The sequence below is a fragment of the Schistocerca nitens genome, chromosome 2, assembly GCF_023898315.1.
Source record: "Schistocerca nitens isolate TAMUIC-IGC-003100 chromosome 2, iqSchNite1.1, whole genome shotgun sequence".
Classification (NCBI taxonomy): Eukaryota; Metazoa; Arthropoda; class Insecta; order Orthoptera; family Acrididae; genus Schistocerca; species Schistocerca nitens.
Window position 1 is genome coordinate 384,946,625 of NC_064615.1, and position 1,021,815 is coordinate 385,968,439.

General features: G+C 40.6%; 2 protein-coding genes, 1 non-coding gene and 1 pseudogene across 7 annotated transcripts; 2 read left to right on the forward strand and 2 right to left on the reverse strand.

The window, feature by feature from the left end:
* The first annotated feature begins 331 nt into the window (after positions 1-331).
* On the forward strand, positions 332-214,256 carry LOC126235040 (DNA polymerase nu-like). Its single transcript, XM_049943776.1, has 12 exons — positions 332-438; positions 3,411-3,517; positions 3,612-3,736; positions 43,626-43,776; positions 85,919-85,983; positions 111,153-111,329; positions 111,632-111,762; positions 136,197-136,297; positions 140,961-141,132; positions 145,299-145,432; positions 198,252-198,422; positions 214,060-214,256. The coding sequence occupies exons 1-12, from the start codon at positions 332-334 to the stop codon at positions 214,254-214,256; spliced, it is 1,638 nt and encodes a 545-aa protein (XP_049799733.1).
* A 152,579-nt stretch (positions 214,257-366,835) lies between these two features.
* LOC126236235 (prominin-like protein) lies at positions 366,836-939,568 on the forward strand. 5 transcript variants are annotated; one of them, XM_049945374.1, is made up of 23 exons: positions 366,836-367,080; positions 367,178-367,283; positions 484,804-485,198; positions 601,418-601,498; positions 633,234-633,483; positions 664,426-664,546; positions 689,326-689,392; positions 713,383-713,547; positions 715,556-715,680; positions 724,106-724,129; positions 753,623-753,788; positions 774,069-774,201; positions 774,654-774,806; positions 782,211-782,420; positions 782,522-782,765; positions 793,488-793,589; positions 793,709-793,936; positions 795,166-795,324; positions 795,488-795,609; positions 844,289-844,339; positions 870,315-870,482; positions 885,469-885,567; positions 937,909-939,567. In XM_049945374.1, exons 3-23 carry the CDS (start codon positions 484,955-484,957, stop codon positions 937,925-937,927), a joined length of 2,931 nt encoding a protein of 976 aa, XP_049801331.1. In that variant the 5' UTR covers positions 366,836-367,080; positions 367,178-367,283; positions 484,804-484,954; the 3' UTR covers positions 937,928-939,567. The 5 variants fall into 5 exon arrangements, with proteins under 5 accessions (XP_049801331.1, XP_049801333.1, XP_049801330.1 ...); XM_049945373.1 differs by lacking the exon at positions 366,836-367,080 and having other exon boundaries at positions 367,116-367,283; XM_049945376.1 differs by lacking the exons at positions 366,836-367,080; positions 844,289-844,339 and having other exon boundaries at positions 367,115-367,283; positions 937,909-939,568.
* Positions 519,330-519,447, reverse strand: LOC126238561 (5S ribosomal RNA; annotated as a pseudogene).
* Trnat-ugu (transfer RNA threonine (anticodon UGU)) lies at positions 563,818-563,892 on the reverse strand. The gene has a single exon. It is a non-coding gene; the product is annotated as a tRNA-Thr (tRNA).
* Positions 939,569-1,021,815: the final 82,247 nt, after the last annotated feature.

The following is a 1,021,815-nucleotide window of genomic DNA, read 5'->3' on the forward strand; positions in this document are numbered from 1 at the left end:
AAGTCTAGCATGCATTGAAACGCTGCTGTCCTCCTCCAACATTAGCCAGGTAAGTTTCTTTACATTGTACCAGTTTGGAGAACCCTTCAGGAATGGGAACAAAAATTATTTGTTTGTACACCCTTTTCTATAGGTATCTATTTCTTAATTATCTTTCAATTTAGGATGCTCATTTCCATTTAGAAATCCATTTCCCGTAATACAGTTTAGGCTGTTCCTTCTTTGGATTATCTGACCTAGGTATAGGCCATCCCTTCGATGGATTTGCATGCCCTTTACTTTCCAACACATTTGTTATATTGGGTACACAGCACCACAAACTTTCACCAATATGCCAAGTGTCCTACCATTTGTCCGTATTCTCTTAAAGACATTGCCTCCTAACCGTTTGACTCCTCTTGGTCACTATACACTCCTTCTTATACTTATATTCATCTGGTAACTCATTGCTGGTATTTCATATACTTCATTAGTTATATTACTGTATTTCAACCTGCTGATCATTTTTGATAGTGTGTGGTTATGTCTGTAATTTCTACATTCCTATACGGTACCTTAAAATATTGGTGTATTTATTTTAGGAATTTTGAACTCTTCGGGCACAAACATATATGAGCATTAAGTTGTGGCTTCTTTTAATCTCTTCTCCCTTCAAATTCATAAAATATCGTATAAGTGCCCACAACTGACTGGACTTTACCTTATTACATCACTTCAACAACAAAACAATTGATGTACTAAGCCATTTCTTCTCATTTACATGTTATCTTGTGACAGTATATATATATAAAATAAGAGATCACTTCGAAATCCTAGTTTTAGCCTTTATATTAGGCCTTCATCAAGTGTATCTGAAAAACTACCAAAGATTAGTATAATTAGCAGATAAGGAGTATATTTATGGCATATGTGATGGTAGTGCTCCTGCTGCTGTCGAAAAATACAATCAGGACTTTCTGACATGTCAAATTCCTGGTCATAGAGTGTTTACCATAATATTAAGTACATTCTATGAAATATGTTCCCTCCCAAGTCTCAATTTTTCTTCTTACTGTATAGTTCAACAACTGGTGCAGGAACAGCAATACATTGTTGAAATGATGTGACATAGACCTACTACCAACACGTGCCAACTTTCTGCATGTATCAGTGTCCCAGGAACTGCTGCCATTAATACTATTCACAGTTTAAGCCCTTTTTACTTGGAATGGAATCAACAATACACATAATAATCATCAATATCTGCAAGAAAATCTATGTGTTACAGTGTAAAGCATTTCCCAAGTTTATTTTTCAATCAATATTTGGTGCGGCATGATCAGTAAAATGTTGACAGCTCCACTCATTTTAGAAGAGCAAATGACAGGACAGAATTACTTGAATTTTTTGGAAAATTCATTTGTCGAAGACTTTGAGAAGATTGCTTTGGCCAAGCAGACTGCAAAGTACTTCCAGAATGATGAAGCTCCTCGATGTTTTACCAGATGTGTGAGAGAACATCTGAGCCACATTTACCCTAATTGCTGTATTCGTCATGGCGATACACTCAACTGCCCACCAACCAAGAATGCTAGATCTTACACTATTAGGTTTTTTTATGGGGCTGGATCAATTCTGAGGTGTACAAATGAAAAGTGAATTTAATTTTTTCGACCTGTTGTTCGTATGTAAACCTGACAACGCACTGAATAACATAAAAAATAAATGCAGACATACATTAAATGTGTCCTATCTCAGAAACCATTTGAAATAGGATATATGTTCATATGAAGCTTTTTGCTTCAAATATTGTTCCTATCATATCCCTGCATATTGAAAATTCTTCCTGGAACACCTTGTGTAAACAGTAGTGGTATCAGCAGTGACCCCTGAGGCATCCACCACTTTATCATGCCCCAATCAGATACCACCTCATAGATGTACTGATTTCTGTGAAGAATGACCTGTCTTAAAGTGTGATAGGAACCAGTTGTGAGCTGCTCCTCTTATTCCATAATGGTCCAACTTCAGCAGTAATATTTGGTTATCAAAATGCCGTAGTTAAATCAAAGAAGATCCTAATGTTCACAACTTTTTGTTCATTCCACTCAGTGCCTCACAGAAAAAAGAGACTATAGCTTCGTCAGCTGTTAAACTACGTCTAAAACCAAACTGTATGTTTGACAGTGAATTATATGAAGTGAAATGATTAATTACTCTTCTATATAGAGCCTTTTCAGTAACCGGTCAAGCGATTTACGACTAAGAAACGAAGTTAACTAGAAAATCACAAATGGGCTTTGAATTAGAGAATAAAAGCAAAAACATTATTACAGCTTTTTAAGGAATCTGAGACAGAATCTTAAGACTTGTTTTAAAAAATAAACAAAAGATTTCCATAGAAAACCACTGTGCGCACACACATTCATATCCTCATAGAGAGAGAAAAGCTTAACAAAGAGCTGAAGAAGCTAATAGGCCACAGCAGTTGCCATTACAAGAAGTTGACAAGGTTTTTAATGGGAAAATATAAACAAAAAAGGTAAGATATTCAGTGTAAAAAATCAAATATGATACAAGAAATGACAGGCATCATGTGTTAGTATGCTTTACTAGAAAGAACATGCATGATTGTCCTTAACACATTCTTCCAAAAGAAAACAAATCTATAATGAGCAAGAGAAAGTGAAACTGAAAGTGAAATTTACTACCTTTCCTCAAATAACTAAGTCTTTATACAGGATCTAGCAGTCCCAAAAGGCTCAAATTGTGAGGGACCATGTACTTGTATGATGTAGAGTAAAAAGAGATACAGGTTATTTGCTAATTGTATAATAAAAAACTCCTGAGACAGGTTGTCATTAATGTATGTTACAATAATTTATTATAGGACACAGAAGTTATCAAGAAGGAGATTAAGCAAGAAATTTGACATCTTAGAAAATGAAGGTTATGCTGACATCACTGAAAAGAGCAATTATTCATGTGTTATTAAATATTTATGTCAGTTGTTATTAAATATTTATCAATAGCAAATGGTGTTGCAAGTATAAAGAAATCAAAAGAAGGGAATGAGAGAGTTTTCAGCGAAAGATAATAGTGACATTACAGTATGCACTAAATTACAGAAAACAGTTTGTAACATATTTTTGAGGTACATAAAAGTCTGATGCTATTTACAGTACTGTAATCTTAATAATTTGTGTACCATATCATATGCAAATCTTTTGTCCATTTCAGTCCTTTGTGTCCATATAGGTATTGCAATTTTTACAGCTGTCATTATATATAGTTACATTGCTGAGATGAATTAATCAAAGTCAGGTCAACAAATCCTTCAAACATTAACTTTTGTCTGCCCTTCACACATTCTATAAGATTGTAATTACTTTCATGATATAGTAACAACGACTATCTTTTTCTTGCCCAAGGTGCCTGTTGAAGACTGTTCTGAATCATTCAAGTCGAAAGATATGCTTTTGTGCTCAAGATTTCATGATGCACCTAATTAAAAGATTCCAATTTAGTAGAAGTGAAGGTATACAGTCCCAAGTCAATTACCTTTTTTATTTTTTTGAGTTTTTCTTTAAATGTAAATGAGTAATACTTTTCTTTATCATTAATTGTTACAGTTTGCCTAAAATGGATTCTTTTGGATCCTCTCATTGGCTGTTGGTTACTTAATCCTGATAAATCATTTTACTTTTTCTCTGATGTTACAGCCTCTTTGGACTTAAAAGAGTCTCCTGCACTTAAGGTAAGTTTCTTACAAATTTTGGTACTTATCTTTTACAAGGGAACAAATGTATGGGCATAAGAATCACACTGAAGAATATAAATGCACAACACTCATTTTCGAACTTAAAGAAACTATCTTAGTAGATGAAAGCTGTAGATCTTTCTGTGTGTTTCAAGTTGCGTATTCTTCAATTTACAGTTATTTGTTTTATAGAAAATTTGCAGTAAGAATTGTTTTATAAATTATTCCAGGTTGATAATATATTTTTAATTATATTTGCATTGTATAAGGGTATACACTGCCTTACAAAAATGTGATGCACCCAAAAGGGGAGGAAGAAATGAAATGAAACTTCATGTGTTGAGGGAATAAATGATATTATTTCAGTGCTTATATTACAAAAATGAGTCTAATATACAAAGAACTTGGCAGTACAAGCCCTTTTGTCAGTATGATGTTGCACCCCTTAGACATGGATGCATGCACTGATTTAGCTTGGAAGGATGTCACAATGCAACATTATGGGAAAACTTAACTGTGAGTGGAGGCTTATGTAGCGTTTTTCATTCAGTTATGCTTCCTCACACATTTTACTTACATTTCAATAATTATTTTAATATGTTTTGCAAAATTGTAATTATCTTGAGATGATATGCAAAATTGTACTCAACATGGGCAAAACTACAGATAGGTGGTGGGAATCTTTATTATTTCTACTGTCATACTATTGTAACGACTAATGGGAGAATAAAGAGGTAATAAAATGTTATACTGGAAACAGTGATAAGTGAGAATGAATTTGTCATCTACAACAGCTATATTTATTTGCGTCGTGTGTTTTACGGCATTTGTTAACCTTTGTAAATCTGATAAGAAAGAAGTAAATGATTTTCTTGTCCCGATTTGAAGCATGTTATGCTGGACATATACTATTAATGTATTTGAGAATATTTTTTACAGCAGTAAAATAATGATGAAGTGGATATTTCTTTTCTACTGTCATGAAGTTTTAGTAACGTCAGAGACTGTTGTCATTGATGAATCATTGGAATTATTGATGAAGTTACTGATGAAATATTACAAAAGACTGAAATACTGGAAGAGTCTGAAAAGTTTGTGGGAGTGCCATGATGTCAGTGCAAGCACAACAAGGTTCCCACATAATAATAAGTCATCTTTTATGAGTAAAAGAATGCTGCCACAATGCTTTTACATGTGGAGCAGATTTGCCTCTGATATTGTTGCCATGTAGTAATCTGTGAATATGAAACAAATTGAAATTCAGGCAGTGATTTAAATACTTTGTAAAGAATGGTATGGAAGCAAAGAAAATTCATGCCAATTTTCAGAACACACTGAGGAACTCTGCTCCTTCAACTACAGCTATTGTCAAATGAACAGATGAGTTTAAAATTGGCCAGGAGCTTAGCTGATGATTCATGTAGTGGTCAGCAAAGATGCACCACTACTCCAAAAATTATTCCAAATGTGCATAAAATGGTGATGAAAGATGATCAAATGAAAGTGTAAGAAATTGCTGAAGCTTTAGAGATGTCATCTGAATGGGTATATCACATTTTAGCAGTGGAACTGGATATGAGAAAATTGTCTGGTAGATGGGTGCATTGACTCTTAATGCAGGATCAGAAACACAGCAGAATGGAAACTTTCAATGAATGTTTGATCCATTTTCAGAGCTACTAACAAGATGTTTTGCACCGGTTTGAGACCACAGATGAAATGTGGGTCCAGTACTATACCCCAGAGACAAAACAACAATGAAAGCAATGGAGAGCATGTTGATTCACCCCCACCAAAGAAAGCAAAGGTAATATGGTAGGCTGGCAAGGTAATGACATCAGTTTTTTGGAATGTGTAAGGGATTCTGCTCTAAGATTATCTTCCTAGTGGTCAAACAATTACATGACAGTACAATAACCTGATGGACCAACTACAGCAAAAGATATGTGAAAAAATGGCCAGGCTTTCAAGGAAGAAATCAGCTTTCAATTAGACAATGCACACCCAGACACAAGTGTTCTATGCCAAAAATATTTAAACTAACAATAAGATATGACTTGTTGCAAGACCCACCTAATTCACCTGATTTGCCTCCATTAGGCTTCCATTTCTTCCCCAAGCTCAAAATTGTCCTCGGTGAGAGAAGATACCCTTCAAATGAAGAGCTGACAACTGAAACTTACAGGTACTTTGCAGGACTGGAGGAACTTAATTTCAAGATAGGATCAAAACATTGCAACATCACTGGACCAATTATATTGGAGCATAGGAGGAATACATTGAAAAATAAAAAAGTTTCACTGATGTAAGTAGTTTCTAAGTAGTTTCTTTATTTTCCAGTCCGTGAACTTTTCAGACTACCCTTGTAGATTGTGAGAGGATAGGATTGTGACAGTGTGTTAGGGCATTATGGTGATAATGATGTTTTATGTGAGTGATGATGTTCATGATGATGTATTAGGGACAAGTATGATGTACATTGAGGAATCAGTGGTTAATAACTCAGTGTTATGTATAGTACTAGAGTGTATTCATGGAATGTTTCGATATGAAATATTGGTAAAGGGTTTTGTAATATGTGAGAATAATTAAGGATATAATTTGTGACAAGAAGAATTTTAGTGATTGTAATTAATGAACTTTGCAAATCAAGACTGAAGCAATTAGTTTCAAGATGGCATGATGCATAGACATAGTAGTAAATTGCTCTGTCAAATTTCCAAATCTAACTAACTCAAGTTGTGTAGTGTATACAAAACAGTGATAAAAGGTGTTCAAATGTGCCCAGTGATACATTTGTGAGCTTTCCTATCGTGTTTGGTAAATTTAAACACAGTAAATCTGCTGTGTGAATTTAGTTAACAGACTGTACCCATCAGAAAACAGTGAACATGAAACTTAAATTAGTTTGGAAGAATCTGTGGTAGAGGTAATCAGAAAAGGAAATTCAGTAACAGAAAATTATTTGCAGAATATTAAATCAGTATTAACACAGTTCAACATTGAAGAATGTGCTCAGAATGAAGACTAACAGGAAAAATATATTAGGCCTAAAAACTCAGTTTGTTTAGTGTGAAGGACAGAGAAATTTGTGCCACAAACAGAGAATAAATTCGATATTCGAAGCTATAAATCTGCAGGAAAAGGAATGACAAGAAAACCTAGTGATTAGGAAGATAGTGATGAATTTCAAAGAAAAGTGGATGAAAAACTTAATTCCACATATAACCATGTACCGAAGAAAAATCACAAAATACATGTTTTTGCAAGTAGCCGTGGTAGAAGAATCAGCAAAATTTTATGTAGGCTAATGCTCAATGAAGACTTGACATAAGTATCAGTGTCAAACCAGGGGTGCCTGTATATGAAAGTCTAAAAAATTGTGAAAGCTCCTTACAGTCTGGAAGCAAGTGTATTGTGATAGGAGATGCAAATGACATTTCCTGTGATGAAAGTAGGTGGGCAACGAGGGCTCTGAAAGATGAACTTCAAAAGAACCCACATATTATCTTTTTTACATTACATTTATCATTTTCCATGGATCCCTTGGAGAGGAGTCTCTGGGATGTGGAAAGAATCAAAGTTTTTTTTTTATACTTTTTTACTCAGATACAGGGAAATTGTACAATTCTAATGCAGACAGATTTATGAGCTACAATCCTTGTGAAGATATTCATCGATGGAGTAGAAGGAGTTGGCCAACAGGAAGTTCTTTAATTCACTCTGAAACCGATCTTTATCGCTTACAAGACCTTTAATATGCTCTGGTAAGTTACTGAATATATGAGTACCCATGTATTTGACTCCTTTTTGTACTAATGTTAAGGTTTTATAGTCCTTATACAGTTTGTTTTTGGTTCTGGTATTATAATCGTGTTTTTCACTATTTTGTGTAAAAAGAGACATATTGGAAGTGACAAAGGACATCAATGAGTATATGTACTGAGAAGTAGTAGTTAGAATACCAAGTTTTTCCTAAAGAGGTCTTTGCATGATGATCTAGGACTGACACCAGATATAATTTTAATGATTCATTTCTGAATTTTGAAAATGTTCTCTTTGTGAGAGGAGTTTCCCCAAAAGATGATTCCATAACTCATTAGTGAATGGAAGTAGGCCGAATAAACTAACTTCTTCATTTATAAATCACCTATTTCTGCTATCATGCATACTGCAAATGTAGCTGAACTAAGGCGTTCCATTAAGTCTAGAGTGTGAGTTTTCCAATTTAGGTTGTGGTCAATTTGTAGCCCTAAAAATTTGACACTGTCTACAGCTTTAATTTCATTGTTTGAGTACATTACACAGGTATTCTTTGTGAGGTACTAAACTGTATGTACTGGGTCTTGTCAAAATTCAGTGACAATCCATTTGCTGTGAACCACCCATTGGTACTTACAAATATTTAATTAGCTGATTGCTCAGTGAGATCATGGGTACTGTTTTTTATACCAATATTTGTATCATTGGCAAATAAGACAAAATTTGCATTTTGTGACACTGCACAAGGAAGGTCATTAATATACAGGGTGTCCCAGCTATCTTGTCCACCCAAAATATCTCTGGAACAATAACAGCTATTGGAAAACGACTTTCACTGGTATCAATGTAGGGCTGGGGCCCATGAATGTACATATTTGGAAGCATTCTAAAACGAAAGCATATGTGTTTTCTAACACAAACTTATGTTTTTTTAAATGGACCTCCTATATTTTTTCTTCAGCAATCCATCATGACAAAGCACATACATAATGGCGTTGACTGCATCGCAATATTCCCATTACATCCCGAGACATTAAGATGTGAAGTTGACGCTTGAAACACCCGACATGTGCTGCTAGTGCACGTCCTGAGGCTCAGGCGTGAACCCCATGCTGCCCGTAATCACGACGTGATTGACATGCGTAATCACACTTCCATACTTATCAAGAGGTCTGAAACGAATAATACGGTCTGCTGCCATCCTGCATTAACGTCGTACATTCCAGCAGGTATTTATCCCATAGGCTAGGGGTTACGCGGTTCTGTAACATATCTGTGTACGGCAACGTTAGTCACAAAGTTAACTTCGCTTATCGTTAATCCGTTACTAAAAAGGTAATGCCGTTCAATGTTAAAACTTTCCTTTACTGTAGATCTAGTGCAAGTGACAGTTAATCATTCACTCCTAATAGTAAAATTCATGTTGATGGTTTTAGTGAAACGAGCAAGTGGACTAAAAGTTTTACCGTTGCTTAGGTAAAAATGTTTTGATTTGGGAAGTTCAGGTAGCACATAGAAGATGAATGTAAACATGTTTAACCAATTAGTTTTATTATCGCATAATTATCAATGTTATGTTTATCTAATGCGTTAAATGACAAATTGTTGCAAACAAACGTTTCTTAACATCACTGGGTAAAATGGCCCTTTGTAGAAACTTCCACTGTGATACCAGCACTACATACTAAACATAGCGTTCACATCTCATGCTGAAAGTGATGCCCATTTGCTTGCATACATAGGGTCACTCTGAGGATGAAGGATGTCCTACTTCGTGCTACTGTTTCCTCTTTGATGACTGTACAAGCATCAATAATGCGTTGCTTCATGTCCTCTGGTGTTGTTGGTTCATGTTGGTAAACAGCATCCTTCACTGCTCCCCAAAGAAAATAATCCAGCGGTGTAAGGTCTGGAGATCGGGCAGGCCACCTAACTGGGCCACCTCATCCAATCCACCTACCAGGGAACTTACGGTTCAGAAGTCGTCGTGCTCGTATGGCGTTATGTGCAGGGCATCCGTCATGCTGATACCACATGACCATTCTCCAGTTCAGAGGTACGGTGTCCAAGAGAACAGGAAGATTGTGTCATATAAATCTGGAGTATTGTCTGCCATTTTGGAAGCCATTTATAAAGATAGGTCCGATAATGGTATCTAAAATAATCACACACCAAACATTAACTTTCCACGGACGTTGATGCTCTACCTGATGGAGCCATTTTGGGTTGTCTGCAGACCAATAAAGCATATTCCTCATATTGAGAATTCCTTTGTTGGAGAATGATGCCTTGTCGGTAAAGAGAACATCTGCAAAAAAATTTGGATTAGTCAGAAGTTTTTGCTGAGCCCACCAAAAAAATGTTACCCTATTGCAGAAGTCATTTCCGTGAAGATCCTGGTGTAAATGAACATGGTAAGGGTGAAATTTATGACGTTTAAGAATATACTGTGCACTTGATTTCGACACACAAACTTCACGTTCAATTTTACGTGTGCTGATTTGAGAATTCACAGCTATGGTAGCGAGCACAGCAACTTCAGCACGTTCATCTGTGCGTGTTCTAGGACGATGTCGAGGTCTTGGATTTAAGCTTCCCATTTCACGTAGACGAGATGTGAGATGACCAAACATCCGGCGCGAAGGCGATGGCTTGTCAGGGAATCGTCTTCTGTACAGTCGTTCTGCCTGAACAGCATTTCGTCCACCTACAACAGGGTACAGTACAGGTATGTAGAGTAGGCTAGAAAACAGACATATTAACTTAATAATCATAATGTTCGCTAACAGTACTATCAACAAACAAGCAATCTCATAACATATTTCCCGTCAACATACATTCTCCATAGATCAGCAGCATTTCTACCATATCTTCATGTGTGTACATTATACTGTACAGTATAAGTTCCACAACACAACGTTTATTCACAATGTGTACTACCTCCGTGCCGTCACTAGAATACTCTGATGCACGACTACACTGGCAAGCGGTGTACTGCACGCCAAAGCAACAACAAATGGGATGCTCGGTGGGTGTTGGAGTACAGGAGTTTGCATGGATCGCAAATCATAAACAAGGCGAAGTGGTAACTGTGGCAGTAGTGGGAACTACGTTGGACACTTGACTAGGTAGAGCCAGGCCCTGCGCGATAGGCACAATGGGCCATATAACGCATTACATAAAACTTATTTTGTGTGTGCAGGATAAATAAGACAACCTGATGGGTGTACACCGATCGGTACTGGTTCATATTGTGTATGTAGATACGTAAAACGTCCAAGAGGGAAACCATTATGTGCTTATGAGAGCTGATGGCAGCAGACCGTATTATTCGTTTCGGACCTCTTGATAAGTATTGAGGTGTGATTACACATGTCAATCACATCGCGATTACGGGCAGCATGGGGTTCACGCCTGAGCCTCAGGATGTGCACTAGCTGCGCATGTCGGGAGTTTCAAGTGTAAACTTAGTGTCTCAATATCTCTGGATGTAATGGGAATATTGCGATGCAATCAACGCCATTATATATGTGCTTTGTCATGCTATGGATTGCTGAAGAAAAAATATAGGAGGTCCATTTAAAAAAACATAAGTTTGTGTTAAAAAACACATATGCTTTCGTTTTAGAATGTTTCCAAATATGTACATTCATGGGCCCAGCCTTGTTGTATTCCAATAGCTGTTATTGTTCCAGAGATATTTTGGTTGAACAAGATAGCTGGGACACCCTGTATAATAGGAACAACAAGGGACCTAAAATAGATCCTTTGTTTGATGGTTTCATATTTTGAATGACTATTGTTATGTGGTAAGCATGATACAGACACACACTGTTTTCTATTAAAAAGATAGTATGAGACCATGAGCCTGCTACTCCTGTTATACCATAATATTTTAACTTTTGTATAAAGATATCATGTTTAACATGATCAAAAGCTTTAACCAGATCACAGAATATTCCAAATAGTAATAACTTTTGATTTATTGATTCTAATATATCATCTGCAAAAGATACTTTTATTCCATTTGTAATCCAAGGTTTTGAAACATTTAATCTATTTACTTTGATTACTTTCTTAGAGCAGCAGTTTTCAATGTGACCTATTTGAGAAACAGTTATGTTGTGACAGTGCCATGATATTTAACAGTGCCGCCACGACAGTACGCGCAAACGGCGATAGAGGCGCTCCGCAACTCGGCTGAGCGCAGGAGCGCCACCTAGCTACGAACGGCGCCGGCCGCATGTCACGGCACAGCAGTCGAATGAGAGATACTGAGTTGTTATCATGTAACCAGCTATTGTTTCTAAGTGAGTGTGTTTGAATATCCACGCAATTATTGGTGATTAAAGGTTATAACACTTTTTGGTGACGAGGATGGGATATTTTCACTGCGTTGTGGATTTGTGTGTTCGTGACGGGGCAGACATGGAACAGCTTATGCAAGCGCTCATTGAACAACAAACACAGCTGACGGCTGCTATTCAGGCATTGTCGACGTTGCTTACTCATCGTTGCGTGCACCTGTCAATGCTGAGATAGACAGGTTAACAGCTTCAGGGATTCTCGTTCCTGTTACCTCCAGTGAATGGGCATCGCCAATCGTGGTGGTTTCTAAGCCAAACGGGAGTCTGCGATTGTGTGGTGATTTTAAAGCCACCGTCAACGCTCAGAGCCTCATTGACACTTATCCTCTTCCCCGTCCTGAGGAGTTATTTACCAAGCTTGCTGGGGGCCAGTTCTTTTCCAAACTTGACTTATCGGAGGCGTACCATCAGTTGCCGTTGGATGCTTCTTCCAAGGAATTTCTCGTCATCAACACTCCTTGTGGGTTATATCAGTACCAGCGGTTACCCTTTGGCATCGCTAGCGCGCCGGCCATTTTTCAGCGGTTTTTGGAACAGCTCACGGCTTCCGTTCCCAGCTGCATCAACTATCTGGATGACATTGTTGTCATGGGGGCCTCCACTGAGGAGCACCTTCGCAATTTGCGTTCACTGTTTCAGGTTTTGCATTCGGCTGGGTTGAAGTGCAATCTGGACAAGTCACAGTTCTTCCAACCCTCCATTGTGTATCTTGGTTTCCCCTTGTCCCGTGAGGGTATACGTCCACTACGTCAGCATGTTGCGGCCATTAACGCTCTACCCCGGCCGTCTATGGTCAAAGAACTTCATGCGTTTCTAGGCAAGATTGCTTATTATCACAAATTCATTCCATCCGCGGCGGCGGTAGCTCATCCTCTGCATCACCTGTTACGCAAAAACGTCCCTTTCTGTTGGTCCGACGAGTGTGAGCAGGCTTTTGTCTGCCTGAAGGCTCACTTGCAGTCGGCGCCTTGTCTTGCCACATTCCGTCCGGCTCAGCACTTGGTTCTGGCGATTGACGTGTCACAGTATGGTCTAGGGGCTGTTCTCACCCATTGGTATGAGGATGGGTTGGAACGACCCATCGCCTATGCTTCCCAGACCCTCAACGATGCGCAACGGCGTTACTCTCAAATCGAAAAGGAGGCACTCGCTATCATTTATGCTCTAAAAAAGTTCAACGTTTTTTTGTATGGTTCTAAGTTTCACCTCATCACCAACCACAAGCCGCTGGTCTCTCTGTTCAGCCCATCGGCGTCGCTTTCGGATAAGGCAGCTCACCGCCTGCAACGTTGGGCCTTATACTTGTCTCGTTTTCACTATGAGATTCACTATCGCCCCACGGCCCAGCACGCCAACGCTGACGCATTGTCGCGATTGCCGATGGGCCCCGACCCGGTTTTCGATCATGGTGAACTGCTCTGTTTCCACATTGATGAGGAAGAACGTTGTGTGGTCGAGGGTTTTCCACTTACAGGTTCGCAGGTTGCGTCGGCTACTGCTCGGGATCTGGTCCTGCGTCAGGTGATCAATTTTGTTCAACGGGGTTGGCTGGACAGGACCAAGGGCCGGGCATCAGATCCCCTTCGCAACTACCATGCCTTGCACCTTCGTCTGTGTTTGTGATGGTGTTGTTCTTCTGGCCATGGATGGCGCATCTCCACGGGTCGTGGTGCCAGCCTCTCTTCGTAAAGATGTTCTCAAACTGTTGCATGAAGGCCATTGGGGGATTTATCGGACTAAGTCTTTGGCCCGCAGGCACGTTTATTGGCCCGGTATTGATTCGGACATCGCCCACATGGTTGCTGCGTGTGGTCAGTGTGCTCAACAACTGGCTGCACCTCGTACAATGCCCTCTCCGTGGCCTGTTCCGGCGCAGCCATGGGAACGGGTGCACGCTGACTTTGCCGGCCCCTTCCTCAGTACTTATTGGCTACTGTTGATTGACGCCTTCTCGAAGTTTCCGTTTCTTGTTCGATGTCCGTCACCCACCACTGCGGCGAGAACGCTGGCTTTGTCCAAAATCTTTGCACTAGAAGGTCTTCCATCCATGATCATCACGGACAATGGCCATCAGTTCTCTTCGCAGGCCTTCCGTGATTTTTGTACTGGACAAGGGATTCATCATGTTACAGCACCGCCCTTCCATCCGCAATCGAATGGGGAGGTCGAGCACCTTGTCCGCACTTTCAAAAGCCAGATGAAAAAATTCCTTTGTGATTTTTCCACATATGACGCTCTGCTGCAATTTCTGAGTTCTTACCGCTTCACGCCTCTGGGTGATCGCAGCCCTCCTGAACTCTTGCATGGCCACCAACCGCGCACTCTACTGCACCTGCTTCACCCTGTCAGACCTTGAGCTGTGTCCCCTAGTGTGGGAAAATACTCGGTGGGTGCCGACGTGTGGGCACGAGGGTATGGATCTCGCCCTAAATGGATTCCAGGGGTGGTCAAGGCTTTTCGCAGCCGCCGGCTTTGTGAAATACGTACGGACGACGGCATGGTGGTTCGCCATTACGATCAGATGCGCCCACGAGTGGTGGCCACGTCGATGCCACAGCCCCAGCCTTCGCCTCCACCAGCCTGAGAAGCCAGTCCTGTCACTGCTGCCGATCTACCGTACGTGTTGATGCAGCCGACGTCGCTACCGCTTCCGAGTACGCCGGAACCGGCCCCAGTCGCGACGCCGCCTTCTCCGGGACTCATCTCGCTGGAGCACACCCCCAGGTCCACGACACCTATGGATGCTGCTCCGGAGTTTTCACCCATCATCTCGTCCAGGAGGCACGTTCCACGCACGAGCTTCCGTCCTGGACATTTTCGACCATACTCTCGTGTCCCTCCACGGGATCTTCTCAGGGCCTCACAAGAGGCCATGGATGTCTCCGCACTGTCCATGTCTCCAAGGAAGTGAGTGGTTTTTTTTTTTTTTTTTTTTTTTTTGTTTTTTTTTTTTTCCCCAAGGGGGGGAAAAGTGTTGTGACAGTGCCACGACATTTAAAAGTGCCGCCAAGACAGTACGCGCAAACGGCGATAGAGGCGCTCCGCAACTCGGCTGAGCGCGGGAACGCCACCTAGCTACGAACGGCGCCGGCCGCATGTCACGGCACAGCAGTCGAATGAGAGATACTGAGTTGTTATCATGTAACCAGCTATTGTTTCTTAGTGAGTGTGTTTGAATATCCACGCACTTATTGGTGATTAAAGGTTATAACAAGTTATATTTTTCATTTGTGCCGGGTGAATTGTATACTTCTTTCCAGTCTGTATTCCTCAGACAGTTTTTTTACACCTTCAATTCCTGTTTCATTTATTATTTGTATAGTTTCCCGCTTCCTGTTATTAGTTGAATCAGACCCCACTATATTAAATGTAAGCAACTTGGCATCATGATCTGAAAGGCTGTTAAATATTGGATTTATACTATGATTTGCTAGTGTGGTAGTATATATAAAAATGTTATCAATAGCAGTGCTGCTGGTACCCATATACCCATAACCATGGTTGGAAACTTTACTAAGGGAATGAGATTATAAGAAGTGGTAAGAGACTCTAGTATGGATCTTGAGTGACTATCCTCCAGAAAATTTAAATTAAAAATCTCCACTTAGTATGAGTTCATTATTTTTAGAAGTTAAGAAATTTAATACTGCATCAAGCTGTTTAGTGAATAGCTGGAAATTACCAGTTGGAGCCCTGTATATTGTGACTATAATTATTTTTATTTTGTGTGTTTCTACTTGTGTGGCACATGCTTCAAAATGCTGATCACTACAGTATTTAAGAATGTCATTGTTTTTATAATTGTGACCCTTTCCAATGGGTCATTCCATGTCAATTGTCCCAATTTAGATGATGTTCCCAGCTCAACCATCTTCAATTTTGATTAAATTTGTACAGGATGTATCTGAGGGCCCTTCATGAACTTGTGCAAAGTTTCAGGCTCACCTGTAACATGGTTGAGGTGCTAGAGCCATTTTCATGAAGACCACTTTCACACAGACTGAAAAATCGTCAAGTTTTGCATTCCACTGTTCCTAATGTAAAAGATCTAGACTCTTGCTTCTGGGTGTAATGGTACAACTTTGTGTGCTCTACACACAAATGTTGCAAGTAGAGTTCAGAAAGCAATGCATTTGGCATAAACTCAGTTCAAAGTGGGCAACAAGTAATGTTGAGAGAAATTTGCCTCATAGTTTAACGAGGCATAAGTAGTGGAGAAAGTGCGCTATGGACCTGGTCTTTTGCCAAACTGCTGTCTGTCTGGGTGTTTAGTATATCACAAATTTTGGCCTGGCTTGTGTGTTCAATTACTCTGCTACCATCCTGTAAATTTGCTAAAAAACATGAATGTATCAAAATATACCTGTGTTCAAAGTCATGTATCTCAAAGTAGACACCTACCATATTACATTCCTTACAACCACTCAACAGAGCACATTTCATTCTATTCGAAAAACTTATTTTCATTTTGATGTCTCTATGGGTAAGGTGCAAAAAATTGGCCTACTCTGTTGACTTTTTTGGTAATTTGGAAAATCCTTGCATTGGTTCATGGTGGCTATGCCACTACCAGTCTCAAGACTGGTAACCCCATCGCCAAGGGGCCACGCCCGATAGCCTTGCGAGGTCAGCCACGGGTCGGTTTCTTTACTGCAGGTTCCCAAGCCTGAAAGTGGGTGTCTAGCAGGTTCCCAAGTCAGAATGTGAATATCTAGCAGGTTCCCAAGTCTGAATGTGGGTATGTAGCAGGTTCCCAAGCCTTTTTTGGGTCTTTCTGTGGTTCCCAAGCCATAATACAGAATTCTTCAATTGTTAAATGTTTAAAATTTTTTGCTGATGTCCAAAACTATTGCTCCTGTCAAACTGTATTGCCGCCCCATCATTGAAGCAGCTGGGACTGGTATGACTGCTATTATCTGTTGTTCTGGGATCCAGCATATGTGTCTTCTAGTAGGCCACTGAAATGATTGAGCAGCTCCAGGAGGATGCATGAAATTAATCAAGGCATCTTTTTCTTCACATGAAACTGCACAAATATTTCCTATCCACCATTTTCCATCATAAATACAAGCAGCATACTGGCCAGGCTGTAGTTCATTAGTGGCAACATGTTTAGTAGCAACTTTAGCATGTCGGTAAACATTTGCTATAAAGGACAATGTATCATTTGATGCTCTGTGAATCTTAAGTTGCTTTTCATCAATTGGCACAAAATGGTGATGGTCTCTTGTACCAGACACTGTACATCCATCCTCAAAATGTTTCTCTTGATCAATTTTTGAATCTTCAATAATTTCTTTTTTAATATAAATTAATTCAATACCATGAAATTTTTTTTTCGCAATATTCAAACAGATCAGTTCGTGTTAAGATTTGCTTGTCATTTGGCTGTTGAGGGCTAGTTCTTGCTGCTAAATGCTTAACTGTGCCCCCAATTCCATCACATGGTGATTTCCCATGGCTTGTTCCGAAAAAATTCCATTATGCAGTAATGCCAAAATCTTTTTGATGATGACAAAGATTTAGGAAGCTCTTAAAAATTTTGTACTGTGCAGCAGAACCGTTGCTAAAATAATGAATATGCTTAATTTCTTCAAAAATGCACTTAAGGTATTTGATCAAGTACGTTAAAAACGCATACACTGCAACTGTGTCATGTCGGAGGCAATCGCTGATTATGCAGTAGCTGATACTTTTTAGGTCTTCATTACCTTTGTAGTAAATGAGAAATGAATGTATTGTAGCTTGACTATTTTCCCAATGGAATCCCTGCACTTTGTCTTGGACAATAAAGGAGTAATTTTCTGCGAAATCCATTAATATAATCAATTCTCCTGGTTTGAGACCTTCTTTAGTGAACTGCAAATGCTTGCACTGATGGTTTGCAATGTAGTGGGTGAGTAGAAAGGGCCAACAGTTTTGTAACTTATAGTTCAATGAATTCATCAACTGTCATTTCTCTGGTTTCAAGTGTGAGTCCATTGTTCGAACTGAATTGTATCCTCAGGATCAATATGTGCAAAAGCGCTTTCCAAATATTCATTTAGAGCTTCTGTCCGTGGACATACTTAACAGCGATGAAGCATGCAATCCTGTGTTTCCAAATTACAGACAATTTTGCTCAGTAAAATTTTGTAATCTTCTTTTATTGGGCTATGAGCCAACATTAGTTTCGCATTTTGATGTATTGTGCAGACACAAACTGAATATGAACCAGCTGTGCCTACAGTCACACACCACTTTGACCTTAATTCACAAAATTTAGAAAATCCATTTTCCGGTCCAGTTTTATTGCGATACGCAACAAACATTTCTTTGAAGTTGCTCAGAAATAAGTATTTCTGTTTTTTAACCTTTTCTCCATCTATCCGAACAGTAATACAGTCCTTTTTTCCTAAACAAATCTGACTAAACTCTTCATTATCAAAATGTTCTATGACTCTTGCCTTCACATCCTCAGAAAGCTTTTTCCCACATTACCTGTGGGCTGTGCCAATATCCCCTGTTCAGCTTTTAACTTTCTAGCCTTCCTTACCATTCTTTGTGAAACACAAAATTCTTCCATAGTCTTTTTAATAGACCAGCTTTGGGGAACGAAGGTCAAAATTTGAATTCTACATCTACATCTACATGATTACTCTGCAATTCACATTTAAGTGCTTGGCAGAGGGTTCATCGAACCACAATCATTCCATCTCTCAACCATTCCACTCCCGAACAGTGCTCAGGAAAAACGAACACCTAAACCTTTCTGTTCGAGCTCTGATTTCTCTTATTTTATTTTGATGATCATTCCTACCTATGTAGGTTGGGCTCACAAGATAAACCACTACTGACAGACACAAACACTCCACCACCAATTCTGCCTACTCTATCTTTCCTGAACACCGTCTGAGACTTCGTAAAAATGTCTGCAGAACTTATTTCAGACTTTAGCCAGCTTTCTGTACCTATAACGATTTCAGCTTCTGTGCTTTCTATTAGCACTTGAAGCTCAGGGGCTTTCCCAGCACAACTACAACAATTTACAACTACAATTCTGACTGTTCCTTGATCCAAGCACATCCTGTATTTGCCATGCACCCTTTGAGATTGCAGCCCACCCCGTACTTTCCCGAGGCCTTCTAACCTAAAAAAACCGCCAAGTCCACGCCACACAGCCTCCACTACCCATGTAGCCACCAGCTGAGTGTAGTGAACTCCTGACCTATTCAGCGGAACCCGAAACCTCACCAGCCTATGGCGCAAGTCAAGGAATCTGCAGCCAACACGGTCGCAAAACCATCTGAGCCTCTGATTCAGACCCTCCACCCAGCTCTGCACCAAAGGTCCGCAATCTGTTCTGTCAACGATGCTGCAGATGGTGAGCTCTGCCTTCATCTCGTAAGCAAGACCGGCAGCCTTCACCAAATCAGATAGCTGCTGGAATCCAGAGAGAATTTCCTCAGATCCAAAGCGACACACGTCATTAGTGCCGACATGTGCCACCACCTGCAGCTGGCTGCACCCTGTACTCAACATGGCATCCGGAAGGACCCTTTCCACATCAGGAATGACTCCACCCGGAATGCACACGGAGTGCACACTGGATTTCTTCCCCTCCTTAGCCGCCATTTCCCTAAGGGGCCCCATTACGCGCCTAACATTGGAGCTCCCAACTACCAATAAGCCCACCCTCTGCGATTGCCCGGACCTTGAAGGCTGAGAATCATCCTCTGAAACAGGGCAGGCAGCTGCATCTGGCTCAGCCAGAGACAGTACCTGAAACCTGTTTGTCAGACGCACCGGGAAGGCTTTCTGATCGGCCTCAGGGGACGTCTTTCACTGCCTGCCACGCCTTGGAATGACCTACCAATCAACCACAGGCGAGGGCTCAGCCCCACTGCGGGCAGCAACTGGGGCAACCACAGCGGCAGACCGACCTGGGGACAGACGGGACGGGTTGACTTCTCCGTGATACCCAATTCCAGCTCCCCACAGTGATGCCCATTGGCAACAGCCTCAAGCTGCGCAACCGAAGTCAGCGCCGTCTGCAGCCGTGAGCGAAGGGATGCCAACTCAGCCCTCATCCGAACACAGCAATCACAGTCCCTGCCCATTCTAATTGATGTTGAATAACAGTTACTGAAACACGAGTCCGTGCCTAGATAACGCAAGGGAAACATGCAAAAAATGTATGAACTAACCTGTACAAATGCCTAACGACTGCACTACAATCTGCCTGAATTTATGATTACAGTAACTAAAACTCGAAATTACACCTCCTATACGAAACTAACACGCAATTTAAGTAAGAATCTACTAAGTAAACACAGAAAAGAAGCTATATATACGTATCTTTCTGCGCTGTCGATGTGCACCAACTGGAAGCTCAGGCCACACTGGTCTCTGAGAGTCTACTAGACAGACAAGTGCCACTGATGTACCAAAACAAAACAAATACCTAACGACTGCGCTAAAATCTGCCTGAATTTACGATTACAGTAACTAAAACTTGAAATTACACCTCCTATACGAAACTCACATACAATGTAAGTAAGAATATACGAAGTAAACACAGAAAAGAAGCTATATACGTATCTTTCTGCACTGTCGATGTGCACCAACTGGGATCTCAGGCCAGTCTGGCAAAAGACCTTGTCCATAGTGCACTTTCTCCACTACTTGTGCTTCATTAAACTATGGGGCAAATTTCTCATGACATGATTTGTTGCCCACTTTGAACTGAGATTATGCCAAATGCATTGTTTTCTGAACTCTACTTGCAACATTTGTGTGTAGAGCACACAAAGTTGTATCACTATACCCAGAAGCAAGAGTCTAGCTCTTTTACATTAGGAGCAGTGGAATGCCAAACGTGATGATTTCTTGATGACTTTTCGGTCTCTGTGAAAGTGGTATTCATGAAAATGGCTCTAGCACCTCAACCAAGTTACAGGTGAGCCTGAAACTTTGTATAAGTTCATGTAGGGCCCTCAGATACATCCTGTACAAATTTAATCAAAATTGAAGATGGTCGAGCTAGGAGCCCTAGGACACTTCACATGGAATGACCTTAATGTAAGTGGCAACTCCTCCTTTCTCCATCTCTTTTCTACAATCCTTTGAAGCTAAGGTATACCCTTCCATATTAAGCATTTCAGTTTCACTACCTAAATTATGTTCAGAAAGACAAATAATATCAACAGAATGTGTAGACTGCAGCTCATCTAACCAGATCTGAAATTCATTAATTTTGTTGTTTAAACCTCTGATATTTTGATGTAGTAAATTTACCATTACTTTTTTTTGTCTTCACAAGTATTATGCTTAACATTTTCAGATACATCTTGTTTCAATATTGAATGTGTAGACAATGAGCTTAACCTAAAAAAGAACTACTTCCATGAGTTGCAGTGTCCCCCCTTGAAGAATTTGCTATTAACCTAGCCAGTATATCCTTCCCTATTCTATTGAGATTTATTGTGACTCTTCCAAGGAGGCATGATTTAATAGAAAGATCGAACAGAACACTATAAAAAATATGTAATTTTTTTTCCAGTGCCACTTTCATACCAGTTGACTGCTCTATAAGAGAGTACTTTACAACTGTTGGTCCGCACTGAAATAGAAAAGGCAAAGATGCAATGTCTGCTGAAATAATATAAGCTGTTCCAATTGCCCTGCCAGCAGTGCAAGTTTAGAAGACCACACCTGTGCAAACAATGGAAGAATCAACAAGAAAAATACCACAAAGTTCAGGTGCAGCATCAGTGATCTTGGAATCTCAAAACATTGTCATCAATCTTACAACTACTGTCTCTCTGCATTCATCAGCAACAGTGTCAGAAATTTCATCTGGTGTTAATTTTCCATCATTGGCCCAAGACCTTCCATTAGTTTTATTCACCTCACAATTTTCAGCAATCACAAGACCCACCACCATTATCAGCAGTAACAGAGACAGGCAGAAGAAACACAAGAACCAGGAAATGCACAGCTCTATGGGAGTTTTGGTACCCGGCATTAGTTCCAGGACTAAGTTAAGTCAGAAACCTGCAGATACACCTCCAATAATCTCTGACTGCAGTTTGCAACAAAACAGTGACATCGGAAAAAAGAGTTTAGGAAATGACAAACTTTGTATTTTTCACCAGAATATAATGGGTCTAAGGAACAAACTGGACCCGATGTCTGTTTGCATTAATGACAGTGATGCAATAATAAACAGTGCCCACTTATTATGTTTTACTGAACATTATTTGAGGGAAAGGATTGAAATGATACAACTACATAAGTAGAAATTAACAGCTTATCACACTAGGAATACAATGGATAAAGGTGGAGTAATAATCTGTGTTAAAAATAATATAGAGTATAAGTCTATAGATGTCAGAAATTTTTACATTTCGAGGCTTGGTGCATTGAACTCCATGTTAATATTCTACCTGTTTGTGCTCAAGCAAGTAGAATCACTTTTAACTCACCTATTCTCAAAAACCAAAGAAATAATCATGCTTGGTTACTTTAATGTAAATTTTCTTGGTTGTAATAGTGATAGAACAGATTTTGAGAATGTTGTTAACTTACCCATATGAGTGGCAAAGGACTGCACAGGTCTGGTTGACAATATCTGTGTACATAGTAACAGAAATGATAACACAAACCTCAAATGGCCTTTATGATAATTAAGAACAGCTGTTAAAAATCCATGATATAAGCTCTGCAGTCAATAGATCTTTTAGACTAATCAACAGTGAGACTCTGGGAGCCTTCAGTAGACATTTGCAGCAGTTAGAATGGGACACAGTATACAAGGCTAAAAATGCCAGTGATAAATTTAACCTTTTCTTGAATGAATTTGTTACCCTTTTTCAAGCTGAATTTCCTAAGAGAATTTCATAAAGTACCAACCTGAGTGATTACAGGAATCAGTGACTCAGTAAGGGAAGCAACACATCCTGTAAAACAAAGAGAGTGCTTAATGTTTCACTCAGAAATTCTAACAGACCTCAGGATAGGAAACACTAAAAATTATACTGTTGCATCCTAAGGAATTTAATTGAAAAAAAAATTAAGAGCATGTTTATCAGATCTAAAACTGACAACTCAAATAATGAAATAAAAACTGGTTGGAAGGCGGTCAAAAGGGAGATGAAAATTTTCGGAAGATACAGACAGTATCGAAGTGTGTCATAATGGAAGCATGGTAGATGAAGGTGATGTAGCTGCCAATATCTTCACAACTGTTTTTTGACAGTAGCAGATCAAGTTGATTGTAAAGGATCTATGGTTGAAGCCATGAACCTTCTTCAAAACGTAGTGCAGAACACAATTAGTCAGATACATACACCTTACATTACAACCAATGAGATTGAGAAGGTAATAAGCCAAATGAAGAATAAAAATTCCACTGGGATGGATAATATATCTATGAAAGTACTGAAGTACTGCTGTAAATTTATTCTTGATGTTCTCTGTCAAATATTTAATGAGTCTATATATCAAAGTACCATCCCTAGTAGACTCAAAGATGCAACTGCTAAGCCGCTGTTCTAAAAAGGTGATACAATTGAGGTTTCAAACTATCAGCCAATTCATTACTAACAAGTCTTTCTAAATTTCTAGAGAAACTCATATTCAAGAGAATCATGTATCACATTAATAAATATAACATACTGAATAAAAATCAGTTTGAATTCCAAAACGGTATTTCAATTGAACATGCCACTTTCTAATTTGTCAGCCAGCTATGCAAACTGATAAACAGTAAAATGTCACCAGCTGGAATCTTTTGTGATCTGTCTAAAGCATTCAACTGTGTAGATTGCAAAATTGTACTTATGAAGGCTGAGCACTATGGCTTATACGCTAAAGTAGGGATGTGGCTCAAATCATATCTAGATGACAGAAGGCAGTTAGTAATACTGAATAATTCTGCAATCGTACCTGCCTGCTATCACAGAGGCACAATGAGATGTGGATTACAAAAGGGCTTAGTGCCTGGTCCTGTACTTTTCCTAATCTTTATCAATGATCTGCCATGGTGTATGACACAAGAAGCACACTTCACCCTATTTGTGGACGACACAACCATTATGATAGAGAACCAAACTGCAGTCTGGGTAACTCTGCAATGACTGTATTCAAAGAAGCTCTAGAGTGGTTCACTTCTAATGATCTGTCACTCAATGTTAACAAGACTCAATTCGTTCAGTTTCAAACAGCAAACAAAACACTGGACAATATTGAAATAAAATGTTGTGACAAAGAAATATTGAGAGTTCAGTCTTCCAAATTCCTGGGATTATACATAAACAACACTCTAAACTGGTCAGTTCACATCATCAACCTATGTGAAAGACTGAATTCAGCAGCATTTGCCATTTACTCAATTTTGTCTGTTTGTGACTTGGAAACAATCAAAGCTGCATACTTTTAATATTTCCATTCACTTATGACATGTATCATCATGTTCTGTGGAAAGTAGTCATTAGCAAATAAAGTCTTTAGTGTGCAGAAGAGAATCATCAGAATTATGGGCAGAGTGCATCCTGCATTTATTCAAACAGCTGGGGTCCTCACCATGCCATACCAATACATTTTTTCACTAATGCGCTTTATGAACAATAATCATACATTTACAGAACCAACAGTGAATATCATAAGTAAAAATGATCTTCACAAAGATATAAAAAATTTCAGCATGGTACAGAAATCAGTATATTATTCAAGCATACAAATATACAATAAACTTCCAGTTCATGGTAAATCTGTCACTGGGGACAAAAAAAAATAAAATAAAATAAATAAAAAATAAATAAATAAATAAATAAAAAAATAAAAAAAATAAAAATAAAAAAAAATGAGTAGGTCTTTCTGTTCTTTATAGGAAGTTTTTGACAATCTGTAACATTTGGTGAAATATGCTTAATTTTAAGCTTTCCTATAAGAAATGGCTGTGTAGTACTCATATATTAATGTTGACAGAATGCTTTTTGTATGAGTTAGAATGTAAGCCTTGTAATTTGTTTGTGTAACCATCACTACTACTATAATCTGTGTTGTTATTTGAATAAGTTTACCTCATGTTTCTGTTTACATATGATTTAAATTGTAAGCCTTATGACCAATTCCATATGGTTATTACTGTAATAATCTCACATGTTCTACAACCTAGCGATACAATTAATAAAATATTCCTGGCTATTACGCCATGGTCAAAGGGATTTCACTTTAAGACCCAACATTTCATCCCCGTCTGCAGAAGACATTTTCAAGGGGGATCATAGTTTTGTCGAATGTCCAATTCACATCCTGGCTCATAGGTAGCAAGCCAGGGTGTGAATCGGACATTCGACAAAGCTACGATACCCCTTGAAAATGTCCTCCATAGATGGAGATGAGATGTCAGGCTTTAAAGTGAAATCCTTTCAACTATGGCAGAATAGTCCTGAATATTTTATTAATTGTGACAATTCCAGCCGCGAAAACTTACATTTTACAATCTAGCGATATACTCACATCGAGGATCCATGGAACTCAAAAATAAATAAAAAATGAAATCTGAATCAAACTGTAAACCATATATGTGGTATTATGTGAAAGTAATTCAGTGATGATTGACTGAACTACTAATTGAAATGAGATGTTGTAATTACTGTCTACAAACTGTAAGACAAAAAGCAAAGAAGAAACCAATATTAGTAGAGACAAATTCGAGAGTACAATGATGTAACATAAGAAATGGATGTCACTAGTACCGATTACATGGGAAATATTAATTAAAAGAAATTAACATGTTTCCTTTATTAATTAAGAAAGCATACTTTGTAATTAACTGGCCATCTGTTACCATATTCTGTGTATGACAATGCCTAGTTATGTTTAATAGTTTGCAAATCTTGCAGTACTATTGAATCTTTGATGGATCTTGATTGTATTTACTGTAAAATGATGTCATTTTCAAATTTTGACACATTATTATGCTGCAAGTATAATTATATCACATACTGCACCATCATACATCAAGATTTATATTCTACTTGCCATACAGATAACATGTTAAGTTGCAGACAGGCACAGTGAAAAGACATTTGCACATAAGCTGTTAAACACAGCCTTCATCAGAAAAAGATAAACACACCATTCATTCACATAACTAACCACAAATCATGCACACTTGGCTGCCAACTCTAACAGCTGGTGCCTCAATGTAGCTTTCATGTGGGATGGTAGCAGCAGTCTGGAAAGGGGAAGGATAGCAGTGTATGGGTGAGGGTAGGGGAGCATTATCTGGTGGAGTGTGCAGGGACTAGAATGCCGACAGGCACAGTATCAGGAGGTTGTGGGGCAGCGAGGTGCGGGAAAATGGAGCGAAAAAGGAGAGGAGCAGGAAAATATTGGCTGGTATGTTGGCAGTGTGTGGCAAGCAAAGAGTGCAAGAGACGGGAATGAGGAGGAGGTTATAGAACAGAGGGGGCGGGAACTGTTGGGTGGAGGGTGTGGGGACATTATGTTACCGTAAGTTGAGGCTGGGATAATTATGGGAGTGAAGAGCGCGTTGTTATACCAATATAAAGAGCTGTGCAATGATTGCAGCAGAGCTGGTAAATGACATTTATGCATTCACAGTAGCTTCCATTGTAAGATAACACCTATCTGTGCAGTTCAGAAAAGCATGTGGTGGAGGGAAGGATTCAGTTGGCTCAGGTAGTGTAACAGCCATTGAAATCAATGATGTTATGTTCAGCTGCATGTTGCGCTACAGGATGGTCTATTGTACTCTCTTGGCCACAGTTTGGCAGTGGCTGTTCATCATGGTAGACAGCTGATTGATGGTTAGACCAATATAAAGAGCTCTGCAATGATTGCAGCAGAGCTGGTAAATGACATTTATGCATTCACAGTAGCTTCCATTGTAAGATTAATATTCTTTTACATAAAATGGATGTTTAGCATTATGGAAGATATCATGACAGCTCAAGAATAATTCAAAAATATTTACTAAATCTCTACCAAACATTTGACTGTATAAATTTGTCAATCTTGGCCAAGTGTTCAGTAAGATTGTTAATAACAAAAACAGCTGTGTAATTAAAGTCTAAACTAACTTTTGTCTTTGCAAATTGTTTACAAGATGTATTTATCTAATTTTCATTCTAGAAATGCATTGCTAACTGTTTTGCTTGTGTAAGACTTTTACTTTACAGTAACAAATCGTGTATTCAAATTGTGAAAGATATATAATTGTAATTGCAGTCATCTGAACAATACTATGTAATATTGTAATTGGTTTATGTTATTTTATATGTAATAGCTGGTGGATTTAGAGTGCAGTGAGATACCGTGCAGTGTCAGTGAAACAGCAAGAAATTGTAATTTGCTTTATTATGACTCCCCACTGCAGCTCAATACAGAAAGCTGCAGCATGGAAGAGGCATCCAGCACCCTCCTGTGTATTGTCACCACACAACGGTTGCAGAGTATAGCATGACGCAATGGCCTCTGCAAGAGGCAACTCCAGGTCTGGGCAGTCCCAGCCAGCAGCAACAACTGCATGTGTTGTGGCACAGCTCGTACACCCTATGCTGTCCATCAGGCAGCAGGCTAGTGATCTATTGGCAGTGATGGCTGGTGAGCAGCTTCCTAGGGTGGTGCTAGCCCATTGCAGTGGTGGCTCCTGGTCCCGAGGTTTCAGAGCAGACTGCCCTGATTCAGAGTCAAAGTGTGGTCCAGTAACAGCACTCCAGTCAGCCCTACAGTGATAGAGCCTTGAAACTACCAGAAGTGACTTTAGTGTAATACAGCTAGATATTTGTATGCTCCTGAACTGTGCTTGCTTGGGCTCTGCAATGCCTTGCAGCATGTATACTGAACATATTGGCAGCCATCAGTGTGGAAGGGCTTCCACCCTTTTCTGCTTAAGTACTGCTCTGTCGACTGTTTCCACACCTCACCAGGACAGCTCACCTCACAGGGTTGCGACGACTGTGTTATATTCTCCAAAGCATAACACTCACACTTGCCTGCGGCTGGTGCTACTGCAAACCCCTTACTACTTTATGCGTTTCTGATGAAATATGGATGGTGCACCACATTGCCCTCCTCTTTAACAAGACCCAGTCCTTGGGTCGCCATATAGTATATTACCCGTATGCGAACTAGGGTCACAAGTTCCCTGGTAGTTGTCTCAGTTGACTGTAGTGCACTCTTTACTCAAGATTCCTCTTGGCACTATGTTTTCTTATCCACTAACTATCCTAAGCTCCATTAGTTCCTTCGTAGCTTACCTTAACTTACAGTTATAGTTCTTGCTCTGCCTTTTAGGCTCTGGGAATCCACTCCACCGAGATTTGAACAGTGGGTGGTCCGAATTTCATCTTTTGTATCACTTCTTGTGCATGTAAACTAGGACTATGCAGAGTAAGTGATGTTGCAGTGCTTGGTATGACAATGGTCAAGATCGTTTCTCTCTGGTACTGGTTTTCCCTGTGCCCATTCACATGCTGCATCAATGTCACCATGGAGATTCACCCCTCCTGCTCATTAACAACTTTACATGTGGACTGAGTCAACTTGGGTCTTAAAGTACAGTTCAACATAGTCAGATTCGTGGCTGGCAACACTTCTATAGGTTCCTCTGGCAATTACAACTGAGGCTGTGAAATTCTCAGATGGGTTATTTCTGAAACTGTGACAGTTAGACAGAAGGTGGGTCCCTCTATTTCACATGATGTCTCATTCATCAGCAATCCTCTCCCATCTAGCTTCAATCCTTTTGCTGCTGTGAACTTCCCTGTTCGTAGCAATTGGCTGCTTCTGTCATCTTATTAAAGGAGAGTACAACCAATGTGCCTCCACATGCTTAAAATACAATTCAAGCCTAATCACCTCTTTCTAGCAATTCTTTTCTGTTGTCTGACATAGGGTAACTTCACTGTGCAGGAGTTCTTACCCTCTCTCACTACCCTGGTTGGACAAACTGTAACTTCACCTTTGTAACTGCCACTACGCTTCTTCCATTTCCACATGCCCACTCTTGTCCTCTGGAATTAGTTACAGTTGCTGCCCTTACCCTGACAAACTCCCTCAGCATGCCCCACTGGAGGGGATATGTCTGTGCTAGAGAGCACTTGTACCATGCCTGTTTCCCTGTTACCGTAAAGGAAACTAAAATGTACATTGTTGCTCCATTGGTCCTTGATTCCATGGTGTCTAGGTTAAAATATAAAGGCAATTTTTATGGCTAGGTTCCAAGGTCAACGTTAATTCAAATGGTAGTCCTTTTTGAACTTTCGATAGCCTCTCCAGGTACCAACATGATGACAAGTTTACTCCCAGTTGTCTTTGTACAGCCTGCTGCATAGCTCCCTGCAATACTGATACATCTCTGCATGCTTCCCACACCCTGTTCTCCAAGTAATCATTTTATTATCACTACTTCTCTTTCTAATATTTCTCCTGTGGCTTGCAACCTGTTAATGTTCCAGTTCACTGATCCTTCCACAGTGTTTGCATAGTTCCTTACTTCCCCAGTCAGCTGGCATAAAAACCAAGAATTGTTTAAAACATCTTTCTCCAAACTTTTGATTTTCATTGTGTGTCATTCACTTGCTATTTTGTTTCCTTTCGCCCATCGCTGTACTACTCCCATGTGTTGTTTATCCTCCTGTTGTCCTCCTCATCAGCTGTCCCAGACACAAGTTTCCAGCAGTTGACCTCCCTCATTGATCCAACCTCTCCTCCTTCTTGCATACAGTATAATTCCCAGAACCTGCCTCATCTCATCTCTCGATTTCTCACGAGTCTCATGTACCCTCATACACACCCCTTAACTACTTTAAGCACGTCATGATTCCTTACACCCTCCCAGAAACTGTTGAATGCTTTCTCTAGTTGTCTTACTTTGTTCCAGATTTCCCATACAGTGATATCCCAGCAGTGACATTGTCTTGCTTCATGAACAGCGCTCCTCGTTCTAGGTAGTGGTTCCGCAAGACCTTCACTCTGATGAATACCAGTAGCATGGCTATGATCTGCATGCTTTCCATCTTTTCTCCTGATGTATCTAACCTGAGGACAGGGATACCCGTTACCCTTTCATTTCCCTAAAAGTCCCCTACCGCCCCACAGCATTTCATCCCATCTGCACCATACATTATACTATACTTCTACCTAACATGTAAATTTGCTCTTTATCTCCTAGGTTGTAGCATGTAAGGACATCTTGTCATTTGTTCATTTGTTTTTCAAGTTTTCCTTCCATTACAGTCCCAAAATTACTGGGATAACTTCCAGGCTCCCATGAAATTGTTTCAGTCTCCTATATGTACACCTGTCATCCCCATCAGCAACTGGATCTGACATTCACTGGTGATGTTGTTTCCACAACTTGATATGACATTTGATATTTGGAAAAAAATTGTCTTCCTCTTTGAAGTGTGGAAAGTCAGAAACATTACCCAGTGTCCAACCTTGTATTGTGACATTTTTCCTGTATGGCAACAACCTTGTATTGTGACATTTTTCCTGCATGGCTCACTGCATGTTCTTACTTTTCTAGTGCCTTGTATTATCCCTGTACACCCTGTTCCATATGTTCTTATCATGTTCATGAACTCATTAGCTGATTTTCCTGCATAACCCTTCATGGCTCTTAACATTTTGAGTGACAATGGACTACCTCATACAGAGAAAATCTTGTATTCATGTGCAGCTTTGAGTTGTACACTGAGACCACATACCTTAAATAAACATCCCAACTGGTATGATGCTCATCCACATAACATCCTAGCATCTTCCCTATAACTCTATGTACTCTTTTTGGTCTTCCATTAGCTTGAGAATATAGAGGACTTTTGCTCAGTTTCTTCACACATAGCATCTTATACAATTCTTTGAACAAATCCACCATAAAGTTGGAGTTGGTTCCCTGAATTGTTACTATTGTCTCAGGAACCCTGAACTTCAGTATCCAGTTGTTCACTAGCACTTGCACCACTACTTCTGCTTGTTGGTCGGGCATTGCAACCATTTCCATATATCTCGAAAAATGGTCTTTAATTTTATAATCATGAGTACATATGCATTTCGTACAGGTGTTTTTGATAGGGCTAAGACATCAGTCCAAAACAATTGAAATGGTGCTAATGCTTCAGGTAACCTCTGCAATGGCTCTCTTTGCAGACACAAATCCACTCTCTGTGCACTCTGTATGCAATTCCACACATATTGGTTATGTTCACCTTCCTAATCTTCCACTTGTACCTCTGTGCTTCTCTTCTTTTGGTAGACCTACAGCCTCAATGACCTGCCAATGTGGTCATGTGTCTCGTGTAATACACAGGTCAGCTTTGGTGGCACCACCACGGATGGTCCCAACTTAGTTTCCTTGCACAGCAATCCGTTCTGCACACAAAAGTGCAATTGCCATGAAACTGCTTTAATTCATCATCTGTCTGCCATTCCTTAAGCTCTTTCCCTCCTATTTGTAGTATCACAACTTTCCTACTCAATTCATCCATGTTTCCGTATTTGTTTCTAGGTTTATGTATGACTTCAAAATCAAATTCACTCAGTCATACTGCCCATCATATCAATCTACTAGATAAATCCTTCAACCTCAGCAATTATTTCAATATTGCATTATCACTAGAAACTTTTCCCCATAGACATAACATTTGAAGTAGGTGATTCCATTGATTGGCACAACATTTCCTTTTTCCAATGAGATAATTTGTCACAGGCTACCAGATATTTTATGCCCTTGTCGTCTTGAGACAACATGCAACCAAGTACAGTATAGTCTCGATAGTTCGAGTCTCGATAGTCTGAGTTTCCAATAATCCAAGCCTCTTTTAACGTTGCAACAGTCTACTTTCTTTTTTTTACTGACATGATAAATAATGAAAACATCATTGCAAAAGATAGATAGTGAGAGTACAGCTCAGTGACAAAGCAGACAACAATGCAATCAACACCGACGATTAGCTCGCTGCCCTGTTGCATGAACATCTGTTGTCAGTTGTTGTTGTGGTCTTCAGTCCTGAGACTGGTTTGATGCAGCTCTCCATGCTACTCTATCCTGTGCAAGCTACTTCATCTCCCAGTACCTACTGCAACCTACATTCTTCTGAATCTGCTTAGTGTATTCATCTCTTGGTCTCCCTCTACGATTTTTACCCTCCACGCTGCCCTCAAATGCTAAATTTGTGATCCCTTGATGCCTCAAAACATGTCCTACCAACCGATCCCTTCTTCTAGTCAAGTTGTGCCACAAACCTCTCTTCTCCCCAATCCTATTCAATACCTCCTCATTAGTTACATGATCTACCCACCTTATCTTCAGCATTCTTCTGTAGCACCACGTTTCGAAAGCTTCTATTCTCTTCTTGTCCAAACTAGTTATCGTCCATGTTTCACTTCCATACATGGCTACACTCCATACAAATACTTTCAGAAATGACTTCCTGACACTTAAATCTATACTCGATGTTAACAAATTTCTCTTCTTCAGAAACGATTTCCTTGCCATTGCCAGTCTACATTTTATATCCTCTCTACTTCGACCATCATCAGTTATTTTACTCCCTAAATAGCAAAACTCCTTTACTACTTTAAGTGTCTCATTTCCTAATCTAATTCCCTCAGCATCACCCGATTTAATTTGACTACATTCCATTATCCTCGTTTTGCTTTTGTTGATGTTCATCTTATATCCTCCTTTCAAGACACTGTCCATTCCGTTCAACTGCTCTTCCAAGTCCTTTGCTGTCTCTGACAGAATTACAATGTCGTCGGCGAACCTCAAAGTTTTTACTTCTTCTCCATGAATTTTAATACCTACTCCAAATTTTTCTTTTGTTTCCTTTACTGCTTGCTTAATATACAGATTGAATAACATCGGGGAGAGGCTACAACCCTGTCTCACTCCTTTCCCAACCACTGCTTCCCTTTCATGCCCCTCGACTCTTATAACTGCCATCTGGTTTCTGTACAAATTGTAAATAGCCTTTCGCTCCCTGTATTTTACCCCTGCCACCTTCAGAATTTGAAAGAGAGTATTCCAGTTAACATTGTCAAAAGGTTTCTCTAAGTCTACAAATGCTAGAAACGTAGGTTTGCCTTTTCTTAATCTTTGTTCTAAGATAAGTCATAAGGTTAGTATTGCCTCACGTGTTCCAACATTTCTACGGAATCCAAACTGATCTTCCCCGAGGTCCGCTTCTGCCAGTTTTTCCATTCGTCTGTACAGAATCCGCGTTAGTATTTTGCAGCTGTGACTTATTAAACTGATAGTTCGGTAATTTTCACATCTGTCAACACCAGCTTTCTTTTGGAATGGAATTATTATATTCTTCTTGAAGTCTGAGGGAATTTCACCTGTCTCATACATCTTGCTCACCAGATGGTAGAGTTTTGTCATGACTGGCTCTCCCAAGGCCATCAGTAGTTCTAATGGAATGTTGTCTACTCCCGGGACCTCGTTTCGACTCAGGTCTTTCAGTGCTTGGTCAAACTCTTCACGCAGTATCTTATCTCCCTTTTCGTCTTCATCTACATCCTCTTCCATTTCCATAATATTGTCCTCAAGAACATCGCCCCTGTATAGACCCTCTATATACTCCTTCCACCTTTCTGCTTTCCCTTCTTTGCTTAGAACTGGGTTGCCATCTGAGCTCTTGATATTCATACAGGTGGTTCTCTTCTCTCCAAAGGTCTCTTTAATTTTCCAGTAGGCAGTATCTATCTTACCCCTAGTGAGACAGGCCTCTACATCCTTACATTTGTCCTCTAGCCATCCCTGCTTAGCCATTTTGCACTTCCTGTCGATCTCATTTTTGAGACGTTTGTATTCCTTTTTGCCTGCTTCATTTACTGCATTTTTATATTTTCTCCTTTCATCAATTAAATTCAATATTTCTTCTGTTACCCAACGATTTCTATTAGCCCTCGTCTTTTTACCTACTTGATCGTCTGCTGCCTTCACTACTTCATCCCTCAGAGCTACCCATTCTTCTTCTACTGTATTTCTTTCCCCCATTCCTGTCAATTGTTCCCTTATGCTTTCCCTGAAACTCTACAACCTCTGGTTCTTTCAGTTTATCCAGGTCCTATCTCCTTAAATTCCCACCTTTTTGCAGTTTCTTCAGTTTCAATCTGCAGTTCATAACCAATAGATTGTGGTCAGAATCCACATCTGCCCCTGGAAATGTCTTACAATTTAAAACCTGGTTCCTAAATCTCTGTCTTACCATTATATAATCTATCTGATACCTTTTAGTATCTCCAGGATTCTTCCAGGTATACAACCTTCTTTTATGATTCTTGAACCAAGTGTTAGCTATGATTAAGTTATGCTCTGTGCAAAATTCTACAGGGCGGCTTCCTCTTTCATTTCTTCCCCCCAATCCATATTCACCTACTATGTTTCCTTCTCTCCCTTTTCCTACTGACGAATTCCAGTCACCCATGACTATTAAAATTTCGTCTCCCTTCACTACCTGAATAATTTCTTTTATCTCGTCATACATTTCATCAATTTCTTCATCATCTGCAGAGCTAGTTGGCATATAAACTTGTACTACTGTAGTAGACATGGGCTTTGTGTCTATCTTGGCCACAATAATGCGTTCACTATGCTGTTTGTAGTAGCTAACCCGCACTCCTATTTTTTTTATTCATTATTAAACCTACTCCTGCATTACCCCTATTTGATTTTGTATTTATAACCCTGTAATCACCTGACCAAAAGTCTTGTTCCTCCTGCCACCGAACTTCACTAATTCTCAGTATATCTAACTTTAACCTATCCATTTCCCTTTTTAAATTTTCTAATCTACCTGCCCGATTAAGGGATCTGACATTCCACACTCTGATCCGTAGAACGACAGTTTTCTTTCTCCTGATAACGACGTCCTCTTGAGTAGTCCCCACCCGGAGATCCGAATGGGGGACTATTTTACCTCAGTATGGCATGAAATACCCCAACTGCTGCTGGCTGCTACCGATCGAAACTGGGGAGTTCATACGCTGCTGTAGTTGCCAGTACCTGTACTGTACAGTGTTGTGTGTCGATTTGTTTGTTGACTGTGTGTTCCATTGTACACCTTACAAAGATGAGTGCTGTAACAAAAAAGAGGAAATTTGTGCCTTTGCATCTAAAATTAGAAGCACTAGGATGACTTGACAAAGGAGAAACAATAAAAAAACTTGCTCTCGAATATGGTGTCGGTGAAGTTACTGTTGGTGACTGGCGAAGAAACCGACTTAAATTGGAACAGTTTTCTTCACAGAAATCCTCACACAAATCTCTCAGTCGAAGAAGTATAAAGAAGTCAGACTTTGAAAAAACAAGTGAGGCATTGTTCATGTGGTTTACCCAACAGAGACGGAAGGGTGCTCCGATTTCTGGCCCTTATCTTCCAAGAAAAAGCTTTGTTTTCCATAAACCAGCTGCAGGAAGGAGATGACAATTTCGCCGCTAGTGTGGGCTGGCTCGACAAGTGGAAGAAGAGGTATGGAGTGCGTCAACTAGACGTATGTGGAGAAAAACTCTCTGGTGACGCTCAGGCTGTTTCAAAATTCATCGCCGAGTTTAAAAAAATCATAACTGACGAAAATTAGTCTAATGAACAAATATATAACTGTGACGAAACTGGGCTAAATTTTTAAATGTTACCAGCGAGGACACTTGCTTCGGACACTTGCTTCTTGTGAAGAAAAAAGTGCTCCTGAGCACAAAAAAAGCAAAAAGCGGCTCACAGTTCTGGCAGCTTCAAATGCAACTGGAAATCACAAACTAAAACTAGTTGTGATTCGGAAGTGTGCCAAGCCAAGAGCATTCAAGAATGTATCCATCTCAGCTCTTCTGGTTGTCTATACACATCAGAATAATGCCTGCATGAATCAGGAAATCATCAAGAACTGGTTTTTTAACTCATTTGTACCTTATTGCAAGAATTTTTTAAATGAAAGGGGACTGCCATGCAAAGCAATTTTGCTCATGGATAATGCGTCCTCACATCCAAGTGCAGGAGAACTGCAGTGCGACAGTATCCGCGCCTTGTTTTTCCCACCAAACGTTACCTGTCTCATTAAGTCCATGGATCAGGGCATTCTGGAATGCCTAAAAAAAAAGTATCGATGGCGATTGCTACAGTCAATCCTGCATTCCGAAGACAACGAAAGCATTGTAGGAGCTTTGAGGAAAGTGACTTTGAAGGACGTCGTGTACTGGATTAGCGAATCTTGGAGCGAAATAAAGTCAGACACAATTTCTAAGTCATGGAAGAAAATTTTACAGGAAAGTATGCCAGACACAGAAACTGAAGATTTAGCAGATGAGGAGGATCAATCATTGTGTAATTTAATCAGAAGATTGTCAGTGTGCGAAGAGGCAGAAGAGGTGGAAGTAGGCGAGTGGTTAAATTCGGATGAACAGTTGGAAGTGACAGACTCTTCTATAATTGACATGGTTAACATTCCATCGCAGTGTGAGAGTGACGAGGATGACACGCAGAGGCTGCACCAATGATGAGTCACACCGATGGCTAAACTGCTCTCGAGGCCGCCATATGCTACGTGGAACAACAGCCTGAGGTGACACCAACTGACCTACTGCTCCTGAGATGGTGGCGTGACATTGCTACGAGGAAACGTTGCAGCTTGGCCAAACAAAAGACACTTAACTATTACTTGTCTAAATAACTAATTATTGTTATTCTGCCAATGCAAATGCATGTGTAAATAGTTTTATTTTAATAAAGTTCATATTTTGACCTGTATTACTTACAACATTGTAATATTTCTTTTTCCCATTTAAATTTTGATAGTCCGAGTTTTCGATAGTTCGAGGTGGTTCCGGTCCTCCTCACCTCGAACTATCGAGACTCTACAGTACATGGTTGGATGCATAGCATGATAGAATGAAGTCCTTACGGAAATTTGGAAACACTAAGATCAGACTCAACATCAAAGCTTCCTTCAGTTTCTCAGAAGCACAGTGACAATCCTCTGCTCTGACAAAAAAAAAATTGAACCTTTCTTAGTAATTGCATCAGTGGCCTGGCAGTATCTGCAAAGCCTTCTATGAACCTTTTATAATAATTAATGTTCCAGAAATGATTGCAGTTCCTCCAATGATTTAGGTACAGAAAATTCGTTTACAGCTTTAACTAACCTTGTGGTTCATCCTAACCCCATCCTACCTAATTATGAGACCAAGTCACTTCATCTAACACAAAATTACACTTCTTTGTACTCAACATTAAATTTTTGGCCCTCTGTCTCATGAATACCTTCCTTACGTGTTGGATGTGCTGCTCTTTATCACTTGCAATGACATACCATCAAGATACATCATACACTGACATTGTTTCAACACTCTGAGAACTCCATCCAACAACCTCTGAAATGTCACAGTTGTGTTTTTCAATCCAAATGCACGCTTCTGAATTGATAACAATTTCTAGCTGATCATGGACACTCCTGAAGTCCACAATTAAAAAATAGTTGCACCTGGTTAAATAGTCTAAGGGTTTCCATAGTGTTCTGCAGAGGGTGGGCACCCATTAGAGTCTTGGCATTCAAGTGTTGATAATTGCAATAAGACCTATATTTTCATGATCCACCTGCTGATTTTTTGGACATGACAACAGCTCTGTCCAAGGGCTATTTCTTCCTTCAGTAATCCCGTCCCTCAGCTACTGATAGCTGAATTCCTCCAGAATCAGCTACAAATACCTTGGCATCCTATGTGGTCTGCAGTAAACTGCTGATTAATTTCCTTGAGTGTTTGGTGCTGCATAACATGGACTGCTTGTAATGGCCCTTTTGGAAAAAATAAATAAATAAATAAATCCCTTAATTCCAACAGTAACTCCGCCACCTGTTTATTATCACTCCCCTTTAGGTTCTTCACTTTCCCTCATAATGCAACTCAGTGACATTTGGCGACTGTCCATGGTCAACACCCTTCATGTCTCACTGTTCCTCCTGCAGGATATCCACATTAGCAAACAACATCCCCCTTGTTATCCTTAAGTCCTCGCCACTTCCCCACCCAATATTTTATTTACTTCCAGCAGTTCCACATGCACAACACTACTACTGGTAAATTAAACTCAATCTTAACCCAAAGCAATTTCCTGGTGCCCTTACATACACAGTTGTGTGTATTGAGTCTTAGTGTGATTATTCTCAGTTTAAACAATTTGTCACACTCTAAAGATTTGTGCCACAACAGTGCTACACTGGCAGCAGTTTTGTCCAACTGAAACTTTTTTATTTAGAGCTCCACAGTGTGTTGCCAAAGATCAATTTTGGTACAATGCTGATACAAGAAATCCAATGCTAGACTCATTTCATAGCTCTCACTCACGTTTGACACAATCTATACAAATTGTCTGAACTGAACCACACCAAGGCAAACATCTATATCCACCGATCCCACTGGTGTGACATTGCTATCCCCAACTCCATGCAATCTATACCATGACTGGTTCCATTGCTTGTGTTCCACCAGATCCCCATTGGAAACTTACACAGATGTCCCTGTATCCAACAATATCCTGCAGTTCTTCTTCCCACTATCCCTTTGACTGGAGAATCCACCTGTGCGCATGACTTCATAGCATCTAATTTTAGTCGGAATGCCCATAGGTGGACCTCAGGTTCCCTTCGGCATTTAACACTTGCTTCATCCCTGGTCCCCTACCGCTGAAACTATCACCACCATTACCCTGACCTCTGTCACTGCTCTCGCTGTCCCATGACTGGTGACATTGCTTCCACACATGCCCTATCTATCCACATCTGTAACACCTTATATTGCCAAAAAAAAAAAAACTGTCCATCTAACTGCAAACTCAATTGACACATCAATTCCCTTGCATTCTGCTGCCAGTCTAACAACTGTGTGCTAATCAGTTGGTATCTGTGTTCATACTCTCCTCGATGTTTCTGAAGGCAACCCTTGTAAAAATGTGTCAAGTGCCCTCTGCTCAATCTTCTGTAAAATTACTTCATTCTGCACCATCTCATATATACAATCATTGATCTTTCTTATTCTATCTGCAAATTCTTCCATTGATTCTGTATACCTCTTTGTTACCATGCCTGACTGTTCCATAAAATACCTGGCACTATTGTGCTTTGTATACTTTTGAATTCACCCATTTTTAAATTCTTTTCCATTTCGATTTTTACTATCACATAACATGCCTTATACAATCAAAGATTGTGACATAGGTGACTTGTCAATTTTACACTCTATATAATAATACTAATAATAGACAATAAACTAATAATACATATGGTGTAACATCTTCAAAGAGATATTTTAATTACAATTCCAATGCATTGTTGCCATTCAAGAAATCTTCTACACTATAGTAACATTTATCTTTCAGAATTTTTTTCCAATTCTGTTTGGTACCTTTTACATTTGGGTCATCCATAGCTTTCCATATTTTATTTACAAATTTCATGCCCATATAGTATTGGGTTTTTTCATATTATTTTAATCGGTGGGTAGGTAACATGTAGCTCGTTCCATATCTAGTGTCATATTGATGCAAGAAGCAGTTGCCCTCAAAAAGAGTTGGGTTTCTTTTTGTGAAAGTGAGTTTCATAGATGTATATGCTTGGTGGTGACTCCATAACAGATTTTTATTGACTAATACGCCAAGGTCTGCAACTCTAATTTTTTGTCCATATACCATATTTCACTTATAGACTGTGCAGATTGTTTTGTAGTGAAATGAACAATTTCTGTTTTTGTAAAATTTAATGTCAAGTTATTGTTTTTGACCCATGTCTCCACTTCCCCAAGTGTTTGCTCAATATGACAAATTATGTCTACCTCATTTTTACAACAGACTACAGCTGTTGAGTCATCTGCATGGAGGATAGTATCAGACTGGACCTGGTGTGGCATATCATTAATATAATACAGAAAAAGTAGTGGTCCTATATTGAACATTGTGGAACACCTAATTGAGTGTGTTTCCAGCCAGAGAGAAACTTCTTGCCATTGATGTTAATAAATACTCTTTGTTTTCTGCTTGCCAAGTATGATGACATCCAGCTAAGAGATTTGACATTTCCTGACTTTTGTGACTAATTAATTTATTGCATGGATTGTGCAGCAGCCTTTTCTGAAACCATACTGATTGCATAAGATAATGCTGTTAGATGAATTGTGATTTTCAATCTGATCACATGCAGCTCTTTCAAATATTTTTGAGAAAATTGGTAACAGTGAGATTGGCCTATAGTTGCCCAATTCATCTTGTTTGCCTTTTTTTATGTACTGGCTGAACTTCTGCATATTTTAATCGATCTGGGAAGCATCCCTCCTCAAAAGATTGGTTGATTATGAAAGAGAGTGGATATGCAGTATTGTGATGGACTATTTTTATTATCTCAGTGGGGGACCTCATCCCACCCCACAGATTTTGAATTTTTTAGGGACATTATGATTTTGATGACATCTGAGATGGAAACATGAGAAAACTTAAAACATGGGCAATTACTGTCTGTCATATTGGGCTTTGTTTTTGGTGGTGAACAGTCATCAAATTTGTTACAGTTTATGAACAAGTCATTGAATGATTCACAAATGGCACTGGGTTCTGTAACAGCTCTACCATTTATCACTATTTTAGAAGGGCATTGTCTCTCTGCGTCACTGCCAACTTTGCTTCTTATAACAGACCAAACAGCTTTTGATTTGTTTTTTTTTTGCATTTGAAATGAAGTTATTTTTCGCAGTACATTTTGCTAGTTGAACTAAGTTTGTCGAATTTTTTTTGTATGTGCTTACATACTTAAGAAATTCAGGGCTTTGATTTACTTTTGCCTCAATATGCAGTTTCCTCTTAGTAGCACTAGACACCCTAATTCCTTTTGTTACCCATGATCTACTTTTATGGGACCTGGTCCTCACTGTTACAAAAGGGAAGCATTCATTGAATATACCCAAGAATTCAGTTAAAAAGTTACTGTAATTGTCACTTGTGGAAGTGTGTTTGCTGACTGTCCATACTCCTAAATCTAGAAGAAACTTTTCTTTTACATAATAATTATAACTACTTACAATATTGTCAATACATGTTGCAGAGGTTGCTGTAATTCTTGTATACTGATCAAAATAGAGATTTAGCCCATTTGTGGCTACCAGGTTCTTTAAGTGTAAAAAAAAAAAAAATGTCATCAGTCCTTACATCTATGTTGAAGTCAGCACATATAACCACTTTCTTGTACAGTTTCTCACTTTTTAATTTATGTAGCAATGTATCAAACTTACCTAAAAATACAGAACTTATATGGTACCCAGGTTTGTGAAATATGCTGATAATTAATATGTTATACTCTTTAAGTTCTATACAACAACTTTCAAATGTACCTTCTTCATTCAGATGGCTAAAATTCTGTCTGATATCATAGTTTACCAAGAAATGAACTAGTATGCAAGATCCTCCATACCCATTGGTCCTACAAAAGCTGGTAGCCAGTTTATAGCCTATAAGTTTATTCAGAAGACTGATATTTTCAGATTTTTATTACTTTCACAGATTGTTTCACACTTTCTAGCAAAATTTCTTCAAATATTGCAGTTCGCTTGAGAGCGTCTGTATAACCTGCATAAGTTTTGCTTCTTCACTTAATCTTAATTTCACAACCCTCAAACATTCTGTGTCATCTCTGCAAAGTTCCCAAGGCCCTCCACAAATTCTTGCACACTCTCATTTGATTTACTAGAGAAATGAGCAATTAAACTTTCAGCAGACAAATCTATATTTCACTGTGGTGGCTGCTCCTCTACTAGACCACTTAGTCCCTATTGCTGCTTTTAATTGTGCTACCCTTCCGACAATATGCAGACTGCCTTTACTGCTTTTAATTATGCTACCCTTTCTGACAATACGGAGACTGCCTTTCCAACTCTGACTTTGCTGAAGTCTTGTCCTTCAAAACACTTCTTTTGAAACACCAGCAATTACAAGACAATAAAATAAAGTACATTAACTTAACTCTTATGTCTAATCACTAGCCATTTAGATTCACAGCACTGTCTAGCCTTATGTCTGTACTGCTTACACGTGAAACATGCTACTGATACTGATTCTGTACATTTTGCTGAATGATGTTCCAAATTACACTGGATACATCTGATAGGTACTAGCCAGTCATATCACCCATTACCGCTAAAGTGCAACAGTTCCACTGGTTCCTTACTTTTACCAAAATTCATCTTACAAAGAGCAATGCAGTCATGTTTCCTTTCCATGACCAAGACACTTTGACAATTAAATTTCTTGGCTCACTATATTGTGGATTCAGACATTGCACTGAAAAAGTGATGCCAGTATTCTGACACCAGTTGCAATAGCTGGTGGGTTTGGTGTGCTCAGCACACGACATCTGGAGCCAATCAAACAGCCTGAAATTCTAACTTTCTTTACTATGGCTCCTTGCTATGGATCAATAAAGGAAGTCACTGCATGGTTGAAGCATCCAATGGCCTACTTTGAATTGTCGTCACACAATGCTGACACGGCATAGCCTTGGTCGGGCAGTGGATTTTTATGTAACTGCCTCTGCCAGCAGTGAGTCTGGACCTGGGTGGTCTCAGCTAGCTGTGGCCATGTGTGTTGTGGCATGGCTTGGATACCCTACACTGTCCAGCAGGCATTGATGGCCGAAAGCTGCTTCCCAGAGCCGGTGCTGGCGTGATGTGGTGGTGGCTCCAGGTCTCAGTGTTTCAGGGCAGACTGCACTGATGCAGGCTCTAACTAACAAGCAGCATTCTTGTTGGCGCTCAAGTGTCACAGCCCCATGGCAATAGAGCTGTGGTACTAAGTATATCTCAATGTTGTGAGGTTATGAAACTTTTTGTGGAATGTGAAAGTTATTATTATGTGATACTAATGTATTTAATAAATAGAGCATCAGTCAAGTTATTCATGCCCAGAATGAAGTTTTCAGTGACCCATCTACCACCTTTCAAACTTCACAGAAGTTCTCCTGTGAAACTCAGGACTAGGACTCCCAGAAGAAAAGATACTGCAGAGACATGGCTTAGCCACAGCCACAGATGGGACACAGTATATATCTACCATGAAGTGTCACATCAGCTCACACTCCACTGCAGAGTGAAAAATTCATTCTGGAAACATCATCCAAGCTGTGGCAAAAATAAGAAATGTCTCAGCAATATCCTTTCTTCTAGGAGTGCTAGTTCTGCAAGTTTCACAGGATACCTTCTGTGAAGTTTGGAAGGTAGGTGATGATGTACTAGTGGGAGTAAAACTGTGAGGACATGTCATGAGTCGTGCTTTGGTAGCTCAGTAGGCGGAGCACTTGCCTGCATAAGACAGAAGTCCAAAGTTCGAATATTGGTATGATGCACAGTTTTGATCTGCCAGGCAGTTTCAGATTATTGATGATTTTCAGATTCAGGCAGTAATCAAATCAACCCAAAAATTAAGTACCATTTTAGAAGTAATTTGAATTATGCATTACCATTTAATGCTGCGAAGGCATCTTGATATTCATCAGCTTGTTCTGATGCAACCATCTGAAAATAACAAGTTTGCTCTCTTGTAAAATTGTAGTTAATATTCATAGGATTGACCAATAATTGGATGGGAGTGTTAGAACCTTCATCAGCTAAAAATTGTCTCTATTACATTTTATCAATTTTAACACTTTTTTTGGATGTTTACCGATATTATTTGTTAAAGAGCTTAAGTTTTATTTTCCTTATGCAGGATGAGCCAACTCAGACAAAACTGTCCTCACTACCTCAAGCCTTGGATAAACTATCGTTGTGTGCCAAGCTGCTGTATCAGAAACTTGAGGAAGCTGGATTGTGGAGACTCTTTCTAGACATTGAGATGAAACTTGTCTCAATTCTTTCAGGTGAGTGACAATAATATGTATGACATTTAAAAATACAACTTAACAAATCTAGAAGGTTTCTGACATTTTATTGTCATAAAACATCTTACTGGGCTGAAGAAAGAGCAAGTTTACACTGACATCAGGGTTTATACAGTAATACTAGATAGTTTATTGATCTGACAGTGTCCCAAATAAAAATAAAACTTGGCATACTCATTTATAGACCAAAGATCCACAGTTCACAGTTGAGCACATGGTAGAAAGAGAATGGTACTTCAGTGCAGCAGTTTTCATTCATGTTCATGTGAATTAATGTAACAATGGAAAATAAGTTTTCCACACAAGAACAAAAATGTCAACACTGTTTTAGGAAAAGTAGTGCTTGTACTGGAGCATTTTTTGTATATATTGTTCCCAGGAAATTGTTACATAAGTATATCCTTTGGTTCTAGTTGTATCATATGACTGTCTTCTGTGCTAGAAGCAAATCACAAACAGGTGGTTCCCTTTCAGTCATGTACACATTCAGACAAATTATTTTGTTGTAACCTTTGTTCCAAAAGTTTGTTACGTACATATTTTGCTTCTGAGATTCGACTCAGGGAGAATAGATGTGCAACACCATTGATTAACATGTCATGTGAGATTTAACAAAGTTATTTTGAAGGAATCATTCTCCACTAAGCACAGTGGTTGTATAGTAGATTATGATGAATCATGAGAACCATCTGAAGCAAGTCACTTAGCAATTTTTAATAATGAATAATTTAGTGCTGAGCCTTCCATATGCATATGCAATGGGACAGTGAGATTATTTATTACTGCTCTCCTAACACGAAAACAGGACCAGTGTGCCTCCATGAAAGTTTCAGCACAGGAGAAATGCTTGCATGGTATTAGATATCACTCCTTGGTTTATTTCAAACTGGAGACATGAGTCTTAGATGAAGGAACCATGATGTGTCTGTTGTGTCAAATGAACCTCTTAGGTGTTGTGCAAGAACCATAGACCTTAAACTCAACATGGCACTTTTCAAACTTGTTAGTAATTATCTATATGAGTCTGATTTTATTTATTTTGATTTAGAATGGACCCAGTGCTTTTCCTAATTGTCAGTTGATGGTGGTTACTATAATACACAACAGTAACTTTGTTGTCAATATGCAGTTTCTTTTATCTCAGAATAATGTGATACCTCAGCAAACTAATGCATCCAGACATAGAACAAGAAGCATCTAGGTTTGGTCTGGTTAGTGCTCCAAAGAATATCTTTGAAAAAGCAAGTCACTCTGTTCACTCAGTATTAATCTAACTGAAAAAAATATAAAATAGCAAAAGACTGACTGATGCTCATAATGTTCCACTTGTAGATACCACATAGCTGTGAGCACTTACATCTTTTCATGTGGACCTCTCATGCTTTATATTATTTAACTCACTGTAAGTCATCACTGTGACTCTTTGGCTTTCTTGGACCTTTTATTTATATACATTGCAGTTTGGAACACTGCTGGAAGTAATGTAATTTAACACAACAAGATAGTCCATCAGTATGCCACTCCCAGTCACAACCTATTGCCACCTGTTATTGCATCCCTGTGGAAGACCTAGGTGCAAGACCCATCCAATCTGCCCATCCAGCACTTCCTATTCCATTTCTGTCACAGGCTTGTCTTACCCCAAAACAGGCTGGGCTACCCGTGAAAGCAGCCATGTTGTGTACCGGCTCTGTTGCAACCATTGCACAGCTTTTTATTTTGGTATGACTACCAACCAGCTGTCCACCAGGATGAATGGCCACCACTACACTGTGGCCAAACGTAAAGTAGACCATCCTGACGCACAACACGCTGCAGAACATAAAATGCTTGATTTCAATGGCTACGTCACAATCTGGGCCATCTAGATCCTCCCCTCCACCACCAGCTTTTCTCAACTGTGCAGGTGGGAGTTATGCTTATGATACATTCTCTGCTCTCAAAATTGTCCCCTATGGTAACCTACTGTCACCACACCCTCCATCCAACAGTTTCCACCCCCTTGTCCTATCCCATCTTTTCCTTTCACATTCTCTCATCCTCTTTGTGTGCCATCCTCTGCCAGTGTATCTGTCCCCTACCCTTCCCCCTTCCTTTTCAACTTCTCTCCCTTTCTGCACTTCTCCTTTTCTGCTCTCCTTTTCCTCTCCTCTCCTTTTCCACTCTCTTCCTTTTCCTCGCCTCTCCTGTCCTTTTCTGCTGCCCTCCATTTTCACTCCCTGTGTCCCCCCCCCCCCCCCCCCACATGCCCTTCCAGTAAGTGCTTGTCTCTCTCCCCATCCATACCCTGCTATCCCTCTCCTTTGCCCGCCCCACTCCAGATTTCTATTCATGTGACAGTTGCATTCTGGTTGGAGCTGCCGGTGGAGGTGGTTGAGGGTGTGTGAAGTGTGCTTGCTTTTGTAAATGTGTGTATGTTTTATTTGCTGAGGAAGGTTTTGGCCGATAACTGCATGTGTATCAATCTTTTCATTGTGCCTGTCTGCGACTCAATGGATCATCTTTATGGTGAGTAGCAATTTATCCTATTCCTTACGTTGTTGCTATTCTTTGAAATTAATACATAGAGTTTATTCAAAGACAATTTCCATATATTCCTTGTCAGAGTACAATTAATTATCGTTAATAAATTTCTCTTAATACCAGAGAATTACATAAAACTATTTTATCCAGATCTGACATAAGAGTGTAAATGTCAGCTTAACAAGTATGACAAGAGCATGTATACATCTCAAAATGTGCATTCGTTTTCTTCAATTGATTTCAACATTGTCGATTGTGGCTTTTGCTCCAGGGCCAACACACTATTCCAATATGGTATGACAATCTGTGGACCATGGAAGAATGCCACTGCAGCTACTTCTTCTAATTTAAGTTAATGCAGCTATTGTCCCTCCTGAAAGACAAGTGTCATCACTTGAGATGATTTGCTACATGGAAAATACATAACAAAATCACATGAAAGTTGCTCTTTCATATTTATTATATCATTTGCCGGAAAAGTAAATGTAGGATTACACATCACTCTTCCACAGTGACATGTAAGTCCACATTTTTGCCCCCTTAGTTGAAAGATCCTGTTGCAAATTGCACATACTTTAGTTACCTTTTAAATTCTGCACTCTGTTAACTATCTTCACATCTGCAAGGGGCAAAGTTAAATGCTGAGTTAGATACCACTAATGCTGACATAAAAGCAGACATAAGGGCTCACAGTGCTGATATAAAATGTTTGGTTATATAACTAACTATTGCAGAGTGAATTAAGTGCAAGTATAGACACACAAGATGTTAAAGTAGAGAAAGCTGTTGCTGAGACAAATGTTCAAAATCTCTACCTACTACTACCCTATCAAGTTAACATTTTCTTTGTGCTTTTATGTTTTTTTCTTTTCTGGACTTGCCAGTTTTATTATTAATTCCATTTGATGCAATTAAGGAGCTTCATTTGTCCTTGATGACAGTGCCTCAACATGTTCTTAACAGAAGTTGTATTTACATTTTACCTGCTATCTATATATTCATGTTGTTTTGTATGTAGTTTGGTACACCTTTTGGTGTCACAGTAACTGTGCAGGCAGAGTAAAATTTTGAGTATTTAATTATCTTAGAGTTTCTTACAGTTTGATTGTTGTGATTCTTGTATCTTCTAAACCTGCATGATTTTAAGTATACAAACTCAGATGCTTTTTTTCTATTTTGTTTTTTATAATTCCTCTTTTCATTCCTCTGTAGAAATTATTTATAACACCTTTTTCTTCAGAAAGACCTCTCATGCTCAGTCCTATATTTTTGACAGTGATGACATCCCTTTCCTCAATACAGGTGTAGGTTCACAGTACACCTACCCTCTTTCTTCCATAGCACATATATTAGGGTACATGATTCAGTTTGCACGTGCATATCTCCCCCCCCCCCCCCCCCCCCGCCTTTCTCTCTCTTTTTTCTCTCTCTCTCTCTCTCTCTCTCTCTCTCTCTCTCCTTTCCATTTATTATTCTGTGATAAACTAATTCCTATTTTGGAAAAAAGATTACCTGATGTCAATCTCCTAACCATTCCTTTACACCACCTTAGCCTGTTAATCATTGTAACTGACTTACAAGTATAATTCTGTGATAAGCTTTTTGTACCAGTGAATTACTCATTATAAAACTTATATTAGTATATCCAAAAAGAAATTACATCTGTTTTTGCTGATATGGATGTGCATAACACTCTTATATTAACCTTGATGTCAGCACATCGTCAAGCATGTTCTGAATCAATACCTCGCACCTTGCTTGATCTTACCCTCATCAATGTGACATTCTGACATCTAAAAACTGATCTCACACTGTAGTGTACACTATAATATATTATTGGGTACACGTTTATCTTAAGGACATATTGAAAACATAAGACTCTTCTCTTGAAGATAGTCATAAATTACCACAAGAAAGACAACATTAGAATAATTATAGCACACACAAAAGCATTCAAACAATCATTCTTTCTAAGCTCCATATGTGAATAGGACAAGATGAAACTGATTATAACTGGTACAGTAGGACATAACCCCTGCCATGCACTTACAACAGGGCGGTAAAATTAAAGAAGTTTGGTTGAAGAGTTGACACGAATGTGCATATACAAATGTTGGTTAAAAAATGTTATTGCAAATTTTGGCTCTCAGGTAAGTCTCAGAGGATGATTTCCACTCTTGGTGCATTAGTACACTGTTCCACACCTGCACATTTGTTATAGTTTTTTGAATTAACTATTCATGATTACAGTTTATGCTAGGGAACAAAATTAGGTGATTGTTATAGCAAAATCAGTTTTTCAAGACACAGTTCATCACTATTTATTGGCGTTGTCCTTTTCTTTCACACAATGAAATTAGCACTGGTGAGATGGTTTACAGTTTTACTTTACATCTACATCTACATCTACATCCATACTCCGCAAGCCACCTGACGGTGTGTGGTGGAGGGTACTTTGATTACCTCTATCAGTTCTCCTTTCTATTCCAGTCCCATATTGTTCATGGAAAGAAAGATTGTCGGTATGCCTCTGTGTGGGCTCTAATCTCTGTGATTTTTTACTCATGGTCTCTTCGCGAGGTATATGTAGGAGGGTGCAATATACTGCTTGACTCCTCGGTGAAGGTACGTTCTCGAAACATCAACAAAAGCCCGTACCAAGCTACTGAGCATCTCTCCTGTGAAGTCCTCCACTGGAGTTTATCTATCATCTCCATAACGCTTTCGCGATTACTAAATGGTCCTGTAACGAAGCGCGCTGCTCTCCGTTGGATCTTCTCTATCTATTCTATCAACACTATCTGGTACGGATCCCACACTGGAGAGCAATATTCAAGCAGTGGGTGGACAAGTGTACTGTAACCTACTTCCTTTGTTTTCAGATTGCATTTCCTTATGATTCTTCCAATGAATATAGTCTGGCATCTGCTTTACTGACGATCAACTTTATATGATCATTCCATTTTAAATCACTCCTAATGCCTACTCCCAGATAATTTATGGAATTAACTGCTTCCAGTTGCTGACCTGCTATATTGTAGCTAAATGATAAAGGATCTTTCTTTTTATGTATTCGCAGCACATTACACTTGTCGACATTGAGATTCAGTTGCCATTCCCTGCACCATGCGTCAATTCGTTGCAGATCCTTCGGCATTTCAGTACAATTTTCCATTGTTACAACCTCTCGATATACCACAGCATCATCCACAAAAAGCCTCAGTGAACTTCTGATGTTATCCACAAGGTCATTTATGTATATTGTGAATAGCAACGGTCCTACGACACTCCCCTGCGGCACACCTGAAATCACTCTTACTTCGTAAGACTTCTCTCCATTGAGAATGACATGCTGCGTTCTGTTATCTAGGAACTCTTCAATCCAATCACACAATTGGTCTGATAGTCCATATGCTCTTACTTTGTTCATTAAACGACTGTGGGGAACTGTATCGAATGCCTTGCAGAAGTCAAGAAACACGGCATCTACCTGGGAACCCGTGTCTATGGCCCTCTGAGTCTCGTGAACGAATAGCGCGAGCTGGGTTTCCACGATCGTCTTTTTCGAAACCCATGCTGATTCCTACAGAGCAGATTTCTAGTCTCCAGAAAAGTCATTATATTCGAACATAATACATGTTCCAGAATTCTACAACTGATCGATGTTAGAGATATAGGTCTATAGTTCTGCACATCTGTTCGACGTCCCTTCTTAAAAAGAGGGATGACCTGTGCCCTTTTCCAATCCTTTGGAATGCTACGCTCTTCTAGGGACCTACGGTACACCGCTGCAAGAACGGGAGCAAGTTTCTTCGCGTACTCTGTGTACAATCGAAATGGTATCCCCTCAGGTCCAGCGGCCTTTCCACTTTTGAGCGATTTTAATTGTTTCTCTATCTCTCTGTTGTCTATTTCGATATCTACCATTTTGTCATCTGTGCGACAATCTAGAGAGGGAACTAAAGTGCAGTCTTCCTCTGTGAAACAGCTCTGGAAAAAGACATTTAGTATTTTGTCCTTTAATCTGTCATCCTCTGTTTCAGTACCATTTTGGTCACAGAGTGTCTGGACATTTTGTTTCGATCCATCTATCGCTTTGACATAAGACCAAAATTTCTTAGGATTTTCTGCCAAGTCAGTACATAGAACTTTAATTTCGAATTCATTGAATGCCTCTTGCATAGCCCTCCTCACATTACATTTCGCTTTGTGTAATTTTTGTTTGTCTGCAAGGCTTTGGCTATGTTTATGTTTGCTGTGAAGTTCCCTTTGCTTCCGCAGCAGTTTTCTAACTTGGTTGTTATACCACAGTGTCTCTATTACATCTCTTACGATCTTGCTTTGCACATACTCATCTAATGCATATTGTACGATGGTTTTGAACTTTGTCCACTGATCCTCAACACTATCTGTACTTGAGATAAGACTTTTGTGCTGAGCCGTCAAGTACTCTGAAATCTGCTTTTTGTCACTTGTCTTCCTACCTTTTTTAATATTTCTATTTACAGCTGAAATCATCGATGCAGTAACCGCTTTATGATCGCTGATTCCCTGTTCTGCGTTAACTGTTTCTAATAGTTCTGGTCTGTTTGTCACCAGAAGCTCTAATATGTTATTGCCATGAGTCAGTTCTCTGTTTAACTGCTCAAGGTAGTTTTCAGATAATGCACTTAAAAAGATTTCACTGGATTCTTTGTCCCTGCCACCTGTTATAAATGTTTGAGTCTCTGAGTCTATATCCAGCAAATTAAAATCTCCACTCAGAACTATAACATGGTCGGGAAATCTACTCAAAATATTTTCCAAATTATCCTTCAGGTGCTCTGCCACAACAGCTGCTGAGCCAGGGGGCCTATAGAGACATCCAATTACCATGTTTGAGCCTGCTTTAACCATGACCTTCACCCAAATTATTTCACATTTCGTATCTCCGTCAATTTCCTTCGATACTATTATAATTTTTATCGCTATAAACATGCCTCCCCCTTCACTGTCCAGCCTGTCTTATTTACTTTAATAATAATTTGACTCCAAGCCCCCAATAGCAGTAATGTAGGCTGCTATAAACGAAAATTACTCACTCAATTTGAACAGAACCACAAGTCCCACTGTCCTCTTTGTTCTAGCAGTTTTGGCTTGAAATCACAGACCGCCACGTGTTCAGTTACGCCGATGTATACCTCATAATTTGTACTCACACAAATAATCGTAGCACTTCCAGTTCACCAAATATAAACGTGCACTATTACACACTCTTTGTCGAAATACGCGAAAAAGAAATTCATACTCAAACCACCACATGGGCCACCAAAAAGTGGGGCTCGCTCTCCACCCACCCTCCGAAACAACCTACCCCTGGCCAAGATGGCCGCTCGCTTATATAGGCTCGGACATCTACCCACCATTGTTATGCAAGTATCAGTCTCACCAGTTAAGGTTACAAATTTTGATACTTACATCCCTCGACAGAAATAAGTACACCATCGGAACCCCGCTAAAAAATACATCTTATTTACTATGTTACATTAATCTCTAGGATTATTCTATCGCCCATAAATCAAGTTTTAGTTTTTGCAAAATTTCGCCACTTAGTGCAAATTTGTTTGTTTACATCTGTGCTGCAAAGTTTTAATGTAGAACTGCATATAGCACCGTTTTTAGACGTAATCTATAGCGATCTACACATTGCGCTGCTGTAAATCTTCATATCTATAGTAATTAATTAATTAAGGGTGATAAATGTTAATAATAATTTGCAAACAATGAAAACTATTGCCAGTCAAGTATATAGTATAACTTACTAGTTTAAAAATACGTGTTATACCACCCAAAATATTATATATTGCCATTCCTTATGTCATGAATTTTCTATTGAATTTTATAAACAATTTTCTCTCAAACTTTGTTTATTGTTCTTTATGGGCTTAATTATTTATGAATCTTAACATATGACTACGGCACTTGATCCACTATGATAAAATGTTATTAATGAGTGCTTGCTCATCCCTGTAAGTAGTTATTTACTATTTTTATTAATCTTTCAGTGTTCGTGATATTAATCGATTTTGAGGTTACTATAACTTTTGCATATTGCTGACCACAATCCACTGCCGCATCGCTACCCTCTGTGTTCAATAGTTTTCACGTAATGCACGAAAAACTGGTGGCGGAGACCATCCCACCGACCATTGCAAATCTCGCACAGGTGCGCCATGCGCTTCCGCGAATGGCGCAAATGGTGCTCTCCACAGAGCAATTCTTGCATTCTAGACCTATTCATCTAGTAAGGGAGTTTGTACTGTCACACACTTCATTGTGGTTTATAGAGTATAGATGTAGATGTCAATTTCAAGAGAATATAAATAATGAATTGAAACTATTTTAGAAAGTACAAATAATTGTCGATGTTCCAAATGACTCATTTATAGTTTCAATATATTTCAATGCTGGTGATAGAAAAAAAAATCTTGTTGCAGTTTCATCCTAAGAGAGGGCTTCTTCATAATTTACGTAGTGCTGTAAATGTATGCTTCCTAGTGGAATTTTTTTTTTTTTTTTTTTTTTTTTTTGTGAGCTTATAATCCTAGTAAATTTCTTCAAAATATTTTTTTGGGAAATAAAACTGGTGGAAGAAAGATGGGTCTTGTTATTAGGAGTTTTGAATGTGAATGGGAGGAGGATGGAATTGGTACCCAAAAGAGTGAAGGAAGAAAAGAACTATGTGACTGAGAATGTTTAACACTAAGAAAGAAAGATGACAGCCACAAAGATAAATGCCCCTCCCATCCCTCTCCCCAGGATGCTAAGAGAGGCTTCTTCGTCCCATGTTACATCACTGGTGATCCAGAGGATAATGATGTTTGTTGATCCTACACAAAGGACACCATCAGCTTTGCCCCCACAGGCCACTAAAATTGGTCGCAACAACCTGCTATTTCAGACTAATGTTGATTACATGTTCACCAAGAAATATGTTTGTAAATATGTGGCTAAACAAAAATTATACTGTACTAAACGTCAAATGTTAACTCTTCATTGAAAAACTCATGCTGAAGATACTCAGGAATGTTAGAAGAATATGTGATTAAAGTATAAAGGATAGTGGAAAAGGAAGTTCTACAGAAAACAAACACACAGAATACAATGATCAAATCAGCCCTTGTTCAAATGGCTCTGAGCACTATGGGACTTAACTGCTGAGGTCATCAGTCCTCTAGAACTTAGAACTACTTAAACCCAACTAACCTAAGGACATCACACACATCCATGCCCGAGGCAGGATTCAAATCTGCGACCGTAGCGGTTGCGCGCTACCAGACTGTAGCACCTAGAACCACTTGGCCACTCTGGCCGGCTCAGCCCTTGTACTACAAAATTCACTATGGATATGAATCTCCAGAAGACACTTGGCACACAATTATTACCACTCCCTGCCTGTGGGATCAAAAAGTGTATTCCTATAACCATCTATGGAAACATCTGTCAACTCATGTACCTCATTTTCCTTAATATAGGTGCCACATTTCTTCTTCATTCCCCATAAATACACTCCTGGAAATTGAAATAAGAACACCGTGAATTCATTGTCCCAGGAAGGGGAAACTTTATTGACACATTCCTGGGGTCAGATACATCACATGATCACACTGACAGAACCACAGGCACATAGACACAGGCAACAGAGCATGCACAATGTCGGCACTAGTACAGTGTATATCCACCTTTCGCAGCAATGCAGGCTGCTATTCTCCCATGGAGACGATCGTAGAGATGCTGGATGTAGTCCTGTGGAACGGCTTGCCATGCCATTTCCACCTGGCGCCTCAGTTGGACCAGCGTTCGTGCTGGACGTGCAGACCGCGTGAGACGACGCTTCATCCAGTCCCAAACATGCTCAATGGGGGACAGATCCGGAGATCTTGCTGGCCAGGGTAGTTGACTTACACCTTCTAGAGCACGTTGGGTGGCACGGGATACATGCGGACGTGCATTGTCCTGCTGGAACAGCAAGTTCCCTTGCCGGTCTAGGAATGGTAGAAAGATGGGTTCGATGACGGTTTGGATGTACCGTGCACTATTCAGTGTCCCCTCGACGATCACCAGTGGTGTACGGCCAGTGTAGGAGATCGCTCCCCACACCATGATGCCGGGTGTTGGCCCTGTGTGCCTCGGTCGTATGCAGTCCTGATTGTGGCGCTCACCTGCACGGCGCCAAACACGCATACGACCATCATTGGCACCAAGGCAGAAGCGACTCTCATCGCTGAAGACGACACGTCTCCATTCGTCCCTCCATTCACGCCTGTCGCGACACCACTGGAGGCGGGCTGCACGATGTTGGGGCGTGAGCGGAAGACGGCCTAACGGTGTGCGGGACCGTAGCCCAGCTTCATGGAGACGGTTGCGAATGGTCCTCGCCGATACCCCAGGAGCAACAGTGTCCCTAATTTGCTGGGAAGTGGCGGTGCGGTCCCCTACGGCACTGCGTAGGATCCTACGGTCTTGGCGTGCATCCGTGCGTCGCTGCGGTCCGGTCCCAGGTCGACGGGCACGTGCACCTTCCGCCGACCACTGGCGACTACATCGATGTACTGTGGAGACCTCACGCCCCACGTGTTGAGCAATTCGGCGGTACGTCCACCCGGCCTCCCGCATGCCCACTATACGCCCTCGCCCAAAGTCCGTCAACTGCACATACGGTTCACGTCCACGCTGTCGCCGCATGCTACCAGTGTTAAAGACTGCGATGGAGCTCCGTATGCCATGGCAAACTGGCTGACACTGACGGCGGCGGTGCACAAATGCTGCGCAGCTAGCGCCATTTGACGGCCAACACCGCGGTTCCTGGTGTGTCCGCTGTGCTGTGCGTGTGATCATTGCTTGTACAGCCCTCTCGCAGTGTCCGGAGCAAGTATGGTGGGTCTGACACACCGGTGTCAATGTGTTCTTTTTTCCATTTCCAGGAGTGTACATGTTAGTTCATAGACACATCAACAGCAGAGTGAATGATTCGTTCTGATATGAACAACTAATTTACATAAAATATAATTCAATGATAGAAGCATAGCCAATTGGTAAAAAATGAACAGATGTAAAATTTCTGATAAGTAACAATCTTTTGTTTAGCCTTCTTTTAAAAAATAATAATAGACAAATGGGTTGTAATGACTTACCTGTGCCGGAAGACTGGGAGTCTGTTCATGCAGAGAAGTTTGTTGCCAACTTGCAGGTGGCAGATGACAATGCTTTGGTTGGGGTGTTACAAGATCTGGGGTCTGAAACAGTGGGTTATACGTAAAATTCACATTTAAAGAATGAAATGTATTTCCTGTCAGAAAAGCAGTGATGTTAATAATTAAACACTTAACTTGTGTGAGTACAAGTATCTTGCACACAAAAATAACTTTTGTTCTCAAGATACAAAGAAACTAACCACGTCTCTCTGACACTAGTCTGCATGCCTGAATTAGCCTAAACCTACTGGAGTGCAGTAAAATCCCCAGTGCGTTTCGCCTCAACATACATTTACCACCCAACATGTTACAAACATTGATGGTTAAATTTTTTAACACAGTTTTTCACCCTCCTCGTAACTCTCACCAGTAAGCACAATTCACTACTTCCTGTAACCATTCACGGCCGTTGTCAAGCCTAATGGGGTGCCCAAAATGTCCCCAGTACATTTGGTATAAATGGACTCGTGGTTCTAGAACTTTCCTACCTCAGAGTTGCATATTTGCTAAATTTAATATCAGTTAATATTAAATGGCCTACACAATGCAATGCATCTTACTGAAATAAAGAAAATATACAAAAAAATAGCACATTGATATCTAACTTAGCATTTAACTTAGCTCCTAGAGACTCTGTGTCAGTCTTTAAGTCAGTATTTAACTGCTTTAGATTTTGTCATTGCTCACTACAGCCTTTCAAAATTTCCTTTCTAGTTAGCACTACCACACAATTAAAAAAGTATTAAGGTTCACAGTTTTACAGTCAATGTGCCCCTAATCAACAACTGTCAAAGTGCAAGTGACTGTGTTAACAGAAACACAAAATCAGCTTCAACTACACAGAACACTCACCATTACCAAATAAATATTTAAAACAAATTATTTCAGTTCATTACAGCTCACTGAAGTTTGTTGAACGTCTCCCTGCATTGAGATGATGGTGATAACAAGCCAGGTCACTGCATTTGGTGAGGCCATGTTGTTGTAGGCTCATGAGCAACTGCTGTTGATACTGCTAACTGCTGCGTAATTGCTGGGGACCTAATGAATACCGTTAAGAGTTGTCTGCCACCAATCTTCTGTTCTTTGGAAATAATGTCTGTGATATATCTTTTGCAGTAATTGTACTATTTATTTGCTAAAAATTTCCTTTCAAATGTTTTACTTTTATTGCATGTATTTAGATATGCACTTCTTCTTGATGTTTTTTTGTTTACTCAGCAGCCAAAGACAACAGTGATAACTTTCCAGTTATTGTTATCATACGCATCAGTTACAACAGCAAAATTGTAATACATACATGGGCTATTCACAAAATAACCTTTGTTTATTTTTTTAAAAAAATTGAATGAACCTATACAATGTGTTTTACAATATTGTGAAAGCATACATTTGAATTTATTTTTGCACATAGTCCCCAGGCACATTGAGATATTTGTCATAACATTCGACAAGCTTTGAAATTCTTGTCATAGAATTCTACTGCCTGCAACTGAAGCAGCATGTTTTTTACAGGTTCATTTAGTAAGCACAGGTGTTCCCCATTTTCCAGAAGGGTCATTGAACAGACACACAGATCTGTAGGCCTATACTTCTGTCATCAGTCAGAGGTAGAATTTTTGACGTGTTTTGTGTTTGTATGTTATATTTCTGAAGACCAAAAATCTCTTCTGCAAGAATCAACAATGATCAAGTGAAACCCAGCTCGCTCTGCTCCTCCACGAAATCTGTAAAGCAGTGGATGCTGTGTTCCTTGGTTTCAGAAAGGCATTTGATATAGTTCTACACTGTTGCGTGATGGACAAAATATGAGCTACTATAATATCAGACCAACTGAGCTACTGAATTGAGAGTTCCTAGCAAACAGAACACAGCATGTCACTCTCCATGGAGAAAAGTCTTCAGACATGGAAGTAACTTAGGCATACCCCAAGGGAATGTTATAGGATGATTACTTTTCACAGTATGTATAAATAACATAGTGAATAACATCAGCAGTTCCGTGAGGCTTTTTGTGGATGACGCTGTTGTATAGAGTGAAGTTGCAATGCTATTGGGGTGTAGTGAAATGCAGGAAAGCCTGCAGAGGACTGATACTTCATGCAGAGAACAGCAGTTGATCCTCAACATAAACAAATATAATTTTGCGTGGAATACCCTAGTCCAATGCCCTCCATAACACAAACTTCAGTTCACACCTCAGTCGATCCTGATTTACCCTTATTAAATCATCACTATTACCGAGGCTCTCTGATGTTGGAATAGCCCGCAGCTTTGTATATGGTGGGAAGCCCTGCCTATACCCCAGGCATGAGTGATCTGATGCAATTACATTTTCCTGGTGACATACTAGGTCTAAACTTTATCTTTAATAAGGATAGAAGCTGAAGTAATCTTTGCACCCTGACATCAACAAGCTGCATAAACAGTACAAAGTAATTGATATAATGAAATACATACAGTTCGCATAAACAGTATAAAGTAATTGGTACAAAGAAGCCCCCAGGGGCTCAGCGTTCAGGTGCCGGGTACAGGCTTGGTGACCCTGGGGTTCCTGAGCTGGGGACTGGTAAGTGCTGCCAGTCTCCTGTCACCGTAAGCTCTGGAGCTCTGGGCATACTACAGCGACCACCGTGCGGCGCAGCGGTGGAACATTGTGTCTCAGGGAATGGGGATCTTGGCTTGACCAACCGGATCACAAGGATGGAATAAACCTCTATAAACAACCCCTTAGTCTCAAGGTGTGCTGCGCGCTGATGAGATGCATGGCTGTTGAGGTGGAACAGTTGTTAGCGGGCAACCTCTGGGGAACTTGCCGCACCTCAATTGTATAAGGCTTACCTAGGCACGTGGGGCTCTGTCTAGGTCGGCATCTAGTTCCCTAGACACTCGTTGGACCCAGATGGATCCTTCAAAATCCTCTTTTCCTCCTCCCAGCGGAAAGAGTGGGCCACTGGAAGGTTCTAACACCCAGTCTCTCAAGAGGGCTCGTGCAGTCAGTCCCCCTGACTCCAGCACTTCTTTGACAAGTCCAGTCTTTGGTAACAGAATGCATTCTGGTAATCAGAACGTGTTTCTCATTGTGAAATGGAAGGAGGGTAGTTTCGAGAAGGTTTTTCCCTTCTGTATACAAAAGGGTTTGGAGGGAATCTGTGGCTCCATAAAATCGGTGAAGCGCTTGGTAATGGGACCTTGCTAGTGGAAACTTCCACTTCCCAGCAAGCAACTAACCTCCAATCTGCTAAATGCCTTGGGGAGTATGCCATAGATACTGAACTGCACAGCACCGTGAATTATAGCAAAGGTGTTGTGACATGCCAAGATCTATTCGACATTCCCAGGGTAGAACTGCAACATGAGTGGGCTGCGGAAGGTATTGTTGATGTACAACATATCATGAAGAGGGTTGATGGCAATCTTGTCAAATACGACTCCTTTATTCTGACTTTCAGTAGCATGAAACTTCCTGAACATGTTGAAGCTGGGTTCCTATGCCTTAGTGTGAGGCCTTATTTCCCAACCTCAATGTGCTGTTTTAAATGCCAGCGTTTTGGGCGTACCACCGTAGGGTGTAAAGGCGAAGCGACTTTGTGGTAACTGCGGTGAGGCTCCTCATGAAGGAGTTGGTTGCTCATCTCCAGCCAAATATATCAATTGCTCTGGGAAACCACCCTGTTTGGAGGGACCTCCGAATATTTTTAGAGGAATGCAAAGTCCAGGAAATAAAAACAACCAAGCGTATCCCGTATGGTGAGGCCAAAAAGATCTGCAAGTTGATGCAACCTCCCACATTTGCTACATCTTTTGCATCAATGGTTCAGAAGCCTACTCCAAAAGCAGATGCCTCTATGCAGACAGAATTGGTGAGTGTTGGCACTAACACCTACAGATGTCAGTGCACTTGCAATGCATCCAGTGTTTCAGAGCCTGTAGTTCCTACTCGAGCGGCAGACAAAGGTACAGTGGCGAACTTGGGCCACCCCTGGCGCCTCCAACAGCTGAGGCTGTTCAGAAGCCCAGTAAGGCCATTACCACTCCCATATCGGCTCCCCCAAAGCCCACCAAAGCTCCTATACAGTAGGAGTAAGCTCCTATACAGTATCAACAGCGGCTCAAATCATGTGGTAAACTGTCTGACCAAGCAGATGTCATTTTACATGATGCTTCATCTGACTCTTCCCCAGAGCTGATGGAGTACAACATGTGTGTGTGGCAATCATCTTGCCCCACGCCTGCCCCTCCACCTACTGCAGTCTCCCCACCCCGTTGGAGAGACAGGAAGAAGGTGCCACTCCCATACTTCTGTGGAACTTGCAGGGGTTCAGGACGCCTGTGGAGGAACTTCGTCTACTCTTCCAGGGTAGACCAGGGTGTCTGTGTCTCCAGGAGACTTATTTCCATCCATCATACTCCCCTGAGCTACGAGGCTATACACTCCACAAAAAGGATGACCTGTGTGAAGAGAGAGCTAGAGGAGGCGTAGGTATTTTCATCAGCACGGACTACCACTCCTCACCTCTCTCGCTTACGACGACTTTACAAGCCGTCGCTGTGTCCGTGCAAGTGCGTCATCCATTGACTGTATGTTATCTTTACTTACCCCCACATGATGCACTTGATGAAGCGGCCCTCACCAACCTTCTTACACAGCTCCCCCAGCCGTTCATTATTTGTGGTGATTTTAATGCCCACAATGTACTTTGGGACTCTGCAGTTACCTGTCCCAGGGGTAGAGCAATTGAGAGGCTTCTCCTATCATCCTGTGCCTACTTGCTCAATGCAGGACAGATCACTCACTTCTGCACAGCGACTGGGTCGTTCTCTACCATTGATCTCTCACTTTGCTCTCCAGCTCTTGCCACCAGTGCTCAATGGGAAGTGGTTGCTGACTTGCACAGAAGTGATCACTTCCCAATCTGGATTCACCTGCCATATGGCGTCGGCCCTGAAAGACCACCATGATGGGTGCTCAGTGGGGCCGACTGTACACTTTATAGCCAGTTGACCCATTTTGAACACTGTGCGAATGTTGAGGCATGGGTGGATCATATTACCAAAATGGTCCACCAGGCCACTGCAGCATCCATTCCACAGGCCACCGGAAGAGGCAACCTGTCCCTTGGTGGAGTACCAAATGCCGCTCTGCAATCAGGACCAGGCGTGCGGCTCTGCATTGGTTCCAGTGTCGGCCGAGTGTTGAGAATCTTGCAGCCTTTCGGGTGGTGTGGGCATTATTCGAGAGAGCAAGAAGAGGTCGTGGCAACAGTTCCTGAACACCATTAGTCTTTCCACCAAAAGTTCCATTGTGTGGGAGACCATCAGGAGAATTTCTGGAAGAGGAGGGAGGTGCCCCATGGCTCCTGTAATGAATAACGGCACTCTCCACATGGATCCGTGAGACATTGCCCAGACTATGGCTGCGTATTTTGCCATGGTTACTGCAACAGCCAGTCAGGATCCGGGTTTCCAGCACCATAGAATGGTTGCTGAGAGGTGTAGTCTGGACTTCTAGTCCACCTCTAATGAAGTTTACAACTGCCCATTTTCCATGTGGGAGCTGGATTCTGCATTGTCTGCAGCTTGTGACACATCCCGTGGTCACGACAAGATCCATTACAGTATGCTACAGCACCTCACAAGGCGCAACAACGAAATCTTCCTGGCACTTTTTAATGCCAATTGGGGGTCAGGTCACTTTCCTGACTCCTGGCGTGAGGCAGTTTTAATTCCTTTTTTAAAACCTGGGAATGACCGCACAAGCCCAAGTAGCTACCATAGTGTTGCCCTCACTAGTTGCATGGGAAACTGCCACCTTGCCTGGATGTTAGAATCCCGGAGACTCCTTAGTCGCTTTCAGTGAGAGTTCGGGAGGTTTCGTTCCACCTTCGATAACCTTGCCCTCCTGGAGGCAGCTATACAACAAGCTTTCCTACGCCGTCATCACCTTCTAGGTGTATTTTTTGACATCGAGAAGGCCTACGATACTACTTGGAGGCATCTCATCCTGGAGAAGCTTCACGAAGGGGGTTTTCGTGGTTGTCTTCCCCTTTTTATTCAGTCTTTCCTCTCGCCTCGATATTTTAGATACCGAATTGGTGACATCCTGTCCGATCGCTTTGAGCAGGAGAAGTGTCCCTCAGGGTAGCGTTTTAAGTGCGACTGTCTTTGCCATAGCTATTAATAGCATTACCTCCATAATGAAAAGTGCTGTCCAGTGTTCTTTGCTTGTGGATGATTTCTCTTTGTTTTGCTCTTCTTCAAGCCTTGCAACGACAATGCGTCAGTTGCAACTTACTCTTAGATGTTTGGATGACTGGGTGCAGAAGAGTGGTTTCAAGTTTTCCACCGTGAAGTCCATGTGTATTCGTTTACACCATTCTTGTTCGATTTTACCCTTCCCTGAGTTGAGGATGAAGGACACTGTCCTTGCTTTTAAAGACACAGTGAGATTTCTGGGGCTCATTTTTGACCCGAAGCTTATGTGGTTACCTCATCTTTGAAACAACGGTCACTTAAGGCTTTAAGTATTTTAAAATGTCTTAGCCACAGTACATGGGAGCTGACAGGACTTGTCTGCTCCAGTTTTTCAGGGCGTTTGTGCGATCTTGGCTCGATTATGGGTGCATGGTGTATGGGTTTGCAAGGGCTTCTCTTAAAAATGTTGGACATTGTGCACCATGAAGGGCTTTGGTTGGCCACTGGGGCATTCAGAACTAGCCCCATACCAAGCATCTGTGCAGAGGCTGGTGAACTGCCACTTCATATGAGGCGACAGCTACTTACAGTGTGCCAGGCATATAAAACTTTGTCCACACCAAACACACATGCATACCATACCATTGCTCAGCTTCCTCTGGCATGGCTATTTCATAACCGGCAACAAGTAAGGCAGTCCTATGGAATTCACACACAGGATTGCCTCTCTGCGATGGATATGGCTGGTCTTCATCCTTTCCATCGCGGTTGGAGCAGATTTCCACCTTAGCTCCTCTGGAGACCCAGACTTATTTTAGATTTGACTAATATTAAGAAAGATAGTACACCAGATTTTACATTCCAAACTCTGTTTTTTAACATTTTAGATGTGCATCACGGTTTTACCATCATTTACACTGATGGCTCCAAACAAGAGAATTTCCTTGGCTGTTCTGTAGTGTTCCCTGATCATGTTACCCAGATTCGCCTCCCTGATGAATATACAATTTTCGCAGTGGAGCTCCACGCGATCCTGAAGGCACTGGAGCAGATGAATCGTGTTCAGGGCAATTCCGTTTCTCCTCTGCTCCGATTCTCTTAGTGCCTTACAATCATTGCAGAATATTTACCCAACTGAGGAGATGGTCCAGCTGATATATGACCAACTGTACTTGCTCCAGCAGCAGGGTAAGGAGGTGTCCTTCTGCTGGGTGCCTGGGTACCTGGTCATGTAGGAATATGGGGCAATGAACAGGCCGATCGGGCTGCCAAGGAGGCCTGCAGAGAGCAGGATGTGGTCCAGTGTCCTATTCCCTTGCAGTCTGTCATTTCTGCACTCCACGAGAAGTACATGGAGTTGTGGGAGGAAGAATGGCTGGTAATGACAGCGAATAAACTACGGTTGGTGAAGTCAACAACTCAGCCGTGGCATTCCTCCTGCTGGTTGCTCACGCGGGAAGAAGTGGCCCTCACGCGTCTTCGGATTGGGCACTGTCCTCTCACACATAGCTTTCTATTACAGCGGGAGGATCCGCCGTTTTGTGATGCGTGTGGTGTGCATATCTCTGTGTGGCACATTTTAACAGACTGCATTTTATACCGTGTAATGCAAGGGCAGAAGCCCATGTTGATGGGAGCTGCCCTGTGTTTTAGCTAATGATGAGACGTGTGTGTCTAGGGTTTTAAAGTTTTGTGATGTGTCTGGACTCTGGCCTAAACATTTAGGCTGGAGGTTTTAGTGTATTGCAGAGTGGCTGCCTCCTCCCTTTCTTCCTTTTGGACAGCCAGCCACTTCCATCTGCTATATTGTTTTAACTCCCTCTATCAATTTCTTCCTTTGTTGTCCATGTTTTACTGCTGACGGCATGCTCCATCCCACGCTTTGGTGTGGGTAGGCACATATTTTTCCAAGCTTGTTACCTGTGTTTTACATTCTGTTTTATCTGACTGTTTTGAGTATTTTCTTGACACCCGTCTCAATCTGTTACTGAGTGGGCGCTGAAGACCTTGGATTCATGCGCCCATACAAACCTCTCCATCCATCCATCTATGGTACAATGAAATGCATACAGTAAGATACAAGGTTGGAGGGAGATGTATTTTTGAGATAGGTTTTTGTTCTAGAGTTATGGCTTGGTGATGAACATTAGAGAAAGGGCATGGAATAAAGTCCAGCAATGGAATAAATTCGAGCATAATATCAGACAGAAGAACTTTGGTGGGATTCTTAGTGTCATTGGAGGAAGATTAGAGGTAAGTGTAAGGAAGTACCTGTCGTAGCGCAATAAATGATGGTACTGTATTTTTATTGGGCCCAGTAAATCTAACACATACAGTAAAGCTCATGAGATATTAAACAAGCCATCATTTATAGCTATACAAAATCAAAAAAGATAACTGCACATGAATATCTTTTATACGAGGGTTGCACAGAAAGTAATACACCACTTTTTTTCTGAGCCAAAAACAATAATACAAATGTGAAATGTTACATATGTATTATTTGAAGTCTCTGAATGAGTGCACCAAGTTTCCGTCACTTCTGACAGGTAGCGTAGCTGCAGGACAGTTTCAAAATGGCGTCTGTAGGTGATGTACATTACGAGCAACGTGCTGTCATTGAATTTCTCACTGCAGAAGAAGAAACTGTGGGGAATATTTGTGCCAAGGCCACAGCTTGAATCAAGGTCTCCTGCTTGCTGAGCAGACATGTTATCTGCTGCACCACTCTGGTATTGTAGCTAACACAACTGCACGGAATACTCCAGGAAACTGTAATTACATCAGATCAGTAGATCATCTACACCTGAGATACAGGCAGGATTTCCCCATTATGTACAAAGCTGGGGCACTATTTCAATTATGGAGAGCTTCAGCAGTACTGACAGTGTAAGAAGGAGAAAATCAAGATGGTCTGAGGTGAGAATTGAAGTTGGTGTTAGGAAGGGCATTTGACTAGGGTATTCCATGCAGCTATGTTTGCTACAATGCCAGGGTGGTGTAGTGGATAACACATCTGCCTAGAGAGCAGGAGACCTGGGTTCAAGTGCTGGACTTAGCACAAATTTTAATTCATTACTTCAGATTCTATCCTTATCAAAGGTGAAGCTGAGACTCATGTCTCCAGGAAAATATAATTGCACCAGCTCAATAAATCACCTACATCTGAGGGACAGGAAGGATTTCCCCATTATGTATAATTCTGGGGTGCTGTTCCAATATTGTAGAGCCTTGGCAATACTGATGATTTAAGAAGGGGAAAATCAATATGGGCTGAAATGTAATGTATAGTGTATACATAGACAGAAAGATACATTATTGTTTGATAACATGATTGCAGAACAGTCACTGGAAGCAGTTATTTCCATAAAATATCTAGGAGTATGTGTAGAGAGTGATTTGAAGTGTAATAACCACACAAAATTTATCACAGATAAGGTAGATGTCAGACTGCACTTCATTGGAAGACTCCTCAGGAAATGTAGTCAGCTTACAAAACAGTCGTTCAATCAATACTTGAATATCGCTCATCAGGTTGGAATCAACACCAAACACGATTAATAGAGAAAATCCAAAGAAAAACAGCATCTTTCAGTTAGTAAGCATGAAAGCTATGTAGAGATACTCAGCCAACTCCAGTAACAGATGCTGCTACAGAGCTGTTTTGCATAACAATGTGGCTTACTGTTGAAGTTTCAAGAATGTATATTTCTTGAAGAGTTAACCAATATATTGCTTCCTCCTACATATTTCTTGCAAAAAGACCATTAACAGAAAATACAAAAGTTTTGATCCCACGCAGAGGCTTAATAGCAATCGTGCTTCCTGTGAACTGTCCACGACTGGAATGGGAGAAAGGGGAAGTGACATTGGTACACAAAACACCCTTAGCTCCACATTGTGAGGTGGCTTGCAGACAATAATTGTAGATGCCAGTTGTTATGCTTCCAGCATCAAAAGAAATTTTAAGATGCTAGGTAAATCAACATACACCTGAGAGAACAAACATCTTTGCACCCAGACATCAACAAGCTGCATTAACAATACAATGTAATTGATATGTGAAATACATACAGTCTGCGCGCTGCTACTACGGCCGCAGGTCCGAATCATGCCTCAGGCATGGATGTGTGTGATGTCCTTAGATTAGTTAGGTTTAAGTAGTTCTAAGTCTAGGCAACTGATGACCTCAGATGTTAAGTCCCATAGTGCTGAGAGCCATTTGAACCATACAGTCTGCATAAACAGTATGAAGTAATTGGTATAATGAAATACATACAGTAAGATACCAGGTTGGAGGGAGATGTATTTTTGAGATAAGTTTTTGTTCTAGAGTTATGGCTTTGGGATGAACATTAGAGAAAGGGAATGAAACAAAGTCCAGCAATTGAATAAATTCGAGCATAATATCAGACAGAAGAAATTTGGTGGGGTTCTTAGTGTCATTGGTGGGAGATAAGAGGTAAGTGTAAGGAAGTACCTGTCCTAACGCAATAACACCCAGTAAATCTAACACATACAGTAAAACTCATGAGATATTAAACAAGCCATCATTTATAGCTATAAAAAATCTAAAAAGATAACTGCATATGAATATCTTTTATATGATGGTTGCACAGAAAGTAATGCACCACATTTTTTTTCTCAGCCAAAAACAACACTACGAATGTGAAATATTACGTACGTATTATTTGAAGTCTCTTGAATGAGTGCACCAAGTTTCCGTCACTTCCAACAGGTAACGTAGCTGCAGGACAGTTTCAAAATGGCGTCTGTAGGTAATGTACATTACGAGCAATGTGCTGCCATTGAATTTCCCACTGCAGAGGAACAAACTGTGGGGAATATTCACAAATGTGTGTGCAAAGTCTATGGAGGATCTGCTGTCAACAGAGGTACAGTTAGTCACTGGGCACGGAGGCAGAGGTCATCAGGAGGCTGTTCGGCTCAGCTCCACGATTTGCAGCGGTCAGGGAGCCCATCCACGGCTGTTGCACCTGGTATCAGTGTGGGAGGAGGGGTGGAGGAGGCAGTGAGATGGGCAAGTGGAGTAGTGCTGTCTGAAAAGAAGAGGTGCAGGAACCTGTAAAGAGGTGTGTAAATTGGCAGAGGTGGCACAATTTTATAGTGAGGGAATATGAACTGGGACGAGGCAATAGGACCCAGTAAAGAGGTGTGTAAATTGGCAGAGGTGGCACAATTTTACAGTAAGGGAATATGAACTGGGACGAGGCAATAGGACATAGGTAGTGGAAACTGATTGATGGAGGGAGTGGGGACATAAGGTTATTGTAGGTTGAGGCTGAGATTATTTTGGGAGCAGAGAGTATTTTGTAAGGAAACCTCACTTCTGCACCATTCTAAAAGGTGGTGGTGGACTGAAGGATCTGCTGGCCCATGTTGTGAAGCAACCACTGATGTCAAGCATCTTATTCAAGCTGCATGTTGTGCCACAGGCAGGTCTACCACACTCCTGACTGTAGTTTGGCAGTTTGGACAGCTGGTTGGTAGTCATACAAATATAAAAAGCAGTGCATTAATTGCAGTACAGAGCAGGTATGTGGCTGTTCTCACAGGTGGCTCAGTTTCTGGTGGTTTAGGATAAGTCTGTGACAGAACTGAACTAGGAAGTGCTGGGTGGGTGGATTGTGCAGTCCTTGCAGCTGGGTGTTTCACAGGGGTATGATGCAGGGGGTTGGGATTGGAACTCACATAGAGATGGACTAAATGTTGTGGAGGTTGGGTGGATGATGTAACACCACATTAGGAGACGTGGGGAGGATCTTGGGCAGGATGTGCCTTGTTCAGGGCATGGCGATAGGTACGTGAAACCCTGATGAAAGATGTAGTTGAGTTTTCTCAGTCCAAAGATGTATAGGGTGACAAAGAAGGCACTTGTGGGTAGTGGGAGAGTTGGGTGTGTGTGGAAATGGCACAGTAGATTTGTTTGTGGACTAGGTATGGGAAACAGTGCCTGCCTGTGAAGTCCCTGGTGAGTCCTACAGCATACTGGGCCTGGGAGTTCTTGTCACTGTAGATACACTGTCTTTAGGTGGTCAGGCTGTGTGGGGTGGGGTGGGGATTTTTTAGTGTGGAAGCGATGGCAGCTGTCAAAATGCAGGTACTGTCAGTGATTAGTGGGTTTACTGTGGACAGATGTGTGGATGGAGCCATCAGAGAGGAGGGTGTCAACGTTCAAGAAGGTGGCATGCTGAGCTGAGGTGGAGCAGGTGATGCATATGGGAGAGATGGTGTTGAGGTTATGAAGGAATAAAAGTAGGGTGTCCTGGCCATGAGTCCAGATCATGAAGATATCATCAGTGAACCTGAACCAGACCAGGGATTTAGGGTTTTAGAAGGCTGGGAAGGTTTCATCTAGATGGCCCATAAACAGGTTGGCAAAGGAGGGTGCCATGCGGGTGGCCATGTCTGAGCTGTGGATTTGTTTGTATTACTTCCCTTCAATCGAGATTCAAATGGTTTTGAGCACTATGGGACTTAACTTCTGAGGTCATAAGTCCCCTAGAACTTAGAACTACTTAAACCTAACTAACCTAAGGACATCACACACATCCATGCGCGAGGCAGGATTCGAACCTGCGACCGGAGCGGTTGCGTGGTTCCAGACTGCAGCGCCTAGAACCGTTCGGCCACTCCGGCCAGCTTCAAAGGAGAAGTAGTCGTGTGTTAGGATAAAGTTTAAAAGGTGTAAGAAGAATGAGGTAGCGGGTTTGGACTGTGAAGGACATGAGAAGAGGTAGTATTCAATAGCGAAAGACCCTGGGTATGAGGAATGTTGGTATAAAGGGAAGTAGTGTCAATAGTGGCAAGTAGGGATTCAAGAAGTAAAGGAGTGGTAAGATGGAGAGTCAGTGAAGGCAGTGGCTGGTATCTTTTAAGTGGGAGGCTAGATTTCTGGCAATTGGGTGGAGGTGTTGGTCAATGAGGGCTGAAATCCTTTCAGTGGAGCACAATAACCACCTGTATTGGGTGTCCAGGACTGTTGAATTTGCAGATCTTTTGGAGAATGTAGACAGTGGTAGTGTGGTGTCATAATGTTGAGGAGGAGAATGGATGCAGGGGAGAGGTTCTAGGAAGGGTCTAAGGCTTTAAGCAGGGATTGGAGATAGGTTGAAGGTTATATTGGACTTGGAATGGAATCACTCTGGCAGAGTTTATAGGTGGAGGAGTCAGATAGTTGGCAGAGCTCTTCTACTAGGCAGTCAGTGCAGTTTAGAATGACAGTGGTGCAACCTTTGTCTGCAGGTAGGATGATTGGATCAGGATTTGTTTTGAGGTGGTGTATGGCTGTCCTTCCTTCTGCTGAGAAGTTGGTGTTCTTAGGAAGGGACAGGGGGAAGGACGATGAGGCTAAGTTGGAGGTAAGAAATTCCTGGAAGACGACTATGTGGTTAGGTGTGAGGGGGGAGGTTCATGGTTGGATGTTGGTATGAACAAGGAAAGGCAGTGTTCAGAGCTGCGATTGTGTTGGCTTGGGTTGGAGGGACTATTGGCAAAGAAGTGTTTCCATTGCAAGGGATCAGGAGGAGAGTACATCTTTGACAAGTCCAGCATGGTTAAATTTGAATGTAGGGCCAAAGGTGAGGCCTTTGGATATGAGCAAAACTTCTGTGGGACTGAGGAGTTTGGTGGTGAGGTTAACAACATTGTCCCAGAAATGTTTCAGTTCTGTATTTAGTGGAAGATTGGTAGGAAGTTTTGGGGGATGTAACAAGTTAGAAAGATCAGCTAGGCAAGGTCTGCATGCCATGAGTGGTTGATGAGGAAGAACATTGTGGGTAGTTTAGGGGTTGGATCGTGGTGTCCCAATGTGGCAGCAGGATGTCAGTACGTTGGGTAACTTACGGAGATGGTGTGTGGAATGCTCCTCGAGGTGCTGGGGAGCGAGGGATTCAGTCAGATATGTGATGTCTGTAGTAGGGACTGCAAAGTAGCAGTATGTTTCAGAGGGAGCACAGATTGTTCTGTGTCATGGAGACGTGTTTTTACAGTACCAGGTTCCTGATCGCCAGGGAGTGGCAAAATTTGGAAAGGAGAAGGTCATTGTGAAAGGATTGGTTGGATCCACAGAAAGGAATTTTTATTGTTAGTCGTTTTATGGATGATTCTATAGTTAGACAGCATTTAAGGAACAGGGTGTGGGACTGGGTTTTTAGCCAGGGAAAGGGATACTTTTCTGAACTGCTACAGAAAGGAAGAGGGATCCATTGTGGCAGGGACAGCACTGGGGAACTGGAAATGAGGCGGAAATGGGCAAATGATGATGTTAGGTTGTTGTGAGGAGAGCTCGATAACAGAAAAGTTGCATAAAATTATTTACAGACATGCAAAACCGTGCACAAATACGAAAAAATTCGGTGAAACTTCCAAAAATACACACAAATATGTAAGAAAAAAAAAAAAAGGATCACAAGCTTGTGTGGCATGGGCAAGGATGTAATGTAAAAGTCAAGAATAAAGGAGGAAACTTAATCAATAGGAATGATTATAATTATTGCTGGGAAGAATTTGGGACCTGAGATGCTGCACTGATGACAGACATGGTGACGTAGCTGTGTGTTGTGAGTGGACGAGATTGTTGATACAATGTGGCTTTGAAGTCACAATATATGGAATTTATAAGGTGATGAAGAAACACAGGGAAGAAGAGAAAGAACACGCAATGAGAAGGGTAATGCTTTGGGGATTGGTAACAAAAGAAAACATCACAAGTTGTGGGGTGAAAATAAGCTACTGGTCAAAATCAAACAATGGAAATGCAAGGTTGGAATGACAACAATATTAGATAAAGGATAGATTGCTACTCACCATAAAGATGACTAATTGAGTTGTGGACAGGAAAACAAAAAGGCTGTTACACATTTACCTCTCAGCCAATGCCTTCTTCAGGAAAGAAAACACACACACATTCACACAAGCAAGCACACCTCGTGCACAGATGGACACCATCACTGACAGCTTGGACCAGAATGGAGTCATGTTGAATGAAAGCAATGGTTTTGGTTTGATCCTGTGACAGTGTCATGTCCTGACTTAGGTGGGAAAGGGAAAAGGGGTTACTGGTCAGTCTGCACTCCTGAGCGGAACAGAGCGGAAGGCAGAAGTACTACTCACAGTGAAGGCATTTTATTGTTTTCTTCTATCTGAGCCAACATTGGTAGAGGCATTTACTAGAAATGCAGGTGGTGATACTCGGTAAGGAACTCGTTGTGGAGGCTCTTGGACAAACAGGGATTTGAAATAGTTGTTTATTCGAGACAGGACTAACTAGTACACTGAACGCTAGTTCTAGGGTTAGAAAAACCATGAATAACACTGTTACAACAGAAGCCAGTGCAGAAGTCCCAGGAGTGGATGCTAACCACAGTAGCGAACACTAGCAGCATCTTAAGGCAACAACTTGGCTGCAAAACAAAACATACTGAATGTGACACTGTTCACTGAGGCACTTCAAGACAGGGAGAGCAGACTTACAAGGAGCTGGACCGAGGCTGGAGTCGAAAGATGCGGATTTGGTGCCCAGATCATCTGACTGAGAACTCTTCCAAAATGCGGACTCTAGGGGTTTGAAAGAGTCATGTGGGTGCACTGTTTTTCCCACTTAAAGCCACCCAGCCAATCCCGTAGGTCTCTTGCAGGTAACTGCCAATCACGGTTTAGTTTAGTCCCCTCTACTGCTCCTAAGGTGGGGATGTTAATGCAGTTGCATTAAGTCCATATTTGGTATCAACATTGTTCACCTGAAAGCTAAACATAATTGCTGTGCCAGATAAGGCTTGCAACATTATTGTTGTACATCATTTAGCCAAGCCCCTTGGGCACCCTGTAATATGGACTGCTAAGTCAACAGTTTTTGCTCTCTTTCTAACCCTTGTGAGTCTACTGATGTTGCTGTTCTCAGGGCTGGTATTAAGCTGGCTTTATACACTAGTACATGCCTGTTCTATGGTGACAACCTACTACAGCGTCTAGACGACATATGAAGTTACATGTTCCGTGAAGAGTAACTAATGCCCTGGGACTGCTTCTGGGGGTGTCTGCATTTTCGCAAGGCTTTCCCCTTATGGTTTACTTCATGTAACAATATCTCTCCTAGTTTCATCTGCCCTCAACATCATCTCTGCTTCCACGCCTTGGAACGCCTGTCCTCCTTTCTCACAGCTTCAAGATAACACTATAGTAGCAAGGAATAATCAATATATTACAACAGGACTGGAATTGGAAGTTCTGGGTGTGTGGATTGGGCAGCTCTTGCACCTGGGTCTTCCACAGGACGACTCCTGTGGCAAGAGGTTGGGATTGGGAGTGCCATGGGCATGGACTAGGATGTTGTGGAGGTTGGGTGGACAACAGAACAACACTTTAAATGAGATGGGGATGGTCTTGGGTAGGATGTGCCTCATTTCTAGCCATGGTGATAGGTAATCAAAGCCTTGATGAAAGATTTGGTTCAGTTGTTCCAGTTACGGGTGGTATAGGGTGATGAAAGGAGCATTCCTTTGTAGCTGGTTATTGGGGGTAGTGGGAGGGTTAAGGGCATGTGGAGAAATGCTAAGGGAGATCTGTTTGCAAACGAGATCTGGGGGATAGTGTCTGCCTGTGAAGGCATTGGTGAGATGTTCAGCATACTGGACAAAGAATTTTTTTGTCACTGCACTGCAGTTATACCATCCCCAAGTGACCCGGCTGCAGGGGAGTGGATGGGGGGGGGGGGGGGCGATTTTTTGGTGTGGAAGGGATGGCAGCTGTTGAAATGCAGGTACTCTTGGTGGTTGGTGGATTTAATGTGAACAGAAAGTGTATATGGAGCCATCATAAAGGAGGACAGCAGTGTGATAGAGGAGAAGGCATCCAGGTTGTGAAGGAATGAGGATAGGATGTCCTGGCCCTGACTACACAGATCAGGAAGATGGCACACACAAACCTGCTACTACAGAAACACATTCCATGGCACAGGCATCCTAGAACCACCTCTGCTCCCTCCACAAGATACTGCTGCTTTGCAATCCTACTACATACATCCCATCTCTAAAATTGGATCTCTTGCTCCCCAGTGCCTGGAGGAGTATCCACATAACATCTCCATAAGTTATCCAACATGCTGACATCCTGTTGTTGCCATCTTGGGGCATCAATACCTCACCCCTGTCTTACCCTCTGTATTCCTCCTCATCAACTTCTCATAGCCCAATGACTCTACGTATCTGAGTTTTTCAACTTGTCACAACCCTGAAAACTCCCTACCAATACTCCACTTAATGTAGAGGTGAATTATTCCTGGAACACTGCTGTTAGCCTTTCCTCCAAAAACCTCAGCCTCAAAAAATTTTGAATCAAATGCAAAGGCCTCACCTTTAGCCTTACACCAAAATTTAGCCATGTTGCACTTTTCAAAAACCTACTCTCCTTCCCCCCATCCATGCAATGGAAACACTTCCTTGCCAATAATCCCCCTAAACAAAGCCAACATAATTTTAACATTTAACCCTGCCTCTCATACCACCATCCAACCATGATCCCACCCCTTAAGCATCTAACCATCTTGTGGTCACCTTGCAGAAGCTCCTTTCCTCCAAAGTGGCCTCACCATCCTTCCTCAGGTCCCTTTCTGAGAACACCAACCTTTCAGCAGAAGAAAGAACAGCCGCACACAGCCTCATAACAAATCCTGACCTAATCATCCTATCTGCAGAAAAAGGTTCCGCTACTGTCATTATGAATTGCAGTGACTACCTGGATTAAGAGCTCTGCCAGTTATCTGACTTCTCACCTACACCCTCTGCTAGAATGATTCCAACCCAGAAGTCTAATGTAACCTCCAATCACTGCTTAAAGCCTTAGGCCTTTCTCAGGATCTCTACCCTGAATGCATTTCCCTCCTCACCTCTATGACACCTGCATATCCACCTTGTACATGCTCCTCAAAATCCAGAAACTCAACAATGCTGGCTGTCCTATATAGCTGGTTGTTGTGATGCTACTGAAAGAATTTTGGCCGTCATCGTCCAATACCACCATCCGATTCCTCAAAATCTAGTCTCCCACTTCAAAGATTCCAACCACTTCCTTCACTGACTCTCCATAATCCCCCCCTCCCCCCCTTTCACTTCCTGGGTCCCCACTCATCGCTGTTTATGCCACTTCCCCATACATTAACATCCTTCATTCACCGACTCTCCATCATCTCCCCCCTGCCCCCCGCTTCACTTCCTGGGTCCCCACTCATTGCTGTTTATGCCACTTCCCCATACATTAACATCCTTCATTCACCGACTCTCCATCATCTCCCCCCTGCCCCCCGCTTCACTTCCTGCGTCCCCACTCATTGCTGTTTATGCCACTTCCCCATACATTAACATCCTTCATGCTCATGTTCTTCCGATATTGGACACTACCACTCACAACATCCTTCAGATTCCAAACCCACTACCTCATTCCAGTTACACATTACTAACTTTATCCTAACACACAACAACTTCACCTTTGGAGATAAAGTATACAATAGCACAGCCAAAAGCATCCAAAAGGCGCCATCCTATGCCAACTTGTTTATGGGCCATCTAGAGGAAAGCTTCCTAGCCTCTCAAAACTCCATACTCTTGATGGTTTAGGTTCACTGATGATATCTTTACCAAGGCCTTCAAAGACAAGCACTACACCCAGGTCTAGCCGGCAGACAGATCTCCCACACCATTTTCCCACAAGCACGTAATCTTCCCACAACCCCCAGGAACCAGCTATAAAGGAGTGCCTCATTTATCACAGAATACCTCCCTGAACTGGAACAACTGAACCACATCCATGGCCAGGCCTCTGATTACCTATCCTCATTCCCTGAAATGAGGCACATCCTACTTGAGATCTGAAACCACTGTCCCATCACCTTCTCCCTGTTCATGTTCTCTCATGGTCAATGAGTCCTGCCCACTGCCAGTGTACCCACACATCTTTCCCCTTCACTGCTCCTCCCCTTTTCCACATATCATCATTCTCCCTGCCTGACAGCCACCCAATGGTAAGCCTGACAGTCTTGTCATGCTTCCATGTAGTTCCTTCATGCTCGTTCAGACAGTACTCTTCTTCCCCTCCACCTGCATCCTACTACCCCTCCCCCTTCCCCATCCACTCCAGACTTCTGTTTTCATTCAATGTGACTGCTACATTCTGGTCCAAGCTGCCAGTGATGGTGATTGTGTGTGCGTGAGGTGTAATTGCTTGTGTGAATGTGTTTGTTTTCTTTTCTGAAGAAAACTTTCGCCAAAAGCTACATGTGTAACAGGCTTCTTGTTTTCCTTTCTGCAACTCAATGAGTCATCTTTATAGTGAGTAGCAATCTAATATTGTTCACATTCCAATGTATAGTTTCCATTGTACAACTGAATAACTAATAGAAATATGCATTAATATTGAATATGTTATTAATTTAAGGATTTGAAGAAAGTCATCCGTTCTCTAGAGACAGTGGATAAGTAAATATCCTTTCACGTCTGCTTTGAATTACATGGTCATTTATAGTTGTAATTTGTTTTGGTAGCTTATTGTAGATAATTTTACCATAGTGTAGCATTTCTGTTTGGGGAAGACTTGCTTTCACTTTCTGCATGTGAAAGATTGTTTTCCACCTTTTATCATTATCATTAATTTTTTTCATTTTTGAGGAAAACATTAGGACATGTTATTCCATGTTTATTGGTAGGCAGTGCACTTTCAGAAATGTAAAGATATTGAAGAGGAAGAAATCCTGTCTTTAGTATTTCTGCCAGCAGACATCTGTATGGAAGCAGATGGGGTGACATTAGTCTTGCAGCATGTTGTATGGACAGAACAACTGATCCAGGTGTTTACCTGTTGGTGGTGATAGGCCATACCTGTCAGTTCTTCCATGGATTTCAGTTATCTTGGACTTAGCCTACTCCTTGCACTGTGCTTGGTTTCCATTTTTTGGTCATTTCTAGCAGTGTTTGAACCCACTGCTTCCCTATATATTGACTCTCGCATTGAGTTTTCATTCCTCTTTTCCAAGGCTTTGGTCCCTGGCTCGTTGTTGAGCCACTATTGTATAGTACTATTACATTACTGCCAACAGTGACAGTTTTATGGCATTGTCATGCCCTGTGTAGCTATAAATCATTCTTTCAAAGAACATCCTGGCAAAGTTTGATCTATTTGATAACTGTCAAGATTGTTGTTTGTGCATGTAAAGATCTTTAGGAAGGATTGTGAATTGCCCCAGAAAAGATCCTATACTTTAGAGCAGAATATACATTAGTTCAAGAAACAATCATCCGAACAATTCTCATGCCACCAACAGTTTTCAAATACTCTCATTACCTACATTTTTAATTATACTATCAGCATTTGTACCCCACACAAGGTTGTTGGGGCGGGTGGGGGGCGGGGGGGGGGGGGGGTGCAGATGCCCAGAAATTTTGCACTGGTCACACTTATGATATCTTGTTTTGTCATTTGCATGAAAGTTTATTTCTACTGTTTACTTACTTCAGTGAGCTACTACACATGTTGCTGAGAATCCTACTTATCTGTTGGGAACATGCTTTTAGTACTCTTGGAAATGCCATCAAGTTCAAGCAAACTTTTACTTTTGATTGAATTTATTGTTACCTTAATTTCAATAGGGAGGGTGGATTGAATTTCAGTTTTATCAAATTGCATAGGTATTGCCTCTTCCATATACTGCCTTGCATTTTCTAGTGAATAGCTGGATCCTATTTTCTCTGAAACACTTAAAAAATGATTATGAAAAATGTGTCCACTTCTGATTTTTTGTTAACAAACTTTTCATTGAGTTTATAACAATGAGAACAATCAATTATTGCTCAAATCATTTACTTGGACTAATAAAAAATCTACTCACCAAGCTCGGCAGAACACACACATAAAAGACTGTTGTGATAGATAAGCTTTCGGAGTCAGTGGCTCCTTCTTCAGGCAGAAGGGTTGAAGGGGAAGGAAGAAAGGTGAAGGAAAAGGACTGGAGAGGTCTAGGAAAAGGAGTAGATTTTGGGAAAGTCACCCAGAACCGCAGATCAGTGGAGACTTACCGTACAGGATGTTTTCATTGAGTTTGATAGAAATACAGTCTTCCTGCACTCTTTCCCTTTTAACAATATTCCAAATTATTTTAATTTTCTTATCAGAGGTTCTAATCCCAGACATAATGCACAGACTTCAGGACTTTTTGATAACTTTTCTTAATACAGTGCAGAACTATTTATGATGTTTTACTATCTCTGGATCATTACTCCTTTTTTAGCTATAATATACATTTTCCTTTTGTGTTCACAAGAAATTTTTATCCTTTAGTAAGCCATGTCTTTTTAGATGATTTCTTACAATTATATTTCACTGCATTCTTAAGGAAACTGTTTTCAGATATACTCACAAAAGTATCATCAAATAGGTTAAATGTTAAATTAGCATCAGTTTCCCTGTACACATCACCCCAGGATTACTGCTGCAAACTTTCCCTAACATGCGAAGTTGTTAAATCATTAACTGAACCCACAATTTTGGAGGACTATTTCGCATTATTGTATTGAGATATGTCATATACCATAATTAGCTGTGCATCATAATCAGAAAGACTATTCTCAACAAGAAAAGTTTTTAGTTGATTAAATCTATCTTGGTGTATAAAAACATTATCTGTCAGTGTGCTGCTTTCCTGTACTACCCAAGTAGGATAAACAGTAAATGATGCCAAATTGAAAGTACCATGCAATACTTCAAAGTCACACTTTCTGTCAGACTCTTTCAAAAATCTTCATTGAAATAATAATTAACTTCCCTTTGTTTGACAAATAGCACACCAAAAATTAAAGTTTTTCAGAAATCGCTGAAAAGTTCCCAATGGGGACTTATACACAGCTACAATAATAAATGTACCATTATTTAGTTTAATCTCATGGGTACATGCTTCTATACATTACTCCACACAAAATTTTTTAGTTTCAAAATTTTGCACTATGTGATAAATTTTAACATATATGACAACTCCTTCTCTCCATAGTGTTTCTATTTACATGTGCTGAAAGCTTATATCCATGTACATGATGTTCAGACAGTCATATTACATCTATTACACCCCCAGTTTCTAAATCTTCTAAACAAACAAGAAGCTCATCTACTTTGTTTTTTAATCCCCTGATAATCTGATGCAATATACTTGTGGGTTTATTGTCGACACTGATGAGCTTTTGGTTAGAGATGACCAACAGTTACAATTAAACACTCTTTATTCTTGCACAATAACCAGAAAAATCACACACGTCGAGTGAATACAAACATAGTCCACAACAAAATCCAGAGCCCACTGAGTCCGAAGATAGAGTACTCCTCATTCTGTCATCAATGGTGATTGATGGTTGCCACAGAGCTCCTCTCTTCCAGGAGTGTGGAGCACTGGGAAGAGGAAGTAGGTGTTGTTGAATGCAGGGATGTTGAGTGCCACTTGACAGGTGTTGGCTGATCATGCGAGGTAGCATTATCACCCATGCCCTGGCTGGTCCGAATGGAAGGCATGGGTGGACCATTTCTCACAAAGTCAGTTTGGTCCTTGGGGGATGGACTAGAGAAAGTACAGTCTGCCATCCAGTAAGGAGGATGGACTGGTCGCCCTTCATGTGTAAACTGTACTGGCACAGGAGGTGATGATGGTGTCGGAGGAGCAGTGAAGAGGGGAAGGGAAACTGCTATCTTGAGCATCCCATTGGTGCCCAGTGTCACTGTTATTCCAGCTGCATTCACCTCATCTGGAATGGGGACTGTGCAGTGGGTGTGCCCTCAGGTGATTCATCTTGGAGCAATAAGAAAGCTCATTGCATGGGCAACCTGAAGTGTCAATGCAAAAGAAAATCTCATTGATGGTAGTTGTAGGTGGCATTGTAGGAGAAGGGGGTGAAAAATGTTGTAGCTCAGAAGCACTAGGGCATATTGGGGGAGCAGCAGGTAGCAGCGGCAGCACTTGTGGTGATGGAACATCGCAAGCAATGTGTTTTTGAACCTGAGGCAGCAGATTGTCATGCGCAGAGTCTGAGTGAGGCAAGGGAGGGGATAATCACAACGCAATCACTGAGTGACTGATGGCCATAGGCTCAATATATCCAAGATCAAGTTTATGCAAAGGTAGAGGAGTAGTATGTATTGGTCCAGGGTCATTGTGTGGTGGTGGGGAACTCGTCTCGAGTGGTTCTGGTGGAACGGATTCCTTGATCATTTAGGCCAGTTTAAGCCACTGAAGTGAAGCTGTCTGATGCCAGCTGTTGATGAGGATGTCCATAGTATTAGCACTTAATGCCAATACTGTCGTGGACTAGAGTAAGGCAGCTATAGTGCCGGTTTGACAATGTCATCCTGTAACATAATAACCTCACAAGCCCAGGGTCAAGTGCAAGAAAACTGGTGGGCAAGTATGCAGTCATGGGAGAGGTATGCAGGTGGCAGTTAAGCATGACACACTCTACAAGAGCAGGGAGATCAGATAGGGCAACGGTTGTAACATGTTCAACAAACTATGGTGGGAGGACTGATGTCTTGCCATAAAGGACCTTGGCAAGTGACACCTGGAGGGCTGCCTTATAAGCCGTGTGGATTCTTAACATGTCCCATGGGAGAGTGTCAAGCACATGAGGGCTGCTTTCAGAGTCCTGTGCCAGCACTTGATGAGGGCGATACTCTGAGAATGGTACAATATAGGGTGAAATTTATCCACACCACAGAGCATGCAGAGTTTGTTAAATAACAGTGATTCAAACTGTCTACCCTTGTCGGTGGTGATGGAATCTAGCTATCCAGGAAGATACAAATTCTTGTGCTACAGAATCTTCCATAATGTCGGCAAGAGGAATCACCTTCACCCATTAAGATTTGTGGTCAATGGTATATCTGAAACTGTTAGACAAAGATAACGGCCAATGACATTTAGGTGCATGTGTCGGAAACAGCCTCTAGGGACATCAAATTTGTCTAGTGGAGGTTACGTATGTCGACTGACTTTGCTGCACTGACATGGAATGCAGGTGCGATCTCACATACGGCAGTCCTTCTTCATGCTTGGCTATTCAAAGCATTCCATGATGAGCCACATAGTAGTCTTAGTCCCAGGGTGTGCAAGATTATGCAAAGCAGCGGAAAACCTGGCGGCGTAAATCAGCCTAGACAATAGGCCAAATGATACCCATAGACATGATGCACCATAACAACCTGACCTAGCCCAATGAGTTGCTAGAAAATGTCTGTAGGGAAACGGAAGAGTCCTGACGTATGTTCTGCAGTTCAATATCATTGTCCTGTAAGTGCGCTAATTTGTCAAAATTAACAGGAGACAAAAAAGCATTGAAACATGACAGATAATCAACCACCACATTTTATGAGCCACTGATATATCAGATGTCCATCATGTATTGACAGATGAGATCCATGTATCGAACCCTGCATGCGGGAGGGTCAGTGACAGGATTGTGTGTAGCCTCCCTTTGATGTCTGCACAGAAATATTTAATGGCCTCATACACTGTGAGAAGTTCTTTGTCAAAAGCTGATCTCTTACATTGAGCTGCAGATAGCCTTTTGGAAAAAAATGGAGTGGCTAAGTTGTGTTACCAAAGTATTGTTGAAGAACCATACCTAATGCAAAATCACTTGCTTCCGCCGTACTAGAGATGTTAGCTTCTGGAAAGGGTTGAGCAAGAATGGTGACATGCTCTAGAGCTGTTTAGAGATACTCAGAAGCTTTCATCTTATTATCAGACTGCTGTACCCATCAATTATTGGAAGTTTGTTTGCCAGGAGCTGGGTCTGTAAGGCAGGCTTGAATGTCTGCCACCATTGCCAGGTTGCACCTGTAAAAATTGATGGTCACGAAAAGCTGGCACAGTTCTCTAAAAGTCACAGTGGATATTAAACCGCGAATGCAGTTGATCTGATGTGGAGAACAAATACCCTCACAAGAGATGATGTACCAGAGAAAGGCAACATGGGTGATTCGAAGTTGTGATGTATCATAATTAACCTCGACTCTGTTACTCGCCAGCAAGTCCTGTACTTGGCCAGGTGTAGCTCATGTTCCTTGTCAGAGGAGGTGAAAATGAGAATGTCATATAGGTATGTATCAGTCAAAGAGAAGTGAGTTGATGAAAGATTGCCAAGTTTGAGCTGCGTTTTTAGGCTGTATGGCATGTAACAAAATTTGTAAAGTCCGAAAGGGGTGATCAAGGTTGTTTTGGGTATGCCACTGTGTACCATCGGTATTTGTAAATATGCCTTGCGACAGCCCAAAACACGGAAAATGATTGCTCCGCTAAGTAGTTGGGCAACGTCCTGAGCATGGGGGATAGGATAGTTGTCTATTATGGTATGTGCATTAAGGTAATGATAGTCACTGCAGAGCTGCACTGTGCTGTGCTTCTTGGGGTCTAAGTTTATGGGGGAAGACCAATTACTATCCGATGGTTGAACAATGCCTGCCCACAGAAGTTCATCCACTGTAGCCTTAGCAAGGCATATTTTGTGCGGAGGGAGGTGGCGTGCTTCAAGGCGCACTGGGGTGCCATCTGTCATGACAGTTTTCTCAAGACTCTTTCTACTTATAAAAATAAGTAGACATACACAGTTTCTTTTGCTTCACTTAACGACGTATATTTAAACATCAAACTTTTACAAATATCACTCTCCACTTGAATAAATACTGTTTAGTAAGTCTCCTTGATGTCCAAATGTTAGATACACAGTTACATTTACAACAGAGTTGGCTTGCTAACCATGACTCTATTATACAGAAACCATACAGTTGTCTTGCCTCTAGCAAGTTCAAGTTAAAAGTTACTACAAATCTTTTCCCACTCAATTGTTATTTCGTCACTAACAATGGTCACAGTTATAAATCAGCACAGAATAACACAGAAGTTCCTTGGTTCTGCTGTATGCTTTCCTTACAAATTCCATGGCGCGACCGACAAGTACTTGTCGGTGCCGTTCGAGCAACTTCTCTACAATCTTCTCACGATAACTTCAGACCTGCACACACAGACAGGTGACACGCAGTAGATACGGTTCCTTTCTCCCACTCACATCTAAAATATTGTGTGTTCGAGATGGTGGAAGGCCAAGTGGTTCTATAATTTACACCAAAGTGAATCAGGAAATCAGTTCTGAGTACCGGGTCTTCAACGTCAGCCACATGAAAGGACCACATGAACTGTTCACTTGGGATGAGTTTAACAGATAATGTACAGCCTTCAAAACATGGCTCAAACTTGGCAATGTTTCATTGACTCACTTCTCTATGACTGCTGCGCATACCATGCCGTTGGTGCAAAGTGTCGATTTATTAGCCATTCAAAGGAAAAGTTTGGTTGATGTTACATCTGCTATAGTGAATGAGAGTGGAACAACAGTAATGTCAGCTTTCATGTTGACAAGGAAACGACACTGTGAGAAACGGTTCATCCATTCCTTACATTCGGAAAAACGTTGCACTCCACAATTGAAAGTCAGTTCCATGGTAGTGGCATCCTGCACTGTCAGGAAGGTTGAGACTGAGACATTGTTTGGGCTGGGGTGAAACCAGTAATAGGTGATGCACAAATTGAAACGTATTCACATGACTAGGGGTCACCAGCGTGGTTTTACTATTGATGATGATGAGCTTCCAGATAGCCAACAGTTATGATCCAACATTCTTTATTTGCTCACAGGGGACTCTTGTGATATTTTAACATCTCTAGCGCCTGCCTGTCTGAGCTTCTCATTAAGCTTAATTTTATTCAATGTTGAATCATTGGTCACTGGTCTTAGCCTAAGAAAGAGGTACTACAATGAGCTTCAGTGCCAACCTCCCCCCTTAAAGATTTTCGTATTATCCTTATCCTTCCCTTTGCTATTGAGTAGCAGGCCATGTCTTTTGAAGTCCTACCTGCCAATAGTATCTATAGAAACAATATCTATACTAGTCAAAGTGACTGCCTGAAGCAGCTGATCCAACTCCATATTTACTCTCCTGACAGAGCTCTTCAATTCAGACTGATCGTACCACATGAAAACAGGAACCAAGCCAACATTTATATGGTTCATCGCAGATGCTATTTTTACCAGGTCACACTCAGTATTGTAGGCCTAATTCCTATCAGTACTGTTGCATGCTCCACCCAGTATCACAATATAATCCTGCTTTGTAAAATCCTTGCACAATGATCCTACATCTTCTTTCACTTGGCTAAGACAAGCGTGAAGATTGAAAAACTTGTGATTTGGCACGTGTCACCTAATTATTCCTGCAAGATCTGTCCTACACCTCTTCCATGGCTACTAATTAAGAACAGAACCTTCCTCCTACTTTCTACTTTTTTTAAACAGTTGGTTCCATGGTGAAAGTCTGTTGAGTATTAACTACACTTACAACAATGTGAGTCTCTACCTTAGTTAACTGAGGTAACAAGTCAAATCTCTTGTTTGTGCCACTGATGAAACTGTCAGATACTATTATAGTGTTCTCTTTCTGTGGCCTCCGTTCCTTGCCTACCACTTCCCACATATCTTCATCCCCCCCGCCCCCCCCCCCCCCCCTCTTTTTTTTAATATTTTGTAACAGGTGAAACTTTCAAAAGAGAAGATGAAACAAGCTCTAATTAATTTCCTTATGGTGGAATATTAACTTAATTGACAGTTATTACAGAATTAACTACTTATTTTCATGAGCTTAATTTTCAAGTGTGTGTGGTCTGCAGCACGGCTTTACAAAAAGTGAAAAACTAAAAAATATTAAGCAAACCTATATTGCTCACCACAATAAAATAATTATTATGTGCGTATTGTTTTACATGTATGCAAAAAGATAATAAAATTGACAAATTTATGTGCAAAATAATACAGTGTTTACATTACAGGGAAAATGAAATAAAAATAAAAATAATTCAAATAATTAGTTATGCATTTACTACAGCAGGTAAATGCAAGAAAAATAATTCAATATAATTACCCAGCATTTCATAATAACATAACGCAAATCTGGTGAAAATGGTGATCAAGTACAATTGTAAAATTTAAACATGTGAAGTAGTTATAATTTTATTACCATTTGGATATCAGAATTTTAGACATAGTTTCTCAGTATTATGAAATTCCAGAAGAGTGTGTTTCAGTAGAGCATTGGTTCTCAGAATAAAAGAAAGAAAATAGTTAAAGTTTTTATGACATAAAACATTGCACTCCCCCATCCCTTTTCTGTATCAAAACAGCTTTTTAGTATCTTATTCAGTTCTTATGTACCTTATTTCCTTTTTATGCTAAATTTTACTTTCATTTCATCTCAAGTGTGACTTATCTTTCAGAAAGCAGTTCTCCTAGAGTGTGTAATAAATGTTTCACATTACGTAAGGAATGATTGAAAATACCTGTTACTCACAATAATAATGGAAATTCCTGGATGGAGCAATGTGTAAAATAAGGGGAAGGCAACCACTCACCTATAGCAGTCTGATGTGTGAAGCACAGAAACACATAACAGAAGACAGTATCCAGACTAGCTTTCAAGAATTAGCTCACTTCTGGGCTAAAGTACACTTGTTTACACACACAGACATCCAAATGTACACTCCTGAGGCCATGACAAGACTGATTATTGATACTGGATTATTTAAATCAGTTGCCTGAAGTGATGGAAGTGGGGATGGGGATGGGAGTGGGGGTTGGGGAGGGCGGGGTATGGAAGATGCAAGGAGGGGTAGCAGGAAAGAGGCAGGTGACTCCACAGTTGCACAACAGTAAGAAAAGAGTACAGGGGATAGTGGAACAAATAGAGATGTAGGAAGAGAGTGAGGAGTGGAGGGGGAAGGAGAGAAGGATGAAGATGAGGAATGAGAAAGGGGGGGGGGGAGTGGTCAAAGAGAGAGATAGACAGAGAGAGAGGTAGAAAATATGCAGCATGTGGGGGTGGGGGGTAGTGGCAGCAGAATGCAGTGCACAATCTGAATGCAGAAGGAGTGGCGCGAACAGAACAGAGAAGGGAAAAGCTAAGGTGAGGCAGTGGGTACAGCTTAGGAGATGTTTAGGCCAGGGCATTGTGAGAGTGCAGGATATGTAAACTTGTGTTGAAAGGCTGTAGCCAAATGACCTGCAAAGTGAAGCAGCTGTTGAAGACATTTGTATTGTGGTGTGTAGCATTTTCGACAACTGGATGGTGAAGTCTGCAGTTTTCCTCAGTTTGGCAGTGGCCATTCAGGAGTAAATGTTACACTTTATTAAAGTGTAACAGTTTCAATCACAACTTCACATGTCTGTAAAAATAAAGTCAACCAACATGTTTCACCTCACATCAAGAACATACTGCTACATTCAAGCTAAGGAAAGAGGTAACTCATATTGTCAGCTGTTAGAAGTGTTAGGGCTGATGCAGTGTTTTTGCTGTCAGTGTGTCACCATTAAAATTGTGAGACCTGGCAATGGTTCAAGGTTACCAAAATTGAAATGCTATAACAAACAAACAAGGTGTTAATTTCAGTGCCATAAATTTAAGTAATATATTTTCTCTTTAAATGTTCTTTGACCACAAATGTTCAGTCATATGGTATTGTAATGGTACACTAAAATAACTATTAGATTCTGTTTCTATGTAAACTTTTTAGAGTGATTTGTATTATGTACTTATCAAAAGTAAAATTCACATGAGAAAACTACAATGTTACTAAGAGATGTGAGTCTCTCTCATCCCAGGATATGACTTTCTATCCATCCCCTTTGAAATTTTGACATTATGTGCTTGTACATTAGTTTCAGTTTGTGATGGTAAACACATGAAAAATTACTGTGTGAGTTATTTCACAGTCTGAGATTCTTTCGTGTTTTCTATCCTTACAATTACCTTCGATGAATGAGTTCTATTCAGTTATGTAAAGATGTAGCTCATGATAACATGAGTGGCAGATGTTTCCATTCAGTACTGATGTTACATGGTTTATATATGTTTTAGCCATTCATTTTACTTTCTTTAATAAATCCAGATTTTAGAGACAAATAAGCATGCCTGGATATATACAAACAGACAACAGTGTTGGCACTTATACTGACTTTTAGTGTGAAAAGCAACTTTATGCAACTATTCTCAGTTTGTTTTAATAATATTTGTCTTTTTCATAGTTATGGAGACAAGAGGCATCTGTACAAATACAAAAAAACTGCAAGAAATGCAAAATATATTACATGTAAGTAATTTAATCATCACTGCAGTAGCTTCTGTTCACTGTTTAATATATTGTATAGAGGTAGCAAAATAATCAGTATTTCAGAAACAGTATTTCTAAACACTATTGTCAGGAACAAAATATTCGTGTCAAAATAATTTACTTTTACCACAATGTAAGTTCACAGAATGATCATTAACTGGGATTAATTGTAATTATGAACTATTTTTCTTGAAGAAAAATGTACAAACCTACTTTCTGATATTTGGTACCTACCACTTTGAAAATGATACAGCTGTCGTAACATTTTCTTTCAGATTCACATAATCTGCAGTGTCACTTAGCTAACCCCCATGATTATTTTAGAGAATAACACATCAATTTCAGATAGATATCATAAACAGATGTCAGAAAAAGATAAACAGAACATTACAGAATCAGATAAAAGTTATTCATATTCATCAGAATGAAGGTATTTCAGATGTACCTATAGTCTTGATTGGGCTTAGGTTTTGTAGTTTGTGATACAATCCTGTATCTCTCTTAACTGTTCTTTCACACCCCCAATGAAGCTACTTTTATTTCTGTTTTTCTATGCTATTGGTATCTTCTCCCATTTCACCACCTTGTGTTCAAAGTCTGACAGAAATGTGAAGCAGACCTTTGCAGTTCAGTTTGTAAAACCCTTTTAATGTTTATATGTGCCCTATCACCTCAGCTTCTGATAATTTTTAGCCTGATTTTTCTGTCTTACTCATCAAACTTCTACTGAATCCATTTATTTTCCATATTTCTTACTGGCACTTGAATTATTTCACTTATTTTTGTACTTTCGTCTTTTCTGGATAAGTTTTAGAATTATTCGCTGATACACTGCATTGTAATTTCACGTGTAATTTAGATTTACTTTACAATGCATGAATGATATGCTTATATCTCTCTGGAAGAAGTCTCTAGAGTGGAGATGGAAGTTAGAGACACACATTTTATTTAGTTTCAGAATAATTTATGATATGAAGTACATGATATAAAAGTGCTAAAATGAAATACATTACAACCAATGATATTAGTTTTAAGACCCTTCAGATTATACTCATCAGTGAAGAAATGGATCTGCAGAATGTTCTTTCAACTTCTCCAAAAAAAACCACCATCCTAACTGATAACTGAAATATTTTCCAAACTGAAGGTGTATATGACTCCTTTCTGAACTAACATGAAACACCTTCTAGTCAGCGTTATGGAACAGATCTGTGAGATGTGCTATATTGTTTTTGTTGCCAGTTGATCTTTTGTATGCGTGCTGGAGAGCTTCTGTCTGCTTATGTACGTATGGCATGGTCATACTGAGTACAAAGCAGCTGTGATTTGATATTTCAAATCACAGCTGCTTTGTACTCAGTATGACCATGCCATATGTACATAAGCAGACAGAACAAAGCAGCTGTGATTTGATATTACGTTTGAGATGTTGTCTAGTGTGCAAGCAGGTGACATGTCAGTTTTATAAAAAATAACATATATTGCAGAAGAGCAAATATTAGTTGTTTTAGTAGGTTTGTTAGTATATGCTGTGCCTTGAATACTTCACAGCCAGAAAGATTCCTTTTCATAGTGAGATCTCTGGAATACATTATATGAATGAAGAATTCCTTCACTTTGTTTTGTATCTTCAGTGTGACTTCATTTTTAAGATTCAAATTTGCTGAGAGTAAAACCATATTTTTGTCTTTCCTATATTCTGAAAGCATTGATCATTCCATATATTTTTGTTTTCATGGGAAGACTGAAGTCCTAAAGCAAGAGGCTTCAAATAATGTATGTACTACTTCATGTTCGATTACAAAGGTCAATTGGCAGACTGGCAGGTCAGATATCATTTATACATTCATTCATTCATTCATACATCATATTCCATATTTCCCAAGAAAGAGAACCTCCAGGAATGTGCAGTAACCTAGGGTATATATATCAACAAGAGACAAAGGCAGTTTAGAAACTTGATCTGTATACTATGTTAACAACGAACTATTGCTATACTGCTATTCATGATTATGCCAACTAAATTTAATCAAGTAAATTAAAAAGAAAACAGGTAGTTGGTGAAACACTGCTGCCTCCTCAGTTATACTTGATAGCTACTATTTTTTATCTGCTATTGATATCTTAATATTTATTTAACAATGTTATGAAAATGATACTTGCTGCTCACCATATAGAGGATATGTTGAGTCGCAAGTAGGCACAACAAAAAGATTGTCAAACAAAACTTTTAGGTCTAACAAACCTTCATCATATGAATATAATAGAGGGAAACATTTCACGTGGGAAAAATATATCTAAAAACAAAGATGCTGTAACTTACCAAATGAAAGCGTTGGTAACTGTGTCTGTATATGTGTGGATGGATATGTGTGTGTGTGCGAGTGTATATCTGTCCTTTTTTCCCCCTAAGGTAAGTATTTCCACTCCCAGGAATGGGATGACTCCTTACCCTCTCCCTTAAAACCCACATCCTTTCATCTTTTCCTCTCCTTCCCTCTTTCCTGATGAAGCAACCTTAGGTTGCGAAAGCTCGAAATTTGTGTGTGTGTTTGTGTGTTTTTTATTGTCTCCTATCAACATACCAACGCTTTCGTTTGGTAAGTTACAGCATCTTTGTCGCAGTCTGGTCCCTTCAATCCCACAAACCACAGCATCTTTGTTTTTAGATATATAAACGTTCATCATAATTAGACAACAGTCGCGCGCGTGTGCGTGCGCGCGCGCGCACTCACTCACTCACACACACACACACACACACACACACACACACACACACACACACACACACACACGCAAGTTCACATGCTTGTGCTAATGCAGCTCACACACACATCATCAAAGTCTCTGGCTGCCAAGGCCAGACTTCGAGCAGCAGCACATGATGGGAGAAGCAAAGTAGGTGGTGTGGATAAGGAGGAGGCTAGGGTGGGGAGTGGGAAGGGGGAGGAACATTAGGGTAGGAGTGGAGACAGTATGGGAGCATACAGGGACAAGGTGGGGAGAGGGTAAGGCAGCTAATTGTAGTCGGAAGGTTAGACATAGTGGGTGATGGAGGGGGATTGGGGGGGGGGGTGCCATGTGTTGGTGGAATAGAGGGCTGTGTTGTGGTGGAATGGGAACAGAGAAGGGGATAGGTGGGTAAAAGACAATGACTAATGAAGGTTGAGGCCAGGAGTGTTGCAGGAACATAGGATATATTGTAGGTAGAGCACCCACCTGTGTAGTTCAGAAAAGCTGGTGTTGGTGTGAAGAACACAGATGGCACAGGCTGTGAAACAATCATTGAAATGAAGAGCACTGTGTAGGGCAGCATGCTATGCAATTGTGTGATCTAGCTGTTTCTTGGCCTCATAGAATGCAACACAGTGGTTGCAGCCTAGCTTGTAGATCACATGACTGTTTTCACAGGTAGTCCTGCCTTTGATGGAATAGGTGATGCTTGTGACTGGACTGTAGTAGGTGGTGGCAGGAGGGATGTATGGGACATGTCTTGCATCTAGGTCTATTATAGGGATATAAGCCATTAGGCGAGGGGTGGGGAGTGGGGGTTGTGTTGGGATGGACAAGGCTTTTGTGTAGTTTCAGTGGGTGGTGGAATATCACTCTGGGAGGAGAGGAAGGGTATTATGTATGACATTCCTCATTTCAGGGCACGATGAGAGATAGTCGTAACCTTGGTGGAGAATGTAATTCCATTTCTCAAGTCCTGGGTGGTTCTGAGTCATGATGGGAATGCATCTCTGTGGCTGGACAGTAGGACTTTTGATGATGGTGAGTGAGTGGCGAGATAAGACATGGGAGATCTGTCTTTTTACAAGGTTGGGAGGGTAATTATGGTCTGTGAAGGCCTCATTGAGACCCTTGGTGTATTTCAGGATGGACTGCTTGTAACTATAGATGAGATGGTCAAAAGTGTCTATACTGTATTGAAGGGACTTCTTGGTACTGAATGAGTGGCAGCTGTCAAAAAGTGGGGATGTTGCTGGTCGTTGGCAGGTTTGATATGGATGGAGGTACTGATGTTGCCATCTTTGAGGTGGAGGTCAACATCGAGGAAGGTGGCTTTCTGGGTTGAGGAGGATGAGGTGAAGTGAATGGGGGGAGAAGGTGTTGAGGCTCTCACCCTTGATCCAGATCATGAAGGTTTCATCAATGAATCAGAGTCAGGTGAGGGACTTGGGATTCTGAGTAGCTAGAAAGGATTCCACTAGATGGTCGATGAAGAGATTGACATAGGATGGTGCCATGCAGGTGCCTGTAGCCATACCCGAGATGTGTTTGTAGATGGTCTTTTCAAAGGAAATGTAATTAGGGGTGAGGATATAATTGGCTATGGTGATTAGAAAGGAGGTTATAGGTTTCTGTCAGACATTGGGAAAGGTAGTATTCAATAGCGGCAAGGACCTGGGCATTAGGGATGTTAGTGTAAAGGGAGGTGGCATCAGTAGTAATGAGAATGGCAACTTGTGGTAAAGGAACAGGAACTGTGGAGAGTCGGTCGAGGAAATTGTTGGTATCTTGTATATAGGTTAGGTTGTGGAGTGGAGATTCTCTCAGCAGGGTTCACAGTAACTGTACACAATTGGACGTCCTGGACGGATGGGTGTGTGGACTTCATGAAGCATGTAGAAGAAGGTAGGAGTGTGGGGAGTGGCAGGGATGAGGAGAGAGATGGACTCGGGGGGGGGGGGGGGGGATTCTGGGATGGGGTTAAGGATTTGAGGAGAGACTGGAGATTCTGCTGGATTTCTGGATTGGGGTCATTGATGGTGGAGGAATCTGACAGCTGGTGGAGTTGTTCTGACAGGTAATCTTTGCAGTTCAAAACAAGCATGATGGAGCCTTTGTAAGCACGTAGGATTATAAGGTTGGGATCAGTTTTTACGTGCTCGAGTGCGATTCTTTCTGTGGGTGTAAAGTTAGCTTGCATGTTGAGAGATTTGGGGGATGATAATGACCCAAGGTTCGAGGTTACAAAACTTAAGAAAGTTAACAGGGGATGGTTTGGGGCAATGGAGGTGGATAACGGTTGGATGGAGGAGTGATCTGAGAAAGGCAGGGTTCAACATTGGTCTTTAGTTGAGTGGTGGTAAAAAAGTGTTTCCACTGTAGGAACTGGCATAAGAACAGAAGGTCTTTAAATAGTCCTGCATGATTAAATTTGGAAGTGGGGCAAAGGGTGAGGCCTTTGGGAAAGGACTGATACTTCTGTGGGGATAAGGCGTTTGTAGGAAAGGTTCATGACTGTGTTTCGGATATGTTTAGGCTCTGGATCCTGTATGGTAGTGGGAGGGAATTTTTGAGGGTGTGGTAAATTTAGCAAGTCTGTAAGACAGGGTTTGTCAGCTTTGAGGGGATTGGAGGTTGTTGCAGAGTTGGTAGGTAATGGTATTTCAAGATGGGAGTAGGAAGTGGATATTGTGGACAGTTTTGTGAGGTGCCATTGTGCATACTGCTGTAGTTCCTGGAAGGCTAGATTTTCATTGTGTGAATATGAGATCCAGAAATTTGCATAGCAGGAGATTTTTACACATGGAGAGGAGGAATTGCAAGGAGGTTTGGGTCTGATGACATGGTTTGCAGCACTATGTTGGTTAGTGTTAAGGACTTGCAGAATCTGAACAAATGAAGGTCACTGTGGAAGGAGAAGGGTAATTTGATGGTAAGGCCATTTGTGGTTTTCTATGAGCTAAGAAACAGTGCAGGAACAGTATGTGGGACTGGATTCTGGCTATGGATCAGGAAACTTTTCTGTATTGATGGAGCTGGAAGTAGCTCTAGAACACATAACTCCCTACAGAATGGTGGATAAGGAGCCAAAATCTAAATGAAAATTATTTTTGTCTCTTGTATTATAAATATGCGAATTGCAGTTTAGTTAACATAGATTTTTTTTTTTGTTAGGAACAAAAACTATTAAGGAGTTAAAGTGCATATTGTTCCTGAGTGTAAAAATTCCAATATTCTTAAAGAGCTTTCAGCAAGATGTATATTATGTACCTGACATGTTACATTTACTATTTACTTCTGGTGATTACTTTCTTCTCTGTATGCACTGTCCCAGAATATAGTTCAGTAAGAGAACAGGGAGTGAAAATATATAATAGAAGCTAACATTTGTGTCTTTTGGTCAACACAATGAGAGGTGCCTCTAAGGGGCAAAACATGCTGAACTGAGCTTCTTCATTAGTTTATATCCATGTTTGCTCCATTTTAACTTATTATCCAACTGGACCCCAAGTAATTTTTCACTGTGTGTTTCATTTAGTATATAACAATTACATATGGTGCCAACAGATCATTATTGTTGGTCTGAAATTGCTTAATATTAGTCTTTGAGAAGTAAGATTTAAACTGTTTCCTGTAACCCTGATATAGGTCTTTTCAGTTATTACCTAAGCCATGTTGCTAAGGTTGAGTCGGAACTCTTCATAGTATGTTTCTGTAATTGCTAAATATTTCAGTTTTCGAACTGTCCTTTAAAGTTAGTGCAAGATTAGTTACGTAGGTTAGAAACAAGAGTGGGTCCAGTACCAGTGCTTGTAGCACTCCACGTTTTATGGTCTTCCCATTCTCAGATTTGTATAATGTTTGTTGCAGTCTGTCAGTAACAACCTTTTCTTTCTGTTATGAATTTAAGACAGCATTCATGCAATAAGGATGTCATTAATTTCATTACACTTTAGTTTACCAAGTAGAATTTTGTGATTCACACAATTAGAGGCTTTGACAAGGTCACAGAATATACCAAAAGGATAAGTTTTCTTATTCAGTTCTGCTAGCATTTCATATGTGATGTCTTACACTGATTTCTCTGTGGAGAACCTTATACAAAAGCCAAACTAGGAGGCAGTTAATAAATTCTACTCAGTTAGATGAGTCAGTATTTTTTATAGGCCACCTTCTCATATACTTTTGAAAAGACTGAAGGAATGATGTAGGTCAGTAAAAAGATGAGATTTGCTTTTATCCAGTTTTGTAGAGACATCTTATTACCGCTTATGCAGGTCAGTCAGGAAATATGCTCTGGGTCATTAATTGTTTTATTACACAGCAGCACAAGATTTTAGTATTGTGTCAAAATCACAGTTATAGCATGACAAGTTTGTACTTTTTAGTGACATGATGAATTTTGTAATCTCCTTAAGGGTTGTATTCTTGAAGCTAATGTCTGTTGACGATGCCTGCCGTGTCTGCACAAGTAAATCTAATGCAACTGTACTTGTGTGTTTCACTGTTTCTGGAATCTCAACCCCTAAGAGGATAAAATAGGGGATGAAAGTTTTTATGGAAATATTTCATATCCGAAGAATTTTTGAAACTAAATCTCTGAATGAAAATAAAATGATGTACAGAAAATACTTTTATTAAAATTTGACAAATTATTATCTTCACCCTTCAATAGTGTATGTACAGAACAGTTTTGATAGGCTTAAATGTTATTGTATTGCTAAACGATCAGTTTGGCAAACATAAACAGTAATAATTCATATCCGTACTATGCAATGTTTGAGGGATTGATGACCTAGCAGTTTGGTCCCTTACCACCCTACCACCCCCCTTTGAAACAATAGTTATATGTTTTATGTGATAAGCTCATTTTTCACGAATTACTAAATAGTAGTTTCCTGGACTTATTTTATACATGATTCTATAGTGTGTTTAAAATTAGTTGCGACTTTTGAGGTTTGGCTCACCGTAGGGCACATGATGCCATTGCCCAGGTAACACTAACGGCGAGCTGGCTTTCCCTATCATGCCAGCAGCAGTTTGGATGGTAAAGCATCCCTGTTGCCATGCCGTGGATAAACACTACCATGTCATGCCACGCACTAGATGCTCCTATGTGCTTTAGCTCTCTATGTAAAGTGATATTTTCTGGTGCTGAAGTGTTCTTCAGTAATTGAACTAGTGTTTTATGTTGGTGTTGCATTTATAAAATCAGTGCAGCACGTTTGAACACGAGATTTGCAATAAAAGTGGTCGTCCAAGAATACATTCACTGGTTGTGAAGGTAATGTTGTGCTGCATAATATTTCTCTGAATTCGACAACGGTAAGGGACAATGCGCCATACCAGTCTGATGTGATGGATAAAGCTTCAACAATGCACAGAAGAAAGAAAATATTTTGCTCTAGGTACAAAGAAGTGTTCTGTGAGATGAAGGCAAACATAATTTGTGTAAAAGGGAACTTTTGTACAAATCAACACCTCCACACTGCTATGTTGACAAACTGGCTGATATGAAAGAGCATAGTTTAATCAGGCTTCCTCCATATCATGCTTATTTATATCTGACTGAGAGTATATGAGCCTAGGTGAAAAGTAATATGACTGAGGAGACATGTATTCATGAAGGATTATGACAAGTTTTGAGTAATACGTAATTCTCTTGTGCCATGTCTAAACACAGCAGAGTTTACAAATATTCATCTCATTGCCATTATAATGCAGTTGAAATTGTAACAGAATCCTCAACAGTGTGTTATTAAACTAACAACTGAGTGCAAGACAGGTCAATAGTTATGATTAAGCCCATTCTCAGTATTAAATTAAACTTGTAACTTCTTCACTTATATTGTCGCAAAATCCACAGCAAATCTCTTTTCACCAGCTATTGACGGTCCTTAAATGTTACATTGTTTCATCTAAAAAACTGTAGTTGCTTGAATATCACGTTAGATATGGAAGTTTTGCATGTCACTCATGTGGAAAAATACCCCCCTCTTTGTGTGGTATCATTTGCTAAAAACTTGTTTCAGTATCTCAGATCATTTATAAGACATGAGGGATTTATTAATATTTTATTCTGGCTTTTTCACTGGTGCATTTGTTCATGACAAAGCCCTATACATACATTCCATTTTCTCAACATTGAAAATAGATAGTGATATCGTTCCAAGTTTAAAGAATAATTCAGTATGTTACCTAAATTTCATACGCAGCTATGTATGATCTAACAAACACCAAAAGCAAGTTCATGGCTACCCATATTTTTCACGACAAACTCTAAGAATTTTGTGCAGTAGTTTCCTTAATATCGAAATATCACATTAACATGACCATTAACAAAATGATAGGCAGCTCATCATGAAGCTGACAAATAAAGCCATAAGATATGTGAGAATCAGAGTTTATTCCCAAATTGCTTCTTTAAGATTGTTTGAGCAAGACTGCAGACAGGTAAGCTTGCATAGCTTGCCGTTCTGGCCGTTAAGCAAGCTTGACAAGTTCCACATTCAGCACACTCTGGCAACTATTTACACTACCCAGTATTCACTGTGCACTGAACTGTCAAAAGTCACAACTAATTTTAAATGCACTATAATCACTTTATTCTGAGCAATGAGGGTGTTCTGAGCAAGAGGAGACTTCACTAAGAAAATAATTGGGTGGAGCATGATAGAGTGCACACAAACAAAATAAACTGCCTTTGTGACCATGTGGTCTCTAGTGCAAGAGAGAGTTCTTAGTGCAAAAGTTTCTGAGCTCAGTCTCTTCACACTACATGCTAAATGTAATGTTCCATGTTTGCTTCGGAGTCTATGTGAATGCCCAGTAACTTGGTGCTATCAGCTCCCTGTAACTGGTGGTTGTCAAGTGTCATTGAGTAATTCTCAGGGTTTTTGTGACTTAATTAAAACTGCATATAATTTGACTTGTTTAGGTTTGTGAAACCAGTAAAAAAACTTTCAATATAGTGTTGTCAGTGATGGTGTCTGATAGCTCTCTATTATAGTGGTTGTTGTGCCTGAAAACATTGTAAATTTGCAATCAACAGTATTCAGAACTGCAAGACAGATCATCAACATATATTATGAGAAACAATGAAGAGCCTGAGACAGAATTGCGCAGGGCTCTGTGATGAATACACTGAGGTTACAAAAGTCATGGGATACCTCCTAATATCGTGTTGGACCTTCTATTGCCTTAATTAGTGCAGCAACTCGACATGACATGTACACAGTGGAAGTCCCATCCAGAAATACTGAGCCATGCTGTCTCTATATCCAAGTGTTGACGGTGAAGAATTTTGTGCACAAACTGACATCCTGTTTCTGTCTTACAAATGTTTGATGGTATTCTTGTCAGCTGATCTGGGCAGCCAAATCACTCATTCGAATTGTCCAGAATGTTCTGACATGCTGCACTGTCATACATAAAAATCGCTTAATATAATGTAAATGGACAGATAAAAAAAATCTACTCACCAAGCAGCAGCGGCAGGAGAACAGACGCTCAGAAGGATTTAACTTTCACAAGCTTTCAGAGCCAGTAGCTCCTCCTTCTGGTGGAAGAGTTGAAGGGGAAGGAAGAGGGGCAAATGAAAAGGACTGGAGAGGTTTAAGGAAATGGGGACAGTTTAGAAAAGTCACCCAGAACTACGGGTTCTCAGGAGAGCTTCTGTAAAGTTTGGAAGGTGGGAGACGAGATGCTGGTGGAAGTAAAGCTGTGAGGGCCGGGCGTGAGTCGTGCTTCGGTAGCTCAGTTGGTAGAGCACTTGCCCGCGAAAGGCAAAGGTGCCGAGTTCGAGTCTCGGTCGGGCACACAGTTTTAATCTGCCAGGAAGTTTCATATCAGCGCACACTCCACTGCAGAGTGAAAATCTCATTCTGGAGCTCTATGATTGTTTCTCCTATTAAATTGCCCACGGTTATCCCCATTATTCCTATTCTGCTGATGTTCAAACTTTCTGTCTCTATTACCATTTTGACCCTGATAGAAGTTACCACTATCTCTATTTCTGTAGTTATTACTATTGTGATTTCTATCACTTCAATGAATAAGGTACATACTTCTTTCTGCTGCCCTATCCAGCCTGTCAACATCATAAAAATTGGTCAAGGCAATCATCAGGTCCATCTATTAAATCCCACTGCATCCTTTCTGGTAATCTCTTTTTGAGTGCATCAATCAATGGCATTTCATCAAATGGTTTGTCAAAGTGTGTTAACTTCTTAAGTTGATTCTTACAAAACTCTTTCAGAGTACTGTTCCTATTTCTATAATTAGGACCATTCAAAAATTCGCTTTTAATCTTCCCCTGTTCAGCTTCTGAGCAAAATTTATTTGAAAACATTTTTCGAAACTTTGGTATGTTTCCCACTGACTTAGATTTAGATTTATCTAAGACAATGCTTCACCTTCAAGACATCCTTTAACAAATTTAATTTTTTGATCATCACTCATACCCAACACAAAACTATCTCTACAGTGGAGTAGAAAATCCACTGGATGTAAATTGCCCGATCGAAAACTTTTGATTGGAAAGTTGGACCATACAATACCATTGTTCATTGGAAGATTTTTGTGAATCAAACCTTCCTGAACTACTGAAATGTTTTGATGCAAAACATTTACATTAGTTAGCATACTGTTCCCAACATTCAAATTTTTTTGATCTAAACTACTGAAGTTCTGTACCGCTTTTCCCATAATGGCCTTCTGTTCAACTCTGACATCATCAACGTTCTTCGTCTGTTGTGCAGATTGGTAACTAACTCATTTTCCGAAATAATAAATTTATTTTCTAAGATATCGACTTTTTAATCCATCTGACAACCCATTTTTTTAGCTCTGAAACCTGATTACTAAGTTGATCTATTTGGTATTGTACTCTGCCCATTTTACTGTTGTTTTCAGGTTTTATGTCATTTAATTGTCATTGTAGTGAAGTAAATTTGCTATCATTCCCCATTCTTATTTCAGTTAACTGCTCGTTCACTGCACTAAATTTGCTATTGTTATCTATTTTTATTTCTGTTAACTGCACTCAATTTTGCCAAAATCAGCTGCATAACGTCAGTTTTAACTGTTTCTTAGTCATTTTCCTAGCAATCACCTGTCCTTTCTTCCTGTGCAACAGAAAAAACTTCATTATCAGTCAACTGATCACGGCTGATGCCCACACTTGTAATCTTACCGTCCCACACAACAACATTAATTTTTCTTGTCTCTTCAAAAGTTCCAAAACCTTCAAGAGGCATAAGAAATACAAAAGTAAAACTTTTTACTTATCTTCATTTTCCCATGTTGTTTGTTGCAGTTCTCATGTCTAGGGGTACATTCTTGGGGCTGAAATTTTGGTTTGGTGGGTTCCTGTTGACTAAATAACTGTCTTACTCTTGAATGTTATTCTTTGTCACATTTTTCAATATCACACCATCTTTACAATTCCCACTTCTATAGCACTACAAATTACATTCTTAGTGTCAATCATAAAAATACGTCCAACTCCATCAGAGGCATGCCCACTACTCCTGACATTCTGTGGTACTAACAGTATTCCAAAGAGATCACAAAACAAAAGAGTTTACAACCTGTCTTGAAAAAAGAAAAAGCGTCACCAAGTTATATCATTATATTCTAAATGAATTCAGAAATAAATTTAATAATTAGCATTAGATTGTGCAATTAATATTATTAATTTTAAAAATATCAGATATCTCCTAATTTCAAACATTTCTAAAAGAAGAGTAATTTTAACCATTAGTAAATAACGATTCTAACAAATTAATTTCTTTTTATATATTTTAACCTGAAATATAATGCATTGTATACAAAATCATGTGACATTTACTTACTTAAACATCTGAGATAATGTTCACCTATACAACTATACAAGTTACATGGTGTTGACCATTTCTGTAAAAGAAAACAAAAAAAAGGTACCTTAGAAAAGGGTGTCCCATTACATGTTCCCCTGCCATTGCTTGATGAATAGATTTTTTTTATCTGTCTATTTACATTATAATATCAATAATTGATTCTTTTCATTGTTATAAAAATTCCTTATTTGTGTGGGAATATGAATGGCTGCAGATGGTCTCCAAGTAGCTGAATGTAAGCATTTCCAGTCAGCAGTCAGTTTGGTTGGACCAGAGGACCCAGTCCATTTCATGTAAATACAGCCCACACCAATATGGAGCCACCACTATCTTGCACAGTGTCTTGTCGACAATTTTGGTCCATAGCTTTGTGGTATCTGTACTGCATTTGAACCCTACAATCAGCTCTTACCAACTGAAATTTGATCTCATCTGTCCATGTTACAGTTTTCCAGTTGTCTAGGGTCCAGCCAAACCCCACTAACATTTCCCACACTTTCTTAATGGAAAAGTTCATCATATATCCCAAATTGATTTCTGCATTTATTTCAAGCAGTGTTGCTTGTCTGTTAGCAATGACAATTCTACGCAAATGCCACTGCTCTCTGAGATTTAGTGAAGACCGTTAACCACAGCATTGTCCATGGTGAGAAGTAATACCAAAAATGTGGTATTCTCAGGATGTTCTTGACACTGTGGATCTAGCAATATTGGATTCTGTAATGATTTCCAAACTGGAATGTCCCATGAATGTACCTCCAACTACCATTCCATGTTCAGATGCTGTTAATTCCCATCATAAGACCATAATCGCATCAGGAACCTTTTCACATGTAGCACCTAAGTACAAATGACAGCTCCACCAATCAATGCACTGCCCTTTTATACCTCGTGTACACAATACTACCACCATCTGTATATGCGCATATCACTATCCCATGATTTTTGTTACCTCATTGTAATTCCCCAATCTGATGCGACAGCTATTCTGATAAATAACAAGTCTTCTGAGATTTCATCAATCCTTTCATTATCCAGTATGGATGCGAAAAGATAACTGTTTTATTATTGATGCTTTTGATATTTAGACGGAAGACCCAAAATGTATTTCTTTTAATATCCATGTCTTTGTACAAGCTGAAGTATTTTGTTTTAGTTGTAGCCGTTTCAAATTAACTATGTTTGTTCTGCAGCTCTAGCTTTCATATTAACCTACCCTAAAAAAGGTTTAGAGATTACACCAGAAATTACTGGGATAGCATGGATACTGCTCTGGTCATAGTGGATGCTTCTGGCAATCCAAGCTATTCGCAGCTTGAATACTGCAGTAGGCTTAATTCTGCAGTATTTTAATGAAAACAAACTAAAATTAAACACAAATAAATCTGTCTATATTGAATTTGACCTTGGGAGGCAAAAAACTCATGAAAACCAAATCTTCATGGGTGACGAATACATTAAAAAACAATACTCGACCAAATTTCTTGTCCTGACATTTGATGCGGAGTTAAACTGGTCTGATCATGTGAATGATATTTGCAAAAAGCTAAGTACTACCATATATGTCCTAAGAAAACTGACACCTTTTTGTAACATCACCACTCTGAGGCAAATATATTTGGCACTGTATGAATCCCATCTAAGCTATGGGATAGAGGTATGGGGATCCAGCAGTAAAGGTGATATGAAAAATGTACTTATCTTACAAAAGAAGGCACTTAGAATTATGGGAAAGAAATGTGCCAGGGAGTGCTGCAGAAATTTAAAATACTAACTGTTCATAACCTGTATGTGCTGAAGATAATCATTATGGCAGTAAACAGTAACAAAACACTTAATAAAGAAATACACGATCACAACACTAGAGGTAGAGAGAGACCCCACATCATCTCTCATAGAACAACACTTTATGAGAAAAGCCCTCACTATGCAGGCATAAAACTACTGAATTTCTTCCATCCTAATATCTCCAAATTGCTCATTACAAAACTAAAAACAAAATTAAAATTGTGGCTCCTGAACAATCCTGTATATTCAGTAGATGAGTTTCTAGATTTAGTAAACTCGTATGATGGAAGACCATCTATCTAAAAATATATGTAATCTCAGATCTTAGACTGTGTCACAAACTGTAAATATTTGAATGTCCGATATGAATACTATGTCACAAACTGTAGATTCCTTAATCTAAGTATGGCAATAACAATTTTTATGTATAGTCCATATATGTGACTCTGTTCTCTCAACTAAATTTAGAAAAAGTTGTTTAGATAAAAGTGCCAGCCAATAATATGTAACCCTAGTAAGTAAGGCTCTGACTTATCCAGAAGACTGGAACAAAAAAAACCTTTTTTGGAAACAGTTGATGTTGGATCAAAATAAATAAATAAACAATCAGCCATGGAAGTAGCTTCTAAACACAAACATTCTTGTGCATGCCATACTCTGTACAGTGTGACCAGCTGAGGAGCATTGCAGCAATCACTTGTTAAAATGCCACCATTAAATGTTTGAGAGGAGGGAAGCATTTTAATTACCACTAATGCTGAATGAGAATAAAATTTACAATTTTTGTAGTTCTATCTATAACTGGACAGTGGTAATAGTGAATTGCCAATCATACCATCTGAGCAAGTTAATAGTTTGGCCCTCTACCATTCACAGGTATGCAGACAAGTGAAAACTAGAAAATTTCAATCACAGTTAATGAAAGTTCACATAATAATTTAGCTACTACATATGAAGAGATACTCAACTTTGATATCCTTAGCGGTTGTTGCTTCAGAAAGTCCCAGCATTCAACATTGCTAATGTACTAATATTTAAATAAAACATAGAGTATTTCACTTTTCTTGTTTTCCATTATGATCAATTTCGATGTTCATTGAAGATATATACATTTCTTGTCTGATAGCCTCCAAAAGAGTCTCACAAAACAGCTCGCAAGAAACAATAATGCAGACTTGCAGACTGACTGACTCTCTCACTGCCTCTTGTACTACTGACTTACTACTCCTTGTGGCTTGTGCGCCACTTCCATTAATATAAAACTAAATAGTTGAATACTTTGTTAAATGTAATATTTACAAAATAACAATTAAAATTGTTGGATGATTTTCATTACTCACATCAAAAAGTGGGCCACATATTGCCCCACATGTCCTGATATTCAATTTGGAAAAGTTCACTTAATTTCACATACAATATCAATGAGTTTTATATTATAACAATTTAAATTACATTTTAGTTATTTATAAGCAAATAACTTTGAATAAAATATTGTTAAGGACATTTTGGATAGCTCTCAAGTAGAGCTATCACTTTAAGTAATCATAATGAATAAATGTCATAGCTTTTCAGAAATAGTGGAGAAGTAAATTTTCAAGAATATGAGGTGCAACATTGTTGTACAGTTCATATCACAAAATTTTAAAGTTGGATTATTAATAAATGGCTTACTCCCCTTAGTTGCTAATATAATCTGGGTAACATATTAATGTGAAATATAATCTGAGGTAGTAAACTCATTTGTACTAATTTTTAAAGGGTAATTTACTACTGGAACTGGGTATAGACATAACAGTATAAAGTCCAGAAAGCCCAAAATTCAAGCTAAACTGACCTCTTCAGAGAATATTGACACGAGGAAGGAATTTCAGGTTGGGATTTGAAGGTCCCCCAATTTCAATACCCCCTGAAGAGATTTTACTAATCAAAGGTTAGTGAATATGCTCTTCTACAATCCTGGTGGTGTTATGTAGACAATTTGGAAAAAGAATTACAATCGAGTACCCAGAGGTAAACTATCAAATATAGATGAAAATACCAATAGTAGTGAGATAACAAGTAGTGTGAAGCACCAAAACATTAAATCATTAAATTATATAAGAGAAATCATGGGTAACATGTGTAATACTCAAAACATAAAATTATAAAGGTATAGCATTAATAGTGTATAACACTTTAGAAACATGTAATTTGGAATATAAAATTTACAGTGGTATGAGATACCAATTACAACAAAACATCCTAACAGCATTTATGAGATACTCCCAAGGTCTGAGCCAAAACAAAGTTCAAAATATGTAACGTAGGATTCCTATCTAAATAATACAAGATATATTTTTACAGTCATCATGAAATTTCATTTTCCTGTGTAAGTTATTTCTTCTGGTGGGATCTCCACCCTCTACAGTCCAATGTGGCACTTTGGACAACACTGTCTTTTCAGTACCTGAAACCATACTCTGTATAAATTTTCATCCTAATGGATGACATCACATGCAATAAACAAAAGTTTCTGTCATTTATGTATATATATGATATCGATTTTCTATTTAAATCTTCCTTTTTTTTTCATTCCAGAAATTCGATCACCAAATTGGTCATTTCACCACAATACTAGCAAAATATACAGTAAAAATAATATATATATATCAAGATATTGAATATAATAGAAGGAAACATTCCACATGGGAAAAAATATATCTAAAAACAAAGATGATGTGACTTACCAAACGAAAGCGCTGGCACGTCGATAGACACACAAACAAACACAAACATACACACAAAATTCTAGCTTTCGCAACCAACGGTTGCCTCGTCAGGAAAGAGGGAAGAAGAAGGAAAGATATTGACTTAGATAAGCATAATCATCGTATTATACATGATATTAATAACCTAAAATTGGATAGTTTTCCTCCTCCTGTACAACAGCCTACCACCCGCAAAGCAATGGGTTAGTTGAACGGTGGCACCGCACCCTCAAAACTGCCCTCAGGTGCCATGACTGCCTCTGGTGTGAGGCACTTCCATGGGTGTTACTCGGTCTCTGTTCGACCTTCAAACCAGACTTACAGGGAACCATCTCTGAATTCATTTTTGGGGAGAACCCAGTCCTACCAGAGGAACTTATCCTGCATCAAGCACCTGACAAGGAAACCTCCCCATCGCACCCCCCTCAGATTTAGTTATAAGTTGGCACAGTGGATAGGGCTTGAAAACTGAACACAGATCACTCGAGAAAACAGGAAGAAGTTGTGTGGAACTATGAAAAAAATAAGCAAAATATACAAACTGGGTATTCCATGTGCAAGATATGCAACATCGAGGATAGTTTGAACCCAGGAGCGCCGTGGTCCTGTGGTTAGCGAGAGCAGCTGTGAAACGAGAGGTCCTTGGTTCAAGTCTTCACTCGAGTGAATTATTATTATTAATTTTTTTTTATTTATTTTTTTAATTTATTTTTTTTATTTTTTTTTATTTATTTTTTTTTATTTTTTTTTTAATTTTTTTTAGACGATTATTTTGCGAAGTTGCACAGGTACACAGAGCAGTATTGTTTACGTGATCGTGTGTCAATTAATTATCAAAGTTCAGGCACTCACACATAATCAACTTCGCTCTCCAAAATTCCAGGACATGTTCAGATTTGCTTGGACATATGCAGGATTTGTCGGTCTACACACGGAACAATTTGAAAACGTTGAAAACATATGTTTTGAGAGAGCACAGGGAAAACTGTACGACTCTGAAACTCTTGCATTCATTTGTTGCAGTTTATGTGAAAAACTCTTATGTTTTCATCAATTTTGTGGGAGTGATTATCACATCCACAAGAAAACCTAAATTGAACAGGTAGAAGAATCTTTTTACCCATTCGCCAAGTGTACAAGTTAGGTGGGTCGACAACATATTCCTGTCATGTGACGCACATGCCGTCACCAGTGACGTATAGAATATATCAGACGTGTTTTCCTGTTGACCTATGACCTTGCGATCAAATGTTTTCGGTTCCCATTGGAGAGGCACGTCCTTTCGTCTACTAATCGCACAGTTTTGCGGTGCAGTCACAAAACACAGACACTAAACTTATTACAATGAACAGAGACGTCAATGAACGAACAGACAAATCATTACTTTGCGAAAATAAAGGAAGTAAACTTTTCACCCGAGGGAGGACTTGAACCAAGGGCCTCTCATTCTGCAGCTGCTCACGCTAACCACGGGACCACAGCGCTCCTGAGCTCACGTTATCCTTGATGTTGCCTATCTTGCCCATGGACTACTCAGTTTATATATTTTGCATATTTTTTTCATAGTTCCAGACAACTTCTTCCTGTTTTCTTGATTGATCTGTGTTCAGTTTTTCAAGGCCTATCCACTGTACCAACTTATAACTAAATCTAAGGGGGGTGCGATGGGGAGGTTCCCTTGAGAGGATTTTACCCCCTCCCCAGATTTCATTAGGTGCATGCGCACTCACTTCAAACATGCACGGCTACACCTGCCTATCAGCCATTCCCTGCTGGACACTTACGTGCCAACCGCACTCAACACTTGCTCCCACGTTATGCTCAGGGATGATTCCATTAGACAGCTGCTGCAATCACCCTACCTCAGCCCCTTTAAAGTACTCCAGCGGGGTGAGACAACGTTTGACATTACGGTTAAAGATCTTCCGGAAGCTGTTGTATTGCACAGGCTTAAACCTGCTTTTGTGGACTCTGACACCCCTCTGCCATCTCAGTCAGACCCTTCTGATGACTTTTCCACCATGGAGCCTGAAAATACTTTGTCTCATCCCATGGCTCTGTTTTCACCATCGCATGATTCGTCATTGGCATTCACAGGTTTTCCAGGCACGTCACCATCCACCCCATGTGCGGGTTTCACCAACACTTCACCATCTGCGGAGACTCGCTCTCCCACATTCAACCTGTGCTGCAACGTGCCACCACACAGTGTGGACGACATGTTGATCGTCACCTTCGATGACCATGTGCTTGTGATCCTAACAGACAACGCGGCCTCGCCCTCCAACAGGCAATTAAATGTCAGTGTAGTGCATAGCCTGTCCCTGCCCCATGAGTGCGACCTGTCAGAAATTCGTGCGTTCATTTCCTCGGATGGCTCGATCTGCATTCGGGGCAGGCATGCCTCCACCACGCCGCAGGCCATTCCACATGCCTGCTCTCGGGCCGGCTGACGCATCGACTGCCCCCGCTGGTTGATTGACTATGAGGTGGACCTGCCGCCAATCACTCTGCCTCCACACCCTGCCTAGACCGAGATGGAAATCCTGGTCATGCGCCTGCCTTCTCGCATGAATACTACCGATGCCAGTGCCCACATGACCTCCACTGAAACCTCACAAGTGGTACCCCATACTGCAGGGGCGGAGGGGGGGGGGGGTGCTGTGTGGCGTCGATAGGTCACATTGACGAAGATAAACACAATCTTTGGACTCTTATTGCTCTGCCCAGCCTCCATGTTAGTTTTTAGTCATGTTCTATATCTCAAGTCGTGTACACGTTTATTAATAACTACGAAATATATTTCTATGTTGAATTTAATACAAATAGTTATTGCATTCGACCAATAATCGTATCCCGTTCCCATAGCTCCAAGTCTTGTGTATACGGGGTACATTCTTGCAGCTGAAATTTTGATTTAATGTTGTGGGTTCTTGACATAAATAACTGATGAAGATTAGCCTGTATAAGATTTTCTTTTATTTTATCCCCTTTCTTCTATATTACACTGACTTTGCAATCTCCATTTTCATACAACCATCAATTACATTGTTGTAGACAAAATTAAAAAGCATGTGTATTTCCATCAGAGGCATGCCCATTACTATCTACATTCTGTAGTAGTCACAATATTCCAAAGAGTTACTAAGCAAAAGAGTTTACAAAGCAAAAGAGTTTACATACTTTCTTGACAAAAGAAGAATCTTTACTAGGCCGCATCATTATTTTATAAATGAATCCAGAAATAAATTTCATAATTTAACATTAGATTGTGCAATTAATAATATGAATTTTAAATATGCCAGAAATTTCTTTTTTTAAAATATTTTTAAAATAGGGGTAATTTTAACTGTACATACAGAGTAATAACAAATTAATTTCTTTTTATACCTTGTAGTCTGAAATATAATGCATCGTATACAAAATCAAATGAAATTCTTTCAGTGAAACGGCCGAGAATGTTCACCTATACAAGAATCTATAGTATACATGGTATTGGTTATTTCTGTAAAAAAATAAAAAAATAAAAAAAAATAAAAAAAAAAGGTAGTGTGTGGGGAGGGTGTCCCATTGCAACCTACTCCTGCATTACCCTTAATTATATTTAGTGTTTATGGCACTGTATTTGCTTGACCAGAAGTCCTGTTTCTTCTGTCACCAAACTTCAGTAATTCTCTATCTAATTTCAATCTATACATTTCCCTTTTCCAGTTTTCTAATCTAACTAACCAGCTAAGGGAGCTGACATTCCACTCTCCGATGTGCAGAATGCCAGTTTTGTTTCTCCTGATGACGTCCTCCTGACTAGTCCCTGCCCGGAATATTTTACCCAAGAGGGTGCCATCATTATTTAACTGTATAGTTGAGCTGCATGCCCTCAGGAAAAATTATGGCTGTAGTTTCCCCTTGAATTCAGCCACTCACAGTACCAGGACAGCAAGGCCGTTTTGGTTGATAACACAAGGCCAGATCAGTCAATCATCCAGACTGTTGCCACTGCTACTACTGAGAAGGCTGCTGCCCTTCTTCAGAAACCAAACATTTGTCTGGCTCCTCAACATATATCCCTCCATTGTGGTTGTTATGTGTGTCACGGAGGCACACAAACCACCCCACTAACGGTATGGTCCATGGTTTGAGGGTGTTCCGAGTACTAAAATACCAAGAAACCTCAAGCCCTGATTCCTGCACCCATGTGTCTGACATAATACTCACTATATTCAAGTTCTCAAAGTGCTGACAATTAATTATATGTCATTGCAATGTTACATGGCAAAGTGCAATATATATTCCTACCGCAGGAAATAGCCAACAGATATAGATTAACCAAAATATGTAAAACTGATTTTTAGTGCAGTGCAGAAAATTTGAATCTGTCTATGTCATTCACTTTCCCTCAGCATAAGCTGTTGTCTCTCAGTAGTTACTGTGTTTCAATCATTTTTCATGACTGTTCCCTTATTATTTTGTTGTTGCTTAACTTGCCATAATGAAATAGGTATTGCTTGTTGCGTAGACTCAGAGCTGTTACAAACATTAAGATGTGAGAATATTTTCTTCCTCTATGGCTTGCTTTCCTAACCTTATGTGGCATGTAGAATGTTTTTGTGAAACTTTGGTATGCAGATATTTAGTTGTTATACCTCAAGAAGAACTGCAAGTCAAAGTTTTCATGCACTTTCTCTGTTTGATTTGATTTTTTATTGGTCCAGTTTTATCATACAGCACAAATTGTACAATTGATATTGGACAGGTCAAAGTAAGAAAAACGATAGTAGTAAAATATTTTCCCAGGTGATGAAGGATCTCTCAGTCCAGAAAGATGCACAGGATAAAATAAGAAAGTTGCTTTTTTGCTTGAAACATGTTACAAATTATTTCACTTCAGAGTTGATAACTTTCATTCTTATAGTGGTATATATGCCAAATTTGTTGTTCACAAAACAATTCCAATATCTGCAAAAGTATTAGTGGTGATTCATAATATTATGAATTTATATATTGAGAAATTCACGAATAAGTGACAATTGTTGCCACTTTATGAGTTGCAAAGAAACAAAATAAAGGGAGATGACATTAGAAAATTGTTTTGTGAAATTATCAGGGGCATATGATGCAAATTGCAGAATATTGAAAAGGTGTTTCATTCATGCACAAATCAGTTTTCAACTTCTTAGGTCATTATCAAGTGACAATTAATTGTCACAATAATGTGAAATAAACATGAATATTATGTGATACAGAGCTACAACATTTAAAATAGTGAAGCCGATCTTAAATGACATGTTACATTTTAAAAATAAAATTGAGCTTACTTTTCTAATTATTTAGTTCTGTCATATTCCATGAATGAAACTAAGAAGAAGCAGAGAATTTATGTTTGCTCTTTTGCATTAAAACAGACAAACATAAACTCATTGATTTTTAGCAGTATTATCTCTACAACTTTCTTAGCTGTGTGAAGAAAATCACATTATAAATAATGTGGATGACTATCTGATAGAACATGCCCAACAAAGACTAAATTGATCTCTTGTACTCTCAAGCTTGACTCGCATTCAGGAAACCTAACTGTCACAGTTATATGTAATTGATCTGCATAGAATTTTCTGTTGTGTTTGCATATTATCCCAATACTCCTAAAGATTTGATTGTATCTCTACTGTCAAATAATATTATTGTTGTTATTGCTATTTTAAAACATAGGTCTGTATTTGTGGGATTTCATTTTTTGCAAGAGTCTGTGATATTTTTCTGCAAATAGTGGCAATGGCATTACTTTGTTTCAGTCACAGGAGATTCTAGCAACATCTCTACTGTCTAGACATATCATGTCTTCTTAATGTGAATGCAGCAGTGAGGAAGATGTTCATCACATTTTCAACCTGTCAGATTAAAACTCTGTGCCAGACCTGATTTCGAAACTATGACCACTGCCTTACGTGGGAAACTGCTCTACTAACTGAGTTACCAAAGCATGACTCTTGACCCGCCCTCACAGAGTTACTTCCACTGGTATCTCTTCACCTACCTTCCAAACTCCCCAAAGTTCTACCACATACCTGTCAAGACTTGAACTCGTGAAAGAAAAGACACTGCAGAGAAATGGCTGGCCACAGTCTAGGGGGTTGTTTCCTGAATTCTGGAAGTATTTTTCAGTTGGCTACCTCTGGAAAATGGGACAGATGTGAGGCAATGTCCCATGTAGTGGAATGCTGTGTATTTATAACTTAGTAGTCACTGGGAGCTTTCAGAGATTACAGTATTAATAACTGTCTGTGACCATTGTTGTGACAGATCTACACAGATGGGTTGAAACAGAAAGACGTGGCAGCAAGTGCATTCACAGATGGCAAGACTAATTGAGGAGGCAAATTCAAGCTCCTAGAAGTTATGTCCATACTCACTGCAGGCCTCGTAGTGCTTTTAGAGGGACTTAAATATGCAAAAGAAGTGCAAGAAGAATCAATGATAATATTATCAGACTCATGCTCAGCATTGATGCTGTTAAAATGTTACGACATAAACAATGCCACAAATTATCTAATATATTAGGTTACAGAAGCAGTGTATGAGCTTTCCCAGTAAATAGGATGACCACCATGTTATTGGTGAAAATGAACAACAGAATAAAAGGAAATGAAAACATACACACTCTGGCCAAGGAAACTGTACACACTGCTTCAGTGCCACCTGACAATATTCTTCATAACATAGTAACTACAACCAGGGAATAAAAATCTCCAACAGTCTTATGAAATCGAAGGGAGACACTAAGCCACAATGAGCCTAATTCCCATCATGTCATTAGTAACAAAATTGTAGATTCAGCAGAAACTTTGTAGTGACAGTGGCATGACTTTGTTTCAATCACAGGGGCCTCTAGCAACATCTCTACCATCCTCTGGAAATGCCTTACCTACAAACATTAAAACCTTTTCAACAACAAAAGGAAGTGTATTAACAGAGGGTCAAATAATAATATGGAAAGAGAGCTTTTTTTACACTGTAGTATATTAAATATGTTAATTTACTTAAATTGTTTCCTTAGTTCAGTTTAAATGGTTATAACAGGTAATTGTTTTTTATGGTCCAAGGCTGGCTAATAAATTTAAATAATACTGTCATTTTTCCTATAAATGCTAAACAACTTTTTGTATGTTCTAATACCTACATTAAGATCCAAGAAGAAGAAAAAATGCATATTTTAAATATGAATTTAATTTCCTTATCAGTGTTTCATTTGGTTGTACCAGTTCACAAGCACAGACCAATATCCACATATCTGATCAAGCATGTAATTTTGCAGTTGAGAGATTCTTGATGTAATACTTATTGAAAATTATCCACAAAATTTCAGATACTAAGATACTGAGAAGGGAAATAACCACCATGCCACCAGACTGACTGTTGAGAATGTCTTGGAAGTGGAATAACTGTTTTGTACAAGTTTCTGTAGCAGAGGCTATATCATATATGTCTATAGGGATTACAAGAGATCTGTGTGAAAGGTGTAATATTCTCATGCATTAACCAAGTTCATTTGTGAAGACTTTAGCAAAATCACCTTATTACTACAGTTAGTTGCCACTTGATGACAGCCTAGTCAGCTAAAAGCCAAACACAGAATGAACGAAAATTGTTACTGAATACCAAGAAAGTTCTTTTTTATCCATCCATTATTATTTTGTGATAACACATCAATCTGTAGATAAGCAATTCAGGATAATAATCACTTGCCTGATCATAATACCATGTGAATTACATGTCCAATTTACTAACAATAATTATAAGGAAAATACAGATATCAGTAAAGTGTATTATTTAAGCCTATGCTGGTACACATTGAATACTAAAACACATAAATTTTCAATCCGCAGTAGCATTGTATCTTCATTATATATATGTGATGAAGAAGAGAACATAAATTAGTGCCCATATGAGAGCCACTCATAAGGATGGTATTTTTCTCTCAAAGCTTTTGAAATAATCATTTCTACAGGAACATTTAGATAATTTACAAGAACAGGCATATAAAGAGGCAGGAAGAAAGTTTCAAATGAATTCACCACAACAGTTACGAAATATACTGTATGAAGAACTTCAACTTGATCAGAAAAGCAATACTAAAGTGAGAGAAACTGCAAAACTTGGTCAAAAGTCAACTTCTGAGCACGTGGTAAGACTCCATTTTCTTGTATATATGCATCAAAATTCACCTACATTGTTATACAATTATTAAAAATATAATAGTTTACATAAGCAAGTGTAGTACATTATCATCAGTTCAGGAAATACCTAGAATTGTTGTACAATAGAATGTAGTTGCCCATTATTTGAATTATATTTTGTCTTTCATTTTTACAATCATGAATATATTTTTATTTTAAAATGTTTATATTTGTACAATTGAATAACAATTTAAAGCCATGTATGGATACTTATAATTTATTTATTTATTTATTTTTTCCATTATTGTAGCTAAGTCTCCTTAAACCATGGCACCCTCTTCCTGGAACAGTGCTGCAATATCGGCACCTACAGAAAATCAAATCAACATTCATTGATGGTGTTTTACAGCAGGTAGTTGAGGGGAAAGTATTTCCTTCATGGTAAGAATTTCTGTATTACTTGGAAATTCATTTATTTAGTTATTTACATGTCAGGTTCCATAGCACCAAACTGAGGAACAAATCTCCAAGGTAATGGAACGTGTCAGTACATGAAATTACAACATAAAAGTAATAAGAGATAAAAATAAAATGTTTATGAACCCAAAAAAAGTCAAGCCATAAGTTTAAGTAAATGTAGTCAACAATACAATAAGAATCAGCTTAATTTTTCAAGGAACTCCTCGACGGAATAGAAGGAGTGACCCATGAGGAAACTCTTCTATTTCAATTTGAAAGCGAGTGGATTACTGCTAAGATTTTTGAATTCTAGTGGTAGCTTACTGAAAATGGATGCAGCAGTGTACTGCACAGCTTTCTGATCTAGAGTTAAGAAAGTCTGATCCAAATGCAGTTTGGATTTCTGCCGAATATTAAACTGAGTGAAAGCTGCTTATTCTTGGGAATAAGCGAATATTGTTAACAATAAATGGCAGTAAGTAATATATATATTGGTAAGGAATATACAAATTGTTAAGGAATATATATATTGAGAGGCCAATGCAAAATATCCAGACTCATGAACAGAGGTCGACAAGAGATTTTTGAACTTATACAACTTATTGCCCAAACTGCCCATTTCTGGGTCAAAAATATCCTTTTAGAATGGGAAGAGTTACCCCAAAATATAATACCATACAACATAAGCGAATGAAAATAAGGAAAGTAGACTAATTTTTGTGTTGAATGATCACTCACTTCAGATACCATTTGAATACTAAAAAAAGGCAGCATTAAGTTTTTGAACAAGATACTGGCATAGGCTTTCCACAACAGTTTACTATTTATCTGAATACCTAGAAATTTGAACTGTTCACTTTCGCTAATGTTATGACTATTCTGTGAAATTAAAATGTCAGGTTTTGTTGAAATGTGTGTTAGAAACTGTAAAATCTGAGTCTTACTGTGATTTAACATTAGTTTATTTTCTACAAGCCATGAACTTATGTTATTAACTGCACTATTTGAAATCTAGCCAATGTTGCACATAACATTATTTACTACCAAGCAAACAGAAATATTTTAGAGCTACCCGTAATACTAGAGGGCATATCATTTACATAAATAAGGAACAGGAGTGGCTCCAAAAATGATCCCTGCAGCACCACCAACTTGACCGTACCCCACTCAGTATCCACATCACAGCCATTCTCAACATTGCTGTCTGTTGTTAAAATAAGAGGTGAACCAGTTGTGAGCTACTCCCCATAATCTGTAATGGTCCAATTTCTGGAGCAATATTTTGTGATCAACACAATCAAATGCCTTAGTTAAATCAAAAAATATGCCTAGCATTCGAAACCTTTTGTATAACTCATCCAGTACTCACAGAGAAAAGAGAATGTAGCATTGTCAGTTGTTATACGACTTCTAAAGCCGAACTATACATTTGATAGCAAATTGTGTGATATAAAATGATCAATTATCCTTACATACATAGCCTTTTCAATAACTTTATTGATGGCGTAGAAATAGGTCTAAAATTGTCTACATTATTCCTTTCTTCTTTTTTATGAAGCGGCTTTACTACTGAGTACTTCAATCATTCAGGAAACTGACCATTCCTAAAGGAAAAATTACAAATATAGCAAAATACAGCACTAACATGTGCAGCATAGTACTTTAATATTCTGCTAGGCACTCCATCATATCCATGAGAGTCCTTAGTCTTCAGTGATTTAATTACTGACTCAATCTTCCCCTAGTCTGTATCACAGAGGAGTATTTCAGACATCAATTTCAGAAAGGCATTTGCCGAGAGTGTTATATGATTCCCTGTAGAAACTAAATTTTTATTTAATTCACCAGCAATGCTCAGAAAATGGTAAATACTTCAAACAATGGAAAATCCAGGGTAGAATGTAACAATGCCACAGAAGGAAAGTTGCTACTCACCATGTAGTGGAGCTGCTGAGTCGCAATAGGCACAATGAAAAGATTCACACAGTTAAAGCTTTCGGCCATTAAGGCCTTTGTCAGCAGTAGAAACACACACACACATAAACGCAAGTTGCACACACGTCTGTAGTCTCAGAGAGCTGAGACCAGACTGCGAACAGCAGCACCAGTGCATGATGGGAGTGGTGACTGGGCGGGGGTAAGGAGGAGGCTGGGGTGGGGAGGGGGAGGGATAGTATGGTGGGAGTGGTGGACACTCAAGTGTTGCAGTTTAGATGGAGGGCAGGAGTGAAGGTGTGGTGGTGGTGGGGGGGGGGGGGGGGGTAAGTAGCAGAAAGAAGAGAAATAAAAGAAATTAAAAGACTAGGTGTGGCGGTGAAATGACGGCTGTGCAATGCTGGAATGGGAACAAGGAGGGGGCTGGATGTGTGAGGACAGTGATTAACGAAGGTTGAGGCCAGGAGGGTTATGGGAACATAGGATGTATTGCAGGGAAAGTTGCCACCTGCGCAATTCAGAAAAGCTGGTATTGGTGGGAAGGATCCATATGGCACAGGCTGTGAAGCAGCCATTAAGATGAGGGATATCATGTTTCGCAGCGTGTTCAGCAACAGTGTGGTCCACTTGTTTCTTGGCCACAGTTTGTCGGTGGTCGTTGATGCGGACAGACAGCTTGTTGGTTGTCATGCCTACATAGAATGCACCACAGAGGTTGCAGCTTAGCTTGTAAATCACACGACTGGTTTCACAGGTAGCCCTGCCTTTGATGGGATAGGTGATGTTAGTGACCGGACTGGAGTAGGCAGTGATACGAGGATGTATGGGACAGGTCTTGTGTCTAGGTCTATTACAGGGGTATGAGCCATGAGGTAAGGGATTGGAGGTAGGGGTTGTGTAAGGATGTACGAGTATATTGTGTATGTTAGGTGGATGGCGGAATACCATGGTAGGAGGGGTGGGAACGATAGTGGGTGGGACATTTCTCAATTCCGGGCATGACGAGAGGTAATTGAAACCCTGGCGGAGAATGTAATTCAGTTGCTCCAGTCCCAGATGGTACTGAGTTACGAGGGGAATGCTCCTTTGTGGCCGGACTGTGGAACTTTGGGAGGTGGTGGGAGACTGGAAAGATAAGGCACGGGAGATTTGTTTTTGTACAAGAATGGGAGGATAATTACGGCCAGTGAAGGCTTCAGAGAGACCCTCGGTATATTTTGAGAGGGACTGCTCATCACTGCAGATGAGACAACCACAGGTGGCTAGGCTGTACGGAAAGGACTTCTTGGTATGGAATGGGTGGCAGCTGTCGAAGTGGAGGTATTCCTGGTGGTTAGTAGGTTTGATATGGACAGAGGTACTGATGTAGCCATCTCTGAGGTGAAGGTCAACATCTAGGAAGGTGGCTTGTTGGGTTGAGTAGAACCATGTGAAGAAAATGGGGGAGAAGTTGTTGATGTTCTGAAGGAATGTGAATAAGGTGTCCTCACCTTCAATCCACATAGCAAAGATGTCATCAATGAATCTGAACCAGGTGAGGGGTTTAGGATTCTGGGAAGGATTCCTCTAGATGGCCCATGAATAGGATAGCATAGGATGGTGCCATGTGGGTGCCCATAGCCATACCATGGATTTGTTTGTAGGTAATGCCTTCAAAGGAGAAGTAATTGTGGGTGAGGATATAGTTGGTCATGGAGACTAGGAAGGAGGTTGTTGGTTTGGAATCCATAGGTCGTCTGGAAAGATAGTGTTCGACAGCAGTAAGGACATGGGCATTAGGAATGTTAGTGTACAGGGAGGTGGCATCAATAGTGATGAGCAGGGCACCGTGTGGTAAAGGGACAGGAACTGTGGAGAGTCGGTCGAGGAAATGGTTGGTATCGTTTATATAGGAGGATAGGTTCCGGGTAATAGGTTGAAGGTGTTGGTCTACGAGAGCAGAGATTCTCTCAGTGGGGGGACAGTAACTGGCCACCTGGCCACAATGGGGCGTCCTGGGTGGTTGGGTTTATGGGCTTTAGGAAGCATGTAGAAGGTGGGAGTGTGGGGAGGGGTAGGGGTAAGTAGAGAGATGGACTCTGGGGAGAGGTTCTGGGATGGGCCTGAGGATTTGAGTAGTGATTGGAGATCCTGCTGGATTACTGGAATGGGATCACTGTGGCATGGTTTGTAGGTGGAAGTATCTGACAGCTGATGGAGTCCTTCTGCCACGTAATCATTGCGGTTCAAAACAACGATGGTGGAGCCTTTGTCAGCAGGTAGGATTATAATGTCGGGATTAGTTTTTACATGGTGGACTGTGGTTCTTTCTGCGGATGTAAGGTTAGTTTGCACGTTGAGGGATTTGGGAATGATGTTGCAGCAAGTTTCGAGGTTAAGAAATTCTGGAAAGTAAACGGGGGATGGTTTGGAGGCAGTGGGGGTGGATCACGGCTGGATGGTGGAGTGAACTGAGTTAGGCAAGGTTCAATATTGATCTTTGATTGAGTCTGATTGGTCGGGTTGGTAGCGAAAAAGTGTTTCCACTGAAGGGACCCTGAGAAGGAGAGAAGGTCTTTAACTAGTCCTGCATGGTTGAATTTGGGAGTGGGGCATAAGGTGAGGGCTTTGGAAAGGACTGATATTTCTGTGGGACTAAGGCTTCTGGAGGAAAGGTTCATAATTGTGTTGCGAGTCTGTTTAGGTTCTGGGTTCTGTGTGGTTGTGGGAGGGAGTTTTGGAGGGTGGGGTAAATGTAGTAGGTCTGTGAGACAGGGTTTGTCAGCTATGAGGGGGCATGGGGGAGGTTTGGAGATGGTTGTAGAAGTGGTGAACAGTGGTACTCCGAGGCGGGAGTAGGAAGTGAGTAGGATGGAGAGCTTTTTGAAGTGGCGTTGTGCATGTTGCTCAAGTTCCTGCAGGGCAAGAGTTTTAATGTGTGTTATGGATTACAGGAATTTGGGATTGCATAGCAGGAGAATTTTGCGGATGGAGAGAAGGTACTGCAAGGAGGATTGGGCTTGGTTGATATGGTTTTGCAGGACTATGTTGGTGAGGGCTAAGGATTGGCGGAATCTGAACAGGTGGAGGTCATTGTGGAAGGAGGGGTGGCAACCAGAGATGGGTAATTTGATGGTATGGCCATTAGGGGGGGTTTCATGAGCCAAGCAACAACGCAGGAACAGTGTATGGGACTGGGATCTGGCTAGGGATAAGGAAACTTTTCTGTATTGACACAGATGGAAGGAGCAAGGATCCATTTTGGTGCAAAAAATGCGAAAAGTTACCTAAGAAAGTAGAACTACATCTGAAAACTTACGCAAAAATACACCCAAATACGTGTGAAAAGGACGAAATGGATGCACAAGGGGGGTGGGAAAAAATTGTGTGAATCTTTTTATTGTGCCTATCGCAACTCAGCAGCTCTGCTGTATGGTGAGTAGCAACTTTCCTTCTCTGGTATAGTTAAATACTTAACATATATCTGATTTCTCAGTAACAGAAATATTTTTACTATGAACTGACTTTATATCATCGATCTTGTGCTGCTGACCAGACACTTCCTTCACATCTGACCAAATGATTTTAATTTTATCCTGTGAATTAGCTATTCTATTTGCATACCACATACTCTTTCCCTTTGTAATAACATTTTCAAGCACCTTACAGAACTGTTTGTAATGTGCTACTGTAGCTTAATTGTGACTACTTCTAACATTTTGATATAATTCCCGCTTTGTTCTACATGATATCCTTATCCTACTAGTCAGCCACCCTGGATGCCTTTTACTGCTAGTACCCCGCTTAGAACATTCTAATGGAAAGCAACTCTCAAAGAGCATGAGAAATGTGTTAAGGAAAGCATTATATTTATCATCTATGTTATTGGCACTATAAACATCCTGCCACTCTTGTGCCTGACGAGGTTTAAAAAACTCTCTATTGTTGTTGGATTAACTTTCCTCCATTTATTTGAGTACAAAAGCCTGTTTGTGTTAAAATTTGTGCATCATGGTCTGAAAGGGCATTCACCCTTTTACTAACAGAATGCCCATCTAGTAACAAAGAATGAATAAAAATATTGTCTGTGGCTTGTGCTACTGTTCCCCTGCACCATACCTGGAAAAAACACAGCCTGCAACCAACATCCTTTTTCTTGCACCATCATATACAAAATTTCTATTGAAGTCACCACATATAACTAATTTCTGGTACTTTCTATAAAGTGAATCAAGAACCCTTTCTAGCTTGAGCAGAAATGCTATAAACAACAACAATTAGAATTTTAGTTTCACTAAATTCAACTGCCCCTGCACAACATTCAAATTTATGTTCAGTGAAGTGCCGTGATACGTCATGTTGCAGACAATGCTTGCATATTTATCCTAGAAAGTTTCAGTCTGGCCTCTTAGCAACATAGGACAGTTGAAGAGAAGCCTAATGGATTTAGTGGTGGTCAACTTCTTTTACTCCATTGATGACTTTCTTAACTGAACCAACTGATGTACTTGCGAAGTAACACCTAACTTCAGCATAGTTTCACTGCAATAATACAGTATGTGTCATAACCTTGTGGGGGGAAAATCGGTTGGTAGCTTTGCGTAAGAGGCTGTAGTAGGACACAGATACTCAAAACATGGATCAGGCAGAGCTTATCACATCAGACAAATCTGATCCATAACTCTTTTTTTTTAAATTAATGTTATCTGATTTTATTACTGAAGGTGTGGAACTTGGACTGAAGACGGATACCTTCTGTATCTATCTAAATAAAAGTGATATGAATTGCTAACTGCCCAAATGGGAAAGCAGTTCATGATCTCTTTCAGGAAATTGAAGACATTTGTAGATTGCTGATTAGAGAACATTCGAATCAGAAACATATACAGGCCTATAATTGGCTTGTTTAAGCCACCAACCCCAACTGCAGAGGCCTGAGAAATGTGGTTCTTGACATATGTCAGTATACAGTCAGTGGGCCGAGTGTGAGACAAAAAGTTGCTTGTGAAACTGGAGAGAAGTTATTGTTTCTGCATGACATGAGTTGAAGTATGTGTGATGAAAAATATATCTGAACTTAGATAGTGACTTTTTGTTTGTGACTCTGTAAAAAAAGTAAACAGCCTGTTTGAATGTAGGATAGTACAGATTTGCTGTTCAGCCATCTTGGAATTAGACATTGTGAGTGCACAAAATTTAAAGATTAGTGGCATCTTTAAAAGTACAACCTTGATGTTAACATTTGTTTAGAGAGGTATACTGCTTGCCAAGAGAAAATTCTATATGGCATAAAAGTGGTTGAACTGAAAGATTTTAGCTTTGCTTGCCAGCAGTGCTATTAAGCTATATTTCTCATGTGAGCATCACCAATGACAAAATGAGCTTTGCTAACTCAAAATTCACGTCTTATTTCAAAATTCTTTGCTGATCTGCTCATAACATTCATTTGTTTCATGCGAGGAATGCTGCAAATTATCTTTAAATTCTTCTTTTAATTTCAAAGTTTTTGGTCGTGTCTGATTTTGCAGTGTTGCTTGTAATGCACTGTTATACTAAAAAATTGAACACGTACTAACTTTGATAGTCGTGCATTCCCCTAATGCTACTCACTTTTTTGGCTTGGATGCCTTTACCGGCTTTGGATTCCAAGTAGGGGAGGTAGTTAATTTAGTGTTAGACAAAGTGTATTTTTCTGATATTTACGCCCTGTCCACTTCATATAAGGAGATTTTTGAATCAGCACTCAGTTTTGCACATAACTTTATGGCTAACATTTCTCACCATCCTTCTGCAGTGACTTAATTTTGATTGACTCACCCACTTCCATTTGTGGATTGTGATGCTGTTCAGGCAGCACTTGCATGGCTTCAGGACCAAGGCTTTATTTCCATAGTTAATACCAGCCAATGGACAATGCCTATGGCACTCATTAAAAAACTGATTGGGTCATTATGTATCTGTGGTGATTTCAAGTCCACTATTAATTCCCAATCTAATGTTGATCTGATTACTTAGGCTTTCCCGGCGTAATAAGTCTTGAAAGCCTCTTCGTTTTTGCTGTTGGATCCTAAAATCAACTTGACTCAATACCACACTGCCAGGTTTTGTAAGCGATGACATCTCAGTAGGCGAAGGATTCCAGATGGTACTTTGGGACACAGTGTTCACCGAAAGCCGACGCACACAGATTCGTATCTGCATCCTAAGAGTTGTTATCCACCACACCAATGCAGTGGCATCCTTAGGACTTTGGTAAGGACAGCATATGCCATTTCTGACGCAGATAGCTTAACCCAATAACTTGTGCATTTAATGGCTGTTTTTAAGGAAAATGGATACTCCAAGAAGCAGATTCGTCGGGCTATGGAGTTTGGACCATCTCCAGGGGTGCACGAAGAGGAACATAGATCGGTGGCCTTTCCTCCTTATGCTGGAGGCTCTGTGAAAGATGATTTGGGGCTTAGGAAACCTGGTGTGTACAAAATTCCGTGTCAGTGTGGGAAAGCTTACGTTGGCCATTCGATTCACACAGTGCATGACAGGTGTGTGGAACATGGCCGTCATACGAGACCACAACAGCCGGAAAAATCGCCAGTAGCAGAACACTGCTTAAATGAGGGACACAGTATGAAATTTGATGAAACTGTGTTAGTCGCCAACCTCTCTGGTTTTTGGAACAGTGTCTATAAAGAGGCGATTGAAATTAGGTTGGCGGATAATTTAATCAACAGAGACAATGGGTTTCCTCTTAGCCTGATGTGGAATCCTGTATTGTCTCGCATCAAAATTGAATGTTCTTCGGTGAGGCCCCAAGTGTGACATATCATTTCCACCAGTGTTCCACTAAGGGCGGCGCCACCTCCCTGTCTTGGAGGGCAGCATCCGTGATGGGCGGTGCATGCTCCGTGTACTGAACCGTGCCCTATATAGGACGTCGATTTGCAGCCTGGCATCAGTTCTCAGCAGGACTCATCAGCATAAGCAGCATTTTCCTGAAGATGGAGATCAGCTGGGTCACTGAAATATCGAGTCAAGTTGATTTTAGGATCCGGCAGTAAACCCGAAGATACTTTCAAGGTAATGTTGATCTCTACACAATGTCTCGCCCAGGTGAGTTGTCAGATAAACTGGTTGAGGCTCAGTATTGTTCAAAGATGGATCTAAAGGACATGTATCTCCAGCTGCCCCTTGATGATGTTTCATGTCAGTTGCTAATTTTAAATACATCATTCAGCTTATTCAATATTTCAAAATTGTTTAGAATAAGTGAATCAGTGTATTCCACATTGTGTTAATTATTTTGAAATCATTATCAATATGAAGCTGACACACGAAGAACATCACAAGAACTTTGAGTCCCTTTTTAAAAGGCTCCAGAAAAATGTTTAAACTATCAGTTATTTAGAAAACTGCAGTTTCTTTGCCACCAGTGTCAAATACCTGGGCACATTCTCAGCCACAGGGGCATCATGCACACACATGACCACGTTGATGCATTTATCAATATACCAGTCCCTAATAACCTTGAACAGTTGCAGTTGTTTCTGTGTAAAATCACATACTATGCCATGTTTATTCCACAGTTGGTGCAGCTCATGCACCCTCTTAATCAGCTGCGAAAAAGGGCATCAAACTTGTGTAGCTGACCACTTTGTCAAGAGGCTTTTCAGCACTTAAAGGATGATATCAAGGCAGCATCATGTCTGATGCCATATACGCTGCCATTAACACTGTTGATGGATGGGTTCTTGTACAACATTGTGACAGTTTTGTCTTTGTTATTAAAAATCTCTACTGTGGTCATAATAAACTCTTGTTCTTGTTTACCTGTTTCTTATTACTGCTTATCAAGCATCTCCCCATGGAGATACAGCAGTGGCGATGAGATATTTGGATCCAGGTGGTCCCATAAAGATTGGTCACCATGGTAGTGAGGTTTACAACAGTGTCTACCAATGGATTCCAATGCCCTTCTCAGCTGTCCCTCATGGCTAAAGGATTTTGTGGTGGAACTCTACCCTTTCCCCCATTTGACAATAAATTAAAATCTTAAGCAGCATTTTCTGGTGTTTGGTATCTCATGTGATTCCCATCATAGGGCATTTCTCCTTGTCTATGTTGGACCAGAGGTTTACCAACTCATTCAGAAATCTGAATTATAACCACATGCAGCATCATACAAGGAAGTGAAATTTTGCTTGCAAGAAAATTTTGCCTAATTTTGCTTGCAAGAATATTTTGCCTTGAAGGCCATGCTGTTGTGCCACAACATAAAATTTTCCGCTGCCATAAGCAGGGGGTCAATTCTACTGGAAATTGATCACGACACTCCAAGGTCTTTCTCGGGAATGCCAATTTTGGTGTTCCAATGAAGCACATAAACAGTCTCACGCCATGTTACACATTTAGGACATGCTCCTGGTACATTCACCTGATGAAGGGCTTCAGATGGACTTCCTGAAACTGATAGACCCCACATTGGATGATTGTCTTCAGATTATTTGAGCTTTCAAGCAGTTCATCTTTGCGCCAACTTCCATACAAGATCCATTGTCCCGCTTGCTAAATTGGCAGCCCCTGTTCCCTACAGACTCTCCACCTATTGGTAAATGGAGATTCCCTGCCAACAGCCCCCAACAGTTGCCTTCCTCCATTAACTGTTTCATCACGCATCCTTGGTACCAGTGCTAGTTTCACCATGCCAAATGTTTCTCCTGTGGCAAGACAGGTCACAAAGTAGAGGTCTGCCAGGCCTCCACCAAGATGCATATGGATTCAGCTCAAGTGAATATTTTCCTGATGGAGGAATCAGGCATGGTGGCCCCAGAGGCGCTTCAAGTCCATGCCATTCTTCCTGTCCAGAGATCAACAAAAGTCCTTCCAGATTTCTGTCAATGATCACCCTATCGACCTCTAAGTGGACACCCGTTCTACTGCCTTGACCATCATATGGAACACCTACCAGTTGTTAGGCTCTCCTCTAGTGCAACCATTCTTTCAGTGCCTCTGCAGTTACAAGCAATGACGTAGTGGAAGTTGTGGTGTTTCCTCCTGTTTTTATTTATTTCATTTGTTGTCCTCAGTGTCGACTTACTTCGTTGCTACTCTGGCTGAAAAATGGGGTTTGTGGATTCCGACACTGACTACTTTAAATGATGTAGCTGACATATGTACAGTTATGTTTTTCAGTACTTTAATTTCATTGTTCACAACCCCCTAATAATACACAGTTATATGGCCAGTGCACTATTATGTAACCTTCGATAAGCCTCATTAATATTTAGCAGGCGAAACTCCACATACTGCTACAATAGTTTCTTGTTGAACATCTACAAGCAGTAATACCTAACCACAAAGTTCATAGTTTTAGAAGAATAATCAGGTATGTATGGAGCAGTCACTGTCATTGGTTTTTACACATGGCCTAAATGTTTAACACTTATTTCACAGTTAAATGAAGCATTGCTGTTGTTCTAACCAGCACAGGTTACTTGTCTGAAACTCGGTCATGGACTGACTGTCTCATGACCAAAAATTGGGCCCTTACGCATCATCACAATAATCGGTACTGAAACTACACATTGTTCAAAGTTAAATTACAATTAAAACTTAACTTATTAAATTAACTGAATACATAAAAAAATTTCGTCTTTTTAACAGTCTCTTCTACTGCAAGAGTTAGGCTGAATTATTTGTTTATTAACATATATAGTTATGCAAACAATACTTTTGATAAAACTGTTAATAAACTTGGAATTAATTCAGAGCTGGCTTTGCTAACATGTTTCTGACTATAACCAAATAGATACTTTAAGAATACTAGCATTTCATCTTCCAAATGTTTACAATTATTACAGAATTTATATTTGTTTATATGTCAACAATAGACTTTTAAGTTACGAAACAATTAATGACTTACCCCTATAATGAAAGTTACTAACTAGGAATAACCAAAATAAATTAGAAAATCAATTACATAAATAAAAATAAGCACAAAATTAAATCTGGTGTTACATTTTTTAAAACTGAGGGCCAACCTTTCTCTTTTATGAAAATGTAGATTATATTCATGTATGCTAATGGTAAATAATTAAAAGTAACAAAACGAATTTAAAGGAGGCAGATGGAGAAACAAGAGGAGAATTACCATTATCCCAGCTTGCTTCATCACACAGTCAACGGACAGTTCACAGCCCTCTTCCAGTGTGGGACAATTATCTGTAAAGGGCACCTCCTTGTCAGTGATAACCCAGGTGTTACAGACTTATTAAGACTTGACATCTTTGCAGGTTTGGGACTAGAAGAGCACAATTTGAGCAGTGGCATCCAGCCGGGCACTGACAATCCTTACTTCTACACTCTTCATGAGAAGTATCATTCAGTATTTGAACCTTGTACTATGGGCAGTGTGGGTTTTGAAGCACATATTATCCTCCTCCCAACAGCCATGCCCCACTTTTTTGAGGCTAGGAACGTCTCATTCACCCTGAGGGATAAGTTGCAAGACACTAGCATCTTGATGGCTGTTTCCAAAACTCAGTAGACAACACCAATCATGTCGGTCGACAAATCAGATGGCTTCCTCCACATATGTGGTGATTTCAAGAACACGATTAATGCACAATCCATTGAGGATGCTTACCTTATTCCAAAGATGGACGATATTCTTACCCAACTGACTGGGCACAAGGTCTGCATGAAAACTGACCTTAAGGATATATATCTACAGCTTCTGCTGGATCAGATGTTGTGTGAATTGCTGGTAAGCAACACACCCTTCTGTCTCTTCTGCTACAACTGCATCCCTATTGGTATTGAGAGTGCCCCAGTGATATTTCAGCAATATTTGGAACACATTAGGCAGGAAGTGCTGGGCACAGCCAACTACCTAGATGACATCAAAATTGCAGGACGGTCCATACAAGACTTGGCTGATAACCTAGATGCTCTTTTCTCCTTCCTCCAAGCTGCAAATCTTCATTGTAACTGGGAGAAGTGCCAGTTTTTCAGTCCTGAAGTGGAATATCTGGATCATATCCACAGCACTTCAGGAATCTAGATAATGCTGAAATACGTTGAGGCTATGCAGGATTTATCACCACTGACAAATGTTAAGCAACTTCAATCCATGTTGGGCCACCGGAATTACTATTGTTAAGGTCCTTCTCCATGGTGCAATTGTCGCTTCTCTGCTGCACTGTCTCTTATGCAAGAATGTGGCATGTAATTGGGACACTACTAGCGACCACACTTTCCAGGCCCTTAAGCAGGCATTGATTCAGCCCATCTGTCTGATGGCTTACAATCTGTCACTTTCTGTGGTCTTCAAGGTGGATGCATCCACTTATTGTGTAGGAGCCATCCCATTGCATATAGTTGGTGGAGTGAAATGAACAATTAGCAGCTATGGACAAATAGAAAAAGATGCCATAGTCATTGTCTTTGCTTTAAAAAAATTCCCTAACTATGTCATTTTATCCTACTGACTGACCACAAACCATTAGTGCCACTATTTCGCACTGATGCCAACATCCCCACAAAATCAGCTTGCCGCCTCCAATGATGGTCTCTGTTTCTTGTCCGTGATTCCTATGAAATTCACTGCCATTGTACAACTCGCCATGCCAACACTGAGCTACTTTCATGGTTGCTGGTAGGTCAGGACTCTTCCTTTGATTCCAGTCTGGAAGTCTGTACCCACTTAGATACTGAAGATGAAGCAGCTCTTGTCTCACTCCCTATTGATGCTAAATTGGTGGCCCAGTGTTCTGCAGAGGATGTGGTTCTTCATGAATTTCTCCTTCTGGTCCAGTGGGGATGGCTATCAGACTCCCAGCAGATAGTCAGCCCAGATGTTCAAGGTTATTAGCACCACTGGCATGAATTCTCTGCCCTCAATGGTGTCTTGTTGCTTCAGGGCAAAAATGGCTGGACTTGAGTCATCATCCCATCCTCTCTTTAATGCCATATTTTACACCTGCTTCGCCAAGTGATTCAGGTATAATACCATCATACTCCTGCCGAAGCAACATGTATATTGGAAGGGGATAGATAGTGATATTGCTGCCTTGGTGGCCATGTGCACAACTTGTGAAAGCAAACAAGCAGCCCCATCTAGTTGCTACTTTCCATGGCTGGAGACATTAACACCATGGTCACGACTACACTTGGATTTTGCAGGCCATTTTCTCGGCCATTCATGGTTGATCGTGATCTATGCAGGATCTAGTTTTCCATACATCTCCCAGATGTCTTCTACATCATCTCAGCATGTGATTCAAGCCTTAAACCACATCTTTCTGATCAAAGGTCTGCCAGAAACAAGAGTCATGGACAATGGGCCTCAGTTTAAGTCTGCCGAGTTCACGTCTTTCCATGCATCCAATAGAAATGCTCTTGTCCACATAGCACATTTCCACCCAGTATTGAGTGGTCTGGTGGAGCAGTTCATTCAAACATTTAAGGATGATCTATTGAAGCTTCACCATCACCACTCTCTGTACAATACACTCTTCACCTTTTTGGCCTCCTCTCAATTGACAGCACAGGAGGGGACCAGTCCAGATGAACAACTGCATGGATAGCTGCAGTTGTCACTTCTCTCCCTCCTCCACCCATGGTAGCCAAAGAAGCCTCCATTACGAGGTCGTCTGTGCATCACTTTTCCATCTGTGATGCCGTCTGTGTCCTAACTTTCTCCTGACAATGCCACCATTGGACTCCAGCTCTAGTGACCCAGCTGTTGGGACAGGCAATTGTTCAAATGCAACTCCCAAATGGTTCACGCTGTTGCAAACATCTGAAGCAAGTCTGCCCTAGAAAACTACCATTGGCAACGAACACAAACTCCGGGCCTTTCCTTGTTCCAAGTTGTGATGAATCAAGCTGGGATAATTTTACTTCCCTTCTTGTTTTGCCATCTGCATCTTTAAATTCATTTTTCACTTTTGACTAATTACCATTAACATATGCAAGTATAATCTGTATTTTCATAAAAGAGAAAGGTTGGCCTTCAGTTTTAAAGAATATAACACCAGATCTAATTTTGTGCTTAGTTTTATGTATGTAAATGATTTTCTAATTTATTTCAACTATTCCTAGTTAGTATCTTTTGTTATAGGGTGAAAACAGTAATTGTTTTGTAACTAAGGTCTGTTGTTGACTTACAAAGAAGTATAAATTCTGTAATAAATAAAGACATTTGTAAGGCAAAACCCTAGCATTCTTTAAGTATTTATTTGGCTCTATTCGAAAACATGTTAGCGAACCCAGCCCTTCATTAATTCCAAAGTAATTAACAGTTTTGTCAAAAGTATTGTTTATGTAACTATATATTTTAATTTCGTCATTTAAACAAATAATTCACCCTAAGCCTTGTAGTAGGAGAAACTGTTAAATGGAACACATTTTTTTATGTATTCAGTTAATTTAATGAGTTAAGTTTTAATTGTAATTTCCATAAATTTAACTTAGAATAATGTTTAGTTTCAGCACCTATTATTGTTGAGGATATATAAGGGACCGATTTTTGGTCATGAGACAGTCAGTCCACGGCTGAGTTTCAGATGAGGAACCTGTGTTGGTTAGAATGACAACAATGCATGAACTGAACAGTGAAATAAGTGTAACACAATTAGGCCATGTGTTAAAGCAATGACAGTGTCTGCTCCATATGTACCTTTCAATTCTTCAAGAACTGTGAACTTTGTGGTTATGTTTTTACTGCACATAGATATTCAGCAGTAAACTGTTGTAGCAGTATGTGGATGTTTGCCTGCAAACTGTTAATGAGGCTTATAGAAAGTTAAAACAATAGTGCACTGGCCATATAACTGTGTAATATTAGGGGGTTGTGAACAGTGAAAGTAAAAGACTGTGAAATGTAAATGTGCATCTGTTGGATACATCATTGTTGCGCAGGCTTCACTTCTGATGGCTCCTTTGTCTTCCCCTGTGAAGGGTGGTCTTCCATTGACCAAGCTCTGGCCAACACCAATTGATGTTGAGCAGAGTGCTTGGGACCAACATCTACCAAGGGGCCCTGCTGTTGCCATGTAAATTGACCCTGATGGCAAAATCAACTACTGTCTCTCTCATCCTCTTATGGGGAAGGGATTCCATATATCTGAAGATCATCTATATGGATTGGCAACCCCTCAGAAACTGAAGCTTCACAGGGTTATGTATGTACAATGCATTGCCTCCCCAGGCTGTATCCATTATAACAAGAATGACAGACAGCAGGACAAGTGCCACTAGAGTTCCTCCCTATCAGGGATTTAATTTCTCCAATGTGTCTTGTGTACAGAACGGTATCGGCATGAATTCCTACACGCCTCGGCCATATGTGGTGGCATTGGCCGTTCAGTCCTCCAAAGCTCTTTGTGCCAGCTCTTAGCAGCCCATCAGTCAGGGCTCAATCAGAAGCCACCACAGTGGGACCTATGACTTTCCAGGAATATCTTGAGACGTATCTGTCGGCCAGCTATGCCAAATGCTCAACCTCCATCATTATGGATCATCAGTGGCATAGTCTTCATGTCCCACTACATTTATTCACTGTGTATTCCAGGTATGTGCCTGTTATTGTCTGAGAAGTTGCATTATTTTTTATTGAGAAGAATTTTTCTTTTGTTAATAAATCTCTCACTGAGGCTGTAATAAACCTATGTTCTGTATACATGTTCCTTATTATTGTTTATCAAGCGTCTCCCTGTGAGAGGTGTAACAGTCCCACCACCCTCTTGGCACCAACATGGGATTTGATAGCCAGGAAACTGTTTGTTTTGCCCTGGATCAATGCCTATAAATGACCCTTGATGAATTCCTCATAATGGTGCATGAAGTAGCCCCAGCATTGTCCTTTGGTCCAGTGCTGGCTGAGGAAGGTTTTGTCAGTGGTAAGAAAGAATATCTGGAGCATATTTCTTATAACCTGACCCTACTCACTCAAAACCATGAAGGGCATCTTAACATTGGTCTTGTAGGGCTCTGACAGCTGAGTTGCATACTGCTCCCTCTCTGACTCTGCATCCCCCATCTCCTTCATGTGTTACATTGGAAGATGTGATGCACATGAAGTTACTGGCCCAGCATTTTTGCCAACATTAAATTGGTGTGCTGCTCCTGCCATGCTTGCTGCCTCAATAAGGCATCCCAGTACAATGGTTTTCACCATGACGCAATTGTCCGTTCCTGTGAGAGTGTCCATGTCAGTGTTGATGAGACAATTCAGGGAGCTATTTGGTTGCTGGCAGTGGACACACTTTCCAGATTCCTGTATGTGGCACACATGCTGTACACTACCAACCCTGGAATCACGCATGCCATTGAGAGGATTATCGCCATTGAGGGGGCATCTTGCACCCTGGCTTAAGATGATTGGCCCCAGTTTACATTGACTAAGCTGCAGGTCTCCTGTCGCCACAATGCCATCAATCCTATAACCACCACTCCTTTTCACCCCACCTCCTACATGAAGGTTGGGTGGATGGTCTACAGTCTTAAATTCTAGATAAGGAAGGTCTTGCAGGTGTCATTGACCTAGGTTGCTTTCACAGCTTCCTCACAACCTATTGGGCCACACCCATGTATGGACTTGGCCCTGCCAAATACTCCACAGGCACAGGTGTTAGAACTCCCATATCCTGTACAGTGCACCCATCTTACCTACAGGTCCATCTCTCTGCAGGGTGCCTGTATCTCGACACATATATTCGTCTGGTGTGGGCTGAAGGGACATTGTAGGTGACATGGGCCTTAGGCTGTTTGATGTCACAGCCAGGTATGTCCATTTAACCCATCATCACAACCAGCTCCTGCTGTGACCGCAGTTGTATAATGTTGATGAGCTTGCTGCCCCCTCCAAACCCCACACCTGACACCAGGGGCACCACTAACCATGTCTCTCACCCTCTCCACTTGCCCTTGCACCTTAGTATATCCTTTTCCTCTGCCCTGTCCCCCAGTCACCAACAGTGGCACCAGAGCAGTCTCCTCCTTTGGGAACACTAACACCTCTGCCACCCACACAGTCCTCGACTGGGTCTCCTGCTGGGCAAGCTCCTATGGTCCTAGATCCACTGGCGACAAGTATCCACTCCTGCCATCACCATCATAGGATACCACATTTTCAGCTCTGTGTGCCAATTTCAGGAGAGTGGATTTAATACCCCCCCACCCCCCCACCCAGTGGACACAATCAATGGCACTACGTTTAGCAGGTGCCACAAGAGGTATGGCCACTGAGGCATGTAAGTGAGGCCAATAGCAGCTTTGATCTACTCAAATGGCCTTGCTCCAGTTTCATATAGTACACTATTTGTGTTGTTTCCAATAATGTGTAGCTTCTATACTGATGCCAATCCTGCTCTGGACTTTGACTTGCTATCATTTTTGGTGTTTATTCAGTTCTCCACTCACCGTGGACTTAGCTGTGGCGTTTAGTGAGAGCAGAGGAAACAGCAACTGCTGAAATTATGTTTTTCAGGAGAGCCACAAGTCACTTTCAGTAAGTTTTAGTGATCACTTTAGTTCTATAATATTACAAGAGCATCATCAGAATCACTGAAATTTACATTGTGAAATAAACAACAAAGTGGGACAATATGTAACCTTACTTTCATATTAATGAATGTATTCCATTTACAGTATGGTAACTTACACTTAGAGTACAGTAGGCTCTGAGAACTATGGGACTTAACATCTGAGGTCATCAGTCCCCTAGAACATAGAACTACTTAAACCTAACTAACCCAAGGACATCAAACAAATCCATGCCCGAGGCAGGATTGAAACCCGCGACAGTAGCAGTCGCGCGTTTCCAGACTGAAGCACCTAGAACCACTCAGCCACACTGGCCGGCAGAGTACAGTAGTTGGCTGATTACATTGCTGGTGCCAGAAATTGAGTTGGATGTACAACAGTGTCTGCAACATCCATGGCAATGTGCATTCAAAGATAATGTAGTATTCTTATTGTACAAGATAATGTTCCACATATGTACTTATTGATTCAAATCTCTCTCATGAAAAACCAATGTATTTCAGTTACTACACTAACATCAAAATATGACAATATTTTGAAAAGGATATTGCTATTCACCAGTAGTGGAAATGCTGAATAGCCATCTGCATCATGCCCACTAACACCAGATTTTCTGAACTGCGCAGCTGGAAACTCTCCCTATAATATATCCTACATTCCCGTAACCCTCCTGGCCTCAACCTTCATTGGCCGGCTGAAGTGGCCGTGCAGTTCTAGGTGCGACAGTCTGGAACCGGGCGACCGCCACGGTCGCAGGTCCGAATCCTGCCTCGGGCATGGATGTGTGTGATGTCCTTAGGTTAGTTAGGTTTAATTAGTTCTAAGTTCTAGGTGACTGATGACCTCAGAAGTTAAGTCGCACAGTGCTCAGAGCCATTTGAACCATTTTGAACTCAACCTTCATTAGTCACTGTCATTTACCTATATCCTTCCCTGTTCACAGTCTTTTTACTTCTCTCTTTTTTCTGCTGAACCCCGCCCCGTCCACCATCTAATGTCCTGACTGGACATAGCTGCCCTACCTTCTCCCTACCTTGTCCTGTATGCTCCCACCAGGCAACACTTTACCAGCCACCACCCCTAGCCTCCTCTTCTTCCCCTCCCCATCCCAGCCTCCTCCTTACCCCCAGTGCTCAGTTTGCTTCCAGTATCGTGCACTGATGTGCACAGTCTGGCCTTGGCAGCCATAGATTGCAGTGGTGTGTGTGCGCGCGTGTGTGTGTGTGTGTGTGTGTTGTTGTTGTTGGATTCTGTTGAAGGCATGTTTGACTGAAAGCTTCGTTTGACAGACTTTTTGTTGTTCCTATCTGTGACTCTGCATCTCTGCTATACGGTGAGTAACATCTATACTTTTCATAATATTATCATTCTTCCATCCTGGTTTTTCCATTGTTTAGCATCAAAATGCGGTAAGCAGCTTCCGTTTGTTAATTACTCCTTATTCTTATGGGAAATAGAAATTTAAATTTCAGCTGCCACTTTGGGCACGTGTATAGACAACTTTTCTGCACTGAACAAAATATCATTGTGCTGCAATGTCTGTCAAAATACATCTTCAAAATATCTTTACAAATGTATCGCCAAAAATATACATAAAAACATGTTTTTTGAAAAATATTTCTGTTAGGATAACATGGCAGGTAGCTGAGACTGGTTATCTAGAGCATTTGATCAAATAAATTCCTGTAGAAATACAAATTTTGTAACAAACAAAAGTAGTTTACCATTTTTTGATGTTAGTGAAGTAACTGAAGTGCATTGGTTTTTCAAGAGTTAGATTCAAAACAATAAGTGTATCTTTGGATGCACACTGCCATGTACATTACAAACACTGTTGTACATCCTGTTTAATCTTTGGTGCTAGCAATGTATTCAGCAAATTACTGTACTTTAAATGGAAGTTACCTTACTGTAAATGGAATATGTCCATTAATGTCAATGTAAGAATCCATATTGTCCCACTCTGTTGTATATTTCACAGAGTAAATTTCAGAGATTCTGATGAAGCTCTTGTAATATTATAGAACAAAAATAGTCGATAACACTTCCTGAGTGTGACTTGTGGCTGTCCTGAAAAACTGAACTTAGCTCTGTTTGCAGTTTATGCATTTGTAACAGTTGTGAGCACTTTAAATAGTTTTCTTGCTACTATTTTGCTATAAACTAATTAATCATGTAATTATAATACTTTGCACTATTGTATCAGTCTGGGATATTGTATTGCAATTCTGAGTAGCTGAATTGGCAGCTTTTACCAACATGTATCCAATGACATCTTGGTTGTTAAAATGTGATCATTATTGTATATAATCTTAATTTTACAAATTCCAGCACTTTCCTACCTTTTATTCTTAATACCTTTTGAAACAACTATCATATGGAGAAGCCATTATCACCAGTAATTTTCCTTCAGAATTTACTATGAGCTGGTGTACTTGCTTATCATGCAGTATATCAGTAACCTTGTTTACAGTGTCTCCCTGTAACATTATTCATCATATTCTGCCATGCTGCCTGTTCAGGACATAAACTATTTATTACCTACCATTGCCCACTGGATTATCCATTACATCATTGTTATCATGTTACTGTGTATCTGCTCTTAGTGATCATGCCCTCTGGTCTCCAGCTACAGTTCCAGTGCACTCTTGTAGCATGTTGATATTCACCAGCATTAGTGTCTACAAGGCTGTGCCAGAGGCCCTTGCAGTCTGCCACATTTAACTCTCATCTGTTTAATGAGTCCTTCAAGTTACACCTCATATTAGGGTTTGTTTACATTCCACTTGCATATGGAGAACAAAAGAAATTACTTTTTCACTGCTTCTGTATGCATGGTAATTAGTTTAATTTTGTCTGTGGGAATGATACATTGAAAGAGGTAGTATATTGCTAAAAGTCAACTTAATAGTTCAAATGGCTCTAAGCACTATAGGACTTAACATCTGAGGTCATCAGTCCCCTAGTCTTAGAACTACTTAAACCTAACAAACCTAATGACATCACACACATCCATGTCCAAGGTAAGATTCAAACCTGCGACCGTAGCAGCAGCACGGTTCCAGACTGAAGCGCCTAGAACCGCTGGGCCACAGCAGCTGGCAACTTAATAGTAGTACTTGAATCTTTGTAAGTACGCATTCATAGAATAACAGGCACCTATCTTCAGTTGTCTCACAGTACAGGTTCTACAGCTTTCCTGTGACATTTTCCCAGGGTTCAAACACTCCAGTGACCATTTATGCTTCCCTTCTTTGGCTATATTCTATTCCCCCAGTAGACCCATCTAGTATTGTTCCCACACATGTGATCAGACACGCCTTTTTTAACTAAATGTTGCTTGATTGTGAGTCTGAGGGTGTGGACCAGAATGCACAATTGATTTTCATAAGTCTATGGTCCTTTTGTTTAGTCTAGGTGTCATACATTGGGACAAACAAACGTTAAGCTTTCTACTTCTTCTGAAGTAGAAAACCTCCACCCATTTATACAAGCACATCTCACACACATGACCACTGCCTGTGGCTGCTATGACCAGACTGCCTTTGCCCTTATCGACACAAAACTGAAGAAAATTGGCAGATGTGAATTGTCGTCCATTGGCTGAGACAATGATTTTGGGAATACCTAAAAGACACAAAATATAGAACAATGCTGATACAGTACTAACAGTATTGGTTGGTGTTGTGGGGGATACAAATGGAAATTTATTGTATGTGACTACCACTTCAAGGAACTTGAGTGCAAAAAATCTGAAGTCACTGCTAAACCTAAAGGTTTTTAAAATTTTCTGTGTTCTTTCAAACTTACCTTTGTCACTACACTAATTATTAAAATTTTAGAGGCAGCTGAAATTCTGAATACTTTTCTACAGAGTTCCTCTCTACAGCTCCAAAAAGCCATTGACAATATTAATGGTGTCTCAGATGTTGTGAAGTTATCTCAAATTGATGATAGTTTTGATGAAATATGAGGCTATTGCTGCTTGGAACTGACCAACAAAGTTGATGTTGAAGATCCGAAATTTCCAACCGTTCAAAAGATTTCTCGATAACTTGATGATGGTGCTCTGCCCTATGCTTTTGTCAGCCCCATGATTATTCTGAGGTTTTTGATATTATGATTCAGTGTTTTGAGGATCGATTTTCCAAAGCTACTATGACTCAGTTCAGAGAAATAGAAACATTTCTTCATCTCAGCACTAAAGATTGCATGCAGGAATGTAACAGAATTGTATAAAGATGACTCTGACCGAGAAAGATAAGCTTTGCCTACAAATATGATGTTAGATGTGAGTAAGTATAAAAATTATTTCATTGAAAGTACAGAAGATTTAATATGCTTCTTTTACCCAAACATGCATATTGGTTAATTGATTCCTGAGGTGATGAAATTGATGAAGATTGCTTTAACAATTCCTATTTCTGAATGTGCAGCAGAATGTTCTTTCTCTACCCTTACAAGATTAATAACTTTCCCTGAATAACACCATGATGACATGGAAACTGAACGACAATGTTATCATGCATGTCCATAAACAAGAAACAAAGAACTTGAACCTTGACTCTATGGCAAACATTTTCATCAAATGGTCCACTGTTCATAAGAACACACTCTTTATGAGTGAGAAGAGACATAGAGTTTGTTTACATTTATGAAGTGTTGCTCATTCAAAAGTACCTGAAACTGAATCTTCAGGATGGTTAGTTTTCAACATCTTTGAAGGGTGATTTAAAATACCCACATTTATTTTCAAAAACTGTCACCCCTACCATAGTGTCTTTTTAAAAGACACTTTTTGACAAACTAGTTATCAACATGTGCCTGGTTCATATCTGACAAGAGACTCCTGTAGAAATAGCTTTCAAAAATTTAAAATATACACAACTACATGCCAATATATTTTTTCTCTCATGTGTTTTGTCTATAAATATTATCATGAGCATAACACATGGAGGTAGAATGACATGCACAGCAAGCATAGAAATCTGAGCTTGGTGCAAAAGGGTGTTCACTGCAATGGAACAAAACTCTTCAGTGATCTTCCTCTTGAAATAAAGACAGAGATTCATAACAATAATAAGTTTTAGAAAGCATTAAAAATATTTCTGCTAGTAAATGCTTTTTACAGTCTAGATGAATTTCTAAATAAATAGATCGTAAGATTTTAATATTATATAATACAAGATAATATAATGCCTCTGAGAATGTTATTTAACTTGAGCTCTGTATCCGTTTGTGCCCTGTATATGTTTTTATGTAGTGTTTTAATTATTCTAAAAAAAATTTGTGTCTTCTTTTTTCTGTATTGCTACTCAGAGAAATTACAGTATAAATTTTCATATAATTATGTACTCAAATGTCTGTATATGCTTGTGAACCCAACACAGTTGGACCTATGGAACATGAAATAAAATCAGTCAATCAATCAATTGATCAATCAATGAGATCCAATAAAGACAATGTCTCTAACTTTCTGAAACCTGCATGTGCCACAACATATTGCTTGTAAATCACACAGTGAGTACATACTTGCATATTGTGCATGAGTTGGAATCAATGGATAATACATACCATTCCCTGTTTTCCTCTTAAATAATACAATGTATCACAAGAAACAAAAAATTATTGTATGCTCAAACAATGTTAAGTATTCTTTTCATCAGTTAAAGATGCAGAAATTCAGATCAAGGTATGTTTGAAATTTTGTGTCAACTTTTCCAGAAGAGATTATAGTGTGTCTCCTGTTTATATATTAGAAATTTTGTTTCCTTAGATAGACAGTCTGTAGTTAAATATCTTTGATCACGAATCACTTTCAGTGAAACTTTTCTGTTCATAAATAGAATCTGATTAATTGGTAATGTTTTACAGTTGCCATTCAATGTAAAATGTATTGTACAAGTTTTGTACTTCCTTAAATACCATGATGAATTACATATGTGTTACTTTTTCAGGGGGCAGCATTGTGCTGCTACAGGGCGTATAACTTCAAGTAATCCAAACCTGCAAGCAATACCAAAACAACCTGTGGTTTTAAAAATTCTGCCATTTGAAGGTAATGTATTTATAAAAGTATTACATATATATTAATTTTAAATGTTATGTTCTCTGTGGATTACAGTATCTGATAGTTTTACAAGCTGTTTTGTTGACATTTGATAGTACAGTACACAATGATAATATTGTCTTACATTGGTTTGCTAATGGTATAGAAATGATATGCTTCTTATCTTCTTCTAACTGTAAAATGTATCTAGTCTGTGTACAATCTATTAAATTTTAATCATGGTAACAACAAAGAACCTTCTATCATATTCAGATAATTGATATCCAGAGAACAGCCAGAACAGGCGTAAGTGGATACCTTTGTAACTGCATTTATACTTCACACTCCAGCATATGGTCCACAGAGAATATCTGCTACCAGCATCATTTGGTCTGATTTTTCCTTCCTTGGCAAATTATATTCAGAAAAAAATAATTATTACCACATTTACATAAATGATTATGTGTCTTTAACATCACCAATGTGCCTCTGAGCCATATGGATGTAAGAAATATCACGTATTCCTATCTTTAGGGATATACCAGTGTGCTGCACTATATCTTGTGCTGCACTATGTCTTTCTTACAGCTATACCCACTGCAATGTTTAGGAAGTATTTATAACAAAATCATGGTAGACACTGTATACATCTTACATCACTCTTCAGCAGCTAGTGCCATGCTGTTGGTTTTTACTCTTGCTGTACTTATGATTGAGTCATGTGAATTAGGAAAACCTTGTAAATATGATACTATCATAAGCTGTGGTAAATGTTTTCTTTGTTATCCGGCACACAAAACTTAAATAATATCCCATCTCAAGGTAATTAAATCTGATTCCTCCCCTTTGTAAATAGATCACATTCACATGAAATAATATTCATATTGTGTTATGTTTACATAAAATATGTTCATGTAAATAATGCAGAGCTCTTAAGTGAATGTTCTTATATATGAACAGTCCAATACATAAATCAACAGTGAAGTTGCCTTTAATCTATGTTTGACAAACTGGAACTAAAATGTCATACATTGTCTGAAAATGTTAGTAATCTTATTTTTCATAAATTATTATATGAGAATCCATCAAAGGTATAAGTACAATTTATGCTGCCTATAGTCACCTTCTGTTAGCAGTTGCTATTGAGCTGTCTGGTACACACTATAATACGTACTGAGTGACCAAATAATAAGAAATTTTGCATGTTAACTTCATTAATCCTGAGTTCAACAGTATAGGGCAAAAAAAATTGGTTCCTGGTTGGGCCACCTAATTCCACAGACCCATTAACTTAATTATAAATTAAATTAATTGTACTATAAATGCCAACAATGTCTTTTAGAACTTGAGTTCTCATCATAAAAAGTGCATTCCCTTTTATTCATACAGTATCTCATCTTATCAGAACACTTTCTTCGATAGAAATTTGAATCTTTGTACTAGAAGAGTAACCTTGTATCTTACACTTTCAGCAATAGTTTTATTCCACTCCTTAAGTCTCATAGTGCCTCTAAATACACATTAGTCTGAGTATTCATAATGTGGCATCTTTTTACACATAATCCAATAAATAGCTGAAACCTTATCACTCATAAAACCCTCAGTACCACAGAAGTTTCAGTTCTCTTCCTTTACCCCTACTCCCAAATTTAACCATGTTGAACTTGTCAAAGACCTACTCTCCTTCTCCTGATCCCTGCAATGGAAACACTTGTTTGCCACCAGTCCCTCTGACCAAAGCCAAACTCATTCCAACATTGAACCCTGCCTCTCCCACTTCCTATCATCATCCAACCATGATCCTCGCCCCCTTCTGCCTAACCACCACTTGGTCACCTTTTGGGAATTCTTTGCCTCCAACTTGGCCTCACCATCCCTCCCCATGTCCCTTCCTGAGAACAACAACCTTTCAGCTGAAGAAAGAACAGTCTTACACAACTTCATAAGTATCTAATCATCCTAACTGCACAAAAATATTCCACAACTATTGTTATGAATTGCAGTGACTATTTGGTGGAATCCCTCTGCCAGTTATCTGACTCCTCCGCCATCAACTCTGCCAGAGTAATCCAATCCCAGAAGTCCAGTATAACCTCCAACACCTGCTTAAAGCCTTAGGCCCATTCCAGACACTCTTCCCTGAATTCATTTCCCTCCTCACCCCTATGACACCCTGCACATCCACTTTCCACATGCTCTCCAAATGTCACAAATGTAACAATCCTGTATGCCCCATTGTAGCTGGTTATTGCACCCCAAAATCTCCAACCAATTTCCCATAATCTAGCCTCCCACATCAAAGATACCAAACATGTCCTTCAATGCCTGTTCACCATCCCCACCTCTTTACTTCCTGGATCCCTACTCATAACTGCTGAACCCCCCCTCCCAACATCTCTCCTGCCCATGATCTTACCACTATTGAACACTACCTTTCCCAATTTCCTTCAGACTCCAAGCCCACTACTTCATTCCTCACACACTTTACCTCAGCTCACAACTACTTCTTCTTTGAAGATATACAAACAAATTCACAGCACAGCCATGGGCAATGTTCTGGCACCCTCCTATGCCAACCTGTTAATGGGCCATCTAGAGGAGACCTTTATAGCCTCCCAAAATGATAAATCCCTTCTGTGTATAATAATGTATGGAAAGGTTGACTTGACTGAGCACAGTGTAGGGGGAAAAGCATGTGCATGTGAGTGACCTAGTGAATGTGTATGTTTGTGTGCCTGTTTCTCCTGCGAGCTTGAGAATGGAATTTAATTCCAAAAGCTAGTAAACCAAAGCTCTGTACCTTTTGTTTGTGTACCTGTCAATGGCACAGTGCTTCTGCCTTTCAGTGAGTTGTCTCCTTTATTCCTAAATAATTCATTATTCTCAACCCTCACCAATGCCATTTCCCCTCACATACCTAATCCTCCCACTACCCTCAAGAACCATCTACAAAGGAGTGTGCCATTCATCACCCATTACCACCGCAGGCTGGAATAATTGAACCACATCCTTCGGCAGAGCGTAGATTACCTATCATCATGCCCAGAAAGAGGCACTTCCTACCCAAGATCCTTCCCACCCCTCCTAAAGTGCTGTTCTGTCTCCAGCCAAACCTCCACAACATCCTAGTCCATCCCTATGTCACTCCCAACGCTAAACCGTTGCCTCAGGGATCACATGCCCGTGGAGGACTCAGGTGTGAGATCTGCCCAATCCGCCAACTCAGCACTTCCTATTCTACCTGTCACGGGCTTATCCTACCCAATCAGAGGCTGGGCAACCTGTGAAAGCAGCCATGTCATATACGAGCTCTGCTTTAGTCATTGCACAACTTTTTATACTGGTATGACTGCAAAACAAATGTCTACCAGGATGAATAGACACCATCATGCTGTGGCCAAGAGCAAAGTAGACCAACCCATAGCACAACATGCAGCTAAACCTAGCGTGCTTGATTTCAATGGCTGCTTCAGTACCTGAGTCATTTGGATCCTCCCCTTCGCCACCAACTTTTCTGAACTTCACAGATGGCAGTTATCCTTACAGCACATTCTCCACTCCCAAAATTATCCCAGCCTGAACCTATGGTAAACCTATTGTCCCCACTCCCTCCATTCAACAGCTTCCACCCCCTCTGTCCTATCACCTCTTCCGTATTCTTGTCCCCTGATTCTGTCTGATGCTTTCTGCCAATGCACGTGCCCATCTTTCCCCTTCCCTGCTCCTCACCTTTTTCACTCCCTGTTTCTCCTGCCCTCCCCTCCTCACCTCCCAGTCCCAAAGTCTTGTGTTGCTGTGCTTGTTGGCAGTCTAGTCCACCTACACTCCATCAGGCACAGTGCTCTTCTCTCCCCTTACCCATACCCTGTTATCCCTTTCCCTTTCCTGACCACTCCAGAGTCCTGCTTCCATTCTATGTTACAGTTGCATTCTTCCAGTCTGAGCTGCCATTGTTGGCAGTCACGTGTGGATGATGTGTGCTTGCTCTTGTGAATGAATGTGTGTGTGTGTGCATTTCCTTATTGAAGAAGGCTTTGGCCAAAAGCTAAATGTGTAACTGTCTTGTTTTGCCTGTCTTCAACTCAGTGAGTCATTTTTTTGCTGAGTAGTTATCAAACTTTTCCTTATAAAAATGTTGATATTCCAATATGGAGTTACCATTGTTTGATTGTGAACTTATATGTTTAGACCAACTAACTGTGATGTCTTGTGTTGAATTTACATGACCCTTTTCTAAACCACAAGTGACTCACTCCACTGTTCACATTCTCTACACTGAAAGCAGTCTCACATTTCATATTGCATCCTAACAGGAGCAAAGTGTTTTATGTGAAGCATTCACTTTAACACTGCCTTGACATTCTTGCAAGTATATCTAATTTAATAAAAATCTTCATGTGATTAAAATTCTGTGAGTATTTATCAATTTTATTTTATTATTTACATATTATTTCTTGTCACTTGTCCTACCATTATTTTCTCTTTCCTTTTTTCTTGCCAAGTTTTTAGCTTTTTTATGTTGGTTCCCAACCTTTCCTACCATCATTGTTAAATGTCAACTATTGAATTGTTTGTGTGTCATTAAATTTTAGGGATCCTGATAACACACCTTCTTGTATATTACATTTTATAATTATTTATGTATTATTTATTTTTTCAGTGCATAGAAGAGACAATATTTTGCTATTGCGATCACCATATCATACCAGAGATGGGTACACGTTGTTATCTGCTGATTTTCAACATATAGAGTTACGTATGCTGGCCCATTTATCCAAGGATCCCCTGTTGAAAGAGATACTACAGAAACCTGATGATATTTTCACTTCAATGTCCAGAATATGGTAAAAATTATTTGTGTATGACTTCATGTTTTCTTGTTTGGATTAAATTTTTTTGATAGATGGAAGATATATTAACTTTGCTCTCCAGAATGTGATTCAGTGCCAAACACTGCATCAGAAAGAAAACCATCCAAATGTATTTGTCATTTGTTATGCTGATATTCTCCCAGTCATAATTTCATGGGGTCCGGCTAATTTATTATAAGTACTGTTCAGAAAGTACTGTAACTTACGTTTCGCTGATGTGCAGTGAGAGATGGCACTAGCATCCCTGTCTTGCATTTGGACCATCTATGGAATCATTATGCATTGGGTTGTGATCATTCATGCTGGGTGTTTCTTCTGCTTTGTTCACTGTGAATATTTAAAATTTATGCTGCACTAGAAAATTCTATGAGTTGTGAAGTGTGATCAGTGATTAAGATGTTCATTCATCAAAAAGCTGAGACCAACTGAAATTTATGATTTTGTGCATCATGTTTAACAATGGCCACACTAATGTTCATGAGTATGTGCAAAGTGGCTGGCTGACTATTGTCAATTCTAAAATGGTTGAGAAAATCAGTGAAAAGATTCACAAGAAGTGGCACTTCAGAATTTTGGAGCTCTCATTATAGTTTCCTCAAATTTCATGAACTATGTTGTTTGGTGTTGTGATGCAAGGTCAAGGCTATCACAAGTTTTGTGCCAGATGGATACTGAAACTGTTTTCAGAAGACCACAAAAAACAGCACACGGCAGCATCTTTGACATTTGTCGATGTCAGCGAGGAACACGGTTTCCAAAGGAGCATTTTGGTCATCTACCATACAATACAGACCACACTCTAAGCGATTTTCACTTTGTTTCCACAAATGAAGGCATGACTTCCAACTCAGGGTTTCAGTAATGGTGAGGAACTACATGCAGATTTCCATTCATATTCCTTGTAATAATATTCTATGTACTGACCTGTTATATGAGCTAATTATTCAGTCTGTCACAAAACAATTATTTACAATCAATATTTACATTTAGTTTTCTCTTCTGGCAGTGGGTTGTTTAACATGAAACCGTTCAAAACCATAGGAATCCTCAGAAAGCAATGGAGAGCTGCGTATTGGAAATTTTTAAAAGACAGGGAAACAAACAAATGGTTTAGGAAACATGACAGTAGAAAATATAGTTATGAGTGTGCTGAAAATGTAATGGAGATAAATGATACAAGAGATTACATAAAACAGTAATAAACACATTTCTTGAATTCTGTGAACAGTTAGTTGGGAAGCACACTCATGATAGAACTACTTTATATCTAATGGCAAGTAGTAGAACTGACCTCTTTGAGTCTGTCCACGCGAAAACAGGTATGAATAACCATGAGAAAATTGTAGCAGTAATTGTTACAGAAGTACAAAAGGCAACTGCAAAAATTAAAAAAAACATACATATTCAGTAAAATAAACACAGAGGTAGTAATGTCATATCTCAAGGAAGAGCTCCAAACCTTGAGCTCTGGACATGAGCTTGTAGAGAACTATATCTCAAGTTTAGAAAAATAGTTTCATATCCAGTATGACAGTTCATGATGGGAGGAATACTCCATAGCTTGTAGTCTCCATAGAGAAATTTCTTAAGAAGGGGTGACTACTGTGAGTAGGTAGCCTTTCCCTCAGAATATTCATACACAGTATTATTGGGGGGGGGGGGGGGGGGGGGGAATCCAGAAATATTTAAAAATGACAAGTTATCCTTGTGTCACTACATTATTTGTTCGCAAATGTTGACAAAAGTAGAACTACATAGATTTTACCCAAACACTTCACACATGTGATTCTGACCAAGGAAACCAAAGATTAAAGAAAGAAGTAAACAAACAATATGAAGAAGTTCAGATTTTGTATTGTATCCAGTTGTACCTATTGTGCTAAGCATTTATCCACTAAGCTGCTCATCAATTCACACTACCTGATTCTAGTAACCATAGTATTTATTTACTTAATGGTCTGGTAATCTATTGTTGTATTGTGTATAATAGATGTTCATACACTCCTTAAGTATGCACTATGAAGTAACCTTACAATGGAACACAATTATTTTTCATCTACATACAGGGTGAGTCAGGAGGAAAGGTACAAGCTTTGAGGGGTGATACTAGTGGTGATTCTGAACAAAAAACTCCTAATAAACATATGTGCTTTTCTTAACCGTTTCCGGGTAAACCAATGGAAACAACTAGGAATGGGAAACATGTAGCATCATCCTTACTAACCGTGTCAATACACAGTTCACTTGCATATGTGTAGTTGTTCACCTCAAATCTCAGTCCCACAGTGCTTGTCATAGTGCATGGTACTACAGAGTTGTTATGAACAACGAATACAGTTTTGTTTAGTGAAAATGCCACAGATCTTCACACATACAGAGTTTGCTGAAATGGTGTTTGTCTATGGTTTGCCCAATGGGAATTCCAGAGGTGCTGCATGAGAATACTAACAATGATTTCCAAATCGCAGAGTGCCAGACAGCAGGGTCACTGTGTAGTCATTGCTTGACCACTGAGATCACCCAAGCCTACCCCATTGGATTACTGATTGCGGGGGTGCCTGAAGAGTGACGTCTACAAGCACAGAGTCGACACAAGAGAAGAACTTCTCACTCGTATTTTACATGCTTGTGCCCAGGTAAAGGAATGCAAAACTGAGCTCTGATCGGCGACAGTACACCAGTCTACAAGAGCAGCAACGTGTATTGAAGTTGACAGTGGATTGTTTGAACATCTTCTATGAGGAAATATACATAATAAAACAAACCATAACATAACAGTAGCTTAATTTACTGTCACTTGCACTTTTCCCATTCCTAGCTGTTTTCATTGGTTTACCCAGAGATGGTTAGCAAAAGGGCATATGTTTATTAGAAGTTTTTGTTCAGAATCACCAGTAGTGTCACCCATCAAAACATGTAACTTTCCTCCTGACTCATCCTGTATAACATTACATAATATTATATTATTGAAGACTTTTACAAATGTAGCTTCCAAAGGCAGTGAAATGTTAGTTTTTAGATACTACCTTACACAACACAAACAGTGTTCAATGAGGTAGTGTAATGATTTGAATTTATCTTTGTTCATTATTACTTTTATGTGGATTGGTGATGCATTATACAGTCTTCTGCAGAAAAAGTCCATCCTTTGTATGCCTTGTACAGTAGCTGTGTATAGGTTCATTACTGGAGAATTAGGATCCTTACTTTTCACATTTTCATTTATAATAATTACATGTATGCATAGGAAAGTGGTACAATTTTATTTTCTCTAAATAGTTGCCTACATTATACTACTGGTTATTTTGAACATTAATCTAATTATCTCTTCCTACATCTGTATTTCACCAACACTATAGGATAGTATGGAATGAGACTTGTCTGAAGTCACTGAAAGTTCCCACCCAGTATGCTGATGATGATATTGGTATGACAGATGCAGTCTAAAATGTTTATGGTTTCTGAACAATGAAAGTCACTGCAATGAAATGCATACTACCAGCCCAACAAGCAGCAGACTGTGTCCAGCAATTGGTGAAGGCACTGTAACAAATATTTCAGTGCCTAAACATCAAGACAAGACTATGGATGAAGCTGCACAATCTGTTACAGTCAGATGGGCAAGATACTCATGTCCTGTCATCATAGTGTGCAGTCTAATATCTGTTAATCACTGGATAAGGTCCTCTACTATACATGAACTCCATCCACACATCACTATCATAGCAACTTACCCTGTACCAACCAGAATGTCATGGTATGTCATTTCCTGCAGACCGATCATTCTGCCCTGATCAAACTCACTCAAATGCTAATATCATGTCCTCTGACATCAACAAGCCCTACTGACATTTTTTTCACATTCCTACGTCATTTGGTAGTTCATCATTGCATGAGCTCAGCCTAATACAAGCTTTACTGGTAATTCAGGAGAGAGTGCTTATGCACTAGATGTACATAACTGTTCAGTAATCTTAAGCAGTTATTGCTGGTTCATCATTGCAGGCATCATATGAGTATAGTTTCATTCAGGCCATTCTTTCTGTGTGTTGCAGTTTTCCTAGTGTGAGTGTATGTATGCATTATTATTTCATATATATTTGTGCTTACGTCACTAATGGAGTTCCTTTGTTCTACAGGTTAGGCAAAACCCAGGGTGAAATAGAAACAGAAGACCGTGAGAAAACAAAAAGAATAGTGTATGCTGTTATGTATGGTGCTGGTCCAGCAAAACTTGCAGAGTTTCTAAATATTAACCATTCTGAAGCCTCCAGTATATTCAACACCTTTTTAGGTTGAAATAATGTTTTCCCTATAACGTCATTAATTAGCATGTGATCTGTAAAGATAAGAAGAATATTGATAGCCCATATTTGTTTCTACCTGACAAAGCCAGTTGGTTACCTGAACATGGTGGCAGTGCAGCACTGCCATGTTTATACTGAGAAGCTGGGAAAGGAGATACTAAAAGGGTACACTCCAATATTCTGACAAGTGTTGCACTGTCACACACCACTAAATGAAGTGCCTTTTTAAAACAAGAACAGAAACAGGAAATACAATATATCTCACCAGTGACGCTCATGGTGCCTTGCTGGCAATTTCTGTAAAACTACCTTCCCCAGTGATATCACTATTTTTCACAGCTGTCTTGTTGATTTATCATCTACTGTTTCAGTTGCAGTTGAAAATGTTGATTCTTTGTTCAAATCCAGGCTGACTGATTTTATTATGTTTTCTTATCTTTTAAAGTACTGGTATCTGTCCTTCAGTAGTCATCACACGCTCGTTTGCTGATCTTTTAAAGTACTGGTATCTGTCCTTCAGTAGCCATCACACGCTTGTTTGCTGTGATACATGGCCTTTCTAGGCTTCTAATATCGCAACAGTAAAAGCCAGTGTTAACAGCAGCAAAGAAAACTGACCGAATTGTGTAGTAGCTGGGTACTACTGTTGAGATCCCAGGATTGGCTCGTGGTGATCACTTTAAATTTTTCTCTCTGCGGAAGTGTCTGAAAGGAGGTCCGCTCAACATTGTGAGGCCAACTGAAAAGCTGCTTGAATGTAAGAGTAGCAAAATTGGTGAGCAGATTGCTGAAGTAGCATTACATTGAAAGACTTGCACCGTGCTAGATGTCACACTAAATTTGTTTAGTAAATGCATCAACTGTTATTTTTTCAGGTTAGAAACTGATATGCTTGATGACTATGGATTATTTTCTGTGCAAGGTCCAGACCAGTTCTGTAGGATTTAGGTCTAGATGGTGTGGTGGCAGTAGGAAGGGAACAGTTTTCTTGCAAAATTTTGTCGATGAAATAAAGAAAGCATTGCGCTCCTTAATTTATGCAAAAAAATTCACCTTACATGTCTCTACATATTCTTCATTTTTCAAACAATGGAAAGTCCTGGGTGAAATAAGAACAGTGTAGAAAGGATGGATTGCTACTCATTACATAGAAAGGCACTGAGTCACAGATTGACGCAATAAAAGATACAGCTAAAATATTAAGCTTTCAGACACAGACCTCCTTCCAAAATAGAAAACACAAACACATTCACACAAGCTCAACTCACATACACATTGCTTCTGCCTCAGGGCATTGGAACCCAACTGGGACTGTGTCTGACAGCAGCAATCTGATGGGGTAGGTGGTGGGGTAAAGTGAAGACATGGAGTGGAGGGAGAGAGCGGGAACAAAGTAGGAGGGGAGAAAATGCTGGGTTACCCGTGGGAAGTGGAAGTTTATTGTCTCATAACATACAATTTCAAGCCATTGACTTAAAAGTACAGGAGACTCATCAAAACACAAAAACTGGTTTACAGTTTTCCTTATAATACGAGTAATATAATACACAGTACTGAAAATTACTTAATTAAGCAATTAATAATTTTTCATCAAAATAACAAACTTTTAAGATTAACAGTCGTAAGTACTTGCTCTCTCCTACTCAAATTTTCAGGTTGTCATTTATGAATTCTTCTATTGAATAGTAACATTTCTGCACTAGTTTCTGTGAGAAAGGATGTTTTCAGTGTTTCTAAATTTATACTGATCAATGCTCTTCCTTTCACTTTATTATAAATTTTCATACCCATATAATGTGGAGTTTGAGCATAAAGTTTAAAACAGTGGGTGGGCAGCATAAAATTATTTTGATTTCTGGTGTTGTAATCATGTTGAAAATGATTTGCTACAGACAAATCAGGTTACTATGTACAAAGATAATCATCTCATATATGTATAGTGAGGGAACACTTAGTATACTCAGATTTTTTAGGAGTGGGCAACATGATTTTCTTCACCCTACATTGTGCATATTTCTAGTGATGGTTTCTGAAATTTTAGTATTAGACACATATGGTTTGAGGTACCCCAAAATAAAATTCCAAATCTTATTACTGACTCAAAGTAGCTGTGATATACTACTTTTCTTATGCCCATACTGGTAGCATTGTACAATATTCTCATTGCATATGCTAGGCTATTTAATTTATTTGCAAGGTACTGTATGTGTGACCCCCATGATTGATTTTTATCTAGTTGCAGTCCAAGGAATTTCACACAGCTAGCTTCCTGCAAATCCTGGTTTTTGTGACTGACCTGAATATCATTTAATTTTGCTTGTTTTGTTTTAAATTGCATTAACTGAGTCTTTTCCATGTTTAATTTTAACCCGTTCAAATCAAATCAGGTATCTTAAGTTTTCTGAAGTATTTAATACAGTTTGTGGAATTTGATCTGTAATGTTACTTTCAATGATTAAAGATGTGTCATCTGCAAATAAAACTGAATGACACTCAATATTAAGTGGCAGATCATTTATGTAAATCAAAAACAGAATGAGACCTAAGACAGAACCTTGGGGTACTCCTTGTGAAATAGTTTTCCATTTTGAAGTATAAGTTACTCTCTCTGATGTTATACCCATTCTTTGTCTTCGGTTGGTTAGATAGGATTTAAACCATTCTAATACCATGCCTGTAATTCCATACTTTTCCAGTTTACAGAGTACAAGGAGTGATTCACACTATCAAGGGCAAGGTTCTATTGTTTTTGGTAACTCTGTAAACAGAGCACAATGATCAGAAAGTCCTTAATCTAAACAAAACTTATTTGCCTCATTATAATTGTAATTGGTTAAAATATTATTTATACATGTTGCAGACAGTTTGTTTACTCGAGTGAAATCAGTGAAATTTGCACTGAAACCCGATGTTTGAATCATATCAATGAATTTTGTTGAGTTCTTGGCTTCACTAGCTAGGTCTATGTTGAAATCAGCGGTTATTATGACTCTTCCTTTGGTTTCTTTTTGAAGTTTTTGCAATAGACACTGGAATTCGGACAAAAAATGTTTCGTTATTTCTGCGCCCGGAATTCTGTACACAGATAAAATTACAATATTTTGCCTTAACTCTACGCAGCAACTTTAAAGTATACATTCTTCATTAAGTGAATCGAAATCTAGTCTTTCTTTATATTCCATTGATCTTTCCACTGGTATGCACGATCCTCCTCGAGTTAAATTACTTCTACAAAAGCTGCTGGCAACCTAAAAATTATTGAAGTTATTTAAGATTTTGATACTATCCTTTGTAAGCCAGTGTTCATTCAAGCACACAATCTTGATATTTGGAATTTCTGACAAAATTATTTGCAAGTCGTTAAGTTTTGTTTCTCTGCCATTTATGTAATTTGAACTTAACCAATTTATGTTCAAGTGCATTACGAACATATTGTTACTTTTTTGCATATTCGTAATGGCATCTGGTTTGAAACGCTGTTTGTGTATTTTTGTTTCAACTTCGTTATTGATTTTTACACCCCCATCTTTGCATACTAGTTTCCCTTACTAAGTATTCTCTTACATATATTGTTATACATATTGCTGAATGTTGCTGATCATAGCCTGTTCAGATGCGGTCCATCTTGTCCCAGACATTTATCACTAACAAATTTATTCGAATTCACGAAAACTGCACCAAGTCTGTTGCACTGCTCTCTGATGCAAATGCAAATGTTTTATTCCACCATTGAGCATATTTACATGCAGTTGGTGTCATCAGTGTTTATATAATAATAATAACAATAATAATAACATAAACTTCAATATGACAAATGTTATTAACTACAATATAATAATCCAGGATGGACGCAATTCATATTTGTGCAAATGTAAATAACAACAAGAAGTTTCCTAATAGATTCAATGCGATTGTTTATCCTGTCTGTGTATTTATCACTTACTGATATTCTGTGCAGGATACTACTAATAATTAACTTTGATGCTGGGTACATGTTTTTCGCCATCTCGATTAGATTTCTTGCTTCGTTTACCATCTCTTCTTCACTGCTGTTTTGCAGCGAGTTCATCCCCACGTGGACGAATACACCTTAGTAGTTTTCATTGTGATGTACTGGTGGGAATGCATTTTGTTTTGTTGTCTGCATGTTCTTGAGGTGTCTATTTAATTGATGTATACCTATCCCTGGACGGACATCAGTTTTAGTATTCAATACTGCAACGTTTCTAATTAGTGAATCACCAGTTATTAAGACATCATTTCCAGCGCTTTGTTTGCCACATTCTTGATGCTTCCTTCCTTTGTTTTTGTACGTCACTGCAACCCACTTATATTTATTTCTAGGTTCGACATATTTTGTATTTCTTTCTACGCGATTTTTGTCATTATCATCACTTTTTTCAGTTTGCATATCACTTTTAACACTGAGTCTCACTGTGTTTTTGGCCATTTTCCTTCACTGATTCACTATTTCCACAGATCCATAAACGTTTTTCATTTAATAGCTTTGTGTTTGTGACTTTTCATGCTTTCCCGACGGATCTATTGCAAATACGCTTCTCGGGTTTGCCGCCGGATCGTATTGTGTATATCGTACAATATTTCCTCGATGCAACTGCTCGACATCATCAGGTGGTGGTAGCTGCTGCTGTCACTGCTGCAAGGCGCGACTGATGATAATCGCGCGGCGGCGTCGGAATTTATCATGACGGGAGCAGGCAATACGCGTGCGCGAGAAGACGCTCATAGTTGGAGAAAGCGGCGCTCCTGGTGCCCCCTACTGGGAGCTGCAGAAAGGCCATCCACGCGTGCGCTTTGGGCAATAACTGTGCTACCTAACGCTCCTGCGGATAAAGTTTGAACTAAATCTCAGCTACGCGTTGAGTCACTTGAGGAAACGGAAGTTCTTGTTTTCCCTGTTTTTGATTTAATGGCAGCCAGTGCTGGATTCCAGGCGGCGCTCAGTTGAAAACCTGCATCCCTGTTGATTAGATTGTCCGCCGTGCGAATATGTATGGCCTCCTTAATAACACAGTCCCAGAAAGATGACGCTGGGGATAAAATTTCCGTCTGTTCGTAAAGCATACGATGTCCCGTGTCCAGGCAATGTTCCACTACCGCTGATTTATCAGGTTGCCCCAGGCGTGTATGACGATGATGTTCGACGCAACGTTCTTGCACGGTTCGGCATGTCTGTCCGATATAAGATTTTCCACAATGGCATGGGATTTTGTACACGCCACGTTTTCTGAGGCCAAGGTCATCTTTGACAGAGCACAATAAATTCCTCAATTTTGCTGGTGGCCGAAAAACACACTTGACGTCGTGCTTTTTGAGGATTCTTTCTATTCTTGAAGACATGCCGCCAAAATAGGGCAAGAACGCTGTTGTGTCAAGGCTTTCGCCTGAAACAAATGTCGACATTCTTTAGGAAACTCCCAAGAAAAGCTAAAATGTGGATATCTCCCTACCCAATGTTAGGAGAATTTCATTTAGATCATGTGGCTACTTCGCAAAAAAGTGCAATGGAAGTTATGAAAGTGAAAATAGTAAGGAATGGTGAATTTTATTCTGGCCATTACCTCTCTAAAATTAGAGTCAATAAAGAAAGTCACAAAGGTTAATAAAACATAATATAGGTCACAAAGGTTAATAAAATATAATACAGACAGTCTTACTATAACAAAAGAATCAGTTAAAAACTATCAAGGTGAAATTAAAGTTGCTAAGCATGGCAACTAGCAAGAAATATCCAAAGCAGTTAGTAATGCTGCACAGAAAACATTTGGGTCAATAAAAAATAAAATGGAAATATGATGGAATGAACTATGTGAAAAAGCCATAGCAGAGGGCTAAAAAAAAATAGGGAAAAATGGAAATGCTCAAAGAAAATTGAAGCTCATGGTCAATTTAAACAACAAAGAAAGGAAACAGCCAGGTTAATCAGAAATACCAAACAAGCCTTTGAAAAGGAGAAACTTTTGGTAATAGATAAAAAAAACTTTGTAAAAAATAATACTCGTTACTTTTATCAAACTTTTAAGAACAAATTGAAAGAGTACCAAACTCCAAATGCCTGTTTCAAAAATGAAAATGGCAAAATTGGGTTAATCTGTACTGAAAATTGTGAAATATGAGCAACATATTTTCATCAGCTTCTGAACTGCCTTGATCCAAGTCATAAATTGGAATTCTCAAATATTAATTAGAAATTGGAAGAAGATTTACCACCAACTGTAGAAGAAATTGAGGAAATAATTAAAACCTTAAAAAACAATGAATGTAGTGGAGAAGATTCTATTAGACCTAAACTTTTGAAGTGGTCCTTGCCAATTGGGACCAAATATAACAAAGGAGCTAAATTTACTATTTGAAGATATCTGGGAAACAGAGAAAATCCCGTAGGAATGGAAAGTTGCCTTGATACAGCCATTCAACAAAAAAGGTAATAGACAGGATGTAAACAACTACAGAGAAATCTCTTTACTGCCAGTATCATATAAAGTATTTTCCAAGATTTTGTTAAGCAGAATAGAAACAATGCTAGAAAGTCATTTTGGGGAATATCAAGGTGGTTTTAGGAAAGGAAGATCATGCTCAGAACAAATATTTAACCTCAAGTCAGTAATTTGCCACAGATTATTTAATTCAAAGGACATTGTAGTTATGATCGTGGATTTCAAAAAGACTTTTCATTCTGCTGATAGAGAAACTATAGCTAAAATAATTTGAGAATTTGGCATAATGTCTAAATTGGTAAACCTTATCCATGAAACACTTAGAGATACAGTCTGTAAAATAAAATTTATGGGAGTAATTTCATAGCCTTTCAGAATAAAAACAGGTATGTGACTAGGTGATGGTCTGTCCCAATTCTTTTTAATAGTGTGTTGGAGAAAACAGTGGGAATTGGGAACGAAAAACTTATTGAAATCAACACCTTGCCTATAAGGTTAGGAAGAGGAAGCAAAAAGATCGATATCAACTGTCTTGCATTAGCAGATGATTTTGCTATACTTTCTGAAAATGTGGCATCTGCTATAACACAAATAAACCTCCTGGAAGAAATAGTCAGCAGAACTGGCTTAAGAATTTCTGCAGAAAAAAATTGTAACAAACGTTAAGAATATTCCAAAATTCCTGTAAACATATATTGGCCAAATAGAGAGAGTAAAAAAAATTCAAATATCTAGGGAAGATAATCCAAGAAAATGCTTTGGAAAAATCTGCAATAGAGGAAAGGTTGCATAAAATGGGGAGAGCATATGATATCACCAAAGAGCCCTACAATAACAAGTACCTATCCACAAATGCAAAAAATAAGGCATTACAACATAGTAGTGAAGACTTCATGCCTATATGCAACTGGATTCCTGACTAAACTATAATTTAGATAAATTAGAAGTACTAGAAAGGCAAATTATAAGGAAATTATTAGGACCATAAAATAAAGCAGAAGATTAGAAACTACTAAGTAATGTTGAAATGTACCAAGATATGGAAATATTTCAAATGTAATAAGAAAAAAAAAAGATTAATGCTTTGTGACATTTATTTCAAAAACAAGACAGTAGATTAACTAATAAGATTTTCATATATTTGTGGGGTAAGAAGTCCACAACAAGTAAGGTCAACAAGGTAAAAAAGGACTTAGAAAGAAACAATATAAAAACAGAAGATATAAACAACAGAGAAGCCTTTCAGGAAAAAAGTATTGAAAATGGAAGGATTCCAAGGCAGGGAAGCTAAATATACTGGTTCAAAATGGTCTGAACATAGTAAACAGATGAAAGCATAGTGGAAGAAAAGAAAAGAACAAAAAATTAAGAATTGAAATTGGAATGTGATCCTCAAATGGCCTATTCACATAAAAGAAAGTAAGTATGAATATTAGTTGTAATCCTTGTAACTTAGTGAGAGACTTACTGTGCAAGCTACTTTCGTGAATCTATTAAGGCACCACATGCACTGAGAAGCTCCTGATTTCACACTCACTGATTGCGAATTGGACGTAAAACTGGTCAGTCATGTATTATCTATAAGCAGACAGCACCAAACACCATATTAGTGGCCCTCAAATGCTAAGCAAGGCAAAATTTGACAGAGTTCAAGAGTTCCAGTGAATAACAGTAGCCTTGTATGAATAAGGCTACAGTAGATACTATGTAAGTGAGCATCAAGTCAATTAACTTTCTGCACTAAGAAGAACTTGCAAGAGCTTGCCTGAACATACCTGTGAATTAGGGTTATTGGTTTCCATCACACATTTGCCTACATGTACCTTTGTCTGTATGTTACTTTCACTGTGACAAATACTTGAACCAAAGCATTCGATTAAAGCAATAAAATCTGGCACTTCTGTGGTTCTTGGTCTGTAATACCCTACATCACTGTGAATACTGAAATCTTAATAAAATTATAGACCAAGGTGACCATTTGTTCTCATAAATGGTTGTAAGCCCCATCTACACTTTATGCTTACTGGAGTTATAAACTATTGTCTGTGCTCTACTGTATATTCATTAATAACCTGTGGAGATGCAGTAAAAAGCAGACCAGAAAGCCAACCCAGAGTCTCATTTCATTATCATTATAGCCTGATATCCAATCTTTCTGTATTTTCTTCAGTAACAGAGACATGAGAAACCTCAGCTTGCCACTGTTTTCATTTCACTCATGTACAGAGCTGCTCATATACCAAGAAATTGATGACCAAAAATCCCACATTACCCTGATCTGAGAGTAAATTCCTAGAGTAAGTATGTCATAACTCATTTCCGGTTACAACATATAAAACTGAGTCAGATTGGATACTGTCTTCGATTCCTGGATGAGTACCTTTACTAAGAAGTAAGATGCCTTGGAGTACAGAAGATAGGATTTTCTCTTAGGAGAACTAGCAAATGTCATCTTATGATGAACTGGCTTGTGCTTTCAAGACGTGTCAGGTACAGTGTTCAGTCAAAGCAGTCCTTTTTTGTATGCATTGAGTGCCCATAACTTCCAGTCATACACTTTTTTTGTGTACGGCAGGAGCAAGGCAAGAAGAAGGAGTCACCACCCATGTCAAAGAACTATGGGATGGCAGCCAGCAGCCTGTAGCAGTTAACAATACAGGATGCCTTTGTAGCAATTGCTACAACTGACGTCAGGGACACCAACACTTAAATCAGTGTCATGTGTATGATGACTGCACCAAATGGCAACCTTACAGCTACACAAGATGTCAACACAGCACCTCAAACTGACCAAGGAACGTTATGAGTGGTTCGAAACATAGTTACGGCACCAGGTCTGCAACTGCAAGAAAGAATGAAAACACCATCTAATATGAATCTGCAATGTATTGAGATCCCCACCCAGTTAATAGTCTTGTCTGATACATTTAAGTTCATTCTGAGAGCTTTTGATGGAAATAAAGATGAATTTAGCGAGTTTATGGACAAATATCACATAGCATTTGAACTAATGCCAAGCCATAGTAATAGTGTGCTATTAAAATCTGTCAAAACTAGGATTATGGATGCAGCTTCAAGTAAACAACTTGTATATTATTTGACAGCAACTTGGACAGATGTGAAGGGAAACTTACTGGAGAACTTTGAGTCGAAATGGACTTTGGATTACCATGTGTGTTTATTATTCTCTAATAGACAGAGAAGGGCCAAAAATATGGCCGAATGTGTGAGTTGCATTGACATATTTCAACAACAATTTCAAAAAGCTGTTGAAGAAGCGATGAGGGCATCAGATGTTCTGGGTAGCCGTGCTCTAAGAGGAAGCTCGTGTGACCTGTGTTCATGTAGAGAATAAAGGATGTGGAGATTAAAACAGTCATGAGAGCAAGAGGAGAGGATTTAACATTAACACAAGCAGTAGATCTGGCAGAAACAGAAACAGCATCCATAACCTCATGTAAAGGAAAGTTCAGTGAATTCAGTCACCCGATAGATTACTGTTTTAAGTGCAAGAGCAGAGGCCATCATGCAATGAATTGCACTATGGAGAAACATGTCAAGAAAATAGACACTATATATCGAAGTTGTACTGGAGCAGAGAAGCAGGCACCCCATCCTCCTCTTCTATGGTGGAGATGCTAGAGAAAACTCTATGTTGAGGCCATCACAGGAGTATTGGAAGAGCTAATGAAGATGTCATTTAATCTCCAGCAGTCCTCAAATATTCTCCACTTTTGCTCCCCCAAGGAATCCACCTTCATTGGAATCATCAGTAATGGAAAATTCCACCCACCTGCGCGCAGCATAATGATATCCACCCTTAACATCACACCTGTCTCATTTCAGAGGGCTTCCATTTGTGCCTCTAGTTGTCAATATGGTCAGATATTTATCACTGTACCTTGCACCTCTGGTTTCAACTTTCAATTTCATGTTTAACCATCTCAGTGCATGTTAATCTGTCTCCGAGATGAAATGCATCATGATATTCAACACTCACTTCATTAACTGAAGTCCTTTCTTCTTTGTTTATGATCCACTCACACCATATCCTTTAATGTGCCAATTTGTGACCTTGCCCTTGGTTCACTGAAACTACACTACATTTGTGGCATTCCTTGCCATCTCCCTTGTCAGGTACTGGTTCTATTCATGCAATAGGCTTCTTGTTCTGTGGTATTCAGAATACTTGCGACAAAAGTGCCTCCCTGCATGGCCACTGAGGTTGCTGCTTCTCCACTGTTCCTTTGGTCAGGTCTGTGTTCTGCACTTTGATCTTTAAAATCTTTTCTTCTCGTGAGCCTGTTAGTATAACTTCACAGAGGCTCTCTTTCCTTTCTGTTTGTTGCTCAAAATCTTTGTTCCTTGCTTCTTTATTTACATATGATGCTATATCACTTCTTATTTCTTCTGAATCAACTTTGTGGAGGTCTCTGTTCTCTATGTCAGATTCTGCCTGGATTCCTACTGATACCTCTGGTGTCACACTTGCCATTGTAAACCATTTCTCTTGGCTGCCTAAGGTCAGTTCCATGGGACACTGCTCATCTCTCCATGGCTCTCTCCCAGTATGCCATTTGGGTTCGAGTTTTGTCTTTAACCCCTACTGGGCTGCCCCTGACTGATAGCATCTTCATTGCTTAATCTGTGATTGCTATTTTAAACTTGTGTTTCACATACATACACAAACAAACACACACACACAATCATCATAAGATATCCTCAGAGTTAACATCATGGCTCCATGTGTCTCTGTTACTTCTTTAGTGATGCCTTTAAGTGTTATTCTTTCATCAGTGTTACTCCCCACCATATCCTTCAGCGCTGATTTCTTTAGTTCACTGACCTGAGTGACCAGGAAACTTGTTCCCATGCTCCCCACATGTATCTTACATTTACAAAATCATTCCTGCCCTTGCAGTCTACTGAAAACAACTTTGCGGCATGGGTCAACTACATACACATGCTGTTCTTTTACTTTGCGGCATGGGTTGTCTACATACTCATGCTGTTCTTTTGTTCCCTGGTTTCTTGGTCTTTGTATTTGCTAGCCTAGCATTGGTACTATACCATCAGGCTAAGTACATTGTTCTTTACAAATGTAACGTATCATGGGTCTTGCATGCTCGACAAATGTTGTGAAGCAGAGCCAGCTGAGCTTGGTATAGCAACAGACAGTGCACAATATGCTAGTGGAAGGACAGAAGCCTCACTTCACTTGGCACATGGAAGTGTTCAGAGCATGTGCCTAAAGCCCTAAATGAACATAGCCTGGAGCATATAAATACTCAGCCATTTGTGTACTAAAATATCTCACCCTACACCACAAGCCTGTTACACCCAGAGCATAATCCTAGAATGCAGTATGGCGTCTGCTGTTCAACCATGGGATGGGGCAGCCTGCCCTGAGTCATGAGAGCAGCTGCCGCCAGAGCAGAGAGCCACCTGCTCACTGGAGGGAGGTCACGACCACTTCCATGGTATCATCGGCTGCATTGCCACACATTAATCACAGTCACAGCAGGAGACATTGCTGACAATAGCAACCGAGTGATGCCATGCATCGCCCCACTCTTTGCACTGTCAGCAGTGCCACATGTCTGTTGCTTTGCGTGAGAGGCAACTGGTCCCCTCCACCAAGCTGTTCCTGATGTACTGTGACCTATGACTGAGGACTGAAATAAATAAGTTAATTAAACAAATCTATTGTCATCCTGATGTCTCATTTCATTCTCCGTGGGTAATAGTCCATGGGCCGTCTAATACTGGTCTCAGATCATTGATATCACCTTCCTAGAGCAACATCAGAACATAGAGCCTGTGGTATGGTGAGCCCAAAAATTTTTGATTGTATTCTGCTCATGTAGAAAAGGTTTGACAGTCATGCATTTAATAAAGTAGATTCTTTTTAGGAGAGAACCAGTGGATTTTTTTAGATTTAGAGGTAATGGAAGTCATGAGTGGTTAGTGCCTGTTGGATGTGAACAGTGTTACCTTGAGGACCACTTAGCGCCATGTACAGAACTAGTTCCAGTTAAATGTTATACATGCAATTGTTAGGGGCATATGGCTAGGCAATTTCATGAAGGGCGAAGTGATGCTTTGAGCTGGATCTTTAAGATGAAATACAGATTTATGCTAGTTATAGCAGATGCAGATTCTGAAACAGCACTAGAAAGAACCTTGTATATATTCTTCATTAAGTAATAATGTAAGTTTGACAAATTTTTCATAAGTGCATTCTTCAACAAGAAATATATAAAGTTTGACAGAAATTCTAAATAAGTAAACTGTAACCCTGACATGTCTCCTGTACATCAGACTTATGTTCTGAAATTCTGCATGTTATGAGATGAATAAAACACATTCCACACACGTTTCACCAAAATTACCCTCCCAACTTTGTCCAGAATTACCATCTCAACTTTGTCTAGAAACCAATCTCCAAAGCCTCGTCCCTCTAGTCATCTACCACCTCTCAACACACCCATGGCCCAGCCACAAAGAAGTACTCCTCCCATGACTAAGTACCACTCAGGACTCGAGCAACTGAATCACATTCTCCACCAGGGTTTCAACTACCTCTTGTGCCCTGAAATGAGGAATATCCTCCCCACCCCTCCCACAGTGGTATTCCACCACCCACTGAACATAAGAATTATTTTTGTCCATACTCACTCCATCCCTGTTCCCAATTCCTTGCCTCATGGCTCCTATCACTGCAATAGATGTAGATGCAAAATCTGTCCCATATATCCTCCGACTACCCCTTACTCCAGTCCTGTCACAGGCATCTTCCACCTCACCAAAGGCTAGGCTATCTGTGAAAGCTCCTAGGGAATCTAAAAACTAACGAGAGCACTATACATACTTCTCCCCACCGACTTTATTGAAATTGACAGGGTGTGCAGGGCATGACTCAGACTTCAACATATGCAAACAAGAAGATATAAGTCTCAACCACTTTAAGCAAATCAAATTTGAAAACTATAGCCACGCATGTATTCTTTGCATGGTCACTATTAATAAAGGAGTCCACAGGTGATCAAGTTAGTGCTTAGTTTCATAAACATGAGACCATTGTTTTGTTTTCTTTCATATGTAATTGTAACAATGGATTTATTATGAGTGTGGACATTATTAGTATTTAATTATTCTTTCATTATTTTCATAATTTCTATCCTGAAAAAAGGAAAAAAAGTTCTTTCTTAAGAGATTGGATATGAAAACAGAATATGCAAGAACGTTCAGTCAAATCGGAATAGGTATTTTGTTTCCATTATTACATCTACATTTGTGAAAAGTATAACGTGTAAGCTATGGAGCACTGCATGAATCAGGATGATACTAATCGTAAACACTATCAATATCAATAAAACTATGAGGGTAAGTTCGTAGTCCCCTTATAAGCTGCAATAACTGTGCCACTTTCTACATGGACATGACAGTTAACAAGATGTCTGTCTGCATAAATGACCATCACCACACTGTGGCCAAGAAACAGCTGGATCACTTAGTTGCTGCACATGTGGCCCTGTACAAAGTGTATTACTTAAATGAATGCTTCACAACTTGCACCATCTGGATTCTTCCTACCAGCAACAGCTTTTCTGAATTATGCTGGTAGGAGTTCTTTGTGAAACATATCCTTTGTTCCCATAACACCCCTGGCCTCAACCTTCACTAGTCCCTTTCTTGAACCTGTTTATCCCCTTCCCTGCTCCTATTCCAACACTACTCATGCCTTCCATACCACCAATGCTCCTACTAGTCTTTTCCCCTTTTCTACCTCTCTCTTCTTCCCCTCCCACTTCCCCTCCACCCCCCCCCCCCCCAAACTCCAACACAGCCTACCAACACTGTACAGCAAGTGAATCTGACCAAACCCATCTTCACCAGGCCACACTCCATGCCGTAGTCAGCCATACCATGTGGCTGCTGACATCATGCTTTCCCACAGCCCAACTATTACTCACTGCACCACACTGCATGCTTGCACACCGAGAAACTACCAGTGTCACATTCCCCCAACACCCAGCTAGCACTTTCCACATTAGGCCACATGCATAGCATAACACACTACTCCACCATTCCATTGCTGACACAGCAAGGGAAGTGTTGTGCCACAGGGCGAATCTGATCCCAGCTTACCGCTACCTTAGAGCTTAGCCTTGGCTGGTAACCAAACTGTCCCAGGCCCCCTCCCAAATCTACAAGCACATTTGGCTGGTTTTCAAGCTTTCATCAGTCCCTGCATACAGCTCACAGGAACTGACTCCACCCCGGATCATATGCCCTCTCATAGCCCCAGTCAGCCCATGCGACCATCTGCCTTTTATGTCCCGCAACCCCTGGTTGTGGTTTGCTTCTGCAGTTACCTCAGTTACCAGCTACTCCAGGCAATTTGCACTAACAGTTTGCAGCTCGAGCCATCAGTTGCTGCAGAGGCACATGACATCATCACAAGCCCACCACAGTCTGGCAGATTCAGCGCCCTGAAAGACCAGCTGATAGCACAGCCTGCTGCATCAGTAATACAGCAACATGTGCACTATTTTCATTGGAGGAATGTGCTGACATGCAGTCTTCACAACTCCTCCAGCACCTCCATGCACTTGCCCAGCCTACAATCATACCTGAAATACTACTCACTGCTACTTGCAAATTAGTACACGTGTCTGCTCTCTGCTGTTTTCAAGGCATTAGCCATGAACAAGTATATTAATGTTGGCATGGGAGCCATCTTGGCAGACAGGGTCTTTGAGTCCCTCAATCCCCACATCTTCACCAGTGCCATGCAGTGTTGTGATGGCCCTTAACACAGTCTACCATTCATACACATCGTATTGGCAAGCATGCTCTCCATGTCCCACAAACCCTGAATGGGCATAGCAAAGCTCATAATTCACCTTATCAGTGAGGTAAGGAAGGTTACCTGCACCCTGGAGTGTGCGCACCCTCCTGCCCCTGTACTGCAATTCCCACAACTGTCAGTGCACATGCTTCTGCAGCTGCACCCCCTCCCCCTCCCCCAACCAGGTAGTAGTGGCTGGGACATTTGGGATGCCTATGATCTTTGCTGGTATCACAAAAATTTTGGCAGTGATGCCGCAAACTGCTGCACACCACGCACATGGTCACCAAACCATAAGCCTCTGCCCTATACCTCACCCCAAAAAAGATGGAACTTGACACCCATGCAGTTAATTTTGGGGGTCTCAATTGCAGGATGGTCCCTATCCATTACTCAGTGCCCCTTTTACACAGCTACAATTGCAGTTGCCACAGAGGACGTGGAGAAGGTAGGAATAATCAACCTCTTTGGTCTTTTCAAAAATTTATTTATACCATTTTTAGCTCTCCAATGCCATCTAGACCCAGCAGCAGCTTCTTGACAATCTCCTATGCAGCACCTTGGGATGGTTCACCTACCTGGATGATATCCTCATCTCTTCATGTGACCTCGCAGAACACAGCCAGTGCCTCCAGGGGGTAGTTTTCCACCCCTAAAAGGCAGGAGTTGTCATCAACCTGGAGAAATGTGTCTTTGATGTTCTGGAAATTGATTTCCTTAGATACAGCTCATCATCTGCAGGCTCCTGCTTACATGACAAAAAATTCTGGGCCATTGCCAGGTTCCCACATCCCAAACCTCTCAAAAAGCTCTGCATGTTTCTTGGGATGGAAATCTTTTTCCAGCACCACATGAAGAATGCTTCAAGCATACAAGTACCAGTCACTGCTGCACCTCAAGGTGATCACATTAAAGGTAACAGGCCCAGTCCATGGACAGTGCAAATGACAGAGACTTTCAAATAAATGAATCATGATTTCTTGGATGCTGCACTCCTGTGCCAAAGTGGATATGGACCATGTATAACTGCAAGCCCGGCGGCAGGTATGAGGTTATGAAGCACTTCTGTCCTCGATAGAAGGACACCCCTTCATAGCCTTCATCATCCACAACATCCTTACAACAAGGTTTTGTCAAAAGGAAGGCACACAGATTTCCCCCAGGCAATTCCATCAGCAGGAATATATAGCACATTTTGCAACTGTCTTATGGCAAGTGGCAGGCATCAAGAATATCATCACCAACTGCCTCAGCCATTCTGGCACCCTCATCACCCTCCTTGGCTACACTGCCTTGGCCGCTGCCTAGGCATCCTATTCAGAGCTGCTAAGACTGCACAGTAATCTAAATACTGTCCTCAACCTCAAACCACACACAGGTGATGGTATGGACTCACACATTTGGGGCAACTTTCACACAAGTTCCTACCACCCAGATGGCTCCACTGAGCGCATCCACCCTTACCTTCACACCATCTTCGACAAGGTGGCATTCAAACACTTCCATGACCTGTCCCATGAAGTCTTACTTACCTGGTTCTTGACTTTCATAGACTTATAACCTGTTGTCTTGAATCATCAACCTGCTGTTAAAAGGCTTGATTGATATGGAAAACACACACCCCAGCATGACATGTTTTTCTATCTCTTCATAGTTACTGATGCACAAATTCCCTTTTTGATGATCAACTTTGAAGTATTAAACATAGATCAGTAAGTGACATAATAGTCATTATTTCAGTTACCAAACAACATAGTCACTTTGTTTACGATTCCCAAATGCTGTCTTATTGGAACATAGGTCATTCACAAGATCAATGCCAGCTACTGACTGACTGAGGCCTTCTGTGCCACACCTATTTGTAGATGCATGTAAGACATGAATCACAAAATGGTAAAATATATGCTTGTTATGTGTTCAATAAAAATGTAAAAAAAAATGGAAAAATTAGAATATACAAACACTCACTTGGCAGTGACATAAGTTTGTTTAACTAATAGCTGTGTAAATAGGAAATTGCTAGAGTAGTAGTATAATTTTGTGAGAGAATAACACTAACAAAAAGGGAATTAGCAAATATTGTTAGTAAAATCTAGCAAAAATGAAATTTCATAGTTTGAATAATTAACAAACCAACAGTTATTTTAATGGAAGTAGGTGTTATTGGAATCCAAACAATGAGGGCTGCAAAACAATGGTACCGAATTTTAGAAATAATCATGATTTAAGACTGAAATGTTCTAGAAGATGAAAAGTTTGAACACAAATACTTTAGACAAATGAAGTTTTAGGAAAAAGGAAAATGTTTTTTTTCAACAGAAAAGAATGAGGGCTTTTGAATGAGCCATATCAACTTAGACACAAAGAACAATTTGTTCGTAGAAAATTTCGTCTTCACCTGGATTGCCTGTATAGTTAATCACTAAAATTGTTTTAAGGAAAAGCATGTCATATTTGGAACAGAAAGCTGGTTGAAACCTGAAGTTGATAGCAGTGAGATTTTTGGGGAAAATTTAAGTGTATATCAAAAGGATAGGGTAATGGGAAATGGAGGTGGTGTATTTGTTGCTTTAGACAAAACACTCAAATCCAGTGAGACAGAAATAGAAACGGCATGTGAGATTGTTTAGGCTAGACTCAGGATCAGAGGTGGGCATAAAATTGCAATTGGATCCTCCTGTTGCCCACCAGACTTATTTCTTGATGTAACTTAAAACTGTACAGAAAACCTCATTTTACTTGTACATAATTCCCCCTGTCATGCTGTAATCATCAGTGGAGACTTTAATTATCCAACAATCAACTGGGAAAGTTACAGTTTTGTTAGTGGTGGGTGAGACAAGACATTGTGTAAAACAATACTAAATGCCTTCTGAAAATTAGCTCCAACAGATATTTTGGAACACCCCTTGTGATGTAAATTTATTGGATGTAATGGCAACAAATAGACCTTACCTCTTTGAGGATGTTCACATTGAAACAGGTATCAGGATCATGATGCTGTTTTGGCAACAGTGATTACCAAACTACAACAGACAACTAAAAGAAACATTCCACATGGGAAAAATATATTAAAAAATGCTGTGACTTACCAAACGAGAAAGCACTGGTAGATAGACACAATAAAAAACACACAAACACACACACAAATTTCAATCTTTCGCAACCCCTGGTTGCTTAATTAGGAAAGAGGGAAGGAGAGGGAAAGACGAAAGGATGTGGGTTTTAAGGGAGTGGGTAAGGAGTCATTCCAATCCCGGGAACAGAAAGGCTTACCTTAGGGGGAAAAAGGGACAGGTATACACTCGCACACACACACATATCCATCTGCACATATACAGACACAAGCAGACATATCATACATATATTTGAAAAGGATAGATTGCTCTTCACTGTATAGCACAGGTGTTGAGTCACAGATAGACATAACAAAAGTAACAAAATTACTCTCAGGCAAGTAAGTTTTCAGCCAAAAGTGTATTTGTCGAAATTAGACAACACACTCTCACAAACACAAATGCAAAGTTGCATTTCCATGAAAAGAATAGTTGACCATGTACTGGGTAAATATGTAATGAGTAGAGCAGATGATTATGGGAGGGAACCTCCATGTTATGCAGTCACTCTAAAGAAACTACTGGAGGAACAGAGATTACTGCATAATAAGTATAGAACAAAACGTAAGGCTATAGATAGAGGAATGCCAAATGAAACATGTTTGGCTGACAAGAGAGCAATGCGTGATGTCTTCAGTGATTACCATAGAAGAATATTGTCAACTGATCTTTCATAAAACCCAGATAAATTCTGGTCATGTGTAAAGGCTGTTAGGGGCATTAAAGTTAGTGTCCAGTCCCTAGCAAATAGACAGGAACTGAAATTGAAGAAGCTGAAATGCCTTAACTCCATCTTCAAATGTTCCTTTACAAGGGAAAACCCAGGAGAATTGCCCAATTTAATCCTCATGCCACTGAAAGGATGAATGAAATAAGCATTAGTGTCCAAGGTGTTGAGAAACAGATGAAATCATTGAAACTGAGCAAAGCTCCAGGGTCTGGTGGAATCCCTATCAGATTCTGTACTGAGTTTTCAGCTAGATTAGCCCTCTTCCTACTATGGTGTATAGTAGGTATAAGGTTTATCTGTTTAGCAAGAGTAATAGAAGGCAGATTTCAGACCACCTAACAGATCAAAACGAAAATTTCTGTTCCGACACTGACAATGTTGAGTGTTTATGGAAAAAGTTCAAGGCAATCATAAAATGCGTTTTAGACAGGTACGTGCCAAGTAAAACTGTGAGGGATGGGAAAAACCCACCGTGGTACAACAACAAAGTTAGGAAACTACTGCGAAAGCAAAGAGAGCTTCACTCCAAGTTTAAACGCAGCCAAAACCTCTCAGACAAACAGAAGCTAAGCGATGTCAAAGTTAGCGTAAGGAGGGCTATGCGAGAAGCGTTCAGTGAATTCGAAAGTAAAATTCTATGTACAGACTTGACAGAAAATCCTAGGAAGTTCTGGTCTTACGTTAAATCAGTAAGTGGCTCGAAACAGCATATCCAGACACTCCGGGATCACAAACGAAAAAATGGCTGACATCAAAATAAGTGTCCAAGGAATAGAAAAGCAACTGGAATCACTCAACAGAGGAAAGTCCACTGGACCTGACGGGATACCAATTCGATTCTACACAGAGTACGCGAAAGAACTTGCCCCCCTTCTAACAGCCGTGTACCACAAGTCTCTAGAGGAACGGAGGGTTCCAAATGATTGGAAAAGAGCACAGGTAGTCCCAGTCTTCAAGAAGGGTCGTCGAGCAGATGCGCAAAACTATAGACCTATATCTCTGACGTCGATCTGTTGTAGAATTTTAGAAAATGTTTTTTGCTCGAGTATCATGTCGTTTTTGGAAACCCAGAATCTACTATGTAGGAATCAACATGGATTCCGGAAACAGCGATCGTGTGAGACCCAACTCGCGTTATTTGTTCATGAGACCCAGAAAATATTAGATACAGGCTCCCAGGTAGATGCTATTTTTCTTGACTTCCGGAAGGCGTTCGATACAGTTCCGCACTGTCGCCTGATAAACAAAGTAAGAGCCTACGGAATATCAGACCAGCTGTGTGGCTGGATTGAAGATTTTTTAGCAAACAGCATGTTGTTATCAATGGAGAGACGTCTACAGACGTTAAGGTAACCTCTGGCGTGCCACGGGAGTGTTATGGGACCATTGCTTTTCACAATATATATAAATGACCTAGTAGATAGTGTCGGAAGTTCCATGCGGCTTTTCGCGGATGATGCTGTAGTATACAGAGAAGTTGCAGCATTAGAAAATTGTAGCGAAATGCAGGAAGATCTGCAGCGGATAGGCACTTGGTGCAGGGAGTGGCAACTGTCCCTTAACATAGACAAATGTAATGTATTGCGAATACATAGAAAGAAGGATCCTTTATTGTATGATTATACACTCCTGGAAATTGAAATAAGAACACCGTGAATTCATTGTCCCAGGAAGGGGAAACTTTATTGACACATTCCTGGGGTCAGATACATCACATGATCACACTGACAGAACCACAGGCACATAGACACAGGCAACAGAGCATGCACAATGTCGGCACTAGTACACTGTATATCCACCTTTCGCAGCAATGCAGGCTGCTATTCTCCCATGGAGACGATCGTAGAGATGCTGGATGTAGTCCTGTGGAACGGCTTGCCATGCCATTTCCACCTGGCGCCTCAGTTGGACCAGCGTTCGTGCTGGACGTGCAGACCACGTGAGACGACGCTTCATCCAGTCCCAAACATGCTCAGTGGGGGACAGATCTGGAGATCTTGCTGGCCAGGGTAGTTGACTTACACCTTCTAGAGCACGTTGGGTGGCACGGGATACATGCGGACGTGCATTGTCCTGTTGGAACAGCAAGTTCCCTTGCCGGTCTAGGAATGGTAGAACGATGGGTTCGATGACGGTTTGGATGTACCGTGCACTATTCAGTGTCCCCTCGACGATCACCAGTGGTGTACGGCCAGTGTAGGAGATCGCTCGCCACACCATGATGCCGGGTGTTGGCCCTGTGTGCCTCGGTCGTATGCAGTCCTGATTGTGGCGCTCACCTGCACAGCGCCAAACACGCATACGACCATCATTGGCACCAAGGCAGAAGCGACTCTCATCGCTGAAGACGACACGTCTCCATTCGTCCCTCCATTCACGCCTGTCGCGACACCACTGGAGGCGGGCTGCACGATGTTGGGGCGTGAGCGGAAGACGGCCTAACGGTGTGCGGGACCGTAGCCCAGCTTCATGGAGACGGTTGCGAATGGTCCTCGCCGATACCCCAGGAGCAACAGTGTCCCTAATTTGCTGGGAAGTGGCGGTGCGGTCCCCTACGGCACTGCGTAGGATCCTACGGTCTTGGCGTGCATCCGTGCGTCGCTGCGGTCCGGTCCCAGGTCGACGGGCACGTGCACCTTACGCCGACCACTGGCGACAACATCGATGTACTGTGGAGACCTCACGCCCCACGTGTTGAGCAATTCGGCGGTACGTCCACCCGGCCTCCCGCATGCCCACTATACGCCCTCGCTCAAAGTCCGTCAATTGCACATACGGTTCACGTCCACGCTGTCGCGGCATGCTACCAGTGTTAAAGACTGCGATGGAGCTCCGTATGCCACGGAAAACTGGCTGACACTGACGGCGGCGGTGCACAAATGCTGCGCAACTAGCGCCATTCGACGGCCAACACCGCGGGTCCTGGTGTGTCCGCTGTGCCGTGCGTGTGATCATTGCTTGTACAGCCCTCTCGCAGTGTCCGGAGCAAGTATGGTTGGTCTGACACACCGGTGTCAATGTGTTCTTTTTTCCATTTCCAGGAGTGTATGATAGCAGAACAAACACTGGTAGCAGTTACTTCTGTAAAATATCTGGGAGTATGCGTGCGGAATGATTTGAAGTGGAATGATCATATAAAATTAATTGTTGGTAAGGCGGGTACCAGGTTGAGATTCATTGGGAGAGTGTTTAGAAAATGTAGTCCAGCAACAAAGGAGGTGGCTTACAAAACACTCGTTCGACCTATACTTGAGTATTGCTCATCGGTGTGGGATCCGTACCAGATCGAGTTGACGGAGGAGATAGAGAAGATCCAAAGAAGAGCAGCGCGTTTCATCACAGGGTTATTTGGTAAGCGTGATAGCGTTACGGAGATGTTTAATAAACTCAAGTGGCAGACTCTGCAAGAGAGGCGCTCTGCATCGCGGTGTAGCTTGCTCGTCAGGTTTCGAGAGGGTGCGTTTCTGGATGAGGTATCGAGTATATTGCTTCCCCCTACTTATACCTCCCGAGGAGATCACGAATGTAAAATTAGAGAGATTAGAGCGCGCACAGAGGCTTTCAGACAATCGTTCTTCCCGCGAACCATACGCGACTGGAACAGGAAAGGGAGGTAATGACAGTGGCACGTAAAGTGCCCTCCGCCACACACCGTTGGGTGGCTTGCGGAGTATGAATGTAGATGTAGATGTAGATGTAGGTCCCTTGAACAAAAAAAAACATGTCCAGTAGGGGGAACAAAGCACAGGTCACACCTGTTTATAAGAAGGGTAACAGAAGTGATCAACAAAACTACATACTTTACATTGATTTGTTGTAGAATCTTACTGCATATTCTGAGCTCAGAAAGAAAGAAAAAAGAGCTCAAACATAATTTGGTATCATGAACAGAATTACCTCCTCCAGGCCAACCAGCATGGATTCCATAAACATTGATCATGTGAAACCTAACTCACACTTTTCTCATATGATATACTGAAGGTTTTGAACAAAGGCAGTCAGGTAGATGCAGTATTTCTTAATTTCTTATAAGCATTTTACTCAGTACCACACCTACACTTATTGTCAGAAGTGTGATCATATGCAGTATCAAATGAAATTTGGGACTGGACTGAGAACTTTTTGGTAGGGAGAGGCAGCTTGTTATCTTGGATGGAGAGTTGTCAGATGTAGAAGTAACTTTGTGTGTGCCCTAGAGAAGTGTGTTGAGACTCTTGCTGTTCATATTGTATATTCATGACCTTGTGGACAATGCTAATTGTAACTTCAGCCTTTTTGCAGATGATGCAGTTATCTATATTAAAGTACTGGCTGAACGAAGCTGCATAAATATTCAATATCGTGATAAGATTTCAAAGTGGTTCCAGGATTGGCAACTTTCTTTAAATGTTCAGAAATGTAAACTTGTGCATTTCACAAAACAAAACAAAAAACTAGTATCATTTGACTACAATGTCAATGAGTCACAGTTAGGGTGGCCAACACACATAAATACCTGGGTGTAACACTTTGTAGGGCCATGAAATGGAATGACCGCATAGTCGCAGTCATGGGTACTGCTGGTGATAGACTTTGGAGTACCGAAGAATACTGGGGAAGTGCAGTCAGTCTACAAAGGAGACTACTTATCAATCACTCCTGTACCCTTCCTGAATATTGCTCAAGTGTGTAGGACAGTTATCAGATAGGACTAACAGGGAATATTGAATGTATACAGAGAAGGGCAGCACAAATGGTCACAGGTTTGTCACAGATTAGGATAATTACAGTATGCACAGAGGCATTCAAACAATCATTCTTCTCATGCTGCATATGTGAATGAAATGAGAAGAAACCCTAATAACAACTACACTGGGTGCATCCTCCGCCATGCACTTCACAGTGGTTTTTGACTAGAGATGTAGACGCAGATGTAGCAGAAAAGTATTTCCATAAGAATCAAATGTACTATTATCATCAGTAGTCTGAAAACTATCCTGTGAAAAACACATTTTAAGGGGACTGATGACCTCAGAAGTTAAGTCCCATAGTGATCAGAGCCATTTGCACACATTTTAATTAAATATAACATATTAAGAAATTAAACAATGGAAATTCCAGATTTAAATATCAACACTATTAGGCACTCACCATACTCACGATAAAGATGACCCACTGAGTTGCAGACAATGAAAAGACTGTTACACATTATAAATTTTGGTTAAAGCCTCCTTCAGCAAAGAAAACACACACACATTCACAGAAGGAGGCACACCTCATACATACATGATGTGACAAAGGAAGCTGGGATATGTTTACTTCCCCTCTTGTTTTGCAATCAGCCTCCTTAAAATTCATTTTTTCATTTTTGAATTAATTACCATTAACATACATGGGTATAATCTGCATTTTCATAAAAGAGAAAGGTTGGCCATTAGTCTTAAATAATATAACACCAGATCTAATTTTGTGCTTAGTTTTATTCATGTAATTGATTTTCTGATTTATTTGGCTATCCCTAGTTAATACTTTTGTTATAGGGTGAAATCAGTAATTGTTTCGTAAAAATATAAATTCTGTTCTTTGGAGGAACAGCTAATAGTATACTTAAAGGATCTATTTGGCTCTATTTGAAAACATGTTAGCAAAGCCAGCCCTTAATTAATTCCAAAGTAATTTTCGTTTTGTCAGAAGTATTATTTACATAACCATATATGTTAATTTCATCATTTAAACAAATAATTTGGACTAACTCTCGCAGTAGAAGAATCTGTTAAAAAGATCCAATTTTTTGATGTATTAAGTTAATTTATTGAGTTAAGTTTTAATGGTAATTTCTGTAAATTTAACTTCAAACATTGTGTAGTTTCGGCACCTATTATTGTGAGGATATATAAGGGCCCAATTTTTGGTCCCAAGACAGTCAGTCCACAGCCGAGTTTCAGACAAGAAACCTGAGTTGGTTTGAACAACAACAATGCATCAACATAACTGTGAAATAAGTGTAAAACAATTTGGCCCCGTGTTAAAAGAATGATAGTGTCTATTCCATACGTACCTGATTATTCCAAAAGAACTGTGAATTATGTGGTTATGCCTTTACTGCTCATAGGTATTCAACAATAAACTATTGTAGCAGTATGCAGATGTTCGCCTGAAAACTGTTAATGAGGCTTATTGAAAGTTAATCAACAGTGCACTGGCCAAATTAAATGTGTATATGGTGAGTAGTGAAAAGTGAAAGTAAACAACTGTGAAACGCAAATGTGTACCTGTTGGCTACATCATTTACAGTAGACAGTACTGCACTTCCATCCCCTATTTTTTCAGCCAGTACATAGACACCGAGGACAAGAAATGAAGAAAAAAATAAGGTGAACCAGGTGAGGAATATTGTACATAGCCACAATAAACTTGTACTTGTGAACTTGGAACAGTGAACACAAAGTGATGCAACAGCCAATCAGCACTGAGGTTTCATGGCCACACTATGACAGCAGCTAATCACCAAGCGGGTTCTATGAAAGCAGCCACTGAGCACAGGAGCAGCCAATCAGAACACAGCTGGACACTGTTGACCGTGGGTAAACAAGATGCCTCACCGAGAAACTTACAACTTGCCGCAGCTATGCAGATGATGAATTGAATGACAACTGCAGCAGCAGCAGAAGGAGAGTGACTAACAACGAGGTAATTTCATAGCCAAAGCTGTTTTGTATTAAGTGATACCTAATGAGCGGCCTTAACAAACAAGACAGTGTAACTGAGAACAAAGCTGTAGGGATTAAGTTTTTAAAATGACAAAAAGATGTAATGGATACTGAGTCACAGGACAATAGTGGTTATGGAAAATTTGAAGCAATGTTAATGCTAATTATGAGTAGTATGAGTATGAAAGAAGACATTAGTAATATGAAAAAAGACAGTAGTATGAAAGTAGACATTAGTGGTATTAAAACTGACATGACTAGTTTAAAAGATGAACTGAAGAAAGAAATTAAATAGGAAATGACAGTAATTAGTGCTAATCTTTCAGAATTAAGTAATAAGTGTGATGCGGTAGTTAAAGATTGTGATAATACTAATGAGAAATTAACATCGAGTCATAAATGTGTGGAATAGAGAAAGAAGCTTTGTGATGACAGCAGTAGGACGGTGTAGGTTTCCGAGAAACGATGTGCTGAAAATAGGCTTAAACGTGAGAACAAAATCAATCAGATTAAAAATGATTTAGAAACAGGGGTAGAAACCAAGTGTGCACTAGTGGTTATTGGAAAACCAGGAAAAAGTAAATGAAAAAGTAGCTTCGAAAGTGGCTAAAATAAAGAAAAAGGTGGAAGAAGTACAAAATCTAAAGCATAGAGAAAGTGACAAGTGTGTATGATAATCATTCTGGTAAGCAGGATGATAGTTTTTTCCAGGGAAAAGATATGAGGATTGGTTGTATGAAGATCACATGGTAAGTAAAAAGGAAGTATGGCACCCTGTAATAATATCAAGTGTAAAAGGGATACCTGTTAAGTATTTACTGGACAGTGGTAGTGATTTGAATGGCATTTCAGAGGCATTTTTTGAATCTATTAAGAACACAGAGGGTATAGTAGTGGTGCATGTTTCTGGAATAAAAATTGTTGGGGCTACTGCTAAGCTATCCCAGAGTGTGAAACGAGAGGTACTATTAACTGTGGCATTGGCAGGACAGCTGTTGGAGTGCAGTTTCTTGGCAATTCAAAATCTTTTCATTGATGTAATATTTGGGACTAATTGCTTATGCAATTAGCAAGCAGGGAGTTCAACATTCTGTGCTGGATTTATTATATGGTGATAATGTTTACCCCAGCCATCTGTCTCATTTTTCATGTTTCCTGAGGCACTCCAACTCTTCTCCTATCCTATATGTAGACCGTAAGTCAATCAGAGCCATTCTGTCTTCAACTGTCATGTGATTTTGTGCTGTAGGGTACTTTAGTAACTGTAGTATAGGAATATGTTAGAAAAAGTTTGTGGTTTGTGGGATTAAAGGGACCAGACTGCTAGGGTCATTGGTCAGAAAAAGTTTTTCCAGTGATGTATGTATCATATTATGTTATGTTAGTGATAATTAAGGGAGTAAGAGGATGGAAGAAAGTAAGTTGGTACCATGATTAAAGAATTTCTATCAAACAAGGAGGTAAATTAAACAGAAAACAGAGTGTCAGGATTATTTCAAGGAGAAGCTGCAAATTATCTGAAAAATATAACATCTGAAGTATCCAGCTTATGGGAACAGGATACAGTTATCGGTTGAATGCAATAACTATCCCCATTAAATTCCACATAGAGATATATTTTGCAGTAAGTCAAATATGTGTACACAGCTTGCGATACAGAACAGAACTAAAAACTAACATGGAGGCTCGGCAGAGCAATCAGAGTCCAATGATAGTGTTAATCATGGTCAATACGAAGTTTTAGCGGAGGTCATGTGGGCGTCGGCATTGGTAGTAGTCATGCAAGTCAGCAGGCGCATGACTGGGATTTCCATCTCAGTCGAGGCAGAGTGCAGAGGCCGAGTGACTGGCGGCAGGTCCAGCTTGTAATTGGTTAACCAGCGGGAGTGGATGATGTGTCAACCGGCCTGAGAGCAGGAGTGTGGAACAGCCTGCGGCGTGGTGCAGGCATGTCAGCCCCATATGCAGATCGAGCCGTCCGACAAGATGAAGACGTGGATTTCTGATGGGTTCCACTCACGGAGGAGGGACAGGCTATGCACCACACTGACATTTAACTTCCCGTTGGATGGCAAGGCCGTGGTGTCTGTTAGGACCACAAGCACATGGTCATTGTAGGTGACAATCGACATGTCGTCCTCATGGTGTGGTGGCACATTGCAGCACAGGTTGAATGTGGGAGAGTGAGGATCCGCATACGGTAACATGGTGGCGAAACCCGCACATGGGGTGGATAGTGACATGCCTGGAAAACCTGTGAATGGCGATGACGAATCAGGGGTTGAAGAAAACAGCACTGTGGGATGAGACAAAGCATTTTCAGGCTCCGTAGCGGAAAAGTCGTCAGGAGGATCCAACTGAGACTGCAGAGAGGCGTCAGAGACCATGAAAGCAGGTTTGAGCCTGTGCAATTAAACAGTTTGAGGATGATCTTTAACCATAATGTCAAACATTGTCTCACCCCGCTGGAGTACTTTAAAGGGGCTGAGGTAGGGTGATTGCAGGGGTTGTCTAACGGAATCATCCCTGAGCATAACGTGGGAGCAAGTGTTGAGTGCGGTTGGCATGCAAGTGTCCAGCGGGGAATGGCTGATAGGTGGGTGTAGCCATGCACGTTTGAAGTGAGTGCGCATGCAACTAATGAAATCTGGGGAGCGGGGAAAATCCTTGGGTGCTTGAGGCAGGATAAGTTCCCCTGAAAGGACTGGGTTCTCCCCAAAAACTAATTCAGAGATGGTTCCCTGTAAGTCTGGTTTAAAGGTCGAATAGAGACTGAGTAAGATCCATGGAAGCACCTCAGACCAGAAGCAGTCATGGCTCCTGAGGGCAGTTTTGAGGGTGCGGTGCCATCGTTCAACTAACCCGTTGCTTTGCGGGTGGTAGGCTGTTATATGAATTTTTTTAGTGCCGCAGATGTTACATAAAATGGTGAAAAGAGCAGACTCAAACTGCTGACCTTCGTCGGTGGTGATGGTGGTCAGGCAACCAAACCTGGCAGTCCATGAGGTCACGAAACCCTTGGCCGCAATTTCAGCGGTGATGTTGGGTAAAGGAACAGCTTCCACCCAGTGAGACATGTGGTCGATTGTGGAGAGAATATATCTGTGGCGCTCCGACGGTGGTAGTGGACCGATAAGGTTGATATGTACATGACGAAATCGTACTTGCAGAATGTCGAACTTGCCTACTGGAGAGGTGGTGTGGCGACCAATTTTGCTACATTGACAGGGGATGCAGCTGCATGCCCAGGTCTGACAGTCCCATTTAATATTTTTCCAAATGAAACGCTCAGATATGAGCCGTGTAGTGGCAAGGATGCCAGGGTGAGCGAGGTTATGCAAGGCGTCGAAGGCTTGCCAGCGCAATGTGGGCGGGAGAGCAATGGCCGCAGGGTGCCGGTAGAAGAATCGCACCTCACCTCATCCAAAACGCCAGGGAACTTGGCTTTGGTAAACACAAGAGATGTCTGAGGATCCGTGAGGAGAGTTTGAGATTCCTCGTCGGAGGCCTGGAGAGGATGAAGAAAGAGTGGCCCACGACATCGGGGTGAAAGTGTTTGACGGCTTCATAGACCGCCAGAAGTTCCCTATGGTACGAGTGTTTAAGCATCTGTAATCACTGCACATTTGAAAAGAACCATTGTGTTTGGGAACAAGGTGAATCGGTGAAGACCAGTTGATGATGCATGAGTCAGTATTGATCCACAGGAAAAAATCAGGGGGGATCTTTTCTGTGCCTTTGATGGAGCGAATGTATGTTGAGAATTGAGAGACTAAATCAAAGTGGCGGAAACGCTGAGGGGGTGGGTCCTCAGGGGCGTTGCAGAAAACATCTGCTAGTGGTTTGTGATCGGTGAGGATGAAGAAAGAGTGGCCCAAGACGTCGGGGTGAAAGTGTTTTACGGCTTCATAGACCGCCAGAAGTTCCCTATCAAAAGCTGAATATTTCTTCTGAGCAGTAGACAGTTTTTTAGAGAAGAAATGAAGGGGAGAAACCATGTCGCCCCTGAGTTGCTGTAGTACTGCCCCCACTGCGATGTCATTGGCATCCGTAGTGATGAACATCTTGGCCGACGGGTCGGGATGAGCGAGTGTCACAGCGTGAGCTAAGGAAGTTTTTAGAGCCTTGAGGGCCTTCAGCAGGGGTTCAGTCCAGGTTTAAGGCCTGAAATCTGTTTGCCCGACAGCGAGTCTGTCAGCGGGGCCTGCATGGCGGCGGCAGAAGGCAGGTGCTGACGGTAGTCATTTATTGTACCCAAGAAACATGGATTTTTTTGTAAGTACCCAGAGGCGGCAGTGATGTTATGGCCTGCACGTGAGATTTGGGAGGCTGTATTCTGTCTGTGGAGATTGTGTAACCCAGAAATGTGACAGAGGACTGGCGCAATTGGAATTTTTCCTTGTTGACCTCGATGCCGTTGGAGTTCAAGGTCTGGAGGACCTCCTATAAATGATTTTCGTGTTCCTCAGACGAGTTGCTGTCGTAAGATTGAGTCAATGAAATGTTGCCATGTTTTTCAGTCCGAACGGCATTCAGTTGTATTGTAACAAACTGAACAGCATGATAATAGCTGTCTTTGGAATGACTTCCGGCGCTATGGGAATCTGGCACGTATACAGTCAATCACAATGAAGATTGTGTCACCCGATAACATATGAGTGAAATCGTTTATGTTCGGCATGGGGTAATTGGTCATGATGGTACGAGTGTTTAAGCATCTGTAATCACTGCACATTTGAAAAGAACCATTGTGTTTGGGGACAAGGTGAATCGGCGAAGACCAGTTGCTTTCCGATGCTTGTAGAATACCTGCCTCCAAAAGTTCATTAATTTTCTGCCGGGCCGCGCGCTGCTTAATGGGGTTGAAGCCCCTAACCCTGTGCCTAATAGGAGGGCCAGAAGTGGTAATTATGTTGTGTGTCATTCCGTCAGTGATGGAAGAAACTGAGAACTGCACACGAGACTGAGTAACATCCTGACATGAAGTTTTTGGATGAGTGGGGTGCGACGATGCATAACCACTAGCACAGGTGGGAAAAGGCAGCACGAAAGTCACATGCCTATTACGTGAGGGTGTCTTGCGCTTGTTTGGAGAGGCCGGCTGCATGCATAACACGGAGCGGGTTGGGACACGCAGCGACTGTGTGTTGTCAGCCTTGCGTTGGGTAACCGGCATATGTGAGGGAGGTGTTGGCGTCGCATGGGGAACAGCAATGACCGCTGAGTCACGTGGTTGGCACATGAGAGAGGGGGAATGTTTATCAACACGCACGGTGTCTGCTTGCATGGTGGACGTGGTCTTATCCCACACATGACTGTCATTAGAAGCACTGTTTGAAACACATGGCACTGAATGTGGCAAGCGCATTGGGAGTACGGTGTCTACCGGACGCAAATCGTCACACGCAAGTAAAGTTTTTGGACTAAGTTGCTGAGTGTCCGAGCTGGTGTCTGCTGGAGAAACAAGGTTAGCTGGCGGCACTGTGGACTGCAGTTTCAGCAGCGAGGTACAAGCTGCAACAAGCTCGTTGTAAGTGTGTGCTATTTGTTGTTTCAGCTCGTCGTTTTCCCGGTGGAGTTTTGCCACCGAGTCGTATTCTGACAGTAGGTTAGTGACGCAGGTCACAATGTCGCCTGCGAGGGTGGAGCACTCGCGTACTATCTCACATGTCATGAGAGGAACAGAACGTGGAACATAAGTGCGGGAGCACAGTATCTGAGTGTTAGTGGGATGCTGTAGCACCGAGCCCTGAACCATGTTTGGAGAGAGTTTGTAATGGGACAAAAAATCCATACTGAGAATTGGTTCATCGATGTCGGCAATGTAGAAAGTCCACAGAAAAGGAGATAGGTGCACCACAACTTTGACAGAGCCTGAGGTTTGTAACGTCGATGCATTGACAGCTCGCAGAAGTGACCTTGTCGGTGAAAAGACGGGGGGGAGCCACCGATGTAGGTATGATAGATATGCCAGCACCAGTGTCGACTAGGAAAATGAGCTATGACAAAATGTCAGACACTTATAAACAACCGCTCGGCCAGGCAGACGAGTGGACATAGGGCAATGTATGGGGAAGCCTGTGAGGTTACATGCAGGACTCGGTGTCTTTTAGGTCCTGCGGTTGGCTTGGGTGCTGGCGAGGTAACCGGCACTTCTTAGCTTTATCGCCGAAAACCTTGTGGTACCCGCAGTACAGGTGAGCCAGATGTGGTGGTGGTGGTGGTGACTGCGGCAGTGGAGGAGGCTTGTCCTCATCGATTTATTCTGGCATGTATACTGGCACATATGGTGCATGGGTGATCCTGGAATGTTCGGACGGTGGAGAGGACTTTTTGGACTAAGTTGCTGAGTGTTGGAGCTGGTATCTGCTGGAGAAACAAGGTTAGGTAGCAGCACTGTGGACTGCAGTTTCAGCAGCGAGGTACAAGCTGCGACAAGCTCGTTGTAAGTGTGTGCTATTTTTTTGTTTCAGCTCGTCATTTTCCCGGTGGAGAGAGCGAGCGGATACTGCCAGGCGGTGTAGAAAGTGCGGATGTCCCGCGAGCTCTGCCTCTGCCACTGCCAGCAGACGGCTGGTAAACAGGAGTAGTTGTGCCGACCAGTGATGAGTGGTGAGCTGGTTGGTGCTGTCGTAGCAATGCATAAGCTGGTGTGCAATGCGGAGCTGAGAGCCAATTGACTCGAAGGAGTGTGGTAGCAGGTGAATCTGTGGGTCAGTAGGCAATCTGGCGGACCATACCGCCCACAGAGTGATGTCCGGCATTGTATGCTCACTCACGAGCAATCGAAGGCGGCGCCAGAGTTGTGATGGAGTTCAGTTCCCCAGGTGTTCCTCGTACAATATCTTGATGATTAATTCTTGCGGTGAGCTGGCAAATCAGTCCATGATCGTTTTCTTCACGAACTCATACTTCAGTGGAGGTGGTGGTGAGAGGACTAGATCACAAATTAAGTCTGAGTGATCATGGAGGTGCGTGACGAGACACAGGAATTTAGAGTTGTAATTGGACACATGATGCAACTCGAAAAGATGCTCAACAAGAGCAAACCATGATACAGGGTTGTCCTTGTATACAGGAGGCAGCTTTGGCAGATGACCAGGGGGAGGGGACGAAGGCGGCTTGGGTGTCCCTTGGAAAACAGGCTGGTCCACGGTAGGAGAGGCCATACAGCAGACCAGCACAGTAGGCATAGGTGTGATACTGGCAAGCATGTCCGTAGCAATGGCGGGTTACATTGTCCTTGACATATCATGAAAACATGACGCGGCTGGTACAGTCGGTACTGTGGGAACGAGCAGTTGTGCAATACATGTGTGGGTTCAGTAAACTGGACCGGAGATTACAGTTACTGAATTGAATTGACCCACCCTGGACATAACGCAGAAGGCCAGCGTGGCAGACACAGGCAGTGCTGTGGGAGAGGCGAACGGCTGAGCGACCAAAACTGGGCTCCCCTGCGAGTTGGAGGGGGGGGGGGGGGGGGGGGGGGGTTATAGGAGTTGGGCTTCAGTAACTCGTATGACCAAGTTCTTCGTAAGTGAGCATGATGAAGAATTGTGCGCACTAAAATGTTCTTGATTAGTTTGTCAATGAGGCAACACCAGAACAGGTCGCAGTTGATAGTGGCTGGGTGAATTTTGCAATAATGCCGGTGCTGCACACGGCACGACAATAACTGTTGTTGTGGTCCGTTGAGAGTCAAAGTATGTGTGCGAATGTAGATCACTTTGAGCATTATACGATCAGTCAGTAGGTACACAGTTCTGAATATTATTCACTTCACATTTCACATGATGGCGAGCACAGTCCGGCAACATGAAACCCGAGTCCATTGTTTGTGTTAGTGGCATATAGAACTCGACCGTTGTAGAGCATCAAAGTTTGAAGTTAATGTTGCTGGTGATTGTGAATCACTGTGAATTAATGTAGAACCGGTCGTTGGTGAAGGAATGAAGACGTCCGGCGATCATTATTGTGCTTTCAAATCTTCGAACAAAGCATTGGGTGAGGTAGCAATGGCATCGTGTGCATAACCGGGTGATTTACAACACCCAGTGTGTAAGTCGTGGAAGATGTAGAAACTTCAGGGTCATCAGTATTATAATGGGATACGATTATCGGTTGAATGCAATAACTATCTCCATTAAATTTCACATCGATATATTTTGCAGTAAGTCATATATGTGTACACAGTTTGTGATACAGAACAGAACTAAAAACTAACATGGAGGCTGGGCAGAGCAATCAGAGTCCAAAAATTGTGTTAATCATGGTTGATACGACTTATCGATGCCACAAGCTCATGTGTGAAATTAGTATAATTTAGTGCAGTAGCAGAGGCAATATGCATTATAAACCATCTTAAATACTAGATATTAACATTAATTGTGGTGTAATAGAAGTGTTCGTGTTCAGTGCAATCAATATATGTGAGATAACTATCTTTGTGTCATGGTACAGCCTTTTCTAACATTAAGGAATTCCAACTTTAAACATTGTTGCCTGGAGTAATGTATGTGGAAAGAGTAAGCAAGAGTTGTATGTATATCACCCTTCAGGCTAGAATCTTAAACAATTTGATGGAATACAGAGAAGTAATAGTTTTTCTGAGTGATAATTTTGTCTGATCGATAATGAGAGTTAAGTTCAAAAATGGTTCAAATGGCTCTAAGCACTATGGGACGTAACATCTGAGGTCATCAGTCCCCTAGACTTAGAACTACTTAAACCTAACTAACCTAAGAGCATCACACATTCATGCCAAAGGCAGGATTCGAATCCGCGACCATAGCAGCAGTGCAGTTCCGAACTGAAGCGCCTAGAACCACTCGGCCACAGTGGCCGGCTGAGAGTTAAGTTTACCTTAGTTTAAGGATCTGTTACTGTGGAGTATTTCTCAGTAGAATCAATTTTGCATTAGATAAGCAGAACATGTGTTTATTTATTAGATACTGAAACAATAATGAAATAATAAACTAATTAATAATGTGAGGGTCTTAATGATTAGAGATCCTGTCTCTGCAGTAGGGATATTTTTTTGAGAATGCACTTCACTAGCTAATGAGGAAAGAAATGTAAGTAAAATAATGGAGCTGACAGACATGCTTGAGAAATGAAAAAGATAACTGTATACAAACAAATGTGATGTAACTGTACTGATGATGTGAACTAGGCAACACTGAGTACTGCTTGTGCTGTACAATTCATGACACTGCAGCTGAGAATGAGAACTTAACAGAAACAGCAATATTTTAGTGAGGTACAAGTCCTATAATGCTGCATTGCATCATCAGGTCTATAGGTTATCTGAATACTTCTATTTATGTTCTGAGGAATTATGAGCTTAAAGTGGTAATACTGGGATGAAGAAAAGTAAGTTTGCTGTTCAACTGATAACTGTGGTGCTAGACTGATGTGAATATTCTGACAGGTCAACCATTTGGTAACATTTTGTGAGGATTTAATTTTCTGGTTGAATGAGAGTAATCCTCAGAGTTGAGTAGAGAAATGGGGCAATGATTTGGTACGACTTCCATCCCCTTAATTTTGAGTTGAATAATAATTAAGTTATGTGATGGTGACTCTATTCTTTTTTTAATGTAATGATTAGTAGATTTATGCTACTGCACATCTTGAGTTTTTGCAATTTTGCTAATAGGAAAGAGACCCAAATCTTTCAAGTTTAACCAGTTTCAGACAGTTATGACTTAAAGTAATGTTTTGTAGTGTAATGTGTACTTTATTTTAAATTTTTAATAGTCCACACCTTTCATATTATAGTCAAATTTAGTACTAATCATTGTATTGTTATGAGAACTATGTAATGTATTTATTTATGATGTAATGACTATCATTTGCCATTAGCATTAAACATATTTTTTTAGACTTAAGTTTGAAGGAAAAGTAAGTGTGCTAAAGTAGGATATTTTGTCTATGTTTTTCTTGTACTGTGGCGGAGGAGAACTACCTCAAAGGGAACTGGTAGCAGTGCATTTCCTTACTGCCACTTGGACCTGATGAAGGCATGGACAACTTGGTGAGAAAATGTGAGAAAGCTCATAAAAAGTGTGAAAGCGCTTTTGAAAATTACTAAACATTGAGCAAGTGAAATTTTCTGCCTGAAAGTGAACTGCAATGTGCTGTGTAATTTAGTTTTTTTGCAACCCATGAAGGTTTATTTTGTTTAGCAAGACAGGACTTGTATAAAGTGATATGTAGCTTTGAATGTAATCTTTGTTTACCCGAGAAGGACATCAGTTATGATGAAGCTGCATAATTTTTGTTAAAAGTATAACTTGTGGATCTTTTGTGACAATGTACAATACACTGTATGTAAATATTTTTTGGGAGGTATTTCATAAGGCCAGTTCATATAAGTAGGAATTTGAAACAAACATGTACTTTAGGTTTGATAAGATTTTGTATGTAATATTTTTATGTGTGTAGATTTTTAACCCACTGTCTGGGGTCACTTGTGATCATTGAACAGCCACATTGTAGTGCCTCAAGAATTTCGGGGTAAATTCCAGAGACACTCGTATTTCACCATCTCAAACACATGATATTTTAAGGATGAGTGCATGAGAGATGGGAGAGTGTCTACCTCACGCCAGTTTTCTATGTGTTCAGGACGGGTGTGTGTTATGAGAAGACTAAAGTTGTGGCGGTGTATCAGTGCTGACAAGTGGTGGCCACAAATGCCTTGGAAGCCATATGTCCAGTCAAGGAGTAATCAAGGGCTTCTCTTTGGCAGTGAAATGGTAGTGACTGTTGGGAACAAAAGAAATATGTTTTACCCAGAGACTCATATACTCTGTTGTTTGACGTGCTAGGAGCAAGAACTATTTTGACAAGGGTTATTAAAACCAAAAGAGACTGTAATGATATATGCTAAGTACTAAGGTTTTCCAGACAGCGTTGATTTGCGAGACTTGAAAGTGCATGTGAAACTTGTGTAGTTGTTTTATTGTGAAGAAGAAAATACATAGCGAAGCTAATATGGAAGTATTCTGAGAGTAAGAAATCATTGCAAAAGTAGTGAAGTAGTTCAGTATCATTTCCCTAACCAGCACGAAATCTTCTGAGAAGAAGCATTGTGAAGATCGACGCAGCTGTCTGTCCTGAGAAGAAGATTGGCTGCACACAATACGTAAATCACCCACAAGAGACATGTGAGTCTTACACCCCAGTACCACACAGTCTCTGGTCGTCAGGAAAACATTAGACAGTCAGCTATTTGCAATATCTATCTGGTCACTCCAATGAGGGGGTGATGTGACGAAGCAAGCTTGGATATTTTTACTTCCCCTCTTGTTTTGCCATCTGCCTCCTTAAAATTCATTTTCTCATTTTTGAATTAATTACCATTAACATACATAAGTATAGCCTACATTTTCATAAAAGAGAAAGGTTGGCAATTAGTCTTAAAGAATATAACACCAGTTCTAATTTTGCACTTAGTATTATGTATGTAATTGAGTTTCTGATTTATTTTGACAATCCCTAGTTAATAATTTTGTTATAGGGCGAAATCAGTAATTGTTTCATAAAAATTTAAATTCTGTTCTAAGGATAAACATTTGGACAAACAACTAATTGTATTCTTAAAGGATCTATTTGGCTCTATTTGAAAACATGTTAGCAAAGCCAGCCCTTAATTAATTCCAAAGTAATTTTCGTTTTGTCAGAAGTATTATTTACATAACTATAAATGTTAATTTCATCATTTAAACAAATAATTCGGACTAACTCTTGCAGTAGAAGAAACTGTTTTCTTTTTAACAGTTTCAAACAATGTGTAGTTTCAGCACTTATTATTGTGAGGATGTATAAGGGCCCAATTTTTGGACCAAAGACAGTCACTCCACAGCTGAGTTTCAGACAAGAAACCTGTGTTGGTTAGAACTACAACAATGCATCAACGTAACTGTGAAATAAGTGTAACATAATTAGGCCGCATGTTAAAAGAATGACAGTGTCTGTTCCATATGTACCTGATTATTCTGAAAGAACTGTGAATTATACGGTTATGTTTTTACTCCACATAGATATTCAAGAGTAAACTATTGTAGCAGTATGTGGATGTTCACCTAAAAACTATTAATGCGGCTTATCGAAAGTTAAACAATAGTGAACTGGCCATATTAAATGTGTATAGGGGGTTGTGAAAAGTGAAAGTAAACAAATGTGAAATGCAAATGTGTACCTGCGGCTACATCATTTACAGTAGACAGTACTGCACTTCCACCCCCTATTTTTCCAGCCAGTATGTGGACACCGAGAACAGTATGTGGACACCGAGAACAATAAACAAAGAAAAAAAGAACGTGAACCGTCACAATGACTGCTACCAGTGGCACGTGAGTAGCAATCTGAAGTAATTTGGGAAGGGGGTGGGATAATAGAGTACACATTGGGGAAGAGAAGATGTCTGTTGAGACATGCAGGGACTAAAGAGTGCCAGGTGCAGCATCAGGAAATGGGTTCTGAAGGAGAAAATGGGGAGCAGAAAAGGATTGGAGGGGAAAAGGAGAAGAGCTGTGAATGGGAAAGGACAGGCAGGTTCATTGTCAGAGGGGCACACATATTCCCTGTCAATGTTCCTGTATGTCCTTTCCGCTTCCCTGCTCCTCTCATTTTCTGCTCGCCATTGGTAGTGGTCATGTGTGCATAAGGTTTGACCACAAAATGAGAGGAGCAGGGAAGGGGAAAGGACAGACAGGTACACTGGCAGTGTGTGGTACACAAAGAGGCTGAGGGAATGTGAAAAAGGAGAAGGTGACAGGATAGTGGGGAGGAAACTGTTGGCTGGAGTGTGGGGGGACAGTAGATTACCATAGGCTGAGGTCAGGATAATTTCGGGAGCAGAGAATGTGGATCCTCCCCTCCACCACCAGCGTTTCTTATCTGTGCTGTTAGGATTTATTTTTACAAAACACTCTCCACTCCTGAAATTATCCTGGCCTCAACATTTGGTAACCTACTGCACTCATGCCATTCACCCTACATAGTCTGCCTTCTCGTCCTAGCACCTCCTCCCTTTCTAGATTCCCTCACCCTCTTTGTGTTCTGCCCTCTGCCAATGTATCCACCCCTCATTTCCCCTTCCTGCTCCTATTCTTTCCCCCTCCTCTCCTTTTCTACCCCTCTTCTTTCCCCCACACCTAATCCCCCAACACTGCGCCTGGCAGTCTCTAGTCCCTGCATGCCCCTCAGCACTCTTTTCTCCCACCACTAGTACCCTAGTACCCTGCTATACCTCCCCTTCCCTGCCCCATTCCAGATTTCTATTCATGTGACGGTCATATTCCTGTTGGAGCTGTCAATGGTAGCAGTCGTGTGTGTGAGGTGTGGTGCTTCTGTGAATGTGTTTATGTTTTCTTTGCTCAAGAAGGCTTTGAGCCAAAGCTATAAGCTGTCACAAACTTCTCTCAACTCAACTGGTCATCTTTATGGTGAGCAGCAGTCTAATATTGTTGATATTCCAACTTGGAGTTTCTGTCATTTTATTTTTCCAAATGGCTTCCTTCCATCCTACAACCTTGTGCTATTTTTCTTTATTACTGTATCTAAAGCTTTACTGTTCTCAGTGCTCATTCTTTCTCTTCCTTCATACGTTGTTTCATTGCCTTCCAAACTATACATGCTCTGACTTCCGAGCCCCACTGCATTGATGATCTCATCCACACACAACACATGGCTATGAGACCTTGTGGATTGTTGGTGCAGCATCTTATGCCCCAAATTCTTCCCACTGGTAATAATAATTAGTCTTATTGACCATATTTTCCCTCATCCTCTTGAATTTTCGAATTTTATTTTCACGCATACCTGTGCCACACAAACTCCCAGATCTCATCTGTTCCTCCTTTTGTCATGTTTTTGTGTGTTTTTACGTATCTATGCATGCTTGCACGCATTTTTACATATTTTCACATATTAATGCATATTTCCAGGTATTTGTGCATGTTTTTGCGTGCCTGTATGAATTTTTGCGCGTCTTTTTCTGTTGTACATTTCCCCTTACAACCACCTAACACCTTCATTTGGACATTTCCTACGTCATTTCCCATTTCTCCAACACCATATTTGCCACAATGGATGCCTGCTCCATCTTTCTGCATCAGCTCAGAAAAGTATCCATTTCCCTGGCTAAAACCCAGCCCCACATCTGTTTCTTAAATGCTGCCTAAACCATGGAGTACCCCCCTCCCCAACTGGCCTAACCATAAAAATTCCTTTCTCTGGATCCTACCCCTCCTTTTACAGTGACCTTCACTTTTTCAAACTCTGCCAGTCCCTGTCACTCACAAACCTGGTACAGCAAAAATACATTTCCATGGCACATGCATCCTAGAACCACCTCTGCTTCCTCTGCAAGATACTGCTGCTGTGCAATCCCTACTAAATACATCATGTATCTGAAACTGAATCCTTTGCTCTCCAGAACCTAGAGGAGCATTCCACACAACATCTCCGTAAGTTATCCAACCTGCTGCTGACGACATCCTGCTGCCACCTTGGGGCATCACTATCCAACCCCTATTCTACCAATAGTGTTCCTCCTCATCAACCCCTCATATCACCCATACCATGACTAGCAGACATTTACAGCTAGCCACATCTACCAAAACTCTATACCAACACTCCAGATCCAGGGTCCAAACAATCCCACAACACTGTTGTTAACTTTTCCACCAAAATCCTCAGCCCAACAAAAGTTTTAGTCACATCCATAGGCCTCACCACTAGCCCTAAACCCAAATTTAACTATGTTGGATTTGTCACTTCTCTCCCTCTCCTGATCCCTGAAATAGAAACGTCATTGCCAGCAATCACTCCAACCAAACCAAACCTAATTACATCACTGAACTGTGCCTCTCACACCATCCAAGTGTGATCCTCCCCCCTCACACATGACCACCCCCTGGTCACCTTTCAGGAATTCCTTACATCCAACTTGGCCTCACCATGCTGTCCCAGGTTGCTTCCAAAGAACATCAACTTTTCAGTTGAGGAAACAACAGCGATGAACGGTCTCAAAACAGATTCTGACTGAAACACTCTCCCTGCACACAAAGGCTCCACCACTGTGGTGATGAGACACAGTGACTACTGACCCCTCCACCTACAAACTCTGCCAGAGTGATCCCACCCCAGAAATCTAACATAACTCCGATCCCTGCTTAAGGCCTTAGGCCCTTCCCGAAACCTGTACCCTGTGTTCATTTCCCCCTTCATACCTATGACATCCCACACACACACCTTTTACATGCTCCCCAAAATTCAGAGACCCAAAAATCATGGATGCCCCAATGTAGCTGGTTATTGTGCCCCCACTGAAAGTGTTTCATCCCTCATTTACCAACACCTCTAGCCAACTGCCTGTAATCTAGTGCCACATGTCAAGATAACAAAGACATCGTTCTCTGCCATTCCACCATCCCCACTCCTTTACTTCCTGATTCCCTCCCGGTTACTGTTGATGCCACTTCCCTGTACAACCAATATCCCTCTTGCTGCAGTTGAACATTATCTTTCCCAGTGTCAAGACTCCAAACCCAGTGAAATGCCCACTAAATTACACAGGGCTAACAGGTAATTAGGATTGTGGGAAGGGCCAACAGAGTTTCAGTTGGATTCATTTCACAATTGTAAATTATTACCATTTAGTTCACAAATACACTTTTGAAAGACTTAAATTTGCTTCGCGGCTGAAGGCCTCCAAACAGATGCTTTTGAATAGGTTCAATTTTTAAAATATGACACACAGCTTAATTTACAAATAAGATAAATTGTATAAATATATGAGATCAGCATGCGGAGCGGCTGAAGGCCACTGGATTAAATCTTCAAAATTCCAAATGTGCTATGATGATTACTGAAGGCAGAAGGCCATAATGTTTTAAGATGCTAACAGGGCTGTGGGCACACAAGGTGCACAGAAAGAGATCAACAAATGCAATAAGATGGCTGAAGGCCACAAGGTTAAATTCTGCAAATTAAGAAAATATATATTTCAACAATCAGTAAAACAATACATTAATTTTAAAAAATTTCCTTTTGCAACACCGACGGCAGAAGGCCCACAATAACCTGTAAATCTTTCAGAGGAAATTATAATAACCTTTCAAGTGCAGAAGGTGATAATGTTTGGACTTGAAGGAAACTCTGAGAACATGTTTCCAGGGCTGAAGGCCCACAACTAACCTTGCCGAATTAAAAATATAAAATACAGTTAAATTACAACAACATTAACACTGCCAAAAGTATAATTAAGAAAACAGCCCTCAGGAGTCTCCAGTGGATCAGTCTGCCCTCATTCACTTAGGCGAGACAGGTGGTGAGTCCAACTACACTTAATTCATGTGACCCCAACCAACGGACAGTCACGGACTGACCGAGCAACTGCTTGCTTGCCACGACGGAGTACATGATAATTCAAGGACCCCAAAAAATTACAAGTATCACTATCCACAAACAAATGCGTATGTGAACCGAGCTACCAAAACTACACTATGTTGGGCAGCAACAACAGGTGAGTAAAAGACACTGCCAAAAAACTACGTTAGCAGCCAGGGTTAACAGCCAGAACACTAACGACCACAAGGCAGAAAATTCCACTGGTTCACTTAACTATGAAACAAGATAATACAGTTAACTTCACCCAACATGAACTCTGCCTGAATTGACATTAGTGGCCAGGGCAGATAACCAGAACACTAAAGGCCACAAGGCAGAAAATTCCGCTGGTGCACTTGACTATGGGTAAATTAATTTGATCAGTTGCACCTTATGGTGGCTATCTCAAACACTTCACTTGTTGTTGCTCACAGGAAAACCTTTAGAACACAATGCCGGAACCAACAACATAATGCTCAAAACCATTCAACCTCCACATCCAGGGTCGGCGAGCGATGATGCTCGTACCGATCGGACAGCTCCAGATAGACTCCAACACTGCGCAGAGACCACCAGCAGCCCAGTCAAATATGCCGCACGGAGATGTCCTTGGACCAACCGACCAACTAACAATCCACCAAAAGTCAGGCCTGGCTTAAGTGATGCATGGTGGCAATGGTTGGGCGGGAAATGTCCACGCAGGGCTCACTGCTGCTGCAAGCTGGCAACTGGCTGGCGCGGGCTGTGCTCCGGCTCATTGCAACTGACTGCCAGGGCCCAACTCATGACCAGAACTGCCACCGTGAACTCTCCTCCTCGCACATTCCTACTGACTCCACTACAGATGACAACCGGGAAGTCATAGCAGCTGAGCAAAGATCCTATCAGAGGGGATATATCGATACGCGCTACTAGCGCCAATGACGGTCTGGCAAAACAGCAATTCAGTAACGCCAGTAATTTAAATCAACATGGTGAGATGGAAATACATTAACACAGGTTGTAAAATACCAAATGGGGGGACGGCGAGCCATGCACGCCTCGCCCAGTACCTCATTCACGTTATACTAACTTTTTCCTAATACATAGATACCTCTCCTTTGACAGAAAGGTATACAAACAAATCCATGGCACTGCAAAGGACATCCACATGGCACCCTATTATTCCAACCTGTTTACTGGTCATCTCAAGAAAACTTTCCTAGCCTTCTCAAAACCCCAACCCTGGCCTTGTTCAGAATAATTGATCTCTTCATGACCGGGACTCAGGGCCAAGAAACCTTACCCTGATTCCTTCACAACCTCAACACTTTCTCCTATCTGGTTCACCTGGTCCTCCTCAACTCAGTGTCCACCTTCCTAGACATTGCCCTCCTCCTCTCTGATGGCTCCATCCACACCTCTGCCAACATTAAACCCAGCAACCACCAAAATTACCTGCATTTTACCAACTGCTATCCCTTCCACACCAAAAAATCCATCCTATACAGCCCTGCTATCTAAGGGCAGTGTGTCCGCAGTGTCAAGAACTCCCTTTCCCAGAACACTGAAGGTCTCACCAAGGCCTTCACAGAGAGGCACTATCCCCTGGACCTAGACTACAAACAGATTTCCCGTGCCATTTCCCCAATCACCCCCAATCTTCTCACCACCTCCAAGAGGCTGCTAAAGATGAGTGGCCCCTTTGTCACCCAATACCACCCTGTTCTGGAACAATTGAACAACATCTTTTGTCAAGGTGCTCATTATCTATCATCATGACCTGAAATGAGGAATGTCCTACCCAAGATCGTTCCTACCCCTCCTAAAGTGGTGTTCCATCATGCACCCAGCTTCCACAACACCCTTGTCCATTTCTATGCCATCTTCCAATCCCAGCCCTTCTCACAGTGATCATAATCCTGTGGAAGATTCAGGTGCAAGATTTGCCCATTCCACCCACCAAGCACATCCTATTCCAGTCCTGTCATAGGCTTATCTTACCCCATGAAAGGCAGGGCCACCTGTGAAAGTGACAATGTTGCATATGAGCTCTTATGTAACCAGCTGTCCACTAGGATGAATGGCTGCTGTCAAACTGTGGCCAAGAGTAAAGTAGACCACACTGTGGCACAACATAGAGTGAACATAAAATGCTTGATTTCAATGGCTGCTTCACAGTCAGGGCCATCTGGATCCTCCCCTCCACCACCAACTTTCCTGAACTGTGAGAATGTGAGTTATTCTTACAACACATTATCCATTCCTGAAATTTTCCTGGTCTCAACGTATGGCAACCTACTCCCCTCACATCCTTCACCCAACAGTCTCCATCCCCTTGTCCTCTCACGTCCTCTCTTTTCACAGCCATCCACTCTCTTCGTGTGCTGCCCTCTGACAATGTATCTACCTGTCCATTCCCCTTCCCTACTCCTCTCTTTTCTCACTCTTCTCCTTGCCTGCTCCCTATTTTCTTCTGCACTCCCACCTCCTGATGCTGCACCTGGCAGTCTCTAGTCCTGCATGACAGTGCTCTTTCTGCCCACCTCCTGTACCCTGCTACCTCTTCCTACCTGCTACCTCTCTACTTTAGGAAGCATGTAAAAGTTAGGAGTGCGGGGAGTGGTAGGGATGAGCAGAGAGATGGACTATGGGGAGAGGTTCTGGGATTAGCCTAAGGATTTGAGGAGTGATTGGAGATTCTGCTGAATTTCTGGAAAGCAGTCACTGTGGCAAGGTTTGTAGGTGGATGTATCTGACAGCTGGCAGAGTCCTTCTGCCAGGTAATCCTTGTGGTTTAAAACAGCAGTGGTGGAGCCTTTGTCTGCAGTTGGGATTATAAAGTTAGGATCAGTTTTTAGATGGTGGACTTCTGTTCTTTCTGCAGATGATTGAATTTAGGAGTGGGGCAAAAGGTGAGGCCTTTGGAAAAGACAGATGTTTTTGTGGGGCTAGGGCTTCTGGAGGAAAGGTTCATGACAGTGTTTCAGGTCTGTTTAGGTTCTGGATTCTGTGTGGTGGTGGGTTGGAGCTTTGGAGGGTGGGGTTAATGTAGTAAGTCTGCAAGACACTGTTTGTCAGCTATGAGGGGACATTATGGAGGTCTGGAAGTTGTTGTAGAGGTGGTGAACAGTGGTACTCCAAGATGGGAGTAGGAAGTGAGCAGGGAGGAGAGCTGTTTGAGGTGCCATTGTGCATGTTGCTCTAGTTCCTGGAGGGCAAAAGTTTGAATGTGTTATGGGTTCTAGGAATTTGGGACTGCAGAGTAGGAGAATATTGCAGATGAAGAGAAGGTACTGCAAGGTGGTTTGGGCTTGGTTGCTTGGTTTTGCAGAATTATGTTCGCGAGGACTAAGGATTGGCAGAATCTGAACAGGTGGAGGAAATTATGGGGGGAGGGATGGCAGCTGGAGATGGGTAATTTGATGGTAAGGCCATTTGGGGGGATTCCATAAGCTAAAAAGCAATGCAGAAACAGTGTGTGGTTCTGTCCCTTTAGCGCTCGGTGCCCCACTCATCACTCTTGACGCCACCTCCCTTTCACTAACATCCCTAATGCCCATAGCCTTACTGCTAGTGAACACTCCTTTCCAAGCACCCAACAGATTCCAAACCAACACCCTTCTTCCTAGTCATCATGACCAACTATATCCTCACCCACAATTACTTCTTTTTTGAAGGCATTACCTACAGACAAATCCAAGGAATGGCTATGGGCATACACATGGCACCACCATATGCCAACCTATTCTTGGGCCATCTAGAGGAATCCTTCCTGTACACCCAGAATCCTAAACCCCTCACCTCATTCAGATTCATTGATGACATCTTTGCAGTCTGGATCAAGGGTGAGGACACCCTATCCACATTCCTCCAGAACCTCAACAATTTCTCCCCCATTTGCCTCACCTGGTCATTCTCAACTCAGCAAGCCACCTTGCTAGATGTTGACCTCCACCTCAAAAGTGGCTACATCAGTACCTCCGTCCAAATCAAAACTACTAACCACCAACAATACATCCAATTCGACAGCTGCCACCCGTTCCATACCGAAAAGTCCCTTCCATACAGACTAGCCAACTATGGTCGTCACATCTGCAGTGACAAGCAGTCCCTCTTGAAATATAGTCAGGGTCTCACTGAAGCCTTCACAGACAGTAATTATCCTCCTATCCTCGTATAAAAATAAAACTCCTGTGGCCTATCTTTCCAGTCTCCCACTAGCTCCAAAGGTCCCAACATCCGGCCACAGAAGAGCATTCCCCTCATAACTCAGTACCACCCATGACTGGAGCAACTGGATTACATTCGCCATTAGGATTTGGACTACCTCTCGTTGTGTCCTGAAATGAGAAATGTCATGGCCATTATCCTTCCCACCCATCCCACAAAGGTATTCCACTGTCCACCAAACCTACACAATATACTCATCCATCCCTACACAACCCTGCTCCCAACCCCTTACTTCCTGGCTCATACCCCTGTAAAGACCTAGATGCGAGACCTGTGCCATCATCTTCCCACCACCACCTACACCGGTATGGTCACAAATATCACCTATTCCTTCAAAGGCAGGGCTAACCCTGAAATGAGTCATGCGATCTACAAGCTAAGCTGCAGCCACTGTGCTGCAGTCTATGTGGGCATGGCAAACAACAAGCTGTCTGTTTGCATGAATGGCCCCCAACAAACTGTGACCAAGAAACAAGTGGACCACACAGTTGCTGAGCATGCTGTCAAACATTATATCCTGCACAGCCTGTGCCATATGGATCCTTCCCACCAACACCCGCTTTTGTGAATTGTGCAGGTGGGAACTTTCCCTGCAATATATCCTATGTTCGTGTTACCCTCCTGGCCTTAACCTTTGATAGTCATTGTCCTCACCCATTCAGCCTCCCTGTTCCCATTCCAGCACTATAAAGCCCTCATTCCACCTTCGCACACAGACCTTTTACTTCTTTTCTGATATCCTGCCCACCTCTCCCCTGCCCGCTGTCTCACCTTCTGACTGCACATGGCTGCCCTACCCTCTCACCACTTCGTCCTTACATTCTCCCCAGCAGCACTACACTGTGCGCCACCCCTACCCTACTATCCCTCCCCTTCCTTGCCCCAGCCTCCTCATTACCCCACCCTGTCCCCACTCCCATCATGCACCAGTGCTGCTGCTCACAGTGTGATTACAGTTACACATGTGTGTGTGAGTTGCATTTGCATGAGTGTGCATGTGTACCTGTCATCAATTTTTGATGAAGGCCTTATGGGCTGAAAGCTTTATTTGTGACAGTCTTTTTGTTGTGCCTATCTGCAACTCAGCATCACCACTATATGGTGAGTGGCAATTATGGATGATCAAATTCAGTACTTTGGCCTCCTCTGTGTCAGATCATTTGGAAAAATTTTACTTTGAAATTCATTTAATGCTTCTTGCATCACTATGATCATGCTCATTTTGGCCCCATTCAGCTTCTATTTGTTTACCAGGCTTTCACTTTGCTTAAGTCAGAGGTAAAACTCTCTTTGTTTTCATAGCAGGTTTCTAACATTGCTATTGAGCCATATTTCCATTGCTCATGACCTTGATGGAACAAAATTGTCTAAGGCATACTGTACAATGCTTCTGAATTTTATCCTTTTGTGCTCCACATCTTCATCCTCAGAACTAAAAAACTAATTTGACGACTTAGATACTGTGCAGTTTACGTTCTGCCACTCTTGTTAACTGAAAAATATTCCTACCTTTTCAAACTTTCTTGCAATACTTTTAATCATTGATGCTATCACTGTCTTAAGATCACTGATTCCCTTCTCAAAGTTAACTGATATGAAAACTGTGGTTCTGTTAGTGAGAAGGGTGTCTAAGACATAGCCCTCATGCATCAATTCCTTAACTATCTGCATGAACAAATTTTCACATAAGACATTCAGAACATTCTCCCACAAATAAATAATTTTGCACAAATACTTTCTTTGGGAATCAGTTTTAATTGTATGACTCTTCTGTCCTATAGCTGACAAGTTAAAATCTATCTCTATTACAATATTGTGATCGATAAACTTACTCATAATGTTCTCTGTGTAGTGTCTGTTGTGTCTGAAGTGCTCTGGGACTTTACCATGGGTGCAGTTTACTAATAATACATTTATATTGTCTTTTTCCAATCCAAAATGGCAAAATTCTCCTTGAGGGTAATGTTGCTGTTCTGTCCTTGATTTCATCAGACATTTTATCATTGCCCCTAAGGAGTGGTACCTCTAACCTTATACTCTGCTACCCAAGGAGCCACTTCCTTTGTGTAGTGCACTCAACTCTGGTTATGATACTGCAAATGGTGAGCCATTCTTCCACTTCCACTGCACCAGTCCATCCAGTCATCTAGAGGCACTGAGAATAACCTCAGAACCCAGGCAGCAAGTGTTGTTTGTACAAATGTGAGTGACTATCTGCAGCCTGTTGCTCCCAGTATATTCAATAGCTGCCAGCAGAGACTCCTCCACATCTCAGATGAGACCTGCCAGCAAACATACCAAGTGCACCTAGGCATTATTTCCCAGTCTGCTTGCTCTTTATGTGTGTGTGTGTGGGGGGGGGGGGGGGGGGGGGCTCCATTACTGAACTAATGTTGGAACTACCAATAACCAACAAGTTAACACTCTTTGACTGTCCAGACTGGGCAGGAAAATTGGTCAGTAACTCAACAGATGAGGCGTCCTGTGCTGGCTGAAATGTATTATCAGCATTTGGTAACACGTAGTATCTGTTACTAAAGTATAAGTAGGCAGCCATGCAGCCAGTTCCCGCTTTTGCCTTTCATCCAGAGATGCATAAACCCACCACAGTTTTCCACTCACCCTCAACTGAGGACAAATTGTTCAGCTGTTGTGCATGTGGAGATACAGTGACATTGAGATTTCCAGGGGATTCCAATGTCAGCAGAGATGTTCCAGCTTTCACCATCTGTGCCCCAACATCACTGTTGCTTTGGACAACAACCTGAAGTCTGTTGACCTCAGCCACCACAGCTTCTAACCATTTATGGACAACAGCCAATGCTCCTTGTGTCTGCACACAATAAACACAGTTCTTAAGCATTTCCTACAATGTAATAGTTATATAAAATTATAAATAAATTTACTAACCAATCAGTCAGGGAATAACTGAGAAAGAAAAGACAGGCCACGCATGTGTCTGAAATAAAGTAAATAAAGGGATATTAGCTTTACAATAAAGGAAAACTACACTAAAATGTTATACTTGGAAGGATAGACAGCATTGGTCATATATTTTTGTTTATTATCGCAAAATCGATTTTCTGTCACTTAGTGACCATCTTCAGTGCTGTAATATATAACTTAAATTAGTAAGCACTGGTGTCAATAAGCTTATGGCGGTCACATAGTCTATGTGATGGCCGTAAGCTTATTGACACCAGTGCTTACTAATTTAAGTTATATATTACAGCACTGAAGATGGTCACTATGTGACAGAAAATCGATTTTGCGATAATAAACAAAAATATATGACCAATGCTGTCTATCCTTCCAAGTATACCCATTATCTGGTCGTAGTGCACAGGACACTATGGAGTCGCCAATCAACTAAAATGTTAATCCATTCTACAGAAATGGTGGGAAAATATGCAGAATCTTGCTATAAAATAAGCAGCAAAACTAAAACTGCTCACTCTATTCAGATAGGAATACTACCAAATGAAACAATGTATACAGTGTGTGTACAAACAGTGAGCTGCTGCTGCTGAACTCTGTTCTGCTCCATGCCTGGAATTCTAAATACATTCTAAGACAGAAATGACACACCACAAAGGAATCATCCAAATGGGACATATATCGGTATATGTGATGTACATGTACAGGTAAAACAAATGATTACATTTGCTGAGAAACTGGACAGTTTATTCAAAGAAAGAGCTTCACAAATTGAACAGGTCAATGTTGCATTGGTCTACCTCTGGCCCTTATGGAAGCAGTGACACAGCTTGACATTGATTGAGAATGTTGTTGGATGTTTTCCTAAGGGGTATCGTGTCAATTTCTATCCGGTTGGCATGTTAGATTGTCAGTATCCCAAAATGGTTGTTGGGTCTTGCTCATAACGCTCCAGATGCTCTCAGTTGAGGAGAGATCCAGTGACCTAGTTGGCCAAGGTAGGGTTTGGCTAGCATGAAGAAAGCAATAAAAACTCTCGCAGTGTGCAAGCAGGCATTATCTCGCTGAAATGTGTGTCTGGGATGCCTTGTCATGAAGTTCAACAGATGGGGCACAGACTATTATCAATGTACTACTGTGCAGTAATGGTGCTGTGAGGTCCTGCTATGAAAAGAAGTGGCTCCTCAGACCATCAGTCATGGCTGTCGAGGTGTATAGCGGGCAACTGTCAGGTTGGTATTCCACCACTGTCCAAGACATCTCCAGACATGTCTTCGCTGGTCATTAGGGCTCAGCTTGAAGTGAGACGTTCCTGGAGATGGCCTAGACAGCTGTGGGATACTAACCTGACTGTCACCTGCTATAAGGCCTGACAGCCAGCAGTGATGGTCTGGGGTGCCATTTCTTTTCATAGCTGGACCCCTTTGGTTATCATCCACAGCACCTTTGCTGCACAGTAGTACACTGACAAATTAGGTGGCCCATTTTGTTGCTCTTCATGGCAAGCCATCCTGGGCTCACATTTCAACAAGATAATGCCTGATGGTACATGGTGAGAGTTTCTACTGCTTGTCTTCATGCTAACCAAACCCTACCTTGGCCAATAAGGTTGCCAGATCTCTCCCCAGTTGAGAATGATTGGAGCATTATGGGCAGGGTCCTCCAAGCAGCTCAGGACTTTGACAATCTAATGTGCTAGTTGGACAGAATTTGGCACAATATATCTCAGGAGGGCATTTAACATATCTGTCAAACAATTCCAAGCCAAATAACTGCTTGCAAAAGGGCCAGAGGTGGAGCAATGTGTTATTGACTTCCTCCTGAATGAATCATCCAATTTTTCTGACATAATAATCATTTGTTTGCCTGTACATGTACATCACATCTACTGATTTCCATCCCATTCGGTTAATTCCTTCAAGGTGCATCCTGGTTGTTTGTGTTTTTTTAAGGGTATTTACTGTTTGCAGAGGTTGTAGGAATCAGTAAGCAAAGTGACACTAATATTTACAGTGGCAGGAAACTACACTACAAAGTTAACTCACTCTATAAAACAATTGTGGTGGGTATGAGCAATCTTTTTATATTTCTGCTTGTCAAGTTGGCTGTGTTACATTCAACGCTTACTATGTCATTGTCCACAGAGATGCCTCAGAATCTGCTAGTTAATGACATTCTGTATTCAGTTGCACTGTATTTAGAGTGTGCAGCTTTTTTCACCCTGTTATATTATTTTCTTAATTTACAGAGTGTTCAGACACTTAATGTACCATACATGGTAATAATTGTGGTGACAGCAGTATTTTGCACCACCTCTTTAAGTATGCTTACTTCCAAACCTACATAGCACAGCTCGATACTTGAACAACCAATAAAATCTGTTCAACAATAACATGACGTTAGGGCTCAGAGTGTGCAAAACATTTGGAATGGTACCATTTCTGTGTTACAAAACATTATCTAAAATTACCTTACACATTTCTAATGCATAACAAACACTGCAAAAATTGGAATAATGTCCTTGGAGAACAAATCTGCAATCACTGATTTTCAAACAGATTTATTATTCATATTGATTGCATTTATTTTTCAGCAGTCATTTAAAAAATTGATGCCATCAAAGTAGATAATACATCTGTTTGCAAAAGAAACACTTCGTTGAGGCTAGGTAACCAATATTTATAGGGTGATTCACAACAATTTTATATGTAATTTTTCATGTACAGTCCTGCAACAGTTCTGCTCTTACTGTCTCTTTTCTTCCCAGTAGGGTATAATTATGAATGACTATAAGCAAAGAAAAGTAATTAGTTCAGTTTATGTATTGATATCTCACCTTGTGTGATTCATTTAGAGAGCATGAAATTGTCCAGCCCTGACTCACAATAGAAAATTTCTGTAGCCCATATATCCTTTCTCTTTTATAACATTCAGTAGCAGTGAGTAATTGTTTTCACACAGCGGCATCACCACGTTTCATGTTTAATTTACTTGCTAGCGAACCAGATGAATTGGCACCTTTTATAAATGTGGCAGGTTTTGAAAAAGTGTTATGCATCCATGTACTACACTTGCACCAGGTATGTCTTCACTTCATAATTGACATTAAGAGTGACTATGAGAATAATTTTTTATATGTTTCTGAAAGTGAATTATATTGTGTTGTACATCACTTGTATTTATCCTATCCACATGTTCTAATCATCAGTTCCTATTATAATGACTAACTCTATGCAAAGCATGGGCTTCTAAAGTTTAAAACTAATGTAGTTCCTATATTTATGTATAGAAGTTTAATTATAAGTTTACAGAAAATTTGTTAAGTAATTTTGCTATTTTTGTCAATGGTAACTACAATTTGTAACCTAATAAACTTTGTCAACAGCACATTTCCCAGCTATCAAAAGGTTTTCTAATGCAGTAGTAAAGGAATGTCAAGCAAAAGAATGCCTTCATACGATTACTGGCAGACACAGACTTTTCCCTAATATTAGTAGCAGCAACAGTGGATTAAAATCATACACTGAGAGACAGGCAGTTAATTTTCTCATGCAAGGTGAGTAATACATCTATAATAACTTTTATGTATTATTTAGCAGTCAGCTACTGGAAAAATGTAGAAAAGTAAAATTATTTTATTCTTCTAACAAATAACAAAAAGTAGTACAACATAATATAACTTATTAGCGAAACCTTTCTATACTAAGTGAAAGCAACTCCACTCGTAATGGAAATATTTTAGTTCTGATGACAACAAGTAGGCCTTACCTCTTTGAAGATGTCCATCATGACACAGTCATGGCAGCAATTATTACGTACAAGGGGCAACTAAAACAAGTAGAAAGATATATACAATCAGTAAACTAGATAAAAAGGCAGTAATGTTATATATTAATAAGAAACATGAAACTTTTAGCACAAAACAGGAGCAATAGAGGAGCTATGGCTCAATTTTAAAAGACTGTTGACCATGCACTTGATAGATATGTAAACAATAGAACAGTTCATAATGGGAGGGACTCTCTTAGTATACAGTCTTCATAAGGAAACTTCTAAAGAAACAGAGACTACAGCATTATAGGTGTAAAACAAATCATAGGACTATAGATAGAGAGTTGCTGAATGAAACATGTTTCACTGTCAAGAGAGCAGTGTGTGAAGCTTTCAATGACTATGTTAGCATAATATTGTTAAATGATCTTTCACAAAAGCGAAACAAATTCTGGTTACATGTAGAAGCTGTTAGTGGATCCAGAGTTAGCATCCAGTCATACAGATATGAGACAGTAACTAAAATTGAGAGTAGTAAAGTAAAAGCAGAAATGATTAACTGCATTTCCAAATGCTTCTTTGCAAAGGAAAACCCAGGACAATTTAATCCTTTTACCATTGAAGTTTCAGCTATATAAGAATGGATGAGAAAATGATGTCATGACACTCAGCAATCAGTAAAATGACTAATGAGATGAGATTGAAAAGATGAGTGAAGTAAAAGTTAGTGGTGTTGAGAAACAGCTAAAATCATTGAAATTGAACAAACCTCCAGGGCCCAATGGAATCCCTATCAGATTCTATTCTGAATTTTCTGCTGAATTTGCATGATCTGGTTGAAATGATGGTGGATGCCATGCCCAACAACTCACCATACCTTGTTTACTGCCAGGTCTCTGTAGATATTCTACAAGTGCCTATAAATATCTACACTGCACTGGTTTTCCACCAAAAGAAACTCACTGAGAGTTCTCTGCTTGGAAAGCACCTCCATTACAGACACAATTTTGAATGTTACATATAGCACCTCTGTTACAGACACATATTGAATGTTATGCAAAGCACCACTACCTATTAGAACATTATGAAAATGTAGAGACTGAAGAAGGAATATTCCATGATGCCCCAAAACAAATTCCACATTTTTTTCTATTGAAATTGATCAAAAGAAAAAAATGTGTTGCATTACTCGCTGAACATCCCTCATATATCAACAATATTCCCCAGAGAGCCAAACATGGTGAATCAGTAGTACCTGCAGATGACAGTAACATTTTAATCAGCAATGCATCACCAAGTGTGCCAACTGACAAAGCTCAAGAAGTACGTATGCAGGTGGATAGAAAACAACAAATTATTCTTAACTGTAAAAAAACCAACAGTATTAGTTTTCAGTTAAGCAGAAAACCCAACAGTCACTCTTTAAAAGTGAAAGATGAGCTCATAGAACGTGTATCAAGAACAATATTTCTAGGGGTGCATGTTGACATACAACTAACATGGATAGAGAATACTACAGTCCTCAGTGAATAGCTTCAACATGCTATGCACTTAGAATAATAAATTCAGTGTGTAGTGGCTCATGCACTAGAACATACATTTTGCATATGTTCATTCTATAATTAGTTACAGGATAATGTTCCAGGGAACAAATGAGCAGAATATACAAATAATCTTTAAACTGTAAAAAAGGGCTATATGAGTTATGACAAAAAATAGCAAGAGAACTCATTACACTGAGTTGTTTAAATGTGTGGAAATCTTAAGTGTTCCATGTGAATACAATTTGCAAACAATGATTCACATAAAGAAAGACATTCGCCAGTATCCGAGAAACAAGTCTCCACATGAACGTGAAACCAGATCCAGCCACCACTTACATCTTAGTAGGTTTTTTTAGGCTAGGCAATAATTTGAGGTACAATGATGAACCCTCACCAGTCGACACAAACAGCAAAAGTCAGACCGCTTTTAGAGTAAAGACGCTTTGAATATCAAAATTTTATCAGTAAATTGTCGAAATATTCATAACAGAGTTCCAAAATTTACTGTCCTCCAGGGAAGCTTATCACACTCAAATTATTCTCATGACCAAGAGCTGGCTGAATCCCTAAGTAGAAAATTCTGAAATGTTTAGTGAGTCATGTAACATATATCAGAAAAACAGATTAGATGCCATAAGAGTGGAAGGGGGAGGGGGGGAAGGAGCACTCATTGCATTTGACAAAAAATTTTTGTCTGTTGAGGTCAAAATTGATTCTGACTGTGAAATTACGTGGATGTATATAACAGCTCTATGTGAACTCTATTATTGGTTGTTTTTAGTCACCACCCAGTTCTGCTATGACAGTTTTATAGTTATTCAAAAAAGGTCTATGCTCAGTGTTGTGTGTCTCTAAAAAGATTGATGCATGAAGAACACAACAACTACCACTGACATACCTTAGCAAAAGATCTTGATGAGAACCTGAGAAAATTCTGATCCTATGTAAAATCACTAAATGGGTCAAAGGCTTTTATCCAGTCACTCATTGATCAGTTTGGTGTGTCAATGGAAGATGACAAAATGAAAGCTGAAATTTTAAATTTCCCATTTAAAAAATTGTTTATGCAGGAGAACTGTACAAACATACCATCATTTGACTATCACATAGACTCCTATATGAAGGACATTGTAATAGGCACCCCTGGAATAGAGATTCAGTTGAAAAAGTTGAAAACAAATAAGTTACCAATTCTGTTGGAACCTAAGCAGTTTTACAAAGAGAACTCTACAACACTGGACCTTACTTAACTTGCATTTATCATGAATCTCTCACCAGCACAAAGTCTCAAGTGGCTGAAAAAAGGAGCATGTAATTCCTGCATATAAGAAAGATAAAAGAACAGAGCCATAAAATCACAGACCAATATCATCAACATTGGTTTGTGGCAGAATTCTTGAACATATTCTCAGTTCAAATGTAATAAATTTTCTAGAGGCAGAAAAACTTCTGTCCACAAACCAGTATGGTTTCAGAAGGCACAGCTCATGCAAATTTCGGCTTGTCCTTTACTCAGATGATATCCTGAGGACAATGGATGAAGGGCAACAGGCAGATTCAATATTGCTAGGTTTCCTAAAAGCATTTGACATTGTGTCCCAGTGCAGACTGTTAATGGAGGTACAACTATATGTCTCAGATATAAGAGTGGCTTGAAGACTTTTTAAGTAATAGAAACCAGTACATTGTCCTCGATGGCAAGTGATCATAAGGGACAAAGGCATCATCAGGAGTGCCCCAGGAAACTGTCATAGAATCACTATTATTCTCTATACATATAAAATATCTGACAGACAGGGTCAGCAGCAATCTGCAGCTTTTTGCTAATGATGCTGTGGTGTATGGGAAGGTGTCACCATGTCACTGTAGAAGGATACAAGATGACTTAGGTAAAATTTCTAGTTGGTGTGATGAACGACATTTGTTATTAATGTAGAAAAATGTAAGGTAATGCAGATGAGTAGGAAAAACAGTCCTGTAATGTTCAAATGCGGCATTAGTAGTAAGTTGTTTGACACCATCATGGTGATTCAATACAGTTATCATCTCAAAGACTCCTCAACATCTGTGTCTGTATAACAGCAATACTTAAAAGTGTTCCTACTCCTATGTTATGATGCTATGCATCTACCGAGATTTTACAGAATATTATAATATTCAGTGGTGTGTTAGCAGTCACATGTAAATCTTGGTACCTAATTGAATCAGTATGATTAACTGTTGATCCACGATCCAAAAAATTGTGCACATTGCATGCATTATAAATTGCAAAGAACAAACATAAAAACATTTTTACTAGTATGAAATGTTAAATACCATGGCCTCCTTTCCTAAAAAAGTGCTAAAGTGGTCCTAGAAATGCTTATTGGACATGTCTTTCTTTTTGTGTGACTTGCAGACTCTTCTCTGAAAACAAAAAATATTTCTGTTTCCTCTAAATTTGTTAGAAACCAACCATTTTCTTCTAAATGCAATGTGTTCAAGCTGTCTGTGACATTCCTAAAAAGTGCTACTGATTCTTAAGGTGATTTGCTATCACCAATGAATCATTCATCATATTGGAAGATAATAAACAGAGAAACAGGAAAGCCATCAGGAAATAACAATAAAAGCTTAAGCCTAAAAATTAATAATGTTGTAATAGAAGATCCAATAATCATAGCAACACTTTCAACCAATATTTTACCAGCATCTGCCAACAACTTACACAGTGTAACAATAGTGATTCTCTGCAAGCACAGAAACTAGTTGAGAATAAACAAAAGTCACCCATTAACTCGTGTTACCTGTATCTGGCAACTGAACAAGAGAAAAGAAAAATAATAGAGAAACTAAAAAAAAACATCCACAAACATAAATGGCTTGTCAAATAAAATTCTGAAGCTAACAACTAGGGAAATTGCTAAAGCCCTCTGTCACTTAGTGAACTCATGTCTCGATAAAGGAAACTTCCCAGATAGAATGAAGATTGCCAGAGTACTACCACTATTCAGAAAATGCGATCACATGAGCCCAGATAATTACAGACCAGTTAGCCTCCTTCCCATTTTGTCAAAGATCCTAGAAAGAATAATATTTGTTAGGTTAATGGCATTTTTTGATAAAAACTCTATCATAAATGGTAGACAGTTTGGGTTCCAGAAGGTAAAATCTACAGTGTCAGCTGCATTTGAACTTATTAATATAATCTCTGCAGGCCTAGATCACGGCCAAATCCCCGTTGGTGTTTTTTGTGACTTATCTAAAGCTTTTGATCTTGTCAATCACCACATATTAATAATGAAGCTACACCACTATGGAATTAGAGGAACTGCTCTTGATATCATAAAGTCATTTCTGCAGAACAGAAAACAAGCAGTGGAAGTGTCGCACAATCAAGGGAAACAGCTATCAGAACTACAAGATATAAAACATGGGGTGACACAGGCTTGTATTCTAGGACCCCCTCCTTTTCCTTATATACATAAATGATTTACCTTGTAACAAATACGGTGAATTGATACTCTTTGCAGATGACACAACAAGCATAACTGTGAGACCGAGCTTACAGGAGGCCATAAGTAAAAGTAATCAAACAGTTGAAATGATCACCCACTAGCTTGAAGTGAATAGGTTAATTCTCAATTATGAGAAAACTATTCCTATTTAGGAACAACAAAAGAAAAACAAGTGAACTAACAAATTTGCAAGAGCTAGATGAAAGAGTAGTTGAAAGTGCTAAATTTCTAGGGATGACTGTGGACAGCTGTTTAGGATGGAAAGATCATATTTCCAATATAAGCAATAAACTTAGCAGTGCTGTTTTTGCTCTGAGACAAATTAAGCCACTAATAACTGAAGATGATGTGCACATGGTGTATTTTTCATACTTCAAAGCTATAATGAGCTATGGTATAGAAATCTGGGGCCACTCGACTGAGGCAATTAAAATATTCAAATTACAAAAGAGAGCAATTAGAATAATAGGAAACAAAAGAACAAGAGATAGTTGCACACCTCTTTTCAAAAAATAAAAGATTCTAACCTTCTACAGCTTGTATATATATAAAATTCTGTTCCTTGCATGGGATCATAAAGATAAATTCAACAAAAATGAAGATGTACACCACCACCACACCAGAAACACCGAGAAATTAAGAATTCTGCAGCATAACACTACTCAATAAGAGAGAAGCAGTGGTTACATGGCAGTAACGTTGTACAACTCTTTACCACCACACATCACTAACACCAAATCGAAGGATAAGTTTAAACAGTCAATCAAACAACTGCTATTAGAAACCCCTTAATATTCAATCAGAGAATTTCTTTCAAACGAAAATAACTGAAACGAGCAGACATAGTACACTAAAAGAAAAATGTACACCGGTATACAGAAAAAGGAAAAGTAAAATGTGTTAACTTCTTAACAGCATTGTTTTATCTAAAGATTTTGTTTTTCTACACTATTATTGCTGTTAATTTTTTTATAAATGGAAACAAAATGGGATCTAGAATATGTATGTGCTATGTGACTGTATTATACCGTATATATAAAATGATGGACCCATAGCATAGTATTATTGCAATTAAATGTTCTGTAATTTAGGTACATAGATTATGTATGGCTCATAAAATCCATTCCGTTTACAGTATCTAAAATTTTGTAAGTATGATGTTAATTTCCAGAAATGTTGTGGTTAAAATTTGTTAGTTATCTTAGCAAAACTATAGTTAGAATCAGTAAAAGTAATATATTTTATTGGAAAACTGACAAAGCAAATATTTACTTGGACTTACTCCATAAATGTACATCATAAGCTGCTAAATAAATAAATAAATTGAACCTTATTTAGAAGTTCCGTCCTGTCTGACCCACATGCTTCATCTCACAGTTTTGAAATTTTATTTCTTAGACATCTGGACAGTGGAGTTACCCGAAATTACATTGAACACATAACTCCTTTAGAAAAGTGTTTTTGCAGTATGCATATGTACCATCAAATCCCTCCACTAATTACATTTTTATTGAACCATTTAGTTATTTAATTTGTCATTTGACTATTTAATATAATGAGAAGCATTTCACTGTTTTTATAGAACTGCTCAATTCTTTTCTAGTTGCAAATTTCAGTTTTCATTCAGTTCCTCCATTTTTTCTGTAGATCACTAGGTGAAAATTTTGAATACTTTAAGTGGGTCAGTCAGTTCTCTTCACAACCTGCAAATGTTATGAAGTCACTCACTATTATGTTTGTTTCTTCCATGTTTTTAATTGTAATTAAATATGTTTACTCAGGACCAGAGTGATTCAGAGATATTAGAAGAAATTAGAATATGACATATGACTGTAAACTACCACAGCGTATGTGAGCTTTAGTAAAACAGGCATTTTCCTACATCATCCTACTGTTACAATTACCTAGATTTTGGTCACAGTTTGCATGGGGCCGGCTTCGACCAAGAATACCATCATAACGACTGGGAGAGCGGTGTGCTGACCCCACGCCCCTCCTATCCGCGTCCTCCTCTGAGGATGACTCGGTGGTCGGATGGTCCCGGTAGGCCACTCATGACCTGAAGAAAGAGCGCTTCATTAGTATGGTGTATTTACTACCTGACAATGTAACTATAATGAAGGACACTTGCAGCCATAATCAAAAGATTGATCAGTATAATAATAATTGATTTTAAGATATTGAGATCTCATCAATCCATAACCCACACAGATAAAATTGAATTGAGTCCACCTAAAAGCTTCACTGAACTTAAGCAGATGGACTGTATCACTTCTTAGTGACCTGTGACTAAGGAACTGAAACTGTTTAACGTATTTAGGCTTTCTGTCATTAAGTTCCTTAGGTGAGGTAGTCATGCCTGATTTGAATAGAAACTGAGGTCTAAATATGCCAGTTTTCTTTTTGAATTTGTAGTTTAAACTTACAAGGTCAGTTAAATTCAACAAAAACTTTTTTTGCAGAATATATCTTAAAATTAGTATTATGTGCCCATTTCTCCACAGGCGAAGTGAAAAATAGTGAAATTTCCTAAAATTAATAAGCATTGTATGTTGCTCCTCATTGTGGATGTCATTCCTCTGAGACTTGAAATGGTACCCTCCACTCAGCTGCTTAATACATTCAGACAGGCGGTGACCATTGTGGTACTTGAAGCAATGCCTGCAGCATAACACTACTCAATAAGAGAGAGGCAGTGGTTATATGGCAGTAAAGTTGTACAACTCTTTAGACTTGAAGGACTGTGTAAATATGGGGGGGGGGGGGGGGGGTCAACCACAATATTTGTATAAAGTGTTATGACTTCAAGTAGCATCATTTGTTCTTTCAGGGTTGAAGAAAATGCCCAGTTATTGTTATTTTCATTGAAGGGCCTGTTGTGTAGCTACCTTGCCCTGTTACAATTTTTGTGGAAACTGCAAAGAGAATTTCCTTTGACTGGCCTTTAAGTAGTAACTACATGCTGTACAGGATCAGGTCACATCAGCAGCCATGTCATTGGCCTTAGACATAGCATACTCTACCTCTGATATGAAGGAAGGGCATTTGTACTCTCCTGCAATGTTGGAAATCAGATTGTAACTACCACTCTCCACATTCTCTTTGGCGCAGCAAAACACTGAATCGGTTCCTGTTATTGTATTGGCAGTCACATTAGAATGATGTTCTGCTGCCATTACCTAAGTAATATTTACAGTGTCTGTGAATAGGTTCATTTACACATGAAAAGTTTATAATTGTTGTTGTTGTTGTTGTTGTTGTGGTCTTCAGTCCTGAGACTGGTTTGATGCAGCTCTCCATGCTGCCCTATCCTGTGCAAGCTTCTTCATCTCCCAGTACTTACTGCATCCTACATCCTTCTCAATCTGCTTAGTGTATTCATCTCTTGGTCTCCCTCTACAATTTTTACCCTCTACGCTGCCCTCCAATGCTAAATTTGTGTCCCCTTGATGCCTTAGAACATATCCCACCAACCATTCCCTTCTTCTTGTCAAGTTGTGCCACAAACTCCTCTTCTCCCCAATTCTTTTCAATACCTCATCATTAGTTATGTGATCTGCCCATCCAATCTTCAGCATTCTTCTGTAGCATCACATCTCGAAAGCTTCTATTCTCTTCTTGTCCAAACTATTTATCGTCCATGTTTCACTTCCATACATGGCTACACTCCATACAAATACTTTCAGAAACAAATTCCTGACACTTAAATCTATACTCGATGTTACCAGATTTCTCTTCTACAGAAACGCTTTCCTAGCCATTGCCAGTCTAAATTTTATATCTTCTTTACTTCGACCATCATCAGTTATTTTGCTCCCCATATAGCAAACCTTCTTTACTACTTTAAGTGTCTCATTTCCTAATCTAAATTCCAGCATCACCAGACTTAATTCGACTACATTCCGTTATCTTCGTCTTGCTTTTGTTGATGTTCATCCTCCTTTCAAGATGCTGTCCATTTCGTTCAACTGCTCTTCCAAGTCCTTTTGCTGTTTCTGACAGAATTACAATGTCATCAGCGAACCTCAAAGTTTTTATTTCTTTTCCATGGATTTTGGTACCTACTCCGAATTTTTCTTTTTTGTTTCTTTTACTGCTTGCTCAATATACAGATTGAATAACATCAGGGAGAGGCTACAACCCTGTCTCACTCCCTTCCCAGCTACTGCTTCCCTTTCATGCCCCTTGACTCTTATAACTGCCATTTGGTTTCTGTACAAATTGTAAATAGCCTTTTGCTCCCTGTATTTTACCCCTGCCACCTTTAGAATTTGAAAGATAGTATTCCAGTCCCCCTACTTTTTATTATATTTATAAATGATCTTCCTCTCTCTAGGGAATATTGTAGATTCAGAATTTTTGCGGATGACACTACACTAGTTATTGATAATTTGGAAGATAAGCTTGAGGTAACGGCAAATAAGGTTTTAAATGAAACGGTGAACTGGTTCAGCATTAATGGTCTTATTTTAAATTACTGTAAAACAAACTACATTCAGTTCCACAAAACATCCAAAGATGAGGAAATATTTGTAAAGGTACGTGAGCTGACAATAACCAGGGTAGATTCCTCAAAATACCTAGGCTTGCATATTGATAGCAAACTGAATTGGTCCAACCACATCGTGGATCTGTGCAAAAGACTAAGTTCAGCAACATATGCATTGCGTATTGTTTCTTCTTATAGAAATATGGAAACCATGAAGTCAGCGTATTATGGTTACTTTCATGCAATTATGGCATTTGGAATTATATTTTGGGGAAATCAGCCACTGGCTAAAAAAGTACTGTGTGTACAAAAAAGAGCCATAAGGATCATGTGTGGAGTCCATCCTAGAGCCACATGCAGGAATCTTTTTAAGAAGCTTGAAATACTTACATCCACTGCGCAATGTATATTCTCATTGATGTGCTTCATAAGGAAAGAAAAATCCATCTTTAAACTGAATAGTGCATATCACAGTCACAATACTAGAAGGAAACATGATATCCACTATGAACAGCCAAATCTAAGTATGGTGCAGAAAGGAGTCTATTTCAGTGGCTGTAAGATTTTTAATGCCCTCCCTTCAAGAATTAAGTGTTTGGTAGATGATGATCTCCTGTTTAAAAAAAACCTTAAGGCAGTTACTATTGCAAGGATCATTTTATACATTAGAAGAGTTCCTGAACTACAGTGTTTAACATCTCTTGTATTGTAAATTGCAACTGTATGCCCAAATTTGTATTTGTAATACCGAATATTTTTATTGTAAACATATATTTTGCAATATTTATTTCTCTGTAACACTTATTATTTTGTATTCTTTACCTCTCTCTAAAACGTTTTTTTTTGTAGTGGGACCTAAGTTACTGTTTACTGTTTTTTGTTTTGTAATCTCTATCTATTTCTAAAATGTATTTTTTTTGTAGTGGGACCTAAGTTACTGTTTACTGTTTTTGTTTTGTTTTATGTATTACCATAAATTCTGGCCAAAAGCTTGTAAAATTGACACGTTCCATATCCTGTGATACTGTCACAATATGGATCACCGGAACAAGAGATAAATAAATAAATAAATGTCAAAAGCTTTCTCTAAGTCTACAAATGCTAGAAAAGTGGGTTTGCCTTTCCTTAATCTTTCTTCTAAGATAAGTTGTAAGGTCAGTATTGTCTCACGTGTTACAATATTTCTACAGAATCCAAACTGATCTTCTCCGTGGTCGGCTTCTACCAGTTTTTCCATTTGTCTGTAAAGAATTCGTGTTAGTATTTTGCAGCTGTGACTTATTAAACTGATAGTTCGGTAATTTTCACGTCTGTCAACACCTGCTTTCTTTGGGATTGGAATTATTATATTCTTTTTGAAGTCTGAGGGTATTTCACCTGTCTCATACAACTTGCTCACCAGATGGTAGAGTTTTGTCAGGACTGGCTCTCCCAAGGCCGTCAGTAGTTCTAATGGAATGTTGTCTACTCCCGGGGCCTTGTTTCAACTCAGGTCTTTCAGTGCTCTGTCAAACTCTTCACGCAGTATCATATCTCCCATTTCATCTTCATCTACATCCTCTTCTATTTCCATAATATTGTCCTCAAGTACATCGCCCTTGTATAGACCCTCTATACACTCCTTCCACCTTTCTGCTTTCCCTTCTTTGCTTAGAACTGCGTTTCCATCTGAATTTCTTGATATGCATACAAGTGGTTCTCTTTTCTCCAAAGGTCTCTTCAATTCTCCTGTAGGCAATATCTATCTTACCCCTAGTGAGATAAGCCTCTACATCCTTACATTTGTCCTCTAGCCATCCCTTCTTAGCCGTTTTGCACTTCCTGTCAATCGCATTTTTGAGACGTTTGTATTCCTTTTTGCCTGCTTCATTCACTGCATTTTTATATTTTCTCATTTCATCAATTAAATTCAATATTTCTTCCGTTACCCAAGGATTTCTACTAGCCCTCGTCTTTTTACCTACTTGATCCTCTGCTGCCTTCACTACTTCATCCCTCGGAGCTACCCATTCTTCTTCTACTGTATTTGTTTCCCCCATGCCTGTCAATTGTTCCCTTATGCTCTCCCTGAAATTCTGTACAACCTCTGGCTTAGTCAGTTTATCCAGGTCCCATCTCCTGCAATTCCCACCTTTTTGCAGTTTCTTAAGTTTTAATCTACAGTTCATAACCAATAGATTGTGGTCAGAGTCCACATCCGCCCCTGGAAAAGTCTTACAATTTAAAACCTGGTTCCTAAATCTCTTCTTACCATTATATAAACTACCTGATACCTTCTACTATCTCCAGGTTTCTTCCATGTATACAACCTTCTTTTATGATTCTTGAACCAAGTATTAGTTATGATTAAGTTATGCTCTGTGCAAAATTCTACCAGACGGCTTCCTTTTTCATTTCTTACCCCCAATCCATATTCACCTACTATGTTTCCTTCTCTCCTTTTCCTACTCTGGAATTCCAGTCACCCATGACTATTAAATTTTCGTCTCCCTTCACTACCTGAATAATTTCTTTTATCTTATCATACATTTCATCAATTTCTTCATCATCTGCAGAGCTAGTTGGCATATAAACTTTTACTTCAGTAGTAGGCATGGGCTTCGTGTCTATCTTGGCCACGATAATGCGTTCACTATGCTGTTTGTAGTAGCTTACCCACACTCCTATTTTTTATTCATTATTAAAACTACTCCTGCAAGATGGCCGCGAGTGTAGAAGTGTGTGTATCTAACTTGCGAAATATGGTTATAATAGAGGGAAACATTCCACGTAGGAAAAATATATCTAAAAACAAACATGATGTAACTTACCAAATGAAAGTGCTGGCAGGTCGACAGACACACAAACAAACACAAACATACACACAAAATTCAAGCTTTCGCAACAAACTGTTGCCTCATCAGGAAAGAGGGAAGGAGAGGGAAAGACGAAAGGATGTGGGTTTTAAGGGAGAGGGTAAGGAGTCATTCCAATCCCGGGAGCGGAAAGACTTACCTTAGGGGGAAAAAAGGACGGGTATACACTCGCACAGGCTTTCAGCCTGTATATTTATAACTTGACTTGTCCAATGTCTTATGCATAAGCTGCTATGTAGACAACAGGACCAATAAAATACAATCTACAATCTACAACCCCTATTTGATTTTGTATTTATAACCCTGTATTCACCTGACCAAAAGTCTTGTTCCTCCTGCCACCGAACTTCACTAATTTCCCCTATATCTAACTTTAACCTATCCATTTCCCTTTTTAAATTTTCTAACCTACCTGCCCGATTAAGGGATCTGACATTCCATGCTCCGATCCGTAGAATGCCAGTTTTCTTTCTCCTGATAACGACGTCCTCCTGAGTAGTCCCTGCCCGGAGATCCGAATGGGGGACTATTTTACCTCCAGAATATTTTACCCAAGAGGACGCCATCATCATTTAATCATACAGTAAAGCTGCATGCCCTTGAGATAAATTACGGCTGTAGTTTCTCCTTGCTTTCAGCCGTTTGCAGTACCAGCACAGCAAGGCCGTTTTGTTTAGTGTTACAAGTCCAGATCAGTCAATCATCCAGACTGTTGCCCCTGCAGCAACTGAAAAGGCTGCTGCCCCTCTTCAGGAACCACACATTTGTCTGGCCTCTTAACAGATACCCCTCCATTGTGGTTGCATCTACGGTATGGCCATCTGTATCGCTGAGGCACGCAAGCCTCCCCACCAATGGCAAGGTCCATGGTTCATGGATAATTATGATTGGGATAGTCTGTTGAAAATCATACAGATGGCACATATACTCTCGTAGAACTTGTAATTGTGTCCAGGAATTGTGTAGTACATATTCTTTGGTCTTATTAATGATTTGTCTTGATTTTTCCCTTGACATCCTGAAAGGCCAGGAGACTATCTGTGACTGCTCTGCATTCAAATCTTTCCAGTACTGCTCACCTGTCCCTTATCACAGACCAATAGTCATTGTTCCAGCAAGGTGCCTTTTAAATTGGCCTGAACACTTTAGTGACCTGGTGTATTATGCTCATAATGTGATCAGTTTCATCCTGGATACTGTTATCATGTTCAGACACCCCTATAGTCAGTGTGCAAACTGAAGAGTGAATAGAAAGTCCCCACTCTCCCCACCCAGCTGTCACAAAGTTTTTTACTAACCCTCCCACAGCATGCATTTTAGATCAGTGAAGACACAGAACGCAACACACACAGGAAGCATTTGTTTCCCACTAAGTGTGTACTGCTGTATGGAATAAAAGAATTAATAACCAATATGGCTGATGCAAGAAACAAACACAAATGGAGTGCCTTAACCAAGGCACTCTGTCCTGCACTGTGAAATGAGAAACTGATTCTTAGTCATTCTATAAGGCACTAGTAGCATTCTTCTGATATAGTTCTTCCACCACAAGCACTTATTTACAGTTTGCATCAATTTCATTAGCTTTCCTTAGGGACATCTGTTTTGCAAGTGAATCTTGAGTGGAAGTTGACCTTCACATCTCACTGAGCATCACCTGCAAACAATCAAGACAATAATGATGTGAATAAAGAGAATTATTTCAAAGTACTGCTGAAATGAGTCATATTCCTATTGCTCATTTCAATAGCTTTCTTCCAGGGGCTTCTCTGCTTTGGGAGGGTAATGTGGTCACTTGATGGGGAATTGGCCTCCACATCTAACTGAACAGTATCTGCAAAAAATCAAGAGAATAATGATGTGTTTAAAAAGAATAATGATGGCTATAAAGAGAATTATTTCAAAGTATTGCTCAAATGAGTCTATGCCTACTGTTGATGAAGTGTAGGTTATCAGATTGGATAAGGCTCTCAGCAATTCCTCCCTTACAACAGACAGTGTACTTCATAGCACCTTTTTGTCTCTTAATGTAACCAAGAAGGAGGACTAATTTTGGGTGCTTGTCAGTGGAAGCCATCAGAGTTTTGATTTCCATAGACTCTCTTGCTGGAAGATACAGGCAACATACAATTTCCCTTCTCTGAACAGATATTTAACACATATTGAAATCAAGGACTTTATAATAGAGTTTTATACCATCCTCACAATCCAAGCAGTTAAGCTAAGGTCCCTGTTTCTCATGACACACAATGTTCCACCATCACTCTTCACAGTTGTTGTTAAAACATTCCTGAAGCTTGTGGTCTGAAAGGACTAGTGCCTCTGACGAACTCCTAGCTCAGTAACCAAGGTTTTCCAACCCACACATAACCACAGTTGAGGTGCTCACAGTTGGATATGAGGTGTTTACCATTGGAAATCACCCAGGCACATATGGTTTATCAAATATCACAATTGGCCTGACGAGCACTACCCACATGTGCCTTCAAAGAGGTACCTGCAAGACGATGATTTACTAAGTCACAGGCCAGTTTTTTTAAAAAAATTTTTTATTTTTTTTTTTATTTGAAGTTTCTATTAATTCTTATAGTGATCCCCTGAGGTATTAATTAAAGAAGTACAAAAAGTAGAGTAGTTCTACATAGATTGGTAGCCTTTTTTTTTAGAGGAAGCATAACTCTAGGACTGAAACTATTTGAAATTATTGTTTTGTGCTATTCATCATTCCATATGGGTTTTACCACTCATGCTCATTAACCATGCAAACACTGGTTTGTTAAGTTTACTGTTACATTTTCGTTTTTATTTTAAGATGATGCTGAATATATTCAGTGGACTTTGTTTACAAAAATGTGAATGCTGGTTTTGTTTTATCTATTGTTGTTTTACCACCTGGATGAAGTATCTGAAGTTAAATCTTTAAAAACTTTGTTTAGCAAAGAAAGACATTTTCTGAATGTTATGCCAGGCAATTGTGCTTTAAAATCTAGTTACATATTAAATGCACACTAAGTAATGTTGTATGATTTCCCTACAGGTTCAGCTGCTGATATCTGTAAATGTGCAATGATACGTACAGAACTTGAATTTTTAAAGCATCCTGAACTGGATGTACATTTATTAATACAGATACATGATGAGCTTGTATGGGAAGTCAAAGATGAGAATTTTGATACTGTGAGAGGTATACATTTTGATTACAGACTCTACAAAGTGGTTTATCTTCCTGTTTAAATGGCACAAGAATCTGACTTTGATTTCTTATTTGATTATATTGTATATGAAAAGAATATGCATAAAATAGGGCAACTCAAGAACATTTACTTAGTTATTAAGAGAAATGGTATTGTATTGTATTTGTATTTTTTATTGGTCCTGTTGTCTACATAGCAGCTTATGCATAAGACATTGGACAAGTCAAGTTATAATTATACAGGCTGAAAGTCATTTCAAGGCATACATATTTAAGGTTACAATAATACACTTTACATGTAAGTATTTATATAACACATTTCATAAATTTAAATATTCTTCAATGGAGTAAAAGCAGTGATGCTGTAAATATGACTTAAGAGATTTTCCAAATGTATTGACCTCAGTGATAGCTTTTATGTTTTCAGGAAGTTTGTTATAAAGCTTAACTCCCATGTGAAAAGTACCTTTTTGGCACAGTGCTGTGCTGATTTGAGTCATATGTAAGTTTCTGTTTTGTCTGGTAAAGTGCTCATGTATATCACAGTTTTTTTGCAGTCTGCGGTCCTTGCCTATTACATTTAATTTAAAGAACAAAAGGGTTTCCATAATGTATACACATGGTAATGGAGGAATACCAGATTTCTTAAACAGGGGTTTACAAGAGTCTCTATGCTTGCACCCAAACAAGATTCTAATGGCCCTTTTTTGTAGTTTAAAAGCACTATTAGCTGTTTTAGAGTTTCCCCAGAAGCTGACCCCATATCTAAGACGAGAATGAAAGTACGCATGATATGCATTCAATACTGTTTTCTCACTACAGCATGATTTTAATGAACAAAGAAGGTAACATGTTTTGCTCAATTCTGCATTGAGATATTCAATATGCTTATTCCATCTGATGTTACTCTGCAGCCAAAGTCCTAAGAATTTGGTTTCAGTATTGTTACCAACTGGTTCGTCATTGATAGAGACTGATGGGATAAACATGTCCTTGTTAGGAACATTGTGGAATTTTAGAGCAATGGTTTTCTTACTGTTTATTACAAGCTGATTAGCTTGCTAATACTGATAATTACATATGCAGATTTTATTTACCAGATTATCCTTAACTCTGTATAGTTTCTTTTTTCAGCACATGGTTTTTGTGCTTCTTTGGAAAAATCTTGTCATATACAACATTCTGTCTGTTTTTGGACAGACTGTGTATTAATTTGATATCTAAGTACGAAGGTCACATTTCAAGGATTACCAGCCAGTTGGCAATGCTTTTTAAATGGTCCTTTTTTTCTTGTATTTTGGGTAAGACAATGATCTCCATTTGCTGTAAACTGGATATGGAACTGATTAAGTAAGTATGTGACTTCAGCAGTCCCTGGGATGCAATGATTGGAATAGTTAACTTTGCCAAGAAAAGATTTAGTTTCTTTAATATTAATGACCGAGGTATAAACATGGTAAGCAGATTCAATGGATTTAGATCACAGTAGTTTCTCAGAAATTAAGAGGCTTGTACAGGATAATGTAGCATGGAGAGCTGTATCAAACCAGTCTTCAGACTGAAGACCACAACAATATTAAAGGGCTGAGGCAACTGAGCAATGCCTTTGATATATTCTTTGTGAGTGTGACGCCCTCTTTACTGAGTATCAACATTAAGTTTTAAACATTGAAATTTTTGTAGATTACATTACAGGCAAAAACAAAACCAGCAGATTTTGCAAAAATTCTGCGGTCTGTTTTGCCCAGTGACAATTACATCAACTAAATAGTTTGAAAGACTGCAGGTACTGAATGGTAGTCTCTTATATTAATACACTCCAAAAGCTATATTTATTACTACAGTTTTTGGAATTCTTTACCTAATGAAACCTGTAAATATTAATCAAATAAATCTGTTCTATAGAAAAATTCAGCTACCTTTTTTTTAGCAAATATGTCCTCTGGCCAAGCAGAGAGATATGAATTGATAGCTCACTGAGGGATTATAGTGGATTTAAAATCTCTACATTTTGATGGCCCTTCTTCATGTGTGTGCTAAGTCACAGGAATGAGAAACTTGTAGAGTGGCCAGCTGTTTCATGATGATTATTCTGAAGTTCCAGTTGAGTCTTTTGAGTATGGCAATGGGTATGTGGGCTATTGCTTGATGGGTATTCTCCTTCAGGTGTGCAAGGATCCTTGGATGATCAATGTTAACAATGAAACCCTCATAAGCAAAAAGTCACAAGGAACTAATCAGGCTTGTGCACTGACCATAGAGATACCTCTCAAGAAGATCAGGTATGCAGGGAACTTTTCTCAGAAAACATGTTTTACAGTTCATGTTTTCTGTCCCAAAGTTCCATCCACAGCATCAGTTTGTCTAAAACTGTACAAAAAAAGCTTTTAGTCAAATTGACAAATCACTGAAATTCTCAGCAACCACATGTCCAAGAGTAATGAGTTCAAAGAGTAAGGACCGATAATCACTGCTCTTGACCATGCACTCCAAAAAGTTACATGTTGTGAATGAGGAGATTGAATTTTTAACAGTCCACCAGTGCTTTTATTGTTTACTCATGCACCCAATGCAGTTTTCTGAGCAACAATATCCTCTGTAACTTCATTAATTGGAATCAGAGTTTGCAGAGTTATTTGAAACAATGTTTCCATCGGTAGCAAAGTTAGTTGCTGTCGATGGCATTCCCCTTGAAGATAACTTTTCTGTTGCAGAGTGGTTAATTTCTGCTGTATCTGATCCAAGAGTTTTTGTAATGGAATCAATTTTGTATAGAATATTTCAAAAGCTCTTGTCACCACTGTTATGTGTAAGCCTTTTCCCATTTATTGAGACCAATATGAAAAACAAAGCAAGGTTTGTTGTGGATTCCAGAAGTACAGAATCTGGAGAACTTCCATGGTTGCTCAGTCTGAAATATGAGTTGTCATCAGCAAGACACTAATTCCAAGTAGAGACACACTCTGAATTCAAAGCCAAACTCCAGTAAATGTATAAGTGCACTACCTGACAAAAAAGTGAAACACCCAGAAGTGGAGGAGGAAATGAAATGAAACTTCATGTTATGATGAGTGATTGCAATACCAAGTCAAGTTTACAAAGAACTTGGCAATCTGAGTCCACCTATTAGTGTGAGGCTGCACCATCTCTGACCTCAATGCATGCACTGATTCAGTTAGGAAGGGTCTCATAATGCCATTGTGCCCTTTCCTGTGGCAAGCTGGCCCATTACTATTGTGACTGGTCCCTTATATCCTTTATATCCTGTATGCTGGCATGAGGAAGGAGTTGAACTCATAGATGGCCCCACACATGTTCTATCAGGAAAATATCTGTGAATCTTGCTGGCCACAGGAGTTCTTCACCATTACACAGGCAGTTCATATAGATATGTGTCATGTGTGGGCAAGCATTCTCTTGTTGAAAATTGTAGCAACAATGGTATCACAAGTGTGGTAATGCATGAGGACACAAGATGTTCTTGACATACCATACACATTCTCTCAGTCACTACTAGGTGTGACCTGTAGTCATACCCAATGGCTACCCACATGATGATGCCAGGAGTAATACCACACTGGAAGCAAAACATTGGAAAGAATGAGACCTCTCCCCAGTCTGCCACCATACTTGCCAATGATGGTCATCCGTGATAGTGCAGCAGTACAATTCATCTCTGAACACATTGTGATGCTATTCAGCAACAGCCCATGCATCCCTGCCATGGCACCTCTCCAAACACACCCATTTGTGTTGTGGTGTTAATGACAACCTACAAATGGGGCAGTAATTCTCTAGGCCAGCTGCAGAATGACACATAATATTGCAGGGAGTACATTACTTTTCCTCAGATGGCAGGCACAAATGTGAAGAGGTTATGTTGTGCTTTTGTGCATAATATGGTGATCTTCCCTTGTGGTGATCAGAAAGGGTCAACCAGAACCTTGATTAGAAGTATACCTGTCCTCACACTCCCACACAGTCCAATCTTAAGCCACTGTCACATCCAAATGCCACACAACCAGCCAGCCAAATGGAGACCAACAGTGAGGTCTCTTTCAAACTGTCAGGTATTGACAGTGCTGTCTTACACAAGTGTTCTTCACAGTAATCACTCATCATCTGATGCTGTTCATCCCCCTTGCATACCGTACCAGGGGTGGTAAGAAAACCGAACATTAATGACAGTAATGCGCTCTGGTGGCCACTCTGCCTGTCACAGAGAACTGCAACTCTAATCATTTACATACCCAGCAATGGTAACTTGCTTGTATTAATACATTACTATCCTGCTGTCTGCAGATCTGGATACCACAACATCCTATTAAATGCTTTTGAATAATAGAACTGTGTCCCTCAACCTCAAAATGGTCTTGGCCACAGCTGTTAAACAGTATTTAATTCACCATGAGCTCCAGTTCACCCATCCTCATCCTCTTTATGAATTGATTTCAATTCTTCAGTCCTCGTCTAGCTCTTACAATAACACTGTGTTAGCAGCAAAGAAAAATATAAGTTTAAACCCACATTTGCATACTGTAAGAACTGGTTTTAATAATTTTTTATGCTTTCTATTCATTGTGCCTTGAGAAATATAGTCTAATTCCTAGACCTTATATCTGGCAGATCATAAGAATCAAAGTTGCTGAACTTCTTAACATCAAATCATGGAAAATCCAGGATGGAATGTAACATTATAATGAAAAGGGTAGTTGCTACTCACCATATAGCAGATATGCTGAGTCACAGAAAGACACAACAAAAGACTGTTGCAAAGTTAGCTTTTGGCCAACAAGGCCTTTGTCAAAAACAGAAAAAACACACACACACACACACACACACATATGCAACTCACACACACTCTACCACAGTCTCTGGCAGCTGGAGCCAAACTTTCTCTCTCTCTCTCTCTCTCTCTCTCTCTCTCTCTCTCTGTGTGTGTGTGTGTGTGTGTGTGTGTGTGTGTGTGTGTGTGTGTGTGTGTGTGTGTGTTTTGTCTATTTCTGACAAATGCCTTTTGGCTGAGAGCTAACTTTCTAGCAGTCTTTTTGTTCTGCCTTTCTGCAACTCACATTTCCACTATGTGGTGAGTAGCAACTATTCTCGTTGTTATACTGAAATTCTTAACATGTTAGGTACCACAATTGAAGCACAGATTTACACCCTCCATTTCCAAACCTTTATGTCTTTTGTTTAATCCATTTTCTGGAATAAATTAATATTACTACATTTCCAAACTTTTAAATCTTTTGTTTAATTCCTCTACTGTAATAAATTAATATTATATTGATCAAGACCAACAAATCTGAAAACATTGTATATGTACAACACAGGGAAGCCACAGAAAAAGAGGACATTTCACAGCCAAACAATTCCTAATAGCACAACAACTTAACATGTTAGCCTCAAGAGGAACAGATTTGTGTACTTTATTTTCAAACATTTAAACATTTATTTAATCCATTTTTTGTAATAAATTAATAGTGTATTGATCAAGGCCAAAAAATCTGTAAACATTATAGATGTACAGTACAGAAAAGCCACAGAATATATCGCATATCCAACTATTTTCTTCTAACATTGTGAATTGAAACATTTCACTGCCAAACAATTCCTGATGGTGTGACAACCAAATAAAGTATTACCTATCTCTTAGCCACCTAAAAGAGCACAACAAAGAATAATGCAATAACTATCCATGAACAAATGCATGAAATTCATGTGAGGTGCTATTATGTAGATACATATTTGGTATAACCCAATCATCATTTTACAGTATTTTTAATTTAACAACAAGATTTTACCATAGAATAATGTGATTCATATGGGTGACGATAAAACAAGTTGAAGCAGATGTTTATGGAGTGAATTGTTGCCTATACTTAAAATTATTCAACAAATCCACTCAGTGGAGCAGAGATGATTGTTTATGGAGTGAATTGTCACCTGTTTTGATTCACCAAGCATGTACTTAAAATTATTTGACAGATCCACTCAGTGGAGCAGGTTGTCCAGGTCATTAAAGATACCCTTTTCCTATTCCAGCAGTAAGAGAAAGAGATAAACTGCTGCTGGCCAAGAGAACAAATGGAAATCCATTGGTCAAGCAAACACAGCAACAAAGGATGCTTGGGTGTCGTAGACTGTATTGTCCAGCTGCATGCCATGTCCTCAGTGAGGGGTCTTGGGGTTACATAGCAAATTGTAGAATTTGTGACTAGGAGTAGGGACAACAAACTGCTGTTAGCTAAAGAAACAAGCAGTCAGTGAAATCACTTTGGCCTTGTAAGAACATTTTAGCCAATGCAAGAATGATTGGACAAGTAAATAGAATTATAAAATTGCATACTATACTTGTGTAAACTGGCCCATGCACACATAGATAAAGAAAATTTTTCATTGTATGTGCCACTTTACATGGCTGGTATAATATGTTAGTACAAGGTCTACAAGCTATGAAATGTTTCAGTGCCATAAAATATGGGTTTTAGGCAGGATAAGGTGACTTCCAGGTTTCTCTTCATTGGTAAAATGTTCACATTTTTCACATACAGAATCCACACACTTTAATTGAACAGATTGAACAGTTTACTCACAGACAAAAACAACATGAAGTATTCCTAGTGTCGTGCCTTCTGTCTTGACAGATAATAAAATAAGGATGATAGAAACTTGAACTGTTCATATGTGCCTGAATTTGCCCTTAAATTCCTACCACTGTGCGCTGTGACTCTTACCTCATGTTAACATTTTGTTGTGGGTGTTTGTGCTGTTGAATGCTCCTAAAATGACTAATCTTTCTCGCTATTGGTCTCTGTCTTTATACTTTTGTTACGGGGTACTGGTTTTAGATTTCACAAATTCTTTTTTTATTTTTGTTCGATGCTTCAAACAAAACATACTACACAGAGTTCATATTGTCTTTTTATTACATTCTGAAAGGAGTCCCAGAACTTAGTGTCAAAATTTTTCAGACAGTGAAAGATCCTAAACTGAATGTTTCGCAAAGGGAAACAATCAATGCTGGGAAATGAGTGCGTAGGAAATTGTGTGTGGATAAGTAAGCACAATAACATTCGCATATTGTTGTAATGAAATTAAACCACTTCATTTGCATGCACATGTCCATATATTGTTTATGTTTCATAACAAACAACTGAATGCCTTATTGACATTGATGATGCTACATTGAAAAGCAACAGACAGTCAGTAATGTGCCCATAATGGAATTTAGCAGTGTTTTCAGTCCATAACTAGTTGTTGAAGATGTAGTGTTATTCATTAGAGGAGCATGTAGACTTTCACTTCATGTTTGACACAGCAAGATGTATTGCACAGAAAATGAATGTAAATATCAGTAGCATGCATTCAGGGGAATCAACTGAAGCAGTGCCTCGGTAACAATGAATGTAACAATATACACTGAAGTGACAAAAGTCTTGGGATACATCCTAATTTCATGTAGAACCTCCCTTTGCCTGTTGTAGCACAGCAAATCAACATGGCATGGACTCAACAAGTTGTTGGAAGGCCCCTGCAGAAATATTGAGCCATGCTGCCTCTATGGCTGTCCATAATTGTGGAGGTGTTGCCACTGCATGATTTTGTGCACAAACTGATTTCTCAGTTGTGTACCACAATGTTCAATGGGATTCATGTCAGACAATCTGGGTGGCCAGATCATTCACTCAAATTGTCCAGAATGTTCTTCAGACCAATTGCGACTGTTGTGGCCCGGCAACAAGGCACATTGTCATGGGAATGTGAAGCCCATGAATGGCTTCAAATGGTCTCCAAGTAGCCAAACATAGCCATCAGTGATCAGTGATCAGTTCAGTTGGACCAGAGGACCCAGACCATTCAGTGTAAACACAGCCCACAACATTATGGAGCCCCCACCAGCTTACACAGTGCCCTGTTGACAACTTGGGTTGAAGGCTTCATAGGATGTGTGCCATGCTCAAACTCTACCATCAGCTCTTACCAACTGGTTTTCCAGTTGTCTATGATCCAACCAATATGGTCATGAGCCCAGGAGAGATGCTGCAGGTGACGTCATGCTGGTATCAAAGGCACTTGCCTCGGATGTCTGCTGCTGTAACCCATTGCCGTAACCCATTGCCCATCCTAATGGATATGTTCATCATACATCCCACATTGATTTCTGCAGTTATTTCACACATTGTTGCACTGAAAGCTTTATGCAAATGCCACTGCTCTGAGTTCTTAAGTGAAGGCCATTGGCCACTCCATTGTTTTGAAATGTGGTATTCTCAGCACACTCCTGACACTGTAGATCTTGGAATATTGAATTCCCTATTGATTTCTGAAATGGAATATCCCATGCATCTAGCTCTGACTGTCATTCCATGTTCAAAGTCAGTTGATTCCCATCATGCAGCCATAATCATGTCATAAGCCGTTTCACGTGAATCACATGGATAGAAATGATGGCTCTGCTAATTCATTGCCCTTTTATATCTTGTGTATGTGATACTACTACCATCTGTATATGTGCATATTGCTATCCCATCACTTTTGTCACTTCTATTTATAATTAGACACTTATGCAATGTATCTAGATAAAACCATGGAGAGTTCCGGTGGCACGGAAGTTACATCACTACCATAAGCAATGTGTGCAAGCAATAATACCAAATGATTTCAAATACAGTGTCCAGCAGTATCAATGGAATATCCTTAACTATACTAAGGGTTGAATGTCTTATTTTGCTTATCAGGTTTGATTCCATGGGGAATAGTTCACAGATGAGATGTCTGTTAATTGTGATGGTGTTTTCAACTGGTGCAGCAACCATACTTGGAGTGATGAAAATTCATATGTCACATTCATTTCAGATCATCAGCAATGATTCTGTATTAGCTATGGACTATCTAACACTATAAACTTTCAAAATACTAAATTTTATCTAAAAATAAAAATGTCTTCCCAGACCTTGCTTTTACAATACACTGGACCACGACACTTTTCTTTATCTTCTTAAACAATTAAAGAATGGAGGTGACAAACTTGAATCTGTGTATCATTTCCAATACAAAAATTAAAAGGAATTATTTTGACACATCTTGTTTTTTGTTATTCATTACATTTTACTCATATTGTTGACAAAGAAGTCTTGAGGAGCACAATATTCTTGATTTCTGCATCTATATCTACATCCATACTCTGCAAACCACAGTGAAATGCATATCAGAGGGTATGTTCCACTGTACAAGTTTTAGCATTTCTTCCTGTTCCATTCATGCATGCAGTGTGGGAAGAATGATTGTTTGAATGCCACTGTGCATGCTTTAATTATTATAATCTTGTCCTCGCAATCCCTGTGTGGGCAATACATAGGGACTTGTAGTATATTCCTATAGTCACCAGTTAATATTCCTGATTTCTGCATGTACATCTACATCCATCCTCTGCAAACCACAGTGAAATGCACATCAGAGGGTATGTTCCATTGTACAAGTTTTAGCATTTCTTCCTGTTCCATTCATGCATGCAGTGTGGGGAAGAATGATTGTTTGAATGCCACTGTGCATGCTTTAATTATTATAATCTTGTTCTCACAACCTCTGTGTGGAAAATACATAGGGACTTGTAGTATATTCCTATAGCCATCAGTTAAAGTCGGTTGATAGTAGATTTTCTCAGGATAGTTTACATCTCTCTTCAAGAGTCTGCCATTTCAGTTTCTTCAGCATTACTGTGACACTCTTGCATAGACCAAACAACCTGTGACCATTTTTACTGTCCTTCTATGTATACGTTTAATGTCCTCTGCTAGTCATAGTTGGTAAGGGTCCCACACACTTGAGCAGTATTCTAGAATGGGTCACACAAGTGACTGATAAGCAATCTCCTTTGTAGATGGATTGCAATTTGCCAGTATTCTACCAGTAAACCAAAGTCTACCACATGTTTTATGCTCAATTGAGCCTATTTGATTGTACCACTTCATGTCCCTACAAAGTGTTATGCCCAGGTATTTGTATGAATTGGCCAATTACAGCTGTGACTCATTGGCATTATAGTCATTGGATACTATGTTTTTTTCACTTTGTGAAGTACATAATTTTACATTTATGAAGCACGAAGGAAATTGCCAATTGATGTTAAGCTATCAGATAGTAGTTTTGCTGAGAACTTCTACTACCCTTCTTGTAGGCGGGTGTGACCTGTGCTTTCTTCCAACTACTGAGCAAAGGTTTTTGTTTCAGAAATCTACAATAGATTATAGCTAGATGAGGGGCCAACTCATCAGAAAATTCAATAGAGAAGCTGATAGGGAGTCCATCAGGCCCTGTAGCTTTCTTCAATTTTAACAATTTCAGCTGTTTATCAACACCAGTGGCAGTAATATTGATTCCACTCACGTGTTAATTTAATATCTAATAGATACAGTTCTCAAGTTTTCATTTGCATCAGAAAGTAAACCAATTTTCTGGCATATTAGAAGTTCCAAATCAGGAACAAATTATTTAGTTTTATCTGAGTGCTTCAGTAGTTCAATTTTTTAATCTCCACATATTAATCTAACTTATCAGACACAGTTCTTGTGTTTTCATCAGGGTCTACAGGAGAGTTCCACAGCATGTGTCAATAGTTTGTTTTTCTGAGTGATGAAGTTTCAAAAATGGTTCAAATGGCTCTAAGCACTATGGGACTTAACATCTGAGGTCATCAGTCCCCTAGACTTAGAACTACTTAAACCTAACTAACCTAAGGACATCACACACATCCATGCCCGAGGCAGGATTCAAACCTGTGACCGAAGCAGCAGTGCAGTTCCGGACTGAGTGTAGTTTACCATGGTTTTTAGTATGGACAGAGGCTGTGTGGATGCAGGCCAAGTTGGTGATGCTTCGCTCTCAGCTCCAGGCTGTGATGGCTTCGGTTACACAGTCTGAAGCTGCAGTGGATGGGCGCCATTGTTGTGGACCGGCAGTGGGGATTCAATGGACGTCCAGAATGTCCGAGTCCTCCAATCAGTCCTCACAGGTGGCCAGCCCAATTTCTGCTCACACTGAGGTTGACACGTCACCCATGATCAAGTGGGAGGACACCTCTGGGCATGGCAGACAGCGAAATACTTCTCTGGGGGCCACACATAAAACCTCTCCAGTTAGTCAGACAAACAGGTTCCAAGTGCTGTCTGTGGCTGACATTGTTGCTCAGCCAGATGCAGTCACCTATCCTGTTTCAGAGGAAACCACTCAGCCTGTAAGATCCAGGCAATCACAGAGGGTGAGATTATTGGTAGTTGGGAGCTCCAATGTCAGGCACATTAAGGGGCACCTTAGGGATACGGCTGTGGAGTCATTCCAGATGTGGAATGGGTCTTTCAGGAAGCCGTGAAGAGCACAAGGTACAGCCAACTGCAGGTGGTGGGTCACATCAGTAACAATGATGTGTGTCACTTTGGATCAGAAAAGATTCTCTCTGGTTTCGAGCAAGTAACAGAAGTGGTAAAGGCTGCCAGTCTTGCTTGCAAGACAAAAGCAGAGCTCACCATTTGCAGCATAGTTGACAGGACTGACTGCAGACCTCTGCTACAGAGCTGAGTAGAGGGTTTGAAGCAGAGTCTCATATGGTTCTGTGACTGTGTAGGCTGCAGATTCCTTGACTTGTGCCGTAGGGTGGTTGGGTTTCGGGTTCCGCTGAATAGGTCAGGAGTCCACTACACGCAAGAGGTGGCTACATGAGTAGCAGGGGCTGTGTGATGTGGACTGGACAATTTTTTAGGTTAGAGGGTCTCAGGAAAGCACAAAAAGGGCTTCAGTCTCAAAGGGTCAACCCAGGAAGAACATAGATAAAGGAACCATCAGCATAACAGTTGTAAGTTGTCATAGCTGTGTTGGGAAAGTACCACAGCTCCGAATGCTAATAGAAAGCACTGATGCTGAAATTGTTATATGCACTGAATTCTGGCTAAAGCCAGAAACAAGTCCAGCCAAAATTTTTGTGAAAAATCTGACAGTGTTCTGAAAGAATAGGCTAGACACAATTGGCGGTGGCATGTATGTTGCTGTTAGAAGTAGTTTATCTAGTCAAGAAATTGAAGTAGATAATTCCTGGGAGTTAGTACAGGCAAAGGTCATTCTTGGTAACTGGAATAACATAATCATTATATGCTTTCACCGACCTCCCAATTTATATGATTCAATTGCTGAAAGGTTCAAAGAAAACTTGAGTTTAATTTCAAACAAGTACCTGACTCATACAGTTATAGTTCGTAGTGACTCTAATTTACCCTCAATATGTTGTCAAAAATACATGTTTAAATCCAGAAGTATGAATAAAACATCATCCGAAATTATGCTAAATGCATTCTCTGAAAATTATTTCGAGCAGTTAGTTCATGAGCCCATGCAAGTAGTAACCATTGTTAAAACACATTTGACCTCTTAGCAATAAACAATCCTGAGCTAATAATAAGCATCAAAACAGATATGAGGATTAGTGAACACTAGGTTATCGTATCGAGATTGAATATTGTAATCCCCAAATGTTCCAAAAATAAACGAAAAATATACCTATTCAAAAAAGCAGATAAAAATTCACTGGACTCCTTCCTGAGAGACAATCTCCACTCCTTCCAAATTAACAATGTAAGTGTAGATCAGGTTTGGCTTGAATTAAAAAAAAATAGTATCAGCAGCAGTTGAGAGATTTGTACCAAATAAATTAACAAATGATGGAGCTTATCCTCCTTTGTACACAGAACTGCTCAGAACACAGTTGCAGAAACAACAAAAAATGTGGCACATTTAAACGGATGCAGAATTTCCAAGACTGGTGATCTTTTACAGAAGCTTGAAATTTAGTGCGGACTTCAATGCGAGATGGGTATAATAGTTTCCACAATGAAACTTTGTCTCAAAACCTGGCAAAATATCATAAGAGATTCTGTCTGTATGTGAAGTATGCTAGCGGCAAGACACAATCAATGCCTTGTCTGACTGATAGCAATGGAAATATTATAGACAACAGTGCGGCCAAAACAGAGTCGCTAAACACAGCCTTCTGAAATTCCTTCACCAAAGAAGACTAAGGAAATGCTCCAGAATCCAAATCAAGAACAGCTGCCAACATGAGTAACATAGAAGTAGATATCCACATAGTAGCGAAGCAGCTTAAATCACTTAACAAAGGCAAGTCTTCTGGACCAGGCTGTATACCAGTTAGGTCCCTTACAGAGTATGCTGGTACAATAGCTCCATACACAATCATATTCAACCATTTGCTCAATGAAAGATCCGTACCCAAAGACTGGAAAGTTGCACAGGTCACACCACTATTCAAGAAAGTAGTAGAGGTAGTCCACTAAATTACAAACCCATATCATTAATGTAGATATGCAGCAGGATTTTGGAACATATATTGTGTTCGAACATTATGGCTTACCTCAAAGAGAACGGTCTATTGACACACAGTCAACACAGATTTAGAAAACATTTTTCTTGTGAAAAACAACCAGCTCTTTACTTACATAAAGTGCTGACTGCTATTGACAAGGAATTTCACGTTGATTCTGTATTTCTAGATTTCCAGACCACACAAGTGGCTAGTAGAGATACTGAGTGCTTATGAAATATCATCTCAGTTATGTCACTTGATTCATGATTTCCTGTCAGAGAGGTCACAGTTCATAGTAATTGATGGAAAGTCATCAAGTAAAACAGATGTGATTTCTGGTGTTCCCCAAGATAGTGTTACAGGCCCTCTACTGTTCTTTATCTATATAAATGATTTAGGAGACAATCTGAGCAGCTGTTTTTTTGTGGTTGACACTGTCATTTATCAACTAGTAAAGTCTTCATAAGATGAAAACAAATTGCAAAACAATTTAGAAAAGATATCTGAACGGTGCGAAAATTGGCAATTGACCCTAAATAATGAAAACTGTGAGGTCACCCATATGAGTGGTAAAAGGAATTCATTACACTTTGGTTACATGATAAATCAGTCAAATCAAAAGGCCATAAATTCAACTAAATATGTAGGAATTACTATTAAGAACGACTTAAACTGGAAGGAACACATTGAAAATGTTGTGGGGAAGGCTGACCAAAGACTGTGTTTTATTGGCAGGACACTTAGAAAATGTAACAGATCTACAAAAGAGATTGCCCACACTACGCTTGTCTGTCCTCTTTTAAAATGCTGCTGTGTGGTGTGGGATCCTTACCAGCTAATTGATGGAGCACAGCAAAAAAGTTCAAAGAAGGGCAGCTAGTTTTGTATTATCATGAAATAAGGGAGAGAGTATCACTGAAATGATATAGGGTTTGAGGTGGACATCATTAAAAAAGAGGTTGTTTTTCGTTGCAGCAGCATCTTCTCATGAAATTTCAATCACCAATTTTCTCTTCCGAATGTGAAAATATTTTCTTGACACCAACCAACAGGGAGAAATGATCGTCATAATAAAGTAATGGAAATCAGAGCTCACACGGAAAGATATAGGTTTCATTTCTTCCACATGCTGTACAAGACTGGAATAATAGAGAATTATTGTGAAAGTGGTTCAATGAACCCTCTGACAGACACTTAAACGTGATTTGCAAAGTATACATGTATATGTAGATGTAGAGGTTTTCAGTGGTACAAGGATTAAATTGCAGCAGTTCTGCTGGGTTTTCTTTTGTAAAGGAACGTTTGAAAACAGAATTAAGCTCTTCATTTGTGTGGCCATAGATCCATAGTTGCGTTATAATTCTTGAGGGTATTTTTGTTCTGTCATTGCAACTACAAAAATGTGTGATTTTTTTCACCAGGCGTGTTTTGCTTTATTGAGGTAAAGCATCATCAGTGTTCTGTAATTAAGTTATTTACATTTTTATTTGCTTTTAGATTGAAAATCAGTTTGTTAAGAATAAATTGATTTGTACTTACGGTGATTTTTGGTTGATTTCTCACTTTCATTGGGAAATGCTATCTGCTAGCACATCATTTTTTTCTGCTTTAGACACTGATAATAATATTGGTCAAATTTTTAGATGTTCTGCAGCACTATGCATTTTTTATGTTTTTCTTAACACACTTTTATGCACGTCATTTTGTGTGTACTTGAAGTACTATTGAAGTGCTAGTAGACAGCATTTCCCGACGTAAGCGAGAAATCAACCAAAAATCACCATGAGTACAAATCAGTTTATTCTTAACGAACAGTTTTTTTTATCTAAAAGGAAATAAAAATGTAAATAACTTAATTACATAATTACAGACCACTGATGATGCTTTACCTCAATAAAGCGAAACACGCCTGTGAAAAGAATCACACATTTTTGTAGTTGCAACAAAAGAACAAAAATACCCTCAAGAATTAAACATTTCTGCCTTTGCTTTGCTAACCTCAATTTCAGTTCCTGTTTCATTCGCTAGAGAGTGGATACTGACTTTGGTGCTACTAACTTTGGTGCTACTAACTTTACATATGACAACAATTTATTTGGGTTTGTGAAGGATCATTTGACGATCTTCTGCTATGGTAGTCACTGGAAGCTTCATGCATTGCCCTCTTGACACCCAAATGTATTTAATTTCACATCTCTCTCTCTATAGTCCTATGCTTTGTTTTATGCCTATTATACAGTAGTCTCTGTTTCTTTAGAAATCTCTTTACAGTGACTGTATACAGTGGAGGGTCCCTCCAATTATGAACTGTTCTACTGGGTATATATCCATCCAGTGCATGGTCAACTATTCTTTTAAACTTGAGCCATAGTTTCTCTGCATGTTTCTTCCCTGTGCTAAAAGTTTTAAGTACATCATTGAGATATGACACTACTGGTTTTTTATCTATTTTATTTAACATTTGTATCTTTCTGTTTGTTTTAGTTGTCCTAAGCACTTTGGTAATCATTGTTGCATACCATGTAATGATCACTGATATCAGTTTCAATGTGGACATCATCAAAGAGCTTAGGTCTACTTGTTGCCATTAGATCCAACATACAATGGTGTCCAAAATTAAAGCATCAAATCGAAATTTTGCAAGGTTGCATTTATTTTGCCACAAAACAGCATAAACAGGTGACAGTAAAGTAGAAACAATGATATAATACAGAATATAAACAACTGCAACATGAGTAATGGCAGACAAAAATGTTCTTCATTTTTTCCAACTTAATAGATTATAGATTTACACACACATTCTGACAACTGGTTAACATGCTCAGTACGGGGTGTGACCCCCCCCCCCCCCCCCCCCCCCGGCATTAATACAGGTGTGACAACAATGGGGCATGCTGTGAATGATATCAATCTCATGTTGAGGCAATAATGCCAATTCTTCTTGCTGAGCTGCTCACAAGTCTTGGAGAATGCTTCGTGGATGCTGACGTGATGCAACCCATCTCCCTAGTGCTTCCCAGACATACTCTATGGAATTCAAATCAGGAGAGCAAGCAGGCCACACGATGTGTGCAGTATCTTCCATTTGCAAGGAAACATCAAGCACTCGTGCTCTATGAGATTGAGCATTATCATCCGTCAGTACAATGTCTGAGCCCACTGCACATGAGGTCTCAAGGTCTCATCATGATACCTGACAGCAGTTAAATTCTACTGATTCTCTGTACAATTTCATGGAGAGGTGTCTGAGTGGTCAATATAATCCCCATTCACACCATTGGGGATCCTCCTGGGTCTCTTTCCACAATGTTGGGGTTCTGACGTTGTGTTCTACATTCGCTGCAGATGCAAATCCATTGAAAATCACTCTCCAGACCAAACCAGGACTCACCTGTGAAAAGAACTGTGGCCCATTGCTTGATTGTCCAGGTGGCATGTTGATGACTCCACTCTAGGCATTCCCTTCTGTGAACACGCATCAAAGGTACACATATAGCAAGTCTTTGACTAAAAAGGCCACTCTGCCAAAGTCTTCTGTAGACCATTTGCCTTAATACAACACATCCAGTGGATGCTGTGAGGTCAGATGCCAGTTGCCATGCAGAACTAAGGCAGTACCATCTTGCTCTTACAGCCAAATAATGATCCTCTCTTTTGGATGTCACACATGGTTGACCCTGCCCTGGTCTTCAGGATACAGTTTTGATCTCTGTGAACTGTCGCCACATACGAGAAACAACAGAACAGTTCACATTAGGCCATCATGGCCGCATCAGTTTGCAACTGCTCTGGTTCCAATCTTCCTATGGCTCTCCACTGCAGAGCGTCTGATAGGTGTCTTCTCTGTACCATATTGCACCACCTGTGACTGTGCACACAGTGATTATGGATGTAGGACTACCTGGCAAACATTGTCCCATTTGATAGGTGCCCTGATGTCATCAGTGGCATGGTTGCCCGTTGACAGGAATGCCATCCTCCATACAGAACATGATCATACAGACATCTGTTGACAGCTTCTATGACTATATTGTGAATTAGACACAGGATGGAGAAATAGCATTTTGTTGCTTTAATTTTGGACACCAGTATATTTCCATCATGTGTGGGGTTTTGAACTATCTGTTGCAGGTAGTTTTCAAAGAACTTATTTAGTTATGTTTCACAGGATGTCTTGTCATGCCCACCACTAACAAAACTATAATTTTCCTTTTTGATAGTTGGGTGATTAAAGTCTCCCCTGATGAGTACAATATGATTTGGGAACTTATGTACAAATGAACTGAGGTTTTCTCTACAGTTTTTGGTTGCATCAGGAGATGAGTCTGGTGGTCAGTAGCAGGATGTAATTATCATTTTATACCCATCCTTGATACAAAGTCTTGCCCAAACAATCTCACATGTAGCTCCAATTTCTATCTTGGTGGATTTGAGTTTATTGTCTACTGTGACAAATACACCACCTCCATTTTGCATTAGCCTATCTCTTCGATGCACACTTAAATTTGATGCAAAAGCATGTGGTGTTCATTTAATGTCGAGTATTAATATAAATAATCAAAGTTTTAGGTGTTCATATACACTGTTAACTCATTTATTCCATATTATTCAAATGGCTGTGCTTTAAATAAACAATTACAGACACAACACAACATGTGGGTAATACAAAATGAACTTTCACATCTCCCGGCCCACCAGCTTCATACAACAACCTCTAACTAAGAAGAATAAAGGTAATAAATACATCAAAGAAAGTCTTTTACATAACAAGGGAGTTACATATTGATAATCTTTTCTGAAGTTTGTTTGAGAGTTTATAATTAATAATTTTAATGTCAGTGATTTCAAGTGTAATTACAATTAGACAATTAAATTTTAAATAAATCTGACATATGAAAAAACTATGTTATTTGAAAAGTAATAAAATTATCATTACTTATGCTGGAGTCTTGTTTGAACTCATATTCTGTATATGACTGTACAAAACATTTTTTTTATGTCAGTAAAACTCTGTGAAATGCAAGTTACAATTTTGATAATATCTGTATCGTATAGTTGTAGTGAAAGTGGCCTACTTACCAACTCCATTACAATAGTATTGGGATGCAGTACCTTCTATATATTACTTCTTTGCTTTTTGTGGGACATCTTTGTTCCAAACCAGGCTCCTAACACTTCACAGGAATCTTCTGGCTATCTGCTGTGTTTGTTGATCTCTGTCTCATTCCTTCCAGTTTCTGCTATCACACTTCTCAAGTGCTTTACACTTTACACCTTCTTCAATTGTTCACCTCTAATCCTTATTCTGCTAGTTGGTCTATCTTTTTTCTTGTTCTGACCTGGATCTCACTTCTGTTTACATTAAATTTTATTCCATCCTATTTCACAATTTCTTCCCAACTATCTCAGATGTTCCTGGATCTCCTCTGCCCTGTTTCTACAGATTATCTGAGAACATAATTTCTTTCATCTTGTTTTCTCCAGTCATCATCAGTTTGCAAATATATTCTGTAATTAACCATTTTTGCTATCTTTGCCATCCCAACACTTGTTTTTATCACCACGACTATTAGTTGTAAGTCTGGCTTCAACTGCCAGAGACTGTGGTCATGTGTGTGTGATTTACATTTTTCTGTGCTGTATGGTGAGTAGCAACTATCCTTTTCATAATATTGTTATATTCCATCCTGGATTTTCCATTGTTTGATTTTAGTTTTAATTAGCATTTTTCTCTTAGGTATTGGAACCACAGTACGTAAATTATATATTTTTGTCATTTTTTTTTGGTAAAAATATATAATCTTTGAGATGAATGAACATGACAACGCAATTCAGAATAAAGTTCCCTACCTTCAACTATCTTCACCTTCTAAACAGTGAGTTTACAAACTTGGTTTAGTCTTACCTGGTATTCGGGCAAGCCACGCAGCAGCAAGACAGCCTGGCACAGAGAGCTTAGCACACAGTATCGACATATTAGGTGACAGGAAATGACAGGGAAAATCCAGAGTTAAGGGAGATGTGCATGCCTGTGGCCAAGTGACACTTTCAGCTACTGAACATAACTTGGAAACACTTGGAATTATTGCAGCTGACTCCAGCAGAGTCTCAGAGGATATGAGGACATCAAGTTGTGTGTCTTGATGTCACAATTTCATAGCAACATTGCATTTCATTGTATGGATTCATGAATAATACAGCTTTTTATAAACTATGATTTAAGAAATAATAATTAAATTAAGACCCTAAGCTGCCGACAGGCGTTGATATACATCAACGTGGACAGTTGAAAATGAGCGCCCCAACTGGGACTCGAACCTGGGATCTCTTGCTTACATGGCAGATGCTCTATCCACCTGAGCCACTGAGGGCACAGAGGATAGTGCAACTGCAAGGACTTATCTCTTGCACGCTCCCCATGAGACCCACATTCCCAACTTAATGTCTGTACACTACATTCATAATGCCCCTGCCCATTATACTCACTACTCGCAGCAGACAATTTTACCAAGTCCCATAAGAGTTCGGGCAATTCGTGTGCATCCGCACAGAAGAAGATCAATTGTCGGTCAGCCTTAACTATATGAAAATGGTACCTGTTTTTTCAGACATGTCCAAAAGAACAGATACCATCGGTGACGGTGCAGCTCTCTAGAATGAAATGATAATTAAATTAAGACCCTAAGCTGCCAGCAGGTGTTGATATGCAACAACGCGGACAGTTGAAAATGTGTACCCCAATTGGGACTCGAACCTGGGATCTCCTGCTTACATGTCAGATGCTCTATTCTTCTGAGCCACCGAGGGCACAGAGGATACAGCCAGTGCAGGGATTTATCGCTTGCACACTCCCCATGACACCCACATTTCCAACTTAATGTACACACACTACATTCATAGTGCCCCTGTCCATTACACTCATTACTCATGGCAGACAATCTTACCGAGTCCCGTGAGAGTTCGGGCAATGTGTGTGCATCTGCACAGAAGAAGGTCAATTGTCAGCAGCTTAGAGTCTTAATTTAATTATCATTTCATTCTAGAGATCTGCACGGTCACCGATGGTATCTGTTCTTTTGGACATGTCTGAAAGAACGGGTACCATCTTCATATAGTTAAGGCTAACCACCAATTGACCTTCTTCTGTGCCAATTGGATACATTTCTGTCAATGATGAACAAGTTTTCTGAAGCGATCATGGAAGAAGTTGACACTCTGTTTTTGCAACCACAGTCTCACAGTTTTTCTCAATGTCTTCATCAGAAGCATAATGATGTCCCTGCAGATCGTCTTTCATTATCAGAAACAGACCGAAGTCAGACGGTGCTAAATCTGGACTGTATGGAGGATGCCATATGGTGGTGAGAGTCAGTCTCTGAAGTTCTGCTGTGGTGGCACGTGAAGTGTGTGGTTTGGCATTGTCATGCTGCAGGAAAACATTTCCCATTTCCTTTCAGACCCTTGTTAGCCGTCATTTCAAACTCTGAAGTTGTAATGTAATGCTCTGAATTTACTGTTGTTCCATGATCAAGGAAATCAACATGGATAACACCATCTGCAGCCCAGAACACTGCAGCCATGATTTTTCCAGCTGAGGGCTGCGTCTTGTATTTCTTTTTCTGGGGCGAGTCTTTGTGTCAATATTCCATAGATTGGCATTTCATCTCTGGGTCATCATGGTGTACCCAAGTTTCGTCTCCTGACACAGTTGAATGGAGAAAGGTGTCATCTTCATTCTCGTAATGCGAGAGGAGTTCCTGGCAAATTGCAAGTCTGTGCACTTTCGTTTCAGGAGTCAGCATCCGGGATACCCATCATGCACAGATCTTCTGAGAGCCAAGCAAAGCAATAATGTGACCCACACATTGTTGTGAAATGCCAATTGTGGTTGCAATTTCTCTCTGAGTGATACGATAAACGTCCTGAATCAATCTGTCAACATGTTGCTGTCAAGAATTCAATGACTGTACATTGCTTAGATCACACTGACTGACCGTCTGCGCAGGGTTCCATCCTTACCTCTGTAACAACACACAACCGTTCAACTGTAGCTGTATAGAAGAGGCTACAGAACAAGCCAGTACCTGCCACATACCAATGCTGCCAACTGTTGAAGAGTTACGAAGGTGGAGGCATTACTTTGCAGTCAACCCTCATATTATGTTATAAACTAAATTATTCAGATAGTTAAGGGAGAATTATTTCTTTTATCATGCAATAAATTTCTTTGCTTATTCAGATAGTTAAGGGAGGCCCCCCATGAACCATGGACTTTGCCATTGGTGGGGAGGCTTGAATGCCTCAGCAATACAGATAGCCGTACCGTAGGTGCATCCACAACACAGGGGTACCTGTTGAGAGGCCAGATAAACATGTGCTTCCTGAAGAGGGGCACCAGCCTTTTAAGTAGTTGAAGGGGCAACAGTCTGGATGACTGACTGATGTGGCCTTGTAACACTAACCAAAATGGCCATGCTGTGCTGGTACTGCAAACGGCTGAAAGCAAGTGGAAACTACAGCCATAATTTTTCCTGAGGGCATGCAGCTTTACAGTATGGTTGAATGATGATAGTGTCCTCTTGGGTAAACTATTCCTGAGGTAAAATAGTCCCCATTCAGATCTCCAGGTGGGGACTACTCAGGAGGAGGTCGTTATCAGGAGAAACAAAACTGGCATTCTATGGATCGGAGCATGGAATATCAGATCCCTTAATTGGTTAGATAGGTTAGAAAACTTAAAAATAGAAGTGGATATGTTAAAGTTAGATATAGTGGGAATTAATGAAGTTCAGTGGCAGGAGAAACAAGATTTCTGGTCAGGTGAATACAGGTTTATAAATACAAAATCAAATAGGGGTAATTTAGGAGTAGGTTTAATAATGAATAAAAAAAATAGTAGCACAGGTAAGCTACTATGAACAGCATAGCGAACACATTATTGTAGCCAAGATAGACATGAAGCCCACACCTACCACAATGTTACAAATTTATATGTCAAATATCTCTGCAGAAGAGATTGAAGAAAATGCTTGATGAGTTAAAATTATTCAGATAGTGAATGGAGACGAAAATTTATTTGTCATGGGGGAAATTTAGTTGGTGAATATGAAATGGGGGGGGGGGGGGGGAAGGAATGAAAGAGGAAGCTGCCTGGTAGAATTTTGCACAGAGAATAACTTAATCATCACTAACACTTGGTTTAAGAATCATGAAAGAATGTAAATGTCAAAGAGGTATGGAGAGGTTTCAGATAGATTATATAATGGTAACACTGAGATTTAGGAACCAAGTTTTAAATTCTATAATGTTTCTAGGGGCAGATGTGGACTCTGACCACAATCTATTGGTTATGAACTGTAGATTAAAACTGAAAAAACTGCAAAAAGGTGGGAATTTAAGGAGATGGGACCTGGATAAACTGAAAGAATCAGGGGCTGTAGAGAGTTTCAGATAGAGCATTAGGGAATGACTGAAAAGAACAAGGGAAAGAAATGCAGTAGAAGAAGAATGGGTTGCTTTGAGAGATGAAATGGTGAAGGCAGCAGAGGATCAAGAAGGTAAAAGGATGAGGGCTAGTAGAAATTCTTGGCTACCAGAAGTGATATTGAATTTAATTAATGAAAGGAGAAAATATAAAAAATGCAGTAAATGAATACAAACATCCCAAAAATGAGATGGACAGGAAGTGCAAAATGGCTAAGCAGGGATGGCTAGAGAACAAATGTAAGGATGTAGAGGAATATATCATTAGGGGTAAGATAGATATTGCCTACAGGAAAATTAAAGAGACATTTGGAGAAAAGAGAACCACTTGTATGAATATCAAGAGCTCAGACAGAAAACAAGTTCTAAGCAAAGAAGGGAAAGCAGAAAGGTGGAAGGAGTACACAGAGGATGTAGATGAGTATGAAATGGGAAATATAATAATGTGTGAGGAATTTTACATAGCACTGAAACACCTAAGTCAAAATAAGGCCCCAGGAGTAGACAAAATACCATTAGAACTACTGATAGCCTTGGGAGAGCCAGCCATGGCGAAACTCTATCATCTGGTGAGCAAGAAGTATGAGACAGGCAAAATACCCTCAGACTTCAAGAAGAATATAATTATTCCAATCCCAAAGAAATCAGGTGTTGACAGGCATGAAAATTACCAAACTATCAGTTTAATAAGTCATGGCTCCAAAATACTAACACAAATTCCTTACAGACGAATGAAAAAACTGGTGGAATCCGACCTCAGGAGAGATCAGTTTGGATTCCGTAGAAATGTTGGAACTGACCCTACAAATTATTTTAGAAGATAGATCAAGGAAAAGCAAACCTACATTTCTAGCATTTGTAGACTTAATGAAAGCTTTTGACAATGTTGACTGGAATACCCTCTTTCAATTTCTGAAGGTGGCAGGGGTAAAACACAGGGAGCAGAAGGCTATTTACAATTTGTGCAGAAACCATATGGCAGTTGTAAGAGTCGAAGGGCATGAAAGGGAAGCAGTGGTTGGGAAGGGAGTGAGACGGGCTTGTAGCCTATCCCCAATGTTATTCAATCTGTACATTGAACAAGCAGTAAAGGAAACCAAGGAAAAACTTGAAGTAGGCATGAAAGTTCAGAGACAAGAAATAAAAACCTTGAGGTTTGTCAATAACACTATAATTCGTTACTGACAGAAAAAGTCTTGAAAGAGCAGTTGAACACAATGGACAGTGTGTTCAAAGGAGGATATAAGGTAAACACGAAGAAAAACAAGATGAGAATAATGGAATGTAGTTGAATTAAATCAGATGATGCTGAGAGAATTAGATTAGGACATGAGACTCTGAAAGTAGCTGATGAGTTTTGCTATTTGGGTAGCAAAATAACTGATGATGGCCAAATTATAGAGGATATAAAATGTAGACTGGCAATGGCAAGAAAAGCATTTCTGAAGAAGAGAAATTTGGTAACATTGTGTATAGACTTTTCTGAAGGTATTTGTCTGAAGCATAGCCTCGTGTGGATGTGAAACATGGTTGATAAATGGTTTAGACAATAAGAGAGTAGAAGCATCTAAAATGTGGTGCTGCAGAAGAATGTTGAAGATTAGGTGGCTAGATCAAGCACTAGTGAGGCAACACTGAATAGAATTGAGGAGACAAGAAATTTGTTCCACAACTTGGCCAAAAGAAGTAATTGGTTGATAGGACACATTCTGAGACACACAGGATCACCAGTTTAGTATGGAAGGAAGTTTGGAGAGTAAAAATTGTAAAGGGAGACCAAGAGATGAATACAGCAAGTAGATTCAGAAGGATGTTGGTTGCAGTAGTTATTTAGAGTTGAAGAGGCTTACACAGGATAAAGTAGCATGGAGAGCTGCATTAAACCAGTCTTTTGACTGAAGTTCACAGCAACAACAACAACAACATTTCGGACAAACTGTGAAAAATAAAGACATATTGCACATGTCACTGGGTAAAGGAAGGTTCAAAGTTTTACATTTGCACAGACACTATACCATACATTCAACATGAGCACTGTGCGTTGTTTAAGAAACATCAAAATGGTAGTCTTCTTGAAGGCTTCAACAATTCAATTTCTTACATCTTGAAGAGTAACTGACATAGATGGAACAAAGACTCTTATCTTTTATATGTTGTTGTGGTCTTCAGTCCTGAGACTGGTTTGATGCAGCTCTCCATGCTACTCTATCCTGTGCAAGCTTCTTCATCTCCCAGTACCTACTGCAACCTACATCCTTCTGAATCTGCTTAGTGTATTCATCTCTTGGTCTCCCTCTACGATTTTTACCCTCCACGCTGCCCTCCAATGCTAAATTTGTGATCCCTTGATGCCTCAAAACATGTCCTACCAACTGATCCCTTCTTCTAGTCAAGTTGTGCCACAAACTTCTCTTCTCCCCAATCCTATTCAATACCTCCTCATTAGTTACATGATCTACCCACCTTATCTTCAGCATTCTTCTGTAGCACCACATTTCGAAAGCTTCTATTCTCTTCTTGTCCAAACTGGTTATCGTCCATGTTTCACTTCCATACATGGCTACACTCCATACAAATACTTTCAGAAACGACTTCCTGACACTTAAATCTATACTCGATGTTAACAAATTTCTCTTCTTCAGAAACGATTTCCTTGCCATTGCCAGTCTACATTTTATATCCTCTCTGCTTCGACCATCATCAGTTATTTTACTCCCTAAATAGCAAAACTCCTGTACTACTTTAAGTGTCTCATTTCCTAATCTAATCCCTTCAGCATCACCCAATTTAATTTCACTACATTCCATTATCCTCGTTTTGCTTTTGTTGATGTTCATCTTATATCCTCCTTTCAAGACACTGTCCATTCCGTTCAACTGCTCTTCCAAGTCCTTTGCTGTCTCCGACAGAATTACAATGTCATCGGCGAACCTCAAAGTTTTTACTTCTTCTCCATGAATTTTAATACCTACTCCGAATTTTTCTTTTGTTTCCTTTACTGCTTGCTTAATATACAGATTGAATAACATCGGGGAGAGGCTACAACCCTGTCTCACTCCTTTCCCAACCACTGCTTCCCTTTCATGCCCCTCGACTCTTATAACTACCATCTGGTTTCTGTACAAATTGTAAATAGACTTTCGCTCCCTGTATTTTACCCTTGCGACCTTCATAATTTGAAAGAGAGTATTCCTGTTAACATTGTCAAAAGCTTTCTCTAAGTCTACAAATGCTAGAAACGTAGGTTTGCCTTTTCTTAATCTTTCTTCTAAGATACGTCGTAAGGTTAGTATTGCCTCACGTGTTCCAACATTTCTACGGAATCCAAACTGATCTTCCCCGAGGTTCGCTTCTACCAGTTTTTCCATTCGTCTGTAAAGAATTCGCATTAGTATTTTGCAGCTGTGACTTATTAAACTGATAGTTTGGTAATTTTCACATCTGTCAACACCTGCTTTCTTTGGGATTGGAATTATTATATTCTTCTTGAAGTCTGTGGGTATTTCGCCTGTCTCATACATCTTGCTCACCAGATGGTAGAGTTTTGTCACGACTGGCTCTCCCAAGGCCATCAGTTCATAACCAATAGATTGTGGTCAGAGGCCACATCTGCCCCTGGAAATGTCTTACAATTTAAAACCTGGTTCCTAAATCTCTGTCTTACCATTATATAATCTATCTGATACCTTTTAGTATCTCCAGGGTTCTTCCATGTATACAACCTTCTTTCATGATTCTTGAACCAAGTGTTAGCTATGATTAATTATGCTCTGCACAAAATTCTACCAGGCGGCTTCCTCTTTCATTTCTTAGCCCCAATCCATATTCACCTACTATGTTTCCTTCTCTCTCTCTTTTCCTACTCTCGAATTCCAGTCACCCATGACTATTAAATTTTTGTCTCCCTTCGCTTCCTGAATAATTTCTTTTATCTCATCATACATTTTATCAATTTCTTCGTCACCTGCAGAGATAGTTGGCATATAAACTTGTACTACTGTAGTAGGCATGGGCCACAATAATTCGTTCACTATGCTGTTTGTAGTAGCTTACCCGCACACCTATTTTTGTATTCATTATTAAACCTACTCCTGCATTACCTCTATTTGATTTTGTATTTATAACCCTGTGTTCCTGTCTTGTTCCTCCTGCCACCGAACTTCACTAGTTCCCACTATATCTAACTTTAACCTATTAATTTCGCTTTTTAAATTTTCTAACCTACCTGCCCGATTAAGGGATCTGACATTCCATGCTCCGATCCATAGAATGCCAGTTTTCTTTCTCCTGATAACGACGTCCTCCTGAGTAGCCCCGTCCGGAGATCCGAATGGGGGACTATTTTACGTCTGGAATATTTTACCCAAGAGGACGCCATCATCATTTAACCATACAGTAAAGCTGCGTGCCCTTGGGACAAAATTACGGCTGTAGTTTCCCCTTGCTTTCAGCCGTTCGCAGTACCAGCACAGCAAGGCCGTTTTGGTTAGTGTTACAAGGCCAGATCAGTCAATCATCCAGACTGTTGCCCCTGCAACTACTGAAAAGGCTGCTGCCCCTCTTCAGGAACCACACGTTTGTCTGGTCTCTCAACAGATACCCCTCTGTTGTGGTTGCACCTATGGTACGGCCATCTGTATCGCTGAGGCACGCAAGCCTCCCCACCAACAGCAAGGTCCATGGTTTAGGGGTGGTGGGGGGGTGGGGGGGGGGGTGGTAACAGCACAAAATCCCTTCCACTCATATTACTGAACTAATACACCTGCTGGATTTCACACACTCACACAACTACTTCGAAATCAACAATAAACTCTACAAACAAATAGATGGTCTGTTAATGGGCTCAAACCTTTCTGGATTGTTAGCTGAAATATTTATAAACTATTTAGAAGACAAAGTCCAGATTTCCAATCACCACCTGCTCAAAAACATCACCTAGTACTACAGATATGTAGATGATAACATTATTTTAATCAATGATACAAAAGATGATATCAATGAGTTGAACCAGTTATTCAGCAATTCCCATGAAAACATAAAATTTACAGTTGAACTCCAAACTGGTGACAGTATAAATTCTTTAGACCTTACCTCTAGAATAAAGAATAATAGACACGATTTTGAAATTTATTGGAGACCCACCACAACATATACCATCATCCATAGCTCCTCCTGTCACCCCACAGTCCAAAAAACAGCAGCTTTTCAGTATATGAGCAGCACTATCAAACTGCCACTCTTTAAAGATAAATGAAAACAAGAAATTGAAATAACAGAACTAATGATTATTGCAAATGGTTATAACTGCTTCATAGTAGACACCCTTAAGCACTCAGTAGTTCCAAAGCAAACACATCACAAAAAAAGAAAAAAAAAAGAAAATGACACCTTCCATTCAATACCATTTCTGGGTAATATTTCTAATGAAAAGGCTCAAACATATTTTTTACCATCAAAAAGCAGACTGGGCAGAAGTTATCTCACAACTACAACACAGAATCCAGTTCATCAGACAGGTATGTATCAAATTGCATGTTTGAACTGTGACTGTTTCTACATATGCCAGGCAAGTACATCATTTGAGATTAGATTCAAAGGACACATGACAGCACTAAAAAAAAAAAAAATAAAAAAAAATAATACCACATATCAGCAGTAGCTGCCCACCTGCATGAAACAAAACACCATGTCAACAACACCAGTATCACCATCGTACACATACAACATAAATGTAAAAAACTAGATACCCGTCAAACACTCCAGATATACAAACAGCAAAGAAAATGACCTGACTCCACCTTAAATGACAAAAATGACAACATTTACAATAGCATCATCTCTGTTTTCGATGATAGCCTGCATTATTAAATTTGTGATGCATGCACACACACACACACACACACACAGACACACACCTTCATATTTACCATAAATACTTAGTTACGTTACTATGACAGTCCTAAATGAACAATGGAATGGCGACATTTACAAATTTAATATCACACCCTGTCAGCTTATAACTGTGTGTACACCAACCAACAACAGAAACTGTATATCTGTCTGCATAATATTAAAGCATTAACCAATGTATGTATTGCTCCAACCTTTACTTAATCATTACTTGTAACAAGTATATCTTAATATTGGTAAAAAATTTGCCTTCCTCCACTCACTCCTTTCACCCTTATATGAATTTACTCCCCTCCTCTCTCTCTCTCTCTCTCTCTCTCTCTCTCTCTCTCTCTCACACACACACACACACACACACTCACACACACACTGCCACCATCGTTCCATCCCTGTATTTGAATCCCAGCTAAAATTGTTATTTATGTATAATTTTACCACTGATGGCAAAATAATTATTGCACCTAAAGTTTGCAACATATCACCATATAAACTTGTCAGAAAAGAGTTGTATATCCCTTGAAATATTCACTACAATACGTGTATTCAATGACTCGAACAAAGATCTCCACAGTATTTTAAAACTTATTCCAAAATAATAATTTTGTTATTATATGTATTCTGTGATAATATTTCTGTTTTGCTATATGCTCTTTGCATCTAGTAGTTTCGAGACACCCTCCTTGTTTACAAAACATGACAGTTTACACGTGATGTGTTATAACAGAGAAAGGAGCCTATGACCACTGATGATATTCTATTTTACTTGTTTATTTTCATCTTTAGATATACATTTAGTTTTTATCAAAACCTTCCCAAAATCAAGTTTCTGAAATAATGTTTCTGTTTCTCCACTAGACAGTGCCACAAGTTACCCATATATCAAAACACAATACACACATATGTCATACTAACACACGTAAATCCACCTGATGATGGAGGTTTAAACCTTCAAAATATGTTGTGGATATAAATAAACAGTAAATGGTAACAGTAAACTTGGTGTTTCATTCTATATCAATGGCAAAGCCTAACGTAAAATGTTCACATTTAAAAGGTTAGTGCATAAGTTTGTAGCATTTTCACTTTGCATCTTAGTATTATGGGTGCTATGAGTTTATTAATCAGTTGTAATATTTTGTTTTTAGTTCATTGTTGCTTTTTGAGTTTACAAATTGTCACTTTTCCACTCATAGAAAGTGATGGGAGCTGTGGAAACTATAAAACGAAGTGCAGGTCAAGGAATCGGTGTGTTTTTGACGTATTCTTCTATCTGAGTACAGTAGAGGGGTGACAGCAGCATAGGCAGCCAGAAACATTTGTGTCTTAAGGGGAGATAATGCCATTGGACAGAGCATGGCAAAAAAATACTTTTCTAATTTTAAGGAGGATTGTTTTGACATTTATGACTCTCCATGTGCACTACACCTTTTGGGTTTGATGAAGATCATTTAAACACTTTAATCCACAATGATCCACATTAGTGTACCAAAGAACTGGAAAATTTGATTAACTATGATCATTCCATCATCATGCAACATTTGCATGCAATGGGAAGGTTTAAAAATTAAGTGTAGTGGTAACGCTTGCTCTAAGCCAAATCACAAAAATCAGTGGGTTGCCATAAGTGCATCTGTGCTCGGTTGTCATCAGTTGGCTTGTGAACAACACCAACCATTGCTATCCTGTATCATTACTGGTAATGAGTAATGATGTACTTAAGGTAGAATAAAGAGAAGAAAGTAATGGTTGAGCCCAATCAGAGCAGGAACTCCCCATACAAAGACCTGGACACATCCATGAAAGATAATGTTATGCATCTGGTGGAACAGTGACTGTCTAGTGTACTATGAAGTGCTTCCCTGAGGTATAACCATCACTGCTGAAATCTGTTGTTAACAACTGAGATCTCTTGCAGACACAGTCCAAGAACTACAAGCAGGAAGACTGCCTGATGTGATGCTACTCGACTACATCGCCTACCCCCATTCTGCTAGATTGACAAAAACCCTATACAGGAGTTGGGTTGGAAAGTCATTCTACACCCTTCTAATTCACCTGATCTTGTGCACTCAGATTTCCACCTTTTCCATGCCATATCAAACAAATTCCAAGGCTCTTCCTTTCTGGGTGTAAGTGCGTGCCGAACATAGCTCGGTGAGTTCTTCACCCCAAAAACAGTTACAGAATTGAAAAGCTACCGCAGCATTGGCAGACTGTTGAAAATAGTGAAGAAGAATATATTATTAACGACTAAAGTATCTGATGTGTTTATTTAACTTATAGAAAAATGCTTTAAACTTGTGCATCAACCCAATAGCCTCAAAACCAGTAGTCTTTCTTAAATGACATTTATTGCATAAAGTAGTTAAGACAATACACCAGAGTTGTTAATATTAAGAAATTTCATCTTAAAAACCTTTCCTCATAAAATGATTCTCAAAAATATTTCATCTCTTCCATAATAATTATACTCAATATCACATCCCATAACCTCACTGACTATTGATCCGGCCAGACAATCATGAATTTCCGTTGTCTGTGAAGTTTTAGTGCATTCTTGCTTTCATATAGAACAGATACATTTGTTATACTGTTTACTGTTTTATGTAAATAAAGTGTATTCTAGTACTGTATTACATCATACATCAGTTATACCCTACCTATACAATACTGGTCTACATTGGTGACCCGTGATGTTCATGAATTGTGACAAATATATACCGAACTGGATAGTACACAATAACAATTCAGTTACTGCATAACCATTGTGTCTCACAATTCATGAATTACATAAAGGAGTGGAGTGTTGCATCATACAGTGCTCTGCAAGAAACTCTTCAATGGAATGCTTTTATTAGAAGTGACAGTGAATCACCAGTGCAGTGCATTGACAGTTAATGCCAATGCCAAACAATAATTGCATCCTCTTGCAGACTTATCGTGTGACTTTGCACCAGCTCCATTTCACAAGTGACACATGCTGAACCACAACCTCTCAACTGATCACACCCGCAATAACCCACTGCCTGTGAAGACTCTCACATGCCACGCGAACTAATTTTCAATCCAGTGCTGACACAGCCACCCACATGAACACACAATGTGCCCACATTATCATCTGTGCTGCATACTGAAAGAGAACATCTGCCTCCGTTACCATTACAAATTCTGCTGTGGCAAGTGGTACAATGAACTACAGAGATCACTTCCACATGATTTAGTGATGCTGCAAAATTCATCACACTCCTCAACCATTTGAGTGAACATGCAGATATGATTCAGAACATCATCCTGTCACCACCTGCTGACAACAAATATTTTACTGTGAAATCAGCACTCTAATTACACTGCTCCAGAACACTCGAAGAGCAATTGCAACATGTAATCTAATTAACAGACAGAACCCCATCCCAACTATTGCATTGACTGTGAACATTAGTCAACCCTCAATTGACGTCCAATCATATATTGTGGACAGATTAGATTAGATTAGTTTTTCGTTCCATAGATCCGTGCTGAGGAGATTCTCGTGGATGTGGAACATGTCAATTTATTTGTTTTTAAGCTGAAATAACAATACTAATAGTATGAATATATACAATACATCATTTGTTTCTATTAAAAAATTTGTCAATGGACTAGAAGGAGTTGGCCACTAGTAAGTCTTTCAGGCTCCTTTTAAACTGATCTTTATTTGTAACTGAATTTTTTATGTTTACTGGTAAATTATTGAAGATGAGTGTTCCTGAGTAGTGCTTTTAAGTCCTTGTGCAGATCATTTTTGTTCCTGGTATTGTATGTATGAACTGAGCTGTTTGTTGGAAAAAGAGATATATTATTTAGGACAAATTTCATTAATGAGTAAATATACTGAGAGGCAGTAGTTAGTATACCCAGTTCTTTGAAGAGGTTTCTACAGAACGTCTGTGAATTTACTCCACAAATAATACGTATTACACGCTTTTGGACTCTGAAAACTTTTGTTTAACTTGAAGAGTTACCCCAAAATATTATACCATATGACATTATGGAATGAAAATAGGCAAAGTATGCAAGCTTTTTCGTTTTTATGTCGCCTATGTCTGCTAACACTCGAATTGCAAATACAGATTTGTTAAGACGTTTCTGCAGTTCTGTGGTGTGCTCTTCCCAACTGAATGTATTATCAAGTTGTAATCCCAGGAATTTAAGACTGTCAACCTCTTCTATCTGCTCTTCTTCATATTTTATGCATATGCTGGGTGGAAACCTCTTACAGGTTCTGAATTGCATGTAGTGAGTCTTTTCGAAGTTTAATGTCAGTGAGTTGGCTTTAAACCATTTATTAATATCCATGAAAATATCATTAACAGATCTTTCTCGAACTACACTTGACATACTATTTATTGCAATACTTGTGTCATCTGCAAACAAAACGAACTCTGCTTCTGGCAGTGTAACTGATGAGAAATCATTAATGTACACAAGAAAAAGCAATGGCCCTAAGATGGATCCTTGTGGGACACCACATGTAATTTCTTCCCATTCTGATGATGACTGATGACTTAATTCACTAGTCCCTTGCACTGACACCCTTTGTGTCTTGTTAGTGAGGTATGACTTGAACCATTTTGCAGCACTGCCCGTGACACCATAGAATTCTAATTTACTTAAAAGGATGTTGTGGTTCACACAATCAAATGCCTTTGACAAATCACAGAAAATACCTGCTGCTTGTAATTTGTTATTTAATGAATTAAGTACATTTTCACTGTAGGTGTAAATAGCCTTCTCGATATCAGAACAGCAAAACTCCCATCTCGAATACAGCTTGCCATGATTACCAGTGAGTGGGAACCATTGTATTACAGATTTAATTTAGCAGATAAAATTCTTCCTGTTATGCAACACTGACAATGTATCAATGTAGTTGACAACAATATCACCACATCAAGGTAGCAACACCAACCTCACCATGCCACTTTCCTCCATGACAGCTGAACCATCCCTCCACTGCCAGCTGTGATGTCAGGACAATGGCCAACATGCAGATGAATCCAAATGAAGAAACTACTGGCATATGTGCTACTCAGGTCTCCATCCTGTGCCACTGCTGGTATTACGCACATTTCTGCGATGAGGGAAATCTAGTAGAAAACTTTCGGCCCCTATTTGTTCTTTCAAAAATATCCAAAATCAAGGAATCTAGAATTTCCTAGGAAGCAAAAAAGTGATTTTTAAGGGGCAGTATGGGTTTGTCAAGGGATCATCCACCATTACAGCAGCATCCAACTTAATCGAAGAAATCAGTCAAGCAATAGACAATAAAGAACATGGCATCTTTCTAGAGTTAGAAAAAGCATTTAACTGTGTTGATATGACCTTTTTGCTGGAAAAACTGTGGAACTATGACATTCGAAACATAGCCCATAATCTGATTAGATCCTACTTCACAAATAGGAAGCAGTTTGTGTCTATTAGCACTACAGAGGGAGTAAACAAATCAAACACCACTGACATTAATTTTGGTATTCCACACAGGTCAGAATTAGGACCACTTCTTTTCATTATTTATGTTAATGATATTCAATCTATAACAAACTCTGCTACAACTGTCTTATATGCAGATGATGCCCCATTAATAGGGTGTAATCCTAGCTGTTTGCAACTTGAAGTGGAGTCCAATACTGCAGCAGACATAATTCTGCTGTATTTTAATAAAAACAAACTAAAGTTAAATACAAATTAATCATTCTATATTGGATTTGATCTTGGGAAGAAAAAACCTCATGAAAGCCAAATTTAATGGGTGATGAATACATTAATAAAATACTTGACCAAGTTTCTTGGCCTGACATTTTATGGAGAATTACATTGGTCTGATCATGTAAACAATATTTGCAAAAAGCTATCTACTACCATATATGCCCTAAGAAAACTGACACCTTTTTTTAACATTACCATCTGAGGCAAATATATTTTGCAGTATTTGAATCCCATCTAAGCTATGGGATAGAGGTATGGGATCCAGTATTAAAGGTAATATGAAAAGTGTACTTATCCTACAGAAGAAGACACTTAGAATTATGGGAAAGAAATGTGCCAGAGAATCCTGCAGAAATTTGTTTAAAGAATTTAAAATACTAACTATTCATAACCTGTATGTGCTTAAGATAATCATGATGTCAGTAAACAGTAACAAAACACTTAACAAAGAAATACATGACCACAGCAGTAGATGTACAGAGAGAGACCCCACAACATCTCTCATAGAACCACATTTTATGAAAAAAGTCAATATACAGGCATAAAGCTACTTAATTGGTCCACCCTAATATCTCCAAATTGCCCATTACAGAACTAAAAAAGAAATTAAAATTATGGCTCCAAACCAATCCTGTTTACTCAGTGGATAAATTTCTAGATCTAGTACACTAGTGTGATGGAAGATGCTTTTTCTAAAAGTACATGAATCTCAGATCTTAGATTGTGTCACAAACTGTAAATATGAATCTCAGATCTGAAGACTGTGCCACAAACTGTGAATTTCTTAATCTGTGTATTGTATGTATTTCAACAGTAATTTTTTTTATATAGTCCATATATGTAATATGTTCTCTCAACTAAATTTAGAAAAAAATTGTGTAGATAATAATAACCGGCAATAATATGCAACTCTGGTAAGTAAGACTCTGACTTATCCAGAAGACTGGAACAAACTTTTTTTGTGATCAGTTGACGTTCGAACACAAATAAATAAATAAACAAATATAATGTTTCCTACCATCAATCATTCTACAACATAGTCAAAGTCATCAATACTAAATGCAACAAAGAAAAAGCATCTAGCAAAAATGAAAGTCATCAACTTTAAGCATAAAATAGGCAAAAAGTTTAGTAACTATGGTTCAACCATAAATGCTAAAATAATTTATTCTGAAATATTAAATAATCATTAAAAGTTAGGCTGCATAAGTAAACCATTCATGAAGTACAATATAACAGGACAAGAAAATGTTCATTACAAAAATATAATGAAACTCCTTTGCATATTCTGTAAGAGAGGAAATTTAATTAAATAATAATAATAATAATAGCTTTATTCAACATCGAATGGTACACTGCACATGTACAAGAAACAGTAATGATAAAAGTTATTTGTACAATACACAAGATACATTCTTCTGAATACATCATTAATTTACAATAAAATTACAATAAGATGTTTACTGATTTCTATTCACGTAATTTCACAAATCATTGTTGTCTGCTAATTATAATGTTAATTACTTCATTGAGTCCGGCCTGAGCAGCCAGAGATAGTGGTCATGTATGTGTGTGGTGTCCTTGCTTGTGTGAATGAGTGAAAGCTTAATGTGTAATATAGTCTTTTCATTGTGCCAATCTGCAACACAATGTGTCATCTTTACAGTGAGCAGCAATGTATTCTTTCCATAATTGTTGATATTCCAACATGGACTATCCACTATTTCATTGTAGTTTTCATGAGAAATGTTACTTTTTTTGGAGTTTTCTCATTCTTTTAACTAGAACATCCTGCTGTGATGTTCACCTGCTTTATTTCTTCATTAATAGTCCTCATAGTCCTCAGTGTCAATGTACTGTGTTGTTATACTGCCTGCAAAATGGGGGGGTGGAAGTTCAGCACTGACCACTGTAAATGATGTGGCTGACAGTCACACACAGTTGCGTTTCACAGTTCTTTACTTTCACTGTTCACAGTGCCCCAGTATTACACAGTTAATATGGCCAGTTCACTGTTGGTTAACTTTTGATAAGCCTCATTAATAGTTTGCAGGCAAACGTCAGCATGCTGCCACAATAGTTTACCACTGAACATCTATGAGCAGTAAAAAGTCAACCACACAGTTCTTGCAGAATAATATGGTATGTGCAGCAATATTGAATAGACACTGTCATTATTTTAACACACAAACTATTTGTGTTACACTTATTTCACGGTTAAGTTGATGCATTGTTGTTGCAGCCATGGACTGACTGTCTCGTGACCAAAAATCAGGCCTTTATATATCCCCACAATAATAGGTGCTGAAACTACACATTGTTTGATGTTTAAGTTACAGAAATTACAATTAAAACATAACTCATTCTTTTTAACAGTTTCTTCTAACACAAAGTTCAGGCCAAATTATTTGTTTAAATAAAGAAATTAACAGATATAGTTATGCAAATAATACTTATAATACTTTTGACAAACCTGTAATTATTTTGGGATTAGTTCATGGCTGGCTTTGCTAACATGTTTTCGTATACAGTGAAATAAATACTTAAAGAGTGTTAGTAGTTTTTCTTCCAAATGTTTATAATTAGTATAGAATTTATATTTGTTTATAAGTCAAATATAGAATTTAAGTCATGAAACAATTACTGATTTCATCCTATAACAATAGTATCAACTAGGAATAGTCAAAATGAATGAGGAAAATAATTATATACACAAAACTAAGCACAAAATTAGATATGGTGGTATGTTCTTTAAGACTGAGGCCCAATCTTCCTCTTTTACGAAAATGCAGATTATTCTCACATATGTAACGGTAAGCAGCTTTACTGTATGGTTAAATGATGATGGTGTCCTGTTGGGTAAAATATTCCAGAGGTAAAATAGTCCCCCATTCAGATCTCCGGACGGGGACTACTGAAGAGGATGTCGTCATCAGGAGAAAGAAAACTGGCGCTCTACAGATCGGAGCATGGAATGTCAGATCCCTTAATTGGGCAGGTAGGTTAGAAAATTTAAAAAGGAAAATGTATAGGTTAAAGTTAGATATAATGGGAATTAGTGAAGTTCGGTGGCAGGAGGAACAAGACTTTTGGTCAGGTGAATACAGGGTTATAAATACAAAATCTAATAAGGGTAATGCAGGAGTAGATTTAATAATGAATAGGAAAATAGGAATGCGGGTGAGCTGCTACAAACAGCATAGTGAACGCATTATTGTGGCCAAGATAGACATGAAGCCCATGCCTACTACAGTAGTACAAGTTTATATGCCAACTATCTCTGCAGGTGACAAAGAAATTGATGAAATGTATGGTGAGATAAAAGAAATTATTCAGACAGTGAAGGGAGACGAAAATTTAATAGTCATGGGTGACTGGAACTCAATAGTAGGAAAAGGGAGAGAAGGAAACATAGTAGGTGAATATGGACTGGGGCTAAGAAATGAAAGAGGAAGCCGTCTTGTAGAATTTTGCACAGAGCATAACTTAATCATAGCTAACACTTGGTTCAAGAATCATAAAAAAATGTTGTATACATGGAAGAATCCTGGAGATACTAGAAGGTATCAGACAGATTAAATAATGGAAAGACAGAGATTTAGGAACCAGGTTTTAAACTGTATGACATTTCCAAGGGCAGATGTGGACTCTGACCACAATCTATTGGTTATGAACTGTAGATTAAAACTGAAGGAAATGCAAAGAAGTGGGAATTTAAGGAGATGGGACCTGGATAAACTGACTAAAGAGGTTGTACAGAGTTTCAGGGAGAGCATAAGGGAACAATTGATAGGAATGGGGGAAAGAAATACAGTAGAAGAAGAATGGGTAGCTTTGACGGATGAAATAGTGAAGGCAGCAGCGGATCAAGTAGGTAAAAAGATGAGGGCTAGTAGAAATCCTTGGGTAACAGAAGAAATATTGAATTTAATTGATGAAAGGAGAAAATGTAAAAATGCAGTAAATGAAGCAGGCAAAAATTAATACAAACATCTCAAAAATGATATCGACAGGAAGTGCTAAATGGCTAAGCAGGAACGGCTAGAGGACAAATGTAAGGATGTAGAGGCTTATCTCACTAGGGGAAAGATAGATACTGCCTACAGGAAAATTAAAGAGACCTTTGGAGAAAAGAGAGCCACTTGTATGAATATCAAGAGCTCAGATGGAAACCCAGTTCTAAGCAAAGAAGGGAAAGCAGAAAGGTGGAAGGAGTATATAGAGGGCCTATACAAGGGCGATGTACTTGAGGACAATATTAAGGAAATGGAAGAGGATGTAGATGAAGATGAAATTGGAAATATGATACTGCGTGACGAGTTTGACAGAGCACTGAAAGACCTGAGTCGAAACAAGGCCCCCGGAATAGACAACATTCCATCAGAACTACTGACAGCCTTGGAAGAGACAGTCCTGACAAAACTCTATCATCTGGTGAGCAAGAGGTATGAGACAGGCGAAATACGCTCAAGCGTCAAGAAGAATATAATAATTCCAATCCCAAAGAAAGCAGGTGTTGACAGACGTGAAAATTACTGAACTGTCAGCTTAATAAGTCACGGCTGCAAAATACTAACACGATTTCTTTACTGTCGAATGGAAAAATTGGTAGAAGCCAACCTCAGGGAAGATCAGTTTGGATTCCGTAGAAATATTGGAACACGTGAGGCAATACTGAATCTACGACTTATCTTAGAAGATAGATTAAGGAAAGGCAAACCTACATTTCTAGCATTTGTAGACTTAGAGAAAGCTTTTGACAATGTTGACTGGAATACTATCTTTCAAATTGTAAAGGTGGCAGGGGTAAAATACAGGGAGCGAAAGTCTATTTACAATTTGTACAGAAACCAGATGGCAGTTATAAGAGTCGAGGGACATGAAAGGGGAGGGAGCGGTGGTTGGGAAGGGAGTGAGACAGGGTTGTAGTCTCTCGCCGATGTTATTCAATCTCTATATTGAGCAAGCAATAAAGGAAACAAAACAAAAATTCAGAGTAGGTATTAAAATCCATGGAGAAGAAATAAAAACTTTGAGGTTTACCGGTGACATTGTAATTCTGTCAAAGACAGCAAAGGACTCAGAAGAGCAGTTGAACAGAACGGACAGTGTCTCAAAAGGAGAATATAAGATGAATATCAACAAAAGCAAAATGAGGATAATGGAATGTAGTCGAATTAAGTCTGGTGATGCTGAGAGAATTAGATTAGGAAATCAGACACTGAAAGTAGTAAAGGAGTTTTGCTATTTGGGGAGCAAAATAACTGATGATGGTCGAAGTAGAGAGGATATAAAATGTAGACTGGCAATGGCAAGCGTTTCTGAGGAAGAGAAATTTGTTAACATCGAGTATAGATTCAAGTGTAAGGAAGTCGTTTCTGAAAGTATTTGTATGGAGTGTAGCCATGTATGGAAGTGAAACATGGACGATAAATAGTTTGGACAAGAAGAGAATAGAAGCTTTCGAAATGTGGTGCTACAGAAGAATGCTGAAGATTAGATGGGTAGATCACATAGTTAATGAGAAAGTATTGAAGAGAATTGTGAAGAAGAGGAGTTTGTGGCACAACTTGACTAGAAGAAGGGATCGGTTGGTAGGACATGTTCTGAGGCATCGAGGGATCATCAATTTAGTATTGGAGGGCAGCATGGAGGGTAAAAATTGTAGAGGGAGACCAAGAGATGAATACACTAAGCAGATTTAGAAGGATGTAGGTTGCAGTAGGTACTGGGAGATGAAGAAGCTTGCACAGGATAGAGTAGCATGGAGAGCTGCATCAAACCAGTCTCAGGACTGAAGACCACCACAACAACATGTAATAGTAACTAGTCAAAAATTAAAAAATGAATATAAGGAGGCAGACAGAAAAACAAGAGAGGAAGTAAAAGGATACCTGCTTACTACGTCACACTGTGATACCTTTTTCATTTCACTGTCACCGAAAGACAAGCCTACCATTACATTTTTCATAAATAGACACAATATTACTTTTAATCTCTACATTTAGCTTTCCCTTTAAGCCTAGTAGCAAATCACATCTGTGTACCTTTTTAAAAAGGACAAACAAATCTCACTTTCACAAACTGTCATGATACTTTCTTTCACTATAATTAAGAGATCAACACTTTAAAACTTTCATTAGAAACCACTGTTTTACATGAAACAAGACATTGTGTTAAGTCATTTTCGAGCACTTATTCATAAGCAGTATGCTATACGCCCAACCTGTTGTGGCATACACTCGCAGAAACCGTTACATATGTTCATCCATAAGTAGAATAACCACTTTATTTCATGGGTAAGCCATGCAACTTCCACAGGCAGACATTTGACAGTCTGAATGTAGCAGTCATGTGGTTCACAAATGACACAAAGTAGTTATTTGTTTCTAGTAAGATGTTTTTGATCTCAAATTGCAATGCAGATGTTTTCTTCTACTTATGGATGAACAAACAGAATGGTGTGCCATAACATGTAGGGCATACAGCATACTGCTTACTCATAAGTGATGCAAAATGATTTCAGAATTGAAGTTGGCCAATTGCACAACAAATAAAGGATGACTATGCAGCCTACTACAGACAATGTTTTCTTTTGCAAAATACTTGGAGAATGTGGACCCACATGTGAATGAAATATTTTACATTACTCAACATCATCTGCTATAATAGCACAGTTTTCTTTTGAAAAATAGTTTTGATACTTCTCCTGCTACTCAGTCTGCATTTCATTACAAAGTTTGCATATTTTTTCCACTCAGGATCATTTTCACAAAATTTATATGTTAAATGACTTTATGTACACAGCGTTGAAAACTCATTTGCTACTAACTACTGAGATGCCTACTTTAAACTTTCTTCAACTATAAAATTGCCTTTCAAAATAAGTAAACAGGTAACGTCTTCATCAACATTGACCACTGCACTTAATATATTATTAGCTTCACATCATTACATGGATCGGTTACAGTTTTACTTCTTGCACCTAGTATTGAAAATTCACCTGTTATCACCAGTTCAGATGCCTCATTTTTGCTTTGCACGAAACAATTTCGTCTTTCAAAGCAAGAAAAATATTTGTCACTACACGAAGATCATCTAGGCTACTGCATTTACAATATCCTGATACAGATCGGCCATTTTACCATCATCAAATATTTCTACATTATTAAATAAATTATTCATGTGTTCCTCTCCCATAGCTATATCAGACACATCACAGTTATCACAGTTTTCAGCATTAACTGCAGGGTTATTTTTAGCTATTAAAACACATTCTGAATTATTCACATTTTTACTTTCAACATACACTTTCTCAATATTAATTGTGCTCCTTTCCACCTACTCTCAATCCTTCTATTAGTTGTTTAATTTCTCTGACTATTTTAGCCACAATTTTGTCTTTTCTTTCAACAATACCATTCACAGTTTGCAAATTTTCCAAGTCATTTTGAATACTAGTTTCTGTTTTTACTGGCTTCTACTACATGTTTCATCAAATTTGCTCATTAATTCCTTAATCTGTTCACTGATTGTGGAAAGGATTGAAATTGTGCTTCACTTGCTAATGTTAACTGTTCAATGGCTTTCTTCCTCTTTTTCATGAACTTGTATGTCTTCAGAATCAATAATTTCACATCTAACTTACCCAGTTCATCTAATTCAAACATTTTCTCCTCTTTCTTATTTTTTGTCTAAGTTTCCCATGCCCACTAAAAATTCATCCCCACCTACCTCTCTTTCTATTTTGGGCTCCATAATTATCATTTTTCACAAACTTTTTCCCACATAACACAATACAATGAGTAAAGCACTTCCCTACTTAAACAGTTGTTTATCTCCACATGTCCATATGCTGCCTTTGTTATTTCCATCAACAGGATACAAGTTGAAGTGTTTAAATAACTTCCAGTCCCAACAACATCAGTAATTTTTAATTTTTCTACTGCAACATTTAGTTATATTAATGGAATATTGACATCCTGCGTGATACACCCACAATGCTATAACCTAACAAGCTGCTAAATATTGTAAAAAATCAAAACACCTTACCAATCCCCACTTTTACAATGAACTGGTTCAGGTTTATTTTCTTCAGCTTCTTAAATAATTGAAGAACAGAGGTCGCAGACTAGAATTTCTATATCATTTCCAGTATGAAAATTGAAAGTAATTATTTTGACTTATGTTGTTTCTTGAAGCTCATTCCATTTTCTTCTTGAAATACGTAATACTGTTGGAAAAATGCTCCTATCAGAGCACAAAAAGACCAATATTCTCCTGTTTTAAAAGATTTTGACTGAAATGTGGGGTACCAGTTGCCTCATCTTAGCTTCCTCAGCACTTTTTATAATTTTCCCACAAATTTTGGAATGTCAACATATTTGCACTTTTTCTTTAACCTGCAAGTCACGTCTTGCTCCCATAAGCTCCCCTATAACTGTAACTCACTCACATCCACTAATCCATTATTGTAAGTTCCTCATACCCATTCTCTCCCAGATGCCCCTTCCCACACTCTCAATCAGCCCAGCTCATTGTCATTATCTCTTTGTGTCTTCCTGTCATTATCTCCTGTGTCACAGCCACAGTCTTCTTCATTCTGTCCTATGACTAAACTCTCCTCTCACTTTCATTGTCTCCCTCTTGCTCTCTCGTACTTGCTACTTCCTACTTCCAAAGACAAGATGGCGCCGATAGAGAAAGTACGTGTAGGTTCAGCTCCCAGTTATGAAGATAAAAGTAATAGTAATTGTAAATTGTGTATCAGAAAAGTTCGTAAAGGAATTCAGTGTAGAACCTGCAAGTACTGGTTTCAGGAAAATTGCTGCAAGACCAACTTAAAACTCGTAACTGATGACTATTTGTGGACCTGTGAGCCGTGCATAGCAGCCGCGTGTGAAAGTAAATTTTCAAACATTATCAAAAATAAGGACGAAATAATCAGAATGCTACAAACCGATATTGAAGTGCTAGAAGTGAAATACGCTGTCCTCCAAGACCGATATACAGCTCTACAAAATAGTAGTGCTTCGACAGTGTGTGTAGATCGGTGTTATGTATGTCGTGAAAACGTAACCGTCGACGACGCCACATTTATATACAAGAAAGGAAACCCACAAGTGAATAAAAAAGCCTCAACAGTGGACAAAGTTCAGTGCTTGATAAACAGTGATAATTCAAATAACAAAAACAGTGCATCTAAAATTGTAGTAGACGGCAACACGTGTACACAAAACACGCGTGGTTGCGTAAGAAAAAGTTCCGATCGCGTACGTAAACAAACCCAACGGAAAAATATTTGAAAACAGTCATGCTCGCAATATTTCGACATGCATGTCGAACTCTGCTCAAGATGGTGCGTGTATATCAGCAATTGTTAAACCAGGAGCAAAATTCGTGAATGTGGTAGAACACATACACACAGAATGTGCTAAATTCACGGAAAAAGACTGTGTTGCGATAATCGCAGGAGCAAACGATATTTATTGCAACGAGGCCAGCACTTTCATTAAAAAGCTACTCGTATTGCTGCAGTTATTACAGCATACAAACATAATACTAACAACTGTGCCCACGAGATATGACCTGGCAGACTGGTCTTGTGTGAACAGAGAAATTCGCCTAACGAATAGTAAACTGAAACACTTTTGCACTAAGTTTACGAATGTGACACTACTGGATACAGACAGGTATGAGAGACACTGCTTCACAAAGCATGGACTACATCTAAATCAGTTTGGCAAAAATAAACTAGCAGCAGACATTGGAAAAGCTTCTCATGAAATAATAGGCCTAAACAATAACGATCATGAAAGCAGACCAGTCATAGCCCTAACTAACGAGGGAAACTAGTGAGCTGGGCCAACTCTAGCAGGATTTGGTCCAGTAACAAAAATCTGCAACAAGTAATTAATACACAAACGAAAGTTCACTCAAACAACAATACAATTAAAGACAAACAAAAGTTAACAGTGTTTCATCAGAACATAAGAGGCCTATACTGCAAGCTGGATCAGTTCACAGCAAATATAGAAGACACAAAAGGTATAAACAGTGCCCACATTCTGTGTCTAACAGAACACCACATCACTGCTGGTATTGAAGTGGTCCCTATTCCCAACTATGTTTTGGCAACGTCTTATTGCAGGAACTATATGGACAAAGGAGGAGTAGCTGTATATGTAAAAAAACAATGTATTGTTCACGGCAATAGATGTACAAAGATTCTGCTTTGAGCTACATTTTGAAGTATGTGCTATAGAGGTGCCAGACACTGTCTCCAGATTAACAGTTGTGGCGGTTTACAGGGCACCATCTGCTAATTTAAGTGTTTGTTAAACAATTAGATACTCTTTTGTTGTACTTAAGTAGAAAAAATAGGGGCATGGTAGTTGTTGGGGATTTTAACATAGATTTCTTGGTTAATTCTCCCTGCAAGGTTGAGTTTGAAAATCTCATGTGCACATACAACCTTGTTCCCGTGGTTAGCTCGCCCACCAGAACCACAACCTCTTCCAGTACTCTCATTGATAACGTTTTTGTTGATCAAAGTAAAGTCAACCATACTAATATTGAAATGGTTATAAATGGTCTATCTGACCATGACGGACAACGAGTTACTTTCAACAGCTTGGGAATTCCTCTGAGTGACACCTCACTTAGATGGAAAACAGTAAGGAAAATAAGTGAGGAAGCTATTCAAACGTTTAGATCATGTCTTCAGCATACTGACTGGACACCTGTTTATCTAGCATAAACTGCTAATTCAAAATACAATTTATTCACAAATGAGATAGCAGGTACCTTTGAAAGTGTATTTCCAAAAAAGTCATACAGAGTCCAACCTGCTAGGTCTGCAAAAAAACCATGGCACACTAAGGGCATCATAGCTTCCTGTCAGAGAAAAAGACAACTCTACATAGCATCAAAGACTTCTAACAACCCTGCTCAGCTAAAACATTATAAACTCTACTGTAAAATTCTTGCCAAAGTAATTAAAAACTCTAAAAGTATGTGTATAGCATCTGAAATTACTAATTCTGAAAATAAAATTAAAACAATCTGGAATGTGATAAAGAGTGAAACAGGGACTGTAAACTACACCAAAGACAAAAATATTGTTTTAACTGTTGACAACTCAGAGATAACTAATAGTGAGGAAATTGCTGAAATCTTTAACCAACATTTTTTAACTGTCCCAACACAGATAGGTTGCCATGGTTCTGTAGATAAAGCTGCCTGTATAATGAAAAATAGTTTTCCAGAACCTTTCAGTCAAATAAGTGTGCTTCCCATTACTGCCAATGAAATCAAAAAAATCATACAGTCTTTGAAAAATAAACATTCTGCTGGTATCAACGATATTTCAAGCAAGCTGTTGAAGGCTTGCTGTAGTGAAGTGACCGAAGTTTGTCTCACATCTGCAACACATCCATGCAACAAGGAGTGTTTCCAGACAGAATGAAATACTCTGTTGTCAGGCCCCTGTACAAAGCAGGTGATGCTACAAATGTGTCAAACTATCGCCCTATCTCTCTATTAACAACATTTTCAAAAGTCCTAGAAAAAGCTCTGTACAACAGGATTGTGGCATGCCTTGGTGACCTGAACATCATTAACAGTCAGCAGTTTGGTTTTCAAGAGGGAGTTTCAATAGATAACGCTATTTTCTCATTCACAAATGATGTTCTAGAGTCTATAAACAGCAAGAGGCTGCCAATTGGTGTCTTATGCGACCTGTCAAAGGCGTTCGACTGTGTAGATCACCAGATACTCTTCAAGAAGGCCTGTCATTATGGAATTACAGGACCTGTAGGGAACTGGTTAAAATCGTACCTCGAAAATAGGAAGCAGAAGATTATTCTAGATGTTTCAGATAGTGTATCACAATATATAGTGGACTCTGAGTGGGGAATTGTGCAGCATGGAGTGCCACAGGGATCAGTGCTTGGGCCCTTGCTGTTCCTCATATATGTTAATGACCTGCCTTTATCCATCAATAAGCAGTGTAAATTTACAATGTTCGCTGATGATACGAGCATTGTGGTGGATAATGTGTCAACTACTGACTTAGAATCCGAGGTCAATGATATCCTTAAAGAAGTTCTGGGTTGGTTTAGTATTAACTCCCTTTCAATAAACCTGAAAAAAAGCAATTTCATCCAGTTCCAGACAACCCACAAAAACCCAAAAGAAATAGTTATCACACAGAATGATCAGATGATAAAGCAAGTGTACTTATCAAAATTCCTAGGCGTATACGTGGACAGTAGGCTGAACTGGGAACATCACGTTCTATACACACTAAAACGGCTGACGTCGGCAACATTTGCTTTACGAATTTTGTCACGCTTCAATGATATTACCATCTCAAAGTCAGCTTACTTTGGCTATTTTCATTCAGTCATGTGTTATGGCATCATCTTCTGGGGCAATACACCTGCCGCAAAGAAAATCCTCACATCACAAAAAAGAGCAATAAGAATCATTTGTGGTGTACCCCCACGAACCTCATGTTGAAATCTTTTTAAACGACTTGAAATACTGACAGCAACATCTCAGTACATACATTCACTGATGTGCTTCATAATATATAACCCCACTCTGTATGAAACGAATTGCCTACATCATGAACATAACATCAGAAGAAAAGAGGATTTCCACTGTAAGTTAAAGAACTTGACACTTATTCAGAAAGGGGTAAGGTAAGCTGGAACAAAAATTTTCAATTCCCTACCCAACAGCATCAAAAGTATAAGGAGTAGTACATCAGTATTTAAATGTCGCTTGAAAAATTATTTACTTGAGACCTCACTTTATTCACTAGAGGAATTCTTTCAGAGAAATAAGTAAAACCCAGATTGGAAAGATGTTTTTAAATTTTTTGACACTGTTTACTGTTAAACTAATGTAATAATGCCCTAATGTAAAAATTCCTGTTTTTCTCATTTCCATTTTTGGGTCACTTTTAAATCCAAAGTGGGAAGTTTTGATTACTGTTCAAGGTTAAAATAGATGCAATAATGCCCCAAATGTGAAACTGCTTTCTTCACATTTATGTTGACTAGTTTTGAAGCTAATAAGTATGACTTTTGTGCACTGTTATTAATACTATAACAATGTCTTTATTCTATGTATTTTATTATGTACATTAATGATATAAATAAAAGAGAAAGAAACATTCCACATGGGAAAAATATATTAAAAACAGAGATTCCATGACTTACCAAACGGGAAAGCGCTGGTAGATAGGCACAATAAAAAACACACAAACACACACACAAAATTTCAAGCTTTCGCAACCCCCGGTTGCTTCGTCAGGAAAGAGGGAAGGAGAGGGAAAGATGAAAGGATGTGGGTTTTAAGGGAGAGGGTAAGGAGTCATTCCAATCCCGGGAGCGGAAAGACTTACCTTAGGGGGAAAAAAAGGACAGGTATACACTCGCACACACACACCTATCCATCCACACATATACAGACACAAGCAGACATATTTAAAGACAAAGAGTATGGGCAGAGATGTCAGTCGAGGCGGAAGTGCAGAGGCAAAGATGTTGTTGAATGGCAGGTGAGGTACGAGTGGCGGCAACTTGAAATTAGCGGAGATTGAGGCCTGGTGGATAACGGGAAGTGAATTGAAGGGCAAGTTCCCATCTCCGGAGTTCGGATAGGTTGGTGTTAGTGGGAAGTATCCTGATAGCCCGGACGGTGTAACACTGTGCCAAGATGTGCCGTTATCCACCAGGCCTCAATCTCCGCTAATTTCAAGTTGCCGCCACTCATACCTCACCTGCCATTCAACAACATCTTTGCCTCTGCACTTCCGCCTCGACTGACATCTCTGCCCAAACTCTTTGTCTTTAAATATGTCTGCTTGTGTCTGTATATGTGTGGATGGATAGGTGTGTGTGTGCAAGTGTATACCTGTCCTTTTTTCCCCCCTAAGGTAAGTCTTTCCGCTCCCGGGATTGGAATGACTCCTTACCCTCTCCCTTAAAACCCACATCCTTTCATCTTTCCCTCTCCTTCCCTCTTTCCTGATGAAGCAACCGGGGGTTGCGAAAGCTTGAAATTTTATGTGTGTGTTTGTGTGTTTTTTATTGTGCCTATCTACCAGCGATTTCCCGTTTGGTAAGTCATGGAATCTCTGTTTTTATTATGTACATTGACACGTTCCACATCTGAGTGACTTGCTCACATGTACAGATCTATGGAACAAGTATATAAATAAATAAACTGCTGTCTCTTCTCACTGTCACCGTGTCTCTTTATCCCCCCACCCCCCCTCCCTCCTGGCACTGTCTCCTTCACTCTTTCCTTAGCACTGTTATGTCACTGTCAACTATTTTGCACTGCCACTGTGTCCCTCTCTATCTCTCACTTTGCTGTTGTCTCCTTGCTCTTTCTATAACAGAACCACTATTTCCTATCTTTCATTATTTATTATTTTTCCATATCTTTGCCACTGCCGATGTCTTCTTCTCTCTCAGCATAAAGAAGTGTGAATATGTTCACATGCCAAATTTTTTGGGAAATTTTTAAAGGTGCTGAGAAAGGTAGAATGCGGCAGGTCGTACCACACTTTTCAGTAAGAGTCTTTCATAAACAGGAGCATATTTGCCTTTGTTGTGCTCCTATAGTGGCATTTTTCCACTGGTTCTCTTACTTTCCCTGCCACAGCTGAGCATGTCACTCATATAGAAAGGATTTCATGGGTCAGTAAAATTCTGATAGTTTATTGATGTGAAACAGAAATAAACCAAATCTAATTTTACACCACAGACTGGATTTTGTGTGGAATAAAATTTCACATGTGCTTCAGTACCATAACATGGAGGCACTTCACAGCATATTTCTCCATGTTACATCACTTTACAAACTACATTGTTGCCCCACACCAGATTTTACATGCATATTTTATGTGTACATGTAAGGTATCTTTTGAACTTCTATATCTTAGAAACAGTAAAGATATGAAGAAAATTTTCAAGGTTGTTAGAGATTGGGATCTTAGGAACATATAGTAAAAATTACAGACCTTTGCTGTGCATAGCCCTCTTGGAATCCACAGCTGGATTTAATACCCAAGAAACAGGTTTTTGAGGTTTTCCTTGATAACAGGTAAACAATTTTGAAAATGGGGTAATAGTTCTTCTAGATAATGCCTAGAGAATATTCTGCTAAAATTTGAGCAATTTGCTGTAGTTATTTATCATTTATATTTTGTCTTATATCGGATTTTATCTGTAGAAGTAGGGTAACTTTGAACCTCTGTATCTTGGAAACAGATTAAGACATCAAGAAAATTTTCAAGGTTTATTGAGACCATGATCTTAGGAATACATCACAAAAATTTCAGCCATTTGCTGCGGGTAGCCATCTTGGAATTCTCGGCTGTGTTTTGGTCCACTGGTGATAGCAAAAATATTGAAAAAAAATCTTTTTGTGTGGTGTTGCAAGAAACTGCCTATGAGCTAGTGGTGCCACCATAAGTCTCATTAAGCCCATCATAGATCACATCAAATTCAGAAAGAACCAATGCATTTGCTCCATTTGCCTAAGCAGGAGGAAGTGTTTAATATTCATACTTTGATCCTCTACTGTATGATAATGACAGTAAAACAATCCTTCTGTTGGGCTATCCAAAAGACTTGACCCTACCTTTTTATCACTGATAGAACCTGAGGTACAAGCACCAGAAAATCCTATTTTTATGCATAGCATTTTGGAAAATATTAGGTATACATGTTTTCGCACACATACTGATTCCTGATTGATGTAGAGATGTATTGGGTTCATTTAATGTTAAGTATAATATAAATAATCAAAATCACAAGTGCCCATATTCACTTTTAACACATATATTATATCTATGTGTTAAAAGGCTATTTACAATTTGTACAGAAACCAGATGGCAGTTATAAGAGTCGAGGGACATGAAAGGGAAGCAGTGGTTGGGAAGGGAGTAAGACAAGGTTGTAGCCTCTCCCTGATGTTATTCAATCTGTATATTGAGCAAGCAGTAAAGGAAACAAAAGAAAAATTCAGAGTAGGTATTAAAATCCATGGAGAAGAAATAAAAACTTTGAGGTTCGCCGATGACACTGTAATTCTGTCAGAGACAGCAAAGGACTTGGAAGAGCAGTTGAACGGAATGGATGGTGTCTTGAAGGGAGGATATAAGATGAACATCAACAAAAGCAAAACGAGGATAATGGAATGTAGTCGAATTAAGTCGGGTGATGTTGAGGGTATTAGATTAGGAAATGAGACATTTAAAGTAGTAAGGGAGTTTTGCTATTTGGGGAGCAAAATAACTGATGATGGTCAAAGTAGAGAGGATATAAAATGTAGACTGGCAATGGCAAGGAAAGCGTTTCTGAAGAAGAGAAATTTGTTAACATCGAGTATAGATTTAAGTGTCAGGAAGCCATTTCTGAAAGTATTTGTATGGAGTGTAGCCATGTATGGAAGTGAAACATGGACGGTAAATAGTTTGGACAAGAAGAGAATAGAAGCTTTCGAAATGTGGTGCTACAGAAGAATGCTGAAGATTAGATGGGTAGATCACATAACTAATGAGGAGGTACTGAATAGGATTGGGGAGAAGAGGAGTTTGTGGCACAACTTGACCAGAAGAAGTGATCGGTTGGTAGGACATGCTCTGAGGCATCAAGGGATCAGCAATTTAGTATTGGAGGGCAGTATTGAAATACTGACAGCAACATCTCAGTACATACATTCACTGATGTGCTTCATAATATATAACCCCACTCTGTATGAAACGAATTGCCTACATCATGAACATAACATCAGAAGAAAAGAGGATTTCCACTGTAAGTTAAAGAACTTGACACTTATTCAGAAAGGGGTAAGGTAAGCTGGAACAAAAATTTTCAATTCCCTACCCAACAGCATCAAAAGTATAAGGAGTAGTACATCAGTATTTAAATGTCGCTTGAAAAATTATTTACTTGAGACCTCACTTTATTCACTAGAGGAATTCTTTCAGAGAAATAAGTAAAACCCAGATTGGAAAGATGTTTTTAAATTTTTTGACACTGTTTACTGTTAAACTAATGTAATAATGCCCTAATGTAAAAATTCCTGTTTTTCTCATTTCCATTTTTGGGTCACTTTTAAATCCAAAGTGGGAAGTTTTGATTACTGTTCAAGGTTAAAATAGATGCAATAATGCCCCAAATGTGAAACTGCTTTCTTCACATTTATGTTGACTAGTTTTGAAGCTAATAAGTATGACTTTTGTGCACTGTTATTAATACTATAACAATGTCTTTATTCTATGTATTTTATTATGTACATTAATGATATAAATAAAAGAGAAAGAAACATTCCACATGGGAAAAATATATTAAAAACAGAGATTCCATGACTTACCAAACGGGAAAGCGCTGGTAGATAGGCACAATAAAAAACACACAAACACACACACAAAATTTCAAGCTTTCGCAACCCCCGGTTGCTTCGTCAGGAAAGAGGGAAGGAGAGGGAAAGATGAAAGGATGTGGGTTTTAAGGGAGAGGGTAAGGAGTCATTCCAATCCCGGGAGCGGAAAGACTTACCTTAGGGGGAAAAAAAGGACAGGTATACACTCGCACACACACACCTATCCATCCACACATATACAGACACAAGCAGACATATTTAAAGACAAAGAGTATGGGCAGAGATGTCAGTCGAGGCGGAAGTGCAGAGGCAAAGATGTTGTTGAATGGCAGGTGAGGTATGAGTGGCGGCAACTTGAAATTAGCGGAGATTGAGGCCTGGTGGATAACGGGAAGTGAATTGAAGGGCAAGTTCCCATCTCCGGAGTTCGGATAGGTTGGTGTTAGTGGGAAGTATCCTGATAGCCCGGACGGTGTAACACTGTGCCAAGATGTGCCGTTATCCACCAGGCCTCAATCTCCGCTAATTTCAAGTTGCCGCCACTCATACCTCACCTGCCATTCAACAACATCTTTGCCTCTGCACTTCCGCCTCGACTGACATCTCTGCCCAAACTCTTTGTCTTTAAATATGTCTGCTTGTGTCTGTATATGTGTGGATGGATAGGTGTGTGTGTGCAAGTGTATACCTGTCCTTTTTTCCCCCCTAAGGTAAGTCTTTCCGCTCCCGGGATTGGAATGACTCCTTACCCTCTCCCTTAAAACCCACATCCTTTCATCTTTCCCTCTCCTTCCCTCTTTCCTGATGAAGCAACCGGGGGTTGCGAAAGCTTGAAATTTTATGTGTGTGTTTGTGTGTTTTTTATTGTGCCTATCTACCAGCGATTTCCCGTTTGGTAAGTCATGGAATCTCTGTTTTTATTATGTGCATTGACACGTTCCACATCTGAGTGACTTGCTCACATGTACAGATCTATGGAACAAGTATATAAATAAATAAACTGCTGTCTCTTCTCACTGTCACCGTGTCTCTTTATCCCCCCACCCCCCCTCCCTCCTGGCACTGTCTCCTTCACTCTTTCCTTAGCACTGTTATGTCACTGTCAACTATTTTGCACTGCCACTGTGTTCCTCTCTATCTCTCACTTTGCTGTTGTCTCCTTGCTCTTTCTATAACAGAACCACTATTTCCTATCTTTCATTATTTATTATTTTTCCATATCTTTGCCACTGCCGATGTCTTCTTCTCTCTCAGCATAAAGAAGTGTGAATATGTTCACATGCCAAATTTTTTGGGAAATTTTTAAAGGTGCTGAGAAAGGTAGAATGCGGCAGGTCGTACCACACTTTTCAGTAAGAGTCTTTCATAAACAGGAGCATATTTGCCTTTGTTGTGCTCCTATAGTGGCATTTTTCCACTGGTTCTCTTACTTTCCCTGCCACAGCTGAGCATGTCACTCATATAGAAAGGATTTCATGGGTCAGTAAAATTCTGATAGTTTATTGATGTGAAACAGAAATAAACCAAATCTAATTTTACACCACAGACTGGATTTTGTGTGGAATAAAATTTCACATGTGCTTCAGTACCATAACATGGAGGCACTTCACAGCATATTTCTCCATGTTACATCACTTTACAAACTACATTGTTGCCCCACACCAGATTTTACATGCATATTTTATGTGTACATGTAAGGTATCTTTTGAACTTCTATATCTTAGAAACAGTAAAGATATGAAGAAAATTTTCAAGGTTGTTAGAGATTGGGATCTTAGGAACATATAGTAAAAATTACAGACCTTTGCTGTGCATAGCCCTCTTGGAATCCACAGCTGGATTTAATACCCAAGAAACAGGTTTTTGAGGTTTTCCTTGATAACAGGTAAACAATTTTGAAAATGGGGTAATAGTTCTTCTAGATAATGCCTAGAGAATATTCTGTTAAAATTTGAGCAATTTGCTGTAGTTATTTATCATTTATATTTTGTCTTATATCGGATTTTATCTGTAGAAGTAGGGTAACTTTGAACCTCTGTATCTTGGAAACAGATTAAGACAACAAGAAAATTTTCAAGGTTTATTGAGACCATGATCTTAGGAATACATCACAAAAATTTCAGCCATTTGCTGCGGGTAGCCATCTTGGAATTCTCGGCTGTGTTTTGGTCCACTGGTGATAGCAAAAATATTGAAAAAAAATCTTTTTGTGTGGTGTTGCAAGAAACTGCCTATGAGCTAGTGGTGCCACCATAAGTCTCATTAAGCCCATCATAGATCACATCAAATTCAGAAAGAACCAATGCATTTGCTCCATTTGCCTAAGCAGGAGGAAGTGTTTAATATTCATACTTTGATCCTCTACTGTATGATAATGACAGTAAAACAATCCTTCTGTTGGGCTATCCAAAAGACTTGACCCTACCTTTTTATCACTGATAGAACCTGAGGTACAAGCACCAGAAAATCCTATTTTTATGCATAGCATTTTGGAAAATATTAGGTATACATGTTTTCGCACGCATACTGATTCCTGATTGATGTAGAGATGTATTGGGTTCATTTAATGTTAAGTATAATATAAATAATCAAAATCACAAGTGCCCATATTCACTTTTAACACATATATTATATCTATGTGTTAAAAGGCTATTTACAATTTGTACAGAAACCAGATGGCAGTTATAAGAGTCGAGGGACATGAAAGGGAAGCAGTGGTTGGGAAGGGAGTAAGACAAGGTTGTAGCCTCTCCCCGATGTTATTCAATCTGTATATTGAGCAAGCAGTAAAGGAAACAAAAGAAAAATTCAGAGTAGGTATTAAAATCCATGGAGAAGAAATAAAAACTTTGAGGTTCGCCGATGACACTGTAATTCTGTCAGAGACAGCAAAGGACTTGGAAGAGCAGTTGAACGGAATGGATGGTGTCTTGAAGGGAGGATATAAGATGAACATCAACAAAAGCAAAACGAGGATAATGGAATGTAGTCGAATTAAGTCGGGTGATGTTGAGGGTATTAGATTAGGAAATGAGACATTTAAAGTAGTAAGGGAATTTTGCTATTTGGGGAGCAAAATAACTGATGATGGTCGAAGTAGAGAGGATATAAAATGTAGACTGGCAATGGCAAGGAAAGCGTTTCTGAAGAAGAGAAATTTGTTAACATCGAGTATAGATTTAAGTGTCAGGAAGCCATTTCTGAAAGTATTTGTATGGAGTGTAGCCATGTATGGAAGTGAAACATGGACGGTAAATAGTTTGGACAAGAAGAGAATAGAAGCTTTCGAAATGTGGTGCTACAGAAGAATGCTGAAGATTAGATGGGTAGATCACATAACTAATGAGGAGGTACTGAATAGGATTGGGGAGAAGAGGAGTTTGTGGCACAACTTGACCAGAAGAAGTGATCGGTTGGTAGGACATGCTCTGAGGCATCAAGGGATCAGCAATTTAGTATTGGAGGGCAGCATGGAGGGTAAAAATCGTAGAGGGAGACCAAGAGATGAATACACTAAGCAGATTCAGAAGGATGTTGGTTGCAGTAGGTACTGGGAGATGAAGAAGCTTGCACAGGATAGAGTAGCATGGAGAGCTGCATCAAACCAGTCTCAGGACTGAAGACCACAACAACAACAATTCTATATTTTTCAAATTATTAAGTTTCAAATAAACCATTACAGACACAAAGCAACAAATGTATAATACAAAACGTAACTTTCACATCTCACTTCCTGGCAACTTCATTCAACAACATCTAACTAAGAAGAACAACGATATAAAGTATATACACCAGAGAAAGCCTTTTACATGATGGATGAGTTACTTATTGATAATCATTTCTGAAGTTAGTTTGAGAATTTGTAATTGACAATTTTGATTTCAGTGACTGCAAATGTGATTACAAGTGGATAACCAAATTGTGAAATAAATTCAATATATATAAGCAAAATAATTATGTTATTTCAGAAGTAATAAAATTAATCTTATTTATTCTGGATTCTTCTCTGAACGCAAATTGTGTATATAAGTGTACAAAGCAATTTTAATTGTGTCATTCCATCATGTTCCATTATGGCTAGAACTGTGCAAGGGTAACTAATAGGACCTTATTTGCCGACACTCAGTTTGAATGGTTCACATTACCTAATCTTCATTCATGGGGTTGTCAGAGACTGTACCTCTTCTTGCCTGCATTGATGATCAGCACCCACATTCAATTAAGAATGAACTCACAAATTATAATACTGGTTCCACATCAGCTGTAGAATCTTTTAGAACAAGTGAAAATTTGGTCATCTTGACAACTTTGGCTACCTGAGCACATCTCCATGAGTGGCCCAAATCTCCATTTGTTCTGAAATATTCTATAGCTGATGTGGAACCATAATCAGAACTCACAAGTACATTCTTAATTAAATGTGGCTGTTGATCACCATGCAGTGTCTGGGGCACTACACTGCAGTATCCATGCAATAGTAAGGCTATGGTGAAAGAAAACAGTCTCTCATCCTGTGCAGGAATCACAGTAATAAAGTGCAAGCACAAGGACAAATGCAGACTTGGACCACTCCAGGAAGCATGCCTAGATAGCCAAAGTGATTAAGATGAGCACTTGCAATAAGGGGGAAATTTGGGTTTAAGTCCTGGTCCATGACAAATTTTCATTTGTTCTGAAATGTTCTACAGGTGATTCAGAACCATAATCACAATTTGTGTGTTCATTCTTAAATTGTCTGCTATAGAATAAATAAGACTCTCAAACCTCTGCAACTTAGAATCAATTTTCCACAAGAGACCAAAGGAGAAAGTAGACTTTCTAAAGCATAAAACAGAAGGTTAACTGAGTAAATTAAGTGATGTGAAAGATTTAGGTGATGTGAAAGACATCAGAGCAAGATGCCTAGTTTCTATGGCATTTTCCTTGTTAATGCTTGTGGAAAGTTCCTTTTCCTCTGAACATCATTCTCTTTTTTCTTCAGATGAGCAAATATAAGATTATCGAGATTTTCTGTAGTTATTTCTTTTGTTGACTTGCTGATACTTAAAGAGTAAATGATGTTTTGTATCTTTCTTTGGTGCTGGTTTCATTTTGAAATGATTCTGTCCCTTTTATGGGTTGACACTTAATACTAATAGCAAATTTTCTTTCTGAGAAAGGAAACTGCAATCAGAAATTTTTCTTCTCTTTTTTTGCATTGTTTGATAATTGTCCTCTGTGTCAAAAATGTCATTGATTTCTTATTTGTAGGTAAAATGAAGCATAAAATATACATTAGAGTAGTAATAAAACATTTCTGTTTGCTTCTACTTGCAACAGATATCATCAGGAAATCCATGGAAGACTGCAGCAATATCTCTGAGTTTCAAATCCAAATTTCAGTACCATTGCCAGTGATTATGAAGAAAGGCAAAGACTGGGCTAATATGCAGCAGATGTAGCTATAATTGTGAAGGAAATACAGCTATATGAGCGATTATCAGGAAAATTAATTTTATACTATGGGGGAGAAAAAATGTTAATCTGCTATAATTAAGAATCATTGGAAAAAAAATACGAAACTGTAATGTCTGCAAATCAAAGATCAGAGTCCTGAGAAAAATTCATTCGAGTTTTACTGGTCATTGTACATTTATTTATACTTTCATTGCTTTCTGTACTTTCAATTGTAGAGCATTGAATTGTCAAGTTTGGGAACACTCCAAATGTAAAAAAAGGTCTTACTATGTTGAGAGGCTATGTCCATGTTTTAAATTAAACTTTTGGGACTATGACTACACACAACATTCATGTGTATAATTAGTTGTATACCTCATCTTGTTCTACACACAACATTCATGTGTATAATTAGTTGTATATCTCACCCTATTAACAGTCTGAATTTAATTAGTCTTCCCTTTTGCTTATTTAAATTGTCAAGTGGTACCTGAAAATATCACTTCCTCTAGTGTGTGTCCATCATACTACTTTATGTGAATCACTTACATTTTAGTAGTCCGAGAAGATACTCTGTTTAACAGCATAAGAAATGAGTGATGGAACTGCAGTTTTTGTTGCTGTTGTGTTATTTTCATTTGATGATTTCTAGAATTAGAACTTCTATATCAGCAAGATCAACCATACTGTTTGTTGTGATTTATTGTTCAAAATCATCAAGAGTTACTGGGACATCCAGTTCTTTGCCTTTCATTAAATGTAATTTTTTTTTCCACACACAATAATTTCCTTCATAATCATGATTTTGTTCTGATGTACTTATGTTATTTTGCAGTAACTAATTAAAATGTATACAAAATAACTTGAAATCATTGTCTATACTTCAGTTTTTTTTTAACTTTATTAACCACTCAATTTTTTTAGTAGAATGAAAGAAAAATTCATTAGAAAACATTGAAGTCACTGTACATTAATCCGGATAAACTCGGAATGAAATTTTCACTTGCTGTGGAATGTCCACTGATATGAAACTTCCTGTCAGATTAAAACTGTGTGCTGGATCGAAGCTCAAACTCAACACCTTTGCCATTATTGGGCAAGTGCTCTACCTACTGAACTACCCCAACATGACTTACAATCCTTCCTCACAGCATTATTTCTGCCAGTACCTCATCTCCTACTTTCCACCATTCACAGACGCTCACCTATGAAATTTCCAAGACTAGCCCTCTGGAGAGAAGTAAAGCTGTGCAGATGGTCATGTGTCATGCTTGGCTACCTTAATCAGTAGAGCACTTGCCCACAAAAGGCCACGGACCTGAGTTTGTGTCTCCATCCAGCACAGAGTTTTAATTTAACAGGAAGTTTCATATCAGCACTTACTCCACTGCAGACCGAAAATTTCATTCTGGAAATGTCACCCAGACTGTTGCTAAGCCACCTCTCTGCAATATTTTTCCTGCTAGGAGTGCTGGTCTCGCAATCAGAAGAGCTTCTCTTAAGGTTGGAAGGTAAGGGATGAGGTATTAGCAGAAGTAAAGTTGTAAGGACAGGTTGTGAGTTGTGCTTGGATAGATCAGTTTGTAGCGCACTTTCCCACAAAAGGCAAAGATTGAAAGTTTGAGTCTCAGTCTAGCACACATTTTTAATCTCCCAGGAAGTTTGGATGATTTCAGTGAATATTCAAATAATTTGAATTTGTGAAAACATTAACACATTTAATGAATCAGTTAGAATCCAAGAAAGTTTTCTCTCTCTCTCTCATTGTAGGCATATGCATGTAGCTCTTCCCCAGCTCACCCTCCCCAGATGCACACAGGGTAAGGAGGGGAGGGGGGGAGAAAGAGAGGCAGAGAAAGAGAGATTAAAAGCCTAAGAGAAAGCCAATACAAAAATTTTACTTGTATTTATATGAACAATATAATTAGGACAGTAAATTTGTAATTGGGCTTGACAATTACATTGGCTGTTAAAGCAATATTTTTCTTCAGATTTTGGTAAATAGAAAAGTGAAGATGTGCAGGCTCTATGATAATGAAAGAAATAGATTCCACTTATAAGGAAATTGTAATTTTATTGGTTACATAGCTGACAAACACAGCATTGGCCAGATATTTATTTTGCCAATTTTCTACTAGAAACAAAAACATAAAATAGTCTTTATAGTGTAATATCCCAGACAGCTTCGCATGGCTACAATGTGATTTTGTAAACGTCTCTATGGCAATGCCTTTTCAGAGCTCTATAGACAGCAATTGTTTTCACCTACAGTCATTTGTGCTTGACTGTTGAAAGCTGTCTAAAGTGCTGCTAGGTGTCATGGATTTCCTTAAGCTGACTCAACTGTAGGAGTGTCTTAGTAGTGAAGAATTAGTGTATTAACATTCTAGGAAAAGACAGATTGTTACTTACCATAAAGAAGACATGTCAAGTCACAGACAGGCACAATTAAAAGACACTTACATAAAGCTTTTGACCACAGCCTTCATCACTGAAAGACACACACACACACACACACACACACATACACACACACACACACACCATTCACACACATAAGTAAGCAATTTGTCTTTTCCTACAGTGTTGGTATTCCTACCAGAGTTTCCATTATTTAATAAATGTATTAAAACTTCATGCATGATGCATCATGTTTTCCTTGAACTGTGTGTCATACAATGATATATTTGTGTAGGTATATTCAGCAGCACTTGTGTACACTGTCTGCCAAATAAGTTGTGAGAGGAGATAGTAGCACAGAAGTAATAAATTTAAATGTCATGCATGTTGTGGCAACTTTTCACACATCTCAGTGTTTATGACATCATAGCTCCTGAACTGGGATAAGTATATGATTCTTACCTCCACAGCAATTGTTACCTGACAGTAAGGGATATGTGTACCAAGTTTGGTTGAAATTGTTTTAGGAAATGTGGGGGAAACACAAACACACACATTTTTATAATATGTTTAGATTAAAGAAGAAACATAAAATTTTATTGTTTTGTATGTTGTGCAATCTTACCAAGAAGCAATTGAAGAAGTGTAGGTAACCAATCACTGTATAGCTGAGGCACTGACTGTTCAACAGGCACATAAATAAAAAATTGGAAATTTGTGGTAAGGTCTTATGGGACCAAACTGCTGAGGTCATTGGTCCCTAAGCCTACAGACTACTTAATCTAACTTTTAAGCTATGGACAACACACACACCCATGCCTGAGGGAGGACTCAAACTTCCGACGGGGGAATCCGCACAGACCATGACAAGGCACCTCAGACTGCACGGCTACTGCGCAGCTCATAAATAAGACTGAACTTGTTCTAAGTTTTTTTACAATTTCCTTATTTAGACCAAACAAACAAAAACACACATGTACATACCCAAACATCCTACATTACAGTGCTGCAGCCCAACTGGGATGAGTGGGTATATCGTTTGGAGTGGTAAAGGCTTTCAGGGAAGATTTTCCCCATTTCAAGGCATGATTAAGCCATGGTGGAAGATATGATTAAGCTGTCCCAGTCCATGGGGATATTGGGTAGTAAGAGTGGTGCTTGTCTGCAGATGATTTGTGTGGTTGGTTGAAGAATTCGGGGCATGTGACAGATCTCCACTGCCATATCCACACATCAGAGAGTTCTCCTTGGTGCACTGGTTTCTCTCCAGTGAATACCACGCCAAGTATACTAAACTAGAATCATTTTGTAACCTTTGTATATTTCACATCGAGCCTATATCTTTTAGATGCTTTTTATATGACTCAGAACATTTTGTGTCTACAAATAATTTGTATTACTATCTGGTCCCATATTATTCATCATCCTATTTTATATTTTTCTGTAGGTATATTACACTATTTAAAGTTTTATTTTGTAAATACTGTTATTCTATCTTATTGTCAATCTGTAAAGTAATGGAAGGAGAGGGACAATGAGGGTTTCCAAATATAAACTTCGAAATAACTCACTTATTAACTTTATTTAATGTTGTTATTCCATTGAGGCAAGACTTATTAGAAAACTCTTGCATTAATATTGAAATACCAAATGCTAACAGGAGACTACAAAAAGTTGTAAATAATTTGCCTTATACAACTTTCATAGTAGTTGACAGCTCTGTAATGGAGCACTACACAAAACATGGTATGCACAGAAGTAACAGTGGTAAAGAAGTTATATGTGCCAAAGTAGTAAAAACTGCTCTATCAATATCTAAAGTAAATAGCATCCCAATTCTCCTGCCAGTAGCGTCAGGTATAGACGGGCCCAACCACACCAGTGCAAACAACAGAAGAACCAATAAAAACACACCACAAGCTTCAGGTGCAACAGCAGTGATTTTAGCATTTTGAAAAGCAGCCATCAAACCTACAACTCCTCATGTTTCATCTACAGTAGTTTCAGAAACCTCATCAGCTGTTGATCTTTCATCAGTAGCACAAGAACTTTCATCAGTATTGGTCCTTCCACAATCTTCAATAGTGCAAGACCTTTCGTCACCTGACGTTCCTCCACCGTCAAAAGCAATATCAAGGACAAGCAGAAGAAGCACGAGAACATAGGAACACACAACTCTACAGGATTTTTGGTACCCGGGTTCAGTTCCAAGACTAAATTAACTCAAATAAATGAATGTATACTTTCTATAAGCTCTAATTATAATTTACAAAAGAGCAGTGTCACTAGAAGAAAGAGTTTCAAAAACGACAAACTTTACATATATTGCCAGAATACAATGAGCCTAAAAAACAAACTGGACCAGCTGTCTGTTTGCATTAACAACAGCAATGCCATAAAGAGTGCCTATATATTTTGTTTGTGGCAACCCATTAGCTGTCACATTGGCTGATATATAAGGGGCAGTCAAATTAAAATTAGAGAAATGGAAAAATAAATAAATAAACTCTTTAAACAATGGAAAGTCCAGACTGGATCATCCACAATATTATGAAAATGTTAGGATATTATTTAAAGGATAGAATGCTACTCAGCATAAAGGTGACACACTGAGTCACAGACAGGCACAATGAAAAGACCGTTATGAATAAGCTTTCAGCCAAAGCCTCCTTCAGAAAAGAGAAATGCTCATACATTCACACAAGCAAGCACACTTCACACATACATGACCGCTACCTCTGACACCTCAGGTCAGATTGCAACAAAAACAGATTGAACAGGAGCAACAGTATGGAGTGGGGCAGGGAAAGGGGAAGGATAGCAGAGTACAACATGGGGAAGTACAATCAGTGCTGCCTGGCAGAGCTTGCGAGGACTAAATGTAGCAGGGCAGGGCTGACAGGCACAGCATCAGGAGACTGTGGAGGGGCAGAGTAGGAGAGAAAATGGGAAGTGGTTCTGCAAAAACACATCTCCATGGCACAGACAACCCAGAATCAGCTTTCTCCCTCCATAAGACAGTGTACTGAGCAATCCATACTACATACATCACATTGCTGAAATTGGATCTCTTGCTCTGCAGTATGTGGTGGAGCATTCTAGATATAACCTCCATACGTTATCCAACCTACTGATGTCCTACTATCACCACAGGGCACCACCACTGAACCCCTATCCTACCCACAGCGTTCCTCCATGCCAACCCCTCATAGCACTCAGACCTTGCCTAGCTGACCTTTCTAATTTGTCACATCCCTCAAAGCTCCCTAGCAACACTCCACTAAATTAGGAGCTGAAACAGTCCCAGAATACTGTTGTTAACAGGGGATCGGTTGGTAGGACATGTTTTGAGGCATCAAGGAATCACAAATTTAGCATTGGAGGGCAGCGTGGAGGGTAAAAATCATAGAGGGAGACCAGTAGATGAATACACTAAGCAGATTCAGAAGGATGTAGGTTGCAGTAAGTACTGGGAGATGAAGAAGCTTGCACAGGATAGAGTAGCATGGAGAGCTGCATCAACCAGTCTCAGGACTGAAGACCACAACAACAACAACCTTTCTACCAAAATCTTCAGCCCTACATCAAAATTTAACCATATTGGACTTGTCCTTGTCAAAGACCTGCTCCCCTACTCCCATGCCATGAATCCTTCTGACCAAAGCCATCCTAATTCTGTCATTGAACCATTCCCTTTCCCATTTCACATGATCCAACCATGATCTTCCCCCCTTACCACCCTCTACTAACTTTGCCAGTGTGATATTCTCCCAAAATTCTAACATAACGTCCAATACCTGCTTAAAGCCTTGGTCTCTTCCCAGAACATCTGCCCTGAATGTGATTCTCTTGTCACTCATATGATGCCCCACACACACTTCTTCTACATGCTCCTCAAAATCCCAAGAATACTGGACACCCTCTTGTAGTTGGTAACCGCACTCCCACTAAAAGAATTTTGGCTCTCATTGATCAACATCTCCAACCTATTGCCCAAATTCTAGTCTCCCATATAAAAGACACCAACCTCTTTCTTCACTGACTCTTCACCATCCCCACCCTTGTACCTCCTGGATTCCTACTCATTACTGTTGATGCCACTTCCCTGTACACCAGCACCTCTCATGCCCATGGTCTTGCTCCTATTGAACACTACCTCTCCCAAAGTCCTTTAGACTCCAAACCCATGACCTCACACCTCATACAACTGATTAACTGTAGCATATACAAAAAAATCTGCAGCACAACTATGAACACCCACTTGGCACCCTCATATGCCAATCTGTCCATGGACCACTTAGAGGAAACCATGCTAGGCTACCAAAATCCCAAACTCATGGTATTGTTCAGATTCATTGGTGATATCTTCATGATCAGCACCCAGGGCCAAGATACCCTATCCTCATTCCTTCACAGCCTCAGCATCTTCTCTCCCATTCACTTCACTTAGTCGTCTTCAACCAAGCAATCCACATTCCTGGACATCGATCGTCTCCTTTCTGATAGCTCCATCCACACCTCTTTCCACATTAACCCAATAATAACGAATAGTACCTGCATTTTGATAGCTTTCATCTCTTCCACACCAAAAAATCCCACCCATACATCCTGGTCATTCAGGGATGGCATATCTGCAGTGGTGGGAGCTCCCAAGCCCAGTATACTGAAGGTCTCACAAAGGCCTAAAAGTCTTCACAGACAGACACTGTTCTCCAGTCGTAAACTGCAAATAGAGTCCCTGTATAATAGCCCCGCACACACCCAGTCCTCCCATCACCCCCAAGAACTAGTATCAAAGAAGCAGCCCCTTCATCACCAAATACCATTCCAGACAGGAACAACTGAACCACATCCTTCATCAGGACTTTGTTATCATTATGCCCCAAAATTAGGGATATCCTAACCAAGATCCTTCCAGCCACTCCTAAAGTGGTGTTCCATTGCCCAGTCAACCTCCACAAAATCCTAGTTCATCTTAATGACTCCCCAATCACAACCCCTTGACACAGGGATGATATCTTTTAGAAGTCACAGGTGAAGCCCTTCCTAAAGCACCCACCCAGCACTGTCTATTCTATTCCTGTCATGGGGTTATCGGAAGCTGGGACACCTGTGAAAGCAGCCATGTTATATACCAAGTGTGCTGCAGTCATTGTTCAGCTTTTTATATATCTACATTTATATCTACATCTATACTCTGAAATCCAATGTGAGGTGCATGGCAGAGGGGATGCCCCATCATACCAGTTATTGGGGTTTCTTCCTGTTCCATTCACATATGGAGCATAGGAAGAATGATTGTTTGAATGCCTCTGTGTGTGCAGCAATTATTCTAATCTTATCTTTATGATCTCTTTGTGAGAGATATGTAGGGGGTTGTAGTATATTCCTAGAGCCATCATTTAAACTTCTCTGCGATAGTTCATGTCTATCTTCAAGTGTCTTCCAGTTCAGTTCCCTCAGTATCTTCGTGAGGCTCTCCCATGTAGTAAACAGTGAACATTTGTGCTGTCCTTCTCTGTACACAGTCAATATCCCCAGTCAGTTCTATCTGGTATTGGTCCCACACACTTGAGCAATATTCTAGAACTGGTCACTCTAGTGATTTTTAAGCACTCTCCTGTGTAGACTAATTGCACTTCCCCAGTATTCTACCAATAAACTGAAATCTACCACTTGCTTTACCCACAACTGAATATGTGTGATAATTCCATTTCATATCCCTACAGTGTTACACATAGGTATTTGTTTGAGTTGGCTGATTCCAACACTGACTCACTGATATTATAGTGGTATGATACTACATTTTTTTGTTTTGTGAAATGCAAAATTTCACATTTCTGAACATTTAGAGTGAGCTGCCAATCTCTGCACCATGTTGAAATCTTATCAAGAACTGACTGAACATGCAGCTCCTCTCTGATAGATAAATGCATCATCTGCAAAAAGCCTGATTTGCTATTAATATTGCTGCAAGGTCATTAATATACAATATGAACAGCAAGGGTCCCAGCACACTTCCCTGGGGCACACTCAAAGTTACTTCTACATCTGATGATGTCTCTCCATCAAAGAAAACATGTTGTGTCCTCCCTACCAAAATGTCCTCAATCCAGTTGCAAATGTCACTTGATACCCCACATGATCAAACTTTTGACAAGAAGCCATCTATCTGCTTTCCTTGATCCAATGCCTTCAGTATGCTGTGTAAGAAAAGTGTGAGTTGGGTTTCACACGACCGATATTTACAAAATCCATGCTGGTTGCCATTGAGGAGGTCATTGTGTTCAAGATACCTCATTCTGTTTGAGCTTAGAATACGTTCTAAGATTCTACAACAAATCGATGTCAAGGATATTCAACAGTAGTTTTGTGGATGACTTCTACTGCCTTCTTGTAGATGGGTGTAACCTGTGCTTTTTTCCAAGAACTGGGTGTGGTTTTTTGTTCAAGGGATCTGTGATAGTTTATAGTTAGAAGAGGCGCTAACTCATCTGTAGATTCAGTATATAATCTAACAGTAATTTCATTGGGGCCTGGAGCTTTGTTCAGTTTTAATAATTTCTCAACACTACTGTCACTAATACTTATTTCATTCATCATTCCAGTGGTATGAGGATTAAATTGGGGCAATTCTCCAGGGTTTCCCTTTGTAAAGAAACATTTGAAAATGAAGTTAAGCATTCCAGCTTTTGCTTTGCTACCCTCAGTTTCGGTTGCTGTGTCATTCGCTAGGGACTAGACACTAACTTTGGTGCACACTAACAGCCTTTACATATGGCCAGAATTTCCTTGGGTTATGAGAAATATGACTTGACAATATTCTGCTACGGTAGTCATTGAAGGCATCACACGTTGCTCTCTCGACAACCAAATGCGTTTCATTCAGTATCTCTCTATCTACCGCTCTATTCTTTATTTTACACCTATTATACAGTAGTCTATTTCTCTTTAGAAGTTTCTGTATAGTGACTCTGTACCATGGAGGTTCCCTCCCATTATTAACTGTTCTACTTGGTACATATCTATCCAGTGCATGGTCAACTATTCTTTTAAACTTGAGCCAGAATTCCTCTACATGCTCCTGCCCTGTGCTGAAAGTTTCAATTTCCACATTGAGATATGACACTGCTGATTTTTTATCTAGTTTACTGAAGATATATACCTTTCTGCTTATTTTAGTTGCCCTTTGTACTTTGGTAATCCTTGCTGCCACAACCGTGTCGTGGTCACTGATACCAGTGTCAGTGTGGATGTCCTCAGAAAGATCACATCTATTTGTTACCATTAGATCCAATATATTTCCATCTTGGGTGAGGCTTCTAACTATCTGCTCTAGTTAGTTTTCAGAGAAGGCATTTAGTAAAATTTCATAGGATGTCTTATCAAGCCCACCACTAACAAAAATGTAATTTTCCCAATTAATTATGGATGACTAAAGTCTTCACCAATGATTATACTATGATTGGGGAACTCTCATACTACTGAACTGAGGTTTTCTCTAAAGTCTACAGTTACATCAGGAGATGAGTCTGGTGGGCATTATAAGAATCCAATTATCATTTTATGCTCTCTCCTGATACTGAGTATTGCCCAAACAATCTTACATGCAGCTTCAATTTCTATCTTGGTGCACTTGAGTTTCTTGTCTACTATGACAAATACACCACCTCCACTTCCCATTTGCCTACCCTTTTGATATACTTAAATATCTTCAACATTTTGTGACCCTATCAGCAACTGTGTAAATATTAATTTTAATAATTAACAGCCTCAGTTGCACCGTTTGCCTAGAATTTACCTAGGTTTCAGTCAGGATAACCCCACCTTCTTCAGAATAACAGTAACTATCATCTGTCCATAGTTCCAATACAGCACTTGTGGCTGCCGCACCGTGTTAGCGAAGTGGGGCTGAGGCAATTCCAGATAAGTTTTATAGTCTGATGATAATTTATGGATTTGTAGTTTTAGCTTGACGATGTCCACTATGGACAAACGGTAGTTACTGTTATTCTGAAGAAAGTTGGGTAATCCCAACTGAAACCTAGGTAAATTCCAGGTCAAATGGTGCAACTGAGGCAGTTAATTATTGAAACTAAATTAACTTTTGATATACTCTTCAATTTTCCCCAAAAATCTCATTGCTATCAATTTCAGGTTTCAACCAGCTTTCTGTAACTAGTGTTATGAGAGCTTCACTGCTTGTCATGAGATCTTTGAACTCTGGCACTTTATTAAGAATGCTTTGGCGGTTTATCACTACGATTTTAATACTCTCACGTATGGGCACTTCTTTCAATCTTACACTGATACTTCTGGGTTTCCTACAGCTATTGTGATCTGGATTGGATGGAGAGTCACCTAATCTAAAAAAACCCTTGTGCATACTCCACACACAGTGAGCTATCTGAGTAGTAGCCTCTGATGGGTAGTGCACACCTGGCCTATTTAGGTGGACCGTCCAATTCGCGACCTATGGCACAAGTCCAGGAAGTCACAGCCTTGCTTGTCACAGATCCTTCAAAGTATGTGGTTCAGTCCTTCCATTTGACTCAGAACCAAAGAGTCATGATCAGTTCTGCTGACAATGCTGCAAATTGTGAGCTTCATTGAAATTCCACACACAAAGCGGGCCTTCTCAACCTTCTCTGACAGTCACTGGAATGACCCAAGAATTACCTCAAAGCCCAGATGACAGGCATCATTTCTTCCAACATGTGCCACAATCTGCATCTGGTTGCACCCTGTTCCCTCAATGGTTTGCCAGAATAGCCTCTCCAACATGTTGAACGAGGCATACACACTGAGTGCACCTAGTGTCCTTTCTTGGCCCTTGCTGCCATTTCCCTAAGGAGTACCATCATTTGCTGTATGTTTGAACTGCTGATGGTTAATAGACCCCTACCCTTTTGTGATTGCCTTCTCCTGACCCTGGACAAAACAGGTTTCCCCAAAATGGGTGAAGTGGATCTCACTGGCTCAGTTTCAGTTTCAGTGAAAGACAGCACCTCAAACTTGTTGGTTAGGGAGATCGGTACAATGCCCTGAGTCCTCAATGGTCCCTGTCCAACCTGTACAAGATGCCTAGATCTACAATTAACATGCCTCTCACAGTCAAGTGATAGATCCTGTACTTCCTGCAAAGGAGACAGGATCCACAGGAGAGGGTAGTACTTGAGGTACCTCTGGTATAGGTATCACAGGTACATGACACTCAAGAGCTCTTCCAACACACTGATTCGCAGCAGCTGCCAATCGTTTAACAGTAATCAGGGTGATTTCCAGCTGCTTACAAATTTCAACCAACACATCCCTTTTTTGAGAACAGCATTCACAGTGTGGCTGCTGGTATAACCAACTAGCCATCCATGATGATGAATGGCCACTGCAAGGCTGTGGCCAGGAGCAAAGTAGACCACCTTGTGGCACTGCATGCAGCTGTACTTAACACACTTGATATCAATGGTTACTTCATAACCTGGGCCATCTGAGTCCTACTCTGCACCACCAGCTTTTCTGAACTGCTCAAAAGGGAGCTACCCTTACAACACATTCTCTGCTCCTGAAATCACCAGGCCTCAACTTACAGTAACCTACTACCTACTGCCCTCACAGCCTCCACCCAACTGTTTGTCCTCCCCCCCCCCCCCCTCCCAAATATCCTGTCATCTCATCACAGTTCGCCCTTCCTCACCCTTATCATTCACTGCTCTCTGTTGGCACATCCATCAGTTTTTTCCTCTTCTTTCACTCCCCATCTTTCCCCCTCCTCTCCCTCCACCACAGCCTTCTGACACTGCACCTATCAGCCCAGTCCTGCCACCTCCAATCCCTTGATGCTCTGCCAGACAGCACCAGCTCCATTTCCTGCACACACATCATGCTACCCCTCCCTGTTCCCTCCCCTGGTCTGGATTGTTGCTCCTATTCTGTGCATTTCTGTTACAGTCTGGTTGGAGGTGGTGGCCATGTGTGTGTGAGGTGTGGTTGCTTGTGTGAATTTGTATGCCTTTCTCTTTTCTGAAGAAGTTTTGGCTGTCTGTGTCACACTGTCTTTACAATTTCCACTTCAACAAAGCTGAAAACTACATTTTTCTTCCAGAAAATAAAAATCACTTCAAAGGCATGCACACTACTACCTCACTTTGCGGTAACAGCAATATTCTGAAGGGTTTACAAATTCTCTCGACAAATGGATTTCTATTAATTTCTATAATTATTTTGTAAATGAATCCAGAAATATATTTAATAAATTATGCATAATTAACAACAGAAATTTCAAAAGTGCCAAATATTTCGTAATTTCAAATGTTTCTAAAAGAAAATAATTTCAACTTGACCTGAGCTAGTACATATTGATTGTAATAAAGAAAATAAAGTAATTTCTTTTTACTGATTTTAGCTTGAATTATAACACATCGTGTACAAAATCATATGAAATTATTTTAGAAAAACAGCTGAGATGATATTAACCCTTTCAAAATTCGCAAATATTTTTGGTATCGATAATTTCTGTTGAGGAAAAGTAATGCTAGAGATGTCCCTTTACAAAACGGAATAAATTTTGCCTTTTGTAAAACCTGAAAGTGACAGTTTCTATACAGTACTAGGAGTGTCAACTATACCACCTCATCAGTCTGAACAATGTGAAATGCCTACTGATCTTCGTGTCAACTTTGGTGATGAATGCAATTTGTTTGCATAGCAGTAAGATGCTGTTCAACAAACTGTCACAAATAGATAGAGTGGCTTGTTGCTCAGATCTGTCTTGCCTCCTGAGCCATGTACAATTCCACCAAACCTGTTCACACTGCCACTCAGAATCCGTCTGGTCGGATCATGCACATACACTTTTGCAGGTTTCATTCCACGTTGCATCCATCCCATGAGAGCTCATCCATTGCTGGTCTCTGAGCATTTTGATGACAGTCTTGTTCACCACAACTCACAGACCAAACAATCACCTTTACACCTGAAGTAATCAGCTTTGAGGTTCACTACTGCTGTGTGGATTCTCTACAACCATGGTATTTGTGATGACAGCACAAAGTTTGCCATATTACTGAGCAACAAAGGAGAGCATGCCAGCATTATCAATGACATTGTTTTGTTGCCCCCCGCTACCAACAAATACGACATGGCAATGTCAGTGCTCCTCCAGCACCTCGCCAGGATGCTGGAATGGCAATTGTTCCAAGTTATTTATGATGAACATTTAGGCACCAACCACCTTCTCAAGGGCATTAACCGACACCACATTCATGTCAAACTACACCTTATGGACACTGTGGATTGTAAAGTTACCTCCACACCATAATGGGTGGCTGCAGGCAGCGAGCAGAATTCACTGACACACACACACACACACACACACACAGAGGCATCAAATGTGGAACCCCTCCATGATCTCACTAGCATGGTGGCCATCACAAAAAGTTCTACCGCAGCCTCTGCAAAGGATTAGTATGCTGATCTTTGAGTCACAGGATGTTGGTCTATGATGTCCATACAACTATATACATCAAGGACTGTATTAGTCCTTGATGATCTGGACATTTAGTACAGCTGCTGGTAAATTTGTGCCAGCAGCGATATTTCATGTGTGGGTGTTGGGAAAAGTTCGCAGAGAGGTATACATTATAGCTGGTGTCTAATGATGTCTCCTAGGCCAGCTGCAGCATCAGCATACTTGTAACATGCCATGTCATCATCTGAGTGGTCAATTGGTCATAAGTTGGCTGCTCATTGTGTAGGAACATGTGTGGTTTGTTTTTGTTCTGTGTATTTGGCTTCCCTCTCTATATTGTTTGGTAGGCTATATGGGTGCAGCTGGTGGTGCCATTCAGATTTGCTTTCATTTACAGGTTCTAGAGGGGTTCATCAAAACTGCAATGTTTGTGTGCATAATTTAAGCTTGTTATAGGTATTTAGCTTTCCTTACAGAAAAGTGTTTCTGGGTAATTTTGCTTCCACCTACAGTTGTGGCCATAGTTCCCCAGATTCAGGATGAAGAGGTTGTTCGAGTGTCACATGATTTTGATCAGAGTATCAACATGGAATTATGATATGTAAGCCCATGGTGTGTATGTGTCTTGGAGAATTGCTTCCGTATGATCTGCAGGAGGTGCAGACATGTTGGAGCTGCATGTATGTTGACCTCAACACTCCTCCCCCCTCTGTTCAATATGCTTTGCCTGATAAGCATAAGGTACACTAGACTTTTGGTCAGGTGAATACAGGGTTATAAATACAAAATCAAGTAGGGGTAATGCAGGAGTAGGTTTAATAATGAATAGGAAAATAGGAGTACGGGTAAGCTACTACAAACAGCATAGTGAACGCATTATTGTGGCCCACGCCTACTACAGTAGTACAAGTTTATATGCCAACTAGCTCTACAGCTGACAAAGAAATTGATGAAATGTATGATGAGATAAAAGAAATTATTCAGACAGTGAAGGGAGCCGAAAATTTAATAGTCATGGGTGACTGGAATTCGAGAGTAGGAAAAGGGAGAGAAGGAAACCTAGTAGGTGAATATGGACTGGGGCTAAGAAATGAAAGAGGAAGCCGTCTTGTAGAATTTTGCACAGAGCATAACTTAATCATAGCTAACACTTGGTTCAAGAATCATAAAAAAATGTTGTATACATGGAAGAATCCTGGAGATACTAGAAGGTATCAGACAGATTAAATAATGGAAAGACAGAGATTTAGGAACCAGGTTTTAAACTGTATGACATTTCCAAGGGCAGATGTGGACTCTGACCACAATCTATTGGTTATGAACTGTAGATTAAAACTGAAGGAAATGCAAAGAAGTGGGAATTTAAGGAGATGGGACATGGATAAACTGACTAAAGAGGTTGTACAGAGTTTCAGGGAGAGCATAAGGGAACAATTGATAGGAATGGGGGAAAGAAATACAGTAGAAGAAGAATGGGTAGCTTTGACGGATGAAATAGTGAAGGCAGCAGCGGATCAAGTAGGTAAAAAGATGAGGGCTAGTAGAAATCCTTGGGTAACAGAAGAAATATTGAATTTAATTGATGAAAGGAGAAAATGTAAAAATGCAGTAAATGAAGCAGGCAAAAATTAATACAAACGTCTCAAAAATGACATCGACAGGAAGTGCTAAATGGCTAAGCAGGAATGGTTAGAGGACAAATGTAAGGATGTAGAGGCTTATCTCACTAGGGGCAAGTTAGATACTGCCTACAGGAAAATTAAAGAGACCTTTGGAGAAAAGAGAGCCACTTGTATGAATATCAAGAGCTCAGATGGCAACCCAGTTCTATGCAAAGAAGGGAAAGCAGAAAGGTGGAAGGAGTATATAGAGGGCCTATACAAGGGCGATGTACTTGAGGACAATATTATGAAAATGGAAGAGGATGTAGATGAAGATGAAATTGGAAATATGATACTGCGTGACGAGTTTGACAGAGCACTGAAAGACCTGAGTCGAAACAAGGCCCCCGGAATAGACAAAATTCCATCAGAACTACTGACAGCCTTGGAAGAGCCAGTCCTGATAAAACTCTACCATCTGGTGAGCAAGAGGTATGAGATAGGCGAAATACCCTCAGGCCTCAAGAAGAATACAGGGTGATTCAAAAAGAATACCACAACTTTAAAAATGTGTATTTAATGAAAGAAACATAATATAACCTTCTGTTATACATCATTACAAAGAGTATTTAAAAAGGTTTTTTTTCACTCAAAAACAAGTTCAGAGATGTTCAATATGGCCCCCTCCAGACACACGAGCAATATCAACCCGATACTCCAACTCGTTCCACACTTTCTGTAGCATATCAGGCGTAACAGTTTGGATAGCTGCTGTTATTTCTCGTTTCAAATCATCAATGGTGGCTGGGAGAGGTGGCCAAAACACCATATCCTTAACATACCCCATAAGAAAAAATCGCAGGGGGTAAGATCAGGGCTTCTTGGAGGCCAGTGATGAAGTGCTCTGTCACGGGCTGCCTGGCGGCCGATCCATCGCCTCGGGTAGTTGACGTTCAGGTAGTTACGGACAGATAAGTGCCAATGTGGTGGCGCTCCATCCTGCTGAAATATGAATTGTTGTGCTTCTTGTTCGAGCTGAGGGAACAGCCAATTCTCTAACATCTCCAGATACTGTAGTCCAGTTACAGTAGCACCTTCGAAGAAAAAGGGACCAAAAACTTTATTGGCTGAAATGGCACGGAAAACGTTCACCTTAGGCGAGTCACGTTCATACTGAGTTGCTTCCCGCAGATTCTCAGTGCCCCACATACAGACATGTCGTCAATTCACTTCTGCCGTACTCAATAACACAAAAAGCTTTCTGTTGAGCGGTCACCATCTTAGCATCAACTGACGCTGACGCCTAGTCAACAGCGCCTCAAGCGAACAAATGTACAACTAAATGAAACTTTATAGCTCCCTTAATTCGCCGACAGATAGTGCTTAGCTCTGCCTTTTGTCGTTGCAGAGTTTTAAATTCCTAAAGTTGTGGTATTCTTTTTGAATCACCCTGTATAATAATTCCAATCCCAAAGAAAGCAGGTGTTGACAGACGTGAAAATTACCGAACTGTCAGCTTAATAAGTCACGGCTGCAAAATACTAACACGATTTCTTTACAGTCGAATGGAAAAACTGGTAGAAGCCGACCTCAGGGAAGATCAGTTTGGATTCCGTAGAAATATTGGAACATGTGAGGCAATACTGACCCTATGACTTATCTTAGAAGAAAGATTAAGGAAAGGCAAACCTACAATTGTAGCATTTGTAGACTTAGAGAAAGCTTTTGACAATGTTGATTGGAATACTCTCTTTCAAATTCTGCAGGTGGCAGGGGTAAAATACAGGGAGCGAAAGGCTATTTACAATTTGTACAGAAACCAGATGGGAGTCATACGACTCGAGGGGTATGAAAGGGAAGCAGTGGTTGGGAAGGGAGTGAGACATCAAAAAAGACAATGATCATGGTCTTCACATTTGACCTCACTTGCCTTGCTTTTTTTGGTCTGGGAGAGTTGGGAGTCCTCCACTGGCTTGACACTTGCTTGGTTTCTGGGTCATACCCATAACACCAACTCTCATCCCCTGTAATGACTTTGTTCGAGAAGTTTGGATCACATGCAATCTCTGTTTTCAAGTCCTGATACATATTCATGCGGATGATTTTTTGCTCCTGTGTGAGAAGGCGTGGAACAAATTTAGCAGCAACACGTCTCATGTGCAAATCCTGACTCAAAACCTGCTGGCATGAGCTCCAACTGATTTCTGTCTCTGCTGAAATTTGGTCGATCATTTGGCAACGATCCTCATTGATCTTTTGGCGGACCTTTTCAATGTTCCCCTCATTTCCCGATGTTGAAGGGCATCCAGAACGAGCTTGGTCTTCAACACACATCTCACCACGTTTGAAGTGCCCAAACCACTCGAAAACCTGTGTGCAGCTCATAGCGTCCTCCTGGAAAGCTTCCTGAAGCATTTGGTGTGTCTCCATTGCAGTTTTTTTAAGCAGGAAACAAAATTTCACACACACTCTTTGTTCTTTTAAAGTTGCCATAACGACTTCGCAGAGGTAACCCGCCAACAGTCAGAGAAACACAATACCACACTTGCACGTTCAGCTCTACACTGACGCCATCTGCACAGCTGTTTCATGAAGATCTCTACTAACACCATCTAGCGTGAGAACCTTGCACTATGTCTACAAGTGGCAGCGCCCTCGGACTCCGGTTTCTTTTGGGTCCCCCATCGTAAATGAGGTGGAATAAGGGGAACTAGCTTGCATCCACCAAGGCAGGTGGAAAACTGCCTTAAAAACCATTCACAGATTGGCTGGCACACTGGACCTTGACACTAATACGCCGGGTGGATTCGTGCCAGGGACCAGCACACCTTCCCGTCTGGAAAGCAGTGTGTTAGACCGCACGGTAACCGGGTGGGCTGGATGGTAATACCCACATCAGTCCAGATGATAACATAGTTGTGCTGCAAGCAGACATGCAACTATTTCAACCTGAAGGGATCTCAGTTAATCTCACTGATGAACTTCTGGTAGGGGAAGGACAGCAAAACACACAGACACTATTGCTTTTCAGTTGTCAGTGGAGGGAACCCTCATCATCACTGTTATGTATGACCACACTGACTTCCCACTCAGCCTCACATAATATCATTCCTATCAACCAGCAGCAATCACGCCTCACTCCATCCACTCAGTGCAATGAAAACTGGTTCAGCCATGCTTATGCAGCCAAACAGGGCAAGGGTGACAAAGTGTATCTGCATGAAGAGGAGTCAACATCAGCATAGTCATTGTCCTCTCTCTGGGTCAGTGCTCACTCTGTTCCATGATAATCCTTTGAGTCAACTGGTTCTGAGCTTTGTAGTATGTGATGCATCAATAAACTGTATTCATTTAGCACTCATGATCTTCATCATTTTACCTGGAATGCCCTCACCTGGATCCACATCATATTTTACTGAACATCATATAAAGCAACCGACTGAATTGATGTGACTAGTTAAGTACAACTCAGCAAATTATTATATTTCAAATGCAAGGGTAATTCAACAAGACTGAGACTGATGCTGTAAAAACTTTATTTCCAAATATTCAGTCAAAATCTTTATTTTCCACTTCAATACAATCACCATTAGGAGCTATACACTTGTCCTATCTTCTCATCCACATTTGAAAGGTATCCACAAACCCATTTCTTGATTATCACTTCAAAATTGGCTCTAAAGTCTTTTCTGAATCAAGTCAATGGCCTTTGACACCCTTTTGTCCAGTAGGATAAAAAAAATGGTTGCACAGTGCAATATCAGGGCTCTGCAGAGGGTAGGGGACTATGCAATGCCCCTTCTTGGCTAAAAATGCCATATCAGCTGCTCCAATATGAGGCATCACTGTCATGGTGCAGTTTACATTTCCTCCAGAGTTCCATCCATTTCTCTAGGATATGATCTTTCATAAGCTGTTGGACGATATTCTTGTAGTTCTCTGCTTTTACTGTCTTACCTCTGTGAGCTTGATTTGTATATAACACACTGCAATAATGAAAAAAATGTGATAACTAAAGTCTTATTGGCTGTTTTCTGGATGATCACTTTTTTTGTGTGATACTGTCCCTTTTAAACCAACTCTGTATTTACATTTCAAGTTGATAATAATAGACACAAGATATGACAGGTATGTTGCCACATGACATTGTGCAAATTCCACAGTATTTCCTCGGAGCAACTGTCCGACATCTTCAGGTGGTTGAACCTTGCATGTGGCTATGTACAAATGATGGTATCCACATGTTGACACCCCTGTATATAGAACATGTGTGTGAAGAATGTGCAAGTGTGGACATCGTGCATGCACAATGATTTGCAGATAGATGGCACCATACTCAAATGCCCTCTGATGAAAATGGCAGAGCAGCCCTCCTGCATGTGCGCTGTACTCTGTGGTTACTAACAGTGTGACCAGACATTACTCACTAAAGAACCTTACTAGATCAATGTTATGAGAGGTCCATTATCAAAAATCTTGATTTTCTCGTAGTGATTTAATAGCAGCCAGTGCAGGTTTCCAGTCTGTGCTCTGTTGAAATCTCCCATCCCTGTTGATGAGATTATCAGCTATACTGATATGTATTGCTTCCCTAAGGACACAGTCCCAGAAACATAATGCCGGGGATAAAACTTCTGTTTTTTCATAAATCGTGTGATGTCCTGTATTCAGAGTGTGTTCTGGAATTGCCGGCTTCTCCAGTTGATGTAGGCATATATGAGACTTATGTTCATTGCAGCTTTTTTGTACTATGCAACATGTCTGACCTATATATGCTGCCCCACATTGAGAAAAAATCCTATACGAACCATGTTTTGTCAGGCCAAGATCATCCTTAACCGAACTCAGCAGGGTCCTCAGTTTTGCAGATGGTCAAAAAACACACTTAATGTCATGTCTTCTGAGAACTCTTCCAATTCTTGACAACATGGCACCAAAATTTGGCAAGAAGACCAAAGCGATGGGTGTCTTTTTATCTTCATTCTGCTCCATGGACTGAACTTGCTTGGGCCTGAATGCATTACGTGTCTGACTCTCACAATAACCGTTTTGTCGGAACACTGTCTTCAAATGTCATGTCACACCCAACAGGCTTTCAGGATCAGATACCACATGCACTCTATGAACTAGCATATGTAATGCTGATGGCAGCTGTGCTGGCTCTGTATGTGTTGGCTTGTGGTAGATACTGTGTCCCAAGGTTCCATCTGCTTTCCTTTGTTCCAAGACATCAAGAAAAGGTAAAGTACCATCTTTTCCCACTCTCGTTGGATGGAGTGAATTTAAATGCTGAAGAAATGTAGGTAGAGTATCAAGTCAATGTGGCTACATGACAAATGTATCATCCACATACCACAGAAAACAAGAGTGTTTGAGAGTGGCTGAATATAGCGGTTTTTCTTCAAAGTCCTCCATAAAATAATTGGCCGCCACAGGAGATGGAGGGCTACCCATGGTAACACCATTCACTTGTGCAAAATATTGGTCATGAAATAAGAAGCATGTTAAAGTCTCATGTTTCCTGTGATGATCAATTATTTTGTGGTGGACTTTGAAGAAAAACCGCTACACTCAGCTACTCTCAAACCCTCTTGTTTTCTGCAGTATGTTGATGGTACATTTGTGGTGTGGCCACATGGACTTGAACTCTACCAACATTTCTTCAGCATTTAAATTTTCTCCATCCAAATATAAACATCACAAAATAACTGGAAAATGATGGTACTTTACCTTTTCTCGTTGTTTTGGGATGCAGCGTCTCCCGCAAGCCAATGCACACAGATCTACACACATCAAAAAACGTTTTGCACCACCTCAGTTCTGAGAGTTACAGAACCTGTACAGAAAATTGGAATAGAGATCAATATAACAGCATTTCTGCTCTTTTTATTGCTCATGAAAACCACACATTGCATGTTGTACCACCATACAACGAAACCTTCAGAGGTGGTGGTCCAGATTGCTGTACACTCCAGCACATCTAATACCCAGTAGCACATCCTCTTGCATTGATGCATGCCTGTATTCATCGTGGCATACTATCCACAAATTCATCAAAGCACTGTTGGTCCAGATTGTCCCACTCCTCAACGACGGTTTGGCATAGATCCCTCACAGTGGTTGGGGGGTCACGTCATCCATAAACAGCACTTTTCAATCTATCCCAGGCGTGTTTGATAGGGTTCATGTCTGGAGAACATGCTGGCTACTCTAGTCGAGTAATGTTGTTATCCTGAAGGAAGTCATTCACAAGATGTGCATGATGGGGGCACGAATTGTCATCCATGAAGAAGAATGCCTCGCCAATATTCTGCTGATATGGTTGCACTATCCATCGGAGGATGGTATTCATGTAGCATGCAGGCATTACGGCGCCTTCCATGAAAACAGCGGCATACATCTGCCCCACATAATGCCACCCCAAAACAGCAAGTGTGTCTAAGGCATTCAGCCTGACCAGGTTGCCTGCAAAACACATCTCCGAAGATTGTCTGGTTGAAGGCATATGCAACATTCATTGGTAAAGAGAACATGATGCCAGTCATGAGCGGTCCATTCGGCATGTTGTTGGGCCCATTTGTTCCTCACTGCATTGTGTCATGGTTGCAAAGATGGACCTCACCCTGGACGTTGAGAGTGAAGTTGCGCATCATGCAGCCTATTGCGCACAGTTTGAGTCATAACATGACGTCCTGTGACTGCACAAAAAGCATTATTCAACATGGTGGCATTGCTGTTGGGGTTCCTTCGAGCCATAATCCATAGGTAGTGGTCATCCACTGCAGTAGTAGCCTTGGGCAGCCTGAGCGAGGCATGTCATCGATAGTTTCTGTCTCTCTGTATCTCCTCCTTGTCCGAACAACATCACTTTAGTTCACTCTGAGACACCTGGACACTTCCCATGTTGAGAGCCCATCCTGGCACAAAGTAACAATACAGAAATGATCAAACTGCAGTATTGACCATCTAGGCACGGTTGACCTACAGACAACACGAGCCGTGTACCTCCTTCCTGGTGGAATGACTGGAACTGATCAGCTGTCGGGATGCCCTCATCTACATCTACATCTACATGATTACTCTGCTATTCACAATAAAGTGCTTGGCAGTGGGTTTAATGAACCACCTTCAAGCTATCTCTCTACCGTTCCACTCTCGAACGGCATGGGGGAAAAATCAGCACTTAAATTTTTCTGTGCGAGCCCTGATTTCTCTTATTTTATCATGATGATCATTTCTACCTATGTAAGTGGGTGCCAACAGAATGTTTTCGCAATTGTAGGAGAAAACTGGTGATTGAAATTTTATGAAAAGATCCCGTCGCAACAAAAATCGCCTTTGTTTTAATGACTGCCACTCCAATTCATATATCATGTCTGTGACACTATCTCCCCTATTTTGCGATAATACAAAATGAACTCCCCTTCTTTGTACTATTTCGATTTCATCTGTCAGTCCCACCTGATGCAGATCCCACACTGCACAGCAATACTCCAGAACAGGGTGGACAAGCGTGGAGTAAGCAGTCTCTTTAGTAGACCGGTTGCACCTTATAAATGTTCAGCCAATTAATCACAGTCTTTGGTTTGCTCTACCCGCAACATTATCTACGTGATCGTTCCAATTTATGTTAGTTGTAGTTGTAATCCCTAAGTATTTAATCTATCCTTTCTGAACACTGTTAGATCATTTGAAAAAATTTCAGCTGAACTTATTTCCGGCTTTAGCCAGCTCTCTGTACCTACAACTATTTGAGCTTCAGTGCTTTCTATTAGGGCTTGGAGCTCTGGTTCTTTCCCAACAAAGCTACGACAATTTACAACTACAATACCAATCGTTTCTACAACTACTTTACTGTGTTTTACTTGCCCACTTTTAGACAGACACCCCTTCTGTAGTTCTCTGAGACCCTCTAACCTGAAAAACCGCCCAGTCCCTTCCACACAGCTCCCACTACCCGTGTAGCTGCCTCTTGTGTGTAGTGGACTCCTGACATATTAATCGGAAGCCGGAAACCCACCACCCGATGGCGCAAGTCGAGGAATCTGCAGCCTACACGGTCACAGAACCACCTGAGCCTCTGAGTCAGACCCTCCACTCGGCTATACACCAAAGGACCACTGTCGGTTCTGTCAATGATGCTGCAGGTGGTGACTTCTGCCTTAATCTCGGAAGCAAGACTGGCAGTCTTTACCATTTCCGCTAGCTGCCCAAAACCAGACAGAATCTGCTCTGATCCAAAGCGACATACGTCATTGGTACTGACGACATGAGCCACCACCTGTGGTTGGCTGCACCCTGTACTCTTCATGACATCCAGAACCACCCTTTCTACATCCAGAATGACTCCACACAGAGTGCACACTAGCTCCCTTCGCCTCCTTGGCAGCCATGTTCCTAAGGGGCCCCATTACGCACTTAACATTGGAGCTCCCAACTACCAGAAAACCCACCCTCTGTGAATGTCCAGACCTGGTGGGCCAAGAAGCTTCCTCTGGAACAAGGTGGATGACTGCATCCGGCTCAGAGACCTCATCAGCCACAGATAAGGCCCGAAACCTGTTTGTCAAACCAACCGGGGAGGCCCTATGATCAGCCCCTCAGAAAGTTTTTCACTGCCTGCCAGACTTTGGAATGATTTCCCACTCAGCCATGGGTGAGGGGTCAACCTCAGTGCAGGCAGTAACCGGGGCAGTCACAGCAGTAGACCGATCGGGGGACACGTGGGATGTGCTCGACGTCCCCCGCATACCTGTACTCGATCCCCCACAGTGATGCCCCTTGGCAGCAACCTCAAGCTGTGTGACGGAAGCCAACGCAGCTTGGTGCTGTGAGTGAAGGGTCGCCAACTCAGCTCACATCTGTATACAACAATCACAGTTCCTATCCATTACTGCAGTTGCTCCTGTTTGAAGCTCGTAAAAATATGCAAAAAATGAACAGTGTATTCGCCTTATTAGCAGCAGGAAATCAAAGTGCTCTCTCACTGATGGTCTAACCGACACTCAGGTCTTCTAACCAAACAAACAAGAGCCCCTACATTACGAGGGTTGATAGCAACAGCAGTACTGTACACTACTCTGTTATTGAAATAAAAGATTTTGCCTAGTAAGCACTCAAACACGCAAGAAATTACAAAAATAAACTAGTAACTACACATATAACTCAAAGTAAGTTGCTCCTGTTTGAAGCTTGTAAAAATATGTAACAAGCAAATAGAGTACTCGCCTTATAGTAACAGGAACTCGTGGTGTGCTCTTGCTGATGGTCTAACATCTGTCTAATAGGCATTGCTCATGCATGGTTGTTTACATCTTTGGGCATGTTTAACGATATCTCTGAACAGTCAAAGGGACTGTATCTGTTATACAATACCCACAGTCAATGTATATCTTCAGGAGTTCTGGGAACTGGGGTAATGCAAAACTTTTTTTGATGTGTGTATATTTTCAAGCCACAAGCTGCCATCACTTAGCACAAAGCAGTATTGCATTATGTACGTTATTTCATAGATTGTGTGCGGTATCTGATCCTGAAACCTTATCAAGTGAGATACGACATATGAAGACAGTGTTCCAACATAATGATTATTCTGAGAGACAGATACATAATGCATTCAGGCCCAAGTGAGTTCAATCCATGAAGCAGAATGAAGATATGAAAACACCCACCACTTCGGCCTTCTTGCCACATTTTTGTGCCATGTCATCAAGAATCAGAAGAGTCTTCAGAAAATATGACACTGAGTGTGTTTTTTGTCCATCTGCAAAACTGAGGAACCTGATGGGTTCAGTTAAGGCCTGAGGAAACATGGTGTGTATAGGATTCCTTGTCAGTGTGGCATGGCGTATGTAGGCCAGTCATGTCACACAGTATAGGAAAGCTGCAATGAACATAAGTGTCACACACGCCTATGCCAACCAGAGAAGTCGGCAATTGGAGAACACTGTTTGGACACAGGACATTGCATGATTTATGAAAAGACAGAAGTTTTTTCCCCAGCATCACCTTTCTGGGACTGCGTCATTAAGGAAGAAATACATAACTGTACAGCTGATAATCTCATCAATAGGGATGTGGGATTTCAACTGAGCATAGCCTGGAACCCTTCTTTGGATGCTATTAAATCAAGATGAGAAAATCAAGATTTTTGATAACAGACCTGTCATAACATTGGTCTAGTATGATTTTTTAGTGAGTAATGATTGGCCTCACTGTTAGTAACCAGAGTGTACAGCACACATTCAGGAGGGCCACTCTGCAATTTTCAGCAGAGGGTATTGGAGTATGGTACCATCTATCTGCAAGTTATTGCGTGATTTCTGAGCTTACACATTCTTCATACGCGTGTTATATATATACCTAGGCACTAGCAAGGTTCAGCCACCTGAAGATATTGGACAATTGCTCTGAGGAAATATTGTGAAGTTTGCATAATGTCATTTGACAGGAAACCTGTGAAGACTATTTACAACACATCTGCCAGGAAAGTGTAAAGAGTCACATCTGGTACCATTACAGGGAGGAGATGGCAAAGAACATATGTGAGTTGGACAAGACTCGTCCCAAGAGAGGTAGATTGTTATGCACCCTTGCATTTTTACTTAGATGCCATGACAAGCAAACCTTTCCTACATTTTCTAAATTTAAACATTATATAAACTCTGTGGCTGCTGTTAGCATCAAATGATGGGCAAGTGTGGCACTTGTGAGAGAAAGGGCGTTCTATACACATCAGGAATTGTGCTTGGTGTCCAGACAATTACTGTCACTCTAGCTGAAGCTTTCAGTGAACCTTTCAATGATATCCTTCAACTGGGTTGATAGCACCACTTGGGTGCTGGCTGATTGGGCTGAACGACAAGCAGAGGTTTGTCAAATGGCAAAATAAGATCAGCTTGAAGTCAGAATGCAAGAAGACATGCCAAGAAGATGTATTGTGTTTAATCTCATGGAGAAGACTTTGGATGATGTTGCTGTTTCGGTGCTGGAGAAGGGACTCAATTTTGCACCTACACTGGGGACCATTCCCATCCAAGATGTGATTAGTGGAATAGAACAGGCTGTTTCAAAACTTCTTAAAGATGCTGCCAAAGAGATTAGGCATGACATATGCTGCATCTTGATTCAAGCTCCACCTAAGAAGTCCAACTTTAACATCACCTCAGCTGAAAGAAATACTCTACGAGAACTGAGAGGAGACCAAGACATTGTCATCTTACCTACTGACAAAGGAAATGCTGCTGTGCTTCTCTCACATGCATAATATACAAGCAAGGTATACAAGCTGCTCGACAGTCCTGCATACAGTAAATTAAAAAGTGATCCAACAGCTGGGATCCAGTGAAAGACTTTGGAACTCTTCAGGAAGAGCAAATCATTGTGCATGCGTGATTTCTGAGGCTGCGCATTTTGCATGCATGTTCTGTATGTAGGGGCATCAACATGCAGATACTGTCAGTTGTACCTAACCACCAGCAAGGTTTGACCATCTGAAGATATCAAACATTGGCAATGGCGATAGTTTACCACCAATCATCCCCTTCATACTGGACACATTGTTCCCATAAGTTGGAAATATCAACTCTGTTCTGTTTTTGAGCAAGGGGTCAGTAGTCTCGGAATCCACCAAGCACACACTCATGACATGTTTAAATGATCCTTCAGAATGGTGTGAGCTTTTCCCTCCAATATTGAGTATTTTTGTGAGTTGTCTAACAGTCACACAGGAGTTTTCATCTGTGAGAGTTGCAACATTATTGATTGTGAAGTCAGTAAAGACTTTGGTGTCAGAGCCCTCCTCTCTTTTCAGTGTATAATTCCTTCTTCCATCTTGAAAACTGTATACCATCAGAAACATGCGGCATAAGTTCTATGAAGATCTTGAAGCATCTCTGAAGCAGTATTCTTCAGCAAAACACAAAACTTGATTGTATAATGTTGCCTTTGACTTTCTGCTGTTGTAAACTTTAGACGTGACTAGTGCTACAACAATGTTCAAGATGCTACTGCCAGAGAATGATTGAGACTAGACAGACAGTGGTGACATCTGGTGGCAGTCAAGGATACTTAGCAGTACAGAAAGTAGCCACTAGGTGGCAGCACAATGGCCTTTTCAACACATTTGAAAATTAATCTCAGTCTTTGTTGAACAACCCTCATACAATGGACAAAGGTGTAATAATAGTGTTTGTTAAAAATAATATAGTCTATGAGTCTCTGGCATCAATAGGTCATATTGACCATGAGCAACATAATCTTTGGACTCTAGATCGCTCATCTGAGCTGCCATGTTGATCATTCAGTCTGCATTTGTATCTTGTGTCATGTATATGTGTCCAACTAATGTAAATATATATACTTATGTGCAGATATTTGTGGGAAAGTTTCTTCAGTATACCTCTATACACATCCTGTTTCTGTACTGGTGACTCCAAAGTTTGCACGTCTTCTGTGACTTCCATGCCAGGTACTGTAGCATCAACAGGTTATGTTCATGCTGTCATGGCTGCCTCAACCAACGCTTTTGTTTTAAGATGTGGAAGCCCAACAACGATCGCCGGGCCTCTTCATTCCTTCGCCAATGACTGGTTGTACATTAGATCACAGTGATTTGTGATTTCCAGCCATGTTAACCTCAAACTTTGTCACTCTACAATGGTCAAGTGAGACACCTCTAATACAAACAATGGACGCGGGTTTTGTGTCACCAGACTGTGCTCACCAACATGTGAAGTGTGAAGTGAATAATATTCAGAACTGTGTACCTACCAATCGATTGTGTAATGCTCAAAGCAATCTGCATTCACACGCTTACTTTGATTCTCAATGGGCCACAACAAGTTACTGTCATCCCATGCGCAGCGCCGCCAATATCACAAAACGCAACCGGCCATTATCAACTGCGACCTGTTCCAGTTTTGACTCATTGGCACACTAATCAAGAACATTTTAGTGCCAACAATTCTCCATGCTCACCCCCCCAGACTGGTTGTTCAAGTTCTCGGCCACATTGGTTCGAGTGCATCATTCGGTGTTTCGACTTCCAAAGGCATCTTACCTGAACGACGTGACTTCCCACAAGTTCCACCAGTAAGTTATAGTCCGACCTCACAGAGCATGTTTTCAATGTGCATGAAGAACTTAAACTTTCGTCATACGAGTTACCACCCCCCCCCCCTCCCCACATACACACACACACACACTCACAGGTGGCCCCGGTTCTGGCCGCTCAGCCACTGACCTCTCCCACAGCACCGCCTGTGTCTGCTGCACTGGCCTTCCGCATTATTTCCGATTTCTGGGGTGGGTCAATTCAAATCAGTGCCTGTAGTCTATGGCCCAGTTTATGAGACTCCGACACCTACCATGCAGCCACTCATTCCCATGGTACTGACCATGTCAGCCACATCGTGTTTTCGCAACACATCAAGGATAATGCAACCTGCTGTTACTATGGTTGGTTTCGCCAGAAACACACGCACGCCTCCCATGCCGGTCTGCTGTATAGCCTCTCCCGCCATGGCCCAGCCAGTTTTCCAAGGGACACTGAAGCCACCTTCATCCCAGCCCCCAGGTCGTCTGCCGAAGCTGCCACCTTTATACGAGAAAAATCCAGTGTCATGGTTTGCACTTGTCGAGCACCTTTTCAAGCTGCATCACGTGTCTGATGACAACTCTAAATTCCTGTGCCTTGTCACGCACCTTCATGATCATTTGGACTTCATTTGCGATCTACTTCTCTTGCCACTGCCTCCACCAAAATACGAGTTCGTGAAGAATACAATCATAGAACGCCTTGCCTGCTCACCACAAGAATTAAAAATCAAGATCTTGTTCGAGGAACACCTGGGGGACCGAACCCCATCACAGCTCTGGTGCCACCTTCGGTTACTTGTGAATGAGCATACCATGCTGGATGTCACACTGTGGGCAGTGTGGTCTGCCAAGCTGCCTACTGACCTACAGATCCACCTGCTACTGCACTCCTTTGAGTCAATTGGCTCTCATCTCTGCATTGCAGACCAACTGTATTCTTTGCTACGACAACGCCAGCCAGCTCACCATTCACCGCTAGTTGGCACAACTGCTCCCTCTTACCAGCCATTCGCTGGCAGAGAAAGAGCTCACTCCACCTGCCTGCCTTCAACATTGCCTGGCAGCATCCGCTCACTCTCTCCACCATCCGAGCACTCCAGGACCACCCACGCATCATATGTGTCAATATACATGCCTGAACAAATCAACAATGACAAGCCTCCTCTGCTGCCGCAGTCACCGCCACCACCACACCACATCCGGCTCATCCATACTGCAGGTACCACAAGGTTTTTGGCGATAATGCTAAGAAGTGCCGGTCACCTCACCAGCACCCAAGCGCCAACCACAGCACCTAAAAGACACCGAGTCCTGCGGGGAACTTCACTGGCATCCTCACACATTGCAGTCCGTCCACTCATCTGCCCGGACGAGCAGCCATTTGTATATGACTGACATTTCATCACGGCTTGTTTTCCTAGTCGACACTAGTGCTGACGTGTCTATTATACCTACATCAATGGCTCCCCCCTTCTTTTCACCTCTGAAGTCACTTCTATGAGCTGTCAACACATCAACATTACAAACCTCAGGCTCTGCCAAAGTCACGGTGCACTTATCTCATTCTTTATGTTTTCTGTGGACTTTCTACATTGCCGACATCGATGAGCCAATTCTCAGTATGGATTTTTTGTCCCATTACAATCTCTCTCCAAACATAGTTCGGGGCTCAGTGCTGCAGCATCCCACTAACACAAAGATACTGTGCTCCCACACTTATGTTCTACGCTCTGTTTCTCTCATGACATGTGAGTTAGCACGTGAGTGCTCTGCCCTCAAGGGTGACATTGTGACCTGTGTCACTAACCTACTGTCAGAATACGACTCAGCAGCACAACTCAGCCAGGAAAATGATGAGCTGAAACAAAGCAATGCACACATTTACAACGATCTCGTCACAGCTCGTACCTCGCTGCTGAAACTGCAGTCCACAGTTCTGCCACCTAATCAAGCTTCTCCGGACGACACCAGCTCAGACACTCATCAGGTTAGTCCAAAAACATTACTTGCATGTGGCGATTCATGTCCGGCAGACTCCACATCCCCAACATGCTCGCAACGTTCAGTGCCATGTGTTTCAAACAGTGCTTCTAATGACAGTTGCGCATGCAATATGACCATGCCTGTCACGCAGGCAGCCATCTCACGTGTTGATAAACATTCCCCCTCTCTCACACACCAGCCACACGACTCGGCGGACATCACTGTTCCATGAGTGACACCAACGCCACTCTTGCCCATGCTGGTTATCAAGCAGAAGGTTGACAACAGACAGTCGTCGTGTGTTCTGACCTGCTCCGTGCTGCATGCGCGGCCGCCCTCTCCAAACAAGTGCATGTCGTGCTAGCGTACTAGGCATGTGACTTTAAAGCTGCCCTTTCCCACTTGCACTAACGGCTATGCCTCATCGTGCCCTACTCATCCAAAAACTTCACGTCAGGACAATGATCAGTCTGGTGTGCAGTTCTCGGTTTCTTCCGTCACTGATGGAATGACGCATAAGATGGTTATAACACTGCTGGCCCTCCTATTAGGCACAAGGTTAGACGTCTCAACCCTATGAAGTTGCATGCGGCCCGGCAGCAAATTAACAACCTTTTGGAGGCAGCTATCTTGCAACCGTCAGACAGCAACTGGTCTTCACCGATTCACCTCGTCCTCAAACATGACGGTCCTTTCCGAATGTGTGGCAATTACAGACGTTTAAATGCTCGTACCATCGTGGACAATTACCCTGTGCCTAACATAAATGATTTCACTCATATGTTATCGGGCCCTACAATCTTCAGTGTTATTGACTGTAAATGTGCCTACCACCAGATTCCCGTAGCGCCGGGTCCCCTAAAACAGCTATTAGCACGCCACTTGGTTTGTTCCAATACAACTTCATGCCATTCGGCCTAAAAACGTGGCATAAATGTGGCAGCGTTTCATTGACTCCATCTTATGACAGTTCGAGTTTTGCTTTGCATATCTGGATGACATACTCATTTTCAGCAAGTTAGCTGAGGAACATGAAAATCATTTATCCATGGTCCTTCAGACCTTGAACTCCAACGGTGTCGAGGTCAACAAAGACAAATTCCAATTGCGTGTGCCTTCCATCACTTTCTTGGGTTACACCGTCTCCACCGATGGAATACAGCCTCCCAAATCTCGCATGCAGGCCATCATATCACTGCTGCCCCGAGCTACTTATAAAGAACTCCAACATTTCCTGGGCACAATAAATTACTACCATCATCACCTGCCCTCTCCCGCCACCATGCAGGCCCTGCTGACAGACTTGCTGTCAGGTAAACAGACTTCAGGAATCAAACGCGTTTGCTGGACTGCACCTATGTGGAGGCCTTCAATGCACTAAAGACTTCTCTAGCTCACACCGTGTTGCTCGCCCACCCTGACTCCTCAGCTGAGTTGTCCATCACTGCAGACGCCAGTGACATCGCGATGGGAGCGGTACTACAGCAACACAAGGCAGACACGGTTTCCCCTCTTCATTTCTTCTCTAAAAAACTATCAACAGCCCAGAAGAAATACTCCACTTTCGATAGAGAACTCGTTGCCGTCTACGAGGCCATCAAACACTTCCGCCCTGACGTGGAGGGTCGCTTTCTGCGATACTGTGGCCAAGGGTTTCATCTACTCATGGATTGCTAGGTTAGGTTGTCCAACCATCACCACCACCGACCAGAGTCGGCAGTTCGAGTCTTCCCTGTTCACCATTTTATGTAACATCTGCAGCATAAAGAAAATGCATACCACAGCCTACCACCCACAAAGCTACAGGTTAGTAGAACGGTGGCACTGCACTCTGAAAATGGCCCTCAAGTTCCATGACTGCCTCTGGTCCAAAACACTTCCATGGGTGCTCCTCGGCCTCCGCTCAACTTTCAAGCCCAACTTACAGGGAACTATCTCAGAATATGTCTTCAGGGAGAACCCCGTCCTACCAGGGGAACTCATTCAGCCTCAGCTACCTGAAGATTTCCCCCCTCCCCGGATTTCATAAATCGCATGCGCACTCATTTCAAACATGCGCGCCTGCTCTCACCTATCAGCCACTCCCCACTGGACACATACATGTCAGCCACTCTCAACACTTGCTCCTACATGATGCTGAGAAACAATTCGGACCAATAACCTCTGCAACCACCTTATCTTGGCCCCTTTTAAGTCCTCTGGCGGGGCGATACAACTTTCAACATCATCATCAAAGACTGTCTGCAAACTGTTTCGTTACACTGACTCAACCAGCATTCATGGACCCTGATGTCCCACTGCTGGCTCAGTCAGATTCTCCTAATGACTCTCCTGCCAGTCTCCTTCCCGCCGTGGAGTCCGACGACATTTCTCCTCGAGCCACCATGCCGATTTTTTCATCTGAAACCTTCCCCGTCGCCATTCGCGGGTTTCTCAGATAAGTCAACCTCCACCCCGTGTGCAAGTTTTGCTGCTACCTCACCGACTACGGAGACACCCTCTCCTATAGTCACCCTGCTCTGCAATGTGCCCCACACCGCGTGGACAATATTTCAATCGTAACTCTCGACGACGGAGTTCTTATTCTATTCACAGATACCATGGCCTTGCCACCCAAGGACCAGTTAAACTTCAGTGTTGTGCATAGCCTCACCCTCCCTCATGAGTGCAACCCAATGACAATTTGCGCCTTCATCTTGCCGGACAGCTCGGTTAGCATCCAGGCTTGCCACAACTACACCCTGCCATCCGCCATTCCGCCCGCCTGCTCATGGGCTGGCCACTGCATCGTCCCTCCTCACTGGCTGAACAACTTCGAGGTGGACCTGCCTTCCATTGCTGTGCCTCCACACCCTGCCTCAGTCAAGGTGGAGATCCTGGCCGTGCGTCTCTGATACGACCACCAACAGTATCAGCGCCCATATTGTATCCCCCCAAGACTCACCTGTTGTACTCCAATTCGTTGTAAGGGCGGGGGGAGGGGGGGAGGGGGGGAGGGAGGGATGGGGAGGGCTGCTGTGTGGCATCTATAGGTCATATCGACCATATGAACAACATAATCTTTGGACTCCAGATTGCTCATCCGAGCCACCATGTTGATTCATTCAGTCTGCATTTGTATCTCACATCGTGTATATGTGTCCGACTAATGTAAATATATATACTTATGTGCAGATATTCATGGGACAGTTTGTTCAGTATACCTCTATACACATCCTGTTCCCATGAGTCTATAGATGTGAATTATATTGTGTTGCTCAGCATTTTGAGACAATTCTGTGTTAATACACTCCTATTCTTCAAGCAAACAGAACTGCACTGTTCTCAAAAACCAAAGAAATAATCAAGATTGGTGATTGTAATGTATATTTCCTTATCTGTAATAACGATAGGATAGATTTTGAGAATGTAATGAGCTCTTTTAATGTGACGGCATTTGTTAACTTTCACACAAGAGTGGCACACAACTGTATAAGCCTGGCTGAAAATATTATTGCAAACTATAACAGAATTGATATATGTGTAACACAAATCTAAAATGGCCTGTCTGACCATGATGGAAACCCTGCTAACAAGAGTAATTTTATTAATACATCCTTTATATAAACTGGTGCCATAAACTTTGCCACTTTTTCAGTAAGATTATATTTGGTGCCCTACCAAGTTCCTTGATCATCAAATAGAAGTGGCAGTGCCTTCATTGCACAAGGTAGACAATGAAAAGCAAATGTGACATGCATTTTAGTTTTATTAATTGTTTCCTGGTCTCTGTCAGTGCTTTTGTAACATGCATTTTCTGGTAGTCTACAAAAGTGTCTTGCTCTACCCAATCATTCTAACATAAATGGAAACTATTTCTTTTGTTCAGGGCAGTGTACAATTACTTTTAGAAATAAAACAGTGTAGTGTATTCAGTATAATAAAGTAACTTGGCAATGTTGCACCAGAAAGTTTGGTAAAATTGGGACAATTTTGCCGACCTAGAATTTTTTTAAATTTTTTCACACATTTTTTTGATAATTCATTTTTGGGTCTCTGTACAGGATGTTAAACTCCCAAGGTTCATTAGAACCAAACAAGGAACACGCAGACATCAAATTATGGTGACATTATACTACGGGTAGCTGTCTCTGCAGTGATTTTTTAGCAAATTAACAGTGGAAAACCAGCAAAGAGTTCAACATCCCTTGCAGAACAACTGAAAACAAAGTAAAGTGTCTCCCTTAAAAGATATAAGGGTGCAAGACTGGCAGAAGAAGAATAACCAACATAGCACTGATGTGTCTTTACATGACACACCTGACTCTGAACCTGAACAAGATGCAGAACCTGTGAAAGAACTTAGACAGGAATTAGTCAATTCCGTTGATCTCACTTTTTGCTGTGAAAGGGATCATAATTCAGCTGTTTGTGAAAAAATAAAATGAATGCCACAGTGGCCCATGATCTTGTGCAGCTAAAGCTTGGAATGTTTGTTGTAGTAAAATTCTTTACAAAAAAAGTGTCAAGCATTGTCTTGATAAACTTATTCAATTCTTTGGAGATGGAGAGTTTGTATCTTATACAACAGACAGAGGGAAAAGTTTCTGCATCCCAGACATGCCAGATGACTCTTTCCTGAATTTAAAAGACATTATGCATATACAGTAAACTATCAATTATCCTCAAGCAGATTATTGAAGATTGTCCACTTTGCAGATATCTTTTTTTTATGTTACAACACAAGAGTAGTAAAAAGTGTACTGCTCAAATACCTCAAGCACTGGACTGTATTGTTGTAGAGGATACTGCAGTCATTTGGTTTCTGTTAGTGCTAAACAATGTCTGAAAAGCCAAAACGTGTTGTGGTGGCGATACAGCACAAACTGAAAATAATACACACACTCAAAGGAGGTAGTATTGATACACAGAATCTGGCACTGACTTACAATGTGAGTGAAACTACAGCTCATGATATTTGGAAAACCAAAGACAAAATAATTCAATTTTGCTATAAGTTTGGACTCATCTAAATGTTTTTCAAAGTGAGAGGCTATGAAACTGTCTGCATATGCAGAACTGGATAAACCCATGTTGGAATGATTTCAGCAGAAAAGAGCAGAGAGCACACAGGGATCTGGCCCAATATGCACCAAAAAGGCCCAGTGTTTCTTCAAAACCTTGAGGATTGAAGGAGATTTTAATGCACCTTCCAGCTGGCTAATAAATTTTTTAAACAGCATCACGGTATTCGGCAGATTGCCACCCAAGGAAAAAAGTTAAGTACACATAATAAGCCTGCTTCTGAATTTTGTAATGATATCCAGGAGTTTATTGCACAAGAAAATTTAGAGCTGGAGCAAATATACACTGTGGACAAAACCGGCCTGTTTTGGAAGTACCAACAAAGACTTTAGCTTTTGAGACAGAGCGTAGTGTACCTGGTTGTAAATCAATTAAGAAAAGGATAACTGTGCTGTGTTGTGATAATGTCACATAAAGTTAAGCTTGGTATAATATATAAAGCTAAAAATCTATGTTGTTTCAAAGGAAAAGAAATGCACAGATTTACCTGTCCATTATTTTCACCAGAAAGGGGCCTGAATTTACTGCACAATATTTCAAACATGGTTCCATAATTGTTTTGTGCCACAGGTGCAACAACATTCAGCATTTAATGGTATACCTGTAAGAGCTGTATTATTACTCGACAATGCATTACTGCAGCCAAATGAACATGTTCTGAAACTCGATGACCAGATGATATTTGTAAAATATTTACCGCTAATGTGACAGCCTTAATTCAGCCAATAGATCAGAGTGTCTTTGTTGCCACGAAGAAAATTTATAGAGGAAATCTGCTATAAAAACTTATTGATGAGGTCATCAATCTTCAAACATTTTGGAAACAACTGATTGTTCTTGATACAATCTGTGAGGTGTCAAACGCGTGGTGTAAGTTAAAACAATCAATCACAGCCATGGAAAAACATTGATCCTAAAATTGATTAAATCAGTGACTCCTGTGAAGAAAAAGACTGCTCATTAGCAATGTTAGATGGTGTTTTGAAAAGTACTCCAGGGTGTGAAACTGTTGACAAAGAAAATAATTCTGAATGGTTTGATGTGGACAGGGTTCAGCTAGGCCATGAAATGCTGAGTGACAGTGCTATTGTTCAGTGAGTACAAGGAAGTGAATGACAGTGATGAAGATGACAACATTCCTCTAATTCCAGAAGCAGTAACCAGTCATGCATCAGCACTTCAGTGGACCAAAGGGTTTCTGGACTACTTGGAACAGCAACAAGATGCTCCCCTTTCTGACAAGGTGGTGTTGTGTAAAATTTGTAGTGTGATATGTAAAAGACAAACTACATCACTGAGACAGAAATCAATTCAAGACTATTTTGTTTCAAAGTAGTGTAGTGTAATGTGAAATTACTTGCATGCTATTCTTTTTAAGTAATGTATTCTCACCTATAATACAATGAATAAAGTAGAATTTATTACAAATATTAGTTAAATGATTTTAATTATGACACTGTAATTAATTTTTGTTTTTAAACAGTTGTAATACATTAACATATTGTGTAATCGTGGATTATGTACAGAATTTGATTATCCACAGTTTTCAAGTCCCCATTTACCATGGGTAATAGAGAGTAATTAATTCTCCTTACAGTCAAAACTGAGATAAATTTTTCTTTTCTGCTAAAAATGTCAAACTTTACTTAGAACTTTTAATTTTGAAGATTTGAATTTTTTGGTCTTGTGTGTGTGTGAGTTGTGCTTGTTACAGTTTGTGTTGTAGCGGCACCACAGTTTAAGATTGAAAAGTTACATTCGGTGCAACATTTCTGAGCGCACAAGCTACAGCCAGGCGTGGGCCTGTTGACCGTAAGTTACGCTGACCAGCAGTTGTGAAGTACAATGGAAGCCACAGGGCTGTCAAACCACTGAAAAGAGTAAATGCAGCGGTTTGCATGGTGCAAGTGAATTGTGAATATGTGACTCGGAGCGGCACGTTAGCAAAACAGAGGCACACAGCCACATACACTCCTGGAAATGGAAAAAAGAACACATTGACACCAATGTGTCAGACCCACCATACTTGCTCCGGACACTGCGAGAGGGCTGTACAAGCAATGATCACACGCACGGCACAGCGGACACACCAGGAACCGCGGTGTTGGCCGTCGAATGGCGCTAGCTGCGCAGCATTTGTGCACCGCCGCCGTCAGTGTCAGCCAGTTTGCCGTGGCATACCGAGCTCCATCGCAGTCTTTAACACTGGTAGCATGCCGCGACAGCGTGGACGTGAACCATATGTGCAGTTGACGCACTTTGAGCGAGGGCGTATAGTGGGCATGCGGGAGGCCGGGTGGACGTACCGCCGAATTGCTCAACACGTGGGGCGTGAGGTCTCCACAGTACATCGATGTTGTCGCCAGTGGTCGGCGGAAGGTGCACGTGCCCGTCAACCTGGGACCGGACCGCAGTGACGCACGGATGCATGCCAAGACCGTAGGATCTTACGCAGTGCCATAGGGGACCGCACCGCCACTTCCCAGCAAATTAGGGACACTGTTGCTCCTGGGGTATCGGCGAGGACCATTCGCAACCGTCTCCATGAAGCTGGGCTACGGTCCCGCACACCGTTAGGCCGTCTTCCGCTCACGCCCCAACATCGTGCAGCCCGCCTCCAGTGGTGTCGCGACAGGCGTGAATGGAGGGACGAATGGAGACGTGTCGTCTTCAGCGATGAGAGTCGCTTCTGCCTTGGTGCCAATGATGGTCGTATGCGTGTTTGGCGCCGTGCAGGTGAGCGCCACAATCAGGACTGCATACGACCGAGGCACACAGGGCCAACACCCGGCATCATGGTGTGGGGAGCGATCTCCTACACTGGCCGTACACCACTGGTGATCGTCGAGGGGACACTGAATAGTGCACGGTACATCCAAACCGTCATTGAACCCATCTTTCTACCATTCCTAGACCGGCAAGGGAACTTGCTGTTCCAGCAGGACAATGCACGTCCGCATGTATCCCGTGCCACCCAACGTGCTCTAGAAGGTGTAAGTCAACTACCCTGGCCAGCAAGATCTCCAGATCTGCCCCCCATTGAGCATGTTTGGGACTGGATGAAGCGTCGTCTCACGCGGTCTGCACGTCCAGCACGAACGCTGGTCCAACTGAGGCGCCAGGTGGAAATGGCATGGCAAGCCGTTCCACAGGACTACATCCAGCATCTCTACGATCGTCTCCATGGGAGAATAGCAGCCTGCATTGCTGCGAAAGGTGGATATACACTGTACTAGTGCCGACATTGTGCATGCTCTGTTGCCTGTGTCTATGTGCCTGTGGTTCTGTCAGTGTGATCATGTGATGTATCTGACCCCAGGAATGTGTCAATTAAGTTTCCCCTTCCTGGGACAATGAATTCACGGTGTTCTTATTTCAATTTCCAGGAGTGTATAAATAGGTGCTGGTTTTCTAAAAAGGCATTCAAGTGTGGCACCTCTCCTGGACTGCGGGGCGTGTCACACCACGGGCTACTCACAGCAGTAGATGGGGTGCCAGCATTTCAGTCCACGGCGGGTCGCTGGTTTGACCCTCTGAGGCCAACGTGGGGCATTGAAGTGTGGCAGCTCTCCTGGATGGCTGGGCATGTCACACCACCGGCTACACACAGCAGCAGATGGAGCACCAGCACTCCAGTCTATGGTGGGTCACTGGTTTGACCCTCTGAGGCCAGCACAGGGTCTGTAGCCAGCCAGCAATGGACCACTCCACGGCCCGCTACCGTGGGCAGTCATCTTGGCTGCCAATACGCACTGGAGACATCCAGGACGAGGGACACAGATTCAGCTGCCGGATCATGGGCGCTCGTTTTCGCCGCGTTCTTAGCCACACCGGCGAGGGAGCGCGCCGTGTGTCGCATTGCAGCAGGCGGTGCTGAGGTTGCAGAGGCGAAGGTCGCTGTGTCGGCTACCAGCACGTCCTGACATCGTGGCTGTACAAGACCAACACACAGCAGTGAGGGCACGGGTCGCTGAGGCAGCCATTCTGTGCCAAGCCATTTCACAGTCAACGAATTGGTGTCCTCAGAATTGCGGGACCCGGTGATGCAGTCCGAGGGGAATGTGGCACTGTAGTCGGACACAATAATCACTTGGAAAGCTTGGATGAGTCTTAATACAGTGCTTTCTACCTCTTCACACTATGTTTGATGTTTCTGTCACATTCGGTGTCAGAAGTTGCTACTACTTTTGGTGTTAGAATAGCGTACATCGTCTGTACAGTATGACATTTGAGCCCACCGCCTGCAGTACAGTCACAAAATGTGGTGAGTTTGAGCAGTTTTCTTTTGAGTGTTGGATGTTTTCTTTCTTTTTCATGTTTTTGAGTATGGCTCATGGCAGGCCATTGTAGATGTTTTGCGTGGGCACAGTATTTTTTGTTGTCAGAGTAAGTGTTAGTGTATGTGGGGCAGTAAGACTTTTTTTTCTTGGTATTTAATTACTTTTGTATTGGTTTGGGTATGATGTTACTGAGTATGATGATACTGAGGTGTAGGGAGTCATGTTATTTTTAAACTTAATTGTTTTGTTTCAGGATTAACGGGGAACGAAAGCAACACAATGGAAGAGTCAGGAAAATGAAGTGTGTCGGAACCAGGAGTGGTACAGATTTTGTTGGGAAATGTAGCACAGTTGACAGCAAACAATATGTAGTTGAGGAGTGAATTAACATCTAGAAGTGAGCGGGAAACCGCATCAGAGCAGTTGTTGTTGCCTAGGGTGCCGCAGCAGGAGATTATCCAGCTGCCGCTAGTTTGATTTTTCTGTTTTCTGGCAAGGCATCTGAGGATGTGCGTTCATTTGTGGAGGACTTGGAAACTTTAGCTGTGTTGAATGGTTGGTCTGATGAACAGTTGTTACATGTAGCCAAGATTAGATTAACGGATAAAGCGAAGACATATGTAATGTGTTCTGAGGCCTTAAGAAAGGCAGGACAGCTTAAGCAGTTGAAGGAGGAGCTTTTACAAAGTTACAAGAAACAGAATAACGCTCAGAACTTGAGGGAGAGGTTGAGTACAATGACAAAGAGACAGGGGGAGACAGTAGAGAAATTTGTGGACAGAATAAGAGAAATTAACGAGTACACTTACGAGTTGGTCCAGAGCAATGAAGCAAATGGTGTTCTGTTGCAGGAGGCCAAGCAAAGGGCACTTGATGTATTTTTGAGGGGGTTACCAGCGTATATCTCACGGAAAGTGCGTGAAGGGACTCCGAAAGATTTGTATTTGGCCACTCAGCTGGCAATCCAATGTGAGGAAATAGACCTGACAACAGGGGTACGTGATATACAAACAGTGTTTACAGTGGGTATAAAATGGTGCAAGTGTGGTCATACGGGACATGTGCAGAAGCAATATACCCAGTCACTGAGGAATAGAGAAAGGGGTGGAAATCAGCAATGTGGAGGATGGAGAAGTGGAGTTAGTAGAGGTGGACAATCATTAAACGGCAGAGGGGGACCAAGTCCCACCTAAGGGAACTCCCATTTAATTTCAATGCTACAAATAAGTATGCAAAGGTAGAATCGTGTAGGAACTAAAAAGTTTAAAATTTTCTTGGACACAGGGGCACAAATGTCACCAGCTACTAAGAAATTAATGGGATGAAGGAAGTTAGACCCACTATGTTGTAGGTTGTGTGGAGTGGGGGATAAGGTGGTCACACCTTTGGGGTAATTGACAGTTGACTTCCGCATAGGGAAAGTCAGATTTGATACACGCATGGAGGTAGTACCATGGGTAAGTGAGGGCTACGACATGATCCTAGGAGTAGATTTCTTGCATCAACATCATGCCAAAATTGACTTTGGTCACTGAACTGTGGAACTAGGTGGAATGTTATTTCAACTAGGGGAAACTGTTGTCAATGCAGAGATGTCACAAAGGGCATCCAACATAATGAACAAACCAATTGAACCGCTTACATTAGCATTAAGGCTTAATTCACATGAGTGTGTGTCTGGTGGCACCGGGAAGTCGCTTTGGGTAAGTATAGAGTCAAATCTACCTGTGGATACAGTATGTGTTATTGAACTATTGGAGGATAATGAAGGTTTGGGTCCATTGGGTGGTTTTTTGAAGCATAGTATTGTACGCGTACAAGAGGGAAATGACAGGTGAGTAGTCCCTGTGAATGTGGATAATTTTACCGCTGTAGACATGAATTTGTGAAAAGGAGTTTTAGTAGCAAATTTGGATGTGCCAGATGACGAAGACTGGTGTCCGAGAGGTAGGCAAAGTGATCAACCACTAACTGCCAACTGCACTGTGTGACAAAATTAAGCATTTGAAAGAAGGAGAAAGAGAGCATATGGAAGAATTATTGTGGGAATTTAAGGATTTGTTTCTTCCACAAGGGCCATTGCCAGTAACTCCATTAGTTCAACACAGGATACCAACAGGGAATGAAGCACCTGTTTACCATAAACCATACAGAATACCAAGGTATTTGCAGCCAATTGTGGAGGATTTTATTGATCAGCAGCTTGCAGATGGTGTTATAGAGGATAGTAATAGTTGCTGGGGAGCGGGTATTGTCGTTATGCCTAAAAACTCTAGGGAAGGAACTAAGAAATACAGGTTCTGTTGTGACTACCGATACTTCAATAATAAGACAGTAATGGATGCATACCCTGTACCAAAAATATCGGAGACTTTGTATCACTTAGGGCAGTGCCAGTACTTTTCTACGATGGATTTGATAAGTGGTTATCATCAGTTAGAGGTGGCTCCAGAGGATCGTCCAAAATATGCAGTCTCTACTCCCGGAGGCCACCACCAGTACATCAGAATGTCATTCAGTTTTAAAAATGCTCCGGCAATGTTTCAGAGGTTTGCTAGACAGTGTATTGAGGGGTTTGAAACCACGTCAGTGTCTTGTCTATTTGGATGACATTATAGTGTTTTCAAGTAGTATGGAGAAACATGGACAGTGGTTAAGGGAAGTTTTTATGATTTTAAGAGCAGCTCGTGTGATGTTGAGCCTGGAGAAGTGTCATTTTGCATTAGAAGAAGTAAAATATTTGGGTCATATTATCAGTAAGGACAGAGTGCGAACAGATCAGAGTTTGGTACAGACTGTAAGGGATTTTCCAGAACCGAAAACAGTTAAGGAAGTGCAGTCATTCATCAGAACTTGCAATTTCTATCAAAAGTTTGTAATGGTTTTGCAGATTTAGCACAGTCGTTGGTGCGATTGATACAAAAGGGTGTGAAATTTGAGTGGACAGAAGAGTGTCGGAAAGCATTTGACAAACTGAAAGAAGTGTTAACTTCAAGTCTGGTTCTTGTGTTTCCAGATTTTGAAAAGGAGTTTATACTAGCATGTGATGCATCAAATCAAGCATTAGGGTGTGTCCTTAGTCAGGGAATTGATGGGAAAGAACATCCTGTAGCCTATGCATCTAGGCAGTTGAATGTAGCAGAGAGGACTTACTCAACAACAGAGAGGGAGACACTTAGCGTAATCTATGGAATCACATATTTTAAATGTTATTTATATGGGAGAAGATTTCGGGCAGTGACAGATCATGCTGCATTGAAGTGATTATTGGGGTTGAAGGATCCGCCCACTAGACTCACTAGATGGGCTGTGAGGCTTAGCGAATTCAACTACGAGGTGGTGCACAAGCCTGGGAAGAAGCACGGTAATGCGTATGCACTAAGTAGTAAGGTGGAAAACGTAGAAGTCATAGGTTATGACCAAGTGGTATGGCAAGAATTACAGGATGTGGACAACAATTGTAAATTGTATCGGACACAGCCACAATTTAATATGTACAATGGTCTCCTGTGCAGGGAAATGAAGTTAGGGCCAAGGGTAGTAGTGCCAGAGAAACTGAGATGAGGTTTCAAAGGAAGCACTCAATCACGTGTTATCTGGTCATGGAGGATGTAGAGCGATGAATAGGAGAGTGGTGGAGAGGTACTGGTGGAGAGGTAGAAAAATAGATGTGGATCAGTATGTCAAGAATTGTATACTATGTGTGCAGAGAGCAGATTTGAGTCGGAAACAGATACAGCTACAACGATTGCCGGAAGCAACATGGCCATTCTCTATGCTTTTTCGAGGTATGTGGAGATGGTGGCTATGCCAAATCAACAGGCAGCAATGGTCACGCAAGTGCTAGTAAACAACTGGATTTTGAGTTTGGTGTACCAGAGACAATAATTACTGACCAAGGTACCAAATTCATGTCGGATTGTTGAATGTAAAGAAGTTGAGGCCAATAGGACAGAATGGGTACACAGAACGATCGGGAAGATGCAGAGTTTTTATGTGGATTCTCATCACCATCAGTGAGACAAGTATTTGAAGCATATTGTATGTGCATACAATGCAAAAATCCATACAAATACCAGTTTGTCTCCACATGAGGTAGTGCACGGGCGAAAAATGCCGTCACCGTCTGATTTAGTGAAGCTACAGAAATGAAGGACCAGTGAATCTGTATGTCAATTCGTGAGAACAATTCGGTGTGTTTGGAAACAGGTACAAAAGGCAAATACAAAGGCTTTGGAAAGGTAGGAAGACACAGTGAAGCGGAAAGGAAGTTTACTACAGTATAGAGTGGGACATTGGGTAATGCTGTCCAGCCCCTATAGGCAAAAAGGGAAAATGAAGAAGTTCCTCACGAGGTATCAAGGGCCACAGCAAGTTGTTGAAACCACATCCCCCGTTAATGTTAAGCTTCAGCTGCCAACTAGAACAACGGTAGTACACATTGGGTGGTTACGGCCATTTAAGGGTTGTCCGAATGTGATTCCAGGCATATCACAGGAAGGAAAGAGGAAGAAAGAGAGTGTGAAGAGAGGTGCTAAGCACAGAGAAAACCAGGAAGATAGAGTACAGCATGAAGTACCATATGCTTTGTGATGCAGAAAGTAGTAGAGTATTTGCAGTTGTTACGTGTCACTGGGTTTGCATAGATTAATTAGGCATTGTATTTTCGTGTATGTATTTTCAAGTATAGCCTGCTGCAGACAGCAGTCTTTTTGAAGCGGGAGGGAGGGTGAAGGTGATACCTGTCCTCGGGTCACTGAGAAGTGGAGCATTGAGCAAGTTGATAGAAGTAAACACCAGAGGAGGTATTGCGGATCTCAGCAGTTAACAGCCGGTTAACCAAGATGACAAGTGACAAGGGAGGAATTACGCAGCTGCCATAGAGGGAATGTAACAGTATGTCCAGCCAGGATGGTAAGCACCAATCCGGACATGTGCATGGTGCAGCTACTTTTAGCTAGGGGGAAAGGAATAGACTGTCAAGGGACATTGTGGAGCCAAAATTGAGCTTGCAGTGGATCAGGATGCATTGGATCTTCTCCACCTATGAAAAATTAATAGTTGTAGCAAGTTGTTTTGAGCAGGGAGTATTCGCTGAAGCAAAACATATAGAGGCTGAGGGGAGCGGAATTTTAATCAATGGAACTGTGTGTAACATAGTAGGGCCAACCTTCCATCTGCCAGCGTCAATTTAAGGAGTCATGCAATTGAATGTTATGCAACCACAGCTGTACTGGCCAGAAGTCACTTTTGTTTTTGCCAAAGCAGAATCTGACCTTGTTAAATCAAACCCTGGAGCCAGGTCTGTCGAGATCCATAAACCAGTTCATTTTAGAGCAAGAGGGGCTAATATCAGCCGAACAGCTTGTGCAACATGTTGCTCAGTATAGGGAAAGGCAATGGCAAATAACGATCATTTTAAGCACCTCTGTGCCAAGTGTCTTTGCAGCCTTAACTTTGTTATGTGTTGTTTTCATTCTGATCAGATGGAGAGCCAATTCCAGGAGGGAACCAATAGTAGTCCAAGTCCCAGTGGATTGAATACCGAGGGCGTGAGATGAGTAGATAAGGGTTTGATCGAGCAGTGGTCATCTAGTAAGGAATTTTTACGTTTTGCTTCATGCCTTGTGTTTTAAGGGGCCCTAGACCACATTTAAGTTTTCTAAAAGTAAGGAAATATGTCATAGATGCTGACCCAAACAAGTTATGAGTTAGTTAAAGGTCGACCCGGGGACCGGGTTTTTCCAAAAGGGGAAATAATGTAGCAGCACCACAGTTTAAGATAGGAAAGTTAGATTCAGTGCAACATTTCTGAGCAGACAAGTTACAGCCAGGCATGGGCCTGTTGACAGTAAGTTACCCTGACCAGGAGGTACGAAGTAGAATGGAGGCCACAGGGCCGTCAAACCACTGAAAAGAGTAAACGCAGTGGTTTGCATGGCACAAGTTACAGGCAGAAGGGACCCACTGGCGCAACCTAGGTGTTGTGAGTACATGACTCAGAGTGGCATGTTAGCAAAACAGAGGCATACAGCCACATATAAATAGGTGCTGGTTTTCTAAAAAGGCATTCAAGTGTGGCAGATCTCCTGGACGGCAGGGCATGTCACACCACGGGCTACTCGCAGCAGCAGATGGGGTGCCAGCATTCCAGTCCATGGCGGGTCACTGGTTTGACCCTCTGAGGTCAACATGGGGCACTGAAGTGTGGCAGCTCTCCTGGATGGCGGGGCATGTCACACCACTGGCTACACACAGCAGCAGATGGGGCGCTAGCACTCCAATCCATGTCAGGTCACTGGTTTGACCCTCTGAGGCCGACATGGGGTCTGTAGACAGCCAGCGATGGGCCACTCCATGGCTCGCTACAGCAGGCAATCGTCTAGGCTCCCAAAATGCACCGGTGACAGCCAGGGTGAGGGCCGCAAATTCAGCTGCTGGATCGCGGGCACTTGTTGTTGCCGAGTTCTTAGCCACACCGGTGAGAGAGCGCGCTGCAGGTCACCTTTCAGCAGGCGACGCTGAGGTGGCAGAGGCAAAGGCCGCTGAGTTGGCTACCGGCACATCCTGACGTCGCGGCTGTACAAGGCCGACACACAGCAGTGTGGGCACGGGTCACTAAGACAGCCATTCCGTGACAAGCCATTTTACAGTCAGTGAAGTGGTGTCGTCAGCATTGTGGGACCCAGTGAAGCAGACTGAGGGGCTCGCAGCACTGGAAGGCTCAGATGAGTCTTAATATAGTGCCTTCTACCTCTTCCTGCTACATTTGGTGTTGCTGTCTCATTCAGTGTCAGAAGTTGCTACTATAGTGTGTTGTATACTTTGGAAGAAGGATGGATGGATGGATGGATATGGTGTTATGGGCACTCAACAGTGTAGTCTTTAGCACCTGAATGGAAACAACAACGGATGAGTGTCACTAAAATGCAGCAAGTGCAAAAATAGGACTAAAATTAAAGGTGACAGTCTACATAGGCAGTGTGCACGTCAACAGTAGCAAAGTGGAAAGCAGCACATAAAGAGGAGAACTGCAAGAGAACGTAGGGGAAGGGGTTAAAATGAAACACATAGCACATGTTTGGAACTGGCCTATTACAAGAATAAAAAGGAGTGGTCAGCCACTCGGCAACACACTAAAAATTCCAACCTAAAATTTTAGGCTGAAGCCCAGAAACATCACAGTACTTTAAAACTTTTTTGACACTCGCCTCATCATCAGCTAAAATCGAGGGCAGATCCCCACTAAGATTAACTTCCGCCCACAATTCCATATACTTCCGCCGCAGCACAGAAACGACACCTTGCAAAGGAATAGAACATTGTGTCACCTCCTGTAATCTGCAGGCGTCCTTGGCAGCTCTATCAGCTTGTTCATTTCCCCGTATGCCCACATGCCCTGGCACCCAGCAAAAGGACACTTGCTTGCCCTGTCGTTGGAGGATGTACAGTTGGTCGTAAATCAGCTGTTCCAACTGCCCCGCTGGGTACAGGTTCTGCAGTGACTGTAATGCGCTCAGTGAGTCAGAGCAAATTAGGAAGTGTTGGCCCTGAGTACACCGTATCTGCTCCAATGCCTTCAGGATCGTGTGAAGTTCTGCGGACAAAACAGTGTATTCCTGGGGAAAGCGAATCCTGATGACACGTTCAGAGAAAATCCCACTGTTGGGATCCATCAGTGTAGACTACTGTAAAATCATGATGCCTATCTAAAATGGTAAAAAACAAAGATTCGAAAGTAAAATCTGATATACTGTCTTTCTTAAAATTTGCCAAATCTAAAATCAGTCTGGGCCTCTGGAGGAGCCAAGGTGGATATCTGCTCCAACCTCGACGTGAAACATTAAAACCGGCCACACCCATCTCTAAAATGCAATCCTTTGCACAAATCCCATAGGGCCTTGCTGCTCGTTGGTGGTTGCGAAAAAGCCTTTCCAGTGGAGGCCAAGCAACAGTGTGGTATGCAGGTGTGTATGGTGTGGATAATGTTTGATAGGCCTGGCGCACCATTAGTAGACGCCGCCGGAGGTGAAGTGGCGGTTCACCTGCCTCTGCACAGAGGCTCGGTATGGGGCTCGTTCTGAACGCCCCAGTGGCCAACCGAATCCCCTCATGGTGCACCACGTCCAACAGCTTCAAATAAGTGGGTCTTGCAGACCCATACACCATGCATCCATAATCAAGCCGGGACAGCACGAAGGCTCTGTAAAACCGGAGCAGACAAGTCCTGTCTGCTCCCCATGTGTGGTGACTAAGACATTTTAAAATAGACAGCGCCTTAAGAGACCGTTTATTCAGTTCCTTAATGTGTGGCAGCCACGTAAGCTTAGAATCAAAAGTGAGGCCCAGAAACTGCACCGTGTCTTTAAAATTCAGAACGGTGTCCCTCATCCTCAACTCAGGCAAGTCAAAAATGGAACGAAAACGGTTAAAAAGAAGACACACTGACTTATCAGTTGAAAACTGAAAACCACTCTTCTGTGCCCATTCATCCAAACGTCGCAGAGTGAGTTGCAACTGACGAGTCGTCATTGCAAGGCTTGAAGAAGAGCAAAATACAGAGAAATTGTCCACAAACAAGGAACAATGCACAGGACTTTTCACAACAGACGTAATACTATTAATAGCAATAGCAAAGACTGTCACACTTAAAACACTACCTTGAGGGACACCGTTCTCTTGTTCAAAGCGACTAGACAGTACGTCTCCGACTCGGTACCGAAAATAACGTGGCGACAGGAAGGACCGAATAAAATTGGGAAGACAACCACGAAAACCCCATTCGTGGAGCTGCCTGATGATAAGATGCCTCCAAGTAGCATCGTATGCCTTTTCAATGTCAAAAAATATTCCCAACAGGTGATGCTGGCACAGGAAAGCCTGTTGTATAGCCGCCGCCAGGAGGGCCAGGTTATCAAAGGTGGAGCGATACCTCCTGAACCCACACTGAAAGCGACTAAGGAGTTGTCTGGATTCTAACATCCAGACAAGGCGGCAGTTGACCATCCGCTCCAAGGTCTTTCCCACGCAGCTAGTGAGGACAACACTATGGTAGTTACCCGGGCACATGCGGTCTTTCCCAGGTTTTAAAAGAGGAATTAAAATTGCTTCACGCCACGAGTCGGGGAAGTGACCGGACATCCAAACAAGATTAAAAAGTCGGAGGAGGATTTCTTTATTTCTCCCTGTGAGGTGCCGCAGCATGCTATAGTGGATTCTATCCTGACCAGGGGACATATCACGAGCCCCACACAACGCAGAATCCAGTTCGCTCATGGAAAATGGGCAGTTTGGAAGAAGGCCTTCTGACCAAAAGATCACTTGTTTACCAACCTTTTTGTTTTGCCTCTCTGTAGCTCAACATCTCCATTGTATGGTGAGTAGCAATCTGTCCGTTTTAAAATAATGTCATTATTCTATCCTGGATTTTCTGTTGTTTAAGTGTATAATTTGATGATACTAGTGTGCAAACTGCCATCCATTTTACTGAACTACAGTAGAAACAAGTTTTCAGCTACTGTGGATGTTTGGGTTGAATTAATAGTAACATTCAGTTACAGCATCCCAACATTGTTGACAAGGAATAAGTTTACAGATTTTTAACAAATTTTTTGTAAGGCACAACACTGGCAGTGAGACAGAGTTAATAGATTTGCTGAGAAATTTTGACCAGTATGAACATTAGCACTGTCTAAACTCAGGATTCATGATATTTTCATCAGTTCTCAAGACTAACAATGAGGCAGTGCAAACCCACAGTATTGTCTTCAACATGTGTGATGAGCAAATAGAAACAATATTGGAATAAATTATAGAACTAAACAGAAATTTTTATTTTAGCTTATTTCTGAGCAGATGATTTATTACCATATCAAAAATATAAGGACAAAGATCAATAGAGATAACCAGATTATATAGATGGCCCAGGTTTTGAAGCAGCCATTGAAATCAGGCATGCTATGTTCTGATGCATGCTGCACCACAGGGTGGTCTACTTTGCTCTTGGGCAGAGTTTGGCAATGGCTCTTCACCTTAGTGGTCAGTTGGTTGGTAGTCATGCCAGCATAAAAAGCTGTGCAATGATTTGTAGCAGAGCTGGTATATGGCATGGCTACTTTCAAAGGTGGTCTAGCCTCTGATTGAGTAGGATAAGCCTGTGGCAGAACTGGAATACGAAGTGCTAGTTTGGTGGAATGGGCACATATTGCACTTGGGTCTTACATGGGGTTTGATCTATGTGGTAAGAGGTTGAGATGGGGAGTGGCATAGGGGTGGACTAGGTAATTGTGGAGGCTGTGTTGGCAATGAACACCACTTGAAGACAGATGGGAATGATCTCGGGTAGGACGTCCCTTATTTCAGGGCATGATAATATGTAATAAAAGCCCTGACAAAGGATGTGGTTCAGTTGTTCCAGTCAGGGTTGGTACTAAGTGATGAAGGGAGTGGTGACAGGATTAAATCCATCAACCACCAACAGTACATGCATTTTGACAGCTGTCATCCCTTCCACACCAAAAAATCCCTCCCATACAGCCTGGCCACCTGGTGATGGCACATCTGCAGTGACAAGAACTCCCTTGCCCAGTATGCTAAGGGTCTCACCAGGGCCTTCACTAACAGGCATTATCCCCCACACCTAGCCTGCAAACAGATCTCCTGTGGGATTTCCCTACACACCTCTAATCCTACCACCACACCCAAGAACCAGCTGCAAAGGAGTGCCCCCTTTGTCACCCAGTACCACCCCAGATTGGAACAGCTCAACATGGCCTTTGATTACCTATCATCATGCCTTGATATGAGGGACATCCTACTCAAGATCTTTCTCACCCCTCCAACGTGGTGGTCCATTGTTCACCTAACCTCCACAACATCCTAATCTATCCCTATACCACTCCCAATCCCAACCACTTAACACAGGGATCGTATCCCCGTGGAAGAACCAGGTGCAAGACCTGCCCAATCCACCTACATAGTACTTCCTAATCCAGTCCTGTCACAGGCTTATCCCATCGCATCAGAGGCTGAGACACCTGTGAAAGCAGCCATGTCATATACCAACTCTGCTGGAATCATAGCACAGCTTTTTACATTGGTATTATTACCAACCAGTAGCTCACAGCAATGTACGCCCACTGCTAAACTCTGACCAGGAGAAAAGTAGACCAACCTGTGACACAATGTGCAGCTGAACATAACAGACTTGATTTCAATGGCTACTTGACAACCTGAGCCATCTGGATCTTCTGCTCCACCACCAGCTCCTCCCTATTCTTGTCTCGCACCCTCTTTGTGTGCCATCCTCTGCCAACACACCCACCCATCTTTCCCCTTCCCTGCTCCTGCCCTTTTTCGCCTCCCATTTCCCCCCCCTTACCCTCCCTCCTTGCTCTGCAGCCTCCTGACACTGCACCTGTTGGCAATCTAGTCCCTGTATGCTTTCCCAGACCCAGAGCTCTTCTCCTCCCCCTGTTCCCCTTCCTAACCCTCCCCCCTCCAGATTGCTGTTTTCACTGTACTTGACAGTTGCATTCCAGTCTGAGCTGCCTGTAATGACAGTCATGTGTGTGTGAGTTGTGCTTGCTTGTGTGAATGAATGTGTGTGCATTTCCTTTTCTGATGAAGGCTTTGGCCGAAACTTAATGTATAAGTGTCTTTACACTGTACCTGTCTCCAATTTACGTGTCATCTTTATGGTAAGTAGAAGTCTATTTTTTTCTTATATTTGACTGAAAATTAGGATCACCAAAGTTAACAGATTTTCACAGATAACTGTTCAGTTACAGCAATCAGGAAATTCCATTAAAAGTACAATTTTCAACAGAATTTACATATAAAATATTTACAAAACAGCTTATATTCATAGTTGTAAATCCAAATAAAGCATCAAATTTACTAGGACTGGATCTCTTCAATGGTTTGTGCTTCACCATTCACAAAGGAGCAAATTATATTAAAACTGACATTCCGAATGGACAGTTAAATCGCTTCTTGCAAAAATATGTCTTTTTTCTGAAGAAACAAACATTATTGAAGGTTACAGGGCATACATTATACTCACTCCAAATGCAGTGTCAAAACTTTTCAAAGCATGGGACATTCCTTTCTTGTTAAAAGATAAAATAAAGCAGGAACTTGACCATCTTGAACAGAATGAGGCAATAATAATTATAATTTCATGTGGCTCACTGGCCGGGTGCAAGTCTTTCAATTGGATGCCAATTTGGCAACTTGTGTGTCGTTGACCTACCCGAGTTACCCAACCAGGGAAAGGGGACCTACAGTTTAAGGTGGAATCCAAAACATGTGTCATTTGTGGAGGCTCCTGGAATTTTCATTGTTTAAATTTACAGTCTTGTTTATGCTGTGGCATAAACCATAAAAAGGATAACTGTTTCCACCAGAATGTAAGTTCTAATTATTGTCAAAAGACCAGATATAGGGTTGAAGTGTGAAAAGCAAAGCATAACTGATGAAAAGAGAGAGAGAAATATAAAGTCAAGTAATGTTCATAATTGGATGCCAATTTGGATTTGGTGACTTGTGTGTCCTTGACCTACCCCAGTTATCCAACCAGGGAAAAGGGACCTACAGTTTAATGTGGAATCCAAACCATGTGTCGTTTCTGGTGGCTCCTCATATTGTTGAGAGCTGAAGGTTAGGTTTATTTTTTGGTCTGGACAGACATCGCAAGACACCCCTTCAAGTTGATCATTGAATACTTCACTTAGATTTCTGACAGAACACACTGAGCTTCCATGCCAGCACCACCTGATTACCAGGCCTGACAACAGAATGTGATTATCAAAGCCATAACCAGCAGCCAGTGGGCATCATTAATTGTAGTTGTATAGAAACTGAATAGTTCATTACACATCTGCACAGATCTCAGAGCGACAGTTAATGCTCAGTCTATTACTAACTCATATCCAATTCCCAAGCCAGAAACGTAGCTGGTGGTGTGTGCTTTGCCAAACTGGATCTTAAACAAGCATATTTTCAAATCGCTTTGGGTGAAGACACAGAGAGATTGTGATAAATACTCCATTTAATCTATACCATTGCAAAACGTTACCCTTTGGCATAGCCAATATTACTTTAGCATGCATATCTGCTTGCCCTGAACAGGCACAATTATGTACAATAATAATTATTGTAATTTTTTAAAAAATGTATTGAACACAATGACAATGCCAATTGTATGGAAAACATACCGAAAGGCAAATAAAGATTCTATTCTATTCTATTCAGATTTCATTCCAGTGGAATTTGGGAAGGTACAAATGCTGTGATCTACCTCGATGGCATAAATGCCTCAGGTACAACTCCACAGGAACTCTTAAAGAATTCAGAATCTTTTTTCAAAGTTCTATTAGCAGCAAATTTGGAAGGCCACAAAGACAAGTGCATTTTCTTCCAACATAAATTGCAATATTTAGGTCACATACTCTCTGCACACAGAATCCAGTCAATGCTACAACATAATGAAACCATTAAAAACCTTCTGGCTTTTTTTATGGTTTTAGGGTGCAAAACAGCTATGGTCCTAAGTGCCCATACCTTCTGGCTACCATGGATATCAGGCTATTACATTCCACATTAAAACAAATAAATTATTATTGGAAGTTTCTCCCTCATGCAGTTTTTACCAGTAAACCATTGCATTGCACAAGTTGTTACATAAAGGTACTAAATGAAACTGGAACAGTGAATGCCAATCCACATTTCACGAATTAAAACTGTGCTTACTGGATGTTTTACAATACATGATCCGAGCAAAATGCTCACAGTTACTGCAGGTGCTTCAGACTATGGTGTAGGTGCCATTCCATCACACTGACAGCTTGGTTTTTAATGACCCATTGCATTTCCTCCAATACTCTGGCAGTGGCATTGAGAAATTACAGTCAGATTGAGAAGGAGGCTCTCATGATTACATTTGCAGTCAAGAAATTTGATGAATACATTTATCCTCCTCACAGAACGCAAACATTTAGTGACTATCTTTGGAACAAGTAAAGCTGTTCCTACCCAGACAGAGCAATGTAGAATTATGACTATGAAATCATATTCAGGTCCACAGCACAACATACAAACACAGATTTGTTTTCATGTGTGCCCATAGGGCAAGACAAAAAGTTGAACTCATGACCTGATGTCTGTTTTCCGATAGATATGGCTAGTCAAGACTCTGTGGAAAATTTTCCAGTAAACTCAAATTTAACTGCTGAACTTGTGCCTAAAAGTCCTGTGTTGTCTAAGATCAAAGATTATATTCAAATTGTGAGGTCTAATGGTCAGATTAATTAATCTGAGATTAAATCTTATTGGAATGTGACGCATACAGAAACACCAGTCAGTTCCATCTCAACAATATTTCCTGTGCCCATAGATGTCAGAACCCTAGTTACATTACATATTGATTTTGCAGAACCATTTATAGGTAGCTATTGGCTCATCTTTACTGATGCTTTCTCCAAATTTCTATTTGTGATACACATATTGTTGATATCTTGATCAAAAACTATTCAGGCTTTGTCAAAAGTCTTCTCTAATGAAGGGCAACCAGAAACTACTGCTATGGACCATAGTGCACAATTTTCCTCTTGTGAATTTAAAGTATTTTGTGAAACCAAGGGCATTTCACACTTTAGAGCAGCACTCTTGAATCCTAAAGCCAATGGAACCACTGAAACATTCATACAATCTTTCAAGTCACACACAATGATGGTGGTTCAACACAGAAATAAAGACAATGATTTATTCATGTTCCTCTCTCAGTACAGAGTCACTCCACATGATGCACCATCTCCAGATAAGAAACTACATGGAAGACTGCATCAAACATTAATGGTATTTTAAAGTCACTTGTGAATCCATAAGCTGAGCTTTGAGAACAAACAAAACAATTTTTTTTAATACTAAATGATCTGATATTCATTTCACTGTGGAAGTGTGGGAATAAGACATGGGTATCAGCCATAGTCACAGAGCAGCTTAGCAAAGTCATGTACAAAGTTAACTGTTCACATGGAGTTGCAGCCCACCATAAAAATCAAATCAGGCAGCACTGCATATGCATATAGGCAGAATTCCTAGGCTGTTTTCTTCTACAGAATCTGAAGACCTGTTGGCAGACAGTCATTTGAGAGACTTTCTGTTGGGGCTAGCAGCAAACACCGCTAGCACTTCCAACAGTGGGGCCCAGCTGCATACAGCCAGTGGTGAATCAATGGAAGTGGACATTGTGCCTAACGCCTCAAACAAGCCTACAGACATCAAAATGGCAAATACTTGACCACTTGCCTTCTAATTGTGGTTTTGTGTGGGTTTCATATAGTGCTGTGGGAGAAGCATGAGAAGTAACATATGTGAACATGCCAAATACACACAGCAGCAAGTGAGGAAGCAGAATTTTAATGAAGCCACCCAGCTTCATCAGCTTTCAACCACTAGGGAAGGGATGCTATGTACATGGCTGAGAGGTACACAACTGAAACATGAGAGGCCACCACAACACACATACAACTACACGCTTAGCACCTGTCAGTGCCGAGCTAAAGGCTCCAGATGACACCTGCCAACTGAAATTAGCTTCCTGATTCCCCCACCACATCCATCAGTGTGTCATATTCATCTGCCAATAGTGTTGCCAGTCACCAAAGAGACCACTGTCAACAGTGGACTACTTTGCTTGTGCCTGTTACTGGTAGGGATGGAAATCTTTCTACCAACAGAGTCAGAACACAGGTGCTACTCACACTCTCTCGAAGTTCAGTGCCCACAGGCAGTTCGACTCAGCTCCTGCAGCTTAGCCTGCAATTATGCTATGGAGCACAGTTTCATTAGTTGCATTCAGAGGACAACAGTTATGACTTACCAGTCACTATTTATGGAACAGTAGATACAGTCAAATGAGTATCTGCATAATTTTTCAGTCATAGTGATAATATCAAAGACTGCCAAGTGGCAGCAAAGTTATTAATGTTTTGTTGTGTTAAGTACAGGACATCAAGTGTCATCCATCAAACTGTTACCAATGTGAAGGAAAGTTTTGTACATAGTCTTGATAAAAGTTATTGGTTATTTCTTATTGTGATGTCACATTTTTGTTCAGGTTCCACCATATCAAGCAAGTATATAATTTCGTAATACTAGCGTGAAAACTGCCACCCACTGCGGTGAATGAAAGTAGAAACAAGTTTTCTGCTACCATGGATGTTTAGGCTGAATTGATAGTAACATTCAGTTGCAACATTCCAACAGTATCGAAATGTGCAATATGGCTGCATGGTAGATGAAGGTGAAATCGATGTCAGTATCTTCAACAGCCATGTTTTGATAGCAGCTGATCAAACTGGTTGTAAATAGTCTATGGCCAAAGCCAGAAATCTTCTACAAAACTCAGTACAGAACAAAATCAGTCTGATGCATGTACCCTATATTGTAACTGATGAGAATTGGAAGGGAATGATCCAAATTAAAAACAAAAACACCACTGGCATGGACAATATATCAATAAAGTATTGAGGCACTGCTGTAAATGTATTCATTAAGTTCGTGTCACATATTTATTGAGTCTATTAATCAATGTACTGTCCTTAATAAACTCCAAAAAGCAATTGTCACATTATCCTACAAGATGTTTTAAACTACCTGCCAGTTTCATTACTAACAAATCTTTCTAAAATCTTAGAGAAGCTTATGTACAAGAGGATCATCCTAATAAACACAATATCCCTGATAAAAACCAGTTTGGTTTTGAAAAGGGTATTTCAACTGAACAGTCCATTTTCTTGTTTGTCAGCCAACTCCTTGATCCATAAAAAATAAAATGTCATCCATTGTAATCTCTTGTGGCACGTCTAAAGCACAAAATTCTACTTAGGAAGGATGAGCATATGGGAATCAGGTCGCTCAGCTGCCATAATAACCTGAACACCACTTGTATGAAACTCATATTTATTGTAACTGCACAATTACACATACACACATAAACAAGCCTCGCGAGCATCACAAGTCGAAACGTAAACACTCACTGCACAAAGGCGCATGCCAAGACCCCGCATCCAAAAGGCCCGTCCACACGTTACGATCTGTCTGCGCAAATGTCTACGCACATCACATCTGCGCAGACAGATCATTGCGTGTGGACAGAAGATTTGCACCAACCTGAGGTGTGTGCAAACCTGGAAGTTGGAGTTGGAGGTTTGAGCGAAACCTCTCAAATCTGTGGGTTCAAACCACATCTGCGCAGACAAGTTGGAGCATGTGGACAGGAGATCTCCGCAAATCTGGCGCGAAACAGCTGTTTGCTCAGTCTAGTGTTTGTGTGCACAGGGCATTAAATTGGCTGATACTCGTCAGTGTTCTCGAGAGTTTGTAAGTGAATTCATTGAAATATGTAGAAACCACCCATGTTTGTGGAAGATTAAAAGTAAAGAATATAGTGACCAAGACAAAAAGAAGCAGCATACAATGCTCTAATTGAGTTATCCAAAGTTCAGAAATCTAGATCTGGTGTAGGAGTAGATCAAGTACACCAGCCAACGTTATGGTATTTTGATCTTCTTGGCTTTCTTAGTGATCAAGAACCGCCAAGGCCAAGCAGGAGTACAATTGAAGATGAAATTGGAGTGTCAACGCTACCGCCAGCCATTCATGAGGAGAAATTGCCCTTCTCATACAAATATTTTTTCTCATAATATGAAGGGTTACAAGCTTTAAGAGATAATTATAAGTTTCGACATCCATCCGCAAATAATTTCGCCAGTCGTTAGGTTAGTCCTGCAACTCTCTCAGTAAATTTACGTGAGAAAACTGCTTTCGCTTTAGCAGCCACTGTCTACTCCATTTTGCCCGCTGTCTCTGTTTCCTGCGGTTGGTCTGAATGTTTTTTGCAACACAAGTTGCGAACACAGACCACAACAGAACTTCCTCCATTTCTATATTTGAAAATAACTGAATTAAGTGTTTGACGTTTACGGGGAGCGTAGTTGCTTGCCACTGATATTTCTTTTCTACACCGACAGATGGCGGGCGAGTAGTAGATTGGGGTTTGTGTCATGTGAACACACCACATTTGCATCGATCTTTTGCATGTACAGACATCTGCACCGATGTCTGCGCAGACAGATCGTTGCGTGTGGACCGAGCTTAAGAGCGTGTCAGTGCACAGAGATACCACTCTGTTCTATTCCGGTGGTCGATGACCGCCACAGAGCCCTCCCCCTTCCAGTGTGGAGCACAGTGAGGGGAGGTGATATAGGTTGGTGTGGTGATTGGTCCATTGTCATGAAGTCGCGGAGCCACGCCACACCTAGTAGTACCCAGGGGAGGGCTTTGGACCAAGATCTGCTGTGGCACATCAGCGCTGCTTTTAATGTGTGGTGCCAGCACTCGACCAACCTATTGCCTTGCAGGTGGTAGGCGGTTGTGCGTAATTTGTTTGCACCGCATAGATCGCATAATTTGCCAAAGAGCACAGCTTCAAATTGTCGTCCTTGGTCCGTCGTGACTGAAGATGGGCAACTGAACCGCGCAATCCAGGAGATGATGAAGGCCTGTGCAACAAAGTCGGCGGTAATGTCTGTTATTGGAATCGTCTCCACCCACCTACTAACACGGTCGATGATAGATAAAATGTATTGGAAACCCTCGGAAGGAGGGAGCGGTCTGACCAGGTCAAGATGGACGTCACGGAACCTTCCTTTCGGTACCTCAAACTAGCTGAACGGTGGGTATGCGTGATGGCCGACCTTAGTGCGTTAGCAAGGTATGCATGCCCGTGTCCAGTTTTTGCAGTCTGCTCTAACTCCAGTCCATACGAATCGCTCTGTTATGAGGCGTGTGGTAGCCTGAATACTGGAATGTGCTAGGTCGTGGATAGCGGCAAATAACTTACGGCACAAGGTGGCTGGTACTAGGGGGCGGGCAGTACCTGTGGAGATCTCACAGAGGACTGGTAAGGCCGAACCTGGAATTCGGCGGGGCTCAATTGAGAGCGAGATGGACTCGCTATTCAATAACTGTTGAATGTCATCATCCGCTCGTTGCTGGGCAGCTAGGTCGTCGAAGTCACAAGATCATACCGACCCGTGACATTTAGACAGCATCGATGTTGTCTGCACCCTTGATATAACGGATGTCTGTTGTGAATTGACATATTAGGTCCATGTGTCTGAAATGGTGGTGGGGGGGGTAAGGTCGGTTGTGGCATTACGCACAGCACCCGCCAACGGTTTGTGGTCTGTATATATGGTCGCTGACCTACCCTCAGTGTCCTCTCAGAAATGCTGAACTGCCTCGTAAATAGCAAAGAGTTCGCGGTCGAAAGTGGTCCACTTACACTGGGAGGCTGACGACTTCCGCAAGAAGAAATTTAGTGGTTGTGTGGAGCCTGCCGCCTGCTGCAGGAGCACAGCGCCGATAGCAGCGTCGCTTGCGTCAGCTGTGATTGATATTGGGGCATCAGATACCGGGTGCGCGAGTGTGACAGCGTTCGCTAGTGCCGTTTTTAGTGCGTCAAAAATGAGTTGAATGTCGTGTCAACAGAGCCTGTAGGAATGCGGCGTGTAGGACGTGCTGCCAGAAAAAATTTATCATCCCTAAAAACGACGTAGGTCGCGGTAAGTCTCGGACAGGGGGAGGTCACGTATAAAGGCGACTCTGTCTGACGTGGGGCGGGTCCCTTCTGCGGAAACAGTATAGCCCAAAAATGTCACACTAGCAAACGCAACTGAGATTTATCGTCATTGATTTGGACTCCGTGTTCCTTGAGGGTAGTTGATGAAATGAGGATGTCGTCCAAATACGTGTAGCAGTATGGGAGTGAGAAAAAGATGGAGTCGATAAACCGTTGCCAAGTCTGTGCGGCGTTTTTGAGGCCGTACGGCATGTAACAGTATTCGTACAGTCCGAAAGGGATGATAATTGCTGTTTTAGGGATATCGTACTGGTACATGGGGATCTGATGGTACGCTTTTCGGCAATCAAGTACACTGAAAACGCGTGCACCATGGAGTTGTTGGGCGAAATCTTGTATGTTTGGTATAGGGTAGTTGTCTAAAATCGTTCTGGCATTCAACTGTCGGTAATGCACTAGATGGATAGGCGAGGACCAATTGCTATTGGATGGACAGACAATACCTGAATATAACAGCTCCTATACAGCGGTTTTTGCATGCTGTAATTTGGTGGCATTAAGGCGTCGAGCCTTGTTGCGTACTGGGGGGGCCTTCCGTGGTGTTCAAACAGTGACAGGTACCGTTAGTAATCGCACCTATCACCAGCGGGACACCCTGGGGAACCACACTGGGACTAGGTGGGGTAACATGCATTACATTAGAGGTAGGAATGTCACTGACCTGCAGGAAAATGCATCGTTGTGGAGGTATCTGTGCCTCAGTGGAGTTCTCGTGGGTGTATCCCCACAGTGCGGAAGCATCCCCTGCTGCCTCCCGTGCGCGTGGCAGTTCGTCTGACGTGGCGGTGATCAGCTGTTGCAGGCGCGCGTTTTCGGCGCGAAGGTCAGTGATCTTGAGGCACTGGGTTGCCAGGCGTGACCGGGCAGTGGAGAGCTCTGTTGTGAGATGGGCATGTTCGGCTGTCACGGTGGGCAAGGTATCACAGTGTGTGGCAGGGGGCGGGGGGAAGGTGGCGAAAATCGCTGGTATCCTGTTGCCGGAAGCATGATGCAGGAGGGCTGCTGCCTCGAGGTCTGGCAAGAGCCTGAAGTTATGCAGGAAATCCATACCGATAATGGGACAGTCGACATCCGCGACGCAAAATGTCCAGGTGCAGTGTAAATCAGGCGAGAGATTTAGTTGGAGTTCGGCTGAACCATGGAAGCGAATTGCAGAATTGTTGGCTGCTCGCAGTGGCACGGCAATGTCGAAGATGGGGTGCTCGACTTAGGAATGGTACATGGGGCCCGTGTCTACGAGGAAATAGAGTGTGCTCGTCCTGTCATGGATGTACAGTCTGCCGGCATGGTGGATAGCGGGGGTGGTCAGTCGATAACGTTTTTGGCGCACTAAACTGCTGGTGTGAGCCGTGGCGCCTATTCTGAGTCACGCATCCTGTTTGGGTAGTTGCAGGGTGCACGACAAGAACATGCAGTGTCGCTGAACGTGATACGATACCAGCATAGTGGGTATGCTGCGTGTTGTGCCTGAGCCGGCGAGCTGGCAACGTCACGTGGCGTGTGGAGGTGGGCGGGGCAACTGGTTGAGGAACCGTAACAAGTACAGCCGTCTGGCCACCAGGGAGCTCCATCGACTGTTGCTGTGAGCTGCATGCCCGGCCTCTGCTGGCTGGTCGGTGAAACATAGTAGATGTGACGGCAGTGTCGCCAATATTCGGAGTGTCGGAAAAACAGGACACGACCTGGTGATGTTTGATGATGGAATATGTCTGGTCCGCCAGTCGTAGTTTTTCCTCCAGAGCGGCGTTTTGGTAAGCCAACAGGTATAGTTGGAGGTCTGGTGGTAATTTCACAACGCCCAGAGTGCGAGGTCGGGGAGTTGCTCCTTGCCCACCTGGGTCCTTAAATGGCGCCAAAGTTGTGAAGGCATGCGGTCTACATCTACATCTACATCTACATTCATACTCCGCAAGCCACCCAACGGTGTGTGGCGGAGGGCACTTTACATGCCACTGTCATTACCTCCCTTTCCTGTTCCAGTCGCGTATGGTTCACGGGAAGAACGACTGTCTGAAAGCCTCTGTGCGCGCTCTAATCTCTCTAATTTTACATTCGTGATCTCCTCGGGAGGTATAAGTAGGGGGAAGCAATATACTCGATACCTCATCCAGAAACGCACCCTCTCGAAACCTGGACAGCAAGCTACACCGCAATGCAGAACGCCTCTCTTGCAGAGGCTGCAACTTGAGTTTATTAAACATCTCCGTAACGCTATCACGGTTACCAAATATCCCTGTGATGAAACGCGCCGCTCTTCTTTGGATCTTCTCTATCTCTTCCGTCAACCCGATCTGGTACGGATCCCACACTGATGAGCAATACTCAAGTATAAGTCGAACGAGTGTTTTGTAAGCCACCTCCTTTGTTGATGGACTACATTTTCTAAGCACTCTCCCAATGAATCTCAACCTGGTACCCGCCTTACCAACAATTAATTTTATATGATCATTCCACTTCAAATCGTTCCGCACGCATACTCCCAGATATTTTACAGAAGTAACTGCTACCAGTGTTTGTTCCACTATCACATAATCATACAATAAAGGATCCTTCTTTCTATGTATTCGCAATACATTACATTTGTCTATGTTAAGGGACAGTTGCCACTCCCTGCACCAAGTGCCTATCCGCTGCAGATCTTCCTGCATTTCGCTACAATTTTCTAATGCTGCAACTTCTCTGTATACTACAGCATCATCCGCGAAAAGCCGCATGGAACTTCCGACACTATCTACTAGGTCATTTATATATATTGTGAAAAGCAATGGTCCCATAACACTCCCTTGTGGCACGCCAGAGGTTACTTTAACGTCCGTAGACGTCTCTCCATTGAAAACAACATGCTGTGTTCTGTTTGCTAAAAACTCTTCAATCCAGCCACACAGCTGGTCTGATATTCCGTAGGCTCTTACTTTGTTTATCAGGCGACAGTGTGGAACTGTATCGAACGCCTTCCGGAAGTCAAGAAAAATAGCATCTACCTGGGAACCTGTATCTAATATTTTCTGGGTCTCATGAACAAATAACGCGAGTTGGGTCTCACACGATCGCTGTTTCCGGAATCCATGTTGATTCCTACATAGTAGATCCTGGGTTTCCAAAAACGACATGATACTCGAGCAAAAAACATGTTCTAAAATTCTACAACAGATCGACGTCAGAGATATAGGTCTATAGTTTTGCGCATCTGCTCGACGACCCTTCTTGAAGACTGGGACTACCTGTGCTCTTTTCCAATCATTTGGAACCCTCCGTTCCTCTAGAGACTTGCGGTACATGGCTGTTAGAAGGGGGGCAAGTTCTTTCGCGTACTCTGTGTAGAATCGAATTGGTATCCCATCAGGTCCAGTGGACTTTCCTCTCTTGAGTGATTCCAGTTGCTTTTCTATTCCTTGGACACTTATTTCGATGTATTGGCACATCATGAATTATGTAGTGGATGGCTTCTGCTGGAGGGCGCGATAAGTGCTCAATGATGCGAGCTCTTGCAATGGCATATTTGTGCTGGCTTGGTGGCGAGAGCAATAGGTCACTGACCAGGTCCAGTTTGTCGTGGAGGTGGGTAATGAAGCGTGAGTCGTCTCCCAACACTCTGTGAATGTCCAGAATGTTGTCCACTAACACAAACCATGATATAGCGTTGTCATTCTGTAGTTGTGGCAGCTTCAGAAACCACCCTACAGGTGGCTGCTGTGGCGTTGTGGGAAGATGGCGATGGGGGGGGGGGGGGGGGGGGCAGCGGAGGCCCGAAAACTGGTATAGGGTCGAGTGTCTGTACTGTAGCGCAACTAGGCCTTTGAATACATGCCACATGGCACACACGGCGCGGGAGCAAACACGGTAAGCACGGGTGTTGCGGCTGCTGCAAACGCAGTCGCATGCTGTTGGTATGTCGAGAACGTAGTGGTATGCGCTTTGGGCGAAAGTACCTGGTCGTGTGTCGGGCTGGTATGTAACATATTGACATGGGATGTTGCTGAGCACTGTGGTGAGGGATGTTCTTGTTTCACCTGTGGTATGAAGTAAGGAAACTGCCACGCATTTGGATGCACTGCAACATGTGTGGGCCACGGTGCGTGGATTGTACTAGTGGGGTTATGTTGTCCACACGGGTTTAACACTGTAGTCGGAGCCATCAATGGCTGAATTACCGGCATTTCATCCATGAATGAAATTGTAGGCAAACTCATGGCAAGCTCTGTGTCAGAAATCACGTGGTGGTTCATCAATGCGTAATGGTAGCAGGAGGAAAGATGAGAAACGCGCGTACTGTGGTCGTATCGAAAAAGTCCAGGGTCACCATTATGGGAATCAGGTCGCTTAGCTGCCATAATAACCTGAACACCATTTGTATGAAACTCGTATTTATTCTAACTGCACAATTACACATGTACACACATAAACAAGCCTTGCGAGCATCACCGGTCGAAATGTAAACGCACACTGCACAAAGGCACGCGCCAAGACCCCGCGTCCTAAGAGCGTGTCAGTGCGCAGAGATACCACTCTGCTCTATTCCGGTGGTCGATGACCGCCACAAGCACTAAGGCTTACATGGTAAAGTAGAGATGTGGCTCACATCACGTTTAGATGACAGAAAGCAGAAGATGGTGTTGAATAACTCTGTAGTGGCACCTACCTGCTCTCACTGGGCAATGAAATGGGGCATATCACACAGCTCAGTGCTTTGTCCCGTACTATTCTTAATCTTTTTCAGTTTCACCCTATTGACAGCTGACAGAACCATTATGACTGACAGAGCACGCAACTGCAGTCCAGAGAACAACACATCCAGTGTATTCAAAGAAGCTGTAATTTGGTTCACTTCACCTACATCTTGGTTCACTGTCCCTCAACATAACTCCATTCATTCAGTTTCACGCAGTACACAAAAAAACAGAAGCATGTTGAAATAAAATGGAGTGAAAAATAAATATTGAGAACTGAGTCTTCCAAATTCCTGGGATTACACAAAACAACATAAATGGTCAGTTCATGTCCTTGTCCAGTGTCGAAGACTGAATTTGGCAGTATTTGCCATTTGCCCAGTTGTATTTATTAGTAACTTGGGAACGCTCAAAGCTGCATACTTTAGATATTTTCATTCACGTGTGACATATGGCATCATACTATGGTGGAACCAGTCACAAATAAATGAAGTCTTTATTACACAAAAGAAATTCGCCAGTGTTATGAATAGAGTTCACCCATGTTACTCTTGCAGAAATTTAATCAAACAGCTGGGGTTCCTCACCATGCCATGCCAGTACATTTTTTTTTTTTGTTTCATTTATGTGCTTTGTCAACATGAATCACACAATCTACAAACCAAACAGTGCATGATCATGCTGCAAGGAGTAAATGAGATCTTCGCAAAGACACAAAATAAAATTTAAAAAACAATATTAACAAGGTAAGGAAAGGAGTGCATTATTCAAGCACAAAAAGTATACTATACTCACTACTCCAATTTGGCATCAGTCAGTTCAATCGAAGAGCAGGCTCAGTTCATGTCACAGGTTACGACAGTACATGAGACTCAAGTTTGTAATAACAAGATTACTGATACTGTCTGCAAGAGGACTATTACTGAAGAGCTTGTTCATATAAATAAAGAACCGTATTAATCCACATGTGCACTGAAAGAGGATACTGGCCACCCATACAACATCCTCTCCCTTGCTTCCATGTGGACAGGACTCCACAAAAAGCTCTTTTGCAATCTTGAAATTTATGCACTTGTCCTTTCACATGTATTCTGATTTTGCTAGCAGATATGCCTACTGCCAAAGAACTTATTATAAATAGATCAGTGAAATAACAGAAGCCAAGATATTAATGGTTATTGTGTCATTCCTTTCAGTGTATTCAGGTATAAATGTACTTAATATTAACAGCCACAATATTAAAATCTACCCATTTTTCTGTTGGCATCACAACTAATGAAGGTAGATCAACATTTATTGCACGATATAAAATTTCATTACTCATCGCCATCATCACCACCACCACCACCATCACCACCCTCACCATCACCACCACTGCCACCACCATCATCATCAGTGTTCTGCCCAAAGGAGGGTTTTCATAAACCTCCATTGTCTCCTGTCTTCTACTAACCTCATCAAGTCTGTGTAATTTCCACTTCCCATTACGTTGTCTTATTATCTTGTAACACCTCCTTCCTCTCAATCTCCTCCCACAAAATTGTCCTTCCAAAGTGTCTGTTAGCAGGCACTCCTATCTCCACAAATGTAGATCCAGTTCTTCTTTCTTTCTCCTACAACCTGCAGCAGACTTTTCCTCTCACCAACACTTTCCAACACTCTTTCCTTACTTACTCTTTCCATCCAGGTTTTCCTATCCATTCTCCTACACATCTGCATCTCAAATGCTTCCAGTCTTTTCTCATCCTCTAGTTTCTGTGTCCATATTTGTGCCCCATAGAGTGCCACACTCAACATAAAATACTTACCAAGTCTTTTCATCAGACCTTTATATAGTTTGCCACATAATAATCTCCTCTTTCTATTGAATGCCTCCTCCACTACAGCAATGCAAGTTTTCACCTCTTGATGGCATCTCAAGCCTTCAGTAAAAGTACTCCCAAGATATTTAAATGCTCTTACTTGTAGGGTGACTATATGTCCCGATTAATCCGGATTGTCCCGTTTTTTGAGGCTCAAAAATTTGTCCCAACTTTTTCTTTAAAACATGCAATTTGTCCCAATTTTCAAGGATTATTTTCAGACATTTACAAAGTGGTTAATATATTTTCTGAGTGTCGATTTTATAAACTATCAATTGAAACTGACATTCCGTACGTTGGTACCCCCTGATAATGTACAGCTTAAGCACTATAATTGTTGCGTACTCTTATTTTCTTTGCTTTTGTTTGCCATTGTTGTCAGCACTCAGTATCAGTTTCATGAAGTGCTAGCACGTCGTGGTGATGTCGAAATGAAAATCAAAGTTTTCGGAAGAGCTTCAGAATAAATTTCCTTGCTTCACTGCTACAGACAATGACTGTTCAGCAAAATGTAACGTATGTAACTGTGCTGTATCCGTGTCTCATGGTGGTGCTGCAGATCTCAAGCATCATATGGAATCAGAGAAACACAGGAAGAATCTTCGATTGGTAGGTTCCTCGCAAAAAATGACGAGATATTTTGTAACTTCAAATACACAGGAACAGAAAAACGTAGCTGCAGCAGAAGGAACCCTGTCATTCCATGTTGTTAAACACCACCAAAGCTATCCTTCTAATGACTGCAGTGTTCAACTAAACAAAAAAAAGTTTTCCTGATTCTAAGATTGCAGAAAATGTTTCGTGTGAAAGAACAAAGTGTGAAGCAATTATCAACAATGTTATAGCTCCGCCTTCCTAGAAACAGGTAATAGCTGCTGTAAACAGTGCAAAATACTTTTCAATACCTACTGATGCTAGCAACCATTGGCATCAGAAAATTTTTCCTGTGATAGTTCAGTATTTTTCTGTAAGTGAGGGTGGACTGCAAACTAAATTGCTTGATCTCGATGAATTGCTAACCATAGTGTAATCATTTCGTCTTCAGTAATAAATTCTGCTGCCGTGCCCCAAAAAACGGTAGGCCTATCTACAAAAGATCATATTGTGCACCATCTGAAAGAAAAGCCTGTTATTAAGTAAAATGTGGAACCTCGCCTGCCAAAACCGTCACTTGTAAACAGAAACAAGGTAAATTCAAGATGACAGTTAATTTAACTAACACCACTAATGCAGCAAGAAGAATAAATGTATATTTAATGGGTGATAGTCATCTTAGAGGCCTTGTAGACGAAATAAAAAGTGTAAACAGTGAAGTAAATGCTTCAGGTTTTATTAAACCTGGCGCTCATCTTGACCAAGTGCTTTCAGCTGTAAACAATGAAGGAAGACTTTATTGTAATCTGTGGTGGTGCAAATGACGTTGCACACAACGATGGTTTGCATGCTGTTACTGCTTTAAAATCTGCTCTAAACCACCTAAATGACTCAAACATCATTGTTCTCGATATTCCACACAGGTATGACTTGCCTCAATTCTCGTGTGTTAACAGGGTAGTAGCATGTACAAACAGTCAATATGCAGAAATTTGCAACCGTTACGCAAATGTACAAATGGTTAACATGCAAAATTTTAGTAGAGATCTTTACACCACTCACGGCCTTCACCTCAATCGGCGCAGAAAAAGTCACTTAGCGTCCATTATTTGTGAAATAGTCGTAAACGCTAGGAACAACGTACACTCAAAACACACACATTCGAAGAATGAGTGCTCCATAACACAAGAAGACTGCAGGAATGGGTATAGACAGACAACATTGGACAAATGGCTGCTGAAAACACCAGGTCCCAGTCTCCCAGTACATGGAAACAGACAACTTGAATAAATGGATAGTGAAAAATACCAAACCCACTCTGTCAACTAATATTTCTTTTTTAGGGATAAATGTGTAAGTGGACCTGGCAATCAAAATCTGACTATTTACCATCAAAACATATGTAGCCTGAGCAACAAGATTAATGAATTCTTAATTAATATTCAGGAGCCACAAGGTATAGATTGTGCCCATGTTCTGTGCTTTAGTGAGCACCATGTTATGTCAGATATTAAAAAACTTGCTGTAGATAATTACTGCTTAGCAACGTTTTAATGTAGGAAATTTACAGAAAAAGGTGGAGTGGCGATCTTTGTCAGAAACAGCAACATTAATGTGCAGAATTTTTGTATAGATCAACAGTTTGAAGCAAGTGCCATAGAGATGGCTTTAAATAACTCATATATAGCAGTAGTAACTTTACACAGGGCACCTTATGGTAACTTTAGCATTTTTTTGAAACAGTTAGACGCACTCTTAAAATATATATTTAAACTCAGTAGAGATGTCATAGTTGTTGGAGACTTCAATTCAAATTTCCTAATGAACTCCAGAGACAGAGTAGATCTTGAGAACTTGATGTCCTCGTATAATATTGCTTCTGTTGTAAATTTTCCCACCAGTATAACTTCACGAACAAAATCATTAATTGATAATGTATTTATTGACATAACCAAGATTGATCATATAGCTGTCAGACAAGTCCTGAATGGTGTCCCTGACCATGATGGACAAAGATTCACCATTAACAATTCAGACAGCGCTGCATGTAGAGGATGCGCGTAACTGCGCGACGGCACTTTGAAAGATCGGCGAGTCACAACACAGTGCATATCACCTTTCCGCCTTGTGTTATAATGATAGTACGCCTCATTTGTTTCATATTCAGAGGAACTGAGAAGTGTGAAAGCCATGAGTGAGAGGAGATATTGTGAGGTAGTGGTTAATATACCTAACTGTTTAAAAAGATTGCGACATGAGGTTCTTGGAGGAAAACTACATACAGGGTGTTACAAAAAGGTACGGCCAAACTTTCAGAAAACATTCCTCACACACAAATAAATAAAAGATGTTATGTGGACATGTGAACCGGAAACGCTTAATTTCCATGTTAGAGCTCATTTTAGTTTCGTCAGTATGTACTGTACTTCCGCGATTCACTGCCAGTTGGCCCAATTCAAGGAAGGTAATGTTGACTTCGGTGCTTGTGTTGACATGCAACTCATTGCTCTACAGTACTAGCATCAAGCACATCAGTACATAGCATCAACAGGTTAGTGTTCATCATGAACGTGGTTTTGCAGTCAGTGCAATGTTTACAAATGCGGAGTTGGCAGATGCCCATTTGATGTATCGGTTAGCACGGGGCAATAGCCATGGTGCGGTATGTTTGTATCAAGAGAGATTTACAGAATGAAGGTGTCCTGACAGGAAGATGTTCGAAGCAATTGATCGGCGTCTTAGGGAGCACGGAACATTCCAGCCTATGACTCGCGACTGGCAAACACCTAGAATGACGAGGACACCTGCAATGGACGAGGCAATTCTTCGTGCAGTTGACGATAACCCTAATGTCAGCGTCAGAGAAGTTGCTGCTGTACAAGGTAACGTTGACCACATCACTGTATGGAGAGTGCTACGAGAGAACCAGTTGTTTCCGTACCATGTACAGCGTGTGCAGGCACTATCAGCAGCTGATTGGTCTCCACGGGCACACTTCTGCGAATGGTTCATCCAACAATGTGTCAATCCTCATTTCAGTGCAAATGTTCTCTTTACGGATGAGGCTTCATTCCAACGTGACCAAATTGTAAATTTTCACAATCAACATGTGTGGGCTGAAGAGAATCTGCACGCAATTGTGCAATCACGTCATCAACACAGATTTTCTGTGAACGTTTGGGCAGGCATTGTTGATGTCTTGATTCGGCCCCATGTTCTTCCACGTACGCTCAATGGAGCACGTTATCATGATTTCATATAGGATCCTCTACCTGTGCTGCTAGAACATGTGCCTTTACAAGTATGACACAACTATGTGGTACATGCACCATGGAGCTCCTGCACATTTCAGTCGAAGTGTTCGTACGCTTCTCAACAACAGATTCGGTGACCGATGGACTGGTAGAGGTAGACCAATTCCATGGCCTCCACACTGTCCTGACCTCAACCCTCTTGACTTTCATTTATGGAGGCATTTGAAAGCTCTTGTCTATGCAACCCCAGTACCAAATGTAGAGACTCCTTGTGCTCGTATTGTTGACGGCTGTGATACAATACGCCATTCTCCAGGGCTGCATCAGCGCATCAGGGATTCCATGCGACGGAGGGTGGATGCATGTATCCTCGCTAACGGAGGACATTTTGAACATTTCCTGTAACAAAGTGTTTGAAGTCAGGCTGGTACGTTCTGTTGCTGCATGTTTCCATTCCATGATTACTGTGATTTGAAGAGAAGTAATAAAATGAGCTCTAAAATGGAAAGTAAGTGTTTCCGGACACATGTCCACATAACATATTTTCTTTCTTTGTGTGTGAGGAATGTTTCCTGAAAGTTTGGCCGTACCTTTCTGTAACACCCTGTATAATTCGGACTGCTTTTTTCTTGCTTACAAAAATTTTTTTTGATAGTAGTGAGTTGCCCCAAAAGATTACTCCATAGCACATCACTGAATGAAAGTAGCCAAAATATACAGACTTTGATACGCTGATGTCTCCAATTTTGGAGATTATTCGGATGGCAAATGTTGCTGAGCTAAGCTTTTTTTAGTGTTTGCTGTATGTGGAATTCCCAGTTGAGCCAGTTATCTATGTGAACGCCTAGGAACTTTGTGAACTGAATGCTCTGTAACTGTTAGCTCTCGTGTTCACTGTTAATCTCTTCTGGGCTTATGTAACTGGATTGGAAATGCATGTAATTTGTTTTACTGAGGTTTATTGCTAGAGAATTTGCTGTGAACCAGTTCAGAGCAGTTTCAAGTGCTTGGTTGGCATTTAACTCTATGTTAGTGGGGGTTTTGCTGGCTGTCACTATACTTGTGTCATCTGCAAACATTGTGAGGACTGTTTGAGGACAGGGATAGGTCATTAATATATCATAAATAAGATGGGACCAAGGACTGACCCTTGTGGAACTCCGTGATGTACTGTTCCCCAGTCAGACTCTACCTCTCCTACTTGTAGATTGTCAACACCTAATACTATTTTTTGTCGTCTGTCTTCTAGATATGACCTGAGCCAGTTACCCATTTGTCCACGGATTCCATATTGGACTGCTTTTCCTAAAAGTATTCTGTGATCGACGCAGTCGAAAGCCTTTGTCAGATAACAGAATATGCCAACAGATAATTTTCTTCCTGTCAAGGCATTCTAAAACGTTATTTGTAAGTCAGTAAATTGCTATGGTTGTCGATATATCTGATCTAAAACCAAATTGTTGTTTACTAATTAGTGCAAATTTTTCAAGGTGATTGACAAATCTGACATACATTAATTTTTCAAAGACTTTAGAAAATGCTGTTGCAAGAGAGATAGGATGATAGTTGGAAACATCTGTGGGATCACCTTTTTGTAGAGGGGCTTCACAGTAATATACTTCATTCTGTCAGGGAAGATACCTTGATTTAGAGAGGAATTGAATATATGAGCTAGAACTTTAGAGAGTTGATTACAGCTGGCTTTTAGGAGTTTGCTGGAAATATTGTCTACACGCGATGAATTTTTACTTTTTAGAGACACCATGGTTTTTCTTACTTCTTGCACAGTTATGGGGGCCATACCTATCATATCTATAGAGTTAGGGAAAAGTTCTTTCAGAGTTTTTATTGCCTTTTCTGAAGAGCCTTTGCATGCTGTTTTCTCAGCAACAGTTAAAAAGTGATCATTAAAGATGTTAGCTACAATATCTTGATTTTGGACTGGTTTACCTTCATTGTTAAGAGCAATATTTTGGGTCTTGTTGGGGTAATTTGCACCAGTCTCATTTTGTATCACTTCCCATATAGTGTTGATTTTATTAGTGCAGTTATTTATTTTTGAGCACACACACATATTTTTTGATATCTGAATGACTTTGTTCAATATTTTACAGTATTTTTTATAGTTATTTAAAAGGTTAGGGTCATCTGAATTTTTTGAGGCATTGTACAACTCTCTCTTTCTTTTGCAAGAAATCCTAATTCCAGTGATAATCCAAGGCTTGTTGGTGGATTTTTTAGTATGGGTTTTATATATTTTTTTCGGGAAGGTACTTTCAAATATTAGAGCTGATTCCATGGTACGGGATGCTATAATCCAGTCGGCGCCAGACAAAGACGTTAGGCAATGCGCCTTTCAGTTGGCAAATCCGACTCTAGATGAAGTCCTATCCATCGCGCAGTGTTTTGAAAGTCCAACCTCTGTGCGCTGTTGACGAAGCGTGCGGCGTGTCCCCGCCGGCCGACGTGGCCACAGTACGCTCCCAAGCGCAGCCTCGGCCTAACCGTAAACAAACCTCTAAGAAAATGCAGCGAAACCCTCGGAAACTTCCTTCATGTCTGCGGTGTTTTACGAAACATTCACTGGAGGATTGTCCCCAACGTTGGCTCGTGTGTCACAAATGCTACAAGAAGGGTCATGTGTCATCCGTTTGCAAATCCAACCACATACCTGATGTTCATGAACATGATGCTGATTCTGCTTCTGTGTTGTCTGTCAATGGTACTTCTTCCCTTTCAGGGAAGTTATTCCTCACTGTTCAAATACTTGGTCGGGATGTTCGCATGCAGGTGGATACTGGTTCTGCTGCCACTATCATCAATTCTCAGACGTATCTTCAGTTGGGTTCTCCAATCCTATCACCTGCCACTAGGCAATTACGGATGTACAATAAACAGAAGATTTCTCTCTTGGGACAATTTGACGCTGAGATATCCTACAAATCCATCGTTCCCACTGTTCCCATATTTGTGGTCGACCATAGTAACGCGGAGAATCTTTTTGGTTTCGATGCCTTTCGCGTTTTTGGGTTCTCCGTAGATGACTCTGTCAATATCGTCTCTGATGCTATTCCTTATGCTCAATTGGATTCCTTGTCGATGACATTTTCGTCCCTTTTTTCTCCTGGATTAGGCCATGCAAATGACTTTGAAGCTCATATCACACTCAAACCCACTGCTCGGCCTATGTTTTTTCGGGCTCGGCCCATTCCGGTGGCCTTTTGCGATTGGGTCAAACGGGAGTTGGATTGTCTCACTGCTTCAGGGGTCTTGCTTCCTGTCACTTCCAGTGAGTGGTCCCCTCCTGTCATTGTCGTTGCTAAGCCCAATGATGATATTTGTCTCTGTGGCGATTTCAAAGCCACTGTAAATGCTCAATGCCTCATCGGCACTTACCCTATGCCCCGACCTGAAGAATTGTTCACTAAACTTGCTGGAGGCCAGTATTTTTCTAAACTTAACCTGTCAGAAGCTTATCATCAACTTCCGTGCCTGGATACTTATCGACCTGGCCAACATCTTGTTCTTGCCACGGATGCCTCTCAATACGGGGTTGGTGCAGTCCTTGCACACCATTTTTCTGATGGTTCTGAACAACCCATTGCTTATGCCTCCAAAATGCTCACAGATGCCCAACGAAAGTATTCTCAAATTGAAAAGGAAGCTTTGGCCATTATTTATGCTCTTCATAAGTTTGGTGTTTTTCTCTATGGATCCAAATTTCATCTTGTTATGGACCACAAACCACTTGTTTCCTTGTTTCATCCATCAACATCACTTCCCGACAAGGCTGCACACCGCCTCCCGTGTTGGGTTCTTTACTTGTCTCGTTTCAATTATGAGATTCATTTCCGGCCGACGGCTCAACATACGAATGCTGATGCACTGTCTCGCCTTCCCATGGGTCCTGATCTGGCATTCGATAGGGACGAACTTTTGTGTTTCCACCTGGATGTTGCCGAGCAGCAGGTTGTGGACGGGTTCCCCATCACCGGGGACCGGCTGGCGGCTGCTACGGGTTATGATCCTACCCTCTCCCGGGTTTTACGCTGTATTCAGAATGGTTGGCCAGATCGTCCGTCCGCTAAGACTTCTGATCCATTGTGGAACTACTATGCTTTGCGTTACCGCCTCACAGCTAGGGATGGTGTTATCCTCCTTTCCACCGACAATGCTTTGCCGCGTGTTATGCTACTTGCGTCTTTGCGTGCTTCGCTCTTGCGCCTCCTTCACCAAGGGCACTGGGGTGTCACTTGCACAAAATCTCTGGTGCACTGTCATGTGTACTGGCCCGGGTTCGACTCTGAAATCGCACACTCGGTCACTGCTTGCGGCCCTTGTGCGTCACAGGCCACTGCCCCGAAGTCATCTTTTTCACCGTGGCCTTCGCCTGAGAAGCCCTGGGAGCGTATTCATGCTGACTTCGCGGGACCTTTTTTAGTTACTAATTGGCTTCTCGTTATTGACACCTACTCTAACTTTCCTTTCATGGTCCGTTGCACGTCGCCTACCACCACGGCAACCACCAATGCTCTAGCTCGCATTTTCTCTTTGGAAGGCCTTCCCTCTATTCTTGTTACTGATAATCGTCTGCAATTTGCCTCTTCCGATTTTGCGGATTTTTGTGCCTGTCACGGCGTCATGCATGTCACGGCCCCTCCGTTCCATCCACAGTCAAATGGTGAGGCTGAACGACTGGTCCGCACATTTAAGTCTCAGATGAGGAAACTCCTGACTTCTGCTGCTGATGATGCGCTTCTCTAATTTCTGGCTCCCCATGGGGACTACAGCCCGGCTGAGCTCTTACATGGCCGACAGCCCCACACACTACTTCATCTTCTGCGGCCTTCCACCTCACGGCCGCAGGTGCCTTTGCTTGGTCGGTTCACCGACGGCGACCTTTTATGGGTACAGGCCGCGTCTTACGACACCATGGCCGGCATCTGTATGAAATACAGACGGACACAGGTGTAGCAGTGCATCATTCGGACCAGCTTCAGCCTTGTGTGCCGGAAATTCCTGTTCCGAATGCCGCTACACCACCTTCGGCTCTACCTGATGCTCGGAATCCTGGAATCTCTCATTACTCACAACACAGTCCTCTCACCATCATCTCGGTGCCAGTACAAGAACTGACGCCACCAGGAGACGTGCCCATGCCGGAACCAGATGAGCATCATCTGTTGGAGCAACTCTACTCGCCTCCTTCTCCTACGGACGCCGACACATCGCCCATGTCTCCTGTTATAACAACCGGACTTGCCGCAACGGGCAGATTGGGGCATGGTGCCTCAGCAGATTCGACCCCCACGTCTCCTGTCATCTCGACCCGTTATCATCGGGGACACTTCCGTCCGTACGGAAAGCCTCCTCCTCGACACTTTACGGCCTGTCAAACATCACCTATGGACGTTATCAATCTACAGGCCACCTCCATCAAGACCAGTGCAAAAAATTCAAAGGGGGAAAAGTGTCGTGACTCGCTGATCTGTCAAAGTGCCGCCGCGCAGTTACACGCATCCCCTACATGCGGCGCTGTCTGCCCATGCAGCAGCAGTGCCACCTAAGTGGCCAGCCAGCCAGCGGCCGCTAGACTTGGACTCAGTGCGAATTTGACTGTTACAGTGTACACACGTCTTACTTTGTTTACTTGATCTGTGACTTACATGTATTGTGTCGTCCTTGAAATATATTTGTTCAACTTGACATTATAACACACTGTGAATGGAAAAATTTCTCCCTGGTACAAAAAGGAGTAAAGTATACAAGTACAAAAATCTTTAACACACTTCCGAGTAATATAAAGTGTCTAAAAGAAAATAAAATGCTATTCAAAAAAAATCTAAAGGAATTCCTACTGGAAAAATGTTTCTATTCTTTAGATGAATTCTTCAGCAGAGATAAATAATTTGAGTAGTAATTCAGATTATTTTCTTTGTCATTGTATCTGTATTGTTTTTTTATCACTATTGTATTTTTGTATCGTATTGTTTATTATCTCGATTATATTATTGTAGTGTAACAGTTTTGAATCATTCATCTACCATGTGTAAGATACCAGTATGTATTGTATTGTATGATATCTATATTGTATCTGCTCTGACTCGTTCCACATCCATGCGTAATCACGCCATACTGGATCTATGGAATATGTATCTCAAACAAATAAATAAAATAAAAATAAATAAATAATATGTCCCAGTCTCCTTCCTTTGTCGATCACCATGCTATTTGTTTTTACTGTCCTGATTCTCATCTCATATTGCACAAGAGCATCATTCATATCTTTTAGCATTTTATGTGCAGTTCATTCTCTTTCTGCCGCTAATACCATGCATCAGTAAATCATATACAATATGTTCTCTTTTGACCAATACACACACCTCTTTTTCCATCTAAGCCTTTCACAATAATCTCTTCCATTTATAAGTTGAACAACAAAGAAGAGATGCAACAACCTTGTATAACACCCCTTCCAGTGCTGTTTCCTGCAGACATTTCATTTCCAATCTTTATTCTTAATTTCTGTTGTAAATATAGGTTCTGTAGGCCTACCAATCATCTCTGCTTCCAATCTACTCCTTTCTTCTTCAGAATATGCATTCGCTTGTTTCAGTGCAGTTCGTCAAAATCTTTTTTCCGAATCAATTGAAAAATTGCATACATTTCTCTACCTCTCTCAATATCTCTTTCCCTTGTGATTCTTAACAGGCTAGTAGCATCTCTTGTTCCCTTTCCTCTTCTAAATGTGAAATGTTCCTCACCAGTCCATCTATCCAACTTGCCATATAGCCTTCTATTCAGCAATACTTTAGCTGCATGAGACATTAGGTTGGTAATCCTATGCTCTTCACATTTTTTGTTATTTCTCTTTTTCTCAGTTGGTATCATTACCTTTGCCAGAAAGTTATCAGGTCAGTCCCCTTTGTCATATATCTCATTAAAGAGGTAGACTATTTCCTTCCTCCCTTTATGTTGTCTATCATCTTGTATCTCCCCCTTCCTCTCAATCTCCTCCCAAAAAATTGTCCTCCCAAAGTGTCTGTTAGCAGGCACTCCTGTCTCAGATTCCCAAACTCTTCAACACTTCTGTTGGCAGGTTATCAATTCCACGTGCCTTCCAATTCTTCATCTCCTTCAGTGCCTCTTCTGTTTCTGCTTCAAAGATTATGTACCCCTTTCCATCTTCCGGCACACATTCCTCCTCTTCGAGCTTGACTTCACTTGGTATTTGATCCATCTCATACAGATACTCTTCTTAATTCATTATTCAGTTTCTTTTATCTCTTTTTGCCTTCTGCATTTTCCACATTTTTCCACTTTCTCCTTTCTTCCATCTTTTTCAACACATTTTCCGTTATCAATTCTTTCCTGCTACTTTTGGATGCATTAATTCTTAATACTCCTTTGGCAGAAACAATGAGTCCTTACCTCATGTTTATCCATTTTTCATTTACACATTCTTCCTTTCTATCTCTCTCCCATTGTTCCATAGACCTGTCTTCCAATGCTGAACCCTTATCTACCTCCTTGGTTATCTCCAAGTTGAATCTTTCTTTTGCTTTATCTCTCCACCCTTTCTTCACCTTCACTTGTATTCCTCCCCCTACAAGGCAGTGGTCTCAGTTTATGTCTGCTATTGGGTAAGCTTTGGCATTCTTAAGACAGATTCTAAACCTTTTTTGTATCAGGAACTGATACCTTCCTCTATACAAATATGAGATCCATGTATAACATTCCTTTTGTGATTTTCCAGTAATATGTTACCTACTAGCAGTGAGTTTTCTTTGCAAAAGCTAATTAGCCATTCCCCTCTCTTATTTCTTATCCCTGATCCAAATTTGCCCACTGTATCTTCATCTCTTCCTTCACCCACCACTGCATTCCAGTCCCCCATAATCATAATGCAGGCATTTCTACTATCTTTATCAATAATTTCTTGAATCAGCTCATAATATTCTTCCATCTCCTCATCCCTATGCTGGCTGGTCATCATGTATACCTGCATTAATATAGTAACTTCGCTACCTAATTTTTGATCTCTGTGCTAATAGTATTCCTACTCCATCTTCACCATTCTTGATTTTCCTTGAGTAGAAAAGTTTATAATCTCCAGTTTCTACCTCTCCATTTTCTCCCCATCCTACTTCACAAATGCCAAGCACATCTAATCTGTTCCTTCTCATCTCCTGCTCATTCCCTGGATTATTTGAAATTTGCTTCCATCAACGCAGTCAAACCACAGCTCTGAGACAATGTAGCCATCTGGGACCATTTATCCATGTGTTTATTTTTGTTGACTCTGGAGAAGGGCATTATTTGGTAGCTTAGCGACATTTTAAATACTCTGTGCCCTTTGATCACTCAATGCCTTAATTAGACACAGTGATTGCCTTTATTCTTTATTTATATGTCATCAAACATACTATTTTAGTAAGGAACCATACCAATTATTTTAAATGTGTCATGTCAAATGGAAATAGCAATTCAGACTAGGGAAGGGAAGGGGTGGGGATAGTTGCATACATATGGGAGGAGAGATGTCAGCACTTCCTGATGGAACACACAGGGACTAGATGTTGACAGGACAAGGCTGCCAGGTGCAATGTTGTGAGGCTGTGGGGGAAGGAGGGGGGGGGGGGAGGAGTGGAAATGGAGGAGCAGAGAAGGGGAAAAGACCAGTGGATATGGTGGCAGGAAGCTGTTCACAATGAGGGCGAGGGGACGTGAATTGGGGGGAAGTGAAAGGAAATGGGAGGTGGAAACTGTTATGTGGGGGGTGTGGGGACAGTAGGTTACTGTAGGTTGAGGCCTGGATGATATCAGAGATGGAGAATTTGTTGTAAGGATAACGCCCAACTGAGCAGTTCAGAAAAGCTATTGGTGGATAGGGGGATCCAGATGGCCTCAGTTGTGAAGTAGCCATTGAATCAAGTATGTCATGTAAAGCTGCATGTTATGCCACAGGGTGGTCTACTTTGCTCTTGGCCACAGCTCGGTGGTGGCCATTCATCATCATGGACAGCTGTTGGTAGTCATACTAGTAAAAAAAGCTGAACAATGATTGCAGGAGACCTGATATATAACATGGCTGTTTTCACAGGTGGCCCACCCTCCGACGGGGTAGGATAATACCATGACAGGACTAGAATGGGAAGTGCTGGGTGTGGGAATTTGGAAGGTCTTCACTTGGGTCTTCTACCAGGGATATGATCCCTGTGTCAAAAGGTTGTTATTGAGGGTGCCATAGGGTGACTAGGATATTTTGGAGGTTGGACGGGCAATGGAACACTACTTTAGGAGGGGATAGAAGCATCTTAGTTAGACGTCCCTAATTTTGGGGCATCGTGATAATTTATCAAAGCCCTGATGAAGTTGTTTTGCAGTTGTTCCATTTCAGAGTGGTAATGGGTGACAAAGGGTGTGCAGCTCTCCTTTGTAGCTACTTCCTGGGAGTGGTGGGAGGACTGGGTGTGTGTGGGAATGTGGTGTGGGAAATCTGTTTGCTGACTAGGTCTGGGGTGTAGTGCCTGTCTGTGAAGGCCTTTGTGAGATCAATACAGTGGGCAAAGGAGTTCTTGTCACTGCAGGTATGCTGTCCCCAGAAGGCCGTGCTGGATGGGAGGGATATTTCACTATGGAAGGGATGACAGGTGTTGAAATGCAGATACTGTAGTGTGGTTGGTGGTTAGTGGGTTTAATGCGGACAGAGATGTGGCTGGAGCCATCAGAGGTCAAACTCCAGGAAGGCAGGGGGCTCGGTTGAGGAGAATCATGTGAAATGGTTGGGAGGGAAATTGTTGAGGTTGTGAAGGAATGAGGATAGAGTGTCTTCACCTTGGGCCCAGGTCATGAAGATATAATCAATGAAGCTGAACCATACCAAGGATTAGGGTTTGAGAGCCTAGGATGGCATCCTCTAGATGGTCTATAAACAGGCTTGGCATAGGAGAGTGCCAAGCAGGTGTTCATCATTGTGTTGCGAATTTGTTTGATACTTTCTCTTCAAAGGAGAAGTAGTTGTGTGTTATGATATACTTAGAAAGCCTGTGAGGATTGGGATAGTGGGTTTGGAGTCTGAACAACATTGGGAGAGGTAGTTTTCATTATACCAACATCTCTAATGACCATGGTCTTCTGGCTATTAAACGCTACCTCTCCCAGCATCCTTCAGACTCCAGACCAATTACTTCATTCCTCATGCACCTTACTGACTATATGCTAACACATAATTACTTCTGCTTTGAAGGGAAGATATACTATTAAATCAGAGGCACACCCATGGGTACCCGTACCGTATTTTACTGACAATAAAATACACTTTTTTCTTCAAAATATTGTATCCAAAATTTAAATGTGTCATATAGTTAAAATTAATACAAAAATGTCCAGTGTTTGATTTAAAATTCCCACCAGTCTTAAAAATGGCCATATATTCAATGCCGCAGGAAATCTATCTCTACCTGACAGTAATGGATTCAACTGGCAGCAGCAGTGCATCAATGCGATGAACATGATTAGCAGGGATTCACAAGCATGTTGACAACGTCTCCCTCCCACACTGTCATCCCAAACCCAGAAAACTGTCTAGCCTATGGTGCATCATTGCACTCTACAGTGCCTGTGAACTTGAATTGAAAGTGATTTGTGTTATTGGTAACAGTACAATGTTTTTGTTAGTAGGTAGTTTCATAATGGAAAAAAAGGTTTTCATCAGGGTTGAAACAAGTTTCCCCAAGTGAAATTCCCTGATATTTCCATGATTTCTAGACAAGTTTTAGCATTTTTCACAGAGAAATTTTGAGATCTCAAGGGTAAGTTAAGACATAAGTTCACAATCTTTCTTTGCATTTGGTACAAGAAACAATAGTGCAAACAAGGAAATATCTTTAAAAAAAACTTGCAAGCAGATTGTGTTTCCTGCTGTGAGCAAAAATATTAAGTACTAACACTGACCTTTTTTTTGCAATGAACTCTTTTTAGGTGTAGAAAGCAAGCCAAATGGTATGTGTGTTTCATTAAGACCACTCACGTTATTTTATTTCAATAAAACAAAACACATTTGGTGACAAAAATATGCATTTCCTTGGAGTTGCAAGACAGATTTAAAATACTTTCACTGATTTCAGAAATAAGTTTGGAAAAAATTGGGCCTCTTGAAAGAAGTGTATAAGGTGGGGAAGAATTGTGTAAACCAATACTGTAGGTGACCACAAATAAAATGTTGCTTCTACTATGTTCGTTATTGTCAGTTATTACCCACTGTATTATATCTATTATTTCACAGGTATTGTGTGATTTTTCTTTCGAGAAATATATGAGTACATAGCATACAACCTGCCAGTGACTGGCACAATTTTCTTCTCCTTATCATCCATACTTTCTAACATACAAACTCTTTTGAGGTACCACAGTGTACTTCAACAAATAAAATGTCTATAAAATGTCACACTGTGCAATGTACTTGTGGTGAGACAGTCGCAATTCCTGAAATCCATCGGTCACGGCCTCTGGTCTGCTGAGGAGCACCACAGTCCTGGGTCCATGAATAAACCATGAAAATCCATTGCATTATGCCACACACAAACAGACCCAGCCTGCAGGCAAATCGGTGAGACTAGATCCAATGGGCAGGGCCTGCACATTAGTGGGAACTGAATGGCTTCAAATCGACAGGCCCGATCCATTACAGATACCCAAAGAAACAGCCTGCGGTTTTGGCTCGTCACAGAAATACACCCATGTGGCCAGCTATACATGAGACACAGACAGTATGTTGATGAAATGAGACCACAGTGATCAATCTATGCAATTGATAACTTGTTAAAACACTCTTAGAATCAGTAATAACACAGATAGGTAGCAACTCACCATAAAGATGATTGCTGAGCCACAGACAGACACATAGAAAAGACAATCACACTCCCAAAACTAAATTTTCAGCCACACCTTTTGTCAGAAAACAAGAGCACACACACATTCACACAATCATTCAGACACAACTCATGCACACATGACCACCGTCTCTGGCCACTGGATCTACAGTGTCTTAAAATCAGATCCAAACAAACCACTACTCACACCTCCCTACCTATCACTGGCAGATGCTAGGCTAGTGGAAAGAAGTGGTGGCAGCACTGACTGCAAGCTGAGGGGAGTGGTAGAAGGGGGAGAAGCAATAAGAATGAGGGAGTAGGGAAGCAGTGCACGTACTCAGCTGCACCCAGACAGCAAAGATGCATGACACCTCAGTAAACAAACCATTTCATCTACTGAGACACAAATGAGATTTTTCCCCATGTTCTTTTTTCAAATTCCCCTGATATTTCCCCGGTGTGTTTGAAATTCCCTGATTTCCAGAACCTGTGGCAACCCTGTTCATATGGTGTGGGCTATAAATTGAATGTAATAGCATATGCAGAAGCACATGGAAACAGAGCAGCTGAGACATTTTGGCCCTCCACCAACAGGAAAAACCATTCGTGATTGGCAGTCTAGTAAAGACGAACTGGAAAAAAAAAAAAGAGGAAGTTTACATGTGAAAATAGAAGACTGATTGCAAAATGGTCAAACCAGAAGATGACATATTGATATGAATTGAAGAACACTGTCAAAATTCCACTGGAATAAATACAAAAATGATTCAAACACACATTTGTAAGCTAGCATTACAGTAGAACTTCACAGACTTTAAGAGTGGAGTTGGCTGGTGCTACAGGTTTATGAAGCATCATGGACTTAGCATGTGAACCAAAACCTAAATATCTCAGAAAATGTCACAAATATATGGAGAGAAAACATTATCTTTCCATCACTTTGTTATTCAACATTGAAAGAAAACTGGCGTGGAACTAAGACTAATAGCGAATAGCGATGAAACTCCTCTGAATTTGATGTGCCTACTAACAGAACTGTTGCCATGAGAGGAGGTTAAACTGTGACTGTAAAAACAAGTGGACATGAAAAAATGCACTACACTGTTGTCCTCTCATGTCATGTTAAAAATACTAAACTTAATCCTGTGATCATTTTCAAGTATAAAACAATGCCAAAACCTTCCAAAATTCTGGCAGGTATTGTTGTTCATGTACCCGATGAGGGTTGGATCAACAAGGCTGCTATGAAATTATGGATTAACAGAATGTGGGAGAAGAGGAAAGATGTTTTATTGAAGAAGAGTTCTCTTCTTGTTCTAGATCAATTTAGTAGTCATTTGAAACATCCTCTGAAAGAGAAATTGAGACAGGTAAATATAGAGCTTGCTGTTATTCCAGGAGGAGGACTAACTTCACAACTGCAACCTCTTGATGTCTCGATAAATAAACTACTTAAAAAGTTGGCCTACTTGAGAGAGGAGAGGAACAAACGGGTGATGGATGAAACCCAACATGAATTCACAGTGAAGGGAGCTTTAAAACAACCTACACTCAAATAAATGTGTCAGTGGATAAAACAGTTGTGTTCTCGAGTAAGGGAATACGTTACTGTTGTATCTTTTGAGAAGTGCAGCATAAATAATGCTCTTGATGGCAATGAAGACTGTACGATATATGAAGAGGACAATGATGATGATAAAGAGGGAGAAAAAGAAAATAAAGGAGTAGAAGAAGAAAGTTCAGATGATGATTTTTAGGGGTTTTAAAAGTCAGTTTGGTTTTATAAACTTAACACTCTTTTTTGGTCTGGTTTTTCAGTCTAATAATAAAACTGGTAAAAATATTATTTTTTTTAAATCCTTAAAAATAAAATAAGGTGCATCTTACTGTCTGTAGCATCTTATAGTCCATAAAATATGGTATGGCATCCTCTTATACTCCTGTTTACAAGTGATCTGGAGGAAATCCTTGTAACCTCCCAAAATCCTAAACACCTGGTCTGGTTCAGATTCACTGATGACATCTTCATGATCTGGACTCAGTGGAAAGACATCCCATCCTCATTCCTTCACAACTTCAACACCTAGCTCCCACTCTTTTCACCTGGTCCTCCTCGACCCAGTGTGCCACCTTCCTAGACATTGACCTTGTGCTCTCTGATGGCTCCATCCACACTTCTGTCCACTTTAAACCTCCAATGACCAAGAGTACCTGAATTTTGACAGCTACCATCCTTTTGCACACCAAAAAATCCCTCCTCTACAGCCAGGCTACCTGGGGACAGAATATCTGCAGTAACTACCATTCCCCTGCCAACTACACTGAAGGTCCCACATTGTCCTTCACAGACAGGCACTTCCCTCAGACATAGGCTGCAAACAGATTTCACAAGCCATATCCCACACACCCTCATCCTCCCACCACCCACAGGAAGCAGCTACAAAGGGGCACCCTCTTCATCACCTAATACTGCCCTAGACTGGAACAACTGAACCATATTCTTTGTCAAGGCTTTAATTATCATGCACTGAAATGAGGAACATCCTACCCCAGATCCTTACCACTTCTCCTAAAGTGGTGTTCCAGCACCCATCCAATTTCCACAACACCATATTCCATCCCTTTCCCACTCCCAACCCCTAAGAAAGACCCAAGTGCAAGACCTGCCCAATCCACCCACCCAGCACTTCCTATTCCAGTCCTGCCATAGGCTGCTCCTATCCCATCAGAAGCTGAGTCACCTGTGAAAGTTACCATATCATAAACCAGCTTTTCTACAATTATTGCACACTTTTTTATATTGGTTTGACTACCAAACAGCTGTCCACCATAATGAATAGCCACTGTCACACTGATGCCCAGAGAAAAGTAGACCACACTGTGGCACAACATAAAGCTAGCATAACATGCTTCATTTCAATGGAAACTTCACAAGGTGAGTTGTCTGGATCCTCCCCTCCATCACCAGCTTTACTGAATTGTGCATGTGAGATTTATCCTTACAACACATACTCTGCTCCCAAAATTATCCCGGTCTCAACCTACAGTAATCTACCATTTCCATACCCTCCACCCAACAGTTTCTGCCCCCTCTGTTTTATCACGTCCTCCAAATGCATGTCTCCTAACTTACATTGTATGCTGTTCTCTACCAACACAACCACAAGTCTTTTGCCCTTCTACAGGGTGTTACAAAAAGATACGGCCAAACTTTCAGGAAACATTCCTCACACACAAAGAAAGAAAATATGTTATGTGGACATGTGTCCGGAAACGCTTGTTAGAGCTCATTTTATTACTTCTCTTCAAATCACATTAATCATGGAATGGAAACACACAGCAACAGAACGTACCAGCGTGAATTCAAACACTTTGTTACACAAAATGTTCAAAATGTCCTCCATTAGCGAGGATGCATGCATCCACCCTCCGTCGCATGCAATCCCTGATGCAGCCCTGGAGAATGGCGTATTGTATCACAGCCGTCCACAATACGAGCACGAAGAGTCTCTTCATTTGGTACCGGGGTACGTAGACAAGAGCTTTCAAATGCCCCCATAAATAAAAGTCAAGAGGGTTGAGGTCAGGAGAGCATGGAGGCCATGGAATTGGTCCACCTCTACCAATCCATTGGTCACCGAATCTGTTGTTGAGAAGCATACGAATACTTCGACTGAAATGTGCTGGAGCTCCATCGTGCATGAACCACATGTTGTGTCGTACTTGTAAAGGCACATGTTCTAGCAGCACAGGTAGAGTATCCCATATGAAATCATGATAACGTGCTTCATTCAGCATAGGTGGAAGATCATGAGGCCCAATCAAGACATACCAACAATGCTTGCCCAAACGTTCACAGAAAATCTGTGTTGATGACGTGATTGCAAAAGTGCGTGCGGATTCTCGTCAGGCCACACATGTTGATTGTGAAAATTTACAATTTGATCACGTTGGAATGAAGCCTCATCCATAAAGAGAACATTTGCACTGAAATGAGGATTGACACATTGTTGGATGAACCATTCACAGAAGTGTACCTGTGGAGGCCAATCAGCTGATGATAGTGCCTGCACACGCTGTACATGGTATGGAAACATCTGGTTCTCCCGTAGCACTCTCCATACAGTGACGTGGTCAACGTTACCTTGTATAGCAGCAACTTCTCTGATGCTGACATTAGGGTTATCGTCAACTGCACGAAGAATTGCCTCGTCCATTGCAGGTGTCCTCGTCATTCTAGGTGTTTGCCAGTCGCGAGTCATAGGCTGGAATGTTCCATGCTCCCTAAGATGCCGATCAATTGCTTCGAACGTCTTCCTGTCGGGACACTTTCGTTCTGGAAATCTGTCTCGTTACAAACGCACCGGGCCATGGCTCTTGCCCCATGCTAATCCATACATCAAATGGGCCTCTGCCAACTCCGCATTTGTAAACATTGCAGTGACTGCAAAACCACGTTCGTGATGAACACTAACCTGTTGATGCTACGTACTGATGTGCTTGATGCTAGTACTGTAGAGCAATGAGTCGCATGTCAACACAAGCACCTTCCTTCAATTGGGCCGACTGGCGGTGAATCGAGGAAGTACAGTACATACTGAGGAAACTAAAATGAGCTCTAACGTGGAAATTAAGCATTTCTGGACACATGTCCACATAACATCTTTTATTTATTTGTGTGTGAGGAATGTTTCCTGAAAGTTTGGCCGTACCTTTTTGTAACACCCTGTATGTTAATATCCTTTACCACTCCCCATTCCCCCCTTCTTTTCTCACACAGCATCCTGACACTGCACCTAGCAGCCATGTCTTGCTCCCATCGTGTCGCTGTATGCTCCAACAGTCACCACTGACTCTTCTCTCCTCACTTGTAGCCTGCTGTCACTTCTCCTTCTCCACCCCACTCCAGATTGCTGCTTCTGTTCAACGTGACACACTTGCCTTGTGATCAGATTATCTGCAGATAGCTGTAATATATGACTGAGGTATCATTGCTTGTGTGAATGTGTGTGTGTTTTCCTTTGTGAAGGAGGCTTTGGCCAAAAGCTCAAACGTGTAACAATCTTTCCACCGTGCCTATCTACAAGTCGACATGTTATCTTTATGGTGAATAGCAATCTACCCTTTTCATAATATTGTTTATATTCCAACCTGCACTTTCCATTATAAGAGTAACAATTTTCTCAGGTTATGTTGCACAACAGGTCCCAACATACCAGTTATTTTCCCATCATCAGCCAGAGTAGATTTAATTGTAGCCCCAGCCATTACATCTATCTAGTTCAGACTCTTAGTTCTTCTGTATTTCACCCTGTCATGTTTTTGTATTCTTATGTCTACCATAACCTCTGCAAATCTTGTGCTATGGACCATCCAGTAGCCTTATAATCAACCTAAGCCATTCACACAAACAAAGAAAAGGAAAGAAACCACTTAATCCCATCCAAAAGACAAAATGGGCTCGTTTGGTATTGGGAAGATGCATGACTCTTGTGACATTGAAAAGAATCAGTTTAAAACTGAATCAATACTCTGTGTACTATACAACTGTTCCAAAGTTCTGCTTGATATGTAGTGGTAGGTCCATGCCTACTGGAAAAGGCACACATATTTATGTTAACTTTTCTCATTGGATAAAACCATTCATATTTCTCTTGCAGATTCAAACTGACATAAAATCACTTCTGTGGTCTTCACTAGCAACAAGCAACTGACTGCTGGCAGCCTGAAATATATAGAAACACAAAAAATTCCTCATATTATTTTTTCCAGTTATTATAGAAATACTGAGGAGTTGAAAAAGAATTCTTGTTCTAATGCATGATTGAAGACAAAGTATCTAGTCCTGCAAGATTTTGTGAGTGTGCTTCAATTTATAAGGAAGGAATATGCAAGAATGATATAGGCTACCTCTGTAACCCATGTTTATTACTGTTGGCTCTTCTGCCAAGATACTGGCCAAATATTTTATTAAATTCATGGTGCCCAAGATGTGCCTCAGTTTTTTGGTGTTGTAGCGGTGCCACCCATTGTCGCTATGGAAACTTAATAGCTGACACAGCATTATTGTCAACTGTCATAAATCCAACCCCTAGAGCGCTCTTGTCAAGCATCCTCTGACAAGGTCACACCAGAATCGGTGTATACATTGACTCAGGGCTGGTCAGAGTCAGTTACGATCTGATCGTTTGACTGTACAACAAGTGTACTACTGTGCTATATTGTGGTGTCTGTTTTGTTGTAGATGGAACTCTAATATGGCATGGACATTGATTTGGAGGACAGACTTATGATAGCTTGCACTGTCTCCAAGGTGCATTCTGTACATGTCTTGTTGTTAATAAACCAGTACCCTTTAGTTTCATGTGTAATTCACTTTTTGTTGTGTCCATTGGTGTAACAAGGTGGAGTAACATTCCAGAACACATCAAACACTGTATAATGATTAAATCCTAAACGTATTTATGTACAGTATATTAAGTATAAGACATACATGACTTTGTATACTGTGGTCTCCCCCCCCCCCCCCCCCTCTTTCTCTCTCTCTCTCTCTGTGTGTGTGTGTGTGTGTGTGTGTGTGTGTGTGTGTGTGTGTGTGTGTGTGTGTGTGTGTCTCCATCTGTTCCACTGGTACTGATTATCAATATTTATGAGCAGTGAGTGATCAGTCAGACCAAGTAGAAAGTTTTATTAAAAGTTTGGTGGACTTTTTTTTATTTCATATATTTCTTTGGATTTCTGAGTCAGCCAACTGCATTTTACAGTCAAGCTATGGCTGGACGTGGGTCGTTGCAATACCAATATTGGATGTCTCTGGATAGTAGGAGGTGGAGCAATAAACTCCAGTCAGTGATATAAACACTGATGCACTTCTGGTTTTGACTTTCCAGCAAATTTCCCAACACTCCCAGAGACCCGCATCCCACCTAATATTAATCTCAGTCCAAATATGTTTATTGGACAAAGTGCCATTTTTGGTGATTGTGAGACATTCTGTACTCTTGCCAGTGGTCCTGGAGTGTTTTTACCTGGTGGATGTGTCCCATAAATTTTATTGCTAAGCTTAGCAGCCTAAATTTCTCGCAAAGTTGGCACATGTTGTGTTAAAGCTCAACCAGTCCATATCTCAAACCATACTGGTTTTTCATTCTAGGCTCATTACCCTGAAATATCAAGACTCCTGATAATCTTCAACCCTAAATGAGACAAATATTAACTTCTCTCTTACCGCAAAGGGTCTATGAATAATAATACACGAAAATCTAAATTGGGCTGACATGCAGCTGTAATGTGCAACAAGGCATCAGAATCTCTCCATGTCCCACTAAAATATAAAAAGCTCTTCCCTCTTGACCTGAGATGAAACTTGTACAAACACTTACAATCCCAATTATTGAGAACAGTGGTGTTATCCTACAAGGCCTTTCTCAGGAAACCTCACAGCACCTGGAACTGGTATGAATGCCTGTGTTCATTATATCTGTGACATTTGACTCTTTGATCATATTTCACCATTGTACACACAACTATCCTATCTGCATTCAGACAAGTGTCGAGATTTCCATACCCTTTGTCTTCTCTACTGTCTTATCAATGAACACTGTCCCTCCTCATATCTCTTCTTGACCTTAACACACTTACCTGAATAACAAGGCAGAAACACCCATTCACATTGGAGCAAAATCCCCATTATTCAGCCACTTTCCTGAAGTCCTTCTCAGTAACAGGAACCCAAATCTGGAATAATCTCCTGTTTTATATCAGAGAACTGAATATCATTATCAGGATTACCATTGCCCTGTGCACAATTGTTATCCTTGTATATCCTTCTTTCCAAAAAGCTCTCCCTCATTTCCCAATGTTCTTAGCTGGTGCAGACTCCTTAAATTTCCTTTGCCGAGAACTTGCTATATCAGAAAACATGTATCTAGTAAACCTATAAATGCTTTTTATATCTGCCAGAATTTTATTATTACAGTCATTATTATTATTAGTCCTACTACTATTAGTGGCAGCAACTGCAGTAGTACAAGTACTACCAGTATTATCTCTATCGTTCACAGTCAGTATTATTTACTCACACAGCAACTTCAGAAACTCAAATCATTTTAATACTATTGATAATATTAAAACTGTTGTTTCTTAGGAAAGTACGATGTAAGAAAAGGTACTGTATGTGTAAAACCCTGGTCCAATGTATCAGAGGGCCTGATGGACCTAATCAGATCAGGTTAAATCAATATATAAAATAAATAGTTCCTCGGTAGTGGTACGTAAAAAGCAACATTGAATTTCACACATTTTTATGTATGGTAAAGGCACCAATCATCTTTCACATGAGTAAACACTCACAGTACCTTCACCCTAATAGGAATGCGATAAGAGCTGATCTGGAACTAATAATGATGATCTAATGATCGCCACTGCTGCTGTGGTTACTGAAAATGCATATTATGTTTAGCACACAATTGCTGAGCTCTGTGTTACTATTTTTGCATTTTTGATGTATCATATTCTATGTATATTGATTCTGAGGGTCTGGCAGCTCCTTTCCACCGAGTCTAGCCATACCTATCACAAATAGTATAGTTTTATATCAAGTAATGAACTGAATATTACCATCAGTGGAACATTTTATTTACTAAATGTGAGAAAGTATACTTAATAATGGTCAATAGTGTGTGTCATTTTATTTGTTCATCTGAAATAACTGGAGAACTTATGCTTAAATACTTTAAGGGCATCACCATCACATAACTCTAGATTGTGGTTTTACTTCTCTTGCTGTTAATAATTTAATGATTGCTACTTTACGTCTGTTGGGAAAAGTACATACTGTTTGCACTGCAGTGCCATATATTATCTCCTTATTTAGTTTTGGTACTGTGAAACACATGCACCCTGACACTTGATGTCACACTATTTCCCTAACAATAGTTGTGATTGTATGGCAGCCACTCAGATGCACACATGTTGTTCCTATATCTGGGAGTAGATACCTGTATTACGAAGGGTCAACATTCAAGTGGTATAATTTTGATGCAACCCCAAAACTGTGAGCAGAGATAGAAAAAGGTATAATGTTCACTGTTAAAGCATCTGATAGTACAGACATTAGACAATGAAAATTGGGTCAGTGTTTTCTAATCGGTTACCTCTAACTAATTCATGTAAATATGCTGATTCTTACCCATCATAAACAAGGAAGAATAGGGACGACCTCATTGTGACACAGTTTCTTAAGCTAATGACAAGCCATGATGTACGGTCGATATTGGGTGTTCTGCCAACTGTGCTTTTCATCTGATTTAATTAGTACTGGCATGGACCAATTAGGTCCCTGAATAGTTGTGAGATTAGATTCCTTTTTTAAAAAAATGTGACTAGCCTTCCATAATCACATATGCCTTATCCCTTAATGTGAACACCTGTTCCCTTGATGGACTGTTACAGTCTCCCATAACGTACGAGATCTGGTCACCGCATCTACCAACCCTCCTTTGGCAGCAGCAGCAGCAGCACTGTTGGTCTGACCACAGCTTATCGGCACCATGCCCAGGCATTGTCAGCATGCCAGACTAGCTAGTGCTTGGCTGGACCCTCCACAGCCCTCACGCTGTCCTCATTAGCTCCGTCCACTGTCGCCTTCGCTCTGACAGCATCGTATCAGCACAACAATTCAAAGAAAGCCACTCCTTTCTCTATTTTATAATGTGGTGTACCTAAATATGACTTATTGTAAACACATTTTGTTAAAACCGATAGATAATACCAAAATGTTTTTTCTCTTGTGTCATTTTAAAGAATTTGTGATTTTGAAGCACTCGCAAATAGATTAAGATCCCTTTTCAATGTCGGCATAACCTGCGCAAGGGAGCCCTTCAGTATTTTGCATCAATTGTCATTGTTAGGTCCATAACCAGCTTTTTCAGCAGGGGTAGTGGGGCGCTTGGACTAAGTGGCGAGCAGATGGACTGAGTTGAAAGGTTTAGTGGAATTCAAACTTTATGTTTTCATTTGAATTCAGATTTTTTAATTTAATTTCTTTCTTTGGATTTTTGGCATAAACAGCTGTATTTTACTGTCAAGTTATGGCTCGACCTGGGCTGATGCAACACCAGATGTCTCTAGATACCACACCTATCCATGCTCAGTCCACGTAAATAGCATTCAAACATGGGTACTGCTGACAGGGATGCTCTACCAGGCAATCAGTGGGCTGCAAACAATCACATGGGTGATGTGGAACGGTCTGGTGTGAAAGAGCAATAGTAGCATGGGGTTGCTCTCCTGTTCACCAGCTCTCGGTTCGACCAGATGTCACAATTGAGAGCAGTGAGGTGATGTGAATTTGGCGTCCTCTGGTGATGCATGTGACAGTGGGTGCTAGCTCTTTACAGCAGTAGTTCTTGACAATTATTTTAAATGTCTCTTCCGTGGAGGGTATGAATGGCATGTGATGCACTGTTTGTGGTTGATGAAGGCACTGTTGATACTGCACCTTTAACAAGGCACTTTTGTTTTTTATTTATTTATTATGTGATTCAGAAATTCCCACACTCTTTTTAACATTAACAAAGATTTTCTTCTGTCAAGCTGTTCATGTTCATGTTGAGAATGACTTTTATGGCAGATCATGCTATAATATGAGTAAAGGAATGGCTGTGTGTTCTTACACATTTTATTAATCAAGTGAATAACATACATCTTAATACTCTTTTTCAGCAGATGTGGAAGAAATCTGCACTGTTTAGATGTGTGGCTTATACAGAAGACTGACAGTCAGTTTGGGTACTATGTTTATTGAAAGGGCAAATATGGTTGTTTACCTTAGTGGGCATAATTTCATCAAATGCTTCTTCCATTCAGCACACAAACAATAAAGCAAAGTAACTGATCTGGAGATTGTATTCTTTTATGATGACAGAGGAAAATCGAAGAGGCACTGCAGACAGTTAATAATACTGTTACATCCAGCAGTTCAAATACTTAACAGCCTTCTTTGTAAGTGTGACAGTAATGATGATGGACAGTCTATATATAAAGGGACGAAAATGTACTTGATTGGTGCATAAGTTTGTAGCATTTTTGTTTTGCGTGTTGGTATACTGGACGCTATGGGTTCATTTATTGATGGTCATTTTTTATTTGTAGTTCACTATTGCTATTGAAATTTATGTATTGTCACTTTGGCACTTGGAGGTAGCGAGTGGAACTGTCTGTAGACACTAAAACTGGAGTGCCAAGTTGAGAAATCGAAATATTTCCAACATATTCTTCTGTTTGAGATCTGTAGACGTGTAAAGGCAGCAGGAGCAGCCTGAAACATTTGCGCCATGTCTGGGGATAATGTCGTTGGACAGCATGGCAAAAAAATGGTCTTCTGGTTTTGAGGAGGGTCGTCTTTACATTAGTGATGCTCTACATTCGGGAAGACCTTCGGGGTTTGGTGAACATTGTTTAAATGCATTAATCCACAATGATCCACATCAGTATACTCGAGAACTGATAAATGCGATGAAAAGCGATCATTTTACCACTGTGCCACTGTACGACATTTGCATGCAACGAGGAAGGTTCAAAACTCTGGTGTACGCATACTGCATGCTCTAAGCCAAAATAACAAAATCAGAAGGTGCCATATGTACATATCTGGTCACCCCCAAAACAAAGCAGCAACTCCCCATACAAAGAGTTGTGTGCTTCCACAAAAGATAATGTGGAACAGCAAAGGTGCGGTGTACTATGAATTGCTTCCTCGAGGTGTAACTATCACTGCTGACATCTATTTTCAACATCTGAGATGTCCTACAGATGCAATCCAAGAACAATGATCAGGAAGACTGCGTGAAGTGATGCTACTCCACAATAATGCCTGTCTGCATTCTGCTAGACTGACAAAAAACACTATACAGGAGTTGGGTTGGGAAGTCATTCAGCACCCATATTATTCACCTTATCTTGCACCATCAGTTTTTCTGCTCCCTATCAAACAACCTTCAAGGAACTTACTTTCCAAATAAAAATGTGCTCCAAACATGGCTCCACTAGTTCCTCGCCCAGACACCACGTGATATGTACAGTCACAGAATCAAACGGTTACCCAAGCATTGGCAAACTGTTGAAGGAAAATATATGATTGATGACTAAAGTTTCTGTTATGTGTTCCTGTTGTGTTTATTAAACTTACAATAAATTAATAGGTAAAAATATACTCAACATGAAGCCAAAGCCTCTGAAAATAAGGCTCAGAACATTCTGTGGAATGGTTATGTTCAGTGGTTTCAAGCAGATGTGACACGTGCTTATTTTGCAAATACAGCACAGGACAAATGTATCATCATTTAAAAGTAGCTGAGGCACTGTATGGGATGGATGATGTTGAGTACCTCAGGAAGATGCATCTGTGTTTTCTAAGATGATTCTGATATAATTGTTGTTTTTCTCCAAATTCATTGTGTTACTCTTACTTATCCAAGAAATGAGGTTGCTTGCCTTTGAGACAAGATTTATATTCTGTATGGATTCAGCCAGTGCTCTTCCCATTCCTTAAAATATTCTGTCCTTGTTAGCAGGAACAATCACAATCATCACCATGCTCATTATAATGGATCATGCTCCACGAGGATGAATTGTTTTATAATTATCTGCTGATGTGATGCTGAAATTTTGAATCTGCAGTGCCACCAGCAATGAAATGTTCTGACTATCTAAAAGCCTCATTTCTACTAGCGTTAATAGTTTCTCTTAATTGTGTAGTGTGAACTTTATTGAGCTCTTCAAAGCATAAATAAGAATAAACACGAACATGTTGTTAATGACGTACGCGCTCTAGGTTAGGCGTAGAAATTGGCATTGTGAAGTACGAACACAATATTTTTCTGGGAAATAGTATAGCGTCATTGAAACTTGCGCCCATCAGATGACAAACGGTGACACTGTATGGTGTAAAGTACTGTTCGCAGTTATCGATCATTACTTAATATCTCTTAATTTACAGTCTTGTAACAAAAATATCTTGGAAATTTGAGTCGACTCAAATTTTACATCGAATTTGTGGACAAATGTAGGGGACGTAGCAATTACATTGTCAAATTGTAATATACATACTTTTTCATCCTATTCGTGTGCATAATTATATAACTTCTAATTGTTACGACAACACAGACCGATGAAGGTAAATGGACAAAGGGATAGATCGTGTCATTGGGCAAGATCAACCAGTCAGTTGCTTTAATTGATGCAAAAGTCATAGAAAACATTAACCGTGATGTCCGGACGAGTCGACCCCTCCCTACTTTAGATGCTCTCTGCTCTCGCCACTGCGCCATAAGCTCGTAGAGAAGGAACTATGGAGTTAAACGACGAATGAGCGCTTGCTTCTGGATTGCGTCTGGTGGATTTATTGTTTGAACACGCCTGTGACGACAGTTTTAACTTTCCTATGCTCCCATCTTACAGCACAAGCCTTTCTGCATGAGCGGTGCTTAACCGGCAAGTTCCCGAGTTTGTGCTAAGTCAAGGTTACGCGCCGACAACGGACTGACGGGTAAACATAACTAGCGACTAGCGTGCTGCAGTGCACTGCTGCCTGCTGCGTATCCACATCCAAGGACCATCCACGCATAGAGAATCTTTGGACGGCACGCATGTAATGTAAATTGACGTCTTCTCTGTTTGCTGTCTTTGGTGTTTACGAGCTGATTTAAAAAAAAAAAAAAATGGTTCATCATCTAAAGCTTTGTTTCTGTAGATGCTGGGGGTACTTATTTTGAAACCCAGTGCGCAGTAAGAAATGGGCAATTTAACCGTTGTGTGAGTGTCACCTAAGTGTGCTGTCATCCCTGCATGCGTCGAAGGTAAGTCATCAACCTTTTACCGTAACTGCTCAGCTGTGTTTTCATAATTTTGTTAGTGGAGTCAGTCGGGCACTTGTACTGGCGGTCGTGTTCAAAGACAGAATGTAATAGGGACTTGCTTTGTTCAAATGAGTTCGTACTGTGTGAGTGTTGTTTATTGTTTTATACATCTCTGAAACAATAAAAAGTATTAGGAAGCTAGTTCATAACTGGACAAGGTTTTCATTAGTCAGCATGGTCTGGTATACGTTTCAATGCAGGTGAGATGTGATATTTTTTTTACCACCCCTTTGCAGTATGGACGGTGCCGGGATACATCTGATTTACAAGAGATAATAAAATCTCTCTCATTTTCTCCAGCTTTCTTTTAGTCAGTGTATCGTTCATTACATATGTTGGAGGAGTTTTACGGTATACAAGAGCGTACGTTAATGAAAATATATTCAACAATATGGGGTATGTGTAAAACAACGTATGTTTTCTCATGGGTGCATATTGTGCCTCCCTGGTATTTCAGCAGTCATAATGCGCTAAATTTAAATTATTATTTTTGTTTATTACTTTCGATGGGAGGCAATATAAGTGGTTTGCCACACATTCAGACTATAATAATTACTAGAAAATAAAAGCTAAATGCACGAATTTTGTAAATGGGGAAACCAGTGACAGTTAAGTTTGTAGGATGTAAAATGACGGTTGAATTGAAAGGAGTTGCTTCATCACTTGAAAATGACTTTGGAATGTTTCTGTTGAAATATGTTATTCTCGCCTTCTCAAAATATGACTTTTGACTACAGCCCTCTTGTTTTATGTATAAGTGTTGTTTAATGGTTTTGTTGCTGCAATTGCCTTCGGCTTTTGTAAGTTATTGAACTTGACATGAATTCTGTAGGAATTGTAGTAGTGGCCATCATATGTTTGCCTTTATGTGCGTTTGGTTTTATGTTTATATGTTTTATCTTTTCTGTCTGCTGCTGTAAAAGGAAATGACAATACTGGACACATCAGTGTGCAGCTATTGTGGATTGTTATTTACATCCTTCTCACATAGTATCCTACATGCAACAAGTTTTGAAGATATCCATAAGACACTAAGCAAAGCTATGTGTTGTTGTGGACTCTTAAGCATAACTGGCAAGGCTGTAAACATTAATCAAACAAGGCAGTCTGAGAAGCTTTTGATGGTGTTGAGCCACAGTCAAGCTATAACTTTTTAGAAGAGTAAACAGTCATTTGACTGTGTATTATTATATTTGTTTGTACTATCCAGATTTCAGTTTTGATGCCATTATCAAATATAATGCTAAAGGTCTAACAACATTTAGAATTGTAATTCAAATGGCGGTTTGCTCTCTTAAGAAGGCAGTTTAACTTTGTTTGCAGTTTTGGATGCACTTTTTTTTATAACAAAGCTATGTGACCACAGTCAAAGTTGAGCCAGGTACTATCATCAAGTCATTAATTGCCCTTTTGATTTTACAAATTTTGGCCTTATTTTTGGTCACTAATTTTGGCAGTCTGTAGTATCCAGAGATTTTGTGATGGCATGCAAATATGTTTGAAATGTGCAACAGCAGACACAAAATTATATACATTTATTGAATAATGACACAACTGATGTAAGTAGATGGCATGAATTACAGGCCATTCATGACTCATTTCTGTTGCCAAATAATGGGATTTAAGGCAATTTTTGTTGTTGTTTCTGTGTCAAGAGTCAAAGCTGGGGCCCAGTAGCAATATTTTGGTTGACCCACTAATTCAGATCGGAGTGTGGAAATTCCATTTTATGACATCATACTGTCGAGAGACAATTTTACTCTGCTGTAGCTTTGGTGGTGGATAATAGTTGTGCTGATACACGCCACTTGCTTCTTGTTTTGCCTCATAAGTGACGGCGATTATTTTCATTTTTGCTGTAGTGTACGTATCCTCATGCTGACGCATTGGACAGTAGCATATATTGTAGTCACATTAGACTGGGGTCTCCAAAGTTTTAAAAATTTACAGGAAAGAGGGCCATAATACTATACAAGTAGGCCTATCTAGTTGATTTTGGTACTACATTTTGTTATTTGTACTATTATCTTTGTCAGATTCTGCTTGTAAAACAAGTTTTATATGGTATTCTGCTTTGCTTTACTATTACTGCATTTTAACAAAAAACTGCACTTCATTAAAATCAACTTAAATGTAGTTGTTATGAAGATCAAGGTAAAAAAAGTTGAACAGCTTTGATAATGTTAATACTTCAGGATATTCGGGAATTATTGCTTCTAATTAGCCTGCATGTATAAGACAGAACATTATAGTATCTGGTAACGCTGTTTGGTGAGACATCATAACTGTTTAAGGAATATTTTGGATCTGACAATTTGAAGTTTCACTTAAAATCAGTTTTGCCTGTGACATTAGGTAACTATTTGTGATAAACGTTTATTTTTGATTGGTGCTGTCAAACGCTTTTCTTTTATATTCTGAAACGACAAGCGTAAATGTGGTCCAGGGAAACTGACGCACTTCAGTTTTTTTATCAAATAAATAAAATGTCAGACACTTGAGGCAGCTGTGAAGGCGGGATGTAGTTGTGCCGCTGCTGACGTTTGGCCGGCGTCAGCGACGGCATAATTAGGCTGGTCATTGTGGCGCGGCCTTGCAGCTCAGTGTTCCGTTCCACAACTCCTGGTGCTCCGCTCCGTAACTTCGAGTGCTGTGTCCGCAGCGCCCCCCCCCCCCCCCCCCTGCCCCCATCAGAATGAAACATAAATAGAAACAACCTAAGTTGCAAGATTCACTATTTATTTAACTAATGACTAGTTCCGGCATACCTGAACCCATTTTCAAATCATCCGGACTGACAATACAGTATTTTCCGAAATAACCTATAAACCTTGTGATCATACATTACGTATAACAAAGTCAAGTTTGTATGCTGAGCCAGCCGGCCGAAGTGGCCGTGCGGTTAAAGGCGCTGCAGTCTGGAACCGCAAGACCGCTACGGTCGCAGGTTCGAATCCTGCCTCGGGCATGGATGTTTGTGATGTCCTTAGGTTAGTTAGGTTTAACTAGTTCTAAGTTCTAGGGGACTAATGACCTCAGAAGTTGGGTCCCATGGTGCTCAGAGCCAGCTATGCTGAGCCGCTGACTGGGCCCACTGCGTGCAGTGAGAGCACAGGCGGGGCTAGAGGCAGGCTGGAAACTCCCACGGAAATTCCTCGAATGATTCGGCGTTGTGTTTGGGAGAGCATTAGATAATTGGTTAGGCCACGTCTTTTTCCGTCTCTGGGGTGAACACTAGTTTTTTTAAGCATTCATAGACACCTCCCGTAGAAGTGATAACCGTCCACTATATAGTGTTGCAGTAACTTAGTTCTCAATCCAAGACAGTACATTTAACGTAGGCCTAATATAAACAGGTGACCACTCCCAAATTCATGGAGGGAAGACACCAACAGCCTGGATTCAAAAGATATAACTGTAGCAAACCCGGAAGTATCAGTGTAAGATCTCCCCCATAAGTGAGAATATTGAAATCCAAGCATTCACGTCAAAGTGCCAGAGTTGGAGTAACTTCCAAAAAGGAGTGAAGGTCACATAGTACCACGGACAGAAAACTAGTTAAAACCTGAAGTGATATTTATCATAGTCGAGAAGAATTTCAAATCTACTGAGATAGAAATTGAAGCTGCATGTGAGATTTGGACAAGACTCCGTATCAAGGATGGTCATAAAATAATTGGATCCTTCTGTCGACCACCAGACTCACCTCCTGCTTCAACCGAAAACTCTGGTCGCTTGTACGTACAGGGGTGGAAGAACATGGAAACACCAGAAACAATACATTACTATGGTTAATATGGTAGAGAAAACACGTTGGCGGTCAAAACTATGTCTAGTCTTCTTGGAACGGATAAAATGGCCTTGTATGGTTCTTAAGGGAATTTTATATGATTCTTCCTGAAAAAAAAGAAAGTTTGAAGTTGAGGTAATGATGAAAAAGGTGGATAGCTATCATGCAATCTTTTCTCCAAAGTAGACCACGAAGGCCCATTAAGACTGAGGTCTGGTGACTGGTGGCCAGAAGAGATGCGACAGTTCATGCCTGTGCTCACAAACCAACCCTGGATGATGCGACATGAATGCACAGGGGCCCTGTGTCATCTTGCAGCACATTAGTCTTTGGGATCAAACATTGTACCATGGGATGGACCTGACCAGCCAAAACGATCTCATAATCCTTGGCAATAATGCGACCTCGCAGAGTAACCACGGGGACCATGGAATACCCCCGCCATGTTCACTGTTGGGACGTAAGCTGGGCCAGAAGATGGAAACAGTATGAAACAAGTATCATGCGCCAAATGATATCCTTCTGCATTCCAGGTTTTATGGCTTCGGCGCCAAGTTTTCTTGCTTCGGGCATTTACTTCACCGGTCGGTGTTTTAGGAATTCCAGGTCTCCCTGCTTATGGAGCTCCGTCCACGTCGTTTTGGTGCTGACAGGGTTCGCGAGTGCGACGTTAAGTTCTGCTGTGTCTTTTACCGCTGTCGTCCGCCTCGTTTGTGATTAACGCCCTCATCAGTGACAGTCCGTCACGATCAGTCAACACACACTTTCGTCCACGTTGTGACTTGGGGATGTTGTTTTTCCGATTTCACTGCATGCCAATACTGTGCTTCTTAAAATTCCACCTCTTCGGCTTCCGTTGTTACGGAAGCACCCACCGTATAAGCATCAACAGTTGGCACACGTTCGAATTCGCTAACTTTGGCCGAAACTGTCACCGAAGCCGAAACTTTGGTAATTAAGTTAAATTTCGCTAAATTTACATTGTACCCCAAATCATTAGCTTCTCACAACTTTGCAACAGATTATCCAATTAAAGTAAAATAAGTGTTCAGTATATTAATGAATCACTTTATCTTTTGAATACAACGTAGATAAAGTAAGAAAGCTATTGAACTACAATTTATATTAATTTATAAGTATCTTGTTACCTATCACAGTCAACTATTGTTCTCAAGAACTTTTTGTTATTAACAGGTTGATTGCTAAATGCTTATTCTGTAATATATTTTATATTTTTTACAGTATTTGGTAGTCTTAATTCAACAACAAGCCGTTAATTAAATCACTGAGATTTTGATTTTGATACTTTTGTTTCCTAAGCCTCAAAATAACGATATGGTCATATCTTCGAGACGAAGAAAATTGAATTAACGTACAAAATTATTAGCAATAAACAAAAGAAATATTAACAGACAGAAGTAACATCAGAAACATTTTAAATGTTCAGCCAATTTAACATTTCTAGTATCCGTAACTAAAAAAAATTATGTTGTAAGCTAAGAAAAAAGTTTTTCCACATTTTCACAGAGCAAATTACGTCGACGATCTGCATAAATTTGTCCAGCGGCACTGAACAGCTGCTTGCTGCGGTGGAAGTGGCCCACGGTTCTCCTGAACTTACTTTTATTATGGCTTTGGTTTGTTCCTTTGAGAACAGGGAATATTTTATCATCAGTTGCATCGTATGCGACACACAACCTATAGACTGATACTGCCCACGAGTTGCACAAACCGTATTTGGTGCATTGTCACGTAATATCAGAAAAATCTTTCCGCTTTACGCTTCATTCATTAACTGTCTCTTTAACCTTTGTTCAATGTATTGACTAGTATGATATTGTTCTAACATAGTTCCACTCGCTATAACTTTAAAACGTTGGTGTTCAATGATGAAATGCTGTGTTGCTGAGAAATGAGCTTGTTTTGTTTGCGTTGGTTCAAGTGTCTGTGGTGGCATTTAACCACACACATTTCGCAACCAGGCCCTTTATTTTGGCTTTCACTTTGCCACAGGTCTGCCGCATCAACGCTGTTCTAAGAAATTTTTCAGATTTGAGCCGATATTTCTGAACAGCCTGTGGATCAGTAAAACTGAGCAGTCGGAATGTATCACCCTCTATCAAAGAATGCGGCAACATATCAGTAATTATTAAATGCGTTATAGCTTTTTTCTATTCTTGTCGTAAGTTCGTGGTCGTCTGACCAGTGTGCAGATTTAGTGGTCATACTCGGAGTGGTTGGTTGAATTAGATTCGGTTTTTCACCCTTCTCGTTACCGGTACTCAATAATACATAGGAATCCGCCTGCTATGATTTGGTTTCATTTTTCAAGTTGTCCAGTTCTGACTGACGTTTTAAAACATGTAGATCCATGAAATTTTGATAAAAGTTGCTTGGATTCATAGCTGCCCCGGGCTCCCTGTGCTTTCCAAGGGATGACTATACCATGGCTGCTGTTTCGTTGCAAATGTGCAAGTGGCTATAGATAAATCGGTGGTAATTTGATTAAAAAGTACTTTCATTTTGGATTGGTTTCTCTTTGTTATGTCATTTTATACTTATAAAAAATTAATGGAAGTTGGAGAATAAGTAAGCTGAACTAACCTATCTCTCCTATAACTGCAAGCTGATGAATGAAGCAGGAGCACGAGCTAAACCTGTTGATTCCAAGGAAAAACTGAAGTCCAAGCGAAGACAAAATGGAAAGGAACTCTAGTTAGCGAGGAATCAGATTCAAAATAAATCTGAGGCAGAGTCGGAACTTCGTGATTAACTTAACGAAGATCAAGAAACTGACAGAACTTTTCTTTTTAATTCGTTTGCAGTAGTATAGTATAAGTAAAAATACTACCTACAGGCCAGCTACTTAATATAAACTGTACTTTGTTTCAAAAATTACTTTTAAACTTAATAGTTGCTTTCTTTTTTTCATTATATACTGTCCGCAAGATTTGACTTGATCGTAAAAAGTTATGTTTACAGTCCGATTTATTTCCCCTAATAACTATCCCCTAACCCTCAAGCACCGTTTTCAACCAATAAAGCAGCAGTGCTGCAAAACATGTTTCAATACATCAGCTTAATTTTGTTTTGTAAGTACTGCGTATCAGTTAATCTTTAAAATGCCCGGACATTTACGGATTTTGGGCATTTGCTCCAGCTTAAAATGCCCAGGCACTTTACACCACTATCTCTACACCGCGCTGTGTTTGTAAATGTGTGTTAGTGGTATAAAAAATAAGATATATTTTATTGTAAAAATGCTGATGGGTGGGGGAGGGGCAGTACGACTTATTGTTAGGGTTAGCAAGAGAGCTTGAAACAGGTGAGAGATTAATGGGGAACAGAATTTCTTACTCTGAATATTAGACCGTATACAAGTAGGGCAGATAAAATCATCCAATTCATTTCTGATATTGCACAAAAGTTATAAATGCAAGGAAAAGTACCATATTTATGCTGGGTGTCAGGACACTGGTAATAACAGAAAGTGGTCTGAGTCTTAGACCCTTAACAAATTACTTAACCAAAGGACTGTGTAGAGTATGTCATGACACAACATGCTTCTTGTTTACTTTCCCTGAAGTAACTGTTAGCTAGTGGTTGGAAGTATTGATAAAGCCAATGACTTGCCCCTTGAAAACCTCTTTACACGCATTCTAGTGTAAAGAATTGGCCTTTACCAGTCTCTGCAAAATGACACAACAGCATAGTTGGTAGTGTTGATTTATATGCGACTTAGGAGGGACCTGGAGCTGATAAGGAATATTATCTGCTCTGATACAATGCGAATCTATAAAAATCTCCAAAATTTGAACTAAACCGACGAAAAAATCACGAGTATCCAGGACTCCCGTCGTCACCTACAATCCAGAGTACCCAGGACTCTCTTCGTCACCTTCAAAGGTGATGTATATTTTCCTGAGTACCGGAGCCCTTGTGAATGAATGAATGATGCACAAAGATAAGGAATCCTGAAAACCAAATACTGTGGCTGGAAGCCCACCCGCCTCGCAAGTCACAACAGTGCCATTGAAACACAGTATTGGACGTTGCTGAGGAGTTGCTGTAAGTGATGGAAAGTGAGATTGTGCAAGCAGTTTTAACCCGCTTGGTTTTTCTGCAACAAGGTATTTACCATTTTGCACAGGTTGAGGAAAACAGGTTTGGATACGTCATGTGATGTTATCTTCTATGTTGACGTCACTGAGCTTTCCTTTAGTCGAGTTTTCAAATTTTGTGTATCGTCTGGCCTGCTAAGTTAAATTTTAGTATTTTTTTTATATATGACTAGCTAGTCCACTTCTCGTAACCAACCATGGTACACTGAGCTTGTTTAAGCCATTGTCCCGAACGTTGCAACCATTTATTTTTCAGAAATTGCCTATGTAATTTTCAATGTAGTCTAGCGTGGTGTGAATGAGTGAGCGCATCTGAGGGACTGTGCTAATACTACGTCTTACTTTCTGGTCGCGCGCGGTCTGAGGCTCTTGTCACAGTTCGCGCAGTTCCTTCCGTGGGAGTCCTCCCTCGGGCACTGATGTATGTATTGTCCTTAGTTTAAGTTAGAGTAGTATGTAAGCCTAGGGACCGATGACCTCAGCAGTTTGGTCCCATAATACCTTACCATAAATTTTCAAATTTCTTATTTTCTGAAGGAAATTAGCATAAAACATTTGGCGAGAACGCTAATAAGTGATCCTTGGATGATGTAGCTTAAGCAATCATGCTCACAAGGAATGAATGAAATCTGGACTTCAAAGATAGCAAAGTTCACTGCCAAATGTAACAAGACTTGACGTGGTCGTGGAGGGGCCAAGCGAAATAATAGTAGTCTGTCTAAAGCCTCACATATCAGTTTTTTTCCTAGTACCTATTTTGCAGTAAGAATTTAGCGTGTGGTCATTAATATCAATTTTTTGTTACTAGCGGGTAATTTCTGTTTTAAATTGCATTAGGACTAATAGTTTTCAACATACTTCCACCAATAGACGTAAACCTTCAAACAGATCTACGTTCTTTGTAGTTCTGTAAGACATACTGTTTTACTACTGCCCAGTGTTGGGACTGCATAACATTGGGAAAGGCTACAGCACTCTCTCCATCTTCATCCAACTGCGACATCTCTTTTACGTCCTTTGACACTCACAACGTCAGTATGGTTTCTGTAAAAGTCGTAGGTAATTTTTCTCCCCCTGTAGTCTATCGCAGCTACTTTCACAATCTGAAAGAGAGTATTTCAATCAACTCGGGTGAAAAGCTATACGGAAATCTACAAATGCTATGAACAGTTTGTGCTCTTTTTTAGCGTGACATCTAAAATACTCGTATTTAATCTTCTGGAGCATTGATGTTCTCATGACAAAAAGTAAAGTCACCAGTACCGGCTTTACTTGGGCATGAAAGGGAAGCAGTGGTTGGGAAAGGAATGAGACAGGGTTGTAGCCTTTCCCCGATGTTATTCAATCTTTATATTGAGCAAGCAGTGAAGGAAACAAAAGAAAAGTTTGGAGTAGGTATTAAAATCCATGGAGAAGTAATAAAAACTTTGAGGTTCGCCGATGACATTGTAATTCTGTCAGACACAGCAAAGGACTTGGAAGAGCAGTTGAACGGAATGGACAGTGTCTTGAAAGGAGGATATAAGATGAACATCAACAAAAGCAAAACGAGGATAATGGAATGTAGTCAAATTAAATCGGGTGATGCTGAGGGAATTGGATTAGGAAATGAGACACTTAAAGTAGTAAAAGAGTTTTGCTATTTGGGGAGCAAAATAACTGATGATGGTCGAAGTAGAGAGGATATAAAATGAAGACTGGCAATGGCACGGAAGGTGTTTCTGAAGAAGAGAAATTTAACATCGAATATAGATTTAAGTGTCAGGAAGTCATTTCTGAAAGTATTTGTATGGAGTGGAGCCATGTATGGAAGTGAAACATGGCCGATAAATAGATTTGACAAGAAGAGAATAGAAGCTTTCGAAATGTGGTGCTACAGAAGAATGCTGAAGATTAGATGGGTAGCTCACATAACTAATGAGGAGGTATTGAATAGAATTGGGGAGAAGAGGAGCTAGTGGCACAACTTGACTAGAAGAAGGGATCGGTTGGTAGGACATGTTCTGAGACATCAAGGGATCACCAATTTAGTATTGGAGGGCAGCGTGGAGGGTAAAAATCGTAGAGGGAGACCAAGAGATGAATACACTAAGCAGATTCAGAAGGATGTAGGTTGCAGTAGGTACTGGGAGATGAAGAAGCTTGCACAGGATAGAGTAGCATGGAGAGCTGCATCAAACCAGTCTCAGGACTGAAGACCACAACAACAACAACAACAACAACAACAATCTTTGTCTTTCCGTTTTATATGACTCACGCCACATTGCATTCCGGCTTTCTCTGATTATTTGTTGGAGGACGTCTTTATAAGATTAAATATTAACTGCTATGAAGTATTTGCAAGTCTGCCCAACTTTGACCCGAATAATTAATAGTACGGTTCTTGATTAACATGCTTGTATAATCAGTGAATTTTTAATAGTCTTTGGATGTAGTCTAGAAACCGAAGCGAGTCCACTAATGCTTGCCCTGTGGTTTTGTGCAAACGATACGGCAACGATCGGGGGCAACTTCATGGAACTCCTAACAATGTAATAAACTCATTTAGCTTGATTTTTTTTTCTCTCTAAATCCTCGCCGCTTAATTTGGCAGACGATGATAAGCGTCTCGTCTAGCCACCATAGTGAAGAACTCCCCATTATTAGGTAGTTTGGCGAATGCAGTGTGTATAAAAATGTGAATGAAAGCTAAGTACTATCACGAGAGCGTCCAGATTCCAACGAAAAGGTACTCCATAACTTGCCTTGACACGTATTGTAGACAAGGACACAATCGTCATAAGGTTAATAAAATTATCATTTCCCCATTTTTGTACATATTGTTGCAAAAAGACTCTTACTTTGCCCAACAAGGTAATTCCAACTTATCATCTTCATTAGTGTTCTGCCAAAAGGCAGGTTTTCACGGTTAGTTCTCCAGGCTGCCCAGTCTTCTGAAGAAGATTCTAAGCAGTCGTACTAACAGTTCCTTAAATTTAACTTAACTTTGCACGTTTCATTTTGTGCGTCGCATTGCGTAGGTGGGAAAGATTGTCTTTCGATGATCAGCATACATTATGGAAGTTGATTTTAATGTTAAGCGAAAGCAAGCAGACAGTGTCCGAGAATTTTCTGTGCTGGTGGCTGTGAAAGTGATTTTGAATACCCGAGAGAGGTCGTAAATGCGATACAATGTTGCAAAGCAGAGGCTATTAACGGTCATGTTCTGGGTCGACCATAAAATTGCAGAAAAACGATTCATGTTAAAGGAATAAAATGAGATCTGTGAAAAAGTGGTCACTCATATATGAAAAGGTGGTCTCTCACACACGAAGGAAATTGTGTGCAAGGAATTACTTGAATGCGCAGCGTTTAAAGTTAAAGGAATCAATATTCAGTACGAGAAGTATCTAGTAGGGTAACAAAGGAAGTAGAGGTCACAAGCAGGACGTATAAAGATAATGGCGGGAAAAAACTTCATAAATTTTGAATTAAAATAGTTAAGAAGCAATGTTAACGAGGATGAGAAACAGGAATAGTTTTAAGAGATGTGTAGTAAAAACCGAAAAAAGAAACTTTCTCCAAGAAGTCTGATTTAACGTTCAGGACTATTGTAACAATTCTGCAAACCAAAGCTAATGACAAAAAAAACACGAAGCTAACGACGACTGTGGGTTTCTTGTAAACGAGGCAGGAAAGTGATAAAGCTTTATCAACCCAATAGGTGGTGTGAACACAACATTGCTTTGCCAGATCTGCTCGTATTGGAGTTCGACATGCCCTTGCCCTCCTCCGACCTTAAAACTACCTACTCTACACTGTGTAGCTAAGTATTTTTCATCTGAACAGAACATTGGCCGAAGCTAGACGAAGCTATATGCGACGGGAATACATCCTCAGACCGACCACGGATCGATTCCCTTTGGATTTTTGATGTATCGCTTAACATTTGAGTCGCGTAACAACATTCCGAAACACTGTTGCGACTTGTTTTAATATTGAACTGCCCCATGTCGGTTCCAGTTGCGTTGTCATTGCGTGAGAAGAGTTGCAAGATTTATCGTTCTGCTCAGAACTGGAAAAATTAGCATCATTTAAGGAGAAACAAACACAACAAAGCAACAGAGGTTTCGTTTCCAAACAGCTTCTTAAGGGGATACGGAATCGGATTTCGGGTTAAAAAATCGAATTTTTTTTTATTGGCGTATTATATTCTGCCATGTTTCCTCTTTAAAATGACGTATCATACATAGCTCTACTACAATTATAACTATTTTATTTTTATATATTTGTGAGATCGGGTATTGCGCTTTAGTTATACACGTCTCTCGTGGCTGACCATGAACTTTTTGGCAGTACCTTTAAAGTGACATGAATTCAAATATCCCGGTTTCCAGCGACTATTTATACACTAGTTGCCCGAAAATGTTTCTCTCTGGTTTCCTCAAGTTACTCTTTGACTTTGTGGCGGGACTGTTTTGTAAACAGTGTGATATAAGAAAGTAGTTGTTGTTGAGTTATTTCGTATTTAGTGCTTCATTTTTCGCAGTGAAAATGCCTAGAGCTAAAGCAAAAGTATTTAAAAAGCGTGTGAACTGGCAAAAGAAAAGAAATAATGATTCATTAGCAAAGCAAAGCAGTTCATCATCATCACTGTTGGAAAATGTGAATCCACTTATTACTGATTTGCCGAACGAACTTACACCAAATGAAAACAGTGCTTCTCATAAAAAACTAAGAGATTTGGAAGAGAAATATAATTTACTTGATAGAGGGAATGAAGTTTTTGAACTCATTGATACGAATATATTGTGTGAAGCTCTTGAAAACAGTTTGTGCTGCAAAAAATGTCATGGAAACGTTTCTCTGAAAGTAGAATCCCATGTTGGCCTGGCTGCCCAGTTTAATTTAATATGCAGTGTTTGTAAATACAGCTGTAAGTTTCCAAGTTCGGTTTCAGTAACTGTAAATAATGGGTACAAGAAAACTGAACTTTATAGTGTAAATATTAGGTTAGTTTATGGATTGCGAGCAATTGGTAAGGGCAAAGCAGCTGGTGATATGCTATGTGGTGTTCTAAATCTTCCAAGTGCACCTTCAAAGTTTGAAGCTTACAATTATGTACTAGGATCTGCAGTTGAAGATGTAGCACAGAAGTCAATGCAGGTTGCTGTGGAAGAAGCAGTGGAAGAAAATGACGGCAGTCGTGACCTCACAGTGGCGTTTGATGGCACGTGGCAGAAAAGGGGCCACACCTCCAACAATGGTGTTGTAACAGCAACTAGTGTTGATACTGGCAAGGTTATTGATGTTGCAATAATGTCTAAATACTGTAGGTGCACAGGCAGGCTGAAAAATGAACACAGTGATGACTGTATTGCTAATTATTATGGTAGTAGTGGTGGCATGGAGGTTGCTGGGGTGAAGAAAATTTTTCATCGCTCTTCACAGTGGTATAATGTTCGCTATGTCAAATATCTGGGAGATGGTGACTCTAAAGCATTCAAAGAAGTTTTGGAAAGCAAACCATATGGGAACAGTGTAAATATAAGCAAACTTGAATGTATAGGACATGTGCAGAAGAGAATGGGTGCCAGGCTGAGAAGGTTAAAATCAGTTATGAAAGGGAAAAAACTAGATGATGGGAAAACCTTGGGTGGCAGAGGAAGATTGACTGATTCCATAATAGACCACATTCAGAACTGCTATGGCCTTGCAATCAGGCAAAATACAGGCAATCTTGAAGAAATGAGGAGAGCTATATGGGCTTTATATTTCCACACCGCATCCACGGATGAGCATCCACAACATGGTTTGTGCCCCAAAGGTGAAAACAGCTGGTGTAAATACAATAGGGGACTAACAACAGGAGAGAAATACATTCACCACCACAGTCTACCATCAGCCATCATGGCAGAAATAAAGCCCATTTTCAGAGATCTGGCTGACAGAAGTCTTCTGATGAAATGTCTTCACGGAAAAACGCAGAACCCCAACGAGTGCTTGAATAGTGTGATATGGCATCGTCTCCCAAAAACAGTGTTTGTCGGAATTAATACACTACATTTTGGTGTGTATGATGCTGTGGCAACCTTCAATCTTGGAAATATAACTAAATGCCAGGTCCTTCAAAAGTTGGGTATGTGTGTTGGTTCCCGTACGGTACGTGCTATGTTCTTTTTAGATCAGCACAGACTAAGGCATGCTGATAATATAATCAAGACATTAGTGAAAAAAGCAAGACAGGTGCAGAGGGGTGCCAAAAGAAGACTTGAAGATGATTATGAAGACTGTGAAGGGGGTATTAGCTACGGATCAGGAATGTTTTAATCTTCTTTCTCCGTTTCCCGTAAGTTTACTTTTTACTTCATCTAGGAACATTATCTCAGGTACTGGTCAACCTAGAAGTCTGAAATTTTTATGACGTAGTGACATAGGTCCCTATTACATACTGAAACAACGATTTTTTAATTACTTGATTTACAAAAGACTTAGGGGTGATAGTCTAGTAAAAAGTGATGGAAAAAATTTACTTAAAAATAAATGTACAATATCTCTGTAAGAAAATACTTTGACAATAAACTGTTGTTTCAGTATTGTTGTAACATGTGAATGCACATACAGTAAAATTTTTACCTCTCTGTCTCCAGTAGTTTGTGAGAAAATGTTCCCTATAGTAGGCATATATTAACATTGCGGGGATAGGTGATTCCGTATCCCCTTAAAGCTATCTCTAGTAAATAGAGCTGCGTCACCGTGCCGAGAGTCGCACTGTTGACGAGGGTGCCCGTCCCCTTTCCCACCAAGCCCATTGCGCGTATCCGGGAAACTGCCGTTGAATACTGGCCACACGGTCTCTCTTTTCGTGTTCCTAGGTCGTGCCTTTCTAGAGCTGCCCTTTGATGGGATGGAAATTTCAACAGACAATCGTATACTTTAATTTTATAACGTCGACACGGACAGTAAAAGGACGAATAATTAGCAAGCAACGTTTAGACCCTGAGATAGCTTTGAACATGAACCGGAGTTTTAGAACTGGTACAACATTCTATGCATCAGACACTAATCAACGTAAGTAGTCAGTTCTTGGGAGGGGGTGGGGGGGTAGCGCCGGTGGTGCATCTGTCATAAAAAAAAAGAATTTCCATAGGTAATAGTGAAGTTAGTTGTAAATGTATATACCTGTAGAAGCAAAATTGCTCTTTAGTTTTCATCAATCCTCAACGTGCCCAACCGGGATAACAAAGCCGTCGTGAGTGAATGATTTCATCAATGCTGACTGAACGTACAGGGTGTTTCAAAAATGACCGGTATATTTGAAACGGCAATAAAAACTAAACGAGCAGCGATAGAAATACACCGTTTGTTGCAATATGCTTGGGACAACAGTACATTTTCAGGCAGACAAACTTTCGAAATTACAGTAGTTACAATTTTCAACAATAGATGGCGCTGCGGTCTGGGAAACACTATAGTACGATATTTTCCACATATCCACCATGCGTAGCAATAATATGGCGTAGTCTCTGAATGAAATTACCCGAAACCTTTGACAACGTGTCTGGCGGAATGGCTTCACATGCAGATGAGATGTACTGCTTCAGCTGTTCAATTGTTTCTGGATTCTGGCGGTACACCTGGTCTTTCAAGTGTCCCCACAGAAAGAAGTCACAGGGGTTCATGTCTGGCGAATAGGGAGGCCAATCCACGCCGCCTCCTGTTTGTTTCGGATAGCCCAAAGCAATCACACGATCATCGAAATATTCATTCAGGAAATTAAAGACATCGGCCGTGCGATGTGGCCGGGCACCATCTTGCATAAACCACAAGGTGTTCTCAGTGTCGTCTAAGGCAGTTTGTACCGCCACAAATTCCCGAAGAATGTCCAGATAGCGTGATGCAGTAATCGTTTCGGATCTGAAAAATGGGCCAATGATTCCTTTGGAAGAAATGGCGGCCCAGACCAGTACTTTTTGAGGATACTGCAACATGGGGCTTTTCGGTTCCCCATATGCGCCAGTTCTGTTTATTGACGAAGCCGTCCAGGTAAAAATAAGCTTCGTCAGTAAACCAAATGCTGCCCACATGCATATCGCCGTCATCAATCCTGTGCACTATATCGTTAGCGAATGTGTCTCGTGCAGCAATGGTAGTGGCGCTGAGGGGTTGCCGCGTTTGAATTTTGTATGGATAGAGGTGTAAACTCTGGCGCATGAGACGATACGTGGACGTTGGCGTCATTTGGACCGCATCTGCAACACGGCGAACGGAAACCCGAGGCCGCTGTTGGATCACCTGCTGCACTAGCTGCGCGTTGCCCTCTGTGGTTGCCGTACGCGGTCGCCCTACCTTTCCAGCACGTTCATCTGTCACGTTCCCAGTCCGTTGAAATTTTTCAAACAGATCCTTTATTGTATCGCTTTTCGGTCCTTTGGTTACATTAAACCTCCGTTGAAAACTTCGTCTTGTTGCAACAACACTGTGTTCTAGACGGTGGAATTCCAACACCAGAAAAATCCTCTGTTCTAAGGAATAAACCATGTTGTCTACAGCACACTTGCACGTTGTGAACAGCACACGCTTACAGCAGAAAGACGACGTACAGAATGGCACACTCACAGACTGCGTTGTCTTCTATATCTTTCACATCACTTGCAGCGCCATCTGTTGTTGAAAATTGTAACTACTGTAATTTTGAAAGTTTGTCCGCCTGAAAATGTACTGTTGTCCCAAGCATATTGCAACAAACGGTGTATTTCTATCGCTGCTCGTTTAGTTTTTATTGCCGTTTCAAATATACCGGTCATTTTTTAAACACCCTGTATCTGTATGTGCTGGAATTGACGTTAAGCAACAGTCAGCCATGCTCTAAAAATGCGACCTGAAAAATGAAATTGACAGCTTAGTATACACAGGGCCGGTTCGAGAACGTTTTTAGAGGCGATGCATCATCTGTCGCCCATCCCACAGACATTGATTTCCTTTCCGTGGGCTGTTAATAAGGCCTTTAAAAATAAGTATTATTCTAGAGATTGTGGAAGTGGGTTGTTTTTTCTTTTAAAATAAGTAGCACATTTACATCCCTTCGTAACACAAATTTCTACATTTCACTTCATTGGTAATTATTAAGAGAAGAAACAACCCAATTCCTTTTAAGATAATTCCCATGAGACCCCTCTTTAAAAACTTACGGCGGAAAAGATTTTTAGCTATATAAATCGCGTAGATCACAATTGATAGCGGGAAATAGCACTTTGACAGTATACTATAACAGAAGCAAAAATGTTTCAGTAAACAAGGGACCGCAAACAGGCCATTTGCGAGAGAATTGCGAATGTGAGGTTACTAACCGCCACACACGCGTCAGCATGAAAGTATGTTGTATAAATTTATTTGAAGTAGACTTTCCACTTAAATTTCCATTTAATTGGTCTCAAGTTTCACCCATTACCCTGTTTTACCCAGCTCAACGTTAAGGAATGTGATACATACATAATGGGACACAGATGAACTCGCTACCGATATCACATACAACACGCCAATACGGTCCAAGTCAAACGTACCCTGTACCTTGGCTTCCATCGTCACCAACCTCAGTCCTTGGGAATGTTCTTTCTTGTATCATCTCAAAAATGGAGTGTACAGTACTGTCTTTGAAGAACTGGAATAACGAGTTGTACGGTCTTGTCAAGATTTACAAGACGATCCAGGAGGTGTTTGGAAGAATTTGTAACTCACTGCAGAGACAAGTGCAATATTTTCCCCAAATGCGAGGGCGACACTTAAAACGCCTTCATACACACAACTGTACAGTAATTTGTAACATCTGACGTCCTAAAGTAGTACTTACTAAGGTAGGCCTTGAGGGTGAAATTTGAGCCCAGTCGCCTGTGAAAAAAAAGTGATTTCAAATACATTTGTACTAACTGGGGCCACATTTCATGCTGAGACCAGTTAGCGGCTCGTAACCACGCTTCCGCCGTTATCTCGCAAATATTTTATTGTGGATCCCTAGATTACCGAAACATTTTTCTACTAAGAGTATTATCGTATACTTTCACCCAGTATACAAATTTTGCGCTTGGATATTCTGACCGTCTCTCAAGTTAGCTTGTGCCTTAAAACAGTCACTCCGTATCTGTCTTCGTATCGAAATCGGAACGTTAGTGAGGTAAACCTTACGTATCATAACCTTTTGTTATCATTTGTCTCACAAACTTTACAGCCTGTAACAACACAAATGACGTTTTTGCAATTGTTTACTGCACATATATCTGCTGAAACACATTAGTGCAGCCATTTCGATTCCTGATGGTGGTAAAAATTATCGCCCCGAGAATTTTCCTGGCTGCAGGAGGAGAGAAGGTGACATAAGATTCTTGACAGTCAAGCCATGCGCTGCTGTTCTAGTTTAAATTTATAATCTATCTCTAGGGCATCTCTGAGTGAGAGCATTGATATGACTTCGACACAGAAATACTGAGACGGTTTACATTACCAAGAAAATATTTATCTTTTCGTTTTGGAGTGCAACTGTTTCGCAGCTTCGAACTATATCCAATACTGTGAGAAGTTTCATCAAAATGGATCCAATTATAGGCATTTGACGAGCAGTTTATTATAGACGTATTCTTGCGCCTCGTAAGAAAATGTGTACGAAGTATGACAGAAAAGAAGTGGGCCTGATACTACACAGATATTTTTTAAGCATATGTATTTAGAATTTCGCGGACGAGGCATCTTACCGTTTATGAGAAAGAATAAAAACTCTACACGAATCACGTATTATTAAAGACGTGTTCTGATTGGCAGCAGGTGTTCAGACACCGGATGTGTTTCCAATATGACAATAACTATCTGACTCTGCTGTATATGCTGGAGTATGCTTCATGCTGTGAAACGTATGGTTGACTGGAGCATTCAGCTTTGGTGACAATTGGAGTGATGTGTACCTCACTCCTGATAAGCCAACAAAGAGAAGAAAAATACCAAAATAAACGGGTGTTAAATCAAGCGAACGCAATGGACACTTAGCAAGTCCTACTCGATGTATGCGATGTTCACAAAGTCGTAAATCAGCCTGTAATTTGTTGGGACTCCATAATACTGATATCAGAAAATGCTGCATATAGCAAGCAGTAATGTGTATGGCAATTCCAGAAGTGTAATGAACAGAAACTGGACGTAAACTGATAATTAAGCGTAAGTACAGGATTCCAGTCCAAATGTTCTAGGAAAATTTGTTGACGAGATCTTAACAGCAATCGCATGTACAGAATCATATTTCCATATGTCACATATTCCAACTTCCAACAACCGCTCTTAAAAAAACTGCAGGAATTATATCAGGTTGCCCTAGTGCCTAGATAGTCTGTAAGTGGTATACGCGCAAATCGTACTCCTAAACTAAACGGCCACGTGAGGACTACTGCGGGTACTCGAACAGAATTCGAACCCTTGCTTCATCAACTAGCTGTCTTTTTTCTGGGAGTTTATCTTGGTGTTTTTTTTTTTTTTTTTTTTTTTTTGTGTGAGCTACACTTTTCCAGAACTTGCATTCGCCTCCTTTGACAACCACTCCTGGTTTGCCATATAATGGACGAAGGGGCTGAAGACCTTACAGTTTAGTCCCTTTCACTCCAAAGCACCCAACCAACCAAATGCCAGCACACTAGGCTAAACGCAACGACATTTCAAATGCATGCGCCAGCCACCACCCTGGTCATCATGGAGAATGGCTCTAATAGTGCGAGGCTCAGGCCCCTCAACACCCCCGCGGCAGACCCGCTGTACATCGCAGGCCACCCCCACCCACCCTACACCACACACCAGTGGTGCATTTTTTTTTGCCCTATCATCTCACTGGCCCCGTGAACCACAGACACTAACCGCACAGCCGAGTCTTATAGCCAAATCTTGTAACCTGCTTCCTACATATTACTAAATAGAATGAAATAGTGAGCGAGTAACGCTGGAAATGGTGACTCTGCCAATGGCATGGCGCCACCCATTGTCCAAAACTAAACGGATTCTGGCTTCAACCACTGTCATGTATAATCCTCTGAAAATTCATGTTTTTTAAACGCCGCTAATGTTGTAAAGCTCCTGTCTCATCATTAAAGGCTTTTCCTGGTTATTTTTGATTAATTTTGCTTTGCTGTCATACTGAAGTATGAGAGCTTTATATAGAGAACATATTTTGTTACAAAATAAACCTGACCGTGTCCTAACACGAATGTGTATCTTACTGTTTTCGAATATTCCAATTATTCAATTAAAAAATGGAAAATGCCACTTTGAAATAATAACAGTACAAGTCAGCTTACTTTGTTTTATTGTTCCATTAGCAAGAAACACACTTCCTTAACAGTGCGTATTCCCACTCAGTCTTGTATTCACAGCTGTGTTTGTTCCACATTCACACTGAAGTAACTGTTGCTGTATTGCCTTTCTGTGTTAATCGGACAGGTAATCACTGATCACGGACGCCTTTTCATTTACACTGTACTGCCAGTATTTCTCCACAAAAGTTGCTGATTCACTAACATCACATTATTTCAACCATAAATCTCATGACTAATCTCCCGCGGATTTCTGCGAAATAACAGAATTACTGAAGTACTTTCCTTCTACAAACAGCCTTAACACTTTCAAAATTCTTGACACTAATTATCTGTGACGCTACTGTGCATGACCGCTCCATGTGGAAACTGAACACCAACTTTCCTTCACACACCAAGACTAGTGACCATTAGCACTGGAACATAGTCATTATACATCAAGACAATGTTTTCTCAGAGAAAAGTATGCTTGACTCTGAAAGTCCCACAAACTAGCCATAAGAACGGAGTGCAATATCAATAGATTAAGACGTCCAAGGTAGCAGCACTGCTTATATACCCTGAATAGAATATTTTCAGAAACGCTTCAAAAACCCGAAAATGTTTTTTGAAAACCCAAAGACAAAGAAAATAGAAACCCCACAGAAATTTTTATCCAGCAACCAGATCCCTACAGAAAGAAATAATCGATAAACATCACATACAGTTCATTCTGTCGTCCCCACACTGAGAATTACAATCGTTACATTGTTGTTTATATATGTGATAATAAGGCATTGAATATAATATAAATAATTTGTCATGTAACAAGATTAAATAGCAATAAAATTTTGCTAGAGCATACAGCTCATCATAATCATACAACTATTAACGCATATTCACATAAATGTACCGAAGTTGTGGTCAGCGAAAAAAACACCGTTTGCAAATCATGTAACTGAAAATACTTTTTATGTGTATGTAATATACTGTAATAATGTACTTCCATAAGATGAGATCTTAATATACCTCAATGGTCTTTTGTATTCAAACATGTTCACCCAACACTAACACCCTACTTTATCAGCCTATATATATACTGCTCAATATGTAGAAGTAATCAAGAAAATGATTACCCATGTCATCATCAAAATAATTTACTGTGGTTGCGTCAGTAGAAGAAATGAAAAAAATAAATAAAATACAAGAATGTTTAGGCTACTACCTGTTTCAGTATTTCCAATCAATGCATGTATATTGCCACATCTATAGCTAAAGACGCAAAAATGAAAAATATTTGTATCTCGAGAGTAAATAACATGCCATCAGGATGCATAATATGAATAATAGTACAAGGCTATTAGATCGCATAAAATAAAAGATAGGTAGATATTTATTTTTGCTTAACTAATGTGAAAATGGGCAGAAAATGTAATTGTAGCTGAAAAACATCGAGAAATACAGCCTGGGCGGTGATCGGTGGCCACGAGTGCAAGTGACATGTCTTGTCTGAAGATTGGCGACCTGTACAAGCCCTTCTGCGCATGTGATGTCTTGATGGCAGCATGGGATGGCGCTGTGGAAACACAGACATACCTCTGTGCGTTGTTCTCAGCAGGTTTCAGTGCACGTGGTTATGTCATAGCTCCTCCGCTATTGTGTCGGCAGCCCCTTGGAAATGGAAATAATGCCCGACAAGAAATCTAAACACGTGCTGTGCGTGACACTCCTGCTTTTTGTAAGTGTTGCAATTACAAAATCCCAAAAGAAGGAAAATTTCACTACTCATTATAACGACAATCTACATTCCTGTTAGCCTAACACACACACAGTATTTTAACACAAGCAGTATAAAATTGTTAAATGATCACTGTTCATAATATTTGAAATTTCTTTTATTTGCAAGTGCCATTCAGGCTTTCTTTTGGCATACATCATCCTCAGTCAAATCGTAGTCGATCTCCTCACCGTCTCTTTCCTCTTCTCCCTCAATTGTATAGTATGTATGGGCGTTTTCGACATGTTCTATGAAGATTCTTCCAGTTCACGCATTTTCCATTTCCAGGGTGTTCGGATGGTTGATTTACACAATTTTATAAAGACACTTGTAAACATGAGGAACTTTCTTAATTTCTTTATCAGCCTTCTTCAGACTGAACATGGGTTCTGCTGAAACATTTCTCCTTTATAATTAAAGTTCATTATAATTTCTCTGATTAAACTGTCAGGCTCTCTGATTAATAGAAATGCAGCTGGCTCATGTCCTATAGAATCATGCGGCACATTTTGATCACATGTTAGAAACTACCAAGCAACTGACCCGATTTTCCATGCCAGTTGTGGCAGCATGCATGAGAGACAGATTTATCTTGTTTCGATGTTGTGCCTTTTTAAAGTTTCTATCTTCTTCTTGCATGCAAATTGCCTTCTATTATCATTAACAACCCCTTTTGGTTTTCACACGTTCACGAAATAGCCCGTTTCCATCTCTTCAGCTATCTTGGCCGTTTTTAGTTTGTACAGTTTCACGTATCCGAGAAAAGCTCGATAGTTAAAAGTTCTTGCGTAGCCCAGTAGACAGGTGGATATTAAGATTTCCTTCACGGCTTGGTTAATGGTTTCATTTTAGCTTTTTTCTAATTTTTTCTCAATTTCCTTTGCGATTTTCGCTTGACTTTCCCCGTTTTCTTGTGCGTTTTTGCCTTTATTTTCCATTACCGCATTGTTCTGTGTAATCATATCTGGCTGCTATTTTTAAGTGACTAGTTTCGATTTTACTGCTAAGTGGGCCTCTAGTTCTTCACGTTTTTGTATCACTGGCGTTGAAGTTTCACTCGCACTTAATTCTACCTTTAGTTCCATGTCTACCGATTCTGTATTAGTCACGTCCTCCAAACTGGAAGTTATAAAACCTGCAATATTGCAATCTTCTCTCACGAAAAATTCGTCACACGGCAAATAATTGAAAAGATTCGCCTACAGCAGCGATTTCAAACTATGCTCGGTTGGCATTATTGCAACACTTGTTACTGTTGCTGTGATGTTGTGTTGTGGAGTGATGCTGCAAGCTGTGCCATTTCTTTGTGTCATTGTGATGGTCGTGTCGAACGTTGCAGTCAGAGATGATACAGAATTCCTCTTCTTGTCTCGAATCACTGCAGTCCAAAATGCCATAGTTTTGCGCTTTACCCACGTTCTCTTGGCAATGACGCACTCTTTATTACTCTTCAAATGTAGACTCGTAGATCTATTGTTCAGTTAGTTCTCATAGTCTTATTTCGAATCACTCTTCTTCACTGAAGAGCATTGTCTTTTCTTGCGTCACCACATGAAAAGCTTCTATTTTTGTCTTTTTTACTTATGCATCAGTTTTGCACGGCTATCAGGCTCAGGTAGGGAGCTTTACATAGAGAGCACGCTTTGTTACGAAATGAAAATGACCATGTACGTAATACGAATGCATGCCTCCTATTGTTTTCGAATTTTAAACCTTTACAGTAAAATAATTGGAAAGTCATCTTGAAATAATAATAATAATAATAAAGTCAAATTCAGTTTTTATTGTCCCATTAGCACATCAAATACTTCTCTAAAATACCTACGCTCATCCAGTCTCGTATTAAGTTATTTTTGCTTCGCATTCACACTGAAGTAATCATTGCTGCATTGGGTTTCTTCGTTAACTAAGCAGATAATCACCAAACACAGAAGCGTTTTTCATTTACATTCTACTAGCAGTATGTTTCACCATGACAGTTACCGATCCACTAACATAACACTGCTTCAACCGTAAATGTCATAATTAATCTCGAGTACCTTTCTGCGAATTAACTAAATTACTGAAATCATTTTCTTACACAGATTGACGTAATGCTGTCAGCTATGCCAAATTCTTGATACTAATTATCCGCGACATGGTTGCGCTTGACCACTCTGTACGGAAGCCCAACGCCGAGAGACACACACACACACACACACACACACACACACACACACACACACACACACACACACACACACACACACCAACCAAGACGGCGCATGACCACTCGTGCTGGTACATTGTCATTATACACTAAGGCAAGGCTCTCTCCGAGAAAAGACACACTCGGCTCCGGAAGTACCAGAAACCAGCGATAAGTAGGAAACAAAATATCGATACGTTATTACCTCAAGAAGTCAGATATTACAGACCACCACAACAGTAAGCAATCGCGAGCTGCAGAGCAGTTCTACCTCTTTATTTTAGCGTAGCACATTGGATGGCAGTTGGCTAAAACGTGTGTGATAACCCTTTATTTAAAACTGATTACGGTCTATAGCAGTTTCCACAGACAATTTTGAGCTGCATAGCAAAGCTCAGCATATTCGATAGCAGCTGACTTCCCATACCATCGCCAAGGCCATGGGGCTCCAATAGAGGCACCAGGCTTTCCCTCATTTACGTTCCATAATGCTATAATAGCGGACTCACATTTATAATCACACTTGCGTATTACAACAAGCAAGCTGTGTGTGTTTTGTAGGAACTTTAATGGGTCTCCAATGAAGAAAGACAACACAGTTCTAGCCAAACTGTGTTAGGTATTTCAGAGAACCATATCAGTAAGCGTCATGAGCTGCAGAGCAAACCCAATGCTTTATTTTAGCATAACAGAGGTGGCAACGTAATGTAGAACTAGTTAAGATTACAGAAACGTTTAGGTGTTCAACATAAACATTGTTCATTTTTCCCCCACATGCTGTTTGAAAGTGGAATGGTCAGTAAGGCTGATTTGATGTCTGATTTTGGAAAGTGCCTCCTGCCACATGGGCAGTGCACGTGTGTGAACTTGCTCCCCTGTTAGTTGCTTGTAGTGCACTGTGAGACCGACATTGCGCATACACTATCTGCTAAAAGCATCTTGGCACCTTCTACTGGACAATAATACGGTGTGTGTCTATCACCGAAGTGCTCTAGAAAATCATGACTGGCGGTAGACAAACCCATTACTTACGCGCACAGGATTTGCGCCCATTTTCTGGTACACCGATCAGCCTGAGAGAGCTGTTCTTCATGGTTTTTGACATAGGCAGTTCCCGCACTAGTTTAATATCTCTGCATTATAAATGGTATGTTCATTTAAGTGCTTCCATTTTGAGGAGATGTACCATAATCACGGTGATGCTCTCAAAATCCAGTCAGAACGAGACTGTACCATTCCATTAGATACACAGTCTTCTTGACACAAACCTCCCAGTTTCTGTGTAGACCACTATCACAACAAGAAAATAAACCACGAAAACTAAACACAAAATTCACAGCTGCATGAGATTTCGTATCACAGCTCCATAAACATGACACACACACACACACACACACACACACACACACACACACACACACACACAGGCAAACGAGGAAAAAAATAGAGATTAAACAAACTGATACTTTGAGAACAATGGATAACACTAAAATAAGCTAATCTTATTACAAAACTTATTCTTTGTAGAGTTGCTATACCTCAAAACCTTGTGTAACAAAAGGATGGTGTATGTGACTCATGTGTAATTGATACCACTATAATAATAATAATAATAATAATAATAATAATGGAAAAGAATAGGCCTCCGGTATGTGCTGCCAGTCGTAAAAGGCGACGAAAAGAACAAACCACTAATAGGACTAACCCCACTTCTAGTGTGATTAGTTGGTTCAGGACAGAACTGCAGAAGCCTCGGACAAGCGCCATCATGGTCGGGGACGGCGCTTGAACCCTATGCCCGCCCACAATGGTAACGACACTGCTAGCCAACTGGAAAATGATTTAAATCCAAATAGGTGTTTTGCAGGATATGCTTCCTGCAACCATCCTAGAAGGAAAACAAAGACAGAGGATGAGATGGTCAGATGAAGTTAATCGACACCTCATGTTCTGTTATTAACAAGCAACAAACCTAGGAACCAACACAACTGGATACAGATCACAAGTATACACAACATTTATTACCAGATACCCAGAATTAAAATTTTTAACAGAACAACGACTAGCTGATCAGATCCGTGTAATAATCAAAAATAACAGGATACCCCAGTCAGAATTAGAAAACATCAAACAACAAGTTCAACAAATACTGGAACAAAATAATGTGCAATCAGAAGAAGAAGAAGAAGAAGAAGAAGAAGAAAATACAGTAATGGACTCAAACATCCCAGAGCAAACAAACAAAGAACAGCACGCATCAATTAAACAATCAGAGGAAAAGGAAATCTTAAGACAGCCACCAGAACAAGCACAAATAGAACACGAAGTGACACACATGTTAGATATAGAAGAAAAATTTCAGCTGACATATATAGAATACAAAGACACAAATACAGACATTAGACCATTCTTGCATAGACCGCCAAATAACCCACAAGTCGAAACAACAATAAAAACTATCAACACAATCATACACAACAAAATAAATGAAAACACAACTATGGAAGAGTTACAACTACTGGTTTATATAGGAGCACTCACTACACTAAATATACACACTAGGCAGAGATCAGAACCAACCAACACACAGAAGAAACCCACAAAACCAGCATGGCAACACAGGCTACAGATCAGAATAGAAAAACTGAGAAAAGACATCGGACAGCAACACAATTTATAAGAAATGAAATATCAGACAAAAAACGAAAAAGGTTAGGTAAAATCTCACAACAAGAAGCGATAGAGCAATTAGATGAAAAGAAGCAGAAATTACAAGCATTGGCTAAACGACTTAGGAGATACAAAAAAGTGAAAATAGAAGGAAACACAACCAAACATTCAACACTAACCAAAAGAAATTTTACCAGACAATAGATAACACACATTAAAATAGACAATCCACCAAACATAACAGACATGGAACACTTCTGGAGCAACATATGGTCAAACCCGGTACAACATAACAGGCATGCACGGTGGATACAAGCAGAAACAGATACATACAAGTTGGTACCACAAATGCCTGAGGTGATAATTTTGCAACATGAAGTCATCCAAGCAATTAATTCTACTCACAATTGGAAAGCCCCTGGAAAAGATAAAATAGCAAATTTCTGGCTAAAGTAGTTCACCTCAACACATTCAAATCTAACTAAATTATTTAAGTTACATTGCAGACCCGTTACACATTCCCTGATACACTTACACATGGAATAACTTATCTGAAACCCAAAGATCAAGCAGACACAGCAAACCCAGCTAAATATCGCCCCATAACATGGCTACCAACAATATACAAAATATTAACTTCAGTCATTACACAGAAATTGACACATACAACACAGAACAAAATTATAAATGAAGAACAAAAAGGAGGTTGCAAAGGAGCACGAGGATATAAAGAGCAACTGATAATAGATGCAGAGGTGACATATCAAGCTAAAACTAAACAAAGGTGGCTACACTACGCATACATTGATTACCAAAAAGCTTTTGATCGTGTACCCCACTCATGGTTACTACAAATATTGGAAATATACAAAGTAGATCCTAAATTGATACAGTTCCTAAACATAGTAATGAAAAATTGGAAAACCACACTTAATATCCAAACAAATTCAAATAATATCACATCACAGCCAATACAGATTAAGTGTGGAATATACCAGGCAGACTCATTAAGTCCTTTCTGGTTCTGCCTTGCTTTGAACCCACTATCCAACATGCTAAATAATACAAATTATGGATACAATATTACTGGAACATACCCACACAAAATCACACATTTGCTATACATGGATGATCTAAAACTACTGGCAGCAACAAATCAACAACTCACCCAATTACTAAAGATAACAGAAGTATTCAGCAATGATATAAATATGGCTTTTGGAACAGACAAATGTAAGAAAAATAGCAGTCAAGGGAAAACACACTAAACAAGAAGATTACATATTTGATAACCACAGCGATTGCATAGAAGCGATGGAAAAAAACATGCCTATAAATATCTAGGATACAGACAAAAAATAGGAATAGATAATACAAATATTAAAGAAGAACTAAAAGAAAAATATAGACAAAAATACTGAAAACAGAATGGACAGCAAGAAACAAGACCAAAGCTATAAATACTTATGCCATACCAATATTGACCTACTCATTTGGAGTAGTGAAATGGAGTAACACAGACCTAGAAGCACTCAATACACTTACACGATCACAATGCCACAAATATAGAATACATCACATATATTCAGCAACAGAAAGATTCACATCAAGCAGAAAGGAAGGAGGAAGGGGATTTATCGACATAAAAAACCTGCATTATGGACAGGTAGACAATTTAAGAAAATTCTTTATAGAACAAGCAGAAACTAGCAAAATACACAAAGCAGTCACTCATATAAATAAATCGGCTACACCACTGCAATTTCATAACAATTTCTACAACCCTTTAGATCACATAACATCAACATATACGAAGAAAGTAAATTGGAAAAAGAAAACACTACATCGCAAGCACCCGTATCATCTAACACAGCCACACATCAATCAAGACGCATCCAACACATGGCTAAGAAAAGGCAATATATACAGTGAGACGGAAGGATTCATGATTGCAATACAGGATCAAACAATAAACACCAGATATTACAGCAAGCATATTATTAAAGATCCCAAGACCACAACAGATAAATGCAGACTTTGCAAACAACAAATAGAAACAGTAGATCACATCACAAGCGGATGTACAATACTAGCAAATACAGAATACCCCAGAAGGCATGACAATGTAGCAAAAATAACAGCTTGCCTTACAACATAAACTTATAAAACAACACGTTCCCACATACAAGTATGCACCACAAAATGTACTGGAGAATGATGAATACAAATTATACTGGAACAGAACCATTATAACAGATAAAACAACACCACATAACAAACCTGACATCATACATACAAATAAAAAGAAGAAATTAACACATCTAATCGAAATATCCATACCCAATACAACAAATATACAAAAGAAAACAGGAGAAAAAATTGAAAAATACATCCAACTGGCTGAGGAAGTCAATCACATGTGGCATCAGGATAAAGATGACATTATACCAATTATACTATCAACTACAGGAGTCATACCACACAATATCCACCAGTACATCAATGGAATACAGCTACATCCAAACTTATATATACAGCTACAGAAATCCGTAATTATTGATACATGTTCACTTACCCGAAAGTTCCTAAATGCAATATAACATATACCGTACAGTTAAAAGGAAGTCATGCTTGATCAAGGTCCGCATCACTTTCCATTTTTGACCAGACATAACGTCTGAGAGAAGAAAGAAATAATAAGAATAGCAAAATCACTTGAGAATTCCTGTAACATTCTCTCTGCAACAATTTGGAATTAATAGGAATAGTTGACTAACAGGTGAATTGCCTCTGGACAGTACACTCGTTAGTAAACATGCTGTGCAGAGTTTTGGGTCACATATCCATGTCCTGGACTGTGTAGCGCATTTAATAATATTAAAATATCCTATTAGTGATCCGTAGCTGCAAGATTACAATGTGATAAATGGTCTCTGTAGTAAATCTTTGATGTGTGTAGTGTGATGAAATAGAAAATCTATAAATCACACATTTACACTCTAATTAGACATTAGTCTTTATAGACAGTCCATCCACTTTTTACTATAATGACTGTAGATTAAATGTACTTTTCATTCCAACTGATCCATAGTGAGGAGATCCCCTGGGATGTGGGACATGTCAGAAAACAAGAATACACAATAAATATTTACCCAATAAGAACCGATATGCTAATGTACCTTTCATACATCCGAAATAATGTTGCCCTTATGAATGTAGAATCGGTCACAAAAAATCGTAAGCACAATTACGTGTAGGGCATAAAAACTTGTCATAAAATATCAAATGTTCCATACCCTTAGGTGCATATAATTCTTACACTGTTGTAGCCATGTATCATCAAATTAGCAAATAAAATAAAAAACATTGTAGAGCTATTATTTACAATGATCACATTACTGCACAAAATTTAGACATAATAACATACAAGCACCAGTCAGTTCTGCTAAAAAATTCATCAGTGGAGCAGAAAGAATTGGCCACTAAATCCTGTGGTCTCTTCTCAAATTGAACTTTATTATTAGTTAACTTTTTATGGCTGCTGGCATGTTGCTGAAAATGTGTATTGCTGACACATTTCTGAAGCAAAGTAAATAAATTTAAATCTTTGTGAAAGTTATTCTGATTCTATGAACAGAGCTGTTGGTCTAGAAGAGATCCATTTTTAATGACAGGTTTCATTTAGGAATAAATAGATTGGAAGCAATACTTAATATCCCTAGTTCCCTAAACAGCCCTGTGCTGGTTGTTCTTGAGTTCACACCACAGGTAATTCACATTGCACATTTTTGGGCTCGGAAAACTTTAGCTTGCTTTGATCAGTTACCCCAGGAAATACAAATCCCATGTGACATTATGGAATGAGAGTAAGCATAGTATACTAGCTTTTTTTATGTATCACCTATGTCTTACAGCATTCACATAGCAAACCGATTTGTTTAGGTGCTTCAGCAGTTCTCCCTGTTAAAATTTTTATCAAGCTGTTATCCCAAGAATTTAACCATGTCAACTTCTTCAGTCTGCTTGTCATTTTTGGGCATATGCTGGAAGAAAATATTTTAAGAGTTTGAACTGCATTTCGTACGGTTTTTCAAGAATTAGTGGCAGAGAATTGGCCAGGAATCATGAAAATTTCTTTAGCTAACCTTTCCAAGGCTGTACTTGATACATCATTTAATAATGAGTGAACCATCTCTGAAGAGGCTTGAATTAAGTCAGGAACAGCAAAAAAGCGTTAATATGGACTAAGTTTTAGAAGGGAAAAAAGACTTTCATTCAAGTTGCGCCTCATATTTGAATGTTAGCAATAAATGAGACACCAATTTCCATACAACATAATTCGACCCACTGCAAAAGATCGTATAATTTTGCCAACTTAATAGTTTGCCACTATGAAGTTCGATAATGTACTTTTACAGAGTATGAAGTAAGAGGGGCGTTTGAAAAGTCCGTGCAAAGTCCGAGAGATGGCACCACCGGCGCATATCGAGGCCATGTTTACTTAGTAGCATCTTTGGAAAGAATGCACACAGTTTCAGCCATATTGGTCTATTTATTTGTGTTTTGCATTCGTGTGAATCAAGGAATTGTCAAGTGATTGTCAAAAAATGGACGAAAAAGAATTTCTTGTGCTGATTAAACTCAGGAGACTAAAGAGAAGCTTGATAAACATTACGGTGACTCTGCACCTCCGATTAGAACAGTTTGTAAGTGGTTTCAAAATTTTCGGAGTGGCCATATGGGCACAAGTGATGCTGAACGTTCTGGACGCTCTGTGGACGTTAAGACTCCAGAAATCATTGATAAAATCCATGATATGGTGATAGATGATAACAGAGTTTAGGTGCGTGATATGTGTTGTGCTGTGGGCATCTCGAATGAAGGGGTACATACATATTTTGCATAAAAATGTCGAGAAATCTATCTGCAAGATGGGTTTCGCGATTGCTCACGCTTGACCAAAAACGGAATCGTGTGAAGTGATGCAAGGTTTGTTTTAGCTGTTCAGGAAGAATCTGTAGGACTTTAAGCGTCGTTTCGTCACTGTGGGTGAAATATGGATACATTACTATACTCCTAAGACGAAACAACAATCTAAACAATGCGTTACCAAGGGAGTCTGCACCAAAACAAGGCGAAGACCATTTCTTCGGCCGGAAAGGTTATGGCGACTGTCTTTTGGGATTCGCAAGGGATAATCCTCATCGACTATCTGGAAAAGGGTAAAACTATTACAGGTGTGTATTTTTCATCGTTATTGGACCGTTTGAAAACGGAGCTGCAAGAAACTGCGATTGGACTGTAAAAAGGTCCTTTCCCACCACGACAATGCACCAGCACACACCTCAGCAGTTGTGGTCGCAAAATTAATGGAAATAGGATTCCAACTAGTTCCACATCCCCCCCCTATTCTCCAGACTTGGCTCCCTCGGACTACTATTTGTTCGCCAATTTGAATAAATGGCTGGCGGAACAAGGAGACTGTCGGAAAATAAAAAAGGTTTCCGCCAAACACGTAAGTAGTTATTTTTGCACGGACTTTTCAGACGCCCCTCGTAGTTGTTGCATTGGCCTACTGGAGACATATCTATGACCGTGACTAGACATAGTATTTTTTTGGGCTTTTTAAATATGTCAGCTGCAGGTGTGGTTCATTCAGTAACGGTGCTTGTACAGGAACTCTTTTTTCTGGTACAGATTGTGGACGATTTTGGTAGCGTGTCGCAGGATTTGAGTGGTGAAACGACTGTACATGGGGACTTGGAGAAATTCTCCACGCCTGCTGGGTTCTGGGACATTGAAAATAAGTTCAAAATATTTGTGACAAACATCAAATGTAAGAGTTAAACAAAGTCGTTGAGACTGCAAGGTCAGAATACCAGAGCGACCAGCTGTGTGTAAAGTCGAAAGGCAGTCTCATTTCATACTGGCAAAAATAGTTGGGGGAGAGACGTCTGTTCCTGAAAGGACGTGGCTACTCGTTAGTGGCTAACTTGTCCTATACTACCATTGTAGAGATGAGAACAGTTGCCCTACACATCAGTACAATGGACTCGTGTGAGTAAATCGTACATAAAAAAGCTAAACTCCATACGAATAGGCCTCAGAATGCCCAACGGTACCGACCTACTCTCACGTCATCCACACTAGACAACACGTCACTGGATGCGGATAGGGAGGGACATATAGTCAACACACCGCTCTCCCAGCCATTTTCAATTATTAGTTTTTGTCACCGGTAAACCTTACAAAAGACTGAAAAATCTTATAGTGTGATCTGAAACGCCCAAATGCTATTGTCATTTTGTGTGCAACATATGGAATGAGTTTGAGACACTATTGGAAACATTTTAATTCTTTAGTAAAAGAATATGTAACTTAAAGAAGACAATGAGTTATACTGGACGGTGACTCTCACATCTCGTAAAACGTAACAATTGAGTAGATCGGGTCAGCAGCAGTGTAAGGTCGTTCAGTGACTATGCTTTTGCATAGAGTATAGTATCATTGGAAAATCGTATGTAGTGTACAAAGGCCGAAGGACAAAATTTCCTCTGCGTGTAATGGCTATCTAATTACAAAATTATCAGTGAACATCGTTACAGTATTCAGGATTAACGCTATTAAATGGAACAACCGCCTGAAATCAGTATTAGGGAACGTGAATGGAAGCATTCCTGGAAAATACAATGCATCTGTAAATGTGCTAGTGCCGCCTGTGTTAAGAGTATTTTTCAAGTGTTTGAAGCGCTGTCAAGGTGGCACGAGGACAGAAATTGAATTCTGAGACATACTGCTAGGATCTTAACAGGTTGATACAGCTCCCATACAAAAGTGTGACTTTTGACACCGTTCCTCTCAAGCGACTTCTAATCAAGCTGCGGGCCTATGGGGTATCGTCTCAGTTGTGCGACTGGATTCGTGATTTCCTGTCAGGAAGGTCGCAGTTCGTAGTAATTGATGGCAAATCATCGAGTAAAACTGAAGTGATATCAGGTGTTGCCCAGGGAAGCGTCCTGGGACCTCTGCTGTTCCTGATCTATATAAATGACCTGGGTTACAATCTGAGCAGTTCTCTTAGGTTTTTCGCAGATGATGCTGTAATTTACCATCTAGTAAGGTCATCCGAAGACCAGTATCAGTTGCAAACCGATTTAGAAAAGATTGCTGTATAGTGTGGCAGTTGACGCTAAATAACGAAAAGTATGAGGTGATCCACATGAGTTCCAAAAGAAATCCGTTGGAATTCGATTACTCGATAAATAGTACAATTCTCAAGGCTGTCAATTCAACTATGCAACAAGTCCACTAAAGAGACAGCTTACACTAAACTCGTTCGTCCTCTGTTAGAATATTGCTGCGCGGTGTGGGATCCTTACCAGGTGGGATTGACGGAGGACATCGAAAGAGTGGAAAAAAGGGCAGCTCGTTTTGTATTATCACGTAATAGGGGAGAGAGTGTGGCAGATGTGATACGCGAGTTGGGATGGAAATCAGTAAAGCAAAGACGTTTTTCGTCGCGGCGAGATCTATTTACGAAATTTCAGTCACCAACTTTCTCTTCCGAATGCGAAAATATTTTGTTGAGCCCAACCTACATAGGTAGGAATGATCATCAAAATAAAGTAAGAGAAATCAGAGCTCGAACAGGAAGGTTTAGGTGTTCGTTTTTCACGCGCGCTGTTCGGGAGTGGAATGGTAGAGAGATAGTATGATTGTGGTTCGACGAACCCTCTGCCAAGCACTTAAATGTGAATTGCAGATTAGTCATGTAGATGCAGATGAAATAATCAGGAAGTTAAATGGGATGTCCTGGAAAAATGACGATGCAGTTTTCGTGAAACTCTGTTGGGTAATTGCTGTAGTATTGTATGGCTTTACAAAAACATCTTTCAAAACCAGCTACTATCAATAAACGTCTCTGGTAGACATGATGAGAGGAGGCCATTGACGGAAAAAGACATACAAAGGGGCAGCAGCGTTTGAGGTTTGAACTTTACTGCATGCAGCAGATATTGTACTGCACTAAGAGTCACAGACTGAAAACTGGCCACAACTAGGAAGCTGAAAGTGCCACATAGTTTGAGTGGAGTAAGTACGGATGTGAATGATACCTATTCCCTGGAACATAAGTTCTAGTTACCTCTTAGACACAGGGTTGGTTATGTAGCTGTCAGTGCATTTCCTACCATTAAGATGGAGTTAATAATCCGTATGTCAGACTTGGAATGAGGACAAATACGATACAATCAGCACAAATCTACGAAGCATGAAAGAGATACTGTATCTAGTGTCATTGGATGTGTACATAGTTCATGGGGAAAGTAATAGTAGTCTCTAAGGAAGGAAAAATCTTAAGAATATGTGTAGAAATGAGTCGAATCCCAGCAGCGAAAAAGTGATTATTCCCAAACAGGAAGTAATGTCAGTATGTATATCGCTGAATTTGTGGTACGAATAGAGCAAGGACAACGTGTTCTCGTTGTATCGTGTCCAAATTAGGCAGTGTGTAATGTGAGTGTAGTTAAAGTATTAGGCGAACTGATAAAGTGACGCCATTGCGAGCGACACGGGAAGCATATAAATAGTATGGGGAAGTACAGAAATCACATTGTACGGGTTAGGGACGCAATGTGAACTGATCATATGAATAACGAAGAAAGTTATGAATTGGAAAAACTTCTTAGCACATACTGTGATATTTTTTCTTTAAAAGGTGACAAATTGTCATATAGAGAAATGCTAAAGCACGCACTCCCAGTGTTGCCAAATAACAAAGGAAAAGTTGTGAATGTACATCTGTATAGAATACCAGAAGCACAGAAGCCGGTATAACAAAAGCAAATTGAGAAAATGGTTATTGAGGACATATTCGTTGAATGTCAGAGACCATCGAATGTACCTGCATTGCAAGTACCGAAAAAAGAAAAAAAAGAGACCAGTGGAACAGGGAATTATAGATTCATAACAGGCTATAGAAAACTGAACAAAGTGTCAGTGGGGGGAAGCCTTTCCCGTCCCTAGCATAAGTGAGATATTGGGCCAAATAGGGAAACCTAAGAGTTTCTCCACTATAGATTTCGTTAGTCGATACTATCAGATTTTAATGGAATCATCTCATAGAGAAAAGACAGTATTTAGTGGAAATTGTTAATTCCTTGTACAACAGGACGCCAGTGGGGCTAAGGAGTGTCTGGGTTTGGCTCTTATGGGCGCTCAACGGCGAGGTCATCAGCGCCCATACACTTACCAAAACAAACGAATGTGCAGATAAACTCGAAAATTGTTGCACACACACATGCACTCGAAGTGACCACACAGTCACTCCATCTCGCATGCGCTAAAACAAATTAAGAGGAGGGGGGGAAAGTAGCTGTACATGAAATTAAAACAGAGAGAAAACAAAACACAGGAGAACTTAAAGAAAAGCACAGGGAAATGTGACTGGCTGACCAACAAAAAACTTGGGTTAGCTAGTCGCCGTGTTTACGTCAAAAACATCTACCTAAAATCTTGTTAGAAATGTTGGACAGTTCACGAAACTTTAAAACTCCAACCACATTAGTTTGAACATTACCTGAAATAGAGGGCAGATCCATCTGCAAATCCACAGCTACCCGCTGGTCGTAAAAGAAAACACAGTCCAAGAAAATGTGGCGCATCTAGTTGGAGGAGGGCATCCTGGATAATGTGGATTATTTTACCTGCTGGGTTCAAACGTTGGTGTAAGTGGAGAGCACTAAGAGAATCGGAACAGGCAAAATATTTTGCACCGAAAGAACGTCGCGTCTGCCCCTGTGCCCACAAGATCGCATATATTTCTGCATAAAAGTCGGTAAATTCTGGAGGCATCATGAAGAGACGATCCAGGAAAACAACGGAGCACCCAACGGAGCCCCCTGCTTAGACCCATCCGTAAAGACAGCTACGTAGCTGAGGTTCTTGTACAAAATGTCAGAAAATACCTAATAAAAACAGAAGCAGGATTGCAGTCTCTCCTGTACTGTACTAAATCCGAAATGACGCTGGGCCTCTGCAGTAACAAGAGCAGCAACCAGTTAAAACCTTGGATTTGGGGTTGTGCTTGCTCCACACTGAGTGACTCCAGCACACGCTGCACGCGGATCCCGAATGGCATTGTGTCTCGTGGACGGTTGGAGAAAAGGCGTGTTCCAGAGGCAGACAACAGTATGGAATGCGGGTGAAGTCGGAGCTGCAAGGAACGTACTTGCATGAGGCACAATGAGCAGCTGCCGCAGGATGGTGAGTGGCGGTTCCCCGGCCTCAGCTTAGAGACTGTGTATGGGACTGGGCCTATAAGCGCCTGTGACCAGCCGAATCCCTACATGGTGGACAGCGGCAATGATCTTCAGATAAGCAGGCGTCGCTGATCCATACACTGTGCACCCATAGTCCAGCCGCGAACGCACGAAAGCCCTATAAAACTGGTGCAGACTTGCCCTGTCCGCTCCCCAAGACCTGCGGCTAAGGTACATAATCATGTCCAGTGCCTTGGGAGTCGCGGCTTTCAGGATCTCACGCGTGGCAAACACGAGAATTCGGAGTAAAAAATGAGGCCCGCGAACCTCACTGAGTTTTAAAATTAGGATGGTGCCCCCTCATATGCAATTCAGGCAAATTAAAAATACTATGAGGACGATTAAAATGAAAACACACATAGTTATGAGGAAAACTGAAAACCCGACTTTACAACCCTCTCCTGTAACCTCTGCAATGTAAGTTGCAACTGACGGCTCGTTTTTGCAGTGCTGCAGGAGGATCAGAAAACAGCTAAATCATCCACAAATGAGGAGCACAGCGTGATACTATTTATGACTATGACAAAGAGGGGAACACAACAGTGCCCTGAGGGACACCATTCTCCTGCTGCAAACGATCTGACAGCTAGTCACAAACTCGGGTCCTAAAAAATCGCTGAGACAGAAAAGATGGAATGAAGATTGAAGGTGGCCACGAAGTACCCATTGATTCAGTTGTTTGAGAATACAGTGTCTCCAAATAGTAAAGAATGCACTAAGTATATTTAGCAGACTAGTGTCCATTGCTTTGGCAGGATTGCAATGGAAAAAATATTTGTTGTATTTGGACGACATAATTTGCTACAGAAATTCATTAAAGGAACATAGTGGGACGCTACAGGAAACCCTGGACGGATTATGGACACACAGGTTAAAGTTACAACCAAATATGTGCGAATTCCTGAGAAAGGAGGTAATATTTTTGTGGCATTAAATATTGTATAAAGGTTTAGAGCCAGGCGAGCGCAGTATGGAAAAGGTGAAGAACTTCCAATTCCGACAGCAACGAAGGGTTTAAGAGTGTATCTAGGTTATGCTGGTTACCACCATCGGTTTATTCCAAACTTCAGTAAAATTTGTGATCAAAATGCCATACAATTTGGGAGATCCTAAACACGCAGCATTTGAGGGGCTAAGAGAGATTAGTAAATCCTCCCACACTGAGTTAAGCGGGTTTTGAGAACCACCTATAACGACTACTGATGCGTTGGGATCAGTTCTGTCACAAGGGAAGGTAGGCGCAGATTTTGCTAGTCGCCTATCCTTCACGGTCGTTGAGTAAGGCTGAAAGGAACTAGTCTGCAGCTGAGTTATACTGCTTAGCAATAGTATGGGCAACAAAGCAGTTAGGCTGTAGGTCTATGGGACACGTTTTACCGCAGTAACAGATCACTACCGACATGTGGGTTTTCAGGGTCAAAGATCCATTGTCAAGGTTCCTAGAATGGAAGTTTAAACTAGAAAAATTCCCGGATCATATTGTGTGCAACCCCGAAAAGTTTAGTGCAAATGCAACGAATACCAAACAGTAAGTTCACGCAGAGCATGACAGATGCATTTTGTAATTACAGACACAGTGATGACAGTATTCGGCAATGTAACATGGACGTAGTAGGTTCGTTAGAAACAAAAAAAGGCAATCAATACATCTTGACGTTCTGAGATTACCTGAGGAAGTACACAGCAACAAGCAACAGTGACAGTCAAGAAATAGGATGGTGATACAGTTTGCTTAAGTTTGTACTAGAAATTGTGTGAGGTACAGAGTTCTGTCAGTGCTGTTGTTCAACCAGGGGTTGAATTTTTTAAGCGAGTGTTCAGCAGGGCATGTAAATTATTAAGGATCGAGAAGACCAAATGAAAGCGTTTCACACGTAGACAAATTACAACATTTCATGAGAGAGGACCACAGTAATTGCGATCTATGGGTACCATATAGTATTTTTGTAATAAATATACTGCCCGAGAAAGGATAAGGGAAGCGAAAGAAATCAGTAAGGCGCACTATGACCAGGCAGAGAAACCATCAATATCGAGGACAAGAGATAAGGTTCTAATGTCTGATGATGATACCATAAGTAGAGGGCATTCTAAGCCGCTAGATAAGCAATTCCGAAGACCTTACGAAGTGACTGCAGTAGAGGGCACTAATATTTCCAAGCAGATGGTTGAGCACTGAATCTTGTAAAGACGCAGTGGAGACAGAAGACTCACCTGGGAGGGCAAGGTAGAGATGACAAATACCGCGTGGAAAATAGTGATGTATGTGAACCTAAGAAAACTTGATGAGAGATTCTCTACAGTGGCCCAAGTAGGAAATACAGCCATCCACAGTGCAGAGAAAGATTAAGCAAAATATATATCAGTAGAACTGAACATAACTTCTTAAGAAATGAAGTTGACATTAATATTAGCCAGATTAAAATGAACGAAAGACTTAGTTCAGTAATTAACCAAAAATAGCTGCATATCCAAGTGGAGAATTTTTCATTTTTAAGCAAAATCAGTAATATGCTATGCGGAACTCTGAATGAAACATATGCTTCATATTATAAAACACGCAGCAACACAATGGAAGTGCGTTCATAAATTTTCTGAGAATATTGAAGGAACAGGTTGCCGTAGTACGAGCAGTGTTGCCCGAGCTGAACCACGCAGCAGACGGACTATATAGTGACTAATGAGCAAATATAAAAAAAAGGCATGAATAAGTTGAAACATTTCATTGCAAATTCGCTGAAGACAACAGATGCAGGATTAAACAGAATAGCTGCGTTCGTCACCATAATGAACGGATGATACAATTAGCCTCACTACTTACAGAATTAGGTACCGAGTAACAGCAGTTAGTAAGAACCACCCACGAAGCACGCACAGAAAGGGATCCTAGTACCACACATCTTGAATATGAAACAGCTAATAAAATATTTAAGGTTAATTCAAGACGATCATAAAAATGTATGACTCACCGTACACATGCTTCTAAAAATAATGGACGTAGATGTGTTCCTGTCAGGTGATGTATTAGAGCATGTCATTAGCATTCCACTAACAAGAATCCGTGTGTTCAGTTTATATAGAATGCTGCCGTTCCCAGCTACAAGAGATGGTGCACCTTTGAATACGCCAGAGAAAGAGTATTTACTATTAGATAATTCTTAGAAGTGCATGCTAAACTCTCGGCAGATCAATTATAATGCAAAAAGTGTATTAAGGGAACAGAGCTATGTAAACACCCCTTTGTTATATTGTCCATGCCCGACCAGGACGCCGGCCGATGTGGCCGAGCGGTTCTAGACGCTTCAGTCCGAAACCGCGCTACTGCTGCGGTCGCAGGTTCGAATCCTGCCTCGGGCATGGATGTGTGTGTTGTCCTTAGGTTAGTTAGGTTTAAGTAGTTCTAAGTTCTAGGGGACTGATGACCTCCGAAGTTCAGTCCCATAGTGATTAGAGCCATTTGAACCATTTTGAACCCGACCAGGACGAGCATGAAGTCCAGTTCCTGCAAAGCTGCGTCATACCGAAAACGTGCACCGGAAAGATAATTACGTTAGAAAATAGTTTGTGGACACAACTTACCCATAACGACTGGCTGTACATAAGAACGAAGGATGATAGTATGACCATTTTGTGTGAGGAATAAGCTTCCGGCGATATTCACGTATAAGGCCTACGATTATTAATGTTCCGTACAAGCTTAAAGGTTATGCATCACAGGTGTAGATCCAGTCGAAGAGGACATTACAGACAGATGCCACTAGAAAGGACATTGTAGTATTACAATGGAAATAGTTTTAAGCAGTTAGAAAGTTAGACAGATCAGAGGTACCGCTGGAATTACCATTAAGACATATAGTGACTAGTTTATGTGACCTAAGGGTACCTGGAAAGTGTGTGGAGGATGTGGTGCAGCTGACTGATAAACAACAAAAGGGATAAACAACAGAAGGAAATAGACAGTGAGAGAAGAGACCTAAACTGTCCTATAGTTACACAGATTTAATCTTAACTACAGTAATAATTACAAATTGCTGTTACCCGTGTTGCCTGTGTTCTAAATACGTATATAAGTTTTTCGCATAATGTTTTGGTGGTGGCAATTGTTGGCAGTCAGTACGTGTCGAGACTACTGCAGTTAATACACCCGTCAGCTTGATTGAGAAGCGCAGATGATGTCTATGAGAGAAACATTATGAAGTAGATAAATTTGTACTTAAAAAATAGAAGGTAGAAAAGAAATAGGGATATCAGGTAGATTGCTTATAAGAAACATGTAAAAACAAATGTATTTATAAATTTAAAGGAATTAATGGCACACTGGATAAGTGCTCATAAATTATTTAAGGGGTGAGATACTGGAATGGTTATCGAACTTCATTAATGTAGGTAGTGACATGGCTCGCTCTAGGCGTCTTGTCAGGCGGAAATCAGGTAATGACTCCCTATGAAGTCGAACTTAGTGACAACCTGCTATGGAAGTGACGGTACTATAATTGCTGGACGAGGACAACACCCTCAGGCACTAAGGTTACTATCAAATGCTGGAAGTACGTTAAAGAAGAATTTCTGAAGAGTGGGGGAAAATGTATCTAAGGAAGAAACTCGCACGTAAGTCCCTGAAAGACATATAATGCCGGTGCAGGGAGCCAAGACGGTGATTACCAGGAAGAGCTAGGAACAGTAAAACAGCTGAGTCATTGAGAGTAGTCACTATAAAGTGACACTTCGATAACGATGCAGTAAAATCTACGAGAAACTACGCATTGGAGGGAGAGCAACAGTGTTTCCCGGAAGTATCGAGCAACACTTATTATCTTTAGTTTTGCGTTCACTATGAAAGAACAAGCGCTGCAAAATTTGTCTCTAGTAGTAGCGATGAGTAATAGTTTACATTTTCTGTGTTTCAGAATGTACAGAAGAAAAAGATCTGTCTCACGCTTTCCTCTCATTTTGATTAAAGCAGTTGATTGTGTATGGTTGGAATGAGCTGCAAGCAGATTGCTTGTCTCTGGTAACAAAAGGTAGAACTCACGAACTGGGAGTTACTGGAAAGAACTAATGTAAAGGGTGGTAAGGTGTAATTATTGATGTACAATAATATGTAGCTATTATAAGACACTTCCCCGAAATAAGCTGAACTATTGGGAAATAAATTGTGCTTCAATTGAATCTTAAAGTGTTTTCACCCTTATTCACTTCCTTGAAAGCCAACTACTTCTCTCTGGGTTCAAAAATCATCTCTATTAAGCATCCTAGGAGACTTTCTCCATCTCCCTGCGTTAAGTGTAACTTAGTAGAAGCCCACATTGTTGTTAACATCCACATTACGCTACACAGGCCACACCGACATCCAAAGCTGATGATTGGATCTGTGATGTGATGCGACAACGCTGCTGACAAACACTACTTTCCAGCTGACTGCCAACGGATCGAAACGTTTTATTGATGTAGCAGCTGACGTACACTGAGGTAACAAACGTCTTGGGACACCTCCTATCGTCTCTGACGTCCTTATGCTTGGCCTAGTGCAGCAACCCGACGTGCCGTGGACCAACGACTTGTTGAGAAGTCCCCTGCAGAAACATTGAGCCATGCTGCCTCTGTAGCCGTCCAGAACTGCGAACGTGTTGTCAGTGCAGGATGCGCACAAACTGATCTCTCGCTTATGTCCCTAAAATGTTCTATAGATTTAATGTCGGGCGATCTGGGTGGAAAAATCATTCTCACAAATTGTCCAGAATGTTCTTCACGTCAATCGCCAACAATTTTGGCCCGGTGGGTCTACTGATTTGTGGTGTCTGTGCCACACTCGAACCCTACCATTAGCTCTTACCAATTGAAATCAGGACTCATCTGACCAGGCCTCAGTGTTCCAATCGTCAATGGCCCAACCGATATGGTTACGAGCCCAGGAGAGACGCTGCAGGCGATATCGTGCTGTTAGCAAAGGCACTCGCGTAGGCCATATGCTGCCATGGCCCATAAATGCCAAATTTCGCCGCACTGTCCGAACGGTCCTGGCCGTGGTATGAGGTAATGCCTGAAATTTAATATTCTCGGCACACTCTTGACTTTGTGAATTTCGGAATATTGAATTCCCTAACGATTTTCGAAATGGGGTGTCCCTTGCATGTAGCATCAACTACCATTAAAAGTGTTAATCACCTGAGTACATAGGTCCGCCAGTGCACTGGCTTTTTCTGCTTGTATACGTAATACTACCGTCATCTCCATATTTTCATGACTCGTTTTTTTTTTCTTTTTTTCCACCTCAGGTGGATTTCAAAGTCACAGTAGAAGTGGAGGATGTCTGTCAGAGTACGACAGAGCAGTTCACTGATATGGAGTGGGGATCAGCTGTGTAGCAAGCTGAAATACATTGTTTGCATTACAACCGACTACAAGCCATTCGCTCGAGATATCGGTACCATGATCTGCAGCAGCAGCAGCAGCATGGGTTGCACATAACATCGTCAGCATGTTTGTGGATGGTACGTTGAATAGATTCCTTCATGGCGACTAAGTGAGCACAAAATGCAACATGGAACAACCATAGGCTAACTAGATAGACTGACAGCACGAGTAATTGTAGCCAAGCAGAGATGCCATGACCGAATTCTAGCTAATATGAGTCCAAAGACATTAAACTTGTCTTCATCCGTGCACAACTCCTGCCAGCACAGGCATCTCATTTGTGGTGTGCCTGTGTGTAATCAAGTAGTGTGAGAAAGCCAGCGCAGTACTATTGTAACCAGTGCGTGGACATTGAAGAAGTGGGAGAATCTAAAAAGTGAACTAAGGAACAAATTTCTGCTGGATGTAGACGAAACCAGCAAGTGCACTGGATATATATAGTGCGTGAACTAATCTATATTATTGTTTTTCCATGCTGGAACGACTCATTTATAGACATATAGTTGGAAGAGACCCCGCGCTGATATACCTCCCTCAGTGATACCTGCAGCAGTAAAAAGTAGTATAAAAGCAAAAGTTGTTGCAGTGTGTGCCAAAGATATGGCACCTTTTAATGCAGTTTCTGGTGAAAGATTCAAAGAACTAACCGAAAGTCTGTGTACACACTATGGAGAAGTCATGTCGTGCTACATCATTGTGCTATTACCGGGTAAGTGAAACAACAGATGGATGGAGTTAGAAACAACCTAGTACCTTCTGCTATTACGGATGATGTCAAGAAAACGTGCTGCAACAGTTGATACGTGTATTGACTCGCTCAATCGGGGGGTGGTGGTGGTGGTGGTGGTGGTGGTGGTGGTGGTGGTGGTATGTTAAAAGATGTGCAGCAGACATGAAAAAAACCTACCAAGGTTGGCAGCATTTAAAGGACGTATTTTATGTTTCTCAGCAATAAGAGCACCAAGTGAACGATGCTGTAGTTGAGCCGGCATGTCATTAACAAATCTGCACAGCCAGTTACATTCAGAATGCGTGACGAACTCATTCTAGTTTAGTTTTGTCGTACCGACGTTTGGCATGGATTCTGGTACACTTTTGTAAGCCTTGGAATCCCCATTTCCAAGGAATTTGCTATAAAATACTCCCCGTTCTCTTCCTAATCTGTTAAAAACTTCCACAGCAGCGACAGCTTCCATCCTCCACTTCATAATTCGTGCCACAGTTGTTAGTTTCATCATCCTTGCCAGATGCCCAATGGTAGCAATGCTTAGTGTGCACTTCATAATCCAAAACTTTGCCACTGTCTACACTAGTAACAGTAACAACAGCGTGACTCCGTTTCTGCCAGGATCCATCAAAAGAAATAGGGATATCTGGGTTTCTTTGATTTACATTATTTTGCTTCACTGGCAGCAGCTTTCATAGACAAATCTGCTAGAGACTGAACTGTCTCTCGTATCACGTCAGTGTAATTGTGTATTTTAGCAGTTGGAGGTGGAAGATTCACTATGGCACAAAGTGTTTGAGCAGCAGGACTCAGCATGTCCTTTACCAATTGCTCTTATTGCTTACAGTAGCCTGATAGTACACTCAAAGAAATTGCTACTGCATTTTTAGAGCTCCGAAAACAGTTCCCATTTTCACAACTGGCAAAAACTATAGCAATTTGGCAGGAAAGTCAGATGTTGTTACATTCATGTCAAATGGACCTGTACAAAGATTACTGTTCTTAACAAACTCACTAAAAATTGGGAGTCGACGAAAACATATTGTTCATAAGAAGCTTCATCTGTAACTTCACTTACATAGCTTGATAACTTGTTTCTCGATGCACTAGTGGGGGTGTCTCCTTTGCACATCGCAGCTGTACAAACGTTAGAACTTTGCTATCAGCAGGTGCTTAAGCAGAATCACTTACTACACAAAGATTGTTTGTGAATCGATTCCCACGGGACTTTAGCTCTGTAAAATAATGATGCACTCCAAGGCACCGTAGAAACTGTGGCACTCAGCAGAAAAAGTAAAAAGACAGATTAACTCCGAACGAGGGAAAAATGTAACTCGTGTCTCAAAACACAAACTCACAGACCAAATACTGAACTATAAACACATCTAGTTGCCAAGACAATGGTACCAACGGAAAGATCAAAGATTCTACACCAGAAGAATGATATCCAGAACCTTCTATAATGTTTCCGGAAACGCGAAGATTTAAAGATGAACACATCACAAGTAGGGTAACTTTCCGGAGCGCACATATAATTTTGAAAAAGTAAATAAAAAATACTTCCAATTAGAATTTCTTAAGAAATTTTGCATCATATTAAGTAAAAAATTTAAAATTATTTTATAAGCTTAAAACTGAAAATGACTTACCATTTTGTGGCATCCCAACTCTCCTTACCGCGACACCGGCAACCACGACTGAATCGGGCACGTGACCATCGGCACTGAACGTTGGCGCCGTGGCAGAGCATTTCATGGTCTGATGAAGCCGATACCTTCTTCGTGCCGATGGGAGGGCGCGAATCCGCAGTCTTCCAGGGCAGCAGCTCCTTGACACATGTACTGTGTAATTGACGTGCTTGCACCCCCCCCCCCCCCAAGTCGCCAGAACTGAACCTGATCGAACACATCTGGTATGTGATTGAACGTGTTGTCAGAGCTTAACCCCCTCCCCCGGAATTTACGGGAATTAGGTTTGCAGACATGGGCCCACTCGCTCCAGCGACTAACCAAGGCCATTGCTTCCTTGCCGCTGTTATCGGTGCAAAAGGTGGACATATATGGTGACAGTTATTGATCTATACGTGAAAAAGTACATTAGTTACAATCTACGGCGTGCATACACTTTCTTCAACACGTAAACGTCACTAGATAATCGGATTTAGGTTGACACGTTAGATATGCCTGCCATCCTTAGAGATGATGTGGCGCAGACGAATAGCGAAATTCTGCATGAGCCGCTGAAGTGTGGGAACATTGGTGCTGTCAGTGACCTCCTGAATGGCTGTTTCCAACTCAGCAATGGTTTTGGGGTTATTGCTGTGGACCTTGTCTTTAATATAGTCCCACAGAAAGGAGTAGCATGTGTTCAGAGCAGGAGAATATGGCGACCAATCGAGGCCCATGCCAGTGGTCTCTGGGTTCCCCAGGGTCAGAATGCGGTCCCCAGAGTGCTCCTCCAGGACATCAAACACTCTTTTCTGCTTCGATGGGATCGAGCTCCGTCTTGCATGAACCCACATCTTATCGAAATCGGGGTCACTTTGGATAATGGGGATGAAATCATCTTCCAAAACCTTCACGTACCGTTCGGTAGTCACCGTGCCATCACCGCACCGATTATTCCATGACTGGACATGGCATACCACACAGCCACCTGTTGAGGGTGAAGAGACTTCTCAATCGCAGAATACGGATTCTCTGTCACCCAGATGCGCCAGTTTTGCTTATTGATGAACCCATCCAGATGAAAGTGGGCTTCGTCGCCAAACCAAACCATATTCACATACTAATTCCCGTCACACTCCACGGCCAACTGTGCAGTTTGAACGTCCAAACGCAAATAGTTCAGAAGTTATGACAATATTATTTCATATAGTTCAATAATTGTCATCCTGTACCAGTTATTAGGTAGGTCGTCATAATGTTCTGGCTGATCAGTGTATGTGGAAATTCGGATGCAGTAAAATACAATTTCACATTATCTTACGCTACTTTGCAACAGAAAACGTACGTTGCAGTGTTCGTCCAGCACATTGTTAACTACACTTGTGTCGTAACGTGAGATTATCGCTCAACTGCGACCACTCCCGGTTAAGGGAAAATATTCAGCAGCAAAAGGAAGGGGGAGAAACAGGCAGCGGCTAACCCGCAAAGTGTGTAACCCGGCCGCGGTTAATCCGCATAATCCAACCACGGATAATCCAAATTTTAGTGTATATACTGTGAAGCATACAATCTGTGTGGGAGGGAGACTGCTCCCACCAAGTACTCCCCCCCCCCCCCCTCTCTCTCTCTCTCTCTCTCTCTCTCTCTCTCTCTCTCTCTCTCTCTGAGTATTGCGTCCGGATACTGCATTTGCACACATAGTCCGGGCATTGTGTTCAGAGTACCGCGCCACATACATCGTAATCTCGGGACCCATGTTTTACTATCTTGTATATAAGGTTTACACTTATGGAGGGCAGCCTTCCTGCCGCAGAAATCTTATATTGTTTGCCTGCACATATTTTAATTTTTGAACAGTCACATTCTTGCAGCAAGTGGAGGCACTTTCTGTTTATATACCTCAGTGACGATGAGTAAATAAAGAAACTTAGATCACTATATAACTGTGGACAGAATAACGTTCTCATATACCAGTTGCATGAGAAAAGTAATGACTTCTTTTCTCTCGTCACCCCCCCCCCCCCCCCCCCACACACACACACACACACACACACACACACACACACACGAGTCAGGAGGCAAGCTACGTGTTTTTAAAGGTGATAGCATTAGTGATTCTGAACAAAAAAACTTGATGTGAATATATGCCCTATTCTCAATGGTTACAATTTTACTGTATATTTGTATTTATTTTCTGTATTATCATTGTCATTTTTTACAACGTACCACAGTAGTATTGAAGAAGTTGAGAAGAACATTTTGATATAGGGCTCTTGTGGTCTATCAAGTCGGAAAACCGCCTCAAACTGGCCTACAAATAATACTTAAGCTACAGTGCACACGCGTCGCGCGAGGTTTCCAATATTTCGCGATCTCTTTGCGCGAACTGTTAGTCCTAGACAAAAAATAAATAGGACCTTTTTTGGTTGAAATTTAATTTGCTTTAATAGTCTACTGAGACAAGTTTTCGTTTGAGTGTGCGGTTTAGAGTTATTAAAGAAAACGTACAAAATGATATTAAACTTGTTCTATCTCGGAAACCATTCGCAATACGGCATATGTCCATATGAAGATTTCTGTTCAAGCATGTACCGTTCCTCCTGTCTCACCCTATATATATATATTCAGACAACAATATTGACCCCTTCAAAGTAGCTATACGCCGGTGGTGTTGCTGTTACTGGTCTGGTCTCGGTAGCAGCACTGACTACAAAATGTCGGTCACATTCTTCTGAATGTTCCCCAGAGTCCCAAAATGACGTCCTCTTAAGACATTTTTCAATTTCAGAAAAAGAAAAAGTCACAAGGACTCAGGTAATGAGAACAAGGGGACTCATCTGCTATGTCAGGGATGTGTAATCATGATGCAATATGTGTGTGAAGGCAGGAATGCTCCGTAGTAGTGTCCAGAAACTAGGATACGAAGGTACCGCATTGCGTAGAGCTAGTAGGAAGAAGATGCATTACAGTTTCTTAATCGAGATACGCTCATAGAGCCTGCCTGCAGCGGCGGGTACCTGGTTCCTCTTCCTCCTGGGCGCTGGGCGGGTTGCTGCTGCTGCTGCTGCTCAAGTGAGATTCACATTGACTATCTCGGGATGACGTTAAGGAGCAGTGGGGGCAGTGGTGGGGGCGTGGCCAACAGCTGCACAGTGGGGGCGTCATTTTTTCGGTCATAAATTACCACCATTAAAAAGGACAGTTATCACTTTCAACTAAAAGCATTGAACACTTAGGTAAACATGAAGCCGACTTGTTCATAAATTATGGTAATTATCATGACCCTTAGTGACCTTTAATTGCCATTATTGTTACAGTCATTGTCTATTAATTATAACCAAAACATGCGCCCAAGTGAACAGTTTGTTTACGTAAGGGCCATTAAATATGGCTAGCGCAAGTGGCTGGTTTGTTTCCTTAAGAAAGAAAACAATATCTCTTCCCCCCCCCCCCCCCCCAGTTGGGCTAGAACTCTGACATAGACAGGGGGGGTTGGGGTAGGTATTAAGTAAAGCATGTGCAATGGCGACGACATTTCAGCTGTGTATATATTCCAATAACATGCAAATATTTTGTATATAATGTAACATATGTTTTATTGAGGTCAAACGTCCTTACACACCAAAAAAAGTTTTGCATCACCCCGGTTCCCAGAACTCCGGAATATAGACGTTGCCTGTGGATGTTATATCCAAACCTGTTCAGAGGTGTCACTAAACCCGCCCAAAGAAGTAAAAAACCATGCATGAGCACCGCCAATTAGACAGAGGGGGTCCTACAGCCGATCAGTTCCAGTCATTCCACCAGGAAGGAGGTACACGGCTCTTGTTGTCTGTAGTTCAACCATGCCTAGACGGTCAATACAGCGGATCGGTCGCGTCCGCATTGTTACTTTATGCCAGGAAGGGCTCTCAGCAATGGAAACGTCCAGGCGTCTCGGAGTGACCCAATGCGATGTTGTTCGGACGTGGAACAGATACAGTGTGACAGGAACTGTCGAGGACGTGCCTCGCTCAGGCCGCCCAAGGGCTACTACTGCAGTGGATGACCGCTACCTACGGATTATTGCTCGGAGGAACCCTGACAGCAATGCCACGATGTTGAATAATGCTTTTAGTGCAGCCACAGAACGTCGTGTTACGACTCAACTGTGCGCAGTAGGCTGCATGATGCGCAACTACACTCCCAACGTCCATGCCGAGGTGCATATTTGCAACGTGTTTGGAGGCAACCCGATCAGGCTGAACGCCTTAAGGTCGTTTCCCACTATAGCGCGGCGTGCGACAACGGCAGCGGCAAGAGTTTTCCGCTCCGCAGCTGCTCAAGCTAGCCACGGGACCACGGCGCTCCTGAGCTCACATTATCCTTGATGTTGCCTATCTTGCACATGGACTACTCAGTTTGTATATTTTTTTCATAGTTCCACACAACTTCTTCCTGTTTTCTCGATTGATCTGTGTTCAGTTTTTCAAGGCCTATCCAATGTGCCAACTTATAACTAAATCTGAGGGGGGGGGGGGGGGTGTGCGGTGGGGAGGTTTCCTTGTTGTAAGACTTCAGTGACTTGAAAGGGAAGCAGTATCTGAGAAGGCAGAAGTAGAGCGGATATAAAATGAAGACTGTCCATAGCAAGAAAAGCGTTTCTGAAAAAGAGAATTTGACATCGAATATAAATTTTAATGGTTGGGTACTATTATACAAAGGTATTTGTGTGGAGTGTAGCCTTGTATGCAAGTGAAACGTAGACGATGAACAGTTCTGTGAAGAAGACAATGGACGCTGTCAAAACGTGGTGAGAAATAAGAACGCTGAAGATCAGATACGAGGATCGTGTAACTAAAGAAGAGGTACTGAACTGTATAGAGGAGGATGAGGAAATTACGGCACAACTATACTACAATAGGGGTTACTTGACGGGACATACTATGTCTCATCAAAGAATCGACAGTTTGGTAGTGGAACCTAAATGGTAGAGTGAGACCCAGGCTTGCCAACGATAAGCAGATTAGAATGGAAGTAGGATGCAGTAGTTACGTAGAGATGAAGAGGCCGGCAGAGGATAGACTACTGTGGAACACTGTATCAACACACAGACGAATTGTATTTCTTGTTAATGCAGCCCAACAGCAAATAACATCACTTTTCAATAGGTAGGTCAGTTGCGTATTTATTGCCAGAATATTTCTTTAATGTAGCCTCTAACGCATATATTTGTGATGTATTTTTGTATACATCTCTATTAGCCTGTGCAAACAGCCTTATGTTAGGGAAATTACAACTTGAATGCAGTTTTCTTATGGCGACTGCCAGCAAATGATAAAGTTTGATTACAGTTGTGGCCATTCTGCCATTTGTAGCATTTTCCGTAAGACGTGTTTTCCTTCATGAAACAACAACCAATGAGTGGTTATGTATTATCCACGACTTTCGAATTCACTGGCAATTCTCAAACTGTGTAGAAGTCATCAGTGGCAAATTTTCGTGATGCACTTTTACATATGCTGCCATACGTTATTTGTGCCGTGGAGGCTTTTCCGCTGACGTCAGATATCATGTGACTATTCTCAGATGTATTAAAGGATTCACGAACGTCGTATGAAACTATTTTTAATTGCCGTTTTCTTTCGGGGAAAGCAGGTTAATTAAAAAATACAGTATTTTGGCAACCAAATATGGAATCGGCAATAACGCTCAAAGTGGTAACTGTGAAAGCAATTATTATGACTGGTCCTTCGTAACTGCTTGCAAGACTGTGATCAGTGAGACTTTAGGGATATTGAAAACGATTCACATAATATTATATTTGGTATTTTATGCCAAGGTGTTTCACACAAAGATTCGATGAGGGATGTAAAATCTTTCGGTAAAAGAAATCGACTTATCAAAGACTTTACATCTAGACTGTAAAGACTGTTTTAGCGTTGCTGGAAAGAGTAATTGACAATCAGGTGTTATCTTGTAATTACAAAGTATACTCAGCGTTGCAAATAAACAAAATATCTTACGGCAAAACGAAATAAGAAATTTGTTTTGTGGCCATCACCTGCAGCAAGCACAGAAATATTCATTTTTTAAATAACAAACCCCATTTTCTTCCTGTAACGTATTTTATTTGTTCTATACGCTTTTCACCTTTTACTTTAAGGCACTTCCAGTGGAATCTGTGATATTTGTAGATTATGAAACAGTTCAGGGCTTATTTTTTCACGTGAATAAGTGATTACTGACAGATAATTGAATTTTTGGCTGGCATCTGCGTTTCCTCTCATTTGGTCGCAGGTTGTAGATGGCACTATAAAATCACTTAAGAGACATAAGCACATTTTCACGTTACAAACTTTTTTCCTTCACAATTTTTATGTTCTTTGCGCTAATTGGTGTGGTGCACAAATATTCTTCAGTCATTAGCTGCGAATATTTTACCAAAAACTGATTTAGAGTCATAACTACTGTCTGTTCAATTTGTCTCTTATTTTGTTTGTGTATAACTTTGCCAACCTAACGAAGCATATGCTGAAAACTAAAGTCTGTTCATTCTGTTTTCTTTATATCTGTGTGTGCGTGTAGTTGTTGTTGTTAGTCACGCTGAGTTGAAGAAATTAAATGTGAATGTAATATATGCCAGAGCGTGGTTGAAAGTTTTCGCCTTCAGCTGATTCGAGTTTTGATTTAAATATCTTCTGGAGGAGTTCACGTAAGAGTGACGACAAAGGGGTTGAGTGCTAGTATTCTGATGATAATCATCTGTTGAAATGTTACTCTACTATTTTATCTATTGATGTAAGCAGTGAGTTTACTCTTACATGAACTACTCCACGAAACATTTAAACCAAAACTGAAATGAGGTGAACACTAAACCACTGTCTGACAACTACTGCATTCACTTTCAACTTCGTATAACTATCACCGACAAACCACACACACATACAGACATAAGGTTAACAGAAATAAGCAAACGTTAGTTTTCAGCATATAATTCTTCAGGTTGGTAACATGTACATCAATTTCTTTCAGTGATGAGCTATCCATGTCTCGTAGTAAATATTTTATACTCTGATCTTTCTTACGTTCCTTTTGTAAGATTTACAAACCAGGCTGTCTTGTGCATTTTGCCATTTGCTTATGAAGCTACATACACAGTGGGCAATATAAAACTGCCCGGAAAAATATTTATAATACTGACACGGAACTGAGCCTGGTTATAATGATCAGAACTGTCCACCACAGAAAATGCTTTGTTGGTTTCTGCCGGTGGCTTATGAGTAAACTGTTTCGTTTCTTAAAATGAAATTTGGTTCAGCGTGCCAGGGTATGTGTTCTCACAGAACATGCACCAATATGCATCGGAAAAGCCATTGCATAACCTCAAAAAGTGGTTATTTGGTGCGCAGTGTCTGGTATTCGCCTCGTAACACGATTCTTTCACCAAACTGTTACATCTGTCTGATATGCCCAGCAATTGTTTTGTCCATATATTGATCAAATCTCAGAATAATGACTGTGTGTATATTTTCAGCAAGACTAAGCAACAGCACACACCGCCTTCACAATCTTCTCAAGAGTAGGCCTACGCAAGGTATTCAGTGCGAAGAGGACAGAAAGGAGAGACCGTGAAATGGCCTGGTTTTTCTCCCTGTGATTCTTTTATTTTATTCTTCATTTTTTTTTTTTTTTTTTTTACCTGTGGGGCAAATTGAAGGGCCAGCTTTTGCTCTGATTACGCTGGAAGAGCTACAGCAGAACATTGAAAATCGTGTTGCCGCTACTTCTCAGGCACAGCTGCGACGCTTGTCTCGCAGTTTGATAAATCGAGGACAGTGCTGCGTCGATGTCAGCGGTGGCCATTTCCAGCATTTTCTGTGATTGTCATTAATAAGCGTCAGTCCCGCGTAAGTCTTGTTTTTGGAGCCAGTTCTATTTTGCCCGCCCTGTAAATCTTTCACATCACATAACGTTATTGAAATGTACCCGCATAATTGCAGAAATATTGTGGACGCTAATGAGGCAGGTGCTCTGCACCATAATTTAAACTAAAATTAATTCATCCATTCATCGTTGGCCGATCATTTGTTATTCCAGTGAGTATTAAATGTTTTTACTTGCATGAAGTATTAGCCATAATTTCACAACCACGGGAGCAGAAATACCCTGTCCATGGAATCCAAGCTATAAGGGAACCTAGACCTTGTTTTATACATTTTAATGCAACATGAGCCTCAGTCTGTGATGTTGGGCAGCAGAGAGAAACAATAGGAAGCGCCTTTTTTGGATGAACGACTTCTCCGCGAGATTATCACAATATGTCAGCGATTTGCTTTCGTCCGGCGTTGCGTTTAACTAGCGTACACTTACTTCAACGCGAAGAATCGTAGAGTTTGTGAAAAAGTCTTATACCACAGCAGGGCACCCTTCTCTGGTTCCAATGATTACGGGGTCTCATAACCATTACACTTTCCTAGCGCACTTTTGGTCCCAGCAACAGTCGATTAGGAATACATGTGATTCCTTCAATCATTGAATCGTAACGTGAAAAAATAAGAGAACTAACTTTAAATAAATTTCGTTTGGGTGATGTCCAGAACACATGAAACATGACACATGTAGTCCATCTTCGCTTTCCCAATCCAAGGGTCTGAAAACACACTTGTGGACTACTGAGTATACTTTTGGTTATCGAGAAAGGAACTTACTTCAAATAGGTGTGCTAGATATTTAATTGAAACCACGAGTCAAAAGTTTTGTCAAAATATGTAAAATTCAATTGTTCTGTTCGATAATTTTTTCTTTCACTACTTCGAAGGGGTCATTTTTGCTACATCCCGTTCTAAAACCAGATTGTTCCTTTACCTGATTAAAATTACACGTTTATTTCCATGCGGCAGTGTGTGACTACTGCAACTTACATCCCTCTGAATCTGCTTATTATACTCTTCCCTTGGTATCCCTCTACGATTTTTGCCACCCCGCGCTACACTTCCCTCTAGTACTATCTGATCATAACATGCATCATCTTGTGTTAAATGTTGAAACTTGTCGGGATAAAAAAATCTACTAAATCTGAGTACAGGAGGGTAATAAATAAGTCAAAAATTGAATTCAGGAAATTGCTCAAAGACATGAACTGGAGAGATGTTTAGAAGACTTCAGAATACTTCTGACTTAAATGGAAAATGCAAAGCATTCATTAATAAAGTTACCTCCTCTTTTGAAAATTGTTTGCCCCTAAAGGCAACTCAAATAACACAGAAGTCAAAAAGTAAACTGTGGACTACACAAGGAATAAAGATATCATGTGGGACAAAAAGGAGACGGTGTCTACTATCTAGGAACAGCTCTGATGCTAGAATTGTGGTACATTACAAAGAATACTGCAAAATATTGAAGCAAGTAATCCAGAAATCGAAGCAGCTTTATTATGAGAAAAAGATAATTACGTCAGGTAACAAAATAAAAACTGTATGGGATATAGTGAAAACAGACAGGTGGGGCCAAATAGGAAGAGGAACAGATAGCTCTAAAAAATAAATGAGGCTTTGGTAACAAATGGATGTTACCTCTTAAACAGGTAATTCATTTCTGTTACTGACAGCTTGGGGTTATCAGGTTCAGTGAACAGAGCAATGGAGTATCTGAGACCAGTCTTTAAAGATAACTTCAGTAAAATAGAAATGGCACTTGTATAGACGTAGCATCCATCATAAAATCCTTAAAATCTAAGTATTCCAGTGGGTGTGATAACATATCAACGAAGTTAATCGAAGAGTGCTCATGCGAGTTGTGTTCTATCTTAAGTTATTTGTGCAATCAATCTCCTATCAGCACAACATTTCCAGACTGGTTAAAATGTGCTGAAGTTAAGACCCTTTACAAGAAAAGAGATAAAGAGATAGCATCGAACTATCGAGCAATTTCACTTTTTCCGGCATTCTCAAAAATATTTGAAAAGGTTGTTTGCAAGCATCTCCTTACGCATCTGACTGCAAATAATGTATTGCCCAAGTCACAGTTTGGATTTCTTAAGGATTCTGATAGAGAGAAAGCTATGGACAGTTACAGTGAGAATGTACTTAATTATTCATTAGATAATAAAGTAGAGGCTACTGGCATTTTCTGTGACCTGTCAAAAGCCTTTGTGTGAACCACAGGATTCTCTTAAGTAAATTAGAATATGACGGTATCACCGGCAATGCTGCGAGATAGTTTGAGTCTTATCTATCTAACAGGAAGCAAAGGGTGTCGTTGCAAAAAACCTGTGCGGTAAGCAGTCAGTCTTCATCTGATTGGGAATTAATTACATGTGGTGTTCCTCAAGGTTCCATTTTGCGTCCATCGTTTTTTCTTGTGTACGTTAATGACCTCTCGTGTGTTACATTGCCTCCTAAGTTTGTTTTGTTTGCAGATGATACAAAACATTGCAATAAGTAGCAAGTCAATTACAGATTTTGAAATAGCTGCTAATCAAATTTTCACTTGCATTTATAAATGGTTTAAAGCTAATTTACTGTCATTAAATTTTGAGAAGTCCCAGTATATGCAGTTCAGAACCTGTAAGAGATATCATTCTTGCATGTGTATAATGTATGAAGACATGCATCTCGAAGAGGTTGGCAGTGTTAAATTTCTGGGATTACAATTCGATAGGAAATTCCGTTGGGAAGGGCATACCACAGAATTGCTTAAGCGCCTAAACAAGTCTGTGTTTGCAGTGAGAATGTCAGGTGTAGGAGATATAAATATAAAAAAACTTGCATACTTTGCTTACTTTTATGATGCGAGATCATATTCTGGGGTAACTCATCAAACCGAGCAAAAGTTTTAAGGGTTCAAAATCGTGTGACAAGAATCATTTGTGGTGTAAATTCCAAAACATCATGTGGAAACCTGTTCAAGGAACTTGTACTCTAACCACTACTTCTCAGTAAATTTGTTGCAACTAGTAGCTCAATACATAGTATCAATTGTTGTTCAGTATTCAATTTTTGTTATACCTCATTATTTACGCGATCTACGCATCAAATCGTCAGCATTCTTCTGTAGCACCTCATTTCAAAAGCTTCTATTCGTATTCTTCTCTAGTCCAAGCTGCTTATCGCCCACTTTCACTACACTCTATACAAATGCCTTCGGAAAAGAAGGGTTCTTTACACTTAAACCTACAGGATGTCCCAAAAAAGCACCGGAAACACTTGATATATTGTACCGGAAGGCAAACAGATCGGTTTTCAGGAAGAAACCCATCTACAGAAACGCACAGCTTGGGCGCTGGAATCGTCGTAGTGTGAAACGAACGATTGTGACTGTTTGTTCCGATTAGTTTTGGTGTCTGAATACGGAAGGTATGCAACTATTTAGCCATCTGTGTACTGTAGATGGACGACCTCAGTGTAATAACATTCTCGCGCATGCGCTGCATTTCTCCATGCAGCCCTTGTACGTTGTGTGATATGCCAGTGCACTGTTGACAGCAGTGCGACATGCATCGGTACACAATAGCGGAAATGACCGACATGGTGCTTGCATACGGCAAAGAGGATTGCAATGGGAAATGTGCTGCAAAATCGTATGCGGAACGTTTTCTAAACAGACTTACCCGAAATCGTTCTACCTTCATGGCCATCGAGAGACGCCTCAGAGAAGCCGGAAAGTTGCGCGATTGCATATTCTGCCTAAGATGTGACCATTACACATTTAAGTAGCAGCACTTTGTGCTTAGTACTTGCGAATACTACCCACAGTCTAATGTTTGTCCTCTGGTAGGTGCCAAAACATGATACAGATCGCCCACGCTTGGCTCGAACACAACAGTTGGCGGACATGTTAACAATATTCGAAGAGGACCCAGCCACCAGCACTCGGAAGATGGCACAGGCGCTGCACACGAGTAAAAGTGCCATATGGCGTGTTGTCCATTAACACAGACTCCGTTCATACTGTAACGTTGTTGCTTTAATTTGTGGTGTAAGCGGTGCTGATGTTCAAGACCATAAAAGTGGGTTAAAAGCTGTGAGCTGTCTGGGGAAGTTTACCTTGCATTACTGAGCAACTGTTTCGCCAGGTATCCAGTCTAGCTTACCAAATTCCCAACCAGACTAACATTAATTATAATCTTTTTATAGTCATACGACAACCGGTGATATATATATATGAGAGAATTTAAATAAAAAGAAATAAATCAGTTTATATTTGGAAATTTATTTTAACATTGATCATTGAAATTTCAGCATATTAAACTTGATTCATAACTAAACTGGTGCCTTATTTAGGATTGTGAAAATGTGAGTTTGTAATCTTACGGAACACATCAAATATGGAGCCAAGATTGGGAGACTGCATACAACACTGCATTCATAAAATAACACACGAAGAACGTTGAAACATATGCAAGAGGAAATTAACCACAACCAACCGATTCAATTGTCACCCAAAGAAGTTACGTTCGTAGCGCAATCCTGTCCGTCATGTAATTACCACACACTGGTATACTAAATTCATACTAACACTCTGTGAAATCTTCCCGAAAAGAATAGCTGAGCACTACTTTGATGATTATACCACATGCTTCACGTGGTCAACTTGGTTTACACAAAGAGTGTAACTCCACAATAATTTTGATAATTAAAATAAATTAGATCGAAAAGCAATTTACAAAAGAAAAACCTCGAACTGGTTACTATCGTCTTACTATTAACCTGATGGGTCAAAAAATTGTATAAGCACGTGGTACTGGTCTCACAAAGTACACCCTACGTGGGTTGAACATAAAGAAAAGTTGCTATATTGAAAAATATTGTCAAGACGAGACGTTATAATCCCACGCACATTCGCATTTAAGTTTGATGTTCTTAGTTAGAGTTACTGGTCAACACGTGGTTCCACTTTACTCACAAAGTAGTGACAAAGCAACTACCGAAAGATATGATGAACTTCACACTCGAATTACACTGCGTTGCAATTTAAGATAACATTAGATATTTTAGAGCTAAACCTGAAATAAAGGAGATTAAATTTTCAGTTAGGCTGAACTTAAGAAATCCATTGTCCTACGGACTTAGCAGACACGCGCTTAGCCGGAGATCTTACCACTTCAGACGCTCGCCGCGGACAGACTTACCTGGGCTCCTATCGAGCGTGCTAACAGACACAAACGGAAGTGACCAGAGAGGCAGCTTCCTATACCAAGATGACAAGGGACGGACAGGACCATACTAAGAATAGAAACCTCTCTGCTTTAAGAAAGCGTAGCTACCTGTTCCGACGTTGGTCCTACTGTTCTCTAGCAGACAGGCTTGTCTGCTACCCTCAAGCATGCAACTAGAAATACATTTGCTCATTCATCCTCTCACACAGAAGAGAAGCGGGATGACAGTATCTTATGATATACAGTATATAAAAGAAAGCGGATGTAGGTTCCGTATGAGACTGTGTGACATGAATTACATATAAACTGTGTTTTAAAGTGTAGTAGTGTGACAGATCGTTCTTGTTTATGTGTAGAAGTAACACGTTTCACTGCTCAGTCTCCTTCCAGATAGTCAGAAACACCACAGTAAATTTAGAAGTGGAATGTGTGCTGTAAATGACAACAGATTTAAGAAATTAACATGAAAGGAATCCAACAGAGACCTTTCAATACCATCTGCAGAACGTCGAGGCATTGCGGGAGGAGGACTACCCACGTCAGGTACAGTTTGCACAGTTGTATTTACAACATGTATACTCCAACCATAATTCTTTAGCTTGTTGCTATTCAAGGATGAATGCATAAGATGCACAACTTGCATGTTTGGCCAGACGAAAATCCGCTTGTGCAGGTGATCCAGAATTACCAACCCAGGGTCAGTATGAACATCTGTGCCAGGATATCTGGTGACCAAATCACTGGGCCACATATGCTGCCAGACAAACAGGACAGATATACCTAACAGTTTTTAGAGCTGTTTTGCCTGCCCTATTAGATATAGTGCTACTAAATGTTCGGATGGATGTGGCTGCAACACGACAGAGCTCCAGCACACATTGATGTCAATACGCGGAATCACCTTAACGTTGCAAACCCCTATTGATGGATTGATAGGGGCGGGCCAGTTCATGGCCAGCACGGTCACCGTCTGACACCTCTCGACTATTTTTTGTGGGGTCGTATGAAGAGTATGGTATATGTCACACAAGTAAAGTCAACGAAGGACCTAATTGCTAGAGTCTACTGAGAAATTGATATACTTGAAAGACAACTGCACGTATTGGCTCGTGTGGTTCATGTTTAGCACTGCTGATGCGTACTCTGCATTGACGTAGGAGGTATGCAGTTCGAAGCCCACTTGTAGACAGTGCAATGTGCTTCTCATGTTAGGTGTATTGATTTAATGTGGAATGCACATCCATTTCAGACTTCAACGCTCTTTAGCGCCCAGGCTACGCATTTCCGAGTATGGGTTCCTTCTTGAAACCTAATCAGCATGCCTTCCTGCTCAATATACTAAGCTTTGTTGGTGTTTTTGGGGCACTATGTACATTCTACGTTAGCAAATTTCCCGTGTTCAGAGACGCTTTTCTTGCAGTTTCCAGTGTGGTTTTTATATCCTCTCTACTTTGGCCATCGTCAGTTGCTTTGCTGCCCAAATAACGAAACTCAACTGCTTTCAGAAAATTCTGTTAGTATCACTTGACGTAATTCGACTATATTCCATTATCTTTTGTTGCTTTTGTCGATGTTAGTCTTATATCCTCCTTTCAAGACACTGTCCATTCCGTTCAACTTCTCTTCAAAGTCCTTTGCTGTCTCTGACAGAATTTACGTCATCGGCTAACCTGAAAGTTTTTATTTCTTCTTCCTGAACTTTAATTCCTACTCAAAGTTTTTCTTTTCTTTCCTTTAGTGCTTGCACAATATACTGATTGAATAACGTGGAGGATATGCTGCAACCCTGTTTCACTCCCTTCTCAACCGCTGCTTCCCTTTCATGCCCCTCAACTCTTGCGACTGTCGCCTCGTTTCTGTAAAAGTTATAAATACCCTTTTGTCCTTGGTACCTTCAGAATTTCAAAGACAGTACTCCAGTCAGAATTGTCAAAAGCTTTATCTAACTCTACAAATGCTATAAACATAGTTTTGCCTCATGTGTTCCTACATCTCTCCAGAATCCCTATATTTCTCCAGAATCCAAACTGATCTTCCCCGAACCCTCTGTGGTGTTGGGAGCTAGAATAGACAGCCATTCCTTGCCTGTCGTAAGAGGTGACTGATAGGAGTCTTATTATATGGTCACGTTTTTACCTTGGTGTTTTTGGTGTTTTGACTATTCTCTGGACTTCTGAAGGTTTTCGCTCTTTTGGCTTTTTTTTAACGCCCCCCCCCCCCCCGCCCCCCACCTTCAGCTTTCTAAATTCTGGTCCCCATTTTGGGTTTGACATCCACTTTCCAAATTTTACAGAAGTGCAGGCTGTTTGGGAAAGATGCCTTAATGTGGTGCGTAACTCTCCACTGTGCCCTGTTATCTTTTGCATCAACCAATGAAGAGGCTCCATCTTTGCATTGGAAGTAGAGTGTGATACCCTGTCTGTTGTGGTAGGATTGTCATGTACCCTCTCGGTGGCAGCCCCTTGACAACCCAGGGATTACACTGCCGATGCCTGAGCTGTAACCTCCCCATGTCAGCCAAGGAGTAGTAGATACCTATCCACTTTGGGGTACCAGGACTCTGGGCAACGGCCACTGTGCCCACGGGTAGAGCCACTGAACAGAGTGATTGGTATCCTGGTGGATGATCCGCAGTGAAACAGATCAAACGTAATGGTGCCGTGCTGACGCATTAATATCAACCAGTGAGGAACAGTGATTTTAATGCAGACGTTTACAATCCTATGGCACTTCTGCCTGTGACCATGCATCAAGACAGGAGTCAGGTAAGGAGAAATGGAAGTGGGCAGTTAGCCAACTTGTAGGTTTGCTCCTAAACTTACAGCAAATTATTTCGTACAGTGATGCCACTGTTTTTCATTGAAAATATTGATCAGTTTGTGGAGGTTGCTGCAATAGAGAAGACGAAAAGTGGATCATTTTTGACCGAAACATCGCACACCAACCAATCATCGGCACTTCAGGCCTGTGTCAAGATAAGAGATATGAGTCACCATTTCTCCTCATAACAAGCTCGGTTGAATTTCAAGGTGTTATCTTCCATCGAGACCTTACGCTACAAACTGATGAGGAACTGGATGTTAATCTGACTGGTGTGGAGTCCATTATGTTCATCGCATGCAGAAGGGACCCAAGGATAATAGTGGACTCTGGAGCTTTCATCTTAACCTTCGAAGGCAACATTTTGCCTGAGAAGGGTAAGGTCACAGTTTATAGATATGTCAGGCCTTATTTTCCTCATCTGATGATATGATGTAGGTGCCAAAATCGGGATCCATGTTATCTCGCTATTCTAATGAGGCAGTCTGTTCGGCAAGTGGACAGGCATTCCATGAGGACAGTCCTTGTGACCAAACCCCTCAATGTATCAACTGTCCAGAACCGCACTTTCCTCATTCACCGAAATACTCAGTGTTCAGGGGGAAGAAGAAAATTAAAGAGTATAAAACACTTGACCGCCTATCTTATCAAGGCAAAGAAAACCTGAAAGACTTCATCTGTCTGATAAGGTCTCAAATTTTGCGAGTGTTGTCACAGTCCACACTTCATGTGATAGCGAGGTCTTGCACTACACCTCCTGGTCCTTGTCATATTCCAGGGTCTGCCCTGCAGTTGGGAAGGAAATGTCAGCTCCCTCGCCCTTACACCCATAGCATCGATGGTTTCCCACACCATCAGTGCAGCAAGAGATGCCTAGTCATCCTCTGGCATCGTCAGGGATGAGGACAGCAGTGAAGGGGCCCCTCTGTCAAGTCAAAGACCAGCAGCCACAGGCTGCAGGCTGAAGAAAAGTATGGTCCTCTTCGGCCATGCAAGACAAAATGGGGAAATCTTCACAGAAATCGAAGTCTCATAAGGATAAGGAAGATACGCAGAAAGATAAACTAATTACGTAGGCTTAGGATGTTCTGCTCCCCATCCTTGCATAGGTGAAGTCTATCCACACAGATGACAGATCACACAGTCAGGTGGACTGTGACCTTGCAGCGAAATAATCATATCTATCTATTCCATACCCCACTTTCTCAGGCCTGATTCCAAAGCTCTCTCAATGGAACTTTAATGGCTACTAACGCCATCTAACCGAACTGTGTCAATTAGTGGTTACTTAATCTGTAATTGGCATAGCACTTCAGGGAACATGTTATATGGCTACACATCTCCTTGCTCTGAAAAACAACAAGCCCTGCTGCAGCAATCACGTTAATGTCGCGAGAGTGCCCGGTGAGGTCTGTACCCTCATACGTTCTGATACTTTGAGTGAGCAAATGCCCCATACCATTTTATTAGAGTCTGTGGCTGTTAGTGTCTACCTGTGACAATATGTAACGTTTACATGCCCCCAGACGGACCTTTCCAATATCACAAGCTGTTAGTTATTGGAACAACTACCTCCCCCCCCCCACCTCTTATTGGAGGACTTTAATGCCCGTGCGGGACTTAACCCACTTTTGCCTGTTGTTCCCAATTGGGAACAATATTTTTATAGTCTGTTTCTTTATTACGATCTATGTAATGCTTATTAAAACGCGAGTTTCCTTTTAGATCGCTGGTTTGGAATCTACGTTCTTTCTAAGTGCTTTGGATTGAACCTCATTGTTGGCTGGTGATTGTTCAGTGTTTACAAAGTTAGCAGTCATTTTAGTTCGCAACAAAAAGTAAGTATTGTACAGTAATATCTATCCACACAGATGACAGATCACACAGTCAGGTGGACTGTGACCTTGCAGCGAAATAATCATATCTATCTATTCCATACCCCACTTTCTCAGGCCTGATTCTAAAGCTCTCTCAATGGAACTTTAATGGCTACTAACGCCATCTTTCTCTTTTCGTTCTTAATATCTTAGGACAGTAAGGAAGTGTTCCATACAAAATAAATTATAATAACTTTATTTGTTTAAGACTTTGCAGAGGCAGATATATACATTGAGGCTCCGGACGATGGATGGGAGACAGAAGAAGACAGTGGAGATGAAGAAACATGCGGTACTGTTGGTAATTTGTCTGGTCGACAACTTACAGCTGTAGTTGAGGCAAAAGTCATCAGACGAGCAGAACAGTGTATATGGGTAGAAGTGCTTTACCTGAGTTAGAACCATATTCTAGTAATAATGGAAGCAGTACTCAGCGAATCTCAGGGGATCGCTCATCTTCCTATGATTGGGAGAAAGCTGATTTACTTCAAATTTCGATCAGTTTGCTCCACTGCAAGGAAAATATATACCCTCTAGCCCTGCTGAGTCCTTTGAACTCTCTTTTGACGATGGTGTATTGAATGACCTCTGGGAAATGGCTACCCTATATGGTTTCCAGGAAGATGACACAGTTTTGCAATTTCGTGTGACGAACTGAGGTTTTTTAGTAATTTTGATGCTGTCACGATACCTAACCATACCTAGATGGAGAATACTGTGGGAAGTCAATTGGGAGACATACAATGCATTGGTCAGTTCAGAAGCGAGGTACAACAGATTTGAAACAATAAAACGGTTTGTACACTGTGGTGATAATTCAAAAAAGCCTTCAGATGACAGATTTGGTGAAATATTACTCCTAATAAAGCTTCTCAATGATCGCTTTTTGTCTCGTGCTCCATTTCTTTCAGTTGAGTTGAGTATGGTAGCATATTACGACAGGCATTGAGTAAAGCAGTTACTGAAGGGAAGCCACTTAAGAATCTTGTACAATTTTTTCCTTACATTGGAAAAGATATTGAAAGGCTAAAAAACGTTATCTTAGGTGGGCATGTGGTTCTTAAACTAGTCAATGACTTGCCACCAGCTCCATACAAAATCTATACGCTGGCCTCTTTTAATTTGGTCAAAACACAGAGAAAATAAGATTCACGGGTACAGTAATGAGCAATAGAATACACAAGTGCCCTATAGATGATCCAAAGGAAACAGCGAAGTACCCTCGCGGTAGCTTCGACTTCAAACAAAGAAAAACATTCTGGATCAGTGATAGCTGTATGGAATGACAACCGACCAGTTCTAGTCATATCAACTTGTGACCCTGTTCAGCCCATCAGAGGGGCCGGTAGATGGTCCCAGCCGGATGAAAATATTTCGTATTATCGGACGTCTGTACGATCGAAGAAATTATGTTGGCCAATATTTATTTTCTTTATTGCTGTGTCAATGCAAAACGCATGGCAACTTTACAGAACAAATAACAATTATCAGAATCTTGACAGCCTCTCATTTAGAAGGAACATTGTACAAACGTATTTGCAAAAATATGGCAGACCACCAACATCGGGAGGAAGACCAAAGAGATCAAAAGAATTACTGAAGAGGACTGTCGACACAGTACACTTCGGCCACTGGATTTCAAATGCACCCAATTAAGAAAGATGTGCTCCTTAAGAAAAAGCCGGAAAGGCATGTGGAAAATGATGTAAAATATCTCTCTGTGAGCATTGTTTCAAGGATTACCATTGTAAGAATTAACTGTTAGTTGGATGTATGTAATCAATTCTTGTACTAAAACTTTTGTTTTACTAAATAAATCAATATTTATGAAAAAATTGTTTCTTTTTATTTCAACTTGCAGTACTCCCCTCATTCTTGGTGTTCCCATTTGTGAACAAAGTTTTTTGCCAAAATAAATGGTGAAAAATCAAAATTTACAGTAAGGATATCTCGAACAATTAAGTTCGTTTTAAATGCTTGCCCAAAATAAAACAGAGAAAAAATCGGACAGAAATGGATTTATGCCGTAATTCTCAGTGGGGTGGCGACACTGTCTCGCAGAGGTCGAATACTTGAATACCACCTTTCGGGACTGCAGATCTGTCTAATCAACACTGGAGCTGTAGCACATTTCAGTGCAGCCCACAGAACAGATTCAGCTATTGATCTCACAGTTTGCAGCCCAAGTGTCTCACCCTGATTCAGTGGTGCATCTGTGGCAATCTTTCTGACAGCAACGATTTTCTTATCGTTCTCTTCCTCTCCACTCACAGACATTTCGAATATGCTCCACGTTGGTCATTTCGGAAAGCTGACTGGCAGGCTTTCTCCTCTGACGCCAGTCGTGTGATGGACCAACAAAGTGGTACAGGAGACTACTTATATTATTATTAATACTGTGGCAGCAGTGATGCCCTACTCATCCAGTTCATACCGATGACCACCTGTACAATGGTGGTCTGAAGATATAGCCATAGATATCGGCGAACGCTGCAGGGTGCTTAAACTCAAGAAGCGCTATCCCTCTATGGATAATTTAGTAGCATTAAAGATACTTCAAGTGACCTGAAGCAGGAGTGATGAAAGCAATATGTATCATCTATGTGACCTCATATTCCATCGTCCCAAGTGTGTACTAAACTCTGCCACATTTGCAGCCATCCACATCCCACAGCAGTTCCTCGCATCCTTGTCAATAGTAATATCTGCAGTGACCCCATGGTACTTGCTGAATATTTTTGGGCACATTTTGCTGAAGTGTGTGCTTGCAGCAATTACCATTCCCATTTGCTGACCCTGAAACTCATTATTGAGCATCGCCTGCAATTCTTCCATGCCATGGCTCTCTATCATACAATGTCCCTTTCAGTGAACAGGAGCTTTGCAGTTCTTTGGCAGTGTGTCGAGATATGAACCTTGGGTCCAACAAAATTCACAACCAAATACTGAAACATCTTTCTGCTGACAGCATTAAACAATCTTCGGGCTTTTTAATCATACTTGGTGGGAAGTAGAATTGCCCTCTCAATGGTGGGAAGGAAACTGGGAAAGGAACCACATATTTTAACTAATTACCATCCAATCTCTCTGCTGAAAACGCTGTGTATGCTATTCGAACGAGTGGTCAACCGCCGTTTTTGTTAGTTCCTTGAAGCGCGGATGGCATATATCATGACTCCAAAGCGGCTTTCAGCTTTCTGGTCCACCACAGATCATCTCTTTCGTCTGGACTTCGTAATGAGCAATGCTTTCTCGCATCGCCAACATCTGCTTACTGTGTTCTTCAGCTTACGGAAGGCATACTATACCTCCTGGCGACCCCACATGCCATCTACACTGCATGAGTGAGTGGGGTTCCCAGGGCAATTTACCAATTTTTATTCAGAATATCTTATCTCTCTGACTTTTTCAGGTCCAAATAGATCAGACTCGAAGCAACCAATATGTACAGATGATGGGAATCTCTCAGGGATTAGTTCTGTGTGTAATGCTGTTCACTAACATCATTAGTGGTATCGTAATAGCAATGGGCACCACAGTGTCTCCGTCACTGTATGTGGATGAGCTTTGTCTGAACTATGCTTCAGCATCACTGTGCACTGCTGAGTGCCAACTTCAATGGGCTGTCTGGAGAATACATGACTAGGACCTGAATCACAGCTGACAGGTTTCTCCTGGAAAATCATGAGTTGTGCATTTTTGCAGACTGTGCACCTGCACCCAGAAATTTAGCTTGGTGACCAGTTACTTGAAGTCATTGAAACTTTTCAGTTCTTAGGTATTTTGACAACAAGCCAACTTGGCTGCCACATGTCCACCGACTCAAAGCAACTTGCATGAAGCTAAATGCTCTGTTTTCTTAGTAAGTCTTAGTGGGGTGCAGACTGCTTAGTTCTTCTGACATTTTACAAAGTGCTGATTTTATCCCACTTACACTATGGATATATTGCTTGTGAGCTGACAGTACCGTCCATAGTGAGCGTCCTGGATCCTGTTTACCACACTGGTGTGCAGTTGGTAATGGGGCCCTTTCATGCCCTGACAGCCTACTGGCAGAATCCGGTGTCTGACCTCTGCAGGTTAGACAACAGCTTCTGGCAAATCACGCAGTAACAATGTCACACGCCTACTCCCCATGTCACTCAACTCTGTTCTATAACCAACAGTTCAGACTGTTTGCTGTCACCCAAAACTGGATCGACCAGCTGGGATTTGACTCGATACTCTGCTGAAGGACCTCAAACAGTCACCCTTAGTCTCTATTCGTAGAGCTCACTCTCGACACCCTCCGTGGTCTGACCCCTGTCCTGCGACATGGATGGACCTCTTTTGGGGCCTCAAGAAGAATGCTGACCCTACCCTCCTCGCTGCAGCTGTGGTAGTCTACTGAAGATAGCGCATGTTCTTGTTAAGTGCGTCCTGCTGGCCGATGCTTGCAGACGATGAGATAGCCACTACCAAAGTGTTGCATTTCCTGAGGGGGAAGTGGCGTTTCGTTCGATCCTCCAAATTATTCTAATTTGGTATGCATCTCCAGGGATGGATCGAAAGTCAACAGTAGGGTCGGTTATGCTTTGGCACATGCAAGGAGACATGAGAAGCACTCACCATAGAGCGCCAGCAGTGTTGGTTACCATATATCAGGCTTTGTGGTGTGTCAAATCCCTGGACAAGGCAAACTTTCTGATGTGTAGCAATTGCGTGAGTTACTTACAAGGCAAAACCCTGTGCTGTCCTAAAAATCTTTTGGTCACTGGCATCCAGGACCTATTGGTTGCCCTGTACAGCTCTGGAAAGACAGTGACCTTCATCTGAATACCAAGTCACATAGACATTCCAGACAATGATCTCACCAGTCTGCAGGAGATCAACATGATGTGGGAAGGCTGTTCTCAGACGTATGATTGCAACTTCTATGCAATATTTTGAGGGTCTGGAAATTGGAATGATGGGCTACTGTAACCCAAAACAAGTTGAGAGCCATTAAAGAGTCCACTAAGATGTTGCATACAACTTTGCAAGCTTCTCTGAAAGAAGTAATTGTATTGTGTCGACTATGCATTGGCCTCACGAGACTTACTCAAGAGTTCCTTCTGCATCTAGAGGATCCTCCTCGCTGCAGCTGTGGTAGTCTACTGAAGATAGCGCATGTTCTTGTTAAGTGCGTCCTGCTGGCCGATGCTTGCAGACGATGAGATAGCCACTACCAAAGTGTTGCATTTCCTGAGGGGGAAGTGGCGTTTACACTCAACTATAACACCCCTCCACTCTGTGTTAGCGGTATGTGTCGGGGGAGGGTAAGGGCGAGAAGAGCCTCCCCCCTGCGACGGGTACCTCCCATGCGTCTGCAGGTTACTTTCTTCCTCCGTCACAGTTGTGCCTTAGGACTCATGTGCAAGATGCTGCCTGGGTTATCTCTATTTTCTCTCACCTATTGTACGAGGGTAATCGCAAAAGTAAGGTCTATTTTTTTATAAGTACAGAATGTTTGTGGGGCAGTTGGTCACACTGTTATGAAGAGTGTTTCACGCTCTGTGTGTAAACATGCGCACGCCGCGCTGAGGCCATCAGTCTTGGCTTGGCAGCCATTGAGAATGGAGCTCCTGTTGGATGTTACCGACAAGTGCGAATTGCACGCACTTATGCGGTTTTCGAACGCAGAGGGCACAGCACCGATTGAAATCCATCGCCAATTGACGGAAGTGTATGGTGAGTCGTGCATGAATGTCAAAAATATTCGTAAGTGGTGTAGAGTCGGACCGAAATTCACGACGAACAAACGAGCGGGAGACGTCAATTTCTGAGAAGACAGTGTTGAAGGTTGAGCAAAGCATGCGTGAAGATTGGCGGATCACCCTGGATGAACTCTGCACATTGGTTCCTGAGGTTTCCCAAAGCACCGCTCACAGAATTTTAACTGAAACATTGAACTACCAGAAGGTGTGCGCAAGATGGGTGCCACGTATGCTGATTGAGGACCACATGCGGCAACGAGTTGATGCTTCCCGCGAATTTCTTCACCGCCTTGCAGCCGAACAGGATAACTTTCTGGACTCAATTGTCACAGGTGACGAAACCTGGGTACACCACTTTACACCTGAGACTAAGCAACAATCACGCCAATGGTGGCATCCTTCTTCGCCAAAGCCGCAGAAATTCAAACAAAACACAGTCTGCTGGTAAAGTCATGACAATCGTTTTTTGGGACCGGAAGGGGGTATTGTTGGTCGACTTTATGTCCACTGGGACCACAATCAACGCTGACAGGTACTGTGAGACTGAAAAAACTCAAACGGGCAATTCAGAACCGGAGAAGAGGAATGTTGAGCAAAGGCGTACACATTCTCCGTGACAACGCTCGCCCACATGTCGCTCGTCAGACTGTTGCTCTCCTGCAACAGTTTGTGGAACATATTCACCCACCCACTCTCTAGTCCTGACTTGGCGCCCAGTCACTATCACTTGTTCCGCAGGTTAAAAGAACAGTTGGCCGGAAAGCGATTCAGCTCCGACGACGCGGTGAAAGAAGAGGTTCATAACTTTCTGAACAACATGGCGGCGAGCTGGTATGACATGGGCATACAAAAACTGCCACAGCGTCTACAAAAATGCATCGACAGAAATGGTGATTATGTCGAAAAATACCTAAATCTTCAAGCTGTAAACTGATGTAAGCCATTGTAGAAATAAACAGGTGTAAAAAAAAAACCTTAATTTTGGGAGTACGCTCGTATTATAACTACTGTCATGTCCTTTTTCAAACTCTTTGAGTTGGTTATATATTTGGAACCGCCAAGTTCTCACTTTTTCGCTTTTTAACTTTTCACGTGTTATCTCATGAAATGGAGGGACTGATAACCCAGTAATTTAGTCTCTTTAAACACATCGTCCTCTTGAAACACACAATCATCACCACGATCTTCCTTGGGGTTGTCGTCTACCAGTTTTTTCATTCTTCTGTAAAGAAATTGTTAGTATTTTGCAACCATGACTTATTAAACTCCCCCCCATGAACCATGGACCTTGCCGTTGGTGGGGAGGCTTGCGTGCCTCAGCGATACAGATGGCCGTACCGTAGGTGTAACCACAACGGAGGGGTATCTGTTGAGAGGCCAGACAAACATGTGGTTCCTGAAGAGGGGCAGCAGCCTTTTCAGTAGTTGCAGGGGCAACAGTCTGGATGACTGACTGATCTGGCCTTGTAACATTAACCAAAACGGCCTTGCTGTGCTGGTACTGCAAACGGCTGAAAGCAAGGGGAAACTACAGCCGTAATTTTTCCCGAGGACATGCAGCTCTACTGTATGATTAAATGATGATGGCGTCCTCTTGGGTAAAATATTCCGGAGGTAAAATAGTCCCCCATTCGGATCTCCGGGCGGGGACTACTCAAGAGGACATCGTTATCAGGAGAAAGAAAACTGGCGTTCTACGGATCGGAGCGTGGAATGTCAGATCACTTAATCGGGCAGGTAGGTTAGAAAATTTGAAAAGGGAAATGGGTAGGTTAAAGTTAGATATAGTGGGAATTAGTGAAGTTCGGTGGCAGGAGGAACAAGACTTTTGGTCAGGTGATTACAGGGTTATAAATACAAAATCAAATAGGGGTAATGCAGGAGTAGGTTTAATAATGAATAAAAAAATAGGAGTGCGGGTTAGCTACTACAAACAGCATAGTGAACGCATTATTGTGGCCAAGATAGACACAAAGCCCATGCCTACTACAGTAGTACAAGTTTATATGCCAACTAGCTCTGCAGATGATGAAGAAATAGATGAAATGTATGACGAGATAAAAGAAATTATTCAGGTAGTGAAGGGAGACGAAAATTTAATAGTCATGGGTGACTGGAATTCGTCAGTAGGAAAAGGGAGAGAAGGAAACATAGTAGGTGAATATGGATTGGGGGGAAGGAATGAAAGAGGAAGCCGCCTTGTAGAATTTTGCACAGAGCATAACTTAATCATAGCTAACACTTGGTTCAAGAATCATGAAAGGAGGCTGTATACATGGAAGAAGCCAGGAGATACTGACAGGTTTCAGATAGATTATATAATGGTAAGACAGAGATTTAGGAACCAGGTTTTAAATTGTAAGACATTTCCTGGGGCAGATGTGGATTCTGACCACAATCTATTGGTTATGAACTGCAGATTGAAACTGAAGAAACTGCAAAAAGGTGGGAATTTAAGGAGATGGGACCTGGATAAACTGAAAGAACCAGAGGTTGTAGAGAGTTTCAGGGAGAGCATAAGGGGACAATTGACAGGAATGGGGGAAAGAAATACAGTAGAAGAAGAATGGGTAGCTCTGAGGGATGAAGTGGTGAAGGCAGCAGACGATCAAGTAGGTAAAAAAACGAGGGCTAATAGAAATCCTTGGGTAACAGAAGAAATATTGAATTTAATTGATGAAAGGAGAAAATATAAAAATGCAGTGAATGAAGCAGGCAAAAAGGAATACAAACGTCTCAAAAATGAAATCGACAGGAAGTGCAAAATGGCTAAGCAGGGATGGCTAGAGGACAAATGTAAGGATGTAGAGGCTTATCTCACTAGGGGTAAGATAGATACTGCCTACAGGAAAATTAAAGAGACCTTTGGAGAGAAGAGAACCACTTGTATGAATATCAAGAGCTCAGATGGAAACCCAGTTCTAAGCAAAGAAGGGAAGGCAGAAAGGTGGAAGGAGTATATAGAGGGTTTATACAAGGGAGATGTACTCGAGGACAATATTATGGAAATGGAAGAGGATGTAGATGAAGACGAAATGGGAGATAAGATACTGCGTGAAGAGTTTGACAGAGCACTGAAAGACCTGAGTCGAAACAAGGCCCCGGGAGTAGACAACATTCCACTAGAACTACTGATGGCCTCGGGAGAGCCAGTCATGACAAAACTCTACCATCTAGTGAGCACGATGTATGAGACAGGTGAAATACCCTCAGACTTCAAGAAGAATATAATAATTCCAATCCCAAAGAAAGCAGGTGTTGACAGATGTGAAAATTACCGAACTATCAGTTTAATAAGTCACAGCTGCAAAATACTAACGCGAATTCTTTACAGACGAATGGAAAAACTGGTAGAAGCCGACCTCGGGGAAGATCAGTTTGGATTCCGTAGAAATGTTGGAACACGTGAGGCAATACTGACCTTACGACTTATCTTGGAAGAAAGATTAAGAAAAGGCAAACCTACGTTTCTAGCATTTGTAGACTTAGAGAAAGCTTTTGACAATGTTGACTGGAATACTCTCTTTCAAATTCTGAAGGTGGCAGGGGTAAAATACAGGGAGCGAAAGGCTATTTACAATTTGTACAGAAACCAGATGGCAGTTATAAGAGTCGAGGGGCATGAAAGGGAAGCAGTGGTTGGGAAAGGAGTGAGACAGGGTTGTAGCCTCTCCCCGATGTTATTCAATCTGTATATTGAGCAAGCAGTAAAGGAAACAAAAGAAAAATTCAGAGTAGGTATTAAAATTCATGGAGAAGAAGTAAAAACTTTGAGGTTCACCGATGACATTGTAATTCTGTCGGAGACAGCAAAGGACTTGGAAGAGCAGTTGAACGGAATGGACAGTGTCTTGAAAGGAGGATATAAGATGAACATCAACAAAAGCAAAACGAGAATAATGGAATGTAGTCAAATTAAATCGGGTGATGCTGAGGGGATTAGATTAGGAAATGAGACACTTAAAGTAGTAAAGGAGTTTTGCTATTTAGGGAGTAAAATTACTGATGATGGTCGAAGCAGAGAGGATATAAAATGTAGACTGGCAATGGCAAGGAAATCGTTTCTGAAGAAGAGAAATTAGTTAACATCGAGTATAGATTTAAGTGTCAGGAAGTCGTTTCTGAAAGTATTTGTATGGAGTGTAGCCATGTATGAAAGTGAAACATGGACGATAACCAGTTTGGACAAGAAGAGAATAGAAGCTTTCGAAATGTGGTGCTACAGAAGAATGCTGAAGATAAGGTGGGTAGATCACATAACTAATGAGGAGGTATTGAATAGGATTGGGGAGAAGAGAAGTTTGTGGCACAACTTGACTAGAAGAAGGGATCAGTTGGTAGGACATGTTTTGAGGCATCAAGGGATCACAAATTTAGCATTGGAGGGCAGCGTGGAGGGTAAAAATCGTAGAGGGAGACCAAGAGATGAATACACTAAGCAGATTCAGAAGGATGTAGGTTGCAGTAGGTACTGGGAGATGAAGAAGCTTGCACAGGATAGAGTAGCATGGAGAGCTGCATCAAACCAGTCTCAGGACTGAAGACCACAACAACAACAACGACTTATTAAACTGATACTTAGGTAATACTCATACCTGATTTCTTTTTAATTGGAATAATTTCATTTCTATTGAAGTCTGAGGGTATTTAACATGCACACAAGATGAAATAGTTTTGTCATGGCTGGCTCTCCCAAGGCTATCAGCAGTTCTGACGGATTTTCTCTACTGCAGGGGCCTTGTTTCAGTGCCATGTCAAATTCTTCTTTCATTATCATGTCTCCCACTTATCTTCATCTAAATCCTTTTCCATTTATATTATATTGGATTCAAGCTCATCTTCCTTGTGTAGGCCCTGTGTATACTCCTTCCACCTTTCAGGTTTTCCTTCTTTGCATAGTACTGGTTTTCCATCTGAGGTCTTGATACTCATACAGCTGCTTCCCTTTTCTCCAAAATTCTCTTTAATGTTCCTTAGTCGGCATCCATTTTTCCTGTGGTGAAATATGCTTCCAAATCCATACATTTTTAAAGCCATTCCTGCTTAGTCATTTTGTTTCTTATCAGTGTCATTTCGTAGATGTTTGTATTCCTTTTCACCTGCTTTATTTCATGCATTCTTATGTTGTCTCCTTTCATCAGTTAAATTCAATATGTCCTGTGGTATCCAAGAACTTCTACTACGCTTTGTCTTTTTACATATTTGAACCTCTGCCTCCTTCGTTATTTCATATCTCAAAGCTACCCATTCGTCTTCTACTGTATTCTTTTCACCTGTTCTAATCAGTCGTTGCCTAATGCTGTCTCTGAAACTCTCAGCCACTTCTGTTTTCTTCAGCTCATCCATGTCATTAAATTTCCTACCTTTTTGCAACGTTTTCAGTTTTATAATCTACACTTCACAACCAATAAAATGTGCCCAGATTCCATATCTGACCCAAAATCTATGTCTTACCATTATATTATCAATCTGAAACACTTTCATGGTTCATAAACCAAGTGTTAGCGATGATTAAATTATGCTCTGTGAAAAATTCTGCTAGGCCGCTTCCTCTTTCATTCCTTTCCCCCAGTCCATATTCTTCTACTATTTTCCCTTCGTTCCTTTTCCTGCTATTGAATTCCAGCCCCCATCCCAATTGAATTTTCGCCTTCCTTAACTGTCTGAATTATTTCTTTTATCTCACCATACATTTCTTAGATCTTATCATCTGTGGAGGTAGTTTTGGCCTTCATGTCGAGCTTAGCTACATAATGTGTTCTTTATGCTATTCGTAGTAGCTTACTCACATTCCTATTTTCTTATTCGTTATTAAACCTACTCATGCATTGCCTCTCTTTCATTTTGTATTTATAGCTCTGTATTATTGTGAGCAGAAGTCCTGCTCCTCCTGCCACCAAACTTCACTAATTCCCAAATAATTAACTTCAGCAAATCCATTTTCCCCTTTAAATTTTCTAATCCACATGCCTAATTGAGGGGTATAACATTCCACACTCCAACCCTTAGAATCACAGTTTTGTTTCTCCTTATGACGGCATCCTCCTCAGTCGTCCCCACCTGAAGATCCGAATGGGAGACTGTTTTATGTATGGAGTATTTAACGCAAGAGGATGCCATAATCATCTACCATACAGTGGAAACATGCCCTCAGGAATAATTACATCTGTACTTTTCCTTTCAGCCGTTAGTAGTACCAGCACAACAAGACCATTTTTGTTGATTTGCAAGACCAGATCAGTGAGTCAACCAGACTGTTGCACTTGTAAGTAGTTCAGATTATAATTTTATAGCCGAGTGGGGTCGTCTATATTGAAAGACAGGCCAGCAACAGGGAAGTAACCAATTTTGTGACGTTTTACGAGTTTCTAACCAGGAGCGAATTACACAGTTTCATCTGTGTGCTTTGGTAGTCAGCTTTTGAATATCAGCGTGTTAATTCTATAGAAAAGTTATAGCGTTTTCGTTTTACTGGAAAGTAAATAGATTTTTAGACATAAGATTCCTAACCAGGAGTGAAGTATTTAGTCTCACCTGTGCGCTAAGTTAGTTTAGTTTTTGAATCTGTGTGTTAATCTAAGTTATTAGACGGTTCTTGCGTTTTCGCCAGTGTCTGCAGTAGAGTTCCACAGCACGTCGATAGTCCTATGTTTGTCTGTGTAGTGTAGCTTTCCACAGTCTTTAGTATGAGTAGGGACTGCGATTGCTGTGTGGGGATACGAGCCGGGTTGGTAACACTTCGCTCTCACTTCCAGGCTGTTTCGACTTCGATTACACAGTTTGAGGCTGCAGTGGATGGGCGTCACTGTTGAGGGCAATCTGTGTGGATCCAACGGAGGTCCAGCAGCACCCACTGGTCCGCCGATCGGCCTGCACCGGTGGCCAGCCTAGTTACTGTTCACATTGAAATTGACCCCTCATTTGTGGTCGAGTGGGAGGTCGCCCTGGGGATGTGACAGGCAGCGAAAGACTTCCCTGATGATGGCAGAACATAGGGCCTCCCAAGTTAGTCTGACAAACAGGTTCCAGATGCTGTCTATGGCTGACACTATCCCTCAGCCAGATCCCATCGCTTGTCCTGTTTCAGCCTGAAAGACCTGGGCAGTCACGGAAGGTGGGGTTATTGCTAGTCGGAGAGTTCAGTGTTAAGCGCGTTGTGAGGCACCTTAGATACATGGTTGCCAGGGAGAGGAAGAAAGTTAATGGGCATTCTGAGTGGAGTCATTCCAGATATGAAATGGGTCCTTCTGAATGCCAGGAAGAACACAGTATGCAGCCAGCTGCTGGTGGGGACTCACATCGGTACCAATGATGTGTGTCGCTTTGGATCAGAAGAGATTCTCTCTGGTTTCGAGCGGCTATCGGAAGTGGTAAAGGCTACAAGTTTTGCTGGCAAGATGAAGGCAGATCTCGTCATTTGCAGCAAAGTCAACAGGTCCAGTTGCAGACCTCCAGTACAGATCCAAGTGGAGAGTCTGTATCAGAGGATCAAATGGTTCTGCGACACTATAGGCTGCAGATTCCTTGACGTACGCCATAGGGCGGTGGGGTTTCGGGTTCCGCTAAATATGTCGGGAGTCCTTTACATGCAGGTGGCAGCTACGCGTGTAGCGGTGACTTTGTAGCGTGTACTGAATGGTTTTGTAGGTTAGTGGGCATCAGGGAAACAAAAAAAGGGCTTCAGTCTCAAAGGGCGCAGGTCGAACACAGAAAAAACGTGGATGTAGGAAGCATCGGTATAACAGTTATAAATTGACGTAGCTGTATTGAGAAAGAACCAGAGCTCTAAGCGCTATGGAAAGCACTGATTAAATCCCTTTACCTACCTCCCAACTCAAATGAGATACAATAGATGAAAGGTTCAAAGAAAACTTGATTCTTGTGAGCCTTAATTTCAAACACGTACCCAACTCACACAATTATACTTGATGGTGACTTCAATTTACCCACCATGTGTTGGCGAAAGTACATGTTTTTAAATCCGGAGGTACGCGTGAAACATCACCCAAAATTGTGCTAAACACATTATCTGAAAATTATTTCGAGCAGTTCATAAGCCCATTCGAATCGTAAACGGTTGTGAAAACACACTTGACTTCGTAGCAACAAATAATCCTGAGCTAGTAACGAGCATCAAAACTGATTACAGGGATTAGTGAACACAGGGTTGTCGTAGCGAGACTGCATACCGTAACAACCAAATCCTCCAAAAATAAACGAAAAATATATCTATTGAAAAAAGCATATAAAAACTCGCTTCAGATAGAAATTCCCTTGATGCCTTCCTGGAGAGACAATCTGCACTCCTTCCAAATTAACAATGCACCGGTAAGTGGAGACCAGATGTGGCTTGAATTCACAGAAATAGTATCAACAGCAATTAAAAGATTGATACCAAATAAGTGAACTAACGACGGAACAGATCCACCGTGGTATACAAAACATCAGAACACTGCTGCAGAAATAAGGAAAAAAAATATGCCGAATTGAAACAAAAGCAAAATCCCAAAGACTGGCGATCTTTTGCAGAAGCCCGAAATTGAGCGTGGACTTGAATGCGAAATGATTACAACAGTTTCCACAATGAAACTTTGTCTCGAAACCTGGAGAAAATCCAAAGAGTTTCTGGTCGTATGTAAAGTATGCTAGCGGCAAGACACAATCAATGCCTTCGCTGCGCGATAGCGATGGAAATACTTCCGATGACAGTGCTGGGAAAGCAGAGTTACTAACCACTCCCTCGAAGTTCCTTCGCCAAAGAGAACGAAATAACAGCTGCCAACATGAGTTTTTGAAATTCGTGGTAAGTTCCTATGAGGCCAAACTGCTGAGGTAATCAGTCCCTAGACTTACACTCGACTTAATCCGCCTCTAACTTACGCTAAGGACAAAACACACACACACACACACACACACACACACACACACACACACGGCGCCCAGACCGCGCGGCTACTCCACGCGACAAACTGAGTTATGAGTACTTAGAAGCAGATATCCGCGGAGTAGTGAAGTAACTTACATCACTTAATAAAAGCAAGTCTGCCGCTCCAGACTGTACACTAGTTAGGTCTGTTTCAGAGTATGCTGCTGCAGTAGTTCCATACTTAACAATCATATACAACCGCTCGTTCGACAAAAGATTCATACTCAATGACTGGAAAGTTGCACAGGTCGCACCATATTCAAGAAAGGCCTAAAAGTAATCCAGTAAATTACAGGCCCATATTATTAATGTCGATATACAGCAGGAGTTTGGAACATATATTGTGTTCGAACATTATAAGTTACCTCGAAGAGAATGGTATATTCACACACAGTAAACATGGATTTAGAAAGCATCGTTCTTTTGAAACACAACTAGCTCTTTACTCAAAGGAACAATTGAGTGCTATCGACAAGGGATTTCAAATTGATTGCGTTCTTCTAGATTTCCAAAAGTCTTTTGAACACAACTCACACACGTCTGGTAATCAGATTGCTTCCTTATGGAATGTCGTCCAGTTATGCGACTGGATTTGTGATTTCCTGTAAGAGAGGTAACAGTTCATAGTAATCGACGAAAAGTCATAGAGTAAAACAGAAGTGATTTCCGGCGTTCCCCAAGGTAGTGTTACAGGCCCTCTCCTGTTCCTTATCTATATAAATGATTTAGGAGACAATCAGAGCGGCCATCTTAGGTTGTTTACAGATGATACTGTCGTTTACCGTCTAGTAAAGTCATCAGAAGATCAAAAAACTTGCAAAACGATTTATAAAAGATATCTGTATGGTGCGAAAATTGGCAATTTACCCAAAACAAGGAAAAGTGTGAGGCCATCCACATGAGTGCTACAAGGAATCCCCCCCGCTGTTTGAGAGTGCAATAATAGAGAATTATTGTGAAGATGTTCGATGAACCCTCTTTCAGGCACTTGAGCGTTATTTGCAGAGTATCCATGTAGATGTAGATGGATACTGACAGCTTTCTTCTCCAATAATGTTTCACTGATCTAAAATGAAATTATTTAGCTCGAACAGATTAACTTAAGAACTCTAGCTACGTATAATTGACTGTGAGGAAGTGTATGCTGATTATACGAGAGAAAAGTTTCAAGTGATATAGACAAAGATTTTGCTCGTCGCTTACCAACGCATTGTTTAGTACCTCCCGTCGTGACAGATGACAAACTTTTCGCAGTTTGCGAATGTTAATCTCAGTGCATGTTTCGGAACTGGGCTGTCTGTCGTTTTGAAATGTGTGTTCACGCCTCACTGACACATGTGAATTTCCGAAATTACGATTTTCAAAAACCTAACCTAAGGAAAATGCCTCCAATCGCTTCGTTCAACTTCTGGTTGTCAATCACCTTTAATTAAAATAAAAAAAAAAAAAACAGTTTGCAATATTGGATTGCAGAATGTCGTCGTGCTCGTAGTGCTGTCAGCTCTGAATTTTGTGAAGGTCGACCAAAATTGCCTTTCTAAAAAGTCATCTGTATTGTGCACTACGTCACTGTCGAGTTTATAATGTAACTTAGCGTGATAGAGGCATCTGTAGGCATATCGAAGACTGGAGTACATTCGACTTTGTGTGAACGTTTAGCTGTGAAAAAGATCTGTTCCCCATGGATTCCTCGCAGTTTAACTGAACTTCAAAAACAGGTTGGTTGGTTGATTTGGGGGTAGGGGACCAAACAGCGAGATCATCGGTCCCATCGGATTAGGGGAAGGAAGCCGACCGTGCCCTTTCAAATGAAGCATCCCGGCATTGCCCTGAAGCGATTTAGGTAAATCACGGAAATCCTAAATCACGATGGCCGGAGGCGGGTTTGAACCGTCGTCCTCCCAAATGTGCGAGTTCGGTGTGCCAACCATTGCACCACCTCGCACGGTTTCAAAAATAGGCTCTTAGCTTTTGGTGTATAGAACATTTAAAACATTCGATAGGTTCAGAACCTCCTAATAGGAGACGAGCTTTGCTACTGAAGTTTCCTGTTAGCATGAATATATCAGTCACCGGTTTCGGTGTTCGAAGATGAGCCGAAGGCAAGAAAAGTGATTCGGTCGTGAAGGATCCACAAAGAAATGACCGCTGGTTTCTTTGGTTGCACTACACATACCGCGCAACTGTTTCAGGGGATCGAAGAACAGTTAATGTTTCAGGCATACAACACTTTATCATACGTCATCGATAAATCCACTAAAAGCAAACTAAAACCCGAATCATTTTTCATCATGACAATACCAGCTGTCACACAACACGTCAAAAAATTGATTATTTGGCGGAGAACAAGTCGAATTAATGTCTCATTACCTTATTATCTGATTTACCACCTAACCAACTTCTGCTTCTTTCTGAATGTCAAACAAATTATTCCTGGACAGCAACTTTCATCGCTTCAAAAAGCTTTCAGAACTCTGCTTTTGATGTATTTGCATCAGAGTGGGGAAAAAAGGGTTTCCAGAATTAGTTCGGACTCAAGCAGAACTCTACAAATTTTACAGGCGAATATTTTGAAGAATAATGAAACGGCTTGCTCCAAATATGTTTTCGTCTATAGATTTTTCACATATCGCCTAGATTTCGGAATGAGCTTCTACGTTGTAGAGATTGACATCGTATTCAAGATAAACGGTTTGATAAAGGCTGTTTTAGCTCTTTCCAAAATATGGTAGCAGATCCCATCTAAGGTAGTCGTCCGTTTCTAATGAGCTTGATATAGAAGTGGGAGCAATCACAGGGTGTTTAATGTTATTTAATACAGTTACGAGTATTAACTTTAAAAGGTTCTTACTTCCATTTTCATTTTGGTCTCTTTCTATAATTAACAATCATATATGCATATTGTGTGACCTCATTCACTTCGGTTGAGAGACAAACTTCAGCACGCCGTCCTATATAATTATCTTCCTATGTTTTGTAGATATTTACCGCATACATGTTGCCACATGAAAGGTTTAACCTTCTTCTGTTTTTGTAGATGCTGTGTACTAATATGTGCATAATGTTCTTAAGTTGCCTGGGTATTCAGTCTGTGTGCACTTGGGAAGCTAAGAGAATGGATGTCGTAGGCAGGGTCAAGTGTTTAGGGAAATACTGATCAGTAAAATTTTGTTAACTGCATCACCTAACAACTTTCGAGACAGACGAGGGCGACAGGTCGGTTAATAATGGTAGTGTTAATGGACATTGATACAGTATAGGACTATTTTGAGACTGCTGCGACTTAAATGCAAAAGCATTTTGTTGGCACAATAATATTTGTAATTCAAGTCGGGAGACGGGGGAGACCTATAGACACCTTGATTCATGGTCAGAATGACGGAGAAAGTCGTCACAGCATTGTTCCGAAGCTCTGTGAATAGAGCTAGTGGTGGATCAAAAGTGCACATTATGAATCAGATAATGAAAGATAAAGGATGTAACAGCTATGAAAAGAAGAGAAAATCAAATAAATATGGAGGTTGGTCGGATTTATCGCTAAGAACAATTACCTTGACTGTAACACCAGTTTTCCAGTTCTAATAGGTAATTCATTGGGGCTGTCAGATGTTCCGCAACAAAGACGACACGTTTTTGTACTCGCTCGCAACAGCCGTGACACCGCGGCAGTAAGAAAGGCGATTTCAGCCTCACTTTGTCTCACTGACGACAAGGCCACGGTCACAATCTTTAAGTACAGTCACTGGGTAGCGGCCGACAATCTAGGATCTGATACCAGCTGCAACTGTAGCGTTGAATCTATAGTATCGCAGTTATTTTCCAAGTTTTCTGGGCATAGAAACGCATCGTCTTATAAAAATGACTGCTAGATTTGCTTCTGCAACTACATACATTCTGAGCAAGCTACCATATGATTCATGACAGAAGGTACCTTATACGACAATTACTCATTTTCTTTCCTGTTCCATTTGCAAATACAGGAGAGAGAGAAAGAGAGAAACGACTGCCTATATGCCTCCGTCCGAGCCCTAATTTCTCTAATCTTCGTGGTTCTCACGCGAAATGTATGTGGCCAGAGATTCCAATTTACGTTCATGAGGCATCTCCGTAATAGGTGTTGAACAAACCTGCCGGTAACAAATCTAACACCCCGTCTCTGTATTGCTTAGATAGACATCCTACCTGGTGAGATCCCAGACACCCGAGCAGCAGTCAGTAATGTGTCGCATCAGCGTTCTATATGCGGTCTCGCTTGCAGATGAGCCACAACTTCCCAAAATTCTTCCATTAGACTGAAGTCGCCCACTCGCCTTCCCTATTATCGTTCTCACGTGCTCGTTCCATTTCACATCACTTTGCCACGTTCGCTGTGATATTAAATCACCGTGACTTTGTAACACAGCGCAGTACTAGTGCTAACGTAATGGGATTGTTTCTCCTACTCATCTGCATTAATTTACATATTTCTACATTTAGAACAAGCTGCCAGTCATCACACCAACGAGAAAATTCGTGTGTTATTTTGTTTCCTCCTATAGTCACTCAACGACAACATGTTCCCGTTCATCACAGCCTCAGCGGGAAACAGCCGTCAGATCATTTTTGTGTGTAGTCAATAAAACTGGTCCTATCATAGTTCCCTGCAGAACTCCCGACGCCGATGACAGCGTACCAGTTCAATATCTGTCCCATTCTATATACTGTAACTCTAATATTGTGTGATCTGGATATTTCCACTCTACTGAGCGTAGACTTCATTTGAATGACTCTAAAACTTGCACAGCGGAATTGGGTACCAGGTGAAAACATACAACAGTTAACTTGATTTCACCTAGACCTGTTTAATGTATCCAGATATCTTCACAGTCAGACTCATTTTCGACATCGACAGACACAATATTTTTGTCGACTGCAATAAACACTCCTTCACCTACGGCATCTTACCTGTTTTTACGATATACATTCCATGACTCGCTAAATATTTCAGTGATTTCTACTTTAGATTTCAGCCAGCTCTCGCTTCCGAAAATACTTTGAGCGTGACAACTTTTCTGAACTTTTCTGTACTGTACTAAATTCAGAAACTTTATTACAAATACTTCGACAATTTACTGTTAAAATTTTACCAGTCGACTGAACTTTCTTCGTAAGCTGTCTGATTTCGCGCTCTGCTTATATCGAATGAGGGGCTTTCATCAGAGTACCTAAAACTACAGCCTAGCTTTAGAAAAAAACCAGGGATCATGTGCACTCCGCAAGTAATAAACTACCCGAGTAGTTGCAGCCTTTTTGGAGTGCACCCCTGACCTATCAAGGGGAGTGCTACAGTTCTCCATTCAATAACGTGGCACAAATCTGCAGACAAGTCCTCCATAGAATCGACAGAGCCTTTGGTTGAGATCCTCTACTCGGTCTCAAACCAAAGGACCTCGATCAACTGTCTGACTAATACTACAAATTATGAGCTCTGCTTGCTCTCCGCAAGCAAGGCCAGCAGTGTTCGCCTCTTCTACCAGTTGCCCACACGACCTGAGGCTGGCCTCATAACACAATCGACAGGTGGTGACGTGAGCCACAACTTGCAAACGATTACACCCTGCATGCTCCTTCGTTCTTTGAGAAAGATCACTGCAACTGTGGCTCTACATCCAGAGAACTTTCATGTCCTCTGACTGACCAGGGAAGGAAATGGAATTAAACTCAATTTCCTACTGTTAAAAATTACAAACCCTACTGTAAAAATCGCGTTAAAGCTCAGAGGGCATCTGGAGGAGTCTGCACGCTCATACATTGTGACACTTTCATGGAGCATGTGCCGTTAACCACTGTGTTGGAAGCTGTGACTTTGTGTCTACCTGTTAGGGTAACAGTATGCAACGTCTGTCTACGCACTGATGTATCCGTATCATCACGAATTGGAGGAACTAGTAAAACAGCTGCCTCCACCCATCCTTCTACGGGGGAATTTACATGCCTACAATCCTCTGTGGGGCAGTGAAGCACATCTAGCACGGACCAAGTAATAGAGTAACATCGGAGCTGCAACACATTTCAAACCTGTGCAGCTTGAGCCTCTGACTCTTGACACTGTGGTATATCCATGGCAACCTCTGTGACAGCGACTAATTTTGTCACTTTCTTTTTCACACCTCCGACCTATGGAGCTTGCTCAGTGTTGGTCACTTCAGAAAGTGGCAAGTTTGCACTGCTGAAGCAGCTTTTGAAACCCATCAAGAGACATTTATCGAAGAAAGGGTACTGGATACTCTTGACAAGGTATTACAACGCGCAAAAAGAACGATGTACTACAGACGTTCCCCACCAGAAACCTGTGCCAATGTGGTCTGAAGAGATAGTGTGTCAAAGGGCATGTCAACAAAGCAAATTCCTGCCAGTGTCGATCCATTTGTGGAATATATGGGTAGTCCTGCATAACCAAACGAAATAGGCATCTGAGAATGGTGGGCACAGAACTTTCTGGGTCACAGGATTGGGTGCACACCATGGGGAGGAGGAGGAGGAGGAGGGGATGCCAAGAGGGAAGGGAACACTATGTGTACATACAAGAGAGGCAGTTGGAAGTCCTTGGATAAAGCCTCCACTCTTATCCTAGCTCGTTTATTTATTTCTGGATAATTTGTAAACAGCCGGAACTGCTGGTTATGAAACAATAAAGTAACAGGGATAAGCGCCTGCATAGTTCATCAAGAGTTGTTGGCATCTGACCTTCGGTTGTAGATATCTGCTTCCTTCAGGAGGCCGTGTATGAGGCTTGTACAGAAGGCTCCAGTTGCTCACCCCACAACTACTACAGTGGAAAAGGTGTAATGAACTCAGTACTGATGGTGCTGCCAAATCGTAGGCAAACGTCTGTAGTCCAGGCAGGATAAACTTAAAAGTTTGTAGAATTGCAGAAGAACTGTGAGGTTTCCACCCCAGGAAGTGCTGCTGAGAAATCGGAGGATATTAACCATTCTCTGTGCTTCATGAGCTGGTGTACACGGGGTAATCATGTAACTCATTGTCAGTTAAAAGCTGAAAAAATGTGAGAGTGGCTTCAAGTAACTAGTTACCAAGGCAAAGCTGGGGGTGCAAATGCTCAGTTCTGTATTGTCAGAAGAATGTGATGCAAGTTTTCTCAGAAGAAAATTAATATATAGTGATGGTAAGACCACGAGACCCATTGCAGCCATGGTACCATTGATTTGGTGTCTAGTGGAGACCAAAGTGCGATAAGGTTGATACTGGAGCCATTGTCTTGGGCTTTGAAGACGATTTGTCGCCTGTGAAGGTGATGGTGTATCAGTAAGATGTGAATCTGTGTGTTAATCCTCGAATATGGCAGTTAATTTGGGCACCTCTTCATATTGTATCACAAGGGATTGTGGATGTAGTTGTACAGATGTGCTCCTTGTGCCCCTCCCCCCATCTGAGTCAACTGTGAGGAGCACCATCCCCCCCCCTCCCTTCACTGGACTGCACCATCTTTCAAAGAGAAAAGAAAATCAAAGAATACAAGACACTTGACTGACTCTCAAATCAGGAGGCCAAGAAGATATATGATCTTTAGCATCTTACATATATGACGATGATGCATACTATGGCTATGATGCCGTCATTCTCCCTAGGGACAATACCCTTGCCCTTCGTGCCTTCTATGACATGCCCTCAGGGCTGCTCAGCTCCACTCCCTTTCCAGGTGGTTGGGGGCCCTCTTCGTATTGTTTATCCCACATTCACTGTGAGAGTGTTGACTCCCTACCTGCTGGGGACGTCAGTCTCAAACCCCCGACAGTAGAAGCACTACCCTCCTCTTTCATCTTTCAGTAGGAAGAGGTCACTCGATACACTCCTCTCCCAGGATTCTGCTGATCTGCCACTGGATACCAGTCAGTGGATGAAGGAGCCATTGGTGCCGTTTGTAGGGCTTCATGTTCCTCCTCTGTCCCTGAAACTAGGGCAGACAAGCCTCCTCATGTACATCGAAATCATGTTGTTGTTGTGGTCTTCAGTCCTGAGACTGGTTTGATGCAGCTCTCCATGCTACTCTATCCTGTGCAATCTTCTTCATCTCCCAGTACCTACTGCAGCCTACATGCTTCTGAATCTGCTTAGTGTATTCATCTCTTGGTCTCCCTCTACGATTTTTACCCTCCACGCTGCCCTCCAATGCTAAATTTGTGATCCCTTGATGCCTCAAAACATGTCCTACCAACCGATCCCTTCTTCTAGTCAAGTTGTGCCACAAACTTCTCTTCTCCCCAATCCTATTCAATACCTCCTCATTAGTTACGTGATCTACCCATCTAATCTTCACCATTCTTCTGTAGCACCACATTTCGAAAGCTTCTATTCTCTTCTTGTCTAAACTATTTATCGTCCACGTTTCACTTCCATACATGGCTACACTCCATACAAATACTTTCACAAACGACTTCCTGACACTTAACTCTACACTCGATGTTAACAGATTTTTCTTCTTCAGAAACTCTTTCCTTGCCATTGCCAGTCTACATTTTATATCCTCTCTACTTCGACCATCATCAGTTATTTTGCTCCCCAAATAGCAAAACTCCTTTACTACTTTAAGTGTCTCATTTCCTAATCTAATTCCCTCAGCATCACACGACTTAATTCGACTACATTCCATTATCCTCGTTTTGCTTTTGTTGATGTTCATCTTATATCCTCCATTCAAGACACTGTCCATTCCGTTCAACTGCTCTTCCAAGTCCTTTGCTGTCTCTGACAGAATTACAATGTCATCGGCGAACCTCAAAGTTTTTACTTCTTCTCCATGAATTTTAATACCTACTCCGAATTTTTCTTTTGTTTCCTTTACTGCTTGCTCAATACAGAGATTGAATAACATCGTGGGGAGACTACAACCCTGTCTCACTCCTTTCCCAACCACTGCTTCCCTTTCATACCCCTCGACTCTTATAACTGCCATCTGGTTTCTGTACAAATAGTAAATAGCCTTTCGCTCCCTGTATTTTACCCCTGCCACCTTCAGAATTTGAAAGAGAGTATTCCAGTTAACATTGTCAAAAGCTTTCTCTAAGTCTACAAATGCTAGAAACGTAGGTTTGCCTTTCCTTAATCTTTGTTCTAAGATAAGTTGTAAGGTTAGTATTGCCGCACATGTTCCAACATTTCTTCGGAATCCAAACTGATCTTCCCGAGGTCCGCTTCTACCGGTTTTTCCATTCGTCTGTAAAGAATTCGCGTTAGTATTTTGCAGCTGTGGCTTATTAAACTGATTGTTCGGTAATTCTCACATCTGTCAACACCTGCTTTCTTTGGGATTGGAATTATTATATTCTTCTTGAAGTCTGAGGGTATTTCGCCTGTCTCATACATCTTGCTCAGCAGAGTTTTGTCATGACTGGCTCTCCCAAGGCCATCAGTAGTTCTAATGGAATGTTGTCTACTCCCGGGGCCTTGTTTCGACTCAGGTCTTTCAGTGCTCTGTCAAACTCTTCACGCAGTACAGGGTTATTACAAATGATTGAAGCGATTTCACAGCTCTACAATAACTTTATTATTTGAGATATTTTCACAATGCTTTGCACACACATACAAAAACTCAAAAAAAGTTTTTTTAGGCATTCACAAATGTTCGATATGTGCCCCTTTAGTGATTCGGCAGACATCAAGCCGATAATCAAGTTCCTCTCACACTCAACGCAGCATGTCCCCATAATGAGTTCGAAAGCATCGTTGATGCGAGCTCGCAGTTCTGGCACGTTTCTTGGTAGAGGAGGTTTAAACACTGAATCTTTCACATAACCCCACAGAAAGAAATCGCATGGGGTTAAGTCGGGAGAGCGTGGAGGCCATGACACGAATTGCTGATCATGATCTCCACCACGACGGATCCATCGGTTTTCCAATCTCCTGTTTAAGAAATGCTGAACATCATGATGGAAGTGCGGTGGAGCACCATCCTGTTGAAAGATGAAGTCGGCGCTGTCGGTCTCCAGTTGTGGCATGAGCCAATTTTCTAGCATGTCCAGATACACGTGTGCTGTAACGTGTTTTTTTTTTTTTTTTTTTTCGCAGAAGAAAAAGGGGCCGTAAACCTTAAACCGTGAGATTGCACAAAACACATTAACTTTTGGTGAATTGCGAATTTGCTGCACGAATGCGTGAGGATTCTCTACCGCCCAGATTCGCACATTGTGTCTGTTCACTTCACCATTAAGAAAAAATGTTGCTTCATCACTGAAAACAAGTTTCGCACTGAACGCATCCTCTACCATGAGCTGTTGCAACCGCGCCGAAAATTCAAAGCGTTTGACTTTGTCATCGGGTGTCAGGGCTTGTAGCAATTGTAAACGGTAAGGCTTCTGCTTTAGTTTTTTCCGTAAGATTTTCCAAACCGTCGGCTGTGGTATGACTGACTGATGTGAGTGCAATTCAAGCACGACATACGCTTTCTCGGCTCCTGTCGCCATTTTGTCTCGCTGCGCTCTCGAGCGCTCTGGCGGCAGAAACCTGAAGTGCGGCTTCAGCCGAACAAAACTTTTGAGTTTTTCTACGTATCTGTAGTGTGTCGTGACCATATGTCAATGAATGGAGCTAAAGTGAATTTATGAAATCGTTTCAATCATTTGTAATAGCCCTGTATCTTATCTCCCATTTCGTCTTCGTCTACATCCTCTTCCATTTCCATAATATTGTCCTCAAGTACATCGCCCTTGTATAAACCCTCTATATACTTCTTCCACCTTTATGCCTTCCCTTCTTTGCTTAGAACTGGGTTGTCATCTGAGCTCTTGATATTCATACAAGTGGTTCTCTTCTCTCCAAAGGTGTCTTCAATTTTCCTGTAGGCAGTATCTATCTTACCCCTAGTGAGACAAGCCTCTATATCCTTACATTTGTGCTCTAGCCACCCCTGCTTAGTCATTTTACACTTCCTGTCGATCTCATTTTTGAGACGTTTGTATTCCTTTTTGCCTGCTTCATTCACTGCATTTTTATATTTTCTCCTTTCATCAATTAAATTCAATATTTCTTCTGTTACCCAAGGATTTCTATTAGCCCTCGCCTTTTTACCTACTTGATCGTCTGCTACCTTCACTACTTCATCCCTCAGAGCTACCCATTCTTCTTCTACTGTATTTCTTTCCCCCATTCCTGTCAGTTGTTCCCTTATGCTCTCCCTGAAACTCTCTACAACCTCTGGTTCTTTCAGTTTATCCAGGTCCCATCTCCTTAAATTCCCACCTTTTTGCAGTTTCTTCAGTTTCAATCTGCAGTTCATAACCAATAGATTGTGGTCAGAATCCACATCTGCCCCTGGAAATGTCTTACAATTTAAAACCTGGTTCCTAAATCTCTGTCTTGCCATTATATAATCTATCTGATACCTTTTAGTATCTCCAGGATTCTTCCAGGTATACAACCTTCTTTTATGATTCTTGAACCAAGTGTTAGCTATGATTAAGTTATGCTCTGTGCAAAATTCTACAAGGCGGCTTCCTCTTTCATTTCTTACCCCCAATCCATATTCACCTACTATGTTTCCTTCTCTCCCTTTTCATACTGACGAATTCCAGTCACCCATGACTATTAAATTTTCGTCTCCCTTCACTACCTGAATAATTTCTTTTATCTCGTCATACATTTCTTCAATTTCATCATCATGTGCAGAGCTAGTTGGCATATAAACTTGTACTACTGTAGTAGGCATGGGCTTTGTGTCTATCTTGGCCACAATAATGCGTTCACTATGCTGCTTGTAGTAGCTAACCCGCACTCCTATTTTTTTATTCATTATTAAACCTACACCTGCATTACCCCTATTTGACTTTGTATTTATAACCCTGTAATCACCTGACCAAAAGTCTTGTTCCTCCTGCCACCGAACTTCACTAATTCCCACTATATCTAACTTTAACCTATCCATTTCCCTTTTTAAATTTTCTAACCTACCTGCCCGATTAAGGGATCTGACATTCCACACTCCGATCCGTAGAACGCCAGTTTTCTTTCTCCTGATAATGACGTCCCCTTGTGTAGTCCTCGCCCGGAGATCCAAATGGGGGACTATTTTACCTCCAGAATGTTTTACCCAAGAGGACACCATCATCATTTAATCATCCAAGGAGAAAATAGACGAAAAGACCACCTTTAAGATGAAAGAGGTTCCTGTATGTGTCACCAGACACTGCCTGTACTGACTCTGTACCCAAATAGGAATTCTTGGTGGCCCCTGTGGCACCAGATCCCCCCCCCCCCCCCACAAACATGTTTCAGAACTGATGCATATTTATGACGTTTCCTGACAACCAGTAGCAGCAGGCGACACTGGAGCATGTCCTGCCACCTAGGTCCTTTCACACCTCTACAGGATAATGACAACATGTACCTTCTGTGGAACACTAGCGGATTTTTCCACCACCTGTTTGAACTGCGGCATTTCTCACAAGTTTCCTGCTGTCTGCACAGCCATCCAGGAAACCTAGTTTCCAGCATTGCAAACCCTCCGTGGCTACTCGGGATATTTGGGAAACCAAGCTGACTACGAGAGAGCACGAGACCGAGTGGCAGAGTTTGTTTGTACATTCTGGACTGTGTCTATAGTGAACATGTGGCTGTATATATAACTTTGGAGGCTGTGGGTGTTGTTTGTCTAGATTTTGTCTGTAATGTGTGTCTCCCTCCTGATGTTAGTGTCTTGGCTGCATTTTCTGCATTGATTTCTATCAGCTGTTCTAATTTTGGGTGACTTCAATTCCCACCGCCCTTCATATGATAGAACTAAAACCACTGGCTGCAGTAAAGCTATCAAAACTTTGCTTGTAGAGCTCAATCTATGTCTCTTGAATACTGATGACCTTACACACTTCAGTGTGGCATATGCATCTTATCCAGCTATTGATCTTCCTACTCCCAGCCCTGCTGTCCACCCCTCCATCTGTTCGAGAGTCCATGATGACATAAGTGACAGATCATCCTATACCTCCCTCAACATTGCTCGCAATGTCCACCCATATGGGCTCTCAACAATGCTGACTGGGATGACTTTGTCCCTGCCCACTCTTAGCATCCTGCATGTGAAAGTATGGATGCAGCTGTTCAGAGCGCATTTGCAGCTATTCTGTTGGCAGTTGTCTTAGCGATCCCCTATTCCTCGCCTCCCCCCCCCCTTTCTCTGTCTGAAGAAAGTGCCTTGGTGGAAATTACTGTGGCCATTAGATATTGCAGATGGGTTCTCCACCATAAGCAACAACCATCAGTGGAGCACCTCATTGCCTTTAAACGGCCCCATGCCCAGATCTGCCACCTAATAAAAAGGCAGAAACAAGAATGCTGGAAATGGTACGTATCTATCATTGGACTGCATGCACCTCCTTCACAGTTTTGGGCAAGGGTTCGATACCCCTACAGACACCAGTCCCCATCAGGTGTACCTGGTATCTCCCTGAAGAATGGTGTTGTCTACACTGATCCTGATGTCATTGTACAGTTTGCTCTTTGTTATGTTAATCCTCTGTGCCTGAGAATTATCAGCCTGCATTTTATGATCTCAAACAGTGGGGGCAGTGAATTCATTTACCTTTCTCTACACATCTCAAACAACATATAATACTGCTGAAACCAGGTAAACACTCCTTGAGCTTGAGATGAGATGGACTGGTGTCGCTCAATTAGCCTTACTAATGTTCTCTGCAGATTCATCAAATGTATTGTGAGCCTGTGGCTGTGTCGGTACCTCGGATGTTGGGTTCTTCTTTCTCTGTACCAGGACAATTTTCACCAAGGCTATTTTACTGCTGACAGTTTGGTTTGCCTGCAGTCTGCCATTTTGTCAGCTTTTTTCCAGTGTCAACCCCTTATCACTGTCTTCTTCAACTTGTAAAAGGCTTATGACACCACATGGCATCATCATATCTTCGTTACCCACATGCTGGGGTGTCTGGGACCCGCTCCCAATTTTTGTGTGGAACTTCTTCTCACACTATACTTTCCAGGTTCCAGTTGGTGCTTCCCACAGCATCCTCCCATCTCCCATTTCGTCCGCAGCTCGTGGTCGTGCGGTAGCGTTCTCGCTTCCCACGCCCAGGTTCCCGGGTTCAATTCCCGGCGGGGTCAGGGATTTTCTTTGCCTCGTGATGAATGGGTTTGTGTGATGTACTTAGATTAGTTAGGTTTAAGTAGTTCTAAGTTCTAGGGGACTGATGACCATAGCTCTTAAGTCCCATAGTGCTCAGAGCCATTTTAACCTCTCCCATTTCAAAAGAATGGGATCCCACTGAGCTCTTTATTGAGTGAGCCCCTTTTCCAAATGGCTATCAATGCTGCAGCTGTTGGGTGTATAGTGTTACCCCCTGTGTATGCTGACAATTTTTGCATTTACTATTGCTCCTCAATTGTGGGTGTTGCTAAACACTGACCGAAGGGTACAGTATGAAAGGCACAGTCCAGGTCTGTCTCCTATTGGTTCTGATTTTCAGCCACCAAGACATGTCATGCACTTGTCGAATTCCTACCATTCATCCACAGCCAGAATTGTACCTCTATGACCACTTGCTCTATGTGATGGAGTCATCACTTTCTGGGACTTGTCTTTGATGCCCAGCTGACATGGTTTCCCAATGTTTGGAAACTTACGCGAACATGCCAGTTACACCATAGTACTCTTTGCCACCTTAGTAACACCAGCTGGAGCACAGACTGTTCTACACATCTGTGGCTTTAAAAACCTCTGATCCTCTCCCATATTGATTATAGGAGGATGGGATATTGCTCAGCATCACCTTCAGTATTTTTTTTACCTTCAGTATTGCCGATGCTGTGCTCAGCACCCCATTTGTGGGTTTGACTTGAGACAGATGGTTCTTGCACCAGCCCTGCGAACAGCCTACTCGCAGAGACTTTGGTGCGTCCACTACAAATCGGGCAGCAACAACTGTGCTGCAGAACAATGCGATACATGTTCACTGCTTCCCTGAGCATCTGTACTGTCATTTCCTTCGTAATGGTAGTAGGGAGATTCACCTCCCAAAACAACAGCCCAGGACTGGAGTCACAATCGCAGTTCATATACAGTTTCTCTGCTGTGAACTCCAACTTCCCACACTGGCGTCTCTTGCCAGGGAGCAATTGCATGTGTCTCCATGTTGTGTACCCCATCCTCGGATCTGTCTCAACCTGTCCTCTGGACCAAAAGACTCTATTAACCCTGTGGTTATTGCCATCCGTGATGCATGCCTCTGTGGTAAAAAGATGAACCGGTTTGGCATACACACATGCATGGTGAAGTGAATTACACTTCTTGCCGAGCAGATACAGTGTATTCACTGCAGAATTGGTGGCCATTGCTCAAACTTTGTCAGGTTAGTTCTTGTGCCAGCGAGATGCTCTTAGTTGGCAGCGAGTCCCTGTGCAGTCTTCGAGCTGTTGACCAGTGCTACCCATGACACTCATTAGTTGGTACTCTCCAGTATCTCCATTCTGACATCCATCAAGATGGATGGTCGTTCATCTTTGTCTGGACCCCAGGTCATACTGGGATCTCAGGGAATTATCGTGCTACCTGCTTGACTGACTAGGCTACCAGAATGCTGACTTTGGAGATGGGTACCAGAACTGATCTTTTGCTCAACTCCCAACATATTCACTTGTTGGAGGCTTGGAACAAGGATTGGAATGTCCTGGTTTCTCTGAAAAAATGCGAGCAGTAATGGCGACCACAACCATGATGTAGTATTCCTTTTGTGGTTCTTGCAGGGAATCTACCATTCAATTGGCTTCCATTGGCCACACTTGGCTGACCCCTGGCCACATCCTATGACATGTCCACCAAACTGTCAGTGTGTACTCATCTGACACGCCCCCACAACCTACTGGACTGTCGTAACTTTACAGCCTTACAGCGAAAAATTAAACTTGCTACCTCTGGTGCTATTGGATGCCAAAGTGCTTGATCTGGTTTTACATTTTACCCGTGAAGATGGTTTCCAATCTTGTCTGTGAGGTTGGGCTATTGGTCTTGTCAGCCACTTGAAGAATTGGACGATTGCCACGTAACCTATTCCAACTCAGGGGACCCATGGCTGCTCATGCTTGGTGGTCTGAACTGGCTAGTGCATCTACCAATTTTTTAATTCATCTTATTCTTTTAAATTTGTTCTTGGTTTGCTGTCTCTTTATCATTTTTCTCTTTCCTATGATTCTATCCATTTGTCTGCGTTGCTAGTTTTCTTGTGGTAATGGAGGGCGAGTAAACACCTGTTGGATGCAGAGGATGTGTCTCCCATTGCATAACATGTTTCAGGACGTCCAGCTACTTTGCGGGCAGAACAACAAACCCATTTTCGTCATTTTACCCATATCTCACTTTTACTTGCTTCTATCTCTTGGTTATATTGCTTCTTGGTTGCAGATGATTTCATAAAGATTTGTCTTCTGTGTCCTTTTAACGCCATCAATCCAGTTCATTACCATGGATTGCTATGGTGAAAACAGTTACACTCAAACTATCTCTGAGGGCCCCCACTTTCCAATATGAGGTGGCTGCTGTTAGTTGAACCTTCCTGGCCCCAGATGGATAGGAACTCCTTGATAAATATGGGTGATCAGTTCTAGAAGCCCCACTCATGAAGCGTTCAAAAGACACGGTGGCACCAAGTGGTATTGTACACCTTCTGCAGGTCAAAGAACACAGTGATCAGGCTTTGTTGATTCACAAAAGCATTGTGCATTGCAGATTCCAGATAAATCAGTTGGTTTGTGGTGGAACAGAATGCCCAAAAACCACTTTGAATTTCTGGTTTCCAGGCACCAGCAGTCATTGGTTGAACTTCTACGAAATAATTTATATGGCTCCTTCATTAGAGAGTTTGGTCTATAATTGGGCAAAATTTGAGAGCCATCTTGGTTTGTAGTGACTTCACGAACTGCTTACGAGACATATCTCAGTGGTACCCCTAGAAACCTCCTGGTCACTAACATCCAAGACATATTAGTTGACCTCCATAGCTCCAGATCCACTGTAACATTCATCTGGACACAGATCCACATGGGTCTTCTGGGGAATGAACTTGCTGATGAATCAGCTAAAGATGCAAGCTCAGGAGACAATCTTGAATTCTGAGTACTGGGCACAGACCTGCAATTTCAATGGTGACATATTTTGGCAACTTGGGATATGGAGTGGCAGGTTACCACAACCCCCTGAACAAACTGAGGGCAATCGAGGGGACACCAAGGTATGGCATACTTCTCTTCAAGCCTCACTGGAAGATGCCGTTGTACTGTCCTAACTAGATATAGGGCACACCAGACCACGAGTTTCTTTCACACCAAGAGGCTCCATCTGCCCGCCAATGCAACTGTGCTAATCATTCCACGATAACCCCATATTCTTACAGAGTATACCCTGCTGGCTCATCTGAGACGAACCGTCAACCCGTCTACCTTACTACAACAGATACTAGTGGATAATTAGATAGCAGCTAACCAGTTCACACGTTTTTTGACGGAAAGTGAACTTTATAATAAAATTTAATGCACCTCAGTACTCGAACTTGGGGTGAATGTGGGGCAGTGCTTCTCAGGCTGTGCACCTCAAGTGGTCTCCAGCTACTTTCTACCTCTGCACTGTCGCTACATTTTTAAATTTCAATGTAAGCATTTAATTTATCTAACATTTTAAGCCAAATGACTCTCTAGCCCGTACAAACTTCATTTTCTTACCCCAATTAACAGCATGGGCTATGTTGACCTTGTTTGTTATATCCAGTGACTGGTTACATTTTTTAGCTGCCTTGGTTTTATCTCACTTTTAACCATCTGGCTTAAGCTCGTGCCACCAAATTTTTAATCACAACTTAAAGTTAACAAACCTTGGCGCTAACAGTTCTCCTTCCCTTATTCCACATTATTTTATGCAAATTTTCATTGCAGCAAGATTCTGATACCCAAATGTTTACTTCCTTTAAACCAATAGTAGTAGTAGTAGTAGTAGTAGTAGTAGTCCATTGTTACTTTAGTATGTGGTAATTTCCTTCTGTTATCAGTTTCTGTGGCGCCTGTTGCTGCATTTAAGAAATTTTACGTTGGTGCTTTTCTGCTGGCCGTTGGATCATATCCATAAGGTGCCCTACAAATGTACTATGACTGATTTGCTCTTAAATGCCTTTCTGTGTTGAGTGCATGTAATGCTGAAATTTCTAGCTGTCTATCGAATATAAATTGAGTTGCAGTCTTGACGTGTTATTTGACAGTCCAGATGTGTTGCATTTACATTAGTATTGGTTGTTGTCCTCAGTCCCTTTCATACATGCCTATCTAACCTCAAGGCTTCTCTCTCTCTCTCTCTCTCTCTCTCTCTCTGTCTGTGTGTGTGTGTGTGTGTGTGAGAGAGAGAGAGTGAGAGAGAGGGAGGGGAGTTAATTTTGTGGTTTAGTTCGTAATGTTTGTTTTGTATCGAATTTCCACACTTACATGTTTGCATGCAGCTCATTTTTGTAGTTTAAGTTTTATTCAACCTGTATAGCTTGTATTGGGAATTGGCTTGTTTGTATATCATAGCGGAGGGTTCCTTGTGCATGTAGAAATGACGTCGTTTGTTGTGTGTTTGTATATTGTTATGTTTAAGAAATGTAACAGTGTTGTTTACTGATTCTATGTTGTTCATTTAGTATTGTCTACTAGTTTAGTGTTGAGTTTCACTATGGTTTCAAATATTTTATTCTCGATGTGATTTAAGATGATGATGTCTAAGAGTCCATTGCTTGGCGATCTCATGGGGAGTCACATCCTGTTGTGATAAAATTGGTTACCAAATGAGAAATAAATTCGTATGTGATTAATTTTGGAGTATTTGTTACCCCTTCCGTATGTGCATTGGGATTGTCATTTTGTTCATTGTTTGATGCTGATTGCATCTGCAGTGGGAATGGTGGCGTGTATGGATGTAATATCAAATGATGTGAATATGGCTGTTAAAAGTATGTTAGGTATGTTGGTCTTTTTGTATCAGCTCCTGTCTGTTGTGAAAGCCGTCATTGTCTGTGAATATACAGTGTTTCTGTAAGTATGTGTCTATGTCTCTAGCTTGATTATGTGTAGATGCACTTTCAAAATTTACAGCAGGCCAGACCGGACTGACTTGCTTACAAATTTTTTGTACGCTGTTCAAAGTTGTTGACTTCGGATGTTTTCTTTTAGCCATTTAATTTTCTGTTTTGAGAATATGTAGGAGGATTTTTAAGATTTCTGTGTGTGTTTTTCTGGTATCTTTGCGTTGGTTCTCCAGTTAACTGTACTGTGTCGTTGTCAAGAAATTTTAGCCTTACGGTTGTATTCTTCCTGTTTCATCATATGTTTCTTGTGTAAAATTTGGGGATAACAATTTCATATTTTGCTGAAGGAGGCTGTTGTTGTTGTTGTTGTTGTTGTTGTTGTTGTCTTCAGTCCTGAGACTGGTTTGATACAGCTGTCCATGCTACTCTATCCTGTGCAAGCTTCTTCGTCTCCCAGTACCTACTGCAGCCTACATCCTTCTGAATCTGCTTAGTGTATTCATCTCTTGGATTCCCTATACGATTTTTACCCTCCACGCTGCCCTCCAATACTAAATTGGTGATCCCTCGATGTCTCAGAACATGTCCTACTAACCGATCCCTTCTTCTAGTCAAGTTGTGCCACAAGCTCCTCTTCTCCCCAATTCTATTCAATACCTCCTCATTAGTTATGTGATCTACCCATCTAATCTTCAGCATTCTTCTGAAGCACCACATTTCGAAAGCTTCTATTCTCTTCTTGTCAAAACTATTTATCGTCCACGTTTCACTTCCATACATGGCTACACTTCATACAAATACTTTCAGAAACGACTTCCTGACACTTAAATCTATACTCGATGTTAACAAATTTCTCTTCTTCAGAAACGCTTTCCTTGCCATTGCCAGTCTACATTTTATATCCTCTCTGCTTCGACCATCATCAGTTATTTTGCTCCCCAAATAGCAAAACTCCTTTACTACTTTAAGTGTCTCATTTCCTAATTTAATTCCCTCAGCATCACCAGACGTAATCCGACTACATTCCATTATCCTCGTTTTGCTTTTGTTGATGTTCATCTTATATCCTCCATTCAAGACACTGTCCATTCCGTTCAACTGCTCTTCCAAGTCCTTTGCTGTCTGTGACAGAATTACAGTGTCATCGGCGAATCTCAAAGTTTTTATTTCTTCTCCATGGATTTTAATACCTACTCCGAACTTTCCTGTTGTTTCCTTTACTACTTGCTCAATATACAGATTGAATACATCGGGGATAGGCTACAACCCTGTCTCACTCCCTTCCCAACCACTGCTTCCCTTTGATGTCCCTCAACTCTTATAACTGCCATCTGGTTTCTGTACAAATTGTAAATAGCCTTTCACTCTCTGTATTTTACTCCTACCACCTCCAGAATTTGAAAGGGAGTATTCCAGTCAACATTGTCAAAAGTTTTCTCTAAGTCTACGAATGCTAGAAACGTAGGTTTGCCTTTCTTTAATCTTTCTTCTAAGATAAGTCGTAGGGTCAGTATTGCTTCACGTGTTCCAACATTTCTACGAAATCCAAACTGATCTTCCCCGAGGTCGGCTTGTATCAGTTTTTCCATTCGTCTGTAAAGAATTCGCGTTAGTATTTTGCAGCTGTGAATTATTAAACTGATAGTTCGGTGATTTTCACGTCTGTCAACACCTGCTTTCTTTGGAATTGGAATTATTATATTATTCTTCAAGTCTGAGTACATGTTGCTTGTCTCATACATCTTGCTTGTCTCATACATCTTGGTCACCAGATGGTAGAGTTTCGTCAGGTCTGGCTCTCCCAAGGCTGTCAGTAGTTCTAATGGAATGTTGTCTACTCCCGGGGCCTTGTTTCGACTCAGGTCTTTCAGTGCTCTGTCAAACTCTTCACGCAGTATCATCTCCCATTTCATCTTCATCTTCATCCTCTTCCATTTCCATAATATTGTCCTCAAGTACATCGCCCTTGTATAGACCCTCTGTATGCTCCTTCCACCTTTCTGCTTTCCCTTCTTTGCTTAGAATTGGGTTTCCATCAAAGCTCTTGATATCCATACAAGTGGTTCTCCTTTCTCCAAAAGTCTCTTTAATTTTCCTGTAGGCAGTATCTATCTTACCCCTCGTGAGATAAGCCTCTACTTCCTTACATTTGTCCTCTTGCCATCCCTGCTTAGCCATTTTGCACTTCCTGTCAATCTCATTTTTGAGACGTTTGTATTCCTTTTTGTCTGCTTCATTCACTGCATTTTTATATTTTCTCCTTTCATCAATTAAATTCAATATTTCTTCTGTTACCCAAGGATTTCTACCAGCTCTGGTGTTTTTACCTACTTGATCCTCTGCTGCCTTCACTACTTCATCCCTCAAAGCTACCCATTCTTCTTCTACTGTATTTCTTTCCCCCATTCTTGTCAGTTGTTCCCTTATGCTGCCCCTGAATCTCTGTACAACCTCTGGCTTAGTCAGTTTATCCAGGTCCCATCTCCTGCAATTCCCACCTTTTTGCAGTTTCTTCAGTTTTAATCTACAGTTCATAACCAATAGATTGTGGTCAGAGTCCACATCTGCCCCTGGAAATGTCTTACAATTTAAAACCTGGTTCCTAAATCTCTGCTTTTATAGGTACTGAAAAAGATGGGTGGGTAATGGATGAATCGTACACAATTTCCAGCGTTATTTGAGGCCATGGTCGCCACAGTCGCCATTTAACTAGATCTCTGTATTTCGAATGTAGCAGTAAATTTGTATTAATAATTGAGTCATTGTCACCAGTTGGATGGAAGCTGAAAATTCCTGTATCCCGAATAAATCTGAGGACCTGAGTAAAGCAGCAAACTCATCATTGTTAAAGTGTAATACAGCTCATCATTATTAGTGTAGATCGTTAAGTATCTTAAGTAACGTAATCTGTACGTGCTTGTTTTATGATAGGTATTTACCAACTGTTTGTGTGATGCATCAGTTGAAGCAATAATACTAAGCTAGACTTAAAGCTCTGTGCAAGGAGACGAAAGTATATAGGAACTTTGTTATTGAATTGTTGCATTTATCTGTACTGAGGGTGGAATATCTATAATATTGCTTCAGTTTTATTTTTATTTTTCTTGTCTTTAATTAAACTGTTGTAAAGTAAAGCTATAACAACCCAAGGATTGGTTTGAATACCATAGTGCCCTACTGTGCACGGTCCTGTATGTTGTGGTACACCCTTGCCTTCCTCTGACCTTTGAACTGGCTTGCCAAGCTAGTTACAGGGGGTCTACTGTGTAATGTGGAATTTGAACCAGGATTCAACTCAGCATTTTTCGTATTGTCAAATATTGGCATAGGTGAAAGAAGCGATAAGTGACAGATAAAAATCATTTATCCTAGGACTTTAGATTTGTAGTGAGCCACCAGGCCATACTCGTTTTACAATATGCAACACTCAACATCATGTAACAAAATAACGATGTGTTATACAATTCATGTCCACACCGTATATTAATTGTACGTTTCTGGGGAGTATCATCTTGTCAGATGAATTAGAAGTCGTAATATACCTCGCTAATGAAATACAAAATTAAAAAAATAGTTGGAAGAACATATTGTGAAGTTCCTTTACTCCTATATCGCCAGATAATAGGCCATGATTTCGATAGTAACTTTTATCCTCCATTATCTGCTCATGGTAGTCAGTTTCACAGTTGGAAAAACCGGAAAATTTGTTTGATACTCTTCCAACTCACCAATACATACTTTAGTCAGTATATTATCATCATTCCCACATGCTGCTAGCTAGGTAATGAGCAGAAAATACAGTTCATATCATGACTGTGTGAAAATTTGCTCATGTCCATATCGCAAAAGTTGCAAGGGTACTAGAAAACGTTGTTGATGAAGCCACATTTGTGTTGCACTACATTAAAATAATTTGTCCCCCTTCTTGCGTCTCTCTCGTCCTTTAGTCAATGTTATCCAAGCATCTTGTGGTATTTGACCTCACTTGCTGTGGAGCTCATGATTTTTCAGAAATTTCCTTACTTTTAGTTGAGCCTCGATATTTTAAAAAGAGATTATAACATGGGACCCAATCAGTGCTTTGTGCAGGATACGGAGGCACCATGAAACCTACTGCAGAAAAATAGTTATTACATATTTTTATGCTGCATCATTGTTACGATGAAAGAACCAGTTAAAAGATCTCAAGCACACACATATTGTTGAAGGCTGCTATATGCCTCAACATAAGCTGTTGTTAAAGCTATTGCGTTCCAGTAGCCCATATTTTAGCTAAGGATAAAATGTTTCAACACTCCTCCTGTGTGGTTTACAGAACCAGTGATGGATCAATTCCAGTGCTGTGAGGCCATCTGAAAAGCCCGCCGGTTCTTTTGTTCAGTGATGAATCCTGGTACTGAGGAAGAGGATGTGGAACAAAAATGGAAAAAATTCAGAAACATCGTCCAGTACGCCTTAGATAAGTTCGTACCGACTAAGGTCCAAAGCGAGGGGAAAGATCCACCGTGGTATAACAATCATGTACGAAAGGTACTACGGAAACAAAGAAAGCTTCACCATAGGTTTAAGAGTAGTCGAATCATAACTGATAAGGAAAAGCTGAACGAAGCGAAAAAGAGCGTAAAGAGAGCAATGAGAGAAGCATTCAACGAATTCGAACATAAAACATTGGCAAACAATCTAAACAAGAACCCTAAAAAGTTTTGGTCATATGTAAAATCGGTAAGCGGATCTAAATCCCCTATTCAGTCACTCGTTGACCACGATGGCACCGAAACAGAGGACGACCGAAGAAAGGCAGAAATACTGAATTCAGTGTTCCGAAACTGTTTCACTGCGGAAAATCGTAACACGGTCCCTGACTTCAGCCGTCGCACGGACGCCAAAATGGAAAATATTGAAATAAACGATATCGGAATTGAAAAACAACTGCTATCACTTAGTAGCGGAAAAGCATCCGGACCAGACGAGATACCCTTAAGATTCTACAGTGATTATGCTAAGGAACTTGCCCCCTTTCTATCAGCAATTTATCGTAGATCTCTGGAAGAACGTAAAGTACCTAGCGACTGGAAGAAAGCACAGGTCGTTCCCATTTTCAAGAAGGGTCATAAATCAGATGCGAATAATTATAGGCCTATTTCACTTACGTCAATCTGTTGTAGAATAATGGAACATGTTTTGTGTTCTCGTATTATGACGTTCTTAGATAATACAAATCTCCTTCATCATAACCAACATGGATTCCGCAAACAGAGATCATGTGAAACCCAGCTCGCCCTATTTGCCCAAGAAATTCACAGTGCCGTAGACACTGGCGAGCAGATTGATGCCGTATTCCTGGACTTCAGGAAGGCATTTGATACGGTTCCGCACTTACGTTTAGTGAAAAAAATACGTGCTTACGGAATATCGGACCAGGTTTGTGATTGGATTCAGGATTTCCTAGAAGAAAGAACACAACATGTCATTCTTAACGGTTCAAAATCTGCAGATGTAGAGGTAATTTCGGGAGTACCGCAAGGAAGCGTGATAGGACCTTTATTGTTTACAATATACATAAATGACTTAGTTGACAACATCGGTAGCTCCGTGAGGCTATTTGCAGATGACACGGTTGTCTACAAGAAAGTAGCAACATCAGAAGACTCGTACGTACTCCAGGAAGACCTGCAGAGGATTAATGAATGGTGCGACAGCTGGCAGCTTTCCCTAAATGTAGATAAATGTAATATAATGCGCATACATAGGGGCAGAAATCCATTCCAGTACGATTATGCCATAGGTGGTAAATCATTGGAAGCGGTAACGACCGTAAAATACTTAGGAGTTACTATCCGGAGCGATCTGAAGTGGAATGATCACATAAAACAAATAGTGGGAAAAGCAGGCGCCAGGTTGAGATTCATAGGAAGAATTCTAAGAAAATGTGACTCATCGACGAAAGAAGTAGCTTACAAAACGCTTGTTCGTCCGATTCTTGAGTATTGCTCATCAGTATGGGACCCTTACCAGGTTGGATTAATAGAAGAGATAGACATGATCCAGCGAAAAGCAGCGCGATTCGTCATGGGGACATTTAGTCAGCGCGAGAGCGTTACGGAGATGCTGAACAAGCTCCAGTGGCAGACACTTCAAGAAAGGCGTTACGCAATACGGAGAGGTTTATTATCGAAATTACGAGAGAGCACATTCCGGGAAGAGATGGGCAACATATTACTACCGCCCACATATATCTCGCGTAATGATCACAACGAAAAGATCCGAGAAATTAGAGCAAATACGGAGACTTACAAGCAATCGTTCTTCCCACACACAATTCGTGAATGGAACAGGGAAGGGGGGATCAGATAGTGGTACAATAAGTACCCTCCGCCACACACCGTAAGGTGGCTCGCGGAGTATAGATGTAGATGTAGATGTGATTAGCGACATACTTGTTTCTCTGCGATGATTCAGAATCAGATAACTTTGTTGCCTTTCGATTTTTGAGTACCAAATGTCGCCAGAATTATGGAAGAGGCTGGAAAGAGGACACATTGTCAATTCCTGAATCTTATAATGACATATGACATTATTATATTATTATGTCACAATCTAAATTGCTATGGGAGGCAGCCAGGAGTAATTCTGGGGAAGGTGTGAGGTGCTCAGTGTTGTAGTGAGAAAATGTCGCCAGACACAAAATACAAAGACAGCATTTTTTTTTATGACCGCTGCCATCACCAACCAGACTCCACCTGTCCATCACTAAAGAGCCAACGCTGAGAAGGGCAGTTGAGCCTTTTATTCCACCTGAGCTGGACTCATATTTATCTGTGGTTTGTAACACAACGCTTGGTCACGACAGCGTCAATTCACTATGATGTGGCTCTGGCAGAAGCAGCTATAGAAAACTGTTCAGTTGCATTGGGAGACAGGATACCTTCCTGACTCTAGGAGGAATGCAATATGTCTCCTGAAACCAGGGAAGATTTTGACGTAATCTCTTACCCAAGTGGTTATTTTGGTGCTGCATAGGAAATGAGATGGATATTACACAGCTATCTTGTCTGTTTTTGAGACTGGACAGCTCCTAAATAATTTTCACTTTGAATTGAGAACTTGTGTCTACAAATCTGACCCCATTAGAGATAACTTTCCAACAGGGCTTCATAAGCATGAAACACATTATTGCCAGCTTGAAGTATCTTGCCCAGAAACGATAGACCCATCCACATTAAGTGTTTAAGGCGTATATGTTCTTCCGTGATCCACTGTGTTGTCAATGAATGACAGAGCCATTAAGGGACATGTGAGAAAGCAGACCTACAAGCAATAGGTGTGGACCAGATTCCAGTTCGAGGCCAGGGTTTAAGCCAGCTGCCACCTGGTACTCAAGGTAATTGTGGATCTCATAGAATATGAGACCACTCTCAGGCCTCAGCAGAGAAACTACCTGCTCAGTAGTTTGCACCCAAGTTCCAATCATCAAATAAGTTTACTGTGTCTGATTCTGATGATACCGGAGCAGCTGAACGAAATTTCCCACCTGCTCAGATTCCCAAAGCTCACTTCTTCAAATACCTAGTAGAAAACCTGTTCGTTCATCTGAAACATACCCACATGCCCACAGCATGTCAGAATGTTGGCGATACTCTGCCGAAAAAAGGCATATTGGAATTTGGCGCTACGAGTGGGTTGATACAGCAGCTCATGAGTCATGTGCAATACCTATGCTGACCTTGTTGAGACACAGGACCATGCATCATTGGGAGGGATAGGAGGGCTGAAAGCAGGAGATAACTGACTGCAGTTGGTAAAGCCAACCAAGTCTAGCTCGTTGTAGCCACAGGGAAAGAATGAAGTCCTTTTACCCACATTACCAGTGACTCAAGGATTTCTCCTACAGCGAGGAGATACGAATGTTTACATGCTGTATGTGGCATACTGACATCACTGCGCCACATTTCGAGGAGAGCATCCAGTTCACTACCGGGGCAGTAGCTTACGGTTTAACTGTGGAGACCGCCTCCACTGTTGGTAGCAATAACAAGTTTTTTGTCCGTTTTTCATTTGGACAAACTTTTATTAATATTGTGTTTTTTTTTGGAGGGTTTATTATGTTATTTATTTTTGTATGAAACCGATGTATGTTTCACTTTTCGCGTTATAGGACAGTTATTTCCATCACTAGACGTGTTGCTGATTACACTGTGTTACTCGGAATGAACAACATGTTGAACACTATTTATTGGCCTTAATTTGGCCTATCTATGCATCTAATAATGTCCCCTGTTCTTTAGCATCTTACGTAATACTGCTTTTTAGATTGCGGGTTCTTTCACTAATTCTACTATATCATCTGTAATTCGCGAGCTTTGCTCCTTGTGGAAATTGCTCCAGGACAAAAGAGAGCTCGCAGTTGATAGAACATTTGAAAGAACTTTGACATTTGACTATGATACGTAAATGATAGCTCACGAACCAGCTGAGTGTTGAACTGACGCAATATGTCCAAAAGGTTTTATAGGTGGATTGAACACTGCTAAGCTTACCAACATTAAAAGTAGGTGAAATAATGATACCTCACCGACGCCAAACGGTGACGTATGACCAACCCAGAACGGAGGAAAGCAGTAGACCTTTGTGAATTTGAGTTATTTTTGACATATAAACGTAGATCCCACGCGAAATGTGCTAATACTGTATGTAATACAAAGGTTTCGCGGATGTGTATGTGTTTCTAGAAGACAGTAACGAATAATTAGCGGTACTACACTATTCTTTGTGCAAAATGGAACACCATGGAGTAAAAGTAATACATACATGACTTGTGAAATAAGGAAATGAGTCCTAATACATGCCTAAAACAATAGCTGCCACACACTGACAGGAGCTTCTACTCGTCTTCAGCCTTTGAATGCGTCCTAGAGGATTAGTATTACAAGTAACCAGTAGCAAAGTCCAAAGCTCAGCTATATTAACCCTTTCAGTACTTACTGGGACGCATATGTCCAACGATAGTTTATAAGAGAACCAGTAGGCATTTACTGCATATTATACGTACTACAACTCAAGTTCTTTTGTGCAAAAACTTTTTCACGCAGTATGAGGACGAGGAGAGTCGACGTGACTGTCACATGAGACACAGTAATTTGGATGTAATGTTAAAGAACTTCTCTTTGAAATAATCTACCGAAATATCATATATTTGTAATCATAAATATGGTACAAAGATATTCTGAAAACATACATCGTAAATGAAAGCACAGGATGATCAGTCATTTAAATACCACTGAGACACATAGATACAACGTCAGGATACCGGGCACACATGCTGTATGCCTTGCCATTTTGGAAAACGAAGCAGCGGAAAATTTTTTTTCTTGTTACTTCCATTTATGACATTAATTAAAATAACAAGACAATACTGTCTTTCACTCGGGAAAAATGTAGTGAAAGAGTTAGCTCCCGTATGATGAACTTTTATTCACCAACACGTCCTATAGATCACCTGTCAAGTCTGTGGGCCGGCCATGTAAAACGTAGTATCTGTAGAGCAGAAAGAGTCGGAAAAAACCTGTGCACAATATAGATGGACGTCTAGTTTCTGGAACTAGTGACGTGATGTAGCTTTCTGAGTGCAGAGTACCCGTAAGTGTTATTGTAGATAAAACATTCTAAGAGATATTGCCCACATATTAAACGTCTCATGCTGTCTCAGACGTCACCAAAGTTGAAGCGAGATTCTTCGCAAAAGATGATTTGATTTGTTGGCAACCGTCACATCAGTGTCTCTACTGACAAACGCATTGCAGCCGATAAGATTGATGGTGTGTCACGTGTGCCTTCCCTACAGCAACTAGTGCATATCGACTAAAGCGTAGCAGACGCCGGCAAACTGCGGAGAGGAAAGTGGCGTACCTGTTGTGCAACAATGTTATTCCACAATTTGGAGTTAATCTCTACAGTACATCACTGACACACACAAGAAATGTCTCATCCCGTGTTGACGTCATATTTTGTGGTCGGCTGCCGTGTTTGACTCATAATGTTCTCTTCTGCTCAAATCTTCCACATCTGTCATCATTCAGCAGTGATACTTAACAACCCACGTTGATTCTTCGACATAAAAAAAGTCACTCATAAATATAAACACTCCCATATGGTACCTTATTTGTAACTCAATTTTTTTTGTGATAACTTTTCACTTTCGTTATTTCTGCTTCGTTTGCACTAATCCGCCCAAATCTTGACAAAAGAATCTTCAGTTATGAAATAGCCTGTAATAATAGCCTAACGACATTAGACAAAATATGGTATAAATAATCGCCCATGCAGGGGTCGAACAAAAATATGGAAACACAAAAAACCAATTCGATATAGAAACAGCCAAGGTTGCAAGGTTCACTCTTTATTTAACTGATGACTAGTTTCGGGGTACCTGTACCCATTTTCAAATAATCCAGACAGATGAAACATTTTCCGAGATAACACATAACAAAGTCAAGTTCGTATGCTGAGCCGCTGACTGGGCCCACTGCGTGCAGCGAGCAGATAGGTGGGGCTAGAGGCAGACTGGGAACCCATTTCACATAAACGGTTACGTTCTTCTAGCTATATAACGGATCACCCACGGAAGTTCCTCGATTGATTCAGAGTACTATAATGTTTGTAACATTGCGCTTATGTTTGGGAGAGCATTAGATAATTGATTAGGCCACGTCTTTTTTCCGTCCGGAAGGTGAACTGTAGTTTTTCTTTACCAGTCCTAGGCACCTCACCTAGAAGTGATGCCGTCCACTATATAGTGTTGCAGTAACTTAGTTCTCAGTCGAAGACATGGTCTCAGTACATTCAACATAATATAAACAGGTGACCGCTGCCCAAATTCATGGAGGGAAGACACCAACAGCCTGGATTCAAAAGATACGATAACTGTAGCAAACCCAGAAGTATCAGTGTAAGATATCCCCCACAAGTGAGGATATTAAAATCAAAGCGCTTAACTGCCCAGTTGTTCACGTCAAAGTGTCAGAGTTTAAATAACTTTTAAAAAGGAGAGGAGGTCACGTAGTACTACGTACAGAAAGATGGTTAAAACATGAAGTGAGATTTTTGGGGATAGTATCAGCTTATACCAAAATGATAGGCTAATGGGATACGGAGGTGGTATATTTGTCATAGTAGACAGGACTTTCAAATTTACTGAGATAAAAACTGAAGCTGCATGTGAGATTAATTGGATAGGACTCCATATCAAGGGTGGCCACAAAATTATAATTGGATCCTTCTGTCGACCACCAGACTCACCTCCTGATTCAACCGCAAACTTTAGGGGAAACCTCTGGTCACTTGTACGTACAGGGATGGACAAACATGGAAACACCAGAAACACAACATATCATGCTTAATATGGTAGAGAAAACACGTTGGCGGTCAAAACTACTACTAGTCTTCTTGGAGCGGATAAACAGTCCTCTGTGGTTCTTAAGAGGATTTTGTACGATTTTCCTGAAAAAAAAAAAAAGTTTAAAGTTGAGGTAACGATGAAGAAGATGGATAGCTATCACGCAATCTTAGTCAGATTCTGCTTATAAAGCGGTTGTATACGGTATTATGCTTTCCTTTACTAATACTGCATTTTAACTAAAAACTGCACTTTATTAAAATCAATTTGAATGTATTTTAAATATAGTTATTATGAAGAATAAGGTAAAAACAGTTGAACAACTATGATTATGTTAATACTTCGGAATATTCGAGAATTATTGCTTCTAATTAGCCTGCATGTATAAGACAGAACATTATAGTATCTGGTAACGCTGTTTGGTGAGACATCATAACTGTTTAAGGAATATTTTGGATCTGACAATTTGAAGTTTCACTTAAAATCAGTTTTGCCTGTGACATTAGGTAACTATTTGTGATAAGCGTTTATTTTTGATTGGTGCTGTCAAACGCTTTTCTTTTATCTTCTTTCCCTAAATCGTTTCAGGCAAATGCCGGGATGGTTCCTTTGAAAGGGCACGGCCGATTTCCTTCCCAATCCTTCCCTACCCCGAGCTTGCGCTCCGTCTCTAACGACCTCGTTGTCGACGGGACGTTAAACACTAACCACCACCACCTTCTTTTATCTTCTGAAACGAGAAGCGTAAATGTGGTCCAGGGAAACTGACGCACTTCAGTTTTTTTATCAAGTAGATAAAATCTCCGACACTTGAGGCAGCTGTGAAGGCGGGATGTAGTTGTGCCGCTGCTGACGTTTGGCCGGCGTCAGCGACGGCATAATTAGGCTAGTCATTGTGGCGCGGCCTTGCAGCTCAGTGTTCCGCTCCACAACTCCAGATGCTCCGCTCCGCAACTTATCCCCCCCCCCCCCCCTCCAATCCTCATACCCTCAAATGAAACAGTTAGATATAGAAACAGTCAAAGTTGAAAGATTCACTTTTTATTTAACTGATGACTAGTTCCCCCTTACCTGGAACCATTTTCAAATCATCCTGACTGAAAAAATAGTTGTTGTTGTGGTCTTCAGTCCTGAGACTTGGTTTGATGCAGCTTTCCATGCTACTCTATCGTGTGCAAGCTTCTTCGTCTCCCAGTACCTACTGCAACCTACGTCCTTCTGAATCTGCTTAGTGTATTCGTCTCTTGGTCTCCCTCTACGATTTTTACCCTCCACACTGCCCTCCAATGCTAAATTTGTGATCCCTTGATGCCTCAAAACATGTCCTACCAACCGATCCCTTCTTCTAGTCAAGTTGTGCCACAAACTTCTCTTCTCCCCAATCCTATTCAATACCTCCTCATTAGTTACGTGATCTACCCATCTAATCTTCACCATTCTTCTGTAGCACCACATTTCGAAAGCTTCTATTCTCTTCTTGTCTAAACTATTTATCGTCCACGTTTCACTTCCATACATGGCTACACTCCATACAAATACTTTCAGAAACGACTTCCTGACACTTAAATCTATACTGGATGTTAACAAATTTCTCTTCTTCAGAAACACCTTCCGTGCCATTTCCAGTCTTCATTTTATATCCTCTCTACTTCGACCATAATCAGTTATTTTGCTCCCCAAATAGCAAAACTCCTTTACTACTTTAAGTGTCTCATTTCCTAATCTAATTCCCTCAGCATCACACGACTTAATTCGACTACATTCCATTATCCTCGTTTTGCTTTTGTTGACGTTCATCTTATATCCTCCTTTCAAGACACTATCCATTCCGTTCAACTGCTCTTCCAAGTCCTTTGCTGCCTCTGACAGAATTACAATGTCATCGACGAACCTCAAAGTTTTTATTTCTTCTCCATGGATTTTAATACCTACTCCGAATTTTTTTGTTTCCTTTACTGCTTGCTCAATATAGAGATTGAATAACATCGCGGAGAGACTACAACCCTGTCTCACTCCCTTCCCAACCACTGTTTCCCTTTCATTCCCCTCGACTCTTATAACTGCAATCTGGTTTCTGTACAAATTGTAAATAGCTTTTCGCTCCCTGTATTTTACCCCTGTCACCTTTTGAAAGAGAGTATTCCAGTCAACATTGTCAAAAGCTTTCTCTTAGTCTACGAATGCTAGAAATGTAGAGTTGCCTTTCCTTAATCTAGCTTCTAAGATAAGTCGTAGGGTCACTATTGCCTCACCTGTTCCGATATTTCTACGGAATCCAAACTGATCTCCCCCGAGGTCGGCTTCTACTAGTTTTTCCATTCGTCTGTAATGAATTCGCGTTAGTATTTTGCATCCGTGACTTATTAAACTGATTGTTCGGTAATTTTCACATCTGTCAGCTCCTGCTTTCTTTGGGATTGGAATTATTGTATTCTTCTTGAAGTCTGAGGGTATTCCGCCTGTCTCATACATCTTGCTCACCAGATGGTAGAGTTTCGTCAGGACTGGCTCTCCCAAGGCTGTCAGTAGTTCTAATGGAATGTTGTCTACTCCCGGGGCTTTGTTTCGACTCAGGTCTTTCAGTGCTCTGTCAAACTCTTCACGCAGTATCGTATCTCCCATTTCATTTTCATCTACATCCTCTTCCATTTCCAAAATATTGTCCTCAAGTACATCGCCCTTGTATAGACCCTCTATATACTCCTTCCACCTTTCTGCTTTCCCTTCTTTGCTTAGAACTGTGTTTCCATCAGAGCTCTTGATATTCATAGAAGTGGTTCTCTTTTCTCCATAGGTCTCTTTAATTTTCCTGTAGGCAGTATCTATCTGACCCCTAGTGAGATAAGCCTGTACATCCTTACATTTGTCCTCTAGCAATCCCTGCTTAGCCATTTTGCACTTCCTGTCAATCTCATTTTTGAGACGTTTGTATTCCTTTTTGTCTGCTTCATTTACTGAATTTTTATATTTTCTCCTTTCATCAATTAAATTCAATATTTCTTCTGTTACCCAAGGATTTCTACTAGCCCTCGTCTTTTTACCTACTTGATCCTCTGCTGCCTTCACTACTTCATCCCTCAAAGCGACCCATGCTTCTTCTACTGTATTTCTTTCCCCCGTTCCTGTCAATTGTTCCCTTATGCTCTCCCTGAAACTCTGTACCACCTCTGGTTTAGTCAGTTTATCCAGGTCCCATCTCCCTAAATTCCCACCTTTTTGCAGTTTCTTCTGTTTTAATCTACAGTTCATAACCAATAGACTGTGGTCAGAGTCCACATCTGCCCCTGGAAATGTCTTACAATTTGAAACCTGGTTCCTAAATCTGTCTTACCATTATATAATCTGTCTGAAACCTGTCAGTATTTTCAGGCTTCTTCCATGTATACAGTCTTCTTTTATGATTCTAGTATTTTCCGAAATAACGTATAAACCATGTGATTATACATTACGTATAACAAAGTCAAGTTCGTAAGCTGAGCAGCTGACTGGGCCCACTGCGTGCAGCGAGCGCCCAGGCGGGGCTACAGGCAGGCTGGAGACACATTTCACATAAACCTTTACGTCTTCTGACTATACAGCTCATCAGACACGGAAATTCCTCGAATGATTCAGAGTACTACATTGTTTTTAACATTGCAGTTATATTTGGGGTTCTTTTTCCGTCTGGAAGGGACTCGTATACATCTCTCCTAGAAGTGATGCCTTCCACTATATAGTGTTGCAGTAATTTAATTCTCAGTCGAAAACACGTTCTTCAACGCATTTATCGTAGTATAAACTGATGACCGCACCCTAAATTCATGATGGGAAGCGGTTACGTTTCCAGGAGAGGATCCTACCAACCCCTCATGGGAATTGGTGACGTTGACCCTACAAACTCAAATGGTTAATGGAATGTTACCTCACTATCTCTTTAAGGAAGACTCTGTCGCTTTATACCAATATTGTAATCGAGATATCCAGTTAGTTGCCAACAGCCTAGATTCAAAAGATACGATAGCCGTAGCAAACCGAGAAGTATGAGTGTAAGGTCTCACTCACAGGTGAGACTATTAAAATGCAAGTGGTTGACTGCTCAAACATTGGCGTCAGAGTGCTAGAGTTTGAATAACTCTTAAAAAGGAGTGAAGATCACGTATTATAATACTGTTCAAAGAAGCGGTTTAAAACCTGAAGTTGATACTAGTGAGATTTTTGGGGAAAGTATCAGCATACCCTGTATACTAAAATGAAAGGTTACTGGGAAATGGCGGTGATGTATTTGTTGTCGCAGTAGACAAGAAATTCAAATCTACTGAAATCGAAATTGAAGCTGCATGCGAGATTCTTTGGATGAGACTCCGTATCAAGGTGGGGCATACACTTATTATTAGATCCTTCTGTTGACCATCACTCACTCACCTCCTGATTTAACCGAAAACTTTCTCTAACGTCTCTTTTCGCTTGTGTGTACAGGGGTTGTACAGACATGGAAACGCCGAAAACACAATACATTAAGAAACGCGCTGGCATTCAAAACAGCTTGCAGTCGTCTCGTAATGGATAAATATAGGTCCTGAATAGTTTTCAAGGCAATCTGCTAAATAGTGACAAGATCAGATAACAACTATGGAGGCGGACATCGATCACGTACCCTTCTTTTCAAAGTAGACCACAAAGTTTCAATAATATTTACATGTGGTGACAGGTGGCCAGAGGAGCTGTGACAATTCATCCTCGTGCTCACAAAACCAGTCCTGGACGGTGCGAGTTGTGTGAACACAGGACCTGTCGTCTTGGAATACCACGTCATCACTGGAAAAAAAAGAAAAAAAAACATTGCACCATGGGCTGGATCTGATCAGCATAAATGGTCACATAGTCCTTGGTAGTAATGGCACTTTGCAAAGCGATCATCATGGGGTACTAGGAATACCACGATATGGCTGCCCAAAACATGACCGAACCACTGCCATATCTCATTCTTGGGAATAAAATTTGGTCAGAGGTTGGAAACGGCATGAAACAAGACTCATCCGACGAAATGATATTTCTTTGCTCCATAGTCCAGGTTTTATGGCTTCGGTATCATATTTTCGTCACTGATAGCGGTTTTGGAATTCCATCTCTCCCTGCAACCCCTGCTCCATTTTACAAGAGGTGGAGCCCCTCCGCGCCCACACCGCCATGATGGCCAACCTAAAAGGTCTACTGTCATCTCTGCATAAGGGTTAGTTTTCACTAAAGTGAGGTGTCCCAGGATGTGGATACTGCGATATTTGCGTACGTCCGGTTTAGGTTAACCATTAATACGCGCTCATCTGGAGATAGATTGGGTCGAAAGTCGAAGGAAGGGTAGCGATTTTAAGGGCAGAGGGAAGAAAGTGCTACGGCAAGAGCCAAGGGAAAAAGACCTCTGCGATAGTTAGGTCGAATGGTAAGAGCAGTAGCGGATGTCTTGCTGCCTGCGACAGGTCATACAAGGGTAGGCTTTGTTAGTAGTGGGTATCAGGCATGTTGACGTTGTGCGGTGCTGTTACTCGGCGGCTGCCGCTGGGTGCCGGTGCTGATCTCGTGGTCAGCGTCAGCAAACCTGAAACAGGTTCATCATCGTTTTGTGTCCAATATGTTATATATCAGATGCACAGTGTAGGGTGATGTTGATTTGTTTGTGCGTCAGTGGACAGGCTCTTCGATTTCCCTGCTGTAGCCTGTTGGTCGGCTTTAGTAGCAGCTGGTATTTCCAGTCAACGTTAGTGATATGCAGGGGCTTGCCGACGTTTGTCGCTTGTTGGTGTGTGTTATCTTGCCATAGGTGGTTTTGCCCTAGCTAGCCGTGTCTTTGGCCGTTTATGCTTCCACCTATGTTTGTGACCATAGTTTCCCAGAGTAAGGACTGTTAGTGTGTCTCGAGTTCCTGTATAGTCGTGTGGCGTGTTTTTTGAATACTTCCTTGAGGGTTCCAAGGCAATATTCACTGAGAAGATCCACGGTGCATGTGTAGCGTGGAGCGTTGCTAATGATTCGTAGCACTTTGTTCTGTATGCTCTGCAGGCGGCGCAATCATATAGGAGCCGCATATCCCCAGACGGATGCTGCATACCTCTTCAGTCGTCTAATCAGTGTCGTATGGACCTCGACACCCTCCTATTCAGTGTGCTTTCCCTGTTGAGCATTGGGTACAGTTATTTGAGCCTCGTGTGCGCTCCGTTGGCAACGTATTCGACGTGGTCCCACTATGTAAGTTTCCGGTCCAGCCAGACACAGAGATATCTGACTTTCTCTTGGAAACGTATTGGGCGTGTATCTGTCTACTGTGTTGATGTTTGCACAGTAGTTTCGGTCTGCGTGTAAACAGAACTGCTTCGCACTTGTCGACGTTTACTTTAATACGCCATCTCTCCAACCAAGGCTCGGCAGTTATGAGTGCCGTCTGTATTCTTGAATTAATGTTCGACGGTGTCCAATCTTGCGCAAGGATGGCTGTGTCATCCGCGTAGATGGCTAACGTCGTGTTTTGTGTTGCTGGGAAGTTGTTAATGTACAGGTTGAACAAGACGGGCCCTAGGATGCTTCCCTGGGGTACTCCAGCTTGGATACCGTGTTGTGTCGATTGTTTGCCCTCCACCTCAGTGTTGAAACATCTGTTCGTGAGATATGAGTGTATGAGACGTACGAGTCCGTCCAGGAAACCAGCTTCGCTTAGTTTGCGTATAAGGCCGTTGTGCCAAAGACGGTCGAAAGCATTTTCGATGTCCAGGAACAAGGCCCCTGTGGCTTTGTTCATGTTGTAGCCGTGTGTTATATGTTCGACTACGCGGAGGAGTTGTTGTGTTGTTGAGTGTTCCCTGCTCCAGTCGATTAAGGCCACTAATGAGCGACGGTGTACAGAGGCCGTAGAAATCCACGTGCTGGAAGTGGAGAGAGGGAGAGGGGGGGGGGAGAGAGAGGGGGGGGGAGGACGAGTATTAGACAAGTTGCGGACCTTAGTGTTTCATAAAGCAAACAGTGCCACGTCTTCCCCACCTTCAATCATCCAAAACACACGTCGGCGCGACTCGGCGATTTGGGCATGATGTCATGAACGACTGTTAAGATAGCCGGCCGTTGTGAACGAGCGGTTCTAGGCGCTTCAGTCCGGAACCGCGCTGCTGCTACGGTCGCAGGTTCGAATCCTGCCTCGGGCAGGGATGTGTGATGTCCTTAGGTTTAAGTAGTTCTAAGTCTTAGGGGACTGATGACCTCAGATGTTAAGTCCCCTAGTGCTTAGAGCCATTTGAACCATTTTGAGATACGTATAAACAGTTCGACTTGCTGAGCTTGTTTAAATATGCTATTCTTATCTAACTCTGTATAGTTTCTAATGATGTCACCTGCATTGGAAGACGAAACGTTAGGCAAAGAAATATCCCTTGAATCTCACCTTAACTCCATAAAACCAAGGACATAGATATTGGACGTGGAAGCCTTCATGTAAGTACAATGATTGTGCAAATATCATTTCAGTATCAAGAATAAAATTCTATCTCACCACTTCTCGTAAGCAAGTTCACCCTGTAATGCTTACTTTTCACAACAATTTGCCCATCTCATAAACAAATAACTTGTCAAGTGTTTAATATCTGACGAGCCGCAGTAGTCTTCCTCTTCTTCCTGTCCACCTCATTAATCATCGAGCGAGGTGCTGTGTCCCATATCTTTGAAAATGACGCCTTCGATTTCCTTCCGAAGTTCGGAAAAGCGATGCTTCCGTAAGGATCTGGTCGTCGAAAGGGCTTTTAATATTTTTACTTTCCTATTCTGATCTCCTTACGATTTTCTGGTTTTTCAGTTATACTCAAACTTACAGTATCCCATACTCAGAACGGTTAAAAGATTGCTTTGTTTAATCATCGTCCTGATTAATTCGCTCCTTAGCAATCTCCCCCAACCCCCCCCCCACCTTCCCCCAAGATAATGATGTGGAAGTTAGTTTCTCTCCGCAGATATTTTTTTTCCACTGATAGCTGGTGTCATGCGATTAAGACGACTGCATGTACTGAGGATTCGATTTGCTTTCCTAATAGACTGATTTCCACTGCCTCCTGTCTCCTTACCTTCGATATCGGTTCATCGTTCCGCCTGCAAATGCTGCAGCCGGTATGTCCGTCCACCAATCGTTTCACTTTTGCGGAGAGGACAGTATGTAACGAGCAAATACCAGTATGGAAGACTTTCATCGGCTATCACAGGATTAAAAAAGAGAAGAAAAAAAATGTTCAGCTGTCACGGACGAACTTGTGGATTGTCAGATATGCTAGCCACATTCTCACGGAATCGTAAAAGGAGGATTTCTGTATACTTTTCGCACAGTATACGCAAGTTCGCGCACACCGACGTATGAGCTACTTTCAACTATGTTCACCATTTACATTAGCCCTTCAGTTTACCGATGTAATATACCTGTAAGCATTGTTGAACATTTATAGATGTAGCATTGTTACTTTCTCAGGTGTCAATTTTATCGTCCAGTCGGCTTTTTTATTTCTCTGTTCGTTTCTACGCTGCGATAATGAAGCTTCTCTTTTTCATGTTTCAGGTAGTGCCAGCGGCGGCCGCTAGGGGCGCTGCGGCAGCCAGCAGGCGTCAGCCTGTCCCGTTGCGCACAGATCAGTTGGCGCTCGGCGGCGCTTAGTTGAGGTTATTGGTGCGAGGTGTGGTGTGGTGCCGTTACCGAAACAGGCAGCGCCATGAGCTTCACCATGACATTACCGACAGCTTTGGTCATCGCCATGGCGACGCTCGGCTGTGCGCCCAGTGCTGGTGGCACGACCAACCTCACGGGATACTTCGACTCCCTCTCCTTCAGCGAGGCCAAAACGTCCAACAACTATAATTCCTCATCCAGCTTCAACCCTCTCGGAATGGGTCATCTTTACTACGTCACTAATTATTTCATTGACCTGGTCGTCAAGAAAGATTTACTACCGGAAGGTGAGTTATTTTTGATTGATGATTTACAACGGTTTTTAATAAACTGAATGTGCGCTCGAAAATGTAGATGTGTTCGACGGTATTATTGTAATTAGTTAACTAGTTTTCCTTTTACAAGGCCTTCATCAGACACATTAGTTAAATAAATTTATACTGTAGTACATCCACATCTTTGTGCGTTTCATTTATAAATCTTAACGTGTTTTACCAAGCAGCGACGAAGGAAGACTCAATCAGCGTAAATGTGTTCTCATAAATTTAACTACAAATGACTTGGAGCTAGGTATAATGTAGGTAACTGTTAGACATATCTGTGGTTGAACGTAGACACAGTTGAATTCGATGCCCCCCAAATTTATCATTTCAATAGCCTTTTGTGCTTGGTCATGTTGTCCAGCACTTCTTGCTGCTACACTTTAGTGTTTTTTCCGTACCCTGGTTGGTGTTGCGAACTTACGGTTCCTGTGTAACCCCTGAGAGAAAAAGAATTTTTCGTTGTACTTCGAGGAGAGAATGAGAAGCGTGATAGCAAACGGAAAATAGTTCTGTAAACAGCGAGTAGATTTGCTGCTTTGAGATGTAGCATTGGTATGTAGACATTTAATGAAGGAAGAGAAAGTGACCAAGTTAATTACTGCTGCAGTAATTACTGTCTCTTCCGTTTGTCGCTCTTAATTTTTAGTGTAACTTACTGCATTTGCTTTGTTTCCTGTATCGAGAAAATGGGATTATTAGTGATCTCTATATATCTGACGGAGAATTTCATTCGAAGAGTCACTGAATCTTGCTAATGAGATGTCATCGTCAGGAACAGTTAAGAGTTTGACTGAGCGTCGGTGAATCACACATAACGATATTTTTTCAGAAAAAGTTGTGTACGTGGCAACTATTATTAGTATGAATGAATGTCATGTATTTTTTAAGTTGTCACCAAAGACAATTTTCGTCCGCTGCGCTCTTTTGGGAGTGTCATTCACGTTAACGTTGAATTTTTCTCCTAATATATCTGGGATGTGCTGGGCACAATGTTTCAGGCAGGTTGGAGCCATAGGCTCGGGCAGAATCTTTGTTGAGCCATATCTGCGCAGTTAAGACTTTTTCATCCATGTTATACTGTGACTGTACACTCATAAAAGGATTGTGCAGTGGCGTAATTTTTCCCGTATCGCGGAAACCACAGCTGACGTAGGTCGAGGAAGTCCCGGCACCACTTCAGAGGGTCTTCGTTTATCACTACAAACGAAATTTTCTTTATTCTTTGGAAACAAGGCATCAATTAAAACTGTAGAAAGTACATGTGACAATAGTCCGGTGCAGCCTTGTTAAATAAAGGCAATGATGCGAACTTATTAACCATAATATGCTTTGTTTTCAGGATTGTGAACATTATTAGAGCTTAAATTTTATCACTTATTTTGGATATTTCTCAGGATACAGTGTGATTATATTATTTGTGGAAAATGAATTTTTTTACTTGATGGCGACTTCTGAAGAATAATTCATACTGGCATATTGTAATCCAGTTTTCCGTACTCTCGTCACACCATAGTGCACAACTCACTTCGTCACCTGATCTGAGTTAAATTCTTCTTCAGTACATCCATTTCAACAGTTCTTTTTTTTTCCGGTAAGACAATTGGAAGTGGCTTGGGAGACGAAAAAGTAAATACTTGAGCAATACTGTTCTAACAGTGACCAAGAGATCGGGGTTTAAATACTGCTCACAACGTACACAGAAACTTCGTGATGAGGAAGTATACCATATAGGTCTTAAAAATAACGTCAGAAGTTTATAAGGAATTGGACGCCTTACATACGAATCATCAATTGAGGGAATCACAAGGTCAGATGGAATAAGATTAAGGAAACAGCGGTGCCCTTTTCAAAGGAATCATGTTAATACTCCCCTTAAGAGTTGTTGGGAACCCTCAGAAAACTTCAATCTGGATGGTCGGGCGGGTGTTTACACACGGTACATCGCTTGACGATGCCAAAGAAATTATGAAATAAAACCATACGTCATCTCCATTATATGGTAAGATCATGGGGATCAAAATTTTGCATCTAATATATTTTTGTATTCTCACTATGAAATAGTAGACTGTCCAGTGACATTAAGTGATTACCTTCAAAAACCTGAATAACTACCTTTTCTAATGCGACACGTGCAGGAAGTGTCAGTGATGTTCTGGAAGGTATCGACAGGGATGTAAAGCAATGCCGATTCCAATGCCGTGGCCAGCTACGTTAGGTTTCTCGGTTGAGAATCCATGGCGAGAACAGCCCGATCGAGGTGGTCCAACAGATTTTCGATTGGTTTTACGTCTGGCTAATTTGGTGGCCAAGGGAGTACGGTAAACTCACGCTGGTGCTCTTCGAACACCACACGTACGCCACGAGCTGTGTGACGCGTTCGATTGTCCTGTTGGTAGATGTCACCGTGGCGACGGAAGGGGGGGGGGGGGGGGAGCTGCATGTAGGGGCGGATATGGTCCCCAAGGATAGATGCAGACTTGCGTTGATCAACTGTGCCTCCCACAATGTCGAGATCATCAGGGAATGCCCCGAAAACATTCCCCAGACCATAACTCTCCCTTTTGGTTGCGGAGTGTTGGCTTTGACGTTTCACGCCGTATACGCCAACAACCGTCTCTCCGTTGGAGCTTAAATCGTGATTCATCTGAAAAGGCCACCTGTCGCCTCTTGGTGAATGTCCAGTTGCGGTGCTGACGTGCCAATTCCAGCCTTCGTCGCCGGCGACCAGCAGTCAGCATGGGTGCAAAACAGGCTCCTGCTGCAGAGGTCCATACACAGCAACGTTCGCCGAACGGTCGCTGAGGAGACAGTGTTAGTGACGCCTTGGTTCGTCTGCCTGGTCAGCTGCTCAATACACCTATGCGCCCGTACCCACATTCGAAGACGTCGCTCATCCCTGTTCTCTATGGCCCGTGGTGCACCACAGTTACCTCGGCGCCGGTTTTGAATAGCGCTGTTTTGGCATGAACGGTGTAGGCTATTCCAATCACCGCGGCACGCGAACCATGTCGGAAATGCTTCCGCCTTTGGATCGAAGACCAATTATGATAACCTGTCGAACATCAGATAAACCGCTCCCGTTAGAGGGGTTATTGTACGTTGACATCGAAAATAGGCGGTGGTCGCATTAATGTGACTGCTTAGTAATGGGAATTTTTGAATATTCTCTGTTCAAGCTGTTGTTGGTACTGCATAAAGCAAAAACGGAGGCCCTCAGTTTGAAACCAAAGAATTTGCAACGACAAAACTGAGAACAACTTAGTTCCCTTATCAGTTCTGCTTTAAATCACAGTGAACAAAGCGTTCTTCTTTAAGCACTGTTGGTTTCTGAGTGTATTTAAACCTTTAAGCTGTTTGACTTAGGATAAATTGATGAACAGCGAGATGGTTAACCATTCCTTACGACTCACTACTACATTGCTATTCATGGCATTCTGATACAATGGTGTCCAGAGATCACATGAAAGTCTCATACATTGACAAATAGTATGGCTCATTGACTAAGGTGGTGTCTCGTTCAGCCGGCCGGGGTGGCCGAGCGGTTCTAGGCGCTACAGTCTGGAACCCGCGACCGCTACGGTCTCGTTCAATTCTCAGTTGGTTCCATTTTTTTTTCTTTCATTTGTAACTACTTTCACATCTGGTAATGATTTGTATTTGTGAAAAATTACGAGTTTCACTGTGATTTGGAGATCCACGTTTAACTGTAGTTCATCCTGCAACTGCTTGGCTAATTCACCGCAGAGGTTGGCGTAAGGCAAGTACATACCACCCCAACAGGAGAGCAATGCCTATAAAACACTGCGGCACTCAAACCAGTCTCTGGGATAAGGACAACTTTGTCCTTGTCACAAGTGTAATTTGAAGGTTGATGTTTAGCTAGTCATACATGGCGCAGCGATTCGTAGTTAACGAATTACCTGTGGGGTGATTGACTACTTTTTAATTTCCGTTGTTGTTGGTGTGCCTTCCCTAATGATCACGTTAGAAGCAGAATGGTTTGGTAGGATGGGGAGTACTACTACTTGGTCTCAATGGCATTGTCTCAGTATATATTCATTGACAGCCCTACAACATGGACCACGGACAGATAAAGCTGATTTTACTGCAACTCAATTTCAAGAGACTGTCTCGATCTGGGTGTGAACCAAGATCACACGGTGAAAAGCATGATGTTGTAGCAATGGTCCATATTACTATGTGTAGGATGCTTATTTTTTGTACTCGCTGATAACATTGGCGAACTAGGAGAACTACATTCTTCGAAATTATCTGTGGAAATGCAGTACAAAAAAAGAGCCCAGGTTACAATTTACGCCGTGTGTTGATCATCAAATTCCATGGGAGGACAAGCATCCACTTCTGAGAGCTGAAGTCACTCGCTTTACTTTGGCTCGTACGGCGTCCTTTCATACGGGAGGCGTAGAGTTTCTACTTCGGCTCACTACAGTTGTGGTGTAGTTTGTCAAGTGAATCGCCTCTAGCCCGCATCTTCCTGCCACTTGGGCGCGTCACTGCTTATTACCATTCGCGTGCTGCTTGTCTTTGCACACTGTTGATCAGTAGTATATACTATTCGACAAAGTGAAGGTTTTCTGTATTTATCTGAAGATGGAAGGCACAGTTTGTACTCGATCAAGTGTGTTTCGCCGCAGAAGTGCTGTAGGACTTTCTCATGCCTAGTGATTGAGATTAATAAAAAAAGATTTATTCTAGATTACATTACGTTTTTGACATCTTGTCGCCACAGGAAAAGAAAATAAGTGATCACCACTTGAGTCTTCACCATCCTCATACAGAATGGCACTGCACACAATATTCTTCTCTCCCATTCCATAAATCGAAAACACATTGAATAATTTGTCAGTTCTGAGGTCTTGGCTATTAGCAGATGCGACACATGAGTAGCTATAATTACGGAAAAACTTCATTGAAATCAGTTTTTTCAGGATAAATTTCACTCATCGAATGGAAGTATATTTTATTATGCTTTATTAGTTTCGACAAATTAGTCGTCTTCAGTAGCTTAGTTTAGCAGACAGTCATCATCATCTTAGTAGAACAATAATATCATGATATTTATATGTACAATACAAATACATACAATATGTAAATTTCCGAACACTTCATGGCGTTATCCTTCAATGAAGAAGGTATTGACTGTCTGCTAAACTAAGCTTCTGAAGACGACAGTAATTTGTCGAAACCGGTTAAGCATAATAAAATTTATTTGAAACTGATGAGTCAAATTTATACTGAAAATTACAGTCATGAATAAAATAAGGAAATTAGTTTATTTGTTGATTAATGTAATTTTATTTACAACAAATAATCTGTTAAAATTTTAGTAAAATTGCCGATATTTTTGCAGCAAAGAAATTAATTTTTTACTCACTTCAGAGTCACACCCATTCTTTCTTTCAAAGTTACGTATATCCTCATCTTGGTGTCCATCAATCTAAATAATGGTGTCAGTATTATACAGAGTACCGCTGCCATACGACAGAAATTGAAAAAAATCTTCAGAATGTACTGGAAGGCAATGTGAAGCTCCGAAAGATAAGCGGAAACAAATTCTTCTTTGCCGTATTTTGAGTTTCTTCATAATAACCATACTTGCAGCAATAGCAGTTACCTCCTATGTGAGAAACATTTTGTATATGAATAGACTGAATAGGCCTACAACATGCTGACTGACGGCAGATAACCTCCCACATAGACATCTGAGCTACAGTGAGCGGTACTTGTCTTTTGTGCGCCGAAGACAGCCTAAGAAAGAGCTCACTGCATTCAGATGCACATCTTCCTTGCGGAAGGAGCCTGACTTCGCTACCACTAGTGGTGTTGCTACTTCTATATGTAGCAGCTACTGTTACTTCATACAGCGGGGATATATCGCCTCCAACATTTTAATATCATCAGTAAAAAGTCGTAGTAGGACTTGGTCATAGTTGGTGTAAAATGATCGATGTTGTACATATACTTCACTGTGCTGGTGGTGGTTCACCTCTGAGCTGAGTTGGTTTAGCAACACTCACTTATTGTTCGTGGTCGATCGGGAAGTTGTAGAGATGCGATATATTTGTGCTGGTACTGCATTCTTGTGGTGAAGATGAATTTCTTTAATTGTCGGCAAACTTCATACCTCGTAGTAGGACTAGCATAGCATTCAAAATAGAACGTCAGTGACTCCTGTCAGGTGTGTGTGATTGACGTAGCACAGCTTATCAGGAGAGCACACAGTAGTGCTACAAAATTCTGTGATTGTGTGAAAGAGATGAACGTAATTTATTTTCGTCCCATTCACAAAATTATTCGTGTCGTACGAGATGACCCATGTTTTTCCGCTGTACTCGCTTTTGATATCACAGACGGATGGAATGCAAGATAGTCAACCAGTTCTGCATGGGATTGTTTTATAGTAAGCCCTACACCTCAGGGCTGGTCTTTTCATACTAGCAGATTATCAGCTTGTACAGCTGGCATTAAGGTTTTACATCCTATTAAGAAAGAGCAAGAGATCCTTTTTAAGTGTGTCGACATTTTAATGGTTGCAAGAACGGTTTGTTGCATGGCACCATAAAACGAAAGGTAATGCTCGAAACTGTAGCGGCTGTAGCCATCGTTTGACGTTCTAAGGTAGAAGAGTAGTCTATCTACATATGTGATGAATTCTTCTCGGGTTATCAGCCGAGTGGTGGCGTCGTCTTGTCGCAACGTTTCAATGAGTTTCTTCTGGCGTAGATGATGGGTACGAAATTCATTGAAACATTGCGACAAGACGACGCCACCACTCGGCTGATAACCCGAGAAGAATTCATCTGTGGAATACGCCGAGAAAGATTGCAATCGCATATATCTACATATTCAAAGTGGAAGCAGCGCAATAACACAATGCGTGAACGTATACATCCAACGATTAATCCAAACAGAAAATCACAACACAGGTGCAAACAGTATGTGCACAGATACACTGACATGTAAACTCTGAAATCAACAAATTCAGGATAGTACCTGCAAGGCCTGATACGTTGGCCGACTATGTATCACTTTTCAAAGAAAGAATATTACTTTAGCAACTACACAAATTCATAAATTACCACACAAACAAATTCGAATTAAACCGGTCACTCGTTCAGCGGCAAGAAAAGCTGTCTTCAATCCTAAGGTTGGCTTGAGGGCTGCAGTGCTTTACTAGACAGTTTAACGCAACCTCCGAAGCACGATAGAACTCAACTTTTTTCACGTTAATAAGTCATTGCCAGAGATGAAAGAAGTGATAAGTGACAGAAAACAATCCAACGACTGAAGACTGAACATGGATCTTTGTATTTGTAGTCTGTCACGCATTTAGCCACAAAGCTGCTCTATTCATCAGTATAAAAATATTACAGAGACTCAGACATATTATTGAAGGCCATAAAACGCAATTATTCGGCGAATCAGAAATTTTCACTAATAGTAGCGAAGACAACAGTGAGATGCTAAATGAAAAAATATTCTTCTGTAAAGTTTAACAAGGATATCTGCTCAGTTCAGTACATTTCAGCAATGGGTAATTGAGCTATAATTAGCTGGATAAGGTAGTTCTAAGCTCGGAGGCATACCACCTCCAGTTGTTTCAGGCCCAGTAAAGTACTATGGTGTTCAACCAGTCTTCAGGTTGAGGACATTTTTATGTACTTACGCTGTCAAATAAACGTAGCCAAAGTAAACTATGTTGTAGATTCCACTTTGTGGTAGACTGTCGTAAACTAGTCATATTGATAATGGACGACGCGTAGTTCATATCATTTTTGTTGCCAGAGAGCAACTCGTTCGAAACGCCGCTCTTATATCTCGAAAAACCTAAAGTGCATGGAATACAGAATCATATGCGTAGATAGTTTTTCTGCTAGAAATGAAGTACTATGTATTAGCCCTGCAAAGAATGCCTACTCACTACTTTTTAAAGAAACAGGCCAGAACTATGATCAGCAACAGGAAATTAAATTTTCTTTTCGGCCGAACCCACATCATACACTACGTAATACGACATTTTATAATGAATAATCCCAGTTAATCTGCAATAGTTTAATTAGTAATGTTTCTTTTCCACTATAATCGTCATGGTGCCCTTCTCAAGTAAACCTGTTGAACATTGTTAGTCAAACTCGTTCCTACTACCCAAGAGTGGGTCCTCCTGCTTTCATGGTGGGCGGTAGATGCTAGCTGGTAGGGGTTTTAAAACATTTTGTTAGGTTTTCATAAAATTTTGTCGAAGTATTTGGTAAGTAACTGTTATTATTATTTCTTTACTTTCTCAGACGTTAAGTCTGGTAGAGAATGGAAAGTGACGCGGACCTTGATCAAGCGTCACTTCCTATTAACTGTACGGTATGTGTTATATTGCATTTAGGAACTTTCGGGTAATTGAACATGTATCAATAATTACTGATTTCTGTAGTTGTATATATGTGTTTGGATGTAGCTGTATTGCATTGATGTACTGGTGGATATTGTGTGGTATGACTCCTGTAGTTGATACTATAATTGGTATGATGTCAACTTTATCCTGATGCCACATGTCTTTGACTTCCTCAGCCAGTTGGATGTATTTTTCAATTTTTTCTCCTGTTTTCTTTTGTATATTTGTTGTATTGGGTATGGATATTTCGATTAGTTGTGTTAATTTCTTCTTTTTATTGGTGAGTATGATGTCAGGTTTGTTATGTGGCGTTGTTTTATCTGTTATAATGGTTCTGTTCCAGTATAATTTGTATTCATCATTCTCCAGTACATTTTGTGGTGCATACTTGTATGTAGGAACTTGTTGTTTTAAAAGTTTATGTTGTAAGGCAAGCTGTTGATGTATTATTTTTGCGACATTGTCATGTCTTCTGGGGTATTCTGTATTTGCTAGTATTGTACATCCGCTTGTGATGTGATCTACTGTTTCTATTTGTTGTTTACAAAGTCTGCATTTATCTGTTGTGGTATTGGGATCTTTAATAATATGCTTGCTGTAATACCTGGTGTTTATTGTTTGATCCTGTATTGCAATCATGAATCCTTCTGTCTCACTGTATATATTGCCTTTTCTTAGCCATGTGTTGGATGCGTCTTGATCGATGTGTGGCTGTGTTAGATGATACGGGTGCTTGCCATGAAGTGTTTTCTTTTTCCAATATACTTTCTTCGTATCTGTTGATGTTATGTGGTCTAAAGGGTTGTAGAGGTGGTTATGAAATTGTAGTGGTGTAGCCGATGTAGTTATATGAGTGATTGCTTTGTGTATTTTGCTACTTTCTGCTCGTTCTATAAAGAATTTTCTTAAATTGTCTACCTGTCCATAATGTAGGTTTTTTATATCGATAAATCCCCTTCCTCCTTCCTTTCTGCTTAATGTGAATCTTTCTGTTGCTGAATGTATGTGATGTATTCTATATTTATGGCATTGTGATCGTGTAAGTGTATTGAGTGCTTCTAGGTCTGTGTTACTCCATTTCACTACTCCAAATGAGTAGGTCAATATTGGTATGGCATAAGTATTTATAGCTTTGGTCTTGTTTCTTGCTGTCAATTCTGTTTTCAGTATTTTTGTTAGTCTTTGTCTGTATTTTTCTTTTAGTTCTTCTTTAATATTTGTATTATCTATTCCTATTTTTTGTCTGTATCCTAGATATTTATAGGCATCCGTTTTTTCCATCGCTTCTATGCAGTCGCTGTGGTTATCCAATATGTAATCTTTTTGTTCAGTGTGTTTTCCCTTGACTATGCTATTTTTCTTACATTTGTCTGTTCCAAAAGCCATACTTATATCATTGCTGAATACTTCTGTTATCTTTAGTAATTGGTTGAGTTGTTGATTTGTTGCTGCCAGTAGTTTTAGATCATCCATGTATAGCAAATGTGTGATTTTGTGTGGGTATGTTCCAGTAATATTGTATCCATAATTTGTATTATTTAGCATGTTGGATAGTGGGTTCAGAGCAAGGCAGAACCAGAAAGGACTTAATGAGTCTCCTTGGTATATTCCACGCTTAATCTGTATTGGCTGTGATGTGATATTATTTGAATTTGTTTGGATATTAAGTGTGGTTTTCCAATTTTTCATTACTATGTTTAGGAACTGTATCAATTTAGGATCTATTTTGTATATTTCCAATATTTGTAGTAACCATGAGTGGGGTACACTATCAAAAGCTTTTTGGTAATCAATGTATGCGTAGTGTAGCGACCTTTGTTTAGTTTTAGCTTGACATGTCACCTCTGCATCTATTATCAGTTGCTCTTTACATCCTCGTGCTCCTTTGCAACAGCCTTTTTGTTCTTCATTTATAATTTTGTTCTGTGTTGTATGTGTCATTAATTTCTGTTTAATGACTGAAGTTAATATTTTGTATATTGTTGGTAGGCATGTTATGGGGCGATATTTAGCTGGGTTCGCTGTGTCTGCTTGATCTTTAGGTTTCAGATAAGTTATTCCATGTGTAAGTGTATCAGGGAATGTGTATGGGTCTGCAATGTAACTGTTAAATAATTTAGTTAGATGTGAATGTGTTGAGGTGAACTTCTTTAACCAGAAATTTGCTATTTTATCATTTCCAGGGGCTTTCCAATTGTGAGTAGAATTAATTGCTTGGGTGACTTCATGTTGCAAAATTATCACTTCAGGCATTTGTGGTATCATCTTGTATGTGTCTGTTTCTGTTTGTATCCACCGTGCATGCCTGTTATGTTGTACCGGGTTTGACCATATGTTGCTCCAGAAGTGTTCCATGTCTGTTATGTTTGGTGGATTGTTTATTTTAATGTGTGTGTTATCTATTGTCTGGTAAAATTTCTTTTGGTTTGTGTTGAATGTTTGGTTTTGTTTCCTTCTATTTTCACTTTTTTTGTATCTTCTGAGTCGTTTGGCTAACGCTTGTAATTTCTGCTTCTTTTCGTCTAATTGCTCTGTCGCTTCTTGTTGTGAGATTTTACCTAACCTTTTTCGTTTTTTTTCCGAGATTTCATTTCTTATAAATTGTGTTAGCTGTCCGATGTCTTTTCTCAGTTTTTCTATTCTGATCTGTAGCCTGTGTTGCCATGCTGGTTTTGTGGGTTTCTTCTGTGTGTTGGTTGGTTCTGATCTCTGCCTAGTGTGTATATTTAGTGTAGTGAGTGCTCCTATATAAACCAGTAGTTGTAACTCTTCCATAGTTGTGTTTTCACTTATTTTGTTGTGTATGATTGTGTTGATAGTTTTTATTGTTGTTTCGACTTGTGGGTTATTTGGTGGTCTATGCAAGAATGGTCTAATGTCTGTATTTGTGTCTTTGTATTCTATATATGTTAGCTGAAATTTTTCTTCTATATCTAGCATCTGTGTCACTTCGTGTTCTATTTGTGCTTGTTCTGGTGGCTGTCTTAAGATTTCGTTTTCCTCTGATTGTTTAATTGGTGCGTGTTGTTCTTTGTTTGTTTGCTCTGGGATGTTTGAGTCCATTACTGTATTTTCTTCTTCTTCTGATTGCACATTATTTTGTTCCAGTATTTGTTGTACTTGTTGTTTGATATTTTCTAATTCTGACTGGGGTATCCTGTTATTTTTTATTATTACACGGATCTGATCAGCTAGTCGTTGTTCTGTTAAAAATTTTAATTCTGGGTATCTGGTAATAAATGTTGTGTATACTTGTGATCTGTATCCAGTTGTGTTGGTTCCTAGGTTTGTTGCTTGGTAATAACAGAACATGAGGTGTCGATTAACTTCATCTGACCATCTCATCCTCTGTCTTTGTTTTCCTTCTAGGGTGGTTGCAGGAAGCATATCCTGCAAAACACCTCTATTTGGATTTAAATCATTTTCCAGTTGGCTAGCAGTGTCGTTACCATTGTGGGCGGGCATAGTGTTCAAGCGTCGTCCCCGACCATGACGGCGCTTGTCCGAGGCTTCTTTAGTTCTGTCCTGAACCAACTAATCACACTAAAAGGGGGGTTAGCCCTATTAGTGGTTTGTTCTTTTCGTTGCCTTTTACGACTGGCAGAACATACCGGAGGCCTATTCTTTTCCCGGGCCTCCACGGGGATTATTATTATTATTATTATTATTATTATTATTATTATTATTATTATTATATTACTATTATTATTATATGCTTTAATTTGCTGTAACCCTGCTTTATAAAGTTTGTAAAGTGAAGTTATTTCTCTAATTTATAAATAACTGATGAAGTTACTGTGGAATCGTTGGACATTAGAGATACCAAAGTAGGCTGTTCGTAAAAATGGTTGACTAGTCCTGCTGGAGCAAGCTACAGTTAGTGAGTCCACTAATGTTTATAAAAAAATGTACATAGAGATAATTTTACTTATGTACTTAAGTCTAGTTGGAAAAGATGCCCATCCAAATTAGCAAGAGGAAAGAAAACTAAACAAAAAGCAACATACCTACCGGCAATATCGAATAAAATACGCCACATCGCCGGCCGAAGTGGCCGTGCGGTTAAAGGCGCTGCAGTCGGGAACCGCAAGACCGCTACGGTCGCAGGTTCGAATCCTGTCTCGGGCATGGATGTTTGTGATGTCATTAGGTTAGTTAGGTTTAACTAGTTCTAAGTTCTAGGGGACTAATGACCTCAGCAGTTGAGTCCCATAGTGCTCAGAGCCATTTGAACCCATACGCCACATCGTAAACAAAATTAGCTTTCCGAACAAGCTACCTAAAGCCGAAAATTCGATGCGGAAAAACAAAAGTTTTTTTTTTTTTTGCCAACCGAAGCACAAAATTCAATGAAGCGACTGCGTAAAATTCTATATTTGTCAAACTGAACGAAATTTTGGTATTAGATACAAAGAACACAGAAGCAATTGCGACAGCAATCAACAATCTTTTACCTGCATGTCACAAACCAAAACTACAAAGCAGAACGTATCGAAAATGCGGTAATACCAAAAGGACATGCCATGAACATTATGAAAGAATTAGAAGTATATACGCACACAAAAAAATATTTAAGCTATATCTGTAATGAACAAATCTATCTCAAACATAAAAAAATTATCTAGAAAATTTTATTGACATTTCGGAAAGCGTGATCGAATACAAAGATAGTAAGCAAAAAACAAAACATACCTATAGATACGAACCATAACGAAATTATATCATCAATGAAACGGGACTAACATCTCTGATCAGCAAAGATTACACTAAACATAACGTATCAAGGAGAATAAACTGTCAGTAACTGTATTTCTTTCCCCCATTCCTGTCAACTGTTCCCTTATGCTCTCCCTAAAACTCTGTACAACCTCTGGTTTAGTCAGTTTATCCAGGTCCCATCTCCTTAAATTCCCACCTTTTTGCAGTTTCTTCAGTTTTAATCTACAGTTCATAACCAATAGATTGTGGTCGGAGTCCACATCTGCCCCTGGAAATGTCTTACAGTTTAAAACCTGGTTCCTAAATCTCAGTCTTACCATTATATAATCTATCTGAAACCTGTCAGTATCTCCAGGGTTCTTCCATGTATACAACCTTCTTTCATGATTCTTAAACCAAGTGTTAGCTATGATTAAGTTATGCTCTGCGCAAAATTCTACCAGACGGTTTCCTCTTTCATTTCTTAGCCCCAATCCATATTCACCTACTATGTTTCCTTCTCTCCCTTTTCCTACGCTTGAATTCCAGTCACCCATGACTATTAAATTTTCGTCTCCATTCACTATTTGAATAATTTCTTTTATCTCGTCATACATTTCATCAATTTCTTCGTCATCTACAGAGCTAGTTGGCATATAAACTTGTACTACTGTAGTAGGCGTGGGCCACAATAATGCGTTCACTATGCTGTTTGTAGTAGCTTACCCGTACTCCTATTTTTTTATTCATTATTAAACCTACTCCTGCATTACCCTTATTTGATTTTGTATTAATAACCCTGTATTCACCTGACCAAAAGTCTTGTTCCTCCTGCCACCGAACTTCACTAATTCCCACTATATCTAACATTAACCTATCCATTTCCCTTTTTAAATTTTCTAGCCTACCTGCCCGATTAAGGGATCTGACATTCCACACTCCGATCCGTAGAACGCCAGTTTTCTTTCTCCTGATAACAACGTCCTCCTGAGTAGGCCCCGCCCGGAGATCCGAATGGGGGACTATTTTACCTCCGTAATATTTTACCCAAGAGGACGCCATCATTATTTAATCATACAGTAAAGCTGCATGCCCTCGGGAAAAATTACGGCTGCAGTTTCCCCTTGCTTTCAGCCGTTCGCAGTACCAGAACAGCAAGGCTATTTTGGTTATTGTTACAAGGCCAGATCAGACTGTTGCCCCTGCAACTACTGAAAAGGCTGCTGCCCCTCTTCAGGAAACACACGTTTGTCTGGCCTCTCAACAGATACCCCTCCATTTTGTGGTTGCACCTACGGTACGGCCATCTGTATCGCTGAGGCACGCAAGCCTCCCCACCAACGCCAAGGTCCGTGGTTCATGGGGGGGCGTCGATTCGAAACAGAGGTAAATACATAAGCAAACTGAACTTTAGGAACAACATTTATAAACGTAAGTAGACTCACCAATTGTAACATCTACAGATGTCTTGGCAATTTCCCAATAGCCAAAACAAATTAGCAGTAAAAAAAGAAACATTACTAATTAAACTATTGCAGCTTATCTGGAATTATTCATTACAAAAGAAATTAAATACTTTGGAGACACCTAAGTAATTCCTAATCTCAGTCCTCCAAGCGTTACATTATTTTTTTGATTCAGTGCCCAGAGGAATAAATCAGGATTATGGACAGTGACGCAGAGGTGCCGAAAAATTCGCCTTTATCCGACATATTAATAGCTAGATGGAATGATTAGAGGGAATGTAATTAAGTTCACTCATTACAGTGATAAACATAGTCCATTGTTTGCATATTTCGGAATGCTACTGTTAGCGTCAGCTTATATGTTACTGGTTGGCTTGATTAGGCATGGGTAGTCAGGTTTTACTGTAGCTAATAACAGGTGATTCATTCAGTTCCATTCATTTCATGTTTTTAGTTTGTTCCTTACACCGCCATTCTCGTTCTTAGTTGCAGTTAAATTGCAGTAAAAAATACCACAAATTTTATTTAGCGCAAGCTGTTTCGTAGTTGAAATTAATCCTGACAGTTATTTCGTAAGTCGTATTTGCCGTTTTGTCAATCACTTGGATTGAGCAGCAGGAGTTTGTGTTAAGTGAACGATTCATCTGCTGTAATTACGTTATGCGGCCTTAATGTCTTGTAATAATACCGAAATTGCAGTCGTAAAATAAAGCATTAACAGTTGATAGTAAGGTGAGATCATTTTAAGGAAGGTAATGCGGCGTGTTACCTTTCTTATTGCGCTAGATTAAAGTTTTCATTTTGCAGGTTGCTGTCAGAGACCTTTTATTCTTGTAGTTAGGATACGATAGGTGCTAGCTGATTATGCGTGAACGAGCCGGTATGAAAGCGTGGAAGGGACTTCCAGAGTAGGTCATCATCGGCTTTAATATTTCTCCAGTGGCTACATCACATCCTTGCAAGAATAGTGACACAGTTCAAAAATGCAACACCTAAGAAAACTCGGCTTAAAAAATTAATTCTACAAAATTTTTATTGAAATAGTTTAAGCATCCTTTAAATTTCAAATAAGTATTGTTAACAGTAAATTCCATTGGGGGAAAGTCGGACAATCTGACGACATTAAGATATAATATGATATTTCTGGCCTTTGCTTTATGAAAAAAAAAGTCTCATGTGTCCCCTTAAGATTCAAGCTCTTAAACATTTCCTAAAACTGAAATTTTTTTGGATAGACCATTTTTCGTTAGTAGTATTACTATCCGTCAACTTCCCTGCAAGGAGGGTAAGATGACTTTGGGGTATGAGTAAGATGACGAAATAAAGATTTATTTAGAAAACATTTAAGTCGTGATTATGTATGTATCACAGAAGCCACAAATCTAAAATTTTTCCTTTGGTTTCCTGTAATTTAAGTCCGTACACTGGGCATGAGCCCATTCTTGTCATCGAGAACATTTATACATCATTTCCGCCTTCTCTACCTGTTTCATCAACACCATCAGAATCACTGTCTGCGTACTCTATTTCGATAGATGAGTTTGAGGATGAGTCGCAAAAGTGTATTTAGGGCCCTTTCTTTGTTTCATTCCAAAACATACGCCGAACAAAAGTTTACATTCTCTTTTCATTTGTTCTCTCTTCATTTTTCTCTCTTTTTCTTCTCATTGCTCACTTTTCTTTGCCACTTTTCTTCCAGAGCTATTTTCATTTGTGAGCTGGTTATGTGTATAGTGTGCAGCTTGAGGTACCGGAGGTAAAGGAGCAGTAGATGTGTACTTAGATGCAAGTGAGGGCACTGATAATACACGAAGTTCTGCATGGGATAGTGGAGATAAAATAGAAGGAAGTGTAGGGTTAGATGAAGGCCGTGGTAAAGGTTCATCTTCAGGTAACGGAGTTTTAATATAGGTTGTTGTAGTTGCGGACCCTGGTAGTGCACCAAATTCTGCATTTGGATTTGCTGATATCCCAAGTAGAATGCCTGTCTGGGAAGGAATTTTATTCATGGCACTGTCCATTGTTAGTGATGGCACGAAGCCTGCATCACTTAATAATGTCTGTGAATTTAATGGTCAATTTCTGTGTCTATAAAGCCCTTGATTGAACAATTTCAAATGCAGTTTTGCTAAAGGCAGTGTTGAACATTGTCTCGTTTTGTTATCACTTGGCCTGGATGATAAGCAAGATAGTTAGTACAAGCTTTGCTATAGGCAGTCTTCAGAGGTGTATGAAATGTGGCACATCTAACGATTGAAATCTGTAGCTTGTGTGTGGTGGGAAACCTAGTTACGAGATTATCTCTGCAGAGAGTAACGGCTTCGGAAGTGAGATGTGAAGTACGACTATCCATAAACAAAAGGATTGGATTTCTTTCTGATGGTTCAACAGGATTTCCATTTGTTACGTGTAGCACTGCCTCTTTCATCGATCCTTGCTCCGTTTCTGTCGATCTGCCCTCCTTGTATGCACTTTCTCCATGTTTGTTCATAGCTTGTAATCAGAATGACACAACTACACAATAACAAAGGTAGTAGAAGCACGGCAGCAGAGAGAGAGGCGGGTATGATGACGAACTCGCCATCTTAACAGCACTTGTCATTTTGGATACATACTAAACAGGCATAAAGTTCAGAGGTTAACTTCATTAAATCATTATTAAAACACCAGTAAATCCATAAGGCCTCATTGATATAAAAATATTACTTACATGAATTTTATTTAAACCGTAGGAAGAATTGTCAAAACGGCGTCCGCTTCCGAGTCTCTGTTCCCAATAAAACAAAATGGCCAATCGAGTGTAGTTAAACAGACGTGCCTGCAAAGCGCGCTAAGGAAGCAATACCATAGTGTACGTAGCAGCATCTGTATAGTTACAGGAAAATTCAAATTTCGTCATCTTAGATTTCTTCCTTTTCGACAAACTAAAAATACAATTTTTCAACTTCTTCCTTTTCTTGTCGGGATGCGGTATGTTTAAAAAAGACATTCAAATAAATTAGTGTGAATTATACACATTTGACTCCAAATGAAATAGATACAAGTGAACGAAAAGCGGCTAATTAGATTTTCTCAGCGTTGCTTCCTCTGCTCTGATATGTCGCTTGCTTGCTTGGAATGTACTGTTGCCCAGCATCCTTGTCACGACTTACTTGAGCAGCTGGGCCGTAACCGTCGAATAACAAGTGAAGAGTTGATATAGTGTGGTATCGCACATCAGCAAATGTTATTTCTACGCCGGGATTCCTACAGGCGATACCAATCTGAGACGAAAGTATTTCACAATCAAATGATGAACCGAAGATTGCCGTTACGTCTTTCAGGCTGTCAGGTTGTTATGGCACCATCATTTCGTATTTTCGGTTTTCGGGTAGCAAAATTACCGATTGTCTTTGATTTATGCTATGACATGTACACGAACCTGCTTAATAACAGTAAATTTCTTCTCGAATTAAAATTTTATTTTTCAAGACACAGAACGAACATGTTCGACATTAATGAGTGCTTTGAAACGGGATGTCGAAACACATAATGTCAAATTAATGGTAAACTGAAGCATTATTGAGACGAAACGTCGTGTTTGTTCCCTTCGTTGTTGGTTCGTAATTTGCCCACTAGCATTTCGGATCCCACTTACAACATGCTGATTATTAGTAGAACACATGAACTTCTGGATCTAAATATGTGAATGAACGTAATTTTGTGTTATTTGTTTGTTAAGGAGTGTGTTCCCGTCCAGTGTCGTTGTCTGCAGCAGTTTATCACGATAACAATAGATATATCATAACTATAGTTATCTATAGTTCGTTTTCTCGGTGCGATTGATTAATTATGGGCTTCCGGTTGCTCCGTCGAATGGTTTCTGTTTTATGCTATTTCGGCAGCCGACCCAATCGTCTTTCTCAGGTGCTGTGAAGTTCGTAAGTCCAGACAGCGAGTGGACATAACTTGCGGCGCCTGAGAGAGACGGCTGGGTGGGCCGTCGAAATATTGTGCATAAATGGGAAGCAACAACTTGACAGAACACATGAAAGCATACAATTAATAACTATAAAAATAAAGATCGCTTTCGGTTGCGCTAAACTTACCAATATTGTGGAAACGTAGGCTTTCGCGACTAATTCGGCTGATAGTATTTTACACTCAGCAACCACAACATCAGTTAACGCCAGTCGGTTGCTAATGACCAGAGAAGTAATCTTAAGCTTGTCTTGGCGTTTAAATCTAACGTGATAAGGAAACCGACATAATTGTGCTAGTAGTGTCTCTACATTTTAGCCCAGTGCTCAGTTTGTGTACTCTTCGTGTCAATTCAAATGAAGTTACTTTGCAAAATATGTTTTAAAACATTAAGAGCACGAGACTGTAGAGACTAATATCGTCAGATGTCAGCTGCTTGTGTTGGATTTCCCTTTGATACCGCCCGTTCTATAATGCTACTTAATACACCGTTATCTTGAATTTGCTTTTGCTGCATAGGTGGGAGGTTGGCCTTCATCCGGGCTTTGTTTGAGGGTCTGTAAGGTACTGTGTTGTTTGATATCCATCTCTGTACTGATTGATGAACGTTGATAAAGTCAGCGAAGGAAGGAAGTCGTTTATTTTGAAGGTGTAAGCTAGCTCGAGATCTACGGCAGGACCTAAATTTTTATCTCGAAATATTTGAGTTCTCTCATTTCACTGGGGGAGAAGATCTTCAGCCTCTCGGTAAATACACAAGTTGGCAATCTCCAATGATTGACTGAACTGAGCGGTTGTCCTGTCCATGCCTTTCCTGCTGATAACTCGCTTGAGTCGGTCTCTACAGCTTCTGATAGGCACAAAAACATGCGACCCAGTGCCTGTAAATACTGGCCTCAGTTGTATGATCAAACCTGCTCGAAGCGACGAATTGTTGATCTTTGTGACTTGAATCAATATTATTAATGTTACGCTAACGAGAAGTAAAATTATTTCTCTGTAGTTTAATGTCTGTGGTCGAGGTCTTTTAAGATGAGAAACAGTGTGTCAGTAAATGGACAACTTCGATAGTATAGTTGTTGTAAGGTGATTGTTGACTTTCACTAGATGATTTCGCGAATTGTGACCCACTGGCGGGCAGTCCACTGTGTGTGGGAGTTGCGACCCAGCTAGCGGTGAAAGGCAGCCACTGGCGTAGCAGACAAGCGCGTGAGTCAGCCGACCGCTGCTGTTGCCACTGTTCCCGCGAAGGTCGCGTTGCCTGTGCCGCGGCCCGGTCGCTGGCCTCGCCGCTTCCGCATGCGTGTCCTCTCTCCCCCCTCTGCTCTGTCGACACGTTTCCTCTTTTCATCGTCCTGCCCGGGGTATAGAAGCATTTTGTAACAGCGGTAAATATAGTAACAGCGTTGGAAAGCTCTTGAAAAGACGAGTGCAGTGATATAACGCTAGTTGTGAAACTTCCTCGTATAAGTACCCGAAAAAACTAAATACAAAAAGTTCAGGTGGCCATCACAGATTTCTCCCCACGCAAGACGCCAAAAACGTAACCATGCCGTTGAGCGACCTAAAACCTTCATCACATAAACCCTCTCTCAATCAATTGAAGATGTTTTCTTCCAGGTACAGAATGGCCACTCATTCAGATATAATAACAACTATATCTACATGTACAGTTGTATATTCTGACGCTGATCATTTTGAAGTCTCACGTGATGTTCAGTTAGCAGTTACTTAAGTAACTATGGAAAATTCGAATTCATGGCAGAATCAGAAAATCCTTAAACAAAATAGCCTTTGTTAAAATTATCATAGAAATAAATACGATGCACCACGTCATCCAACTTTCCATGATCCTTCCAATAATGCTTTGTTTTATTATTACACTCACCAATCTTAAATCACAATCAATTTTACTAATTGCCGTTTTGTAAAAGGGCACGCTTCTGTAGAATAAGCATCTTGGATCTCAAATTTGGACAGTAAAGAAGTTTAGAGTTAATTCGTGCTGTTCGTTAACTAAGTGCATGTGATGTTATTAACATGATATGGCTTAAGCAAAGTGTGAAAATACGTGCACTGCTGTCATAAATGGCTTTGAGCACTATGGGACTCAACTTCTGAGGTCATTAGTCCCCTAGAACTTAAAACTAGTTAAACCTAACTAACCTAAGGACATCACACACATCTATGCCGGAGGCAGGATTCGAACCTGCGACCGTAGCGATCTCGCGGTTCCAGACTGCAGCGCCTAGAACTGCACGGCCACTACGGCCGGCCCACTGCTGTCACAGCCAAATCGTAAGGGCGATCGGTAGAAGAGCAGACATCGTTGTGCGCAAGGATACTTTTCGATTGACTTAGACTACAACATGCGTCCAAGAGTAATAATAAATAATCATGTTTTAGAAAAAATGTCCATCATTAAAATCTGTGTAGCTTATTGAATAGTGAATTCCGTTCATTTTAATCGCCGGCCGATGTGGCCGAGCGATTCTAGGCGCTTCAGTGTGGAATCGCGCTGCTGCTACGGTCACAGGTTCGAATCCTGCCTCGAGCATGGCTGTGTGTGATGTCCTTTGGTTATTTAGGTTTAACTAGTTCTAAGTCTAGCGGACTGATGACCTCAGATGTTAAGTCCCATAGTGCTTAGAGCCATTTGAACCTTTTTTAATCGTCAGGGCAAGACGCTCATTTTCGTGTGCTTGGAATTCCCTTACCCCAATTACTTCAAAAGCTAAACACTTGATGATTTATATCACTTTCCTCGCATAGCCGGATGGAGTCGCCACCATGGCCGTGTATCATGTAGATCGCAGGAAAACAACCGATTTACCTGCTCAACTTTCGCAACCTGGTAGCATTTATCTACCTGCTGCATTTGTCAACATACATGCTACCAGGTTACATAGTTACGGGCTACTCCTACCTTACCCGTTTAGCCACGCCTCCATTCTACTTTCCTTTACCACCCCTTCAGCCTCGTTACCGGCGAATTGTCCTGTGAATCACGTTACCAGTGGTTCCCAGTAGGTGGTCCGCGGACCCTCAGGGGTCGGCAAGCTATGCCAGAGGGGTCCGCATGATGCTATTAGAATAAAAAATATATTTAATGCATTTCGTATGAAAACAGATTTTTTATTTTGGTGCTTCCTGCATGAGCAGAGCTTTAGCGAACGCTAACTTCTGCTTCTAGCGTCTTCCTCGAGCCAACTGACACTAGCACACTAGCGCAAAACTAGAATTAGATAGAGGCAAATAGTTCAGCTATATGCCGTTAGACTGCGCGCGCTGCCTCTTTGCAGCTGACAACTGACAGTCACTTCACACAGAAACTCGCATTTCAGACGACAATCGGCCACTGTTAATTCACTGTCAGTGCTTTCACAGACCTTGTTGTTAACATATTCAGTATTCTGTATTAAAACAGCAGTGTTTGTAAAGCGTTGTTTTTCGCCGAAGCTACAGTTCGCGTGGTTAAAAATGGACCGTTGGTTAAAATGAGGAAGGCCTACAGATGAAGAGGAAGATAATGCATTTGATGTTCAAGCGAGTAAGTCAGTGACTCTCGAACCGAAGTTGTCAGTGTCCATTGAACCTAAGTCGTCGGCGTCCCTTGAACCTAACCCTTTCAATATCAGTGTTATGGAAAAATTAGAAAATATAACTCTGATTACTTGGAAAACGGTTTTACGTTCACTGGACCTGAGCAACAGCCTATAACCTCAGTGTGTATTTTTCTATGAAAGCCTTTCGAATGAATGTATGAAACCAGCAAAACTCTGGCGCCATCTTGAAACAAAGCACCCAGAGCACAAAAGTAAGTCATCAGATTTTTCAAAAATAAATTAGGAGAGTTGAAAACATCTCGTAAAACAATTACCAAACACTGTGGTGCAAATGTAAATGAAAAATGCATCCCTTGCGTCTTACGAGGTGGCTCAGCTTGTTGCTAAATGTGGGAAAAACCACACAATTGCTGAGGAACTTATACTGCCATGAGCAGTAATACTTTGCAAGAGAATGTTAGGTGATGCAGCTGCTAAGGTAATAGGAACTATCCCGCTCTCAGATAATACTGTTCAAAGACGAATTACTGATATGGCAGTTATCATCGAAGAAACATTGCTGGCTAGACTCAGCATGAGTGACATGTACGCTCTACAATTGGATGAAAGCACAGGCATATCAAAAAAAGCTATAATGTTGGTTTTCGCACGATTGTTATGGGAGGACCAAGTGTTCGAAGATTTTCTTTTTTCGTGCGAACTACTGCATAAACAGCAGACGATATTTTTACTGCATTAAATAATTATCTCAATGGACACGATGTCAGCGGGAAAAAATGTGTAGGCTTGTCGACGGATGGAGCAAAGTCAATGGCTGGCAAAAAAAACAGGACTTCTATCTCGTTTCAAAGCAGTAGCCCCTGAGGTGAAATGGACTCACTGTTGTATCCATCGTGAAGCCTTAGTAGCCAAAAGATTGCCTGAATCTTTGCAAAAGATACTTAACAAAGTAGTTCAAATCATCAACTACATTAAACTCGAGATCTGCAATCCAGATTATTTTCTTTGTTCTGTAAAGATATCGGCAGTGAGCATGAGCAACTTCTTATTCATACGGAAGTAAGATGGCTTTCTCGAGGTAGGATCTTGTCAAGATTTTTTGAACTTAGAGACGAGGTTCATGTCTTCCTTCTTGACACTAAGTACGCGGATTTGCTCACTAACTTCTCTTGGCTTTGCTCAGTTGCGTACTTAGCTGGTGTGTTTGAACACTTAAATGTGTTAAACTTGAGTTTACAGGGAAAAAATGTAGACTTGTTCAAAACTGAGGATGAGATTAGTGCTATGGTCAAAAAGTGTCAGATATGGGCGTCAAGGATAGAAAACGAGTCACTAACTTTTCTACTTTAAAACAATTCTTGGAGTCATCAGAGGAGAGTTTGCCTGACCAGATCGATCACTGTAGCCGAGCATCTACGCAGCCTAGCCACCACCTTTAGAGAGTATTTCCCTGAAGCTGACCCTGACGACAAATGCATTCGAAATCCCATCAGCTGTGAAGAAGTAGACAAAATCCAAGGTCTCACTGAAGAAGAGCAAGATCTACTTGTGGATTTGTCCAGCTGTGGTACGATGATAAACATTTTCATCGGTGATAAAATTACAGACTTCTGGGCGTCAGCACGCTAGGACTACAAGAAACTTTGGAGATAAGGCAATGAAAAAGATCCTTCCATTTGCAACCACATATCGGTGTGAGCAAGCATTTTCTTCCACGTGTTTCATGATAAACGAATATAGGAATCGGCTCGACATGCGGTCGGATTTCAGAGTGAAAGTTTCAAGTCTGGAACCTAATATTTCATAAATAATGGACTCAAAGTCAGATTGAACTCATCTCATTAAGAACTGAAAATTAAAACTAACTGTATACTGATGTAACTGTATTTTGTCGGATAAATACCACCTTGTATGAAATTAGTGTTTTCTTATTTTTCACACTTGTCTACTCAATGCAATCTCAAGTGTAGTACACTTGAAAGACCAATACACTCAGTTTTAATTTTTTCCTGTCATTTTTAGTTCATACTCAATTTTTTTTTTTGGAGTTTGTTATACTGAACACCCAGATTGAAGAGAGAGATTTTGAGCAGTAATCAAAAATTTAACAATAACAATGATGGCTAAATTGAAAAAGTTTTAATGTCTATATTTTTTCAATAATGAATGTCAGTGTTTCTTCTAAGTACCAAAAATAGAAAACGTATAAAAAGGCTCTTAATTTGGCTTTTTTTAGGTACTTGATACTGTGATATGACAAGGTACCAATCATGCTCGATGAGGGGGGTCCTCGAGAAAATTTTGTTGGGAACCCCTGTTTTAGTGAAAACGCAGTCGCCCATATCCGTGTCTTTTTTTTTTTAACTAAAGGCTTATTAGAGACGGCAGTTTCACAGGATTCTTTTCGTGGCTAATTTTTTTCCTTAATATATCGGCGATTTGCCATAACTAGGACAAATCATTCCAGGTGACTCAAGTAGCAAAGTGAAAGATGTGAAGTGCAATGTAAGTTATTTGACAAGTAGGTTAGCGCATGGCATCAGCTTCTCGTGTGTAGAGAATAGAATGTCGCTTAACTGCAGAAAGACTGAATGCATACGATTTCTGACTTAACATTTTGCTTTTGCAAAAGTTACATCACAATGTGACTGAATAATCAGTGGAATCGAACCGTTTTGATTTATTCAGACTGGAGATAAACAAAATGTTTTCTTGGTACAGTTATCATATTCAAGATCCTGTTGAGAATTTGAATGCCGTTGTCTTCATTATTAAAAAAATTCCGCTGTCACTGACACTGCAACGCGAAAGCTTACTTTGTATTGTCTCATATGTCGTATTCTGGGGCAACTTCATCCGTAAAGAATATTCTTAACCCGAGAAAAAGCGCTCTGTCAGACTGACTTTCCAATTTGCGAATTTCATGTAGGCCGTTGGTCAAGCGTCTCGGGGTTTTAATTCTGCCATCCCTGCACTTGTGCTCCGTCATGCAGTTTGTAGTAAATTATGTAGACTAATCCAGCTTGTCGTAAAGGACTTTCACGTAGATAAAATTTCCTTTGCTATAGTTTGCAAAGGGCTTTCCAAGTGGGAAAGGGAGTCTGTGGAGAGAAAGGGGGGGAGGGAGAGGGAGGGGGGGAGGAGGGGGGAACTTAGATTTTCAAACTTAAATTTCAATAGTAAGTCATCCGAGAAAAGAATAATGTTTACAGTACCAAGATATTTCACACAATTAAAACTGTAGTTTTTAATATTCGAGTGGTCATATTACAACTATCGACGAGGGCTCCTAAGCTGCGATGAATTTCGTTTGCACCTCTTCTTCAAAGCTTGTATGTGATTTCACTCTGAAGCATACACTCAAAAACACGAGATTTGAAACGCACACTCATCCAAGGAGCAAGATTCAAATTCGGTATGATCACATTACGAGGCAACGACGCTGCCGATAGCCCACGGAGCCCGGCGCAAGAAATGGTTGCGGTTTTAGGGGTCGATTGTCTCGTGGTCAGATATGAGAGAAGAGACAGTAAAGTTATCGTCTGTAAAATCCTCAGCTTGGGTTTAATCTCGCGAATTTGAGAGAAGTAGAGAACACTGCTGACAATCCACCTCTGGCACCAACTTGGTGAGGCAGTGAAGCAACATTTCAGCTTACGTCACCTTTTAAGTCCTCGTGTTATAGACGACACTTTTACGTCATGGCTTTGGAACCAGAAACACATCTCAGCGCTCTCTCTCTCTCTCTCTCTCTCTCTCTCTCTCTCTGTGTGTGTGTGTGTGTGTGTGTGTGTGTGTGTGTGTGTGTGTGTGTGTGTGAGAGAGAGAGAGAGAGAGAGAGAGAGAGAGAGAGAGATTTTTTTGTGGGCAGCGAGCACCAGCTTGAAGTATCTATGGGGCGCGGCCGGGACGGCGGGCGCTTGTTAAATCTTTCATCGGCGCCGCGGCAGGACAAAGGCGTCACTCGCACTCCAGATGGAGCGCGCCCTGTGGGGGCGGCTGCTGGAGACACTCGCGCGTTGGGCTGTTCACTCCCTCGGTACGCGCCGCCTATTCAGCCGTCCCAACTGTGACCTCGATCCGCGGCTCATAATTCTCGTGATTGATGGGGCCTATGTTGACTTTTCAAGTGAAAGTCCTGTTCTCAGTGCCTTAGTCTACGTGCCGAAGGTGGCGGTTAGTAGCCAATGGAAACATACCTGTATGTGCGAAATTATGGGAATTTAGGCCTCACGTATTATGCCAGTACCTGTTCTTTTTAATGCCCAAATATGGTTCAGCACCTTTGTGCCATTGCCAGTTGATACTCTCATTTATTTTTGTAAAATGCTAAACATTTTATCTCTGTTATGATTATTACTTCATTTTCTAAAACGCTGGATTCCGTGGGAGCTTGCTAACGTCGTTTTATAATTTCTCAACACTAACAGGGTGTTGTCATTGTGAATTTGGTTGGTGATTTAGCAAGTAACTTTACGTATAATCGTAATTTTGCCGTACGATAATATTTTGCGACAACATATTGCGATTACGTAGAGTTATTTTGGTATTACACGTCTTGATCTGCATGTTCATGTGTTGCACAACTTTGTCGCAACATATTTTCGGGCCACAAAATATAAATTTGTAGCTGATGATTTGTTAACTCGGGAACCAAACTCACGTCACTGTTTCGTTGCCAGTGTCAGACCACACAGTACCGCAAAAGAGCAGGGCATAATATACTAAAAAATTGTTACAACAGGCATAAAATGTTTTCAAATTTAATTTCGTCACAATAATTAAAACATACTTGCGTTTTACAGAAGTGAAAATAAACTACCAATGATGAAACACGTGTGAAGAAATTTGTCGGGTATTAGAACAGTTCTATTATTGGCGGACCTGAAGTCCCTTAATTTAGTCTGCTAACGGCGTTGCTGTTAGAGCTTCAAAACCCAGTTTTCCACTACACAAATACAGATATACCTGTAAATTGCAGCGCTGCAACTTTTGACATCCATTCCAAAAAGGGAAATAGAAGTAATCCGCTGAATTATACGCCCATATTACTAACGTCGATTTGCAGTAGGGTTTTGGAACATATACTGTGTTCGAACATTATGAATTACCTCGAGAAAAAGATTTATTGACACACAACACGGATTCAGAAAAACATCGTTCTTGTGAAACACAGTTAGCTCTTTATACTCATGAAGTAATGAGTGCTGTTGACAGGGGATGTCAAATTGATTCCATATTTGTAGATTTCCAGAAGGTTTTCGACATCGTACCTCACAAGCGTCTTCTAACCAAACTGCGTGCCTATGGAATATTGCCTCTGTTGTGCGACTAGATTCGTGTTTTCCTGCCAGGAAAGTCGCAGTTCGTAGTAACAGACGGAAAGTCATCGACTAAAACAGAAGTAATATCCGTCATTCCCCAAGGAATTGTTATAGGCCCTCTATTGTTCCTCATCTATATAAACGACCTAGAAGACAATATGAGTAGCGCTATTAGATTGTTTGCAAATGATGCTGTCAATTTACCGTCTTGTAAAGTCATCAGATGATCGAAACGAATTGCAAAATGATTTATATATATATATGGTGCTGAAAGTGGCAATTGAACCTGAATAAAGAAAAGTGTGAAGTTACTCACATGAGTACTAAAAGAAATCCGCTAAATTTCGACTACATGATAATCGCATTAATCTGCTGTAAATTTAACTAAATACTTAAGTATTACAGTTACAAATAACCTAAATTGGAACGATCACATAGATAAGGTTGCGTGTAGAGCAAACCAAAGACTGCGATTAATTGGCAGAACATTTATAAGGTGCAACCGGTCTACTAAAGAGACTGCTTACTCCACGCTTGTCCGCCCTATTCTGGAGTATTGCTGTGCGGTGTGGGATCGGCATCAGGTGGGACTGACGGATGACATCGAAAAAGTTCAAAGAAGGGCAGCTCGTTTTGTACTATCGCGAAATAGGGGAGATAGTGCCACAGGCATGATACGTGAATTGGAGTGGCAATCATTAAAACAAAGGCGTTTTTCGTTGCGACGGGATCTTCTCATGAAATTTCAATCACCAGCTTTCTCCTCCGATTGTGGAAACGTTCTGTTGGCACCCACCTACATAGGGAGAAATGATCATCACGATAAAATAAGAGAAACCAGGGCTCGCACAGAAAAATTTAAGTGCTCGTTTTTCCTGCGCGCCGTTAGAGGGTGGAACGGTAGAGAGACAGCTTGAAGGTGATTCATTGAATCCTCTGTGAATAAGCAGAGTAATCACGTAAACGTGTCACCGTTGCAACAGTAGATCTTCATGAAAACGGGAGAATAACTTCGAGAAATTCGTTGTTGTTAACATAAATGAACAGATCGAAGTGATACATTCGTTCTGGAGATGTGACAATGCATCCTCGTACTCACAAATCCAGTCCTGGACAATGCGAACTGTGTGAACAGGGGCTCTGTCGTCTAGATACACAGCAACACCATTGGGAAATAAACATTTTCCCATGGGATGGACCTGATCAGCCAAAATGGTCACACAGTCCTCGGCAGTAAAGCGACCTTGCAGAGTAACCATGGGGCCCTTGGAATACCACGATATAGCTGCCCAGAGCACCGCCCAACCACCGCCATGTTTAGCTCCTGGGACGTTAACTCGACCAGAACTTGGTATCTCTGTGAAAAAATACTCATTCGACTAAATGACTTTCCTCCAGTGCACCATAGTCCCGGTCTTATGGCTTCGGCATCACGTTTTACTCTTACGGGCATTTGCATCACTGATGTGTGGTTCTGGAATTCCAGCTCATTCTGTAATTGCGAGCTTCTGGAGCTGCCTTCGTGTCAGAGCGAATTTTGCATTCTGCAGCGGAATATATGCTGGTAATGAAACTCAGTGGAAGATTGAAACGGTATGGCGGACCGGGTTCACGAACCCGGGGCTTCGCCTTTCACGGGCAAGTCTCTATCAACTGAATTACCCGAGCACGACACACGACCCTTCCTCACAGTTTTACTTCCGCCAATACGTCATCTCCTACCCGGAGTACACTCTACTGCATAGGAAAAATTCATTCTCGAAACGATCCCCGAGGTTGTGGCTAAACCGTGTCTCCGCAATACCCTTTCTTCAAGGGGTGCTAGGGGAATTTCTGTGAAGTCTGAGAGGTAGCAAATGAGATACTGACGCTGTGAGGACCGACCGTCAGTCGTTCTCGGGTAGTTCAGTTGCTAGTGCTTTTGCCCGCAAAAGGCAAAGGTCCTTGGTTCGAGAACCCGTCCGGCACACAGTTTTAATCTCCCGGGAAGTTAATGTTGCTCTTCGTGTAGTTTTGGTGTTGACACGGTTCGCGAGCGCGATATTCAGTTCTGCAGCGATTTTTGCAGCTGTCTTCTTATTTTCGTCACAATCCTCTTCAATTACCGCGTATCACGATCACTCAACTCACACTTTCGTCCGCACTGTGACTTAGTGAATGATGATTCTCCGCTTTCGCTATATGCGGTACAAACCTTCGACAGGGTGCCTCGAACACTGAACACTTCGGATACAGCAGCACCAGCTGCATGTTTGGCTAGCATCACCGCTTGTGTTGAAGCATACCTTTCTCGCGCTGTTTCCATGTTTTTGTCCAAGCCTTGTATTTCATTTAAGTGATTGGCAGTATTCCTGGCAGGACGGGAAATAGTGTAAAACAAGCAAAAAATGATCTATGGAGAAAGTTGTCGAATTGCTCCAAATAGAACAGCAATTATCATGGAGATAAAGATTTTTAACCAGTTTTTTAACTTATTGTGTACAGCTGTCGCATGACTGTAGTATAAGATTGCCCACTGACATTGTTCACAATGAGAAAAACTGCTATTCTCGTTTCGCGTGCTGATAAAAATTCTAATGATGCCTTTCAGGTGATGTTGATGAGAAAATGGAAGAGGTATATTCGCGACGCATGTCAGCTTAACAGCAGTTACGACAGTGCTTGCTTTTGTTCCCCGGACTCCTTGATCTCAGCACAATGCTTGCTCTGTCTTTATCGATAACGGATCACTGTTGGCAACAAGCTTTGCGGAATTACATTCGAGGTGGAATTCCTGATCACTTGTCTTCGCCTAAGGTCGAATTATCAAGATATCGTTTGCGAGATAAGGAACAGAAAGACTGTTGGTCGTTTCTTGGAAACTGACGTTATACTAGCCCCAAGAGCTCTAGGAAACCTCGCCTTCATTTCAAGTGTGTTAGTACCTTTCCTTGAAAGTGCGTCTTTTTGTTTACTAATGCCTACAGAACATCTCGTTTAATAGGGGAAATGACAGATACTTTATACAACTGCAGTAGCAACGAAAAAGATCTAATCAGATTATTAACAGAGCTAATCGTTCCAGAGATATTTATAGACCAGCCATCTGCTAACATGTGACGCAAGCCCGCCGGTAATATTCAAGAAACATCTACCCAGCTAAAATCCATAGCGATTTTCTTTTAGTTATTTATTTTTTTTTTTTTTTGCTATTTCGCAGGGCCTATCCCAGGAGACGAATAGACATTCGCTTTCATCCTCTTTAATGCATATTATTATTGAGCTAACTTGCACAGCAGTTTCTGAAAGTGCATTTTTTTTCCTCGTTTCTGGAACAATTTGTTGAGGTATTGTAGTGTCTGGCGTCGTGACCTCTTGTGAAAGAACCACGGAGCATGATCTAACCGGTAGGAAGCGAAAAATATCATATGATTTCCTGGCAAACAGGAAAATATAATTCGATCTTACTGCGGTTATTAATATTCGGTTTGTTGACATTATGATAAAGATTGTTTTGTTAGTTCCTGATGGGATTCAGGAGGATTGTATAATGATAAGACAGATTTCGAAACCAAATTTTAAATTGCAAAAGATTTCTAGAGGTAGATTTACGCTCTTATCACAATTTATTTGTTAAGAACTGCAACTTAAAACTGAAGATATTGCAGGAAGGTAGGGAACGAAAGATCTAACTTGTATAAATTGAAAGAATCAGAAGTTGTCGAGAGTTCCAAAAGGAGCGTTAGACAACGGTTGACGGAAAGAGGGCAAGTGATTACAGTAGATAAAGAATGGGTCTCTTTGAAATATGAAATAGTGAAGACAGCAGAGTATCAAATAGGCAAAAAGACGAGGTATCTTAGAAACCCTTGGATAACACACATGATTCTGAGTTTAATTGACGAATGGAGAAATTATAAAAATGTAGCAAATGAAGCAGGCAAAAGGGAATATAGAGGTCCAAGAAAGGAGATTTACAGAGCATTCAAAATGGCAAAGCTGGAGTAGCTATTGGACAAATGCAAAGCTGCAAAATTAAAAGAACTTTTGGAGAAAAGAGGAACGCCTGTATAAGTATTAAGAGCTAAGAAGCCAACTCAGTGGTAAGCAAAGAATAGAAGACAAAGGTGGAAGCAATATATAGATGATCTATACAAGGTAAAGGAACTTGAAGCATTGTAGAAAGGGAAGAGGAAGTAGATGAGGGTGAGCCACGAAGTGGTTCCTTCATCTTCGGAATCAAATCAGTCACTCGGACCTAAGTCACCTGCGACCAGCTTTTCGAAAGAAGCGGCGACACTTTTCTGCGCAACCTATCCATCACAATGCACGGGTGCATACAGCGCAAGCTGTGGCTGCTCTGTTCGGTCGATGGGACTGAGGAGTACTTTACCATCCTCCATAAACGCCAGATTTAAGTCCTCGTGACTTTGATTTGATTCCGTAGATGAAGGAACCACTTCGTGGCATTCGCTTCAGAACTGTTCCAGAGATTCGGCAGACAGTAGACCGCTTCATTCGCACCATCAACAGAACGGGCTCTGCTAACGGTATACTATGCCTTCCATATCGCTGGCAACGGGTTCTACACAACGCTGGTGACTACTTCGAAGGACAGTAACAAGTGCAAACATGTAACTCTTTTGTATCGGTTGTGAATAAATAGTTGCCACTATTTAAGTTCCAACCCTCGTATGAGACCGGAGCTTCAGTTGGAACTGTCTGTTCTAGAGCCAGACAGTCCCGTAAATACAGCCAAGTGGATGGCTACTTGATCCGTGCTTTGGCAGACACGTAAGCTAGCTTGTAAATATGCCGGCCAATGTGTTTACTGTTTTTACAACAGTGAATGCTGGCTTTATGTTATGATGTCGACGGTAGACTTGACTTGCAGCTCAGAAAACTGCCGGTCTCATTGTCAGCTTCGTTGATGAGTAGTTGCAGTCGTAAGATATACAAGAACAAACCGTTCTGTGACAGCAGTATGTGCTTAAAATCTGTGATAGTTGACTGCCAAGAACATTTAGGAGTGGAGCAGTCTGTACTTTATAGAAGGAAGTGTGTGGTTATTTAACAAGGTAAACTCCACGATCATCTCGCAAAGTAAATTCTCCACTATCATATTTGCGAGCCACAGCATAAGAGCGAAACTACCATTTCTCCAGCATGCGAGTGACAATGTGACAACGGAGAATAATGGAAAAAATCTGTAAGGAAGTACTGAAAACCATTTTGAGAAAATATAATAATCCTGTGGCTGTATCGTACAAAGTGGAACTGGCTGACGTTAAAATGGATAGTCTGATGGGTGAATATTGAAGCAGCTTCTTATAGAGTCTATTACCTGGATGTAATGTAGGATTTTGTGGGGATTTTTAACAAAAGGGCTACCAAGGATAGAGTAATGTGATTGTAAACAACGAGAAGACTTCTTGGAAATTAGAAAACCATTTCAGCTTTGTGAAAATCCTTTTTATTGGGTTCACGACCAGTTACTTTCGCGCCTTTAGTGTTAGACTGTTCGAGGTGGTGTCCTCTGAGCCTCAGGAGATAGAGTTCCATGAATAATGGTACTGGTTTTTCTACAATGTAAATCTAGTATCGGTTCTCACTGGTTTCTAACATTTATCTTTCTAACTAGTTGACAATTACACCATCAGTTTACTAACTTTTGGTTTTACTAATTAATCTGCGATTGGATCGTTATGTTGCAGCTTTCATTTTCGACAGATCGTCTGCTTAGCAGTTTAGTTTTCATTCTAAACTGGCGAATGTTGGGTCTTTCGTATATATCCCCACTGTTGATTATCGTATACCTGAGAGATACGTTCACCTGAAGATGTGGCTGTAATGCCACGACTCCAGTCGCGAGTCCAATAAAAATAATTTTGATACAACTGAATCGATTTTCTAAATCCTAGAATGCATATTCGCAGCTCTGATTGCCTGGGCTACACTTTAGTGTGCTGTAAGGAACGATAAGACTGTTGAGACTGATGTGGCCGAACTCAGATAGTAGAATAAAGAAATAACAAATTTATATATCAAATTATAATCCCAGGAGTGAACGAAGATATCAGTAACTATCTTATCGATTGTATATAGTGTTCAGTCATGCAACTAAGAGGAACTTCAACATTTTCCTTGACTGAAGAACGTTAGATCGCCAGGCAGGAAGCTAAAATATACGACAGAATGGATGGTGTGTGTGAGACCCTGTGAAAGATTGTTTTAAACGCCAACAAACATGTGCTCTGTTGTATTCTGTGCCATATGATTCATTGTGGTTTAAATTATCAGACAACTTACAGAACGAGTGCTGTGCTGTGCTTCAGTGTTTTACGATTTGTCTGCTGGGGCAACAACAATACCTTAAAGTTGACGGTTGTACAAGTAAACCTTCTCTGACTTTAAACTGTGCGGAAATTTGTGAGCAGATTGCGACAAAAACTGTGTAAGTCGTATACCCAAGTGTTACATACTAAACTCCGTCCGAACAGGCCTTTGAAGGTCCAACGGTACTGATCGGTCGCCGTGTCATCCTCAGTCCACAGGCGTCACTAGATGCGGATGTGGAGGGGCGTGTGGTCAGCACACCGCTCTCCCGGCCGTATGTCAGTTCACGAGACCGGGGCCACTACTTCTCAATCAAGTAGCTCCTCAGTTTACCTCACAAGGGCTGAGTGCACCCCGCTTGCCAACAACGCTCGGCAGACCGGATGGTCACCCATTCATGTGCTAGCCCAGCCCGACAGCGCTTAACTTCGGTGATCTGACGGGAACCGGTGTTACCACTGCGGCAAGGCCGTTGGCAAATGTTATATGAGAGATCAGAAAACGTATTTTTCTAGATCCAGGAAATTTTTCTCTAGAATACCAACAAATATAGATATAACCGAAATGGGATTGGTCGCAACAAATTAGAATGGATTATTAGCTGAGGATGCCACTAAGTCTGTGAGGAGTAGAAGTACAGAATGTTTCAGAATGAATAAACGGGTTTAAGGCCACGTAGCATTAATTACATTCAAATTACAATTTTTAAGTCCTTCTTCTTCTTCTTTTCAGCGATCACAGGCCCTGTAGACTACGTTTTGCATCAACGATCTGCATCAACTTCTTCTGCTTCTCGCTGTCTCTCTCCACGTTGTGGGTACTCCTAACGCTGCGACGTCCTGTTACTTTTCCACCGTGTGCGAGATCGACCTAATGGTCTTCTTGCTTGGAGAGTGCCCTCAGACGCCTTCTTAGGAATTATGTTGGTTTCCATTCTACCCACATGCCCAGCCCCCTTGCAGTCCCCTACTTTTTAATTTCTCGACGATAGTGGGTTGCTTTATTAACTAATAAGTTTCAATGTTCCTTTGAACTCTCCAGATGTCCTCCTCCAAACACAGGTCCCCAGATTTTTCTCATCAGATCTCTTTCGAAAACAGTCAGTTCATCTCTTTCTTTCTTGGTAAGCGTCCAGCTTTCCGAACCATACAGTGCTACTGTACAGATGATGGTGTTATGTATCTTCATCTTTGTGGTGACTGGCAAAGCTTTACTTTTGGCTGGGCTGCGTAGAGTGCACAGACAACATGATGCTGAGGCTGTTATATCCACTGTTATGATTTTTACTGCTAAAGCGGGATCCAAGGTATTTAAACTGACGAACTTTTATGATTCTGGAATGGTGGCCAATGTCAAGCTGTGGATTTGGATTTGTGACTCGACCTATTTCCATATATTCTGTTACCGCTTGGTCTACCAAAAGTGCCATTTTGCTGGCATTGTGCCTGAGAGATCTGTACATGTCCTTCAGCTCTTCTTGTTTCACTGGGTAAGACTACATCATCTGCGTTTGCCAGGAATTTTATTTCACTGTGTTCTAAATTTGAGGCCATTGTATAGCTGTAAATTACTCTCTCGAACTACTTTCTTCAATGCAGGAAGAGCCTCTTCTTGCCGTAAGCCTGTTTTGATTGGGAAGTTGGGGATATAGATCCTCTGAACTTAACTACTGCCTCCGAGCCATCCATGCATACTTACATCACCCTAATGATTTTACTGGGTATCCTAAATTTTCTTCGTATGTTGTAGGGCTACTTCTGTGGATGCTGTCATAGGCTCGATGGAAATCGATGAACATACAGTGAATGTTTTTGTTAAGTTTCCAGTATTTCTCAAAGATCTGCCTTAAAAAGATTGTCATTTGTGGAACGGTTCGGTCGAAATCCACCCTGGTACTCTTGAATAATGTTTTCTGTGTAAGAGTTAACTTTGTCGAGAATGATCATTGACAGAACTTCACATGTTATTTCAGCAAACTGATTCCTCTGTAATTTCCACATAAAAAAAAAAATAAAACACCAAAAGAAAGAGCACATGGAATTTGGGGGGGCAGCTTATGGTATTTGGGGGTGACCTCGAGTTGTGCTTGTACCTGCCTTCGTCAACTGCTTCTGTTGGCTGCAAATCTTCCAAGTTCCAGTTAACAGGCAAGGAGCGAATCATTGTAATATTAAAAAATAAGTTGAAATTGCATTGTCATTCACAATCAAGTACTGTACCTACTATAGGATAACTTGTTGCTCATAAATAACAATAGGAAGTACAGCCATTTTGTAAACGAAGTCATGAGAGCAGGATTGGGTTGATCAAGGATGGAATAAAGTCTGTTGATTGAACACTGGAAGTGAAAAATAAGGAGCTTTCTGATTTCTACACATCGCTGTCTGTTGGGACACACACAGGTATTCCTGTCTTCAAGACGTAGTGCGAAATTTCCAGCCTCCTTTCTACCCTAATCAGGAAATTGTCGTATCAGAATGATTATAATTAAAATTGTGAAGAATGGTTTTTGGTGTCAATCGCCACGTTAGTTATACATCAAGGTTACAATGACATAGATACGCATGCTCATTGCTATCATTTTTAATCCTGTCGCTGCTGGTGGACACACACACACACACACACACACACACACACACACACACACACACACACACATATATATATATATATATATATATATATATATATATATATATATATATATATAAGTAACTGTTTATTTAGAACAGCAACCATTGCCAAGGCGGGATTTGCTCCTGCGAACCCCACAAATCAATGCAACTCTGGTTTTCAACGGCGATATTCGTAACAGACTCCCATACTTCGATGGAACAGCGTATTGTAACTGTCTCTAATCTAAAAACACTACCGCGGTCCAAGATGACCTGGCCCAAGTTAGTTGTAGGTTATACTTATTTCATAACATCCTTCAGTATTATTTTTCTTTTCTAGAATGACTGGGTAATTTGACGATAACCTATACAGATATTTCACTAATTAGGAACGGGGCTGACACATAATTAATTCTATTCTCTTCTGCCGATGAGGTACTATTGTGCTATCACAGTTTTGTTGCAATTACAACGTGTATGCGAACATTCACCGTTTGCAGGGGTGAAATATTGTCAGTTCTGTAATCTTCCTAATCGATAACATTGCCGCTTTGGACTGGTATGGTGCTCAAAATTATCTTTTTACCGTTTGTTTAAACTACAGTCAAAATTTGGAAATACGGCAATTACGTTTTGGTAAATGGCTTTGCTAATTATCATTAGCAGTTTGAATCCTTATATTCAGGATGACGACGATCCAAACCTGAGTCCGGCCATTCAGATTTAGGTTTCCCATGATTTTCCCAAACAGTTCCATGCAAATACCAGGAAGATCCCTTTGAAAGGGTATGGCTGATTTCCTTTCCCGTCCTTGACACAATCCGAGCTTGTGCTCCGTCTCAAATGACCTTGATGTCGACGGGACGTTAAACCCAATCTTCCTGCCTTCCTCTGAATCTTTATTGAATATTTGTGACGTAGCCCTTTTTTTTTGAGTTCGACAATCATTTTTTTCTGATGTGAAATAGGCACCATTTGCATTGTGATGTACGTAAATATATATATATGCTTGTGTGTTGTGGAAGCGCATGAATTCAACGGATGAGGTAAAGAACTCCACGATTTGTAGCAGAATTGTCGTGGTATCTAGCGGAAGTATGCGAAAATTGAGAAAGGTTATCTGGCGACGGATGACGAAGCTGAGGAACTCTGCGAGAACCATGCGTCAGCACTAGAAATCGCTGCGTGTATCATGCGCGGCCGACGTTCTTGTTCTTGGAACTGCCCACGTCCGTATAAATTCCGGGTCAGACAAGGCACACCTGTAGCGTCAGCGGATACGACTCTTCTGAAGGCGCGACGGTCCGGGTGACTGCATCGTGTCTTGAGTTCTTGCTTGACCAGGAATAGCTGTTGCTGTTCATAAACTTCTTGTCTCTTGGATTCTCTGAAAAAATCTGGGTATTTATACAAGATAAGTTCTCTCTCTCTCTCGCTCTCTCGCTCTCTCTCTCTCGCTCTCTCGCTCTCTCTCTCTCTCTCTCTCTCTCTCTCTCTCTCTCTCTCTCTCACACACACACACACACACACACACACACACACACACACACACCTCATTATTCAGATTTACATTTCGCTGCAGTATGTTAAATTTGCTTCTACTTTCATAGAATTTGTTACAGAGAAAAGCTAACTCAGGAGGAGAAACCTTGCGAAACAATTGACATATAAAGGCTTTAACCGGGATCTGAAGCTGCCAGACTGATTAAAACTATGAACCAGGTGGGACTCGAACGTGGATCCTTCTCTTTGCACTCATTGCTCTCACCGATTTAGCCATCCAGAAATGACTTCTGCCAAGAAGTTTCAAAACAACGCATAATCTGCTGTAGAGTGAAATATTCATTCTGGAATCAGTTCTCTAGGCCAGGCTGTGACGAGGCAATTTCCCCCTGCTATCCATTCTTGTGGGAGTGTGAGCCTTAAAAAGTGTGCAAGAAATCATCTGTGAAGTTTGGACAGTAGGAGAGAGGTATGGTGGCAGAACTGCTGTGAGGCCGGGTGGGAGTTCTCCGAGTAGTTTAGTCGGCAGAGGATTTGCCGGTGAAAGGCAAAGCTTCCAGATAGAAATCCCGATCCGGAACAGAGTATTAACGTGCCAGGAAGTTTCGAATCATCCCGCAGTGCGGTACATAGTAAAAGTTAATTCCGTTAATGGATTTACCAAGACGTATAGAAGTATAAAACTGTGTGTATCCTTTCCACAAATATTTGTGTGGTGACAGATTTATCTGTTATCTTTAGCGTAGCCAGGTGTGTAGGTTGCGTTTAATGCTGACAGTTAGGTCATGAATTGGCAAAGTCGACGATTCTGCATGAGAAATGAGAGTAGTTGTAATTGGTTGATGTATAGTGTAGCACTTTTTCTCTATAAAAATAAAACTGTAAGGCAAATTCATAGTAGTACTCTTAGATAATAAAATATTCTCTCATGAGTATATTGGTGCATATTTTGTACATCCATCACACACAAGCTACAGATAATGCAGCGGTTAATCACCAAATATTTGTATATGTTTCTAGCCACATCATCATAACACCTAGGTCATTATAATGTAATTGGATAGATAAAAATATATACTCGCCAAGCGGCGGCAGGAAGATACATAAACAAAAAATTGTTTTTCTTCTCCAAGCTTTCGAAGCCAGGGTTGAAGGGGAAGGAAGAGCGGTGAAAGAAAAGGGGTAGAGTTCGGAAAAGTCACCCTGAACCCTGAGTCACAAGAGACTTCCGGGACGGTATGAGAAGGAAAGACGTTTTTGGGAACTACCAACACCTAGGTCAGCGTCATACTAGTATTAATTAATCGTTTGCGATTTTTCACTGACAAAGATATTGTGTTATAAGTTCTTGTGTTTTTTCCTCCTTAGGGATATATAGGAAGCTTGAATTAATGAGATGTATCAAGCACGTATCGAAAGAAATCGTAATGATTTTCTCAACTTCGTGTATATGTCAAACTGCCACCAGTACAGTATCGAGCAAAACGCCATTATCAGTCATATTTTCCTCTGAGTTTTTACGTTGAAGCTGCTGTATTTCATGGAAGCCCTTAAAATGGTAGTGATAGACTGGGTTTTAACGACGTGCCGACACGAAATGTGTTCCAAATAATTCCAACTGAATGCGAAGGTAATTGGACTAGAAATAGCGCGTAACACTCTTTACTCACATGCCTTCGATAATGCGTGGAAACAGGTGGAAACATGTCGTGGTTCAATCTCGCACTCTGTACGGCCTACAGACGACTGGGATGGATTTAACCTGGCGAAGCTAAGTTTATCAGTAACATACACTGCGTGTAAGGAATGATGGAGAATGCCGCAACACACGTAACAGTACTCCAGATATCCGCCCCAAGGCAACATTTTCTTTTAATGTCTCTTTCACTAGACGCTAGTGCAGCTTGACAGTCAGAAGAGCCATATGCAAGTATCCAAACTTACTGTACGTAAATTAACTGTAATAGTAAGTACTTTTAAGACCTCGATCTGTTTGGATTAAAAGTTGGCCTGTTGCAGTTGTTAGATTCTGAGCAAACTGCGTTTTAATAGATCCCCATTGTTCTATTCACTGTGCACTCAGATAACAAAAAGGAACGAATTTCTTACTTACGCGTCACTAATCTTCAAAATGTAAGTACAAGAAACTCAAAACGTTGTGATTACAATATGCACCAACGTTTAACGTAAAAGAATAATTGTCACACTTTATTTTTATACGATTTGAAGGTGAAGTGAAAGTATCAGCTTCTTGTGTTAGACTTGTTATTTGAAATACATACTATGTTCAGTATTGTATTTAGAGACGTTGAAACGGATGTGAATTTTTAAAAAAGTGCGTTGCATGTCGTTTGTATATGAGTCCTATATCGGGATCTGTGCCAGCTGCCGCCGAAAAAGGTAGTAAGTTAAGTTTCACATGTAGCCAGCACCCCCTACCGGTTTTATTAAGAATACCACGAATATTGTTCCTAAAAGCTTGTAAATTCTCCATGAAAATTCGCTTGATGCTGAAGAAAGACTTCGGCCATTATTTTGTTATCCTTCAATACCGTACAAATACCTGGCGTCGTCTTGACACGTTGTTGAGGTACTTGGATGGTAGCATCTGCTGCAAAATATGGCTGATGTCAATAGCGACCGCTTCATCAGGAAATCTGTACAGTTGCAGACGTCAACCGGGTACCTTCTTTTCAACGCCTTGGAGTAGTTGAAATCCAATTGGAAAGACCTCGTTCATAAGTTACAAAGATTGTTGCATACTTTCTTATTTCTCAGCAGATACTACATCATGCTTGGGCCAATCTGTTTCGTCCCTTACTGTGACTGGGTGTTTGTGTTGTCCTCATCATTTCATCATTATTCATGAAAGTAGCGAGATTGGACTGAACAAAGGTTGGGAATTTGTACCGGGTAGTTCTTATGCTTTTCCTTTGGCAGAATGAAAAGCTTCTTTGTTAACGCTTGAACTCACGTCCTGTCACTGTGAGTGAAAAGATTTTCTCTTCCGTTGAGATCAGTGCTTAAATTTCATCATTATTTGCATCAAACCAGTCCTGATATTTCCTGCTTCTTTGCAGGTATCCTGTACCGCTAGGCATATTCGTCAAACTTCTCATTATCTCAAATGTGTGTCTACAGCCCTTGTTTTGTTTACTCTTCTGGGCAGATGATGAGAAATGCATGACGTATCCAGTAAGTCGGTGATCTGTCCCAACAGTCTTCGGCTTGTCTTCACTTTAGTGATGAAAACAATTTGCAGATCTTTCTTTTTGACAGTTGCATAGTCATCGAAAGGCCAATGCTGCGATTTCAGTAATGTATCGTAAAAAGAAATGTCAAATCGTTTTGTGTGTGTTGCGTATGGAACATTTCAAAGTAAAATATGTAGCATTTATGTCTTGTGCTATTTTCCAACGACAAATTTTAGACACTCTTAAACGAAACAAGGTAGCGCAGTGATTAAGGCACTGAAGTTTCTTTCAGGAAGAGCAAGGTCTACCCGGCCATCCAGATTATGGTTTTCTGTCGCGTTTTTAACCTAATGATGCGATTGTTTACCGCAGAATGATAATACTGATTTCCTTCTTGTTTCTCGTCCTATCCGAATCCAAATTCTGTGGATTGTAAAGGAGACTCATTTATTAGCGTAAATGTGGAATCAACTTCTCAACGAGTAGCGCTAGTAACGTGACGTGCAGTGTAAGTTCTGGCGCGTATGCTCTTTGCGTGGAGTTTTTGCCGTGTGTCGCAAGCTGCAGCCGCAGCAACTGCTGGCGTAACGGTTCAGCAATTGCTATTATACCCAGACTGAATTACCCCACCCAGCCTAAAGCTGCCGCGCAGCGCACAATTGGCAGTGAATGTGGCGTCTCACTTCACACATCTGCAGCTGCTCCCGGTTCGACGCCGTTACTTTGGTATTGGTTGCGAATTACGAGACTGCGTAGTATTTCCCCTCCCCTCCCCCTCCCGCAGCGCCCCCCCCCCCACAAGAATTATATAGTTCTGTTGAATTTGTTTTTGCCCGTACTCTGCATTATGTGTGCATTTGGAAGCACAGCAGATATCTTCAATTTTCACGTGATACAGGCAGTTATTTCCTGATTTTTAGACCTTCTTTCTGAATATGAAAACAAAAGCGAAATGATTAGACACGTGTACCGTAAATAATTTCATGCATTCCCATCTAATCATCGCGTAGTTAAACTGGTTGTCGTTCTGGAAATACCGAATTGGCCCTGAAGTAATGTGGTTAGACGTTTTGCACTGAAGGAAATCCAGAAATGCTATTGTGACATGTATGATTTACTCTCTCACACACTTTTTAAGGCAATTTTAACGGTGTCGCGAATCAAACGTTAAAGATTCGTTTCTGTTGATCTATATATGATAGTTATGCGCGTCCATGGTGTTTAGGTTACCATGTATCATCTCTGTTATGTCACTTCGGTGATACCCAGAGCATTAATTTCCGAAGCACATAGAACCCTGGAAAATATAGATTGATTCTCACCCAACGTCGTTGCTCAGTCCTTAGAGATTTCTTGTAAGGGTATTCTTCGTCCACGTCTATCACTCGTGAAGATCATTTAGTCGAATCTTCCTTTTTTCCGTTTATTATTTGGCACATGTCACAGTATTTCCCTTTTGGAAAGTTGTGCCTTTAATTCGTCGCTCACTCTGCTGTCTTCTGGTTCACTTAAATCGTACAACGAAACGGGATGGGGAAAGGGCAGGTGGGGGAGGTAAATGGATGGCGTAGGGCCTGTTTGATTCACAGGGCATACAACCATTGAGCTGAATAATTTCGAAAGAAAGGAAAATTTTGTAGTAAAGCTACGTTTATTTAGCTTTTCGCGGTATTTTTCAGTGTACTCAGTTCTCCTCACCACCCACCGAAATAATTTATCATATTTTATTTTTCATATGCTTATACTTAACACAGTGGAGCATATTCGTTGCACCATATATACTCGAGCTGTTAATCACCAAGAAATATATGTCGTGTCAGCAAAGTATTAACTTGTCGAAACGACACAGCCTCGCGAGAGCGAGATTAAGGAAACAGGATATGTGTTGATGAACTTCGATACTTAATACAACTTATTAGCCACTACGGATTTTTTGTCGTTAATATGAGCCGAGTTGGTGACACTTCGCTGTCAGCTCCAGGCTGTGATGGGTTCGATTACACAGCTTGAAGCTGCAATGGATGGACACCACTGTTGTGGGCCGGCCATGCGGATCCAATGGACGTCCAGCACGTCTGAGTCCTCACCGGTGACCAGCCCAGTTACTGCTCGTACAGAGGTTGACCACTCACCCGTGGTCGACTGGGGGGACGCCTCGGGGCGTGTCAGTCGGCGAAAGACTTCCGAGGGAGCCGCACGTAAGGCCTCCCCGGATAGTCTGACAAACAGGTTCCAGGTATTGTCTGTGGCTGACATTGTCCATGAGCCAGATGCAGTCCCTTGTCGTGTTCCAGAGGGAAACTCCCAGTCTGCAAGATACGAGCAATCACAGAGGGTGGGATTATTGGTAGTTAGGAGCTCCAATGTTAAGTGCGTTATGGGGTCCCTTACGGACATGGCTGCCAAGGAGGGGAAGGAGGACAAAGTGCACTCCGTTGCATACCGAGTGGAGTGATTTCAAACGTGGAAAGGTTCCTTCCCGATGCCGTCAAGAGAACAGGGCGCAGCCAACTGCAGGTAGTGGCTCACGTCGGTACCAATGATGTGTGTCACTTTGGATCGAAAGAGCTTTTTTCTGGTTTTAACCTGCTAACAGAAGTGGTAAAGATTACCAGTCTTGCTTGCTAGATGAAAGCGGAGATCACCATTTGCAGCTTAGTCGACAGGATCTATTGCAGACCTTAGGTTCAGAGCGGATTGGAGGGTCTGAATCAGAGGCTCAAGACGTTTCTGCGACCATGTCGACTGCAGATTCCTCGACATGCACCATAGAGTGGTGGGGTTTCGGGTTCCGCTGAATAGATTGGGAGTCAACTATACGCAGGAGGCGGCTACACAGGTAGTAGGAGCTGTGTGGTATGTACTGGGCGGTTTTTTAGGTTAGAGGGTTTCGGGGGAAATGCAAAAGGGGCTTCAGTCTCGAAGGGTGCAGGTCGAACATAGGAAGAATGTAGATCTAGGAAGCATCTGTATAACAGTTGTAAATTGTCGTAGCTGCGTTGTGCGTTGGGAAAGATCCAGAGCTCCTAGACACTGAAAGCTGGCTAAAGCCGGAGATAAGTTGAGCCGAAATTTTTACAAATAACCTAACGGTGTTCCGAAAGGATAAGCTAAACGCAGTTGGCGGTGGCGTGTTTGTTGCTGTTAGAAGTAGTTTATCTTGTAGTGAAATTCAAGCAGATAGTTCCTATGAGTCAATATGGGCAGAGGTCATTCTTGGCAACTGGAATAAAAAATATTGCTTTTACCGATCTCCCAACTCAGACGATACAATTGCTGGAAGGTTCAAAGAAAACATTAGTGTAATTTCAAATACGTACCCTACTCGTACAATTAGAGTTGGTGGTGACATAAGTTTATCCTCGATATGTTGGAGATAATATATGTTTAAATCCGGAGGTATGCATAAAACATCATCATACGAAATTGTGCTAAACGCATTCTCTGAAAATAATTTCGAGCAATGAGTTCATGAGCCCATGCGAACAGTAAACACTTGACCTCTTCGCAACAATTAATCCTGACCTAACAGCGAGCATCAAAGCGAATACTGGCATTAGTGAACATAGGGTAGTCGTAGCGAGATTGAATATTGTAACCACCAAATCCTACAAAAATAAAAGAAAAATACACCTATTAAAAAAAAAAGCAGATAAAAATTCACTTGACGCTTTGCTGAGAGACAATCTCCACTCTCTCCAAATTATCAATGTAAGTGTAGACCAGATGTGGCTTCAATTCAAAGAAATAGTATCGACAGAAATTGAGAGATTTATACCAAATAAATTAACAAACGGCAGAGCTGATCCCCACTGGTACACAAACCCTTTGACTGTTCAGAGATGTCACTAAATCCGCCCAAAAATGTAAACAATCATTCATGAGCAGCGCCTATTAGAGGGTGGGGGTCAGACAGCCGATCAGTTCCAGTCATTCCACAAGGAAGGAGGTGCACGGCTCTGTTGTCTGCAATTCAACCATGCCTAGACCGTCAATACCGCGGTTCGATCGCGTCCGCAATGTTACTTTGTGCTAGGAAGGGCTCGCAACAAGGGAAGTGTCCAGGCGTGTTGCAGTGAACCAAAGCGATGTTGTTCGGATGTGGAGAAGGTACATAGAGACAGGAATTGTCAATGACATGCATCGCTCCGGCGGCCCAAGGGCTACTACTGCAGTGGATGGCCGCTACCTGCAGATTATGTCTCAGAGGAAACAGCAACGCCACCACGTTGAACAGTGTTTTTCGTGCAGCCACAGACTCACTGTGTGCAGTAGGCTGCATGATGCGCAACTCCACTCCCGACGTCCATGGCAAGTTCCATCTTTCCAACCACTCCGACCGATAGTGCTACCATATCGGCAGCATATTTGCGAGGCATTCGTCTTCATGGACGACAATTCGCGCCCCCATCGTGCACGTCTTGTGAATGACTTCCTTTAGGATAACGACATCGCTCGACCAGTGGCCAGCATGTTTTCCAGACATGGACCCTGTCGAACATGCCTGGGGTAGACTGAAACGGGCTGTTTAAGGACGACGTGACCCACCAACCACTCATAGGGATCTACGCCGAATCAGTGTTGAGGAGTGGGACAATCTGGACCGGCAGTGCCTTGATGAACATGTGGGTAGTATGCCACGACTAATATAGGCTTGCAACAATGCATGAGGACGTGCTACTGGGTATTAGAGGTACCGGTGTGTACAGCAATCTGGACCACCACCTCTGAAGGTCTCGCTGTATGGTGGTACAACATGCAATGTGTGGTTTTAATGAGCAATAAAAAGGACGGACATGATGTTTATGTTGATCTCTATTCCAATTTTCTGTACAGGTTCCGGAACTCTCTGAACCGAGGTGATGCAAAACTTCTTTTTTGATGTATGTATGTTAGCGGCAAGACACAATCAACGCGTGATAGCGATGGAAATAATACCAGTGACAGTGCTGCTAAAGCTGAGTTACCTAAACACTCTCTCGAATTTCCTTCGCCAAAAAGGACGAAATAAATATTCCAGAATTCGAGGCAAGAACAGCTTCTAACATGAGTTACTTAGAAGTAGATATCCGCGGAGTAGCGAAGTAAGTTAAATCACTTAATAAAAGCAAGTCTTTCGCTGCAGACTGTGTACCAGTTAGATGCCCTTTTGCTTCATACTTATCATATACAACCGCTCGCTCGACGAAGGATCCGTAACCAAAGCCTGGAAAGTTGCATGGGTCATACCATTATTCAAGAAAGGTAATAGGAGTAACCCACTAAATTACAGGCCCATATCATTAACGCCAACATGTAGCAGGATTTTGGAACATATATTGTGTTCGAACAAATGGGATTCAGAAAACATAGTTCCCCGAAACAAAACCACCCCTTTACACACATGAAGTGAAGTGTTGAATGCTATTGGTGAGGGATTTGCAATTGTGTGTTTCTGGATCTCCAAGAGTCTTTTCACTCTGAACCACACAAACGGCTTGTAGTGAAATTGTGTGCCTATGGAATATCGTCTTAGTTACGCGACTAGATTTGTGATTTCCTGTCATAGAGGCAACAGTTCGTAGTGACTGACGGAAAGTCATCGAGAAAACAGAAGTGATTTCTGACGTTCCGTATCCATATTAACGATTTAGGAGACAATCTGAGCAGCGGTCTTGGGTTTTTTGCAGGTGATGTCGTCGTTTGTTGTCTGATAAAGACATCAGATGATCAAAACAAATTGCAAACGATTTAGAAAAGATGTCTGTATGGTGCGAAAATTGGCAACTGACCCTGAATAGTGGAAAGTGTGAGGTCATTCTCATAAGTGCTAAAAGGAATCCGTTAAACGTCTCTTACGCGATAAATCAGTCTGATCTGAAGTCCATAAATTCAACTAAAAACCTAGGAATTACAGTTCGAACAATTTAAATTGGAAAGAACGCACAGAAAATGTTATGGGGAAGGCGAACGAAAGACTGCGTTTTATTGGCAAAACACAAAATGTTACATATTTACTAAAGAGTGCCTACACAACTCGTAGCCGAATTCTTTTGGAATACTGCTGCGCGGTCTAGGATCCTTACCAGATAGGAACGACGGAGTACATCGAGAAAGTTCAAAGAACAGCAGCACGTTTTGTATTATCGCGAAATAGAGGAGAAAGTGTCATGGACATGATACAGGATTTGTGATGGGCATTATTAAAACAAAGGAGTTTTTCGTTGCGTCGAAATCTTATCACAAAATTTCAATCACCAACTTTCATCTCCGAATGCAATTTTTTTTACGCCCACCTACATAGGGAGAAACGATCATAATAAAAAATAAGAAATCAGAGATCGCACGGAAAGCTATAGGTGTTCGTTTTTTCCACACGATGTTCTAGAATGGAATAATAAAGAACAATTATAAAGGTTATACTTGGAAGGAGAGACAGCATTGGTCGTATTTTTTTGTTTTATTAACCGCAAAATCGATTTTCGGTCACTTAGTGACCATCCTCAGTGCAAGAAGTTAAAAATTTTCACATAACGATCAGAGAGTATAAAACAAATCACAACTACATCTGAACATAACAGTTGGTAGGAACATACCTGTAATATACAATTTAAATTGGTAGGAACTGGTGTCAACAAGTTTAGAGCGATCACATAAACTGAGGCCGCTGTTTACATGCACTTGTTCAGCAGACCTCGGTGTGACAGGGCTTGGCACACCCTCTATGTGACATGTCACGTGAAGACTTAATATTACTGGTTTTGCGAGATATTAACACTAAATAACTCTTGTGCATTTGTGAATCATGAAGTAATTCAAATTTAAAACGTACGTAAAACACACAGCAGACGAAGGGGGAAGGAAACATCTAAAATACATTGGCGTATTGTTTTTAAAAAACAAACTTATAAAACATAAAACAGATCGATGATAAGTTGTCAGAGTGCAGGAAAGGTAAAAGAGAAAAAAGATAATGAAAAAGAATAATATGTGAATAACATGAAATGAGGTATAACACAGGTTTTTTAAAAAACATAATACCCACCATCTGGCGTGGGAAGTTAGAAGTACAACGTTCGTGATTTACGTAAAATGTTAAGTTAAGACTAAGGAGTCAAATATATAAAAATTAGTAATAGTACGAAACTGCCATTACGTAATAATTAAAATGCCGTGAAACACAATGTTCATTACAAAAAAGTTTGTAGGTGTGGATAAACAATTTTGTTATCATATTTAACCGACATGCTGATGTAAGTCTCGTTTGTCCCTTTGGACAAGCTAGCAGTGTTATAACTGTGGTTATAGGCTTCCGCATAAGCACTGGGTCAGAACCCATACATACATGACATCAAATATACACGGTTGCTTGCTGTAAAACATAGCACCCACCATTTGGCGTGGGAAGTTAGAAGTGTATCGTTCTTGATTTATATATTTATATTAAATATTACGTTAAAACTGAGAAGTATATCCATTATCTGGTCGTGGTGCACAGGACACTCCATGGAGTCGCCAATCAATATAATTATAAATGTGGCTCGATGAACCCTCTGCCGGGCACTTAAGTGTGATTTGCAGAGTATCCATGTATATGTAGATGAGACACTATTCACCATCTGAACCTATGTCAAAATGTGTGGAACTCTAACAAACAAAGCTACTCCGAGTAATATAATTTTGTAGAGAATCAATTTCGGGGTCATGTGATGTAAGGATGTTCGTTTCTAGCCAAATGAAGCCACTTGGTCCCGACGCCCATCAACGTTTCCGAGAATGAGTGACGGAGTCGATCAGAGCAGGTGTCCTGAACATTCAGTTAATTTTACTCTGGTGTGCTGAAGATTGTTGAACACCAAAATTTTCCTAAGCCCAGACAATCTTTCACATAAGCATTTACCCGCGAAAGGCAAAGGTCCCGAGTTCGAGTCTCGGTCCGGCACACAGTTTTAATCTGCCAGGAAGTTTCAATCTTTCACATATTTTGTAGCTCGTCATTGCCGTTTACCTATCTGTTTCAAAGTTACAGTGAATATAGCTGTACTCTATGGATTAGTGATGGACAAAAGTAATGACCACAAAATCAGGTTGAAAATATGTTGATTACCACCTAATAATTAAGATAAAAGTGCGTCGATTTGGCGTTGTTGAAAATTTTATTCGGTAACAATAAATCAGTATTTTTATTAAAGGATTGAAAAAGAAACTATTCAATACCGTGCACATGTCCAGTAAATTACACACAAGCAGTGGTCACAAATTTTTAGTTCAGATAAATTTGGAAGTGTGAAATTAATAGTATCCGCTGTATAACAGTTCAAATGGTTCAAATGACTCTGAGCACTATGGGACTTAACATCTGAGGTCATCAGTCCCCTAGAACTCAGAACTACTTAAACCTAACTAACCTAATGACATCACACACATCCATGCCCGAGGCAGGATTCGAACCTGCGACCGTAGTAGACGCGCGGTTCCGGACAGAAGCACCTAGAACCGCTCGGCCACAACGGCCGGCGTATAACAGTTATGCTAGAGTTTATACAACTACAGTCACTGCCAATAATAATAATAATAATAATAATAATAATAATAACAATTTTGCAACATGAAGTCACCCGAGCAATTAATTCTACGCACAATTGGAAAGCCCCTGGAAATGATAAAATAGCAAATTTCTGGCTAAAGAAGTTCACCTCAACACATTCACATCTAACTAAATTATTTAACAGTTACATTGCAGACCCATACATATTCCCTGATACACTTACACATGGAATAACTTATCTGAAACCTAAAGATCAAGCAGACACAGCAAACCCAGCTAAATATCGCCCCATAACATGCCTACCAACAATCTACAAAATATTAACTTCAGTCATTACACAGAAATTAATGACACATACAACACAGAACAAAATTATAAATGAAGAACAAAAAGGCTGCTGCAAAGGAGCACGAGGATGTAAAGAGCAACTGATAATAGATGCAGAGGTGACATATCAAGCTAAAACTAAACAAAGGTCTCTACACTACGCATACATTGATTACCAAAAAGCTTTTGATAGTGTACCCCACTCATGGTTACTACAAATATTGGAAATATACAAAGTAGATCCTAAATTGATACAGTTCCTAAACATAGTAATGAAAAACTGGAAAACCACACTTAATATCCAAACAAATTCAGATAATATCACATCACAGCCAATACAGATTAAGCGTGGAATATACCAAGGAGACTCATTAAGTCCTTTCTGGTTCTGCCTTGCTCTGAACCCACTATCCAACATGCTAAATAATACAAATTATGGATACAATATTACTGGAACATACCCACACAAAATCACACATTTGCTATACATGGATGATCTAAAACTACTGGCAGCAACAAATCAACAACTCAACCAATTACTAAAGATAACAGAAGTATTCAGCAATGATATAAGTATGGCGTTTGGAACAGACAAATGTAAGAAAAATAGCATAGTCAAGGGAAAACACACTAAACAAGAAGATTACATATTGGATAACCACAGCGACTGCATAGAAGCGATGGAAAAAACGGATGCCTATAAATATCTAGGATACAGACAAAAAATAGGAATAGATAATACAAATATTAAAGAAGAACTAAAAGAAAAATATAGACAAAGACTAACAAAAATACTGAAAACAGAATTGACAGCAAGAAACAAGACCAAAGCTATAAATACTTATGCCATACCAATATTGACCTACTCATTTGGAGTAGTGAAATGGAGTAACACAGACCTAGAAGCACTCAATACACTTACACGATCACAATGCCATAAATATAGAATACATCACATACATTCAGCAACAGAAAGATTCACATTAAGCAGAAAGGAAGGAGGAAGGGGATTTATCGATATAAAAAACCTACATTATGGACAGGTAGACAATTTAAGAAAATTCTTTATAGAACGAGCAGAAACTAGCAAAATACACAAAGCAATCACTCATATAAATACATCGGCTACACCACTACAATTTCATAACCACCTCTACAACCCGTTAGACCACATAACATCAACAGATACGAAGAAAGTAAATTGGAAAAAGAAAACACTTCATGGCAAGCACCCGTATCATCTAACACAGCCACACATCGATCAAGACGCATCCAACACATGGCTAAGAAAAGGCAATATATACAGTGAGACAGAAGGATTCATGAATGCAATACAGGATCAAACAATAAACACCAGGTATTACAGCAAGCATATTATTAAAGATCCCAATACCACAACAGATATATGCAGACTTTGTAAACAACAAATAGAAACAGTAGATCACATCACAAGCGGATGTACAATACTAGCAAATACAGAATACCCCAGAAGACATGACAATGTCGCAAAAATAATACATCAACAGCTTGCCTTACAACATAAACTTTTAAAACAACAAGTTCCTACATACAAGTATGCACCACAAAATGTACTGGAGAATGATGAATACAAATTATACTGGAACAGAACCATTATAACAGATAAAACAACGCCACATAACAAACCTGACATCATACTCACCAATAAAAAGAAGAAATTAACACAACTAATCGAAATATCCATACCCAATACAACAAATATACAAAAGAAAACAGGAGAAAAAATTGAAAAATACATCCAACTGGCTGAGGAAGTCAAAGACATGTGGCATCAGGATAAAGTTGACATCATACCAATTATACTATCAACTACAGGAGTCATACCACACAATATCCACCAGTACATCAATGCAATAGAGCTACATCCAAACGTATATATACAACTACAGAAATCAGTAATTATTGATACATGTTCAATTACCCGAAAGTTCCTAAATGCAATATAACACATACCATACAGTTAAAAGGAAGTGACGCCTGATCAAGGTCCGCGTCACTTTTCATTTTTTAACCAGACTTAACGTCTGAGAAAGTAAAGAATAATAATAATAATAATAATAATAATAATAATAATAATAATAATAATATGCGTAACGTATCAACAAAAAAAGAATTGTTTTTGTGGAATTTTGTTGTTTTATACATAAGTACAGTTTAGCTCAATAACGAAATTGTGTAAGCTTTCGCAACTCTCCATTTCGCATTTTTGTGGAAGTGGGAGTTTTTTCGTGCTTTTCCATTTTTTCAGACAAATGTAAAAGATCCCTAACAGATGTATTAGTTCATGAATTTACTTCGGGGCTGAAAATCAGATATTCTTACGCTGCACCCACACAACTTGAGCTAACTGTACAGTGTTCGCTCGTAAGCACGGTTATTTGATTTCGCCACTCTCTCGATCAAAGGATCTGTTCTCGGAGACACTAGTTCCCTTGCGGCGAACATTCCTGATAATTTACTTTTATGTTCCCAGAACGAGATTCTCACTCTGCAGCGGAGTGTACACTGAGACGAAACTTCCTGTCGGATTAAAGCTGTGTGTGCCGGTCCGAGACTTGAACTTCAAACCTTTGCCTTTCGCGGGCAAGTGCTCTACCAACTGAACTACCCAAGTACTACTCACGATGTGTCCTCACAGGTTTACTTTTCTGTTAGCATTTGAAATAGATTGAACATTGTTCATGTTTACCTTGTACACGAAAGCCGATTCCTGCACAGTAGTCAACCAACTCCAGACAAGCTGACGTTTGTGGAAATTATTAAACTCAAACAGTAATGTTTACCAACATGGTCAATTGACAAGAATACAAATGAGGCGCTGAGATCCATAATGGCCTAAAGCACACCACCGTCGATCCCATAATAACAGAGAAACCAGTTATACAGCTATTCATGAATTTTCATATACACAGTGTGGGCCCCCAACACAGATAAACTTGACTCACCATAAGATCAACAGATTTCAGAAGCATGAATAAATGCTACAATCTCACAGTCGACGGTGATGTGCTTTAGGCCCTTTTGATTCTCACTCCCTCAAATGGTATGATAAAATTCGTAACATAAAATTCTATAACGTACTCAGAAACCCACAAAATAGGTTTACTGTTTGTACAACTTTAACATATGCCAACGTTCGATCCAATTTTAGTATACAGTGAGTGAATTAGTGTGTCTGAGGAATGTGCTATCATCATCTTGCAGGATTTATGCCGACCGAATGGGAATAAAAGTCTGTCGCCGTGTCTACCTCCTGGCGGCTTTGTGAGAAACTTCTAGTTGAGTGGCAAGAGCTAGCTGTGCACATCGTGAACCGTGCACGTTATTTATCAGATCCGTATGCATTTGGCCCGTATGGCAACTACGTCACGTGAGTTGCGCATGCGCGAAATCTTAAAACGTGCACAACTCTAGGATCGCTCGGGACCCTGATGCCAATGTTCACAGGGTCTAGAGGAGCAGTAGCGCGGTAGGTTTTAAGTGCCGTATCTTTCAGAATGCAGAATCTTTGTTACGTTTAACAGCATTCAAAGAAAAATACCCAATAAATACGCAAGGTGTCGAAAGTTAGGGTGTTCACATGATCTTGTGGCTTACACTGTAGCCGCCGCTGTCGACAAGACTCGACTTGTTTGTAACGGTAAAAGTCCAATAGCAATCGATGGAGAAAAGCAGCAGCCCGCTTTTAACGATCGGCGCTGTTATTCAACTGCATCTTGCCACCAAGTTACCGAAATATTATTCAGAGCTCTGTTGTGTGACGCTTGTAACAGGGACAATCACTAGCTTTGCAAATTTGAGACCGCAAAGGGCATACAAGACAGGTTTTCACAGGAGTCTGCGAAGGGCTGGTGCGTTGCCAACAGACCACCGGCGGCCGACGTTAAGTGGGCCAGTGGCTCTTTGGCCCCCAGCCCTGCTTCCCGCGGCCGCGCAGGCAGAGCAAAGCAAGTGCAAGGCGACTGAGCCAACCGTTTGCGTTCTGCGTCTCCTGCTCCACATGCACGCCGTTCAACGGCAAGTACTGCCTCCCGCGTTATCAGTTCGTTTAAAATTAGAGGAATTTTTTTTCTCTGCGGAGTCATCTGATGTACATCAGCAATCTGTGCAGACGATTAGCTGGCACATAACAACAAAGAAATATACAAAAATTTAAATGAAAAGCCCTATATTTAAAGTCAGACAAGTATATGATTTTCTCTAAATAGTATGCATTGCATTATAGACGCATGAAAACGGATCAGGTAAAAGCTGTGCTAGGCGATTTTGTTTTACAATAACTAAATATTACATTAAAATTCTCTAGCGAACACAAGTAATCCAAGATTGTGGGTGGGCACAAGAGATTTTCGTAAACTGGAATTAAGTGGATTACATCAGGTTTTTATCGTGCAGATTTTTACTCTAACGTTTCTAAGCTAAGTTAGTACACATACCATTGTAATGAGTTTGATAAACGACATCATTGAAGCTATTTTCTTTGCACCGTCTCCGTCTCGCGCCTGATTAGTAGAAAGTTTGTTTCGGCCCCATGAGATAGAGCAACTCGTAAGGATAGTTTAAATAAATATAATGTAAGATAAATTAGAAATAAATTTGGTGTGGTGCGGCTGTGGAACCAACACATTTGCACGGTATTACACGTCACGAGAAGTCTTTCTTACAAGGGAACCTCCCCATCGCACCCCCCTCAGATTTAGTTATAAGTTGGCACAGTGGATAGGCCTTGAAAAACTGAACACAGATCAATTGAGAAAACAGGAAGAAGTTGTGTGGAACTATGAAAAAAATAAAGGCAACATCAAGGACAATGGGAACGCAGGTGCGCCGTGGTCTCGTGGTAACAGCGCACCGAAGTGGGACGCACAGCCTGCATATGGATACGCTAACCACATACGCACACACAGCCTTTAAAAGTTTACTGAGTTATCTTGTTCCGCAGAACTAGTTAGGTTTGCTGCGTAAATTTTCTTTTGACTGTCGTGCACCGCATGCTTTAGATCTGCTGCAAGTTGCTAAAGCGTTTAAAGTCAGCAATGACCAAGAACAGTTCACGAAAGAAGCCTTTAGTGCCTGTTGCGAGTCAAAACGAGAGCGTCATATTCCCGGTATCGTGGTGCAGCCAGCGAGGACGCTACCTGTAGCTAGAGCTGTGACGTAGCTGATTGGCCGCAGAAGATTCGTTTCGGGATTGCCCCAGGCAGCGCACAGTCGCACACTAAATCCCTCCCATTGATCGCTGCATCGCCGGTGAGACGCGCTGGCAGCGCGTGAGTGCGCGCCTTTAACGGCGGACACACTCCCGTTTGTTGTTCTGCAGAAGTGGGTCACAGCGAAACCGACGTGAAATATGAAATCTCACTTCTTCCTTTCAGTTGTAGGTTAGATTACGTGGTCAGACTATAACTGACGAAAATAAGTCTTCAATTAATTCCTTCCTTTCTTAGTGTATTTAACTCGCAAACGGCTGAGATTGCACTGTATTTAAAATGGTTGAGTCGTGGGGAACCGCAAAATGTTTCCAACGCAGCTTCGGAATAGCGCTTAGATCGAAGTTCTAGAAAATTAATTTCGCCATCACATTGTAATAATTTACTAATTCAGAGGAAACTCAGTACAAAGTGTGACATCGATTTTATTTTTGGCCATAGTTTGCGTATTAATTTCGTCGCAAATACATTCATTTCTTAAATGATCTTGATTTTGGTTGCACATTCACGGAGCGACATTACGAATGCTTTCTCCGTATCAGTATTATAAGCTCTCGCATGAGATATGTAGATTTGTTTTCTGCAGTTCAGAACGTGTTTTCTCCGTTGAAAATGCGCCAGACGTTCGTAGATACAGTCAGAAAGCCATAGCAAAGGAAAACAAAGTGTGATAAACGGCCAGACACGGTTTTATGGTACCAGAAGGCTGCACAAGTTTGTTTAGATTGCTTGTTTACAGCGTACCTGTAGTTCCACGCAGAAATTTTGCATGACGTGTTATGTCTGGCGGAGAATTGTACCATTACTAGCTTCTCAGTAACGGGAAACGGAATACAGCATTGTGCTGCGTCCCAACGCTTAAGCTGTCTGCTAAACTTGATAAAAAAAGCTTTCAAACATAGACAACCATGTTATACACACACACACACACACACACACACACACACACACACACTGAAAACTGGAAAACTCACAAATGAATTAGACAGACGAAACATCATAATAGCAGGACTCCAAAAAATGAGAAATACAAAAGAAGGCCCATTTGAATCTCAACGTTATAGAAATCACAATGGAAAACCAGAACAAAGAGTTCGAAGCAGTGCCCACAATTCGGAACAGAGCTTGTAGTAATTTTGAAAATGATAGACTCAATAACTGATTTTAAAGCTATTTCTTCATTTATCGCAACGTAAAACTCTGAAAACCACAAACTAGATCCATACTATCTTAAACGCCCATGCTCCTGCCAATCAGAAAATTTTCTGACGAGAACTATGGTAGAAGTAGGATAACTCTGAGGTCTTTTGGATCAGACAGTAAATCAAGTGAATAAAACCAACGTAAAGATCTTTATAGGGGATCTGAATGCCCAATTTGGAAAGGAAAAGAATTACAGAGATATTATTGGAATATGAGTTCCACATAAACAAACTAATAGAAACGGACAAAGACTCGTTGAAATTCGCGGAACATGTGGGATCATCTCTAGATGTACATATTTAAAAAGAAAACCAAGCAAACTTATGACATGCGGAAACATCCTCATTGGAGAAGAGGAGAGTGGCCGCTGGACCATGTTCACATGGACAAATTTTTTCATAAAGAAATGCGAAGTGGTCAAGTTCTAAGAACAACAGACACAGGTTCAGATCATTATTTGGTAAAAATCAAATTCACCCCATTAAGGAAAAAAGACAGAAACTGGAGATAAATGAAAGTATGGCCCACACAAATTAATCAAAAATAACAAATATCAGAAAAAAACACAAAATACAATAATAACGTTTATCTTGAGGAAATAATACCAATTTTAAAACGACATGCTGAAGAATCAGCCCCAGTAAATAAGCGTAAAAAATATGGACGGTTAATTACGGAATGTGATGAAATTCGTGATGAAAGACATCAAGCATGGGACAAAATTTCAAACTCACAAAACAGAAGAAAATGCAACTGATCTCATAAACATAGAAAAAAGTTCTCTCACGTAATCAGAAAAACAAAGCGCCAATATCAAAATGATCTACTGAGTTCCATCGAAGAAAACTACTACAAAACCAAATTAAAGTTAAAGTAATTAGAGCCCTCGGCCGCGAAAGTTAACTCTTTTGACCTGGTTTGGACACATCTTTGAGTGTCTTCATCAGAAAATTAAAGATTCAAATTGCCCTATAGCGTAAGTACAAAGATTATGGGAAAGTGTTTTTATAAAAGTGTAAGCACTGACTATCAGCACAAGAAAGAAACATTACTTTCATGTCGCGTATATAAATAAATAACAAGCGATAAAGCTTTAGTCACAATTTTTTAAAAGTAGAATGAGTGGAAAGCAAGCCACTACGGGCTGCTCGCATATGTCAGGTTACAGGTAGCATCAGACTGCGTTGCACGCGTTAACAACTGCGGGCAGGTGAACATCGCACCAAGAGTGCCATCTAGTAGCCGCATATACAAACTGGCTATTTAACATACAAATAAAGACAGACGAATATTATGATGAATGTTATTTAGTACATGAAGTAGAAGGCAATATTATGTTGAGCAGCAGCAGACAAGGTAAACATTTTGTCTATATAAGAGCTTAGAAGTACAGTTTAAAGGATGAAAACGCCATTATAGTATTACAAAGAGGGCTGAATGACAAAGCCTGTAGAAAAAATCTTTGTACTTGTTATAGGCCAATTTGAGTCTTTAATTTTCTGATGATGAAGGCACTCATTGAAGTGTCGAAACCAGGTCAGAAGACTTAATTTTTGCAACCGAGGGCTGTAATTGCTTTAATTTGTAAAGGAGCGCCGATCACGCAGCCATGTTTAAAACTTTAGTACAAAACCAGTTCCAGAGAGTATTTCAAAGCCTTTGACAATCAATCACGTAATTACGACCGTCCCACACTATTGTTGAGAAATAAAGATGAAAGACCATAGTATCAAGAAAAACGCAGAAATCTTGGTAGAAACGTTCAACACGCTCTTGAACTGTGATGAATCTGAAAAGCTTTTAAAAGACACAAGCATTCCTGTAAAAACAAACCAGAAAATATAAACCCAGCTATCGTATAAGAAATAGAAATTGCACTTAAGCAAATGAGAAACTACAAAGCAAGTGGTGAATATAAAGTGTTCGTAGTATTTGGTCGTAGCGGAGGTCACTTGAGATCCGTTGAAGTTCGTTGTTGATCCCTTCACACAGTTTTTTTAATTATAGTGACCAACCAGCTCTCTGATCGAACACGCTGAACTGTCGTGCCGGCAACCAACCGAACTACGCAGGCACAACTCACACCCGTCCTCACGATTTTACTTTCGCCAGGACCTCGTCTCCTACCTTCAAACTTCGCAGAAAGTTCTCCTGCGAATCTTTACATATTATTTTACAAAAAATCTGGGCAACAAAAATTCCCAGAATAGAGCACAGCTACAATTAACCCACTACATAAGAAAGGAGACAAATTTGATGACAGCTGTAGAGGAATCTCGCTCTTGGGCTGTACCTACAAGATTTTTTTTCCAAGATTTTACACAATAGGATCAAGAAACAACTGGACAAGGAAGCGGCTAATACCAAGGGAGCTTCAGACCTTGGAGGTGTTGTGCCGAACAAATAATTACTCTGAAATTAATCATGGCCTATTACCGCAAAGGAAACAAGCCTCTCTCAATCACATTTATAGATTTTAAAGGCATATGACTGTATCCATATACCCTCACTGTTAAAAATTTTGAGGCATTTCTAACTTCACTTAAAATTAATTAAATGGATAGAACTTATTTGAACAAATACAGATTAGAATATTAAGTTCAGAGAGGAACTTTCTGAATCATTCTTGGTAAAAACTGATTTAAGGCAGGGAACGGCCAGTCACCACTTCTTTTTAATTGTACCCTTGATACATAATGAGGAATGGAACAAGGAGTGTCCAAAGAACAGTAAGGTTTGAACACGAAAAGATAACAAAGTTGAACTGTTTAGGATTTGCTGATGACCTTGCTCTTCTCGCCAACAGCATTCAAGACACCATACAACCTTTACAGGAAATAGCCCAGAGTATCTTTTGGGGGGGGGGGGGGGGGGGGGGGGAAAGACAAAAAATGCCAACGGAACTGCCACTAGCAAACAAAATTAAGAATTGGAGAACACGACATAAAAATTGTTGAAACGTTTAAATACTTACGAGAAATAACACGTAACCTGAATGAGAAACCATCAGGACAGAGCAGAATAAACAAATTGATTAAAACACATCGTGGTACCAAGAACACACATATAACAAAAAATGCCTCTCAATAGTCACAAAACTGAACGCTAAAAAAGTCACACATGCTAGCGAAACTGTATTTAAAACAACCAACACCATAGCAGTAGACAGGTTACTGGAAATAGAAAGGACGATAGTAAGAACATGTATAAATAAAAAAAAACCAAAACACGGAGTTTGGAGAATAGCTTCCAATGAAATAGTTTATAAATAAATACAACCAGTTAAAATTACATTTAAAAAGAAACGGATCTCTTTCTCATGACACATGGTGAGAACAACAGAAAATAGAATTAGCAGCAGAATAAATGAAAAGTAATGGAATAGTAAGTGCGGCATTAGATGGATCGCAGAGAACAAGGAGGGCATGGTGAAATTACAGATTACGATGGAGGATTTGAAAGGCAAGACAGACGCGCTCAAGATACTTCAGGGCAAACATATCACACTACCAATAAAAATTAACAAAAGAGAAGGGAAAAGGCGATTTCAGATGAGGAGAGAAGGGCACGATCAGAAAGAATGAAGATGTATTGGGTCAACATAAAACAGAAGAACCTAATTCATAATATTGACTGAAGTGGTCCAATATAGGCCATAAAATAAAAGAATAACTGACGCATTTTTAAAGTAAAATCTATGAAAATTGGTATTTGACATTCAACATCGAAGTAGGTGAAGTATTTCACTCCTCGGTTTGATACAGAGAATTGTGTTACAGGATGAACGTTTCTATGGAAATATCACCACAAGAACGCAAAAGGCACGATTATCAGAAACTTTGGACTCTAGCTAACAGTATCGCGTTTTGGTCACAAGTACGCTCAGAGAAGACCATGCTTTAGAGGTCTTAATTAGCCTAAAAAGTTTAAAGGGTTGTAGCGACGCTGCCGCGCGCTAATTCAAGCTCGCCGGGGTGTGTGTGTGTGTGTGTGTGTGTGTGTGTGTGTGTGTGTGTGTGTGTGTCAGTGCAGTGCTGTGCGGTCGTAATAACTGTACACGACGTCAGTGTAGTTCCGCACCCAGCCTCTAGAGGCGCTTTATATACGTTCTGTTTATTATTCCTTGTTTTTTGAGTTAGTGAGTAGTTCCGTGCCTCCTGGCTTGTGTGGACTAGTATTGTTTTCTCTCCTAACTACGGAAGTTTTCCGAGGATTAAGGATCCTTCTGTAGAGGCCGGAAGCAAAATTTTGTAACTCCGATCGGTCCATGCATGCCGGGCGTCGTCAGATACGCGCTCGCAATAAAGTTATTGTTGCTCAACTGACGGTCTTCATTCTTCTGAATCACGTTAAGCAAAGGTCGGACAGCCACCAGTTTAGCTGAACCCGACAGGGTGTTGCAGTGTGTGATCTAAATCAAAGAAAGCTATTTAACAGTTACCACTACGAATTGACTTCCTCGGAATTGTATAGGAAAAGAAACGTCTCATTAATATATTAATTTTTCAGAAGACCTAATATACCTTTGTAAAATTATGTATGATGGGAGTACTACTCAAACGTGAGCTGCTCAAACGCGAGCGAAGCAGCGGGCGCTAAGCTAATAAAAGTATATTTCATGCAGTATAATGTATAACTGAACAAAACGTGCTAGGGTTTCCGCTCCATATCCCTGCACAGCTATTTTAATTAAAATTGTTTAATTAATTTTTCGATATTTACCTTATGTTGCTTCTTAAAAAAAATACCATCAATCAGAAGTAAAAGATGTAAATAAAACGCTGAAGTAAGGTTGCTTATCTTTCTCCAGGCAATAATGAGTGTCAGAGGCAAACATTTTAAGTGTGTGCCGGCCAGAGTGGCCGTGCGGTTCTAGGCGCTACAGCCTGGAGCCGAGCGACCGCTACGGTCGCAGGTTCGAATCCTGCCTCGGGCATGGATGTACGTGATGTCCTTAGGTTAGTTAGGTTTAATTAGTTCTAAGTTCTAGGCGACTGATAACCACAGAAGTTAAGTCGCATAGTGCTCAGAGCCATTTTTAAGAGTGTACGAGTGAATTACCCTCATCGTGTTACCTTATACAATCGTATATAAAATGCAGATAAACGTATTGCGAACACGATGGTATAGGGTTGCTGTAGCAAACGTGGACCATATATTAGGGTTTTAACTTCTCAATAACTGAGTACGTGAGCGTGGCGTGGTGGATAAACACTGAATATACGAACCATTGCGATAGAGAAAGATTTAGAAATACAGCTGCCTGTGAGACAGTCACCGAGTAAAAGACTGGGCATGTTCATTTCTCCTTGTAGCCAGAGTACAAGATAATGAGTCGCGAAACTTCCAGAGTTTTCTTACAACTGCTTCTGCATCGCTCCCAAGCGACTGGCGTTATAAACAAACTACGAAATGTTTGGGTATTGTATGCTGTATGTTAAGTGTTGAAGCACGTTGAAAACGCAAACCAGGTAATATTTTGGAGTTAAAATTGTACCAGCAATAACAAATATCCCTAAGAGTGTAAAAAAATAAAAGCCTAGTTGCGAATGTATTAAAAGAAATCTGTGAAACGAAGAAACAGTTGGCTTAAAACATCAAATAGTATGTCCAAAGTACGCGGATACACTCGTAATCAGTTCATTTTGAACTTAAACATATCAGGTCACTCTTCATCTCCCCTCTTAAATTGCACTGACATTTCATTATTATACATTAACCTTAACAGGAGACGGGATATTACTTCCACTGCATTTTCCTTTTCTTATATGCAAAATTTAGTGACTGGGAAATATGGAAGTAACGCCAATAAAAGTAGCAAGTTCTTTTACAGCAGTCCTTTCTTCCGTTACTGCACACCAGCACCTTGGCCGCTGAAGCGTTACCAGCGCTCCAAGCGGCTGGCTTACAGTGACTTGACTCACAAGGTTCCATTGTTTTGTCTTATAGTTTCGTGACAGTTTCTTGTGTGCAATACAGAAATACACATGAACGGTTCCGAAGCTGCAGCTCTGTCAGAAGCGTGATGCGACCGAGACTATTTGTTCACGTGATTTCTGCGCCGTATTTAATGTTTGTACGCATACCACGCTATTGCTAAACTTTACTCTGGTATTTTGCTGAACATTTGTAACAAAAGATGTTTTTATGTGGTGTTAGCGTTGGGTTATTTGATTTCGACTGTGAAACATTTGAAAACTGTTATTTAAAGTGTTTGTTCCGAAAAAAAAGGCCTATAAGTATCACAATATTAAGTTCACCAAAAAGTCAGTTAAGTCTTTAGGTTATCATGCCATATGTTATAAAAAAGGTAAGGGCACTGAGTGAAAATTTAAGGGGACGAAACCGTGGTTCAGGTCGAAAAAAATCAGTTTTTGGTTTTCATCATATTTCGATAGATTAAGGTTTTATTTAAGTACTCCGAAAAGGATTTTACTGAAAAAAAATTTTTTTTTTCGAGCATTTAAAGAGTATTTTCCTACCACTTATGTGCCACGCCCACCTTTGTCACCCACTTTTCTGCATATATTTTGGATCTTTATATCCCTTACATTGCACGTCAGGTTTACTCCCGAGTGTGTAGGCTATCCTTAGAATGCAACGGTCGGTATTCTATTGTTTCTGCTGTTTGTAAACATCTCGCTTTCAAACACGCGGATAGTTTTATACAAGTGTGATTGCGAGTAGTTGTTATAATTACATTTGCAGTGCTTGTTTACGTGTGTTTTGTTGTGTTAATTGAAGATGACGAAACGTAAAGGCATTTTCAAGAAACGACAATTGAGAGGAAACTAGTTTAGAAACCTTTCTGTACAAGAGGTTATGTCACCTGGCAACGATGTTTCTAATTGTAATTCTTCAACAAGTGCAACATCAAAGAAGTTCTCACCATTTCAAGAGAGTTACAACGAATTTACTGCAAGTGACAAGGGGGTGCAGTAACATTATTATAACTTTTAGAATATTATCAGATGTAATTTCTAAATTTGTACAATGTAGACAGTGTGGTGAGTCACAGGGTGTGAAAATTTGCGAGAGTGCGAGCGGGAGAAAAGGCCTAGCAATTGCTTTGGACTTAATTTGCACTAAATGCGCAGCTGTGATTTCATTTATGAGTTCTTCAAAACCAGATGCGAGCATCCCTTATGAAATCAATCATGTCTAAATATTGCAAATGTTGTAAAGTCAATGAACGTAAAGAACACAACTGTGTGGCTAATTTTAGAGGAACAAGTGGTGGTATGCAGTACAGCAAATATTTCATCGCTCCGTAGAAACAAGAGGCGTACGGTACACCAAATATATGGGCGATGGTGACAAGTAAGGCATACAACAATATGGTGAACTCTAAGCCATATGGAGATGCCACTATTAGCAAAATAGAAAGTGTAGGCCATGTTCAAGAACGTTTGGGAACAAGGCTGAGAAAACTTGATGTGAGAGGAAAAAAATTAGAAGATGGAAAATTGTTGACCGGACAGGGTCGGTTAACTAAAACTGAAATAGAAAACTTGCAGTTATACTATGGGCAGGCAATTAGGAAAAATAAAGAAAATCTGGCGGCAATGAAGAGATAGGTTTGGGCCATATTCTTCCATAAAGTCCTCTACTGATGATAAGCCATGTCATGGATTGTATCCATCAGGAAAAAAATTTGTGGTGCAAATACGGTAGGGCTCAGTCAACTGGAGAATCTTATTCTCACCAGTATTCTCTTCCTGCTGCTGTTATTACAGCAATTAAACCTAATTTCAGAGACTTGGCTCATCCTGACCTTTTAAGGAAAAAATCTCCATGGGCAGACACAGAACCCAAATGAATGTTTCAACAGCATAATTTGGAAACGCCTTCCTAGAACTGTATTTGTAGGCATGCATACAATGAAACTAGGAGTTCATGATGCTGTTATTACACTTAATTGTGGTAATATTGGAAAGTGTTGGGTACTGAAAAAACTGGGAATTAATCCTGGTGAAAATGTGATCACACTGGGCTGCAACATTTCGATAAAATGAGGATAGCCGATGCAGACAGGTCTGCATCTAATATGGCCAAGAAAGCAAGACAAACATCTAGGATTAATTAACTGTAAGTACCAAATTTCAAAAGTTTTTCTTTGTCAGTTTCCCACAAACTAATTTTCATTACATATGCCCCATTATACCAGAAACTAATAGATAAATAAATTAATATTCCCCCATTAGAAAGTTCACAAAAATATTTCCTGCAGAAAAAACTTAATATTTTTTGTTAATAAGTTTATAAAAGTTTTTCTTAAAAACTATAAAATGGAATAAGTAGATTTTAGTACAGTTGACTCTATTAGCATTATGTAACATACAGTAAAAATATTAAGGTTCTGTATCAAATAGTTTTTTCAGAACTGGGTCAAATACTTCCCTAAATTAACATGGGCTAGATAGGCAGGGTGTGGTCCCCTTAAGGAACTGTATTTAACATTTCTCAGACTTTATGAAGTATGTATAACTTATTTTCAAATTATAAAAAATAAATTTTTGTTAAATTTTTTATTGGTTATTATCCTAAACGTGTTGAATATCGAAAGCTTGCTGTTGTAGCTATTTATAGGTGCAGACACTCTGTGGTAATTTCCATGAGGAAATATCAAATCAATTGACAAGAATGTTATATTGCAATCATTTACTTACTCGATAAAATGAAATTGTTCGTTGAATCCAAGTAAATCTGCAGCCAAGGATCATTATAGGTGTCTGGAGTTCAGTGGACATTCCGGTGCAATAAGTAGAGAGAGAAGAGCGAAAGGCTGAAAAAATAAATGTTTTTTACGGATTTGAAAAATGTTACAATTTTTGTAATTACTGTACATTTTATCGGCTTTCTTCTAACTCAAATTCTGTGAAAAAAATTATTCTCTCAAATTTTCACTATCTGATGATTATTCAGCTACCACTGATGCCGTCTCAGTACAATATTGTTTTAACTTTTCTATCCGTTAATGAGCTATGTTTGAAATTAAAATTTGTAATATTCAGTTTGTTCAGGATATTTATTCCAGGAACAGTCATTGTCATCAGCTATGCCTGATTAGATTGATGAGAGACCTGATACAATATTCGAGACTCTTCACTATCAACAGCAGATAACTTGAAATCGACGCATATTTGAGATTCATCCACTGCAGCTCTTACACCGATATCATCAACTTCCAGTGAAAATACGGTACGTTTGTTCTGCGGCCACAAGTATAGGTATCATCTTATACTTCCTCAGTCAGAAGTTTGGTACAAAAAAAAAAAAAAAAAAACTGCGGAATATTTAAGTTATTGAGGTAACTGCAATACTTGAGAATCAAACTATTAGCTGTCACAAGATACGTTTCACTGCTTAGCGGCAAAAGAGAAACGGCGTAGCAAGGAATACAAATAATCTAGTTGGCATGAAAATAGATAGCAACGTATACTAGCTTACGAGAGAAAAGTAGAGAGAAGGTTTGGGGACCGTCTGACAATAGAAGCATCTGCTGGACTCCGTTTTTAAGAAGGAGAAAAAAGGTTTACAAGACAGACATCAGCTATCTGTAATCGCAAATAACGCCCAATATTTAGGAAAAGAACAGGTAATAAATTCGAAGATGCAACTTTTCATTTAAGGAATTGCATAAATACTATGGATTTGCAAATCGCTAACGAGTCACTTAACAGCTGATGATATTATTCATGGAGAATGCTAGATCCCCGAGAAATTGTTTGAATTTGTACACAATCTCATTGATGAAAACAGCGCGTCTGACAATTCTAACGATACCGCAGTCAAAATGACAGCATTGTGCAGCGATATTATTTATGCTGTTACAAAGGGTAAATGTAAGCTTGCGAAAAATTTAAGTCTCGGTTTGGCTATAAAGTCTTTAACAAAATCTTGGCAAGTAATCGCAGTGCTCAACAGATATGGACGTACAACATGTTATTTAGGTGAAGAGATGGAGACGGAAATGACCTTTACAGCATTCTAAGATAGTACCAGCGGGTGCCGACATGGCAAGTGGACGCTGCACTCACGTAGCGTTTGATAATTTTGATCGCTTCTTTGATACGACTTCAGGAAAAGATACAATGAACGACACAGTTGGAATAATGTCAGTTTCCCCACGCAGAAGACGAGGATCCTAATGAAACTGAAACCACGACTTCTTCAGCTCTTCCACTTTAGGCAGTGGAGATGAGTATGGACCTTCTGTACGAAAAAGGCGACGCCTTAATGAACTTAACGGAGTCCGGCCATATTACTCCAAACCAGCAGCACGTATGCAGATGCTTACTACTGATTCTTTCAATAGTGTAAGGAGCCACGGAAATGGCCATTGATAAAGATTTTTTTATGTGTAATATCTTCGTCAAGAATTGATTCTGTTTCTTTGTCGTCAGGTTTCAACTGCGTGATTTTGACAGATCGTAATGGAATTATAAAAGCTGACTGCTTGCCTCCGATAAATGCTTCTCAAACATCTTGTGCTGTGGTAAATGAAACACTTGTCTTGAACCAAGGAATGGATTAAAAATATGGAGAATAAGCGATTATCGTGACATGATTTGGCCATAGCCGAAATAGCTATGCAAATTCAAGGGAATGAAAAGCCTAAATTTAGTATCTTCTTAAATTTGGCCGTGTAGATAGCATTTTTCAAAGCAGTCGGGTTATTCGTAGACTACAGTGGATTAGTTGAAGTGCTGGTTCAGGTAGAAGTATTAGCAGCCGGCTCCATGGGCAGGTTTTTAGACAGCAAGCGCTTTAATAGTTGTAAGCGACTAGATCTTCTGGCCGCCGCTCCATTGCAAACATTACACTTTGAACAGAACTTATCCACAACTCAAGTTTCCCTCGAGATGCTGGATGAACTCTTGAAAATACTTGTAGATGCAACATCTTATCAAACTCTTTCTGACGCCAATGAGAGAATTCAATTACTTGATTTATGGAGCCTCGTTGTGAACGGTTATAAAGAGTTTTGCCAACATACTTCGATGGGTGAACATTGAAACACGATTCAATCATGCTACCAGAATTGTCAACTTATTCCTTTTGTTTTCGAGAAGCATCCGTACCAATAACTTCGAATTATACGTGGCTCAATTTTATGCATGACCTTTTTTTTTTTTTCGTTAAACCATCCTTGATGGTTCTTAATGTACTTAAGTAAGATATCAATCAGGTTACGTGAAGAAAGACTTCCCAGATCATTAATGCTGATGCCTGTCATCAGTTGGCTAACAATCTTACCGCGGACTCAGTATCTGAGCGTTAAAGATGGGCTCTCAGCCATAGTATCAGGACGAAAAATTGACTGCTGTCAAGGATAAATTATATTGGTTTATCACAACAAGATGATACATCATATTCCTTGCAAAAGGCAGATTAAAAAAAGGTATAGCAAGTCTTCACAGTATTATTAAAACGATTAAAAATACACTCCATTTGATAATAGTACCGATAAAAATATTTTACTTAATATTTCTACAGGGAAAGCATCGTCTTTCATGCTTATTGTTTACGTCAGATGGGAGTCAACGAAAGTATTATGTCGGAATAGAATTCTGTTATCGCAAGATTCGAGAAACCGATCATGAAACAGAATTTTAATTTCGCAACACAGTGCAGCTTCAGAGTTCAGGTGAATAAAAATAAACGGCTCGTACTGAAAATAGAACGAGACATATTTGGTCGGCTACTCGCAATTAGCCGTGACAAAAAAAAAGAAAAAAAAGCGTACTACACTGTTCGACATTTCTACTAGCAGCAATGTCGCCTGCTCTTTTCTCGTGTACAGGTGAAGTGCTGATGAGAGAAAAGTCCACATTAGCCGGGACACACGAAACTTTTTAAGTCCACTTGGTGCAACTGAAGCAAATCAACGTTGACATAGTATATGGATTTTACTTCTTTTACCATATAGGATCCTCCTTGCCACAAACTTTTGATAAAGTAGGTGAATCTGTTCTCAATAAACTTTGTTAAAGTATTGCTATAGAGATACATAATATATCTGATCGCTACTTAATGCCTTCACTCAAATATTCTGAATGTCAGAATCGACAAGGGTTTGGTATTCCTTATGGAATTACAGAACCTCTACAACCCACATATACCGATTTTTTGGGAAATCTTGAGAATTGTCGTACAGTTTTTGGCCGGTTATTGGGAGAATGACCATTTTGCACCAGTAATGCAAACTAAGAAAGTTTTTATAACCGTTGCAAGCCTGTATTACTCTTACCAAAGAAATGTAAATCATGTCGTAAAAACTAAATAAATTCATAACGAATGTCAACACGAAGAAGCGGTGCGCGAATTATGTTTGATATTAGCAAAGTGACACACACCTCAAATATTTTAGTAAAAGCCTGTGGTACTGATGTTATAACAATTCTGCTGGCCAATATGCATAAAATTTCCAAATCTGAAATTTGGTTGGCTGGTTCAGAACTAAGACAAAAAACAATACAGACGTTTGCTGCATCAACTGCAAAGAATTGTCATAGAAGTTGGGACAAATCTACCAGCATTGAACGAATTTACAGGCTGCAGTTAAACCGCTGCTTTCTACAATAATGATAAAGTCAGACCGTTCAACTTCTCCCGGCGTATTTCTTGCTCGAACAGTCCACACGGGCCCAATATTTCGGCGAGCAGACATGTCGCCATCGTCAGGTGCGTCTGTCTGATCACCGAAATATTGTGCCCGTTAGACACTATGGACCGGCAGTACACCCGTGGACTGTTCGAGTAAAAAGTCAGACCGTTTCAGATTTTTGCGAAAAACGAAACCTACAAAAAACGTTTGCGTCATCAACAGATAATGCCGACAGTTTTCCTTGACAAACTCTGATGGTTCAAGAGTTTTCTGCTCTTATTTATGGATTAAAGTAGTGCAAAACTGATAATGACACGAGATTTCGTATTTTCCAGACGAATTATTCAGCCGAAAAAAGCTTTCTCTAAGTCTACAAGTGCTAGGTACGTAGGTTTGCCTTTCCTTAATCTATTTTCTAAGATAAGTCGTATTATGTAATCTATCCGATACCTTCTAGTATCTCCAGGCTTCTTCCAGGTATACAACCTTCTTTTATGATTCTTGAACCAAGTGTTAGCTATGATTAAGGTATGCTCTGTGCAAAATTCTACCAGGCGGCTTCCTCCTTCGTTCCTTAGCCCCATTCCATATTCACCTACTACGATTCCTTCTCTTCCTTTTCCTGTTATCGAGTTCCAGTCACCCATGACTATTATATTTTCGTCTCCCTTCACTATCTGAATAATTTCTTTTATCTCATCATCCATTTCATCAATCTCTTCGTCATCTGCGGAGCTAGTTGGCATATAAACTTGTACTACTATGGTAGGCGTCGGCTACGTATCTATCTTGGACACAATAATGCGTTCACTATGCCGTTTGTAATAGCTTACTCGCACTCCTATTTTCCAGTTCATTATTAAACCTACTCCTGCATTACCCCTATTTGATTTTGTATTTATAACCCTGTAATCACCTGACCAAAAGTCTTGTTCCTCCTGCCACTGAACTTCACTAATTCCCACTATATCTAACTTTAACCTATCCATTTCCCTTTTTAAATTTTCTAACATACCTGCCCGATTAAGGGATCTGACATTCCACGCTCCGATCCGTAGAACGCCAGTTTTCTTTCTCCTGATAACGACGTCCTCTTGAGTAGTCCCCGCCCGGAGATCCGAATGGGGGACTATTTTACCTCCGGAATATTTTACCCAAGAGGACGCCATCATTTAATCATACTGTAAAGCTGCATGTTCTCGGGAAAAATCACGGCTGTAGTTTCCCCTTGCTTTCAGCTGTTCGCAGTACCAGCACAGCAAGGCCGTTTTGGTTAATGTTACAAGGCCAGATCAGTCAATCATCCAGACTGTTGCCCCTGCAACTACTGAAAAGGCTGCTGCCCCTCTTCAGGAACCACACGTTTTTCTGCCTTTCGGCAGATACCCCTCCGTTGTGGTTGCACCTATGGTACGGCTATCTGTATCGCTGAGGCACGCAAGCCTCCCTACCAACGGCAAGGTCCCTGGTTCATGGGGGGGGGGGGTTATAAGTTGTTATAGGCATGTAAAGTAGTTCCTTTCTCCTCCGTCGTTCTTTTTTCTCTTTCAAAGCAGCAGCTTCAAAAAGGCTGACATTTTGTCAATAAGTTGAATGAAAGAGTTTTACTTTCTGGCTGAAACTAGTCATTGAGTTCAACTTCTCAAATATACAACATAAGTATGGGTCCTTCAATAGAAAGTCAGTGTCTAGAAAGTACTTAGCATTGATATAATGATCTTCGTGCAGAAAATAATAGACTTCTCACCTAAGTTAAAAAAAAAGCATGGTAATACATTTCTACTGGACAACAAAGTACTGCTGTTACAAAATAAGAGAGATGTATGTTCAGCTCACATATCGTGACACATTAGTTTAAGAAGTCTAGCTCTCAGAGGACTAGTTTTACTAAAATTCACCACATTTATGACAGTTTGCAGTATTTGATTCAGATCAGAACTCAGATGTTGCGCAGCTAGTTCTCCTGTATGGATAATGCAATGTCCGAACCGTTGCAAGACGCCCTAGACCGCGTGGCTACCCCGCGCGGCCTATAATTTAAAGTATGTCATTCGTAGCCCGCTGACTGTGATTGTTTACTTCCGTATTTAAGTTTTTGACGTTGTACCCTTGTATATAATGTCGAAGAATTAGGTTAGATCTCCACAGAAAATCGTCATGCTTCCACCGGCATTGAAAATTAAGACTAGTGTTAACTGTGCTGACAATACTATGCTATACGTGCTGCTGGCTCCTTGCGATTGCCTTCTGTTTTAGTGTGTATGCCTTGAGTCACGCTCAAACGTGTTCCGTGTTAAAACGCCACAACCTGTTTCCACCTACACTAAGACAGACGTGTTGACTTGCCTTATGCAGAGCAGCACTTGGAAAGGGAACTGGCACTTCTAAGAGAAAACTATTAATTTTTGCTTACTTAAGAGATGGTCGGAATTGGCTTTGGAACCGGTTGTTAACCTTTCTCTCGTCGTGTGGTAATTTCTTTGATTACCATTTCCTTATATTTGATAGCAACGCTGGCTGAGATAAGTGTCGTCTAACGCCGCATCAGGTTAATTAAATAATTAAAATGGTTAAACATGTAAGAGGGTTTATTCTGTATTTAAAACCGTGACAAGAAGTATTCTTGAAACGTATTCCTTTATCTTCTCTACAAAGGCGTGTGTGATCATTTTAAATGTCATATCGTGAGACTTAATCTGACAGTTTATCCTTCAGTTTAAATTCTAACAAAGCGTGACATGTTTTCTGCTTTAACCCTTGTTTATTTAGGAAACTGACTGATGACTTGATGTTTAAGTAGTCTAAAGTAAAGATTCTTAACTTGCATTGGATAACATAATCCTCTATTGGAGTGATAGGAGCTACTGAGGAGATAATATCGTACGTTGAACAATGTAGCGCGTGTTCTTGCGATATTGGATACTTTATGAAAGACTTTCGTCAAGGTGAAGCGCTCTGCCTATGTGGAATTGTCGTAGGTCAAGAAGAGTGCAAAATTAAAATCCTTAGGCTTCCTGAGAGGAGGAAAAAAAAAGAAAAAAAAAAGAAACTAAGCACGCCTCATTTAGCAATTTAGAAATGCTAGGTACGTTCACATTCTGATCGCCATCGTTAAACGAATTCTCGTTAGCAGGAATCCATTTATTTCTCTTCATTGTCTCACCTATCTGTCTAGCCTCACATTTCATCACCATCAGTTCAGTTGTGCAACAGTTTGCATTTTAGTGTTGTTTATGTGCACAGTAAAATGTAGGTCTTCCCGTACAGTTTAGCAGCTCCTTACTGTCAAACCTGGAGAAAGTAAAAGTATTTTAAAGTTTTGCTGGTGGAACGAGTGCTGTGGCCAAAAGTGTACTCGGTATTTCAAGGTGCAAACATACACCGCGGAACTTGGCGGTTTTCTTGCGGTTTCTGGTAAGATTATGGCTGGCGGTATACGTCATGGACTTAACGTCCAGGCAAATGAAAATGCTTTGAGAGTAATCTTCTTAATCTGAAAGAGTTCCTTTGGCCTGAGTGCAACAGAGAAAATACAATCCGCGAAGGAAGTGGGAAGCTTCTGTATCCCACCGTTACAGTAATCTCGTAATGGTAAAGATCTTAAATGTGTTAAAGCTTCTCTATCGCTACCACAGAACGGCTACATAGCGAGCGTTGGATTACTAACTTGACAGATTTCAGCAGGTAGTCGTAATGGATTTACAGAAAACTCTGAAGTTTAACCTGAAAATCGCAGGAATAGATAGAAAATAAAACGAAGATGAAGGTCTTAATACACTCCTGGAAATTGAAATAAGAACACCGTGAATTCATTGTCCCAGGAAGGGGAAACTTTATTGGCACATTCCTGGGGTCAGATACATCACATGATCACACTGACAGAACCACAGGCACATACACACAGGCAACAGAGCATGCACAATGTCGGCACTAGTACAGTGTATATCCACCTTTCGCAGCAATGCAGGCTGCTATTCTCCCATGGAGACGATCGTAGAGATGCTGGATGTAGTCCTGTGGAACGGCTTGCCATGCCATTTCAACCTGGCGCCTCAGTTGGACCAGCGTTCGTGCTGGACGTGCAGACCGCGTGAGACGACGCTTCATCCAGTCCCAAACATGCTCAATGGGGGACAGATCCGGAGATCTTGCTGGCCAGGGTAGTTGACTTACACCTTCTAGAGCACGTTGGGTGGCACGGGATACATGCGGACGTGCATTGTCCTGTTGGAACAGCAAGTTCCCTTGCCGGTCTAGGAATGGTAGAACGATGGGTTCGATGACGGTTTGGATGTACCGTGCACTATTCAGTGTCCCCTCGACGATCACCAGTGGTGTACGGCCAGTGTAGGAGATCGCTCCCCACACCATGATGCCGGGTGTTGGCCTTGTGTGCCTCGGTCGTATGCAATCCTGATTGTGGCGCTCACCTGCACGGCGCCAAACACGCATACGACCATCATTGGCACCAAGGCAGAAGCGACTCTCATCGCTGAAGACGACACGTCTCCATTCGTCCCTCCATTCACGCCTGTCGCGACACCACTGGAGGCGGGCTGCACGATGTTGGGGCGTGAGCGGAAGACGGCCTAACGGTGTGCGGGACCGTAGCCCAGCTTCACGGAGACGGTTGCGAATGGTCCTCGCCGATACCCCAGGAGCAACAGTGTCCCTAATTTGCTGGGAAGTGGCGGTGCGGTCCCCTACGGCACTGCGTAGGATCCTACGGTCTTGGCGTGCATCCGTGCGTCGCTGCGGTCCGGTCCCAGGTCGACGGGCACGTGCACCTTCCGCCGACCACTGGCGACAACATCGATGTACTGTGGAGACCTCACGCCCCACGTGTTGAGCAATTCGGCGGTACGTCCACCCGGCCTCCCGCATGCCCACTATACGCCCTCGCTCAAAGTCCGTCAACTGCACATACGGTTCACGTCCACGCTGTCGCGGCATGCTACCAGTGTTAAAGACTGCGATGGAGCTCCGTATGCCACGGCAAACTGGCTGACACTGACGGCGGCGGTGCACAAATGCTGCGCAGCTAGCGCCATTCGACGGCCAACACCGCGGTTCCTGGTGTGTCCGCTGTGCCGTGCGTGTGATCATTGCTTGTACAGCCCTCTCGCAGTGTCCGGAGCAAGTATGGTGGGTCTGACACACCGGTGTCAATGTGTTCTTTTTTCCATTTCCAGGAGTGTATCTTTAGTAAAACATCAGGTTCGGCTCTTCGTCGTTGGTACAAGCAACACAACTTCAATACGTAGACCATACATATTTCTCTCTCTCTCTCTCTCTCTCTCTCTCTCTCTCTCTCTCTCTCTCTCTCTCTCTCTCTCTCTCTGCTTTATTGTCAGTAGTACTACCGATTACTGGTTTAAGTACATACATACACATCATTAGAAAGTTATTCTCCACACTTTTCAGAGCTCGTCATAATGCGCGAGTCTGTAAAAAACATGTACTAGCACTGTTGATACCAATCTCATTCTGTCAGATTTCCATCTGTTGAATAAAGAACAAATGATGCACTTCGGCTTGCTGTATTGTGTGACGATGGTTAGTTACTTCGACTGGCATTCGAAGTGCCTCGAATGCAGACCATAATGTCAGGAAATCGCAACAGCAGCAGTGATGAATATTTTTCGTAAGCCTAATAGGTTGACAAAAGGAAATGATACTAGCTGACAAACCCGACATTACCCGGGTATTCATGTTGCCAATTTTGTGTCAGAAACGAAAACAAAAAATGAACTGTGTTTGTGACGAAGTGTCGAAAAAATTGAATTTCCATATGTTCGTAGAAACAGCTTTGAAAGGTATGAAACAGTCGTACAAACAAATAAACATAATGTATAAATAGAGTACTCAAATTAAGAAGGATGATCGCGGACAGTTTCCGTACGCTTGGCGCAGCTGCTTCGCGTGTCTGGAACGCGATTTTGTAAACTTCTCTATCTACGGACACGCCACTACATTGCTCTTACAGACGTCAATCTTCTCTGTTTACAGCCGTTTGCGCTTCTCAGTTGAAAGGTGTCAAAATCGCTGCTGGGTGTCATTTCCCGAAGTTGACTGTAGGATTGACTTAGTAGTAAGGAATAAACGTAGTAAAACTTCATACGTGATGCGGCATTTTTCCACGTATCTCAGTGTTAGACGACATGTCTCTTGAACTATGTGTCGTAGAATGATATTTTTGTAGGTAGATTTAGCCGCATACTGTATGTGGATACAGTTTGCGAAATATGTTGTGGATAGAGTTAGTACCAAAGAAGTAGTAAATTTAAACGTCATGCACAATGCGGAAGTTACTCACGCGTCTCAGCGTTTATGACGACGTGTCTCCTAAATTATGATTGGTAGGTGGTTCTTCCCCCGACAGCGCCCGTTGCTTGACAGTAGAGGATATATGTATCACGTTTAATTGAAATCGGCCGGTGGTTTGGGAGATGTGGAAAAACACACACAATTTATTTTTGTAACACGTGCTTAAATGAAAGGCCAGGGAGCATTAATCCTGCCCTTTCTTTACGTTACGAGAAGTGTCATAATTACAAATATAACCGAGACTACATGTAAGGGTTGTGTCGTCTTCATTACTTAAATAGGATAGCTTCGAACGGATACTTACTTGTTGTTTATTGTGAGTGTTGAAGTCAAAACATTTATCACTCTTTCTCATAGTTTCACTTTGTTTTTGGTGATGCAGCAGTAAATTATTCACGTGCGTAAGTGTTTCTTCGTAATTATTAAAATACACTTATAGCTAGGGTACTACACGTTATTAGTCGCTTCTTAAAGATTCCATGGACGAAACTATTTAGTAGTCGAGTCAGTAATAATCGTCGATCCCAAGGGCTCCACGAGTATAATAATAAAGTCACGGTAATCAAACGTCGGGGGCCATATATAGGAGCGCTGGGATTAAATTACCGTGCTGGCCTCCCTATTTTACATTTTCCATATTGCCTAGTTAGGTGAATGCCAGGAAAGTACTTTCAGTGTGGCATCGCCAGAATTCCTTCCTTCCCCTTTCTTCGTCCAGAGTAATAAACCGTATCTAACGATGTCACAGGATATTGAACTCTATGCCTACCACCGAACATTAGGTTTTCTGCTGACTTAGTAAAGGGACAGAAGTATCCACTTTTTCTGGAGAATGACTGGCAATGCGCAGCATGTAATTGGGCTTGGATTCCGCCCCAGAGTGCAACGGGAAATCCACACTCTTAAGTTGCAGGGTACATTAGCCAAAAGGGTTCCGTGGATAGTTTATAGTGCCCAAATTGCTATAACACTGATTGCGTTGTTTCATTTTATGACTGAGCAGTAGATCGCACTGATATCGCTAGTATGTGTTTCCCACTTACTTTTGCAAGGGAGAAACCTGGAAATTCAAAAGTTCATTGTGGCAAGACGGCTGCAGTAATCTTGTCTGGACCGCGCTGCGTTGCCATGTGTGTGTCCGCGTAGTCCAGCTGTGACTGATCCGTTAAACTGGCCGACGACACTAGGGGACTCTGTCTGGACCTGCCTCGTGCAGGGCCGTCGGTACTTGACGTCGTCATCTGCAGCTATTTGATTGACCACCCTCTTCGTCCTTTTTATGCAATATCTTTAAAAAAAATTCGTAAGAGCCAGAACTTCTCTTAATTTCGATAATAAATGTTTCGAAAAGGTGTTAAGGAGCTTGATTAGCTTTGAAGATATTCTGCAGTCGTGTGGTTTATTGCTGTTGCTTATAGAATATTCTTGCCCAATTTATTGCGCCCTTCGTTTTTTTGTAATTGTGAAACATGGTAATCTTTTTTCAACATCTTCGTTTTTTGTGAATCTGTGTATACAATTAGTTTTCAAGTGAATATGTAGTTCCACGTCAGCTTTTACATTACCTGGAAGTTGTGAAATCGTGGCCTCTATATATCAGTGACGTATCAGCCCAAGTTTTTCCTCTAATTTTACGGAAGTTTCTGCAGGCAAAATAATAATGCCCTTATTCAGGCTCAGTCGTATGTAATGCAGGTGGCAAACTTCGGTTCATTGGCAGAATACTGGGAAAATGCAGTCAGGAGACTGCTTACAGATCGCTTGCGCGTCCCATCGTGTGGTGATATTCAGTTGTGTGGGACGCATACCAGAAAGGATTAACATGAACCATTAACGTAAACAAAGAAGAACGGCACGAGCTTTACAGGTTTGCTTGGCTCGACGAGGGAGCGTCGTGGAAATTTTGAAGAACTTGAATTGGCAAGCTCTTGAACATAGACATTGGTTTAAAATATCAGTGTGCGCTGAATAATGCAGATGCGATCATCAGGTCCCTACAAATCCCTCCCGTACTAACCGCAAAAATAAGACCAGGCTTTTTACAGCGCGAGCGGCATAACCCCAAAACGCGGCACATTGGTAAGAATCCTCAGCCGTGCACCACACGGTTTGCAAATATGTATCTGGACGTAGAAGTACAGCAGGTTAAAACGGAATCTGGCTCTGTGGCTTGGAAGGTAAGTGTGAAGACTACGTATCCAACGCTTAGAGCTTGAATCATTAGCTAGTCCAACGGTTTCTCTCGGCCTCTTACCGCTTCTTTTGGGAGGTGGTATTGCAGACAAGTTCGAATACAAACTTCTCATAAGCATGTGTCAAATTAACGTTGGTTACGGATATACAGTTACTGCATTTAGACAAGTTTTTATTTCACGTGTTGTTACTGCAATTATATGTATTGACCACGACATCTTGGTAGATGATTGTTGCAGTGTCTGTGTGTTTATGGGTCGATTTTTTCATATGACTTGTCAAACCAATGGCAGCACGCCATCTCTTGCCGCAATTGCCACAAGTGTATCTGGCTGCTGAGGCAGGAGCAGTGGTAGCATTGCGAAGCTTTTTCTGCCTTAATCCAACAAGCCTTCATCATGCTTAGACATTCCAGATGATATATCATCACGCCACTCTGGTCTCATGCTAGCCCGTGCCTCCCATCTGTTTGTGTCGATTCCAAAGCTCTCCATATCTTGTTTACAGGAGTCCTTGAACCTCAATACAGGACGCCCTACAGGTCTTTTGGCTATAGAGATCTCTCCAAGCATCACCTCACCTGGTAATCTGTCAGGATCCATACGGTGGACGTGTCCCAGCCAGGGGAGTCGTCTCTGCTTCAAGAAGCTGAAATACTGTTGCAGTTAGTTTCAGATAGCACTGCTTCGTTGGTCACTCGGTCCTTCCACGTTACTGCAATTAGTGTTGGTTTATTTACCGATAGTCATTTTTGTTTTGAAGTTAAAAGGATGGAGTTGTGCCTGAGTTTACACAATTAAATTTCTTTAACTGCGATCGTGATTTGTTGGCCAATTCTACTGTGTCGTAAAGCATTCCGCAAGTATTTTCAAATCCCGAGCATGCCAATATGGTATTTGCATACACTGTAGTAAAAACGGCGCTGGTGCTAGCAAAGGATGCGGTTAAAAGATTTCTTAACCACAGAGTACCATATTCAAGAATATATAAAGATGGTATCTGTTCTTTCGAACATGCAATTCTCTCTTAAAATGAAATGATAATTAAATCAAGACCCTAAACTGTCGACAGGCGTTGATATACATCAACGGGGACAGTGTGCCCCGACCGGGACTCGAACCCGGAATCTCCTGCTTACATGGCAGACGCTCTATCCATCTGAGCCACCGAGGGCAAAGAGGATAGTGCGACTGCAGGGATTTATCCCTTGCACGCACCCCGTGAGGCCCACATTCCCAACTTAATGTCCACACACTACATTCGTAGTGCCCCTGCCCATTACTCTCATTATTCGCGGCAGACAACACGTAAGAGTTTGGACAATGCGTGTGCATCCAGCACAGGAGGAGGTCAATGACCGGTTAGCCTTAACTATATGAAGATGGTATCTGTTCTTTCGGACATGTCCCCGTTGATGTATATCAACGGCTGTCGACAGCTTAGGGCCTTGATTTAATTATCATTGTATTCAAGAATGTTTGCTCGTGTTTGCACTAAACATCGTTGAAAACTGATGCAATGCTAGTTGTCATATTTCAACTAAACGTGCTAACGAACAAATGTGTTTGAAGTAGTTTATATTATTCAGGTGGTAGAACGTAACTCTTCAACAAGCGCACGCAAAATATCTACACGTAGCCTACCAAAATAGCAGACATTACGTGCACTGCCTCTAATTCCCCCCTCCGCCGCCGTCCTCACCACTTTAAAGTCGGTTGTCCCTTAGCGAATAAAGATTGATTTTGTAAGCAGCGGCAAAATAATACAGTATTCTTCGCATTGAAACGCCTTCCTCCTCAATTTTTTTTCAAGTATTGCAGGCAACATAGACTGCTAACAATCTGTAGTCATATGATGTTGTTTAGGATTACAATGCAGGCATGTCCGAAGGAACAGATACTGTGGCTACTACAGCTGTTATGAACTACACGTAAAGTAATCGCATTTGCGAATATGGACAAAAATTCCCGCTCGCGATAAGTGGAAAATCAGGATTCTAATCCCGGTCCAGCACAAAATTTCATTGTCGCCATTCCATTATACAGCTTATGGGTCTTCACATTCGCAAACATGAATATATTTCATGTATCTGCTGTCATAGTCGGTAAAACTTCATTAGCTTACCGTAAAGATATGTTAAGTCAAACCGCTCATTTTCTTGACGTTTCAGCCAGCATGGATTTGCAGAAGATAAAAACCCATTAGTTGTGAAAGTACATCAGCCCCTTCAATCAGTAAAGGGAGCATTCCGAGATGTATATATCGTTTTTAAATCAGACAAGCAATGCAGTCTCTGCATCTTCATGTTAGCGGTACTCGTACGTTTTCTCTGTGGTTCGACCATACTGATCTCTTCTTTTGACACACAGTTCACTGAATTAGGCACAGAATTCACCAAATTCGAAAACTTGTCGGTAGCGTAGATAATGACAGTTCCCAAACACATACCGTAATATATCAACAGGGCAGCCACTGTTTACTTTGTTCAGTCTAACGAAAAGGTAACGAGCCAGAAAATCTGAGTGACGTCGCAACTATAGAAAGCAAATATATTCGTTTGTTAGACAAACATAATATTTTCGCGTTAAATGATTCTGCGTTTCACGCTTTAAAAAATATCAAATTACGTAGTTCTTTGCGTTGAATTATTGCATCAAAGTAAACTCCCAGAACTTCTCTCCTGACAGCTTATTTGTAAACTTTTACAATTGATTTTGGAGTCGTACTTAGTGTGGAGACGTTGCGCAGGTCGTGCGTCCAGCACGTAGGCACCCGATTGATCCGAGCCGCTGTGCCGTGTTCTAATTCAGCTCTGCGCCGCGTTTTGTTAGTCGTTTGACGTCAGTAGCTTCCAATTCGATGCATCTTCCGGCTACTGCCCACAAAAGACCCAGTCGCACTTTGCTCCGCATCTCCACCAAATGTAGTCCTCGCGTTGAGGATATTTTCACTGATCAGGGAAAAGTGTAATTCGCAACCGACGTAAAAAAAATCTGGGACTTCAGGTAGCAAATCGATATGGTAGAATGGAAAAAAAAGTTTGTCGAATGTGAACAACATTTAAATATAGAATATGACTGGATTATCAAAGCAACTTTATGGAGGCAAGAGAAGAAACAATAAAAAATTTAATTCGTTGACTGTCGATATACCTTGTTTTTGCGATTGGGCCGATGCCTAGACGGCAACAGGTTGATATGGTCTGATCTTGCCTTTCGGTGTAAAAGTTCGGTCGATGAGTTCTCTTCGGCCAGTAACTTCTTGCTATATGGAGGTGAGTGATAAAAGACGACGTCATATCGTGAACTGTATCAGTTAAGAGTTTTTTTTTTTTTTTTTTTTTTTTTTTTTTTTTTTTTTTTTTTTTTTTTTTTTGCAAACGCTAGTTTTATTTATCATCAGAAAATTCTCTAGTAATTTTGTCTGGGATGTTTTTAGGCTTTATTCATCTGATGCACTTTCCCTACAACTGCATCGACCACGCTAACGGTGCGATTGTCGGTTAGACTGTCACTATGACCCTTCAGAAAAACGATACGCATGTAGGATTAGCTGTTGGCAGTAACTGAAGACGTCAGCTCCATGAAGCCGCCATTCCTCGATAGAATGTCGCAAAGCGGAAGTTGCGGCTGACAGCGAATCTGCTGCACCGACCGTAGTCGACCACATCGCTTCTATTACATCCTTGTTAGGTTTCTCCCGCCGGGATGTTCATTATTTGTAGACTGCAAAAGGCAGGATTACTCTTGAAAACTCACAGATCACCTCTGCGAATGATTTTCGGATTGTCATTATGTGTGTTCGGAGATGCTGACCACGTATGCGCGTAATAACGTATTACGCTTTCGTTCTTCGTTAGATCTTGTACACCGAAGCGCCAAAGAAAATGGTATAGGCATGCGTATTCAAATACAGAGATACGTAAACGGGCAGAATACGGCGCTGCGGTCGGCAGCGCCTATATAAGACAAGTGCCTCGTGCAGTTGTTAGATCGGTTACTGCTGCTACAGTGGCAGATTATCAAGATTTAAGTGAGTTTGAACGTGGTGTTACAGTCGGCGCACGAGCAATGGTACACAGCATCTCCGAGGTAGCGATTTCACGAGTGTATCGTGAATATCAGGAATCCGGTAAAACATAGTCTCCGACATCGCTGTGGCCGAAAAAACATCTTGCAAGAACGGGACCAACGACGACTGAAGAGAATCGTTCAAAGTGACAGAAGTGCAACCGTTCCGCAAATTGCTGCAGATTTCAATGCTGGGGCATCAACAAATGTCAGCGAGCGAACCATTCAACGAAACAACATCGATATGAGCTTTCGGAGCCGAAGGCCCACTCGTCTATCCTCGATGACTGCACGACACAAAGCTTTACATCTCACCGGGGCCCGTCAACACCGACATTGTACTGTTAATGACTGGAAACATGTTTCCTGGTCGGACGAGCCTCGTTCCAAATTGTATCGAGCGGATGGATGTGTTCGGGTATGGAGACAACCTCATGAATCCATGGACCCTGCATGTTATCGGGGGACTGTTCCACGTGGTGGAAACTCTGTAATGGTGTGGGGCGTGTGCAGTTAGTGATACGGGAGCCCTGATACGTGTAGATACGACTCTGACAGGTGACACATACGTAAGCATCCTGTCTGATCATCTGCACCCGATGTCCATTGTGCACTCCGCCGGACTTCGGCAATTCCAGCACAACAGTGCGATACCCCACACGTCCAGAATTGCTACAGAGTGGCTCCAGGAACACTCTTTTGGGTTTCCGCTGGCTGCCAAACTCCCCAGACATGTACATTACTGAGCATACCATGGATGCCTTGGATCGTGCTGTTCAGAAGAGATCACCACCCCGTCGTACTCTTACGGATTTATAGACTGCTCTGCAGGATTCATGGTGTCAAATCCCTCCAGCACTATTTCAGTCATTGGTCGAGTCCATTCCACGACGTGTTGCGGCACTTCTGCGTATTCGTAGGGGCCCTACATGGTATGAGGCCGCTGTACCAGTCACATTGGCTCTTCATTGTTAATGGGTAGTTTTCAAGATGCTTAAGGGTGAATCTTATATCGTGAGTACATGAGTTTAATATTCGATCGCCCTATGTTTCAGTGTTTCTTGACAATGTTTTAGGTACTCAACACGGAAAGCAAATAATTGCAAGTTAAATGTGAATTTCCGAATTTGTAATAAATAATTTCTCAGTTTCAAAATTTATAACTTACGCCTCCAGAAGATACTTCCATTCTTGTTGTCCAGATGACAGAAAAAAAAAAAATGTTACCTTAATGTTCGGTACTAGAGTTTTCTTCCTCTTCTTGAAATAATAATGAATGGCGAGAGTTCACATGTTCGCTCCCTATAGTCCATTAGGGATCTTTTTGTTGCTAATGCTTTATTAGAAGTGAAACTCACTGAAACGGCTCTTTCGATCTGCAGAAACAGGTGATCTCTGTCGTCATGAAAATGAGGATTCGAACAGGAGATCAATGCCTGTTTATCATACCTCATCGTACAGTTGGCGAGATCGTAACACCAATACAGAAATGAAGATAGTCTGCTCACTACAAAATCGAAACTAGTCTCGGGAACTTAGTGGTAAAGATATGTGGTCGTTCGTACGTTAAGAGAAATCCTTGACCGAATCCGCTTGGGATCCACCGCATAAGAGGCTGGACTTTGCAGTAAGCACATTAGCCAGTAATGCGTATTTCTAGATGAAAATAAATTTATTGTTTACGGATCCAGAGGTACTACTCAACCACGATATTATTGCACTTGGCCTTTATCGGGAACATGCGATGATGTTACAGTAAACAGGTACAGTGGTGACAAAGGAAAACGACGCACTGTCAATGCTTTCAGGTCAGCTGTGCATATACTATAAATCTCGAGTACGCAATTGCGCTCTGGCTCACGATAAGCGCACTGAATCGTCCTCAGTCCTAGGTGCATTAATGTTGTAGTCGACTAATAGAATGCATGTGTGCTCAGTATCAACCAAAAAACAGATAAAAAGAAATATAGTGCGCTTCAGAAGCAGTGCGGTTGTAGTTGTATCACAATACGTACCTTCGGTTGCAGTAGGTACATTCAACATTTATTAAAGGCACTGTGGCTAAAAATGGTAACCTGACTATTTTTAACGTGTCCTTACAGAAATGTTCAGAATCTACATGTCACGCCGACGTTCATCTTGTTCCAGTAACATAGCTGCTTGTGAATTTTCCGGATGATATGGTCGTGGCCCATGAAACTTTCTCGTTCCTAACGCTTCGCCCAGAGCAGCGCCGTATAGTCAATTTGTGTCATTTTATTAAAGTCATTACACTTTCACAATATTCGGAACAGTTTCATTGCACATTATGGGAAACCATCGGCAGAAGAATAAATTGCGGCCAATTTCGTCTAAAAATAGGAACTGAAGGAAAGAGTCGAAGAAAAATGCCTCAGTATCCAACATAAGTGCATCAAATTACATTGTAAATGTTTAAAAAGACGTAATACTTAAGAACAGAATGATACTAAACAAGGTATTAAATTTTTATGTCGTCCAGGTGGGTTTGTGGTTTGGAAACTGCTACTGTTTACGAGACAAGGTAAAACAGACATCCCTGTCAGTCATTTTTATTTTCTCTCTCGATGCGTTTCCAGTATTAATAACCCACTAATCCATCTGAAGGTGAGGGTATAAGCTTTCGAAAGACGTCGTGGGTGCAAATAAGTGGCTAACAAAGATAATTGTTTTTTCCTTTGTTAAGGGGCTCCGGAAAGGCTCAAAATCATGAAAAGTTCAATTTTTACTTTTTTGCGTTTTCTGAATCTGCAGACTATTACCTTTTAATAGATATACAATTTATTCAATTCCGAAGAATACAACTATTTTTAAATTTTTTTTGAAATGTGTTCTACATGGGCGTGACCCACTGTGGCGCTGTTAAACTGCTGTCAAATGGTGTTATTATAAACGTCCGTGTTCATCAGGTACATTTTAGTGATGTGAGATAAAGTATGTGTTGTGGCTAACCTGTGATGGTTCAATATATATCGCTGGTGTGATTGTCGATTGTTTCATGTTTATTTACTCTGTCGTTATCTCGAAAATATTCGTAATTAATTCTGTTTCTTGAGTCTCTGTTTTGTTGAAGTATAATAATGAGTAAAAGTAAAGTTATTAGAAATCCTCTGAAGGCTTTTAAGAAAAGGAGAAATGTTGGAAAGCCAAAGGTACGTGTTATTACTGTAAACAATAAAGACGATAACCAAGTGAGTGAACCTAACCTCTCAAGTACACCTGCCCATAGCAGTCAAAGTGGGAAAGAAAATACTTCACAGAAGAAGCTTGGTTCAATGAGTGAAAACTATGAATGTTTTATGGGCGAATCGGATGTGAATGAAATATTTGATATGTCGGTTCTCAAAGGAATTTTTTCAAACTGTGTAAGATGTATTCATTGTAGTGAAGTTGGTCTGGAACTCTCCATAATAAAGCACGTAGGACTTGCTAGTGAAATACAACTGAAATGTGATAAGTGTTCATACATGACCACTTTTTGGAACAGTGTTGCAGTAACTGCAACTGAAGAAAATGGTAGCAAAATCTACGAACACAACAACGAGCGAAGCTTGCTTTAGACAAGGAACGCCTTCGGGCTACAGACAGGGCTGTAAAGAGTCTCGAAATACAAGCAAGAGTAAACAGGAGGAGGAACAAGAGGAAGCTGGAGGAGGAGTTTGCAGAGGATGAAGATAACCCATCCTATGGACCTGGAATGCACTAAAAAGTTAATCCAATCTTTGTCGCTCGATTCCCAAAACTTTTATTTTCTCATACTAATTACATGTTTTCTAAGGATCTTCCAAACATATTTGTTTCAAACTTTCAGTAAATGTTACACAGTACCTTCTGCATAATTTAACACAGCCTTTTTCCAAAAAACTGTATATTTTTGAATATATAAATAAAAAATTGCAAAAGAATGTTGTGAATTTTCATTACAATTGAAAAAAAATCATCTTTAATAACTGAACTAAAATTTTGTAAAATCCCTGTGTTAAGTTGTAGCCCATATTCCAATAAATAATCTGTAAAAAGTTCAACTTCCTACCTCAAATACTTTGTGAGGAAAGATGTAATTTATAAGCGTTATTTTAACATTGCAAGTATAGGGCGTTCCGGAGCCCCTTAAGCTCTTGAATACTGTAAGATAAATTTTTATTCGTTCATGGTAAGGTGGCAGAATATCAAAATAAGATCCGATGTATCTTATCTGTGTTATGATTTTTCTGTGTGTTTATCTGTTATATTACATAAAAAGCCATGTATTTAGACACTGTGTGAACATGGAAATGGAAATGAGCGTTTGGCGTCATTGGCCGGGAAGCCCCTTGCGGGGCAGGTCCGGCCGCCTTGGTGCAGGTCTTATTACATTCGACGCCACATTGGACGACCCGCTTGCCGGATGAAATGACGATGAAGACAACACAACATCCAGTCCCTGAGCAGAGAAAATCTCCGACCCATCCAGGAATCGAACCCGGGCCCGTAGGACAACAATCCGTCACTTTGCCCTTTTTTTTTCTTTTTAAATCGGGATAGTGGACCGGTGGGGGCTCGGGGGGGGGGGGGAGGAGAGGTCAGGGGTCGAAACCCGAGGCCTGGCCACATTGTCCCCCTCACCACCACCGAGCCTGTGGGGCATAGGGAAGTGGGGGAGAGAGAGGAATCAACAGAAGTGGAAGGCGTTGTTGTTTATTTATTTTCATTGTGTTTTTGTAATATTCACTATTATCCTGAAATTATGTGGAAACATCGGCGACAGAGGGAAAAAATCTAAATGCTGGGTAAAGAAAAAGAAAAGAAAAAGGAAAAGAAAAAAATTCCACGTAGTCTGCGACGGGCTCTCCCATCCGCGGAGGTAAGAGGTAGAATCGATCATGGGCGTCTTAGACTCAGACACCGCCGGGGGAGGAGGGGTAGGTTCCCTCTGGGCCAGGCACCCCCCAACTTAGTGGAGGTCTAACAAAGACCCCTTGAAGATAGTTAGCAAATAATGTCCGGTAACGTGGCGTTTTTTCGTGAGCTGCATGGGCTGTTCGTAAATAGGTCCAGAAGTCGAGCCGGGGTTTAGGTCCCTCATGAAAGAGATAAGCGACCGCCCACCCTTTGACCCACATAATAGCATGACTTTTGGCGGCGGGAAAATGTTTTTCCTTCGGGTATTGTGTCTGGTGGCACGCGGAGATAGCTGGTAATGATTTGCTGCACGAAGCGCCATACATGTTGCGAAAGAGACGCATGTCAGACGGCGGTCATCAGTGTCCAGGTGCTGGCAAAGGAGACAAAGAGGGGAATCGGACAAGCCAATGTTGTGCAGTCGATGTTTCGTGGCAGATTTCCTGTTGACTGTGTGATACCACAGTGCCTGGGCGTTCGTAGGGAGGAAAGGCTGGTGGACGGTAGTCCACACAATGGGCCACTGGATGGAGGGATGTCTGGTCTCCATCACATTCCGGGGAACACAGCGTAGTAGCAGGCTGTAAAAACCTATGGGTCCTGGGTGGGCGTGTATCTGGAAGACTGGTATGTATGTAACTGTAATCGACGAAAAAGGTTGAAATATGAGACAAATGAGGCACGATGTGGCCGACAGACACCGCTGGTGAGGTGGAAGCAGGCTAGAGGACCTCAAGCAAGCTGCGTGTTAGATATGTGCCCCAGCCCGTCCACTGTTTTCTCATGGTACTCATGTACAAGGGTGCAGGTCGAATATGGACATCGACGAGCGCGAGGCCACCAGCCCGTGGGGGCAGGGTAAGTGTCTCATAACGTACTTTAAACATGGAACCAGCTATGAGATAATAGCCAAAAGCCGCCTGAAGGTTGCGTCCAATTGCAGTTGGCAGAGGGAGAGCTTACGCGATGTGGACCAGTTTTGATGCCACATAAAGATTAAGAAACTCAACGCGTTGAAGTGTGTCCTGGTGGCGCAAGAGGTTCTGGCGGATGACGTGTAACAGGCGACGGAAATTCGTTGCCACTGTGCGTGAGACCGTGGGGGTGAAGGTAATGCCCAGGTACCGGAAAGTCCGCACAAGTGGCAGGGGTCCCACTTTACCTTCCTGGAGGCCTCGTCCAATGTGTATTGCAGACGATTTGGCGACATTCATGGCACTGCCAGCGGCAGCTCCATAACGGGTAATCAATTCGAGGACTGCTAGAATCTCAGAGCCGGAGCGAATGAGGAGGAGGAGGTCATCAGCATATGCCCGACAGCGAAAAGTGTGTTGGCGTAGGGTGAGGCCAGAGAGCTTGCTTGGTTGTCAAGCCCCAATGAGGGGCTCAAGGGCAATGGCATACATGAGGGTAGAGAAGGGGCATCCTTGCCGTATGGAACGGCATATGGATACCGGCCCTGCTAAACGTCCATTGACTTGGACACGTGAACTGGCACTGTTGTAAAGACGCCGGAGGACGTCGAAGAACGGAGGGGGGATGCCCATTCGGGCCGCCACCGGAAACAGGAAACGATGGCGCACTTTATCGAAGGCGCTGTCGAAGTCTATAGCGACGACCGCTGCACGGAGTCTGCAGGCCGCCGCCATCGCAATTAAGTCACGGCATTCCCCTGTGGCAGTCTGTATGTTAACCTGTTCCCCAGGCGTCGTTTCCTCTTGGGGAGAGGATATGAGGATGTACTGTTCGGAGCCGCATTACCATTAAGCGAGCGAAAATCTTGTAGGGTGAGCGGTCTGTAACTCGTGACCATCGAATCACGAGCTGGTTTGTGTACCGGAATGATGATGCCCTCAGCTAAGGCAGGTGGGATTGCTTGGTCAGATGTCATCAGTTCTTGATAGATATTCGTACACCGCTGTGCCATGAGGTCCCGGAAGGTACGGTAAAACTCAATCGGTAAGCCATCAATGTCGGGCGATCTGTTGACTGCCCCCTTGTCGATTGCGTTGTCGACTTCGTCTCGCGTGACCGCCACTGTCAAAGCATCCGTCGCCGTGTGGGGGAGGGTGCGCGTGACGTATTGCAAAATGGAGTCGTCTGCTGCAGTTTCAGCATCTTCTTCATTATAAGTACGACGGTAGTGTTCGACGAATGCGTGGATGATGTCATTCTGAATGGTGACTGCGTGCCATGAGGCGTGGTCAGAGTGCTGATGATCTGCCGACAACACCGTCGTTCGTCGGACACTATATGATGCATGGCTGGAATTTCTAAACCCGCGTGATCGTGGCGCCGCGACCGTATCACCACCCCTTGCAATTTCCGGCGTGACAGCGCAATTATCTTCGCCTTAGTTCTTTGCCGTTCCAACTGGTTATCTGGGGTTGGCGGCTGAGTGTCCAGATATCGGAGAATCGCATGATAGAAGTCAACAGTGTTGGGGTGCCAGTCGGCCATGTCCTTGTCGTATCTCATCAGTGTCCTCCGGATCGCTGGCTTGGCGCAGTGCGTCCACCATGTCAATGTCGAGCGGTAGCGGGGAAGGCGTCGTTCGCAGGCTGTCCACGTCTCAGTGACTTGTTGGCGACATGCCAGGTCATGCAGATGAGAAGTATTTAGCTTTCATGGCGCATGGCTGCACCATACAGATTGCGGCGAAGGAGGAGCGTACATATGTAAGTGCAATGGTCGGAAAAGGCCAGTGGCCAGCGTTCGGCGCCCCGTATCGCAGATCTAAGAGTTTGTGAGGCGTATATCCTGTCTAGTCGGCTTGCGGAATGACTGGTAAGAAAGGTATGGCCAGAACGGCCGCCATGTTGAACTTCCCAGGTATCGTGAAGCAGGTCGTCTCGCACCACTATTCCTGGCATGTAGTATAGCGTGGAAAAAGGTCTTTGGGAGTGCATAACGCAGTTACAATCACCTCCTAGTAGGCGGTGGTCATCGCCCTAAAAACAGGGGGGCGATTTCCTCAGAATAAAACTGGGCCCTTTCATGGCGTCGGTCGGTGCCTGAGGGAGCGTAGACATTAATGATGCGTGTCCCTATGGCTGTGAGTGCCATGCCTCGAGCTGATGGGAGGAAGGCGACGTCGGTCACAGAAATCCCGTGGCGGACGCGGAGGCGTGGACGGTATAGCCATTGATATCCGGGAGACTGGCCAAGTGAACTTCCTGCAGAAGGGCAAAATCAATATCAGAAGCCCTGAACATCTTTTGCATAAGGCGGATTTTTACCCTGGAACGGATGTTGTTGGTGTTGATGGTCGCTATCCGGTAGGCCTGGTGGCAGACTGCTGGAGGCTGGTCCACTCCGCCGTTCGCACAAGGGCGGGGGCGTCGCAGTGGAACGTTATCCCGCTCGTCCGCAGGGGATTCTGGGGAGAGTGTGATTAGTTGTTCGGCCCTCGACCTCCTCCGTGCCACACCGTGGTAGCGGGCACCGGTGTATCATCTGTTTTGTCTGCAGAAGACGATGTAATGGTGCGTGGTGTAGTGTCGCCGGTGATATGTCCATGAATTCGTTCAGTGGCTGCATGGGGCGTCGAGGAGATGTGCGCCGGCACACTTGTGGATGTCTCCGCGCTCATAACGTCTTCGTCAGCAGTAGCGGGTTCTGGTGTGTTGTGCTGGCCGACGGTTGCATCATCCTCGACTTGCAATGTCTCCTCTTGGCCGGAAACGGCGCGGCGCCTTCGCTTGCGACTTTGTTTCCTTGTGCGACCCTCCGTGTTCGACGACGGAAGGGAGTCGCGTCGCTCTGGCAGGAAGGCCGCCGTAGGGACGATGAGCGAGTCGATCTCCATCGTGTTGCCGAGGGCAGGATCAGCGTCCGGTTACGTCGGCATCGTCGGAGCGGCGTCGATGACCGGCCGAGGTGGCGGGCCGAGGTGGCGGGCCGTCCGAGGCGCTCTCCGTCGGTGTCTGGTCGGGCTCGTTGGTGGCGCCCGGGCGGCGTTGCAAAGCGGTAGGAGAAACTAGAGTAGCGGTCTAGGTCACCGGTAGCACCGTATGTTGCGACGTGGGTGGTCCTTCGGCAGCTGGAAGTTGCGTAATGCGCCGGTGTAGGCATTCGGATCTAAGGTTGCCTTCTTTGCCGCACCCGGAACAGGTCCGAAGCTGGCCGTCGTATATAATTATTGCACGGCATCCGCTGATCGGTAAGTAAGACGGGACGTGGCATCGGAGATCAATGGTGACCTGTCGGACCCGTTTAGGACAGGATAGGTCCGATACTGTGTCCACTTCTTCGCTGTGTGGCCATGGACTCTGCCGTATGGTCGGAGTGCCGCGACGTCTTCCTCAGCAGGAAGTTCGAATGGCAATTCGAAAATGCGTATCGTGCGCATACCTAAGCCTGCGTGGTCGACGGTTACCGCCCCCACATTGCCATCAGCATGACAGAAGCGGAGTCTCTGTTTGGTCTCACGTAGGATGCGTTCGCACGCCGCGTCGTTAATGATTTTAACATAGACCGTGCTGCTCACGATCGACAAATGTGTGCCGATAATATTTGTCGCCGGGATCTTCACTTCCTCTCGCAGAAAACGCTCCATCTCGAGTGCTTTGGGTTGCAGAAAGTAAATCATAGTGTAGATTTACGGTAATGGTTGGCCATGGATCGTATACGGTAAGCCAGCGTTTAGCAACGGCCTCTAGAATGTAAACAAAGGCGAGCTCGCGCTCCGCACGCGGTAACACGGACACGTCTGCTCTGTTGTCCTGCCAAAGGCAGACTGTCCACTCAGCTATCGGGGCGGACTCTGTGAACATAAAGCATCTTGAAGTTGTAATGCGAGACCATGCTGTAGGCCACATTGCAACTCAGTTGTCGTTTTTTGATCCCATTACATAATGAAAATTAATCTGCCTATTATGTGTGGTAACAGAATTAAACGCCTAGCTGTAGTATAGTATACTACTTTCGCATTAATTATTGTGTTCATAATCACCGCACCCTTTACTATCACAAGTCAGTAACGAACATCGTTCCACACTTCTAATTCTTTGCTGTGCCTTTGTAGGAGGACTAGACAAAATTAAATGAACATCCTAGTCACTACGTTTCATTTCCGTAACTCGTTTTCTCATATATCTGTATACACTGACGCTTGTTGTGTTCCCTTAAACTAGAGCATCACTGAAAATGTTCTCAGGTACCTGTATGTATGTGAAGTGATAATCTACAATCACATCTTGCTACATAGATTTCCAGCAAGAATAAATTTTGCAGTGTCCACTTAGTTTTTGCGTCCGTGACAGCCGTCGCTAATCTGGTAGGACTATAATGACCTACTTCATTTAGTGTATTAACAGCATACGGAATTCATGTCAGTACATCATAGTGTGATAAACTCAGTAACGAAAAAAGTAAGCTTCCTGATAGCGACAAGTAAGCATTAGAAATAATTGTTATTGTAAGCATTAGAAAGAATTGTTGTGTTTAACTGCCAAGATAGTAAATACTGGAACAGAACGAGGTGGCGCAGTGGTTAGCACACTGGACTCGCATTCGGGAGGATGACGGTTCAAATCGCTACCGGCCATCCAAGATTAATCTTTCGGTGATTTCCCGGAATCGCACCAGGCAAATGACGCGATGGTTTTCTTTCGCATCTTTGACACAATCCGAACTTGTGCTCCTTCTCTAACGACCTCGATGTCGACGGGACGTTACACCCAATCTTCCTTCCTTCAGTAAATGCTGAACTTCAGTTAAATATGGGTATGGAGTAGGGTTTCCCCAAACTTTTCGTCTGACGAAACACTCTGTGAATTATTTCTAAGGTTAATAAAATTAACAAAAAATTTTTAAAATTAGAAACTTGTTTATTCAGTGATTACTTCAGTTATACATCAAACTAATAACAAAGAAGTCGTAATAAGTCTTAAAAATAACGAAAAGATGTCGAAAAAAAGGAACGCCGTGTTATTAATAGTTTTTCATGGAGCACTTATTTACTTCCTGCGCAACGTCAGAGTTCCGCGAAACACAGCTTGAAAAACCGTGGTATAGAAATCAATGCGAAAAGAATTTCGTAAACGTACAGCAGCCCTTGCAAAATCTGCTCTACATCTGGTAAATGAAAATAAGTTGCTTCATTGATGCAAGGTGTACCGTTCAATGGATGTTCGTAATCTCGTCCAGTCCGTACAACAGGGGAAGCATTCAATCCAGGCCACAGATTTCCGTTGCCGAAGCCATTCTTAAAACATTTGCCACCATGAGAGCAATACGCATTGAGATTTTTATATCAAAAGATCTGTGTTTATGCTATCGCATTTTGGTGTATTCGTTTTGAACAAGAAACACCGAGAAAATAAGTAACACACATCAAACCACAATTCTGAATTTCTGCTAATTGTAAGAGTATTGAACGTGGGAGAGCGTTACCGACTGTAAACACTGATAAGTAAACGGTAACAGTTGTAAACATTTCTCCGTTCGTACGCGTGCGCTTGTAGCATTTCTTACCGGGACTGTGCCAACATTACCTCGGATGCTGAGCTCAGGATCAAACCGTAGCGGGCGCGAATTTCTACCCGTAACGGAATGTCGCCACCTCGGTGTGCCGTCGACCATGTTCACTTCCCGGCTTGTTAGCTTCAATTCTGTCGACCTTGACCCAGTGGCAGAATTACGGTGCGCTTTTACACCTTCATTTTCAAGATAGCGTTCCTGTTCACGGAAGGAGGAGCTTTCTGTTCAGAACTGAGATTGCTATCGCTTCCGCAGTTCGCGCGACCTTGCGTTTCTTCTATAGAATTAACAAATTAACAGCATAGAGCGTTACTAAGACTTCAAACATTGCTGAAAGCTGTTGTTTCAACTCATGATATCAAAACATGCTTAAAACAGTGCCTATCCAAAATCTTACATTGACGCAGTCATGGATGAAGCAGCTACATTAGGCCTGGTAAACCAGAATGGTGCTGAAATTGATCTTGAACGTAAGACTGGGCCAGTAAACCATAAACTGAGAAAAGTGTTCGCCCTACAGATATTATTATGCCGTAGCATTTGTTGTTTGTTTTCAGTGCAAAGGAACGATCTAGGGCACTGGGACAGTGAGTTGCGACAATGTTCTAAGAAAGGAGGCTTACTGGCAAGAAAGAAGTCATGTGGTTTCATCTCATTAATATATTATCGCTGCTGAATTAAAAACATTAAAGTTAGAAGTGATGAGTTTAATTTTCAGATGTGACATAATCGTTAAGAACTGCTATATGTCTTCAACGTAATCCTCCGTGTCATTTGCAGGAGTACGATTGCTTAGTTGGCGGGCATTTACGGGCATTTATATGCGCCGAACAGCCTGATACTCATTTCGTATTACGTCGCCATGTTAAATAGCGTGCGGGTTACCGTTCAACGTTTTGCTGCAAGAGTTGAGGGCTTTAAACTTTGCAGTGTGGAACAGAAAGGTATTTTTGTATCTTGCTCATGGTACGTTATTGTACGTTCTTTTTACATCTCTAGTTCCTTAGCATATTTATTTACTCATCATGTATTTATTGTACATCTAGATATTATATCTGACGAAACATATTTAAAGATAACTCTGTCATGTGCTTAGTACAAGAACTGTAAATAATGAGTTCGCTAACACCGTGCAAAAGAGACGCTTGAAATTCTGTGGCCCATGTCTACAAAATGGATGAGAATAGACTCTCCAGGACACTACTGAACAGTATTAATTTGAAAGTCAAAATTAGTTTGTTGGAAGAAAACAGTGAAGATTTACAGTACATAAACATCCTAGAGGAAATTACAAGAAATTATCTTGTTTGTAGAACACAAGTAAAGCAGCACAGATTTGTGGAGAAGCTTAAAAAGAAGTCTGGAGTCGTGGTCAGAAGAACGGAAGACGAAAGAGATTTCATGCAGAGGTTTTGAAAGGATTAAAAGACAAAAATCAAGGCAAGTTTGACTTTTAAACGCGCGTTTTAGTTGGGCAAAACGTAGAAATAATATTAGAAGCTGAGGGCTGATGATTTTGAGGTCGTTTAGTAACCGAGATATCCAAAATAGAGAAAATAAACACGCTACTTTGGGACGACTTGTGTGCTCAAATACGTGGAGAAAACAAGTTTAGAAACAAACTAACAAGGGAACCTCCCCATCGCACCCCCCATCAGATTTAGTTATAAGTTGGCACGGTGGATAGGCCTTGAAAAACTGAACACAAATCAATTGAGAAAACAGGAATAAGTTGTGTGGAACTATGAAAAAAATTAGCGAAATATACAAACTGAGTAGTCCATGCGCAAGATAGGCAATATCAAGGACACCGTGAGCTCAGGAGCGCCGTGGTCCCGTGGTTAGCGTAAGCAGCTGCGGAATTAGAGGTCCTTGGTTCAAGTCTTCCCTCGAGTGAAAAGTTTATTTTTTTATTTTCACTTTATGTGACAAACTCTTATGTTTTCATCACTATTTTGGGAGTGATCATCACATCCACAAGAAAACCTAAATCGGGCAAGGTAGAAAAATCTTTTTACCCATTCGCCAACTGTACAAGTTAGATGGGTCGACAACATATTCCTGTCATGTGACGCACATGCCGTTACCAGAGTCGTACAGAATATATCAGACGTGTTTTCCTGTGGAGGAATCGGTTGACCCATGACCTTGCGATCAAATGTTTTCGGTTCCCATTGGAGAGGCATGTCCTTTCGTCTACTAATCGCACGGTTTTGCGGTGCGGTCGCAAAACACAGACACTAAACTTATTACAGTGAACAAAGACGTCAATGAACGAACGGACAGATCATAACTTCGCGAAAATAAAGAAAGTAAACTTTTCACTCGAGGGAAGACTTCAACCAAAGACCTCTCGTTCCGCAGCTGCTCACGCTAACCACGGGACCACGGCGCTGCTGAACTCACACTATCCTTGATGTTGCCTATCTTGTGCATCGACTACTCAGTTTGTATATTTTGCTTATTTTTTTTCATAGTTCCACACAACTTCTTCCCGTTTTCTCGATTGATCTGTGTTCAATGTTTCAAGGCCTATCCACCGTGCCAACTTATAACTAAATCTGAGGGGGGTGCGATGGGGTGGTTCCCCTGTAAGGTATTACCCAAGCTACAAAATAACGAAGTATGAGACTGATAAGTCAATGTCAAATATTTCACCTGAAATTTACGTCGACCTTCTCCAGGAAGCTTTCAAGAAAAGTAAGAAAATTGATATCTCCAAACCTGATGTTGAGAGATTTTCACTTAATCACGTAGCTGTTTCTGAAAAAAGCACTAAGGAAATTATAAATGTAAAAATAATGAGGATGGTGAATTTGATTCTGATCACTACCTCTCTAAAATTGAAATATAAACATGGCAACTGGTCAGAATTATCTGAAGTCAGTAATAATGCTGCACAGAAAACATTTGGGTCAATCAAAAATAAAAATAAAATATGGTGGAATGAAGCATCTGAAGAAGCTTTAACAGAGAGGACGAAAATATAGTAAAAGTGGAAATGCTCAAGAAAATCGAACAGTGTGAGCATTTTAAATAGCAAATAAAGGAAACATCGAAGATAACGAAGAGAGATTTTGAAAACAGGGAACTTTCAGAAATTGAGGAAAATTTTTTATTTTATCAGACATGTGAGGGCTGGTTCAAGACCCCAAGTATGTGTTTTATAAAGGAAAATGGCAAACTCGGCGTAAGGAACGCTGAAAATGGCGAAATACTTATAAAATATTTTGATTAGGTTCGTAATTGTCCAGAGCCAATCCATAAGCTGGAATTCTGAAACACATGAAAACCAGGAATAATATTTACCTCCGACTATCAAAGAAATTGAAGTAATTAGAACCTAACAAAACGATAAAGCTGATGGAAAAGACTCACTTACAGCGAAACCTTTGAAATGAGCTCTCCCAAAAATAAAAGAAATGAGCTGAAATTAACCTCTGAAGAAATCTGGAAAACAGAAAAAAATTCCGGGAGAGTGGAAGATAGCCTTAATACATCTACTACATAAGACATACAATAAACTAGAGGTTAACAACTACAGATAGATTGCATTGCTTTCCAATATTTTACTACACTAGTTAGAAACAACACTTCGGAAATCATATGTGTGAATATCAAGGCGTGAGCAGGAAGGGCAGATCATGTTCTGAACATATATTTAACGTGAACTCAGTCATTTGCCACAGATTGCTGAATTCAAAAGATAGTGTAGTGCTGTTTGTTGATTTCAAAAAGGCTTTTCGCTCCGTTGACAGGTAAACTATAGATAAAATAATTTGAGAATTTGGTGTAATTCTAAATTAGCTATCTAAGTTGTGAAACGCTTACAGGCGTAGTATCTAAATTGAAATTTATGGGAGAAATATGTATCCCTTCGAAATAAATGCGGTTGTGCGACAAGGTGATGGCCTGTCACGAATTCTTTTTGTCATCTGGAAAGAGTAGTGAGAATTTGGTATGAAAAATTGAGTGAATATACGTTTTCACCAATAGGGTTGGGAAGAGGAATCAAAAATATTGGCGTAAAGTGTCTCGCATTTGCAGAGAACTTTGGTATAATTTCTGCAAATATGTCATTGGCTGTAATACAAATTAATATTTTAGAAGAAATAGCCAGTAGGGTCGGCTTAAGAACTTATGCAGAAAAAACAATTTTTTAACAAACATTAAAAATGCGCCGACCGCGGTGGTCTAGCGGTTTTAGGCGCTCAGTCCCGAACCGCGCGAGCGCTACGGTCGCAGGTTCGAATCCTGCCTCGGGCGTGGCTGCGTGTGGTGTCCTTAGGTTAGTTAGGTTTAAGTAGTTCTAAGTTCTAGGGGACTGATGACCACAGATATTCCCATAGTGCTCAGAGCCATTAAAAATGCACCGAAATTTCTGAAAACAGGTAAATCCAAATTGACATGTTTAAAATTTAAATATCGTGGGGAGATAACCCAAGAAAATGGTATGGAAGAAATTGCTGTAGAGGAAAGGATAAATAAAATGGGAAGAGCATTGGTATAGCCAAAGCCTTTTACAACAGAGGATGCCTGTCTAAAAATGTAGCAATAAGACATAACAATACTGTAATTTAGATATATTAGAAATACCACAAATTCGAAGCATTAGGAAAATATTAGGCCCGCTACAAATCACGGAATGTTGTGAAATTACAAATCATGGAATGTTGTGAAATTACGTAGTAACGATGAAATTAATCAAAACATCGAAAAGATATCAGAAGTACGTTTGAATGATATTTCTGGCATTTGACTGTACAAACTTCATTATTTTATGTTACTATCATTATTCCGGCCTTAGGCCATTGTCAAGTACAACAATGTTGGGTATAATTAGATTTTAAGTGATGTCATCGTCAAGATCTATCGGACTGCGTGTAGGTGACTATAAAATCACCGAAAGCTATAGCAGACAGGTAGGAAACATGCTTTGCAGCCATAAAACAATTGAGCCACAGAATGAACATCAATACAGTAGTTACATGTGCAGTGAACACGCCTATTTAATATCCATGAACATATTACAAGGCAAAAAGAAAAATACCATGTTCAGTCACTAAGGACATCTGCTGATATAAGTTCCATTACAAATAGTGCGATGCAAATTTACAGTAGTTATCCACATAACTTAAAACTTATTTCATCATTCTCACTTTTTAGTAAAATCCTGAGGTCATTCTTACTTGAGATCTGTTCCTATTCAGTAGCAGAATCTTTACATGTGAAATACTAAACATGAAACAAGAAAATGTGAAATGTCTTATCGCAAGCTATAGATAAAGCCAATACAACTCATTCCTCACAAAGTTACATAACATCGAATATTATAGAGTATCTCTCTCTTAAACTAATAAGAAAGTGCCAGAACTTACAAGAAAAGGCGAAGGTGAGTAAAAAAATATTTGGATATGATGAGCCGCGAACTAGCGGCACGTAAGCTTTAATCTTACAATTCTGCGTTACTCATTACACTAGACCAATCATTAATAATATGCGACTGTAACTTGCATCTTATCGTTTACTGAAAGTTTCAGTCGGAGATATGTTACTGATTAACGTTTAATTGTACCAAGGACAATGCGTTTTTGAGGGATCGTTAATGTGCCGTTGCCTTGGAACGGAATATTTCCATAATATACAAGTTTCAGTAATCCGTTAAGAGCCAATACGACGTTTCCCGGCGTTCTATTACAACAACTCGCACAATTAGCGACGGGTTTTAGATCCGCAATTTGCTGGTGCGTAGACACTGTTTATATACATATGGGCTTCAACTAAAAGCCAATATGGCATCTCGTACCCTATAATGAAGAAAGGTGAAGTCATGTAGCTTGTGTAGTGTCCCTCCATCTCATTGATCTACGTTCGAAAGCTCGTTCAGAATGTCGGACAAGCTAGATATTGCTCTGCACCTTCGGAAAGACTCCTCAACGTGCATTTTCCACACTATGTCGTCAAGAACTCCGCACGCTGAAACTTTGACCTTTGAACACACAGATGGTGTGCCGACAAATTAAGAAATTGATGAAAAAAACAGACCTTGGGAAAAATAACGTTGCTTATTTTCCCGTATCAAATCCAACAGAACATATAGAAACGACTGACGTGTTTTTAAGCAAACATTCACAGGTAGCTGGAGTCGTAGAGTTTTTGTTATTTGTGTAACATGGGACTACTGCACAGTAGTACAGATTGGGCCGGAACAACGATTTAATTGGATTTTGTTTAGTTTTAGATAGAAGCATTGCTCTTTTATTTTCAGTTGAGTGCAGGCAAGAGAACGGTGGCCTGCACGTTGTGGACAGTTTGTTCCTTTCAGTTAAGATGCCCATCCAAGACCTGTGTGTTTCTGGTGAGGTACCTGGGAGGAACTGTTTCATAAAAATATTCGCTAATCTTCGGTGCGATGTAAGGATCACCTGTGACATCTTAGTGTTTTTATGTCTTTTATAGACATACTGGTCACCTTAGCTTGTTCAGATCATTTATTTTCAAAATCGTCTATTACATTTCGGCCTTAACAACTTTCAAGTAGAACAGCGAAACTGCAAGAACAGTAAGTGTATACAGAGTTGCATCGTTTCACTTACATGATGATGCTCATGGTTGTATCACACATTACTCACAGTATCTGATTTTTTTACATGTCAGAATATATGATTGGAAGAATTCTTGCATATCAGTCGAGATGTAGATAATGCAAATTACAAAAGTGGTGAAAAATAAATGTTCACCGTAAACATTTTCAGCATGTTTTGTGTAAATAACATCAAATTATATTGAGGTAACAAACGTCATGTGATACCGCCTAATATCGTGTCCGACCTCCTTCGACCCTCATAGAGCAGCAGCTCGACGGGGCATGAACTCAACAAGTCATTGGAAGTTCCTGCAGAAATACAGAGCCATGCTGCGTTTGTAGCCGTTCATACTTGCGAGTAGAGGAGAGAGGAGGATTTTGTGCGCGAACTGACCTCTCAATTATGCCCGTTAAATGATTGATGGGATTCATGTCGGGCGATCTGGATCACCAAACCATTCACTCGAATAGTCCAGTATGTTCTTCGAATCAGCTGCTAACAACTGTGACCCGGTGACATGGCGCACTGTCGTCCGTAAAAATTCCATCGTTGTTTGGTAACGTAAGGTCCATGAATGGCTGCAAATGGTCTCCAAGTAGCCGAATATAACCATTTCCAGTTAATGATCAGTCGAGTAGGATCAGAAGACCCAGTCCATTTCATGTAAACACAGCCCACACCATTATGAAGTCACTGACAGCTTGCACAGTGTCTTGTTGGCAACTTGGGTCCATGGCTTCGAGGGGCCTGCGACACAGTCGAACCCTACCATCAGGCCTTACCAGCTGAAATCGGAACTCATCTGACCAGGCCACAGTTTTCCAGTTTCCCAGGACAGGCGCTGCAAGCGATGTCGCGCTGTTAGCAAAGGCACTTGCGTCAGTCGTCTGCTGCCACAGCCCATTAACACCGAATTTCGTCGCACTGTCCTAACGGGTACTTTCCACGTACGTCTCACATTGGTTTCTGCGGTTATTTCACGCAGTGTTGCTTGTCTATTAGCACTGACAAGTTGCGCAAACGCCGCAGCTCTCTGTTAAGTGAAGACTGTCTAGCTCCAACGACCATTTAGCAATCAAAGTCTGGTAATTCCCGATATACGGCCATAATCACGCCGGAAACCTTGTCACATGAATCACCTGATTACGAATGACAGCTCCGCCGATGCACTACTCTTTTATACCTTGTGTACGCGATACTACCACCATCATCTGTATGTGTGAATATCGTTGTCCCACGACTTTCGTCTCGTTAGCGTAATGTACATGGTGGCTTTTTGATATCACCTGAAGCTTTGGATGGAGGGACTTATTCATAGAGTAGGTATATTTGTGCAGTGAGCATTCAGTTAGCCAGCAAAGAATTTTCTTCGCCAACATCCATTGCCTCTAAAATCAGATGACTACGTGGCACGGCGGAATGCTTACCCGGAAGCGCTCTGCAGATCATGAATGTCATCACATCGCTAATACAGACCGACCTCGTTCAAAAGTACGAGGGGGCATTCAATCAATAATGCAATACATTCTTTTTCTGAAGGCAGGTTGGTTTTATCGAGGATGGCAATAAACCATATTAGTCTCCACTCTTCTGGCTACAAAATCCGGTTTTTCAACATAATCTCTGTTTAGTGCGACGGCCTTACGCCACCTTAGAGGGAGGGCCTGTAAGCCTCCATGGTACCACTCTAGTCGTCGACGTTGCAGCCGTCTTGCTGCTTGGACCACCTCCCCATCATCCATTTATTGCTTCCCGCAGAGTGGGCCATATAGATGGAAGTCGGAAGGTGTGAGATCCAGGTTGTAGGGTGTACGAGTAAGAACAGTGTGATGAGGTTTTGAAGCTCGTCTCGGGTGCGCAGGCTTGTGTGAGAACTTGCGTTGTCATGGAGAGGCATAAGTTGTTTGGATTCTTGTGGCGATGAACACGCTGAAATTCGTTTCTTAAATTTCCTAAGGGTAGCACAGTATACTTCAGAGTTGATAATTGCACCTTGAGAAAGGACATTAACCAGAATAAACCCTTCAGAGTCCCAGAAATCTCGTCCGCAGCTCGTAGTCTAGTGGCTCGCGTTGCTACCTATCACTGGATTACGAGGTCCTGGGTTCGATTCCCGGCCGGGTTGGGGATTTTCTCTGCCTCGGGACTGGGTGTTTGTGTTGTCATCATCATTCATGAAAGTGGCTAAATTGGACTGTATACGGATTGGGAATATGTACGGGCTCTGATGACCGCGCAGTTGAGCGCCCCGCAAACCAATAATAATAATAATAATAATAATAATAATACCCGTGGAGGCCCGGGAAAAGAATAGGCCTCCGGTATGTTCTGCCAGTCGTAAAAGGCGACGAAAAGAACAAACCACTAATAGGGCTAACCCCCCCTTTAGTGTGATTAGTTGGTTCAGGACAGAACTAAAGAAGCCTCGGACAAGCGCCGTCATGGTCGGGGACGACGCTTGAACCCTATGCCCGCCCACAATGGTAACGACACTGCTAGCCAACTGGAAAATGATTTAAATCCAAATAGAGGTGTTTTGCAGGATATGCTTCCTGCAACCACCCTAGAAGGAAAACAAAGACAGAGGATGAGATGGTCAGATGAAGTTAATCGACACCTCATGTTCTGTTATTACCAAGCAACAAACCTAGGAACCAACACAACTGGATACAGATCACAAGTATACACAACATTTATTACCAGATACCCAGAATTAAAATTTTTAACAGAACAAAGACTAGCTGATCAGATCCGTGTAATAATCAAAAATAACAGGATACCCCAGTCAGAATTAGAAAACATCAAACAACAAGTACAACAAATACTGGAACAAAATAATGTGCAATCAGAAGAAGAAGAAAATACAGTAATGGACTCAAACATCCCAGAGCAAACAAACAAAGAACAACACGCACCAATTAAACAATCAGAGGAAAAGGAAATCTTAAGACAGCCACCAGAACAAGCACAAATAGAACACGAAGTGACACACATGTTAGATATAGAAGAAAAATTTCAGCTGACATATATAGAATACAAAGACACAAATACAGACATAAGACCATTCTTGCATAGACCACCAAATAACCCACAAGTCGAAACAACAATAAAAACTATCAACACAATCATACACAACAAAATAAGTGAAAACACAACTATGGAAGAGTTACAACTACTGGTTTATATAGGAGCACTCACTACACTAAATATACACACTAGGCAGAGATCAGAACCAACCAACACACAGAAGAAACCCACAAAACCAGCATGGCAACACAGGCTACAGATCAGAATAGAAAAACTGAGAAAAGACATCGGACAGCTAACACAATTTATAAGAAATGAAATCTCGGAAAAAAAACGAAAAAGGTTAGGTAAAATCTCCCAACAAGAAGCGACAGAGCAATTAGACGAAAAGAAGCAGAAATTACAAGCATTAGCCAAACGACTCAGAAGATACAAAAAAAGTGAAAATAGAAGGAAACAAAACCAAACATTCAACACAAACCAAAAGAAATTTTACCAGACAATAGATAACACACACATTAAAATAAACAATCCACCAAACATAACAGACATGGAACACTTCTGGAGCGGCATATGGTCTAACCCGGTACAACATAACAGGCATGCACGGTGGATACAAGCAGAAACAGACACATACAAGATGATACCACAAATGCCTGAAGTGATAATTTTGCAACATGAAGTCACCCAAGCAATTAATTCTACTCACAATTGGAAAGCCGCTGGAAATGATAAAATAGCAAATTTCTGGTTAAAGAAGTTCACCTCAACACATTCACATCTAACTAAATTATTTAACAGTTACATTGCAGACCCATACACATTCCCTGATACACTTACACATGGAATAACTTATCTGAAACCTAAAGATCAAGCAGACACAGCGAACCCAGCTAAATATCGCCCCATAACATGCCTACCAACAATATACAAAATATTAACTTCAATCATCAAACAGAAATTAATGACACATACAACACAGAACAAAATTATAAATGAACAAAAAGGCTGTTGCAAAGGAGCACGAGGATGTAAAGAGCAACTGATAATAGATGCAGAGGTGACATATCAAGATAAAACTAAACAAAGGTCGCTACACTACGCATACATTGATTACCAAAAAGCTTTTGATAGTGTACCCCACTCATGGTTACTACAAATATTGGAAATATACAAAGTAGATCCTAAATTGATACAGTTCCTAAACATAGTAATGAGAAATTGGAAAACCACACTTAATATCCAAACAAATTCAAATAATATCACATCACAGCCAATACAGATTAAGCGTGGAATATACCAAGGAGGCTCATTAAGTCCTTTCTGGTTCTGTCTTGCTCTGAACCCACTATCCAACATGCTAAATAATACAAATTATGGATACAATATTACTGGAACATACCCACACAAAATAACACATTTGCTATACATGGATGATCTAAAACTACTGGCAGCAACAAATCAACAACTCAACCAATTACTAAAGATAACAGAAGTATTCAGCAATGATATAAATATGGCTTTTGGAACAGACAAATGTAAGAAAAATAGCATAGTCAAGGGAAAACACACTAAACAAGAAGATTACATATTGGATAACCACAGCGACTGCATAGAAGCGATGGAAAAAACGGATGCCTATAAATATCTAGGATACAGACAAAAAATAGGAATAGATAATACAAATATTAAAGAAGAACTAAAAGAAAAATATAGACAAAGACTAACAAAAATACTGAAAACAGAATTGACAGCAAGAAACAAGACCAAAGCTATAAATACTTATGCCATACCAATATTGACCTACTCATTTGGAATAGTGAAATGGAGTAACACAGACCTAGAAGCACTCAATACACTTACACGATCACAATGCCATAAATATAGAATACATCACATACATTCAGCAACAGAAAGATTCACATTAAGCAGAAAGGAAGGAGGAAGGGGATTTATCGATATAAAAAACCTACATTATGGACAGGTAGACAATTTAAGAAAATTCTTTATAGAACGAGCAGAAACTAGCAAAATACACAAAGCAATCACTCATATAAATACATCGGCTACACCACTACAATTTCATAACCACCTCTACAACCCGTTAGACCACATAACATCAACAGATACGAAGAAAGTAAATTGGAAAAAGAAAACACTTCATGGCAAGCACCCGTATCATCTAACACAGCCACACATCGATCAAGACGCATCCAACACATGGCTAAGAAAAGGCAATATATACAGTGAGACAGAAGGATTCATGATTGCAATACAGGATCAAACAATAAACACCAGGTATTACAGCAAGCATATTATTAAAGATCCCAATACCACAACAGATAAATGCAGACTTTGTAAACAACAAATAGAAACAGTAGATCACATCACAAGCGGATGTACAATACTAGCAAATACAGAATACCCCAGAAGACATGACAATGTCGCAAAAATAATACATCAACAGCTTGCCTTACAACATAAACTTTTAAAACAACAAGTTCCTACATACAAGTATGCACCACAAAATGTACTGGAGAATGATGAATACAAATTATACTGGAACAGAACCATTATAACAGATAAAACAACGCCACATAACAAACCTGACATCATACTCACCAATAAAAAGAAGAAATTAACACAACTAATCGAAATATCCATACCCAATACAACAAATATACAAAAGAAAACAGGAGAAAAAATTGAAAAATACATCCCACTGGCTGAGGAAGTCAAAGACACGTGGCATCAGGATAAAGTTGACATCATACCAATTATACTATCAACTACAGGAGTCATACCACACAATATCCACCAGTACATCAATGCAATACAGCTACATCCAAACACATATATACAACTACAGAAATCCGTAATTATTGATACATGTTCAATTACCCGAAAGTTCCTAAATGCAATGTAACATATACCGTACAGTTAAAAGGAAGTCACGCTTGATCAAGGTCCGCGTCACTTTCATTTCGAACCAGACCTAAGGTCTGAGAAAGGAAAGAAATAATAATAATAATAACAACAATAATAATAATTCTCCCAGAAGACCGTCGCCATGACTTCACCGGCTGAGAATATGGCTTTGAACTTTCCCTTCGGAAGAGAGGTGGTGTGCCTTTTTGTTTCCGGTTCGAAGTGATGAACCAATTTTTCGTCGCCTGTGACGATGTTCGATTAAAATTGTCACGATCAGCCTTGTAACCCCCAAGCGATTCCGCACAATTAGTCCTTTTCTGGTCTGTTATGCTGCGAGGGACTCTTTGGGCACACAGTCAACTCGTTTACGTGGGGCTCCCAAAACTGGCCATGTAAAAACTTCAAAATCGATTCTGGAAATCCACTTCTGGTTACCGGTTTTCCTATTCCACAACTGATTTTCCCTCCGATGTAAATGCAACCGGCTTTGAAACTTGCTTCGTCTGTCAGGTCTGCTTTTATAAATTTCCGGCTAATATGGACGGAATGCCTTCTTTTTACAGTGGAGGATAAGTAGAAATATTAGACTGAAGCGGTTTACACCTCGTCTAATTGAAGATAAATAGCGATTGTGCTGACTAAATCACAAACTGTAACAGCTGTTTCTCAGACGCCATATTTAGCTAGGCCAACAAATCGGCTTCAGGTCTTCATATATAAACGCGACAGCGAAAAATGGTTTCCGAAACTCGGTTTTCGTCTTCCGGAAGATGTTTCGCACATAAACGTAGTGACTTTTGAGTACCCCCACTACCAACAGAGACGTATAGAGCCACCTATCGGAACTTCAAGAAATTATAGGAGCTGCAGCTGGAATATTCCACGCCTCAAATTCCGCACGTTTTTAACCGAAATTGACCGAGGAAAAAAAAAGTGTTGCATCGCTTACTGAATTCCCCTCGTACTGTGGATAATCTACATATGTTTCATAGGCATCTTAATAATTTACATTCGATATTTTTAATGAACTGGGCTTAAAACTTTGAAGAGGTAAATGCAAAAGAGTTTCACTTCTTTGCAACAAGTGTCCCAGCTCAGATGTTGCTGATTCGTTTGTTCTAGGTACAGAAGAAATAGTCACAGCTATTTTAAGTTTTCTGCGGCAATTGATCCTGTTGCCACATCTGTTTTATTATATCATGCTGACACAGCATTGCAAAATGGGTTAGTAATACGCAGAAATGTCATGAATACAGCGAATTTGGACCTTGCGATTTCACCGGTTCTCTTCACGGATGTTGCCCATTATTAATTAAAAATGACCTTCAAGGAAACGATAGCAATCGCAAGTAGTTGTTATTTGAAATGCCATTCTGTAATACGTATCTTATGCTATAGTTGAATTCTTTTATCTTGATGGCTCGCGCATGCCCGCCCAGACGCGGGAGATTGCTGTGTTGCCAGTTGCACATGACGCACGCGCCAAGAGAAGCAGCGCCATAGTATAGTATAGTTCGCAAGCTTACGTTTAGGGGGGAGCGCGTAGTTTATGAAGTAAAGCCACCACGGCCGCATTAACCCTTTCGCTGCTACAGAGACGTGCTCCCCGCATTCCGCGCTGTGCGCGATTTTGTCACTGCACTGCTCGCCTGTGCTGACACATGGTGTTTCCGACTGCTTTGACACACTTATCATTCGATTCCACAAAAACTATTTGGCCCAAAAATTAGATTTTTACACATCTTCTTGACTGATACCTTCCCCCCACTTCCTTTGACTGATTGAAGTGCTTTAAAATAAAGCCAAACGCGCCCGGTGTAAATAAAACTTTTATTACAGTCGCGAAAGATGGAATATTTCTCAATATTACAAACGACACCTATGTGGTACTTAAATTAAAGAGATATTGTTATACAGTAAATTTTATATGAAATTTAGGTACCTTGTCCCCCCCCCATGAACCATGGACCTTGCCGTTGGTGGGGAGGCTTGCGTGCCTCAGCGATACAGATAGCTACCGTAGGTACAACCACAACGGAGGGGTATCTGTTGAGAGGCCAGACAAACGTGTGGTTCCTGAAGAGGGGCAGCAGCCTTTTCAGTAGTTGCAAGGGCAACAGTCTGGATGATTGACTGATCTGGCCTTGTAACAATAACCAAAACGGCCTTGCTGTGCTGGTACTGCGAACGGCTGAAAGCAAGGGGAAACTACGGCCGTAATTTTTCCCGAGGGCATGCAGCTTTACTGTATGATTAAATGATGATGGCGTCCTCTTGGGTAAAATATTCCGGAGGTAAAATAGTCCCCCATTCGGATCTCCGGGCGGGGACTACTCCAGAGGATGTCGTTATCAGGAGAAAGAAAACTGGCGTTCTACGGATCGGAGCGTGGAATGTCAGGTCTCTTAATCGGGCAGGGAGGTTAGAAAATTTGAAAAGGGAAATGGATACGTTAAAGTTAGATATAGTGGGAATTAGTGAAGTTCGGTGGCAGGAGGAACAAGACTTCTGGTCAGGTGAATACAGGGTTATAAACACAAAGTCAAATAGGGGTAATGCAGGAGTAGGTTTAATAACGAATAGGAAAATAGGAAAGCGGGTAAGCTACTACAAACAGCTTAGTGAACGCATTATTGTGGCCAAGATAGATACGAAGCCCACAACTACTACAGTAGTACAAGTTTATATGCCAACTAGCTCTGCAGATGACGAAGAAATTGAAGAAATGTATGATGAAATAAAAGAAATTATTCAGGTAGTGAAGGGAGACGAAAATTTACTGGGTGACTGGAATTCGAGTGTAGGAAAAGGGAGAGAAGGAAACGTAGTAGGTGAATATGGATTGGGGCTAAGAAATGAAAGAGGAAGCCGCCTGGTAGAATTTTGCACAGAGCACAACTTAATCATAGCTAACACTTGGTTTAAGAACCATGATAGAAGGTTGTATACATGGAAGAACCCTGGAGATACCAGAAGGTTTCAGATAGATTATATAATGGTAAGACAGAGATTTAGGAACCAGGTTTTAAATTGTAAGACATTTCCAGGGGCAGATGTGGACTCTGACCACAATCTATTGGTTATGACCTGTAGATTAAAACTGAAGAAACTGCAAAAAGGTGGGAATTTAAGGAGATGGGACCTGGATAAACTGAAAGAACCAGAGGTTGTACAGAGTTTCAGGGAGAGCATAAGGGAACAACTGACAGGAATGGGGGAAAGAAATACAGTAGAAGAAGAATGGGTGGCTTTGAGGGATGAAGCAGTGAAGGCAGCAGACGATCAAGTAGGTAAAAAGACGAGGACTAGTAGAAATCCTTGGGTAACAGAAGAAATATTGAATTTAATTGATGAAAGGAGAAAATATAAAAATGCAGTAAATGAAGCAGGCAAAAAGGAATACAAACGTCTCAAAAATGAGACCGACAGGAAGTGCAAAATGGCTAAGCAGGGATGGCTAGAGGACAAATGTAAGGATGAAGAAAGCAGGTGTTGACAGATGTGAGAATTACCGAACAATCAGTTTAATAAGCCACAGCTGCAAAATACTAACACGAATTCTTTACAGACGAATGGAAAAACTAGTAGAAGCTGACCTCGGGGAAGATCAGTTTGGATTCCGTAGAAATACTGGAACACGTGAGGCAATACTGACCTTACGACTTATCTTAGAAGAAAGATTAAGGAAAGGCAAACCTACATTTCTAGCATTTGTAGACTTAGAGAAAGCATTAGGAATAAGAGGGATAGCTAATGACTGGTTTTGATCATACCTAGCAGATAGGGCACAAAGAGTAGAGATAACACATACTTCAAATACATCTAAATGTTTAGTAAAACACTTATCAGAACCAAAATACATTAATATAGGGGTTCTGCAAGGTAGCATATTAGGACCAATACTGTTCCTGATATACCTCCATGACTTTCCCACTAGTGTCACTCGTGGTGAAAAAATTCTCTTCGCTGATGACAGCAATATCATAGTCACTGAGAAAACGAGAGAATTCCTTCCAGAGAAAGCAAATGATGCTCTCAGAGAAGTTTACAATTGGTCAATAAGCAATAAAGTGACATTGAACATAAAGAAAACTAATGCCATAAATTTCAGTTAGAAGAGTGAAAATGACAGTGTTAGAAGAGTGAAAATGACAGTGTTAAATTATATGTAGATGGCGCCTCTATAGAATGTGTAACAAATGCAAAATTTCTAGAAATGAACATTGGTTCTCAGTTGAAGTGGGGTGAACAAAGGTACTTGGTCCGCAGCTCGTGGTCGTGCGGTAGCGTTCTCGCTTCCCACGCCCTGGTTCCCGGGTTCGATTCCCGGCGGGGTGAGGGAATTTCTCTGCCTCGTGATGACTGGGTGTTGTGTGATGTCCTTAGGTTAGTTAGGTTTAAGTAGTTCTGAGTTCTAGGGGACTGGTGACCATAGATGTTAAGTCCCATAGTGCTCAGAACCATTTGAACACAAAGGTACTTGCAAACAGAATGTCATCAGCATGTTATGCCCTTAGAATCCGATCATCAGTGTGTAACATGCAGTGGCTTTTAGTTACATTCTTCTTGCATTCAATATAGATTTTTGGTTTTAAAGATTATAAACTGGTCCCTATTATAAATTTTCATTGAAATAAAGGAGCAGTTACTCTTCTCCTTAGATTTATTGAAGCCCTGTGTGTCTCATTACGTTGATTTGCATCCGTCACCGATAAAACTATTTTGGCAAATGCTGAGGTGACCCTGAAGAGAAAACTAGTAAAATACATTTTTTTAAAAATTGTTTAGTGACTTAATCACTTGATTTTTAAGCCTATATTGTCTCTTGCCACAAGTATTTTTTTGCGAGAAGTATTTGTCATCATTCGTTAATTTTATTTGAATTTCATTCATTAATACCGTTTCAGAATATGAATCATCCTTGCACAAACGGTATCATCTGTTATTTATTCCATCACATGTTTTACTCAATGCCCACGCTACTGAGCGTTTCGGAATTTTGATGCAGACACAAAGTACACTTTTGAATACCGATTGATAAACATGGACGGAAAATTGAAGGGCTACTTATTGGCTTACAATAACAATTGAATCTCGGAACGGCAGGAACTCTTACGACAGACAATAACAGGATGCCGTCAACAATAGTTATGTAACACGTCAGCAATAATTACGTAACAATGGCAAGACGATTGAGTGTTTCCCCACATGACTGAATGCGCCTGACCGCGTCGACTGTTATCATTCGCTTGCTCCCACGGACTGGTTTCACCCAAAGGAAAGTACACTTTGTGATCAAAAGTATCCGGACACCCCCAAAAACATACGTTTTTCACATTAGCTGCATTGTGCTGCACCTACCGCCAGGTACTCCATATCAGCGACCTCAGTAGCCGTTAGACATCGTGAGAGAGCAGAATGGGGCGCTCCGCGGAACTCGCGGATTTCGAACGTAGTCAGGTGATACGGTGTCACTTACGTCATACGTCTGTACGCGAGATTTGCACACTCCCAGCACAATCAAGTACAGGCTGACCTCGTCTGTTGACAGACAGACCGCCGAAAGTTGAAGAGGGTCGTAATGTGTAATAGGCAGACATGTATCCAAACCATCCCCTCCGCGGTACGTCCCCAATGGGATCCTGCATAGTGTTTAAAGTATACTGCACACAAGCAGTAATGTATTGCTCGTCTTATTATGTGCAGACAGAAGTATATTCTCGTCTCTATTCAAAGCTATAATCAATGAATTTCGTATATCAGAAATGTATTAAGATATTTACGGAATAATGCATCCAAGTAGCAATGAACTATATTCTGTCTACATCTACATGACTACTCTGCAATTCACATTTAAGTGCTTGGCAGAGGGTTCATCGAACCACAATCATACTATCTCTCTACCATTCCACTCCCGAACAGCGCGCGTGAAAAACGAACACCTAAACGTTCCTGTTCGAGCTCTGATTTCTCTTACTTTATTTTGATGATCATTCCTACCTATGTAAGTTGGGCTCAACAAAATATTTTCGCATTCGGAAGAGAAAGTTGGTGACTGAAATTTCGTAAATAGATCTCGCCGCGACGAAAAACGTCTTTGCTTTACTGATTTCCATCCCAACTCGCGTATCACATCTGCCACACTCTCTCCCCTATTACGTGATAATACAAAACGAGCTGCCCTTTTTTCCACTCTTTCGATGTCCTCCGTCAATCCCACCTGGTAAGGATCCCACACCGCGCAGCAATATTCTAACAGAGGACGAACGAGTTTAGTGTAAGCTGTCTCTTTAGTGGACTTGTTGCATAGTTGAATTGACAGCCTTGAGAATTGTACTATTTATCGAGTAATCGAATTCCAACGGATTTCTTTTGGAACTCATGTGGATCACCTCATACTTTTCGTTATTTAGCGTCAACTGCCACACTATACAGCAATCTTTTCTAAATCGGTTTGCAACTGATACTGGTCTTCGGATGACCTTACTAGATGGTAAATTACAGCATCATCTGCGAAAAACCTAAGAGAACTGCTCAGATTGTCACCCAGGTCATTTATATAGATCAGGAACAGCAGAGGTCCCAGGACGCTTCCCTGGGGAACACCTGATATCACTTCAGTTTTACTCGATGATTTGCTGTCTGTTACTACGAACTGCGACCTTCCTGACAGGAAATCACGAATCCAGTCGCACAACTGAGACGATATCCCATAGGCCCGCAGCTTGATTAGAAGTCGCTTGTGAGGAACGGTGTCAAAAGCTTTCCGGAAATCCAGAAATACGGAATCAACCTGAGATCCGCTGTCGATAGCGGCCATTACTTCGTGCGAATAAAGAGCTAGCTGCGTTGCACAAGAACGATGTTTTCTGAAACCATGCTGATTACGTATCAATAGATCGTTCCCTTCAAGGTGATTCATAATGTTTGAATACAGTAGATGCTCAAAAACCCTACTACAAACCGACATCAATGATATAGGTCTGTAGTTCGATGGATTGCTCCTACTACCCTTCTTAAACACTGGTGCGACCTGCGCAATTTTCCAAATCTTTAGGTACAGATCTATCGGTGAGCGAGCGGTTGTATATGATTGCTAAGTATGGAGCTATTTTATTAGCGTAATCTGAAAGGAACTTAATCGGTATACAATCTGGGCCTGAAGACTTGCCCGTATGAAGCTATTTGAGTTGCTTCGCAACCCCTAAGGTATCTACTTCTAAGAAACTCATGCTAGCAGCTGTTCGTGTTTCAAATTCTGGAATATTCCATTCGTCTTTCCTCGTGAAGGAATTTCGGAAAACTGCGTTCAATAACTCCGCTTTAGCGGCACAGTCGTCGGTAACAGTACCATCAGCACTGGCGCAGCGAAGGTATTGAGTGCGTCTTGCCGCTTGTGTACTTTGCATACGACCAGAATTTCTTCGGATTTTCTACCAAATTTCGAGACAATGTTTCGTTGTGGAACCCATTAAAGGCATCTCGCGTTGAAGTCCGTGCCAAATTTCGCGCGTCTGTAAATTTTAGCCAATCTTCGGGATTTCGCGTTCTTCTGTACTTCGCATGCTTTTTTCCATTGCCTCTGCAACAGCGTTCGGAGCTGTTTTGTGTACCATGGAGGATCAGTTCCATCTCTTACCAATTTATGAGGTATGAATCTCTCAATTGCTGTTGCTACTATATCTTTGAATTTGAGCCACATTTCGTCTACATTTGCATAGTCAGTTCGGAAGGAATTGAGATTCTCTCTTAGGACGGCTTCTAGTGACACTTTATCTGCTTTTTTAAATAAAATTACTTTGCGTTTGTTTCTGGTGGATTTGGAAGAAACGGTATTGAGCATAGTTACAATGACCTTGTGATCACTAATTCCTGTATCAGTCATGATGCTCTCTATTAGCTCTGGATTGTTTGTGGCTAAGAGGTCAAGTGTGTTTTTGCAACCATTTACAATTTGCGTGGGTTCGTGGACTAACTGCTCGAAATAATTTTCAGAGAAAGCATTTAGGACAATCTCGGAAGATGTTTTCTGCCTACCACCGGTTTTGAACAAGTATTTTTGCCAACATATCGAGGGAAGGTTGAAGTCCCCACCAACTATAACCATATGAGTGGGGTATTTATTTGTTACGAGACTCAAATTTTCTCTGAACTGTTCATCAACTATATCATCGGAGTCTGGGAGTCGGTAGAAGAAGCCAATTATTAACGTAGTTTGGCTGTTAAGTATAACCTCCACCCATACCAATTCGCACGGAGTATCTACTTTGACTTCACTAAAAGATAAACCACTACTTACAGACACAAACTATTTCAACTAACAAGTTACAAACATAAGTGTATTTCTCATGTGAAGCTATAATTTATGTATTCCATGTATGAAGTGCTCAAACAGCATTAAATCTGTAAGATCTGTGTAAAAATACATTAGCGCAAACAATTTCAGATGAGAATAGCTCGAGGTTGTACCGAGAACTTCTCATCTGAAATAGATAGAAATAGGCCATTACTAACCAATATTTTCTCTTTATTTTACAAATTATTCCTAACCACACTCATTGTGTTACATTTTCTTTTTTTATTACTTTTCTTTGACATTTGCATTGTGTAAATTATATTCTTATCAACTAGGTAGTAACAACATATATGAAACCATTTTAACAATTGTTACGCATTCAATTCGCTGTAACCTCAGAGAAATCTTTATATATTATGTTCTGTATATTATTTAGAAAAAGGCATTAACAACTTTATACCAAACAGACTGTAACAATGAGAAGTCTTTGCTATTAGATTCAGAAGCATCCAACCTCAATTCGGGAGGACGACGGTTCAATCCCGTCTCCAGCCATCCTGATTTAGGTTTTCCGTGATTTCCCTAAATCGTTTCAGGCAAATGCCTGGATGGTTCCTTTGAAAGGGCACGGCAGATTTCCTTCCCCATCCTTCCCTAACACGAGCTTGCGCTCCGTCTCTAATGACCTCGTTGTCGACGGGACGTTAAACACTAACCTCCTCCTCCTCCTCCTCCAACCCACCGTACATTACTTAATCAAATAAATAAAAATAAAAAAAGTCTGCTCGCGGCACATCCCCTTAGCCCGTGGCTGGTCGACTTCCGCTCGCTCAGTGCCTCCCCTCTGCCCTATGCCTCTGGCAACTCATCTTCCCTTCCCACCCTCACGAATGCCTTACCCCCTTCGTCGCACCTTCCCCACCCTCACGAATGCCTCACCCCTTCATCGCATCTTCCCCGCCCTCACGAATGCGTTGCCCCCTGGCCTCACCTGCCCTCACGAATGCCTTGCCCCCTTGGTCGCACCTGCCCCGCCCTCACAAATTCCTTGCCCCCTTCACCCTGCATACTCCGCTCTCTGCTCCCTGTCAGCCACCTCTTTGCACTGCCCCTTATCCTTGCTCCCCTCTCGTTTGTTCATGGATCTCTTATTGATTCCCCCACTGTCCCCACTGCTCTCCTCCACCCCCCCCCCCCCCCCTCTGCTCTCCCCTAGCCCTTCCTGCTGATCTCCCCATAACTCCACCACCGCTGCTCTCCCCCAGTACCGCTGCCACCCCTCATGTTGCCGTTTGCACTTGACCTCTCCAACAGGTTGCCACTCACGCTGACCCTGCCTTCTGCCACTCTGTTCGGGCCCTTTATCATGAAATCTATATCCTTTCCTTCATTCCGTGGGCAGTCCCTCTCTCAGCTCTGTTTTCCCCACCACTCACTTGGCCACCACCCTTTTGTGCCCCCACCCATTCTTATTCATTTTATTAGCCAAACTCCCAACTCCCACTTCAATTCTTCCCTTGCCCAATGTCTCTTGCATTTCTCCCTCCCCCCTTCCCTCCTTTAAAAACAGTCTCCGCTGCTGTGCTCTGTCTTAGGAAATAGTATCCTGCAGGAGATTGCATGCAGGTACATGGGGTGTGGTACATGTAGGCTTCTCACATCTACTAGTGGAAGCATCATACTATCTTCAAAATTTGTTTGTCAAAACAAGAGAATATACTAGCCTTGTATGTGTGTGGTTTGGCCATGTACAAATTATTTCTTACTCCACTCAGCCATTTTGGGGATAGGCAGGTATTGTACCATTTGGAAATACTAGGACAAATCCATCTTTATATTAATTGGTGCTGTAAGAGTTTGATTTCTAATGGCTTGATTGCTACTGTACAGAAAAACAGTTAGTTGAAAAAGAGCCACCAGTGGAATAACTGTCTTTGCAATGTGTTAACATTCTTGGGGGAAAAATGTCTATTGTATTACCACTTGAACAATAATGTCACTGTCAGACATTGAGAAAGAAGACAAGAAGAAGGTGAAAATAATTAAGTTATTTTAGGATCCATGTAATTTTTACTATGGATAAAGAGGGATTTTGGCAGCTGCAGCAGTGTGTCAAGCTTTTTGTGATGGAAGAAATTGCCCATGCTATTTGTGTAAGAGTTTGTCTGTTTTTCTGTGTTCATTTATTTGTTTTGTTTGTGCTGTATGTCAATTTTTTGTAATGGAAGAAATTGCCCATCCTATTTGTGTAAGAGTTTCTGTGTTTTTGTGTTCATTTATTTTGTGTGTGTGTGTGTGTGTGTGTGTGTGTGTGTGTGTGTGTGTGTGTGTGTGTGTGTGTGTGTGTGTGTGTGTGTGTGTGTGTAATGCTGTCATCGTTAACATGTGCTTGTTATCCCTATGCAGGTTCAAAGAAGCATATTGAGTCATTGCTCCGAAGTGCAGTAGGCCCACCTCGTGCAAACGCAATTATTCGTTTTGACAGCAGTAAGTTACACACATGTAACCAAAAGCTTTTAATGTATGTGCTTTGCATGTGAAATTGTATGTAGTAAAACCATAAAAAAATTATATTGATGTTTGACTGCTAGTAAGCATTTAATTGTCAAGTATGTGAAATTGTGCGGTATGGATTAGGCTTGAATAACAGTTTCTGTGTGATCTAGACACTGTATATGTGGAGAATTATTCAATGTGCAAATGAAACCGACTAATATCGACTTTGAAACCAACAATATGCTAGCAGAGTTGCAACCATCATTAGACGCAGCAGCAGCCACCATTCAACATTCAGTGCTAATTAAAAGCTACATCTATACTCCCCATGCATTATGGTCATATCAGTTGGTCCCCATGTTATTTCTTGAAAATTTTTCTAATGTTATCTGCCTAGCTTTATTTAGATCATCTTTTTGGCCCTTCCCTGTTTCTTGGAACTGTACAAATAACCAACTTGGCCCATCCAATGAGAGTTCACTGACTTAAAGTTCCATGAAAAGGTTGTAGATATCATGTGCAAATAATAATGATACTCGTAGATAATTATCACACTGTCAATTCATCAACATTATCAGTGCATTTCTCAGCTGTATTAGGTTTTCATAATTATATGTATTATTCCTGGGTATTAGATAAGAACAATACTTCTTAGCAAATGCTTGTCAAGTTTAAGAAAATGAAGATTTGTTGTCAGGGGCCTTTCAACTCTTTTGTGAAGGTCTGTTTGGCCCCAAACCATTGCAGTACTTCTTCCTTTCCTTTTCTGTGTTGCAGTCTTACTCTACACCTTTTATCAGACATGGTCTTGAGTATTATTTTGCGCAACTCACTTCAGTTAACTCATGTTTGGTGCCCACATCTGGGTTTGACCTCTGTATTCCCCAATTTCTTTATGGACGTGTGGACCTTGTGGGGAAAGTTGCTCAATGCTCTGTATGGTAGCCAGTCCACATGGAGACAAGGTGGCTATTTTTCTGTCTGGGTGGTGCCTGTAGGGAGAGCACTTGTTCCAAGTAGGTGGCGTCATGGTTGATACTTGATGCAATGAAAAGACCAAAGTTACAAGCTGGTGGCTGTGAGACTATGGTAGTCTCGTCAGGTAGATCTGAATTCATAAGTGCTATTGGAACCTGCACTACCTACTACCCTACTGCACCAATGTTCTTTACGGACAATATTAAAAATGTATTAGGAGAAATCCCTTTCTTCAGTAAATTACGAGGTGATTCAGTCATACTTAAAATAGTGAATCCTACCCAATCCCAAGTTTTACTCCCTCATAAAAACTTTGCAGAGATTGTGGTCGGCTGCTTCATGAAAATGCACCATTTGAGCAACCGTCCATCTGTGTTAATTGCGGAGGAGATCTCTCTCTGCAATCCCCAATTGTACTACCCTAATTAAGGTGTATAGAATCCAGGTATGTAAGTTCTTTGGTTATCTTATATTTTGAAGCTCAGAAAATTTACAGTCATCTGCATCCCAAACCAGTGTTATCAACTTTTGGCATACTGTGACCAAATCATCACCAGTACCCTTGAGACTTATTTTCCCTATTCCCTCAACACTGAACTCTAGTGATTGTGCCAGTAAATTAGCCCATGAGAGATATAGTCCCTCCCCTCATGCGACATTTGTAGCACCATCTTTGGGGACTGCAGTTCCTTGCACCTTCCCAGAGAATCAACATCATCATTCTGTGATGACTCCCGATGACAAGACTAGTTTTAGGGTATCTTCTAGCCAGAAATATACCAACCAACAACTCGACATTAGGCATTGGCTGCAGGAGCCAACGGCTGCAGGTCCCAGGGATGCCTGCTCCTCTTCAGTTCCTACTCTAACAGCAGATATGCTCTTGCAAGACACTAAAACTCTAAACTAATTTCAGAGAAATGTCGACAGCAGGCTATTGCAGTGACTGCAGAGGTTCCAGATCCCCTACACTATTGTATTCAGAACCTACACTGATTGGCCAGAACATTATGACAACTGACCTACTATTGGTATACCATCCAGGTGGTAGCAGCAGCATCGGGTGAGGAATGGCTGCTAGTCAGTCAGATGCGTAGTGCATTTAATATTGGTGAGCGTGCTGTCTGTGTGTGAAATGGGGAAGGTGCACAATCTATCTGGGGTTGACCAAGGATAGATTGTAATGGCCTAGAGGCACGGCGTGAGCATTGCGGAAAATACACACCTTATTAGATGTTCGAGGAGTGCTGTGATGATTGTCTTAACACGTGGCAAAACCAAGGCAAAATGATGCCCAGAAATGAGGTTTGGTGGCCACACCTCATTACAGATGTCGGATCTTGTAGGCGGGGAGGACTGGTAAAACAGGACAGACGGCAAACCGTGGCAGACCTAACATCAGATTCTGTAATGTTGGGCAGAGTACAAGTGTGTGTGAACGCACAGTGTGCCGAACACTCCTAATGATGGGCCTCTGCAGCTGACAACCCATTCAAGAGCAAATGTTAATACCACAACATTGGCAGCTATGACTGAAATGGGCATGTGACCATCAGCAGTGGACATTGGCGCAGTGGCAGTGTTGCATGGTGTAATGAATCCTGATACCTTCTTCATCATGCTGTTGTATTCCAGAGGAACAGCGCATTGACTCATGTACCATGGGCCGGAGACAAGCTGGTGGTGGCTCTATTTATGCTAAGGGAGCATTCACGTGGACATCAATGGGTCCAGTGGAGCTCGTGCAAGGCACCATGACAGCCAAGGAGTTTCATACACCGCTTGCAGACCATGTACACCATTTCATGACAATTGTGTTTCCTGACAGCAGTGGTGTTTTTCTACAGGATAACATGCCGTGTCACAAGGCCAAGTGTGTGATGGAGTGTATCGAGGAACACAGTGGCGAGTTCCAGTTGATGTGCTGGCCCCCTTACTTACCAGATCAGAACCCAATCAAGCTCATCGGATGTGGCTGAATGTGATGTGCGTGTGCGCGGGTGTGTGCGTGTGCGCGTATGTACGTACGCGCTGTTCCGCCTCCCTCCAGCGACCTACCAAGGCCTCATCACCACTGTTGTCAGTGCCAAAGGTGGACATACCGGTTATTAGGTAGCTAATCTTCTGGCTGATCATAATGTGTTCATCAATGTTGTTATGCACCCACCAGTGACACAGTGATCCTGGGTCATGATGTGTTCTGTTGGCCCTTTCCCACCTAACCATGACATTTATAAAGTGGTAATTTAGTAGAGCTGCAGTGGGTAATCCACAAGCCAGAACTGTAACAACATGTATTCCCCTGTTCTGCAATCGGTTTCTCTCCAAGAAATGGATTTCACTGATGACCATTCTCCAACCCTTCAGTGTTACTGTATATTATGTTAGAACTGTATGGATCCAGAGAGGGAATCTGGAGAGGTCTGTACATTGATTAGTACAGATATTATTTGTGAATGGATTCCCCTCCGTGCCGCATTGGTACCAACAGCAATGTGAGTGTGAGTGACACCAACACTCACAGTTTGTAACATTTACAAACACCTGGGTAGGGAATTTACTGACTTCTTAATCTGGAAACTCACCCCCCCCCCCCCCCCAGTCCCCTCGCACCTCCACCTGCTCCTCCTCCTCCTTATTTTCACAGTTGGGGGTGTGTGCACCATCCCTTGTGTTGGAGTACCATGTTGTTTGGTAGGGGGCTTCTGATTGATATTCTTCTTTCCCAATCTTGATCACCCCTCAGTAATGGTATGCCTGCCCCCTTTAATGCCTCCCACATAGTCATTTCAGCTGTCAACCTAACGATCTTCTCTTAATATCAGTGCTTCACTACAATGATTGTTATATGCTGATCTTTGTCACAGTGACCCCTTTCTGTTGATACTGTAGCTTTCTTGTCATCGCCTAACAGGCCCCAGTACCATGTTTGGCTCTCCATTTTCGATGTGAACATCCATCCGCCAAAACTACTATGGCCCTCTCTTGTCTGGTGGCTGGCACTGTGGAGGGCCGAGGACATTGTTAACTGTTATTCAAGACCGTCAAAGGGGCTTATGACATCTCGAGCAACACCCTTCTCAGACCGTCCTCATAACCTTTAAGTGACTCTCCTCAAAGCCACACACACTACCTAAACTCCGTACCTGTCGAGCTGTTGAAGATCAATTACCGTTCTGTGTCTCCTCCTCCATGGTGGCGTTGCTATTGATGCATCAGTTTTTCCCAAATACCTCTCGACCCACTTTGCAACAGTGTTGGCATCTTCTTCTTTACCAGCTATCTATCGATTGCATAAAAGATGAGTTGAAGGCACCCCCCTATCTTTTATCCCTTTGTAACTGTCTGGGAACTGATTCAGGCTCTTGACTCTTCTCGTGATACAGCCTTAATCCCTGATTTGATTCATATTTGGATGATCCCACTTCTGAATGTGACTCAGATTCAAAGTACTCAGGGGCTTCAAGTTTATTTGGCGAGAAGGTGCGTTCCCTTCCCAAAGGGTAGTGAGTGCTATATTCCCAATCATTAAACCAGGTAAAAGCCAACACGTGCCAGCAGATACTGATTAAATTGTCTCAACATGCTTATCAAACTGCTTTAAAGAATGATAGCCTGATGATTATGCTGAGTTCTTGAATCATAGGATGTTTTGTCGCCATACGAGTGTGGTTTTCAGGTGGGACAATCCACAACTAATTGTCTGGAAAGCTTAGAAAAAGAATTCCACAGAAGTCTCATAAACATGCAGTTTTTTTTATTTGCACAAGGCATTTGAAACTGCTTGACACTATCATTATGACTTACCCACTGTGACTGGGGCTGTCAAGGCTCTTGCTCCATTTTTGTCTGTCAATTTTTATCCTCCTGATCATTTAGGATTAGACCTGATATATCACTCGTCTTCCTGTAGGTCCAAGATAGCTGCAACCCACAGGGCTCTGCTGAGACATCTTCCTCATCACCATCAAGTGGTTACCCGTGCACTGTATGTCAATGATTTTCGCATTTGGTATAGCTCCTAGTCTGTCTGTAGCTTTGATTGAAAGCCAGCTCGAAGACTCTATCAGAAGGGCTCCCACTTGTACCCTTTCCTGTGGCATCCAGTTTCATCCTGTGAAGTCTAGTCATGCATTTCTGACACTGAATCATGGTTCTTGACCGAGAACTCTACTTGGGCTCCCAGCACATGCAATACCAATTTTTATGACTCCTCTTTGATAAAAAGTTGGTAGGGCTGCCCATATTTATTAATTTAAGATTAGCTGCCTGCAAAACCTGAATGCTCACTGTTTCATTGCCCTCACTTCTCTTCTCCATATTTACTGGCCCCTGATCTTGTCATGAGCTTACTATGGTTGTTAAGTTTGTGGCTCAATAGTACCATTGGCTTTGAAGTTAGTGGACCCAGTACGTCAGGGATACCTCTTGATTTGATTTGTGCAACAGTGGTCTTAGTCCACTGTTGACAGCACTGGAACTGAGTTTATGATGTGGTTTCACTCTCTGTGATTTTAGAAAAACCAGCTGGTCGCCTTAAGAAGTAGTAGGAGACTATTTAGTAGTTTCTTCTTAGAAATGATTCCTTCAGGCTCTACTGACGTCAATATTCTATGTCTTTTGCCCTCCAGAGCTTCACATTGGAAAATTAGATGTGGTTTGGTTTCATCCTCCTCGTCACATGGTCTGCACTTAGGGGCTTCTTCCTTCGTACCCATCATTTGTATTTGTTTCTTAAAGTTATCATGGCCAGTCATGAGTCCTACGATGAGTTAAATCTGTTTCCTGTTAAAGTTCAGAATTACATGACTTCTTTTGAAACATGGCTTCGGCATCATTAGCTTGCCATGTTTTTGTTTTTGAGCCATAGTCCAGTTTTCTACACGCTGCCTCGTGATAAGGATATGTATTTTTGATTTTACCATTGCCTTAGTGATATCTGGGATAGGTCCCAGTCCACTAAAAGGAGTTGTCACCCTAGTCCTGGCCAGTCAGCTTCTTTGTTGGCAGTAATTCCTGAGTTACCAACGATCCACAGTAGGTTTACCGTGTTGCTCTCCACTAGTCCTCTGGCAAAAAAAAGGGGGGGGGGTGCGGAGTTTGTTTTGTCATGACTTACGGTGACATATTTCAGCCAGTTTTTCTTCTGTAATAGAATCGAACTAGTTGTAAACTTCATAATTTAACTGTGCATTATCAGGGAAATGGAGGTTATCGTGGTAAAATTATTGCACAATAGCTGCAACCCACATCCTGTAAACTACCTTCAAGTTTTACATAAGTGTGGCATTGGGTAAGTTTTGGTAAATTTCATAACAGTCTGCATGAAATTTTTTAGAAAAAAAATTCGTGTAAATGAGAACTTTGAATGTGTGTTTTTATTTTGTAATGCTATTGATGTCCTGCTTTAATTTTGGTTCAAAGTGTAACATGTTCTATATCCAAGCAGTTGATTGTTTGTGTGGAACCTGAATGTACTGATGAAATACTGTATAAAATTGTTGCTATGGTACATGGTGCCTTAACTGCTGCTGGTTTCTTTTGAAGTGAGAAAACTAGTGTTCCTATTGCCATTAGGATCACAGCTGAGAGCTGTTCAACAGCAGTCGTTGGTGGTTTTCTTTACCATGGGATCCCTAGCCTGATAAGGATTTGTTACCACAAAATCCACAACCTGATGATACACTTCTTTGTGTCCCTGGGCAAGTCTTGAAGAGGTCTATTTTAGACTCCTAAGCTAATCTTTACTCCAAGCCACTTGAATTTTTTGGAGGTTTCATTAATTTGCTGCAGAATATAACTAGAAAACTGTACTATATTTTTGGCAAAATCCATTAGGACAATACTGAATATGGTCCCAGACAGTGACATTGCCTCCAAAGTAAAGCTTCAGAAGTAAAAAGTAAATTATAGCATTGAGTTCAGATGAGAGCTGGTTTTCATTCAACTGTTACATGATACTTCTGCTGCCTGTGACATGGTTATGAGACTTTTGGATAAGGTTATCAAAAAATCAAGAAATGAATCTGTTTTCTGGTATTGTGCTTTGGCCAATGTTTCAATAAGGTATCGTACTTCAGTGTTTTTGGGGGAATATGCTGCAAAAGATTTAGTTGAAGAATTTGAGACAAGTGCATGCTAGTCTAAGGTACATCAGAAACGGCAAGTTGTTCATGTGTCTATGGGTGGCCCTGTTGTCAACAAGGCATTCCTAAGAGAACTGAAAAGCAAGCTTAAAGTCAAGTGTAATCCAGGGGAGCCTCTTCTTTTGAATGTGGTGCATGAGGTTTAGACACAGTGCATAGCACCTTTAAGATAGGTCATACTACTGGTGGTTGGAATCTTGTTCAGTTTCTGAGAGCTTCGTGTAATCTGTCTAAAATCATTCCCTCCCCCAGAGCCTATTTCACCAATATTACCTCTACCTTTGTTTCCCCACAGAATTTCTGCTCCATTCAGTTAGTAGAAAATAAAATGACAGCGGTCAGGGCTCAGAAAATATTAACAGCTGTTGAAAAGTATGTGAAGGAAGCAGAATGGGTGACTTAAAGTTCAGGAGGAGGTAAAACCAAAACATAAACTCACTATGGAAATTCCTATAGGGTCATAGCTACCAAATAACACGAATCTTTTGAGGGACAAAATATTGAGAGCTTATTTTGTAGTTTTTGAGAGTGTGGCTACTCAGGTTGAGGCATTTTTGGCTAAATTTCAGTCAGATGCCGTCTTAGCTGCTTTCCTCTATACTTCCCTCCAATCTATGGTCAGAGAATTAACAAGAAAATATGTCAAACCAGAAATTTTGGAGTCAAAGTTGATTTGAGCGACATCATATATCTGTTGAGACCTCAGAATGTGGACAATGTGAACGGAACCAAAAATGCTCTTAAGTCAATGTAAAGTAGTGGAGAAATATATCTTAGTGTTCCAGAATGATGCCTTATGTTTATGAAGCATATGGTACCCAAAATTATAGAGAAATTGCCCCTGGCATATTCCTTTACAAAGGGCACCATATGAGTGACAGTAAACACTGACCTTGCAAAGACACAGTTAGGCATAGCATCGACACATCTCAGTATCTTAAATTGCTTTGATGTCATGAGGCTGATTCCATTGCCTGTAAATCCAAAATCTTTTGGAGATCAGGTCCGCAAGGGAACTTCTCAAAGAATTTGATGGGGATCATTATCATATCAGTCAGTTCTGGATGATCATTGGGGATAAGAGTGGACATGAAAATTTGAAGAAATTTATCAAGCTTGCTTGCATTCTCTTTTATTACAATGCCAGCCAGCATTGGAAGAGATTTCTGTGGCAACTCCTACATTCTGGTTGAAAATGTGATTGAAGCGTCCCTCATAGCTCTTGGTACCATTCATGATATGGTTGAGCTTGCCGAGTGTGTTGGATCTACCCATCACAAAGCAGTTAATGCACAGCTTTTGAAATGTATATGATATATGGTAGGTGCATTGCAGAGAAAAGTGTAGCTGAGAGAAAGAGGAGAGAGGGTAGAGAGAAACTAACAGAGCTACAAACGAAGAAAACAAAACTTATGAAAACTGCTGAGAAAGAGGATTCTCAGATTGGAAAAAAAGTTGCATCAGTAAAAAAATACCTGCTTGTGACTTCACTTAATGTTCATGTATGCATCCTTCCCAAAACTAGTATGTTACTATTCCTTCCATAGTTGTTTTGTTCAAATTGTATTTGAATTTTATTCTTAGATCTCTTTGTAAAATTGTAATTTTTTTTTACCGAAGTAGGAATGCTGTTTCTTTTAATGTCAATGTGTGCTCCCAACAGCTGATTATTCTTCATAGAAACTTTTTATCAGTAATGATTTACTTCCTTTTAAACCTAGTCTTATTCAAATTCTCGTACAATTTTTTGTTCAGTTACTTCTGACACTTAATGTGGTCGTCAAAACCCACAATGTTTATTTTTTCATTAAAGTAAATGGGGTCCAGTTTAAATATTTTCGCCCTCTTCTTTTAACTCAGAATATAATCCTTATTATGTTCTTACATATTGACAAAATTTGTAGATTTTCTGATAATATCGCACAAAATTGTTTAGAAAGTAAGTACTGTATGATTTAGGAAAAGTACTAAATTTGACCTGGAGAAATTGTTGCTCATGTCGGCACCAATGACTCCTGCCGTCTGGGTTCAGAGGTCGTCCTCAGTTCGTACAGGCGGTTGGCGGAATTGGTGAAGGCGGAAAGCCTCGCTCGCGGGGTGGAATCAGAGCTAACTAATTGTAGTATCGTTCCCAGAACCGATCGCGGTCCTCTGGTTTGGAGCCGAGTGGAAGGCTTAAACTAGAGGCTCAGACGATTCTGCGGAGATCTGGGGTGCAAATTTCTCAACCTCCGCTATTGGGTGGAGAAATGTAGGGTCCCCCTGAATAGGTCAGGCGTGCACTACACGCCGGAAGCGGCTACAAGGGTAGCGGAGTACGTGTGGAGTGCACATGCGGGTTTTTTAGGTTAGAGAATTCCCTCCCTAGGCCCGACAAGACGCCTCCTGAGACGCGGCAAGGTAGGAGTAGGCAAAATGCAACAGGGAATAACAATATTAATGTGCTAATAGTAAACTGCAGGAGCGTCTATAGAAAGGTCCCAGAACTGCTCTCATTAATAAACGGTCACAATGCCCATATAGTACTAGGGACAGAAAGTTGGCTGAAACCAGACGTAAACAGTAATGAAATCCTAAACTCAGATTGGAATGTATACCGCAGAGACAGGCTGGACAGTGAAGGGGGAGGCGTGTTTATAGCGATAAGAAGTGCAATAGTATCGAAGGAAATTGACGGAGATCTGAAATGTGAAATGATTTGGGTGAAGGTCACGGTTAAAGCAGGCTCAGACATGGTAATTGGATGTCTTTATAGGCCCCCTGGCTGAGCAGCTGTTGTGGCTGAGCACCTGAAGGATAATTTGGAAAATATTTCGAGTAGATTTCCCCACCATGTTATAGTTCTGGGTGGAGATTTTAATTTGCCGGATATAGGCTGGGAGACTCAAACGTTCATAACGGGTGGCAGGGACAAAGAATCCAGTGAAATTTTTTTAAGTGCTTTATCTGAAAACTACCTTGAGCAGTTAAACAGAGAACCGACTCGTGGCGATAACATATTAGACCTTCTGGTGACAAACAGACCCAAACTATTTGAAACAGTTAACGCAGAACAGGGAATCAGTGATCATAAAGCGGTTACGGCATCGATGGTTTCAGCCGTAAATAGAAATATTAAAAAAGGAAGGAAGATTTTTCTGTTTAGCAAAAGTGACAAAAAGCAGATTACTGAGTACCTGACGGCTCAACACAAAAGTTTTGTCTCAAGTACAGATAGTGTTGAGGATCAGTGGACAAAGTTCAAAACCATCGTACAATATGCGTTAGATGAGTATGTGCCAAGCAAGATCGTAAGAGATGGAAAAGAGCCACCGTGGTACAACAACCGAGTTAGAAAACTGCTGTGGAAGCAAAGGGAACTTCACAGCAAACATAAACATAGCCAAAGCCTTGCAGACAAACAAAAATTACGCGAAGCAAAATGTACTGTGAGGAGGGCTATGCGAGAGGCGTTCAATGAATTCGAAAGTAAATTTCTATGTACTGACTTGGCAGAAAATCCTAAGAAATTCTTGTCTTATGTCAAAGCGGTAGGTGGATCAAAATAAAATGTCGAGACACTCTGTGACCAAAATGGCACTGAAACAGAGGATGACAGACTAAAAGCCGAAATACTAAATGTCTTTTTCCAAAGCTGTTTCCCAGAGGAAGACTGCACTGTAGTTCCTTCTCTAGATTGTCGCACAGATGACAAAATGGTAGATATTGAAATAGACGACAGAGGGATAGAGAAACAATTAAAATCGCTCAAATGAGGAAAGGCCGCTGGACCTGATGGGATACCAATTCTATTTTACACAGAGTAAGCAAAGGAACTTGCCCCCCTTCTTGCAGCGGTGTACCGTAGGTCTCTAGAAGAGCGTAGTGTTCCAAAGGATTGGAAAAGGGCACTGGTCATCCCCGTTTTCAAGAAAGGACGTCGAACAGATGTGCAGAACTATAGACCTATATCTCTAACGTCGATCAGTTGTAGAATTTTGGAACACGTATTATGTTCGAGCATAATGACTTTCCTGGAGACTAGAAATCTACTCTGTAGGAATCAGCATGGGTTTCGAAAAAGACGGTCATGTGAAACCCAGCTCGCGCTATTCGTTCACGAGACTCAGAGGGCCATAGACACAGGTTCACAGGTAGATACCGTGTTTCTTGACTTCCGCAAGGCGTTCGATACAGTTCCCCACAGTCGTTTAATGAACAAAGTAACAGCATATGGACTATCAGACCAATTGTGTGATTGGATTGAGGCGTTCCTAGATAACAGAACACAGCATGTCGTTCTCAATGGAGAGAAGTCTTCCGAAGTAAAAGTGATTTCAGGTGTGCCACAGGGGAGTGTCATGGGACCGTTGCTGTTCACAATATACATAAATGACCTGGTGGATGACATCGGAAGTTCACTGAGGCTTTTTGCAGATGATGCTGTGGTGTATCGAGAGGTTGTAACAATGGAAAATTGTACTGAAATGCAGGAGGATCTGCAGCGAGTTGACGCATGGTGCAGGGAATGGCAATTGAATCTCAATGTAGACATGTGTAATGTGCTGCGAATACATAGAAAGATAGATCCCTTATCATTTAGCTACAAAATAGCAGGTCAGCAACTGGAAGCAGTTAATTCCATAAATTATCTGGGAGTAGGCATTAGGAGTGATTTAAAATGGAATGATCATATAAAGTTGATCGTCGGTAAAACAGATGCCAGACTGAGATTCATTGGAAGAATCTTAAGGAAATGCAATCCGAAAACAAAGGAAGTAGGTTACAGTAGGCTTGTTCGCCCACTGCTTGAATACTGCTCAGCGGTGTGGGATCCGTACCAGATAGGGTTGATAGAATAGATAGAGAAGATCCAACGGGGAGAGGGGGGGGGGGGGAAGGAGCAGCGGGATAGGAGAGAAGTAAAAAGATGGTGGGTGTTTGTGGAATAGAGCTGTATAGTGCTGGAATAGGGAACAGGGAAGGGGATAGGGGGATAAAGGACACTGGCTAATGAGGGTTGAGGCCAGGAGGGTTAGGGGAATGTGGGATATATTTTAGGGAGAGTTCCCACTTGCACAGTTCAGAAAAGCTGATGGCGTGGGAGGTATCCAGGTGACACAGGCAGTGAAGCAGTCATTGAAATGGAGATTTTCATGTTGGACAGCATGCTCAGCAACTGGGTGGGACATTCATGCAGAAAGACAGCTTGTTGGCTGTCATGCCCACACAGAATGCAGCACAGTGGTTGCAGCTTAGCTTGTAGATCACATGACTGGTTTCACAGGTAGCACTGCCTTTGATGGGATAGGTGATGTTTGTGACCGGAGTGGAGTAGGTGGTGGTGGGAGGATGACAGGACAGGTCTTGCGAAGTGTCTATTACAGGGATATGAACCATAAGGCAAGGGATTGGGAGTGAGGGTTGTGTAGGGATGGACAAGGATATTGTGTAGGACTCTGCCAGCTGTCAGATTCACCCATATACAAACTCTGCCACAGTGAACCCATTCCAGAAATCCAGCTTGAGCTCTAGTCTCTCCCATCCCAAAACCTCTCCCCGGAGTCCATCTCTTTCCTCACCCCTACCTTGTACATCTTCCTAAAGTCCATAAACCCAACCACACAGAAAGTCCCGTTGTGGCCAGTTACTGTACCCCCACAGAGAGAATCTCTGCACTCGTGGACCAACATCTTCAGCCTTTTACCCACAACCTGCCCTCCTAAATAAAAGATAACGACCATTTTCTCCATCGACTCTTGACACTTCGTGTTCCTTTGCAACGATTCCCTGCTTGTCACTATTGATGCCCCTTCCCTTCGCGCCAACATCCCTAATGCCCATGGCCTTGCTGCTATTGAACCCAATGCCCAATGGATTCCAAACCTACAACCTCCTGTGTAGTGTCCATGACCAGCCATAAATCACCCACAATTACTTTTCCTTTGAAAGCATCGCCAACAAATAAATCCAGGGTACAGCTAAGGGCACTCACATGGCACCATCCTATGCCAAACTATTCATGGGCCATCTAAATGGATTCTTTCTAACCACACAGAATCCCAAACCCTTCACCTGATTCAGATTCATTGAAGCTGTCTTTGTGATCTGGATCAGGGGGTGAGGACATACCATCCATATACCTTCACAATCTCAACACATTCTACCCCTTTAACTTCATCTGGTCTTCCTCAACCCAACAGTTATTTTTCTTGATGTTGACCTCCATCTCACAGGTGGCTAAATCAATACCTCCGTCCATGTTATACCTACCAACCACGGGCATTACCTCCACTTCAAAAGTTGTCACCCATTCCATACAAAGAAGTCCTTTCCACATAGCCTAGCCAACCGTGCCCATCACACCTGTAGTGAAGAACAGTCCCTCTCAAAATATACCAGCAGTTTCACTGAGGCCTTCATGGACCATAATTACCTTCCAAACCTTCTACAAAAATAGATGCCCTGTGCTGTATCTCTACTTTCATCCACCATCTCCCAAAGTCTCACTGTCCAACCACAGAGGAACATTCTCCTCGTAACTCAGGACCACTCAGGACTGGATCAAATGAATAACGTTCTCTGCCAGGGTTTTGACTACCTCTCATCGTAATCTGAAATGAGGAATATCCTATCCACTATCCTTCTCACCCCTACCACAGCAGTATTACACCACTTACCGAACTTACACAATATCCTTGTCCATCCCTACACAACCCCTGCTCGCAACCCTTGGCCTCATGGCTCATATCCCTGTAATAGACCTAAAGTGCAAAGACCTGTCCCATACATTCTCCCACCACCCATGGACTGGAGTAGTCTGGTCACAAACATTACGTATACAAAGGCAGGGCCACGTGTGAAACCAGTCATATAATCTGCAAGGTAAGCTGCAGCCACTGTGCTGCATTCTATGTAGGCATGACAAACAAGAAACTGACTGTCTGCATGAATAGTCACTAACCAACTGTGGCCCCAACATTCAGTAGTCACTGTCCTGTACCCACCTATCCCCTTTTCTGTTCCCATTCCAGCACTACACAGCCCTCTGTACCACCAACACACCCACTGTCTTTTTACTTCTCTCCTTTTCTGTGCTCCCCTTCCCCTTGCCAAAAGCTTTTTTGACACAATTTTTGTTGTGCCTATCTGCAACTCAGCATCTCTGCTGAATGGTAACAAGTATCCTTTTTATAATAACTTGCCCAAAACACACTTCAAAGAAATGAGCTATTAGGTCCAGAGAGTACATTTGTAAACAGTGCCATTATATCTAAGTTGACCATATCTTCAGTTATTCAAATATGCCTAGTAGGCTAAATTCTTAATATGATATGCACACCAACTACTTTGCTAGTTTGAATTTCTATGAACCAGTGGCAACCATCTTGTGGGTCTTAGGTAGAATATAGACATGTGTGATGTTCGTGCCTGAGGGGAAGACACTCAGCTGAACTCTACTGAAGATATATGTGCTTAAGTAGCTCGAATGTCATTTTCATTATACTTGATTTTTGGAGCAAAAATAACAAACAACATGCCCAGTAATTGTGGCTACATTAAACATCAGCAGAAACAACCACAGTGAAAGCATCATTGCATAGTATGTCCGGCTAATTTTGCTCAGATCTGGTAATGTTTAGTGCTGATGGCTTTGCTTTTATGTGGATACAGTTCATTTCATGACATAGTGTATTTGTTGTTTTACTAAACTTCTTGCAGATAGCACGTCCAACTCCACTTTTTATTTCATGGACTGGATGTGCCACAGGAAAGGTGCAAAGGTAATTATCAACATGACACACAATCTTTGTATCTCAGCTTGAAGTTGATGACAGTACATGTGATCTGTGATCTGCACCATATTACTATTGGAAAAGCCTACTGAACTTCTGTTTTATGCTTCTCCATAGCTCATTCCTGTGATATGCGTTGAGCAACTGCAAATGGGTACCACTGTGTCAGTCCCAGCTTGTTAGCATCCTTGACGAATCTTGATGAGATGATGAAAGAGTATCTCTGTTTGTATCTGGTATTATTTGATCAGTTTTTCTTCTTGCCCAACAATTTAATTTTCTTCATAGTCACGATTACCTCTTCCGTTTCAGTCTTTTCCATAAATCACTGATTACTCTCTCTCTCTCTCTCTCTCTCTCTCTCTCTCTCTCTCTCTCTAACATTCACCTCTCCAGTGTATGCTGAGCAGCCTCCAGTTTCCTAATGCTGTTTGCACTGAAGGACCAAGCTTCAAGCCACAAGTCAAAACTAGTAAAACACACTGATAGTAAACTTTTTTCACATACAAATTCGAAGATTTAGTTTTTTATTTTGGCATCCATACAGCTATTGTTTTAAATTGTTGTAAATAAAAAAATGGTTACTGGCTCAATATCCTTATTTTAACTTCCTCTGTTCCCATTTTAATGTAGTCTCCATGCATTATTTTAGTCTAATTATAATGGAGTTCGAGGCATACTTTTAAAACTTAAACACCTAATGGAATTCCTTACTAAAGTATCAGGAAACTGAAGTTCCATTAATACTTATTCCTTCTTAGCTTTCTAAGTTTAAGAATCTGAAATCTTCCTTTGGAAGATATGAAATCTTCTTGTCTTCCTCCTCTTAAGAATCTGTACTTCCCACTATCGTGACGGAATCTAATGTTTGCTGTAGTGTTGATGTATTACAAATTATATATGTTAATTTATGTTGAATTAGTGCTGTATTTTTCAAGTGATCTTGCTACAGATTTGGTTGAAACTGAATGACAGCTATGACTACAGAAACTTTCATGGCGTATTAACTTATCTTTTCTCGTTGAGTCTGCAGCTGGATTATGTGACCATCTTGACACTGTATTTCAGTGATTCAGCTGGCTGCCATCTTCTGGTGAGAAGAATGTTTGCTGATCTTGCTGGAAATGATTTCTACCATTTACAACTGCCCTTTTTTGCACCGTGGAATACATACACCATGTGCACCATAAATCATTGATCATTGCTGCTGCACCCTCCCCTCATACAAAGTGAAGGTACAGTGCCCCACTTGTGAAAGCTGGCAGAGACGATAAATCACTATTGAATGTCTAGGTCAATACAGTCTGCCACCTGGGTCAAAGACTGGCTATAAAAGTGACAGTTAAAACATTGAAATTTAAAGTATACACACTGATGGTTTTGCTGACAAGTTCACTGTCGGAAGGTACATTGCTGGTAAGTGTGGAGGTGTGTGTTTGAAATCCATACCTTGATAAGCCCCTGTTGCCATACTCCCTAGTTCCGTGAAGGAGAGATGGTTGCGTGAACCAGTTCTTGTTCACGTTTAGGATAAAAAAATATGATACCGTATGATTCGTGGTAAAGTATTTTCCCTATTGGGACGTGTTAAAAGATTTGTATGTATTGAAGACATTATTGATAGTAGTTACGCTGAAACTAGAGTTAGCACAAAAGTAAGTTAGCATAGTCATTTAAGGACATCACAAACTAATTACCTGCCCTTGATATCATATCTGATTTATTTTATCACAAGTGTGTGGCAGTGACATTCTGCACTGTTTTAATGTCAGCTTTACACTTAACTCACCCCAGGGGTCTCGCCGCTCTTTGGCGGGTTTGTACTTGGCTACGGCGGGGCCCCAGCCTTTGCAGCATTTTTTCCTTTCTGTGCTATATGACTCTCCTTTTGCTATTCTTTTCCCTGCCTAGGGGAACATGTCTTGGGGTGTTATTGGGAATCTTCTGCATTGTCTGTTGCCGATGTTAGAACAGTCTCACCTTTATTTTTCGCTCCCTTTTCCTTTTTTTGTTTCCCTTCTCCTCTTGTTCCTCTGCTTCAGTGTTAGAGGTTCATCTTTTTCTTCTTCCTTCCTGTACATTGCTGAAGACCAGCCCATGTGTCTGACGCATAACAGGTACTGGTTAATACGTAATTCCCAGTCCCAGGTTGACAGGTAGGGTTCGCATGTACCGCCTGGTACAGGCCAGGCCCAGGGAGGTTTGATTGCCTGAGCTGCAGCCTTCCCAAATTGCCAATTGGTCCCTCTGTCAGGTGTTGGGGAGGTGTGACCTGAGGTGTGAACAATTGCCTAAGGCAGGTGTGACCCCTTGTGAAAGGGTCCCCCAGTTGGAAGGAGTGCGCCATCGGAGATGTGGCAATCGTGGGGGATTTTCCCGCAACTAGCCAGTCACCTTCACAATCAGTCTACAAAACGTAAACATAATGAGGCTGATGATTGAAAGACCCTTCCCACTGCACCATGGTTCCTTGTGGTCTCACATACTGAAGACAGTCAGTCCTTTGCCACCGTAAATCCGTTTATTATTCAGAAAGGTGTTGATGCAGTTGCTGGCCCTGTGAAATCCTCCTCTCATTTACGGAATGGCATTTTACTTTTGGAGACTACTTGTGATTCTCAAGCACAACAACTGCTTGCCACCTCCCTTCTCCACAGTTACTCTGTTCGTGTCAAGGCCCATAGAACCCTGAATTCCTCATGAGTTGTTATTTACATCAGGCTGCTCGATGGTCTAACTGCGACCAAAATCCAGTCTTACCTCTCTGTTCAGGGTGTCATTGCCATCCACGGTGTAATGAAAAAGGTAGATTCCTGCTTAGTGCCCACCCGCACTGTTTTTCTCACCTTTGATAGAGTGGTGCTTTCATCCAAGATCAAAGCAGGCTACGAAATTATCAAGTCCGGCCATACGTTCCAAACCTGATACACTGCTACCAGTGTCATCATTTCAACCACTCTAGAATTGGATTGTCCTGTGTGTCTTGATGAGCGGGCTGTCCAAGAGATCCAGGTAAAGGATAAAGTGCCTTGCCCAGTTGCTCGCAAGTTACTGGCTAGTCGCAAACCCTGTGTTCTCCTGTCTGGCACATTTAGTTCTGTTCTTGTTACCGCTCTCTTCGTGAAGGACATGGCCACACGGACATGTGACCTCCAATTCAGCTCTGAGGTTGTGAAATCACTCGGTATCAAGGTAGCATTGCCATCCCACTGTCCAGCTGTGCAACAAGCCATCAAACTCTCGCCTCAAGGGGTGAAGCCACCAGCTACACAACCGGTAGGCTGGAAATGACAGTAGTATTGCTCCCATGAAGACTTCCTCCGTCCCTCCGGGCAAACACCACCCGAGTCTTCCTCTAATCAGAAAGGCTCTAAGAAGTCCACCAAAGGCAAATGGTCTTCTTCTTCACCAACTCGAAGATCCTATTTGATGGTGTCACTGGTGCATACCACCAACCGTTTTTAGGTGTTGGACTCCACATGCTGACCGCACAAGAAAGCCGATTCTTCTGTGGACACCATGGAGCAGGATCCTCCTACTTCTGTGCCCTGTAGTAGCGACTCTTCACAGGCTGTCACTCAGCAGGCACTGAGATGATGCCCCTACATATCTTCCTCATCATGACTCTGCTCCAGTGGGACGTTTACGGCCTTTGATCTCACAAAGAGGATTTACAGCTGCTTTTAGCATCGCAGTGTCCCCTTGTACGCTGCCTTCAGGAAATGCAATTGCACCCTCACAACCGCTTTGAGCTTTCACATTTCTTACCGATTTGTTTTGACCTTCCCCCTGAGGTCAACATTCCATCTCATGGGGCATCGTGCTGCTCATACGGGATGACATTCATAGTCAACCCATCTCCCTGACTACCCATCTTCAAGCTGTTGCAGTTCGCCTTTTCCTTCCCCATCTGACTTTTTCCTTTTGTTCCAGTTATGTCCCTTGTAACCTCCCCCTCACTTATCGACCTTAATGACAGTGAAAAATTAAACTGCGTGTACCTAATGGAAATTTGGGAAAAGCAATCGTCACCGAAGTTAATCTGTCGGTAAAGAGGGAGGAAAGGGTTTTATCTAAATGAAAGGAAAAATGCAAATGAAACTGGTGGAAATTAATTTTGAAAAGGGGTGAAGTTAATAAAGAAAGTAAATGTGCGGCCGTTAAGTTAACAATGAACTAAAGTGCGCGTCATATATCTTGGCGGCCGAGTTTAGGTTCGTTCTGCGCATCTGACGTCACAAAACACAGTTAGCCAATGCACAGAGAACGACGTTGCCAGATCTCGTCTGAGAGCAGAGCAGGGACGAGTGTCTTCAGTTTTAGAAACGTTCAGTCATAAATAAAGTAATAGAACAAAGGCAATGTCTTGATAGCAGACTTTCTCTTATAGAAAGTTTGGAAAAAGCATTCTTTATACCAATTGCTTCATATTCTATTAATTAATTAAACCAAACAAGCAATAAGACTCCTAATTCAGGCGATAGCAAGGAAAGGTGTTTGTTTCAATCTCACGAACTGCTTTCTCACAATAAAGAACAGCGGTAATTGTTTATTTCCTATTGTACTTCGACGAAGCGTAAGTAATTCATAGTCATACCAACAGTGTTTATAAGTAGTTGCGTGAGGTGTTAGAGTCCTTATGGAGTTACACTGTTCGATGAGCTGAGGTAGCAGAATGGTTAAGGTGTTGGGCTGTCCAAGTGAAAGGTTATGAGTTCAAACTTTGTGTGGTGCTTAATATTTTCTTTATTTAAAAACAATATTGGAATGCCTTACTTCACGAATTTTATTCGTTTGAATGAAATTTCTAGTGCTTTGCCTCTTCATTAACTTTTTCGCTGCTGCAGACACGTGCTCCCCGCATTCCGTGCTGTGCACGATTTTGTCATCACTGCACTTCTTGCCTGTGCAGACACATGGTGTTCCCACTGCTTTGACACACTTATCATTCGATTTCACAAAAACTATTTGGCCAAAAAATGTGATTTTTACACGTCTTCTTGACTGATACCTTCCCCCCATAAATGACTTAATTTTGTTTTGATGTGCAGCATTAAATGTAGTAAACCATTGCACGAAATTTTGAAGAGTTTGCAGAGGTAAAAGTCCATAGCGTATACTTTCCGTATGGTCGATTTTAGTTGCCACAATGTTGAGGATGAAATGTGGACAAGATACCTAAATTTCATATAATATTTACTGTATAACAATATCTCATTTAATTTAAGTACCACATAGGTGTTGTATGTAATATTGAGAAATATTCCGTCTTTCGCGACTGTAATAAATGTTTTATTTACACAGGGCGCGTTTGGCTTTATTTTAAAGCACTTCCATCGATGAAAGGTATGGCACATACACAATGGTATTCATGTTCTATTTCTTGTTTTTGTTCCACAGTCGCAGTTTTACCAATGGTATTGAAATATATCCCTCTTCTGCAACTGTAATAAGCGACTTATTTACACCAGACGCGTTTCTCTCTTTTGAAGCATCATAAGAGGACTGTATTTTGTGTCCTCCATTGCCAAGTCACCTTTCGTAGTTTTGTGCTGTGGTAGCACAATATTCAACGTTTGTGTTGGCTCATCAGTGTTTTAGCAAATAAATGCTGTTTGTGTGTGCCACACACAAAATTATATTTGACATATCTCTGAGCACTTCACTGACGGACGGTATATTCAAGTCCTAATGTTTTTGTAAGTCCACAGTTGTGTTTAATGTATTTTGTCTACTTCCTTTTGATTGAATGAAGTGCTTTAAAATAAAGCCAAACGTGCCCAGTGTAAGTAAAACTTCTGTACAGTCGCGAAAGGTGGAATATTTCTCAATATTACATACGACACTTATGTGGTACTTAAATTAAAAGAAATATATAGGTATCTTGTCCACATTTCATTCTCAACATTGTGGCAACTAAAATCGACCATCCGGAAAGTATGGACTTTACCTCTGCAAACTCTTCAAAATTTCGTGCAATGGTTTTACTATATTTAATGCTGCATAATAACTGCGTTGAACATCGAAACAAAATTAAGTCATTTATGGGGGGGAAGGTATCAGTCAAGAAGATAGATAAAAATCTAATTTTTGAGCCAAATAGTTTTTGTGGAATCGAATGATAAAAGAGTGTCAAAGCAGTCGGAACACAATGTGTCTGCACAGGCGAGCAGTGCAGTGACAAAATCGCCCACAGCACGGAATGCAGGGAGCACGTCTTTGTAGCAGCGAAAGGGTTAATGCGGCCGTGGTGGCTTTACTTCATGAACTGCGCGCTCCCCCCTAAACGTAAGCTTACGAACTATGACAAACTGCCTATTGGCTTCTGTCTCGGGTTCTTCGGCCGACGATCATCTAATGATTTTTCTGACGTTTCGCCAGCACGAGTGGCTGGCATTGTCAAAGCTTCACCCTCCATTGCCGGTGGTGAATGGAGGGTGAAGCTTTGACAATGCCAGCCACTCGTGCTGGCGAAACGTCAGAAAAATCATTAGATGAACGTCGGCTGAAGAACCCGAGACAGAAGCCAATAGGCAGTTTGTCAACAAGTGGCCACGAAAGCCTTAACAATTTTGTCTTGCGAACTATGCTATACTATGGCGCTGCTTCTCTTGGCGCGTGCGTCGTGTGCAACTGGCAACGCAGCAATCTCCCGCGTCTAGGCGGGCATGCGCGAGCCGCCAAGATAAAAGAATTGAACTATAGCGGTAATTAGATATTTGAGATTTAGGGGAAATTACGGTCGCCAGTCCTATGGACAATTACTATAGTAACTGTAAAAGAAAGGTTATTACACACATAATTAGCACTAGGAGCGTGGCAACTGAAGGTTGATACGTGTAGTGTGAAAACTGAAAGTTTGTCAGAAGTAATAAATTTCGCTACACTCTGACTTAATTTAGCAACAGAATTAATAAAACCGGAAAATTGAAAGTTAATTTAGTGACTGAAATTACTAGTGAGCTTTGTTTCTGAAGCACATCGAAGTTCAGTAAAATACGGTTAGTCTTGGGCTACCTCAACAATTATTTCAAAAGCTACTTGAATCCACGCAATTTAGAAATAAGAGATTTAACTTTGAACTTGAACTAAATGATTCTGAACAATTAACAATAGAAAAATTTAGTACGTACCAAGCTGAGCTGCAGTCACAGGTAAGCTAAAATATGCTAACAAAAGTCGCACTCTTAATTTGTGCTTGTGTAATCTAAATATTGTAGCCAGCTATGAATACCTTAACTGAACTTTGAAATTAAAGCAGTGAAATCGAATTATAATGCTTTAATGCTGGCGTTTGAATTTCAACGACACTCGGGTTCATTCCGGAAAAGGAGGGGACCCTGCTTGGTAATGCAATTGGGACAATGAGCAACAAAGGTTCATGCTAAGTTGCTGTAATTTTGTGATGCAACAATTTTAAAAGCTGAGATCTGCCATACAGTTCTAAAACACTACATGCTACCAGTTTTCCTTGTTGGTTGATTGAAGATTTGAAGTTGTCGATCGAGGAGGTGGCGACAGTATATATATATATATATATATATATATATATATATATATATATATATATATATATATATATAGTAAAACAATTGCAATATATAAAGACACAGAAATGTCATATCTTGAGGTAACAAAACAAGGAATAAAATTATAGTACAATAGATGGAAATAGGAGGATATGCATTTCCGGCGTTACACCCTCCATCATTCGATGTCATGAGGGAAGACTTCCATGAACTTATTGGGCAGCTACCTCTCCCATTTTTGCTACTCAGTGCCTTATTGTGCATCATCCCTCCGTGGCTCTCCCAGGATCTGTCAGAGATGTGCCCTCTTGGCTGACCTTCTTCACCAACTTAACCTCTTCTGCCTTAACACTGGAGCACCCACTTTCCTTTCTGACTCCTCATACACCTATTCCCATTTGGACCTATCCTTCTGCACTGCCCAGCTTGCCAATTATCTTGAGTGGTCTGTTCTTCTTGACACCTACTCGAACGACCATTTCCTGTGTGCTATCCTTTTGCTGACTCCAACCCCACAATCCACGAATGGAAATGTGCTCTCTGCATTTTTAACCATCATCCTAAGATGGCAAACTGCATTCATTACAAACAGATGCTTCCAAAGTGTCATCGTGTTCTTCGGGATAGCAAAAGAGCTAGGTGGATTTCGTTCACTAGTTCTTTTAACAGTTCCACCCTTCTTCTCTCATGTGGGCCAAACTCCGACGGTTCTCTGGGACCTAGATCCATTCCCAAATTTCCGTCCTGGCAGTGGCAGGCACTGTCATCGTGGACCCTATTGCTATCTCCAACACCTTGGGCCACCATTTTGCAGAAGTTTCGTGCTCTTCTCACTCTCACCCTGCCTTCCTCCATTGGAAACTAGCAGAGGCGGCTCAGGTGATACCCTTCTCTTTTCCGAATTGTGAGTGCTACAATGCCATATTTACTATGAGGGAGCTTGAGCATGCTCTCAGTTCATCCTAGTCCTCCGCCAAAGGGCCAGACACCATTCACATTCAGATGTTGCAGCAATTTTCCTTGCAGGCAGGCACTTTCTACTTAACACTTACAACTGCATTTGGGCAGAGGGCACATTTCCTGGTCCCTGGTGTGAAGCCACAATCATTCCCGTACCTAAGCCCGGTAAGGACAAAAATGTTCCTTCTAGCTACTGCCCCATTTCTCTTGCCAGATGCGTTTGCAAGGTGATGGAACATATGATTCATGCCCAGCTGGTGTGGTGGCTCAGGTCTCGCAATTTACTGATGAATGCACATTGTGGATTTCAAGCGCAGCATTCTGCAGTTGACCATCTCATTACTTTGTCCACTCATGTCATGAATGGTTTTATGCAAAAATCCCAGGCTGTGGCTGTGGTTTTTTTTTTTTGAGAAGATTTACGAAGGTCTGCTGGAGAAATGGTGTCCTCCGTACTCTTTACACGCGGGTCTTCCATGGCCACCTGCCCTTTTCCTTCAGCCATTTTTAAAACACAGAGTTTTCAAGGTGCATGTGGTTTTTGCCTTGTTGGACACCTTTATCCAGGAAAATTGTATGCCTCAGGGATCCATCCTGAGTGTCATCCTCTTTGCTAAGCATTAACCCTATAATGGCCTGTCTCCGGCCGGGCATCTCCGGCTCCCTCTTTGTTGATGATTTTGTCAACTACTGCAGTTTTCCACAGACCTTTCTCACTGAGCGTCATCTCCAGCAATGTCTTGATCGTCTTTACTACTGGAGCATTAACAATGGCTTTCGCTTTTCCACTGACAAAACCGTTTGTATGGATTTCTGGCAATGCAGTTGGTTTCTCCCACAATCTTTACACCTTGGGCTTGTTGCCCTTCCATTCGTTGAAACTACGAAATTCCTGGGGCTCATGCTCGGTAGGAAACACTCTTGGTCCTCCCATATGTCTTACCTGGCAACCTGCTGTACGAGGTTTCTCAATGTCCTACATGTCCTTAATGGTACTTCTTGGGGTGTCGATTGAACCACCCTCCTCCATTTGTACCAGACACCTCGTCCATATGAAACTCAACTATGGGTGCTTTGTTTATCCGTTTGCACGTCCATCCCTCTTATACTGTCTCAACACTATCCACCACCTTGTCATCCGTTTGGCCACGGGTGCCTTTTACACTAGTCTGGTTGAGAGTCTGTATGCTGAAGCTGCTGAACTACCACAGTCCTACCACCATGACTTTCTCCTCCTCAGGTATGCATGCCATTTGTCTGCCATGCGTTGCCACCCATCCTATGCCTTCTTCTTCGATGATTCCTTTGATTACCAGTAGGGGGCACATCCCTCTTCTGTTACCTCCTGGAGTCCACTTTTGGCACTTGCAACGGCAGCTTAACCTCACACTACTTGCAACTTCCCCAGTGGATTGAACCCTTCACCACCTTGGCTTCTTGAAGCAGCCCACGTATCAGGCCACGGAGTACATCCAGCGACACAGCCTTTCCTATTGTGTCCTGTGCTCATATTCACTCAACACCCTTCAAAGTCTATGCATGCTGTACACAGCCCATCCCTTAGTGCAGCAGGTCCAGGAAAACTGTCACTTGCTCACTCTTGATGGAGCGAGTGTGATGTTTCTCTGGGTTCCTGGTCATGTTGGTCTGACAGGAAACGAGGCTGCTGATGCTGCTACCAAGGCTGCAGTCCTCGTTCCTCAGCCTGCTAGTACCTATATTCCCTGTAACGATCTCTGTGTTCTCGTCTGTCAGGAAGTGGTGTCCCTTTGGCATCGCCAATGGTCCTCCCTTCACAGTAATAAGCTCCACCTCATTAAGCCTCACCCAGTGGCTTGGATGACCTCCTCTCGGCCCTCCCACCAGGAGGAGGTCATTTTAACTAGGCTATGTATTGGGCACTGCCTTTTTAGCCATCGTAATTTAATGAGTGGTGCTAGCCCACTACTTTGTACATGTTGTGCCCAAGTTTTTACCATCCACCACGTCCTGATGGAATGACTACTTTTTAACCATTTACGTTCCTGCTTGGGTTTGCGATCTGATTTATCGGCCGTTTTAGCAAATGATGCGTGGGCTGTCGAACATGTTTCACTTTTCATCCACCAAAGCAATATGGTGAAGGCCATTTAATTTTTATTTTTGGATCTCCATTTCTGTATGGTGTCTTTTTTAGCCCTTTTTTCCATGTGCCTGTTTTTAGCTGTCTTCTTTTATGTCAGTTGGGACTGACGTATTGTCATTTTGTAACTCTTCTGTCTTTCTTGTTCTGTAATTTTGACTTGGGTGCATATGACACCAGTTGTTTTTAGCACCCTAAAGAAAAAAAGGAAACAAAACCAAAACTTTACATTAAATTTTTGATAAAATGACTGGTTTTAAATTTGAGCAGGTAAAAAAACAGCTTTTTGAGGTGTAAGAATTAAATTTGCAAATTGTATGTTGAAAGAAGAAATATGGTAGACAGTTTCTGGATATTTGTAAAAAGAAAATTCTGAGAGGAGAGGCCAAATAAAAAATAACTGTAAACTGCAAGTATTACTGATCTTGGTTCGTATCACAAGAAAGCTTACAAAATAATGTAAAATTTGACATCTTTTCCATGTAACTTTAGTTAAGTAATAAACTGCCTCCATAGCTGAGGTAGCTAATGCCCACACATGTGGTGGCACTTGACCAAGAAATGTGCAGTTTGAATCATGTAAATGGAAGAAAATTTCATCATCAGTTTTTAACCAGCAAGGGGATAATGATGTAAGAGTTCCATAGAACTGGACTTCTCCTGATTTAATTCCTAACTTCTGTGCAGTCTCTGTTGAGTGAGAACATGTGAAACAGTTGATGGTGATTTGTCAGTTGGATGAGGATATTAAGCTTCATTGATACCTTGTTGCTATTTTTTTGTCCATCATCATCATCATCATCATTGCAAATGCGACCTCGCTTTACATCTACTTATCAGTCACAGGCAATATACAGTAAATCTTATAAGCAACAGACATGCGGATGGTGGTCATGAGAAGAAAGAACAACAAATATGTTTTGAAAGAAATTTTTATCAGCCAACAAATGAGGTATTTTAACCCTTTGAGGTACATAAGAAAACTAAAGTGCTAGTGATTAAAATTTTTGTATCTCTGTGGTAACTGGAGGTTTTATGAACAAAATAGGTTATTATTTCAAACATTTTTATTTGTACTGCTAAAAAAAAAGCTGGGAGATATTTGTCTGTGGTCCTTAAAGGACAGTTACAGAACACATTACACTTAATACATTGAAAAATTAGAAGCTGTGTATATGTTGTCAGTTTGATGTGAAATTCTGCAAATCAGTTTCTGCTTGAAGTAAAGCATAAATTAACACCACACTGTTCACAAATATTGTAAGTGCAGTTTTCAACACACTTTGAAGCACAATGAACACATCTCTTGAATGAGATTTTCACTCTGCAGCGGAGTGTACGCTGATATGAAACTTCCTGGCAGATTAAAACTGTGTGCCCGACCGAGACTCTGACTCGGGACCTTTGCCTTTCGCGGGCAAGTGCTCTACCATCTGAGCTACCGAAGCACGACTCACGCCCGGTACTCACAGCTTTACTTCTGCCAGTATCTCGTCTCCTACCTTCCAAACTTTACAGAAGCTCTCCTGCGAACCTTGCAGAACAAGCACTCCTGAAAGAAAGGGTACTGCGGAGACATGGCTTAGGTAGGAGACGAAATACTGGCAAAGTAAAGCTGTGAGTACCGGGCGTGAGTCGTGCTTCGGTAGCTCAGATGGTAGAGCACTTGCCCGCGAAAGGCAAAGGTCCCGAGTTCGAGTCTGTCGGGCACACAGTTCTAATCTGCCAGGAAGTTTCAACACATCTCTTCCTTACGTCTGATTTTATCATTCGGTGCTCTGGACTCTTTGGATTGCAACTGGTCTGCAACCTTCTTGATGATGTTTACACTACTGTTGATAAATTTCTTTGTCGACGTGAATAATTTCCAATAAGATTTCTCGCAATGCATTGTCTGAACTCTAGGGATGGTAGTGTTGATTTGAATCCTGATTCTTCTGCCAATTTTGAATATATTACATACGCATTGTTTACACCAATGTCAAGAAGATCGAAGAAAATTCTCAGGTAATACTTAATCTTTGCATTCCTGTCGATCTCATTAGTCACTTTCTTCTGGTCCATAATGTCCACCCCTCCCATCCACTTGTTGTACTTTCTTATCATAAGAGGACACTGAACATTGATCTTTTCAGAAAAACCAGACTGATGCCTCTTCACTGTCGTACATGGTATTGGGGAAATAAAATTAGTCAGTAGAAAAACTGGCTTGTTATCCATCCATTTGAGGATTGTCAGACCATTGCTACTGAGACTGTATAAATCACCTCTTTTCATTTCCTTGCCTGGAGGGAATGTCTTTGGGATGTTTTTACGATTGGTGCGCACTGTTCCACATGATCTGATATTTTGTAAACCAAGGTAATACTGCAAAGCTGGAGAGTTAAAAAAGTTATCTATGTAAATTTGACATCCCAGTCCAGATAGGGATTTTGTCAGGTGCAGAACTACTGACTCACCAAGCCCTACTTCAGGACCTGAGTTTTTTTTGCCAGTGTATAAATCACACTCAAATAGGTAGCCAGTTTCTGAATCATATCTGCACCACATTTTGAAACCCCATTTGACTGGCTTGTTTTTGACATACTGTCGCATAATATTATGTCCTTTGAATCTGATCATATGCTCATCCACAGATTGAGCCCTAGTTGCACTAAGAGATTCCTGGAAGGGTTTGTTCAAATGGGTAATTACAGGTCTCACTTTGTATGTGTGGTCTGCCTTTATTGACTGATCTGCATTGTTGGAAAAATGTAAGTACTTTCGAATCTCTTCAAACCGATGTAGTGGCATAATCTGAGCTATATAAGGAACACCTAAATCGGGTTTAGTTGCCCAGTAGCTTCTAAATGTAGACAAAATATGGTACCCCATTACCAGGTTCATACCAAGAAATGCCTTGATTTCATCCTCATTTGTGCCGAATGTGTTGCCTGATTGTTCTGCATACCGAATACTCTCAGGAATTAATATATCATGCACCAAATCTTTTAGGACAATAGTGGAAGAAAAATTTTCAAAAGGCTATGGTATTTCACGATTTTCACTGACACTAAACAAAAGCACTTTCGCAAATTCATGATTCATGTTATCACTGAACTGTCTTGGTTGGTAAGTTTTGGACCATTTAAATTCTGGTAAATCTGGAAGGGAATCAGGTACCTCAGCATTTGGTTCTGATATTTCGTCTGTATGCCTTCGTTTGCTAGGTGGGCTACGTATTCCTTTTTCAGGATCTTCTATAATAACACGTTCTTTCATCTTCCATATCTCCTCCAAGAAAAATTTTATCTTCTTCATCCAGTAACAGATTATCTTCGTCATCACTACTGCAAGCCTCCAAAACCGGCACAACTCTTTCATCAGTGATGAAAAATTCTCTTTTTCTGGAGCACATGACCTAAAAGCAGATTTGAAATTATACCAGTACAAATTTTTTCTGCTTATTTAATAAAATGAAAGATAATATATTTTCAACCGAATTTTAAATACCACTCTGCATGATTTTTACGTAATAGTAACGATTTCATGACATTCAAAAACGAGTGCACAAATTACCATTGTGGTATATTGGGACAACAATGTCTCAAAGAATGAAAATAAAGATTTCCACTGATGAAATACATTTATTTTCTAAATGAATGGTCTAAAGTAAAAGAGAAACTTAATTGAATATACTTTCAAGCTTTGACAGTAAGGCAGAGAACACAATACACACACAATAAGTGAATAAATTTGTGTGTCTGCTCGAAGTGAGAACCACCAACAATAACCGACGACTAATGGTAGTCATAGTAATTGTTGCCACCAAAGATGTATGATATTAAAGCAAACAAATATCTCTGCTTCAAGTAGAGCATCTGCAGCATGTCAACTGTGATTACAGTCCAATTAGTAAGGTGATTTATATGTGGCACAAATGTGTCCCATGTACGTGAAAGGGTTAAAGGAATATATAGATGGGTTATACAAGGGAGACATAGTTGAAGACAGTATTATAGAAAGATAAGAGGGTGCAAATAAATATGAGATAGGTGGTGTGGCACTGTGAGACAGGGCACTGTATGACCTAAGTCCAAGCAAGGATCCTGGAATAGATGACATTCCTTTATGAATATTTAGATCCTTGGGAGAGCCATCCATGACAAAACTACTCCACCTGATTGGAAGCTGTGTGAAACAGGCAAAATACCATCAGACTTTGAGAAGACTGTAATAATTCTAATTCCAAAGAAGGTAGGTGCTGCCAGGTGTGAATATTACCTAACAGTTAGTTTGATATGTTGTAGCTGCAAAGTACTGACACGAATTATTTAATGATGAGAAACAAATCACAGTGAAATTCAGTCTGGATTCCAGAGAAATGTAGGAACACTCAAGGCAGTACTGTCTCAAGAGTATAGGATGAAGAGAGGGAAATCTTAATTATAGCATTTGTAGATCTAGAGAAAGATAGAGACACTGCTGATTGGAATGCACTCTTTAAAATTCTGTAGATAGCAGGAGGAAAAATGGGGAGCACAAATGTGTCTAAAATCCATAACGAAGTCAGGCTGATGTTATAACAATGAAGGACATGAAAGGGAAACAGTACTGATAATTGAGGAGGGAGTGAAACAAGAGTGTAGCATATCTCCGACGTTACTCAGTTGACACACTGAGTGAACAGTAAAGAAAACTGAAGGAGACAGTGGGAAGAGGATTAAATTCCAGAGAGAAGAAATAAAAATGTAAGGTTTGCCAATGGCATTGTAATTATGACAGAAACAGACTTTCAGAGACATGTTGAACAAAATGTATATCATCTTGAAAAGAGGTTATTAGATGAGTATTAAAAAGAATTGAAATGCGAGTAATAGAGTATAGTCGAATTAAATCAGGCGGTGCTAAGGAAATTCAGTATGGAGATAATACAGTAAAAGTAATGGACGTGATTTTGTTATTTGGGCACAAAATTTCTGAAAGAGTTCCGTTCGATAGGGCAGGTTTATTATAAAACTGCAAATGAAAATTGAAGCCTTAAATGCAGCAACTGTTTGGATGCCCAATTGATATATCATATAAAATGGAGAGATTGGCCAGAGAAAATACTAACCCATATGCGCATTTTTTGAGTTATTACATGCTATATGTTTGGTTCAGTTCAAGGAGAACATGAGTACAATAAAACAAAATAATTTATATAGTAGACAGTGGTTTCTAGTGATGAACAAAAGGAACCGTGTTTCGTACATTTGAAAACACAACAGATAGCATGATTAGACTAATCCTTATTAAAATGAGGTTTATAACTGAAAAGATTCTAAGAGGGACTTTTTTTTTGTTCTGGGCTTGTTTTACAAGGCAATACAAACTCTCTCTCTCTCTCTCTCTCTCTCTCTCTCTCTATAGTGTTGAAGAATTATGTGGATGTTTACAAAGTTTGAAAATGGCACACTCCACTGTAAAGTGAATGACTCCTTTTAGAAACAGTCTCATAAGCTGTAGTTAACATAGTTCTCTGCAGTATCCTTTCTTCCAGAAGTGCTAGTCCGACAAGATGTGTAAGAGAGCTTTTGTGAAGTATGGAAAATAGGAAAGTGGTACTAGCAGAACTAAAACTGTGAGGCCATATTGTGAATCATGGCTGTCGGTAAGAGCATTGTGCCTGAAAACTAAGGTTTTGTGTTCACATCCTGGTCTGGCACACAGTTTTAATATGTTAGGAAGTTTTCAAAACAGAACACATTCTACTATAGTGTGGAAGCTTCATTGTGGCTCCATGTGGCTTTTCATGTATGATGTTGTTGTGTGTAGAAAAGTTAAAGAATTGTACAAAAATGCAGGAAAATCTGCAGAAGATAGATATGTGGTACAGGTTTTGACATTTAATGCACAATATGCATAAATAGGCAAATAGACTTTTTATTGTTTGTTTACATGACTGATACTGGTCTCCAGTTTATTTGTTGTTACAAATTTGTTTTCTGTTACAGATGATTGGGTAGCTTATATTAGTCAGTTTTCATCAAAACTGTCAGCTGTTTATTTTTAACAAACTGATTTCATGTAAGCTTGGAGATATATAATGCTCAGAACTTGTTACTCTCATTGCTGTTTTTGGATTGAGATTTATCCACTATGTTTTCTCATATTCATATAGTATTTTGTTATCATCTAAAATATAGTGAAAAATAGACAACACAGTTTTTTCAAGTACTTCATTTTCTTGTGCAGGATACATAGAAGAGGACCAGTTTTATCTTGATTGGGCACATCTGCAGCCATTGTTGAGCTTCCATACTGGCACATTAGCAGTGGTTAGTGTGGGTTTGCTGTTTGCTCTGGTGATGCCCTTAGCTGGACTCATCCTCTGTTGCTGCCGATGTTGCCGTTCTTCACGACGCCCCCGAACTGAAAAGCACAGAGATGGATGCCGGCGTTTATTATATGGTACATTATTGGCAGCTGTTGCAACAATAATATTGTAAGTTTATCGAATCACTTGTTTTGTATTATTTTGTGAGTGATAAATGTAGAATTATAAGTATTAACATAAATGTAGCCCTATGAAAACTGGTATAGTGTGTGAAAATTAATGAGCATTGTGTCATATTGATCTTATTTCAAAAGTAGTAATCAAACCCTGTGTCATTTAATATAATAAAGCCCAACATTATCTTTTCTTTCTACAAAAGAGCACTTAATCAGTTCCCAAAACTGAAAGGGATTAAAACTGGACTTCAGATAACAAAACTCCACTTTTTGAAAACAGTAGTTCTTAAAATAAAAACAAACATGGGTATAAAGGAAGAAAGTTATAAAGGGAATTGATGGTAGTGGAGGGAGGGCAAAGCAAGCAAATGTAGTACTGTCATTCTTTTATTGTGTATCATACCACACACATGTAATTCATTGTTTTCAGGACAGGATTTCACAGCATGTAGACAGTACCGGTAGGTTTGGTATGTCTAGTACATTGACCGTTGGCATGATTATAATTTGCATAAAGAGATGCTTTTTTTAATTGCTGCAGCAGAAGTTGCATGCGACTTACTTGCTTGTTAACTACATTTACTGTAATATTCTCTCATTCTTAGTAACATGGTGGTAAAGAGGTGAACAATACAGAAGCTATACTTAATAGATTGGCAAAATGTGCGTTTTCATGCTATATCTGATGAAATTGATTTTGAGCACTTGATGTAATTATATTGTGGAGAGAAGCCTTACAACAATGATCATAATTTTCCAGACATATGTGTGTACTTGATTTTCATCTGTGAACAGCAGTATGTCATCTTAGTTATTGGTAATTATAAATTTAAAATCAGAAATGTAGTGTAGTAGTTCACTGTCAGCCATGCACTGGATGTTAGTTATTTACATACTAAAATGAAACAACATATTGATGTTATTTTGTTATATGGCAACCAGTTTTGGTGACTCAGTGCACTATCTTCTGGCTGGTATGCATGAAGAGTAATGATAGTATCATCAACTTATGAATTGTGCAAATACAAAGACAGATTAAAAACAGAATAAGAATAAAGAACCATACTGTGTAAGTGAATTTACAGTAATCATTTGATAAAAACCAACAGATACATACATTGTCACATACACATTGTACAAATGTACTATTTATTAATAAAATCATTAATTAAATATTCCACAATTAGAAATTGGTTAGGTAGGTGACACATTAAACTGCAAAATCCTGAAATAACCTACCAGTCTACAAAAATTGTTGTAGCAAATGATAGATAAATAAAAGAAACAACTACTACTTCAGAACTAAATAAGCCACAGAAAAATGCATCTCTGTGCAAGTAGTCCTTGCAAAAGGACATCATCAACCCTTATCTAAGTGTCAATGTAGGTAAAGCAATCAAAATGACAATATATGTGTATCTATACTTTGCAGGAGAGACGCTCAGTAGCTCGGTACGGGCTTTTGTTAAAGTTTCAAGAACATACCTTCACCGAAGAGTCCAGCAGTATATTGCTCCCTCCTACGTATATCTCGCAAAGAGACCATGATGATAAAATCAGAGAGATTAGAGCCCACACAGAAGCATACAGACAATCCTTCTTTCCATGAACAATACAAGACTGGAATAGAAGGGAGAACCGATAGAGGTACTCAGGGTACCCTCCGCCACACACCGTCTGGTGGCTTGCGGAGTATGGATGTAGATGTAGATATGTCTTGTTGAAGTTATAAAATGCAGAGATGAAAATTGTACATGGGAATATTTATGTCATATGCATAAAATGAATGTCCAAGAACACATAATAAAGCCAAATGTAGAAAACCACCTATGCCATGCAATACACAGACTATACAAAACCCAAGATAATGTTCTGGATGAACAACATACACACATCCATGTGCAGGTAGCCTGTTCAAAAGAACAGCATCAATAAAATCCAAATGTCAGTATTGGTAAAGCTATCTAAACGGCAGTATAAACATATTTATACGTCATGTCAAAGCTGTGTCATGACAAAGCATAAACATGTTGAGGTGCAAATTGTAGAGGGGTATCCTTATGCCATATGTTTAAAATGGATATCAAAAATTTCTCAAAAGGACAAAATGTGGGAAACGACCTCTGTCATAAAATGTACAGAATATGGAAAAAACCTGTACTATTCAAGGTGAACAACATTCAAGTGTGAATACATCCATATATCGTGTACTGCCATAAAGCAAATAGAAAATGAGAACTACTGTCTAACCCGTGTATGTATCAAAAAATAATAATATAGATCCACATTACATGGCATTAAGGTTGCAAGGCTAACTAGAATATAGACAGATGACTGTTAAGCTGGGTACCCTGTACCCTGTACACTATACCCTGTGCACTTTACCCTATATCCAATCCAATACTCACTAGAAGGCATACCCGGACCATTTATGTCATACCATACCGAAAAGTAGTACTAGTCTGTGAGGGTGCAGTACCACATAGTGGATACCTTATCAGTATCTGCCTGTACAGTAACGAAAAATATTTGAATAGAACACCACATGAAAAGTTCACCACAGGTATTCGATCAAATTCTTGGAGTATTCGCTGACTCATATATTTGGACGTTCCATTTTGAATGTTTCTCGAGTCAGTTGGCGGTTCATGGTTGCAAACACATCATCGTTGTTACAGGTACTTGTGATGTTTTCATTTACAGATAGTTATTTGAGTTGTACCTTCTGGTACTCATTGTTTTTTTATGTCATTTTAAATAGTACTCTATGGAAGCCAGTTCGTATACATTGGCCTCTCATGGGACCATGTATATGATTAGTGTTCACCCCCCTCAGCATTAGCTAAGATGAGTTCCTCTATGCTTTCAGTGGTGTTGTGCGTATTTTGTATATGCTTGTACGGCTTGTGTTGGGAAGGGTTTCCTGTATTGATGTATACTTTCTTGATAGAGTGTCATATTAGTTGGGGTTTCTCCTGTGTTCTCATATCAGAGGTGCATCATTTATGGTGGTGGGGTGGTGTGTTGTCTGTTACACTTTGTCTTATGATTCTGCAGTTACACTCTTTTCTCCCTCCACAACCCCTTCCCTTCCCCGCCGTCTGTCCTTTTCCTGTTATTTATAAGCAACAGATCACATTTTCTTTTATAACTGTTATAGCATGGACTGTGTACATGCCTCTAATGCAGTCTTATTGGTAATTGATTGTTTCATGTTACAATTATTACTGGACTTATTTTGGGTTACCTGATCATGTTTGGTGTCATCCACGGTATACGGATTGTAGCATATTGTGGAGTGTTCTCTGGATAAAGATCTGTGGTGACACGTGTGTTGTCATCATTGGCCTTTCGTCACATGCTTGGTGGTAGAACTTGGTGTTAGCCCAACAATTTCACTAGATAGCGTCAAATGTGTCTCTCTTTTTGATGTGCAGTTATTTTAGTCATGTGCCACCCATTTAGTGTCTGCAGCAGTCTTCAGTTTTACATGGGTTTGCATTTACCCTCACTTGGGTTCCACTGCACGTGACGTATGGCATTGCCGGTGGTTTTGTTTGAAGTATCTATAGTCGACTCATGGATTACTATCATGTGTTCGTAGTTTTACAGTAAAGAGTGACACTGGAATTACTAATAATTTGTTACTGGTGTGTAGTGTGCCCTTCTCACTATTTAATTAATAATGTGGTTATCTGTTAGACAACATGTGTGTCTTTCATATGAGATTTTCTTTTACATGAATGTAATGGATTTTGGTTTTAATTTGTTTTATATGATTAAGGGTGTATTGGTTTGCAATACATTTTTTTAAAGGTATATCCTACTCTAAATTTCATTTTAAAATTTTATTTTGTTTGTTGCAGAGTATCTACCTTAACATTCTTCTGACTGTTCTCTATCTTGACTTGTCTACTGATGTGTAACCATAAAGCCTGTAACATTTATTAAATTTGTAGCATGTAACTGTCTGGGCCTTTTCCTGATTGCACAGGTCATATTGAGTTTAGTGTAAGTGGTTATTTTACACCATTACACCACTTGCAACACAATTCAGTTATGTGTGTGGGTTCCATACAGATATTCCATGTTTTTCTTTTATGGCATGAATATTTTCTTCACATGTCCAGGCCATATCTGACCATATTTGGTACAGGATTTATGGATAGGTCATATTTATTTTATTTCTGTTGCCCGCTTTGTTTAGATAAAACTCGTTAGTCAACTCTTACGTACTGTTACAGAGAATGCAGTATTTTGTGTGTGTCCAATATGTATGGTTAACTTCTCATGTGGTTTACCATTCAGATATTTTTCTGTTACTTGATGGGTAGATACTAATGAGATATCCTTTATGTTGTGCTGCATCGTCACAGACTAGTACCACTTCTTGGTATGGTATGATGTAGGTGGACTGGGTGTGTCTTGTAGTGGGTAGAGGGTAGCCACCTTAACACTCATCTGTCTGTTGTCTAGTTAGCCTTGCAACCTTAATGCCTGTGACATTTGCTGAAGGTACATGTATTACTGGCTGGATTTTTACCTGGGTACTCAAGTTCTGCAGAGGGTGTTGTAAGTGGCTGTCGTACACCATTACACCTTTTTTTGATATTGCCAAGTTGTATATGCTGGTTTCATACCAATTCTCCATGTGTTATTTTATGAGACAAGTTTTACCTTCACACGTTGAGGCCATATTTCATCGTATTCGATTCTGGGTATATGGATAGGTCATATTTATTTCTGGTGTTTTTGGGTATTGTGGTTGTTGTTTGCTTTGTCTGGATAGAGTCAGTGGATTACATACACATTAACAGGTATAATACGATTTTCATTGTCATCTAATTCTTTGGTACAACATTGGATACATATGAAGTTCTTTCACCTTTGATAACTTATCATATTATCTACGAATAGTACTTGTTATCATATTATGTGGATGTATGTTATTAATTTTTGCCTTTGAAGTGTTCTAATAAATAATTTTGGTGCCAGATGGAATATTATGATCTCTGTAGAAAAACAAGATATGTTAAAGATGGTCCTGTTTTGTCAGTCTTTTTTACCTTTTTAGTGTTGAATAAAGCTTGGGCAAATTGGAGTATGTCCATTCATTACTTAATAATAGCCATTCAAGTGAAGATATTGATGTACACAGCTATTATTATTATTATTGTTCTGTGGCACCTTTTACTATAGAGAAGATGTAGGAGTTTAGCTTTTCTTTGAGGCTGTAAAAGGAGGTAATTGAAAATGGATTAATTCCTGGCTGGCTTGGACTATGTCAAAATGGTTGCATGCGCAGTACGTAAAAATTAAGCAAGTACAATTCTCACCCTTTTCAAGGGCTTGCAGTCTTTAACTTTCCGATTTTGCAGCAAAATGTAAGCACCCGAAGATTTAGCCCCAACAATCGCTTTTTCAAACCATTAATTTTACTGTGCATGTTTGAACCATTGTCATAGACCTGCCCCCCCCCCCCCCCCCTTAAATTATTGTTTCCAAATTATGTTTTGATAGCTCTCTTGTAATAACCAAAGTTAGACAGGTGCCAGTAGCATCAAAAATAGCACAAAAAGCTAAGAAGTGCTCTCTTATTTCCAAGTGTTGTAAGTGTTGAATTTAACAACTCTAATAATAACACTAATTTGTTCCACATGTGAATAATTGGGATTGCAGTCAATTATAATTGAAGAATATTTATTAGTTAAGCATAAATTTGAATTGTGACTTTGGATTTGGGTTGCAAATAAAGAAATTATATCGTTTTGAATTTTGTCTCAGAGATAGGTTGCCATATTCATGAGAGTTCTATCATTCATCACATGCTTTATGTGTTCAGAAATACTTGGATCGAAGGTTCCTAACATTTCAGTGCATTTCAGAAAATTGCCATTGTACTTGTCATATAATTTCCTGCTCTTTCCATGAAATGCAATGTGATCAGAAGTATCTGGACACCCCCCAAAAGATATGTTTTTCATATTCGGTGTGTTGTGCTGCCACCTACTGCCAGGTATTCCATATCAGACATCATGAGAGAGCAGAATGGGGCACGCCGCAGAACTCATGTACATCGAATTTGGTCAGGTGATTGGGTGTCGCTTGTGTCATACGTGTGTTTGTGAGATTCACATGCACCTAAACGTCCCTAGGTCCACTGTTTCCAATGTGATAGTGAAGTGGAAATGTGAAGGGACACATACAGCACAAAAGCATACAGGCTGACCGAATCTGTTGACTGACAGACCGCCGACAGTTGAAGAGGGCTGTAATGTGTAATAGGCAGACATCTATCTAGACCACCACACAGGAATTCCAACCTGCATCAGGATCCACTGCAAGTTCTATGGCAGTTAGGCAGGAGGTAAGTAAACTTGGATTTCATGGTCGAGCGGCCACTCATAAGCCACACATCACACCAGTAAATGCCAAATAACGCCTCGTTTGGTGTAAGGAATGTAAACATTGGACGATTGAACAGTGGAAACACATTGTGTGGAGTGGCGAATCACGGTACACAATGTGGCGATCTGATGGCAGGGTGTGGGTATGTCGAATGCCCAGTGAACGTCATCTGCCAGCGTGTGTAGTGCCAACAGTAAAATTCGGAGGCAGGGGTGTTATGGTGTGGTTGTGTTTTCCATGGAAGGGGCTTGCACCCCTTGTTGTTTGCATGGCACATTCACAGCACAGGCCTACATTGAAGTTTTAAGTACCTTCTTGCTTCCCACTGTTGAAGAGCAATTTGGGGATGGCGATTGCATCCTTCAACATGATCGAGCACCTGTTCATAATGCATGGCCTTTGGTGGAGTGGTTACACGACAATAACATCCCTGTAACAGAGTGGCCTGCAGAGAGGCCTGGCCTGAATCCTATAGAACACCTTTGGGATGTTTTGGAACGCCAACTTCATTCCAGGCCTCACCGACCGACATAGATACCACTCCTCAGTGCAACAGTCCATGCAGAATGGGCTGCCATTCCCCAAGAAACCTCCCAGCAACTGATTGAATGTATGTCTGTGAGAGTGGAAGCTGTCATCAAGGCTGAGGGTGGGCCCACGCCATATTGAATTCCAGCATTACCGATTGAGGGCGCCACAAACTTGTAAGTCATTTTCAGCCAGGTGTGCATATACTTTTGATCACATAGTGTATATAATCCCTTTAATAACATTTTACCAGCACTCCTTTTCAGATTCTACAAGTTTTTGATGCACTCTGTAAACAGTTGTTTTGTTTTTTAAAGACTTATTCAGCTCAATCCATTTTTTACAATTACTGAAATATACAAAACTTTTCTTGTGTCTTTTTGACTATAAAGTTAAGTGCTGCCAGTCACTGATTCTCTCAGAAAATTTGTTTTGTTTAGTTTTGAAAAACTTACAACATAAGCAGAAAACAGCATTTTTCAAATCTGAAGAGAGAGCTATTTTCTGCAATGCTTCTCGTCGTTTCCTAAATGCCTTTCGTAATAGTAAGTTGAAAACCTTAGATTTGAAGTGTCTTGTGGATAATCATCCCTTATGATTTGCTTTGGTGGTTTTTCTGTCAAATACCGTACCACCTTTAGAAATACTTTGTATTGGTCTTGATGTCCTTGGAGACAGTGGTCTTGTAGGTGACATTTGTATGCTTATACAAGCAGCAGACATCATGTCGGCAATGTTGACTTCTAACTCATCTTGGCCAGTAGTCAGGAAATCTGCAGTAATAATAAACAGTTTTTTTCTTTACCTTTTAAATAAGTCAGTGTGCTGAAATCGAAATTGATAGAATTAGAAAAATGGCACAAAATATTATGGTATAATTTGCAAAAATGTCACTCTAGCTCTTACTTGAAATTTAATATAGCTGTATAAATTAAGGGCCAGATGTATTATTAATGACTATTTTAAGAAAGTCAAAGAAAACAAAAGTCACAACCACACTCGGACACGTGTGTGACCGACTACTGTTGATATAGTAGCAAAGGTGCTGAACTCACATTTATGTGACCTGGGTTTAATCCCCAGACCAGACACCAAATTTGGGTTTTCTGTGGTTCTCCCTACCATTTTCAGCAAATGTCGGAATGAGTCAATGAAAAAGCTACACACACCCCTTTCTCTTCCAACAAACAGAACTCAGCTGTTGACTGCACGTGAAACTTCCTGCCTTCCCTCCTTTCTTTGATATGCATGTAATGGATAGTTCCTGTCATACTCCTCTAAAGCTTCTAACAATTCAGCTGTGAGAAATTAGCTCTCAGCATGAAACAGAGCATTTTTGCTCTCTAGAATGACACTGGGTCCTCAAGGGAATCAGGTAGGATATACAAGTTTGCATTTGCAGTTGGGGAACATAAATCGTTATACCTCTTAAAGTTCTATATAAAGAAACATTGGTGTAAATATTCATGGTTCTAAGGTTTCAAATTTAAAATATAAAAAAAAAATTAGTTAATAAATACTAAGTATAAAAATCTATTCCTCTTTAGGTACCATATTCTCAAAAAATATAAAAGTTATTTTTATGAAACTTTGCATGTGGTTTTAATGGTACACCCCTGCGAAGTGTGGGATGAATTGTGTGGTTAGCTCAAATAGTTCGTATTTATTATTTTATTAATTTATAAATAAATATCTATGAAAATTGTGTACTGTTTTTCTCTCACAAGTGCCTTATAACACCTAAAGTAAGAACTTTGGTAGTAAGCATTAAAATATGCAATAAGGTGTACAGGCTATCTTATAAGCAATAAAGTGTATTACTAATTCTTTAAATTCAGTTTAAAGCTTGTGGGCATAAAGCTTTCACACAGAAATTTTTTTTTGTTGCTTTGCAGATGTCCATTTGAATAATTTTGAGAATTAAAATGCCCTTGTACACAAAGGGAACAATGGTTTAAAGCTTTAATCATAAAGTGCACAAATGTAAGAAGCAGATTTATCCCTAACGTGTACTGTAAGCACGTGAAAAGTTGGCCAATTACATCAGGGGAGAGGTGGGATGCAGAGGTACAGTAGCTAAGCCTCTATGGGGGAAGAGCAGGTAGAAGCATTCTTTCTTGTAGCAAAGAATGTGAAATTAAATTAAGGCTGTGGTACAACTCAATAAGTAGGAGAAAAATGGTCACTATGATTGCTGAGGTTGGTAACAATCAGAAACTGAAAATAGTGGACTTGAAGTGATCCAAATGAGACTGACACGCAGAGCCAGTTTGATGTGATTTTGCAGCCTCATGTAATAATTCAAGTGCCTCTTTCCCCCAACCCCCCCCCCCCCCCCCCCACACACACACACACACAACTATAAAGTATTTTGTGTGTGTTATCATTTCTCAAAGATGTCTTAGTTTCAAGTATCTCATTGTCTTACTCTGACAATATGCCTCACTACATGAAATGGAATTGAAATGTTTGTAGTGTGATGCATTTTGACTTACCCAAAATTATTATGTGCACTAAGATAAAACAATATCACCTGAGAAATATGTATGGACACAATGCTGAAGTGACTGAAGTAAGTAATACATCCAATAATGAATTTGCATAGGGAAGTGGGTGACATTTGGTGGCAAATTTCATTGTCTCATTTGATTCTTTATAAATTTGAGAAAGAGTTTTAAGACCATTAAGAATGCTTTTGGTAATTTACTTCATGAAAGTTTTGATTGTAACATTACATAGGGAATTCAGCTTGTTGAAATGCAATAGCACAAAAGACTGACACACTACCATTGTGATAATAATTGTAGCAGATCTTCATTATTTCTAAAGAAATATGCAGTTGTGCCCTTCATACAAAGATCTAACTGCTGTGTAGAATGTGTGTTTTCAAAAAATGAATTTTAGGTTATGTGGTGCGATGGATACTCTGAACTTTATGAAACCAGAATTGCTAATTCAATTTAGTTTAGAGCTCTCCTCTTCAAAATTTTGCAAGTACATAAAAGATACCTGCCATTGTGATTATCATAGTTGAATGTTGTACATTACAAAAATACTACTTATTCAGTGAGGAGTGAATGGGTAGGATTTTTGCAAGGAAAATTGCTCCGGCTAATGACTGCTAAAGATTTGAGGCTGTTGTGGAGTGTGGAAACATGAGAGGGAGAATGATTTGTCCTAGGTTACTACATATTTTTTGTTGGACTCTTATACAATTCTGACATACGGCACAGTGGACTAGAGGCTATAGTACAAATTGGAAAGCATTTTATAGATCAATCATATTCAGGAGTTTTACTTATGACATGTTAATTTATTTCTCAGTTGTCATACAAACAACACAACTTCACCATACTGCTATAACGCTGCAACTGTCAGATCTATGAAGTTGTTGGCAGTTAGAAACTTAAGACAGTATGCTAATTTTTCCCAGCATGTGCCTATTTGAACTAGGAGGCTGAAGCTCGTATTCCCCTAGAAAAGCAATTACACTGTGCAATTCACCATAAAGCCATTCTATAAATAAGTAAATAACTAACCAATCGTATACTTCATACAATAGTAAACTAACAAACATGATGTATTTTCCCTGTTTTCAATAGGACAAAAAGGTCTCATTAGTACCGTACATACAATAAAACTGTAATTACTCTTTTTTCTATGTTAATTGAGAAAAATCTCAATAGGATGCCTATAACATCAGCAGAAGCAAATCATTGGTTTTTGAGTTTTTAGTTGTCTATATGTTTGTCTGCACATGATGACAAGAAAACTATTAAACCAAAACTGAACAAGGCATTGTTTCAATACTAACCTCAGAAACATTCTTTGTTTAATCAAGTTTTGGTTGTTGCAATCTGAGATCTGAAATAAGCAGCACATGAGAAACACATTCCATGGAAAGTCGCTTTCATGTAACAAAATATCACAAATTAAGTCATGTGTAAATATTTATCACCAAACCCTTGCCATGCTCCAACCACACTTTTTAATTTGAAACCAAAAAGCTACCAAACCAAAGTGAAACTCATGGGCATATAACTCACCATACCCTGATTGTTATATTTGATTGTGTTCTTCAAAATTCCCAAAAACAATAAAGGACAAGTAAAAATACAATCTCTTAACATTACAAGAACACTGAGAGACCCGTCTTAACAGTGTGCTTGTATTTGCACTGGATTGGTTGAGAGAGTTGGAGAGAGAGCCCACCAACATTTTGTGACCATGATTAAATCTAAACAACACATCTTGATTAACATGTAACAGGCGAAACATTTACCACTATTTAAAGTAGTTTTTTGATGTCCTCACAATATTCAGATCTGGTTTATTATTCTCAAAGGATTCAGAAAATTGTTTGGAAGTATATGTTTAAGTTTTATAATAATTACTAATTTTTGTTGAATTTCTGTCTCTTTCCTCATCTCTGTTTATTTCCCTTATACAATTTTGATGGCCTGATAATTTCTTTTTGTTATTTTCATTGCACATTTTCAGTGATCACTACCAAACAACAATTCAGTTACACTTATTTCTGGTTTAGTCAATCCAGTGGTGGCTGTATTTATACAGAGGATGCCTGATGCATCTTCACTCACACACCACTTTTTACTGATTAGTATGATCTGATTGTTGTGGGTGGCTGTTAAAGCTGTGCGCATTGTAAATATGCGAAACAGATGACCAGTGGCTCCAGAATTGGAACTTCCGGAACCCCGTGCCGGTTTCTCTGAAACTCACGATAGTGTCAGTTTTTATTCTACTCATCGCATTAGGGCCTACATTACAAAGGCGTTTATTTAATTTTATTTTCCTTGTTACATTTACCCTCATTTGTGGATGATTGTCTAAATTCATGAGTTGTCACTAGCATTCTAAGATGCATGATCACAAATCAGTGTTACTGTAGTGTACAATTTATACCACGACAGCTGATCAGTGCAAGGTGCATACACCCATGATTTGTCACCACTGGAAGACAAACAAGAAAGAAGTCCCAATGAATGGATGATCATCATCTCCTGTCTCTCACTGAAAGAAATGGGGAATGAATTGTCACTTTAGTCACAAACTCCTGCTTCAGATTTCAAATTTTCTCTTTTTTGCACCTAACTAAATTATAGTGACGACCATGGCTTGTTTTTCTGAGGATAAGTGATGTGACATATGCTGTAATCACTTTGGTATAATAGTATTAAAAAATAAAATAAAAAAGACAAGGATTCCTTCATGTGTCAGTAAAGGTGGCACAAGAGATTGCTGGGGGTGAAGGGCGTAACTAGATGGGCACCTGCAACCTATAAGTAAAGATATGCGTGATGAAATGCTGATGTAATCCAGTAATCCAGGCTCAGCAATGTCAAACCATATTAGAGCACTGCTCGACACAAAGCTTGACTTGCACTGATAGACTGCTATGGTATAGATTTCACACAGAAATAACACAGACTTGTGTACATGTATTATAAATATATTCCTATTCAGATGCTATAATCATTAGTAGCAAGGAACACAACACGTCAGTGTTACAATTAATTTTGCCACAGAAGTGGGGTGCTACAACTGGTAGGTCTGTGGCATTGACAGCAATGACAAAAAAAAGGCCAGCCAATCTGATATGGTCTGTAAGGAACTGATATGTAATGCAACTGAACTACAGGCCCATTGGACAATTATGCTTGTGCCAGTATATGTGTGTGTATTGAAATATTGCATTTCGCTCATCTTCATATCATATATACATTTTGCTTGATAATGCCCCTACGTGAGTTATGCCATTTCTAAATGTATCATTTGATTAAAAGGCACTGAAAGTTTTACTTAGCCATAGCTGGGGTGCCTCGTGGAGCCCCTGCACATTTGGTGCCACATCTACCCCATGCATTGGCGGCATGCCCCTGGCAACTTTCCCTACTACAGAAACCATGTGTATGGGGGCGATTCAGTTTTTGAAAAGAGAGATGCATTCACACTAGCAGCATCCAGAACTCCATAAAAATACTGGAGTGACCGTCTTGGAGTTTTACGTTTGGTGCTCTTATCATGACACAGTTGGTTGAAAACGTCCATTCCACATTTTGTCATATTGTAGAATTTGATTTGTTGAGGTTTTCGTGAGTAAGCATCCATGTAAATTGTGCATGGATGATAAAATAACACCATTTGTATATTTGTTTGGTGTAAAAGAAACAAGCATTTAACAGAATTGTAGAGAAAACAAGATGACATAGGTGCATTCGTGGAGTTTATCATTTCTGTTGGTATCTGCAGTTCATTTTTGTGTGACATGCTGACTGGTACAAATTTCATTTTAATTAACTCGTGGGCCAGTTCACACGTTTAAAACCAATTGTCTGTGGTGATATTTCTGTTCGTGTTTTTTACAGATTCACAGGGCTGTAAGACATACTTTATTGGATAGAAGAGTCTTACTGGTTCTTTTTTTCTTTGGTTCCTTCCCGACATAAGACATTCCATGAAAAAAGTAAAATGTTATTTTGGCGCATAGGATGACCAATTTTAAGCCATACTTGCCACATTTTTTTGGTATAAACATTTTGGAAGTACATCGTCCTCTGAAGCTAAGTAATGTTTCATCTACAGTCAAGTATTCAGATGGCATATAATGGCGTTTACCCTGAGTGTTGGATTTCCTGGTTTGTGTAGTTCGCCAATTTATCAATCATTTTTGCATTTACAAAGTAAAATAGTTCTCCCTCATCTGTCATGCCTTTAGCGATACCCGTAGGTGAATGCGTTTTGGATATTTAGACTTTAGACATATGTTGGTCCGTATTGTTTCTAAATCTTTCCCCAACATAAAATATCTAGGTTGTTACTGTATTTTTTGTAGACTTTTGGCGGATTTAGGCTTCAGAGGTGCGTTGGTCCGTATTGTTTCCAAATCTTTCCCCAGTGTAAAATATCTAGCTTCTTCATCATTGTCTTCAGGTAGCCATCCTCTTTTGCGAAAGAATCTCTCCTCGAGTTTGAATTACGGATCGATGGCCTCAGCGTTGGATAATACACCATCTGATATTTGAACAAGATTAATCAAAGTTATCTTCATCCTCATCATCAGAATCCGTCACCATTTTCCTTTGCAGCTCCTCTAAAACTTCTTCTGGTGTCATGAACACAGTTTTGTGAGCCATTATGGCATACCCTAAAACAGCACAAAAAATTGACAAGGTTGGGTGGAAATCCACCCCAGCTACTGTCACATGCATACGTAACAAGGTCGGGTGGAATCCTGTTCCCATATGTAGAAAGTGTAATTCACACCACGGAGCAGGTGAAACCTCCAATACTGTAAGCGTGATGGGCTAGAAGGATGCACTAGCTGGGGATAAGACCTTTAGCTACATCGTGTGTGTGCACCAAGGCAAATAAGGCAGGCAGGTGGTCTTCCACCCCACTTTGTTGGCAGATGGTTAAAAATAAAAATATTCCACACATTAAAATTCAAACTCATGCTGAACACCTGCAGCTCCTTAATTTGTACAAGTAGCGTGACAAAACATACAAAATTCACTTTCTTGCGTGTGACTGTGGTCATAATATTTTCCATGTATGTCCATTCCAGTGTCAGTAAAATCCAATTGAATTAATTTTCAGGGACAACTGGGAGATCTGGAAAAAACCCAGGTATTTTTTCATCCGGGAGAAAACCAGGAAAAACACGGGAATTTCTTTTTACAGTTCCGGGAATTTTTTTACTGTTCCGGGAATTTTTTTTACAGTTTCGGGAATTCTTTTTTACAGTTCCGGGAATTTTTCATTGGTTTAGTTTTCAGTTAAATTTTTGTATCTTTGAGTGGTAAGAACCAATAGTCTAACACAGAATATTAATGTACCTCGCTGCTGCAGAATAATACTGCAGCAATAAAAAACAAACAAGAGAAAGAAAAAAAAAATAAAACTCAAGTTGCAAAGGAAATGCACCACATACAACTAAAAAACACAGTGCTCATACAAGTGTCTGCCAACAGCAAAATGTGTCAAATTCCTTAGGAAGACTATGCAGTCTTTCATAACAACAAATTGCCTCCGATAGGCATGACGTCACAACTGTTTATATTTGATTCAATTGAGTGAATGCGAGCGAGCTTATGCGCATGTGCAGTTGAGTCTCGTATGAGTAGTATCTTCTCCCACTTTTGGTTACAAAAGTATGGCAGTTAGCTGTATAAACAATAGCAGCAAGCAGCCAGGTGCTATCCGGAAAAATTTTAAGGTGCGCCTAAGCAGCAAGATTGACATATGCACAACCGGCCCGGAACTAGGGGGCAGGGGCATACTGGGGTATCTGCCGCGGACGGCAATTTCGTGGAGGAGGGGGGGCGGGGGGGGGGGGGCAAAATCATATTATTGAGGAAAAGGACAGTGTTTCACAACAAAGCGCCTAGCATCCAGCGGACGCCGGTCTATTGATTACTCATATGATTTTGCATGCATCCCTGTTGATTTTTGAACAAATTCTAAGTTGATTTCTGAATGAGAATGAATCATAAGTTTTCTTTCTCTTGTTCATTTTTTATTGCTGCAGTATTATTCTGCAGCAGCGAGGTACATTAATATTCTGTGTTAGGCTATTGGTTCTTACCAGTCAAAGATACAAAAATTTAACGTGAATAATGTACGTGATGTCTCTGCCAGGGGAATCCCCATCGCATCTAGAAATGAACTTTCCTGCAGACAAATAGGAGATGGGTCTATACGAGCTGAGAGGAATAAAGCCAAACAGGTGAATGCCAATCGCTGTTTATGTGGTTGACTGGGTTTGCAAATGATCAGCGTGTTATAATTACAAGCGAATTCCATAGATTCAGACTAACAGAGTGGAAATAAATAACTAACAGGAGTAACAGGCAATAAAGATTGCGTATTGTCTTTTGCGTGTATCCAAGAAAATGAAATTTTGTCAGAAAATTTTTGGCTAGACCGCTGCACTACTGAGGGCCAGTTATACAGTCCTGGGTAGCATCCGCTAAGTTTCTATTCTGGGAGTAGTGCAGAAAACGCATTGTCCGAACACGTAATAACGCCTACCCGGAGAATAAATGCAGGATAACTAAACCGGTGATTGTGGCAGGGTTAGTGAAGTTAACCAGAGAATAAGTTTTTACACTGGCAGTAATAGTTGCAGAATTAGTGATGACAAGATTGTTTGTTAGAATGAGGAAGGAGAAGAAACGGGGACTCTCACAGATTACGGAAGAATATGACAATACCAAATTTATATAAAAATTTCGTACTACTACTATTCGATCTCATGCTTCAGAAGCTAGAGAGTATGAATGAAATGTGAAACTATTTGCTAACATAAAACTTTTTGTTTGTAATAGATCTAATAGGCATTTGATATTGGTACTTCGTGAATTATATTCCGTTGTGTTATAAAAATGACCATTTGTGCCAAAACTGTCTCATGTATTTGGTGTGTGTAACAATTGCTGCAATATTAGGCAGGCCTATTTCGTTTTACCTAGCAGACAGTGACAAAATACATGTAAGCAGCTCGAGAAATCACACCAGACTTGGGTACTATTTGTATTAACAGCTTTTCTGGTATTAGACAATGACATTTCATTTTTTCATGTAGCAAAACGTTGACGAACTTTGAAGAGGTAATAGATTCTTTCCCAGAAAGGAAAGTACGCCACATAAGCTGTGGTAAGATTAGAGAGAGAGAGAGAGAGAGAGAGAGAGAGAGAGAAAGCTAGAACTTGTAAGGAATGAAGAAATGTGTACTTGTATCTTGTCTTTAATCGTTTTATGTATCCTATATTTAATTTTATGTCACACTAAGCAGCAAGTTATTCACTAATAGAAAGTAAAGACTGCAAATTTTCTGAAGAGTTGTTGTTCTGCCGCTTACAAATAATCCCACCCAGTATTAATTGCGAGATTTTTTTAAAGAGGGACAGGATGTCAAAATGGCCGACTGGGAGCAGGAGAAGCGCTACAGGACATTTTAATTTCCACTGGCCTGAATATAGTTTGATGGCAGCCATTACAAAATATAACACGTTTGAATTCCACAGAGCGAAATACAGAGACGTGCGATGGAAGAACGCTGTGTGAAGAGGCGTGGCACTGCACTTTCACACACTTAAGACCAAATAACATGTCTTACGTTCCCCCCAACATATATTTTTTATGTATCAGAATCTTCAGAAAGATGTGCGCTACAAAGTGAAGATATTTTTGAAAAGTCGATTTTAAATTTTTGGCGACCTATCTCAAACGCTCGAGGGAGGGAGAGCGGCAGTATCTAATATTGCCTTGGTTCGGAAATATCGTAGATACGGACCTGATGCACAGAGCAATCAGAGTTGTAGTGGGTAGGTTATAGTCTCCACATGACCCGTGTTTACGTTAAGTGATTTTGCTGTTTCCTCTTCGTTTATTGCTCTCACATCAAATGAAAACAAAACAGATTTCTGTGGCTGAGAGCTATCAAGTGAATTAAAATACATTCACATAATTACGGAAGGCTAAAAATGTTGTTAGTTTAAGATATTATTTTGTTTCAACCTTTCTGACAGTCAAGCGTTAATCGCCTTGCAGAAGGATGAAGTTATTTTTTTCGGTTTGTTAAAGAAATTTGACCTTTATTAATCTTTTCTGCTGAGGCAGTCAATTTATTTGAAACGAAGTGTTTAATTCCTAACTATTGGCTAGTTTCCACTGTTCACTGCATTTCAAGTTCACGTTTTCATCGTTTAGCACGTATCGAATTGTTGTTTGAAAAGCATTACTTTCAAAGTAAATTTCCTTTTAGGCAAGATGAACTCTGTGCACAACTGTCCGATGAGTTTTTTAAATCACAGAGTGTTTGACTCTCCTACAAAAATCAATTCTTTGAGGATGACCATTTAGAATATTTTCGAGCCCAGAAGATCAGGCATTTATGTCATTGTTAAAAATTTTACTGGCACATTTGTGTGATACGCGCAAAGAAGAGCAACATTATGTGTGAAAGCTTAGCTTCTCTTGCAGCTTATTAATCTTGGAGACCAATATTATACGTGAAAGCTTTTCTTGTAGTGACACTGTGTATATTAATTTAAACCATTAGCTTCTCTTATTTATGTGTTCGCACTACTTAACAGTGATGTTGCTATTGGCTGACTACATCACGTGTCCTATGCTCTGAATATCCGCTGTCATCTGCTGACGAGATCACGTGACATGAGCTACGACTGGCTTACGAAAGAACATCACAATCTTGATCTCAATCCTTCGGAAAGTAACATATGGTGTTTGGTGGAATTCGAATTTATAATTTCGTAATATGAAAATGTTCAGTGTACATGTTGCTGCACATCAGACATCGTTCCAAAACGTGTTTTTTCCCCCTGAGTTTCATTTTCTAAAGTGCTGGGAAATTCTACGCCGGTGTATAAAACCACAACCATTGAAAGGATTGATAAGTTTTGCAGTTCTGAGGAAAAGTATGCTGTTACTTAACATGGAAAAAGTGCATTTTCATCTGGGAGAAAGTTATTTTTAACCGGGAAATCTGAGAAAAATCAGGGAATTTTTTTTTCCTCGGTCCACGTATACACCCTGAGTTTGGTAAGGATTATAAAGGTTATGTGGCAGAAAAGATCAAAACATTAGAAATAACAGATGCTTGAGCATGAAGAAGCTAACTGAAAAATTCTCTTATTGGAGCGGTAGGGGGGGGGGGGGGGTTAAGAGGCAAACATGTTCCTCCTTAAAAGAATCTGACTGAGAAGTGGGGAACCACCTGTCTCACTCCTCACTCCACCTTCCTCACCAAAAATTTTGGCATGCGAATGTATTCTTCCTCTTGTGATACAGACCATTCTAAATCCTTTTGTCCACTCTTTCTTTGCAGTTAAACCTTTGTAGTTAGCATCACCCTCTCATTGCTGCTTTCTGTATATGTCTCTCTTCTACTTTGTTCTTTTTCTCCTACTGATTTACAGTATATCCCACTGCCAATGTCTCCTCTCTTACTTATACACTGTTTTCTTGTGTCTGTCTTTCCAACTGTCACTGTCTCCACCACACCTCGGCAGGTCAAAAATTCTAGATGGTCCAACTTATTGTATCCCGTATATGCACATGTTTAAAATTTCAGTTCAAAATGTGCTTTCCCCTATACCTACATGTTAAAAGTTAGCCAGTCTATGAGGGTGCAGACTCCCCAGGCCTATGTATGGTCTCCACTCATCTTTGTTTTTCACTTTCACTGCCTCCTCTTTATTTTAATGCCACTGCTTCTACCTCCACCAATATATCTTTCTTTTTTACTGCCACTTTGTCTCACTGACCTTCAATATCCTCTCCCCCCTCGTCTCCCGCTACTATTGTGTTCATCTATCTCTCTTTCTCTTTCACTGTCACTTATTCTCATCCACCATTACTGTCTCCTCTCTCTTCCCCACTGGCACTGTGTCCTCTCTTTTCCACCATCACTGTCTGCTACTTTGTTTAAGCACAGAAAAGTATGAATGTGTTCACATACCAACATATTTGGTGAGGAAGGCAGAATGAGGACAGAGGCAGCTAGTTCCCCATTGATCTGTCAGTCTTTTGAAGAATAACATGTCTGCATTGTTTTGCTCAAACAGGAGCATTTTTCTGCAGGTTTACTATTTTTTCCTGCTGCAGCAGTGTGTGCTACTTTTATAAAACGAATTTTATAAGTAAGTTAACTTGGACAGTTTATTTATATACTCTGACATATTTATATAATTTAACACACGTAAACAATGAATAAGTATGCATAATATAAGCTTAACACAAAATTTTCTGTTTTACGTTTTTTGTGGCTACCTTGCTCATTGATTGCAATTCATTAAGAATGCTCAGTTTCTGATTTAACTATTTAATTGGATAGATAAAAAAATCTACTCACAAAGTGGCGGCAGAACACACATATAAAAACGAGTTGTAATTGGGAAGCTTTTAGATCCAATAGCTCCTTCTTAAGGCAGAAGGGTTGAAGTGAAAGGAAGATGGGTGAAGGAAAAGGACTGGAGAGTTCTAGGAAAAGGGGCAGATTTTGGAAAAGGCACCCAGAACTGCGGGTCAGGGGAGACTAACGTATGGGATGAGAAGGAAAGACTGATCGTTGGGGACTACATTGGATGAGATTTGAAAATCTGAGAGCTTAAAGGCGGAAGACAGAGTAATATGCAGACAGAGATTAATGCTTAAACTTCATGCATGAGTTAATAAGAGTGAAAAGCTAAGTGCATTGTACGTAACAGAGGTGGGAGGGGGTTGGTGAAAACTAGACAGGAAAGACAATGAAAGATGTAGAAAACTAAAATGGAGTGCAGCAAAGAGTAGTTACAGTGAAGAAATGCTGAGACAGAAGAAATTAACGTAAATTAAGGCCACCTGCAGAGTTGTGAGATACTGGTGTCTGGGGGAAGAATACTGATGGCACGTGTGGTGAAACAGACGATATTGCAAGTTGCCCATATACACCCTGTGCCTATGCCCATTTGTCCTAATTGATAATTTGGTTGTAGTCACACCGATGTAGACGGCCGAACAGTGCTTACATAATAGCTGGTATATGATGTGTTGTTTTCAGGTGGCTCTCCATTTGATAGTATATGTTTTGCCAGTTACAGTACTGTTATAGGTAGTGGTAGGAGGGTGCATAGGGCAAGTCTTACAGTGGCGATGGTCGCAGGGGTAGGAGCCAGAGGGTAGGGAGATGGGTGCAAAAGGAACATGGGGTCTGACAAGAATATTGTGGAGATTGGGAGGGCGATGGGAAACTACACTCCTGGAAATTGAAATAAGAACACCTTGAATTCATTGTCCCAGGAAGGGGAAACTTTATTGACACATTCCTGGGGTCAGATAAATCACATGATCACACTGACAGAACCACAGGCACATAGACACAGGCAACAGAGCATGCACAATGTCGGCACTAGTACAGTGTATATCCACCTTTCGCAGCAATGCAGGCTGCTATTCTCCCATGGAGACGATTGTAGAGATGCTGGATGTAGTCCTGTGGAACGGCTTGCCATGCCATTTCCACCTGGCGCCTCAGTTGGACCAGCGTTCGTGCTGGACGTGCAGACCGCGTGAGACGACGCTTCATCCAGTCCCAAACATGCTCAATGGGGGACAGATCCGGAGATCTTGCTGGCCAGGGTAGTTGACTTACACCTTCTAGAGCACGTTGGGTGGCACGGGATACATGCGGACGTGCATTGTCCTGTTGGAACAGCAAGTTCCCTTGCCGGTCTAGGAATGGTAGAACGATGGGTTCGATGACGGTTTGGATGTACCGTGCACTATTCAGTGTCCCCTCGACGATCACCAGTGGTGTACGGCCAGGGTAGGAGATCGCTCCCCACACCATGATGCCGGGTTTTGGCCCTGTGTGCCTCGGTCGTATGCAGTCCTGATTGTGGCGCTCACCGGTACGGCGCCAAACACGCATACGACCATCATTGGCACCAAGGCAGAAGCGACTCTCATCGCTGAAGACGACACGTCTCCATTCGTCCCTCCATTCACTCCTGTCGCGACACCACTGGAGGCGGGCTGCACGATGTTGGGGCGTAAGCGGAAGACGGCCTAACGGTGTGCGGGACCGTAGCCCAGCTTCATGGAGACGGTTGCGAATGGTCCTCGCCGATACCCCAGGAGCAACAGTGTCCCTAATTTGCTGGGAAGTGGCGGTGCGGTCCCCTACGGCACTACGTAGGATCCTACGGTCTTGGCGTGCATCCGTGCGTCGCTGCGGTCCGGTCCCAGGTCGACGGGCACGTGCACCTTCCGCCGACCACTGGCGACAACATCGATGTACTGTGGAAACCTCACGCCCCACGTGTTGAGCAATTCGGCGGTACGTCCACCCGGCCTCCCGCATGCCCACTATACGCCCTCGCTCAAAGTCCGTCAACTGCACATACGGTTCACGTCCACGCTGTCGCGGCATGCTACCAGTGTTAAAGACTGCGATGGAGCTCCGTATGCCACGGCAAACTGGCTGACACTGACGGCGGCGGTGCACAAATGCTGCGGAGCTAGCGCCATTCGACGGCCAACACCACGGGTCCTGGTGTGTCTGCTGTGCCGTGCGTGTGATCATTGCTTGTACAGCCCTCTCGCAGTGTCCGGAGCAAGTATGGTGGGTCTGACACACTGGTGTCAATGTGTTCTTTTTTCCATTTCCAGGAGTGTATATCTGCCTTAGTTGATCAATACCTGCAACCCATAATACAAAGACTCCCCTTCTACATCGAAGATACCAACCATTTCCTAGATCGTCTGAAACATGCCCGTCCCAGTCCCCTCACACACCTTGCTTGTCACCATTGATACCACCTCCCTCTATACCAACATCCGTCACGTACATGGTCTGTCTTCTGCTGAACATTTCCTCAATATCCGCCCACCTGATTCCAAACCTATGACAGCCTTCCTGCTCAACTTAATCAACATTATACTTACCAATAAGTACTTCACCTTTGAAGGGCAGACATACAAACAGATCAGGGGTACAGTCATGGGTACCAGGATGGCTCCTTCCTATGCCAACCTTTGCAAGGGGTTGCTTGGAGGGGACTTTCCTGGGATCCGTAAGTAGTCAGCCCCTGGTTTGGTTTAGATACATTGATGACATCTTTACCATATGGACTCATGGTGAGGCTGACCTGCTAAAATTTGTGGAATCTCTGAATACCTTCTCCCAATTAAATTTCACATGGTCCTATTCCAAATCCCATTCCACTTTCCTTGATGTTGATCTTGTTCTCACTGAAGGCCAGGTACACATTTGTGTCCACATTAAACCTACCAGCAAACAACAGTACATTTTGATAGTTACTGTCCTTTCCATGTTAAGCATTTCCTGCCACACAGCCTTGGCATTCGAGGCAAATGCATTCATTTGGATGCAGACTCTTTACAACAATACACCTCCATTCTAACCTCAGACTTCACTGCGTGTAATTACCCCACCAGCCTAGTTATAAAGCAGATTTCCCGGGCCATCACATCCAATTCTGGCTCTGCGGATCCCTCCAAGAAAAAACTTCGGAGCACACCATTGGTGACTCAGTATTATTCTGGTCTGAAACGTGTTAATCAGCTCCGTCAACAGGGCCATGACCTCCTAAAATCATGCCCTGAAATGAGATCCATTCTGTCTGAAATTTTGCCCACTGCAGCTAGAATAGCTTCCCATGTTGTTGTTGTTGTGGTCTTCAGTCCTAAGACTGGTTTGATGCAGCTCTCCATGCTACTATATCCTGTGCAAGCTGCTTCATCTCCCATACCTACTGCAACTTACATCCTTCTGAATCTGCTTAGTGTATTCATCTCTTGGTCTCCCTCTATGATTTTTACCCTCCACGCTGCCCTCAAATGCTAAATTTGTGATTCCTTGATGCCTCAAAACATGTCCTACCAACCGATCCCTTCTCCTAGTCAAGATGTGCCACAATCTTCTCTTCTCCCCAATCCTATTCAATACCTCCTCATTAGTTACGTGATCTACCCACCTTATCTTCAGCATTCTTCTGTAGCACCACATTCCGAAAGCTTCTATTATCTTCTTGTCCAAACTAGTTATCGTCCATGTTTCACTTCCATACATGGCTACACTCCATACAAATAGTTTCAGAAACGACTTCCTGACACTTAAATCTATACTCGATGTGAACAGATTTTTCTTCTTCAGAAACGCTTTCCTTGCCATTGCCAGTCTACATTTTATATCCTCTCTACTTCGACCATCATCAGTTATTTTGCTCCCCAAATAGCAAAACTCCTTTACTACTTTAAGTGTCTCATTTCCTAATCTAATTCCCTCAGCATCACCAGTTTTAATTTGACTACATTCCATTATCCTCGTTTTGCTTTTGTTGATGTTCATCTTATATCCTCCTTTCAAGACACTGTACATTCCGTTAAACTGTTCTTCCAAGTCCTTTGCTGTCTCTGACAAAATTACAATGTCATCGGCGAACCTCAAAGTTTTTACTTCTTCTCCATGAATTTTAATACCTACTCCGAATTTTTCTTTTGTTTCCTTTACTGCTTGCTCAATATACAGATTGAATAACATCGGGGAGAGTCTGCAACCCTGTCTCACTCCTTTTCCAACCACTGCTTCCCTTCCATGCCCCTCGACTCTTATAACTGCCATCTGGTTTCTTCCCATAACCCTCCCAATCTCCACAATATTCTTGTCAGACCTTCTGCACCCATCTCCCTACCATATGGCTCCTACCCCTGTGAACATCCCCGCTGCAAGCCTTGCCCAATTCACCCTCCTAACACCACCTATAACAGCCCTGTAACTGGCAAAACATATATTATCAAAGGGAGAGCCACCTGAAAAACAACACATCATACAGGCTGTTATGTAAGCACTGTTTGGCCTTCTACATTGGCATGACTACCACTAAATTATCAGTTAGTATGAATGGGCTTAAGCAGAGGGTGTACCCTGCAACTCACTATATGCTGTTGCAGAGCATTTGTGACCTCGGCACCTGTTTCATCACACGTGCCATCTTGATTCTTCCCCCAGACACCAGTATCTCAGAACTCTACAGGTGGGAGCTAACACTACATGTCATGGGTTCTTGCTACCCACGTGGCCTTAATTTATGTTAATTTTTCTCATGTCAGCATTTCTTCACTGTAATTACTCTTTGCTGCACTCCACTTTAGTTTTCTACATTTTTCATTGTCTTTCCTGTCTATTTTTCACCACCCCCCTCCCACCTCTGTTACATACAGTGCACTTAACTTTTCACTCTTATTAACTCATGCATGATGTTTAGGCAGTAATCTCTGTCTGCATGTTACCCTGTCTTCCGCCTTTAAGCTCTCAGGTTTTCAAATCTCATCCAATGCAGTCCCCAACAATCAGTCTTCTCATCGCGTAAGGCAAGTCTCCCCTGACTCATAGTTCTGGGCGACTTTCCCAAAATCTACCCCATTTCCTAGACCTCTCCAGTCCTTTTCCTTCACCCCTCTTCCTTCCACTTCAATCCTTCTGCTTCTCCGAAAGCTTGCCAATTATGACCATCTTTTATCTATGGAGGAGGAGCCATTGGCTCCGAAAGCTAGCAAATTGTGATACATTTTATTTTTGTACTCTTCTGCCACTGCTTGATGCTTTGATTTTTTTAAATCCATCCAATTACTTATATTGACTAAAAACTTAATTTAGTGACCTCAGAACCCATTTGATGACCCTAGAACAATTGCCATATGTTCACTATGTCCTTTAAAATACATATTCACTTCAGACCGGGTACTACATTCATAAGTACAGTAAATTTGGACCTCTGCATCTCAGTAATGCATAGTGATGTTCAATAAAGTTTCAAGGTTGTCCAAGAACATCAACTGAAGGAAACGTGGTAAAAAAATCCAACTATTTGCCATGAATAGTAATTATAGTAGTGGCCATCACCACAGTTGGTACTTTTGGTACCCGAAAATCATAGTTTTTTGGGCCTTTTCACAGGAACAGCCCTTGAACAAATTGTGCTTTTGTAAGCTGCATAATGTTCACACCTAATGCAAAAGAACCATCCAGTTTGCTGATGTTGCCTGGACTGGAGGAAGTGTGTAGTGTTCAAATTTTGACCGCTTTCTATAGGATAAGAATAGTATGCCTGCTCATTCGATAGGTACACAAAAGGTCGCTAGGCCAAGGGCTATCTGAAACAGATGACCTCCTATTTCTGTGATCAATAGGACTCTAGATATGACAGCCTGAAAAAAGCACATTTTTGCACTCAGCTCTTTGGAACATATTGGTGCCATGCTCTGTTGTGCGTGGACTAATAGACATGTTCCCTTCAACGTGGGCAGACTGTGTGTTGCACACTCAAAAGCTTCAGGAGGATGACTTTGATAGGGAGGTGAAGAGGGATATAAGCCTTGAGCCTATCATCTTAAATTTATGGTTGTATAGTTCAGACACAGTCTTGGACAGCAGTGCATAAATATTGTCTGAGAACTTCATAGGCTTTATTGATTGTGAATGTGTACCCTAACAAATATACAGACATTCACTTGTTAAAACTGACATAAGTATAATTTTCTGCACACAACCCAAGGAAAAGCCGCTATGTAATTGTGAGCAGCAACTAGGTAATTGTGAAATGTAAGCCTTTCCTAGCACATACTGCACTCAGATAATTCATGATAATGTGGCCAGATAAGTTAGTCAAAACCTCTGATATTTCGATAGGTAACCCCTTGTCATTTTCAAGGCACAAAATGGGAAAATATCTTAAAATGACAGGAAAGTGTTACCTTTCAAGATAATGGTGGTTTTAGACATTATCAGGCAACATTCCCTCGAGTTATTCAAAGAAGATGGTTAGTTGTTTGCCTGTTATATGAATCATAATTGCATTCTCTCACTATGATGTCAAACTAGTTGCTCATTGACAGCAAAAAATATAACATACCAACCATTTACACGATAGTCTTTCACATTATTCCTTGCTACCAGTAAGAAATTGTATGGAGTAGAAGCCGTTTGTCAAATAAGTATAATGATTTTGGTATGCGTTTGAAGTTAATTTTGTTGTGTATTACATTTTTACATATAATACCATCCATTTTGCACTAAAATGACAACATAGTACCCAATCTCAATGACCTTGTCATTAGACAATAGTCTTTTTTAGAAAAATTGTACTTGATGTCTTCACAAAGCTGCGACACTGCTCTTGCCTTTAGACATGACACAGAAGCCGTCGAACAGTGGACGCAATTTTGTCAGCATGTCTCTCATGTAGATGACTGATCAAAATGGGTTTTAAAATGTATTGTTCTCCACATAGATGTGAATGTCTAAAAGATGTACCATTGGCAAATCAACCTGATTGTTGCCCGCAGCCACACATTTTGGCAACGCAGATTTTTTTGCCTATTCTCTGCTGCCACTCTTATGCAAATGTCATTCTCTCCAAACTTCCCTATTGCTCCACCCCTCTGCATGGAAATGCCTTTCTACGTGAAATGGACTATAAATATATATGCCCTTTAGCTCATGTAGTTTTTATGGTCATAATTTGTTTACTTACAAAGTAATATTTCTCTTGTTTGTTGAGCAAGCGTGCAGTGGGGTCATTCAGTAACGCAAAAATTAAGTGATGTGCAAAAGGCTATGGGGTGTAGCATCAAATGCTTTCATGCAGATAACGTAATTTTTCAACAAGGTAGGCGCTTGTCGCCTTCTGATCCAACTTTGAAGAGCTGTAGTGTGAGCCAGTTGACACCAATTTATGTACTAGCTTACTAGAAAACTGCACATATCAAGAAGAGAGAGAGGCTGTTACTTTATTCCAGGGTATGTTGATTTCCAGAGCCTACAGGAAACAAAGATCTGGGCTTAACTGCCTGGATCCTCAGCCTCAAGGTGTGGTATGTGTTCTTGGGGTGGATGCATGCTTAGGCTAAATGGTTAGTGGTCAACATCTAGGAAACTTAAAACATACCTCAGTTAGATAGGGCTTACCCAGGACAGTGGGGTTCTGGGTGGATCCTTGCTCATGGGACCAAATTGGCTCACAATAAATCAAATCCAAAAACCTCCAGCAGACTTCAAATAACAGTAAAACTGCAAACAGTAACATGATATTGAGTGGGAATGATAAATTTATGATTACCAGTTAAAATTTATTTTATTTCAGTTACGCACATTAGACTTTTAAGCCTCCATTATCAGGTAGATCTAAGTGAATATATGTGTGTGCAGTCTTCATGACATTGGGGTAACCTGTGGTACTGTCTAGTGGTTGAAGAAAAAAGCAAAACTCTCATTTTAGTATATGGCTCATAGTTTTGTGAAGGTTTTTCATTGCAAACATGAACAAAAATATGAATGTAAAAATAAAAATACCTCTGGTGGTGACAGTCTTATTTTTCTGTCACACTGTATCACATACATCGTCACAACTACTCCATAACAGTGAAATGAACAAGGATAACATTTAGAAACTAATGTATCCTCCATTATTCTTATCATATGGTCAGATCTTGTGCAATACGGAATTGCATGTACTTGTTTTTTGTCTAAGTTTGCTCACAGGCCCATGTGCAGAGAACCAGATATTAATTTTCAAAAACATTTTATTTATATTTTCAAGTATTGAAAATGCAAAGAGAGCTATTCCTGCTTCTTACATGTTTGATGGAAAATCATTAATATATAACAATATCAAGAGTGGACCTAATACTGATCTCCTTGGTAGACCTGTAGGGGTAATTCTCTAGCCTGAAGCTGTTGCATCATTGTGTACGCTTCCCAAGTTTCTTTCTTAATTTGACGTTCATACTGGGATAGATGGAATGAAAACAAGGTACAAGCAAGATCTCTGGTATGGTGATATTTGACATTCTACATAAGAAAACTGTGAATTACCATATTTACTCGAATCTAAGCCGCACTTTTTTTCCGGTTTTTGTAATCCAAAAAACCGCCTGCAGCTTAGAATCGAGTGCAAAGTAAGCGGAAGTTCTGAAAAATGTTGGTAGGTGCCGCCACAACTAACTTCTGCCGTCAAATATGTGTAGCGCTACACAGGCATGCTTTGCAGGCACAAGGATAAATACGGGTGCCAAAACCTCTGCGTCAGTAAATAAATTTAAAAAAAAGGTGGAAGATGAGCTTTTTTCTCTGTCTCGAGTTTCGACCACTGCATTTTCATACATTATCCAACGAAGTAAATACAAATTCCGTATTGTCCATCTTCGAATGCAACATCATTTCAATGTACTACGAAAATCCGACTGGCAAGACTGTTTGGGATGTTTGTCAATATGGCCAACCCTACATTCTGAATTTTTTCCTCCCCGTGAGAAGAGATGGTTGCTAATAGGAACTTTTATGTATTGTGAATCACATGCAGTATTCTCTTCACCATAAGAATAATACGAATATAAACATTTTGCCATGTATTGTTTCGTGTTGGCTGCTATCTCATTTAAATCCTGTCTGCCTAATAAACTACGAAACTAGAGTGAGACAACAGCAAACGTGGAAGAACACACATATCATGTCATGTTTATATTCGTATTATTCTCATGCCTAATAGTGGTAGTACAGTCAGAAATGAAGCACGGCAACTGACTAGATTAGATGACTAATTTCTGTGCAGAATGTAATGTACTAAAGAGGCGTCTGCAAAGATTTTCAAACAGAAAAAAATTTTTGCTAAACTCTCATTCAGAATATCTTCTATCATACGCAATCTATTGTTTGGTTCTTGTTGATAATTATCGAAGAAAGCAGCAGTGTAAGTAACAACAAATAGCAGTCTCTTGCCATTGTTTCGCTAATGAGACGATTCCTCTCTTTTGTTTTTTAATTGTAAGCGGCGGTAGCGTGCACAAAAGCAAGCCATGCCACGAGCGGCGACAGGTCGTAAACACACATTATCAGAAGGCGACAAACAATGCATCACACAGTACAGTAATGCATTTTCAGCTTAGAGTGACGTAAACACATATAATAAATAGAACGGCATTTATCAGATCATCAAAGAAAAATAAGCAATCAATTCAAACCAGACGAAGCACGTGAAAAAGGAAGGATACCCGTATAAATACGGATGGAGCGCCTGACGCATAGCAATGGCTACCTGGTAAAGGTTAACTGCTAAGCCTATGACTCGAACCAAACTACTGTAGCTGTATCATCATTCATTCAACCTAAATTGTGTCTCATATTACAATGGACCAACTTTGTTTCGATTTGGAGGTGCAGCCTAAAACTTTTCTCTCCCCTTGAATTTCGAGTCTCAAATTTCAGGTGTGACTAAGATTCGGGAAATTTTTTTTTCCTTGATTTTGAGTCTCATTTTTCAGGTGCGGCTTAGATTCGAGTAAACACTTTCGTGGTTTTGACAATTCAAAGAAACTACCCATTGGCTTATACCTTAGTTTGAATGTTGCATAATCTGAAAAATAACACCTTCTTTGGAGAGACAGTTTTGTTATCCAAATTAAAGCTGAGTAAGCATCTTCTTGTGGTTTTTCCAGGTATAATTTTTTCACTACCTTTGAGAAAGTAGTTAACAAGATTGAGCATTAATAATTAAAATCTGTCATACCAGCATTCTTGTAAATGGGCCTGATAACCACCATATTTGTCTTTCTGGAATATACCCTGTATAGTGATGTACTCCATAAATGGGATGAACAAAATTTTAATAAATAACTTGAGATGTTACAGACTCCCACAAGTATTTTTGCTTACATTCCAAATTTTTTAGCAGAGTGTGGAGTAATTGTAATTCGGCTCTATGTATGTGGCATTGATATTGGTTCTAGCATATATTCTGTTACCATGTCTCAACAGTTTGCACCAGTATTCTGAGCTATCTGCAGAAAGTGTTTATTGTATATGTTGGCTACCTGACTTCTTTTAGTTATTATTTTTGTCTGTTTTCTGTAATACAATCCTCACATCCTTTAGCTTATTTCCCAGTTTCTCTTGTAACCAGTACCCAGGTAAATTTAATTTTGTTTCAGGTATCAGAATTCTTAATTGCAGAAATTTTACAGAGTAGTAGTGTATTTTTTAAAATAATCTTAATACAGCACAGTTTTTCATGTAATTTGGAATCAGTTCTACTTCTCTGTCCGTCCTGCCATTTTATACAGCTTCCTACTCCTTGCACATGGTATATATTTTGTTTTGTTTTGTAAATGCTTTTTTATGATTTATTAATACTGTATTTATTTTCTTCTTGAGAAAACAGCTAATAAGGATTGATAAAAATACAAATATAAATAAATCTCAATGTAGAATTTACATTTGTCACATTGTACACATGACCATAGTCAGCTTCTTGCAAAACTGTCTTGTAACTTTCTGGTGTCATTTTATTAACCACTCATAAATGTTTCCATAGTACCACTTTACTGTGATGAGGTAAGTTATTAAATATAGCTGGTCGTGCATCATGATCAGAGATGATGAAGTTCTTGCTTTCAGGTTCGGTGTTGTCTGTGCATTTGTTACAAATGCGTACATGGAAAATGGAATTAAAGCTTTGCCCAGGAAGTTAAATACTGCATTGGATGACTCTCAGCTGTATTTCACAAATACAAAACTGGTGAGGTTATCTGTAAATATGTAACAATTCCTTATCTTTTTCCTCCTCTAACTGACCGATGAGATTTTTCTTTTTTACATGCGTAAATTATGTAGATGTTATTTACTTACCTCTATTAAAGAATGACATTTAATGTTGATTAATTCATTTTCCTTGCAGACACTCCACATAGACCATAGTACAAAACTATATGTAGTAGTTTTGTGGATTGAAGCTTACAGAAAATGAAATGAAATAGCATGAATTAACGTATCTGTAAAAATATCTAAGTGAGATCTGTATGGTTAACAAGATAATCTATGTAGCTGTTATGTGTTCAGTTCCACAGGTTGTGTGTGAAACGTATACAGGAAATGAGACGTCTGTTAGATGGGTATTGTTGAGGTATTGTTGGGCTGTTTGTTTGTGGCTGTGAAAAGGTAATTTCAAACAGTGGAACGTCCAGGACGAATTAACTTCGTAATTGTGAAAAGGATAGATTACCACTCACCATACAGAGGTGAGTCACAGACAGGCACAATAAAAAGGCTGCTATACATTTAAGGTTTTAGCCAAAAGGCCTTCTTCTAAAGTAGAAAAAACATGCACATTTTCACGAGCGTGACTCACTCACACATGACTACTATCTCTGGCTGATGTTGCCAGACTGCAACTGTGCCTGATGGGAGCAGCAATCTGGTATGCATAAGAAGGTGACATGGGGCAGGGAGGAGGGGGGCTAACAGTGTAGGGGGTGGGGAAATGTGTAGTACTGTTTGTGGGAGGTATGTGGTAGGGACAGGGTAGGGCTATTAGGTGGAGTTAGGAGATTGGAGGTGGGGGGCAGGAAAGGAGCGAAGTAGATAATGGAAAAAGGAAGGAAAAAAAAAGACGACTAGTGAGTGTGCTGGTGGAGTAGAAGGCTGTGTGTAGTGCTGGAGTGGGAGCAGGGAACGGGATAGGTAGGTGTAGGGCAGGGACCAGTGAAGGTTGAGGACAAGGGGGTTACAGAAATGTAGGATATATTGCGAGGAGAGCTCCCACCTGCGCTTTTCAGAAAAGGTGGTGTTGATGGGAAGGATCCAGATAGCACAGACTGTGAAACAGTAGTAGAAGTTAAGCAAACTGTGATGGGCAGCATGTTCAGCAACTGAGAGACCAGCTGCCACTTTTCATATGCCCACATAGAAAGCAGCACAGTAGTTGCAGCTTAGTTTGTGGATCACATGTCTTCTTTCATCAGTAACCCTGCCTTTGATAGGATAGGGGAGGCCTCTGATGGCACTGGAGTTGGTGGTGGTGTAAGGATGTATGAGACAGGTCATGTATCTGGGTCTGTTATAGGAATGTTAGCCATGAGGCAAGAGGTTGCAAGTACAGATAGAGCATGGATGGATAAGGATAGCTACATCAATACCTCTGCCCATTTCAAGTGCACCAACCACCAGCATTATCTCCACTCTGACAGTTGCCACTCTTTCCATACCAAGAAGTCCCTTCCATGCAGCCTAGTCATATGCGGTCCCTGTCAAAATATTCCAATGTACACAGGCCTTCACAGACAGAAATTAACCTTCCAACCTTCTACAGTAACAGATCTCCTGTGCCACATGTCTCCAGTCACCTACCATATCTCACATACCCAAAAAAGCTCGGCCACAAAAGATTGCTCCCCTCATAACTCAGTACCACCCAGTACTGGAGCAACTGAATCATTCTCTGCCAGGATTTCAACCACCCATTAATTCTTCCACCACCACCTACTCCATCCAGTCACAGGCATCTCCCATCCTGTTAAAGGCAGGGCTACCTGTCAAAGCAGCCATTTGATCTACAGACTATCGTATTTACTCGAATCTAAGCCGCACTTTTTTTTCTCCAGTTATTGTAATCCAAAAAAGCGCCTGCGGCTTAGAATCGAGTGCAAAGCAAGCGGAAGTTCTGAAAAATGTTGGTGGGTGCCGCCACAACTAACTTCTGCCGTCGAATATATGTAGCGCTAAACAGGCATGCTTTGTAGGCACAAAGATAAATACTGGCACCAAATCCTCTGCAGTAAATAAATTTTAAAAAAGGTGGAAGACGAGATTTTTTCGCCGCCCCGAGTTTCTACCACTACATTTTCATACATTATCCAACGAAGTAAATACAAATTTCGTATTGTTCATCTTCGAATGTAGCAGCATTTCAATGTACTACGAAAATCCGACTGGCGAGACTGTTTGGGATGTTTGTCAATATGGCCAACTCCACTTGTCAATATAGCCAACTCTACGTTCTGAATTTTTTCCTACATGTGAGAAGAGGTGGTTGCTAGTTGCTGACAGGAACTTTTATGAATTGTGAATCACATGCAGTATTCTCTTCACCATAAGAATAATACGAATATAAACATTTTGCCATGTATTGTTTCATGTTTGCTGCTATCTCATTTAAATCCTGTCTGCCTAATAAACTACAAAACTAGAGTGAGACAACAGCAAACGCGGAAGAATATACATATCATGTCATGTTTATATTTGCATTATTCTTATGCCTACCAGTGATACAGTCAGAAATGAAGCACAGACATTGACTAGATATTTAAATCTAAGATGACTCTAATTTCTGTGCAGAATGTAATGTACTAGAGAAGTGCCTGCAAAGATTTTCAAATGGAGAAAAATTTTCGCTAAACTCCTGTTCAGAACATCTTCTATAATACGCAGTCTATTATTTGGTTCTTGTTGATCATTATCAAAGAAAGCAGCAGTGTAAGTAACAACAAATAGCAGTCTCTTGCCATTTTTTCGCTAATGATACAATTCCTCTCTCCTTCCCCCCCACCCCCACCCCCCACCCCCCACTCCCCCCCATTGTAAGCGGCAGTACCGCGCAAAAAAGCAAGCCATGCCGCGAGCGGCGACAGGCCGTAAACACGCACTATCAGAATGCGACAAACAATGCATCACACAGTACAGTAATGAATTTTCAGCTTAGAGTGACGTAAACACCTATAACAAAGAAACTGGCGCTTATCAGATCAAAGAAAAATGAGCACTCAATTCAAACCAGACGAAACACGTGAAAAAGGAAGGGTACCCGTATAAATACGGACAGAGCGCCTCACGCATAGCAATGGCTACCTGGTAAAGCTTAACTGCTAATCTTACGCCTCGAACCAAACTACTGTATCGTCATTCGTTCGATCTAAATTGTGTCTCATATTACAATGGACCAACTTTGTTTCGATTTGGAGATGCGGCCTAAAACTTTTCTCTCCTCTTGAATTTCGAGTCTCAAATTTCAGGTGCGGCTTAGATTCGGGAAAAATTTTTTTCCTTGATTTCGAGTCTAATTTTTCAGGTGCGGCTTAGATTTGAGTGCGGCTTAGATTCGAGTAAATACTGTAAGCTGCAACCAATGTGCTTCTCACTTAGTGGGCATTACGACTAACAAGTGTGTCAGCATAATGGCCACTGGCAAACTGTGGCCAAGAGACAGCAGGACCTCCCAGTTGCTGACTGTCCTGCTCAATACAGTTTGCTTTATTTCAGTTAATGTTTCACCGCCTGCACCATCAGGATCCTTCCTACCAACACCACCATTTCTGAATTGTGCTGGTGGGAACTCTCCCTACATTCCTGTAACCCCTATGGCCTCAGCCTTCGCTAGTCCCTGTCTTCTGCCTACCTATAAGGGGATAGGTAGGGGCCCTGCTCCCACCCAGGCACTACACAGCCTTCTACTCCACCAACACATCCACTGACCTTTTTCCCCTTCTGTATTTCTCTCCATTTCTGCTCCCCCCCTCCTTAAAACATCCTAGACTGCATCTAGCAGTCCTTCTCTGTCCTCACCACATAACGGCACACACCAAAAAGCAGTAATACCCCTTTCCCCACCCCTACCCTGCTAGCCCTCCTTTTCCCTGCCTCACACCTCCATATCATACAAGATTACACCTCCAGCACCGTGTACCCCGGGCAACAGTCTGTGATGATGGAACGGCAAAACAGTCCACACACTAGGTGACCGAACTAGATTGAATTTCTCTCACGGTCAAGAAAATCTGCAGAGGAAAATGAAAAGGCAAAAAGGTAATGGCTCTTATCAGAACCACCTGACAAGAGATATCGGAACTTGTGTCCATATCTTACAACTAAATGTTCAAGGCTTAAGCCGAGATAAATGTGAACAATTGAGTAGGACAGCTAAAGATAACCACATAGACATTATAGCATTGCAAGAGACACATACCGCAGATGAACCTCAACTCACAACTAGAGCAAGAATATATGGCTACAAAATTGTAGGAAATCTTCCATCTGACGTTTACGGATATGGTATATGTACAGAATGACATCCAAAACTACGAAGTGCTCGACTGGGCAGTGCAGGAAGATGTGGAATCCATGGTAATTGAAGAAGTCTCTGGAATAAAAATAATCACAGTCTACAAACCTCCTAATGTTACATGGCCCAACCCTCCCCTACCAACTATTGGGCATCCTGGAGTCTATGTTGGCGATTTTAATTCCCACCATTCGAACTGGGGGTACTAAACAAACAACGAAAATGGAGAGAGCTTATCCGAGTGGATTGAATACCTAGGGCTCCACTTGGCCTATGATGCTAAAGACCTGAAAACATTCCGATCTGCCCATTGGCAAAGTGAAACTAACCCAGATCTGTCCCTCATAACAACTGATGAAATGATGAATCCACTACCACATACTAAAAGGGTATTACCTGGTTTCCTCCGCGCACAACACCACCCAGTATTACTGAGCCTTGGAGTGCAACTCCCGCTGATTAGAGCCACACAGAAACCAAGATGTAATTTCAGAAAAGCAGACTGGACAACTTATGCCAAGGAAGTGGACTCACACATGCAATGGGTCCCACCCTCCGCAGAGAACTATACACGGTTTGTGGGTGTCCTTACTGGTTTGTGGGTGTCCTTACTGGTTTGTGGGTGTCCTTACTGGTTTGTGGGTGTCCTTACTGGTTTGTGGGTGTCCTTACTGGTTTGTGGGTGTCCTTACTGCAGCAGCAAAATGTAACATCCCTCGTGGCTATAGGAAAGAATACATCCCTAGTTGGAATCGAGAAGCTGAAATGCTTTATAACGAATTCCAAAGAACTGGAGATCCTGACATAGAAAACCAAATACTAAATGCCATTAATGAAGGCAGAAGGGAAAGATGAGAACATATAATAAAAAACCTGGACTTCACCCGATCTAGCAGGGAGGCATGGTCTCTCGTACACTAGTTGGGAACAGCAACACCCCTAATCAATAACAACCCTAAAATATCTCCTTCACAAGTAGCACTACAGATAAAACGATGGGCAGAAAATGTCCCAGTAGATGATATCTTCGAGAAAGAGATTAAAGCAGAGATTAAAACTATTGACAGCCAACTCGAAGAACATACGGATTTCTCTATTCCATTCACAGACTTGGAAATGAATAATGCGATAAAAACTCTTAAACTGAGGAAAGCTGCCGGTCTAGACGGAATATTCCCTGAATTCATCACACACCTGGCCCTATCCTCCTCCTGTGCATGGCTTAGACAATTCTACTTTGACATCATGAACACCAGCCGGGTGCCCTATCAGTTCAAGATAGCCAAAATCCTCACAATCTTAAAACCAGGAAAGCCACAGGATGACCCAGCTAGCTATCGGCCAATAGCCCCATTGAGCATTTGCTACAAGCTACTTGAAAACTGCTGTACAACAGAACATATGACTCCATAGATAGACTAATTCCTGCAGACCAGGCAGGATTTAGGAACAAACAGAGCTGCTGTGAACAAGTCCTTGCCTTAATCTCATACATTGAGTCAGCCTTTCAAAGGGCCCAAAAAAACTGTGTGGCTTTTGTGGACCTCTCGGCCGCCTATGATACCATCTGGATCGACGGACTCATACTCAAGCTGAAAAAAACGATCCCTTGCCACAAGACCACTAAGCTTCTGGAGAACATGTTGAAAAATCGCTACTTCAGAGTGAACATAGGTCAATCTACGAGTAAATCCTACTCATTAAACAATGGGCTCCCACAGGGATCAGTGTTGGCTCCCCTTCTCTTCAACCTATACACGAGCAACATGCCAACAGCTAAATCGCAAAAATTCTGCTATGCAGATGACATTGCTCAGAGCAAGACGTTCGAAGAGGGGGAAGCTACTCTGTCAACGGACCTTCACTTTCTTAATCAGTATTATACAAAATGGAGGCTCTGCCCAAATCCAAATAAAACTGAGGTAAGCGTATTCCACCTGAACAGTCATGAGGCAAGACGAGAGTTACAAGTAACATTGTGCAGTGAGCGATTGACACACAACAACCATCCAAAATATCTAGGAATTGCTCTTGACCTGTCACTAACCTATAAAAAACACTTAGAAATAACCAATCAAAAGATAAAAAATTGAAATAACATTAAGAAATCTGACTGGAACCTCCTGGGGAGCTCAAGCTAACACCCTACGCACTGCAGCTTTCTCTCTTGTTTACTCGGTGGCAGAATACTGTGCCCCAGTCTGGTACAAGAGCACACACATGAAGAAAATAGACGTCCAGCTTAATACCACCATGAGGATTGTCTCAGGAACTCTGCAATCAACTCCACTTCCCTGGCTTCATGCCCTTTGCAATATAGCTCCTCCCTCCCTCAGAAGGCAACAAGCAGCTATCCGAGAATGGAAGAAAACTAATGACCCCTCTGTCTCTGAAGATATACCTATCCGAAAAATATTGGATCATCTACCAACTACCCACCTAAAATCCAGGAAACCTATATGAGAAGACGACGTCCTCAAATTCCCAGAAAGGTATGACATAGCAAGTGAATGGAGGCAATACTGGTTTCTAAATAACCACCATTCTCTCACCACTGATTCTGATCCTTCGCTACCGGTGGAAGGAATGCAAATGCCCAGAAGAACTTGGTGCAGACTTAATCGTGTGAGAACTAAACCACGGCAGGTCTGACCCACAATGCGACCGTGGTGCAGAAGAACAAACAATCCCTCACCTGATCTTCGAATGTCTTGCAAAGAGGTTTGAAGGAGAATGGAGGAATATCATGAATGCTAATCCATGTACTGTTCAGTGGGTGACCTGCTTAGATGTGGACTTGTAATAGCTGTAGTGGCTGTCTCCCTAATCTTTCGCATATTGTTGTTTGCAGTCAATCATTTAATAATATATTTGTAATTTGTTTATTATATTAATTAATAATATGTGTGCAATTTTACTCTGTAGATGCCATACGCTAAATAAATAAACTGCCCTCTCAGGCACAGTTGCAGTCCAAAGTCCAGCCCCAGTGGCTAGAGACAGTGTGTGTGTGTGTGTGTGTGTGTGTGTGTGTGTGTGTTGTACTAGTGAGGAAGTAGGTGTTTTTCTGTACTTCAGGAGTCCTTTGGGCCAAAAGCTTAAGTGTGTAGCAGTCTTTTTGTTGTGCCTGTCTGCGACTCAGTGTCATCTCTAAATGGTGTGAAGCAATTCGTCCTTTTCATAATATTATTGAAAGATAATTGGTTATTTTGGTCTGGTAATACAAGAGTTTTATAAAAAACATAAACTATTGCCAATGGACGTGACTTAGTGTATCATGTGACCATCAGTATGTGGACTAGTAATATTGTAACATACATTTGGTGTATCGAAGGAAAATTCAGTCGACAAAACTAAAAATGTATGAGGGAAATGCTGCCACTACTAACTTTCTTCAGATGAAATCTTTATGCCCACCCTAAAAAAAGTAAAAAAAAAAAAAAAAAAAAAATTTGTTAATTGTTGTTGACTTACATTTATAGCATAATTTTAAAGAGGTACTGATGTGTAAGTAGCATCCAGAACCTGAAAATATCTCATAGAAATACTAAGCAATATCATCGCATTTTCAATAATATGTACTAACAAGCTGGGGGCACTTAATAACCAGCACAAAAAATTAAATAATGCAAACTTCATTAATTGTTGCTGATTTTTACTCACAATGTATTATTTAAAGAGATATTGATGTGTAAGGGAAGTCCTGGACTTGAAAAGTATGAATATGACATTCATTGTAGAAAGTGACATTTACTACTGAACTTAAATTGTTGGGTTAAGTTTAACTGGCAGAAGAATTCATTAATTTTTTTTCAGAATTTTAAAATATGAAGTAACTGACTAGATTACAACATTTTCAAAAGTTAGGCATAGAATACCCCACTCCCCTCGATATTGCGAGGATTGATAGTGCTTATAGACACACACAAAAGGAAAAGTTGATGACATTATTCTAGCTCTCAGAACTACTAGTTCCTTCCTTAAGGAGATGATAGGGATAGAATGGGGAAGGTTAACAAGGAAGGGCAGGTCCTTCGTACTCCAGGATATTATCTGTTTTCCTAGTGTTGCAATTTAAATTGTCACAGCGTACACGATAACCTGGTTAGTGTCCATTAACTGGTATCAGTGAACTGTACTTCAATGGAAACAATCTTGTATTACATATACCACTAACATATCAAAGAAATTCTAAATGCAAAGCTGTAATGTATGGATCTATTATTACAACCCTTTTTCTTGAAATACTCTTTTGTAGCAGTAATTTGCTTTTGTGGTTATAGTAAATGCCAGTTACCTTAACATTATACACATGCAGCAAGGTAATGTGGGAAGCATGAGAGTTTTATGGTGTGGGATATTTTCTGTTATAAGAAATCTTCTAGGCGAGAGTAGGTAGAATGGTGGTGGTGGTACAGATTTTAAATCAAAATCAGGAAGAGTCTCCCTGTTAAAAATATAAAGTCTGTGAATAAAAGCTACACTCTCATAGATGACTTTGTACCTATAAATGAAGCAAAAGAAGGTAGACTGCAGAAGGTTTATCACCCGAAACTTAGAATCTGATACCTCCACCACACCTAAAAATACTGTTAAATAGTTCTTGGTGACTTGAATAGCAAATTGGAAATGAAAAGTTGTTTAAGAATATTACAGGAGAATATCCAAACAGATCAGTCTGATCGGTATGTCCCTGTTGAAACTGATGTTCAGCCCTTTGGCAAGCCACCAAACAAGCCGAAACTAGGATTATCCGAATCTGTGTGAGTTTCAGCTGGATCACATAGCAATACGCAGAGGGGGATATCAAGGAGATTTTGAATGTCAAAATAAACAAAATAGGGACTTTGTTACATATTATCACCTCTGTACATTTAAAATTCAATCGTCTTATGTAAAATTAAAAAGAAATCATAAACCAGATATTAATCAGATACAATTCTATTAGAGGCAATATTACAAAATAAAGTAATAAACATTTTAGGAAGAATATGAAACAACTAGAAAAGTGACTGGCATGAACTCTGGGCACAAATTATGAAAGCAACACAAAAACAATGTGATTGGCCAAGAATGAAAATAAGAGAGGTTAGGACAAGGGGTGTAAAAAAAATCACTAGAACAAAGAGCTTAATATTGCAAAAAGTGGAAATGTTAAAAAAGCACACACACACACACACACACACACACACACACACACACACACAGAGACAACAAAGAACTGAAATATCGAAAGCAATGCAGAAATCAGAAAAGAACCTTTAAAAAAATCTTGGCTTATTGAAATACAAGAAAATTTCGCCAGAAAATTCTAGAAATTCTTAACGAGTTTCTTAAACTTGTAAATAAAGAACATCAAACATAAAGTATTTGTTTCAAAGATAAAAATGGTAAAATATGATTAAATAACAAGGAAAATTAAGAAATATGAGCAAACATTTTTAACATGCCCTTTAAACTATCCATTTCCAATAGTAAATCAAATTTTTCAGAATTACCAGGAAGTCTTGAGGAAAATTTCATGCCAATGGAGCTATTAGTGTATGACGCCATCAAAACATTAAAAAACAACCAGGCAGGTGGTAAAATGACTCATTTGTAGCAGAATTATTGAAATGGTCTGTACAAGTTGTACACTTGCTTTTGCTGGCTGAGGTGGCCAAGCGGTTCTAGGCGCTACAGTCTGGAACCGCGCGACCGCTACGGTCGCAGATTCGAATCCTGCCTCGGGCATGGATGTGTGTGATGTCCTTAGGTTAGTTAGGTTTAAGTAGTTCTAAGTTCTAGGGGACTGATGACCTCAGATGTTAAGTCCCATAATGCTCAGAGTAACTTTTTTTTTTTTGAAACTTACACTTGCTTTTGAGAAGAGTCAGAAAATAGAAAGGATTCCGGAAGAGTGGCAAATAAGATCAATCCACCCCCAAAAATAAAAAAAAATGTGTCTAACTAAAGTCATTATTTACCAGTGGCTTATAATATTAAAAATTCTCCTGAGCAGCCTTTAAGAAACCTTAGGTAAACAACTGGGAGAACTTTTAATGAAAAGGCCACTCCACTTGCTCTGTGGAATGGTTAGTCCACTACCAGTTTTGGATTTTTTTTTTTTTTTTTTTTTTTTTTTTTTTTTTTTTTTTTGTTAAGCGATTCTCAAAAGGGCAGTGGAGAAGTAATGTTAAAAAAATATAAGTACAAGCCTAGTAGATTTAAATCTTGCTTATGTAATGATGTTGAGAGAACGTAGTTATTTCAAGACCGTATAATTAATTACATTGTACAGTCATGAGATGACCTTATTCTCAAGACATCATTAGACAAACAAGATTTTAAATCTGCCAGACTTGTACTTTTATCATTTGGAAATTACTTTGCCACTGTCTACATGAGAATAGCTTAATAAAAAAGGCAAAACTAGTAATGAATTAAATAAAGTTCTACAGAGCAACTGGAGTGTCCTTTTCATTCATTAAAAAAAAAAAAAGAAGTTGTTGGGCACATGGAGAAAATTAGGGCAGTTTTCGAGAGTGAACATCCTGTGCATCACAGATTTTTAATTTAAAATTGATAATTCACCTCAGAATTGTAAACAGCAAACCTATAATATAATTCATTGATTTTAAGAAAGCATTTTGTGAAACGCTAACCAAGATAATATCTCAAGTAAAACATATGACAGAAGTATCTGAGCCATTAAAAATAAAAATTGATGGTTGATGTCAGTGTGCTATTTAATTGTACCGTGGAAAAAATGGTGAGAATTTGAATTAGTTAAAATTAACCACAAAACTGAACCAATAATTCTGGGAAGGAGTCAAATGGAATTGGGATAAACTTCCTTGTCACAGGAGATGATTTTGTGATATTTTCTGAAAATCTAACTGAAGCAGCTACTCAAATAAATCTTCTGGAAAGAATAGCCAGTAGAATTGGTCTCAGAATTCAACTGAAAAAGAAAGGTAATGATGAATACAAAAAATGCACCAAAACGCCGTAGAAACAGAAATAGCTAATAATAGAGATAGTAAATTTAAGTACGTTGGAGAAACCATACAGGGGAGCGCACCAGAAAAATGAACAATAGATGTAAGAGTTAATAAAATTGAAAAGGCATCTGGTTTAAATTAAAAACCTATGACAAGAAATGCATATACAGAAAAACGAAACTAAAGCACTATACGAGAATGATACCAGAATGATTATATGCTTGTGAATGTTCAGTGATGAGCTATAAAATGGACTGAGTAGATATGCTTGAAACATGGATTATTAGCAAAATAGTGGGTGTAATACATACTACAGATGGTTGTAAAATAAGAATTAATGAGGAGATCTGCAAAAATATACAGGAAAGTCATAAATAATGGCAATGTTAAGGTTAATCTTCTTTGGATATTTCTTCCAAATGAATGAGGACAGGTTAACAGAACAAATAGTTATGTATTTCCAAAAAGGTGTCATTTCTCGAAAAAGATATCAACAGTTGCATGAATAATGAAATACGGGGGAAAGGCCTCGAAAGAAATAACATAAAAAAAGGGAAATAAAGGGAAAACTCTATTAAGAATAAAATATTAAATTTTGGTGGCTTTCAAGACAGAATAAATTAGAAAACGGGAACATTGTGGGTAAAGAAATAAAAAGGCAACTTGAGGAATAAGAGACTGATTATTTGAAAAATATCCTGTTTGATCAGAACAAAGATTAAAAAGTAGAACTACTAACATTTTTGGTGCACCATCAGGGAAGTGTACACCTGAAACTGTCAAGACCATTCAAAAAGCCAGTACTCATAAACACACTGTAGAAGGGGGTCACATCCTTTGTCAGAGGAGATACATTGTGAGAGAGAGAGAGATAGAGATTTAGAAGATGTGATAGTGTCATCCTTCCTATACATAAATGGCTAACAAGATTGGCAAAAAGTATGAAATTGGCTTACCATCTTAGTAATGGAACACATCTTAAGGAAACTGCTACCTCCAATCCACTAAGCAATACAATGAAAATAAGGTGTTGAGGAAAATTTACAGTTGCAGTAACACATCACAATATCTTGTTGTGTTGTATAAAAAAAGGCTTACAAACCTCACCACAAGAGGTCTTCAGAACATATGAGAACATGACTGTAGTATGCAGAATCAATTGAAAAAAGACAATTGTGAATCAGAAAAACTGCACCACAATTTCCGCTATGGTCAAGCTACTAATGGAAACTGTGGCATGACAGCACAAGAGGAGTATGCTGTACTCATTCTGTAAGGGCACTCTGTGAAACATCCAGTCTGGAACAGGAGTGCCAAGACTTTCACAAAGAAAAATATATTCAGAAGTCGACAATAATAAGCAGATACCATCTATTCACATCAGACGTGAAAAATACAAAAATTAAAAGTCAGATATATCCAGCAGATAGATTATACTACAACAGTCTACAAAACAGACCTACAAACACTTTCATGGGCAGCCACCCTTCATTACAGATGTTGGACGTTGTAGGCTGGGCGGGCTGGTAAAACAGTACAGGCGATTAACTGTGGCAGAACTAACATCAGACTGCTGAGCAGAGTTAAAGTGTGTCTGAACACACAGTGCGCTGAACACTCCTAACAATTGGTATCTGCAGCTGTTGGCCCATGCATGTGCCACTGTTAACACCATGACATTGACAGCTCTGACTGAAATGGGCACGTGACCATCGGCAGTGGACGTTGGCACAGAGGCAGTGTGTTGCATGATCTGATGAATCCCAATACCTTCTTCATCCTGCCAATGGGAGGGCAAATCCATCATCTTCCAGGGGAGCAGTTCCTTGAAACCTGCACTACGAGACGGAGACAACCTGGTGGTGACTCCATTATGCCCAGAGGAACATCAACGTGGACATACATGGGTTCAGTGGAGCTCGTGCAAGGCACTATGATGGCTGAGGAGTATCATACACTGCTTTCAGACCACATACACCCCTTCTTCTGATGATCATGTTTCCCAGCGGCAGTGGCATTTTTCAGCAAGATAAAGCTCTGTCACAGGGCTGGGAGTGTGATGGAGTGGTTTGATGAACCCAGTGGCAGGTTCCAATTGATGTGCTGCCCCCCCCCCCCCCACCCCCTCCATCCCCCAGCTGCCAGATCTGAACCGGATTGAACACCTCTGGAATGTGATTGAATGTATCATCGGAGCTCATAACTTTCCTCCATTTAGTTTACGGGAATTAGGTGGCTTGTGTGTGTGTGTAGATATGGTGCCAACTGCCTCCAGCGACCTACCTAGGCCTCGTTGCTTCTGTGCCATGACGTGTCACTGCTGTTATCCATTCCAAAGGTAGACATACTGGCTATTAGGTAGGTGGGCATAAGGTTCTGGCTGATCAGCTGATCAGTGTGTGTGTACCATTATCTGAGTCTTTTCCAACAACTTCAGTGAAGGAGAAAACTATGAAAGAACTCGCAATAGGAGAAAGAAAGGCCCTAACCATATGACAGTAAAATGCTAGTTTTGTGCATTACCGTATTTACTCGAATCTAAGCCGCACTTTTTTTCCGGTTTTTGTAATCCAAAAAAACCGCCTGTGGCTTAGAATAGCGTGCAAAGTAAGCAGAAGTTCTGAAAAATGTTGGTAGGTGCCGCCACAACTAACTTCTGCCGTCGAATATATGTAGCACTGCACAGGCATGCTTTGCAGGCACAAAGATAAATACTGGTGCCAAAACCTCTGCATCAGTAAAATAAATTTTTAAAAAAGGTGGAAGACGAGCTTTTTTCTCAGACCCAAGTTTCGACCACTGCATTTTCATACATTATCTAACGAAGTAAATACAAATTCCGTATTGTTCATATTCGAATGTAGCAGCATTTCAATGTACTACGAAAATCCGACTGGCAAGAGTGTTTGGGATGTTTGTCAATATGGCCAACTTTACGTTCTGAATTTATTCCTACCTGTGAGAAGAGATGGTTGCCAATATGAACTTTTATGAATTGTGAATCACATGCAGTATCCTCTTCACCATAAGAAACTAGAGTGAGACAGCAGCAAAAGCAGAATAATATACATATCATGTCATGTTTATATTCGTATTATTCTTATGCCTAATAGTGATACAGTCAGAAATGAAGCACGGCAATTGACTAGATTTTCTGTGCAGAATGTAATGTCCAAAGGGGGCGTCTGCAAAGATTTTCAAACGGAGAAAAATTTTCGCTAAACTCTCGTTCAGAACATCTTCTATCATACGCAGTCAATTATTAGGTTCTTGTTGATTATTATCAAAGAAAGCAGCAGTGTGCCGTATTTACTCGAATCTAAGCCACACATGAAAAATGAGATTCGAAATCGAGGAAAAAAAAATTTCCCGAATCTAAGCCACACCTGAAATTTGAGACTCGAAATTCAAGGGAAGAGAGAAGTTTTAGGCCGCACCTCCAAATCAAAACAAAGTTGTTCCATTCTAATATGAGACACAATTTAGGTCGAATGAATGACGATACAGCTATAGTAGTTTGGTTCGAGTTGTAAGCTTAGCAGTTAAGCTTTACCAGGTAGCCATTGCTATGCTTCAGGCGCTCCGTCCGTATTTATAGGGGTACCCTTCCTTTTTCACGTGCTTCATCTGGTTTGAATTGATTGCTTTTTTTTCTTTGACCTGACAAGTGCCGTTCTCTTTGTTATAGGTGTTAACGTCACTCTAAGCTGAAAATGCATTGTTTGTCGCGTTCTGATAATGTGTGTTTAAGACCTGTCGCCGCTCGCGGCATGGCTTGCTTTTGAGCACGCTACCGCCGCTTACAATTAAAAAACAAAAGAGAGGAATTGTCTCATTAGCAAAACAATGGCAAGAGACTGCTATTTGTTGTTACTTACACTGCTGCTTTCTTCGATAATTATCAACAAGAACCAAACAATAGATTGCGTATGATAGAAGATATTCTGAACGAGAGTTTAGCGAAAATTTTTCTCTGTTTGAAAATCTTTGCAGACACCTCTTTAGTACATTATATTCTGCACAGAAATGAGAGTCATCTTAGATTTAAAAATCTAGTCAATTGCCGTGCTTCATTTCTGACTGGATCACGATTCGGCATAAGGGTAATACGAATATAAACATGACATGGTATGTATGTCGTTTTGCATTTGCTGTTGTCTCACTCTAGTTTCGTAGTTTATTGGGCAGACAGGATTTAAATGAGATAGCTCTAACCACAAAAGAATACATGCAAAATGTTTATATTCGTATTATTCTTATGGTGAAGAGAATACTGCATGTGATTCACAATTCATAAAAGTTCCTATTAACAACCGCGTCTTCTCACAGGTAGGAAAAAAATTCAGAACGTAGAGTTGGCCATATTGACAAACATTCCAAACAGTCTTGCCAGTCGGATTTTCGTAGTACATCAAAATGCTGCTACATTCGAAGATGAACAATACGGAATTTGTATTTACTTCGTTGGATAATGTATGAAAATACAGTGGTCGAAACTTGGGGCGGAGTAAAAAAGCTCGTCTTCCACCCTCTTTTTTTGTTAAATTCATTGACTGACGCAGAGGTTTTGGCGCCAGTATTTATCTTTGTGCCTGCAAAGCATGCCTGTGTAACGCTACATATATTCGACGGCAGAAGTTAGTTGAGGCGGCACCTACCAACATTTTTCAGAACTTCCGCTTACTTTGCATTCGATTCTAAGTCGCAGGCAGTTTTTTGGTTTACAAAAACCGGAAAAAAAGTGCGGCTTAGATTCGAGTAAATACGGTAATGAATACAGTATTTTGACACTGAGGATATTGATTCAATATCTGCACGGAAGAGCCAACGAATTATTCAAAATGTCATGTCCATACTGCTGTTTTCCATCCTGTCCATAGCAGAGGAACTAGGAACTTATGTGATAGAATGGTACCCATACTACTACAGTGGAACATTAATAGGTTCCAGATCAGCTTCGAGAACATTGCTCTTGGGACATTTAAGACTCGTAGGCCTAAGTACACAGCTGAAACTTTTTAACTGTTTGATGTGCCTCTGCTAATATTGCATGTACAGAAAGGATTACCTTAGTGGAACAAATCACAGTATGCATTGTGTATCTGCTACCAAATGAACTACTTGAAAATCAAAAGTAAAATGAATCAACGCACCCATCCTTATCTCCTCCTATTTAACTTCGATAGTCATAATTTCTCATGGGATTGCATAAACACCAGCTCGAGGAATTGGAAATTTTTAAAAAGGCAGAAGTTACATCTTGTTCTATGTGCATAGATTGAGACACATTTCATTACTGTAATAGGTATTGCATAGTGTAGATCTCTCTCTCTCTCTCTCTCTCTCTCTCTCTCTCTCTCTCTCTCTCTGGACTTCATTCAGAGACAAGTTATAAACAACACACGTTGAACAGATTGCTTTACCATCTGAGATTGTATACGAGAGGAGGGAATGTGTGCCAAAAGCTTGCTGCCGAAGAGTTTGTTTACTAAGGCAAACTGAGTGCTGTACAACCAAATGGCTGTTTTTGAATGCTGTGGTAGTTTCTAGAATTATGCGGACCATAGTGAAAATGAGATACATTGTGATCCAGGCACGTCTCTTCCTCAGGCCAACTTAAGGTGCAGCAAGTCACTTGGTGGCATGAGATCGCTCCACATAGGGACCAGGTGACAGTTATTGCATAGGTTCAAGTGCAGATCTGCAGCAGACTTTCTTGTCATTATTAATAGTACTGAACTGTTAAACAGAGCAAAAAGATATGATAAGCATTCCTGAACCTCCATACAATGTTCCATAAAATCAAATGACAGTATGGAAGAGAATCAGAACTATTTCAGGTAGAGTTTTGAAGTTTTGTGAAATGGCTGTAATCACTAATGGGATTATCTTGACTACCCAAAGATATTCTACAGACAATGGTAGAATATTTTGTTAGAATTACTGCCTCTCCCACCAGTGCCTTACATGTCATTGACATTGAGAGATCTTGGGGAGGAGGAAGTGGGTCTTAACCCTTAAGTACTATGCATTCTCTCATATTATACGATTTTTTGTTTCGTGATATTTCTTACACCCCCTGTGGAGTGAAGCGGTCTCTTCTGTGTACCTTCCTGTTGTATGGCAAGCAACACATGCCAGAACTTTTGCCGTGTTGCTGCTCTTTGTTTCTTCTTTTTGAGCCTTGAGAGGACTGACAGTGACAACAACAGTGTTGGCATGTTGTGTTGTTGAATTTTACTGTTTCTCCATGGCAGGGAAAGCTTCTCCTTTTATGCAACATGTTGTGAAAAAGACAGATGCGGCTGTCCAAAACTGGCTTGGTGGGTCTTCATATCAAGACATGGGTGACAGCAATAATGACCCTAATTTCAAGATATTTATTACTTGTTACATCATTTTGGATCAGCAACAAAGTGATGAAGATGTGATGACTGATGATGATGATGGAGAATGTTGCATCTTGCTAAGAATAATTGTTTTCGATGAAGAAAGCAGCAGCTGCCAACTAACATAAGAACATGGCAATAAGCCTTGCAGCTGCTTGGACTTCAACAGATAGCAAAAGGTATTGGGGCGGGGGGACACTCTGTTTCGGTAAGCTTGCCCTGCGTACAAGTTCCTGAAGTCATTAAATTCAAGACACTAATTCGACTGTTAGTGTATTCAGCAATTTTCAAATTGGGAAATGAATTGGTGTACAGCTTGTTTGCAACCGATGGAACTGGCAGAGGTGTTTTCAGTTGTACTGTTAATAAAGAAATATTTTTGTTTTCATTATTTTCATTATGATTTGGCAACCCAGGTGAGCAGGAGCAAAGAAAGAAAGAAGACAAGTCAGCAGCAATTTCACAAATGTTTCTGTGTTTTATTGAAAATAATCATCTTTGGTTCTCTAGATAAAATAGGGTATGTTGATGAAATAGGTGTACCTTTCCATGGAAGGCATAGATTTGGATGGTATATGCCAAGCAAGCCAGAAAAATATGGCTTGAAAATTCAGTGCTTGTCTGATGCACATACAAGTTACTTCTATAATTTGTACATTTATCCTAAAAAAGACAGTGTTCGTCACTTTCTTTCACAGCATGAGAAAGGTCACAGTGTTCTCTCGTTGGCTGTTCTTCGGTTGGTGTAACATACTGAAAATGCATGCAGAGATATTGTAGGTGATAAGCGGTACTCATCAGAAGAACTAATCAGTGAAGATTCAAAAATGGTCTCACTTACATTGGAACACTGAACAGAAACAAAGATGAGATCCCACAACAGGAAGACATGACACTGGTTTCCCCTATGCCCATAAAGTCAAAAGCTGCATTACTAATCTCTTCTATGTACCATTAAGTAATCGATGACCGGGGCTAAGTGTTTTTAAAACATGACAAAAGGTGGTGTGGACTGTGTCGACCAGAGGTGTGCAACTTATTCATCAAGTTGCAAAACAAAATGATGATCTTTGTCCATGTTCTCCACATCCATGGGTGATTCTTTGGTGTGAATTTGTTACACCATCATCATCATCCAAAGGCGGAAATAATGATGATCATTCATTATGAGAAACCTAGCAAGAGACCTTGTTGAGCCTCATATAATGCTTAGATTTTATTTTGAACGCTGCCATGAGAGTTGAGTGGCACCATCAGAATAATACTGTGCATAAAAGATGACTTTCAAACACAGAAAGAATGATTTGAAACATGAAAAACCTGTGCCTTTTGCACACCTCATTTGAAGAGTCAGACAGGATACCAGTGGCAACAGTGTGGTGGTCTGATTTGTTTGGAATGTCCTAGGAGAGTCTGTGTGAAATCTATGCAGACTGAAGGTGATCAAAATATGGTTCATGACTTCAAAAGAATATGTAATTATTTTCTACCCCACCTTTTAAAATTAAAATGTGTTGAAGTTTTAAAGTACAATAGTCACAAAGTTGATTTCATATACAATTTCTCATAATGAAGTATGTTTTCCATGTAATAATGTTGTGACTGTAGTACTATTTTCCTGAATATAATCTGTGAGTGTAGATAGAGGAGTAACCATCTACTGTTATTTTAGTGATACATAAAATAGAAATTTACATCAAAGTTTGCTGTGTTTCAGTTGTCCACATGTTTTATTTTAAATCCTACAATGTTTTAAAAAATCTTCTTCCAAGATGTGTAATGGACAAGAGAAAGTCGTGAAAATATATATTCACCCTAAACAATGGTTTCATAAGTAACAAAAAATTAGAAGGGCATCTGAGAGAGCCCTCCATAGTAATTGCATTCCTGTCAATGCCCAGAGTACTTAAGGGTCAGTTTAACTAATGATGATACCTTCGACTGCCCATTTTGTACTTTAGAACCTAGATTTGTACTTCTCTGTAACATCTACATCTACATTCATACTCCGCAAGCCACCCAACAGTGTGTGACGCAGGGCACTTTACGTGCCACTGTCATTACCTCCCTTTCCTGTTCCAGTCGCGTATGGTTCGCGGGAAGAACGACTGTCTGAAAGCCTCCGTGTGCGCTCTAATCTCTCTAATCTTACATTCGTGATCTCCTCGGGAGGTATAAGTAGGGGGAAGCAATATATTCGATACCTCATCCAGAAACGCACCTTCTCGAAACCTGGCGAGCAAGCTACACCGCGATGCAGAGCGCCTCTCTTGCAGAGTCTGCCACTTGAGTTTATTAAACATCTCCGTAACGCTATCACGGTTACCAAATAACCCTGTGACGAAACGCGCCGCTCTTCTTTGGATCTTCTCTATCTCCTCCGTCAACCCGATCTGGTACGGATCCCACACTGATGAGCAATACTCAAGTATAGGTCGAATGAGTGTTTTGTAAGCCACATCCTTTGTTGATGGACTACATTTTCTAAGCACTCTCCCAATGAATCTCAACCTGGTACCCTCCTTACCAACAATTAATTTCATATGATCATTCCACTTCCAAATCGTTCCGCACGCATACTCCCAGATATTTTACAGAAGTAACTGCTACCAGTGTTTGTTCCGCTATCATATAATCATACAATAAAGGATCCTTCTTTCTATGTATTCGCAATACATTACATTTGTCTATGTTAAGGGACAGTTGCCACTCCCTGCACCAAGTGCCTATCCGCTGCAGATCTTCCTGCATTTCGCTACAATTTTCTAATGCTGCAACTTCTCTGTATACTACAGCATCATCCGCGAAAAGCCGCATGGAACTTCCGACACTATCTACTAGGTCATTTATATATATTGTGAAAAGCAATGGTCCCATAACACTCCCCTGTGGCACGCCAGAGGTTACTTTAACTTCTGTAGACGTCTCTCCATTGATAACAACATGCTGTGTTCTGTTTGCTAAAAACTCTTCAATCCAGCCACACAGCTGGTCTGATATTCCGTAGGCTCTTACTTTGTTTATCAGGCGACAGTGTGGAACTGTATCGAATGCCTTCCGGAAGTCAAGAAAAATAGCATCTACCTTGGAACCTGTATCTAATATTTTCTGGGTCTCATGAACAAATAACGCGAGTTGGGTCTCTCACGATCGCTGTTTCCGGAATCCATGTTGATTCCTACATAGTAGATTCTGGGTTTCCAAAAACGACATGATACTCGAGCAAAAAACATGTTCTAAAATTCTACAACAGATCGACATCAGAGATATAGGTCTATAGTTTTGCGCATCTGCTCGACGACCCTTCTTGAAGACTGGGACTACCTGTGCTCTTTTCCAATCATTTGGAACCCTCTGTTCCTCTAGAGACTTGCGGTACACGGCTGTTAGAAGGGGGGCAAGTTCTTTCGCGTACTCTGTGTAGAATCGAATTGGTATCCCGTCAGGTCCAGTGGACTTTCCTCTGTTGAGTGATTCCAGTTGCTTTTCTATTCCTTGGACACTTATTTCGATGTCAGCCATTTTTTCGTTTGTGCGAGGATTTAGAGAAGGAACTGCAGTGCGGTCTTCCTCTGTGAAACAGCTTTGGAAAAAGGTGTTTAGTATTTCAGCTTTACGCGTGTCATCCTCTGTTTCAATGTCATCATCATCCCGGAGTGTCTGGATATGCTGTTTCGAGCCACTTACTGATATAACGTAAGACCAGAACTTCCTAGGATTTTCTGTCAAGTCGGTACATAGAATTTTACTTTCGAATTCACTGAACGCTTCTCGCATAGCCCTCCTTATGCTAACTTTGACATCGCTTAGCTTCTGTTTGTCTGAGAGGTTTTGGCTGCGTTTAAACTTGGAGTGAAGCTCTCTCTGCTTTCGCAGTAGTTTCCTAACTTTGTTGTTGTACCACGTTGGGTTTTCCCCGTCCCTCACAGTTTTACTCGGCACGTACCTGTCTAAAACGCATTTTACGATTGCCCTGAACTTTTTCCATAAACACTCAACATTGTCGGTGTCGGAACAGAAATTTTCATTTTGATCTGTTAGGTAGTCTGAAATCTGCCTTCTATTACTCTTGCTAAACAGATAAACCTTCCTCCCTTTTTTTATATTCCTATTAACTTCCATATTTAGGGATGCTGCAACGGCCTTATGATCACTGATTCCCTGTTCTGCACATACAGAATCGAAAAGTTCGGGTCTGTTTGTTAGCAGTAGGTCCAAGATGTTATCTCCACGAGTCGGTTCTCTGTTTAATTGCTCGCGGTAATTTTCAGATAGTGCACTCAGTGTAATGTCACTCGATGCTCTGTCCCTACCACCCGTCCTAAACATCTGAGTGTCCCAGTCTATACCTGGTAAATTGAAATCTCCACCTAAGACTATAACATGCTGAGAAAATTTATGTGAAATGTATTCCAAATTTTCTCTCAGTTGTTCTGCCACTAACGCTGCTGAGTCGGGAGGTCGGTAAAAGGAGCCAATTATTAACCCAGCTCGGTTGTTGAGTGTAACCTCCACCCATAATAATTCACAGGAACTATCGACTTCTACTTCACTACAGGATAAACTACTACTAACAGCGACGAACACTCCACCACCGGTTGCATGCAATCTATCCTTCCTAAACACCGTCTGTACCTTTGTAAAAATTTCAGCAGATTTATCTCTGGCTTAAGCCAGCTTTCTGTACCTATAACGATTTCAGCTTCGGTGCTTTCTATCAGCGCTTGAAGTTCCGGTACTTTACCAACGCAGCTTCGACAGTTGACAATTACAATACCGATTGCTGCTTGGTCCCCGCATGTCCTGACTTTGCCCCGCACCCGTTGCGGCTGTTGCCCTTTCTGTACTTGCCCAAGGCCATCTAACCTAAAAAACCGCCCAGCCCACGCCACACAACCCCTGCTACCCGTGTAGCCGCTTGTTGCATGTAGTGGACTCCTGACCTATCCAGCGGAACCCGAAACCCCATTACCCTGTGGCGCAAGTCGAGGAATCTGCAGCCCACATGGTCGCAGAACCGTCTCAGCCTCTGATTCAGACCCTCCACTCGGCTCTGTAGCAAAGGTCTGCAGTCAGTCCTGTCGACGATGCTGCAGATGGTGAGCTCTGTTTTCATCCCGCTAGCGAGACTGGCAGTCTTCACCAAATCAGATAGCCGCCGGAAGCCAGAGAGGATTTCCTCCTATCCATAGCGACACACATCATTGGTGCCGACATGAGCGACCACCTGCAGATGGGTGCACCCTGTACCCTTCATGGCATCCGGAAGGACCCTTTCCACATCTGGAATGACTCCCCCCGGCATGCACACGGAGTGCACATTGGTTTTCTTCCCCTCTCTTGCTGCCATTTCCCTAAGGGGCCCCATTACGCGCCTGACGTTGGAGCTCCCAACTACCAGTAAGCCCACCCTCTGCGACCGCCCGGATCTTGCAGACTGAGGCGCAACCTCTGGAACAGGACAAGCAGCCATGTCAGGCCGAAGATCAGTATCAGCCTGAGACAGAGCCTGAAACCGGTTCGTCAGACAAACTGGAGAGACCTTCCGTTCAGCCCTCCGGAATGTCTTTCGCCCCCTGCCACGCCTTGAGACGACCTCCCACTCTACCACAGGTGAGGGATCAGCCTCAATGCGGGCAGTATCCCGGGCAACCACAGTCGTAGTCCGAATGGGGGATGCGTGGGTCGAGCTGGCCGTCCCCGACAAACCCCCATCCGGACCCCCACAGTGACGCCCATTGGCAACAGCCTCAAGCTGTGTGACTGAAGCCAACACTGCCTGAAGCTGGGAGCGAAGGGATGCCAACTCAGCCTGCATCCGAACACAGCAGTTGCAGTCCCTATCCATGCTAAAAACTGTTTTGCAAAGAACGTCTGAACTAATCTACAGAGAGCGCAAACAAAACGACAAAATTTAAAAGGTTATTAAAATACAAGATTGCCTAGTAAATGCAGTAATGCTGCTACTTGCGCACTGCTGACACACTGCTCGGCAGCGGAAGGAGACTACGCGATTTTACACTATTCAGGTACTAAAACGCGATGCTACAACTCTCAAATACTATAATACAATGCAAGTACCAAAAACACGCAGAGAAATTAAGAATTAAACTATGTAAGAAATGAGTGAGCTTTGAGTATACGACTTGCTGCTGCAGCTGCTTATCCAACGGCGGCAGGGAGTGCTGGACAATGCCCTTGGAGTTATTAAACTACATTACAGCATGTTATGACAAAGCCTACCAAGAATATTTCCTCAACCTTCGTAATACCATATGAGTACTAGACAGTTTTCCACATCTTGGAAGCACTTTTAATCTCATTCCTTAAACTGACAAAGGTTCACACCAGCAGCAACCATAATGTTACCTCTCATTCTTAGTAAAAGAAAGACTTGGAAAATATTTTGTGATCGCACCTAGTTTGTTTATTAGACTCTAAGAATCTGTCTGTCATTGCCATTGTGAAGTCAAAAGAGATCACTGCTCACTTGATAATCTGATGCTTGTGGAAGTAGATACCTGAATGTTTCCTGATTCACACCTACAGTGTGGTAGGTTTTATGCAATGCATATGGAATTCAGGAACACTTGTAATATCTCTGCTCTATTTAGTTGTCAAGAAGCTTTATTGCTTAGGAGTCTGCTGCAAGCCTGCTCTTGAGCCTCATAGTACTGTACCTGTCTCTGAATACAGTAGCAAAAAGTCTGATTCATTAATGTGTACCAGACATATGCAGCGTAAATAATGATGATATTCAAATCTGTTTAAACAACGATTGGTAGCAGCTTTGCAATCACTGTTGCCCCGCCCCACACTTACAGTCAATATAAGAATGGCTGTTCTGACAGTGAAACTTCCTAGTTTTGTTAAAATCAATGTGCTGCTGGTGGCATTATTTGGATTATTATTTTTTCAGTTTCTGTTACCATTGGATCTCTCTCTCTCTCTCTCTCTCTCTCTCTCTCTCTCTCTCTGTGTGTGTGTGTGTGTGTGTGTGTGTGTGTGTGTGTGTGTGTTTTTTGCTCTGGGGCGAGGGGGGTGATAAATCAATTGTTGTGGTGTACAACTAAAATGGTGGCTCTTTTTCCAGGAAGTCAGCACTTTGTTGGTAACAAATTATGAAGAGCTTCAGGAAACAGTCAGCAAAGCTTTGAGTTGTAAGTATTACTTGTCATGTTTTTCTTTGTTTTTTATTTTTTATTTATTTATTTTTTTCCTTATATTTTACGAAATGGAACACTGTAACTACGCTGAGTTCCCTTTGTGGATGTTGTTTTGTGGATGTTGCCTGTGTATGTTGCCATTGCTTGATGACTTAAGTCATGATATTTGGCTAGAAAACATAAAGTTTCCAATTTCACCCTACCCACAATCATACAATTTATAAAAATATGTGATCTCGTGGATGTGGATTCTTGTTGACCCTAATTCCAGTGAACACTGAATTTTTCTGTTTTATTTTTAGATGTCATCTGATATACTGATTTTCTGCATTGAATGTAATGTCATAAAACTTCCATCACACTGTGTTTGTTTGTTTCTTTCTTCACCTCGCAGACAGTCAAAAATGTTTTTCCATGTTGTACTAGCTCTGACCGACAGATAGAGCAAGTCATCAAATGCAACAGTGGGATATGTGTTTGGACCTGTATGAGTGACCATGTTCTTTCATATAGTTTTTGCATGAATCAAGATGAAAAGCAGAAGACATATAAGTAGGAACAGGAAAGTTTTGCAAAAACAACAATACAAAATTAGTGGTCTTTATTGCAATAATGTGGAATTCGTGATGTTTATGATCTATCATGAAAATTGTTATTTTGCAATGTATAAAAATGTTATGAAAGTAAGGATGAGAATTTACTCTAATGATTGTTAAAACTGTATTTTGGCTCCTAATCTCTTCAAGGCTGGGGGTTCATGTAAGATCTTGAAAAAAGTTAATTTCCTGCATAATGAACTTTGATTCAATAACATAAGCAAAAATACTCCACTGAACTTGGCAGAAAACATCACTGAATTTGGCAAGAAAAGCAGCACCAAATTTGACAAATAAAACACTGAATTTGATAAAACACCACCAAATTTGGTAAAAACCACCGAATTGGGCAAAAACAACAATAAAAACAAACACAGAATTTGACATGAAAAACAGAATTAGGGAAAAAACACTAAAATTGGCAGATAGAAACACTGACTGTGGCAAGAAACAATGCGAAGTTCGGCCAAAAACAGTGCCGATTTCGGTGGAAAAAAAAATCAAATTTGGTCATGAAACAAAATGATTTTTTCCTGTACATATAAGTAAAGGGAGGAGGTATTGTGAGGTGGATTTTGGAGTATACTGTGAATGAAAGATGGTTAACCGATGAGAGTGAGCTAGATAGAAGACTCCCTTCCTGTATCCAGTGACATGATGAAAATTAGAAGTATGTGACATGTACCTGAATAAATATGTTTATGGCAATCTTTACAGTGTCCCTTTCCCTGCCTGATAATTGATATTAACATTTCCTCGAAGCATTCAGTTCACAATCCAGCTTCAGTGTTTCCAGATCATTTTTCGAGGGGCCTCGTTCAGAAAGATCTGACAGCAATTAATGTGTGTGCAACTGAGGGAATACTGTACATAAAATGACTCCAGTAATAAGAGATTCACTGTGTGACTTGTAGAAAGATGTTCCTCAAAGGAAAGATGCAAGATTGATTAGACCAAATTCCATTGTTCAAGAATATTCATTTTTCTTGTTTTTGATGTCTCCTGGTTTTATTCATATTGCATTAACTTTCACCTGTCACTTTTCAAGATACTGTGTCTACTAAAAGTTGCAAAGTAATTAATGTAAGTGGATATATTGATAACAGTTACAAATAATATCTGTTGAAAAGCCGTGTTAGATTCAACAGCAGAATTTAATTTATTGATATTAAACAGTGAATCCACGGCAAGAGTGCTGATGCCACACCTGTGAAAAATCAGCTGTCAATCTATCGATACAGGGTGCCCCACAAGGAATGGTCAGTATTCAGGGATGTGACAGGAAAGCAAAAGTGTGTGATAAACATGGGATCTAAAAGCGTACCTTAAGAGCTATGAGCATTTCTTCAGTAGAAGAGATGTGTTTTGCGTTATGTAATGGTCGCCTGGTCGTAGATATTGCTAATTGCTATAATCGCACTATTTCAGTCCAATTTACGGAGCTTGTTAGCACTTGATGTTAGGTTGGCGCCATTAAAATGCATTGTATTGTAGTAATCGCTGCTGCTTGCTGGATCGCTGCTGTGTCTCGATGTTGATGCTGGCTCTAAATCTGGTTGTCTAGGGTTAAAAACATGAGGTCCCGTGTTTTTCATGTGCTTTTGATGATAAAGAACGAGCGAAACCAACACATATGTAAACATCAAATATTTATTACTTTGGTGGCCATCTTAATTCCACTGTCCACCAAAGACCATAACACAACACAAAGTAGTACTTCCTTTACATGTTCTTTGCATTGTTTATCCATCCCAAACAATAACACAGAAACACACTTTACCAAAGTGACATTCCGACTGCCTCCTCGACCCTTCTTGCTGCTTGTATTTATAACATTGTCAAAGAACTACTAAAAAGAGATATAGTTTATAAGTCACATGTACATCTGTTATCATAATTTGTGCAGAAAAGTTATTAATTTGCATAGAGTGACATAATTTAACATGTTATTAAAATGACAGACAGATTTGTTGACTTGACAGAATAATTCTTTGTTACAAAAAGGCCGTTTTTTAGAAGTTTGTCAATTGACTTCTCTAATTTGCATAAATAAGTAAGTAACATGAATTATTAAGAATTACATTGGTTTTCGTCTAAAATAGGATTGTTTACGTGAATACTGAGTGAAAACGCTCCTAGTGAACAAATAGGTTTCACTGGGTGATTTTTATTTAAGGAGATCCAAAATACCTAAGTTGGCCACTATTTTTCGTACTTCATATTAATTATTTAAGATGAACTTAGTGTTTTTACATGATGACATTTGCTGTACCAGTGATCAAGTGATATTAACTTTTGTGTGGGTCAGTTATCCATTATAATTTAATGGGTTGACTGTTTATGGAGATATGTTATGCAACATTGTTAACATACACAATAACTTTTCTATAATCATAAATACTCGTTAAACTGGTTGAATTTGGAGGGTATCGCATACTTCGGTAAAGTAAAGCCTTTAATATGTTCCGTTACAGTTAGCAGAGGTGAACAGATGCTCATAGCTATTAAGGTATGAATTTTAGAGCCCTTGTTTGCCAAACTTTCTCGCTGTGAGTGAGCCTTCCTGTCATATTCTTAATATTGACCATTTCTCCTGGGACACTGTACATATACGCCATTTCTAGCTTACACACTTGCACATACAGTTAGCATATGCCCAGTGGGCACAGATCATATACCAAGTAAAATATCAGTATATTTAAACTATCTGTTATATATCTAAAAACAAAGATGATGTGACTTACCAAACGAAAGCGCTGGCAGGTCGATAGACAAACAAACAAACACAAACATACACACAAAATTCAAGCTTTTGCAACAAACTGTTGCCTCATCAGGAAAAAGGGAAGGAGAGGGAAAGACGAAAGGATGTGGGTTTTAAGGGAGAGGGTAAGGAGTCATTCCAATCCCTTAGGGGGGAAAAAAGGACGGGTATACACTCACACGCGCACACACACACACACACACACACACACTTTCGTTTGGTAAGTCACATCATCTTTGTTTTTAGATATATTTTTCCCACGTGGAATGTTTCCCTCTATTCTATTAATATGGGATATGTGTGTGTGTGCGCGAGTGTATACCCATCCTTTTTTCCCCGTAAGGTAAGTCTTTCCGCTCCCGGGATTGGAATGACTCCTTACCGTCTCCCTTAAAACCCACATCCTTTCGTCTTTCCCTCTCCATCCCTCTTTCCTGATGAGGCAACAGTTTGTTGCCAAAGCTTGAATTTTGTGTGTATGTTTGTCTTTGTTTGTGTGTCTATCGACCTGCCAGCGCTTTCGTTTGGTAAGTCACATCATCTTTGTTTTTAGATATATTTTTCCCACGTGGAATGTTTCCCTCTATTATATTAAACTATCTATTAGGTACATACAAACCAAAGTAGAAATGGAATGTGACAAAAGCAAATTGGACATGTTACCTAAGGCTACCGTATTTACTCGAATGTAAGCCGCACCTAAAAAATGAGACTCAAAATCCAGGAAAAAAAATTTTCCTGAATCTAAGCCGCTTCTGAAATTTGAGACTCAAAATTCAAGTTGAGAGAAAAGTTTTAGTTTGCTCCTCCAAATCAAAACACAATTGAGGTCGAATGGGTGAAGATACAGCTACAGTAGTTTGGTTCGAGTCGTAAGCTTAACAGTTAAGCTTTACCAAGTAACCATTGCTATGTGTCAGGCGCTCCGTCTGTATTTATACGGGTACCCTTCCTTTTTCGCGTGCTTCGTCTGGTTTGAATCGATTGCTTATTTTGCTTTGATCTGATAATTGCCATTCTCTTTGTTATAGGGGTTTACGTCACTATAAGCTGAAAATGCATTTCCGTACGGTGTCGTGCATTGTTTGTCACATTCTGATAATGAGTGTTTACGGCCTGTCGCTGCTCGCGGCATGGCTTGCTTTTGTGCGCGCTACCACGGCTTACAATAAGAGGAATTATCTTATAAGCGAAACAAAACAGAAATTGCTATTTGTTGTTACTTACAGTGCTGCTTTCTTCGATAATTATCAACAAGAACCGAATAATAGACTGCGTTTGATAGATGATGTTCTGAATGAGAGATCAGCGAAAATTTTTCTATGTTTGAAAATCTTTGCAGACGCCTCTTTAGTACATTACATTCTGCACAGAAATTAGTCATCTAATCTAGTCAGTTGCCGTGCTTCATTTCTGACTGTATCACTTTTCAGCATAAGAATAATACGAATATAAACATGACATGATATGTATATTCTTCCGCGTTTGCTGTTGTCTCACTCTAGTTTCGTAGTTTATTAGGCAGGCAGGATTTAAATGAGATAGCAGCAAACACAAAAGAATACATGGCATAATGTTTACATTCTTCTACCTTTTCTTTTAATTTATTTACTGCTGCAGTAATTTATCTTTGTGCCTGCAAAGCATACCTGAGTAGCGCTACATATATTTGATGGCAGAAGTTAGTTGTGGTGACACCTACCAATATTTTTCAGGACTTCCGCTTACTTTGGACTCGATTCTAAGCCGCAGATGGTTTTTTGGATTACAAAAACCGGAAAAAAAGTGCGGCTTAGATTCGAGTAAATACAGTAATAAGAATGGAATGTAACAAGTTTGACTTGTTGAAAAGGTGTTTTAGGTACCGTAAATGTGTAAATATGGATTACACAGCCATGCTAGCTTTTGTTCTTCAAAAGAAGGTGGTAATAGACCTGAAATGTCAATCTCTACCATGATTAAATTTGTGAGTATTTATGCATAGTCACTCGACATAAATTATTGTTTTCAATACACAAGCATGTGAAAAATTGATACACCTGTAAGAAGGATGTCATATGCAAAATTCCTGAAACTTAAAAAAAGTCCTCCTAAAAGATGCTTAAGTAGATTGCAACATATAGTTTTCTTTCTGGTGACAGAAAATGTTAAATCAATGGTAAACTACTACTGTCTAAACCTGTAAATTTGGTGGAGATGCTATGGACATTATTGCATCTGCATCATGAGAGGAGGTAAAAAAGAAGTGTTTAGAAACTGCTGTTATGGATTACAAAAGGCATGAATTGTTTAAGAAACCATTGACAATCTAACAAAAAGGAAATGATGAGATCAAGCATTATTGCCCATCAATATGAAGTCTGTTCTTCCAGCACTGCTCAACAACCACATGAGGCCCCAAGATCTCGTCACAACACCTGACAGTAGTTAAACCTTTTGATCACACAGTTTTGTGGGAGGTGTTAGAGTGGTCAACATTGTCCGTGCCCACACCATAAGCGATCCTCCTCAGCATTGGTCTCTTTCCACAATGTTTGGCTCCCAAAATCATGTTCCACATTCCCTCAAGATGTGAATCCATCGAGAATCACTCTCCAGACCAAATCAGGACTCGTCTTTGAAACAAACATTGGCCAACTCTTCAACCTTCCAGGTAACATGTTGACGACTCCACTCTAGACATTCCCTTTTGTGAAGAGTCATCAGAGGTACATAAACAGCAGGTCTCTGACAATAAAGGCCACTCTGCCGAAGTCTTCTGCACGCCTTTTGCCTCGATATAATTTTCTGATGGATGCTGTGAGGTCAGATGCAAGTTGCTGTGCAGTACTAGGTAGTACTGTCATGCCCTCACAGGCAAGTAACATTCCTCTCTTTCTGGTGTCACACGTGGTTGGCCCTGCTCTGGTCTTTCGGGTTCAGTTTCAGTCTCTACAAACTGTCACCACATCTGAGAAACAATGGAATGATTCACATTAAACCATCAGGTCACATGAGTTTGTGACTGTCCTGCTACCAGTCTTCATACACTGTAAGTAGCAAAGAGTCTGATAAGCATCTTCTCTGCGCCAAACTACACCATCTGTGACTGTGTACCAGGCACATTTAATTGGTGCCCTGACGTCATTGTTAGCGTGGTTATCGATTGACTGGGATGCCATCTTCAGTGCAGAACGTAATCATACAGACATCTGTCAACAGTTTGTGTGATTATATCCTGAATTAGACACAGGAAGGGGAAATAGCAGTTTGTAGCTATAATTTTGGACACCAGTGTATTTTTATGTGGGACACCTCTCCATTTATCTTTGGCAGTCATGGCAGTTGCTGAAACTCCTTTCCCTCCCACAATGAAACACTCATTGTCCTCTTTCTCCGTGCCTTTCTTCCACCTATCAGTTTCCAACCTACCTCCTGTCTTCCATAATCCTTGGCAATTCTTTGTTTGCTTCATCCATCTGTGCCTTTTTCCCCTTCCCGTTTCTTGATCAAATTATTCTTTCTGCATACCATGCACTTCCAGGAGAACACCTTTCTGTCATTCCCAATCATATCCTTACTGCACCCCTCCCCTTCCCCCCTTACGAAATTGTTTCCCACAAGATGTACATTAAATATCGATTCTCACTACCCTACAGCATCTTGCACACTTTCCACTAGTAGTGAAAGATTTTGAAAAGAAAGGGTTAATGAAATATTGTGATTTCAATAACGTTGGTTGTATGTAAGCAAAAACTAATATTGTAATAACATAAATAATTTGCATGTGTCTCTATGATGGAAGAATGAATTAGTGTTTACTTATGTATAAAGAGATTTGATATAATAAGTTTATTTAACAAGAGTGATCTGAATTTATTGCTCTAAAAATTAAGCTTAGAATGCAACTATTGGAAATTCAAAATAAATTTGAGATATTTCATATAATCCACTGTAAAACTTCAAATATTCTCTTTGATAATAACAGATACCAGTGCATTTATTCACTACAAAATATAATCAGATCAAGGACTGTTGTTGTTGTTGTGGTCTTCAGTCCTGAGACTGGTTTGATGCAGCTCTCCATGCTACTCTATCCTGTACAAGCTTCTTCATCTCCCAGTACCTACTGCAACCTACATCCTTCTGAATCTGCTTAGTGTATTCATCTCTTGGTCTCCCTCTACGATTTTTACCCTCCACACTGCCCTCCAATGCTAAATTTGTGATCCCTTGATGCCTCAAAACATGTCCTACCAACCGATCCCTTCTTCTAGTCAAGTTGTGCCACAAACTTCTCTTCTCCCCAATCCTATTCAACACCTCCTCATTAGTTACGTGATCTACCCACCTTATCTTCAGCATTCTTCTGTAGCACCACATTTCCAAAGCTTCTATTCTCTTCCTATCCAAACTGGTTATCGTCCATGTTTCACTTCCATACATGGCTACACTCCATACAAATACTTTCAGAAAAGACTTCCTGACACTTAAATCTATACTCGATGTTAACAAATTTCTCTTCTTCAGAAACGATTTCCTTGCCATTGCCAGTCTACATTTTATATCCTCTCTACTTCAACCACCATCAGTTATTTTGCTCCCCAAATAGCAAAACTCCTTTACTACTTTAAGTGTCTCATTTCCTAATCTAATCCCCTCAGCATCACATGATTTAATTTGACTACATTCCATTATCCTCATTTTGCTTTTGTTGATGTTCATCTTATATCCTCCTTTCAAGACACTGTCCATTCCGTTCAACTGCTCTTCCAAGTCCTTTGCTGTCTCTGACAGAATTACAATGTCATCGGCGAACCTCAAAGTTTTAATTTCTTCTCCATGGATTTTAATACCTACTCCGAATTTTTCTTTTGTTTCCTTTACTGATTGCTCAATATACAGATTGAATAACATCGGGGAGAGGCTACAACCCTGTGTCACTCCTTTCCCAACCACTGCTTCCCTTTCATGCCCCCCAACTCTTATAACTGCCATCTGGTTTCTGTACAAACATATTCAATATTTCTTCTGTTACCCAAGGATTTCTATTAGCCCTCATCTTTTTACCTACTTGATCCTCTGCTGCCTTCACTACTTCATCCCTCAGAGCTACCCATTCTTCTTCTACTGTATTTCTTTCCCCCATTCCTGTCAATTGTTCCCTTATGCTCTCCCTGAAACTCTGTACAACCTCTGGTTCTTTCCGTTTATCCAGGTCCCATCTCCTTAAATTCCCACCTTTTTGCAGTTTCTTCAGTTTTAATCTACAGGTCATAACCAATAGATTGTGGTCAGAGTCCACATCTGCCCCTGGATATGTCTTACAATTTAAAACCTGGTTCCTAAATCTCTGTCTTGCCATTATATAATCTATCTGATACCTTTTAGTATCTCCAGGATTCTTCCAGGTATACAACCTTCTTTTATGATTCTTGAACCAAGTGTTAGCTATGATTAAGTTATGCTCTGTGCAAAATTCTACAAGGCGGCTTCCTCTTTCATTTCTTCCCCCAATCCATATTCACCTACTATGTTTCCTTCTCTCCCTTTTCCTACTGACGAATTCCAGTCACCCATGACTATTAAATTTTCGTCTCCCTTCACTACCTGAATAATTTCTTTTATCTCGTCATACATTTCATCAATTTCATCATCATCTGCAGAGCTAGTTGGCATATAAACTTCTACTACTGTAGTAGACATGGGCTTTGTGTCTATCTTGGCCACAATAATGCGTTCACTATGCTGTTTGTAGTAGCTAACCCGCACTCCTATTTTTTTATTCATTATTAAACCTACTCCTGCATTACCCCTATTTGATTTTGTATTTATAACCCTGTAATCACCTGACCAAAAGTCTTGTTCCTCCTGCCACTGAACTTCACTAATTCCCACTATATCTAACTTTAACCTATCCATTTCCCTTTTTAAATTTTCTAACCTACCTGCGCGATTAAGGGATCTGACATTCCACGCTCCGATCCGTAGAACGCCAGTTTTCTTTCTCCTGATAACGACGTCCTCTTGAGTAGTCCCCGCCCGGAGATCCGAATGGGGGACAATTTTACCTCCGGAATATTTTACCCAAGAGGACGCCATCATCAGTTAATCATACAGTAAAGCCGCATGTCCTCGGGAAAAATTACGGCTGTAGTTTCCCCTTGCTTTCAGCCGTTCGCAGTACCAGCACAGCAAGGCCGTTTTGGTTAATGTTACAAGGCCAGATCAGTCAATCATCCAGACTGTTGCCCCTGCAACTACTGAAAAGGCTGCTGCCCCTCTTCAGGAACCACATGTTTGTCTGGCCGCTCAACAGATACCCCTCCGTTGTGGTTGCACCTATGGTACGGCCATCTGTATCGCTGAGGCACGCAAGCCTCTCCACCAACGGCAAGGTCCATGGTTCATGGGGGGGGGGGGGGGGGGGGGGGGGGGGATCAAGGCTATAGACAGCCTTTTACAGAATTTTTCACTTGGGAGGCTAGACCTGGTGTACTAGTATTGGAATTTCAAAATAACATGTTTCCTAAAAGTGCACTGTAAAGAGTCAAAACCTTACTTATTATGTTATAGTAATATATACTAATGCTTATATTTGCCAAAAAGCATATTCTAATCAGGAAATGAGAACTTGTAAATAACTTGTAATTAAGCGGAACAAATACATATACATCTGATTTCATCTTTGTTTTTAATTATTGGCTGTTGATGAAGATTTGAAAATGGTGCACTGCCCTGCAAGTATAGAGGAAGAAATCTTGAAGATTTTCACTAGAAGCAGCACTGAAAATGAACCCTTTAATTGCAATGATCGTGATGACTTTTCAACAGAATCTTGATCTAAAAGTCCTGGCCTGTATAAATCAACTTTGACAACACATCCTTCTGTATCTAGAAGAGATGAAAATTCTTTAGAACTAGAATCTTGCGAAAGAGAGTGAAATGAATGGAAAAAGAGCATGCTTTAGTGGCGTGTTTGACTATAAGAAAGATGATTTTTTGCCCATTTGTGTATGGTTTTGGACAATTCAACTACAGATGGGCAAAGATTCCAGCCTTACATCATTTTTCCCTAATATTCGTAACACAAGACGCATGGAGTCTACAGTAGATGAAAGAAAAGATTTTATTTATGAGGAGGGCATTTATGCAAGAATCAGCCATCCTCAACATCTAGATTTGCATATGCACTGTGCAAGCCACTTCACAGTGCTTGGCAAAGGGCCTTTTGTACCAACATTATTCGTTTGCTGTCCTTTTCCATTCACATGTTGAGCAAGGGAAAATCTGTCTGAATGCCTCTGTAGGTGTCTTACTCTACCTTATTTTATTCTCGTGATCCATACTAAATATGTGATGGTGGCATCGGAATGATCACAGAGTCATATTCAAATTCTGATTATCTAAATTATCCCAATAGGATTTCATAATTACTTTGTTGTCTTTCTTCCAAGGAGTCTTACTTATTATGATCTTATCAACACATCTGTAAATTAGTTCAATTTCTTTTGTGTTGCTTTCTTGATAAGGACTCAAAATGCTGGAATAATAGTCTAATACTGATCAGAGTAGTACTGTGTTTTGTTTGTAGGTGCACTTTCCCAGAACCCTTCCAACAAATCTAAATGTTTTATAACATTCCATAGTGGGTTCATTCCTATAAAAAGCTCTGCATTGAAAAGTCTGTTGTTGGTCAAAGGGCAGTTGTCTTTCAAGAAGTATATTCTGTCCAAACAAAGTAAGTTAGCAAAATAAAAATATTAAGCTATGTGACAGTCAAAGTGGTTTTTGGGGAGAAAGTGCTGACTAACATTGCAACACTATGAAGCCATATTTGGAATGGGGACACACTCCCTATGCTGTAATTGGAACAGGGAGTCCTTATGTCTGCAGTTGGTATTCAATCCCAAACTTGTGCCTCTGGCTACATAGCCATGGGTCACCTGCAATACCACTTTGTAGGAGCAGATGCAACATGCCAGAACTAAAGGACAGACTGAAATGCTGATGTTATGCTTGTCTCAAAGCTGCGCAGTAGAAGAAAAGTGCTTGAGATACAAAAGACTGATATAAAGACTGGTGAAAAAAATCAGCAACCTACAATGTGTTACAGATTAGAACTCAAGTTTGGGGCTGTTGACCACAGTGCTATGTTTCTGAGTTCGATCAGATCAGTGTGGACTGTGTAAGTGCTTGTGTTTTCCACAGAGCTATAATATGGCAAAAAAAAAAGAAAAAGAAAAGTTTTGTCTGCTTAGGGAGGAGAACTTGAAGCTTTTTGTGCAGAATGGAGGCAAGTTGGCAGATGCAGGCACTATGATCATTAGAATGCTCTAAAATATACTGTGAGGTATTTTCTAAATGTTATTAAAAGTGAACACTGAAAGAAAAGTTCACTTTTATGTATACATGCAGTTTGCTGAAAACAGAAATTTCCCCCAAAACTCAGGTATGAATGCAGAAAATGTAATATATCACTGTGTGTTGTTCCATGTGTTGAGACTTATCACCCAAAAGTTAAATATTGATCATTGATAGCTGCACAGGAATATGAAATTACATTGATACTTCTGTAATTATTGTTTTTAATTTAAAAGAAGGCAATAAAAATACAGTATTAACCTTAAGAATGGCAGATCCAGGCTAAGGAGTCAGTCACCTTCTTCACCTTTAGTTACATTTATTCAGCGTTGTCACCATGTGTCACTTTTTTCAATTTTTGTCACCTTTTCAACCCTTTTTGCTTTTTCAGGAAGAAAATAATTTATTTACTTTTGCTTCAAAGTTTCAATGTTCATGTTTGCTAATAGACTTTTTAGACTGCCCCTGTGATGAAAGTAGGCATGGCGGGGAGGGGGAGGGGTCTTCTGAAATACGAGATAGATTGTTTCTTTGTGATGTGTTGAGTGTATGTTTATATTTTATGCAGTTGGTATTAGTGTCAAATACTCCTGTATTACAACTTCTTCTGTTTTTGTTCCATTTCTAACTTTGGTGTAGTAACAAAACTGCTGCTGTGACACTCTGTTCAGTTTTGAAAATAAACTTTTCGAGATAGGAAAATTAAAATTCTGCAGTTACTGGCTAGAAGAGGCAGATAGTTTGAAAACTACATTTAGAAGTACATTTAGAAGTTACATTTAGAACTTCCAAATCAGAGACAATCTTCAAGTTCAGTATGTATGCCAACAATACGGATGTTGTGTGCCAAGGATAGTTCCTGCACTGCTGAATTGATCTGGACAATGAAATTGGCGATTTCCAATTACTCTGTGGTTTCGTGAAATGATATTTGTAACATTTTTAAGATGATGATTCCTTACTGTGTTCCTCAACATTTTCCACTTTTGCTTAAGAAATTGAGATATCTAATAACTGGTGGACTGGCACCATATTTCTGGGAACATATGTTAGGAGGAGAACGTTCATCAAACTACACATTGAATTTTGATGAAACTACCAACATTAAAGATAAAATAAGAATTACAAACAACCATTACCATATTGTCAGAGTGTAAGTGTTGAGTAACGCTTCACCTAAGAACTTTCTTCATCGGCATAGCAGATGGTGACACATTGCATCAGAAATAGTGTGAAGCACTTTCTGAAGACAACTTGTCCGTAAATAAATGCCTTACACCGGGATCAGGTGGACCTAATGTCAATAAAAAAGTGTTTCGGCTTTCAGATAGTGATGTCAAGGAGACCCAAGGCAGACAACTTACAAATATCTGAATGTGCACAATTTATACAGTGCATAATGGGTATGTAAAGGCTTTGGAGTGTTAAGATGAAGAAGTGTCTGAATCTCTGGTCCGTAGTTAATGTTATTTCGATGGTTGGTCTGTTTGCTGGGAAGAATTTGAAAGAACTCAGTAACATTCCACATCACAAGTTTTTGAGGTATACAACAAGGTGACGTACTTTAGGACCTTCAATCAGTAGGACTTTATAACAGTGGAATGGTATTCAATATTACTTATTTAAGCATATGTCTCTAAAAAAAATTCTACTACTGTTCAGTCCAAATTCTTCAATATCATTGTAAGTGCTTTAAAGAAACCTTAAATGAAAACAGAACTTCATTTCATTAATCTCATCTCCAAATGTATTCAGTAAGTTCACACAATATTTTCAAAGCCAAACACATTTGATCCAGAAGATGCATACAGAAATATAAAACATACTTCAAACTTTTTGGCTCGTGTTTTGAAGGTTTCTGCTTTGAGAAAAATTGAGAATATTTGTGAAGTTCTTCATAATGCTCTCTGTATGTTGGATAATCTGCTTCCTCTTGAACAACTAGTTGTTAGCAAGTGATTAACTGAAGAGGTGAGTAACCTGTAAGAACGAGAGAAGGTATGGTTTCTAAAGAATGTCCAAAAAATATTACATCGTACAGTGCAAATATGTGGTTGAAAAGATGTGCCTATCAAGTGCACCACTGAAAAGCTTTAGATTTTTAATGCCAAAGAAAGAATAAAGAGCAGAGACTGCAATGACATATTAATGATTGCAGAAGTGATGCCGGTTGATATCTGGTGGGCTTTCTTATTTGATGAGTGGAAGGTTCTTCAGTCTAAAAAAAGGTGATGCAGCTTTAGATAATGAAAGGAAATAACAATTACTGGCAGCAGCATGTCTCTAAAGGAAAGTGATCACCCATTGAGTTAAAGTATCCAAATTTTTCAAAAGTTGTTAAGGCTTCTCCTATAATTTCCCATTGAAATGCAGACATCGAGAGTACATGATATTCTGCTTCGAAGCCAGCATTAGAAGACAAGGCTATGCAATGGCCAAAAGATTTTTAAACAGTGTTTTGACTGCGAGGAATGTTGTGAGATGATACCCATGTTTTCTCTTTGTGTCCATTGACTCACAGCTCTTAAGAACACTGACTGTATATAGAGGCATCAGAACAAATTCTCTCAATTCTCAGCAAAACTCAACAAAGTCCTCAGAAAATGATTTAAAGGCAGTAAAGTTGGTTCAGCGTATGATTTGAGGGTGCATGAAAGTGGAAGAAAGGGTGAAAGAAAGGGAAGTGGAAAATATTGAGAAAAGAAAGTCTATTACAATTACTTCATTGTTTATGAAAATTCGTAAGAAACAATAACTGAAAAATATTTTCTTGATCTTTTTCCAGTATTGAAGTGTATAGTGTCATTGGTTGTAAAAATTTGATGTAGATTTTGTTTGTGAATTACGATTACCAGTGCATTTTGCATATATTAGTGAATATTTATGAAGGAAAAAAATGGCCATACTCCATCTTGAGTCACAATAGAGAAATTTATTAATGTCTGAACCAACATTTTTGGTAGGTGATTATAAATGAAAACAATTTATTTGTGCCAGATCTGTTTTTAGAAATAATTTGTCACCTTTTAATCATCATTTTTCAAATATTTTGTCACCTTTCCCACATTTTTCAAGTGCCACCATGGCTCGTTACCCTGCAGATCCGAAAGGAGGAGGGATAAAATATATAAAAATAATAGTTATAGTCATGACAAACTCATAGATTTCAGAGGTTTCAGGTACTATAGTATCAGTTTAGTGAGCGAAGTATCAAAATTAAAAACATAACATACATTATAAACATATCTGGAAGCATTGATTGTTTGGTTTTGAAGGTTTCACAAGGAAATTTTAATTAGTTTATGTGCATAAAATGCAATGGTATATTTCCAAATAGTTTTCCAGCACATATACGTCTTCCCGTGAAAATTATTTGTAAAAATTATGGTGCTAGCACACATGAATGGAAATGCTTGGATAATTAGGTTTCTGCAGTGCTTATTTGGTAATTTACATCTAAAAGACTGAATATGAAACATCATTGTGCCAAAGAAAGCTCACAAGGAATGGTCCAGTCTGATATGTTGAAACCAACCTGGTAATTTTTCACACAGGAAGAGTACGCCAAAAGAAATGCACTGTCAGAATTTGTTTTAAAAATATTGAAGTTATTCATTTTTTCCACTTGAAGAACTGCTTGTAACTGTGATTTGTACAGCCCTTTCCGCCTGGTGCGGAAATCAGTGAATAAGCAGATGCAGCTGTGACAAGAGAATGTGGCACCACATAGCATGAAATCCAAAGTGCACAGACATGGATATTAAGCGTTCAAATTGTAGCAGAAATGTCTCAAATCATTAATGTTTTGAATAACTTGCAGTTCATACTGTCAGCTAAACTGTTGCAGTTGTAATTTGTACAGAAGTGACTTGCAGTGGATAGAAAGTCAGTGCAGTGTATGATGATACATCACATATGACTTCTATCATTTGGGACTTGAATTTGTTGAAATTAAATATTTTATAACAGTTCCTGTTCACAGTTAGTATCATAATTTTTGAATACTGTGTATTTTTCTAACAATGAAACAGTTCCTTGTTTATTCATCACAAAAAGTTATATTAGTTTTGAGTGTCATCCAAATTATGTTAAGTCTTTTGTCACACTCCAAAAGACAGGGATGGTGTTATGTCCCAGTCAAGAGTTCAGTAAAAGCAATGAAATATTTTCTGCAAGTGATAAGAAGTCATTTCAGATGTAACACTTAAAATTATTTTTTCCCATTTTTCCAGATTAAAGATTGTCGGAAGGACTTCGAATGTGGTCAGTTGATTGGGTGTCAGTAGTGGATGCGAGATTCGCACACTCCTAAACATCCATAAGTACACTGTTTCCGATGTGATAGTAAAGTGGAAACATGAAGGGACACATACAGCACAGAAACGTACAGGTCGACCTCGTCTGTTGAGTGACAGAGACCGCCGATAGTTGAAGAGTGTCGTAATGTGTAATAGGCAGACATCTGTCCAGACCATCACACAGGAATTCCAAACTGCATCAGGATCCACTGCAAGTACTATGACAGTTAGGCGGGAGGTGAGAAAACTTGAATTTCATGGTTGAGCAGGTGCTCATAAGCCACACAACACCGGTAAATGCCAAACTACGCCTCGCTTGGGGTGTAAGGAGCGTAAACATTGGATTGGACGACTGGATAATGGAAAATGTTGTGTGGAGTGACGAATCATGGTACACAATGTGATCATCATCTTCCAGCACGTGTAATGCCAACTGTAAAATTCAGAGGCAGTGGTGTTACGACCCATTGTCGTTTTGCGTGGCATTATCATAACACAGGCCTGTGTTGATGTTTTAAGCACCTTCTTGCTTCCCCCACTGTTGAAGAGCAATTCGGGGATGGCGATTGCATCTTTCAACACGATTGAGCACCTGTTCACAATGCACAGCCTGTGTCAGAGTGGTTTCATGACAATAACATCCCTGTAATGGACTGGCCTGCATAGTCCTGACCTGAATCCTTTAGAACACATTTGTGATTTTTTGGAATGCCGACTTCATGCCAGGCCTCACTGACCAACATTGATACCTCTCCTCAGTGCAGCACTCCATGAAAAATGGGCTGCCATTCCCCAAGAAACCTTTCAGCACCTGATTGAATGTATACATGCGAGAGTGGAAGCTGTCATCAAGGCTAAGGGTGGGCCAACACCATATTGAATTCCAGCATCACCGATGAAGGGCGCCACGACCTTGTAAGTCATTTTCAGCCAGGTGTCTGGATACTTTTTATCATGTAGTGTAGAAAGAACTGCTGCAGTATAGTACAGAAAACAACCGAAAGAAATATGCAATGAGACAAACAGAAATGACACTTTTATTCAAGGTCAATAACAACGATGAAGTCACTGTGATTCGTGATGGTCCCCTAGACATTACGAAAGGTGAGATATGGTTTTTAATATGGTTTGTGTTCACTGTGTATGGCAATACATGCTATGCAATGTGCTCCATGCTGCCCATAAGGTTAATAAGAGTTATTCTCCACCAGTGCTGTTGCCAAATGCTGGATGGTCATCGGTGCCTCAATGCATCTCACACTTGTTCAGTAGGATTTTAAGTCTAGATAATGGACAGGCCAGTCCATTTGTCAAATATCCTCTTATTCAAAAAGCTCCATCTGCACTGTTTGATGTGGTTGTGTATTGTCATTCATAAAAATGAAATCGGGGCAGTTTTCAGCCCTGAATACACACATTGTGAAGGAGTACCATGTCACAATAACAGCGACTAGAGAGTGTACCATGTTCAAAGATTTTGAGATCAGTACACCTATGCAAATTTATGCCTTTCGTCACAATAACACCTAGATCACCAAACCGATAATGTTAGGCAGTGTTATTGGTTTTATTTTGTGTCCCCACCCCTTGTCATGTGAAGGTATGTCCAGAACAACTATCCAGACTGAATTTGCTCCTTTTGGTCTAATTCCTGTGCTGTTGTCACCATCTCATATGGTGCCATCAATGTGCAGGTGTCAGCAGAACACAACATACTGGTCCTCGTGCAGAGAGACCATCCCCATGCCACTGTGGAGTGTGAAATTTCATGCCTTGCACTCCTGTTAAATGAGGTTGTAATTGCACCCGCTGTTTGAAGTAGGTCCCTTCTTACCTGTTGTACAATGTTACAGTAATCTGCTGCTGTAGAAGACCCATCACCTTACTTCAAATTCCCCGATAATTCCGCCCATATGAAGTCATTCAGATGTTGTATCCGAGCCATTTTGTAATGAAGACCCTCCACTACAGTGCATCATAACTGTTTGCTGATTGACACCCAATTTCTTTTTCTCGTACCTTCAACTGCCTCATGCTGTGAAGGTGGTGATCCTGCACTTTTATTCATTTCCGCTAAGCTATTAATATCTATCTCATCCTTAAGTTTTGCAGAGCATCGTACTTCATCCAATCTTGCTACGAAGACTATTTCAGAAATTTATTTGCTATAGATTAAACATGAACGTATGATCTACATCTACATCTACATCTACATTCATACTCTGCAAGCCACCCAACGGTGTGTGGCGGAGGGCACTTTACGTGCCACTGTCATTACCTCCCTTTCCTGTTCCAGTCGCGTATGGTTCGCGGGAAGAACGACTGTCTGAAATACACCGTGTGCGCTCTAATCTCTCTAATTTCACATTCGTGATCTCCTCGGGAGGTATAAGTTGGGGAAAGCAATATACTCGATACCTCATCCAGAAACGCACCCTCTCGGAACCTGGCGAGCAAGCTACACTGCGATGCAGAGCGCCTCTCTTGCAGAGTCTGCCACTTGAGTTTATTAAATATCTCCGTAACGCAATCACGGTTACCAAATAACCCTGTGACGAAACGCGCCGCTCTTCTTTGGATCTTCTCTATCTCCTCCGTCAACCCGATCTGGTACGGATCCCACACTGATGAGCAATACTCAAGTATAGGTCGAACGAGTGTTTTGTAAGCCACCTCCTTTGTTGCTGGACTACATTTTCTAAGCACTCTCCCAATGAATCTCAACCTGGTACCCGCCTTACCAACAATTAATTTTATATGATCATTCCACTTCAAATCGTTCCGCACGCATACTCCCAGATATTTTACAGAAGTAACTGCTACCAGTGTTTGTTCCGCTATCATATAATCATACAATAAAGGATCCTTCTTTCTATGTATTCGCAATACATTACATTTGTCTATGTTAAGGGACAGTTGCCACTCCCTACACCAAGTGCCTATCCGCTGCAGATCTTCCTGCATTTCGCTACAATTTTCTAATGCTGCAACTTCTCTGTATACTACAGCATCATCCGCGAAAAGCCGCATGGAACTTCCGACACTATCTACTAGGTCATTTATATATATTGTGAAAAGCAATGGTCCCATAACACTCCCCTGTGGCACGCCAGAGGTTACTTTAACGTCTGTAGATGTCTCTCCATTGATAACAACATGCTGTGTTCTGTTTGCTAAAAACTCTTCAATCCAGCCACACAGCTGGTCTGATATTCCGTAGGCTCTTACTTTGTTTATCAGGCGACAGTGCGGAACTGTATCGAACGCCTTCCGGAAGTCAAGAAAAATAGCATCTACCTGGGAGCTTGTATCTAATATTTTCCGGGTCTCATGAACACATAACGCGAGTTGGGTCTCGCACGATCGCTGTTTCCGGAATCCATGTTGATTCCTACATAGTAGATTCTGGGTTTCCAAAAACGACATGATACTCGAGCAAAAAACATGTTCTAAAATTCTACAACAGATCGAAGTCAGAGATATAGGTCTATAGTTTTGCGCATCTGCTCGACGACCCTTCTTGAAGACTGGGACTACCTGTGCTCTTTTCCAATCATTTGGAACCCTCCGTTCCTCTAGAGACTTGCGGTACACGGCTGTTAGAAGGGGGGCAAGTTCTTTCGCGTACTCTGTGTAGAATCGAATTGGTATCCCGTCAGGTCCAGATCTGTCAGAAGATAACGTAAATATATTTATGTTGTGATAATTAACAGTTGATAATGAGAAAGAGAATAAAACCATTCATTTAATGTGGTTAAGGGGCACTTGGGTTCCAGCACAGTTGATTGCTCTCAAACTGTGGCTAGTTGCAGATTCAGCCACTCAGTTCCTGAACAACCTGTCCACAACACACCACCTGTGGCTTCTTCAACCCGACCAGTTCCTTCATTTGGTTGGTTGGTTGATTTGGATGAGAGGACCAAACAGCGAGGTCACTGGTCCCCTTCAGTTCCTTTGCCACTTGTTAATGCATCCCATTATCAGCTCCACTAAACTATTGAGTGAGAAATGACCCTCCAGCAAACCTTTTGTTCATAATCCCCAATACTCAAATGCTGCTAGTCCCTGTTGTTACTTTTATGTTTGTAACTTTTCACTTTTTTCAGTAATTCTCATATGATAATTGATAACCACCTGCCTTCCCCTCTGTTGCCTTCCATTACCTCCTGTAGTGTCCTGCGGTCATCAGGAAAGAACTAACAGTCAAATTTGTTATAATTAAAGAAAACTGCCTTTTTGGCATGCACTAATTTAAAAAAAACAAGAACAATAAGAAAACCCCACAATTCTTGTGGTAGCAAAACCAGATAAGAATACAATACAATGAAAGAAAATAATGACCAAAATCTACTCTGAATGCTACGACAAGTGTTTACTATGCTAGAGCCGGCGTAAGTACTGGCCAGAGCTGTTATATCTGTAGGTAAACATTGCCAGTCCGACTGTCCGGCCGTGCTTATAATGCCAAGTTGGCGGAGTGCTGCATGAATCACTTGAGTTCCAATTGGTGGAACGTGTCACATGTCTTCTGGCGAAATAGTTCAGTGTTTATTTTGAGAGCCTGCTATTGTTTACATCCGTTGGTAAGGTTTCGATCTGAGCTCTTGAAAGGAGTTCGGCAGCCCATCTTGCTTGTCTGTTGTGCAGGCCCTCTAACTGATAAGGGGCCGCTGCGACACCTCCCAACACCTTCTTGCCCTATAACACACCCATGCCCCCCCCTCCCCCCCTCTCCCCCCCCCCCCCCACACACAGACACACAGACACACACACACACACACACACACACACACACACACACACACACACACCACTCCCATCCACCTGTTGTAGTTGCCAAAACCTACAAAAACTACACGTTATTTGGTCTATTACTCGAATGCCCACAAACAACAGTGTGGGCTAGAGACATGTCACAATTAGTCCACAAGGAAAATACCAGGCAGCAATGGAACATTGTCTAGCAGAATAACTGTTTCCAAATCCAATTCTGTTGGTCAGTGTCATATGGATCCTGGGTAGCTCTTGATAAGTGATCGGGTGTTAACAGCAGTCGCAATTATTTGGGGAGTTCATTGACATATGCTTGGAGGCATGAACCACTAATGATGCTGAAACTTCCTGGCAGATTAAAACTGTGTGCCGGACCGAGACTCGAACTCGGGACCTTTGCCTTTCGCGGGCAAGTGCTCTACCGACAGGAGTGTTAGTTCTGCAAGGTTCGCAGAAGAGCTTCTGAAAAGTTTGGAAGGTAGGAGGTGAGGTACTGGCAGAAGTAAAGCTGTGAGGATGGGGCGTGAGTCATGCTTGGGTAGCTCTGTCGGTAGAGCACTTGCCCGCGAAAGGCAAAGGTCCCGAGTTCGAGTCTCGGTCTGGCACACAGTTTTAATCTGCCAGGAAGTTTCATATCAGCACACACTCCACTGCAGAATGAAAATCTCATTCTGGAGACTAATGATGCTGCTGAGCCATGTTTATTGATAGTGTAGCTAGGCTCCTCATGCCTGGATCTTTGAAATACAGAATTCCTACTGCCCCATCTGCTGCCTCCTGGCAACCTGAACAACCACTGACAAGGCCCAGCAGAAATGAAGATTGCAAAAAAATTTTAGATGTATTTTTTTTTTTCATGTTTAAGTCCCTAAAGATGATTCCAATGAAACCCTGTAGACAAAATTTTCTGGTTTCATCTACAGAATTTCACAGAAACAGATTACATGTGTATGAATAGTTTGTAAAGAAAAAGTGAGACATTAATGTGCATGGTATTGTAACACTGTATGAAAGTGTACTCTGACACACACTGAATAGTAAAACATGTTTCACTTAATTATAAAATATGTTTACGATATTTGATGTAATTTTTTGATGTCTTTGTTGAACAGTGTTATTTTGAAGTTAAATATTTGTATCTTGCATGTGTTGACTCCAAGGTTCTAAACAAGGATTGTGATTAAGGAAGCTCTTTCAGTTGCAGAAAACAACATAATTATAGAAATATCAATGAATTAAAAGCCTACGCCTTAAGCTTTTAAAAATGCTGTATTCTGTAAGATGACGATTTAATCTATTGGAGCAGCCACAGCTGTGATTTAGCTTATAAGCTGTGGTCATGCAGGAACATTTATACACTACTGTTTGTAAAATGTGAAACACTCAGGAGCAATTGTGTGCAATATGCCACAATAAGAGGATGTGTAGGACAGTGGAACCACAATAAGTGATTTAAAGGGAGAGAGGTTGTATGCACGTAGGCCCAACAGTGCCATCTCTTGGGTGACCGGACAGGCCAGTGTTATGCAACAATCAGTCAGTGCAGAGCCATCATACAAAGTGGAAATGCATAACCAAGTGCCACTATGCCTCTCCGACATCACAAGATGGAATATCGACGTATGACTGCATTCAAATGGGGCAGAATGATTGGGCTGTGATGCATGTCTGTCATTCCATGATGTTGTGGCCTGTACACGGCATGCTGCATCGACAGTGAGGCATATGTGGAACCAGTGTAGAGAAGATGGCCATACACAGTGCCAACAGGGTATTGGATGGCACAGTGTGACCACAGCGAAAGATGACTGCTATCTTATCCACTTGGCCTTAATGAACAGAACAGCTTCATCCCTAGTGTGGCACGACATTGGAGCACTGCAATAGGTGTCAACATGTCTGTGTTGATGGTTAGACATCATCTTTGGCAGGCTGACTGGCGACATGCATGCCATTGCATTGACTTCCAGTGACCAGAACCCACCAATGCCGGAGTCTACAATGGATGTGTAAATGCCAACACTAGTGCGCTGAGTGGCAAAACGTTGTGTTTTAGGATGAGTCCTCCTTCAACTTGTCCTACAAGCTGCATACATGTTTGACGCCACTGTAGCGAAGTAATCAGGCAGATTGTATTGTTGATCGCCGTAGCGGACAAACGCCAAGTATGATGGTTTGGGGCATCATTGCCTATAACACAGGTTCTCACCTCCTGTGTTGTGAGGGGAACCTGAACAGCTGCTGCTATATCAGGGAGGTCTTGCAGCCTGAGGCATTGTCCCTCTTGCAGGCTATTCCATATGCCATATTTCAGGAGGACAACACTCAGCCGCACGAAGCGAGAAATGTGCAAGTCTGGGCATTCGTCTAACACCCATCATGAGCATGTCTGTGATGTAGTCGGTCGACAGCTTGTTTGTTCAGATCCTCTTGGAGCCACAGTTGATGCTTTGTGGATGTGCCTGGAAACTGTGTGGCTGAGTATTCTCCACTAGCATATTCATTTACAGGTCGGTAATTCTACTCATTTGTGTAGTTTCATGTCCGTAATAAGCAGAATAAATTTCTTTTTCATCAGATCTCTCAGTCTTGGCGTCTTATCACCTGTGGTACTCCCTGTAGTGTCAGCTGTCATGATCAAGATAGAAACATTTCATTTTAGTTATTGTTGGCGCTTGTTAGAGCAGAGTTTCAAAATGGGTTGCACTGTTTTAAGACTGGGATGACACTATTAGAAGAAGATAATAATAATAATAATAATAATAATTATTATTATTATTATTATTATTACTATTACTATTATTATTATTATTATTATACACCACATCAGCGAAGCTTCACAGGATTTTCTTGTTGTAAATGCATTGTGTTATAATTACAGCACAAACTGTCAAGTGATGATATGATATGGTCCCCCCAACCCCACCTCACCCATATTCCATTCTTGAGTTTCAACCAGTGCTTTTGCTATAACATTGAGACATGTAATAATACTTCTATTTAGTCTCTCCCTTATCCTCTCCTTTCAGCTAGGCTTGTGTTGTGACATCTATCCATGTGTCAGTGCCATGTTATTTCCTGTCTGTGGAATATAATCTATGCTGCCATTTGTAAGTGTATCAGATGTGCTCAAATCCTGACCCAAGTCAGTCATTTTCAGAATATTCTGGTAATTTCTGTGAATGGTATATTTGTGAATTTCACTTACAGCCTGTGGAAAGTTACTGGCAAGTGAGCTTGCAGAAGAATCCCAGGCTGTGGTTTTATCTAATCTCACTCTGTTGGTGGCTGATCTCCCAGTTGTTCAAGCGGAACTTAAGAAAACTCAAGAACTTACAAAGTCATTACAGAGCAGTGCAGTTCAACTCCAGCGTGGTAAGTGAGGTAAAAGAAAAAGACAGTTTACGTTGTGGTGTCAATTCAAAGAAAATCAACCCACTAACTTCTAAAATTTTGTCATAAGCAGTTATAATATCTCGATATGATAAAACCATGTGGAATATGAAATAGTCTACATGTTTTATCCTGTTTATATTTTTTTGGCATGGCATTCTATAAACAGCATTATGTTTTTTTTCCCTCTTGCATTAATATCTGAAGGTGTTTTGTGGACTAATGCACGTAATGATTATACTAGGGTGAGACTTCCAAACACTTTCTCTTCTTTCCATATGACTGTCAAATTTACATGGAGGTGAGACTTGGTTAAATCTGAGTTAGATTGAAGAACGTGCAATTGAAATGTGGTTTTGCTACAATGTTTTTAACAATTGCAAAATAAGACTGTTATTTGCAGTACTCACTTACAGTAAACACACAATTGATAGAATCATTTTTATATTCCTCCTTTGTTTAAAATAAAAATTCTTTCAAGTCAATTAACCAACTAATTTTTAATGGTTTCTTGCTCAAACCATATCACATACACACTTGTTAAAAACATATAAATATTGAATATATTCCCCAAGTTAGTTCAAATCCAAAAATACATTTTCTTAAAATGGGTCTAGTGTGTTACATCATGCATTTAATACTGGTCACTTGTGCCAGTCCTCAGTCCCCTATTGACGGAGGTGGTGCAGTCCACAGAACTTAACAGGCAGAAAAGTGGCAGTTCACATCCACCTGTGACCATCCATATTTGTGTGCCATGTGGCGACACACTATCTCTTAAAACGTGTTCCAGGATATTGCCTTGGAAAACTGTTCAGCCAATGTACTTTCCACCCCCCACCCCCTCACCCCCACCCATTCTAAGGTTGTGCTCTGCAGCTAATAACCTCATCATCAATAGAACATTAATACTCTCTCTCTCTCTCTCTCTCTCTCTCTCTCTCTCTCTCTCTCCCGTAATATAAACTCTGAGCATGATTCAACACCCTCCATTGGGCCTTAGAGTGGCAGAACCATGACTTAACTGCCTGGATCGTAAGAATAGATAAATTTCCATATAATAAAACTTAAACCTCAAGTTGTGTTGCGTGCTTATTGGGTAAATGGCTGTAAAGTTGAACTAATTGTTAGTGGGGAACCTCTTTGGTTATGATGTGTGTATAGATAAATTTACAGTGTTATCTTCACCCAGTGGTTCACATAATCTGATACTTTTGAATGAAACTATACAATGTGATAATCAGCAAACATTTTGCTAAGGAATCAACAGGTCAGTTGAGTGAATTTCAAAATTCCACAAGTGTCTGGCTGTTGTGAAGCAAATAATTTCACTTGTATGTTAAGATCTAGCTTCGACTTTGCCTTTGTACAACAATGCAGTGTCTCACTCTGTCTAATCATTACGGTCAACAGCCAGCCTCACACATACTATCCAACACTGACTTTTCTTGGTGAACTGATGCCTTGAAGCAAGTACCTAATATGGAATTTCTGCCTGACAATGGTTTCAACCTGTCATGTTGTTCAGTGACAGCCACAGCATAAGAGTCAGAATTTTCATCCTATGATGCACTGATAATGGTTTGAAGATGAATCAGCTTTACATCAGTATTCATAAAGAGTGGTGTAACAAAACAGTGTATAATTCAGCTCCAGTTTGTTACTTTAGTGACAGCTGATGTACATACTAAAAAATATAAATAAATAAGAATGATTCTTTCACTGTGAAGTGTAGCGCATGCATTTTTGAAACTTTCTGGCTGATTAGTACTGTGTGTTAGACCGGTACTCAAACCAAACACTGCTTATTATGGGTAGTGTTCCACATTTGAGACCTGATCTGGCACACAGTTTAAGTCTGCCGGGAAGTTTTGTAAATAAATGAAATTGGAAAAAAATACAGAAATTAACTGCTCATGAAAATAATATTCTTCAGTCCATTCCTTTTCTACACCTCATATTTGTGACATGATTTCCTTCCTCCTTTCAGAATTATCAGAAATTCGAGCAGATTTGGAGGAAATGCTGAGAAACTGTAGTACCAAGCCTGCCTGTCAAAATGCTATCACAAGTCAGAATATACAAAATCTTAATACTACAGCAGATTTTACGAATGTAAGTACATGAAATCGTTCTCTTCAATGTCACAGTAGTAACACTTTCACATACTCAATTGTGTGTACACTTTTGAGTGTCCTGATCAGTTTCCTGCAGACCAGTATCTCCATAAATATGTTTAGGTACATATATTTTCTTCAGAATAAGCAACATGTTAGAATTTGTCAGCATATTTTGAATGATTGACAGGAATACAATGCGTACTTATTAGTTGTCTAAGCAACAGCTAGAGGAGGGTCAAGAGGTAAAATAAACAGAAAGATATTGAAATACTGTTTCACTGGTTGTATTATTTTACTGCAATGTTTTATGCACTAATTTATCTAGACTTCTGAAGAAGTTATTTGTCAGCAATAACGCTGTTTATTGACTAACTTTAAGGAGGTGCAACTTCCAGCACAGGTGATAGAAAATGTGGAAGTTGCTTCTTCTAAAGTTAAGTCTGATCCGCCAATTTATCTATAAAGAAATTTAATAAAATTTCTGAACAGAAATTTATTTTTTGTGTAATTAAGCCTGTTTGTTAGATATTTTTGATGAATTTTGTGAAAAAATGAAATTGTGGTCACTGATTTCTTGTCAAAATCCTGTCCTTAAGATGTGTTGCTGTTGCTACATAATGTAAAAATATAAGTGTTGATTGACAGTTGCTTAGATGGTACAGTGTCTTTTCATAATTATGGACCTGAAAAATTAGCATTTGCTATAAATGCAAATATAGATTTGAATTCTGCCTCAAAATGCAGATACATGAAATCACCAAATAAATGCTATTTCATAGCAAGTTATATCCTGATGAACTATTTAAACATAGGTCATTTGAAATAAGTTTTATTTTCTGCATAATCTGTAGAATGTAACTAATGTCAGGTTACTGGTATTGCTCATCATTTGGCTAAGACCTATTTGGAATGATAATTTGCATAAGAACATTTTTACAAAATAAAATGTGCTTGAAAGCAACAATATAACAAAGTGCTTGATGCTCTGGTGCTACATCAGTTGGGAGTAGTTGCATGGTCTCTGTAAGGTACACACTGTAATATGCAACAGAGCTGTGAGACCCAGCATTTTAGAGTAAATAAACTTGTATGCTTGTCTGCTAGCGGAACTTCAAAAATTAGTATAATGGAGGTGTGTTTTGAATGGTGGTTGTGTCAGATACTGGAAGAGGTCGGGTCTGAATTGCTTCATTTATGACGCTGCCAGCCTTATCAAGCAATTGCGTGGTAGATGTTACAGGACACTTTGCAAACTCAGCTTTGCTTTGTGTTGCGCATTGCTTGTTGTTTCCTTCTCTTATTTTGAAATGCATGAAGAGACTAATCCTGGTCTGTCATGGTTTTCAGTTTGACCCTCACAACACCCAAACAGTTCAGCAATACGTAAGATTATGTGTCAGTCCTGCTTTTGCAGAAACACACAATCCAGTTGTAGGCTAGATGCCCTGCAAGAGGGCTGAGAGACTTGTTTTCCCACATTGCTCCTCTTCTCTCTGGTGGTCATAATTCTGATTTGTTTATGCTTGGAGCCAGTGCCAGGTTGTTGTGTCTGCACTCTGTACTATGCTACTGGAAAACAAAACTGGCCAATGTATTTGGATTATGCTGAAAGTCTTAATCTAGTGTGTGAATGTAGCTATTTTTGGTTCTGATTCTACTCTAAGACATTGTTGGTTCTGTCTGTAGTGTTGTGAAGCATGGGTCTGATGGCTATGAATGCTCGGGAAAGATCAAAGTCAATATTCTGTCAATTTTTTAATTGTCAAATTAGGCGGTAAAAGAAAAATGGTATTGAGTAACACCTTGAATCAGAGAAGCACTCTGTTCACTGATGGGAAAATGTTGCTCCTACTCAACAGAAACAGCCATTTGTTGAAAGGTTAACGGGAGCTAGAAGAAGCAAAGGCCGTTTTGGAAAGAAAAAAGAAAAAAAAAAAACAACAACATTGAAGTTGCCATAAATACCAAATCTCCAGCTATCACATTAAACAGTCAATCTTAAAGCATTCAGGCATCATCTTCATGCACATGGTGTATATAAAATAGTGGGAAGTATCCAGATAACCCGGACGGTGTAACACTGTGCCAAGATGTGCTGGCTGTGCACCAAGGCATGTTTAGCCACAGGGTGATCCTCATTACCAACAAACACTGTCTGCCTGTGTCCATTCATGCGAATGGACAGTTTGTTGCTGGTCATTCCCACATAGAATGCATCACAGTGTAGGCAGGTCAGTTGGTAGATCACGTGGGTGCTTTCACACGTGGCTCTGCCTTTGATCGTGTACACCTTCCGGGTTATAGGACTGGAGTAGGTGGTGGTGGGAGGGTGCATGGGACAGGTTTTACACCGGGGGCGGTTACAGGGGTAGGAGCCATAGGGTAGGGAAGGTGGTTTGGGGATTTCATAGGGATGAACTAAGAGGTTACGAAGGTTAGGTGGATGGCGGAAAGACACTCTTGGTGAAGTAGGGAGGATTTCATGAAGGATGGATCTCATTTCAGGGCAGGATTTGAGGAAGTCGTATCCCTGCTGGAGAGCCACATTCAGAGTCTGGTCCAGTCCCGGAAAGTATCCTGTCACAAGTGGGGCACTTTTGTGGGTCTTCTGTGGGAGGTTCTGGGTTTGAGGAGATGAGGAAGTGGCTCTGGTTATTTGCTTCTGTACCAGGTCGGGAGGGTAGTTGCGGGATGCGAAAGCTGTTGTTGGTGTAATGGTTCATGAATTCCGGACTGGAGCAGATTCATTTGCCACGAAGACCTAGACTGTAGGGAAGGCACCGTTTGATGTGGAACGGGTGGCAGCTGTCATAATGGAGGTACTGTTGCTTGTTGGTGGGTTTGATGTGGAAGGACGTGTGAAGCTGGCCATTGGACAGATGGAGGTCAACGTCAAGGAAAGTGGCATGGGATTTGGAGTAGCACCAGGTGAATCTGATGGAACCAAAGGAGTTGAGGTTGGAGAGGAAATTATGGAGTTCTTCTTCACTGTGAGTCCAGATCATGAAGATGTCATCAATAAATCTGTACCAAACTTTGGGTTGGCAGGCCTGGGTAACCAAGAAGGCTTCCTCTAAGCGACCCATGAATAGGTTGGCGTACGAGGGGGCCATCCTGGTACCCATGGCTGTTCCCTTTAATTGTTGGTATGTCTGGCCTTCAAAAGTGAAGAAGTTGTGGGTCAGGATGAAGCTGGCTAAGGTAATGAGGAACGAGGTTTTTGGTAGGGTGGCAGGTGATCGGCGTGAAAGGAAATGCTCCATCGCAGCGAGGCCCTGGACGTGTGGAATATTTGTGTATAAGGAAGTGGCATCAATGTTTACAAGGATGGTTTCCGGGGGTAACAGATTGGGTAAGGATTCCAGGCGTTCGAGAAAGTGGTTGGTGTCTTTGATGAAGGATGGGAGACTGCATGTAATGGGTTGAAGGTGTTGAGATATATATATATATATTTCCGCTCCCGGGATTGGAATGACTCCTTACCCTCTCCCTTAAAATCCACATCCTTTCGTCTTTCCCTCTCCTTCCCTCTTTCCCGATGAAGCAACAGTTTGTTGCGAAAGCTTGAATTTCGTGTGTATGTTTGCGTTTGTTTGTGTGTCTATCGACCTGCCAGCACTTTCGTTTGGTAAGTCACATCATCTGTGTTTTTAGATATATTTTTCCCACGTGGAATGTTTCCCTCTATTATATTAACATCCCGCAACTACCCTCCCGACCTGGTACAGAAGCAAATAACCAGAGCCACTTCTTCATCCTCTCAAACCCAGAACCTCCCACAGAAGAACCACAAAAGTGCCCCACTTGTGACAGGATACTTTCCAGGACTGGACCAGACTCTGAATGTGGCTCTCCAGCAGGGATACGACTTCCTCAAATCCTGCCCTGAAATGAGATCCATCCTTCATGAAATCCTCCCTACTCCACCAAGAGTGTCTTTCCGCCGTCCACCTAACCTTCGTAACCTCTTAGTTCATCCCTATGAAATCCTCAAACCACCTTCCCTACCCTCTGGCTCCTACCCTTGTAACCGCCCCCGGTGTAAAACCTGTCCCATGCACCCTCCCACCACCACCTACTCCAGTCCTGTAACCCGGAAGGTGTACACGATCAAAGGCAGAGCCACGTGTGAAAGATCCCACGTGATCTACCAACTTTTATTTTTATTTATTTTTTTTATTTATTTTATCGTATGATGTGTACATTGATTTACATTTATATACAATATTTTCAGGACTAAAATGTACAATCACAAGTTCGTACAATTTTACAGCTCTATATCTAGTTCTTCAATCCACTTGACTGCTTCATCCGATGTACGATGAATGTCCATTAAAGTTCCTCTGAAAGTACGATGAGGGCAGTCAGCAACAATGTGATGAATCGTCTGTGAGGGGGCACCACAGTCACAATTTGCAGAGCCAACCCATCCCCATTTGTGCAGTAGATAGCCACATCTGCCTTGTCCAGTTCGAATGCGGTTAATGATCCTCCACTGACGCCTTGGAAGATCAAATCCTTGCGTCTGCTTGGAAGGGTCCTCGACTAGATGTTTATTGGCTACTGAAGACTGATCCCACTGGAGTTTCCATGAACTGTTAATGTTGAAAGCAGATCCTTCAAGGTCGAGTGCTGTGCGCCATGGTGGTTTCCTCGATTTCAAGCGTTGGTGTGTTCCTTGTACAATATCTTGATGGATGGGGAGCTGGGGGTTCTGCTGAATGTTTTTCCACGTCTTTAGGAGAGCTTCTGATCTTCTTAGGGCTGGAGGTGGGATATTGCTTAGAACCGGCAGCCACAGCGTGTTTGTGCTCCGAATACATCCTGTGATTAATCGCATTGCCTGATTGAGTTGCACGTCTATCTTCTTAGTGTGAACACTGTTGATCCAGGTTGGGCACCAATATTCAGCAACAGAATATGACAGAGCTAATGCTGTAGATCTCAGGACGTTAGTATTGGCTCCCCATGATGTACCAACAAGCTTCTGAAGAATATTATTTCTAGTTTTAACTTTAGCAGCCACATTTGATAAATGCTGCTTGAAATTGAAAGACAGAGTTCTATCTAGTGTTAATCCCAGGTACTTTGGTGTACTACAGTATGGCAACACTTGGTCTCTGAATACAACTTCTGGTTTGTAATTTGACTGTCTGTTACGTAGGTGGAATGCAGATATAACTGTTTTCTGAGGATTTAGGTGGAGGCACCATTTCTTGAAATATTTGTCTAAGGCTTCCAGATCAGTGGATAGAATAGTTTCAGCATCAGCAAAGTTGGAGCACTGAGTCACCAGACAAATATCATCAGCATATATGAATTTCCTTGAAGATGTTTCTGGTAAGTCGTGTGTATACAAATTGAAAAGGAGGGGAGCCAGAACAGACCCTTGAGGTAAGCCGTCATTTAGTTTAAACATTCTGCTCCTATCATTATCTGAGTAGATCTGAAAGTACCTATTGCTTAGCATATTGTTGAGTAAGGCCGTGAGTTTACGACATGGGATAACACTCACAAATTTTAAAAGGAGTCCTTCTCGCCAGACAGTGTCATAGGCAGCAGATAGATCCAAAAAGGCAGCCACACTTACTGATTTCTTCTCATACCCATTTTCAATGTGCGTAGTGAGAGATAGTACCTGATCGTTACAACTTCTCCCAGGTCTAAATCCTGCTTGCTCGATAGGAATATGATGGTTGATTGTTTCACAGATTCTGTTGTAGATCAGACGCTCAAGGAGTTTATAAGTGATACTCAAGAGTGCTATTGGACGATAGTTTTCCACTTTTGTGGGATCTTTATTTGGTTTCAGTATGGCTAATATTTTTGATTTCTTCATCAGATGTGGGATGTTTCCAGTTTGCAGGATGTTTGAAAGGAAGTTGGTCAACCATTTTACTGTAGCTGGTCCACAGTGAGCCAGGAATTCTGGGTATATTCCATCATATCCAGCTGCTTTTCCAAGTTTCTTACTTTTGATTGCAGCTTTAGTTTCCTCTTCTTGAAATGTAGTAGAGAATTCGGAAGACTGTAGGGCTGCTCTTTTCTTGGTGTTCAACTGTAGTTTGATATCCCTTTTGGCTTGCTTGTCCTTTATATTCTTTGTAACTGACACAAGGTGTTTAGCATAGTCATTCAAATTGATGGCATTTTTTGATCTTTTTGTTGTAGGGTTTGAAGAGTTTAATTTCCTGATGATAGACCAGGCTTTTCTGCTAGAATGGGTGTAATCTAGGGACCCCACAGTTTCATGCCAGATCTTTCTTCGATTATCATCCAGGGACTGGAGGAGGCTTGTTGCATTGTCAGAGTTAGAATGGTCTTCATATTCTTTTAGTAACTCCTCACTCTCGGAACTCCAACCAGGGATATACTCTTTACGGTACCCTCTAGGAATACATCGTCTGGCTGCACCTTTGATAACCCCAACAAATCTGCTGTAGTTGTTGTACGTTGGTTTGGTCCATCTGATATTGGAATCTGTTTGCTTTGCAAATTCAGTCCAGTTGGCTTTCTTGAAGTTCCACCTCGGTTTAGGATGTGATCGTACAACAGGTATAGACATCCCCACCTCCAATATAACAGGTCTGTGTTGACTATGTGGGAATTCCTTGAGCACAGTTCGTCGTACTTGATTTAGGGAATTATGAGACTGAGTTGTGAAGCACAGATCTGGGGTATAGCCTTGGGACCAGCGAGCTGAGTGGAAGGTAGGCAGATCTTTAGCATCGTAAATTAAATTCAGGTTTTCAGTTTCCATCCAGTCCTCAAGCGCTTCACCGTTGAGGTCATTCTCCATATATCCCCACAGGTGATGATGACTGTTGAAATCACCGAGGTATATAGTTGGGTGTTGCAGAGACGGTAGAACGGGATTAGGCCAGTTAGTCCCTGGGGGTTTGTACACGTTAACTATCGTTAGGTTTTCAATTTTAACAGCAGTTGTAAAAATGTCATTTTCAGAATTTTCTGACAGCGGCTGGTAGTTTGTTATGTGATTCTTGACGTAAGTTGCAAGGCCATAATTTTGATGGTAATTAGAGGCTATCAGTTTAAAGCCCGGTATTTTCCCCCTACTCTGCAGCTGTGATTCATCAGCTGTGTGCGTTTCTTGAAGTGCGATGATATCAACTGCATATTTCTGTGTGAGCCTGGAAAGATACTCACATTTTGCTCGACTTATCCCTTCGATATTCAGTTGACAGATGCGCAGAGATGGTCCAATTCTACGAGCTTGTGGGTCCTGGATAGGACCGCACGTGTCCTTCGTCATTCTTTGACCGAGAGGTCTTTTCAGACAGTTCGGTCTCATCTTATCGTTGTTGCTTTCTTAGCACCACCCAGGGGTCACGTGTAGGGTATTTAAAGGTTATACCTACGGACGTGAAGCAACGCAGACCCCCATCTACCAACTGACCTGCTTACACTGTGACGCATTCTATGTGGGAATGACCAGCAACAAACTGTCCATTCGCATAAATGGACACAGGCAGACAGTGTTTGTTGGTAATGAGGATCACCCTGTGGCTAAACATGCCTTGGTGCACGGCCAGCACATCTTGGCACAGTGTTACACCGTCCGCGTTATCTGGATACTTCCCACTAACACCAACCTATCCGAACTCCGGAGATGGGAACTTGCTCTTCAATATATCCTCTCTTCCCGTTATCCACCAGGCCTCAATCTCCGCTAATTTGAAGTTGCTGCCACTCATACCTCACCTGTCATTCAACAACATCTTTGTCTCTGCACTTCCGCCTCGACTGACATCTCTGCCCAAACTCTCTGTTTTTAAATATGTCTGCTTGTGTCTGTATATGTGTGGATGGATATGTGTGTGTGTGCAAGTGTATACCCGTCCTTTTTCCCCCTAAGGTAAGTCTTTCCGCTCCCGGGATTGGAATGACTCCTTACCCTCTCTCTTAAAACCCACATCCTTTCGTCTTTCCCTCTCCTTCCCTCTTTCCTGATGAGGCAACAGTTTGTTGCGAAAGCTTGAATTTGTGTGTATGTTTGTGTCTGTTGACCTTCCAGCACTTTCATTTGGTAAGTCACATCATCTTTGTTTTTAGATATATTTTTCCTACGTGGAATGTTTCCCTCTATATATATACATATATATATATATATATATATATATATACCCCTACCTCGCACCAAAAAAAAAAGGGGATGGAGGTGTTTGTGAAATCTGCCAAAAGTAAATGCTACATTTTCAGGTCCGTAATCATAATTGACTGAGTTATTGCAGATAATATTTTTATTATTTAAGAATTCTTCTATAAACCATAATAAAAGAGACATAAGTATTATTGCTTAACTTAAACTGTGTTGTAGTGCTTTAAGTTTAAATGATGTAGCAATATCTCTTTATGGTTTTCTTAATAATTTCTTTTCTTTTTTTTATTTCATGCTGAAGCTACTTGACAGATACTTTCCAAAGGTATAAAAATTGCAAATGTTTTTCTTAGAAGCTTCTTAAAGAAATTGCATGGGAGGTTATGATATTTAGTTAGCATGTGTGTAATTTTTGCATGATTTAACTTCGGCAACAGATATCAAAATTTAAATAGCATGTTACTGGTTAACTAACTGAGTTTTGTCTTTCACAAGCATTGTTTCTAGCCACAGAAAAGTATAGCATTTCAGAAATTCCTTAGTGCATTCAGCTTTTTGGTTTATTTTAAAAGTTTTTTTTTTTTTTTTTTTTTTTTTTTTGTGGTTCAGGGATAGCAGAGCGTTTCACTCTGTAATGCTTTTTTAGATTTTTTAGTAATCGTGTCCATTTATTCAATGTAGAAAACTTATTCCCTCTTTGAATTGCTTGTTTCAGGTATAATATGCTTAACTTTCCCCATTATTCAACATGGTCATTTCTGTGTGGATCGTCACTTACAATATTGTAAAATAAATCAAACATCCTTTTCTGTTTGTAATGAAATTAGTAAATTATGAATCTGTAAAACACTGCAATTCTCAGGTGCCCTGCTGTTGACTTTTGTTGATGTTACATAATATGAATGATAACCCCACTGAGAAAAGTTAAATATACAGGGTGTCCCAGGAGGAATGGTAAAATTCAGGGATATGGCAGATATGGCCATTTGTAGCAAAAGGTCTAGTAAATGTGGGCTTTAAAATGCATACGTTAAGAGCTATGACCACTTCTTCATCTCTGATACAATGAAGCAAATATATTTTACTGCAAGCTCTGTTCTGTCCATATTTTGGGAGAAGGTGGTACGGACCAAAACAAGAAAAACCTGTCCAGTTAACATGGGCTCTAAAACTGTACCTTAAGATGTGGGAGCACTTGTTGATCTTCTTCACTGTGAAACACATCTCTTCTACTGAACAAGTGCTCATAGCTCTTAAGGTATGCATTTTACAGCCCATGTTTATTGGACATTTTTTCCTTGTTTTGGTCCATATTACCACCTCTGAAAGTTTGTCAGTGGAGTTATGGTACACTTTGTATAATTTCTGCTATGAAATGTGAATTAGTAAGGAAAAGCAACACTAGAGCACCTGAGGATTCTAGAAAGCCAATGAATTGCAGACTCTTAATTAAAACTGGTAAATAAATAGTAACAGAAACAGCAAAGACTTTTTAATTTATTGTAATATGATATGCTTGTCTTCTGGCAGCTGATTCATTCATACTCACTACTTCATACATTAACTGCATTCTTGTTGATAAATGTGTGCATTTTTAATCTGTTTCTAATAGAGAATGTTTAATTGATTCCAAAATGGGACTGAATCAAGAACTTTAGTGGTAAAAATTTCATTCTTTCAACTGAAAAGTGAGTTCCAAAATTTTACCGAAAACACACACGCGTGCGCGCGCGCGCGCGCGCACACACACACACACACACACACACACACACACACACACACACACACACTGGCTGTGCCTGTCTACACACACACACACACACACACACACACACACACACTGGCTGTGCCTGTCTACAGCAATTATTGCTCAGTATTTTCCTTTGTCCTATCATGGGCTGTTATGTGGCTGGTAAATTTAATTTCATCTTAAGGAAGCATGAGAAGATTATTCACTCAAGGATATTGTTCACATTGTATGGGAAAATATACTTCTGCTCAGGCCTATCTTTTAACAAAACTTACTTTTCTCATAGTATTTGCAGCTATGCCACTCCACACGTTTTATACAATCTGGATTGACTTATCTTGGGTGGCTGTTAGCTGTTCCCCCTTTGCATTGTCCTCTTTTGCTTGATTGCATCCTTGGAACAAAGTCTCTGTCCTCCAACAGCCATCTTCCCCTTTTACAGCTCACTATCTGAGATATCTTTGAGAGGAAATTAATTAGATTTTATTTTTGTGCGCTATACTCAAAATCTTTCAGTGATAACTCTCCTTTATGTAAAGAGTGAACCTTGGACATTTCAGATGAAAACTGTCCAGTTTTTTTTAGATATTCTGATATAGATACAAATTTTCATAGAAGGAATGAGACCTTTAATAGATGGAGCTATGTGTGTACATTGCAGATCATGAGAGAGGAAGTCACATCAACTAAGTTTACAGAAAACTGTGGTTTCTGCTCCATTATGTTTATGAACTTCATCAAACTGTTTCTTTTTAGGGTTCCATATCTCAACCAGTAAAACCAGAATCCTTATGGGATCACTCCCTTGTATGCTTTTCTGTCCAACTATTAAAAACCATTTCTCTGAAGAATGAGTAGACATATCAAGTTGAAGTTTATGTCACATACCGAGTTCTGTGTCCCTTGGCAGTGTAAAAAATTGAAGTTTGTAAAGCAGTGCAATCAATTTATGTCACATATTTTAATACTTGCAAACTCACTCATTAAAATGTATTGGGTACTTCCTGTTGGTTTAGAACCATGAAATTTTTACGAAAAGAAAGGCTTCACAATAGAGCCAAAGGAAAAATCCAGAAACTGTAAATTTGAGGTTATATCACAGAGAAAATTTTTTTTTATTGTTTATTTTCTGACTCGTGGTTTGCATGGCTGTCTAGTAAGACTCCTTTTTCTCAGGAACAGGTACACATATCAGGCTGAAATTTGTGTCACATACTAAGTTCTATGGTCCCTTGGCAGTATAATAAGCATTAGCTTCTAAGTCAATGCCATCAAAAGGTATGACCCTTTGTCGCATATTTTGGTACTCACAAACTCACTCGTCAAAACCTGTAGAGTACTTCCCTATGATTTAAAATGACGAAATTTGGCAAGAAGTGAGGTTTTGCGGTAAAAGTAAAGGAAGAAATCCAAAGATTGTTAATTTGTAATTATATCACATAAAAAAATTTTCTTTTTCATTTGTTATCTGACATCATTACAGCGCCTTCACTTGTGTTCCACATAGTATAATTAACATACATATTATGCACCCTAAGGCAGAAAAAGATGAAACACAATAAAAGAATTATCCGAATGGGATGGAAATCAGTAGGTTTGTTGTATGTGTATAGACAAACAAATGATTACGATTTCAGAAAAATTGAACGATTTATCCAAGAGAAAGAGCTTCACAAATTGAGAAAGTCTGTAATGTGTTGGTGCAACTCGGGCCCTTATGTGTGCAGTTACTTGGCATTAATTGATGGAGTTGTTGGATCTCCTCCTGAGGGATATTGTGCCAAATTCTGTGCAGGTGGAATGCTAGATTGTCAAAATCCTAAGCTGATTGGAGCGTCCTGCCCATAATGCTTCACATCTCTCAATTGCTGAGAGATCTGGTGACTTTGCTGGCCAAGTTAGGGTTTGGCACGCATGGAGACAAGCATTAGAGACTTTCATGTTATGCGAGCAGACATTATCTTGCTGAAATGTAATCCCAGGATGGCTTGCTATGAAGGACAATAAAATGGGGTGTAGAATATCATTGATGTACCACTGTGTTGTAAGGAAGCCATGGATGAAACTCTTGCTGCTTTACTTGATCTTGACCTCATCCTCACCCATGGTGAGCTCCACACTTCTGTTCACATTAAACGTACTAACGAACAACAGTACTCACATTTTGTCAGTTGCCATCCTTTCCATGTCAAATAATCCCCTCCATACAGCTCTGATATTCGAGGCAAATGGTTTGTTCAGATGCAGATTGTTTACAGCAGTACCCACCATTCTTACCTCAGCCTTCAATACTACTGAGCCCTCTAAAGAACATCGTAAGTATACACTTCTTGTATCTCAATATTATTCTTGTCTTAAATGTATCAGTCAGCTATTTTGACAAAGCTAAGACTTCCTAAATTTCTTACCTGAAATAAGGTCCATTATGTCCAACATTTTGCCTCCTCTCAATCTCCCCAATACTCATATCCTTGTCAGACTCTGTGCTTTTTCTGCACCCATTTTCCTACACTTTTGCTCCTACTCCTGTGACAGTCCCTGATGTGAGGCTTGCCAATGCACCCTCATACCACCACCACCACCACCACCACCACCACCACCACCACCACCACCAGACCTGTAACTGGCAAAACATATACTATCAAAGGGAGAGCCACCTGTGAAACACCGCCTTCAAATAAACACTTCGGCCTTTTACATTGGCATGACTACCATCAAGTTATCACTTGGGATGAATGGACATAGATAGAGGGTGTAGACTGGCAACACAGAATACCCTCTTGCCAAGCATGCTCTACAACAGTATAGTCATAACCTAGGTGCCTATTTCAACACTGGTGCCATTTAGGGGCTTTATCCAGACATCAATTTCTCAGAACTCTGATGGTGAGAAGTTGTCTTCCAACATGTTCTTGGTGCTCGCCACCCATCTGGGCTTAATTTACACGAACTTCTTCAGTCTCTAAATTTCTTATTAGAAACTGTTCCTTTCTTCACTCCTTTCTAATTTTCTATATCCTTTATTTTCTGACTGGTCTATTTTTCCCCGTCCCCATCTCTACCCTCACACAAAGCACATAGCTTTCTACTATTATTAATTCATGCACAGTTTCTTGGTCTTCCATAATACCCTATCTTCCACCTGTAAACTTAGTGAGGTGACACAGTGGTTAGCGCACTGGACTCACATTCTGAAGGATGACTGTTCAAACACATATCCGGCCATCCAGATTCAGATTTTCCGTGATTTCCCTAAATCGACTCAGGCAAATGCCAGGATGGTTCCTATGAAACAGCACAGCTGATTTACTTCCCCATTCTTCCCTAATCCAAGGGGACCGGTGACCTCACTGTTTGGTTCAGTCTCCCAAATCAACCAACCAATCGGTCAGTCGACCTTGTAAGCTCTTGGGTTTTCAAATCTCATCCAGTGCAGTCCCCAACAATCAGTCTTTGCTTCTCACCCCATCTGTTAAGTCTGCCCTGACATGGGGTTCTTTGCAGCCTTTCCAAAATCTCCTCATTTCCTTACCCTCACCAGTCATTTTTCCTTCATCCCTCTTCTTTCCCCTTCAACCCTTCTGCTGGAAGGGGGAACCACTGGCTCAGGTAACATGAAAATTTCAGTACCATTATATATGTTTTCTCCTGCTTGGTGAATAGATTTAATATCTGTCCAGTTACATGAGATAATGGTTTAGATTTCAAAGCACCTATAGGTCAGAGAGACCCTGTTTTAGGGATAACACTACTGTCTACTTTCAGAAAAGGAGTGTACTACCTGTCTTAAAACTTTCTTTAGGCAATAGCCATGGTTACCTAGTCATCACACTTCATCCTGATTGGAAAACAAAAGGGAACTTGACAGAATAAATGAAGATAGGAAAGTAGAATACCTAAACATTAAGAGATTGTGAAGAGACTAACTGCCCAGATAGGAACAATTATCAATAAATATTATACATGGAACAAGTACCCAGATAATTGACCACCATAAACTGATATGTAAATACGCCAAGTAGGTTTTTAGTGGTAGTGAACACTTAAAAACTTGATATGTAATGCCGGACTGAGACTCGAACATGGTCCAGCACACAATTTTAATCTGTTAGGGAGTTTCATATCAGTGCACACTCCACTGCAGAGTGAAATTTTCATCTGGAAACATCTCCCAGGCTGTGGCTAAGCCATGTGTCTGCAATATCATTTCTTCCAGGAGTGCTAGTGTTGCAAGTTTTGCAGGAGAGCTTCTGTTTCACACACATACACACACACACACACACACACACACACACACACACACACACACACCACTGCAGAGTGAAAAGTAAAACAGGAGCAACCTGTCAGATGGGTACTAACTCGCACAGCACATAGTTGAAGCTCATGATACTATTAAATAAATAAAAATATGATATGTTCTCATACTGGAAACCTCAAACTACTTCCTGTCAAAATTAGGTTAATCAGGTTATGGTTAGGAGAGTTTGTGAAATTTATCTGTTAATAGATCGATAAAAGTAACTCACTTTATGAGGCACATTCCAGATTAAAACCTCTGGGTGCCCCCCCCCCTCCCCCCCCCACCCTCCTGCCCTCTCCGTTTCACAAACTAATCACATGAAAACTGAACCACAATGTAATCTTGCTGCTGCAGCTGCACAACATTTTTCACAATGTTGATGCCATGATTTTGTACTGCTGTGAATGCTTCTTTAGGAATCTGGTTTGAACACTGAAAAACTGCTGATGATGGAATAGCAGCATAGCTAGTGAATTTGCAACTATTTCATAGCTAGAAACAGCCAAAAATCACTAGGAGCCAGGTCAGGTGAGCAGGGAGCATGAGAAATTACTTCAAAGTTGTTTTCATGAGGAAACACCAGTGTTGCATTCCCCCATGCACTGGTGTGTTGTCTTAGGAAAAGAGCACATGTGCAGCTTTTTTTTTTTTTTTTTTTTTTTTTTTTTTTTTTTTTTTTTTTAAACCATTTTTCACAAAATGTTGAAAGGAGCTTGTTCTTCAAGATATCTAGGTAGGATGTAACTGTCACCACAGTGCGCACAGTTAGTGCGGATTGTGTCATCACTGTCCCAGAAAACGTCCATCTTTTTTCAGGACTGGCACTTCAAATTTTTGTGGTGGCTGTTGAGGGTGTGTGCTTCAGTTGAGCTGACTGGTACTTTGTTTCAGTATTGAAGAACTTCATACATGTCTTATCTATTGTCACATTGCTGTCATCATGCATCAGTATTGCTTTGCAACAAGCCACTCACACAGCCTTGTGGTCATTCTTGAGCATTTGTGGCATCCCCTAGAGTATACTTTCACATTTTGAGGTCTTTATGCAGGATTGGTGTGCACAGATGCCGTGGAAATGCCAACTTTTGAGGCAGTGCATTCCAAATTCATTTGGTGATCCTCCAAAACTACTTCCTCCACTCTCTTGATCATGTGGTGTGAGGCCAAGATTGTGTTGGTTTATTGTCACACATCATTCTGCCTTCTTAGACCTGTCACACTCGTGACATCTTTTTCTTTCCTCGAATTATCCATTCATTGGATTTGGGCATCTGCTGGTTGCAAAGGGGTGTCTGCCCTCTGAAATTGCATCTTACTTTTAGTGTCTTCCTTTTTGTATTCTTAAGCTGGTTCTTCAAAATATTTGGTAACTTGTTAAGAATCCTACCACGATATCATGCTGCCCTTGGGTGCACTGCCATAAATTCTAATTTCAGTGCTTTAAAACTGAGTACCTTGTGATGTACAACTTGGATCATGATGTTGTTTTCACCAAACTTAATCTAATAAAATTCCACATCCACATACATCTACATATGATTCCACCTGATTATTTCTCTTCCTCCTTACATAAATTTTCTTGTAGTGCATGTACGGTGGAATTATCTACCATTGCCACCTCGCTCCCATTGTTTTTAAAAATTCTGCGAGTTTTTAATAACATTGTGATTGACTCCTCTTTTTTTTATTTATTTATTTTTATTTTATTTCTCTACCACGTAGATATATTTCACTTTCACCTATTTTCTCTTACCCCACGTATCTGACTATACTATAGCCTTTGATTTTGGGGTTTTCACTTCCTTTATCAGGCCTACCAATTTCTTAGAAGTCACCCCAATACTTATCATTACGGTGCTTAAGAAAACATATATTCATATTTAATAACAACAATTTCCTTGCCTTGCCATATAGTACATATGTAATCTAAATACATAAAATTACCCTGAGACCATCTCTTTATGCAATGTATGTACTGATTTCATAGTTTCTGTGTTGCGCTACCTAACACTTTGGATCTGACTTCACAACACAATTTCACCCACTAATGTTGGTATGGAAGCCAAAAAGACATATGGGGGAGCTACTCTGATTCTTCACTTTGAGGTCTAGTCCTAGGCACGGGACCTAGGAGGGTGCTGCTGCATGCTACATACAAGGTGACATCACCTCCTTTCTCTTGAATGATGCCATCTTCTCACATCCTTACCAGGAGTTCTCTTACTCAACTGTGGGCTAGGTTCACAAAGTTCAGGATATTGGTCTTGCAGTGGTGTCTGAAGACCATCAAATGCGTTACTGTGTAACAAAGTTGTTTTCAGCACACACTCAGGCTACTTTGTTACATTCCTTTCTCCAAATAGTTTCAGAATAACTTTACTCATGATTGGGTAATCTGTTGAAACTTACCATTATCTCTCCTTTGTGTGGGACCACAGTAATTTTGAACCTTTTGAAAGAAATTTCCATCATTTGACTGTAGAAGTGTATCAATTAATTTTGCACAATTGTGAGTTTGGCCTTATGCATTCTTATGTAGAATTGGAAATCTCAAGGAACTCTGATGTGGCAAAATGAGATATCATTGTTGAAATAACATTTGTTTGTTCTTATAAACCATTTGTTGTATCAAAGGATATGACAACATATAAAAAGCACCTAATATGGCTGAAATGATGCACAGCAAATAAACATCAACAAAGTGTGATTGGTATTTCAGCTGCATTCCGTACATGATAATGCAGGTCACAGCAATGGATTGCCTGTCAAATACACATCACAGTTCATTAAAATGTTTATTTGCTTGGCACAATTTCAGTCATGTTATGTCTTTTTGCTATGTTCTCATATCTTTCGATATGACAACTGGTTTATAAGACCAGATGAATTTTATTTCAACAATGGCATGTCATTTTAGGCAGGTTAGGCATTTTTTGAGGTTTCAAATTGCATGAATACAAATCTACACTCAAATGCCGGAAATTTCTTTCAAAGAAAAAACTTATCCTTACTATTCATCATGGTTTACTCCAACCAAAGACTACCACTCTTGACTCTGTAGACTTTTCTGTCTATTATTGTACTTTCCTATTTTTTGTAAACTGAATATTACACTTTCTTGATTGCATTCACTACACTTATTTAATCACTAGATCTTTATTTATGTACATCTCTTGCCCTACCTTTTCTGATATTCATGGCTACTTGGTCTTTATTTCATCTTGACAAATGTAGATCTATGCACATTCAAAAATTTAACCCTATTCTAGTGCTGGATGTGTATCAGTCCATAATTTATCAAAATTATGACATTTTCTCCAAATCCCGTGATTGGAAAAGTCAACTTTGCCTTCTCATAATCTTTCTTCTGCCTCTTCTTTGACATCAACTCCTTAGCTAACTTCCTGATCTTGCCTTGTGTGAGAATCCAGCCTACTGGAAAACCCAGTTCTTCATCAGTAGTATTTGTTTGTTTTCTCCTGAAGATGAGTTCACACAGTGCAAACCCTGTAACTTCATGACATAGCTTATTGCTATCTTCTTCAAACGACAGAATAAAATGCACCCTTGTGGTATTATGCCAATGATAAAGTTCCACACAACTGATGTAATTCTTTCATCACCCCCGTCACTGGGGCTACCCTATGGGAAGTATGGTGAAGTACTTATGAGCCAAATCATGTTTCTCACCAACATCTCTTCAAACTTATTAGCCAGAAGCTGTTGACCATTGTCTGACAGCACCACACTCAGCTTTCCCACTTACACCAAATAATATTCCTTCAGTTTGTAAATTAACACTTTTGCCTTTGTCTGTCGTATGGGATAGAATTTCACGTGTTTCGAGAACATATCTAAAACTACAAAAATGTAAGTGCAACTCGCTCTAGAAACAAGCAATTGACCAAAAAGATCCACAGCAATTAATTGCTTCCACTTGAATCCTCTTACGAAGGACCTGAATTGGTATCAAAGCTCTGTGTACTTTTTGACACTGATCAAATGCAGTGATCCATTTGTGCACTTGCCTCCACGTGTTTTAGAAAATCACTCTCTTGTAACTTGGCTATGAACTTCCACTTCTGAAAACCAAACGCTGTGACCAACGCCTTCTGCTTGGCCACACAGTAATTGTGCTCTGTCTCTGTCAATGTTTGACTTATAAAGAGTATTGTATGTTGTTAAGCCTTGCCCCCCTTGTGTTCTGTTTGGGAGTGCTCGAACCCAGTACTGTACATACATGCACTTGATGATGTAGATAAGGCTTCATAAGGTCTGTATAGTGTAAAATTTTGGTTTAAGCATTTGTGACTTGAGCTCTTGGAATGCTGCTTCACAGACCTCTGTCCAGGCCCATAATGTGTTCTGTCAGGGTTGTTAGTTCGTAACTATGTTGTTAAAAGACTGTGTGGAGACAAATCATTTGTAAAAGCTAAGAAGACTGAACATAACTCTGTCACTTGTGGTTTTTTGGACTAGAAAATTTCTGAGTTGCTCCAAGTATTTTGTCTTCAGTTGTTAGGTCTTCCACATTAATGACATCCCCTAAGAACTTTATCTCAATTTAACCAGTCTGGTTTTGCTCAGTTTTTTTCATTCTTCCTTCCTACATAGCAACCAGTACTCATTCCAACAAGTTACAGTGCTCTTCCAATGTGGGCGTAGCAATACGTCATCAACATAAACTGTCAGTTGTTCCAGTAACTCTGGAACTACGATTTTATGCATTGGGTGCCCAAATTCCCAGACAGCAATGGTAAGAGCAAACGTCACCACACAGAACTGGTAACTCGAACCCACTTTAAGGAAAGCTGTGTACTGAGAGGGGACTCCACTGCTAACTTAAAGTCCGATAGTTGCATGTTACACCCATAGATGACAAAAATTTTACTCCATGGGACCTCTTCAGCAATTTATCGATAGACAAAATGCTGTCTGTTTCTCCTTCCACTACATTATCTAGTTTCCAAGCATCTAACACTGGACACACACTCCCAACCTTTTCTGGCACCACACACAATGTGTTTATGTCTTCACTACTGACAAGTTCAGTAACATCCCAATTTATTACCTGATTTATTTTGATTTGCACTGCTTCTGTCTGTGAAAAAGGCACAGCACATGTCTTCGCTGCAAACTTTTCAAGAGGCTTATTTTTTAAATGAATTCAGATTCCTTCGGAAAACTAAGATTCCTTGGTAATATCTCTTTCTGTGTGTCTTTCTGGGTGTATAATAACATGTTTGTATTGTCCACTTTCTCTCGTATCTCATCCCTAACCTCCTCCTGCTAATTCTCCAGCCGTGGGTGATTCAGATATGTGCTGTCAGCTCTTTCTGGACAGTTTCACGGATCTCACAGTTATTACATTAGAATTAATTTCTTCTCTATTTGCATGTTGGAACTCGTGATTTTTCCAATGAATACCTTTCTGTTGCTCTGGGACATCAGAGGACGTTATTTTTCCTTCTGAAACATTGGGATTCAGATTTTTTGCATTCTCCAGTCACACATACATATTCATATACCTTCTTGTGGCAGCAATTTTGTGTCAATATTCGTGAACTTGTATAGGAACATTGCTCTAAAATATACAGCAGTCAGAAAATTTATCAATAAGTTTATTCTGCTCTTACAATGTTGAACACAATTTTTGCATTTTCCACATTATTTACATTAAATGTCAGTTGAAAATCAACTCTGAAGAAAGGTTTTTAAGAGTTTTTATAGGAATGTAGTTCTATCCATACAGCTATCCTGCTTATCAAATAGAAATGCACCACAGATTTGGACGGAAAAAATGAGGAAGTCACTCTTGGTTAACTACCAGATTCTCTTCCCTACTTTCTCTTTGAATCCTCTGTATGGACATTAATGTATTGACTGGCTCTCCGTCCTCTAAAACTAAAACTAAAACTAAACACTGCCCTAACAGGCCATGAAGCTCAGCCCACAGGTGTCACTGGATTGGGATGTGGAGGAGCATGTGGTATGTGGTCAGCACACCACTCTCCCAGCTGTATGTCAGTTCACGAGACCGGAGCCCCTACTTCTCAATCAAGTACCTCCTCAGTTTGCCTGACAAGGGCCGAGTGCACCCCACTTGCCAACAACGCCCGGCAGACTTGATGGTCACCTATCCAGGTGGTAGCCCAGCCTGACAACGGTTAACTTTGGTGATCTGACAGGAACTGGTGTCATCACTGAGGCAAGGCTGTTGGCTCTCCATCCCTGACTTTTTAATATTGAGTCTCAAGTTCTTTTTATATTCATCCTTTTTTGCTGCATAAACAGTGTCGGTACTGTTTTTTCTGCACTTCCATTTTTATACAACACAACTCAAAATTAAATCACAGTAATACAAATTGAGAAAATACACATATACAGACATGTTAACACTTGAGTTTTGAAATGATCCAAAGTCTGTGCTATATAACATCCTTGAATTGCACAATTAGTGTGACATCATGCCAAGTTGCTTTAGAAACCTTCTTTGTAACGCCAATATTTTTAACTGGCAGTACTGGCTCATCCTTTTTGCTTGACAAGACGGAAGAAGATTCTTGTGAAATTGCTGAAATCTTTGAACAGCTTTTGACTAATAACTCACTCTCCAAACTGCCTACTAGTACTTTTGAATCAGATTTGATCAACTGGAATGGGACAGTCTCTTCTTCGTATAACAAGTCTTTAATTGTGGCTTTTCTATCAAAGCTCAGTCATAGCTGCTGTATTTTCCATTCTAACTCTTCCTGAAGGAAAACATTTCAGCTCTCGTAGGTGTCCTATCATGAAGTGACAGTTCACAAATGTTCTGGGCTTTACATCTTTCAGCTTTGGAGCCAAAGGCATTGTGTGATTGTTATTCAACCTTCAAGGAAGTTCATATTCAGAATTTTCATTGAATATGAATGTATAGACAGTGTCTCTTCCCTTCAGAGGCCCTGTTGCAGGGTGTATCTGTTCATAAAGAGTTCTCTCACTTAAAATTCCAAAGTGCTTGTACCCTTCTGTTCTTTAATGTGCTGTTGTGGAGCCCAGAGATCCCACACTTGCCAGCTGAGTGAATTGTTATTACTTATTATTCCTGTTGGTTACTGGTTGTTAAAAATTTCACAATTCCAATTGTGCGCACAGTGTGTAATTTGTCAAAAATGTCATGATGGTTTGAACTTCTGCTGGGAAGGTTACACCACACTGCATGCACACTCTGCACTGCAGGTGCGTCTCTCCCCCACTCTTGGAGTATACTGGTCTCCGCATTCCTAATAACAAAACCACTAGAACACTGTGGCAACTGCTTGGTCGAGCTAGTTTGTGTACTAACTCACACCTTAGTTCTGGAGGATATTGTACACCCTACACATTTGATTAGTAGTTATCCAGCAATATTGTCTACCGTTTCCCTGCACCATGGTGCACCACTTTAAAGCAATGTCTTACTACTAATTTCAACAATATTCCATACTGATTCCAGGCCCTCATGCACATTTTTGAAACTTGGTTGACTTCCTCTTGGTTATTTTATGAATACGGTTTATCAATTTGAGAGTAATAAAAATGAATACGTTCATTTACACCAAGAGGAAGAGCTCAGTACTCAGTTCTGCAATGTAATATTGAACAATATATTGACAGTAAGCACCAGTCTACAGGGGTGCGGGACTTAATTTAGGCACAGGCCCGAAGTCCAGCCACACAGTCGCAGCCTGTTAAACCCACCTATCCTTTCCTATGCTGCAGTTTTGGTTATGCTGCACTCTGACCTGTGCACTTCATTGACCCTTTCATGACTACAGTGTCACTTGGAAAGGGGTTGGTATACCATCAAAGAACGGTAAAAATAAACTGGTAATCAGTTAAGATAATGTACATAATTTACAAAATTTATGCAGAGTTAACCACAGCACTGATCAGATTCAGGAAGCCCATGAGACTGAAAATAGTTCCAATTGGCAAAACAATTTTACCCTATTAAATTTAGCTACTCACACATGACATTGACCATCATTTTGCTGCTCTGCCATGCAGGACTGAAATGTGAACCACCAGTATAGTTTTGGAAGCTGCTGACAGTAAGACACAAGATATCTACAGGACACGAATATGCTAAACCTCCACTCTCAACCACACGGCCATCATCTACAATCTGTAGCATCACTAAGCCAGTCCATAGCTGAATAATTAGCCTCATTCCACTTACCAAGGGTCGAGTGATGATGTATTGTGTGCCATAAGCTTTGTTCAGTTGAAGTACGTCCCTCTATAGATGTTTTCATCTGCAAAATTATACTTTGAAACACCTGTTACAATCACTACCTCTGCAACTGTACATTTTTTGGACTTACTAACATGATATGAACAAATACAAAGTTTATGATGTAACAGAGGTGTTCTGTTACCTGACAGGTCTGACCTCAGTCAGTCACCGGTGGTATTCCCCTCCACACAGTGGTCTGTTGGCGCTGTTAGTAACTGTTGAGTCTGTTGTGATATCAATTATTTTTCTGTCAAAATTGTAGGGTCCTGCATGGGTTCTTCCAGTGTGAACTCTAAGAAATTCTGTGAAAAAATTCTTGTTCTCACTTCATTTTTAATCTTAGAGCCCTCCAAAACTATCCGTAATCACGCTCTGAAGCCCGCCATGAGGATGTGGTGTCCTTTGATGTGCAGTCTGCAGTGGCACAGCTAATTTGTGGTTCAATCTACAGAAAATTGTCCACTTACATCTCAGTGATATCTTCTTCAGCAATCCAGTCCAAACGCCTTTCCCATTAAGAATGAATTAGTGTAGCTCAACTGAAGAAAATGTAGGAGAACCAGTCCCATTAATTGTATCTAAAGGTTGCATTAAATATGTTTTGGTTTCAGGTTAACTAAGCGATTAAAAGATAGACAGAGCGAAATCTTTGATATATTGTTACTTACTTGATACAAAAACGCTGCCATGCCAATCGGAAGTTACAATTCCAGCACACTCACACAATTACAGTCATTCATCGTAGCCATCTTATGGTAAACAACTGAACCCATTACCGAAAAGATTATAAAACAGATTATCTTTGACAGAATACTCACTCAAATATTACACAAACTGATCACTTCAAATGTTCAGTTCTCGGTCCCAACTTGTACAATGTTCCACGCAGATTTTGCTTAATTCAAAAGTCACAATTTATGTTTAAAATTCAGAATTTCACATGTTCATATTTTTCATTTGTTCAGGATTATTTTGCAGCTCCTGACGGTCAAGTTTGACTGATAATTCCGCAAAATTGTCACATCTGTCCAGAGTTTGTAATAAATATGTTTGAATATGATAAAGGCTGTGCTCCCAACTTGCTTTAGACTTTACAAGCAGTTCTTGAGCCCTAAAATAGGCACGAATGTATTGTCCTCTTCTGATTGGCTGATAAACACCACATCCAATTCAGTATCAGAATTAAACCACACAGTACTGTGTCGTTAACATTTAACCAATCGCAACATAACTGATTTTTATGAGCATTTTATTAATAGAACAAATTTATAAAATTGACAATTCCAAAAATCTCTCTCTTTAAATAACTACATTACTGTAAAATGTTTCTTGTTTCCCAGTACCATAAACTGGTGAATTACACTTTACAAATTTTCCCTGAGAGTATAATTCATTCTCTCTTTACAACCACAGTTCTCATGCTAATGTATACTCAGTTAACAGACATGACAATTTTCATTTATATTATCAATTCGCATTCACACCTTCATTCTCACTAATAACTAAACATATTAAATTATCAATAATTAATAGAAGTAATAATATTCACAGAAGGTACAGTTTTGTTTCAAATTATAATATTCAGACTATGTTTAATTTATAGTCCATAAGATGCAGACACTTATCGACACAGCCATAACTATTAGGAATTGCTGCATCATAAGAGTGCATTTGTCATCTTGAACCATGACTCATGTAAAAAGCTATTTGCTTGCTGCCATCCAACTTACTAAGTACAATACAAGGCGCTACACCTCACATCCTCTATGATCATAAAAAAAAAATTCTAGTAAATTTTTAATAATTATACTGTTAATTTGGTGCATAAGTTCATAGCATTTTTATTTTGCATGTTGGTATTCCAGTTACCAAGGTGTTTATTTATTGATTCTCATTTTTTATTTGTAGTTCACTGTTGCTATTTGACTTTACACATTAACTGATCGAAAATCCAATATTATGAAAAAGGATAAATTGCTGCTCACCATATAGAGGAGATGTTGAGTCGCAGACAGGCCCAAAAAACAGGTTGCTAAACAAGTAAGCTTTCAGCCAAAAGGCCTTCTTCTGAATTAGACAATATACACAGGCACATTCATGCAAACAAAACTCATACAGACATGACCACTGTGTCTGGCAGCAGAGGACTGACTGTGAACAACAGAGCATGATGGAGAAGCATTCTAGGCAGTGGGGTAAGGAGGAGGCTGTGGCAGAGGGGGGAAGGACAGAAGGGTAGGGTTGGAAGACAGTAAAGTGCTACTGGAGCATGTGGGAATAAGTTGGGGAGAGGGTAGGGAAGTTGGGAAGGAGGGGAGGGGGAAGAGTGTGGAAAAGGAGAGAAGTAAAAAGGCTTTGGGTGTGTTGGTGGAATAGAAGGTTGTGTAGTGCTGGAGTGGGAACAGATAAGGGGATAAGTGGGTGGAGGATAGTGACTGACAAAGGATGAGGACAGGAGGGTTATGGGAGTGTAGGATATACTGCAATTCAGAAAAGTTAGTATTGATAGGAAGGATCCAGATGACAGAGGCTGTAAAGCAGTCATTGAAATGAAGAACGTGGTGTTGGGCAGCGTGCTCAGAAACTGGGTGATCCAGCTGTTTCTTGGCCACAGTTCGTTGGTGGCCATCAATGCATACAGACATCTTGATGATCTGGTCAAGGGAGGGCTACCTGTAAAACCAGTCATGTGATCTACAAGCTACGTTGCTGTGCTGCATTCTACATGGGCATGACAACCAACATGCTGTCTGTCTGCATGAATGGCCACCAACAAAATGTGCTCAAGAAACGACTGGACCACCCAGTTGCTGAGCACAATGCCCAAAACAACATTCTTCATTTCAGTGACTGTTTTATAGACGGTGCCATCTAGATCCTTCCTACCAACACCTGCTTTTATGAATTGCAGGTGGGAAATCTCCCTGCAATATATCCTACATTCCCATAACCCTCCAGGCCTCGGCCTTCATTAGTCACTGTCCTTCACCCACCTACTTCTCCCCTTTCCAAACTACCACGCCCCATCCCCCAGTCTCCCACCTGCATCTAGCTGCCCTAACCTCTCCTGACCTTAGCCCTGTATGCTCCCACAAATAGCACTTCATGGTCACCCACCTTTACCCTGATATCCCTCCCCCTTCCTGCATAAGCCTCCTCTTTACCCCCACCACCCAGAGTGCTTTTCCCATATGCTCTGTTGTTTGTGGTTTTGCTTCAGCAGCCAGAGACATTTATCATGTGTATATGAGTTGCTTTTGCATGAATATGTCTGTGTATGTTGTTTAATTCAGAAGGAGGTATTTTGGCCAAAAGCTTACTCTTTTGGCAGTCTTTATGTTGTGACTGTCTGCAACTCAACATCTCCAGTATATGTTGAGGAGCAATCTATCCTTTTCCATAGTACTGAGTTTACATATTGTCATTTTGTGATGCCGATACAGTGAGTGGAGCTGTGGATACTAGAAAATGGGATTTGCAAGTAGAGAAGTCATAACATTTGACATACTCTTCTGTTTGAGTTCAATGGAGGGGTGACAGCAGTGGATGTAGCCAGAAACATTTGGGCCATGTATGAGGATAAAGCTATTGGACAGAGCACAGCAAGAAAATGGTTTTCTCATTTTAAAGAGGATTGTTTTGACTTTAAGACTGGAAGACCTTCGAGATTTGACGAAGATTGAGAACTGGCAAGTGTGATAAACTGTGGTCGTTCCACCATCGTGCAACATTTGCATGAAGTGAAAGTTCAAGAATCGAGTGTACGGGTACTGCATGTGCTAAGCCAAAATCCCAAAAATAAGTGGGTGGCCATATGTGAGTGCATCTCTGCTTACTCTTCATCAGTTGGCTCGTGAACAACACCAACCATTATTATTGTTACTGGTAATGAGAAATTGCGTCTTTATGCTAAAATAAGGTAAAGAAGTGTATGGTTGAGCCCATACAAAGCAGTAACTCCCCTTACAAGGACCTGCACACATTCACATCTGGAGGAACAGCGATGGTGTGGGAAACTATGAATTGCTTCCGCAAGGTGTAACCATCACTGCTGACATTTATTATCAACAACTGAGATTTCTTGCAATGCTATCCAAGAACAGTGACCAGGAAGACTGCATGAAGAGAGGCTACTCCACAATAACGCCTGCCGTTATTCTACTTGATGACAAAAAACACTATAAAGGAGTTTGATAGGGAAGTTATTCTTCACCTACCTAGTCTCATCTTTCACCTTCAGATTTTCACCGTTTCTGCTCTCCATTGAACAACCTTAAAGGAACTTCCTTTCCATATGAAAATGGACTCCTAAAATGGCTCGACAAGTTCTTTGCCTCAAAACTGTGTGATTTCTACAGTTATGGAATCAAAAACTTACGCCAGCATAGATAGACTGTTGTAAATACGTAAATACTGAAGGAGAATAAATACACTCCTGGAAATTGAAATAAGAACACCGTGAATTCATTGTCCCAGGAAGGGGAAACTTTATTGACACATTCCTGGGGTCAGATACATCACATGATCACACTGACAGAACCACAGGCACATAGACACAGGCAACAGAGCATGCACAATGTCGGCACTAGTACAGTGTATATCCACCTTTCGCAGCAATGCAGGCTGCTATTCTCCCATGGAGACGATCATAGAGATGCTGGATGTAGTCCTGTGGAACGGCTTGCCATGCCATTTCCACCTGGCGCCTCAGTTGGACCAGCGTTCGTGCTGGACGTGCAGACCACGTGAGACGACGCTTCATCCAGACCCAAACATGCTCAATGGGGGACAGATCCGGAGATCTTGCTGGCCAGGGTAGTTGACTTACACCTTCTAGAGCACGTTGGGTGGCACGGGATACATGCGGACGTGCATTGTCCTGTTGGAACAGCAAGTTCCCTTGCCGGTCTAGGAATGGGAGAACGATGGGTTCGATGACGGTTTGGATGTACCTTGCACTATTCAGTGTCCCCTCGACGATCACCAGTGGTGTACGGCCAGTGTAGGAGATCGCTCCCCACACCATGATGCCGGGTGTTGGCCCTGTGTGCCTCGGTCGTATGCAGTCCTGATTGTGGCGCTCACCTGCACGGCGCCAAACACGCATACGACCATCATTGGCACCAAGGCAGAAGCGACTCTCATCGTTGAAGACGACACGTCTCCATTCGTCCCTCCATTCACGCCTGTCGCGACACCACTGGAGGCGGGCTGCACGATGTTGGGGCGTGAGCGGAAGACGGCCTAACGGTGTGCGGGACCGTAGCCCAGCTTCATGGAGACGGTTGCGAATGGTCCTCGCCGATACCCCAGGAGCAACAGTGTCCCTAATTTGCTGGGAAGTGGCGGTGCGGTCCCCTACGGCACTGCGTAGGATCCTACGGTCTTGGCGTGCATCCGTGCGTCGCTGCGGTCCGGTCCCAGGTCGACGGGCACGTGCACCTTCCGCCGACCACTGGCGACAACATCGATGTACTGTGGAGACCTCACGCCCCACGTGTTGAGCAATTCGGCGGTACGTCCACCCGGCCTCCCGCATGCCCACTGTACGCCCTCGCTCAAAGTCCGTCAACTGCACATACGGTTCACGTCCACGCTGTCGCGGCATGCTACCAGTGTTAAAGACTGCGATGGAGCTCCGTATGCCACGGCAAACTGGCTGACACTGACGGCGGCGGTGCACAAATGCTGCGCAGCTAGCGCCATTCGACGGCCAACACTGCGGTTCCTGGTGTGTCCGCTGTGCCGTGCGTGTGATCATTGCTTGTACAGCCCTCTCGCAGTGTCCGGAGCAAGTATGGTGGGTCTGACACACCGGTGTCAATGTGTTCTTTTTTCCATTTCCAGGAGTGTATATTATTGATGGTTAACATCTCCATTACATGTATCTGTTGTGTTTATTAAACTTACAGAAAAACACTACAAACTTATACACTAATCTAATACATCACAACTATTTTTCCCAGTTCTATTAGCTTTCCAAAAGCACAATTAATAAACTAAAATGCAGAATACATACTCTGGGCGTGGAAGTTCTAAAATCAATCTAACTTTTATTGTTTTACAATTTTTTTTATTTTTCACAGACATTGTTATCATGTATACATACACTTTTTCTAAATTGTAAAATATACAAATTCTTTTTCAAATCAATTCTCTAATTCTTTTATACACTTTTCACTTTCTAGTGCATCCATGTGTATTTGTTGTTAAATCCTACCATATAGTTGGCACTGTATTGGTGTTGTCCTATGCTTTGAATCATTTTCTAACATTTTCATGGCACCTGATTTGTGTGGCATCCATAACAATCCATCTTCACTTAAAATACAATCTAGACTCCAGTTACATTGTGATTTTCCTGAAAATATAGTTTGTCTAAGACCACAATTTTACACATCTTCCTGCAAGATAAGTATTAGTACTGTTCTTCTTCGTGGATGGATCACTTAGGACCACACGTAATCAACATTTGTCGGCCTTCCTTTTCGTCCAGTATTCCTTCATAAACAACGAATGGGCTAGCTTTCATTGCGTAGACCACGTATGTCGGTTAGTTTTTCTCTCTTCTTCCTCAAAACCCTGTGTGTTTGTGATTTTTCTGATTATTTTCTATTATGTAGATTTGGAGACCTAAATCTCTCAGGTCTTTTTCCGTCTGTTTGTACCAGTTTGGTCTTGTAGTTTTGTTCTTTAAAAATGTATGGATTTTGTGCGTTAACCTGTTTGAGTCCATTCTTTCTAAATGCCCCATGAATTGGATTCTTTTCATGCGCATTGTGTCTGTTATTTTGGAGATATTTTTATATATTTCTGCATTGGGTTTTGGATAATGAACACCACCTTTAGTTCTTGGTCCTAGGATTTTCCTCATTATTTTACATTCTTTCACTTCTAATTCCTCTTTTAGTGTTCTGTGTTGAAGGTTTAGTGTCTCAGATGTGTAGAGAGCTTCGGGTTTAATTACTGTTGTGTAGCGTCGTATTTTGCAGTTTCACGAGAGACTCTTTCTGTTGTGAATGTTTTTTGTTAATTGAAATGCCATCTCCATTTTCTGGACTCTTGATCTGACAGATTTTTTTCTATCTTTATTCTTTTTCTTTACATGATGAATTATGTCTTTAAATATTGTAATTATTTTATTGATCCTCATCAGTGAAAGTAAATTAACAGAGAATTTTGTGTAATTAGTGCACTCAAGAGGCAAAAAATTTAAGCAATTTGAGAAAGCCAAGCACACGCTAGTTTTTGTACTTTTCTCTCCAAACAGTGAAGAAGGTTAAAAATGACATACAAAGTTCATGACAGAAGAGGAAGATTGACAGTATGAAATAAAAATTAAGTAGTATTGCCAATAACTTGAGTGCCTTGTGATCGTCAGTCACCTATCAAGGCAGAGAGTGCAATGCCCTCTTAAGTCTTTACCCTCAAGTCTTATCTCTTTAAATCAATAGCAATACTCAATCCTAATGGCTTTCCTGATTTCCAATATTCCAGCCTATAGGTATTAGGATGTGGTTTTCCATTCACCCTAAATGGACCCTTCTACTCATCTGGAAGCTTCGCGGTTTCTGATGTTGTCTTTTTTTGCTTTTTCTCTTGTTGTGACTAATACTAGGTCTTCAATCTGAAAGCTCGCAGGAGGTGCTCTAGCGTCATGATGCCTCTTTTTTTCTCTAACACTTCTCTCTTAATATTTTCATATGCTATTTCTTCTTTTTGAGCCTGAGGCATGTCAACAATAGCCAGAAATTCTACCAGATCAAGCAACACATTATTGGTCCTGATTCCAAATGTTAACTCACATGGGACAAAACTTGTTGCTTCATGCTCCTCAAAGTATTTTAAACATTGCACCCATGCAGAATGGTCTCTATGGTAGTGTGCAAACATTTTAAGTTATAATTCGCACACAAATTTTACCTTTGGGAAAATATGCTGAAATTTTAATATGCTCAATATTTCTGCTTTCTGAACATTCTTTAAATTTTTTGGGACAAACTGTGGACCATTGCTAGATAATATGGCTATTGGTACACCTGCTATAACAAGGTAACTGTGGGGCAAATCAGTGTCTTGTGCAGTATTGACAACTTAGTTTTCATGCTGATTATCTGCTGTGGTAAAAATATCACATGGAACTAGAATAATATGTGAAAGTGCATTTAAAAGATGCTCATATTGAGATGTGATACAAAATGGCTGCAACAATACACCACAGCTCAAGTTTAAGACTTTGCACCATGATTACTAGAATGCATTTGAGTAGCTGTGCAATGAACCAAACAATAGATTGCTAAGATTGGCTGGAGTGAGAAAGGCCTCAAAGTACAGCAATTTTTACCGAGTGGACCTCAGACACTTGTGTTCACATTAGAGTGGTATCGGCACACTGTGTTGACATTGTTTCTGTTTTCATAGCTTATGGCTTGATTGGGACTGCCACAAAATCATTGTTGCTTGTTGCCTGGTTCATTTCTTGTTTCTTTTGTTTTGTTCATTGTGATAGCTGTGATGTGAATCATTGTTATTTTGATACTAGTTTATAAAAAAAGTTGAAAAATGTCTTCTGAAAAACTAGTACAATAATTTGTAATAAAACATACTAAATATTCTTGCAATTAATCAAAACAGAATATTGTCTTGTTTTGAAATTAGATGAAAGTAAACGAAACAACCAACCCAGTCCATGCCTCATTACTAGGGGTCTCAAAACACAAAAACATGATACATAAAATCATAAATTGTGCACAGTGTGAAACATCAGTACATTCTTCAAACTCAGAACGAAATGTGAGCTCCTAATTGATTTTTGGACTTAATTGTTCTTGAGTGTCACTGTCAGTCATTTAATCTGTGTTCAGTATTATGAGAAGGAAAGTTGCTACTCACCATATAGCAGGGATGCTGAGTCACAGATTGGCACAACAAAAAGATTTTCACACGTAAAACTTTTAAGTGTGTAAATCTTTTTGTTGTGCCTATCTGCGACTCAGCAGCTCCACTATTTGGTGAGTAGCAACTTTCCTTCTCATAATATTGTTACATTCCATCCTGGATTTTCCATTGTTTGATTAATCTGTGTTCAGTAGTACTATCAGAGAGTGGTATGGATTTTAGCTTGTTTGCCTCCTGCTTACCTAATGTAATTTCAACCATATCCAGGACTGCCGGCAAAGTAAGAGTCTTGGGATCTGTTTGCTTTAGTGAATTGGTGCCTAACTAATAATGCTTTGAGCTGCCGAGGTTGGTGATCATATGTATGTGAGGTGTGCTTGCTTGTGCGAATGAATGGTGTGTGTTTTGCTTTCTTTTTCCGATGAAGGGTGTGGCCGAAAGCTAATGTGTGAGTATCTTTTAATTGTGCTGTCTGCAACTTAACATGTCATCTTTATGGTGAGTAGCAACTTTTCTTTTCTTTAAATTGTTAATAATGCTTATTTGTTGACAATGGATACCTAAAATGTAATAAAAAATACTGTTTAATCAGAAAAACAAATAATCAGGAACATAATATTATTTTCAGTCAGCAAATAACAACACTGTTTTATTACTTAGTAGTTTGCTGCTGGTTAAGGGTTTTGAATTTCCTTTCGAAGAAATCCAACAGTTTCTCAGCTTCCTTGGAATGTTTAGTAGAGAGGTGCCACATAAGCTTTGATGGTTTCATACCCTCATGTGACAGTCCTTTGCTGAAATTATAAATTGAGGTTTATTATTCATGACTGTAAAACCATACTTCAAATAATTATCATCATGAAGTCTATTATAATAATAATAATAATAATTATTATTATTATTATCCACTTCAGCCACTGCCACATGTGCCAGGCATGGAGGATTCTCAGACCTTTCCAGAAACTTCTACATTTTATGTTAGCTGGGAGCAAAGCACAAAGACACGATAATCATGTCTGTAATTGCTGGCATACTTGAACAACTGATTGAAGGTAGCGAGCATGCCTGTGCAACCACTGATCTCGTCTCACTCCCACATCTCTGTGATGCCAAAGAATGTATCACTATCTGCAGAGTGCTCAGACTGCCTTGCACAGTGCACTTGATTTCTGATTAGCAAAGCATCAATAGAAGGAAAATTAAATACATTGCCTTTGAAATCACTGACATAGTTTTATTGCTGCTCTGGGGGTAGTGTCAGAATTCTTTTACTTGGAAAGGGGTTGCATATTCAAAAAGGTTGACAAACACTGCTGCAGTCAATCACTTTGTGTCCCAACAAATATTTCTGTAACTTCTGTTAACCAAAAACGATAGCTGATGCTCTTGCTAAGAGAAGCAATAATTTCCCTCAGATTATTGTAAAGATCTAATAGCAAAAGCTATGGTTTTGTGTGCTTCTTCATCCCTTTCTTTATCTAACTGAAACAGTTCTACAGCATTCCCATACCCACAAGCATCTGTCATCAAACAAAATGGCTTAGCAAAATCCAGATAATATGTTAGGCAAAACATGTTTAACTTCCTCAAATGCAGTTTTACATTCTGTTGTCCATTTATAAAGAACGTATTTCTTCAACAGATTTCTTAAGCACAGAGCCGTAAATAATGGTCCTGGCACAAAACAGTGGTAGAAACCAAATAAACCAACATACCTTTCAGCTTATGATTCTCCATTGACCAAACAGTCCACGGATGTACTAATGGTCCATGGTGTGCAATGGGCATAATATTTCAGTGAACAGCCGTTGATTGGCCATAGTCAGGTGCATTGACAAACTTAGTTCCTGGTGCCAACTTATATTCCTCCCAGTCCATCTACTCAGCACTTCCTGTTCCAGGCTTGCCCTGCCCATCAGAGGCTGGGCCACCAGCAAAAGGAGCCAAGTCATGTATCAGATCTGCTGCAATCATTGCACAGCCTTTTGTATTCACATGAGTGCCAACCAACTGTCTACCTGGCTGAATGGCCACCAATTTCATAATACATCTCCGCATACAAAGAGGACTGAGAATGAAAATTAACTTTCTGAAACTGACTGGCAAATATAACATGGGAAAAATAAATTGTAGGTGTTTGGTGGTTTACTTTCCTCTATGAAAAGAGCTTAGCATTCACATTTGGTAAAAACAGCATACTTCAATGGGGATTAAATTACTGACTTGTAATGTTGTTAACCATACAGCTTTACTGTATGGTTAAATGATGATGGCGTCTTCTGGGTAAAATATTCTGGAGGTAAAATAATCCCACATTCGAATTCCTGGATGGGGACTACTCAAGAGGATGTCGTTATCAGGAGAAAGAAAACTGGCATTCTGCAGATTGGAGCGTGGAATGCCCGATCCCTTAATTGGGCAGGTAGGTTGGAAAATTTAAAAAGGGAAATGGATAGGTTAAAGTTAGATATAGTGGGAATTTGTAAAGTTCGGTGGCAGGAGGAACAAGACTTTTGGTCAGGTGAATACAGGGTTATAAATACAAAATCAAATAGGGGTAATGCAGGAGTAGGTTCAATAATGAATAAAAAAATAGGAGTGCGGGTAAGCTACTACAAACAGCATAGTGAACGCATCATTGTGGCCAAGATAGACACGAAGCCCATGCCTACTACAGTAGTACAAGTTTATATGCCAACTAGCTCTGCAGATGATGAAGAAATTGATGAAATGTATGACGAGATAAAAGAAATTATTCAGGTAGTGAAGGGAGACGAAAATTGAATAGTCATGGGTGACTGGAATTCGTCAGTATGAAAAGGGAGAGAAGGAAACATAGTAGGTGAATATGGATTGGGGTAAGAAATGAAAGAGTACGCCGTCTGGTAGAATTTTGCACAGAGCATAACTTAATCATAGCTAACACTTGGTTCAAGAATCATGAAAGAAGGTTGTATACATGGAAGAAGCCCTGGAGATACTAGAAGGTATCAGATAGATTATATAATGGTAAGACAGAGATTTAGGAACCAGGTTTTAAATTGTAAGACATTTCCAGGGGCAGATGTGGATTCTGACCACAATTTATGGGTTATGAACTGCAGATTAAAACTGAAGAAACTGCAAAAAGGTGGGAATTTAGGGAGATGGGACCTGGATAATCTGACTGAACCAGAGGTTTTACAGAGTTTCAGGGAGAGCATAAGGGAACAATTGACAGAAATGGGGGAAAGAAATACTGTAGAAGAAGAATGGGTAGTTTTTAGGGATGAAATAGTGAAGGCAGCAGAGGATCAAGTAGGTAAAAAGACGAGGGCTAGTAGAACTCCTTGGGTAACAGAAGAAATATTGAATTTAATTGATGAAAGGAGAAAATATAAAAATGCAGTAAATGAAGCAGGCAAAAAGGAATACAAATGTCTCAAAAATGAGATCGACAGGAAGTGCAAAATGGCTAAGCAGCGATGGCTGGAGGACAAATGTAAGGATATAGAGGCTTATTTCACTAGGGGTAAAATAGATACCGCCTACAGGAAAATTAAAGAGATCTTTGGAGAAAAGAGAACCACTTGTATGAATATCAAGAGCTCAGATGGAAACCCAGTTCTAAGCAAAGAAGGGAAAGCAGAAAGATGGAAGGCATATACAGAGGGTCTATACAAGGCGATGTACTTCAGGACAATATTATGGAAATGGAAGAGGATGTAGGTGAAGATGAAATGGGTTATATGATAGTGCATGAAGAGTTTGACAGAGCACCGAAAGACCTAAGTTGAAACAAGGCCCCGGGAGTAGACAACATTCCATTAGAACTACTGACAGCCTTGGGAAAGCCAGTCCTTACAAAACTCTACACTCTGGTGAGCAAGATGTATGAGACAGGCAAAATACCCTCAGACTTCAAGAAGAATATAATAATTCCAATCCCAAAGAAACCAGATGTTGACAGATGTGAAAATTACCGAACCATCAGTTTAATAAGTCACGGCTGCAAAATACTAACACTAATTCTTTATAGACACATCGAAAAACTGGTAGAAGCCGACCTAGGAGAAGATCAGTTTGGATTCCGTAGAAATGTTGGAACACGTGAGGCAATACTGACCCTGCTACTTACCTTAGAAGAAAGATTAAGGAAAGGCAAACCTATGTTTCTAGCATTTGTAGACTTAGAGAAAGCTTTTGACAATGTTGACTGGAATAATCTCGTTCAAATTCTGAAGGTGGCAGGGGTAAAATAATGGGAGCAAAAGGCTATTTACAATTTGTACAGAAATCAGATTGCAGTTACAAGAGTCGAGGGGAATGAAAGGGAAGCAGTGGTTGGGAAGGGAGTGAGACAGGGTTGTAGCCTCTCCCCGATGTTATTCAATCTGTATATTGAGCAAGCAGTAAAGGAAACAAAAGAAACATTCGGAGTAGGTATTAAAATCCATGGAGAATAAATAAAAACTGTAAGGTTCGCTGATGACATTGCAATTCTGTCAGAGACAGCAAATGACTTGGAAGAGCAGTTGAGCGGAATGGACAGTGCCTTGAAAGGAGGATATAAGATGAACATCAACAAAAGCAAACCGAGGATAATGGAATGTAGTCAAATTAAATCGTGTGATGCTGAGGGAATTAGATTAGGAAATGAGACACTTCAAGTAGTAAATGAGTTTTGCTATTTGGGGAGCAAAATACCTGATGATGGCCGAAGTAGGGAGGATATAAAATGTAGACTGGCAATGGCAAGGAAATCGTTTCTGAAGAAGAGAAATTTGTTAACATCGAGTATAGATTTAAGTGTCAAGCAAGTCGTTTCTGAAAGTATTTGTATGGAGTGTAGTCATGTATGGAAGTGAAACATGGACGATAAATAGTTTGGACAAGAAGAGAATAGAAGCTTTCAAAATGTGGTGCTACAGAAGAATTCTGAAGATTAGATAGGTAGATCACATAACTAACAAGGAGGTACTGAATAGAATTGGGGAGAAGAGGAGTTTGTGGCACAACTTGACTAGAAGAAGGGATCGGTTGGTAGGACATGTTCTGAGGCATCAAGGGATCACCAATTTACTATTGGAGGGCAGCATGGAGGGTAAAAATCGTAGAGGGAGACCAAGAGATGAATACACTAAGCAGATTCAGAAGGATGTAGGCTGCAGTACGTACTGGGAAATGAAGCAGCTTGCACAGGACAGAGTAGCATGGAGAGCTGCATCAAATCAGTCTCAGGACTGAAGACCACAACAACAACAACAACAACAATGTTGTTGTTATGACTGTATCATAAAAAATATAAAAAATAAAAGGACATTGACACTCGGTGCCAGTCTTGTGCTGTGTAGTGCCATATAGGAACTGGAGTTTTTGAAATATGGAGCTAGGTAGTATTTTCCCATTTCTTAAAATACTTTGATAAAGAAGCCACCATGTTAGCATAACTTTCTTCTTCTTTTCATTCTATTGAAATAATTATTTTTCAATAATTATGTTTTGAGGATAATCACATAATCCACAACACAGTTTGAAAATGAAAAAAAAAAGGCAGTAGAAAATATATTTGATAATATAAGGATGTTGTGCGTAGACACTTCCCTACATCCGCAAACATACTAAAAATGAAGGACAGAGGGTACTAAGCATTGCACAATGTGTTAGCGTTTATTCTGACTCCAGTCTCATATGGAATGCTGGAAGAATGACTACTTAAATGCCTCTGTTCATGCCATAATTAGTCTAATCTCATCTTCATGGTCCATACAGGAGTGATATGTAGGGGATGTTGCATTCCGTAGATTTGTAGGCCAAATACAGGTTCCTAAGATTTCTTAAACAGTTGTTCACAGGATGGGTGATGGCTGTCTTCACCTATCTGCCAGTTTTGTTTTTTCTGCATTTTCATGACACTTGCTCATGAGTAAAATAAAGCCAAGACCATTTGTGCTGCACTTCTTTGTATATGGTCAGTATCTACTGTTTTTGGTATGGGTCCCACAAAACTGAGCAGTATTCTAAAACCGGGAGTACTAGAATCTGGGGAGGGAAACAGTATGACAGATATTTGTGATTGGTTCTTATGCACATGCACACGCGCGCATGCACAGACACAGGCAGACACACACACACACACACACACACACACACACATACACACACACACACACACACACACACACACACACACACACACCTGGGAATCGATAAACTGTTGTAATGTGGAAGCACTTTTTAGGGTGGATGAAAAATGATTATCATTGTTTGGAATGATTTCATAATGCTGTTACAAGCTAACATTTTGACAAAATTCACTTGAATTTTACATTCTGTTGTTCTATTATCACACCCCATTGATGTGCATGGCAAACACTTAATCCTAGTATCAAATATGTGTGTGGTGCACCGTGTTTACCTTGTGCATGTGGGCCCCCCTGTTTATTTTGTAACTTGGTCATCCCCCAATATTATATACTTTCATTTGTGGTTGTTCCTTATTTATATACTATTGCTCTTTGTGAAACAAGGTGTTTTATTTTTTTATTTTTTTAAACAGATTTTGTGAAGTTTTTGCTTCATTCATATGAAATTCTGCTTGTTCTAACCCACTTTTAAATATTTTTAGCTACCTAACATGAATGAGAGCCTGGATGCTGTCGAAGAATTATTAGCAGACGGTATTATAGAAAATGTAAAAAAAGGAGCAAACTCCTTTGAACAAATGATGAAAGATATAAATGAATCTGTGAATAAAAGTAAACCGGATATAGAAAACACCATGAGAGATGCAGGTAATTTTCTTTTGAGACAGATTTCTGCATTATTTATATATTGTTTTCCTGGAATCAATTTAAGAAAAAAAAAATTACAATAAAAATTATTGTTGATTTTAAGACAGTTGGCATAGTTATTGGTAACTAGCAAAGTTTCCTGTCTTCACATGCTTAGCACAAAATATCTATGGCCAAATTACTTGTTTATAATATGTAGAAATATGCGCAAACTTCCATGTGAATAAGTCTGTCTATTAAGAAAAACTGTATCAAAACCTGTACAAAAGTTCTTGGGGTTAGCCTTCAACACAGACAGAATTATGCAGCAGAAGATTTTATAATATGTGTAGATTCTGGTCGAGCTTTGCTGCTCTTGGGCTTTGTGGTATTTGGTATTTCACTGCTTCTCTCACTGGATACTATCTTCTTTCTAACTGACCAACACACAGGTGCTATCAGTGCCTTGAGATGTCACTCCAGATGTTAGTTAAATATGAAACAGATAAAAATACATATATTACACACTCTTCATTACATAGAGGCAATAAATTGTATACAAAGTTCCCCGTGAATCAGCCTGTGTGCTAGTGAAAACAGTATCACAGCAGGTTTGTGTTAAAATGATACAGCTCCTGTTTCAGAAGTGAGGTCTGCAGACTCTGTTTTGTGTTTGAATCAGTTTTTTCTACTTAGCCAACATTGCTGTATTATCTGAACTACACAAAACACATGGGTATTCAGGGAGCTCAACCAATTAGTAATGATTTGTAGCATATTGTGATGTGGATCACCGGATATGTTTTCAAATGACATCCATGTTTTAATTTTTTCTGTTATGTCTGACAGAGAATTAACATTTAAAGAAGATAGACTCAAACAATGGAAAATCTGGGTCAGAATAACAACAGAATGAAAAGGATAGATTGCTACTCACCACATAGAGGAAGCAGTGAGTGGAAGAAAGGCTCATTGAAAGAAAAAAAAGAAAAAAAAAAGACTTAAATGTTTTCAGAACAAGGCAGGGTATACAATGGAGTGACATGGCAAGTGGTGTGGTGTGGCACAAGGTATACATCTAGCTTGCAACTTCAGGTGGAACACAAACAGTATAAAGGAGCAGCCTTTACTGGAATGACGAAAATGCTAGATGAATGTTGAACGCTACACTTTTAGCCATGCACCACATCTTAATAAAGTATTCTGGGCTGTTATATTGTGGTTGTCTGAATTTCTTGTTGAAACCCAATTTTCATCCCCATCTGCAGAGGATATCTGCTGATGGGGGCGGGGGGGGGGGGGGGGAGGGGGTGCAGCTTGTTTGGTGGTCCAATGCTCACCACATCAAAGTACTGACTGTCAAAGTAAGCCAGAGTGTGCATTGGACCTTAAAAAAATCTGTAACCTACTTGAATGTGTCCTTTGCAGATGGGGACAAATTATTAGGTTTGTAACAATAAATTCATCCGATCATGGCATAATAGCCTGGAATATTTTAGTAATTGTGATGTTTTCAGCTGTGAAAGTTTAGATTTTACAGCTAATGATAGTTTACAAACTCTCCTGTACCCAGCTAAAAGAGATGTGATCCTGAGTTCAGTATTCATTTTTATTGGTCTGCTGAACATTATCCATGTATTTATGTTCACAGCAGTGTTGAGTTCAGCAACAGGAATGCTCAGAGTAAAGTCTGAAAAATTATTCGTAGGGAAATGCCTTAGACAGATATACTAATTAAAATCCATTTAGTTTGTTTGGGAAAGAGAGTGAAGGTATAGAACTAAATAGAATTTCATAAAGTGGTTTTCTGTAAAACAAATCTCCAAGTATCTGTACTTACTTGCTGGATTTAAAACAATATCAGATCCTTTCAGTATGTAGCTATATACATACTCTGTTATGAACAGACAGTGCTCTTCTTGGGCTAAGAAAGAAACTACAGAACAAATTACTGAATTCCATAGCATAATTTGTAGATCACTGTTGGGTGTTTGGCTTTTGATGTGACTTCTCAGTATGGTTGTCTACATTGTTGTTTATGGGTGACTTAGAACGTACACTATCATGAATCCATATAAAGTTATGAAACAGATAAATACCTTCAACTACTGCACTGATTTTATTCATGTCACAGTTTATAGAAGTATCCAACTCGTGTGTCTTGGACACTAACATACCAAAAGAACATTCTAAGATTTTTCTTCCCATGGACCATGTGTAATTAAATATGAGCCTCTCATTAGTTAATTGTCACCAAGGATATCTTCTGATTATGTGAGAGGGAAAGCTTCATCCACAGTTAAACAATAGTGAAATTTGCAGTCTTATTTTGAAAAAGGTTTAGGTTCCTAAAGGAATGGTGGCTGTCCAAACAAAGCTTTACTGAAACAACTTTCTTTTAATACTGCCCCATCACTTTTATGGTCATACTCTTCAATGTTGTGTCCTCAGGAAAAGTAATAGGAAAGTGAGAAACATATTCAACTCTTTAAACACCTTAAGGCTGAGTACAGATGAGCCGAATGTTTGGGGAACATCAGCTGCATGGTAAAGTTTGAGCAACTACTAGATTCCTCATATTGTTGACATGTTGCACTGTTTTTCTTCTGACACAGTCTAGCAAATAGACAAAGTCAGTTCGAGGATCAGATACAACCAAGAGCTTGAGGAACAATACCAGCAGCCCAACATAGCAGGAACTGTCAAAGCGAAACGAATGCAGTGGGCCAGCCATGTGGCCCCGATGGAGGATCACAGAGCGCCTTGGAAGCTCCTGGATTTCACACCTACAGGAAAGAGACCGCCAGGGAGACCCAAGAAGCGTTAGAGGGATGGACTCCATGAAGATTTAAACAAAGTGTCAATAGATGTGGACGGATGGCGGACAGCAGCAATGGACAGAATACAGTGGGGGACGAAGCTTGTAGCTGCGTGCGATCCATTGGGCCTGATTACGTCGTCATAATGTTGTTAACTTGCAATTAAGGATAAGAAAAATCAAATAATTATGAAAATTCAAAATGAAGCATCGGCAGCAGCATGCATTATAACGCCTTACAAGGTATGACAAAGGTTACTGTTCCTGCCCTTGTTTTATGAACAAGCAGCAATAATGGCATTAGTGCCTTCGCATCGCAAGAATTAAGCCACATGATCAACTTGGACAACTACATTAATGGAAAGTGTGATACTTAGGTCCAGGGGGAAAGAAAAAAAAAAAAACACATTTAGTAAGTACTGCTCCAAAGTGGATTACTGGATAGTTTGAGGAAGAGGTAGCTAGTAACAGATTAGTTTGTTTCATTATGGCATGGAAGAATTTATAAATGCAGCTACCAAGACAGAACAATGAAACTGACAAAATTGTTCATGTAAAGGGAAGTGCATGTGACAGCTCATAATTTGCCTTATGTAGCACTTGAGGTTATGCTGTCCTGTAAAGGCATTTTATAAGTCTCACTTACAAAATAATTAGTCATTGCATCTCTTTTCTTATTCCTGACAAATTTGCTCTTCTCAGATCCATGTTTGTGACAAACTCAATTCTTTTTGCAGTAAGTGTATTTTCAAGTTGCTGACTTCCAGAACACGGTATGCTTTAGTTATACCAACAGGAAATGAAATTTCACTTTCATTGCTTGCTGTAACATGTACATGCCATTTGTTTGACAATATATGAATTAAAACAGTTACTGAACATTTTGTGACCAAAAGTATTAGTGCAGACAAGAAAAATTGACACATACATTATGTAGCTAACTCTGCTGCTGCATCTGCAATTGTCCATCTCTAGTTGTAAAATGAAAACAACTCATAAAGTGATTGTAATTGACTTCATAAACACATATGAAAGAGACATATGAGGCACAACTCTACATAGTACTTCGCTATAGAGTCAATGTTGTAGCCCATTGCAGCCAAATGCTGGAATATGTCACCAATTTGCTCGAGACTGGTACGGATCCAGTTCCAGTGTTAAAAACTTTATGTTAGCCACATTTTGTGCACTGTGTGACCAGCATGCACCAAATATAAGCTGGACAGTGCATGTACTATTCACTATAATTTTTTTGAAATATGTGCAGTAATTTACTTTACTTCAAAGCATCATAATAGCTATGCACAGCAACAAAAGAAAGCCAGTTTATTCAAACTGTGAAAGAATATTTGTTTAATTTAGTTTCCTCAAAATCAAACAAGAAAGGCTGCATAGTAGAGAATACACACAAATCCCAGAACAATGGTTTTTAATTTTTTACACAAAGAAAAAGTCGTACTGACAACTAACTACATGTTATCACCTGAAGGAAGCATGATGCCACTTTACATCTGTTGGCATAGTCACATGCATACCATGACACTGTCATGCATCTGCTATGCCACGTGTCACAGCACTTGTCACACCATGTCAGTGTGTGCCTAAGTCCTTCATGAGACACAGACAGAACAAAACACACATTCACACAGGCATAACACACCCAAACATGGCCACTGTTGTCTTGGGTTGCTAAGGCCCAACTGCAACTGGATCCATGGTGAGCAGCAATGTTTGCTGGGAAGCATTGTGATGGTTCAGAAGTAGTGTGATGTGGTATGGGGAGAGAGAGGGGTAGCAGGGTATGTATGCTAGGGGAAGATACCAGTGCTGCCTATGGAAGTGTACAGGATGTAGTGGGGGACAGGATAGGGGAAGATGCCAGTGCTGTCTATGGAAGTGTACAGGATGTAGTGGGGGACAGGATAGTGGGCTGCTGGGTGCAGCATCAGGAGTATGTGCTGGGGAGGGCAAAGGGGAAAGGAGACGGATAGAGCAGAGAATGGAAAAGAACTATGCAGGTGTGATGGCTGGAATGAGTGCAGGGAATAGGCAGGCAGTGGACAGGGACTAGCCAATGATGAGGCCGTAAGCATTATGGGAACATAGGATATCAAATTACCTCCCATTAGAAAAATGGAATGCCCTCAACATCTGTGATAAGACTTTCAAAATGGTAGAGAGCAGCAATTTCCATTCTACCTTTATTAGAGCAGATCCAGATTTTGGCTAGTAACTAGCCATTATAAATGCAGTGTTCCAGAGTTCAATGTTATTCATGCCCAAGCATGTCTACAACTGTTGTTCAGGCTCCTGTCATTAAAGAAAGAGTCTTTAATAAATTGTGACAGGAGCATTCCAAACAGCTTCCTCATTCCTTAATGGTTTTCTTGTTTGTTCATCTAACATTTCTCCATTGTCTTTTGGTCAGGAGAAGGCCTGTAATACAGCATGAAAACACATCATCACTGGTAATTGTTTTTATAAGTGAGAGGCAAGTTTTTTTCTTAATTGATTGTCTTTCACAAAGATATACAGTCCCTCTGGAGTGTAGTGTTCTACTTATCTCGTAGTCAGAATAACCATTTCTTCTTATGGCAATGTTTAAAGATTCAGGTACTCCTGTGTGTACTCAACAGATTTCATTAGGTCAATGCATCAATGATTTATTCCTCATCTTTTTCTGATTCAAGTGCTGATTGGAATTATTTACAGATATCACACCTGTGTAAGTGGCCTTTCTGTAAACTTAGTGTCCTAAAGATCTTTCACTTCTTCTGAACACTGATATATCTACAAAACAATTCTACCTTCCTCTCTATTTTCATGTTGTGAATCAAATAATAGAAAACATAGGGTGCACCTAGCTGCCTTCCCCCATCCCCCCACATCCCACAAGCAGCACTACACTTTTCCATACCCCTACACTGCTGTCTGTATCCCTTCCTGCCCTAGCCTCCTCCTTATCCTCACCACCCACGGATTTCTCCTACTATCAGGTGCAGTTACTTGCAGTCTGGCCTATGTGATCAGAGACAGTGGTTTGTGTGTGTGTGTGTGTGTGTGTGTGTGTGTGTGTTTTTTTTCTGCAACTCTACATCTTCTCTGCATGAGGTGTGATCGAAAAGTGACAGGCGTTTTTTAATTTCGTGGGCCTTATAATCTGACACACACACACACACACACACACACACACACACACACACACACACACACACACACAGAAGTGGTTGGTGAACTTTTACCTTAAAAAAAGATGAATCAAAGAATTTGCATTAAATTTTACTTAAAAAATGGAATAAAACACAGCACCATATTCGAAATTTCTGCGGATTTTGGTGAATCTACTATGAGTAAGACAAGAGTTCCCAGGTAGTATAAACATTTCGAAGAGGGGAAAGAAGACATTGAAGATGTCAACCATTCTGGACAGCCTAGCACATCAATTACTGATGACAGTGTGGAAGAAGTAAAGAAAAAATGTCAAATCACCTTCAGAGAGTTTGCTGAATATGTTGGCATGTCCTTTGGCTCATATCAAGCAATTTTTTAGATGTTTTGGGCATGCAATGTGTAGTAGCAAAGTTTGATACAAAATCATTGAATTTTGACCGAGGAGACATGACATAAACATTGCTCGGAATTGCTGAATGAAGTTGACAATGACCCAGAACTTGTAAAGAAGGCTATAACAGGTGATTAAACATGGTTGTCGTGGTATGTCGTCAAAACCAAGGCCCAGTTGTCCCAATAGAAACTACGTGAAGAGCAAAGACCAAAAAATTTTGACAAGTTTGATCGCATGCGAAGGTTCTTCTCACTGTTTTCTGACATTACAACATAATAGTGCATCATGAGTTCGTGCCTTGTAAGGAATACTACCTGGAAGTTATGTACTGTTTGCATGGCAGTCCGAAGAAAACAACCAGAATTTCGACAAAACCATTGTGGTAATTGTCACGGTAATGCTCCTACTCACGCCTCAATGCTTCTTCATGATTTTTTGGCAAAAGATAAAACTGTTATGTTGCCTCAGCCACTGTATTTGTCAGACATGGCCCCCTGTGACTTCCCTCTATTCCTGAGGCTGATACGAACCATGAAAATACGAGGGCCGTTCAGAAAGTAACCTCCGGTTGATTTAAAAAAATACACCAAGTTAAATAAAAATATTTTAATATATACATCTTACAACTACATCTTTGCACTATTTTTCTACAGTCTCCATAGCGATTGAGGCACTTATCGTATCTCTTCACAAGCTTTGAAATTCCTTCTGCATAAAAATCACCCGCTTGTGCCTGGAGCCAGCCTGTGACCGCATCTTTGAGCTCTTCGTCGTCATCAAACCGCTGTGACCCGAGCCATTTCTTCAAATGCATGAAGAGGTGATAATCACTTGGCGCCAGGTCTGGGCTGTAAGGTGGATGGTTGATAACGTCCCACTTGAAGGACTCAAGAAGGGCCGTTGTTCTGCGAGCAGAGTGAGGACGGGCGTTATCGTGCAAAAAAACGATACCGGAAGTCAGCATACCACGGCGTTTGTTCTGTATAGCCCGTCGTAACTTTTTTATTGTTTCACAGTACAAGTCTTGATTAATGGTCGTACCACGTTCCATGAATTCAACCAACACCACCCCTTTGGCATCCCAAAACACCGTTGCCATCAGTTTTCTGGCAGAAAAATCTTGCGAGGCTTTTCTTGGTTTGGTAGGCGAATTTGAATGTGCCCACATCTTTGATTGTTCTTTTGTCTCAGGGTTCACGTACTTAATCCAGGTTTCGTCACCGGTCACGATTCTGTCTAACAATTGTTCTCCTTCGTCCTCATAACGTGACAGAAAGTCTAATGCAGAGGCCATTCTTTGAGTTTTGTGGTGGTCGGTAAGAATTTTGGGCACCCATCGTGCACAGAACTTACGGTAACCCAATCTTGCTGTCACTATCTCGTACAAGAGAGTCTTAGAAATCTGTGGAAAACCAGTAGACAACTCCGACATTGAGAAACGTCGATTTTCACGAACTTTTGCATCAACTGTCTGAACGAGTTCGTCAGTCACCAATGATGGTCTACCACTCCTCTCTTCATCATGAACGTTTTCTCGTCCACTTTTAAATAAACGTACCCATTCACGGACAACTCCTTCACTCATAACTCTTGGTCCGTACACGGCACAAAGCTCACGATGAATAGCTGCTGCAGACTATCCTTTGGCTGTAAAAAACCTTATGACAGCACGCACTTCACATTTGGCGGGGTTTTCTATTGCAGCACACATTTCAAACTGCCACAAAAACTAAACTAGCGCAGGTACGACGTTCACTCGACCACGGCTTGATGCCGACTGACCTGTTGAGTGCGTGAACGCACAGATGGCGTCGCTACTCCCCCCACAACCCGCACTGTGACCAATCGGAGGTTACTTTCTGAACCGCCCTCGTATGTTGTTTTGCCACCATTGATGAGATAAAAACTGAATTGCTGAAGGAGCTGAACACCATAATGAAAAGTAGGTTCCACAAGTACCGCCAAGATTGGAAAATGCACTGGCACAAGTGTATTACATCTGAAGGGGAAGTGTTTTGTCGGGGACAAAGTTGATGTTGAAGAATAAATAAAGATTCTTTAAGAAAAACGAAACTTCACTTTACTTTTTGATCCACCTTGTATAGTGAGTAGCAATCTATTACGTTGTGAATCACATGCTCGCATTGGTGAAATTCAGCGAACTTCCTGTGCTCCTTTTTGACTGATACCATATGAGAAACACCATTTGTGTACCAAAACTGGGTGGGTTTTGTATTCACCATCAAAAAAGCTGCTCTGTCAAAGTTGTTTTGATACAGGAATTTACTGCAACTGTACCGAGTAGCTTCACAAACATCAGTTTAGTTTCCATGGGACAACAGATTTAACAAGCAAAGATGACATGAGAGACTAGTTGCTATGTTCACTGACATTTACTGGTTTGAAAAGCAAATACTTTGATACTGTTCTTATAAAGATGGTTGATACGACTGAAGTTTTGCTTATGGAAGCAATAAATGATACATGATCTAACCAGTTACTTCATAACTCTGGTGATGATTCCTACAATTAGATGAAACACCAAGCATGTTCGTGCAGTGATTAGCATACTGGATTTGTGTTCTGGAGGACAGAGATTCAGTCCCCATCCGACCATCCAGATTCAGGTTTTCTGTGATGTCCCTAAATCACGTAATTCAAATGTTGATATGGTTCCTTTGAAAGCGCACAACCTATTTCCTTCCTCATCCTTTTTTAATCTTGAGTTGTGCTGTCTTCTCTCAAATGATCTCATTGCTGACAGGTCATTAAATGCCAATGTTTCCTTCAATAGATGAAACAACAGGTCTTTGACTATGGCTGAATTTCAAAAATCGGGTGTCACCTAGGAAGTACTACTCATTGTTTAAAAGTAAATTCAAAGTCATTTAATTTCTCTGTAAGACCTGAAAATGCCATTTTTGACCTCATGTTGAGACTGACAAACTTCCATCAGCATTTTAAAAAATGAAATAATTGTCACGTGTTTGGAAATTATACTATCTCTGCTTTTATATAAGTGTTTCCGGTTACAAAACATAATCTATTGGTAGAATGGAGCAGTGCACACACATGCCAGTGACAGCTTTAGTTGGTATCTCACTGATTGGCTTGACTATTTGACTGTTCATGATCGTCATAATAGAATCTTATTACCTGTTAGTCTTTCTGTGATGATACTGAATGGTTTTTCCCTAATCTGTGGACAGAGCATGACAGGAAAGTGGTTTTCTCATTTTAAGGAGGATCGTTTTGACATCAGTGACTCTACACATTCAGAAAGACATTAGAGATTTGATGAAGATCGTTTAAATGCATTAATCCACAATGATCGAGATCAGTGTACTCAGGAACTGTCAGATTTGATGAAGTGTGATCATTGCGGCATCAGACATCCTTTGCATGTAATGGGAAAGGTTTGGACATCGGGTGTATGGGTAACACATATGATAAGCCAAACCCACAAAAATCAACATGTGGCTCTATGTGCATCTGTGCTTGCTCATCAGTTGGCTCGTGAACAACACCGACCATTATCCCTTTGGCTGCCGCAGCCGTGCATCCATCTAGCAGGGTCGAGCGTGCCGTTGAGGCCGCCTAATCCTGGTACCTGCACGAATGGCTTACCCCACGGACCGTTGCTTGCAGCTGAGCTCGCGCTTGGCCGAACACGCCCTGTGCTGAATCTTTCTCAAGCCAAGGGGTCCACGGCTGTCTCGCCTTCTGAGTGTGATCACTGTCACATGATGTATCTCGATACTTTTTCCGTGACTGTGAATCTGCAGATGAATTACTGGACACAAATGATGTGCATTGAAACTGCTTATGTTGCTAAGAATCACTATAATAAACTATATGTAGAATTAATTAATTGTTAGCTTTGCTGTCTTAAGCTTACTGCAATTAATGAAAAACAATTTCACACCAGATGCGTTTTGCTTTTATTTGCAAAGCATCTTCTGTGTTCACTGGTTTTCCTGCTTCATGTGTTGCGCACCACTGCTTTCCCTCTGTTCATTAGCAGAGGTTGACATGAAGCAGGAAAACCAGTGAACACAGAGGATGCTTTGTAAATAAAAGCAAAACACATCTAGTTTGAAATTCCTCTTCATTAATTGCAGTAAGATTAAGACAGCAAAGCTAACAATAATTAATTGTTAGAGCTGCTGCGGAAGATCGCCATGCAAACGAACGTGATTTTTGTTTAAATCAGCAATGTAGCACTATGTTTGTTTTAATTTTATGCTTAACATATGTAATAGATTCAATGGCATCTGAGAAATGCAGTTTGTGTTTTTGAGAGTGTGGTAACACTTCTGTAAAATGGCTTCAAAGTCAGAAATAATAAGTGTTGGAGCAACTTTTACACCTTCTGAATATATTTTCCATCCTTCTTTTTGATCCGGGCTTTGGACCGGCACTGGCGAAGTTAAAAATATGTATGTTTTTATTTTATTTTGGATACAATTTTTATATTTTTTATTTCCTTTTTGTTGTCTTTTACTTTTAGAAAGTTATCAATGTCGCTTCTTCTCTTCTGAGTGATTATAGATGGTTAATACAGGGTTGAGTCAAATGAAAACCTTAAATAATATTTAAAAAAATATTTATCGTGCAGAAGTGGTACAAAGCTGTATTACTTTTCAACATAATCTCCCCCACACTCAATGCAGGTCCTCCAGTGCTTACAAATTGCGGAAATTCCTTTAGAAAAAAATTCTTTTGTTAGTGTGCGCAACCACTCATGCAAAACGTGGCGTACCACTTCATCAAAACATCAGAACGGAACTTCTTTCCTCCTGTTGTGTCTTTGAGTGGTCCAAGCATGTGGGAATCACTTGGGGCAAGGTCTGGCGAGTATGGTGGATGAGGAAGACACGCAAAATGCAGGTCTGTGATTGCTGCAACTGTTGTACAGGCAGTGTGGGGGCTTGCAGGACACCTGCTGACAGCAATCCACATCACTTTTATTTGATTGCAGCCGCAGATGATTTTTTTAGGATATCTGTGTATGATGCACTGGTGAGAGTAGTCCCTCTAGGGATGTAATGCTCCAAAATGATGCCTTTTTCTTCCCAAAAGAGAGTCAGCATAGCATTCCCTGCTGATGGTTCTGTTTGAAACTTCTTTGGTTTTGGTGATGAGGAATGGCGCCATTCCTTGCTCGCTCTCATTATTTCCGGTTGGTGGAAGTGAACCCAGGTTTTGTCCCCATGTGATGATTCTTGCAAGGAAGCTATCATCTTGTTGTTCAAAGTGCCGAAGATGTTCTTCACAAGCATCAACACGTCGTTCTCTCATTTCAGGAGTCAGCTGCCGTGGCAGCCATCTTGCAGACACTGTGAAACAGGAGCACATCATGCACAATGTGGTGTGCTGACCCATGACTAATCTGTAAACATGCTGCAATGTTCCGTGGAGTCACAACTCGTTGTGCCTGACCCGGATGAGAAGCATCTTCCATTGAAGTTAAACCATTTGCGAACTTCCTACTCCATTCATAGACTTGCTGCTGTGACAAACATGTATCACAGTACTGAACCTTCACTCATCGATGAATTTCAATAGGATTCACACCTTAACTATGCAAAAACCGAATAACAGAATGCTGTTCTTCCCTGGCGCAAGTCGCAAGTATGGCAGCCATCTTTATACTGATTATGCGACGGTATGTGTGCATCTGCAGTATGCTGCCACCTGCAGGCCATTCTACACACTGTTTGTTGCACGCTTACCAACTTACAGGATAATGGCGCAAAGTTTCGATTTGTTATTACAAATTTAAGGTTTTCATTTGACTCACCCTTGTAGTTTTGTTTAGTATGATACGCCTCAAAACATGGCACTACACATAGTGGTATGTTCCATGCTCTAAATTTGTATCTCGTTTCTCGGTGCACTTTCTGCTTCCAGCACACTGTGCACCGATGCATTGGCATACATTTCTTCGCGTTTTACATCTCAATGTCCTTTTGAAAATGCCTTCCAGTAAATCTTAGAGGATTCTCATCTTCAGAGTGCTTTCCTCTGCCAGCTTTCCTCCATTCTTTTGTGTAAGTTTCAACAAGCTCTCTTACCAGACACAAATGAAATTCCACTAGTTGCATTATTCATCCTGTTACTACTCTGTGGAGAGCATGGACATTTAAAATGCGCAGATCCAGTACGTGGAAAAAGAACTTTTTGTACCACTTGACAGTCTTTCGTACTGATTGCACTGAACTCGGCAGCATGTCACAGCGATCAACAGCACCCATACTCTTGTTGTAATCTGCAACACATTGTGGTGTCCTTAATCTTTCACCTCTCTTTCTGTTTGTCTTTTCCATCTCAACTATTTCTGCAGTTTTACAGGTGGTCAGCATCTACACTTCGCTTTTGTCACACCATTTCATGGCAAGGATTGTGTCAGTGGACATAAACTGTATTTCTCCTCGTTTTAGTTTGTTTTCTAATTTTGGTATGTTATGTCTGTTTTTGTGAACAGTACCACATGCGTTTGTTCCATGGTTATGAAGCCAAAGAACAGGTCTGGGCTTGAATACCAATTATCGAAATAGAGTGTATATCCCTGTCGTAAAAATGGTTTCATCAATGCTACTACTATGTTGCCACTTTTACCCAGATTGTGGAAGTCAATTACAGTATTTGTGCCTGTGTAAACAATTAAATACAGGATATAACCTGTCTGGCAGTCACATAGCACAAATGTTTTTATTCCAAACCTACTTCTTTTCGAGGGAATGTACTGTTTGAACAATAATCACCCTTTGAACAACAAGAAGCTTTCGTCAATGCAGAGATTTTGATATGGATGAAATATACTGCAAAATATTGTGCGAATTTTATCAACAATATACCTAATTTTAAATAACTTGTCTCCTTCATTGCTGACAGAGTTGTCACTGAAGTGAAGCATTCTTAAAATTAACAGAAAACGGCCCCTGTGCATAATTTTGCCAAAAACAGGAGTGTTCAAGAGTATGTCTGTGGATCAATAGTCACTGATTTTCGGCTTTTTCATATGAGCCATTAGCATACAAACAGCAACGAAGGAATGCAGTTCCTCGAAGCCCATTGCTTTCCATCTGGACAAACGAGAATGCTCTGATTCTGGCGTATTTTCTTAAAAAAAATAAAAAAGTCTGTTAGTTTCATCTGCTACAAATTTAATCAGTTCTTCCATTAAAAATACTAGGAATTATGATAATACACTTGAATCAGGCCCTAAACCACTGTTGTGTGGCCAGAAGCTGAAGCATCGAACGCATGCATAAATGGACGAAAATCACTTTTCTTCCGGTCAAACGTGTCGCTAAAGCGAGCTCTTTTCAATGGCACTTCACTATCACTATCACTCTCAGACCCATCAGATTCTGAATGATATATCCCTCCCGTGTTGACAGATGCATTGTGCCAGCTGAAGTACATGGCACAGGACTTTTACATCGAGATTCAATCGAAGAATAATCACTACCATCACTGTCGAAAATTTCATTCTCACAGTTGCTTCTAGTGAGAATTTCGAAGATTTCTTTGTCTGTACAACCATGAAGGCGTGTCATTTTCTTCTCAAAATGTTAACGGCGTGAACGGTCAGGAAATGCACATATGAAAACTGCGACACAAGAACACAGCAGCAAACGCTCAAGAGACTTCAACCGTGCCATCGGAATGCTGAACAGCTACTGGGCACTCAGCATGAATATACGGCTGGGTGTGTTAATGTGGCCAGAGGCCACAGGGGAAGAGGTGGCAGCGTGTCTCCGCACATCAGGAACACACAGGTGCCACTAATGCAGCGCGCGTAAACACGTTCAGAGTACCAGGTAGAAGGACTGGTGGTGCACGTAAATACATTCAGAGCACACAGGTACAGGTACAAAGGCGCACATTAACATGTCCAGAGCAGTTAGAGGGTTATTATCCTGTATTGTTACTAGTGATGAGATATGATATCTCTATGCCAATATAGGGAAAAGAAACAAATGGTTGGGCCCAGACAAAGCAGCAACTCCTCATAGAAAGACCTGCGTGCAGACTCAAAAGATAATGTTATGCATCTGGTGGAACAGGGATGGTGTGGTGTACTATGAATTGCTTCCACAAAGTGTAACCACTTCTGATATTTGTTGTCAACATCTGAGACATCTTACAGACCCAATCCGAGAACAACGAATTGAAAGACTGCATGAAGTGAAGTGATGCTGCTTTGTGATAATATCCACCTGCTTTCTTCTAGACTGACGAAGAACACTGTACAGCAATTTGGGTGGGAAGTCATTCCACACCCACATTCACTTGCTCTTGTGCCATCCGATTTTCATGTTTTCCGCTCTCTATCAAACAGCCTTTAAGGAACTTCCTTTCTGGGTGAAAATATGCTCCAAGCATGGTTTAACAAGTTTTTTTGCTTCAAAACCATGTGGTTTCTACAGTCGTGAAATTGAGAAGCTGCTCCAGCATAGGCAGATTGTTGTAAATAGTGAAGGAGAATATACGAGGGCTATTCAGAAAGTAGGGAAAGTTTTGGCATTAAAGAAAAGCTAAGTACAAGAAATACATTTTATTATACACATCTGAAAGAACGACTGACATACTACTTTTCCACTAGTCACCAACACATTGAGGCGCTTATCATATGGGTGGACAGGCTTTGAAAGACCTTCGTCGTAAAATTCTGCCGCCTGAGACTTCAGCCAGTGAGTCACGGCCACCTAGAGTTCTGCGTCGTCATCAAAGTGCTGCATTGCAAGACAATACTTCATGTTGAGAAACAAGTGGAAGTCGCTTGGTGCAAGGTTGGGGCTATAGGGCTGATAAGGGAAAATTTCCTATTTTAATGAATTAAGGGCTTCTTTAGTGCGGTTTGCCGTGTGAGGTCGGGCATTGTCGTGCAAAAACAAAATTTTGGATGTCAGCTTTCCTCGGCGTTTGTTTTGAACTGTTCTTCTAAGGCTGTGCAAAGTTTGACAGTACCAGGCAGAATTTATGGCTGCTCCACGCTCAAGAAAATCAATAAGCACACCTTGCCTATCCCAAAACACTGTCGCTATCAACTTCCTTGCTGACATGATTTTCTTGGTAACCTTGTGTGCCCCCACTCCATGGAATGTAATTTTGTCTCGCAATTGACATGTTTCACCCAAGTCTCGTCACCAGTTATGGTTCGATCCAGTGATGAGCCACCATCTTTGTGGTAGGTCTCCAGAATGTCAATGTTGCCCCAATTCGCTGTTTTTTATGGTGCTCTCTAAGCATTTAGGGCACCCATCGTGCCCAAAATTTGTGGTAGCCTTGCTTTTGAGTGACAATTTCAACAAAAAAGTCCGTGAAACTTGTGGAAAAGAAAGGAACGGTTTTCACAAATCATTTCATCGACTTAAGTGACAAGATCATCAGTCACAATGCTTGGGCATCCACTCTTCTCTTCATCATGAACGTTGGTTCAGCAATTCTAAAACTGAATGCACCATTTCCGGATGGAACATTCACTCATTACGTTGTTTTCGTACACTTCACACAGTTCACGATAAATTTCTATAGATTTTAGGTTCTTTTGCCAACAAAACCGTATCACAAACCGCACCTCACAAATTGCGGCAGTTTTGATTGCAGCGCACATTTCAAATTCGAATATAAAAAAAACCAGGTGCGTAGAGACGTTCCTGCTGTCACCTATGGATACTGACTGAGTTGCTGAGCACGCACGTACCAAAATATACGTGATCGGTGTGCTTAGCGGTGTCAGACGGAAACGTTCCCTACTTTCTGAATAGCCCTCGTATTATTGATGACTAAAGTCTCTGTTATGTGTATCGACTGTGTTTATTAAACTCATGGTGTATACGACCCGGGACAACTGGGAGATCCGGGAAAAACCCGGGAATTTTTACATCTGGGAGAAAACCGGGAAAAACCCGGGAATTGTTTAGAATTCCGGGAATTTTTCATTGTTTTAGTTTTCAGTTAAATTTTTGTGATTTTGACTGGTAAGAACCAATACTCTAACAAAGGATATTACTGAATCCTGCTATTGCAGAATAATACTGCAGCAACAAAACATGAATGAGAGAAAAAAGAAAACGAAAATAATAAAACTTAAGTTACAAAGGAAATGCACGATATACAACAACAAAACAGTGCTTATACAAGCGTCTGCCAACAGGAAAGTGTGTCAAAGGCTTTAGGAAGACTATGCAATGCTTTATAACAACAAACTACCTCCGATGAGTGTGACGTGACAACTGTTTAAATTAGATTCGTTTGAGCTGTTGCGGACGGGCTCTTCAGCATGCGCAGTTGAATCGCGTATGAGTAGTACCTTCTCCCGCTTCTGGTTACAGAAGTGTGGCTGGGCGCCACTACTTAATATTGACTCGGTTCGGAAATATAGTAAATATGGAGCTGATGCACGAGCAGTCTGAGTTCAGGTGGGGAGCGCCCACGTGATCTGTGTTTACGTTTAATGATTTTGTTGTTTCCTCTTTGATTATTGCTCTCACGTTAAATGATAACAAAATGAAATTTCATGACCGGGAGCTATCAAATGAATTAAAATACGTTTGCATTATTGCAGAAGCCTAAAATATGTTATTAGTTTCAGATTTTATTTCCACCTTTCTGACAGAACAATGAAGTTATTTTTGACGGTTTGATTAAGAGATTTGGCTTAAAGTTACTTTTCTGCTGAGGCAGTCAATTTATTTGAAACGAAGTGTTTAATTTCACACTATTGGCTAGTTTCAATTGTTCGCAGCATTTCAAGTGCACGTATGGCATTGTGCCATAATAAAGAACCAAACTGAGATAATACAGTACTGCTACTCCAAGAAAATTTACATACGAATGTGCATTTTAAGCCGAATTATGCGTTTTAGTATGGTTCACGAAACTCTGACGCTCTTGAAGTATCATCTGATGTCTTGTTTCTTTTATGCCATACGTAACATCATTTAATGTTTTACATGTACGAACATATGGGCTTCCTGCGTCATCGTAGCTGCGCAAACTCGGTGACACCTGTTATTTGGCGCTCTCTTGCAACTGCTGAAACGAACCTATTTCTAACAGGTCGCGGGAAAATATTGCGAATGGTGGTTTGAAAAGCGTTACATTCAAAGCAGATTTCCTTTTACGCAAGATGAACTATGTGCGAGAATGTACGATCGAGAATGTATGATGAATTTCTTAAATCACAAATCGTTTGACTCTCATTTAAAAATCAACTCTTTGAGGACGACCATTTAGAAGAATTTCGAGCCCAAAAGATCAGACATTTACGTCGTTTTAGTGGCACATTTGTGTGATGTAGCTTAAAGTGTAACACGTGCAAAAAAGATCAACATTATATGTGGAAGCTTAGCTTCTCTTCCAGCTTATTAATCTTAGAGACCAATATTATATGTGAATGCTATGTATATTAATTTAAACCATTAACTTTTCTTACTTGTGTGTTCGCGCTACTTAAGAGTGATCCTGCTATTGGCTGACTACATCACATGTCCTATGCTGTCATCAGCTGGCGAGATCACGTGACAGGAGCTATGACTGTCTTACAAAAGCGCATCGCAATCTCGATTTCAATGTTTCGGAAAGTAACATGCGGTGTTCGGTGGAATTCAAATTTATACCTTCGTAATACAAAAATATGCAGCGTACATGTTGCTGCACATCAAAGGTCTTTCAAAACGTGTGTCCCCCCCCCCCCCCCCCACCCCCACCCCCGCCCCCGCCTCTGAGTTTTGTTTTCTAAATTACCGGGAAATTCTACTCCCGCATATAAAACCGTAGGACTGATGAGTTTCACAGTGCCGAGGAAGAGTATACTGTCACTTAACACCGAAAAAGTGTATTTTCAACCAGGAGAAAGTGTATTTTCAACCGGGAAAAATCTGGGAATTTTTTTTCCTTGTCCACGTATACACCCTGAAACTTCAAGGAAAAATGCTATAAACTTGTGCACCGAAACAATATTTTTCACCTTATTTTGTGCAACTTGTGTGCTTGATTCTGTTCATAGAGTTCAGGCAAGACTTCATTCTGTCAGGCTGTAATTTATTCAGCCAGGTGGAAAGATGTCCTTGCTAATATTTATTGAGGCTGTGATGTCCATGCAGAAGGATAAAAAAAATTCCTAACTTGACTTTGTGGCCATTGTGTAACTGCATAGGAATAATTTTGATACTATATAATCCATCAGATGTCTCAGTGTCATTATTATTCTGATAGACACCTGGCTTCTCTTCCCAACTAGTAGACGTCATAGTTTGTTTTTGAAAATATTTCTGTTTAATTGAAATTTCGAAGGATTGTGAAAGTTAATTTGGAATATCCTAATACTTTACGCTGCAAAGGATGGTGAAAGTTGATTTTGAATATCGTACCGCTCTATACTTAACACTGAGATGACAAAAGTCATGGGATACCTCCTAATAACGCGTCAGACCTCCTTTTGTGCTTCGTAGTCAGCAGCTTGACTTGGAATGGATTCAACAATTTGTCAGAAGTCCCCTGCAGTAATATTGAGGTATACTGTCTCTATTGCCATACATAATTCCATTAAGTGTTTCCAATGCAGGATTTTCTGCATGAAGTGACCTCTCAGTTATGTCCCATAATGCTTGATTGGTGGCCAAATCATTCTCTCAAACTGTCCAGAATGCTCATCAAACCATCATGAACAATTGTGGCTCGTGACATGGCATATTGTCATCCACAAAAATTCCATCATTGTTTGTGAACATGAAGTCCATGAATGGCTGAAAATGGTCTCCAAGTAACCGAACATAACCATTTCCAGTCAATGATCAGTTCAGTTGGGCCAGAGAACCCAGTCCATTCCATGTAAACACAGCCCACAGTATTATGGAGCCACAACCAGCAAGCACAATGCCTTGCTGACAACCAGGGTCTTATGGTTTCATGGGATCTGCACCACACTCAAACCCCACCATCATGTCTTACCAACTGAAATCGGGACTCATATGACCAATCCACTGTTTTCCATTTATTTAGGGTCCAACCGATATGGTCACATGCCAAGGGGAGGTGCTGCAGGTGATGCCATGCTGTTAACAAAGGCACTTGCTTTGGTTGTCTGCTGGCATAGACCATTCAAGCCAAATTTTGCCACACTGCTCGAACAGATACATTCTTTGTATGTCCCACATTGATTTCTGCTGTCATTCCACACAGTGTTGTTTGTTTGTTAACACTAACAACTCTATGCAAAACGCTGCATCTCCTTGTCGTTAAGTGAGGACCATCAGCTGCTGCCTTGTTCGTGGTGATAGGTAATGGCTGAAATTTGATATTGTTGACATTGTGGGTCTCATAATAAATAATTTCGTAATGATTTCTGAAATGGAATGTCCCAAGCTTCTAGCTCCAACTATCATTCCGCATTCAGAGTCTGTTAATTCCCATTGTATGGCCATAATCATGTCCAAAACCTTTTGCTTGAATCACCTGAGTAAAAATGACAGCTCCACCAATGCACTGCCCTTTTATACGTAGTATACGCGATGCAATACTACCGCCATCTATATATGGGCATCCCACGACTTTTGTTACATCAGTGTAAGTATTTCCATCCTTCATTGGGTACTGTAGTGTAACATGTAGTGCCTCTTAACTCTAGCACTTAATACAGATGTCAAATGTCTAACTTGTAAATGTGTATCATATTAAATATGAAAGGCAGTCTGCTATAATGCAGGAATGTTCTTCCAAGCTGTTCCCTATGCACCTGCATGTATATCGTCGAACAACCTCCCCCCTCCATTCCAACACACACACACACACACACACACACACAGAGAGAGAGAGAGAGAGAGAGAGAGAGAGAGAGAGAGAGAGAGTGGAGGGGGGGAGAGGGAGCACTCCTAAACCAAAGTCATTTTTATTTTCTTTGCAGGTGTTGCTATTCAGGATAAAGCTGACAAAATTTCAAAAATGGTTGAGAAACTTAATGATGAGATTAATGATAGTGTAAGAAAACCTATTACCAATAATTTGCAAAAGGGAATTGATGATTACAGCCGATACAGGTATTTTATTCTTCTAAGTTACCATTTCTAACTTCTTTGTTATTAATACCTAAGAAAACAGACCAAAGTGAGTTCAAATACTGCATGCATTGAATGTAATGAATTGAACTGGATTAATAACTACTCAAAGTAAAGGAAACAACTCCCAAAAAGCATTAAATTGAAAATTGGTTCTTGAGGAGGATAAAGGAAATGTCATGTGAAGACTGTATTTTATCAACATGGGGAGTGTACTGACTGAGAGTTCTTTTGAAAGGGGATGTGGAAAATTTTTATTAAATAATATAACCCCTTCTAATTTGTAACTATTATGACTTGTTTTCTTGCACTGATTACTGTGTTAATGCACGCAATAGCTTAGTCAGCTCTTTCTTATTAAGTTAAAGTGGGTTTTATCTGTAACTGAAGTTTAAAAATTATAATTAAATGTGGCAACTCATGATGTTTTCTAGATACTACATTGACATATCTGTGAGTTCAGTGGTACTTGTAGTATTGCTGTGTATGACACTGGGACTTTTTTATGGTTTTTGTGGCAAACGACCTGACGCCATGTTCAATGAAGACTGTTGTAACAAAGGCACTGGTGCAAGTTTCTTAAAACTGTAAGTAACACAATAATTAAAATTTTCTTTTATTTGTCTTGTTACACAGACAATAATACATCGTAAATTTCATAGCATAACATATACGATCACAAATACCCTGTGTTTTAATTTTTACTGTATTACACTGGTGTGCCTTTTATAGAAGTACTATATTATAGAGGATAGGACTTCCCCTGCGAGTAAGATACTGCATGCAGATATAATATATAATTTCTCTGTGTCATATTCCAAATTAGTTAATATATGCATTTTAAAGCAACAGCTTACATTTTAATTATTTGACAACTGTTTTTGTAATAACTCTTCTTTTGGAGGTAGAAAAAGAAAATAATGCTTAATTTAATTGTGGCTCTGGAAATTTGGAAAGCAGTCCCAAGTGAGTGGAGAAAGTACAGCTGACTCCTCTATATAAGAAGGGTAAAAGAACGGAGCTGAAAACTTGCAGACCAATATTCTTAACATCAGTTTGCTACAGAATTCTAGAACATATTCTGAGTTGGAATATAATAAATTTCCTAGAGACCGACCATGAATCACCATGCTTTTTTAGAAAGAATTGCTTTTGTGGAACTCAGCTTGCCCTTTCTCACATGATACTCTGTGAACTGTGGATGAAGCGCAACAGGCAGATTCCATATTGCAAGGTTTCTGAAAAGCATTTGTCACGGTACCCCACTGCAGACTTTTAACGAAGGTAGAAGCGTATGGAATAGGTTCCCAGATATGTGAGTGGCTTGAAGACTTCTTAAAAAAAAATGGTTCAAATGGCTCTGAGCACTATGGGACTCAACTGCTGAGGTCATTAGTCCCCTAGAACTTAGAACTAGTTAAACCTAACTAACCTAAGGACATCACAAACATCCATGCCCGAGGCAGGATTCGAACCTGCGACCGTAGCGGTCTCGCGGTTCCAGACTGCAGCGCCTTTAACCGCACGGCCACTTCGGCCGGCAGACTTCTTAAGTAATAGAACACAGTATGTTGTCCTCTACATCTACATCTATGTGATTGCTCTGCTATTCGAAATAAAGTGCCTGGCAGGGTTTGATGAACCACCTTCAAGCTGTCTCTCTACCGTTCCACTTTCGAATGGCGTGTGGGAAAAGCAAACACTTATTTTTCTGTGCAAGCCCTCATTTCTCTTATTTTATTGTGATGATCATTTCTCCGTATGTAGGTGGGTACCAAAAGAATGTTTTTGCAGTCGGAGGAGAAAACCGGTGATTGAAATTTCATAAAAAGATTCCGCTGCAACCTAAAACACCTTTTTTTTTTTAATGATTGCCACTCCAGTTCACACATCATGACTGTGGCACTATCTCCCCTATTTCACAATAACAGAAAATGAACTGCTCTTCTTTGAACTTTTTAATGTCATCCATCAGTCCCACCTCATGCGGATCCCACACCACACAGCAATACTCCAGAATAGGGCGGACAAGCATGGTGTAAACAGTCTCTTTAGTAGACTGTTGGGCCTTCTAAGTGTTCTGCCAATGAATCACAGTCTTTAGTTTGCTCTATCCACAACATTATCTACGTGATCGTTCCAATTTAGGTTATTTGTAATTGTAATCCCTAAGTATTTAGTTGAATTTACAGCCTTCAGATTTGTGTGACTTATCACATAATCAAAATTTAGCAGATTTCTTTTAATACTCATGTGAATAACTTCATACACTTTTCTTTATTCAGGGTCAGTTGCCACTTTTCGCACCATACAGATATCTTATCTAAACCATTTTGCAATTTTTTTTGGTCATCTGATGACTTTACAAGACGGTAAATGACAGCATCATCTCCAAACAATCTTAGAGGGCTACTCAGATTGCCTCCTGTGTCGTTTATATAGATCAGGAACAATACTTCCTTGGGGAATACCTCAGCAACAAGTGTTCATCGGAGACAAGGGTATCACCTGGAGTGCCCCAGTGAAGTGTGACTGGACTCCTATTATTTTCTGTATTACATACATGACCTGACTGGAAGTTTGACTAGCAGTAGGCAGTTCTTTGCTGATGATGCTGTGGTGTACATGGAGGTGTCAAAGGTGGGTGACTGTACTATGGTACAAAATGATTTAGACAAAATGTTTAGTTGATGTGATGAATGGCAACTGGCTCTAAACATAGTAAAAATGTAAGTTAATGCTAATCAGTAGGAAAAACAAACCTGCAATATTTTGGTACAGCATTAGTAGTGTCCTTCTTGATACAGTCACACATATAAATATCTGGGTGTAACATTGCAAAGCAGAATGAAACGGAACAAGCAGGTGAGGATTGTGGTAAGGTAGACAAGTTATCAACTTTAGTTTATTGGGAGAATTTTAAGAAAGTGTGAGTCATCTGTAAAGGAGACCACATATAGAATGCTGGTGTGACCTATTCTTGAGTACTGCTTGAGTGTTTGGGATCTGAATTAAAGGAAGATATTGAAGCAATTCAGAGGCAGGCTGCTTGATTTGTTACCACCAGGTTAAAACAACACAGAAGTGTCACAGTGATGGTTCTGGAACTCAAATGAGAATCCCTAGAGGGAAGGCAACATTCTTTTGGAAGAACATTATTGAGAAAATTTAAAGTACTGTCAGTTTAAGCTGACTACAGAATGATCCTACTGTTGCCAACATATATTTCCAGGGTGTATACGACCTGGGAGATCTGGGAAAAACCCGGGAATTTTTTCATCTGGGAGAAAACCGGGAAAAACCCGGGAATTTTTTAGAATTCCAGAAATTATTCATTGTTTTAGTTTTCAGTTAAATTTTTGTGATTTTGAGTGGTAAGAACCAATACTCCAACAAAGGATATTACAGTATCCCGCATCTGCAGAATAATACTGCAGCAACAAAACATGAACGAGAGAAAAAAAAGAAAATAAAACTTAAGTGGCAAAGAAAATGTGCCATACACAACAAAAAAACACAGTCCTCATACAAGCATCTGCCAACAGCAAAGTGTGTCAAAGGCTTTAGGAAGACTATACAATGCTTCCTAACAACACATTGCCTCCAATGAGCGTGACGTGGCAGCTCTTTACATTAGATTCTTTTCAGCAGATGCGGGCGGGCTCTTGTGCACGTGCAGTTGAGTCGCGTATGAGTAGTATCTTCTCCTGCTTCTGGCTACAGATATGTGGCTGGGCGCCTCCATCTAGTATTGCTCCGGTACGGAAATATCTTAGATTCGGGGCTGATGCACAGAGCTCTGTTTTTGCTGTTTCCTCTTCATTTATTGCTGTCACATTAAATGAAAACGGATTTCTGTGGCCGGAAGCTATCAAATGAATTAAAACATGTTTGCATAATTACACTCTAAATCTCTCCAGGCAAATGCCAGGAGGGTTCCTTTGAAAGGGTACAGCCGGCTTCCTTCCTCGTCCTTCCCTAATCTGATAAGACCGATGGCCTCGCTGTTTGGTCTCTTCCTTCCAACACTCCAACTCCTCATAATTACAGAAGGCTAAAATATGTTATTAATTTCAGGTTTTATTTCAGCCTTTCTGACAGTCAAGTCTTAATCGCCTTGCATAACAATGAAGTTATTTTAGTCGGTTTGCTAAAGAGATTTGGCTTTTATTAATCTTTTCCACTGAAGCAGTCAATTTATTTGAAACAAAGTTCTTTCACGCTGTTGGCTAGTTTCAACTGTTCACTGCATTTCAAGTGCACGTGTTACATCTTCTACCTCGTATAGCATTAGGCCATAATAAAGAACCAAACATGAGATAATTCAAGAAAATTTACATCCGAATCTGGACATACGAATGTGCACTTTAAGCCGAATTATGCATTTCAGAATGGTTCACAAAATTCCGATGCTCTTGAAGTATCCTCCAATGTCTTTTTTCTTTTATGACATAATGCAAGATCTTTTAATTTTTTACACGTATGAACATACGGGCTTCCTGCGTCATCGTAGCTGCGCAAGTGCAGTGACGGCTGTTATCTGGCACTCTCTGGTAATGCTGAAACGAAACAATTTCTAACAGGTCACGGGAAAATATTGCGAATGGTGGTTTGCAAAGCGTTACTTTCAAAGTAAGTTTCCTTTTATGCAAGATGAACTACGTGCGAAAATGTAAGATGATTTTCTTAAATCACAGAGCGTTTGACTCTCATTTAAAAACCAACTCTTTGAGGATGACCATCTAGAAGAATTTCGCGCCCAGAAGATCAGACATTTATGTTGTTATTAAAAAATTTTCTGGCACATTTGTGTGATGAATCTTAAAGTGTAACATGCGGAAGAAAGATCAATATTATATGTGGAAGCTTAGCTTCTCTTGCAGCTTATTAATCTTATAGACCAATCTTATATGTGAAAGCTTTTCGTTTCTTGTAGCAACACTACGTATATTAATTCAAACCATTAACTTTTCTTATTTGTGTGTTCACACTACTTAAGAGTGATCTTGCTATTGACTGACTACATCATGTGTCCTATGCTGTCATCAGCTGGGGCGAGATGACATTAAATGAGCTATAACTGGCTTACAAAAGCGCGTTGCAATCTCGATTTCAATGCTTTGGAAAGTAACATGCGGTGTTTGGTGGTATTCGAATTTATACGTTTGTAACACGAAAATATGCAGCGTACATGTTGCTGCACATCAAAGATCTTTCCAAAATGTGTTCTTTTTTTTTTTTTTGCTGAGTTTTGTTTTCTAAAGTGCCAGGAAATTTTATGTCCGTGTTTAAAACCATAAACATTCAAAGGATTGATAAGTTTTACACTGCCAAGGAAAAGTATACTGTCATTTCACACAGAAAAACTGTATTTTCAACTGGTAAATCTGGGAATTTTTTCCCTTGTCCATGTATACACCCTGATAGACTGTTGTTGTCGTCGTCATACCCCACTCTGTCAGCGAGTGGAACAGGAAAGGAAATGGCTAGTAGTTTTACAGGGTACCCTCTACCACACACACTGGGTAGCTTGCAGAGTACGTATGTAGATTTAGATGTAGGTATAATGAACAACACAAAGGGAGGGAACCAAAATAACAACTAAATTATGTAGCACACATTATTCAACCACTCACAGAATTTGCTTTCATGTAAATGTATTTTGACACTTGATGAGTTTCCAAAAAAAGCTAAATTGGAAAACTTTCAAGGCTTAAGATAATTTGCTGTGGTCAAGAAACTAGTTTTTTCACTAAGAAATGTTTAAGCATGTTGATCTTAACCAACGTGTTTAAATATTTCTAACGAAAGAACTATAATAAATTATAAACAGAAATGTGTAAAGATCAGGTGATCTCCAGGTGCTGTAGGGAAGGTGAAGGGGAAGACAAGGGACAATATAAAGAAGAAAGGGAACTGGTGGAGCATGAATAAGATAATGGTGGAACAGAGAAAAAAAGTTCAAAAGTGATGTTGTGTATAATGAAATTAACGTTACGAATTTCTCTTTTCTAACAAATCAGGTTGTAATAAAATAACACCTGAAGTGACACAGTTGCAGAGGCACTATTGGTATCATACACATTTTATGTATATATATTGAAGCTGCAAGTGAAAATTTTGTACCAAGGCTGGGAATCAAACCTGGGTTCTCCTGTTTACTAGGCAGGAGCATTAGCCACTAAGCCATCTTGGCACAGCAGTCCACACAACTGCACGGATTATCCAGGCATGCCTCCCTCCTCAAACCAAATTCTCACTGCCACCCCAGTCTACTTTAAATTCTGCTTTACACACCAACAGAAGTGCTGAGGCTCTTCACATTCTGGAATAGCAGCTCAGCATTGAATGTAAAATGGGGGATCCAGCCTGAAACCCAGGTCCAGATACTTATCCATTTTAAAAGACATAATTTCAGATATAATGGTCTCATACAGATATGATTTTATGAAAAAAATACTTGTTTGAATTGATTGTTTTTCATCTTAGTATTTTATTCACAGTTCTCATTTGAATTCCAAAACATTTCTTTGACACAAACTTTTCCAGGACCTTCATAAAACCTATAGCTAACACTTTGGTACCTCTTACTTTTGTATGCGGATAGTGTAGTTGTACCCTTTTTTTGAAATTTGAAATTATTAATTTTCTTTGTAAGAAAAAGAGAATTGTTTATGAAGTCTCCATAACTATGCCATGTTCTTCAAATTCCTAGTCCGCTCTTATCAGACTGGAACTTCGTTAGATCTTTTCAGTTAGTGACTTTTTCATTTGGTGTATAGGCATGTAATGTTTCAATAAAACATTTCTGTATTCAGCCCAAATTTGCTTTGATCAAGTACATTGGTCAAAATAACAAAATTATGAAGGCCTAGATACCACATTTGCACTTTTTCTTTGTATTTCAAATCCTGAGTCCTCAATTGGCAGCCACAGATGAAAAATTGAAATTGTATAATATGGCTTTGGGTGGTCAGTAGTTAAAGGTGTGTAAAGTTGTTGATACTATGGATATATCTGAAGGAAAAAGTATAGTACATTTTCATGAAGACTTAATTTACACAGCTTTATTTGATGTGTCAGTTTGTTATTACAGGTGAGACATATGTGCAACACTTCACACCATAAATAAAACAACAATCAGTGAATTGGGTCCGAGCTGATCACCCTAGCAAGGAGGGGAGGGAAGTGGTACCCATATTGTGGTATGCAAGTATAACTGGGTGGGTCGGTGGGATTGGGGGTGGGGGGGTGGGGTCAACATTTTCCTTGTCCACCTTTTTTGGTGCACTTTGATTTCCACCTACAAAAAAGTCTAACAGAAAAAATGTTTTTTAATTGACTGCGGAGGTTATGACCACTGAAGGTGGAAACACAGACAAAATTTATACCATTTGTAAATTTAGGAAAAACTTTTGATAGTGCTAAATGGAATTCACTCTCCAAGACATGGAAATTATCAGCAATCAAATACAGTAGATACAACATTATACGGAAACAAAAATGTAACTGAGAACATGAAAGGGAGGCACTAGCTGAGAACTTACAGTAAAGTACTAAAGAGAACTAAGGAGAAACTAGAAAAAGGATTTAAAGTTTGTGGGAGGAGAAATAAAATCTTTAAAGTTCACTGGTAATGCAGTAATTCTGACAGATGCAGCAGAGGATTTGGATGAAGATAAAGTTCAGTCAGATTTAAAAGAATGTATAAATTAATAGGAGATATTCTGAGCCTTCTAGCGACAGGTAATTTGGTAATGGAGTGAAATGTGGTGGGTAAAAATTGGAGAGGAAGACAGAGGTTTGAATGTAGTAATAATATTCAAATGGATGTGTGTGTACTAGTTTGCAGAGATGAAGAGAGTTGCGCAGCGTAGACTAGACACTGAAGAGCTACAACAATAACGGTGAAATCAATGATAGAGCATACTGACAAAGGATGACTGTTATCTCATTCAACCCTGTTTTTAATTCTTCCTTTTTCTTTTCAGAGCTGTGTGGGTTATGTTCCTGTTCTCAACAGTTTTAATGCTGGTAACTTTAGCACACTTTGTGGTTGGAGTAGTACTCCAGCGAGCAGGTTGTGATACACTGCAAAATCCTGAGGACAGCCAAGTATTTGCACTGATTGATAAGCATGTGGATGTCGCTAGTATATTTCCATCCAATTCTAGTAACATTACCCTAAGCTCTATCGTAATGTAAGTATGAAACTTGTGTGTTCGCATAGCAAGAATAGAAATTTTGAGTCAGTTTGTGTATTCAAGGGACCAAATGTTTCAATGCAGTTATTTGTTTTTAGGTCATGTCATATGAATGAGAGTTTGTTTGGAGTACTTAGAGTATTGGATGCTGTAAATATAGCAGAGATTAAGAATTTTTCAGAGAAGTTCAGGATTGAGGAAAAAATCCGTGCCTTGGAGGACAGCATAAAAATTGGTGATGATGTAAATTTTGTTATACTGGATGTAGATACCAGAAAAGATCTTGAGACTTTAAAAAACTCTCCACTAAATTATATTAATTTCACAGCATTTTCTTCTGTGGTAAGTATGCAGCATTGACAACATTTTTTTCTCTGCATTGTGTGTTGAATGTTGTTGAAAGTTCTTGAAATGTGTAAGAATAAACATACATATTATGTTAATATGTGACTTTTCGAGAATGAGCAGCAGTAATGGCTTTGCAGAGCATTAGCTGATTTTGAACAATTGACAAGTAACACTACTCAAGTGCCACTCACCGATTCCCATACACTTCGAATATGTTGTAGTCTAAGTCAGAATATGAGACACGTATTTTTTTATACTTGCCCAAATGGCCGTTGAAGTTATGAAAACCCTCCCGAAGAAAACACAGTTATCATCTTTCTGAGCACATATTGTCGAAACGGTAGGGGATATAACAAAAATGTTGAAACATAATTTCCATGGTTGCTACTGTACTTTACAACTTGTGCCATCACATCTTTAAACATTTGATATGTTTTGAATCCTCCCCTCACCTCACAGTTTTTGAAACAGTAAAAAGTTTATTTAAATCCAATTATATATTTAACAGCAAATTCAACCACATATGATAAAATTATATCCTGAAGTTGCAGTAGTCAGACATAAGTTGGAAGTAACTGTATATACCACTCTATGCGTGCTGTTTCCACTGTAAGACCCTTGTCATACATAGTGACAGTGTTGTTTGCATTTCCACAATGCAACCATAAAAGACAAGCTTCTGGAGGATTTTAATTGAAACAATAAGGTCTCTCTCTCTGTTGAGTCCAGGAATAACCAACATAGAGGTGGCGAGAGGCTATTCCCATTTTGTTTTTTTGTGGTCTTTGTTTTATATGTTTGTTGTTTGTTTTGTTTCATTTCTTTGGTTGTTTGACATCTACTTCGTTATTTTACAGTATTTGGGTTGTGTTGCATCATCTTTGATAGCCATTGCAATAATGAGGGGACGTTGTATTACCCACTGCAAAGCAGTGCTGCATGCAGAAACATATTATTGCACAATTTAGAGCATGTATCACAATTTTTAAAGCAATAATTAACAAGAGGCTCACATTTATCAGTTTTTTCTGTGATTTATCTGAACTTGAACTAGGCATACCTGAACATGTTCACAAATCAAGGGGATGAAAACTGATTATGTATCAAACATTAAATGTTCAGGATATTATTCGGCAGGTGCAAATTTACGTCATAGCCATATAGTAAGGTTATGTCAGAGAACTGTTCTACAAAATTCTTCCATGGCCTGAATGTGGACACATCAAGTGGGCAGATTTTGCCAAGCGTTACAGCAGGAATCGTCATACATTTTACGTCCTTACGCCCTTATTCTATGTATGTGCGATAGATCGCCATAAGATGGTATTATGGGAAAGACCAATCTGTGCTATAAATTATTACAAAGGCTGTGGTAACTATGAGCACATAGCAAGCTTAATATGAACTTATTATGGCTACATGTACATTGAGAGCCATACTCCGGGAAGAGGGTGGTGACGAGGGCACGATGCCCTTGGTCTACCCATGTGCATATGGCCATCTCGTGCTTACACCAATACACATGGGGCTGTGTGGGTATAGACATCGAATCACTTGGGGGAAACATGATAATGAGGAAGTGTTGGACGGGTGGACAGTAGAATAGGTATGCATTAATAATGTATGCGTGCAATTTAACTGCATGTGTACAGGTGCACGTACTGTCATTCGGTAATCACTGCTCCCATGAACTGGCAGCCAGAATTTGCAGACCAATACAGCACAATGAATCCAAAGAATGTACTACACCTATTACAAAATAGAGCTTTGATCATCTGCAATACAAAATTGACTCTATCATTACCGATGAGGTAACATTGTTCACATTACATTTAGCGAATTTGATAACAGAGTCCATCGACACCGATGTATTTCTAGGCAGTTAAAGTACTTTGGTCTATGATGACAAAAGTGTCCTTAGGTTGTTGCAGGCGAAGAGGTCTTTGAAGAGCATTGTGAGGATGTTATGGAAGACAGTTAGAAGAGTAAAATGGTATTAGATTTGGAATATAAAAAAAAGGCAGTTATGTTTTGGCACAGAAAGAAGAGGAATAAGAGTTTAAAAACAGTCCAACATACGAGGGCGGTTCAGAAAGTAACCTCCGATTGGTCACAGTGCGGGTTGTGGGGGGAGTAGCGACGCCATCTGTGCGTTCACGCACTCAACAGGTCAGTCGGCATCAAGCCGTGGTCGAGTGAACGTCGTACCTGCGCTAGTTTAGTTTTTGTGGCAGTTTGAAATGTGTGCTGCAATAGAAAACCCCGCCAAATGTGAAGTGCGTGCTGTCATAAGGTTTTTTACAGCCAAAGGATAGTCTGCAGCAGCTATTCATCGTGAGCTTTGTGCCGTGTACGGACCAAGAGTTATGAGTGAAGGAGTTGTCCGTGAATGGGTACGTTTATTTAAAAGTGGACGAGAAAACGTTCATGATGAAGAGAGGAGTGGTAGACCATCATTGGTGACTGACGAACTCGTTCAGACAGTTGATGCAAAAGTTCGTGAAAATCGACGTTTCTCAATGTCGGAGTTGTCTACTGGTTTTCCACAGATTTCTAAGACTCTCTTGTACGAGATAGTGACAGCAAGATTGGGTTACCGTAAGTTCTGTGCACGATGGGTGCCCAAAATTCTTACCGACCACCACAAAACTCAAAGAATGGCCTCTGCATTAGACTTTCTGTCACGTTATGAGGACGAAGGAGAACCATTGTTAGACAGAATCGTGACCGGTGACGAAACCTGGATTAAGTACGTGAACCCTGAGACAAAAGAACAATCAAAGATGTGGGCACATTCAAATTCGCCTACCAAACCAAGAAAAGCCTCGCAAGATTTTTCTGCCAGAAAACTGATGGCAACGGTGTTTTGGGATGCCAAAGGGGTGGTGTTGGTTGAATTCATGGAATGTGGTACGACCATTAATCAAGACGTGTACTGTGAAATAATAAAAAAGTTACGACGGGCTATACAGAACAAACGCCGTGGTATGCTGACTTCCGGTATCGTTTTTTTGCACGATAACGCCCGTCCTCACTCTGCTCGCAGAACAACGGCCCTTCTTGAGTCCTTCAAGTGGGACGTTATCAACCATCCACCTTACAGCCCAGACCTGGCGCCAAGTGATTATCACCTCTTCATGCATTTGAAGAAATGGCTCGGGTCACAGCGGTTTGATGACGACGAAGAGCTCAAAGATGCGGTCACAGGCTGGCTCCAGGCACAAGCGGGTGATTTTTATGCAGAAGGAATTTCAAAGCTAGTGAAGAGATACGATAAGTGCCTCAATCGCTATGGAGACTATGTAGAAAAATAGTGCAAAGATGTAGTTGTAAGATGTATATATTAAAATATTTTTATTTAACTTGGTGTATTTTTTTAAATCAACCGGAGGTTACTTTCTGAATGGCCCTCATAATTTCAGAAAGATTAAGGATACAAAATCACTATATAGATGGGGAACACAAGTTACTGAAGCTGGGACATGAAGTGATAAATTATTACAGATTTCCATATGTGTATTGGAACAATTCCAGAATGCATTGATAAATCAGTAGCTGTTCATGACTTGGACCTGTAAGGCATAAAATTATTTCCAGATAGGTTAGTGAATTTGTTACTCAGAAACAGTAAACCAACAAAGAACAGTTAGTAGAACATGCTAATGTATTGGTGGCAAACATAAAATCATATATTGCATCATTAGGAGAGGACAATATTTACAATTCAGACCAATCTGGATTTAATTTGAAGACAAACACAGATCATACCCTATCCTTTAAAGGAACACTAAAAATTAAATGTCTCATTCAATCGTTGAATTTGAGAACCTGCAGCTACACAAAACAGCCTATCCTATCAGCAAGTGTTGTTTTACAATCCCTTTTTCTAATAACCCTACAGGAAACAAGTGGCCAGTTTGGACCCATTGTTCAACAAGCTATTTACAAAACTGATAATATTGTTTCATTTGCTTCAACATCTGGTAAATTAACATCAGGTCTCGCTATTAAATGGTTTGTGGATCTTTACTTACCTACTGTTGGTGAATAATCTGTTCCGTGTTTGAATTCCTGGACAGGACAAATGGAAAGAAATTTAACAACATAGGCGAAAGTAATTAGGACGTAAAAATTATGACGACTCCTGCTGGGACAACTGGCATAGTCCAGCCACCTGATGTTTACACATTCAGACCATGGAAGAATTTTCTGAAACAGTCCTCTGATGTAATAATACTATACAGCTATAATGTAAATGTGCACCTGAGGAGTAATATCCCAAAAATTCAATCTTTGATTCATAATCGGTTTTCATCCCCTCGATTTGTGAAAATGTGTTAGGTATGCGTGGTTCAAGAGTGGATACATCGCAGAAAAAACTTATAAATAAGAACCACTTGTTAACTATTGCTTTAAAAATTGTAATACATACTGTAAACTGTGCAATACTCACATGTGCGTGGTGCAGAATGTGTATGTACATGCAGTCCTTATCTGCAATGGATAAAACAATGCCTCCTCATTATTGCACTGACTATCAAAGATAATGCAATACAATAATACTGTAAAATACAAAGTAGATGTCAAACGTAATATGCAAAACAAACAACCAAAGAAATGAAACAAAACAAAGACCATGAAAAAATAAGACGGGAATATCCTCTCGCCACCTCCATGTTGGTTATTCCCAGACTCGTCAGAGAGTGAGACCTTTTTGTTTCAACTACGTCCTTTGGAAGCCTGTCTTTGATGGTTGCACTGTGAAATTGCAAACAACACTATCCCTGTGTATAACAAGTATCATATGGTGAACAGTGTGTGCATATAGTGGTGTATAGAGATACTTCCGAAGTATATCCAACTACTGTAACTTCACGACATAACTTTATCATATATGGTTAAATTTGTTGTTAAATAGACTATTAGATTTACTACACACAAACTTTGTACAATTTCAACAATTGTGAGGGGAGGGTTTTGAATTATATCAAAATGTGTAAAGAAGTGATTACACTGTAAAGTACAGTAGCAACCACAGAAATTGTGTTTCAACATTTTTGTTATATCTCCTTCTGTTTTGACAATATGTGTTCAGAAAGATAACAACTGTGTTTTCTTCAGAAGGGCTTTCATCAATTCAACAGCTGTATGGGCACATATAAAAAAATGCTTGTCCCATATTTTGACTTAGACTACAACATATTTTGACTTAGACTACAACATATTTGAAGTGCATTGGAATTGGCGAGTGGCACTTGGGTAGTGTTACTTGTGAGTTAGAACTGATGTGCCCAGTAGAGATAATACTATTTCACTGCCAGCCTGGTGTTTTAGTTCTGTCAGAATATTCAGCTCTTTGAAATGAACTAGTCCCTCATTTGTGCATTGAGATGTAAGATCTTACAGGCAACATGTATTTGAATATTGGTGTATGGAGATTGCATTGCTAACTACTTTTCATAAAAACTTAGCAGTTCACTTTTGAGGAGAATTATTTAAAAAATACATAACATAAAACAATGTAGAAATGAATTGGAAAGGAAACTGTGACGAGGACAAATATGATGTAGCAAAGAAAAATAACCATCAAATGATCCATATAAACAAATATGTAATGGACCTGTGTAACACTCTCTTCCTAAAAGCAACATAAAAACTTGATACTGTCAGCTCAAGAGAAAAAGTGTTCCAGTACGTGTTACTCGTTATCACATTACTTAAATTGTTTCTACTGGCGCAAGATTGTGACTCAGTTATACTTTGGCTTCCAGAAAGGCTTCTCCTCTGTACATGCCATCCAGTCTCAGACTGATGAGTGTCACCATATCCACAGAAGTGTGTGTTTGGGTGTACGCGTAGTGGTGCGTGTGAATGTGTGTACTTTTGGTAAATTCTGAGGGGACTTGAACAGAAGGCCTATAAGATACAACTTTTTTAGTCATTTGGTGACTGAATAACTTTTTTAAGCATGTACTGTCACTTGTTGGAAGGTCCCCTGTACCCTCACTGCGAGAAATATTTGTTACGTTTGTCAATTTTCATTGAATTTCTGCAAGTAATATTGCTTCAGAATATTAATCAACCTTGCTGATACTGTATATTTCATTGAATTTATATTGAGGATTGCTTTTTATCCAGCCACACATTTACTTCCTTCAACAAACCATTGAGCATTTCAGCATTTTGATCCAGCAACAAGGTTCATAATTAATTGAATGCTTATTCATAAATATGGACACAAAACTTAATTAAAGGCTATTAATTTCCACTCAATAAAAAAGCAAATATTGTAACAACAATAACAGTTATGACAGGCAGTCAGAGTGCAGTCAACAATAATGATTTAACAGTGCTGGAACAGCAGAATGTTTCTTCTCGTAACGGAATGAGTCAAGAATCAGGCTACTCAAATTGTTGTTCCCAGTGGTCCAGAGGGGTCTGAATGTGGTTACAGACTGTTTACAGTGATGGGTAGAGATAGGGTGAACTGTGACATAGAAATACCAATGTGTGAATATGAATAGTTCTTCTTCATGCCCATGAAATACGATACTTGCTACTTTTCAGAGGCTGTAAAATATAAACAGGTTTGTATGAATGGGTATGATTTACATATACAAAGCCAGTAATTTAATTTTCTGCACAATATATTTACGTTTTGCACCCACAAATGACTGAATAAGAATTTATGGGATACATTCAAATGATTTTTATTTAATGGTTGTCATCACACCTTTTCAGTGAAATAGAATGCAAGTGGTCACTAAAATTTGTCAATATCATTTCTTCTATGCATACCTTTAAGGGAACTTTCATGTTCAACTTTGTACCTCTGATGATACATCAGCTTAATTAGATACATATTGATCACATCTGGAACAACTTAATCCACAGCAATATAGTAATCAGTTTCAAATGATGAAAAGAAGAACTGGTCTATTCAGTGCATAATTCAATAAAAATATTTAATGCTTGTTTTAACTTTTGCTTAGCCACTTGTGGTGTCTTCATGTCCCCCTGTGGACACAGCTACCCCTGGAGATTGTGAACCCCAGCAGTAAACTACTGCTTTAGTTTGCTGAATGAAAGTATTACAGACTGGTTTCACTTAGAAGAATGTGAATGTGTAGCTCAGTCAGCTAAAATGCTAAAGAGTGGTTTCACATGAAAAAACAAATACACGGTTCAACTGATAGAAAACTACAGACAAGTTTCACTTGAAAAGAAAGAATGAATAATTCAGTTAGTATGCAAAACTACAATAGACTGTCAAACTTTCATTTGAAAATCTTGAGTGAACCAACCAAAACCTAAAACTAAAACCGACTGAATTGATTGATTTTCATTTGGTTGCTCCTGAAGACTAGTTTCACTCAAATGAATTTGACTGATAAGTAAAACTAAAACCAAATGAGTTGATATTTTTCAAACAACTGATTGAATTGATTATTATCATTTCATTGTTCCCACTTCTAGTATGTTACCTGCCACTCTTGTTGCACCCCTCCCTCTTTTACTTTCTCCATTGTGAGAAGGTATGATATTTGTGACCCCACTGACATATTTTACATCGCGCAGAATTACCACAGTAATGTGTTGGTTAGTTCCGTGGATGACATTGCACAACAAAACATAATGAAATGGAACTAATCACTTTACAAAGTGTTAATATAATGGTTGCCCACTGAACATTTACAGATGAGTACACATAGTCAAGAAAAAAATTTGTTTAATGACACAAGTATGTTGTAACACATGCTAGATAAACAACTAGTTCATAAATATTCTTCTGTATAATAGGAAATATTGCCCAGAATTAATCTGAAAGCAATCTGCCAGTTATTTTATGTAAAATGATTGGGTAAGTGATCAGAGATTTTGACAGCAGCATTATTCGCCCATTTCTAAGCTAAAGACAGTTTTAATGAAATTTAATAAAGGGATTCTTTTTTGTATTGTAATTATCAGTGTCAATGTTCCTTCTGAACTTCAATGATATTTCATAAGGGAAAATATGAACTGTCATTAAAATACCTAAGTGCGTAAACAGTTGTCTATGAGATATCGAGGGTGAGCATCAAGGGCACCCATGCCCAGGGGCAAAGGGGCCATGAACCCCCTCCTGACCTCTAGCATTCAGGGAAAGGGGAAAATATAAGGTAGTCAGGTGTTTTTCTTTCATGAAAATGATTTAAAAGTTGGTATTACTTAGCTTTTTACCAAGGTCGGAACTGGACTTTTTTTTGGCTGCTTAAAAAGTTGCCCTTTGTGTTCCAAAATGCTAAAAATACTCTATACTCCTAGGCCTAGTACCCCACTCCTGTATAAATCCTCATCAGTCTGTAAGGTCAAAAATTTATGCCTTGATTACCAATTCCTGCCTATTCTTTAAGTTTATCACTGCTCTTGTACATCTTTAAGTTCAGAATAGTGTTTATTGTTTTTTCTTAAAGCTGAGAGATCGTGTCAGAGATCCGGTCAGTTACCTACTATTCACATTATTTACTATTTACTCTGTTGCTGTGCATGTACTAGGAATCATTATAATACTTGTCATCCGCAAAAATGATTTATTCTGCCTCATTTGGTGATCTGGAAAAATTACGTACCCGGCTTGATTTGTATTAAAGGGGAAGATGATTAACATATATGAGAAACAGCAGAGGCCCAGCATTAAACCTTACAGAACTCTATAAAGTGAAGGAAACCATTGTGGACAGCTCATGAGATCCAACCACTGACGGCCGAAGATGTGTGGAAGGGGACATGGCCTCGAAGACAAGACACATTTATCAGGCTTTCAACTGACCAGAAGAACCTGGTGTAAACTGAACAGAATCTGAGGTGGACATGGAACTACTACGTCCTTCTTGCACAAGACCAATTGAGACCGGAGATCTTGCATATCCCTTTTGTACTTCATTGTGTAAATATTGCTGTAAATTATGTGTGTATATGATAAGTAGTAGGAGTGACGATGACGACGATGATGACGACGATGATGATGATGATGATGATGGTGTTGATGATAACATATTATTATTCTCATCATCATCATTAAGCTCAGATTTAGAAAGAATCTCTCGTATTAGCCTTGACTTGCCCTTTTCTTGTATAATCTCCTGCAAATGATGGACAAGGGGCGACAAGTGAAAGCCATTCTTCTAGATTTCCAGAAAGCATTTAACACTATCCCCCACTGCAGATTGTTAATGAAGGTCTGAGCTTACAGAATAGGTTTTCAGATATGGGAGTGGTTTGAAGACTTCATTAAGTAATGGAACACAGTATGTTGTCCTGCATGGGAAACATTCATCAGAAACAAGGGTATCATCAGGAGTGCCCCAGAGATATGTGGGAGGATTGCTCTCGTTTTCTGTACACTCAAACTACCTGATGGATAGGTTTAGCAGCAATCTGTTGACTGTTCGCTGATTGTGTTGTAGTGTATGGCAATGTGTCATTGTTGACTGACTGTAGGAAGATATGGGATAACTTAGGCAGAGTTTGTATTTGTTATGAGGAATTGCAGCTTGCTCTAAATGTAAAAAAATGTAAGTGATTACAGATGAATGAGAAAAACAGGCCTGTAATATTTGAATACAGTATTAGTAGCATGCTACTTGGTATGTCATATCGATTAAGTATCTGGGCATAATGTTACAAAATTATACGAAATGGGATGAGCACATAAGGCCAATAGAAGGAAAGACAAATGACTGACTTCGGATTATTGTGAGAATTTTTGGCTAGAATTGCTCATCTACAACAGAGACCGTGCTTGTGTGACCCATTCTTGAGTACTGATAGTTTTTGGGATCCTCACTAGGTCAGGTGAAAGGAAAACATTGATACATTGATGCAATTAAGAGGAATGTGATTTCGGTCGGCACATGAGTGTTACAGAAACTATCGATGAACTCAGATGGGAATTCCTGGAGGGAAGGCTATAAACTTCTCACAAAACACAGTTGAGAATGTTCATAGAAACATCATTTGCAGTTCACTGTGGAATGATTCTAATGCCACCAATTTACATCTCACGTACCAACCATGAAGACAAGATAGGTTTGGATGGAGACATATAGACAGCTATTTATCCTTTGCTCGATCTGCAAATGGAACAGGAAAGGGTATGATTAGTACTGGGACACGGTATCTGACTGGAACAAGTATATATAGCAGTTCTGAAAAAATATGTAGGGATTATGATCATATTATTAATGATTTAAAGTCCAAGTACATGTTAACGACAGGAATGTTGTTGATACAAGTATTTGTCAGATTTTGGTAGTCTTCATTGAGGCACTATGTAAAAAAATGTAATGTGTAGTTTTACCACCTATTTTTTTCTTATTTAAGTAAGATGTTTGGTATAGCTTATATTCACTGAGCAACAAAGTTGATTTTCTTCTCAAAGGGAATCTGTTATGCTGCTTGTTTCATTTTCTGTTTATCTGTTAAAATGACATATTTAAGTTTAAAAGGTGATCTTCTTGCTTTTTAAACTTTATCCATTTTTAATTGGAAATTCATTACATGTTAATTTAGAGGATTTTAAATTGTGTTCCTTGGCCATTAATAATACATTCTCTAGGAGGTAAAAGAAATTGGAATTTGGTTAAATTCTTGTTTTACTCTTCTTAAATAAAAATTGGCACAATTTACCTAGATGCTTTAATTTTATGTTTCTGTTTTCACTCCATCACATCAAAGCTGGGCGCCCAGATTGTTGCAGCAAATGTTACGAAATTGGCAAAGACACTGAATGACACTGCAGATGATCTCTCAAGGAACCCTGGCAGTGATATAAAAAAAGTGAGTTCTGTGCTGTAGAGTCACTGGAAAAATATATTTTACTAAATATAAGGATTTCTATATGCGTTTTTTTTTAATTTTTTGTTTTTTTTTCTCTCTCTCTCTCTCTCGTGAACCAGATTCAGGATTCACTGAGGAAACATTCTGCCCAACTTGTGATGCTCCAGACAACAACTATAGATCCAATGACTGCCCAAGTAAATTCTCTCATTGCCACAACTACTTCACTTCAGGAACACCTTAAATTTAATCATAATTCGTTATCTGATGCCATTGATTCTCTTCTTAAAGAAATTGATGAAGCACAGATATATCTGCAAACTAATGCAACACAGAAGATTCAAGAGGTGAGTTGACATAAACTTGAACTAATATTCGTGTGATTTGAGGAGTCATGCACTTTAAATATAAGTGTGTGTGTGTGTGTGTGTGTGTGTGTGTGTGTGTGTGTGTGCGCATCTCGTGAGTGTAATGATGAGGTTTGAGGGATGTATTAAAATTTTTGTGTTTCGTTCTGACATCCCACTACAGGCATATTCAACAACAGCTGTCTTAAAGGTGGTACAAGGTTGCTTCTTTTGAAATTGTCAAAATTAATTGACTTCAAATAGTGTTTGTTCGCATTAACATTTTCTCTTTCCTTTTAAAATTATCTGGTGCTAATTTATATTTTAAAGAACAGCCCTATCTTCAAGATAAATTTTCCCACAAATGCCTGTTTGTTATGTTGTCATATACCTTGTTTGTCAAAAACATTGAAGTTTTTTCATTCCGTCACATTCACACAGCAAAAATGAGTTGCATAAGTGGCACATTTTGTTTAAATCTATAATTCACAAGACATCCAAAATAGACTATTATGGTTTTAATTCATTGACGGTATGTGTTACTCATATTGCCTTCAATAGTGGAATGGTGAATCTCTGCTACTAATTATGAAACACTTCATTATCTTGCCAAAATTATAACTCTGTATTGCCCGTTTTCTGTGTCCACAATGAATGAACCAAAACCAATTTGCTTACAAAGTTTCATTCTATTGATTGCTGTTTCACATCCAGGGAGATTAAGTTTCTTGTGTTATTATTTCAGTGAATTGGATGACTATTATCATGGGGCTAATTGCTTTCTTTTCAGGTAACAATGTATTGGTTGCAATTTCTGTTAGAGATTTTTGAAATATTTTTTGTTTCATTTCCACTTTGGAGCTTCACTGATTTGATTTAGTGAAGTACCACAGTGCTGAGACATTGAACTTGTAATTAGGAGGATAGCAGTTCATATCTCTGAGCAGCCATGTAGATTTAATTTTTCCATGATTGAGGTTTCTCCATTACTAGTGGCTACATAGTTGATGGGTCATTAAACCTTGATTTCTGTTCCTTTCCTTCTTCCACTGATTTAACGGACTGCTCATGACTATTTCTTGTTGTTGGATATTCTTTATACTCAGTTAATACTCTGAATGCTCTTCCATACCTGAATATGTAGTGAGACTGTTATTCTGTGTGAAGTTGGCATGTTTTTAGTATAGTGTGCTGCTTTTGCTACAATACATGAAATGCATTTCTTACAGCTAACGGAAAGTTTGATAAATGAATTTGTGACTTATATTAAGAGCTATGAGACGCATGTTGTGCAGTTCACTGTCAATGATCTTGGACGATGTGGGCCAGTAAGCAAGGCCTATAATGCAACAGTAGTGGCGACATGTGATGAAATCCTTAAACCATTTGTGAGTAGATATTGCCTCTTGATTAATTACTGTGTTTTTTAGTAAGAATTAATATTTCATTTTCTAAGACATAAAGACATCTTATTGAGTATAGTTTTCATCAAAATAACTCTTAAACAAACACAATTAATTTTTTTTCTGGCACTTTTTTTTTTTTACAAAGAATGGGTTCTGGGCAAGCATTGGATGGTGCCTACTGCTGTTCATTCCAGCCATTGTAATCAGTTTGAAGCTGACTGGTCTATATCATAAGTTGGATCCATATCAAGGACCTCTTGCAGAATCGTAAGTGTTACATTCATAATATTAAAAATCTGATATCATTGATACATGTGCACTTTACATTGTAATGTGCTTCAAGAATCTTGCAAGTGTCTCACCATGAGAATGGCTGAAGGGTTTTCAGTCAAAATATTGGTACAGGAATTAATAATATCCTGGGTGCCCTCCCGAAATGTCATGGAATCCTGAAAATCAGTTGTATTTCCAGGTTCGAAAGATTAGTTTCATACACATTAGAAATACTAATTTGTTACATTGGAATAATTTGCTTTCAGATTGTCTCCAACCTTGGCTGAACTAGCACACCATTTTTGTAGAGAACTGTTGTCTGAGAAAGATTTTTTTTTTCCCAATCAAAATCATTGCAAGACATGTGTCTTGTTGTTGTGGAGTTATTCTTTGCCCTTCTGCAAATCCCACATCTAGCTTTTTTCTTAATTGGTTGCTCTTGTGTGTGCACCTCTTGAACTTTGTAACAACACAAATACATGCTAAAATCATCTGGTAATCTTGATATCACAGATCTTTTGATAAGATATTGTTTCACGAGTTGAAAAGAAAGGTTCTTTTGAAAAAATCAATATGCTTTGATAACAGCTACGTTCAACAGTGTGTACCATATAGCCATCGCCCATCTTCTTATCATTCATATTACTGAATATTTATTGCACATTTGGTCAACAGCATCAACCCTGCTCTTTGCCTTACTAAAATCGTAGTGTAATATGAGGTATTTTTGTAACCTCATCTACTGTTCCTTAATTGTGCCTTTTAGAAATGACTATACAGATTTGTTGCATTTAGCTTCATACAATACCCTAGTAAAGGATTTCTGGTATCTTAAAACTCCTGTGAACTGATTTCTGTGTTCTTATAGGGCAGTAACTCAAGTGGAATTTCTTTTTTATCCTTTCTTAGAGTGCTGCACAAGTGACTGTTTTGCAGCAGATAAAGCATGAGCAGATAGCTAGTACACCAGGTATCTATTGTCACATTGTCATTTGTGCTTTTTATTGGTTCAGTTAGTCTACACATAATATCAGCTGGCTTATTACAAACACAAAATTGTCCTTCTGATGGTTTGGCCCAATACACTTACAATAAACCAGATTAGAATGACTTAGCATTGTGCAGAGCAAATATTTTGATGCCATATTTAGCTGGTGTTTTGAGGATGTATTTTATGAAGCCACAGAACTTCTGAATGCTGCTAATTCCTTGTCAGTAGTAACAAATTCTCCAAGATTGTAACTATTCACACAATTTTTCATAGCTGCGCATAGGAATATGAAGCTTTCTTTTCCTGTGTTTGGGTGGATGTGTCGATGGACGACATTTAATATTGAAATTTTTTATGGAAATGAAGGTACAAATGGGTCATTTGATACATATGCTAAAAATTTTCCTTTATCATCCCATTATGATATTACAGGGTGTATACGACCCGGGACAACCGGGAGATCTGGGAAAGACCCGGGAATTTTTTCGAATTCCGGGAATTTGTCATTGTTTTTGTTTTCAGTTAAATTTTTGTAATTTTGACTGGTAAGAACCGATACTCTAACAAAGGATATTACTGTATCCTGTTACTGCAGAATAATACTGCAGCAATAAAACACGAATGAGAGAAAAAGCAAAAATAAAACTTAAATTGCAAAGGAAATGGGCAATATACAGCAACAAAACACAGTGCTCATACAAGCGTCTGCCAACAGCAAAATATGTCAAAGCGTTTAGGAAGACTATGCAATGCTTCGTAACAACAAATTGCCTCCGATGAGCGTGACATCACAATTGTTTAAATTAGGTTCGGTTTATCAGTTACAAGCGGGATCATGCGCATGCGTAGTTGAGTAATACCTTCTCCCGCTTCTGGCTACAGAAATGTGGCTGTTGGCTGTGTAAGCAGTCACAGCAAGCAGCTAGATGATACCGGGAAAAATTTTACTGGAGTGCCCAAGCTGCCAGATTCAAGCATGCGAAGCAGGCCCAGATCTAGGAGGGGGGAGGGGGGGGGGGCAAATTCATATTTTTGAGGGGGGGAAAACCTTGTTTCACAAAGCGACTAGCATCCAGCGCACGTTAGTCTATCGATTATTCATATGACTTTGAAAATCATCCCTGTCGGTTTTTGAACATTATTGAACACATTCTAAGTTGATTTCTGAATGAATCGTAAGTTCATCTGTGAATGCGTGCATAGTTTACATGATGTCTCCGTCAGGGGAATCCTCGTCGCATGTAGAAGCAAACTTTTCTACAGACAAAAGGGGCTCTATGAGCTGAGCGGAGTTAATGCCGAACGGATGAATACCAACCACTGTCTGATTGTGTGGTTGATTGGGTTTGCGAATGATGAGCGTTGTTATAATTACTAGCGAAATCTATAGATTCAGACTACAGGAGTCGAAATAAACAAATAACAGGTAAGAAGATTACGTATTACCTTCTTGGTGTATCCAAGAAAGTGAAATTTTGACAGAAAATTTTTGGCCAGATCGCTATACTAGTAAGGGCCAGTTGTACAGTCCCCGGCTAGCAGCTGCTTTAAGTTATATTCTGAAAGAAGTGTGGAAATCGCGTTGTATGAACGTGTAACAACGCCTACCCGGAGAATAACCGCGGGGAATTAAATCGGTGATTCTGGCGGAGTTAGTGAAGTTAACCTATGAATAAGCTTTGACATTGGCAGGAATAGTTATAGAATTAGTTATAGAATTAGTGATAACAAGACTGTTTGTTAGAACAAGGAAGGAGAAGAAACGGGGACATCACACAAATTATGAAACAATATGATGATTCCAAGTTTGTATAAAAATTTCGTACTACTACTTCTCGATCACCCCCCCCCCCCCCCCCCCCCCCCATGAACCATGGACCTTGCCGTTGGCGGGGAGGCTTGCGTGCCTCAGCGATACAGATAGCCGTACCGTAGGTACAACCACAACGGAGGGGTATCTGTTGAGAGGCCAGACAAACGTGTGGTTCCTGAAGAGGAGCAGCAGCCTTTTCAGTAGTTGCAAGGGCAACAGTCTGGATGATTGACTGATCTGGCCTTGTAACAATAACCAAAACGGCTTTGCTGTGCTGGTACTGCGAACGGCTGAAAGCAAGGGGAAACTACGGCCGTAATTTTTCCCGAGGGCATGTAGCTTTACTGTATGATTAAATGATGATGGCGTCCTCTTGGGTAAAATATTCCGGAGGTAAAATAGTACCCCATTCGGATCTCCGGGCGGGGACTACTCAAGAGGATGTCGTTATCAGGAGGAAGAAAACTGGCGTTCTACGGATTGGAGCGTGGAATGTCAGGTCCCTTAATCGGGCAGGTAGGTTAGAAAATTTGAAAAGGGAAATGGATAGTTTAAAGTTAGATATAGTGGGAATTAGTGAAGTTCGGTGGCAGGAGGAACAAGACTTCTGGTCAGGTGACTACAGGGTTATAAACACAAAGTCAAATAGGGGTAATGCAGGAGTAGGTTTAATAATGAATAGGAAAATAGGAACGCGGGTAAGCTACTACAAACAGCTTAGTGAACGCATTATTGTGGCCAAGATAGATACGAAGCCCACACCTACTACAGTAGTAAAAGTTTATATGCCAACTAGCTCTGCAGATAACGAAGAAATTGAAGAAATGTATGATGAGATAAAAGAAATTATTCAGATAGTGAAGGGAGACGAAAATTTAATAGTCATGGGTGACTGGAATTCAAGTATAGGAAAAGGGAGAGAAGGAAACGTAGTAGGTGAATATGGATTGGGGCTAAGAAATGAAAGAGGAAGCCGCCTGGTAGAATTTTGCACAGAGCATAATTTAATCATAGCTAACACTTGGTTTAAGAATCATGATAGAAGGTTGTATACATGGAAGAACGCTGGAGATACTAAAAGGTATCAGATAGATTATATAATGGTAAGACAGAGATTTAGGAACCAGGTTTTAAATTGTAAGACATTTCCAGGGGCAGATGTGGACTCTGACCACAATCTATTGGTTATGACCTGTAGATTAAAACTGAAGAAACTGCAAAAAGGTTGGAATTTAAGGAGATGGGACCTGGATAAACTGAAAGAACCAGAGGTTGTACAGAGTTTCAGGGAGAGCCTAAGGAACAATTGACAGGAATGGGGGAAAGAAATACAGTAGAAGAAGAATGGGTAGCTTTGAGGGATGAAGTAGTGAAGGCAGCAGAGGATCAAGTAGGTAAAAAGACGAGAGCTAGTAGAAATCCTTGGGTAACAGAAGAAATATTGAATTTAATTGATGAAAGGAGAAAATATAAAAATGCAGTAAATGAAGCAGGCAAAAAGGAATACAAACGTCTCAAAAATGAGATCGACAGGAAGTGCAAAATGGCTAAGCAGGGATGGCTAGAGGACAAATGTAAGGATGTAGAAGCTTATCTCACTAGGGGTAAGATAGATACCGCCTACAGGAAAATTAAGGAGACCTTTGGAGATAAGAGAACCACTTGTATGAACATCAAGAGCTCAGATGGAAACCCAGTTCTAAGCAAAGAAGGGAAAGCAGAAAGGTGGAAGGAGTATATAGAGGGTCTATACAAGGGCGATGTACTTGAGGACAATATTATGGAAATGGAAGAGGATGTAGACGAAGACGAAATGGGAGATAAGATACTGCGTGAAGAGTTTGACAGAGCACTGAAAGACCTGAGTCGAAACAAGGCCCCCGGAGTAGACAACATTCCATTGGAACTACTGACGGCCTTGGGAGAGCCAGTCCTGACAAAACTCTGCCATCTGGTGAGCAAGATATATGAAACAGGCGAAATACCCTCAGACTTCAAGAAGAATATAATAATTCAAATCCCAAAGAAAGCAGGTGTTGACAGATGTGAGAATTACCGAACAATCAGTTTAATAAGCCACAGCTGCAAAATACTAACACGAATTCTTTACAGACGAATGGAAAAACTAGTAGAAGCCGACCTTGGGGAAGATCAGTTTGGATTCCGTAGAAATACTGGCACACGTGAGGCAATACTGACCTTACGACTTATCTTAGAAGAAAGATTAAGGAAAGGCAAACCTACGCTTCTAGCATTTGTAGACTTAGAGAAAGCTTTTGACAATGTTGACTGGAATACTCTCATTCAAATTCTAAAGTTGGCAGGGGTAAAATACAGGGAGCAAAAGGCTATTTACAATTTATACAGAAACCAGATGGCAGTTATAAGAGTCGAGGGGCATGAAAGGGAAGCAGTGGTTGGGAAGAGAGTAAGACAAGGTTGTAGCCTCTCCCCGATGTTATTCAATCTGTATATTGAGCAAGCAATAAAGGAAACAAAAGAAAAATTCAGAGTAGGTATTAAAATCCATGGAGAAGAAATTAAAACTTTGAGGTTCGCCGATGACATTGTAATTCTGTCAGAGACAGCAAAGGACTTGGAAGAGCAGTTGAACGGATTGGATGGTGTCTTGAAGGGAGGATATAAGATGAACATCAACAAAAGCAAAACGAGGATAATGGAATGTAGTCAAATTAAGTCGGGTGATGTTGAGGGTATTAGATTAGGAAATGAGACACTTAAAGTAGTAAAGGAGTTTTGCTATTTGGGGAGTAAAATAACTGATGATGGTCGAAGTAGAGAGGATATAAAATGTAGACTGGCAATGGCAAGGAAAGTGTTTCTGAAGAAGAGAAATTTGTTAACATCGAGTATAGATTTAAGTGTCAGGAAGTCATTTCTGAAAGTATTTGTATGGAGTGTAGCCATGTATGGAAGTGAAACATGGACGGTACATAGTTTGGACAAGAAGAGAATAGAAGCTTTCGAAATGTGGTGCTACAGAAGAATGCTGAAGATAAGGTGGGTAGATCACATAACTAATGAGGAGGTACTGATTAGGATTGGGGAGAAGAGGAGTTTGTGGCACAACTTGACCAGAAGAAGGGATCGGTTGGTAGGACATGTTCTGAGGCATCAAGGGATCACCAATTTAGTATTTGAGGGCAGCGTGGAGGGTAAAAATCGTAGGGGGAGACCAAGAGATGAATACACTAAGCAGATTCAGAAGGATGTAGGTTGGAGTAGGTACTGGGAGATGAAAAAGCTTGCACAGGATAGAGTAGCATGGAGAGCTGCATCAAACCAGTCTCAGGACTGAAGACCAACAACAACAACAACAACAACTTCTCGATCTCATGCTTGAGAAACTGGAACATATGAATCAAGTGTGAAACTATTTCCTAACGTAAAGCTTTTTGCTTGTAGTAGGCCTAATAAGCATTTGATATTGGTGCTTTGTGAATTATATTCTGTCGTTACAAAAAAGCCCGTTTGTGCCAAAACAGTCTTGTTTATTTGGTGTGTGTACAATTATTGTAGCATTAGAAAGGCCTATTTTGTTTTATCTAGCAGACAGTGACAAAATAGACGTAAGCAGATTGGGAAACCACACCAGTCTTGGGTCCTATTGTGTTAACAGCTTTTTCAGTATTAGACAATGACTTTTCGATTTTTCATGTAGCAAAACGTTTGGCGAACTTTGATAAGGTAATAGATTCTTTCGCAGAAAGGAAAGCACGCCATGTAAAACTAGCAATATTAGAGAGAATAAAATTCTAGGAGCTAAGGATTGAAGAAATGTGTATTGTCTTGCTTGTCTCATGTCTTTACTGGGTTTATGTATCCTATATATAAAAAAAGGGACAGGATGTCAAAACGGCCGACTGTAAGCAGGAGGGGCACCACAGGACATTTTAATTTCCACTGTCCACAATATGCTTTGATGGCATCCATTACAAAATATACACGTTTCAATTCCACAGAGCGAAGTACAGCGACATGTGATAGAAGAATGCTGTGTGAGGAGCCGAGGCACTGCACTTTGGCACACTTACGACCAAATAACATGTCTTAAGTTTCCTCCAACGCGTATGTTTCATGCATCAGACACTTCAGAAAGATGTGCTCTAAAAAATGAACATATTTTTGAAAATTAGATTTTTAAAAAATTTTTGACTTATCTCAAACGCTCGAGGGAGTGGCGGGGTATTGCCCCGGTTCAGAAATATCATAGATACGGGGCTGATGTGCAGAGCAGTCTGAGTTATAGTGGGGAAGTGGATAGTCATCACGTGACCCGTATTTACATTTAGTGATTTTGCTGTTTCCTCTTTGTTTACTGCTCTCACGTCAAATGAAAACAAAACAGATTCCTGTGGCCGGGAGCTATCAACTGAATTAAAATACATTCAAATAATTACGGGAGTCTAAAATTTGTTAGTAGTTGCAGGTTTTATTTTATTTCCACCTTTCTGACAGTCGAGCATTAATTGCCTTGCAGAACAATGATGATATTTTTGTCGGCTTGCTAAAGAAATTTTCTTTTATTAAAATTTTCCGCTGAGGCAGGCAATATATTTGAAACGTTTTCAACTTCTAGCACTTACGGCATTATGCCATAGTAAAGAACCAAACATGAGATAGCACATTACTGGTACTCCAAGAAAATTTACAGCCCGAAGACCACATTTAAAAGCTTAATATCAGGTCGTGGCCTACTTCACTGGAAATCTGGACATACGAATGTGCACTTTAAATGTGCACTTGTTAGTATGGATCAGAAATTCTGATGCTTTTGTTTCTTTTATGACATCATGTAATACGGCCTCCCTACGACATGGTAGCTGCGCAAGCGCGGTGATGCCTGTCATCTGGCACTCTCTAGCAATTGCAGAAACGAACCTGTTTCTACCAGGTCACGGGAAAATATTCAGAATGGTGGTTTGAAAAGTGTTACCATCAAAGTAAATTTCCTTTTACGCAAGTTGAAATATGTGCGAGAATGTAAGATGAATTTCTTAAATCACAGACCGTTTGACTGTCATTTAAAAATCAGCTCGTTGATGATGAGCCATTTAGATGAATTTCGAGCCCAGAAGATCAGACATTTATGTCGTTATTAAAAATTTCACTGGGACGTTTGTGTGATATATCTTAAATTGTAATAGGCGCATAAAAGACCAACATCATATGTGAAAGCACAGCTTCTCTTGCAGCTTATTAATCTTATAGACCAATATTATATGTGAAAGCTTTGCGTTTCGTGTAGCGGCACTATGTATATTAATTTAAACCATTAACTTTTCCTGTTTGTGTCCTCGCGCTACTTAACAGTGATGTTGCTATTGGCTGACTACATCACGTGCTCTAAGCTCTGAATACCCACTGTCATCGGCTGGCGAGATCACATGCCATGAGCTATCACTGGCAATCTCGATTTCAATGCTTCGGAAAGTAGCATGCGGTGTTTGGTGGAATTCGAATTTATACTTTCATAATACGAAAATATGCGGCACATCAAAGATTTTTCCAAAACGTGTTTTTTTCCCCTGTGTTTCGCTTTCTAAAGCGCCGGGAAATTCTACACCTGTGTATAAAACCATAATCATTCAAAGGACTGATAAGTTATACAGTTCCGAGAGAAAGTATACTGTCAGTTAATAGGGAAAAAGTATGTTTTCACCCGGGACAAAGTGTACTTTTAACCGGGAAATCCGGGAGAAATCCGTGAATTTTTTTTCCTTGTCCACGTATACACCCTGTCTTAGTGGTGAGTTTGTTATCCTTGACCAATTTCTAACTAAAATTGGATTGGTATAATCCAGTACTTTCATCTGTTTGGCTCACATCCTTAACCTAACACCAAATAACAAAAATAACTCATTAAAATTTGTTATTGGCAATGCATCACTTTTAGTTAGGTACAACAAAGCAGTCTTACATCTACCCACCTCTTGACATGTATTGGAATATTACCACTGTTATCATCCTAATTTACACACACACACACACCCTTAAGGTTAGGAGAGAGGTGGGGGGGTATTTATTTATTTATTCTTCGCAACTATAGCCTGTTATTGGAAAAACTGAAATAGGCCATACAATTTCTAATGATTGTAGTTCTGCTTTTCTATTCAAAACTTTAATTATAAATGTGTTTCAAGGGAACAGTAGAACAACCATAGACAACATTTTTGTTCATTCCTCATTACTAGAAGGGCATTCTGTTAGCAAAAAGGTGAATGGCCTTTCAGATCATGATGCACAAATTTTAACTCTAAAAGGTTTTTGTGCTGCAACACGTGTTAAATATAGTCATCAGCTGTTTAGGAAAGCTGATCCAGTTGCTGTAGAGACCTTTGTAAACCTTATCAAGGAACAAAAGTGGCAAGATGTTTATAGCGCTGATACAGTAGACGATAAATATAATGCTTTTCTCAAGACTTTTCTCATGCTCTTTGAAAGTTGCTTTCCGTTAGAACATTGAAAACAGGGTACTAGCACAAACAGGCAGGCTGGGTGGCTGACTAAAGGGATAAGAATATCTTGTAGAGCAAAGTGGCAATTATATCAAAACGTTAGAAACAGTCAAAATCTAAATGCAGCAACCCATTACAAACAGTATTGTAAGGTGCTTAAAAATGTTATTAGGAAGGCAAAAAGTATGTGGTATGCAGATAGAATAGCTAAGTCTCAGGATAAAATTAAAACCATATGGTCAGTCGTAAAAGAAGTGGCTGGTCTGCAGGGACAGGTCGAGGATATAGAATCAGTGCGTAGTGGGAATGTCCATGTTACTGATAAGTCGCATATATGTACACTATTTAATAATAACTTTCTGAATATAGCAGGTGAACTAAATAGAAACCTAGTCTCGACAGGGAATCATATAGCACTCTTAGAAAAAAGTGTTCCGAGACTGTTACCTGAAATGCTCCTCCATGATACTGACAAGAGGGAGATTGAGTTAATAATTAAATCACTAAAGACCAAGAATTCTCATGGATATGATGGGGTATCTAACAGAATACTGAAGTATTGTTCTATGTATGTTAGCCCAGTACTTAGCCATATCTGTAACTTTTCCTTTAGGAGTGGTCGGTTTCCTGACCGATTAAAGTACTCGGTAGTGAAGCCACTTTATAAAAAGGGAGACATTGATAATGTTGACAATTTTAGACCTATTTCTATGCCATCGGTGTTTGCTAAAGTTATCGAGAAGGTTGTATATACAAGGTTACTGGAGCATTTAAATTCACATAATTTGCTGTCAAATGTTCAGTTTGGTTTTACAAACGGTTTAACAACTGAAAATGCTATATTCTCTTTTCTCTGTGAGGTTTTGGATGGATTAAATAAAAGGTTGCGAACGCTAGGTGTTTTCTTTGATTTAACAAAGGCTTTTGAGTGTGTTGACCACAAAATATTACTGCAGAAGTTGGACCATTATGGAGTAAGGGGAGTAGCTTACAATAGGTTCACCTCTTACTTTAAGAACAGAAAGCAGAAGGTAATTCTCCGCAATATTGAGAGTGGTAGTGATGTTCAGTCCCAATGGGGCACTGTTAAGTGGGGCGTTCCCCAAGCGTCGGTGCTGGGGCCACTGCTGTTTGTTATTTATGTAAATGATAGGCCTTCTAGTATTGCAGGTGATTCAAAAATATTTCTGTTTGCTGATGACACCAGCTTGATAGTGAAGGATCTTGTGTGTAATATTGAAATAATGTAGTTCATGAAATAAGTTCATGGATTGTGGAAAATAATTTGATGCTAAATCACAGTAAGACTCAGTTTTTACAGTTTCTAACTCACAATTCAACAAGAACCAATATTTTGATCAGACAGAATGGGCATATTATAAGCGAGACAGAACAGTTAAAGTTCCTAGGCATTCGGATAGATAGTAAGTTGTTGTGGAAAGCCCATGTCGAGGATCTTGTTCAGAAACTAAATGCTGCTTTATTTACCATTAGAACAGTATCTGAAATAAGTGACACTTCAACACGAAAAGTAGTCTACTTTGCATATTTTCATACGCTTATGTTGTATGGTATTATTTTTTGGGGTAATTCTTCCGATTCAAAGAGGGTATTTTTGGCTCAAAAATGGGCTGTTCGAGCTATATGTGGTGTAAGTTCGAGAACCTCTTGTCGACCCCTATTCAATAGTCTGGGAATTCTGACATTGCCCTCACAGTATATATTTTCTTTAATGTCGTTTGTTGTTTGCAATATTAGCCTATTCCCAAGAGTTAGCAGCTTTCACTCAGTTAATACTAGGCAGAAATCAAATCTGCATGTGGAATGCACTTCCTTGACTCCTGTGCAGAAAGGAGTGCAGTATTCTGCTGCATCCATTTTCAATAAGCTACCACAAGAACTCAAAAATCTTAGCAGTAGCCCAAACTCTTTTAAGTCTAAACTGAAGAGTTTCCTCGTGGCTCACTCCTTCTATTCTGTCGAGGAGCTCCTGGAAGAGCTAAAAAATTAAGCAAATTCCAGTGTTACATTGTTGATTTTCTTTATTTAAACTTAAGACTTGTCACCTGAATATGTTTTTTTATATTTCATTTTATCTGTTTCTAATATCGTGTTATAATTTCATGTATTGACTCGTTCCATGACCATGGAGACTTCTCCTTAATTTGGTCCCACGGGACAATAAATAAAATAAATAAAATAATTCACATTTTCACAGATCGGACTTATTTTCTTTTTTTTCTGTAGGCCAAATAAGCAAACAAACTGCTATTAGTACCTGTGTGGCACCATTCTATGCCAACCTGTTTATGGGCCATCCTGAGCAATCCTTCCTATTCAATCGGCACCTAAAAGCCCTTTAGTGATTCAGATTCGTTGATGACTTACCATTATCTGGACTAGTGGCAAGGACAGCCTTTGCTATTTCCTCCATAAACTCTATACCTCTTCCCAAATGCACTTCACTTGGTCACCTTCAACTCACCCAGCCACCTGTGTAGATGTTGATCTCCACATTGTTGGTGACTCCATTAGTATGTCTGTCCATATCAAATTCCCCTGTGATTGACCCGGGTACAAGACCTGTCCCATACAACCATCCACATTTGGTTACCGCAGTCCAGTCACAGGCATTTCCTACACATTAAAAGGCAGGGCCACGCATGAAAGCAGCCATGTAATAAATCAGTTATATTGCAATTACTGTACAGAATTATTTGTGGGCATGACAAGTAACCAAATGTCTACTCGCATGGATGGCTACAGTCAAACTATTGCAAACCACAAACTTGACCATCTGGTTGCTGAATACACTGCATGCTACAACACAAATGACTTCAGCATTTGTTTCACTATGCAGGCCACTCTGATGCACCTTTCCAGGTCAAGTTTCACTGAACTAATCAGATGAGAATTGTCTCTCCTGCATATCCTACGTTCTCGCAATACCCCTGGCCCAGATCTCCACTAACCTGTTCCCATTGTCTCCCCTTATCTTTTCCCTTCTATCCTCTGTCCACACTACTCCTTCCCAATTGTGCACTGCCTTCTCCCACCAGTCATTATACAATTATGAGCACAAAGTTATTAATCCACAGCACATTGTAATATAAAAACTGCACTCCATGACAATATTAGTTGTACAAATGATACATACCAAGATATCAAAGCTGATGGAAAAAAATTGACAGTAGTGCCAAGTGATTAACATCATCAATACACAGAGAAATAATGGATGCTACCAAAATTAAGATTAATATTACACACCCCAGATGGCATTCAAACCAGTGGCACTGCTTTACGCACATGAACTTTTTTTCCCAAATGTATCATAACTATTACCAAAGAATCCAAGGAAACTTATACAAAATACCAGTAGCATAAAACAAATAAATAAGAAATGTATCAGAATAATGGTTAAAGCATTATTATGTAAGCAACTACAAGGTGGGGAGAAACCCACTTTCAGAGCATAAAATATGAATATGTTTTGTATAGAAAGTAGAACAACATGAATTTCCTGCAACATAAATGAACACAGCCATATACTGCTTTCGCATATGCACAGGGATGTTTTGAGGCTACCCGACTGAAGCAGCACACACATTCAAAGTTGATTAAAGTGAAAGGACATTATAGCAAAATGATGGACTTACAAACTAAATGAAATAATAATGACAAAAAGTACAATAAAAATGCCAAGCAAAAGAGAGAGTATGATGGACATTTTATTAAAAAATAATATGATATGGGGGTTATTCCAAAAGTAATGCCTCCTATTTTTATTCATGAAAACTGCAGGAAATACATAAATCACAACAGCACAGCTAAATAGAGCAATATTTGACTGTCATTTTTCCACATAGTCACCACCATTCGTTACCCACTTTTGCCAACAATGAACTTGTGCCTGCATGCCACACTTGTCAAAATCAGTACCAGCTGAAGCTAACCACTTCATTACAGCTTTTACAACAGCATCAGAGTCTTGAAAGTGTTCACCACATAGTCCATCTTTCAGAGGCCCAAAGATATGGAAGTTCGAAGGCACTAAATCGTAACTGTATGGTGGAAGTGGTAAGACAGCCCAATAGAATTCTGCGGTGAGTTATGTGGTCACAAAACTGGTCTTGGACCTGGTGTTATCATGTTGCATGTCAAAGTTGTTCTTCTTCTCCAGCCTTACCATGGAAATTTGGGCTTTCAGCTGAGCCAGTGTAATCTTGTAGCATGCTGAACTGACCATTTCTCCAGGCTCCAGGATACCCAAAAGAACCACACCCTGCCTATCCCAGAAGATTGTGCACATCACTTTTCCTGCAAATGGGTGTGCCTTGAATTTCTTCTTTGATCGAGAATTCGCATGTCGCCATTCCATGGACTGTCTTTTGGATTCCGGCTCGTAGCAGTGACACCACATCTCATCTTTGGTGATGGTTCTATTCAGAAAATTGTCACCTCAAGCTTCATATTGGTCCAGCACGTCCCGACAAATTTCCTTCAGATTTTTGTTCTTCTGTAAGCATCCGCGGGACCTATCTTGCATGGACTTTATGATAACGAGGATGTGCCAACATTGTTTCCTAAGAATTACAGCTTACATTCAGCTTTGTACACAATTCTCTGGTCTTAATCTGCCGATCAGAATGAATGAATTGATCAAGACGCTCTTCACTGTGATGGGTGACAGCTGTGCAGGAAAGACTGGCTTGCCATGCACACTCTTTTCATCACCTTGAAAATGCCGTACTCATTGCCTCACATTGCTCATGTTTGTCGTATCGCCACCATACACCTTTAGCAAGCATCAATGTATTTCAGTCGGCAAAATTTCTTCAGCAGTGAGGAATTCAATCATGTGTCGCTGTTTTATACACGTGTTGTAATATAACTGGGAGAAGAATGATTTTGTGTGGTGAAGTTTGTGATGCATGTCATTGCTTAACACAAGTAAACAGAATAACATGTCGTATTAGGGATATCCTCCATCAAATAAATAATACGTATCTTGTGTAATCCAGGGTGATGCTTCTTAATGCTGCTGTAGGTTCATCTTGATGTTACAGTATTGACACTCAGGAATCATGCAATGGTAGAAATAAGCTGCAGGAATTTGTGTTCACGAGTTTTATTTCACATGCTAGATGTTCGGCGGTGAACTACATGTGAAACTGACTTAAACGTCAAACTGAACTCCAACTGAGATATGGCGGCATACAAATCGCCTGTATTTATGATTTTAAACAATTACTGACTGTGTTACATATTAAATTTTTAGGTTTAACAATAAAAACTTTTACATACATCTTCCCAAATTACATAGAAATTTACATGAAATGACACTGAATAATTTCATACAAAGACTACAAATTACATGTTTTATCATTACCACAGTGTATTTAATTAATTTGCATTTATTATTTTACTTACTTAAAAGATAATGAACCTATCATTTTCAGATGATCAGAGGGATTAGTTTTATTGAATGAAAGGCCTAGATTCAATTAATTAAATTTTGTACGAGTACAACTTAACATTTCTATACAGTCGTAATAACAATTCCATTAACTAACTGCAATTAAAACATTAGTATGCTTAATTACGACTGAAAAATAATCATGTCATATTTCTATTATGGATACAATTTGTTTCTTAGTCTGGAAACATAAAAAATAACTGTCTTTCTATGACTAGAAATATCGGAACTTTAACCATTAATTACTCCATAAGTAAAATAGCAGTTCTATTCCTACCTTGTGCCTGAAGTTTGTATAATGAACAAATTGTGATGGTACATCAGCTTTTAACCCAACATGTCTCCTTCATTATGCGTATTGGTGAGACCCAACGTAAACATGTCAAAACAATAGCTTAAATTAATGCAAATTATTAATTTGCTGCAAAAGAAAAACTTCAGTGTATTCGAATCCAGATAACCAGAAAAGACAAAAATCATAGCAGCATACTGATATTATACATATGCCCTCTCCAGGAGAGCCGGGATGAGATTGGCAAATGGATATAGGATCCCAAAGAGTTGTGGGATTACAGTACCCCCAAAGGGGTCTGACTATCGCAGAGAGACAAAGCTCTTCTAAATCTCTGGCTAAAATGAAGGGAATATATACCCCGGCTTCTGAAACATGTCACTTTGAAGTCACTTCCCAAGCACTGTAAAGTTGGCAATACAACTGACAAACAAGTGAGAAACGCGAGACACTGTTCAAATGTCAAAGTCCAGTGAGGAATAAGTATGCAAATATGTGAATCAATATGATATGGAACTTCAAGTTCTAGACAAAATGTTCAAGGGCCATGTTTGCAGTGCACGGACCAACCTGAAAGTTATGACTTTCCATTCCAGGAAATAAAGACTGGAGTGTTTTATCCAGGGCATAGAAACAGAAGATTATTAAATGAGGTTCTTGAGGCTGAAACAGGACTGTATGATGAGGTTTTGCTCACAATAAATGTCTAACAGACAACAGACAATGATTACAACTCATGTCAACTATGGGAGACTCTTCCCGATACAATTATTCATATTTATACCATGATAAAACGTAGTGAAAATGATTTTGTAGACAATGTTCAGTCACTATCTAAGTATTTCATATCACATTTTAATACGAATGGTTGTTTGAAGATAAATACATATGTTGGCACTTAAATGTTTCAATAAGAGAAGCAATATAAGTATTCAATAGTATCCTGAAAAAGCAGTTGAAGAAACACAATGACAATACTCACATACATCACTGATTAAGTTATACATATGGAATTTTATGTAACAGAAATATGTTGGTCAGATGGTCATGTGCAGAAAATTGTAAATGATTAAGATGAGCATCACAATACCACATAACAATGTTGAGTATTGAAGTACCAAAGAACATAAATGACGAATGGTAACAACCAATATAGAGAACATGACACGAAAACATATACAGAATCAAATATAGGTAAAAGCACAAAGCATAATGCAGATCAGAATACACTTGACACACTGAAACATAGCTTAAACTCCAAGCGTAATTGGTGTGTCAAAGAAATGGTTGATGGCCAGCCAGAGCATCCAACCAAGATATCTCCTTTCTGACTGATGCCTTCCGCAGACTAATTAGCCAATGCATGTATCTCACCAATCTTCAAATCAGGGAAAGCACTTCATGTACCCAGAATTGATTTCAACTTGTGACAAGAAACTAAGTGTAAATGGTGCAAATAAGGGATGTAGTACCAAAGTATAAAGATGTTGAAGCAAATACTACATTATCATGGGACCTTGTGTTTGCCAGACAGATGGTACACACAGTGTGTGTATCCCCTGAGGGTTGATTATCATCAATTTCTCCAACTCCTTTTCAGCAACCTTCCTCTTACAAATGGGTACCCCATATGGCTTAATGAAAAATGTTGCGTGTGGTCTCAGTTTTAACTTACACATATAATCTTTCACCCTGCCTGGCTTGTCACTGAAAATTCCCACAGGAATCCCTCCGAGTCACTTTTTTCATTGCTACTTAAAATGTCTGCTGAGTTAAGTTTGTCCAGTACTAATTGAGAAAAGTCTTTGCTAACCACCTGGTTATCAAAATACTCATTATCTTCATCTAAATAATTTCTGTCATCAAATACTGCCACTTCTCTTAAATTATTGCTAAAATTCTCATCAAACATTATGTATAATTTAGTTTCACCATGAACACCAGATTTTGGATCAAGAAAATTTAGCTTCATATGTAACCAATCAAAGCTAGCATTAGCTTTCAGTATCCAATTCATCTGTAACAACATGTTTTCATTCAGGTCAGTTATTACCATACATCCTTGTTCGAATACAACATTACTGACAGTAAATGAAATTAATGCTTGCCTACTGATTAATTTACTAAGTTCACCAATGGCTCCTTTTATGTTAACACCAGTAATTGGAAATTCAGTATACTGTTCAGTGTTCTTTAATCTACCTCTTAATTTACCAGACACATATCTTACTGGGCTACCGGTGTCCTATAGACAAACTCCCTTCCAATTGCCTACAGATATTTCGATACAGGGACTACCTAGTATTTCCTGCTTATTACTTTCATCCTGATCTGCCAATAAATCATTTTCAGTATCCCTCCAGTTTTAATCAGCATTTACTTGAACCTAATTTCCTAATTTATGTTCTAAAGCACTTAAAGGTAACTTAAAACTAGAGTGTGTGTGCTGAATACTATCACAGTAATAACATTTTCCCACAGACTCATCATTCTCTTCCAATACTTTCAGTATCTTATCACTAATTAGCTTATCTTGATCCTCCTTACTGTAAAAATCATGTAATATCTCACTGATTTCAACGGTTATCAATTGATCTGCATGTACCTATTTTTCCAACTCCAAATTGTCATGTCCTATCATTCCATTACTCACAGAGTTATCTAATACTTCCACATACACCATACTATCTAATTCAGCATAAAATACAGTGTCAGCACCAATAGCTTCAAAATACTCATATGCAGCATCATCTGCACCTACATGAACCTCAACGTTAACTACATGTTTCCACATCACAATCGCTATCAAAAGTACCAGAACTTGTATCAACAGGCCCATAAACATAATTCAACCTAGGTATATGATCCTTGCTTTCTTCCACATCTTTTTCAGACAATATAGAAAATTCGTCATCACAAAAGAAGCTAACTAAACCATACTCATCAGCATCATCATCAATGTTACTATTACTAAACACACAACTCTCATCCAATAAGTTTTTCATATCATCTGTACTAAGATTAAATTTATTTTCTACTTTACTAGTATCTTCATCCATTTCCATCAGCATGAAGTCCTGAAATGCTTTATCATAATCAACTCTGTTTATCTGGTAATTATTGTGTGTATTGTGGTGTCTGTGACGTGAACTTCACCTTCCTCTCGTCCGTCTAGCCTGATTTCTGTAACTGTTCTTCACCTCGGAGTGACAGGCTCGCAATGAGATGCTTACCTGTTTCCCTGATGATTATTTTCATAAGATCTGTTACCATTTCTCATTTCTGTTATTATTATTACTCTGGTTGTGATAGTTGCCACCAAAATTATTATTACTTCAATTACTATCATATATGTTGTTATTGTTCCTATTGTTGTTATTCTGGTGGTGTTGTGATGACTGCCCATTCTGAAAATTTTTCTCCCAAGCATGATCTAATTTATCTATGTACTTCAGAAATTCCTCAATAGTGTCATCTGGTCCATAAACAAGAGTCCACTGAACATGGCCACGTAAACGCAGTTTCAGTGCATCAATTTGGATTAATTCATCAAGTGGTTTATCTAATGTGCTGAAGTCCTAAGTTGCTTTTCACAAAATTCTCGCATTCTCATATCTCCCTTGCAAAATCTACTTCCATTCAAATATTCTGATTTTATTTACACCTGCTCACTCTCTGACCAAAATTTGTTTAAATATAATTGTTCAAACTCTGCAAATGTCATTTCTGGGTTAACATGTTGGTTAGCCCACGGTAAAGCTTCTCCATCTAAATATCATTCAGCAAATTTCACTTTCATAAGTTCTGGTATGCCTGGTGCAAAGCTGTCCTTGCACTGGTACAAATAATCAACAGGGTGTAGTGTAAAATCGCCTGGAAAAATTTTCATAGTAACATTACTGCAATTGTTTTGAAACATGTTATTACCACTATATATATTACTAAACATATTAGTCTCTAGATTTACAACTTTAGTATTGACTGAAGATCATTTGATACTTCATTCCGGCCATACTGATTTAGGTTTTCCGTGATTTCCCTAAATCGCTCCAGGCAAATGCCGGGATGGTTCCTTTCAAAGGGCATGGCCGACTTCCTTCCCCGTCCTTCCCTAATCCGATGAGACCGATGACCTTGCTGTCTGGTCTCCTTCCCCAAAACCAACCATACTTCATTCACTTTGCTGTTTACCGAAGAAATTTATTCTAAACAAGTATAGAATTTAATTTTAGTTTCTCATCAATGAAATTATTTTCAGTTTCAGTATAGGTTGTGTGTTATACAACTCTGATTTTTGTCCGTTGAGTTCGTCGGTGATATTGTTTTCTGTTCTTTTTACTCGTTCATCGATTACATTAACACGTTTGTTAACTAGCTGTAATTCAGTAACAGCAAAGTTCTTAAAAACAATCCACTTCAGATTCTACATTGTCTGCTCTTTCAATTGCACTGTTTATTTGTCTATTTGCCTTATTAGCATGTTCCCTAATTGCTTCTATTTTCTGGTCCATTTTTACGAGAATATTTCCAGAAACTTGTATTTACTTGCTTGGCAGGCACTCCACACCCTCAAACAGGCATTCCACGCAAAAAGGGTTTCCAGTTTCCACTGATATCTGTTACGAATTTCTGTACATTCCCAATGGACAGGATCACACACAAGAATGATAACATCAGCAAATTGCCCTTGGGAAAGAACAGACTGTAGGTGAAACCACAATTCACTATCTATACAACTGGCCAACTGGCTTTATTTGTGGATATAACTTCACTTCTCACTCATTCACATTTGAATTTTATTTTGATTTGTTGCGCAGTACACGATTTGTCGCAACTTCAACTTAGTGTAATTAGGTATTATGTCACTAAACAAGGAGGATTCATTGAACTTGATCTGGTCGTGGTAATCCTCTTGACAAAGTAAAACAACTTTACTTCATATGTAGCCAAACTTGGCACAGATACAAGAAAAAGTCATGTGTGAGGTTTGTGACCATGTTGATACTTACAAAAAGTATAACCAATGCTACTGGGTTACTAATAACAGTTACCAGATGTTAGTTGAACTTCTTTATTGCATTATGTGTTTTGGGTGTAGCCCATCATCAGCTTATCTGTCAAAAAATTATTATAAAATCATTACGTTATTATAAATGTATATATTATTATACAATATACACAAAGGTAATCCGCACCAAGTCATAACACAAAGATATGTAAAACATGATAATTAAGGATATTGGTTGAAGTGTCTAATGTTAATCTTAATTTTGGATGTATCACCTCCTTCACTTGTGCATTGACATTCATGTTGTTGTTAATAACTCGGCACTGCTATTTTGTCATTGTGAATTTTTATGTGTGATATTGTTTGCATCAAAAGGATTTTCATTAACTTCGTATTTTGGAATGTATTATTAGTACACCCTACATTGTCATGTGTTATGTATTTTTGTATTAATTCTTGGTGTGGATTACCTTTGTGCTCATTATTTTATAATAATGTTTTGACAGATTATCTGATGATGGGCTTTGCCCAAAACACAAAGTGCAATAAAGAAATTCTAACATCTTGTGACTGTTACTAGCAACTTATCATTGTTGGTTATAATCTTCCCAGTCACCTCCTTGATGTAGTGTTTGGGCCTTATGTGAACATATCCTGTGATGTCTTGGATTTCCCTTCTTGTTATGGTGTAGAGTACTGTTCTAACCCAATAACACTGTAACTTTATTTCATGAAAAAGCATAAACACATGAGAGACAAATTACATACAAGAGACAACACACAAATGGCCCGGGGAGCCTTGCACTCCAGACTATATAGTCATTAGTTCCAACAGGGTGTGCAGCCGGCAGACTGTGGACACAAGTGCTTTCATACTAGCAGGTTGGGTCCCTTCTAGTGGCCGAATCAAGGACAGACTTCATATGCCAACTGTGAAGCAATGCACACACAAATTTGGTAGTTACAGCTCTCCTCTTTCTTTGTGAAGAAGTGAGCTCTCTGCTCATGTCCATTCCTTCTGTCATCGACGTTGGTTCTTGAGTCACCTGACACACTGCCACTGATGAGAAGGGTTGGAAGTGGCGCGGGCACTGACCGGTGTGGCGCTCACCCTCCTGTGAGAGACCGTGTGGTACGACACTGGAACGACTTCCATATCCATTTTTGAGTCCAACCCTGGTGAAGGAGGCCGCAGTGATGGAGGTTGAACAGGCAGTGCCAGCTGCGATGGAGGAGGCAGCGGTGGAGATGTTGTCTGCAATTGCACGGGACCTGGAGTCCTTCCTTGCTCCTGACAGCTGAAGGGGGCAGCCACAGTGGAAGAGGCGGTTGTGAACGCATTGGCAGCAGTGGCATTGAAGGCAAGGGCACCGGCCACAATGTAGGAGACATCTGGGCAGAGGATGGGATGGTAGCAGAGGAGCTCCCAGTGCACAGCTGGCCACATGATGTTGTTGTAGCTGGTAGAAATGTCATGATGCCCTCCCCTCAGCAGTGCAGACAAGACAGAGGCATCAGCCACAGTGATTCTCGATGACTGCCTGCACCCATTTCGGTCAGCAGTCAAAACTACAAGCCCAAACGGTTCTGGCTGGTCAGAAGTGTTGTGGTGCCTGTGTTGGCAGATATCCTGCCATTGATTGAAGTAGATTTAGCAAGTCTGCAGCTGATGGCTGTGCCAAATTCTTTTATCACCAACAGAGGTAAACCTATAAGAACTGAGGAACCAGTAAGAGCCACTTATGATGACACATCCGAAACATATTTTTTCATCTAAGTCGTAAATGTTCATACTAGTTGTTCCCCTGATTGATTGAGGGTGGAAAGGAGGAGCCAAAACATGCTGAACACCATATCTCAGGAATCTGCAGATTTATGTAAGAAAAAAGTGAACTGAGGGCTGTTGCCTGTAACTGACGTATATGGAAGACCTACAATTGCAAAAATTTTTGACAGAGCTGAAACTGTCATCACCGCTGAAGCTGGCTGACAATGCACCACATACGGAAACTAGAATATGCATCAATTACAACAAGCCAGTAGAAATTCAAAAGAGGTTCTGCAAAATCTACTTTAATTCATTCCAAAGGCCACTGTGGAGGTTGCCATGGCAACAAAGATGCACCAGTGACCTCTGATGAGTGACACACAGTGAGCAGTATGCAACAACTCGTGCTATTTCCCCATCAGTGCCTGTACAAGAAACATGTATGCCTGCTAAAGCTTTTGTGTATGACACATCCCAGTGGTCCACATGTAATACACACATAACCTCGCAACGAATTTTGGACGGGACTACCATGGGGAACAGTGTCCTCTGTAGCTAACAACAGAACTTCATCTCAAACAAAGAGACTATTTTATAATGCAAAATAATTTCTTAAAGGATGAGAAGCAGGACCCAGAGTTTTTGTCCAGCTATCAATGTAGCATAAAAGAAACTAATTTAATTAAAACACGATTCACTGCTATTGCGGCTGCAGTTTTAGGCTAGTAATAGGAAAATCGTCAACAACATTTAGACCTTCTACGTCTGAAGGAAAAGAAAGCAATTCTTCTTTATCAAACTGTGGATCCAAACCAATCGGCAAACACGATAAGGCATCAGCATTTGCATGTTGTGCCATAGGTCGAAAATGTATCTCGTCATTGTATCATGACAGGAAAAGAAGAGTCCACTAATGTAAGTGAATTTCTGCATTGTTCGGCAAGGACGCCAAAGGATTAAAAAGGGACACCACTGCTTTTTGGTCGGTGTTATGGTGACCCATATAGAAAAACATGACATTTTTTAGAGCGTACTTGACTGCTAAAGCTTCTTTCTCTATCTGAGAATTATGCTGTTGTGCTGAATTTAAGGCTTTAGAGGCTTTTGCAGTAGGGTGTTCTGATACGTCCACCTACCTACGAGCAAATAGGGATCCACAACAACAACAAAAAAATCATTGCACAAGTTTATGTGTGTTACTCCAAATGCATGGAAATGTTGTCACAGGCATTTTTCGTAAGCATCCTCGTCTTCTGCTGCATCGTTGTATGCAGGGAACAGCAGCAGATATGTTGTTGGCGGGGCTGTACATTGCACCATTGTAGCCGTTAAACTGGAGATAGAAACTGTCAGGGCCTGCTGTTGCTCGAGAAGAGATTTAAGCATTGCCTTCATTAAAATTAAACTCAAAAAACCAATGACTGAAGTGGAACACACAGAGACGAATATCATACTCATTGTCACAGTGTTCTAACCCAATAAGGCTGTAACTTTATTACGTGAAAAAGCCTAAACACATTAGAGGCAAAGTACGAGTTTGGTTTGAAAAGTTCTCAGAATCACCATGAGAGGTCAGCGCTAGCACAACGAGTTGTACACGTGATATTCATTGGACTGTTGCCTGTGAACACGTGCCACTTTAGTGCTCTTGGAAGAGAGCTGTGGCGGTGACGTGGCTCTGTTGTTCCCATTTAGTGATTAGCGAGGATGGAAGAAATCAAGATTCAAGCAGTGATTAAGTACTTTGTAAAGAAAGGTATGAAAGCAAAGGAAATTCATGCCGATTTCCAGAATACACTGGGGTACTCTACTCCTTCATATTCATCTGTTGCCCAGTGGACAAATGAATTCAAATTTGGTCAGGAGAGCTTAGATGATGATTTGCCAAGATATGTCACTACTCAAGAAATAATTGCAAAAGTGCACAAAATGGTCATGGAGGATCGCCAATTGCGTGAAATTGCTCACGCTTCTCAGATCTCATCTGAAAGGCTATATCATATTTTAACTGAAGAATTAGAAACAAAAAAAATTATCTGCAAGATGGGTTCCATGAGTCTTGACAGTGGATTAAAAAACACGCTCCTGCACACGATGCCATTGCCTTGGCAAAATTACACGAACTAAGGTATGAATTGGTACCACACCAACCTTATTCACCTGATATGGCTCCATCAGACTACCACTCTTCCCAAAACTGAAAATTTTTCTAGGTGGATGAAGATTCACTTCAAACAAAGAATTGATAGCCGGAGTTTACAACTATTTTGCTGGCCTGGAAGGAAACTTATTTTTGAGATGGGATCAAGGCACTGGAACATTGTTGGACCAAGTGCATTAATCTACAAGGAGACTACACTGAAAAATAAAAATAAAAAGTTTGTGATGTAAGGGCTTTCTTTCTATACTGTTCCGAGAACTTTTCAAAACAGCCTCATACATACAACAGACAACACACACACACACACACACACACACACACACACACACATACACGAGGCTGGTGGACCGTTGCACTCTAGCCTGTATAGCCATTATTCTAACAGGTGGCACAGGCAGCAGGCAGTGCACAGGTGGTCTCCACTGGCCAAGTCAAGCATGAACTACAGGTTTGAACTATGAAATGACAAACGCACAAATTTATTGTGAAAAGGATAGTTGCTACTCACCATATAGCGGAGGTGCTGAGTTGCAGATAGACACAACAAAAAGTCTCACAAAATAACCTTTCAGCCAAGAAGGCCTTTGTCAAAACACACATTCATGCAAACACAACTCTCACACACATGACCACAGTCTCTGCCAGCTGAAGCCACACTGCGAGTAGCAACAGCAGTTCGTGAAGGGAGCGGCAACTGGGTGGGAGTGAGGAGGAGGCTGGGGCTGGGAGGGGAGGGATAGTAGGGTAGGGGTGGGGGACAGTGAAGTGCTACTGGGGAGCATGTGTGGAGAGAGGATAAGGCAGCTTGATGCAGTCGGGAGGTTAGGAGGAGGGCAGGGGAGTGGTGGCAGGGAGGCAGGGGAGGGGAGGGGGGGAAGGAGGTAGTGGAGAAGGAGAGAAGTAAAAAGACTGGGTGCGTTGGTGGAATAGAGGGCTGTGTAGTGCAGAAATGGGAATAGGGGAGGGGGTAGATGGGCGAGGACAATGACTAAAGAAGGTTGAGGCCGGGAGGGTTACAGAAACATGGGATATATTGCAGGGAAAGTTCCCACCTGTGCAATTCAGAAATGCTGCTGTTGGTGGGAAGGATCCATATGGCACAGGCTGTGAAGCAGTCATTGAAATATTGTGTTGGAGTGCGTGCTCAGCAACAAGGTGGTCCAGTTGTTTCTTGACCACAGTTTGTCGGTGGCCATTCATGTGGCCAGACAGCTTGTTGGTTGTCATGCCCACATAGAATGCAGCACAGTGATTGCAGCTTAGCTTGTAGATCACATGACTGGTTTCGCAGGTAGCCCTGCCTTTGATGGGATAGGTGATGTTTGTGACCAGACTGGAGTAGGTGGTGATGGGAGGATGTATGGGACAAGTCTTGCATCGAAGTCTGTTACAGGAATATAAGGCATCAGAAAAGAGGCTTGGAACAGGGATTGTGTAGGGATGGAAGAGGATATGGCATAAGTTCAGCGAACAGTGGAGAGCTACTGGGGAGGAGGGTGGGGGTGGAGAGGCAAAACGTAGTGGGTAAGACATTTTTAATTTCAGGACACAATGAGAGGTAGTCGAAAACCTGGCATAGAATGTAATTCAGTTGCTCCAGTCCTGAGTGGTACTGAGTTACGAGGGGAATGCTCCTCTGTAGCCAGATAGTAGAATTGTGGGAGATGGTGGGAAGAGAAGGCACAGGAGATTTTTTTTTACAAGGTTGGGAGGGTAATTACAGTCTGTTGAGATCAGTGGTGGATACAGAAAAACCTCAAGGAGAGGGCACTAAATATATCTTGAGCTATCTTTATTTTCACCATAACAAAAAATAATCAAGTCATATGCAAAGTTTAAAAAAGTTGTATGTAAACTGATTATACACATATACAAGACAATGCCATCTTATGATATAAAAAAGTTACAATTGTGGTTCTCTTCCTTCAGTGATGAATTCTATGCCCTTATTCTTCCTGGCAAATTAGTTAATTACATAGAACAATACAACTACTCGATAACTCGATTCAGTTGAGTCGACTGAAATGAACGAACAGCATGCGGGCTGACTGGCAGCGGTGGTCTGGGTGGCAGTGTGGGTGGCCCCGAAGGACCCATATGTATCTGCCACTGGTTGAGGTCTCAGTGAGAACCTCAGTATATTTCGAGAGGGACCACTCATCACTGCAGATGCGACAGCCATGGGTAGCTATGCTGTATGGAAGGGACTTCGTGGTATGGAATAGATGGCAGGTGTCGAAGTGGAAACATTTCTGGTGGTTAGTAGGTCTGATATGGACAGAGGTACCGGTTTAGTCATCTTAGAAGTGGAGGTAAGCATCTAGGAAGGTGGCTTGTTGGGTTGAGTAAGACAAGGTGAAGCGAATGGGGGAGAAGGTTTTGAGGTTCTGAAGGAATGTGGATAGGGTGTTCTCACCCTCAATCCAGATCACGAATATTTCATTAGTTAATCGGAACCAGGTGTTCAGTTTAGGATTCTGGGTGTTTAGAAAGCATTCATCTAGATGGTCCATGAATAGGTTGGCATAGGATGGTGCATTGCAGGTGCCCATTGCCTTACCCCGGATTTGTTTGTAGGCAATCCCTTGAAAGGAGAAGTAATTGTAGGTGAGGCTATAGTTGGTCATTGTGACTATGAATTCATCTAACCAAATTGACATAATCTGCCTCTCTGAACATCAAGTGACCACTGATATAGATATGTTAGACATTTCAGGATTTAAGCTAGCTTCCTACTTCTGCAGAGTAGATATGGATGGAGGAGGAGTTGCCACATTTATCAAAAACTGTCATAAATTCAAGAACATTGACTTTAATAAATTCTGTTTAGAGCAGCATCTAGAAGCATGTGCAACAGAAGTAGAGTTCCATAACAGATCCTATATAATAATAACTATTTACCGAGCACCTGCAGGAAATTATAAGCTATTTTTAGATTATTTAGAAGCTCTTTTGGGTTATTTAACAGGAAGAAACAAAGAAATTTTGATTGCTGGTGACTTTAATACAGATTTTCTAATGCAATCTTCCAGTAAACATTCACTGCAGTTAGTAATGTTGTCTTTCAATCTAACTCACACTGTAAACTTTCCAACTAGGATCACTAAATCCTCAAGGACAGCCATTGATAACATTTTCATAGACAAATCAAAGGAACAAAATCATATCATAAAACCTGTTATAAATGGACTATCAGATCATGACATGCAGCTCCTTGTTTTAGATGTAAATTCTAAGCAGATTATCAAGACTGCTAAATCTGAGTACAGGAGAGTAGTCAATCAACCAAAAATTGAGTGCTTTAGAAAACTGCTCAAAGATATGAACTGGAAAGATATTTATAGTGCTCATGACATGTATGAAAAATATAACACATTCATGAACAATGTCAGTACCATGTTTGAAAACTGTTTTCCTCTAAAAGTTACTCAAATTAAACAGAAGTCTATAATAAAACCATGGATTACACAATGAATAAAGATTTCCTGTAAGACAAAAAGGAAAATGTATCTGTCGACCAAGAATAGCTCCAATGCTGATGATTTAGCTAAATACAAGGAATACTGTAAAACATTAAAAAAAGTAATTCAGACGTCTAAACAAATGCACTACGAGAAGAAGATAGCAATGTCAGCGAACAAAATAAAAACAATATGGGATATAGTGAAAGAGCAGACTGGTAGAACCAGAAAGGAACAGGAGCAAACAGCACTAAGGGTAGATGACACATTAGTAACTGATGGGCATAGTGTGGCAAATCTATGTAACAAGTACTTTATATCTGTTACTGATAGAATGGGACTTTCAGGATCAGTAAATAATGCCCTTGAATATCTGAAATTAGCCTTCACAAATAGCTTCAAGTACATGAATATATCACTCACTTCACCAAAAGAAATAACGTCCATAATAAAATCTTTAAAAACAATGCATTCTAGTGGGTACGATGAAATATCAACAAAGTTAATTAAGGCATGTTCTTGTGAGTTTAGTACAATTCTAAGTTACTTGTGTAACCAGTCAATTATAACTGGGACATTTGCTGACTGGCTAAAATATGCAGATGTTACGCCTCTATTCAAGTAAGGGGATAAAAAGATACCATCAAACTACAGACCGATTTCACTTTTGCCAGCATTCTCAAAAATTTTAGAAAAAGTAATGTACAGGCAGCTGCTCAACCATCTGACCACAAATAACATATTATCAAGAACACAGTTTGGATTTCTGAAGGGTTCTGATATCGAGAAGGCTATTTACACCTACAGTGAAAATGTACTTAATTCATTAAATAACAAATTACAAGCAGCAGGTATTTTCTGTGATTTTTCAAAGGCATTTGATTGTGTGAACCACAACATCCTTTTAAGTAAATTAGAATGCTATGGTGTCACGGGCAGTTCTCCAAAATGGTTCAAGTCATACCTCACTAACAGGAAACAAAGGGTGTCAGTGCAAGTGACTAGTGAATTAAGTCATCAGTCATCATCAGAATGGGAAGAAATTACATGTGGTGTCCCACAAGGATCCATCTTAGGGCCATTGATTTTTATTGTGTACATTAATGATCTCTCATTAGTTACACTGCCAGAAGCAGAGTTCGTTTTGTTTGCAGATGACACAAGTATTGCAATAAATAGTATGTCAAGTGTAGTTCTTGAAAGATCTGCTAATGATATTTTCATGGATATTAATAAATGGTTTAAAGCCAACTCACTGACATTAAACTTCGAAAAGACTCACTATATGCAATTTAGAACCTGTAAGAGGTTTCCACCCAGCATATGCATAAAATACGAAGAAGAGCAGATAGAAGAGGTTGACAGTCTTAAATTCCTGGGATTACAACTTGATAATAAATTCAGTTGGGAAGAGCACACCACAGAACTGCAGAAACGCCTTAACAAATCTGTATTTGCAATTCCAGTGTTAGCAGACATAGGTGACATAAAAATGGAAAAGCTTGCATACTTTGCCTACTTTCAGTCCATAATGTCGTATGGTACAATATTTTGGGGTAACTCTTCAAGTCAAACAAAAGTTTTCAGAGTCCAAAAGCGTGTAATACATATTATTTGTGGAGTAAATTCATGGACATCCTGTAGAAACCTCTTCAAAGAACTGGGTATGCTAACTAACTACTGCCTCTCAGTATATTTACTGATTAATGAAATTTGTCCTAAATAATATATCTCTTTTTCCAACAAACAGCTCAGTTCATACATACAATACCAGGAACAAAAATGATCTGCACAAGGACTTAAAAGCACTTACTTTAGTTCAAAAAGGGGTCCACTACTCAGGAACACTCATCTTCAATAATTTGCCAGTAAACATAAAAAATGTAGTTACAAATAAAGATCAGTTTAAAAGGAGCCTGAAAGACTTACTAGTGGCCAACTCCTTCTACTCCATTGACGAATTTTTTGATAGAAACAAATGATGTATTGTATATATTCATACTATTAGTATTGTTATTTCAGCTTTAAAAAAAATTGACATGTTCCACATCCACAAGGATCTCCTCAGCACGGATCTATGGAACGTAAACTAATCTAATCTAATCTAAACTAGGAAGGACATTGTTGTTTTGGGATCTGTCGGGCATTGCGAAAGATAGTGTTCAATAGCAGTAAGGCCATTGACATTAGGGATTTCAGTGTAAAGGGAGGTGACATCCATCCATAGCGACGAGCAGGGCACTGTGTGACAAAGGAACAGGAAGTGTGGAGCGTCGGCGGAGGAAATGGTTGATATCTTTTATATAGGAGGGTAGGTTGCGGGCAGTAGGCTAAAGGTGTTGATCTGTGAGAGCAGAGATTCTCTCAGTGGGGGCACAGTAACCAGCCACATTGGGGCGTCGTGGGTGGTTGGCTTTATGAACTTTCAGTAGCATGTAGAAAGAAGGAATGCAAGGGAGTGGTAGGGTTAAGGAAAGAGTTGGGCTCCAGGGAGAGGTTCTGGGATGGGCCTAAAAATTTGAGGGGAGACAGTGTGGCTGGGTTTGTAAGCAGATGTATCTGACAGCTGGCGGTGCCTTTGTCTGCAGATAGGATTATAAGCTCATGAAGAGGTTTTTGGTGGTGGACCGCACTTTTTTGGATGCAAGGTTAGTTTGCATATTGAGGGATTTGGGAATGATGGTGAGGCAAGGTTCGAGGTTAAGAAATCTGGAAAGTTAACAGGGTTATTAGGGGCAGTGGTGGTGGATCACAGTTGGATGGAGGAGTGAACTGAGTCAGGCAGGATTCAGTATTGGTCTTTGTTTGAGTCTGATTGGTAGGGTTGGTGCCAAAAAAGTGTTTTCACTGTAGGAAACGGGAGGAGGGAAGGTCTTTAACAAGTTCTGCATGACTGAATTTGAGAGTGGAGCAAGAGGTTAGAAACTAGTTAGGGATATTCATGATCTGTAGGTTGAGTTGCATAATGGATTCTCCTAATTGCTATGCCTCATCACAAAGTGCTTTAGAATGTATCCAAAATTTATTTCTTCTGGCAGAAACATCTTTCAATAAAGTTTCCAGTTTGTCCAATTCTGTTAGCAGATTGTTCACTTTGAGATCTCTATCTACAAAATAAGGCACAGGGAAAGTAATATTCTCTCCTTTTGTATGCAAATTCCTTACCAGTCTTGTACTGTTTTTGTTGCAGACTCATATCCTTCATTGGCAACTGTTTTTGTTACTTCTATAGGCAGGGCAATATTTTCCTCAAATTGTGTGCTGTTGCATACTACAAACAACTGCTCAGTTTCTGTCACCAAATCCCGCTCACCTACATCATATGCAACTCCTACTTCTGGCTGTGATCTTGTTTCTCCACTTTACTACATAGTTCCTGGTTTTATGTAGGCGTATGAAGCTCTATTTCAGCCAAGCTCTTCTCTGTGGTGCTTAATGCTCAGTTTTACCAAAAGTTCCCCAAGCTTTCAGCATCCCTCCTCCTCTTCCTCCTCGATTGTGATTTATATTTTTCATGTAGACAGCATGTAATGGTGTCATTAGAATACTAATTGCCTGGTACTGTTTGGAGATGCCTAACCACAATTAATTCTTAAAATGAACCTGGGTAGGAGTGTCTGATATGTGTGACATACGTCTCTGTTCCCCATGCAGTTTTTACCTTTACATTTACATGACACACACATACTGCCACTTGTTTACTTTTACAGTAGTCTTTTCTGATATGGTCTTCATGCCCACAGTGTCCACAAATTACTACTTGTTTATCACAATATTTTTATAGATGGCCAAGGCCTTGGCATTGTGTGCACCACCTCACTGCTATGTAGGCTTTAACCAAAACCAGGTATGCTTTTTGTCGCTTCATGAGAGTTGTTCTAACGACTTAAGCTGTTCTTATACCAGTCTCTAACACCATTTTGTTGTTAATTATCTTTTCCATGTTACTTAGTGTAGCCGTTTCCAGGACAACTAAATTATTAGTCTGCTTGAATTTATTTTATTTACGCAAATTTTCTGTGTTGGGGTTTTGTTGAAGTCTTCAGTTTTTGTTATACGACCCTTGTCTCTTCATTTTCTCTCAGCTTTATGAACAAAGTATTTTGTTGCATTATTTACACTGCAATGATTTTATAAGAGGAGCTGTTTTGCCTGGATGTCTACTAGGTTTCATCATTAGCACTGCACTCAAATATATTTTCTCTGCCCCCGCCCCAACCAGTCAACCTATAATTGTTAGTTTCTGTTTGCAGTTGTTGCAACATTCCAATTAATGTGGCTTGCTCTATTGCCCATTGAGATTTTTTCTTTCCACATTTAATTCACTTCTCTTATCATTTTGTTCTTCACTCTGAAAATTCATTTTCAGTAAATACCATTAAACCCTTTTATCACTGTTGCATATTCACTGCTTCTCTAATTGTTGCAGTTTTTCCTTCTGCATTACCACTTGAATTACTGATGTCAGTTGCCACCATTCCCCTTGGAGCTAGCTATCCACACTGCATTTGTTTGCCCATTTGATGCTGAACATGTTACAGTGCGTGGCCTCTCCACGTTATGCTGCACTACTGACTCACTTAAGTTGCTTTCTTCTGAATTGTGAGAAGCATAGTCGTACTTGTCAAGTGTGGATCGCCTTGTACCTGCCATGGCTGTTCAGGGTGGCAAGACTGTAATCTGCATGCCTCTTCTCAGCTGACGAATGTAAACACCGATTCACACACTGCGGAGAGAGTGACAATTTCTCCACACTGTTGGCAGCCAAATGCGCTTCAAAATTGAAACACTCCCTCTGCATCAATTATATTTAACGTCTTTTTCAGAAAACACACAGTTGGTTGACACTTCCAGTACTTGTGGGTGGAAGCAGCAGTTGTCAATAACAACACTTGCCACATGAAAACACAAAGCTTTTGCAAAGACACAACCAATCCATTGGTCATCTTGCCTCATCCCAGGGGTTGGGTGTAAAAGTCAGAGGTGGGCCTGTATAGCAGACACGCAATAATTCAGACAGTATATTGTGGCAGTCAGCCATGACCATAAACGAACGAGAAATTAGTCTATCCGAGGGGAGAGGAGCGGTGCAGGGGGTTGCCATCCTACATCCACGTTCTTTGCTTCCATGAAAGCAGAACTGATATAACAGTCATAGGGATTGTTGATTGCTTTTGTTGTGATGAGAGTAGCTTTCAAATCTCTTTATGCACCAGGATAAATCTCTCTATTCATTTCAAAATAACAATAATAATAATAAACACTTCACAAAACACAGAAAATTGGAGTACACAAACCATTTGGTAGTGGCTACATCGTAATTCTTTGCTGTGTTTGGCATTGGTAGTTAAAGCCTGACCTCTACTGGTATCTTATGCAACCACAATTCAAAACACTCCGCACCTAAAACTGCCACAATGTAGCATCTGTCTAATAGTGCATTTCCACTGCCTTATTCATCCATTGTGGTGCTGTTGTTTGTGGATTGTGGCCTACTACTATCATGTAGCAACAAGACATCTATTTGTGACTTTGAATTTTCTTAAATGCTAATTCTTAGTTCGTCTTTGTCTATATATTGGCTAGTCTGTTGTTCTTTCATTGTGTAAAAAATATTTATAACTCCATTGCCACCATTGATAATACAACATTTCAGCCCATGAAAGTGTGTTTAATTCCTATTCCTTGATCATCTAGGGTGACATTATATGAATTGAATTTTATTTTGTGTTTGCAGTGGTGTACAGTAGTTTCATCTGCAATTACTGTGTAGTAGAGAAATGGATAATCTTCTGTCTTTTAATGAAACAGAAGCTGCTGACACATTTTAAGTGAACAAGCTTCATATAAGGCATGAACATATGAGGAAATTAGAACAGACCCTTTGATAATCAGGAAAAATGTTACTTTGAACAGCACAGTATTATGAAATTACCAAATGGCATGATGTACTTACAAGACATTGGATTGACAATTGGTAGTATGTTCTTTAAAATCCCTGTCCGATCATCTTGATTTAGGTATTCTGTAGTTTCTCTAAAGCCCTAAAGGCATATGGTGAGACTGTTCCTCAAAAGGAAGACATGGTCAATTTATTTCTGGAGTCTGAACTTGTGCTCAATTTATAACAACCCATTCACTGACAGAATGTTAAACCCTGACCTTCCTTCCTCCCTTATCATGAAATTCCTGAACTGCACAGTCATGTTTGGTCAGTGCATCAGTTCATTTCCAGCAGAGCATATCGGTGATGTCAAAAATGGTAGTCATCAACTGTACTTGTTACGCTATTTCAGTGTTATAAATTAGCCATCTTTACACCTTGTGCGTTGGTATCACACATTCCTCACATGAGCACCCTTATTAAGGCACTCATAAATGGTAAAAAAATTTGTCAAATTTTATCATGTTTGCCAAATATTTGACCACATGTGTTGCTGCTTGACATGTTTGTGAAAAACGGAGCTTGTTTGGCATGTTTGTTAAACATGGAGCATGTTTGGCATGTTTTCCAGAAGCTTGGATTGAAGGAAAATTCGAGAAGATGGCAAAGGTTGTTTGTAAATCAGTATTCTACGCACAACATACATACGGGAGTGCAATAAAATAATAATAATAATAATAAAAGAAGTTCTCCAGTTCTTCCATGGAAGTTGTAGGCTATATGTTCCCACATTGTGATATTTTAATGGACTGTCATTACACGACAAAGTAGAAAAGAATAAATTTTCAAATGCTTGTGTCTTCTTTTTCCATGTGAGGGCAAAGTAACTAAAATAAGTCATTAAATGTTTCACTGCACATTCGAATAAAGTTGATGTAATCATCAGGTTCTGAGTGTAATAGTTGCTTCAAGAGGTTTTAATGTGTATATTTCTCTCTTTTTAAATCATTTTCTGGACCAATGCCATGTTTTCTTCTTCTTTTTTAAACACCATTCCAAAGTCAATGTTAGAAATACTTTATGTGCACTTGTAGCCAATCCCTCTAGGTTTCAGAATACAGCATCCAGGAATGGCGTCTCCTTCCAAAGGAAGGTTATATTGCCAAACTTGGTTGGTATTTGTATGGCTTGTTTGACAAATCTGTGGCTAGATAACAGTGAATTTGATGAACATGTTTGATCATTTATGAGGGTCTTTACTCACATTAAACTGTGAATTCCCAGTGTAGCAACATCATCTCCTGGTAAAATGGCAGTGATTGTACATTGCTTAAATTGCGAAGATGAGAGGGAGGTAGTTTAAATTGCGAGGATGAGAGGGAGGGGGAGGGCATTACATTAAGAACAAATATACTATTACCAGCTATTAAGTAACAAATTATGATGTGATGTGAAAGATTGTAACACTAATGAAGCCACTGTGACAATAAAACATTACAGAATAGTATGTTAAGTACACTAAAACAATGGATAAGATTGCTGGGAAATTTTGTCATAGGGGTGTTGGGGAAGATGATGAATGTGTGTACCTGACTAATCACAGATAGATTAATTAGAAAGCAGCGGAAAGTTACGAAAAAAACTGAACACTCAGAACATTGGGAAAAAGCATGGGTTATCACACAGATGGCGAAGGAGAAAGCTTTCATTGCCTGTGGTCTTGCCCCCACTAAAAGTGATTGATTGATAACAGGAGCTTTTGTGATATTTCTTAACTTTTACAGGCTACAAGATTAGTGATTTCTTAGGATTTAATGAAGTATTTAAACAAATGGATACGGAAAGAGAGAGTCCTCCAAGTCTTGTAAAAGGCAGAAACTGTCATTCTGAAGGAAAATGATTTTTTGTATATTTATTTATTTATTTATTTTTCATAACATGGTTCAGATCAGTACAGTAGCTTGTACAATTGGTGTGGGATAAGTCGATACAAAGGTACATAGCATAACATACACAACATGAATATCGTGTAACATTTTCACAAAATTTTAATAAAGACTCATTACAAACAGTATTATAGTATTGTTAGCATTATTTTTACCTTTTATAGTGTGTTCTAATAGCTACAACTTCATATGTTTTATTATCTTATTTTCTTATGTGCTGCATGAGTGGGCAAGATGAGTTATACACTCAAACATAACATTTTTAATTATTTTGGTTTTATTTCTACAGATAGCATAAGATGAGCATGAAAATGGCTTAATTGACGACTGTTTTCATTTAATTAGAAGCCAATGCATGCAAATTGTGCTGACCACAGGCAGAAACTATTTTCAGATTGAAACTGTGTTGCAGAACAAGACTTGAACCCAGAGTGTTTACTTTCACTCTGAGTATTGTACCAACTAAGGTATCTGAGCTTTCATCACTACAGATTCAAAACCACATTTTGTGAAAACCTGTCTCACAGATGTAGTTGGGCAGTGAGATAATCTCGGGCATCTCAGATGGCCTGTGAAAAGTCCCTGTCCATTTTGTCTCCTTAAAATAAAGAGAACAGGCAGTACCCTGGTAGTATGGGGAAAGCTGCAACACCAGAACTTCACACAGGAGAACATAATTGGTTTCTGATAACTGAAGAATAAATAACTTTTCCAACGAAGGTACACTACATATAAAGTACGTACTGGATAAATACTCATGGAGTTACTTAGAGATCTTCAAAAACCAAGAAAATAATGACAGTGATTGGTCGCTCTATCGGTGTTAGTTCAATCAAATAGTTGCCACTGGCAGGAGAATGGCAAGCAAAGGTTGAGACATTACAACATAGCTATTGGCAGTAGCCGCTGTAGTCGAATTACCACTGAAACCCACTGATTGCAAAGGCACAAATATGTATTAAAATCATTTTTCTTCTGTATCTTTATACATCTATTAAGAAGTAGTAGTAGTAAAACTATGAAATTCTGTGACTATATTTTCCATATAGTGGAAATGCTGAGTTGCAGATAAGCACAACAAAGACTGTCACAAATAAGCTTTCGGCCATCGGCCAACAAGGCCTTTGTCAAAAGTAGATCACACACACACACACACACACACACACACACACACACACACAAATGCAACTCGTGGACAGATGACTGCAGTTTTTGGTAGCTTGCGCCACACTGTGAGCAACAGCAGCGTGCATGATAGGAGTGGCAACTGGGTGGGGGTAAGGAGGAGGCTGGGGCGGGGAGGGGTGGGGATAGTAGGGTAGGGGTGGGCGACAGTGAATTGCTGCTGGGGAACGTGCAGGGACGAGGTGGAGAGAGGGTAGGGCAGCTAGATGCAGTCGGGAGATTAGAAGGTGGAGAGGGGAGAGGAGGGGCAGGGGGCTGAGGTTAGCAGAAAAGAAGAGAAGTAAAGAGACTGAGTGCATTGGTGGAATAGAGGGCTGTGTAGTGCTGGAATGGGAACAGCGTTGGTGCTACATGTGTGAAGACAATGACTAACAGAGGTTGAGGCCAGGATGGTTATGGGGATATAGAATATATTGCAGGGAGAGTTCCCACCTGCGCAATTCAAAAAAGCTTGTGTTGGCAGGAAGGATCCATATGGCATAGGCTGTGAGGTAGTCATTGAAATGAAATATGTCATGTTGAGCAGCATGTTCAGCAACAGGGTGGTCCACTTGTTTCTTGACCATAGTTTGCTGGTGGCCATTTGTGCAGACAGCCAGCTTGTTGGTAGTTATGCCCACATAGAATGCAGCACAGTGGTTGCAGCTTTGCTTATAGATCACATGACTGGTTTCACAGGTAACCCTGCCTGCCAGGGGATAGGTGATGTTAGTTACCGGGCTGGAGTAGGTGGTGGCGAGAGGTGTTTGGGACAGGTCTTGTGTCTAGGTCTGCTACAGGGATATGACCCATGAGGTAAGGGGTTGAGAGCAGGGATTTTGTAGGGATGGCAAGTATATTTTGTAGGTTCAGTGGCCAGCAGAATATAACTGTGTGGGAGGGGTGGGTAGGATAGTTGGTAGGACTTTCCTCGTTTCAGGGCATGACGAGAGGTACTTGAAACCATGGCAGAGAATGTTATTCAGTTGTTGCAGTCCTGAGTGGTACTGAGTTACAAGGTGAATGCTCCTCTGTGGTCAGACGGTGAGACTCTCGGGAGTGGTGGGTGAATGTAAAGATAAGCCACGGGAGATTTGCCTTTATACAAGGTTGTGAGGATAATTACGGTCTGTGAAGGCTTCAGTGAGATCCTTGGTATATTTTGAGGTATACTGAGGGTTTCACTAAAGCCTTTATAGACAGTAATTATCCTCACAACCTTGTACAAAAACAAATCTCCCATTCCCTACGTTACCAGTCTCCCACCACCTCTCAAAGTCTCACCGTCTGGCTACAGAGAAGCATTCCTCTCATAACTCGATACCACCCAGGACTGGAATGACTGAATTACATTCTCTGCCAAGGTTTCGACTACCTCTCGTCGTGCCCTGAAATGTGAAATGCCCTACCCAGTATCCTTACCACCCCTCCAACAGTGGTATTCTGCCATCCACCGAACCTACACTGTATACTCGTCCATCCCTCCCACACAGCCCCCACTCCCAACCCTTTGCCTGATGTCTCATATCCCTGTAATAGACCTAGATGCGAGACCTATCCCATACCTACTCCCACCACCGCCTACTCCAATCCAGTCACATCATCACCTATCCCATCAAAGGCAGGGCTACCTGTGAAACCAGTCATGTGATCTACAAGCTAAGCTGCAACCATTATGCTGCATTCTATGTGGGAATGACAACCAGCAAGCTGTCTGCCCACTCAAATGGCCACCGACAAACTGTGGCCAAGGGACAAGTGGACCAGCTTGTTGTTGAGCATGCTTCCCAACATGACATCCTTCATTTCAATGACTACTTCACTGCCTTTGCATATGGATCCTTCCCCTCTGACACCAGCTCTTCTGAATTACGCAGGTGGGAACTCTCCCTGCTATATATTCTATATCCCCATAACCATCCTGGCCTCGACCTCTGTTAATCATTGTCTCCACATCTAGCACCTACCCTGTTCTCATTCCAGCCTTACACAGCTGTCTATTTCACCAACGCATCCAGTCTTCTTACTTTTCTACTTTTCTGTTACCGCCTCCCAAATGCCCCACCTCTCCCCTGCCCTCTGTCTAGCCTTCCGACAGCACCTAGCTGCCCTACCCTCTATCCACCTCGTCCCTGTATGCTCCCCAGCAGCACTCCTACCCTACTGTCTCTCCCCATCCCTGCCCCAGTCTCATCCTTACCCCCACCCAGTTGCCACTCCCATTTTCACTGCTGCTGCTGCTGCTGCTGCTGCTGCTTGCAGTGTGGCTTCAACTGCCAGAGACTGGAGTCGTGGGTGAGAGTAGAGTGTGTGTGTGTGTATGTGTGTGTGGGTGTGAGAGAGAGAGAGAGAGAGAGAGAGAGAGAGAGAGAGAGAGAGAGGCAGGCTTTGTTGGGTAAAAGCTTATTTGTGATAGTCTTTTTTTCTGTGACTCAGCATCTCTGCTATTTTTTCTCTTTCCTAAATTTATATTTGGCAGCTAAACTTTCTCTGTTGTACAAATGGGACTTCTGTTGAGTTACCTGTGTTAACTGTTTAGTAAATGGCATCATATCGCATAAATGCACGTTTAGAATTTGAAGCTTTTTGATACATCAGTATTAACTGCTTGACAGCAGGTCTCATACAAATAGCAGCAAAATAATAAATGAGGCATGAGACTGATTATCTGCTGTACCAACTGTCCTGAATCGTCCACTGTGAGCTAACTCAGTTGTTTACCTCTGTCCCTTACAAAATTGCAGGCAGTCTTTTTCCAGCATGTGGTTACCACAATTACTCTGTCACTGTTCACCGTCTGGCTAAGAGTTTCTGCATGTGGCACCATCTTTGCAATGTTGACTTTCTTGTTATGATCATTTTTCCAACTTATCCATTATATCCAAATGTCAGTCATCATCAACTTCTAACTTTAGTGTTGGGACATCACTCATACTTAAGATTCTTGGAATGCTGAAAACAAAGAAATAACATGTTTTAACAAACAGCTCATTGTAAAACTGTATTAGGCAAGACTAGGCAAGAAATTTAGGTCTATTAATGTTAGGAGCTGAAGGATAAAAGTGGCCGTCTACAATGAAATCATTATATATTCAACAATTGTAGCATTTGCCTGAACCCATTCGCAGAAATATTAGATACAAGACGAATTTAGGGATCATGATACTATGACTGTGGTGGTGATGGGAGATGCAGTTGAAAAGTACTGTTACAGCATATTTCACACTAAGGTAAACACTTTTTGTTTGCGTAACCTGCTTAATACATTATGCCGGTAAACCACTATTTCTCCATGTGATCATAATCATATTATAAGCATTTGTTGAATTATGTTACGCACGTTATCAGCTTATGTATACAGGTAGCTTATTTCTCTAAAGCTAACCCCTTTTATCATTCTTACATACTATGTGTCACCTTCTCATCTGCATGTCGTCTATATCCTTGTCCAGTGTGGTGTAGAGGAAGAAATCGCTTAATAGCAGTGTAGGGCCACGGCCAGAATGGTTCAGAATATCTACAATTTTGTATACAGTGTGTCGCTGTTTATTAAGAGGGTTGTCTTAAGTTTTCACAACCAGCCATTATGTTAAAATTTGTTGTTTGTTATTATTAAAACAATGGCAGCTCAGAAATTGACAGAGTTATTTGTTTGCATTGAGCATTTATAGAAACTGTTTTCATTCGTGGAGACCAAACTCAATAACCATCCCACAGCTCAGTTCATTCGACTTCTGGCGATCAGTGTTACTTTTGGTTTCAAAATTTCATCATGACTATGCTTCTGTTGACAATGAACTGATGAAGGTTGACCAAACATAATTGTGGATTCAAAATATATGAATGCCATGTGCAGCAGAATTAAAGAGGATGGGCATGCAATTTGCCATCTGTCAGAGACATCCTTAGGCTTATCAAAGACTTCAGTAATTTGAATTTGCATCAACATGTAGCTGTGAAGAGATATGTTCCCCAGTGGCAGTTGCTGTAAGCATATGCAGAGAAATGTAAGCAATGAGCCAGAAAACTAGAAGACTACAGCTGCCCCCTTGATGGTGGGGGGGCACTTCCCTCCCTGTTGCTCCTGCACCACCTATTTCAGGAGCAACGCCCCCACTTCTAAGCTGTAGAAGCATAAGTCTTCTTCGGCTTCTCTCGCTAGGAAGGGGTCCCTTGGGTCACTCTCTTCCCAGCTTTCTGCTAGTGGGAAAGATGACACCCGCCAGTGGCAGAAGAGGCCAAAAGCAGCTGGTTGCAGGCCTTCATGCTCATCTTCAGTCCTGGAGACTGAATCAGTGAAGTCCTCCCAGGCAGGGAAACACAAGGAACAGCGATAGAAATCCAAAAAGAAGGTCCCCAAGACCAAGGGAATTGCGGTGGTACCCATACCACTGCTATCTCAAAGCTCTGCGTCTGTGGATGAGGTGGAGATTCTGGCATCTGCTGATGACCTAGATCTTGCCGGACCCTCAGACAAAATGGATATAGACTGCTCAGGCAAAAAGTTGGTGGCAGTATGTGACGCTGAGGCGTAAACAGCCTCATTGAATGTTCCATGCCTTCCCACTCTCGTGATGACGCCATACTCCAGTGGAATTGCGGCAGTTTTTTCCACCGCCTGGCTGAGTTATGGTAACCATTAAGTTTTGCACCTGCTATTTGCACTGCGCTCCAGGAAACTTGGTTCCCTGCAATGTGGACCCCTGCCCTCTGCGCCTATAAGTGATATTACAGGAACCGTAGTGACTATAATTGAGTGTCAGGTGGAGTTTGCATTTGTGTCAGTCTTTAGTGACACTGTGCCCCTTCAAACAGCTCTTGAAGCTGTGGCTATCAGAATAAGGATGAAACAGGAAATAACTGTCTGCAATGTATATCTTCCTCTAGATGGTGCAGTACCCCTGAATGTCTTAGCTGCCCTGATTGATCAATTCCTAAACCTTTCCTACTTTTGGGAGATTTTAATGCCCGTAACCCCATGTTGGTGCTTACTGGGCTTACTGGCTGAGGCAGAGATGTCAAAACTTTACTGTCTCAGTACGACCTGCCTCTTAATACTGGGGCCGCCACACATTTCAGTGTGGCTTGAGTTAGTTACTCAGCCATTGATTTATCAATTTGCAGCCCAGGACTTCTCCCATCTATCCATTTTAGCGCACGTGATGACCTGTGTGGTAGTGACCACTTCCCCATCTTCCTGTCACAGCCCCACCATCAAGCCCACGGACGCCTGCCCAGATGGGCTTTAAACAAGGCGGACTGGGAAACTTTCACCTCTGCTGTCACCGTTGAATCTCCCCCGCACGGGAACATCGTTGTGATGGTTGAGCAGGTGACTACAACAGTCATTTCCGTGGCAGAAAACATGATCCCTCGCTCTCTGGGGTGCCCTTGGTGAAAGACAGTCCCTTGGTGGTCACCGGAAGTCCTGAAGCAATAAAGGGGCATTGGCCAGCTCTACAGCAGCATAAGGGGCACCCTTCCCTAGAGCACCTCATAGCCTTTAAACAGGTCTGTGCTTGCGTTCGCCAACTTACCAAATGACGGAAGCAGGAGTGTTCGGTGAGATAAGTCTCGACCATTGGGTGCCATACGTTACCTTCCCAAGTCTGGGCAAAGATCAAACGTGTTTTCGGGTACGAGTCCCCAACAGGTGTTTCCCGGTGTTAACATAAATGGCGTGTTATCTACCGACACACACACGATTTCCAAGCACTTCGCTGAGCACTATGTTTGACCCTGGAAGGGAATGTCCCCTCGTTTTCTACATGCCACAGTGAATCCTATAACGCCCCATTTACAGAGTGGGAGCTCCTCAGTGCTCTTGCACATTGCCCCGACACAGCTCCTGGACCAGATCAGATCCACAATCAGATGATTAAACATCTCTCACTTGACTACAAGTGACATCTCCTCGTCATCTTCAACTGGATCTGGTGCGATGGCGACATTCCATCGCAATGGCGGGAGAGCACCATCATTCCGGTGCTCAAGCCTGGTAAAAACCACATGATGTGGATAGCTTTCAGCCCATCAGCCTCACCAACGTTATTTCCCGGCGATTTTGTGACATCTCGTTGAATCGGGTGTACTGCCGGTGGTCTGCGTTTTTCTAACAAAATATTTCAACGTTGTACCTCGGCGTCTTCATCAGGCGCTTCCTGTGACAGGAAGCACCTGATGAAAATGCCGAGGTACGACGTCAAAATGTTGCGTTAGGAAAATGCAGACCACCGGCAGTACACCCGATTCAACAAGATCTCAGCAACGTTCTTTGTAAGCTGCTGGAACATATGGTGTGTCGGCAGTTGGGTTGGGCCCTGGAGTCACGTGGCCTACTGGCTCCATGTCAGGGCGGCTTCCCCCAGGGTCGCTCTACCACTGATAATCTTGTGTCCCTAGTGTCTGCCATCCAAACAGCCTTCTCCAGACGCCAACACCTGGTTGCCATCTTTTTTTATTTACAAAAAAGCATATGGTATGACCTGGCAACATCATATCCTTACCACATTATACGAGTGGGGTGTCTGAGGCCCACTCCCAATTTTTATCCAGAATTTCCTGTCGCTTCACGCTTTCCATGTTTAAGTTGGTGGCCTCCCCCCCATAGTTCCCCCATATCCAGGAGAATGGGGTCCCACTGGGCTCTGTATCGAGTGAATCTCTATTTTTAGTGGCCATTAATGGTCTAGCAGCAGCTGTAAGGCCATCTGTCTCACCTTCTCTGTATGCAGATGACTTATGCATTTCGTACTGCTCCACCAGTACTGGGGTTGCTGAGCGGCACCTCCAGGGAGTCATCCACAAGGTGCAGTCATGGGCTCTAGCCCACGGTTTCCAGTTTTCTGCCACAAAGTCTTGTGTTATGCACTTCCGTCGGCGTTGTACCATTCATCCAAAACCAGAACTTTACCTTAATGACGATCCACTCACTGTAGTTGAGGCATATCGATTCTTAGGACTGGTTTTCGACACCCGATTGACTTGGTTACCGCACCTGCATCAGCTTAAGTGGAAGTGCTGGCAAAACCTCAGTACCCTCCGCTGCCTGAGCAACACCAACTGGGGTGCAGATCGCTCTACGCTGCTGCAGCTCTACAGAGCCCTTGTTCAATCCTGCCTTGACTATGCGAGTCTTGTTTATGGTTCAGCTGTGCCCTCAATATTGTGTTTACTCGACCCAGTGCACCACTGTGACATTCGCCTAGCGACAGGAGCTTTTAGGACAACTCCGGTGACCAGCGTTCTTGTGGAAGCTGGAGTGCCTCCATTGCAGGTTAGGCATGCACAACTGCTGCCCAGTTACGTAGCACACGTTCATAGTTCTCCTGCACATCTGAATCACTGTCTTATTTACTCACCCACAGCAGTTCATCTCCCTCATCAGTGGCCCAGGTCAGGGCTTCCAATTGCAGTTCATGTCCGATCCTTTCTTTCTGAACTGGAGTCATTGCGTTTACCACCTATATTTGAGGTCCATTCACATACACCTCCATGGTGTACACCTAGGCAGCAGCGTTTGCCTGGACCTTTCACATGGCGCTAAGGACTCAGTTAACCCTGCGGCTCTCCGCTGCCACTTCCTCTTGATTCTTGACAAGTACAGAGGCCACGAAGTGGTTTACACGAGGGCTGTTGCTCACATCGGCTTTGCGTATGCCCATGGAGGACATATTGAACAGCGTTCCTTGCCCATTGGGTGCAGTGTATTCACTGCAGAACTGGTGGCCATATCTCGTGCACTTCTTCAGTATATCCGTTCATGCCCCAGGGAATCGTTTATCCTGTGTACTTACTCCTTGAGCAACCTACAAGCAATCGACCAGTGCTACCCTCACCATCCTTTGGTAGTGTCCACCCAGGAGTCCATCTATGCTCTGGAATGGTCCCATCGTTCAGTGGTGTTTGTGTGGACCCCAGGATACTTCGGCATCCCAGGCAACGAACTTGCTGACAGGCTGGCCAAACAGGCTATGCGGGAACCGCTTCTGGAGATGGACATCTCTGAACCTGACCTGCTTTCTGACCTACACCCCGTAGGGTTTTTAGGCTTTGAGAGATGGAATGGCATAACAGTACACACAACAAACTGCTTGTCATTAAAGCGACAACAATTGCGTGAAAGTCTTCCATGCGGGCCTCTTGCAGGGAATCAGCTGTCCTCTGCTGACTCCGCATTGGCCACGCATGGGCGACCGACGGTTACCTCTCCCGCCGTGAAGACCCGTCTCAGTGTAGGTGCGGCGCCCAGTTGACAGTGGCCCATATTCTGGTGCACTGTCCCACTTTGACTGCCCAGCGTCCGCAGCTCGTGGTCGTGCGGTAGTGTTCTCGCTTCCCGCGCCCGGGTTCCCGGGTTCGATTCCCGGCGGGGTCAGAGATTTTCTCTGCCTCATGATGACTGGGTGTTGTGTGATGTCCTTAGATTAGTTAGGTTTAAGTAGTTCTGAGTTCTAGGGGACTGGTGACCATAGATGTTAAGTCCCATAGTGCTCAGAGCCATTTGACTGCCCAGCAATGGAATCTTGGGTTACTGGACTCATTGCCGCTCATTTTACCTGACCCCGCCTCATTGGCTAATTTAGTTCTATGTTTTATTTGTGAGGCTGGGTTTTATCATCTGATCTACGTTTTAGCACATGTACTTTGTCCCTCTGTGTCCTCCACCCTAGTGGTTTTAGGGTGGAGGTTTTAATGTGTTGCAGAGTGGCCGGCTTCTCCTTTTTATTCTCATGGTCGGCCAGCCACTGTAATCTGCTTTCTTGTGTACTCTCATCTGTTTCTAGTGTCTCTCTGTCATTTTCTTGTCCTCCTTTGTTCCTTTTGGTATTCATTGCCTTTCATTCATTCTTGTGGTTTTTCCTTTCTTTCCATTTTGTATTATATGTCTCGTCTGTTTTATTCTCACACTTGTGGCATTGTTTTATTAGGAACAAAGGACGGATGACTTCGTAGTTTGGTCCCTTCCCCCCCTCTTTTATACCAACCAACCAACCAACCAACTCTAAATTCCGGTGTTCCGTTTTTTGTAACACACAACAGAAACCCGGCATCACAGGTGGCGCTCCCAAAAAACAGGCAGGCAGACGTGCGTCAGGTCTTTGAAAGTATCTAATGTGACCGGTCACCAGTCTGCACCGCTCCCTCAAATTGCTGGTTTTAAATTTTCACACATAAGGACTATGTACATTGCATTGTTCACATTTTGAGCTCTTGGCATGTAGTGTTCAAGAATTGCTCGCTTAAGGTCCCAAAACAAGTTAACATTGCCTTTCTAGCACTTCTTTCAGTTAACATCCTGGGTTTTGGAGATGAAGAATGTCACCAGTCCAAGCCTGGTTTCATTCAGGTTCATAAAAATGCACCCAACTCTCATCTCACATTACAGTACAGTGAAGAAATGCCTCCCCTTCAGTCTCATGCTGTCACAACACCTCCCTGCACACTCCATGTGCCGTTCTTTCATTTTTGATGTCAGATGTTTTGTAATCCACCTCGGATACACTTTCTTGAGCATCAGTATGTCATGAACAATATGGTGGGTGATCTGACACTAATTTTCAGTGTTGCTGCAATATCACTCAATCTGATACACTTGTTTTCTTGTATCAACTCATCAACTCTCGCAATGGTGTTCTCGATGACTGTGCAGTCAGTGCGTCCTAGGCGTGGTGAATCTTTAACACTTGTTACCTCATTTGCATTTATCTGCCCACTCCTTCACTTGCGTTTAACTCAAAGGACTATCAGCATATTGCCCTACCATCTGATGGTGAATTTCAAGTGGTTTCAACCCTTCAGCTAACAGAAATCTAATGACACTCTGCTGTTCCAGATTGGTGCAAACCGATAAGGGTGCCACCATCTTGTTTCACAGATCCCCAGCATCCAATTCGGGAGGCAGGCGTGCTAACTCCATCTGATAATAGTTCTAGGACACCACCAAAAAATAACAAAGAAGCACAAACATTGCCAAAGTTTTATATTTTTTATACAACTTTTCCATTTTCTTATTGAATTGACGTGTTTAGCCAGCCAGAACATCTGCTTCCGTATTTTAGTTTTTCCTGTGATGTTTCTCTTTTCTTGATGTCTCAATTATTTTGTGTGTGTGTGTGTGTGTGTGTGTGTGTGTGTGTTCTACATATTTTAATGAAAACATTAGTTTTTTCAGTCAGTTTGTTTTTGTTAATTTGTTCCTTTTTGCTACTTTTCTATAATAACTTTGCTTTAACCAATTTGCATAAACTATTTCTTATAATTTGTAATTACTATCTTTGTCCTTAACTTTTCATTTTAACTAATGCAGTGCAGTGTTTTTTGCACCATTAAAAAGGATGTACAGGATGTTTCAGAAATGTTGGTCAGTATTCAGGGATATGATGGCAATGATCATTTGAAACAAAAAAGTCAAGTAAAAATGGGCTCCAAAACACATACCTTAAGAGCTATGAGCAGTTCTTGATCTTTGATACTGTGAAACAAATTCATTAGAAGAGTTGTGTTTCAAAGTGGTGAAGATGAAAAAGTGCTCATAGCTCTTAAGTTACGCATTTTAGAGCTCATGTTTACTGAACGTATTTTTCTTATTTTGTTCCATACTATCACTTCGCAAAATATGAAAGGCAAGGAGCTTGCAGTAGACGAGATTTGTTTCACAGTATCGAAGATCAAGAAATGCTCGTAAAAGTATACGTTTTAGATTCCTTGTTTTCATGACTTTTGTTTTGAATGGTCATTCCCATCATATCCCTGAATATTGCCCATCACTTCTGAAACAACCTTTACACTTTCTTTCTAGTGTTTTTACTTAAATTGTAGTTTTCACTTGTTTTGAATGGCCCGTTTAAATTTCTTGCTATTCTTCATTAAGTTACCTTAACATCTGAGAGAATTTAATTTGGTTTGCATATTTTATCATACCTGACACTGGTATCAACATTTAGGTAATTGAGAAGTCTGCCTGGCTTTTTCCAGGAGTGAGGTGGAGGTAAAAGTAAATGAAGTGTAGGTACAGAGCATTATATTCTATATTATTTTTTCTTAAACAAAAGGGGAAAAAGGGTTAGACTTGGCGTGAGAGTAGCAGAATGGAAAGTCACACTGAATTGCTGCAAGTTGAACTCATAGGACGTGAGTGAAATAAGAAATAAAATGGAATATACAACAAATGAAAAATAATTACTGGGATAGAATTAAAGTATTGCTTGATGGTAGATAGTTGAAATGCTATACAATAAAGAACTAAATGATAAGAGAATAGTGTTGTAGATATAGTGTCAAAGCAAATATAATTAAAAAATGAGTGTTACCGAGCATAGAGAGATTGTGAGATCATAACAAAGAAACTAAGTGTTCGTGATACGTAATTTCTTAGAGTGCTGTGTGCTGCCACTGTATGCAGTGGCTTGTGTTGCTTGTTTTCTTACTGAGAGCTTTCTCACTAGACAATTAAAGTAGAATGCCAAACAGTGTTGTACATGGTTTTTCATCTTGTATGCTTACAGGTGGCTCTTACAAACCTGTTTTTCCTTTTTCACTGTGAAGGAATGCCAAATCAAAAACCTTTTCATTACCTGTATTATTTCAATTTACTATTTTGGGGAATTTTTTTTTTTTAATCCAGTTTAGTTCAGATTTTTGTTACTGATAAATTAAGGTTTTTCTGTATGTAGAAGACATTGTACTTGGCACTGTAGTTTGATCCTTTTTCAGTCTTTTGATCATTTGTTAAATGTCTGTGTTTTTGTGCCAGTTGTCTCAGTTGCTTGTGTAACTTTGTTTTAGCAGCCATTATACTTCAAAAAGTTCGACATTTTCGGTTTTTTTTTTTTTTTTTTTTTTTTTAAGTCATCAAATTACATCTCTTAGTGTTTTTATTCATAGTACAAATGTGAAAGGGGCATGCTACTTATTAACGAATAACTTGACATTTAATGAATTTTTATGTGTTATTCTCTTACAATACTAATTTCTTTGTGCCGTTGAAGTTTGTTTTTGTGTCAGTGTTAACAATCCTTATAGCAAGCAGTAGCAGTAGTAGTAGTAGTAGTAGTAGTTGTTGTTGTTGTTGTTATTGTTCATGATGATGACTATGTGATGATGATTGTGTACAGCTCTTTCTTTGCAATTTGTTTCCCCCATATTACAACTTAAAAGTGATCTGTGCATGGAGTGCAATTGCTGTATCCAAATAACAGCATGTGTCTTACTGTTTGTTTCCTTTACAGTGAGTACTTATACGATGCATATGCTGATCGGGATAATATTCCACTCGCCAAGTAAGTTCTTAATACTTCTGTTTCTTTCTCTCCTGTCTGACCCAGTTTTTGTTGGAATGGTTCTCTTGCTATAGGGACTGTTCAGTAGAATACAGTTATTGTTGATGCATTGAAAAGAAATTATTTATATTGTAACGTGTTCTCAATTCATACTTAGTGATGTAAGCTGTCAGTTTACAATATTTATCTCAGAATAGTAATGTTTTTTATAACTTGTAGTCCAACAAAGCAAATTGTGTGACTGGTGATGAGACAACACTATGTCATGTTTTGCTTAGAGGTGATAGAAAGGGAACTGTCTTGCCACAAATTAACTATGGAGCAATAACTATAACCTTCAATGTTCTGTGTTATCCTTAATCATGGAAAAGGAATGTGTACGTGTAATGGACAAAGACAGCGAAGAAATAATTTTTAATGCATTATGAGAAACAAATGTCATATGCAAAAATGCTGAAATAAATATTTTATTTATTGAACTATATCAGCCTTAACTTTAGATGTAACATAATCTCTTCGTATTCAGTGGCAGAAAGTATTCTGTTGGTAACATATAAAGCTTCTGTTGGTAACATACAAAGTTTCTATGTCATTGGAGCTTTCTTCACTATTTTCAAGTTACATTCTTATTTTGTCACACACAGCTATCTCGCTAACTGAAAATAAGTTTTATTGCCTGGTATTAATTTTCCCCTTGTCAGAAAAGTTGCAGAGCAGGTATTTTTTCTGAGTTTGCAATACTAAAAAGGAACAAATATTGTTTTCATGTTACCTGGTATGTGTGCCTGCTTGAAATGGCCTTGGCCATGTGTCTGTGCAAACTTACTAGGTGGCAGGGCTGTGCTTAGAAACACACTGTTTGGGTTTTTGGCACATTACTTATGGTGACACAGTGGATGCTGTGCTGATTGTGAGCAAAGAGTGAACATTAAGTTCTGCATTAAGCTCAGAAAAAGCCATAGTGGACCAGGGAAAAGGATGAAGCAAGCATATGTTGGTGAGGCACTTTCAAGAAGTTGTGTTTTTGAGTGGCACGAAAGGTTTTGTGAAGGTAGAGATTCAGTGTAGGACGATCCCCAAGCTGGTTGCCCATCTACAGCACATACCAGTGCAAACATGGTGTGTGTAAGGCAGTTATTGCAAGAAGACTGCCGTGCAACTGTGCATGTGATACCAGAAGAACTTAATTGGAATTGTGATGTGTGTCATAAGATTTTACGTGAAGATTTAGGGAAACAGAAATTTAATGCAAAACTTTTCCCACACACACGGACAGGCAGAAAGAGGAAAGACGAAGAATTCCTACTCAACTACTGGATAGAGCCAGATGTGATTCCACATTTCTGTCAAGGATTATTGTGGGGGGAGTGGAAATTGGTGTTACCAGTATTACCCCAACATGAAATGTTGAATGACAGGATCCTCCTGGATCACCAGGCGCGAAAAAATTCAATCCACCACCTTAGAGAACAAAGACAATATTAATTGCATTATGGTAAAGGATTAGTTCACTATGAGTATGTTCCTCCAGATCAAACAGTGAACCAAACTCTTTACATCGAAGTTTTGAAATGTTTGTGACAAGCAATTTGACATCACCAACCCATTTGCACCATTATCAGGAGTGGTTCTTAGTGCATGACAGTGCAAGGACCCATAGTGCTTTATCTGTTCCCAAGTATCTGGCTAGATGTTTCTCCGGACCTCTAGCCTTGTGATTTTTTCCTTGTTTCCTTGAGTGAAAAGGCAACTGGGATGAAAGTGTTATCAAGATACCACAGACATCCAAAGAGCTGTGACAAATGAGCTTACAAGCATCATTGTCTACATCCGCATGTACATGGATACTCTGCAAATCACACTTTAGTGCCCAGCAGAGGGTTCATCGAACCACCTACACAATAAAGTCTCTAACAGCTCACTGAAGAAACAAACACCCATATCTTTCTGTGTGAGGTCTGATTTCCTGTATTTTATTATGATGATCGTTATACCCTATGTAGGTTAGCGTCAATAAAATATTTTCGCATTTGAAGGAGAAAGTTGGTGATCGAAATTTCGTGACAATATCCCACTGCAATGGAAAAATTCCTTTGTTTTAATGAAACAATGGAACATCCAGGATGGAATTACTTTGTTTTACTGATGTACACCCCAAATCCTGCATCATATCAGTGACACTCTCTGCCCTATTTCTCCATAATAAAAATGTGCTGCTTTTCTTCGACCTTTCTTGATATACTCTGTTAATCCTATCTGATAAGGAGGCAGTCTCTTTAGTAGACCTGTTGCACCTTCTAAGTGCTCTACCAAAGAGTGTCTCTGGTTTGCCTTCCCCACAACATTTTCCATGTGTTCTTTCCAATTTAAGTTGTTCATAATTGTAGTTCCTAGGTATTTTGTTCAATTTATGGCCTTTGGATTTGTCAGATTTATTGTGCAACAGAAGTTTAATGGATTTCTTTTAGCACTCATGTGGATCACTTCACGCTTTTCATTATTTAGAGTCAGTTGCCAATTTTCACACCACACAGATATCTTTTCTAAAACATTTTGTGCTTTATTTTGATCTTCTGATTACTTTACTAGATTATAAACAGCAGCATCATCTGCAAACAATCCAAGACAACTGCTCAGATTGTCTCCTATTCATTTATGCAGAACAGGAACAGCAGAGGGCCTACAATAGTACGTTGGGGAATCTCAGAAATCACTTCTGATTTACTCGATGACTTTCTGTCAGTTACTGAGAAAAGTGACACTTCTGACAGGAACTGAAACAATATTCCAAAAGTATGCACTTTGTCTACATGCCACTTGTGAGGTACAGTGTCAAAAGCCTTCTGGAAATCTAAAAATATGGACTCAATTTGAAATCCCTGGTCACTAGCAATCAACACTTCATATGAGTAAAGAGCTAGTTGTGTTTCAGAAGAACAATGTTTTCTAAATACGTGTTGACTGTATGTCAGTATACTGTTCTCATTGGGGTAATTCATAATACATGTTCCAGAATCCTGCTGCATATTGACGTCAATGATATGGGCCTCCCTTGAAGTATACAGATATTGCATCAGCATACTCTGAAAGGAACGTAATTGGTATACAGTCTGGACTGGAAGACTCGTTCATATAAAGTGATTTAAATTGCTTCACTATTCCAAGGATATCTACTTTTAAGTTAATCATGCTCTTGATTCATATTCTGTAATATTTACTTCGTCGTCTTTGGTGAAGGAATTTGAGGAGACTGTGTTTAGTAACTCTGCTTAGGCAGCACTCTCATCGATAGTATTTCCATTGACCTTGAAGAGAAGGCATTAATTGTGTCTTGCTGCTAGCATACTTTACGTACGACCAGAATCTCTTTGGATTTTCTGCCAGGTTTTGAGACAAAATTTTCTCGTGGAAACTATTACAAACTTCTTGCATTGAAGTCAGTGCTAAACTTCATGCTTCTGTAAAAGATTGCCAATCTTGGAGATTTCGCGTTCATTTAAATTTGGCGTTCTTTTTTCTTTGGTTCTGGAACAATGTTCTGATCCGTTTTGTGCACTAAGGGGTATCAACTCCATTTTTTGTTAATTTATTTGGATAAATCTCTCAGTTGCTTCCAATATAATTCTTTGAATTGGAGCCATATCTGCTCTACACTTATCGGTACATTGTCAATTTGGAAGGAGTTGAAAATTTACATGCTTGCTTCCAAGACCTCCATAAATGTTGGCAACTGTGTGTAGATAGCCAAGGGGACTAGTTTGATGTGAGCTACAATCATTACTTGATAAGTGGAACTTTTCTGTTGAAGGGAGTATTAGAGAATATCATTTCTGTTTCCAGGCACTCCCATCTTGTCATACAAATAATATTCCTGGTCAATCATTTTTGCATTGCAGTACTTTGATAGGCTTGTGCAGATTTACTTGTATTTGGAGAGAATTTACTTTGCATTTTTCCAAGTTTCAGAACATTAAAGAGCTATTCACTTTAACAGCTCATGTGCTGCTTTACTCACCTGGAAGTCATCATCACAACTAACACCGGCTTGCATACTCTTCTGTTTCTTGCATACAGTTCAAAATATCAGCACAAGTGACTCTCTGTAGCAACACTTAGTTGAAAAATGAGTAGTTGTTGCCTCAATCACACACTTAGCTTTGAAAGGTCACTACTCAGCCGGCCGAAGTGGCCGTGTGGTTAAAGGCGCTGCAGTCTGGAACCGCGAGACCGCTACGGTCGCAGGTTCGAATCCTGCCTCGGGCATGGATGTTTGTGATGCCCTTAGGTTAGTTAGGTTTAACTAGTTCTAAGTTCTAGGGGACTAATGACCTCAGCAGTTGAGTCCCATAGTGCTCAGAGCCATTTGAACCATTTTTTGTCACTACTCAATTTTAAGAAGTACATATTTATTTGTTAAGTAAGTGACATCTGAGCAGAAAGTACCTAATTTATGATGCTGTGAGATGCAGCAGTATGTTTTCAGGAAGTTGTTGTTCTGTGCCATATTCAGAGAGATAAGTGTTAATGAAAAGGGGGGAGGGATACCCCATCCAAACAGGTCTTGAATGGCCAACAGTGTCAACTGGCTGCCATGTCATCCTCAGCCCTGAGGCATCTCACGATGAGGATATGGAGGGCATGAAGTCAACACACCACTCTCTTGACTATTTTGAATTTCCATAACCAGTACCACTACTGTTGGCGACGTGAGTATAAGCCTGTAAAAGTACTCACAAGCTAACAGTATGAAGTATAAGGACTGTAGCCAAAGCCAGTGGTCTTCCATGAAAACCAGAAGCATCCGATATAAGTTTGATTTAATTGAGCTCCTTCATGAAACAGTTATTTAAATTTTTCTCCAAATATTATATAAACTGTCATATAATAATCAGTGATCAAGCTTGTTTCATTTTTCATTTTCACATCACATCATCAGCAGCAGTAATTCTGTACCATAATAATATTACATGTTGTTACATCATCATCATTGGTGATGTGTGCCCCGACCGGGAGTCTCACGGGAAGCATACAAGGGATAAGTCCCTGCAGTCGCGCTATTCATCTGTGTCCTCGGTGGCTCAGATGGATAGAGCGTCTGCCATGTAAGCAGGAGATCCCGGGTTAGAGTCCCGGTCGGGGCACACATTTTCAACTGTCCACATCGAGGTATATCAACAACACCTGTCGGCAGCTGAGGGTTTCAGTTGGTCATCATTTATTCCAAGGAAAAGCTGCACGGTCATCAACAGTATTCTGTTCTTTTGGGAACAGTTACTGTCTCCACATATATCATTGGTGATGGTGGTGAGTTGTAAATGAGTGATGAGTTGAATGGCAAGAGATAAAAATTGTATCTGGTCAACAATTATTTCGTTGTATGACAATTCTGATAATGTAGCTTTGTACAAGGTATCCAGAAACACCTGACTTTCTTGAAAATAAAACAACAACTCGGGGGAAATCGTATAAAGATATATTCTCTTTTTTGTAGAGAATTAGCATGTATTGCTTTGAAAATAAGATTTGACAAGTGTCTACCATGCTGAATAACACATTCATGTAGTCTGTCCTGGAAGTGATAACATAACTCACTGAAACATGTCATTTGGAATCTCCCGAATGCAATCACGAATTCAATCTTTTTACTTGTCAATGCTGGTTGGGTTTTGCTCACAAATTTTATATTTAAGATAGCCCCAACAAAAATATTTAGGTGCTGTCAGGTCGGGTGAACAAGAAGGCCAATTGATGTCCCCAAAGCAAGAAATAATTCTGACTGGAAAAATTTCATTAAGGACTCCTGTGGAAAGATGTGCAGTATGGGCTGTTGCTCTATTTTGGTGGAACTGTGGGTGATGATGTGAACTGACTTCATGATGCAGAAATGTTTGCTATGTATCTCCATAGTGCTCAGAATTTACTTTTACGGAATATCCCTAACTTTCAAAAAAATATGGACCAATAGTGTGCTGAGAGGAATTGGTGCACCGCACTGTCACTGTTGCACTGTGCGTAGGATGCCCCAGCAATTCAAACTGGGTTGTGCATTGCAGAATTGATAGTTCTGTTTGTTTACATACCCATACAAGTGGAAATGAGGCTCGTCTGACATCATTAACCTGTTCACAATGATCTCTTCATGTTACAGAAGCTCCAGGAACTTGTCTCATCATCTTGTCCCTTTCAGTAAGCTTGTGGACAACTCGGATCTTGTATGCATGTTTGTGAAGGTCTTTGTGCAGGATATCGTGAATGCTGGTATCCACCAACCTAGGTGTGATAACTTGCCGCTGAGCTGGTCATTGAAGACTATGAAAGGTCGCATCCCATACATGATTTGCGTTTTCTGGATGACAATGTCCTGCAGGTTTGCTGTCTTTCATAGTTCTTTCTTGACACAGTCTCAATTCTCACAGCAGCAGAGTATTGCGACCAGGAGCAAAGCTACATTGAAAGTTGTCATGAAACTGTGATAGACATTGTCCTTGTAAGCTGTTCTATCTCCTCAGTGCAGTGTTCCATAGACCAGTGCTCCATCTTACCTAAACTCCAGACAAAAGTGCCCAGTGTGGAGTGGGGTATTACATTACCACATGGCAGGTATCCTGCAACAAAAGTTTAAAAACCATAAGGTGTTCCTGGCACATTGTGTGTATTAAATGTCAGAAACACAAAATGACAGAAGAGAAGCAAAAGTGCATGCAGATATTAAATATTAAAGAAAAAATCCTTTTTGACTTTGATATAAAACAGTATGTAAATGTAAGAAAAGTATATCAGTGCGTGTCACATAACAGCTGTCATAGGAAAGCAGGATTGTTAATGACACAGTACCATGAAGGTGAATTCTGTGGGTGAAGAAACAAGTGTTAAAAGCAGTTATAGTTAGCCATTTTTTATTTATTTGGCAGATTATTGGCATCTGAAGGGTTTAAAATTTGGTTAGTCACTATTGTAAATGTTTTAGAATTTGATTTTTTTTTAGAACTGTGTCCTCCAATTAGTAAAATGTTTATTAAATATGTTTTGAATGTGTAGTGTATTAATATTACTGTGGAAGAATAAAACAATTGCAATAGCTATGAGATAAATTATAGCCATATAGCAGAAAGACAGTTCGTCAGATAAATTTTCCAAGATAATTGCATGAGAATGGTGGGGATTGAATAGTTTGAAAAGCTGATATTTCAACAGTGATTGATGGCAAATTTTATACTTCTGACATCTCTACAGTAGTGCATAAGTGCATAAGGGCTGTTTTGGTTGAACAGTTACGTAATATTTTCTTCACAGGTGATTAAACAAGACATATATTGCTACACATTGTTAAATTTGCAGATTAGAATTTATAGTGTGAGTTAGCCCTTTATTTCCTTTAAAAAAACTTACAACAGAAGAGTGGTGAAGTGTGATGACTAAGCATAAGAGTTATCTGTCTAGAAATTCATGCATATTAGTACCGAAGCTCTCGCTACTTTTGTCTGTAGGACACATTGAATGTATTTCCAAATGTGATATTCTGTGATGGGAGACATCTGTGGAGTGGTGATATTTACTGAGTGTCCTAGGAAAAACTAATATATCTGAAACAATACAGATTTTTCATAAGGAAATGCAAACATCTGAAATTTCATAGTTCATGACGTCCTTATAGTACACTATGTTCCACTGAATTACTTTTTTTATTTAGGGTTTTTGTTAAATAAGTATCTGCTGCTGTACATGACATAAGAGTTTTGGCCCATAGAAGTTGAGAAACTAAATAGCAACCTTATTATGAGAGAGTGGGGGAGGGAGGGGATTTGTGTAGGTCAGTGGGAGAACTTACTTGCTGAAGATTCTTATCCAGCATGTTAAGAACACTCATATTATCTGGTCTGCAGTACTTATAATGAAACTGCACAGAAGCCAGTTTAAATCCATCAACTAACCCTATAAAGGACAATTGATAGGACACTAAAACATCCATTTCCTGCAGTGTCATAAAATTGTGTGTACATTACACGAATCAGAGTACCAAGTAACCCATTTTGCTTCACTTGTGAGAAAAATGTCTTCCTAAAATAACATTTCTTGTTATGAAGGTTCTGATCTACTCAAACAATAATACAGCGTTGTGTTGTCACAGACAGTGGCTAGGGTTGGCCTTTGACCCTGGTGTGTGTTGTGGGTACTGAATTCAGCACTTAGTCTAGCTGGTGTGGCCAGCTCACAGCGTAAGCACATTGTATCCAGTTCATGTGTTGCTGTCAGCAGTATGGGGACAAGAGAATGTTGAGTAAGGGCTCCAACCCAGGCAATGTGTGGCTGTGACTGCCTCTGAGGAAGACTCCCATACTGGCACATGGATCAGCACAGGATGCACCGGAAAGTGTGGCATCAAACCATAGGCTCAACCATAGAAGACTGTGACAACAGCTGGCCGCAGCAAAATGTACCTGCACAAAGGGAGCCAGCAGCGGTAGACTATGCCTGCAGTGGTAGAGAGTGTCCACACAAGGCAGCTAGGCAGGCTCAGGCATGAACCGAGGACCCCAAAGCTGGTGACTGACAGTTGGTGGAAGTGGGCCAACAGGTGGGCATCTCACTAGAAGGCAACAGTTTGACTACCAGTGGCTTCCGGACTTAGGCCAATAGGCAGTCCTGCAGCTTAGTGAAGACAGCATCTTGCTTGGCAGCTCAATGGCCCATTTAAAGATGGTGACTGGTGTAAACTTCCTCTCATAGCTAGCTGCTCTGCTAAAATCAGCATTATTTAAGCCCATTGACCCACCAATGCTTTGACAGGCTATCACTCATTGTCGCACAGGACAGGGAGAAGTGCGATGGCAGGCTAGAGTGTGTGGTAACCCCAGTCAGTGACACTCCAGCCTGGCTTCATACTTCCACTGTGTCAGTGGTGCTCAGCCCTGCTGGTAGCCCTGAGACCTAGACGTGTGATAACTTTGCATAGCATATGACAGGCCTGGGTGGTGACTCCTACTGTGTCAGCTCCGGTTGTTCTTACCAAAGAACACCTTTGTGGCCTCCCTCTTTCCTGATTCCCTGATGCCTCTTGCACCATGTTGTGGTGGCATACCTCGTCATTTCAGCATGCCAGGCAAAACAGATGTAACATAACACAGCTCCTCTCTATGGAAGATCCAGAACACCAGATTGCAGACTTGACTGTAAACACTTCTGAAAAAGATTGTATGACTCGCCTTGCAGTTTGACATATGTCTTCATTACATTCAGGTTTTCCTTATACTAGTTCAGCTGCAACCACAATGTCCATTGGCTGATAACTATTTCCTACTTTCTACAGTTCATTTAGTCACTTGGTAATTGGTGCACAGGGTGCTCAGTTAGGAGGGGGTGGGGGTTTGCCTTTAATAGATATAGACTGCAGAAAGAAGAGTCAAGACCAAATTGGCACCCAAAATTCACACACATCTTACCATGTCTATATGGTGTTGGTCATTACTATATTGCTGCATGTGCTGGAGCATCTGTTAAGCAATAACGAGTGGAGTAAACTAGGTTTCAAGGTATTGTTGAGGTAGATTAGGTTTTGGGCTGGAAATCCGTATAGTGATTTATGTGGCCAGTACAACAAAGGATGTGGCACTTTTACAATGGTAGCTGGGAGATGAAATTGTGGTCCTGAGGTGTCACAAGTTGTGCCATTAATTAATAAACCATTGCTTTGCAGCTCTAATCATACTGCACCATTGGATCAACCTTCTCATAACAGATAGTGACAACATGGAATATATACACTCCTGGAAATTGAAATAAGAACACCGTGAATTCATTGTCCCAGGAAGGGGAAACTTTATTGACTCATTCCTGGGGTCAGATACATCACATGATCACACTGACAGAACCACAGGCACATAGACACAGGCAACAGAGCATGCACAATGTCGGCACTAGTACAGTGTATATCCACCTTTCGCAGCAATGCAGGCTGCTATTCTCCCATGGAGACGATCGTAGAGATGCTGGATGTAGTCCTGTGGAACGGCTTGCCATGCCATTTCCACCTGGCGCCTCAGTTGGACCAGCGTTCGTGCTGGACGTGCAGACCGCTTGAGACGACGCTTCATCCAGTCCCAAACATGCTCAATGGGGGACAGATCCGGAGATCTTGCTGGCCAGGGTAGTTGACTTACACCTTCTAGAGCACGTTGAGTGGCACGGGATACATGCGGACGTGCGTTGTCCTGTTGGAACAGCAAGTTCCCTTGCCGGTCTAGGAATGGTAGAACGATGGGTTCGATGACGGTTTGGATGTACCGTGCACTATTCAGTGTCCCCTCGACGATCACCAGTGGTGTACGGCCAGTGTAGGAGATCGCTCCCCACACCATGATGCCGGGTGTTGGCCCTGTGTGCCTCGGTCGTATGCAGTCCTGATTGTGGCGCTCACCTGCACGGCGCCAAACACGCATACGACCATCATTGGCACCAAGGCAGAAGCGACTCTCATCGCTGAAGACGACACGTCTCCATTCGTCCCTCCATTCACGCCTGTCGCGACACCACTGGAGGCGGGCTGCACGATGTTGGGGCGTGAGCGGAAGACGGCCTAACGGTGTGCGGGACCGTAGCCCAGCTTCATGGAGACGGTTGCGAATGGTCCTCGCCGATACCCCAGGAGCAACAGTGTCCCTAATTTGCTGGGAAGTGGCGGTGCGGTCCCCTACGGCACTGCGTAGGATCCTACGGTCTTGGCGTGCATCCATGCGTCGCTGCGGTCCGGTCCCAGGTCGACGGGCACGTGCACCTTCCGCCGACCACTGGCGACAACATCGATGTACTGTGGAGACCTCACGCCCCACGTGTTGAGCAATTCGGCGGTACGTCCACCCGGCCTCCCGCATGCCCACTATACGCCCTCGCTCAAAGTCCGTCAACTGCACATACGGTTCACGTCCACGCTGTCGCGGCATGCTACCAGTGTTAAAGACTGCGATAGAGCCCCGTATGCCACGGCAAACTGGCTGACACTGACGGCGGCGGTGCACAAATGCTGCGCAGCTAGCGCCATTCGACGGTCAACACCGCGGTTCCTGGTGTGTCCGCTGTGCTGTGCGTGTGATCATTGCTTGTACAGCCCTCTCGCAGTGTCCGGAGCAAGTATGGTGGGTCTGACACACCGGTGTCAATGTGTTCTTTTTTCCATTTCCAGGAGTGTACAATGTACCTCCACTCTTTGAAAATAAGGTTGTGGTACCAGGAAGTCCTGTGGGCATCTTTCTGCCTGTGCTCCCCAAGGAATAATTGCACCTCACATGCTCCTGCAGTAGTCTGGATCATTTGGGTCGGGCAAATAGTGAACTCACTCTCTGACAGCAATGGAGTTTGTCCTCTGACATTAACACAGGTTTATTCCCTTGTTTGTAAATTAGCATCACCTCCTTTGTTCTAATTTGCATGTACTTCCCCTAAGTCACCTATCACACTGGGTAGGAGTAGACTGTGTAACATTTGTACTGGGAGTTAGTACTTGGCTGCCGGAAATTAGACCATCACTTGTACTGTTGATGTCAATTCCTACCAGTACAATGTGATAAAATAGTGACAGGGCTTTTTCATCTGGTTTAACAGTGAGCTCTAATTCAGCCAGTATTTCCTTCTTCACTATACATAGGCCAGCCAGAAATTGCTTAGATGGTAGCAGTGTAGATTTAACTGCCCATCCACCACATGCAATATGGCCTCCTGCAGCCCTACTGTCTTCATTTGAATGTCCTTTATGTTGTTGGCCAGTGTTCATAAAAGTCTTCTTACAGCTACCCTGGTGTCCAGCAAATCTAACCAAATCTGTATAACATTCAGATCCTGATTCTCGGCACTGATTGCTATTTTCACATAATCCTTCAGTCCTGCTGTCTGCTTTTGCAGCATCTCATTGTTCAGTACGTTCTGTTCCAAGATAGTAGGTTGCATAGTATGCCGCTCTGCTAGATCCTTACTAGCCTCCACTATCCCCTTCGCCTGTACTAGAGTATGACTAGGCTCCCGTATCGTCAGTACCTGTGGTCCCAAATACCGTATCAGCAGCATCCAACCACACTTTCTCACCCTGTTCCATGTACATGGTACCAAATCGACTGCTTGTTCTAATTGCTCACTCAGATGTTCATTGGAGAGATGTACTTCTTACTACAACCCTTTAACCCCTTCTTCACAGTGCCAAGGTGCAGTTCTGAGAATGTTTCTTCTAACCTCCATACTTCATTTCTCATTTCCCACATATTGTATGTTAGTTTTAGCTTCCAACAGTGGCTGGTTAAGACAATATCTTCCTGGCTGGAGAATAGTACCTCTCCTTCCTGTCGTCGGTCGTGCAGTGTATATATATCTTCCTGGCTGTGGAGGTGCAGCACTGCCAGAACTATAATGCACCTCATGGTCATCATTGCTGGTGACGCTACCTGGAGAAAGGAAGCTCCAGTCACGCTTTCTGTTATCCTCGGAATCGATTGTCCATGATCGACACCTATTAATATACTCTCAAATATACAGGTTGTTCCAGGAATAATGATCAATATTCAGGGATATAACAGGAACAACCATTTGAAGTAAGAAAGACTAGTAAATATGGGCTTTAAAATGCCTGCCATATAAGCTATGAGCATTTCATTTCTTCACCTTTGATACTACTAAACAAATCTCTTCTACTGCAAGCTCTTTGCTTTCCATATTGTGAGAGGAGATTGTACGGACCAAACAAGAAAAAAATGTCAAGTACACATGGGCTCTAAACTGCATGTCTTAAGAAACTGTGAGCACTTCTTTAGTAGAAGAGATACTTGGACACTGAGTGTGAGGAGTCGGTCATCTTCAGTCACTTCTTTAACTTTGCCAGCTTTTTAAGTTTTTGTCACCTGTTTCAACATTTTTGAAACATTTTTTCTCTTTCAGGAAGAAAATAAGTTATTTCCAGTCTGAACCCTGTGCTGCACTGCTGGGGTTGCTGGTAGGAGACTGCGAGGATCTAGGTCCACCAGTAGGCTTTCCACTGCTAATCTCACTCTGCTCCTTAAAATTTTCTACCTTTGTACATAATGCAGTCATATTGGCGGTCTGCATATGTCTAATGTTCGAACTCGACCTCTCTAGATCCTCATCTAGAACATCCAAATTGTCAACTAACAATCCTTTTTGACAAACTTACATCATCATTGCCAAAATTATCTACACTGACCCAGGTACCACTCATTCACCTTCTATTTCAGTGTGCGTACAATTCTCCTGCACACAAAACATGTGTAACACATTCAGTTCATCATTCTCCTCCATTGGTTATACTGCTCATAATGTATTTCCAGGCAGTTCGGTTCTTACATTAATCAAAAGTAATTTACCTGTACCTTGTGGCATTTTAATCACACAAATTGGCTCTGCATACAGTATAACTGGTTCCTCCTTCGTGAAGGATTAATTTTGTGGCAGTATGTCACTGACAGTAACTTTCCTCAGTTGGAACAAAGTTCCCCCGAGTTCCACCATGCATTTTCAAAGACCAATTTTTGTGGAATTTTTATACAATTTTTATACAAGAAATTTAACCCTGGGATTAAGCACTGACCTTCCCCTATGTGGAGTAAAATTTCTGTACTCTCTTAGAATTGTTTTGATCCCACCTGACTTTTAACATCACTGAACCTAGTGTCCATACATCATTCTCCCCTGGTCCATGCAACTTACCTTGAAGAAGGTTTTAGTGCCTCTTCTCCTAGGTGATGCACAGACAACCACAGCTAAAATTCTAAAATATTTGCTCCAACATGAATTGATTAGTGAAGATTTAACGACAGTCTTACAAAAAGGGTAGGTAGCTACTCACCATATAGATGTTGAGTCTGACGGGCACAACAAAAAGACAGCTGTAAATTTGGGCTTCTGACCAAAAGACCTTTTTTTAAAGCAGAAGACATCCACACCATCATGCAAGATGCAAGCACTTCACACACACACACACACACACACACACACACACACACACAAATCCCTCCCTGCAGCCCAGAGATGTTAAGTTAGGCAAGAGTGCAGACCATATTGTGTCTTCTGATTGACTGCTCAAGCAATTTTCAAATGTTCTGTCATACTGCGGAACACAAATTGAGATCTACATACTCCGTAAGCCACCGTACAGTGTGTGGCGGAGGGTACACTGTACCACTGCTTGTCATTACCTTTCGTATTACACTCACAAATAGAGTGAGGAAACAACAACAACTGTCTGTATGCCTCCATATGAGCCGTAATTTCTCATATCTTCGTGGTCCTTACATGCATTGTATGTTGACGGCAATAGAATCTTTCTGCAGTCAGCTTCAAATACGGACATCTGAGTCACAGCTCTCATACAATATATGTAATTTAAGTAATAATAAACTGTTTTTAACACTTTAAACTAATTTATTACGTTCATTATAGTGTTCTTCAAGCGTACCATTAAAGGTTTTTGTCTTACTCGTGTATTTTCACAGTAATCACGTAAAGTTCGTTTTGTTTACATATCGCAGCCAGGCCGAACTTTTGAGCTTTCAGATTAAACTTCATACCGCAATTTTAAATGCATTTACTGATAGTTTAGTGTGCTAAATACATTTGCTGCCCCTTTATATCTGTAGAGTATCGTCATCTCTTAAGTAATTTCCAGTAATAAACTTCTGAACCACTGTTTACATTGTCGCGAGTAGGCCTAATTTTTCATACACGTATTTTCATTGTTTTCCGGTAACTTAATTGTCTTTCTGTCACTAAGATCGATTTGTACCATGAGTGTAAAGTGCCTGACGTGCCGTAGAATTGTTAGCTCCGGGGTCTGGTGTGATGGATGTAGTAACTTTTTTCGTTGGGGTGATTGTAGTGGCGTGGGAATTGGGAAAATGAGCAATACTCATCAGTGGTTCTGTAGGCTATGCAGTAGAGATAGAAAGATTGTGGAACAGGATGGGAAAATTGCTGCCCTTCAGGCTGAGTTAGATGAGGCTAGGCGAGAACTGGGCAGGTTAAGGGGGGAGAAGGGTAAACAGGGGTGGGAAGTGGCAACAGGCATAAGGAGCAGGCCAAGAAATTCTTATGACAGCTTTGTTATTAATGAAAAAAATAGGTTTGACCTGTTGCCTCAGTCAGAAACTGATGAGCCTCTCACAGAAATAGATTTAGACAGGGCTCAACAAGCTTTCAGAAGCAAATTGAATAAGAATGTAGGGAAGTCTGCAGAGAGAAAGAAAGTCTTGTTGCTAGGTAGTTCGCATGCTAGGGGTGTGGGCCAACTTCTGCAGGATGAATTAGGGTCAGAATACCAGGTTACAAGTTTTTTCAAACCTAGTGCTGGACTGAGGCAGGTTACAGAGGATTTAGGTTCACTATGTAGAGGCTTTACTAAGGAAGATTCCGTGGTTATTGTGGGTGGGCCAGGCAACAGTATTGACAGAGATCCGGGATGCAGCATAGTGTGTGACCTGGCAAAGATTGCATCAACATCGAGTCATACCAGTGTTGGGTTTGTGTCGGTTCTGGAGCGCCACGACCGACCTCATTTGAGCTCTTCTGTCAAGAGAGTTAATTTGGAGTTGGAACGGCTACTTGGATCTGGTGCAGGGTCACACATTGGTGTGGTTCCTGTTGATTCACTCTGTAGGTGGGACTATACTAGACATGGCCTACACCTCAACAAGAAAGGGAAGGGTAAACTGATAGCAGGATATTTAAAGGTGGGAGGAACTACATCTCATGGTGGAAACACTTTTTTTTAGTGTAAGATCAGTGTCCAGTGGGAAACTCAGCCAGGCAAGTACTAAAGATGTTAAAAAAGTTCAAGATACAAAAGTAAAGTGAAAAATAATGTTAGTATATTTCATCAAAATATTGGGGGATTGAAGAATAAAATTGATGAGCTTCTGCTTTGGTTAGAAGATATAGAAACTGAGAATGTAATAGATGTACTATGCCTGTCTGAGCATCACATTGTCACTGATATGCAAAAGGTTAGCATCAATGGGTACAGATTAGCTGCACTTGTAAGTAGAGATAATATGATGAGAGGAGGAGTTGCCATATATGTCAAAAGCTTCCACAGTGTAAAAAATTTAGAAACTAAAAAATTTTGTGTAGAGCAACATATGGAAGCATGTGCCACTGAACTAAAACTAAATGATGGCACTTTCATAATTGTAACAGTGTATAGGTCCCCCTCAGGGAATTTCCAGCTATTTCTAGAAAACTTGGATGCTTTGTTGTGTTATCTGTCACAGGGGGAAGCAAATTATCATTTGTGGGGATTTCAATGTTGATTCCCTGAAAGAGTGTAATAGGAAGAATGACCTTGTAGTATTACTCAGTTCTTTCAATTTGAGCTCCGTCATTGACTTTCCTACTCGGATAACAAAGAACAGCAGGACATTGATAGATAACTTTTTTATAGACCAAGATAAGTTTAAGGACATAAATGCTTATCCTGTTGAAAATGGTCTTTCAGATCATGGTGCACAGCTAGTTACAGTACATGACATAGCTCCATGCAGTATATCAAATCAGAATTTCAAAGCAGTGCATTCAATTAACAATATAAATATTGCAAACTTTAGGGAAAGCCTGCAGCAGCTAGACTGGGATGAAGTGTATAAGGAACCCGATGCAAACTTGAAATATAACTTATTTCACGATACATTTTTAAGGGCATTTGAAAATTGTTTTCCCAAGAAAATAGTTAAACATAATTCCAAGAAAACATATAAAAAACCTTGGCTAACTAAAGGAATAAGAATATCTTGCAACCGTAAAAGAGAACTGTATCTAACAGCAAGAGGGAGTACTAACCCCGAAATTGTTCAATATTATAAAAACTATTGTGCGGTACTAAGAAAAGTTATTAGAAAGTCCAGAAGCATGTGCATCATGTCTGAGATCAGTAACTCTAAAAATAAAATTAAAGCAATTTGGAATATTATTGAAAGGGAAACAGGGCAACCAAGAGCACAGGAAGACTTTAGTGCCATAAAACTGAATGACAAATGTACTAACAAACAATCAGAAATTGAAAATATTTTCAATAATCATTTTTTAAATGTTGTGGAGAAAATAGGATGTAGATCTTCACTAGAAGAGGCAAGGCTACTAATAGAAGAGGCCATACCTGTGCAGTTTGAAACAATTGTATTTCCACCAACCTCTCCCTCTGAAATCAGTAAAATAATAAACTCACTGAAAAGTAAAAGCTCTTACAGAATTGATGGCATTTCCAGCAAGGTACTTAAAGCTTGTTCCCCACAGATAAGTAGGATTCTCAGCCACATATGTAATAGCTCTTTGGAGCAGGGTGTTTTCCCCGATAGACTGAAATATGCCATTGTAAAACCATTGCATAAAAAGGGGGATACTTCAGATGTCAACAACTACCGCCCAATCTCTCTTCTGACAGCTCTATCAAAAATTTTTGAGAAAGTAATGTATTCAAGAGTAGCCTCCCATATTTGTAAAAATAAAGTACTAACAAAATGTCAGTTTGGTTTTCAGAAAGGCTTTTCAACAGAAAATGCTATATACGCTTTCACTGATCAAATATTAAATGCTCTGAATAACCGGACATCACCATTGGTATTTTTTGTGATCTCTCAAAGGCCTTTGATTGTGTAAATCATGTAATTCTTTTAGATAAGCTAAATCATTATGGTTTGAGGGGGGGGGGGGGCAGTGCACAAATGGTTTAATTCATACTTAACTAGAAGAATGCAGGAAGTTGAAATAAGTGGTTCATGTAATGTTAAAACAACAGCTGATTCCTCAAACTGGGGGGCTATCAGGTACGGGGTCCCACAGGGTTCGGTCTTAGGTCCTTTACTGTTCTTGATATACATTAATGACTTACCACTACACATCGATGAAGATGCAAAGTTAGTTCTTTTTGCTGATGATACAAGTATAGTAATAACATCCAAAAACGAAGAACTAAGTGATGTAATTGTAAATGATTGGTTGGTTGGTTGGTTGGTTTTCGGGAAGGAGACCAGACAGCGAGGTCATCGGTCTCATCGGATTAGGGAAGGACGGGGAAGGAAGTTGTCCGTGCCCTTTGAAAGGAACCATCCCGGCATTTGCCTGGAGCGATTTAGGGAAATCACGGAAAACCTAAATCAGGATGGCCGGACGCGGGATTGAACCGTCGTCCTCCCGAATGCGAGTCCAGTGTAATTGTAAATGATGTTTTTCACAAAATTATTAAGTGGTTTTCAGCAAACGGACTCTCTTTAAATTTTGATAAAACACAGTATATACAGTTCCGTGCAGTAAATGGCACAACTCCAGTAATAAATATAGACTTTGAACAGAAGTCTGTAGCTAAGGTAGAATTTTCAAAATTTTTGGGTGTGTCCATTGATGAGAGGTTAAACTGGAAGCAACACATTGATGGTCTGCTGAAACGTCTGAGTTCAGCTACGTATGCTATTAGGGTTATTGCAAATTTTAGTGATAAGAATCTCAGTAAATTAGCTTACTATGCCTACTTTCATTCACTGCTTTCGTATGGCATCATACTCTGGGGTACTTCATCGTTGAGTAGAAAAGTATTCATTGCTCAAAAATGTGTAATCAGAATAATTGCTGGTGCCCACCCATGGTCATTCTGCAGACATCTATTTAAGGATCTAGGGATCCTCACAGTATATATATTCACTTATGAAATTTGTTGTTAATAATCCAACCCAGTTCAAAAGTAATAGCAGTGTGCATAGCTATAACACCAGGAGAAAGGATGATCTTCACTATGCAGGGTTAAATATGACTTTGGCACAGAAATCGGTAAATTATGCTGCCACAAAAGTCTTTGGTCACCTACCAAACAGCATCAAAAGTCTGACAGATAGCCAACCAACATTTAAAAATAAATTAAAAGAATTTCTAGATGACAACTCCTTCTACTCATTGGCTGAATTTTTAGATATAAATTAAGGGAGGGGAAAAAAAACTTAAACATTAGTGTCATGCAATATTTTGTGTAATGTAATATCTTGTACAGACATCATTTATTAACCTGACATGTTCCACATCATTACGAAGTGTCGTATTCATGATCTATGGAACAAGTATTAATCTAATCTAATCTAATCTGCCAGGTCTCTGAATGTTATTAATTGTGTTTCTTGTAAAGAACATCACTTTCCATCCAAAGATTCCCATTTGAGTTCATGAAGCACCTCAATAATGCTTACATGTTGTTCAAATGTACCTGTAACAAATCTAGCAGCCCACCTCTGAATTGCTTCAACATTTTCCTTCAGTCTGACCTGTTATGGGTCCCAAACACTTGAGCAGTACTAAAGAACAGGTCGCACCAGCTTTGTATAAGCGGTCTCCTTTACACGTGAAACACTCTTTCCTAAAATTCTCCAAATAACCTGAAACTGACCATTTGCCTTACCTACCACAGTTCTCACATGTGCACGATGTGTGTGACACAGCGCAGGACAGCCTGCGTTTTTGTAACGTAAGAGGTTCAAGTGCACCTGCGTAAATAGGGCCACGACCCAATGGTGATGCAATATGCACCTGCTCCAGATTGTGTTGAACTGTGGTAGTGGCACAGTTTCTTGTGTCATACTAGTATTATGCTAGAGATGAGGCGGTGAGCGGAAGCACAGTGTGTATGGGCAGTGGTAGTGCTGGACATCTGAAAAATATTGCCATAATACTGAACTTTATTGTCATTGAGTAGTGTTCCATTTTCACCATTTAAGCTCTTGGCCTCTTTTCATGAGTATGTTATATGTTTCATGAATGTGTTATATTTTTCATGAGTGTGTTATATGTTTCAGTTATTTATATCTATATAGTTTTGCTGTTTTGTTTTGCTATTGTTTTTCTTTTGTCAAGAATAGTGCACAACTGAATGACTGTTGAGCCATTAGCCACTTGGGTTACAGCTTCTGCCTCCACAATGTGTTCAGACCCCAAGAAGGGCTGGATGATTCATCATGAGGGTGGTGAAATAGGAAGTAAGACTATAAAATTGTGTGTTTGAGAAGCAAGGCAGGAAGTTTTAAATATTTAATAATGAAACAAATTGTCTTTGTGCTGCCTATTATGCTGAGGATCTGGACAAAAATTTGAAAAGTGGAAATTTCCAGTTATATCTTCTTTGTGCTCCTGCTAAAAAGCCTTCAAGACATGAAGTATGTAAGTTTCAGTGTGATTACTGGGATATGGATATAAAAAGACACTTTATACTACATACTTGTGTACATCACATTGTCACTGTATGCTAGAAACAGTAGAAAAATCCCATGGCACGTCGTGACAAGAAAAAGCATTGCAGTGGTTGCATACACAGTATCAGCATCAATAAACTAATTGCACAACTTGCTACACAAATGAAGATTGTGGTCAGTATACTTCTGAAAGTATGAGCTGAAAGAGAGTGGTGATTTGATATATTTAATTTGCTGAAATGGGTTCCTGACAAAGGCAGGCCTACATTCATGACAATGTTTCTCCAATGACGTAAACTCTTCGTCTCACAATGCACATCTGGCTAGCTTCCACATTGCTGTCACATGCGTTATTCTCAGCTGCTGACAGTACTCTGACCATCGTGTGTTGTGCAGTGGATCAGTTGTTTACTCTCCTCAGTAATAATTCTTTTATTCGCAAATCATGCACTGTCAGTTTGACAAGCCATAGGTGAGGATCCAGTGTCTGGCATGTGCGTATCACTCCATCTGAAGTGCATGGTGATTATTATTTTCATATTGCTCAGATGAGGAACAAGGCGAAATCCTTTGGTAAGTTTCCATTTCAGTAGTTCACTATTAAAAATACAATCAGTCACGGGATTCTACCAAAATTGCAACAGAATTGGCAGTTTATTTTTGTGTGAATTGTTAACATTTTCTCATCCGAAGCAGCCGTATCATTTATGAGTAACATCTACATTTCTCTTGTTGACAGGTTTAATTTTGCTCCTTTTATCGAAACAGAGTATAATTTTCATAAACTCACCTTGCAGCAGCTATTGCAACAGAATTCTGAAATAGTGTGTTTCATTAAACAAGAAATTGGTGACCAGAGAGGTCACTAGCTTATGGAAAAACCTCATTGTGTCAGTTTGCATTAACATAAGAGAAGAAATTTCATGTCTAGATGTCAATGACTCTTAAAAACTTAGCAGTACTAGATCGAGAGGGGGGGAAAAAAAAGAAAAAAAAGAGTAGAGAGGAGAAGGAGAAAGAGAAGAAGAAGAAGAAGAAGAAAATGGGGAAAAAAACTACAATGAAAACTATAACTTCCGCCATATCACCATAGCTAAGAAAATTCCATGCGTTAATGACCTGCCAAAACATTTGATATCTTGACCAACCTAAGAGATATGAGAGATGTTACGAATTTCTCATTCCTGCACTCATATGATCGGGATTGAAAACACTACATACAATCCATTGTCTCTAGACCAGAGACAGACAGAGACCTCGTCCCAAGTTATCATCATCATCATCATCATCATCATCATCATCATTTAAGACTGATTATGCCTTACAGCGTTCAGTCTGGAGCATAGCCCCCCTTATAAAATTCCTCCATGATCCCCTATTCAGTGCTAACATTGGTGCCTCTTCTGATGTTAAACCTATTACTTCAAAATCATTCTTAACCGAATCCAGGTACCTTCTCCTTGGTCTGCCCTGACTCCTCCTACCCTGTACTGCTGAACCCACGAGTCTCTTAGGTAACCTTGCTTCTCCCATGCGTGTAACATGACCCCACCATCTAAGCCTGTTCGCCCTGACTGCTACATCTATAGAGTTCATTCCCAGTTTTTCTTTGATTTCCTCATTGTGGACACCCGCCTGCCATTGTTCCCATCTACTAGTACCTGCAGTCATCCTAGCTACTTTCATATCCGTAACCTCAACCTTGTTGATAAGGTAACATGAATCCACCCAGCTTTCGCTCCCATACAACAAAGTTGGTCGAAAGATCTTGGTACTGACTTCCTTCTTGCAGAAGAGAGTAGATCATAGCTGAGCGCTCACTGCATTAGCTTTGCTACACCTCGCTTCCAGTTCTTTCACTATGTTACCATCCTGTGAGAATATGCATCCTAAGTACTTGAAACCATCCACCTGTTCTAACTTTGTTCCTCCTATTTGGCACTCAATCTGTTTATATTTCTTTCTGACTGCCATTACTTTCGTTTTGGAGATGCTAATCTTCATACCATAGTCCTTACATTTCTGATCTATTTCTGAAATATTGCTTTGCAAACTTCCAGTCGAATCTGCCATCACGACTAAGTCATCCGCATATGCAAGACTGCTTATTTTGTGTTCACATATCTTAATCTCACCCAGCCAGTCTATTGTTTTCAACATATGATCCATAAATAATATGAACAACAGTGGAGACAGGTTGCAGCCTTGTCTTACCCCTGAAACTACTCTGAACCATGAACTCAATTTACTGTCAACTCTAACTGCTGTCTGACTATCCATGTAAAGACCTTTAATTGCTTGCAAAAGTTTGCCTCCTATTCCATAATCTCGTAGAACAGACAATAACTTCCTCCTAGGAACCCGGTCATATGCCTTCTCTAGATCTATAAAGCATAGATACAATTCCCTGTTCCACTCGTAACACTTCTCCATTATTTGCCGTAAGCTAAACATCTGGTCCTGACACCCTCTAAGAGGCCTAAACCCGCACTGATTTTCATCCAGTTTGTCCTCAATTAATACTTGCACTTTCCTTTCAACAATACCTGAGAAGATTGTAACCGCAACGCTGATTAAAGAGATACGTCTGTAGTTGTTACAATCTTTTCTGTTTCCATGTTTAAATATTGGTGTGATTACTGCTTTCGTCCAGTCTGATGGAACCTGTCCCAACTCCCAAGCCATTTCAATTATCCTGTGTAACCAAGTCTAAAGTAAAATGCAATGTGTTAACTAAATTTCACATGCAGCAGCAGATAGTATAATGTGCACCAAATACAAAAACGTTTTGGATTTTATGAAGTGAAGTGTCTTACTTAAATGTGTATATCACAATAAGTATTATCGTTAGTGAGATGGTGGGCACTTCACTATGAAGTTGATGTGTAAGGCCACACACAGTGTAAAAATGAAATCTTTTACGAAATAGTTTCTATAAAATCGATTGAGAAATATTAGAGGTGGTGTGCTTTGATTCTGTCAGCTGAGAATGTCAACAACCGGAGAAGGCATAGAATCTGTGCGTCTCAGTATGCTCAGGACTTAACGGCATGTGCAGATTGTGCTTGTCGCACTGTAATCACACATCACTTCACACGTGCTCTACGCATCTCAATTTGCTCAATTTGTGCTTGTTGTTGTTGTTGTTGTTGTTGTTGTTGTTGTTGTGGTGGTGGTGTTGAGTCCTGAGACTGGTTTGATGCAGCTCTCCATGCTACTCTATCCTGTGCAAGCTTCTTTATCTTCCAGTACCTACTGCAACCTACATCCTTCTGAATCTGCTTAGTGTATTCATCTCTTGGTCTCCCTCTACGATTTTTACCCTCCACACTGCCCTCCAGTACTAAATTGGTGATCCCTTCGTGCCTCAGAACATGTCCTACCAACTGATTCCTTTTTCTAGTCAAACTGTGCCACCAACTCCTCTTCTCCCCAATTCTATTAGCCTTAACATTTGTAATAATGTATACAGAATTGACAGGACATCCATTATATTGGTATCACATGAATTTATTTGTGTCCGATGGAGGTCTTCCAATAACTGCAGCAGCACACATATTAGGAACTGTAGATACTTCTGGTGGTTTAAGTGTCCCATTAATAAAATGGGAAACAATGATGTAATTCTTGTAAAGCCCACACCATACATTGACAGGCTAAAGTGGAGGTTTATCAGTGTCTCTCAGCCAGCTTGGATTTTCGACGGAGCAGACATGCAAATTGCCAAGATTGTGATTTGCTCTGTCTGTAAATGATGAGTCTTCTACAACAAAATCTTCCATAGAAATGCCACGAAGCTATTGGTGGAACAAAATGTGGAAATGGTGAAGGATATTAGAATGTAATATTCATAGAACGTTTCTTTGGTTGATCCCACTCACTTATTCAAGCTGCCTCATAGTGACATGTGGATTGTGTTACCACTGTTGAAATGTTAGTTGCATTTCTCTCATCAGTTTATGTTGTTTTTTGATAGCATATTTTATTCTTCAAACTTCTAATTTCCCAAAATTTGTTATAGTAATTGCAAAGACAGATTTTGAGACCTTGACAGTACCAGGCTACTTTTCAGCATATAACTGCACTGATTCTCTTCAATTTGATGACTTCTCAAGCAAGTTGTGTGTATTCCGCATAACAGCAAAATACAAGCTGATGTGCTTCAAGTGCATAGGCGCACATGCCCACACACACACACACACACACACACACACACACACACACACACACACTATACCTGAGTTAAGTGTCATAGGCATACATTTGGTATAGTAGAGCAGATATTTGTGGGACCTCTTTTCCTGACATCAGGACAGTGACTTTCAACACTGTCATCCAGTGACTGTCATTGCAGTCTGATTTTTGAAGGATTTTCCCAATACCACACAAAAATGCATGTTGTCCAATAATAAAAGTCGCCATTCATCAGCCATTGAAAATTACTTGCATGATTAAAAATGTGGAAAACATAAAGTACTGCAGATGAGTGGGGGAAAAAGCAACCACTCAATGTCCAAATGCAGTATTAGTGGTGTGTTGCAGGGCATGGTCACATCAGTGAAATATCTAAGCATTATCTTACAAGGCGATATGAAATTGTTTGTTCCTATTAGGCACAACCAGCATGTGAGTTTTACAGAAATGCTCCATGAAATGAGAATGCCTACAGGAAAGAAGACTCTTTTTGTGAAACACTATTGAGAAACTTTAGAGAACCAACATCTGCAACAGATGCAGAATAATTTTACTCTCTCTGGTGTACTTCTTGTGCAATGACTATGAAGAAAAGATAAGAGAAATAAGGGTATGTATGGACACACACATACAATCATTTTTCCCTCAGTTCATTTGTGAGTGGAACAGGAAAGGGAATGACTTAACAGTGGTACAAGATGCCCTCCGCCAGGCTCTGTGTAGTGGCTTATGAAGTATGTATGTAGAAACCAGTAAGAGGCTTATAGAGTTGGAATATCTATGGAGTAAGCATTGCGTACTACACACTATCAACATTGAACTAGAATTTTCATGTGACTTTAGTACAATGCTGTTTGTTCACATTTTGTGTCAAGACCAAGACTGTAATGTTGCATGTGTTTATTCTGGTTTTACACGTATATTTACTAGCAACGCTATTGGTTGTTGCTGATACACCTGTAACTCGAAATACATGAGTAGGGGAATAGTTCGTTTTCAAAGATACTCACTGCAAATTTCCATAATGTGAGTTGCAGTGTATGTTGACAACAAGAGCCCTCTACTGTGCATTTGAATGCTTTCTTCATAAATATTCCTACTATGTGGACAGATCTTACAAATATATTGACCCCTTCAGGGTCATTGATCAGTGCTTTGTCTCTCCTCTCCTAAGTCAAGGAAATTGTATTTCAGTTATTACTAAGTGGAATTTCAGAACCAAAATATAAAATTAATTTTAAAAATTCAAAAAATGTAGCATGTAAGTTTTTTGATAAAACATTTTCCACCTGTAGAACAAATATAGTATGGAAACTTGTTTGCATCTTGCCTACACGAACATTGAAGTTGTGTTTGTCTTTGTTTTTTAAATTCCTATCCCCTCTCCCACAAACACATCTATTTCCTGCACACAGTTATTTGTTTCCGCAGTGTAAAGTTTGCAGTGAAACTGGAATCACAAATTCTTCATATTGTGTTTTATTAAAACTGCTCTTTCCATTTTTATTTATTTATTTATTTATTTATTTTCAAGTAATGTTATGAACTGTGAATACCATCCTGCTTTTTAGTGGCCCTGATAAAAAGAACCATCATCGCCGCTATAATGAAACATACGATAATTCAAGTGGTTACATGGGTGACTACAATACGCATCTAGGACGTGGTGATCGAAGCAGAGATCGTACATCAGCAGGATACAGCCCTGAAGATCTCAGATTTACAGATATGGCCCCAAAGTAAGTCATTTCGTCAGAAATATTTTATTTCTTGTTGATTTATGTAAAACATTGATTTTTCTCCATAATTTTTAAACAAAAGTTACAGTATGCAGATTATGTACAGATACTGATTACATTAGATGCTGTAAGGAATGAGCTTTTATTTTACCTTGTCACACATCAAAAATGCCAGATTTTCAATGTGAAGATTGATTTGGGTCCCATGATACATTGTATGTAAATTAATATATAAAAATTTACTTTGCTCACTCATGAAAATTGCATATCATTTTATCTATTTTCTCCTCTGTCTATTGCTACTTTTTAAATGTTTGTACCATATTTTCACCTTTAGAAGTAGTTTCTTCTCTTTTTTTTTCTTAAAATTGAAACAAGCAAAGGTGCAATACTTGGTAGATGGTACCATAAGCTGTAAAATTACAATGAAAATACTAAGTTAAAACATTCAACATGTGTATTGTGAGTGTTGATCTGCATACCATTGCTGGAGCACTGTTTAAAATTCTTAAAGTAATTTGTAAGCATTTGCTATCACAATATACAAACTTTCCATGCTGACTCAACTCGAGTCTTAACTCAATTGCAGCACTGTATGAAGGTATCTGTGAATTTTTTATGCAGTTGTGTGCCTAAGTTATCAGTGAAAGAAATTGCTAATCCTGAGATAAATGCCTGCATCCTCGACTGAAAAGAAATTGTTGTCCTGGACATTCATAAACCAATTAAATGAAGCAAGATCCATCTGATAGGCCATTGATAGAAGTAAAAGATAAAGGATAAAGAAAAGAATATACTAAATTTCTATGCTCAGTTTATCACTTACATGTTGGGAAACTTCAGTTCAGGTTACCTGCTACAGAGAGCAGTTACGGGTCTCTGAAAACATAATGTTTTGACCTTCATTGAATTCAGGTTTTTCATTAATCCACATTTTAAATGCTCACCTGTAGTGAAGTATCACACTGTTTAAAAAAAGAAGCTGTCAAATGGCAGAACTTTCATAGAATCTTTGTAGCACTTAATGAAACATAAAGAATAATGTGACTGCTTCTTCGGGAATTTTGGCAGAGTTGATAGTTTTCAAGTTTTTAGCAAAGATGTCATTTTCTCTTTAAACGATATTCTAACAACTTTCCCAAGTATCTTAATTATGTATTGAGATCGGATTTCATTGCTCACCATTTTGACATGAGCAAAACTGTAGCTGGGATATGCTGCACACCACCCTAGCGATTGTGTGTCCTGTTGACATTGAACAATAAAACAATTGATGGATAAAAAGCTTATCCAAAACTGAAAAAGTTTAAGCTGGAAAAATGTCATAAAACTATACACTTCTGTAAAAATACATTCAATAGGTATTTGTCTATGAGCAGAGAGTGAACATGGCAGTGTTATCCGGCATGGTTTAAGTAAACAGAGTGCAAGATCCACACTGTGCTTAGGCTAAAGCATCTATCCTCCTGGATTCGTTCAAATGGCTCTGAGCACTATGGGCCTTAACATCTGTGGTCATCAGTCCCCTAGAACTTAGAACTACTTAAACCTAACTAACCTAAGGACATCACACACATCCATGCCCGAGGCAGGATTCGAACCTGCGACCGTAGCAGTCGCGCGGTCTCTATCCTCTTGGAAACATTGGTTCTATTGTCATTACATAACAATAGTTGAAGGATATTGGACACATACTGAATCTAAATATCTTTTTGGTTTCACTTCATTGACTGCAGTTTTTGATATATTGTACATTTTATAGAAAAACATAAATAGAACAAAAAATATTACATGAATATTAGCAAATAATTAACATGGACCATGTAGTGAAACTGTAGTCTGTATATAACATTAAGTTTACAGTTATTACTTTAAAAATCTCTGTTTGTTTTCTCATGTGAGGAGGTTCCAGCAGTAGTTTGCTGTAATCTGTCTGTCCAACCTGACCTGATACCCTTCCTCCAGTACTTTGAAGTCCTGATGAAACCTCTCTCCTTGTTATTCTCTGAGATCATCTAAAATTTCAGGAAATCTGTATGAAAAGCTTTGGAGAAAGTGTACATTTGTTCTCAGTCCAGCTTTAGCTTCCAAATTCTGAAAGTGTGTACGCATGTTGTGGACCCTTTATTGATAATTGTGTTCATTATGATTGTTCAAGAAGTGCATACAATAGAGAGAAGATTGCTCCAAGCACATGACTCGGTCCTTAACTTTGCTGTTGTGAAATTGGAATCATTTGCAGATATTACTAGGGAATGGTGTACTCGCCAAGAATGGATCTTCAGTAAATGAGATTTTTAGGCAAATCTCTTTTTTGACTAACTTCTACCTGTGTGCCTGGCTAATGCCAGTAGGCTTCTGACTTCTAATAACTGAACATCTGACTCTATGCTCGTAGCAAATTTTGCTGTAAAGCAAACAGAATCAGTTAGAGCCCTTAGGCTTAGAGGTTACTTTAAACTGCAATAAGCAGCCCAAGGCTTCTATAACGGAAGTTTTTTTAACTAAAACATGATGCCAGCTGATGTTCCTTCAGTGCAGTCACCTACATAACTGAAGTAACATTGATTATTCTTCAGTATTAATTTATTATACGGAGTATACAGGGTGGTCCATTGATTGTGACGGGGCCAAATATCTCACGAAATAAGCATCAAACGAAAAAACTACCAAGAACGAAACTTGTCTAGCTTGAAGGGGGAAACCAGATGGCGCTATGGTTGGCCCGCTAGATGGCGCTTCCTTAGGTCAAACGGAAATCCACTGAGTTTTTTTAAATAGGAACCCCCATTTTTTATTGCATATTCGTGTAGTACGTAAAGAAATATGAATGTTTTAGTTGGACCACGTTTTTCGCTTTGTGATAGGTGGAGCAGTAATAGTCACAAACATACGGTTCACAATTTTAAATGAACAGTTGGTAACAGGTAAGTTTTTTAAATTAAAATACAGAATGTAGGTACGTTTGAAAATTTTACTTTGGTTGTTCCAATGTGATACATGTACCTTTGTGAACTTATCATTTCTGAGAATGCATGCTGTTACAGCGTGATTACCTGTAAATACCAGATTAATGCAATAAATGCTCAAAATGATTTCCGTCAACCTCAACGCATTTGGCAATATGTGTAACGACATTACTCTCAGCAGTGAGTAGTTCACCTTCCATAATGTTCGCACATGCACTGACAATGCACTGACGCATGTTGTCAGATGTTGTCGGTGGATCATGATTGCAAATATCCTTCAACTTTCCCCACGGAAAGAAATCCGGGGACGTCAGATCCGGTGAATGTGCAGGCCATGGTATGGTGCTTCGACGACCAATCCACCTGTCATGAAATATGCTATTCAATACCGTTTCAATCGCACATGAGCTATGTGCCGGACATCCATCATATTGGAAGATTGGAAGTACATCGCCTTTCTGTCATGCAGTGAAACATCTTGTAGTAACATTGGTAGAACATTACGTAGGAAATCGGCATACAGTGCACCATTTAGATTGCCATTGATAAAATGGGGGCCAATTATCCTTCCTCCATTAATGCCGCACCACACATTAACCCACCAAGGTTGCTGATGTTCGACTTGTCGCAGCCATCGTGGATTTTCCGTTGCCTAATAGTGCATATTATGCCGGTTTACGTTACCGCTGTTGGTGAATGACACTTTGTCGCTAAATAGAATGCGTGCCAAAAATCTGTCATCATCCTGTAATTTCTCTTGTGCCCAGTGGCAGAACTGTACATGACGTTCAAAGTCGTCGCCATGCAATTCCTGGTGCATAGAAATATGGTACGGGTGCTATCGATGTTGATGTAGCATTCTCAACACCGACGCTTTTGAGATTCCCGATTCTTGCGCATTTTGTCTGTTACTGATGTGTGGATTAGCCGTGACAGCAGCTAAAACACCTACTTGGGCATCATTCATTTGTTGCAGGTTGTGGTTGATGTTTCACATGTGGCTGTACACTTCCTGTTTCCTTAAATAAAAAACTATCCGGCGAACGGTCCGGAAACTTATATGATGTCGTCCAGCAGCATACATAGCACACGCCTGTTGGCCATATTGATCACAGTAGCCATGCGTCAACACGTTATGAACCTTTTTCGCAATTGGTAAACGGTCCATTTTAACATGGGTACTGTACCACGAAGCAAATACTGTCCGCACTGGTGGAATGTTACGTGATACCACGTACTTACACGTTTGTGTCTATTACAGCACCATCTATCATAAAGCAAGAAAAGTGGTCCAACTAAAACATTCATATTTCTTTATGTACTAAACGAATATGTAATAAAAAAATGGGGATTCCTGTTTAAAAAGATGCAGTTGATATCCGTTTGACCTATGGCAGCACCATCTAGCGGGCCAACCATAGCGCCATCTGGTTTCCCCCTTCAAGCTAGACGAGTTTTGTTCTTTGTAGTTTTTTTGTTTGATGCTTATTTCGTGAGATATTTGGCCCAGTCACTATCAGTGGACCACTCTGTATATTTCACTAAATTATATTGTATGGGTAGCTTCTTGTGGTGGTTCCATGGCAGCCCAAAACCAGCGAGCTGTGACATGAATACACATGTCAGTTACTGTTTTATCGGCCACACAGCGTAGCTTATCCAACTCTCGGTCACCTCCGAATTATCATCAAACTACCAACCAGCAGTAGCTGTTCTAACATAGAATCATTCTACAGTTAATTACTCAGAATAACTCTGAATGTAATTGTTTCAAGCCACACTAGATTATATGTTACTCGGACATTGTTTTTGGTGACGTTTGCTACATAATTTACATGATCAAATTTGTACCCTCACAATATACTTGGGCAGTTAAACAGAGAACTGACTCGTGGCTTGACAAACAGATCTGAACTATTTGAAACAGTTAACGCGTAACAGGGAATTAGCGATCATAAAGCAGTTATAGCACCGGTGATTTCAACCGTAAATAGAAATATTAAAAAAGGTAGGAAGATTTTTCTGTTTAGCAAAAGTGACAAAAAGCAGATTTCAGAGTAATTGACAGCTCAACACAAAAAGTTTTATCTCAAGTACAGATAGTGTTGAGGATCAGTGGACAAAGTTCAAAACCATTGTACAATATGCATTAGATGAGTATGTGCCAAGCAAGATCGTAAGAGATGGAAAAGAGCCACTGTGGTACAACAACAGAGTTAGAAAAACTGCTACGGAAGCAAAGGGAACTTCACAGCAAACATAAACATAGCCAAAGCCTTGCAGACAAACAAAAATTACACAAAGCGAAGTGTGGCGTGAGGGGGGGGGGGGGGGGGGTATGCGTGAGGTGTTCAACGAATTCGAAAGTAAATTTCTGTGTATTGACTTGGCAGAAAATCCTAAGAAATTTTGGTCTGATGTCAAAGCAGTTGGTGAGTCAAAATAAAATGTCCAGACACTCTGTGACCAAAATGGTACTGAAACAGAGGATGACAGACTAAAGGCCGAAATACTAAATGTCTTTTTCCAAAGCTGTTTCACAGAGGAAGAGTGCACTGTAGTTCCTTCTCTAGATTGTCACACAGATGACAAAATGGTAGATATCAAAATAGATGACAGAGGGATAGAGAAACAATTAAAATCGCTCATACGAAGAAAGGCCGCTGTACCTGATGGGATACCAGTTCGATTTTACACAGAGTACGCGAAGGAACTTGTCACCCTTCTTGCGGCGGTGTACCGTTGGTCTCTAGAAGAGTGCAGCTTTCCAAAAGATTGTAAAAGGGCACAGGTCAACCCTGTTTTCAAGATGGGACATCGAACAGATGTGCAGAACCGTAGACCTATATCTCTAACGTCGATCAGTTGTAGAATTTCGAACACACGTCATGTTCAAGTATAATGACTTTCCTGGAGACTAGAAATCTACTTTTTAGGAATCAGCATGGGTTTCGAAAAAGATGATCGTTTGAAACCCAGCTCGCGCTATTCGTACACAAAACTCAGAAGGCTATATACACGGGTTCTCAGGTAGATGCCATGTTTCTTGACTTCCGCAAGGCATTTGATACAGTTCCCCACAGTCGCTTAATGAGCAAAGTAAGAGTACATGGACTATCAGACCAATTGTGTGATTGGATTGAAGAGTTCCTAGATAACAGAACGCAGCATGTCATTCTCAATAGAGAGAAGTCTTCCAAAGTAAGAGTGATTTCAGGTGTGCCGCAGGGGAGTGTCGTAGGACTGTTGCTAATCACAGTATATATAAATGATCGTATGGATAACATCGGAAGTTCATTGAGGCTTTTTGTGGATTATGCTGTAGTATATCGAGAGGTTGCACCATGGAAAATTGTACTGAAATGCAGGAGGATCTGCAACGAATTGATGCATGGTGCAGGGAATGGCAATTTAATCTCAATGCAAACAAGCGTAATGTGCTGTGAATACATAGAAAGAAAGATCCTTTATCATTTAGCTACAATATAGCAGGTCAGCAACTGGAAGCAGTTAATTCCATTAATTATCTGGGAGTAGGCATTAGGAGTGATTTAAAATGAAATGACCATATAAAATTAATCATAGGTAAAGCAGATGCCAGACTGAGATTCATTGGAAGAATCCTAAGGAAATGCAGTCCGAAAACAAAGGAAGTAGGTTGCAGTACACTTGTTTGCCCATTGCTTGAATACTGCTCACCAGTGTGGGATCTGTACCAGATAGGATTGATAGAAGAGGTAGAGAAGATCCAATGGAGAGCAGCATGCTTCGTTACAGGATCATTTAGTAATTGCAAAAGCATTACGGAGATGATAGATAAACTCCAGTGCAAGAGAGATGCTCTGTAGCTCAAATAGGGCTTTTGTTGAAGTTTCGAGTACATACCTTCACTGAGGAGTCAAGCAGTATATTGCTCCCTCCTATGTATGTCTTACGAAGAGACTATGAGGATAAAATCAGAGAGATTAGAGCCCACACAGAGGCATACCCACAATCTTTCTTTCCATGAACAATATGAGACTGGAATTGAAGGGAGAACTGATAGAGGTACTCAAGGTACCCTCTGCCACACACCGTCAGGTGGCTTACCCTCTGCCACACACCGTCAGGTGGCTTATGGAGTATGGATGCAGATGTAGATGTAGAAACAATTTCCATTTCTACCAAGTGTCTTCACAGACCGCTTCATTTGGCATAGTTTTATATACAGTGCTGACAGAATTATTTTCTCCTTGTCAACCAAAGGTTCATTTATGATGTTTACTGCACTGACAAGTTTACCCTTGTAAGCCTTCCAATGATTCTGTTGTGCTCTTCTATTTCATGTGCATATGAAACATGAGTATTTTGTATATCTGGTTTATAGCCATTGCAAAAAGTTCACAATCTGAAATAAGCACACACAGCCCATTTTTGCTGGTGATAATAAAAGTTTTGTGTGGCCATAATGACTTTTTCTCATATAACTCTCACAGCTTTATTGAGCAAACAATTGGAATCAATCTACGGTGATAAGTCTTGCACTAGTTGAGGCACGATGAGAACACAGTCCAGGTAAACAATGCAGAACAGTTTTGCTGGAAAGTGCATAAACAAGAATACTCCTCCTTGGAGAAAAGTTAATCACTGCAGTTGTTTGTGAAAGTTCGCCATTAGCACTGGATTTATGCAAGTCTGAACGTAGGCTGAAGGTCATAATGACAAAACAGTCAAATTTGAATATTAATTTGTAGTATTGAATACTGAATATTCATTTGGAAGTAGAACAAAATAACATTGTTCATGCCAATAGTCTCCAATGCAGAGGTCAGGTCTGGTGATGATGTGGGTGAACACTGGTGGCTCCCTCGATCAGTGGTGGTTGGTGAGGCATGGTGTTGTATATTGAGAAGATTCTGATTGAGAATCTGACTGAAGAACTGCAGGTGCAAGTGGAATCAGGCCCAGAGTTAGATAGAAGACTGGCATGGAGCAGTGTCGCACCAGGCCACATAGAGATACAGTAGTAACTACTTGTAATCATGGGGCCTGCAAAAGCCAACAGGTCCACGGGGCCAGTGACACCTAGCAGTGCTCTTACTGCCACCTGCTGGATAGTCAGCCTGCATGATGGAAGTTCTGTTGTCTGCTGATGTAACCCGTACTGAGTTAGGACCCTCACATACCTCAGGTGTGAAGGGGGTTGCAGGTCAGCCGGGCAAGTAGCCTATACACTACACATAGTAGTTAATATTGTGTAGTAGAACAAATTTCAGACTTCTGGAGAACCTGGTTTACTGCTGTTATAGTAAACCCATTTTGATAAATAGTTCGCTGATATATTTGCAGTGTAAAAGTTCATCATATTCACTGAAGTATGGCAGAAATTTCTTTTCTCTAGACATGTAAGTTATAATTTTAATTTATGAGATATTGAAGTTTTTTGTTCAACTTCAGATCTACTGCTACTAGTACAGCTCTGTTCTTGAAGATGTAACACTGAAGTTTAAATGATTAATGGAAAATCTCATATAAAGATGTGAAACAAATACTAACAAAGAGATAGAGGGGCTGGCCAGTACTTACCTCAGCTCAGTACAGCCGATAGATACACAAAAAACAGAACCGAAAATTTACGTTCCTAGCTTTTGGAACAAATGTTCCTTCATCAGGGAGGAGAGATAGGAAAGGAAGGGAAGAAGGGAAAGTGGATTCAGTTACTCACAACCCAGGTTATGAAGCAACAGGGAAAGGAAAACAGGGAGGGTAGCGAGGATGGAGGCATGGTTGTCAGAGGGAAGCCAAAGATATTCTATTATAAGTACTGTGCCAGCTTCAAACCAAAGAGGATGCATACAGAAGTAAAGAGGTATATAGTATAAAGATAAACACAACTATGTAGGATGAAAAGATGCGTGAATGGCTAAAGAGGAAAGGGGAAGAGGAGAAGACTGAAGAGTAAATGGGAGTGAGGTTGTTTAACGTAGGTTCAGTCCAGGGGGATGGCAGGATGAAAGGATGTGTTGGAGTGCAAGTACCCATCTCCGCAGTTCAGAGGGACTGGTGTTGGGTGGGAGAAGCCAAATGGCACATACGGTATAGCAGGTTCCTAGGTCCCTAGAATTATGCTGGAGGGCATGCTCCGCTACTGGGTATTGGACATCTCCTAGGCGGACAGTTCGTCTGTGTCCGTTCATGCGCTCAGCCAGTTTAGTTGTTGTCATACCGATGTAAAAGGCTGTGCAGTGCAGGCATGTCAGCTGATAAATGACATGTGTAGTTTCACACGTGGCCCTGCCTTGAATTGTGTATGTTTTACCAGTAGCGAGGCTGGAGTAGGTGACTGTGGGGGGATGCATGGGGCAGGTTTTGCAGCAGGGTCGGTTACAGGGGTAGGAACCGCTGGGTAGAGAAGGTAGTCTGGGAATATTGTAGAGTTTAACAAGGATGTTACGGGGGTTAGGGGGGGTGACGAAAGGTAACTCTGGGTGGTGTGGGGAGAAATTTGTCAAGGGATGATCTCATTTCAGTGGTTGACTTGAGAATGTCATATCCCTGGCGGAGTAATTTGTTGATGTATTCGAGGCCAGGATAATATTCGGTGACAAGGGGGATGCTTCTGTGTGGTCTGGGGGTAGGAACATTGTTGTTGGACGGGGAGGTTATTGGTGTAATTGTTGAGGGATTCGTCACTGAAGCAGATAAGTTTGCCACGAATGCCTAGGCTGTAGGGAAGGGAGTGTTTGATGTGGAATGGATGGCAGCTATCAAAGTGAAGGTACTGTTGTTTGTTTGTGGGTTTGATATGGACAGAGGTGTGGATGTGAGCTTCAACAAGATGAAGGTCAACATCCAGGAGGGTGGCTTGGGTTTTGGAGAAGGACCAGGTGAAATTCAGATTCGAAAAGGAGTTGAGGTTATGGAGGAAATTAAGGAGTGTTTCTTCACCATGAGTCCAGACCACAAAGATGTCATCTATAAACCTGTACCAGGCCAGGGGAAGCAGCTGTTGGGTATTCAGGATAACCACCTCCATGCGGCCCATGAAGAGGTTGGCATAGGACGGAGCCATCCTGGTTCCCATGGCCATTCCCCTGATTTGTTTTTAGGTCTGGCCTTCAAAAGTGAAGTAATTATGGGTGAGGATGAAGTTGGTAAATGTGATAAGGAACGAGGTTTTTGGAAGATCTTCGGGTGGGCGTTGGTAGAGGTAGTGCTCAAGGGCAGAGAGACAATGGGTATGTGGGATGTTTGTGTAAAGGGATGTAGCATCTATGGTGACAAGAAAGATTTCAGGTGGGAGAGGAGTGGGAATGGATTTGAGGCGTTCTAGGAAGTGGTTTGTGTCTTTGATGTAGGATGGGAGTCTGCGGGTGATAGGTTGGAGGTGTTGGTCTACCAGAGCTGTACTGAGCTGAGGTAAGTACTGGCCAGCCCCTCTATCTCTTTGTTAGTATTTGTTTCACATCTTTATATGAGATTTTCCATTAATCATTTAGATCACCTATATGGTCCACATCCTTCATTGTTTTGTCCCTTTTGTTAGCTATCACTTACATCTGTCATCTAAACACTTCCTCTTCTTCAGTGTTTTATATATACATAAATAAATATTTTCGTCACCAACTGTGCTAGTTTCATTTTCCTCCTATTATCTTGTTCCGTTTATAGTCCACTTCCCTTTTTTTATTTATTGATTTATTTATTTTACATTCCATAGTTTTAACGTTCGTTATTCGCTGTTTTCCAGCCAACAATCACTGCCAACAATCTCTTCCACACCTACCAGTATCATACATTTCCGTCGATTTCGTGTTGCTGGCGATATTTTTGTGCCATTGGCTACTTTCTCTGCCACTGGAAAATTTTTTTGGGACATTTATGCACCACGCGCGATCTCTTTTGCGGCACGCGCGATCTCTTTTGCGGCACGCGCGATCTCTTTCTTTTGCGGCACGCGCGATCTCTTTCTTTTGCGGCACGCGCGATCTCTGATCTCTTTCTTTTGCGGCACGCGCGATCTCTGATCTCTTTCTTTTGCGGCACGCGCGATCTCTTTCTTTTGCGGCACGCGCGATCTCTGTTTTTGAGCAGCGTGTGTTCTTTTCCCCTGATCTGGACATACTTGATTGGTCTGGTCAACTTTTTCCGTATTTTTCTTATTTAGTGGTCTTCCTTTGGTATTGAACATTACCAACACAATTTCTTTCTTTCTCGTCCTTCCCTCCGTGTTTTATTCCTTCTCATGATTACTATTTTAACTTTAGTTATTTAATTTCCCTATCCACCAGCTACCCACTATGTACCCTAATTCTATACCACATTATTTACATTCATTCCGGAAACATGCATTCACCGTAGCCAAACTGCAATCCAACATACTTTTCCTCCGGTCCTGCTTAACCTTTGGAATTACCCCTAAAGGACTTACCTTAAAAGTTCCCATCTCTGGGTGCAATTCCTCCTTCCACCAGTCTCTCCTGGACTTCCAGAACCTTCAATCCTTAGCCCTTACCCAACTTGTCCTGAATTTCTACACTACTTCATGTAACCACCACTCCCAACAGCTCCTCTCTCTCTTCAAAATCCTCCACCTCTCAAACCCTTGCTTGGAGAACACACTCGGGAACATCATCCTAGAAGCCAGCTGGAAAGTTGAGTTCCATGCCACACACCACCTGAAAAAACTATCCACAGTGCTAGTGCAACACCTAAGAAGTGGGGTCCCTCTCCCTATCCCTCACAAACACCAACCACAACAGAACCTTCAACAAACCCCCCTCATAGCCAACAAACCTAGCCTGGCCACCCTACTCAATCTCCCCATCCCAGCACATACCCCACACAGACCAAATCTCAACTATAACCACAGTCAAATGCCACATATCACCAGTCCCAATTCAGTTCTAAACCTCTCATCCAGATCCCTCTCTCCTCCAGAGACATCTGCTCTATCAAAAGGCTTAACCTTTAGCCCCATGCCTAAATTCAACCACACTGCCCTGGTTAAAGATCTTCTCTCATTCACCCGGAACCTCAACTGGAAATATCACTTCACTACCCAAACACAGCCCCCAAATACTAGACCCAGTGTTGAACCCTGTCTAGAACAGTTCCGACCGCCTTCTCAAAGGGATCCTCCTCCCCTCCCCCAAAACCATCCCTTGCAGACATTTCAGGAATTCTTCACATCCTGTGTTGCCTCCCAGTCCTTCTTGAAGAACATCCTGACAACCCCCAACATCACCCCAGCTGCATCCCATGCCATTAAGGAGCTGAAAACAGACCGCTCTATTGTCATCCTCCCGGCGGATAAAGGCTCCACAACTGTGGTACTTGACCTTGTGGAGTATGTGGCAGAAGGACTGTGTCAACTCTCCGACACCTCAACCTACAAAGCTGTTACCCAGGATCCCATTCCCTCCATCCAGACAGAGCTGCAGAAAATCCTAAAAATCAAAGGTCCCTCACAAGGCCTCACAACGGCTTCCATAGACTTACTGACTCCACCTGAGCCACGTACCCCTACATTCTACCTATTACCCAAAATCCACAAAGAGAACCATCCTGGCCATCCCATTGTGGCAGGCTTCAAAGCCCCAACAGAACGTATCTCAGCTCTGGTAGACCAACACCTCCAACCTATCACCCGCAGACTCCCATCCTACATCAAAGACACAAACCACTTCCTAGAACGCCTCAAATCCATTCCCACTCCTCTCCCATCTGAAACCTTTCTTGTCACCATAGATGCTACATCCCTTTACACAAACATCCCATATACCCATTGTCTCTCTGCCCTTGAGCACTACCTCTCCCAACGCCCACCCGAAGATCTTCCAAAAACCTCGTTCCTTATCACACTTACCAACTTCATCCTCACCCATTATTACTTCACTTTTGAAGGCCAGACCGACAAACAAATCAGGGGAACGGCCGTGGGAACCAGGATGGCTCCGTCCTATGCCAACCTCTTCATGGGCCGCATGGAGGTGGTTTTCCTGAAGACCCAACAGCTGCTTCCCCTGGCCTGGTATAGGTTTATAGATGACATCTTTGTGGTCTGGACTCATGGTGAAGAAACACTCCTTAATTTCCTCCATAACCTCAACTCCTTTTCGAATCTGAATTTCACCTGGTCCTTCTCCAAAACCCAAGCCACCTTCCTGGATGTTGACCTTCATCTTGTTGAAGCTCACATCCACACCTTTGTCCATATCAAACCCACAAACAAACAACAGTACCTTCACTTTGATAGCTGCCATCCATTCCACATCAAACACTCCCTTCCCTACAGCCTAGGCATTCGTGGCAAACGTATCTGCTCCAGTGACGAATCCCTCAACAATTACACCAATAACGTGACCAGTGCTTTCCTCTCCCGCAACTATCCTGCAGACCTTGTCCACAAACAGATCTCCCGAGCAATACATTCCTCCATGTCCAACAACAATGTTCCAACCCCCAGCCACTGTCTTAGGCTTTAGGGTCTCCATGCAACTTTCACAAACATCACAGAGAGCTCAAGGCTTATCTTGAAACCCAAAGTGAATTGGGAAGTATGCACAATGTACTTCATTGAAAAAGACAGTGATGTTCACCTGTTAGTTTGAAGAGAGTGTTCATCACTAACATGTGTAACATAAGCCATCAGGGTACTTTAGACAATGTTTTCATGATGAACTCTTATTTCAGCTTCGACTAAGAGAATCACTTTAAGGACAAAACAGGAAAAGAATGTCCAATAAACATGGGCTCTAAAGTGGGTGCCTCAAGAGCTGTGAACACTTGTTCATCTTCACTATTGTAAATAACATTTCTTCTACTGAATGAGCTAGAAAAAGAGTCAGGTTTGAAAAACTTTATGGTTAACTTAGTTTCAGGAGCTCTGCAATATGCCATATTCAGTACAATGTCAATGGCAGTTTGAAAAACTTTCTCCCAGCACATTCCGTTGAGATTAGAGTGGCAGATAATTCAGTTAACTGGGACAGAGGTTTTAGCTTTACTAAAGTCTGCAATCTAGCACTCACTTTACTAAAATTATGCTAAAAAAAATCAGTAGTTTCCCTCTGTTTATAGATAAATATCTATTAAGATGCTTTTCAGTAAAGGGTTTTGTGTTCTGGCATCGCTGTTCTGTTTGACTTGAATTAATATTGACTGTTGTATCATTTGATGTTGCCTCGTTATGGCGACGTACAGTGTGTACCGTTCACATTTTGATTGTAGTTGGAACAGAAAGCAATGAAATCTAAGCTTAACACCTGATGAAGATAGCTATGAAAGTTGCCAGAGTATGGTGTAAATAGAAAATGTCATCTCGGTTCCAAACCCAAAAATGTGCAAAGTTTGCAGAATTTTTGTAGTAGTACTGATTGTCTTTCCTGCGCTACAAAATGATGATACAGGTTGTCACTCTTTCAAGAATCATCTACTAATTGTTGAAATCCTATTGAACCTGTCCTGTCTTTTTGTGTAAGAGTTGAACAGCCTTCAAATCTAATAAATATTTTTATCTTTAATTGTTCATTCGTCATTTCTACTGCATGTCCATGTGAAGTTACTATGAAATAATTTTCATTGGTGTTATAATATGTAATTTTTAAGACTGACTGGTTTCATATGCTCCCATATCCTTCCTTTCATACACTCTCCTCCCCTTCATTCCCTCTCTTCCTCCACAGTCGTCCTCTACGACAGTCACCCCCTGCCCCACCCCATCCCCCCTGCCACACTCCGTCCTCCCCTGCCCTGGTACTGGAAGTTAGACCTTCTTGAGGTAACACTGGTCTTTCTGTTTGTCTCTTTCTGAACTTAATAAGTATAATTAGTAAACATCTTATTTATCCTGTTATGGGCTACTTTTGCTAATTTTTTAATTGTTACTGTGTCGTGTTATTGTATTGTGGCTTACAAATTGTTTCTCTGAAAAGAAAAGAAAAAAAATACATTATAGGTGCTTCTGTTTAAATGTATTGCAGTTTTTTTTAAGTTGGCAAACTTTGTCATCATATGTTGTTGCCTTGCTTGTGTAGACACTGGGACTTCTCTAACGGGGGTGTGCCTCGCTACCACAGTCCTCCTCTGTCTACTGAGTATGAGCGTCCTCCTCCATATTACTACCCTGGCCCAGGGTAAGTGTTCTTTGTGTGTATGTGCTAGTCCAGTTACGTTTTTTGTTACCAGTGTCTTTTGTCAGTTACCAAAGGTAAGCATTCACATAATTTAAGCTTTCATGGTGTGCAGTAGATTAAATTTGTAAATATACTGTACGTGAGTTTTGAAGGTAAGTGTTACTCATGTACAAAATCCACCTGCTTTTAGAGTTTTACATAATTTTTACGTGTTACTGCATGTAACTTTTGATGGTTCTGTCTTACTGCCATCCTTAATCTGCTTGCAATTGTTCCATTTGTGGGTGTGGCTCTGATTTCTGTAAGTTTTCTTGTGCAAACTTCTTGAAGTGTTGCAAGTATTTATTTTGCGAAGGATGATCCTCAATCCCTATCACATTACTCGTTGCCTCTCTGTCTTGTATTTCCTTATTTTTAAAATATTTTTGATGTGAAAGGTAAATATAATGCCAGATGCTCATCTTGTGCCTTGTGGAAACTGCAGTGTCTGGTAATAAATACTCGTACGTGTACTCTTTACTGCTAAACACCAAATAAATGTTAAATTGCCAAAACCCTTTACCCAGAAAACTGAAGAGCATGCAGTGTTAACTGAGTAGTTTTATGATGAGCAGCATTTTCATCCTTAGAGTGATAATGGTGGATGCCGTACATATCACAGAAACAAGTCGTCGTCATCGTTGTCTCCAGTCTGAAATCTGATTTGATGCAGCTTTCTATGCTACTCTGACTTCTGTAATTTTCTCCATCTCCGCATAAATACAAACTACTTACATCCATTTGATCCTTGGTCTTCTACAATTTTACTCCCCTCGTGGTCAGATTGAACATCTGCCTCTGACATTAATTTTTGGACCAGTAATTTATTGTTTTACATTTTAATGCTTGAGATTTCATTGGTATTCATATACCTGTAGTCATGTCAAACTCCAAGCAGTTTCATTCACATTATGTCGAAAAATTGGTGCCTGCTGAGAGAATTCACACTTTTTGTATTTGCTTGTCATTCTTCCCTTACACTCTATCAACACCCCTTTGCAGACGATGCTACTCTTCTACCTAATGTTTGTGCAGTGAAGGAAACAGATTTTGCACGAGTCATTATTATCTGTTGTGTTATCACTAATTTGTGATATAGTTGGTGACAGTTTGACTATAGACTAGACATTCAACACTGTCTTCAATTTGTGTCTGATGATGGCTTTTTGTTGATGATACACATATCACAATCGAGCACAACAGAATGAGCTATAAATGAAATATACATAAGTACAGTTGATTGGTACTCAGTAAAAGATCTATCTTTTAACTTAGAAAAACACAGTTTTTATTTTTATTGTGTGTATTTGGGGGGGGGGGGTGGACGATTGATTTCTAACATTATTAGAGAAGACTCGGTGGCCCTTGTGGTATTACTGGACAAAATACTTACACATTCGCAGTTCTGTCATGGAAGGATCATATACACACACACACACACACACACACACACACACACACACACACACACACACACACTAAATTACCTACAAATAACAGTCTGTATAATTTACAGGATTTTCAAATGACAGCGATGTTGAAATGCAATAAATGGCATAGCCTCCAAACAAACAGCCCTTACAGCCTTGCTGTCCACTGCCTTCAAAGAATGCATTAACACCTGGTGGGTGCAAGCAAAATCGAAAACACACATATATTTAGCAAAATTACAAACATACACTGGCAAGTAATCACTCAACCTAATTAAAATGAGACGTGCTTGACACTTACGTAGCCAATCTTGGAGTGAAAATCAAATTAAATTAGGCAAGTTTAAGAACCAGTAATAAAGCTTAATATTCTCTAAAAAAAAAAGTTGTGGATAGGTGTGCCAAACAAAAATTTCTAATGGAAAGCACACTTTATCTTAAGGTAGAATTTTAATGCTTGCAACTTACATCACCTCAATTTTGTTCCACCACAATCAGCTGACAGAGAGCCACAAGGCATTACAAGCTAGCTATAATCTTTTAGTACATGCTTCAGGCATCATAACCATTTAAATTGAAATTCAACTACAAAAAGGTTAACAACACTAAAATAAGTGGGCTAACACCTTAATAATGTTTAAAACATACTGTCTTGGCAAATACACAATGAATGTTCAACAGTTTAACATATATTCTTAAAATAATGAATTACTAACCCAACAAAAGTCTTAGGGCCAGTCAAATTAAGGAACTTTAAAGTCCAGACACACACCTGAACATACAGATCTCAAATGAGCCTCTTGTTCTATAGCCACTGAAAAACTATTTGATGCAAATGTGATGCTCACCATGCCCTGAAGTGAAGTGTTGCTTTGTTCTTCATCAACAATCGTACCTCTCGAAGTATCCAGAGTAGACAACTAATGTGGGAAGTGACTGACAGCTCCATTTGGTGTTTCTGATCATTGATGTGCAGGACCTCTATTAATAGGCCATGTCTGGCAACCATCCACTATGGATATCATGTTTACTCCACTGCAAGGTGCATTGTGTTGGCCAAGGAACGACACCACCCATCCAACTGCCTGAGCGCCACTGCACAACTCACACCCAGTCGTCCCTCAACCCACAACAACAGACTCATTGGTGCAGACACTAGTCATCTGGCATTGCATAGATCACTGCTCACAACAGGACCCAGAGACTCCTTAGCTGGGTCGCGTGCTCCTTAATTTCCACAGTGTTGTGACTCCATCACATCATAGCGAGGCAGCAGGGTAGCGCCACCCGAGATCTTTGACAATTGATCATGGATCAGCTCATATGTAAAGGACCTGGTATGATTGGTAATAAAGTAGGGGCCACATGACACTGAAAGGATTCCTCATTACGTTGCAGTCAGTTTTTTTTTAAGACTGTGTGGGTAGGCAGCACCCAGCATGCTTACGGTGATAGGGTAACCACTAGGGTGGCACTAACTGGTTGCCAACCCGAAGATAAAAGACAGACTGAAATCGTAGGACAAAATTATAACTGTAGTCAGGTAGGATGCTAAGCCAATTTTTAGAGTTTGTTAGCACCATCGATTACGTCTTCTAAGTAATGTTGTAACTCTTTAAGTGACCAAAGAAAATTGCAAAACTGGAAATATGTGACTGTCTGCAAGGCCCCAAGTCAACTAATTGATTAAATCTTTCTGAGCATCAACCAAAATGTCATATGAAATTAAATGGATTTGACTTACAAAAGTATAAAATGACAACTGCAAAACTTGACACTTCTCATTGCATTAATGTGCCTTATGAACAAATAATTACAATTAGAATAAACATGTGAAGGGTAATTCCCTTGACCCCAATGTATGTGATCGAAAAAGCAAGATAATGAAGTTCACTTAAACTGAACAGGAAGACTGTATGAGGGTGATTTGATAATTTGGGTAAAAAAGCAAGAGAGATGTTTTTTTTTTTTCCATAAACATCTCGCTGTACTTCTCAACATAAGTCTCCTTTTGTGAATACACAGTTGATCCAGCAACCCTCCGGTTTTTCATTCTGTCAGAAAAATAGGTTCTGTCAAACTCTGGAAAATACTTCTTGACTTCCAGTATTATTTCCTCATTTGATGCAAATTTCTTACCACCACAGGAAAGTTTCAACTTGGGGAACAGGCAGAAGTCAGAGAGGGTTAAGGCTGATGACTAGGGTGGATGAGGAACCAATTCAAAGCCTTATTCATGCACTTTTGCCATTGTTAAGAACAGTGGCCATCATCTTACCAGCTGATAAAATGGTATTTGCCTTCTTCGGTGCACTTCACCAGCCTTTGTCCATTGTTTTGACTGCCATTTTGACTCTTATGTGTAATAATGGAGCTAGGTTTCATCAACAGTCATACACATTGCTGCAATAAGTACTACAGATTGTGATTAACCATTACCAGACATTGTATTGAAATGCATAAAAGTTTCTTGACTCACTTGCTGTGTCAAATTCGGATAGAATTCCAAGCTTTCAGTTATGTCGACCATCATCTTCATCAGGAACTAAAACTAACAGTCCTGAACTGTGAAGCTTCCCTCTTTGGTACCCACAGAACAGCATCTGATTGGCTGGATAATGTCGTGATAGTGCAGACAGGTGGTGTGCTCATAGCTTGCAGTGCCATCCAACGCATCAGGTGGTGAACTACGAGAAATATTCCTGTGTGTTTTTTGTTTGTCCTTCATCTTCAGTGCATGTCCAAACACATGTAAATTCATTAATCCAAAAGTAAATGGCCTTCAATGATGGCGCAAAGGCCACATGAACTTCATCCAATTCTGTTTTGATTTGTGCAGCAGTCCAACTCTTCAGATGAAAACATTTAATAATAGCATGAAACTCGGTTTTCTCCATTTTTAATTGCAGTTGACACACTTACCAATTCAGACAGCTGTCAGTAATGAATTGTTTGCTGCGCATTGTTGAAATTCTTTATATAATCTTTAGAATAATGAAGCTTACCAACCATGAAGAGACAACAAAAATGATCCATTCTTTCATGGAAATTTATGAGACTTATCAGACCTTGTAAAAATAACTCATGGCAATAAAACATCAAGTGTAGAGATAAGCTCAATAATAAATGACTAATGTTTGAAAGAATAACAGAAGTAAGCTATTTGCAAGATAGATGCAAAATAAAAATGGTTTTCATTAAAGAAAATAACTCTGTGTTGTGTTACAATATTACAGTGAATGAGAGTTGAAAAATAAAAGTCGTCATTAACTTTTGCACTTCACCTCAGTGCAGTCCATTGGAATTTGGAAAAGGCATGTAATCAGCTGGAGTAGCTTGTGTGTTAAGCGGTAGTATGTAGCCACTCCCTATTAAAATAGCTAGTAGGGCAGAAGTCTCAGTGGGAACAGTTACTTTATGTGAAATATGGTAGAATGCTGTAACAAGGGTGGCAGCTTGACCTAGTGAGATTTGAGATTTGTTGGTGCTCCTGTGACATCAAATAATCCAAGGACATCAACAATTCATTGTTGCCAGTATCCAGAACTACTGATAAGATGGGATGTTAACTGGGAGAGAACTGAAATTCTACAATGCATAACAGGAATCATTTGATAATGCCATTCAAAATTTCTTTCAGTTGTGCAGAGAACTGAAATCAGAGTTCCAAGATATCGCAATGGGATGCTGTGAATAGAGGTCCGCTGTTGTGCAGCATTACTTGGTATGTGTATGCAGTGAAATTCTGATTGGAACGCACAAGTGAAATCAGAATGAAGTATGAAATCGCATATAACTAGTTGATTCCTATGGGGCAGAACAAACGTTGCATTAATTTATCAGTCGGGGACCAGTCAGATGTGTTGCATATGAGACAATAAACTGTCGTAAATAGGTTCCAAGAAGAAGTGGAGCCTACAGAAGATGCTGAATTGTGCTAGTTTAGTGTCGATGTGGAGACTGGGTGTGTGGAGCACTGATTGCACTTGCTCGGTGGTAGTTGAGCAATAGATGGACCATTTCTGCAGAGAGTGGCGATTTATACGTAGGTTGGAACTTAAGTAGTGGCAACCTGTTGTGGAGACACTATGCAATGGAGTTTTAAAATTTTCCCGCCGAATTGACTGTTCAAACAAATTTCGGGCTTGCAGCCGGTCGTAGTTCAATACTTCACACGATATTTCAACTGGGCACCTGCCAGTCATCTTCAGGTGAGCCGTCGAAGTCTGGCGAAAACTTCCCCCCCCCCCCCCCCCCCCTTCTTTATTGTATTTCAATTCCCCATCAGGGCTTGCGAAAACGTCCTTCCGTTCCACAGTATATAGCGTACTGTAAGTATTCTGCGCATGCGTCGAAAACTTGATAGTTGAACCACACTACCCGCCGGCAGCACCCTCGCTGGTGGAATAGCGGAACTCAGTCGCCCTCTGCGTTGCTGTTTGCCATGGCCGTTGACGCACTCTGTCGTCTTCGATTTGAGCAAATCGTGGAGATGATGGGATTCCATGCACTTTCCAGCTGGTAGCCGCTGTCACGGTTTAACAGATTTTCTGCCAGTCGTATTTCTACAGATTCTTTAATAATGGAATCCCAGAAAGACGTTGCTGTAGACAAAATCATTGTTTTCTCATACTGCATTGAATGTCCAGTAGAAATACAATGTTCAGCAATAGCGGACTTGCTTGGCTGCAAAAGGCGGGTGTAACGTTGATGTTCAGTGCAGCGTTCTTTCACGGTGCATGTGGTTTGACCTATGTAAGCCAGACCACATTGGCACGGTATCTTGTAAATTCTGGCCTTTCGTAGTAACAGATGGTCCTTAACTGATCCCACAAGGTCCGCAATCTTCGATGGTGGGCGGAAAACCACTTTTACCTGAAATTTTCGGAGGATTCTTGCTATTTTAAACGAAGTGTCGCCAACGAAAGGAGGAAAAGCTAAAGATTGTTCCGGCATGTTCTCCTCTTTATTCACTTCCTGCTTCTTAGTTTTAACTGTTAGTGCCCTGTTAATCGGCCGGATGGAATACCCATTTTCGCTGAATACTGTCTTTAGATAGGTGAGTTCTTGAGGTAAGCTATGTAGATCTGAAACAGTATGAGCTCTGTGAACAAGTGTTTTAAGCAAACTCTTTAGCTTTTCTTCCTTTCGTTGGCAACACTTCGTTTAAAATAGCAAGAATCCTCCGAAAATTTCAGGTAAAAGTGGTTTTCCACCCACCATCGAAGATTGCGGACCTTGTGGGATCAGTTAAGGACAATCTGTTACTACGAAAGGCCGGAATTTACAAGATACCGTGCCAATGTGATATGGCTTACATAGGTCAAACCACACGCACCGTGAAAGAACGCTGTACTGAACATCAACGTTACACCCGCCTTTTGCAGCCAAGCAAGTCCGCTATTGCTGAACATTGTATTTCTACTGGACATTCAATGCAGTATGAGAAAACAATGATTTTGTCCACAGCAACGCCTTTCTAGGATTCCGTTATTAAAGAATCCGTAGAAATAAGACAGGCAGAAAATCTGTTAAACTGTGACAGCAGCTACCAGCTGGACAGTGCATGGAATCCCATCATCTCCACGATTTGCTCAAATCGAAGACGACAGAGTGCGTCGACGGCCGTGGCAAACAGCAACGCAGAGGGCGACTGAGTTCTGCTATTCCACCAGCGAGGGCGCTGCCGGCGGGCAGTGTGGTTCAACTATCAAGTTTTCGACGCATGCGCAGAATACTTACAGTACGCTATATATTGCGGAAAGGAGGACGTTTTCGCGAGCCCCGATGGGGAATTGAAATAAAATAAAGAAAGGGGAAAAAAAATGTTTTTCGCCAGTCTGCGACGGCTCACCTGAAGATGACTGGCAGGTGCCCAGTTGAAATATCGTGCGAAGTATTGAACGACGACCGGCTGCAAGCCCGAAATTTGTTTGAACACTATGCAATGGAATCTACTCTTGTCGCTGATAGCACACGTTGTTGGCATACCTACCTTACCTCCGAGCAAATGGACTCACAAATCCCACGTCACCGGCATGCACACAATCAAGGGAAACACTGTCACATGAGAGCGAGCGGTCTAATGAAACATTGTCACTATGTTTTCGAAACAGTAACAATGGAATTGGATCAAGATTGAATGTGCCAGAGGTTGTGCAGCATGACCGTGTCATCAAGGTCTTCAAGAGGCATGCAGGGAATTGGCATTGCCATACAGAACAGTGGCACGTTGGGTAAAAGCCTTCAACAAAGGTCGGCAAACTGTGGCAGACATGCATCGGGCCGGTCATTTTAGCGTCTCTGGAGAAGTAGTGTATGCTGTTGCCACGTTAGTGGACAGCAATTGATGCCATACGTTGTGTGAGCTCGCCCATGAAACCGGATTAGCGCCTATGACTGTGCTTTGCATCCTTAAGGAATACCTGGGCATACGAAAAATTGCATCTTGATGGGTTCCACATGACTTGACGGAAATGCAGAAATGGATGTGTTAAGACACTGCTCAGACGCACTTGGAGTGCTATAAGCACGAAGGAGAGGCTTTCTTATGCCGTATCGTAACACTGGATGAGACATGGGCCACATTATATGAACCAAAGCTGAAACACCAATCCAATTAATGGCATCATTATGGGTCGCCGCGAAAGTCGAAGGTGCGTCAGAGCCCCAGTATGGTGGAAGTTAGGCTGATTCTCGTGTACGACTGTGATGGTGTTATCCTAACGCATTACGTTCCTCCATGGCAGACTGTCAGTGCACAGTATTACTGTTCGTTTTTGGAGCATCACCTGCGATCAGCTGTGCGAAAGAAGCGGCAATGCTTTCTGTGCAACCCACCCATCATTTTGCACAACAATGTGTGAGTGCATAAGCACAAGCTGTGGCTGCTCTGTTTGGTCGATGGGACTGGGAAGTACTGTACCATCCACCATACTCCCCGGACTTAAGTCCTAGTGACTTGGATTTGATTCCGAAGATGAAGGAAGCACTTTGAGGCATTCACTTCAGAACTGTTCCAGAGATTCGACAGGCAGTAGACTGCTCAATTCTCACCATCTACATAACAGGCTCTGCTAACAGTATACTACACCTTCCACATCGCTGGCAATGGGTTCTACACAACACTGGCGACTACTTTGATGGACACTAACAGATGCAAACATGTAACTCTTTGGTATCGATTATGAAGATTCACACAATCACAGCTTTCGGCCATTAAGGCCTTTGTCAGCAGTAGACACACACACACACACACACACACACACACACACACACACACACACACACACACACACACACTCTCAAGCAAGTGCAACTTGCACACACGTCTGCAGTCTCAGAGAGCTGAAACTACACTGCGAGCAGCAGCACCAGTGCATGATGGGAGTGGCGACTGGGTGGGGGTAAGGAGGAGGCTGGGGCGGGGAGGGGGAGGGACAGTATGGTGGGAGTGGCAGACAGTGGAGTGTTGCAGTTTAGATGGAGGGCAGGAGAGAAGGTGTGGAAGGGGGAAGGTAAGTAGCGGAAAGGAGAGAAATAAAAATAAAAAGAAGTTAAAAGACTGGGTCTGGTAGTGAAATGACAGCTGTGTAGTGCTGGAATGTGTACAGGGAGGGGGATGGATGGGTGAGGACAGTGACTAACGAAGGTTGAGGCAAGGAGGGTTACGGGAACATAGGATGTATTGCAGGGAAAGTTCCCACCTGCGCAATTCAGAAAAGCTGGTGTTGGTGGAAAGGATCCATATGGCACAGGCTGTGAAGCAGTCATTGAGTTCAGGGGTATCATGTTCGGCAGCGTGTTCAGCTACAGGGTAGTCCACTTGTTTTTTGGCCACAGTTTGCCTGTGACCATTCATGTGGACAGACAGCTTGTTGGTTGTCATGCCCACATAGAATGCAGCACAGTGGTTGCAGGCTTAGCTTGTAAATCACATGACTGGTTTCACATGTAGCCCTGCCTTTGATGGGATAGGTGATGTTAGTGATCGGACTGGAGTAGGTGGTGGCAGGAGGATGTATGGGACAGGTCTTGCATCTAGGTCTATTACAGGGGTATGAGCCATGAGGTAAGGGATTTGGAGCAGGGGTCGGCCGGTGTGGCCGTCTAGGCGCTTCAGTCTGGAACCGCGTGACCGCTACGGTCGCAGGTTCGAATCCTGCCTCCAGCATGGATGTGTGTGATGTCCTTAGGTTAGTTAGGTTTAAGTAGTTCTAAGTTCTAGGGGACTGATGACCACAGATGTTAAGTCCCATAGTGCTCAGAGCCATTTGGGAGCAGGGGTTGTGTAAGGATGGATGAGTATATTGTGAAGGTTCGGTGGACAGCGGAATACCACTGTAGGAGGGGTGGGAAGGATAGTGGGTGGGACATTTCTCATTTCAGGGCAGGATGAGAGGTAATTGAAACCCTGGCGGAGATTGTAATTCAGTTGCTCCAGTCCCAGATGGTACTGAGTTACAAGGGGAATGCTCCTCTATGGCCGGATTGTGGGACTTTAGGAGGTGGTGGGAGACTGGAAAGATAAGGCACAGGAGATCTGTTTTTGTACAAGGATGGGAGGATAATTACGGTTAGTGAAGGCTTCAGTGAGACCCTCGGTATATTTAGAGAGGGAATAAATGATTGAGTTGTAATAATGTTTTACTGGCATCTGAGACACTTCAAAGGTTCCCAGTAGCCATCCTGACCTCACACAGGGATGTGTCTCCTCAGTGCCACTGCAATTTGCTGGATGTATTCCAATTTCTATCTCCTCCTACAGTTTTTACCTTCTACAGATCCCTCTAGTACCATGGATACATGATACCTTAACACATGTACTATCATCTTGACCCTTCTCCTTGTCAGAGTTTTCCATGTGTTCCTTTTTTCACCAATCCTGCAGGGGGGAGAACCTCCCCATTCCTTATCTTATCAGTCCACCTGATTGTCAACATCCTTCTGTAGCACCCCATAGTAGGAAAAAAAATCTCAGATTTGCTAGAAGCAAGGGCAATTCAATATTCTTTCAGCCCCTGTGCTTCATGTACAGTGGTAGTCCAAAAGAAAACCAGTAATGGAGAAATGGCTTATTGCATTTGTGTAGATATGAGAGCAGTCATCATGGTCACAAAACCAGATACTTATCCTACTTGGTATTATTGTCGTGTGGAATGTAACTGCAACACTTCGATTGTAAAGTGCTTGTTATTAATTGTTCAACTTCAGAGAAAAGCACAGTCACTGGCAAGCCTTCCACAATTTTATCCTATGAAAATTACGTAGATCTTACTTCCCTCATTGTCGGTGGATCGACGGAAGTCCACGGCAGCGACACAACGTGGCATTGGGCTTTTACTTTTGCGACTTTGGCCCACAGTGCGCTTCACATTTAAGTCCTCGTTTCTTCAGCACTGTGCCCATTAATCCATAATAACTTGCCCGGCCATGCTTCCAGATATGCTGACCATTGCTTTCCCGTCGTACTTAGATCCTCGCACTAGCCATGAGATGTAACACAGCTAGGACTAGCAGCACTCGACTGTACTTCATAATCCGAGCATGGCGTCACTGCTACTAGTACCTGCTGGCGCATTCCCGCGCCCAGAGGCATGACAAAACAATCTCTCTGACTTCAATGTTAACTATATATGCCATGACTTGCCAGTGTTAAATATTACATAATTTAAACATAGTATTTACAATACATATTTATACTAGACAATACATTGTATACAAACAATGTCATGTGTTAAGTAAGCGAAAAAATTCATAGCAAGGACTGCGTTGTAGCGTCACATGTGCTCCACGTTTCGTTGATCTTTATCAGCACTTATAGACTCAACGAACGTCCAGAACGCAACAACCAGCCCTTGCACGTTCAAAACACTTCAAAACATTACATAAATTTACAGTAGTTACTCACTCTTTCCGTAAAACTTAACCTATGACACATTTGACATTCAATACTTTTGTATACATAATTATTAAAAAACATCCTTTACATAAATTATTTTCCTTGTACACTATTTTGTACACCATTCGAAATTTCTTTAGTACAGCAATTAGCTGCAAATTACAACAAACAATAGTAAATATTGTGGGTACAGTAATTTATCATCACTTCATATTAATTAAATGGTAAGACTGTACCGCAACCAGATAAAAAACCTTATTAATTAGCTCACACAGCATATACCATATGCGTCCATACTTAAATGCAACTGTACTGGCACTAAGCAAAAACACACATTAATTGGCTCACACAGCTTGAGCGTACCCGTGTCTGTTTTAACCAATTATCACGTAAACAACAAAAGAATATACTAACTAATTCACACAGCCTGTGCATAACAGTGTCCATTCAACAGCAATAAAAATTAGCACTACACCAAAGAACATATTAATTAGCTCACACAGCCTGAACATAACTGTGTCCACCTGAAATTAACCATAATTACAACACACATATTTACACTTGTATAATTTGCACACACATTTGTGCTAGTCGGTGTTGTATGCCCACAACTTTTCTCAATCTCCGTTAGCAATGAAAATGACATTGCTAGTGCACTTTCTTGTGCACTCCTTTTGTTACAGAACTTTTATCTTTTGGGTGCCCACATATTATCCACGTCCAATAGGCACCTCTTTCACCACTATCATTTCATGCACTTTAATTAGTGTACACTTTAATGTATATATCCACCTGTAACTTAAATAAACAGTCTTAGTCCATTTGCATTTACTGCCAATACACCGTGTACACTCTTAATATTAATTACATTAGATGTCATTTTTCATTTTACTTTACAAATCACAGAATATGTCCTATAGCTAGTAAATAAAACCTAATTATCTTGTTCATTACTATACTTTACTATTTACATTAGTGTTCGTTATATACGCACATACTTTTCATACCACATCAATGACTTCAGCCATTCTTAATCAAACAGTGTATGAATACATCAACGCAAAAAATTTAATCATTTCTGCTCTGATGGAGCTTCAAGTCTATTATGTTCCTCACTCCTAACCTTTTGCCTGACTGTGGGTACACTAGGTAGAAAGCATTAGGATGGGGAATACTTTCAATTCTAAACGGCCCATTATCAAAAAATGTAAACTTCGCTATTTCATTGTCGATTTCACTCGATTTTTCATGAGTTTTCACTAGGACTTTTGTCTCATACTTTAAATTTTGCGGGCTTCAGATTCTCACCGTGCCTCTTAATCCGAGCCACAGCACGTTTCTTCATCTTTTCTCTCACCATTTCTTTCTACTGAATAATGTCTTCATCTTGTCTGGGTGAAAAATCAATTATTTCCTCTACTATACTCTTGGATTTAACACCCAACATAATTTCCTCTGGTGTGAACCCTGTACTTTTGTGAGATAATGTATTCAAAATCCTTTCAACATCTTCTACATCCCTGCCCCAGGCTTTGTGGTTGTTGTGGCAGTATGTTCGAAAGTATCGTCCTAATTCTCGCATATACCACTCTGAAGGGCTACTGGAGGGGTGATATGCCGATATGTGAATAACCTCTATTCCTCTTTCTTTCATCCCCTCATTCCAAATTTTTGAAATAAATTGCCGTCCGTTATCGGACAATATCGCCTTCGGTACACCTATCTTCACGAAATGATCTTCACTGAATTCTGCCTTGGCCATAGCCTTGCGCAAAGTATATAGCTTTACAAATTACCAGATGTCTTTGTTAAAGAACCATAAATGTCCGTTGCTAGAATTTCCAAATTATCCTTCGGTTGAATACTTTGCATAGGGCCGCGACTGGCTGCATTCATTACTTTTACCTTCTGACATCGGTCACAAGTACGGATTCTGTCAGCCACTTTCCTACTATTTTATTGAAGCTAATGGACTCTGATATTTTGTCAACACATTTCTTTGCCCCGCAATGACCGAACGCTAAGTGGAAATAGTCAATTACTTCGCACACACATTTACTTGGCCATCTGACACGCCACTCCTCTCTTTCTGTATTCTTTCGTGAATATAAAATACCCTTATATATCTTACAATATTTCCTCAACTTCTCACCTTTCTCATCTTATGCGCCGTAACCTGTTTTTACCAGTTTCAGACACTCGTCTTCATTCTGATAATGTCGCATATTTTTACACAGATTCTCCACCTTCTTTTTCCCTTCCAGGTCTTTGAAATACATAACTTTCAACACACCTTCCGTACTGTCTTTATCTATTACTCCTCCAGGATCACACGGTAACCGTACAACGTGTCAGCTACGCAATTGTCTACTCCCTTCAAGTGACAAATTTCGACATCAAATTGTTGGATGTACAACACCCATCTTTTCAGCCGGTCGTGTAATAAACGACACATTTTTAGAAACGTCAAAGCTTTATGGTCAGTGTGCACAATCACTTTGCACCCCCATAAAAAACCTTTGAATTTTTTAAATCCCCAAACAATGGCTACCGCCTCTTTCTCTGAAACGGTATTTTTTTTTTTTTTTTCGTATTTAGTCAAGGTCCTGCTCGCAAAACCAATGGACCGACACTCCTTGGTATCGCCTTCTCCTACTCCTTGGAAAATGTGCACCGCAATTCCATAATCACATGAGTCTGTCCCCCAGTGAAATGGCATTGCTAAATCCGGGTGATACAGTACTATTTCCTTCACAAGCTCATCTTTCAATCTCTCAAAAGCTCTTTGACACTTCTCTTTCCAAACAAAGGCACTGTTTTTCTTTAACAAGTCGCACAAATTGGGATTATTGAACGCTTGCCCTTCAACATATTTATGATAAAAATTGCAAAGACCCAGGGAAGCTTGCAATTGTTTTTTGGTACACGGTGGCGGACAATTTCGCATCACCTCCAATTTTTTCGGATCTTTGGTTATTCCTGGAGTTGTTATAATGTGGCCTAAAAATTCAATTTCCTTCTTCACAAACTCGCACTTCTTTAATTTCAATGTCATCCCTCCGTGTCTTAATGCTCGAAATACTTCATTCAAAAGCTCGCAATGTTCCTCCCATGATGACGTCGCTATCAGCAGATCATCAACATAGATTGTAATCCGGGAACTCAGTTCTTTTCCCAGTACACTGTAAAGCACTCGGATAACCACCAATACTGATGTGTTCAATCCGAAGGGGATAACTTTATACTGATAACACTTCCCTGAAAATAGGAATGCTGTCAGTTTCTGTGATTCCTCTTCGAGGCTTATTTGCTAATATCCAGCAGTCATATCGAGGGTTGTCATGTACTGTACATTATGAAATTTCTGCAACACATCATCTAAACACTCCGGACGGTCCATCTCACGCTTCACTACTTCGTTAAGTCCGCGGGCATCGATCACAATCCTGACGCTATTGTCTTTCTTACTGACCAAAACGAGTGGGCTATTATATTGGCTCTTAGAATGTTCAATAATGCCCCATTCTTCCATGCGGTTTATTTCTTTCTGCACCGCTTCCCTCAGAGCTATCGGCACCCTATAAACCAGCCCAAAAACAGCTCGTGGGGAATCGTATCGATCTTATATTCAAAATCCCACACGCGACCTGGTTTATCCGAGAATACTTCTTTGTTGTTAATTAAAATGTCATATACTTGAATTTTCTGTTCATTAGTGACTCCCGAAATATTTTCGACGATTACTGCAAATTCGTCGTCAGAAGGCGATATCATGTTTATATTCCTAACATGATAACACTCTGACACTCCACTCAGACCTTCATTCATTGGTAATGTAATTATGTTCAATCTCGTTTCGTTAATGTCAATTTCCTGATCAGCATCATCAAAACCCATTTCTAATTTAAACTCTCCTACCAAACACATCATAATCTTTCTGTCACAATCTATAATCACTTTATACTTCGTCATCCAATCCATGCCTACAATCATCTCTGTGCTTAATTGTGGTACTACTAAAAAGTCATGTTCCATCGCAACATCCTTAATACAAAATTGCATCAGAACCTGCGTCTTAATTGGTTTGCTACAGACACCTGTGGCATCTATCACTTTTATTCCCGTAACAGGCTTTTCTACCACCTCCGTTACAGTCTTAATCCGTTCGTAAAATGACAGCGAGATTACACTAATCTGGCTGCCACTGTCAATCAAAATTTGAACTTCCATACCGTATACTTTACTAGGTATCATTATCTGGTCACATGTTTTTGCTTTCTTACTTTTCTCTTCCCACAATAAATCTTTTTCAACTTCAAAATCACTCCATAACGCATCATTTCTCTCAATTATTTTATCTGGGATTTTTTTTGTTCTTCCCCTACTACTTTCTTTCGTTTGACACAAAATATGCTTTACGTCATCTGTATTGAACCATTTGGCGGGTTTACTCTCACTAATATTATTACCTGGGTATGTCACATCTGCTTTGACCTAGTATATGCTGTAATCGCTTGTTTCGCGCACCAAACTCATCATGCGGTCAGAATTTGCACCTTCGGTCGGCAGAGAATGGCGCTCATCAGTTAGGTCTGATCCGTCGAATTCGGCTGTCTCGGAAATGGCATTCCTACTACTTTCACCTACCTGCACATTACGTGCCCCTTCATCATTACTAACGCAAATTATCTCATCACTATTATCCATTTTATTCTTATTAACTTCATTTCTTCCACGCAGCGTCTCTGTAATATCGCTCGCCTCCTTGCTACTCTTCACCCTTTGCCTTCTTCCTCCACCAAAAACTATTTTTCTATCCCTTTTCCATTCTTCTACACCTTCATACATTTTGATCATTTGTAGTAGCCATCCCCCTTCATTGCCTAATTGCTTCACTTCATCAACATGCGCCTTTTCGACCGGAAACTGACCTCTCGCCGGCGCTGCCTTACTTTCCGTACGCGCCGCACCTGGTGTCGCTTCGACAGCACTCCTAGCCTTGTTTACTACCGCAGGTGACACAGCCCGTATACTCAGGTCATTACCCTCTGTTTGTTTTTCATATTTTTGCTTTCTTACGTAAACTCGCTCGCGTTTGTCTGTGTTCTCGCTGCTCAAACAGTTGCGTTGTTTCTTTGTTCGGGGCCGCGCGCCGCCACCCACACCAGTCTGCCCCGTCACAGTTGCGGCTGTTCGTTTTCCGGACAACAGTGATCAAAATGTTGCCCGTTGTGGCTTCCCTGCGTGCAACCACCCATTCCTCTCCTACCTCGGTCTACTCGAGTAGATCTCACGTCATATTCATTACGTCTTTCGTTAATTTGGTGACTATTATAATTGATCCTACTCTGATTATTTTGACCACCGTGGAACCGATTGTCACTGTCTCAGTACCATGCGTCAATGTCACCAACTTTCTTCAAAAAGCTGTTTTACTATTTTCATTCATTAAGTAGCCTCGGACACTCCACGGTAATTTTCCGTGTAGTATCGTCAGCATACTGTTTTCCGATATCCGTCCCTGAACGTACTTGACTTTTTTGAATAAGTCTTCACAGTATGACTTCATGTTTGTATCTTTGCTTGGCTGGTATGGAGACACTTGCATAAATTCTTGCAAAACTTCGTCCTGCTCATCTGTGGACCAGTATTTATCTTCGAACTTAATTAGAAATTCCTCCAATGCCCAACAATTATCCGTTGCATGGACGACCCAGCTACTCGTGTCTCCGATTAATTTAGTTCTTGCAATTCTAATCCTGTCTTCTTCGGGTAACGCAGATGGAATTATTTTCCTGCACGTGTCCATGAATATAATGGGTTGGACCCCTCCTTTCGGATCGAATTTCTTGATTTCAAAAGTCACATGGCTAGGGTATGCCCCTCCCAACGCGAACGTAGCCGTAAAATTTTTTACATTTTCTAAGTTTTTCACTTGCTCTTTGATTTTATTGGTTTCGGACCTCAAACTCTCTACCTCTGTATTTTAAACTCTACAAGTTTGTGGTTCACACCGACCTGTAACGATCGCATTTTATCCTGTACTTCCGTATTAATTGCGATTACCATCTCATTTAATTTCTTTTCTGTTTCATCCTGAACCTTCACGATCTGTCCCTTCAATGTACTGACTGACCGATGTAGTTCGTTTTGGATTTTTGTTTGTTCGTCAGTGACCACTTTAATTTCCTGGTTTATTTTTTTCTTCAGATCATTATGTATTGAATTGACATCGCCCATAAGCCTACCGCTAACCGCTTCATACAATTCCTCTCTTTGCTTTTTAATTTCATTGCTGACTGACTTCTTTAATGCTTCCATCTTATTATCAAATTTACTTTCTAACTCATTAACTTTTTCGGTTAATTTTTCGTCCACTTTCGCAGCCAAAGTTTTAATTTGCCCACCAAGTTCACTTTTCAACAAACACACATTACTATTCACACTGTTCAGATCATTTTTCATTTCAGTTTTTATCGAACCCATCTCATTATGCATTTCACTTTTGATCGAACCTATCATCTGAAATAATTTATCCCAATTATTAGGTTCCAAACTACCTCCCGCATTTGTTACTGGTTGCGCAACAATGTCTGTCACACCTGGTACGTGTTTCATACCTGTTACAACTTCATTAATATTATTATCCTCAGTAAACATATTTTTATAATTTTCTTGATATGAGTCATTGATTTCTTGCTTTATTACTACATGGCTCATATCTTCTGCATTAGTTGAAGTACCTAGCCCACTATCGTTACTCATTTCAGCATCAAACAATGCTGAGCCTGACTCAAGCCTTTGTAGTTTCTGTTCCACTTGCATTGTCGATTGTAAAATTCTGCTATTGTTCAGCCAAATTTTCCATTGATAATTTTTAGTTAAAAAAAGAAGTTTGGACCGCTGGACAATTCCAAGATTGGAAATGTCCTTGGGATTTGCGAAATTACAAGTTGACAATGACCCTGAATTATGAATTTTGACCGTGTCGGGATAAGGCATCCGAATCCAAAGTAAATAATGATTATTCCACGGGAAACAGGAGACGTTATAACTTGATCGTTATTGAATGAGTAATTTCATTCAATAAAGATCGATAAATGAAATAATGGAAATAATTTGGAAATAAATTTTGCCGAAAGAAACAATTAAGTTGTAAAAGCAATTAAAAAATCGGTCGCCAGCTCAACTGATGAGCGACAGTCTGTTAAGTACGTGAATAATTGTGTCAAAAATAAAGTTTACCTGTTTGTAGCGCAGCAGGTGGAACAGGAACTTTTACGTAAGTGCTGTGTCGGGCTCAGTAGTCATATAAAACAATGTCATAACAATCTAACTACACTTAAACATTAATTTTGATAATTTTTTTGTTCATAATTTGTCAGTTAAGTGCAATGCTGACAACACAGATAATTATCTATCGAGATTTTGAATAATGGACTGTCATTCTGTCTTTAAAATTAGGTAGTTTGCACAGTTTAATGTACTGATAATGAAATATATTGCCAATAATTGATTAACTATGTTTTGAATGATAACAATTCATTAGTTGGGGAATTGTCAGGAGGAATAAGCTTTATAGTTTCATGAAATATCCCTGAACTAACTTCAGCTGAATATGCATTGAAATAAGTATTAATAATCAAATTTATTACTTTAGTCTATTATTAAGTTACTACGGTTGCTGTAAGCTTATTAAGTGCAGCAATTAACTACGATAACCAGCCTGAAATTTACTCTTCACCGTCTGTGCAAATAATTTGATAATTAACATATTTTCTCTTGATAATGGCGTGACACACTCGGTTCAATAAGGTACAGATTGGAAGGAACCTACTTGGTGTTATTGTCGGGTGGAATGTAACTGCCACACTTCTATTATAAGGTGCTTGTTATTAATTGTTCAACTTCAGAGAAAAGTACAGTCACTGGCAAGCCTTCTACAATTTTATCCTACGAAAATTATGTAGATCTTACTTCCCTCGTCGGTGGATCCACTGAAGTCCACGGCAGCGACACAATGTGCCATCAGGCTTTTACTGTTGCGACTTGGGCCCACAGTGCGCTTCAAATTTAAGTCCTCGTTTCTTCAGCACTGTGCCCATTAATCCATAATAACTTGCCCGGCCATGCTTCCAGATATGCCGACCATTACTTTCCTGTCATACTTAGATCCACACACTAGCCATTAGATGTAACACAGCTAGGACTAGCAGCACTCGACTGTACTTCTTACTCCGAGCACGGCGTCACTGCTACTACTACCCGCTGGTGCACTCCCGCCCCCAGAGGCACGACAAAACAATTTCTCTGACTTCAACGTTAACTAAACATGCCCTGACTTGCCAGTGTTAAATATTACATAATTTAAACATAGTATTTACAATACATATTTACACTAGACAATACATTGTATACAAACAGTTTCATGTGTTAAGTAAGCGAAAAAATTCATAGCAAGGACTGCGTTGTAGCGTCACACTCCCATTTGTGTTTCCTCTATTTGCATTCCTTTGAGCATGTCAGCAACCTATTGATCAGCTGAACAATTCTATAGAGATGGACAAATTGAACTCTCAGATGTGATCTTTCTACAGTAGGCACATGCCAGTGGCAAACATTCAGGAGCCTTATGAGCTGAATATTTGCAATGAGTGCAGCACACTTGAGAAATGAATGCATATGTAGTGGAGTTTACCCTGGTGGAAGATTGGACAAATTGATGGACCTCTTTGTTCAGAAACAGGAGTTGTACGGCCTCCCTTAATGTACTTGGTGAAGCATACTTCAGTCCAGCATCTACCTGTGAGGTCAGTCCCATGAACGAATACATCTGCATAGTGAGCTTTTTCTTTGCCAAGTAGTACTTCTGTCCTTTCATTAATACCCCCCACTCCTCCCCCCCCCCCCACCACCACCACCACCACCACCATCAGTACATATGTACGACGACATGACACAGCACCAAGCGAGGTACTGCAGTGGTTAGCACAATGGACTCGTGTTTGGGAGGATGATGGTTCAAACCTGTGTCCAGCCATACTGATTTAGGTTTTCCTTGATTCCTAAATTGCTTCAGGCAAATGCTGGGATAATTCCTTTGAAAGGGCATGGCCAATTTCCTTCCCCATCCTTCCCTAATCCAATGGGACCAATGACCTCACTGTTTGGTTCCCTCCCCTAAACCAACCAATCAAGACACAGTTCTTATTCAGTCAACAAAGTCCTCTAAATCCTCTCCAGAATTCTGGCACAGAGAGCAAATTTTGTCCCTATAGCAGTAAATGCAATGCTTACCTTCATATCTATCCACTAACCCTTCGGCTAGGATGTCCAATGTCTTGGTATTTATGATTTCTTCCACAGAATTTACATAAGTATGAGTCTCTTGTTGTAAGTTTAGGTTGGCAGTTCCTACCAATACCTTGGCACTCAATGTGGACAGTGTCCCTACATCCATTAAATTTAGAATGAAAGTGTGGAATTTTTTTATGGTTTATGTGTGAAGGTGGGTACCAGCAAACCCATTGCAAATTCAGTTACAGGGTGGGATTGAACCAGCTGTGGGAATGCCAGAAATGGGGAAGCGAGGCTAGCTGTGAGCACAGCGCTGCTTTGTGGCGTCACATTTACTAATGTCTCATTACGGCACCTTTGCAGGTCTTCATTTTCCACCCAAAGCTGCTCCAGCCTTGCTTGCATTTGGGGATCCATCTCCAGCTATCCCTGTGACCTGTTGGTGTGCACCTCTTTAAACTACACACATAAAAACAAACAAAAAGTCTTCAGCTGTGCTTCTTAGTAATAATTCTCATGCCATCAAATCCTAATGGTGTCTTCTTTCTAAAAGCGATTTACATTTGTTGACTGATGGCATGGCAGCATCAGATAGTGACACAGTGGCTGCCTAGTGTCTGAGTGGTGCTAGGTCATCGTACCTACGATGTTACCTTGTGCGGGGCACCCGCGATCTTGTGCAGGGGCAGCTGCAATGTGGCCTTGTGAGTGGGCAGCAGAATCAGTGAGCAAGTTTGGAAGTCCTTGTTCAGAAGCGGTGGCAGTGGCAGTGGATCTGGGAAGACTGCTGTGGGAAGCTTGGACTGACTGCACTAAGCACTTGTCAGTTACATCACAACATGGATCCAGACAGCCCCCCATGCCTGCACTTGTGGTTTAGTAATGGGTCATCTCAAAGCTGTAAACAGGAAGAATTTTGACCCCACTCCTGACACCAGCTTGTACACCCTACTCAGGGGTGTAGTCTGGATTGGAAAGCAGTGTGGGCTTGTATTGTAGTTATACAGTACTTTGGTTTTAGAAAAGAAACTTTTCCAGTTTATTTGCTTGTAGGCAATACTGGTGAAGATTGTCAGGGGATGAGAGAAGATAAGTCCAGCAGCCCCAGAGCCATCTCAAAAGAGAAGGGAAATTGCCAAGGAAAAGAAACTTAGCCATTTAACGTCTGCTGTAGGTGGCCATGGCTCAGAAAAAAAGAGAGAGACTTTTTTGGCCGCAGCTCCGAGAGTCCTCAGTCTCCCAAGTCAGGTGATTTGTGGGATGTGATTTTATTGGCAAGGCTGCTTTGCTAATGTCGATTCGGTCAGTTCCGGCATGAACTGGTTGATCATTGTTGCATCAGTGATAAGATGGTGGAAGCAAAGGCACCCTCTTTGTAAAATTTAAATAGCAAATAATTCTTGCATTTGGAGCCTAGAGATGCTTTGTATATTTAGTTTAATTGTTATGGTGTAACATACACTGATTGGCTGTCCTGTCGCCCGTTTGACAGTATTCTACATAATTTTAATTTTATTGTCTGCATTACTAATTTTTGTTAGGACATATGCTGTTCTTCTTGTCTGGCAGGTAGGGCAATAATGCCTCTAGATTTTTTGTAAATAGCTGAATGATTCCTAGAGGGTTACAATTACCAGAGACTATTACAGTTGTCAGAGAAGTATTCTGCTGTAACAATTCACAAGCACATCTTTTTAGATTCCAATATACACAAAAACTGTGCTTTAAATATTTTGTTTTGTGTGCAACTTTTACATATTTTGCAACACCTCCTTTTTCCATGTTAACGCTGTGTGAAGCTGGCACTTATCTTTAATCCCTGATGCCTAACTTCTTCCTCGCTGTGTTGTTTTCAGGGAGGCATATTATATCAATCACTTAAGAATTTTTCACATCTTCTAGACTTACATCCATCTTACTTTTCAGCTCTCTAATGCTCCAATTGGAACAATTTTTATTTATTTATTTATTTTTTATAACTTGTGGCCCTATTGTGTTCCAATTTGTTTCAAGTTTTTTGGTCTGTAACCTGCCTCTATGTATTAACTTTATAATAATATAATAAATTACAAAACATAACAAAATCTGACATTGGCTAGGATTGTGGAAGTGTCCATGATTTTTGTGACATTACGGTATGGGTTTTATTGTGCACTAAAATAGTAAATTCAGTGAGGAAGATCGCCTCTAAAACCAACTAATGATTCCATATTCAGTGTGCTAGCAAGCAGTACACACTCATTAATCTTCACATACCCTTTTCAATGTATATAACAAGAAAGATCCATGAAATGTGGAAAAATTGTAATCTAAATTTGAAAACTTCATGGCAAAAATCTCCCAAGAAGACATACAATTTTAGTGGGATACTGTAATGCACAGACTGACAAGGAAAAAGGACACTGGAAAACTGTAGACACGTATCCTGCCCATAACTTCAAAATTATAAACAGACTGAGACATTCCATACTGCGCCAACAAAACAACTGAAAGACCATGTCAGCTTCCTTAGAAAAATAACCCAGGAAGCCAAAGACCTGTTGAAGCCCTATAGAAGAGAAAGGGACCTACCAGGTCGATCATACAGCTGTTTCCTCCTACAGAAAGAAATACAGGATGTCCAAGTCCATCAAGGCACAAACATAGATGAGAGTATTATTTAACAGGGACTACAGTGAAACTCACTCTGATGAAAAGCTACTCAACGGAAGCACAGTTACTGAAATTTGACACATAAAAGATCATATAAACAAATTTGAAAGAGGAATAGGGTAAGCAAAAGGCAGACACTGGGGAAAAAGAGGCTAAAGAATTAATGCCATTGAAAAAGAATGTGAAATCCTAACAGTGGGACTCAGAATGTGAAAAAGCACTGTACAAATGAAAAAGCTGTCCTTAAGAATAAAAGGGGGTGGTGGCAGAAAATAAAAACTCTTTTACAAGATGAGGAGGTAAGTTGCAAAAAAACCATTGTGCAAAACAAGAGGAAGTATCTAAAGGAACAATTGGATTCCACCGAAGGAACTTCTTGTAATTACAATGCAAGAGACATATACAGTCAGCTTTTGTAGGAGGGATTCATCGATATAGCCTTCAGCATTTGTATTTCAGAAAACCGAATTGAAAACGCATACTCGTCAATCACGAAAACTCAGGAATTAGAACGATACTGTCTGACGGAATGAGATTTTCACTCTGCAGTGGATTGTGCGCTGATACGAAACTTCAGAGTTCAAGTCTCGGTCGGGCACACAGTTTTAACCTGCCAGGAAGTTTCGATACTGTCTGACCTCGACTTTCTGAACCCCTGTCAAGATTCTCTCAAAACCTTCCCACCTCAATTCATTCAGAATTCTCACCATCTACACAAGTGCAACTCCAAACATAGTTCTTAGACTAAAAGGCAGTATGGCATTAGGAGAAGACAGAATTACTTAAGAATCTTTGACAGAATTCCCTCAAAGAAGTCACTCAAAGCTTTACAGAAATCTGGCATATGGGGAAACTTCCCAGTGAATGAAAATGTGCTCTCATTAATACATTGCATGAGAAGGTAAACAAAAGAAGTACAGGGTGTACATAAAGTCTGGGAACACTTTCAATTATTTATTAAACAAGAACCAAGCATTGTACAGACATGTACATAAGTCATTTTGAAAAGAAACCCTGAAAGAGGTGTGTGTGTGTGTGTGTGTTGGTGTGTGTGTGTGTGTGTGTGTGTGTGTGTGTGTGTGTGTTTTTTTTTTCTTTCCGTGTATGCTCCGGGTGGGGACTACTCAAGAGTACGTCATTATCAGGAGAAAGAAAACTGGCATTCTACGGATCGGAGCGTGGAATGTCAGATCCCTTACTCGGGCAGGTAGGTTAGATAATTTAAAAAGGGAAATGGATAGGTTGAAGTTAGATATAGTGGGAATTAGTGAAGTTCGGTGGTGGGAGGAACAAGACTTTTGGTCAGGGGAATACAGGGTTATAAATATAAAATCAAATAGGGGTAATACAGGAGTAGGTTTAATAATGAATAAAAAAATAGGAGTGTGGGTAAGCTACTACAAACAGCATAGTGAACGCATTATTGTGGCCAAGATAGACACAAAGCCCATGCCTACTACAGTAGTACAAGTTTATATGCCAACTAGCTCTGCAGATGATGAAGAAACTGATGAAATGTATGATGAAATAAAAGAAATTATTCAGATAGTGAAGGGAGACGAAAATTTAATAGTCATGGGTGACTGGAATTCGAGAGTAGGAAAAGAGAGAGAAGGAAACATAGTGGGTGACTATGGATTGGGGGAGAGAAATGAAAGAGGAAGCCGTCTGGTAGAATTTTGCACAGAGCATAACTTAATCGTAGCTAACACTTGGTTCAAGAATCATAAAAGAAGGTTGTATACATGGAAGAATCCTGGAGATACTAGAAGGTATCATATAGATTATATAATGGTAAGACAGAGATTTAGGAACCAGGTTTTAAATTGTAAGACATTTCCAGGGGCAGATGTGGACTCTGACCACAATCTATTGGTTATGAACTGTAGATTAAAACTGAAGAAACTGCAAAAAGGTGGGAAGTTAAGGAGATGGGACCTGGATAAACTGACTAAACCAGAGGTTGTACAGAGTTTCAGGGAGAGCATAAGGGAACAATTGACAGGAATGGGGGAACGAAATACAGCAGAAGTAGTATGGGTAGCTCTGAGGGATGAAGTAGTGAAGGCAGCAGAGGATCAAGTAGGTAAAAAGACGAGGGCTAGTAGAAATCCTTGGGTAACAGAAGAAATATTGAATTTAGTTTATGAAAGGACAAAATATAAAAATGCAGTAAATGAAGCAAGCAAAAGGGAATACAAACGTCTCAAAAATGAGATCGACAGGAAGTGCAAAATGGCTAAGCAGGGATGGCTAAAGGACAAATGTAAGGATGTAGAGGCTTATCTCACTAGGGGTAAGATAGATACTGCCTACAGGAAAATTAAAGAGACCTTTGGAGAAAAGAGAGCCATGATGGAAACCCAGTTCTAAGCAAAGAAGGGAAAGCAGAAAGGTGGAAGGAGTATATAGAGGGTCTATACAAGGGCGATGTACTTGAGGACAATATTATGGAGATGGAAGAGGATGTAGATGAAGACGAAATGGGAGATACGATACTGTGTGAAGAGTTTGACAGAGCACTGAAAGACCTAAGTCGAAACAAGGCCCCGGGAGTAGACAATATTCCATTGGAACTACTGACGGCCTTGGGAGAGCCAGTCCCGACAAAGCTCTACCATCTGATGAGCAAGATGTATGAGACAGGCGAAATACCCTCAGACTTCAAGAAGAATATAATAATTCCAATCCCAAAGAAAGCAGGTGTTGACAGATGTGAAAATTACCGAACTATCAGTTTAATAAGTCACAGCTGCAAAATACTAACGCGAATTCTTTACAGACGAATGGAAAAACTGGTAGAAGGCGACCTTGGCGAAGATCAGTTTGGATTCCGCAGAAATGTTGGAGCACGTGAGGCAATACTGACCCTACGACTTATCTTAGAAGAAAGATTAAGGAAAGGCAAACCTACGTTTCTAGCATTTGTAGACTTACAGAAAGCTTTTGACAATGTTGACTGGAATACTCTCTTTCAAATTCTGAAGGTGGCAGGGGCAAAATACAGGGAACGAAAGGCTATTTACAATTTGTACAGAAACCAGATGGCAGTTATAAGAGTCGAGGGACATGAAAGGGAAGCAGCGGTTGGGAAGGGAGTTAGACAAGGTAGTAGCCTGTCCCCGATGTTATTCAATCTGTATATTGAGCAAGCAGTAAAGGAAACAAAAGAAAAATTCGGAGTAGGTATTAAAATTCATGGAAAAGAAGTAAAAACTTTGAGGTTCGCCGATGACATTGTAATTCTGTCAGAGACAGCAAAGGACTTGGAAGAGCAGTTGAACGGAATGGACAGTGTCTTGAAAGGAGGATATAAGATGAACATCAACAAAAGCAAAACGAGGATAATGGAATGTAGTCAGATTAAATCGGGTGATGCTGAGGGAATTAGATTAGGAAATGAGACACTTAAAGTAGTAAAGGAGTTTTGCTATTTGGGGAGCAAAATAACTGATGATGGTCGAAGTAGAGAGGATATAAAATGTAGACTGGCAATGGCAAGGAAAGCGTTTCTGAAGAAGAAAAATCTGTTAACATCGAGTATAGATTTAAGTGTCAGGAAGTCGTTTCTGAAAGTATTTGTATGGAGTGTAGCCATGTATGGAAGTGAAACATGGACGATAAATAGTTTGGACAAGAAGAGAATAGAAGCTTTCGAAATGTGGTGCTACAGAAGAATGCTGAAGATTGGATGGGTAGATCACATAACTAATGAGGAGGTATTGAATAGAATTGGGGAGAAGAGGAATTTGTGGCACAACTTGACAAGAAGAAGGGATCGGTTGGTAGGACATGTTCTGAGGCATCAAAGGATCACAGATTTAGCATTGGAGGGCAGCGTGGAGGGTAAAAATTGTAGAGGGAGACCAAGAGATGAATATACTAAGCAGATTCAGAAGGAAGTAGGTTGCAGTAAGTACTGGGAGATGAAGAAGCTTGCACAGGACAGAGTAGCTTGGAGAGCTGCATCAAACCAGTCTCAGGACTGAAGACGACGACAACAACAACAACATGTTGCCACAGCGTAGTTTGGTACTTTGCCGATAGCCAGCGCTAGATGCAATTATGATGAGTTCAGGTGCGGAGCGAGCCGTGCTACAGAAGGGGACAGCTGTTTCATGAAATATCCTTCCCAATCATCAGATCTCACTCCATGTGACTTTCTTCTGTGGGGACACATTAAAGATCTGCTGTATGTACCGCCTCTACCACGTGACCTAGCAGAGCTCCTGGAGAGAATACGGGAAGCGACTGCCACAGTCAACGATGCCATGCTGGGATGGGTATGGTAAGAATTCGATTACCATATTGACGTGTGCTGGGTCAATCATGGTTCGCATATCAAATGTTTGTAAAAAAAAAAAAAAAAAAACTTTCAGAGTTTCTCTTCAAAATGCAATAAGTGTGACGTCTGTACAATGTTTAGTTCTTGTGCAATAAATAATTGAAAGTGTTACTGAAATACAGGGGAAAAGAATTAAAAATTCAGAACTACTGCAAATGCATACAACTGTGACCACAGAAAAAGATGATCTCAAAACTGTACACCTTGAAGACAACTTGATCATATTAGCGAATGATAACACCACTGCAATCCAACAGAAAGGAAACCTTTAAAAATGAGGTGAAAAGTTCGCTTACAAATATCCTTCCTAAAAACTCAATTCATGTTGTCAGTATCGGACATCCAAGAAATTTTCCATAAAGTGGGTCAAATGAAGAAAATCTTTTATTTACCTTGTCAAGACCCTTAAGAGTACTGAATGATAAATAGAAAAGTACAGAGAATTCACCTACAGCACATCAAGAACCTACAGAAACACTCAAAACATCCATCCACATCAAAAACAGTCACTCCACACCTACAAAAATCAGGCACTAAAAGACAGTTACTGAACCAGAAACTGTGAATGCCAGTGAAACTCTCACTGTTCACATAAAAGGCGACATAGAAAACAACATGAAAGAGAAACAATACATTATGAGTGTGTTGCTTGGTCCATATACACTTGTATAGGAATGTGTGTTCAAATACAGAGATATGTAAACAGGCACGATATGGTGCTGCAGTCGGTAATGCCTATATAAGACTACAAGTGTCTGGTGCAGTTGTTAGATTGATTACCGGTGCTACAATGGCATGTTTTCAAGATTTGAGTGAGTTTTAGTGTGGTTTTATAGTCGGCACATGAGCGATGGGACACAGTATCTCCGAGGTAGCGATGAAGTGGTTATTTCTTGTATGACCATTCCACAAGTGTACTGTGAATATCAGGAATCCGGTAAAACATCAAATCTCCAACATCGCTGGGGCCAGAAAGAGATTCTGCAAGAATGGGACCAATGATGATTGAAGAGAATCATTCAATGTAACAGAAGTGCAACCCTTCCACAAATTGCTGCAGATTTCAATGAAACATCATTGATATCGACTTTCAGAGCCAAAGGCCCACTCGTGTACCCCTGATGACTGCACAACATAAAGCTTTGCGTCTTGCCTGGGCCCATAAACACTGACATTGGATTGTTGATGACTCAAAACATGTTGCCTGGTCGGATGAGTCTTGTTTCAAATTGTCGAGCTGATGGATGAGTACGCATATGGAGACAACCTCATGAATCCACAGACCCTGCATGTCAGCTGTGGACTGTTCAAGCTGATGGAGGCTCTTTAATGGTGTGGCCCATGTGCAGTTGGAATGATATCTATGATACATCTAGATATGACTATGACAGGTGACACATACGTTAGCATCCTGTCTGATTACCTGCATACATTCATGTCCATTGTGCATTCCGCCAGACTTCAGCAATTCCAGCAGGAAAATATGACACCCCCTTGATGTCCAGAACTGCAACAGGGTTGCTCTAGGAACAGTCTTCTGACTTTAAATGCTTCCGCTGGCTGCCAAACTCCCAAGACATGAATATTATTGAGCATATCTGGGATGCCTTGCGACGTGCTATTCAGAAGAGATCTCCACCCCCTCGTACTCTTATGGCCAAATGCACCAATCTCGATTAACAGTTAACCGCGGTTAAGTCGATATGTAATCATGTTCAATGCAAAATTCTGGTGCGCCAACATCGATCTACGTTAAACGAGGGCATCAACAGTGGATCTTTCCTGGTTTTATCGACATAACCGCGGTTTTAGAAGCATACACTATTAAGATGGTGGCACATTCTAATGTTATGGATGGCACTGAGGAAGAACTGTTATACCTTGACCATTTAAATCATGACACTATGTTGGAGTGAAGGGGAAACCTTTTTGAAGATTTTGGTGACAGGAAGTTTGAAGAGAGATTTCATCTGTTGAAAGAAACAGTGTAACAATACCAGAGGAGGAAAGTTGTTACTCACCATATAGCGGAGATGCTGAGTCGCGATAGGCACAACAAAAAGATTCACACATTTAAAGCTTTCAGCCATTAAGGCCTTTGTCAGCAGTAGACACACACACACACACACACACACACACACACACACACACACACACACAAGCAACTTGCACACACGTCTGCAGTCTCAGAGAGCTGAGACTACCTCTCGTCGTGCCCTGAAATGAGGGAAATGTCCTGACCACTATCCTTCCCACCCCTCCTATCATGGTATTTTGCCGTCCACCGAACCTACACAATATACTCATCCATTCTTACACAACCCCTGCTCCTAATCCCAGACCTCATGGCTCATACCCCTGTAATAGACCTAGATGCAAGACCTGTCCCATACATCCTCCTACCACCACATACTCCAGTCCGGTCACTAACATCACCTATCCCATCAAAGGCAGGGCTACCTGTGAAACCAGTCATGTGATTTACAAGCTAAGCTGCAACCTCTGTGCTGCATTCTATGGAGGCATGACAACCAACAAGCCGTCTGTCCGCATGAACGGCCACCAACAGACTGTGGCCAAGAAACAAGTGGACCACCTTGTTGCTGAACACGCTGCCAAACATGATATCCCTCATCTTAATGACTGCTTCACAGCCTGTTCCATATGGATCCTTCCCACCAACACCAGCTTTTCTGAATTGTGCAGGTGGGAACTTTCCCTGTAATGCATCCTACGTTCCTGTAACCCTCCTGGCCTCAATCTTTGTTACTCACTGTCCTTACCCATCCAGCCCCCTCCATGTTCCCATTCCAGCACTACACAGCCGCCGTTTCACCGCCACATCCAGTCTTTTAATTTCATTTATTTCTCTCCTTTCCGCTACTTACGCTCCCCACCTCCACACCTTCTCTCCTGCCCTCCGTCTAAACTGCAACACTTGACTGTTCTCCACTCCCACCATACTATCTGTCCCCCTCCCTGGCCCAGCCTGCCTCCTCCTTACCCCCACCCAGTCGCCACTCCCATCATGCACTGGTGCTGCTGTTCACAGTGTGGTCTCGGCTCTCTGAGACTGTGTGTGTGTGTGTGTGTGTGTGTGTGTGTGTGTGTGTGTGTGTGTGTGTGGGCGCGCGCGCGCGCGCGGTTGTGTGTGCTTGCGCGTATATGTGTGTCTACTGCTGACACAGGCCTTAATGGCCGAAAGCTTTAATTATGTGAATCTTTTTGTTGTGCCTATTGCATCTCAGCATCTCTGCTATATGGTGAGGAGCAACTTTCCTTCTCTGGTATTGTTACATTCCATCCTGGATTTTCCATTGTTTGAAAGAAACAGTGTGGTGGTTATTAAACCAAATTAATGATAATTTAGAACTTCCTACTGATTGGAATAACCCTATTTTGCCGATGAACAGATTTTTGATTACCTTAAATGCATATGTAGCAGGTGCATTCAACATTGTTATTGGGGACAATAGTAATATACATTGTACAACAGCACAACAAATCATCAGTGATGTGTCAGACATCAAGCAGCAATGTCTCCTTGCTTTATAAGATTTCCTACGAGAGAAGTAGTGTACTCTTGTGACTTATGGTTTTAGTCAACTGGACCGATTTCCTGGTGTTCTTGCTACCTTGGATTGTACCCATATAAGAATTCAGTCTTCTGGAGGACATAATGCGGAACTTTTCTGCAATAGGAAATCATATTTTTCCTTTGACTATCAAACCATTAGTGATCACAATTTGTTTAGTAAGAAATATTGTCTCTCAGTGGCCGGGCTCTGTGTACTTTGAGAAATTAGGCATTCTTTTTGTTATTCTCCAAACAAACAAACAGGTCAGTAACAAATTGCGAGGTATGTATAAACACTTCTGGAAAACACGGCAAAGAGAGCATGTGAAGTCACTCACCAGCGATTGTCCATGCAATTTCATGTTTACTAACATCTTTGCATCGCCAGGGCACGTTCCATTGTAATGTACAGAGTTTACCACTGTCAAATGGATGATTGGCTGATGACAGTTTGGCGACTGGTGATTAACGTTAGTAAACTGCAGAAACATTTTAAACACGGTTTACTTTTAACCATGATTGCAGGACCTTGGTTATCATGCGTTTTTACCGGGTTTGGTGCACTGTGCCATTACAGATTTATGGACAGCCCTGCAGGATCCATGGTGTCAGTTCCCTCCAGCACTACTTCGGACATTAGTCGAGTCCATGTCGTGTTGTGGCACTTCTGCGTGCTCACGGGGCCTACACGATATTAGGCAGGTGTACCAGTTTCTTCGGCTCTTCAGTGTACAACGAAATATTGCTACAGAATAAAATTCTACAAAACAAAAGGAGAAAACAAATCCAGTCTCATAGAAGACATATGAAATAGGTTATTAAAATTTTGTGAACACATCCAGAGCCGTCCGACAACAAGACTTGACCACAAAATTTTAACATATATGGAAAACACTGAAGACTATATCCTGTATTCAGTAAGCTGAGAAGTACAGAAAGTGCCCAAATAAATTCTTCAAGAGTTTTAGATGGAAATGTTTAGTGACAATAGATTGACAGTTGAAAAGTGCAATTAGAGAAACAAGAACAAAATTACCTGAATAAAGAAAATATAATTCAACAATGTAGGAAAAGACAGATTGCCACTCACCGCATGAAGACATTTTAAGTTGCAGACAGGCATAATTAAAAGACACTTACATAAAGCTTTCGGCCACAGCCTAAATCAGCAAAAGAGAGACACACACCATTCATACATATCATTGTGTATGAACGGTGCATGCGTCTCTCTTACTGATGAAGGCTGTGGCCGAAAACTTTATGTAAGTGTCTTTTAATTGTGCCTATCTGCAACTTAACGTGTCTTCTTTGCGGTGGGTGGTGATCTGTCTTTTCTTTGCAGTGGGTAGTGATCTGTCTTTTCTTTGCGGTGGGTGGCGATCTGTCTTTTTCTACATTGTTGATATTCCTACTTGGAGTTTCCATCATTTGAAAATGAGTTGCGTGGATACTCCGAGAATTTAATCATACAGCTTCGTTATCCAGTATAGTCCAATCACGCAACAACAACAATACCTCGGAAACACAGCACACATTGTTTTGGTGAATAAAATTTATAAGCAGCCATCTTGTTTTTCAATGTAAATTTATTTGTGTGTCTACAAAAAGTACTCAGACATTGTAAAATTCTTACTTCGTAGTTTTCCCATGGACAGTTTATTTGGCTTGTGCAAAGAAAACTTACTGATATGCTACTAATAACTGTTTCAGTAGACAGATATTTTGGCTTCAGGTTTTGTCTACAGAAAAATTATTGTGCTTAGCTAAACAGGAAAGTTTATAAAATTTGGGTTTACCCATTGTTTTGCGAATGACATTAAAATACAAAAATTTAAGCATTACAGTCAGTGCTCTAGAAATGATCAGCATAGGATCAGGTAGCCTAGTCAGGTAATTCAGCTGCAGAGTTGTTTGTCTGTGGTGCACAAGAAGTTACTTGAAACTTAAGAAATCGTTTGATAAACTAATATAGAAGACAAAAGAAGTTTTTTCATTGTCATGCAGTTCACATAGTATATATATGTTATAGATGGTTAATGTGTGCCCACTTGTGTGACTAAATGTTTCAGTCTTCTACAGTCTAAGAAACAAATTGTATATGAAGCTGCCAAGCAAGACTCTTTCTACTGTTATTACTGCATATTTCAATGAATGCCGAAGTTGTACAGTGACATCTCCAACATGAGTTTTGTCCACCATTTCACTAAATAAGGCGCTTTGTTCTGCAGAAACACTCTTTTATAAACACTAGTATAAAAATACTCACCATACCTCAAAGGCATTATTACAAATATTGTAATTAACACCCCTATCAAGTATTAGCCTTGAGTGAGCGATCCAAACTAGTAACTTATTCACTTATTTTCTGAGTTAGTTCAGTGGGAATGTGTGCAACACTGCAGGTTTTGATTATGTAGCAAAGAAGGAACAGTATAGCCTATCAAAAATCGGGTAGACAATTGATGATAAACAGATATTTCTTAGCAAGAGAAAGTGATTTTTAATATATCATTGGGTCCACCATCACAGTAATCAATTTTTGGGGAAGCTTAAGAGTCATAAGTGAACAAGTTTTATGGTTACTGTATTTATTTTGTGTTGGTCTAACAAATTCAACATGTATTTAGCACATCTGCATCATCCACATTTGCAACCAACATCTGTCTTTTTCTATTTCTCTCATTTTGTCCTTGGCACAACTTCACGCTGAGGTGACAAAAGTCAAGGGATAGTGATATGCACATACAGTGATGGTGACAGTATCACATACACATCGTGTAGAAGGGCAGAGCATTGGCAGAGCTGTCATTTGTACTCAAGTGATTCATGAGAAAAGATTTTCAATATGATTGTGGCCATATGACAGAAATTATCAGACTTTGAACACAGAATGGTAGTTCGAGCTAGATGCAGGGGACATCCCATTCTGGAAATCGTTAGGGAATTCAATATTCTGAGATCCACAGTGTCAAGAATGTATGGAGAACACAAAATTTCAGGGATTACTTCTCACCATGGACAACACAGTGGCTGATGGCCTTCCTTAACCACTGAGAACAGTGGCATTTGCGCCGGCCGAAGTGGCCGTGCGGTTAAAGGCGCTGCAGTCTGGAACCGCAAGACCGCTACGGTCGCAGGTTCGAATCCTGCCTCGGGCATGGATGTTTGTGATGTCCTTAGGTTAGTTAGGTTTAACTAGTTCTAAGTTCTAGGGGACTAATGACCTCAGCAGTTGAGTCCCATAGTGCTCAGAGCCATTTGAACCATTTTTAGTGGCATTTGCATAGGGTTATCAGTGATAACAGACAAGCAACACTGTGTGAAATGACCACAGAAATCGATGTGGGACATACAATGAACATATTCGTTATGACAGTGTGGCGAAATTTGGTGTTAGTGGGTTGTGGCAGCAGATGATGGATGCAAGTGCCTTTGCTAACAGCATGACATCACCTGCGAGGCCTCTCCTGAGCTTGTGACAATATTCGTTCGCCCTTAGATGACTGGATCATGGCCTGGTCCAATGAACCCCAATTTCAGTTGGCAAGAGCTGATTGTAGGGTTTGAATGTATTGCAGACCCCATGAAGCCATGGACCCACATTGTCAACAAGGCACTGGGCAAGCTGATGGTGGCTCCATAATGGTGTGGGCCGTGTTTATATGGAATGGCATGGGTCCTCTGCTCCAAGTGAAGTGGTCATTGACTGGAAATGGTTATGTTTGGCTTCTTGGAGACCATTTGCAACCATTCATGGACCTTACGTTCCCAAACAAAGATGGAATTTTTATGGGTGATAATGTGCCGTGTCACTGGGCCACTATTGTTTACCATTGGCATGAAGAGCATTCTTGACAATTCAAGCAAATGATTTGGCCACCCAGATTGCACGACATGAATCCCATCAAATATTTATGGGACATAATCGAGCATTTAGTCTGCACAAAATCCTGCACTGGCAACACTTTGCAAATATAGATGGCTATAGAGGCAACTTGGCTCAGTATTTCTGCAGGGGACTTCCTACAATTTGTTCAGTCCATGCCACAATGAGTTGCTGTTCTACACTTGGCAAAAGGAGGTCTAGCTGATGTTAGGAGGTATCCCATGACTTTTGTCAGCTCAGTGTACTTACATAAGTTGCTCAATGACATTTGTGCATGCCCAAATTCAGTTGACACACAATTGACTACTCCATAACTAGAATTTTGGCTAAAATGTGGAAACAGCAGCTGAAGGTGCAACTGCATTTTGAACCATCATGTCACTTTAGTTTCATGTGGTACTTGGCTTTACTCTAAGCTTGTTTTTACCTTGTGTATCATATTGCTTGGGAGGTTCATCTAGCATCTATTAGCACATAATATCCTTTATTGAGATTAGTACATAAAGGGTGCACATTTGAACTGAAAAGAATTTTCACAGTGCCTATCCCAGCATTTGCTTTAAGCAAATTATGGAAGAAACTAAACCTGAATGTTTGGATGGGAGAAGAGTACCATTGTTACCTTTTATTTCAGTTTATTGTTCACTCTTAGTTAGAACTAATGATCTTCGATATTTTTAGGCCAAAGATCTTGCTCTGCAGCCAAACATACAGCTCAGTGCCTGATTTATTATTATTTGTTAACTGCCATGTGTCACTGGCATTCTGGACATACAAAGATGTACTACTTAGATTGCCCGAAGACATTAATATTGTTTCACTACTTCCACAATTTTGTAACACTTACTGCGCATTTTGAGGAGTTTTCTTTCATGCGCGATGAATTTAATTTGTAGGAAATCATGTTCATATTTTGATACTAGTTAAAGTACAGATATGGACGCTAAGCTAAGTGACAGCTCCAAACAAATTACAATCCCAGACTTTTCCATATTCCTCATGTTGGCAGGTATGTCTATACGCTGTTTGGCTTCTGGATTAACTTGCACTTCATGTTATGATTCGTGAAGAAAATTTTCTCATATTGTTTGGAAAATTTAAAAGAAATAATTTTTTTATTTCTTACATCTACTAACATGCATGCTGACTCAAAATCATGCAGAATATGAATATTTTCATTTGTAGGAGATCATATTCAAGTTCTGATATTGATAAAAGTACAAAAATGGACTCTCATTCAGGTGACAGCTCCAAACAAATTACAATCCCAGACATTTTTCATATTCCCCGTGTTGGCAGGTATGTGTATACACAGTTTGGTTTCTGTATTAACTTGCACTTTATGTGATGATTTGTGAAGAAAATTTTCTCATATTGTTTGGAAAATCTAAATGAAAATTTTTTTTTTATTTCTTACATCTACTAACATGCATGCTGACTCAGAATCATCCAGAACATGAATATTTTCATTTGTAGGAGATATTCAAGTTCTGATACTGGTAAAAGTACAAAAATGTATTCTCATCCAGGTGACAGCTCCAAACAAATTACAATCCCAGACATTTTCCATATTCCCCGTGTTGGCAGGTACGTCTATACACTGTTTGGCTTTTGGATTAACTTGCACTGTATATGATAATTCGTGAAGAAAATTTTATCATATTGTTTGGAAGTTCTCAATGAATTTTTTTTATTTCTTACATCTACTAACATGCATGCTAACTCAAAATCATCCAGAATATGAATATTTTTATTTGTAGGATACTGATACTGGTAAAAGTACAAATATGGACTCTCAGCCAGGTGACAGTTCGAAACAAATTGCAATCCCAGGCATTTTCCATATTCCCCGTGTTGGCAGGTAAGTCTATACACTGTTTGGCTTCTGGATTGTTTGCACTGTATATGATAATTCTTGAAGAAAATTTTCCTGTATTGTTTTGGAAATTCCAAATGAAATATATATATATATTTTTATTATTTCTTACACCTACTAACATGCATGATGATTCAAAAACATCCAGAACTGTGGTAGAACAGATGGATAGTGGTGGCAACATCAGCATCCCACGTGTTCCTCATATTGAGAGGTAGGTGCTCCATTAGGTATGAAGGTAATTGAACCATTTGTACGAGGATGTGCTGAAAAGTAATGCCTCTGAATTTTTTTGTGAAAACTCTTAAAGCTATTTAAATAAAACAAAGTTTATGAACATTCTACATCTTTATTCCTCATGTCTACATATTTATTTATCATTATAGTCACCCTGGTGACAAGCACATTTCTCCCAACAAAAGACCAGTTTGTTGATACCATCACTGTAAAATGTTTAGTTTTGTTGACGGAGCCACAACCTCGCCTCTGCTTGCATCACTTCAGCACTATAAAGGTGTTCTTTATGTTTTGGAAACAGATGAAAATCGGATGGGACCAGATTGGGACTGTATGTAGGATAATCGATGACCGTGAACCTAAGGCGTCTGAATATTGCAGATGTCGCAGTGCTCATGTGTGCTCTGGCATTGTCATGCTGAAGGAGAGGGTGCTCCATGTTTGGACAAACTCTTTGTGAAACTCAATTATAGCACGCTGTTTTTCATATTGTGACATAATTACATTACACACCTTTATGCTACATGCGGCAGTTTGGAGCCTTCCACATGTGGAGGGTTGCAACTTGTCAGCAAAGCGAGAAAGTCAACCAAGGCATGACATGTAAAGCCTCAACCGATATTGAGAACAGAGTAAAAAAATTCTGAGGCTTTGTTTTTCAACATGCCCTCATAATAAATTGTACAGTAGTTGTCCAGTGGAGAAGATTAAGACATATTTTATAACAAGCTCATTTTGGAAGTGAGGGTGGTTTGACTAACTGAAGTTTGATTAAATCAGTGTGTTACTTTTGACAATTCAGAGCAAAGAGAATTCTGGATAGGCTATTCTGAATGCACCAGTCAGTTACAACTGATATTCAACACAATGTTGTACTGTTTAATGATTGCGAAGCAACAGGAAGATGCACTCTACTTGATGGTGGGATAGAGGGAAGGCTGGCTTGCCATTGCCATTGCCAGAGCAACGGTGTCGTCTCTTTTTTCCTGGGAGCTAAATGTCAGAAAGTCCAAAGTTATTTTAATGGAACAATAATGATAACCTCAGTTTATTTGTAGACATTGGTCAAAACGGACACAGGAGTTCATAATTCCAAAGTGAAAATAATTTACAAAGGTTAGAGCCACTGCAGGGTGGTACATAAATGTGTGCAATAATAAACCAGGCATCAGGACCATTACTCCAGTAGGGTGAAGACTGTCTGTGAACCCATGGGCAAAGAAGGAATGAATAAGTAAATAATGGATGTTGCCTGATGCTATTTTTAAGATACGAGCTACCATTTAGAAATCATTAAATTAATGACATACATAGACAGAGTAAGAAAGCTGCAGATTTCAGAGGGCTCTACGAAGGCAGATTTTAAAAGTATAGTGACTTTTCCAGTATAATGGAAGCAGTGAGCCCTGTTGGATGTTCACAAGCTGCCTTGATTAGAATCTCTTGGTAATGGATAAATAATACTAAAACTGCTGTTAGCAGAATGTTAGCCCTCCTTGTCACATTCAAAATTATGAAATTTCTGTAACATACTTAATGAGTCATGGTTAGAGTTGATTTGAAAATGTTGTATCCATTGAAATACTTGGGCCTTCCCACACATTGTTACACTTGACAGCACAAAAACTGGCTGCCCCTAAGAATTCTAAGTCCAGCCATCTGCACAGTCTGGCAACACTGTATGATGAAGAAGTGTCTGGAGGAAATTTTATCTTCCACTTGAGTTGTTACAGTTTTGTATCTGCTCATGTAAACATTGGACAATGCAGACATAGAGTTGCTGGTTGAGTCCACTCATTCCTTTACCTTTTTTAACCACATTTCGGCTGTCTGCTAAAGGTATCAATCAGATGACACCTCAAAGACAATTTGCTTTAGTTTCTGACCCAGCAGTAATGGCAATGCCTTCCAGAAAAGAGCTCATAGTTGCCACAAGGTCAGAACAGTTTATGGTAGTGTGTTTACTCACCCTAAAACGCCCACTGGTCCACTCAACACTGTCTGCCATCTGACCAGATGAATGTGGTGTGGTGCATCTTGCGAAAGTTTCTATTCTTGCATTGCTAAGCACAAATTTGTTTCTTATTCTATGTTGATTTTCTGCACAAAATAACTTTGATAAACAGAGCAAACACTGTGCAGAATACAACATACTTAAGTTACGGCGAGGGTATTTATCAATTGTTGTTTTCTTAATTGAAGTTCTAGTGTAGGTCTTGCAGTTACAAATTGGATTTTGTATACTTGTATCTTATGAACATTGTTTAAGCATTATAAAATAGTCGCAAGTGGAAAAGGTTCACAATTTGTGAAATATTGGTAGCATTGGGTTTTTAATAAAGGGGTGAATGCAGCGGAGGCACCTTGAAACATTCGATATTTGTGTGCAGGCAGATCGTATCAGAAAAGGATTTTCTTGTGTCGAGAGATCATTCTGGCATGAAAGACTTTCTACCCTGAAGAAGTCTCAATAACTGATATGTGATGAAGGGTGACTATTTAACCTTCGTGTGACATTTGCATTCAATATCCAAAGTTCAGAAGTCAAGTGCAGGAGTACTGCAAGCTCTAATTCAAAGCAACAAAACCCAGAGGGATGACTATTATTGCATTTTTGTTTGAATGTCATCAGTTCGCTCATTGAGCATTATTGACAGCAAATGTCAAGCACGATGGATACACCTCTGTGGAGGAGTTTTTAATATGCCTTTCATTTCTTCTTAAGAAGTTAATATAAAGATATCATAATTCATCATCAGTAACAATATTGCTCAGGAATGCTCAATTAGCAGACTGATGACGCTCAAACAAAAATGCAGTAATATTCACCCTTTGCTTTATATTATTCTGAATTACAGAGGATCCAGTGCTGCTACACCCAGAACCTTGCCTGTTGAATGAAAATTTCACATAATTTTTTAAATGGTCACAGTTCATCACATATGCCAATCTTTGAGATTTCTTAAACGTGGAAAACTATTCCTGGCAGAAAGATCTTTCTTGAAACAAGAAAATCCTTTCATGACAAAGGAAAGTCCAGAATGGAATTCAACAATATTATGAAAAGGACAGTTGCTACACACCATATAGTAGAGGTGCTGAGTCGCAGATAGGCACACAAAAAACATCATTGGAAAGTGAGCTTTCGCCAACAAAGCCTTTGTCGAAAATAGACAACATAAACATACAGACTCATGCAAATGCAACTCGCACACACATGACCACAGTCTCCGGCACTAAAGCCAGGTGCAGGCAGCAGCGCATGGTGGGAGAGGCAACCAGGTGGTGGGGGTACGGTGGGGGGGGGGGGAAGATAACAGGGTAGGGGTAGGGGACAGTAAAGTGCTGCTGATGTGAGCATACAGGGACGAGGTGGAAAGAGGATAGCAGGGTAGAGCAGCTAGGTGCAGTAGGGAGGTTAGATTGGGGGGGGGGGGGGGGGCGGGCAGAAAATGAGAGAAGTAGAGAGATTGGGTTCATTGGCGGAATAGAGGGCTGCATAGTGCTGGAATGGAAGTAGCTGCACAATAGATATGACCAACTGTCAGAGTCTAGTGGAGAGGAATCTCTAGTAGCTGTAGATGTAGGAAGTATGCAGCAGACCTCAGTAGTTACTGTGCCTAGAACAGTTGCAAAGTCGAAGAGGAAGAAGAAGGTTCTGCTGTTAGGTAGTTCACATGGCAGAGGTGTAGGCCAGCAGTTGCAGGAAGTGCTGGGAAGTGAGTACCAGGTCACCAGCATTGTGAAGCCTAATGCAGGGTTGGCTCAGGTGACTGTTAACATAGGGGGGTTATGTAGGGATTTTACTAAAGAGGATCAGGTAGTGATTGTGGGTGGGGCTGGTAATAGTATTGGTAGGGATGGGGAGTATAACATAGATGGTGACCTGGAAAAGATAGCCACTCAGACTGGCAACACGAATGTGCATTTCGTGGAACTGTTTCAGCGTCACGATCGGCCTCATCTTAATACAGCCGTCAGGCGTAATAACATGAGACTTGGGGGTGCGCTGATGACAGAAAGCATGGGTCACATTTCAGTGGTGTCGGTGGAGTCTATCAGCAGGACGGGTTTCACTAGACACGGCCTGCACCTCAACAGGTATGGGAAGGGGAGGTTGGCAAAGCTTATAGGTGACAGCATAGGTGGGGTTGGTGGGATCACTCATGGGAAAATTCCTGCAGTAGTGTGTGTTAGAGCTGCACCTTTTTTAGATTGAAGTCAGCTGATAGGTATTCCTGCTTAAGGGAAGTCTCTCTAACAAGGGAATCACTTTTGACAAAGCTTAGGTATCCGAGTAATGAGGGAATTAGTATATTTCATCAAAATATACAAGGTATTAGGGATAAAGTTAGTGAACTGCTTATAGATGTTGACTCTGAAATTATTGGTATATCTGAACACTTCTTAAATAAGGAGATAATTCAGAGGCTTCCTTTACCAGGATACAGGTTGGCTGGCTGCTTTTCGAGGAGCTCTTTGCGGTGTGGGGGAGTAGCCATGTATGTGAAAAACGGCATCGCATTTGAGTCAATTGATGTTTCAAAGTACTGCACTGAAAAGGTGTTTGAATGTTGTGCAGGTGTGGTTAAATTTAACGGAGTTAAACTTGTAACTGTTGTTATTTATAGATCCCCAGACTCCGATTTCACAGCATTTTTGCTAAAGCTAGAGGAGGTTCTTGGTTCACTTTATAGGAAATACAAAAAGTTAGTTATATGTGGTGACTTCAATATTAATTGTATAAGTGATTGTGCAAGGAAGAGGATACTGATAGACCTCTTTAATTCATATAATCTTATGCAAACCGTATTCTTTCCAACGAGAGTGCAAGGGAACAGTAGAACAACCATAGACAACATTTTTGTTCATTCCTCATTACTAGAAGGGCATTCTGTTAGAAAAAAGGTGAATGGCCTTTCAGATCATGATGCGCAAATTTTAACTTTAAAAGATTTTTATGCTGCAACTCGTGTTAAATATAGTCATCAGCTGTTCAGGAAAGCTGATCCGGTTGCTGTAGAGACCTTTGTAAACCTTATAAAGGAACAAGAGTGGCAAGATGTTTATAGCGCTGAGACAGTAAACGATAAATATAATGCTTTTCTAAAGACCTTTCTCATGCTCTTTGAAAGTTGCTTTCCGTTACAACGTTTAAAACAGGGTACTAGCACAAACAGGCAGCCTGGGTGGCTGACTAGAGGGATAAGAATATCTTGTAGAACAAAGTGGCAATTATATCAAAACGTTAGAAACAGTCAAAATCTAAATGCAGCAGCCCATTACAAACAGTATTGTAAGGTGCTTAAAAATGTTATTAGGAAGGCAAAAAGTATGTGGTATGCAGATAGAATAGCTAAGTCTCAGGATAAAATTAAAACCATATGGTCAGTCGTAAAGGAAGTTGCTGGTATGCAGAGACAGGTCGAGGATATAGAATCAGTGCGTAGTGGGAATGTCCGTGTTACTGATAAGTCGCATATATGTACAGTATTTAATAATCACTTTCTGAATATAGCAGGTGAACTAAATAGAAACCTAATTCCAACAGGGAATCATATAGCGCTCTTAGAAAAAAGTGTTCCGAGACTGTTACCTGAAATGCTCCTCCATGATACTGACAAGAGGGAGATTGAGTTAATAATTAAATCACTAAAGACCAAGAACTCTCATGGATATGACGGGGTATCTAGCAGAATACTGAAATATTGTTCTATGTATGTTAGCCCAGTACTTAGCCATATCTGTAACTTTTCCTTTAGGAGTGGTCGGTTTCCTGATCGATTAAAATACTCGGTAGTGAAGCCACTTTATAAAAAGGGAGACATTGATAATGTTGACAATTTTAGACCTATTTCTATGCCATCGGTGTTTGCTAAAGTTATCGAGAAGGTTGTATATACAAGGTTACTGGAGCATTTAAATTCACATAATTTGCTGTCAAATGTTCAGTTTGGTTTTAGAAATGGTTTAACAACTGAAAATGCTATATTCTCTTTTCTCTGTGAGGTTTTCGACGGATTAAATAAAAGGTTGCGAACGCTAGGTGTTTTCTTTGATTTAACGAAGGCTTTTGACTGTGTTGACCACAAAATATTACTGCAGAAGTTGGACCATTATGGAGTAAGGGGAGTAGCTTACAATTGGTTCGCCTCTTACTTTAAGAACAGAAAGCAGAGGGTAATTCTCCGCAATATTGAGAGTGGTAGTGATGTTCAGTCCCAATGGGGCACTGTTAAGTGGGGCGTTCCCCAAGGGTCGGTGCTGGGGCCACTGCTGTTTCTTATTTATATAAATGATATGCCTTCTAGTATTACAGGTTTTTCAAAAATATTTCTGTTTGCTGATGACACCAGCTTGATAGTGAAGGATCTTGTGTGTAATATTGAAACAGTAACAAATAATTTAGTTCATGAAATAAGTTCATGGCTTGTGGAAAATAATTTGATGCTAAATCACAGTAAGACTCAGTTTTTACAGTTTCTAACTCACAATTCAACAAGAACTGACATTTTAATCAGACAGAATGGGCATGTTATAAGCGAGACGGAACAGTTCAAGTTCCTAGGCGTACGGATAGATAGTAAGCTGTTGTGGAAAGCCCATGTTCAGGATCTTGTTCAGAAACTAAATGCTGCTTTATTTACCATTAGAACAGTATCTGAAATAAGTGACACTTCAACACGAAAAGTAGTCTACTTCGCATATTTTCATACGCTTATGTCGTATGGTATTATTTTTTGGGGTAATTCTTCTGATTCAAAAAGGGTATTTTTGGCTCAAAAACGGGCTGTTCGAGCTATATGTGGTGTAAGTTCGAGAACCTCTTGTCGACCCCTATTCAAAAATCTGGGAATTCTGACATTGCCCTCACAGTATATATTTTCCTTAATGTCGTTTGTTGTTAGCAATATTAGCCTATTCCCAAGAGTTAGCAGCTTTCACTCAGTTAATACTAGGCAGAAATCAAATCTGCATGTAGAATGCAGTTCCTTGACTCTTGTGCAGAAAGGAGTGCAGTATTCTGCTGCATCCATTTTCAATAAGCTACCACAAGAACTCAAAAATCTTAGCAGTAGCCCAAACTCTTTTAAGTCTAAACTGAAGAGTTTCCTCATGGCTCACTCCTTCTATTCTGTCGAGGAGCTCCTGGAAGAGCTAAAAAATTAAGCAAATTCCAGTGTTACATTGTTGATTGTCTTCATTTAAACTTATGACTTGTCACCTGAATATGTTTTTTTTTTCTATATTTCATTTTATCTGTTTCTAATATCGTGTTATAATTTCATGTATTGACTCGTTCCATGGCCATGGAGATTTCTCCTTAATTTGGTCCCACGGAACAATAAATAAATAAATAAATAAATAAAAAAATTCAGAAAAGATGGTGTTAGTGGGAAGGATTCAGATGGCACAAGCTGTGAAGCAGTTGTTCAAAAGAAGAACGTCATGTTCACAGGTGTGCTCAGCAATCGGGTGTCGAGCTGTTTCTTGGCCGCACTTGGTTGGTGGCCATTCATGCGGACAGACAGCTTGTTCGTTGTCATGCCCACAGAGAAAGCAGCACAGTGGTTGCAGCTTAGCTTGTAGATCACATGACTGTTTCACAGGTAGATGATGATTATGACTCGACTAGAATAGGAGGAGGTGGCGGTGGCGCTGTTGGTGGGAGGACGTATGGAACAAGTCTTGCATCTAGGTCTACTACAGGGATATGAGCCATCAGTCAAGGGGTTGGGAGCAGTGGTTGTCTAAGGATTGAGAAGCATATTGTGTAGGTTCGATGGATGGTGAGATACCATCGTGGAAGGGATGGGAGCGATATTGGGTAGGACATTTCTCATTTCAGGGCATGACAAGAGGTAGTTGAAACCATAGCAGAGAATGTAATTCAGTTGCTCCAGTCCCATTTGGTACTGAGTCATGAGACGATGCTCCTCTGTGGCTGGACAGTGGGACTTTGTGCGATGGTGGGTGTCTGGAAAGGTAAGACAAGGGAGATCTGTTTTTGCGCAAGGTTGGAATGGTAATTACAGTCTGTGAAAGCCTCAGTGAAACCTTTGGTATATTTAGAGAGGAACTGCTCGTTACTACAAATGCGCCAGCAATGGTTGGCTAGGCTGTATGGAAAGGACTTCTTGTTATGGAATGGGTGGCAGCTGTTGAAGTGGAGATACTGCTGATAGTTGGTAGGTTTGGTATGGACAGAGACACTGATGTAGCCTTCTTTGAGGTGGAGATCAACATCGAGGAAGGTGGCTTGTTGGGGTTGAGTAGGATCAGATGAAACAAATGGGGGAGAAGACGTTGAGGTTCTGGAGGGATGTGGATAGTGTGTCTTCACCTTTGATACAGATCATAAAGATGTCATCAATGAATCTGACCAGCTGAGGGTTTGTGATTCTGGGTGTTTAGAAAGGATTCCTCTACATGGCTCATGAATACGTTGGCATAAGAGGTTGCCATGCACTTGCCCACAGCCATACCCTGGATTTGGTTGTAGGTAATGCCATCAAAGGCGAAGCAATCATGGGTGAGGATGTAGTTGATTATGGTAACAAGGAATAAGGTTGTTGGTTTAGAATCTGTTGGGCATTGGGAAAAGTAGTGCTCAACAGTGCTAAGGCCATGAGCATAAGGGACGTCAGTGTAAAGGGAGATGGCATCAATAGTGAGGCTTTCCCAATGCCCGATGGATTCCAAACGAACAACCTCCTTCCTAGTTGCCATGACCAACTATATCCTCTCACCCGCAATTACTTCTTTTTGAAAGACATTACCTCATAAACCAATTCAGGGTACAGCTATGGGCACCCAAATGGTACGATTCTATGCCAACCTATTCATGGGCCATCTAGAAGAATCCTTTCTAAACACCCAGAACCCTGAACCCCTCACCTGGTTCAGATTCATTGATGACATGATCTGGATCGAGGGTGAGGACACCCTTCCATATTCCATTAGAATCTCAACACCTTCCCCACCATTCATTTCACCTGGTCCTACTCAACCCAACAAGACACCTTCCTTTTGTTGATCTCCACCTCAAAGATGGCTACATTGGTACCTCTTTCCATATCAATACCTCCACTTTGACAGCTGTCACCCATTCCATACCAAGAAGACCCTTCCATACAGCGTAGCCACCTGTGGCCATTGCATCTGTAGTGATGAGCAGTCCCTCTCGAAGTATACCGAGGGTCTCACTGAGGCCTTCACAGACCATAATTACCCTCCCAACCTTGTACAAAAACAGATCTTTCTTGCCTTATCTTTCCTGTCACCTACCACCTCGCAAAATCCCACCACCTGGCCACAGAGAAGCATCCTCTCACGACTCGGTACCACCTGGGTCTGGATCAAATGAATTACATTCTCTACCAGGGTTTTGAATACCTCTCGTCATGCTCTTAAATGTGAAATGTCCTACTCAATATTCTTCCCACCCTTTCCACAGTGGTATCCTATCACCTACCAAAACAACACAATGTAGTCGTCCATCCCTACACAACCCCACTCATAGCCCCTTGCTTGATGGTTCATATCTCTGTAGTAGACCTAGATGCAAGACCTGTTCCGTATGTCCTCCCACCACCACCACCACCACCACCTACTCCAGTCCGGTCAGGAACATCACCTTCCTTTGAAACCAGTCATGTGATCCACAAGCTAAGCTGCAACTACTGTGCAGCTTTCTACATGGGCATGATAACCAACAAGCTGTCTGTCCGCATGAATGGCCGCCGACGAAGTGTGACCAAGAAACAACTCGACACCCCATTGCTGAGCACACCTGCCAACATGACGTTCTTCATTTCAATGACTGCTTCACAGCCTGTGCCATCTGGACCTTCCCACCAATACCAGCTTTTCTGAACTGTGCAGGTGGGAACTCTCCCTGTAATATATCCTACATTCCCATCAGCCTCCTGGCCTCAACCTTTGCTAGTCATCGTCCTTACCCATCTAGACCCTTCCCTGTTCCCACTTCAGCACTATACAGCCCTCTGTTCCATCAACAACAACACACCCTTTGTCTTTTTACTTCTCTCCTTTTCTGCTACCCCTTCCCTCCGCTCTCTGTCTAACCTCCCGACTGCACCTAGCTGCCCTGCCCTCTCTACAGCTCGTCCCTGTATCCTACCACAAGCAGTACTTTACTGTCCTCACCCCTACTATCACTCCCCTCTATGCACCAGCCTTCTCCTTATCCCTACACAGTTGCCTCTCCCATCACGCACTGCTGCTCGCGGTCCACCTTCAGCTGCCAGAGACTGTGGTCATATATCTGAGAGTTGCATTTGTGTGTGTGTGTGTGTGTGTGTGTGTGTGTGTGTGTGTGTGTGTGTGTGTTGTCTATTTTTGATGAAGGCTTTGCTGGTTGAAAGCTCACTTTCTGACAATTTTTTGTTATGCCTATCTGCGACTCAACATCTCCACTGTATGGTGAATAGCAATTGTCCTTTTCATAAAATCCTTTTCTGATGTGATTCGTGTGATAGCACTTGCTCCACGCATGACACAAATGTTTCAAACTGCCTCTACTGCTTTTACCCTTCTATTAAACCAAAAGTGAACAATATGTTGCAAATGTTAGGCTTTTGATGCTTGTGACTCTATGTTATAATGCTTAAACAACATTTGTAAGTTTCAAGCAAGCAAAATCCAATTTGTAACTGCAAGACGTATACTAGAACTTAAAATAAGAAAATGACAATTGATGGATACAGTCACAGTAACTGATGCATATTCTGTTACTGCACAGTGTTCACTTGGTTTATTGTAGTTATTTTGTGGGGAAAGTCAAAACTACAATAACAGTTGATTTTTTGGTTACCAATGTGAGAGCCGAAATGTACAAAAGATGCACCACACCGCAGACAAGCAGCTGGTGGTAGGTGACCAGTTGTTGGTAGCCACTACAGAGCAAGAGTCGAACTAAAACTGTTTTGATCTTGATGAACCTCGAGCTCTTTTGTGGAAGGTTTTGCTATTGCTGATGGGTTAGAAAATGAAGCTAGCAGACAGGTGAAATGCAGTTAAAGAAATAAATTAATGTGTTGATTCTTTCAAGCACCTTAGCATATACAATGTGCAATGTAGACAACAAGAAGATATAGCACTGTAACAGTTAAAGTGGAAGACAATACTTCCTCCGGACACTTCCTCATCCCAAGGTGTTGCCAGATCGTGCAGTTGGCTGGACCTGGAATTCAGAGGAATAGCTAATTTTGTGCTTTCAAGTGAACATTTTACTAAATACTTCATCAGCCCAGGACAGATGACCTATCTGTGTGCCCTTGCCATCAATAATTTCAGCAGGTGTAACAGCATCACAGCTCAACCTTGGAACAATGAAAATGAGTTGCCTATTGACATATTCAGTTACCTGTTATGTCAGTATTGTACCTTTTCAACATGTTCATCATAGGATTATTTGTTAGTAACAATGGTACAATGCTACATGGGCCTGTTTAGATACTGGGGTCATTAAAAAGGGAATTTTTTTTTTCATAGGAAACATGGTATTTTTTACTAGTGGAATGGACATCACACAAGGACATTAAGTTTACAAATTTAAAGTCATAGACCATATCCTGATATCTAAAGAAATAAATGTGTGTGTATGTGGTGCCATCTGCAGGTTTATGCTAAGAATATGTTTAATCATAGTGAGATTCAGCTGTTGCTCATACTTGAGATCACCCAGTGTGCCATTAATTAAGTGATCATAACTAGTAACTGATCAGTACATAAGACATAACAGATTTTGATGAACATGCTCTGCTGGAAACTTGGTCCCCTTCGAATGCCTTTAATGTGTGTTTAATCTCAATTAAACAGTTTTGGAAATTTTGTGTTATTTGCCATGGTAAAGGATGGACTCTCTTATTAGTAGGAAATGTAACTTTTTCATATGTTTTGTTTTTGAAGTTGTCTTGTATGTCATATGAAATTCATAAAATATACTGCTACTGCTGAAGTGGGAAAAGCTTGAGAGTGGATTCATAATACACCATCAATTTCTGTAAAAATTTGCATAAAATCAGTTAGTGTGAGATATAGTGCATTTTGTGTATTTCATAATCTTCCAAACTTGAAATCCACATAGTTTAACATGAATGATTAACTGGCCAACTTATCTAATTGAAATGCCTTTTTGTTCAAATTAACACAGTTATGAACAGTATTTCTCAGACGTAGAAAATGTTGGAGGAGGGTTATGTACTCACGTGCAACATTTCACTGTAACTTGTTTTGTAAGTATATTCATAGAAACAAGAAGAATGTTGGAGCAAGCCGAATGTAAAAGGATTTGTACATAAAAGTACTTAACTAATATTCCTGTGTGCTTTTCATAAACGTAACTAACCTTTGCATCATATTAACATAGTATAATTCCCACTTTCTATCCTCTGTACTAACATGCATGAACCTTTGCTACATACAGGAAAGGTGAGGAAAAAAAATCAGTTACCTTGTCAAATTATTATAACAGCCAACCACCATATTTAGCTTTTGGAGATAATATCCACTATCCCCGGCTTCCTCGTGTCACCCTCAGTTCTCAGGATTACGTAAAAGTGAGTATGCTAAGTTTCTTTGTATTTCTTATTAAGTCAATTCCTACTTTTCTTAGTGTTTTTATCCATTTCCCAAGACATTTCTCATCTTGTTATATTAAGGTACTGGCCAGCAATAGTTTCTGCATTTAATGTTTTAGGAACTGTGTTTAGTACAATTTATAACATGTTAAAACACACACTTTCTTTGTGCTCAACTGAGATTGTGTGAGAGGAAAGAGGAACTGGGCAGGAGTGAACTGAAGGGGGCGGGGGTGGGGGTGGGGGGTAAGCTGCAAGAGAGAGGGAAAAGAGTGTAGCAACAGGTGCACATAAGGAAGGTTGTACATGATGAAATAGTGTAGGAGGCATGGTTTAGGAGGGAGCACAAGGTGTTGAATTGTTCAGTGCAATTCACTGAATCTGTGCCATTCTTCTGTATGGAAGGAAGATCACTTAACTACATAATGTTTGGATGTTCTTTGTGATCTATTTAAAGTAATTTAGTATTGCAGTACAATACCATAGCACTATTGTGACACGGTGAGTGCCCCAATAAAAGACTGTTGGGCTTGAAGAAATAGTGTTGTAGATATTTTGAAGAAAGTGGGTGGAGTGTTTTGGCATAGTGCTATGGATATTTGCCACATTTTTCCCCTTATACTCAAGAGCACCCTGGTGAGTTGCAATAAGTCTAATCTTGCTTGGTTGCCTAAATGAGTGTATCCAGAGCCATTTATCATGAAATCATAAAACTATTTCACCTTTTGTTGCTATTCTCCTTGCAATTGAAATTGCTGGATGACTCTGGGTTCTAAGAACTTCCAGTGGAGTTCTACCTTCATGATGTTTTTTCCTCATGCTACTATTCAGTGTCAAAACATACTGAAAATGTGAATATGGGAAGCATACACATGTATCTGAATGTTACCTGCCTGGCAGGAAAATATGTAAAAATCCCATTCTAACTATATCAGTTAGGCACCAATTATAAAGTGGTAGTATTGGTATGTTTGGCAATCAATAAATACAGTCTTAACCGTTCTTTAGAAAGAAATGGTGCCACATTTCCTACTCCTCCCTCCCCCATCTTGCCCTTCCAGCACTAAGATCCTGTTTTTTGATTCTGATTTGTTTAATTGCATACTATAACCTATGACTGTTCTCAAAATCTCTCTTTACAGAATCATAGTGATTGAAATGTGTGGAGAGGTGGTTCCTAGTTTAGTTTAATGTTATGGAGAAATTTTGTGTGGAAAGATTAACTTTGAGGTCATGGAAACAGCCAAAATTTGTACGCACATCTTTCATCAAAACATGTGCAGCCAGGTGAGGGTTGTGTAATGCTAGCTTTGCTGCAAGTCATGAACTGATAGAGGATTTCTTGTTTCAGTATTTAGAGGGGAAAATGAATGTTAAATGAAAAAGAAAAAAATGTATCATATACTCTAATCACTGTGTTGTAATGTATTATGTAGTTTAGTCATGATCATGAAGTTTTGCAAAGCTACACAATATGTTTGCAAAATTGTAGAATAATGATATCTTTTACTGGTGGTCAGCTTGCATTTGTTTAATGGTGTAATAGCTCCATTTTATAATTAGAACTTCAGGATTACAATTTCTTCTTACGCCTCCCCACCAGTTCCAATCCAATGTGTTACATGGCAAAATTTGCATTACATGTGCATCAGAATAGCTTGAACAGAAATTGGGGACTATTTATTCTCACAAAAAAGAAAATAAAAAAAGGTCAAGTAATTACATATAGGGAAATACTTAAAGAGTTTTGTTCAGATGCACACTTCATTTTTCCAAAAAAGTCATGAACCATTGCAATTGAAATAAAAGGAGCCTCTTTTTTTGTATGTGATAGTTGGTGATACTGTTTGAAATATAACCACCATACCCAAATCTTCAACACAGCTTGCTGTGTACTCCAAGTTTGTGGCTCAAGCAGACTGTAGATTTTTTTACTCCTTGCGGAACTTTCTGTTGACAGAGACAACAGTGTCCCTAAATTGTTGATACCAAGGCACATTGCTCTGTTTACATTGCAGTTATTTTCCATAATTCCTTCTAAATACACATTTTACTGTTGTAACAGATAAACATTTCGCATATTCCAACATAGAAAGCTCTCTTTTTGCTTTGGCATCTTGTCGAGGCACTGCACTCCTAATGCCAACTGATGGCCACAGTGCAAACTTAATGAGTTTGTGGCTTTATTCATCCACCAATCATATTTGTACAAATAATTTTTGGAAAGTATAGACCTTTGAAAATATATGAATCATTTATAGTGGCCCTGTGTAAGAACAACTCTTTTACAGTAGCTCGATATCATAGAGATCACAAGATAAGACTTCTCAGTTTGGATTTTTATAGTAGTAATACTACTACTACTACTACTACTACTACTAGTAGTGGTAGTACTACTACTAGTAGTAGTAGTAGTAGTAGTAGAAATAATAATACTCTCATATTTTTACTGTAACTTAAATAGTTAATTGATCGTATATTTCTCTATTTTTTCAGTGACAGCAGCAGAAGATAAGCTGTACACACAAGAGAAAAACATTTTTAATTCCTGTGATTGTTTCATCCTCTGTAGCTCAAGTAGCTCCAGCTTTGTGGGCAGAGTGAGCACAATAAAGTCCATGTATCATTACTGTATTTTCAGAAGTTTTTAATATCTTATTGTTGCATTCAAAACTGTGATTCTGCAGGACATGCATTGCATTATTTTTAAAACATAAACAAAGTGATATGTACAAATTTGCCTCAGAGTAGCTGATAAATAGGATTAGTTAAATAAATGTTCTGAACTCTGAAATGAAATGTTAAACGTATGTTATATTTTAATGCATTGAGTGTTAATTTTCTTTTTATGTATTTGAGGAAACCTGCTGATGGTGTATTTGCAGAAAATGAGTGTCTATGAAGTAAAATGGAGTAGCTGGAGAAAAAAATAACTTGTCAACAAAGCACCAATAATCTTTACTGAACTTTTCAAGTGCTATAATGTTAAATTGTTTGACAACCTTTGAAATGTTCACATTTTCATGGCTAATAAATTCTGCTGAAGAAATAATTTTCAGAGTTCTGGCATGAAAACAAAAGAGAAGTAGTCATAGACAGAACATGCCACATAAATAAAACATTCCTTTTGAATAGATAATAGTATTCATTTCCATAGTCATTACCCATGAAACATAAACAGGGGATTTTCAACTGAAATAGGAAATTTATACTAATTTACCATGCCAGCAAATTATCAGTATTATCATTTTATTTTGACCCACTTGTTAGTAACAAACCTCTAAACAACAGAAATTATTGTGCATTTAAAACTTAAGTCTTTGCCACTCATGTGAGGTACATACAATTTTGTATGACTGTTAGGTTCATTTCATCACATTTTTAAGTTGTAAAGCTTTTGACTATTAATATTCACTTAAGTGCAAAATAAATGTATTAATATAGCCATAGTCCACTGAAACAGCCATTTTATTTTCAATCTATTTGAATTCAATTGCTCATAAATTTGTAATTTATTTGTTGTAACTGAGATCCATTTGTATATGTGGACCTTACAAGAGGTGTTGTTGGAATACGTATTGTATTAAAGACTGATGACTGGAATGGGCATTTGAGTTTGCATCTTTTATGAAGTAATTATTAATCTTTGTGTTCCTTACTGCTTGCAGTAAATTGTGATGAAATTCATATTGTACTTTCATAATAGTAAAGTCATTATGTGTTGCTATTTATGTTAGACATACAAGCCATATATCTGTGTGCACAAAGAGGATAGTGACAATATATATTTTACCCTTGTACACAATGTGCCATTGATACTGAATAAACATTTATAGTTTTTTAAGACTAGTTATTAATGATATAGAATAGGTTTTGTTTGTATTTGTTGTTTCATTAGCATTTTAATGTTTTTGTTGAAAGCTGCTGACATAGTCAAACAGTTCTTGATGAAGTATCTGCTATTTTTTCAAAAACTGAAACAGTGAAATATAACTGTTTGTAGTCTTCATTATTCAGTTAAGATTGTTGGTGAAGACCCGTTATTTCAGTATTTTAATATTCCTCTGTGAGTAGTTTGATATTGCATCACATTAAATTCCGTTTTTATTAATAGATGCATGTCACATGCAAGTGCAAACCAAAAAAGAAATTTGTTATTTTCTCATTGTATGAACTAATGAGAAAGTGGAAACTTAATATTTGATAAAAATACATAATCTACATTTTTTTGAAAGTTTGTTCTTATTTCACTAATTCCTATTTCATCCCATTGTATTTGCAAATAGATAAGGGGCTATTTGTGCTTGTTACCTGTGACAAATAATGACTACAGTATTTGTTAATTGCAGTGTAAGTTAGTTTTATGCAGAAGTCATCTTAATAGTACTATGCCATATGTAAGTGCAGCTACTTCTTCATTAATATTTTACTGCTCATCATGGGAGTTGTGAGCTCCATCAGTTTTTAAGCAGGACACTAGCTCCATCAGTTTTTAAGCAGGACACGAGGTGGATTATGTATAAGTGAAAGAAATCCATTGAAGGGGTAGCATATCTGAGGTGTTCACTTCATACAAAGAAGTCATAATGCTGCTGTAATAGTATTTTGTTCAGCTGCTCTTATGGCTATGAGCTGATTTTGACACCATGATCTTTCTCATTAGGTATAAAGATAATACCGCCAGTAAACAACACAAAGGTGCAATCACACAAGTAATAAAAACTATGCCAACTTGTTAACATATGTGAGGCAGAAAGTAAAAAGGGATGTCTAGTTGGTAAATTCAGTTGTTCAGTGTCATCGAAAAAAGTGGTTTACCACTAAACTATAAGTTTTTTTCAGTTTTATACATTTTACCTTGTCCCCTACAAGCTACAATTGATAATAAAATAACTTCAAATAGATAAAGCACTCAAATCTGTCATTAATGTATGAATGTCAAGCCTACAAAAAGGTATCTCTTGTTGCTTGTGGAGAAATAACATGGGCTGACAAGATGTCCCTTTTCATTAATGCACTTGTCTAATACGCATCACTTTGAAAACTGGTCTGTCCTGAATGCTAGCACAACTAAGGCAACTATTACTGGTTTCTCTCAACAGATGAAAGTTTGCAAATGGTGACAAACTTTCTTTGTATTACAGTTTTGATATGGCTTAACAAGTGCACATACCAAGCAAACATTTGCAGCCAGGCCCTATCTATTTTAGTGCCATTTACAGTCAGTTTTTTGTGTTGTATATGAAGCCACAAATAAAGTATTTTATTCCTGAGAGTGCCATTATAGCTAAAAGTTCAAATCTAATTGTCAGCATTTTTCATCATTATGTAGAAAGTAACAGTTTAGGAGAACAAACGATGTTTATACATGCTGAGAATTGCATTAAACAAAACAGAAACAAGGAGTTGACATGGAAGATTTGCCAAAAGAAAAGACAGAAAATCTTCGTGTTATTCATGCCAGTATTCCATACAAAATTTTCTTAATCGGGAGTAACTTACGTCCCCTCTGTGTCGAACATGGTTAATTGTATTTTTCATCAAACCAACAAATAATGTTAACACTGCTGTGATGGTTGGAACTGAAAATCGTTAAGGTCTTGTAAAAATAAAATTTTTCTCACAACCTGGTGCCAAGAAAGTGCCCTTTATAACTCAGCACAGCCACTTTGAGTACAGTGTAAAGAACTAGGGTAAAATGTATTGCAAATTCAACATTGCAGGGAATGTGTTCATGCACCAGATATTCCCATGTACTGATTTCCTGATGAAGGGATTCCAAAAGGAATGATAATGAAATGTCAAGAATACCTCTTCAAAAACATCAGTCAATACTGCAATGATGAATTCAAAGACGTTTTATGTTTTCAAAGATGTTTTATGGCCTCAAGCTGAACTTCAACCTGTTGAAGAAACCAACAGTAATGCAGCTGCCGATCCAGAGTCCGATGATCCACTAGCAGTTCGTAGACCCTCAAAGAGTCGTCAAAAACATCCATTTACATTGTCAAACTGAAGAGTTGTGAAACACATTTTATACTATCTAACGGAGAATATTTAAAGATGTATTTCGGTATTAAATTAATTTCTTAAATGTTGAATATAAAGGCTCCATGTTACTGAGAACTTTTGAATGCGCTTTTTTTTTTTTTTTTTTTTTTTTTTTTCTCCAAAATGATCATTTCCATTTAATAAATTTTAAATGTCTGTAACTTAAACAAAAAAATAATGTCATGGATGTTGCACCAAATTATTCAGAATTTAATGCTTAATTTGAAACTATTAATAACTCGGAATCAAAAATTTTCTACAAGAGGTCCATTTTTGCGTTCCGCCATACATACGGTAAATTTCGACAGCATTGGGAATAAAGAAGTGCTAAGGACCTAATTAGGCCTACTTCCAAATTGTAACATAATTCACTACTAAAGAAAACGTACAAAAACTATGTACCAATGTCTTATGTGTTTTGCAGGTGACTTGAAAATGATGTGTGTCAAAATGAGCTCATAGATAAGTTTTGTAGATAGTATTAAAATGAACAGGTGTCAAAATGAGCTCATAGCCATAAGAACAGCTGAATAAACTACTGTTATGTCAGCATTAGTGGTTAAAATTATTTGACATCTTTACTTCAAAATATATTAGAGTGCCAGTAATGCATGGTAGAGTAGTTATGTTGAGGCTGTTTTAAGACACTCAATATGCTTCCTCAACCAAATGTTTCAGAATTAAGTCACACAGACTGTTTGCTTTAGTCATCTGAAGACTACACACACTGGCAACAGCTGTTTGTTAGGCTGTCACAAAATACATGTTTGTAAACATTTAAAAAAAACAGCACTTCTGCTGGATGTTCGCATCATTCCCGAACGATATTTTGACGGCATAACTCACTGTCTTCATCAGGTGCTACCCGAGAATGATCCTTGAGTGGATCGAGTTCAGTATTCATGCCTGGAAGGAGCTGGGTGCTCCCTAGTCGGTCCGCGCTGCATCGGGTGTTCCCTCAGTCCGCGCCCACCAGGCGCAGCTCCCATGATCCTCTCTGGTTGCTGGTGCTCCCACTGCCGTCCAGCTGTGGATGGTAGTGTAACACCAGTGACCAGAGAGGACCATGGGAGCCACGTCTGGCGAGTGCGGACCGCGGAGGGAACACCTGATGCAACGTGGACCGACTAGGGAGCACCCAGCTAGGGAGCACAGCTTGGGTAGCACCTAGAGAAGACAGCAAGTTACACTGTCAAAATATTGTGTGAGAACGATGCGAACATCCGGCAGAAGTCCCAGTTTTTCAAAGTGTCAACAGATCGTTGGGAAAGCTTGAAGAATTACGTATTTGTAGTTTGGTTCTCTTCATTCAGTGCCATAGTGGTGGCCAAGACTCTCAGTGATATTTGAGACTTTGCAAAAAATTATCTGAAATGTACTGCATATCTTATCTCCAGAATTATGACACTCGACAAGCAGAGAAACATCTGTGAACAAGTAGAAGGTGAAGGTCAAATAAAGAAGCACTCACCTACAGTATGTCCACATACATTCTCCCTGATAATAAAGTTTAAGAATAGTTCCCCACAGAAAGCTCAATATTCAACTTTATCTGCTTCTTTACTAATCAGCTGTATCATCTTCTTGACTACATTTGTGGAAGGCAAAATTTCCCAGTTCTCTGAGACAGATAGCATTCTCCAGGTACTCACTGTTGCATTACAAGGATTAAACAGTTCTGGGAAGCGTATATTGTTACTGATGCAGCATAATTTTTATATGACGTTGTCTAGTGTTGATAAGTAATATGTTGTACTCTTTATTTAAGATATTAGTGAAGAGACATCTAGTAGACACACCAGTGTATGAAGTATTCATGCTTATTGGCCATTTGCACAATAAGTCGAGAGCCAGTGAAAGAGGTGAATCCAGAATCATCAGTAAACCTAGAGTACAATCATGATATAGCTAGTTGTCAGCTATAAAATGTAGAAAAAGTGTGTTGAAATTCACATCACATCATATCTAAGTCTGAGGCAAGGTATGGAGAGTGTGAGGTACTTATTCACCAAGAATTTGTTACTCAGCGGAAACGTTACCACTGACTATCCACTGAGTGGTATGATACTGTGATTAGGTCTCTCGACTCATATTCAGAGAAAATGGAACGCAAAACACTGTTTAGCCACTATGATTTAGAATCCTATGACTACTCAAAGTTGCTTTTGGTGTTTGTTGGGACTGTTTCTTTTGTCAATACAGTACTCAGTTCCTTCTCACCTGAAAAATTCTGTTTCACTGACAGTTTAGTCTTCTTTCCTCCATCCACCAGGACATTGTTAATCTGCTTCACAATATTGGATTTTACATGGAGATGATTATTGTAACATTGTCTATCACATACTCTACAGCGTACATGTTCTTGGGATTTCTCTGTCTGCTTGTTTCTTGTAGGGGTAGGTTTTTTAATGTGATCCCAATGCGATGTAACACAAATTAGCTCCACATAAAATATATTTAATTTATTATAGTAATGGAAATGCCAAGACTGAAACGAAATGTAAATGATGAAAAGCAACAGCTTAGTTGCACAATATTCATGTGGTGCAAAGCACAGTTAATGGACCAGAAAATGAACTGCATTTTTAATTGTTTTATACACTCCTGGAAATTGAAATAAGAACACCGTGAATTCATTGTCCCAGGAAGGGGAAACTTTATTGACACATTCCTGGGGTCAGATACATCACATGATCACACTGACAGAACCACAGGCACATAGACACAGGCAACAGAGCATGCACAATGTCGGCACTAGTACAGTGTATATCCACCTTTCGCAGCAATGCAGGCTGCTATTCTCCCATGGAGACGATCGTAGAGATGCTGGATGTAGTCCTGTGGAACGGCTTGCAATGCCATTTCCACCTGGCGCCTCAGTTGGACAGCGTTCGTGCTGGACGTGCAGACCACGTGAGACGACGCTTCATCCAGTCCCAAACATGCTCAATGGGGGACAGATCCGGAGATCATGCTGGCCAGGGTAGTTGACTTACATCTTCTAGAGCACGTTGGGTGGCACGGGATACATGCGGACGTGCATTGTCCTGTTGGAACAGTAAGTTCCCTTGCCGGTCTAGGAATGGTAGAATGATGGGTTCGATGACGGTTTGGATGTACCGTGCACTATTCAGTGTCCCCTCGATGATCACCAGTGGTGTACGGCCAGTGTAGGAGATCGCTCCCCACACCATGATGCCGGGTGTTGGCCCTGTGTGCCTCAGTCATATGCAGTCCTGATTGTGGCGCTCACCTGCACGGCGCCAAACACGCATACGACCATCATTGGCACCAAGGCAGAAGCGACTCTCATCGCTGAAGACGACACGTCTCCATTCGTCCGTCCATTCACGCCTGTCGCGACACCACTGGAGGCGGGCTGCACGATGTTGGGGCGTGAGCAGAAGATGGCCTAACGGTGTGCGGGACCGTAGCCCAGCTTCATGGAGATGGTTGCGAATGGTCCTCGCCGATACCCCAGGAGCAACAGTGTTCCTAATTTGCTGGGAAGTGGCGGTGCGGTCCCCTACGGCACTGCGTAGGATCCTACGGTCTTGGCGTGCATCCGTGCGTCGCTGCGGTCCGGTCCCAGGTCGACGGGCACGTGCACCTTCCGCCGACCACTGGCGACAACATCGATGTACTGTGGAGACCTCACGCCCCACGTGTTGAGCAATTCGGCGGTACGTCCACCCGGCCTCCCGCATGCCCACTATACGCCCTCGCTCAAAGTCCGTCAACTGCACATACGGTTCACGTCCACGCTGTCGCGGCATGCTACCAGTGTTAAAGACTGCGATGGAGCTCCGTATGCCACGGCAAACTGGCTGACACTGATGGCGGCGGTGCACAAATGCTGCGCAGCTAGCGCCATTCGACGGTCAACACCGCGGTTCCTGGTGTGTCCGCTGTGCCGTGCGTGTGATCATTGCTTGTACAGCCCTCTCGCAGTGTCCGGAGCAAGTATGGTGGGTCTGACACACCGGTGTCAATGTGTTCTTTTTTCCATTTCCAGGAGTGTATATACTGTTGACAAAAGTTCTTAAGAAGTCCTTTTTTCCCCTTTTATAACATTTGTGTACTACCATTTGTTGCCATATGTTTAGCCACAATTCTGCAAGAAACTTCTTTTTTGATTTGTGCTACATTTTCTCAGGAATCTTATCAGTTCTCTGACCCACCCTTAGATGTTCCCTAACAGAAACTTCTGACCAAGGATATAATCTCTTTTTGTGAACAAAGCTGTTGCTGCACTCCATGGATATCTCTCTTAATTTCAGCTAAGTGAACTTTTTCATGTGTATCAGCTTTCCATTTCTGTTCTGGATTTTCCGAGAAATGATCAAATTTAGTACTGGTATTACCATAAATTTCAACCATGTATCATGCTGAAACTTCCTGGCAGGTTAAAATTGTGTGCCAGACTGAGATTTTAACCTGAGACCTTTTCCTTTCGTGGGCAAGTGCTCCGCCAACTGAGCTATCCAAGCTCAACGTACGACCTGCTCTCACAGCTTAATCCTCAGGATATGGTTTAACCATGTCTCCACAGTATCCTTTCTTCCAGGAGAGCTAGGCCCACAAAGTATGCAGTAGAACTTCTGTGAGAACTGGACAGCAGGACATGTACTGGTGGAAGTAAAGCTGTGAGGATGAGTTGTGAATCATGTGTGGATAGCTTGGTTGGTAGAGCACTTGCCCAAAAAAAGGCAAAGGACCTAGATCTGAGCCACAGACCAGCACACAGTTTTAATCTGTCGGGCGAAAATTCATTCTGGAAATCGATCATGCCAGCTTTCTTCTGCCACAATGTGTTCTGGCTTCAGATTCAGACCTGATATTGTTATCACATGAAATAAAGCCAAAAACCATTGATTTACATTAGAATGCTATTGTTTGGATCTTGTTTTTAAACCTAATATTTGATTCTCAAGCAAAACTTTCTTTGCTACACATTTCTTTGATTGCTTTTCATTGGAGGTTTCGTTAGACGACCGTCTAGTCATCCAGTCGTTACTGACTAGGTAGAGAGCTATCATAACAGGAAAAAGAGCTCACTTAACTTACAGGAAGAAATTCTCAACCATGCAGAGCATACGGAGACTGCACAAACAAATTCAGAAGCATAAGGCCTACAATTCATCGATACCGAATGACTGTCTATAAATATCCCTCTGTACATCACCTAATCTCCTTTATCGTATTGCTATGATTACCACGCTAGAAATACGACAGTGTAATCGTGTCCGAGTCTTCGCTGACAGCACAGTCTCTCTCTCTCTCTCTCTCTCTCTCTCTCTCTCTCTCACTCTCTCTCCTCGTTATTTTTGTAACATCCAACGGAGTAAAATTACGAACTATAAAATTTACGATAAAGTAACCTGGTAGAGAACTCAGTAAGATTTTATCCCGTCTCTTTCTCTTGACATATCGGAAAAAAATACCGCCTGCATTTTGACACCGACAATATGTGGCGATCCCATTCGATATACATGTATTGATCCACTGGAGCAGGCGGCCAATGATCGAACTCGCTTTCATGGACGGTCCGAGTAAGTTGCTGTTTTATCTCGTACATAAAAATGATACTCGTGAAGGACTGTCTCCCTACATCCAACGGACATCTAGCACACGAAATAGCTTGATTGCTGTGCCATGTGCCGTCATCGCGGATCTTTATAAAACGAGTTGTGATACGCGCAGCGGGACGCCATGGATGGTTGTTGTTACTGAATAATCCAGACAATCTTGTTACAAATATTATATTACTAATATAAATTATATCGAAGGTGTTATGCTTATTGGCAGGATGAATTTAGATGTGCTTACACCAGCTGCAGAACCGTTTTTCGAAGAGTATTTCGCTATTTACAGAGCTGTAGGGCTGATGAAAACAATATACAAGTGGCTGAAGTCGAGACTTCGCGATTAGTGATATGCGTGCAGATTCTCTATTTGTATGTGTGTAAAGCTGTCAACGGTGGATGGTTACGGTTTGAATGCATAACTCGCTAACTGTTCGTTTATAAAAAACGCTGCCATGGAGACGCACTCAGTAGGTAGAGAGAACGGAAACTCTTATGGCCCAAGATGCTATCTGCAGTCGACACACTGTCAACTAATGAATAACTTATTTTTGGGGTAATAATAATAAATACCCAAAAGTTACAGTCTGTAGATGGCCTGACAGGGTTCTGAGTACATATCAGAGCTAGGAGGTACAAATAGAAACAACGAACCACATCTTGTAAGCAACAAGAGCATATACTTGCGGGAAAAAATCCGAGTAGCAACAGAATTGAACTCTGTACACATTTCAACTCCCTATTGCAGATACCTACACAATGGAGTGGAAGTCAAATGAACATGTAGAAATGTTTCCAGACTTTCAGTTTCCATCAAATGCAGCACTACATGAGTCTGCAGATAAGTTCTCTGATGGGTCGGAGCACTACACGGGATTGTTTCCAGACTTCGAGTTTCCAATACATCCATCAACTGCACCACTCGTTGGGCCTCCTATAGGCATGGAGTGACTGTTACTATACTTTTCACGATCGTCCTATCCAAAATGCTTGCAAAGGGGTCGTCGGGAAGAGGGGAAGTCTTAGGATTTTTTAGTAGGTTGGTATATAATAAACGCAAATATTCTCGTAGAAAAACAAACAACACGTGACTATGTCAGCAGTATGACACTACACCTATGGAAAACTCAAAAAATATTAACAATGACATAAAATCGTTAGAATTCAAGGAAAACGTGGTGTAATCACGAAAAAATTTACGTGAAATGTGTAAAATTGAGGGAAATACGATGAAATATGTAAAATCACGAAAAACCTAGCAGAATTACAGAAACTGACTGAGAATACACAAAATTAGAGGAAAAATACAATGAAATGAGCACTGGCCGAAATCAATAAAATTGCGTGTTCTGGAGGAGAGTGGACTGATGCTTAAAGAGGAGACATTCTGGAGACGTGGTGTCGAGGCAAAAGGACCATATTATCCCGCACATGAGCAAAACAACCTAACATCGGACCATGACTTCTGTGTGCAAGAGGAAGGTTACCTGGGGCGGTGGTGAACTGTGATAAAAGCGTTCCATCTCCTTCGGCTACTAATCGTGGGGTTCATTTACTTGTAAGATGTCGCCATTTCTTCGTATGAATTTTCAGTTGACGACGATCATTTTATAGACCTGTTGTGAACATACACACATCAAAAAAAGTTTTGCATCACCCCGGTTCCCAGACCTCCTGAAGGTAGACGTTGACTATGGATATTATATCACAGACACAGTCCCTTTGACTGTTCAGAGATGTCACTAAATCCGCCCAAAGATGTAAACAATCATGCATGAGCAGCGCCTATTGGACGGAGGGGTCCCGACAGCTGATCAGTTCCAGTCATTCCACCAGGAAGGAGGTACACGGCTCATGTTGTCTGTAGTTCAATCATGCCTAGACGGTCAATACCGCGGTTCGATCGCGTCCGCAATGTTACTTTGTGTCAGGGAGGGCGCTCAACAAGGGAAGTGCCCAGGCGTCTCTGAGTGAACCAAAGCGATGTTGTTCGGACATGGAGGAGATACAGAGAGACAGGAACTGTCGATGACATGCCTCGTTCAGGCCCCCAAAGGGCTACTACTGCAGCGGATGACCGCTACCTACGGATTATGGCTCGGAGGAAAATGCTTTTCGTGCAGCCACAGGACGTCGTGTTACGACTCAAACTGTGCGCAATAGGCTGTATGATGCGCAACTACACCCCCGACGTCCATGACGAGGCCCATCTTTGCAACCAAGACACCATGCAGCGCGGTACAGATGGGCCGAACAACATGCTGAATGGAGCGCTCAAGATTGGCATCACGTTCTCTTCACCGATGAGTGTCGCATATGCCTTCAACCAGACAATCGTCGGAGACGTGTTTGGAGGTAACCCGTCCAGGCTGAACGATTTAGACACACTGTCCAATGAGTGCAGCAAGGTAGAGGTTCCCTGCTGTTTTGGAGTGGCATTATGTGGGGCCGACGTACGCAGCTGATGGTCATGTAACGCCATCCTCCGACTGATAGTGCAGCCATATCGGCAGCACATTGGCGAGGCATTCGTCTTCATGGACGACAATTCGTGCCCCCATCGTGCACATCTTGTGAATGACTTCCTAACAACATCGCTCGGCTAGAGTGGCCAGCATGTTCTCCAGACAAGAACCCTATCGAACATGCCTGGGATACACTGTTTATTTGCGACGTGACCCACCAACCACTCTGAGGGATCTACGCCGAATCGCCGTTGAGGAGTGGGACAATCTGGACCAACAGTGCCTTGATGAACTTGGGGATAGTATGCCACGACGAATACATGCATTCATCAATGCAAGAGGACGTGCTACTGGGTATTAGAGGTACAGGTGTGTACAGCAATCTGCACCACCATCTCTGAGGGTCTCGCTGTATGGTGGTACAACATGCAACGTGTGGTCTTCATGAGCAATAAAAAGGGCTGAAATGATATTTATTTTGATCTCTATTCCAATTTTCTGTACAGGTTCCGGAACTTTCGAAACCGAGGTGATGCAAAACTTCTTTTGAGTAATTTACGAGCCGTAATCGGTCTTGAACTTCGTAAACAATAGACATCGTACACCTCCAGAAACCTATGTAGTGTTTGTGTAACAAGGAATCGATGTTTTCTTTGGTGTGCAAAATAGTTGTTTTATCGCCTTAAAGTTTGTCACCGTAGTTTATCGGAGAGAAACTTGCAGGGAGAATGTATCTCTTGTGCTAGAAAATATTTCTTACGTTGGAATATTAACTGCGGTGCATTCCACACAACTAATAGGTCGGAAACCACACAACTCTCGCATTATAGCGTGTTTAACTGCAGAACCGTGTAGCCTTTGGAATGTGTTTATGTTCCACAATCATTTCTGCCTTTCCGATACGTTTGTGGTATAGACTCCAAACAATGGAACAATACATCAGACTTATTAACATAAGAGATTTATGTACATGTTTCAAACTCCTTTTCTAAATCAGTGACAGGGTTTCTGAGGTACTGCAAACACTACGTATACATTTGCTTGGCAGTAGTTGTGTGTGGAAGAGACTGTGTTCTGTTCATGGAGTTAGTGCAGTGTGGTGTGTAATTTCAGACGTCAAGTGTAGCTGCCGTGCATGTGTCTATTTCCTCATAAAATGTAGCTGATCCGTGCATTTTCCTTTGATGACGATCATTTTATAGTACTAAACCGAGCGTAACATAATTTCTGAACCGTATAATGTGGTGTGAAGCATGGGCACTATACTCCTCCGGAAAGCTGTATAGTACATGTGTCGCAAAGAATCTATATTATTTCTTTGGTTTAGAATGTAGTAGCTTTATCGTCGTAAATTTTCTCGCCATAGTGAGTATGGTACATACTTGCGGCTTGAATGTATGTGAGGTGTTGGAAATATAATTCCACACTAGTAATATATCGAAAAACTAACCGCTTTAACATTACAGCATGTTTAAGTACAGAACCCTGTAGCCTTAGGAATGTTTGTTTATGTTCAGAGATCATTTCTCTCTTTCCAGTACCTTCTTGGTACGGAACTCCAGATGCAAGAACAATACTCGAGAATTGATAGGATAAGTGATTTACAGGGTGACAATTATAGAACTAGTTGAGAAAAAGTAAATAAGTTACAAACTACAGCATACCCTTTATTCCACATGTAAACCTCACTACATATTTAGGTTATGACATGTTCGGTATGACTGTCATCATTGGCGATGATGTGGCGCAGACGAACAGCAAAACTCTGCATGACCCGTTGAAGTGTCGGAACATCAATGCTGTCGATGACCTTCTGAAATGCTGTTTTCAGCTCAGCAATGGTTTTGGAGTTATTGCTGTACATCTTGTCTTTAATAGAGCTCCACAAAAAGGAGTCGGTTGTGTTCAGATCCGGAGAATATGGCAGCCAATCGAGGCCAATGCCAGTGGCCTCTGGGTATCCCAAAGTCAGAATGCCCAAAGTGCTCCTCCATGGCATCAAACACTCTCCTGCTTCGCTGGGGTCGAGCTCCGTCTCACATGAACCACATCTTGTCGAAATTAGGGTCACTTTGGATAATGGGGATGGAATCATCTTCCAAAACCTTCATGTACCGTTCGGTAGTCAGCATGCCATCAAGGAATATCGCACCGATTATTGCGTGACTGTACATTGTACACCATATACACCATACAGTCGCTCGTTGAAGGTGAAGAGACTTCTCGATCGCGAGATGCGGATTCTCAGTCCCCCAAATGCGCCAATTTTGCTTATTGACGAACCCTTCCAAATGAAAATGGGCTTCGTCGCTAAACCAAACCATAATAGTTCCCATCATACCCCGAGGCCAATGGTGCAATTTGAACGACCTAATGCAAACCGTTCAGAAGTTATGATGATTTTATTTCACATAGTTCAACAATTGTCACCATGTACTTGACACTGTTCAAACTCACCCCGTTTGGAGCGCCATCACACATAAACCACACCGAATGTTATATCTCCACAACACTCTCATATCTACTATACACCAAAAAGGGGTGCACGCATTTGGAGACATCTTGTGCACTTGGATGGGTATCATGAGTAAGACTGGTGCGGAACAGTCTTCACTGAACTGCAGTCATGGACTCAGCTCGCTCTGTTCCTTCATGAGACATGGAATGTTGTGGCTATAGTACTCTCCTACTTCTGGTCAGTTACAAATTAAACCGGCGACGGCGTTGCACGGTGGGTTACTTAAAGATAAGGAAGGGAGATCTTTGAGTCCCCAATTTTATCTCACGAATGCGAGAACACTCTGCGACACCCATCCACACAGGGAAAGATGGCTTGTCGTAGTTGTAAATTCCACACTATGATCGAAGTGCTAGAAATATGTAGATAACCTAAAGAATCGATATAGGATGCTGTCCGTTATAATCTCGTGTGTATGCCAAAGAATTAATCACGAATGGATGTACTGCACAGTCATCTATCTACGTTCGCAGTCCCGAATATGGCTCTCATAAAGTAGTAGAGGGGTGGTTTTGCGATGTTACAGAAATTGGGTAGCATACCGTCGTGTCAGCCGGCCGAAGTGGCCGTGCGGTTAAAGGCGCTGCAGTCTGGAACCGCAAGACCGCTACGGTCGGAGGTTCGAATCCTGCCTCGAGCATGGATGTTTGTGATGCCTTAGGTTAGTTAGGTTTAACTAGTTCTAAGTTCTAGGGGACTAATGACCTCAGCAGTTGAGTCCCATAGTGCTCAGAACCATTTGAACCATACCGTCGTGTCATCTGCTGATGTTGAAATTACAGAGAAACTGGCAAAATTGCTAAAATTGTTCGCAGTGTCAACTGTGGTGTTTATTACAGTACATTGTCCCATATCGACACTGTCTTTTCCATCCCATCCGTCTACTGGTACACTGTTGATTACCACATAATGTCTGACTAACAACACTTGTTTGAGATGGAGAGAGTCTTGGTGGGGCAGCACCTTCCAGGGATGGCCAGCACCAAAACAGTGATCATGTGCATGGCTGTAATATGAAGAATCAATGCTCTTGCTCTCTTCAAAATGGAACACTGAGACATCTGCTAGCCCATGACTGTGGAAGATTATATTAAATTTAAAGGTCATCACTTCCAGACAGCTGTTTGGAAACGCTCCACAATGCTGCAAACTCCTCCAGTTTTCATACACTGCGGAGTCTTCCACATTCCAGTCAGGCAGCAGTAGCCGACCGAGACAGGCGCAGCAACACGGAAGTAACCGCTTTTGTGTCATTTACGAGTTCCTAACAAGGAGCGAATTTCATTGTATCATCTGTGTGCTTTAATAGTTTAGTTTCCTGAGTTTCTGCGTGTAAATTTTTTATATAATAGCCACAGTTGTCGCGTTTTCGTTTGCATCTGAAAGTAAACCGATTTTGTGACATATTACAAGTTCCTAATCAGGGGCAAATTATTTAGTTTCACCTGAGTGCTTCGGTAGTTAGGTTTTCAAATATCTGCGTGTTACTAGACACAGTTCATGTGTTTCCGTCAGGGTCTAGAGTAGAGCCGTGCGGCACGTACCAATAGTCTGTTTATTTGCATAGTTTAGTTTTCCACAGTATTTAGTATGGACAGGGATTGCGATTGTTGAGTGCGGATGCGAGCCGAGTTGGTGACACTTCGCTCTCAACTTCAGGCTGTGATGGCTTCGGTCACACAGCTTGAGGCTGCAGTGGATGGGCATCATTGTTGTGGGCCGGCCGTGGAGATCCAATGGACGTCCAGCACTTCAGAGTCCTCCGATCGGTCCTTACTGGTGGCCAACCCAGTTACTGCTCGCACTGAGGCTGACCCCTCACCTGTGGTCGAGTGGGAAGTCGCCCTGGGGCGAAGCAGGCGGCGAAAGACTTCCTATGCGGCCGCACGTAAGGCCTCCCTGGTTTGTCTGACAAACAGATACCAGGTGCTGTCTGTGGCTGACACTGTCGCTGAGCCAGATGCTGTCGCCTGTCCTGTTTCAGAGGAAACCACTCAGCCTGCAAGATCCGGGCAATCGCAGAGGGTGGGATTATTGGTAGTGGGGAGCTCCAACGTTAGGCGCGTTATGGGGCCCCTTAGGGATTTGGCTGACAAGAAGGGTAACAAAACCAATGAACATTCCTTGTGCATATCGGGTGGAGTCATTCCAGATGTGGAAAGGGTCGTCCCGGATGCCATGAAGAGCACAGGGTGCAGCCAACTGCAGGTGGTGGCTCATGTCGGTACCAATGATGTGCGTCACTTTGGATCAGAAGAGATTCTCTCTGGTTTCGAGCGGCTAACAGAAGTGGTAAAGGCTGCCAGTCTTGCTTGCAAGATGAAAGCAGAGCTGACCATTTTCAGCATAGTCGATTGCGGACCTCTGGTACAGAGCCGAGTGGAGGGTCTGAATCAGAGGCTCAGACGGATCTGCGACCGTGTAGGTTGCAGATTCCTCGACTCGCGCCAAGGGGTGGTTGGGTTTCGGGTTCCGCTGAATAGGTCAGATGTCCACAATACGCAGGAGGGGGCTACACGGGTAGCAGGGGCTGTGTGGCGTGGACTGGGCTGTTTTTTAGGTTACAGGGTCTCGAGAGGGCTTCAGTCACAAAGGGTGCAGGCTGAACACAGGAAGAACGTAGATACAGGAAAAATTGGTATAACAGTTGTAAATTGTCGTAGCTGTGTTGGGAAAGTACCAGAGCTCCAAGCGCAAATAGAAAGCACTGATGCTCAAATCGTTATAGGCACTGAAAGCTGGTTAAAGCCGGATATAAGCTCAGCCGAAATTTTTGCGAAGAACCTATCGGTGTTCCGAAATGAAAGGCTAAACACGGTTGGCGGAGGCGTCTATGTTGCTGTCAGAAGTAGAAATGGAAGTAGATACTTCCTGTGAGTTAGTATGGGCAGTGGTGGCAACCGGAATAAAATAATAATTGGATCCTTTTACCGACCTCCCAATTCAGATGATACAGTCGTTGAAAGGTTCAAAGAAAACTTGAGTTTGATTTCAAACATGTACCCGACTCATACGATAATAGTTCGTGGTGACTTTAATTTACCCTCGATATGTTGGCGAAAATACATGTTTAATTCCGGAGGTACGCATAAAATATCATCTGAAATTGTGCTAAACGCATTCTTTGAAAATTATTTCGAGCAGTTAGTTCATGAGCCCACGCGAATAGTAAACGGGTTGTGAAAACACACTTGACTTCTTAGCAACAAACAATCCTGAGTTAATAACGAACATCAAAACCGATTCAGGGATTAGTGAACACAGACTTGTCGTAGCGAGATTGAATATTGTAATCCCCAAATCCTCGAAAAATAAGCGAAAAATATACCTATTCAAAAAAGCAGATAAAAATTCACTTGACGCCTTCCTAAGAGACAATCTCCTCTCATTCCAAGTTAATAATATAAGTGTAGACCAGACGTGGCTTAAATTCAAAGAAATACATTGCTGCCAAAGCAGAGTTACTAAACACAGCCTTTCGAAATGCCTTCACTGAAGAAGACGAAGTAAATATTCCAGAATTCGAATCGAGAACAGCTGACAACATGAGTAACGTAGAAGTGAATATCCTCGGAGTAGTGAAGCAACTTAAATCACTTAATAAAAGCAAGTCTTCTGGTCCTGACTGTATGCCAGTTAGGTTCCTTTCGGAGTATGCTAAGGCATTAGCTCCATACTTAACAATCATATACAACCGTCCGCTCGACGAAAGATCCGTACTCAAAGACTGGAAAGTTGCACAGGTCACACCAATATTCAAGAAATGTAGTAGGAGTAATTCACTAAATTACAGGCCCATATCGTTAACGTCGATATGCTTCAGGATTTTAGAACATGTATTGTGTGCGAACATTATGAATTACCTCGAAGAAAACTGTCTATTGACTCACAGTCAATATGGGTTTAGAAAACATCGTTCCTGTGAAACACAACTAGCTCTTTATTCACAAGAAGTGTTGAGTGCTATTGACAAGGAATTTCACATCGATTCCGTATTTCTGGATTTCCGGAAGGCTTTTGACACTGTACCACACAAGCGGCTCGTAGTGAAATTGCGTGCTTATGGAATATCGTCTGTTATGTGACTGGATTTGTGATTTCCTGTCAGAGAGGTCACAGTTCGTAGTAATTGACGGAAAGTCATCGAGTTAAACAGAAGTGATTTCTGGCGTTCCCCAAGGTTGTGTTATAGGCCCTTTGCTGTTCCTTATCTATATAAACGATTTTGGAGACAATCTGAGCAGTCGTCTTCGGTTGTTTGCAGATGACGCTGTCGTTTATCGACTAATAAAGTCATCAGAAGATCAAAACAAACTGCAAAACGAGTTAGAAAAGATAACTGAATGGTGCGAAAGTTGGCAGTTGACCCTAAATAACCGAAAGTGTGAGGTCATCCACATGAGTGCTAAACGGAATTCGTTAAACTTCGGTTACACGATAAATCAGTCTAATCTAAAGGCCGTAAATTCAACTAAATACCTAGGTATTACAGTTATGAACAACTTAAATTGAAAGGAACACATAGAAAATGTTGTGGGGAAGGCTTACCAAAAGACTGCGTTTTATTGGCAGGACACTTAGGAAACGTAACAGATCTACTAAGGAGAGTGCCTACAATACGCTTGTCCGTCCTCTTTTAGAATACTGTTGCACGCTGTGGGATCCTTACCAGACAGGACTGACGGAGTACATCGAAAAAGTTCAAAGAAGGGCAGCACGTTTTGTATTATCGCGAAATTGGGAGAGAGTGTCACAGAAATGATACAGGATTTGGGCTGGTAATCATTAAAAGAAAGGTGTTTTTCGTTGCGACGTAATCTTCTCACGAAATTCCAATCACCAACTTTCACCTCCGAATGCGAAAATATTTTGTTGACACCGACCTACATAGGGAGGAATGATCAACACGATAAAATAAGGGAAATCAGAGCTCGTACGGAAAGATATAGGTGTTCATTCTTTCCGTGCGCTATACGAGATTGGAATAATAGAGAACTGTGAAGGTGGTTCAATGAACACTCTGCCAGGCACTTGAATGTGATTTGCAGAGTATCCATGTAGATTTTTGTCAATAAGGGACACTGTCTCTGACTCTTATTTCAACCATCCTGTGTGTTGTGGGAGCAGCATAATTTAGACCATGCAATGTCTGGCTTTCTCTGAAAACCAATGGATCGAAACATGTTACTGTGTGTTTAGCACCTGACACAGACCTCGACATCATGGTAGGAAAATAAAATGTATGGCTGTGTACCCAGCTGTGATCATACACTGCTTCAATGTCTTACAGCAAAAAAAAAAGTTCATCAAACTGCTTATAAAACAGCAACACAAGAACCCTCTTCTTGTGACTAATAGTCTGTGGGATATAGTCTTCCTCCAGTACAGCGACAAAACTTTACACAGGTCCATGAAAGCGACTTTGGTCACTGGCTGCCTGCTCCAGTGGACCAATACATGTACATTTAATGGGATCACCCCATATGGTCGATGTCAACATGCAGACTGTATTTGTTCCTTATATATCGGAAGAGATACATGCGATAAAATCTTACTAAGTTCCCTACCAGGTGACATTAGCAAAGATTTCCTAGACACTGTGCTGTAAATGAGACTCAGATGCCATTACACTGTCGTATTTCTAGTGTGGTAATCATAAGAATACGATGAAGGAGATCAGGTCATGTACAGGGGGATATTTGTGGACAGTCATTTGATATCGATGAAGTGTAGGTGTTTTACTTTTCAATTTCTTTGTGCAGTCTATATATACTCTGCATGGTTGTGAATTTCCTCCTTGACATTAGTGTGCTATTTTCCTTGTTGTGATAGCTCTCTTCCTGGTCAGTGATGACTGGAAGACTAGATGGTTTTCTAATTAAAGGAACATAGTTGCCAGAGCCTGATGGGATTTCGAGATAACTAGAAGGGTCTGTAACTCGTTGGAATCAGGTGGATTCAGATGCTATATATTGGCAACTGGGGGATTCATGAGAATACAGCAGCTATGCGATACTCTAGCGAAAGGGGAGTTGGGAGGTGAGCTTCATCCGTTTCTTTTGAGTATTGTGGGCAAAATATTACAACCTCTCAAATAAGTCATTTCGTTTCCTATTCCACTCACAAATAGAGCAAGGGAGAAAAATAGTATCTATATACCTCTGTATAAGCGCATTAATTTCTTATATCTTATCTTCATGGTCCGTGGGCGAAATGTATGTTGGCAACAGTAGAATCCTTCAGAAGTCAGCTTCAAATGTCAGATCTCAATTGTGTTCTTTGGAAAGAACATTGCATTCCCTCCGGGGATTCCCATTTGAGGTCTCGAACCATCCGCTCACTAATTTAGCGGAAGGCAATAGGAACGCTTCTATAGAGCTACATTCTGAGGGAAACCTAGGTCTGACGTGGCGGTCAGTAGACAGGTATTCTGTTATTGCTCACTGGGCCAGCCTTTCTGGGATATTTTGACAACCCATCTCAGAACGTTTCGGTTTGCAAGAGGGATGAGGGGATGCCTATTGTCAACTTTTTATGCACCCCAGCGACATTTAAGTGCTGAGTCCTTCTGAGAACAACAGGACAACTTTTGCAAGTACTGAATCATAAGCAGCTGTCTGGCACTGCAAGTGGTGAGTTGTCTGCTGGGAGAAGAACTGCCCTGATGCCCTGGTGGCAGTGGTGGCAGCTTGTCATGTGTAGTCTGGTGGCAGAGGTGAAGACAGTGAAACATCCTACTAACCTCATAGACAGACTAGTCTCAGCAGGATTAGTTCACGAGCGGTATACTAGAATTCTACTTCCACCAGCGTGACAATGCAACTGAGATAGAGCGCAATTAGCGTTGGATATAGTCAGCTATTTGACGACAGTTACCATCATTTTGGTGTCAGAGGAAGTGAGGGGCTCTCATGAACAATTTAATTACTTATTCAATCAATTTCATGTCACAGACACGCCACTAGCTGGGTGGAAGAGAGGTTGCGAATACCACGGATGTGATTTAAGAGTTGGAGTGATAATCAGCTGTTTTTTCATTGCAGCGAGATCTTTTAACGAAATTTCAATCTCCCACCTACTCAGGGAAAGAGGACATCCTTCTAAAATCAGATATATTACCTACTTTATAATGTGATACATAGTATGAACCTGATACAAATTCTCTCTGCTGTTCCTTGAGAGACCTCGTATGGATTGAGGCGTTTGTTTAATTTAAGAGAGTTCGAAAGTGAGAAGGCATCCTGTAACAGAGGCAGAGCATGCTCTTAGCTGTTTGTCATCAGCCAAAAAGGAGTTTAATATTCTAGTCCCGTGATGCAGGGTGTAGCAGATGTTAAGATGATAAGAATAGATTTTTTTTAACTGATGAGAAAATACTTAAAGGAAATATACCCTATGCGATAGTGTTGTACATGATTTTCACAGCAAGTAACGATGCTTTAGCTTCTAAAACAACTCATATAAATGTATGGTCAGATTTCTTCTGTCTTCGAAGACAACTCGTATAAACGGAGGGAAACTACATTTCGCGTGAGAAATTCGAGGTGTAGTGACAAAACAACATCCCTGTTTCAGATTATTTAAACTGAGGAGTCTATGTCAGGCGTGGAACTGCAGTTAGTCCAAGTCGAGCTGCACTGTGGCACGGCCAGCAGCTTGAGTGGTCATGAGGGGATCGGGCGATCAGAAGTCGAACATTAAGGCTGTTGTGAATGGCAGGGTCCCAGCTAGCTGGCTCTTCAGGTACACAACACACTCGGTATATGGTGCTGAACTAGACTGGCGCTGGCTGTTCAGTTTTTTCTTTCTCGTCTTGAGATGCCTTGTTCAAGTAAGTTAATGACCACTACATTCGTATAAAATATTGAACAATGTATGGATACATATACGTGTGTATCATTCCCAAATGATGTTGCTACTTGAGTCCTGTATATACGGGTAGAGATTTATAGCTACACTGGGACTGTGGATCTCTGTTCTAATGCTATTACCTAGCTACTCACTTGTAGATCAGGTGTAGACCACTCCCCTGTACTCCAGTGATAGCTTGTACTATTATTATTATTGTTACTATTATTATTATTGTTATTACATTATTATAATATTATTATTACCCATCCCATATAGGGATCTTGACTAGACTGATAGCGAAAAAATCGTCTCCACATCCAGCAGTTATTGATGAAACTGGACAGAGCTACTTTCTAGTGCTCAATCAGTGGCAAATACCCCTATCCAGCTCAAACTGTTTAAACAGTGTTCCACACTGCATACAAAATAAAGACTTATGTCTATCCTATCTGGCAGCTCAGGACAGACTGAAGCTCCATGACAAGTTAAGGAGGAGAGGTGGAGTGGGTGAGATCCTCTGTTGGTGTTGGTATTGTGAACTAGGTCAGTTGGTAACTGAACCTCAAGATTAACGCACAAAATTTGGTATTCCCGCCAGTAAATTTGAATTTCCCATCATTTCCAGCGGTGGGGGATAGGGGAGGGTTGTGGGGAAAGGTGTCAGGTGAGGTGTCACGATTTGGCAGAAGGGACCCATGTGCTGACTGAGTGAGACCCAGGATGTCATCATGGGGTGGGGTAATTAATTGCTCAATTAATTAATTTGCATAATTAATTTTTATCAGTTTGATAGAAGATCTGCACCAGAAATGGCTTTGCCCTACTACTGATAATAACCGACGATCTTTCTTTTCTTTTATTAAATTATTCTTTTTCAGCAAATCCAATATCTCTGTTAGACTGTTCTCATTGATCTGTTCTCCCGTAATGGCATCAGCTAACTTCTTTTTGTAGCATTTTGTATTCTGTGATTATATAAAATAAATATGATTTTCCTTACCTGCTTCACCTGCTGAAGGTAGGCCTCCAAACCATAGGATAATCTACACAATGCAACCGAATTAATATTTTCACTTTCCTTTACATATTTTAGCAGAAATAATACCCAATGCATTACTCTTGGGTCTAATAGCTAAATGTTAGCACATGATGGTCTATTATGATCCTCCTAACTGATAACAAATAGTGGACCCTCTTGAATTCCTACACTACTGCTAATACTCCTCTTTCAGTCACAATATAATTTATCTCGTGGGAATTTAATACTTAGCTCGCAAACGCAATGGTCCTGTGTCCATTTGTATTGTGGAACTCTCCTTGAAAAATCTCATAAGCTGTCCCATAAGAAGACACGTCAACAGACATATTAAAACACTCATCCAACTGGGGATGGTGCAACAAATCTGATGTAAGTAAATCTCGTTTGATATGATCAATTCTTTTCTACTCTTTCTGTCCCCATTTCCACTTAGTCTTCTGTTTAATGTGGGTGATAATATCAGGATGTACTTCATTCATTTCAGATATATACCTATAATGATATCCTTCCATTCATAGAAATGACACCTTGTTTTTTAATTCTAGCACAGGTACATTTTTCTATAGTTTACAGCTTATCTGGGTTTGACCTTATTCCCCTGCTGTCGACGATATGTCGAAAGTTCTTCACCTCCTTGGCCCCAAATACAGACTTACTTAATTTGATAATAATTTCAATGTCAAGAAATCTTTGTAACACTTTTTGCAACAACTTGACATGTTCGCCTCTAGATTTTGTAACTATGAGCACATCATCTACATATAATATTATTTTCTGGACTAGTTCACACCATAGCACTTGATCTAAAGCTCTCATAAAGAGTCCAAGTGATACTTTTGGTCCAAAAGTTAATACTCTGAAATGATATGACGTTCCTTCAAATATGAAAGTTGTCACAGGGCACAAGCTAGCATGGAGACGGGCCTCCCAGTATTCGGCAGTCAGGTCCATTGATGTCATACATCTAATACCTTTGAATTTAGATAAAATCTCTTCCATTGGCATTGGTCGATTCCGTTTTTTTTCAGTATACTGTTTTAAGGTTTGTGCATCCAAGATCATCCTAACTTTTTTGCGATGCCTCACAAATATTGGAATTTGCACAGACTTCATCTGAGTTACTCACTACCCATTCTACATTTCCAACCTGGATAAAATCAATTCCGTAGTGTGTGGTTGAGCACGAGACGAAAATCTATTTGAGTGCTTAACTGATGCCATAGTTGCGATGGAGTCCTGTCCCTTAAATCTTCATCAGAGATGACATGGTGTAACTGTTATTCTGGAGAGAGGGAGAGGCAATGGAGGAGTGCTGTTTTAGCAGCCTCATATATAGTGTCCAAGGGTGCGACGAGGTTGATATTGCTGATCGTATGCACGTGTTCACCCAAGTAACTAAGCAGTGTGGCGTTTTTCTTGCTGTAACTGATGACGTCGCTCCAAGCAAAAATGCTTCCTTGATGGTGAATGACGTGCTTAGTTGATACAGTCGGAAAGGCGACTCTTGAGTCCCCAGTCCAGTAGGTTGCTACAGAGACATACGTAATGTGCAGTTTGGCTCTCTACGTGGCATGAATTGATATGCAGTAGGCACTGCAGCCGACTGCATGAGGCCCGGAGCGAATGAATTCCCGTGCGGCCCAATTGACACCTCGCCCAAAGCGAGTGAACACAAATCCGACCGGTCGGATTGGCGTGGTTCGAAACTAGCCCTATTTCTAAGCAGAGTGGAGTCCATTGCAAAATCACAGAGTGCGTCGTCCGACATAACCCATTGTTCGCTATCAGAATGTCACAATCAATTTTGATAAATTGAGGTGCGTAGAGGATGCTGTTCAAAACAATGGGTATCATAGTACAAGAATTGCTGTGTGGATGTGTGAAATGCGCAGCACAATGAGGGCACAACGACGGCATTATCGGTGCGTAATAACCGTAGATATCCCGAAATGAATACAAACACGGTCGTCATAGGTTACCAATGTAGTGCTTTACAATAGATGGAATGTGGCATATTCAATAACACAACCCGTGTCTGAATAAACACACACTTTATTTTAACGAGGTCGGTACAATAGCGCTACGTCTGCACTGGTTGAAGCTATTGGCCCAACTGTCTGTCAGATATGATTCGCAAGTCGTCTCAGTTGACCGCCTGCGATGTTGTTTATTGTAAAGGAGTTCCCACAGGTTAACGACTTGAAAATGTCATCAGCCAGCAACAACGAAGAAATATGCTTTTCTCAGATGCGCCTGGAGGCCTTAGCCATACATATTTAGTTAATCTACTACTCGCAAAAGTCAGATCTGGTGGAAAAACTGCCCTCGCTATAGCATTCTCTGCCACTGTGCCAAACTTTTAGAAATCAGGAGAAATGCTCATTTTACATTCAAACGTCCCCTAAAATTTTATGGTGGCACCATCTACCGCGTCGGTAATATTTCAAAGCGATCTGATGCAGGACTGTTTGCGATGATGTTTCGACGTTCCATAAAATAACTGTTGAAGTGTTAGAACAATACGAGAGTCGCGTAACAACAATATACTTGTGACAGACAGCACCGTTTTGTACTCTGCAGAGTAGACTTCCTCCGAATTTACCAGTAATGGTAAGAGGAGGGAGAGCAAACGAAGTTAAGGCATATTTGCAAATATCATACCTATGGCTGCATATAATCAAACTGGAACCTAAAACTAATATGAGAGTTCTATCTTTCAGAGAAGAAATAGCAAATAGCCAATTTCAAGCAACAAACGGTAAAATAAATCTTAATAATATTTTTGTTTCGGTACCAAATACCTAGAAATTAATTGAAAAAGTATTTCTGGGTATTCCCAACATGTCAAGTAAGACATTTAGTTGGTTTCAGGAAACGGCTATATTGTCACCTACAAATGAACGAATCAATAAAATAAATGACTTATTCATTCCAAGTTTGAGGCCCTCAACTCAGATTTATGACTCTGTTCACAAGGTCTTATGTAGAGAGGAAGCAGCGCTCTCCCCTACAGAATTTTAAAAGTTATTTATGCCGCCTGGAACTCTGCCGTCTAAGTTAATACTATGCTAAGAACAGCACACACACCTATGCCCTAGGAAGGACTCAAACCTTCGGCGGGAGGGGCCGCGCAATCGGTGACATGGCGCCTTTTACCACGCGGTCACTCCTCGAGGCGCGGAGTTATATGTGGGAGCGTTAGCAGTAAGTTTCACTGATTGAAGAAAGATATACTGGTGTCCAAAATTAAAGCAACAAACGGAAATTTTGCAAGATTGCGTTTATTTTGTCACAGAACAGCGTAATCGGGTGATAGTAGTGTAGAAACAATAAAAGAATACAGAACGTAAACAACTGCAACATGTATAACGGTAGACAAAAATGGTCTTCGTTTTTTCCAACTTAATGGATTTGCACACACATTCCCACAACTGGTTAATGTGCTCAGTGTAGTGTGACCACCTTTGACAGCAATAGACGCCTGACAACGACAAGGCATGCAGTGGATGATGTCATAAATCTCGTGCTGAGGCAACAACGCCCATTCTTCCTGAAAAGCTGCCCGCAAGTCTTGGAGAGTGGTTGGTGGGTGCTGACGGGACGCGACCCGTATCTCTAGTGCATCCCAGATATGCTCTAGGGGATTGGTTCAAATGGTTCAAATGGCTCTGAGCACTATGCGACTTAACTTCTGAGGTCATCAGTCGCCTAGAACTTAGAACTAATTAAACCTAACTAACCTAAGGACATCACACACATCCATGCCCGAGGCAGGATTCGAACCTGCGACCGTAGTGGTCTCGCGGTTCCAGACTGACGCGCCTAGAACCGCACGGCCACACCGGCCGGCCTCTACGGGAGTCCAGTCGGAAGAGCGAGCAAGGCCACACCATGAGTGCAATATCTTCAGTTTCCAAGAAAACATCAACCACCTGTGCTCTATGAGGTCGAGCGTTGTCGTCCATGAGTACGAAGTCTTGGCCCACAGCACCTTGCAAAAACCACACATGAGGTCTCAAGACCTCTTCACAATATCTGACAGCAGTTAAACCCCGTACAATTTCATGAAGAGGTGTTCGATTGGCCAACATAACTCTACCCTCACCATTAGAGAAGTGGGACTATCCGGCAACGTCGTTATACGTTGACTGGAATACCATCTTCCGTGCAGCACACGATCGTACGGACAACTGTTGACAGTTTGTATGATTACATCGTGACTCAGACACAGAACAGGAAAACAGCGGTTCGTTGCTTTAATTTCGGACACCAGTGTATATCACCAAATGCCTTAATCGTTACTCGACTTCGAGTTTTTGTTTGAAGATGCTGTTGCTTGAAAATTTCGTCTTCTACGATGGTAAGCAGAGCTAGTAATTTCGCAGCGTTAGCTTACTACTTAGCAGGCGACCGCAGACGCACGAGCTGTAGACTCTATTAATAGGCATCTTGCCTTTAGGATGTTTTATACTGTCTGCTGGAGCTATGCAAAACGAAGACAAGAACTGTGATCAAGGAAGCGAGCTCCTTTGCTGCCCATTAATATTCAGCGCGCGGGATACGGGTAACATATTTAAAACTAAATTTAGCCAATGCTGAATAATTTATGTGAGCAGCGCAGATATTCTGCTGGGAAGGGAGCTAATTATCGGCGTCAGAAGCGCCGGAACGAATGGCTGGTTGGGCTCTTCCGCGCGCCACCATTTCTTCTTGCTGTCATTACACTGTAGGGCAGGCTGCGCTACTCCGTACCATCTGCCCCTACTCTGAGATACGCTGCCCACTGCTGGGACAAGCAGGGTCATTGTTACAGCAAATGGTGAGTGTATCTCAAATTCCAACAAAAACCTTTTAAGAAAGAATTTAACTTATCCTTGCGATAAATTGTTGTTTGTACTTCATTTGATTTGAGATCAGATACAACACACTTACTCCTTAGCACGAGTACGTCAATGCGTTATGATTCGTCCAAACAGAAAAATGGTCCAACACGAATCTTGCAATTATTACTGCGTCTGTGATGTAGAACAGACTGCTGTCGATAGTCCGTAAGTGCAATACGTAACAATTTTGCTAGTGTTTGAGAGCTACAGTGCTATTAAATATAATTTTATCAGTTTCGCTAATGGCATTTAGATGCATTTTTTGACATTAATATTGTCGAACTGTGGGAAAAATCTCACAAAGACTTCGTTACAAGAGGTCAGTGATATTCCTCTAGTTGATTTTTCAGATGTCGAGCTCGTAATCAGGTTCATCCCATATTTGACGCAAAATGCTAATATGAATGTGTTCAAGGGTAACGTTAATGCGAGCTAATAGCCGCGGTAGGTTTGCCGGCACAGGTGCCACAAACTCTGAATTTTTCACACAATCCCGCATAAAAATATCTAAATGGTTAAGTCCCCTAAGCTTGGAGGTCAAGACAGGTGTCTATGATCATTCTTTCCAACACGACTGATCCTTCGGTTCCCAAGAGACGTTTTTAATAATTGAAAAATATCGAGACGGCAGTGCGCAGAGGCACCGTCCCATTACTAAATCAAGTTCATACTGCCGGTCTTTCATTTGCTTTGTTAAATAATTTTATGTCTTATCTAGATACGTGTCCCGTATAATAGTGTACTCCATGAATGTGATTTCCTCAACAAAATTTCCATATTGATTCAAAACTGAAGTAGTACTCTGTCTTCATCATCAATTATGTCTAAAAGCCTGAAAGATAAAAAAGTAGGTAAGTAAATAAATAAACTAATTAGTGCAAAGCATATCAACGGCAACGGTTTAACATTCTCAGGCCTAACATAATGTCAGGTGTTCGCGACACAATCTTGTTCGTTGGTTCTATGTAGCCAGTTCCTAACTGGTTACACGCCTGTATTGAGTTACAAGAGAGCATAGGCAGCCAGGGCTGGCAAGCCGTTGGTGCATTGGGCAAGCTAAAAAATCAAGTCGACATCGGTTCCGCACTCAGAAAATAAGCAATGGGGGAGGACGTAGGTGCGCCGCAGCGCCGTCCAGGACAAAGTTATGGCGGATGTGATTTGCCACTGCCTTCTTCCGACCTATTGTAAAGTGCCAAGTGCGTATTTGTGTCATGAGGGTGACTGTGATTAATGCATGTACACTAAATTGTTACGTTTGAGATAGAAACCGAGAATTAGCTTCCAAAAAGTATCAGACGAGTCATGGAACTCGGCTCCTTTGGCGGTAGACAGAGGGCAATGTCTACATTACCTGTTTAAGGCCTTTCACATTGTCAGATTGTGAAATGCTGCGCAATAAGTTAGATGTCAGATTGTGTCCATCAGTCAGAGGGAATTAGCAAAGAGAAAAATCCAGCACGCAAAAACCTATTTCTTACTGTTTTCAGTTTCTACACTGTCTTTATTCTGCTATAATGGCAGTGACACAGCGACCCTTTGAATTAACTAGATGTTAGTCTTGTATTTTCTAATATGAGAAATATGGGGAGTTATAGATGTAGCCAGCACTCGCTTGGGCTAAAATTTTACATACTGGCCAATGGACAGTCCCTCCGACTGTGATGAGTACTGAAGTATGCTGCATACTTCGAGTTCTATTGAGCTTAGTGAAACCAGGAAACTTACCCTAACCGAAAACTGACTCTATGGGTTCTACAGTTGCTTTCTACAGATAATAGTAACCTATGATATGTTTTGGAAGAGTTTCACGCGCTTCACTAAAAAAGCGGACGTTTCTAGGCGTTCGTACACGACCATCACAGTGGTCGGTTTGTTAAATTGCTGGTTACTGAACCGAAACCTCAGGTTTGATTTTCAGCAACTGCTCCACATTTGACTCGGGCGTACTTCATTCAGTATCTAGACACCAAATGCCAGGCTTCCTTGGAAATTTGTGGTAAGATCTTATGGGACCAAGTTGCTGAGGTCATCGGTCCCTAAGCTTACACATTACTTAATCTAATTTAAACTAACTTACGCTATGGACAACACACACACCCACGCTCGAGGGAGGACTAGAATCTCCGACGGGGACAGCCGCGTGCACCGTGACAAGACGCCGCGGACCGCGCGGCTACCCCTCGCGGCAAGGGCTTTCCGTTTACATAAATAGCATAAATAGCATTCTTGGCACGTCTGTCGACCTGGTGGCGTGAAAATGATGGCGTAACAGTAAGATGCTAGAAATATCGGTTTGTCCACAACTTCGTCTCATACAAATTTCAGAAAGTTTTTTACTCGTGATTTTGCACGATTTTTGTGCGTATTTTTCAGTCTCTCATTAGAAATTTTGAGCTGCTTGCAATGTTTCCGTCCATTTTGAAGTAAATACAGCCATAACATCTGTGACGATCACGTTCCGCCTAACAGACGGGCTACGGCTTCAACTTCTGCTTCAGGGTGGGAGGGTTAGAATTGAACGTCTCGTCGATACAGTTGAACAAGAATGAGAAAAGGATTTGACCTCGCTTTTATGGAGGGTATAAGCCTGTTTTAAGTCTGCGATGATTACGGAAAGAGTGGAATACATAATTCTGGATAGCCAGTTGGTAGTTTGAACCCCGCTCCTCCCGAATATGGGAACAAATATCTCAAGCAATGCGTCCTGTTTTTCAGACCTACTCATATAGAAAGTTTCTGGAGTATATGTAGTGCACGAGGCAACTTCACAGTAATGTTTGGCAGAGCACTATCTGCGTTGGCCTACTGGGTTACTCATTTGGCTTGCTGCGCGAAAACACTGTAGCGAGACTCGAGAAGTGTTTCTTGTCAACCAACGTCGACATTAGAATCGTCATCAGAAGTGTAGTACAAGCTTATATAACAGCGGCTCGTGGGGTCTTAAAGACAAGATTCTTCGATTAAAAGTCGCGTTGTACGAGTGCGTACTTTTGACCGTTAATCCGCTTGCGCATCCTAGTGTGGATGTACCGTCATGTTGATGATCAACAGAGATGTAAGACAAATGTCTCTAAAAAAAATATGGAATCATTTAGTCGGCTCGATAGCGTTGTAGAGATCCTCAACAAACTCTCGTGGCAGATGCTATAAGGAGAAGCGTTGTGCATCACGCAGAGGTCTATTATTGAAACTCCGAGAGATTTCAGAAAGAGCCGATCAACATATTACTTCCTTTCTCCTGCATCCCTAGAAATGATCGCAAGGAGGAAATCAGAGAAATAGAGCTTATAGGGGGTTAACCGACAAACATTCTCGCCACCTGCCACTCACATGTGGAACAGGGAAGGAGGGAACAAACAGAGATCCCAGAAGTACCCTCTTCTACACATCGTGAGGTGGCTTGTGGATTACAGCTCCAGATGTACATGTAGAACTGCTCAAGGAACATAGTAGTAGAGAAAAATGTAAGACAAATGTCTCTAAAAAAAATATGGAATCATTTAGTCGGCTCGATAGCGTTGTAGAGATCCTCAACAAACTCTCGTGGCAGATGCTATAAGGAGAAGCGTTGTGCATCACGCAGAGGTCTATTATTGAAACTCCGAGAGATTTCAGAAAGAGCCGATCAACATATTACTTCCTTTCTCCTGCATCCCTAGAAATGATCGCAAGGAGGAAATCAGAGAAATAGAGCTTATAGGGGGTTAACCGACAAACATTCTCGCCACCTGCCACTCACATGTGGAACAGGGAAGGAGGGAACAAACAGAGATCCCAGAAGTACCCTCTTCTACACATCGTGAGGTGGCTTGTGGATTACAGCTCCAGATGTACATGTAGAACTGCTCAAGGAACATAGTAGTAGAGAAAAGTTGTCATTATGAACTTGTTTGGAAAACTATATAAACCACTATATAATGACTAGTTGCTTAAACGATACCCTAATAATCATAACATTAGCTATGCTGTAGTTGTACCTAAATTGAGAAAAAAATAAATATGATCGTATTCAACACAGAAAAAGAGCTACGCTAAAAAGTATTGCTTTTCTATTTGTTTTGTTCACCTCTAAGACGCTGCTTACCTAGTAGCACGTGCTGTTTGATACTTGTTTGAAGATATGACCCTCAAGTATGTATTTGAATTGTGGTTGACCTTTACCCTGTAAAACTATTTCTTTAGTTTTACAGTCGAGTATTACCAGTTCAAAGCCTTGGTTGATTAGGTGCAATTGTAAATTACTCTTTACACAACGTTTTCAGTTATTTGACTAATAACTGAGTCATTTGTGTATCGAATGTGTGTAGGGTTGAGCAAGAATTAAAATAAAATTTGGTTGTTAATTTGCTCTAGTACCTTGAAAGTGTTCCAGTTCCTGTCTGGAGGGTTGGTGCATCAAAACTCTGAAAAATAGCTGTGTTGATTTCTTAACAGTTATACAAATAAATTCTAGTCCCACATTCACAAGGGTAGAAAACTAGTGGCGCATTGGTACTGATCTCCATCCAGAGAGTAGCAAACGTGACGAAGTAACAAGCGAATCCCACACGCCTTAAAATTGGAGCCTTCAGATTAAGGGAGAAAACCTCCACAGGATATCACAGTTTCTCCAAGAAAATCTGGCTTTACTGGAGACGCCAGGTCACTCACAAAAAATGGAGTTTCTGATGGCGCCAAAAACAATCTTAGAATTCGGACGGCTTCCCAGTTGACAACGAGTCAGAACGCGGGCAAACGAAAATGGATTGCAGACAAAATAACTATTAAATTATGTTCCAAACTTTAATGTAGAATATCGTAGAAAATGAAGGTAGAAAAATTACACCAGCAACGAGCCTCTTTGCTACCAAGTCTTAAGTGTCTTATTACATTTGGAAGTCACGATGCGTTGAGGCAGCGCGATGACAGCGGGTCCGTCGGCGCAGTCAACTTGATTGTTGAGCGGGGGCCGGAGGTAGCCCCGAGAGAGCGTTGGCCTCCAGCAGCCGATGGGACATTTTAGGCGCTGCCCGGTTGGCCCTAAGCCTGCTTTCCGGCAGCAGCTAAATACTCAGCTCGAATCGCTCATCTCCGTAAATTATAGCTGCGTAAATTGCTGAAATAAAATGTGTGTTTTGCCGTCGCGACACTGAGTGATGCAATAATTAGTGCAAATTGAGGCGGGTGAAACGCGCGGATGAATTATGTATATGGCAGTGACGAAGGCGGGGCAGTGGCCTCTGCTGGCGCCAGTAGCCGCCACCGCCGCCAGGTGGCGCCTTGCGCTTGCCAACATTCCGTCTGCACCCCGGCAGGCCTACAGACGGAAAAGCAGTTAGGGACATACTCCAGCTGAGCGAGACAACGTGGCTCCGTAAGGCCCATTTTTTAAATTTTTTATTTTATTTTAGGAAATGCAGTTTCTGTCACTGCTCAGAATTTCAAGAAGTGTGCCTCACTGTTGATGGAAGAACCCATTCCAAAATATGGCAATATCCACAACAATCTCATCTTTTGTTCTACTCTGGAACTCTATGGAACAAATAATGTGTGTCATGAAAACATAATAAGCTGAATCACTCTAAAAGGACGTTGTATAAAAAAATTAATATGTTGCTCCATCAGGTTTTGAATGTGCCTATCTTCGTGGCAGAAGCCGTGACACGGGCAGATTTCGGAAGCTAAAATCGTGAATGGAGGTTGATCAGAGTATGATCTAAAGCTGACGTGTGTAGCCTTGCGTGACTTTTCACTCTGCAGCCGAGTGTGTGCTGATTTGCATCCCCTGTGTGCCGGACCGGGAATCTAATCTTGGACCTGTGTCTTTCGCGGGGAGTTGTCCAAGCACGACGCAACGACCATTTTCCACAGCTTTACTTGAGCCAGTAAGAATCCCTTAGGCGGTGGCGGTGGCTAGTCCGTTTCTCCGCAGCGTCTGTTCTTCTTGGAGTGCTAGTCCCGCAAGGTATGCAGGGAACGTCTCTGAAGTTGAAAGGTAAAGTAGGAGATGTACTGGCGGAAGTAAAGCTGAGAGGACGGGACGGGAGTTGTGTTTGAATAACGTTGCCGCTACAGACTTATCTGCAAAAGACAAAACTCTCATCTTCGAGTCCCAGTCCGGCACACAGTTTTAATATGCCACATAGTTTCACATATATATCAGCATAAATAACATGCATTCACCCTATTTCTTTCCCCACTTGAGCTGTCACAATGTCTCTAACAGCATCAACGACAACCCTGAGAATAACGTTTTAACCAATCCAGATGAGCAACTGATACAGGGTGACAATTATTGAACTATATGAAGAAAAACGTAAATTAGTTATAAACTACGGCGAGCACACACTTTATTCAACATATAAACATCATTAAGATATTCAGATTGGCGAGGATGTGGCGCATACGAATAGCGAAATTCTGGTGACGCGCTGAAGCGTCTTTAAAACAACCCCATAAAAGAGAGTCGCATGTGTTCATATCCGGAGAACATGGTGGCCAATCAAGGCGCATGTCAGTGGCCTCTGGATACCCCAGAGCCTGAACGCGGCCCCCAAAGTGCTCCTCCAGGACATCAAACACACTCCTACTTCGATGTAGTCGAGCTCCGTCTTGCATGAACCACATCTTGTCCACATCATGATCACTTTTGGTAATCATCTTCTAAAGCCTTCGCATACCATTCGGTAGTCACCTTGCCATCTAGGAATAGCGCACAGATTATTCTGTGACTGGACATTGCACACCACACAGTCATCCGTTGAGCGTGAAGAGACTTCTCGATCGCGAAATGCGGATTTCCAGTCCTCCAAATGCACTGATTTTGCTTTTTGACGAACTCATTCAAATGAAAGTGGGCTTCGTCGCTAAACCAAACAATAATGCGCATGCTAATTCCCATAATGCCCCGCGGTCAATCCTGCAGTTTGAACTCCTTAACGCAAACCGTTTAGAAGTTATGACGATTTTATTTCATATGGTTCAATAATTGTCACCCTGTATATTATTAGTTACGCGGCACCTTAGGTCTCTCTGTTTGTATTTCTGCTTGGCCTGAAACCAACAGGTGCTTAACTTAACAAAGACAGTGATTATTACTGCTCAGACTTGTCGACTACTTCTCAGTTCGCCATTCACCAGTGGCTTAGAGTTTAAATAGGCGTAACTATCGCATACTGGTTATTACTTTTAGTAACAATAGGTACTTTAATTCACAATCTTATCGGTCAGGTTCACTGCAAAATCGCCGTAGAAAGAAACATGTTGAAAACACTGACAAGAAGAAGGCTCAAATGGTTCAAATGGCTCTGAGCACTATGCGACCTAACTTCTGAGGTCATCAGTCACCTAGAACCTAGAACTAATTAAACCTAACTAACCTAAGGACATCACACACATGCATGCGCGAGGCAGGATTCGAACCTGAGACCGTAGCAGTCGCTCGGCTCCAGACTGTAGTGCCTAGAACGGTACGGCCACTCCGGCCGGCGACAAGAAGGGACAGGAAGATCACACATTTGTTAAGACATCAGTGACTAGCTTCCATGATGGTAGAGGGAGCTGTAAAGCGTAAATCTGTAGGGCAAGACAGAGATTGGAATACATCCTACAAATAATTAAGGACATATGCCCGACGGGACAGCTGTGCGTGCTAAAGGTCTGCTTTCAGGGTGGGGAGGCGCGCTGGCGCCGGATCGAATACACGTGGCGAATTAAGGGCGAAAGTCGGGGTGTGCAGGCTAGCGTGGTTATGCTTTCTAGATTGTTTCCCACATCCCACTAGGTGAATACTGGGTGGCACCCCAGAATCACCTCAGTTACACGATTTGCAAACATTTAGAAAACCTTGTCTCTCTTTCACATGCATAACACTACTTACAGACAGTTGGGGAACATACATTCCTTTCTGGGGGGGGGGGGGGGGGTAAGGAGGTGGCGACAGGAAGGTTATACGGCCAAACTCTTAAACTAACAACGTCAAATCCGTTAATGGCCACACAGACTCTGAACCCATGTGGCACAAAGACACAAGAAATAATTGAGGATATAGCTTGCAAGTGCTACTCTGAAGTGAAGAGGTAGGCACCAGGGAGTAATACGTGGTAGGCCACATTGAACAAGTCAGATTCCTGATGAATCCAAAAAAATGCTTATTACTCATGTTTTACTGTTGACAGCAGTTTCATTATCCCGAAAAATAACTCACACAACGGGATAGACCTACAACAGTCGAAGTACTGCTACCCTCCACCATTGTAGTGTATAGTAGCTTGCTCGTGTATATGTAGACACATAGGTCGATGTACCGTAAAGTACCTGTGAAGGACAATAGCATCACATTTTGTTGAAAGCCGTGGAGTATAAAATGCACTTAGAGTTAATTTAGCAGTTAACTGCCAATATTTATTCATTAATTAATCAGCCACTGATAAGGTACATGATTCGAATTTTGTCAAATGCACATACATTTCTGAATACTTCCATATGTGATGTATAGATACAGTTCTGTACAGGGTGGTCCAAAAGTCCGGAAACACCATCATAAAATTCAAATGGAGTAGCAAACAAGGAAACAGAGTCCCTACACACGAGGAACGGGAAGGGGGAAACTTTATAGGTTCTGCCACCAACATGGCGGCCATCTTGAAAGCCGCCATCTTGGATTCAACTCCAAAATTTCAAATGGGGATGTGGTCATGTGACATGTCAAACAGATAGAGAATTTCACCAGAAAAACAATGCCGTTGTTATTTTAAACATAGCTTTATTCATTCTCGGGTTATAGCCAGTTATATGTGGCAGCGGTGGGACGCTCGGCAGCATGTGTGTTATGTGCCGAAGAGACATTACGCCGATGTTACACAGTCACGAGAGACCACCAACAGTCATAGGAATGGCTCGATATGTTGTCCATTATGTTAGTTTGTTAATGCTATCCTCCGAACCCAGTCCTGATGAACTTTGGCCAACACATCTGGCTGAATTTGACCACATGCATCAACAATGCGCTGGTTTAGATGATGAAAATCCCATATTTTCACAGAATAAACCAGTGCTTTGACATTCCCCCAAAGATAAAAATACAAAGGAGTCAAATCTGGTGAACGTGGTGGCCACTCCACAGCACCCCTACGACCAATCCACTTTTGAGGGAACTGCATATCCAGGTATGCTCGCACATTGTACCCATAATGTGGTGGGGCTCCATTATGCTGGAAGACTTCCGGAAGTGTCCCGTCCTCCGTTAACAACGAGAGAAACAGTTCTCCATCCAATAACCTCAGATAACCGCTGGCTGTTAACGTACCATCAATAAAAAAAGATGCAACGACTTTGGTACCCCAAACACCACACCAGACCATCACTTTTTGTGAGTCGACCGTTTTGAAAGTGCGGGTTTGTGTCGGACCAGTATCTGTGATTCTGCTTGTTCACCATTGATAAAGAAATTGGCTTCATCACTGAACAGAACCTGATAGGGGAAACGTGGGTTTATCTGCAGCTGCTGTGTCACCCATTCTGCGAACTGTACCCGACGGTCTGGGTCATCCTCGTTCAGGTGTTGCAGTAGCTGAGTTTTGTACGGGTGCCATTCGCAGTATGGAGGTACGGCTAACCCCAAATTCTTGTGACAGGGGATGAGTACTCCGTTGCGGACTCTTGCTAAATGATGCCAACACGCTCAGTGTTGTTGCTTCATCGGTGGCGGATTTTGGTCATCTAGCCTTAGGCTTATCTGCGACAGAACCTGTTGCTCACCAGCCGCGGTGGTCTCGCGGTTGAGGCGCTCAGTCCGGAACCGCGCGACTGCTACTGTCGCGGGTTCGAATCCTGCCTTGGGCATGGATGTGTGTGATGTCCTTAGGTTAGTTAGGTTTAATTAGTTCTAAGTTCTAGGGGACTGATGACCACAGATGTTAAGTCCCATAGTGCTCAGAGCCATTTGAACCATTTTTGAACCTGTTGCTCGGAATTTGGCCAAAAGCTTGGCAACTGCGCTGTGAGTGATGGGCTGTCTGGTTGGGTGACGACTGTTGAAATCCTCAGCAATGACTCGTGCACTTCTTTCTCCTGACATCAAGATGATTTCAATGCGTTCTTCATGTGTTAAGAACATTTTGTAGCCTGTAAATAATGAAACAATGATTAAAACGTTAGCATGAGTAAATGATACCTAACAGTTAAACACATGTAACATATCAGGCATGGGATAGTCATTTTGAACCGTTTCAGACTCCATTTTATGACTTCTCAGTACGTAATACTCACGCAGCCGAGCTCCCACTGCTGGCGCACGTAATTGGCTATAACGCGAGAATGGATAAAGCTATGTTTACAATAATAACGCCATTGTTTTTCTGGAGAAATTCTCTATCTGTTTGATATGTCACATGACCACATTTCCATTTCAAATTTTGGAGTTGAATCCAAGATGGCGGCTTTCAAGATGGCCGCCATGTTGGTGGCGTAGCCTATAAAGTTTCCTCCTTCCAGGTCCTCGTGTGTAGGAACTCTGTTTCCTTGTTTGCTACTCCATTTGGATTTTATCGAGGTGTTTGGCTGGTTCAAATGGCTCTGAGCACTATGAGACTTAACATCTTTGGTCATCAGTCCCCTAGAACTTAGAACTACTTAAACCTAACTAACCTCAGGACATCACACACATCCATGCCCGAGGCAGGATTCGAACCTGCGACCGTAGCAGTCGCGCGGTTCCGGACTGCGCGCCTAGAACCGCGAGACCACCGCGGCCGGCATCGAGGCGTTTCCGGACTTTTGGACCACCCTGTAGATTCCTACGTAGTTACGCTTTTACACTTGCAACATAATATATCATGTACACATAATCTATTAAAAGTGAAATCATACTTCAGTTATCAAGCAGTTTCTATTCCTGCTGCACCACAGGGGAGAACATCATTCGTTTTTGAATTGCTTTACGAGATTCTAACTAGCAGGGACTTATTTTCATTTACCTGTGTGATTAATAGTTTAATTCTTAAATTTATTGCGTGTTTGTGCATTTGCTAGACACAGCTCTGCATTTTAATAACTTTTTAGTGTATAATTCTCCCTTCTTTAATACAGGTAGCAACTGTGATTGCTATGTTTGGATGCGAGATGAGTTGGTGACCCTTCATTGAGGGCTCCAGGAGGTTCTGGATTTGGTCACGCAGCTATAGGTTGTTGTCAGTGGTCGAATAGGATGTCATCCAAGGTGTGGCAGGCAGCGAAAGACTTTCCTGGGGGCCAATTAAAAGGCCTTCCCGGTTCATCTAACAAAACAGGTTTCAAGAACTGTCTGTGACTGATAAAAATCCTGAACCAGATGCAGTCACTTGTCATGTTTCAGAGGAAGCCTTTAAGCCTGCGAGATCCGGGTGTAACAGAGGGTGGCGGTAACAGTAGTTGGAAGTTCCAACGTTAGGCGCATAAGGGGCCGTTAGGGATATGGCAGCTAAGGAGGGAAGAAGGTCAATGTGCACTCTGTGTGCATAATAGGGCGAGTCATGTCAGGTGTGGAATGGATCATTCCGGATGCCACGAAAAGTAGCCTACAAGGTGCAGCATGCTGCGCGCGGTGGCTCATGTCGGTTCTAATGATGTATGTTGCTTTGTATCAGAAGAGATTCTCTCCTATCTGAAACGGTAAAGATTGCCAGTTTTGCTTGTGAGATGAAGGCACTGTTTATCATCTGTAGCGTCGTTGACAGGAGCTATAGCTAACCTTTGGCACACAGCCGAGTGGAGGGTCTGAATCAGCGACTCAGGCGGTTCTGCGACTCTGTAGGCTGGAGATGCCTCGACTAACGCCAAAAAGTGGTTTGGTATTGGGTTCCGCGTCATAGATCAGAGGTCCGTCACGCACAAGACGCGGCTACGCGGCTTGCGGGGGCTGTTTAGCGTGGACTAGGCGGATGTCTAGGCCTCGGGAAAGAACCAAAAAGGCTTCAGGCTCAAAGGGTGAAAGTCAAACATAAAACGAAGATGGACCCAGGTACCATAGGTATTACAGTTTTAAATCGTCGTAGCTGTGTTGCGAGGGAACCAGAGCTCAAAACGCTAACAGAAAGCAGTGGAGCTCAAATCGTTATGAGTACTAAAAGCTGGCTAAAGCCATGGAGAAGTTCAGCCGAAATTTTTACAAAGGACCTAACGGTGTTCAGAGACTAGTGATTAAATACAGCTGGAGGTGGCGTATTTGTCGCTCTTAGAAGTAAAATAGTTCATCTTGTAGTGAAATTAAAGTTGATAATTTCTGTCAGTATATGTAAATGCTATTACTTGAGAACCGGATTAAACTAATAACTGCCGGCCGAAGTGGCCGTGCGGTTAAAGGCGCTGCAGTCTGGAACCGCGAGACCGCTACGGTCGCAGGTTCGAATCCTGCCTCGGGCATGGATGTTTGTGATGTCCTTAGGTTAGTTAGGTTTAACTAGTTCTAAGTTCTAGGGGACTAATGACCTCAGCAGTTGAGTCCCATAGTCCTCAGAGCCATTTTTGAAACTAATAACTGATTTGTTTCACTGATCCCCTGACTTATATGATACAGTTGCTGAAAGCTTCAAAGAACCCTTCGAGTATCATCTCAAATATATGCTCCACTCATACAGCTATAGTTGATGGTGACATCAATCTACTCTCGATATTTTGATAAAAATACATATTCAAAACCGGGGGTAGCAATAGAAATTCGTCCGAAACTGCACTTAATGCTTTCTTCGAAAATTATTTTGAGCAGGTAGTTCAGGAGCCCACTCGAAGTATAAATGGTTGCGAAACACAAGTGACCTCTTAGCAATAAATAATCCTGAGTAAATAGGAAGCATTTTGACGGTTATTAGTGACCTCAAGATCGTCGTAGTGAGACTGAATACCGTAACATCCAAATCCACCAAAAATTAACACAAAATATATCTGTTTAAAAAAGCATATAAAAAAATCTCTAGACGCCTTCCTAAGAGACAGTCTCCATTCTTTCTGTATTAGCTACGTAAGATGTTGCTTGAATTAAAGGCTATAGCATCGAGAGCAACAAAGAGATGTGTTTTGCCTCGCATCGGCGCAGCGCCAGCATGGTCATTAACGGATTTAGCGTGGTTAATATAAAAGGTGGCCGGATGCCCTTCCTGTTGTCACCCCGTTAGCCTCCTGGCCGGAATATGAATATACTCCGTCTGCGTGAAAGTAGCGAAAGTTGCGAGTCGTGTAAGTGAGGTGATGCTTGGGTGCCAACCCAGCATTCACCTATTGGGGTGTGGGAAATCGCCTAAAACCATATCCGCGCTGGCTGGCACACCGATCCTCGGCGTTAATCCATGGGGCGCATTCGATCCGAGACCGTCCCTGAAGCGGCGCCTTAACACGCACCGCTATCTGAACGCGTTCATCAATTGAAAGATTTGTACCCAATAAATTAAAAACAGACTGAACTGTTCCCCCCACGGAACACAAAAAACGTCTGGAACTGATGAAGAAGCAACAGTAAAAGCATTCCAAATTTAACAGAATGCAAAATCACAAAGATTGGCGAAGTTCTGCAGCTCAAAATTTAGCGCGGACTTGAGAGACACTTTTAATAATGTCGACAACGAAACTCTGTCTCGAAACCTGGCATAAAATCCAAATAGATTCTGGTCGTATGAGAAATACACCAGCGGCAAGACACAATACCTCTACTGTACTAGAGGGTTGCTAATATTATCTATGACAGTGGCCAAAAGCGGAGTTACTAAATAAGATTTTCCGAAATTCCTTCACCAAAAAAGACGAAGTAAATATTCTAGAATTCGAATCCAGAACAGATGCCAACATGAGTAACCTAGCCGCTGATATCTTCAGTGTAGAGAAGCAAATTAAATCACTTAATACAGGGAAGTCTTCCGGTCCAGATTTTATACCAATTAGGTTCCTTTCAGGGTATATCTTATGGTAGCTCCATACTTAGTAATCATATAAAACCACTCGCTCGATGAAAGATCCGTACCGAAAGACTGGAAAGTTGCACAAGTCACACCGATACTCAAGAAATGATATAGGAGTAATCCTCTGGATTACAGATCCATTTTACTGACTACGATTTGCAGTAGCATTTTGGAACATATACTGTGTTTGAACATTATCAATTATCTCGAAGAAAACGATCTACTGACATACAGTCAGGACGGTTTCAGAAAATATCTTTCATTTGCTAGCAACTAGCTCTTTATTCTCATGAAGCAATGAGTGCTATCGACAAGGGATCTCAAATTTATTCCCTATTTCTAGATATCCCGAAGACCATCGTTCCTTACAAGAGACTTCTAATGAAATTGTGTGCTTCTGCAGTATCGTCTCAGCTGTGCGACTGGATTCGTGATTTGTTATAGAAGCTCTGCTGTTCCTAATCTATACACAGTAGCCTAAATGATTTGGGAGACGATCTGAGTAGCCCTATTAGACTGTTTGCAGATGATGCTGTCATTTATTGTCTAGTAAAGTCATCAGAAGATCAAAACCATTTACAAAATGATTTAGATAAGATATCCGTACGGTGCGAAAAGTGGCAACTGACCCTCAATATGGAAAGTGTGAGGTCATGCACATGGTTATTAAAAGAAATCCGTTAAAATTCGGTTACACGATAAATCGCACAAATCTAAGGGCTGTCAATTGAACAAAATACTTAGGGATAACAGTTACAAACAACTTAAACTGAAACGAAGACGTAGATAATGTGGGTAAGGCGAGCCAAAGACTGCGCTTTATTGACAGAAGATGCAACAGATCCACCGAAGAGACTGCCTACACTACGCTTGTCCATCCTCTGCTAGAGTAATGCTGTGCGGTATAGTATCTTTATCAGATAGGATTGACGGAGGATATAGAAAAAGTTCGCCAAATGGGAAATAGCGTGTCGCGGATATGATACGCGAGTTGGTGTGTCAGTCATTAAAACAAAGGCGTTTTTCGTTGCGGCGACATATTTTCACGCAATTTCATTACCAACTTTTTCCGCCGAATGCGAAAATTATCTGTTGGCCCCATCATAATAAAATAAGAGAAATTAGACCTCGCACGGAATAAGTGTTCATTTCTCCGGTACACTATTCGAGAGTGGTAGGGTAGAAGTGGGAAAGTGGTTCGACGAACCCTCTTCCAGTCACTTAAGTATGAATTCCATAGTAGTCATGTGGATGTGAATGTAGATCAATGACATTTATACTGCTGGTTCCAAGATGAACAAACATGGTTACATTACAAACTTCAGTGGCTGAAAAACGAAATATATAGACTCATCTTGTTCGAGACACATGTATTTAATATTTATAAATAAGTTATGTAGGCACAGAGAAGCAATGCTGTAATAAAAGTTGTTTCAGTTTGGCTTTCATTTCGATTACAGATATGATTTTTCTTATTTATGGAGGATGATGATTGCACTCGTATATTTTGATTCCCAAATGTCCGCCCCTGGTAGCTGAGTGTTCAGCGCGACGGAATGCCATACCTACCGGCCCGGGTTCGATTCCCGACTGGGTCGAAGATTTTCTCCGTTCAGGGACTGGGTGTTGTGTTGTTCTTATCATCATCATTTCATCCCCATCGACAAGCAAGTCGCCAAAGTGGTGTCCACTCGAAAGACTTGCACCAGGTGAACGGTCCACCCGACGGGAGGCTCTAGCCACACGGCGTTTCCATTCCCAAATACTTGGCACTGTTTTCATATAATTTTGACTTGTGAAGTACAATCTGTGAGTGACGTTTGTTTCTTGTGTCGTAGGAGTGGTTATCGAAGTTGCTTGTTTAGGGGCTCCACATGCTGCAATGTGAAACAAGTTCATTTTATTATGTACTGGCATACAAAGGACAGGATTTTAAATTATTTGAAAAGTGGTTGTATTTCTCATTAAAAGAGAATATCCCCGCTGTTTATTTCTGTAATTTAAAAATGGTAAGAGAATCAGAACTGTTTGCTCAGTTACTCGGACTGTAGGTAATAATAGACTCAAATACAGCGTGATACACAAGCTTTAAAGTCTCTACATTAGTTGTAGCTCTTACTAATTGCGGTAGCAAAAATATTTTGCGAAGCTTTTTGACAGCATGTCTGTTTGCAGTTTCCAGCCTAGTGTGTCACTGATGTGCAATCCTAGAAATTTTGTGTCGTTTACTACGCAAATGTTGTTTTCAAAACTGTGTGCATCTGGACTGGATGGAGTGACATTTTTTCTCACGTGGAAGCTCATGTTTATTGTTTTTTTATGCATTTATTACTAGACTTTTTTGCCTCAAACCAAGACTGTAAGTTCGGTAGTGTTTTTTGGTCTATTTCTCGCTCGCAGTTATTAGTATAGTCATGTCGTTTGCATACAGGAATGAACTTGCGCTGGGACATCGTTTATAAACAATGTAAAGAGGACAGGACCAAGAACAGGGTGTTGTCGGACACCAATACTAGTACAAAGTAGTTCTCACTTGTAGGATGCAGCTCCCTTTGAGTTCCTCATTTCAACAAACTGTCTCCTTCCGTTTAAGTAGTTCTGTAACCAGTTGTGAGCAGTGCCTCAACTCTGTATTGCTCAAGCTTTTTAAGGAGCAATGCGTCATTAAACATGCCAGATATCTTTGAATGGTCAAGAAATGTGCCTCCTACTGCTGGCTGCTTGCGATCTATTGAACTTGCGCGTAAGTGGTGAACCATTTCTTGTGATATCCATATTGGGTACATTAAATAAGATTGGTCATAATAAATAATACTGTCATAATTGGGAAGTTCTCTAATTTAGTTGCAGCAATATATTCAAAGACCTTACAGAAGACGGATAGTAATGGAGCTGGGCTATAGTTTGCTACGTATGTTTATCACTTTTTTACATACTGGAAAAATGTTTGCTACTTTTTAGGTGATCAGGATAAGGTCGCTCCTCAACTGATGTATTTATCGTATCAGAGAGAGGCTTGCTGATATAAGATGAACGCACTTGCTGTGTGAGTTGAGGAATCATAATATGCTCGTGAGACTTGATACTTTTTAACATTTTTCTTGTAATATTTTCTATTTCTGCTGTTGTTGTTGTTGGAGACACGGAAAACGAGTACGGGCGACCTTTTACTGTGGGAAGAATGGGTACAAAGTTCTCAGAGCCATACAATAACTTTTGCACAATTTCTAAGAAATATCTGTTCAATGCATTGACAATCTCGTATGTGCTATTTGATATTTTTCCATCTGCCTTTAATGTAATTCAGTAGCTCTCTTTCTTCCAGTCTGCTTATTTATGATATCCTATAGCGTGTTGCATTTTTTGGAAGACTTTCCAACTAAAGAATCATTGTAAGACTTTTTTGATTACTGGCCTGTAAAAGTATTTGTATATCTTGAAATAAAAGACAAATGCTACAGTGTTTCCTACATCTGCTTTTCTGATTTTGTGCAGCAACCTCATCTTCGAGTATGAAATTTTAGTGCTTTTGTAATCCAACATTTTTATTTTTCTGGATGATGACTTTTACTCTTTTTGGAAGGTGATTAGTAAACTAACGCTGAAAAACATGCATGAAATTATCAAGTTTTTCATTTACTATTGAAGCCAATATTTTCTATTCGACCGGGCCCGCAGGTAGAATACATCATAATACGACACGTTATAACGAATAATTCAAGGTAAGCTGTAATAGTGTAATTAGTATTGTCTGTTCTTTACTAAAATCTTGTTTCGGCTATGGCGCCATTCTCAAGTAAACGTCTAGCTGGAACAGATGCCCATATTGCATCAGTGAGTAAATTGTCGACTGTTTATATGTTGAATACACAGAATATACAGATTTTTGTCCTGAAATACTTGGACTGTCATTCTAGCTGTCAAAAGCATTTCACGAACAACATTGTATACAAATACAAATTACGTGACTAGCAACAGACAGTCGACAGTTTACTCACTGATGCAGTGAGGGTCTCTGTTCTAACTAGACGTTTACCTGATAGTGGCGCTTTAGCCTAAACAAGCTTGTAGTAAAGAAGAAACAATAGTAATAAAACCATTGTAGTTTACCTAGAATTATTCATTATACTGTTAAAGCAGTAACCACACATCCTCATTCATAATGTCGTAAGTCAAAAGTAAAATTATTTATATTGGTGTTAATATAATTCCTACATCTCATAATTACTTTTTCTCTGGGCAGTAAGTGACGTGGTAAACTAGCTTGGATAGAGAGCATCGTGATCTAAGAAGCCCACAACAATTTTTTTCTACAGTGCACCTAAGATTAGTTTCTATCTGAGCATGACAGCTGATTATTATTGTTGGTGCCATTATTTTTATATGTTTGTTTAAAGAGAGCATTAAATTGACCAACTGTAACTCTAAATGCGAACATTTTAGGTTAAGCTTTACCGCGACTGTTATTGACATTAAATGAAACGACAAGTTTACTGTTATCAGTCACTGTTTATACTGCTGCTGTTATTGGAGCTTTTTGATCTTAGGTTGCTTACTGATGATGATTTTGCAGGAATCATTTATTCATTGGTTGGTGGATGTTGTATGTTGTTCTTTCTTGATTGTCTGTTCTCATTCGGAAGTATCTCCTTGATGCAATAGACATTTACGGCCTGTTACCATTTATTATAGGAGGTCAGTACACAGTGAATTTGCTGTCATTAGTGTTTTCGTCTCGCCGGCCGTAGTGGCCGAGCGGTTCTAGGCGCTACAGACTGGAGCCGCGTGACCGCTACGATCGCAGGTTCGAATCCCGCCTCGGGCATGGATGTGTGTGATGTCCTTAGGTTAGTTAGGTTTAAGTAGTTCTAAGTTCTAGGGGACTGATGACCTCAGACGTTAAGTCCCATAGTGCTCAGAGCCATTTTTTGTTGTCGTCTCACTTCTTGTTTTTATTCTTAGGCAGTTTTGTAATCAGCATCTACTTGCCTGCTGCTTTGCGAGTGACTTTACTTTTCAGTCGTTCTACAGTAGACATTATTTTCGTAGTCAGTAATTGTTTTCCTAAGGTGTGGTTCATGACTGGTATTAAATCATCATCCCAAGTAGCTTACGTCTACAGTTTCACCAAATTTCTGCACTTTTTTGTTATTTACAGGTGTGTACTGCAGATTTCTGCTTTAACATACATCCATACGATAAGTCAAAACCTTGCGGAATGTTCATGATTATTATATGTGTTTGTGTTAGCTTTTTAGATAGTCTTCTACAGCTGTTAAGACAGCCATATGCGAATCATTTTTGTATATGTCTTTTGAACCCGCTGTTAACATAATAAAAAATTTTAATTCAAAGTGTTTACTTGTGAGGATTTTGTCATGTTCAACATTTCAGTTATCGAGGCCGCATGTTTAATAAAGCAATAGCTTGTCGTGACGATTTCGGTGGTACTACGTCTATACTGTGACCCAGAACTGTCAGTGTCCCTTCGTTTCCCATTTTCGCTGTAGTGCTGCACCTTTCGTTTGGGCGTTTGGTTCATCACTAGATAGGATTCTAGGCTCTGTCTCTCACGAGATCGAACTAGCAATAACGGTAACGGCTTTTCAAATGTGAGGCACCTATTAAAATAAAGTTTTCTTGAAAGGGTATGCCATTTGCACCAGAGAAACCAAATTGCATTGCTGAATATGACTGGAAATCTTCAGTAAAGGGACTAACTGCGTATATCGACTACTCCACTTGACAATCTTCGGTAAAAGGACTAACTGCGTATATCGACTGCTCCATCAGTTTACATCGCACTACAGTCGTCATATGTGTGGATAAGCAAACTAAATTATGTGTGTTCTTGCCGATATTCTAAGGTACAGCTGCTATGCTATATGGAGGCACTTAGAGTCTTTTAGACAGCTATGACTTTTGGTCTTATGAGAGATACAACTTGTACAGTATATGAACTTGTACAACATCCGCAGAGTAGAGGCGGATCAATAAAAGATTGGAGACCTTAGGAGTCAACTTGCGTCATCTTTTTTTGGCATCAGTGACTGAAAGAAGCTTCAGTTTAACACCAACAGAATTTCGTGGGGTCGTCTTTAGTTTCGTAGTTATAGTCAAAAATTTTAAATGATGCTCATATATATAAACAACCCCTTGAGTTTGTTCCTCCGGGTGAGAAAGAACGCAGAACATCGCATTTCACAATGACTGCTTTTCTCTGCTTGCAGAAGACTTTGCCGTGAGTACTGGTATCAAGTCAGGATTACGTGAAATGCACAAACAGTCAAAACAGAAGTGCAAGGAGAGTCTACAAAGTTATGCATTGTCAATTTGTTTCAATTTTAGAAGAAAAAATATTATTTTTAAGATTAAAATTTCGTCTCTTAGGCTGGAAAAAATGTTCGATACTGAACTACTGAGTGTATAAGTCTGTGGAAATTATTGTTCGGGGAGCTACAGGGAGTTTCAACATTTATAAAATTGTATTGTCCCAGAAATTTTGTTGTAATTATTTTCTGCATTATCACTACTGATCTGAGTTTTAAAATATGTAAAGAACTACTGAAACTAGGGCTGATACGTTCGAATGGACCAGACACTTCTCCATTTGTCGTAGAGCTCCATACATTGGGTTCAGAAAGTATTCGTCTTGTTGTATATTAAAAAAAGGTCTGTGGCGCATGAGAAGAAGCGAATACAAACCTGAAGAATCAGCCCTGTAGAAAGTACCTCAGCAAAAATTTGATAGTAAAACAAGGAACAAAATATGTTCATAGCGATAGCAAAGTTAACAAAGTAGAAAGTTTCAAACAGAAACTCTTGCATAAAATATTCGTCCACTCTTTTTTTTGACATTTAGAGCCTGAAAACATGGTTCAAATTACAAAAATTAATTTTTTGTGCCCACCAACAGTAAGTTACAGCTCTGGATTTCGTGAATCATATCCACCACAAACACCTGTTATATGCGAACAGCATGCAGTAAGAGTTCCCAGACAGGGTGTGCAGATATTTAGGGTTTATAGTGATTTTTAAATAAACGTGAAATATTGTTAGCAAAAATATATTACTTGAGTTTTCACCGACCACGGGAAGAAATTATATTTTGTTGGCTAACTAGCGACTATACTGATATGTCAAGTGGGTTTCAAATAACCATTTTGATTCCTGTTCATATAGAAGAAAAAAAGCTATCAGCATGAAAACCGAATGATAACATTCTATCAAAAGAACATGAATTAGGAATTAAGTGCATGTTGCATAACATAAATCATATTAATTCATATTCATTGGAGTGCATCCGCGAACATGAGAAATAAATTACAGCTGTCTCATGGTACCGACAGACGTCACTAGATCGCGCGACGAGTTAAAGCTCGAGAATTACACTGAATCGTGATTGCGATTCCTGCATAATTTATTAGTTGTTGTTCTTACATTAGGTACACATTTTAGAAGGTATTTCAGCCGATGGTACGCACTTGTTTATACTGTTAAATTCCACAGTACACTAATATCGCTAAGACCAGTGTTGCTAACTCGAAAAAACCCGAGTCGCTAGATTCAATATCAAAAGTCGCTAGAAAGTCGCTAAAACTGATTTTACTAGTAGTATACTGAAAATTTCGTGCTGTGAATGGTGCAATAAGCCAGTGGGGGGTTACTAAAATATTAATAAAAATTGTCTCATACGTAATTGCTATATTGTCTTAATTAAATGACGCATCGCTTGCAACAACATACATATAAAATACGCTAACGTTTAATTAAACATGTTATCATAATTGACGCAACACATAAATTGTCGTTTCAATCACAGTAGTCAAATATACTAGAAATATACAACTATATTTGCAACAAAAGAAAGCAAGAAGTCAAATTAGGTTACAAAATATATACATACCGGTATGTGAGCTATTCATCGTCGTCACTCAGAAGATCGAATAACTCTTCTGTTCATGCTCTGACAGAACTGTAGTTGATGTAGAGGGCTGAACGTCACTCAAAAGATGATGTTGCAGTTCGACTGGTTTTGTCGCAAAAGAGTAACTTTTGTTCGTTCCAAAAAGCTCCAATACGTCTGACGGTATGTCAAAAGATGCACAATCTTTATTTTGTTTCTTCAGCTGGTCTCTCAATATGATCAAAGCATTAATTGTCTTTAACGATAATCTGTTACGTTGTTTAGTTTTTATAATGTTCATAGAACTGAATATTCTTTCCACTTCTGTATTTGAATGCGGTAGGTATAGAACAATCATTGCTAGCTGTGAAATCAAAGAAAAAGGATTTTCCCCTGCGGCATTTTTATACTGCAAAACGTCACTCCAAAATGGAACAGTGTTAGTGGTGTTATTCCACCTAATGAAGTTGATATTATGCCATTCTTGCAGCATACCGTCTATGAAATCGCCACTAAAACCCAATTCTTTGGCTACATCCGCTACAGCATTATTTTTATTCACTTTTAGTGTTTCTTCAACATTCAGCATTGACATTTTTTTCAGGTAAGGTGGTTTGCGTTTTCTTTTAAATCAATTTTTTGTTTATGCTTAATAGTTTTCGAATTCTTTCTAATATCACACAATTTAGCATAAAACTCTGTTGCACATACTTGACATCTTGCCTTGGATAAGTCTCCAACGATTGGTTTCAGTCACCCATTGAATTCAGGTTCTGCTTCCCACGCATCCCGATATTTTTGAGCGTACTGCTTCTTCTTCTGCGGTAAATCCATTATGTAATCCACCACAACATAAGTTTCACCAATTTATAATCACTGAAAAGACATTAAAACTCAGGCAAACTAGAGGTCATGAAACAATCTACTCACTCGGTAACTCGATATCAGTCCTATTGTTCATTATTTAAAACGTAATAATGTCTGAGATACCCCCACCGAATTGTTCTTGCGTTGCCACTGTGCATGTGGTAATAATTTGACTGCGAGTTAACATTTCGAAAAATTAGAGGTTGCTAGACAGAAATGTATTTTATTATACTTAATATTACGCATGTTTTTTGTCAATTCGAAAAATAAAGGGAGTTCAAAAGTTGAAGAATTATAGATCGATACGCTATCGACGACAACAGGCTAGTGGGTAATGAATAATGAATTGTTCTATAGCCAAGGTTTTCTTACTCTGAAGCAATTCCCACATTCAGGTTTACTAAATGCTGAACAATGCTACATGATCTGCTAAGAACTTAATTTAACTTAGTAATCTAGAACAAAGCCAGTGTAGTATCCATTCTATAGTTAAAATCTTAGTGTTGTTAATGAAAATACTGGCCCAAAATAGTTTTGATTTGTACTTCAAAAGTCGTCAGTACTCCAAAAGTCGCCAGATAAGTCGCTAAATAATTTTTGTCGCTAAAAAGTTTTTTTTTGTCGCTAAGACGAAGGCAAAAGTCGCCATTTCTAGCGAGAAAGTCGCTAAATTGGCAACACTGGCTAAGACTCGCCGTAGTACCAACGAAAGCCGCAAGATCGCGAGGCGATCGAAATATCATTCACAGCCCGAGACTTCCGGAACTGTGACGAAAACCGCTTGAGCTGTTCGAACCTTCCTGAAGTGCAACACTATAGCTGAGAGATTCTGAAGTAAATTTTAGTATTAACTATCATGCGCCCGTAATTATCGGTTTAGCAGATTTCTAAAAACAGTAAAGACACAACATAAATAGGATGTTTAAAATCTATACATCTATGAGACGAAATTATAGAAAACTGAAGTTAAATATAATTGCGATGCCTCTTTCTCATCAGGTGTTTTCTTAATGAAGTTTTTCTGCCATGAGAAAAGATAACTTCAAAACTCGCCATTCTCAGAACTGTGGATAGGAAGCTTTCCCTACGGACGATTCAAAATTCGAGTCGACGATCATTGTCTTGCTGGCAATACGATAGCACGGGTGTAATTGACAAAATAGCAGGTCGCAAAAACTGAAAAAAAGTTAGATCGAAACTGATTACTATTTCTGGAGTTAAGCTAGAAAGTGAATATTACATATGCAGTACACTGATCTCCTATGTTACACAAAGAATCAAGAAAGCGAAGTGAGCAATTTACTTTGCAGAAATAAATCTAGCATCTTTGACGGTAATGCATCGTGGAAAATATTATCAGTGGACACCTCTGAATGTGAATTGAATGTGTCGGGTGGAGAGAAGACACTTCAAGCTTTAAATTGTAATATTCATTTGAACATTCATCTTTTTTGTTAGATGTTTTCGTGTTACTTGCGTGTTTTCCGCTGATAACATCAGCCAGAAACAAAAACAGAAACTCTTGTTAGGACAGTCTAAGTAAAAAACTGCAGTATTGTTAACTTCACCGCTTTTGCAAGTAAGTAGCAGCAATTCGTATGTTGCAAGCTAAAAACAGATAATTCACACAAAAGTAATATTAATTCTAATTTAAATGTTTAATTTGTATTTCACTTATGTGAAGGGTGTTCCCTAAAGCAACGGCTTTTACAGTGTTTCAGGATGTAACTCAGCTTCCGACGAAATTACTTCGACCTTAGCAAGCCGAGTACGAATTGCACAAGGAAATGTGACACGTTTAATTGAAAACGGATATAAATATGTAAGTCGAACAACTGTTTTTTTTAAATGGTTTATTGCAGCCTTTATTTCGTAATGTGCGTTTTTTAACCTAATTAACAGGATAAAAATACACGGACTGTAAATTTTGTGACCGTGCAACCCGAAAGTCACGGTATTTCTCCAAGTAGTCAGTCTTTTGTGTACTGAAACGTTGATTAAGGAATGTATGACTGAATGTGGTGACTAAAGCCTGCGTAGTAGGCTCGAGCAATTTGATTTGTATACAAGACATTTGCTCGATCGGTGCAGTGCTAAATTGCGTTTTTAAGTACGAACGGTGTGATGACCCAGTGGTTTTACCTGAGATAATATAACATCGCAGTAGATGGAAAATATTACTTACAGTTCTTGTCGGGTTTAACACAACCAGGTCGTGTGCAACCAATAGTCATGGGCATTCTGCAAGACCTCCGAAAAAAGTAAATTGCTCTTCGGAAAAATTTCCGGGGAGCACTGCAGTGTAATAGTTATTGTTGTAACTTGGTTTGCAGCATCACCATTAATCGAGGGATACGGATGACAAGCAGAAATGCATTGGTGCAGTGTGGGGCGCCGTTACTACTTATCACGAGCTATGACGTCATCATTATTCGCTTTCGTTGGAAGATTGAAACCATGTTCATTGAACGTTCGAAATAACATAGAATGCAATAGCACCTTCCAATCTTTCATTTCTGTTTGGACTGGGTAAATGAGTCCAACTTAAGTTTGTGAAGTGATTTCAGTATCATGTTTATCCATTCATCCGCTTCTTATTTTCTAAAAGGAGGAAGTGAGCTGCTTGTGTAAGTATAATAAACAGTTTACTAAGGTCTTCACTGCGTTACAGTGCAACGATTTCTGCTTGTATCTATTGTGATATTCGCTACTTTAGTAGGTATTAGCAAGTCCTCTGATCATTCCATCCTTTTAAGACCATTATTTGTCAATAGTGTAGTTCAATTATATTATTAAATTATATAGTTCAATTAAACTATGAAGTTTACTGTTTGAAGCATAGTAGCAATTGTACGCAGGGTTTACTCACCACTTTCGATTACCGGTCTCATTTTTTATCGGGAAACAAGTATTTTATATTGTGAAATCCGTAAATTAGTAATCGCGTTGTTTTACGTGCTGATTTATGAAATTAAATATTATCATGTATTAACAGTGTGTTTGTGGTTTAAACAAACACGGTGCATAGTAGCGACAATACTATATTATGTTATTTGGTCCATATCAGAGGATTTGTTTGTTAATTTGCAAATTATAATACTTTTGAACCCGATATATACAGCTATTTAACTTTAAAACTTCATCTCAGTGAATCCATTAGGTTTCTTACACAACAGCGTACATGATTAAGACTCATTTTTGACACTTTTGTTAATGCAACAGCCTGAAATTATTTCAAATGAAGTATAAATAGTGATGAAGGTAAAGTCATAATTCGAAAAAGTATAGTGACACGAAATCTTATCGTAGGTTAGTCTGCTAACATAAGACTACTTGTTTCACTCTCTCATTTCCATCGTCATCTTCACATAACACCATTACATAACGCTATGCTATACACGCATCCCATACATTCACCTATACTCAACAAATACGTGTGAGACACAAATTTTACATATGCACATGGAAAGGGGTCAGCGCGCGCAGAGGAAAAACATCGTTTCTGCTAGGCGGCTTGACATTTCCCAACCAACAATGATATACGATATTTAACTAACAGATGTGTACTGACGGAAACTTCAGATGCAGTATTTCAACATATGAAAAATTAACAGAAAACTGTCCCATTTGGCAGTCAGTGATGAGGGGAATGGTTTTTTACTCTGACGGGCGATTTTCTTCCACCGCTCCCGACTCTCCTAAATGCGTTCGTGAATTCTTTCTCTGTTTGAAATTTGTGGATTATGACGTGACAGTGTGTACACACAATACATACTCAGTTCAATTTAAAAGTCAAATCATGAGGTTACCGTGCAATTTCCTGGACTACATATTTATTCGTATAAACCTTTCCGACATTATGGTAAATCAACTTCGGCGTCGCTTCTGTGTGTCTCATTTTCTTTGCTCCCATACTTTCTTTATTCTTCGAGAGTGTCGTTCCTTTTCTTCGTGTGTCCACTTTCTTCCATTTGATGACCTCTTTTCTTCCTGGAAACCCTACAACCCTATCTTTTGTGTTGCTTCTCTAAACTTTTTTGATATCAAATATGTCCATTTTTATTTCAGCATCTTCGTCACTTACAGTGAAAGTTGTGGATGTAGATTTATAGCTATTTAGTAAGTTGAAAATCTGATTGGGTAGTTGTTATAATCCATTCTGTATGTTTGTCCCTAAAACTATAGTCTCCTTTTCCTCACTACATTAGTTAGATGTTCTGCTTTCTAATAGAGCTCTCTGTTTTACCTTAATATGTATTCTGCATTACTTTTATTTTTAGGTCCAGTAGCTTTCTTTGAATTCTTCTTTCAACTTTTTTCAGTATTTCAAGATCACCAAATCCTGTTTAAGTGTCTGTGCTGCAAACAATGTTTCAAGCATTACCATTGTTTCAAAGTGTTTAGTTTTGTGTTCCAGGACTTTTTGGTATGTGTATTTTTTGTCGTATGGAATACCTTTTTCATTTTATATACTCTATTTTCTATTGCTGCATTTTCTTTTGTATATCTTATTATCCATTCACCTAGCTATTTAAAAGAATTTATTTTATATCTCGTCTTGTTATGAGTTTTAAGATTTGTAGGACATCACTGATATTTGTCATGAACTGTGGTTTTTCAAGTTCTGTTTTAGCCCAATTTTGGTTGGTTACCTCTGTATTTCTGTGTTTTGTTCTTTGGTACTATCTAGTGAGTCAGTAATTAACGCCCCATTGTCCGCAAAAGATAGACTATCTAGATGATTTTATTTTCGTTTCTTCATTGTTGAACATCTATAGTATTGAAAAGTAGGGTTGGCACACTGATGGTTTGAAATTACCTCCTTGTCTTAGACCTTACTTTATTTCAAAAAGTTGTTTACTTTCCATGCTGTGCTTGTTAAAGTTCCCTTTAAATACTTCTATTCTTTTATTGTCAAGTCCAAATCCCTTAACAGCAAGTGTGCCAACTTTTCAACTTACCTCGGCCGCTGGAAGAAGATGAGTATTTTGAGCCACACATTATATACTTTTAACGCTAACAGTAATAATTATTAAAAAAGGATGGTCGGAGGTATATACATACATCAAAAAAAGATTTGCATCACCTCGGTTCCAAGATTTCTGGAAACTGTACAGAAAATTGGAATAGAGATCAACATAAACATCATTTCCGCCCTTTTCATTGCTCGTGAAAACCACATATTGCGTGTTGTACCACCATACAGCGAGACCTTCAGAGGTGGTGAACCAGATTGTTGTACATACCGGTACATCTAATATCTGTCCCCTTGCATTAATGCATGCCTGCATTCGTCGTGGCATACTACCCACAAGTTCATCAAGGCACTGTTGGGTCAGATTGTCCCACTCCTCAACGGCGATTGGGCGCAGAGCCCTCAGAGTGGTTGGTGGGTCACATCGTCCATAAACAGCCCTTTTCAATCTATCCCAGGTATCTTCGATAGGATTCATGTCTGGAGAACATGCTGGCCATTCTAGTCGAGCGATGTTGTTGTCCTGAAGGATGTCATTCAGAAGATGTGCACGATGGGGGCGCGATCTGTCGTCCATGAAGACGAATGCCTCGCCAATATGCTGCCGATGTGGTTGCACTATCGGTCGGAGGATGACCACCAGCTGCGTACGTCGGCCCCACATAATGCCACCCCAAAACACCAGGTTTGAAAAACAGCGTGTGTCTTATTGATGTTTCCAGGTGTTTTCACCATTTTTCGACGACCGAAACTGCCAACACTTGTCATCACGAACACTACCCGTTTTCTTAAACTTGCGAATCAAATTCTTGATTGTTAGCACACTTGGACCGGTTGTATTCAGCTGTAACTCGGTCGCAAACTTCCTTTGAGTCGCAGCTGGGGTGTCATTGCTCGCATAGTAGGCCTTCACAAGCGCTATACGCTCACGCACGCTGTACCGTGACATTTTCACGTGCAAATGGCCGACAAAAAGAAGCCGCATGCACATGCACATACTAATTCCCATCATGTCTCGCGACTAGCCGTGCAGTTTGAACGTCCTAACGCAAACCATTGAAAAGATATGACGATTTTATTTCATGTAGTTCAATAATTGTCACCATGCATGTAAGTAGCTACAATTGTGTCTCTACAATATTCCTTAACTGAATTTAAATACTCTGCTGTGTTTCAAACTGAGCCTGTCTGCTAATACGAGAACACTGAAGATTAATAATATGTACGTAATTCATGCTGCATAGGAATCTAGTCCGTAGGTTGCCGAATGCAAAGAATTGAATTGTATTAAAGCTTATCTATTCTTGTCTAGCGTGCATAAGTGACATGCCTGGCTTATCACTGCCAAACTGCCAATACTTTTTATGTTCTTCTGCTACGTTTAGTGTACGCTGAGGTGACAAAAGTCATGAGATACCTCCTAATGTCGGTCGGACCTCCTTTTGCCCGGCGTAGTCCAGCAAATCAACGTGGCATGGACACAACGAGTCGTTGGAAGTTCCGCTGCAGAAATAGCTGCCTCTATAGCCGTCCGTGATTGTGAAACGGTTACCGGTACAGGAGTTTGCGCAAGAACTGCCCTCTTATGTCCCATAAATTTTCGATGGGATTTACGTCGGGCGATCGGGATGGCTAAATCATTCGCTCGAATTGTTCACAATGTTCTTCAAATTAATCGCGATCAGTTGTGGTCCAGTGACATGTCACATTGTAATCCATAAAAATTCCTTCGTTGTTTGGGAACATGAAGTTCATGCATGGCTGAAAATGGTCTACAGGTAGCCAAACATAACCATTTCCAGTCAATGATTGGTTTAGTTGAACCAGAGGACCGAGTCAATTCCATGTAAACACAGCCTTCGCGGTTATGGAGCCATCACCAGCTTGTACAGTGTCTTGCTGACAACTTGGGTCCACGGCTTCGTGGGGTTTGCGCCACACACGAACCCTGCCATCACCTATTACTAAGCGAACTCAGGACTCATCCGACTAGGCCGCGGTTTTCCAGCCCTTTAAACTCCAACCGATAAGGCCACGAGCCTGCGAAAGACGCTGCAGGCGATGTGCAGTTAGCAAAGGCACTCGCGTCGGTCGTCTGCCGCCACAGCCCATCAACACGGTTTCTTCGCACCGTCCTAATAAAAAAATAGTTTGTCGTACGTCCCACATCGATTTCCACGATTATTTTACACAGTGTTTCTTGTCTGGCAACTCTACGTAAATGCCGCTGCTCTCAGTCGTTAAGTGAAGGCTGTCAGCCACTACATTGTCCGTGGTGAGACGTAATGCCTCAGAATTTGGTATTTTTGGCACGTTCTTGACACTAAAGATCTTGTAATATTGAATTCCATAAGGTGTGCGAGATGCAGTGTCCCATGCGTCTAGCCCCAAGTAAAATTCCGCGCTCAAAATCTGTTAGTTCCCATTGTGCGGCCATAATCTCGCGGGAAGCCTTTTCACATGAAGCACCTGAGTACAAATGACAGCCCTGCCAATGCCCTACCCATTTATTACTTGTGTACGCAATACTACCGCTATCTGTATACTCGCATATCACTGTCCCATGATTTTGTCGCGAGCGGTTCTATGCGCTAGTCTGGAACCGCGCGACCGCTACGGTCGCAGGTTCGAATCCTGCCTCGGGCATGGATGTGTGTGATGTCCTTAGGTTATTTAGGTTTAAGTAGTTCTAAGTTCTAGGGGACTGATGACCTCAGCAATGGCGTCCCATAGTGCTCAGAGCCATTTTTTTTGACTTCGCCACCTCAGTGTATGATGCCGGACGCTGTTGTATCAACGAGTGCAATACCCTGTTTAATTTCTTTTCTTGATCGCAGCATTTGGCCACACACTGTATTTCTTATGGGTCTTAACAGTGAATAACAGGCCTATGAGGCGTTACTGAAATTTATGGACAGCGACCGACCGGCACTTGTTGTCACTCATCTTCAGTCACAGTTTGACGCTCTGCGCTGTCTACTGTTAGTTCGGATCGGTTGACAGTAGTTCCAAGACGATTATTTCCGATATCTACCCATGTACCGACTAGAGACAGAGGCCAAGTTATTGCAGCCAGACACTACAATACAACCACGCTATAAAGTAGTTCCTCTACTGTGATTGTGGTCGGGGGGGGGGGGGGAGCATGAAGACCGCTGCGGAGCGATGAAGGGCAAGGGAAGTAGCTTCCACCATCACGTGCAGTGAAAACACGTCTTTGCTTTATTATTTTCCTCCTGTTTTTGATTTAATAATTTCATTAGATGCTTCGGTAATTTTTCCTATCTAACTGATATGTTATTTTTCTTATATTTTATGTTATAATTTTGATTTGTGTCGATCATCTGCTAAGGTGGAACTAGCGCGTTAAAGTAAAAAGATTTCGTGAAAGCCCATTATACAGGGTGGTCCATTGGTAGTGACCGGGCCAAATATCTCACGAAATAAGCATCAAACGAAAAAACTACGAAAAACGAAACTCATCTAGCTTGAAGGGGGAAACCAGATGGCGCTATGGTTGGCCCGCTAGATAGCGCTGCCATAGGTCAAACGGATATCAACTGCGTTTTTTAAATAGGAACCCCCATTTTTTATTACATATTCGTGTAGTACGTAAAGAAATATTAATATTTTAGGTGGACCACTTTTTTCGCTTTGTGATAGATGGCACTGTAATAGTCACAAACAAATGGCTCACAATTTTAGACGAACAGTTGGCAACAGGTAGGTTTTTTAAATTAAAATACTGGTCGTAGGAACGTTTGAACATTTTATTTCGGTTGTTCCAATGAGATACATGTACCTTGGTGAACTTATCATTTCTGAGAACGCATGCTGTTACATCGTGATTACCTGTAAATACCACATTAATGCAATAAATGCTCAAACCAACATTTAAATATAGTTACTGGAAAAATAGTAAACTGTTCAATAACTAAAAAGACAAGTGTAACAATCCGTGAGGTACTGTTCATTTGCCGTGGAATTGTGGAGAATACGATGTTCTGACAAACATTTGAATAATGGAAAAAATATAAACGACGTCTTAAATCAATAAATAGAATAGATACAGATACATAGCTTTCAGGGATGACAGCTATAGTGCAGTGTATCATCTGAGATATCGTACTTTGAAATCGCGTTAAGCATGTAAAGGTTGTTAATTGAGACGTTCATTATGTAAAATATTAACTTCTGTAGTTTTAAGGAATTGAAATACTGTTGTTTCACTGGATACGTCTCATTTTTCGGGGAACGCTGATTAATTCAGATTTGCATTAATATTTGGTTGTAAATTATTATAGATTCACAGAGAGCACTAAGAAACCGTCTTTCAATTTGTCTCAAAGCCCACCATTGCTGGGAGTATAGCCGCCCCTTCTAAGTGATCGACGAGTCGTCCAAATTTTTCATGTCACGATTTTCCGGCTTCTAGCCACATGCTCCTTGTCTCATCCCTGGCGAACCTGGAGTATGTGCTGTGGCCTGTCAGCCACGGGCCCACTTGCGTTCAGCTATACATCAAATTCATCTTACCTTGCAATTCTACCTCCCCTACATACATTTAGCGCTACAGTGACACGAAAAGTTGCTTGGGGCAGGCGTTCACACTGAAGATAATGGGGAAACCGGGAAAAATGACAAATTGTGAAACAAAACAACTGCATTGAATTATATCAAATCTAGAAAATCCACAGCATGTGGTAACAAGACTATAACATCAAACCCTCTGATAATTGCAACAAAATATGTTTAAGGAATAAAAAGAAAAAGAAGAAATTGTGTTTTGCTCAAGGCGGAACCTCTCCAAAAACAAATTTATTTGTCAGGTACTTCATATTCAAAAATTTTGATGTAATTTTTAAAATTTTCCAGTTAACCTTAATAAATTTAAGTCTCAGTATTAGATACGACATGTCACACTTAATGTCATACTGAATATTTTCAGGTTTAGGATCCTACTTACACATTAGTTTCCCTTTAAAAACTGTTTTATTAACGTAAGTCTGCAACAGCTAACAAATTTTTCTTAATTTTTTTAGGGTGGCATAAAGTACCCCCACCTTGATAATACACGTTAACGAAAATACATTCGTATTGCGACGCTTAATATTAACCTCAGAGGTTTTGCAGATCGTGCAGGTATCTACAGTGAAGTACTATGTGAAAAAAATCTGCGCAAATGTTCAGTCAGATCTGATAAGATTGGTAACTTGATTTAAATTTACTGAAATATAAAACTATACTCTTCACAAAACCCAGAAAAGTGGTATCGTATAACTACAAATTCAAGGGGTCTCAGTTGGAATCAGACAACTCATACGAATACCTGGGTGTAACAACTTGTGTGAATATGAAATGGAATGAGCATATAGGATCAGAGTTCGGTTCATTGGCATGATACTGAAAAAAATATAACTAGTCGACAATGGAGACTTTTTACAAAACGCTTATGCATCCCATCTCAGAATGTTTCTCAAGTTTGTGACCAGTAATAAATAGGAGAAACTCGTGAAAGCCTACTTATGAAGTTCCAAGAATCAGTATGTAGAGGAGAATCAGTGCATAACTGGTTCACACCTGACCTACAAAGGTTCAGAACTCTGTTAATGATTTCCTATGACAAATCAAAAAATAGTGAAGCCGAAAAAGCAAACTACGTAAGTTTGAGAAACAAATGCAAGGCAGAAATTAGGTTAAGCAAGTGCAAGGCAAATTATGATTATATTAATAAGTCCCAAAATAAATGCAAAGCAGCCTGGACTGTTATCAAGACTCATCTGGGTAGAAATAAAGATGTTAACAAAAATAATTCATGTGATGCTTGTATCACACCGGATGATTTCAACACCTTCTTCATTAATGATGCCAGTATGAATAATAGTGCTGCAAATGAACATATCCACAAATGTGACAACAACCATATCTCAAATAATAGAAATTCATTTCTACAAAATTTTGAGGTTATGGTTCCTGTGTTTAAATGGAAAGAAGTAAAAGTAACAGATATTAAAATTGCAATAGCAAAATTAAGTTACTCAAAATCAGAAGACATTTATGGTCTCCCCAATTTTGCAATAAAAAAAATAGGAGATGTAATAGCACATCCACTCTGTTCTCTTATGAACCGGATGTTTGTCAGTGGCTTTTTCCCTTCATCCTTAAAAATGGCAGTCGTTACTCCAATGCACAAGAAAGGTGACAAGTCTTGTCCTAATAATTACCCTCCAATCTCCCTTGTACCCATCATATCAAAATAGTGGAATATTGCATACAGCTCCAAATCAGTCAACATCTGTCTGTGAATAATATTCTTAGTGACTCTCAGTATGGCTTCAGGTCCGGCCTGTCAACAGCAAAAGCAGTTGAAGATGTTGTTTCATATATATTCTCATCATTCGAATCAGGATTATCAGTTAATGCCACTCTTGTGGACCTCAGCAAGGCATTTGACTCTGTCAGTCGCAGGATACTACTAGAAAAACTGCACTGTTATGGTATTAGAGGCTCAGAACTATCTCTGATCAGATCCTATCTAAGTGACAGAAAACAAATTGTGCATTTTAACAATATGAGGTCAAATGTCTTGGATATCATGCAGGGTGTACCACAAGGCTTTGTGTTTGGACCTTTACTTTTTATAATATATGTAAATGACTTGCCCAGCACCATGTTATGTAAATCTACACTCTATGCAGATGATACAACTTTTGTTACAGCAGGGAAAGATTTAGGAAAATTAAACAAGGAAAGTGAGGCTCATCTCAGAGCAGCCATCAAGTGGTTCCAACTCAATGACTCGCATATAAATCATGATAAAACTGTAAATATTCTCTTTAGCTTGTGTGTTAAGAGTGATAAGATGGATTGTGTCTCAGCTAAACTACTTGGGATCCATCTTGACTCAAAATTAACGTGGAAGAGTCATACCGATTGTATTTGTACTAAGTTAGCATGTGTGACATATTTGTTAGGTAAACTAAGGTCATGTGTTAGTAGTAAGTTATTACTCAGTGCATACTATGCCTTTTTCCACACACATTTAACATATGCCTCTTTGTTGTGGGGAAACTCACCCGGAGCAAAACAAGTTTTCATTTGGCAAAAGAAGGCAGTCAGATGCATCCATGGAGTCAGAAATAACGAGTCTTGTAGACCATATTTCAAAAATCTAAAAATACTAACAGTTGCAGCCCTCTTTATACTAAGTTGTCTGATACACACAAAAGAAAACCAACACAGTCACAAACTACGACAATCTATCCATCACCATGACGCACGTATAAAACAGCAAATTGACATCCCAGTTGCTAGACTAAAGAAAACTCAAGATAGTTACAGGTACATGGGAGTAAAACAATTTAACATGTTGCCAATAGAGGCATATAATGTGTCACTGAATGAGTTTAAAAGTGTCACAACGAAATGGCTTAGAGAAAAAGCTTTTTATACAATAGAAGAGTTTATAATGTGCACTAAAGACGATCTTAAGTACCGATACTAATATAGTTTCATTTGGATTAAACTTATACATGTAAATACAATTCAAATACCTTGTGCAGCGTCAAGGACAAATTTTTGTATCTTATTAGACAATAATGATCTACAATGTATTACACCATTTCTGTTAAGTATGTAAACTGTAGATGTACACAAATGACGACATCAATTGCGTTTTTAGTGCCTAAAGATGGATAATAAAATAAATAAATAAATAAATAAATAAATCTAGAAATATACATCAGCGTCCTACGTATCGCTCCTGTAGAGACCGCGTAGATAACGTTAGGTTAATTAAGTGTGCACAGAGGAATGTATTTAACACTACAGTTACAACACAAGACATTCGACAGATACTCTATATAAAAAAAAAAAAGTGCCTCCTCTCCCAGTCACGACTTCAGTACCTATAGACACATGGAAGAATAGCCCCCTCCTTCCTAGAAATCCTAGCCAGTCTTTACAATGTAAGACTCCACAGAGGTTTCTATCCTGAGCCTTGGAAACCAACTCGAATCCTATTTTTCCTCAAAACTAAAAAACCTGCCAATGATACCTCCTCCTACGGTCCTATCAGCCTCAGTTCAGTGTTTAGTTAGGTCTTCGTGTTCGTGATTTCCCAATGCATTCATAAACGCCTAAACTAACACCTTGCCACTCCTGTCAACCAATGTGGCGTCTGTCCCAACTTCCCTTCCAATGATAATCTCTTGTAGCTCACCTATCTCGTACCCAAACAAATTAATAACAGCAAATCCGCATGATCTCGTAAAAGTGTTTGAGAGTGTATGGCATTCCGGCCTCCTATTTGAATTGACCTATAAACTTCCAATTAATTACGTCCGACTTACTGTATCCTATCTGTCCGACTGCCAGTCCTGTGTGACCATCAGCAGTACCAACTCCCGTATCTTATATCCCTTTGCTGATGCGCCCCAAAGATCTGTCCACTCTCCCCTCCTGTATGTCGTACACACAGCCAATATGTCTAAGCAACCTACTCCTGTTCATCTTCCCCAGAATTCCAATGATACTGCCTACACAGTCCCCTACCGTACCTCCAGAAATCGCCACAATCCCTCCCTATCGTACCTCCAGAAATCGCCACAATCCCTCCAGATCCATCTAACTCAACTCACCTCATGGCTCAACCAGTGCTTCCTCACAAGAAATCATTCCAAAACTCAAGAAAAAATTATACAGTGGTACGAACTACCCATGGCTGCCGTCCTCGTAACCTTTACCTTACCGTTTACTACTATCCTATCCAATTACCTCTAACTAAAGCCTTCTAAAATGGAAAACTCATCTACTAATTATTCAACGGAAAGTTTAATGTCGGCGAACTCTACTAACCAGCAGAACATGGGGATTACACCCTTCCACAGTCCTCCACTACTATAAATCCCTGATTCGACCCATTTCTGCTATGTAAACATAGTAAGGATTTTCACTCCTCCTAATTTCTATCACGCGCTATAGATCCTAGAGCACCAGGCACTCCCCCTAGTCTTTCGGATCCTCTTACTCTCCCCTACACGAATCGTCTTTCAACTTACACCATCCACTAGTTTCCCCCCTGCTCGTTGGTCCTGGTACTCCACAGCATCTATAACAACACATTCCTCTAACGTTACTCCTACACACTCTCCACATCCTCTCCCAACGTAACTTTAATCACCTCCCATTACTCGACCATGAAATACACCTAGGTGTTAAAGATGATTCCGTGATGATCTTACAAACTTTCGGGGATGATGGAGAATGGTAAATGTAGCAATAGGAGGTAAGGGTCCTGCTAAGATTGTACGGCAGGCAACTTTCAGAGTAAACTTGGGCTCTAAAACGCATACCTTAAGAGCACGTGCTGATTTTCGCTACTGTGAGACACATCGCTTGTACTGAACAATTTCACTTAAAGTATGCATTTGCGGCTATAACTCTCGTAATATAATCACGGAATGACCCTGTATACAAGTCCTGCCAGATCTAGCACAACCCCTTGCTCCTCTCCCTGTCAAAGTTCCACTACACACTTCTCCTCTCTACGCACATGGCTTGGTTCAGAACCACATTCGTCACCACCCTCCCAAATTCCTCAGCCAGACGTACAGAACAGATGAAATTCATACTACTCACCACCCAAAACCTACAAATCAAATCTCGTAAGACCATTACTGCTGACAGTCTGCATAAACGCATCGCTTTTTCATCGCAATCAATAAATCAGCCTTCTATCGTTTAGCCAACGCGACTCATCAGAATTTAGTTTGCGAAAATATTCATTTTCTTGACTCCATGTAAAAATTTTTGTATGTTTCAAATTTTTAAAATCGTTTGGCTGAGGAGAGCCCCTCCCCCCTTTCCGATACTCGCCCGTATGGGGCGATGGGCAAGACAAAGCAATAAAGCAAAATGAAACAGGCATTTAAGCAGTCATTCTTCCCATACTCCATGCACGACTGGAACGGGAAAAATGTAGCATATGGTAGAATGCTTAGTATGCTCCGGCGTGCGTTTCACAGTGGTTTGCAAAGTATGCACGTAGATGTAGAGTAGACTGATCTGTTAGGTTGTTAAGTCCAAGATATTACGGAAATTGTAATGTCTCCTTTGCGATCGTGATCTATACTGCCACTGTTGACATAAACCATAGGCTGATCTCACGCTGCTGTAAGTGTTTGCTAGCTGAAATGGTAGCCCGGGCGACTGCACTATCTTGTCTGAAACTCGTTAAATCTTCGTTTTCCGAGATAAAGTCGCTTAAACTTCGGGACACATTAAAATTGCGTACCTGACCAGGACTCGAACCTTGGAATTTTGTCTTTCGCGTTAAGTAGCTTTGCTTCCGCCAGCATTTGTTTCCACGCTTCCAAGCTTTACGGTACTTTTGCTGCACACCATCGGTAGAGTCCTCATGCACAAAAGGGCAAAGGGCTCACCTGTGAAGCCCAATCCAGCATAGAAGGGTGAAAAATGATTTTAAAGTCAGTCACTTGTTTGGACTTGTCTGATTTGCTCATTATATCCGCGTAGGAGATAGTTTAGATAGTGTCATGAGTCGGAAATAAATGACCTAGTTATGTGGCGGTACCTAGTCTCTACAAAGTGTTATCTGGCGGTATCTAACTTCTATGAAATCGTTAAAATCTGGGACGTGAGTAAATCTTGTTTAATGAGTTGCGAATAGTTGGCTTTATCAACTTTACTGTCGAAATGTAGCGCACGCACAAAATAAGTTGGCCTGTTTGAGTAGAGACGACGTGTTGAAAGAAAGGACACCAGCAGTGGTGGGGACTCAAGCCTGTGTCGAAACGTAGCGCACGCACAAAATAAGTTGGCCTGTTTGAGTAGAGACGGCGTGTTGAAAGAAAGGACACCAGCAGTGATGGGGGCTCAAGGCTGAACGGCCACTGTGCAGTATGGAAGGTGCAGTTAAGCACCTGAAATCTACGCACAAACTCATCTCTCGTGACTTACAAACTACAGTTAGTGAGTCTGCAAACGGTAGTATTAGGGCCTAAGTGGTTACGTCACTGTGACCAATAATTCGACATATGCAGAGTATTTTAAAATCTTTGCGACAAACGTCTAGATAGATTACGTGATGGGAATACAACTTTTGTTACAGAAAGAATGTTCAGTGACACTTCCAGTGACGCCAGGCGTTGCTTTACACTTGCTACCATCCTGAGAGCCAGCAGAACAGCCGGCTGAAGTGGCCGTGCGGTTCTAGGCGCTGCAGTCTGGAACACCGAGACCGCTACGGTCGCAGGTTCGAATCCTGCCTCGGGCGTTGATGTGTGTGATGTCCTTAGGTTAGTTAGGTTTAACTAGTTCTAAGTTCTAGGGGACTAATGACCTCAGAAGTTGAGTCCCATAGTGCTCAGAGCCATTTGAACCAGCAGAACATAGGCACTGTACTGCGTTCGTATGCAGTGTGTGTTGCCTACCGTCCAGTCGTCTGTTCACTATGAAACGCAATAGGCCTGGCAAAATTACAGTTCCCGAGCTTATAAAATACCATTTTCCGCTTAGAGACGTTCATTGTTATGATTTTCTTGTTGAAAATACCTATCAGTTTACTGGGATAGGTAGCATGCTGCACACCTGGTCAGCAGATCCTGCTAGTTCGTTAAAATCTCGTCGTCCCTCGGCAAACGAATACTAAAGAACGCCTGGCGTCGCCGATAAGCGTACACTTTGTTTGTAACAAAAGTTGTTTTTCATGACTTGACCTATCACCCACCCTCCGCCCTAGACGTTTGATTCAAAGACCTTCAGAGTCAATAGTTTCTCACTATAGGACAAAAAGAAACGGTTGCATAAAGGAAAGATCAGCCAAAGCAGAGCACTGCCAGAAGAATATTTCACGATACAAAAAGTGGTGAAAACGTCACATACTACGATATTCAAAATGTAAAACATAGGACAGGGGTCACATCTAAATTATGTCTCTCGCCTGACAACCTATTCGGCAATATCACCTAAAAACCAAATTTTCTTCTTCTTCTTCCGCGGATTTTGGAAGTAGTACAGCCTTGGGAAGTACTTGCAGCTACGAGGGGTGTTCATCACTAATGCAACACATTTTTTTCCCTAAAAGCAGGGTGGTTTTATCCAGGATTCCAATACACTATATTTTTACCACCCTTTCTGTTGCAAATCCCTATTTTTCGACATAAACTTCGTTCATTCCGACAGCCTTACGCTAATTTACTGAGAGATCTTGTATTCCCGCATAGTACCACTCTACTGGCCGACATCGGAGCCAACGTCTTCCTGCATCAATAACTTTCCCATTATGTACGTACTGCTTCCTGCAGAGTGCATCCGTCCTTGAGTAGACCAAACAGATGGATGTCAGAAGGTTCGTGATCCGGGATGTTGGGTGGATGCGGAAGAATAGCCGAGCGAAGATTTGTGAGCTCCTCTCAGGAGCGCACGCTTCTGTGAGGCCTCGTGTTGTTATGGAGAAGAGGTTTGTTTGAATTTTTGTGGCGATGAGCATGTTGGAATCGTTTCCTCAATTTCATGAGCGTAGCACAATGCACTTCCGAGGTTATCGTTGTACCATGAAGGAGGATATCAAACAGAATAACTCCTTCAGAGTCCCAAAGACCACTGCTATGAATTTACTGGCTGAAGCTGAGGCTTTGAAGTTTTTCTTCGAAGGAGAGGTGGCGTGGCGCTACGCCATGGATTGCCGCTTTGTTTCCGGTTCCAAGTGATGAACCAATGTTTCATCGCTTGTGACAATGTTCGACGAATATCCTCGTAACGCTGCAGCAATGGCCCTTCCTTGCTTTTATGGTCTTGTGTTAAGCGGCGAGGAACCCAGCGGGCACACACCTTTTAGTACCCCAAATGCTGGATGAGTGAGTAAGCACTGTCAACAGAGACGTTCAGCTGTGCAGCGAGCTGTTTCATTGTGAACCGTCGATCATCTCGAATGAGAGTGTCCTCACGTTCCAACATTGCAGGAGCTACAGATGTGTGCGACCGGCCGGCAGGTGGGAGATCGGACAGGTCTGCACGACCTTGTTGCGATGATGAAAGACGCCTCATCTAATGACTAACCTTGCTTTTGTTCACTGCCAGGTCTCCGCTGACAGTCTACAACTGCTTCTGAATATCTGCTATGCTATGGTTTTCCGCTAAAACAGACTCAATAACTCTCCGTCACTGGCACCATTTTGAAGGCTACGTAAAAAGCCGCCACTTATCGGAAATTCATGGAACTATAATGGGTGAGGCGGGAGTATTCCACGATGTCTCACAACAAATGCCCCATTTTTCAACCGAAACTGACCGAGAAAAAATGTATTGCATTAGTTATTGATGCCCCTCGTATGTTTCCTCCCATCCTTTAATCTCTTTATTTTACAATCTGAATAGCTATCATTTCTTGTAACTGTATCAAGCACAGTTCTTTATGAAAATTTTGTTTCTTCATTTACCTTTTTCACATAAGCTTAATCACGTTTCATATAATCACATACGTGCCTAATTGTGAATAACTTTCGCTCTCTATCCCCTCATCACCCTCTCTTTGCCCAACTCCTCGTACCTCTCTCTGTCCATCCCCTCCTCCTCCCTCTCTCTCTGTCCAGCTCTTCACTTTCTGCATTCATATCCTCCTCCCCATGTCTCTATAGATCTCCTCCTCTCCCCTTAAAGTCCATCTGTTCCTCCTCCTCCCTTTCTCTGTCAATCTCCTCTTTATTTCCTCTATCTGTATCCTCCCCCCTCCCTCTGTTCATCTCCTGCTATTTCCTTTCTCTGTCCATTTCCCACCTCCTCTTCTATCTGTTCATCTCCTGCTCCCCCATATCTGCATCCATGTCCTCCTTTCCATGCTCTGTCTGTCCATCTCTTCCTCCCCCTATCTCTCTCCACATTAACATTCCCACTCCAACAAGAGGTTGCTGGTGCTTACTCCAACAGCATTTCGTTCCAGATAGTAAGTAATGTCGATACCAAGTATGGTTGAAATCGATCTAGGAGTTTAGGAGGACTTTTTTACCTTAGCCTTTGCCACATGTATTCCACATATGTTTAATATATTTCACACATATTTGTACACATATTTCACCTGGATCGCTAGCGAATTTTGCCATGCAGTTACGTTTTCGCGCAGCTCAATGTTTATGACGTCATATCTCCTGAACTGTGTGTCACACAAAGACATAATTTTGTAGGTTATTCACGCATCTCAGTGCTTATGACGTCACGTCTTCTGAAATATGATATAATGTGGTGTTTGTAAATACTATCTGAAAAATTGTGTCGCGAGTACAGTTAGCAGTAAAGAAGTAATAAATAAAAACGGCATGCCTGATGCGGCATTTTTACTGCATGAACAGCAAAAATGTTGTAAGCAATAAACGTTTTTTCCTTTCATCATTTTCCCGGGGGTTGTCACCGAGAAGTTTCGTAAAGGTGTGAAATTATGTGTGAAGCTTATTTCAAGTCACTAAGTGCTCTCATTCTCAAATAGTAGTTGAATAGAGTCTGAGTATTCGAGCGGCAGCGACTCTTTCCACACAGCAACTGATTAGTGTACCAAGTTTTGTTGAAAGCGATAGAGTGCTTTAGGAGGAGCTGGGGAACATACATACGTATATTTTTATAATATGTATAGATTTTCGCTTCAGTCTATTATATTACTGACTTATACTAGCGTTGGGGCAAAAGCCTGTGCAGCTATTTTTTTCTTATGGATATTTAACCGGATCACAAACTGATATTAGTCGCATGGAAGATATACAGGCATAGTGTGTATTCACAACAATCGATGGCTCTGTGATTGCTCGTAGTGGCGCAGAGTTTGCTACGAAATCATTCCAGGGGCGAATGTCGTGTGAGATGGAAGTAATCTGTGTTGAGCAGCGAACATACATCAGAATATCGTTTTCCAAGAGAGAAATTCGAGATAATGTCACAGTGAGTTGGTGGAAACCCTTGGGACTAATGCTCTCCCATACCGTACTCTAGCATGGCGGGTATGAAAGTATCAGCAAGGACGTCTGTCAACTGGTGATCACCAACACTCTGGACGACCTGTCAGTGTACAGACCCCATCAAGCAGCTCCTGGAGGAAGACAGACGATGGGAGCTACTGGAGTGAGAGAGGACAAGTGGCTCGAGAATCGCACCATCCTTAGGATATTGCGGACAGAGCTGCGCAAAATCGCTGTGGGTACCACATGAACTCAGGAAGTTCAATGATAGATGCGATATGCAGTATGCTCCGACATCTTAGCATCCTAGCAATAGAATAGCAACCACCTCCTGTCACGAATACAGGTAATCGCCATCATTGAATTTTGGGCCTGGCCATACGAACCCGAACTCAAAACGTCAGCACAGAGCGGCGACACGTCGGATCACCAAGGCGGTAAAAGTCCCGTCAGAATCCTTCCCTTGTGAAATTGATTGTGATCATTGCGTATGACGTCAGTGATGTCACTCTGTGCGACTCTGTTCTACATGGAACAACAGTGAGTACAGAGTACTACAGGGACTTCCTGGTGCTACAGGTACAAAGGGGCGTTCTCGAGAAACGTCCAGATCTTGTGGACAGTGCTATCATACTGGATGACAACGCAAAATCACATAAAGCTGAGTGTGTTTGGAGGCAATTGCAACGCTGGGGATGGGGCGATTTGGAGTACCCGGTGTGCTCTTATGACCTTTCGCCCTGTATTAAATACGCCGGGTGTCATAAGGCCAATTTCTTGGCTGCATGATCATTCAGTTACATATGAAACCTCACTGGTTGAGCTGGTGTGTGATGTTATTTCAGTGATTACAAGATAGATTGACATAGAACTTGTCAGTATGAGCTCACTTTTCAGAACGATGTTGCACCGCCTACGGCCTGGATGCATGAACTTACTGGTTTGGGAAGGATGTCGTAAAGCATTTGTATCCTCCCGTGAGTCAAGCTGGCCCACATCTGTCTTTGTATCCTGAATAGTCGCATCAGGACATGTTGGTGTCAAGTCTGGTCACACACACATTCCATCATGTATATATCAGGCAATCTTGCTGATTACGGGAATAGGTCAACATAACGCAGATATTTCATAGACACACGTGACATCTGTGGACAAACATTGTTCTGCTGAAAAATGGCACCACGATATTGTCACATGGGAGGTTACAAATGAGAACGCAGCACGTTCGCGACGTATTGATGTGCCATCAGAGCTCCCTCAGTCATTACTAGTCATGACCTGAAGTCATACCTGATGGCATACCACACTGCGACACCAGGAGAAGCACCGCTGCGCCTCCAAAAGGTATGGGAATGGAACCTCCACCAGGTCGCCGCCATATTTGGCGACAGTTGTCATCTAGGACAGTGAAGAACTGTGATTCATCGCTGAACACAGTGTGACGCCATTTATCAGCAGTACATGCTTCCTGATCGTAGCACCAATCCAAACACAGCCATTTGTGTTGTGGTCTTAACGGCAGCAGTAATTCCCAAGTCTAGCTGCTGTCAGTCTCTCACCAATGGTGCAGGATGACACAGAATGTTGCAGGGCATCCATTACATTTTGTGGGTCTGAGGCGGTTGCGATGTGCTTCGTGCACAGTGTGGCGATTCTCTCTTGTGGTGGATGACTGGAACCCTAAAAACGAATATGCCTGCTCTCACGTTCGCACACAGTCGAACATTGGGCCACTATCACATCCAAATGCCCCCCGAATCTTACCATTGCACAGATCGACCAGTTGGTCCTGCGAACATCCTTTTGGCTATCCCTTGAGATCCTAATGAAGATGCAGATTTTCCTCATGTTTAGGGTAAAGAAGATGACAAGGAAAAAAACCCATATTATTGACAGATCTTGTATCTTCATTTAAGTAAAGCAATATCTACACTGTCCTATGAGAACAGTGCTGTCGGGACTTAGTTTCAAATTTCCACTCTATGCACACAGAAAACTGACGTAAACAATTATTAATCTACCTATTTCAAACCTGAATTGTATTTTGAAGGGAAGTCCTGATGGTCTAACAACAATTCGTGTCGTAACTTGAAGCCTTTCACATTTTTTCACCAAACGTGAAGATTGGGATATTAGTCGGCACGAACTTGCTTTGTTAGTGTCTTTTATTGGCATCACTACATGAAATATTCCAGACTACCATATTTCAAGGCATAAATGGAAAGAGTGAATGAATTTTGTTTCCTCATAGCTGTATTGCGTAGTGCAGGCTCATCCAAACTGTGCCCCTGGATAGGTTAAAGTTAGATATAGTGGGAATTAGTGAAGTTCGGTGGCAGGAGGAACAAGACTTTTGGTCAGGTGAATACAGGGTTATAAACACAAAATCAGATAGGGGTAATGCAGTAGTAGGTTTAATAATGAATAAAAAAATAGGAGTGCGGGTAAGCTACTACAAACAGCATAGTGAACGCATTATTGTGGCCAAGATAGACACGAAGCCCACACCTACTACAGTAGTACAAGTTTATATGCCAACTAGCTCTGCAGATGATGAAGAAATTGAAGAAATGTATGATGAAATAAAAGAAATTATTCAGGTAGTGAAGGGAGATGAAAATTTAATAGTCATGGGTGACTGGAAATCGACAGTAGGAAAAGGAAGAGAAGGAAACATAGTAGGTGAATATGGATTGGGGGGAAGAAATGAAAGAGGAAGCCGCCTTGTAGAGTTTTGCATAGAGCATAACGTAATCATAGCTAACACTTGGTTCAAGAATCATGAAAGAAGGTCGTATACATGGAAGAATCCTGGAGATACTAGAAGGTATCAGATAGATTATATAACCGTAATACAGAGATTTAGGAACCAGGTTTTAAATTGTAAGACATTTCCAGGGGCAGATGTGGACTCTGACCACAATCTATTGGTTATGAACTGTAGATTAAAACTGAAGAAAGCGCAAAAAGGTGGGAATTTAAGGAGATGGGACCAGGATAAACTGAAAGAACCAGAGGTTGTACAGAGTTTTAGGGAGAGCATAAGGGAACAATTGACAGGAATGGGGGAAACAAGTACAGTAGAAGAAGAATGGGTAGCTCTGAGGGATGAAGTAGTGAAGGCAGCAGAGGATCAAGTAGGTAAAAAGACGAGGTCTAGCAGAACTCCTTGGGTAACAGAAGAAATATTGAACGTAATTGACGAAAGGAGAAAATATAACAATGCAGTAAATGAAGCAGGCAAAAAGGAATACAGACGTCTCAAAAACGAGATCGACAGGAAGTGCAAAATGGCTAAGCTGGGATGGCTAGAGGACAAGTGTAATTACGTAGAGGCTTATCTCACTAGGAGTAAGATAGATACTGCCTACAGGAAAATTAAAGAGACAGACCTTTGGAGAAAAGAGAACCACTTGTATGAATATCAAGAGCTCAGATGGAAACCCAGTTCTAAGCTAAGAAGGGAAAGCAGAAAGGTGGAAGGACTATATGGAGGGTCTATACAAGATCGATGTACTTGAGGACAATATTATGGAAATGGAAGAGGATGTAGATGAAGATGAAATGGGAGATACGATACTGCATGAAGAGTTTGACAGAGCACTGAAAGACCTGAGTCGAAACAAGGCCCCGCGAGTAGACAACAATCCATTAGAACTACTGACAGCCTTGGTAGAGCCAGTCCTGAGAAAACTCTACCATCTGGTGAGCAAGATGTATGAGACAGGCGAAATAGCCTCAGACTTCAAGAAGAATATAATAATTCCAATCCCAAAGAAAGCAGGTGTTGACAGATGTGAAAATTACCGAACTATCAGTTTAATAAGTCACAGCTGCAAAATACTAACGCGAATTCTTTACAGACGAATGGAAAAACTGGTAGAAGCCGACCTCGGGGAAGATCAGTTTGGATTCCGTAGAAATATTGGAACACTTGAGGCAATACTGACCTTACGACTTATCTTAGAAGAAAGATTAAGGAAAGGCAAACCTACATTTCTAGCATTTGTAGACTTAGAGAAAACTTTTGACAATGTTGACTGGAATACTCTCTTTGAAATTCTGAAGGTGGCAGGGGTAAAATACAGGAAGCGAAAGGCTATTTACAATTTGTACAGAAACCAAATGGCAGTTATAAGAGTCGAAGGGCATGAAAGGAAAGCAGTGGTTGGGAAGGGAGTGAGACAGGGTTGTAGCCTCTCCCCGATGTTATTCAATCTGTATATTGAGCAAGCAGTAAAGGAAACAAAAGAAAATTTCGGAATAGGTATTAAAATCCATGGAAAAGAAATAAAAACTTTGAGGTTCGCCGATGACATTGTAATTCTGTCAGAGACAGCAAAGGACTTGGAAGAGCAGTTGAACGGAATGGACAGTGTCTTGAAAGGAGGATATAAGATGAACATCAACAAAAGCAAAACGAGGATAATGGAATGTAGTCAAATTAAATCGGGTGATGCTGAGGGGATTAGATTAGGAAATGAGACACTTAAAGTAGTAAAGGAGTTTTGCTATTTAGGGAGTAAAATAACTGATGATGGTCGAAGTAGAGAGGATATAAAATGTAGACTGGCAATGGCAAGAAAATCGTTTCTGAAGAAGAGAAATTTGTTAACATCGAGTATAGATTTAAGTGTCAGGAAGTCGTTTCTGAAAGTATTTGTATGGAGTGTAGCCATGTATGGAAGTGAAACATGGACGATAACCAGTTTGGACAAGAAGAGAATAGAAGCTTTCGAAATGTGGTGCTACAGAAGAATGCTGAAGATAAGGTGGGTAGATCACATAACTAATGGTGAAGTATTGAATAGAATTGGGGAGAAGAGGAGTATGTGGCACAACTTGACAAAAAGAAGAGACCGATTAGTAGGACATGTTCTGAGGCATCAAGGGATCACAAATTTAGCATTGGAGGGCAGCGTGGAGGGTAAAAATCGTATAGGGAGACCAAGAGGTGAATACACTAAGCAGATTCAGAAGGATGTGGGTTGCAGTAAGTACTGGGAGATGAAGAAGCTTGCACAGGATAGGGTAGCATGGAGAGCAGGACTGAAGACCACAACAACACTGCTGTCGAAAATCATGCCAAATGTGTAGTATGTCATCGGAACCTCATGTGTTTAAAAAAGCACTCGATTGAACGGCACATTAATATCTGTCACAAATATCAGTTAGAAAATTTGTCGCAAGAGGACAGCCAGTCAAAGCTTGAAGAACTGAAAGAAAATTTCAAGCAGCACTACAGTGAAGTAAGTGTTTCCTATCGTATGACTCTTTATTATTTATAAAGACGATAAATAAAACTATATTTTATAATGTGATATGTCACTTAGCAATGTGCCAGACGTAGAATATCAGATTGCCAGCAACAAGGAACACTACTTTTCGGTTAATTTTTATATTTGGGTTGCATTAAATCGCGTCGCACAGACATAAGAAAAAGTTTCGGGTGCATTATTTTTTGTTACTTTCTGAAAAGCCGTCACAAACGCTCCCTCGGGCAGCAAAGTGTCATTAAGAGTCATTATTTGTTTTTGTATGTTTGTGTTTTTATGGATGGGAAAACAAATGTTGTAGTTTGATCTATGTTTTCAATTAATTAAAACGCAAATATTCCAACAGATATAAAATTATTTTGCGACCACATTTCGCTGTCCTTGCTAGCGTCTAAGGCCGCTTTTGAGAGGAACTGGGGGAGAACGCACCTAAAACCAAAATTGTTGTTAGTTTTTTATTTGAGTTTCAATAAATGAAACAAATAATTGTTAAAATGATAAGTGTTTTAAAAAACAGGATTGTACGAAATTAGATGTATGTTCTTTTTTTGCCGTGGTAGGAGCAGGAAACAGGTGGGCAAAATTTGCTCGCAAGTTCCAAATGCTTGCTGAAAATTGCGAAAGCAGGGAAACCCTTCGAGACTGGGAATCTCATCAAGGATTGCCTGGTCGACTCGGCGGCTTGTATTTGTCCAACAGACCTCACGGAAAAATTTGAAAAACTAGCTCTTTCGCCTCAAACTGTAGCTCGCGGAGTCTAAGATATGTCCTCAGATATGGAGCATCAATTAAGGGAGAGAACGGCAAACTTCATTTTCTATCGCTCTTGATGAGTCCGCGAACGTTGCGGACATATCTCAGCTCGTCATATTCATTCGTGGTGTCGACGACAATCTGCGTGACACAGAAGAATTTCTCGACCTTATACCATTAAAGGACACTAGCACGGTTTGGATATTTTTCTAGCCATGGAAAACGTGTTCGAGTCAGTGGGTTTAAAATAGGAACGCCTGACCAGTGTAACAACGGATGGAGCCCCTGCGCTACGAGGGATACGCACTGGATTTCTGAGTTACGTCAGGTCGAGAGTGGCTGAAGTTGGCTTTTCCTTATTCGCGGCAGCCCATTGTCTGATACACCAGGAGGCACTTTGTGGAAGATCGTCAACATAAAAAATGTTATGGACACAGTTCCTCGAACGGTTAATTATCTTCGATCGAATGGATTCACACATCGCCAGTTTAAAGAATTTCTGGCTGATATCGAAGCGGAATACCCGGACATCCCCTACCACGCCGAAGTAAGATGGCTGAGCAGAGGAAAGGTGCTTCATCGGTTTTTCTCCTTGAAGGGCGAAATAAATACTTTTTTGGAAATGAAAGGACGTCCAGAAGAATTACTTTGTGATCCTAAGTGGGTGGCGAATTTGACTTTTTTGAGTGACCTTACTTGTCATTTAAATACTTTGAACATTTCACTCCAGGGGGGAAAATCACTCTGTTGTTGATTTAGTGCAGACGATTCAAGCATTAAAAAAAATCTTATTTTGTGGGAAAAACAGTTTCGTGAGAAAAATTGTGGATACTTTCCTGCACTAGACAGCGCTAAAGAAGATGTGTATTTTTCAGATTATGTTCAAATGACTTGCGAATTACAAGAACAGTTTGAAAACAAATTTTTGGAGATAAGTGAACCTCAACCGGCCTTAGATATATTTGTTAGCCCGTTTTCCCTTCGGGCAGAGGACGTCTCACAAGTGCTTCAACTAGAGCTGATTGACTTGCAGTGCGATAACCGCCTGAAGGACCGCTTTCTTATGTGTAAAACTCTGGATGACTTTTACATCTGTCTTCCACGAGAGAAATATCGTCTTTTGCACAAGCATGCGGCCAAAGTTCTCTCAGTGTTTGGTTCCACGTATATTTGTGAGCGCGTCTTCTCTTTTAAAGCTTACTAAAACTAAGAACCTTTCATTACTTGAGGTGAGCAGTATCACGGAATGTTGTACCAAACCTAGACAAAATCGTTTCCGCGAAAAAGAAAAACGTGTAAAATGTTATTGTCTTCTTTAACAATGTTGACTGTAAGAATTAAAGAGCTTTATAACCTTAATTTTATTTTTTAATAAGTTTTCAAACTTGGTCTGTTAAAATTATTACGTACAAAACAGCAAACTAAGCATCCGAAAAGGGATACAAAAAGCTGTAGCACGAAGTACAACAGAAAATATTTACTTGTAACTATTAACAGTAAGAATGAGACTCTATATCCCTTACATAAAAATATTTCTAAAATAGAATATTTATGACTAGTTCATTTAAGAAACTGATATATTTTTCAGAAGACGCCTATGGTACATATGACAAGTGTGCATGTGCAGTACTAATAGAATCAACCTGTGGGTCAGAAAACTACTATCTTCGAATCTTGTTTTGGATATTGTTTTCTACAGCTTTGCGTAGTTATTCTGCCACACGAACACTAGTTGTTACCTAAACAGTAAATGGTTTGCTTGTTTTATCGCTTATCGACCTCTTTTACAGAGGTGTCCTTCCTCTGTTATTTTGTTTACGTTGGATCTGGTCGCGGGACAGTCCAGCGCAGAGCAATACTGTGCGGTCTCACTCGCTCCTCAGCTGTCTCTCTCGCTCCTATGCCGACACTAGCGACACACGGTCGCGGACGGGGCGCTGAACTACACTGCCTTGCGCCCGCGGGCGCACCCGCCGGGCGCAATTCTTGGATGAGCCTGGCATAGTGTATGTGAACGACGTCTAAAAACTGTGTTTTCAGACTCCTTGACTTTTTTAAAAGTGAAGTATGAGGTTAAAGTATGGATATTTATTTCATGGGCTTACATTTCCTTTAAATCGAATTGCACAGGTTGTTAGATATGGTTGGTAGTACGATGCTATTGCAAAGACATCTCTCTACCAATCATGGAACGACATCACTGGCACACTTTTCTATTAAGCTTTTTAAAAGTCCTGTATACATAAATTAACGGGGTATTTTTGACGATTTTTCGCAAAATGTTTTCCAGTTAGTTTTTCGTTTGCCTCATAACTATTTCGTTTCTGCATCGATTTTGTGGCAGATGAGATGTTTTCCTGCATATAGAAGAATATCTACGAGCCCATCCCTACTGGACTCGAACATTCAGGGTTCCATAGAGGAACTCTTGGGCCTTCCGATCTGTTCACTAGTAATCGTGATTGCCAGGAAGATTTTGTTAATTGTGTTTTATCTCATTTATTTCGATGGCATAATGACAGTGGGTTCCACTTATTCACTTTGTGAAATTTATTTATATCTGATCTTAATTGCTTTGAATGTTCTACATAGTTTCATGTCTGTTGAGTCTTTTGTTATAACGTTTTTTGTGTATATCGAGAAGTAGTCTGAATTAGGGAAATGGTTGCGTACCTTCCGCCGGGATAGAGCACAAGAGATGCTGATGGAACAGATATTCTCGACCAACCGTCAATCGAAACGAACAGGTCGAATTCTTCCTCCACACACAATACAGATTTTTCTCAACTGTCACTTGTTTTGCAACATTAATATGCGCATTTTACAATAAGATCCCCGTATCTAGGTACGAAGGGTTCCAGTTGGTTTAGAAGTGTATACCATTCTTCAAGCAGCAATGCTGTCATGGGAGGATAGTACGTCGGAACTACCGTGATTCTGTGTTTTAATCTGGTCCCGAGCAAGAAGCGCTTGAAAGTTGATAATCCCATGAAGATTATACTCGTTTATTTTACTGGGAGTGTTGTGTTGGTCATCAATACCACCCTTAATTTTCATGTTCGCTGTCTTGTACTATGAAATGATGAACAACATTATCATATACTACTACAGCGATGTTGTTCTTTTTTGAGCAGTTCTTATTGTAACGCCTGTCTGTTTGCACTTACTGATCTTTTTCACTATAGTGAGCATTTTTATTAAAATGTGTACATAATTATATTTTGACGCAAGCGTCACTTACAAGTGGAGGGGAGTTTGTCTACGCACATGTCAGAATATGTAAACGTACTCTAGTATACATAAAAATTTCCTATCGTAATCAACACAGTTGTAACAATTGATCCTAGCAACATTTCGGCAATATTTTTACTGCTGCGTACACATTCATATTTGTTAAATGTGTGATAAGTTTCTCGATCAGATGATTAGTTATTCATAAAATCTGGAATTATTTCCACAGTTGGTAGTTTACTCTGCCCCATGTTGTTTCTTCACCCTCTGAGTTTGCACTATGAATATGCGAATGATGTGGAATAATTTAAGGTAACTTTCACTGCAGCTCGCTGCTTTCGTAAAAACGAGGAAATATCTGCGCGACAGTAGGGTGGGACAGCCGCTATTATGTACACTTTACCCACGGTCTGTGAGTTACTGTTCTCTAAAATTCGCACAGGACAAATGGAAGTCGCGGCCACAACGTGTAGCTGCTTCAGCGTTGCAGTTTTTTCTTCATCTTTGTATGGAAGATTCTTACTGGCAGAAATTTCAGTTGTAATTTTCCTCTTGCTATATCCATGTGATATAAATTGTTATCCGTAAGTTAATAAAGTTTGCTCGTTTGTGATACTCTGTGACGTTGATCATTATATTAGCATTGTTGGCCACGCTGCTGTGCTCTTCATTAACTGATAATGTGAGTATATCATCAGCAATTAAGCACTGTGTCACAGAAGAAATATATAACTGGGCTTCTCAATGCGTACTATAAACTGACCAAAATTCAGGTAACTTTTGCGACTCGAAAGTTATTGCACCTGTTCAACTTTAGCAGCTTCCTGTCCACTTATCTGTATAGTCGTTCGTAAAATTCTGGTTGGTGACTGAACTGATTCCCTGAATTCTTCGTTTCTCAGTTCTAAGTCGTCGTTGCGAATTTCTCTCAGTTTTGGTAAGTCTCTGAGATGGAACTTAGGCAATCAATTTGCTTTTGAAAAAGAAAAAAAAGGATTACGTCATACCTTTAACAGACAGTAGTCGTAACATTAACTTCAATTGTATTTCTCTTTAGGGATTTTAGATTAATTATTTGGTTCTACACTCAGACAGCGATGTAAGACTATTGGATTTAAAAAATCTACCTTCGCGCAAAGTTTGAACTGATACGTACAAGTACAGAAGATTAAGTATTAGACGAATAAGCAATAAATATATGCTAAGGGTATTGGACGGTAGTTTTTTAGATCACTTCTGCTACCCTTCCTGTAAACGAGTGTGATCTGTGTTTCCTTCCAACTACTGAGCATTGTTTTTTGTTCGACGTATCTGTGGCACATTATACTTAAAAGAGGGACTAAATCAGCCGCAATATGGGATACGTTAGGAAACCACAATTGGGCCACAGAGCTTTGCTCAGTTTTAGCGGTTTCAGCTATTTCTCAATATCAGTGCCACTAATATCTGTATCACTCATCTTTACACCGGTGGAAATTAAATTGGGGCATACACCTGAATTTTCCTCTATAAAGGAACATTTGAAAACGGAGTCCAGTGTTTTTGCTTTTGCTTTGCTACCATCGGTTTCAATTACTGTCTTCTCTATGAGTGTCTGGAGACTAACTTTAGCACCACTAACAGTCTTTACATATGATCATGATTTACTTGAGTTTTGTGAGAGATCTATCTATAAAATATTGTGGCGGTAATTCGTGAAGGCTTGACGCATTGCCCTCTACAGGCCAGCGCGTTTCATTCAGGCTCACTCTGTTTATAGCCCTATGCTTTGTTTTACACCTATTCTGCAGTATTCTCTTTCTTCAGAAGTATTTTTACAATGACTATCCACCCTGGAAGCTCCCTCTGATCATGATTTGTTCTACTAGTATGCATGTATCAAGTGCATGGCGACCTGTTCTTCTGAACATGGTTTAGTAGGGCAACCATTGTTCTGGCGTATTTTGTTTTTGTTAGTGTGGGTTGCATATATTTAGCGACAAACTTGACTGATTTGTGACCTCCTTCCCTCCAGCTATTGTTCTGCTAAGTGGTTTATGATCCCCTGGGGATAATATGTCCTTCTGAGAAACCCCCCACCCCTCCCCCTCCAACTCCCACCCCTCCCATCTCCCTCACACATACAAACACACTTTTGATATCAAATCAATTGACTAATTAATTAAATCGATCAATTAATCAACCCCTCTCCCTCTGGGGAATCTCCCATCTCCCCCCTCCCCCACTTCCCCTCTCCCCACCCCTGCCTGGAAATTGGCGGAAAAAGGACTCAAGTTTCAATTTGTAGAGGTTCCATCTCTCTTTTATTTGGTGGTAAAAGCTCACATCCAGCAACTACACATTCTAATGATGTAATTACTCTGCTGCAGATTTGAGGTGCCGTCTTGTTGGAAAATTTTTGTGTGTGCACTCACGATGACGTGCAGGAATTGACTGAACTAGTGCATCATGCCATCACCAGAGAACATCCCTACCTCCCTTGACGCCCCCCCCCCCCCCAACTTCTGCCAGGAAAAACGGGGGAAAAAAGACTCACTCTGTGCTGGAGAGGAAGGATCTCACGACATGAAATTCAAATCAAAGTCAATAATATATTCATACATATTCTTTATGTAATCAGTTCGCGGGAGATAGCCCCCCTCTCTCTCCCACGACTTGAGTAGAGCTCACATCTGCACCACCCACCCCGCTTCCTGTGATGTAATACATTTGGGGTCTCCCATGTGTGTGTCTATCGTCGGGGGGTCGCCACGAAGGTCAAAACCGTTCATTGTCTTAATTACAGATGGCGTTACTAAATACCATCGACCAAGGATCAGATATAGGCCCCCTTTCACTCACAACCCCCAAACAAAACATCAAGTGGAGCCATTCTGTTGTTTGGGAAATTCCACACTTGGTTCCTGTCTGTGAACACTCTCTGACTGTCTGTGTGAACTAACGTATCTAAACATGCAGACAGAGGTTTTATCTCTCCTCGGAATACTGTGTTCCTATTGGCCAATGCTGGAAACAAAGGGAGAGCTGAAACTGTAGATATAAAAAATAGAGTGAAATAATCCACTTTCACTACCTATCAAATTAATTGTTTAACAATTTACAGGAATCAAGTAGATATTTGTTATGCCCTTACAATGAGGATTTATTTTAATGTATAGTCTGCTTTTCCATGTCTTTAGCTCAATAATTCATTTTGTTGTACTCAATCTGTTTGTCATTCAATTGTGAATTAATAGCTGTCGTTTCCTCCCATATTGATTAATGAGTACTAAGGAAGCTAATCACTTCATAATTTAATTCAGTTATCACATGTGTGCAATTCTTTGTAACTGTCATTTACAGGGTCACTTCACTAATTGTTTCCATGTGTATTTATCCTTGCACTTTAGTTATCATGATACTGAGGAAAGGGGGTTTGAGTGCGTGATCAAGTCATATGCAGGTTCTTTAGTTTTAAAACATCCACAAAACATTTCTTAATCCCAGAACCTCGAAAGTTCACTGTGTCTTTAGAAACGTATTGTACGCTGTAACAGAAAATCAAACGTATGCTTTATCTTATAGATAAGAAAAAATTCATCTTTTGCAACTGAATGTTTTGTTTGTGCCTACCAAATATGTTTTGCCTATTCATGCTAGGCATCATCAGTGACCTATTGTACATCTTTAGATAGGAGATCAAATGATTCTTGACAGCTCATTTAAATTACCTAACTGATTACAAATATATGATTGTTTTTTAATTATGCTTGTATTTCACTGCACATAGCTTATACTGAAGCATACTACACACACGGTCTTGTTCACATGCTGCAAGGCTAACTGAGGGAGCTTGGGAGCCGTAGAGGGTGAGAGTAGAGTGGAATGTTGGAGTGGAGATGGAGGGAGGATAGGTGGCTGGGCACAATGCGTGTGTGTTTTATTTTTGTGGTAAGTAATGAGTTAGTGAGACCATGATTATTCTATTATTGTTGTTTCGTCATTTAGCATATTTTCGTTTTTGTTTATGGTATTCGGCATGGAATATTCTTCCTATAGAGTAAGGGTTCCCTTTTATTCGTTATTATGGCGTAAGACTGGCATGTCTGTTTTTATCCCAGCGTAGTGGTGACAGATGTTCTGCATGTGCAAAG

Excerpts from the sequence above, each read along its gene's own strand:
- LOC126235040 (XM_049943776.1), top strand. The coding sequence starts at position 332 with ATGCCAAGTGTCCTACCATTTGTCCGTATTCTCTTAAAGACATTGCCT. Across the intron at positions 85,984-111,152 it reads AAATGCAAAATATATTACAT|GAACATTTAGATAATTTACA; the intron begins GTAAGTAATTTA and ends TCATTTCTACAG. Across the intron at positions 111,763-136,196 it reads GGGAAAGTATTTCCTTCATG|GGGGCAGCATTGTGCTGCTA; the intron begins GTAAGAATTTCT and ends TTACTTTTTCAG.
- LOC126236235 (XM_049945374.1), top strand. The coding sequence starts at position 484,955 with ATGAGCTTCACCATGACATTACCGACAGCTTTGGTCATCGCCATGGCG. Across the intron at positions 715,681-724,105 it reads CTACAGCAGATTTTACGAAT|CTACTTGACAGATACTTTCC; the intron begins GTAAGTACATGA and ends TTCATGCTGAAG. Across the intron at positions 870,483-885,468 it reads TTTACAGATATGGCCCCAAA|ACACTGGGACTTCTCTAACG; the intron begins GTAAGTCATTTC and ends TTGCTTGTGTAG.